Source organism: Homalodisca vitripennis, chromosome 3 (genome assembly GCF_021130785.1).
Source record: "Homalodisca vitripennis isolate AUS2020 chromosome 3, UT_GWSS_2.1, whole genome shotgun sequence".
In the NCBI taxonomy this organism is placed as follows: Eukaryota; Metazoa; Arthropoda; class Insecta; order Hemiptera; family Cicadellidae; genus Homalodisca; species Homalodisca vitripennis.
In genome coordinates, this window is record NC_060209.1 from 176,165,186 (window position 1) to 177,318,618 (window position 1,153,433).

Here is a 1,153,433-nt window from a genome sequence, read left to right on the forward strand (position 1 = left end):
TGTACCCTTCCGTTTCCAAGTAATATTGTTCGATCTCACCTTAATCCTCATTACCTCACTAATGACCACGTGATGAGGAAACTGGCTCCAGTGATGTAAGGGGGTGTAATTGGCTTGGAATGAATGGGGTGTGAATAATAAAGTGTTGTAAGTTTGAATATGTACTTGATGTGGGATGAATAAAAATTTTAGATTTAATAATTGTCGTTTGCTATGCAATGTGTATTGTTGACTGCAATTCAACGATTTGGTTTTATTTGGCTTTACGGGAAGTTGCGTTCAGAAAATTGCAACTAAGCACTTGGTTTTCTGACATCTTTAGTTTTACTTGAGTTACAACAATCACTTTCAATTTGAAAACTTTTGCCCTGTGTTGTAAAATACAAAGTGTGTTTATATGTTTATGTGTATAAACACGGAGTAAATTTATATACAGCTTTAACAAAACACCAAATAATGACAATTGTATTTATATGTTCGATAGAAATTGAGGTAAAATAATTATAATTTCATCGCCAAGAGTATATTGCTTCTTTCCTTTTATAAATGAAACATTTTAATTCAGGTCCTGCAATTAGCTATGCAATGATATGTTATGATATGTTCGGTTATTCATTCTGAATACTGTCTGACATGATGTTAACACCTAAATATAAATGTATTTTACTAAATATAATAAAAAAATTTACTGTGTTGTTTTAAAGTTAAGAAAATGCATAGAATGTATTTGTATAAAAATCCCATTATTTATTATCGTAAGAGATGTGCTTTTGTTTTCCCCGGAAAATTCTGTTCAAAGTTTTATCGTCGTTTAAATATCGGAATAACGACCGTCGAATTATTGAAAAATGGGTTTTTCATGTTTGTAATTATTAAATTACAATTATGGTGTTTTGTAATGCTATTGCACATAAATATAACTATAATTTATTATATTCCTTAACTCTATGCCAATAGATGCTTGTGTCACTACTTTTCTTGCCAACTACTGAATGGCAACTTGATTTCGCCTTCACTTTTTCGAGTTCTTGTTTTTTCAATTCATTTAATTAATAATTTTAAGAGACAAATTTCTTTTTGAGAATGTTTTTTTTTGTCTTTTCGTAATTTAATGTGGAAATAATGGCTGTTCAGTTAGAGAAGAATGGCTCCAGCCGCGAGAAATTTTGATGAGGTCAAAATGGAGTGATATTAAAAACGTTAAAAAATTTCAAGCGTTATTTTTTTTCTCAGCTTGTATTTTTTCTAGCCTTATATACCTAAACCTAACCATACATACATTGTTATATCTCGGTCAGACAACTAGGTAAATAGGCTAAAAGTAGCCAATATAAGGATCAGTCTATGGTTAACCGACGCTGATATAAAAGTGTTTACACGTCTGACGATTGGTCTGAAATATTTCAGGATTAAAAAGTTTGATGTGGAGAAAAATTGCAATTTCATATTTTTACTCTTTTGTTATCCTCAGATTTCGGTCTCCACCAAAACTAGCGTGGCTGGCAGTTTATTCCTTTCTTAATGGAAATGTCTATACTGTATTTAGTGAAATAAAGTGTTGTTCTTATATAATGCAAATATATGAGTGGCTCTTGGATTCTGAACTATTGTGTTTTGGCAGAAACCGATATTAAACAATGCATGAATGCGAATGTTGGAAACCTGCATAGCAACAGAGTAGTGTTTCTGGTTTCCACCTGATATTTCCACTGTGGTATTTAGACGTGCTATTGAATTTCAGTCAGCAGGTTCAATGCGATGCGATTGAACCTGCATCGTGGTGGAATGATTGAACACACCAACTCCCTGTTATATTACCAAACCTTGAATGTTTTATGAATGACTGAGTCTATACATTAATCGATTGGTGAACCATAACTTAATTATAAGATTGCAATAATTATCTGTAAGTAAAGATCTCTGTATCAATGGAATAAATGAATTAATGCAATATACAGTAAGTTTTTTTAACAACATAAATTACGGTGGTTGATTCGTTGATTTCACATACCTGTGATTCTTGGAATTGCAAAACAGCGTTGTCTTGGAATGTCCCGGTCACTACTAAACCCGGTCTAACCCCCGGAAGGGAATTGTGTTAAGTTTCTCTACAGGCTCATTATCACCTGGAGGTCCTATTCCTGATCATCTTTAGCGATTACCTGAATTACTTCCAGAAGTAGTGTGACTGCGCCGATGGCTCCGGAACGATCTAGGATTCTTGTGGACAGGGCTGTGTTTTAATACGGCCAATAGAGTTCAACGGTTTCTACAGGAGCATTCTGTAGAGCTGTGGAAAAAATTCCTGCATAACCCCGACGGTGTGGACAATTCTTATTCCCTCTGTAGTTTGGAGCATACCCTGCGGTCACTGCCCATTTGTTGCAAGAGAAGATCTGGCCCCGGAAAAAAAAACTGCAGCCTTTTCGAACAAAATTAAATAAATTTTCGACGTATCCTTGCGTTGAAGACCCTGACCAAACTGACGGCGTTCACTTGTGTCTTGACGATTTCGAAGGAGAGGCTGTTGATGTATTAGACGTAGGCGAACTTCCACATGTCTCTTATGCAGAAGATGTCCTCTTTCTCTCCAGACCGCGCCCTCAGAAAGCTCCAAACATTGCCGTTGCATTGGTCCCATGCGATCATGAACTTCTGACTCGCTTTTGAACACTTTCCAACACCTTGGAAGCTGGCTAAGCTCGCATTTATCCCCAAATCTGGCAAGGACTTGGTCCAACATAAGAACTAGAGGCCGATTTCCTTGCTCCCGCCATATCTTAGGTTCTGGAGCGGTTTATGCTTTTAGAATCCCTCAGGACTTTCACCAAAAGGAACGCAATGACCAGTATGGCTATCGTCGGGCGGACTCTAACATCCTTCAGCTGGCTAGAATGGTCACTACTTTTGTTGATAACTTTAGCAACCGCCTATTTACCACAACAGTTATCGTGGAGAGTATTATGGCCTTTGAAAGGATATGGTAGGAAGGTCTCCCATAGAAGTTAGGCCACAGTCCCCTGCCGCATCAGATATTCCGGCTGCTTTGCTTCTTCCTAACTGGGCGATATTTCTCGGTCTGAATTGAGACATCCACTTCCTCCGAGCGACCAGTTACTGCAGGTTTTGCAGGGGTCGATGCTTGGATCGATTCTCTTTCTGTGGTATACCAATGACATGCCTTTTTCGCCAAAGGTCGCTGCTGCCCTCTACACAGGCAATGCCCTCTTAACATATTACAGCACCTATTTCAATCAGCTGATTCCTCGAAGTCGGATAAAAACCTATGAATATCCTGTTCCACTTTACAACCTGAGACTCTCCAGTGCATTGTTGAACGACCTTTCGTAGGCTCTTTAACACCTAGACCATCCTCAATCTCCGCCGACTAGTACATCTTCTCTATTTTCACATACTTGTTATCGACTTGAAACTAATGCGTAATTTTTGGATCATTAGTATACACCAATGACGATGTGTTCTATTACTCTCTTCTGATTTCTTTGATACTCTTTTAGGCTGTTTGAAATAAAATAAAAACAGATATGGACTCTGATAAAAATTAAAACATTTAAAAAGAGACAAATGATTCAGGATACAGGTCACCCATGATGCTGATTCACCGACATGGGTTTTTTTTCTTCTCACACACGCGTCACGGCCAGACTGATACATCGCATTCTTCGTCGGCACTACCACGAGATACCCATCAGCTTGGACGAGAGAAACAGAGACCAACGCCCTAGATCATATCATGGACGCCTTCACCCATAAACTGTCCGAAGAGAATCCAGCAGACGCTATGGCGATTGGAGAATAATCATCTGGTTTAACATCTAGGTCCACAGTACAACTCAACACAGACTATTTCTTTTTGGACTGGGATTACAAATTCAAATAAAATTAATCTTAGTGTAATAGAAATGATGGTAATAATTATTATTTAATAATAACGATTGGTCACATTTACAGAATAGACGACAACACAATATGACATGGATGACTACGAGCAGACCCTGTCAGAGTTAAACTATTCCCAGTTCAACTCGACCGCCTCGTGGAACCACACCGTACTGCTCCAGTGGCTTAGGAGACACCGTCACTACTACGAGCATGAGCTGGTCCCTGATGAGTGTTTCCCTCTGTTGGACATCCTGGATCTCTTCCACCTCTACTACATCCCCGCTATCATCCTGGTGGGACTGGTGGGGAACCTTCTGTCATGTATCGTGTTCCTCAACACCCATCTCAAGATGCGGAGTTCCAGCTACTACTTAGCGGCCCTCGCCACGGCCGACTTTGGCTTCCTCGCCACACTCATGATGGTCTGGCTCAACAACAACCTGGGAGTACAGGTGTGTCTTATTATTTGTTCTAAAACATCTATAGATTTTAGATGTATTCACAAAAGGGCGCTTAGAACAAAGGAACAACGAAGATTGGCGGAAATGGGTTTCCAAGACAACGGGATGTTCCTTGAAGGCTGTTAGCCGTTAAACCTGTAACATTGAATCCGATTTCAGCTTCTTCTCACCACAGCTTTTCAATCTATTATCAAATATTACATTTGCAATGTAATAAAATGTTCAATATTTAAGTTCCTTTATTAATTATGCAAAGAAATTAATAAAATGCTTTTGTAATTAATCTTAGTGTTATTGCACTGTGTGCGGCAAGTTGTTTAAAATCTATATCTGTAAAGTAAAATTTATTTATAAACTATTACACCATTAAGGTTTTGGAGCTGTGGTGTAGACAAGCACTTACTATTAAGAATAAATAAATTACTGTAATTGCTCTGCATTAATGAGTATTGTGATTAAGTTATGTTGTAAACTGAAATTGTTCATCGCTTACTCTGGTTACATGTGAGTTAAATATTTTACTCAGGTTTATCCAGAGTGATCATGACTGAGCAATCACTATTGTATATTACCTAGATTAGGAACATATCTGATTTAGATTAATAATATTCGCCTTCTAAAGATTATTAAGATTCTAATACAATACAGGATCTATATAATTATTTCAAGATATAATAAAACAAATACTTGTAATTCAATAGCCATCGTGAGAGTTGATTTGATCTATTATATCATAGCTTTGAATACATAAATTACTGTTAATAGCTTCAATGTATTAAGTATACATAGGCTTGTAAGATTGTCTTTTTGTTATTCAATTTTAATGCATCAAAAATCCATAAACATTAATTATTGAACAATCAGTTAGATTTGATACTCCTTCAAGTATTATTACCTAGCTACCCGCGCTAATGTACAAAACTGCTTAATACGCAGAAACCTAGGTTACTATTACCATATTGTATGATGAGGTACGTCACCAATGTTTGATTCAAAAATAATGTTTTAACCCGTTAGTTCAAATGTTCAAGACAGATTGACTGAAATATTCGAGGTGATACTGTTACCAGGATAGAACTATGACACATTCACAGTTGTACACCGTAGGACAGGTGTAATCACTTTTCTCTTTATCTCTACTGTGTACATGCCGGAGCGTGTAGCGGTTGGTAAGTTAAAAATTGTATTTGTACTATTCAGCTCATTATGTAGTCAGCTTTAATTTTTAAAATGGTATTTATTTTATTAATTGTGATTTTAATAATTATATACTCTTAACAAAGGTTATTTATTATCAGTGATTGTAATTGGTATAATTTTATACTTTTTTTAATTATGGTTATGATCATTATTTCAGTTTTTTTTTTTTTTTTTCAAATGAGTAAGCCATTTACATCCCTGTCTGTTTTTTCAAGGTAAAATTAATCATGTATTAAATAATTCATTACACAACAAAAATTGTGATGTGTTGACAATTATAGCATGCTCTATAGTGTTTACAAATTTGATACAGTTATGTTTTGTTTTAAAGAAAAATTCTTTAGTATCCCCCTTCGATCCCCCCCCTTACGAATAGTTTTTTTAAATTTTGTTTTAACCGCCCTGGGATCACCAGCCCTCGGCTTGACAGTCGCTGTTCCAGGAAGTGAACCAATTATATTTTTAGCCGCACTCAGAGCAAAAACAATGAACAAGTTACTCTCAGTCTTTCCCGTTTTAGTTATTGTTGTACAATATATTGTGCAGTACAGTTGAGCACAGTAGTATTTTATAGTTTTTTGTGTATCTTTTTTGTGTATTTTTTTTACAATTATTCCACATAATAGTTGGAGTAATACTGTATAACCTAGGATTGTGTAATGGCGATTCTTTTCGTTTTAACCAACTGTTTTCCTTAACCGATCAAGCTTCGGTGGTCGATTAAGGTTTCTAGTGCTTTTTTTATACAAGAAAGACCCAACTTGATATAGAACTGTGGTTGTTTACAATATATACAGAGTGTTACATAAATTTGGGGAAATATATTGGTATATGTTTCAATAATTCAAAATAAAAAAACCTTCCTCTAATATTATGGTCTACTCCGCTTCATTTAGCATATTCATGTATGTGCTTTATTTATTTAAAAATAATAACTCAGAAACGGTTAAAGTTACTGCGATCCAATTTTGAAGAATTGCAAGTCTAATTAAGATGTTAATTTTTACTGAAATAAAAAAATCTATCCTTAATAGTTTCAAAATGGCGGTATTTGAAGATTTTAACGCAAACTTTAATGAAAATATTTTGACGTAGAAAAATTTTAAACACATTAAATACGGTTTGTAGATTGAAAAAATCAATACCTTATTTGTTATGAATGGATAAGGGATTATAATAAGGGAATAAATTTGCTATTCTCTTGCCATGTGTACATGTGTATATACTGGGTAAAGTGGACTGCACGAAAGTAGTATACCTGCATCTGTTTCATCATTTACCTTTGTTATAAGAAATAAATTATCGGACCTTTTTGTTTTTAAAGCTTTATTTCATCTCTCATAAATTTCTCTTTATCATTGATTTCCATGAAGTTTTGTAAATGCTCTCAATTTGAATCATTACTATTATTTTTTTAGCTGGAAGTAAGATCGTAACTAACCAAAGAAATGTGAAAAATTAAACTCCATAAATTAGCTGGTTTTTGAGTTATCATTTGTTTTATTAAGAAGACAGACAGGCACTAAATGAAGCAAAATAGGCCATAGTATTACAGATTTTTTTGTTCATTTTCACTTACTAAAGAATGTCTCTAAATATTTCCTCACATTTTGTAAACTCTTTTATTAAAATGAACAAAGAATCCAGGCAAAATGATAACCTCTGTGTTTAAAGTGGTTAGAAACCGTGTTATAAACTATATTTTTTATGAATTTTAGTTTGGCATTATTAGGTGGCTTATCAAAGTACAAGTCGATATACATGACACAAGTGACAGTGTATACCAACTGTGTTATAATACCCACCTTGTTGGTATTCCCCTCCCACCCGATAAACGCACTATTTTTACACTAACCAACAAGACGCTTGTCATATGCAGGCAAGAAACTTTTAGCAGTGCAGATGTTAAACCCACACTTTACCGCAGAGCCATTGTGTCGAGAGAGTGGTTCTATTGTTTTTTAAGAACGAGTTAACTTTGAGCTGTTTTCAAGAAAATGATTAAAGCGTCGATTAGTACAGTAGTGTGGGACTTTGTAGTCAATGTGCACTAAATAACATAGTTTTTCATGAAATCGATAGATAAATTTTTCCTAAGAATACAATCGTCGTTCGCGCAAATTTCATTCAGTTTAAATTAAGGAGTAGCAAAAAGGTTAAAATACGAATTTAACTTTTTTATGTATTATATTTTCAAGATTATTACAGTACGCCCAAAATAAACCGTCAAAAAAGGGTCATACTTAATAGATGAATAGAAGCATATAGAAGATTTTATAAGCATGAGCCAACCGGGTAACTCAAATTGACCACTTTCAGTCTCTTTATATCGTCAACATAAAAAGGACCTCCACCCACTAATCTTTTACTGTTTCGCTGTATTATAGTTGATAAATAAGCCTATCTTCGATTTCTCATATATACACGAAAAGGAAATAAATCATTATCAATTGTCAAGATGTAAGTGAAATTTATTGGAAAATGTAGAACATCTAAAGATGATAATGCAAAAACGAATATTTGCATGTAATTTCACGATAAAAGTTAAATTATTTAGAGGAAAATACTCCAGCTTCACTGAAGTTATTCATATTCCTTTGAAGACATTTTCATGTCATTTACGAAGTGATCATATCCGAAAACTTGAAAAGCAATTTCGCGGGTATGAAAAAACAGTATAACACAAATAGTAAATCTCGTTGAAAGAATACGTAATGTATGGTTTAGGACAGTTCCAAAAGAATGTAAGAAGAATGAGAATACTAGAGATGGGGTGTAAGCTACTTTAGAATTACCTTGTTAAGGCGAAGCTGGTATTTTGGTATTCAGACGAGTAAAACGCAATAAAATAAAACATGTGAAGGGAATGACTAAGGGCGTATTCATATAAACTTGTTGCTCTCTCTCTGTCTCTGTCTCTGACAATTCATCCCGCATGTCGGTCGGGGTATATTACCATCTTCTTGTCCTTTCCCTCTCCACCTCTCCACGTTCTCACACTCACGTCTGTTGTGCAACTGCACTGGTTAGTGCTTGTTTACCTTGTTAGAGTTCTTCCATAGTGTTGGGGATTATTATGTGATTATAATTTTATTTTGCACTTTGTGAGCTAGTAAAGTACTCAATTACTTCCTAGATATTGTATTAGGAATGTTTCTCAAATTTTTATTACTCTTATGTCTTTTGCAAGACTCGTAATACTTATGATTCCTATACAAACTGCAATGTTTATGAAAATTGAATGCCATAGAACAATATAGTCAGCTAACTAGTTTAGCATAGTGTAATATATAAAATAAATACACGCCAGGAGTTCTGAGGTACTCTCATGGTCCAGCAAAAACAGATTAATAGTTCATCTGGGAAGTTTTTGTATCATATAAGTGAAATTGAGCAGTAAGTGGCAGGCAGGCCTAGAACATCTTGCAGGACTAAATGGATCAAATGAAATGTAGATCAAGTGGAGACATGAAAACCTTCACAGTGAAGCCGTTAGACATTGACGATGGCCGGAATTCACAGCAACGGTAGCACTCACAATGTGCACAATGTACTTTATTTTACATGTTCTACTTCTCAAATAAAATAAATTGTACTAAAATATGCACAAAATTAGATAAAAAATGGTATTATAATACTGGGCGTTTAAAAAAATACCCGATATTAACTAATAATGTAATTTAAACATGTAGTAGGTGTGATCTAGAGTTCCAAAATATCGACACTAGATCACCTTGAGTTTACCGGCAGTCTTTCACAGTATGGCATCCACAAAGGATAACGGGCTTCTAAGTCACGTGATATTTCCCATGTGACTTTTTCCTGTGGGAATATATCGGAAAACGTTATTATGTGCTTCTATTATCTCACAGTTTCGGATTATATCAGCTATTGACTACTTGTCATCCGTGAAAATGCTGGAGAACATACAAATAATTTGATTGAATCTCTTTAACTTAATTTCTATTGCTAAATACAATATATTTGTGTTAAAAAAATGTAGCAGTTTGAAATCAGATCATTCATTGTTTAAAATATTTTAGCCATATATTATAGGAGAATCCGTTTATTTGTTTTTTCGTTTAATGCAAGTCATCCATTTAATGCAAATAGACGATTGAAATATAGCTTACAATGTTGCAATACACAGGATATTTGGACGTAAGTAATGCTAGCTATAGACAAGGGCTTATAACTAGTTATAGTAATATAAATAGTTAACTACAAATACACTGATCAAAGGAGCCGACTTTACGTAACTTACAAGGTACCATAAGACAATCAAAGGTAACAAACAGATAGACAATAGAACAACGCCGTGCAGGTCTTCTATTCCAATTTTTTTAACTCCCTTTATAATTTTATTATTTTTTTTATTTTGAAAAACCTATTTTTGCCAACGTGCGAAGTATGATGAAATCTATGAAATGGTGTATAACCAATGATTGTTTAACATTTCTTAAAAGTAACTAACAACTCAATGGACGGCTTGTACCATGGTCTGGTCTACCTCAACTCTGTGTGCAGTTTCTTGAGCGTCTGGCTGATTGTTATCGTTATGCAATATCTGGTACATATCTCCTGATTGCGTGTCGACAGGAATTCAATAAGGACGGCTGGTGCCAAGGTCTGGTCTACCTCAGCTCTGCGTGCAGTTTCTTGAGCGTCTGGCTGATTGTTATCGTTATGCAATATCTGGTACATATCTCCTGATTGCGTGTCGACAGGTATTCAATAAGGACGGTTGGTGCCAAGGTCTGGCCTACCTCAGCTCTGTGTGCCCTTTCTTGAGCGTCTGGGTGATTGTTATCGTTATGCAATATCTGGTACATATCTCCTGATTGCGTGTCGACAGGTATTTAATAAGGACGGCTGGTGCCAAGGTCTGGTCTACCTCAGCTCTGTGTGCAGATTCTTGAGCATCTGGCTGATTGTTATCGTTATGCAATATCTGGTACATATCTCCTGATTACGTGTCGACAGGTATTCAATAAGGACGGCTCGTGCCAAGGTCTGGTCTACCTCAGCTCTGTGTGCAGTTTCTTGAGCGTCTGGCTGATTGTAATCGTTATGCAATATCTGGTACATATCTCCTGATTGCGTGTCGACAGGTATTCAACAAGGATGGCTGGTGCCAAGGTCTGGTCTATCTCAGCACTGTGTGCAGTTTCTTGAGCGTTTGGCTGCTGATTGTTATCGTTATGCAATATCTGGTACATATCTCCTGATTGCGTGTCGACAGGTATTCAACAAGGATGGCTGGTGCCAAGGTCTGATCTATCTCAGCACTGTGTGCAGTTTCTTGAGCGTTTGGCTGCTGATTGTTATCGTTATGCAATATCTGGTACATATCTCCTGATTGCGTGTCGACAGGTATTCAATAAGGACGGCTGGTGCCAAGGTCTGGTGTACCTCAGCTCTGTGTGCAGTTTCTTGAGCGTCTGGCTGATTGTTATCGTTATGCAATATCTGGTACATATCTCTTGATTGCGTGTCGACAGGTATTCAACAAGGATGGCTGGTGCCAAGGTCTGATCTATCTCAGCACTGTGTGCAGTTTCTTGAGCGTTTGGCTGCTGATTGTTATCGTTATGCAATATCTGGTACATATCTCCTGATTGCGTGTCGACAGGTATTCAATAAGGACGGCTGGTGCCAAGGTCTGGTCTACCTCAGCTCTGTGTGCAGTTTCTTGAGCGTCTGGCTGACTGTTATCGTTATGCAATATCTGGTACATATCTCCTGATTGCGTGTCGACAGGTATTCAATAAGGACGGCTGGTGCCAAGGTCTGATCTATCTCAGCACTGTGTGCAGTTTCTTGAGCGTTTGGCTGCTGATTGTTATCGTTATGCAATATCTGGTACATATCTCCTGATTGCGTGTCGACAGGTATTCAATAAGGACTGTTCGTGCCAAAGTCTGGTCTACCTCAGCTCTGTGTGCAGTTTCTTGAGCGTTTGGCTGCTGATTGTTATCGTTATGCAATATCTGGTACATATCTCCTGATTGCGTGTCGACAGGTATTCAATAAGGACGGCTGGTGCCAAGGTCTGGTCTACCTCAGCTCTGTGTGCAGTTTCTTGAGCGTTTGGCTGCTGATTGTTATCGTTATGCAATATCTGGTACATATCTCCTGATTACGTGTCGACAGGTATTCAATAAGGACGGCTGGTGCCAAGGTCTGGTCTACCTCAGCTCTGTGTGCAGTTTCTTGAGCGTCTGGCTGATTGTTATCGTTATGCAATATCTGGTAAGTATCTCCTGATTGCGTGTCGACAGATATTCAACAAGGATGGCTGGTGCCAAGGTATGGTCTACCTCAGCTCTGTGTGCAGTTTTTTGAGCGTCTGGCTGATTGTTTTCGTTAAGCAATATCTGGTACATATCTCCTGATTGCGTGTCGACAGGTATTTAATAAGGACGGCTGGTGCCAAGGTCTGGTCTACCTCAGCTCTGTGTGCAGTTTCTTGAGCGTCTGGCTGATTGTTATCGTTATGCAATATCTGGTACATATCTCCTGATTGCGTGTCGACAGGTATTCAACAAGGATGGCTGGTGCCAAGGTCTGGTCTACCTCAGCTCTGTGTGCAGTTTCTTGAGCGTCTGGCTGATTGTTTTCGTTATGCAATATCTGGTACATATTTCCTGATTGCGTGTCGACAGGTAATCAACAAGGATGGCTGGTGCCAAGGTCTGGTCTACCTCAGCTCTGTGTGCTGTTTCTTGAGCGTCTGGCTGATTGTTATCGTTATGCAATATCTGGTACATATCTCTTGATTGCGTGTCGACAGATATTCAACAAGGACGGCTGGTGCCAAGGTCTGGTCTACCTCAGCTCTGTGTGCTGTTTCTTGAGCGTCTGGCTGATTGTTATCGTTATGCAATATCTGGTAAGTATCTCCTGATTGCGTGTCGACAGGTATTCAATAAGGACGGCTGGTGCCAAGGTCTGGTCTATCTCAGCACTGTGTGCAGTTTCTTGAGCGTTTGGCTGCTGATTGTTATCGTTATGCAATATCTGGTACATATCTCCTGATTGCGTGTCGACAGGTATTCAATAAGGACTGTTCGTGCCAAGGTCTGGTCTACCTCAGCTCTGTGTGCAGTTTCTTGAGCGTTTGGCTGCTGATTGTTATCGTTATGCAATATCTGGTACATATCTCCTGATTGCGTGTCGACAGGTATTCAATAAGGACGGCTGGTGCCAAGGTCTGGTCTGCCTCAGCTCTGTGTGCAGTTTCTTGAGCGTTTGGCTGCTGATTGTTATCGTTATGCAATATCTGGTACATATCTCTTGATTGCGTGTCGACAGGTATTCAACAAGGATGGCTGGTGCCAAGGTCTGGTCTACCTCAGCTCTGTGTGCAGTTTCTTGAGCGTCTGGCTGATTGTTATCGTTATGCAATATCTGGTACATATTTCCTGATTGCGTGTCGACAGGTATTCAACAAGGATGGCTGGTGCCAAGGTCTGGTCTACCTCAGCTCTGTGTGCTGTTTTTTGAGCGTCTGGCTGATTGTTATCGTTATGCAATATCTGGTAAGTATCTCCTGATTGCGTGTCGACAGGTATTCAATAAGGACGGCTGGTGCCAAGGTCTGGTCTATCTCAGTTCTGTGTGCACTTTCTTGAGCTTTTGGCTGCTGATTGTTATCGTTATGCAATATCTGGTACATATCTCCTGATTGCGTGTCGACAGGTATTTAATAAGGACGGCTGGTGCCAAGGTCTGGTCTACCTCAGCTCTGTGTGCAGTTTCTTGAGCGTCTGGCTGATTGTGGCATTCACCGTGGAGAGGTTTATCGCAGTGCAGTATCCGCTACATCGACCACACATGTGTACAGTGGCACGAGCAAAGACTATAGTGATGTCTCTCACACTGGTAATTATTATAGTAAAATGTTTAATCTCATTATTAAGAGACTGGGGTACGAATGTAATTTAGTATTTATATTTAACTTCCATTCTATCTCGTACAGTTGTTTATTTCTTTAACCTACCGGAACAGTTTATTTCACGTTATACACACATAATAATAAGAATACCGTCTTTTTTCTCAAAGATGTCAGTTTTCACCATTATTAAGCTTATTATAAGAAATAGGAAAGTGTTCTACATTGTATTTTTGTTTCGTTGATCGACCTTCTGTCTTCTTATTCTCATTACCTTTAAAAACGAGATAAACACCTCAAAACAATATTAAAGGATCATTTTTTTAACAGAATGTACTCGGTAAACGGTTCGAAATTTTATAATTATTTTTTTTTTATTTCAAAGTCGGTGTTTAAAGTAAAATACATCGTATATGTTTTTTATGTGGTATTTTATTTTAGGCTAGAACAGTAAACAAAGTTTAAAACCGCAAATTAAAACGAAAACAACTCTCTTATCAAAGTACAAATGTAATAAGGATCTGGTCTTTTGAATCTCACTTTCAATACTATGTATTGCCACCTCTATGTGATATAACCGCACGAACACGCTGTGGCATGGTTCTGATGAGTCGTCTGAGGCTATCCTGAGGTAACCGCTCCCATTCTTCTCGTAACGCCATTTCCAGCTCATCCAAAGTCCTGGGTTGGTTTGGGCGGCCCCGGATACTTCGTCCTAGTTGGTCCCAGACGTGCTCAATCGGGTTTAGGTCCGGACTGCAGGCTGGCCACTCCAGCAGTGGTATGTTGTGTTCGCCCAGGTACTCACGGACCAATCTTGCTGCATGTGGTCGAGCTCCGTCTTGCATAAATAAAAAATGTTGACCTGCTTACTCTGCTCTCGGACGAATATGAACGTCTAACACCTCGTCCACATAACGCTAGGCTGTCAAAGTACCGTTTCGGATTATGACAAGGTCTCTACGACCGTCAATTGTTATGCCACCCCACATTAATACTGAGCCCTCGCCAAACGGAACTCTGGGAGCTAGGCAACAGTTAATAAACCATTCATTTCTTCTTCTCTACACTCGAGCGCGGCCGTCATTACCAAAAATTGTAAATTTTGACTCGTCTGAGAACATTACCTTACGTCACTGTCTCAGGTGCCAACGCCTATGTTCTCTTGCAAACTTCAATCTGGCTCTCTTATGACGCGCAGTCAATCTCGGCACTCGGACAGGTCTCCTACACACGATTTCCAGTCGCCTGGCTTAGGTAGTTTTGAAGTTCTCTAGCAGTTAAAAATTACGAAGTGCATTAACTCGTAAAAATCAATATTCTATGTGCGTGGTGGATCTCGAGCGGCCTTGTCCTGGGCGTCTTCGAAGATTTCCTAGCTCCTGATGTCGGTTCCATAATCTTGAAATTACTGACTGACTCACACCTAAGCGCCTACCCACGTCTCGTTGGAAAACTCCCACTTCTATCAAAGTAACAGCTCTACTGACATCACTCTCAGACAAAACCGTCTAACACCCGCCATAACAATAAAAACACACAGGGCTAACTGTAGAAGCCTAATCCAAACTGAACGAGATCAACTTGTGACAAAACTGAGCCGGAACCTTTCCTTATCTCATTATTGTTTGGACATGATATCGAAATATCGCTCTTATCTTTTACTGAATTAGTCAGAAATAAACAAGAATTATTTATTTTGCTACCGAGAGGTTCCTTTATCAGTGTGCAAAGTTCAAACATTCTTCTGTTATTAATACTTGTTTTACAAGACGCAATAAAAGTGATACTTTAATTGTTTTGAGGTGTGTATAAACGTCTTATACGCATTGATGAAAGTATAACTAAAGGGTAAATTTTAATATTTACTCTACAACAGAGTTTGATATAGACAAAAACCAGTTCTTGTCATTACTAATGAAGCCAAAACGAAAATGACACCTTAGGATTAAAAGGGTAAACAGAAATGAATGACCAAATGCAAGGCTGTATTGATTATACTATAAATAGTACCTTGTACATATATACGCAAAATTGTAACACAATTTTCAAACTATGTATTTTTAATTTTAAGTACATGATTAGTAACTTTTGAAGCTTCATCTATAATACAGTTACCTATAAATGAAGTCAATTGAGGGCCAAAAGGAAGACCACCTATAAGCGTTAAGAAATGCATTAAAAACGTATTATAGTGCAAATTAATATAAAATCCTGGTAAAAATAGTACTTTGTTTAGTATTAAAAAATAATGTATTTCTTTACAATGAACGATGATATATGGAGATTCAAACCCTCTAAAACCATATAAATATTACTGAAACTAAGTAAAAGTACAGTAAATAAGTTTTATTGAGACATGCAATCATACAAGTCTAATAAAACAGCAACTTTAAAAGTACTATGAAGTTGATGATCATGAAGTTCTGTCAATTTTTACGATGCTGCAGAAGAAAGATTTACCTGAGAGTGATAAGTACATGTGTGATATGTTCCTCGCCAGTAGTGAACAAGGACTGTGCTGTAGGTGGCGCTGGTAAGTCACGCTTACAGCTTCGTCACGGCCGGCATAAACGTACAGGGTGTCTGCGACCTGCGGGAAGGCTACCACGAGACGATGAGAGTCATCAACATCATCGACTCTTTCCTGACCTTGATCGTGCCTCTGGCCCTGATCATCGTCATGAACACCATGATCACTCGCAACCTGATCCGCTTCAGTCGACGCTTCAAGCAACAAGGATCGGAGTGCAACGACCGGTCAGACTTTGTTCTGCATCCCTTACACGTGAGTGCATTCTATTACAATTACCTATTTAAACAGTTCAAAAAATGTAAGGTTAAGATGAAACTCCTACTGTTTCTTTTTTTAGTTTTCTTTTATTTTCTTCTGTATCTTGTTTTACTAAGGGAGGTGACGCTTTGCGAGAGTTAGCTTCTACTATTTGGTCTTTTGAGGTATTGTGCAAAACCCTTAATATTTTAAATAAATTTAATTAAGGATAATTAATTAAATAAATAAATTTAATTAAATATAATTAATGAAATAAATAAATTTAATTAAATATAATTAATTAATTAAATAAATTTAATTAAATATAATTAATTAAATAAATAAATTCAATTAAATATAATGAAATAAATAAATAAATTTAATTAAATATAATTAAATAAATAAATAAATTTAATTAAATATAATTAATTAAATAAATAAATTTAATTAAATATAATTAATTAAATAAATAAATTTAATTAAATATAATTAATTAAATAAATAAATTTAATTAAATATAATTAATTAAATAAATAAATTTAATTAAATATAATTAATTAAATAAATAAATGTTAAATAAATTTTAATAAATAATTGTTCTTTGATTTTGAGCTTCTTATCAAATTATAACGGCTTTAGTCTAGTAATTCTACTTATTATATTTCGGTTACACACTTTTCTGTTGAATTTTATTTCATACATTTGCCTGAATAATCTAAAGTTATAGTTTCTAGCTTCAGTTGCTTCTTCCGACATAAACAAAAATGCAAAAATAATATAACAGCGGACCCGTCCATTCAAATCCACATACAACTTTGCTGTTTTATATGAAAATTCCTAAACAAGGTACAATTGACTTCGTGTCCACTGGAAATTGTTTATAAAATTGCATTGATTATTTTTATTTGTCTCAAATCAGTACTTGTAACTGGTGAGCTTGTTTTAGGATTTTCGAAAAAAATTCTTTAATTTATTTCCGCAATTTGTGTTACTGAAGCCTTTTTTGGTATATCAACCAGTAGGGCTAATTCAGACTTAATTGCATCGTTGACATTTTTTCTCGTTTCAGAAACTACTTCTTTCCATCTCCACTTTTTGGTCGCCCTATTTTAATTGGTAGTTTGTATGATATATGAAGAAGACACTCAAAACATCTAATTCTAGTATTCAGAATTGTTTTTAAGTATTTTAAGTGTTTCTAATACTTAAATTGTTTTCCGGACAATGAGTAATATCGGCCTCTCTGTTTTAAATGAACTGCAATTTGCTGTCAAAATTGTTCTCAGAACATTCATTTATCTTTTCATATACTCTTAAAATCAACTTGGGAAATTGCTTCTCCATTTTTTCTTCCCGGAAACAAATAAAATCCTAAGTAGGGAATAAATAACAGTCCTTTTTGGAAGAAGAAACACTTGTAAATATTATCACGTCTAAATATTATTTATATGTTTGCTTTTGCTAAAAACTAACCTTTAAAACTACAGGTAAATTGATTTTGCCTGCACGAAAATTAGTAGATTTATCCTAGATTTCCCATATATAGAAATGAAGCTTTAACCAGGTCTATAAGTCAGTCCGTTTTCAAGGTACCTTGCGGACACCCAATTCTACAGACAGACAGACAGAGTAATAGGCTTTGATAACACTTAGCCAACAAGAAATATACAGTATCTAACCGAGTCACATATTTGCTTCTGAAAGTTACAAGCAGGAATTGAGTGTTGATTTTATATACTTAGTGTGATATAACAAATATAGTGCGTATTATTACTTATCTTTTCTATATTTAATAGAATCAGAGGAGCTTCAAATATTTAGTACTTCAATTAAAGCGCATATGGCTTTTCTTCAATAAACATAGTTCTAAATGGTATCTTGGTTCTAGAACACATATTTGCATATGAGCTCTGATTAAATAATGGTTCTTAGTCATATCATGACTTTTTTGTATTCTTAGATGTAGTCTTTCACAAAATATATGACTAATTTTAGTTTTAATATTCACATTTATGCCTAGTTATATTTTTATTTGTATTAGTGCAGGGCCTGTTATATATTAATTAATTAATTAGTGTATGGACATTAACTAATTCACACTGTTTGTAAATATTAGTAAAATCTTTATTTTCTTGCATGTATTTACTTTTTTTATGTTGGTTAGTGTTTAATGTTAATACCTGCATAAATGCTTAGTTTTATTTATATTTTTAGTACATGACCTGATGGACATTTGTTGGTTCACGGACTCTAACTATTTCACGGACTCAAATTATTGCACGCAGCTAAGTTTTGTAGTTGAATGTTGTTTTCACTAGACGTAGCCTATTACAATTTGTAGATCGGCTGAATAAATCATTTGAATCATTTTATTTTTTTATCTTCTGGTAAGTAAATGTTGTACATTTCTTACAAAATGGTACACGTCGAAAAAATAAAACTCCATCACATTAAAGTGTAGTAAAAATGTACGGAATAAACCATTGTTTTATCCATCTGAATTTTTATGTCGATCATTTAGCATTTTTGTATGTTGTTTAAGAATATTTGGTTACTTCCACCCTATTATATTTATATTTATCAATAGAGATACTTACATATCGGCGATGTAAGATTTAAGAATGAATATGTGTAAACATTATATTAGAGTTTCTGGGTGTAATCACTCAACGTGTGAATGAACAGTTTATTATGTTTAATGTAATACATTTACATGACATTAAGCGTGTAATGGTGAAAGATAGAAAAAAACATAATACGGCATCGTTTTTACAATTTACATGACGTTGGTTGTTTTTTAAATGAGTATTGGTTAAATTTAACTAAACAATAATAGTAAGTCGGTTATTATAGATGTTAACCTAGGTGTTGCAATAAATTTTAATATATACTGGGAACGTGTGTTGTAATTGTGAGTTATACATAATGAAATATAACGTAACGCAATCGTTCACATCCAATTGCACAATACTCCCTTATAATTAATATTCTTCTAAGTTAAATAAATTACTTTATGTTTAAAAAGTGCAGTTAAGTATCTAATATAAAATTCAGCGTACTTTCCTCTAGATTAAACGACGAAGAAGCCAGGTTGGAATCCAAGATTTAAATGAATTGTTCGATTGCCTTTACTCTAATATTACATTATTGAGTGGTGTGTTGTATGGCAGTACGTACCATGTCTGGTACGATACGTATCTATGGATGGCGATACAGTGCAATCTATCATCCATAAATGTCCAATATCAGAGATGTAGAGGGAAACTGAATACATGAACAAATCATATGACATTTACACTGAGATATACACACATGAAACGGGTAGGCTTTGATTTGTTACACGTTCTGATATATAGTTCTGGTTTACAATCTACAAGCAGAAAAACCAGGGCAAATACTTATCAAATGGATATTTATATTAATATATGCAAACATATCAGTAATGTTATTAACTCCTCATTACAGGGGTTTTTTATATTAGTATAATGAATAGTCAACTAAAACCTTTTTTTTAATTATTTTATTGCCTTACACGATGGTTGATGGTATTCAACCATTATTAGTGTACATTAACTTCTCAAGATTGAATACAGAAACACGTGTATGGTAATAAAACAATTTAAAAAAGGGCTTTAGTTAACTATTCATTATGTAAACATATAAATATATAATTATTACATTGTCAATAAGAACTTGCATACGGTTTGGTTGTACCAAATTTACACTACATTATACATGTTAATATTGTGCAACAGTTTTGTTATAATTTAAATTATAACTAATCGAATAGAATGAGTCAATTATTTTTAAAAGAGTAATTTATATATTAATGTTTATGTACAATTAAGAACGCTTATGGAGTTTTATAAGTAAGGAATTACGGGGTAGGATGATATTTTTCTCTTTTTTCTCTTGTTAGCTGACCAAGAAGATACACATTTCCCTCTTTTTATCAATGTATAAATTAGGATAAAGTTGTTTAAAACCAGTGTGATAAACAATCAATATTAGTATTTAGTAGAGAATATTTTAATTGTATTTGGTGAGTAATATTTAGAGTACATTACCTCGTAGCTAATCAGTTTTGCCACTTTGTGTCCACGGAAAATGGCTATGACCACAACTAGGGACGATCTTACCACGATGTCCTGGGAGTCAAGATATAAAGTTAGGCGTAGTTGTCAAGCACAATTAGGAGAGAGAGTTTTAAATAAGTGGGAAACAAGATTTGAAATCACGTTAGTTTACATATTGTTTGGGATGGACTACATCATTCTTTTAAGAAATTGTTAACACATTTTCATGTTGGGCTGGTTCCATCTCGATGTCATTGAAATAACCGGTTATAGTTATCAATCTAATGTAAATACTGAATGAAGCCACCTTCAATTCAAAATTATTATTCTCGTACCTGTTTCGAACTAAAAGTTATTAACTATTAAATCGTGTGGCAAAGTAAAACAATTATAGAGCGATAATTACATCATAATGATGCGTTTAAGGAAGATAAGCGTCCACAAGGGTACATGGTAAACCCACAATTTACAGTTAATTAAAATACATTAATTAAATCCTCTCCAGAGTTTGGATCTCACTTTTAGCTCCACATGGCTGATTGGTTCCAGGTATTCAGGAAATTTAATTGTGGATACCAAGGCCTGCCATTCCTTTTGTCTTAGTTCTATTTCTCTCGCCGTTGATTGACGTTTATTATTAATTCAGTTTCATGATGACAGTATGAAAATTAGTTTTAATCTCGTTTACTGTAATAACTTTGGCAGAGGAGTTAAAAGGCTTTGTATGTTTGGGATGCACATAGTATTGTCTATAAAATTCCATTTAACATATACGTATAAAGCATAAAACACAAGTATTTATTTTTATAATATATTTAAATAATTAAATGTAATAATGAGAAATCGTACAATTTCAATGCAACATACATTAAAACATCGAGAGAGACTTAAACACAGTAGCTTTATTTTCTGACATTTCTTTTATGGCACTAATACATTAATTTAGGTACACAAAGCCATTCCTGCAATATCTGAAAACTAGGAAACTATACTACTAGCGTCAGATAGGAGAGTGTTTCATTGCTGGAGTTAATTTAATAGAAATAATTACTAAAACATCATAACCGAAAGCTGTAGAATTGTGTATAGACTTTCATGTAATACCATAGCTTTTAACTAAAAGACTGTTTTGTTCTCTGTGACCTATAAAAGAAATTTATATGATGCAGGGTGAGGTTAGAAATATAAACCAAATAACACTATTAATATTAATTATTTTAAAAGGCATGTCAAGGGTTTAATACGATGTCTACTACCAGTGAAGTGATTAAGTGATGGCCATTCATACAGATTTATGTAAAAACATACACAAACAAACTAGAATAATTTATGTTTATAATCGTTGGTGATACGAGTTTCTAGTAAACATAATTTAGCGTAACGAAACTTGCAAAGAGTAAAATACTATGAACTCTAGTGAATAATGGATTGCTAAGGTTCATTAACTGAAACATGTTAAGCTCGTCGCCCGTCCCCTTATAATCATTGAAATTTGACTTACTGATAGTATAATATGCTGTATGCCTCACAGTAGCCGATGCTGGTTGAACTGTGGTACACTAATATATAACTATGGTGTACGCATAAAGGTGGTCTATCCTGTCCGATGCTTGTTGAACAGTACTACACTGATAGATTAAAATGTCGTATGCTTCAATGTGGCCCAGCCTAACCTATGCTGGTTGAACTGTGACATACAGGCAGATTAATAAGATGTACACCCTGTACGGTGGCTATGTATTTTCTATGCTGCTTATAATGAGGCACTCTTATATAAGTTAATATGCTTTACAGTGACTTTGACTCATCTACTGTTTTAATAATGGGTCACTAATCGATGAGTATGTTACATGGCTCACGAAGGCTCTGGCTGTCCGATGCTGGTGTAAAAATGTCACTCTGATGGTCAAAATGCTGCTTGCTTTTACAGTCGCACCAACTGTCCGATTCTTTACGAACTGTGGAAGACTGACCGGTAGACATGCTGTATGTACTTCCTTTACTAAGCGCCTAGAATTTTGGACCTATTACGTAAATTGAAAGCATGAAACGTACTATACGTACTGCAGACTTTTAACAGCAAAACTGTCCTGATGGATAGTAAGCCTATACTCAATCAGTACAGGCAGTAAGAAATAGGTTTGCGTGTTTCCTTCTTGTTTTGTCTACTGAATATATTATTCCTAGAGATATATCCACCCAGTAGAGATATTTCCTTACCTACGCATGCTCTTTGTTTAGGCCCACCATCAGAGAAGAGAAGAGCTGCTTACTTAAATCGTAAGAAAATAACCGTTATATGATGTGTAAGTGTAGGTTAACTGTAAATCACGAAACCTGCCTGTACCCAATAAATAAAGCAACAACTATATTTCAAAATATATTGTTAATTAAAGGATAGCATAATAGCTTTATGGTGTACGCGTTATCTAAATAGATTACTTGTAGTTTCGTACAAGAATTTCAACAGACAATCTATAGATACACAATAGAGTGCAATTACAGTTCCATTTAGAGACAGACAGAGAGCTTTGAAGAAAATCTCCTGCGGGAACATACAAAATATACCTTTAAAAATCCCCTCGAGTTTCTGTGAGTAAACTCATTCGAGTTTATCTCCATGACAGGAGAGTAAGCATTTTAGTTCTCTGTGAGTATTATTATGTATTTACATACGTATTTGTGTCCACAATCGTTTAAACCAGCTGCAAAGCGAGAGTTATTTTGCGCAAGTAACCATTCATTATGTACACATTTATCTTAGGCCGGTTCATCCACCAATCTTCTCCATATTGTTTGTTTTCAACTAACATATCTGTGCTCCGACATAAAAGTAAACTCAACTCACTCTATTGATATATTACATGAATAAACCATTTTAGTTTATGCAAACTTTGATAAAATGGCACAACCAACATTTATGATCATTACATCAAATTAAAAAAATTAACTTGTCGCGGTAATGCACTTACATGATAACGTTTTCCATTTTTATTAGTTTTATCTATTCAATTGTATAAAATATGCAATGCCGATTTTATTCTTTCAGCATAACGTCTTTTAGTATTATATGTTCATACATATTAGTTTGCCTTACATGATACTGGTTAGGTAAAGTCAGATTTAATCATGAAATCAATCGAAGTTGCTCACATCTCATTGGCCCTTCCAAACCACGTGACTTTTATACCCATAGCTTACTCCCGTAATGGCTAGATCTATCTAACTCTTTTCGCTAAGATCTAGCCGAACGCATGGGAAAATCTTAAAATGTCCCCTATTTATAAACTGTTGTGAATACTAGATATGGGGCCATTGTAAATAAATGTCAAATAAACGACTGCGTCGCATTCATTCTAAAATATTAGTCGATTCCTTTCTATACTGATAAAAATTTTAGCCTAACTACCATTTTTGGTTTATATATGATTTTAATTTTTAGATACAGTGATTTACATAATGGTACAGGACGTTTTATGTCGATGTACAAGACTATTCAAAACGTTTATGTAGTACAAAATTAGAAATTGAAAGCAGACTATGTTTAAGATAGTCTACATTTACCTCATACAAAAATAATATTTAGAAACGTTAAATTGGGGTATGTTCGGGTTATTTCAGGTGCACGTTAAATGATGTGAGGAGGGGAGTGGAACAGAAGCATAGAGAGAATCGGGAAAGCCAATCATATGTACCTGTAATAGTAAGAAATAGCGTACAATAGTATAAAATAGGTATACAAATAAATAATATGAAATAGATATAAAATGAAATAGTATAAAATAGATAAAATTTATTTGTATAATCACAAAAGAGAAATGATATTTACATATTAAAGATTACGAATATTTAAGTTGATTATAACACACACAAAACATTATTTGTGTGTAAAAGATGTGTAAATTGATTCGCTAAGTATTAATAAATATTTAATAGATCTGATTGTACATAGTATGTAAAAGATCTAAATATTTATGTTTAAACTATTCATTAAAATGTAATATCAGCCCATTTACATAGTGTGTAAACGATGTAGATATTTATGTGTAAGCTATTGTTAAACAATCTTATAAACACTGCATTTACATAGTGTATAAATATGTAGATATTTATGTGTAAACTATTGTTAAACAATCTTATAAACACTGCATTTACATAGTGTATAAATATGTAGATATTTATGTGTAAACTATTGTTAAACAATCTTATAAACACTGCATTTACATAGTGTATAAATATGTAGATATTTATGTGTAAACTATTGTTAAACAATCTTATAAACACTGCATTTACATAGTGTATAAATATGTAGATATTTATGTGTAAACTATTGTTAAACAATCTTATAAACACTGCATTTACATAGTGTATAAATATGTAGATATTTATGTGTAAACTATTGTTAAACAATCTTATAAACACTGCATTTACATAGTGTATAAATATGTAGATATTTATGTGTAAACTATTGTTAAACAATCTTATAAACACTGCATTTACATAGTGTATAAATATGTAGATATTTATGTGTAAACTATTGTTAAACAATCTTATAAACACTGCATTTACATAGTGTATAAATATGTAGATATTTATGTGTAAACTATTGTTAAACAATCTTATAAACACTGCATTTACATAGTGTATAAATATGTAGATATTTATGTGTAAACTATTGTTAAACAATCTTATAAACACTGCATTTACATAGTGTATAAATATGTAGATATTTATGTGTAAACTATTGTTAAACAATCTTATAAACACTGCATTTACATAGTGTATAAATATGTAGATATTTATGTGTAAACTATTGTTAAACAATCTTATAAACACTGCATTTACATAGTGTATAAATATGTAGATATTTATGTGTAAGCTATTGTTAAACAATCTTATAAACACTGCATTTACATAGTGTATAAATATGTAGATATTTATGTGTAATTTATTGATAAAAATGTGATAGCTCTACATTTGCAAAGTTTGATCCTCGTATTGTACTGTGGAAAAACTTAAAGTCGACTCTCGCTCCTTAAGGTAATCACCATACTTTACAATTGAAGTATTTCAGGATTGATTGTTTTTATTTTATTTTTTAACGCAATCAAAGTATTTCCTCTTTGTTTCGAGACACAAGCGCATTAAAAAAAAACTATAACGGTAAGTTAATACTAAAACACACTTAGAGTAAATATTATTGTATTTAAGTTAATTTTATTCTAATATCTTACGATTATAAGAAAGGGAAAATATTAAAAACCATTGAAAATTTTGTTCTTACTAAAATATGTATTTAAATATATTTACCACCATATAGATAATCAGGGACCTGGGGCGCTGCCAGGGGCTGTTATTTCAGCATCTTCCTGTTTGTAACGCACACGGACCCGAAGTATCAGTCCTGAGTATTGTGGTGGTAAATGAGGCTTGTACGTTCAAGTGCTATATTAGCATATGTAATGGATATAGTTATAAATAGACAAGACTCTACTGTCTTCCACTACAGGAAAAACAGCCCGCAATTTACGGGCCATTTAAATGGTAACTCTGCTGTCGGTTCTTGGTTTACGAAACCCATTATTTTGTCTCTTTTTAAATAGTCTATCCCTTTAATTGGAAAAAACCTTAATTTCTTGGAATATTTGAACAAATGTGAAGGGACAACTAGAAAAGAAATAATTTCGACATTGTTTGTTTTGAAGATACAATTCATTTTAAATTGAAAATATCTGGTTTTTGCTTATTCAGTATACAAAACTATACACACAAAAGCAATACATTACATGCATCACGTTTTAACGTTTTAATTGATTGATTTTTTCACAACAGGTTATAAGCGTAGTAATAATTTATAAAGAGTTATGCACAGGATCAAACAGTTTAATTAAGTACTTTATTGTAGTACTGAATAATCCCTTTTCCTTGTTTGATATAGTTCTTCTTTCTTTGTCACTTTATTTCCTTTCTTGCCACTAATTGTTGGGTGTGCACCGAGCTGGAACTTTGTGAAACACTAGAACTACTATTTGTGACACAATGCATAACTGGGAGAACGTAATGTACTTTATATATAGGTTAATTCCACTTATGTTTGATCAAAGACTTTTTTCAGTAAGGGATTTGCAACTAATTTAGAGTATCTCGTAGATTTTAATTTTCATACAACATTACTCATTTAAGCTTGCTCTGTTAATAAGGATTGATAGATTTTAATACGCGGCCTACACTCATCATTCGCTTGTTTTATTAAAAGTTTATCCTTAAGGTCACGCTAAAGTAATTCATTTAAAAGAAAACTTTACACTTTACAATTGAAAAGTATGCTGGTTATTGTTATTATAAGTAAGACAGAATTAAATCATGAATCTTGCAGGAGACGAATAAATTAAAACATTTTTACTTACTAAAGTAAAAGTTTTGCATAAGGGAATGGTTTAGAACACGTCACTTTACATTAAGATCCAGCATAAGTCATAGTTGTTAGAGATTTACATATTAACTCATAATTCTGTTGTGTGAAGAAATATTTGTTACGGAATACCTGTCTATTTCAGAAACAGGATTGTGATTTTAGAAATCTTGTTTTACCAGATACTCGTATGTCACTTTGAAATGTGGGACACCGTGTCAGCGGAGAATGTAGTGCAAATAATGAGTAGAATAAATGAGATGCCCCTGTGTCGTTATGTTACTATCTATGGTTCACTCGTTTTGAGAATTGGTCATAAACGACGATAAAAACCGAGTCGTATATCACGAATCGCAGCCAATGGATGCACACGAGTATCTCTTCATCAGATATCTTTATTTAATCTTATATTTAATAGGAACGCTAAAAAAAGTATTCCATTGTGCAATATTGTTTAAATAAATCTCTGATGCACTGATATTGAAAAAGTCTTAAAGTGTATTGATTATTTCTTAAATAGACGTCAAACTCCAGTTTTGTATTTTTTATTATATATATATATATATATATATATATATATATATATATATATATATAATGTCTAAACATTTTTATTCAAAACCTTATAACCTTCGAATGCTTAGAGGTATACCAACGCCATTTAGAACAATGTTTTGGTCACCTTGTCATACGTATAGAAATATACCAGTAATTATTATTTTAATTGTTGATTGGTGGCAATATAATTATTTTTAAACTAGCTATGTTGAAAAAAAGTTTCAAAGATAAAAACCTAAGGTTTTTATGATTTGTATTATTTTTAAAATTTTTGAAACTACTAGCGCAAATATAACGTTACTCGTGAAGAGGCTGTGTTTACAATGAAAACAGGCAGTTAGTAGTTTGGTAAGCTTGTAACCAGCACAGGTTTCTCTGTCGCGACTATATTGACAAGGAAATGCCTGGCACAATCTGATTATTGTTTGTAGTAACACCTTGTCAAATTGATTATTGTTTATCTTAACCCCTAGCATAAGCTGATTATTTATCTTAACACCTTGCTCAATCTGATTATTGTTTATCAATAACATTGGACTAGCTGATTGTTATAATCTAGCAGCTAGATCATCGAACATTTGCTTCAGTATTTTTACAGCTTCGTGAAAGAGGTAGCTCACAGTAATAGTATCGAGGTGAAGAGCCATCCAAGCTAGAAGTAATTTTCCAATCTATATTCCAAGATACAGGTCTATCACACAGCAGTGTAGCATCTCTTGATGAGGGTCATATGAATACGCGGTCTTATACAGGCACGTGTAAAGTATTCAGGCCTTGAATCTTGCGGAAATATAACATAGACGAAAACAATCCATTTTGCAACTCATTTCATTGTAGTGTCTGCAAGTTTTAGTGAGAACATCGGCTTATGACAATACGAAAATTAACAAAAGTTATAACGTTTAATCGGGTCAGGGATAGTTTATAAAAATATATAACCCTAAGACACCGGGTAGAACAGTCGAGAGGGGTAAAATCCAGGGTTCGAAAGGGAGAGGTAGTTTCCAAGTTCAGCTCAGAACCGAATTAATGTAAAACCAAAAGCCGAAGCAAATACAGCACCGATGATCAACGGATGCTTTCATCATCGCAGACTCGGAAACGAAAGGGAATAAAGGTAAGGCGTCAGTATTTGCTTTGGGATGACTGTTCCACTACCTAAACGTTCCCTAATACGACAGCTTCTAGTTCAACTGAAGCTCGAAAACGTCAAGCGACCCAGCGGCCTCGAAAAGAAACGATAATCTAACTAAAAATCAAATGCAAACACTAGTTCACTCAAAATCTCGCCTAGCTCGATTCGAGCTCAAAAGTAAGGAACGCTGGTGCCAACGTACGTCAAGCAACCCAGCGGCCACGAAAAGAAACGATAAACTGATTAAAAACTAAAAGTGAAAGCTAGTTCGCTCGAAATTGCGCCTAGCTCACCTAGAGCTCGAAACTAAGGAACGCTGGTGCCAACGTACGTCAAGCGACCCAGCGGCCTCGAAAAGAAACGATAAACTAAAAAAAAAAACTAAATGTAAACACTAGCTCGCTCGAAATCGCGCCTAGCTAACCTAGAGCTCGAAACTAAGGAACGCTGGTGCCAACGTACGTCAAGCGACCCAGCGGCCTCGAAAAGAAACGATAAACTAAATAAAAACTAAATGTAAACACTGGCTCGATCGAAATCGCGCCTAGCTCACCTAGAGCCGGAAACTAAGGAACGCTGGTGCCAACGTACGTCAAGCGACCTAGCGGCCTCGAAAAGAAATGATAAACTAAATAAAAGCTTAACTAAATTACGTCTTGCCCGATGCTAAGGAACGCCGGTGCCAACGTACGTCAAGCAACCCAGCGGCCTCGAAAAGAAACGATAAACTAAGTAAAGCTAAATTAAATTACGCCTAGCCCGAAGCTCAGGAACGCTGGTGCCAACGTACGTCAAGCGACCCAGCGGCCTCGAAAAGAAATGATAAACTAATTAAAATTAAATTAAATTACGCCTAGCCCGAAGCTCAGGAACGCTGGTGCCAACGTACGTCAAGCGACCCAGCGGCCTCGAAAAGAAATGATAAACTAAGTAAAACTAAATTAAATTACGCCTAGCTCGAAGCTCAGGAACGCTGGTGCCAACGTACGTCAAGCGACCCAGCGGCCTCGAAAAGAAATGATAAACTAAGTAAAATTAAATTAAATTACGCCTAGCTCGAAGCTCAGGAACGCTAGTGCAAACGTACGTCAAGCGACCCAGCGGCCTCGAAAAGAAATGATAAACTAAGTGAAACTAAATTAAATTACGCCTTGTCCGAAGCTCAGGAACGCTGGTGCCAACGTACGTCAAGCGACCCAGCGACCTCGAAAAGAAATGATAAACTAAGTAAAATTAAATTAAATTACGCCTAGCCCGAAGCTCAGGAACGCTGGTGCCAACGTACGTCAAGCGACCCAGTGGCCTCGAAAAGAAATGATAAATTAAGTAAAACTAAATTAAATTACGCCTAGCCCGAAGCTCAGGAACGCTGGTGCCAACGTACGTCAAGTGACCCAGCGGCCTCGAAAAGAAATGATAAATTAAGTACAACTAAATTAAATTACGCCTTGTCCGAAGCTCAGGAACGCTGGTGCCAACGTACTTCAAGCGACCCAGCGGCCTCGAAAAGAAATGATAAACTAAGTAAAATTAAATCAAATTACGCCTAGCCCGAAGCTCAGGAACGCTGGTGCCAACGTACGTCAAGCGACCCAGCGGCCTCGAAAAGAAATGATAAACTAAGTAAAACAAAATTAAATTACGCCAAGCTCGAAGCTCAGGAACGCTGGTGCTAACGTACGTCAAGCGACCCAGCGGCCTCGAAAAGAAACGATAAACTAAGTAAAATTAAATTAAATTACGCCTAGCCCGAAGCTCAGGAACGCTGGTGCCAACGTACGTAAAGCGACCCAGCGGCCTCGAAAAGAAACGATAAATTAAGTAAAACTAAATAAATTACGCCTAGCCCGAAGCTCAGGAACGCTGGTGCCAACGTACGTCAAGCGACCCAGCGGCCTCGAAAAGAAATGATAAACTAAGTAAAACAAAATTAAATTACGCCAAGCTCGAAGCTCAGGAACGCTGGTGCCAACATACGTAAAGCGACCCAGCGGCCTCGAAAAGAAACGATAAACTAAGTAAAATTAAATTAAATTACGCCTAGCCCGAAGCTCAGGAACGCTGGTGCCAACGTACGTAAAGCGACCCAGCGGCCTCGAAAAGAAACGATAAATTAAGTAAAACTAAATTAAATTACGCCTAGCCCGAAGCTCAGGAACGCTGGTGCCAACGTACGTCAAGCGACCCAGCGGCCTCGAAAAGAAACGATAAATTAAGTAAAACTAAATAAATTACGCCTAGCCCGAAGCTCAGGAACGCTGGTGCTAACGTACGTCAAGCGACCCAGCGGCCTCGAAAAGAAACGATAAACTAAGTAAAATTAAATTAAATTACGCCTAGCCCGAAGCTCAGGAACGCTGGTGCCAACGTACGTAAAGCGACCCAGCGGCCTCGAAAAGAAACGATAAATTAAGTAAAACTAAATTAAATTACGCCTAGCCCGAAGCTCAGGAACGCTGGTGCCAACGTACGTCAAGCGACCCAGCGGCCTCGAAAAGAAACGATAAATTAAGTAAAGCTAATTTAAACTCCTCGTTACTAGTAATAGAATCTAATCCTATTCGTACTGATTTATTTTCTTGCTATAATTTATATCTAAAATGATATTCTATTAGCAGCTTAAGTACGTAATGTCATGTACTTATATTATCGTTAGTGACTAGGCAAGTGCAGGTAAAAGCGTGTTTTGGCAGGTAAATAAGTACCTACTTTCTTGCACCTTATCGTGGCGTGTGTGGGGGCGGGGACTCCGACTCCGACTGCTAGGCACCGACCGAGAGACAGCGACCCAGAGAGCGAGGCAGCCAGGCACAGCGTACTTACGTACCGTAGTACATGAGGTGTCCGCTGTAAGGCGCTTTAGCCCTTGAAGCGAACTCCGGCGGATGTATCCTGAAACTCCGGAAATCCCGCCAGCTGACGTTTCCCACGATGATGTTGAGCTACTGGAGTATAATTGTAGGTGGAAGAAATAAAAATCATAACATGTCCTTAAACTAAAATATATTCTCCTTTAAAAAAATGAAAAATTACTTATTTAAACCCCCTGTAAAAATGACATGTTACAAAGTAGCATTGTTATTTTAATAATTCATTTATTCAATGCTATTTTTAAATAATTTCAATAAGTAACACAAACAACAACACAGATGGTACTTGGTAACGTTGGGAAACATGGAAAGGAGCGAGAGCAGAGAATTTATGGTATTTAGTATTCACCTTGATCATTTCTGATCAAAGGAACATGGAGCGAATGGTCTAAAGCTCTGACGCTTATTCCATCAAATTCCGAGCGGGGATATATGGCATGCAGTGGGGTAGCTGCAGGGTATAATCATTTAAAGCTTTGCTATAGAATAACACTATTTATTCTTTACTTTTCTCAGTTAATAAATCTGTACATACTTAAACGTTATTTATACAAGCTTCGTAACAATTTGCTAATAAGAATAACATTTATGCACGTGTTTGCGTATTCAACAAATGAATTACACCAAAAGGTTTCCAGAACTATAATTTAAAATTTTTAATTCAAACTAAATACTATTATTTATATTATGATCTTGCAATAGTTTTCTGTCCTTTGCTTATCTAACTTTACTATCAACTAAGTGAGTGTCTGAAACCCGTCTTGACAGTTTGAACAACAACAAAAAGTGTTAATTGTGAATTATTTTACAGCAGAAAATTACTGCAACACTTATATTACGCTAAAATAATGCAATGTTATTGGCAAATAAATTCAATTATTCCATTATGTAATGTGTTAAACTAATATAAGATTACCTTTTAAAGTTGAAAATATTATTATTCTATAAACATGTTACCGTTTAAAAGTCCAATTAGTAATAAACATAATTATAAAACTATAACTGGTGAACAATAATCAATCAAGAGTATATAGTTTATTTTAAAATTTATAAATGATTATTTCTCATAATAGATTTTTCTCAGTGGTGGTCCGACTCTTATGTCTAATTATATCTAATTAGGAATCAGTTTCTTTACTAATGTAGACTAACTATATCTTTGTTTACACTTTTGAAACTAATTGTACGTGCTTATTGTGTAGTTATGGGTCTCTTAATTGTGTAAACTTTATTATCTAGACGAGAGTACCGTACAGAAATATATCTCAAGTAAAGGTTATATTTTTCAACGCATGTCCATTTATTTCCTCTTACCCAGCAACTAAAATATAATGTTTTAAATGAAAGGCATCACTTTCTAATGCTAAAAAAATGTTTACATTAAACATATTTGGGACACTGAAAAGTGTGTTAAACGACCTTAAAACGACCTTCATATGGCAAATTTACACTAAACCAAAAATGTTTCAAAATGGAGAGGCACAGCTAAATGAAAAGTATCAATTTGTAAGATCTATATAATTTTGATCTTGCAAGTATTTCTTAATTTCAAACATCAAATTAGGTAAATTGACCGCTTTTCAGTTTAAATGCTTTTATAAATAGATTGCATGTATCCATCTGAATGTGAGAAAATGATTAAAATGTTTCAAATGACTAATGAACTCAAAAATAAATATGTTGATGCTATACTGAGAGCCCAATCAAAGCCCATTTCTCTGAATTTCTATTAATATGAACATTCTAGGAAGGCGGTGCGGGGGAAGGAGGACACTGGGTACATAGAGTCCCATTGTATGGCGTCATGTCTGTCTAAATACGCGTATCAACTGAACTGAATATTAACCTACCAAATGTTTGAGATTCAAATCGAAAATGCTGTTTGTAATTAATTGCGTTGTATATAATTCCTAATTGACGGAATTTCTGCCTAAATATCAACCATACTATTAACCTACAGGTTGCTTGAGAGTCAACTCGAAAATGCTGTTTGTAATTAATTGCGTGGTATATCATTTCTAATTGACGTCATTTCTGCCTAAATATTAACCATACTATTAACGTACAAGATGCTTGAGAGTCAACTCGAAAATGCTGTTTATAATTAATTTCGTAGTATATCATTCCTAATTACGTCATTTCTGCCAAAATATCAGCCATACTATTAACCTACAGGTTGCTTGAGAGTCGACTCGAAAATGCTGTTTGTAATTAATTGCGTAGTATATCATTCCTAATTGACGTCATTTCTGCCTAAATATCAACCATACTATTAACGTACAGGTTGCTTGAGCGTCAAGTCGAAAATGCTCTTTCTAATTAATTGCATAATAAATAAATCCTAATTTTATATTAGGTTTTCTTAGTTAGTTAGGGTTGACAGGAATTCAATGTAACAATGTTTGAATTATTTTAGGCCAATTTGGTGCGAACTTTGTGTACACAAAATTGTAAAAGTCTTTCGTTTGGCCCTTATTAACAGTTCCTAAATTTAAGAAAGCGTTCTTCATATATGGTTATTATATAAATTTTGGAATATGTTTTTATAATAAGAGGTCATTGTTTATCTAGTTACGCTGAGGAGGGAGAAAATTTAATAAAATTCTTCCGGTGGGTTTTGCATTGTTCAATCAATATTGTATTCCGATTATTTATGACTGATGATGTGTATGATCAGAAATGGCCAAAGCAAATATTATAATACCACAATTTATCTTCTCCCACCCCATTTAAGTTATTCTAACTCGTCTATTACTTTTATTTTGCTGTATGAGCTACTTAATGAAATGTGTAAAAAACGTTAAAATAAATATTGATTAGAATAATAATGTAACTCGTTGGCTATTGTATTATTCAGTCCTCGTTCTTACAAAATTTACATATATTGCAACGACATTTGTTACACAATTGTATTTCACTGGGTTGGGTAAATGAAGTCCTCTATAGTGCACTTTCTGATTAATTGCGTAGATATTATTTCTCTTCCTTTACCTCGATCAACATTGTTATGGGAGCTACTTCTTTTTACGAATCCGTTACAATAGTGAAGCAAATGTCCGATATGTGGCTAGTGGTGATTGATTAGTAAATGATTCACAATAAAGAGATGTAGGTTTATGTTCATCAACATTCCCCTTCCCATAAATATGTATCATGTTGCCTTGTTCACGAAACCTTTATTATTTGAATAAAATCTAACATGGAAGCAAGGTTAACTATTTGAGTTTGAAACTCAATATATATTCGGTTAACTATTGTTTTTTACTAAGAATAATTGTACCTTCTAGATAGAACACCAGATATTAAAATAAAAGTTTAGGTACTACTATATTTTATGTTCTACAAATTTAAATTATTTTGTCGATTTTCATACTATACTCGTATAAGACAGAGAAGCGTTCAAGATGCCAGTTTCTTGGTCCTAAGTTACTTAATGTTCTAGTAATCTTTTTCTCTCTCGGCAGTTTTACTTCCTAATATTGTTGCTTGGCAGTAATAGTCAGAGATAAGTGTATTAAAAATGTGGGGAGGAGGGGGATAGAATCGATTTTCGAATAAGAAATTTGATACAATAATTTAACTAGCAAGTCAAGACCAAAGGACTTAACCAAGTCAACCATTACTTGAGAAGAAGAATTCTCATAGTTCAAAACAATTTCCCATTAACTATTAAACACAGTCTTTGTACTCAGGTTAGTTATTTACGAGAACAGAGTTATTTTAACACTTGAGGATACACAATATTACGTAAAAATAATTTTTTTATGTCTTGAAAGTACAAGTAATTACAAAATTAAACTTTTTTTTTATTTCTTATAATAATTTCTTTCTCATTACAACGAACGGTAGACTAATTATACATCAGGCAAGGTGTAAAACGTATATCACGTGTTAATTAATGTCGTCTAGAATAGCTAGCAATATGTTGTAGTCTCAGTGTCATGTCTGGAAGGCATAGACTGTATTCCTGTAATAAGTAATAGGACCGTAGCACTGGAGATATTGCTGGAAAATTCAGTTAATTAGCATATAGAGCTTCCTTACTAAAAATAAAAGGAAATCTTTTATTAAAACTTGCTCTGTAATTCAGTAGGGAAAGGTCATACATAAAATGTATACAGGATACTTCTTCGTGTTTAGAAAATAGTAAGGGTTAGTAAATGTTTCATTTATGTGGTTTAAAAAGGTGTGGTTAAAAAATAGAAAAGAGTTCTCGGATGCCACAATTTGTCAAGCAGTGTCACAAGCACGGTCAAATGCTTGAGATAAGTGGAGGAGCTCACTCACAAGAGAGAGTCAGTGGTTTTTGTTTTAATGTTTAAATCGATTGAAGCAAACGTAAATATTAGTAATTGTTATATAAAGTAGAGCTATCAGACAAGACTGTCCTTATAAAAACAGAAATATTAACAGGGCTTGCCAAGAGCAGTGAATATTGATTATTACTTAAGCGTAACAGCTGAGTTACCGCAGTTATAATACCACTTTCCTGTTTAAGTGCCCTCAATAAAAGCTAGCGTTTCCCTAAACTTGTATTTTGTATATTTTATGTAGTTATATTTTCTGACTATTCTAATATGTGTAGACACTTGAACATTAATTTCCTTTTAATGTTTCTTCAAAAGAATGTACTCAAAACGCAAAATTAGCTTAGTAAAAACTGTATAGGATAACGAGTTTATTTTTCATTGGTTTCTATAAAAAATGTTTTTTTAGGAACAATAATTTCTCCTAACTTTATATATTTTGATATACTCATAAATAATATTTCAAGATACCATACTTGGTAGACTCCAGAAATAAATATTATTGTAAATTTTAATTACATTTATAATAATAAAAACATTATACAGGTAACCCCTACTCATTATATAACAACTTTTTTATAACCTATAGGCTAACTCGTATGTTATAGTTGGAGAACGTATACCAAATCTTCAATGTACATCCACAACAAAACAATTTCATACATGCACAGTATAAACTTTTTGGTACAATGATAAATGTGTCCCATAGTGAGATTCCTAAATATATCTATATAACTTTTTACATTATGAGAGTGACAGATGAAGTTGTTTCTCGCAAGGCTAGCCGTGACAATATTAATGTTCAATACTTACTGAGGATTACAAAAAGCAAGTTCTCATGGTTTTCTCTTAAGGAATATTTTGGAATCTTTTTCCACTGAAATATATGCTTTTTAAATTAGACCATATACTGAAACTCTACTCACACTGTGCTCAAGTTTTGACATCCAGTATCCAATATTTGGTATCGTTATGTATTTGAATCTGTCAGGCAGACCATTTAAGTCTATACAGTAACGTTTTTGTGTGTAACTCAAATAAACAAGGTAGAGAATAAAATGTTTGGGGAAAACCTTTATTACACAAACATCCCTTTGAACTTGTTTTGATAGCCAGCATTTCACTGATATTTCATTGGCACTAATATTTTCTAGCAATATAAATCCGGCAACTGATGTTTATTTTTGATAAAATTCTGGATTTATATTTTTTCACATTACACAGCATTAAACATAAAAACCGTGATGGAGTATCGTTGCCATTTGGGTGATTTTCACCGAGGTGATATTTTATACATGAATAGAACGATGTCACCAGTGTTGTATTTTTATATGTTATACAGTTAATATTATACTGTTTCTGTAATTGTATTTATAAATATAAACGTATCATTTGTAATTTTAATAAAGTAAGATATTTTTGTATGCATATTTTATATGCAGCGAAATATATGTCAGGTTTGCCACCGATTAGTAAAAAATAATTATCTCTAATCAACAATACAAAAGACGCGTTTTTACGAATTATAAGGCTAAATCCACAAGGAAAGTACAAAATACGTAGTATTTTTTAAATAATTATAAAAATGGTTAGTTTTATGTTTTTCTTGAATCGAACCTTAGACCTCCTGCTGGTCTATCCAGGAAACATTGCCATTGTCATATTTAAAACTACAACACTTTCATGCAGATTCCATGTAAAAACGTTCCATTATAGGTACTTCTATTGTTTTTATGACAGTTTAAAGATTTTGGCTGCAAACAGTTTATTAACGCCTTGAGTGAACGACGATGCAACTAATAATTAAAGTAACGACATAGAGTTGTTGGTTCTGTTATTGCGCACAACTTTGTCCTTATTAGTTGCATTATTTATCTTTACTGCATTTCTTACAGTTTCATTGATCCTAACTGTATCCAGACAATATCAATCAATTTCCTCAATCACTAAATATATTCAGCTATGAAGCTATCAAGTTTTACTGATTCTTGTTCCTACGTAAATTAACCTGCATATGCATTATCCTTACAAAGCATTACAACATTATTGGATTTATTCCACCTTCTATGGCCACTTTCACACATATCTTTCTACTGAGCAATTATATCGATGAGTTATATGAATCACCAACGAGAGTACGTTAGTTATGGCAGATTTTGGAGAATCTTCAATTTGCTAGTCGTGTTGTAACGTGACGTCTAACGTCCAAAGTGGTGCAGTGCGATGTGGATGTCAAAGCTAATATATTAAAAAGCGATCCGGGAGTGGAAAATTATAGACACTGATCATCTCCAAATTGTGTGAGATCGTGCAGCACTATTGTAATAATTGTAGTGTTAGTGAATAACGTTACTATTTCTTGTTTAAATGTTTGTTACACATCACAATGTTAATTTTTGTTACTATTGCTATTGAACACAATTTATAATTTCATTCTGATACAGAAAGTACAGAATCAAATTAGTAGTTAATTTAGATAAAGAATACTTTTACATTACAGTTGTAGTTACAATTTTAAAAAACATGAATTATTAAGTAGACACATCGTGAATTTTCTTATTATATATTTTATTGAACAGCATTTATAAATGTAATTAAAGTAAGTAAAATTATTCATTATTACATCTATTGCTTATATTATACTTTAAGTCTTGAAACATTATTTGAAAGTTTTTGAAAACATCCGAAAACAACAATCTCCTTGATTAGGTATTTACATAAACTAGTGCTCAATAAAATATTGTAAATAAAGTATTCCTAATTAAGTAAAGAAAAAAGAGATAAATTCAATAAACTTAAAGGAAATAACAATTCGATCAATTCACAAAGTTGGAGTTTTAACTTGTAATAGAATGCAAACAGGTAGAATATTTTTTCTTACCTAAAAATTGTTAGTACAAGTGAAAAATTGTAGACACGAAGTATTTTTATGGACATGTTTAAAATGGGTGACCACCCATTTCCAAGTAAAGTAAATGAATAAGGTTACTAACAGAGTTGGAGTTGCAGCTCGGAGACTTGTAATCTTTCATTACCTCAAGCCTTGAAGGAGGATGATTTGGTAGTGGGTATTACAGTGAGTTCCACCTTTTCTTCGTTTTTTTACGTTTATTGTAATTATAATATTAGTATTAAAATTAAATGGGTATACTTGAGGCATGGGAATAGACTTTTTACTTCCAAAACAAACATCATATTAAAATCTTAAATTTCTATATTGTAAAAGATGCATTTATTATTTGTTTGAACGGTTAAGACTGTGGTCTGTATTATAAAAAATGCCTTTACTTAATTAACATAATAATTAATGTACAATAAAAGGTAAAAACAACATGCCCGACTACTGTACAACTAATGTTAATCAGCTCAGGAAAACATTTAATTTTAAGTTAAGGACAAAAGTTTCTATTCTTATCAGTACTACAAAGTACTTTGAGTTGTTTGAATACAAACAAAGCTTTGTTTAACCTACCATCTCAAAGGAAACTCAACACAAATCAACAATCAAGATCTGTCCTACTTATTCAGAACCAGTAACAATAACATATTTATATTGATCGTTAATGATGTACTTCATCTAAATACCTTATTCTTGACAAGAATACAAAACGCAAGATAACATAGGTGTTAATAAAAAAACAGCTCATTATAACGAACTAATATTAGTTTATGTGACGAATAAGGTTAATAATGTCAATAAAATAATCTATCTCGGATTGTGTCATGTCACTTGGAAATCCCACCTTGGCCTGCAAATCCTAATCAAGCAGTGCTGACCTGAGACAATCCACTCCAGCTCACTGCTCACCTTTATGTAAATATCATCTGTTAACTTTTCATTGTCAAGGCCGTTTTCTATTGATCCCTGTCGTTAATAACCTACATCTTGCTGGTGTTAAAGCCTAACTAAAGGAAGGAAATGAATATTGGATTTTTAATTCGTGTGTTAAAACAATGTTAAGAAGTGCGAGAAAAGGAGTACAACTCTATAACAAAATTCTTTGAAAAAAGAATATTGTTTGCTATTAAAAACTATTTGTCGATTTCCTAAGTTTTAACTCTGAGTTACATGTAACAAATTTCCAACTCAGAAAAAGTACAGAGAAGGCTTAAAAATATGTAAAATTATTAATATTTTAAAATACGACTTTGGTCTACTTAGAAAGTGTAAACGTTGTACTCAAATTTTATTGAAAACCCATCTGAAACCCTTATACAAGGTTTCACAGACGTTCAAACGAATATAAAGGAAAATTTGGACAAACAGTATTTTAAAAGGTCAAGAGAAATGTAATTGAAGGAATCTCGTTTCAGCGTAATCTTAATGATCACCTTACTGAATTTTAAGATATTTGAAGCACCTTGTGATCCAAGACAGGTTATCCTTTTTAGGGATGCTTCAGAACTAACAACGAAATTTAAGCAGAAAAGTTACAATATTTAATCTAACTGAAACCGAAAAATATAAGAAAAGCAAATTTGGCGTCATACAGCCAAATTCGAAGTCTAAAAATTAAAAACCAAATAATTGTAAACAACAGAGCCTGAAAACCAATTTATATTGGTTCATTGGTTCAATATTGTTCAAAGTTCAAATACGTTTATATTCTGTGGTGATATCAGAATACTCAAGAGAATAAAATTTAAAAAATTTTGCTCTGTAGCAGGAATAATGCTTACCCAAAATGAATCCAGGGCTAGTTTTATTAATCAGGACATAAACAATTTTGTAACTGAGAGAAGACTGACGGCGATATTTACAAACTAGATAATGTTTAATTATGACAAACTATGCTTCCTGATATCTCTTGTAAACAATATAACAGTATAGTGACATTTAACGTTATAGGCATATTAAACAACGAAACCAATTCTGACTTTATATAACTGTGTCAACAGCAAATATATTTTTCTATACGACTCGTGGACATGTAAATACTCATTTGTCATCCGCTGTCACCTCCAGGAATACCAGAAATCAGAGAGGAACTACAGTTCTGAAAAATCACTACCAACATGTACTTTCTATCTATAAAAACATATATTCTATCAATAAAACTATAAAAGTTCACAATGTTAAGCTCACAGAAACATTGTTAGAAGTTAAGCTCACAGATGTTAAATATAAAATTTATCCTGTTGTTCAATTATAAATTACAAATTTATACTTTCTATTCACACAGGAAAACATGAGGAGAGTTTTACGATATAATAACTGAAGAGATGATTAAAACTTTGAAATCCATATAAAGGACAATAATTGCTTGAGTTGTTAAATAAATTAAGCAATCAAATTGGTTGGAATTCTTTGAAAGGTAATTGTTAAGGGAAATAATGTTATTTCATTTTCTAGGGAAAATCTATATTTGTTCAATTTAGTAAATGAATACAAATCTTGTCAGTGGTATCACACAATTCGAAAAGTAAAAACACTTTCTCTCTTCTATGAAAAGTAATAAAGACGGTTTTATTTGCTTTCATTATTATTCCAGTAATGATACATCTGACTCTAATGCTTTAAGCCGTTGGTGTGACAAACAATACACATCCCCGAAATAGATTTATGTTTAATTATCACACGTTATTAACTTTAAAACCCATTTATAACAAAATAAAAATATTTAACGTATTTCAGGACTATTTACAGCTTTATAATCTAAAAACATAGTGGTTCAGTCACAACAAAACATTCGTGTTACAATATATAAAAATAGTTAAATCATCCGTTTTTTTTGTTCTCGTAGGACACCAAGCTTAGAAAATTGCACCTAGTTCTACAAGGACATTTGCGCTGCCTCCGGAGTGACAGGATATTCTGAATTGGTAAGGTTGGGGGTAGGAGCCGCATTCATGAGAAAAAAGTTTTGGCACTACTCTCGAGTCATGTCATCTCGGAAGAAGGGAAAGCCATCTCTGAAATAGCCTCTCCGATCAAAGCAGGCAGGGGGTGGTACACCATTTGTCTGGGCTGGCAATAACCTTTGACCCCTAGGGAACGAACCTTACAAACTCCGTCAGTCATCTCCCCCAGTAGACTAGACAAGACCTGTCGAATTACCCTTGCGCTCCAGAATCTCGACGTTTGTGGTTAGTGATGTGCCGCTCCTGGACATCCATAAGATTGCCCAGAATTAAGTGACACATCGGTTTTTGCTGTACCCAGCGTGGTTTCAACTGAAAGGTATAAACAAGCTAGAAGTGAACCATCTGGTGATGTTTCATCTTTAAAATTGAAAACAAATAATAAATCATATAATTCATTACAGTATTTATCACGTAACACGATAAAATTCTAGAAGGTCGTTTGCAAATACGTATTCTATTGTAAAGATATGTAGTTCAAGCCCGTCTGACCAGTTCCAAATTTTTTTTATCCTTTTAGCAATGACATGTGATACTTTCATTATTTCCGCCGTAAAACTGATTCCCAGTACTCATTATTGGTGTAGAATAATGTACGAAGCTGTTTTAGCGTTAATTATGTTTACTTAAAAAGTTACAGATACGTAACAGCAAAAGCTGGTCGATATAAAAGGAGTTTGGTCGCACTGCCTCAAGACGTGGCGTGAAATAGTGCCCGCGGTTTTCGTACCATCTGCGGGATTAATGGAGTTGTTTGTAGACGCCCACACACGCTTCCTATCTTTAGGTGTAACTGCTCAAGTCATATCTGAGTCTCGCCTGTGATAAGGTTTTCCATGTTTATAAATGTTAAAATTACGGTTTGTTGATATTACTTTTATTCTTAAGTATCAATTTGACTCGAACAGGAGATAAGTAATAATCACCATTTTATTTTAAAACTTGGCAATTTTATTTGTTATATTTTCATTCTTACAGAACCGTCACATTACGGAAAGAAGTAGAAAGAAAATAAAAATTAGCACTACATACATTACATTGGTACAATACTTTGCCAAAACATTTTATACTTACCATAAAATAAAATTAGGCTTATTGAAAAGGCCCAGTTAATTCACACATTTGGACGAGCAGGTTGCAGCGAATGACGAGCAGGTGTAAACGAGTACTCTGCACTGACAACCTCTCATCCCAGGTACATATCCTTCCCAATTCCGGACTTTTCGCCGTCCAACGGTAAGATGGGTTACTTCTACCCGCTAGCGGATAAAGGCTGTGGCGCATCCGACGGTTTCCACCCCAAGTAAGGATATCTGATCGATCGTGGAAGAACGTACTTTATATATAATCTGTGACGTTCAGGTACTAATATTGGTACTGGGGTTTTGTCCATTCAAATCCTCTGGCCCATCACTTTTTCTACAACTGAATAAGTAAACCATTCTTAATTGTCATCACCACGAATTAGTTAGTTTTGTAACTACTTGTAATGGATCATCTTGGTACCCAAGCGCATTGCATCATCAGTTAAATCAATCAATCTGGGACATATCCATCTTAGTGAAAGCGGCAATCTCTAAACTCTACACTGATGTCCTCAAATATTTTAAATATAACATCAACTATGTTGTCTACTAATTTCCCCTGACAACGAAATACCTCGGAGTATATTTATTTACAGCTTAGAGATCCCAGAAAAGGTACGAGAATTTCTAGGTAACGTGAAATTTAAGAGTACGAAAATATGATGAGGCCGAAAATTTAAACGCGGTTTTATAGCTCTTAAATATATTATTGCTTATGGAAAAGGCTGAAAGTGTAATGCATTAATCGATCGATTGATTATGTATAACAAGAATTTTATATGCTAAAAATTCTTAGAAACGCATAGTATCATCAATTCTTCTTATTTTGTAACATAATATTTGATAACATTGTTTCGTAAATGGCCGCGTAAATGTGTAAGAGCGCAATCAGCTGTTCATTTGATCCATTTGTGTACAGTTTGTTGATTGTGTTTTTAGTTGTTTGAGTAAACACAATTGAGTTAATTATGCCGGCTTCGCAGCATCATTCCATTCTTCAACATCCATACCTTAGCAGTGCTCCGCGGCAAGCCAGTATGTTGTTCGTTTTGTAGATTTATTTACAGTGTGTTTATTGTTATTAGTTCTTTGAGTGAACAAAACTGTGTTAATTATGCAGTCGAGCAGTTCAAACAACCGTAAACCAGCTTCGCAGCAATCATTCCATTCTTCAACATCCATACGTTAGCAGTGCTCCACGGCAAGCCAGTATGTTTTTCGTTTTGTAGATTTATTTACAGTGTGTTTATTGTTATTGTTATTAGTTATTTGAGTTAACAAAACTGTGTTAATTATGCAGTCGAGCAGTTCAAACAACCGTAAACCAGCTTCGCAGCAATCATTCCATTCTTCAGCTTCCAGACATCAGCAGGGTTCCACGGCAAGCCAGGCTAGCCAGCCGCCCAGCCGTCTGGGCACTACAGGTAGTCGACACCAACCCTCCCACCCACCACTCACGCCCACTTCCCACCACATCAACACGGACTTGGCCACCAGCAAATGTATCCGTGAGTATATCTTCCTGTATCACATTGGTCTGACGGATCTAATAGAATTAATAATTCATAATGGTGAGGAGATGGATCAGAGAAGCTTAATTTGTCATTCAATTTGCCTAATTAATAAATTCAAATTGTACATTAAAAAGTAGAATACATTCATAAAGTAAAGAAAAAACAATACATTCTTATATTCCTTATTTCTCAGTTATGAATCAAACTATTTTTATAATTTTTAAAATACCATTTTGATTCTAATCTAAAGGATGACGCAATTTATTTACAGATCCTTACACACCATTACACAATCTAGTTACATAGATTAAGGATCTTCATTTTTTTCATTGCTGTTATTGAGGCACAAATGTAAAAAAAATAAATATTTTGCATTCATATTAAACAAAACTGCCTTCACTGACTAAATAGGGCAATAAATACCCTACTTGGACAACAGCTAAGTCGCTATAAAAACTAAAATGGGTAAAAATCCTCAATCACCTGACATTTGTTATTACTTTTGTTCAGAGTTAGAGCGTCAGGGCCATAGTTCCTTTTTCAATACGTTAAAATCAATGCGAGAAACAAAGTTTGAGAGAAAGTTGAACGAAGATGGTTTATTAAAGGTTAACCAGCAGAGGGAACTGAGAAACAGGACCGCTCTCTGAGACTAAATAAAACTGAAAACTGAAACTCTTTTGTTATCTCCTTTGTTGGTAAAGTTACATAGCATGCCCTTTCACTATTTTTTCTTTGTAAAACGACTCTTAATAAGTAGTACATTTATATTAGTTTAAATGCACAAACTTCATTTTCACGATGCGATGCAGCGGATTTTAACGAAGCTCAATAACGTTTGTTTTAAAAGTCCTTACAATTTAAACTTCAAAAGCATACTTTACATTTATACATCAGTTGTCTATGATTACATGTATTTGTCTAATTACTTTGCCTGAGTAATATTAAACTCAAATAAAAATTATATTTCATGTTCAAGTAGAAATCATGAATTTTATGAAATAGAATTGCACATTAAAAAGTAGAGTATACTCTTAAAGTCAAATATAAATTTGTACATTCTTTTTGTCTTATTACTGGATAATTTTTTTAATCCTCTACTATTTTTTTAACTATTTTTAATCATCAGTTTTCCTATCGAATACAATTTTATTGTACTCAAAAGGTTGATTAAAAATCCTTTCATAATTAGAGATCCTAACATTTATGTTTATGCTGTGTTATTAAATAAGCAACGATGAATATTAATCTGTTTGTACATTTAAATTCATCACAACGCAGAGGTAGGGCTATGGATTTCTAACCGAGCCGTTACTGTTTAAAATTCCGGAGAATTTAATTGAAATATCTAAATGAGTTTGGACATTTTTATCAAAAAATCTGTTGTAAAGTTAATTAAAAGTTTTATTGGTACAGAAAGAAGACCTCTAATAAAATCAATTAGTAAAATAAAGTAAAATCTTATAAAATGAAGTGTATTTACATGAAACTAACATTTATCGTAAATTAAGTAGTTCAGGACTTACAACACAAATAAATTAATTAGTAATCGGTTTGTATTTTAATTAGTATTCCATTTTTAAACTTTCTGGAGTAAATGTAAACTGATAATTTCTAATTAAACATAATATCTTTTCAAAAGGGGCCGCCATACCTTCAAATTAAATTCTTAAATACTTAAAATTTTGGAAATGACTGTTGTCAATTGGCAATCAGTATATTTAGCTGATTGTTAAAACTACCAATTGTTTAGGTTTAATACTATTAACTTTGATTTTCTTAGTTATTTTATTTTAAGGTACGTAATTTAAAATCTCCATCCTGTTGTTTGTGTGTAATAATAGTTTTCAGCAATCTGCTGAATATTATAACATTTCTAGAAGAATGAGTTTTTTTAGAAATGATATTTTCTGAAAACCTAAGATTTTATGCAAGTTTACAATAATAACTAGTTTACCTATATCAAATTTCACAAAAATAATTTGTACAAGACATTTGTTACATTATTATTTTTAATTACGTTGGGTTTTGCGTAATATAATAAAATAAAAATCATGTTCATGGTATATTTTTTTTACATACAGTATATTCTTGTTAACAAGATGGGTTGTTTTTAAATCTGCAATTATATTATTCTACTAGAAAGCCACAGTTTGGTGTTTTCCGAGTAAAGATGTGTTCTGTGAATAGCCTTAAAATTATTACAGTAACGTAAAACAAACAATAAAGAAAAAAGAAAACACAGAGCAAGCCAGATTAATCATTAAAATGCTTTATATGATGAAACGAGGGTAGTCGTTACTATAATTGTTAAACCTATTTTCCGGTAGTGGTGAGTAACCACGTGGTGATCCCGACACCAAACCTAATTATACTCGTATTATCCCCAAAGGCCCGGATCGGTTATTATGTTGGGACACTCCTCTAGCCAGCTTTGATTCCTGATTAATGTTACCCCATAATTAGAACCCCCTAAAAATTAAAAATACACTGACCCTCGATATCTGACACATGATGCCCGTATTTCCCGATCCCCACAACCCCACGATCTCCCGTCTAACCAGCCTAGCCCGCCATAATTTATTGGAACCTAAATTGTAACCAAAATATATATCGAGACTTAATTAAATTTACGTCTAACTCACGGATACCCGGCCAGTCTCCAACGTCCGTCAACGTACCCGTTCGCTCACTCCTCCACCACAAGTGCGTACTCGACCAAACCCGTTCACCGATAAACGGCCTGATTGTGCCCGTTCCGATCCTCGGTCAAAGGTCGCCCGGTTAGCTCCTACACACTGACCGACCCGATCACCGTGGCGGTTACATGCCACAATGATTTTTAAAGTTTGAGACGACTTTCTGGTGTTTAAAATCTCCCTGTATCTATTAATAAATTATAGTTTTTTACATCGAAGCATTAAACAACCTACGGCTGGATACATAATTTTCTTAAGCATAATATAATCTCTGATTTATTACTCTTACAAGTACGCTGAGTTACAGCGTACATAATCTTCGTAAACAATCGCATTGTTTTGTATAAAAACTGTAAAGACTACAAAGGTGGTTATCTTTAATCTTTATCATGTGTTTTGTGCACAGAACTAGAGCCAAGCTTTAATTGACTAAGTGATCGCACTAATGAATTTCGTCTATAAAAATGTAATACATATATATTATACGTTAAATATAGACTTATTTAAATTTTAATTTAAACATTTCATATAACCGTTCTTTGTAGAAAACGATTTTTTATGTTTTTTACGATTATTAATTCTCAAGAATATCGCTAATTACTGTAATACATCAATAAACATATACGTTGGAGCCAGAGGCAATAAATTAAGGAAAAGAAAGAATTTAGATGAGGCATTTAATCAATTTTAGTCTTACGCAATTCCTTACATTCCTTGGAAGTTCCTTCGTCGACCCTGCGTGAGCTACAGCTGGTTCTTTTAAGTGCTAATAATTATTATAATTGTGAAATACCAGTTATTGTATTTAATATACAATTATAAATTAGCTGGCTCATTCTAAAAGTAAACTTCAAGTCAACATTTACAAGAAAATTACTTATTAAACAGGTTTTAAAGAACACGTGGATAGGACCCAACCTGTAACGGCCGAATAAATTTAAATATAATATTTGTTCCGACTGTAACCCCACATTTTATATCCCAAATAACTCAGGAAAATAAGTTTCATATTTGATACATACTCTAAACTGACATTTTTGGGGATTGGATTTGTTTTAGAAACTTAAAACCAAAGGTCATGTTATATAGCATTTTACTATAAGGCTCTAAACTTAATTTTAGCACAACGTTCGTTTTGTAACGGTCAACTTTATCTACAGGGTGGTTTAAATAAGACTGTTTCTAACTTATTTTATTATTACTCATTCTTACGCTTTCCATAAGTAAAACCTTTTATAAAATTCTTGAATACTTTAGTAAATGATTTCAATTCCGCTGCCGGTTCCATTCACTATAAGAGCTGTAAATTAGAATATTAAGTGAGAGACTATTGCCAAATGCTATCTCACCTATTTGGACAAATTAAAAAGCACGAGTTTATAATATACATGCTGACTGCCATTAATAGTATACCATAACTCAACATATGTTAGATGTCACGAACTTTCAGCCTGTTGCATCTAGACGAGGTAGCCTGTTGTACTCGTTATATAACAATGACTGACTAACTGCACGTATATAGCCACAAGCGTTCAGCCTGTTGCATCTAGATGAGGTAGCCTGTTGCGATAGTACTCGTTATATAACAATGACTGACTAACTGCATGTATATAGCCACAGGCTTTCAGCCTGTTGAAACTAGATGAGATTGCATATGGTGGTAGTGTTGGTTCTATAAAAAATGACTGACTGACTACATGTATATAGCCACGAGCTTTCATTATGTTGAAACTAGGTGAGGTTGTATGTGGTGGTAGTGTTTGTTCTATAACAATGATGACCAACTACATGCAAGCATACAAGGAAAGCCAAGAACATTCAGCCCGTTGCAACTAAATGAGATAACATGTGATGTGGTTTATGTTACTGTTTACTGCCTTACTGCAATGAACTATTATTTGATATTGAAAACATAACTAAAAAAACATATTTTTATTTAATACTAGATTATTTTTTAGATTAAACGAATATACTTAACATATATTTTTGTGGGAATGTGAAATATAAGTATATGTATGAGAAAATAATAGTGAATACATTTTAAATAGTATAATGAAGGTCTGTTATGTATTTTAATAATCATAATATCAATCATAATAATATCAATTAAAGTATACCGGTCAAGTAATTTAAATATAATTCACATGAGTAATGATATGTTTTATTAATTTAAATGAAGATTTAATATCTTTTTTCAAGAGCAAATAGAACTCCCGTGAGTTGTTTTCGTCGCAAGTACCTTAAGTACATTATATTTCAGACTAAAAGCACACGCCACTAGAGTACTAGCTACGGGGTCAAAACGTAAACTTGTTTCACATAGTATTTTTTTTACGTGCCGACTATAACTATGTATCGAATACTGTAGATCGAATAGATTAGTCTGATTTACTATTAGCAAGCTTATAGTCTTTAAAAGCTTCTTTCACTCGACATTGTTGTGCAACCTACATGGCGCAGAATTACCAGACTGTTAGGAGAATGTACTCTGAAGCAGGCCACACGAAGCTCGCCCTAGAAGGAACACGGCCTCCTTAAATCCACTCCAGATATTTTAAACTATAAATATTTGAACGTTATGTACTGCCATGGAAAACAGAGTTGAATTGGGATCTGCAACCTTTTCAATTTAAATTTATAACATTAAAAGTACGAAGAATTTCACCTTTTATACACCCAGTGAATTTGGAAACATTTATAATATTTCAATGCAAAGTCTTAACTCGCAGTCTTGTACTATTGCATATTTTAGGAAAGACGAGATTCCGTAGTTACATTGTAAGAGATCCGGGTTTAAAACCCCAGATTGTGAGAAACATGCATTGAATTAATATGTTTCATTTTCAGCTATACGGTCGTCCAGCAGAAATGTCGCATCCACAAGAACGCAACAAAGTATTACCAAGATGTTACTTCTCATATCTTCAGTGTTCGTACTACTCAATCTGCCCAGGTACACCATAACCATTAGTTACATCTTTAATACAAATACTTTCCATCGCATCCACAAGCACGTAACAAAGTGTCACCGAGATGATACTTTTCATATCTTCAGTGTTCGTACTACTCAATCTGCCCAGGTACATCATAACCATTAGTTACACCTTTAATACAAATAGTTTCCATTCCATAAACAAGAACGCAGCAAAGAATTACCAAGATGATACTTCTCATATCTTCAGTGTTCGTACTACTCAATCTGCCCAGGTACATCATAACCATTAGTTACACCTTTAATACAAATAGTTTCCATTCCATAAACAAGAACGCAGCAAAGAATTACCAAGATGATACTTCTCATATCTTCAGTGTTCGTACTACTCAATCTGCCCAGGTACATCATAACCATTAGTTACACCTTTAATACAAATAGTTTCCATTCCATAAACAAGAACGCAGCAAAGAATTACCAAGATGATACTTCTCATATCTTCAGTGTTCGTACTACTCAATCTGCCCAGGTACATCATAACCATTAGTTACACCTTTAATACAAATAGTTTCCAATCCATAAACAAGAACGCAGTAAAGAATTCCAAGATGATACTTCTCATATCTTCAGTGTTCGTACTACTCAATCTGCCCAGGTACATCATAACCATTAGTTACACCTTTAATACAAATAGTTTCCATTCCATAAACAAGAACGCAGCAAAGAATTACCAAGATGATACTTCTCATATCTTCAGTGTTCGTACTACTCAATCTGCCCAGGTAGATCATAACCATTAGTTACACCTTTAATACAAATAGTTTCCATTACATAACCAAGAACGCAACAAAGTGTCACCGAGATGATACTTCTCATATCTTCAGTGTTCGTACTACTCAATCTGCTCAGGTAGATCATAACGATTAGTTACACCTTTAATACAAATAGTTTCCATTGCATAAACAAGAACGCAGCAAAGAATTACCAAGATGATACTTCTCATACCTTCAGTGTTCGTACTACTCAATATGTTCAGGTAAATCATAACCATTAGTTACATCTTTAATACTAATAGTTTCCATCGCATAAGCAAGAACGCAGCAAAGCATTACAAAGATAATACTTCTCATATCTTCAGTGTTCGTACTACTCAATCTGCCCAGTTACATAACAATAATTAATTTAATCTTGAATACAAACAGTTTCCAGATTGGTTTGTAAATAAACATAAATTCAAAATCGATACTTAACGTGCATTTTCGTGAGGCCATAAACAATAAAAGACGTGTTATCATCAGTTTTCAAACTACAGACATGTACTTAAAGGTTTATAAATGTAGAATAGTATTTTAGTGTGACCTTTAAACAATTTTATGACTGATTTATTTATTCTCATAAACACTTGTTACAGAGTGTTTGATGTAACATCTACCTCATTCTATGATGTTATTACATTACATTAATATTTAATAATAATTTCTTAATTAAAAACAACGTATTTTATTAAATTCATTACGTGTTTGAATATTTACAGGCATTATGAATGTTTTATTAGCGAGAAATATCGCTCGAGGTCTTACGTTTTTCACAAAAGATGTAATTGTAGACAGTTTGTTCAAGAATTCCTGAGAGATAAGTCACCGAACTTCCGAGAAAAAGTTTGTTTCAAGGACAAATAACGGAATATATCACTTTGGCACGTTAACCTTTTAATAAAGTTATAAATACAGTAGATGTTCAGCTGCTTCAGTCCTCATAAAAGTGAGATTTAACCTGTCCTTATACAGAATTGTTTCTTTACTGTTTCTAAAACTGTTAAATTGCTTAATAGTATATTTCATAGTTATTCACTTTACTTCGTTTGCATGATATAATTTGAAATGTCCTAACTGTACATTTTATGTGCAGTAGGTATTTATTCACCAGATATTAATGCACCACAAGACGTGTCTTTCATGCACAATTTCCAAAGTCCACAGATAAAATATTTAACGAGATTTCGTGACATATGATACATTTAAATTTTTTTTTCTTTAAGTTAGGTTACAAGTTAGGTTTTCAAACTTACTCCAATCTCGGACCGTTGTTATCGCCGGCGTTGGATAAGTATTAAAACTTGCTTTACACACAAAAAGGTAAATCATTATTTACTTTATTATCCAATATTTTTGAAAGGAAGTCCATTTTTCCAACTAATTTTAAGAGTCTCACATAACTCAACCACATATTTTGTGAAAGCGAAACATTTTCATTTGCTTGCGGAGTAAATAACAAGCACACCACATACGCAATGTGTGCTTCATAATTTCAGAGCACTTCAATTATATTGGTACTTTTCACTTACTTACCTAGCTACAAAATTAGGATCTCGAGGCTTTGTTTATTCAAAAAAACGTGTTATAAAACAACTTTAAGTTTCTTTTAGTTTAACTGAAAACTTGGGAATAAATTAAACAGTTTGTGTCCTCAGTTTCGCCTCAGAACATACAATAATCCAGAATAAAGTATTAAACAACCTCAGATTTTGCAACGAATAACGAGTTAAACATGAACACAGCTAGTCTGAATTGATTCGAGACGCTGGCACAAGTGAACCATAGTATGTATTGATCTAATTTATAACATATTGCTGAAATGATAGTATCGCTCACGATTTCGTACATCCCGTGTGTTCTGTTAAACTGAAACATTTAGAATATATACCTGTAGTAAGATCTGCTAAAATGAATGTAAATAATATCGTATATGATTAATCAGCATATATAGATTGAACCTTGATACTACGAGACACTATTATAAACAACACTTTAATTGCGATCTCATTTATGTAATAATCCTACTTACTATCAATACCGTATTTACAATTAACGTACATTGTATACAAACATTTAACCGCTATTACGACCATATTTCTGTTTCAGCTACGTGATCCGGCTGTACGTGTTTGTTTGCTTCTCCCTGTGGCGACAGACGACCCCGGACACTCTGTGGTGCATGCAACAGTTCTTCATGCTGCTCTACTACACCAACTTCAGCATCAACTTCCTGCTGTACTCCATGTGTGGCATCACGTTCCGTCGATGTCTGTGGCAGCTGATCCGCAACAAGCTCAAGATTGTCACGCGCTACCATTGTGACATTCTCATCCACAGATGAGGCCCGCAGATGTACATGGACTCGCTATAAATATCGTCGATGTCTGTGGCAGCTGATCCGCAACAAGCTCAAGATTGTCACTCGCTACCATTGTGACATTCCCATCCACAGATGAGGCCCGCAGATGTACATGGACTCGCTATAAATATCGCCGGTGTCTGTGGCAGCTGATCCTCAACAAGCTCAAGATTGTCACTCGCTATCATTGTGACATTCCCATCCACAGATGAGGCCCGCAGATGTACATGGACTTGCTATAAATATCGCCGGTGTCTGTGGCAGCTGATCCGCAACAAGCTCAAGATTGTCACTCGCTACCATTGTGACATTCCCATCCACAGATGAGGCCCGCAGATGTACATGGACTCGCTATAAATATCGTCGATGTCTGTGGCAGCTGATCCGCAACAAGCTCAAGATTGTCACTCGCTACCATTGTGACATTCCCATCCACAGATGAGGCCCGCAGATGTACATGGACTCGCTATAAATATCGTCGATGTCTGTGGCAGCTGATCCGCAACAAGCTCAAGATTATCACGCGCTACCATTGTGACATTCTCATCCACAGATGAGGCCCGCAGATGTACATGGACTCGCTATAAATATCGCCGGTGTCTGTGGCAGCTGATCCTCAACAAGCTCAAGATTATCACGCGCTACCATTGTGACATTCCCATCCACAGATGAGGCCCGCAGATGTACATGGACTCGCTATTAATATCGCCGGTGTCTGTGGCAGCTGATCCGCAACAAGCTCAAGATTGTCACTCGCTACCATTGTGACATTCTCATCCACAGAGGAGGCCCGCAGATGTACATTGACCTGCTATAAGTATCGTGGGGGCTTTTTATTCGTCGATTAACTCTAATGTTAAAGAGCTAATCTAATGTTAAAGTCTTTGAGTTACTTAAACATCTGGTGATGTATGTAAACGCTCTACAACAATGATCATGTTTTCATTCGCAATTTATCCGATATTAAATAAAAATTATAACCACAAATTTGCCTGGACTCGTTATAATTATCTTCGGGCCTCTGCTATTCGACGGTTAATCCTAATGACAGCAATTAGTCTTTCGCTACTATTGCTTTGTTCCTAACTTCATATGAGACTCATTGAGCATTCACTATCACCATCGGAGCTCTTTCAATTATATTATTAATCTAATAATACACAATACATAACATAATATATGTAAACTGTTAATATCAAGTGATTCAAAACGTGTGTGTGTCGATTACATTCGGAGTTAAGCCAGAAATATCTCTTTTTGGTATCCTGAAAATAGCTAGTGAAAGGTCCCTAATACTATTTTCACTAAACATAAACATTTTCTTGATTTTTTAACTAATATGCCAAAATATTGATCAGTAAATATCGCTTCTTCATTTCAAGAATGTAATATGTAATATAAGACGATGTTAGTAACCAATTCCTAAAAGCAACCTATAAGATTAAATTATATTACCACTAAAAAAAATAACGAGAATCTAAATTTTGTATCCAAATTACTAGATTATAAGGTAACCAAACAGATACAGATGATTTTAAGATTTTATAATGTTAATACTATATTCTGAAATTAAATTTTGTGGTAATGATTAACTAGAAAAATATTTAGAAATAATTAATCTGAAAAATGGTATATTTATTAACCCCAGTGATATTTCTAAATAAAATGATGATGTACCCTGAGGATTCTTCACGATAGTACCTACCATTTATCTATCAGAATTTAGTTTCATATCACGTATTTGTATAGACAATTGTTTAAGAAATCCAGTGATATAACAGTTTGTAAAATTAATTTCAGTCTGTAGATCATGGCGATAACGAAATTGTTTTAATTCATTTTACATTCCTTGTTTTATTATAATATTTAGAAATGTACAATGTTAGAAGGGAATACAAATATAGAAATATTTGTATAATGGGTTAAGTCAGTTCTTGAACATAAACATGAAACTTTCTTGCGTTCTACCTCAGAGCTTACCCTTTAAGATAATTTATTATTTAAGTTCCGTACGTTATCCTGGTTATGTTTGTCTTGACTTAACAGATGTTGGCCACGTACTTGCCTATCACTTAGTTAAGGAACTTTAAAATTATTGAAAACCTCTTCATATCTTTCTGTTATAGCAAGAATGACTTTGAGCTTATGAATTCTACTTTTGTACACCACATTCACGTTTCATACGTTTACATACGCAGAGTTCAAAATTTTATAAAACAATAAATAATCTCGAATCTTTAATAATTTGTGCAGTTCAAGTGTATACAAATAGCCTATTATTGTAAACGTATACAACACTGAATTGTCAAAAAATAGAAAAAGAAAAACTGAAAACCCATGCAGTTAGTAAGAAAACCAGGGTACATTCAAAGTTTGTTCTCTGGATACTAAAGTATATTTTTGAGTAATATTAAATAAATACTGTCAGCCAGTAATTTTTAAATGATATTACTGAAATATTAATTAAAAACATTAAGAACATTATGTTCATTGTATGTATATTTATGTTAAATAACGCGAAAATCAGCCTACTATTTTATGTCATTATTACAAGATGTTCATGGTATGTAAATTTATCTTAAATAACACAAAAATCAGCGTACTATTTTATGTCATTATTACAACATAAAGCATACGGACTTTTTAGTTGCCTTCCCTGATAAGATTTATAATCATTTAATATAATTAAGACTTTAATTTTGGATTAAAACCTAGATTTCCTATTTAGTTATCACACAGATGGCCAAACTGCCCCTTGAGCTTTTGACCCTAAAAACAATAGGGTTCTTCCTCGAATCTAGAATAAACTACATACCAGTTTTCAAGTGTCTGTGACATTCCTATCCAGTTATCGCACCGACGAATTGCCCGGCGATTGTTTTACCTTTAACTTATCTTCCTTGCACTACGAGAGACGTTTCTATTACGTTTTAGGCCTAAAGGACTTTTCAACACAGACGAACGTGCAAAGACACGATTTCAAAAATGCCGACTCGTGTCATTTGTAACTAGCGAGGTATTTTCAGTTATTAGCCCTTGAATTACATATACATTAATTATTATAATATTTAGTATCTCATCACTCACATAAACCTACACTGAAGCTATGAGGGTTGACCTGCCATAATTGTTATCGGAGCAGAATCAAAATTATAATATTAAATATAACACGCCTTTACAACGAGGCGCTTAAGCTGGAGTTCTAATATCTGTTACAGACTAGATATATCGCAGTTGTAGTTATGCACGTAAAAATTAGTGTAATAAACCAATCATATTCCAACTACTTCAAAACACACACATACAAACAATTGTATGACTAGTTGGTTTAGTTTCTCATTTTGTATGTACATAAACAATAAGAAACCGCTGATATTCTGTTTAAACGCTAACCTCAATACTAAAAACACACACACAACTTCTATCTCTGATTGTGTAACAAGCTATGAGAAGATGTACTATCCAATGTGTAAATTTGTTTTACCCATTTTTCGCGTTGTTTAGCTACAAATGAACGAAATATTAACTATAAACGTATTACAGAAATATACTGAAAATTATATGAGTACGCTATGTTAATAAATAGACGGAACATTTAAATATCCAACAAAGTAAGGTCATTATTTATCCTAAGGATATTGGAATGGATATTGGACAAATGATTTAGCATGTTAGTGCTATCTACAATTCGTCGTACATAACTAAACTTTTCATTTTCTGTCACACAATCGTGTAATAGATATAATAGGCTATTTCAAAGTCAAAGTTACAACGATATTAAGCACTAAATGAATGTAATCGTACTGTTTATAGTACAAGGTAGAAGTACGCCATACCACGAGTGCAACATTATCTAATCTATAACTATTTTTATTCTAGAGATGCTCTGTGGGCAGATAGACAGACAGGTAATCATTCCGAAAGGAATTTACGTAATTAATACGCTTAGCCGAATTCCATGGTTGGAGATGCACTATCATAGAACGCATTCCTGTGCATTTAGGATTGATGTTTCATCTAGAATTTAAAACCTAATTTGCCTGAATCTTTCTCGAAATATACTGACATGTGATACATTCAAATTTTGTTCCTTTATTTAGGTTTCATAATACTCTTTGGATAGTAACAGTAATGGGGGAACTAGACAGATTCTACAATGAAAGTGTGCATACTGAAATCAAATCTTGTCGCCAACTTTTTACATTGACTATCCATTAAAGTTAAAAGCATGGATAGGTCCTGCTCAACCTTCAATGGACAAAGATAGAAAAATGAAACTCAGGAGACCCCTCTAGAAAACAAAAGCGCACTGTTTCCCTAAATGGGCTTTTTGCGGAATAGTTTAAAATTTGTAAATGTTAAGTTACAGTAACACTAGTAATTACAATTAGGTGAGCTATAAAACTGCAAAAACTTACTAACCTAGTTTTTATATCAGACGTTCAATCAAACTGCTGTCCCGGGGACAATTTGGCAATGCCCAAGTCTGTTGTAGAGACTTAAAACGGCACGCTGTATAAATTCACGTGGGATGTTTTTAATTTCCGCTACTATTCTGCCCTTAAGGTCATTAATGCTCTGGGGTTTCGTTTCATAGACGTTTTAATGTGACCCCACACAAAGTAGCCAAGTGGAGATAGATCTAACGATCTTGGTGACCACTCGATACTTCCTCTTCCGCCTATTTAGCTATTTGGAAAAATATTGTTTACATACTCACGGACATGCAGACTAAAGTGTGGAGATGCTGTATCCTACTGGAACCAACATCATTACAGTTGTTGGTTGCTACTTGGATAGCTGAATAAACCTGTTATTGTAACATTTCCTGGTAAAACTCGGCATTAAGGTTTCCATCAATAAAAATGGCCCAACTGATCCCTCACAGTGCTAAGCCAACCATTTAATTTTCAGGGTGCTGGCTACGTTGCTCTCTCATCCAATGAAAGTTAACATCAGGCCAATAACGTGCATTTTGTCTGTTAATGTTACCTTTTGAAAGTTGCTTCATCTGAGAAAGCAATATTGTTTAATCTAATTGTATTATCATCAATTTTTTACATCACTTTTATACAAAATTCTACTCGACTATGAAAATCGTCCTCACTTAGGTCATGGACTAAATGTAGTGATAATGGGGTTTACAATTTTTACAACATTTACAATTTTGAGACCCCACTCCCCAGAATCGAGTTTTGGGAAAATGGGCAAACCTTTAACAGTAACTAGAAAGTTCACTTTTATTTCTTAGAAAGGTGTCCCAAGTTCCATCCTTCCATCTTTATCCAACAAAACCTAAACAGTGTTTCCATTCGTGGGAAAACATTTTAACAGGTGATTGTAGACCTAAAAACCAAAGCCAAAAAATCATATAGACATATGTCGGGAAATTCAATGTTAGAGAGATAAGGCTAGCGAAAGAATTTGTCCAGATTTTCACTCCGGGGATTAAATGAAACCGACTTAAACCATAAGAATGGTAATTAAAAGAAACATTTTATCGTTTCAGATTAACTTTGACCTAAATCATTTAATAAACTAGGTCCCAGCGCTACAAGTCTCTTAGTTTGTATGATAAATTAAGTAAAAACAAAAGTATATTGTCAAGAAACACGTTTTTTACGTTTGAGGTGTTACCATTTCATTAAATGGCTAACAAATGCATAAAATCCAACTGTAGGGAATTTAATTCTGAGAAAATTAATTTAAAAGGCTATTAGCAAACAAATTCTCAATTAATGAATTTCAATTTAATGAAAATTTTATTACCCTCCAAAAAAGTAACAATACTGTATTATAATAATAAAATATAAGCTGATACAAATTAAATTTGCCATCATAATACTTCTCTAAATAAAACAACTACTTTCCTTAAAATAAAAATAAGATTAAAAATTTCTCCATTACAGTCTGTACACTTCTTAACACGCTTCCGAATAATTTGTGTCGTTATTGTAATAACACCGCTGTAATAACAGCGTAAAAAATTCGAGTAATTAGTTCATATGTATGTATTACCTGTCACTTTGTAAACTTTACATCTAACCCCATATTCAATAGTGGCGTAAGGTCTGGAGATCTGGGCGGCCAGTTAATAACTCTTTCAGCATCACTTGTCTGCAAAGAGTTAATTTTAAAATTCTCTAACTCGATGAACATTATACGAAGGAGCGTCATCATGTTGAAAATACATATTCATTCGTGTTAAATGTGATATATTTTCCATATAAGTAAACAATTCACTACTTATAAATTCCATGTATGTTTCTGCTACAAGTCAGTTCTCTAATATGAAAGGGCCAAATAGTTCATTAGCTACAATACCACACCACTCATTGACTGAAAATCTGCGCTGAAACTTATTGTCCGTTGTAGCATGAGGATTCTCATCTGACCAATGATGGAAATTCCTGGTGTTTTAACACCATCACGAGTATATGTAGCTTCGTCAGTAAACAATGTAGTAGAAACAATACGACGTTGCAATTTAATCCATTCACAGAACTGCAGCATTGACTCCTGCCTGAAGTGTTGCACTTTTGGTACATGAAATGGATACAATCCGTGTAAGTATAAAGTTCACAACGTACGATTTATTGCGATATTGAGTTGCACAGATATTCTTCGCTAAGTTGTAGTGGAACTAGTTCAACAGCTAGAAAAATACTCTCAGCAGTATCTTCTTGTTGAAGCCCTCGATCAGATAAATGATTGCTGTAGGAAAGTAACCAGTCTCACGAATATTAACGATATCTGCGTATTCGGTGTAAGAAAATGCTCGAGGCATTATTAAAACAAATGTGATACGAAACCACAAAATTTCTTTAGAAAAATCGAGTTTAAAATTGTTGATAAACACAGTAAATGCTAAATAGAATTTGAAATAAATTTTTCTCACAGAATAATATGCAATAAAATTAATCACAGCTAAAGTAACGAAGCCCCTACGAATTAGTCATACACTGTTTAAGCAGCTAAACATTAACAGTGATCAGTGCTATTAACTTAATAAAATAGTAATAAAGTAATCTATATATAAATGAATGTTTGTATGTTTGTGCTTTATAGAATCGTAAACTATGTGGCCGATCATTATGAAAATTTGTATGTATATGTATTTTTCCCGCTGAGAAGGTTTTATATGTTACGCCCATTGATGTAACTCGCCACCAGATGGCGCTGCAAAAGATAAAAGTTTTCAAATCGCCTGCACATAATAAACTGAAATTGCAAGGCAGTTACGTATATTTAACTGCCAAATACTATTTTAAGGCGCTAAGTAATTATGTGTATTTGTCTTTAAAATAAGTTTTTGGTTGAACTTAAAGGTTGAGTGTTAGACCACTTTATAATAAAGGACATGTACGTGTACATTACACTTTTGATAGATTTTCATGATCGTGACATCAAGAAAACTTTAAATTGGTGATGGAAATATAATTTACTTGAACCAGAAATGCTCTTACACGGGCAAAGCTTACGAAAAGCGTGCGAAGCAGCTAGTAGGTAATAAAATTTAATTTGAACTGATCAACTGGCATGCTACAGTAACAGCTATTTTTATTGCATTTAGTATGTTCAAAGTGCACTTGCTTCAGTGTTTGTTCTCTTTCAATTAAATTTGAATAAGATAATTTATAATGTATTTACTATTGCTTTTATTTATATCTATGTTCTCATAATAAAATTCTCTACAATTTTTGTCCTTGGATGTTATACATTTGTTAACCATTTAATAAAATGTTAGCGCCTCAAACGTAAACAAATATTTTTTTTTTATTTTGTGTAAATGAAAATGAATTACAAAACACAATTGATATACACTTTTTATTGTCTGATGAATGGGCTCTTCGAACAGTGTTATTATATCGGTAATTTTGTCTGTGTCAAAACTTTATTAATAAGAGCTATGTATTAATACACTGTATATAACTCTAAGTATTGCCAGTTGCTAACGTGGAAAATTGGGCATAGGACCACAAATCATGTACACTCTCATCATTTAGCCAATGTATAACACCAATATTTACCAACCAAGTCAGTTCAAGAATCAACTATTGTGAGACGGAATGATTCATTACAATAAAGTATCAAGCGGGATCCAATTAAAATTAAACTATCAGTAGCATGTTTTAAACTTTATAACTACATCGGAAATGTACTTATGAAACTTATAATCTGTTGAAGTTACAATTTTAAATTATTATTTTGTACTATATTGTTTTCCATAATGTCTTAATTATAAATATGTATTTTCCATCAAATTTGGAATGTTTATATACTTGTACGCTCTCAATAGTCTTCACGTGTCTCTCACTAATAAACAATTAAACAATGAAGTAATTACATGTTTATAGCTTTTCTTCATGGCCATCACGTTTTTTGGTATATGGGTCCATGTATGTGTACTATCACATTAATGTTTAATTAATCTTTTCTTATGACCAACTAGAGAATAAAAACGTAGGTGTGCATAACTAAAGGAATTATAATCTCAACAGCATTTGTATTGTAATAATCATTTTTCATAAGATGAGGATCAAGGCGAATCCAAGCGTGCAAAGAACTTTAGAGTACTCAAGATTGAAATAGCATTTTACTGTTAAAACTACATGTTTTGTGTCTAATTAAGCTTAATGGTTTTTATAGTTTAGACACATCGATATGATCCAGACTTTTTAAGATGTTGTAATAATTGTTATCTTTTTACAAATTAATAAATAATATTATTTTTCAACTTGTGTTTTTTTTATTGGACCATTTCACCAGTAGCATAGAGATCAATTACTCTAAGATCAAAGAAATCTCAGGTCTTTTCCGTAAAGTAACCTCAATTACGAAAAATGTTATTCCATATAATCTACATACACTGTAAGATAAAACCATGAAAATGTTAGATGTAACTTTTGTTAAACTTTAGTTTACATTTAATAGCTTCCACAAAGAAACTTTTGGAAATTATATCTTAAAAAATATTCTTAAAACCGGAAAGTTACATTCAACTAATTCTTGTACACCTGTTGTATCTTAACAACTTGCACATGCTTATTATTGTTTACCGTAATACTTTGCTCGAGATTAATATTGTTTTCTACTAACACCTTGCTCAATCTGATTATTGTTTATCAATAACATTGGACTAGCTGATTGTTATAATCTAGCAGCTAGATCATCGAACATTTCCTTAATTATTTTTACAGCTTCGTGAAAGAGGTAGCTCACACAGTAATGGTATGGAGGTGAAGAGTAGAGCCATCCAAGCTAAAAGTAATTTTCCAATCTATATTCCTAGATCCAGGTCTAGCACACAGCAGTTTAGCATCGCTTGATGAGGGTCATATGTCGGTGTGAATACGCAGTCTTGTACGTGTAAAGTGTTCAGGCCTCGAATCCTGCAGATTATTCACCGTAAGTGATGTTTTGTCTTTGTTTTTTACAGTAAAAAACTATTCCTCTCCACACCTTATTTTTTGTCTGAGATTCAATAAATTCTATAATTGGAGGAACTTTGAGGAACTCCTCAATAACGAAACTTAAACATACAGACCTTTACATGTGCTCTTTACAGCAAAAACATCGAATGTGTTTTTTAAACCATCGTTAATGAAAACATAATACACACTAGAAGGTGGAAAAAGAATAAGAACTCATTCCTGTATTTTTAAACAATCCGACATTTAATGCTCAGGTTTTTACCTTCTGTGATGTTACTAAAATTAAATTAATCTACAATTATAATTATTTCAGTCTTTTACTTACAAAACATCTTCATCTGATCTAATTGCGACTTTACCTTTATAACTACGAGGGTCATTCAATAATTAAAGAGACAAACAGATCTGGGGAAAATCTTATGGTGGGGTAATTTTGGTACTTTTATACCTTTAAGTTGGTATCAGTGGGATAAGCCCTGGTCAGCTGATTGATTAACATTGTTGGTTTTATAACCTCAAAAATACATATAATTACATATGGCAAGTCCGCTGAAAATTCCACTTTAGTTGAATGACGTTTTATTATTTTTATTTTACTTGGTGAAGGTGAATATATAATCTAGAATGACTACAGTGTACGGTGAAAATTGTTTGAATCGTGCAAATTTTTACAAGTGGGTAGAACAGATCAAAAGTGCCTGAGACTCAGTGACTGTTTAACATCGTCCTGGCCGACCAGTTTAAGTTTCAACTCCCTCACTGGAAAGTCGAATTGATGACGTAATTCGTGCTGACCGCCGAGTTCTTGTGGAAATGATAGTTGAAAAAGTTCATAAAATTATTAAAAACAAGTTGAATGCAGCAAAACATGTGCAAGATGGGTCCTAAAAGAGCTGACACGGCTACACAAGGAAACAAGATTGAGAGTGTGCACAGAGCTACAGGAACGTTATGAAAGAGAAGGTGAGCTTTTTCTCAACAAAATGTTAACATGTGATGAAACTTGGGTTCAATATCATATGCCAGATCCAACAAGGCAAAGCACGTAATGGAAACACATCAGCTCACCTGGCAGGAAAAACTCAAAACCCAAGCATCAGCAGGAAGTCATGTTGACGGTATTTTGGGATGCTGAAGGTCTGGTTTCTTGTAATTATCTTGAAGAGCAGCGTACATATAACAGCCAATACTACTCGGATATGCTTTTGAACGAAGTGAAGCCAGCCATGAGAGAGAAACGTCGTGGATCTCAGAGAAGAAGTGTGATTCTTCAACAAGACAATGCACGTCCTCATACTGCACAACTAACCCGAGATACCATTAACAAAATGGGCTGGGAAGTACTGCCTCATCCCCCTTACAGTCCCGATTTAGCAGCAAGTGATTTCCACCTGTTTGGTCCGCTGAAGGAAGCATTTCTTGGAAAGACGTTTCAGGATAACGAGGACTTCAAGAAATTTGTGGAAAGTATGCGCAAAGTCCAAGATAAATAATTCTTTGCAGCTGGTATAAACAACTTTTGGTTCGTTTGAACAAGTGCATAAATGTTCAAGGGGATTATGGTGAAAAGTAGTAAATGTGTTGTTTTGTAAAAAAAAATTATTTCCTCTCTAGACCTGTTTGTCTCTTCAATTATTGAATGACCCTAGAAATACTCGTAGGATGAAGAGGTGAGTTTACTTAGATTGAAGATATATCGTGATATGTATTTTGTAGCTAACACCGCTTCACCATATATTTTTCCGAGTTAGTAATTACTATAATTTCATAAATGAAACATAATTTCTATAATGAGCATAATTATTAAACAGGTTTTTCAATATAAGTTTTGTTAATTCTGTTTGGTAAGTCATAAAGAGTGTAACAATAAATTAATTTATTGGATTAATATATATATATATATATATAAATGGTTATAGAGTCTGCAACAGCAAATGAACTCTTTATCTAAATGAACTTCTGATGGAATCCCTAATCAGGATTTGCCTATTTTCCTATTAAAATTATATTTGATTTGTCATAATAGAATTTTATATTATTTTAGGATACATTTGTAATGCTCATGTGATTTTGTCTTGCTACTAATATTTGTGTTTATTTAGGAAATAAATAATTCATTAATTTATTCATATATAGTTGTAATCTTCAGGTAGCCATCATTTAAAAACTAAAAAGAGTAATCAATAGTAGTTTTTTATAAATTATATTTTTTGCAACTTATTTCATTGTAATGTCTGCAAGCTTTTGAGAAAAAAGCTACTCAGGAAAATACCAAAATTGACAGAAGTAGCATTGTTATTGCTACTTCTTGCATTATTGCTATGCATTTAATCAATGCTATTTTTCGTTAATCGCAATAAGTAACACAACCAGCAACACATATGGTACTTGGTAAAGTTGGGAAACGTGGAGAGGTGCGAGAGAAGATAATTTATGGTATTTCAGTATTCACCTTTATCATTCCTGATCAATGGAAACGTAGAGCGAATGTTCTAAAGCTCTGATGCTTATCTGATGCTTATCTCTATATTTTATGTGGGGATGAATGCCATGCAGTGTGGTAGGTACAGTGTTTAATCATTTAAAGCTTTGCTGTAGGATAACACTGTTTACACATAATTTTCTCAGTTAATAAATCTGTACATACTTATACGCAATTTATAAAAGCTTCGTAACTATTTGCCAATAAGAATAAAATTTATGCGTGTGTTTGTGTGTGTGTTCAACAATATCATTACATAAAAAAAGATTTCCAGAACTACTATTTAAAAGTTTCAATATAAATTAAATAATACTATTGATGTTATGATCTTGCAATAGTTTGCTGTCCTTTGCGTATCCAACTTTACTATTAACTAAGTGAATGTCTGAAACTCGTCTTGACAGTTTGAACAACAACAACAAAAATTAATTGTGATTTATTTTACTGCAGAAAATTACTGCAACACATATTACTCTGAAATAATGATAATTGATTGGCGAATGATTTAAACTGTTATATTATGTAATGTATTAAAATAATATACCATTACCTTTAAAGTCGAAAATATTATTAGTCGATGAAACATGTTACCGTTTAAAAGTCCAATTAGTAATTAACGTAATTATAAAACAATAACTGCTGAAATATAATCAATCAAGATTGTATAGTTTATTTTGAAACATATAAATGATAATTTAATATAATAAATGTTTTCCCAGTGGTGTTCCGACTCCTTATATCTAATTAGGAATCAGTTATTTACTAATGTATTCTAATTATATCTTTGTCTATACTTTTGTGACTGTTCGTTAACACGTGACTGAGTGTAATTGTATGTGGTTACGTGCTTATCATGTAGTTATGGGTCTCTTAATAGTTTAGAATTTATTGTCTAGACGAGACAGAGACGTAAAGAAAAAACAAACATATGTTACCAAACCCATGCTCACTACGAGACGCAGGGTTCGTGTTAAGTCATTTTATCAGTTATGAGCTAAATCAAACCCGCATTTTATAGCTAGTTATTATAATATATTTCCAAATTCAAATTATTCCTAAATACAATTTTGCATACAGGAAGTCTCAAGTAAATGTTGTATTTTTTAATTCATGTCAATTAATTTTATCTTTCCCAGCAACTAAAAACGCAACAAAAACAAATAGTAGTGAATATTAGTGTTCTTACTTATTACATTGAGTATTGGTGGACTCAACGTAATGTTGAAAAGAAGTCATCACTGTCTAATGCTAAAAAAAAATGTTTTACATTATAACATTTATTCGACACTAAAATGTGTGTTAAATGACCTTAAAACGACCTTCACATTGCAAATTCATGCTTAAGCCAAAACTGTCTCCAAATGGAGATGCACAGCTAAATGAAAAGTTTAAATTTTTCAGGTTTTTTAAAATTTTGATCTTGTAAGGATTTTTTAATTTCAAACGTCCAAATACGTAAATTGCTAGTTTTTTATTATAAATGCTCTAATGAATAGATTACATGAGTCCATCTGAATGTGACCAAATGATTTAAATTTTCCAAATGACTAACGAAGTCCAAAATAAATAAGATGAGTCTATACTGAGAGCTCCATTAAAGCACATTTCTCGGAATTTCTATTAATATGTACATTCCAGTATAGTGGTGCGCGGGAGCACACTGGTTAGTACAATAGAGTCAATATGAACTGAACTAAATATTAACCTACCAGTTGTTTGAGTATTAACTCGAAAATTCTCTTTCTAATTAATTGCCTATAATAAATCATTTCTAATTTTATTTTACGCTTTCTAGTGAAGGCTGAACGGAATTGTGTGACAACGTATGAATTACTTAAGACCAATTTGGTGCAAATTTTGAATACACAACATTATAAAAAGTCTTTGGTTTGGCACTAATAAGCATTCACTAAATTTTAGTAACCGTTCTTCACTTATGATCATTATAAAACTTTTGGAATGTTTTTGTAATAAGAGGTCATTGCTTATTTAGTATTTGATGAATTTTTTCCGGTGAGTTTCTTATTGAATAATTTTAATTTCACATTAATATTTTATCTGTATCTTTTATAACAATGATGAAATGTATGATGAGAAATAGTCAAAGTAAATATTATAATACTACACGTTATATTCTCTTGTCTTTTTCCAGTATTATAATTTCGTCTAACTCTTTCTTTTTTGTTGCTGCCTGAGGTACTGAAACGTGTGTGTAAAATATCTTTATCAATGTAAATGGAATTACCTTTTCATCTTAAAAGGACTAATATAAAAATAAATTCGTAGTAAGATAAGATAATAATATTTTGTTAATTGAAGCCAATTATAATTATAACCACAATTTGTAGTGATCATGATTGAATTTTATTTACGTTCGTGTTAAGACAAGAAAAGGGAATTTTAGTATGTCTGTTTATGTGTAAAATTAAAGTTCAACAACAATTTAAGTAAGGAATATTCAGCATGAAATGTGCATGTGAGTGAATTATTCAAATATTAGTATCCAAGCCATGTATCTGTAACATTAAATTACCAAACATAGAAACACTAATCTATGTTGAATTACGTGAAGTCATCTAGTGAAACACCGATTTTTTTGTATGACTTAGAATTATGTCATGAGGCAATAAGCTGTATAGCTATGGAATCATTAAGTTAGAAATTCGAAGATATTCTGCATGGTTTGTGTATGAAGTTCTCATACTATTGTGGAGAAGGTAATTTGGGCCGAGAAAGTTTTGTAGATAACACTATCCCATATGGTATTTTCTGTGCAATGACATGGAGATTCTCTTTTGCTCATCAGTGTTGAGTATGAAAATTCTCAATGTGATCCCTTTAAGCCTCATATTCCTCATTTAGCAGCTATGTCAGTACATATGAGGTAAACTGGGGAGCAATCGCGTGCTGCTGTACAAAAAATGACATCACTAGAGTTGGTTAACCTGAGGGATTCAGAGTCTGAATACGTTGAGTATATTACGAGTACAACAAATGTCCATGAAATATTCACCACACCACCATATAACCTATATCAAGGGTTAGTAAACTATTATGTGCTTACTTCAGAATCTCTGTATATCTGCTGTAGAGCAGTGTCTGATTAGTTACATAGATATTATTTCTCTTCCTTTACCTCGATGATCATTGTTATGGGAGCTATCTGTTTTACGAATCCGTTAAAATACTGAAGCAAATGTCTGATATGTGGCTAGTGGTGATTAGTAAATGATTCATTATAAAGACGTTTAGGCTTATATTCATCACTATTCCCCTTCTTATACATATGTATTGTATTGCCTTGTTCTCGAAACTTATATTTCTTGAATACAATCTAATAAGGAAGCGAGGCTTAATAATTCGAAACGAACATTTCTACATTATTTCAGTTTTTAACTATAATATATTCGGTTAAAAATTTTTTATTTTTCTTATTAAGAAAAATATTGTACCTTTTGGATAGAACAGCAGATATTAATATACAAGTTTAGGTACTCAATAATTTATGCTCACTTAGTAATTTGTCCCCACTCGTGACTTTTACTTCGCCGACTATCTATTACTCCTTGGCCGCATTAGTCAGAACTGAATATATTGCCACTCAAAATATGTGGGGAGAAGGGAAATAGTATCGTTTTTCGACTACGTGATTGGGATGTTGTACAATAATTTGACTAGCAAGCCAAGAGCAAAGGACTTCGCCAAGTCAACAGTTTTTTGAGAAGAATTCTCATCATTCAAAACAATCGCTCATAAATTATTTTTTATAAACACAGTTTTTGTAGTCAACACAGTTATTTTATCGCCTGTGGATACTCAATGTTACATAGATATAATTTTTTATACGTCGAATGTACAGTAAATCAACAAAATTAAACTTTCTTTGGAATGTTTTGTAATAATACCATTACAACGAACGGTAGACTAATTATATCAGGCAGGTTAGTGCAAACGTATATCACGTGCTAATTAATGTCGTCTAGAATAGCTAGCAAGGTGTTGTAGTCTCTGTGTCACGTCTGGTAGGAATAGACTGTATTCTTGTAGTAACTAAACAGGACCATATCACTGGAGATATTGCTGAAAATTGAGTTAATTAGTGTATATGGCTTTCTTACTAAAAACAATAAATATATTATTAAAACTTGCTCTGTAGTGTATTCAGTAGGGAAAGGTCAAAAATTAAATGTATCTATAAAACTTCTTTGTTATTAAAAAATAGTAAGGGTGATTAAATGTTTCATTTATGCGGATCAAAATGGTGTAAAACAATAGAGTAGAGTGCTCGATGCCACAATTCGTCAAGCAGTGGCACAAGCACAGTCAAATGCTTGAGATAAGTGGAAGAGCGCACTCACAAGTTACTGTAGAGTCAGTTATGTTGGTTTTATTGTTTAACTCGATTGAAGCAAACGCAAATATGAGTAAAAATTATATAATGTAAAGAAAGCTATGAAACAAAACTTTCCCTAGAAAAACATAATTATTAACAGGGCTTGTCAAGTGGAGTGAATATTGATTATTACTTAAGCGCAACCGCTGAGGCACCGCAGTTATAATAGCACTTTTATATTTAAGTGCCCTCAGTAAAAGCTATTGTTTCCCTAAACTTGTATTTTTATATTTTATACAATTATATTCACTGACTATTCTAATAAGCTTATATACTCGAACATTCATTTCCATTTAACGTGTCTTCTGAATAATTTACTAAAAACGCAAAATTAGTAAAAACTGTAAACGAATACTAGTACGTGTCAATCATTGGTTTCTGTAAAATATTTATTTTAGGAACCATAATTACTCCTAACTTTTTTACTTTTTAATATGCTCGTAAATAATATTTCAAGATACCATATTTGGTAGACTCTAGCATTAAATATTCCTGTAAATTTTAATTACATATAATAAAAAATATGTATGCTTTTATAACTAAAATAATACAAATAAAATTACTGCAAATACTACAGGTTATTTATCGATACGATACGATATCTTCGTAATATATTACGTTTATAATATGTTTTGTTAAAATATGGTAATTCATTTCAAATGTTTCCTAGTGACATTTAAAACTACTTTTTGTATGTAGTTTTCTTTAACCACAAGAGTATTTTAAACGAGGTGTAATATAATATTCGTTGTTAACGAAATCAGAGATGGTATTGTCCTTACGTACGCTATTTAATATCTGCAAATGGATAAATAGACGATAAGTAGATAAAGTTTTATTAGTGTTTATGTACTGTTTTGCTTAAAAATTTATTTAGCGTAAGTTTAAAATAAATATTGGCTTGAACAAAAATTAAATTCAAAATTAAATAATTCCTATTAAATTTTAATGGTGTATTAAAAAATGGGTCGTTGTATTATTTTATTCTGAATTGAACCCTAGGCCTCTTGCTGGTGGATACAGGAAACAATTTTTATAGTAATATTAAAAACTAAAAAAATTGCAGATTCCGTGTAAAAAACGTTCCATTACAGATACTACTATTGTTTTTGTTCAGTTTAAAACTTTTCACTGCAAACAGGTTTTTAACGCCACGAGTGAATGACGCAAACCAATAATTAAAGTAACGACATATATTTGTTGGTTCTGTTATTACGCACAACTTTGTCCTATTACCTTATTATTTAATCTTTGCTGTGTCTCTTACAGTTTCCTGGATCCCAAAAATGTCCATACAGTGTGAAACGCCCGGTAAATCGCACAACCGCAGATAAGAAAGTCCAATGTTGAAGGAATAATGAGCTATTGAAATACGTCACCAAAATACATATACGCATTTTGGATTATTTTGTGTCAGGCTATAAACGCAATGTTGGTAGTTATCAACTATTTTCACAAATGTCTGGTACAATGTAATTTCAATTAAAAAAATATGGAATTTTACATAAACAAATGGAGAAAGGCGTTATGTATTATTTAATTCATACAAGTAACTTGAGGCACTTATTTTCTGAGTTAAAACATGTAAATGTCCTTTCTCGCAGACTACATAAAGAAACGTCTGTTACATCCTTCCGTTCCGAGAACTCTCAGAGCAACTTATTCATCTCGTCATTTCTCTTTCCTCAATCATTAATTATACATAGTTATGAAGCTACCAAGGTTTCCTGATTCTTCTTCTTACGTAAACTAACCTGCATTTCCATGATTCTGTCAAAGCATTACAACATTATTGGAATTTTCTTATTATCGCTTTTATTGAACAGAATTTATAATTTAATTATGCTATAGAAAGTAGAGAAATAAACTCGTAGTTGATTTAGATCAAGATCAAGAATACATTTGTATTACAATTGTAGTTAAAATTTTTGAAAACATGAATAATAGATAAGTAGATAATATTAAAAATTGGTTGACTATTACTTATATAAATTTAAATATCTTATCAAATTAAATCTGAACCATTTTAAATTAACTTTGATTTTTAATAAATTATTTAATTAAACTATTTTATCTTATTGAGTTCAAGGAGTACATGACAATTAGCTCATTTTATAATTTAAATCCCTAACTTCATTATTTAGTCTACCCGAGTTAAGTAGTTCACCTCAAACCATTCCTAAGAAAATTGTTTATGGTGTAAGTAAAGCAATCATTTTACCGGTAGTGTAATTTAGTCTACTAAAACATGGTACTAATTACTAATTGTAGTTAAGTTAATTCGTAACAAAATATAAATTGTACATAATAAAATAATTTTAAATTACGTAATTAACTCTGATTTTAATACTACATGTGTTGGAACTGATCAATGTTAGTATACACTTACACCTTTTGTTGAATTTACTAGTGAATATATTCTTGAATGCATGAAATTTTCTTTTATAAATAAAGACTTGATTGCAATAAAACATACAACTTATAACTTGCAAGGAAATTATTTCTTTGCCCTTCCAAAACTAAGGACATCCTTCTTTAAAAAACATACGTTTAGTTCTTGCTCAAAACAAGTGTTTCAACAACTTGCCCACAAGGTTCAAAGAGGCCACTAACTTAAACTCTTTTAGGAATAAGTTGAAAAGTTTTTAATTCTGAAAGATTACTACAGTATCCATTGTTTTTAACTGATAAAAACTTTTAGTTTTAAAGTATTTTATTTAGTCGTAGTTATTTTATGTACTGATGATTGTTATGCAATTTACTTTACCCTATGTATAAATGTAACTAATTCATACCTGAACTTGTCATACCCGTATCTTAAATGCGCCCTTTCCAAGGAAAAGTGTGTGGGCTTGAGAATACTTGCATAACTAATATATATCTGTAACACATGCTTCAATTTAGATAAGCATGGCAATGGAAGCATGACAGGATTACCCGGAAGGCAACGCTAAGGAGTGTCCTACTTACCTTTGTCATTTGATACAGAATTCAATAACAGGAAAATGTTTATTATTGTTCTTTAATATTTGATTAATATTTAATAATTGTTAACTACTGGTAACGTACAAAACGTGAGTATGGTCGGTATGAGGTATAAGTATCGATTCTAATCAGATGCAGCTGTCACTGCTATCAAGAGGAAGGGTGCAGGTGCAATTAAATATAAGAAATATATTGAAATAATTAATAATAATTGTGGTATCCTTACACACATTACTGCTCATTTCTATAGACGCTTAATTGGTCCTACCCGTGGAGGGAAAACTATGGTTAATAAATTGAGATATGAAAGACTCGGCTTGAAGTAGAATATTCATGGGTATGAAAAATGAGAGTGAGACAGGTTATAATATTTTGTAACTATGGGGGATTTTTTATCAAGTAACATAGACTTCCCGATTTAATGTGCGCTGGTTTTGTTAAAGAGGTAGATTATTAATGGTGACTAGGCGATGAGGTTCAAGATAAAGTTCCTGGGTAGGTGAGCCGTGAGAAAATAGTTGGGGTCCTGGGATGGGATTTGGCTATGTACTTGGTTAGCGAAGTCTTTAGGTTGACACAGTGTATACCGGTTACAGACACAAGGTGAGTTGAGGAAGAGCTAATCCATGGACGTAGAGTGTAGAGAACGAGTAGAAATATGTTTTAAGTTACGGATGTATGAGATTTAGTAATCACGAATCACTGAAATTCCATCTATCAATAAAAAAAGAAGCTTAAAGAGTTAAGTCATATTTTTAATTGTACTTTACTAGTTATACACTAGTGAACACTGTTTGTTCCAAAATTTGACACCCATCGTCCTTAGCGCAGAGGCTGAGGTGATTCACTATAAACAAAGTGGGTGATGTAAAGTTTCATTACAGAGCACTAAGGGCCTGTGATTTGTAACAGGTATCATCTGATTCTCAAACATTTGGAGGTTGAAGACATATTAGATAAGTAAAAATAGTTTATTTGCTTATCGTACAACGCTAACATAAATCAAACAAAGAATAGAATAATTAACATAGCAAATTGTATTAGGTCACTCCAGTTTATTATCCAAAACTATAACGTCGAAGTCATATCCAAATTGTATGCCAGATAAATGAGGTTGTGCTTTATTGTAAAATTGTATGTGTTAATGAACTATTTCTTAGAATTTATTTTATTAAAAAGTATTCTATGCATATTAAAAAAAGTTAATAGTCAAGTTCACTACAAACTACAATCTACCTCTATATTTACCATTTTTCGCTTATAACATTACTTGGGGTATTAGACTCGTTATAATCAATTAAAACTTTCTTGATTTACAGGAATAATTAATACAAAGTAAACTAATCAAGACTTGGAAGAACATAATTGCCTGCCTTTCCCAAACGGATGATGATTATTGATTTCTACTTAATAGTAAGAGTTGAGTCACAAGTAGTTATTTAACCACTTTCTAGATTCAGTGGTCACAGGCGATGCAAAAATTTTGCATGTGCTCGTATTTTCATCATCTTAAAGCATTACAAATTGGGCGCTTGTTTCCTTGCTGTCGTGATAATAATTTTGTAAAACTATTTTGTCTGAAAACGGCGATTAAAGAAATGAAAGTCACCTATGTATTTTATTGACTTTAGATCAAGTAATTATATTAAATATTCATTTTATATTTGTTATATAATTATTAATAATAATTTGATATAAAATCAATAGACATTAAAGATATATACATACATTTTTAATATGGTGACAATACCTTCATAAAAATCCTATTATTAACTCTTACTAAATCTAGAAAGAGGATAAATCTTGAGTCTTACTAAGAAGATGAAGGTTTTATTTTTCACAGAAAACAAGATCAAAACAATATTTACATATATTTAAGATACTAGTATTGCAATACTAGAAGTATGTGATTTCTAAACAAAATGTATCTAAAATTAGCGTACATATGCAAAACAGCTATGTATAGACCATGTGCAAGTAAACCTGTTGTATTTATATACTAGGACTCTTAAACATGTTCTAGTTAAGAAAACTAATAAAATACTTTATTCAAATAAAAAGGCTTTAAAAATAAATATCTGCAAATAATAAATGTAATATAATCACGCGTTTTTTGATAGCATAACGTTTTAATGAGATTGGGGGAATGGAAAATTAGAACAAACATTCTATCATATCACATTCTGCTACAACTAACTTTTCTGCTCCCGACGTAAATGAAAATTATGTATTCTATTTTTAAATATTTGGAATTGAAGTCGAAAGATTTGTTTAATGCTGTTAAAGATCATATATGGAAATAGTATAGTTTTGACAAAGAATTTGAACAATTAGAACCGAAGCTATGATTAGGTTTTTATGCATACATGACCTAAAATTCATTTAATATTATGTAAAAAACACATAATCGACTCAATCCCTTCAGGAAAATTACAAAACTGTTCGAGAATACCTATGAATTACTGTTTTATAGTAATAAATTAGAGGTTTAAATATAGTGTTTCCAATTCAGACGATAATTTAGTCTTGGTTTAGACAACACAATACAAATAATTCAATCTCTAAGAGAGTTGATTCAGAGATAAATTTTTTGTTCGGATATTGTTTTATTGATCCCGCAATGTTTACTTTCCGCAAATACTGTGGCAGCGTTAATCTTCAATGTTTATTTTGGCAAATTCCGCATTTATAGCCAACCTATCGTATAAAACCAAAAACAAAAGACAGAATAATAACAAGGCGTATGAATTAAGTGTCTCATATATGTGGAAATCTTCCAAACACGACTAAAGTATTACACAATATTTATGTTATGTGATAGATACATACATCTAATGCGTGTGGCGTTGCTTTAATAATTTTGCAAGTAAATTTATTTCACTTAATATAAATTTACGAAACCCATATAGTTTATTTCCTGTTTAATAAATGGAAAACTAACCGATACTTTAACTGTGTCTACTTAATGTTTTAGTTCTAATCGAATTATAAGAGTATTTTGATTTATGTTTCAGTAAATATAATGTTACGTTTTTATAATTTTACAATTTTTAGATTCTTCTTATAGTAAAAATTTAATATAATTATAATACCTCAATTAAATTTTTCATGAATAATTCCTAATTTGAATGTAATCTAAACATTGCCTATACTTTTTTCTGGTTAAAATAAATTATACGGTAAAAGTGAAAAAAAATTAATAGAGTAAAAAACTGTAAATAAGACTAAACAGTTCTTGAACTTCTTTTTACCTTGGAACTCATTTTAATACTGCGTGACAATTTAATAATTCTAACATTAAAAAGACCATGTAGGAAATTGAAAATTAATTATTAAAAAATAATTAACCACACACGTAACTTCTTTTGTTTTGATTTAAAATATTTTAAAATCTATTACATAAAACTTTTTATTTGCAATATTATTGTAACGGAATCATTTAATATATAAACTAACCATCTTGACTGTTAATATTTCGCCCTTAGCGAGTTGCATATTTTTAAGTAATTTTTTGTGGAGTGTATGGGAAAAGTTCTTTTCTTACGTTTCCCTCAGTTTATACGATGGTTGAAAATGTATGCTTTATGAAGCTGTTGATGGATGTTCGATCTAACCAACACTCCTTCTTCAATATAAAATGCACAAAAGAAATTTCACTTTCTTTTTCTCGTGTCCTAGACGTGTAAACTTATACACAACAGTTCTCTTATTACACCTAACATAGGTATGATGGGAAAGGTTGATTCAGTGTAAACTTATACACAACAGTTCTCTTATTACACCTAACATAGGTATGATGGGAAAGGTTGATTCAGTGTAAACTTATACACAACAGTTCTCTTATTACACCTAACATAGGTATGATGGGAAAGGTTGATTCAATGTAAATATAACTTATAGTTTAGCTCCAGTTCACCTTTTTCAAGATATCTTCCTGAGATGTATGCTTGGCTGACGCTCAGCTAAACCACATGTATTCATTTAATTAAATAGCATATAATACAAATTTTATCTTTTTATAAGAAAAAAGTATTATTAAAAACGAGATAAGCTTACATATATACGCCCCGACGCTGGCCCGGGACGATCACTCATTAACTGAGACCATTAACGTTACAATAGAAATTAATGATAATTTATTCTCGACACCGATCCTTATTTAAATAAATTACAATGTTATCACTACATCATGTAACGAAAATAAATATCGCTCTTCGAATAGCAATCAAAGGGAATGTTCCTTATAAAGGAAATATTACATATATAATATGACAGATACATACACACGTAACATAGTCTACCATCCCACTATAGCTGTCTTACACATATATACATGCCGCGATGCTGACCGGGACAATTATATGTTCCGTATTAATGTTAAACTATATATTTTTCACAATCCTGCTGTATTTTTATTGTAAAGTTATAGTACAATGAAATGCCTGGTAAATATCTCAACTTAATACATAACTTATCAACTAAAATCTCAGAAATATTCTGCTCAATATTAATTTATATGGTAAAAATATTGAGTTCTCCACGAAACTCTTTTTTAAACCTTAAAACATAAATAGTAAAACCTTGCATGTTATTTCTGTTAATCTCTCACTTAATATTCTTGATTAAACCATATTTATATTTATTACATCAGTTTTCAACTTGTACGTATTAGGGTAAGATTGAACACTACAGCTATACATACAGCTTCAAACATTACGCTATAAAGGAAACTCACTGTTTAAACTGCAGATAGATTTACGGGAATACGATAAAATAGGTCGATTGTCAAGTACATCTCACATATCGTGAGATAATAACTTACTAATTCTCATTGACAATTGATATTTATTCGTATTTATTTGTTCAATTTGTTTCTTTAATTATGTTCAAAAGAAGTTTGACCAGAGAACTCTCTAAAAGCGAACATTTTATTTGATCAGCACTGAAAATAAGATATTTTGGGTAAGTTATGAATTTTAGGTTTTGGAATTATAATAATAATTAATCAGTATGGCATTTCATAAATTGCACAATAAATAACAAAAATATACCATATATTTCGTTATAATTATTCAATAAAAGATGGTAAAAAAACTTCTGCGCAATCGGTTTGAGAAGTAAACTGTATTAAGAAATTATTAAGAACGAACTCAAAACATAAATAAATTAATAGTTATTCTTAATTTTATAATGAAGACCGTTAAATTAAATCAAATTACAAGTAACGTTGTAACAACGCATAGTACGCGTATTTAATGCATTGATTTGAATTATTTAATAAACAACCTTTATGAAACATTTCGCTTTAAGTTTACCAAATTTACTCGGAAGATGTGATATTTAATTCGTATGACTTGGTTTCACTATGTCAGAAAGTGATTTTTATTAATGAGGAATGTAGTACGGACATGGAAAGTAAGATGGAGTGGATTTAATTACGGAATTTGCGTCAAAATAAACATCAACGATCGACGTTGCCAGAGTACTTCTGCGTGAATAAAACAAACTCTTGGAATCGGCACGTGGGCGAGGATGTACAATTCTACAGAGTGAATCAGATCACATATTTACACCCGGTATTTCCTAATTTGAGAAGATGAACAAACACATTAACATTTCTCTGTATAAATAGTGTTAGTAAAGTCGACTTTTAAAAATGCTTACTGCTTTACACTAGTTATTTTTCTACAGTATCTATCATATTTCTGTGCAACCAATATCATCGCTAACATTAATTTAATTTAGTGGAAATAGTATGTTACCATGCAATTAAATACAGAACAGTAAGGTAGTGTTCGTATCATGTTCTTCGTTTGTGTGAGGAATACATTATTATTGGTAGCTTTCACTGTGTACTCTTAAAAGAAACATTAATTTAAGATAACGTAATACCAGGTAATAGATTTAATCAAATAAATATATATGAGAACGTTTCCGATATCGTGAGTATTCTTATTCTGAAACTCTTGTTATAACTTTTTTGGAATTTTACGTCGTTTTATTACAATATTATTCTGATTTTCTTTCTATTTTTTCAACTTTTTTTAAATTTTGTGTAGGCATAGTCTAATTTGTATCCAATCTTACTGTACTGATAATTATCGACATTGTATCTATATAAGTACTACGTAATGTAGTGGAGAAGATGATCAGAGACCTTAATTATACAAAGTTTGGCATGGAACTATGAGGATTGAAGCAGTAGAATATTTTCCTATTCTTTATCTTCCAATGGCCCTCGTGGTGTTTCTTTGGGGTAAATTTAGGAAGTAATCGCTTAATCTACTGAAAAAATGATCACCATTATGAATGAGTAAGTCAATCATCAACGGTTTGTACAAAGACCCATGTGGTAACTGAGACATTCTCTCGACACCAGTCAAAATAATTGACTTGCTGAATATCTATCAATGAAGACCAGACTCATCAAAGTATTAATATAGCCTATAATATTCACATTCATAAAAACGAATATATTAGCGTATGCTGCATATTCAATAGTTGGCGTGTGGCAGTCTAGCGGTACGGTCGTATTTACCAGTTGCTCCGTGTTCCTAACCTATATCCAGCATGAGTGAGTGTTCGATTTGTGCCGATCCGCTACCGTTACCTAATGAATATGCTAAGTGTACCCCCAGTGTGATTCTAATTTATATTTTATTTGTGCTGATATTTTGGAAAGTACCTGGAATCGTCTAGGCGGGATTCGTGGAAGTGCAAGAGTTGTACTGGCAAGGCGAAAGTAACCAAGGATACTGGTAAGGATAATATAAGTAGGGAACAGATTAGTAAACTGCATGAAGAGTTTCTGAATAAAATGGAAAACACTATTAAGCTACAGTTTGCTGAGTATGGGAAAGAGTTTAATAAACAGTTAGAAGTTCAAAAATCCTTAGAATATTTTTCTGGCAAAATAAATGAGTCAACTCAAAAAGCTGTTAACACTCAAATGAAGGACTTACACGAAATTTGCACTGATTTACAGAGGGAAAACCAACAATTAAAAAAGACCCAGTTTCTTATAAAATTCAGATGGAAATTCTAGAATAGTAAAACAGGAATAAAAACGTTCAAATTGAGGGAATACCAGAAGTATCTAACGAGAAACTAAATATTGTAATTAAAAAACTTGCAGAGGTAGCATGTTGAAATATTAAAAGTTTTCCATAACGTGTCTTATCCTCTTACAGTTTGCTCCAAAACACGTCTTATCCATTATGTACCAAACAAAGTCTTATCCTAAGTAGCCATATTGGAAATTAATATTTAATTTTTCAAAATGAGTATTATCCATTTAGATCTTTTACTATTGACCAAAATTTACAAAAAAAATCTGTAATTTAATTTAGTTTCAAGATTATTTTGTGTTGAATGTAACCTAAATTTGCCTATCCTGCATTTTACAGACGTTTCTATCATTTTTGTGTGTAATAGATCCCAACATCTGGAAAATCTCTTGACTCTTAACTGACTGTAGAAGCATTGTTCATGTTACTAGGTTAATTATTGCTACTAGTTTCATTGTTTGTGAGAAATGGAAGACAGTTTAATAAGAAAAGCTTCTCCTGGAGAAGCTAGATTGAAAGGGCGTCATCCTGAAAACTGGAAAAAGACCAAAGAGAAGAAACAAAGGTAAGTAAATATAAGTTTCTTCTCAGGACCGTGCAAATCCTAACCTCATTATCCTAGTTTAAACGTCATCATTCTTAGATCTCACTTTATTATTTAATTGCATTAATTTATAAATTAACGTGACAAAACTGATATTTTGTTTTATTTTCAGAAATCAGCCAAAGATGTTGCCAAGAATGCCTACATGTGGTCACAACAGTAAAGCTTACCAATGTGCAACACTTAGCCAACGAGACGTGAAACATTTTCATCATATTGTTTACGAGGTTCCAGACAAAATCACTCAGCATGGAGTTATTCTCAGATACTGCAACGCCAGTACACCAAAAAGAAGCCGGCAAGTCAAAGAAAACAGCAGCAGAAAAGGTATGACAGTTCAATATTATGTTAAAAAAAGCCACGCTTGCTCCTGGTGCACCTTCCAAAGTACCAGTGTGCCAAAACATTTATAAATATTCTGGGAGGAATTTCTAAAACTAGACTCCAGAATCTATGCAAAACACACTATATTAAGGGGGAAAGACTTCAAGAAAAAAAAGGTGGCGATAGACGCTCACGTAAGTATGAATCCAAGCGATCTGCTATCTTAGCATTCATTGAGAAACTGAAACCACTCGAAAAACATTATTGTAGAGGAAGGTCTTCAAGAGTTTACTTACCTAGTGAACTCTCACTAAATAGATTATGGAGGATGTACAATGAGACATGTGAAGATAATAACCTTAGAGTAAAAAAATACTTCTTCCGCTTATATGTCAGAAAAACATATAATACTGGGTTTGGGCAACCGTCCACAGATGCTTGTTCCTATTGCCTTCAATTAAAGAAAACTCTCTCAAGTACAAAGAGTTTTTCTCTGCTTTTAAAAAGAAAGAAGACAGCTATGGTGTTATCATATGATTGCCAGAAAAATCAGGTGCTTCCCAAAGTGCCTGATGAGTCTGCATATTACTCCAGGCAGTTATACATTTATAACTTCACTGTATGCAGAGATTCTTCTAGGGACCTTTTAGACAAGAATACCGTTTACATTTATAAATGGACAGAGAATGATTTCCCAAAGGGTTGTAATGAGATAGCAAGTTGTGTTTCTGACAACTTACAAGCAGTTCCCATTCTACAGAATGTTAATAATATAAGACTTTTTGCCGGTGACTGTGGGTGGCAAAATAAGAACACCTTTATAGTTGGAATGGGTGCAAAATGGCTTTTAAATCATGCCCCACAACACGTAACTGAAATGGAATTTTATTTTCCAAAAAGAGTATTTGCCCGCATTGAAAAATCAATAATAAAAACTAGTGAAATCTTCCTGATGACTATATCAGAATATTCGAGGAAAATGGAACAGTCATTCAGTTGGGGAGTGAAGGATGTCCCAACTTTGACTGGAAACAATCTGTTACTGAGATTCAGAAAAGCCAACTAATTGGCATTTTCAATTCAATCCAAGTAAAAGGATTAAGCTTAAACTCAACAGAGTTAAAAACATTGTTTACGTTCGTGGAGAGGTGAATTACAGAACAAACCTAAATGTCTTCCGTTCTGTTTTGAAATCTGGCAAGTCCTACGAAGCCCTAGATCCTGCGATCATTCAGCCTGGGAGAGCTATTAACCAAGCTAAATTGACAGACGTAAAAAAGTTGTTGACGGCACATTTTGGAAATTGATGGGAGCGACTAGAGAATTTATCTTTTTATACCAAACTAGCTGAAGTAGGAAGAGATGCTGAAGAAGATGATGAAAATATCTGTGCAGACACTCAACTGGAAGACCCATTGCAACTCACATGTATTTAAAAATATGTGTTCTTAGTTTTATAATCTTTTTACAAAACTAAGTAATTAAGTTAATTTAAATTTCATAAAATGTAGGTTTGATGTATTTTGTTCTGTTTAATAAGTTTTCCAGGTTAAAATTTAACTTATTTCTTTATAAACTAGTATTTAAAAAGTATTATTAGAAAATTTCTTTAAATTAAAAAAACTTTTAATGTATATTTCTCAATTTAAAAATGTCTTTATTTAATAAAGAAATGTAAAGAAATCTTTGTGTTTTTCCAAAACATGTCTTATCCCAAGCGTTATGTTCCAAAACTTACCTTATCCATAGTCAATTCCAAAACGGGTCTTATCCAACTTTTACATAAATAATACAAATGAACTTAATGAATCTAGTTAAAAAGTATTCCTTAATAGTAAATCTATAATTAAAATGGTATAATACAGTGTATAAGTAAACTATTAAAACACAGTGTAACAGTTTTTTGCATTTCCCCAACAATTGTGAAAAGTGGACAAGGAACGTTTTGCAAATACAGGACTCACCAGATACCGGGAAACGACATGATACCAAGGACAGAGAATCAATCAGGTGGTGTCGTTATCTACGTGGACTCTGACCTCCAATACTCGCACTGGCTCATCTCTTGTTCTACTGCAGAAATAGTTCATATTGATTTTAACGTTACCGTCAACAATAATTCTTTAAGTATAACACTTTTTGGGGTTTATCGAAATTGTAAATATACATTTAAGGAATTTAAAAATGATTTTATAAATATATTACAGATAACAAATGACCCTACTATAATTGGGAGATATGAATATATGTTAATTGAAAGAGGGGGGTTCAGCCATAGATTATTTAAACTTAATTTCATCATATGGATTTCAAAGCTTGGTGAATGAACCAACTAGAGTTTTTAATAATACTGAAACATGTATTGACCATTTGCTGTTAAGAAATTCAAAAAATTTAAACTATAAAAGTAACGTTGTCAAATTGGAAATAACCGATCACTTTGCTCTCAGTCTCACTTTGTTTGTGTTTAATAATACATTAAATAAATTAAAGTTCGTTAAGGCTCTGAATCAGAAGCTTTTTTGTAGACAATTAAATTTAGCTGACTGAATCCGTTGTACAATGAAATTAATGTAAATAAGTGTGTACAAAATTTTTATACTATATATAATAATTGTTATAATAATGCTTGTTTTTGAAAAAATTAATAGTAAGAGTAGAAAAAGAAAGGGAGTGGATTTCAGATCGCCTTATTTGTTTAGTAAACAGAAAGAATAAATTGTTTGTTATGTACAATAAAGATAGAAGTAATTGGTTTTGAGGTCAGAGTATAAGAGGTATGCAAAAAATGTAACAAAGCAAATTAAAAAGGAAAAGTTAAATTATTTTTCTTTATTAATAGATCATTGTCAAGGCGATTCAAAAAAGTACTGGAATGTTATTAAAAAAATTATTAAAAGAAAGAAAAATTCCTTAGACAGTATACAACTTAATGATAGTTTGGTAAAGGTGGTAGATAATGAAAAAAATTGTTGCTGACGCATTTAATTCATATTTTACAACTATTATTTCATCTCTGAAGCATGACGCTTTTGGATGTGACATGTTTAAAGAGAACGATGATTATATTTTTGAGGACCTGTTTGTTAATTTCGAATGTACATATGATTAATTATTAAAAGCCATTGAACAAACAAAAAATAAGCCTAGTTGTGGCGTTGATGGAATCGGCATTGGTACAATAAAACAAAATGTAAATCTCTTTGCGCCATTACTCCACAGTATATTTGTCAAGTCTTTGGATCAGGGAATAGTTCCTATAGAGTTTAAAACAGCATCAGCTGTGCCGATTTATAAGACAGGTGATCAATCACTTTTTTCTTCGTACCGCCCTGTATCTGTTATAACCACTGTGGCGAAATTTTTGAGAGTATAATTAAAAAGCAGTTAGGTACTAAATTATTTCCACAATAGATCTTTGTTCTCCAGCAATCAATTTGGGTTTTTGCCGGGTAGAGGTACGGATTTAGCCATAGAAAAGCACGTCAATAGTATAGTGGCATCTACAGACAAAAGTATGTATACATTAGCTGTTTATCTGGACTTCCAGAGAGCATTTGATGTATTAGACATAGACATTTTAATATATAAATTTAGAAAACATGGCATTGGGAGTGCAGCACTGGCATGGTTGGATTCATTTTGCAGGGGTAGAAGGCAGGTTGTGAAAATAAATAAATGTTATAGTGATGTGTTTGAGCTACGGTACGGAACAGCTCAAGGAGGGGTATTAGGACCAATTATTTACATTAATGATCTTTTGAATATTAACCTTCACTCATCTGTGTTTGCCTATGCGGACGACACAGCACTTGTATGCTCTGCCTATAATAGGCAATCACTGTAATATAAAATACACAGTAATGTAGAAAATATCTCAATGGCTAATTAGCAATAAATTATTGATAAATAGCAGTAAATCAAAGTGTATAATGTGCTTTGACTACTGTGAGACTAAGGAAAATCTTACAAATGTTTTCAAACTGTTTTGCCACGTGCATCATTGTATTTACGGTTGTTCTTGTTCCAGTATTGAGGTAGTTGAGTTTGTAAGATATCTGGGGATTTACATCGATAAATTTTTAAAATGGAGACAACAAGTGAATATTTTATCAAAAAGATTGAGAAAAATAACTTATGCACTATATCATTTAAAAGGATACTTAAAAGAAGATCGATTAAAGCAAATTTATATGTCTTGGTTTGAGAGTGTATTGAGTTATGGAATTGTACATTTTGGAGGTACCTACCCAACCATTTTAAAGCCAGTTGTAATGAATCAAAGGCACGCCTTACGAATTATATACAATATCAAACATAATGATAGATTAAGCTATATATTCGCTGAGAAAAATATTATTACATTTGAACAGTTATATAAATATTCAGTGGTTATGTACATTCAGAAATATTTACAAAACTTTGAGTTTAAACAGCAAAATAGATTTACTAGATCAGGTCAGTTTATGTCAATATCAGTTCCGCTTTTAGTCAAAGAAGTTAGCAGGCATCAATTTTATAGCATGGGTCCGGCCAATTATAACAGGTTTATAATATTTAGTGGGAATGATATTGTTTTTGAGAAAAAACATAAAGTAAAAATGAAATTGTTAGAATTTGTTCATATGTAATGTTTATTTATACACACAAATTAACTTATTATTATCATGTTATATTGTTGCTGTTTTGCTGTTATATTGTTGTTAATTTATATTGTTATTGTTCTGAATTTATATTGTTATTGTTATGAATTAATATAGTTATTGTTATGAATTTATATTGTTAATAATTTATATTGTTATGAATTTATATAGTTATTTATATTAAGTTTAATGTTATTGTTGTATTTTTCTTATATTTATTACTTTGTTGTTATTTGCTTTGTTTATGGTTTCAGGTGGTATATTGAAAAAAGAAAACACTTAAATGATAAATTATCTATGTTTATGGTTATAAAAATAAGGTACATGAAATATTGAGTGACTAAAGACTGCTGGCAAAAGGCAATTAGCATAAAATTAAATTTAAATGGCGAACTGTATTCCCGCACGCGCCGTACGTGGTGCATTGGGAATGATTAATGTAAACTGTGTTCTGTATTGTATTACAATGAATAAAGGATTTTTGAACTTGAACTTGAATACCGCCTGAATCTTGAAATTGAACCCTGGCGTGTGAAGTTGTTGCTAGAGGTGCCGTGAGAGAAACAATCGAGGACAGAGGACAATTTCAGTAAAAAAATAGTATTGATTGCTGGTGCTGCCAAGACAGGGTACGGCACCAGCCGTAATGGAAACAGTGAGTCATTTGATTTCAAAACCCAAACTTAACATTTGCAGTAACTGGAGTTAATGAATATTGTACGAGTGACTTACAGATATTTTTTCAGAATTTTATATCAATTGAGAACAGTTGACTCAATTTGTGAAGACTATAAGTGAACGGTTTACCAGATTATATTATTGGTATCCCATGCCAATACGTATGATTCTGGAGATTGAGGATGAAAGAATTACGAGATTTAACAAACTTTGTTTTTCTCTCATATTGTGATTTTTATTTCCTGGAATTCTCCAAACGCTGAAATATAATCAATCTCTTTGTGATATCGTTATATTATTGCTTTCTGTACCAGAGATCTAACTGCCGAACAGATGGAGGTAGCATAAAACAGGAACATTAAACATAGCTATGTTTGAAATATAGAAAATAAAATCTGAATGAAATAACTAATGTGTATAATTGAATATGTAAATATAATTATATATGATTAAAAACATATTAAATAATTATGATTATTCGTTATTACGATTATTGCTTAAATTATACATTAGATTTTGCAACTTTGAACGTTTTAGAAAACAAATATTTCCTTGATTAGATATTTACAAAAATTAGTACTTAATACCATACTGTAAACAGTAGTGTACAAATTATCCCTAATACTAACAACTAATAACGTTAAGAAAACATAGATAAATGCAATAAACTGAAAGGAAATAATATTCCGATCAAGTCACAAAGTTGGAGTTTCCGAGCACTTTTAATAGAATGTAAACAGCTAGTACGAGCTCGTATGTTTTTTACCTAAACAGATAGTCGGAAAATCGAGACACGAAGTGTTTCAAGGATATGTTGAAAATGGGTGGCCACCAATAAAGTAAAGTAAATGCATAAGGTTACTAATAGAGGTGCAGTTCAACTATAATTACAACTATTTTTCTGACCTCAAAACATAGTGGTTCAGTCATAACAAAACAATCATGTTACAAAATATAAAAATAGTTCAATCATATTTGTGTGTGTGTGTTTTTTCTTTATTCGTAGGACAAGAATCTTAGAAAATTTCACCAAGTCCTTTAAGGACCTTTGCACTGCTTCCATAGTGACAGGATATACTGGACGGGTAACGTTGGGGTAGGGGCTGCCTCGTGTCGAGATTCATGAGAAAAAATTTAGGGCACTTCTCTCACATTTTTTCCTCTCGGAAACAGGGAAGGCCGGCTCTGAACCAGCCTCTCCAGGCAAAGCTGGCAGGGGGTGACACCCCAGTTTTCTAGTCTGGCAAGGACCTTTAACTCTCAGGGAACGAACCCTACCAACTCCTTAGGTCGCATGCATAGTTGTCTCAAGGAAACCCGCAACTTACAGTGGAAGGGCGTATGTACAACCTGTAACCCATTGAAATATGTAAATAGGTTATATACATTACGATTTGGTACTAATATTTGATATTAAACGAAATCTTAATTATGACTAATTGGGCGGGGACGTGATCAGAGGGAAAATACTTCCTTCCTTAAACACAAGATAAACCTATAAACCAATAGGTTCCTGACTTTTGTTCAGAGTCAGAACGTCAGGGCCATATTTCGTTTTTCAATAAGCTAAAGTCAATGCGAGAATCAATGTTTTAGAGAAAGTTGAAGGAAGATGGTTTATTAAAGGTTAACCGCGCGGAGAGAAACAGGACCGCTCTCTGACACTTAGGAAAACTGAAAACTGAATCTTTTTTGTAATCTCCTTTTCCAGTAAAATTACATACTTCGTCCTTTGAATACTTTTCCTCTGTAAAAACAATCTTAATAAAAAGAAAAATTTTCGACGAAGCCACTCAACGGATTATAACCAAGACCAATAATGTTTGTTTTTTTAAGATACTTAAAATTTAAACTTCAAAAGCATACCTTAAAGGGATACATCAGTTATCTATGTTTACATAATATTTATTCTGTTACATACTTTGCCTGAGAAATTGTAAAATAAAAAAAATTATGGTTGCCTGTAAAGTCGGTTTTACGGGCGAAGATTTTACGTGACAACGTCTTTTTCTCGGTAGAATATTTATTGATATGAATATTATTAAATTGCACAATAGGAACAAGGAATTGAATGAAAATAAGAATTGCACAAATTTTAACTATAGAAATATATTTTGTTTACTAAAACATTGTACATAATTTGAAATTAATTAAAATTTGTTATTGTAAATGGTAAAGTTGAATAAAACATTTACTAAAATTGGAATTTGAAATTCTTGCTAAACACAGTTAAATTCTAACTCCGCGCGTGGTGATTGGTCGGTTTAGTTCGTTGGTTTGGTTGCACTGTTATGACAGGTTAGAGGTTATAATTTGTTATTTTAAATGTTTGACTAGCAATACGCGCTGTTTCTTCTCAATCGACTGAATTACGATTGATTGCAGAGTTATTTAAACTAATAATTTACTTAACACTATCAACATTTGTCAATAGTATGACATAACCTATAAACTCAGTTTCTCAACTTTTGTGTCAATCTAACAATTAATCAATCAATCATAGTTTACGATAATGAAATATCAGTGTACAATTATTTACCTTTATTGCTGTAGTTGTTGTAAATGACGAATCTAAGCACTCCACATTTTCACGAATAAACATAGTTATCTGCTTTATCCCGTGCGGCGGACCCACTGGACGGGCATCGTAACGTTACCGGGCGTTACACTTTTTCATGAGTGACTCCGAGCCGCAACCTAATTTAAGACGTTGTCACGTCAATAAGAATTGTATTTCGTATTCACCCACAACACGTTCATTTCACCAAATAAAGTCGAATTCAAATTGAAAAATTAGTTTGTTTACATTCGAATTTTATGATAAGAACGAAACTTAATAACGTTACATAATTCAAATTAAACTGGCACTAAACAACTGTTGACAGCTATAATTTGACAAACTTTCTGAAACATCTGTTTACATTTAAATTTTATCAATAATAAGTAAACAGTGCTTGATCGGTAGTGTAATGCAGATAGTAAATAAAACATTAATATATAAATTTTACTCCAGATTGCGCCAGTGACGAATTAAAATCATCTAATGCATTAAATACTGTTATAAAGCTAACCTTATTGAACAAAGTTATGAATGTTTTCACATAAGTTACTTGAATCTGTTGGGCTTCCTTGACATTATGATATTACATTTTATCAATGGCTTACGGAAAAACAGAGAATTGAATACTAACATACCTTAACGATTCATTCTTTCCCTGGTTACAGTCCAAAAAACAAGTGTAACGCAAAACTTTAATCACGATTATTTTGGAATGTTGCATAACCTTAATAAGGATTTCTTATACCGGAAGTACATAAGATATAGGTAGGACTCCCCCCTAGGTCGTAATAGGCTTTGCAGTCCTAGCAAACTGAACTGTGCCAACACGGTTTTGACCAAAATAGATTTTCGATAACTATATAATCAAACGTATATAGTATTTTAATCGAGGCAATATGATAAGCTAACCTGTGACAGTAGGTAAGTGAATTTAAACGGTCTTAAGTAGGCACTTTTTAACCGAAGTAGGCATCTCGGTCCAATGTAATTATATATAATTTTTCTTCGTCAGAACAACAAGGCAAACTCTACTTATGGCACTGAAAATATCTTAGACCTGAAATATATGACAAGGACTGGAAATATACGCTTTTCGACCAAAGTAAATTTCTGAGTCCTGTGTGATCCGAGATTTGTGTTTTCTTGATCGGGATTACAAGGCAGATTCAGCTGTGACGTTATGTATATAATTGATTAGAACCAAAAATGCTACTACACGTGCCAAACATGATATAATAATTAAGTTAAACTCTGATACTATTTACCACGAACTTAATATCTACCTGATGTATGCCTCGTACTTACGTTTTAAAATGTTTGTAGGACTCCCATCATATTACATCATAATTATTGCTTTTATAAGGACTTCAGTTCTAAAAATTGCGTGCGAAGGCGCGGGTAACAGCTAGTACTGTAATAAATTAAAAATCAATTTCATGGTATATTATTTTTACAAAATGAAGAAACTATTATTTTTAAGACTTCAAAGGTCTTTGATCTTTATCATATGTTTTGTGCAAAGAACTGGTATTGGGAGCTAAGCTTTAGTTGGCTAAACGATCGCACTAATGGATTTCGTATATAGAAATTTAGTACAATACGAATATGTTAAACTATATAAAGAAAAAGAAAGAATTTAGATGAGGCATTTAATCAATTTCAGTCTTACGCAATTCCTTGCATTCCTGAAAAGCCCCTTTATGGAGCCTATATGAGCTACAGCTAGTTCGTTAAGTGCTACTATTTATTATAATGGTGCAATACCAGTTATGATATTGTACTATATTATTATAAATTAGCTAGCTCATCCTATACCTCTAAAAGTAAACTTCAAGTCATTATTTAAATCTGTAAGTAGGAAAATTACTCTTTTAAATCAGTTTCATAAGAACGCCTGGATAGTGCCCCACCTGTAACGGCTAAATAAATTGAAATATAATATTTGTTCCGACTGTGTGTAACCCCACACTTTACATACCAAAGAACTCAACAATAAGTTTCATATTTGATACATACTCCAAACTGACACTTCTGGAAATCGAATTAGTTTTAGAAACTTTTTAAAAAACATAACCACAGGTAATCTTATACAGCATTTATGAACCTCTGAACATAATTTTAGAACAGCGCTGGTTTTATACGGTAAATTTTACCTACAGGATGGTTGAAATAAGACTGTTTCTAAACTTATTTTATTATTGCTTTTTCATACGTTTTCTAGAAGTAAAATCTTTTATAAAATTCATGAAGACTTCAGGATTTTAATACTGGTTCCATTCACTATAAAACATATAATTTAGACAATCCAGTGATATTCATGGAATTAACACTATTAACAAATGCTATCTCACCTAGTTGGTAGAATATAGTGACCGTGTTTGTTCTATTAACAATCATTGAATATCTTCATGTATGTAGTCACAAGCTTTCAGCTTACTGCAACAAGGTGAGGTAGCATGAGATGATAGTGTTTGTTTTATAACAATGAGTAAATAACTGCAAGTACATCGTCACAAGCTTTCAGCCCCGTTGTAACTAGGTCAGGTAGCATGTGATGATACTTGTTTGTCCTATAACAATGACTGACTAACTGCACGTATATAGCCACGAGCCTTTAGCCTGTTGTAACTTGGTGTTGTAGCATGCAGTGACAGTACTCTATCCATATCAATGACTGACTAACTTCATGTACGTAGCCACAACCTTTCAGCCTGCTGCAACAAGGTGTGGTAGCATGTAGTGATAGTGTTTGTTCTATAAAAATGACTGACTAACAGTATGTATATAAGCACGTGTCTTCAGCCAGTTTGATCTATGTCAGGTAGCATGTACTGATAGTGTTTGGTCTGTAATAATGACTTACTTACTGCATGTATATAGCCACAAGCCTTTAGTCTATTGTAATTTGGTGAAATATCATGTAGTGACAGTACTCGTTCTATATCAATGACTGACTAACTGCATGTACGTAGCCACGAGCTTTCAAACAGTTTCAACAAGGTGAGGTAGCCTGTGATAATAGTGTCAGTTCTATAAGAATGACTGACTAACTGCACATATAATAGCCACCATCTTTCAGCCTGTTGCATCTAGGGGAGATTTCATGTGGTGGTAGTTTTGGTTATAACAATGACTATCAATTACATGCATGTAGCCAAGAACATTCAGCCCGTTTCAACTAAACGAGATATCATGTGCTGTTGTGGTTGATGTTACTGTTTACTGCCTTACTTAAATGAACTATAATTTAGTAATGAAAAATTTACTTTAAAAAAATTCTTCTATTTAATACTAGTAAAATTTTTGAAGCTTAATAAATATACTTTAGAAACATAACTATACGTATGAGGAAAAAAGAGTGAAATAACAGTTTTTTTTACAGTATAATGAAATGGTATATCGTTTGTCAAGAGCAATTATACTCCCCTGAATTGTTGTCTTTAAACGTGCCTAAGGGCAGTCCGCCTCAAACATATTTTATTTTATTCGATTTTCAGTTTTTGGTTGATTATTATTCTCCGAAATCTCCTCTTTAAAATGATATACAACACTTAGTATATCAAAATTTTTGAAAAAAAAAAAAAAAAATGTAAATACATGTCACTCAGTTTTTAGACGAGATTTTGATCCTTTTGCAGCAATGTGTTCATATATACTGATTATTCATAGAAATGATAGAATTTCGTTCTGTTTTAGGTCTGTGTTGGTAACAAATGACAGACAAAAAACTCTTTATTTATTAAAGAAAATAAAAAAGCTATAATGCTTTCTGAAGGTAAAAAACTGGGCGGATAAAACCGTTTGACCAATACGGCTATTAAAAAGCTCCAAGTGCTCTACGACTTAGCCATACGAAGAAACACGCAAAGTGTTTCAGACATGAAAACTGTTGTGTGGGTTCTGTACTTTCATGTCCAGTCCATCAATGACCATCCAACCCACAACCTGTGCCCCGCGACTTCAGATACTGGGTGTAAGTTCAACCAAGCTCGTATTAAAGAAGAGACATACGAACATAAAAACCACTTACACTTACCAGAAACAGTTATGTTAGAGCTAAAAGACACCTTCAGAAACCTTTCCAAAACATAACTTCTGGAAGTGCCTTTCCGGAAAATCCCAAATCCAAATGAATCCCTCAATAACTTGATTTGGACTCGCGTCTTCAAAAGAACATTTGTATCCCTGGAAACACTAAAATTTGGAACATTTGAAGCTATATTGTTATACATATGGTTACTTTAGCAAGATTACAGTTTTGGACCACTTGGGACTTCAAGCCGGCCGTTATATGGTGGATGCTATTAAAAAACTTGATAGAAGCCGAGTACGTAAGTCAGAGATAGCTGCGATGGACTTGGAAAAAAATATTCGTCAAAAAAGAAGCATATCCAAAAGAAAACTGGAGGACTTGTATAATGCCCAGGAGGACCAAGAAAGCCCATCCTACAGTACAGTACACTATTAGCCACATTATATCATAAGTAATGACAGTTTTTCGGTAAAATTAATTTTGTTTTCGCTATTGCCGAAGTTATTTTTTTAAACTTTGATGTAAGCTGGATCAAAAACTATTAGAGATATCTCCACGAAATTTATTTTGTTTATACTTGGCATAAATATCTAGTTCCTGACACAGGGATATTGCAATATCTGTATGTAGGGCTGAGTTAAAAAATAATTTAGGCAAAAAAAGTTTTTTTACAACTCTTTTTAAATTTAGTTTTAAAAATTACTTTTAGTTGGAAAAACAAACCCTGTGGTTGTACTAGATAAAAAGCACACATTTAAAACAAAACAAAAATTAGGCCTCTATCTCTAATGGTTGCCGAGATATCTTGCATCTAGTTAACATGGAAAACTTATGCGGGTCGGACTGCCCGCATAAGAATTTCGTTCTAAAAGCAAACGCCACTAGAGTTACTAACTGAATACATGTGCGTTGCTATACCATGAAAACTTAAATATTTCCACTTAATTTTTACGTATCAACTATAACTGTGTATTGAATAATGTAATAAAATAGGCAGTTTTTATCATTTGCTAGATTGTAGTCTTTAAAAGCTCGTTGTACTCGAAATGTTTGTGCAACCTTCAGGATGCAGAATCACTAAAGTGTCAGGAGAGCTTACTCGGAAGCTGGCTATAGAAGGAACACGGGATCCTTAAATCCACTTCAGCTATTTAAACTATAATTAGCTGAACGATATGCACTGCCATAGAAAGCAGAGTTGTACTGATAACATTAGCCTTTTAAATTGAAACTGATAATCCGAAGAAATCATGGTTATACGGAAGATGAATACTATTTCACCTATCCCGCAACCTAGAGAATATGAAGCTTTTACAATATTTCAGTGCAATGTCTAAACCTGCAGTCTTTAACCATTGCATGGTTTAGGAAAGATCAGGTTCCGTAGTTACATTATAAGAGATCTAGCTTTTAATCCTAGATTGTGAGCCATAACTAATACTTTTCTAAATATTTTTTGAAGTGAAAACTTCTTTAGGCGCGTTGAGCGTTTTGGTAGAGGGTAAAATCCTCGGTTCGCGTCACCGACATGCTAATGATACTAACCTGCATGAAAAAGTCAGTCTCGCTGTGTTTTTTAACCGTAGACTTGGCCGCGGACTACTAACCTGCATGAAAAAGTCAGTCTCGCTGTGTTAAAACTGTCCCGGCGGAGTATGAAAACAGACTGCGAAAATCAGTGACCTTTACGGCTTCCTCTCGCGATTTAAAAGTGAAGCCAATGTCGTACAATTCTGTAAGATGCGTCAAATTAAAGCTCTTAATATTGGCAATCTATTGGTTACATTTTTAAATATTAAAAAAATTTCGAAATAATTTTTATTATTGTTTACATTTTACATAGCGTTTACAATGACAAGAAAAAAGTAGTAAGCGAGGATTTTTTTTATTTTTTGGTCAGACAAAATTTGTCAGCGAGAAAGTTGTGTGAAAATAGATGAATATTTTTTTTGTAATTTATCATTTTTTTATTGGAAGTTTAGTTTAGCCTGTAGTAGCGTATGAAGTGATGAGTGAACGTTTCTGCCGGAACTGTAGTTGGCGCATTGTCTCACTGATACCGTATTAACTCAATAAATTAGTTTATTGTGCAATAAAAATACCTTTACGAAAGAACCAAGTTAATTTAACTAATTTATTAGTTTTAAAAATATTGTGGGTTTAATTGTTATTGCAATTATATCCTTTATCCGTAGCAATAACTGTATTATTTACAACGGTGTTCAACTCATTGTTGTTCACTCGGTGTTTACTCACTTGTATTCTATGTTTAACTAACTATTAATATTGAGCAATTACAACATATTTTTATACAGATAAATGAATAATGAAAACAACGAATATATTTTTAAACATTTTTAGTATTTGTACGAATATTTGTATTTAAAATTTAGCATTATTCATTTTAATTATGTTTTTAATATTTAACTTCTTCATCATGAAATGAGAATTATTACGGTATAAGATTTATCTTACTAGCGTGGTAAAATAGATTTCTAGTTATTTGATAATATTTTTTCGTGGATTTTAAAATTGGAAAATTAAAAACGCGTCACATTTACAATTACAGATGTACTGCTACTATAACGTATTGTTAATTACTCTCAACTTAATAGTTCCGTTTTCACTTCTATCGGCAGTCCCACGACTGCTACTGTTTTTTTTATAATTCTTAAGCACAATGTAGTAATCTTTATAAACTTTCTGAGTAACGTTTCAGAACAAAAATACATTGAATTAATATGTTTCTTTTTCAGCTATACGGTCGTTTAGCAGAAATGTAGCATCCACGAGAACGCAGCAAAGCATCACCAAGATGTTACTTCTCATATCTTCAGTGTTCGTACTACTCAATCTGCCCAGGTAGATCATAACCATCAGTTACACCTTTAATACAAATAGTTTCCATTGCATAAACAAGAACGCAGCAAAGAATTACCAAGATGTTACTTATCATATCTTCAGTGTTCGTACTACTTAATCTGCCCAGGTAGATCATAACCATCAGTTACACCTTTAATACAAATAGTTTCCATTGCATAAACAAGAACGCAGCAAAGAATTACCAAGATGTTACTTATCATATCTTCAGTGTTCGTACTACTTAATCTGCCCAGGTAGATCATAACCATCAGTTACACCTTTAATACAAATAGTTTCCATTGCATAAACAAGAACGCAGCAAAGAATTACCAAGATGATACTTCTCATATCTTCAGTGTTCGTACTACTCAATCTGCCCAGGTAGATCATAACCATCAGTTACACCTTTAATACAAATAGTTTCCATTGCATAAACAAGAACGCAGCAAAGAATTACCAAGATGATACTTCTCATATCTTCAGTGTTCGTACTACTCAATCTGCCCAGGTAGATCATAACCATCAGTTACACCTTTAATACAAATAGTTTCCATTGCATAAACAAGAACGCAGCAAAGAATTACCAAGATGATACTTCTCATATCTTCAGTGTTCGTACTACTCAATCTGCCCAGGTAGATCATAACCATCAGTTACACCTTTAATACAAATAGTTTCCATTGCATAAACAAGAACGCAGCAAAGAATTACCAAGATGTTACTTATCATATCTTCAGTGTTCGTACTAATTAATCTGCCCAGGTAGATCATAACCATCAGTTACACCTTTAATACAAATAGTTTCCATTGCATAAACAAGAACGTAGCAAAGCATCACCAAGATGTTACTTCTCATATCTTAGCTTAAAAGTGTCCTTATTATAAAACAATTAATTGTTTCTTATCTTTTAAATTACTTAATAATATATTTCCCAGCACAATGATATTTATGAAATTTGTATGATATCATTTGAATTGTCCTAATTGTACATTTTATGTGCGATAGTGACAAGATAGAGTGCGTCACAACACGTGTCGCTTAACAGGCTGAGGACGCATGCAAATTTAAAATCTATAGTTCATTTAGGTCTCGAGATATCCTAGGAACGGATAGATAGACAGACATATTCACACACGACTGAAATTGTTTCATCTCCTAGCAGGAAAAAGGGAATTTGTGTAATTTTACTGGCTTAAATAATGCTCTATGTAATTTAACAGTTGTACATGCAACACCTTAGACGTCATTCTTATTCATGAAAAAACGGATTATGTTGCAAAAGATACAATATTTAACGCGATATCTTGACATATGATGTCATTTTTGTTCATCATTTTAGGTTACAGCGCAAGGATGCAATAAAATAAAATATCATCATCGACTTTTAATATTGACTTTCCACTCTGTTATTTTTTTTCCAATTAAAAAATAAATTCTACAAATGTTAAAATGTTTTAAGATTATACTTAGTCAGTTTAAAAATTTATAAATTATGCTATTTTCTCGTTAATCGTCATGGTTACCCAAAAGGACAGTTTACAAAGATTTGCTAACGCACATGATCCACCATAGAACTGAATATTTCCTTTACGGTGATGAAACTTCTTGCAAAGTTTCAATCCTATCGAGATATTTGGCAGAAAGATAAATAGACAGAATTAAAAATGTCCAGCCTCTTGAGTGACAGTCTTCGCTAACCTCAGACTATAAAGACGTTCCTTATTGCTAGCTGAATGTGGATTGATCGCATCTCAGATACATTTTTATCTCGAGTTAATGATGGTTTCATCTCATGATTTTACCTCGGATAAAATTCATGTTCTTTACTTTTTTGGCTGACACTGATATAACTACATCTGATTGCTAGATTGTGTGTTTGTCAGACTAAAGAAAAATCATCTAAGTTCTTAATAATTGTTCGTTAACACTTTCGCTCATCTTTCTACCACCATAAAAACTACCATAATAACTAGGCATTTCTTTCTTTACGAAATTCACCAATTTTACAAGAAACAGAGTTGTGTCCGTACATATTTTTCAAAATTACTCTTCACTCGGACGTTTGTTGTTGCCGAACCGGAATCCACCTTCTTTATACATAAAAAATATAAATCATCGTGAATTTTTTACACCCACCAATATTTCTGAGAGAAGATCCAGTTTTTCAACTTATGTTAACCGTATTACCTAACTCAACCGGATATTTTCTAAGGGCGAACAATTTTTTTGCTTGACGCAACAACAACCATATTATTTACGCCATTCGTTCTTCCTAATTTCAGAGCACTTCAATTATATTATTATTTTTCACTTACTTACCTAACGCTTTATATTTCAGAATCAGGATTTTAATGCTTTATTTAGTTAAAAAGACCTATTATTAAACAACTTTACGTTCTTTTAGTTTAGATTAAAGACTTAAACTTTTATTGACAGTTTGTGTCCTCAGCTTCGTATTAGAACTTACAATAATAAAAATTAAGTATGAAAAACCTCAGATTTTGCAACGAACTATGACTAAAAGAGGAAGAACACAGCTAATCTGGGTAGATTCGAGACGCGGGCGCGAGTGAACCATAGTATATACTACTCTAATAAATAAAATATTACTGTAGTAATAGTATCGGTCATGATTTCGTGCATCCCGTTTATTCTGTTAAAATGAAACATTTTTTAATATTGACCTGTTAGCTCTGTTAAAATGATTGAAAATAAGGCCGTACATGATTACTCAGCATGTATAGGTTGAACCATGATACTACGATATACTATTATAAACAACACTTTAATTGTGATCTCATTTTTGTAACACGGAGATTAATTTGATTCCTATTGCACAGTAGTAGTAGTAAAAGTAGTAGTAAAAGATAATAATCATAGTTACTATCAATACGGTAATACAATTAACGTACATTGTATACAAATATTTAACCGCTATTACGGCCGTATTTCTGTTTCAGCTACGTGATCCGGCTGTACGTGTTTGTTTGCTTCTCCCTGTGGCGACAGACGACACCGGACACTCTGTGGTGCATGCAACAGTTCTTCATGCTGCTCTACTACACCAACTTCAGCATCAACTTCCTGCTGTACTCCATGTGTGGCATCACGTTCCCTCGGTCTCTGTGGCAGCTGATACACAACAAGCTCAAGATTGTCACGCGCTACCATTGTGACATTCTCATCCACAGATGAGGCCCGCAGATGTACATGGACTCGCTATAAATATCGTCGATATCTGTGGCAGCTGATCCACAACAAGCTCAAGATTGTCACTCGCTACCATTGTGACATTCTCATCCACAGATGAGGCCCGCAGATGTACATGGACTCGCTATAAATATCGTCGAAATCTGTGGCAGCTGATCCACAACAAGCTCAAGATTGTCACGCGCTACCATTGTGACATTCTCATCCACAGATGAGGCCCGCAGATGTACATGGACTCGCTATAAATATCGTCGAAATCTGTGGCAGCTGATCCAAACAAGCTCAAGATTGTCACGCGCTACCATTGTGACATTCTCATCCACAGATGAGGCCCGCAGATGTACATGGACTCGCTATAAATATCGTCGAAATCTGTGGCAGCTGATCCACAACAAGCTCAAGATTGTCACGCGCTACCATTGTGACATTCTCATCCACAGATGAGGCCCGCAGATGTACATGGACTCGCTATAAATATCGTCGAAATCTGTGGCAGCTGATCCACAACAAGCTCAAGATTGTCACGCGCTACCATTGTGACATTCTCATCCACAGATGAGGCCCGCAGATGTACATGGACTCGCTATAAATATCGTCGAAATCTGTGGCAGCTGATCCAAACAAGCTCAAGATTGTCACGCGCTACCATTGTGACATTCTCATCCACAGATGAGGCCCGCAGATGTAATGGACTCGCTATAAATATCGTCGAAATCTGTGGCAGCTGATCCACAACAAGCTCAAGATTGTCACGCGCTACCATTGTGACATTCTCATCCACAGATGAGTCCCGCAGATGTACATGGACTCGCTATAAATATCGTCGATGTCTGTGGCAGCTGATCCACAACAAGCTCAAGATTGTCACTCGCTATCATCGTGACATTCTCGTCCACAGATGAGGCACGCAGATGTAAATGGATTTAATTTAAATATCGCCGGTGTCTGTGGCAGCTGATCTGCAACAAGCTCAAGATTGTCACTCGCTACCGTTGTGATATTCTCATCTACAGTAGGAGCCCCTAATGACTCGCTATAAATATTATAATATTAATATAGGTTGTCCTAATGTAAACGAGTCTTTGAGGTACTTAAACATCTGGTGGTGGAAGAAACGCTCTACAACAATGATCATGTTTTCATTCGCTATTGCTCCGATATTAAATAAAAAATAAAACCACAAATTCGCTTGGACTCATTATAATTATCTTCAGGGCTCTGCTATTTGTCGGTTAACCCTAATGAGAACGGGCAGTCTTTCACTACAAGTGCTTTATTCCTAACTTCAGATGAGACTCACTGAGAATTTAATATCACCATCAGAGCTCTTTCTATTATCCTCTTACTCTAATAATACACAATACATAATGTAATATATGTAAACTGTTAATATCTGATAAAGTGATTCAAAACGTCTCTGTGTCGATTGCATTCAGAGTTTAGCCAGAAATATCTTTTTTTGATATCCTGTAAATAGCTAGTGAAAGGTCCCTAATACTATTTTCACTAGACATATACATTTTTCCAGCATTTTTTGAATTTTTTAATATGCCAAAATATTGATCAGTAAATATCGCTTCTTCGTTTCATGAAAGTAATATGTAATATAAGACGATGTTAGTAACCAATAATTCCTGAAAGCAAGCTATAAGATTAAATTATATTACGACTACAAAAATAACGAGAACCTAAATTTTGTGTCTAAATTACTAGATTATAAAGTAACCAAACAGATACAGAAGAGTTTCAGATTTTATAATGTTAAAACTATATTCTGAAATTAAATTTTGTGGTAATGATTAACTAGAATAATATTTAGAAATAATTAATCTGAAAAATGATTAATTAATTATTATTAACCTCAGTGATATTTCTAAATAAAATAAATAACATGAATTAGAAAAATGATGATGTACCCTGAGGATTCTTCACGATAGTAGGGCCTACCTACCATTTATCTATCAAAATTTAGTTTCATATCACGTATTTGTATAGACAATTGTTTAAGAAATGTAGTGATATAACTGCTTTTGAAATTAATTTCAGTCTGTAGATCATGGCGATAAAGAAATTGCTTTAATTCTTTTTTACATTCCTTGTTTTTAATTATAATATTTAGAAATGAATAATGTTAGAAGGAAATACAAATATTTAAATATTTGACATGAACATGAAACTTGCTTGAGTTCTACCTCAGAGTTTACATTTTAAGAAAAGTTAGTAGTATAAGTTCCGAACGTTATCCCGGTTATGTTTGACTTGACTGAAGTAGATATTAAGTAAGATATAAGCCACGTATTTGCCTATCACTTTGTTAAGGGACTTTAATATTATTGAAAACCTCTTTATATCTTTCTGTTATGTCAAGAATGACTGAGCTTATGAGTTCTACTTTTGTACATCACATTCACGTTTCAATGGTAAAATACGCAGAGTTCAAAATTTTATAAAACAACTAATAAATAATCTTGAATGTTTCATCATTTGTGCAGTTCAAGTGGATACAAATAGCCTATTATTGTAAACGTATACAACGCTGAATTGTCAAAAAAGAAAAAAACACATACATACAAACAATATTTTATGACTAGTTGGTTTATTTTCTAATATTGTGTGTACATAAACAATAGCAAACCGCTGATATTATTCTGTTCAAACAATAAGCTATCCTTAATACTATCTATTCTGATTGTGCAACAAGCTATGAGAAGATGTATCATCTATTGTGTAAATCTGTTCCACCAAGTGTTTTGCGTGTTGTTTAGCTTTGAGGAACGAAATATTAATTATAAATGTATTACAGAAATGTACTGAAAATTATATGAATAAGCTATGTTAATAAATATATGGATCATTTAAATATTAAACAAAGTAAGGTAATTATTTATTCTAAGGATATTGGACAAAAGATTTAGCATATTAGTGCTATCTACAATTAAGCAAACATAACTAGCCTTATCATTTTCTGTCACACAATCGTGTAATCGATATAATAGGCTATTTCAAAGTCAAAGTTACCCACGACATTAAGCACTAAATGAATGTAATCGTACTGTTTATAGTAGAAGTTAAGAGTACGCCATACCACGAGTGCAAAATTATATAATCTATAACTATTTTTATTCTAGAGATGCTCTGTGGGCAGATAGACAGACAGGCAATCATTCCGAATGAAAGTTACATAAATAATACGTTTAGCCAAATTCCATGGTTGGACATGCAACATCATAGAACGCATTCCTGTGTAAGTAGGAATGAGGTTTATCTCAAATTTAAAGCCTACGTTGGAAATCTTTCTCGAAATATACGGACACATGATAAAATCTAATTTTTATCCTTAAGTCAGGTTTCATAGCGATGTTCGAATAATAGCAGTTTGGGTGAACTAGAGAGATTCTACAACGCAAGTGTGCATATTGAAATCAAATGTTATCAACAACTTTTGACATCGACTATCTATTCTAAAGGTAAAAGCATGCATGGATCCTGCTCAACCTTCAATGGACAAAGATAGAGAAATGAAAATCAGGAAAAATCTCGAGAAAACAAAAAAGCGCCATTTTCCCAAAAGATGGTTTTCGGGGAACATTTTAAAATGTGGAAATGTAAAGTTACATTATCACTAGTAATTACAATTAGGTTAGCGATAAAACTGCTGAGACTTACTAACCCGTAATTTATATATATATATCTGACGTTCAAACGCATTTGACAATTTCTAAGCCTGATTTTGAAACTTGAAATAGCACGCTGTATGGATTCACTTGGGATTTTTTTATATTCTGTCCCTATGATCAATAATGCACTAGGGTTTCGTTTTATAGACGTTGTTTTTAATATTTTTTTTTTGTGGCCTCGATACTTCCTCTTCTGCTTATCCAGCGATTTGAAAAATATTGTGTACAGTACATAATCGCGGACATGCAGGCCATAGTGTGGGATGCTAAACCCCACTGGAACCAAACTTTAATACGGTTGTTGGTTGTTACTTGGATAGCAGTATAACCCTGATTTTGTAACATTTCCTGATATACCTCGGCATTAGTGTTTCCATCAAAAAAAGGTCCATATGATCCCTCACAATGCCAGGCGAAACGTTTAATTTTTCAGGGTGCTGGGTATGTTGCTGTCTCATCCAATGAGGGTTAACATCAGCTCATATACGAGCATTTTGTCTGTTAAAGTTACAGTTTGAATGTTGCTTCATCTGAGAAAGCAATGTTGTTTAATCCAATTGTATTATTATCAATATTTTACATAATCTTTTTACAAAATTCTACTCGACGATCAAAATCGTTCTCATTTAGCTCAAGGACCAAACGAATTCTTTATGCTTTATAACCACTGTAAAACTTTACAAACTGACATTTGAGATATACCTACTATTTGAGAAACATTTCTTGTTGAGACACTAGGATCACTCCTGATTTAGATACAGGGTTTCGATTGGGATAAGTGTCATTATATAAATTCCTTACTTCATCGTAATATCTCACCCGGTCTCCGTAGCCTCGCATCATCAGGATCATATTACGCTCTTGTTCACTTAAACACCCCATTTCAACATAAAGTAATGCAAAAACTAGTCATAACTTTGTTAATTCCAACTAGAAACTGAGTTAATTTTTAAATTCTGTAACTCGATGAACAGTTTACGGAGGAGCGTCGGCATGTTAAAATGCATATTCATTCGTGTTAAATGTGATATATTTATCACATAAGTAAACAATTCATTAATTATAAATTCCATGTATGTTTCTGCTACAAATCGGTTCTCTAATATGAATGGACCAATTAATTCATTAGCTGCATCACACCACTCATTGATTGAAAATCTGCGCTGAAACTTATTGTCTGTTGTAGATTGAGAATTTTTATCTGACCAATGATGGAAATTCCTGGTGTTTTAACACCATGACGAGTATATGTAGCTTCGTCAGTAAACAATGTAGTAGAAACAATACGACGATGCATTTTAATCCATTCACAGAATTGCAGACGCGCAGCATTGACTCCTGGCTGAAGTGTTGCACTTTTGGTACATGAAATGGATATAATCCGTGTAGTATAAAGTTCACAACGTACGATTTATTGCGACATTGAGTTGCACAAATATTCTACGCTAAGTTCTAGTGGAACTAAGTTCAACAGCTAGAAAAATACTCTCAGTAGAATCTTCTTGCTGAAGCCCTTGATCAGATAAATTATTGCTGTAGGAAAGTAACCAGTCTCACGAAGATTAATAAATATCCATTAATAAGTTATTATTTATTATTATTATTTAATACGGTGAAAAAACCAACATTGATATTCTGCAACTGGAGCAGTAGCATTGCCATTACAAAAGACATACACATCAACGATATCTGCGTATTCGGTGTAAGAAAATGCTTCAGGCATTATTAAAACAAATGTCATACGAAACCACAAAATTTCTTTAAAAAATTGAGTTTTAAATTGTTGATCGACACAGTAAATAGTAAATAGAATTCGAAATAAATTTTTCTCACAGATTAATATGCAATAAAAATAATCACAACTAAAGTAACGAAGCCCCTACGAATGAGTCATACACTGTTTAAGCAGCTAAATAACATTAACAGTTATCGGTTATATGAAACTTATAAAATATTAATAACATAATACATAATAAAATTTAATTTGAACTGATCAACTGACATGCAACAGTAACAGCTGTTGTTATTGCATTTAGTCTGTTCAAAGTGCACTTGCTTCAGTGTTTGTCTTCTTTCAATCAAATTTGAATAAATTAATTTATAATGTATTTACTACTGCTTTTATTTATATCTATGTTCTCATAATAAAATTCTCTACAAATTTTGTTCTTGTAGAACAAATGTTATACATTTGTTAACCAATTAATGAATTGTTAGCGCCTCAAACGTAAAAAAATATTTTTTTTATTTTGTGTAAATACAAAAGAATTACAATACACAATTGATATACACTTGCTATTGTCTAATGACTGGGCTGTTCGAACAGTGTTAATTTATTCATAATTTCGTCCATGTAAAAACTATTTTAATAAGAGCTATGTTTGAATACACTGTACAACTCTAAGTATTGCGAGTTGCTAACGTGGAAAATTAGGCATAGGACTACAAATCATGTACACTCTCATCATTTAGCCAATGTATAACACCAATATTTACCAACCAAGTCAGTTCAAGAATCAACTATTGTGAGACGGAATGATTCATTACAATAAAGTATCAAGCGGGATCCAATTAAAATTAAACTATCAGTTGCATGTTTTAAACTTTATAACTACATCGGAAATGTACTTATGAAACTTATAATCTGTTGAAGTTACAATTTTAAATTATTATGTTGTACTTTATTGTTTTCCATAATGTCTTAATTATAAATATGTATTTTCCATCAAATTTGGAATGTTTATATACTCGTACGCTCTCAATAGTCTTCACGTGTCGCTCACTAATAAACAATTAAACAATGAAGTAATTACATGTTTATAGCTTTTCTTTCATTGGCATCACGTTTTTTGGTATATGGGTCCATGTATGTGTACTATCACATTAATGTTTAATTAATCTTTTCTTATGACCAACTAGAGAATAAAAACGTAGGTGTACATAACTAAAGGAATTATAATCTCAACAGCATTTGTATTGTAGTAATCATTTTTCATAAGATGAGGATCAAGGCGAATTCAAGCGTGCAAAGAACTTTAGAGTACTCAAGATTGAAATAGCATTTTACTGTTAAAACTACATGTTCTGTGTCTAATTAAGCTTAATGGATTTTTATAGTTTAGACACATCAATATGTTTCAGACTTTTTAAGATGTTGTTATAATTGTTATCTTTTTACAAATTAATAAATAATATTATTTTTACACTTGTTTGTTTTATTGGACCATTTCACCAGTAGCATAGAGACCAAGATCAAAGAAATCTCAGGTCTTTTCGGTAAAGTAACCTCAATTACGAAAAATGTTATTCCATACAATCTACACTGTAAGATGAAACCAGGAAAATGTTAGGTGTAACATTTGTTTAACTTTAGTTTACATTTAATACCCACACAAGAAACTGTTAGAAATCACATCTGTAAAAAAATTCAAGTGCAACTGGAAAGTTACATTCAACTACACAACTTTTCAAAATGTTAACAACATAAAGACAAAACTAAAAAAAATAATTAAACATTTATAAAAACTAGACTAAAACTACTACTATTCACTACATTACAACAAATTTGCATTACAACGAAAATTAGGTACAATTAAAAACATAATTTGCATCATCTCTTGACGCTTTTCACCACCTGGGAGTTTTGTAATGGTATTTTCAAAGTGTTCTATCTCCGCAAATTCTTCATTGGAAAGCTGGATTTTCAAAATTAGCATACTAGTGTTAACTAATGTTATTAAAAACTGCATAACCCAAATTGGGTTTAGGAATTATTTCCAGAGATATCAACACGCAGGCAAACCATTTTGTAGCTTTACAGAAAACTCGTTCCACAGTAACTCTTTCCTAATTACGCAGTAATTAAATTATTTTTATTCTTTCTTGCCACCCCTGTTTAAAGGGAGTAATAAATCATGGTGAAATGCCATACGCTGAGTCTCCAAACAGTGTTTTAAACAGAGTCTGATCTACGCAATGCTCCAAAAGTACAAAGGGAGGCAGTTGTTGTTGGGGCATTAAAGAAGGGCAGTTGTTGTTAACTTTTATACACACGAATTTGGAGTAAATACTACGGCGTCTGGGGAATGTGAAGCAAATACTTTCCTTTTTTTTCATTTCAACCATATATTGTTTATCCTGAAGAGGAATGAGGCACTTACGGGATCTAAGCTTGATCTTGGATATTATCTCCAGGGATATTATTCTCATATCTGATAGCAGTGCGCGAGTGGCGCCCCTGAAACCTGCACTGAGAGGATTTGCAATCGTTACTTTCCCGTGATCAGATCACGCTGAATGAACAGTACCCATCACAAATACTCCTAGCATTCAGTGCGAGGTTTTCATATTCTATCGTACAGCGGCTAGGAACAGGAAAATATCCTTCAAGATAAAAACTAAATTCATGTTAAACAACGTTATAAAAGGTTGAAATCTGAACCTTCGCTCGGCAATGTAAACAATGGCTTTCCTACACTTAATTTTCACGTTTTTTACTCGAACTGCTAATAAAACTAAAACCTATGTAAGACATTTATTTGCAGAATTTGACCAAAAATTGCTTAGCGTTTTTACCCGTTTACATATCAGACTGATAATAATTGCAATAGCACTCATCATGTTGATAACGCAGATCAAAACCGACATCATAAAGAACATATTTATTCATAACACATATTTAAATACTAGAGTGTGTAGAATAATGTTTCATAACTGTGTGTAAATTCTGGATATACCCAAAATCTTGTGTTTAAGGTTCACTCTTTGTATAAACCTGTCAATCAGCACCAGGAATATGAAGTAGAATTTAAGTCAGTATTTCAACTCACGTTTGAGTATTTTAAACCACCAATACTCAGCTTATATATGTATATAATAAATGAAATAAATTTTTTTAATTAAAAAACAACAACAAGAAGAATTACAAGATTTTACCCAGACAATGGAATAAGACGCATAATAATATAACATAATAATACAACGTAGCAATAATAATATAACAGAATCTGCTGTTATTGGATGGTAATTATCAGTAAAAATTCAGTGTACTGCTACGATTGGGTGGAATGCAAAGAAGGTTTTAAATAATTTGTGAAAGAAGCATCGAGAACAGCAGCACTTTTACAGCTGCTTACAGAGGAACTGTACGAAGATTAATGAGTCGGCTCCATCAATGTAAGCTTATGTAAATTAGTTGTAAGCTTATACGTCTTCTAAGTTTTTCTAGATCACGCCGAATTGAAACATTATTAATTTAATTATGTGACAAAGGTTTGGCCACAGACAACCCTGGCCAATATATTAGTATATTAGTAATATATATTAACAAATTGTTGGCGTTTTGAAATAGCGTGATCCGTATTTATAATGTCAAGAGAATGTTTCGTGATGTTTGTTTTCAAAACGTTTTACCGTCTCTAAATTGCGCAACAAAATTGGAGTTTAAATAAAACCCGCTATTTTCAACAAATTTCTAAATAGAGAACCCAAATAATTATTTATCTGCATTAAATTATCTTTAATTTGATGTGTCACATGATCATATTACTAAGACATTTCCATGCTAAAATCATTAATATTTTTAAAATATTAAACTGAGGTTACCTCAAAAAATATAAATAGAAGGGTAAATGATGCTTTACATAATTTGGAACGTCTTTAAAAGAGGATCGTATTTATGTTTGAATAATATATCTATTGGAAACAGTTCTTGAGTTAGAACTTAAAAAATTGTTTTTATATGTTGAAATAAAACGTATTCAGTATTATTGCTGTATATTATGTACATCAAATTTCTAACGTATTTTTGTGCAACATGGTGTATAGGCTGAAAAATCTTGTAAAAAGACACATTATTCATGGAATTTTTGAAACAATATTTATCACTTCAAAAATGGTAGAGCTAAACAAACATAAAACAGTTTTAGTGATTAAAGGATAACCCGTATGGTGTACGTTTTACAGTAATAAAACTTAAAAATACCTTATTTGTAAAGTTTCCTTCCAAATGTCACATGAACGTACTCGTATTTTACAAAATTTCCTTAATTTTGACGATGGCAATGTTAATGAACAGTTAGTTACCTAACTAAAAATGTAATTTGCTATTGTTAATATTGTACAAATGTTGTGAGAAGATTAAAGTCAAATAATTTATTTTTCATGGACAAAACATTGTATAGAAAATAGTTGTACATTAACAAAGATGTGCAAAGATTAATTCATCATAACGTTAGAATTTAAAAGAGACTATTATAGTATGAAAGAGCTAAGGGCCAAAATAAGAAAACTAAGGTAGGACAAAAGTCCTAAATTAAGAGATTGATTAATAGCCTTTACGGCACAAAAACCTTTAAGACTTTTTTAATGAAGTTGCATTTTCGCAATCTCTTATTCTTTCAGGAAGGCTGTTGAACAGTTTGGGTCGTTGGTATTGAATTTATTTTTAAATATGTTAGTCCAGAACACAGGTATGAAAATATTACTTTTGTGCCTAGTTTCAAATATGTGAATATGAATTGGAAAGATTATTTAACAGTCTGAATATATGAAAATAGAAAGTAAAATCAGCAAGGCTCTCTGCAGGGAAAACATCTCGACAGCTGTCACGACATCCCAGCCAGATGATTCGAATTGTAATTTAAGAGGCACTACTGGAGCAGCATACAGTCGACTAAGTATGGATGTCACAATCCACCATTTCCTGGATAGAATCTCGGATTTGCTAATAATATGTTTCAGTTTCACAATTTTAGCATTGGCAGCATCAAGGGTTTGAGTTTGGGTTTTGTCTACCAACCCCCATTTTAGTATATCAATTTATAGATCCTATCGACCAGTGCATCCGTACTGCTGAGAAAAAAATATCATCTGTGAATTTAAATGCATTTCTCAAGTCCCTCTTAACCACGATTTGACACATAAGTGTAGAGTGTGGCAAGTCCTGGAAGGTAGAAGAGGCTGCCCGTGAACCGGATGGTGACGTAGGCAATGAGAAAGTGCGAATGGTAGCCCGGTGGCTTCCCTCGTGGTCGTTGACGTAACTAACATCTTAGTCCGAGAGGCGTTTGTTCTGACAGATGCAGTACATCGTTTTACCAGACATCGTTAAGCCGTGTGATTCCCTATATTTGTAATTTCCTAAAATAAGGCAGGGTTTACTCTTTTTGATCTACCCAATTAACAGGGTTATTATATTAAGATGCTAATTACAATGTATTACATATGAAAATAGTATTTAAGCCCAATACAGTACACAAAACGTGATATAAAAGTGTAATATAAATAATAAAACTAGGTTGTTGTTTACTCAACAACTAATTAAAATCAATTAGTTAACAAATATCCATATTAAAGTAGCAGTTGCTAATTTATCCGACATTTAATTTTAGCAAGATTAGATTTTTCAGAACTTTTTAGTGATTAAAAAGAAAAATACAATATCAAGTGAGACAGATTTGTGATATAATTATTACTGTTAATCCCAGGAATAAATTTTACACTTCTTCATTAAACTCAATACAATATACAAACAGGTTACAAAACAGTGTAATATAAATAATAAAACTGTAGTTGTTGACGAAACTAACCATCTTAGTTCGAGCTGCTTTTGTTCTAATAGATTCAGTACGTTCTTTTGCGAGACATTCCAAAATCACATCTCCATTCTTTAAGCTGTGTTTCCCTATATTTGTATGTCTTTATAATAAGGCAAGGTTTACCCTTTTTGATCTGCTCAATTAACAGAGTCATTATAATAAGATGCTAATTGCAATGAATGTTATATGAAAGTAGTAGTTAAGCTCGACACAGTGTAAAAAAAGTGTAGTATAAATAATTATAAAACTAGGTTTATGTATAATCAACAAATATTTAAAATCAATTAAAATTAATTAAAATAGTAAAGTATGAATGTTTTTGAATAATCCACTCCACACTCTGTAACTATACACGAGCATCCCTATTGTGATTCTAATGAGACTCAATTATTTATTTTGTTTATTGCACAACAATATGAACGAATCAGCTGATTAAACTGCCACTTGATTAAAACATTTGGAACTCTATTTCAAATGGTGGCAATAGTAAGCTTTTATATTCCATGGAACGTCAAAGGGAGATCTTTAAAGTTGTAACATTTTTCTTTTAATATTTTTTCCTTTCGTTTGATATTTAACCTGTATATTATTGATTTTAAGGGTTTGTACATAGGGTAGAAATAAAGTCTCTTCCCTCTTCCTTTTTGAACAGCTGAATATTTTTAAACGCCCATTGTGGGGCTGCTATAGTATGAAATTAAGTTGTTTTGTATTGTTAAAATTAAACTTTTCACCATAAATGTGGTGGGGTGAGAGTCAACTGGGAAGACAAAATGTTCAAATGGGAAGAACATCGGCTTCAAATTCGACGTCTTAATGAGACATCCCCGTCAACACCAAGCAAACGGAAATCTGAGTTGCCTAAACAAAATGGCGGCCATTTTAAAACATATAGCGTTTTGTCTCTTTAACAATATGAGTTAAGTATCAACAAACAATGTGGTGTTGCGAGTGTTAAGTTAAGCTCCAATTTACCTTCCACTTAGTGCAGTGGCTGAAATCTGGCACTGGTACAGATTGACCCCATGGAATCTGGATTCTACGTGTGTCTGAAGGGATCCATAAAATTTCGGCGAAGAAGACGTTCAAAAAAACCTCCTTGCATCATTTCGACATTCAGATACACTTGATATTCATATTTGAACTTTTGAAGTATTGTGCAAACCCTTAATATTTTAAATAAATAAATAATATATAGAGACAGATCATTCATATTTGATCTTTTGAGGTATTGTGCAAAACCCTTAATATTTTAAATAAATAAATAATTGTTCTTTGATCTTGAGATTCTTATTAAATTATCACTGCTTTACACCTCTTGCAATACTTTTAAAAGAGAATGTTTTCTTTTTTTATCTTCTGGTAAATAAATGTTATACATTTCTTACAGAATAACACAAGCCCAAAAAATAAAATTCCATCACACTAAAATATATTAAAAATGCATTGAATAACTTTTTTATTTTTCTGAATTTTATGCCTATCATTTACTCATGTTTTTGAAGAATGATTGGTTACTTCCACCCGATTATATTTATTTATCAATAGAGATACTTGCATATCGGCGATGTCAGATTTAACAATAAATACATGTAAACATCATATTAGAGTTTCTAAGTATAATCACGCAATGGGTGAATGAACAGTTTATTCTGTTTTATGTAATACATTTACATCACATTAAGTGTGTAATGGTGAAAGGTAGAAAAAACACAATACGCCATCCTTTTAAAACTTATATCACGTTGGTTGCTTTTTAAATGATTATTGGTTAAATTTAACTAAAAAATAATGGTAAGTCGGTTATCGATGGAACTATACCTACGTGTTGCAATAAATCTTTATATATTGTGAACGTGTGTTATAATTGTGAGTTATACATAAGGAAATATAATGTAATACAATCGTTCACAGCCAATTGATCAATACTCTATAATTCAAATTCTTGTAAGTTAAATAAATAACTTTATGTTGAAAAAGTGCAGTTAAATATCAAATATAAAATTCAGCGTACTCTCCTCTTTATTAATCTACGAAGCTAGGTTGGAATCCAAAAATTTAAATCAATTGTTCGTTTGCCTTTACTCTAATATTACGTTATTGATTGATGTGTTGTATGGCAGTACGTACCATGTCTGCTAGGATACGTATCTATGGATGGCATTACAGTGCAATCTATCATCCATAAATGTTGAATATCAGAGATGTAGAGGAAAACTGAATACATGAACAAATCATATGACATTTACATTGTGACATATGCACATGAAACATGTAGTCTTTGACTTGTACACGGTCTAATATACAATTCTGGTTTACAATCTACAAGCAGAAAACCTAGGGAAAATACTTAGCAAATGGATTTTTTATATATGTAAACATTTCACTATATACTTATTATTGTTAATTTGAACTTACATACGGTATGGTTGTACCAAATTTACAGTATATTCTACATGTAACAATATTGTGCAACAGTTTTATGTAACAGTTTATTATAATTTAAATGAAATCCAAACGAATAGAGTGAGTCAATTATTTTTTGAAATAGTAATTTACACCTGGGGGTGTATATTCATAAAAAATTTTCTGTTTCTCCGATTTTGTCTGATGTCAGAATAACCGAATGTGAGTTCATGGCGTTTAATGTAAACATTTTAAAAACAAATGCATACAGATTTTACACATTTACAGACCATCAATCACCAATGAAAGGTCGGTTTTGGATGAGCTAGGTATGTTGTTGAGTCAATGTACTATTACATTGCTTCCTATGAAGGAGAGACTTGCATTAGTCGGTGACATTAATCTTAATTTAAATCATGCTGCATCATCTCGTATAGTTCAATATGAATAGATTTTAACCTCGTATGGGCTCGTGAATTGCATCGATATTAACACAAGAGAAGAAATTCGAAATAACGTTTTAGTTACATCGTGCATCGACCATATTTACATTAGATCCGATCCTTGGAGGATATTTCCAGCAGTTATTACCTACAAACCAGCTGACCACTATCTTATAGCATGCGCTATGATTAACGACCACGGTTCTGGAGGTCATGGTGGTTCGAAGCAAACTACTCTAAGTAATATTTCTGTTTATATGCTTTTGACTCAGGTAACCTGGCCAAGTGTACATACAGATAATAACCCAAATTCATATTACGAAAAGGTGTTAAACATTTTATTTAATGTTTATGACAGGAGTAAAAAAATAGTAATAATTAACAAAGTCTTCAGAAACATCTCGCTTCAGAGTTAAAAAAACCTTGGATGACTGACTTCCTTTTTAAGAAAATAAAGGAACGAGATAGGATGTTTAAAAAATGGAAGCATTCTCCAAGCAATTTAAAATATCGTTGTGAATACGTAAAATTTCGAAATAAAATAAATAGATTAATTTTTACAACAAAAAGAGATTGCGTTTTTAGCGAATTTTATAACGTCCGAAATGATATGAAAAAGCAATAGAATTGTATAAATACTATGCTTGGAAATAAAACCCGTGAAAACCTAGACGATAACGTATCACGAGCTTTTTTGAACGTTGGCACTCAGGATACCATACAAAACGGATTTGCAAATTATTTTGAAAAAAGTTTTAAGGATCTCAATCATGTTTGCCCAGCAAAGCAAACACATTCTACTAGCTCTTTTAGACCTACTCAAAACTTTTACATACCTAAGCCAAATAATTTATTTATACGTAAAATTATCCAGTCACTAAGCAATAAAAAATCCCCAGGAATTGATGGAATAAGAGTAAAGGACATTCAAATAGCGCAGGAAAGGATTTGTGATGTAATATGCAGCCTTATAAGATTATCAACTAAATCAGGAATCTTCCCAGACAATCTTAAAGTTGCTATTATAAGACCAATTTTTAAGTCAGGATCCAGAAACTTAACCTCAAATTACCGGCCTGTAGCTATTTTATCGGTCATGGATAAAATATTCGAGAAATATGTTGCACACTATTTAAATAAATATTTGGAAGAAAATAAAATAATGTGTGAAAACTAGCATGGTTTCAGAAAAAATAAAGGAACAGAGACTTTGCTGCTGGATTTAACAAATTTTATAAATTATAATTTAAATTCCAGAAAGCAGGTTTTAGCCATTTTTGTCGATTACTCAAAAGGATTCGATACACTTGACCATGCCATACTTCTGGATGAATTAAAACATATCGGAATTGAATGCTACGTCTTAAAGTGGTTCGCAAGTTACCTGGAAAATAGACCATTTTCTGTTACAATTTCCAATGAACATAGTTCATACAGAGTAGCTAACCAAGGAGTCCCACAAGGTAGTGTTATGGCCCCAATTCTGTTTAATATATATATATATATATATATATATATATATATATATATATATATATATATATGTTAATAGTCTTTCAAAACAAAATTTTCATGGACATTTGTTTATGTACGCTGATGACACAGCACTCGTGGTGGCTCACAAGGACTTCTATCTGGCAGAATCCCTCATTTCTTCTGATTATAATGTAATGCTTAGATGGGCACACGACAGAAAACTAATTATAAATTATAAAAAAAACCCTCGTAATAAACTTTCATTCCTCTCATAATATTCCTGATCGACCTCCAATAGTTAAAAGCCATGACTGTGTTTGTTTATATAACCATAATGAAAACAGTTGTTTGTGTCAAAGTTTAAAAGTGGCTACGGAAACAAATTATTTGGGCATCACTATAGACCACAAATTGAAATGGGAATTAAGTATAAACAAATTGGTAAAAAGATTAAAAGCTGTATCTGCGAAACTCTATTACTTAAGAAATACCCTTCCCGGTTCAGCAATCAAGCCAATTTATAAGTCGATGTTTGAATCCTTGATGCGGTATGGGGTCGAGGTATGGGGTACAGTCTCTAAGTCGATCATAAACCGGGTGGATATCTTGAAAAGAAGAACACTATATCAAATGGTGGGCGTGCCACAATTGCAGCGCAATTTCCAAATTCCTGATAGCCTTTTTTATACAGATACAATACCTTGAATTCCAAACAACTTTTAAAATTAAAAATCATTCAAAAATACTACTTATCTGATTCGTTTAAAACAGAAAACACAAAAACTTGCTATACATTTAGAAAATTAGATAAATATAAACTGCCGAGATTTTGTAATACATACGGGGGAAATTCGCTGAGTTACATTATTCCAAAAATTTTTAATCAAATCCCTATACAACTGCTAAAAGTTAAAAATTTTTACATTGCTAAGCCTAACATACTTGATTGGCTACTTGAAATGGAAAGTGATGAATAGACTAGTGAACGTTTAGGCTTAGGAAAATAGATTATATTGTATAACCTTTCATATAATTGTACCTGTGAATAGCGTTCTATCTTATACATTGAGATTGGATTTATATTCTTACAGAATAAAGTGTGTGTGTGTGTTGCAGGTAAATTTATTGATATATTATATTGAACTATTATTGACATATTAATATACATTTCAATGGAATTAGTTTTAGATGGTCGTGAATATGGAATATGTTGATCACTGATATTATACTGATCGGTGGCTGAAAGCACCGACGCCTAAAGCGCGCTTCAACGTTTTTCTTTTTGTTATTAGAACACGTTTATATTAGGATGTTGTGTATAGTAAAGATGGGAACCCAACGATAAATTATCTGTAATTTGTTGGGACCCAAGATTGTAAATGTTTATTGGAAATAAATTTCTTGATTTCTTCTTCTTGAAATGAAAACTAAACGAATAGAACGAGTCAATTATTTTTTGAAATGGTAATTTACATATAAATGTTTATGTACAATTAGGAACGATTCTAGAGCATTATAAGTAAGGAATCATTGTTACGATGATTTGTCCTCGTTTTTCTCTTATTAGCTGTCCAAGAAGATACACATATTCCTCTTTTTATCGATGTATAAATTAGGATAAAGTTGTTTTAAAACAGTGTAATATACAACCAATATTAGTATTCTGTAGGGAATATTTGAATTGCATTTGGTCAGTAAGACTTAAAGTATATTACCTCGTAGCTAATCAGTTTTGCGACTATTTGTCCACGGAAAACGGGTAGGACCACAACTAGGGGCAATCTTACCACGATGTCCTGGGAGTCAGAAATAAAGTTAGTCATAGCTGTGAAGCACTATTTGTAGAGAATTTCAAATAGGTAGGAAACATGATATGGAATCAATATAATTTACATTTTGTTTAGGATATACTACATCTCTCTTTCAAGAAATTCTTAATACATTTTCATGTTGGTTAGGTTGCATCTCGATGTCATTGAAATATCTGGATATAGTTCTCAATCTACTGTAAATAATGAATGAAACCGTATTAAATTCAAAATTATAATTCTCGAACAAGTTTCGTAATAAAAATTATTAACTAATAAATCGTGTTACACAGTAAAACAATGAAAGTACGATAAATACACCATGATGATGCGTTTAAGGAAGATAAGTGTCCATGAGGGTACATGTTAAACCCACAATTTACTGTTAATTAAGACAAATTAATTAAAACCTCTCCAGAGTTTGAATCTCACTCTTAGCTCCACATGGCTGATTAGTTCCAAGTATGCAGAAATGTTAATTGTGGATACCAAGGCCTGCCATTGCTTTTCTCATAGTTCTATCACTCTCGCCATTTATTAACGTTTATTAATAATTCCGTTTCATTATAACAGTATGAAAATTAATTTTAAAATCTCGTTTGCTGTAATAACTTTGGCAGAGGAGTTAAAAGGTTTGTTTGTTTGTTTGGGATACACACAGTATTGTCTATAACATTCCATTTAACATATTATAGTATAATGCATATAACACATGTATTTATACACACTTTTATAAAATATGTCAATAGTAAATAAACATACATTAAAATATTGAAATAGACAAAAGCAGTAGTTTTATTTTACAACATTTCTTTTGTGACACTAATATACACTAATACATTATTTACTTACACATAGCCATTCCTGCAATTTCTTAAAGCGCACTAAGAAAATAGAGTACTAGAGTCAGATTGGAGGGTTAATTTAATAGAAATAATTACTAAAACGTCATAACACAAAGCTGTAGAATTGTGTATTGACTTTCATGTAACAGCGTAGCTTTTAACTAATATGACGCAGGGTGAGGTTAGAAATATAAACCAAATGACACTATTAATATTAATTACTTTAAAAGGCATGTCAAGGGTTTAATACAATGTCTACCACCAGCTAAGTGAAACAAACTAGAATTGAGGTTTATTATCGTTGGTGATACGAGTTTTAATAAACATAATTTAGCATAAACGAAACTTGCAAAGAGTAAAATACTGTGAACTCTGGTGAATAATAGATTGCTTATGTTCATTAATTGGAACATGTTAAGCTCGTCGCCCGTCCCCTTATAATCCTTGAAATTTGACTCACCGATAGTATAATATGCTGTATGCCTCACAGTAGCCGATGCTGTCCGATGCTGGATGAACCGTGGTACACTAATATATTAATACGTTGTATGCATATAGGTGAACCAGCCTGTCCGATGCTTGTTGAACAGTGGTACACTGTTAGATTACAATGTTGTATGCCTCAATGTGACCTAGCTTACCGTATGATGGTTGAGCTGTGGTATTCTGGCAGATTAATATGTTGTATGCCTCAATGTGGCCCAGTCTACTCTATGCTTGTTGACCTGTTTGAACTGTGAAATACTAGCAGATTGATAAGATGTACGCTCTGTGCGGTGGCTAAGAATTTTGTATGCTGGTTATACTGAGGCACTCTTATATAAGTTAATATGCTTTACAGTAACTTTGACTAATCTACTGTTTTAATTTCGGGTCACTAATCGATAACTATGTTGCATGGCTCACGAAGGCTCTGGCTGTCCGATGCTGGTGTAAAAATGTCACTCTGATGGTCAAAATGCTGCATGCTTTTACAGTGGCACCAACTGTCCGATGCTTTTCGAACTGTGGCAGACTGACCGGTAGACATGCTGCATGTACTTCCTTGATTAATAAATAGGTGATGCAAACACATTTATTTCATATTCGTCTTTCTTAGTTTAACGAGAACTATATCTTACTAAGCGCCTAGGATGTTGGACCTATTGTGTAAATTGGAAGGATTAAAGGTGCTATAAGTACTGCATACTTTTACCAGCAAAACTGTCCTGATGGATAGTAAGCCGATCCCCAATCAGTACAGGCAGTAAAAAATAGGTTTATGTTTTTCCGTCTTGTTCTTTCTACAGATTTTTCTATTATTCCTTGAGATATATCCACTCAGTAGAGATATTTCCTTACCTACGCATTCTCTTTGCTTAGGCCCACTGTCAAAGAAGAGAAGAGCCGCTTACTTAAATCGAAGAAAATAACTATTGTTTTATGTTTAAATTGTGGTTTTACTGTATAGCGTAAATCTGACTGAATCCAAGAAATAAATCAAAAAATGTATTTCAAAGTACATTGTTAATTAAAGGATAGTATAATAGCTTTATGATGTAGGCTTTATCTAAGTACATTTTTATTGTTTCTCACACACAAGTCTTGTCATAATGACACTTTCATTACTTGTAGATTCGTACAAGCGTTTTAACACACAATCTATAGATACACAATAGAGTGCAATTAAAGTTACATTTAGAGACAGACAGAGAGCTTTGAAGAAAATCTCCTGCGGGAAGATACAAAATACACCTTTAAAAATCCCCTCGAGTTTCTGTGAGCAAACACATTCGAGTTTATCTCAATAACAGGAAAGTGAGCATTTCAGTTGTCTGTAAGCATTATTATGTATTTACATATTTATTAGTGTCAACAATCATTTAACCCAGCTGCAAAAGTGAGGGTTATTTGTGCGCAGGTAAAACAACAGGTTATTCATTATGTAAAACTTATCTTAGGCTGATTCATCCACCAATCCTCTCCATATTGTTTGTTTGTGACTAACATGTCATCTTTGCTCACACTTAAAAGTAAACCCAACTCGCTCTATTGATATATAACACAAATAAGCCATTTTATTTTATACAAACTTTGATAAAATGGGACAGTCAATATTTATGATCATTACATCAAATTAAGAAATTTTACTTGTCGTGGCAATGCACTTGCATGATAACGTTTTTCATTTTTATTAGTTTTATCTATTCAATTGTACTCGTATAAAATTTTTCTTTTAGTATTATATGTTCATACATATTAATTTGTCTTATATGATACTGGTTAGGAAAATTCAATCTTTAAGCATGAAATCAATCGAATTTGTTCATCACATCTTATTGACCCTTCATAACCACGTGACTTTTATACCCATAGCTAACACCTGTAATAGCTGGATCTATTAATTCTTGTCTCTAAGGTCTTCCTAAACGCATGTGAAAATCTTAAAATATCCTATTTATAAACTGGCGTGAATACTGCGTGAATACTGCAACATTTAACAGTTAATCTTGTTTTCTCAATTTATCTCATCATTAAGGAACAAACATTTTGTTTTAGTTTTATTTTAACTAAATACCGTACGGTATTTCTTTACAGCTAGTAATGTATTATACTGAATAGAATTGATTTTTTGGTACTTATTTCTGTTTTATTTTAGACTTTGATTATATCAATTTTCTCAGAATTAAATTCTCTACAATTAATGTTTGTTGATTTTATGTATTTATTACCAATTTAACAAAGTTATTGTACATCAAACTTAAAAAAAAACATTGATTCGTGCCCCAATTTTTTGCATTTAACCCTGAATCCCTCAAAAACTACTACAGTTACAGTTCTGAAACCTATTTTATTAGCTTTATGAGGTAAAAATACATAAGAATCCACGATATTTCTTACTTAATTAACCTTTCCAAAAGTTCAGTATGGCTTTATTTTACTCTTTACCCAGGAATTCAGGCGAAATCATTCGCTAGCTGTAACTCGCTAACGAAGCGTTTTCGGACCTATGTTTATATAACATTTTTTCATTATTTTTACTAGTACAATGTGCTGTAGAAGTGGGGGGAGAACTTCATGAATCACCCTGTATATTGCGGGACATCGTGCCAACGGCGAATATGGTGCAAAGAATAATTAGAATGAATGAGATGCCCCTGTGTCGTTATGTTACTATTTATGGTTCACTCGTTTTAAGAATTGGTTATAAACGACGATAAAAATCGAGTCGTATATCACGAATCGCAGCCAACGGATGTACACGAGTATCTCTCCATCTCTAGTCCACATGAATACACGCATTAAAGTCCACGCCAAACGTAGTGTTATCATTGTTGAGCGGTACGATTTGTGTTGTAAGTGCCGCGTGGAGTTTCAAGCGAGCTGTTCTCTGTCGAACTGTGAGAGGGGTGCACTATTTGTGGTAGGTGGGGGGGAACCATGTCATCTTCCCCTAGCCGCGCTATATGCTGCCTGTACCGGTCTTTAGTCCTGTGCCTATTAATACATTTGTGTTTAGCGATTAGAACTCGGGATCTTATTACTTATTAATGGCAATCTAACAAATCTAAACTGTTTCAATAATTACACTGCAATGTACAATTCAGTGACAAATTTCAAGCTTATATCATACAGGTTTATTTTGTTTAACTACGATCCTTATCTAGTAAAACAGTAAAATGAAATGCAATCAAAATAAATTATATTACTGCAGCAGTATACGTCTGAAATACTTTGCTCTGGCGGCGTCAAAATTTAGAAAAAATACAAAGGAATTGTCTTAGTGAATAACAGAATAACAAACAATTGTGAAATATATACTGAAATCTTATGTTGTAAAAACTCATATATTGTTAAAGATTTTGAACCCAAGTATTAGTTTAAAATAGTAAATAATCCAGACAAGCATGTCGTTGCCTTCAACTAAACTAAATATAAGGATTGGCCGTCAAATAGTTCACGATTATGGGTCAAATAACGCATGATAAAGAAAATAAAGTAATGAGATTAGAAATTAAATGTTTTGTTGGTGTGAAAGAGTCGGTACGCTTCTAGAAAGTCTGGATGAATTTAAGTCGGTTTCGAATGTTCCAACGTGTAAATAGCTAAAGACCTTTTTGTGCTCTTGAATATAGTCTCTGTTGTGGTACATTATTCAATAAATAATGACGATCACTAGGAATAAATTAAGCTTTTGAACGTAATAAGTCAAGTATGTCCCAGCCAATTATTGAAACTCACTGGAGGACCAAACTAGGACAGAACTAAGAGGCCAAGAGTTTACGTTTGGATTTTGAAATAACAATCCGCATACTAATAAACCGTCTCGTTTAGTCAGTTTAATATTTTGTAAAACCACTTTGCACTGTGTTTGTAGAGGAGATTTGTATAGAGATGTATGAGTTAAAATATTAAGTTAAGGGATTGCCAATTGATACAAATGCTTTGAATAGATTTCATCCACTTCTTTGCGTGTCAAAGAACACGCGTACGCAAGGATCACGGCTTTCAAAGGAAAATGAAACCCGGATCACCGTGGACGAAAACAGTAAGTTATCGAGTCAATGTTGAAATTCTGGGAGTAAAAAGATAAAACGATAAATCCTGATGTTCGTAAACGCCTATTTCCGCGATTTATAATACAGAATATAAATAATTTTCTGATGAATATACGTTAAGTATGAAAAGACGGTTTACATCATCGTTGCAGATTTTAATTCTTACAAATATTATCATAACTTCAGGTGTGTTCAGCAGGAACTTGGTAACCAGGAAAAGTAACAAATACCAATTTGAAAAACCTGGATAGAAGGCGATGCGATCCGAACACCTTAAAGAACAGCTCAGTATAGTGTTTCACAAATAGAAATATTAAGCTGGATTATATCTCAACTTACAAGCTCACTCAACATGATTAATATTAACGCCATTAAGCAACCCTCTCTTCATATTTTATAGCCTCTTCTCTAATGTTATTATAGTCCATAATCTTTTACAAGTGTTTCCTTATCCGATGGATGATTCTTCTCAAAATAACCCCCGTAACCTTGACAAACGGACTGATATAGACTTTCCTTGGTTACAAGAAATTTGTTTTCATCAAGAAGATTACTCACTTAATTCCAAAGCTCTAAAATGACGATTCTGTGGGTTTGCTCCAAAGCCTCCCTTGAGTTATATTCAGGACACAATGGCGATCTGAGTGAATACTGCCATTGATTGTGTGACAAGCTACCTTGATTACTTTATCTGGAGAAGAAATCTTGCACGAGTCATTTGTATTCACTTCCAGAATTGAGTTCTTGCTGGCGTGTGACCTGGTTTTATACATTGTGGACCATAACATTCTGTTATCTTGCTGGGATATGAATGGATGCCTATAATACTCGAATACTTTGAACCCTGAGGTATAATAAGTATATTCTAAAATAATATGTATTAAAAACATGGAACAAAAGTAATAAAAATATTTGAACTAATTTTCTAATATAATCTTAAAATTCCGGACATTTGCCATCGCTCCGTATAAAAATCAGCAATACTACGTTTCGAGATCTGCAATCTGATCTCTTCCTCAGGTGAATAACTAACCTAAAATGTATAATAACAATTTAGGTTAAAAGATACAAATTATACAGTGTTGTGACATGAATAAGTCAGAAATCATAACCACAATGTTGTGTATGAACTTCACTATCACTAAAACGTGCACTTTATAAAAACAAAAAACAAACGCACACAACATTAATTATTAAACATTAACTAAAGAATACAGGTTACAATAGGTTTGCATTCGCCGACCAAAAATCTAGTATCAAACTAATTGTACCATCAAAAAAGAGTGTCCAACTCGATATTTGATACAGGAAAGAGCACAGTTAAAAATGGATTAAACTAGGAATTTAAGAATGTTGAATCGGATCTTAGACGCAATTAATATCCTCAATCAGTAATACAGAAAAATGGAACAAAAGAAATCATTCCTGAGTCAGTAAATAGTGATTATTTCCATTTATGCCAAATACTCGTGTGTCGGGATTATCGGAGTATATTAGAAGACTAGGTAGAAAGTACATTAGCATTGCGTTTAAAACATACGCATTCTCTTAGAAGGAAGATTTTTCTTTGTCAATCTGAGGCCAGTACTTCTTGAAACGCTTAAATATGGCAACATCAGAGCCCTCACTAACTCCAAAAGCTGTACTAAAAACGGAGGAGAGCACAATTTCAAGTACATGGTGTCTACATAGAATCCGCACAAAACTAGAATTTTAACTGTCGTCGAGAATGGCACATGCGCCACTTCGATCTGGCGTCGAGTCTGTTATGATAAACTGATAAGTATACATCGTACTGTGGACTGGTCAATCGTTAGGTCGCAGACTAGTGCATCTTACGCATATGATCTGTTTGAAAGACAGCTTAACACTTTCATATTATCTGCTTGTACGTTATAATCTGAATGTGAATACAGCTTTAATAAAAGACTTAGACCATGGATCACAACTAGTATATGCATAAGGATTGAGAAAAGAATTTATTTATATAATAAAATAAAATATAGAAGTTTAGAAGATAAACTTAGGAAATATTATTTAAATTATAGAAACAAGCTAAGGAAAATATAAGATTTACAAAGCTGTCATATTAGTTATATTAGTCATATTAGCAAATGAGTTTGAAAAAAATGTAGTAGGTAATGCTAAGTCCATATGGAACACTGTAAACAGGATAACATGTCAGAGTAAATCTAGTAATAAGATAACTTTAAATATTAATTGACAAATTAATTATAATTGTAAGGATATAGCTGAAGAGTTTAATAGGTATTTTCTTGGCGTTGTTCAAGAAGTCGTAGGAAGCTATACGATAAGTGAACATTTTTAAAATATGACCTATTGCAATAGTTTTCCGGCACATTATGAAGTGAACTCGTTTTTTATGGAGCCAGTCTTAAGTTCATATTTAGAGAAGGTTATTAAAACCTTAAAAAACGGTAAATCACCATGGTTAGATGGCGTCCTTTCTAACATGCTAAAAATAATATATCCAACATTTTAACTTTCATTGTGAATTTAAGTTTCGTAACAGAGTATTTCCGCAAAAGTTGAAACACGCAGTAGGCATACCTAGTTACAAAGTAGGTCCGTCTAATGTTTGCTCTAATTTTAGACCCATATCTTTAGTTTCAACCTTTTCTAAGGTTTTCCAAAAGATTGTGAAAGAAAAAAATGTTGCTTTTCTTAAATAAAATATTTTTTAAAGAAAAGTACGGGTTTAGGGTAGGAATAAGTACTCAGTTAGCCTTGTGCAGCTTTATAGAGAAGATTAATGCGGGGATAAACGATGGGAAATTTGTTACTGGGCTATTTATTGGTATTGAGAAGGCATTTGACACCGTAAATCTTGAGATTTTGCTTGAAAAATTGGGTCACTTTGGATTTAGAGGTACAGCTCTAAAGTGGTTCAGTAGTTATTTAAGCAAAAGACAGCAATGTGTCAAAGTGAAGAATAGTTTTAGCCAAAGTGGGGATGTTATTTGTGGAGTGCCGCAAGGTTCTGTACTGGGTGCAATTTTGTTTATAATTTTTATTAATGATTTGTGTAACGGAAAATTCAAGGGGTAATTAACAGCTTTTGCAGATGATACTGCTCTCTGCTATAAGGATAAGACAAGGGAACTTGTAACTTGCAATATGAGAATGGATGTAAATGCTCTTAACTGGTGGTTTAGAAAGAATAAATTGTTCTTGAGTACTGAAAAAACTGCATATATTAATTTTTATTTGAGACAAAATCTTCATGTACAAAATGACTTAGTTTATAAATTTCAAGTCTGTTTATAAAGTGAAATTGTATGTGATAACTGTGCTAAAGTCAAGTACTAGTACAATATATTTGGGGGTTTATTGGGCCAAGATTCAAATAGGAAGTTACATCTTACAAAATTGAAAAATAAAATTCTAACAAGTATACGTCTGCTCTATTTTCTTTGCGACATGTGTCCTCAAAGTATCGTAAGAACTCTTTATTAATAGTAGATTAGAGTATGGTATTACATGTTGGGGAGGAATATACATTAGAAATTTAAAACCACTTGTTACTTTGCAGAAAGTGTTTGTAAGAATAATTCCGAAGATATACTTGAAGAAATACTTGATTCGTCTTTTCCATGTTTCATCCAGCTAAGAATATTACCATTGAGATCTCTTTTCATATTTAAAACCTTGAAATTCGTATTTAATAATAAATTTAACTTTTTATACTAAAACATTTAACTTCTTAGGACCATGGCTATTTAATAAACTGAGTGATGATATTAAATTACAAACAAACTATAGATTATTTGTTAAACTAGTCAGGGTCTGCTTGCTAACTCAGGGGAATCCTGAGACTTTATTGTGTATTGTACGTTGACACTACATAAATACATTGACAAATTAGGTTTTTGTTTTAAGGAGACATTGTTGAAATTGGGTAACAACTGTATGCATCCATATAGGTTTCATGTGTACCTATGTTTGTATGTATGTATAGGTATGTGTGTGTGTGTGTGTGTGTGTGTGTGTGTGTGTGTGTGTGTGTGTGTGTGTGTGTGTGTGTGTGCGCGCGCGCGTGAGTGAGTGCGCGCGTGCGCGTGTGTGTGTTATAAAAATAGTTCTATTTTTAGTAAATGCATAAAGGTCTAGTATTTTGTTTTTGAGCTATTTAATTAGTTCAGTTTGCAGATGGGTACATTGACATGTATAAGGTTTGGGATAAAAGCACATCTTTTGTTGTTTATTTTTTGTTTGTTATATCACAGTACAGTTGTTAATTACAAACTAATGCTCCTGAACTCATTTATGTTTAATAGTTATAATTATTATTATGGAACTCCTAGAGGGGCTAATTAGTAGCCTTAGAGGCCCTATTATTTTCCTTTTGGGGTCAGCCTGTATCTTAGAATAAGTATAATTTTACTATTCTATTGTTTTGAGAATTCAAAATGTTAAATATTTTTTGTAAAGTACGACTTCATGAGGAGTATAAAGATATTTATTTATCTTCAGCCCTGTATTGGCAGCGGTTGTGCCAAATACTAAACGCAGATTTTTTTTCTGTTTCCAATCATCCAGAGCATTTAGGGGAGCAGGTCGATGAAAATTTAAAAAAAAATTAGAAAAATTTTTTATTGCATTTTTTAATAGTTTTAAAGTGTGTATTTTAAAAATATGTTAAGTATTAATGCTCAAATAAATTTATAAATTACAAAAAAAAATTCACAAACAAAAGATGTTCACTAGTTTTTTTGCAGCAGTTCGTAAGGATGTTGGCTGACACAATCATATATATCATGTGTGTTAGTTATAAGTATGTTATGGCTTTGCTCTGTTGGTCAACCTGGTACTGACAACTGGGAATACAGATGACAGAAAGAATATTGCTTTATTTGTTTTGATATGCTTAGGAGGTTATGTTATATGTGTTTGTGTCGGATAATTGTGTTTTACTAAAAAGTGTTGCACTTTATTCATAGTTAGTGGTAGATTAGGAGTGTGTATTGTTTCTTGAAGTGTTTTACAACTTCTTATAACCATGCCAAGAGCAAAGGTTAGTTTACAAAACTAAATCTAAACGTGAGTTTAGAGGAAACAAGTACCGTAAGTTGGACTCTAAATCTAGGCCTACCCAAACAGATTCTGCTAGCCCTAGCCCTAGGCCTACTACTAATGCAAACATTAGCTCTGCTTCTAAAAAACTGTCCTTTGATAAATATGACAATTATGAAGGAACTGGAATGGGTAGTGTTATTTTTGATCTTAGTTTATTTAGTGAGCAATTAAAAAAATTTGTAAAATGTAAATTCTGCGATAGCGAAGACTGCATAGAAACTTTGTACTACGGATAAGAAAAGATTTGGATTGGCTGTGAATATTGAACTGAAAATGTTGTGTTTGTTTGGAATCAACTAATTTTTACAACTCTAAAAAAAAATGAGAATGGAAAATATGAGGTAAACTTGAAATTTATTTACGGCATGAGAACGATCGGAAAAGGTATCAGTGCAGGTAACATTCTGTGTTCATTATTAGACTTACCTTTACCACCTCAAAAAATAGGACCTTGTAGTAACATAATATATATCAGGCTGTTGAAAATTGTGCTAGTGAAAGTATGAAGCAGGCAATTGAGGAAGCTGTGTCTGTAAATGAGTGTGTAAGAAACGTCAAAAAGAGATTTGACGGTTTGTTTAGATGGGTCTTGGCAAAGGAGGGGACACAAGTCACTGAATGGGTTGTCAGCGTAACATCATTAGATACTGGCAAGGTGTTGGATGTTTCCATAATGTCCAAATACTGTCAAATCTGCACTTTACATGAAAATAAAAAAAAAATAGTACCTGATCATATACGTTCCAAAAACTACGAAGGGTCAAGTGGCGGCATGGAAGTTGCGGGTGCCCTAGATGTTTTCCGAAAGTCCAGAGATCGAAATGTACGGTATGTACGATACTTAGGAGATGGTGACAGCAATGGTTTAAAAAGGTGGTTGACGATAAGCCATATGGAGATGAAGTAGAAGTAAGAAAACTGGAATGCGTCAATCATGTCAAGAAGAGAATGGGGAGCAGACTAAGGGAATTGAAGAAACGGTTGGGAAAAACAAAACTAAAAGATAATAGAGCAATAGGGGGCAAGAATAGGCTGACAAATAATGACATAGACAAGCTGCAAGAATATTATGGCCTAGCTATAAAAAGAGGTGGATCAGATCTTCAACAAATGGTTAAAAATGTGTGGGCAACTTATTTTCCACAAAATATCGAATGATGACACTCACTCCGCAACATGGCCTATGTCCCAAAGGGGCCGGAGTCGTGGTGCGGTTATAATAAAGCCGAAGCCCTACATCAGACTTTCAGCCATAAGTCACACAATTTGCCATATGAAGTGATGGTACAGATCAAACAAATTTATAGAGATTTAGCCAATCCGGATCTTCTAAAAAAATGCCTTGACCAAAAGACTCAAAACCAAGAACGAAAGTTTCAACAATGCCGTCTGGTCTAAGGTGCCTAAAAATGTTTTTGTAAGGCTAAACACTCTAAAACTTGGCATATATGATGCAGTTTTAACTTTTAATAATAGATTCACCAGCAAATTGGATGTGTATAACAAGCTAGGAATCAAACTGAGCGAGAAGTCTGTTGCCGCATTGCGAAATTTTGATACAATACGATTGAAAAAGGCAGAAAAAATCTGCTTTAGAACATGACCAAGGAGGCTAGAGTTGCTAGGAGGAAAAGAAAACTTGCATTAGAAGAGGAAAATGAAGACCTAGATGACCCTGAGTACGGAGCTGGGATGTTTTAGCAGCAAAAGGTTAGTTTAGCAGTCATTTTTACCTTTACCGGACATTTCCCGGAAACTTGGTTTTTTTTCATATAAAGGTACATGTATCTCAAAAACTATAAATGCTAGAGAAATTGAAATTTTAGTATGCATATAGAACAGTGCAATTCCAAATGGTGTTGCATCTTTTATCATTCTATCTAAAAAAACAAATGAGAAAAAATTTTTTGGTATAAAAAAATAATTTTTTTTTTTACACACAATATTTAAAAATTCCTAAAAAAAATTTTTTTTAAAGATTTTTTTACTAAAGTTGCAAGAGATGTTTATAAAGGAGTACTCTTTGCCTACAAAAAATTTGAAGGTTGTAACTTACTTAGTTTTGACAATACATGTACCTAAAGTTTGTAAATTTAACATGCGCGGGATAGGAACGACCCGCTCCCCTTTAGACAACCTGTAGTTTGCTCTTGTACAGTCCCACGATTAATCTTTGTAACTCATCAGTTTTCGACCCCGTATCCAGTAACAAGAATCGTCACTCTTTACAACTGAAAGTTGGCACTTTACAACGTAAAGTAGGTGAAATTGGTGCAATTAATTTAACCTATTAAAAGCAAGTTTGTTGAAATAGTTAGCTAAATTGCTTAAAAGTAACCTTTAAACTGATAATTTATAAAAATTTAAATTATAAACCAAAACTTTCATAGCATAGGGAACTCTAAATGTTCTTCGATTAGGCCAAATTATTTTCTGGTGATTCAGTATGCATAGTGGAATAAAGGCAACAATGTGGAGATATATAATTAAAACTTTTTGTTTTTTGTATATAATTGTTGACCACCCTTTTTTTAGAAAAAGGTAGAAACTTTATTTATATGAAAAAGTAACAAAATACATATTGGTAGAGATAAAGGTATTCATAATAATATAACTGAAAAACAAAATACAAACAGAATAAACATGGTATCCATTTAACATCAATTCTTGATTAGTTGTTTTGAAGGAAACATCAGAAACTACACTACTCAAATATATTCATTAATGAGTAAAATTTTTAAGTTTAAAATACTTATAATTATTTTAAGGCATACTTTGTTACATTATATTAAGGTAGACTAACACTATAATACTGCTTGGCAGGGTAATATTGGTTTACTATACTTGGTTCAATTGTACCATAGTTCTAATTCATTTATGCTGAATCGCGGTAGGAAGTAGGCTCTTGTTAACTAGACGCGGTGCGTGGACATTGTTTGTTCAGTTAGACCGGTCAATCAGCTGATCGAGCGACGGTGATACGTTCCGACCCGGCTCGCTGCAGAGAGAGAAGCAGTCAGTCGAGTCTTGGAGTTTCAAGGAGAAGGTGTACCGGTCGAAGCTGAAGTTTTCTTCCTCTAACCCGATAGTTGGGATTTAGAGTAATTATTTATCGCGTGTAAATTCAATTTCAAGTATTTAAATTTTTAGTGCGTTTTATTTTTCCGATCTGCCTCCGTAATCTTCAAAGTAGTAAGTCCCGTACCAGCGTATAGTTAATATCTTTTATTTTTATAATACTGTAATAACAATTTCTAAAGTTTCCCATCTTTCAGAGTCTGAAAATTTAATTCAATTTTTTGAAGTATTGTGAATTAAATTTTGGTCATAAACTAAATATCAAGTTTTGTGTTATATTAATTTTGAGTATTTTGAGAAGAGAACTTTTTATTTTGTTTTGTTAATTTAAACCATTTTTTGGAGAAGTATACATTTTTAGTTTAATTTTAATTTTAATACCTTTTAATCAGACTCTTAATTAGATTTGTTCGATTGAGTGACATTTTGAAGAAAATTGAATCAAAAGTTTGTAAACTTTGTTAACTTTTTGGTGAACTTAAATTTCGGAATAAACCAAGTATTTCCGAAAAGTTGTTTTAATTTATAAAATATTAGCTCCATATAAATTAAATATATGTACTATAAAAACGGTACATAATTTGCGCCACTCTGCTTTTTCTTTTTTGAGCATAAACTTGTACAACAGGTTATTTACAGGAAAGAACTTGTAAACTGGTATAAACTTGTATAATTCATGAAAGTGTGTGTAGCTTGTGTAAGACTTGTATAAACTTGAAAAGTGTGTATAAACCTGCATAATTTTGTGTAGTGAGTAAGACTTAGGACTTAGAATAATATTGTGAGTTTGGAATATTTGATTTATTTTAAGAAAATTATTTTAAAATAAAAATGGAGCTAGCGCATGTGGATCTGTTGCTCAAAAAGGAATTATATTTGAAATAAAATTTTAGGGGCGGAAATGCTTTTGAAAACGACACCGTCAGAAACTTTGAAAAATGTTGAGGTCCCTTCGGAAGTTAAATATAAGGGCCAGTGCTAGTAACCGGAAAGGGGTTATAAAATAATTATGGTTATGAAAGGTTCAAGAACAATGAGGGCAGGAGATAGGAATATTGTTGAGAGCTTCCTGTGTAAATTTTGAAAAGGTCCGGATGTAATCAAGCTGGAATAACTCGGCCCCTTGTAAAAGTATTTGTTTGCAAGAGTCCGTATCGTAAAGTTTTATTACAAGTGAACCCGATAAGTGAAAGCGAAGTGAACCTGATAAGTGAAAACTAAGTGAGCCCGATAAGTGAAAGAGTTTATGACTTGATAGTAAAGATAGGACTGGGCAATATGATTGAATATTTTCATGTTAAATGCTTATCGGAAATAACAAGGAAATATTGATCCTGGTAAAATGTGTTTTTTGTTTTGTTTTAAAAGTAAAGATAGGTTGTTTTTCTTAAAAGGTAGCAGATCGTGGTCTTTAAAGGTGCATATTTCTAAATTAAAATTTAAAATTTGAAATGTGAAATTTGAAAACTCAATAAACATTAGCCCCCCCCCCCCCCCCGGAAAGGTCAGTATGTTTTATTTTCAGGACAATTATATTGTCGAAAAGGAATTGAAGATGAGTTTAAAACAATAAAATTGGCAATATAATTTATTTCTAAATTAACTTCAAGAATTGATTATATATTTATGTATTAATTTGGCCCAAAACACAAAACAAGTTAAGTATGAGAGTCCAGTAGTTTATTATAATAATACAAATAAATATTGGAATATAAAAGGGTGATGTGACGACGTTTTTATTTCAGCAATTGTATGGCTAAGATGAGAAGTCATAATATAAAATGCCAGTGTAAGTGTGTGATAGGAGTGTTGTTGTAAACCATGTAATTTTTAGGGACAATGAATGGCATTAATGGTGTATAAAGTAAATACACAGATGTATTCTGATATATCATGAGATATATTTCTTCCCTGTTCCTTCAAATGTAGAAGGACAGGGTAATTTTGGTAATGTTGTGGTGTTGTTGTTCCCTGTTCCTTCCAATAGAGAAGGACAGGGTAATATTTTTTTTGGTATACAATGAGTTGTATTGATAGTGATATTTCTTCCCTGTTCCTTCAAATGTAGAAGGACAGGGTAATATTGTTTTTTATCACTATATGAGGTTTATTGTGTGTAAACAATTGATTATTGTGCCATTGTAATCCCAGTAAATTGATTGTATGGTAATTAACAACATATGGTAATGGTTTACATTCATGACACTGGCGCAGGCGTACGATTAAGAACACCGTGAAAGACTGACAGCCATACAATTATACGGAGGGAATATTTTGTAAAAAGGAATGTCCTCCAAGAGCTCAATGCCTCGCGGGCTGAAATTGTTATTAGATTGGAGGAGCAGGTAGCAGTGCTATTAGCGAACCAGAGCCAGCCAACCACGAGATCAACGAGGCCGCCGCACTGCACCGGCCGCACGATCATTGGAGAAGCTACCTGCCTCGACTCCTCACCTACCACATCCCTCTGCGATGGCTACCTGGGGAGCCACACTGGACATCGGGCAACCCCTACTACATCACCCCTCGGACTACACATCACAGCCTCCACGTAGTGATAAGTACCAAAATTGTTATTTAAAAGTGTGCATGTGGAGGGATATTATTGTACTTGTATTATTGTACTTCCGGGATGAGTGTTTTAAAGGTTTAGGTTCCTACCGTGATTTCAGCTTCGGGCTAGGGAAAGATATGTACCATAGTTCTAATTCATTTATGCTGAATCGCGGTAGGAAGTAGGCTCTTGTTAACTAGACGCGGTGCGTGGACATTGTTTGTTCAGTTAGACCGGTCAATCAGCTGATCGAGCGACGGTGATACGTTCCGACCCGGCTCGCTGCAGAGAGAGAAGCAGTCAGTCGAGTCTTGGAGTTTCAAGGAGAAGGTGTACCGGTCGAAGCTGAAGTTTTCTTCCTCTAACCCGATAGTTGGGATTTAGAGTAATTATTTATCGCGTGTAAATTCAATTTCAAGTATTTAAATTTTTAGTGCGTTTTATTTTTCCGATCTGCCTCCGTAATCTTCAAAGTAGTAAGTCCCGTACCAGCGTATAGTTAATATCTTTTATTTTTATAATACTGTAATAACAATTTCTAAAGTTTCCCATCTTTCAGAGTCTGAAAATTTAATTCAATTTTTTGAAGTATTGTGAATTAAATTTTGGTCATAAACTAAATATCAAGTTTTGTGTTATATTAATTTTGAGTATTTTGAGAAGAGAACTTTTTATTTTGTTTTGTTAATTTAAACCATTTTTTGGAGAAGTATACATTTTTAGTTTAATTTTAATTTTAATACCTTTTAATCAGACTCTTAATTAGATTTGTTCGATTGAGTGACATTTGAAGAAAATTGAATCAAAAGTTTGTAAACTTTGTTAACTTTTTGGTGAACTTAAATTTCGGAATAAACCAAGTATTTCCGAAAAGTTGTTTTAATTTATAAAATATTAGCTCCATATAAATTCAATATATGTACTATAAAAACGGTACACAATAGTGGACAAATTTAATCTCAAACCGAAAAAGACACCAGCTGAAAAAATAAATTTTATAATTGCACACAGATTACTTTATTACATGTAGTTGATTTAAAAAAAAACTTCTTCTTTAATATGAAGAAAAGCTTATAAGTGAATACACACAAATATCAACCAAGTTTTTAATTTCAACCATGTTTTTGATTACAGATAAAATATAATATGTGGTTATGATCATTTTAAGCCAAATTATTAGTATATTAATCAATGAATTTTAATCCCACACATTTCGAGGTTAGCCATGTAGTTGTCGCAAACACAACTAGCACAAGAATAAGCTACGACCTTCGGTTTACACATTATACAAAAAGGTCATTCACTCTGATCATAAGTACAGGGCTATCAATAATTTCAGAGGTGGAAATAATTGAAAACATGAACAAATTTAAAAAAATTCCAAAAACAGTTTGAAAAATCAAATATTGTTTCAGTAAAGATAAAAAATGACAACATTTAAAAAATAACCTACATAGAGCTTATGAATTTGATATTGACTTAGTTTATTACAAGGATATTTTTTAAATTTCGAGTACTTTACTAACAATCAACTTTTAAAGTATCTTTTTGCTACAAATTGTAAATATTGGTCCTTTTATAGAATATCTGTTATTACTAATATTGCACTTATATCAAAAGAATCGTGGACAGTTTTTGAATAATATATATATATATATATATATATATATATATATATATATATATATATATATATATATATATAATGTATTAGTTTTCATATTCAGCAAATAAGTTTGCAATATATTTATTTATTTAAAAAAACTATAAATTGAACGTTATTGTTTTTTTTCGTTGGAAGCCATTGGAGTGAGATTAAACACGTTGCAAAAACCATACGATTACACACAAAAGATTTATTTGTTAGTTTATTTTTTTACATATATTAACAAAATGCTTATTAATATAACATTTGTGAAATTAGCTATTAATATCTTATTTGTATCACTATTTCCTTTTTGTATTTGTTTCAGAGTTATTGAAAGCATTTTTTCCTTATGTAGAACAAGGAAAACTGGGGTTTGGACTAACAATGTGTTTATCCATTTTTATTAGTTCAAACAAACCCCGTCTAATTAATGATAGCGCTGCATTGTGTATTTAATGAGGAATCAAGTTAAGCACTATTTTCTAGTTTGTTATGTTACATTACTCCATCATTAACACATTGAATTAATACCATGAGAAATCAAAGTAAGCACAATTTCCTTGTTTTATGTTACATTACTGCATTAGTAAAATATTGAAATAATCAACGTTTGTATTAGTTTAATCAGACTCTGGCTAATTCATGAGAACGCTGCATTGTGTGTCTAGTAAATCAAGATATCCACCATTTTATCTAGTTTTTTATGTTACTTTACTGCATTAGTAAAATATTGAATAATTAATACATGTTTTTATTAGTTCAGGCTCCGGTTAGTTAATGAGAGCGCTGCAATGAGTATCTAGTAAGAAATCAAGGTAACCACTATTTCCTAGTTTTTTATGTTACATTACTGCATTAGTAAAAAATTGAATTAATCCTTACCTAGTTGTTACAGTTTACTAACCGTGGAGTTCGTAAACTGAAGTGTTCGTGTTGTAAATTTCAGTGATTGAAGTATGGAAACTAAATATTTAACACAGAAAAGAAAACTCATTCAGGTATACTATATTCATCAGCGTTTAACTTACTTTTAACACTAAACTGCATTTCACTAAAAATGTTTTAAATCGTCTTTTTAGTGAATCATTTAAAAAAACTTTCAAATAACTTTAGACAAAAATTCTTCCAAAATAATGGAATTTAACATCACTAGGGACCTTAATACCTTCTTGGGAAAAGCCCTTAAAAAACTCTTGTAAGACAAAAAAGTAAAGCCAAGTTGTGCACACGTTTCAGTATCCTTACTTTTTTCCACAGACAAAGATATCACATGTCTGTTGTATGTAGCTCACGTAAGTCCATACTTTTTACTACTGTAATTAGTTTAATATTATTGTAACATTTTGTTTAGTATTATCAATTGTATTGCCAATATTTTGAAGTCATCCATTTATTTCATACGTTTAAACTACATGCATTAAACATAATTGATAAACTTTTAATATTTAATAAATACACAATAGCCTTGTATAAATTAGCATAAATTAGGAAATGAACTTATCATATAAGTATATATTTAAATAGGTAGTATGTATGTTGACTGCAAAGATAATTGTCAATAAATTTAGATAATTCCTAAATTACGAGTACTGATTAAATAATGCTCTAGGTTAACTAAAGTGTTAACAACGTAAAAATATTGCTCTTAGATTGACACATGTACACCGTGCGGGTAACGATGTGACATTGTGGTAGGCAGGCTATTTATTGGAATTTGAGGAATTTGCTAAAATCTACCGCGCTTCCTCGTACCTCTCCCTATACCATACGTATGCTCCGTATAAGATTTGCAAAAAATATATTCTTTGTCAATAACCCGAATTAGTAGAATTGAATAAGTTACTTTTAGAGTCTTTTAAATAGTATTTAACGCAACATTTCACAAATTTATATATTGGTAATGTCGTTTAAATTAGTTTTTATACCGCTAAAGAAATCCAATTACTGAAAATAATTGAACACTCCTTAAATAGTTAACGAGACTTTGCTGCAAGAGAGACTAAATGAAGTAATACACGTTTTAGAGGAAAACAGCTTATTTAGAGGGGAAGGTTACTGAAATAACTACAGTGAGAAAATCTTTATTACTCTCACATTACTGTAGCTCCACAAGTAAGACTGTTTTATTTAGTACGTTTTCATTCTAACCAATGTAGTGTAGTTAATGAGTACCATATAGCCTCATAGAATTTGGTATGACATCCGATTTGTGGAGACTTACCGCAAGCTGGCGTATAAAAGGCTGCAGAAATAAATGACGAAACCAGTGAATCAATCAACGAAACAAATTATGCTGCTCGGCCATACAGTGGGCTAAAATATTATGGAGACGTCTGCCTAAGGGAAGATCTTCGTCTATAAGCCCGTAATGTTAAAATTATGCATGTAAATGATCAATTATCACAGGAAGTATCAAAGATACGAAAATGAAATTTTCGCCTGTAATGTTGATGGTACAATAAAGACAACCTAGTAATTTTATTTTATTGCATTTATGTATTTTTTACATTTAGCTTTATATATATATATATATAATAATTTGTCCCTTTATATCACATTGTAATATTTTTATTGTTTTTGTTTTTATGGTAGAAAAATGTACTAAGGAGATGGAAACAATTTAATTTAATTTTACATACTACTTTCTGAGATAACGGGACACTGTGTTCAGTATTAGATTTTCGAAAAATCTCAAAACAAGTTAACTTACATTTTTAAACATTCCTGCTTCATAATCCTGCCCCGTTTCATTCTGTGTCCAAGAGTATCTTCCTAACTCTACTAGTTCTTTTTCTGGCAAGTATTATCTTCTCTTCACATGCTATCTCTGATTTTATCATCCGGTCTCTGTTGGTTTTCCTAAGAGATTTTTCAGTTTTTCCCAACTTTCATTTCATTCATTTCATTTTAATTTGTTTATCTCATTTACATATAATACAAATATAGTGATAATAATATACACGAGAAGGTACCCACATGGGCAAAAGCCTGTGTGTGAGAACCGAGTCCATCTTCACTCGAGTTTGCAATCACAATAATACTAATATACAATGTAAGTTTTAGAACAAAATTAAAATTGTGTGATTTAAAGATAACTAAAAACAACTAATAGTAAATGTACTCTGTTTGGATGCATATTAAGTAAATTCAAGCAGTGTAAAAAGTAATAATTTAATAAGTTATGACAATGGAACGACATGACAAAGATGCAACAAATTTTAGTATATGAAGTTTATGGTTTATGAAGTTTTAGTTGTGTAGTTGGTTATGGTTAGTTAGTTTTATTTTATGAAGTTTAGTGCTTTGATCCCAAGCACTTTCAGAATCTCTAACTTTGTCTTTTTACCCTCATTAAAAGTAATAATAGCATAAAATATGCCAAACTGTATAGTTGGCAGACCTATAAAGTTACTTCTGCGTACTCTTGTCCACATTTTACAATCAAAATAAACAGCAGCACCAACAGCCAACAGGCTGTACACAGACCAAAGAAAGAAAAACAAATGTGACATAAGGAAAACTATACGGAACTTGTATTTGTTTTCTTATCAAGCCGTTTAATCATACCTGAATACCAGGTTCAATCACTCTTTAACATATAATTGGAAAAGATTTTTATTTTTTTTACTGAGTTCTTCTGATAGTTGCTAATCATTTATAAGCTAAGCACCAAAGAAACTTGTTTATAAAATATGAATTTAATGTTACTGGAGATGTATAAATACATTACATTACAGTGAGTAATATTATTGTAGTTACTTGTACATTTATTACGCGCCTGGAAGATATAACCTAATTGACCTAATTGTGAAGATGATTTTACCATTTAATGATTGAAAAAAGAATGTTTAATACTCTCGATTAATTTATGACACAAATCTGTACATAAATATAAAACTATTAAAATCTAAAAAACTTGTCAGTGCTGCAGATACAAAACTTAAAGCTTACAGAATAAACAGATTTCGAATAGATAAGTTTGTGTCCATGGATTATTTAAATATATTCATTTAAGCATTTTATTAATTAAGAGTAAGCGTCATACACTGAATATAGTAGACAATTATCGTCCTAAAATGATTCTTAATACATCGCAACATTATTGTAGCATGCAATAATATGTGTATATTGTCATAAACTAAAATGTTTTCTTATTGCTAACAATAAAAACATTGGTTTCGATTCTGTGGAAACTAAGTGCAAGCTCGAGGACACTACACACATAAACCAAAGCGGAGTGCGGTGAGCGCATCCATATGCATTGTATACAAGTGGCACTCTCACTTGCACTACAGTATGAGTTCTTCGTGAGGGAATTAATATGTTTTTCTTAGTTCTACTCAAATATGAGCATATGTTTATATTCAAAACGGCATGTGAGTTTGAAAATAACAAACATTCATGGTACATTGTTGTAGGTTTAGAACTAATTCAATTGTTTTAAGATTTTAAACTCTTATGTCAATCTGTATTAGTGTAGTGTCATTTTAATTAAAACCCAACGATCACATTTAATTGTATATACAGAGTTTCAGACCACCATGCCTTAATCTCCTGTGGTTAGCGAAAGCGTGATGTATTAAACTGTAACCCTTATAAATCTCATACGCCAAACGTCGAAAAATAGTTTAAAATACGGGGTGTGCCCAAAAATGATGGTCACGGTTTGGCCACGAAACTTTCAAATTGCAAGATAGGACAAAAAAGTATATTATATCGCTTTATTTCAAATGTTTCAACCACAGAAGATTGCGACACCCAGAATATACATACAGTGTATTCAATTACAGAAATTGTTTTAGAATTGCAAATTGGTGTTGACGTGAAGAGAACAATTTGATCTTTTGATATCAAGAGAACTTTGGAGTCAGACACGTGAAGAAGTTATAAGATGTGACAGTACGTTACAACTTCACATACTTCATGTTCGAGAAGTTCCCAATCTTAGAAGCTTTCTTAGAGTTATTGCGACCAATGTTGTAATTTGATTGTCTACGAACGGTATGTCTGAAGACAGGTGTATGGTAGATTATAAATTCAGCCGTTTCGATTAATAGTGTCTGAAATGTTACTGTTATTTTTATTAAGAAGTTCAATCAACTTAAATAAATTGCATCTTATTTGGCAGAACGGAAAGTAACTTATTTTTAATTAATTTTTACTCTGGTCATTCTCTTTTCACCACTGAGCAAAGAGTTATATTTATATTTTTATATACTACGCAATTTTAAAATTTAAATATTTTTATCTTGTCATACTTTAGTAAAGGAATGCAAGTGTTTGTCAAAGTGTTTTTTCTGTTTTGTATGACAACTTGCTGGCCCGGATAACGGCCTAGTGGTCGTTTGGTTTATTTATTTTCTAGGTGGTCTCTACGCAGGCTCTATATACTGTAAACTTTTCATTTAATAAAGTTTAAGTAAGTGATAGGTTAAAAGCATATAATGACTTTGAGTTGACAATAAACTTTGTAAATCAGTAATTAGAAATTTTAGGAGGTATTGTTAATAACTTTCAAATTGTTATAAGAGTAGATCACCCTCTTTCTTTGGTCGTTTTGTAGAAGGGTGAAGCACGACAGAAACTGCTAAAATACGCCATTGCATTAATTAATACGCTTTAATTGAAAGAAAACAAGTAAAGTCTTTAGTTAATGGAGTAAAAAACAACAAAAGACCTTTTATGAGAAAAACATTTCCGCGAAAGGTGATTATGGGCACGGAGGCAACAGTGTTACTTGCACTCTAATTTACATCGCCTTGTCAAAACTAATTATTAATGCGCGCTTACCTCCAATGTTTCGTGTGAGAGATAATTACAAATACTTACAGTTCAATGTTAAACTTAGTTTTAGTCTTTCGTGGTTTTTTATTTCGTTCAAACGTCCTGTGACTTTTTTCAAGCAAATCTGTTAATAAATTTATTTATGGCAACTACAACTCGTGATCCTTTTAGCTATAATTATCAATGAAACAAATCTAGACTTTTTCAATAGCTACACTACAATGTACAATTCAGTGCCAAATTTTCAAGTTTATATTGCTTATATATTGCCGATATACCGGGATTATTGCTAAGGGCACTTCAAAGAGGTTAGTAATAACATAAATCATCCAAATACAAAGTTACAAAATATTTTGTTGGAACATTGTAAAACAGTACTGTTACGATCCTTATCGAGTAAAAGGGTAAACAAGGAAATGCAATTAAAATAAATTATATTACTGCAGCAGTTTATATCTGAAATAAAGACGCTCTAGCGGCGTTACAATATAGATAAAATCCAGAGTAATTCTCATAGTGAGAAGTAGACAATTTGTAAAATATATACAGAAGTCTTATGTTTCAAAACTCATATATTGTTAAAATTTTGAAAGAACAAGTATTAGTTTAAAATGCTAAATAACCCAGACAAGGATGTCGTTGCCTGCAACTAAAGTCCACGATTTTGGGTCAGATAACGCATGATAAGGAAAATAAAGTAATGTGATTAGAAATTAGATTTTTTGTAAGTCGGTGCGCTTCTAGAAAGTATCGATGAATTTAAGTCGGGTCGAATAGCTAGAGACTATTTTGTGCTCTTGAATATAAGACTCTTGAATTGCTTTGTAATCTCTCCTCTTCCGTCAGCATGTCTCCATATCTGAGATGTCTGACTTTTCCACTTAGAATTTCGGACCATTCTTGGACGGTCCGTTTATGTCACCGTCCACGTTTGTAACATAACCACCCCATTATCTTGACATCTTTTGTTAATGGTGTGGCGCTCCTGTTTACTCATTAGGGTTGTCCAGATTGACATGGCACATCGGATTTTGTTATACCTAATAATAAGGTTCTACTGGTGCGTAAAAACTAGCCAGAAGAGCCTCAATACGTTTAAAATAATAACAATATGCTGTATGCACTTTATTTATATATCCAGTTCATATCTGATATGGATCAATGTGCTTCATCATGATGAATCTGAACATCGTCGACGGACTTTTTAACCGCACTAAGGTCATTGAGACTGTTATAACCAACCGGTTGATTACCGTCAGGCGTCCTCACGACGCGCAATCTATCGGTATTCCTAGAATCACGTTTAGGTTCGCGTCGTTTAGGTTCATCGCTACTTGCCCGTCGACGTCAGTTTCCTCTGATGCTGGAATACTCAATGACCGGTCGAAAGAGCCAGGGTTAGACAATCGATCTTGTCGGAATCGACCTTCGAACTGACTGCTTAATCTACGGACATCTGTACTTCATGTTAAGTAGAGTTCGACGCCCAGGATTCAATGTATTCCTTGTCCACCCTTATAAGGTCCACGATGAAGATGCCTACGCAAAGTACATTATGTACGGCGAACTTATGCAGTAAGATTCGAGATTGACTTCGGCAGCAGGTTATTTGTAGGTTGTTTTGTTTTGCAAAGCAAAACTCCCTGTCGTGATTGATTAGGCAGTAGACTAGGGCGCCTGCTATAACAAAACTCCCCGTCGATGTAAATAAGTGTAAATAAGCATTATGTACGGTTCTATCATGTGCTACAATTGTCCTTCTGAAGCTCGTTAGCTTTGGTCACATGTTTACGCCACTGGAGTGAGCTATGTTCCGTTCCTTCATGTGCTACAATTATTGTTCTTCTGAAGCTCGTTAGCTTTGGTCACACGTTTACGCCATTGGAGTGAGTTATGTTCCGTTCCATCATGTGCTACAATTGTCCTTCTGAAGCTCGTTAGCTTGGTCACATGTTTACGCCACTGGAGTGAGCTATCTTCCGTTCCATCATGTGTTACAATTGTCCTTCTGAAGCTCGTTAGCTTTGGTCACATGTTTACGTCACTGGAGTGCGCTATAATCGGTTCGGTGACGCCTGTTTTTCTCTACTTTGAGTGATAATCGATACGTGAAACGACGAAGCTTTGAGAACGTAGTAGGTACGCACATAAATTATGTACTATATGAGTTTGACTGACAATTGTAAGTAAAGATTAATATTTTAAGGCGTATTCCTATTAGTAGATTTCAAAAAGTCTTTGAATTACTGAATTAATAACTTAAAAGTGAAGTAACTAATAGGACATGCTGTCTATTAATAATTAGTTATCAACATTTCTGGGTAACACGAATCTCACTATTCTCAATCTTCATTTAAACACCGAAGTTCTGGCAGATGAGCTAGAAATATTGTGTTTTTTCCGTTCTTGTATGTAAAGAAAGGTATATTTTAGTTTATCGTAAATTATTCTGTTGAAATAAAAGGTAATTTTAAGTTTTACTCAGCACTAAAATGTGTAGTTTAGTTTTCCTTGTGTTAAGACACATTATAAAAGTGATATTTATTTATAATGCCATTATATATTTTGGTTTCCGTTGAATCTTCTGTTGAATAAATTATTGCCACTTCAAGCAATGAAAGTTTACACGAAGTTACATAACGCAGCTTTAGTGTTTGCATAATGTGTTCATGGTTTCGTCATTCTGGCGAATAAGCTTCGTAACTCTACATTACGGTAATTTTAATACTTAAGCAACTGGCCAGATTTTTTTATAAAATTGAAGTAAGTTCGCACTCTTGATCGAGGGGTCGGATTAGAATGATTCTGGATGTCGTTCCTGTATATTATTATACTGAGATTACAAAATCAACATTAAGACACTTGAAGCTAATTGGATAGAATTTTTTTTGAAACTTAGGTACTTCAGGACTTAACTTTTTGAGGAATTTTTACTGTAATCAAATATCGTATCAATGATTAAAAAAAACAATGGAATTGTTCATGGCTTGAACACAAATCTGCATCTAAATAAAAGCTGCTAAGATGACTACAGACAGGTAATTCACCACAATGAGGTGTCCAGTAGGAAATGCTGGTTAAAAAATTCTTATTCGCATTCAAATTATACCGACGCGTCGTACACAATCCTGATACCTATATATTACATATCGTCAAACTGAACCGAGTGCGTATCGTTAGAGAAACTGCGGCGATAACAAGGAAACTCTCCATGACTCCACGTGCACTGTGATGAAGTTGTTTACAGCTCCATTCTTGACGGTGATGAGTGCCAAGTGATTTATCGCTGTTACTCAGAGATCTTTTTACACACGACAATTCTACTCGATGTTGAATCTTCAACTGCCGATCACGATTCATAGCGATCGGTAACAATTAGGGAAGTAGCAATAAAGTTTCGAGCTTTTGAATCATCATCAATACATAGTATAAATTAAAGACACTTTTTGTGTTGGTCTGTTTGTGCATCGATATTTTCTAAACTACTCATCGGATTTTGATACGGTTTTCACGAAAATTGTGTATCAATATTTAATCATAGAAAGTAGAGAAAAGTTTGTAAAATTATGAAATTGACATTTTTTAATAATTATAATATTAGCGAAATTTGATTTAAGAAACAGTTTATGGCACTCTAAGCTAAAGCTTACGAAGGAGGCAGAAACATTTATTTATATTTAAATATAATGTGCTTGATCATTAGTCTAATGCATATTACAAAAACGAAGTTAATATCTACTTTTTACTACATATTGATCCAATAATGAATTTAAACCATCTAATGCATTAGATATACTATTTAAATGCTATTATAAAAACCAAATTAATGAACAAAGCAGTGAATGTTTGCACATACGGTACTTGAAACTGGTTACCTCCCTTGGCATTGTGTATGACATATTTGCTGTTGCTTGAGGAAAACAATGTTATTGAAATCACGATTAACCGTTTAAAAGAATAAAACTGTATATTACCACACAACGTGTGCTTCAAATTGCTTTAATAAACAAAAGTCAAGAAAATCTAGAGTAACATTAATTTTTATGATAAATGGGAAGCAATGCGTACATGTTTATAAATTAAAATTAAATTCAATTCAATTTCAGTTATTAAAATAATAATTTGAATATTTTTATCCACGCAAACCAAAAAAGTCATGGACCTTAACGATCTGAATAATGCATGAAAATATTATACTGTTTTGTTCATATTAGTTGCACTTCTATGGTAATTTAGGACACATTTTATTAACTATGATTATTATTATTGTAACTCGCACGAAAATAATCCCATGACATCCGATGTGGTGTTACTGTATAGCTGCACTTGATACTGAGTGATTTGCATGTTGTCTGCAAAGCAGATACGTGGAATAAAATATACATATATTGTTTACGGTAACACCTGATGCTGCAAGAGATGTTGAGACAGATCAGTAATTTTCCATGTAAAGTTGGCAACAACGTAGGGCGCTAGTGACCAGTCACCATAAGACTGTTTTCTTGCGGGCTACTCTAGTTAAAATATCGAAGTTCCTCACACTAGCATCTAATTTATGGCAGAATTCCTGGATGATTCTCCTCGAACGCAATCGATTAGAGGATTCACATTTACCTACAAACGCGAAATTTAAATAATTTAAGTAATTTTCAAAATTAAATGACGTAGACTACTTAGTGAAAGCAATTATGATGCGAGTCCTACTACATTTCGCCAACATACGTGGAGACATTTAACCCCAGTAAAAGGGGTTTATTTTAAAATTTCTAAAATCATCCTTTTAATTTTTAAATCAATAAAGGTTAGATTTTAAAATAAAATGTGACATCAGATATATTATTGTTTAATTTTTAGAACTAAAGTAGCTCTCGACTTGCTGGAATAAACTCATCTGACACTGTCATAACAATTTGGCGATATCATTAGTTTGCAATAACCCAGATTGTTGACTCAGTAATTCACTCTGTGTTCAAACCCGACTGTTTAACTGTAATTTGATCTAGCCCACCACTTCTAAGTGTTCTCTAAGTAATGGCATTTTTACATGGAGTAACTCGCCCCACAATAGACAATATACTGTAGCTTAAAAGATAGTAAAAATAGCTGAAGTATAAAACCAGAAAAATGTTTTTGTCAAGGAATTACCTCAAAGAATATAGGCAGCAGTTGAGTTTGGAACACAGCACGTTTATGCTATAGTCCCAATTTAAATTTGAATCGATATGACGTCTCAGGAAACTAACGAAATTTGACTTCATCGTGGAAATGAATTCGGGATAGCGACATCATCATATTGGATTCTTCTTCGGTAAGCATTCTGTTACTGGTAACACCTATTGATTCATCTGAAGTAAATGTTGGTAAGAATAATCCTTTAGGGAAGAGTCACTGATGACACAATCACCTGGATCGACTACAGGGATACTATGAGGGGAGCCGGCACTGGAAGGCACTTTAGCTTGATTATAGGAGGCATTACTGGAGCAGTTAAGTCTGGATCTCACAATTCACCATTTTCTGGATGGTCTTTCGGATTTGCTAATAATACCTTTTAACTTCACAATTTCAGCATTGTCAGCATCAAGGCATCAATTTATTGCATCCTCCTATCGACCAGTGCATCCTTAGTGCTGAGAAACATATCATCTGTCATTGCAAAGGCATTTCTCAAGTCACTCTTAACCACGATTTGAGACACCAGCGGAGAGAGTTGCAATCCTGGAAGGTAGAAGAGGCTGTTCCAAGAGCTGGATGGTGACGTAACTAACCATCTTACTCCGAGCAGCTTTGGTTCTGACAGATGCAGTATATTGTTTAGCGATACATCTCCAAGTCACCTCCCCAATCTTTAAGCTTTGTGACTCCCTATATTTGTATTTTAGTATAATAAGGCAAGGTTTACCCTTGTTAGTGTATTCAATTAACAGGGTCGTTATAATAGGATGCTATTTACAACGTATTTTATATGAAAGTAGTAGTTAAGCTCAATACAGTTTACAAAAAGGTGATAAAACAGTGTAATACAAATGATAAAACTAGGTTAATGTATAGTGTACAAATATTTAAAATCAAATACTAAACTAATATTCATATGAATTTCAATATTCCACTCCACACTCTGTAATTATACGCAAGCGTCCCCATTGTGATTCTAATGAGACTCAATTATTGATTTTGTTTACAAGCAAAAATATAAACCAATTAGCCGATTAAACTGCCACCTGATTAAAACATTTGGGCCACTCTTTAAAATGGTGTAATTAGGAAACTTTTATATTCCATGGAACATGAATGGGAAACTTTAAAGTTGTAATAATTATTTTTCTTTTGATATTGATTTTAAGGATACATAGGGTAAAAATAATACCTCTGCCTTGTTCACTTTTGAAGGGCTGACTATTTTCAAACGCCAAACACATTGTGGGGTTGCTATAATGTAAACCTAAGTTGTTTTGTATGGTTAAAATTAAAACTCTTACCATAATTATAGTGAGGCAGAGTCAGTGGGAAGACAAAAGTGTTAAATAGAAAGAACATCGGTTTCAAATTAAACGCCTTATTGAGACATACCCGTCAACACCAAACAAAATGGCGGTCATTTTTAAAAATTTAGTGTTTTGTCTCTTTATCAACATGAGTTAGGTATCAACACACAATATGGTATTGCGAGTATTGAGTTACGCTCTAATATACCTTCCACTTAGTGCAATTTCTGAAATCTGACGCTGGTACAAATTAACCTCTGGAGTCTCGATTCTACGTGTTTCTGAAGAGATCCATAACAAGTCGGCGAAGAAGACGTTCAAAACGACCCCCTCGCATCCTTTTGGCATTAGAGACACATAGGCTACATAGGCACTCAGTCTGCTTGCTCATCAATTAACTATCCAATTTAATTGATATGAAGAGTTATTCTCATTGTCACATCAGGTGCACAGTTGAAAGGACTAAAATGAGTAACAATGTTAGATTTCAAATTATGTATCGCGTTAAGCTAGAGGTGAAAGGAGCTTAACACAATACTTTCATTGAATCCCACTATATGTGTAAAAAAAGGTATTCTTTTTTAATAAGATTTAATGTTACTTATCAGTACCAACTCCTAATTTCTGAGGAGATGTAAATATTTGTATCAGTAACAACATGATGGGATAGCTCGTTTTATAATATTTAAAACATGTGTGGAGAGAATTATAGGTTTTTAGTTTTAACCATCCAAAATAGCACCGACAATTGCAGTTAGAATTTTAGCTACATAGGAAAGGTACATATGACAGAGTGAGCAGAAATCGAGTTTCTTGGCGTTGTTAGGATGTTTTTTCTGACTAGTACCTTCTAATTCAGGTGTCAATTGATGGCTAATATTATTTAAGATATTTTTAGATGTTCCTACCCACACTTTGTGGAGGTGGAGCTTAGTCTATCAAAGCACCCTGAGATTTTGTTTTAAAATATTCCTAAATGAGATTTGAAAATACTCAACCTTACAAAAAAAGTTAAGGTGGGGTGGATGGGAATTTGGGAGGGCTTCGTATAAGCGAAACAGCACGTCTGACCAACTAGTACACATGCTGTACGTGATTAAAATGCTGTAAAATATTCCACAAACAGAATTACTTGAGCAATCTACTTGTCTCTCACAGCGCGTACGGTTGACTCTCACAGCACGTACGATCGACTCTCACAGCACGTACGGCCGAGTGCTCTACTCCTATTTAAACTACATTATTTATTGACTATTGCAAATTCCTAATGGCTCTCCATATATTATGTAGGGTTAGAAACGGAAAAATGCATCACATGATATCATAATAGTGTGGTCTACATTGATCAGTGGATTTTTAATTTTTCAAACGGTGTGGAAATTTCTACGCAGTTTATCCCAAGATCATTTATTGCGATGAAGGGTTGTTCCATATCAATTAAAAAACTACCGAAAGAGCGAAGGTGCTTTTAGGTAGTAAGTTGGTTTATTTTGGTGGGTTGGAATATCCTTGCGTGACATCTAGAGTATGGTTTTGACAAATGAGGATTTCTAAAGCTGTCCAATGAATGATTGTCCCTCAGGAGAGACAACTGGTCCCTTCCTACTAAGATCAGCCATATGAAGAGATTACTGGAAATAAGTTGTTAGGTAGTACCTCAACTATGATTTCGTATTGGATTTTATTTTATACAATATAATTTGAATACAGTGGAACTGTTCTCTACAGGTAAACTTTTTAATTAAAAATAATATTTTGAATGCACAATAATATTGGATGGTTTTCAAAGAGTATTTATGAAATATATTAAAATAATTTGTAATATTACATAAACACTATTTGAGGATCAACATCTATGTCAAATTAATAAAGCAGTCTTGTAATATAGAAAGTAACAGTTGCGTCTCACCGTTAACCCAACTATCCGCCTACGCCATCAATGTATAAGACATCCCTCACTGCCATCCATCTCTTCTCTATCCCTCATTTACATTCCTATTTTCAGTCTGCCCATCATCCATCATCGTTTTACAAAATTGAGTTAAACCCTTGATAAATTATTAAAATAAACATTCCTTAACCATTTCACTGAATAATAATGTTTATTTCTAGATCCCAAATCTTTCTGCATGAGTTGTGTTACAGCTATTTATGGTATGTGAGTTATTTTAATACATTTATAAAACAATTATTAACATGTCCAACATTTAAGATCTAAAATATAAGTTTTTCTTAAACCCACAAGATAAATGTTCCCTCAGATCCCTTACGCATACACATTGTACATAGAAAGCTGGAATAATACTTAAAAGTTATCCTTAGAACATTTCTTCTTCCACAGTAATGTAATGGGGTTGTTAAATTTTACGAGCTATTTATACGAGCACTTGCAGCCTCCTAGACCTTTGTCCTTCTACGAACTTGCTGTTACTTGTAATAAATTCATTGCTGAAAAAAGTATACATTTATACATTAAATAAAGCCATCATTAACTCTTCTCGAATTTAAAAATAAAAAATCATCCAGTTTTAAACTAATTGAATATTTATGAAATATGAAAAATATGTTTATGGCTATTTGTGATAAGTAGGCTTTCGGCTTACAAAAATTTCCATTGTAATACTAGGTAATGTTACGTGGAGTATACTTAAAATACAAATTTACACTACAATATACAGTATTCAGATAATATCAATTTAATGAGTAACTGAAAATTGAGATGGTTCAATTCAATTTTAATACGTTAATTAAGCATGGAAAATAACAATCTAAATATATATATATATATATATATATATATATATATAAAAATACAAATTGTATTTTTATTAAAGGTATCCCTACTCAGCTCACAATATGTGGGGTAGCATTTTTTTAAACTTTAATATGTTTATTTATTGATAACAACCGAAAAAAGTAATCCCACCTGAAAGTTTTTAACTAACCGAAAATTCAAATTTATTTAGAAATGTTAACCAAAAAATGTGTTTTAACTATCGAGTTAAAACACATTTTTTTTTTAAACGAAAATCGTTTTTTAGGGATTTTTCTACACCAGTGATATTTTAATTAAATATAAGAAACTTTTTTAATGAAAAAATAAACAAATTTAAAAGTTTTTACTGAGTTCCCTGAGCTTTGAACTCGTGAACTCTCGATCAGAGAACTCCAAAATTTACTGTACGGTGCAGAGCTAGTTATTTATTTTCTAATAGTAAAATATAAAAAAAACATTAATCCTGTATCCTAGGACACTGTAGTGTACAATAAAGCTCACTTTTACAAGAATAAACATTAATTTGGACTCTTAATCTTTATTTTTAAAGCAGAACGACAGCTTACAGCCTGTCATTGATTAGTAATGGTTCTAATAGATAATATAGTATGTATATACCGGGTGTCCCATGAAGAGGTTTAAACGTTTGATTTTATATTAATTGCCCATTTAAGCACCAAAACTCTACTCAATTAATAAAGTAGGTTTAAAAAACTAGTCTGGGAGAGGTTCAGCTCTCTAGCAATTGGAGAAACAAAATGGTGACATATTGAAAATTTTACCATTTTGCTTTCTATAAAAAGTAATTTCTTAAATTACCTGATATGATTACTGCGTTGCAGTTTTAAAGAACAGCTGTGTAATAATGGTCATTGTTGAAAATATCTATTTGATTGAAGAATATTGCTTGTGCTATCAAAACATAACCTAACCTCCTTCATTACAGTTTTATTGATATTGGAGTTCGAAAAGTGGCTTTTAATGTTGAACAAAAAAGTGTTGTGCTTGGGCTATTAGCAACATTACAGAAGCAATTAGACAATTTCAGGTTGCTTACCTAGGGGTTGAACCACCTAGCAATCCAACAATAACTAAGTGGAAAAATCTTTTGTTAGAAACTGGTCGTAAAAACTTACTCTAGAGGATCAAATGAGGAAAGAGAAGTACTAGCATGCGCATCAATGCTCCGCTCTCCAGGTAAACCGCATAAGCGTTATGTATATAAACTAAGAATACATTTAGTTCTAAAGGAAAAGTCAACAGACAACGCGGTTGATGGTGGTGAATATGCAAACGTTAATTTAGCTAGTGGTTGTCCCTGGAACTCCTTAACTACCCTCCAAGTGAGTCTCTATAAACGAGTATCTTTCCTGGTAACAGTTACAGCGTCAAAACATTATACGGAATTCTGTTAGCATAAGGTAACACACTAAACAGACCATCGTTGCTTGTATAGAAAGGCGTTGTCGGGTTTGAAACCCTGATTGTGTTTAGTTTCATGCATGTTTATATTTTCATCATCTAGCATGTACGCTGTTTTGCCGCAGCAATATAGTAGTATTGTTGTGTGGTGTGGAGCCAGATTGGCCACATTGACTGGATAGTCAAGACCCAGAGATTTATTATTCAAAATTTAGGCACCAAGCGTAGCCTATATTGGTGCACCAGTGGAGAACATTAAGTCGGAGATTTGTCTGCAGCCCATACCCATTCCTAGCTACAAGAGATGCTACAAGTTCAGATCTTTTTCGTCTCATCAACATGCGATTCACATGTTTCCAGGATATATATTTTGGGTATCTTATCCCACGAATTAACTTCTTAACGATTATCAGCATTAATACAGCTTGTAACACATATTACACTCGTGTACATAACCTATTAAGTTATGTACGATACCTATTACTGTACGAGAGACCTGAGTAAATTTGACTATAACATGACAATAACTTAGGAAGCGATGCAGGTGCTAGCTGCAATAATTGAATATAGAGTTGCTTTAGAATACCAACATAATTACAGCTTGTAACACATATTACACTCGTGTACATAACCTATTAAGTTATGTACGATACCTATTACTGTACGAGAGACCTGATTATATTTGACTATATTATTTGATTATATTATACTGTAACGTGACAATAACTTGGGGAGCAATGCAGGTGCGAGCTGCTATAATTAAACTGTAGAGACCTGCCCTATATTACCAGCATAATTACAGCTTGTAACACATATTACACTCGTGTACATAACATATCAAGTTGTGTATGACACCCATTACTGCACAAGTGATATAGCATAGTGATAATTCAAATTTTTAATCTTATAATTTTTTACAAAACTTTCAAGTTGTGATGGATTTCTTATAAAGAGTGGGTGTCGCTAAACTAGTTTTTATTATAAATGAGTGTATTTAAGAACGTATATGCTTTTACAAATAAATATTTCAATTATAGAGCAGTATTTATTAAAAACAAGGTTTGAGTACGCCAGACCACATGTTGCGTAACATTACGCAGCCATGAATTTGTATCAAACATTTTAAGGTTATAGCTGGTGTATTCTCGAAATGTCCTGAAAACAGACGGACAGACTACCATACAGAAAAGAAGTTTTTACAGCCCTGAAGCAGACAGAAGAGAAATTGTGTCAGCCTGCTGAGTGATTCCAAATCTCATAGTTGGGTAAGCACCATAATTTAACCATCATTCTTGTCTATGTAGAAATGAAGAAGTTACGTAAAGAATTGTAAGTATACATATGATAATTTTATTTATTTATCTTGTGCATAAATAGACTTTATGGCGGACTTAACTGTTAATTTATTTTAACGATTATAACCGACACTGTGATATTTTAACTGTTAAAACTGTGATTTAGAATAAGTAAATCTTACAGGAATTGCAATAGATGTGTTTTAACATATCTTACATTTTTAATCTACGATACTAATATTTAAAGCCTATTAGAGTAAGCCTTTAATGACACAATAAATATTCAACACGGCAAATAAAAAAATACTTTTTTTATTTTTAACGCATGAGTACGCGTTCTTTTACTACACCGTAGCGTACATGTTCTTTATGGTAGTTTAATAACTATTTTATTAACTAAATATCCTGGAATTTCGAACCAGAAATGTATGTATACATATTAATTTCTTAGGTTGTTCATAATAATATTAAAGGAGCTTTATGTTTTTTAATATTCAATAATGCCATTTTATTCTTTTGAATTTTGACTAAAAACAGCGTAAAGAATAAATATAAGGTGCGAAGCCAATAATGCATCGTACGGAACAGTGGTTTAATAGAGATCTAGAACTAAAACCTTGGTAATATTAATTCTGAGAATCACTTATTAAGTAACTCGGCATTTGTAAGCGTTTAAGTTTCAGAACAATGAAGGTATCTGTTATTAACCGGTAAGTATCGTTATCGTGATCTATAGAACCTAACTCTGTATTTATTGTTAACTGTTAAAAAAATAACAGTTCTGTTATTTAGGTTCTATCAATATTAGGCTATATGTGTTAACTAGGTTATGTGTAAAAATGTTAAATGATGGTTCTCAGTTTGTTTAAAGATTTGTGTATTCTATGATTTTCTTGTTGCTATTAGATCAATCTAAAAATGTTTCCTAAAGCTGAGCAAAATCTCATAGAGTGACACATACCATCATAGAACTCGATGTTGCGTAAATAACTTGTTGAAAATTTAAATTCAATTTATTATTTAGAAGTCATGTGGAGAAATATACGAAAATAAAATTGTTATCCTTCGAGTGGTAGGCTTCGCTAACGCTTAGCTCATTTAGTCATTTAAATTCCTCATTTGCTATGGGTTTCAATTATGTAAATATTAATGTTAGACTTTTTTTCTATAAATCAAGGTTGTATCCGCAACCAATCAAAAGAATGTTGATCAATTTGATTTCCTTCTTTTGGGCAAGAAGCTGGTTGTGAAAATCAGTGGAATTTTTTATTTTGATATTCATCAACAGGCTTTGTATGAGAATCCTCAATGTTTCTGGAGAAACTAAGGTTACTACTTACGGCAAATAATATCAGATCCCGGGGCTCTTCAACGCCGCAAACTTAAAATTGTCATTTAGTAATCGGAAGTCAGTATCACGATGCCCTGTATTATTATGGGATACGTTGTCTATGCCTCTGAAGTAAACGTGTTTGACCTAAATCAAGGCACATTTATGAGTTCATCATTATACATGATAAGCCTGTTGTGTAACGGACTGATTATGGAAACAAATCATGGAGCAAATGTTACCAGGAGTCTTAATTTAATTTATTCTTTTATCTGTATCTTGAATATTTGATCTTGTTGATCACGATATTCATTTAAACAAGATGGAGTGTTGTGGGATCAGAGGAAACGCATTAAATTGGTTTAGAAGCTTTTTGACGGGAAGAACTCAGAAAGTTACAATTAAAAAATGTTTAAGTCATTTAAAGCCTATATTGCAAGGTGTACCACAGGGTTCCGTTTTGTCAGCAACCCTGTTCATATTTTTCATGAATAATTTATTGAATGTACCCTTCCCCCCCCCAAAAAAAATCATAGCTTTTGCGGACGATATTGCCCTTCGATACGTACAACGATCATGGCAAATAATTTGAGAACATATTAAAGTAGATTTACATACTCTAAGCTCATGGTGTGCTAGTAACCAAATGATAATCAACACAGATAAAACTAATTTTGTAAATTTCGACCTTAAAAAGTTTTAATTTCAAGATACACTGAAATTTCACACTTATTTTAATTGTTCCAGAACTCAAGATTGCCTTTGCCCAGAAATTAAACACATAGCACATGTTAAATATTTAGGTGTAACATTGGATGAAAATGTTTCTTGGAAACAACATTTAATCAGTTACAAGCACAATTACGTAAGAGCATAAGAACATTCTATTTTTTACAAAATCTCTTAAATGACGAACTATTCAAAGTTTTATATTTTTCTTTAATTCATTCAAGATTTATATACGATATTGAGGTCTGGGGAGCAGCTGGCAATGTCTCACTGCAACCAATAGAAGTAATTCAAAAACATGTTTTAAGAATAATCACACGTAAGCCTCATAGAGAATCCTCCATACATTTATGGCGAGTAACTAACATCCTCCCTCTCAAACACCTTGTTATATTTAAAGTTTTAAAAATATTCTACATCCGAAGTGGAAATGATGGAAATAAACAATTTCAACTCTACACTCGTGCTGCTACCAACTCTGTTTACATAAGACCAAAAATCAATAAAACTATGGTCGGAAAAACTTTTATTTTTATAGGCCCAAAGATTTTTAATATGTTACCCCACAGAATAAAAAACTCCAAAAATTTAAAATTAAAAAAAGAAGTTTAAAGATGGCTACTAGAAAAAGGAGACACAAGTGTTTTTTTGAGATTCTGCACTGAAGTTTGAATGTTTTTAAGAAACCTGAATGCAATTATTATTTTGTTTTATATTTTGTACTGCTGTATCTTAAATTTTTACTATACACAAAAATGTATAAATTAAATTGTAGAATTTCTTGGGTTTGTAATAATGTTTTGTTGCTAAGTGTATATTAGTATTAGCATTTATTTGTGTGTTATTTTTATTTCGTTGCGAACACTGCGGTGGACCGCTAGGATTTAAGATTATTTAGACTGTAAGAGACGTTTTTTTATTGTCAAATTCGTTTTGTGCTAGCCATCTCTACTTGATTCGATTGCTAGAAATTCCAAGCCAAATTTGTATTGTGTACATAAAACTATGTAAAATAATGGAAGGATCAAATTCATATTATATTATATTTAAATAGAAAGTTCAAGGATAATAAATGGATTGAAAATATTTTGCAACTGGTTAATTTGTTTAATTATTACTCCAAAAATTCCAACGTGAGTAACTGTGGATATTAAGTAAATTTTCTCGAGACATTCATTGCCTTCCACATTCTAAAATTCCATTAATGTGATCGTCAAATACTTGTGTTCATAAGATTAAAATCCATCAAGTGAGTAAAGACTCAGACTTTGATTTTGAACTGACAGAAGAAAATACAAATGAAATACTGACCAAAGAAAGCTATTTAAACAGTCCTTTCAATCCGAAATTACGCTATCAGACTTTCTATCATTTCATTTTCTAATTCATTTAACCTAATTGTAGTAGTTCAATTGGAACAATAGTAATCAGTGCAAATGTATATACATATTATTGTATTTTGCACTGATTACTTCATTTATATATATATATATATATATATATATATATATATATATATAATGTAATATATATATATATATATATATATATATATATATATATATATATATACTGTAATAGTCATATTCATTAAATAAGTTTAGCAATATATTTTAAAATATTTTAAACCACTATAAATGGAACGTTGTTGTTCGATTTACGTTGGAAGCCATTGGAATGAGATAAACACGTTACAAAAATCATACAATTATAACAAAAGATTCATTTGTTTGTTTATTATTTTTTACGGATATTAACAAAATGCTAGTTAATATTACGTTTTGTTACATTAGCCGTTAAGATCTTCTTTTTATCACTATTTCCTTATTTGTGTTGTTTCCAGAACTGTAGACATGTATTTACCTTACGTAGAACAAGCAAAACTGGAGTTTGGACTAAAAATGTATTTATTCATTTGTATTAGTTCAAACAGACTCCGCCTAGCCTAATTAATGAGAGCGCTGCACTGTGTATCTAGTGAGGAATCAAGATAAGCACTATTTGCTAGTTTTATTTTAATTTACTGCATCAGTTAAACATCGAATTAATTCATGTTTGTATTACTCGTAGTTCAGACTCCGGTTATTTAATGAGAGCGCTGCATTTTGTATCTAGTGAGGAATCAAGATAAGCACTATTTGCTAGTTTTATTTTAATTTACTGCATCAGTTAAACATCGAATTAATTCATGTTTGTATTACTCGTAGTTCAGACTCCGGTTATTTAATGAGAGCGCTGCATTTTGTATCTAGTGAGGAATCAAGATAAGCACTATTTGCTAGTTTTATTTTAATTTACTGCATCAGTTAAACATCGAATTAATTCATGTTTGTATTACTCGTAGTTCAGACTCCGGTTATTTAATGAGAGCGCTGCAGTGTGTATATAGTGAGGAATCAAGATAAGCACTATTTGCTAGTTTTATTTTAATTTACTGCATCAGTTAAACATCAAATTAATTCATGTTTGTATTACTCGTAGTTCAGACTCCGGTTATTTAATGAGAGCGCTGCAGTGTGTATATAGTGAGAAATCAAGATAAGCATTATCTATTTCCTAGTATTTTATGTTATATTACTCAGTAAAACATTGAATTAATCCTTACCTAGTTATTACAGTTTACTAACCGTGGAGTTCGATTCGTAAATTTCAGTGATTGAAGTATGAAAACTAAATATTAAACACAGAAAAGAAAACTCAACCAACCCATCAGTGGTTAACTTATCTTTTACACTAAAAAATGTATTGTAATAGTTTTTTTAAACTAATTATTTATAAAACTTAAGACAAGACAAGACACTCAAGATAAAAAATTCTTACAAAATAATGGTAGATAACATCATAAGGTACCTTAATGCCTTATTGAAAAAATCCCTTAAAAAACTCTTATAAGAGCCAGGTTGTGCACACGCTTCAGTATCCTTACTTTTAACCACAGACAAAAAATATCACATGTCTGCTGTATGTAGCTAACGAGAGACCATACTATTTAATATTGTTATTAATTTAATATGATTGTAACATAATTTTTAGTATTATCAATTGTATTGCTTCTTATGTCCATATCAATTATCGATACATTTAGACGATTCCTAAATTACGAGTACTGATTAAATAATGTGTTAGGTTAACTAAAGTGTTAACAACGAGAAAAATGCTCTTAGTTTGAATAAGGCACACGTACACAATGCGGTCAATGAGGTTACATTGTGGTAAGCAGGTATTTACGGTAGACAGATAGGAACAGTATAACGATATATTTTTTGAATGGCTAGTTCGAGGAATTCGCTGGAATCTACCACGCTTTCTGGTATCTTTTGCTTTACCGCACGCATGCTCCGTATAATATGTGCAAAAAATATATACTTTGTCAATAATTTAATAGAATGGGATAAGTCAGTTTTAGAGTATTTTAAATACTTAACGCAACATTTCACAACTATATATGTTGGTAATATCGTTTAAATTAGCTTTTCTGCCGTTAAAGAAATCCAATTACTGAAATTAATTGAAAACTCCTGAAACAGTTAACAGGACTTTGCTGCAAGATAGACTTAATGAAGTAATGCACGTTTTAGAGGAAAACAGCTTATTTAGAGGTGAAGGTTACGACTCAAATAACTACAGTGAGAAAATCTTAATTAATCTCTTACTTTACTGTAGCGCCACAAGTAAGACGGCTTTATTTATTACGTTTCCATTCTAACCCATATTATTAACCCATTCACTATAGTATAATTTATTGTTGTGCTATAAACTGCTCCGTAATTGTTTGCATAAACTTTGTTTGACGGAACTTTTGAATTGGTAATTTAATACTTTTCAACAATTTTTATTCTAAATTTTACCTTTCAGTGGTGAAATCATATTAAGAGTAAAATGTTCCAAAGACTATTGTATTAACAATATGTCCTAAGACATCTATTTATTAACAAAATAGATGGTCATATACTGACACTTTTCTTTCAGGCGCTCCCCTCCTCACAGATGTTAATGAGTACCATATTGTCTCATAGAGTTTAGTACGATATCCGATTTGTGTAGACTTACCACCAGCTGGCGTATGAAAGTCTGCAAATATAAATCACGAAAGTAGTGAATCAATCAACCAAACAAAGTATGCTGCTCGGCCATACAGTGGGCTAAAATATTATGGAGACGTCTGCCTAAGGGAAGATCTTCGCCTATGAACCCGTAAGTTTGAAATTATGCATTTAATTATGTATTATCTCAGAAATTATCAAAGATACGAAATTGAATTTTCCTCCTGTAATATATATTGTACACTATAGATACCCTAGTAATTTTATTTTATTGCATTTGTGTACTTTTTACATTTGGCTTTACATATATATTTATATATTAATTAAAATTTTTCCCTTTATATCACATTATAATAATTTTATTATTTCTGTTTTTATGCTAGGAAGCCAAATGTAGCCTACTAGGAGATGGAAACAATTTTACAAACAATGGAACAACATTTTTTAATTTTACATACTACTTTCTGAAATAACGGGTCACTATGTTAAAAAAGTAGATTTTTGAAAAATCTCAAAAACAGAAAATCAAGTTAACTTACATTTTTAAACACTCCAGCTTCATAAACGTGCCCCTTTACATTCTCAGTATCCAAGAGTATCCTCCTCACAAGTATAATCTCCTCTTCACATGCTATCTCTGATTTTATCAACCGGTCTCTGTTGGTTTCCTTAAGAGATTTTGCACAGTTTCTCCCAACTTTCACCCCAAGCACGTTCAAAACCTCTAACCTTGTCTTTTTGCTCTCACTAAAAGAAATAATAGCATCAAATGTGCCAAACTTTATAGTTGTCAGACCTACAAAGTTATTTTTCGGTACTCTTGACTACATTTTACAATCACAATGTAAAACACAACTCACTTCGCACAGTACATAACCTTTGTAATGAAATAGCGGACATTTGTAAACAATAACACAAGCAGAATCAACAGGCTGTACGCAGACCAAAGAATGAAAAACAAATGTGATATTAGGTTAACTAACAAACATTGCAACATGAGTGTACAGGAGCATATGTGATAAATTCTTAGTGTCTGCTCGCTAAGAGACCCATAAACATTTTTTTAAACATAATTTCCACATTACACTGAACCTGAGTATGCATGTATTATAAATCATTGCAACCAGAAAGATCCAATTATCCAAAAGTGCAATAACGAAAATTCAACAATATTTTCATTTTTAGAGTACATCTCCCCTTAAGAGATGTTCGTGAGTAGAAAGTCAGGCTGACTGATTAGAATCAGATAAAACTCGATGTAAAAATGTTTATTAAATAAAAATTAATTTAAATATGTTCGCAATAAAAACCAAAAAGAATCCGTATTTGTTTTACTAACGAGTTTTTAACTATACAAAAAAACCAGGTTTCTTCAGTTTTTAATAAATAAGTGAAAAAGATTTTTTAATTGAGTTTTTAATAGTTGAGCTACATAATTGTTCTTTAATTATTTAAAAATTAAAGAAATATATCAAATATTTATATTAATTCATGAATGAGCCTTTTTTCAGTTTTGCACTAAAATGTTAATGTAAAGATTACAAATGTATCTAATATTTTGATGTTTGATTTATTGTAGCGACTTTACTAGAGTTTCGCATGAATTCAACGCTCCTTTCATTGTGCGACTGTGTGAGGCGTGTATACCACTACCATCAATAGGTCTAACCTTAATTGAATGTAACCTACTTGGGAGAAGCGATACCAATGATCCCCGTCTTGGTAACCCACTTGAATCGACAGACGCTTAATCTAATGGACGACCTCCAATAGTGATACATTGAGCTTCTCAGTGCACTGTAAAGTAGTCACATCTGCAAAGTTAAACACTTTCGGCCTAACACAAGCACGTGATCTCTATTTAGGTTCCTTGCTTGTGGATGACAAGTCTCATCTTTAGACTCAATCTTGGACTTTTTGGATCCATCTAGATTGTATAAACTATAAGAATATACAAAAATTGCACCTGTAGTAAATCACTTGTCAATCATAAAAACACATTTGCCTTGTCCAATATTTTTTATGCATAATGAAATCACGAATATAGATCAATATTTTATTAGAAGCTTCATGTTATCCACAGAAAACTAAAAATTACTCTTCTCATTTTTTATGATTGATGATGACATGAATAGAAAGCTTATTCAGGTATATAACAAACAAGGTACATATCTACAAAAACTAACACGGCAAATAACAGCATTGACTTATCAAATGTAAAAAAGTGTCTGTATAAAATAATGTAAAATAATTTTTTAAACTACATTCACTGCAAATTTCTATAATTAAAAAAAGTTTTATTGATATTGCTGTTTTCTAATGACACCAAATAAATTACTTATCGATATCAATTCTAGACACACTGCCTATTTTTTAACAATAATTACGTGCATATTTTGTTGCAATGTTTTCAATTGAGCTCTAAAACATTATCGAAAATATTTTTCTCACATTAAAAACGCCCTGACTTTTGGGCGTTTTACTTTGTTGAACGTACAACTGCTCAACTGTCTTAAAAATTTCGTGTTTTCACCAAACATTACATTCCTTTGTTTATACTGGAAATTTAGGTCAATATAACAAAATATAACGTATGATACTGTTTTTATTGTTTAGTTGAATATATTGTTTCCTTCCTTAACTAAATGTTAAGTCCATTATGAATACCGGCGCTTTTGTTCTTATTTAAAGCGATGGAAATATAAGAGAAATTAACTACTGTATTGCTAACAGGAAAGCGTTTCCAACAATCAAATTAAAGTTAAAACCCTGTAACAAAGGGAATCGCATTAATTCAGAGTGGAAATAGATTTACCTCATCAAAGTCAGCACTTTCTATGTATTTAACCCGTAACATTGTTTTCGTTCCACGTAATTTATTATATAAAATAAAGGGAGATCAAAGGAACTTTTTGATAACATGTAAATTTAGTGTCACTCGAGAGGTATAAATACACTTAAATGACTAAGCTTAATGAATGTTTTTAAACATATTATCCTCCTGCAAACTCTAAACCAATTGACCTAATTATGGAGATGATTGTATCATTTGATGCATACACAAAGGAGTGCTTAGCACACTTAAATAGTTTTTTATACAAATCTGTACATAAATTTAATAAAGCTATTAATACACAAAACGTACCAAGAGCTGCAGATTAAAGCTTACAGAATAAGCAGATTGTGAACAGATTAATTTATGTCCGTAGTTTATTTAATTATAATAATTTAAGCGTTTTATTAATCAAGATTAAGCTTCATACACTGAATATAGTATAAAAAATATCGTCCTGAAATGATCCTTAATACATTGCAATATTGTTGTAACATACAATAATATGTGTATATGATCATCAAATAAATATTTTCTTATTGCTAACAATAAAGACATTGGTTTCTATTCAGTAACAAATAAGTGCAAGCACTAGGACACTACACACATAAACCAGAGAGGAGTGCGGTGAGCGCATCCACATCTATTGTATACAAGTGGCACTCTCACTTGCACTACAATACCTCCAATATTCGTGTAGGAATTGATATCGGTTTTCCTTATTACTATATAAATATGAGTATACGTGTATATCCAAAACGGAATGTGAATAAATTTGTTTCAAAATAATAAACATTCATGGTACAATGTTGTAACTTTACAACTCGTTCAAATTTTTGAAGATTTTAAACTCTTATGTCAATCTGTATTAGTGTAGTATCATTTGAATTGAAACCCAACGAACACATATAATTGTATATACAGTGTTTCAGACCACCATACCGAAATCTCTTGTGGTTAACGACAGCGTGATGTATTAAACTGTAACCCTAATAAATCTCATAAGCCGAACGTCGAAAGATTGTTTAAAATACAGAGTGTGCCCGAAAATGATGGTCACGGGTTTGATCACGGAACTTTCAAAAGGCAAGATAGACCAAAAAGTAAATTACATCGCTCTATTTTAAGTGGTTCAACCACAGAAGATTGCGGCAGGAGTTCTGAAACACTCACACTGTATTCAATTACAGAAATGGTTTTAGAATTGCAAATCGGTTTTGATATCAAGAGAACACTGCTACCGTGTGACATCAAGAGAAATGTGGATTCAGACATGTGAACAAGTTATAAGATGTATAGCAGTTCGGTGGAACTTCATACTTCATGTTGGAGAAGTTCCCAATCTAAGAAGCGTTCTTAAAGTTACTATGAGCACTGTTATACCTTGTTATAGTTCAGTGGAACTTCATACTTCATGTTGGAGAAGTTCCCAATCTAAGAAGCGTTCTTAAAGTTACTATGAGCACTTTTATACTTTGTTATAGTTTACGAACTGTATGTCTGAAGACAGATGGTACATTACAAATTCAGCTGTTTCGTTTAATAGTGACAGAAATGTTACCGTTATTTTTATTAAGGAATTAATTTTATGTGGCAAAACGCAAAGCAAGTTATTTGAAAATATTTTTTACTCTGGTTATTCTCTATTCAGCAATGATCAAAGTTTTATATTCATATGTTTTATACTACGTAATTTTAAGATTCAAAATATTGTTATCTAGTCTTACTTTAGTAAAGGAGCTCAAAGTGCTTGTCAAAGTCTTTTTTCTGTTTTTATGACAATTTGCCGGCCCGGGTAACGACCTAGTGTATTTTTTTTTTTTTTTTCTCTACGCAGGCTCCAGACGCTGTAAAGTTTTCATTGACTAGTGTTCTCTTCTTCTCGTGAAGTAAGTGACAGGTTACAAGTATATAATGAAGTAGAGTTGACACTACACTTTATAAAACAGTGATTAGAAATATTTTAGTAAGTTTTGTTAATAACTTTCCTAATTGTTAAAGGAGCAGATCAGCCTCTTTCTTTGGTCGTTTTCTAGAAGAGTGAAGCATAACAGAATCTGCTAAAATACGCCATTGCATTAATTAAGACGCTCTAATTGTAAGAAAACAAGCAAAGCCTTTAGTTAATGGAGTAAAAGACAACAAACGACCTTTCATGAGAAATACATTTCCGCGAAAGGTAATTATGGGCAGAGAGGCAACAGTGTTACTTGCACTCTAATATTACATCGCCTTGTTAAAACTAATTAATGCGCGCTTGCCTCCAACTTGTCGTGTATTAATACTACAATTAATAATACTTGCAGTTCAGTGATAAACTCAGTTTGATTACGAAGATTATCTCTAATGGAAGATATCACAGTTTTAGGGTCTTTCGTAGTTATTATTTCATTCAGACGTCTGTTGACTATATTTCATGCAAATCTGCTAATACATTTATGTTTAGTGATTAGTACTCTAGATCTTATTAGCTATTAACGTCAATCTAACAAGTCTAAACTGTTTCAATAACTACACTGCAATGTACAATCCAGTGCCAAATTTCAGGCTTATATCATACCATACAGCTTTATTTCGTTTGCCGGTATACGTGGATTGCTAAGGATACTTCAAAGAGGTAAATCAATAACAGTAAATCATCGAAAAAGAAAGTTCTAAAATTTTTTGTTTGAATATTATAAAATGGTACTGATATGATCCTTATCGATTAAAACAGTAAAAAGTAGTATATGTATAAAACAGTATAATAATATAATTAAATAAATTATATTACTGCAGCAGTATACGTCTGAAATAAAGATACTCTGGTGGCGTTAAAAGTCGTAAAAATGCAGTCATTGTCTTAGTGAATAACAGACAAATTGTGAAATATATACTGAAGTATTATGTTGTAAAAACTCATATATCGTTAAACATTTTGAAGGAACAAGTTTAGTTTAAAATATTAAATAATCCAGACAAGCATGTCGTTGCCTTCAACTAAACTTTTAGACATATAAGGATTGGCCGTCAAATAGTTCACGATTATGGGTCAAATAACGCATGATAAAGAAAATAAAATAATGAGATTAGAAATTAAATTTTTTGTTGGTGTGAAAGAGTCGGTACGCTTCTAGAAACTCTGGATGAATTTAAGTCGGTTTCGAATGTTCCAACTTGTAAATAGCTTAAGACTTTTTTGTGCTCTTAAATATAGTCTGTGTTGTGGTACCTTATTCAATAATTACTGGAGATCACTGAGAATAAATTAAGCTTAGAACTTAATAAGTCAAGAATGTTACAGCCAATTATTGAAACTCACTGGAGGACCAAACTAGGACAGAACTAAGAGGCCGAGATATTAGCTTTGGACCTTTAAATAACAATCCGCATATTAATAAGCAGTCTCGTTCAGTCGCCGTAATATTTTATAAAAATACTTCGCAGATATATCAAAAGCTGTATTTGTAGAGGATATTTTCATAGAGACGTAAAGAGTTAAAAGATTGAGTTAAGAGATTGCCTGTTGATATAAATCCTTTGAAAATATTCCGTCCACTTCTTTGCGTGTCAAAGAACACGCGTACGCAACGATGACGGCTTTGAAAGCAAAAATTAAAGCCGAATCACAGTGGACGAAAACAGTAAGTTATCGAGTCAACGTCGAGATTATGGGAGTAAAAATATACAACGATAAATCCTGATATTTGTAAACGCCAATTTGCGCGATGGTGCACTGTAAATGTTTGTGATTTTCAAGTGTAAAAGTTCTAATTTTAGACCGTAAAAGATTTTATAATGAACGTCCAACGCAAAGCAATTTTGTACATAACAACCGGGCGTGAATCTTAACAAATAAATCGGTAAATACTACTTAATTTATGTGCTAAATTAATGAAATACATTACATATATGATTTAAACAATCTGGCAACTACAATAAATAATTTCCACACGTGAAAAGTTTGTATATTAGGATACGCTATCAATCCTAAAAACAAGATTATTATCAGTGAAGTACATCTGAAATCGTTAAGCGTTGATTTATTATTTACATGCAAAAAGTTATATAAATGTAAAGGTGGTTGTGCGAACGTACACTATGTGAACGTACACTGTAAAAACTTGCACTACTTGTGAATTAATCAGACATTAAAGGAGACCCTACATGTGTGGCTTTATCGTATGTATGAAAAGCGTGTGTTTTGTAGTTAAACCACTGTGGTGTTCTATGTTGTGTGGAAACAAACCACAATAATGTTGTTTTGATATCTCAACAGTTGGCTCCCTGACATGTGTTTTACCAAGACTGTGTGCAGTTTTTTTTACACAATTCACCTCATTTTTAGCCTTATATGATTCTTATTTTATTTATTATTAGTGTTTTTTAATTATTATTATTTTTTTTTCGTAATGGAAAGTCTTAGTGAACCGCAGTATAAACAGAGTATAGTAGTTTACAGTTCTACTAATTTGAAAGTTAAAAAGGTTAAAGGTAAATCACTGTTGTAAGTAAAAGTATTAAGGGAATTTTTCTAGACAATACCATCGCAGTCTGTTTGATTCATTTTATGGCAGACAAAACAAGTCCCTCCAAGATTTATAATCAGCTTCGTTTTTAACAAAATCTAAAAATATGAAGATTGGTACTGGCCAAAAAAGCCAATACTGAACACATGGGAATATTTTCTTAAAAATTGTGGCATATCTACTAAGGTTTGCCAAAAAATAAATTCTTAAAGTTTGTTTAAAATATCAGTGAAACGCATACCAGTTATTCAGGGAAGTTGGAAGACGTTGGATTTGAAGAAAGACGGCGATCACATGACAATCGCCCAAACAAAATAAAAAGGTAATGTTCTAGAGTTAATAGGACAACATCCAAGTATGTTCCCAAGTTGTCATATAAATTATTATGGCCATAAATCAAAACTAAGATACTTTGAAAATAAACCTTCAAAACGTAGTTAGAAATTGTTCTATGAATAGTACCGTAAAAGTACAGATGAAGGCCACGTCTTTTTTACGCCAAGTACTTTAAAATTGTTAAGGAGCATTTCCGTTACGGATTTACTAAACAAAAAACTGAATTTGGGACTTTTGCGCTGAATTCGAAGAAAAACTTAAACAATACCCAAACGACCCTTAAAAAGTGTATCTTCAAGTACATGAAAGAAAACTCTAACTGCGTAAACCGGTAAATACGTATATGAGTATATCTCGAAGACAAAGCTAAGCTAGCATGATCACTATATAACTCTGATCATCTTATTTTGTAATTTGACTATGGACAGATGAATCCGATTCTTTGGCTTATGTTAATTCTCAGTTTTTTACAAACAAATTCTCTGGCTGTATGATTGTAACTTCGATGTGTACATTGGTGACATCCTAATTTTACTGGCATATGGAAACCGCAAATTTAGTCTTAATATGTGACGGTCATACTTGTCAATAAACTGACAAGTGGCCTAGTCATGTAATCAGTTGTAATGGTAGTCAGACTGTTCGTAACATTAGCTGAGCTTTCAAACAGCAACCCACCGAGTCAAGTGACGGTGAAATTGTTGCAGAATATTTATTTCGTATAACCTTGTTGTGAAAATTGTACATTATCATAAAAGTATGAATTAGTAAAAGAAAATAATGCTGGTATTAATTAAACATTTGAAGACTTTTCAAAGTACGCGGGTTTGTTTGTTTTATAAACTGCATATTTTATATCGCCTCACTGAACACAAGATACCAATATCTTCACAGTATATAAGGTGTACCAATGACTGACATCATACATTTATGTTCATTTAGTGGAGGATAATTCTGTTCATTGTAATTTTTCAGGACGTAAGCTCCTTGTTTAGTCAGTTGAAGAATCCTGTAGGGATGTTTCGTGTGAACTTATCCTCATTCAACCATCTGGACTTCCTGTGGGGCCGTGACGTTAGGACTTTGGTCTACTCTAAAATACAGTCTCTGATGGGGGAGTACTCACATTCTGTTCCAGCCCCGATAGCCTTGCATAGAGATGCGTCTAAAATTAATCTTCAGTCTACCACACCAACGACATCTCTGTCTAGAAACCTTGTTTTATCAGAAGGACAATCATTTTATGATAACTTAATTAGTAACTATTTAAAATAAATAGCGAATCCGATATTAAGAATTACATTTAATCTTTCGATTTAGATATTTTAGTGTTATTCATTTTTATTAATAGCTTTTTATAATTGAACACTTAATGTTTAAAATACTTAATTAGTAGTTTCTATTATTTTATAAAAATAAATACGATTACAAGTATGATGGTGTTTGACTTCTTATTCATGATTATTTCTGTTACATCCTTATTACCTTAACGTATCTTAATTTTTTATTTAATACTAATTTTATATATATTCACAAGGCAAAATAAGAGCTAACCAATATAGACTATGACTTTGGTAAAATACTTCCTTCAATATCGCCAATAGAAATAAAATTCACACGTTACTGTATAAATGAGGAGTTTCATACATTATAACAATCCATTTCATAATATGACATTGTTATATACCACTCACAAGTTTTACGTGCATCTAGAACTGTACACTTTTCACCTGATATTGAGTTGAATCAGCCGATAGTCAAGTGCTCTTAGTGATCGAGTTAACTCGGCCGGTAGACAAGCGCTCTTCGTTATCGAGTTCACTCGGCCGGTAGACAAGTATTCTTCGTAATCGAGTTAACTTGCCAGGTTGTCCAGTGATATTGTGCAAACTCATTTTAGTAGGTCAAGAGGTGCGAATAGTCGACTAGTACAGATGTTCTGATAAAAATCTTTTACAATAATTTAGGGCCTACTTAATATGTCTAGAACGAATAATGTAATTAGTATAAAAACGTAGGTTTTTAAGACTATAAATGTAATAAACCTGTATTCAAATTAGTGTTATGCCTTGTAAACGTTATAGTGTATGTTTAGTATTGTTTAAATCCTATTAACTACATTCTACACAGCTAACGTCTATGCTTCACACTTAAAAAATGGTTCGGGTACGCTACACCATGTGTCGCGCAATAAATGATATGCATCATTCCAAGTACCTGGCTCATTAAATTCTTGAGATCAGACAGAAAGTAAATCTTTACAGTTACCGGGCACACAAAACTATTTATCAGCCTACTGAGTAAGAGGCTTCACTTAAGCTCAACCAGTTATTTAAAAAAATAACTTATGACCTCTTATTTAACTTTGTTGTACCATTTTCACTTGTACCTTTTATCTGAGATCTTAAAAATACATTGCAGGTTAGAAGTGTGTTACACGTTGTGCTGTAATATCCTTCTTTGAGCTTGCAAGAACATTTTTAAAATCTGGCTCGTTTCCATCTCTAGAAGGAAGTTGATGAAAAAAAATACGCATCATAGAACTCATTTTTATAGAAATTAAGTTTCATTCAAAATTTACGTTATCATATGAAATCTTTCTCGATATATCTTGCCTCCTGATACACTAAGATTTTTTCATTAAATTGGGTTTCATAAGAATGATTGAATAATAAAGGTCTACACACCAAATCACTACAAATGATGCTGGATGTTTTGGAATAGTTAGGCTAAATGTGTTAATATGTAACACGTTTGAATTTCTTATAGGTTTATTGAGTTTGTTTACTAGTTTGTTACTAACTGTCTGCTAGAAATTTATCAGCTACAATCGCGTTTCTATCGAGGTTACCCATTAGATACATGTAAAAATACTCGCTAATGCTTAGCCAAATTACATGGAAGAAAATGCACCAAAATAGAAATAATAGATCTCTGTTTCTCATACAGAAATGAAGATTAATACACGAATTAAAGTCTATTAGTTCGGTTTCAAGATGATTGGACAGAAAGTCAAATTAAATTTCTCCAATTCCACGAGTGAAAAGCTTTGATAAAGCTCAGCCAATAAATACTATTTCAATCGTGATATATTTATACGATTCGGAATTCTTCTGGCTTTATGGGATAGCTGTAGATTTTATGTACTTAAAAAAATCCGTTGGTTTGGAACATTACAATTATTTTAAAATTACTCTGATATTCACTCTGAGAAACTTACAATATTTACACATTACATAATACGTTATATTCAGTGGGGTACTGGTAAGTACAGAAAGTAGAAAAGAAATCGCAATTAATTTAGTAAGTAATGATATTATAGACTTTCAAAATAAATCCCAGACGTCCCGGAGTAAACATCCTACCATGTATAGTTTACTGAATAGAGTGCTAAATAATATTATGAATGCTGACGAATAATGGATCACCACAAATAGCGGTAGTGTCCTCTATTCCCAGTCTACCCTTGAGATGGCTGAACATCACCAATACGTAGTTTCACCACTTTCAATTGATGCATATCCAACAGTTACCCAACTGGCTAGACTCATCCCTAGGGCAAACTCCTACGTAATTGCCTCTCTGTGACCTTTCATTTAAGGTCGGATCATTTCTTAGATAATCGTTGTCTTAATCTCTCTTTACAAATACATAAAGGCACGTTAAAGAATCATTTAAATTAAATTTGCAGTAACTATAATTTCACTAAAATTTGTACGTAATTTTCCTCCTATAGTGCTCTTGGTATAAGGGACTTCGTATGAGCAACTTCGCACAGTAATCAATCGGTTAAATGCTCCGGAAAAAAATACTTCGCTATCCTTTCAGATAATTTTTTTTACCTTTCTTAATAATACAAAATTAATTTTCTTTATAATTTAACTATCAGTTACCACGGCTTCTCATGCAATATAATTTTGAAAAAAAAAAAAAAACAGACACCATGAGCATATTCTTTTTAAATGGCGTTCGGAACAAACCTGAAATAAATGTTCGTCACAGAAAGATATTCCAATCACTTGATTCATTTTAGATTTAAATTTAGAGTTGGGATGAAAAGTCGGGAATTAAACTTTCTTTTATAAATACATATGAATTTTCTCGGATTTCTAATGCATAATGTTATTTTATTGAATACCTCCAACGATGAACTATTTTAGGCCAATGTGTTGAAATTCAAAATTCAAATGGAGACTATAGTCGAAGTCGTTAGCTTTTCAGTTAACACATATCAGATGTAATAAATGACGGAATTGTACTGTAGTTGATTGTAATCTCAATAAATCACACCTGTACAAAGAAAAGTTTCTGTACGTAACATGACATTTGTAAAATGTAACTGACTTTGACAGATGACCTACAACTACAAATATGAAGTTTCTTTAATGATTAAGCTAGTTTTTCTTACCAATGATGTTAAATTTCTAAAACCACCTTAGATAATTCCCTGTAAGGTGAATAACAAGAACCAATTATAAGCTGTACAGGGATGCTATGTTTTTGGATTTCGGCATGGCCATAGCTATGAGGGATTTTGGAGTGGTGAAGAGTTATTTAGATCTTAATTTCTCTGAGAAATGTTCTTTGTGTTTTCTTGAGGTGTTCGCTACTGTACGTTCAAATTAATCAGTTGTGTCTTAGATGTTTAACTGAGATTTCCGCAACACTGGAAAGTGAAATTTGGGAATGAGTTGATTCTTGAGATATCACCCTGAGTCATAGGCTTTGCTAACGCTCTGTCAAACACCGGAGAGACATGCATCATCATCAAACGCCATCTCGTCTATAATCAAATAAATCTATAAAAAGGAGTATTGAAAGAGCTGACAAAATGTAACGAACGTCTTACCGTTCAATCGAACAAAGTAACCTCCTTATTAACTACTACCATCCATCACACGTAAATATATCAAATAAAATATCGAAGGTTTTTTTTCTACAATTGTATAGTTATTTTCATGTCAGCAATAAGCCCATAGGAATGTTTACTAACACTAAGCCACACCCTATTAAATGTCATGTACCACAACGGACTAGATTTTGCAGTTGTAGATCAGTTCTTTTGAAATGTCGTATGGACAAACAGACATAAATTTATAAGTGCCTCAAGTGATAGACTTTGTTAAATTTAAGCTAAAAACAAAGAGAAATCATGACGTAAGCTGAATAATCTGCTGGATTCAAAGCCTAATACGTTACACGTGCAAGGACTGATTCACACGATCGTATGACCTACATCAAGCGATGCTAAACTGCTGTGTGTAGACCTGGATCTTGGTATACAGACTGGAACGTTAATTTGGCTGTAAGGATCTTACCTACCTGTATACTCGTCTCCTCGATAACATTATTTTGTGGAGCTAGCTACCTGTTTCACGAAGCTATTAAAATAATCAAGCAAATGTTCGATGATCTAGCTGCTGGATTCTAGCATCTCGCAATTAAACAGCTGGTTCAATTTCATTGATAAACAATAATTAGCATGTAAGGTGTTAAGATAAACAATAATCAGTTTGAGTAAGATGTTACGATAAACAATAATCATCATATGTAAGCTGCTACGATAAACAATAATAAAATTGAGTAACATGTTACGATAAACAGTAATCGGCTCGGTGTACAGCATTTCATTGTTAATATAGACGCGACGGATAAACCTGAGCAGGCATCTGATTTATTCTACTCAATATTTGCACCACATTCGCCGTTGACACGGTGTCCCGCAATTCACACCGAAAAAAATGTTTGTAATAATAAATGAGTATCTTTACACACAGGTATTTCAGATGCTTAATTCCAAAACCAATGTTCTTCTACATACCAACAGGTATTTCGTTAAATTTATTCCTTAATAACAAAAATAATATATACTAATACCAGCAACAACCATTTCTTGCCTTATATATTAATATTATATATTAAGATTTTTGTAAACTGTTTTATGCAATATGTTTACCTTTGTAAGTAAAACCTATGTTAATGTATTCAAATTATATATATTTATTAAAATTATTAAATAAATAATTGAAAGTAATTTTTACATACGTTACTTGGTACAAAGCATCGTTAATGTTATGTAACCTGGTAAAGTAAACATACACACCGAAAGTTTTATTATTCATACAATAACCAAAACAAAAACTTTATGTAAGTGATTTTAAAAACGTGCCACTCGGTATTTAAATAGCTCTTCCTTTTTCATAAAGTAAAACACATTCATCACTATGCTTCTTATTGAGTCGAAGAGCCACTGATTGATAGTATGTGTATTAAAAGCCCTTAACGAAACAAGTTACTCTTTGATCAAACATAAGTGGAATCAACCTTTGATATCAACTATATTACGTTTTCCCAGTTAGTGTTTGTGTCACATATAGTGGTTCTGGTGTTTCCAATGACAAGAGTTCCAGATTGGAACACGCCTAACTACTAGTGACAAGATTTTTGACTACTAATCAATGGAATGTTATCAAACAGTATTCTCATTTACCCAGTTAGGGTTTGCTTCACAGATAGTAGTTCTGGTGTTTCCATTTACAGAGTTCCAGATTTGTACACGTTGTAATCGTATGTTGAAAACTATGATTGCACAATTTGCGAATTATGATCATCGAACTTGAGATGAGGATTTATCTGAATTTCGCTTTGCAATGAATTCGGCGGTTCATGATACCACCATGTTCCCACCAGCAATGCTTCCTCTTGGACGCGAACTTAAAATGCCAAATGCCATCCATGAAAGCACCTAAAAACATCATCCGTAGGACAGACCACTAGAGGATGTTTATTCGGAATGAGGTCTGATCTAAACAAAAGAGTGAAATAGAATTTGTCGTTAGTATTCAAACAAGAAAAGTATTACAATCTTCCACGCGGGAGATTAAGTTGGAAATAGGTCAAGCGGTGTTGAAACGGCAAAACACTTTATCTTCGGCAGTGGATGCAATAATCAGCAAGTTGTTAGCAAAGTTTGATTGACCGTTTGTCATTTCAAGAAAAATTGGGCCTAGCATATACAAATAAAGGACAGTAGAGGAAAATCATCCGGAACAGTACACGCTAAGAATTTAAAACCATTATATGCCTATTAGTGAAACTAGTATTAATTTACTTACTGTGGCTTTCTTTACACTAATAAGGTTTGTGTTTTACATGATGAAAATTCATGTAGTCTCCTGCTTGCTGCATGGTTGTATGTGCTAGTCTACTAGACTTTTAGATAGGCATTGTTGCTTTGTGCTTGTGCATGAAACTGTGCTTAAATAATGGAAGTAGTAAAATATCCACTTAATGTTCCTGTAAGTGCGTATATCTCAGTGTCTCTGAAGGGTGTTGTGGTGAAGGATTTTCTCGTGTCAGGATTTATAATCTTGATTAAGAAGAGAAGCTTCCTACAACCAAATCTGCCAATTTTTATACGTTTTCTTTTGTAGCGTGGATCCAAGGTAGATACAAAACAGTTAAACCCCCGAGTTAAACGCTGGACGAAGGGAGTTAATACTCTCCAAAGAGACATTGTTTTATTTCCAGTTCACATCCCAGAGAAACATCATTGTGTTGTGGCTGTGGCCAGACCAAAACTTAATGTAGTTTAAGTGTTTGATTCCTTGAATAATCGACTAACATTGGTTTATGTTGTCTTCAGCTACTTCAAGGAGTTTTACACATATAAATTTTCCAAAGAGGAAGAAGTTTGGATGTTTCAGAATAATGTCCCTTGTATACGAGTACAGCAGACTAATGACATTGACTGTGGTGTATATGTTTGCATGTGTGTAGACCGAATTTCAAAGACCAGGCATTGCTAGGGGTACATTTCGACCCTTATCTCTACCGACGATCTGTGGCTTCAACTTTAAGCCAGTTAGGAAAGGCTGATTTTACAGGTAAGAAATCAGACAAGGACTTCTCTGTTCTATTCACAAATTCCCAGAGACTATCGATATTACTCTGTTCAACCTCCCAACGCCTACAACGTCCGAGCTCACAGTATGCCTCTCCGAAGATCGTCAAACTGTAGTGACGGCATGGGACCCGGTGCTTGAAGCACTCAAAGAAGTCATCGATATAAATTATGAGGGAGCCTAATTCTCAGTTATCTTTTCTTATCCACCTCCGGATGATGCTAATGAAAATGAAACCGCAGTATCGGTCTCCAATATAAAGGTGTTTTCTTCATGCCTTAAAATGGAAGAATTAATGGAGAAAAGTGTTCCAACGCCAAATACATCGTCTCAAGATGTCAATATCCAAACAGAAGCTTGCGCCGAAGATGTTGAATGAAACCGATATGACGTTTCGAACGCATCCATCCATTATGGAAGATGTTTAATGGTTAGAGAGAGAACTAGGAAACGATTCCCGAGAAACGCCATGTAAGCCAAATGACAATTCGAGCCTTAATTATACATAAAACCAAAATAGAAGAAGCTCCACAAAAATGCAATCATCACAACCGGAGAAGGCTGATTCCTCAGATAAAATGAACAAGCATGCCCTCGACTACTCGTTGGGTGTCTGAAACGTACAGGCTTCTTCATCTAGAACAAAAATATATCGTCCTAAAAGGGTTCGCGTATTCAATCCAGACGGCACTTTTGGCAGAATAGATGTTCGAAAGCTGCCACATGAATTACACTGAAAAATAAGCACTTTTATAAATTTATTTACCGAGAAGAAAAAATGTTTATTTTGATAAAACAAAAGAAAATATTTTATGATATTTTTTTAAAAGTAATTAAACTTCCTGCAGTGAAGAGTATTTTTTCACTTCGAATAGAAGTTTATTTCTTATAGATTCGGACATAAACTGTTAAGTAACAAAAGGTTTAGTAATTTAAGTTTCATTTTCATTTTTTCATCTCAAGTTTATTACTAAGTCTTTGACTAAATTATATGTAGATTTATCAACAAATTGTGTTATTTGTAAGTGTGTTTTCATGTTTAATACCATGTTTATAATTTAGTACACAATTTTTATATTCAGGAGAGATAAGTTTTTGTTTGTATGTTATGAGTTTTATGTAAATTAGTGCTTTGTCCATTTACTTAGAAAATCATATAAATATTCGTTTTACATTTTGAATAAGAAAATTCTCAGATTTAATTAAGAATTTGTTTATATTTGTTCGTTTTTTTCTTCCCCCAAGAAAGAGAGGAGTGAGACACTGAAAAGGTACAGTACACTGTAATTTTAATTTTTCAAAATATTTAATTGTCAATCCTAACCATACTGAAGGATTAGTTCCTCGTCGACAATAACTAACGTGATCAAGAGATAACAAGATCCCCTCAGCTATCGCGCCAAGATATGTTCGACTCCAACGTGTTATGTCGACACGTTGCGGCATAAACGATCACTCGCGCATGCGCTCCAACACAAAACCGTCGGACGGACCGACCAGCAAAAGAGGAGAGGTCAGTCTACAAGTTACTATCAAAACGCTTAGAAATAGTTTGCGCTGATAGCATAAACTTAATTGTTACTGGCAATTGATTGCGAATTGTTAGGGAGATACGGTACTAACAAATGAAAATAAAAAAATATGTCAATCCCTCCGGTCGTATTTCCCATACTTTCTGTAAACATTTTAAATTCTTATTATCAAACGTTTCCCATTGGGCCTGATTATAAAAATACTCAAAATGAATACATCAAATGTCCATAATTTCTTGTAAAGTGACAAAAACAATTTTGTTACTTTTCTGTTTTCAGGAAGGGTATCTTGAAGGATTATCATTATAAGAAGGCTAATAAATTTTTTTAATGTACTCAACTCAAAATCGATCGCACTACCTTAATAATATTATATATTTATATGTTGCAGATGTTGCTACGTAAATGTATCACACAGATGGAACGTCTTGTCCTCTCACGCGAGTTTGCATGATAAAACTATCTATGCTTACTTATGAGTATATTACAAATTAATTTTTATTAAACAAAATTTATATAAACTGGATTATGCACATATTTTAGTAGATCTCAAAATGCTGGCCATTTTGAAAAAATGATTGATTTTATTTGCTCAAAATAAAATTTTATTTTCTTACCGCATGTAAAGGATGTGCCAAAACGTTTGAAACAGAAGCCCTGCCCCTGCGGACCTCGTATCCTTGCCCGTCCGTTTGTACGTCCGTCTGTGCCTTAGTTTTCTATAGAGAGGTTTTAGAGACTAGAAATTTGGTACATAAAGTCCTCTTGGCCAAGGAAGAACCCTATTGATTTTAGGGTCAATAGGTCATAGGGTAGTCCATCTTTCTGTCTGTGCGATAATTTTTATTATTTAAAAGGTTCTAGAGACTGGAACTTTGGTACATAAAGTCCTCTTCTCCAAGGAAGAACCCTATTGATTTTAGGGTCAATAGGTCATAGGGTAGCCATCTGTAGGTGAATGCGATAATTTTTATTATTTAAAAGGCTCTAGAGACTAGAAATGTGGTACATAAAGTCCTCTTGTCCAAGGAAGAACCCTATTAATTTTAGGGTCAATAGGTCATAGGGTAGTCCATCTCTAGGTGCCAATGCGATAATTTTTAATTATTTAAAAGGCTCTAGAGACTAGAAATGTGGTACATTAAGTCCTCTTGTCCAAGGAAGAATCCTATTGATTTTAGGGTCAATACGTCATAGGGTAGTCCATCTGTCCGTCTGTGCTATAATTGTTATTTAAAAGGTTCTAGAGACTAGAAATTTGGTACATAAAGTCCTCTTGTCCACGGAAGAACCCTATTGATTTTAGGGTCAATAGGTCATACGGTAGTCCATCTCTGGGCCAATGTGATAATTGTTAATATTTAAAAGGCTCTAGAGACTAGAACTTTGGTACATTAAGTCCTCTTGTCCAAGGAAGAACCCTATTGATTTTAGGGTCAATACGTCATAGGGTAGTCCATCTGTCCGTCTGTGCTATAATTGTTATTTAAAAGGTTCTAGAGACTAGAAATTTGGTACATAAAGTCCTCTTGTCCACGGAAGAACCCTATTGATTTTAAGGTCAATACGTCATAGGGTAGTCCATCTGTCCGTCTGTGTGATAAACTGTTATTTAAAAAATTCTAGAGACTAGAAATTTTGTACATAAAGTCCTCTTGTCCTAGGAAGAACCCTATTGATTTTAGGGTGAAAGAGTAGTCCATCTGTCCGTAAGTGTAATAACTCGTTATAGAAAGGCCCTATAGTCTTGAAATTTGTGAAATAGGTTCCGCGTGGTCGAAGGAATATCCTTATCGGTTTTATGGCCCAAAAGTTAAAGGGCAAGTGTGGCTGAATGTCTGTCTGTTTCTTACATCCAATTGTCTTATTGTACCTCGTTAGTTAAGGTTAGGGTCCTCAGATCAGTGTATTAATAGTCAGACATTAATACTACCATAACTAGTTATTATGCCTTGTAAATAACTAATATTAGCAATGTCCATCAATAATTCCTAACAAAATTCGAATAAGTGGAAGTTACCTACCGGAATAAAAGGTTATTAAAGAGGTTGTTTTTTAATATCAAACTTTATCAGTTTAGTACACTTTCTAATTGATATTACAAATAACAACCTAGATCAATCATTAAATTTACTTATTATTATAAAATCAGGTTTTAATTATTAAATAACTGTATCTAATGTTGAATCACATATCATTTACGTACGATTAGATCGTACACATTAGGCTAATATATTATACGATAACAAATCATTACAATTATTTAGATAAACTTATAAGACAAAGGGATTTTGTAAACACATTGATTTTGTAAGTAGGAACGAAGATATGAAAGACTGGCTAAAAAAAACATCACATAACTATGAGTGACAACACGTTTTCCCTGAACCTTTCAAACTTGTCAGAAACGTCAAGGCTACATCATTTAAGACTCGCTTTATATGATATTGTTACCCCAAGGATACAACCTAGCACTTGTTAATAAGCGATCCTTTAATGCCAGTGATCGGTGCACCCACATTATCTAATAAAAACTATCTGTACAGTATTTCAATTATTAAATATATCTACACTCACATTTACAATATGAGCCGAACTCCTCATTAACTTTACTATTAATAGATAAGTTGACTAATTTTTTTAAGACCACAAAATATATTAGAGCCATAATAAAATGTAATATTCTATTTTATCACTAATTTAAACTATTACAAATTTTTAACCAGCTCATCAAAAATATGAAAAAAGGCCTTTCAAGACGTAACCAAAATACTTAAAGTTAAAGAACGATTTAAATCCAACAAACAGTCCACCTAGGAACTAGGAGAGTGTTGTAATTTTCTTATATAACGATTTTATTAAGGCACTTTTTAATTATTTTCTCAGATGAATTGCAAAGCTAATTGATATATTTTTATTTTAGTTTACTTTGAGCTATACGACTTTAGGTCTTATATTTGTGGCTACAGAAAAATGGACTACTCAATTTATAAAAATCACTCTTAGATATATTCAATTAGTAAAAATAAACTAAACATCCCAACGCATGATACCTCCAGAAATAGGATATAACCATCGAGGAGGACAGATTAAACTTTAGTCGATTAAATCATATCCCAACATGAGATTTAAAAGAAATGAAATGTCCGAAAGAGCAGGTCAGTAAATTACCTGTGGCTAACATCATGTTATCAATCATAATGCACCTGATGACTTATAATATAAGTAAAATAGATATAAAGTTTTACAATTGTTTTTCCAATATACCAAACTACTATAAAATAACATTTAAGACAAAAATCAATATTTACAATGAACTAACTAATTTTGTACAACCAACATGTGGGATTGTGTTAATGCTCAGATATTAGTGTATATGTATTGGGATTTCAGTACTCAAACTTTAAACTTGTATCCAGACAATAGTATCACACAAATTCTCATTCATCTGTACCAGTGTAAATGTACCTTAACGTACTACTTCGATCTAATCTGTTCACGATTGTGTTTCCTCTTCTTACTCTCAGCCAATCAGCGTGCACTGGGGTTGGTATTGTTAGAGACAACAATCACAGATTACTTCGTTACTAGACTTGTACTAATTCAATTAGATTAAATCTTCCTGTTTACAACCCGATACCAAGCGTAATTTTGTGCTTTCATCCGGAATCATAAACAACAACACGTTCCCTATCGTTTTACAATTCTAATATGATATTTAGGAAAACTTATTCAAAATTAATTTTATTGACGAAAGAGGGTTTCAAAGAATAATAGTATTTCTGACATTTTCCATAGTTTTTAGTTGCAAAATATATAACAATACACTTCAAGTATTAAATGTACCGTCTTTGAGATGTGTAAGAAATATGCACAAAAAGTACTCTTAAGTCTACAGCGAACAGTAATGGACTGCCACTGAAAAATTAAAAAAACATCACACCTAACAAAATTAGCCTACTTTAGCCTGTGCTTTCTGTTACTTGTATTTGTGCTCTTTACTTCTCGTGCTCGTAATATGCATCCTGTGCAGTGACAATATCTGGGTTTATTTTCTCCCCTCTGGACTTCAAGCTGTTGTCTTGTTTTTTTTATATTTATTTATATTTAATAGCAGTCCATTGTCTCACGTTTTTATTACTCTTTACACATAAATTTCTTACAATTAACGAAGAGAGTAGATTTCAGTCCTCGAACGTATTCTTATACATTTTGTAACATATAACGATGGTAAATGTCCGAATTCGTGTTATTCTTTAAAAATTGATTTGTTTCATATAATATTTTATACATTTTATTGGTATACCTACGTGGTATATATTCCCTACCATAAATCACTTGGTAGCTTAAAAGTTATCAGCTTATTATTTCAAGCTCATATCCAGTTCTATTAAAAAGAACATAACATTTATCGCACATAAATAAACTTAACAATGAGTTAAAACAGCTAAGTTAAAACAAAACCAGTTTAATGTACTAAAAAGATACATATAATAAAAGACATTTTTATGTATTATCTGACCGTACGCGTCATGCTTTTTAGCTCACATTTTAGCTACAGAAAAAAAAGCTGTAATCTACTTGGGAGAAGCGATACGAATGATCCCCGTCTTGGTAACCCACTTGAATCGACAGACGCTTAATCTAATGGACGGACTCCAATAGAGATATATTGAGTTTCTCAGTACACTGTAAATAAGTCACATCAGCAAAGTTAAACACTTTCGGCCTCACACAAGCACGTGACCTTTACTTAGGTTCCTTCCTTGTGGATGACAAGTCTCATCTTTAGACTCAATCTTGGACTTTTTGGATCCATCTAGATTGTATAAACTATAAGAAATTATACAAAAATTGCACCTATAGCAAAACATTTGTCAATCATAAAAATACATTTGCCTTGTCCAATACTTTTTATGCATAATGAAATCATGAATATAGATCAATATTTTATTAGAAGCTTCATGTTATCCACAGAAAACTAAAAATTACTCTTCTCATTTTTTATGATTGATGATGACATGAATGGAAAGCTACTTCAGGTATATAACAAACAAGGTACATATCTACAAAAACCAACACGTTAAATAACAGCATTGATATATCAAATGTAAAAAAGGTGTCTGTATAAAATAATGTGATCTTTTTAACTATATTCACTGGAAATTTCTACAATTAAAAAAAGGTTTAATTGATATTGCTGTTTTCTAATGACACCAAATAAATAAGCTTATCGATATCAATTCTATAAACACTGCCTAATTTTTAACAATAATTACGTGTATATATCTTGTTGCACATGTTTTTAATTAAGCTCTAAAACATTATCGACAATATTTTTCTCACATTAAAAACGGCCTGACTTTTGGGCGTCTCTACTTTGGGGAACGTACAACAGCTCAACTGTCTTAAAAATGTCGTGTTTTCACCAAACATTACATTCCTTTGTTTATACTGGAAACTTAGGTAAATAAACCAAAGTATAACGTTTATTACTGTTTTTATTGTTTAGTTGAATATAGTGTTTACTTACTTAACTAAATGTAAAATCCATTATGAACACCCGCGCTTTTGTTCTTATTTAAAGCGATGGAAATATAAGAGAAATTAACTACTGTATTGCTAACAGGAAAGCGTTTCCAACAATCAAATTAAAGTTAATACCCTGTAACAAAGGGAATCGGCATTAATTCAGAGTGGAAATAGATTTACCTCATCAAAGTCAGCACTTTCTATGTATTGAACCCGTTAAATTGTTTTCGTTCCACGTTATTTACTATATAAAATAAAGGGAGATCAAAGGAACTTTTTGATAAAATGTGAATTTAGTGTCACTGGAGAGGAATAAATACAGCTTATTGAATGTTTTTAAATACCTTATCCGCCTGCAAAATCTAAACCAATTGACTTAATTATGTAGATGATTTGTATCATTTGATGCATACACAAAGGAGTGCTTAGCACACTTTAAATAGTCTTTTATACAAATTTGTACATAAATTTAATAAAACTATTAATATACAAAATGTACCAAGAGCTGCAGATTAAAGCTTAAAGAATAAGCAGATTGTGAAGCTGCATACACTGTATTAAGTAGAAAATCAAATTGTCCTAAAATGATCCTTAATAGATTACAACATGATTGTAACATTCAATAATAAGTGTATATGGTCATAAAATAAATATTTCCTTATTGCTAACAATAAAAACATTAGTTTCTATTCTGTGACAACCAAGTGCAAGCTAGAGGACACTACACACATAAACCAGAGAGGAGTGAGGTGAGCGCATCCACATGTATTGTATACAAGTGGCACTCTCACTTGCACTACAATGCCTGCAACATTCGTGAGGGAATTGATATCCGTTTTCCTTATTACTATATAAATATAAGCATATGTTGGTATTCAAAGCGGCATGTGAATTAATTTGTTTGAAAATAACCTAAGATTTGCATTTAATTATATATATATATATATATATATATATATATATATATATATATATATATATATAAAACCACCCTCCGCGATCACCTGTAGTTAGCGATAGTGTAATGTAATATACTATAAACCCTAATAGTTCTCATATGATGATCGTCACAAAATTGTTTAAAAGGTGTGCCCGAAAATTAGCGTCACAGTTTCTAATAATTTTTAAACGGTAAGATAGACCAAAAGGTCAATTATATCGCTCTATTTCAAATTTTTCAACCACAGAAGATTGCGGCGGGAGTTCTGAAACAGCCAAAATTTACATACGCAGTATTCAATTACAGAAATGGTTTTAGAATTGCAAATCAGTTTTGATATCAAGAGAACACTGTGACCTTGTGATATCAAGATAAATACAAAAAGTGAGGGCTCTGTGGTGTAATGGTAGCACACTCACCCGGCAAGTGAGAGATCCGGGTTCGAGTCCCGGCGGAGCAAGTACATTTTGCGATTCAATGTTTATTGAAATTAAATAAGACTATTGGCATTTATACTATTGAATGTAAATAAAAGTCATTTGACAGGTATTTGGTCTTCCGATCATATGTTAGTTTCATATATCAGAATATTGCAATTATATGTAAAATTTTCATTTACTAAATTTCTCTTCTTCTTGTGAAGTAAGTGAGACGAATATAATGAAGTTGGGTTGACAATACACTTTATAAAACAGTAATTAGAAATATTTTATAACGTATTGTCAATAACTTTACTAAAAGGAGCAGATCACCCTCTTTCTTTGGTCGTTTTCTCGAAGAGTGAAGCACAACAGAATCTGCTAAAATACGCCATTGCATTAATTAAGACGCTTTAATTGGAAGAAAACAAACAAAGCTTTAGTTAATGCAGTAAAAGGCAACAAAAGACCTTTCATGAGAAAAACATTTCCGCGAAAGATGATTATGGGCAGGAAGGCAACAGTGTTACTTGCACTCTAATTTACATCGCCTCGTTAAAACTAATTAATGCGCGATTATCTCCAACGTTTCGTGTGTGAGACAGTTACAAATAATTACAGTTCAATGATAAACTCAGTTCGATACGAAGATTATCTCTAATGTAAGATATCACAGTTTTAGGGGTATTTCGAGGTTTTTATTTCATTCAGACAACCTTTGACTTATTTCATGCAAATCTGTTAATACATTTATTTTTAGCGATTAGAACTCGAGATTTTATTAGCTATTAATGTCAATCTAAAAAATCTAAACTGTTTCAATGGCCACACTGCAATGTACAATTCAGTGCCAAATTAATTTCAGGCTTATATAATACAGGTTTATATCGTTTGCCGATATACGTGGATTACTAAGGATACTTCAAAGAGGTAAATCAATAACAGTAAATCATCTAAATACAAAGTTACAAAATATTTTGTTATAATATTATAAAGCAGTACTGTTACGATCCTTATCGAGTAAAAGAGTAAACAAGGAAATGCAATTAAAATAAATTATATTACTGCAGCAGTGTACATCTGAAATAAAGATGCTCTAGCGGCGTTACAATGTAGATAAAATTCAGGGTAATTTCTCATAGTGAATGGTAGACAATTTGTAAAATATATACTGAAGTCTTATGTTGTAAAACCCCCATATATTGTTAAAAAATTTTAAGGAACAAGTATTAGTTTAAAATGTTAAATAACCCAGACAAGCATGTCGTTGCATACAACTAAACGTTTTGACATATAAGGATTGGACGTCAAATAGGTCATGATTATGGGTCAAATAATGCTCTTGAATATAGTCTGTATTGCGGTACATTATTCAAATCATTAATGGAGATAATTGAGAATTAATTAAGCTTTCGGTCGTAATAAGTCAAGAATGTCACAGTCAATTAATGAAACTCACTGGAGGACGAAACTAGGACGAACTAAGAGACCGAGATGTTAGGGTTGGACTTCGAAATAACAATCCTCATACAATAAGCCTCTCGTATAGTCACTTTATATTTTGTAGAAACACTTCGCACAGATTTCAAAAGCTGTATTTGAATGGGAGATTTTTATAGAGACTTTATGAGTTAAAAGATTGAGTTATGAGTCAAAGACACGCGTACGCAATGATCACGGCTTTCAAAGGAAAATTATTAAAGCCGGACCACCGAGGACGAAAACATAAGTATCGAGTCAATGTCCGGATTCTAAAAATAAACGCATATAACGATAAATCCTGATGTTTAGAAACGCCAAATTGCGCGATTTATAACATTTAATACAAATAATTTCCTGTTGAATATATACGTTAAGTATGAATGGGCGATTTACATCATCGTTGCAGATTTTAATTGTGTTCTAGTGACGGTTGCACTGTAAAAGTTTGTGATTTTCAAGTGTAAAGTTCTAATTTTAGACCGTAAAAGATTTTATAATGAACGTCCAACGCAAAGCAATTTTGTACATAAAATCCGCGCGTAACTCTTAATAAATCAATTGGTAAATACTACTTAATTTATTTGTTAAATTTATGAAATACAGTACATATATGGTTTAAACAATCTATCAACCATAATAAACCATTTCCAAAAGAAAAGTTTGTACATGAGGATACGCTATCGATCCTAAATACAAGATTATTATCAATGAAGTACATATGAAATCGTTAAGCGTTGATTTATAATTTACATGGAAAAGGTGATATAAATGTAAACGTGGTTGTGCGAACGTACACTATGTGAATGTACAATGTGCAAACGTATACTGTAAAAACTTACACTTTTTGTGAATTAATCAGACATGAAACGTGACGCTACATGTGAGGCTTTGTTGTGAGTTTGAAAATCGCGTGTTCTGTAATTAAATCACTGTGTTGTTCTATGTTGTATGGGAACAATCCACAAAAAAAGTTGTTTTGATATCTCAACAGTTGGCTCCCTGACATGTGTTTTACCAAGACTGTGTGCAGCTTTATTGTACACAATCCCCCTCATTCTTAGTTTGACATGATTCTTATGTTATTTGCTTTTTGTGTTTTTTTATTAGTGTGTTTTTCATAGTAGACAGTCTTAGTGAGCCGCAGTATAAACAGAGTAAAGTAATTTACAGTTCTACTAATTTGAAAGTTAAGAAGGTAAAAGGTAAACTCGCGGAGAAACTCATATAACTCTTGTAATGTCAAAGTACCAAGTAAAGTGTTTCATGCAGTTAATCACTGTTGTAAATAAAAGTATTACGGGAATTTTTCTAGACAATACCAACGCAGTCTGTTTGATTTCATTTTATGGCGGACAAAACAAGTCCCTCCAAGATTCGTTTTTAACAAAATCTAAAAATATGAACATTAGTACTGGTCAAAAAAGCCAATACGGAACACATAAGAGTATTTTGTTAAAATGGTGACTTATCTACTAAGGTTTGCAAAAAATAAGTTCTTAAAGCTTGTTTAAAATATCAGTGAAACGCAAACCAGTTATTCAGGGAAGTTGGAAGACGTTGGATTTGAAGAAAGACGGCGATCACATGACAATCGCCCACACAAAATGAAAAGGTAATGTTCTAGAGTTAATGGGACAACATCTAAGTATGTTTCCAAGTTATCATATACATTATAATGGTCATAAATCAAAACTAAGATACTTTGAAAATCCTAACTAACCCCTCAAAACGTTGTTTGAAATCGTTCTAAGAATACTACCGTAAGAGTACATATGAAGGCCTGCGTCTTTTTTACGCGAAGTACTTTGAAATGTTTAAGGAGCATTTCCGTTACGGATTTACTAAACCAAAAAATGAAATTTGTGACTTTTGCACTGAATTTGAAGAAAAACTTAAACGAGACCCAAACGACGCGTCCAAAGTGTATCTTCAAGTACACGAAAGAAAATTCCAACTGCGTAAACAGCTAAAAGTTGAGTATATCGCGAAGACAAATTTAAGCGAGCATGACAACTTTATAACACTGATTGATCATCTTGTTTTGTGACTTAACTATAGACAGAACTATCCGATTCCTCGCCTTATGTAATTCTCAATTTTACAATCGAATGCTCTGGCTGTACGATTTTAACGTCGATGTTTACAATGGTGACTCATCTTAATTTAACTGTCATATGGAAACCCATTCCAGGAAGAATAGAAATTCCGTAGCTTCTTCTTTGCTTAAAAAAAAAAAAATTCCATTATCTGCCTTTTTCCGGCATAGGCCTCAAAGTTAAAAATTAACTATCATACTTATAAAACTATGAAAATGAATTTTTTAAAGAATATTTTTAGTGTCTAAACATGTTGTAATACGTACAAACAATGTGTAACAGTTTTGGTTTATTCTTCAGGTAATCACTCTTTATAACGATGAAGGATGATATCCTATAGAATCAGAGTTAAGTCATTCATTTGATCTATCGAAAGTCATATCAAAGTTAGTGATATGACAATTTTTTTTTTTTTATTTTTTTTTAAGAAATAAAACAATGTTGACAAAGTTTTATTTTACATTTTTATTTCTCAGCTTTAATGAATATTAAAATACGTCCAACTGCGGTATTACGAGAACAGCATATGTACACTGTACAGCTTTGTGTTATTTAATTGTTTTACATTTAAACTCATTATAAATACATACCGAATATATTTTATTGGTCAAGGTCGCAGTTTGTAATTCAGATCAGGGTAGTAGTACACTGTAATATATGTAATTGTGAACTGCAAAAGAAATTTACACATAAGGGAAAAAGTGGATTTTTTTTAAAGTTTGTTTAAGAAAACAAATAATATTGAAAAAGTGTTATTTAACATTTCATTACTCAGTTTTAATGAATATTGAAATACGTATAATTTATTACTTAATTGTTTTACATTTGAACTCATTACAAATAAATACAGAATATATTTTATCTGTCTACAATTGTGAGAAGTGTTGTGGGATCGGATGTCACATCTACAGATAGTAATCATATGATTGGTGAGAAAATGGATGCATCATCATCCCATACAAAGTAGAAATTCTTGTTGCCACTGCTACATGGGGTTGAATTTATGATGTCCACATTCAATTTAGGGTTAGTTGACATAGAAATTCCAAAGTACAGAGCTAAGGTTGTATTGACTCAGGGATACCGTAGTATTGACAGTGCTTTGTAGAGTACAATATTTGTGTGAGGAAAACAGCACTGAATTGAAGGGTTGGGTGGAAGAAAGGGGGTAAGTCACATTTTGCCACTTTTGAGAAAAATGGACCTAAAGTTTTTTAAGTTATAACTTTTGTATTTTTTTATTTAATTCAGCCCTGAAAACGGCATTGGGAGGGAAAGATACATACATTTTTTGTGGCAACACTACTGGTAAAAATTCAAATACTCCTTCCTACTAAATTTTCAACTTTTCTATCACTTACCCCCTTTTTCCACTTAAAAAGGGGGTACTTGGGGAATGAAGAAGGGGTTAAGTACTGTAAAATAATACAAAGATATATTATGTAAAAGACAGAACTTTATTTGAAATGTTACCTTATGGAATACCTTTAGATAAGATTGTTGCACAACAACAAACTCTTAACAGTGTAAAATACTCTATGAAAAGGTAACTTATCAGTCTTTTCGTGTTGGTATAAAAATTGTAACTAAAATCTAGTTTTAAAATACAAAAAGGCTCAATATCTATTTAAAAAGCTTAAATGAACTTAAATGGAGAACACACCTTATCTCAATGATAAACTTGGTAATATGTAAGTCTTTCTTTTGGTAATAAAACGGTAACTAAAATAACTAAAACCTAGTCTCATTCAAAAAGGCACAATACTATTATTGTTTAATGCTTGAAAGAAGTTAAAAAGAGAACAGTGTATTTTAAGTCGTCTTTCCTCAGCGATAAACTTTACACAGTAAAAAATACTGTTGTTAAATACAACATCTAAGTATTTATGCCTTCTCTTGTAAGCTATTTTAAAAAAACAATAACTAAAGTCTACTTATAAAAAATTACAATCTTATTATTATTTTAAAGGCTTGAAATAGGTTAAGAGATATTAGTCTATTTTATTAATTAATCAGTTTTCTCATTGGTTCAATGTAAAACTTCTTTGTCACTTTTCTTTACTCTGTTTCTTTCACTGGTCACTCTTTGTTTATCTGCCCTTCCTCATTTTCTTCTGATTCTTTCTCCCGGTACCTGTTTTCTTGTTCTTCGAATTACTCTCTGATAAAACCACTTATATTCTCCTTTAACCATATTTAAGTTGTGTTTTCAAATTGTTGAGTTTCTCTTTGGTTACAGTCCCATACCGTTTTTTCCTTACTTTCAATGTAAACATTCTTAAAAACATTTTCAGACAATGTTCGATGATCATTCCCCTTCTTATTATATGCTTTTGTGCCTTTTCCTTTCCTGCTTTATCAGGGACACCTTTTTAAATGGTGTGTTTTCATCATAGATCTCTTTGTATAAGTAACAACCGAATTCGTCAACCCTTATCTACTTTATTCCGTCACGGAATCTGACACTCTCTTCCAGAAGATCCTTTTTACTTTGTTTTAGGCCCAGTTTGTCAGCAAATCCTTCAAAAATCTCTAAAATGAGATGACATGTCTACAAACAAAGTTTTTCTTAACTGATTTAGATATGATTTTCTCGGTACTGATTTGGCACATATACATTTTCTTGTTTTCTGAGTTCTTTTTCGATGCGACCCAAAATCACGGTCTGAATCCATATAGCTATGGCCAACTTCCGGAATTATGATCGATTATCTTTGAACATTTTTTTGGCCACCATGTACTGATAAAAAGATCAGTAAGAAGTTTTTATTTTGTCCTGTGCAAGAATCCGACCATATAATTAAGTGGTCACAATATATTAAGGTTGTATCTAGTTCGAATAAGGTGAAGCAAGGAGCTTGCCACTTCATTACTGCCCCGATTCACAACATCTTCTGTCCAAGTGCAAAAGTCAGTTTTTTCGTCTCTTTAGTAATAATATGTACTCCTAGGTTATAAAACCAAAGCTGTCTCAAGTAAAATGCTTTTTGACGTTGTTAATTTTGGTAGTGGCATGGTTTGCTGCAAGTCAACAATCATGTAACACACTTTTTCAGTCACTTTTGCTTTTTCCCTGTCCTTTTTCTGAAGTGCAAATGCCTCTTTATAGTTTTCTTGATGTTCTTCTGTATTTTCTCCTGCATCACGTGTAGAAAACAGGTGTCACTTCGTGTATGACCAAACGACAAATTAAAAATCTCTGTTGAATATTCTTTGGTAGAAACTGACTTTTTACTCTGAAACATTCGGGTTTGTTTTCAAGTTCACATAAATCTATATATAAACTTATGCATTGTTTAGGAATATTAAGCAATGGAGAAAGATACTTTTTGTAGGCGTTAACACTTCGAGAATAGTGCGAGGACTCTGAAGGAAATGATTTTATGTGCTCTTGAATGTATCTTACAACATCAATAGGTACTTTGTGAGGTCGGGACATATGAAAACCTCTTTTGTCTGGGGGAGCTGCACTGATTCCATCTTTCATTTTTTCTTGTAGTAATTCAATTTTCTTTTTTCCTATTTGAAAAAGGGAACATAAGGCTTTCTTGCAAACTCTTTTATCTTCATTGTTCTTACGGACATAAAATTGGTAAGACTGACTTTTCTTTTTAGAAATGTTTTGCTTGGACCTATCTACAGGCACAGGTACGATAGATTTGAACAAACAAATTATTTTTTGAATTAGTATCTAGCTTATAAAAACTAGCGAGGGATCTCTTTTCTGTCTTCAATGGAAAAGTTGTCATTACACTTAAACCTACACTTTTCATTGCATAAGATACCTTCATTAACTATCTTTTCTTTTATAACCAATCCTTTATGGGTTACATAGCTTTTTCCACACTCCCTGGCAAGTTTAGCCTTATTTTCTTTTCCAAGTTTCAGGCATAGGAAGTCTCTTTCTAGATTGTTTTTTTGTGGCAGATTAAATATTTTAATTCTCTTCTTGTGTGGTTCAATGACGTGTTCTTCACATTGATTGTCAATAACCTCGGATTGAGGATCCCGGTTGCTTTTGTCACATTGTTCGGCAATTTCAATGCTAAGATTAAGGCATGTAGATGTATTATTTTTTCTTGCCTTTTTTTGGAAAAGATAACTAGGCCTATCACTATCACTATCTGTACCTGGAATGATATCTTCGTCACTGTTATGTTGAAAAGCACATTTACGTTTTCTCGTTTTTTCTTTATTCTCTATCTTGACTTTCCGTGTGAAACTTTCATCTTCATCACTGGATGGACAGATTGTTTAAGTCAGGTCAGGTTGATACTCTTCCTGTCCATCACTGCTGAATAATGATCTATCACTGCCAGATTCTATGTACTCCTCCTCTGAAATCAAACAAAAACAAATTTGCAAAGAAAAGAATAAGAATAGAAACAAGTTTTTATTCCGAGAATACATATAGCCTAAAGTTTTTATTGACTACAGTTTATAGAGTGTACTAGTAATATTAATTTTCCTGGCCACATACAAACAAATGTTTTAGTCTAGCCTAAGTGATTAACAGATCATCAATATAGATGACAGCTTAGCCTACTTCGAGAATAAAAATTTCAGAGTAATCTGAAAAGTATACAAGAAATTGTTGGCATAGTTCAATTTAGGATCGTAAAGATTATGCCAAACGCTACCTGTAACGAACAATCAATACATTTTACTAAATAGGTTTATCAAACACTATAATGGGATTACTCCATAACTTTACTTTTCAGAATGGCAATGCTATTCTAGATTTAGGAGTGTTACTTAGGCCTAGGTCTAAATTGCTGTTAACCTAAACTGCTTCTGGAAAAGACCTAATAACTTAAATTAAGTATTATGGTAGAAAATTTAAAAAATTATATTGTTTTAGTAACATCGCTTACCTTCTAATGGCTCAAATAATCCATCTACTTTGTTGTTTTCTACACCATCTTCTGCACTTCTTAGGTTTGAATCATCATTATTACTGTGACATACTTCATCCTGGGTTTCAGAATATTTGGGATGCACTAGATTTTAGAGCATTAGTAGCTAATGCAAGTATGATATCCGCCCTGCGTGACATTTCAGCTAAAATACTTCACTGCTTTACAAAAAATTGGTGTTTACATTCACATCTAACCTCAACCACAGATGATGACAAACCAACAATAATCATCTGTTCTTTAGTGGATAAAGGAGGCAAGTACATATAGAGTACTGGATATAAAAAGGGTTAAGTGCACATAGAGTAATGGAAAAAAAAGGGGCAAGTGCGCAAAGAGTAAGTAGATGAAGGGGGTAAGTGCAATTTTAAGTGGAAAAAAGGGGGCAAGTGAAAACCACTTACCTCCTTCATCCACAAACTTTGAGTTCAGTTTCTGCACTTACCCCCTAAATTCAAAATAATATCTCAGCTGTTACTGCAGTTAGGACAATGGGACCCAGTGTACCAAATACAGTATTACTTACTCCCTTCATCCATACATCTAACTCAATTTCGAAAAAAATGTTACTTACCCCTTCTTCCACTCAACCCTTCAATTCACGTTCCGAGTGCAGCATGGAAAGTCCATAAATAACGCATTTCATATAATTAAATATGTGAGTTTTAATATTGATACATCGACTAAATAAGTCAATTCAGTGCCAGATTACATTCAGGTTAACAATTTTAATAGAAAACCCAATAATCATATTAATTAATAATTGTTTCCTTTCAAAAATAGTATCACAAATAATTTTACAATATAATCTAAATTTACTGTACCTGTATTATTAAAATGGTTTGTTATTGTATTTAGGTTACACAAATGTTATATTGTACCCGATTAATACAAATATATAACTAGTATGTACTAAACAATCAATTATTAGCAGTAAGACAATAATTTTGTATACTAATGTACATTCGTGATAGTATAATAAGGCAATCCGGTCAGATAAGATCTGTCGAAAGAATGAGGAGTAATCTCCTCTTTTGCCTGGAACAGCGTGGTGTAAATTATAATTTAAATGAGGTCGAAAGTACTTTGTTTGTGTAATATGTAAAAGAGTTTATGGTAGAATAACGCTGTTTATTGGTAAGTAAGATTTTTGTTGTAAATTAGCTTAAATAATTAGTTTTGGTACTGTATATTCAATGCTCACTTGTTTTGGCAGATTGTCTCTAAAAGTCTGTCGTCCATTTTTGCAACCAGGTCGATGCCGGTGAATGAAATTCAAAGTTTTTGTAAGGTTTTGTTTAGAGTGGATAATTTAGTTACAAAATATATTAGAAAACATATTTAGAATATAGTTGTAAAATTTAAGAAGGTTATATTTTACTCTCTAGAAAGTACGCTTAATGGAATTCATTTTTATCTCATTCCAGGTACGTTTTACCATTATTGAAATAACTACTTATAGTTTAATAATAATTTATTGTTTAAAATAGTAGATTGAAAGTCTGATGAATTTCTATGTATTACTAATGTATTACATCATACTCAGAACTACTAATTATTTGAATTCACATTCGTAAAGTAAAAATCAAGGACGAAAACGTATTCCAATGTAATGTCTCTATAGAAGACATGTTTACAGAAGCGTAATAAGGATACAAGATTATTAATTAAATTGCATAACTCTTAAAATAACGTTTAATATTAGTGTGTACCTTTTAAAAGGAAATGACAATGTTTTCGGAGATAAGTAAATATTTGTAATATCTAGAACTGGGTATTGCGTTCTAGTTATAAACCCTGCAAACACAGTTTTGCTAATATTTAAATTATAAAACTAATTCATTTTACATTTGGAAGTGAAAAATTTAAGTAGTTAAGTTAAGTTTCAAGAGTTTTTTGACAAGCGTTGTATATTTTTATTTGTTGTTCATATTTATTGTGTCAATGTCAAATTTAAAAGTTGCACTTAGAAAAATACATTAAATCTGTTATATCAAACTAAGTTTCACGCTTATTTTAACCAGACATTGAATTTAGGTTTAGGGTTACTGATATTCAGAGAGAGGCGAATATATTAGTTGCCAGTTGAGTATCATCCATCAACAGAGGAGTGCCCTACAGCTTACAATGGCTTTACACGAGAATACTCGTATGTACAGCTTTGTTTTGTGTACCGTTCTGAGGTTCAAAACAAATTTTAGTTTCAAGCGTTGTACCCCGATTACGTCTCTACGAATATGCTCAGTCAGTTGGGACTCGTAAATGTCAGGCGATAATAACGATCTTTCTTGCCAACCCAAATGTAGAATTTTAACAAAAATCAGAAGAGTTGGAAGTTTAAAGAAACAAGGTCAAAAGGTTGGAAATATATTACCGCAGTGGTACAAACCAACGGAACTACAGTTTTCTCTCGATTACCTTCTTTGGATAAAAAGCGAGCTAAAAAAAAAACATTATGGTTGCCTGTAAAGTCGGTTTTACGGGCGAAGATTTTACGTGACAACGTCTTTTTCTCGGTAGAATATTTATTGATATGAATATTATTAAATTGCACAATAGGAACAAGGAATTGAATGAAAATAAGAATTGCACAAATCTTAACTATAGAAATATATTTTGTTTACTAAAACATTGTACATAATTTGAAATTAATTAAAATTTGTTATTGTAAATGGTAAAGTTGAATAAAACATTTACTAAAATTGGAATTTGAAATTCTTGCTAAACACAGTTAAATTCTAACTCCGCGCGTGGTGATTGGTCGGTTTAGTTCGTTTGTTTGGTCGCACTGTTATGACAGGTTAGAGGTTATAATTTGTTATTTTAAATGTTTGACTAGCAATACGCGCTGTTTCTTCTCAATCGACTGAATTACGATTGATTGCAGAGTGATTTAAACTAATAATTTACTTAACACTATCAACATTTGTCAATAGTATGACATAACCTATAAACTCAGTTTCTCAACTTTTGTGTCAATCTAGCAATTAATCAATCAATCATAGTTTACGATAATGAAATATCAGTGTACAATTATTTACCTTTATTGTTGTAGTTGTTGTAAATGACGAATCTAAGCACTCCACATTTTCACGTTTAAACATAGTTATCTGCTTTATCCCGTGCGGCGGACCCACAGTTATCTGCTTTATCCCGTGCGGCGGACCCACTGGACGGGCATCGTAACGTTACCGGGCGTTACACTTTTTCATGAGTGACTCCGAGCCGCAACTTAATTTAAGACGTTGTCACGTCAAAAACACGACGTATACAGTCAGATAATATATAAAAATGCCTATTATTATAAGCGTTTCTTAGTACATTATAACTGATTTTGTTTCCACTTATCTTCTTTAACTGATTGTTAAGGGTATGTTACGATGTGCGATAAATGTTATGTTCTTTTTAATAAAAATGAATTATGCGTTTGAAATATTGAACTGAAAATATTTAAGGTACCAAGAACTTCAGGGGAGGGAGTGTATACCATGTGTGGACCAAGGTATACCGATAAAATGTAAAAAATATTAAATGAAACTAATCAATTTTGAAAGAATAACAGGAATTCGGACATTTGCCATCGTTATATGTTGCAAAATGTATTACACTACGTTCGAGGATTTAAATCTACTCTCTTCGTCAATTGTAAGAAAGTTATGTATAAAAGGTACTTAAACCTTGTGGCAATGGACTGCCATTAAAATATTTTTTTAATCGTATAAGACAACAGCTTGAAGTCCAGAGGGGAGATAATTAACCCAGATATTGTCACTTCCACGGATGCATATCACGGGCACGAGAAGTAAAGAGCTCAAATACACGTCATACCAGCACAAGCTAAAGTGGAATACTGTATGATAATTTTGTTAGGTATGATATTTTTTATTTTTAGCGGCAGTCCATCACCGTTTTATGTAGACTTAAAAGTACTTTTATGCATATCTCTTGCACCTCACGAAGAAGGTACATTCAATACTCGAAGCGTAGTATTATATATTTTGTAACTAAAAACTATTCAGAAAATGTCCAAAATAATATCCTCTGAAACCTCTTTCGTCAGTAAAATTAATTTTTAATACATGTTCTTGAATATTATATTAGAATTTTAAAACGATACGAAACGTGCCGTTGTTTGTAATTTCGGATGTAAGCAAATAATTGCGCTTAGTACTGGGTTGTAACCTGAAAGATTTAATCTAGTTGAATTAGTACAAGTCTAGTAACGAAGTAATCTGGATGCTTGTCTCTAACAATACCAACCCCAGTGCACGCTGATTGGCTAGAGAATAAGAAGTGGAAACACAATCGTGAACAGATTAGATCGAAGTAGTACGTTAAGGTACATTTACACTGGTACACATGAATGAGAATTTGTGTGATACTATTGTCTGGATACAAGTTTAAACATTGGATATTGAAATCACACACATGTACACTAATATCTGAGCATTTACACAATCCCACGTCTTGGTTGTGCAAAATTAAATAGTTATTTTGTAAAACAAAAATTAAAGTTCATTGTAAATATTGATTTTTTTCTTAAATTTAATTTATAGTAGTGTGGTATATTGGAAAAAACAATTTTAAAACTTTATATTTATTTTACTTATATAAGTCATCAAGTACATTATGATTGATAACATGATTTTCGCCACAGGTAATTTACTGACCTGCTCTTTCGGACATTTCATTCCTTTTAAATCTCATGTTGGGATATGATTCAATCGACTACAGTTATACCTGTTCTCCTCGATGGTTCAATCCTATTTGTACTGGTAGCATGTCTTGGGATGTTCGTTGAATATCTTTTCAAAGACTGTTGGACACCGAACAATGTTTTAAGTATGAACAAAACTTTGGAACTTTGGAACAATTGTTTAGTTTATTTTTACTAATTGAATATGTCTTAAAGAGATTTTTATAAATTGACTAGTGACTAGTATATGTTTTTGTAGCCACGAATATAAGACCTAAAGTGATATAATTCAGAGTAAACTAAATTAAAATATATCAATTAGCTTTGCGATTCAACTGGGAAACTAATTAAAAAGTTCCTTAATAACTTATTGTTATATAAGAAAATAGCACCACTCTACTAGTTTCTCAGTGGCTTGTTTGTTGGGTTTAAATTGGTCTCTAAATTTTATAATTGAATACGAGTATTTGGTTACTTTTTGAAATACATTTTTTGCATATTGTTGATGAGCTGGTTAAGAATTTGTGATAGTTTGATTACTAATAAAATAAAAAAAGTTATATTTTAATATGGTTCTAATATATTAACGTATTTACTAGTAGTAAATTAAATGGAGCTTAAAGTGATTCGTTCCTTGTACCATATCCAAGAATATAGGAGTTTATTTGAAATAAAGTAATTTAATTAAAACGTTTCTTCATAACTCGTTTCCCTTGCGCTATGACGGCTGGTGAGGACAGAACGGCCACAACCAAACAAAATTTTATTCCTCTGGCATGTGAACTGAAAATTTTCAATTTCTATTTGGAAAATATTAACTCCCTCGGTCGAAAGTTTAACTCCGGGGGGGGGGGTTATCTACCTTGGATCTAAGCTCCAAAAGAAAACGTATCAAAAGACCAAACCTTGGGCTACAGATTGTGTTGTAGGAACCTTCTTCTCTCTATCCCGACACGATAACATCATTCATAATAGCACCCTTCATAAGCAATGAGGTTATTACAATTTCAGGAACATTAAGTGGGCCTCTTACTATTTCCATGAATTAAGCACAGTTTAATGCACAAACACAAAGAAACAATGTCTAACAAGAAGTTTAGTAGACGAGTAATACAATCAAGCAGCAAGCAGAAGACTACTTAAATCATCATCCTGTAAATCCTTGTCACTAGTAGTAAGCGTGCACTAATCTGGAAATACCAGAACTACTATCTGTAGAGTTAACTCTAACTGGGAAAACGTAATCTAGTTTATATCAAAGGTTGATTGATTCCACTTATGTTTGATCAAAGAGTAACTTGTTTCGTTAAGGGCTTTGAATACACATAGTATGAATCAGTGACTCTTCGACTCTAATATAACGCATATGAATGAATTTATTTTACTTTATGAAAAAGGACGAGCTATTTAAATACCGAGTGGCATGTTTGTAAAATCACTTAAAGCTTTTGTTTTGCTTATTGGATGAATAAAATAAACCATCAATGTATATTTATATTTTACCAGGTTACATAACATTATCGATGATTGGTACCAAGTAAGGTATGTAAAAATTACTTTTAATCATTTACTTAATAATTTCCCTAATTATCTATAATTGAATAAATAAACACAGTTTTTACTTACAAAGGTAAACATATTGCATAAGAATGTTTACAAAAATCTTATTTAGATTGTAATCCAGCAGACATTATGGGTGGAGATCTACATGTTATGTGAATTATGTTAACACAATACAAGGTATAATGGCCAGGAAAGTGTTTTTGCTGGTACTATTATATAGTATTTCTTTCTGTTTGTGGAGAAATAAGTGTAACGAAATTCACACCGACGTATGACCTACATAAAGCGAAGCTAAACTGCTGTGTGTAAACCTGGGTCTTGGTATACAGGCTGGAACATTAATTATGGCTGGGTGTATCTCACCTGTACTCCTCACCTCGATAACATTATGTCTGGAGCTACCTGTTTCACGAATCTATTAAAATACTCTAGCAAATGTTCAATGATCTAGGTGCTAGATTCTAGCATCTCGAAATTAAATCAGCTGGTTCAATGTGAGTGATAAACAACAATTAGCGTATGTAAGGTGTTACGATAAACAATAATCAGCTTGAGTAAGATGTTAAGAAAAACAATAACTGGCTTAAGCAAGGTATTGCGGTAAACAATAACCAGCTTGTGCAAGATGTTACGAAAAACATTAATCGGATTGAGCAAGCCGTTACGATAAACAATAATCAGCTTGAGGAAGCTGTAACGATAAACAATAATCAGCTTGAGTAAGGTGTTACGATAAATAATAATCAGCTTGTGCAAGGTATTGAGATAAACAATAATCAGCTTGAGCAAGCTGTTGCGGTAAACAATAATCAGCTTGAGTAAGGTGTTACGATAAACAGTAATCTGAGAGAGCAAGATGTTTGATAAACAATAATCAGCTTTTGCAAGTTGTTACAATAAATAATAATCAGCTTTAGCAAGCTGTAACGATAAACAATAATCAGCTGGAGTAAGGTGTTACGATAAATAATAATCAGCTTGTGCAAGGTATGAAGACAAACAATAATCAGCTTGAGCAAGCTGTTACGATAAACAATAATCAGCTTGAGCAAGCTGTTACGATAAACAGTAATCTGCGAGAGCAAGGTGTTTGATAAACAATAATCAGCTTGTGCAAGCTGTTACAATAAACATGCAGTTTATAAAACAACCAAACCTTCATACTTTGAAAAGTCTTCAAATTTGTAATTAATACCAGCATTATCGTTTTACTAATTCATACTTTATAATCACTTATACTGCTTACAACAAGGTTATACGAAATAAATATTCTACAACAATTTCACCGCCACTTGGCTCGGTGGGTTACCGTTTGCATGTTGTGCTAATGTTACAAAAAGTTTAACTAGAATTACAACTGACTAGGTCGCTTGGCACTTTATTAACGTGCATGACTCTCACATCTTAAAACTAAATTTGCACTGGAAAAAATTAAGCAAATTATGGGAATCAAAATAAAATTGCTAGTTAAACTAGTGGCAAGAGCTCTCAAGATTGGTGATTGATAACTTGAAAGTGAGAAATTGAGATCAGTGTCGGACAGGAAAACTGTCAAGTTCTAACACCACCTGTGCTCTGACCAGTGTTGTACTATTTGATCGTGAGAAATTGACAGCAGTGACGGAATGGAAAACTATAAAAATATTAATATAAAAGAAGCCGTCCAAAATTAGAACACAAAAGTAAGTACAGTTTAAATTCAAACAAAGTCAATGTTTCAAAATAATTCGAACTAACAAAACACAAATTTTAGTGAAAAACATTTTTATATTTGAGAGATAAAATTGAAAAAGCAGCAGAGAGAATTAGCAACTGAATTGTAGAGGAAGAGTTCAGGGACGTATTTCAGAGAGCATAAGGAAAGTTGCCACTTTTCTAAATATAAACGAAACCGCAGTGAGACTTACAATATACAGCGATTCTAAATAGCCATTTCACTTAAATATACATGTATAGACTCACTCTCCACAGACGTTGCTGTTTACGTGTAGTATTCAAAATACTCGTTCGTTTATTTAAATGTCATCTAAAGATGAAGTTACATTTTCAAGAGGAAACTCTCGGAAAGTGCTTATTTACGGGCAGAACAGTAGTCATTCACCAGTGATTAGTTCTTATGAGTTCATTTAAAATGTATGGAGAACTAATATGTATAATTGGGTCTCCATATTCTTGTTGTAAAGTTCAACTGAAAACAAGTTCTTGGGCTTATTAGAAAAAGCCCCAATAGAATGGTTACATGATGTACCACTTGCAAAAAGACTCGTTACGTTTAGCTTGATGACGCACCAATAATTTCAGTAACTAAAATTACGTTACTAATATTCGTATTTCATATTAAGTCAATGCTGCGTAAACCCTTTGAAATATATTAAGTGTGGGGAGCTGTTAGATGTCAGGCTAGAACCTCCTAGATTCGTGGAACAACCTGAATATTTTGGTGTGTAAAACAGCAGCATTTCCAATTTCAGTGTTTAAGGAAAAATACATTTTCCTACATTTAAACATGTTATTTACGTAATAATTATTCCAAAGTAATTGGTTACAGGAATGCAAGCTTTTAATGTTGTAGTAACCTGTAATTAAACGTAACTTCTCTTACATAAAAAGAACACTTTCCACGTGTAAGAAAACCTAAACAAATAGTAACTAGTGGTGTTCAGCTTATTACATTTTAATAATTCGAGTACTAGTGGATGTAGTAATACCTTTTTTTAAGTATTGTTAAAACACACATCACATTTAACTAATGACGTGAGCTAGACATTTTCAATTTTAATTTAAAACGTATAAGAACTTAATAATAGTCATAAAGAAAATATTCCTAAAATTGGAAATCTTGATTGATGAATAAGATGGAATATAATCCGTGTCCATGTGTTTTAGAGTTGTAGTTGAGAGATTCCATGTTTGATAGGTTTGTGGTGTAGAGGTGATACCTGTGTTCATATTTTACTTTGACATGTATATTTTTTAATACTAATGTACTAATGTCTATAACGTACTGTAACTATTATTTCTCTTATTATGCTGATTAAACTTCCAATACATACCTACAGACTTTGGAATGTTAGCCTGAAAAGGGCTAAGAATAAAATCACCTATTTTAATCATCTTGCTTATATTTAAAAATATAATTACATTTACTCAAAACCTGTTTAGGAAACACTTTATTGAAAATGCATAATACCTAGAAATACCATTTTATCATTGCATCGTTTTGTCAATAATTTGCCTTTTCAATAATTTGCCTTTTCAATTTATTCATTGAAGAACTAAATAAGAAACTATAAAGTAGAAGCGAGAAATGTTCTTGAGTCTGCCCTAAACGTATAACAGTAAACTCTCAACCTATATAATATAGACTCTTATAGTATAAAGTTTTATATTAGTTTACAGAAAATTCTCTTCAACCGTCAAGTTAAGTAGAAACATGTCCATGTTCTGTTCTAATAACAAGAGTTAGAAATTCTGCCTTGAATTGTACTCGTACTCGTGTCCGAATTGTATGAGTACTACGTTTTCAATTAGTTTTATAATTCATTTTATCCTAAGATTATTTATTTAAATATAATTATACATCCCTGAAATTACCCTACCACAGAATCTTTTATGAATGTTAATTAGTAGAAATTAATTAAATATACTTTAAACTGAGATAATTAGTAAAAATGATAAAGTGTTATAGAAATAATCTATATTTTGAATACGAAAAAGAGATAAGCACAATAAAACAATAGTGTTTCTGGTTTATCGATTTCATTTTCACCTATAAACCAGCTGATCCCACTATCGGTGCCCACAACAGTGGTGGTCAATGCTAGTGGTTAATGGCTGGATTAGTGGAAAAGCCGATTTGAAAACTCAGAACAACAAAACATCCGCAGTTTGAAATTAATTTCTATTACTTTACATAATTTTAAATTTTAAAAACACATTACGCATTATGTAAATCTTATTTTATTTATTCTATGGTTATATGCATTCCATGGTGTATGGTTATATGTATTATATGTACTCTACTCGACTGACTATACCTACAACTGAGAATACTTACCATAGGTCTAGCCAACAGGTCGTTATCTCCATAGTGTAGAGATACAGGAACTGAGACCTTGGACAGGTTGTACAGCGGTGGAGTTGTGCTATTGTACAGAATAATATTCCTTTCAGCCCCGTAGTCGTATCGCTGGAACTGATCTAAAAGTAAACAAATATACCGATAACAATGACAATATTAGATCAGCGATAATTCTGCTTGTATATATTCTGATATCGACCGAATAACCGCGCGCCTACTAAAATTTAACAAAAGCGTTTTTGTTATTGCCTTATTTACATTATTAGACTTTCAAACTTCATTCAACGCCTAGGAATTTGTTGATATTATTCTCTACATTTGTTGACTAAGGATTTTAAGTAGAGCTGATTAGATAATGCATCATAATAGTCCATTTTCTACTTGCAAATATTCATTTTGAAGTATAGTTAATGTAAAATTAATATATTAAACATTATTAAGAGTGTTTCTATAAAATATACTAAAGTGTTAAAATTGTTTACCTTATTATCCTCATGTAACATTACCGTACTTTTTGACTGCCAAATTCCATCTGGTGGTAAAATATATACTACAAAAATAAGATTATACAAAGAAATATGAATAAATTTGTTATTTATCTCGGCGAATACTTATTTTTAAATAAAAAAGAAATAAAAAATATAACATAGTTGGGCTTTGATTTTTTTAGCATTTAAAACAAGTTATGCGCGCTTTTCCTACGAATAATCAGTAGTGAACAAAATAGCAAAACTGAAGTGAATATCTAACTATTACTCTAGATTGCGCCCGTGAAGAATTAAAAACATCTAATGCATTGTAAATATTATGTTAATATTGTAATCCAACCTTGATAAACAAAGCGGTAAGTGTTTTCACACAAAGTACTTTTATCTGGTGGTCCTCCTTGATACTGTGATACGGCATTTTAACAGTGGCTTAAGCAAAAACAGAGAAATGGACACTAACATGTCTCAACGATTCACTTTTTTCTCAGATTGAACTCTGAAAAACTACTCTAATGCAAAATTTTACAAACGATTATTTTGTAATATTGCACGGACTTAATGAGGATTTCCCCCTAGACTATAATAAGTGTCTTATTCCTTAATTTATAAATGTATATATATATATATATATATATGTATAAATGTATATAATACATACAAATACATATATATATATTCATATATGTATATATATACATATATTTTCCTCAACGAGACAACATAGCAAACTCACCTATGCCACTGGAAATATCTTAGACAGAGATTAAATTTCAAGAGCAAGATGTAGGTGACTTTTGACCGAAGTAGATTTCAGAGAGCTACGTGCGTATGTAGTTTATTTGATCAAGTTAATAAGGCCAAATAAATTGTGGCACTGTAAGTGAATTTAAACGGCTGGAATTAGACTCCTTTTGACCGAGATAGCCTTCTCAGTCCTACTTCTGTATTTCTTCATTGGGACTACAAGATAAAACTCCCATCCGGAAACACATCCCAAGGGTTACAGTAAACTTTTTAACCGAGTGATTTCTGAAACCTAACTATTTCTATTTTCTTGATCGTGGGAACAAAGTAAACTCGGCTGAATTGTCGGAAATATAATTATTTCGAACCAGAAATGCCTGTCCGGTTAAACTATGATCCTCTTAACCATGAACAATGCAATAACATGTCCATGATGTATGTCTACTTACGTTTGAAAAACTCCAATATCCCCTTTTTATAATACATTATAAGTGATTTAAATAAGTACTATAACTAGTTCGATTTGGAAAACTACGTATGAGGCCGGGTAACTGCTAGGTTTTTAATAAAATAATATTATATTATGTTCAAGTGTGGTAAACAAAACACATAATTTGTTTTAGTAGTGCTAAGACAAAATCTTGCGATTACAAAGTGCACTTTAATTAAAAGCTCTCTGAAGAAAAACAAGTTAATTAACATAAGAGCAAAACCTTTATTTCTTTATTTACCTTAAAACGGTTTAAGTTTGGTGGTTAACTCATTTATTACTTGTACGTGCAATGATTTTTCCTGACTTTAATGCAAATAAAAACTCTAATTTTATTGTGTAAATAGATTATTATATTATGATTCGTAAAATATATTTATCAAGGAAGATTATTAACGAACCAAAAATAGCAATACTACAAAAATTTTAGTACATTACCTCTGTTATTGAAACAGATTACGGCCTATTTAACTCCCAGGCAAACTCATTTGTGGGGCCTGGGAGTGAAGTTCTTAGCGAGCCAAAGGCGATTACATATATACTCGTATAATAAACAGGGTATCTTTGTTTAATCAGCTATAAAAAACTGTTGTAAAACTGTATAAAGCGCTTGAGTCAAACTCAAAAGCTTTATTTTCCTTAGATAAAATATGCGGTTGGTGATTACATAAGCGATAAACTACTTGTTACGTGACTGTGACCTTGACCAAGTTACTCTGTTCCCGTCACCAAATGCAGATTTAAATAGCGCATCATCATCACAGATATAATTATTATCGATTACTGAACAGGTAATCACAACAGTGTCGGGTATCGCTTTGTGTTTGTTATTTATTTTATTAAGTACGTAATCAATTCACAATTGTGACTTATTTGTTTGTTTTTTAGGTTTATTTATTATGGCTGTAATGGAATACGAAGTAAGATAATTTTTATTTTTAGAACTAAACTATTTTATTCTAACAACTATCTCCTAGAGTTATTGACTGATTTTACACCTGAGTTTGGTAACTAAACCTATTCCAGTTCATTTTAAATAACCCAGTAGTTAGCTATTTTCATCCCATAAATATTAAATTAGTTCGTACCAATATTTTTATTTACAAAATCAATGTATTTATAATACAGAAAGCTAACTTTGAATTTTGTCATAAGTAAAAAATATTAAATTCTACAACTAAAGAAAATGTATCATGCGTAGCCTACTTCATATTAATATTCAAATTGTGTGAAACTGACTATGTAATTATTTTTGCATAAGTTTTTAATTTCACTTACTTGATTTTATTTCCTGAGCGTAATGCACCAACGTCTTGGTTGTTGCTCCAGCCGGAACATGCCCCAGAATCATCGGTAAGAGATTCTAAAATGAAAAAGTGTGGATACAATTTTATGTTACAAAAATAATAAACATACCAAAGCGAGTTCTCCATAACAACATAAGCAATCGTTTAATAATGCCTCGACTTTAAAGCGCTTTCTACGAAGACCGACATATTTCATAAAAAACTTCGTTTACTGCAAAAATTTACAGACGTTTTTGTGAATATGAAAAGTTTTTGTTTGTTGAAAATATTTATTGATACCACTTGAGCTCATCTTTTGGCTCGAGTTATCAATTTTCTGATCTTTATTCCACGAGATATGTTAGAGATAATAATAATAAAGAATAAAAGAACAAAATAGTGCGTGAATGTTTTTTGTAACATCAGACGTGAAATATTTATAAATGTAACGACTGAATTTTATGACATTCCGGGATATTGCTTGGCAGTCACTTTGAAATTTTAATTTATAAAATATGTGTTCACATTATAAAGCACCATTTGGCTGAAAACGTTAAAAATCCTTACTAAGAATAAAATTAAAATAGTCTCGTAAAAGCTTATTTAGTAGCGATATGCGAATGGTATTTAAATCTGAAACTAAAAAGCACTTAGAAATTTGATTATGGAAAATTATTGTAACTCGGGAACCTTCGATATGAGATCGTATTTGAGTTTGAAAGCTTTTGAACTTGTTCAGATGTACTTCAAAAACCCAGGACCAGTATTACCACCAAACCCAAACTTTTCCAATGAATGGAGTCCAGTATGTCTGGTTGAGTACCAAATGCCACACTATTATAAAGCGTGGCACACTATTATTTCGTTTTCTATGGTCAGTGTTCTATCGTCAAAGGTACATTTTGTATAGCATGATATGTAAACATACGTATTTGACTAAACATTACATAGTTACATAACGTCTATACTTATTATACTTTGGTTTTACACTCATGTCTTGCCACGTTTTTATATCAGATGGTGACTATGTTTCAGTTGACTATAAGACAAGGATCTGAGAAAATCCCTCATTGTATTTAATCCTTAAAGGAGCTTTGAAAAATTGCTTCCGGGGTGGTAGGATTTTAAGGATGGGTAAGATCCTTACCATCAGGTAAGGGCCGCCGAATCATGTCAAGATCCCATAAGGAGTAATAGTGGCCTCTAGGCTATTATCTCAGTCATGTACCCTTGGATGAAAAGGGAAGATAACTCTGTTCCAACTTTCAGTCAAAGCGGTTAAGGGAGGGTACTCTCTCATGTTTTGGCTAGCAACTGCAATTAATGCTAAGCGCCAACTCCAAAGGTCATCTTCAACAGTAAATTAGGTCTACTGATCATTCTTTTTAAGCCAATGTGTTTACATTTACTGCTAGTATTGTGCCGCTCTTGAAATCCATGGGGTTTCACACATGTAAGTAGCACATTGGATTTTGCAGTATCCAGTGTAGGAACAAGTGGAAGATATATTGTAAGCCAGGTAAAAGTGAACTCTAAAAAATTTCGGTAATTTCGGTCACAAAAAAAAACACATCTAACCATAGCGTGACATAATGTGACTATGTTACTTGGGAAAAGTGGTCCCAACTTAATAATATTAGCACTACGGGTGAAAATATAATTAGAAGATAAACAGCCTATCAAAAATAGAAAATCATAAAATCCAAATCAAATCTTAAAGTGTAAAAATAGATTTAAAATTTATTGTTTCAATACTAAAAATGGATCTCACTCGAGTGTAGAGTACGTGAGGCTGATTATCCTTCCATGTCTAATACTAAATTAGATTGTAAAGTTGAAGACGAGCTGTAAATTGTGAGTTTACAGACCATTACGCTGCATCATCTGTTGTACCTAAAATACCATCACTTCTACAAAATTTCCCCTGTTACAGCTCATTTACGGCATCGTAAAGTTAAGACATGTCTATAGCGTATTTTATAGAACCTTTCTGCCTATATATAAATAATATCAACAACTATAATATATCACATCACAATTAATGGTTAATGAGATTAAATAAAATTAAAGTTCGTGACATCAAATGGATCTAGTACTCCTAATCAAAGTGCGAGAATTATTTCACCCAACATGCAACATGCATGCTTCCTATACTTCTATACAGAAAAATCAAATGCAACTATGCTATGATTTTTATTTAAGAGCTCTGTAAAATGGAATTAAATAAATGGACGAGAAGGGATATGTGACGTACTTCATTCTGTCACCTGTGGTTGTCGTTTTACACCGTGTGACAACGTATTTTACACTGGCCATCAAGATCTATAACAGCTATTTTAACACATTTTAAATGGATCTATTTTACTATAAAACTTGTTAAGGAACTATTTTATAAGTATTTTATGATACTTAATCACATTCATTATTACCTGAATTTAACAAATGAAATAACACAACAAAATTTCTCTACCTATAAGGACTACAGTTTCCTTCTCGACATTTATTCGATCATAGAATTTAATATAATGTAAGCGGCGAGCAGTTACAAAAGCACGAAGCGAACTGAGATATAGTGAAATCTCAGTACTCAATATGATATAATTGAAATAAATTAGATAATATTTTACCTCATCGAATTGCTCGGGATCATGTCCGCAAATAAGAAAAAGGTAGTTTTCACAAATTTTCTCAAGTTTTTTTATGATACTTAATCACGTACATTGTTACCTGAATCTAGCAAATGAAGTAACACAACAAAATCCCTCTACCTATAAGGACTATAGTTTCCTTCTTGACATTTATTTGATTATGGAATTTAATACTTTAAGAAATATAATGCCAGCAGTGAGTAGTTACAAAAGTATGAAACGACCTCTGTTTACTTTTTGCTACAGAATTTGTTTACTACAGACAAATCTCAGTACTCAATAAGACATAATTGAAATCAATTGGATAATATTTTACCTCATCGAATTGCTCGGGATCATGTCCGCAAATAAGGGAAAGGTAGTTTTCACAAATTCTATCTTCAAATCTGAAAGCTTCGCAGGAATATCTGAAGATGTAATTGATAAAGGCGTTTCTTGGCAATAATTCTCCATTACCGAAGAAATCTTCAATCCTCTGGAAATTCCAAAACAAACATTTAATTTATTTCAAAGTATTAAGTTACAAAGGCTTCCATTTTAGAATAAGCATTTAAAACATGACAACCATACCAAACACCCTTGTCAATATCGCTGTTATTAAACTAAAAATGTCTGTCACAATACTAGTCGTATAAAATATTAGGCATTCCGTCTCTCACAGGGGCAAACAAAGACGACACTGTTTTGTATCAATTCGCTGGTTCGTAATGTGATATGATGAAGTTTTTGGACACTTTATACATACCACACTTAATTTTGGTATAATTTCTATTTTTTGGCTACAGCAAAAACTATGAAAAAACCGCTCATTGAACTTGTTCCTATTAGGAACTTTGCGTTGCTTTTGAAGTAATATGATATTCAGGATGGGTAAGGTTAGGGATTAGAAGTCACCACCTGTCGAGATCCACAGGATAACAGGCACTATCTCAAACATATCATCTTGGAAAAAGGGAAGGATAACGCTTTTCCAGCCTCTTCCGGTTAAAGCGCAGCTGGTATCCAACCTCCCGCATATTTAGGGTTTAAAAAGCCTTTAACACCGAGGAAGCCCCAACTTCACCAGTTATCCTCCGCTTATTGACCTATTACATACCCTTTGGTGTCCTGAAGCGGACACAGATATTAGCGGACATACAGAACCTTCTAAGAAACGTCGCAGCTTAGCGATCCAAGAAGAGTCTGGATCAATGTGACATTTGGGCAATTAGGCAGTTTCTGAGATGTATGAATCACTTTAGTGTACAGACTATCCAGCTAGTTCCTACATTGTTATTAGTTTAGGATTTTTTCTATAGCGTATCTGAATAATCAATGAGTGCTCTGAATATGTACTTTATGACAACTAATTAAGCAATACAATTCTAATGACTATGAACCTTATTGCTCAATTAATGTTTTACATATATATTGGATATTAATTTTATATCATACCATATTATTTTTATACCATTATAGTAATACGAAATATTATACAGCATCGAGACCAAACTATCTCAAGATGGTAATTGCAATGCTGTTGTGAAAATGGTTACAAACTGAATGTAATATTTAAAGAGAATTATAATTTAACAACGTTTATACAATTACCTACGACCCGTTCCTTATTGTGCTGTGTATATTGCAGTTAGCTACCAACATCAAACACTACGAAGAACTTTCATTATTCCACAAATATTTTAGCTTTACTCTATTCATTAGTCTTCTTCATTTAATTTTCTCTAAGTAGAGTAAAGCCTCCCAAAAGAATCGTTTTACTGAATATCTATCTCAAATACACACTCAAAAATAGTAAATACTTCGTCATTTAATAAACAAATCATTCAAACAGCCAAAAGGAGAATTTTGGAATTAACTCTATCAAACACTGCAGAGGATTCCTCGTCAAACTTAAGAGGATAAATAATAATAGTTCATGCACCTCACGCGCATACATGATCCAAGCTTTAAACTCACGTTTCACTCATAAGTGTGGTTTCAAAAATCGCTCCTCCGTCATTGGTGTTTTGTGGCAGCTAGCCGATAGATAATAAGTTCATAATTTAACAAATCATGGAATGAAGTAATTAATATATACTGTACACTTTAAAAGGGGGTTTTGCCTATACTTTTCATTCGCGTTTTTTGCGTTTACAACAAACCAAGAAAATATAAGTTTTACCTCAGGAAATTTGTATTTTCTGTTCAGAAATAACCATGATTAAAATAAGTACACTTAAAATACTAATCATATTTTGTCTGGAAAAACAACATTATTTATTATATTGTTATACTCTACGTTATTCAAATGAGAGATAACATCAGATCACTGATTTACTTGATTTTCAAATTCTACCTATCATGATTTGTATGCACTTTGGTAGGATAATAGTTAAGACGAAAACAATCGAAATAAATTGAGCTATCTGGATAATATTATAAATTAAATAGCTTAATCGAGTACTGAGCTTTAATGCCGTAGATAAGGATATTGGTTATAAAAATTATTATAAAATTTATTTCATAAAATGTCTTAGATTATGTCAATTAATCCGATAGTGACACGTTGCTTTACCGTGGTGCAATTCTCGAGCGGATTCGCCATTGTTAATTGAGTAAAGTTGTGGGTATGTTTACAAAGTATGATTCACAACAGCTCATCAGATGTACTCACATGGTTGCCAACTTTATATCCGGTTTCATATTGATCAACAGTCTTTAATTTTTCTACAGAGAATATATAAAAGAGCTTAGTCTCAATAAGTACAGTTTTTTGTATAAAATAATATTAAAAGTGTTAACGAAACCTTGTCATGCTGTTCACTATACTTTTTGACACTCGCCCTCTGGATACGAGGTAACGAAGTGAAGGAGTTTATAAGAATAGTTTGTAAGGAGCTAAAACTTGGTTTTTCACAGGTTATTACAGTATATGCAAAATCATTTAGTGTTTCCGGTGTTATGAGAGATTTACAAACTCAACTAATTACAAGATGACTAAATATTAGTTAAGTTCGGTAGAGTTGAATTTTAAATGATACTAAACAAATGTCCCTTTACATACATTTTGCACTAATGACTTCACGTATACCAGTATTTGTATGTTTGTTTTTTGTTAATTTTGAAAAGAGCATGTACCATATTCAACAAAACAGTTACGAAAAACTAAAAATACAAAACTTTGGTCTGCATTTTTCCGAGATACACAAACATTCACAGATTTCCGAGATACACACGATTGATGCCGATATTTATTTTAGGGAAATTCTCCGTCGCCCTACCTCATCACGTCAACAGGACCAACTCTGGACCTCCTTTTCCACATCCGTAACCATCTCATCATGTCAAAGTTCAAGAAGCGAAGGGGACTGGTGGCGTGGCCCGTAGGCGACAGGGGCGAGGACCGCCATGTAACGCACTTTAGCGTTGTAACATATGACCATTAAAATACGTTATTATAATCCTATTCAAGCATGGATCTACAAAAGATGTCCATCACCTCAAAAGACTGAGCGTACGGAGCCATATTAGCGAAGGGGGCTGGTGGTGTGGCCCATGTAGGCGACAGAGGCTAGGGCCGCCATGTATCGCACTTTAGCGTTGTAACATATGACCATGGAAATACGTTACTATATCCCTACTGAACATGGATCTACAAAATTTGTTGATCACCTCGAAAGACTGAGCGTACGGAGCCAGGTAGCGAAGAGGACTGGTGGTGTGGCCCATGTAGGCCACAGGGGCGAGGGCCGCCATGTAAAGCACTTTAGCGTTGTATTCCGGCCTGGAGCTGCACAGCACGAAGAACATGGTGGTGCCCATGGAGTGGCCGATGTAGAGGATCTGCTGGTGACCAGTCACTTGCAGTATGTAGCCTATCACCGCCGGGAGGTCGTAGCGACCCATCTCGTCCCAGCTGTGGGGTTACAATGACATGAGTTGAAATAGTAACTATTATAAATGATGGGACATGAAAGACGTGTTTGCTACTTATCCTGTCAGTAGCAGAATAAATAGCAATAAGTATTATTTTAACACTAGCTGAACAGGTTTTCAATACAGAGATACGTTTTCAATCACAGTGCTTCAAGATGAACTTGAATAGATTTTTCTGGAACTGATCATTCTCCTTCATCATCCTTACATATTTTATTTTTAGGTCGTCCCAGACGATCCTCGGGGTTCCAACCGAACATTTACTATAGCAATTCATAATTGAAGTTAAAACTGTTTATAATACGGTTGTGGATACGTTGAATGTTTACGCAAAGTAGTTGGTTTGCTAACCTGAATCAATAAAGGTGAATAATATTACATACTTGGAATCGCTTGTTGATAAACATTGACTGATCGTTTTACAAATAGTAATTACATTTAATGTGTATCGGTAAACAAGAAAATACAGTTAATTTGTAAATATATTTTCTGAAACACGTGTCAATTATAAAAGACTAGCTGTTTCCCGCGGCTTCGCACGCTTTACGTAAACCTTGGCCATGTATTTGCATTTCTGGTTCAAGTGCATTATATTTCTAACACCGATGTAGAGTTTACCTTCACAGAGTCACGATCAAGAAAATCTGTATGCTTATTATATAGCCATTATACACGTACATGTATTTTATTATAAAGCGGTCTAACAATCAAGCTTTACGATCAACCATATATTTATCATAAAGACAAACATATATTTAAACTTAGTGCCTTCAAATAGTCTTTGGCAAATTAATATACGTAACTGTCTCGTAATTGCAGTTTATAATGTGCAGGCGCTTTGAAAACTTTTATATTTTGCAGCGCCACCTCGTGGTGAGTTTTATAAATTAGTATAGCATATAAACTTTCTCAGCCGAAAAGTACATATACTTTCGAATTTTCATAATTATCGGTCAAATAGTGTACGATTCCATAAAGGACAAACACACAAACATTCATTTATATATAATCATTGTTGCAAATTATTGTTTCTGGATTAATGTAATTAAAATATTGTGTTACGTTTTAAGTGTTCTCTTAATAATACGAAATCCGTGTTCTCTGAAATCCGTAGGCTTGTGAAACAGAATTGTAAAACAACAACGACCGCGATACTTGTGGTTATAAACAACAGTAAGTGAGATAGGTTCAGTTTTAAGTTATAAATCTTAATTGGATGTAATGGATTTCTTAAAGAAGAAAATAAATCGTGATTCGCGTTTCAATGGCTTTCTTTTAATAACACTTGTGAAATATTGACTTGTGTTCTATTGTGAAAAATCTGGTAATATCTGGAATTGAACTAGCTTCCACTACAAGTAGGTTTTGTGAACACAGCTCACTTTTGTAGAAAAAAAGCAATTAAATTCCATAAAACTAAGGAAATTAAAGGTCTCCATTATAGCATACCTGTCATCAAAAATGCTAGTTAAATACTATATTGAAGTTGTATACGACTATCTTATACTAGTAAATAAAGTGAACAGTGTATTATAACTGATTAAATGTTTGAAAGAAGATAGAGAAAAAGTGAACATTTAAACTCTCCATACTTAATATAAATATCAGGACTGAACATTGTTCATTATTAAAACTTAGTGATTTCATGTGAAAGAAACAAGGAGATGTAACTTTGTATTAGTTTTTTAATATGGTTAACTTGCATTATATCATAAATATAGCAACATTATGGCTTAGCATAAGTACACAATGAACAGACGTTACTTCCAAAGTGGATTGTCCAAATATAACCTATTGTGTTGGGTATTATTCAGTGTTGTATTTATGATAAACGTAGTTTCCACAGCACTAAAACTATTACATTTTATTCCCGTGTAACATTATAACCCTAAATGCTTATGAAACTTGAATTCATTAAACTGTACACAATAACAATATAAATACTAGAATATGAAGATGGATGAATGAATAGCAAAACGAAATAAGAGAGGAAAATTAGTGAAAATACTGTTATCGTGGTGTACGTTCACACCTCTTAATTTGCTAACATTCCCGTGTGAATCTGGTATTTACATTCTTTCTTTTATTTTGTTCATACCTAAATGAAACCGTGGTATTTTTTTGTTACCTTTTAGATGGTTTTAAATTATTTATATATCGCACTGTGCTGCTATATACAAATCTTTATGTCATCACGATTAAACATGGAGTTGTATAGAGTTGTACAAGTGAATAACAAGTTCAAGTTCATTGTTGGAGCCAATAGTATTGAATGGGATGGAGTGGAAGGCCTGAAACCATATTCTAATATTCTAGAATTCTATTCTGTAGTTCTCTTGACCTGACACTTCAATAAACAATACATTATGTTTCAATCAAAGACATGGTTTTTTTCAAATGTTTTTAAAAGCTTAAAAAGTTCTTAATTTTGAATAATAGAATATCTAGAATTCGAACATCCATCATGAATGGATGGATTATAAAAAGAATTGGTACAAATATTCAATAACTTTTAGTTTGTAGTTTACTTAGTGTGCGCCTTAGAACTTAAGGAGTTGGTTTTCTACGCAGCAGTCCTGATGGCCAGGGATTCCATGGACAAGGAACCAAGGACATTCTATGGAATAAATGTTGATCCCCTATAATTGTTGATAGTCCTATCGTTGAAGAGATACGGCCATACACTGTTTCTTCAAAATTCCACTTTATACCTAATGAATGCCTTGACTTAACATAGAATTAGTAATGGAAGTCCTTTGTAACATATGTTAGCAGGTAGTAGTATGAGAGCGCATCTGGTTCTAAGAGGATGGAGCTCCGGGGCTGAAAATGTTTGCCCTCAACAATCCTAGGCGTCTTAGAACTGAAATTTCCCCAAAGTGAACATGGCAACTTTACATAATAAATATAGTATCTCAAGTTGTTGAAAAAGCAAAGGACCGTAAATGGTGGAAATATATTCTAAATCGTTAGGTCGTTGATAATTGAGATAATAGTAGAATTTTGAATCAAACAATTACTAAAAAACAAAAGAGAAAACCTTTTAAAAGAAATTTCATAAAAACTGACAACACTCTTATCAGCAATGTGTGTATGAGTTGATTAAAATGAACACGTCTCTCTCAAATACACCCACTCCCAAATACAAACGCAATCAAACTTGAATAAGCATGAATAGCATTGATATTTAAGTTAATATTCCAGAATTAATTTTGTCATTTGGTTTCCTGGATAAAACAAACGCTTAGTGTTACCTTGTGAACGATTAGTGTCCACTTAAAATTAATTAAAATTAAAATAGAATCAAGAAACTCACGTCCAGTTCCAGAAATTTGGGTCATCCGGATGCAACGTCTCGTGAGCCTTTGAGTAGATATTCCCGCGGGGGTTTCCCATCCATACGTCGTAACCCTGGTCAGCCAGCAGATAACCTGAAAAGAGAGTTTCTTAGTATACCTGTTCATAAGTCTTTACAGTCTACTATAATTTAACCTTAATGATTTTCAGCAACTATAAATTAATAATATCTGTAAAAGTGGGGGTAACCAGTATAATGTAATATTTGGATTTATTTTCTTAACAATTAACTGTAACAATAATTAAAATTCCAGTTATTGGATATAGATTCATGCCACACTATTCGTTTCAATTATCACCTCTTACATATTAAATCATAAATTCTTACAGCAAACCTCGTTGGGAATATTGGAAAATATTTCTTTCAATGTCTCCCGTAATTGATATGTTAAGCTTGGATTTTGCTGTCTGCTTGCTTTGGTAATGGGTCTGCTTCTTCCCAATATTTCGGGAGAAAATTGAGATGTTTTACAAACCGTTTTACAGATTATTCGTCAATAGCTACTAGCGATGTAATTTGTCTTGCCTTCATAATACGGCTTCACTGTGTTGGAACTAAAATTGACGAAAATAAAATGAAATACTTTCAGTAATATGTCTGATTTACAGATAAGATAATTGCCAGTTAAAAGATAACAAGCTCCACTTATGTAGATATAAAATCTGCGCGTCCATGAGAATTTCTTTGTCAGGTAAAGATCATGTGCTATCTAATTTATCTGCCATACATATTCAAATATAATAACTCAAACATATATAGTAACAATATAATAAATATCAAACATAATCCAAGGGTTTAAACTTTTCTGTGGTAAAAAATCGGTAAAGGCACTGGATTTCGTAACTGGAATCGAGTCGGCCGTTTCACAGTTATCTGAGGAAAAGGGAGAGTGAATCGGGTTTTTATGTACCAATGTCATGCACAATTTTCACTGCAACATTACATAACATTAAAATAGGAAGCTCCATTAATTTCAGTAACATTTGAACTGATTTAGACAAAAGTGGAGGAACACTAAATCCATAATGAACATCAATCGATAAATCAATTTTACTACTCTCACATAAAGGGCACACACACATAACAGGCTACGATGTAATATAATGTAATTAATTATATTACATTCGTATATCATATTATACATTATTTCAGCATTTTAATTGTTAAGAGGTTTAAAACGAACAAAAATTCCACTGATGTTTTATGAATAGCGTGTGAAAATGCGTGTGTGGATCTAGTCAGTCATATTTCATATGCAGTAGTAGAGTTTGCCTTGTGGCGATCAAGAAAATATATTCATGCAGAGGTCTGAAAAGTCACCATCGGTCAAAAAGCGTATAATACTTAAACAGTTTACTTGAGGTCTAAGATAATTCCGGAACCTCGATATCATTAGCCTTCCTCCTATCAGCACTGTGGGTCTAAAGAGTAACTAAGTTCTGCTCGTTGGAATATTTACGGTGCTGTAGTAGCGATTGCATTGTTTCTCCGATTATGATTGTGTATAACATATTGTACTTTGGTTAAAAATTGATTAATTCAAGTTATTGTAATTTACTTCTGTAATTTGGATGCATACTATTCATAATTTCAACACTCTACACCACCTATTATTTTAAGATAAACACTAAGGGCATATACTTGTTTTAGGTTTTGCATTCTATAAAAAAGGTAAAACCTAAAACAAAAACCTTAATCTACATAAGCAGCTTTAAAACCAAGATGGCTTCCATTACAAGGTTATTTACACCTATTTTTAAAACATTTTCGATTATTTTAATTTTGCAATAACAATACTTAATATTTAGAATTATAATTTATTGTGTCTAAATTTTGTTTTTATTTCGTTTAATTTGCCTAACCTAATGTTTCTTATAAAATTTTAAACGATATTTTTAGAAAATTGGTTTTACTCTACTGTTGAATCTAATCTAATACTTCAACCAGTATATATTCTATTAAAGTTTTCAACAAATTAATTAGTGTCAGTGTCTCTAGAAACAATATAAGTTCTCCGAATTCATTATAACTTACGTATTCAGTGTCTGTATGTAAATAAAGTTCCCGGCAAGTTGGTTAGTACCGATTTAACAAGAGTACTTTGTAATAGTTACTGCAGAGTACTTTTAATGATTGTAACTGTTACGGAACAGTTTCCTTTTAGCACACAACTGGGTTCCTTGCGACGCGACAAACGTTCGGGTCGATGCTGTTTTACGCTTTGTGACTGCGTTCTCTGTATTGAAAGTTATAATTCACTTCTACATATATACAACTTCTACATTCGAATATGAAAATGTAAGTTAGTTGAAACTCGTGTAATTGACGTTGTAGAAGCAGTAGTGTGAAACCATTGTTAATCCTGTGTCTGTAAACTTTTACCACTGGAGTTGTTCTTAATTTCCTGAGTATGTTCATCTACAAATTCGTTCAGAGTCAGCCATCACAAACAATATATAAAATACAATACATACTGTTTCAATGTTATTAATGTCTAGAGAAATCGGTTAATTTGGAAAATAATTATTCCAAAACAATAATTCTTTTGGTTTTTCTGTACATAGCATTGTCCCAATAATTTTTGCCTCTGGTTTTATAAATTGCAGTTATATCCGAGTATGTTTCAATAATCAAACCACTTAATTATAATAAGATTTCGGAAAGTATATATTACCATTTACATTAATCTTTTCACAGAATAATTGTTGCAGAAGTATACATATTTTCAAACTCATCAGGTATTTATCTCTAATGAGACTTTAATTGGTAGACCTGCCACGATTTTCAAACAGATTATTGATGAACGTATTTATTGTGAAGGATTACATAAATTAGCAATATATATCTGTTCTGAAATAAGTATTACATACTTTATTACGATTATAGATAATACTAGTATTTAACTTTTATATGCATCACATACTAAGCTGTAATGAAATGATAAAAATATATTTAACTATTGACATCTGTTGATTGACTTCTGTTGTAAGTTGACTTCATTTTACTCATTGTAATGAAACTTCAATGTTACTGTAGTAATTATATTTATATGTCCGGGAATTTATATACAATATAAACATTATATCACAAACTAATAGTGTATTATTTATTTACAGTAAATTTTCATTATCATTTTAATAAAATTGTTCAATCGTACAGTAATAAAATCATCAATCAAAACTTTTAAACAACCGTTTCATAATAAAGATTGTTTTACAGATGATCCTACTGGTATTTGTATAGGACACTCTGGTATTGTGTATATGTGGTCTTTAGCTAGCATGATAGCAATACTCTACAGGCAGATGTGAGTTAATTAACTAACAACCATTGTAAAAGCTGTTCACACTAAGGTAGTCTTATGAAGTACCTAAGTACAAACTTTGTTATAATTTAAATTGATATGAATATTTATATGACATGATATAAAAATTTCTGATATATCTATACTAGAAGAAAATTCACAATGAAAGAGTTGAACTTATTGTCATGACGTGAATGAAAAAGATGTATTTTTGGAATCCAAGCTTTTGCTTGGATTTAAGAACCTTCTCCAAACTTTGATTTTGTTTAGAGCTAAATAGTGATTTGTTGTTATAGTTGCTTTGAAATAAAAAATAGATATAAATAGAGACAAGGCAAAAATTCTTTAAAATCGAATCTTATCACCGACTTTACGTATGCTCTTTCCCCTCTAATGTATTATATTTTTCTCTTTACTCAATGAATAACAATGTCACATGTTAAAGTCTCATATGCTTGTACTCAGTTTCTTTACTAACTTATTTATTCTATAATTTTGTCGTTATCATATTTACCATTTACATAAGAATGCTAATTCAAATTCATTCAAATTCAAATTCAAATTAACTTTATTCATATTATTTGTACAATTACATTTGAATTTATACAAATAAGGAATGGCATCATCTTACATGTTTTATTTGATTATATCCTATGTGTCCATATATTCTCCAAATGAATACAAAGCCTTATCTGTCAAAAATCTTTTAAAATGTTTTTTAAACAATAAATCATTTTCTATGTTAAATAAATTCCTAGGGACTTGGCTTATTAAATTTAATACCTGCCGAGCTAGGTTTTTTATAATGAAATTCCAATGCATGTTTATGTACTGCCAATTGATTTCTATTTCTAGTAAAGTAGTTGTGATTTGACCCCAATCGGGGTAATTTGTCAAAATTTGATCTAACCATCATAACAGTTTCCAGTATATACATTCCGTAAATAGTTAAAATTCCTAATTTTGAAAAATACTCTTTCATAGATTCCCCATCCTTTAAGTTCATGATTATCCTAATTGCTTTTTTTTGAAGTTGAAGAATGCTTAACAGATTTGAATTACTAGTGGCCCCGTACAACACAACACCAAAGTTTATATGAGAATGTATGTGGGCATAATAAATGGTTTTCAAAATTCCAGTTGAGCAATATTTTGACATGGTTTTAAGAGCAAACAATCCGGAAGAAATCTTTTTTTGCAAAGCCAAAATATGTTTCGTTCCAAGTTAAGTTCTCATCTAGAAGTAATCCTAAAAATTTAGTGTTAGTTAATTGAGAAATTTGTATATTGTCTATTGTTATGTTTGGCATAAGTTTTTTTCTATTTTGTTTTGTGCAGAAAGAGATCATATTTGTTTTATTAAAGTTTAGTAATAAATTTTTACTGCAAAAATAATTATTAATACACATGAGTTCCGTTTTACCTGCAATTTCTATTTCATTCAAACTTTTACCAGCAACTATTAAATTAGAGTCATCTGCATATAGACACAGCTTGCTCTGATCTTTTGTCAGAACATTTGGCAAACCCAACATATAAAGTAAGAAAAGAATTGGCCCCAGAATGGAACCCTGTGGCACTCCATGCCTTGATATTTTTAAAGAAGATTTTGCATGAGTGATTTGATTTAATTTGGTTACAAACTGCAAGTCAACATACTGTGGTCTATTTGAAATATAAGAAGCAAACCAGTTTAATGTAAAATCTTTAATACCAATATTTTTTAAAATTTCTATTAATATTTCATGTGATACACTATCAAAGGCCTTGGTAAGATCCATAAAAATGCCAACCACATAATTCCCTCTATCAATATTGTCCACTATGGATTCAATAAAATCCGTCCCAGCAGTTATGACAGACTTACCAGCTCTGAAGCCATGCTGTTCTCTGTCAAATATATTATTGGTTTCAAGAAAATCAACTAGTCGTAAATACATCACACGTTCAAAGATTTTTGAAAAAGTAGACAAAATGGATAAAGGTCGATAATTATTAGGGTCAGTTTCACTTCCTTTTTTGAAAACGGTTTATAATTTTAGAGATTTTCAGTTTTTCAGGAAAGATTCCAGACACAAAAGAGGAATTTATAACATGAGTCAGGGGCTTGATCAGGTACATTTTAGCTTGCTTGACAATTGGCATTGGAATTTCATCGTGGCCTGCTGAATATTTGTTAGGAAATGACATTATAATCTGATTTAATTCTTCCTCACTTACTGGTTGGGTGTGGAACTTTTTAGCATTAGAAGTTTTTAAAGGTACCAGTGTTAACAGTGATGTGTGATGACAAGTTTGGTAATATTTCATTATCTACAATGTCAATAAAATGATTGTTAAAAATTTCACAGATTTCCTCTGGTTCAGAATATTCATGGTTTTCATAAATCAATTTAATATGTTTATTAAAATTGTGATAATTTTTTGTTTCATTATTAATTATTTTCCAAGTAGATTTACATACGTTTTCAGAATTTCTAATTTTATTTTCAATATATTCCTTTTTTGAAGAGTTTAATTTTTTGCTGTAATTTTTTTCAACTGTTTTAATAGCTTATTTAGTGTTCTATCTTTGGTTAATCTTGTAGTTTGACTTAAACTTATAATTTCGCTTTTTCTTTTTCCAAATCATAATTTATCCATTTGTCTTTATTAAAATTTACCCTAGACTTGACCAGAGGAAAACTAACATCAAAATAGTACATCAAAATTTCATGAAAAACATTGTATTTAGTGTCTACTGTTGCATTGTAGACTTCCAACCAAGTTTCATTGCTCAACATATTTTTAAAGATCTCAATGTTTTCTCTTGTATATTTTCTACAAAACTGTGTTTCGGTCTTAAAAGATGTCTTTTTATTACAACATACATTAATTTTCAAAAGTTGGGCATCATGATCAGAGAGCTCAGTAATAACACCTTCAACCATAAGTGACTTTTTCGGTAAATGTGTTATAATATTATCAATTTCACTTTCACAATCCAGGGTAACTCTAGTCGGAAAATTCACCAAGTACTGCATGTTATGTTGCCTTAAAATATTACTTAATCTATCATGACTTTTTAGAACAATGCAATACATTTATGTTTATATCCCCAGCTAAAATTACATGCTCATAAGTTTCAGTTAAAATAGTTAAAACAATATCAAGTTTATCCAAAAAGAAGCCATCATAAATTAAACCTGGAGTTCTATACAACCCCACTAATACAAAAGAAAAATCAAAAGCTCGGCAGGAAACAATACAGCATTCAAACTCTTTATCTATACATAAGTTATTAATTCTAGGAATTACAACTCTCTTAACTTGGTAAGAGTTGCTGCCTAAAAATCATAACTCCTCCACCACCACATGTTTGGCGACAATAGTTGGTTATAACAGAATAGTTATTAACTTTAGCAAATTTTATCTCATCAATTTTTAGTTTATGTTCACTCAACACTATTAGATCTGGTTTTCAACTCTTCAAGAACTATTTCCAAAGATAATTTCCGCGATAAAAAGTGTTGGATATTTTGATGTAGATTTTTTATTGTAGGATTTGCATTTCTTGAATCCAAAATTTTTTTATATATTGTGGAGGAGCTATTTACAGTATGTTTTGATCTATTTGAAATATCTACTTTAATGGTGGAAACTGATTTAGGCTTGCTAAAAAAAGGGAGTCATTGTGCTGTTGGTGTGGCGTATATAGTGTTGGTGTGGAGTATGTTGGTTGTGCTAGTGTTGTTTGTGGAGACATATGAACAGTTGTTACAGATGGACTCAGGAAAGAACTTTGAAATTCAGGAGACACCTTCCCACTCTCCCTCACACTCCCTTCACTTATCACAAAATCGCCCATTTCACTTTCACTACTCTCACAGACACTAGCTTCAGTTGTTGCTGGAAGTGAAGTTATTTCTTGGGTTGGAGTATGTGAGGAGAAAACAAGTTCGCTCTTGTAGGCCTGCGGCTGCGGAGTCGACCAACCTCTCCATACTGGGGAAAATGGAACTTGGGAGCTTATTTCCAGTTTATTACTCGCAGTTTCGGTTGAGGGCTGTGATGGGTGAGTACCACGAAGACAATCTATAGAACCCTGAAATCTGCTCGAGAAATTCATCATGTGACAGTCCTCTCCTGAGTTTTCTCTGAGATTTTTGATCATAAGAAACTATGGTTACTGTAGCTCCAGTAGCCAATTGAAATTTTGAGAGATTGGAAATTAAGTGTTCAATAGTGATCTCATCTCGAACAGGCACCTATTGGAGAACAAATCAGGTGCTTGAATCCCCTCCTCTCAAAATCCATAGCCAATTGATGAAAGGCCAAATCATAATCAGTTTTCTTTGGCTTGTTGTAGTACTTGGGTTTAGTAATGAGGCTGTAAATTCCTGCACCATGTCTGTGATTCTGGTACGCAAGATGTGAACTGACACAGTTTAAATCAGAAGGCTTTCCACATTGCTGCTTAAATATCACGGCAACTCCTGCTGTCATGTGGCGATCATGATCGAAGTCTGCTGAAATTGAATGAGCAAAAGCCACAGATGCACTCTCTTGATGCTTGACGATAATATCTTTCATATTTGCAACAATTATTTGAAAAGGTTTTTTCTCTTTTGAGATTTCACAATCATTGGTGGGTTCTACAGTGCACACTTTATTCTGTAACGAATAGTCACAATTATTTTTGAAACCAGTTTGTTTCGGAATGTCATAGGCATTTATTTCCTTGCATATCCTGTTAACTATCAATTGCTTTCCTAAGAAGTTTAAGTGGATGCCATCTCGATTAAAACATTTTTCAGATAAAGCTGTCATGTCCACAAAAGAAACATTCTTCATTATTCTGGTTTGCTCATAGTAATGTAGATTTAAATTCATAATTTCCTCATTTATTCTATGGAATAGGGGTAGATCTTGTCTAAAGGGTATGCCACACAATATAAGTCTACAATGCCTATAAGACAGTAAGACAGACTTTAAATTAGTGTAAATGGTTTGAGTGCTTCCATTGTAAACATCATTTGCACCTCCCATGATAACTAAAAATTCTTCTGGTGCAAAAGTTATATTTCTTGTTTGGTCAATAATATCCATGAATTTAGCACCAGGTGATACCAACTCATTTTACCTTGGAGGTTTTCTCGAGTTTATCATGAATTTTCCCCCCCCCCCCCCCCCCCCCCCTCCCCCCCCCCCCCCCCCCCCCCCCCCCCCCCCCCCCCCCCCCCCCCCCCCCCCCCCCCCCCCCCACCCCCCCCCCCATATTTAAATTTAAATGAAGTACTATTTATTAAAGTCTACCAACTAAAGACAATACATATTTACGTATACATCATTACAATAGTATTTAGTTTTTTTAGATTTTTTTATATGCTTCTATATTGTGAAACCTTAATAGTTAATTATGTTTTAGCACAAAAGTAACATTTCACTTACTTGAGTTGATTTCCCTGAGCGAAGGCACCAGCGTTCTTGGTTGATGCGCCAGCCGGAACTTGGCCCAGAATCAAGGGTAAGAGATTCTAAAAATGATATATGTGGATATAGTTTGATTTAATGTTACAATCTAAAAATAAACATACCCAAAGCGATTTCACCTTAACATATATACATGCACCCACTTCACAAAGGCTTCGTTTACCGCCAAAAATGGACAGACTGTTTTGTAACTAATTTAAAAGTTTTGTGTTTTTATGAAAATATATTGTTGGTACCCAACTTGAACTCATCTTTTGATAGGAGAATTTCCAATTTTCATCTGATTCTGTAGTTTTACGAGATATGTTATTCTAATAAAAGAATAATACAAATAAATAAACAAATTAGTGCGTGAATGTGTTGTTCATAACCATCAGACGTGAACCTTTGCAGATTTGTAACGACTGAATAGTATGATACAGTTTGGTATATTGCTTGGCAGTCATTTGTTTTTTTTGAACTTATAATAGTTTTCACAATCATATAGTATCATTCAGGATGTAAAGCCTTAAAAAATTGCAGACTTAAAAATAATGTTAAAATATTGTTTCAGAAAAGGCTTATTTAGGTGCGATATGCAATGATTTCAAATTTATTATTAAATTTTTGGTGGAAACTATACAAAAGAACGTAAAAATTGGATTTTGAAAATTTTTATAAATCTCGGAACCGTTATATAATGAGATTATATTTGAGATGGAAGGACTGTGAACTTGTTTGAAAAGCTGTCTGAACCCTTCGAGGCGCCTCACCAGTATTACCACCAAACACCGATACTTTCTTCATTGTATGGAGGTCCAACTATATCATGGTTTGAGTACCAAAGTTCCACACCCTTATAAATAGCCTGTATGTCGATTTCTATGGTCATGGGTTCTATGTTTAAGTTTTCATATTGTATAGCATGTTATTAAACATACGTGTTTTGACTAAAGACATTTGTAACCCAAATACCATAGTTACATAAATTCGATACTTTGGTAGTTACAATCATGATTTTGCCTCGTTGTGCTATCGGAAAATGACGTTTTTTTCAATTGGTGTCAGAGGGAAGCATATGGAAACACCCCATTATATTAAATCCTTAAAGGCGCTTTGCAATGAGCTTCCCGAGATGATAGGATAGGTAAAGTTGGGTGTAAAGAGCCCCGAATCATGTCAAAAAAAAAAAATTTTTTTCCCTGAAAAGGGTTATAGTGGTCGCGGACACCCCAATCCATGTACCCCTTGGAAGAAAAGGGTAATCTAAGTTTTAACATACCTTTTCATGTCAAAGCGGGGAACTGTAATTAACGCTGGAGGAGCTCTCACCAACTACAAAAAAAGTAATCCAACGTGAATAAAATCTAGCACTCACAGATGAAAATTTACATAATTTGAAGAATAATAGCCTAATCAAAAATAGGTAAGCATTAAAACCCACAGCGTAAAATGTATATTTTATATTTATATATCAATACTTAAAATGGAATATCAATTCGAGTGGTAGCGTACGCGTGAGGACGATCATACCCTTCCACGGCGTAACATCTAAATTACTCGTACGATTGTAAAGTTTAAGACTCGGAAACTGTAAATTTGGGTAAGTTGTACCAGATCATTATCCTGCAATCAGCCGTTGTAACCTAAAACTACCATCACTTCTACTCTTCCTTTGTTACAGCTCTATTTACGACATCGTTAAAGGTTAAGAACAGGGTCTTATAGCGTATTTTTATAGAACCTTTCATGTCCTACTTCTTATAATACAGATCGACAACTATAATATAATATCACCTCATAATTTAGTTGTTAATACGATTAAAATAAAATAGCATAGTCCGTGATATCAAAATGGTTCTGAGTATTACTTAATCAAACATGTTTGGAAGTGTGAGTATTAAATTTCAACAACATGCAAACATTAAACTACTGCCTATACTTCTATACAGATAAACCTAACGCAATTATTTGGTTATTATGTGGAGTGTAAAAGGATCAGGTTAAAAGGGGAAATTTAAATTAAATGGACGAGAAGGGATCATGATGTACGTACTTCATTCTTCACCTGTGGTTGTCTTTTTACAACCGATGTGACAAGACGATTTTTACTCTGTCCATACAAGATTCTATAAACAGCTAATTTTTAACACATTTTAAAAGATCTATTTTACTATAAAACCTGTTAAGGAACTATTTTATAAAGTATTTATATGATACGTTATCACATTCATTATTACCTGAATTTAAAAAAAAATGAAATAGCACCAACAACCAAAACTTCTCTACCTATAAGGACTACAGTTTCCGTGTCTCGACATTTTATTCGATCATAAACTTTAATATAATGTAAACGGCCGACATTACAAAAGCACGAAGCGAACTGAGATATAGTGAAATCCAGACCAAGATGAGTATAATTGAAATAATATTTTACCTCATCGAATTGGCTCGGCTCTGGTCCCGCAAATAAAGAAAAAGGTATTTTCCACAAATTCTCTCTTCAAAGTCTGGTAAGCTTCACAGGAATATCTGAAGATGTAATTGATATGGCGGTTGTTCGTGCAAGAAGGCTCCCTTACCGAAGAAATGCTGCAATCCCGGAAATGTGCCAAAACAACCATTTAATTTATTTACAAAGTATTAATTTACAAAGGGCTTCATTGTTAAATAAAAACAGTAGTAAAACAGACACCATTCTTAACACTCTTGTCAGTATCACTGTTAAGTAACGTAACATTTATGACACAATACAGTCGTATAAATATTAGATATGCCGTCTCTCTCAGGGGTAAAGCCGACACTGGGAAGTATTAGCGCTGTTCGTAATGTTTGATATGATCCAAGATTTGGACAATTTATACGTACCACAACCACGTAATTTTGGTATAATGTTATAGTTTTGGCAGTGAAAAAACCAATATGAGAAAACCACTGAGAATGAACTTGTTTGATAAAACAAACAAGTGACTGGTTGGAGTCATACTGGCATAAACCTATTTTAATGAAAAACATGTTTAATATATTTTGAGGCAAGATATATAGTAGCAGGATTTCATATGTTGATATAAATCTTTGAATGAAACTTAATTTCTTATAGAAAATGAGTTTCTATGATACGTATTTTTTCGTAATCTTCCATACAAACAACCTCAATGAAGCCAATTACAGCAAAGTCGTGTAGCGTACTTCTACCTTGCAATGTATTTGTTAGGTTCTCCGATAAGTTACAAATGAAACTGGTGTACAACACAGTTAAATAAGAGATCATATGCAATTTTTAATAACAGGCTGAACTTAAGTGAAGCCTATCTCCCAGTAATAATTTTTTTTTTTTGCCTTGGTAGCTGTTAAAGACTTATTTTCTCTCTGATTTCAAGAATGTAATGAGCCATAGACTTGAAATGATACTTTGTAACTTCAGGGAATACTATTGCGCCTACACATGGTGTAGCGTACTCGTACCATGTTTTAAGTATGATACATACATTTTTGGCTTTGTAGGATATAGTTAATAATAGTTTAAACAATACTAAACATGCAATATAAAGTTTACAAGGAATAAAACCAATTTTAACTCAAGTTTATTTTTACATTTATAGTATTAAAAACCTACGTTTTTGACTAATTTACATTTATTCGTTTTCGACATATTAAGTAGGTTATAAATTTAGTGTAAAATATTTTTATCAGAACATCTGTACTACTCAGATACCCGCCACCTCTTCAATCACTAGAACGAGTTTGTACAATATCACTTGACAACATGGCAAGTTAACTTTGATCACTAAAGAATACTTGTCTACCGGCCGAGTTAACTCGATCACAAAGAGCGCTTGTCTACCGGCGGAGTTAACTCGATCACGAAGAGCACTTAACTATCGGCTGATTCGACTCAATATCAGGAGAAACGTTTACAGTTCTAGATGCCGTTATAAGTTTTTAAGTGGTATACAACAATGTCATATTATTAAGTGGATTGTTAAAAATGTATAAAAACTCAGTATAAAACAATTATACAGTAATCTATTTAGATACGTTTAAAGTAATAAGGATATAACATAATTTGAATAAGAAGCCCAAACACAATCATACTTGTAATCGTATTTATTTTTTACAAAATAATAAACTAATAAAATAAATAATATGCACTACTACTTAAGTAATGTAAAAATTTAACCATGAAAAGCTATGCATACAAAATCAATAACACTATAATCTAAATCGTAAGAGTTTATGTAATTCTTAATATCGGATTCTATATTTATTTTAAATAATTACTAATTAAGTTATCAGTAAATGATTGTACTTTTGATAAAACATGGTTTCTCGACAGAGATGTCGTTGGTGTAGTGGACTGAAGATTACTTTTTAGACGCATCTCTATGCAAGGTTATCGGGGCTGGAACAGAATGTGGAGTATTCCCCCATCAGAGACTGTATCTTGGAGTAGACCAAAGTCCTGGCGTCACGGCCCCACAGGAAGTCCAAATGGTTGAATGAGGATAAGTTTACGCGAAACATCCCTACAGGATTCTTCAAACTGACTAAACAAGGAGCTTACGTCCCTAAAACATTACAATGAACAGAATTATCCACTAAATGAACATGAATTGTATGATGTCAGTCATTGTATACCTTATATACTGTATAATATTGATACTTTGTGTCCAGTGAGGCAGTATAAACTATGCAGTTTATAAAACAACCAAACCCCGCATACTTTGAAAACTTTTGTTACTAATTCATACTTTATGATAACGTACAATTTTCACAACAAAGTTTTACGAAAATAATATTCTGCAACAATCTCACCGCCACTTGACTCGGTGGGTTGCTGTTTGAAAGCTCAGCTAATGTTACGAACAGTCCTGACTAGCATTACAACAGATTACATGACTAGGTCGTTAATTGTCAGTTAAAGTATAAAAGTAAAACTTGTTTGCAAGTTTGAACTAGTGGCAAGAGCTCTCAAGACTGGTGTAGGAAAACTTGAAAGTGAGAAGTTGAGAGCAAAGTCGGACAGGAAACTGTCAAGTCTAAACAAACAAAAGAAAGTTATCGAACACAAAAATAAAGTAAAATATAAATTCAAACAAAGTCAATGTTTCAAAAATAATTCAAACTAAACAAATCACAAACTTTAGTGAAAAACATTTTTATGTTTAAATATAAGTATATATTTCATATAAAATTGAAGAAGATGGAGAGAGATGTAGCAGCTGAATTGTTAGAGGAAGAGTTCAGGGACGTTTTTCAGAGAGCATAAGGAAAGTTGCCACTTTTCTAAATATAAACGAAACCGCAGTGAGACTTACAATATACAGCGATTCTAAATATAGCTATTTCACTTAAATATACATGTATAGACTCACTCTCCACAGACGTTGCTGTTTACGTGTAATATTCAAAATACTCTTTCGTTTATTTAAACGTCATTTACAGATGAAGTTACATTTTCAAGAGAGGCAACTCTCGGAAAATGCTTCGTAAAATGCTTATTTACGGACAGAACAATTGTCATTGACCAGTGATTAGTTCATAAGTGATGAGTAATAGTGCATTTAAAATGTATGGAGAACTAATATGTATAATTGAGTCTCCATATTCTTGTAGTACAATTCACCTGAAACATGTTTTTGGGCTTATTATAAAAAAACCCAATAGAATGGTTACACGATGTTCCACTTACAAAAAGACTCGTTACGTTTAGCTTGATGACGCACCAATAATTTCACTAACTAAAATTTACGTTACTAATATTCTTTTTTCATATTACGTCAATGCTGCATACATCCTTTGAAATATATTAAGTGTGGGGAGCTGTTAGATGTCAAGTTAGAAACCCTCCTAGATTTGTGGAGCAACCTGAATATTTTTGGTATATATAAAACAGCAGCGTTTTGCAATTTCAGTTTTTTAAGGAAAAAATACATTTTTCTACATCTAAACGTGTTATTTACGTTTTAATCAACGATATAAAAGTATTTTTTTTACAGGAATGCAAACTTTTAATGGTGTAATAGTAATAAACCTGTAATTAAAACTTAACTTCTCTTGTATCAAAAAGTATACTTTCCAAGTGTGAGAAAACATAAACAATCAGTAACTAATGGCGCGTTTCTGTTTCGCTTAATTACATTGTAATAATTCGAATACTAGTGGATGTAGCAATACATATTTTTTTAAGTATTGTTAAAACACACATTACATTTAACTACTAACGTGAGCTAGGCATTTCAATTTTAATTTAAAATTTATGAGAATTTAATAATAGCCGTAAAGGAAATTTTCCCACAACTGGAAAACTTTAATCAATGGTATGTTATGAATAACATGGAATATAATCCATGTGTTTTAGGGTTGCAGTTCAGAAATTCAATGATTGCAGGTTTTGTGGTGTTGCGGTAATACATTTGTCTATATCTTACTTTGACAGTTATTTTTTTTATAATTCTAATGTCCATCTCGTACTGTAACTATTATTTTTCTTATTCTGCTGATTAAACTTCCAATTTAGTCCTTCAAAATTTGGAGTGTTAGCCAGAAAAGTCCTGACAAAAAAATAACGTATTTTAAAAATCTTGTTTAAATTTATAAAAATAAATTATATGGACTAAAAAACTCTTTTCCGGAAATACTTTATTAAAAATGCATAATACCTAGAAATACCATTTTATTCTTGCATCGTTTTTTCAATAAGTTGCCTTTTCAATTTATTCATTGAAGAACTAAATAAGAAACTATAAAGTAGAAGCGAGAAATGTTCTTGAGTCTGCTCTAAACGTATAACAGTAAACTCTCAACCTATATAATATAAAACTCTTATAGTATAATAAAGTTTTATTAGTATACTGAAAAATTTTCTTCAACCTTCAAGTTAAGTAGAAACGTGTCCACGTTCTGTTAAAACAAGAGATAGAAATTCAGCCTTGAATTGTACTCATACTCGTGTCCGAATTGTATGAGTACAACGTTTTCAATTAGTTTTATAATTCATTTTATCCTAAGATATTTATTTAAATATAATTATACCTCCCTGACATTACCCTACCCCAGACTCTTTTATGAAAGTTAATTAGTAGAAGTTAATTAAATATACTTTAAACTCAGATAATTACTAAAAATGATAACGTGCTAAAAAAAACGAATACGAAAAAAGAGATAAGCACAATAAAACAACAGTATTTCTGGTTTATCGATTCGATTTCATTTTTACCTGAAAGCAAGCAGATCCCAGCTTTGGCGACCACAGCAGTGGTGGTCATTGCTAGTCCTTAATAGCTGCATTAGTGAAAAAGCCCATTTGAAAACTCAAAGTAACGAAACATCCAAAGTTTGAAATTGATTTGTATTACTTTAATATTATTTTAATAAATAATTTAACCTTAAGAAAACATTCTGAATTATTTAAATCTTATTTTATTCTAACGTTATATTTGCTCCATAGTAAGATCCTAGACGCCTCTACCAACAACAACTTAAATAATTACCGCGCGTCTTTATTTCGATCTCCATAGTGCAGCGATACAGGAAAATACGACCTTGGACAGGTAGTGCAGCGACGGAGTTGTGCTACTGTACAGAATATCTCTCTCAGATCCGTAGTCTGAACCTCTACACGACTCAACTGTATCTGCAACTGAGATACTTACCATGGGTCTCTCGCCAACAGGTCGTTTATCTCCATAGTGCAGAGATACAGGAACTGAGACCTTGGACAGGTTTACAGCGGTGGAGTTGTGCTATTGTACAGAATAATATTCCTCTCAGCCCGTAGTATAAACAAACACGCCTCTACCTTCAACTAAGATACTTACCATGGGTCTCGCCAACAGGTCGTTATCTCCATAGTGCAGCGATACAGGAACTGAGACCTTGGACAGGTTGTACAGCGGTGGAGTTGTGCTATTGTACAGAATAATATCTCTCTCAGACCCGTAGTGTGATCCTCTACACGGACTCTACTGTACCTGCGACTGAGATACTTACCATGGGTCTCGCCAACAGGTTCGTTATCTCCATAGTGCAGCGATACAGGAACTGAGACCTTGGACAGGTTGTACAGCGGTGGAGTTGTGCTATTGTACAGAATAATATTCCTCTTCAGCCCCGTAGTATAAACAAACACGCCTCTACCTTCAACTAAGATACTTACCATGGGTCTCGCCAACATTCGTTATCTCCATAGTGCAGCGATACAGGGAACTGAGACCTTGGACATTTTTACAGCGGTGGAGTTGTGCTATTGTACAGAATATAATATTCCTCTCACCCCGTAGTATAAACAAAACACGCCTCTACCTTCAACTAAGATACTTACCATGGGTCTCGCCAACAGGTCGTTATCTCCATAGTGCAGCGATACAGGAACTGAGACCTTGGACAGGTTTGTACAGCGGTGGAGTTGTGCTATTGTACAGAATATATCTCTCTTCAGACCCGTAGTGTGATCCTCTACACGACTCTATGTACCTGCGACTGAGATACTTACCATGGGTCTCGCCAACAGGTCGTTATCTCCATAGTGCAGCAGCGATACAGGAACTGAGACCTTGGACAGGTTGTACAGCGGTGGAGTTGTGCTATTGTACAGAATAATATTCCTCTCAGCCCCGTAGTATAAACTAACACGCCTCTACCTTCAAACTAAGATACTTTACCATGGGTCTCGCCAACAGGTCGTTATCTCCATAGTGCAGCGATACAGGAAACTGAGACCTTGGACAGGTTTACAGCGGTGGAGTTGTGCTATTGTACAGAATAATATTCCTCTCAGCCCCGTAGTATAAACAAACACGCCTCTACCTTCAACTAAGATACTTACCATGGGTCTCGCCAACAGGTCGTTATCTCCATAGTGCAGCGATACAGGAACTGAGACCATTGGACAGGTTTACAGCGGTGGAGTTGTGCTATTGTACAGAATAATATTCCTCTCAGCCCCGTAGTATAAACAAAACCACGCCTCTACCTTCAACTAAGATACTTACCATGGGTCTCGCGCCAACAGGTCGTTATCTCCATAGTGCAGCGATACAGGAACTGAGACCTTGGACAGGTTGTGTACAGCGGTGGAGTTGTGCTATTGTACAGAATAATATCTCTCTCAGACCCGTAGTGTGATCCTCTACACGACTCTACTGTACCTGCGACTGAGATACTTACCATGGGTCTCGCCAACAGGTCGTTATCCATAGTGCAGCGGATACAGGAACTGAGACCTTGGACAGGTTTACAGCGGTGGAGTTTGTGCTATTGTACAGAATAATATTCCTCTCAGCCCCGTAGTATAAACAAACACGCCTCTACCTTCAACTAAGATACTTACCATGGGTCTCGCCAACAGGTCGTTATCTCCATAGTGCAGCGATACAGGAACTGAGACCTTGGACAGTTTGTACAGCGGTGGAGTTGTGCTATTGTACAGAATAATATCTCTCTCAGACCCGTAGTGTGATCCTCTACACGACTCTACTGTACCTGCGACTGAGATACTTACCATGGGTCTCGCCAACAGGTCGTTATCTCCATAGTGCAGAGATACAGGAACTGAGACCTTGGACAAGGTTGTACAGCGGTGGAAGTTGTGCTATTGTACAGAATAATATTCCTCTCAGCCCCGTAGTCGTATTGCTGGAAAATGATCTGAAAGTAAACAAATATACCGATAACAATGACAATGACAATATTAGATCAGCGATAGATGAGCTTGTATTTATTTTGAAATCAACTGAATAACCGGCGCGCTGATTATAGTTTAATTAAACACGCGTTTATGTTATTGTCTTATTTACATTATTAGACTATAAAACTTCATTCACCGCCTTGGAATTTGTTGATATTATTCTCTACATTAGTTGACTAAGGTTTTTTAAGTAGAGCTGATTACATAAGCATTAGATAATTCCTTCATAATAGTCTATTTTCTATTTGCAAATATTCATTTTGAAAAATAGTTAATGTAAAATTAATTTATTATACATTATTAAGAGTGTTGTTTCCACAAAATATACAAAAGTGTTAAAACAGTTTACCTTATTATTCTCATGTAACATTACCATACTTTTTGAACTGCCAAATTCCATCTGGTGGTAAAATATATACTATAAAAATAAGGATTTATACAAATATTTATGAATACATTTGTTATTTATCTCGGCGAATACTTATTTTTAAATAAAAAAGAAATGAAAAATATAACATAGTTCGACTTTGAATTTTTTTAGCATTTTAAAAACAAGTTATGGGCGCTTTTCCTACGAATGGATTAGTAGTGAAAAAAAATAGCAAAACGGAAGTGAATACCTAACTATTACTCTAGATTGCGCCCGTGAAGGATTTAAAACATCTAATGCATTGTAAATATTATGTTAATATTGAAAATAGAAAAATATCTTAGACCGAGATTAAATTTTAAGAGCAAGAAGTAGCTGCTTTTTGACCGAAGTAGATTTCAGAGAGCTACATGCGTATGTAGTTTTAATTTGATCAAGGTAATAATGCCCAATCAATTGTGGCACTGAAAGTGAATTGAAACGGCTGGAATTAGACACCTTTTGGACCGAGATAGGCTTCTCAGTCCTACTTCTGTATATACATTTTCTTCATCGGGACTACAAGATAAACTCCCATCTGGAAACAAATCCCAAGAGTTACAGTAAACTTTTTAACCGAGTAATTTCTAAAACCTAAGTATTTCTATTTTTTTTTGTATCTTGGGAACAAGGTAAACTCGGCTGTAGTGTCGGAAAATATAATTGTTTCGAATCAGAAATGGCTCCTGTCAGGTTAAACTACGAGCATGATCGTATGATCCTCTTAACCATAAATACTGCAATAAACATGTCCATGATGTATGTCTACTTACGTTAGAAAAACACCAATATCCCCTTTATATTACATTATAAGTGCTTTTACTAAGTACTACAACGAGTTCGATTTTGAAAATTGCATATGGAGCCACGGGTTACTTCATTTTCTTAAAATAATATATATATTACAGTAAAGTGTTGGTAAACAAAACACATAATTTGTTTTAGTAGTGCTAAGACAAAATCTTGCGATTACAAAGTGCACTTTAATTAAAAGCTCTCTGAAGGAAAACAAGCTAATATTAACTTGAGAGCAAAACATTTATTTCTTTATTTACCTTAAAACGATTTAAGTCTGGTTGTTAACTCATTTACTACTTGTACGTGCAATGTTTTTTCCTGACTTTAATGCCAAAAAAATCTTATTTTATTGTGTTAATAGTTTATTATATTATGATTCATAACATATATTTATCAAGGAAGATTATTAACGAAACAAAAATAACGTTCCTACAAAAACGTTTGTACATTACCTTTGTTTAACTTATACCTCCGATTGAAACAGATTACGACCTATTTAACTCCCAGACAAACTCATCTGTGGGGCCTGGGAGTGAAGTTCTTAGCGAGCCAAAGGCGATTACATATATACTCGTATAATAAACAGGGTGTCTTTGTTCAATCAACCATAAAAACTGTTGTAAAACTGTATAAAGCGCTTGAGTCGAAGTCAAAAGCTTTATTTCAATCAGCTTCCTTAGATAAAATATGCGGTTGGTGATTACATAAGCGACAAAACTACTTGTTACGTGACTGTGACATTGACCAAGTTACTCTGTTCCCCGTCACCAACTGCAGATTCAAATAGCGCAGCAATCATCACAGATATAATCAGTTATCGATTACTGAACAGGTAATCACAACAGTTTCGGGTGTCGCTTTGTGTTTGCAATTTATTTTATTAAGTATGTAATCAGCGCACAATTGTGACACTTTTTTAGGGCTATTTATTATGGCTCTAATGCGATACGTGGTAAGGAAATCTTTGTTTCTGGAACTAAAACTATTTTACGTCTCCTAGAATTATTATGGTATTGATTGATTTTACCCCTGAGTTTTCATAACTAAGCCTTTTCCATTTCATTTTTAAATAACCCGGTAGTTAGCTATTTTCATCCCATAAATATGAAATATGTACATACCTTAAATCAACAGCCAAACAATAAAAAAAAAACAAATCAATACAATAGCTAAAAAGGGACAGAAATTTCAATATACCATATCAGAACGTACAAAAACAACCTGTCTCCCTGCACTACAACTTTATTTATTTTGGAGTTTTTATTAAAAGTTTTATATTTTAAGTTTTCTTTACAAGCAATTAACTTCCATTGAATACTTCAAAGTGTTGATAAGTTAGCCAAGTAATTATATAAGTTTGCTCTAGGTGTTTCTAATATTTTAAGGGATAAATCAAAACCAGTACTTTTTTATTTACAAAATCGAATATTTATAATGATGAAAACTATTTTCAATTTAGTGAAGTAAAATTTATTAAATTCTACAACTAAAGACAAACTATTACGTATACATCATTACAATAGTATAAGTTTTTTATATGTTTTGTAGATATGCTTCATATTGTGAAACTTAATATTTAATTATTTATGCACAAGTACATTTCACTTACTTGATTTTATTTCCTGAGCGTAATGCACCAGCGTCTTGGTTGATGCTCCAGCCGGAACATGCCCCAGAATCATGGGTAAGAGATTCTAAAATGAAAAAGTGTGGATAAAGTTTGATTTAATGTTACAAAAAAATAAACATACCAAAGCGATTTCTCCTTAACAATATAAGCACACTTCATAAAGCTTCGTTTACGCCAAAAATGGACACAGACTTTTTTGTAACTATTAAAAGTTTGTGTTTATTGAATAATATTGTTGGTACCACTTGAACTCATCTTTTGATAGGAATTTCCAATTTTCTGATCTGTAATTTTACGAGATATGTTATTCTAATAAAGAATAAACAAAGAAAAAAACAAAATAGTGCGTGAATTTTTTTTCATAACATCAGACGTGAAACCTTTATAAATGTAACGACTGAATAATATGACAGTTTTGTATATTGCTTGGCAGTCATTTTGAACTTATAATAGTGTTCACAATATATAGTATCATTCGGATGTAAACGTTAAAAATTCAGACTAAAAATAATTTTAAAATAGTTTCATAAAAGCTTATTTTAGTGCGATATGCAATGATTTCAAATTATATTAAATTTTGAAAACTAAACAAAGAACTTAAAAATTTGATTTTGGAAAATTATTATAACTCGGGAACCTTTGATATGAGATTATATTTGAGATGGAAGACTGTGAACTTGTTGAAAGCTTGTGAACTTCGAGCGCCCACGACCAGTATTACCACCAAACCCGAACTTTTTCATTGAATGGAGTCCAATATAATCTGGTTGAGTACCAAATTCCACACCATTATAAAGTCTGTATGTCGTATTTCTATGGTCAGTGTTCTATGTTTAATTTTACATATTGTATAGCATGTTATGTAAACATACGTTTTGACTAAAGACGATTGTAACCCAAATACATAGTTACATAATGTCTATACTTTGGTATTACAATCATGTTTTTGCCTCGTTTTGCTATCGGATAATGACTTTTTTTCAATTGGGTCAGGAGAAGCTAAGGAAACCCCTCATTATATTTAATCCTTAAAGGCGGCTTTGCATTAGCTTCCGGAGTGATAGGATAGGTAAAGTTGGTGGTAAGAGCCGCCGAATCATGTCAAAATTCCAGAAGGAGTAATAGTGGTCTCTACATCCCAACCATGTACCCTTGGAAGAAAGGGTAGCTAAAGTTGGAACATACCTTTTCAGTCAAAGCGGGTAACTGTAAATTAACGCTGAGGGAGCTCCACCAACTACAAAAAAAGTAGATCCAAACTTAATAAAATTAGCACTCACGGATGAAAATTATAATTTGAAGATAAATAGCCTATCAAAAATAGGTAATCATAAAACCCAAGCGTAAAAGTATATTTTATATTTATATTTCAATACTTAAAATGGATATCATTCGAGTGTACAGTACGTGAGGCGATTACCCTTCCACGCGTAACACTAAATTACTCGTAACATTGTAAAAGTTTAAGACGAGCTGTAAATTGTAAGTTTTACAGATCATTACGCTGCATCATCCGTTGTACCTAAAATACCATCACTTCTACACTTCCTTTGTTACAGCTCATTTACGACATCGTAAAGTTAAGACATGTCTATAGCGTATTTTATAGAACCTTTCTGCCTACATCTAAATAAGATCGACAACTATAATATAATATCACCTCATAATTAGTTGGTTAATACGATTAAATAAAATCATAGTTCGTGATATCAAATGGTTCTAGTATTACTAATCAAACGTTTTTGGAAGTGTGAGTATTATTTCAACCAACATGCAACATAACTACTTCCTATACTTCTATACAGAAAAACCTAACGCAATTATGGTATTATTTGTATTTAAAAGATCTGTAAAAGTGGAATTAAATAAATGGACGAGAAGGGATATGTGACGTACTTCATTCTGTCACCTGTGGTTGTCGTTTTACACCGTGTGACAACGTATTTTACACTGGCCATCAAGATCTATAACAGCTATTTTAAACACATTTTAAATGGATCTATTTTACTATAAAACCTGTTAAGGAACTATTTTAAGTATGTATTTTATGATAACTTAATCACATTCATTATTACCTGAATTTAAAAAATGAAATACACCACAACACAAAACTTCTCTACCTATAAGGACTACAGTTTCCTTCTCGACATTTATTCGATCATAGAATTTAATATAATGTAAACGGCGAGCAGTTACAAAAGCACGAAGCGAACTGAGATATAGTGAAATCTCAGTACTCAATATGATATAATTGAAATAATAATTTTACCTCATCGAATTGCTCGGGATCATGTCCGCAAATAAGAAAAGGTAGTTTTCACAAATTCTCTCTTCAAATCTGAAAGCTTCACAGGAAATATCTGAAGATGTAAATTGATAAAGGCGTTTCTTGGCAAGAATTCTCCCTTACCCGAAGAAATCTGCAATCCTCTGAAAATTCCAAAACAAACATTTAATTTATTACAAAGTATTAAGTTACAAAGGCTTCCATTTTAGAATAAACATATTAAAACATGACAACCATACTAAACACTCTTGTCATTATCACTGTTATTAAATTAACATTTATGACACAATACTAGTCGTATAAAATATTAGATATGCCGTCTCTCTCAGGGGTAAAGCCTACACTTTTAAGTATTAATTCGCTGGGTTCGTATTGTGATATGATCCAAGATTTGGACAATTTATACGTACCACACGTAATTTTGGTATAATTTATATTTTTTTGGCTGAAGAAAACACGATGAGAAAAACCACTGAGAATGAACTTGTTTATAAAAGGACCTTTGCGTTGCTTTTGAAGTAATAGTATATTCAGTATGAGTAAGGTAGGATGTAGAGCCGGCTTCCTGTCGAGAAGCCATGGGAAAAAGGGAAAAATATCGCTGTTCCAGCCTCTTCCGGTTGAAGCGGACACAGACAGCCATACTCTGCCATATTTGGGGTTTTAAAAAGCCTTTAAACACCTAGGAAGCTCCAACAACTCCAACAGTCATCCTCCGCTTATTGAACTATTGACAAATCCTTTGGTGTCCTGAAAAATGCAGACTGTTGACATAAGAGAACACAGATATAAGAGGACATACAGAAACGTCACAGGTTAGCGATCCAAGAAGATTCTAGGATATTTGCGGACACCTCAATAGACAAATGGAAAAGGAATGGCCAGGCTTTTATTAATACTCGCAAAGCATCTCCAAGCTAATCAAATTCTGTATGAAGTAGTACTTGGTAAAAATGGTAAATAAAAAAGTTTACTTGTTTTGGTACAGGGCTAGTGCTGTTTTAATAAGAAACAGTTAGTTACATTTTTTGTAGATATAATCAACGAAATTTGAACAGAAGTTGTGATTAAAATGTCAAATGTAAATTACCAATATGAGGGATATATCGTATTTATCTATATAACCGTCCAATGGGTAATTAGGCAGTTTCTGAAATTTATGAATCAATTAGGTGTACAGACTTTTCCAGCTAATTCCTACATTGTTATTAGTTTAGGATTGTTTCTATAGCGTATCTGAAAAAATCCATGAGTGGTCTAAATATGTACTTTATGACAACTAATTAAGCAATAAAATTCTAATGACTATGAACCTTATTGCTCAATTAATGCTTTACATATAGATTGGATATTAATTTTAATCTATCATACCGTATTATTTTTTTTATACCATTATAGTAATACGAAATATTACACACAGCATCGAGATTAAAATAACTCAAGACGATAATTGCAATGCTGTTGTGAAAATGGTTGCAAACTGAATGTAATATTGAAAGGGAATTATAATTTAACAACGCAACGTTTATACAATTACCATACGACCCGTTCCTTATTGTGCTGTGTATATTGCAGTTAGCTACCAACATCAAACACTACGAAGAACTTTCATTAGTCCCACATACGTTATAGCTTCACTCTATTCATTAGTCTTGTACATTTAATTTTCTCTAAGTAGAGTAAAGTTTCCCAAAAGAATCGTTTTACTGAATATCTATCTCAAATACAATCTCAATAATAGTAAAAGACACACAATACTTCGTCATTTAATTAAACACATCATTGAAACATCCACAAGGACAAACGAGCATCAACCAAGATTATGTCGTTTTTGGAATTAACTGTATCAAATACTGCAGAGGATTTCCCGTCAAACTTTAGAGAATAAATAATAATAGTTGGCATGCAGCTCACGCGTACACATGATCCTAGCTTTAAACCCACGTTTCACTCATAAATGCGGTTTCAAAAATCGCTCCTCCATTTTTCGGTGTTTTGTGGGAGCCAGCCGACAATAAGTTCATAATTAAAAAATCATAGAATGAAGTAATTAATATATACTTTACACTTCAAAAGGAGTGTTTTTTGCCTATACTTTTCATTCGGCGTTTTTGACGTTTACAACAAACCAAGAAAATATAAGTTTTACCTCAGGAAATTTTATTTTCTGTTCAGAAATAACCATGATTAAAATTAGTATACTTAAAATACTAATTATATGTTGTCTGGACAAACAGCATTATTTATTATATTGTTATACTCTACGTTATTCAAATAAGATAACATCAGATCACTGATGTCATTGATTTTTTAAATTCTACCTATCATGATTTTCTATTTGTATGCACTTTGGTAGGAAAATGGTTGAAAGTTATTCAATTGAGAGATAATATCAGATCACTGATGTCCTTGATTTTCAAATTCTACCTATCATGATTTTTCTATTTGTATGCACTTTGGTAGGAAAATTGGTTGAAAGTTTATATCAATTGAGAGATAATTTCAGATCACTGATGGTCCCTTGATTTTCAAAATTCTACCTATCATGATTGTTCTATTTGTATGCCACTTTGGTAGAAAATGGTTGAAAGTTATTCAATTGAGAGATAATATCCATATCACTAATGTCCTTGATTTTCAAATTCTACCTATCATGATTGTTCTGATTTGTATGCACTTTGGTAGGAAAATGGTTGAAAGTTATTCAATTGAGAGATAATATCAGATAAACTCATGTCCTTGATTTTCAAATTCTAACCTATCACGATTGTTCTATTTGAATGCACTTTGGTAGGAAAATGGTTGAAAGTTATTCAATTGAGAGAAATAATATCAGATCACTGATTTTCCTTGATTTTTCAAATTCTACCTATCATGATTATTCTATTTGTATGCACTTTGGTAGGAAAAATGGTGAAAGTTATTCAATTAAGAGATAATATCAGATTACTGATTTCCTTGATTTTCAAATTCTACCTATCAGAATTATTCTATTGTAATGCATTTTGGTAGAAAATTGTTGAAGTTATTCAATTAAGAGATAATATCAGATCACTGATTTCCTTGATTTTCAAATTCTACCTAATCAAGATTTATTCTATTTGAATGCACTTTAATAGGAAAATGGTTGAGACGAAACAATCGAAATAAATGGACCATCCGGATTATAGAGTTGAATAAAATAGATTTATCAAGCACTGAGCCATAATGCCGAAGATAAAGATGGTGTTTATAATTATTACTATAAAAGTTATTAACGAAAAAATGTTCTTAGATTATGTCAATTAATCCGATCGTGGAAAGAGTAAAGTTGTGGTTATTTTACAAAGTATGATTCACTAACAGCTGATCGGATGTTATCACATAGATGCCAACTTTATGCCCAGTTTCATATTGACCAACAGTCTTTAATTTTTTGACGGAGAATATATATAAAAAAAACAAGTGTATTCTGTATAAGGATAAGTACAAGTTTTTTTTGTATAGAATAATATTAAAAGTTTTGCCATGCAGTCACTAGACTTATTGACACTTTTGCCCTCTGGATATGAGGTAACGATGTGAAGGAGTTTATAAATTAATTTGTCAGGAGCTAAAACTTAGTTTCCATATTTATTACAGTATATGCAAAATCATTTCGTGTTTTCGGTGTTATGAAAGATTTATAAACACTAAAATTTTATTAACTTTGTTTGGGAAACAACTAAGTACAAGGTGACTGTACATGAGTTAAGCTCGGTAGAGTTGATTTTTAAATGATACTAAACAAAAGTTCCCTTTAGATACATTTTGCACTAATGACTTCACGTATACCAGTATGTTGTATGTTTGTTTTTTTTTATTTTGAAATAGAGCATGTACCATTTCTAACAAAACATACGAAAAACTAAAAACTTTGGTCTGCATTGTCTCCGAGATACACAAACATTCACAGATTTCCAAGATACACAACTCGATTGATGCCGATATTTTATTTTTAAAAAAATCTCCGTCGCCCCATCTCATCACGTCAAAGGCCAGGAAGCAAAGGGGACTGGTGGTGTGGCCACTGTAGGCGACCGGGGCGAAGGCCGCCATGTTAACGCACTTTAGCGTTGTAACATATGACCATGGAATTACGTTATTATAATCATACTGAAACACGGATACACAAAAGTTGTGTGATCACCTCGAAAAGACTGAGCGTACGGAGCCATGTAAACGAAGGGACTGGTGGTGTGGCCCATGTAGGCGACCGGGGCGAGGGCCCCATGGTAAAGCACTTTAGCGTTGTATAACATATGACCATGGAAATATGTTATACAATCCTTACTAAAAAATGGATATACAAAAGTTATTGATTCACCTCGAAAGACTGAGCGTACGGAGCCAGTAACGAAGGGGACTGTTGTGTGCCCATATAGGCGACCGGGGCGAGGCCCGCAATGTAACGCACTTTTAGCGTTGTAACATATGACCATGGAATTACTTATTAAAGTCATACTGAAACATGGATACACAAAAGTTGTTGATCACCTCGAAAGACTGAGCGGACGAGCCAGGTAACGAAGGGACGGGTGGTGTGGCCCATGTAGGCGGACTTTAGCGTTGTAACATATGACCATGGAATTAACTTATTATAATCATACTGAAACATGGATACACAAAAGTTGTTGATCACCTCGAAAAGACTGAGCGTACGGAGCCAGGTAGCGAAGGGGGCTGGTGGTGTGGCCCATGTAGGCCACAGGGCGAGGGCCGCCATGTAACGCACTTTTAGCGTTGTATTCCGGCCTGGAGCTGCACAGCACGAAGAACATGGTTGCCCATGGAGTGGCCGATGTAGAGATCTGCTGGTGACCAGTCACTTGCAGTATAGTCTATCACCGCCGGGAGGTCGTAGCGGCCCATCTCGTCCCAGCTGTGGTGGGGTTACAGTGAAATGAGGTGAAATAGTAACTATTATAGAAGATGGGACTGTGAAAGACGTGTTTGCTAACTTATCCTGTCAGTACCAGAAATAAATTGCAATAAGTTATATTTTAACACTAGCTGAACAGGTTTTCAATACAGAGACAAGTTTTCAATTCACAGTGCTTCAAGATAACTTGAATAGAATTTTCTAGAACTATCATTCCCCTTCATTATCCTTACATATATTATTTTTTAGGTTGCCCCAGACGATCCTCGTGTTCCAACGGACCATTTACTATAGCAATACATAATTGAAGTTTAAAACTGTTTTTTATTACGGTTGTGGATACGTATGGAATGTTTACGCAAATTATTTGGTTTGCTAACCTTATTACATTGAATGTGTATCAGTTATCAAGAAAAATACAGTTAATTTGTAAATATATTTTTCTGAAAACACAGTGTTAATTATAAAAGATTATCATTGTTGAAAATTATTTGTTTCTGGATAAATGTAATTAAAATATTGGGTTACGTTTTAAGTAGAATTGTGATACATATTGTAAAACAACAACGATCGCGACACTTGTGGATTTAAACAACAGTAAGTGAAATAGGTTCACAGTTATAGGTTTAATTTATAAATCTTAATTGGATGTAATGGACTCTTAAAAGAAGAAAATAAAAGTTGAATTCACGTTTCAACAGTTTCTTTAAATATTCACATTTGACATAATTTACTGGGATTAGTTCAGTTGAAAATTTATTAATCTCAATTGAAATTTGTATGGATTTCTTAAGGAATACGTAAAACGTAATCGCGTTTCAATAGTTTTTCTTTATATAACTTGTGAAATATTGACTTGTGTTTTATTGTGATAGATCTGTAATAGCTGGAATTGAACTAGCTTCCACTACAAGTAATTCTGTGAACACACTCACTTTCGCAAAAAAAAACCATTAAATTCCATAAAATGAAGGAAAGTAAAGGTTATCATTATTGCAGACTTTCAACAAAAATTCTTAGTAAATACTATTTTGAAGTTCCATATGACTCTCTTCATGCTATTAAATAAAGTTAACAATTTATTGTAACAGTTTAAATGTTCTGAAAGAAAATAGAGAAAGACTGAACATTTAAATTCTCCAAACTAGTTTTATACATCAGGATTGAACATTGTTCACCATTAAATCTTGGTGAGCTCATGTGAAAGAAAGAAGACGTAACTTATTTAGTATGTTTGCAATATGTTTAGCTTTCATTATATCATAAATATATCAACATTATGGCTTAGCATAAGTACACAATAAAACAGACGTTAACTATTTCCAAAGTGGATTGTCCAAATATAACCTATTTGGGTATTATTCAGTGTTGTATTTATGATAAAACGTAGTTTCCACACACTAAAACTATTACATTTTATTCCCATGTAAACATTATACCCTAAATGCCTTATGAAACTTGAATTCATGTAACTGTACACAATATCAAAATAAATTACTAGAATATGAAGATGGATGAATGAATAGCAAAACGAAATAAGAGAGGAAAATTAGTGAAAATACTGTTATCGTGGTGTACTTCACACCTCTTAATTTGCTAACATTCCGTGTGAATCTGGTATTTACATTCTTTCTTTTATTTTGTTCATACTCCTTAAATGGTATCATAGGTTTTAATATTTTATATATCGCACTGTGCTGCGGTATATATACAAATCTTTATGTATGTACATCACGATGAAGCTGTAGTTCATAATGTAGCGATATTTGGCATGGAGTTTACAATGAATGACAAGTTTTAAGTTCGATGTTGGAGCCAACAACAGTAAAGGGGATGGATTCAAATACCTAAAACCGTATTCTAATATTCTAGACGTTTCATGGATGGATGGATTATTATAAAAGAATTGGTACAATATTCAATAACGTTTAGTTTACTTAGTGTGCGTTTTACTTAGAAGTTAGATGTTTTATTAACCACAACAGTCCTAGATTCCCTGTTTGAGCCAGGAGGAACTCCATGGACATCCTATTGAATGAATGTTGATCTCCGGTAATTGTTGATCGTCCTATCGTTGAAGGGATACGGCCATAAACGGTTTTCTACGAAATTCCACTTTATACCTAATGAGTGTCTTGACTTAACATAGAATTAGTAAATTAAGTCCTACATAAAACATTTTAGCAGGTAATAGTATGAGAGCGCCTCAGGTTCCAAAGTTAAGCTCCTGGCTGAAACGGTTGCCCTCAACAATCCTAGACTTTTTAGAATTGGACTTTCCTCCAAAGTGAACATGGCAACTTTACAGAATAAATAGTATCTCAAGTTGTTGAAAAAGCAAAGGACCGTCAAAATCGTTCGGTTCGTGTAATTGAGATAATATTCGGAATTTTGTATCAAAACAATTACTAAAAAACAAAAGAGAAAACCTTTTAAAAGAAATTTCATAAAGAACTGACAACACGTCTTATCAGCGATTCCTGTTGATTAAAATGAAACACATCTCTCTCAAATACACCCACACCCAAACACAAAAAGCAATCAAACTTGAATAAGCATGAATTCATTTTTATTTAGGTTAATATTCCAGAATTAATTTTGCCATTTGGTTTCCTGAGATAAAACAAACGCTTAGTGTTACCTTGTGAACGATTAGTGTACCACTTAAAATTAATTAAAATTAAAATAGGTGAATAAACTCACGTCCAGTTTCCAGAAATTTGGGTCATCCGGATGCAACGTCTCCGTGAGCCTTGGAGTAGATATTCCCGCGGGCGTTTCCCATCCATGCATTCGTAACCCTGGTCAGCCAGCAGATACCCTGCAGAGAGAATGTCGTAGTACACCTGTTCATGAGTAGACTGTCTAATATAATTTAATCATAATGATTTTCACCAACTTTATAAATTAATATTATCTGTAAAAGTTTGGGGATAATGTAATATTTGGTTTTATTTTCTTAACAATTAACTGCAACAATAACGAAAATTCCTATTATTGGATCTAGGTTCATGCCAGATTATTAGTTTAAATTATCATCTATTCCTTATTTTAAAGCATAAATTCTTAAAAGAAAGGGAATATTGGAGAATATTTCCTTTCGATGTCTCCCGTACTTGATATTTTAAGCTTGGATTTAGCTGTCTGCTTGGTTTGGTAATGGGACGGTTCTTCCCAATATTGCGGGAGAAAATGTGAGGTGTTTTACGAATCGTTTTACAGATTATTCGTCAATGGATATTAGCGGTGTAATTTGTCTTGCCTTCAGAATGCGGCTTCATTGTGTTGGAACCAAAAATTGACAAAAATAAAATGAAATACTTTCAGTAATATGCCTGATTTACAGATAAATAATTTCCATTTAAAAGATAACAATCTCCACTTATGTAGATATAAAATCTACCCGTCCATGAGAATTTTCTTTGTCAGGTAAAGATCATGTGCTATCTCATTTCAAATTAATTTATCTACCATACATAATCAAATATAATACCTGCCTTCTCTAGCCCAAAACTTGTACCTTTATCCCAGACCACGCAAAACACAGGTTTTGGTGATTTTAAAAATTGATTGATTCGTGTTAATCGTGTAAAATTAGGTTAATCCTACAGACACTAAATTAGGTGGACGTAGCTGTGAGCTGTGTCCGTGGTTATTTAATTTTAAGTGGTGGAATATCTACCATGGGGACTATAAATCATAAATTAAATGTTTTCATAAATTAGTCTTTTTCTCTTATTCTTATTTTTTTATAAAAGAGTAGGAGTTGTTAGCGGTTTTGCACGCGATTTCTCATCAAATAAACATGCAGGGATGTCCTTTTTAAATGGCTTAATAAATATTCGTGAATATGGTGATAGTCAATGGAAGATATATATCCAGCCTCCTTATCCACTTTAGAATAAATGGACTTTAAGTTTAAGAGCAATGATTTGGGGCCCAGAAGTCGGAGAGTGAATCAGGTTTTTATATGCACAATTTTCACTGCAACATTACATAACATTAAAATAGAAAGCTCCATTAATAACACTTGAACTGTTTTAGACAAAAGTAGAGGAACACTAAATCCATAATGAACATCAACCAATAAATCAATTTTACTACTCTCACACAAAGGGGTACACACACATAAAGGGCTACGATGTAATATAATGTAATTAATTATATTACGTTCGTATATCATATTATACATTATTTCAGCATTTTAAGTGTTAAGAGGTTTAAAACGAACAAAAATTCCACTGATCTTTTAGGAATAGCGTGTGAAAAAGCGTGTGTAGATCTCGTCAATCATATTTCATTTGCAATCAATGTTTGTCTTGTAGCGATCAAGAAAATGTATTCATACAGAGGTTTGAAAAGTCACCATCGGTCAAAAAGCGTATAATACTTAAAATAGTTTACTTGAGGTCTAAGGTAATTCCGAAAACCTTAATATCATTAGCCTTCCTCTTACTGACAGTTGGTCTAAATGTAACTAATTTCTGCTAGTTGGAATCTATTTACGGTGCTGTAGTAGAGATTGCATTGTTGTGTCCCGATTATGATTGTGTATAACATATTTGACTGTAAATTTTTACTATAAGTAAAAAGCAATTAATTCAAGGTATTGTAATTTACTTTTTTGGATGCACAATATTCATAATTTCAACATTCTCCACCACCTATTATTTTAAGATAAACGCTAAGGGCATATAATTGTTATAACCTTAAACAATAACCTTAAACTGCATAAGCAGATTTAAAACGCCATTAAAAGGTTATTTACACCTTTTTTTGTAATATTTTCGAAGTATTAATTTTTTAATTTTACATTAACAAAATTAATTTAGTTTTTTATTTTGTGCAATTTTCAATATGCACCAAATTACAAATTAATTAGTGTCAGTGTCTCTATTAACAATATACATTCTCCCGAATTCATTATAACTTACGTATCCAGTATCTGTATGTAAATACAGTTGCCGGCAAGTTGGGGTAGTACCGATATAACAAGAGTACTTTGTAACAGTTGTTTTGCAGAGTATTTTAATGATTGTAACTGTTTACGGGAACAGTTTCCTTTTAAGCACACAACTGGGTTCCTCGCGACGCGACAAACGTTCGGGTCGGTGCGGTTTTACGCTTTGTGACTGCGTTCTCTGTATTGTAAGTTATAGTTCACTTCTAACTCCTACATTGGAATATGAACATGTAAGTTAGTTGAAACTCGTGTAATTGATGTTGTAGAAGCAGTAGTGTGAAAACATTGTTAATCCTGTGTCTATAAACTGTTAAACGCTGGAGTTGTTACTAATTTCATGAGTATGTTCATGTACTAATTCGTTCAGAGTTTAATATACTGTTCCAATGTTATTTATGTCTAGAGAAATCGGTTAATATTTGAAACAATTCGTAGTTCTTTTGGTTTTTCTGTTCATAGCACTATCACAATGATCTTTGCCTCTAATTTTATAAATTGTAGCCATATCTGAGTATTGTTTCAATAACCAATGATAATAATATTTGTGAGGAATTTAAATATTAATATTTACTTTAATATTAGACAGAAAAATTGTTGATCCATGCGGTATTTTCAAACGCATCAGATGTTTGTCTAATGAGTCTTAAATTGTTGCCCTGCCACCATTTAAAATGGATTATAGAAGAACGTATTTTGGGTGAGGGACCACATAAATTAACAACCTATATTTGTTATAAAAATAATTATAACATGCTTCTCTCGGGTTGCTTCCATAATTTTCAAATTTATAGCTATTTAATTCTCGAAATGTCTTACTAATAGAGAGACGCGCAGACAAGAAACCTTTACATCCTCCGGCAAGTAAAAGAGAAGCTAGCCTACTGAGTGGTAGGCTTCAACTACGTTTCAGCCAAATTCCATAGTTGGACGTGCACCATTACGAAACTCATTCTTGTCGATTTAGTTTTATGCAAGGTTTTTAAGTCTACAATAACTGTCTCTAAAAATATTGCCACACGATCCATTTACATCTTTAATCATTAACATAAGTTTCATAGTAGTGTTGAAATAATAAAAGTTGAGTGAGAGACATACAACGCAAGAATGTTCAGAAATTGCATCCTGTCATGGACTTTCCCCTCTAATGCACTATTTTCCCCTTTACTCCATGAATCAAAATGTCACATATTAAAAATATCATATGCTTGCACTCAAAGCTATTTACAATGTTATTCTGCTATTTTCTCATTACTATTACTACAACGTTCAGCCATATCTTTTTTCGATATGAATACGCATCATCTGTTTAATATGTCACATGTTTAAATTAATGTAAACAAATTTTTCTAACGCTCAGCAGCCAAATCCCATGGAGTGACATACTCAATAATGGAACTTGGTGTTGCTGATATGGAAATGACGGTTCATGCAGTTTGAAGTTTATAGGTCAGTTCCTTTACGAGAAACCTTGAGGACAGGCAAACAAAGATGAGAAGTTTCTAACCCCACGGGCAGTAGGCTTCACTAACGTCCAGCCAATAAATATACTTTATAAATACGAATTGTACATAATTTTATTACATAACTTAAAACAGTTTCAAAAAGATGCTATCTACATGGCAGAATATTTTAAATCAGAAAAGCGATGACTGTGACGTTTTCGTACAAGTAAAGTAATTTAAGTAAATTCATATAGTAAGGATTTGTTTGGTAGTCCAATTATAATAGTTCTACGAGTATAGAATTTGCTAGCACCCGAAAATATGGAATGTGAAGAGACTTAAAAGGTTTTCTACATATAAAAACCGTATGAATTGTCCTTTAAATGTATTATTTAAATCATGAGTACCTACAGTTAAAGTCACGTAAAAGAACGTTTGTGTGAGGAAACTTTCGCCGAGCACACAACAGCTGAAGTATCGATTTCACCTCAGTGAAAGCAAAAAAGTTTAAAACAAGAAGTTATACCCGAGAGAGGAAGAATAAATTCTGCAACATTAGGCAGTTACGCTGTATCGGGTCTACATTACAATATCCTAATACGAAAAAATCTATTTCTTTAAAGGAAAACGATTAATAAAAGACAATGGTAAATCCGATGCCTAGATTTCCTTTGCTAACCTTGCTGAAACTGATTCGATACATCCAAGACTAAGCTTTTCTCTAATGGGGTAGTGTTTTCGTTACTGTCGGCAACCCACATTATACATTTCATATTTACCCGTATGCCAAGTCCGTTGGATTTGCACGAAATGCCACACTTCTCTTCACTGTGATCGTCTTCAACCGAGAGATCACACAAATCCAATACAGGAGTGAGGCGCTTCGGTTCATAATCGAGTAGTGCATCAGGAACGCTAAAGCCTGATTCTGAATTGCGATCTTGTTTGTTGTATCTCGAAGACAATGAAATCGGGGACAAGGATGCGGAGGAGTAGCAGAGAACTTGTTACAAGAATCACGTAATTAGAGCCCAAAAACATTGGATGCAAATGGTATGTCCAGGATGTTACCTCGACCTGATTGAGTGTGACTAACTTAGACTGGCCTAGGACTTTGTCGGGTCCACTGAAAAGCCAGGCTGCTGAGCACTCGAACAGCCCGTGCTGAAGCAGCACCGTTGTAGGTGAATTACACAGTGCGATCAGGGAGCCCACAGGATATTCCCTTCAACTTGATTGAGTGTGACTTACTTGGACTGACCTAGGGCTTTGTCGGGTCCACTGATGACCCATGCTGCCGAGCTGTCGAGCAGTCCGTGCTGAAGCAGCACCGGTGTCAGCGACGTGTTTGAGTACCGTGGATTTACCGCCTGGTAGCCGATGGATCTGAAGGATAAATTTGTCTTCTGTTGTTACTCGGTGGGTCTCGCAGAGATACCCATGGTGACGGGCGATCTCCGGCTACACAGTACAAAGAAATACGTACAAAATTACTTAGAGTATATAAATACAGAAAAACCACATTCCTAGTATTTATTTAAATAACTTTAACCATAAAATACAGTTGGCTGTGTTGATCCAAATAGATCACCATTTTTGTAAAAAGTAATTTTTCGTATTTATTGCCCAAGACTGACAAAATTAAGATAGGCCTGTAGTTGTTTGTGGAACTAGGATCGCCCTCTTTGACAATTAGAGTAACTTTCGCGGTTTTAAGGAATGAGGGAAAACTTCTTGTTGAAATGACAAATTATAAGTTGGTTCTGATGGCGGCGTACTATGACTTGATTTACCCCCACCTTACCTACGGAATGGTATTGTGGAGTGCATGTGCAAACAACCACTTGACGAGAGTGTTGAAATTGCAGAAACAAACATTTCGAATAATTACTCATTTTAATTTCAGAGATTCTTGTACAGAAACATTCAAACAACTTCGGCTGTTGATTCTCTGCATTTTGGAACCAGCTCTGTACTGTGTCTAAATGTGCATTACAACTGGCCAAGAACTTGGTATGAGACCAGAGGCATTGTAAACTACTGAACTGGTAAACAAAGAACAGTATTTTATGAAAATCTCCCCTCACAGACAGGTATTATTCACTTCAACAAGCTATCCAATGGGATGAAGAATGCCACAGCACGCAATGTGCTAAAAACTCGTTTAAACTCGCTTTTAGCGTCACAAGCATTCTACAACGTTACCGAGTTTCTTGCATTTGACTGGCTGAAAGATCAGGAGATTAACTTCGGCGCTGTAGGTGCAAATTGCCAAATGGATGAAGGATGCATGTATGTTGAATTGTATGTTTGAGTGTGATCCTGATGTGATGGGAATGTACAAGATTTTAGCTCTGAACTCTAATTATTAACTTTTGGTATACATGTAAATTATGTCTTCGCAATAAATATTGATTGATTCGTTGAATTCCAGACCTTACAATTTGAAAAATGTTACACGAATTCTCGATTTATACGCATTATAATTTTTTTGAGCATTAATTATAATTCAAATTCAAATGAGTTTATTTGTATCATATATACAAAAGGACAAATTTAGGGCCATAAGCTCCTGTCTTACAATTAACCCTAAGGAATAATGTCGGGAACGCATAGTTAAGTTTTGTTTGGTTTATATCAATTTATGATTGAAAAAAAATTAATTCCTTTAATAATAAGAAATTTTTTTAACTCTGAGTTTCCAACACCCAATTCGTATAGTTACGAATAATCCCGTTAATTAGTGCTTCTTTGACTTTGTAATCAAAGTTAGTTATAAGACCCTAGTGTTGTGTGTTCTTTCCAGAAAAAGTAGGTATCACTGTCTTTAAATGTCTGTAAGACAACATTTAATTTAAATTAAACGGTGTTTAAACAATGAAAATTGTCACCATTTTTAATTGTGTTTAGACACCGGAAATTAAATTGGGCACGTTATATCTTGCAAGACAATTATCAAACAAAGGACTCGACGAATTTAGGATTAAGGCGATATTCGGAAAGATCTGTCAGATAAAGAGGGATAACACAAGGACATTTACACGCTTTGAGAAGATAGAGAGGTTATGGAATTTTAAGAGAACCTAACCTGCGGCGCGTAATGTTTTTGCCCTTTTTAACCTCAATTCCTGTTTGAGTCAGAGTTTCAAAGAGAACATTGCCCTTTGAAACTTTCTAGAATAAGCAAATTACAAAAATTCTGAATGATTGTTATTTTAAATTGGGGCAAGTTAAATAATCATATAATATCACTACCGATAATAATGACGCTATCAATAGTTTAATATCAATTTTAAATCTATTATTCACAGATTCGTACGAAGCAGAATCTTGAAGGAAGCAACAGATTCTTGTGCTACTACAACGTAGTATAGTAACTACAAAGTGTTGATCCACAGTCGCACAAGCTCAGGGGGCGCAAGCCCTCCGACATTTTGATGGACAACCATTAAACTTTTACCGTATGATTCATGCTAGAACACAATTAAAAGTCTTAATGCTTATTTTCTACTTCCTATACCACCCAGTGGGTCAGCTGCACGATATAATTTTCTATATAAGCAACTACACAGATGTGGGCACGAGTCAATATCATTAGCAAGACTGCGATTCAGGTTAAGTAACTCGATGAATGTACCGGTAGCGCCGGTATTGTAAAGCACACGTCTATACAGACAACCAAGTTCCACTGAGAGTATCGATGTGTGGTAGGCGATCATTCTTATCGTTGAATGTTAGTCAATATTTATGGCTTATCAATCTCAAATAATCGAATCAGAAGTCTGATAGACATTTCAATTTTTCCATGTGGAAGATATGCTTTCAACATTATTTAAATTAACGCAATCAGTACAGTTATAGAAACAGTATAAATAAAATTACAACTCTTTAGTAATATAAATTGTTTCAGGTGAGGCAACAATAGATAATATAAAAATATATAAAAATACATAATTAAAACGCGACTTCCTTTTAATTAAAACGGAAACTTTGGGTTTCAAAACTAAATGAAGATTGTGTTTTGGCGATTAACATATACGAATTTTATTCTGCAATGCGTATATGGATAGGAACACTTTTAAAAAAACTTCCCTTTAACGTTTTAAAATCACCTAATATTTTGTTGTATAAGTATTAAATTCACTATAATTCTGTGATTTAAAAGTAACTAAAGGAAAGTTACCATTCAAACACTTTACAAAAAGTCGGACTTTATTAAACTCGATTACTTGTGTAATTAATAGATAATTCTCTCTTTCCAATCCCCCTATTAATTAAAAATTATGCTTAAAAACGTTACTGGAAATTAGGAAATATAAGTATTTGTATATAGTATGCTTATACAATTGATTCGATTATTTCTCCGATATTCGTGTTGTATAGGTTATAAATAAATTTACAGGAAAGTGTTCACACAAAAAATGTTATTAAATATTACCAAAAATTTCGATATTCTGCGGCTAAATATATCATTTTATCATATGTAAAAATGTCTACAAATTTAAACAGCTTAATATTTTAAAACCATAGCAATTAACATTAACAAGCTTTGCAGAATATACATTATACGTCTATCTTAACTACTTTTTTATGCAATCACAATCACAAGCCTACATTAAGGGGACGGCCTGTGGAAATTTTAAATGTAATATGCATAAAGATATTTCTTATTAGACGTTTTTCACTACTCGTTTTTCTAGTGTACTTAAAAAATTAATACTTTTTAATATTTTATTTACTATTGTTTTTATATTATGAATCCTTGGTAACTCAAATACACTATGAAATATTCATGTACCACTTACACCCCATATTTATTCAATATTAAGAGGGGTTACGTTACAATTGTGTTGTTTCAATAGTTTAATTGCAACCGTAAAATATTTCATAACAGTTGAATATTCTATATATTCCGTAAATAGATGAAAAATTCGTATTGTCAATCCCTTATTGCACTGCCGTGTACAGTACATAGACGTTTAAATCTATTTTTGCGTAATGTTTTTCACCACAGAGCCACTGCCCGAACAATTTTAGTATATAACGAACTTCTTATGTTACCAGCTGATCAGAGTGTATTGCATTATTCAATATAAATAGTAATGTAAACTTAAATTAAATTCAACGTATAATCTATGACAACTGAGTCGAGTCTTAGGTCTTTTGACAACTGCAGAAGTTGCAGTGGTGAATTTTTGAATCGTAATATTTATGGGCATGATCATGGAAAAATCAAATAAACTAATAAAATATTAAATCTGCCTTATAATTTACTTTAACACATTTTAGTTAGTTATTTTGAGTTGTTTTTGTTTGCAGACACATCCTTGGAATGTTTTTACTCAGCATATTTTATAAAAATATAATATCTAAACCATTCAGTTGAATTTAATCAAATGAACAAGAATATAAATAAACTGTTATTAATAAAATATGTTGATATTAATGCAGACCAGAATTCTAACTTTTAACAACGATCACAAATATTTTAGAATTTATCACGTATTGATGAACGTTGACCGGAAAAGAGATAAAGACCACAGAGATAACACGAAGCAAGGAGATAAGCCGCGACCTTAACACCAGTTCAGATAGTGACGCACAGAATACAGAGTATCGTCTATAATCCAAGAAAGGACCAAGTTCTTTATAGTTTCTATTTAAAGATATTTTTCGCAGATATAAGCTGTGTGGTATTGCTGGAATTTTCAGTAGCCTATAACTCATCTTGCGTAATCTATTTAAGACAGAATTTGTACATGTGGTATAAATGAATCAATTAGTTTATTTATTTACAAGCGTGGAAAATGTCGGGAAACACCTTAATATTTCTGATCTCAAAAAGATTCTGCACAACAATATAACAGTTAATTATAACAGGGTAATTTTTAAATTTTTCCCCGTCTTATTTACTTTGTAAATAGCTGGAGTTTTTAAAGTGAAAGTAGTAGATCCGGTTTCCCAGTAAGTAGAGAATTTTGTATTATTTTTTATATTATCTATGAAGAGCGAGCACAACGACGATAGAAAAAATTTCCTAACAACAGATTAAATATTTGTATTAGTAAAACCACAAATAAAATACATGTGAGAAAATAATTTTAGTGTGGACTAACAAATTGTAAATTGTTTACCACTATTTGTAATGGTCGTTAAAATATTAAACCGACTTAAATGACACGCTGTATATGGATATTTATGGCTCCTAAATCTACTATTACGTTTGACGACAAATCTGATAGTGAACTGGGTTACTTCACAAAATTAGAAAGATAAAAACACGTGCTCAATTCAATGAGTCTTCCTCCTGGGATATGGTCCTTAGGCGTATGTCAAACGGCTTATCAACATTGACATTTAAAATTTGTTTATTTTAAAACGAAGGCCAGTTTTTATATGAAGTTGAAACATTGTAATTGAAAATCAAATGTTACCCTAGTGTCGCAGCCAATATATCAGATGGAATCATCAAGATCGTGTCTCCCCTCTGGAGGCAGCTTTTAGATCGTACTAGAAATTTATCAAAAGATCTTTTTATTAACATTCTATGGCAGTTTAAACTTTCCTTCGTTAGATTAACCCAATGTAGCCTGTTTCCTTATCTTCCTTTTCCTTCAAACTATTAAAGCGCAAATAATTTTTTTTAATCTTTCCAATATTACGCTGGTAAATCAATAACGTCAACAACACAGGCCTGTTTAAATCGCCAAACACCTTATTCGTTCCAAAAGCACGGAATGGACCCGACCAACGTCATATGTTGTCCGTGACTTAAACCTGCCAAATCATCAGAAGTTGATGAAACCAAACTTAAATCTCGGATAAGGTGGACAGCCATTAAAAACTATTATTGGCAGCTCTAGCCTAACTGTTACAAAAAGAAGGTTGAAACTTGCACAATCGTGTGCACTTGTTGAATCTTCTACTGCATTATTTATTGAGATCGGAGAGTTAATAAAGGAGGATTTAGCTGAACAAAAATCTCTTCATCGTATAATCTTAGCAGAATAACTCTTGTTCCGATTTAAAGGAATTCTCTTTTGAGAATTAAGTGAAATTATCATTTCATTGTTTATAAAAACACTGATAAAGCTTTACCGGTGTGTACTCATGTTTAAACTTAAATTTGTTGCAAAAATATTTGATTTTATTTTGTTAGTTTTATAATTAAAGCATAAGGTATTTCACACCAAAACCTATTTTTGGTATTGTATATCTTCGAAGGCGAAAGAAAAAAATGCTTAACATGTATTTTATTGGGGCTGATTATAGTGACGCATTGGGACATACATGGATGCCTTAGAGGGAATTGATGTTCAATGCAAGCGGATGTTCAATGCCTTTACACGACATTGAATATTCGCGCACAACTGCTCCTCCTGTAACTAGGAGGAAATGGGTGGGGAAATGAGATCCTTTACAATTAACAAGTAGTTTGAGTTGGCGCCGTCATGGACGATTACACATTTCATTATAAAAAGGCCCTAAAGATGGGTAACGTGGTGTCTTTATGGGCTCTCTTTAGATAGTAGGTTATATCATGTGCTTAAATATATGGTTTCATAAATAAATACTGTATTTAAATTCATAATAAATTATACTTAAAATAATAATTCCAGTACCTTAACACCTAATACTGGCTATGCTTTTTTAATAATCCAATGCTATTTACAAACTCAAAATGGTTAGACATTTTAAAATGATCGTAATAAATGTCACGGAAACCTCTCTGGAGGTCTCAATATTCTAAAAGTGGAAACTGTTTGGTGGGTGTCAGACGAACCTGAGAATAAACATTTTCTCTGGTAAAGTAATGGGCATCAATAAACACTGTCTATTTTTATCTCAGCGTATTCTTGTATTTTTCTTGATCGTATCTCTTATCCAGACGATAAAAGGTTTTAGGGGTGAAAACTTTTATTTGTTTACGTTTAAGAGAGAACTGCAAATAATCAGTTGTTCAACACCTTTTTTTTATTTTAATACTTGTTTGTAAATGGAGTTTACTTAAAATAGAACTGAAATAATCGTACATTAACTGTATGAAATATTTAATATTTCATGAAATATACATTACTTTACTTGTAGTATCTATATGTATTAGTATAATAGAGTAGTTCAAGATATTAGTGTAGTATAATTCACTATCAATTAAAGCTAGGACTCTAAATAGACAATCGGTTTTTCGAGATAACGTTTTTTTGTATACTTGTTTATAAAATGAGTTTACTTACAGTGGAGCAGAAGATGGTTGTTAGTTGTTTTCATTTTATTTTCTAATGCAATGATATCATGGCGGATTTGCCTGGATATCAGTCTTAATCTTATAAGAAACGCATAAAAATCTAATTCTTTGAAATTGATCTACAGTTTCGTAGTGTGGCTTACCGTAAAACTGTCTGAAGGTAAGAAGAAGTAACAAAGAATGATGGAAGACTATGTAACACGAAACCAACCAGGAAAATTTCGATATTATGGCGGATTTGCTTGGATATCAGTCTCAATCTTATAAGAAACGAATAACAATCTAATTTCTTGAAATTTATCTACAGGTCCCTAGTGTGGCTTATCGTAAAGATGTCTAAAGCTACGAATAAGCTCCATAACTGACTCTTTAACTGATCTACGCTACTACAAATTCACTTAAGATTGACCTGATTAGCTCTTTTTTAATCAATGTAATGGTAAGAGAACTGTTTGATACGCTAAAACTTGGTAACAACTTGTTCAATGCGTGACTTAACAGGTGTTTGGGATCAAAACCGAGGCCCTTTAAACTTGGTGTATCGGCCTAACAAGCTGACTACTTGTGTATAAACAATGCTTACGTACTTTGTTTCGCAACCGATGTTAACCTTTTATCGTGTTGGCAGCATTACCACCAGTATAATATCAAAGAGTTTTTCTAACAAGAGTTGGCAGCAATTGTTGACGAGACTCTGGCGATAGTCGACCATGTTTATAACACTTCTCATCCGATTTTGTCGCTTAGATGGTCGGTGTCAGTGTTTAGTATTGGGTTCATGGTTTTTAGGAGCGAGGGAAAACTCTTTGTTCAAAGACAAATTAATTATATTAATGGTCTTCACAAAATGCGTTAAGCAATTTTTAATGGACCACAGAGACACATCAAAGTAATGCCAAAATCGATATTAAGAAGGAGGTGCTGAATATAACCATATAGTAATTGTGTAAACAGTTGTGTATAAGGAGTTGGGTATCAGAACAAAATGTCCTTAAATAATATGTATACTTGTAGTTGTAAAACCTATTCGATAATTTCCTAATAAAACAATAATAAAAAATACTTAAGACTAGATTAAATGCAAAAATATAGTGCATGAATAAGATGTAATAATTTAAATAAAAATCACTTATTAAAACTGCTATAATTTTTAAGAATATATAAAAATATTCAATATATATATTTTTTATATATTATATTTATAATATTGAAGAATATTTTTGTAGGTAAAATATTCATAAACATTCCACAGTTATATATCAAATGAAAAAAGTGAGCAAATAATAATAAGTAAAATTTTTTTCGATTCGGCTTACACAGTTCTCGCTCGTGAAAACTGAGCTTAATAGTTTTGTAAATACACTTCGTTCAAAACTTGTACTTTGGCTGGCTAAATGTACAAAAAATTACCAACAGTTTATGACAAATTTTGTTGTATTTTTTTGTACAGCTCCAAAGGTATTTCTTTCTTATGTCAGAAAATTAAACTTTCTGATAATTAATATCCTATCATTTGAGTTTAAATGGCTGTTGCTGTTGTAATAGTGTCATACAAGCATTTCTTACAAAAAAATATTTCAACAATATCATTTTAGTACTTTTCACTGTTAGCGTTAAAACTATCCGTTTTGGCAGCAAATTTCATTTCTCCCCCTCTGTAGAAGGAAAATTGATTATCCCTGTAATTTTTTTTAATCTGTGTCTAATATATTTTTAATATCGGAAGAATGTAAAAAAGGACGACGACATAATTAAACTGTTTTTAAAGTTTTCTGTAGCGTTAAAAACTACACTTTTAGGCAAAAGAAACATTAATTTATTTTATTTATAAATTAATAATTGTTTAATTACGTTCACAATTACTTTCATATTAATTATTAAAGTTGCTGCATTACGCCAAGTTACTATTAACTGCAAATGAGAGCTTGAAAGTGTGAGCCCAAATTTGCCACGTTTGCTACACACTCTGTGATGGGCTTAAGAAGCGAGTTGAGTTTCAAGGCAACGTGACGAATCTCAATGGAGTTTGACATTGTGTAATTTGACAAAGGGAAAGGTCGTGGTTTAATGGAGTTTGCCAAACATAAAGTAGGAATATCCGTTTTCACTGATGTTTTGACTAAATTATATAAATGGTTTTTCAGGATTAGTTGGCACTACGAAACTTTGTAATAAATTTGAAATGAACTTTGTATTTTACCCATTTTAGAATTTGTAAACATCTGAAACTTTAAGCCTTTTATGTAACATACCACCGATCATACATATGCGCCCAATATAAGGGATATAAGTGTTTAAGGTTTAAAAAACCTTCTAAAAAAAAAGTAAAAGTCCAACTTGTTTCACAAAAAACCGTAACTCATGATTTACTGCGCTAAAATAAATATGGCTGCCAATACATGCTGCTCAAGATTTAGAACCAGCAGGTCAATTGTTTTTTTTATTCGTTTTTGATTATGCTAATGATCTTTTTTTCTGAGTTACAATCTTCAGACAACTCCTAATCTGATGGGGGGACGCAGTGGTGTTTACAGCAGGGTGTTACTTTAATTCTTTAATGTTAATGTTGTGCATCGGTCTATGCCTGGGATATTTTTCACAGAACCTTCTAATCATAAACCTGTTAAAAAATGTCCTGAAAGGCAGGAAATATATAATTTAACTTTTGTTATTATTCCACGAGGAGTTGTTTGTTTAAAAACACACACACACACCACACACACACACCCACACACACAACACACACACACACACACACACACACACACAACACACTCACAATACACTCTCCACATATATATCATATATATATATATGAAAACCATTACAATAAACAGCCCCCACAGAAAACATTTTTAAGATAAGTATACGAGTAAAAACTATTCAACGATTGTACTGAAATAATACATGGCCATTTCTAAGGTTCCTAGGGATGATAACATAGGCACTATTCTTACTTCGTAAAGCATTGCTTGTTATTTTTTTTTTTTATCGTCTCCAAGTTGTGTCACACGTGAATTCAAATGGCAGTTAAATCGATTCAATGTTAGGTGTAAATCCTGTATTATTACAGCGCTACTATATGTTTAATTATTTTAATCTGTATTTTCAATATTTTACATCTCTATAGAGGGAAAGCAGAACAAATGTAGCATCACTTCTTATCTCAACATTGTGGCATCAAGGCAAACCAATTTATTTATTCTGGGTTACAAAGCATTACACGAGACGCAAAATAAAATTTTTTTATGATAAAATATCGTCGAGGTGACATCGCATCCGTTTTTCACTGATGAGGTAGACGATATTAATTAGGTATATAAATTACTACACCATTCTACTAGGGCCATCTTGCCGTCGACGTTCCTTTGCTGAACCAGGCTACAGGCAAGGGTGTTTTAGACCATGTAATACGGACTTAAGGGTCGGATAATGTACCTCAAATGAAGAATCTGAACATCGTCGACGGACCTTTTAAAGGTACTAAGGTTGATCGTGACGGCAGTAACGAACCGATTGATTACCGTCAGATGCCCTCATGACGGCAAACCCTATAGGTATTCCTAGAATCACGTTTAGGTTCGCGATCATTGAGGGTTCGTCGCTACTTGTCCGTCGACGTCGGGGTTTCTCTGATACAAGTACACTCAAATGAAGGGGGGGGGGGGCGGTCACAAAAGCCAGGGTCAGGCAATAAATCTCGCCGACCGCTCGGTACCGACTGCTTTACCCATAGACATCTATACATCCTGTTAAGCAGAGTTCGACGCCCAGAAGACATTCGTATTCTTTGTACACCCTGATAGACTCCACGATGAAGTTGCCTACGCTAAGAAACATTATGTACGGAGAACATATTCAGTTATCCTGATTGACCTCTGGCATAAGGTTAGTGGCCTGCCAAACAAAACTCCTTGTTGTGATTAACTAGGCAAGTAGGCTAGGGCGCCTGCTAGAACAGAACTCCTCGTCGTGATGATTAGGCAGTAGGCTAGGGGCCTGCTAGAAGAAAACCCCCCGTCGTGATTGACTAGGCAGTACGTTAAGGCGCCTCTGCTAGAACGAAAAAACGCCCCGTCTTGATTGATTAGGCAGTAAGCTAAGGGGCCTGCTAGAACAAAACTCCTCGTCGTGATTGATTACGAAGTATGGCTAGGGCGCTTGCTAGAACAAAACTATCCGTCGTGATTAACAATTGGCAGTAGGCTAGAGCGCCTGCTAGAACATACTCTCCGTCGGGGAGATTGACTAGGCAGTAGGCTAGTAGGGCGCCTGCTAGAAAACAAAAGTCTCCGTCGTGATTAACTAGGCGCGAGGCTAGGGCGCCTGCTAAAACAAACTCCCCGTCGTAATTTAACTAGGCAGTAGGCTAGGGGCGCCTGCTAGAACAAAACTCCTCGTCGTGATTGACTACGCAGTAGGCTAGGGCGCCTGCTAGAAACAAAAACTCCCGTCGTGATTTAATTAGGCAGTAGGCTAGGTAGGGGCCTACTAGAAACAAACTCCCCGTCGTGATTGACTAGGCAGTAAGCTAGGGGCCTGCTAGAACAAAACTCTCCCCGTGATTAACTAGGCAGTAGGCTAAGGGCGCCTGCTAGAACAAACTCCCCGTCGTGATTGACTAGGCTAGAGCTATAGGGCGCCAGCTAAAACAAAACTACCGACGTGATTGACTAGGCAGTAGGCTAGGGGCCTTGCTATAAAAACCATATCCGTCGTCATGATTGACTAGGCATAGGCTAGGGCGCTGCTAGAACAAAGTCCCCGTCGTGATTTGAGGCAAGTAGGCTAGTTGCTCTAAAACTTAAACTCCGACGTGATTGATAGGCTGCTAGGCAGATTGGGTAGGGGACCTTCCCAAAAACATACTCCCCGTCGATGTATATAGGCTGTAGTGCGCCTGCTATTTCTGTAAATAGTAGAGTGTAAATACAAAACGATCCCCGACATGTTGGAATAATTGGTATACGCCATGCTCGTCTGCGTGTAAATCATTGACCAAACTAGGGCGCGATAGTTAAATATATATTTAATCTCCAGTAGTCATTAGTACCAACTGTTAAACAGTACGCATCAATAAATATATCAAATTTTATACGAGAATGTTCCGCTAAGTGGTCTCCGAAAGAAATATTAACCATATGTAGTCTTTTTGTTGCCGACCTCGTCGGTAGTGGAAGGCCGCGGGCCACAAATATATTCATATTAACGTCAACATACGGATAAACACACAAGTTTCATCATCAATATTTGTGTAGCAATTAACTTGTTTATCTTACAACACACCGTCTTTGACAGCTACAAGTCTATATATGATCATGGATCTCCCAGACTAGATAAACCGTCAGTAATATCGAGCTATCTCTGTTCTGATTATCTGAGATAAGTCAATATATTATGTTATCTTTGCTTGCCTACCCGTGGCATTGGACTAATAGGACATATGATGTGGAATAGTAGGTTATCCAACTGGCGCAAATGTAATAGATTTTATCATCAATGTTCGTCACAAAACTAAATAATACACTATTATAAGTAATATTTTTTTCACACTAAAAGTATTAAATAACGGATGAAACACTTTTTTATTCGTTACTTATTAGCAATAACCGCACGTAAAACTACCCACGTGTTTTTTTTACAACAACTTATTATGTTATGTATCTGTAGGAAAGTGTCTCAATAAATTTTACATATCTCTGCTCAGATACTCCTCGTTCTGGAAAATGAAGCAGTCGGTCAAAGATAATGTCATCACTGATATCAACACTAACAATAAGAAACAATTTTCAATCACATAATGTGAACAAGCTTCCATTTTGTTTATTGATATCTGTTATAAACTGATTGTAACAACATTACGGTCTATTTAACCCCTTAACGAACTAGTCCTCGATTTCAACTAATGACGAATTCAGATTTAAAATTCCCGAATTAAGCCAAAACTCGACAAGTGGTCTTACATAGCCTGTGGCTAATCGACTAGTTTATACAAACATTAGACTACTCTGTGTTTAAAAAGTTGATTAGTCTTATCATCCCATCACTAATACAATAGACACATAGGCTAGACACACATAAGACTATATTTTGCCTATAAAAGTTACATTAATAAATATTTGTAACAATGCTGTAAAACAGAAGTAGTAGTATCTATGATGGGTACTATAAACCAAACGGACGTTTGCCACCTCAAGACAATGTATACTAGGTGTAAGCCAAATTCAAGCTGTTTATAAAGGTTGAATAGTTAAGTGATGCCTTGGTTTTTAAAACATGTTTTGTAAATTTTACGAAATGTTGCGTTGTTCTACTTCTTCCTTTCTTTGTTACTGACATAATTTGCAAACGACTCATTTAATATTATAATGATAAAGAAAAATTTATTTTTTTATTTTTATTGCTACTATAAATTCTTGTTTATAACGAGCATTATACGGACAACGTCTAAAACCTAAAATTGGCAAATTTACAATTATTTTACACAAACCTAAAACTATTGATGAAGTAATAATTTATTTTGTGCACTGGCTGTTTACATTTAATTTTCATTAACACTGTTGTTCCTTTGTGCTGTTTTAGTAGAAATTGTATTTCAGTTGTTAATGGAAATCATTTGTAAACGACACATTAAGATATTATAATGATACAGGAATAATAATAATGTCATATACAGTATTGCAACTATACATTCTTTTCTCTAATACAGCTTATGTGGCAATGTGATTTATATTATAAATGTATCACAAAGACTGCCACGCCACAAGGCGTCTTGCCACATTCAACGTGTTTTAAGTTCTCAAATTAAATGTACAAACGGAATTTTGTCATTTTATTTTCTCTTCGTATCACATTGTAACGCGAGTATGTTAGGTTCGCCTAGAGCTGGTTTAATTTGTTTCGTTACAAAAACACATTACTCCTTACTACTACCTCCTTTTATTGTTTCAGTCATGTTTTTAACTCTTCTTTCTTACCAAACAAGTGGGTTTCAAGCTATGGTAAATAACGATTTACTGCATTGACAATAATATCTGGTGAAACAATATAACATTGTCTTACACAACTAACTTCTTGAGGTATTATGGCTCTCTACAGTGAAGCCGAAGTATTGCAAGAAGAAAACTGGTGAAAGTAATGTTTTCAACGCGATTTGAACGGATGGGTTTGATGTTACAAAACACCGGCGCGTCAGTCTAAGAACTAAGATATAAATCAATTTCAAGTTTTAAAATATAATAGAAATAAGTTCAGGTTGGCACAAGTGGCTTTTAAAATCGAGATTAAGTTTAAGAAGCTGCTGTATTAAGTAGATCTTGAACTCGTATTACTACAAATAAGAAAAATTATTCTTTCTGTTTGTGAATTTTTTGTGTCTCAATACTAGGGAACTGTTAAAAATATTGGTTTATTATTTAGTACTAATTTTTATAGTTTATATTCATTATCGATTTTCCAATAAGAAAACGTTTTTTAATATTAAAAAAAACCTACATAAATTACTCCAAAGGAATAGCGAAGTATTTTTTCTCGGAGGATTTAACCAATTGGATTACTGTGGCGAAGTTGCTCATACGAAGTCCCTTATACCAAGAGCACTATAGGAGGAAAATTACGTACTAATTTTTAGTGAATATTATAATTATGCAAATTCTATTTAAATGATTCTTTAATGTGCTATATTTGTTCGTAAAAGGGGGAGTGAGACAAATAATTTCTAAGAAATGATCCGAGCTTAGGTGAAAGGTCATACAGAGAGGCAATGAAGTAGGAGTTTGCCCTAGGGATGAGCAGCCAGTTGGTAACTGTTGATTTGCATCATTTAGAGTGGTGTATACTACGTAAATTGGTGATGTTCAGCCATCCTCAAGGGTAGATCGAATAGAGGACACTGTTGATGTTTGAGATGATCCATTATTCATCAGCATTCATAAACATGATTTAGTACTCTATTCAGTAAACTTTACATGGCAGAGATGTTTACTCCGGGACGGCTGGGATTTAAGTTTTCGATAATATCATTACTAACTAGATCTATTGCGATTTCTTTGTCTACCTTCCTACCTTACTAGTACCAGGCCACATGAAGATAACCATGTTATCTATGTATAAATATTGTTAAACTTTCATGGTGATAATCCGAGCAATTTTAATCTTTAATAATAATAATAAAATTTAAAACTATCCCATAGGGCCATAAAAATTGTGAATCTTATATAAATATAACGCGATTGAAATCATACTTATTGGCTGAGCTTTATCAAAGCTTATCATTCGTAGGGCTGGAAAAAATGTGAAATTTGAACTTTCTGTCAGTACATGTTGAAAACGATCTATAAAGCAATAGACATTAAAAGTGTATGAAGCTTCATTTCTAATGAGATATAGTAAATAATTCAATCATGGCATGCATGTTACTGCCATGTAATTTGGCTAAGCGTTAGCGAATATTTTTACATGTATCTAAAGGGTAACCTAGACAGCAAAGTAGATTGTAGCAGATACATTTCTAGAATACAAATAAAATTAACTGGAAATTAGTAATAAAACTAGTAAAAAAAACTTGATAACCTGTAAGAGATTCACATATGTGAACATATTAACACGTGTAGCATATATATTCCAAATATACACCATCATTACTGAGTGATTATATGGTGTAGACTTTTGTTATTACAAAACATTACATATGAACCTAATTTAAATGAAAAACATATTTTGAGGCAAGATATAAGTAGCAGGATTCATATGTTGATATAAGCTTTGAATGAAACTTAAATTTCTATAAAAATGAGGTTCTATGATACGTATTTTTCGTATCTTCATACAACTCAATGAAGCCAATTACAGCAAGTCGTGTAGCGTACTTCTACCTTGCAATGTATTGTTAGGTTCTCCCGATAAGTTACAAATGAAATGATTGGTACAACACAGTTAGAATAAGGAGATCATATGCAATTTTTAATAACTGGCTGAACTTATGTGAAGCCTATCGTCCTGGGTAATAATTTTTTTTTCCTCAATTTAGAGTAGCTGTAAAGACTTATTTTCTCTCTGATTTCAAGAAATCTCAGGGTAATGAGCCATAGACTTGAACTGATACATGTAACTTCAGGGAACTATTGCGCTAACATGGTGTTAGCGTACTCGTACCATGTTTTAAGTATGATACATACATTTTCGCTTTTGTAGGATATAGTTAATCGGGGATATGGCACATGAAATTACAATACTTTAATAATAAGGTTATCACTAGGCCTTTGAAACTTTGCAGTTGTGATCTTTCTTGGACCCTTATAAGAAATATACAAATACGAAATAAAAATGTTTTTTTATACATATAATTAAATATAATTTTTTTTGTAAAATATTTTTTCGGTAACTACCAAAATTTGATATTAACTCCAGTTATACTGGATTAGATTTTGAAACTATCATTATTTTTGTGGCCATACAACTGCCTTGAAATATTCAAAGTAAATTAGTACTTTATCTCAATAAACGAAAATTTGTGGTGTCATTTATCAAAAATATTTTAGGCTCTAAAAAATTTGATTTAACATTTATAAAAAATCTATTTTTTTCCTTGTATGAAACCCATACATGTTGAAAAACGATTCTACCTAAATATGGTAGATTACAATACCCTAAAATCCCTTGGTAAAAATTTTTAATCATGTGGATACAAATAGTGAGTATATCAATTTAAAAATTAATTAACAGCCAAAAATTCGATTTTTCGGGAATCGAGCGGTAGCGAAAAATTTTCGGTTTTAATGTATTACTGGTACTAGAGTGTTATAGTGGTATAAACATAATGTCACTTTTATATGGACTTTTTTTAATGTTTGCAACTTTTCATGGGGAATAATAAAAGTATTAGCAACACTTTCAGGTGGTTATAAAATTTTTATTTGTTCAAACAAAGGAAAGATGTAATTGTGACACAACGAAAATTATTTGTAAATTAGCCTAACGTACATTCCAAACATGCATACTGCACTTACATTGCTAATTGCATTTGATTTATTTAAAAACTCCCCAGCTCCATAGTAGGTCCCTCAATTTCTTTTCTTCTCTCTTCTCCTCGGCATTTGGGCTTGTCTAACTTTTCTTTTATACTCTGAATAATTTCATGTTTATTTGTTCATCAGCTGACCAAATATAATGCACACTAGGATTTAACCATTGTCCTAGTTTTTAATTATAATAATATATATGTAATAAAAATAGCCTTCATGAATCTAGTGTTTATATTTACATGCATATAAAAAAATATTTGAGTGACAAATACTTTCTATCTTACAGTTTGAGGCTACTTGAACGCGATTCAAGCGAATTCGATTTATTAAAAAATCGGTGGCTATACAAAACTGATATAACTCATCAAACTGTATCTTGAGCTATATTGCATGGTTTGAAATATTTGGCGTTAGAATTGAAGTCCTGTTGGGGGGGTTTTGTTACATATTTTAGGTTTTGAATATTAGTCATATATGATCTTTATAAACCAGGACTTACGTCTAAAAATTATAAATAAAACTTATGTTATCAATTTTTACAAGAATTTTTTTCGAAATTAGCTTGAAATGATATGTATGTATTTTATTGGACTATACTTATCAAGTTACCTAAAAATATTTTAGAAGTTCAGGGACATTATATCCTACAATTTACGTTGTAATTATTAAAATCTAACAAATACAACTTAAGTTATATCATACTTTTGTTGTAAAGTCGTCATGACAGGCTTTTTCAAGAGTCTGTTCCACAATTCACAAAAAAACGCCTAAAAAAACGAAAAAATATTTTTTGTTTATTTTTGATGTGAGCAAACTTGTTTACGACATTGGTTTTATTAACCATATACAAACATATTACAAACGTTAATATTGTCAGTTAAAGTATAAAAAAAATTCACGTTTTTTTGGCAAGAATGTTCCATGATATCAGTGATATCCCTTAATAAATAGTGTAAACAAGTACTAAACATACAATATAAAAAGTTTACAATGGGAATAAAACCAATTTTCAAACCTCAAGGTTTCAACATTGTCATAGTATTAAAAACCTTGTTTTTGACTAATTACATTATATCACGTTTTCGACATATTAAGTTAGGTATGATCACAATTAGTGTAAAATATTTTTATCAGAACATCTGTACTAAGTCAGATACCGCGCAGCCTCTTCAATCACTAGAACGAGTTTTCAGGGCACAATAGTCTGAGACATATGGCAAGTTAACTTGATCACGCAAAGAATACTTGTCTAACCGGCGGGAGTTAACTCGATTCATCGAAGAGCACACTTAACTATCGGAGATCGACTCAATATCAGAGAAACGGTGCTGTTTACGTTCTAGATGCTCGTTATAAGTTTTAAGTGGTATACAACAATGTCATATTATATTAAGTGGATTGTAAAAAATGTATAAAATCAGTATCTACGGACAAACAATTTATACAGTAATCTATTTAGGATACGTTAAAGTAATAAGGATATAACATAATTTGAATAAGAAGCAAACACCATCATCATAATTTGTAATCGTATTTATTTTTTACAAAATAATAAACTAATAAATAAATAATATAACATCTACTACTTAAGTAATGTAAAAATTTAACCATGAAAAGCAATATACATACAAAATGCAATAACACTATAATCTAAATCGTAAGAGTTTATGTAATTCTTAATATCGGATTAATTACATTTTATTTTAAAAATAATTACTAATTAAGTTATCAGGGTAAATGATTGTACTTTTGATAAAACATAGGTTTTCTTCTCGACAGAGTTTTTTGTGTTGGTGTAGTGGACGAAGATTACTTTTAGACGCATCTGCTATGCAAGGTTATCGGGGCTGGACACACAGAATGTGAGTATTTTTTTTTTTTGCCCCATCAGAGACTGTATCTTGGAGTAGACCAAGGTCCTGGCGTCACGGCCCCAAGGAATTCCAAATGGTGTTGAATGAGGATAAGTTTACGCAAACATCCCTACAGGATTCTTCAAACTGGACTAAACAAGGAGCTTACGTCCTAAAACATTACAATGAACAGAATTATCCACTAAATGAACATGATTGTATGATGTCAGTTCATTGTTATACCTTATATACTGTATAATATTTGATATCTATGTGTTCAGTGAGCCAATTTACAAAATATGCAGTTTATAATAGCCGTAACAACCAAACCGCGCATACTTTGAAAACTTTTGTGTTACTAATTCATACTCTTTATGATAACGTACAATTTTCACAAACAAGGTTTTACGAAATAAATATTCTGACAATCTCACCCCGCCACTTGGATCGGTGGGTTGCTGTTTGAAAGCTCAGCTAATGTTACGAACAGTCTGACTAGCATTTACAACAGATTATCTTACATGACTAGGTCGTTAAATTGTCAGTTATAAAGTATAAAAGTAAAACTTGTTTGCAAGTTTGAACTAGTGGCAAGAGCTCTCAAGATTGGTGTAGGAAAACTTGAAAGTGAGAAGTTGAGAGCAAAGTCGGACAGGAAACTGTCAAGTCTAAACAAACAAAAGATAGTTATCGAACACAAAATAAAGTAAAATATAATTCAAACCAAAAGTCAATGTTTCAAAATAATTCAAACTAATCAAATCACAAAATACCTTTATTAAAAATTGAAACACCATTTTATTTTGCATCGTTTTAAATCATAAGTATCATATTTCAGATAAAATTGAAGAAGATGGACGGGGAGAGTTGTAGCGCAGAGCTGAAATTCGTACTCCTGCGCTCGAGGAAGAGTTCAGGGACGTTTTTTCAGAGAGTTTGCACAGAAAGTTGCCACTTTTCCCTAAATATAAACGATCTTCTCAGACCGCAGTGAGACTTACAAACTCTCAATAATGACGAGGGTCCCCGATTCTAATAATAGCCAGGATTCTTCACTATTAAAGGTTGTATACATGTTGGCAGTATGAACTCACGTCAACCAATGCCACAGACGTTTTGCATGTCGTTTGAACAGAACGTGTAATACTCGTACCCAAAATACTCGTTCATCGTGTTATTTAAACGCTACACTTCCAATTACAGATGAAGTTACATTTTTCATACTCGCCGGCAACTCCTGGAAAATTGCTTCGTTTCGAAACATGCATATTAAAACGTTCTACGGACAGAACAATATCTGGCAAGTCATTGACCAGTGATTAGTTTGATAAGTGATGAGTACATAGTGCATTTAACAAAATGTATGGTAACGAACTAATATGTATAATTGAGTCTCACATAGTCTTGTAGTAGCACAATTCATCTGAAACATGTTCATCTGTTATTATTATAAATTTTGTCAAACCCAATAGAATGGTTACACGATGTTCCACTTACAAAAATGACTCGTTACGATTTGCCAAAGCGCTGATCGGATTGAGACGAGGACCAATAATTTCACTAATCGCATAAAATTACGTCTACTAATATTCTTTTTTCATATTACGTCAATGCTGCATACATCTTTGAAATCCAGTTATAATGGCGTCAATGGATAGTGGCGAAGGGAGCTGTTTATAGATGTCAAGTTACAAACACACTCCTAGATTTGTGGAGCCAACAACCTGAACTATATTTTTTGGTATATAAAACAGCAGCGTTTTGCAATTTCAGTTTTAAGCGAAAAAATAACATTTTCTACATCTAATAGTGAACGTCTGAGTATTACTGTCATCTTTTAATCAAACGAAGCAGCTATCCGGAACAAAAGATAAAGTATCAGAGATGTAGCTAGCCCCTTTTCAGGAATGCACAAACTAACCTATTTAAATGCACACCCCCCCCCCCCCCTCCGCATGTCGTCATTAATAAAACCTGTAAATTAAACAGATTTGTCTGCGATGTGACCGCCCTCCTATCTGGTATCAAAAAAGTTATCACCGTTTTGAAAGTGTGAGAAAACCTAAACATTTGTGGTTAATCAGTAACTAATGGCGTTTCTGTTTCGCTGGGGAAAATTATCATTGTAATAATTCGAATACTAGTGGATGTAGCAATACATTTTTTTAAGTATTGTTAAAACACACATCACATTTAACTACTAACGTGAGCTATGGCATTTCAATTTTTAATTTAAAATTTATGAGAATTTAATATTAGCCGTAAAGGAAAAATTTATTCCCACAACTGGAAAACTTTTAATCAATGGTATGTTATGAATAACATGGAAATATAGAATCCATGTGTGTTTTAGAAGGTTGCAGTTCAGAATTCAGTATGATTGCAGGTTATTAGTGGTGTTGCGGTAAATACATTTGTCTATATCTTACTTTGACAGTTATTTTTTATAAATTCTAATGTCCATCTCGTACTGTAACGTATTATTTTTCTCTTATTCTGCTGATTTAAACTTCCAATTTAGTCCTTCAAACATGATAACGTTAGTGTTAGCCAGAGAAAGTCCTGACAAAAAACATAACGTATTCTTTTAAAATCTTGTTTTAAATTTATAAAAATAATTTATATGGACTAAAAACTCTTTTCCGGAAAAACATTATTAAAAATGCATAACAACCATTTTATATTCTTGCATCGATTTTGTCAATAAGTTGCCTTTTCAATTTATTCATTGAAGAACTAAATAAGAAACCTATAAAGTAGCGAGAAGCGAGAAATGTTCTTGAGTCTGCTCTAAACGTTATAACAGTAAACTCTCAACCTACATACGAGGGTCCGTAAATATTAAAACCGGACGTTTTATTTACTATACCCAACGTCCAGGTTGTTAGCAGGTAGCCATGTTGCAGTACAAGTGGTATGGGAAAGCCTTGCAGGGGGTTGTGCGGGAAAGACTGCAACAATGCGTGTCTCAGTGCTGTTGTTGTTTGTCAATTGTAGCCATGTCTGAACATAAGGTGTTAACCATGGCAGTTGACGCAATCGAATTATTATCTCCATGTTCTTGAAACAAACGAAGGTTGTTATTAAACCAAGTGAAATTGTGAATTGTTTAGACTGACATATATCAGTTTGGGGATAAGACTCTTTTACTACGTTTCTCAAGTGATACGATTGGGTTGAAAAAGTTCAAAAGCGGGACGTGAAAAAGTTTGAAAAATATGCAAGTCACAATAGGCGGTGTCAAGGACCAGTTTGGACTATGAGAATAATTTGTGCTGTTCGTGCACATAGCAATCCCAAAATGCTCTCGACGCTTAAGATAGATGACTTATTGCCAGTGCAGTGGAAATTAGATCATTTGAAAAGTGTGCATTTCCATCGTCCACAGAGGTCCAATCTGGGGTTGTTCGGAAAATTTGTTGCAAGATGGGTCTCTCGGCTTCTGACTCTACGATCCAAAAACCAAACCGGAGAGAAACATTTGCCAAAGGTTTTGAATGGGTCTGATTTGAGAGAGGAATGGTTATCTCCTTATAAATCGGCATAAACGTTTCATCACAGGGTTAATTACCTGTGATGAAACGCCTGTCCATTCACTACCAACTCCTGGAATCCAAATCGGCGTCAATGGGAGTGGCGAAGGAAAGACGAAACTGGACCCTGGTACCTTGAAAGCCAAAACAGATTGTCTTACATGGGAATAGTCTCTGCCACCATCTTTTTAGTGACTGCAAAAATGCCGTTTTGCCTATGACTATTTTACACGAACGTCGTACTGTGAACGCTGCGTATTACTGTCAAACTTCTTGAGCAAGCAAAAGCAGCCTATGGAACAAAAGGCGTAGTTAATCAGCTAATCAAAGATGTCATTTTGCTTCATGGATACAATGCTAGGCCTCACACAGCTGCCTTGACCCAAGAGAAAATCTCGCCAAATTCATGGGAAACGTTATGGAACATCCTTCTCTACTACCGCAGATTGATCTACATGTGAACTTGAGACCTTGGTACGGTCTTCAAAGCAGCACTTGTACAGCGGTGGAAAACCGAAAAGCGAACGTGCTTGCTATTGTAAGCAATAGAGTATTATCTCTTCAATTGGTAGTCAAGACAACACAACCACAAAAATCTACACGATCTACTGAATGAGAATTGGGATCCAATAAGCTACCTCAACGTCTGGGAAACAGGTGTTATCTGTGCAGAGATACAGGAAAACTGAGACCTTGGATGTAAGCGGTGGAGTTGTTGCTATTGTAAACATGTAATTTCATATTGTTTTAGCCCCGTTTTTAGTCGTAATAAATGTATGAAAGTTGAAAAGTCTTATTACCCGATATTGACAATGACCCTCGTAATATTAGATCAGCGTCTTATAGTATGGAAGCTGTGTATAGTATACTGAAAATTTGTCTTCAAATCAACTTGAAGTTAACCGGCGCGCTGATTATAGTTCTGTTAAACACAAGAGTATTAGAAATGTCTTAAGGTTTAATTATTAGACTCATCAAACTCATTCACCCGAATTAGTTGATGATTTTGACTACGTTTTCAATTAGTGTTTATTAAGGTTTTTTATCCTAAGATATTTATTTAAGCATTTATGATAAATCCTGACCATTTCCCTAATAGACTCTTTCTATTTGCAAATTATTCATTTTGAAGAAATTGTTAATTTAAATATAATTCTATTAATTACTAAACATTATTAAGATGTGCTAAAAAAACGAATACAAAAAAGAGATAAGTTTTAAAACAGTTTTTCTGGTTTATCGATTATTCATTTTTGTAAAGCAAGCCATCCCACTATTTGACTGCCAAAGTGGTGGTCATTGCTAGTTTCTTTTTCTTATAATAATACGCTGCATTAGTGAAAATAAGATTTTGACAAATATTTATGAATACATTTGTTGATTGTATCTTTACTTTATTTATAAAATAAATAATTTAACCTTACGAAGAAACATATAACATAGGAATTATTCGGACTTTGATCTTTTTTTCGCATTTAATCAACGTTATATGCGCGCTTTTTCCATGAGTAATGATTAGTAGTGAAAACAAAAACTTAGCATAATTACCGCGAAAAGTGAATACCTTTTATTTCGATCTCTCATTAGTGCAGCGATGACAGGAAAATACGATCTAACAGGGTTGTGCAGCGACGGAGTTTGTGCTACATGTACAGAATATCTCTCTCAGATCCGTAGTCTGAACCTCTACAACGACTTCAACTGTACCTGACCGACTGAGCTAGATACTTAACCATGGGTCTCTCTGCCCAACAAGGTCGTTATTTGATCCATAGTGCAGAGATACAAGGAACGGAGACCTTTGACACTGTAACAGCGGAGGAGATGTTGTGCTTATTTGTACAAGAATAATATCTCTCTCAGGCCCGTAGTGTGATCCTCTACACGACTCTACTGTACCTGCGACTATAGATACTTACCATTGGGTTATCTCGCCAACAGGTCGTTATCTCCATAGTAGCAGAGATACAGGAACTGAGAACCTTAGAGAAGTTGTACAGCAAGGATGTTGTTACAGTAAAATATCTTTTAACCGTAGTATCTAAACACGCCTGTCTACCATTTCAACTAAGTATTTACCAATGGGTATCTTGGGCCAACAGGTCGTTATCTCCATGTGCAGCGAAATAATAATTGGAACTGAGACCTGTGGACAGGTTGTACGAGCATGAGTTGTATGATCCCTCTTGTAACAATAAATATCTCACTCATACCCCGTCCATGATGTGATCCTTCTAACACGACTCATACTGTACCTGGACTGAAAACTTACCCATATCGCCAACAGGTCGTTATATCTCCATAGATGCAAGTGCGATACAGGAACTGAGACCTGGGGACAGGTTTGTACAGCGTGGAGTTGAGTGCAAATTGTACTAAGAATTTAAAATTCCTCCTCAGCCCCGTTATTATTAAAACAAACACGATTACCATCAACCTAAGATTACATTACCATGGGTCTCTGCCAATACATGGTCCGTTATTCCTAGTGCAGCGATACAGGAACTGAGACCTTGGACAGGTTTAACAGCGGTGGAGTTGTTGCTATTGTACAGAATATTAAATTCCTCTCAGCCCCGTAGTATAAGTCAAACAGCCTCTCACCTTTAAACTAAAGAATCGATTTAATGGGTCTCGGCCAACAGGTCGGTTTACTCTCCATGTGCAGCGTTACAGGAAAACCTTGGACCAGAGTTTTTGTACAGCGAGGTGGAGTTGTGGTATTGTTAAAAATAATATCTCGCTCTCAGACCCGTAGTGTGATTCCACTACACGACTCTTAACTGTACCCATGTGCGACTGAGATACCTTACCATGGGTACTCGCCAACCAGGTCGTTATCTCCATATGCAATTGCGATTACAGGAACTGAGGACCATGACAAAAATTTTGTTTGTTACAGCGGTGGTAGTTTGCTACTTGTTACATGAATAATTTATCTCTGCCCCGTAGTATAACAAACACGCCTTTACTTCAAACTAAGTTTTACTTACCATGGGTCTTCCGCCAACAGTCGTTATCTCCATAGTTGCAGCGTTACAGGATTACTGAGACCTTGGACTCCAGGTTAAACAGCGTGGTGTTGTGCTATTGTACAGAATAATATCTCTCTCAGAAAACTGCCGTAAAAAAGTGTGATCCTTGACACAAGACTCAAAAGTTACTACGTACCTGCGACTGAGATACATTAACATGGGTTTCGCCAACAAGGTGTATCTCATAGTGACAGAGATAACAGGAACTGAGACCATTGGACAGGTGGTGTACAGCGGTGGAGTTGTGCAAGTACAGAATCAGATATTTCCCTCAGCCCCGTAGTCGTATATTGCTGGACAAATGATGTCTGAAAGTAAACAAATTATAGCGATAACAATGAACAATGACAACTATTAGATCAGCGTGAATGTGAGCTTGTATTTATTTTGAAATCAGATGAATAACCGGCTGCGCCTGATATCAAGTTTATTAAAACACGCGTTATTGTTATTGTCCTTATTTACATTTATTAGACCTCTATCATACTTCAGTTCAACCCGGGGAATTTGTTGATTATTATTCTCTACATTAGTTGACTAATTTATTTTATAGTAGAGCTGATTTACATAAGCATTAGGTTAATCCTTCATAAGTTTATAGGTCCTAATTTCTAAATTTTCCTATTCATTTTGAAAAATAGGTTTAATGTAAAATTAATTTATTTTCATTAATTAAAGAGTGTTTCCACAAAAAATATACAAGTGTTAGAAACAGTTTTACCTTATTATACCTGTAACATTACCCATCCTTTTTGACTGCCCAAATTCCAATCTGGTGGTAAAAATATAGTATAAAAATCAGATTATACAAATAGCTAAATTTATGAATAGTTATTTATCTCGGCGAATACTTTATTGTAAATAAAAAAGAAATGCAAAAAAAACATAGTTCGACTTTGATTTTTTTGGCATTTAAAATACAAGTTATAGCTTTTTTCCCCTAATGATTTAGTAGTGAAAAAAATAGCAAAAACCGAAATGAATACCAAACTATTGATACTTAGCTAGTAATTGCGCCCGTTGAAAGTTTTAAAACATAAAACAATTAATGCATTGTTAATAAGTATGTTAATATTGAAACAAGAAAATTTTTTCTAGACCGAGATTAAATTTTGAAAGAGCAAGAATAGCTGCTTTTTGAACCGAAGTAGATTTTCAGATAAGCTACATGCGTATGTAGTTTAAGTTTGATCTAGGAGTAATTAATGCAAATAATGTGGCACTGAAAGAGTGAATTTACAGAGGACAACCCTTTTGGACGAGGATATAGGCTTCTCAGTATACATTCTGTATATACTTACCAAATTTTCTTCATTGGTGGGACTACAAGAAAAACATCCCATCTGGAAACCAAAATCCCAAGGGTTACAGTAAACTTTTTAACCGAGTCTAAAACCTAAGGTATTTCTATATATTTTTTTTTTTTTTTTGCACTGGGAACAAGGTAAACTCGGCTGTAGTGTCCGTCGGAAATATAATTGTTTCGAATCAGAAATGCTCCCTTTCAGGTTTAAACTACGGAGCATGATCGTATTCATCCTCTTAACCATAAATACTGCATAACATAAACATGATTCATGATCGTCTGTGTGTCTCGTTGAAAAACACCAATATCCCCCTTAATATTACATTATAGTGCTTATTTCTTCGGATTTTGAAAAAGATATGGAGCCCACGGGACTTCATTTTCTTAAAATAAGTTACGGTAAAGTGTGGGTAACAAATACAAAACACATAATTTGTGTTTAGTAGTGCTAAGACAAAAATCTTGCGATTGCGATTACAAAGTGCACTTATAATTAAAAGCTCTCCTGAAGGAAAACAAAGCTAATTTAACTTTGAGAGTTCAAAACATTTATTTCCGGATATTTACCTTATAAAACGATTATAAGTCTGGTTGTAACTCATAAACACTACTTTGTTACGTGCAATGATGATTTTTTCCTGACTTTAAGCCAAAAAAATCTTATTTTTATCAGAATTTAATCATAGGAAGTAACGAAACCCAAAAATAACGATCCTAACATAAAACGTATTGTACATATACCCTTTGTTTAACTTTTACCTCTGATTGAAACAGATCTAACGGACAAACTCAATCTGTGGGGGCCTGGGCAGTGAAGTTCTGCGAAGCCAAAGGCGATTACATATACTACTCGTATATATATCTACTAGGGTGTCTTTGTTAAAAAACAGGTGTCTTTGTTCAATCACCCATAAAAAAGATCAGTTGTAAAAACTGTATAAGTAAAAGCGCTTGAGTCGGAAGTCACAAGCTTTATCAATAGAGATTACGGTTGGGTGATTACATAAAATGACTGTGATTGACCAAGTTACTCTGTTCCCGTCACCAAACTGCAGATTCAATAGCGCGAGCATCATCACTAGCAGTTATCCGATTACTGAACAGGTATCACAACAGTTCGGGGTGTTGTTTTTTCGGGTGTCGCGTTGTGTTTTGCAATTTATTTATATTAAGTATTGTAGATCAGCGCACAAATTGTGACACTTTTTTTAGGGCTTATTTATTACCTAATGCAAGCGTAGATCTTTGTTTCTGGACACTAAACTATTTTACGTCTCCTAAATTATCTATGGTATTGATTGATTTTACCCCTAGAGTTTCATAACTAAGCCTTTTCCATTTCATTTTTAAAATAACCCGGTAGTTAGCTATTTTTTTCTACTCCATAAAATATGGAAAATATGTATGTCATACCTTAAATCAACACCACCAAACAATAAAAAAAAAACAAATCAATCAATATAAGGGAACAAAATGTTCAATATACTATACATATAGAACGACAAAAACAACACCTGTTCCCTGTCCCTCACTACAACTTTATTTATTTTGGAGTTTTTTATTAAAAGTTTTATATTTAAGTTTTTCTTTTACAAGCAAATTTAACTTCCATTGAATACTTCAAAGTGTTGATAAGTTAGCCCAAGTAATTATATAAGTTTGACTCTAGGGTTTCTAATATTTTAAGGGGATAAATCAAAACCATTACTTTTTTATTTACAAAAATCGAATATTTTATTTCAAAATCGAATATGTATTAACTATTTTTCACATTATGATTGAAGTAAAATCTAAAACAACTAAAGACAAACAATTACGTATAAATCATAAAGACAAACTACAATAGTGATAGAGGAATAGTATAAGTTTTTTATATGCTTTTGTCAATTTTAATGATCTGAAACTTAATTTTTAATTATTTATGTTACCATTTACTTCACTTGAACTTGATTTCTACTGATTTTCCGGAGCGTAATGCACCACGCACGTCTGGTTGATGCTCCCAGCCGGAACATGCCCCAAAGATATGAAAAAAGAGTGAAAAAGTGTGGATAAGTTTGATTTAATGTTACAAAAAAAATAAAGTATACCAAGCGAATTTATCCTTAACAATATAAGCACACATCATAGAGCTAACGTTTTCTCCTTACGCCAACATGGACAATAATTTTTTGTAACACTACTTCATAAAGCTTCGTTACGCCAAAAATGGACAGACTTTTTTGTAACTAATAAAAGTTTGTGTTTATTGAAAATATGTTGTTTGGTACCTACTTGAACTCATCTTTTGATAGGAACAATTTTTGATCTGTTTTTGTAATTTTTACGAGATATGTTAACAAAATAAACAAAGAAAAAACAAAATAGTGCGTGAATTTTTTTCATAACATCAGACGTGAAACCTTTATAAATGTAACGACTGAATAATATGACAGTTTTGTATATTGCTTGGCAGTCATTTTGAACTTATAATAGTGTTCACAATATATAGTATCATTCGGATGTAAACGTTAAAAATTCAGACTAAAAATAATTTTAAAATAGTTTCATAAAAGCTTATTTAGGTGCGATATGCAATGATTTCAAATTATATTAAATTTTGAAACTAAACAAAGAACTTAAAAATTTGATTTTGGAAAATTATTATAACTCGGGAACCTTTGATATGAGATTATATTTGAGATGGAAGACTGTGAACTTGTTGAAAGCTTGTGAACTTCGAGCGCCCACGACCAGTATTACCACCAAACCCGAACTTTTTCATTGAATGGAGTCCAATATATCTGGTTGAGTACCAAATTCCACACCATTATAAAGTCTTTATGTCGTTTTCTATGGTCAGTGTTCTATGTTTAATTTTACATATTGTATAGCATGTTATGTAAACATACGTTTTGACTAAAGACGATTGTAACCCAAATACATAGTTACATAATGTCTATACTTTGGTATTACAATCATGTTTTGCCTCGTTTTGCTATCGGATAATGACTTTTTTTTCAATTGGGTCAGGAGAAGCTAAGGAAACCCCTCATTATATTTAATCCTTAAAGGCGCTTTGCATTAGCTTCCGGAGTGATAGGATAGGTAAAGTTGGTGGTAAGGGCCGCCGAATCATGTCAAAATTCCAGAAGGAGTAATAGTGGTCTCTACATCCCAACCATTGTACCCTTGGAAGAAAGGGTAGCTAAGTTGGAACATACCTTTTCAGTCAAAGCGGGTAACTGTAATTAACGCTGAGGGAGCTCCACCAACTACAAAAAAAGTAGATCCAACTTAATAATATTAGCACTCACGGATGAAAATTATAATTTGAAGATAAATAGCCTATCAAAAATAGGTAATCATAAAACCCAAGCGTAAAAGTATATTTTATATTTATATTTCAATACTTAAAATGGATATCATTCGAGTGTACAGTACGTGAGGCGATTACCCTTCCACGCGTAACACTAAATTACTCGTACATTGTAAAGTTTAAGACGAGCTGTAAATTGTAAGTTTTACAGACCATTACGCTGCATCATCCGTTGTACCTAAAATACCATCACTTCTACATTTCCTTTGTTACAGCTCCATTTACGACATCGTAAAGTTAAGACATGTCTATAGCGTATTTTATAGAACCTTTCTGCCTACATCTAAATAAGATCGACAACTATAATATAATATCACCTCATAATTATAGATAAGATTAATAAGATTGGTTAATAAGATTAAATAAAATCATAGTTCGTGATATCAAATGGTTCTAGTATTACTAATCAAACGTTTTTGGAAGTGTGAGAATTATTTCAACCAACATGCAACATAACTACTTCCTATACTTCTAGACAGAAAAACCTAACGCAATTATGGTATTATTTGTATTTAAAAGATCTGTAAAAGTGGAATTAAATAAATGGACGAGAAGGGATATGTGACGTACTTCATTCTGTCACCTGTGGTTGTCGTTTTACACCGTGTGACAACGTATTTTACACTGGCCATCAAGATCTATAACAGCTATTTTAACACATTTTAAATGGATCTATTTTACTATAAAACTTGTTAAGGAACTATTTTATAAGTATTTTATGATACTTAATCACATTCATTATTACCTGAATTTAACAAATGAAATAACACAACAAAATTTCTCTACCTATAAGGACTACAGTTTCCTTCTCGACATTTATTCGATCATAGAATTTAATATAATGTAAACGGCGAGCAGTTACAAAAGCACGAAGCGAACTGAGATATAGTGAAATCTCAGTACTCAATATGATATAATTGAAATAAATTAGATAATATTTTACCTCATCGAATTGCTCGGGATCATGTCCGCAAATAAGAAAAAGGTAGTTTTCACAAATTCTCTCTTCAAATCTGAAAGCTTCACAGGAATATCTGAAGATGTAATTGATAAAGGCGTTTCTTGGCAAGAATTCTCCATTACCGAAGAAATCTGCAATCCTCTGAAAATTCCAAAACAAACATTTAATTTATTACAAAGTATTAAGTTACAAAGGCTTCCATTTTAGAATAAACATATTAAAACATGACAACCATACTAAACACTCTTGTCATTATCACTGTTATTAAACTTAACATTTATGACACAATACTAGTCGTATAAAATATTAGATATTCCGTCTCTCTCAGGGGTAAAGCCTACACTTTTAAGTATTAATTCGCTGGTTCGTATTGTGATATGATCCAAGATTTGGACAATTTATACGTACCACACGTAATTTTGGTATAATTTATATTTTTTGGCTGAAGAAAACACGATGAGAAAACCACTGAGAATGAACTTGTTTATAAAAGGACCTTTGCGTTGCTTTTGAAGTAATAGTATATTCAGTATGAGTAAGGTAGGGTGTAGAGGCCGCTTCCTGTCGAGAAGCCATGGGAAAAAGGGAAAAATATCGCTGTTCCAGCCTCTTCCGGTTGAAGCGGACACAGACAGCCATACTCTGCCATATTTGGGGTTTAAAAAGCCTTTAACACCTAGGAAGCTCCAACAACTCCAACAGTCATCCTCCGCTTATTGAACTATTGACAAATCCTTTGGTGTCCTGAAAAATGCAGACTGTTGACATAAGAGAACACAGATATAAGAGGACATACAGAAACGTCACAGGTTAGCGATCCAAGAAGATTCTAGGATATTTGCGGACACCTCAATAGACAAATGGAAAAGGAATGGCCAGGCCTTTTATTAATACTCGCAAAGCATCTCCAAGCTAATCAAATTCTGTATGAAGAGTACTTGGTAAAAATGGTAAATAAAAAAGTTACTTGTTTTGGTACAGGGCTAGTGCTGTTTTAATAAGAAACAGTTAGTTACATTTTTGTAGATATAATCAACGAAATTGAACAGAAGTTGTGATTAAAATGTCAAATGTAAATTACCAATATGAGGGATATATCGTATTTATCTATATAACCGTCCAATGGGCAATTAGGCAGTTTCTGAAATTTATGAATCAATTAGGTGTACAGACTTTCCAGCTAATTCCTACATTGTTATTAGTTTAGGATTGTTTCTATAGCGTATCTGAAAAATCCATGAGTGGTCTAAATATGTACTTTATGACAACTAATTAAGCAATAAAATTCTAATGACTATGAACCTTATTGCTCAATTAATGCTTTACATATAGATTGGATATTAATTTTTATATCATACCGTATTATTTTTTATACCATTATAGTAATACGAAATATTACACAGCATCGAGATTAAAATATCTCAAGACGATAATTGCAATGCTGTTGTGAAAATGGTTGCAAACTGAATGTAATATTGAAAGGGAATTATAATTTAACAACGCAACGTTTATACAATTACCTACGACCCGTTCCTTATTGTGCTGTGTATATTGCAGTTAGCTACCAACATCAAACACTACGAAGAACTTTCATTAGTCCACATACGTTATAGCTTCACTCTATTCATTAGTCTTGTACATTTAATTTTCTCTAAGTAGAGTAAAGTTTCCCAAAAGAATCGTTTTACTGAATATCTATCTCAAATACAATCTCAATAATAGTAAAAGACACACAATACTTCGTCATTTAATAAACACATCATTGAAACATCCACAAGGACAAACGAGCATCAACCAAGATTATGTCGTTTTTGGAATTAACTGTATCAAATACTGCAGAGGATTTCCCGTCAAACTTTAGAGAATAAATAATAATAGTTGGCATGCAGCTCACGCGTACACATGATCCTAGCTTTAAACCCACGTTTCACTCATAAATGCGGTTTCAAAAATCGCTCCTCCATTTTCGGTGTTTTATGGGAGCCAGCCGACAATAAGTTCATAATTAAAAAATCATAGAATGAAGTAATTAATATATACTTTACACTTCAAAAGGAGTGTTTTGCCTATACTTTTCATTCGCGTTTTTGACGTTTACAACAAACCAAGAAAATATAAGTTTTACCTCAGGAAATTTTTATTTTCTGTTCAGAAATAACCATGATTAAAATAAGTATACTTAAAATACTAATTATATGTTGTCTGGACAAACAGCATTATTTATTATATTGTTATACTCTACGTTATTCAAATGAGAGATAACATCAGATCACTGATGTCATTGATTTTTAAATTCTACCTATCATGATTTTCTATTTGTATGCACTTTGGTAGGAAAATGGTTGAAAGTTATTCAATTGAGAGATAATATCAGATCACTGATGTCCTTGATTTTCAAATTCTACCTATCATGATTTTCTATTTGTATGCACTTTGGTAGGAAAATGGTTGAAAGTTATTCAATTGAGAGATAATTTCAGATCACTGATGTCCTTGATTTTCAAATTCTACCTATCATGATTGTTCTATTTGTATGCACTTTGGTAGGAAAATGGTTGAAAGTTATTCAATTGAGAGATAATATCAGATCACTAATGTCCTTGATTTTCAAATTCTACCTATCATGATTGTTCTATTTGTATGCACTTTGGTAGGAAAATGGTTGAAAGTTATTCAATTGAGAGATAATATCAGATCACTCATGTCCTTGATTTTCAAATTCTACCTATCACGATTGTTCTATTTGAACGCACTTTGGTAGGAAAATGGTTGAAAATTATTCAATTGAGAGATAATATCAGATCACTGATTTCCTTGATTTTCAAATTCTACCTATCATGATTATTCTATTTGTATGCACTTTGGTAGGAAAATGGTTGAAAGTTATTCAATTAAGAGATAATATCAGATTACTGATTTCCTTGATTTTCAAATTCTACCTATCATGATTATTCTATTTGTATGCATTTTGGTAGGAAAATGGTTGAAAGTTATTCAATTAAGAGATAATATCAGATCACTGATTTCCTTGATTTTCAAATTCTACCTATCAAGATTATTCTATTTGAATGCACTTTGGTAGGAAAATGGTTGAGACGAAAACAATCGAAATAAATGGAGCCATCCGGATTATATTATGAATAAAATAGATTTATCAAGCACTGAGCCATAATGCCGAAGATAAAGATGGTGTTTATAATTATTACTATAAAAGTTATTACGAAAAATGTCTTAGATTATGTCAAATAATCCGATCGTGGAAAGAGTAAAGTTGTGGCTATTTTTACAAAGTATGATTCACAACAGCTGATCGGATGTTATCACATAGATGCCAACTTTATGCCCAGTTTCATATTGACCAACAGTCTTTAATTTTTTACGGAGAATATATATAAAAAAACAAGTGTATTCTGTATAAGGATAAGTACAGTTTTTTTGTATAGAATAATATTAAAAGTTTTGCCATGCGAGTCACTAGACTTATTGACACTTTTGCCCTCTGGATATGAGGTAACGATGTGAAGGAGTTTATAAGATTAATTTGTCAGGAGCTAAAACTTGGTTTTCCATATTTATTACAGTATATGCAAAATCATTTCGTGTTTTCGGTGTTATGAAAGATTTATAAACACTAAAATTTTATTAACTTTGTTGAGAAACAACTAAGTACAAGGTGACTGTACATGAGTTAAGCTCGGTAGAGTTGAATTTTAAATGATACTAAACAAAAGTCCCTTTAGATACATTTTGCACTAATGACTTCACGTATACCAGTATTTGTATGTTTGTTTTTTTTATTTTGAAAAGAGCATGTACCATTTCTAACAAAACATACGAAAAACTAAAAATACAAAACTTTGGTCTGCATTTCTCCGAGATACACAAACATTCACAGATTTCCAAGATACACACGATTGATGCCGATATTTATTTTTAGGAAAAATCTCCGTCGCCCCATCTCATCACGTCAAAGGCCAGGAAGCAAAGGGGACTGGTGGTGTGGCCCATGTAGGCGACCGGGGCGAGGGCCGCCATGTAACGCACTTTAGCGTTGTAACATATGACCATGGAATTACGTTATTATAATCATACTGAAACACGGATACACAAAAGTTGTTGATCACCTCGAAAGACTGAGCGTACGGAGCCAGATAGCGAAGGAGACTGGTAGTGTGGCCCATGTAGGCGACCGGGGCGAGGGCCGCCATGTAAAGCACTTTAGCGTTGTAACATATGACCATGGAATTACGTTATTATAATCATACTGAAACATGGATACACAAAAGTTGTTGATCACCTCGAAAGACTGAGCGTACGGAGCCATGTAACGAAGGGGACTGGTGGTGTGGCCCATGTAGGCGACCGGGGCGAGGGCCGCCATGTAAAGCACTTTAGCGTTGTAACATATGACCATGGAAATATGTTAGTACAATCTTACTAAAAATGGATATACAAAAGTTATTGATCACCTCGAAAGACTGAGCGTACGGAGCCATGTAACGAAGGGGACTGGTGGTGTGGCCCATGTAGGCGACCGGGGCGAGGGCCGCCATGTAAAGCACTTTAGCGTTGTAACATATGACCATGGAAATATGTTAGTACAATCTTACTAAAAATGGATATACAAAAGTTATTGATCACCTCGAAAGACTGAGCGTACGGAGCCAGGTAACGAAGGGGACTGGTGGTGTGGCCCATGTAGGCGACCGGGGCGAGGGCCGCCATGTAAAGCACTTTAGCGTTGTAACATATGACCATGGAAATATGTTAGTACAATCTTACTAAAAATGGATATACAAAAGTTATTGATCACCTCGAAAGACTGAGCGTACGGAGCCAGGTAACGAAGGGGACTGATGGTGTGGCCCATGTAGGCGACCGGGGCGAGGGCCGCCATGTAACGCACTTTAGCGTTGTAACATATGACCATGGAATTACGTTATTATAATCATACTGAAACATGGATACACAAAAGTTGTTGATCACCTCGAAAGACTGAGCGTACGGAGCCAGGTAGCGAAGGGGACTGGTGGTGTGGCCCATGTAGGCGACCGGGGCGAGGGCCGCCATGTAAAGCACTTTAGCGTTGTAACATATGACCATGGAAATATGTTAGTACAATCTTACTAAAAATGGATATACAAAAGTTATTGATCACCTCGAAAGACTGAGCGTACGGAGCCAGGTAACGAAGGGGACTGGTGGTGTGGCCCATGTAGGCGACCGGGGCGAGGGCCGCCATGTAACGCACTTTAGCGTTGTAACATATGACCATGGAATTACGTTATTATAATCATACTGAAACATGGATACACAAAAGTTGTTGATCACCTCGAAAGACTGAGCGTACGGAGCCAGGTAGCGAAGGGGGCTGGTGGTGTGGCCCATGTAGGCCACAGGGGCGAGGGCCGCCATGTAACGCACTTTAGTGTTGTATTCCGGCCTGGAGCTGCACAGCACGAAGAACATGGTGGTGCCCATGGAGTGGCCGATGTAGAGGATCTGCTGGTGACCAGTCACTTGCAGTATGTAGTCTATCACCGCCGGGAGGTCGTAGCGGCCCATCTCGTCCCAGCTGTGGGGTTTCAGTGAAATGAGGTGAAATAGTAACTATTATAGAAGATGGGGCATGAAAGTCCTGTTTGCTACTTATCCTGTCAGTGGCAGAATAAATTTCAATAAGTATTCTTTCAATACTTTTCAATACAGAGGCAAAGTTTTCAATCACATTGCTTCAAGATGAACTTGAATAGATTTTTCTAGAACTGATCATTCCCCTTCATCATCCTTACATATATTATTTTTAGGTTGCCCCAGACGATCCTCGGTGTTCCAACGGACCATTTACTATAGCAATACATAATTGAAGTTAAAACTGTTTTTATTACGGTTGTGGATACGTATGGAATGTTTACGCAAAGTATTTGGTTTGCTAACCTTATTACATTGAATGTGTATCAGTTATCAAGAAAATACAGTTAATTTGTAAATATATTTTCTGAAAACACGTGTTAATTATAAAAGATTATCATTGTTGAAAATTATTGTTTCTGGATAAATGTAATTAAAATATTGTGTTACGTTTTAAGTAGAATTGTGATACAGTATTGTAAAACAACAACGATCGCGACACTTGTGGATATAAACAACAGTAAGTGAAATAGGTTCAGTTATAGGTTTAAGTTATAAATCTTAATTGGATGTAATGGATCTCTTAAAAGAAGAAAATAAAAGTTGATTCACGTTTCAACAGTTTTCTTTAAATATCACATTTGACATATTTACTGGGATAGTTCAGTTGAAAGTTATTAATCTCAATTGAAATTGATGGATTTCTTAAGGAAGAACGTAAAACGTGACTCACGTTTCAATAGTTTTCTTTTAATATAACTTGTGAAATATTGACTTGTGTTTTATTGTGATAGATTTGGTAATATCTGGAATTGAACTAGCTTCCACTGCAAGTAGATTCTGTGAACACACTCACTTTCGCAGAAAAAAAAACCATTAAATTCCATAAAATGAAGGAAATTAAAGGTTATCATTATTGCAGACTTGTCAACAAAAATGCTATTTAAATACTATTTTGAAGTTCTATATGACTCTCTTATGCTATTAAATAAAGTTAACAATTTATTGTAACAGTTTAAATGTTCTGAAAGAAAATAGAGAAAGACTGAACATTTAAATTCTCCACACTTAGTTTATACATCAGGATTGAACATTGTTCACCATTAAAGCTTGGTGAGCTCATGTGAAAGAAAGAAGACGTAACTTTTTATTAGTTTTGCAATATGTTTAGCTTTCATTATATCATAAATATATCAACATTATGGCTTAGCATAAGTACACAATAAACAGACGTTACTTCCAAAGTGGATTGTCCAAATATAACCTATTGTGTTGGGTATTATTCAGTGTTGTATTTATGATAAACGTAGTTTCCACAGCACTAAAACTATTACATTTTATTCCCATGTAACATTATACCCTAAATGCTTATGAAACTTGAATTCATTAAACTGTACACAATAACAATATAAATACTAGAATATGAAGATGGATGAATGAATAGCAAAACGAAATAAGAGAGGAAAATTAGTGAAAATACTGTTATCGTGTTGTACGTTTACACCTCTTAATTTGCTAACATTCCCGTGTGAATCTGGTATTTACATTCTTTCTTTTATTTTGTTCATACCTTAAATGGTATGATAGGTTTAAATTATTTATATATCGCACTGTGCTGCGGTATATATACAAATCTTTATGTATGTATCATCACGATGAAGCCTGTAGTTCATAATGTAGCGATATTTGGCATGGAGTTTACAAATGAATGACAAGTTTAAGTTCGATGTTGGAGCCAACAACAGTAAAGGGGATGGATTCAAATACCTAAAACCGTATTCTAATATTCTAGACGTTTCATGGATGGATGGATTATAAAAAGAATTGGTACAATATTCAATAACTTTTAGTTTACTTAGTGTGCGTCTTAGAACTTAAGGAGTTAGTATTTTACACAACAGTCCTAGAGGTCCTGTTGAGCCAGGAACTCCATGGACATCCTATTGAATGAATGTTGATCTCCGGTAATTGTTGATCGTCCTATCGTTGAAGGGATACGGCCATAAATGGTTTCTACGAAATTCCGCTTTATACCTAATGAGTGTCTTGACTTAACATAGAATTAGTAATTTAAGTCCTACAGGTAATACATGTTAGCAGGTAGTAGTATGAGAGCGCCTCAGGTTCCAAAGGGATGAAGCTCCAGGGCTGAAACTGTTTGCTCTCAACAATCCTAGACTTCTTAAACTTGGACTTTCCCCAAAGTGAACATGGCAACTTTACAGAATAAATAGTATCTCAAGTTGTTGAAAAAGCAAAGGACCGTCAAAATCGTTCGGTCGTTGGTAATTGAGATAATATTGGAATTTTGTATCAAAACAATTACTAAAAAACAAAAGAGAAAATCTTTTAAAAGAAATTTCATAAAAACTGACAACACGTCTTATCAGCGATTCCTGTATGAGTTGATTAAAATGAACACATCTCTCTCAAATACACCCACACCCAAATACAAAAGCAATCAAACTTGAATAAGCATGAATAGCATTTTTATTTAGGTTAATATTCCAGAATTAATTTTGCCATTTGGTTTCCTGGATAAAACAAACGCTTAGTGTTACCTTGTGAACGATTAGTGTACACTTAAAATTAATTAAAATTAAAATAGGATTAATAAACTCACGTCCAGTTCCAGAAATTTGGGTCATCCGGATGCAACGTCTCGTGAGCCTTGGAGTAGATATTCCCGCGGGCGTTTCCCATCCATACGTCGTAACCCTGGTCAGCCAGCAGATACCCTGCAGAGAGAATGTCGTAGTACACCTGTTCATGAGTATTTACTGTCTAATATAATTTAATCATAATGATTTTCACCAACTTTAAAAATTAATATTATCTGTAAAAGTTTGGGTATAATGTAATATTTGGATTTATTTTCTTAACAATTAACTGCAACAATAACGAAAATTCCTATTATTGGATCTAGGTTCATGCCAGATTATTAGTTTAAATTATCATCTCTTCCTTATTTTAAAGCATAAATTCTTAAAAGAAAGGGAATATTGGAGAATATTGCTTTCGATGTCTCCCGTACTTGATATTTTAAGCTTGGATTTAGCTGTCTGCTTGGTTTGGTAATGGGACTGGTTCTTCCCAATATTGCGGGAGAAAATGTGAGGTGTTTTACGAATCGTTTTACAGATTATTCGTCAATGGATATTAGCGGTGTAATTTGTCTTGCCTTCAGAATGCGGCTTCATTGTGTTGGAACCAAAATTGACAAAAATAAAATGAAATACTTTCAGTAATATGCCTGATTTACAGATAAAATAATTTCCATTTAAAAGATAACAATCTCCACTTATGTAGATATAAAATCTGCCCGTCCATGAGAATTTCTTTGTCGGGTAAAGATCATGTGCTATCTCATTTCAAATTAATTTATCTACCATACATAATCAAATATAATACCTGCCTTCTCTAGCCCAAAACTTGTACCTTTATCCCAGACCACGCAAAACACAGGTTTTGGTGATTTTAAAATTGATTGATTCATGTTAATCGTGTAAAATTAGGTTAATCCTACAGACACTAAATTAGGTGGACGTAGCTGTGAGCTGTGTCCGTGGTTATTTAATTTTACGTGGTGGAATATCTATCATGGGGGACTATAAATCATAAATTAAATGTTTTCATAAATTAGTCTTTTTCTCTTATTCTTATTTTTTTATAAAAGAGTAGGAGTTGTTAGCGGCTTTGCACGCGATTTCTCATCAAATAACATGCAAGAATGTCCTTTTTAAATGGCTTAATAAATATTCGTGAATATGGTGATAGTCAATGGAAGATATTCCAGCCTCCTTATCCACTTTAGAATAAATGGACTTTAAGTTTAAGAGCAATGATTTGGGGCCCAGAAGTCGGAGAGTGAATCAGGTTTTATATGCACCAATGTCATGCACAATTTTCACTGCAACATTACATAACATTAAAATAGAAAGCTCCATTAATTTCAGTAACACTTGAACTGTTTTAGACAAAAGTAGAGGAACACTAAATCCATAATGAACATCAATCAATAAATCAATTTTACTACTCTCACACAAAGGGTACACACACATAAAGGGCTACGATGTAATATAATGTAATTAATTATATTACATTTGTATATCATATTATACATTATTTCAGCATTTTAAGTGTTAAGAGGTTTAAAACGAACAAAAATTCCACTGATTTTTTAGGAATAGCGTGTGAAAAAGCGTGTGTAGATCTCGTCAATCATATTTCATTTGCAATCAATGTTTGTCTTGTAGCGATCAAGAAAATGTATTCATACAGAGGTTTGAAAAGTCACCATCGGTCAAAAAGCGTATAATACTTAAATAGTTTACTTGAGGTCTAAGGTAATTCCGAAACCTTAATATCATTAGCCTTCCTCTTACTGACAGTTGGTCTAAATGTAACTAATTTCTGCTCGTTGGAATCTATTTACGGTGCTGTAGTAGAGATTGCATTGTTGTCCCGATTATGATTGTGTATAACATATTTGTCTGTACATTTTACTATAAGTAAAAAGCAATTAATTCAAGGTATTGTAATTTACTTTTTTGGATGCACAATATTCATAATTTCAACATTCTCCACCACCTATTATTTTAAGATAAACGCTAAGGGCATATAATTGTTATAACCTTAAACAATAACCTTAAACTGCATAAGCAGATTTAAAACGCCATTAAAAGGTTATTTACACCTTTTTTGTAATATTTTCGAAGTATTAATTTTTTAATTTTACATTAACAAAATTAATTTAGTTTTTATTTTGTGCAATTTTCAATATGCACCAAATTACAAATTAATTAGTGTCAGTGTCTCTATTAACAATATACATTCTCCGAATTCATTATAACTTACGTATCCAGTATCTGTATGTAAATACAGTTGCCGGCAAGTTGGGTAGTACCGATATAACAAGAGTACTTTGTAACAGTTGTTGCAGAGTATTTTAATGATTGTAACTGTTACGGAACAGTTTCCTTTTAGCACACAACTGGGTTCCTCGCGACGCGACAAACGTTCGGGTCGGTGCGGTTTTACGCTTTGTGACTGCGTTCTCTGTATTGTAAGTTATAATTCACTTCTAACTCCTACATTGGAATATGAACATGTAAGTTAGTTGAAACTCGTGTAATTGATGTTGTAGAAGCAGTAGTGTGAAACCATTGTTAATCCTGTGTCTATAAACTGTTAACGCTGGAGTTGTTACTAATTTCATGAGTATGTTCATGTACTAATTCGTTCAGAGTTTATATACTGTTCCAATGTTATTAATGTCTAGAGAAATCGGTTAATTTGAAAAAATTCTAAAAACGTAGTTCTTTTTGTTTTTCTGTTCATAGCACTATCACAATGATCTTTGCCTCTAATTTTATAAATTGTAGCCATATCTGAGTATTGTTTCAATAACCAATGATAATAATATTTGAGGAATTTAAATAATAATATTTACTTTAATATTAGACAGAAAAATTGTTGATCCATGCGGTATTTTCAAACGCATCAGATGTTTGTCTAATGAGTCTTAAATTGGTTGCCCTGCCACCATTTAAAATGGATTATAGAAGAACGTATTTTGGGTGAGGGACCACATAAATTAACAACCTATATTTGTTATAAAATAATTATAACATGCTTCTCTGGGGTTGCTTCCATAATTTCAAATTTATAGCTATTTAATTCTCGAAATGTCTTACTAATAGAGAGACGCGCAGACAAGAAACCTTTACATCCTCCGGCAAATAAAAGAGAAGCTAGCCTACTGAGTGGTAGGCTTCAACTACGTTCAGCCAAATTCCATAGTTGGACGTGCACAATTATGAAACTCATTCTTGTCGATTTAGTTTTATGCAAGGTTTTAAGTCTACAATAACTGTCTCTAAAAATATTGCCACACGATCCATTTACATCTTTAATCATTAACATAAGTTTCATAGTAGTGTTGAAATAATAAAAGTTGCGGTGAGAGACATACAACGCAAGAATGTTCAGAAATTGCATCCTGTCATGGACTTTCCCCTCTAATGCACTATTTTCCCCTTTACTCCATGAATCAAAATGTCACATATTAAAATATCATATGCTTGCACTCAAAGCTATTTACAATGTTATTCTGCTATTTTCTCATTACTATTACTACAACGTTCAGCCATATCTTTTTTCGATATGAATACGCATCATCTGTTAATATGTCACATGTTAAATTAATGTAAACAAATTTTCTAACGCTCAGCCAAATCCCATGGAGTGACATACTCAATAATCGAACTTGGTGTTGCTGATATGGAAATGACGGTTCATGCAGTTTGAAGTTTATAGGTCAGTTCCTTTACGAGAAACCTTGAGGACAGGCAAACAAAGATGAGAAGTTTCTAACCCCACGGGCAGTAGGCTTCACTAACGTCCAGCCAATAAATATACTTATAAATACGAATTGTACATATTTTATTACATAACTTAAAACAGTTCAAAAAGATGCTATCTACATGGCAGAATATTTTAAATCAGAAAAGCGATGACTGTGACGTTTTCGTACAAGTAAAGTAATTTAAGTAAATTCATATAGTAAGGACTAGCGGGCCCGGCGCGCTTTGCTGCGCATTTCAATAATTTTTTGCAAAAGTTGCCCGCGGCTTCGCACGCAATTTCCCGTTGAAAACAGTACACTATATTCACTTATTCTTTTTCTATCACATTCTAAACATTGCTGAGATAATTCATAGTCGTTCCATCGTGAGCCTCTTGGGCGTATTATGAAGGTATGTACCATATTCCTGCCTCTATCTAGCTGTTACCCACGGCTTCGCACGCAAATCTTAAGAACCGAAGTCCTTATATTACTTAGTAAATTTTTTTTTTTTACTATAATAAATTTTAGATTAAATTAGTTATATCTCCGATGCCACGATCGAGCTTGCTTTGTTGTCTCGATCGAGAGAATATGTACACACGGAGTTTTGAGAACCATACTTCTGTCAAAAAAAAAAACAACTAAGGTTGATTTTATAACATTCTTTATATTTGTAGCCAACGTAAGATAGTAATTATGATATCTGCATTACTCTTCTGATCAAGCATGAGCATGGTTTATATTAAATAAATATTGCAGTTAAAGGTGAATTTTTACGTCAAATTTGAATCGTATTATCTGGATAGTAAAGTCTATGTTTAACAGTGATTGCAAAAACAGTTTAAACAAAATTTGTCGTTTCTCTTAAGCTTACTCTATGCTTTAAAACTATAAGTGTAATATATGTTTACAAAGAACAGCTGATTAAAAATTTGAAAAGACGTTAACATATGTTTGCTGCAATGCATTTCTTATGGGTATTTCTGTAACCAGTGGGGCGGAATCCTGAATCGGGAAAGGGATGGGCATAGCTTATAAACCTTCTCCGTGGAAAAATACATATACGTACAAATTTTCATCATGATCGGTCCAATAGTTTACGATTCCATAAAGGACAAACACACAAACATTTTTATATATAGAGATTTGTTTGATAGTCCAATTATAATAGTTCTACGAGTATAGAATTTGCTAGCACCCGAAAATATGGAATGTGAAGAAACTTAAAAGGTTTTCTACATAAAAACCGTATGAATTGTCCTTTAAATGTATTATTTAAGTCATGAGTACCTAAAGTTAAAGTCAGCTGAGCACTCGAACAGCCCGTGCAGAAGCAGCACCGTTGTAGGTGAATTACACAGTGCGATCAGGGAGCCCACAGGATATTCCCTCAACTTGATTGAGTGTGACTTACTTGGACTGACCTAGGGCTTTGTCGGGTCCACTGAAAAGCCAGGCTGCTGAGCACTCGAACAGCCCGTGCTGAAGCAGCACCGTTGTAGGTGAATTACACAGTGCGATCAGGGAGCCCACAGGATATTCCCTCAACTTGATTGAGTGTGACTTACTTAGACTGACCTAGGGCTTTGTCGGGTCCACTGAAAAGCCAGGCTGCTGAGCACTCGAACAGCCCGTGCTGAAGCAGCACCGTTGTAGGTGAATTACACAGTGCGATCAGGGAGCCCACAGGATATTCCCTCAACTTGATTGAGTGTGACTTACTTGGACTGACCTAGGGCTTTGTCGGGTCCACTGATGACCCATGCTGCCGAGCTGTCGAGCAGTCCGTGCTGAAGCAGCACCGGTGTCAGCGACGTGTTGAGTACCGTGGATTTACCGCCTGGTAGCCGATGGATCTGAAGGATAAATTTGTCTTCTGTTGTTACTCGGTGGGTCTCGCAGAGATACCCATGGTGACGGGCGATCTCCGGCTACACAGTACAAAGAAATACGTACAAAATTACTTAGAGTATATAAATACAGAAAAACCACATTCCTAGTATTTATTTAAATAACTTTAACCATAAAATACAGTTGGCTGTGTTGATCCAAATAGATCACCATTTTTGTAAAAAGTAATTTTTCGTATTTATTGCCCAAGACTGACAAAATTAAGATAGGCCTGTAGTTGTTTGTGGAACTAGGATCGCCCTCTTTGACAATTAGAGTAACTTTCGCGGTTTTAAGGAATGAGGGAAAACTTCTTGTTGAAATGACAAATTATAAGTTGGTTCTGATGGCGGCGTACTATGACTTGATTTACCCCCACCTTACCTACGGAATGGTATTGTGGAGTGCATGTGCAAACAACCACTTGACGAGAGTGTTGAAATTGCAGAAACAAACATTTCGAATAATTACTCATTTTAATTTCAGAGATTCTTGTACAGAAACATTCAAACAACTTCGGCTGTTGATTCTCTGCATTTTGGAACCAGCTCTGTACTGTGTCTAAATGTGCATTACAACTGGCCAAGAACTTGGTATGAGACCAGAGGCATTGTAAACTACTGAACTGGTAAACAAAGAACAGTATTTTATGAAAATCTCCCCTCACAGACAGGTATTATTCACTTCAACAAGCTATCCAATGGGATGAAGAATGCCACAGCACGCAATGTGCTAAAAACTCGTTTAAACTCGCTTTTAGCGTCACAAGCATTCTACAACGTTACCGAGTTTCTTGCATTTGACTGGCTGAAAGATCAGGAGATTAACTTCGGCGCTGTAGGTGCAAATTGCCAAATGGATGAAGGATGCATGTATGTTGAATTGTATGTTTGAGTGTGATCCTGATGTGATGGGAATGTACAAGATTTTAGCTCTGAACTCTAATTATTAACTTTTGGTATACATGTAAATTATGTCTTCGCAATAAATATTGATTGATTCGTTGAATTCCAGACCTTACAATTTGAAAAATGTTACACGAATTCTCGATTTATACGCATTATAATTTTTTTGAGCATTAATTATAATTCAAATTCAAATGAGTTTATTTGTATCATATATACAAAAGGGCAAATTTAGGGCCATAAGCTCCTGTCTTACAATTAACCCTAAGGAATAATGTCGGGAACGCATAGTTAAGTTTTGTTTGGTTTATATCAATTTATGATTGAAGGAAAAATTAATTCCTTTAATAATAAGAAATTTTTTTAACTCTGAGTTTCCAACACCCAATTCGTATAGTTACGAATAATCCCGTTAATTAGTGCTTCTTTGACTTTGTAATCAAAGTTAGTTATAAGACCCTAGTGTTGTGTTCCTTTCCAGAAAAAGTAGGTATCACTGTCTTTAAATGTCTGTAAGACAACATTTAATTTAAATTAAACGGTGTTTAACAATGAAAATTGTCACCATTTTTAATTGTGTTTAGAAACCGGAAATTAAATTGGGCACGTTATATCTTGCAAGACAATTATCAAACAAAGGACTCGACGAATTTAGGATTAAGGCCATATTCGAAAAGATCTGTTAGATAAAGAGGGATAACACAAGGACATTTACACGCTTTGAGAAGATAGAGAGGTTATGGAATTTTAAGAGAACCTATCCTGGGGCGCGTAATGTTTTTGCCCTTTATAACCTCAATTCCTGTTTGAGTCAGAGTTTCAAAGAGAACATTGCCCTTTGAAACTTTCTAGAATAAGCAAATTACAAAAATTCTGAATGATTGTTATTTTAAATTGGGGCAAGTTAAATAATCATATAATATCACTACCGATAATAATGACGCTATCAATCGTTTAATATCAATTTTAAATCTATTATTCACAGATTCGTACGAAGCAGAATCTTGAAGGAAGCAACAGATTCTTGTGCTACTACAACGTAGTATAGTAACTACAAAGTGTTGATCCACAGTCGCACAAGCTCAGGGGGCGCAAGCCCTCCGACATTTTGATGGACAACCATTAAACTTTTACTGTATGTTTTATGCTAGAACACATTTAAAAAGTCGTAATGCTTATTTTCTACTTCCTATACCACCCAGTGGGTCAGCTGCACGATATAATTTTCTATATAAGCAACTACACAGTTGTAATAGGCACTAGTCAATATCATTAGCAAGACTGCGATTCAGGTTAAGTAACTCTATGAATGTACCGGTAGCGCCGGTATTGTAAAGCACACGTCTGTACAGACAACCAAGTTCCACTGAGAGTATCGATGTGTGGTAGGCGATCATTCTTATCGCTGAATGTTAGTCAATATTTATGGCTTATCAATCTCAAATAATCGAATCAGAAGTCTGATAGACATTTCAATTTTTCCACGTGGAAGATATGCTTTCAACATTATTTAAATTAACGCAATCAGTACATTTATAGAAACAGTATAAATAAAATTACAACTCTTTAGTAATATAAATTGTTTCAGGTGAGGCAACAGTAGATAATATAAAAATATATAAAAACATAATTAAAACGCGACTTCCATTTAATTAAAACGGAAACTTTGGGTTTCAAAACTAATTGAAGATTGTGTTTTGGCGATTAACAAATACTAATTTTATTCTGCAATGCGTATATGGATAGGAACACTTTTAAAAAAACTTCCCTTTTACGTTTTAAAATCCCCTAATATTTTTTTGTATAAGTAGTAAATTCACAATAATTCTGTGATTTTAATTAACCATGAAAGTTACCATTCAAACACTGCATAAAAAGTAGGATTTTATTAAACTCGGTTAGTTGTATAATTAATGGATCATTCTCTCTTTCAAACACCCCTATTAATTAAAAAGTATGCGTTATTAATTGAACATTATTGAAAATTAGGAAGGATAGGTATTTGTATATAGTGCACTTATATAATTGATTCGCTTATTTCTTATATATGCGGGTTATAGGTTATAACAAAGTTATAGAAAAGCTTTTCCTCCAAAAATCTGTTATTAAATATTCCCACAATTTCGATATTCTGGGGCTAAATAAATCGTTTTATCATATATTCAGGCTGAAAAAAATGTTCAAAAATTGAAACGCCTTAATATTTTTAAACCATAGCAATTAAAATTTACAAGCTTTGCTGAATGTATTAGGTGTACGTCAATGTTGAATAATTTTTAATATGCAATAACCACAAGACTACATTGAGGGGACGGCTTGTGGAAATTTGAAATGTAAGCCTAGGTCAATTTGCATATTATGTTAAAGGTATTTTTTATTACAATTTATATTTTTTTACACAATGCCGTGTTTCAGAGATGATTCGATATTCGACTCGTTGATAATTAGACACGTGTTTCTAGTAAACTTGAAAAAATTAATACTTTTTAATATAATCCTTAGTACCTACAATATACTATTAAATATTCATTTACCACTTACACCACGTACATATTCTGTATTAAGAAGGTTTCCGTTAAAATTGTTTATTCAATATGTTAATTATAACAGTAAAATATTGTTTTAAAGTTGAATATTCCATATATTTCGTAAATTTGTCAATACCGTTAGCACTGTAGCGTATCAGTCCATAGAGGTTTAAAATGATTTTGCGTAAGTTGGAAATTTCATTTTCAAAATAAGAACTTTTTCACTATAGAGCTACTGCCCGATCAATTGTAGTATATAAGGAACTCATATTACCAACTGATTAGAGTGTATTGCGTTGTTTAGTATAAACAATAATGTAAACGATAAATTAAAATTTATACTTATAATCTATAACAATTGAGTCAAGTCTTAGCTCTTTTGACAGCTAAAGATCAAGTTGAAGTGGTGAACTTTTTCGTAATATTTAAGGGCGTAATTGTGGAAAACTAAATAAACTAATTAAAAATTAAAATTACCATAGCAAGTTACTTTAACACATTTTATTTAGTCCAATCACATTAAAGTCCAAACAATGTCCAAACGTTATAATATTTTGAATATTATAATAAAACAATTGAAAAAAACATGCATTAAATAAAAATACATGCTTTATAATTTGTTGTTCATATCATTCTTAGTGAGTGAGTAATTTTCGTAGCGCCCTATAGTTATGGCGACATTTTAAATTAACACCTTTCTTTTAAGAATTTATAATATTTGAATGGATAAGTTCATCGACAAACTCTAATTTTAAACTGTTTTGACATAAACTGTTATTAATAAAATATGTTGGTATAATTAATAGTACACCCATATTCTACCTTTTTAACAAAGATAAAAAATATTTTAGAATGTTACCACGTATTGATGAACGTTGACCGGAAAAGAGATAAAGACAACAGAGATAACACGAAGCAAAGAGATAAGCCGCGACCTTAACACCAGTTCATATAGTGACGCACAGAACACAGAGTATTGTGTATAATCCAAGAAAGGGCCAAGGTCTTTATAGTTTCTATTTAAAGATATTTTTCGCAGATATAAGCTGTGGTATTGCTGGAATTTTTAGTAACCTAAAACTCATCTTGCGTAATCAATTTAAGACAGAATGTGTACATGTGGTAAATGTATCAATTAGTTTATTTATTCACAAGTGTGGGAAATGTCTGGAAACACAATAATATTTCTGATATCAAAAAGGTTGTGCACAACAATATAACAGTTAATTATAACAGGGTAATTTTTAAATGTTTTCCTGTCTTATTTACTCTGTAAATAGCTGGAGTTTTTAAAGTGAAAGTAGTAGATCCGGTTTCACAAAAAGTAGAGAATTTTGTATTATTTTTTATATTATCTATGAAGAGCAAGCACATCGACGATAGAACAAATTTCCTAACAACATATTAAATATTTGTATTAGTAAAACCACAAATAAAACATATGTGAGAAAATAATGTTTAGTGTGGACAAACAAATTGTGAATTGTCTAGCTCTATTTGTAATGGTCAATGTGTTAGAATAGAATAGAAACAATATTAGGCCGACTGAAATGACACGCTGTATATGGATATTTATAGCTCCTAAATCTACTAATACGTTTGACGACAAAGCTGGTAGTGAACTGGGTTCGTACACAAAAGTAGAATGATAATAACAGATGCTCAATTCAATGAGTCTGCCTCCTAGGATATGGTCCTTAGGCGTATGTCAAACATTGACATTTAAAATGGTTTTATTTTAAAACGAAGGCCATTTTTAATTGAAAATCAAATGTTACCCTAGTGTCACAGGCAATATATCAGATGGAAATCCTCAAGTTCATGTCTCCCCTCTGAAGGCAGATTTGAGCTCGAACTAGAAGTTTATCAAAATATCTTTTTATTAACATTCTATAGGAGTTTAAAAAAATGTCCTTCGTTAGATGTACCCAATTTAGTAGTTTCCTTATCTTCCTTTTCCTTCGAACTACTAAAGCACAAATGATTTTCTTGCGTCTTTCCAATAGTACGCTGTTAAAATAATAAACTAACTATAAGGTCAACAACACAGGCTCGTTTTAATTGTCAAATCGCTCATTCGCTCAAAAGCACGGAACGGGCCCGACCAACATCATATGTTGTCCATGACTTCAACCTGGCGAAATTATCAGAAGTTGATGGAATAAAACCTAAATCTCGGATAAGGCGGACTGCTATTAAAAACAATTATTGGCAGTTGTAACCCAACTGTTACAAAAAGAAGGTTGAAACTTACACAATCTTGTGCACTTGTTGAATCTTCTAATGCATTATTTATTGAGATCGGAGAGTTCATAAAGGAGGATTTAGCTTAACAAAAATCGCTTCATCGTATAACCTTAGTAGAATAATTCTTGCTCCGATTAAGTGAGATTATCATTTCTTTGTTTATAAAAAAACTGTTAAATTTTTACCGATGTGTCCTCATGTTTAAACTTAAATTTGTTGTAAAAATATTCGATTTTATTTTGTTAGTTTTATATTTCAAAGCATACGCAAATGTTTCACACCAAAACCTATTTTTGGTATTGAAGATGGAACTGATTATACTGACGCATTAGGACATACACGGATGCCTTTGAAGATATTGATGTTCAATGCAAGCGGATGTTCAATGCCTTTACACGGCATTGGATATTCGCGCACAACTGCTCCTCCTGTAACTAGGAGGAAATGGGTGAGGAAATGACACTTCCTTTACAATCAACATTTAGTTTCAGTTGGCGCTGCCATGGGCGTTACAAATTTCGATATAAAAAGGCCCTAAAGATGGGTAACGTGGTGTCTTTGCGGGTTGCCTTTATATAAAGTAGGTTATATGGACATATATGCTGTGCATAAATATATGGTTTCATAAATAAATATTTAAATTCATAATAAATTACAGATAAAATACCAATTCTATTACAATAATACCTAATACTGGCTATGCTTATTCAATAATGTGTTGCTATTTACAAGCTCAAATGGTTAGACATTTTAAAATGATCGTAATAAATGTCACGAAAACCTCTCTGGACGTCTAAAAGTGGAAACGGTTTGGTGGGTGTCAGACGAACCTGAGAATAAACATCTTCTCTGGTAAAGTAATGGGCATCAATAAACACTGTCTATTTTTATCTCAGCGTATTCTTGTATTTTCCTTGATCGTATCTCTTATCCAGACGATAAAAGGTTTTAGGGGTGAAAACGTTTGTTTGTTGACGTTTAAGAGAGAACTGCAAATAATCAGTTGTTCAACAAATTGTTTTTTTATGTCAATACTTGTTTGTAAATGGAGTTTATTTAAAATAGAATTGAATTAATCTTACTGTAATTATATTAAATAGTTCATATTGCATGAAATACAAATTACTTCACTTGTATTATCTATATGTATTATAGTATAGTATAATAGAGTTGTTCAAGATATTCGTGTAGTATAATTCACTATGAATTAAAGCTAGGACTCTACATAGACAATCAGTTGTTCGAGATAACGTTTTTTTTATTTATACCTGTTTATAAAATGAGTTTACTTACAGTAGAACAGAAGATGGTTGCTAGTTGTTTTCATTTTATTTTCTAATGCAATGATATCGTGGCGGATTTGCTAGGATATCAGTCTTAACACATTAATGGACGTGACTGCCATAGCAGTCATGGGGAATGGGTTTCTATATGGCACTTCAAATATACTGATCAACCCAAAGTGCATTACTGCCAAAATCAAGTGGCAGGATACAGTTTCATATCTCAAAAACTATTTGAGGTACAGCTAAAAGAAAAATACTGTCATAATGTAAAAAAATCAGGAAGATGGATGAAGTCAGAAAAAAGTGTGACTGCTATAACAGTCATGTCCCCACACATCAATATTTTATCACTAGGGTCATGACTGCTATAGCAGTCATTATGTTTTTCAGTACAAAATGTTTTTATTGTTTATGTAGAACAGACAAATGTTGAAATAATACTTGGTAAGTGACTATAATATGACCATGGTCCTAAAAATTATTAAATGTGCCAGTTATTAAAACATTTTCCAGGGCAAAGTGGTGGATTCCCATCACAGCCTTCACAGCGGTAGCAAGTCTGCTTCTTGATTTTGTTCTTATAACACTCCCTACATCTCAAGTAGTATGAAGTAGATCGCTTCCAGTTAGGAGGTAGGGGGATTTTCTCCATGCAGTGAGAAAGTCGTGGTTCAATAGCAGCAGTTCCTGGACGTACAGTCTTCTTAGGCTTGATCAAATCTCGACCATGAGTTATAGTTTGTGGCAATCCGATGAGGTCTTTGATAAGATTTTCTCTAAATTCAATAAAACTTGATGTGGATTGTAGGTGTTCCTTGTAAATGAAGAAACTGTTGAAAGTAGTTATGTCCAACAAATGAAACATCACTTTCTTGTACCATCTTCTTGTTTTTCTGGGACACGAGTAGTAGGACACCATCTGTACACAACGGTTAATTCCTGACATGAAATCATTGTACTTGGTGATTTCAACAGGTTTGTTTTGGTCTGTGCCATGGCGATTTTTACTTATTACCATTTTTGGTTGATGGTCTGTTGTAATTGCCAGAACCTCTCTTTTATCACACCATTTTGAAACATACACCTCTTCGTGTCTCATCCAAATGTGCTCGCCCTTTTTCAGTTTTGTATTTGTCACAGCTTTTGGGTTGTCCTTACGATTCTTTCGTAGTGTTCCAGTACTGTGGGTTTTTCTTGAAAGGAGAATCTTTGAAAGGGCTACACTGTTGTAGTAATTGTCCATGTAAATGTGATGTCCTTTGTCTAAGTACGGCTGCAGGAGTCGCAGAACAAGATTCTCGGTTTTTGAACCAATTTCATTTTCACCAACATGTCCTTGGTAAATTTCAACATTTAAAACGTATCCGTTAGCAGAAAAAAGTTCATAGAACTTAATGCCATATTTTGACTTTTTGTTTTTGATATAAACCCGGAAAAAGAGTCTACCTCGAAACAGTAATAGGCTCTCATCAAGTGATAACTCTTCCTCTGGTATGTAGGAAGTTCTTAAGTAATTTGCTCAATAGTGGCCTTATTCTAGCTAGCCTATCAGGATCTTCTGGCAACTCTTGAGGAGTTGTATAGCAACAGCTAAAACAACGCAAAATTGCTTCAAAACGCCTACCACTCATCGAATGAGAAAATATTGGGTGGAAGTACAGGGGATCAGTTGAAAACATACTTCTTACTCGGGAAAATCCTACTTGGCCCCCTAATAAACAAAGTCCAAGAAATATTTTCAACTCTTCTGCCGACACCTCTTTAAAGTTCTTCAATCTTCGTCCTTTTGCATGTGGACGAGATCGTTTATCCATTAGCCTACCATAATTATTAATTGATGAGCAAATCATGTTCATAATATCCTCATCCCAAAGTTTAGAAAAAACTAAGTATGGTGTCACATGTGTAGGTAAATCTAATTTGATGCCACTATGATCTTTGTCAAATTGAAAGTTAGGTACGGGTTTTGCATCTTTTGACCAAACGATTTTAGGCTCTGTTGAGTTTTCTGAGGTAGATGGTTGGTTAAAATTTACTTCAGCTTCAAGTTCCTCTGCAGAGGACTCATTAAAGCTTGCAGTACTTCCTACATCTGATGGCTCGTAATTTGGATCTTCATCCTTGTCGTCTGCCTCACTTGAACTATCAACATATGAAGTAGCCAAACTTGAAACACCAGACTCATTATTAGTAGGCAAATGTTCATCATCAGATGACTGGTTGTCATTGAAATCATTTGGATTAGAAGAAGTACTTGCAGTAATTGATGCTACCACATTTTTGTTGAGGTTATTATTTGTTATACCTCTTACATCAAAAGACACATCAAACAATTCTGGCTCACTTCTTGGATCTATATCACTTTCACTAGGTAAATCCAACACTTCACTGATCACTTTAACTAAGTCTTCATTAGACCTACTCATGTCTAGGCTGTAAAATGGACACTAGTAGCAAAGCAGAACAACAAGCATTTATTGCAGGACAGCAGCTGATACTTGCTCATAAAGTATCAGCTGATTGGCAATGCTGCCAACTGTAAAAATAGGTTGCCCAAAAATACAAGTTGCTATAATTCCTGTATGTTAATAAGACATAATAAACTGATAAACATTACTTTTTTATTTTATTTCGACACACATTAGATAAAAAATGAATTTTTAATTTGACTGCTATAACAGTCATGTCCCTGTGAATCACATTCTGATATGACTGCCATAGCAGTCATGACTCTTAAGTAAGTGATTGATGTGACTGCTATAGCAGCTATGCCACATAGTGTAAATTAATAAAAAATACAGTGTCCATTAAAGTGTTAATCTTATAAGAAACGCATAAAAATCTAATTCCTTGAAATTGATCTTCAGTTTCGTAGTGTGGCTTACCGTAAAGCTGTCTAAAGGTAAGAAGAAGTAACAAAGAATGATGGAAGACGATGTGGAGGGTTCAGAGCAACATCAGACCAAGTGCATCTTTTGCCGATTTTAAGGTAACCATGACAACACATGTATAAATTCATGTTCTTTCAGAGCCACAACAAACCAAGTCCACAGTATCTCATTTTGCCACTAGAATGCGCACTAATCTGTTCATGCACAGAATAGATTGTGCAACATTGTCAACGCCCTGCGTGAACTGCCCAGATCAGTGTACTCGTCCGATCCTCTCGACCATGAACGTGAAAGTCAAGGAAATCAACGACATTATCTTGAACTCTATTGTCGGTCGCCTTCATGAGTTACGAAGCACAGACGCTGCGGACACGGAGAAGGATGATCATCTTCACGTTGACGTTCCTCTGCTGAACCAGGATACAAGCAAGGGTGTTCTAAGGTCGGATCAATGTGCCTCATCATGAAGAATCTGAATATCTGGACTTTTAACCACACTATTGTCTTTGTGAAGGCAGTAACTAACCGGTTGATTACCGTCAGGCGCCCTTACGACGCGCATCTTGTCGGTATTCCTAGAATCACGTTTAAGTTCGCGATCGTTGAGGTTTCGTCGTTACTTGTCCGTCGACGTCAGTTTCCTGTGATGCTGTCATACTCGAGACCAGTCACAAGAGCCAAGGTCAGACAATAGATCTTGTCGGAGTCGACCATCAGACTGACCGCATCATCCACGGACATCTGTACGTCCTGTTAACCAGAGTTCGAGGCACAGAAGACATCGTATTGCTTGTCAGCTCTTATAGAATCCACGATGAAGTTGCTTACGCTAAGTACATTATGTACGGCGAATTTATTCAGTAATCGCGATTGATTAGGCCGTAGGCTAGGGCGCCTGCTAGAACAAAACTCCTCGTCGTGATTGACTAGGCAGTAGGCTAGGGCGCCTGCTAGAACAAAACTCCTCGTCGTGATTGACTAGGCAGTAGGCTAGGGCGCCTGCCAGAACAAAACTCCTCGTCGTGATTGACTAGGCAGTATGCTAGGACGCCTGCTAGAACAAAACTCCTCGTCGTGATTGACTAGGCAGTAGGCTAGGGCGCCTGCTAGAAGAAAACTCCTCGTCGTGATTGACTAGGGTAATTAGTAGACTAGGGTATCTGGCAAAACAAAACTCTACGTCGATGTAAATAAGTCTTCTATTTATAGTAAATAAATAAATAATTTAAATGTAATATTTATATTTATGGTCTAATATTTATGTAAATACATGGTCTCTACATTTGCTGACCTCCCCGTGGCTAGATTGGATATTTCATGCTTCTGTGTAAAGCATTGACAAACTAAAAGGTAAATAATAGATTATCTTTAATAGTTATTAGTGCCAACTGTTACACAATACACATCAATAAATATATCAAATTACAAATGATAATGTTCCGTTAAATGGTCTCTGAAAAGAATATTAACCATATATAGTCTTATTTTTGCCGACCTCACCGTAGTGAAGGCCGCGGGCCACAAATATATCATATTAACAACGTCAACCAACGGATAAACACACAAGTTTTATCGTCAATATTTGTGTAGCAATTGATAATCTTTGACAGCTACATGTTTATTTATGATCATGACAGACTAGATAAACCGTCAGTAATATCGAGCTATCTCTGTTCTGATTATCTGAGATAAGTTAATATATTATGTTATCTTTGCTTGTCTACCCGTGGCAACACCGGACATATGATGTGGAATAGGTTAACCAACTGGCAAATGTAGTAGTTTTATCATCAATTCGTCAAAGATAACTAAATATGACACTATTATAAGTAATATTTATTCACACTAAAATTTATTAAATAACGGACGAACACTTTTTCAATCGTTACTTATTAGCAATAAACTTATTTACAACTACCCACATGCTTTATTACAACAACTTATTATGTTTGTATCTTTAGGAAAGTCTCAATAAATGTTACATATCGTCGAGCTATCTCTGCTCAAATACACCTCGTTTCAGGAAATGAAGCAGTCATCAAAGAGAATTTCATCACTGATATCAACATAACAATAAGAAAGAAATTTCAATCACATAAGTGAACAAGCTTCCATTGTTTATTGATACTTGTTATTCTGATTGAAACACATTACGGTCTATTAACTCCCTAACGAACAAACCCTCCGGTTTTAACTAATGATGAATTCAGATTTATTCCCAAATTTAGCCAATATTCGACAGGTGGTCTGAGAGCGTAGCCCCCAGCAAGCCTAAGGCGAGTCGACTTGTTTATACGACTAAACTTTAAAATGTTGACTAGTCCTGTAATCCATCACTAAATACATAGACTATATTTTGCTACAACGAATTGTTTTCTAAAAGTTAAAATAAGAAATATTTGTAAAAATGTTGTACAACAGAAGTAGTAGTATCTGCGATGGGTACTATAAACCAAACGGGTCTTTGGACCTCAAAACAATGGATTCTAAGGGTAAGCCAAATTCAAGCTGTTAAAGGTTGAAGAGTGAAGGTGATGCCTTGGTTTTTAAAACATGTTTTGTAAATTTTACGAAATGTTGCGTTTTCTACTTATTCTTTTCTTGTAACTGACATAATTTGCAAACGATACATTAATATTATCATGATAAAGAATAATAATATTTTTTAATTTATATTGCCACTATAAATTCTTTTTTATAAAGCATTATACGGCAATGCCTAAAACCTAAAATGATTTACAATTATTTTACACAAACCTAAAATAGTATGAATTAATAATTAATTTTATGCACTGTCTGTGTTTACATTCAATTTGCATTAACACTGTTGTTCCTTTGTACTGTTATAGAATAAATTATATTTCAGTTGTTACTGACATCATATGTAAACGACACATTAATATGATAATGATAAAGAATAATAATAATATCATATAAGTATTGCAACTATACATTCTTTTGTATAATACATTATGTGGCAATGTGTATATATTATAAATATGTCACAAGACTACCTCGCCGCAAGGCGTCTGCCACATTCAACGTGTTAAGTTCTCAAATTAAAGGTACAAACGGAATTTTGTAATTTTATTTTCTCTTTTTATCACATTGTAACGTGAGTATGTTAGGCTCGCCTAGGGCTGGGTTTAATTGGTTTTGTTACAAAAACACATTACTCCTTTTATTGTTCCGTCATGTTTTAACTCATTCTACCAAACGTTTCAAGCTATGGTAAAGAACGTTTTACTGCATTGACAATAATATCAGTAACAATATCACATTGTCTTACACAACTAACTTCTTGAAGTATTATGGCTCTCCACAGCGAAGCCTAAATATTGCAAGAAGAAAATTGTGAAAGTAATTTTTCAACGCGATGTGAACGGATAGGTTTGATGTTACACCGGCCGCGTCAGTCTAAGAACTAAGATATAAATCAATTTCAAGTTTTATAAATTAATAGAAATAAGTTCATGTTGGCACAAGTGGCTTTTAAAATCGAGCTGCTGTATAAAGTAGATCTTGAACTCGTATTACTAAAATAAGAAAAATTATTCTTTCAGTTTATGAATTTTTGTGTCTCAATACTAGGGAACTGTTAAAAATACGGTTATTTGTTAGTACTAATTTTTATAGTTTATACTCATTATCGATTTTCCATTAAGAAACTACTTTTGATTAAAATTATAAACCAATTATATTAACATGTGATCATTGGACTTTTAACGGTTCATTAGTAATAAATTAGACATTTAAAAATATATATGTTTGTGAAGTGAAACGTGTATGTATTTGAGACGAGTTCCTTTTATGATACAGTTATAAACTAAACTGACAACTACAAGCAAAGCCTGATATATGCAGTCGGCAGCTAAACTCGCTCTTAATTAAAAACTTGATTTTCTAATTAAATTTATTCATCTAGTCTAATTTATACAACTTGATTAGAGGCTCCAGTATTATAATGATATAATAATGTAAGCGCATAATATAAGCATTCTACTCGCACGTGTTTCCCAAAATAAATGAAAAATTCCCGGATATTTCTGTCCTCTTTGTTTACTCCAACTTCCGGTCCCGCCGCTTCCTGCAAACCTGTCTGCTCACATTGATTTATCGCCAAGGTCGATGTGTCAACAATTACAAAACAGGTCATTGAATACAACAGTCCCTACCTACCTACCTGTGTTAGGGTTCCTGAATGCCGTTTTCTGGAATTTAAAGGCTGTCTTAAAATAAAATATTCTTCAAACGCAACGAAACACCAAGCAGTCAGTTTTGGTTTAAACTTTTAAAGAAGGTAGTCTAAGGACGTACCTAAAGGCAAAATATATCACCTCTAATATGGAGGAACATGACTATCCCATTTTAAATTATAAGTCTAAAACCTTGGTAATAAACACTTTTTTACTGTAAAACCAGCAATTAAACGAATCACGTAATTTGTGTAACATGTAAACATTTCGAGACAATGCTGATGAATGATGATATTAACATTTCGACTGTATTTACAACATCGTTGTATATTTTAAGTTTACTATATATTGAAATAGTACTGTACCAATACCAATATTAACGTACTTGTCGATGAACTAATACCAGATAACAATTGTTTTCTACAGTGGTAGGGCAATAATCTCTATAAAAAGTGATGTATTTAACCACGGTACATTTCTTGCTAGATAATGCCTAAAGAACCCTACAACTTTTCTTACCGTTGGGGCGTTGTCATCCGGAGAATCAGCTTCGACGATCTGCAAAGCTCTCGTCCCAGGAAAGAAACAATGGGTTGCTAGACACAAAACAAAACAATGACTCCACATGACTCAGTAGTAGTGCCACAAAAACACAACTCACTGCACAACAACTGAGGAATGCTGATTGTTGGGACAGCTGTTACCCCTCCCCACGGATCGATTCCCTCCCTCCACTCTCTCTATGGCCTGGTAGGGGAAGTGAAGAGCAAGAGCCATGCAACCTACAAAAAACTAGCAGTCTTCAGTAATCAGTAGTTATCTTTAATCCAGCAGTGTACCACTACAGCATGTCCAGTAGTAACAACTCTGGTGAGAGCATGCTACCAGGTTTTTTTATCGGTTTTCATTTCTCCGGTACCTAATAAAATTAAACCTATCGTTAAGTCTTAATTGTTTATATCAACACAGAAGGCGTAAAGAGTTTAAAACAGTAAGGTTGATAAAAATTATGTTTGCGGGGGATGGCAGGAGGCGTGGGGGTATTCCTATTTATGTAGTAAACATGTATTTACCGTCAGAAGGAAATGAGTGAGTACAGTTCACACATTGTTCTATAAGTAAACAGAATTAATCAATTTAAATCATTTTGCTCCAAAACTACATAAACTGTTTTATTAAACTGCATTTTATTACTATATATGTATTTTAATAAACACTGAGATGTCTGAGTCATAAATTTAAGATTCATCTTAAGTGACCGATGGTTGACGCTGACGCATAGTTTGATTGACTATCACAGATAGTGGTAGTTCACGTCGAATAAGTTTGTGCTACAGGATGTCTGTTTATGAACAATCTGGATAATCAGGATTCCTTTTTTTAGTCCGTGTCGTTGCTTGAGTTGTAAACACCTCACGGAGTGAACTTGGAAATAGTTCAGTCCCATTCTTCTTACCATTTGTTTTTGCCATTTACATTTTAAGTGTGAAAAAATATACAATAATATTTTAAACGTACAGCAGTCTTCACTAGTTCTTTAATCCAGCAATGTACCGCTCTAGCAATGTCTAATAATAAAAACTCTGGTGAGAGCATGTCAGTTATTTATTTTCGTGTTATGTTGGTTGAAATTGGTTTTAAATTATATACCAAACATATATGAAACTCGCCATAATATAATAGTGGTGCCAATAACAGCTATATGTGCCCTTAGAATCGAGAAAAATGTGTTAGCTCTAGCAAAGGTCTTTCAGTTATGAAGGAAAAGGAAAAAACGGAAAGTTACGAAGGAAGTCAGTTTTATTTAATCTACACTTACATCGTTCAAAATTTTCCAGCTCCATATGTAACATCTTCCTTTTTTACTCTATGCTGCTTTTCATGCTCAACTTTATTCTAGCTCCTCTTGATTTTAAGGTTTCTAAGGATGCGTTTTTGTGGGTAGCTTACTCTAATTGTATAAACTATTAATCGTATTAAAAAAATTGTTTGGCACTATTTTTAACACTTTTATATGTTTGTAACTAACTGTATTTGCTTCGTTGTAAACTATTCTCTGTTGCTCTGACAGATACTCCAACAGTTTTTCCTTCACAAAAGCCTTTTAAGGGCAAATAAATCCACTAGATTTGTTGTTTATTTGTTTATGGGTGTTTTATCTATATGTCACTAAGATGAACCATAACCAATAAATAATGATACAGGCACGGTACATAGAACAAAACTCTCGGTATCACGCGCATGCTTACTCACCACCCTAAGAGAGATAGGCGTCAACTGGTGCAGTCGAACCTCATACAGGAGAGCTGCAATAACTAATATTTTTCGCTGTTTCTACAACAACTGTGGGTTACGTAGTATAGTATCTTATGCTTCGCATTTCTTTTTGCTAATAATTTGTAGGCTTCCTTCAACCCATTGATATTGCATTAACAGTATGTATGTATTATACTCTAGAAAAAGTAAACTCGAACAGAATTAAAGTACATTATTATTAATGTGCTAGTTGCAGGATTTAAAATATTTAATACACTATTTAAATATTTTATCTTCATTTTTTGTTTTATTTACATCGTTTTCCATCGCACATCTGTTACGTAACAAATTTATTAATATACCGGCACATACAATAAAAATATTTTAAAAGGGTTAATTTTTGGTAATATCCAGCAAAAACTGTTGTTACGGTTTTATTTTAAATAGTGTCTAACAGTTGATAGTTATACGTTTTCTGTTTAATATTAAATTATCAACATAGAAAGGTAAGAAATGACTTACTTTTTTCATACACCACTCTACGTGTTTAAGCTTACATTATTTTATTGAAGTTGGTTCAGTTTCTTGACAGTATTTTCACTGGAATCCACGCCTTTGTTCCCATAACGTTATCATTACAAAGACATTTGATTGCTTAATGATTTCATTCATATGAATGTACGAGTTCTAACAAAGCAATGGCGAACTTGTCTACTTCGGTATGTTGCAATTTTAAATTGTTAAATCGATTATTCATATCTCTCTATCCCTCTATGTTTTTGCTGCCTAAACCATGGTACTTTTGGAATTTTATTCTAATTTTCACGTTTTATAGGTTGGATTCATTAATTTTCCTTAAGAAATACTCTTTAGCCATTCAGGTTTCCTAATGGGATAAACTCCTGCTTTGAACTCTGATGGCATATATCCAGCAATCAGTTAAACAAATATTCACTTTATGAAGGAATAAGGTTTTGATTCTCCGTATCGAATTTAGTTATAACTGATCGCCTAACGTTTCTTCCCATTCATACTCCTTGATATTTAGGCATTCGTCAATGACATCCTTGCGCTTAAATTCGTGTACACAAGATTTTTCTTATACCTCTTTGTAAAAAGTAAAATATTTCCTTCACTAACTTGCCGTTCATCAACAGAACGACCAAGGCATTATCGACCCGTAAAAACAAACACAACCAAAATCAGTTAGTTATTGTTTACAAGTTTCGTATCAAAGTGACAATGACAACACTACATTCTGGCATGCCATTTTAACCCAACCGCATCGCTGACGTCGTGTGGCTTGGCTTGCTACTGCGCCATTACCAGCTGATACAAACAGTTATTTGTTCTATTTACATAGAACGTGCATAAAGAAAACAGACTCAACAAAGTTTTAATTTGTAAACGTTGCTTTTCGTGTGTCACTTTATGGCGTTTTGACTTTAAATTAATTATTTTTATTATAACAACACTTAAAAAGCATCAGTAACTTTTAAGATCTGATGATGAAGGAAGACCTCCTTTGAAACATATGTCATCAAAAAAACATAAAAACAATATTCTGGATTGTCGACGGATGAGAAAGTACACTACTGTAAATAGTTTGTACGTATATTATTGTGAATAACAACATTTATTTGTTTTATTTACATAGGCAAGTGTTGATTTAATTACTGTCAGGTCGTCAAAACGTTTCAAGCATTGTTTTTTTGTGTGTGTGTCTTTCCCTCCTTGGTAAATAAGTGCTACAATTTTAGTATGCTTAAAAAATAAAAAATGTATCTAGTTGTGTACCATATCCAATTAGTTGCACTACCGTTCTGGAAGCGGGCCGCACTGTAACACTGATAGGATGAAGTTCAAGGTTATGTAACAGGCTGATCTAATTAACGCCAAGCTGCGGCCGGGGCCGGCCGGTCGCAATGTGTTGCAGATGTTCTTCTGAAGCTCGATAGCTTTGGTCACATGTTTACGCCACTGGAGTGAGCTATTTCCGGTTTCATCATGTGCTACAGTTGTTCTTCTGAAGCTCGTTAGCTTTTGTCATATGTTTGTGTCACTGGAGTGAGCTATGTTCCGTTCCATCATGTGCTACAGTTGTTCTTCTGAAGCTCGTTAGCTTTTGTCATATGTTTGTGTCACTGGAGTAAGCTATGTTCCGTTCCATATGTGCTACAGTTGTTCTTCTGAAGCTCGTTAGCTTTTGTCATATGTCTGTATCACTGGAGTGAGCTATGTTCCGTTCCATCATGTGCTACAGTTGTTCTTCTGAAGCTCGTTAGCTTTTGTCATATGTTTGTGTCACTGGAGTGAGCTATGTTCCATTCCATCATGTGCTACAGTTGTTCTTCTAAAGCTCGTTAGCTTTTGTCATATGTTTGTGTCACTGGAGTGAGCTATGTTCCGTTCCATCATTTGCTACAGTTGTTCTTCTAAAGCTCATTAACTTTGGTCACATGTTTACGCCACTTTTGTTTTCGTTCTTGTATGTAAAGAAAGGTAGGTTTTAGTGTATCATAACTTATTCGGTTGTAATAAAAGATTACTGTACATTTTACTCAACACTATAATGTGTAGGAGTTTAGTTTTTTGTGTTTAAGACACATTATGAAAGTAATATTTCTTCACAATGCGATTATACATTTTGGTTTTCATCGAATGCTCTGTTGAATAAATCTTCCCACCTCAAGCAATGAAAGTTTACAGAAAGTTACATAACGCGGCTCTAGCGTTGCATAATGTTTTCATGGTTTCGTCATCCTGGCGGATAACCCTCGGTAACTCTATATCACGTTAATTTTAAGATTTTAGCAGGCTGTGTATATTTTGTTATAAAATTAAAGTAAATTCCCCCTCTTGAGCGGTCGGATCAGTATGATGCTGGATGTCGTTCCTGTATATTATTATACTGAGATTACATAATCAACACTAAGGCACTTGAAACTACATTGAATAGAATTTTAATTTGAGCCTTACTTACTTCAGGATTTAAATTTGTGAGGAATTTTTACTTTAACCTGATTTCGTATCAATGATTAAAGATAAAATGGTAATAGACATGGCTTGAACACAAATCTGCATGTAAAGAAATGCTGCTAAGATGAGTAAAAAAACAGGTAATTCACCATACTGAGGTGTCCAGTAGTATAATGTTGGTTAAAGAATTCTTGTTCGCACTCAAATGATATACACAATCCTGATACCTATGTATAATGTATCGACAAACTGCATCGATAGATACCGTATCGTTAGAGAAACTGCGACGATAACAAGGGGCTCTCCATGACTCCACGTGCACTGTGATGAAGTTGTTTACAGCTCCATTCTTGACGGTGACGGGTGCCAAGTGATTTATCGCTGTTACTCGGAGCTCTTTTTACACACGTCAATTCTACTCGAATCTTCAACTTCCGATCGAAATTTTAACAATCGGGTCCTAACGATCGGTAACAAAATTAGAGAAGTAGCAGTAAAGTTTCGAGCTTTTGAATCATCATCAATACATAGTATAAATTAAAATCACATTTTGTGTTGGTCTGTTTGTGCATTGTTATTTTCTAAACTACTCAACGGATTTTGATGCGGTTTTCACAGTCGGCTTCGTTATGAACTAGACCGGGTTCCTAGTATGGTACATCACTATTTGATCATAGAAAGCAGTGAAAAGTTTGTAAAATTCCAAAATTGATGTATTTTAGTAATTATAATATTTTCGAAATTTAATTTAACTGTCGCAAAAAATGCTAACGTTTAGCAAAGAGGCACAAAACATTTGTTTGTATTTAAATATATAGTTTTTATGACGAAGTTACTATATCTACTTTTTAGTTCATATTGAACAAGTGAAAATTTAAACCTTCTAATGGATTGGAAATAATATATAAATGCTGTTATGAAACCCACATTAATGATCAAAGCAGTGAATGTTTGCACATGCAGAACTTTAAACTGATTACCTGCCTTGACATTGTGTATGACATTTGTACGGTAGTTTAAGGAAAACAAAGGGATGGCACACTACCGAAAGGAGAACAAAGGCCACGGAAATATATGCTTTTGACGGAAGTAGTCTTTTTAAGCTCATGTATGCATATAATTTCTTTACCGGGCATATATGTCTTTACGTTTATTTGCAAAATATCATAGGACTAGCATCATATTACATCATAATTGCTTTCATTAAGTAGTCTATGTCCTTTAATTTTTAAAATTACGTGTGAAGCCAAGTAATTATTCAAATTATGGGTCTGTAGGTAAATGTGAAGCCTCTGACCGATTACGTTCGATGAAACTCCTGCACGAATTCTGCCATAGTTTAGAGCCCTTTTATGCATGCGTTTTCGTACGGACGATAAAAAAACGCACGTTTTTAAATACATTGGACCATATGAGCGACTTTATGCACTGTCGTCCGTTTTTACAGCTCTTGCGTTCGACGTGCGTTTCTAAAACATGTCGCAGTGTTTTAGAAACGGACGTCAAACGCAGGGACGGACGTTTGCTCAAAGTACACGGTAGTATATGGCCGCATTTATGCAGACGCACGTCAAACGCGCGTTCCCCACTCCAAGCCGCAGTGCAGCCAACCGCCTGCACTCGTGTTTTCTGCACTGTGGTAGTTCTGCCAGGCTGTCACTTTGTCTTGTCTGACCACGTTTTCTTATGTTGCGCGTAGTTTAGTGTACAATGGAGGGAATTAATACAGAGTTATTAATGGATGAAGTTAAGAAGAGAGAAGCGATTTGGAATTCTTCTTCGGAGACTTACAAGGACCGAGTACTGAAGAAAAACCAGTGGTCACAACTATGTTCTTCTGCTCTAATTTCGAAGACCAGACTCCTAAAGAAAAGGCTGCAACATGTAAGTTGCTCCACAAGCATCACACAACTCAAAATCTTCCCACAGTGGAAATACTTTCAGTGAAATGAATAATGGACCCCAGTCTACTCTGTTGTCGTCTTCGCAGACTGCACCCATTGCACAGGTTCTGGAGAATTGCACCCGGAACATTGAAAGTCCTATTAGTTGTTCTAATATGTCAGTTGTAGACTCCAATTTTAGTGAAAATGGCTTTAATTAAAATACTTGGAAGACATTTAACTGTAACTGACTTAATAGTAATATTGAATTAAATAAGAGAATAAAAATAGTAATTTTATTAATTATTGCCACCTTAAATATCTATAAAATAATAATATTATTGTGGTAGCACTGCTACCCCCACCATCAATCTTTTGCATACGCACGACAGAACATTCAAGACGCACGATTAAAACTGAAACGCACGTTACAAAATTTACGGTCCGTTTTTTTAACGTCCGTACGAAAACGCATGCATAAAAGGGCTCTTAGATTCTGGCTGTGAGAAACGTCGATATTTAAACTAGAGTAGCCCGCAAGAAAACAGTCCTATAGTGACTGGTCACTCGCGCTCTACACTGTTGCCAACTTTACGTGGAAAATTACTGATTCGTGTCAAAATCTCTTGCATCATCAGATGTTACAGTAAACAATACACTTATATTTTATGAGACAGATTGCAGACAACATGCAAATCAATCACTCAATATCAAATACAGCGATGTAGTAACACCACATCAAATATCATGGGACTAGTTACAATAATAGTAATCATAGTTAATAAAATGACTCCTAAATTAACATATTATAGAAGTGTTACTAACCTTAAATAAAAAATGTATTTTCATGCATTATTCAAATCGGTCAAGTTCCGTTATTTCACCCCATGTTTTTAAATCGCTACTATAGCCACGGAATTGATTGTTTGAGGTGAACTAATGCCTAACCTAACCTAACCTTTATTGTGGAGGCCAGTAGGCGGCGATGTCACGGAGGATCGCTTGGAACGGGTTGTCCATACGTTGTAATGATTTCCTCCACATGAACTCACATAAGTAACTGTCCAACAACTTTGATTGGGTTCCGTGTTTTCGTCTGAAGATTTAGCTGTCCCCTACAAACGCTCAATGGTGTTTGTTTGAGCTTGCGTTATTGGGTCGACGAAATTTCTGCTGTGATTCACCGTTAAATGTTGGTAATTTTGGTTTGCATTTCGAATACCGTTGTAGGAATCCCATTGATCAGCCATGATTGCAGTTCCAGGAGCAATATGTTGGACAATTATTGGCAACAGTGTAGCTGCAGACCTATCTTCAACGGCGAACAGGAAGCAATCGCGTGTTTCTCGACAAATGCCACCAAACACCCATTGTTGCGGGATAACACGGCCTACATTGCACTTCCTTTTAGCAAACAGTGACTCGTCTATTTCTACTGTTAAGCCGGGACCACCAATAACTTTAGGATTAGCAAGCAGTTTCGACGCACATACCTCCCGCAAATAGTTGTTCCAGTCAACTGTTGTGTTGTGGTTAATTTCCAACTCGCGTTCACAAAATTCAACACTTGTCTGTTCAAAGCTCCAAGAATACAAAAACAGAAGGATTTTGTCGAAAGGAAGTTTCGAGCTCTGTAACCATGTATTACTACGCAGTGGAATGTCATTGTTGTCTCGGCAGCCGGCTTTCCTGCAACGCCAACGATCGCTACGGTCGGAAACACTCAAAACCATTACGTGTCCCCCCGCTGGACATAGTTTTTCAGTGGGCAATATAAGTGCTCTTTGCAAAAACGAAATGCAATCATTTTTCGACTTCGCAAGATCTTAAACTTGGAAAATGTTGCTAGGTACGTCCATATTGCAGTGACAAGTACTCGTATGCAGAACTGATAGCTTGAGCGACAGCGGAAACCGATGAGCAAGCGATAACAGCGCTAGTCTGGGCATGCCTGATGCTGATAAGATAACACGTCGTCAAGGAAAACAAACAGTGTCTATCTAGTTTAGTACCTCCGTACTCATCTATTATCATAAATAGTTAAAACAATCAATTCCGTGGCTATAGTAGCGATTTAAAAACATGGGGTGAAATAACGGAACCTGACCTTCAAATCTTTAATTCCCATAACGTTGTTATTTAAGTGGATAAAAATATTCAAAACTATTATTTTACTAACTCAAATTTAATTTTGGATTTATTTTACAGATACGTTATTGCTTCCCTTTTTTCATAAAAATTAGTGTTGCTCTAGATTTTCTTTTTTATCCCTGACTTTTCTTTATTAAAGCAATTTGAAGCACATGTTGTGTGGTAATATACACTTTTATTCTTTATAACGATTAATCGCGATTTCAATAACATTAGTTTAGTATGTAATTTACTGTGTTTAATTCGAGCATATTATTGCAGCCTGAATGGTCATGAGTTAAGTAAGTGTACACGTTACAATGATACGTAGTAAAATGCTGTAGTTCAAAGAATAAAATAACATGTTGGCGATTCGCTACCGCATAATCATTCTAAATTTATGTAATTGCGCATGAAACTATTTATAAAACGTAAAATCAACCTATAAAAGGAAGCAACTTTATTACTTTGTTTGTAAAGTTTCCTTGAATTAATAATTGAATGTGTACAGTCAATAAACCCGCATTCAATATAAATTACGTTAACTATTTTGCTCCGTTACACAAGAGCAATAAAATGTGTTTTAAACTATTTTCCTTCGTAGCTTTACACTTAAGTTACTAAACATGTTCCCATTTCAGAAACTATTTCCTGGGTTTTTAATGTCGATCCTATTAATTGTTAAATAAATTTGCACGTGGGTTCGGACCGCTGAAATGGATTTTAAATCTAAAAATTACCTATATGTTCAACAATTTACGAAAGCACACGCACGCAAAAACATTTGAGTAAATTAATTGTAATTGGATTCACCAAATGCTATCATGAAATGTTTACCTTATACACATATTTACACGGTGTGTTTAGAGAAATGATATAATATAACCTCCATTACAATCTTTACCTCCAAACCGAGTTTTCGTTAAGGAAAAGCGCGCCTCGCTAATGGATAAGTTGCTGTAGGGGTTATCAGCTTTCACAACCAATGAATTAATTTAAAAATTCAAAATAATATAACGCACATTTAAAAATTATATTCCTATAAAACGATTAAATAGAAACCATGTAAGATGGCAATGTAATCAATTCAATGGCGTACTTACGACCACGTTTTACAAGTGTTTACCGGAGTACGATCTGCAATAATTCTTAACGTTAACAAAGAGTAAGAGTATAACATTATTTGATATAATATGAATTGGTGAAATATATTATTGGCTTGTAAAAACTCTGCTTCATATGGTTCTGATTTTTAAGTTTGTCATCAGTAAATTGCTGAATGACGTCACAGTCACGTGGTGAGTAACACGAAATGGGGTTACAGAATGATTCATATGAATTTGTCTAACAAAAGTACTCTGTATTGTGCTTCGTAGTAACAGAGTAAATATTACTTTGCTTAAATTAAGTAATTAGTTTTGGATCAGGTGATATATCAATAAAGTCTAGATTTTAAAATAAAATGTGACATCAGATATATTATTGTTTACTTTTCAGAACAAGTGTAGCTCTCGACTTGCTGGAATAAACTCATCTGACACTGTCATAACAATTTGGCGATATCGTTAGTTGGTAATGACCCAGACTGTTGACTCAGTAATTCACTCTGTGTTCAAACCCGTCTGTTTAACTGTAATTTGATCTATCCCACCACCTATATATAATTGTTATCTAAGCAACGGCATTCTTACCAGAAGTAACTCGCCCCACAATAGATAGACCTACGCCGTAATGTAGGGGTAGGGCCGCGGCTCTCTAACTGAGAGGTCACGGGTTCGATTCCCGAAGAGGTTAATCCAAATTTTCAAATGTGATTTACCGTTTCACCTTAAGTAGGTTTAGAGCAACTAACTATAATGTGATGATTTAAAATTAAGACAGAATCAGAGAGAGACAGACAAATATAAATTGAATTCTGGCAATTCACATTCATGCGAACAGAGTAACTATTTAAAGAAAACAGCTGGATTAGTGGTCAAAGGGAAGGTTAGGCCAAAAAGAAGAGCGATAAAACGTCGAAAAACTTATACAATAAAAGCTGCATTAAATTTAGGCTTACACAAACTCTTGAATTTTTATACCTCTAAAACTTGCGTGTTATTTTATTCAGGTCGCTTTTATTGTAAACGTGAGAGGAATTTCCATCAAGATATAAATCGATCGGTAGTTACACTAATTTTGGTGAGGATAAAAGAGATGTATATGATGTTTCGAGGGAGTTTATGACAGTTAAAAAAAATGTTGTGGATAAAAATCAAACAAAAACGTTATCATACACATACTTCTATGTCCTATTATATTTTAGGTAGTGACTATCTATACGTATGTATTTTGCATTACATCTCAAAAATGGTTAATGCAAATCACTTGAAAGTTGACATTTATGTTAAGCTAATCAAAGGAACATTAACAAAATAATTTTATAATTTAGGAGTATGCTACTCCACGTGTCGTGTATCAGGCTTCACTATGGTTGCATGCAATATTAAACCTTATAGCTCATTTCATTCTTGAGGTATCCTACGGTCAGGTAGGCAGACATACATCATACAGAAAGTAAATTTTTAAATGCTCTCGGTAGAAAAAAAAGAAATTTTATCAACCTACTAAGTGATAGGCTTCAACAACGTACTGCCAAATTCACCGTCATATAAATAATTCTTGTCTACGTAGAAATGAAGTTTCGTGCAAAATTTAAAGATTTCACATGATCTTTAAAAAGATATCCTACATATTACATTCACATTTTTGTTCAAGTTAGGTTTCATTGCAGTGTTTGGACATAGAGGTTCCGGTGAGGTGGGGGAACCCACCACCGGAATCATGCACTGACACCAGATCTTGTCATCAACTTTTAAAATTGACTTTTGCTTTATTATTTTTCCATTTTATACGAATAATCTACCCGTATTAATATGACACATGTTAAAATCTTGTATGATCGTACTCAGCCTATTTACATACTTATTTATTCTGCTATTTTCTCGTTCCCATCATGGTTACTAATAAGACCAAATATTTGCTAACGCTCAACCAAATCCCATGGAGTGACGTGCACTATCATCGAATTCAGTGTTGCTTGTAATCAATAAATGAAGTTTCAAAGCTTCATACAAAATTTCATGTCTAAAGGTCAGTTCGTTTTCGAGATATCGGTGCATATAGACTGACAGAAAAGAAACTGTTCCAGCCCCACGAGTGATAAGCTTGGCTAAGCTAAATCTCAGCCAATAACATCACTTTCCGTTTCAAGTTAGTGCCATTTCAAAGTTTTCAAAAACAAATGTATCGAAACCGTAATTCCTATATCAAGAGCTTAAAGCAGCTTACGTAGAGATGGGCTAAATCAGTACATACATGTAACCGTTACTTCTGATACCGTTACTCGGCGATACTGAGTACAAATACTGGATACTTGAAATCAGTATTTCCGTACTGGTAACGGTTTAAATACTGAGTATTTTCCCTAACAAATTCACAGTTTTGTAAATGCTTTGATGTAATTAATAATGTTCAAAAGTACAACGCAGTAATGTAAAAAGTCTATAAACATATTTTTTTATTATTATATAGTTCCTACATTATGAGATGTAATTAATGATTGTACGATAAATTAAACCTCTGATTCTTTGAATAGAGTCCAATGGGCTGCTACATTTGGTATTCTTTAGGGTCATGACAATAAAATTGTTTTAAGTAATTTTAATTTTCTATGGTGCATTTTCGGTACATTAAAACATTTTTGTTTTATGAAAAAATTAAATAAACTCTCGTTTGAAGTAAAAACATAAAATACCTAATCATAGTTTACATAATTAAACACTTTTAACTCAATGTGTTATATAAACTGTTTAGTCTTCTTTATAACAATACATTTATTACTCAATAACTAATTCAAGCATATCACGCTGACACCGGGGTTGGTGAGTGATATACATTGTGAACTAGCAAATATTTTCCAGTTGGGCCTTTACGATCGCATTACTTATATTGTATTTATCAGCCTCAAGTCAGTATTTTAGTATTCAGTATCAGTAAGGATAGAGTACTTCAGTACTAATAAAGTAATAAGCACATATGTATCTTGTAACCACATAGAGTACTTGATACAAAGTATCTGTTGTCAGTATTTTTGGTTCTCAGTAACAGTTTTAGATACTGGAGAAAAGTAACCGTTACAAAGTACTGATTACTGAAATACCGTCTCACCTCTAACCTTACGGCCTTTTGGAGCTCATATGGAGCCTATGGCATGTCTCGGCATCTCGCCGCTCCCGGCTTTAACATTTTTCAGGTAGAGTTATCTAACCTTTATTCAATTAAAAATTCACATCAACTTTAGGTAAATTCCATCTAACGTCTAGCGTAATTGTCTCTTAAATGATTTTGATCCTAGGGTTCAAGAGCGATTGAATTCCTAGGTTGTCTCAAAAGTGCACTGAAAATCCATCCAGAATTCACTTATATCACGTGGAAAGTCTATTCCAATTTTGATTAAAATCCAACCTATCATAAGGTGTCTTTTAGTAGTGGAGAAAATATTTTTAAATATGGGTCTCTATAGTCTTAGTCCGACTTGACCTTAGTAAACTTGTGGAACGCCCATAACCTATTTCGTAAAGATGTGTTGACAATTATTGCGGACGTAAGGATGATAAACAGATGCGTAGATAGAGAATTGTTTGCAGTTACACATTCCAGTAGGTAGAATATAGAAAATATAACCTAAATATTAACTGTCACGTTTTATTTATTTTACAGTTTAACACCATTTTGGTAGCCCATAGATATCAACTTGAGAGGGGAATAAATTTGAAGGTGTAAAATCAAAAGGTTTGCTGTGTTTATATGTCTGTTATATTTTTACCTAATCTTACAAGACATAAAGGAGCTTACGTTACTGTATTATTGCCTTAACTTGTTTCTGTTTATTGGATAACTTCAATTGAACGTAAATATTAAAACTAGAAAGGAATGAATAAATTCATTTTACTATTAAAACTGCACCATTAATCCTCTAACCTAGGCCATCGAAACCAATCTAAACTATATTTGATCTGTTCTCGAGAGAACAATGCTAAAGTACGTCATAACCACCCACGGGTCGGCTACGTTTAGCTGAGGATGGTAAAGTAAACCTACCATGGAAAACGTACCATGGGTACTGATATATTTGGTTGGTTGGTACGTTTGGTTGGTAGAATGGTTGGTTTGGTATTGGCAACACTGTATTCCATGGCTTATACTGGAATTAATACGTTATCGATCTGAGCCATAGTCGCATCTAAGGGTTAATGGAGCTTGTAATTCACCCATTGAATGAATAATGAAATATATTTTGACTGGCGTTAAATTATTAAAGATATTATTGACCCATATATACCTGTCAAAAATACATATGTCATATGTACATACATATACATACAAGCCGTGTACACAGGTCATATATGCAGTTAATTAAAATTATATCTATTTTCTGTTGGTCAATTATGTTGATGATTGCCGATAGTAGTAGTAGCAATGAGAAATAGATACAAAGTACATTACTTGTCATTCTTCACAACAAATAAGTTGAGGTTGTACCTAACATATTGTAGAAAAATTAACGAGATACGTAATATATATTACATCAGCATATTTGTCTGATTCAAATGACCTTGGGTTCATTCACGGTTTTTTAAATCAGTTGGAATAGTAATAAATTGTATTACTACAGTTTATAAAGCTTCTTAAAAACATTGTGACACACAACTTTATTAGTAGATATTTTTTAGTTAAGTTGGACTAAAAAAGAAACAATTTAAATCTAGTAGGTAAAAAGTATATGTATTTTATGGGAAACAAACAGCTATTTTTTATTGTACAAGGTGATTATTTTATCGATTGCAGATAAAAAATTTGAACTTGAGAAGTATTTTTGGTCAAATTTGCCACATTTTCGACAGATTAAAAATTAGTAGGTGTTTATGGTTTATCATTGCTTTAGCTCCATTAACCCCCCTTTTTATAAACACTCCTCAGTATCAACAATATTTCTTAAATCAAGACCTTTCACAACTTGAAATTTTAAATTTTGTCAGAGCTGGATAAATATTATGTTACTTGAGAGGAATTTGGAAAATTGTGATTTGATATTTTAAAAGATTCTCATGGAATTTTTATATTATTAAAAAAGTTTTAAGGAGGTACACTGGATCTTAATTTTTGACACATCTCTACTAGCTTCAATTTTAATACCTCTCTAAAATCAAAATCTAAAAATATATTTTCTCAGCAGTGCTTAGATTTTATTTATTATGTTTTGTACATAATTATAATTTTAAAATTAATGTAAAACGTCTCAAAAATAAATTATAAAGATATTTAGTTTGTGTCAAAATTTTGTTTTCATATACTTTTTCCAAAATTGTTCCATAAAAAAGATTTGCGTTTTAAAAATATTGGGTTTGGGATGACCCCCTTTGGCAACACCCAAGAAAGGTTTAATGTGTAAATAAGTAGACAGTTGCGAGGAGGAATTTTTGACCACCTTGTGTAGAAACTTTTACAATATTTCATTAGAACAATGACTTCTAAAATTGTAACAACTGTGGGACAGTAGCGTAGCCAGAAATTTCGTTCGGGGGGGTTCCGAAACCGGGGATCGTTTTGTATGTTGTTTGCCAATGAGTTCACTGGTAAAAGGTAAATACCAAAAATATGGAGCTTCAGTAACTACGCCTTATAGAAAGTGGAAAGATGTAATAGGCAAATTCAACTCTCACAGCAACTCTAGCTAGTACCACAAATTTTCTTGTGTAGCTACAGAAACTTTACGAAGTTCGATTCTGGCCGAGTAGAAGGCACCAATGTGATGTTGCATTCACGGGATAAGAAAGAAGAAGAACAAAACAGAGCTTCACTCAAGTGTGTAATTGACACAACTATATTCTGTGAAGAAAATGAAATATCCCTTCGGGGACATTGGGCCACTGACGGCCGAAAACCCTTTAGAAAAGGAGGGCAATTTTCTAGCGTTGCTCGGGTACAGATCAAACTAACGGTCGGAAAATGCACCGGAAAAACTGATTAGAAGTTCGGCTGCTTTGGATTTCACTGATAGAGGTATTTATGAATGAGTAATAATGACGATTTTTTGTATCATTACGCTGTAGACGAGTACATCATTATCGGAAAAAAATCAAAAAAATCATTTTCGGTCGGAAATAAAATATACAAGAAAAACTCTATTGATTAGAACTTCAACTAATTCGGACTTCAGTTATTGAGGTAACCGTGTTTTTTTTATGATTGAGTTAGGGCGACGATTTTTTTATCATTAAACTGTACTCGACTAACTAGTTAATTATCGAGAAAAAAATCACTTCCGGTCGATAAATACCGAAGAAAAGCTCTCTACAGATTCAAGTTTTGACGATTTTGGATTTCACTGGTTGAGTCGTTGAGATAAAAGTGGTACTTAGAATTATGTTAGAACATTGATTTTAGGTATTAATTCAACGCCGACTAATAAATATATAATTATCAAGATAGAAAAACAAAAATAATCACTTCCGATCGGAATATACTAAGGAAAATGAAATAATACCTCAGTCAGTGAAATCCAAAGTAGTCGGAACTTCTTATCAGTAGAGTTTTTTCCGGTGTATGATCCGACCGGAAGTGATTTTTTTCAAATTTTCTTCGATAATTATATAGTTATTAGTCGGCGTTCAATTGATACCCAAAATCAATGTTCTAACATAATTCTAAGGACCACTTTTATCTCAACAACTCAACCAGTGATATCCAAAATCGTCAAAACTTGAATCTGTAGAGAGCTTTTCCTCGGTATTTTCCGTCTGGAAGTGATTTTATTGTTTTGTTTCTAGATAATTATATATGTATTAGTCGGCGTTGAATTAATACCTAAAATCGACGTCCTAACATAATTCTAAGTACCACTTTTACCTCAACCAGTGAAATCCAAAATCGTCAAAACTTGAATCTGTAGAGAGCTTTTCTTCGGTATTTACCGACCGGAAGTGATTTTTTTCTCGATAATTGATTGATTGATTTATTTCAAAAATTTATTTACAGTAAAATAGAATACATCAAAAATGTCTTGTAGGAAATTATCCCCACATGGGCATCAGCCTGTGTGTGGGGAAACAAGTTCCTCAGTCTGCACTACCAATAACACACAAAAAAAGAGTTATCATTACTCTTGTCTACAAACATTAAATTGATTGATTTAATTGATTAAAGTGACCGTTGTTAAAAATATAATTGTCCTTTCGTTTAAATCATAAAGTATCAAACGGTACTTTTGGGCTCGGCCTTTCGGATAGTGTAGTGTAATCACGGTATTTCTATAGGGCGCGGTCACGTGACGTCGCAAAGTAACCTTAAACACACACACAAAAACACAAAACACAAACACAAAAAACTTAAATTAAAATATGGAAATGAATTGTCATTAATAAAAACATTCTCATTAACAAATGAAATATGAAGATTTAACCTCTAAAATAAACCATACAAGGCCAGAGCATGGAATACATGAGTAACTTTAGTTAATAAATAATCTAAAATTTGAAAGGAATATACTTATTTAGAAAATACAATTTGAAGACTTAAAAATGTAATTTATAAAAACGTAACTTATATAAAAAAGAGCAATCAGAAAGACTTAAAAATTAGCCGATATAAGTAGAGAGAGACTTGGACCACACGTGCACACCCACGCACACACCAAACACACACACACACACACACACACACACACACACACACACACACACACACACACACACACACACACACACACACACACACACACACACACACACACACTAATCACGCACATGCACGCACCATACGTCCTCGTTGGCCTGCAGTCAAAACGATTGTACAAACTCACCAAGCACTCAGACTAACATTGATTGTAATACAAAAATATAGCAGAAATTTAATACATAAAAAAGCATATCTAGGTGTAGATTGAGGAAAAATACTGATGAAATCCATCTCGCCCAGCATCTACTAACCATTTATTGACTAATTTTTTGTACGTACTAATAGTGCAAGGTCTTGGGTTTTTTATAAAGTATGGTAATTTTGAGAAAATTATATGAGCGAAAATGATATAGGTACAGTGTACAGTTTAATGATAACAAAAATCGTCGTCCTAACTCAACCGAAAACACCACGTTTACCTCAATCACTGAAGTCCAAATTAGTTGAAGTTCTAATCAGTAGAGTTTTTCAAATGTATTTTCCGACCAAAAGAGATTTTTTTATTTTGTTCGATAATTATATACACGTCTACAGTTTAATGACACCTAAAATCAACGTCGTAACTTAATTCTAAGCGGTCATTTTACGTCCCCAAGACGAATTTGAACGAAGTGGTCGCTAATTTAAACTGTTCGCCGTGTTACGGTTCAGGTTACTTTGCGACGTCACGTGACCGCGCCCTATAGAAATACCGTGATTACACTACACTATCCGAAAGGCCGAGCCCAAAAGTACCGTTTGATACTTTATGATTTAAACGAAAGGACAATTATATTTTTAACAACGGTCACTTTAATCAATTAAATCAATCAATTTAATGTTTGTAGACAAGAGTAATGATTACTCTTTTTTTCTCCTGCTCCATGCTTCATTTTTTAATGTCTTAAAATTTCGGGGGGGGGTCCGGACCCCCTGGACCCCCCCCCTTCGCTACGTCACTGCTGTGGGATGAAATTGATTTGTATTGCTCAAAATAATACTTCTTCATAATTCAACAGCTATAAAAATATCAACTACCACTCATGTAATAAGATATAAAGTTTGTGACAACTTACTTTTATTATCATTATAATAAATATTATTACTTTATTTGCTTCTATTATAAACATAATATTAAGTCAAATATTCATAAAAACTTATTTGTATTTAAAAGTTAAATACAGTATAATATTATTTGGTAAAAATATCTTGTTTCATATAAGTTTTCCAAAATGGTTTCATAAAATGGGTTTAAGTTTGAAAAATGTTGATTTGAGGATTACTCACTAATACTAATATTATTTAGTAACATTATCTTAAAACTTAAAGAACATTTCATTAGTTAATTTATTTTCAAGATATTATTTTTGCCCCATAACTTAAAAATACTACTGCTATTTATAAAATTTACAGTTTATTTAAGCTTATTAATGTCATCTCTGATTGTCAGAAGCTATAAAATGTATAAAGATATATACGAAAACAGGCTTTTTCTCTATTATATATGTTGCTTAAAGGTTTTTTTTATTATGCGCAATCTGAAAAGCACAAACTCTTTGATACCTTTTTATACAGCTGTTAAGTAAGGATTATCATATCTTTACATTTCATACTGAATATTATATTTAATAGGTTTTATTTAATTTATTTATTAAAATGGATACAAGAACATGTTAATAATCAAAAGTTAATTACCGTACAGTAAGTATCTTTCAGTCAGTAATCCGTTAAAAATACGTAAATTCACATTTTCAACCATTTAAAGTTCATAGTATGCCAAACCATGTGTCACGTAAGGTCACTGGAAATTAACCTTTTATGGAAATTCTACAAAAAAGTCAAACAGTAATGAAAATTAAGCCCACGAATTTAAGTAAGAACACAAAATCCAATTGTGCATATTGAAATTAATGAAAATATCTAATAAAAAATGGATAAGAATAAGATTGCATGTTTACATTTTTTAATTCCTAGTAAGGGTGTATGTGCACAAATAACATGTTGATTCTTTTGTTGAAGAGCTTTGGGAATTCTAATTTGATGCATTTAATTTTTTTGTGTGAAACAACACTTACTGAAATACAGATTACTATTTCTCAAGAAGGACAAAGTGTATGCACTTGAAACCTAGCATGGTGGTTATATTTACGATGTATATGTTTAATAATAATAAAATAAAAAATGTATTTAAGCAGATTAAAAAGGTAAAAAACAGAATCACACTTTTTACTAAATCTAAGAAATAGAGAGATGAGAAAACCAGAAACAGCTCATATAATTCCTGAGAGGTCACTCGAAGCTCATAAGACTTATGAGACTTCTACAAAAAATCATATAACAATGAAAATTCAGCCTACAAAATTTAATTTTGAAATTACTTTGAGAAACAAGATGGTGGACAGCAATGCTATAGGTATAGGGTTGTTAGCCTAGCTAAGCATATCTACTTTCAGGTATTAATGTTATATGCAAGTCAGCAACGTAAGGTAATAAGCATTATATGTGGAAAGAATAATTTGTAGTACGTATACATTTATTACATACCCTTAATTTCAGTTTGAGTTTTGAGTTTACATACCCCTTTGAGTTTTTTATCAAAGTTGCGGAAGTGAGCATTGTGAAAATGACATTACTGCCTCTGTAATGAACATTCTACAACAGATGGTATATCCAAACTAATCGTATCAGTGTCAAAATTATTTTCAGTTAAATTAAGTTATAAGTTAAACAATTTAATTTTTAGATCTAAAGTAACCAGAATACATAACCGATCAAAAAAATTGTCCAATTCTGGTCCAAATGGTGAGAAGTTTCACACTAAAATTAAAAAATAAATTTGAATCACTCTGTATATTGTAATGTAAAAAGAATGATTTTAAAAGATATTGATAACAATAGTTTATTTTGAAAATGTACAAAATATGGAACAGTGTCTCTCTCTGTCTACAGGATATCTTGAGAACAAAATGAGATGTTGGTTGAATTTTATATGAAACTTCATTGTTTGATCAATAAAATCAAGTAGTATGAGTGGATATCTTGCACCTGCCCAGGATGTTATCAATGAAATGTCAATTGCTGTCAAACAGCGGCACTCCAAGTGGAAAGTGGGGACAGTAGTCCTCCTGCCATTATTACTGGCGCATTTTAATAAATATTGGTGCCAGTTACGGCAAGGCACCTTTCGGATAGTAGATAAACCATATCCCACCAGATTGTTTTTGAGATGACACACATAACCTTGACATAAAGCGAAACACAGTCTGAAGTTGTCATAGGTTAAAAATAATTGGAATTGATAATAATTTGTCTAGTTTGTACGGATGATTAATAGTGACAGGATTAAATTTTAAAGATGAAATCAAAATAATGAAAATCATTTTCAGATCCTTATAAAAATAAAACCTTCAGTAATGACAGATGAAATTAATTTGATTTTTTATGTAATGAGTTAAATAAGTTAATAGTGACATCTGTTTGGGTTGCTTTGGTGGTTTAAGTTGTTTGGATACTAAAACTTGATGTTTTTAATGTTTTAAATTTTATAAAAAGATCCATGTACAAACAAATCTTCCGTTTTTCTTTTCATCTTTGTTTTATTTAAACTGGTATTCCACATTTTGTATGTTAAAAAATACATTTATCAATATTTTTAAAAATCATTCTTTTGAAATTACAATATACAGAGTAATACAAACTTGTTTTTTTAATTTGTTGTTAGGAACTTCACAGTACTTGTACCAGAGTTGCACAAGTTTTATATCCTACTTTTCTTTAATCTGTAATTGATTCTGAATATTTTTATTTGAAAATTAAACTGTTAACTTATAAATTAGTGTAATTGAAAACATTGTTGACACTGTTAAGATTAGTTTGGATATATTGCCTGCTGTAGAATGTCCATTATAGAACCAGTAATGTCATTATCACAGTGTTCACTTACAAAAGTATAAGAAAAACTACACATTAAGGGTATATAATTAATAAAATATATTAATAAAATAAAAAGCTGAATATCTGCACTTAGCTAGGGTAAAAATAAAACATGCCTATACTCATAGCATTGCTGTCTACCATCTTGTTTCTCACAATCATTTTAAAATTAAATTTTGTGTGCCGAACTTTCATTATTGTATAACTTTTTTGCAGGAATCTCATAAGTCTTATGAACTTGCGGAGTTTCTACTCAATTTATTTCTTAAATTTAGTGAAAAGCGTGATTTCTGCGTTTTACATTTTCAATCTGGTAAAATTCATTTTTTTAAATTTTATTATTATTAAACATACAGAGCTTAAGCATAACCATTATGCTGTTTCAAGTACATAAGTTTTCCCATTCCTGTGATATGAGTCAGTGAGTGGTATTTGGCACTTTACATTAAATATTATATCAGATTAGAATTTCCAAAGCTCTTTGGTATCTAATTTCATATAATTTGAGACAAAAAAGTTGTTTGTGCTATTAGAATTTTGATATTACAAATAAAACAATGTTCTGCTTCTGTACCCCAAATTTTATGATGATCATAGACAAATCACTTTTCTCAATTAAAATTAAGGAAGAAGAGAAAAATAAATTTGGCCACAGAGTTGCTACCTACCATAACATAATTTCTTAAAATTTTCCAATACTTTTAGGCTTAAGACCACTAACTATAGGACAGCAGTGAAGGTGTTCACTACATGTATTATGCTGAACCCTTATAGTACAGCAGTTTAACGCGTTGACTGGGACATGCACCATAGTGAGTACTTTAGTGTTACACAGTGGCGTAACAAGGAGTTGGGTTAAGGGGGAGGGGGGAGAGAATAATACTTATTGAAGATGACACCACACTGAGGGTTTGGGGTAAATCAAAATTCTAATGAATTAGATACGCCTAATTCAAAGTAAAGGATTCAAATGCTGTATTTGCAAACATTATACAGAGTGAGTTTTATGTCCTGGCACACCTGGATATAATTTAAACGGCCCGAGATATCTATGTGAAACCTTGACCCTACCTATTATAACATGTTTTTTTAATTTTTCAAGTTGTTGAAAATTTTGCCCCCCTTTTCTAAAGGGGGGTAAATGGGGGCAACTAAACATTTTCAAATACAAACCCCTATGAATACCCATTGGTTAGGAAATAAAACAAATCGTTTGTCTTAAGAGCATCTTTATTCAAATGTTAATGATGAATGAACCAGTGTACCTAAAAATGTATTTCAAAATAAAAAAAGAAAACATACTTGCATCCATATTGTTTTCCATAACGTTATGTGTGTAAAACATTTAATTATAATCTAAGAATGAAAATGTTAATGTGAATGGATTAAATTTCATTGTTTAATATAGTCACTAATAGCATTTAAGAATAAAATTAATTATAAATATCAATAATGTAGAATAAACATTGAAAAATGCTAACTCAAACAAACACCTCATTAAAAACTACCGTACATAACTCTTAACTGATATTAATGTGGTTTTAAATTACTGACGTTTACAAAATAAAACAATACGGCTTACTTTCACGGTGTCAAATTGTTTTACACACATCACATTATTCAAGAAAAATAAACAAAATAAAAGACAGCTACATTAGATATGTGATTGTCATTTTATGTACAACATTTTATATACAGATGTAGGAAATATTTTTAAGTGTATTTACATACTAATTGAAACAAACATAAATATCTAACAAACTCGTAACAATAACAGTGATCGAAAACATGAATAAAACTCAACTTTTTTAGACTTTTGGTACTTTAATCACTAAACTGGAATTTTTTACTACTTTAACCGCAAAATGAGACTGTATAATCAGTGTAAACAGAACTATATAGGCCTACAGTCAATCAGTTTCCTTAGAGAAAGAATCAAATTAATGCCATTAAAGTAACATCCATCCATCCATCCATCCATAAAAAGTATAGCATTCTTGCAGTTCTCACACAAATCAGAAGACTGATAATCCCTAAATATTGGTTAAATCATTACATCCATCAATAGTTACAATTCTTTGGAATTTGGGTTTTATCCCAAATAAAACTAATGATCTCTATACATTAGTTAAATCATTACTTTGACCAAACTAGTAATTTGTTGGCATTTCAGAATTTTCCTCAAAGTGAACAAAAAACAAAGTGTTCTATAAAAACACAAACTGAATTTATAACATTTTTGACACTCTATAACAAATGTTGAATATAATTTTTAAAACTGAATATTTACAAATACCAGTATAGTACATTGTTTTTTTTTTTTTACAGGTAGTATATTTCACAATTAGTGACTACATGCCCTTTGTACCTCAGCATGTACTGACAACAATTCTACATACAAGGTTCTCTAAACTGGACTAGGTATGGAGAGCTTAGTTAGCTTCTTCTGATCATATTACCTCATTATCTTAATAAATTTTCTTTATTGTTACTTGTATTTTATCACTTTACAAGAAGAAGATATTATGTAGTGTCTGTATTGTTTACAAAGCAAATATACAAAGGTAATTATTTATCAATTTGTTTGCTAATTAGTTACTTTTGTGTTTTACCTTTACATTCTTATTTTGGTTTAAATCTGACAGAATGATTCTAATTTCTTACATAATTTAAGGTAAACAAATGATATAATTATTTCATGCTACATCATAATTCATGATAAGACAAATCATTATGAAACATTAAAATGCCTCAATTTGTTAATTACAAACAAAACAGTTTATGAATTATAAATTTACCAATAAATAAACAGGTTATGTGACTTATTGTGTTTCAAGGTTAAAAATTTAAAATTACATTAAGTGACTAAGATAATGAGTTGTAGAAGCAGCAAAGAAATATTAAGTTACTCTGAAATACACCCAATATCTCTTTTGTCTTTTTTACTTACGAGATATGAATCTGACAAGAGTAATATGCAGTTTAATTAAGAGCAATTTTGTGTTTTATTCGCATTTTAACACAATTCATTAAATGCAATGAAGAAGTTTGATTTATTAAAATTCCATTTGATAAAAATGAAACACTTCTAAACAGCATTATTTATTTTTTAATATTTATTTTCAATTATTTATTTTAAATTAAATATTTTTACCATATTTAAAATTATTCCATTACTATTTGATTCCATTGGGCACTGACGTTTAACAGGTAAGGAAACCAAGTCATCATTATGCTTGGAATAATTTGTGTGGGATCAATTTCTCTAAACAACTCTTTGTGAGGACTATTTTTATATCCAGACGATGTTAAATACTGAGTGAACTTCCTACTATAACTTATGTTGATAACAATTTAATAAACAGTTTAGTAAAGATCTTGATATTTAATTTTTGTTACAAGTATATTTTGTGTACCAATTACAATTATTGAGTTATCTAAACTACAAGATAAAATTTAGCTTTGTGAATAGAATTTGCAATGATAAAAAATTAGTAATTGTACTAAATTTAGGATGTGTTAATAATTTAACTTATTTACTACTAACATCTCTGATCAGAGACCTTTCACCATTATTGCAATATACGCTTAGTTTGCCTTCAGCATTGGTGCTAGGCCATTGACTTTTCATAGCTGTTGTTAGTAACCTGATATTGTTATATTTGAGTCAGGAGCTCAATAGTTTCATTTTCAGTAATTGTGAAGTGTCTTTGTTTGTGTTACATCATAATACTATCTGTGCTCCATGGATTGTAATGACAGGGTCAAGTACAACTACGGATAACAAATAACAAGACTTCTTCTTTGGCAGTAACTTAGAACAAAATGTGTACTTAACTGATTTGGCAAGTGGGAGGCCCCTAAGAAATTTCAGAGGGTGATGGGAGTTATGTTTTAAATAGTGTAAGTAAAAATGATACAAGGATTTAATTTAGTGAAATGGGACTTTTAAGACAGTAAAAACTTTTTGTTAGTGCTGTCTGTGATTAGAGACAAAACTGATGGGATCACATTTCCGAGAAATTTGGTATCCGAAATTTGTTTTTCCTTTCCTGGAATAACCTCATGATAAGGTATGTTTATAAGTAAAAAAAGTTTTTAGCATGAGTAATGAGTTTAAATATAAATTTTTTAGCTGTGTATCTGTTAAAGTAACATAAATGACCATTTCAGTTCCATATATAAATAACAATATTTAAATACTAACTAACAATTTAAACAGTTGTTTAAAATCTTTATCAATTTCTAACGGGTTTTCTAATTACAAGTATTCAGTACTAACAATTTAACGATAAAAATTGCATCTTTTAAAATCCAATTTGTAATAATCAACAAATATTAATAACTGTATTAAATGTTAATTTTGTAACTAATTTAAAGTAACCTAACTGTCCATTCCAATATCATGGGTAAATAACAATACTTAAAATTTTATATTATTTGTTTACCAATTTCTAATGAAAAGCGCATTTGATTCAAAAACACTTTTATTTCAAAGTTATAATAATACCATATGTCATTTACAAGAAACCTTGTAAAACCTTTTTACAAGAGAGTAAAAGGTTTTGACATCACTATCATAGTAAACTACAATCTGTGAATTAATTATATCACAGTGAATAGCAAAGTGATTGAAGTACCAAAAATTCAACAGTTTATATAGCATGTATATTTAGAAAACGTAACAAAATTTATAATTATAGTTCACACAAAGCAAAACAAAACAACTTAAAAACACACACAAAAAATTAAAAATACACTGAAAAAATTAATAATATTGCTAATTAATACTTCACTATTAATGAATTATTAGTAAATAATACCATACACATTTTGGCATGTGATGATCTGAAAAACCAATGCTATGGGGTACTTTTTGTGTACTGGTCCATTTTGAGGCACATATTTAAATTTATCAACACGAAAAATAAAAATGAAATTGGAATTCAATACGTTGTCAAACAACTTGTCTTACAGTTCTTTGTTTCCCATCCAGATAACAGTAACAACTCCAATCTTAATACAAAAATTATGTTGAATGCATGAAAACTCTTGAACATGCATGAAAATAATATATTTCCTTTTGCTGAAATGTGCCTAAAAAGGTTTTGGATCATTAATTTCAAAGAGAATAAAATTGGGGGAAGTTTATTTATCAAAAGTACAAACATTTTTATTTAGTTGCTCATTTTATCACTTTACATTCATGACAGTGTTAGCTATTTAACAGTTTTCCAAAGCCTCAACATAAAAATTACTGTAGAGTTAGTTATCAGCGTTTATCTCACTTATAAATTGCAAAATATTTTGTGAAAAAACAAGGTTATATGCATTAAACCAGTCCATATGATTTGCTGAAATGATTGTTCGAAAAAGTAGGTAAAACATTTTGACAATTAATTAGGTATTCTTACCTCTGTTAAATCCAAAAACAACCGTGAGGTGTTGTCAAAAGTTACATTTTTCGGAAATATTAAATATTACTCAAAAGAACTCTAAATTGTACAAAAGTATATTAGAATTAATGATTAATTCATAAACTATTGTATTTCATCTCATGATGAAGTATTGGACTCAAATGGTACTAATTGAAGTGTTGCAACTGTTGCTTACAAATTATGTACTACTGTATTGATAACTAGCAAATGACTGTTAAGTCACTAATAAAAAATATATTCTATATTGAACGTAGCAAAGATTCTATAAAAGTATATCTTTGTCAGCGTGGGGGTATAGTCTACGTGGAAAAAAACTTTTCAGATACATCAAATTAGAAATAGACTAAAACATACAGAGAGTTTTTATACCATATATTATATCAATAGTAATGTGGCCAAGCATGTTCTAATATATTTGGTTAAGAACCAGTGATGAATATTGATTCTGAAAGAAAATAGATTTATTTAAATAAGAATACATGCTACTATAAAATATAACTTTTAACTGCTTGACATAATTAATACATGTTTTCTATGAAAAGACAGTTTTAAATACTCTTACCAAAGCAGATGGAATTTCAACACACAGCATCACATGCCAAAATCTTATAACAAAACCATAAAATGTTTATGAATAATACTAAAACAGCTATAAGAAATGAATGAAAATGTATCACTTGTGTGGGTAGGAGAATCGATCAATTCCATAGATGCAGCTTCAGAGACCGTTGAAGGCCTGTTACTAAATCCACCCAACTGAATATAACTCTTATATCACCAACAACACAACAACTAAATATAACTATCTTACATGTATGTCTTTTACAACATAACTACGACATTCAATACTTTAGGTGCCTAAATATGGCTTTAACCTTGAAGAAGAAGATGGTTGGATAACAAGTTCAGTTCAAGATTATTTGTATGCTGTAAAGCTAGGCTAAAGAGGTAAAACTAAAATTTTGCTACAATTTTGTTGTAAGCACCAGTAAACAAACCGCTTGAAAGGAAGCACAACCCTGTATTGGGTTAGGTACGAATAAAATGTACAAACTTGTTTAACTCCACCTTCTTCTCAAGCCTAGAATATAATTTCAAGTTAGAATTTCAATCGTTGATGTTTAGACATAGACCGTACATCATAACCTACTAACAGTTCAAACTTTCAGAGACAAGAATTGATGACCAGTTAATATACATGTGTTTGTGTATTTTATTGAATAGCTAATAAAATAAAACAGAAATAAAAAAATAGTAAAATTAACATAACTGACAGACAAATTCTAAAAGCAAACATTATTTGATAACCCTGAGGAGGTGAGATTTATTTTTACCATATTGGGGAGAATGTTTCTTTCAAAGATCTATTAATAGAACTAGTATATTGTTATCTTATCTTGTGGGGATATATGTATTCCTGCATTATTAATCTTTCTCTTTAGTTAGCAATTATAAAACTGATAATGAATTCATCCAAGACTTGGACAGATATTTTATAATTTTAGGATATACAAAGTCATAACTCTGTTTCAGTTATTGTTAATTATTCACATGGAATATTTATTCCACCAATTCAAATAAGGTAAAAAAATGAAATTGGAATGTCCCACATAAATACGACATAGTATTAAAAATAGACAAGAGTTTGAAATTTCCTTTACTTGAGAAATTTATTACCTCTTGGAGGTTTATAGCAACCTAGAAATAACATACCAAAGAAAAACAAAATTCATTGTAACTAAGATTTCCAAAAAATAAAAGAAACTAAATCATTAAACTTTAACAGGAATATTTTGTTCATTGTTAATTTGTAATAAGTTTATTGTTCATTGTTGTTTATTAACTCATGCCAGAAAGCCTACTACGATTCTAACCACCACAACACCCAATTTGACATTACATCAAACACATACTCTGACATGTACTCATTATTCATTGTTTTCAGTCTTTTAAAATTCAAAACACAGATCTGTATACAGTTTTGGGGAATTTATTTATGGATAAGTTTTTTCAAACCGTATTATTCATTTATTGAATAAAATGATTGTCTAGTAAACACAGTAGATAACTACAGTTGTTTGTAAAACTGAATCTAAACAATAAACAAGTGTATCAAAATAAGTACTGAAGTATAAAATGTAAAAGAAATATATAAATAAATTAGTTCACAAAGAATTATTATTGAATGTTTCAACAAATTAGAATTATAAAAGTAAAAAAAAAAAACAAATAAAGAAGCAAATGCGGACTGGAAAGTTGACTAACAATACAGAAACGACTAAGGCAAATATTTACAGTGGTAACTTTAACAAGTGGAAGAACTCACACTATAAAGCACATTTCACAATTTCATTATCAATCAAATTACACAAATAAGTTATAAGTACAGTATAAGGCTCTAAGTTGGATAAGTCTAAAGGTCGACAATATACTGAATACAAATATCAGGAACAGTCTGCTAGGAGTAATAAATTACTTCTGATGATTTTTGTCACTGCCTGTTCATTAATAATATTAAAGTATTAAATGTGTGTGAGGGGTTTTGGTTCCTATAATATTATACTGTTCCACTATTGTAGACAAGGCTTCTTTTTGGAAAATTGGAAACAGGATAAAAATCACTTATATGTGTATTAAAATTATAGAGTGACAACTCACTATATCATATGACGTAAAATGGTTTCAGATTTAAAATAGATTCTTTATGGGCAAAAATCAAGTTGGTTGCCGGTACAGCCTGTTTTAACATTACCTATCTATACTGAAAAAGTTAGTAGAAACTAGCAGAATCTGTCATTTAAAAGATGATAATGTAAACTCAGATAATGTTACGTATAATAAAATACTGTTCATATGGACCTCAACCTAACTGTTTGTGTAGTTAGAAGTGATTTTGTTTCTCAAAATTAGATAGTCTTCAAATTCAAGAAAACCACCTCAAAGAACTAAACAAATTTTGATAAACACAATTGAAATTTGTAGAAACACTAAGCTCAACAATAATCTGAGATTTCAGTGACAAAATTCATCCACATGACATCTGGTCTTCCAAAGTAAATAGGCGAGAGTTGTTCAACACCAACACAATACAACAATACAATACGAATACAATAACCTTAAAGTACAATACGGTATTGCTAGTTTCACGTATTACTTGCTAGTTATAACTACTCCCATCACTGATCTATTAGTATCCACAGTTTAAAACTATGTACCAAACAATTGAATTATGATTTCCTTTAATGAAAGAAAACGAATTCAATTGAAAAACTTTATACAAAATAAATATAATACAACTGAAGTACATATAACGATGTCACAATAGAAATATATTTCCATCTACACACCACAGTAGTAATAGTTTTCTTTTTTCATTTTATTTTTATCATCTAAGCTAAACGAATATCATGTGAAATGTTTTAGTGTAATTTTGTCATCATCTATACACTCGAATCCAGGTCGATCCACGTTTTAAAATATTTATTATATGCAATAATGAAACAATTGTACTTAAAAAAACAGTGCTCAATTGATAAACGAATTTAACCTGATGGTACCTAATCAGAAATAAGTTTAAACATTGGTTTGTTGGTTATAGTTCTATTTTAATAATAAAATACCAAACTTTTAGGACTTCAGTTGTGTGAGATATGTAAGGAAAGGAGATAATATATTGAAATGTATTGTGTTCTTCTGAGGACGAAAGTCTTAAGACATTTATTTTTCATATGTATTTATTAAATTGTTGTATCAACAAGATAGTGATTACTTCTCTAAGAGATACGCAAAAAAATATTCTTCTTTTGCTGAAAATACTTTTAGTCAAAATGCATTAAAATTACTTTATTCATGTATAGTCTGTGATTGTCCCATTCAAACCTACATATCCTCAATAATAATACTGAAGCATAATGGCTATACTCTTAATTGCAAATATGCTTAGATAAGAAATCTTCAACAGAGAACGCATGACACATGTTACCATGGTATCTTAATAGAATTTAAAATTTGTTGGCATTTTATAATGTTGTGTGGGATATAGGAGAATCATCTGCTTATGGTGTACCTGAAATTGCTTTGTATTTTACAATAAAGTTTCATATTCACCGTTTCAGTAACCTTCTTGTGGGTATTTTTAAATCTTCATATTTAGAAAAGTGTTTAGCCCAGGAGTAAATTTATTGTTAAATAACTTTTCTGATAATCTGTTTATGGTATTACTGTATAACTTCTACAACCAAAATTTTGCTGACACAAGGTCTCTATGCCCATGATTCTTTAAAAAAGGTAAGTTTTTAATGTTGTGAAGACCAAGACGTTCAAGACCAATTCAAATTTTACGAATACATCCTTTCAACTATTTTAAAAGTAAAAATCATTGCTATCAACTGTTGGTCTATTGAACTGTTGTTATGTAGTAACATTGAAAAATTATCATAACATTTATTAATTCAGATATAATTTGCTATTAAATTAAAACTTCAAAAAAGTTTAAATTGGTTTCATTTTAAACATTTTATAAAAATATCTCATATACACTTCTACAGACCAATCAATATAAAGTGTTTAAAAAGGGACATCCAAGTGTTTTCAAAAATTCATTCTTTATTGTTTTAAACAATGAAATGAATATAGTTATGATATTTTTAGAACGTCTGTCAAAACAATTATACAGTGGTCTAATATTGCTATATGTTAATACTTATATCAATACCATTCAAATTTTAGTAGGACATATTATCAGTAAAGGAATCTTTAAAATAGCTGAACATGTTTGTCAGATCAGAAAAAAATGTACCAACAGTTCGAGGATTTCAATTTTGATTAGTTTGAAATACTAGATTAAATGAAATGTACTTGTCTATAAATCTTATATAAACATTCAAAAATTTCTGGAAAAATTCTTGTTATGACAGGGTTATAATGTAATAGTAGGGTTGTCTTTGCATAATTTAATAAAGTTCCTCAGCACTGACGGAGGTGTGATACTCAAAGAAGATGGGGACAAGGGGCTTTTTAAGTTCATAAAAGAGATCACAAGGGGCTTTTTAAGTTCATAAAAGAGATCACCAACCATTTCACTGATACTCAAATAGTAACCGCCTGTAGAGATTTTACTACAAGTTTTACCAAATATCTAGTTCACCCATAAATGTCACTTAGCATGTATTCACACTGGAAACAATCACTTGGGCAAGATCTAAGATTATGAAATCCAGCTATTGAAACCGTAGTAGGTGAAACAATGCTACCAGAGCAACAGGTATTGAAGTAGGTCAAACTGTGGTAGGTGAAACAGTGCAAAAGGTCCTGAAGTAGGTCAAACAGTAGTATATGAAACAGTGCTACCAGTGCAACAGGTCCTGAAGTAGGTCAAACTGTGCTAGGTGAAACATTGCTACCAGAGCAACAGGTATTGAAGTAGGTCAAACTGTGGTAGGTGAAACAGTGCAACAGGTCCTGAAGTAGGTCAAACAGTAGTATATGAAACAGTGCTACCAGTGCAACAGGTCCTGAAGTAGGTCAAACTGTGCTAGGTGAAACATTGCTACCAGAGCAACAGGTATTGAAGTAGGTCAAACTGTGCTAGGTGAAACATTGCTACCAGTGCAACAGGTCCTGAAGTAGGTCAAACAGTAGTATATGAAACAGTGTTACCAGAGCAACAGGTCCGAAGTAGGATAAAATATTGAGTTGAAGGAAACTTCTTTATTGTCTGTTAAATCCAATGGTAGAAAGAGTGTTTCCTAATGCAATTCAATGATTAAAGCTTTAGCTGATATTGAACTATTACTAAATTAACTCCAATATTTATTTTGATAGCTTAGGCTGCCAACATTTTTTTCTGCGTACTTGTTGGATTGGAAGAATGAAATATTAGGAAATCTTAGTTGCAGCCCAATTATGTTTGAATAGTTATATGGAAACAGTGTTTTATCATATGCCAGTTTTACAATGAAATTTAATCAGTTTCACCTTTTATGTTTATTATATTTTACCGCCTTATGATGCATGAGTGGATTTCTGAGCAGAAATCATTGTTTACAGAAGAAAAACGGATCATTACATTGATTTACAGTGTAAACAAAATAAGGTAGTTACTAAATTATTAAAATGTATTCTCTTAACAGAATTGAAGAGGTGTGCAGCTGGACACCACAAAACTGGCAGGAAATGTTACTGTGGGTTTGTGAAAATCCCTAGAATTGGAAAAACAAAAAAGTCTGATATAATACAGGAATATATGACCTGAATATATATAAACTTATTAAAAATGGAGGGTAAGGAAACAATTTTTACAACTTTACTTTCTTTGTAGGATTGCGAAAATGTTTAAGATGTAATTCATTTAGAGTATATATCACAGAGAGATCTCTAAATTTTATTTCTATGATACAATATTAATTGCAGTGTTTAATTTGATATTATTGATTACTGAAAAGAATTTTCCTTATGAACATTTAGAAATAAGTAATTACTACTCCAACTGGTTTAAGTTTATTTATTTAAAATTTTGTTTTTACCAATTATTTTATTATTATTTCAATTAAATCATTGAAATAAATTATTGTAATTATTTTATTTTAACATTAAGTTTAATACTACTTATATAGAACCATACAAAGGTTTTAGGAAGTTACTAACATAGTAAAAGTAACAGTTGCTAAATGACAAATATGGATCAATACACGATGACATAATTACATTAAAACTGGATCACAAGTTCACAACATATACAGAGGTTTCCTTAAATAGAGTTAGATCTATTTACATTAGTTAACCAAATTAGATTGGTATCAATCGCATGTTCATTTATTCAAGAACATGTTTTAAAAGGGACAAATGGTAGAGTTGGAGATTTAATACTTGAACTTAAAGGGAAAGTGTTGATAGTAAGGTGAAATTTTGTAGTGGCTCAATTATATAAATAAGTGATATTACTATTTCAAGTGTTTTCAAATACTCATAATTAATCAGTTCTACAAAGTTAGAGGGTAGATTTGGCTAGATCAATGGCTAGAAAGCCATCTTTCTAGTAATTGATTACAACAATCAAAACCTGGAAAATGTTTTGATGTTGTTAGATTGGATTTGCTGCAAAGTTTCATGGCCTTTCACGAAGAAGTTATGCATTTTAAAATCGATACTTGTAATCTGAAAGCACATCCAATATATGTAATCATAAAGGAATTTTATAAACTATATTAGTTCCATTCCAATCACAACTTACCACCTACCATTTTTACGCCTACCAAAACAGATACCATTACTGTAAATGACACTTTTTAATCTTTTACATCATTGCCCCAATTCACAAAAAATAAATACAACTTTACTCCTAAACCCATCCTTTTTTGGCTTTGTCTTTACAAGTTAAACATATAAAGATCTAGCAATTATTACAGATCCAATGTTACTTGCATACAATGTAGACATGTTTTCTTTTTTTACAAGTTTTATTGGTCATCTGTTTTAAGCATAATTGACATAAATAATAAGTTGTCAGTTCTTGTAACAAAACTTATTAGTTCTGTACATAAAAAAAAACCTTAGGTCTATGAGAATCAAATTAATTTTAATTGTGATTATATTTTTAACATTTTCATAACATTAAATAACTTAAGTAGGTACTGACTTATCTGTATCAAAGTTCTTTACAAAATTATAAAATTATTACTGCAACAAAATAAGAATTTGACAGTTTTTCACTTGATTGAATATGAATTATTTCATATTCAAACTAACTTACATGGTTTACACCATTTAAAATTCAATACTTAGATCAGAAAGTGTGTCAAGGAATATATAACTAAATTTTAACAAAGTTCTGATAACTTATCAAATATTAAAACAAGTTGTGTCAAGATTAGACATATTAAAATTGGGTGTGTCTGTGAAGATGATAACAGAGTAGGAAGATATTAGACAGAATACTGTGATTGTTAAGCAGTGTTGGAAATATTTACACAAAAAAATTCCTGTGAAGCTTAGAATCAGAAAGTTTGCGCTAGAGTAAGTAAATTCGTACTTTGATAAAATTAATAATTTTATTATGTAATCTGGATTGAATAAAATTAATAATTTTGGATTTAGTTTTCATAGTTTGATCTTGCATTATGTATAGTTATTAATAAAAAATATAATATAATGCTATTGTATTTAAAAATATAACCATAGTTATTACATGGGGATTCAGCCTTTAAATTCCATGCTACCCAAGAGTTCAAAATTCGAATATAATTAATGAAGTATAAATCCAAATATTTAGAAAGTGTAAATTGGGAAGTAATAAAAATGTTTCTTGTTATAATACAGAAATTAATATTTATACTTTAGTGTTTTACTTTTTAATAACATCAATATTAAGTACCTACAGTCATGGTATCAAAAATACAACATTAATTACAAGAATAAAGAATATTCAGTTGCTGTAAGAGCAATATTATAGAGGTCAACATGTTATATTAACTTAGGAAGTTTTTAAATATATAATTAATTATATATAAACAAATAGTTTTTTTTAATCTTAACTAAATTGTTTCAAAATTTTATGTCTTGCACTCCATGGACCGTCTAATGATTCAAGATAGTATTTTTATCATAGTTCTGTTGGGTGTGGAGTGTTAAAATCTACCCCAAATCAATGCTTACATAAAAAGGCGGATAAAACTTTGCAACATTTCACCTTGTTCCCTTATGTACATTACTTATAGAGCTGAAAATATAGATATGGACAGACATTGCAAGCTTATTGAATAGATAAGTTACATCAAAATGTTCATTTCATATGTGCAAAAAAGGCCATAAGTTCAAATAGGTAGTAGAAGACTATACATTTTACAATACAAATTCTTTTAATTTTTAGTTGAAATATATATTCTATGTATACAATGAGTAAAAACATCCTAATACTTATTCATTTCATATTTTTAGTTTCTATATATAATATGCAAGTAGTTCGCTGAATATAAAACAAGTTGGTGTCTTCTTAGTTCTTACAATAGTTATAAATATAATTTAAGGAGTGCATTCAGGCTAAACAGGGTATTGGTCTTGGAGTAGAAGCCCCCAAATATATACAAGGTCCCATTGCAAAGCACAAGAAATACAAATACTATACTCATGCTTCTTGAAAATCGTACAGTATTAATGCAAAAACACTGATTAGTTTTTTTATATAATTCAGAAGCATTACTCTACATATTTCACTGAGATTTGTTATTTGTATTGTTATAGTAAAGAGTTTGTTACAGAATTTGTATTAAATTGACTTGATTTAAAGACAAACTGTAAATCATAAATACTAGTTATATTTCGTAAGATAATCTAATATGTTTAACAAAAAACACCATAAAAGTTAATATTTTTAATTAAACACTTTGGCACCGCATATTATTTTTTATCAATAAGTAAAATTATATATCAGGAGTAAAAAAATAAAATAAAGTTACACTATATGCACCATTTGATAATAGATACAACATGCATTTTCCTAACCGTAAATGCAAATAGTGCACAACCTATACAAGTAGTACAAAAAATAAATCATTTCACAAAATAAAATTCCAAATACTCAAGAGAAAAAGGCTCATTTTGATTAATTTTCTGTACAATATGTTAAAATTTACAAGAATGACTTGTTCAGAGGTTCACAGTAGATCAGAATATCTCATAATGCTTGAATGATAGACAATCTTCAGTATTAAAAATAGTGTCCATTATGTTAAAATATGATTGCACTATTAGTTCTACACCTAAGAGACTGACGTATGTTACGATACTGTATTAGAAAACAACACGGTAGTATGAAGTGAAGGCATTGCTAGGTCTGCAGTTGATATGATGAAGCAGGAGGGGGATAATTGACGAGATATCGGGATTCAAGCACACAACGACAAACCCGGCCTCAGACCACCGTCTCCACATCTTCACCGGTCAGCTGGAAACTCTCTTGGCCTGGAAAACAAAATCAGTAAGGCGGGGAAGTATTAGAGTTATACAATGAATTCAGAAAGGCTTGAAGTCCCAATCCTGCCTGTAAAAAGATATGTTACCTGTACTCACTTTTCCTGTCACAGTTCACTAAGGGTATTTCAAATTAACCCTTTGATTAAACTCATTCAAAGCTGTGGCTTCATGTCACAGTCAGATGGTTGAACGTTTGGTGTGGCTTCACTTTCATTTCTATATAGGGGTTATTTTGAAAATAAGGAATTACTTGTAAATTAGATGATTAACCTAAAAGGACCATAAAATAAGAGGACTTTGATCCAATGCAATCTTTTCACCACTAGTAGCTTTCTTCCTCTTATTTACTTCACTCAGGTACAGTTTTAAAGTTTTGTAAAGTGTAACAAAATGTCAAATATAATATACACAGAATCCTTAAATTGCAAAAGGTTTTGTTCACTATATAATTTATGATTGCTTAAGTGATGAATATATTTCAATCACACAGAGGTGACATTTAACTTGTGATAAAAGTTTCACCATTTTAGATTGAAAATAAATTTAGTGAATATATCAGACCACTAAATAATTATACAAATAATCGCTGATTTAATGTTCAATTATTATTATGGGGGCTTCTGCAGCAAAATTTAAATATTATAACTGACAATTTGAAATTTTCTATGCACATTTTTGAGGTATGATTCTCTGTCATGTTATTGAAAAAATATAACACATCAATAAACATAAGCAGTGTACTTATAAAATACATTTTTTTTAAATATTACTGGTGAAATTTCACAGCTTGTTTTAAAAAATGTACGTCAGAGTGCCGATCCACCAGTTTACTAGCACGACAGCCTGTCCATCAATAGTAGAATCAAGAAGATTAATTGGCCACTAAATAAAAGTTTATTACAATTAAATTCATCAAAATAATTTATTTACAATTAAATGAAAAAATATATTAAATTTAAGAAGTCCTATATTACAATTTACTCTATTAAGTTTAAAATGTTTTTGATCTCCACTAATTTCTGAGACAAGCATATTATTTTTCATACACAGAAAATGGTTTTGTTATGAAGTACAGATAATGATGTTACACTAAAATTGAAATCATTAATAAAAACTAAAAATAAAAAGGGGCCCATAGCACAGGGCTTTTGGGAACCCCTGCAGCAGCCCTTTGATACTAGGATGAAATTATTTTATAGTGACTATTTGCCTTTTATCTAGTAGTTAACTCTTGTAATTAATCTTAACTTGCTCTTCCTTATACCACAATAATCAACTTTATCCAAAAGCATCTTGTGGTTTATGACATCGAACACTTTTTTTAGGTAGTAACATCATCAATGATCTCGCACATGGTATATTATTATGACCTTCACTGGAAGGTATATTTTAAGTGAGCAATAGACTCTTTTATATCCAATTTAAATAACCACATTTCTAAATAATCTTTTCTTTAATTATATTTGAAGTTGCATTATACAACATGTAAATTACCCGAAACACAACAGTTTAGGATCTTAAACAATCCTCTAAAGTGTATTTCACCCACTTTTACCCAGACTTGGTACATAAAGTAATGGAATACGTACATTATAACAGATTGACTCAGTATTTGGTTAATTTAAAAAAGCCATAACCTACTTTTTGCTATTATTCTGATGGTTTTCAAGACTACTAAGAAAATTATAAGGAAAAACCTTGTAACATTCCTGTTCAAATAGCTCATAACACACTTTAAAGCTTTCAGCATTTTTTGTAAAATTACAAAACAACATAGATAAGATAATCATGCATTTTGCTTGATTATTTATATTTTCATACCAATTTATCTTCCTAATTGATTTTAACGTTTTAGCTTCTACCATTTATGTTGATAGTTGACCAACTCATGTTTAACTGATATTCATGATAAGTTTTTAATTTTTTTATATTAGGCCTATCTATAAACATTTATATCCTTTAAAAATACTTGTCTCTTGAAAATACAGTTACCTGAATTGATTGTTGCATTACTTGTATGAAGAACAAAATTTCAAGGTAGCAGTTCTATTTGTATGGTAATATTGGGAAATGGGAATAAACAAACTTATGCCAACCAACCCCTAGGAGAGCGTTTGCTTGCACTTAGATTCAATATTACTGTTTACAACAAATATTTTGATTTCCCTTTGTTATCATTCAATTATTTGCACATGTATTTTTACTGGCAACCTCTTGCAAATGTAATATTGACTGTTAATATTAAAATTGAATGTTAATGTTAAAATTAATAATGATTGTTTACCCCAGTCACTAAAGGACAAAATATAGTGTCTGTACCCAACTGTCAGACAAAATTAATACCGATTTAATAATCACATTCCTTTTGGTACATTGTTAGAGTAACAGCTGTAATCAAAATTAATTAATGTATTGTAATCTCTTAAAATGTTAAATGATGGCTTGTAATATGGAACCCTCTAATTTCTGAGCTAGCCAAATTATAATAGTCCAACCTGGTAGGTTGCAACAATGCCGGTATCTCCAAGCAAGTTTAGCACAATACATATTGTGTCAAAGTTAATGTGATATTAACTTGCAGTTTACGCCGTTATATATTTAATTTAAATTTCATGCGATTAAATTAATTTAATTAACTGCTTTATTAACCATACTGTATTTTCACAATTGTTATTTCAATTAACTCTGCATATTTTTAAATGATTGCTCTTTTAGTACACAACAGAAACGGCAACTTACCCTAAGCAATCCTTTGTTAGGATCTTGGTATCTTCAAAAAACATCTCCTTTTTATTCATCGCAAGTCTTTATTTTGACTTTTTTAAGGGCCTTTTCAGTTTCTTATTCACATGGTTTTGAATCATCCCCAGTCTGTTCACAGTATAATCAATCACAGACGCCGTTGATAAGTCTGCACACACAAGAAATACTGGTACTGTACGCAACTCCTGACCAATTTACCAAATTCTTACCTGGTATTTGACATTTTAAAATATTTCAACATCAACCTTCTTGAATTACTGTTTCAGGATATTTACAATCAGGATGATATTAATATCTGAATAAAGGAAGAGTGATGTTGAGCTTTACTCACTCTCCAGGTATGCAGCAAGGTCTTGGTCATCTGCCTGTATTGCCAACTGGCGAGCTGTCTTGCCCTCTCGGTCGGTCATGTTCAATGCTGCACCACCAGCCACCAACATACAGCAGATACTGCGCCGCTTGGTAACCGCTGCCTTGTGTAGTGCTGTTTGCCCCCTGAACCAACAAATGTCATTTTAAAGATAACCGTTTTTTAACTGAATTAACCCATAGATTTTACTGACTGAAAGAGATTAACATCATTATCAGCAATGAGGTGAGTGAATAAATTATAAATGTGCTCAAGCATAGAGGTAAATGCATTTGAAAGGGGGCTGTACTCTCATCACTCTCTGCTAGTCCTAAGAAACCAAGTTGAAAATGAATTTTCTTAAACTCACATTGGCAACTGTCAAAAACTTGACTTTAAGTCAGTACATTGAATGGATGGTTAATTTTTTCTATAGCAACAACTTCAACATTGATGTCAGTATCTATGATTCTTGAACTTGAGGTACTAAGTAAAAGTAAAAAAATTATTATTTACACAAACTTAAGAGAACATAGTAGTATCAATACAATTAAAAAGGAAAACAAAAATTGACATTTTTTAAGTTTTAGTCTTCATGTGTAAGTATATCCCTCCATTGGTAGAATTCGCCCAGTGAGTACAATGGATGGTTTATAAGCCTTTCACTTAGTGCAGTCTTCATACTTTTTCTGCTTTTGCTTCGTATTCTCTCTGAAAGTAGGTTGTGCATCTTCCGACCTATACAGTATGAGGGTTTATTCTCATACAATGAGCTATGGTGGAGAAGCAGCTGGTATCTGGAGGTGTGTCTGGTGTCATAGCTGTGTATGTCCGATCCTCATTGCAGTACTTTTTGGTCTACATGCAGTATCACCTCATGGATGTAAAGCACAACTACTTTCATGATTTTTAGTTTTGAAAATATCTCCCGGTAGCTGTCCATGAAGCCAATGCCTGAATGAATTCAAATGGCTTGCTTTTGTTGCAGTAGAACTCAAAAGATTTCCTGCAGATGTTCTTCCCCAAGTGAGAAAGCCATAACAGAGATTATATTCGAAGAATGCATGATACATCACTTAGTTGTGTCTTCAGGAATCATGTTTAATTTTTTAAGGTATATAAGCTGGTATTTAGTTTGCTGCAAAGAGAATCAATATGTTGGTTCCAAGAATGTATCAATCTACTAAGATTCCTAGAAATTTAGTCTTTCTTTGATCTTCACATTCGGAATGTTTAGGATTTCATTTTTTTCCATATACTAGTTGTTTATTTTTACTAGTGTTCACTGCTGTCATGTTTTGGCAGAGTTGATAGACCATGTTAAGTGAAACAAATGAGTGATTGCTAATGCTTTTTTCAACTTTCCAGCAGCAGCAGGGTTCAATCAATCAATCAATCAATCAGTAGGCTTTATTCGTGAACATCAAGTACAGAATAAGGGTCAACAATCGATAAAACAAATAAAAAAATTAAATCTAAGTAATACATAAGGTCATGTCTCTCCTTGGGATCTACAGCATGTCACAAATTCTTCCAGGCTGTAGATTGATTCTCTCAGCAACCAGGTCTTCAGGCTTCGTTTTAGAATTTCAGGATTGTCTTCTTTCAGCTTAGGTGGGAGTAGATTATAGAGTTTCGCTCCTGCATATGATGGTTTTTTGGAAAATAGAGATGTCCTGTGTATTGCCAGGCTGAAGTCTTGAGCATGTCTTGTTTGCAGGCCATGAAGATCACCATTTCTAGTAAGTCCTTGTTTGGAGGCATGTACAATGACTTCAATTATATAAATAGCCACAACTGTCAATATTCTTAGTGTTTTAAATACCTCTCTACAACTATCTTGATGTTGGAGGGAAGCCATGATTCTTACTGCTCGCTTTTGAATGAGTAGGATCCGCTGAAGGTTCTTTGAGGACGAGCTGCCCCATAGAATCACTCCATATCTAACATGAGACTCAAAGAGCGAGTGATAGACTGTCTTTGTAGTCAATTCTGTACTCACTGCCGTGGTTCTTCTCAGTACATACAAAGCGGTGTTGAGTTTTAAGCAAAGAGAATCAATGTGGCTGTCCCATGAAAGTTTGTCGTCAAGAATCATTCCAAGGTGCTTCGTTTGTTCAACAGTTGCGATCTTGGGTGTTCCAGAGACTTTGTTCTTGTGCTTACCCAAAATCATCTGTGTTGTCTTCTCTTCGTTAAAGACCAAGTCGTTTGCTATACAGTAATCATGAGCCATGCTGACAGATATGTATGAGGCTATTTCTAAAGCCTCAGCTGATTTGTTGTTGGATAGCAGCACAGTGTCATCAGCATACATGATTGTCTGACTGTAAGGTTCCATGAATGTGGAGAGGTCGCAAGTGAACAGAACGAACAAGACTGGTCCCAACACAGACCCTTGGGGGACTCCTCTTTTTACTTCTCGTGAAGCAGATTTTATATTTACTGTTCTTCCATTAATAGTCTGTTTCAGTTCTACTATTTGTCTTCGTTCACTTAGATAGCTATGAAACCATTGAAGTGCAGTGTCTTTGATTCCTAGCCTGTCAAGTTTTGTTAAAATTAAACTGTGGTCAAGGCAATCAAATGCTTTGCTAAGATCCAAAAATGTGCTATTAACCGTGTTTCCAGCTTCGATGCAGTCAATAATTTTTTCTACAAGTTCTGTAAGAGCAGTCAATGTTGATTTTTCTGGTAAAAAGCCATGCTGTCCAGCAGGTAAAAGATTATTCAGTTGTAGGTGATGAAAAAGTCGTATTAATACAGGGAGCGGCAAAATGATCTGACGGTTTTATAATGTAAACAACTCAATCGTTTAAAGTGGTACAAAGCGTTTTGTTGCAGATTTCAGATTGGTATTTATGAAAATTTATAAAAATAACCAAAAAAGGGCGAGTTGATCTGTTTAAGATTTGAATATAACGTCTTTAAAATGATGTCCGTCTTTGGCGATGCATTCTTCCAATCTTGCACTGAAATTGTCAAACACTTTCCCTAACATTTCAGGAGAGAGGTTGGCTATTTCTTGGCGTATGGTTTCCTTCAGTTCATCCAATGTGCGGGGTTTGTTTGTGTATACTCTAGATTTCAGCAGTCCCCACAAGAACAAGTCACAGATGCTGAGATCCAGGGAGCGAGGTGGCCACGCAATGTCTCCGAAACGCGAGATGACTCGGCACAAAACTTGCTTCTTAAGAAGTTTATTACCACATTGGCTGTGTGGGCAGTTTCCCCATCCTGCTGGAACCAAATTCTGTGGCGGTTGAAGCGATTTATGAGTATTTTCCGGGATCAGGAAGTTTTTCAACATAGTCAGGTATCGTTGTGAATTGACGGTTACAGTTAGACCGTTCTCTTCAAAAAAGTATGGGCCTATAACACAATTTTTTGTTACGCCACACCACACAGTGACCTTGGGACTGTGAAGAGGTCGTTCATGCAGTTCTTCTGGATTGTTTTCTGACCAATATCGGAAATTCTGTTTATTAACATAACCATTCAAATGAAAATGAGCTTCGTCGCTCATAATGAGAATTTTTTCATCTGTAAGCAAATCAATCATTTGCTCTGAAAATTTAATACGTTTTGCATAATCACTGGGCTTCAAATGTTGCACGATAGCCATTTTGTAACGGATGAAAGTGCAGGTGGTACCTTAATATTCTTCTTACCGAGCGGTCAGACATCTGCAGAGCTGCAGCTTGTTTACGTAGAGGCCGCCGAGGACTGGCTTCCACAGCTCCTCTCACTTTCTCGACGTTCTCTGGCTTCCGAGCTGACCTTGGACGGCTTGTTGATTTTCGTTTTAAAGCTGAACCGGTAGCTCTAAAGTTACTCACCCAGCAAAATGGTGTTTCGAGTTGGCACTTTCCCTCTTGGAGCCACATTAAAACGTCTGTGGAACTGCCGCTGAAAAGCAACAACACTATCGCCACTTTTAAAAAATGCTTCCACAACGAACGCACGGTGCTCAGCCGTCCACCACTCCATGGCTACTAAAAATGTCCGCACGTAGGCTCAGCCACGCCCCTATCCCCACCACCCCCCACAACTCACTCGCTTGACAGCGCAGCAGCGAAAACCGTCAGATCATTTTGCCGCTCCCTGTATAACTTTCTCAATAACTTTTGAGGCTGTAGGTAATAAGGAAATTGGCCTGAAGTTTTTCATTTCGTGTTTCTTTCCTTGTTTGTGTAGTGGATATGTTTTGGAAATTTTGAGCTCGTTTGGGAAAATTCCTTGAGATAGAGATTTATTTACAACGTCTGTTAGAGGATGAGTTAATTCAGAAGCACCGAATTTGAAAAGTTGTGAAGTGATGTCATCAATTCCAGCTGCAGATGAGGTCTTCATTGAGTTGATTATCTTGAGAATTTCTTCCCCAGTAGTAGGCTGAAACGTTGAAAGAGGGTGGTCAGGTTGAGCTAGATGTAGAGCATAAGAGGAAGACTGATGAAGACAATTCACTTTTAAGGTCTCTCCGGCTATACTTGTATAATATTCATTAAAGAGCTCAGCCACTTTTCTAGGCTCTTCAGTTGTCCCTCCTTCAGTATTTATCTTCCACTTCATTTCACCAATATCTTTTCTTGACATCCTCTCACTGTTCACAACTTTCCATATAGCTTTGGTTTTGTTCGTTGATTGTGCTACAAAATACTCATTAGCTTGCCTTCTTAAGCTGCGAAGTTTCAAGTTATAGGTCTTCTTTCGTTGTATCATCTCAAGCCGATCAGCCTCATTCCCATTTAAAACATACAGTTCTTGAGCTTCAATAAACTGTTTTCTTAATTCTTCAGCTTCAAGATTGTGCCTATCTGGTTTAGGAGTTCTTAAAGGTCTGTTGTGTGATGATACAGGAGGACAGGCTATATTTAAAGCATCTGCTAATATTTCGCTAAAGTATTTATATGCAGTTTGGGCATGAACAGCTTGAAATACAATTTCCCAAGTTTGAGCATCCAGTATTTGTTTGAGGTTTGTCAGATTTCTTGTATTAAAGTGTCTGCGAATTGAAGTTGACGGCTTTTTAATTTTGGAAGGAATTGAAATGGTAGTTAGCTGCCCAGTATGGTCAGATATGCAGGTATTCACCACATCAACTTTGACTCTGTCCATATTAGTATTGATGCAGACTACATCAATGGAAGAAATTGAGGTTGGGGTCACTCTTGTGGGTGGCAGTTCAACCCTATGGATGTCGTATGATGTTAAAAATTCTTGCAACCTTATTGTATCGTTATTTGTTGGGTCCAAGCTGTTAGCATTTAGGTCTCCAACAATAACTACAACACTATTGTCACCACAAAGAATTTTGTCAAGCGCATTCCCGATCAGTGCCAGAGCATCAAGTATAGGAGTGCTGGGCGGACGATAAATTCCAAGAATAAGAAGAGGTAAATCTTTATCGGAAAGAAATTTTATCCCAGCCATCTCACAGATAAGTTCTTCACTGTGTCCTTCTATGTCAAGACTTTCTACATGGTTTCTACATGGTTGTATCATCAGTGAGCATCAGTAGTCTGCAGTGTTCTTCAAGATACTGTGGTATATAATTTGTCAGTAAAATAAAAATAACAGGGCCAAATACAGAGCCTTGAGGTATGCCTCGAGTAGTTGGAAGGGGTTTGGACTTTACCTCTTGTGTTGTCCCAAGGTATGTTTGTCTCAGTTCAACAATTTGTGTTCTTCCCTTAAGGTAGTTCTTGAACCAAGATCCAGCTCGATCTTTTGTACTCATTTTGTCTAGTTTGTGCATTATTAGATCATGGCCCAGGCAATATGAAGTCTCACTGTAGTCCAGTATAATAGTTGTTACAAAGCTTCATTCTTGATTGTAAATGATAAGTTCAAATATTTTACAATCACTGTGATAGTTGATCTTTCTATGTCCATTCCATGTTGATGGGTCATTAAAAGATTAAATATTCCATTAGAGCATGTTTCTGAATCACATCAGAGAACCTGATCTCAAGATAACCAAACCAGCCCTCAATGTCTTTAAAAAATATGTTGTTTGTGTCAATATAGGTTTCATTAACCATTCCACCTAAAAAGCAAGTAAATACCACACTCAATGCCATTCCTATGTTGAGGACAGTTCTCTATGGTGAAAAAAGCCAGCCCAGATGTATAAGTCTTTAACTTTGAAAATATGACTTTGGCATAATGAAGATTGTAATTATTAACAATAAGAACATATGAGTATTAATAACAATGGTACAATTACCCAAGTATACCACTTGAAATACAGAGATTTAAGACCTTACTGACTTAGTGAGATACTGACTTGTCATTATCGGCCATGTTGAGTATGGAGGAGGGGGCACAAGCGATGAGGTACTTTACGATGTCCTTGTGTCCGAATCTTGCACCGTGATGAAGAGCAGTCTGACCACTAGCATCGATGGACAGAAGTGAGAACCCCTGTCCATGCAGCTCCTTCAGCTACAGACAGAACAAGTACAATACATTGCGCTATGACTTGTACTACATGTATGATTTAACCTAAGTAGGCAAGGAGGTGCTAGCCAATTATCATTGCATAAGCAAACAACCTAGCTTTTCTTAAAATTGATAAAGGAATTTCGCCTACAAAATAAATTTGTCATCAGCTGAGTTACTTTTGATGCAGGTAGAAATTGGAGAGTATGTAAAGAATCAAGAATTTTATTGCTATTGATTATTTACAAGAATAGGAATTGTCAATAAATTAAAAACTACAAATATACTAATGTTACTAATAATGTGAGCATTACAGGTTATATTACTTAAAATATTAAGAAAATTAAAACACAAAACAGTTATCAATAATTTGTTTCTTAATTGAACTAAACCAGTTAGAATTCAGAAAACCAATACAGATATTGTATTCTAGATACTCAATTATTGAGTAATGAGTGATTAATTAATCAGTCAAGAGTATTTTGTTTAAAATTATGAAAAGATGGTATGTGAGCAATATTAGGAAGTTTATTATCAAATTTTGAGATATTTATTTTGAAAAAGGTACCTAGTTTTGCTAGGTGGTGTTGTGGAATTTCAAGCTTTGTTTTATATCTGGTGATGTGCGAATGTATATCCTGTCTGGTAAAAAAGGAGTGTAAATTAGTTTTTACAAATAGTAAGATATGAAATATGTATAGATTAATTAGTGCAAGAATCCTGATCTGTATAAAAAGTGGTCTACAGTGGTTTACATTAATCTGGCTGATGTGGCAACTAAATCTCTTTACCTAATTGTTTGATAGACTGTTTTAAGTGTATTAAGCTTAAAATATGATCTGAGAAAATTTTCATTTCAAAATGGCTTATGATCAATGTCTTTTTTAGGTCAAATTCTTCTATAAATTAAAATAAATCATGTTTCATGCTTATACAATGTGGTAGGGTCTCCACTCTTAGTCTATAATAATATAAGCATTATTCCCACTTTTCCAGTTCCGATTAAAGTCCACTAAATTTAAAGATGCACAACTGAACTAAATAACATACAGCAGGTCTAACAGTCTTTTTGTATTAGATAAACAGGCATTTACATTTGTGACAAATGTTTACTTCATATTACTGTAGTGCCCTCATACAACCAGTTTGATCAATGCAGTCTGTAATGTTTGAAATAAATTAAATACTATACTATAAACAACTTTAAAATAATAATAAAGGGTATATTAATCTGGCTATCTGCCTTTTACAAAGTATGCCTTTTTAGTTAGTGTTAAGGAAACATATATTTACCATAATTTTACTTAACTTATGGATTCTTACTATTGCATGCTCCTTGAATGCATGAGATTTTTCAATGGAACTTACAACGTTTATAGGTAATGAAACTTGTGTTTAGACTTAGTTAAAATTCTGGAGAAACCCCAAGTGAGTTTGGTTATTAATATTATATAATCACAACTAAATTGTTTATATCAAATTTTATATTCATAACTTCTACAGATGGCTGACAGACAATCAAACCTATGTCTCAGTAATAGTAGTAAATAGGAACAGAATTTAAATCGTGTTGCAATAGATCCTGTAAATGGTAGTTCCTAGGTCTAGCCAAAGGATTGCAACTGTGTTCAGGGAGTCCTCTATATTTTAATCATTTCTATGATATAGGAGATATGAGATTAAATTTAATCCTAACCCATGAAACCAAATGCCACAAATGTAAAAATTCAGAAAACAAATGGGATGGAAATAATATAAACCTCTCTCTTTCTATTTTTATTAAAAATAAAACCAAATTCAATGAATTAAAAGGTTTAAAAGATTTGTATTAAACTATGTATAGTTCATATTTAAGTACCGTTAGTGACCACTTTCACAATGTGGAATCATAAGAACTAATTATTTTTAAAAGAGATTGTGTTCTCATTTGATAGGTTGGAAGATAGGTGCTGTTGTTTCCAATTTGCCACCTATTTTGAGAGAAAGGGGGAAATAAAAGAATTCTTAAAGACCAATTAAAAGATGAATTAAAAGAGCTAACTTCAATATTGATTCTGTTTTCATCGTTAAAAAATTCAATAGACGGGAATTTAATCTTTGCCCAGAATAAAGAACTGCTACAAGAACTAATAAGCACTGGATTCAGAAAATCAGCACTTACCATTTTCAGATCTCCATTCCTAGCTGCCCGGATGATGCCGTCCGATGTTTTTTCCAAGAGATTGCTGTGAAAAATGTGTTATGTTAATCACACAAACAAAAACACACACATTACTAAACATGCTTTGTAAAATATCTATTTTTGTTTTTAATCTGTACAGTGATGTGTATAGTATTGTTTAACTTTGAACTGAAATGGAGATATTTGATAAGTGGTAAGTAATAAGAAACAAGAGTAGTGATAAATATAAAAACTTGCAATGGATTTTTTGTTAGTTTTTGACGTGAAACAACTGAATATGAGTTTGATTAATTATTTTGCAAAACACTTTGTAAAACTATGTGCAGTAACAGTTAATTCAGAAGTGCAAAAATTATAGTGGAATATGTCTGTTTTATATATAAAGATGTACATTCCCAAATGATGACAAAGATTGGTTAGCTCGATAAGACTGATTGGAAATCCTAGATCCCCAGGTGTTATTCTGTTATGTCCATATATCGCCAATGCCATAATGTAGTGGGTACAACGGTTATTGCAAGATAACCAGATTAAGCAATGTCGAGCGTGGATGTTGCTTGGATTGGTGACCACTGAGCGATCGTGCCCTTGCAAGTAGCCCACCTGCCCGGCCATTGGTGGTGGTTCGGAAGTCACCTTTAAACCGTTGGTCCCCAGGTTAAGTGTTAGAGAGGGCTTCTTAGCCTTAATTTTGCCTGGTAAAAAAAGACGTCTTTACTTTACTTTATATCCAGAAATATTTTATTTTCACAAAGTAATATTGTACAAGTGCTTATTTCCCATACCAGTGTGCAAATGGCTTGGGTCACAGTAAAAGGTAATTTTTAAATGTACCCCTTAAACGAGTTACGACTTTTGTTAGCCAATCTAAGAAGTTTTTCAGAATGGAAGAAACCAAAAACGGATAGTAGAAATTATTATTAATGCTCAAACTATTATTTAAGGGACGTTTTTAATAAAACTTAGCATCGTTTATATATAGAAATCATGCTTGGTACATGTTTTGAGGAAAACAGAAAAGAGCATACCACTAATTCTCTTGCACCCAAACATTGGTCTTTTATATTATATTGTGTTATTTTGATTAACCATACTGGAATTAAAAGAGATTCAAACCTGCCTCTTCTACAATTCTGTTAAGGAACAGATGTTCTTGGTGAGTAACAGTACGAGAAAATTAGTTCAGTTAATATGATCTTAAGCATAGATGATAATGTTATGTCTCCGTGTTAAGGATATTTACTATTATTTGGTTAAATATTTATTGTCTTTAAAGTAAAAACGTAATTCACAACTATTTTATACATTTTTTTCAACAACTTTTAAAGTTTTAGCATGGTAGCTACACAAGTTTTGAGAAGCTATATGCAGCTTTTACGTAGCAGCAACTTGAGGGTACTCAAAACCAGGCATAATTGTATTGATTATATCCTAAACTAGTTTTTAAACCATATAAAATTGATTATAACTTTATTTGGGGACTGTTTGTGTTAATTTGTCAATGATATCATAATATAGAACCATCTGAAAGAAGAATTTGTGAAAGAACCTTATAAAGTATATGTAAAGTGATTTAAAAAATATATAAATAATAACCTTTTTTAGTATGTATTACAAAACCACTTAGGTGGTGAAATGAACTTTGTTACAACTACTGTTTTAGACATTTACCCCTGTTTTTAAATACCTTTGCCTATTTTTTAGGGTTTCCAAATGTTTAAAAGTGGTTTATTAATAGCATAACTTATTAAAAAGTTATTGTAGCGAATCTGTACAAAATAACCTTGAAACTATTGTATCTTCAATTTGACATTTAAAGATTACAGCCACATAAGAAATCTACCTTTCTTCTAACTTTGGCAAAATGGATATTTTTCTTTTAAATGTGGCCCTTTTCAATCTTTATTCTGACTATTCTTATAGACATAAAACAATAAATCAAGTAGAATCTATTCAATTGTACTCAAAAAGTAGATCAAGAGAAGCACATGTTAAGAGACTCATCTTTTATACACAAAAATAAAATTTTATAAATAACAAATTTGTTTTAGACATTTCAAATAATATTTAGAATAATTTGAATACTGAAGCATAAATATAGAATCAATTGATAAAAGATCTTTACATGTATGTGTGAGTATCAATATACCTTTTCTGAAGAATAGAGTTAGAATAGTTTCTAAATTTCATGGTCATTTCCAATTGTGTTACAAAAATATATACTTTGCTTAAATCTGAATTTTTGTGACTAACAGAACTGAAAGTTCTTGTTCAGTGGCGTAACTAAGGGGGTGATGAGGAGGATAGGATGCTCTCTAATGCCCTAAAAATGAAATTAATTTAGATACAATAACAACCTAACTTGTTTGAAACAGTTAATGTTTAAATTAGAACTAAGCTTATTCATTCAAATTTAGATAAAGCCCTCGGTATGGTGTCCATTTCAGATTCCTCTCTCTATAAAAGTCCTATTTATGCCAGTGGCCTGGTTGGTCATGTCATGACAGGGATTGTACCTGTGGCAAACTATCAAACACCTAATCTTCTCACTGAATATGCATAGTTCAGCCACTTGTTTAATAAAGTATTTGAAGTATTTTTCTAAGCAGTTGGACTCTCTTTCTACCTTATTCTGCCTTTTCCATAGACCTCAGGTCTGTACAGGACCTTTTCTAAAAGAATAAGGAAGAAAATCGAGCAGCAGTATTGATGAAAAGTGCTACAAGTCAAAGACAAAATTTAAACCTGCACTATCTCTAACTCAGAATATCCTATTCTTGTATAACATCATTCAAATTTTAAGTAAACATATCTTGAATGTTTCTCTATAAACTAGCTACGCCATGATTCTTAGGAGTGTTGACTAAACTACTAAAAGGCAGCTAGCTACAATTATATACTTAACAAAGTAGCTTGCTACAACTAAGCTAACATGGCAATCATGCCGATTGGTTTTCCTTCTTCAGAGTACATGGGTGCTAGCTGGGTACCAAAAGGAGTACTCGTTCCACACTATTACTAAACTTGGTTCAACCACACATACTAGTCCAGAAACCAAGACCAAATTTGCACTCTATAAACAAACAATCTGGTTTTTCTTGAAATTTATAGACATTTTTCTTAAGAAAGTATTCGACAGCATCAGACATGCTAGTTTTGGTGAATGACAAAATGGGAGGGTATTAAATGTGTTAAAAATATAAAATTACATTTTCTCCCTGATTTATGTTTCCTAACTTGATAAACTTAAAACCAACAGTTAAACACACAAATAGTTATTGTATCATGGTCAGAAAATTTACTTAGCATTTATTTATGCTTCTGTTGACTGATTTTTAAAGTGTGTCAAGCTAAGAAAAAATTATCATTTTTATTTTAAAACTTTTGATACAATTCTGTTTTGACCTCTACCAAAACTAGCAGCTGACGATCAATGTTTTTTTACGCAAAGTTCTCTATTGATTAAAAGTAAAACTAGGTTATGTGCTATACAATGCAAATTTACTCTCAGTTCCTAGACTAAAATGTAAAACAAATTGTTTGGACGCTTTGTGCTAGATCACGCTGATTTCACCAAAAACAATCCAAACATGGATATCTCACTGATTTTAACAATTACATTTAGTTATCAGAATGCTACTCTATCAGTGAAAATACTGTTGGCTGGCTGGTTTTGGACAAGCATTTGTTGTTTGATGATATATATAAAACGTACAGTATCAGCCGAAGCTCACCTACTGGATCACTAGTGAAGAATGTTATTAATTATTCACAATTGCATTACTACCTCTTGGGATCACCAAGAATAGTGCTGTTATTTTATAGTCACTGAGGATTAGATCATTTACGTCATTAAAGTTTTATGATAAAAGGGTAAGTAACCTTAACAATTCTTTTTTTTATTTAAGCGAACCTTTGTCAGTTAAAAAAAAAAATACTAGTCCAGGGGCTGATAAACATGAATTAAAGTTGCATTTACAAATGAAAGATACTGATTTCATACAACATTTATTATTATCTACTTTGTTGTATATTAATGATATGATAAGCGTTGATGAAATTTTTTTAAATTTGAAAACTTTTGTATGGACAGATTTATTTATCCCTGCTGGCTGTCCTATGTATAATGAATTTTGTCATCACAGAAAATTCAAAGGAGGATATTGTAACCAAATATTTGTCAGTTTTACACGTTGAGTAAAACTTAGCAGACCTCCTGATATTGGAATATTTTATTTTTGGTAAGCCATCCTGTCAACTGCTGAATTTGTTGGACTGTGCCAGCAGCTGTTTAAAATCTCATGTAACAATTTTTACCATTGCAACAGCTTTTTGAGTGAAATTATAACCTTGTCAAAAGTCCGTTCTTGGAAAATCATAGCATTGACTTGTGTAGCATTAAGAAGAGTATGTAGCATACACATACTCTACAGACTACAATTCACTATTATCAGTTTAAATTTTACTCAATCTTCTCAAGAACTACTGCAATTTTTTTAAATATATTCCTTCCAAAAAACCTATCTTCCTAGTTAGATTTTATAAACTTTTTAAAGATAACTTTCTGAGAGATTTCCTCTGTTAGGGATTCAATTTTAACCTGAATAAAAATAGATGATTAAATAAAAACTCAGAAATGAAAAAATAAAAAAAATTGCCTCAAGTCAGAACTTAAATTTGGCAGGAATTTAAGTACATAATAGTGTCATGTTGTTTTGTGGCTGCTATAGACATATAATCTCAAAAAATGTGCATAAGAGACTAGGATCAATTCAGCTTAAATCCTCCTGGGTTTCAATAGTCGTAGCTAGTTTTTTTATTAAAGCCAATTATAACTCTACAAATACAGATTTGTTGTCTATTATAATTAGCATATTATAGCGTTTTATATTTGAGTACATTTTACACTAAAAACTTATAAAACCAAAGAGGAGGAAAAGCCTTCAATACGTCAAATTCTATTAAACTAGCTAAATTTAATATTTTATTTGCTATTTATTTTAAGAGGAAACAAAGTATGATGTAAAATATTTGCTGTTTAATACACTGATGAAATAGTAACTAAAGTTTTGGAGCAGGAACCTTCTTGTTGAGGAATCTCACAAATAAAGCAAGTGATTCACACACAAAAAATAATAATAATTGAAAAATGTATAGAATTTTAAACTGACTTGACCTGTTTAACAAAAGATAATGTGATATTCAGCACTCAAAATCATTTAATTGGCAAGGTTAACATACTAAGTTCTATCAAAGTAGTTTTTACGAAATAATCACTCTTTTAGAAGAAAAACTTCCATTCAGCCATCATTTAAAAATTAACCACTTTACCATTCTTAGTTCACTTGATGTTTTGATACAAAATGTTGACAATATCTATTGATGCACAACTGGGACGACTGTAAGTGTTTATTAGTATAGTGCAAACTTATAGTACACAATGTCATCAAATAAACCGACTTACCTGTAGTTAAACAACCCTATTCCAAACAAACGCTCTTGAATCTTGCTAAGCATGCAACATGACAAAGAAAGTCAACATCGAACACAAAGCCAAAGACATTCAAAGTGATCACTGTGAAGAGCAGCAAATTCAACATGCGGTAAAGCAAGCAAGTCAGCTGCAAGCAAGCAAGTCATCTGCAAGCAAGCAAGTCATCTGCAAGCGAAGCACGTACCATAACATTAAGGCGCACATGGGGCAGCACATGCTTCATAAAATAGTAAATACAAGAAAGTTACTCGGGAAACCAACAAAACAACCAACATATAGTATGCACAAAGTTGCAGTACACAAAGCTTAAATTATGTATTCACTAGTTTAAGCTAGAGTATGTAAAACGTAAGTTTATCCAAAGAATACTTCATAATACAGACTAAGCTGTTTTCATCACAACAAATATCAGATACACACAAGGTTTTCAAAAAGTTCCATACTGGCTAATAAGCCAAAATTTTTAAATTTATTTAACATGACCTATAAACTTCCAAATGTCTGCACTGCTGTTTTGGACTTAAAAACAACTTTGTTTTTAATCAGTGACTAAAGTGGTTGGTATCCATTAAGTCTGGAAATCCACTACAACACTTTTCAATATTTAGTTAAATCATCTAAATTCTGTTTTCCTCCATAAAACCATAAAATTTAGACATCTCAAACAATCTGGTAATTCTTAAGCCATTACAGATCAAACGAAAGTTTTCACAATTTCTTCAATTCTAGAGATTATTTTTAGATGATTAGATAAAAATGACATACCACATGAGTAGTATACTTTGGCCGTTCCTGGGACAACGCACCCGAGACCGGATCTGGGACAAACCGTGCGAGACCGAATCTGGGACAGAATTTTTAGAGAGCGACTAAGAGTGTGAGTATGGGTAGTCAGAACCGCATAAACGTCAAATTACGTTTTAGAACGTCAAATTACGTTTATACTTAAACGTCAAATTACGTTTATACTTAAACGTCAAATTACGTTTATGAACGTCAAATTACGTTTATGGACGTCAAATTACGTTTATGAACGTCAAATTACGTTTATGAACGTCAAATTACGTTTAAGTATAAACGTCAAATTACGTTTATACTTAAACGTCAAATTACGTTTATACTTAAACGTCAAATTACGTTTATGAACGTCAAACTACGTTTATGAACGTCAAACTACGTTTATACTTAAACGTCAAATTACGTTTATGAACGTCAAATTACGTTTATGAACGTCAAATTATGTTTATGCGGTTCTGACTACCCGTACTCACACTCTTAGTCGCTCTCTAAAAAATTCTGTCCCAGATTCGGTCTCACACGGTTTGTCCCAGATCCGGTATCGGGTGCGTTGTCCCAGGAACGGCCAAAGTATACTACTAATAACAATTAGACTGAGGATGGAATATAAGTTACCTGACATCCCTAAAATAACACACATATTTTAAGTAGTGTTTTAATATGTTTAACTTAATTTAGGTATGTTCAGCAGTCACTGATCATGCTACAAAGTGTATTTTAAGCCCTTTATGGAATTCTTTTAACACTCTGCATTTTGTTGTTTTGAATAAAAGTCACAAACAGTTCACCTCATAAAAATTTAATATTTTGAAGCGCTCAATAAAGTGTTGATAAAATTCCATATAATTTTACTCTGTCTGACGGGTTGTAGTATATGACCTTCCCCAAATCCTGAATAATGATTTCAGTATTTAAGTTAAAACATACTTCCGGTAACACAATGAGCCCTAGTTATTTTCATGTTGTGTCATTTCAACATTGCGATGAGATAATGAGAACACCTCTCCATCTAGATTTCACTGGATGGTTTTTGGCTATAATACTACAGACTCTGTACTCTAGGGTCTCAGAATTGATACAACACAAAAACAACTGAGAACTCGTGTTGCTGATAGTATATTTTGAATACTGAAAACATGGCAAGTACTAAGTATAGCATTGCCTATAGGTCTTGATGGATCGCTTCATGAGTCACGTCTGTGATTGTATCAGATCTCAGATGCTGCACGAAGCGGAGAGGGCAAAATGCAGCTAATTCAACATTCACATTAAATGAATTCCCACCATAGCTATATTATTAGTGAAACTAATATTTAAAAGCACAAAATAATATTCAAATCATTATTCCATTACAGTAACACCATATTTGCGCCTGGTTTAAATTACTTTACTAAATTTTCTTCGTGTATTCAGCATTATAAAATGTTTCCAATGGAGTAAAAATTCAAAGAACTAAAGCAGCCAACACTAAAACAGTCCAATGACATTTGTCACAGTATTGTGATATAGCTGCTAACCAACAATTGTTCTCCAATGTTGAGACAGTAATTTTTCATACACATGAAACTAGCAACAGTGTTGGGCGCAGGAAATAGAGGGGGATTAGCAATCAAACGTAACAGCCACAATCGGACTACGTTGGTGTAGGCTGCTCTAGTTTCTGTACCAGTTGATGAGTCAGAGCACTCAGATAGAAAGGTAATGGCATCCAACTGTAGTAGCATTCGTAGGCCATGGCCCTCCAGACAGAGTACAAATATATACAAAAAAATAATTTACGATTTAAAATTAAACTATATTAATATAGTGAAATGGTAGTATAAATCATTTGATACATTACTAGTACTAACTAGGTCTCAATACTAATGCATAGATAATGCAAAGCAGTTAACTATCAAAGATAAATTTCCATATCGGAAGTTCTATACATTTGTAAAGAAGCTATATTATGCAACAATCTAACTGTAGTCTTACCAAAATCAAAACAATTGAAAATAAAATTTATTTTTGATTTATTAAATACATGTTATTGGAATAATAGTCATCTTTTTATTATTAATTTTATTCAACATTGTTGTGTTCAAAATTTCACAAAAACCTAATGCCATTTCCAAAACATACATTTTTGCAGTATTCATTTCAACTATTAGTATTATTAATAAAGCTGTAAGAGTAAAAATAATAAAAAAGGAAATAAAACTTGTATATAAGAATCTAATGGAGGTAAACGGAAAAATAAAAACAATAATGTTGTATATAAATATATTATAATTGAATAGAAAATTATTTATTATAGTAATTTACAAGGCAATATATACAAAAAAATAAAGGTTTTGTCTCATTAAAAAATGTCAAGTATGAATATCACAAAAGTACAAGTAAATCTACATTATACATAAAATAACCCTAGCAACAGAAGGAAAATTGTTTTCAACAGTACAAAATGCAATTATTAATAAAATTTTAGTATTAAGCACATTTCACAATTTAAAAAGTTAGGAATCCGTGATTTTCCTTTCTGCAATTATATTTCCAATGCTTTAAATATTCAAAAACTTTTTACATTGTAGAATGATATTAATATAATTGCAACTGATATGATATAATGATCATTTATCCATCCTGAAGGCATATTAAGCAGTTCATTTGTACACGCCACATGATATAATTTCAACTTTTACCTAACCACTTTTTGGAACTGAAATTGCCTTTAACACTTTCACTATTTTAAATGTAAACATATACATGTTATTTTTCTGAAATCAAATACTAGAGTAGTGACCCCAAACCTGACGAATAATAAGCAGCATTGATGAACTTTCAGATAACTAAGAAATAAGCAAGATTTGAAAATAATCTAAACTACACCACAACTGCTTTCAAATAAAAGTTAATTGCTATACAAGAGATATGTGAGTGCATTCTCTGAAATTCTAGTGATGTATTAATTCTAGTAATAGTTATAAATATATAGTAAAACTGCCTGACTGTATGTATGATTATTTAATTCATTCATTACTAAAATCTTCCATGTCTCGTGTACCTTTATGTGTGGCCTGCTTCAAAGAGAGGTACCGGAACACTACTCAAAATACGCACTGCTTAGGACTGTAATGGTGTTCAATGTGACTATCATTGAAGCACCACATAAACATTTATGCATATTGATTATGTCTGCCTCCCAATGAATTTGATAAATATTTCATGGAACTGCCCCATAACACCAGATCTGATGATAGTGGATCAAAGTTGCAGTTATAAACAAAGTCAGTCTATTCAGCTATTAAAATCATCTTGCTAACCAAAAATGTGTCAAGGACACAGAATGATATTTTTAGACCAGATTTTATCTTTATGTTGTCCTACAGTATAGATAGTGCTAACTCTTGATTCCCATATCTTATTTGTCAAATTTTCAGATCCAACTTTATAGACTAAAGCAAATAATTTGAGCCCTAAATATTGTTGTGGGTTATCTCACATTGTACAATTATTCCCACATAATTAAAATATGAGTACTATTTAAATTATTTATCTAAAATAATTTGTACTTTATTTCCCATCCAATGTTAATTTTGTGGTTGTTTTAATTTTAATAATATGATGATATACAAAGTGTTCCATCAAGACTTTAAATGTAAAGATTATTGACAGTTAAGATCATCTCATAATTCAAATCTTTTTACGATTCAAAAATTATTACATTAAAAATTATTACAAATATAACTTGATACACTCCTATATTGTTTCCCTTTTAAATTAGCTTACTGGTTTTTAATTTTCTTAATATTTTCTGTGGAAAAAGGATTAACTATATGTCAGAAAGGATGCAAAAGCTATTTATGATCTATTAATGACTACTTTACTAAAACTAGGAGGAAAGGCCGCCTTAAGGAATACATTTCTAAATCAGGGATGGAGAAAATGCTTAAAACAAATAACAATCTTAAAATGCCACTATTATATAACTAAAGCTAATAGCTAAAAACTAACAAACATTAGTTTGCATTGAAAATAAAATATTGTACAACTAATCTGGTAACATAAAAGTTGAATACAAAGTTGTTTTCTAAAGTAAGTCATATAAAATTGCCATGAAATCAGCAATCTGAATATTTTAATTTTTTACCGTAGTAAAATCTTTAACGTATATTACCTTAGAAGAATAAATACATACATTGTACAATATACAATTCCTCATAAATACATTTATACAGTATTTAAAGTAGCTACATTCATAAAAAAAAATAATTACTCCTATTTCTAAGCGTATTCTTTTAAGTTTTTGAATAAACAGCCAGAAAAAGTTTCAAAAATATTGTTACAAACATTTTACAAAATACAAAAAAAATTTACCAGCTATACTATTATAATTTATTACACAATTTAGAATTTTTTATTTTTAAATAGATGCCTATTGTTGCTGATGGGAATAAAATAAATGTAAGAAGTGTAAGCACATTTTCCAACAAAATACTTTTGACGAAAAAATTTCAATTCCAAAATTAAAAAATTAACTTTAAGCTCTGACACTACTTCTTTGATGTAATTAAAATGGTTGATGTATAGCTTAAACAATTATTTATAGTAAACTAGATGAAACAAATATCCATTTAAATCCATGTCATACCACTGCGTATTAGTAAAAATCTTGAATAATGATAAGTTAATGACGGTTTGTGTTAATAAAGAATTAGTATTGATCACATCAGATTATAATTATCTTTTCCCACCAATAATCAGATGTCTGTGTTACAGAACTGTCTTTTACAACTCAAGTCACTCATTATATGTGGTGAACAAATCACGAAGGTTGATACATTCATTCAGTTGATCACAAAAGCGATATACTAGAGATGATCAACTTGTAAGCACTCTGTAGCACCTTCTCAGGCTTTCGTAAAGGCCACTTCACACTGCACATGGCTTTGTGTCTGAATGTACGCTATGCCTATCACACTAGCCACAGCAAATTCGCACAGCTGCCACTGTTGTCTCTGGACTTTTCTTTAAACTAGTCATGATTTATGGACAGTATATGAAAAGATGTCAGAACCGACGTTCTTGTGGTGTGAATTTAGACTTTTTTTTGTGGCTTACCTCGGTTTGATGATAGCAGCAGCAGTAGTGATGATAACTTGTTTTGTGGTTTTATTTAACATCAAGAAACAAGTGGATGCATTCAATCAATAAGAAAAGAAAGAGTTATAGTGAATACCATCACTTCATGTGTGACCTTGATGCTGATGATAAAAGATTCAGTACTTATTTTAGGTTAAATAAAACACAGTTGAGGTCCTGGCAATGACTGATGGTGACATAATGAAAAATGACTTCATCTACAGAGAAGCAATCTCTAGGCAGTTTATATGCGCAAATTGAAAGTCCTACCAAATTTCAAAAAAGATCACTCGATGAGTGATTGTTAGCCATGGGTGGCTTTGGACTTGTAGTTTGAATGGTCTCATTTGATAAGCAAGGATATCTTTTGGAACATAGGTAGCAAACATCCAGACATGCTAGCCCGTGCATTGTAGAATGGGCTTAACAAGTGATTTAAACACAGATGCCAGATGTGAATATTGTTATATCTTTGGACATCATTGCAGTGTCTTCTGCAATTGGTTGCCATTGGAGAAACTCTAGAAGGGCAACCAAAACCCCCCCACCCCCATGGGGGGATCTCAAACTCCCTAATTCTTTTTTATATCTTTTCAAAATACTTTATTGTCTTCAGAGTGATTTTTTAACTTGCATCTTAATTCATGAAAAAAGTAAAAGAGATAAATACTGAGTTTTTGGCAAACATGTACTACCCATGCCCCCATTCAACACAATATCTAAACTTAAAATACTCAAATAGTAAAGTACCCCATGTGACATATATCAAATCGATGAGGATTAAAAGAGAAACTTTTAGTGAAAGCATACATTTAATCTAATAACTCTTTTATAACACTATAAAATCTCAAGAATGAATTATCTGATTACATTTTTGTTTCAACCGTATTAGCCATAATAAACAGTACGAAACTGAATCAGCTGAAATTGCCTTCTCGATTAGCTGATTCAATTGTCGATTGTTGTCACGGCTTCGTATTCATGACTTCTTTCTTATTGAGGTTAGTTTTTACTAACATAGTTTTACGGAATTGGACATGCGGGTGGGCCAAGCTTCATACACTGCATTACGTTTTCAGGAACATTTCCACAAAAACCCGCCTAGTAATGCTGTGATTCTTAGTGTTGTTCAAAAAATTCGAAGAACAGGTAGTGTTTTGACACAGCAAAAGGGCTTTACAGGTCGCCCAACAACTGTCTCTACAAATGAAAACCACGGAAGAGTGTTGCAGTCACCAAAAACAAGAATAATGCGAACTTCTCTTAAACTGAATATTAGCAATACGTCAATGCGAAGAATATTCAAAAACATGGTGGTTTTCCCTACATGATACAAGGGCAAATCAAATATAAACGGTAATTTTGCTGTTGAATGTACCAAACACGTTCGGACGTGATGCGGCTGTGGGCGATTGTCGTTATGCTTAATAGGAGTGGGGGGAACTGCTTGCTTCACACTAGCGTTGTGTTCTGCCTTCAGTACAGCCATGACCGAGCGAGAGGTACATCCATCTGTTGCGCAACGCATCGTCATAAAATTTTTAACAAATGAAGGTGTTAAGCCTTTGGAAATTTTTACTCGTTTGCAAGCACAGTTTGGGGACACTACTCTGTCTCAAAATCGAGTGTATACGTGGGCCAGAGAATTTAGGAATGGCCGAGAACGTGTTGAAAACGAAAGTCACGGTCGACGCCCAAGGTCAAGTCTTACAGATGACAACATTAGTGCGGTTCGACAGCTTATTGAAGGTGATCGCCGGTTAACTGTTCAAGAAATCTTGTCAGAAATTGGTATCAGCTATGGGAGTGTTCAGTCTGCAATCACAGACCACCTTGCCTTCAGAAAAATTAGTGCTCGCTGGGTTCCGAGGTTGTTGACCGGAAATCAAAAACAGGTCAGGTCGGAGATTGCTGGGAGACTTCTGCAACGATTTCAAGAAGAAGGTGAAGATTTTTTGAGGCGCATCGTCACATGTGATGAGACGTGGGTCCACCATTACACTCCCGAATCGAAAATGGCAATTAAGGAGTGGCGAAGGAAGGATGAAGGCTGCCCAGTGAAAGCCAAAACTCGTCTCTCAGCCGGAAAAGTTCTTGCAACAATTTTTGTTAACTCAAGGGGAGTTCTACTCATTGATTTTCTTCACGATCAATGAACAGTGAATGCGGCTTACTACTGCCAGGTGCTACAGTCAGCAAAAACCAGTTACCGGAACAAAAGAAGAGGTGTGCCCATTAGAGATGTCATCCTTCTCCATGACAACGCAAGGCCTCTCACCGAATTGTTGACAAGGGATAATTTGGAAGAAATGGGCTGGGAGACTCTCGAACACCCTCCTTACAGTCCAGATCTGTCCCCTTGTGACTATTTTTTGTTTGCACCCCTGAAAGAATCACTTGGAGGAAAACGATTTGAAAACAATGAAGACGTCAAAAAGCACGTGCGCGATTGGTTAACAACTCGCACTCAATCTTTTTATGAACAGGGAATATTCAAGCTTCCAAATCGGTGGCAGAAGTGTGTAGATAATGCAGGAGACTACATTGAAAAATGTTGAAGGTATAGTTTCTGTATAATATTATTCAATAAACATAATTTTGAAAATTGCCGTTTATATTTGATTTGCCCTCGTACAAACTGGAGAACCTTTTAACTGTAGAAACAAACTAGCCAGAGTTCAGTATTGTGCTTCAATATTAGCAATATGCTCTGAAGAACCCGAGTTTCTGAGTGATGTATGGTTTACATATGAATGTCATGTGCACCTTAATGGTTTCATAAACAAACAGTCAACACGTTTCCTTGGATTTGAACGCCCTGACATTGTTGTAGAGAGACCACAGCATAGTAAGCGTGTAACCATTTGGTGCACTGTGTCTGGAAGGGGTATAGTGGGACCATACTTTTTTTGAAGGCAACAATGGAGAGACTCTTACTGTAAATCAGTATCGATATAGGGCCATTCTTGATTATTTTGTGAGAGACCTCAGGAGATTTTATCGTGCACGAAACCTGCTGTTAAATTCACAGTTGTTCCAGCAAGATGGCGCAACCAGTCACACTGTCGTTAACAACATTGCTTTCCTCCAACAAACCTTTGGTAACCGTCTCATCTCCCTTAGAACAAACTTTCCTTACCCAGCCCACTCCCCCGATCTTACAACGCTGGAAGCCTACGTCTGGGGAATGTTGAAAAAAAAAAAACATTTTCTGCGAGGACACACCATCTACCATCGTTCAATTCAAAGAAAAAATAACCATGTGTATTAGGAGAATGGAACAACCCCTTTTCATAAAAATGATGTAAAACCTATAAGAATGGTACAAGTGTTGCCTCAAACTGATCGGGGGTCATATTGAACATGCTAATACACGAGTTTAACCGATTTTGACTCCTTTGACTTGTATTTGTTGGTAAAATCTATTATGTAATGTTACTGTGTTTACCATAATAAAATATTGCCATTTCAGTACTGTTTATTTAGGCTAATACTGTATTTAATTTCATATATGTCACTTGGGGTACTTTCCTATTTGATTTATTCAAGTTTGAGATGGGATTATGAAGTGAGGGGGTATTGAATGGATACTTGAATTTTAATGTAAATAATTTCCCCCGATGGAAATTAGGTTTGTCGATTCTAAATATATCTCTTCTAGTTTTATTTTTATAAATAAAGGTGCAAATTAAAAAGAATTGCATATTCATACTATATGATACTGTTCAATAAAAATAAAATTTATCTTTAATTTTGCTTGGAAAATGGGAGACATCATTAATTTAAATGTTGATCAAATCATAATTACGATATTCTAATAATATAAGTTGCAAGTTAACTTTCAATCTATACTAGCTAAGTTAAGAACCTTCAAAAGGTATATTTCATTCACTTGGCATAAAGAGCCATGTTACATATTGCATATTCGTCACCAAAATTAACCGTATTTGAATAAAAACACAACAATACTTTGCATTGTTCACGTTAAGTCATATAGAGTTATGAAGAAATTAACCTAACTTAGTTTAACATTCTCACAAGTAACGTGTTACATTGAGTTGTTCACAAACATGCAAGCTCTTTTATGATATACTCACACAGCAAATTTGTGTTCTTTCAAAATTGGATTCCATAAATGCCAGAAATATAGAAGCAACATTGAAACAACAAAAAATAATAAAAAACATGTAGTAAAAAACTAGTATAGTTTATTTGCACGTTTGAGGAAATAAAAAGATGAAATAAACACAGATTGATTGGTTTTCATGCTACTCCTCAATATAATCCATTATTATTTTTAATATGAGAAGCAAACATTTAAAGATGCAAATAAAATTAATTAACAAGCTAAAAAATCTTTTTCAACAGGTACATTGATCTTCTATAGATTTCACATTTAGTGTGTAATGTACATAATATAAATGGCCATTACAATTAATGTTTTAACGTTATTTCATTCCGAAGCCAACAGACATGACCTTTTGATATGCTCACAAATTTTTACTACAATCACAAATTTAATTATTTTACTAGCAAAAATGTAATAATTTATTTACCTAAAATGAACTAACTAAAAACCCATTCAGTTATTTCCACAATTCTTTTAATACACTGTAGCAGTATGTTCTTATTCAAGATGGCTAACCTTTTCTGTTTAGTACTTGCCAGTCAATTTTCAAACCCATAATGCACAATAACTCGTTCATCCATCATACATGTATTTATACATGAACAGAGTATGTAAAATTAATCCACTGTACTCAGCTTTGGGGGACCCAAGTAAAGATATTCGTCCGGGCCTCTTCTTGTCTCGGCCCCACTACATCACTTCACCCCCCTCAATCTCTATCCTCCCTCCAGTCAACCACCACCACCTCAAATTATCATTTATCCTTTGCATTTGATGAAACTGAGGTCTACATTTTAAACAAATGTTATGTTCATCACATATTGGCTGAGTAAATACACAAAACACAGGAGGAATGAATCAAAGTAAAGTTATTTATTTTATCATAAGAAGTTAGAACCACAAGTCCTAACTTGAGGTCTCTTAATAAGCATGTATTAATACTTCTCCAACTTCTTAGTAAGACGTCTTAGACGTATCTCATAATGAGTAACATGAATGGAGCAGTTCATGGGAGATATTAATACAGAGCCAATGTCAGCAACGTATTGATCTCTTGGCTAGCCATTGGTGTTGCTCACGTACCTCAACTCAAACATTCTCACTGGGCCCTTCTTGCACTGAGAAGTGATAACTACCCAAGCATCTGTGAATTGGTGTAGTGGAAGATGTATGTTTTCTACGTTGCATTCTGTTTGAACAAGGCCTAAAAGATGTCCTCAAGAATTTCACAGATGCATTTAGTTATATACGTTTGGTATGAAGAGACCAAACACACAACTTGAAATAGGAACTTCCTTTAACCTGAGAAGTGGTCAGGAAAACACTTTGCCACAATGTTTGTGGTTTATATTGATACTAACTTGGAAACAAACTATTGAATTAAACAAAATTATACATTAAACAATGTACATAAACTTTGAAAAAAAAGAAGTATAATAGTTTTTTAATGTATAACACTGCCAAAAGTTGAGATATAGAAAATTTGTTACAGATTTAGGTGGAACATGAAGAAATGGAAAATATTTGATAGCAAATTTAAACGTAGATGGCACCAAAATTGAGTATTACTACTATGGCCAAAAATCTTAATGTAAATTTGATTTCTTGCAAGCTTCCTATAATGGATAAACATTCTTCAGAGACTGGCCGTTATGTAAAACACTGAAGGATGCCTAAATTCTATTCCCTGAATGCTGTGAGATGGAAGAAATGGGAATTCACACTTTCTGGAGTTTTGAATAGCACACCCGCTTTAAAACCGGTCGAGATGCAGTTGAAGATGATGAGCGATCAGGATGTCCCAAGACTAATAATATTTCAGTAATTTAGAAAGTTTAGAAGATCTTCAAAAAGTCAATGCAATATATTTGTGAGAAATTGAACATTGTTTGGACAATGCCAGGAAATTTTGACAGAATATCTGGGCATGTAGTGTGCTTTTACTAAATGGATTCCATGTTTTCTCAACAATACTCAAATACAACTTTTACATCACAACAATGCACAAGCCCATGCTGCTGTCTACACATCTAGCTTCTGGTAAAAAGCCACATGACTGTTATGTCTTGTTCACCTGACACTGCTTTATTTCCAAATATTCAAGCACCAGTTGTAATTAAGATGCTTTCTCTCAATCCAGGTCCTCCACAGTATGTATATAGTCCACTGAGTGAAGTGTACAAAACTGAAGTAAGTCTGTTGACTTTCAGGGAGAGTACTTTAAAGATGATCGCAGCAAAAACAAAATTAAGGAATCCCAAATTCAGTTTATAAGCTCAGTCCAGGAACTTTTCTACTTATGTGATTCACTATATGAGGAAGTACATTTTTTTTTAACTTTGAGAGGACAGTATGAAGGAATGGTGAGTAAATCAACCTAAAACTCAAGGTCAAATCAACTTTTCTACCCTTATTGCATAAAATAAACAGTTGCAATATAAAAACCATCATAGATCATAATCATGGATTAGTATTATACTCATCTGAAAGAGAAATATACAAGCAAATGCTAGTGGATTAAAAATTAATTTGAACACACAATTATTACAGATTTAAGACAAAAAAGGTCATAATCACCTAGCACAAGATTTAGCATCTTTTCAGCTTTTATACAAAATATTGTGAATATAACTAAGCAAGGATAGGATCTCCACTTAACAGTTATTACTGTTGCATTATGTTCACAAGAAAATGCTAACAGTATATTCACAGTGTTCATTTTAATGTTTTTCTTCATGTTAATCTATAACAATTCTTCATAAATAACAAAACTTTTCAGTTTTGTTGAAACATTTTAAATTTAGTAAAACATTTGTGAGCATATTTTAGAGGCCAAATGTGTCACGTGGGCCTACACATAGCATACCTAATGTAGTTGGTGGTTCCTGCCGCGATGGGTGAGCCATCTGTGGTATTATTGAACGCTGAGTCATCATCTGGTGTCCTCAGTTCCTGTACTCGGTTGCTGCTGTTCAGAGAGAGCTGGTGAGGTCTCTGAGGCATTTCATCGCTAGGGCTGTGCCAGGTACATCACATACAGGGTACGGTCGAGCAAATATCTAAAATAACTTATCTAAAATAGGCACTTTTAATGACTACTTTACAACTCTTCGAAGCACTGACATTTTACTATCTTTTTCCTCACGGGTGAGTCATACATAAAGAGTATAATTTTAAAAACTACAGTACTTACTTATCCATCCTGTACATTTGAAGTAAATCATCACAATATTTTTGTAACAATTATGGATTTCCGTATAAAATGGTTAAGCTATTTAGTAATTTATATAAATTTTAGAAAGTTAATACACTTTTTTTAAATCCAATGTTAATTTTCTAGCCCAATCATTTAAAAATACTAAATATTTAAATAAATTTATAGAAATATAGTGTTACACTAACTAGCAAAATATGAGAATAACCATTTGTTTGTCAATATAAATTCTCAAAAGAATATAGTTAAATATAAAACAATAACATTATAAACACAATTTTACTATAGTACATAAAGTAATTAGTATAATTTCATCCGACAAAAAATCACAATAATAGTATTTTTATAGAAATAGTTACTTGTAAAATATACCAGGTGTACGTTTTGGATGGTAAAATATTTTGTAGAATAATAATTACAATATCTTAGCTTGTTATAATTTTCTACTAAGGAGCAACAAAAGCTTAATCTAATTGTTTATACCATAGGTAAAAACACCAGATCAATGAAATTATCTGTTTATGATGGCAATAAAGAAGATATAATTTTAATAACAGAATAAAACCAAATTATACCATAATAACTTTTTGAATGCACTGTTATATTAACTGCCAGTACAAACTTTATTCTTTCTGACTCAGGAAGTGCACTTAAATTTGTCTCAAAGTAAGATACAAGAATAATAAGAATAACTTAAGTCTAGTTGAGTGAAATTCAGTAAACGTATAATTCACATTTGTGTGATTAGTTTTCCTGTCATCCTCTGGTACTGAATGGTTTCATTATGAACATTGCAGGGTAAAGAAACTGATAGTATACAGTAGCAATTTTCTAATAAATAGGTGGTAAATTAAAAATAATATATAAAAAAAAACACGCTATCAGCATTTTATTATCGGCTGGGATAGTGCCAAGAAGCCGAGGGAAAACATTTTGACCAATCCTGCAACAACCTAGGTAGGTAATTTTGTGTTGCTATTGTTACTAACCACAAAAATTGTTAATGTAAAATTAAACTAACTAAACCAATTTTCTGAATTTTCTGTTCTACAGTTTAGTTTTAAAATCTTTGAACCGCCACCATAATTTTGTAACGGATAAAGCTTTTGAAGTGCGGATTGCAGCATACTTCTTTTGCTTGACTAACCTTTAAAATGATGATCATATCAACCTATGCTTAAATAAAAAATTTTATACTGACTTCTCATGGACCGTTCCTACAGAAGACTAGCAGGATACTGAATACATCCTAAAATAAGTGAATAAGTGTTTGTGTACAGTAAACATGTGTGAAGTTTTGTAGCTTCATCTGATACGATTGCAATAAAGTTAAGCCATTCTTGAACCTGCAAGATCAGTACTGAAGCTTTCGAGCGCTGCCATTTTGTTAAGGATCAACCTTTTAAGGTCTAACTTGTGGCATGATGTTCTGCTAATTAAGACCTTTAAAATGGTATGCACATCTAACTATGCTAGATTTAAGATTTTACACTGACTCCTTACTATTACTATCCCTCTAAGGTGGTGAAGAGCTACTGATTGAATCAAAAAGTTCAATTTTATGTTCTATGTCACCGAACAAAGTTTTATGTTTGTACATATAAGATTACAGAAGATATTAGACTTAAGACTTTTCAGCACCCCTGTATTATGATGTCTATTACATAATAAATAAAATCATAAAGCAGAAAACCTGACTCACTAGGGACTAAAGTTATTTGAAAGTTGAGTGTTAAACAGAATTTTATACCATTTCCTGTAAAACAGTACTATTCATACTTTCTTTTGATAATAAAATTACAGATTTGTTCAAGTTATTCATTGCAATATTGCTCCAAAGCGGAAAATTATACATTAATAGCTTTTAATATATTTCCAAATGGTCATAATTCTTTATGTCTTACATAAAAAAAATCAACCACTCCAGAACATGGTCACCTGATATATCAAAGATGTAAAACAAGAGAGAAAACTGAAAATAGTTTACTTTAAGTGAGTCATGCATTTTAGTGAACCCATACACTTCTGGTAAAGCATTTGAGGGAAAATTGAGATTTTTTACTTACATGCAGTAATAGTTCTAAGAACATTTATGAAAGGCTTCAAATATACATTAAGTGCTAAAAGGTGCAGTTTGTCAGTAAATCCGTGAGTTTCACGTTGTCAGCATTCTTTATTTTCAACATGGGTAAACGTTGTTAACAGTAATTAGTTTACTGTTGTGACAACAAAACAGTGATATATCCGTATATGTATGCCAACTTTTCCTTATAATATGAACATAATGTTTGTGTAATGTAGCACTTGAATAAAAGTTAGTAGAGTATATATAATTGATACAATCACGTCATAGAAAAATTAAACATACTATAAAACAATGTTACTGAATTTGAAAACATAGTTCAGGAATGTGCCTTCAACACAATCTGCTCGAGCGCTGCACCTTTCATTAAAATCGAATAAAAAAGAAGTCAAAATGTAAACATTTTTAAACAATACACAAATAACATGTCTACAACCAATTCTAAGCGTTATGATATAAAAATACCAAATAACTACAACATGTAACAAAATTAGATGAAAATCTTCATCACAGAATATCAAATAATGTATGATGTTTTACTATAAAATTTGAATACGATAACGACAGAGGACGAGAAGGGATGAGAAGTCCATTCGTCAGCACCACACTGGCCCGAAAACAATTGATCGCACCGAACCATCACCTCCACTGATAGCAGCAAACCATGAGAGATATGTTAGTCACTACAACTACTGACTGTTAGTATGCTACTGCATTGCATGTATTTACATAAATGATAAAACAACTACAAATCTGTTATTGCCCAATTGGTCCTCATTGTTTTTTTATAGGATTGTACCAAAATATATATTAGGTTAGATTTTAAATTTTAGTCTACATTTTTAATAAAGAAAAGTGAATATTAATATTTCTTTAGGGACCAAATGAGATTTTTACAATATTTTATAGCACACCATAACCAAATAGTGTTTAGAAAGAACATTTCCTATCTCAAAGGCTTCTCTTACTTTGATATATAAATAATAATCTTTTCCAATAGTTTAATTCCAATAAAATGTAATTTAGCTCGATCAGTTTACAATTCCATTAACGCATTAAATTAATTAATAATATACACACAAGTGAAGGTAATTCCTTTTAATATTGTTTGCTAATGAGAACGAGACACCAATTAGAGGTGTTTCAATAAAATAAGTAATTAATAATTTCTCATAACAATAATAGTTATGATGATGGATGGGTATTTCCAATAGTGAGTTCAACACAATTAAAATCATTCTTAGGTGTCATTATTTGTTAAAATGAGATTTCTTACTATAATCTGAAAACTGAATGCTTCAATGTTTGTGTTTAAAAAAATATAAAAATAATGTAACAAAAAGGTTTGTATAATTTGTTTTAACACTGATTACCTTTTATTATACATTAGCTACTAGTTAATCGATTAAGTGTTTTTGCACCACAAGAGTTTTGTGAATATGAATCATGGGTTCCCGATTGCATTGATATCAGAGATAACTATGTGAGAACAACACGGTAAGTGCACAGCGCAACTTGGGTGCACACCGGGCCAGACTCACCTCAGCTCGGGAGTGGTCTGCTCGCCTGGTAGGCTGCTCGGAGACTGGTGGTTTGACGTTGCAGGAGATGGAAATGCTGTCTCGTCATCTGGTGTTTGAGGCAGGGTGTCCAAAACGTACAGCGCCTCGTTGGAGATGTCAGTTAGATAGTGGAGGTGTTCCTGGGCGCGATCCACTCGGAAGAATCTTTCAGCTGTACATGCTGAAAACAGGAAAAACATGTTCATTTGGATGAGAATTTGCAGTTTATCTTAGACTAGTGAAATAGCTAGGACTTTGAGGGGTGATGAATATGATTGAAGAGCACACACCACTTGGGGGAGGAGATGCTATGAGATATCTAAATTTAAATAAACTAGATAGGCCTTTTTTAAATAAATAAATTTCACTGAATATTTCATACAAGTTGAATTTATATATATATATATATATATATAAATGTTAATTTTAAATTTGTTTAGGATTTGGGGGGGGGGTTTGTCCCCCTAAATCCCCCTTAGTTGCACTGCTGTTTTAAACCATGGTTTTAATTACTAAAGAAAATGAAATAAACAATCACTAACCGGTTTTTTTTTTATATGATAATACGTACATTAAAAAAATAATGTAATAGTTTGTAAGAGATACTTGGTAATATTTAGTATTACATGGAGAGTTTGAAAGTTTCTCAGCAAATATGTGAAATTGATTTTGCTAAAAACATACAATAGGAATTCAAAACTATTTACACATTGTGATGCCTCTTCACAGCTCCATTAACTTTATTACCTGGAGACTTGTGAAATAACCGCAAATAGTTACATTTTGTGAACTAAAACACGTTTATTAACTTTACAGTACTGAAGAACTCTATACCTGAATGGGTTTTCCAAAAACCATTTGTGCATAACCTTTTTAAATTTCTTTTTATTTACGAGATACGAGCCTGAGTAAGGAAATTCATTAAAGTCATTACACTTGTTACTTTAAAATATGGCATGGATTTACTAAGCGCATGGTACAATTTATGTATAAAATAATTTGATCTGGTATAGTGATTATGGTTATGAATAGATAGAGTTCCCTTAAATAGATTTAATACGACACTGAAAAGTTTAAATGTAAAGAGTTATAACAATAAGTATATTTTCTTTCTTGAATAATGGCTTACATTCCATAAATAATTTGAATAAGTAACAATTCTGAAAGCCTTTTTTGCAATAAAAGAATTTTACTTTTACCCAAACCGTTGCTTCAGAAAAAAATACCATATAACTAACAATGTACGTTGAAAGAAAGCTTAACAGTATTGCGTCAGATAAAAACTGGGTATATCATCTTTTAAAAATCTAAGCAAATAGATGATCTTCGACAACTTGTTACAAATATGTTAATTCATTTTGATAGCCTAGAGCAAATGGGTTTCCCACAATAGCCTAGAATTGAAATGTATACCAAGAAGCTTTTACAATGTTTATTTCACCAATGACACGGTTTCACAAGCAATTGTTAAGTGAAAAAGTCATACATTGAGGTTTTACTATGTTAAGTAAAAACTTATTAGCAGCATACCAATTAACTGTTACATGCATAATTAAGTTATCCATGTCATTGCTTTGAATGACATAACATTTGTCTCCTTGAAAGAAAGTAACATTATCTGCAAACATAATAGTTCTAGCTGACATTAATATATTCAGGCATATATATTAATGATAGTTCAGGTAAATTTAACCATAATGACAAAAAAGAATGGGACAAGAACACCATACTCAACTCTAACATTGAGTAATTTTAAGACTTTTAGCTGTCAATTGGTTAAATATGATTCAACACCTGAATATTATGTACCAAATAAAAGTAAAAAGAGCACAATAATAAAAAAGAAAATGTTTGATCAAAAGCAGTTTTAGAAAAACTCTGAAACTATAAACCTGTTGTTGGGTGGCCATTATACCTTAAGTGATCACAGGTATTTTCCTTCTTAAAGCATAGGGTAGATTAGAAAAAAATACATGGTTATTTCTGTATTTATATTAAAAAACTAAGTCTCCATAACTTAAGATACATTTTCATTTGATTTTAAATATTTTTTATTTCAGCTGATTTGTTTTAAAAACTTTGGTAAGGATTGCAATATGAAACAAAACTTTGGCAACTCAAGTTAAAATAAAGTCTTGACAAAAGAATGGATTTTAACACCCACTGAAAGGTGTGCTTCAAGGATCAAACTGAAAACACTCTTTCAACTACTGCGTTATTTTCTGGCAGAACTTGTATGAACACTTTTACCTTGCTATGTTTGAACGTTTCTACTTATCATTTGTTCTTTACAACTAAGATTCAAGATCTTTCTGGCTTGACACATTGCTTTTAAAAATTACAAAATTGATTCGCTAGATGCAGCCTGGTCTGCAGCTACATGTTCCTGATATTTTAAATATTTTTCCGCATTAGATCACCAATTATGTGAAACTTGAACTTCATAAAATAAATACAGAAAATTACTACTTTTTTTCACATTTCAGTTTTGTACAAAATCCTTAGTCTGTAAGTCAGTGTTAAAAGAGCAATTTTTTGGACACATACCATATTGACTATATGAACTTTTTCATAGTCTCAGCTAAAAAAGATGGATGGGAAGGTGAGGATATGTTTTTGTATGTTAGTGGCACATCAACACTACACTAAGGACTAGCACACTATCATTTTCAGCCAAATTAACAGAATGTAAGCATACACAATGTGTCACAAGCCCTTATTTTTAGCACAAAATTTTATTTCGCTTGAATCACTCAATTAACTTACAGTTCAAAACATATAAATAACTCTTTACATTATTGTTATGAACACCCCAATCTTTTAAGGTTATAATTCTCCTAATGAGTTTATCATTAAATAAATATGTACTTTCCATGAATCTTTAGTTTGTGAACTCAATGATATACTTAAAACTTATTAATAAGTTATAAATTTACAATAGTTATTTCCACCCAAGCCTAAGACCAGATGAAACTCTGATACAGTCGATGGACTGACATGTCTAATCATGAAGAATGGAAGCTATATCAGGGTAGTAATGATTAAGACATATATATTAATTTTTTTTGTTTTATTACAAGCGTGTTGAGATATATCATTGAAATATGTGGAAATAAATTCAAGTATTAATTACATTTGAAATTATTCAATACCTGATTTGTTGATATATCAAATTGCATATCATAAGCTTATGAAATTTTATTTAAATTATACTCTTATTGGGAAGTATCCTCAGAGGCGACCATTACTCATTTAAGATTAGGGAAGTATTGTTTGTTAGTTCACACTGTCTATACCAACGATAGCGTCTTGCACTTAACTAATTTAACAAGGACATATAAATTACAGCATAAGCTGGTGTGTTTAGTACAGTTAATGGATAATCAAATCAATTTCTTGAACTTTTTAGATTACCTTAAAAAAAAGATTACATCAAATTACTCCTATCTCCTTGATATATGAGTTAAGAGGATTTGACCTATGAACTGAAATCTTGGATATGCTACTGAGGGTGGGTGAGATAAAATTGTGCGTACACATTAAACAGGTAGCTTGACTCACTACAGTAAATGAGTCAGCGAGGTAGTGGTAATAGTCTGAAAGACATAATCTTGGTCAAAACAACTTTGTAAACCAAAAGATTTAGAGTGGTAAGCAGTATTGTTAATACAGACAGTAAAGGATTCTCTAAAAACAATATAGCTAAAATTTATGAATTTTTCAGCCTGTATGATTAATGACAGAGATTAAATGTTTTACCATACCATATCAGGTAAACTGGAATATCAGTTGTAGCAAGATAATATAATATGAAAGTACTGTATTCCGTATAAAGTGAAATATTTCTCTTCATACTTTTACATGAAGATCGTGTCAGTAATATTGATTAAGTTATTAGGGAATGAATTTGGTTTTATTTGTCAGTTTATACTCTCAAGTACATTTTTTAGTTATTAATCAAATTACTGACTATGCAGATAAATAATAAACCAGAAAGTAATAAAAATATTTAAACACAAACTAATTTTGAAACAAAATTTTACTATCCACGAAGAATTGTTGTAAATAAAATTAATATAGATCTATAGAAAATTAAAAAAGTACCTCTTAAATTACAAAATTAAAATAATAAGTTCTTGTTCTATTTTAAAATGTAAACTATAAAATAATAAAGAACGATTTTTGAAACATACAATAAATCAGGTCAAGATATACAACTACAGATAAAGTTTAATAATTACATTGGTTGTCAAAGTTCTTGTTACTATGAGCAAAATTTTACTAGTCCACATCAGTTATAACATACATAACAACTACAAGTTAATAAAACAGAAGTAAATTTTTTTTAATACTAAAAAAAACTTTATTTAAAATCATAAATTAAACTAAAGTAATGTAATAATTAAACTGTGTTCTCAAATTAATAAATAGTAGAAAAATGTAAAATCTTCTTAAATAGAAAAAATATCAAAATATCAATAAAATCTGAAAATCAACCAAAATTAGAAAATATACATAAAGTTTAGAAACACCAGAATGTATTATGCTTTTCCTGTTCAAACTGAAAAATTATACACTATCACAGAAGTGATTGAGAAATGTCGGTTTGTCTTTGTGATAACTCTCATTTGTTACATTTTGTTGGCTCTTTCAATACTTTTTTATATGGTTTATTCAGACTTAACCCTTCCCACGCGGCAAACGGATATATCCGTTAGGCCTAATTTTGACCGAAACGCGGTAAACGGATATATCCTTCAAAGTTTATTTTGTGTCATTTAATCAATTGCAGTTGCCGTGGAATCCGCTAGAGTTCAAGGGAGTGTTGAATACTTGTTCCGAAAAGCAGATGTTACAGTTTGAACCTCATTGGCGCGTCGCAGTGGAGGGAGGGCGTGGCTTTGTCCCTCGTGGCGTGATTTAGCCTCAGTCTGCGGCGAACCATTACGCGGTAAACGGATATATCCTGGCACGGCATATTTTAGTGTTGACGCTGTTTTGCCATATCTCCTTATTTACTGTTCGTGTTCCTGTTGTACTTAGCATTAATTATCTTTTTATTTTGTTGTTATTACTTTATTTGTTGTGTCGTTATAGGCCTATACTGTTCTATGCAATGGCGAATCCTGGCGATTTTTGTAAAATTTGAAAATTTGTTTAAAAATATAGGGGTCTGATTATTTTGTGATACTGTATTATTTTTTATTCCTAATAGCCACCACTAACTAAAAAAAATTAGAGTTGGTAAAATGTAAAAAAAAATTGTAAAGTTAATTACGCGATATGAGTCAAAATTGAAAGATAAATTCCGTGTGGGAAGGGTTAAAAGTGTATGGAAGATATGTTTGCATAATGACATCTGGTTGCAACAGTTCTTGAATGAAAACAAAATTTAATACAAAGCGTATAAGAAATGTTCTTTTAACGCAATCACACAGAATGACACCTTCCAATACAGATGTCTTTAGTAACAGCAGATGTACAATACACTAACTATTGCAAACCAACTGTAGGTGTATAATCAGCAATACTTTGTAATGCATAAGAATGATTTTTCAGATATTCCTGTACGTAGAAATACTCCATACAAGAATAAAATTGTAGTGGGCTATTATAGTCAATAGTCAAACCACTTTATTTCATAATATGTACAAGGTACAGAGAATAGGGCCAAGGTATTAAGATTAACTAATTTGAAAATCTTAAGTATGTACACAAATAATTCCAAGAACTCAAACTAGTGTAATTTGTGTATACAAAACTGTTTATTATTGCTCATTACTAATGGAATCTAACTAATTAATTAATTATAATTGCTGTATACAAAATACATATAAAACTATAAATAAATATAAATAAGGAATGATTCTGTTTGCCTATGAAATCATTGTATCAGCTATAAATTCCATGATTACACACTTATACAATGACTCTATGGATATTAATGTAAAGTATGTTTACAATTACCATTATTTTAGAGATATAGCAACTCTGAAAATGTTTTATACATTTGGAATTCAAAATATGCTGGAGAAAGGTAGCAAATTTCTGGGAAACATTAATAGGAAACCAATAAAATGCATATATAAATAAGTTTTGTTTACTGAAGAAAAGAGATTAGATAAGCCATGAAAACTATTAATGTTACAAATTGTTACTTCAAAAGATCATAGATAATGGTTGAATGTAAAATTAAATATAGAGATTTATACAGTTATTTTGAATATTTAGTGTTTATAGTTTCCCCACAAATTAAAAAAAAATCCATAAAATATGTTTAAATTTATAATCTAAGAATCTCGTAAAATATTTAAGCATAAATATCTATAAAGTTAAATTAAGTATAATTATGAGAACGTAAAACATAAAAAATTAGCTCCTTGTTGGTGAGTTCAAGATAATGAAGAAATTTAGAATGAACAGCAATATAATAATTATATACAAGTTTTACAATTATTGTAAAATTTGAATTGATGTGATACACATGGAAAAATACCTAAATTATAATAAATCAAAGAAAGCGTAAACAAATTATTCTATGTATACAAATTAAGAACTTTCTTTTTCTTACAAAGTATTATCTCTAGGTTATTGGAATTCATATCATATTAATCCATTCTGATTATCTTTATTCAGGTACTTATTTTATCTCGATAATATACATAAAACTATTTTATTTTGAATGATAACTGATTAAAAAATTATGATATTCTATATATGATAAACATTTTCATGAGTTTTCCTCAACTGTCACTTATTTGTCACTGGATTAAAAACATCATGAACCAAAAAAGTTAGTTGGTTTATCTTTAAAGAAAAATGCCCAAACTGTTTGGTTTGGATTGACCATGCAAAACATGCACAAGCTATATCATGCAGAGGATGTGAAATTTCACTATTCACATGATTGTAAACTAAATTACAGTGAAATGATAATTTGCAACTTGCGTATGTTTGTGAAGTTCTTTCTTAATTAATTCACTACAGTGCACTGGTTAAGATGTAATACAACATTGACAATAAGAGTATAAAAATAATTATTCAACATTATATTCCAATTCCAATAAGATTTAAATGAATATTGGGATATTCAATATTTATAGTACAAAATTAGTGTTATTCAAACAGTACCTAATGTTTTATTAACTTTGGAAGTATTATTTTATAAAAATTATAGTTTTAAGAAACAACTATACAATATAAATAAAATTATGATGAAAACTGGCAATAATAATTGACGTTGAGAACTTACAATCGACAAAACACCAGTCTGGAGACAGTTTTGGGCAACTGTCCGATGATTCCGAAGGGGTTTCTTGCAGTTTGTTTACCATTTGCCGAACTTGTTCTAAATCTGCCACTGCGGCAACTTCGATTTCCCCCATTTTTATTGCTGAAACATTTCATAAGAATTTCCCACACATTCAAAAAAGTACTAAAAATAGGCTATTTAATTAAGTAAAGTTGTAAATGGCTGCTGTATAAAATGAGAAGCTTTAAAATGTCAGTTCATCGTAAATGTAGACTCTTTTGAAATTATAAATCACTCATGCTGCAAAATGCAATGGAATATAAATAAATAAGGATCAGTGAAGTGTGGAATGTGTATAACAGAACAGGGGAAACTATTCAGGTGTGAGAAAAGAGAACTTTCAGAAATATCTGTGACAGTTTTGTATTGAAATTGTAAGACCATGATTCTTGGTGAAATTTTTGTATTTATCACCAACAAAACTTATTAGTTTGCAAATGATTGATCAGAAAAGACACAAACACCCAATCAATTTCATAAGTGCATTTTTAGAGATTAATACATTTCTCAATTGATGATTAAAATAAACATTAATATATTATATGTTTTTACTATACTTTAAGTCATTGGTGACTTCAATAAAAACCATCATAGATATTCCATGAAGTCCTCCTAATAGTAATACAGTATTACAATATTCAATAACAGTTCTAATAGATCGACTGCTGATACTCGAGTCAAGGTTGAGTGCTGATGAGTCCATGCAGAGTTTTTTTATTCAATTTACCTCCAGGGAAAGCCTCGCTCTTCTGTTCAACTGCAGTAAAAACATAACGTTAATTTAAATCTACTAAAAATGTTAATAAAATGTACTTTGCTTATTATTGTTTCATTTACCAGTTTACAGTATAAGTAAGTAAGGGAATATTAATAGTTTTGCTTGATCTAAGTAAAGTTCATAACATTTTTTGATAGTTAATTGTAAAATACTTGTCAATTATAGCTACAATGTGAAAATGGTCTCTTCAAACAATTTACATTTACATTACATTGGATTTATATCTGTTTTGTAGCATCAATAAAGAATTATTGAATTATTACTACCAAGTAAAAATATTTTGGGTGGCTAGAGCTCACCAAGGCAATGAGAGGGTGACTCAGCTTATCTCTAGTTTTGTGGAAAGACATGCTGAGAATACCAAAGGAACTGTACAGAGGTATAGGTGGGGAAGAATTTACAACAAGGATAGTAGAAAGGAGGGGGTAAAATTACAAAAAGAATTATGGGAAAGAATAACAGCCCAAACCCACAACATCTTACAAAAAACATTGTAAAACTTTAGGCATATTTCCCACTTGTCTGGGAGTCAGATAAATAACATCAGCTCTCAGTTATCAGGGTTAATTGATGGAGTGTTACATAATTGTCAGACATTCAGGTAAATAACATCAGCTCCCAGTTATCAGGATTAGTTGATGGAGCGTTCCATAATTGTCAGACAGTCAGGTAAACAAAATCAGCTCCCGGTTATCAGGATTAGTTGATGGAGCGTTTCCATACTTTTCAGACAGTCAGGTAAACAACATCAGCTCCCGGTTATCAGGATTAGTTGATGGAGCGTTACATAATTGTCAGACAGTCAGGTAAATAACATCAGCTCCCGGTTATCAGGATTAGTTGATGGAGTGTTACATAACTTTTCAGACAGTCAGGTAAATAACAAAATCAGCTCCCAGTTATCAGGGTTAGTTGATGGAGTGTTACATAATTGTCAGACAGTCAGGTAAATAACATCAGCTCCCAGTTATCAGGGTTAGTTGATGGAGCGTTCCATAATTGTCAGACAGTCAGGTAAACAAAATCAGCTCCCAGTTATCAGGGTTAGTTGATGGAGTGTTACATAATTGTCAGACAGTCAGGTAAATAATATCAGCTCCCAGTTATCAGGATTAGTTGATGGAGTGTTACATAACTTTTCAGACAGTCAGGTAAATAAAATCAGCTCCCAGTTATCAGGGTTAGTTGATGGAGTGTTACATAATTGTCAGACAGTCAGGTAAATAACATCAGCTCCCAGTTATCAGGATTAGTTGATGGAGCGTTCCATAATTGTCAGACAGTCAGGTAAACAAAATCAGCTCCCGGTTATCAGGGTTAGTTGATGGAGCGTTACATAACTTTTCAGACAGTCAGGTAAATAACATCAGCTCCCAGTTATCAGGGTTATGGAGTGTTACATAATTGTCAGACAGTCAGGTAAATAACATCAGCTCCCAGTTATCAGGATTAGTTGATGGAGCGTTCCATACTTTTCAGACAGTCAGGTAAACAAAATCAGCTCCCGGTTATCAGGATTAGTTGATGGAGCGTTTCATACTTTTCAGAGAGTCAGGTAAATAACATCAGCTCCCGGTTATCAGGATTAGTTGATGGAGCGTTTCATACTTTTCAGACAGTCAGTAAACAAAATCAGCTCCCGGTTATCAGGATTAGTTGATGGGGCGTTTCATACTTTTCAGACAGTCAGGTAAATAACATCAGCTCCCGGTTATCAGGGTTAGTTGATGGAGCGTTTCATACTTTTCAGACAGTCAGGTAAACAACATCAGCTCCCGGTTATCAGGATTAGTTGATGGAGCGTTTCATACTTTTCAGACAGTCAGGTAAATAACATCAGCTCCCGGTTATCAGGATTAGTTGATGGAGCGTTTCATACTTTTCAGAGAGTCAGGTAAATAACATCAGCTCCCGGTTATCAGGATTAGTTGATGGAGCGTTTCATACTTTTCAGACAGTCAGGTAAATAACATCAGCTCCCGGTTATCAGGATTAGTTGATGGAGCGTTTCATACTTTTCAGACAGTCAGGTAAACAACATCAGCTCCCGGTTATCAGGGTTAGTTGATGGAGCGTTTCATACTTTTCAGACAGTCAGGTAAACAACATCAGCTCCCGGTTATCAGGATTAGTTGATGGAGCGTTTCATACTTTTCAGACAGTCAGGTAAATAACATCAGCTCCCGGTTATCAGGATTAGTTGATGGAGCGTTTCATACTTTTCAGACAGTCAGGTAAACAACATCAGCTCCCGGTTATCAGGATTAGTTGATGGGGCGTTTCATACTTTTCAGACAGTCAGGTAAATAACATCAGCTCCCGGTTATCAGGATTAGTTGATGGGGCGTTTCATACTTTTCAGACAGTCAGGTAAATAACATCAGCTCCCGGTTATCAGGATTAGTTGATGGAGCGTTTCATACTTTTCAGACAGTCAGGTAAACAACATCAGCTCCCGGTTATCAGGATTAGTTGATGGAGGGTTTCATACTTGTCAGGCGGTCAGGTAAAGAACATCAGTTCTCAGTTCTGAGTTAAGTGATAGAGCATTTGACTCTTGTCAAACAGTCAGATAAAAAAAGCTTCTGGAACTAAGTGATAGAGAGTTTTACACTTGTCAGGTAAACAACATTAGTTTTCAATTCAGGGTTATGTGATCAGCATTTCACTCTTCTTAGGCAGTCAGGTAAACAACATCAACTTCTGGTTATCAGAGCTAAGTGATGTAGCGTTTTACACTTGAATACAACTTGATACAGTGATATTTAAACAGCATATAACTATGCGTTTTTGGAAAAAGTGCAGCAGTTGGAATTTGACAGGTTTCATTAAAAAGACTTATCAACAATTACATTTCTGACAACTGGACTATTTAATGTGTGTTTTGAAATGTATAACGATTTACCATTTAAAACCCCTTTTTTAATAAAAAGTATTTCTAAAGATATAGTAAAGTCTAAGAGGGTTGTTTATACAACAGCTAAACTATACTTGAGTAACTAAAATATACAATGTTAAGTACACAGCCCTAAGTAACCATCTAGTGAAAGTGGATTCATATATACTGTACAGTCCTATTTATTGTACTGTGTGTTTTAAATTCACATCCAGCTCCACAACGTTATATGACATTAATTGATTACCTGAAACATTGAATACTATCCATATGAACCTCAGGCAACAGGATAGTAGAAATGAACATTTTCTGTCTCTTCAAGAATATCTGATTAGCTCAAATATAGAATGCTAACCATGTGAGTCCTAAATGAAGGCAAGAATAATCTCATGTATTAAGCAAGTTAAATTGCCAGGCGAGGTTCATAAGATTATATGAGAACTCTTCATTAGATAAAACAAATAATATTAACCATATTAGTCCATGATGACAAAATAGTTGAATTGAGAAATCACAGTTACTGTATACTAAAATTATCACTGAAGGTTCATAAGGTTGTGTAAGAATACTTGATTAGCTAAAATATAAAGTGTGAACCAAATGAGAACTAGATGGCGATAAGGTAGAACTGAATGATCACAGTTACTATGCAATAAAATTGTTACTTGAGGTCCATAAGGTTATAAAGGCGACAGTATAGTTGAATTAAATAATCACATTTACTTTACAGTAAACCCATCACCTTGATTAATGTGAGCCATATGACCATAGCTGACTATCTCAAATATAAAGAATGTTATGGATATGAGCTTCATGTAACAATATAGTAGAATTAATAAAAATTTACACTTCAGTAAAATTGTCACCTTGGGTAATAAGGATCTTATGGTACTTGATTAAACGTTAAATCACTAGAATGCCAAACAAATGAGCCCTAGGAGACGATCTTATGGAAGTGAGGAATCACACCTACTGTACAGTAAACTTATTGTCTTTGGTAATAAGCATTATGTGACAGTATTTCATTATCTAAAATTAAAATGTTAACAACACTCATAGAATGGTGTAGAGAACAATCAAATTTACTGATGAGTAAATCATTACATAGATCCAATCAGTTTACCTAATCATATCTCTCACACACATGTGCTATCCTACCCATATTACTAATCTATCCATATCGTAACTTCTCATATCTATATCTTAAGTCTATTCTACCCAGGGCAAATATATTGGTCTTGAGAGTAAAGAACAAAACTTATTTGACTGTCATGTATTCTCTAATCTACCTTCTTGAGGGCAAACTCCATAACCTAAGCTAACCGACCTACCCGAGACCAAATCGCCATACCAGGATGCCCAACGACAACAACTAAGCCGATGGTTTGCACCACTGAAGTAGTTTTCCAATTGCGATAAGATGAAGCGACACAAAATAGAAAAATACGGATATGTGTATTATTGTTAAGTATATGTTTCTTTAATGTTCCTATAATAAATATATATATATATAAATTAGGTGTGGTTATTACAATGCCTACGTGCACTCTGTTGTTAAGGTCTCTGTGTACATATAATGTTTGGAAAATATTCTAGACTTTCCCCAAAAATATATAGTTATTTATTACCTTACTTGATCACAAAAGAGACTGTATCAAGTTGTGTACAACTAGTAAATACTTCTACTTAATACAAGGTATAATATGCTATTTCACCCACTTAATCCCAATACCAATAAAACCAAACTATACAATAACTAGGGTGCAAAATTAGTTTTTAAGACTCATAGAAGGGCATTATGAGTTATTGCAGGTATTGGTGAGAGAAATTCCTGTAGGCCTGTCTTTGTTGATCTAGGTATTCTTACCCTTCCATGTATATTTATTTTGCAAAGCCTAATTTTCCTTAAAGAAAATCTTAATTTGTATAATTTTAGAAGTTATGTCCATAACTATAGTACTAGATATCAGAACTTGATAGACCTCAAATACTTTAGATTAAGTAAAACTCAGAACAGCTACATGTTCATTAGTGTAAAACTTTTTAACCTACTACCACCAGATGCAATTACAACTACTTTAAGGAATTACAGAAATTGTCTTGTGAAATGGCTGAAACAGAAGGCTTTCTATTCAGTAGAAGAAATAATTTTGCATGATTTAAGTGACCTTAAATTTTAATAATACTATGTTTTAATTTTTAACAATTATTATTTATTGTTTTTATTGTTATCTGTTGTTTGTTATTACTATTATTAATTTATTATTATTTATTTTAGCATTAAGTTTTAATTATTACTATATTTTGACAATTTTTTAATTGTATATTTATTTGCATTTCTCTATAGAGATGGTGTTCTTGACTGTTGATCTAATAGTAGATTATTGTAAACCTTATCTGACTTTGTAAATGCTTATAACATATGTGGGACGACAATAAATGATTCTTAATTGATTGCTTGATAACACTATGGTTTAATGCTGGGGGCATGTGTTTGTAGTTCAGGAGGCTAAGACTAAAATAAATGTCATGTTTAAAACTTTTCGAATTGTGATTATTTTAAAACTAGATATTGACAAATATATGGACAACAATGCTGTGTCTTAACAAAATTAATACAAAACATACAGAGTTTATTGACTGACTTATTATAATTAGCAGACAATTGTAACAAATTGTATAATTGTTTAAACATATATTTATATGTAAACACAGCATCACAAAATCTACAGATAAAGTTACTTGTCACATAGTATAAATTTAAATGACATGCAAATTCTTCGTTATGTTTCTTGGTATTACCATACCAATATTTTCAAAATTTAAAAGAAGGGATATTTTCAATAATTTGTATTATGTTGCTATGTTTCAGTACTAGTGTAGATGACATGTGTAGTCTAGTTACATCTAAGGGTGACGACCCTTAACTGAAACTGAAGAAAGCTCGGTTTTCTCAAGAGATAGGTCCGTTTCTATCTACTTGTTAATAGTGTTGATTTTCACACTCGCTCAGAGACTGTTCTCTAGTTTGGTCCATATTAAATGGAAACAGAAAGTAAACATGTGGCCAGTTTAAAAATACTATTACTTTATTTTTCATATAGCTGGATACAGTATACTTAAGACTTCCTACTATGTTGTAAGTCCCAGTTTATCTCAATTTCAATAAACCAGTTATAAGTCCCCATCACAGCAGATATGCTTTAATAATAATCTTGTCTAAATTATTAAGTTGTAAAGATCCATGCCCAGCATGTACCTGCTTGTTTCAGGAGCTGCTTGTCGTAGTGGTGTTGTTCGTAGTCGGCCATGCTTATCCTGTACACCGTCACCCTCAGCTGCTCTAGCGTAGTTTGCCTGAACAATCACAGTTTATTTATTTAAGTTTTTGTGCAGAATTTTCGAAGAAATTTTGTGTTAAATTTGTTTTGTTGACCTTTATGCAAAACCAACATCAACTTTTATATGTAGCACAGCTGGACAATCTGTACCACAGACAGACTGTGATAGTAGGAGACATTATCTACAAGACATTATAATTTGTTATGTACCAGCTCAGTGATATTAAATGTGAAGAAACCTGATTTACTTTGCTCATTTGTAAAGTTCTTAAGCAGAAAATAAAGCATTAAGAAACTAAACATTCAGTTTGAGTATTTACATTATATTGGGAGTTAAACATAATTACAACAGAAAGATTTACCTTAATAGAGGTAGTTATCATAAAGAGTGTGGATTTTCAGAATTACAAACAGTAATTTCAAGTATTTATATCAATTGAAACTTACTATTCTGTTTAGTCATACATTACAAGAGACAAGAGCCAATTTGTATTTTATAAGTAGACAACCTTGTTTTTTATGATATTGATAAGGAAATCTCCCCTAAGAAAGAAATTTATTGTTTGTTCACATTCGTTTTGTATTTCAGTGTTCTATTATTCCGCATGTTTTTATTATTATTTTAGTCCATGTTTTTTGTTGTAGTGTAAATACGTATTAATTTTAATTGTGAAAGTAAACGATCTAAGAAGATAGGTGAGAAGTGAACATGAGCAGTAACGATCACTCATTGTTCAATTCAATCGATTATCTCATCACTGATTATTCTTCAGTTACAGCTGACAACACCTGGCCACAACCTCAGGCTTGCATTGATATGTCTCGTACTATAGCATTTCATAAAATGTATTTCCTGATTCTATCTACGTCTGTTAAAAATATCTTTCTTATAATTAAATATGACACATCAGTTTTGGGCTGTGATGAAAAACACAAACTCATTATAAAAGTGGGCAGGAAAGAAGATGTATAATCACAAAACCCTTTTCTGGTTATTGTGGTGATCTGTGGCTATACTCATCACATATTTTGAAATTGCTGATTCAATGTTTCTACAGGTGGCAACAAATTATTGTAAAGAAAGTCTATTAAATGCTAAGCAGTAAACCTTGATGAATGAGGTGAAGACGATGTTTGTGGAAATATTTTCATCATAAAAGGATTGTAAATGAAGGAGATAAGATTAGGTGAATGATTACTTTATGAAATCATTTCAAACTGTTGCCTTAATTGCTGTTGTACTAAGAAGAATGTACCTAAAAGCACAAAGAGTACTTCTGGTACATAAATGAGATGGCAATAAAAACTACCATATTCCTTAACAGAATACATTTAATTCACATCCAGTATGTATAGCGTTTAAATGGTTGAAAACAAGAAAAACTTTACTTACGGAACATGAGCTTTGCCTCCCCTGCGCTTGGCCAACATTGGAGCCTTATTCAGCAAGTTCATGGAGATGATGGAAGGTGTAAGCTTGCAAGCCTCTCCATCCACCTGCATCGGGATGGTCTTGGTGGTGACTATCTTGGCGGACTGGCATTGGCAGATGGTGGTACCATGGCCACCCGCCTGCAGCAGTGGCTGTAAAAATCAACATCATCTTTAGGACTGTTTCTTTGATTAAAATTTTACACAACTTTACCTTGTAGGTATCCTATAAGCAATAACAAGTACTTTTTTATTTCAAAACTTATTGAAATAAAATTGAATTTTAAGTAAAATTTTACGATGCATTTGCAAAAAAAATCAAAACCAAATGCACCTTGCACATGCTGTCATGTAATGTTTGTTCAAGGTTAGCTACTCTTGGTCACTCTCGTATACACTGCCATTATGTTCACGTTTGTGCATGTTGGTTGTTTGTTTATACTACTTTGTTTGTTGCCATGTTGAACAATAATCCTCCATATTGTGAAGTATGCCTGTTATATATGTTGCAAATGTGCATAAATGCTTTATTTTTAAATGAATAAATGAGAAATGTTCTTGATGAAGAATTATTTGGTTGGCCTACTATCACAAATAAGAACTTAATATAAAACATTGGCAAGGACATTTTTCAGATAAACTTTCTGCTAAGAAGAACAACAATAAACACCGATTATATACTGTGAAACCTTACTCAAGCTTAGTTACATTTGAAACCATCAGTAGGGACTGCTTTATATGGATGATGTTTTGCTACACCTAACAATCGGTCTCAAAGTGCGGCAAGAACAAAAACGTAACATGACAACTTTACTGGACCATTTATCACACAGCCCAACTAAGCTCCATCAATTTTCATTTTTTTTCAAAAAGTTAAGGAATTTCTTGGTGGACAGGCTATTGTAAAATGATGACACATTTAATAAACTATTACGTAATAGTCAGTTCAAAAGCTGGTTCAAAAGCTTAAAAATGTTTAGATATTAATGTTAAACATTTAAAAAGCAATAAAGATGATCAAACGTTATTTTTAATATTATATTCTTTAACAAAGAAAATGTCTCTTACCTGTTATAATGTTTTACTTATTTAAAAAATTACCCTCACAAATGGAACGTAGCAAAAGTTTATGTGCAAAGGTCTGAATGCAATAATGAATACCATTTAGTTAACTCTGTCCGAATTCCCTTTGTCGAGATTATGGCTGCTCTCAGACTTTCAAAAGTTAGTAACTGTTCTGACCTCAACGCCATAATCCTATAGCTGCAGCATTAAATTTGCAGCTTTAAAAAAATTACATATCATACTATGGGCTGGCTGGAATCTGGATCAGTTTTACCAACTGTGAATGTAAAATAAACTCACTAGTTGGTAGGTTGTTAATCCAACTACTTCGATCATGCCATCTTCTGTAGACTGCTCTACTCCCTGGGCACGATTCCATGGGTGAGTGCCTCCACCATAACTAGAACATTGTCAGCCATGAGATGTAGGAAAACTCCTTCAAAAACATTTCATGAAAATGAATGCTATTACTTTATTCTAATCAAAAAAGTAGAAGATAGTACGCCACACCTTGTATCGAGTAACAGGTTTTGTTGAGGCTGCACGTACAAATTCAAGTCTATAGTAACATGTGATACTATTTCACATGTAGAAATGTTATTTGATTATACTCAGTTTATTTTAAAATGTATTTATTCTTTGATTTTGTCATTGCCATCATGTAACTCATAAGACTAATTTAAAGATGTTCACTAACGATTAGTCACATCCTATGGATTGACATTCATCACCATTGAACTCCATGACTATATAGAAATGAAGCTTTATGCAAAATTCCAAGTCTATAGGTCAGTTTGTTTGTCTGAATGTCCAGAGAATTTCCTTAAATTTAAAAGATATATTTTTATATCTCTTGTGATATCCTATCTTTGTACACATTTAAATCTACAAATAATCATCTAATCTAGCTGCATATAAAATCAATTGTGTAAACTAAAATAAATCATTTACCTAGGAATGTTGAGAAAGACAATGGCATGGACCTTATGTTCTTTCAGTTTGGGTGTCATGTCCTTGCCGTCGCACTCCAGTGTTACCAGTTCTGCTAACCCCTTCCACTTGCGCCTAAGCAGATCCTTGCCACCCATCTGGCCGTAGAACATCTTGTTCCGTAGTCGAGAGTTGAACCTCTCCGGGTGTGCCTCTGACAAGAAATTACAGTGAAGTAAATAACTAACTTAATGCAGGTGCTAAAAAATGTGTAAGATAAAAACATACTTGTATCTCTAGTTGTAGCTTATATTTCTTTGGACAAAGCTAAAACTATGTAACTGTTTCTAAATAATTTTTTTTATCTTACCATTTTTACAACTTTTATTTGGCACTTACTTTTTCTTAACTTACTTCTATGATCACTTAAAAAGTCTTGAATGCTAAGTGATGTTAAATGTATCATCAGAATATTTCACATTTACTATCAGGATAGAATATCTAAAAATTGTACTTTGTGAAATTTAAATTCTGATATTGTGATATCTGAAAATTACATGATATTTTATGATATTGTCAGCCGAATAAGCTTAAGTGTGTAGGAGATTGCAACCTTTGGTTTCATAATGAATGATTTGGGTAAAAACGAGGCTGTGAGTATTGATAATTGGTTGTGCAATTTGTGCTGACGTCAAGAATCTGCAATTAATTGATAAGTCGCCTGATACCGGTAAGTCAGAAAACAGCGATAGTGATAATTTTAGTCAGTGTTTTGAACATATAACAATTTTAACTGAACAAGTTTATGAATTAACGATAAACCAGACTGAGATGAGAAAAAACTTACTGAATTACAAAATGAAAATGCCAAATTAAGCTCTGCTTTGACTAGCCACGGTGTGATGACCAGAGACATTTTCACTTGTGACAAACAGTATACTTACCCTGAGAAACTTAAGTTAAATGAAAGTAATAAAGCTAAATGTTCACTTGGAATCAACTTTGAATCTACTAAAAAAGGAACCAATAATTACAAAAGCCTTAAGAGGAACAATAATAGTCACAATTTGACATCGGTAGTGACTAGACCTGAAGTTTCTTCTGCTAGCAGAAACATTAGTCAGCTGCAAGTTACAGATAACGAACAGCAGACTACTCAGGGAGGATCAGCTGTTCTAAGCAAAACATATGACGTAAATAGGCTGCAGCCGGTTCCTAGTGATGTGGATTGTAACAGTGTTGTTGACATTGACGAACAGATGCAGTTGTCTGTTCAAAATAAGTACAAGGATGGATTTTTAACTGTGAAAAATGAAAGAATGCTCAAAACTGAGAAGCTTAACAATTGTCGAAAACCTGGAAAATATGTTCTGGGCAGTGCTATCAAAGATAATATGCTGGGTATTGTGGAAAAATATAGATATCTTTTTGATTTTAGGTTAGCCCCTAGCGTGGACTATAATTAAGTCAAGCAATACTTGGTTGAGGGTGTTAAGGGAGATTATGAGGTCTCGCAGTTGAGGAACATATATCCGGGGTAAGGGTCTTTTAAAATTGGAGTGCCTGTATCACTTTGGCACTAAGTTTTTCTGTCTGACTTTTGGCCTACTAGAGTGTATGTGTCATTTTCGATTCCCCAAAGGACATAAGGAAGAACACCTGCAATCTTTTTTAGAGGAGCAGACAACCACTGAGGCAAACATTTAACAATGCGTCTTTCTGAGGGTGATTGTAAAATCCTTAAATTAAAAGAGAGGGGAAATACAATTTAAGGATGTAAATAGTTCTTCTACAGTGACCTGTGTAAATAGCCTAACTGTGTTTTTGTGGAATATTCAGAGCCTACCTAATAACATTGACTATATTTAAACTTCTTAGCATCGAAGTGTTGATGTTATTTGTATAACGGGCTACTGGTTGTCAAATTAGACATTGTAAATATTGATTTACCAGGATATAAAATTGTAGCTTTTTTGCAAGAACTGTAACTGTGCATGGTGGCAATGTAATTTTGGTCAAAATAATTTAATGTTCAAAAAGTAGCAACATCTTGTCAGTCTATTGTCAACACAAGAAGGTTCCTTGAAAATACTGTTGTCAAACTATACTCGCTGCAAGTCTACAGTAGTGTCAGTAGTATCTACTGTTATTTACAGTTTTATAATAATTATGGAGATATGTTTATATTTAATAAAAGGAAAGTAATATTAAAAATGAATTAATGACAGTAAAATAAAAAAGCAATGGTAAATGGTATAGTTTTCATGTAGAGAAGATAAACAAATTTAATTCACATATATAAGAAATACTTTATATTTTTCACATTATTTAGAAATAAATACATTTTAATCAATTTTATTTTAAAGTTTTTTTTACTGAAAACCAAATCGTACAGAAATGAAGAATTAAAAAATGATCTTATGCATTTTTTGTAGAGGTACATATTGTGAACCTCACCGACACTCTTTCTAAAACTTGGTCTTGGTAAGGCCACAATATTTAAGCTCTAGCAAAAATAAATATAATTTAATAAATAAAAACATTTCTTTTGAAGTTTCTTGTTATACACATTGATTAAAGGTTGTTGGAAATTTCTTGTCATCACTCACCTATTCAGAAATAAGCAGACAAACAGTTTCAAATTTTTATACATGTGAATAATCAATGTACTAACTACCACTGAACATAACAAATTCATACTTTAAACTGTAATATAAATAATTTTGAATGTTCTTCAGTTTTTAAAAAATTGGAACTTTTATACTAATATATTATTTATTTATTTTAACTGAAATATCATAAATACAACAGTATTTTTCTAAAATGTAAATTACAGATTTTTTATCTGTTTCAAATGTAAGACATCATGACCCTGTTGACAAGTAATCCTTTACTTATCAGGTATAATTTTTCTGGAATAATCTCTGGAGATAATGTTTTCACATATATACATAGACAAATGCTAGCAATTAAAAATACCTCTAGCTTCATGAAATTCCAGTGCTATGTGAGCGTCCACACCGAGGGAGAAATAGTTGTTGACTACGTTGAGCGGCAAATTCTCTTTACCCTCTTCATTGGCTTCCGCCTGAGTATTTTTCTCCACCTTGAGTTCCCAGCGGTCCAGGTTGACTACATCACTCTCACCGATGTTCGCCAGGATCTTGGATATAGGCTCATCTGTGTATCCCTGCATCAAACAAGTTTCAATTATTTGCTTAAGAGTTTTTTGAAATTAATTTACTTTTTTGGGGGAAATAATAAAATAGAGGGTCAAACATTATGATGAGTATTTGATGACCATGGGAGGTACATGATCAGATGATTACGTTATTTTGGAGTTCTTGGAAGGGTAACATGAGAAATTAGATAACGCATGTTTTCCTGTAATCTTTGAGAACGGAAGGTTTCGCTCAGGAAAAGATGGTCACATTGAACTAAGGCAATGTCTTATACAAGTTATTCATTTTAATACCTAAATTTATGTAAAATGCACATCATTAAATTATTTTAAATATTAAAGATAAATTTTATAAAGTAACAAACATATTAAATGAGCAAAAAATACTTGTTTACACATAAAAGTGGATTTATTGTAGTTAGGAGCGAAAACACATCTAAAACTTACTCATTTTCTTCCTCATTTCCAGAAACACACGTATGTTTTCATGATTTTTTTATTGGTATCCACATTATTGTTATTATTTAAATTACTGTAATAAACACATTAATTTATACCATTGTTTTCATAGTTATAGAAATGGAACATAGATTGCTGTGATTATTTAAATTATTATAAAGTTTTACTGATTTACTACCATTAATTTCATTGTTATAAATAAATAAAATAAAAATTGCCTATATTTAGACAGTGTATTTCAACTGCACAACTATTTTTCTTGTCCAGTAAATTACAGATAAATAAATTTAAATAAAATCAACATTATATATACGATAAACAAATTGTTATTACAATGAGATAAACCTATTATAAATTATATTATCCGTAAGACGTATATTTATTGTGAATATACGTAAATACGAAGCTCAATTCACATTAAAAGTTCTCAAACAAAACACTGTTGACTTGCAAGGAGAGGTCATTGAACAATTTGGGGCCAAAGTACAAAAAGGCTCGCCTTCTGATCTGAAGCTTCAATTTGGGAAAATGGAGCTTATGGTAATATCTTGTATATGTAAGGAGACCTCCTCCCAGTATGAGTACTATGGCTTTTTGAGAATAAGAGCATTGTGGATTATGTGTCAAGTCAGCATTACGCATACAATTTCCATGGATAGTATTTTGGCAGTCTCTTGAAATAGGGAAACTTAGAGTTGGTATAAATATTATTGCAATTATTTAAATTGTTTAAAAAATTAAACTGATTTAATATTATCGTGTCATGAATTTTGGGGAAAATCGAAATAAAATAAGCATTAATACATTATAATGACCTATAGTACAGAGAAACAACATAGTAAATAGCATGCAATTACAATAAACCAAAATACAGCAGTTTTGTGCTTACAAACACTCCCTTTACATGATTAGTGGCCTAATGTTTGTTCTATAGTTTAACCTTTGTTTATTGAAGTCAAATGTAAATCATGCATGATGAAATTCCACATGTATACTTGTATGTAAAAAATACCAGTGTAATCTTCATAAAGTAAACACAAAAATATTAAAGAAAATGCAAACATTTTCCTCTTAAACCCCATTACATAATACAAGTCATGGCAGACTGAAATGTTCTGTAATTTAGTGTAATTAAAACAGCATTTAGATATTAAAATGTTTTTGTAAACATATAAAAAGCAATTTTCTGGTAAAGTTGCTTCCTTGGAACAAGCTGCAGCTAAATTCAGATTTAAAGAGGTTGTGTGCCTCTTCAAGCGTACTTGTTATTAATTAGCCTCGGTTTGTGCCTGCCTGCTTGCTTGTCTATGTCCTTTGAGCAACTTCATGTGCATTCATACAGAGCTCTCTTGCCTAAATTATTAAATACAGTTTTCCCTAAGCTTTCACAGTCTTTCAATTTGAATTTCACCGCAACAAGTTTCTATTTTTAAAATGTAAACATTTACTTTACTGATTGAAAAGGCGTGTTGTTATTTATTATTTTTGCTACAACATGAGGTCATATAAGATAATCTTTCTTTGTGATTTTGATTATTTAATATAAAGACACAAATTATAAGACAAAAATATAACACAGTACTTATGCATCATACGGACCACACTTTTTGTATGTTTTCGTTTAAAATAACAATATCTACTTAGACATAAGTGTCCTGTGCACACCTACTGTATCGATATTTTGATGTACGCACCACATATCTTAACTTGTTACACATATCCTAAAGCCATCCTACAAAGGGCAAACTGGCACGAACAATGTAGGGTAGGGTGCTTCAACCTACTCTAGCTCAGAGCAAACCACCCTTCTACTGGTAGTCGCCCTACCAATCTAAGACCATTGATTAAGATAAATTATTCTTATTAAATATTTATTTCTGTAAGTAAGTGCGTACAGGATAAGTACCATATTCTATTACATAATAAGAAACCATCACTGTTCATAAAACTTGTATTTCATTACAGATGAGGTTGTTGCCTTCTTTCAAAGTAATTAGATAACATAGCTAATAATGTGAAAACATTTGTTGTGAAAACTTTAATCCACTTTTACATTAATAAATTAAATGATATTAGATTATAAACAAGTCCGTTTAGGAGTAATGTGTTACAAAAATAATGTATGCATTAAAAAGACAATGCGATAACGACTTTAATACCAACTAACTACATTAAAATTAACGAACACTTATTTCCACAGCATAACAACGTTAAGACCCACATCAAATAAACTTTTCTAAAAGGTTTTTTTAACCCAAAAACAGTTTCTAGATTCTTATTGTTATCAATGAGGAACATTGATAACAATAAGAATAAGTTTCACAGCGTTATCAGTGAAACTATACGAGTCAAAAAGTTTTATCGCTAAGAAGATAACGGACTTGCAACTGTTCAGTCGGCCTTGAACGCTCTCGCCGTTCCCTATTCGCCAATGTCCACGTATCTGCTTATTCCTAGTCATAAATTACCGTATTCGTATATTAAGAAAATCACATGAGCACTTCCTAATCATGAACTGTGAGTGCGTGCACTGCCAAAGTTGCAGATGATGACGGGGCACAGAAGTAAGTATAATTTTCCACTGTTTATCACAATTGTTTACATTTTCAAAGTAAAAGATTTTACCCACCCCTCCCCAGCCCAGGGCACGGGCTAGGTCGTTGCCTGTGCCGAGGGGCAGCACCCCCACAGCTGGCGGGGGAGAGAAGGCAAGCTGGTCCAGGATAGACAAGACCCACCCTACGGTGCCGTCGCCCCCGCACGCCAGCACTCTCAGATTAGGCACTTTACGGAATAACTCCAGCCTGCAACAAACAACTCAATCAGCTGTTAACAATGTAAATCGCTGTTTACTTTATCTGCAGAATCCATTTTCTGATGTTAAATCATTACAAGATCTGTTCAAAAATCAGTAAGTTCACGTAGAAGAGAAAAAATCTTATAGATTTGTCAGGATAAATTTCCCACAAAAACTTGAATTTTTAAAATACCAAGCCTACAATCGACGATCATAACAAAAAAAAAAAAAAACAATTGTTTTATATGTAATTAGTAATGCTAAGTTGAGACTTTGATATTTATTGTTACTGAAATGCTTTTCTTTAATCAATAGACACATTACAATGTAAAGCCTGCCAAATAACATAAACAACTAGGTTATTACAAAAGTGGTGCAAAACATGTAGAAAAATCAGGGGGGCTGTAGTAATGGATTCAGGTTTGTGTTGTTTAAAAACTAGATTTTAACCATTCAGAATTAAGCAGTGTGTTCGTTCCTATTGTGTGAACTTTAAATCGTTAAAATTAAGGGTAAAATAAAATTAGGAAAATTGTATATAATTTTGGGGTTTTATAGAATTGGATGTTTTTGAAAATAGGTACTATGGACTGGTAATACAAATGTAGTTACTTCCCATATTGCACTTGTGTTTTGAGGGTTATGAAAGAACTTATCATGATTTACGGGAGAAAAGTTAATATATCAAGGATGTTAAGACTAAACATCACCCAATATCTCGAAACAATAAAAAAAACGATCGCAACAAGGACTAATCATTACACTGAATATTTCATTGGATTTTAAATGTTATCTGGAGAAGAGTGGACTGAACAAGTAGAAATACAATGTGTTCTGCCCACAATTCACAGATCAAAGATGGGGTTGTTAAAGTTTCACTGCGGTACTTCTTTCGAATTTTAACAGAGTCAAACTTAATCAAACAGGCCTCGTTCACAAACTTATTACAATCCCTTAAAAGATTTACTTGTGTCAAAGGTTCAATGAGGCACAAAGAATTCTGAAGTCCAGTCTTGCTTCAAACATTCTTTCATTGAGTAAAAAAGTAATTTCACTTGCTAATCTTGAAGGTTACGCTTGAGTTCTTTCTGACTTTAAAAATGTAAGGATGTTTTATACTATAGTTGGTAGTAAAGTGTGATGATAGAGCTTAATATATAAACAGTAGTAAACATACACTAGTATATGTAGATAGCTATGGAACATAGACAGAGAGAGCAATATCAGTCATATATTACATAAGCTTCACAGACGTACATTCTTCTCTGGTAATTGTTATTGTGATGTGGTTCAATGCTGAAATTCTAAATGGATTAAAAGTATCATGTCGGGTTTTCTCGTGATGTTACAGCTGAACCAGATCATATCTTACCCAACTCAATCCAGGCATACAGTAAGTCTTAGGAGTCTTACACATTTGTTAGTCCTAACAAAATTCTTAGATTCTTTTTTTTTGTAAATTGTTAGTAAGCTGATTCCAGAATAACCTCTAAGATCGTGAAAAGTAAGTTTGACTGATTTTCAACAATAACTTTAGTGACATATTGTATCTCCTCTTAGTGAGTGAAAAAATCATAATAAGCTATCATTGGATTACGATAAGATTTAGAGATAGGTTTGCTAGAGTCTGACTTTATGTTTGTGAATATATTTTTAACTCACATTGACTCGTGATGAATGAAAATCGTCAGAGATTTGAGTGACTCAAAATGGCCATAGTAGGTATCCTAGTGGCTACATTGAGGACTTACCCCATCTTGGGACCACCTTGAGTCAAGTCAAACACTTGTCGAGGGTTCAGAAGCCACTGGAACTTCTGGAGCAGTTTAGTACCTTGGTTGCCCCCGGACTTGGGGTTGATGAACACAATGACCGGCCGAACGTTGGCAGTAGGGATGGGTTTAATTACAAAGGTCTTGGGATCTTTTTCTACCTGGAAACAACATAGAATTGGTTGAATCTATTATATACTAAACATGTGAAAGAGTTGATGAATGTACGAACAAATTTTTATCCTTATAAGTATTACTAAACCAAAAAAACTATTTTAAAATGTACTGAAACGATTAGGTTGTAATTTTGTATGATTTTGGTTTGAACACTGGAATAAATGTTGACTCTACTTTATAAGACCTTAAATACTCTTAACGATGTGCTAAATTCAATATGCATCAAAAATTATTAAATGTTGAAAGAAAAGTATTGTTATTTTTAGACACTAAATGTTTTAATTTTGCAGCCTCTCTTGTTCTTTTTACCCAAGAAAAACAAATAAACTGTCACTTTGGGTTTCAACGAAATAAAGTTTTTAGGTGGCCAACCAAATTATCGAGAAATCAATTAAGAAAGGCAAATTGTATAAACAAAAACCGTCGAAAATAAATTTTTACCCAACTTATTTTATGGCATATTACAAAGGGTGTCTATTTAAAATTCAAAATTAGTACATTCTTGAAAATAGCAATACTTATTACAAAGCATTCTGTAATTATTGCTGTGCAGCATTCATTTAGATAATACAATTTAAGTCTTAATTGGATTATTTTAATTACGTAGGTACTAAAATATAGTTTTGAATCAGTAGTATACTGCAATATCAACGGTAACTGAAAGGCAGAACAGAGAAATCTTACTGGAAAGCCTTTCACAGTGCCTTCAAAAATCCAAACCTAGGAACTACCTTAGTAGAGCATAAGACATTATCAGCGGATATTGTTTAATAGTACTACTTACTAAAATCAATGACACGTATCAGTTTGGATTATGTTTGATATGACAAAACTAATACCTGTAATTTACAACAGATGGCGCCCATGACTAACTCAAACCATTTAATGCATTAGGGATAATGAAATTTACACACAGCAATAAACCCATGTTAATGAACACAACTGAATGTGTGCATGTAAGATATTTCAAATTGTTGTCTTGACATTGTGGCACGACTTGTTTACAGTGGCTGGAAAAACAGAGGAACGGACATTGACGTGGCAGTTTATTGTTTAATTAGCTTTGTGGCATCTTGTTTTTTATTCCGTCTATTAAATTGACATATGTTTCAATATGTGCATATGTTAAATACGCACCGTATACAACAGCTTATGGTGCACGGGGAGCGAAAAGGACGATATAAAGATAAATCAAAAGCTCCCACAACTCAGCACACACTGCATAACTCACTAATAGGTATAAATGATTTATTAACGATTTAATTGTGTGATATGAAGTATAATTACTATTATTTACAATAGAAATAATTCAATAAAAGATAACCCTCAGGCAATATTTTAATTTATGGCGAATGACCAAATTGTAACAAATCATGTTTTATGCTGTGTATAAGATTTTTTATTTGCAATGGTTGATTTGAAAAGATAAAGGATTTCGGAGATTTTCCATCAATACAACAAAGAAAGTTTAAAATCTCTGATCTTAGGACCTCACATGTGAAAAACCTTGTCATAAGATTAAGTGTATAACATCAAAATAAAATTAAAATTGGCTTAAAAATAGAATAAATTGTACGTCAAAAGTCAAAACATATACATGTAATTCCACAATGGAGAGACTGAATCCAAACAATACCACCGAACACCAAACGTAGGCTACTCACAACACTTCCCGTACGCACTAGGAAAGTTGAGAGACTAAGGACTTTTTTAAACACGTGAAGAAAATGATAAATTCAAAGCATTGTAACTTACTGTTCTATATACTGTTTTTTTTTCGTACAGGATGCCTAGTAGTTGCACTTAGTCTTAAAAGGATCTTTGCACTGCTTCTTGAGTAGCAGAATACTCTGGATGGTTAAGGTGACGGGATAGGGACCACTTCCTGTCGGGATCTATGAGGGAGGATTTTGGGTATTAACATCAGTCATATCTCCTTGGAAGAAGGAGAGGTCAGCTATGCACCAGCCTCTCCAGTCAAAACAGGCAAGGGGTGGCATGACCTTATGTTTAGGGCAGCAACTGCCTATAAAACGTAGGAGCCCACCAACTCTAACCTCCTCCAAGGAGGCTAGACCTATCGATCTACCCTTGCACCCCAATATCTCGACTTTGCAATTAGTGATGTGCCGATTCTCGACATCCATAGGGCTGTCCAGATTTAAGTAACATTTCAGTATATGCTGTACCCTGTGTATGTTCAGCTGGTAGAAATAAACCAGACAGAAGTAAATCCTCCTGGGGGAATACCACTGTTTGAATTCATTCTTACCAATCTCAAAAGTTACGTGCTTGGTTTGTAACGTAAAACGTTTTTATTATGTTGTCAAGTTAGGTTCTGGCAAATTAATTACCACACTTTAATTCGTTTATATAGATTTATATATGCTTAACCTTGAGTATTATGATCTTTTGACACCTGAAAAAGAGTACAGATCCCAATCTTCGAAATGTAGTGTTTGTAATATTGAAATAACTACGGAAAATGTTCGAAATCGTGCTATCCTTTCAATATTCAATGGTATTTGTAGAATTAAAATGAAACTTTTATTTGTTCCATATATTTTGTAATGGTTGTATAAATTAGTTGCAACAGATCCATACACAGGACATTATGTAAAAGAGAGTAGTCAGTAACATACTTACTGAACTGAATGTACTTTGTTATACAAGAGTAAATATACTATGTATATTGTATAATGTATAGGAAGTGGGGCACAGCACCGCTGAGTTCAGTTCATGTATCACCCTCATAAAGCTGCAATCTGCACTATTCAGCTCAGCGATGAATAGGGTAGTTTGGGTCATTACACATCTAGTTATCTGCCGGCCATTGTTTTATTACAATATAACTCACTCACTTTAACATCAACATTCAAATTAAACTAAATAGTTAAAGCTTAAAGTGTGAAATAGTTATAATATTTCTTTACAAAAATATTTTGTTATTTTAATCTAACACTTGCGTATTTATCACTGGAAATTGAATAGTTTGGTCTTATTGCAACTGAAGTACAACAATGAGATGGTAAACAATCAGAGACAATCTAAATTGGCATGTCAATTTTTTTACGTAGAGGGAATACACTTACGGACAGAGTGTGGGAGTGGGACTCATCCCGTCCATACAGGTATACCCACTAAACCCTCTGCAGACCGCGGGGATCCAGGACGGAAACCTTTTTTAGGATTACTTTATATCTAGCCGCATGTCTTGCGCCCTAACAGAGCTGTGCTACCTTTCCGGGAGCCTAAGAGTCACTCACGCAACCCACTTCTCGTTGTACGTGAAGGACAATGTAGGCGGAAGTAGAAACAACATTTCACATGTCCTCGCTCCGCAGCATTATTCCCACCGAGGTTTCTGCCGAGACATCACCGATAATGGAGACAAGCGTTCTCTTGTGCTCGGTGAAACGCCCGCACTCGAAGAACGTATGATGAGCGTCTTCATCGTTCTCCGGGCAGTACGCACACCGACGGGACCGATCTTCCCTATCCGGTGAAGGTCCTTCCTAACGTAGCCGTGCCCCGTCAGGAACTGACACAGGTGGAAGTTAATCTCCCTGTGACCGTGGTTCATCCAGGCGTTATGGTCTCTGATGAGACGAAAGGTTCAACGATCGTCGGTACCCTCGTCCCACCTTTGTTGCAAAACCTCGCCGTTCCCGACGCTTCATTTCGTCCCAGCTCGGGTAAGGCGAAAGGTCGTCCGTCTCTCTACGGCGAACTGGTCGTGGGAAATGACTCCTGCCACAACCATGACCACCGCATCCTACACCGTGTGGTTTGCGCAGTCAACCCTAAGCGCTGCTCCCCGCTGGACTCCCAGCATGCGTTTACTATACCTTTTGGTCCTCATGACACCCATCCACACTTCTGCGACGTACAGACATTCCAAAAGTCCGGGCCGAGAATCGACTCATGCGCCACTCCGGCGGTGACCACCTTCGATCTTCTCAGTCGGGCACCCTGAAGTTACCGAGCCTGATTGTAAGCTTCATAGGCACGCTGAATGGCGACGATCACTTCCGTGATGGCAGTCAAGTTAGAGTTCCCCCTGCAAAAGCCGTATTGTCGGTGGGACAAGGCTCTTCGATGGCTCTGTGCAACCTAGGCTTGAGCGTCCTCTCGTACAATTCCCCGCCGAGTCGAGCATACAGAGAGGCCTGTATGCAGACGAGGAATCCTTGCCCTGCTGATAAACCCCAGCCGAACTGTCTTCTAGTGTGATCGAAACACCCCTGCTTATTAAGCACGCATTGAACATACGAAGCGACAGGAGCATCTCTATTATTTTAAACTTAAGTTTAAATAGTTTTTAAACATGACTTGTTTGCCATGTTTGTTTAAAAACATATCTGCATAAAATCAATAATACGTTGGGAATCGTAAACTACAATTGTGTTAATAAAATCGTCGTAAAACTAACTAGCATTGTGATCCTACGTAATGTGATACAAGACTAATTTTAGCGCACTATGATAAAGTGTGGGGAGAGGTTACAATTTTTTCGCCAATTTAAAAGCCAGGAAAGGAGGCTGAAACTTCTGGAGCGTCTGTAACCGAACACATTTTAAGATGAGGAAAACAATTATTTTTATTCTTAGCATTAGTTTTTAAATTGCCTGAAATTTATAAAGAAACTTTTGATATCATACAGCAAACATTTCAATTTATTAATCCAAAGGAAAAGGGGGAATATACGATATTAAATCTTTTTACATAGTCATCTAAAACTACGAAAGCAATTTTCTTAAACAATTCTAGAGTATATTTTCAGATCATGTAAATATTTATTCCAATTTTTATATAGAGAAGAATGAAATTTATCCATATTACATTGCTACAAAGCTAGAGGAAGTGTATCAACATCCTCGTTTTCAGATGTTTCAATTCCTAAACCCTTTGCAGATGAGTAAACTAGGCGAAAAAGAGTTCAAGCTCTTTGTTCTGCTTATAGATTAAGTTCACTTACATTTAGTGTAAATATGAATCATTCATCCCTAAGAGATCAAAATTACTCTCTTTTAAAAATCTTATCACGTATGTTAATTGTAAAACAATTTTATTTGTACTGGATTCAACGAGAGTTGAGACTGATGCCCGGCGGACTTCTGGTGTTATGACCAATACCCAGAATTCTAGTGCGCCAAGCTCGCAACCGTGTCGCCTTCTTCACAAAAAAATATTTATCCCTGACATAGAGAAATGCTGCGTTTCTTTAGGAGCTTATTACAATTTATCCACCGGTAATCAGTGATGAAACGTTTACTAACAATATAAAGGCAGAAACAGTTAAGTTGGCACTGCTGTAGACCGCATGTGAACCGGCCTGCCACCTAGTCTCGGCAGTGGTGGGCGGAGCATCACTCTCAACACTCGGTGAATCCAGTTACAATAGAAAATACAAGTTTCATAAAGAAATTTAAATCGACTTTAGAAGTTTATAGGCAATATTTTAGTTCAAATCTTGTTAATACCTTTTCTTTACTTCGCTTTTTACTCGATGGCTTCTTTTTAGGCGATTTTCGAAGGCTAGATTTGAAACTGCCTCTTCTCGGGAGTTTCACAATCCAAGACGGTGGAACTATGATGTTGACGTGATGACCTGCAACAAAGAAACGTCACAGTAAAACATCGGTCCATCGGGTTTCAGAACATTTCAGTTATAATTTAGTTGCGTGTTATAAAAGCAGTAAGTATGTGATTGGGCGAAAAACAGTTGAAATTACAATTCTGAAACTCAATGAATTTAATTGGTGTGGAATTGAACTTTGATTAAACTGAAACATGGTTTAGAACCTCATCCAATTTATTTCTGATTAAAAACATAAATTGTATACCAGCATCTACGAGTAACTTCACCCCACTTGCTTCACAATTTCCAATTTGATTGTTTCGAGTGATTTATTAAGTTTCCGTGCTCATAAAGTTAAATCTTGGTATAATCGTTTTTGGAGTCAGACTTTTTCTTATTTTGATAGTTTTGGTCCTTGTTTGTTTTTAAAATAACGGTTTAGATTTTCCGAGAAACATCTTTCAAGGATTATGGTCATTAATTACGTGGTCATTAATTAATAAATATATTACACTAATTTTAATGCTTACTGCTTTTGTAATTAGTTAATTTTATGCTAACTGTACAAAAGCAATAAATAAATACATTTTATATAGTCAAACCACAATGATTAAGTTTCTTATCCAAGTTAATTTATATAATCGAAGAGGAAAAGGCTTTTATTGACATTTATGAATTAAGTAAAATTCACCTCTTTATTTAGTAGATCATTTTTTGGTGCTTCCAGAAATTTATAGTTTTCTAGTTTTTGTTTTCTTTCAGTCCAATTAGTTTTAATTATTTGAAATGAAAAAAAAATGTAATGTTTCTATTGATAAGGTATTTGTATTTGGCAGTTTTAAATTAATAAATTATATATAATAAAAGTTTATTTAAAATCGCTGGAGGTTTTTAGGAGACATTTTGGGACAAAAAGTTATTTACTGATGTCACATTTATTTAATGTGATTGAAAATTCTCAAATATAAAAAAATGCTAAACACTACAGGTTATCTGTATTTACGAAATAAATTTAAAATACTTACTCAGTGTATAACACTTTCGCAACATTAGAATATTAAAATAGAGATTTATTTAACATTTATATGAAATGTTATTTCATTAAAATATTGTGATCTTCGAAGTTCCGTTTATTCACGGTTTTTGTATCTGACAGAACCACAGCTTTACGATATTTACGTTTCTATTAAGCGCTCTGAATACACAAAAGTTCTCAGTTATAGCGTACAGTAAACTTCCGTTAATCCGGTACGGTCAGCACTTGGCGAATTATCAAATATGCCTGATTATTGGATAAATATTAGAGAAATAATGTAGACATATTTAGTAACCAAACTATCACAGTAAAACACGTTCTTATTATTCAAATATAACCTTCAGGTAGTCCTCGTTAAACGTGGATCTATATGAACTACTTTTTTAACGGTCTATTTACAGTGCGTAGCCTGCGAATCACAACAATTGGGTAGAACACGGTCAAGTTCAAGGATGCGTTCACCGTTCGTCCTGGTTCATCACAGCCCCGTATCGCAATGCCACTTCCAGCCTCTGTGGACACAGCTTGTTTCAGAAGGCGGTGATGAAACCTCAGCCGATTTAGAGTTGTCCTTCCACCACAAACCTGTGATGAGCACATTAACAGGGAAATTTACCTACTATTACTATAGTCAATTGAATTGGTACGAAGTGCAACTGGTTGCACAGACCGACAGCCGACGGCCATGGTGAGTCAAGTGACGCGAGTCTTATCATATCACCCGAAGTCGGCCGAATATGACGCCTAGCTTCTTCTCCACGTCCGGCTAATCACTGTATCCACTAGGAATGAAAAATATGGTTTCGTATTGATTGGTTGATACATGGTCCATCCGTGTTGCCTGCATGCAACACCGAATCTGATCGTAGATCATAGTATAGATACCCGAGTTTAAAAGTCAACTACAAGCTAATATCTAGAGAAAAAGTAACAGAATTACATTAATACGTAGGTAAATTATTTGATTTGTATGTGTAACTAACGGTTTTATGTCGATAACAATGAAAACAGGTACAAGTTTTTGCCACTTTTCAACCCAAAACATTAAAAACTTCTGATTAAGACGAAATCTTTATACAAGCTAGTTTATTGTGTACTGGCTTTGTGTGTGTTGTTTTAGAAGTATATGCTAAAGTGTTATCTAACTTTTATTCTTGGCCCGGCGAGAGCGGTTGGAACTTAAGCATTGATTATGTTATGGAGTTCTTAAACTCATTATACCAGCCGTGCAATATTGTAAACCACAATTTAATACTTTTAATCATTAACACCGATAATTAGTAGCTATAGTTTCAAGAAACAAAACACCCTCCTCTCTCTCGCCATTTCTCTCTCCCCCCTCTTCACCACACTCTCCATCTTCTCACCTCCAATCTCCATTTTCACCCCTTCCTCTCCCTCTACTTCACCCTCTCCCTGTCACTCTCCCTCCCTCCCTCTCCCTCTCTGATTACAGAAAATAAAGTTATATAGCAAAATCCCCAAATATCAAGATATGTAAATTGTCCTTCTAGCGGTTGTTTATTTTTGTGACGTCACGACAAGAATAGTTTCTAGAAATAAATAAACACGTTTATAAAGGCAACATAACACAATGACAACGATGCGTCGAGGTGGCTACATGCTACATATTTACTGGACGGCCGTGTTGTAAACAACTATGCATCGAGGCTTTGCAACTCAAAATATAATACATTTATAGACTCGTACGGTATAAAATGAACTGTATTCCAAAATATGTACATTCTTTCCAGTTTTACTGTTCCACATCCTATAATCCATTTAAAATGTTTTTAGACTAAATTTCCACTAAGTTTTACTGATTTATTTCCTAATACAAGATAGGAGTAGGCAACGCCAAATGTCACTTTACGGGCTTCGGTACGGTTAGATTCAAAATTTCAAATATATAATTCATTTAAAATTTTGAGATGTCCTATGGACCGACAGACAGTTAGACAGAAAATACATTTTTACAGTGGAAAGAAGATGAAATCGGGTAGCCTACTGAGGGATAGGCTTCAGTGACGATCAGCCAAATTCTACGGATGAACACGCACCTTCATCGAACTACAATATGTTGTAATTTCATGCTAAATTGAAGGATACGGATTAAATCATTCTCCAGATATCCTGCGGAAGGAAGGCTAAGTAAAGGATCATTAAAAGAGAGATCTAGTCACTGTGAAACACGACCATGCCTAAGCAGAGTTGATGTTAAATGTATAGAGTCAATAACTCGATTCGTTTTTGAGATATCCAGAGGAAAACAGACAGTCGGGTAGACAAACAGACAAAATAGGAATTTTGCTAATACCCTTAGTGATTGCTAAGTAAAATATACAAATCTTCAAGTATATAGTACAATTCATTTTCGAGATGTCACATTTAGTTATAAGCTTTGCTAACGCTTAGCTATATCCCATGGAGTGGAATGCATCTTCGAAATCGATGTTCCTCATATTGAAATGACAGATAAAATTGGAATTTTGCCAATACCCTTAGTGATAGCTACGCAAAATATACAAATCTTCAAGTATGTAGTTCAATTCATTTTCGTGATATCACATTTGTTATAAGCTTTGCTAACGCTTAGCTATATCCCATGGAGTGGAATGCATCTTCGAAATCGATGTTCCTCACATTGAAATGACAGATAAAATTGGAATTTCGCCAATACCCTTAGTGATAGCTACGCAAAATATACAAATCTTCAAGTTTGTAGTTCAATTCATTTTCGTGATATCACATTTGTTATAAGCTTTGCTAACGCTTAGCTATATCCCATGGAGTGGAATGCATCTTCGAAATCGATGTTCCTCATATTGAAATGACAGATAAAATTGGAATTTCGCCAATACCCTTAGTGATAGCTACGCAAAATATACAAATCTTCAAGTTTGTAGTTCAATTCATCTTCGTGATATCACATTTGTTATAAGCTTTGCTAACGCTTAGCTATATCCCATGGAGTGGAATGCATCTTCGAAATCGATGTTCCTCATATTGAAATGACAGATAAATTTGGAATTTCGCCAATACCCTTAGTGATAGCTACGCAAAATATACAAATCTTCAAGTTTGTAGTTCAATTCATTTTCGAGATATCACATTTGTTATAAGCTTTGCTAACGCTAAGCTAAATCCCATGGAGTGGCATGCACCATCTTCGAACTTGATGTTCCTCATATCGAAAAGAAACTTCATACAAAATTTCTAGTCTATAGATAATTTTTATCTCAAGTTATCGAGCGCACAGATATATAGGAATGAAAATGTTCCAATCCCTCCAGTGATATAATTTTAAAATTAAAATGAAATAACGTAATATATTTGTTACTTGTTACAGTATTACTTCCCACTCTGGTAAATATAAGGTTGGAGTGAACAACTGAGTAAACTGTATATATTCAGAAGTTCCCGTTATGTCTCAGACACTGGGCGGAGTCTACAAGCAGCAAATACGTATAACAAAGACAAGCAATAGCTGAATGTAGTCAACAAACAGCATTGCTTTATGAGATTACGCTGATACAGTGTGCTTTAAATGTTAGATTGTTTACTGAGCGCAGTTGGAGACAGGGAATTACAATGTTTAATGCAAACAATGATATACAGTAGACTATTGTTTACTTGTCCGCCTCTATCTGTTTAGGCTGTATCTGCACGAATATGAATTGTTTAATTTGATTTCCAACAATTTTCTATTTAATCTCCAGACCCCTTTAGTTCGTTTTGTGTACAGTTTTGTAATTAATTAACATTTTCCAGCTTCGTACATCACTCTTTGTCTGGTCAGCCTTACGATAGAATTGGAAATGCACTGTGATTGGTGGTAACTCACATTACCAGCCTCAATGAGCCATAAGTAATAATTACTCATACGGCAGTAATATTAGTAGATTTGGCGATAGTCTAGACTCCGGTCGTAGATATTTAAAATTAAATTTAATATGTTTCAATTTTGTTTGTTTAGGATATGTAACTTTTGAATCATATCGTCCTTGATATGTGTTTAAAATATTTCCAATGTGTAATTAACGATTATATAAATATGGAATAAAAACTATCAGTCTTTCTAAAAACCTTTAATTAGTAAATTAAAAAAACAATATTAATATCCATTTGTACGTCACAGACAAATTAAAAGTTTTCCTATTGCCTTTAAACTAATATAAACGATGAAAATGTAAAAATATTTACTACTTTAATATTGAGAAGTCGGTGATCATTGTAACTTATGAAATACCAAATAAACAAATATATTTATAAAATTAATAGAAAATATGAAACTGTTTTACGTACAAAAAATGTGGTGTCTCATATTATTGAAAGTAAAAGAAATAATTTAATAATTACGAAACGTACTTTTTCCAGATCTATATTCATGGCCCGCACATAAGAAGTTGTCACTTCTGTCGGTCAGTCCCGCGACTACCTTTCAATGTTTTTAATGAACTATATCTATCTCCCTACCCGATGAAGAGGATGGATTTCAATCGTCGAAAAGTCACGTTATATATTTTTATAACACATAACATAGCAAATATATTAAAAATTCTATTATCCTTCCCTGTCAATATTTTACAAAACGCATCCATGCTTTAATTCGTAATGTATACGATCCCTAACAATATTTACAAAATACAAATTCGCTTAACTTTATAAACTTTTTACATTTTAAGAATCTCTTTTCTTGTAGTTTCAGTGTACTGTATTTGCAAGCAAATGCTGTACCTGTCCACACCGAGCCATGTTTACATGCAGTACATTGTCATTTCCCTGAAACTCAGCATATTCCAGATAAGCTGCACCCTGTCGTCGAGTGTTTACACGGTATGTGCCATCTCTCTCCGGGCATTCACAATGGCTGTAACGGCACGTCATTCCTACGACATGGTCGTTAATATAATAAAAGCTGCAGAACTAATAAAGAGATTATATCTGTCAGCAACTGAAAACATTTTAATAATGCGTTTAGAGATTGATGATTTCTTGAATTTTTCGTACAACCCAAATATTATCATTTCTTGCTTTTATCGAATAATGCATAATTTATGGCTTATTACTTCTTAACCGACTTTTAGGAATTTTAGTACCATTTTATCTTATAACAATGGCCTACATCTTAAATAAATGTAGGCTATTCCAACTTGTTCTTCGAAGATGCTCTTTGATCCCCCAACGGCTTACACACTTATGGAAGATGTTTAGTGTGCTGGCATATTATTCGTTGAAAAATTAACAATTAAAAAACTTGTATTAGTTGTTCTTCTTTCCATACGGTATTTCTAGAACTAAGTGACCTATAGATTTTGCATGAAGCTTATATTAGTAATTATATTATACAGTATTATAAATTATTGTTTCTTGGAAGGTATATTATTTCTGTTGGCCAGACTTTTAAATACGGGGCATATATGAGTTTATTTGGTTTATATAGTGCAGATTCAGAAGTATTCTTTCTGATCTCTTAGCGGTTGATTTCTCGTTTTTAGTTGATCTCATAATATACCCTAGAACGTGCATTCGGCACGACACACGCAGTCGTGATAAGCTATGAGATAAAGAATGTCTGAGAAAGTCAGGAAGTCTGGATTCCAAAATAATGTGTTTTAAATCTCTCTTCAACTTAGATAAATTATTGGCCAGGAATAGAATAAGCCTATTTTAAAACGTTTACGAACACCTGATAAGGAAGGGTTTAATACATACAGGCACTAAAGAGAGAGGTTTCCCAGTAATCATTGAAAACATTTCAATGTTACTGTAGGTCGCAAGTACAAAACTATAATTCCTAAACGTTGGTTTATCTTGAAATTAAATTGAATTTCCCTCAAAATACTAGTAAACGTATGACAAGAAGCAAACTTTTTAACCTTTTATGCAATACGATGTGTTATTATGTGTTATATGATACACTACTTTATTTAAGACCAGGGTTGGGCTTTATGAAAATGCATGAATGGGTCAGAAGTTAATGGATTTAGAAACCGCGAGCCGACTGCTAATGGACCTGGATATCTCTTAATGGGTCGAGTCCACATGGGAATTGTTGATTTTCTTCAGTGTGTTCCGCTCAACCCTATCGAGCAGCTAGTGTTGAAACTCTAAATGTATAAATAAGAACCGTATTTGTTGAAAAAATCAAAGATAGAATGACCGACAACGTAAAATACACATTTTGCTCGCGCACGCGAGGTATATCAAGCATGTAATAAAGTATCGTAGTAAGTGTCTTTGAAACTTGTGATCCTATAGAATTCATTCATAGGTGTATCTTTTATAACGTTTTTGCCCACGGAAGGCTTTTTATCCTTTCTGATAGATAGTTATATATTCGTCATGGCCTAATATTCAAATTACAGGGTTGCCGGAAAAGAATGCTGGGATTTAGAACAGCCGTCACTTTAAGATTTGTTTAGATAAATAAACGATATAAACGCCAAATTGAAGGTGAAATAACTAAGATTTGCTTTCCGTGTAGCATGGGGGGAAACGTCGACCTTGGCATGTGCAGAACAGCTGCGCGGTGGAAGTCCACTATTACGTGATGTAGCTTCGATTGAAACAACACTCTTTTAATAAAATTGGGATGGTCATCAATCTCATTGAGCATAAAACTGGCAAAGTCTTTACACTGGGTAATCGATGGGTTTAATCTGGTGTCTTAACTGAATTCCGTAGGCATAAAGTCTCAATGTTTTATGAGTAATATTTTTATGTACTATGTACAGACACATTGCCGAGTACTAATGTCTGTGCCGATTGTCTGTTGTCTGCATCTAGTAAGTCGGTAATGCATAGTGTCTAAACTATATATTCCTTTTTGTTCTAAAGGGTATCAGTGCATAATTCTTTACCACTGAAAGATGTACCTTGTTCTACATATAGTTTGGTAGTCAGTACGTACCGAAATAGAGGGAGCGTACTACATGAAATGAGCGCTACTAATCTTTTGAAACATCCGCCGGAAGACTCTCTACCATTTTCTTCATAATCATGCAGCGGATAGCTGGATAATAGGGGACGAACCCTGAGCTACTGTAGTATAGAGTTGTAGCCTATGATATTCAGCCAAAGTATTGTATAAATTGTTCATAACGTCTCTTAGAATACGCATTGTTATTAATAGTCAAGAAATTCAAACTACTACTGTGATTGTGTTTGTTTTAAATTAAAATAAAGGTTGTTTTGTGGTTAGTTACAGGATTTGTTTACTTTTCAGAGTCATAGTTTTGATTATACTCGTATCTCTAATATACTGTATTCTTATTTTGATTTCTTCGCTGTTCTGCTTACCTACATTTTAATTGTTATTTGTTTCTCATTTCTTAAATCGATGTGTTTATTCTGTTCGGAATAATACTGAATCAAAGAGATTTCAAGAAGACTCACCAATTATCTGTAAAATGTAGTTATATATTGTTATTGTTCTTTCTAATAGTCGATGTAACATAACATGTGTAAAAATATTTCAGCACTGTTTTAAAAATACAACAAACTCGATAACTCCCTTCCTCGAATGCGACATGAATGTGTAAACATAGTAAACCTATTTTTCTGATATTTGCTGTTGTTTCCACGAAAAATAGAAATAAAACTCAAGGTATTTCACTAAGCAAAGACACTACAACTTGAATGATATTTGATCAAGTTCTTTGTTTGTTACTTCCTGTTTATTTATCCTACTGTACAGAACTTCAATAGAAGATTATTTTTTCGAAACAACAGTATTTGGCAGTCACTTACTGAGCTAATTTTTATGACGTAGTATAATACAGTATATTTTATTCAACCTCAGATTGGTAGTAGCACCTGTTCCGGACGCCCTAGTGGCACCTGTGGTAACTGCCTGGTGATAGCAGTTGTCTCTTAACTTAAATAAAATGCCCCTACTTCGTAATAATTACTGCGACTATTTACTTCTTTTTACTCACTTCGACCAATAAAGTAACCTGGCGCTACTACTACACAGTCTTGATGGATATAAAATATGTATATGTTTTCCGAATGACTGAGAGGACTGAGATTCTTGTTTAAGATAAAAGCTATACGAAAAGGTAAAAATTCTAAATAACGTATTAAATAATATTAACGTAATTTAAATAAGATTATTTTGAATCTATAAACAATCAAACACACGGTAAACACATACAAGAATAAACTCCAGACATCGAGTCAGCAAGATGAGAAGGAAGTTTGCAGGTTAAGCTAAAATTTTCAAGCTTTGCACGAAACAAACAAATCCAACGAAGCAACTTCAACACAATATTTGTTGATAAATGATCGAAAAATCCCTTAATACCAATTTACCTTCACAGTTTACTCTTGTTTGTTTACTAATTTGATATCATCCTTGCCACCGTGGTGAGATATGAGAAGAATTTTTATCACTTTCAATTATTCCGGTAGTGTTCGACACAATAATTTAAGCCTTTAAGTCAACTCGTTTGACAATTATCGTGCATACAGACGTGATTCGAGCTAATTTAACTGTGTGTGTATATATATATATATATATATATATATATATATATATATACATACATACAGTACAGGGGTATATATATATATATATATATATATATATATATATATATATATCCCTTGATGGCTTACTATGTTTACATATTACTGAAAGAATAAGTTCAGTCATTACAAACTGGTAAAGAATGTATCACATACAATAGTGCAGTATATCGGTTTAGTTTCTAGACCTGGGACTAAATTCTTAGAAGTTATGTACATAATAAGTATAGCTATTTACAGTTTTTCAGTTAAGAGGTTCCTAAATATCACAAGAATAACTTTTGTAGTATTTCAAAATAATGTATTACTGAAAGAAAAACTATTTATAAGGTAAAGGCAACCTTGCTTCAAGGTATATTGTAGAAATTCAAAACATCTTATTATTAGTTTCACACATTTTCTATTTTATTTCCAGTATAAAGTTATATTTTTACTATTTAGACATTTAAAACACTCAGAAATGTAAATAACACATAAAAATAACATAGTACAACTAATTAACTAAGTGCTGAGGAATACTGGCTAAAACAATCGTATCTAATAACATATACTACATGTTTTTCCACACTGGAAGTGTGCAGATTTATAATAAATTAGAGCATTTTGACGATGAAAGCTCTTTATTGATCATTTTTACTTATATTTTCAGTCGTAATTAAAGCAATGGAATCACTAAAAAGTCTAAGAAGTCTCACATGTTTTGTTGGGAGATCAGACCTTCTTTTGGTGTCTGGTAGCTAAGTGATAAATGTCTCAGCTTATCAAGGACCCGGATTCGAATTCCACTTTGAGCAGGCCATGTTGCACTCAGGAAAATCCTACCTTAGTCCATCTCAGCTTAGCCTGGAGTAATAAGAGGATTCGACACTCGAGATGGCCACAAAAAAAGTTATCCTTATTAGTAAACTCTATTTAGTTCTGAACAAGAATAATGTGAAAATGTGTTTTCAAACATATTTCGGAATGTTATTGGCCATTTTATAAAGTTCTTCCCGCTTTGATTTTACGATTTTGCCGAATTTTAATTAACCTTTTATGCAATACGATGTGTTATTATGTGTTATATGATACACTACTTTATTTAAGATCAGGGTTGGGGGGGGCTTTATGAAAATGCATGAATGGGTCAGAAGTTAATGGATTTAGAAACCGCGAGCCGACTGCTAATGGACCTGGATATCTCTTAATGGGTCGAGTCCCACATGGGAATTGTTGATTTTCTTCAGTGTTTTCCGCTCAACCCTATCGAGCAGCTAGTGTTGAAACTCTAAATGTATAAATAAGAAACGTAATTTGTTGAAAAAATCAAAGATAGAATGACCGACAACGTATAATTATAAATTTTGCTCGCGCACGCGAGGTATATCAAGCATGTAATAAAGTATCGTATTAAGTGTCTTTGGAAACTTATGATCCTACAGAAATTCATTCATAGGTGTAATTATTTATTACGTTTTTGTCCACGGAAGGCTTTTTATCCTTTCTGATAGATAGTTATATAATCGTCATGGCCTAATAATTCAAATTACAGGGTTTCCGAAAAAATAATGATGGGATTAACAAACTTTTCTAGATAACTAAACGATATAAACGACAAATTGAAGGTTTGAAATAACTAAGAATTGTTTTCCCGTGTAGCATGGGAGGAAACTTCGACCTTGGCATGTGCAGAACAGCTACGTGGTAGCAGTAGACGGTTACGATGATGTAGCTTCGTTTGAAACATCACTCTTTTAATAAAATTGGGATTCTAATCAATCTCGTTGAGCATAAAAACTGGCAAAATGTGCACGCTTAGGGTAACCGATGGGTTTAATCTGGCGTCTTAAACTGAATTCCGTAGGCATAAAGTCTCAATGTTTTATGAGTAATTTTTTTATGTATTATGTACAGACACATTGCCGATTACTAATGTGTCTGTTTGCATCTAGTAAGTCGGTAATGCGTAGTGTCTAAACTATATATTCCTTTTTGTTCTAAAAGGTATCAGTGCATAATTCTTTACCACTGAAAGCTGTACCCTTGTTCTCCATATAGTTTGGTAGTCAGTACGTACCGAAATAGAGGGAGAGTACTACATAAAATGAGCGCTACTAATCTTTTAAAACATCCGCCGGAAGACTCTCTACCATTTTCTTCATAATTATGCAGCGGATAGCTGGATAATAGGGGACGAACCCTCAACTGTAGTATAGAGTTGTAGCCTATGATATTCAGCCAAAGTATTGTATAAATTGTTTATAACGTCTTTTAGAATACGCATTGTTATTAATAGTCAAGAAATTCAAACTAATACTGTGATTATGTTTGTTTTAAATTAAAATAAAGGTTGTTTTGTGGTTAGTTACAAGGATTTGTTTACTTTTCAGAGTCATAGTTTTTGATTATATCTCTAATATACTGTATTCTTATTTTGATTTCTTCGCTGTTCTGCTTACCTACATTTTAATTGTTATTTGTTTCTCATTTCTTAAATCGATGTGTTTTATTCTGTTCGGAATAGTACTTAATCAAAGAGATTTCAAGAAGACTCACCAATAATCTGTAAAATATAGTTATATATTGTTATTGTTCTTTCTAATAGTCGATGTAACATAACATGTGTAAAAATACTTCAGGCACTGTTTTAAAAATACAACAAACTCGATAACTCCCTTCCTCGAATGCGACATGAATGTGTAAACATAGTAAAACCTTACTTTTCTGATATTTGCTGTTGTTTCCACGAAAAATAGAAATAAAACTCAGGTATTTCACTAAGCAAAGACACTACAACTTGAATGATATTTGATCAAGTTCTTTGTTTGTTACTTCCTGTTTATTTATCCTACTGTACAGAACTTCAATAGAAGATTATTTTTTCGAGACAAACAGTATTTGGCAGTCACTTACTGAGCTAATTTTTATGACGCAGTATAATACAGTATATTTTATTCAACCTCAGATTGGGTAGTAGCACCTGTTGCGGACGCCCTAGTGGCACCTGTGGTAACTGCCTGGTGATAGCAGTTGTCTCTTAACTTAAATAAAAATGGCCCCTACTTCGTAATAATTACTGCGACTATTTACTTCTTTTTCTCACTTCGACCAATAAAGTAACATGGCGCTACTACTACACAGTCTTGATGGATATAAAATATTGTATATTGTTTTCCGAATGACTGAGAGGACTGAGATTCTTGTTTTAAGATAAAAGCTATACGAAAAGGTAAAATTTCTAAATAACGTATTAAATAATATTAACGTAATGTAAATGAGATTGTTTTGAATCTATAAACAATCAAATACACGGTTAAACACATACAAGAATAAACTCTAGACATCGAGTCAGCAAGATGAGAAGGAAGTTTGCAGGTTAAGCTAAAATGTTCAAGCTTTGCACGAAACAAACAAATCCAACGAAGCAACTTCAACACAATATTTGTTGATAAATAATCGAAAAATCCCTTAATACGAATTTACCTTCACAGTTTACTCTTGTTTGTTTACTAATTTGATATCAAATCTTGCCACCGTGGTGAAATATGAGAAGAATTTTTATCACTTTCAATTATTCCGGTAGTGTTTGACACAATAATTTAAGCCTTTTAAGTCAACTCGTTTGACAATTATCGTGCATACAGACGTGATTCGACCTAATTTTTAACTGTGTGAATATATATATAATATATATATATATATATATATATTATATATATATATCTCCCTTGATGGCTTACTATGATTTACATATTACTGAAAGAATAAGTTCAGTCATTACAAACTGGTAAAGAATGTATCATATACAATAGTGCAGTATATCGGTTTAGTTTCTAGACCTGGGGACTAAAATTCTTAGAAGTTATGTACATAATAAGTATAGCTATTTAAAGTTTTTCAGTTAAGAGGTTACTAAATAATTACAAGACTAACTTTTGTAGTATTTCAAAATAATGTATTACTGAAAGAAAAACTATTTTATAAGGTAAAGGCAACCTTGCTTCAAGGTATATTGTATAAATTCAAAAAATCTTATTATTAGTTTCACACATTTTCTATTTTATTTCCAGTATAAAGTTATATTTTTATTATTTAGACATTTAAAACACTCAGGAAATGTAAATAACACATAAAAATAACATAGTACAACTAATTAACTAAGTGCTGAGGAATACTGGCTAAAACAATCGTATCTAATAACATATACTACATGTTTTTCCACACTGGAAGTGTGCAGATTTATAATAAATTAGAGCATTTTCACGATGAAAGCTCTTTATTGATCATTTTACTTATAATTTTCAGTCGTAATTAAAGCAATGGAATCACTGAAAAGTCTAAAGAAGTCTCAGATGTTTTGTAGGGAGATCAGGACCTTCTTTTGGTGTCCTGGTAGCTAAGTGATAAATGTCTCAGCTTATCAAGGACCCGGATTCGAATTCCACTTTGAGCAGGCCATGTTGCACTCAGGAAAATCCTACCTTAGTCCATCTCAGCTTAGCCTGGAGTAATAAGAGGATTCGACACTCGAGATGGCCACAAAAAAGTTATCCTTATTAGTAAAACTCTATTTAGTTCTGAACAATAATAATGTGAAAATGTGTTTTCAAACATATTTCGGAATGTTTATTGGCCATTTTATACAAAAGTTCTTCCCGCTTTGATTTCACGATTTTGCCGAATTTTAATTGTGATTTTCCGCTAAACGAATTTATCATGATTTCAGATAGCAAATTGGATATTTCTAAAGATTCTAAAGAAAAAAAATTAGAGCAAAATTTCTTTTATAGGCAGAAAGACACTACTTTCTAAGTATACTTGTATTTTGAACACATATTGGTAATTAACATTAATTTTCATCCTCTCAATGAAGCTATGGTTATGAAAATATACGAATCCCCAAATAATCTCATTACATTTATTTTGATTCCATAAAAACATTAAAATTGCGGATTAGGAGATTTTTAATATCAAATTTTAACAAATAAAATTCTTTAAGTTTGTTTACTTAAAAGGGGAAAAATTTCATAAGTTTAAGCTACAAATTCTTCTTAATTAGCTCCTTAAAGATAAAAAAGAACATAAAAACAATTATATTGTTAAGTCATGGATTTAAAATTACCTACCACTGGTTTTGGATTACAGTTTCAAAACTCAAAAAGTCCTTTATCAGGGATCCGCATTCATTTTTAAACCAGTGCCCCAAAGTGGATGAACTCCAAAGCAAAGATAAAACACTCAGTGGAGATGAAACCAACAGTGGAGATGAGACCCAAAGCGGGACCCAAACCAAGAGAGGAAGAAACCCAAGCGGGGGTGAAGCCCACAGTGTGTATGAAACTCAAAGCTGGGATGATAACCAGAGTGGAGATGAAATCCATAGTGGAGATGAAACCTGAAGTTGAGATAAAATCCAAATTGGGAGAGAAGAATTACAAGAATCCTCAACAGTATAAATTATTATTAATAAATAAACATTGGACAGCCAAAATTCTATAGTGTTGTTCGGAATATTCCATTGAAAATGGAAGATTAAAAAAAGATAAATATGTATTGTTCAAGGCCTTCATTTAATTATATCCTTTCGCCCTCAAACAACTTTAAAATAATTTTTCTGAAAAACAGAAAATAACAATGAGATAAATTAAGAGAGCATCACTTTCAGATTAAAGAAATCTCTTCAAAGATATTTTGGATACATTGCAGGATAGCAGCCTCTGATATTTGTTGGTATCCCACCCTTACAGTTACTCTCCTCCGCCACACACCTCCACTTCCACAAAAAAAATCACTGAAGTTCACTAGGTAATATTTTTGTTCTCTGCAAAGCAGGATGCAAAGCTTATAAATTGAACTTAGTCCCCTAAGAACCTTAGCGCTGCTACGGGGTGACACGATCTTTATGATGGGTAAGGTTAGAGGGTAAGGACCGTCTCCTATCGAGATCCATAGGAAGAATTAGGGCACTATTCTCAAAGTCATGCCTCTCCAGGAGAAGGGGAGGCCAGCTCTGAACCAGCCTCTCCACTCAAAGCAAGGAGGGGGTGGCACACCCTTATGTCTAGGCTAGCAAGAACCTTTGACTCTTACCTAACGAAACGAACCAACTCTAACAGTCATATCCCGCAATAGACTAGACCTATCGAATTACTCTTGCACCCCAGAATCTGGACATTTGCGGTTAGCTATGTGCCGCTCCTGGGCATCCATACGGTTGCACAGATTTAAGTGACATCGGTCCCCTGCTGGGGATCACCAAGTAATATAAGAGCTGTATTCTACTATATAACACTGTGAAGTCAGGCAAAAGGGACAGGCACACCACTCAGAATTAAACATTAACAAGTTGACTGCGGCAGACGCCTTACGCCGCATAGGCAGCGTGAGAGTACTCGAGATCTCCCCGTAACAACCTGCAGTGCGCAATGAATGTGCGCAACCAAGACCGGTATAACTCATGTACGAGTAGATTTGGATTTGCTACATTATAGGTTATTTACATCGTAAATACTGAATAGCCGATCAATCTAACGGACTAGTTGCTATAGATAGTATAGTTAGACACTACTCACGGTCTAAACATAGTGGAGTAATATTGGTACGAAGATCCCTTTATTTATTCATTATAATGCAATTTAAGTAATTAAATTAGGAAAATCACAGATCTAAGGCTTTTTAGACTATTTACATTTAATATGTTTATCTTTTATTCATAAGTATGTCCAAAATCTAAAGAATTGTAATATATATATATATATATATATATATATATATATATATTTAAAATCTCAAATAAGTTTAAAAGACTCAAACATCACATGACTTTCAAGAAGCACAACCAACAATAATAAAATCGACCTTGCATGGTTGAAGAAAGCTGCAATATCGGTTTGATTGTAAAAATATCAGTTTAAGATTGCGGAACACTCAAAAGAACGACGTCATAACTGACCGATGTCACAGACAAGGCAAAAGTGTCAAAGTCACATCTGGGGTCGACCAGACGTCAGCTGCAGGTGATGTCTCTTTGTTGTCTTTTAATGAAACCTTCCGTTATTGCAAGAACTGGTGATGTTGTAAGAGCTTTTAAAACCACCCCACTTGTTGCATTTAACATCTGAGCTATTACATCGGCCAGAACTCTATCTGTTAACAAATAAATGTAATTCTCTACGGTAGAAAGTACACTTTTTATCCTTCTGTAAGTAATAATAAAATTATTATTACTAAAGTAATTTATTTTGTTTAATTTAGCTGTATAATGAAACAAGCATAACAACTACATAAAAGCCTACCTTGGCATTTCTCCGAGCGTTAGTGAAGCTTACCACTCAGAAAACTGGCATAGTTTCTCTTGTGTCTGTCTGCTTGTTTACAGAATACCTCGAAAACGAATTGAGATATAGATTTGAGATTTTCCATGAAGCTCCGTCTATATATAGACTATATCGTATTTGATTATGGCGCATGCTCCGTCATTGGATGTGGCTGAGCGTGAGCGAAGTATATTACTTAGGTGGATATGTCGAGAATGAGTAGAGTTATAGATTAAAAATTGTGGATCAACCTATCTTTCCACATAGGCAAAATCGAGTTTAATGATGGCTAATACAGTGACCTACGAAGGGTATCTGGCACCCAGGTCGGCATCGTTTGTCGCCCCCTTTTCTTTTTCATGGCATAAAATAAATATATAAAACTAACATTGAATATAAAAGTTCAACAATTAAGTAGTTTGTTATAGAATATTCAAACTGAAGAATGAATTATAAATTAATAAATAATGTTTTAAATTATAAATTATTGAAAGATTTGCAATACTTCTTACAAAAAATATTAAAATATGAATTTTTCAGTTGATCTCAGCAAAAAAAACCAATCACTTTGACAAAACAAATACATTTGTTAGCATCTTTTCAAATAGTTATTGTTTTTTGGGACCTAAAATGTTTAGTATAATTTCTTCAATTATTAGTTGTGAGAATATAAAGTTATTTTCAGAAACATTAAAGAAGTGGTTATTGGGATTTTATTAATTAAATTTTCTTCTCTGCATAGATTCCTAGTTAATTAAAGAAGGTAACAGTAAAATTTTAGTTTGAATTTATTTGTGGATTTTCATTTGCTTTGTAACTGCAGCAATTTTTAATTTTTAATCAAATTTTAATTTTTTAACTTTTAATCAATTTTGTTTAGGATCTTATAAAAAAAATCAAATTTTTGTTGAAATTTTCTTTGAGCTGAAAAAGATTTTTGTTATAAAAGGAACCTCTCCACAGGCACTTGCCTCTAGAGGCCCTAGTTATTTTTGAAAATATTTCTTTTAATTTACGAGTGTTTTTGTTTTAATTTTATTTACAAGAATGTTAAATTTTTATTTAAGTTTGCTCATAAGGTTTGTACATTGTGTATACATTTGGTTGTTTAGGTTACTTTATTGATTTATTACATTGTGTATACCATTGTATATAATGTGTTATTGTAATATTTTCAAAAATAAATCATATTCTATTCTATTTACTATTTATCGTTCGATTAATGTTCCAGTGATAGCTATATTTCGATTGATGACACCCCAAACTCTAAGTAGTAAGTTTAAGTGAGTAAAAGTCTCGTGCGTTGACTGTCACAGCAGGCAGTATACAGTGTGTTCCTTCATCGCTCTGTAATATTCTAGAATACGATTTACCACATAAAAATAGTAGACGTTTTGAATTTTGAAGACCGAAATAGCTGAGATTCCCCAATAAACAATTCAATTTAATGTTTGAATTGAACAACTTGCTTACGTTCATGGATTTGTAAGTATACACTACAAGCAAAAAAGGTTGCCATATTGATAAAAGGACGCATAGTAATAATATAAAAAAACAATAATTTTAATTTTTATAAGATTTGTTATTATTATAACTACTCTATAGAAAAACAAAACAATTAATTACTTATCTACAATATATCGTTATCGTGTTGTATTTTATTAACACATAAAATTTAACTTAATTTAACAAACAAATCATTCACAAACATATTATATTTCAAGTTATTTTTTCAAAACAATTTTGAATTTTTTCGAAAACCCCTTAACGGAATTGTAACATAACGCTGATACTATTAAAATAAAGGATCTGCATTGTCCAAGAAAAAGATCAAAACTATTTAAAAAAAAATAAACTTACACAGTATAAAGCCAAAGAAAGATCAATAGTCCCAGTTAAATAAAATTCCATATAAAATACAATCTTTCAATGAATAACATCGTTCAGAGGGCAGAATTAAGTAATTTACTTAGTTCACAAAAAACTGTTACGATTTTATTGGTTTAGACAGAACACAAAGCCATGTAACCATAAACACAACCTAATTGAATTGTCCTAATGAAGGACATGACTGCAACACTCTTCATTCAGAATGTCACTTCTGTCCCTCAAACAGAATTTGCTTTGTTTCTGACAGTTAAATTGTTTAATTAAATAGTGGAAATGCTTTCAACCCAGGAAAAAATAATGTAAAGCGATTTCTTCTACTATGCAAAACCTCAATTATTTTATTAAACTGTGTTTTAACTTATATATATATATTATTTTAATATACTTTAATATATTATTTTACAGATATTCCAAATGAATATGGAAAAAGTCCTCCGTTTTACAAAGTGCGTATTACGAATAATAAATCCTCGGAGTTGCAATACTTTTCGAAAATCAAAATCACAGTACCAAACCTCATACCATTTTGCAATCGAAAACTAGGATATAAAAATCGATACTTTATTAAATTTTTGGGTTAAAAATTAAAACTAATTTGGAGATTTAGTTTATAATCTTGTCTAAAATATATTTTGAATACAGAGCTTTACTTCCCCCCCCCATAGTTTTCAACTGCTCAAAATACTTATACATAGAAGAGTTTTTTTTTATGTGAAAAGCAGAAACGGTTTTGATCTTAAATATCAATAAAACCCATAATATAATTTTTAAATGATTAGTTGATAATTTTTATTTTAATAATCACCAGTTTTTCAAGAAAGCATCATTGCTGCAGCTTTACAACCTATTTTAAAGAAAGAGAAGATTAATATTCATCAACCATAATGATATATACACGAGGATAAGGATAACTTTTCTATTCATAGTGCTAAATCAATTCAATTTTGTTTAAACCGTTATGTCACTTTACTAGAATTAATTTTTTTTTTAATTCCATCGTAAAATTGAAATCCCTTGTAATTATGCAGAAACAAAGGTTTTATTGTTATGTGAATAATACTATTGGAGCAATAAAAAAGTAGATATAAAAAAGGATTTTAATAGCAAATAAAAACAAAACAATATGCAATTTGCTTTTAGATAGATCATCCAGAATTTTGATACATTTGAGTTTAAACTACAAAGGAAATTTTCTGAGAGATTCAGTATATTTTTAAAACCTATATTGCAAACATATATATCCAAAAGATGTTTAAATCTTGATTTCCCAGAACTCTCTCTTATAGAAGTGAGGAAATGAGTTGTATTTTAATTGCACTATTGATTATGCTAGTTGTATTAGTTATCTAAAATCTGTAAAGCCCTGCCTTATTCCTAGAGTTATTATAATGTAACAAAGTTTCAAAATTAGTCTAATTAGTATTAAGAGGCAACTCACCTAGGTTACACTCCTCCCCAATCTTCTGGAGGTTGAAGCAGGCCTCCTTGTTGTGATAGGCGGTCTTGCACCAGGAGCAACTCAGCGCAACAATCTCCTTAGAGCTGAACGACAACTTGGACTGGAACGACTGCAACATACAAATATTCTATCTTATTCTAGTTTTGGTAGGCGGTTTTACACCAGGAGCAACTCAGCGCAACACTCTCCTTAAAGCTGAACGACAACTTAGACTGGAATGACTGCAACATAGAAATATTCTATCTTATTCAAGTTTTGGTAGGCGGTTTTACATTAGGAGCAACTCAGCGCAACAATCTTCTTAGAGCTGAACGACAACTTGGACTGAAACGACTGCAACGTGCAAATATTCCATATCATTCTGAATCTTTTACAAAGTGTAGTAGATATGCACCAAATTAGCTATTTAGCAACTCAAAGTATAATACTCGATTTCAAAATTACAAAGAATTTTTTTACAAAAACTTAAAAAAAAATATATTATTGTATCCGACTGCTAATTTTTTACTGTCATATAGTAATTTTTATTCAAACTCCTTTAATATTTTGAATATAACACTTACATAATTATATTTTTAAGTAACTATGGAATATGTTCATTTCAAGTGTACAAGAGTTGTAATGTTTTTTTGTTATCAATTGTAATAACGTTTGTACGATAAAATATTTAATGTGTAAACAATTTCGTGCAGGAGAAGAAACTAAACATTGTACAGAATTCGATAAAACAGCAGCAATTGTTGTAATTTCATATTATTACCAAGATACAGAAATAGGATCCACCTTCCACACTAACACAGTGAAAAGTTATCAAGTTAATAGTCATATTAATAGACGATTAATCATATTGATAGGCAGTCATATTGATCATTGCATGTATAGTTACATTAGTGTAGTTATATTGATCACCGATTAGTCATTTTGATCTCTGATTAGTCCAATTTAATGCTGAATAGTCAAATTGATCACTGATTAGTCATATTGGTTGAGCCTCTGCTAATTACTCATGGTTCAGCTACCCACTGTACTATTCTTTTTAAATTGATGCACATTATTGGCTGTATCAGTTTTGTTAAATATCAGTTTTCTGGAGATTCATGTCTACAGCAAGACCGAAATATGCAACGATTTTCATTATTTAGCGATGGTTTGAACTGTAAGAGTTAGACCTGCGAGTTAGTCAATACACTGGTTACGTAGCCCTAAGAACTGAGATTATTAGGGCACTGATTACAGACGTTGTTAAGAATCAATCGATTTTACAAGAAAGCGATAAAACACTACTCAGCTCTGAAATTGTATAACAAGCTTTCCCCACATCTCAAAATTCCTACAATAAATTCAAAGTTTCCCTAAAACACAATCTCCTTGACCGTGCCTACTACACAGATGAGGAATTTTTAAACGAGTAAATAGAATGTAATTTAAAGTATTTTTTTCACTCGCAGCCACAAATATTTTAAGTTAGTATAGCTGTAGAATTTGTAAATGATTGACTTGTTACAAATTATGTAATGTTGCTAATTTAACGTTTCATACGTTTACTTGAGCATAGCTCATTTTTGTAGACAAAAATTTAATACAACTTTTTGAATTCGAATTTTAAAATTATAATTTGAAAATATCCTACTTATAAATTTTTACATAATTTTTAAAATTATAATTTGTTCTAGGATATGGGAAACATGCATAATATATGTATTCTTTGTTCATAGAACTATTTTATCACCAGCGGGGACTTTTAAAAGCTTAAGTAAACTCTTTTATGTTATAGCGAGTAACACTTACGTAAAAACTGTTTGTGACCTCAGAAATGAATCTTTAAGCTCTTGGCTGGAGTTTCGCAACATTATCCCTAATTAATATATTGCAACAAATATATAAAAAATAATATAATACAGCTGCAATGCTGTATACGAGTTGTTGCACATATGGTGTGGGAGTGGCTTCAGTTAGTGACAGTTCATCACACACAACATGCCCAGTTCTGTTTGTACTGCAACCACTAGTGTAAACTGGGCAAGTAGTTTCTGGACAAAACAAGACCACAATTTGCTAGTGTATACACAATGTGGTCCACGCAGGAGTTTAGACCAAACCAATTAATTAGCTCTGTTGATAGACATTAGTTCTGTTAAAATACAGAACAAAAGATGGATATCAGTGTCGTACCATAGTTTTTCTAAACGTTTAATATGTATGAAAGTCAAATTTATCTACGAGTTGTAATCATAGAAATAATAATAAAAATTATCATTATATTTAACATATTATAAATGTAACGTTGTTCAAAAGATATTCTGCCATTTTCTCTTTTACTAACCACTGTCTATCTAGCAATAATTAATGTGTTAAATGTGTGAACACATAAAAATAAGGAGTATTTGGATGTAATGCGCATATCATAAGCCTGTCACATTTACAACGTCTGTTGATTTCTAGTTAAAAATAACCATATTGAATGTACAGGGTGAGGCAAAAGTCTGAATAAACCCCTAAAAAAAGTCAGACGAAAAATAGAATCGTGCCCTACAGTGTGTGGTGTCTGCATGTTGAGGCGAAACTTATAGACGACACCAGCGGCCATATTGAAATCGGTCATCTTGGATTTGGATAGAATTTTTTTAAATTTGAAGGGTATTTAGTGGCACGTCATTTTTAACTTACCTGATTCTCAGGAATAAGTATTGTTACATAGCTAGCTAAAATACTATATCCATATTTTTGCATAGCCCTGTAGTTTTAAGAGCTTTTGTAGAAGAAACAACTTTTGTAGTGAAATAATAATTTAAAATAATATTTATTCAGAGTTATTTGAGTGTTGTAATTGTCAGGAGATATTTTTCTGGCTTAGAATAATACGCAACAAATTTTAGAATGGTAATATTTTTAATATAATAAAAATAATAATGTAAATCTGAAAATAATTTTGTTAAAGTAAAAACAAATCTACTAGATACACATAACATTGTAAGATACTTTCAATATTCTCCATCTTCCGTGTTTAAATAAGGTTTTTGTACATTTCACATAGATTAGAAAAAGAAACAATTTCATATCAATATACGTACATTATTTTACAGTAAAATCAGATTTATTACCAATTTTAAAGAGAGAAGTTTTAGTATTGTGGTAAGTCTCAATCATAACTTGGATATTTAAACGTGCGAAACGAGAATGCAATATAGAGCAGCCAGTCAACGCCTGAGGCATGTCAACTGTGTGATCTTGTTACTGGCTCAACACATCTGCCAGGTCACGTACTCAAGGACGTCTTAATATTAAAACATAACATTCTCCAACACTAAGAGACATATTTAATAACTCCAGATGGAAAGAACGAAACGAAAACGGAATATAGAGCAGCCAGTCAATGCTTTAGGCATGTCGACTGTTAGTATTATTGTGTTACTGGCTGAATAAATCTGCCAGATCACGTACTCAAGGACGTCTTAATATTAAAACATAACATTCTCCAACACTAAGAGACCTATTTAATAAGTCTGGATGGAAAGATCGAAATGAGAACGCAATATAGAACAGCCAATGCCTCAGGTATGTTAACTGTGTGATCTTGTTATTACTGGCTCAACACATCTGTCAGGTCACGTAGTCAAGGACATTGAAATTAGAAGGCATTATAGAGCAGCTAGGCAAGGCCTCCGGGATGTTAACTGTGTGATCTTGTTATTACTGGCTCAACAAATCTGCCAGTTCACGTAGTCAAGGACATAGAAATTAGAACGCAATATAGAGAGGCCAGGTAACACCTCAGGTATTACAACGGTTTGATTTTGTTCTTACTAGCACATCAAATCTGTCGGATCACGTAGTGAAGGACATCGAAAGTAGAGCGCAATATAGAGCAGCCAGGCAACGCCTGAAGGATTTCAACAGTATGATCTTGTTCTCACTAGCTAAACAAATTTGCCAGGTCACGTATGTCCTCATATAAAAATCCTCAAGACGTGCCATATTATAATCATCACGTAAACGCCATGACGTTGTCTTGTAAAAGAACTGACATTCTCAGATGTCCTTTTAATTATATATTGGAATACTCAATGTATGAAAATATAATTGTTCCTTTTAATTTTGAACTCTAAATTTTAAATAAAAATGATACTAACCCCAAAGAGCAAACATTTACGAGAAGGAACTTTTTATATACACGAACAGTGCTGCACAGTAAACTCTCTTTGCTCACTTACAGCTTTTCCTGCATGTCACCAGTGGACCTTTGTTAATTCTTTCGTGACTTGCAACTAATTTTGTGTTGACTGAATATCTCCTGCATTGCATAAAACCAGTTTAACTTTTTATAAATACAATGAAACCAAAATGCTGCTTGGCGTTTACAGAGGACTATCACGGTTTTCATGAAAATATGCAAATAATAATTTTATTTTCGGTGATTGTACGAATACAGGTTTTAATTTTCAATTATATCTACTCAAGACCTAAATGTATTCTATTTAGTCTATACCTAAATAATCAGACCATCGATAAAACACTGGTAAACTTTAACTATAAAAGCTTAGAAATTAATATTACGCAATACGAGACAAAACAACCATAGGAAGGAATAAGCAAGTACTGCATTAAGAATTATAATTACATTAAATAAAGCAAGAAGAGACAATATAGTAAACACTATAAATAAAGTATTTATAATAACACAAGCAAATACAAAAATAACATTTTTTACAAAAACCGAATAGTTTTCAATGTTGTTGAGTCATCTACTGTGCTAAGGTTAATGGGACAACCGTTCTTCCAAGTTTGAAGCGAAAGCTGATCTGAGAAGGTTGATAAAAGAACTGGTCTGCAAAGGTTGATGGAAAAGCAACTCTACCAAAGACGATGTGACAGCTGATCTGCTAAGGTTGATGGAACAACTGCTATGCTAAAGTTTATGGGCCAGCTGCTCTGTTAAGGTTGATAGGGCAGCTGCTAAGTTAACGTTGATGGAACAGGAACTCTACCAAGGATGATGTGTCAACTGATCTGCTAAGGTTATTGGAACAGCTGCTCAGTTAACGTTGATGGAATAGGAACTCTACCAAGTATGATGTGTCAACTGATCTGCTAAGGTTATTGGAACAGGTGCTCTGTTAAGGTTGATGGGACAGCTGCTCAGTTAACGTTGATGGAACAGCAGCTCTACCAAGGACGAGGTGACAGATGATCTGCTAAGGTTGATGGAACAACTGCTATGCTAAAGTTGATGGGTCACCTGCTCTGTTAAGGTTGATGGGGTAGCTGCTCTGCCAAGGTTGATTGGACAGCTGCTATTCTAAGGATGATCTGACAGCTGCTCTGTTGAGATTAATAGGACAGCTACTCGACTAACGTTGATGGAACAACTGCTATGCTAAAGTTGATGGGTCGGATGCTCTGTTTCATATTGTATTTATTTCAGTTAATATTTTTCGGAGAATAAAGCATTCAACCACCTTTCCGACACAGTACTTATCATATAACGGATAAAAATTCTAAGGGGTATGATTAAGAATGTCAAAAAATGCCAATAAAAAATAAACTCATTCAACCATAACTTCATAGATCAGTTTCAGTTTTGGCCGCATATAACTTATACATAGAAATTACTTATAACTAAAATATTTTAAATATAAATTGAGCTTACATAAGTATTATATTTCAAATAATTGCTTACTTAATGGTATTCTTCAAGTATCTCGGAGTTCTGACAGCTATTTTAGTACATAATATTTAAGACAACAGTTATGCCAGGTTATGGTACATATTAGGAAATAATGTACACACGGATGTGAGCTCTCAGAAGAAATGCCTAGGCTGAGAACTTTACGTTATAGGATAACGGGTGGAGGAGTAAAGTGGATAAAAACATTAGGAAATTGTTGGCGAAATATGTTCAGTGCTGGGAATATGTGTTTACTGACAATAAAGAAACTTTAAGATTTCCTACTTCGTTTATTTTTCCAACTTTGCCACGGTATTGAATAGCACAATAAAGTTGTGTATAGGGAACGAATGGACCTGTATAGGATCTATAGCAATACGAGTACTATATTAATACATGGGACCAGCGTTCTGTGCACGTTCAGTTTACCATTAGAAACTTTTATTACGGAACGCTGTTACATAACTGGGTCAAGATATTTCAACACACTTATGATTGTTTGTGGAGAACATACAGAATGTTTCAAAGAAACGGGAAGTTATTGATTTTATAAACAGTTATTGTATCATGTAATAGACAAAGTAATGAAATCGAAAAACCGTAAATTATAATTTATGTTTCGTAGTCATAATCTTCAGGTGAGCTAAATTTTGACAGACACATTTCTGCAGTCTTATCGTGACATTGTTCATAATTTGCCATACCATCCTGATTGGAATTATGTCATTTACTTCTCAAATTCAATTTCCAATTCTCAATTCTTCAATTCTTCCATTGTAGTTGGTCGATTAATAAAAACGTTGCTTTTCAAGTAACCTGAGAAAAGGGAAATTCACAAACTCGCTGACGGAACCCGAGAGCGGTTGGAATGTAACCATTTCTTTACTTTACACGTTACCCAAATAATCGTCGTACAGCTGCAATCGATATACATTCCGGGTCTCAGCTTCTCGTAATCTGCAGCAAAGGGCAGAAATGCGAGTTCTGTATTTTGAATAGTTGGACTATTATAGGACTGCAAAGAAGTTGAGCGTCCGATACGGCATTCTTTGACAGCCTCTCGAAAAGCTTGGTTGTTGACTTGAACATGGCCTTCTATATTGAACTCATTGTTCTTGAAAAAGGTTTTGATCGCAAATGCACGTTGCACACTACTCCAAGTATCCATAAGAACTTAATGGCAAGGTGTCGTTGACAGCCTGACGTACGTTTTTCAGTGCTACCAATCGACCACGCTTACCAATAAAAATTTCAAAAGTTCACTTATATTACATCACCTCTATTACAATCGCCATTCACTTGCACTTAATATCAGCCTGCATTGGTAATTAGTTAGATTGCGGAAACTAATGATGTCCATCACGCTAATAACTGCTAATCTATTTTGAATAGCCTATTTTGAGGAACCCACCACTATTGCAATCATACATAAATTATTAACCACATAATTCAGTCCATCACGTGACTAATAACTGTTTCAACAATTCCGTCTGCTGAGCCTCCAAACTCTCTCTAAACATTATTAACACGTGAAGTGTAAATTCGAAATCAAGAAATATGTAACAATAAGCATTACATTAATTTAAGTACTACAAATAGGGTTCGACGCCGAACGGATCGAGCTTTTTGTCCAAATTAACAAATACCAATTAAATTTATAATATATTGCATAATATTTTAATATCTTCATGAAGTACAAGAAAATTATTTAGCGTTGTTCATGTATGGAGAGGTAAATTATAATATAATTTTAATGTTCTTGTTTAATCCGATCTCTACTGTAATGGCCAAGAGTGCTACCATTACACCACAGAACTCCTACTTCTATATCTACCGATTTTATTAAATATTTGTATATTTTGGTTTTTATATGTGTTTAAATAACCAAAATATGACGCAATCGAAATATATTTGATCTTGCTTTCAATCCGAGGTATCTGATGGTCTAAAGTACAAGCAACTTTCATCCTACTAACATTATACACTGTAAGTTATACACTTCACAAGCATTTTTTAAATAAAAGACTGTAGTCTACTTATTCAAAGCTCTTATGATAATGCTCTTATATAATGGTCTCTACGATTTTTTTTTTTCAAATGCACGAAGGCATACAATCGGGTATGGCCTATAGGCCTATATTATTTACACAATATAGTCAGTCTAGGGACTCTAACAATGTACGTCCAAATTTCAGTGCAATCGGTTGGATAATTTATGCGTGAAAGCAAAACAAACAAAGTCAGTTTCGTATTTATTATAATTAGTATGTGAATGTTTGTGAAAATGTTTGATACCCAATCACAACGCAATGAAAGCGTACAACAGCCCACTGCGATCGGCCGGTTCAGCCAACCACGAAACGGTTTTTTCATATGTCAGAATACATTACAATAAATCACCCGATTGAAACTCTCTAGATTTATTTCTCTAAGAGTCATTCAAAACAAAAGGTAAATCTAACCAAAACGCCTCACTGAAGCAGTTTGTCAAAAACCTCCTTGTTTTTGTTTGCAAAGCGTTGTTACTGCTTTTTACTGCAGGTCGGGATACTTTCGAGAAACTTCGTCAGCATTTCGAACTCTAATTGTAAATTTAGTACCTAATTTGAGTATTATTTAATATGATCCGCTATCTATTAACAATTAACTTTACTTTCCATAATTGAAAAGAAACTTAAATTTTAATAGCCATTATTTTTGTTAGGGTGGACCTTTTGAGGTCTGATTCGTTGCGTTGTATTCTAGTTTATTTGCGTTGTATTCTACTTTATTTGCGTTGTATTAAGGCCTTTTATTTGATCTACCACTCGTACTTTCTGTGCTATTATTATTTCAGATTTTTCTTCTTACCGGTACACGGTCCTGATCAGTTTTTCTTTTTCTTTTTATCTATAAAGTAAATGCTCATAAATAGTATTTATTTACAAAGTGTTATTGGTATCTATTCTTCCTTTCAGGGCGCGTGAACGTTTGGGGACTGTTTGGATGATGCCGGTGGGGGGGGGGGTCTCTCTCTGGGCCATAAGCATCATATGCTGATTAAGGCTCTGGTTCTGATATATTACCTTGAGCATTTTAACACGACCAATTACACGTCACAGAAATTAGTAAAAAAGATCATTATAGTTGACTATTTGATTGATCTTTGTTAATAAAATCTAGACAATTTTAATCAAGTGAGTTATTATAATGTATTCTAACATTTTAATAGGGGCGTTCTAGGGTTGGATTGGGAAGGCCAGTGGATCGTAGTGGGCGAGTTTTCGTGTATTTTAGAGAAATAACGAACCGGACTTCGTTATTTCTCTTTTAACGTAACTATGCACCCTCATCGTTCCCCCAAACAAGGGGTAATTTATGTTTACTGCTGTTAACGTAATTAGGCATAGCCTATAAAATTCAAAGTTTACTAACATGTAGTACTATTTTTCTCACGAAATATCGTATATATTGTATCATAATAATGAAACAATACATTTTGTAGTTCTTTTTATAGAATTACGGATTTTCGGAATTTTAACGGTTAACTAAACATTTCTTGATTAGCACAAACATTTTTAATTATTGTTCTTATAAATGAAGGGCCAAGAGAAAAACTAAGCTAAGTAACATGTTCTTAAAATTGGACAAAAGGGCATACTTGGAATGCTAAAATACGTAATTACTTTGGTGGAGCATCTAAAGAAGATAGTTTTGCTATCAAAAGGACCCACAAAATAAAACATTTTAAAATGCTTGCTGTTGTGAATTTTCAATATTTTCATAGTATAAGCTCCATAAATATACAAGTTATCACGTAAACGAATGTTACACCCAATGTCAAAGTATAAATTAATACATTAAACATGAACCCATAAAGATCTTCATACCATTTGTTGGCTTTTCATTTAAGGAAAGGTAGTCTAACTGATCATTTTTGGCATTGTAATTAATACTATGGTTCCTCAAAATAAGCTATTCAAATTAGATTAGTAGGTTATTATCATAAAGGACATCACCAGTTTTCACTATCTAACGAATGTAGGATGGGATTAAGTGCGAATAAATGGAAATCAATAGAGGGTGATTTAAAAAAACAGGAAATTTTGAAATTTGAATTGGTAAGCGTGGTTGATTGGCAGCACTGATAATTGTTCGCTGTCACACTGTGTACAAGACCTTGCCAATTAGCAGTCGTGGATAATTATTGGAGTAGTGCGCAACATTCATTTGCTATCAAAGACTTGAGGACGACGTGGAGAATACCATAAGCTCCAAGTCTTTATTAGGCACTCAGCTTCTTGACAGTAGCATAGTCCAAATATTCGGAGAATATTAATATAGAACTCGCATTTGTACCCTTTGTTGCATATTCATAGCAGGAACTGAATCCCGAAATGTATATCGATTGCAGTTGTACGCGTATTGTGCGGGGTGTGACTTGCAGAAACGGTGAAATTCAATATTCCCTCAGGATATATGTTTTGTGATTTTGTAAATTCCTATTCTCAGGTTACTTTAAGGAAAAGGAAAAGCGTTTCTTATCAACCAGCTACAGTGGAAGAATTGAGTCATAATCAGAGAAGAGTTTGACAAAATTCCAGTTCAGAAAGTACTGTGAATAATAAACAATGTAACGAAAAGACGGTAGAAATTTGTGTGTAAAATGAGCTCATCTCAAGATTACAATTTCAAAGGATAGTTATAGCTACTTTGATTAAAGCTTTAGAAAAAGCAAATAAACGTTTATTGTGAACAGACGAATCAGAATAGTGTTGAGTCCATCTTAGCAATAAACTCCATACATGTACAACCTCTTAAATCGAAAGACCTTCAAGCTATTCTTCCTTATGTACCAGAATGCTACCACTCTTTCTTAGAAGAATTTCCGCATTTATCGGCTTGGCTTACAAAAGAAAAAAAAACTTAAGTCAGTTATCAACCCAACACCAAATAATCTAACGACCAAGATGATCTAGAAAGTGACTGTGAACTATTGTGATGTATTAGTATTACAGATCTCACTCACGTTTAGAGCAAGTATCTTGTAGTACGGTTGTTCAACTTTGAATTTGAATATCTTAAGTGTATTAACAGCCGTGGAATTAAATGCGTACTATTTAACGACCAATCATTCTAATGGAAATTTGGTTGTGAGCAGTCACTTTGAATACCTTTCCTCTCCTTTAATCAAAGAGTTAAAGCAGCCTAGGAAAGTTGAGATCAAGATAAAATGTCTCCTCCTTTGACTTATAAATTTGAAAACTTTACCCCACAAAGCTACAAAATATTTTTTTTTCATCAGTTAATCATATTGATCAACAAAAAATTTACAACAGCTCAACAACCTTGAAAGTAAAATATTTCATAACTTAAAACATGTAAAAATTCTTTCTCAGAACTCCTCAAATATCAAGTATTGCATATAACTGTAAATGATATTGATATTTTTATATAATAACTTATTATTATGCGAAACTTAAGTAAATTCGTGTGGATTGATACAGAATAAATCATGTTTTTATTCTTCCTTAACTGTCTTTACGATCCTTTCTCAGTAAAAACATAAAGGGGAGATATTCAGTTTGCCGGTCTTCCTTGAAATCAATTCACATTTTAATTTCGGAATTGTTCTCATGGCAATAAACTTTGTTCACTGAATTTCCAATTAAACTCGAGTTGACTCAGCCAATAATATTTGCATAAGAAGTGCTTTATTCAAGAATGTTTTGATTATTTGTAAAACCCTACCTTATAAAGGAATATTTCACATTTTACATAAAAATTAAATAAATAGAATGAAATCAATTTGTTTTAACATTACAACTTTTTATATAAACCAATATTATCGTTTATTACGTCTTATTCACAAAAATCTTGTTTCACGGGAATTCCACTGCACTATACTTACTGACTGGAATGGTGTCTATGCACTAAGCCTGTATTGGCAGCTTGTTTATACACGTGTAAGCTATCAAGTACAGTTCAAGCTGGTAACGGTAACCAGTTTGGGTGATTTACATCTCAATGACTTGTCTGATTACGTTTCTGTTTATGTCTCATCAACATTTGCGATATAGAACACGCGCTCTTGTTGTTGTTTAACTGATGATTTGCAGTACTTAATACTTACAGTAATCTTTACAATGCAGAACTGTAAATAAGCTTTGAGTTCAGTATTTGTTTGAATTTTATCGACGATATTCTGGATAAAAGCGTTATGGTTTTGATAAATAATGATTTAGAATACGATTAATTAAAAATGTTCGCACGACCAGGACATTAATGGTATTTAACCCTGCATTTCTAAAAAAATCCCAATAAGTTCCAAATCTGTACCAATACTTACACCACTGTGATATTACTTCCCGACCAGTCCAACCTCCACACTAGTCCAAGCCCCTATGGACCAGTCACAGAAGCCTTGCAGCCGTCTCATATGTCTACACCTATTCCAGAACTCAAGTACTACTGGCACCTCCACACAACTACCAACTCCTCCAAAACAGTGTCACCACTTACGGCATCATGAAATTACTTCCCCGCTAATAAAACTCCCACACTAGTACGAGCCCCTATGGACCCGTCACTGAACCTTTACAGCCGTCTCGTACGTCTACACTAATTCCAGTACTCTACACTACTCCTGACACATCCACACAACTACCACATCCTCCAAATCAGTACCATCACTTACACTGCAACCGTCGAAACCGAACGAAACTTTACTGATAAGCAAATAGTTAGTATAAATATATATACATTTCCCAGTCATATAAGTTCATATAAACACTAAGCAGGATAAGAGATTCAAACAGAAGTGTTTAGTACAAGAACTGTACAACCCTCTTTCGTTTAATAACAGAAAATACTTCAAAAATATAATTTTGCCAGCACAGTTTTATATTACGTAAACATCTAGCATGAAAGACATTCCTGACTCTATACATATGAACGTGATGAAAACTGACATGACGTTACGTGTCATGAGAAAGAATAGGAAGCAGCCGAGTAAAAGTTCAAGAAAACAAACAATAGGTTTGCAATATTAGTCTTCTCCCTTTTCTGTTCCTTGACATAGCCTTTCATATCGTGTTATTAATAATTCTTTTCTTTAATTTCCCTTTTAATAATGTTACACTTAATATAAAATAGGATACATACTTTCATACACACTTACAGAGTCAGGATATAGCTATATTCATACAGTAAGGATAATAGGAGTATGGTAAAGACATACCATTTAATGACGCCAGATGCCGTGTGGTGAGACAATGGGAAGCGGCAGATTTTGTCGCTCAATAAAGTTGAGGTGGAAAAGTTGAAGTTAAGAAACAAAAGGTGTACAATATGCTTGGTCTCCTGTTAGTTCTTTATCTCAGATTTTTATCTCGCAATATTTTATAACACTTTCTGGAATTTATAATTTTGCCTACTTATCAAATATCTCCTTTTATAACTTATATAACTCAGTGCATAAAATAAAGTTGGTATAACAACTTTATTATATGCACCAAAACGACAGTTATAACAGAGCATTATAAATTCAGTGTGCGGGATCAGCAAGAACATGAATAAGTTGAAAAATATATTGTGCAATTAAAGAACTTTACACAAACTGCGAATTTTGTGACAAGTTGTCAAATTGTCTGCGAGATACATTGTTTAGCGGACTTTTTAATGATTCTGTGAAGAAACTTCTGCTGGGAGAAACTGTAGTGAAAATAGCAACCATCGGTAGATGACAGACAGAGAAGAAACAGTGTTAGCATGAACAACAACGGTCGGGATTATGACAGTTACTTGACATTACAATTTTACATGAAGCTAAGCATTAGCAAACAGTTTTAAATTGTCTTATGGACAACCAAGATGACGACGAAAAATCGCAGAATGAATATATCTCTAGGCAAACAATATGATGACTTTTAAACGTGTGACATGATAGTTAGTTTAACACATATATCGGGGATACAAAACAAAATAGATATAAAAAGGATGTAAAAGGTTGAGTCAAGGTAATGAAAAGAGCGAGCAAGTATATTTTATTGTTTGTTCCCACTTTTCCACCTCAACTCTTGTGCTCTTTTTCTCATTCTCTCCCATGACATCTGACACCGTGTTGTCAGGTTTCACCCCGTTCCTTTGTCGTATAAAATCGGCGAATCTTTTAAGCCCAACGCGTAAAATAATATAAAAATACAAATATATCATCTGTCACATATTTTTAAAATTTGTAGAATCATAATAAGACACAGCTCACCTTGTGCAATATAATGCTTGTAAGCGCGAGCAATATCTATGTTTTAATGTTTTAATACATTCAGAATAAACTTAGTACAAATGTAGTATCTATATGTACAACAGGATTTCGGACATTTGCCATTGTTATATGTAACAAAAAGTATAAAGCAACGTTTCGGGAATTGGAATCTATCCTTTTCGTCAGGTTGGAGAGGTATTAGTACATAAAAAATAATTGTTTGTATGTACTAACAAATACACCTGACGATGAGGATAGATTGTAATACTCGAAACGTTGTGTTATAGCTTTTGTACGATGGCAAATGTCCGAAATCCTGTTTTCAAACCTTCCATCGTCAATAAAACCTTTACACAAAGAAACTAAATGTAGTTATAGCTCAACCAATTACGGTATTATGGCTTAAAGATAATGACCGTTCAAAGTCTGAGAAATGTATGTTTATATAGGGTGTTTAAAATGTCTGTAAACACCCTAATGTTTGGTAAATGGTATCAGATATAATTCACATAACTTTGCAGAATTGTTATAGATATAATTGATAAGATTATTGATTAGATTAAGATATATTGTTAGATTATAATGCCGCAAACCACACTTCAGAACGATTATGCACTACAAAATGGGTATTGTTGAAGTAAGATAAAAATAGAACCTTTAAACAACCTCCACTAAGATAAAGATTTAAGGAATCACTCTATCAGAAAATAGAGTACTTTGAATATTGAAAGTGATGAATATCGTAAAAGTATTAAAACTTTAAATATTGCATTTCTGTTATTAAAAGGAATATTTAAGGATAACACTTAATACATTATAAATAACATTACAATTACCATGGATATGGATACATTTTAACGTACTGATAGGACCTTTTCGCTTGCTTACGGTGAGACAAGATATCCAGGATAGGTAAAGTTGCGGAAAGGAGTCGCCTCCTGTGGAGATCCTTTGAGGAATAGCGGGAACTATACACACCTCATGTCACCTTGGAAAAAGGGGAGGCCAGTTTAGCAAAATCCTTTAACTTTGGGTGCTTTACCCACTCCAACAGTCATCTTTCGCAGTATCCTGAATCTACAGATCCACTCTTGCACCCCGATATCTCGAAATTTGCGGATAGTGATAGTTTTCTCTAGGATATCCATAGGATTGCAAAATTAGTTTAACTTGAAGGTAAATCCAGAATTAAACCCTTTTGGTATCCAGCAGAAATATATGAATCTATATCAATAATTAACATTTTTTTCTTATACCAAATCCTCAACCCTCTATCTTTAAAACAATATTGCGTTATTTTACATTCTTATACTTTATACAGTAATAACTTCAACATAGGAGTGTTTGCAACTTTATAGAAATAATTAGATCATACAACCAATTTAGTGGTACTTATAAATGTTTGTTTAAAACGTCACTGGCAGAATTTCACCCTGTTTAGGGCATTAACCTGCTGATGTACCAGCACCCCATAAAGCTGACCTTTTTGAAGTTTCAAGCACATTCAAAGCTTGTTTGTGTGCCGCCATGACGTCAGCGACATGTTGATGAAACTCAAACAAGAGTACCGATTCTGATCAAACACGCCTACTACTGTACGTGGGCTACCTGATTGTCGATCAGTGCAACCCGTATCAGAGGGAGGCTGTAACAATGTCTGTTAGTACACAGCAGATGTAGGCTAATAGTTGGGTGTCGTTTTACATCTCAGTGTTTATTTGTATTTTTTATGGATTTTAGCCTTTCAATAAATTACACTTAACATTAATTCCCGAATTTTTATGTTTATTTTTCTCTCAGCTTGAATGACCTATAATATGGAACGACACTATTTTTATAATTTACTAAAAAATGATTGAATAGACAATTAACCAATTGGAACTTTACCATTTCTTATACTGCCAATTTACGGTACTTAAATTTTACTGGATTATTCTTATCAAACATTCCTTATCAACCTTAAGATGCTTAGTTAAACCTTAAGTTTATTTTTAGTGATTTATATGATTACATAAATTAAATGATGAACCGGGATAAGCTTTCTGCAAAACTTAAATTTTACACACAAAAACAACTTTAATTATACAGGGTGGCGCAGAGAAACGGGAAATTTTGAAGTTGTTGTTGGTACACCTGTAAGTCTCGTAGGATTTGGGGACGGAAGTTATGACGCCAAGTAGTAACGGTCATTTAGTTGAGATGGAACAGTGGAGTGGTGCGGAGCGTGCCGCTGCCGCGAGAGCGTATTACGAAAATGGCGACAGTGTAACAGCTGCACACGACGCCATTGTGATATTCCTCCCCGCGGTCGAGTTCCTTCTTCACATGCCATATCATCATGGGTTCGGAATTTTGAAGAGACTGGTTCGGCCTTAAAGAAAAAAGCCTCCTGGGCGTATAGTTACTGTTCGAACCCCAGAAAATGTTGATGCAGTGCGAGTCGTTCTGTACGAATAATCGCCTCATCATTGCGACTTGAGCGTCGGAGATTGCAATGAATATTGCAAGGCCTGCAGTTTCATCCTTACAATCTTCAGATTGTTCAAGCTCTAAAACCAAATGACGGTGAATTACGCTTACAATAATCTTGTGAACAGCTACTGACTAAAATCTATGAGGACGCAAATTTCCTTGAAAATCTTTGGATGTCTGATGAGGCCCACTTTCATTTAAATGGGCATGTCAATAAGCAGAACATGCGTTACTGGGCTCGCAGAAATCCCGGTGAACTTCATCAACGTCCGTTACACAGCCTTAAAGTTACTGTATGGTGTGCAGTGTCTTGTCGAGGGATAATTACTTCTTTGATGTTGGTAATGGTTCCACTGTAACTGTCACATCTTAAAATTACATTCATATGCTGGAGAAATTTTTTGCTCCATGGCTTCATGCTTTTCCAGATATTGACATTCAGCAAACCTGGTTTCAACAGGATGGAGCCACCTCACACACTGCCAATCTGTCAATGGCAACACGGTGGCGTTTGTTTGGGGAGCGCATAATTTCAACGCTAACGTCACTTGGCCTCCAAGGTCTCCATACCTCTCAGTATGCGACTTCTTTCTATGGGGACATCTAAAGAGCGTTGTGTAACAGACTAGGCCAAGAAATCTTTTTGAGTTCAAGACTCAGATTGAAGAACACGTCGCCAACATCCCAGAGAACACATTGCGTCGCGCACTGATAAGTTTTCGAAATCGATTGAATAAATGTGTTAGGCGCAATGGACAGCACTTAACTGATGTTATTTTTAAAAAGTGGCTTTAACTTTATTACTATTTTCAACATTTCTCAGGTAATTTCAACTTTTGCCTAACACATTTTAAGCATTAAAAAGTTGTTTGTACAATTCATTGGTTTCTTATGATTATTTCAAAATTTCCCGTTTCTCTGCGCCACCCTTTATTTATATGAAATTAATGCAATTGGTATGTCAAACTTATTCATATATTTTACGTGTTAAAAATAAAGAAAGGAAAAAAATTATTCTTATTTTTCATTTAAATATCAATAAAGCTGCTTTGAAAACCCAACGCATTGTATTCGTCTACAGTTTCAGTAGATTTTCCATACCGTACATATTTATATCGTGAAAAGGATAATCCAAACCTCGTCTGACGATTCAAACATTGGTGATTCGTTAAAAATATATTTTCAGTGCTGCAAACATGATGATCACTGATGACGTGAGATTTCACGTGAACACAATAGTTAGTAGAAATCATCATGCAGGTTAGCTGCATTATTGTTCAAAAGAGGACATTTTCTCATGCTAGGGAGCTTATTGCCTTTGATTATGTTTACATAATGAACTCTGCAATTACTCTTCGTCTTACCACAAAGGACTGAGATATCAAAGACATGTCAATTCCAGACATTGACCTACATTGTCTCCGGTACTTTGTAAGGATGTTGTGCACGGAACCTTCTGCTGGTACGGGATTCACTGATCAACAACCGGGTAGCCCACGCACGGTTCAAGTCGCGTTTGATCAGAATCGGTTTTCCTGTTTACGTTTCATCAACATGTCGCTGACGTCATGACGGCACACAAACGAGCTTTGATTGTGTTTGTGAGTTCACAATGGGCCGGTTTATGGGGGCCGGTATATCGAGAGGTTAATGCCTGCAATATCAAAGTAAATACGTCATCGATGTTTCGATCAAATTTGTGTCAATACTACAATAATTCGTTTCTTTTTGGTTTAATAGCTTCGAATGCATACCAAATCTTTATTTTTGGTACGAAAGTGAAAAATACACAATGTTTACTGGATGAACGTTAAGGAAACCTATCACTCGAGTTCTCTCTCTCTCTATCTCTTTCTCCCTCTCACTCCCTCCCCCTCCCTTCCTCTCTCTCACCCCGAAGTGACATCAAGTCAGTCAATGAGTTTTCGTCAAGCGTTAGCGGACTTTTAACATTGGTCTAACCAAAATGTCAAAGAGAACATTGCAGAATAAATAAAATTTGTAAACGAAGAAAGAACATGCACGACAAAGAGCGAGGTAAAATCTGACATGGTGTCAGATTTCATTGAAGGAAGAATGAGAAGCAGCAGATTTATCTGGTTCAAGAAAATTTGAGGTGAAAAGGGTAAGAGTGCAAGCAAAAGGTTACAACATTCTGTTCTCTCGTATTGTTGACTTGACTTGAGGTTTTATATCGCGCTGTTTTATTACACCGTTTACTATTACCCCCTTTTTCTTACATCGCGCTAAGTAATAAACTACATGTAAGTCGTAAAAATCAGTTTTCAAATATCTAACTACAGTGAATATTATCTGCGGTACTGTCATTCTTCCTGTAACACGTTGACCTATTAATTAATTTCGTGAAAGAGCACTCCAAAGGAAATTTTGCATTGTAAGATTTATAATTTTGAGAAACATTATTTCTTCTTTAATGACAAAATAAACTACAATATTTTTAGTTTTCATTACTAAATTGATTGCTAACAGAGTGACATATATTTCTATAATTTTAATGACGCCTTTTGAATCGGTCTGTCAGGCATTTAACTTTCTAAAAGTGTCACAGATAAAACGATAGCTTTTGTAAATAATTTTTATGTTATAAATAATTTCGAAAAACATATTAAATTAAATAAATATTTCATAACATAAAATAATCCATGTAAAGTTTTAAGACTTGGAAGTGCCTAATTTACAATTCAGATCATGTTTGATTAAACTATTTATAGTGGACATTACACTAATTAACAACAGACCGTAAGTCTAATTGAGTCAATTTATAGTTAATAACATTAATGCGATTAGTGTGCTAAATCACTGGCAACTAACATGTTTTTAAAGTTAATGTATTGTGAGATTGAGCTGGTTATGTCAGGGTTAAGCTGTCCATTTAAGACGAATTTTACTGTATAATTGAACAAATGTAATTGCTCTGATAGTGTCAGGATTTACATTAAAGGATTTTAAAATTTGCTTTGTTATCTTATCAAGAAAAGTTTTTTACATTGCACTGGTGATGTCCGGAATGGGTTGAGATTAAATAGGACGATTTGTGATATTTACCACGGTAATCGTCCACGTGGCTCCTCCTCAATGATAAAATTAAAATTGGTTTAAATGTTATAGCTCTAATTATCTCACCTTAGCAAAAATTCATTCTGGTAGCCTAATAACTTGCTTTGTGCCTGTTTAAGTCAGCACCTGGTACTAAAACCATTTAAGTTAGTTTGTTCAAATTCAGGAGTAAAATTTAGAGTTCATGAATTTAAGGTCAGAAGATAAAATGCGACGTACTTTTTCATACAAAACCTGTTATGTGAAGTTTATTCCTAAAAGACCTATACCTAATTGTAGTATAATTATCAAACTACAAGACCTCAGAATCGTTGCATAGGCCTAGTCCGTGGCAGCGCGGATATATCTATCAATAGGTAGTTCTGATAATAGTAGAGTGACCATGCCATTTCAGTCACGTTGTCTTGTGTTTGAACATTTTTAAGTATTTGAATTTGATTTCTGCGTTTCATTTGAGTACTTTCTATCTTCAGTAGTACGTAGCCTTCTATAATAGTATAGTTCTTTAAGTATTGCTTCATTTTAGATCCATTCAATTTTAAGTAAATATACTGCATAAATAATAATTTAATATACAGTGTGAGTTAAAAGTATAGATACACTCGGTTTAGTTTTTGATGGATAAAGATGGAGGAGTAGAACTCGTGACATCTTTCTAGGAAATATAAGTTAAATTTTTAGTAGATATTACAACATTGCCCATTTTCCAAAAATGGGGTTTTGGGGGGGGGGGAGGGAGGCCCAACATTGTTATATATAAAGACCCATTAAGTCCTAGAGTGGTATCCTGAGTTTCATTTTTCTATCTTTATGCATTGAACGTTGAGCAGGATCCTGCCATGCTTTTCAATTAATTAATTTCAATGAGTGCCACTTTGTTCTGGGTTGAGATATAAAGCTCTAGCTTCAACTGTTCTTCTTCTTGTTCTTCTATCAAGACTTTTCAAATGAGAGACTTTACACTTAAAAATGTTGAGCCGCCTTTCCAAAATCCTATTTTGGGGAAATGGGCAAAGTTGTAACAGTAACTAAAAAGTTCACTTCTATTTTCTAGATGGGTATCCTAAATTCCATCCCTCCATCTTTATCCATAAAAAACTAAAAAGAGTGTATCCATTCTTTTAACTCGCACTGTATAAACAATTGGTAATGTATAAAATAAATTAGTGTATTAATTAAAAATATATGATTTATACATACTGTTTTTGTGCCAAATTGACAAATGAATTAAGTCATAGGATATAGCCGTTAATTTTAAATACATATTAGAAATATTGGGGACATAGTAAACCCAACTATTAATTTTGTTAGTTTATAAAATTATACTATTACAAATCATGCGGGTTTGTGGTGAGTTCCAAGTGAGTGGTTAAAGATTACATAAATATTTTTATAAAAAAGAAAGTAAAAAATTAAGTGACTCATTTTCAACTTCATGCTATTGATTATCCAGTTTGATAGTATACACTAATGTACGTATAAACTAAATAGTATAAACTATATTTCTTCGTGATAGTTTATCATCATAAATGAGTATATTACCTGGAATGAATTACAATACTTAAATCGTAAATAAACGTTTTTATAACAAAATTACACTTTTGTTGAATTATTAAATTGATTGAAGGCATATCAAGTTTTGAGATTAATCTATACTAAGTTCCGTCTATCTTTGAATCTAATACCCACAATTGATTTTACTATAGGAAGCCATCTAATGATTTTCATAATTTATTCAGGGGAATCTTAAGTCCAATTCGGCAAATAATCTAAGAAGATCCCACTACCAACAACCACCTCATTCTGTTATAAAAGGAATAAAAAAAAATCAACGTATGTGATTGAAACACCACGGTTTACAACCTGCAGTGTTATTTTTAATACTGAATGTAATGTTAAAAAGGGGGGAAACTACACGGAAGAGTTGTGAAAATAAAACACGAAATAAAAAGGGAGAAGCATATTGTAACCCTATTGTTTGTTCCCTTAAACTTTTCCTCACCGCTTCCGCTCTACCCAATGACATCTGACGCCATGTCGTCAGGTCTCAACACTTCCTCTGTTGTACAAAGTCTGAGAAATCGTGCCCGAGTTATAAAAAATATTCCTTTAAAAAGACAGGTTTCATTTGTCATATTGTAAGAAAATTACCAGGCCCATTCAATTAAACGAAACACAACTAGGGTCAAACTGTCTAAAGGAAATTTAAAACATTTTTTGCGTTACTCTTTCAAATATCAGATTTGAAACCTCAAAAAGCCCCAAATCTCCTTACTATTGAGTACAATAACTAGTTTTATCACTTACAAAAAAGCCGCTGTTATTTATTTAGGCGGTTTAGGGTTATAGGGGCTATTAAGGGTTAAATGTTTACAGTAAACTCTACGCGTTAAATAAAACATTCCTGCACGCATGAATTGGTCAAACCAGTAGTTCTTACCTATTACTTATTTTGGAAAATAACGAATCAATGTGGCGAGAAAAACTGTTACTCAAATCAATTTTAAATACTCGTTGAACAATTCTGGGTGTAAACAATGCATACAGTTAATTAATCTCATTTTGGTACTAGTAAATACAAGAATATATAAATATATATATTTACGAATATCTCAACGTAAAATACAAATACAAACAAAAATATAACAAAAGATAATAGAAATGACAAATAATGTAACTTTCACCTCTAATGAAACCATGATACGTCGTGAAATTTACGTACACATTATATATTAATTAATGGTCTACAATAGAGTTACCTTACTGTAGGTAGTGTAGAAAATTAACTAGAAATAGAAAAACTTATAGAATGACAGTAAGAGGAAATAGTTACACGACTTTTCACAATCATTTGAATAACGTTTTATGTAAAATAAAAACCATGCTCGGGAAAGTTTTCTTATACAGATAGTTGGAAATTGTTACGCGAACCGTATGTGGCAAGGTAGTTGAGTGAGTAAACGTTGCACAGTTCTGATACTGATTATCAGGCAATTTAGAATTATAGTTGAATAGATGTAACTTCCGTATTGGAAGCGTGTGGAGGGGCAGCGAGGAGTGGGGAGACTGATGCCGCGGTGTTGCCGCGTTGGTGCGGGCACTGCCGTGAGCGGTCACTTTCTTACCGAACACTGAGAAGAGAACATCAGACGGTGCGCGCCATCGTACTTACCAACAAACAACGCGTCAGTGTGTGTTGTCTTTTGATTGTTTACACTAGTAATCTGAAACGAAATTTCTCTAACTTAACACAAATATGTGCGATATTAATATGTTACCATTATACTATATAATAATCTACAACTACTAAATAATTCGGATATCGTGAAGGACAAATAATTTGGGTACTCTGAAAACCTAATATTGCATTCACAGCACGAATATATTTATTGCGGGGGCTGTCAAAATACTTCAAACACCGTCAGCATACATTCTGTTGACGTATATTTCCTGTGTTCCTTGGTCAGTTTGCACTCTATATTCGTCAGCAAAATCTTCAAGGTCACTAGTTTCACTGTCACTGTCATCTCCATTCACGTGAATTATCATTTCCTCTACTGCTGTTTCAATGAGACCTTCTTGTGCCCACGCTTCTAAAATACATTTTTTGTGTGCTTTACGATATCCGTCCATTCTACGGTTGTAACTTGTTGAAGTCCTTCTTCGATTAACCTCCTAACTTCAGTCATGTTAAATGTTTTATTGTTCCGAGCAACGTGTCCCTTAACTTGTGCCCAAACCATCTCTATTGCATTGAAATGGTAATGGTAAGGTGGTAGTCTGACAATTTTATGTCCTTGGGCTTTAGCCATCTCATCTATAATATACTTGGGGACCGGTGGTTTATTCATTTCACATATTTCTAACAACTCGGCTTTTGTAAAATCTTCTGCAAATTGTATGTTATGCTCGCGAAGCCACGCCTGAATTTCCGCTTTTTTGTTACGTTGCGTTGGGGCCTTATCTAAAATCTTGGAGTGGTATGGGGCGTTGTCCATAACAATAACCGATGGAGCAGAAAGGTTAGGTAGAATTGATTCTCTGAACCATTTTGAAAATGGTTCATTTCTTCATGGTAGTCTGTGGTTTGCTTTGAAGCAAATAACAAGCAATAATTAGGAACAAACCCTCCAGATGTACCAGCGTGCAGTAAAATAAGCCTACCGCTTTTTCCAATATGCCTTTGCCGATGTGGCAACAGTGCCTGTTGCTATGGCAACCGCGTCAGACGCTCCTCGCTCCTATTGGTCAGGTAGCCAACCAGGCAGTTCTCCCTCTCACTCCAACGTCAGAACGCCCCACCACCCCGATACGGAAGTTATATCTATTCGACTATAAATCAATTTAAATGTTTTTCATCGATCATATCTCCTATTCTATAGTTTGTCAGTAACTTTGATTTTTAAAATCGTACGGGCAAAAGATCAGAGCATTGGATTTTGCAGATACACTATTTCTATGCACATATTTTATTATTCAGTTGATCAGCATAATCTCATTGAGGTGAGTTTGGAAACTTGCAGAACCAGTAATTAAATTGTGAACAGGAACTAATTATTTTAAAACCCCGTATTCTTTTTCAGTCCTTTATCGTTTATGCTATCCCCTATTGAACTATTATATATGAGTACAGAACCTATCGTTTGCTTGTTCATATTTCAAAAGTTAAATTTCTATATCGAGCGCACACTGTACTAATTTAACTGCGTTAAAGATTAGCGCCTACTGGTATTAAATCAGAACAAATTGATATATCAGAAATGACATTATCACCATACAGTTGTATCGGTATCTGAATCATGATAGCAGTAAAAATGAAAACCACACTAACTTTATGAGCCTAAGCAGTAAAGTAAGTTTATATGGCAGGCATAAACATTTTAGTAGGCTTTATAACGGTGTCTGCAAAATACTTTAATGCAGTTGTAATTTACAAGCCACAACTTTTATAGTTTCATATACGCCAACAATAATTTTCAGTACAATGGTCACTTGCTATTATTTTTATGATAGTCAAGATATTTATATTTTAATGCTATTAGCTAAAACTTTATGTACCGGGTGTTCAAAAGTCCCGTTTCCACTTAATTTTCGAACGATTGAGAAATAAAAATGCAATTTGGGAAAATGTAATAAAACATAGCCTGAGGACAATGTTGGTTGATTCAAAAGATTTTTTAGGAAGGGGTAAAACGTTTTTAACACTAATCCCGTTGTATGCCATCTCATTTTGAAGATCTCGTTAGTTATGTCTTCTCGACATGTTGAAATTGTTATAAAACCCATTGGGTTAATCTTTCCAACATTTCTGAGTTGCTTCCAACCCCTCACTTGAAGATGCTGATGGTAACTTAAAATCTATCAAATACTGCTACAGGGTGTGGAATTACACGCCCCGAAATATTTTTTAATTCTCTTTGGTTCAAAAGTTAAATATAGGCTGCTTCCAAACCCCATTTAACTTTTGGGACACCTACCACAGTTCAAAATTTAGGTAACCATAGTCTCTTTACACGATAATAGGTAGTTTGGTTGCTATCTTCTCTATCATTTGATAAAAACGCATTTTTTAATACATCGTCTTATAAAACTGCATTTTACAACCAAACCATTTTCTTAAGTTTGTTCACTGTACATCTAAGACACCAAGCTTTCTCTATTGTTTGTTGTGGAATGCTCCTGTTGAGGCTAAAATCACACAAAATCCCTACAGTCGAGAAAACAGTTGCCGTAGCAAAATAAAGAGCCGAGTCAGCTCACCTCTGTTGGTTAGGGATCGCATGTTTGACATTGCTTAGATTTTGTGTGTTGGTTACTCTAATGGGTTATATTAATAAACATGTCTGATCCGAAACGAACATGATAAAGTCTATTGTAGAACATGCGTTTAACTTTACTTGCCATTAAAATGGCAGTAAAGTTTTTATTAGAAAAGTAAATGATTTAGAAGAGTTATTAATTCATAATTATTCTAAAATCATGCGTTTACTATAGTTTATATTAGATTCTGATTGATTTATTTATATAATATAATAAATACTTTTTACATATTGCTAAAAAAAGAATAGAAAATACTCAATAAAATATGCATAATTATGTATATACGTTTTAATTTACTCGCAGAAAGGTATATAGTTATTCAGTACTGTATTATCACGCAAATTCATAATTTCCTATTTCGATTAGCTGTTAATTTGAATAATCATGTTCATCATTAGAAATAAACTGTATATTTAACGATTCAAAGTGAATTATGAAAAACATATTTATAAACGTTTATAGGCGTTTTATGAGCCTGGCTTAGTAAATTAAAAAGAACAAAAATAAATAATTTAGAATGGTTTATGACTGTTATAAAATATACTGTATGTCTGTATTAAAATATTCAATAAGAATGGAGTTAACCAAATATAAATAAGTAAGAATTTTATTTAAAGTTTAAACAGTATAGTTTAAAAATAAAAATACTTTAAGGAAGTTTCTAAATTAGCTTTAATAATTTTATAAACTTTTATCGCTCAATTTTTCACTTTCACTAAAACCTATAGATTTTCTCTAGTTACACTATTTGGATCTAAAATTCATTGTAGTATAATTTTTATTAAGACAAAAATTATTCACTAATTGAAATACGTAAATTACTCCGAGAATTTCCAAATGAAATAACAATGTCTTTCTGTAGCCAAGTTACTTATATCCTAGAGCAGTTTTCTTTTATAGCTTTCGAAATGTTTGATAGTAGCTTTATGTTGCGACAAAAGTTCAGTGTTTGACTTCATTGTGAATTGTTATATAATACAAGAAACATAATAACACTACAACAAGATTTCAAATATTAGCCTTTAAATGCTACAAAAAGGTAAACACACTGGACTCCAAACTTGGGTACGTTTTTGTTCCATTCTTTTCTTCTTCTTGTTTATCAATTTTTATGTATTAATACCTCCCCCCACCTGACGAAGAGGATAGATTCCAATCCGCGAAACGTTGTGTTATACCTTTTTGGTATAATGGAACCATTGCCATCAACAAGCTGTAAACAAAGAACTCTAAAACGCTATTAAAATTTGACTAATACTGAACTCTAGTATTCAATATTAACAAGAATGCTTAGTTTAAAATATAAACTTTAAAAGAAAAGAAAGAAGACTAACAACATTATATTTGGCATTCAAAGATATTAATAAAATGCATTTCTAAGTAAGTTTCCTATGATCCCAATTGTTTAATGAATTAATAAAATAATTAATAGTATGTTGCTATTACGTATATGTTCTTGAAATTTGACTTTGAATTTTTCACACGTACAAGAAAATTCCCAACAATAAATGTTTTAAGCCTTTAGTTAAATACTAAATTGTGAAAAATGCAACAAAACTAAGGTTTAAAAACCACACGCGTAGTAAAAAATTCAGCCAACCTAATAATTTCAAATTACTCGATGTTGTATGAATGAACAAATCACCAATCTCTGAATGTATGAAAGACATTGAGCATTTCTAGGTGAATTGGATAACGTCAGTAAAAAGCACTACGAAACTATAGTAATTATTCATGAAAATAATCAATCTACGTCAAAATGAAACGGTAAACAACGCAATACGATGGCTTAATTAACAATCAATCATGCCTTTACGTTATTTGACTCTTGAATTCGGTGGCTAACGTGAACACAGAAGTTTGGCAATATTACAGTTGTAATCCTGATTTGATTAAAACACATATTAGTTTGACGGAATTAACTTGCATGGTGACTTTTTCCTTAATTCTATCAAGCCGAATTTCAATCACGCGATTTGTACCTCACATATTATTATTTAGGGAAATAATAGGAACATTTATTTCATAATAAGAACCGTTGATTCAATTGCAAAGAGTTGCGGTACGTAATGTATATAACCTCAAATATTAGATGAGATTACTCAAATTTAGCAATCTGAAAATAAATTATATTCAATAATGTATATATAGAAATATATGGGGAAGTACGAGCTTAGAGAAACTATAGTGTTTAAACTCGTTCTTATAGTAATATTGCAATTAAAACATTCAACAACTTCAAATAGATGGGACGAAAACAATTTTGTTATTCTGGTACAAAACATTTAAATTAATTAAATACAGACACATCACAAAAGTAAATACAAAAAGTAAATTTTATTTTAATAATAGTTAAACATATGTGATTTAATATTAATTTGTCCTGTGTGGCGTATTGTGTAAATACAATTAAATTATTACTGGTATTATACTATATAAATTTATGAATGTTATTTTTGTCATCTTCGTTTTAGTAATATTGAATTTTGTGTTGGTCCATCTTCTTGATTTATTAAATCTTCTGTGTTTGTTTGATTAATGTAATATGACTCCCATGCATTCAAATATCTTGGAGTGTTAACATGTTTTAATAGTTTTAGGTTTTTCTGTGATATAGTGTGTCCAGTATTGATACAGTGGTATGCGACGGCCGAGTTTTTTTTTACTGTTGAATTTAATGTGGGAGCAATGTTCTTTATATCGTGTATGAATTTTTCTCCTTGTTTGTCCATTGTATTTTTTGTTGCAGCCATCACATTTAATTTGGTATATTCCTGATTTATTAATAATTTCTTCGTCATCTTTTGGATTTTTTAATTTATTCTTCAAGTGGCTTGTTGTTTTATATGTGAACTTTTTAATTGTTTGTTTTTTGAATGATTTTTGTACATCTTTTGATATATTTGTCCATGTAGTGCTAATCCAATTCGTGTTTGTGTCGTTAGTAGATAAAAGTGTTGTCTTTGACTTTTTTCATGTTTCTTTTGAGCTTTTTTAAATATATGTTCGACTAAATCTGTTTTATATCCATTAAAAACGGCAACATCTTTTATACACTGAAGTTCTTTTTAAAATTTCATTGTGATAGAGGAGTGTTTAATAATCTATATATCAATGAATGGAAGACTGCTCGTTTTTGTGTTGGTGGATGATTTGAGTCATTTGTTATAAAACGATCAGTGTGTGTTGGTTTACGATATATATATATATATATATATATATATATCGAATTCTAAACGCTTTGAAATTGTGTTTTTTATTACTAAAATATCTAAAAACGGAAGTGAGTTGTTTGATTCAAATAAAAATACATAAATAAAAATAAAAAACATACAAATAAAAAGGTCACATATAAAACAACAAGCCACTTGAAGAATAAATTGAAAAATCCAAAAGATGACGAAGAAATTATTAATAAATCAGGAATATACCAAATTAAATGTGATGACTGCAACAAAAATACATTGGACAAACAAGAAGAAAAATTCATACACGATATAAAGAACATTGCTCCCACATTAAATTCAACAGAAAAGAAAAATCGGCCGTCGCACACCACTGTATCAATCCTGGACACACTATATCACACAAAAACCTAAAACTATTAAAACATGTTAACACTCCAAGATATTTAAATGCATGGGAGTCATATTACATTAATCAAACAAACACAGAAGATTTAATAAATCAAGAAGATGGACCAATACAAAATTCAATATTACTAAAACGAAGATTACAAAAATAACATTCAAAATTTATATAGTATAATACCAGTAATAATTTAATTTTGTTTACACACTACACCACACAGGACGAATTAATATTAAATCACATATGTTTAACTATTATTAAAATAAAATTTACTTTTTGTATTTACTTTTGTGATGTGTCTGAAGAAGATATCCTTGATATCGAAAGGCCTCACAAAATAATAAAAGTATTAAATATTGGTTTTATGTTTTAATGTAAGTAAGTTATCAGTACCAATATAAGCTCAATCTACAACATTTCAACATGACTGTAGTTATGTATTAGGTTAGTTATTCACCTGAGAAAATTAATCAGATTGAAAGATCTCGAGACGTAGCGCTATTAATTACTTGTATCACTGAACGGTGGCTAATATTTAAAACAATCTGTATCCTTCACGATCCTTTAAGCGTCAAATCAAGCTATAAACAAAGTATTAACGCTGCAGCGTAAGACCAAATATGATCACGTAAATAAATATTTTCAAGATAAATATGAGTTTTGTTAACTCGTGTGAATCAAAAAGGACTGATGGTTGTAAGTGGGTTGCCGGGCAGACTGTTCCACTGCAAAGAAACTATGGATGATTTTTATGTTCCTTAACAATTTATGCCTAATTTGTAGCACAAAGTAAAGCGTCATAAATTCTTCTAGAGAACACCCTAGTACACTTTCTACACCGCCTTTTCTCTACAATTACCAACCTTTACTTATTTTTGTGGAATTTGTTGTGAAAAATGTTATTTCTAGCGTTATGATTAACAACAAAACCCACAACACACCACTCATATTAAGAGGACAGGATTGTAAAAGTAAGTTTTCTGGCTTACGACCATCAACATGCATAATACACCGCTCACCATTAGGTTTAGGCCTAATATTGATTCTCAATTTCATGCATTATGTCTGGCAGTTGAGACATTGCGCCAACCGTGATAGACGTCAAAGATGTACGTACAAGTATGGATTTAATTACTTTCTATATGTGCAGAGAAAACAAGTTGAAAGCTATCAGCATAAATAAATACTGTAAATAATTGTAATTCTTACTTCCTGCAGGAATCTTCCCTGTCATAGGAGCTCTGTGGTGATCACGTGGGAAGACTACAAATAAACCCTTCTCTCCCGGAGTTTATTCGCCATTTTGTACATGATATCCAAATAAAGAAATTTGTGCTAGTCATTTTCATTGTTATCACAAGTACGAAGTACAGAGTTCAATAGAAGGAATATATATCTATATTTTCCCTGCTGTAAATATAACTATTATAACACTGTTATGCTGTACAATGACAGATTTCTAATAGCATTGCCTATCAAATTGAAATAATAATTCGGATTAAATTAATCTCTATTCTAAATGACAAATAAAACTAAATTAATTCAATTTTATTATTATTATTATATTAAATTGCATGGCTACTCACAGTACAGTTGGTTTAGCAACAAGGAAGCTCAAAAGGTTATATTTTAAAAATGTACGAAGGACTGATTTTAATTAGTTTAAGGTGACATGATAATTAAAAAGTAACACATTTTCCCATTATAACTTAAAAGATAGATTACTTGGGTATTTAAAGGTAACATAAGACATAACATACCACACTGTGTACGTCTAACAATAAGACGATTAGGGCCATATAAACTGCAGTATAGTACTGCCACAGTCATAGTGGAACGTACATCTGTTGATGTTGCCTATCCTCACTGGGTATTAACATTGAGCTTTATACACTTGTCACTGCCACAAAGCCTTTCGTGAAACTGTCATCGTAGGAATCAATATAGTTTAATATCAACCATGTTGTATCAAACCCCACCTTCCCTCCTCTACATCCAAGATTGTAAATTAAGTCACTTTAGAAATTGAGGCCAATATTCGTGTAACATATTACTTTCTATATGTGCAGAGAAAACAAGTTGAAAGCTATCAGCATAAATAAATAAATAATTGTAATTCTTACTTCCTGCAGGAATCTTCCCTGTCATAGGAGAGTTCTGTGGTGATCACGTGGGAAGACTACAAATAAACCCTTCTCTCCCGGAGTTTATTCGCCATTTTGTACATGATATCCAAATAAAGAAATTTGTGCTAGTCATTTTCATTGTTATCACAAGTACGAAGTACAGAGTTCAATAGAAGGAATGTATATCTATATTTTCCCTGCTGTAAATATAACTATTATAACACTGTTATGCTGTACAATGACAGATTTATAATAGCATTGCCTATCAAATTGAAATATCGGATTAAATTAATCTCTATTCTAAATTAAAAATAAAACTAAATTAATTCAATTTTATTATTATTATTATTATTATATTGCATGGCTACTCACAGTACAGTTGGTTTAGCAACAAGGAAGCTCAAAAGGTTATATTTTAAAAGAAAATGTACGAAGGACTGATTTTAATTAGTTTAAGGTGACATGATTATTAAAAAGTGACACATTTTCCCATTATAACTTAAAAGACAGATTACTTAGGTATTTAAAGGTAACATAAGACATAACATACCACACCGTGTACGTCTAACAATAAGACGATTAGGGCCATATAAACTGCAGTATAGTACTGCCACAGTCATAGTGGAACGTACATCTGTTGATGTTGCCTATCCTCACTGGGTATTAACATTGAGCTTTATACACTTGTCACTGCCACAAAGCCTTTCGTGAAACTGTCATCGTAGGAATCAATATAGTTTAATATAAACCATGTTGTATCAAACCCCACCTTCCCTCATCTACATCGTTCGATCCAAGATTGTAAATTAAGTCACTTTAGAAATTGAGACCAATATTCCTGTAACATATTGTGCTTGATTTTATTTTTTTAATTCTTGAATTGTTTCTATATAATACACCAAAGACTAAAAGCATACTTTTATATTTTCCTTTCCTATGGTAAAATGGAAAAGTTTGCTTTAATTATTTTTGACACTTCCGTTCAAAGTGATTTGTTAAAAACAATGTTGAAATTTAATTTAGGTTTCTTAGTAAATTCGAACTAATGTGATTTTTATATACTTTGTATATCTTAACGTTTTTATAGACACCTCAAGAACGCAATTGTGATTTCTTGTAATTTATGTTTGCAAAAAAGTTTCGATTAAATATAAAGATTAATTTATGGCATTAGGAATGAATTATGTTTGTTGATAAATCAAGATAAATAACATGATAAAATAGATTAAGATTGTATTTTAACCTTAGAAATTAATAAAAGAATTCCTTTACAGCCACAAGCTTCTCCAAATAATTAATAATTGTATTTATTTTTGCAGGTCTAAAACATACTCAGTACATAACAATGTCCTAAGTCTAGTATAAATAAGGGGTTGGTATTTAATTCGTCATATAATATAACAATCAAAATTCATTTTGTGGGGAAATAAACGTAAACCTTATAAATTAAAATAGACGAACCACGAAACATGAGAAGAAACGATTGTATCAACAATTCTTACAAACTCTAAAGAGATTCAATTATATTATTGTTTTGGACAATTCTTTACGTTTATAAAGTTTTCGGACTACCCAAACAAATATTACAAGGGTTAACATTTTTAAACAAATGAAAATAAACATATAAAGTACTAAATTAGTCGTAATAAAACTAAATAAGTCGTAAAGCACACTGGGATTTAATCCATTGCTCGGATTTTAAGTAAAAACACAATTAAAATTATTTTAAACAACCATTAAAAGATAACTATAAGGTAGTGTTAAAGTTTTTGTATGCAACAGAGCCATCGAACTTAATAAACTATAAAAGTATGAGAAGTTTAGAGTTTGTCCCATACCTTAAAAGTTAATCTAAAACTATTTTCATTTGCTGGAAAGAAATAAGATTTTCCTTACAAGTGAGTTAGATCATAACGATTACTTTGCTTCACAAAAAACAGCAATTACATCGGATAACATTTGAATGACAATTAAAATGTTATTGTTACTAATATAATACCTTAGTAAGAGCGCACTCTAAATTTGTGTTTTATGATCTACCGATAGATTGGTTATTTTTTATGACAAATAAGCAGTATGTAAGAACAATTTAGAAAATTATTTTGTTTAATTGACAATGCTCGGTGGCAGTTAGTATTTGTTGCAGGTAATTTAAATCAACAAACAAATTTTTTTATGTATATAGGAGAATGCGGAATACTTTTTTTAACTGAGTACTGCATCGCGCTTCTCATATAGAAGAACGACCTCTAGCATTATCAGAGTGTAAGCTTTTGAATCTGGAACCATATAAGCACAATATTTCACGAAGCATGTAAAACTGCCGCATGTGGGAATTTGCTGAACTGTCGTATACGTAGTGATTTTGTATGTTCGCATCAGTTACAACTGTATATTGCAGAATTTTATACAATTGCAGTGCAAGGCGAGATACTGTAAGAGCATTGTACTAACTTAACCAATTTGTATCGACTAGCTGAACATTATATTTGACTACTTTAAAACATGTTTGTAATATATTAATAAATAATCAATTTCCATGCATCATACAAGAATGTCTGGAAATAATAATGCAATTAATACACTACAAGTGAGGACTGGGAATATTTAGTTTCTATTTCTTTGTTTACGCGACTGTACATGACTTGAAAGGATAATGGGATTCAGACATTTTCCATCCTATATGTTGACAGCATAGACCACAAAGATTCGATGGTGGGAATCTATCCCCTTTTACAGGTGTCTAATGAGTCGTCAGCGTCAGTATCTCACCTTTGGTGCACGGGGAATTTGTTGTATAGTGCACCAAGTTTTTGAGCAATGGCATGGTTTGGAATTACGTATTCTGTCAATAGACTTGGAATATCCTATATTTCGTACAACTTATCCTGTTTTTGTGTTTGACTGTAACGAGGTTTTCCTCATTGTGTTTCCACTTGTGTTACATTTTTCACACATAAAAAGAAGATAAATTCCACTCCATGAAACGCATTGTTCTGTGATTAGAACATATAACGATAGCAATTTTCAAAAGTTCTGTCATTAAGATTTTATAATTTTTTATATTATTTAAATGTATTCCGACTTGAAGAATTAACGAGTAAACTGTTTTATTACACATTGAATTAGGTCACTATCAATACTCAAATCTGTTAGGACTTACTTAACACAAGGTGGGGATGCACTAATATTTAACTATATAGGTTATGCCATCTTAAAAATCCTTCTACTTTTTAAAATACAGCTTTAAAATACGAAATAAATTGTGCAGAAATGAGAGAATATAAATGGATGGGTGACCTTTAAAACTGAAAATCAGCGACGCCGAAAACTCCAACTTAAGATCTAAGATTAATTAATTATATTTGTCTTTTAAATTCTAGCGTTTAATTTGTTTAAATATTTACAGAATTATTATCTACTTATTATTTTACGTAACGATAATCATAATAAATAAATTTTAGAGTTAATTCTAACTCTGAGATGCCTGATCACAAAGGTTTATAAGCTATAATGAACTCAAAAGTGAAAGTGATCAAAAACATAACTACTTTAATTAAATTACGTTGCTAGACAAGTAAAGGGTCATTAATGATTGAGAGTACCAGAAAGGCTACATATTAATTACATGGAGCGGACGAGCTCGTCAAAACTAATTAAAGATGACGAACTTTAGTCAGCTTTGTGTCTGTTCATTGAAATCATCCCGTCCGTCAGAACTGTGCAAGCAATCTAATAACGGTTCAAATAAATCACAGAAAGAGTTTGCTGTAATATAATGAGCTAAATGACCTTTCTTTTATAAATATCACTTGTCAGTACATGTCAAATTACAGAGGTAATGATACTCATTTTGTCGCAAGAAATTTGATCTATCCGAGAAGATATTTATACTACTAATATCAATGGTGCTAACAAGACATTATTGAAATGCTTTTTCCAAGGGCAATGAAACGCATTTGTATAAAAGGTGTTCGATTTAATTGAGAATATTTTTGTGATGATATTATCATTTGTCTTTAAACAATAAATCCGACAATTGCTAATACATATTTCTCGAAGGACATTTGAATTATTTACGGATTTGGTTGTGTACATCAAATGGTTTTTTTAATAATAGTTGTACGTCAACAAATACAAAATTGGAGAGATGATAAACATTTTACCGAAAGATATTTTCATTTGATCTCAATACATGTTTGCGCTTCTCATATAAGGTAGGCAATGAGTTGAAACTATTATATTTAGAAGGTGATGATACTTTTACAGAGAGATATTGAATAGGTGTTCTCTATCGGGTTGTATCTACCTTAACATACTGCTTGCACTTTTCTTTCTGCGAGCGCCGGTGGACCAAGTGAAGGTGGACGCAGGTCTGCTCGCGGTATTGTCTAACTATATGTGGATAAGGTTGTGTTACCTTGCCGAACTGCTTGCACTTTTCTTTCTGCGAGCGCCGGTGGACCCAGTGATGGTGGATGCAGATCTGCTCGCGGTATTGTCTAACTATCTGTGGATAAGGTTTTGTTTTACCTTGCCGCATTGCTTGCACTTCCCCTTCTGCGAGCGCCGGTGGACCCAGTGATGGTGGATGCCGGTCTGCTCGCGGTATTGTCTAACTATCTGTGGATAAGGTTTTGTTTTACCTTGCCGCATTGCTTGCACTTCCCCTTCTGCGAGCGCCGGTGGACCCAGTGATGGTGGATGCAGATCTGCTCGCGGTATTGTCTAACTATCTGTGGATACGGTTTTGTTTTACCTTGCCGCATTGCTTGCACTTCCCCTTCTGCGAGCGCCGGTGGACCCAGTGATGGTGGATGCAGGTCTGCTCGCGGTATTGTCGCACACCCACATCTCTGAAGGTCGGCTTGCACGTGAACTTGACTCGATCCATCAGCACGCCGATACAACCGGAGTGCGCCACTATCTTGCATGCTGAGCACTTCATCCGGCCACCGTGTTTCTGAAAACAACATTCATAAGTTTATAATCATAATATTTCTGTACTGTATGAGACACCGAACGTTGTATACGATGTGCTGGAGTATCAAAGAACGACATAAATTGCGTAGCATTCACTCACCATGTAGATATACAGGGATATACATTCGCTCACTCACACATTCAGTCATAGCTGCTCACCCTGCTCCACATGCTTTCCCGGTTGTAAGACAATAATTCCCCCACCGAGTAAAAAGCTTCTGATGCCAATTGACATTTCAACCGCGCTTTCAATGCCTGAGACTGAGCTCTTTTCATTGGAAAACCTGGTAAAAATATGCGCGTGCTTGAGAGGGCAGACGTTCGTGAATTACAATGCGGTGTCAGCCCGTTGAATAGTTGCCTCTGCGTCTTGTATATTAGGCCTATATGTCCGCTTCTTATACAGCAGTTCACTTATGTAAGCAAAACATAGTAATTTCCTAAATCTATCAGTACGGAAATGTCAACAGTCCCGACCCGATGAAAGCTGTTTTGAACGGATCTATAATGTAGAGTAGCTCTACTCGTATTATTCTAACTGTTTTCTTTTGCATTTTGAGTAGTCACAAAGCAACCTCGCTATAAGGTCATACAGTTATCTCCACAGTTGAAAAATCCCAACATTTTTTGTTTCTTTACAGTATGGTTATACTATCTAACATTTTTATTTATTTAATGATACGATAGATGTAAAGTATACCAGTAAATATTTTACTTTATCTCCTGATTTCAACTGCTATAAGCATTTTTCTATGCGCTGTATTATCTTTTGGTCCTCTGGACAAGAGGTAAGGTATCAAAACTCATAAATAACATTATCTCTAGTATAATATGTGGGAACAGTTTTTATAATGATCTTAAATTTAAAAGAAATATAAGGAACTAAATCACAAATATTTTGCGTTTACAAGATATTGAATATGCCTAAATGATAGTTGAAGATTGCTAGAAGATTGTTAGTTACAATTATTTACCATCCAATCTCATATTAGTATTCAGTGGGATAGGAATGGAAGATATTGGGGTAGAATTCAATATCACGATGTTGGTATTTCTGCCATGCATACTTATTTGTCAGTTCACCTCACATCCATTTCATCCAATACCATAAAATTCATTCTTTTGATTGTTACTTAATCGATATTATTTATTACTAATGTACATAAATGTTATTGGATCGTTTTTATTTATTTTAAACATACAATACATTACAGTGGCTATCAATAATCATAAACTTATACGAATAATATTAATAATAACACTAAAAATAATAAATGAAGACGGATCAGAAGAACAGAAACAGAAGTCCACATGATATACTTTTCAGTTGATGTTTCTAGATATCAAAGTAGTTTCAAATAACAAAGTTCGTTCAATATTGTTTCACTCGTACTGAACAAAAAATGTTTTATTACTTTACTAACTCGATAAACTCCAAGTATCTTATACCTTTTTATTTGTTGTGCTACCTGTAAAGCCCGATAGTCTTTGTCAACTTTTAAAATCAATAAACAAAGTTAAATATAATACTACTTGAAATGGTTTACATGGCGGCATACACGCCATACAAATATGTTTTTAATTCTTTTTTCATACTACAATATAATAATAAAACAAGTGAACTTTTTTGTTAACAAATACACAAAAGAAATTTATAAAAATTAAAACCCCCAATTTTAAAAACACTATCAATAAAATACTAGCATAACCAATCAATTTTGGAAGATGGAAGCTATTTAAAATAAATCAATAAAAACGTACGGCCTCTAGCAAAATATTGCGAAGACGGTAGTACCAAAAAGGATGAGCCGAAAATTTGACTATGTGTTCGAGATCACCTGAAAAAGGAAGCATAAGAATAAAATACAGTATCTTACGGTGATAAGGATGCCATATACGAGTAAAAGAGTTTCGTGACTAAAGAAATCGTTACTACAAGCATTTTATGCAAACAAATGTACACACATGAATATATCGAAAGTGTACAGTTTCGAGTAAAGTTCGGTTTGCTCAGAACTTCCGTTCGCTTAATTAACTGGGTTCATTGAAAAGTTTCAGTCTTAAATGATGACAAACAGCGTTTGACAGTTGAAGCGTATCTCGTAATGGTTCTAATGTATTGAACGAACCCATATGTTTTGGTGAAAATATAATTTAAACAACTAAAACCCTGTACAAAATATATACTTACACATTATCTAGTATTGAAGTTAAAATTTTAGTGAGAAGTTTATTGCACAGCGTATTCTGCAGTAATATAATTACAAAATACATTTCCTAGTAATTGTTGAATAACTTGAATAATATTTACCAATTTACCTCACAGTTATCCAGGAGCAACAATTCTCGAACGCTGCGCTAGTATAAAAAAAGTAAGTCTTGGATAAATTAGGGAAATGAGAAGCAGCTTAAAATGAAACAAACATTTTAACAAAAATTAGTTTGGGTAACTAATTTTGTAAATTATCAAAATGCACCTTTTTTCTAAGCCATTACATTTGACTTTTCTCATACTTTTCTACTTTAACTTAAATGTCACATGTGTCTGCTTCATTTGAGAATTTCCATGATTGCTATTTCTACCAATCAATCCAAAATCTTGAAATTAAAAATGCTTTACAGTGATGCACGGTTAAAAGTTTAGGATAGGATATGAATTACTTTTCCGTCATTCGTATTTGCCTCCTAAATGTTAGTGTTATAACTAAAATGCTAGCTAATATAACCGTAATGTAAAGACCCCTATCTACCTTAGTAATACATATCAAATATTTACAGTTAAAAAAGTATCTCAGCCAAGTACTGACGGAATACATACCCAACGTCGAATGGTTTGTATTCCAGTTAAAATTTTTTAATCCTTAGTATCAAAAGGCTAAAAATTTAATAAAACTGTCATTACTTTTACATTTTTACGCCAGTACTATTCAAAAGCCGTTCGCTTAGCGTCAGTGAACCCTATTACTCAATCGGCTAGCAAGATTTCCCTCTTGTCTATATATCTACCTATCCGCAGTATTTCTCGAGAACGAATTAAGCAGTTGATTTGTAATTTTGTACGGAACTTCGCTTCTAAATATGCAGGATCCAGACTGATACCCTTGCATGCCCGTTCCTTGGACGTTCCTCATTCCATCCTCAGAGAAGCCTCTTACGTACTACGTGGCCCGTCGTTTTAGGCATAATTCCGTTGGTGTAACAGTCAGGTATCACATACTCCTTTGAGTAGCAGTCCACTGCAGCACATTTTAGTTTTTAAGTTTTTTATGGATCGGTGTTTTCGACACCTGAAGAAGAGTGTGTATTTTCTGTACGAAATCTTAATGTCCCTTTTCCAGATAGATAAAATTACACTTCGCGTATGTTTATAAATATAACATGCTCTATGGCTTAACCATTGGAGATACAAAAAAACTCGATTTTTTGCAGAAAATTTAATTCTCGATTTAAACTCGGATTTCATAATCTATTAATAAAAGATTCGTGAAATCATACAAGTTACATGACATCTGGCACAAGATACATGCAGATACCTTACTTTGGATTAAATCTTTATAATAATCAGAAAAAAATATCAGACAAAATTCTTACTCTTATCACTCAGGAGACTGGCAAAATCTATCTTATGGAAGCACGTACACAGTATATCTCAAGGTCGGATGAGCTAAAGACTTAAAATACTGTATGAAACTTCAAAGCCAAGATAGAGCTATATAATTCAGCCTATCTCTATATAGGATGACTCCCATTCATTCTATTCTTAGCTAAGCCTGCTGCGCGACACAGTGTATGGCGAACCTGTAAAAACAAACTGGTAAATAGGATCTTGTTTTTATTTTTTCAGTCAGGTCATTTTACATGTTGAGGTAAAAACTTCAAGATTATTGTATACAAAATAATCCTACAAAATATCGCTCTCACAGGTGTTAGAATAACACACTAAAATAAACAATTAGCGTCAATGTTAAAATTACACGATACTATTGAAATTTATCATAACTACAAATTAAAAGTATTATCGAGGGAAAGGATTTTACTACTTGATTCCAGGCGCCGAAATCCCTTAGGTACAGGGAATCTTTCTCTGGATTTAAATATCCAATTTGCAGAATTAGTTATCATTAGATTATAGAGTTAATAAATAACCACAGCGTCTGGAACTAATGAAATCTAATGATCATATTATTTTCTTGCGTCCATGAATATTTATCAGCTGCCTTATATTAATTTGAAGTCACGAAAATTAATAAAAATATATTTACAGATTAGAATAATAAAGATGTTACAACGAGCCTTGTTTGGTGGAACTAGTTTATAAACTAGTTAATTAATTTAAAGAAGCCAACCTTAGCTATATAACCTAGAATATAACAGGAAAAGACCCACTAAAGTTTTAAGCTTTTTTTGTAGTAATTAAATTTCCAATCATTTTCTATACAGCTCATTGCGCACTTTTTCGCATGACGCATCATCAAATCAGGAAATAAAATAGGCATAGTTTTTGTAAATAAAAACAATGAAGTTTCTTCAAATCTATAAAATTAATTATATTAGTTCAATAAAGAGGTTTTAATTGTACAAAAATAACTGTGTCGTTTTTGTTATAACGACGCCAAGCACTCTTTTAAAAAAACAATACGTTTTTAATAACTGAGCCGGGGCTCAGTTTGGGCAATTTAATTTTTGTCTATTATTTTCCCACCTCGGCCACTCTTGTCAGTCGGTGGGGGAGTCACGTCCGTCAAGTATTGATTTTCTGCCTGGTTGGACTGATTGTTTGAGGTCAGCTGGTTGACCTTGACTAGTTTACCGACCAGCTGTTCACCGGCACCGGCACCGGCTACTGTTCGGAGCGGTCAGACTGTTCGGAGGACACGTTCGGAGAAGCTACTGCGTTTGCTGTCTGTTCGCTGCTCGTCCCGTTCCACATGGCTGGCTAATTCTCCGACTTTCGGCAGGGTCCCCGTGAGTGCCGTCATCGGGACTGATGCGGCGAGTCTGCCCACAGCACTGAAACCAACTGAATGCCCGCGCCCTGCCAGCGCTATTGGACCGGCATCCAACCGGAGTGTAGTGCTCCCATTAATTTCTTCTGGAACAAGGTTGGATCAGAAATGTTTTTTACTTCTTATACCCCTTGAGAGGATAGGCTTGTATGGAGCGCTGCCAGATGTTAGATCTGGAGGAGGGCCAGTATATTAGCCAGTATTATTTAGTTTAGTTACATGAACTGAAGGGGAGGATTTCATCTTTAATTCGGATTCGTGGAGGCAACTAAGCCCCCCGCCTCCTTCGAAAATTGGCTTTAAATATTTTTTTTAATTTTCGGCTACAAACTTGAAACCAAATTACTTTTTAAAATTAGTGGGCCTAGAAATTCTACAACCTTTTCCCTCCCCTCAGTTCATAAAAAATTACCTGTTAAAATTTTTAGATTTACTACTGCCGTACCTGATATTATGTTATTTAGTATATTATATTATTTATTTATTATGTTATTGTTTCTATTTATTATGTTATTGTCTTTATTGGAATTCTATTAATTATATATCATTTACTCGAAATCTTGTCTCTCTTTGTCTCTCTTCCCACTAGTGGCATGTGATTATTTTTTTTTTATGATTTGCTCCGAGTTTGGGAGGGGCACGCTTCCGAGGCCTCCTGTCTTTTTCGCTAACTCGGAACATAACGAATCCTATATTTGTACCTTTGATATGAATCCTGCACGTGGAAATGGAAAAAACTATTGTTTTCTACCATATAATAGTTTTCAATAATTTTATTAACGGCTTTTAAAGCTTTATTGATGTATAAGCATAAATTCTAAAGACATTTTATTAAAATTGCGCTAAAAAGTGTATATCTAAACTTTTAAACGTATTTGTAAATCTAAAAATCAACTTTACTACTTTTAAACTTTAATTAGTAGGTATGTCACTTGTCTGAATACAGGGTACAAACTTACAAATGTGACAGATTCAAATGTGATACACGTAAATAACAATGTTATTAGAATACGCGGTATTAAAAAAAATAAGCTTACATTACTCAAAATATGGTCTAAATTACATAAATTACAATTAACAACGCTTAATTTATAATCAAACACTCCAATAATTATGAAATTTTATTTTTTATGAGGAATTTGGTGTTCAAGGAACACATTATCAAGCCCACATAACTGAAATAACAGTGGTTAAAGTAATTATACAAACAATTTAGAATTATATAAAAAACATGCCATTAAAAAAAAACAAAGAGATAAAGTTTTAAAGACCAGGAAGTTTATCTATCTACTGCTATGTAAAAAATAAAATTTCATAATTATTACAGTGTTTGTTTTATAAAATAAGTATTTGATTCCAATAAGAAGCTGGTAGAATATGTACAAATAACAGTTTTCAATTACAAAGTCTGCAGGAATGGTATGCCATTAAACGTCCAATGTAGGCGGAATGTTTTAATAGAGGAGTACCGTTGCCCTACTTTACATAAAACCGTAAGATGGACACTAAACTCTTGCAAAATGCGATTCGTGTGCCACAATTTCCGAGAGTACGTTTATGGGTACTCTAGCGGGGACAGTAACATCTACCGTTACTGGGCTCGCTCCGTTGTTTAGCTCTACAGCAGTCGCCTCACATAAGCACCAGTGAGCCGTTAGCTTTCAAACCTACGTCATGAGTTACTCGTTAGTCACGTGATTCTCATTCTTTCATGATATCCTTAATATTAATGTCGATCTTTTAATAGTAACAAATATATACAAAGTGGAAATTACATCCTACCTATTTTACTTATCATATTTACTTTATAATAATAATAAAGATATTGAGGTACCAATGTAAATTATTTACCTTAAAGTACACTAAACTCACAAAAGTCAAGGTATAAAAACTGTTAAATATTGGTAATTCTTGTTTTTTTTTTTTTTTTTAATTTATTGATATTTACTTAATGTACTAAAGTAATAATATTTAATTTACTTATCTTATTTTAAGTAATTTTTCTCAATATTTGAATATGGGAGGCAATACGCATTTTCAAATGATAACACACAAAAGGTGGCACTAAAGAACCATAAATAAGTAAATTAAATGCAATAAAAAAGCCTTTTTTCCTAAAAACTAATTGAAGGTAATTTAATATCTTTAATGAACAACACTTTTAAACTCCACAACTTCATCTGGTTTACTACCAAAACGAAAAAGCATTCATTGAATTCTACAGTTTTTAAGGTGTTAGTTCTATAATTACAATTAGGTCACTTTCCCTTATCAAAAGTGTTGTAATATAAATTCTAAAATTAGGGGTATTACTATAAATGAGAAATATTCAACACTGGGTTTACTTGCCATGGCTTATACCTTTTATACCTGCACCCCGATAGTTTTACGAATCCTCATAACCTTGGAGCGAATAATACTTGATCTTATTGTAGATCTTCGACGCGCTGATCATTAATTTTCTTGAATCTAGTCCCATTTATGAATGTTCTCAACAATCGGTCTTTAGATCGACCTTGAATTTTTTCAGTATCCTCATACGCCTCCTTAAAAATCTCATACTTTCGCAAACCTAACACTGACGGTGGCAGACCTAACACTGACGGTGGCAGACCTAACACTGACGGTGGCAGACCTAACACTGACGGTGGCAGACCTAACACTGACGGTGGCAGACCTAACACTGACGGTGGCAGACCTAACACTGACGGTGGCAGACCTAACACTGACGGTGGCAAACCTAACACTGACGGTGGCAAACCTAACACTGACGGTGGCAAACCTAACACTGACGGTGGCAAACCTAACACTGACGGTGGCAGACCTAACACTGACGGTGGCAGACCTAACACTGACGGTGGCAGACCTAACACTGACGGTGGCAGACCTAACACTGACTGTGGCAAACCTAACACTGACGGTGGCAAACCTAACACTGACGGTGGCAAACCTAACACTGACGGTGGCAGACCTAACACTGACGGTGGCAGACCTAACACTGACGGTGGCAGACCTAACACTGACGGTTGCAAACCTAACACTGACGGATGGCAAACCTAACACTGACGGTGGCAAACCTAACACTGACGGTGGCAGACCTAACACTGACGGTGGCAAACCTAACACTGACGGTTGCATACCTAACACTGACGGTGGCAAACCTAACACTGACGGTGGCAAACCTAACACTGACGGTGGCAAACCTAACACTGACGGTGGCAAACCTAACACTGACGGTGGCAGACCTAACACTGACGGTGGCAAACCTAACACTGACGGTGGCAAACCTAACACTGACGGTGCAGACCTAACACTGACGGTGGCAAACCTAACACTGACGGTGGCAGACCTAACACTGACGGTGGCAAACCTAACACTGACGGTGGCAAACCTAACACTGACGGTGGCAAACCTAACACTGACGATGGCAAACCTAACACTGACGGTGGCAAACCTAACACTGACGTGGCAAACCTAACACTGACGGTGGCAAACCTAACACTGGCGGTTGCAAACCTAACACTGACGGTGGCAGACCTAACACTGACGGTGGCAGACCTAACACTGACGGTGGCAGACCTAACACTGACGGTGGCAAACCTAACACTGACGGTGGCAAACCTAACACTGTCGGTGGCAGACCTAACACTGACGGTGGCAGACCTAACACTGACGGTGGCAAACCTAACACTGACGGTGGCAAACCTAACACTGACGGTGGCAAACCTAACACTGACGGTGGCAGACCTAACACTGACGGTGGCAGACCTAACACTGACGGTGGCAGACCTAACACTGACGGTGGCAAACCTAACACTGACGGTGGCAAACCTAACACTGACGGTGGCAAACCTAACACTGACGGTGGCAGACCTAACACTGACGGTGGCAAACCTAACACTGACGGTGGCAGACCTAACACTGACGGTGGCAAACCTAACACTGACGGTGGCAGACCTAACACTGACGGTGGCAAACCTAACACTGACGGTGGCAAACCTAACACTGACGGTGGCAGACCTAACACTGACGGTGGCAAACCTAACACTGACGGTGGCAGACCTAACACTGACGGTGGCAGACAGATTTCTTCGACATGGAGGTTTACTGTACATCGTGCATCCCATTCTTCGTTGTCAATCATAGTATAAGTTCCACCTACCCTATTTTTTAATCAGAAATGCTAGTAAAAAATACGAACACACTATTTGCAGTAGTCAAGGCAGTTTAAACTGTGTTAAATATTCGATGTGATTTTTGTTAAACGGTCAAATGGCACAATGTAACTTGATAATTATATTAATAACTTTCCGAAATTGTGAAGAACGATAAGGTTTCACGGTAAACTCTGTTTACTGGCCACTCAGCGTATTTCTGTTACTCAAATATTACATGTATAAATCCGATAATGTCTTTTGCGTTATCGCTTGACAATGTGAGTTTTTCTGGATTAACTTATGACGCCGATCGGGTTTTGATGTATGAAATCGCTCGATTTACTCAGATTAAGGTAATTTACTTTCTGCTGGAATTCGAAATCCAGTATCCAGGAAATGGTTTGCATTAAAGACATTTAAATATTGACTAAAATAAGTCTAAAGAATGAATGACCTTCGCCGTACGCAGGGGTAAGGCTACCGCTCTTTACCGAGAGTTCAGAAGTTCGATTTCCGTGATGGTCGTAAAGATTTGCAAATACCTTTTAGCATTTCCCCCATAAAAACGTTTGATATAATAATATAGAATAATCGGGGTGTAGAAAGAACTCTCTTAAAAGAAATTGTGGGCATTCCTTCCTTGGCCTTGCGATAACAAAGGCAAGACTTTCCTCTTTCACAGGAAAATCTTTTGACTTAAATAGTTTGATCTGACATTAAAAATATTATTTTCAAAGATTTCCAACATCCAAACCTCTTTCTCTCTCCTATGACACTTAATCGTCCTGTGGTTGTCCTATTTCAATATATGAATGCACGCATTCTTTTCATGGATGGCCACCTTTTTGTATTTCTTCATTAAAACAATGTTTCAGTTTTATTTCAGAATTAAGGCAATTTCTTCCCCCTTCAATCATCCTGCAAATAGTTCTCAATCAGTGCCCTAAATTCACAACATGAAGACTTCACCTACTTCCTTATACTACCACCATAGTAAATAATGCAATCCTTTCCTAACTTTCAGTAACACAAAAGGTTTGAAAGGCATTAACATCGTTATGCTCTGTTTAGTTAGTTAACTATATCATCCTTTATTTGATACTAGTGAAAATACATTTCAAACCCTACCATAAACGGGGTATTGTTCATTTTACAAAGCAACAGAATGTCTTATTAGATTCCTTTCATACATAAAGTATTCGTACATTAAAATAAAATTAAACTTATTGTGTAGTCCAAGTGGGTTTATAATAATTTTACAATTTATTTCAGAGGAAACTAATCAAACTGACTATCATTAAACCCCTCCACAAGGTTTATTACTCATTCTCATTTAGAATTTTCTCTAGAAATTGTAATGCTGTCTTAGGTGGAACAGTTGGCTGGTTATAATGAAACGGTAATTTATCACCAGGGAGAGCAGGATCGCACCTCAGCCGCCGCTGCCGCGACACCGGGGAAATATTGTTCCTGCCCTAACTTACGGGCAATAAAGATGATAAACTCTAAAATATTGCTCACTTACATTTATTACGTTTTTACCGAGTGCACTGGTAATTTCCTATTCTCCACCTTATTTTACCGAAAGCGCGGTAAAGGTCATAAACTTGTACGCGGGCCACATTTCACCGAATTGGAAACATTTCTAGTAAACAACTTGGGACGAATAATATCCCGCAACTTTATAGTAACGTTTATTACAGTAATTACAATATGAAAAAATAACATTTTGATTTAATTACAGTAAATGGCGAGATTGGATTAATCTACAGATAATAGCTCAAATGGAGAGTGCTGTAATAATTACAGCAGGTCGAGCCTAGCGAGTGATTGTTTAGTGTAAAATCAGTTGTTACACACTTTAATGTTTCCCAACCCTGGAGGCTTGTTGCTAATTAACACCCCCCCCCACGCCTATACCTGGAGGTCCCCGACATAACCTGTTCTGCAAATAACTTTATACATATGCATCGTCACACGGGGAATGATTTTTAACGACAAACATTTCAGCGGGATAATTTATTGTCATAAATTACAACGATCAGCTAATAAACTCATTTGCACTGGAAAATTACGCTGGTGCATTGGAAACTGTTCATTTATTAAGAAAGCGTTACGAGTTGATAATTTATTCTGTAACAAATTAATTGGTTAAACATATGCTCCCCGATGTATTATTAGGAGTTGCTGATGGTTATTTTTTCATTTCCGGTATGACTCTTGGGTTAATCCGAGGACCAAGGTGCACGTAACATTCAAGAGTTACTACAAGCACAATAATTATAAAGAGACAAGCATATATTTTTAATGCAGGAAACAATCCTACATATCCTTATTATGATATGCCAATACTGAATTGGAAGAAGTCTTCCCATTTTATCTTATATCCATCTTCGTGGAACCTCTAAAAGAATTGTACTCCATCACAAAACCGATCACGGAAGTAATCTGTAGTACACAAGGAATAAATGTTGACCCTGTGAAAGCGTTATGCAGGGCTTGACCATATTCCCAATTATAATGACATGGAAATACTGGATTGGAAGAAGTCTTCCCATTTTATCCGATATCCGCGCTTCTTCTTAGAACCTCTAAAACGATTATAATATATTTCAAAACCGATCACGAAAATAATCCATACTATACAAGGAATAAATATAACCTTTTAAATAAGTTATACTGGGCTTGATCAAATTCCCAGTTATGATAATTTGGCAATACCGGATTAAAAGGAGGCTTCCCATCTTATCTGATATCCGAGCTTCTTCTTTTATAACCTCTAAAATGATTGTACTGTATCACAAAAACCGATCACGGAAGTTATCTGTTGTATAAAAGGAACACAAGTTGACCCTGTAAGAATGTTATGCAGGGTTTGATCAAATTCCCAATTATGACGGTACGGAAATACTGGATTGGAAGGAGTTTTCCCATTTGATCTGATATTCGCGCTGCCCCTTGGAATCTCTAAAATATCCTTTGAAATTGAGAATACAGCACCAAGAACTAAATTGTAGCAACCCTTACAACACATTCTTGTATTAGCAAAAATTATGTAACCTTAAAATTTTTGAATGTTAAAAGGAGCTGAAGTAAACTTAATTTTTGACAATTTTAACGTAACATAGTTTAATACTTTAAGAACTATTTAAAATTACAATTTGAGAACCTTATAAAAAAACCTTCTCTTACTTAGTTCCTAAACCAAATAAAACTAACTGATCAATTGACTTTAGCTTAAAACTCTATCCATACATCTTGAAATTTATTATTTATATTTGGTAGGTTCTTCAATAATTGTAGTTTTAAAATTATATTAAATCAGTTACAATAATTGTTACAGTGCTAATCTAAAACGTATGATTTGCAACCGTGATACAGATTGCATTGTTGATTCAATCATGCAACTGGTAAGTGAATTATAATAACATAATTATAAATTATAAAGTCCGTCTTCAATATTCAGTTATTACGAATGCGGTGCTCCTTAAAACTTCTTTTATGCTATTACGTGACATTGAAATTGTTTTGAGTGCAAGATATGAAAACTCTGTCGGTATACTAGACGTATAGAATCGTAGCTAATTAATAGACATGTTGACGTTGCAGGACGTATATTAGATAGCGTGATTTCTGAAGGATTAGTCCCGGCAACAGGTGGCTGAAAGCTCCACTAAATCATCAAAGCAATCGCTCTTTCAAAACGTATAGGTTAATGGTTTTCATCCGCCAGTAATGCTTCTCATTATCTTATAACGTTACAGTCTGCGATATTAACTGGCAAACTTCAACTGGAATTTCCACTGAGGTTATTTTATGTACAAAACCCAGGTTTACAAAGCGGTTTCATTTTTTCTTGAAGATTCTACAGGGATGACATCCAGTTTTGAATCCAACGGTTTTGAGTTCGAGTATTACCAGCACTTACGGGGCGTAACTCGCAAATCGTGTAGAGTATTTGGTCTATTATAAAAGCAAAAACGGAGTTATAAATTGGAGACCACTCTTCTCTTAAAACCACAATTTAGATACTTATGTTTGGATCAGATAAAATAACCCGGATGTTATGATGTTATAATGTTCTGGGATACATTTTTAATCTTCATAAACTTAAGTTTATAATCATTATAATATCCAAACAAAATTTCCTGATAAATATTCAAATTCGTGTTACCGAAAGAACATTGTACTTACAGTACTTTAATGATCTGGGACAAATTTTTAATCTTCATAAAATAACGTTTATAATCATCATCAAAATAAACTTTATCAAAACAAAATTTCCTGATAAAGTCAGAGAAAACCATCTGCACAGAGTATACAACTATTTGTGGAGTTCCTAGAACTTTGATAGTAGCGTATGGGCTAATCAACTTATTTGTATTAAAATTTTCCAAAGCGTCACTGCTTTCTCATTACACGTAATTTAGCTAACTCTTTGTCGGATGTAATTGGGACCACTCAAAGGTTACCATAATTCGGAATAAATTGCGGAAGACATCACAGGAATTCTTGGGTACTGGAGAGCACTCGGGTTGATTGAAAGATCTTGGATTCATAGTCCAAATTACTCACAATAGGAATTTGGACAAGAAAATCCTAAACGTATTGAAGCTAAGGCCGAAATGGTGTGCAAATGAGATCAGTAACTTTGTGTAAGTTAAAAACAAAGATCGAAATAGACAGACGACAATGATAAATTATACATACATGTATACATTTATACATTATACATTGAATGTTTGGTTATGCTGAGAGTTTTCAAGTAATACCGCTCTCTCCACCCAGCCCTTCCATTGTAGTTTTATTTTAATTACCTCTCTTTTATGAGCTGTAAATTATCGTTAGGAGTAAAAATTTATGTCAGTGTTCTAGTCATCGCAATGCTAATGGCATCACTTTGATTTAGGTAGATTTTGTAAACAAAATCGGTTTATTTCAACTTTCTTCATGATAGCACTTGCAAAACTTTCCACTTGACTTTATCGAACATGACTTTCACAGTTCAAAAAACGATTCCGCATATGTGGAACACCACTTACATGACTTCGTCAAAAACCTATCATCATTCATAAAAAATGTGTATGATTTCTTAGATAATCTTAATAAATTGACCCAATTTTATGTTACATATTTGTATATAACTAAAAAACCCTATGAACGAGTCGAAACCAGAATATACTATCTTAATCAAAGACAAAGTGATACAAAACCTAGTACCTTTTTTATTAAAAAACAAACCAAATTTGGGTTTGAAATGCATTGCTTCATTTTTCAAGACATTTTAGGCACAGCCATGTTGACAAGTATGTCCATTTTTATATAGGAAAATTATAATCGAATTTTATCGTCATAATACATTACAATCATATATTTTGGAAATATTACATTTATGAAATGTTTTGTATTTGGACATGGGCTGAATAATTTAGCAAAATATTGAGCACATTTAATAAAGTTTGCAAACTAAAATAACATTTGAAACGTCTACTTCAGTGAAATATAGCGTGAATGTTTCATAAAAATCCGAAACAAGTAGAAACTTTTCCACAAAGATTAATCTTATGAATATGGCATGGTACTCCAATTCGTTCCAATATAGTTCGTTAAAACTTAAAAATCACAACTCTGCTATTTACAGACATAGACAAAAAAATCTAAATTCGTCTGGAATGCATGCGACGTTTCCTAAAGGCTAGTTAAAAACAATATTTTTTTAACTCGGGCTATTTCGATATATTCATTACATGTAAATCTCATAACAATTTTTTGATCTTCAAGAGCCGGCAAAAGAAATGCAGTAATAATTTGAAACGTAAGCAAATATTGATGTTATAAGTATCTGATTCATAAATATCCAACTATAAATAATCTTTAATCTTGTATTAAATAAAAGTCATAAATATCAAGTTCAAATGGCAGCTTACTACACAATTCGTACAAACCAATATAACGCCTGTTCAAACTTCAACAACTCAATTATTTATGAACTGAGGGAAATATTTTTATCAAATGTTGTTGGATCTTTTATTTCTAAAATTAATATTACTTCTTCCGACTGAGCCGTCATTGAGATTTTATACGTACTCATGAGAAGCGAATCTTATTCGCTCACAGATAGGAAACGGAACCACCCCTGAGCGGTATTAATAATGAGATAAAGCCTTCAGTGAATTCGTTATTAAGAAACGTGGCTGTGCACCCCCCCCCCTCACAGCCCCTTAGTCCCCCAGCTCATCTCGTAACTGCTGCATTGTACTCTTATTGCGTATATTCAATCATAATTACAATAAACCTGTTCAATGTATCAACCACAAAGAAACTATTTACCATATTATTAATACTATTAAATTGTAAAACCCCAGCTAAAACAAAATCATCGTGTCGTGTTTTATTTTTAAACATTCATACACCTAAGAGTAGATATTAATACACAACTTTAAATTAACCATAGCTTTTTCTTTGCCGCTATTTACGGAATGAGCTCTTTTGACATAAGGTTATGAAAGGGTAGTCTTTTAGCTTCGAAAATCAAGTTGACATTACGAAGAGTTGTTTTCCTATATTACGACAATGTTAAATTAGGTACACTTTTGAAAAGAACCATTAACGATAATAGGCTGGATTTGTACATATATTTAATGATAGAAAAACTTTAGCAAAATTATAGAAATAGAAAGTAACAAAAGACATTTTTTTTTAATTACTGCCGCACTATTTCTCATTTTATAATAATGTCTGGTCTAAATGCTTATCGTTTATTTATAAACAATGTGGAAAATTTTATATCTATAGCTAAAACATTTTGAAACATATCTATGAAAAAAGACTCGTATACCTAAAATATGACAAAAATGAGAAGTTTTGGAGAGTAAAAAATGAAAAACTTTTAATTTGTAACTTGCAAATTAAATATTAAAGTATGCTTATTTAAATGTTTTTTCTAAGACTTTCCTCTTTAAGTTGATAACCTGCTTATAAGTTTTTAGAAATTTTGTTTGGAAGAGTTTTCTCAGCCATAGCCTACCTGAACTACTAGGCGTAGTTGGGTTTAAAGGTAAATTAACTGGAGCTTTTCAAATATAGATATATATACATGAAAAAATCTAAAAGAGCACTATAACACTTTTATGATTACTGGTTGAAATGCTTTTTCACACTATTTGTATATGCATATTTTGTATGAAATATTTCTGTAGTTTTCAATCTAAAAGAAAAATATGAAGAGTTATGTATCAGTTTAAACATAAAAAGTCAATTTATTCAAATATGCAAAAATTCAACTGATTTTTGAGGATGATTCATCTTACGTAATATGTTAATTCAACGGTTATTGATCAAACAATTTCTTACAAATTTTATCACCAACTATAATCGAAAAACAGTACTCCTATATAACATACATAAAAAATTTGTTAACGTAGGTAAATGTAAAAAGAAATCGATATATATTTAAGTTTTTCCTTTTCGTCATTTTAATATTTATTAAATTTACTTCAATTGCTTACTTTCTACATTTATATAATACAAGTCATATGCATGTGAACTAATGTATTCACTCTTTCTTCATAGAAATATCCGAATATTTTACACGTTGATACGCAAGTTTAAAAGATCTTAACCCTTATCGCAATTGATCATTAGTACATTTTATAATGAATATAAAACTTTATAATTTTTTCTGTCATAAAGCAATATTAGTTTTGTCTTAGTTTCTAATATTGTTAAAAGAAGGCTTTTAAAATAAAACAAATGAATCTAAGTTGCAAACTTCACTTGATGGAAACAAAAATTTACATTGGCTTAACTTATGCGTTTTTACATTTTTATTCGATTTAAATTTATTTCATTATACATCACTGTAAGTTCAGATGTATCTTGTTGACCTCAGTTAGAAAATTATAATTGTTATTTATTTATGTAAAATTATAAAGAAGTCCTTTTTACGCTAGAAATTCATTTACTCGTTATATCAGAAAGTAATTTGTTACATTTTATATTTTTATAATTAAAATAACTAAATAAAAATTTTGTTTACAAATCTTTTGGCCTTTCATGCGCAGATGGATTAAAATATATATATGACTTGCAATTATTTAAAAATTATTTAAAAAAATGTGTACTAGTAAAAACATATAGTGATTTTTTCTAATCATTGAATTTATTTGGTTAAAAAGAAAATAATACTTTAAAAAGCATTTTTTATCATGACACGTCGCTTTAAATATTTAATTTGCCATATAAATTAAGTAACTTCTGTTTTGAAAGCGTATAAGGAAAATTGTAATTATCACACGATCCCGGAGATTCAAATGAGAATATAAGTAATGCATAGCCAACTGCGTCACGACTAAAATTAACAATTCATATTCATACCAACCTAATAAATTTTGCATACGAAATGGCGCATTAGAGTGTGATTTCCATCAAATATATTAATTACAATTCTTTAATTATATGTTTGCGCTGTTAATGAAAGAGATTATGCTAATTAATTGCAAACGTAACTAACCAATTTACTGATACAGATAGTTTACTTCCTGTAGTAAAGTGAACAGTGTTAACGATGTCACGACACACACAAAATAGGAAAACCATTTTTTGTAACTATTTTATACCAGAACAATATAACACATCTAGTTCAGTAAGAGTTGTGACGATGTAGTAGTTTAAAGGATGAAAAGAAAATATTTTCAATTTAATTGATAATCCAAATTAAATTTACTGTAAATTGTCAAATAAGATTCAATTCATACAAATAAAACGCAAATTATAGCTTTAAGGAATAATGTGGTAACTACATGCGTTATTTCCTTGATATAACAGACTATAATTGGTGGCAATTAATTGAAGAGGATTTCAACTTTTGTTTGATATATTTTAATCTGCGATGTAGTGATTTTGGTCTTACCACATTTAATCTGAGTCTCATGATAATCTCTTTACAATATCTCTCGAGTATATCACAGTGCAATATCATCACAGTTGATAGTTCTCCCACACCAGCATCGGCTGAAGGTGGCCGAATGTTTTCGCAGAGTGACGGCATGAATATATTACACATGTAATTAGTGGCCCTGGGGGTGGGGCGATGGCGAGGGGTGGGGTTGGGGGCTAGATCAATAGCAGGTGAGTCCAATGTGCCAGCACGGTAATTCTTCAATCGTAGCGGGTCATTCCATCGCTATTGTGATTGTTCCATTGTGGAAGACTCCTTCGTTTGTTACCTCAGTTCGAAATCTCCCCGTGTGCGAAAGAGAGTGCGATATCCACTTGCGGTATTGTGGAAGCAGACATGTAAAGTTCGTCTCGGAATAATGGAAACGTGTCAAATAATGCAGGATTCATTATTAAATGAACGAGATTTGTCGTTTGATACAACGAACCGAAAAAGAACATCATCTTTGTTCTATTTTAATTTAAACATTCTGGTTCAAGGGTGGTGACCTCATTGGTCCTGTAGGAAGTTAAGCTTATGTTTATGCATCCTGTTATGTGTTTGGAACTCTGCAGCAGTTCTGTTATGTCTGGATAGTATCCGAAACATAGCCAAAACGAGTTGCAAAGCCCTTACAAGCGTCATATGACATAGATTAACCAAGGATACTACATTTGACCATTAAATGAATCGAATTCACAATAATAATAACTTTGTGACATCGTCTCGGGGGACATGTCGGGAGGATACAAAACAAAAACATATGACTAACTATTTAATTGTTTGTTTCAACGCCCTACTTAAAATATAAGTAAATTAAAATTCTTCATATTGAAATCAAATTCAATAAAGGGATTTTAGATATAATATAGTGAGGATAATTAATTTAAAATGTCTTTACAGTCTGGTTTATAATGTTCTATTTAATATCCTATTAAAATTCTTTCGGGCGAAATGAATAGAATAATGTCCAAACATATGTATTTTCCAATACGTTTCTTAACCTAGTATACAGAATTTTCTTACCATCAACTAAAATTTTTTAGCTAATATCGGACGTGAACAATATCGCGTACACAACTTAAGCGATTCCGCAAGATAATTATTTTTACTTAATAATATTCTCAATATATTAGATAATAGATATATATAATAGATATAATAATACAGAGAATAATAATTATTCTTAATTCCCTTAATAATATGATTTTTAGAATTATTAATTATAGTGACCAAGATTTATTATTATAGATTGTAAGTAAATTATATTAAATCTGTAACAGTTAAATATTTCCCAAACTTAAAATAACCACATTTTGTTGGACTAATTTTGATTTATAACTAAAATGTGTTAAAAAAATGAAATGTTTCTTTGAGAGACGGTAAGCGTGGACTAACAACCCAGTTGTTTGTGTCAAGAGGCATCAGAATCGGGTTCAGGTCCTACCCAACCTTTTGCGTCACGAGGAATAAGAATGGAGTTCTGGTCTAACCCAGATATCTGCATTACGGCGAATCAGAAACGTATTTTCTTCAAACCCTGATCTTTATGCCACAAGAAACCAGAATCGTGTTCTGGTCCAACCCAGCTGTCTGTGACACAAGGCACGAGACTCGTATTCTGGTCAAACCTAGCTGTCAGCGTCACGATGAATCGGAATCCCATTATGTCCAGCCCATCTTTTTGCGACACCAGGAATCAGAATCGCGTTCTGGTCCAACCCAGCTGTCTGTGTCACAAGGCACGAGACTCGTATTCTGGTCAAACCTAGCTGTCAGCGTCACGAGGAATTGGAATCGTTTTCTGTTCAGCCCATCTGTTTTCGTCACCAGCAATCAGAATCGTGTTCTGGTCCAACCCAGCTGTCTGTGTCACAAGGAACGAGACTCGTATTCTGGTCAAACCTAGCTGTCAGCGTCACGAGGAATCGGAACTGTATTCTGTCCAGGCCACCTGTTTGCGTCAGAAGGCATCGGAATCGTGTTCTGATCCAACCCATATGTTTGCCGCACGAGGAATCGGAATCGGTTTTGGTCTGAAGTAAAACTTCAGAGTAAAAGGTGCATAGCCTGCATGTTGAGAAATAAACTATGTTCTACCCATCAAAAATAGCCATAGTTTTAAAAACAATAATGCTCTTAATTTTATTACGTAACGAAATAGCCTTAGTAAAACCAACTACGTGACAAATAGAATAATGAGAATGATATAAATAGTGGATATAAGGCTTTTTTCTTGTACGTGCATCAAAAGAATTGGTGAACGACGATGGTATTTGTCATAAGGATTAAATGGAAGAGATTTACTTTCGGTTCTTTTCATTTGGAGCTTTAGTGTCTTAAATCAGAATATTTCTGTTCACTAACATTTATTGTTTATCAATAAGGTACTTCACTAAAACTTAAAACATTTAAGTTTATAAATAATCCAAAAAAACATAAATTTATACTCATTTAAAATAAAAATCTATTGAGAAAAATAATTTTTTATTTAAATACAATCTTTCTCCAGTGCTATATTACTAAACATCATGCTTGTTTAGTTTTTAAAAATAATCTCTATATAAAAAAAAGTAAACCTATTTTAGCAATATTTATTGAAAATTAAACTTTATATCAGTATTGAATAAACTAAAAATATTTTACTGGAAGAACGGTGAATGCAAAACCTGAAGAAAAAGAAATTTCAAAAATTGATGTTAAAAGTCTATGAAATATATACAAACGAACGTAAAAAATAAAAGAAAATGTTTTCCTGTGGAATTAGCACGCAACTGTAAATCTTCGAGTATAAAAACTGTAGATCCATAAATCCTGAAGGATATACTGTATGAAGAATATCCACATAACGAAAGGAGGTATGGCAGAACAAATATCCTCTGGTAACCTAGATAGGTCCCTAGGATACTGTTATGGGACAAGGTGTGCGGGTATGGGCTGCCACTGGTGCTTTGTCTTCAGCCCTTTTTATTTATTTAACCAGACTCCGCAGTGTATTCTTTTTAACATGATGCTACAGTTTAACAAATCTCGTATTTCACCTCCAACGGTTAAACATTTCTACGTCTTTCTTGTACATACATTAACGTGTACGAAGAAAAAATCGTTATTATTTTATACGAATTTGCAATAAATTCCAATATAAATTGAAATGTTAACTCTTCACGATTTAATTTGACAAAATTTAAAAAATTGCATTTTTACTAAATTTATGAGTTTAGAACCCAAATTCATGGAAAATTGTCCATATATATCTTAAAATCTCAACGAAACACTGGAACGAAAGTTAATTAGTTTACCATATTACAAGAAAGCGATTTTACTGATTGGCTAATCGTTAGCAAAGCCTACTGGTCGAGGCGATGGAACATTTTTGACAAAGGTAAAATATTTGTATTAAAAGCTTTACGAATATGTGTTTGTTGGCCAGAGCATAAAAACATGCCCCACTTCTCATAGGTTTAGATTTGAAAATTAAAAAATTCGAACCCGACTCCAGTTTTATTCCTTAAGTATGATAAAAATATTTCAAATAGATTCCCTATACTTGATTTCAAGAGATTTCATTTTGTTTCTTTCTTATAGCTCAAATCGTTCCAATTTGTGTTTAGGACACTTTAGGACACCTGACTCACCCTGTATAAGCAACATCGAGTTCGATGATGGTACATGTTCTTCCATAGGACTTGCTAAACGTTAGCACACATTTTAACATCACACACACACACACACACACACGCACACACACACACACACACACACACACGCACGCACACACACACACACACACACACACACACACACACACACACACACATATTGACAAGATAGAGTTCGAAGTTTGGTGCGTGTTCCTCCACCGAATTTGGCTGAGCGTTAAGAGAGTATATAACTCAGGGTGATATCTCGAGACTGAACTGACCTTTAAACTTGAAAATTTGAATATTTCCTGAGCTGAAGCTTCCTGGAAAAATTCCACATGTGTCTGTCTGACTACGAATCCGTTTACCTCATTGCATCTAGAGAATGAATATTATATAGGCTTGACTTTTTGCACTCAACTTCAGTGCTTTTACTTTGCATATTTGGGAAACTAAAGGCGTCGCAAGGACATAAAATAACGTACAAATATAAGAATCAATGTCAAAATGAGATCCTGAGAGTACAACAGTTTATCCGCAATAGTAAATGATAAATATGTAAAGGTGCAATCACAATACGTCAACATTCGCTTGACATTTAATTTACACCCGAACACGTCACCCGGTTGCCGCATCCGGCGAGACCACTTTGTTACAATTACACGGCCGAGCCGACGTGTGCTCGGTCCCCGGGGTGGCCGATGTTTTACACAATATCTGTGACAAGTTGACGTCAAGAGATTAACTCAATGAAAGGTTGCCGAATGTCAGCCGTGATTGTGTACGGCTTACGCCTCAGTAAGGGATCAATTTTTATCGCTATCAGTCATGGAGTTCTGATTTACAGAAGGGCTTGCTAAAATCAATGGCAAATACAAATGAACACCTTTTGTTTAGTTTAATTATTCTTTGAATGTGTAACATTATTTATATTTGTTTCAAAATTGTTTTTCGATTTTCAAATGGAAAATGCATATGAAATTATTAAGAAAACAACAAATTTAAATAAATAAAATTATACACTAAAGAAGAAATTCACGGAAATAGAACTAACAGTTGTCACTAATATTTGATCACGAAAGCCTAAAGAAACAAAGAGGACTGTGAGTGCCTCATAACTAATCGTTAAAATGAAAATACTGTTCACTGTTATACGATATTTCTAACCGTTGGAACTAATAATTGCACGAGCTGGCACTAATATATCCAGCCATCGACGAGCTAAACTCAACCATGATAGCATCTATCAGTAAGATATCAAAATTCTACAACGTTTAATCACGAAATCCTGAGGAAACAAAAGAGGACTGTGAGTGCCTCATAATTCATCGTTAAAATGAAAATATTGATTACTGTTATCGAAAAATTCGAGCAGTTCTTTTAGAAAGTTTTAAGTGAGGTATGTGAATTGAATCCATATTTATCGTGGTTTTAAATTGGCTGTGAGTTTATGAGCATATCACGAAAGTCTGAGAAAACAAAAGAGGACTGTTAATGCCTCATAATTCATCGCTAAAATGAAAATATTGATCACTGTTATCGAAAAATTCGAGCAGTTCTTTTAGAAAGTTTTAAGTGAGGTATGTGAATCGAATCCTATTTATCGTGGTTTTAAATTGGCTGTGAGTTTATGAGCATATACATCATACTCTACTAGTTGAAAAATTAAAATCAAACATGCATGGAATTATATTTAATTCTCTCCACCATCCACATAATTCGAGAAATATTGAACTGTAATATTCATAAATCTAAAAATTTGTCTGTGTTACAAGCCAAACCAAAGTTTTTATAGTTTATTAAATCATAAATTTGCGCGAAAATGGTTCTAACCTACACAAATAAAGCTGCAAAATTGCATTTAGACTTAATTGATAATGATATGGTAATAAGTATTTTCTTGTGAAGAGCATAATAGTCCATATGCAGCAATTACATAATGTCTCTCGTGTCCTACGCCGGGTAAATATCGGTTGTAACGTACGAATGGGACAATTTACCTAATTGTATTCAAGGTACAATTAGTGAATTCCCCATTGTAATTTTAACAAGTTCAATTTCTATTCCATAAACCCTTATTCTGTTAATAGCACGTACTAACTAAATAATCACCTAAACGATTTTAAATATACAGTATATCATATACTGTACTTTATAATCTTAACAAAATGCGGGCGCGGTGTAAGTTGAATAAACCTGAGAATAAACTTATAAAATATAACTTTGGAACCAAATACAATTTAAACCCAAAGGAATCCAAACGAAACTAAAAAAATGTAAAAACCCTTGTGATAGTGTGAAAAAGAGGAAATAAAAAGCCAATTCCGAAAGAGATTTGTGTCACGAAGAGCTTTTTACTCTCTGCAATCGGAGAAAAGTCACTTTTTAAATTTTGTAAAGTATAAAAACTGAATCTGCATTTGTTTCTGAGCACGTTAATATATAATTACTATGGTCTAAACCATTTAATCCATGAGAAAATAAAAGTCGTGAATGCAGACAACAAAATTTTGTAACATGTCTACTGTATGTGGAAATGTTTAGTCATGTTCACATAGTGTTTATTCTGAAATTCGGTTACATTGAAGTGTTTTGACTAACCTACTTTTAGATTTCATAATATATAACTGTCATCTGCTATTGAGGTTGTTTTGTTTTTATTTGGAAACATGCCATTTGATGCTTGTAATTTGTGAGAGTGTAGTTGTGTACAGAGTTTTTGGAGTAGTTGATTGTTATAATGAATTGTTGTGCACTTAATATAACAGTCATTATGCGTAGAATACAGAAATTCGGGGAGGTATCATGGCAAGAAGATACAATGAGACTAGGCCTGTTCTCTTGAGAAAGTGTGTGTATTATGTTCTAGAACTGTTTTAGCACCAAAGTACGTCAACTTGAACAGTAATTACAGACTCTTAATAAGATACACCAAATTTAAACGAGATTTCATGAAACTTCTAAAAATGTATACTTAGTTACAGCTGATCAGTTATTTTTTATCCTAGGTCTGTTTTTACTACTAGTCAATGTAATTATTGCTAAAAAGTAGACCAATTAGAAATTTAATAACCTTTGGAAGTAATTTAAAAGTATATTTTAAAACCAAAAATTATTACAAAATTGTATCTCCTGTCAAAAATTTTTATTTATTATCTCAAATTTAAAATGAGCAATAAAATTGCTCTACCATAATTCCAAAGATACGAGTTTACTATTTTTTAAATTGTCTAGGCCCAGAAACAAAAGAGTAGCATGTTCCTAAGAACTAAAAACTCAGCATGCGCAAGGTAGAGACGTCCCTAATCTCTTTAAAACTTTTAGAACTCTTTTCTATCCGAAATCACAAACAATTGGTATGTGGTTGCGGACGTAAAAGAAATTTTATTTTCTTTAAATATAAAAATTGGAAATCAGAAATTATTGTTCCTACCGAATTGTTTCAGCATACTGCAATTTGACTTGTTGCACTTTCCTCCAAAATTTTTCATATTTTTATTAACAAGTTCATAAAATGTAATACTGATCTGTAAAACAATGATCTTAATGGAAATCAATTTTACACAAGAATAACCAACTCTCAGAATTGGAATTCCTTTGCGACGAGTAGCAATGAAATCAGACGCTCAACTTGAAGACGTATGTCCCAGACCCCTCGTGTCAGTAATTTCTCCTTTTGTCGACAATACATCTCGTCACTGATACTAATGGTTCACAGTTTGTTCGGGAAATGTTCTGTGACATTCCTTGTACAAGACATCTGAAGATCCAGGAGTTTTGTGCGAATTTATTGCCTGTTCAGGCTCAATAGACTAAAATAAAAGCTAATTTCATGTAAACTTGTGTGTTTGTAGTAGGAAATATTTACTACTTCCTCTTATGTACACCAAAATGTAAATCCACAAACGAAATATTACAGAAATTTATGATAAAAAGAAAATTACTGCATACAGAGAAATGTTTTTCACGAAACAACACAACCAAGAGAGTTTGGAACACAAGATTGTAACGTGGTTCATGAGAAACTTGAACTACGTTTTTAAACACTTACCCCCCTGGACTCTAAAACCCTAATCTCTAAATGTACACAATTTTCTATGTTTCGATACACCTAATTTTTGGAGCTTTTAGGTCTAACATATCTTCAATCCTCTGGGAAATATCGGTTCTCGGAGTTTCTGCCCTCTAGAGAGTTAGTTCTATCCAAAGTTTCTACTTTTGGTAATCTTCGGACTCTGGAACGTAATAACCTATAGAAATGCCAGAGCTCTGGGAGCTCACGAACTCTAGAAGCTTGTGTAATTTTCTGGTAAGGCAATTCTCGACTCGGAAACCCTTTTTTGAGAGTTTCAGGTTTATTGGATTTCTTGGTCTTTACTGAGACTTGAGCTATGAAAATATCCGGCATTGAAAATTTTAGAAGCTCTGGCTTTATTGTAGCTTCTGCCAGGAGGAAGTCATATCTTTATTTTCGCACCAATGGCCTGTGCGAAGATCTTATCAAACAGAATAAGGGGGAGAGTCGATACAGTACAAGGTCAATGGTACTGATAAAAAGTGCATTGGTCACAGACAGGATTTGAACATGCGTTATCTCTAACTCAGACCCTAAGTCCAACGATTTAGACCGCTCGGTCATCAGCACTCCCATCTTTGAACGTTACTTGAATCCAGAAGACTACAGCCACTAGAAAATTTTTAGTTTTTAGAGGTTTCAGCTTCCGAAAGTTTTAATTCTTTACCAGATTCAGACCTCTTCAAGTTGACGGTGTCTACAAAGTTTCAGCTTGAGAAACCTACACGAAGCAACTTTCATCTAGTGGATCTCCTTAACTTTTGGAAGCTTCGAAACTTTCACAGCTTGATTACTTTGTAGTTGCTCGAAACTATGTATATGGTATACATACTATGTAATATATGTAAATACAAATTGTATGAGCTTGGAAAATCCTTCTTGCTAATGTAAATTTGAACATTAAATATTTTTTGTCAAAAGAATGTCTGGATGATTTTTATGAATATTTGTTGAACATCCGTGATTCTATAAGAGACTATGATAATAATGTTGTTATATTAAGTGTATGCCTATTATATTTCATCCATCTATATCTTACTGTCAAGAAAAAATGGGTAGAAAAAATCTGGCTTTGTGGCTTTGCCACCTTGGTACGACTGGAAATGGTTGGTCTCAACAACCAAATCAACATAGTTAATAACTACAAGAAATTCGGTGCCACCGTTAAGTTGGGTGAAGACTTTTAAGGATTGCATTATGATGATACAAAGATAGATATTTTTTTACATATTCATAGGTAGATTAGAAAACTAGCTAACAATCTCCATTGTTATTGCAGAAACATAATACTAACAAACTATTAAAACACCTTCTTATGATTATTTTAATATAAACACTAACAGATGAGACCGCGATAACGCGAAGGGGTAAAATAAATAATACATTTTTTTGTAATTTTAATTTTCTGAGGAACTATGTAATGCAAAGAATTCTTTACATTTTACTAAGCTATATCTATGCTCAAGCCATAACAAAAAATTTTAACAAGTTCACCTCATAGAGCCGAGCCCATTTTTTCAAAATGGTCTGAAATTCAAATTTATTTTTCTCAAAAACATTGTTTGCTGAAAAAGCGTCTATGTGGAGTTGTATCGACTTTTTGTCACTTTCAACTGGAAAAGTTCTATGAGTTTGTTATTTTAGTAAATAATCATCTTATTTAGTCTGCTGCCGCCGCTTGACGTGACGTAAACTGTAACGTGTTTGTTTCAAGTTTACGACCGTCTTAGTACCGCCCCAAGCAGTTTCCTCACGTACATGAAGCACAACACACTCAACTAGTCTCGTAAAATTTGCTTACACGATATGCACACTATCATTACACAGATTTCTGATCATTACCACGGGATTCCAAGTCTCATGGTAAATCGATGTCGGAAATTATGTTTTCAACATCATACTCTGAATCTACTAAAACACAGACTATGTCTTAAACTCTTTTAAGCTTGACGAAACTATATTGATTTCTTCGAATTAAATTCTATTATTGGCCAGTAAAAGCGACAGTTTTAAATAGTAGTTGACATTAAAGACGATGTAGTTTGTTTCCAGTTTGAGTTATGTTCGTTTGGATCTTTTTAAGTTTGGTCGTAGCCCTTTACGATACTATCTCTAAAGAAAGGAAAAATATAAACAAAAACAAAATTATGAGAATTAAACAGCAATTTAAAATAAGATTTTAAAAAAACAGTTGAATATAAGAATATGAACTTTTTATTGTAAATACATGAAGTAAGTGTAATATTTTCATTTCTAAAAAAAAAAAAAAACATGTTCTCAAAGAAATATTAAAAAATATAGTTTTTCGAACTATGTTAAATTAAAAAGCATGTTTCCTTTAGTCAAAAATGAATAAAAAAAAGAATACATCATGTTATTTTTCTTGACAATATCTACAAAAATGTATTCATTTAATAATTTTAAGTTTTTTAAATGGTCCTAATTTCCGAAATTCAATTCGAAAATTAAAGCTAAATCTTTACTGTCAGATCTCATTCATACTCGTATTAAGAGTTTACTATTCTTTGGTTAGTACCCGTTAATTAGTTCTTAAAATATGATTTTGTTTTAGCTGAAAACTCATACAGATAGACAGCCTAAAAATAAAAATATATAGACCAAAAGTTGCGCTTAGATTTTGGCTCCTCTTGGTCGATGGAACAATAACCTAAATTTGTGTAGAAATTTTACTGTGTAGAATATAATTCTAATCTGATATTGCAAAATGTAGATGTGAGTTTTCTTATTTTCATCTATTTGTATTTCTCGTCCTTTCTTCAATATATATTATACCAAATATTGAAGTATTATATATACTTCAATATATATTATATATACTGCTGAATTATTAGTATTAGTTTCCTGATTAACATTTATAAACATTAGTATATGTGCACACTAGTGCAGTTTTAAAGAGATAAACACATAATTTTACACAATATAAAGTTTTTATTAGAAAACAACCAGCGTTTCTGCTTAATACTATATATTTCAAAACAACTTCTTTCTTTTCTGTTCTTTATTACTTGTTAATGGACGGACAGAGACGTGTTCATTTATTAAGAAAGATTTATTTATAGCTCTGCTCGGTTCCCTTGGAGTTTAATTTATGGTGATCCACTCCAATTTACATTCTAGAGCGGCTTCGACCTCTAGTGCTCTCTCCCAGATATTCAAGTTACATGAAATGCTTCATTCATTTAAATATGTAACACGCATTTTTATTTTGGCGCTTCGATTAGGCGGCATATTCTTGCACTTTTCACGATACGATCATACATAATAATTTAATTAAATGCTAATTTTAGTTTATATTTCATACAACGTCGATATGAAATAAAACGTGTGTGTGTGTATCTGTTAGAGAGAGAGAGTTTCATTCTCTCAGTTATTTTTATAATAAGTTTCCTCTGCATTTTTCTATATTCTGATTTTTTGTGAAAACTTCTCATATGACTAGTAAAGACAATATCTTTTTCTATAAACACAGTGTGTATTTACATGTCATTACAGTATTGTTAATTTTGATTTAAAATATTAGAACTATTACGCTACATACATACATTAGGCCATAAACTACTGAAATTTAATGGTCAATTTTGATGAAACAAAAAATTTCTTTCGTTATCGCACTTATCTATTTTCGAACAATAACTCTATTACTCATATTTTGAAAGTATCTGTTTACAGGCCAGTAAGGAATCGTACACCTTGGTTGAAATTTCTAAAATACAGTAGGAAACGCCTGTTGAAGCACAGAAACGGAAAGATTATAGGACGTCTTTGTTAAATTCGAAGCAATGTTCAGTTCAATCTTTCGAAGCATTGGGAGATTTATGAGTTTGCGGTACACATTTACACCGCTACCACTTTCAACCTCCCAAAATGTCTCTTTGGTAGAAATTCAGTTATTCGAGTTGTAACGACCCCAACCCTATAGGAACTATAATTCAAGAAATTGTGCTTTATTTGGTTATATAACAATTTCATCTAATTGGTAGAATGTCGTGATATTTAACTGAAGAGATAATAATTATAAAGTGTACAGCAGTGTTGAAAGTAAGTGAGTAGGACAGCAATAAGACTGCTGACAACGCAGACTCAGCACCTGCGTCTAGATCAGGCCTCAGACTCGTTAACATATGATTCTTTGTAGCTCTATTATAAAACTTTCTAAATTCTTTCTATAATGTAATTCAATATCTTATTTCATTCAGAAGTGCTCTCCCCCTTTGAAACCAATCGAAATTATATAATTTTTTTAATTAATCAATAATAAACAGTGTTTTTTAAATTCAAACGTTGTTGCACAAAATTCATTTCTTTTTCCGGAATCATCCGGTGGTGGCAGCGGATACCATAAAGATCCCCAAATCGGTCGCGTTACAGAGTATTTCCCCAGTGGTTTGCCCCAAAAATCCACTAAGGTTCTAGTTGAAGTTCCATCTTATTGAGATGATGATTAATATTTTGGCTCTTGTAAAAGTTAGTGATAAAAATCCTATCTGCGACCGTATCATTTTTATCAGTACCGTTAGTTGACATTGTACTTTATTGACTCGCCCTCTTATTCTGTTTGATAAGATACACAAAAGCCAAGTACTCCTGAGTACTGACAGAATAAGGGTGTGCATGTGAAAGAGAATTACTCGTGACGGTAAATGTAATTCCCAAGAATAATATAAAATCCTAAAATGTTTATTTATCATGAATAACCCACGGGCGGCACCGTGCAAAAGCTATCCATCTCAAGCCTTCTTATCTCAGGGTCATTTGTTCTTCCATTCTCCTGCACAAGCTTCTGCAAAGAAAAAGTGGCGAAAAAGTAACTGAGAACCATACAATATTATTACTTGTTACATGCACAATTATTTTCAACATTTCACAATCGAATGTCCAAGTTAAAATTTAAAAAAACCAATTTATTGAACTAGTTTCGAATTAAAAGTAATACTATGTAGTTAAAAAGAGATGAAAATAAATAATATATCATATAATTATATACCTTTAAGAGAAAAAGTAAGAATGTTCAGAGTGAAATTTTTTTTATTGTATTCGTAATAAAAAACACAACGACGATGCGATTCCACTAGAATACAAGTAAAAGGGAAAGTTACTAATTATTAGATGTATAACGTAATTCCGAATAAAACGTGGGTGAATTTTAATATTAAATCTTTCCTAAATACTCGAAAATATTACGATTTTTTGATGTGCGAGATTTGATAAGTCCTAATTTTCACACAATGTCGTGTTGTTCCAGGATCGAATAAATTAATCATTCTAAATTTCAACTGATGACCGAATGACTATCACGGATCCTCACAGATTATACAATCTTCAAAAGAATAAATGCAGTTAATAAAATATTCATTCACCTCTACTTAATAAAAGGTAGTAATAATTTAAGTTTTAATAACTGGAGTCATTTCTCTTAAGAACTAATCTAGATTTTATTCTACTCGTTAAATATTATATTTCTTAGTATTACTTATGTTACATATGCTTTTTATATTTTGCCAGGATTAGTTGGACCTATATATGCATAATGGAAACCAACCAACAATTTTTGGGAAATTGAGATATCACCGCCATCTTGAAGAGCTTGAAAGAATTTTTATACCCTGATTTTTTTTACTTTAACTGGCTTTGAAACTACAAATGCAAAAAAAAAAATCATGAAAAAAACATCAAATGCTGTATGTCGGATTCAATATTATGAATAAGGGAACCAAGTGGCTTGGTTCTTTGTTTCAAATTCAGAGACTGGTTTTTTGTAATATGCATAACAGAACCAACCAACTTGATTTCTCTTTGTTTGTGTAGTCTTCATCTTGATCAGCTGTTTTGCATACAGGAACCAAAGTTTGAAGTTAGATAAACCTGCTTGCAATACAATAATAATAGAGTAACATAAATGATTGTTTTATGTCTGTATTGTGTCTAAGTGTTACAAAATGGATATAAAGAGAAGAACTTTTGTTAATTATGGAAATGGCAAAAGTTCAAACCCCTGATTCTTCTGAACCAGATCATGAGCCTACGTTATTGGAAACTGATCAGGTAAGCACATAATTTTTAGGTTTAAATAATAGGTTTTTGAGCCTTGACTAATAATTACTTATATTTATAATGAAATATTGTAATAATAATAATATATACATTAAAAATAAGATGAAATTAATATTTTCCAGTAAAATAAATAATTAATTGCCTTTGTTTCAGGAGTCGACAAATATACAACAAGAGCATAGCTATGTTCTGCAATGATAGTCCTATATCACATAAACCTACACAGAATGAAGGAGAAAACGGTGTAGATCTCAATGAAATGTTGGAAAATAACATGCCTGATTTGGTAAGTTTAGATTTGGTATAAACTTATCTGAAGGACAGATAACAAATTTATTTCGAAACATAACCTAGCCTATAACAATAGCTAACAAACTGGCAAAAGTTTAGGGTAGTGGTGTTAATGGCAGAAAGATTTTTTCTACACATTTACTTGCAGTATTACGTACCAAAAACTGGCCTAGCCTTTATTTATGAACTTTTGGTATATATGCAGCAGTTGGTACTTGTGGAAAAATCAATATTTTTTACTACTAATTTCCATGTAAAATTACTTGCTGAACATGAATATGGACGGTCTTTTTTTGTCGGAAAAGTCGTTAAATGTTCCAAGGCAGAGCAGATTACAATCATTGAAATCTGTACTTTAAGTAGCATTTAAGTGAATTTAACAGCGTTTCCGACAAAAAAAGACCATTATAATCGTGTTCAGCAAGTAATTTTACATGGAAAAATGTTTAAAAATATATATTTTTCCACAAGTACCAACTGCTGCATAGTTACCAAACTTTTTGTTTGGTATTGGAATTTTTTAGTTCAATACTAGGCCTAAATTAAATACTAAATAAAAGGTTTCAAAATATCGCCTATTTGCTAATTTTTTCGATTGTCAGCGTGCAAAGCTGTTAGGTTATATTATTATAATTTAGGATTGGTAAGCTACTATTCATGTTCATGACTATCTTATTTAGAAATTATGCCAAAAAAATGACAAAATACTTCTTTTAATCTGAACTACTTCAATTTACAACTTTATGTTCTGTTCTAGGATACAAGCTACCTGGATATTTCAAAAATGAAATTGTGTACGAACTTTCCAAATATTTCATTTGATACCAGCAAATCACAAGAACCTAGTCCTAACAGATTCAATATTAGATGATGGTGATAGTGTTCAATTATCTGGTGCTATTGAAATTACAGATAATATTGGAAGAATGATGGTAGAAAATGGAACTAACCATGCACCAGATGATCTTAACTCTTTTCATATTGTTCCTCATCTGGAAATGGGAAGAGCATGAGGTAAGAAAAAGGAATACAAATTTTAACATACATAAATTCTTTTCAGGTCCGTAAAAAATCTTCCAGTTATCTGGTAGAGATCTCTTAATGTCTTAAAATTATTGATCGTTTGTAACATATCTTTGCTCCGGCTCTTAGGCTATGGTACTGTCAATGTTGTATTTTATGAATAGATCATAACCAGAAAAATCAGTCGGCTGTACTACTAACTCAACTAAAGATTTTTTATTTTAAAGATGTTATGTCTAAAATAAATGGTTGAAAATGAATATTTATTAAAGTATACTTTATACCCAAGTTAATATTTTTACTCAAGTTTTACACTGAAATGTGTTTAAAAGAAAACTCATTCATTCTCCCAGCATGTGATTGAGCATCCAAGTAATTAAATCCATGATCTCTTAAACTTAAGTCCAAGACACTAACCATTAGACTAGCAAACTGCCTATTATGACCCTGAAGCTAATAATCTGTTTTTTTTTTTTTCAGAGTATGCAAGATGATGACCCACTAATTACTGGAAATCAAAATAATTTAATTAATGTTGGTGAACTAAATACTGAAGAACTGAACATTGAGATCAAGTAGTCGAAGTAATTGCTGAACCCCAGATTGATAACAACAGAGCAGAAAGTAGTAGACGAAACGCCTAGCATAAACAGATGATAGCTCTTCTAGTGTTCTGATTTTGAAGAAATTGACAGTTCAGGAAGACCAAAGAAAGGTAGGAAGAGAAAGTATGCACATCAATCTAGAGATATCAGAAAAAAAAAGGAAAAATAGTAATAAAAAAATACATTTCTCAAACAGGAAAAGTTGTGTACCCTAAAAACTTCAGGGATTTTTCATTGTGCTTGCAAGTGTAATGAGAAAGTGTCACTTGAAGTAAGAAAAAGCACTTTTAAGAAATTTTTATGATTTGGGGGACTATAATGCCCAAAACATGTTTATTTGTGCATCAGTACAGGAAGAAAAAAACAAAAAGACCAACAGTACAACTATCTAAAAGACAGTTTACAAGGAAATATACAATTAACAATACTGTTATTTGCAGGAATATGTACGTACAAACCTTAAAGAGTGTCCACAAAAAGAATTAATACAGCTCTTAAAAAGCTTAAAAACGATAATGTGAAAGATGAAAGGGGGAAATGTGGTGGCAGTAGTAACAAGATTGAAGACAAACGGATTGAAGAAGTCCGAAAACCACATTAAAAGAATTCCAGCATACAAGTCCCACTACTGTAGAACGACAACAGAATCATGCTGGTTACCCCCCTGATATGACATTGCCAACGTATGTACAGTTTGTACAAGGCTGAAGTAGAGCATCCTGTGTCCCAATCAAAATATAATCAAATATTTTATGCAGATTTTAACCTAAAACGGAAACCACTTTCAGAAAGACACCTGCAGTACTGTGACACACTACATGCCCTGGAAAATTCAACTACCAGTGATATAGAGAGAGATGAAATTAAAATAAAACATGAGGCTCATCTGAAATTAGTCGAAGAAGTAAGAGCTCAGTTCAAGGACGACTTACTAACGGCAAAAACTGTTGAATCAAAACAAACGCTGTCTTTTGATCTTCAAAAAACCCTACCATTACCTCGTCTGCCGACAAATGTCATTTACTATAAACGACAAATCATGCTTTATAATCTGGGTATTCATTCGGGGAAAACTGGTAAAGGTCATTTTAATGTTTGGCTGGAGAATACTGCTGGCCGAGGTACTCAAGAGGTTGGCTCTTGTTTGAAGAGGCATATTTTTGGAAAATTGTCCTGGGATTAAGGAATTGACCTTGTGGTCCGATTCATGTGGGGGGCAGAACAGGAGCATAAAAATAAGTTCTCCTCTCCTCAAACATGTCCTTAGCTTACACCCGACCTTGGAAAACATTGTCTTAAGGTACATGATTCCAGGGCATTCTTACCTTCCCAATGACGCAGAGTTTGGGGATGTCGAGTGCCCACTTGAAGACACAACAGAGAATGTACACAGATTCAGATTACATCAGTGTGATGGAGAATTGTAGGAGAAAGAACAAGTTTATTGTAACAAGAATGGAAAAAGAGGACTTCTTTAGCACATCAGATTTAGAAAAGAAAATAACAAACAGGAAAGAAGATGTAGATGGAATAAAAGTTGGATGGCTTAAGTTCAGAGAAATTGAAATCTTTAAAGATAAACCTTTCTCAATATTTGTAAGGACAAGTCTAGGTGGACTGCAACAAGAAATTGATATAAAGAAAAAGAAGAAGGTAGAGCTAATACGTGCTACTTGCGATTAGCAAGAAAATTTACCACTCCTATGGCCCAATGGAAAAGGGATTTCATTGCCTAAGTTAAAAGATCTCAAGTCAATCATGAGTTTTTAATCCCATCAGATGCGAAGGAATTTTACAAACAATTTTCCTCTGACACACCAACGTACAAGATGATATTGATGGTTTCAATGCGAATCTGGATTTTGAACTAGAGGCTGAGGAAAATATCAATTAAGTGAATATAGCATTAATGTTCTAGTTTTTTTAATTTGTTCTACTATAAAAATAAATACTAGTGATGACGTATGAGAGATGAAAAGATCCAACTTTCATCAACGATGTAACTGATTGTTATAACGTTTTTCCACACACTAAAAAATAATTACAAAATAGATATTATGTAATTTTATTAGTAATAGATTTTTTAATAAAGTTATTTTTAAAATGAGGTGTATTTTTAAACCTTTAATTATTTAGATTAAACAAGATTGCAGGATAATAACAGACATTTGTATCAATTGGTTCCCTTTGTGTTATAAAGCTCAAATTCATATTATTTGAATTTAAAGCATAAGGGAACCAACCAACAATTTCCTTAATATATCAACCAATATTATATTTCTTGCTGTGTATTTTATTTAACAACCTTAATAAAGCCTTTAATATGTTTATTAAACACATCTGGAATATATTTCTTGTTTCTTTGTTACTGGGAATGGGGACCCACGCTAAACTTTTAACCTCTTTTTCTCAGTTAGACATCATTGTGGGTTGGTTCCATTATGCATACATACGTCCAGTTGTTCTTGTTTAATTGATTATCTTTGATTTTAGGTTATGAAATAGTTCCACATACATGAAATGTTTTCATTTTTTATAAATATGTTTTTAAAGTTAATTATGTATAATATTAAAAATTACATCAGCACTATTGGTTGTTTCTTAAAAACATACAGTAAATTCAAGTAGGCAAGGAAGAGACTTTAATTTATATATTTTAACTTAAAATATTTATGTAGGGTTTAATAACAATGTTTTTACAGGTATAACAAAGTTTAATTGAAAAATGTTTATAAAATACGAAAACGTATAAAGTATAAATACAACATTTTGAAAGTTAGTGATATTTATCAATGTTTTTAGAGTAAATGGACTTCATTTTTTCCTTGATGTTGATCTATATTCATTTACATTTACAGGACCAAATAGGTCGACCTAAGGAAAGTTACTGATGACCAATAGTGCCAAAGGAAGGAACCTTGAGAGGCTAAACACGAGGACAACCCAAAAGCCATAATGAAGGAGCAAGCAGTTACCCGAAGCTCAGTAGATCAGCGGATATTGCCAGAAGCTTCTATCGCCTTTGTGCTTGAAAGGGTACACATCCGGTTTAAAGCCAATCATCTTCTTGCACATTTCATGTTTTATAGAGCCACAACAACAAAACAAATAAATTTCCTAGTTAAATGTTTAACGAGTACACGAGGCACGTAGACCGGATCAGATAAAATGGTAAACTCAGTAAACACGTGAGCGGAAACCACAGCAGTGCGCACGGCTCCGTGAGGCGGTACTCTGCATCGAATATGTTTTCATCCTTGGACATAAAAATGTAGGTCAAAATCCGTTACCTATCACCAAGGTTTTCACCTTTTTATTATACTGCTACCTAATGCTAATAACAATTTCATGCAGTATTGTACATTATTAACGAGAACGAAGAATCAGTTTCACGGAGTTATCAGTGAAACTATCCGAGTCAAAGTCTTATCGCTAAGAAGATAACGGACTTGCAACTAGCCAACCGGACTCGGAATTCCAACTTTTCTATAGAAAAAAATATCTTTGCAAATGATTTAATAATTTTTGACAGTTCCCTCAAGAGTTTTTGATCAGATCTCAAAGGGTTTTATGCGTTTGTCGCCATCAATGTGAACAACTGTACAGCAACTTCGGCCTATACTAATGGCAAAAGCATTATTATCAAACCGTTCAGAGATTTTCATATTGATCAAATAATCGTAAAGACTGTTTTTCTTAAATATAAAAATGGTAAAAATATTTGGAAGCACCTACTGAAAATTTATCTAAATAATAAAATATAATGTGACTTTTATTACTAGATGGAAGGCTAATTCTTTGATGAAAACTCAAACGATAAATACACTACCCATATACTCCAAATATCCTATATTGATTTTATTTTATTTAAGGAGCATAGTGGTATTAAAGTTTATAACATAAAAGTTTTTTTTTTCAATATTACTGAGCATTAGACCTGCAATATTGTTAAAAATAAAACTGGTGAGTAAATCAGAAGCGTTATACTCACAACCATAGTTTATTTACTTAGCAATTCTAAAATAATAGGTTATTTGTCTTTTTTGCAACCAATATAAAATTCACCGTGTTACATAAAATAAAGTGTTACCTAATATATGTGTAATACGTAGTGTTCAGACAAACAAAACAAATTAAGGAAATCAATCGAATCTCTCCGATGCTCATTCGGTTGTAGTAACACATCATCATACACAAAATTCCGAAATTTTCAATTTATATTTTCGATAATGTGGGAAGTAATAGTACTGAACACTTTTGAATAAACGTGAGACGAAACTGCAAACAAATCAGATTGCTTTTCCTAGAAACTTGGATTTACACATCAAACAATTTGGTGGAAGAAAAATGGGAAATAATATCTCCCCTCAGGGAACACGTTTAACTGTGAATAAGCATTTCTTTAATATCAGCATGGACTGTAACGCAATATTTTTTCATAATCGCGCGAGAATAGGCGATTTTTTAAAATTGTTGTGGAAAATACTCGTTTGAGCAAGAAAATATCGTGCCAAATTTTCACGTGCAAAAATATCAATAACAATAAAATTATTTAATTTTTAAATACGGTAGCCTATGGTATTAAAATATGCATTGTAAGCTGATTACTGAGTAAAAACGTTATTTGAAGATTTCCATGACGTTTTCCTGTTAAAGCGGCTTATAAATCTTCCTTTATTGTATAAAATTATTTAACGAAGGAGTTGAAGTGGTTATTCAAGCAGATAACATGTCTGTAGAGCTGTTTTCTTAAAGAAAAAATGTAATTATAACAATAACGTTTTATTTAGATCATTATTTCTCCTTCAATATTTGACAAATTCGATAGAAATGATATTTATATAATTTATAAAATCCATTAGCTAATTTACTAACTACTTGCTAAAACTTGCAAGCAAAGTCTAGTTCTAGACCATTCCTTGTATGGAAATGTTTCCATTTTTATTTGTCCCACTAGTTATGTGAAATAATAAATGTATTATTATTTCATAAAAGAATACATATTATTTATACACAATACATAAAACTAGTTTACTGTAATGTATGATTTGCTTTATGGGAGAGTATTGTAGTGGCGACAACCAAGGTGTGAATATTTTGTATTCCACCGTCATACTCATGCTAAAACACAAATGCAAAGAAACAAACGTCCAAATTTGGGGCCAAACATAAATAACAGATTCAGAATGCGGAATAAAGATGTACTGGAGATGAATAATGCATCGGAGCAGGGGAGAGTTAAGGAGGGATCCCGACTCGAGACATAGGACCGTCCGTCTCCCTTAACTCGGCCAGGGCCTGCATTCTTGTCACGCAGCATTTCAAGTGAATGCCTCGATATTAACAGCATAAATTAAACTCTGTAAATTAATGGTGGGGAGTTAAGTCAATCCTCATTAAGAACTCGGCAGATTCTTCTTAAGATTGTGTTGTGGGCTGACCGTTTGTGCTCCATTTCGCCTGCCTATTAGTGCAGCATCTGAAATCTGACACTGGTTCAATTCGTTTAGACCGTCTTCGTCACTGTAAGACATATGACAGACGTGGACTCCTGATTCCAGGAGTTAATCTGTACCAATTTCAAATTTCAGATATTGCACTAAGCGGAAGGTGAAATTTAGCTAAACTCAATGTTCGCATTGAATCGGCTTTTTTCCACTGTGGCTATGTTGTATGTAGTCCAAGGACGTAATATAATGAACACGTAAATAATGAACTTGTACAGGTAACATTATGAATAATAATTATTAATTATTAGGACTTAGGACTGTACTAATACTGTACTGAATCCTAGAGACCAGTAACTTGGTACATAGGTTTCTCCAGGTCAAAGGAGAACTTTGTATAACACACAACCCCAGGCACTCAGGAGGAGGTTAGATACAGAGGAAAAATCAATATTGATATATTCAATTGTGTGCATAAAACGAAATTTGAAAAACCTTTTTTACTCATTATCGAACTTCCTCCAGTATGTTTGAGCAGTCGCACGGTTTGTGATTCGTAGGACCGTTCTGAAACATCAGGTATATACTTACATCTTTATTTAACGTACAGCTTGTTGTGTTGTTCTTCGCGATATTTATTTGTAGCTTTTAAATTTTTAAAACTGTATAATTTGTTAATGGCGCCTAAAGAAGAGACTAGATTTTAATATTCTAAACTTAGGATTTTACCCTTGTGGCATAATAATGGAAAATATTCTAAATATTGTTATGTAATATATATATATATATATATATATATATATATATATGTGTGTGTGTGTGTTACTGGAGAAATTTACAAATTAGAAACTTAACTAAATGAGATGGAAATCTCTGTTCAGAAAAAAATTCCTTTTACGTCACCAGACTCACAAAAGAGAAATTGAGAAATCATCTTACATTTTTTGTTTTAATTTTCGGTGAACAAGTCTATACAGTTAAGAGAATTATTGGAAATTGATTAATGCAGCATTCGTAAACATACACCTTTACAAAATGATACATTATACTGCAATTTATAGTTACTGATTACTTATTATTTATTAATCTCGGTTTAAATTTGTATTTCCCACGATTTTTAAAAAGAAAACATTAATAAATATAAAGTTTATCCAAATATAGTTGACGAAAGATAGTAACTGGTGTCTTAATTTACTTTATCCTACGGTGTTACAATTTTTCTCTATTTACGAAGTGACTGATTTATTCTACAGAAAGAAAATACAATGTAAACAAGCACGCGCGTGTGGAGACCCCTGTTGCTACATAAAACATGTCTCGGCGGTCGCGGCGCTGATATATTTCCTCTTAAGTCTGGTGTCGCACTCGTGTTCCTTGGCGTATTATACGCTGTATTTCATCTCTATCACTCTCTTCTTGTTCGAACTATTTTTAGCGAACACAATACAATCTAATTTGTGTCTGTATTGTAGAATACATTATATTTACTTAAGCAACTGCTACATTGCCCGAAATGGTTCTTGACTCAACCAAATAGGATTCTTTTACCATTACATATTTTCGTTTAAATTTTAGGTAAATTTTGTAAACAAGCTAGAAGAAAGCTAAAGCCATGAAATTAAAAATTTCCCCTTACTATTATTTATTTCAAAATACACAGATGATGGACGATCTGCATATATTATTGCAATTGCATGATATTAAAGTTTATAAAAAAGAAATTCTGCAAAAGAGGTTGGACCATGTCGAGGTTTTCAGAGTATGTTGATAAAAAATATGAGCAAAGTAGCATACATCGTTTTTAAACTTACAGTAATTGAATAAGAACCTTCTTGGCTTAAAATAACTATGCTAAATAGTTAACATAGTTTTTAAATAAGTTATAATCAAAACACAAAATAATTAAATAAAGGTAGGGTACTCAAAACGGAAGAACTTTGATACAAGTGCTCTGTCATTATACATTTATTTTTTAATCTTCCCAACACCCACAAAACTCACATAGAAATATTAATTCACCTCCACATGTTGAGGTATTAGCCTACATTTTACATTCCTTTAATGAAAAATATTTTTTTGTTTAATATTTCACAGACCTTGTGCACTTTAAATTTACATTGACAACAGTCTTTTTTTAGATGTGTTACCATCTTAGTATATCATAATATATCATTTTTCATACTTCCTAGGCTTAAACTGCGTTCTAAAAACTAACTTTAAAGTTTACCGGCTGAAGTTTCAGTTTAACATTTCTTAATCTGACCCCAGCGAGACCAACATATTTCAAGAATTATATTAAACTTAAACATTAAACATCAATAAATTTTTCGTCTATCAAAATCTTCGTGTAATTATAAGAAAACGTGGTATCAAGTATTTTCTGACTCACTGTGAAGTAATTTCACATTACATACAGGATTCAGGTAGCATAGGGGAGAGCGGGGCAAGTTGATACGTGGGCAAGTTGATACAGATGTGACTGTGAGCTAACGCGCATGCGCAGGGCGGACATGAGTCAGTAGAGGTTGTTGTTTACCGAGACGCAGTGCCCACACGGCGTCCAGCTGTCAACAGAGTACTCTACGTGTTTTTATTGTTGAAATTGTGTTTTCATGAGTAGAAAGTAATTGTTGGCTAGTGTGTTTGAGTTGGCGTACCAGCAAGAGGATAATATTCAGGAAGTTCACTGTTAGCACAGTTAAACACCTGTTTCTTGGTAAGAATTCCATGATAGTTTCATATTTCTGGACTTTATATTTTAGAGACTTAAGTTAGACTTAAGAGACAATTGTTCAATGGGGCAAGTTGATACGCGTAGCTGGGGAAAATTGATACAGTGTATCAACGTACCCCAATATTGTAAAAATTAGAGTTTTGTCTTTTCTTACAGAAACATGGTGCGGAATTAACAAGGAAGACAGATCGAGGGAAAGTCCCGGATGAGAGCTTTGAAAAAGCCTATGAAGCTGTCAAGACCAAAACCATGTCTTTGTGGGAAGCAGCTGTAGCCTTTGAGATCGAAAAAATGACATTGTTTAGATTTATAAGAAAAAAAAGATGAATCGCAAGGTCAAACCGTTACAATGGGGTATGCCAAACCGAGACAAATTTTTCCAGACCAATTAGAATCTCAACTCGAAGAGTATATAATACACTCTTCAAAAATCTACTACGGACTTACACCACAAAACATCAAAGTTTTAGCTTACGAACTTGCTATGGCTAATAGGAATATCATTACATTACCTGATTCATGGATTAACCATAACATGGCTACAAAGGACTGGTTTTAGCTTATTTATGAAAAGACACCCTAGACTATCAATCAGGGAGCCTGAGGCTACGAGCCTTAGTCGCGCTACCAGTTTTAATAAAGTCAATGTTGATCTATTTTTTTGACAATTTGAAGAGTACTTTAGATAAATACAAAAATTGAACCTAAGGATATTTGGAATATTGACGAGACCGGTGTGCAAACAGTTCAGAGGCCAAACAAAATCGTAGCTCAGAAAAGGAGTACGCCAAGTAGGGAAAGCTGCGTCAGCAGAAAGGGGGCAGACTGTCACTATGGTATTGGCTGTCAGTGCCATCGGCAACTCAGTTCCTCCAATGTTCGTATTCCCAAGAGTATTCTTCAAGGATCACTTTATCATTAACGGGCCACCAGGATGTATTGGAACTTCCTACCCATCCGGATGGATCACATCTGAATCGTTTTTGACGTTCATTAAACATTTTCACGGCCACGTAAGATCTAGCAAGGGCAATCCCTGCTTGTTTGGTTTTGGATAACCATGAATCACACTTATCTATTGAAGTGCTCACTTCTGCAAAGAAAATGGTATCGTCATGTTGTCTTTCCCCCCCCCCCCACACTCCCCACCGCCTGAAACCGCTTTGACAGGTCAAATTTAATGGGCCTTTCAAAAGATTTTACTCCGCTTCAGTCGACGACTGGATGGTCAACAATGCAGGGAAAACTGTAACAATCTACGACATTCCTGGCATAGTAAAGATGGCACTCCCTAGAGCAATAAATCCTACAAATATTATATCTGGGATTTTCAAGCAACAGGAATCGCGCCATACAACAGAGAAGTGTTTTACTGAGGATGACTTCTTGTCCAGCGCAGTCACGGATAGAGAGATGACTTCACAAGACAGCACTGTCAAGACTTCTCAAGCTGGGACAAGCAACGCGATGGTCTACACTCCAAAAATGAACCGAACTGAGACTACAACTGCAGTTCCATCTACAAATAAGGATGTTTCTGTAGGCGTATTCACTGTAAGCCCTCAAGAAATCCGCCCCTACCTTAAAGCTGGAGAGCGAAAAAATATCAAAAAAGGGAAGAAATCTTTAAAATCCGCTATCCTTACTAGCACACCAGTTAAGGAGAGGCCTGGAAGTGGAAGCCAAAAAAAAAGGAAGCTAAAATGGTAGCCAAGTCAGAAAACGCCAAAAAAAGACTTTTTAAAATGATAGAGAGTCAGACTAAGGAGAAGAACAAGGTGAAGAAACAGAAATGCGTCCCAAAGAATAAAATGAAGGTTGAATCAGAGTCGGAGGAAGAGAACGACGCCCTGTGTCTCATATGTTTGGAGCCATTCTCTGAATCCAAGCCAGGTCAGGACTGGATACAGTGCATTTCTTGCAAAAATGGGCCCATATAGAATGTGGGAAAGACTGTAAAATGTACACTTGTATTCACTGTACATCTGACTTTGTAATCAGTGATTCTGAGTAGGTTATGAACACAATCTCATAAACTGTGGTGTTTAAAATAGTGTAATAATATGTCTTACGTTACCTTTCTGCTTAATACATTTTTTCGATTGTCCTATTAAGTGATTATTTGCTACCTTAATGTCTATTAGCTTATTATTTATACACTTGTATCAACTTGCCTCTCGCTAGTATCAACTTGCCCCCATGTGGGGAACATTGATACACTTTTACAGCATTAAACAAATATTTTAATTTTGGCGAGATATATATAGTTAATCAAAGCGTCAATACCATAGAAAAGTGCACAACTAATTGAAGTATAATATCAGTATTTTTCCAATTACAAAATAATTCAAACAAAAAATGTAAAAAATAAAATCTGAAGTTTGTCTCAACATGCCCCGCTCTCCCCTACAGAGTTTCTTTACGTTAAACAGTATGCTCTAGCTCCGGTTTATAGTTACACTGCAAGAACACAAGTATACTCGTATAGCACTCACCGTACAGTCGCCTTCGCCCACGTAGCAGAAGTCCCCCGAGGCGTTGGTTGGGGACCAAAGATGGTCGCCGTTCACCGCACCTTCACTCCAGTCTGGGGTCGAGCGAATACTTCGTTGTGCCGCCTCCGCCCCCGCGTCCGCACCGCCCCCGCCTTGCACTGCCTTCCTGTCCAGACATGCCGAAAAATTAGATTTACTTACGAATACTAGAAATAGATATATTCAATTAACTTTAAATTTTTAGTACAATAACTTAAAGTAAAGTAAGTTAAAGATGTGTTATTTTATCAGGAGAATTTACCAGGAGCCCTATATAACACTTAACCTAGGTGACTTCCGAACCATCACCAACAGCCGGGCAGGCGAGCTGCTTGCGAGGACAGGATTTTTTACATTACACCTTTGTACTCTTAGATACAATACTGTATCTGTTTCATCTTGTGTACACTTTTAAATATCCATTTCGAAAGGGCAGAATAACAAATCTAAACATAACAAACTGTAACGCCAAATACAATCCAATGGTATTCTAAATACTGAAAGAATCCATTAGTTTGCAGAACTACTAGGAACTGTTTTAACTTAAATATGAATTGTCTTTCCAACAGAAAATACCAGCATTCAAACATGTACTTACGAATTTACACCGCATTCTTTAATGAATGAAGAATGACTGAAGGATGCATGAACTATTGTGAATAAATGGGCCGGAGCGGTATTACTAACCAACACCATTTTTCTTAGTAAGAATCGGTAATTGACTGAGGATTAACGAATTGTCTGTCCGCGCGATTTTTATAAATTGACCTAGACTTGAAATTGTGAACGAAGCCTAATTTCTATATGAGGAAAACTGAGTTCGATTATGGTGCTTGTCACGCCATAGCATTTGGCTGGATGTTAGTGAATATTTGTAAATTGAAGAAAATAGCAGAATAGTAAGTTTATAAAGGGAGCACAATCATATGAGGTGTCACCATGTGGCAGTTTTATTCATACACTAATAAGAAATATATTAATGTGGAACGAAAATGTTAAAATTTACTTTTATTAGATATGAAATCCTACAAAGTGTAAATGTATCATGTGGCAAAATATTTCGAGGAAGATTCGTACTGTAAACTTTAATTTTTGGAACGTCATTTCTACGTAGACAAGAATTAGTTCAATGGAGTTGTATTTGTTATTATGGAATTTGGCTGAGCGTCGTTAAAGCCTAGCACGCAGTACGATGACAAATTTCTCTTTAATTTGCCAGTGGTTGTAAAGATTTATATGGCACATGATCGTTTGTCGTTATATCTGTTAATAATGAAATGAACAATAGATTTGAAAGTTAGGATTGAACCTCAGCGAAGCCTGTTACAGGACACCCTTGGTGTGGCGCACTGCCTACAGAACTGTTTCATATAATGTAACTTACAGTATCGGAGCCGAGTATGGAATTCGCTGCCCACCTCAACATCCAGCCACCCCCAGGTTTGTGGCATCAAAACGGTATTTCATGGAGTGGATGGTCGCTGCTGACGGCTTTGCTAGGGTGGGTTGGGGAGCAAGCGGTATTATTGTTGAGAGTGAATGGTTTATTCTTGAATAAAGTGTCTGTTTAATTATAATCAGTAATTTATAGAACTATGAAGAAATTTAGATTTATTAGCATAATTACTGTGGTTTAAGAATTTTGCTCAATTTTAGCCTTTTAAAATATATTATTGTCTTTTCTTAATTTAGTTATATTGTATAAAAATGTATTTAATTGATATGTTTAAGTGTAAGAAAGGGCCAAGAAGTCCCTCTTTTTTATATTGAAAAATAGCAAATGAAGAACAATATCTATTTTATTATATTCTAGCTTGTATTTAATTAGTCATAGAAATTACCAATTAATACAATTATATACAATTTTAAATATTTTATTTAAAAATACTTAGTTAATTTCTTTCGATTTAAAAAATGTAAAAATGTAAAAATTTTAATTAATTATGCCACGCCCTCATCAACTAACAAAATACAGTAAAATAAAACAATGCATGGCTAGAGAAAAGAATGATCCGTTTCAAACCAATATTATTAAAACTGCTAAAATATTGATAACTGCGCAATACTTGTTAACATATGTAACCAAATACATAACATGTGTAAAACAGTATTAAAATAAGTAATTTTTCAAAATATTGTTTATAGAGTGCCACAAAGAAAGCACACGACTTGCTTATGTGTTAAGGAATCACCACTACACACGGTCAGATAAGAACCCCAAGTGGCATGTCGCCATTGGCGTTATCTGGAAGATGAATAGTTGTAGGGCTCGGAGGTAACGTTTTCTCGCTTTTCCAAGCTCCATCAGACTGTTTTATCGCTTTCTTAAAATCAAACACTCATCTTTACACGTCATAACTATTCATTAATCAGTGTATGTATGTATTTTAGAGCTAACAGGTCATCTACATGGCTTTCCTTCCCACCTAATAAATAATATTGATACAAAGAAAATCTCTTTGGTAGGTTTTGATGTTGCAATAAAAATCTCTAATTTTCTGACAATATGCAATCGAAAATGTGTGTCGATCCTAGCTCCTTATAAAATGAAATCTATTATTTGTCTAATTTTTTAATCGACGTAGTAAGTAAATCTCATAAATAAATATAGGAGTAAACAACTCTACCTTAGTTAAGCGTTAACAAAGCTTATCACTCAAGGGACGGAAACAATTTCATATACGTATCGGTATGTCTGCACGGTATTTTGAGAACGATATAACTTGCAGAATTTTTGAAACTTTTCATGGAGTTTTATTTCCATATAATCAGCATATAGTTCAATGATTATTCAAAAGCTGCGTATCATTTTATGGAATTTGGTTGAGTGTTAGTGAAAACTTTTATATTGGTATGATTGGTAACCGTAATGTCAATAGGGAAATCGCAGAATAAATAAATTTGTGAATAAAGTCCAGTGAAATTCCATTTACCCACCACCCTATAGTTCGGTACGTTTGGTAATACGGTACGCTTTTTGGGAAAAGTAACATTTTCTTGAATAATGAAAAATTAATCATTTAATACGCACCGTTATTTTTTCTGCTTTTGGAGTTTTTCTGTGTTTAGGAGGGCGTGAAGGAGAGGTTTGGCGTCATATTCGGCCAACTTCGGGTAATATCGTTAAGACTCGAGTCATGTGACTCACCATGGCCGTCGGCTGTCAGTTTGTGCAACCACTTTTGTATCGTTTCATTTGAGCCTAGTAATAGTAGGTCAATTTCACAGTTAATGTGCTCATCAGTACAGGTTGTGATGGAAGGATGATTCTAAACGTCTGACGTCTACGCCATAGCCTTCTGAGATAAGCAAGCAGTTTCTAGAGAGGCTGGCAGTGGCAGTACAGTAAGGGACTGTGGCCTTAACCTTGCCGTATTCCACCCAATTGTTGTGTTGCGTATACTACTCACTGTAAATACACACATATAAAGAGAACTAGCTGAAGGTTATATTTGAATAATAAAAACTTGGTTTGTGTAATATTTGTTTATTTATTACGTCTACATTATTTCTGTAATATTTATTCAATAATCCGGCATATTTGATAATTCAGCCATGTCTCAAGTCCTGACCGTGCCAGATAAACAAAAGTTTACTGTACACAAGTTTGCAAGAAAAAAGTTCTATTTTCGGCCACAGATTTCAAAATTTCTGGTCGGCTATGGCACGTTTACAAGTGGCGAGGAATATTTAAATACATTTTCCTATAAAAAAAAAAAATTTCTTTGAAGCCACGTTAGTATTTTTCATAGGCTTACGTTCTAGATGTCACACCTAAGATTAAAAATTTCCTGTTCAAAACCGCGTCGGAATGTTCCTTACACAATTAACTTCTTGAAATGTTCAGCCTCGCTGTGGAGGAGCCAAGACGAAATATTTCAAGATGACAGTTATGTAAGCAATGTTTCGACGTGGTTTTAAACCGGAATACCTTGTTGACAGTATCATGCTTGTATTTACCCTACACCAATCTACGATGCAGAGCATATTCATTCTCGTGTTAGAAGCATTGCAATTAGCAGTGAATGAAAAGGCGACATTATGCAACTAGTGAATGCTTTATGCAACATCTGCTTCCTTACAACGTGTATATAACATTATCAAACTAATGTGATAATTTAAATAATAAGTAATTAATAATAAGTGCTTTCCATATCGTTTTCCCATGCTGAGTAATGCGTATGAATTGACAACTGAATCAATTCCGGAATCAAATTGGTGTTATTCTGCCTAAAGAAAACTGCCTAACCCCAAAAAGCTTTTCTCCCCATCACGAGAATTAATTACGGTTTGACAGTTAATAAATCAAATATCTGATTTAAAATATACTTCAAGATTGATTCTTGTATTGAACAGCTAGTCTTTCAATTAGATAAAAACCTGGTAAATGAAACTTTTGTAGCATCAGTTAAATATTTAAAGAAATAACGTTAAATTCCATTCTCAATCTTAAAATACGTGTGATCTGACTATACTACATTGCCTAAATTAAAATAAATTAGATTACGGAAAATTTTTGGCGTGTACACGACAAAATAAGCCCTATACAAACATTTGCCCTGTAAAAACTCACATCGTAGTTCTAGTTTTCTTAAATTGAAAAACTTAATAAGTATCGTTGATTTATGTGTTTGGAATATTTTGAAACTGTGGAGTGCAGGTGGATTAAAAGTCTAAACGGACGCCCTTTTGAAATTAAACAATAGTATATTCAATACAAAATAATAAAAAAAACACTGCTATTACAATTGTTTCTGTAAAGATAGGTTTCAATCTAATAAGGAAGCGATTCTAAAAGTAAAAATCTAAGTTGTGTTAATCAAATACAAATTTCAATTTTTAAACAAAATTCCTGTGAATATATACGTTACTACGTATACAAGCATATAGTATACGTAATCTAGCGTTTCAATTTCAATTGTCCCGCAACAATCACTTATAAATAAATGAATATCATATTACGTTGAATGAGTTTTCAAATTAATCGGATAAAATAAACTGTAAAAAGTTTCAAAAATCATATATAATTAATCAAATTAAAGCTGTTTCGTGGATAGTAGCAATATGACCAACATGTGTGTGTGTTTTAGTAATTAGACGTTTAAACTAAACACTCTCGTAATGTTAACATTGGAAAATTTAAAATACGTGGCTCAGAGGCCTAATAGTTATAGTTGCACATCAAGAAATCCATCAACAATTAATTGTCGAACAAATTTTTATTCTCACAAGAGCCAGGAGTTATTTTCAGTAATTAATATTTCAGAATAGCAACATGTTAATGACATAGAACAGAAAATGATTCAATCTTTTTTAAATTACTTTTAATTATTCATTCTACCGATAGTACTGTATATCATGATTATCAAGGTTTTAGTTGAATTTAAAACATTCTTATAAACATTTAATAGTCGTTAAAACTATTTAGTATTTGCGTAAAACTGATGGAACTACCACTTACTGTTAAATTTTCCGGATGCATTTAAAAAAATAATCGAACGAAAACAACTATGCGAACACGGAAAGTATAATTGTTCGATTCTGACTACGTACTCCACAAGGAAAAATGAGAAAACAGATCAGAAACACCCGGATAATCTTAGTTCATTGTGGTATTCCATACGACACCTTCACAATACGAACTGACCTCAAGTGGGGAGAACAGAGACCGCCGCTGACGCCGAAAAGAACGGCTGATGCTGAGGGACCTGCTGAAACTAAACGACTGCCTCATGCTGAGAGATCTCTTTAGACGCCGCATTCCTCGGTGCGATGCACATCAAGACTGTGCCCGCACTGCCTATGCTTAGCTTCCGCCACAATGATAGCTGACCGCATCCGTCCAGATAATGTGGCAAAGCCTAGCAGCACTGTATCACTGTAACTAACACTCTCGACACTGTGCAGAGTGGATACCTCAATAATTTCAGACCTTATTCTTGTTCCTTCACTTCAGATTAGAAGGTGAGGAAACCCCTCATAGCACTTAGTCCTAAAAGAGCCTTCTTTGCGCTGTTTCCGGAGTGGAAGGACATTAAGGATGGGTAAGGTTGATGGTAAGGGCTACCTTCTGTCGAGACCCCATGAAGAGTAATAAGGGCACTATCTCAGTAATGTTACTTTGGAAAAAAGGGGAGGCTAGCTCTGTTCCTGCATCTTCCACGCGGACAGGGAAGCCATACTCCACCATATTTAGGCTTGAAAAGCCATCAAGGGAATACCACCACTCCAAGAGTTACTACCCGCATTCCACATCCATAACATTTACAGGTATGATGAGCCCTTACCCAACCCATGTTCCCTTATCCTCGATTTGCGGTAGTATTTGCGTTTTGAGAAGGGCCACCTCCTGTCGCGATCCCTTGAAGAGTAATAAGGGCACTATCTCAGTCATGTTACCTTGGAAAAAGGGAAGGCTAGCACTGTTCCTGCATCTTCAACGGGGGCAGAGGAAGCCATACTTCCTCATATTTAGGCTTGAAAAACCATCAAGGTAATACCACACTCCAAGAGTTACTATCCGCATTCCACCTCCATAACACGCTACAGCTATTTCGAGCCCTTATACACCCCATGTTCCCTTATCCTCGATTTGCGGTAGTATTTGCTTAATGAGTCGCTTCGGAACATTCACTGGGTTCACCAGATGCAAGTGATAATTTAGGTTTGTACTCCATCTAGTGAAAGTCTACAATGTGATTTTGCTGACAATGTACTGTTAGGAATACATAAACCAGAGGAGAACCTTCTGCAGACTTGGGTGAAATTCATAAAGGTGTGAAAAATACTGAGCCGGTTCAATACCTATATCTCCCCGGCTCATGTGTGTTTTATATAGTGTGTGTGTGGTTTATTGGCTGCAGAGGCGACTGACCTTTTGAAGGCGTTTGGCCTTTCCGGCAGAGTGGCGTAAAGACTCTGAGCTGTAGTGTACTAGTTAGGAGTAGCTCCCTGTTTAATATTTTGGTTTATTTTAGTATTTATTAGATTTGCTGAGCTGATTCCTTCTAACATGTGCGGCTAGGTTTACGGCCCCTCACTGATGAGGTCCAAGGGATGAGCTGTTTTATCTCCTGTCATCTCTCCATCATGCGTGGTCGCAGAGAACCTTCACTTTTGCGCTCTGCTGAGGGACGGCCACCATGATGGACACAACTGCTAGTCAAAATCTGTGATACCCTGCATTCTTTATTTATTTGTTATTGTTATTGTTTGCCATTTATATAGTTTATATTTTTTGTTATTTTATTTTTAAGTTAGTTTTAGATATTATTTAGTTATTTCTTGGATTTCATTAGGAGCCCGCCCTTAGCCGAAGGATACCGGGTGGAATTGGCATTTCTTGTTTCAAATTATGGCGTGTCTAATTTTTTGTATGCCAGGTGCACCTGACAAGAATTGTTCGAGGTATATACTACTGCAGGCACTTTTATTTTTTTATTTATAATATATATTATATATATATAGATATACTATATATACTATACTTAATTCTATTGACTGGATAGGCCTGTGTTTTCGTAGTAAATGAACCTGAGTATACTGACCACGGTGTTTTTTTTTTTTTTTTTTTTTTTTTACCTAGTTTAATATTGATCCGGCATCCCGTTCGCCACCATGGGCGCGCGTTTTCCCTGTTGGTTTGCTGTGGGGTGTGCGAGCGGCGATGTAAGGTTTCAATGTAGCAGAGCGTGGTTACCTGCTCTCTCAGCTGTCTCTCAGTTCTGGTTTTGTTTGTTGGTGTAGGTTAGTGTTAGGTAGGGGGAGGTTAGAGTACACATTTTTTTTTATTAGGAGCTCGCCCTAGCACAGGATACCGGGTGGAATTGGTTTAGTGTCTTGCTTCCTGCAGACTTACCCTTTGCAGGGAGCAGGGGACTCTAAATTGCTTAACCGCTAAATTTACCTAACTGTACTCTACTTCTCCCCTATCAATGTGTTGTTTTGTTATATTTATTGCTTCTGTGTTTGTAGGTTGTGGTTAGTGTATATTTGCAGGGTATCCTTCTATTAGGTAGCAGGTATTAAGTTCTTCACTTGGACCTCGTCAGTGTAAGCCCTTTGTGAGTTGAGTCCACTTAGTTTACTAAGTAATTGTTGCGTACGCTTTGTTGTATTTATTTTGTCTTAATTGTTTGGTATGGCGTTTTCCCCTGGTGCCTGAACATCTGCGCAAGCCCGAGTTGGTTTTTGAGGTCCTGGCGAGAGACAGAAGCCCGAGGGAGATGTGAGGGCATTAAGAGCTCAATTACGGGATTGTATAGCGTTGGACCGCAGCTGGAATGCAGAGTTCCAAATTAATACTGAATTTGAGTTTTGTAAAACCCGAATGGAAGAGTTAGAAGACGATATTAATTTTGAGTCACTTCCCATGTCCGGGGTCAGCGAAGGCTAGATTGGCATCTCAACTTTTACATTGGCGTGACAGAATAGTTTTACTTATGTCAGCTCCTAGTTTAGACTCTGATATTAAAAAGTTGGGCCTTTTCGGCCAGTAACAAATTAAAACAAGCCTTAGATGGTTTGAGTGAGGTGCGCTCGGTGAAAGAGAAGGGGTACTATTTACCGCTGTCACTCCAACGGAGGTTCCCACTACCATTACCTTTGCTAACCGTCCTCCGGCTCTTTCTTTCGAGCCTCCCAGAGTTACTACTATGTCTCCGATGGGTAGTGGCCCCCCTGAAGCGGCTGGTGAGGCATCATCTATAGTTGTGCCTTCCTTTTCTAGCTTTGGCAAATTGCCCCATCCTTTGGGGAGTGTTTTACAACACTTCCCCAGAGTTGATGGGCTTGACACTAATTTACTTATCCATTTCCTTCTGGAAGTTTTTTTAAGCTGAGAGAATTTTCCTGGTATGACAGATGCCATGCTTATGCCAGATTTTAGCGCAGTTTTCCTTAAGGCCGCTTTTTTGATCGCCTTCTAGACTGCCTTAAGAGAGGTGCCACTTTTGACCAGTTCCACGCCGAGATCTTGGAGTTTCTTTGTACCTGCTCGGGTTAGGGAGCGCTTGCGGGTGGAACGCGTTTACCGTCCTCAGGCACCAGACGAGACGTTGAGCCATTTTGTCGGGGAGATACGGGATGTAGCCCGGGTGTTACGCTTGAGCTTGAGCGAAACAGAGTTGGTGAGCCTTATTTTGGAGGGCATTAAACCTGAAGAACGCTCTCGTTTGATTTTTTGTAGCCGTCCCGCATCTTTTGCGGATTTTGGACCGCCTCTCCATCATCTCTAGAGGGGTTCAGGATGCGGATGATCAAAGGGAGGCCATGTCGAGGCATCTTCCTCACTTGCCTCCGGGGCCGGTCCATGCTCCGGTGCGGTCTGAGCCAGCGGCTGCTCCTTCCCGTAGGCAGCCTCCTACCTGTTATGGCTGCAAGCAAGTGGGGACATATTTAGACCGTTTTGTCCACTTAATAAAAAAAAACTAGTAAGCTTGCGGACGAGTAAGCCCGACTCGTGCCGTAAAGGTAATTTGAGGGCAAAAATGTACATAATTTTGATGGTAAAAGGGTAGCTGGTTTTAATACAGAACAGAAAGAAAACAGAAAGAAATAGACTTGGGGACAGTTATCATCGTTGGCCGAGAGGGGAGGTTGCTGCTCTGGCCGCGCAGGGAGTAAGGGCTGCCCGCTCAACCTGCCCACAACTGGATGTGCTTGTGGGGAATGTGGTGCAGAAGGCCCTGGTTGATTCTGGGTCAGGCACGCAGCCTGATTTCTTTGTCGTTTTTTTGAAGATCTAAAATCCTCTGGGCTAATACGGCAGGTTGAGCCTAGTTCACTTATCTGCTGGACTGCTTCACGCACACCTTTACCTATTATCTGTAGTGCCCAGATTCACATCAAAATTAATTATTTCTCTTGGGATTGGAGCTTTTTGTGGCTAAGGACCTGACTTTTCCTTTCATCTTGGGAGCAGATTTTATCGGAAAAACTGGCATGATTTTGGATTTGGCCTCCAGTCATGTTTTCTTTGCTTTCGCCAGGCGGGTGCTCGTTCCCTTTTCTGATGTCGAGTCTCGTGGGACTGCTGCCTTAGAGATGGAAGATAAGAGCTTTGACTCCTCCTGACCAACTAGGACATCTTACGCCGAAAGAGGCTGAGGACATAAGGCAGATTTGTTCCAGTTTTCCTGAAGTCCTCACTGACAAACTGGGCACGACCAATCTCTTGGAGTACGAGATTCGTCTTACAGACACCCGTCCTGTACGTTCCCATCCATATAAGCTTGCTCCGCCCAAGATGGAAATTCTGAGAAATATGATCGATGATTTACTTAAGAGTGGGGTAATCGAGCCGTCTTGCTCAAATTTTTCCAGTCCAGCGTTTCTAGTGCCGAAACCTAATGGGAAGTCCAGATTGGTCCCTGGATTATCGAAAGCTCAATGCTCAGATAGAAATTGACTCCGTGCCTCTCCCCGATTTGCATTCTGCTTTCGACTGGTTTTGGTAAGGCCAAGTATTTCTCCATTTTTGATCTTAATCAGGCATACCATCAGATTCCTCTAAAACACGAGTCTCGACCTCTCACTGCCTTTTGTGTGCCTTGGAATTTGTACCAGTTCACCCGAGTGCCAATGGGCTTGGCTGTGGGAGCCCAAACACTCACCAGACTCCTGGATTCTATCTTTCATGATGTCAAATTTAAGTTCGTGTTCAACTATCTGGATGACCTGCTTGATGTACAGTGAGAGTTATGAGGAGCACTTGACTCATCTGGAGGAAGTTCTAACTAGGCTTCGAGAGTCTGGCCTTACCGTCAATCCTGAAAAGGTGAGTTTTTGCCTCAGCCTGAAATATCGTTTCTGGGTCATCTTGTCTCTTCTCGAGGTGTTTGTATTGATCCAGAGAGAACCCAGGCAATCAGGGAGTTTCCTCCTCCTAAGGATGCCAAGGGGATTGCCCGTTTTGTGGGAATGATAAATTTTTATCGTCGTTTCATCCCCAATGTTGCTGAAGTGGCGGCCCCTCTGAACTCTCTTAGGAAAAAGGGTGCCAAGTTTGAGTGGGGTGAAGCGCAACAGACTGCTTTTGAGCAGCTGAAAGAGGCAGTGATGCAGCCTCCAGTCTTGGCTATGCCTGATTTCAGTCGTAGGTTCGTCTTGCAAACTGATGCTTCCTCCTTAGCCGTTGCTGCTGTTTTTATCCCAAGAAGTAGATGGTATCCGGCAGCCCATAGCTTATGCTTCACGCACGTTAACCTCTTGTGAGAAGAAGAGTTGTTCTGTTTATGAGCTGGAAATGTTTGGCTGTCGTGTTTGGAATTAACAAGTTCAGGCGTTACCTAGAACATAAAGAATTTTTGTTGGAAACCGACTACCAGGCACTTTCTTGGCTCCTTGCCCACCCCCGTCAGCTCGGGAAGATTGGGTCGCTGGGTAGTCCAAATTTCTGCCCTTAAGTTCACAGTGCAGCACGTGCGAGGCACCCAAAATATCCATAGCGGACACTCTGTCACGCATGTATCACTTACCCAACGACCACCAGAATTTATCAGAGCCGCCATGTTGTGGCGTGCTCCTAGACTTTCCTCTGCATTTTCGGACATTGTTCCACACCAACTTAAGGATCCCGAGCTGACTGCTATCATCAATGAGCTTAAAAACGGAGGTGCCCACCCTCCTTATTTTCTGTACCGAGGTGCTCTATGCTGCCGTGACAAGCAGCGGAGAAAACCTAAGTTAGTGCTGCCAAGCTTTCTTGTACCGATGGTCTTTCAGTATTTTCATTCTTCTCCTGTGGGTGGACATCTAGGGAATTCATAAGACCATCGCGAAGATTAGGGATCAGTTCATCTGGAAAGGTATGGACCGGGATATTGCAGCTCGAGTACGTTCTTGTGAGCTGTTGCTCGCTAAGCAAACCCGCTCAAAATACCAAGTTGGGTCTTTTGTCATCTGAGGTGGCGGAAAAAAACCTTTGGAGAAGGTTTTCATTGACTATGTTGGGCCTCTCCCGCGTAGCAAGTCCGGAAATAAGTTTCCTACTTGTTTGTGTGGATGCCTTCTCCAAGTTTGTTTGGTTGTTCCCATTGCGGAGTGCTACCGCGCAGCTCACGGTGCAAGCACTTCGTAACCATTTTTTTCAACACTTTGGAATCCCCGCCACCTTAGGTTTCCGATAATGGTTCACAATTTGTCTCTAATATCTTTTAAAAGAATGTGCTTTGGGCACGGAATCCGCCATGTGACTACTTCCCCTTTCTATCCTCAGCCTTCTCACGCCGAACGGTTTAATCGCAATCTTCGATCTGCTCTCATTGCCTTTCATGCGGAAAATCAGACCACCTGGGATCAACAACTACCTTGGATCCAATTTGCCTTTAATACGGCCCAGCATGAAAGTCACAAGGCGGTACCTTTCGAGTTATTATTTGGCTTTCCGCCAAACAACCCTTTGGCGAACCTTTGGAAAATTAGCGATCTTCTGCCACCTCCTGGTACTCCCGATGTGAAAGCCACTTGGGAGGCAGCCAGGCGGAATCTCATTCGGGCTAGGGAGTTAGTAAGGAGGAAGTACAACCGACGGTCGTATTGCCAATCCCTTCCAGGTGGGGGATCTAGTTTACTGCAAGGCTCACCCAGTCAGTTCGGCTGTGGACAAAAGAGCTGCTAAACTTTGCTACAGGTGGACTGGTCCCCACCGCATCTTGAAGTTTCTGACTCCGGTGACTGCCCGACTGGGAGATCCCTCAGTCCGAGAAGATTTTCAGGAAGGCGCACATATCCCATCTGAAGCCTTGCCGGAGTCATCCGTGATTTCTCTTTAGTCTGTGCGGAAGGGTTTTTAGGTCCAGAGGCCTGATCACCTCTGCTCCTTCTTCCTGATCAAGGTTCCTGTTTTCTTCTTTGTACCCACGCTACTCTTGGAGGGATTTCTTGCCTCCAACTGGATTTTCTTGGTTTTCCCCTCTGCAGACTTCAGGGTTTCCGGTTTATATTTCTTCAACCTTTGGGGGGAGAGGCATTTCGTTCAGTTCTTCTTTTTTGAAGAAATTAACAGAGGGGAGTTCCTCCTTTTGGGGGGGGAGTCTGAGCCGGTTCAATACCTATATCTCCCCGGCTCCATGTGTGTTTTATATAGTGTGGTGTGTGGTTTATTGGCTGCAGAGGCGACTGACCTTTTGAAGGCGTTTGGCCTTTCCGGCAGAGTGGCGTAAAAGACTCTGAGCTGTAGTGTACTAGTTAGGAGTAGCTCCTGTTTAATATTTTGGTTTATTTTAGTATTTTGTTTAGATTTGCTGAGCTGATTCCTTCTAACATGTGCGGCTAGGTTTACGGCCCCTCACTGATGAGGTCCAAGGGATGAGCTGTTTATCTCCTGTCATCTCTCCATCATGCGTGGTCGCAGAGAACCTTCACTTTGCGCTCTGCTGAGGGACGGCCACCATGATGGACACAACTGCTAGTCAAAATCTGTGATACCCTGCATTCTTTATTTATTTGTTATTGTTGCCATTTATATAGTTTTATATTTTGTTATTTTATTTTAAGTTAGTTTTAGATATTATTTAGTTATTTCTTGGATTTCATTAGGAGCCCGCCTTAGCCGAAGGATACCGGGTGGAATTGGCATTTCTTGTTTCAAATTATGGCGTGTCTAATTTTTTGTATGCAGGTGCACCTGACAAGAATTGTTCGAGGGTATATACTACTGCAGGCACTTTTTATTTTTTTTATTTATAATATATATATATACTTAATTATATTGACTGGATAGGCCTGTGTTTTCGTAGTAAATGAACCTGAGTATACTGACCACGGTGTTTTTTTTTTTTTTTTTACCTAGTTTAATATTGATCCGGCATCCCGTTCGCCACCATGGGCGCGCGTTTCCCTGTTGGTTTGCTGTGGGTGTGCGAGCGGCGATGTAAGGTTTCAATACTAAGCCCATAATTAGAGTTTGATTAATGAATGAATGCTACACTATAAATTTCAATTTTGCTGCAAAAAGGAACGGTTCTAAATAATGAGGGATAAGTTTACGCTATATTTTCTTGTATATTTTAACTACCAGATATGTCGAGAGAGTATGAGGTAAAGTATCATTTGTCATGAACTTATATCTTCCGTGTTACAATGCAATTTTATCTCTGTGACAAAAAGTTAAGTAAAATAATAAATAATTATTGGATAAAAACTGACGTAATTATAAAGAACGTAAAATTAACATTTAATAAATAGTTCACGTTTACAGCTGAACCAAAGTGCTCAATGACGCAAAATGCTATTAACATTCTCGATATTATGTAAATATATTAAATTTATGTAGTTGTACTTTCCGCTTATGAGACAAAATTAATATTTATGAATGTGACTAAGTAAAGTTTAAACTTGTATAAATTAACTTTATGTAACGATAAACTTAAAAGAATAGGTTTATAAGATTGTAAAATGTTCTATCTAGGGCGCACATAATACAATTTTATTTCATATCCGATTTATCAGTTAGATTTATTCGATACTTATTAGTTGGTTAAAACATTTAAAAATATACCATCATATTATTTTGATGTAGGTTTATAGGAGCAGTAAGTAAAGAGGGGGCCTTGTTTAAGGAGCATTACGCATCCAAAAAAAAATTGTATACAATTTCTTGCGATACATACCTAAATTTTATAACCCAATCTTGGTTTTTAAAACGAACCAGAACAAATAAACAATTATTATAAACATTTCCCACTTCATACAAATTTCGAATATAATAATTTGAACTAAACAGCTAATTATTTCTCATGCAAATATTTGGTGATAATATCAATACTCATAATAATAAAGAAATACATAAACGAGTGATGACGTGCTTATTTGACTGTAAATGACGCTAAAGGATAATAAAGCTCACCTAAAAGCACTAATATATTCAACATTAATGTGATAACAATATTATAAACTATATAACATTCTTAATACTGCTTACTTACCGATTCTCTTACGAAATATGCATGCTTTAAGAAAATGGTCTTTCACTGGTTTCATAGATTGATATATTTCTTCTTGATTATCTCGATGTTGCTTAACTTGTATATTCATCACCAGGAGCGAACTTGGTTGTTTTCTGTGCGAAATCTTGTTTTATGAGTGAAGCGAAACCGATGTGGGAAACACGATTAAGCACCGAAAGACAGTTTTGCTCCTTGAATTGAAAAATGGTTTTATCATACATAAAACAAATATAAATTAACAGACAATAACAGTTGTTATAAAGTATAATGAAAAAATTACAAAGTTGTTGGTTGGTGCATAAAAAAAACAAAAAACAAAAACAAAACAAAAAAAACAACAACATGTAATGTAAGCTAATGATTTGGACCTTAGTATAAGGTAACGTAAAACTTTTGTTTCGTAAACAAAATTCACGTTTGTAGAAGTTATTTGTGCAACGGCACAATACTACTATTATTGTACATTATTAACCCAAGGAATTTAATCGGATTTAAAATATAATCCAAAATTTAGTGTGTAACAAATGTACATAATAACCGGTTGTGAAACCAGTGAAGGACCGTGTGAGCGTACAGGCACATACCCCTTCTCAGACGTGCGTGCAGAAGTCATGGCCAGTGCTTTGTACCGGGCCTGGGTGTCGGTCGGCAGGACGATGTCTACTGACCGAGAGCGGAGGGCGTTAGGCCCGAGCGGTGGAGGCTCCAGCAACAGCTGAGTCGAAGGAACCTCGGGGATCTCCTCCGTCTTGCCGGCGTGCTTGTTGATGAAGCAAGAGTCCACCGAGGCCGCACGGTCCCGCTTCAGCTCAGGAACCGCCAGGAAGAACTCACTGACTATCAGGGAATTGGGGACGGGTGTGGGAGGAGGTTCATCCGGCGAAGGGGGCTCTAGAAGGTTTTCGTTGAATATAAAGGCTTCTTGACGTTCCAGTTTGGGAGAGGTTATCGATCTTCTCCGGGTCGAAGGGGAAGGCGGATCGTCGAACGCGGAGGGCGTACTGGGGTTGGGCGACAAAGTGACGGTGATACAACACTGAGGGGTCATCGGAGTCAGAGGCGGCTCCAGGTCCAGGTCCAGGAGGGGCTCGGGGTCACTGTCGATGTCGTCTTCGGTGGACGTGTCGCTGTAACTGAAGGATCTCAGGTGTGGGGGATCCTCCCCCGGCGGTGTCCTCATCCTCAGGTACTCCTCCATGTAGATGCAGTGGACACACACCGGTGGGGACTTATCACCGGACGATCTCCTCCGTTGAAACCGTCCGCGGGGAACTTCCAAGAACATGCCCGGGTCCTCTCCCCCACCGCCGCCTCCATCGAAGCTCTTTGATCGCTGCGAGTGGGTGGGGACCGACAGGAAGCTCCCCGACTCGGACGTCTGGTGCTGGAGGGCCCGCTTCGCCTCCAGTTGGATCTCGTCGAAGGAGGCGGACCGCACCTGCTTGGGCACCTCCAAGCTGCTCTGGGTCTTCATCTCGGCGCCGGTAGGGGTTCGGGACCGCTTGAACGTGGTGCGCAGACGCTGCATGACCCGTCAGTCCCCGGCGCCCGGGCTTCCCGCCATTCATGCACGGGCAGCTGCAACCACAGACAACCATAAGACAACGACTGTACAACCTCGACAAGACAACCCTATAAACACTTGTGCAAGCTTCCATTTACAGTGAATATTGACGTAAACTATGACTAACTGACAATATAGGTATGAGCCACATATTCTTACTGGCTAATAATATAACTATTTACGAGTATTTTACAAACACAGCACATATTCAAAGATACTATCATAGCATATTTATATATTACAAAAAAGAATACATTTTAATTACTATTAGAAATATTTAGTGAATTAATTACCCATCACAATAAACCATAGGCACTTCTGCATTACATAGCTATACAGATATATATATATATATATATATATATATATATATATATATATATATATATATATATATATATTTATAGACAGTGGCAATACTGTGCTAAAATTAGTCAGATTTCAACCGCATAACACTCAAGCCACGGATAACAAAACAGATTTTGCTGTAACCACAAAAGCCGAGGTTTCATGTGTTACTGCACTGTCAATGCCAAAACATTGATAGCATTAATAATTCAATTTCAATTTAGTTTTCCACCCACTACTAATCGTCTAACTCCAACACTCGTGAATGTGTAAACAGATATTTATTTGAAAAAGGTTTTGTATCACAAAATTCGATGACTGCGCAATACTTAAGGTATTAGTAAAACATAAATCCCTTTCTAGTGGAACATTTCTTTACAAGGATTCAAGTTTTATCCTGTAAAATTGATAAACGTACTAAACAACGACGTGAAAACATTATTACGAACGCACGCTATTGTTTGTTGTAACGGCTCAGCTCTAAGGAGGGGGATTACTGTTCATCAATACTTAATCACTGTTTCATTCAAGGTTTTAAAATCTTCTAAAGAAATTAGTTGTTCCAATATGTTTTGCTTGCATTGCTACAATTATACAATTTATAATTTGAATGTTGTACAGTGCTTAATTTCAATTACTAATTTAGAAAATGCAAACTCACAATACCACACGCTGGTACCAAAATAGCATGTTACAATTGCAATTAAAATTAACAGTGCTTAATATCTCGTTTCCACTAAAAGAATTCAATACATCCAGAATTGCACTTTAAGTTTCATATTTTAATATATCAATAACAGTTGAATATGGGAAAGAGTATGCAATGTGTCAGGAATCAAACTTTGTTCCTGAGTCAGGTCTAGCGCGGCTTCAAACTTTGTTATCGACGAAAATTTTACTATTCACCTCACACTTAACCGACTCTCTACCTTATTCTTAATGTTCTCTATTTGTCAGTAATGCACACTGAGACCGCTAGATCGCGTGAGCATGATCGTATCCTGTTTTAGCCATTACAGTGATGACGCAGCCTGAACTTGGTACATAGGTTCCTATTAATCCCAAGAAGAACTGGATTGATTTTTAGATAAAAGTAAACGGAAATTTCGACAATATACGCTCCAAAATCCTCTATATAAAATTTCAAGTAGCCTATAGTATTTGGTTTGATACTACAGTATTTCTGCGTTATCAGATTCCTACTTATTGATAATAATAATAGCCTTTAATTATTAATAATTAATTCGGGTTTAATTAGACTATTATGTTTGACTAATAAGGGAATTTTATATTTTCAATATACGAGTTCGTATGAATAAACATAACAATGTGGACATGACAAATAAACCATGTATCATTATGTAACACACTCGTTTCAAAGGGTGATAATTAAATTTCGAATATGTGGATTTGTTATTTTTGCCATTCATGGAGATGTATTTATTATTTGATGTATCACAGTAGAATGACGCTCTGACAACGACGGAGGGGGGAGGGGTTAGGTAACCACAGCCATTATCTGTTTATTTTGTCCGGACAATGTGTTAATGACATGTAGAGGGCGTATGTGGACAGTAACATTTACATGTACGACGGCCTGCTTTATTTAATGTGCTGTGGCTTATTCCCCTTCAACTGAGTACATGTCAAATTCTCATTGACTTTATTACCACTTCGTACATGCCAACTTGCGTTGAATTCAGAAAAAAAAATTCTTGTGTATTATCTTATTTTGATAAAGTATTAAAAAACATTGCAAATGTCCCACAGCCTTGTCACAACAGTCCAAGGCGCGATCTACAAGTCAGAGTGAGACCTTTATTGTCCCCGACATATGTGTCCTTTCTGATCTCGAATATCACATTTGGTAGGAACAAACACATTTTGATATTTTTAGTGTTGTTACCCTCAAAAGCACAACATTCGTGACCTACGTGAAAATGTTTTAACCATATTACATTTTCAAATCCTGTTATGAAACTCAAGGATTTTGTTAAAAATTATACTTAATGTGTAACCTAATGTTACATAATAATATATTATATTATTGTGATTTTTTGAAGAAATCGTAATTCGTAACACTCCAGTATTTGTTACCAATTTACGAAGTATCATTATTCTCCATCTGATGTAATGCATTTACGAGGACAATAACTCACAGCTATGTCGGTAAGCCTAGTAAAGCATTTATATGGGGCTATTAATCTGCATGGTTTCCAGGTAACGTTCAGCTTTCCTTTACTTTTCATAACCTGAATTCAATGTATCCTTGTTGGTGACAGAAAGGAAGTTGGGGTGTCTAATGGAGAGAAGGAGCAATGTAAATTTCTAATATTGCGTTGACGAACGGAAGTGTATTTTTGCCACATGAACGAGTACAACGTTACCTGTAATGCTTCCTCATTAAATGTAATTGTGTTGTACATGTGTATATTTCTGACTATCCTTATGTATCAATTACTTTACAGCGGATGAGGTACCGCACATATTACAAACGTAGCCAATTGATAGTCTAGTGAATATATATTTCTTACATAGAGAAAATTTTCTACATGAAGACGTGGTGTTAGTCACATCGTTGGCTACAGACGATTTATTAGGCGTGGATGGGGTAAAATCATGCCAGTGTGGGTCAGTTAGTTCTACTGGGAACTAGTATAATTATTTGGGACAATGCCGCTAGAGTTCTCCAGCCAATTTACATCAATATTTACTATACATATCCTGTAATAATATACTTATCCATTACGTAATTTTTATTTTATTAATTTGTACATTTGCTATTACTATAATGATTTAACATCAAATAAACCCAACATTATACTAAAAGTTAGAGTCCTTGATTAATAAAAAACAGTTATATAATCAAAGTAATTAAGACATAAATTATTAATTTTAGTTAATTATTGAATTATACAGAATGTTGAGCGAACAAGTACTCCCAAAGGCAGTGTAAAATTAATTAATTTTACTCCATACTGTTTACGAGCAGGTCAGTCAGTATGTATTGCATTTATTACAATACGGATTTGTTACCAGTATTTATAAATTATTCACAGCGGATGAAATGCTCACCGTCACGTTATTGGTAAACTTAATTGTTACGTTCAATGGCGTGAGTTTTATAAATTATGCAAAGCCAACAACAAAACAGAATCTGATTGGACTGCAGGTGGATCTATTGTTTCGATAAAAGGATGTTTTTTGTACAAGTGATTTGTATTTCCATTGCAACAATTTTGTGTTATTACTTTGTAAACCTTGTATAAAACCCACTATTGTTAATGATCTTTATAATGAACATTGAATTGAATATTTCGCGGATACATATGAGAGGACTGAAAGGCGGGAATACAATGGAATAAATTGGGTAGTAGGACTGGGACAGTTTGCTAACAACTGTTGCCCATTAACCATAAATTGGAAAAGTTCATTCAACAAGTTTATAAACATCAGTGCAGATGGCAGGAAATGATTTTACCGTTTGATGTTTGTGTGTTATTGTCACTTTAATCGAACTGTATTGTGTATTGTACTAAACGTGGCAGAATTGCATGGCAGCTATGTAAAGAAGTACAAAAATACAATTGAAATGTTCCTCTTGCAAACGATAGCTATTTATTGCTTACTGTTTGGAAACGTTATCGTTAAAAATAACGATTATATAAAAATAGTTTGGGATTTCTAAAGTTTAATGCTCTGAAATATATTTACATGGTTTATACATACCTGTATTTACCTGGAGGATTATAAAAATCTAAAAATAATAATGGAATTAAAATATCCGTGGTCATGACAATTTTAATAAAGAATTTTACATTAATATATCGGGTCTAAGTTAACACTAGGATTTTAGAAGAAGGTGCGTTAAAAATCACATAAATTACCTAAAAATTTATCAGTCTTACCAGTATAAGTTATAAATCAATATAACAGATTATCAAGGAATTCGATAACAGGTATGAGCAGAACGAATGAGTTATTGCACAGGCAAACAGGTTTGTGGACTTCCATCACCTAAAGTTAATTTAATGTAGGATTTGAATGACCTAAATTAAATTAGCTTTTTTAAATTAGCTAATTTAAATTAGCCATTTGGATATACGAGGAAATGGATTGATCACACGCTACGACAAGTGTTTGAACATCGGTGGAAACTATGTCGAAAAATAGTTTAAGATTGGGCTTCCATGTAGAAATAAAAATGTATTGAAAACAATTGTTTTACTTGTTTTTTAAAACGATACTTACTCTCTGAACAAGCCTCGTAAAATACGAGGATTTGAAAAGTGTTTACTCGTTTTAGGAAGTATTATTAGCATCTAAAAGTAAAAAATGGAATAAAAACCTTTGTGGTATAGCAAGTTTAATATTTAAAATTGAGGTGTTTTTGTATTGAGAGTCTAGTATTATACCTATAAATAGTAGAGTACAACGTTATTTGTCACACCAATAAGATGTCTTTGGTACCTAAATGTCAATGAAGACTTTACAACTTGGGTATTTGTAACGCTCTGATAGTTTGTCAGGCATTTAATTTTGATCTGAAAACTAAAAAAATGGTTTAATTAAAGGTAAATGAATCACAGACTGTTGAAGTTATGCCGTGAATTCTTTACGCCGACAATTTAATATGTTTTTTTTTTTTAATTTACTAACAAAACATTTAAAACGTGCAAACCTAAGTTTTTACTAGTAGTGTGCTAAAGAATTTAGTGGAAATTTATAAAGACTCATTGTTCATGTAAACAGTTAACAGTATATTAGTAATAACTTTTTAGTGAGCCATTTCTTAAGCTTCGGTAAAGTTTATTTTAGAGGGAAAAGTTTTGACGTAAAACTTTAATTTCGTCGCTGTTTAGTATGGAAATTAAGAGATATTATTTATTTGTCAACAAAACACACAAACATTTGTTTTTGTATGTCTTGTCTCAAAAGTAAAATCTCAAAAAGGACACCAGAGAGCTATTTAACAGCCTGTTTCGTTTGGCTAGCATACTAAAGCGAAGCGGGTGATTGGGAGGCGCTGTAGTGTAAGGTACGAACACCTGCCTCAAGGATGCGCCTCGCTCTCCTGGAACAGAAGAATGCAGATGACGTCACACGATCTATAGTACAATTCGAACCGGGTGATTGGGAGGCGCTGTAGTGTAAGGTACGAACGCCTGCCTCAAGAATGCGCCTCGATCTCCTGGATTAGATGCATGTAGATGACGTCACCCGATCTATAGTACAATTCGAACCGGGTGATTGGGAGGCGCTGTAGTGTAAGGTACGAACACCTGCCTCAAGGATACGCCTCGCTCTCCTGGAGTAGATGCATGCAGATGACGTCACACGAACAGCAGGATTGGCAGTAATTTAATTAACCGCGGCTCACCAATGAACAGCGGGTTGCGTGAATCAGATTACCCTGTTTGCGCTACCAGTGGCATCCTCCGTCATGTTTCCGCTAATTGCGAATCGTCTCTACATGTTTGCACCGTACAAACGCGGCAGTTTGTGAACTCTAACTGGATGAATTGGGGTCTATATATGAGAGACGTTGTTAAATATGTTAGCCTGAGCTACGTCTTTCCCAACTTTCGTACCAACTAGGAATTATGATTGGTTCATAAAATCAGGAAAAATTATGTCAATTAAAATTAATCACAAACCATTATGATGTTAAGAATGAAAATAATGTTGTTAACTTACAATTTACGCATTAATGGACAATAAGTCGTTAAGACTATGTGAAATTCTTTGGCGAATGAGTGTTGCAATCTTTTTTAGTCACTGATTTTTACTATAAGAATAATACTTTCTTCATTGTTTTAATACAATAAAGGTATTATTAGCATATAAAAGTAAACAATGGGCTCAAAACATTCGTGGTATAGCAAGTTTAATATTTAAAACTGAGGCGTTTTTGTATTGAGGGTCTAGTATTATTTAAATTTTGCAATAGAGACTATTTGGAACGGTACATTACACTGTATACTTTAGTAGGTGTTGGTTTACAGTTTTTTTAGTATGGATATACAAAAATACTATAGATTTGCATTTGCATAGATGTAATGAACGTTGTACAGAATATACATTATAAGCAATTAATATTAAAGGTAATCTTATTATTACAATTCATTATTTTTAAACCGCTATATTTATATGGTAAAACATTTATAGATTTAAGACAGATACCTTTTTTAAACGCAGTTTTAAACTTTAGCCCGATGTTAAAAGCAGAGCCTCAGATGCACGGCTCGTATCTATACCACAGTGCCCTCTTATTTTACGTTCTAAAATAGAGTCTAAAGTTTTATGCCATACTCATTAAAAACCTACAGTATAGACTATTGGGAGTAACGAAATGGCTCTACGAATATTATACATTACAATATTTACTTTTTGTCAGTCTACCTCTCTGTGCGACAGCTCGTGGTCGAAAGGTTATATGGATTTGTGAATTGGTACTTAGGTTCCTCCAGATTCAAGAAAGAACAATATAATTATCGGGACAAAAGGTCAAAGAGCACTCCGATTAGCTCTCTTTTTGTCAGTCTACCTCTCTGTGCGATAACTCTTGGTCGAAAAGGTTTATTATATTATACTGGTATGACTAATAATTTTGTACGTAAAATTTCACGGGATTTTAACGAAACTTCTTCTAAAATCCTAGCATAAAACCAAACACAATAATAGCTCAGTTCCAAAATATTAAAATTTCCAAGGCCGCGAATATTTTAGTTCCATTATTATTTTTAGATGATTATAAAACAAAACAAGTTAATGTATTTCACATTTAAAATATTTTAATCCATTTATATATCCAAAATTAGATTTAATTATCCTTATTTTTTTATTCAAAATTTACGTAGCTATCATTTATGAGAGGAACCTTTAATTTGCATTTTTCGTACTTCGTTACATAGCTGACATGCGATCCTGTCATGTTAAGCGCAATGCACATAAAAGTTCGATTAAAGTGACAATCAAACACAAACTTCAAACGGTAAAATCATTTCCTGCCATCTGCACTGATGTTTATAAACTTGTTGAATGAACATTTCCAATTTATGGTTAATGGGCAACAGTTGTTTGCAAACATTAAAATCCCAGTCCTAAAACCCAATTTATTTCATTCTGTTCCGCCTTTCAGTCCTCTTATATATATCCGCCACATACTCAATTCAGTGTTCATAATAAAGATCACTAACAATAGTGGGTTTTATAAAAGGTTTGCAAAGTAATAACACAAAATTGTAGACATGGACATTCAAATCACCTCTACAAAAACCATCATTTTGTGGAAACAATAGATCCACCTGCAGTCCAATCAAACTCTGTTTTGTTGTTGGCTTTGCATAATTTATACAACTGACGCCATTTGCAAGTAACAATTAAGTTTACCAATTACGTGACGGTGAGCATTTCATCCACTGTGAATAATTTACAAATAATTTTAACAAATCCGCATTGTTAATAAATGCAATACACACTGACTGACCTGATCGTAAACAATGTGGAGTAAAATTAATTAATTTTACACTGCCTTTGGGAGTACTTGTTCCCTCAATATTCTATATAATTAAGTACTTTATTAATAACTTTAAATTTAATAATTTTTTGTAAAAATACTTGGATTAACTAACCGATATTTATTAGCTGTGTCAGACGAGAATCCTTACTACTATAACAGAGGACAATAGTAAGGACGACAGGCGAGACCTAACGGTCCTCTGTCAGTCTGTCTGTGTCTGCGAAGGACATTGAAGAAGATCTGATTATGATAAAGGCTTTTTTTAGAAATTTTAAACTAGATTTAAAGAATAGTACTGACAATGTTTTTGGAAATATTCAGCACAAGAATCGTTCAAATACATAACTGTTTCAATAAATGTAAGAAAGTAAAATTCATTTACTATGGATTCCGTGTCGGAGATTTTGATTACGGAAACTTCTGCCGCGACTGATAACATTATCACAGACATTCCAACCGCGGCGGTATCCCTCGTCACAGCTGTCTCTGACCATGATGAGTAGCTAGTCACTTGTCAGAATGTTCCCCTTCCACTCGCCCCCTCAGATTGTCATCACTTGATCCACTAGGCCACCCGACGTCACGACCCTTGATGGATGATTAGAACATAATTTAAAAAATTTAATTATGGTTTTACGTTTTTTATAATATTATACAGTTTTAACAATTTTTTTAGAATTTACTATTTTACAGTTTTAATTATATAATGTGGTTGATTATCTAGTAAACACTGTTAAGTTTAATTTGACTTAATTGTCCTCGTTTTTTTATATTTCAAATAAATATATAACGTTAATATAAGTAATTGTTTAAATTCCTCGTAAAGTTTTTTTCATGCTTTGAACAATTGAATCAGAATTATTTGTTTAAAAGCAATAAAGAGATCTATTATTATTATATTATTTCAGGTCTTTATTTTATAATATTTACTAACGTTCATCTACACAGTTTTATTTTTCCACTACAGTATTGGCAAATAGTACAAATTCTTAATTTTACGAAAAATGTAAAACACTAAATCTTAATAGTATCTTAAGATCTACAAAAAAACTAGCGAATTCTAACGGCATGGTCCCAAACCACTGATAATATTTCCAAGCAAACGAACTGGCTGACGCTGGTGCGATGTTACTTCATACACGCATACTAACTCGACTGGAGCCACAATGTAACATTACAGAGAGTCTGTTCTATGTACGAAAATATATTCGGTAGGTAATCACTTTTCTACACTGTAATGTGTGGGGCACCTCCTCTCTTTTGAAGTAAACGTTTTAATAACGTGCGTCAGAATCATACACGTACACAACACAACCACATTTTAGAAAGGACTTGTACATGTGCCTAAAAATAAACTCCCGATTCGCCAATTTAGATATTCTCAGTTAACAAAATATAATAATGAGAGCCAAGGGTTAAAATTTCATTACAACTCTCTTATAATTATATATTCCAATTGATAACTCAGTACAAGAAAATTATTGAAAATATAAAAATTAGCCTGCGAAAACGACACAAAGAAATATCCCCAGATGTATTTTTGTAGTATATTAACATGGCTGTCAATATTTGTTCAAAAACAAATCAAACACCATATATTAAGCAACATTATACATTCTTCTTGTAAAAGGCTGATATGACAGCGATTGAATAATACTTAGTATTATAATGCCTACACATTTTTAACGAAGCATGAGTTTTTACAAACAATGTCACATGTATTTATTTTACCTATATTCAGTTTTACCAAGTTTCAGAATAGTTAAAAAAAGTATTATGCATTTCAACGTAAACCACTACTTTTAGTTTTATCACATTAACAAAAAGAGTAAAAATATCAAAATGTATTGTGATGTCTACAATACATGATGTTCGAGCTCAGAAAGGACACATATGCCGGGGGCATAAAGGTCTTACTCTGACTTTTAGATCGCGTCTTGGACCTTTGTGACGAGGCTGTTAGATATTTGCCATTCTTTTTTATACTTTTTCCAAATTTCATAACTTGCACGACGTTTTTCCTGAGTTCAATGCAAAATGGTATATACGAAGTAGTAATAAAGCCAATACTAATTTGTCATGGTTGGATGGGAACTGAATAAGCCACAGCACATTAAATAAAGCAGGCCGTCGTACATGTAAATGTTACTGTCCACATACGCCCTCTACATGTCATTAACACATTGTCCGGACAAAATAAACAGATAATGGCTGTGGTTACCTAACCCCTCCCCCCTCCGTCGTTGTCAGAGCGTCATTCTACTGTGATACACCAAATAATAAATACATCTCCATGAATGGCAAAAATAACAAATCCACATATTCGAAATTTAATTATCAGCCTTGACACGAGTGAATAGCATGATGATACATGGTATATTTGTCATGTCCACATTGTTATGTTTTATTCATATGAGTTCCCATTCATTTTCAATATACCCCAACATTTCGTAATTAAGTCAAGTAAAGTAACCAAGTGAAAACCAGTTATGCAAATTTTCAATGTAGCTTTAAGCCCGCACAGCGTGAAACACGGAAATGGGCTTTAGTAAAATGAACCGGTAAAATACAATACAATATTTAGATTGCATATCAAATACGAGATGTCAGCAACTCAGTCTGTTCATTTAGTTAAAATCCAATAATTTTAATAAAAAGCAGAAATAGTAATTTGTAATTAAGTTTTCTAAACAAACTTGTGTGAAAGAAAACATAATATAATTATTGCAAATAAGAGTGCCACTCTTATAAAAGAATGGTCTCTCGAATCAATGCTCAGAGCTTATTTGTAGAAGACAAACGAGTACTTTACTTGTCAGAGCAAACTCGGCTCATGGCGCAATCGGAGGAAAGTACTGGTAGCCAATTACTGTCCGGCGTAAGTAATGAGCCATTGAGGACTGAGCTACTTATCATCGAGACAAATCACTGCTTATTGCGGAATCTACAAGACAGCAGTGTCAGTTGTTTCTTTAGTTTTCTATAATTTTATAATGCATCATACACAAGGGATTTCGAAGCTGTTTTTATCTGGCTTTCAAATTTATCATGAATGAGGCAGACAATTCACTTGCTGCATTTCTCTCAACACTAGAAGCAACATATCACCCCAACGACACGGCAGTAGCCGAAAGCCGGCAACGAGCAAAGTGTTACGTTTTGGCGATGTAATAGCGAATAGTTGTCAATAATATTAAACCGCTCTTACAGGGCATGTTACCCAAGTGACAACAATAAGTGAATATAAACTGGAACTTGCATCGTTACGCTGATCTATTGAATAAACTGAAAATCTATTTATGTGCTCCAACACAGCATTGATCAATAAAATAATTTTATATTTGTCTTCAAATAAGTTCGATTATATAGGGTCTAACGGCGTGAGATTATATAATAATCTACTACTTAGTTGTTTGTATACATTAGCTTGCTTGAATAGTATTATTATTATCCAGGATCCACTCTTTACCCAGAAATCAATCATAAAGACATATTTCGGTTGGTGTATCACGCTAACAAAGTGGTTTTGGATATGAGTTTATAAAACACTGTTTCAACGTTTTCAGTAGTAGAATGCACTGTACGAGTCTGTGGCAAGTACTGAACTGTCCATATTCATGAAATATTACGAGATACGGTGTATTCTTGACAAGCACCATATATTCGTAAATTTTTACTTAAAAGCAACCACTAGAATTGTTTAAAGTTATAATTCCTTATGTAGAACTATTTTCAGCGACGCATAGTAAACTCAGATAATAAAATCACGTTTCATTTTTTTTAATCTGTAAGTCACTTGTATGGTGCAGCCAGTTAAATTAAACATACTTGTATTATTCAGAAGTATTCAACCTACTTCAAACAAGCTTACACTATTTTCACCACACTGTTAATAAACATATAATCACACACGCATATTGTCTATTAGTAACCCGTATTGCGAAAATCAGATTGAATGGCACTGATTGTATTTACGTGAAAGTAGACTATAATAGACTATGTCTTTCATCAAAACATGCTACCTAGGGAGGCGTAGAAGATTTTCGAGGGTAGCGTCAGAGTATAAGAATAATGGAATTGTTGGAGAACACGGCTTGCAAGGGATTCTTGTAATGCTTACTTGTCAGTTTGTTTATTGTGTTATTTTTAACGCTTGCACGGTTTGTTAGTAGTATACTGCAGTTTTGGAACCAGTAAACATAAAAAGTGGTACAGACAAGTTATACGTCGCTGTAGTACGCCTGAAAATGGCCGAATCACTGCAAAAAAGACTGTATAGTGATTATTGTATTAAATATGAATTTCCTTTCATTGACAAAAACCTCACTTAGATATTTACCTCAGTGCATTGTTTTTTTTTTAGTAACGATGCCATGTAGCCTATACGTTTGAAACTTACTCAATTGGAAGTTTCCAAATAGAAAACGAGAGAGGTGTTGAAGATAAATCTACCGCTAATTAATCAACAAATCAAATGTATCAAGGTATTTTGTATTATATAAAAATGTAATTGGACAGTATTTTCCAGGTGGTAGGACAGACAGCTGGCGAGTTAAGTAGATAAGAGATCCCTTTAAACCGCTGTGGGTGTACTTCATAAGCACATTACGAAACAGGCGATCGACATAAATAGTTATTCTCAAAGATTGGCGGAATTTCAAAACATGGATGTTAAATGTTTTTGGTTGAGTTATCTGCCTTTTTACCCACAAATTGCTTTTGAAGCTGCAAAGTTGTTAAATGCCATTTTAATTCACATACCTTTGTGAGTTTGGATTTTTAAAATTGCTTTTTCTAATGTCAAAACAACGAGCAAGATTGATCGTTGAAACTGCGATGTGCTTTGTCACAGTTACAACCAGATATTAAAAATATTAGGGAAACAAACAACCTTCTCACTGCGTTACAAAGTAACTGCGTTACCTTTTCTATATTTTGTAAAATAATACATATTTTTAGTTTGGTGTTCAACTGATTTATGAAAAAAAACTTACTAATGGAATTAAGTGTAGGCAAAAACTTTATTTCAAATAGGTAACTGAGGTAGTATTATACATTATGTAAGATATGTATCAAATATTTAATTTTAAAACGTGCAAATCTAACCTACAAATTTTACTACTCGTGTCAAATACCTCATAAGGTGATGATGGAAGATTGGAGGCGTCACCAAATGTGAGTGTACTAAGGGAGGCACAAAGCCTGAAAGGTTGAGCACCCCCGAATGAACAATCCACAAAAGAATGTGGTGTTTTATTGACTGGACGTTGGCAAAGTTCAAGAGGCTGGAAAAATTTCAATTGTGTCTTTCTGACTATCCGCACGATATGAACTATAGTCTTAAAAACTATGCATGAACTTAATGAAAAATAGAAAGAATGATTTAATGGTGGTGCATGTCCAACCATGGGATTTAGCTGAGCACCATTGATACGTTAACAAAATTTCTCTTATGTCAAAAGTGGGGGGAGGGAAGAGAGATAAAAATTAAAATATATCTATCTGTATGCCTGCAGGCTTCTAAATAATGTTATTAACTTTGCATGCACAACCTTAGCGAGGCCTGTTACGCGACACTTTAAGGTGGCGTGGCGTACTCATATCTTACAATCATCTAGCTGTAAGACGTTCCCTAATTGTAAGCATATCAAGGTACACTTAAGAAAGTGTGCTATGTAATCAAAACAATCACTGAAATTTAAATAAGCTTTTACCAATAATAATTTCAATTTAGAAAAGATAGTAGTATGCTGAGGGCGTCTGTCCTCTTCTTAAGACCTGCAGAACAAAAATTACAAACCGTTCGAATAAAATTGAATAAAAAAATCAAATAAAAAGGTCAAAGTCCTTTGCTGAAGTCAATAAATATAAAACAATGCCACTTTGTCAAATTATACGGTTGGTAAAACACCACATTTGATTTATGCCTACAAATAGTGCAATCAGTACAGCCAGGTTGCGTGACAACAGCTTTGTTTCGACCCAATCATTGCGTGTGTATTAAATATTTAAGAGCGGTAAAATGCTAATGGTGGACACTTTAGTTCACTTCTATTTGCCAGAAGTTTCCTGCAGTAACTGCTACTCATAAGCATAATGGTGCTTACAATGCGGTGCTTTCTCGACATTTACACTGGCCCGCACATTGAGTCACTCCATGTTTTATGCAAACATTCGGTCTCATCACAATTTTATTGTGTGCTTACAAAATGTTCTTACTTGGTTACGGAAAATAACTTTTGTTGGTTGCTGCTGTTACGTTTTCCCAAACTAACCGTACTCGTCACTATTGTTACGAGAATATGGGAGAATGTTCCAAATATACAGGTTCCCAACCTCTGATACTAGAGAATGTGACCGAACATTCCAGATCCCTTGCAATAACAAAAGGGATCATAGATAAATAGCGCCGTTGGAGGGGGAGGGTGGGAGGGAGGAGAGAGAGAGAGAGAGAGAGAGAGCGCTCAATGGGTTGGGTCAGTTCTTTTGATAGACCCCTCCTTACATGAGCGATGGGCACTGTGACCCTTCTACACTTGTATAGTAAATTTTGGAATTTGATTGTTTGGAAGCACCAATAACCGCATAAGGAGCTGTAGCGACGCAGCGGGGGAGTATGAACTCTAGAAGTGAACTTGTTAACGCACAGTACTAGTGATAATACTTATGACAGCTGGAATTGTGTTAGTGTTAAATAAACTCGTGTGTAAATTGATAAACAATATAGTTAATAGTGATATTGAGACAGTATACATTTTGACAGTTTTATAAACAAATAGTTTATTTAAAAGCAAGTTTATTTAATATTCTGATTAATAAATATTGTTGTAAATTCACTATTAGCCGAGTGTTCATTTAGGCAAACCCATAAAAATATGGTTAAAGGAACCTATGGATACTTGAATAAAGGGACGAAAAAGCCAAGTAGAAAAGAAGAGTGCTGACTGAGAGTAGACGGTAATTTATTTATCTAGAAGAAGGTAAAGAGGACTTAATACCAAGCAGACCCGATGATACTGGAATCTACAAATGACGTTATGATGATAGTTATAATGATTACGATTATAATGAAACATTTGTACAGCATTGAGTACCTGAATATTAACGAGAGTCATTGACTAAAAAGATGTAAATGGTATTCTAAAATGAAAAGATGTCATAAAACATTAATTTTCACCTTAACACAGATATTTATTTTGTATAATGTCGTATATCGTCCTAGATTCTCGAAATTCGATATGGAAATTTTGTATGACAAATTAGGTACAATAGATGATTATTTATCGAACTCAAATATGCTGTGTTGTAACATCGGCTTATATAATTCACTATTCTATCTGATTTTAAATACCCTACGATAACCGGCTGATACGATTTATAGATGAATCTAAAATAAAATACTTCATAAAACATTTATTTTTATTTCAACATTCAACACACTTATATATAGTCCGAGTTTTTATACACTACGACAAACAAAGAAACGTTTAAAAAAATTTAAAAATTGAAGCGAAATTTATTAGAGTATATACAAAATTTCACTTGAGACAAATTAGAATCGCAAAACAACACTCCACTTTAATTGTTCAATTTTTAATTTTAGAAAAAAGTAAGAAAAAAATGTTTTAGTCACAAACACTCAATAACCCAATTACATATTTAAATGGAATTGGCATATTTTTAACATGCAGCCAAAGAAAGTTAATGAAAAATATCCTTCCATTTTGTTTTTACCGAAAACACAAATTTCTACAACATTTTAAATGCAAATTATTAAATACCAGAAATGTTTCGTGCTTTTAAAAATAAAGCCTGCAATAGATGTGCTTAACTTCGCTAAGTCATAAATATAAATTAATAATTAAATAAAAAATGTGTTGTATATTTTTTAATCTTTAGTACGATTACTAAAAACACGTTTACTTTAACTACACTGTTTTTAATAGTTTCTACGTTAATTTGGGTGAGATTGGACATTGCTTTTCAGTCGTCAATTAATTTCCAAAAACGATATAAAATCTTTCCCACTCTCCTAGCTAAAAATATTCAATTGTGTGCGTATGTTTATTGCAGGTTTTATTACCAGCATACAGACTACCGCAGTCGACAAAGGTGTGGTTCCAGTAACAACTTACTGGTCTCACACGTTCAGATTATAAACCCGGAGTACGCTTTATAGTCCGAGGCGAGACTTTTCATCACAAATCCAAGCGGAAAATCGTCAACAAGAGCGATCGTCAACAAAAGGTGGGAAATACAAGAGCGTCGAATTGCTTTGAAGGGAGACGATGACGGCAGCAGCAGCAGCGGCAGCAATGTGGGGATCCGTGGCGTCTCTTCCACAACAGGTGGTTGCACACTTGTTGCTGCTGAGTCGGTGACGTACTTCATAGTTACAACTAACCGAATCGGTTTAACGAACAACAAGCAATTAGCAATCGTGTAATCGTATTGAGCGTGAAAATGTGAATTCTCAATATACTGTTTTTAATCGTTTTATTTACTGATAAATTTATAAATCACTTATTATATAAGGAACTTTTCTAATTTTAAAGAATAATTGTTGAAAACGTATGTAATCTTCTTTTTTATATTTTCCAAATTGGCAGAATTATGTGTATTTCATCAATTAAAATTAAGGAACTGAGCAACTAATTTACACTGATAGATTTATTTAAGATTTATTTCATATTATTTTCGATTTATATTCAAACAAATGCCAAATATGTATTTTCTTCGTTATTTGTTGAACGATTCTTAACAAAGAGGCACTCACAGTATTGTATTTCTTACATATACTTAATGTATTTTAGAGAAATAGTGCAAATGTACAATATTAATTTTATATCAACAATTAATTAATAACATATACCACTATGAAACCAGAGAAATAATGTCATAAACTTTACACTCTGCGTAAGGCCTAAAGAAAATTAGTCTAACTTATTCCGTTATTATCTCTTTTAGGTATTACCGTATATTATTAGTATATATGATCAAGTGATTGAGTAATTTTACTTATTAACTACGTTACTGGCGATTTTTATTTGCAGTCTAATACAAATGTATGTGAACAGCTGTCAGAGAGTTCAAACATAAAAATGTAAATAATAAATCCTTTTTTTAATAATACTAAAAACCTTGCTCAACACTTACATAAGTCTAGCCCTTTCTTATTAGAGAAGCTTTCTCTAAAAACGTAAACCGTAAACGATGTAAATGTTTTTGTTCAAATGTTTAAACATTTATAAATTAAAGACACAAATCATTTTTTTACTAATTGATAAAAACCAATTAAGGTAAGTAGTTGTTATATACCAGACCTCCAAAAAATTAATTTCAGTACAAAAAAATATTTAAATTGCGGTAATTGATGACAGCCTGGTCCAAACAGAACGAGTTAACGCTGTGCAGGTTCATAAACAGACTAATTGATAATGTTGTTGGTCCGTAATTGATCCTGGACCAATCCAAATATTGAGTGATTCGGAGCCGATTCCCAGAACAATTAGCAGTAAATAGTCGGGTAATGACATGCTTTACACTAATCTAATGACCGAGTACCATTTAAGAGCATAAACATTGAATTTGTGCATAGAGATTCACAATCTACTGACATTCAATGTAGGAAACAAGTCCTAAGGTAACTGTAGCAATACAAATTACCACACAATGATTTTATTCGCATTTAATGAGAACATTCAAGTAGGAAAAACGATATGCAGATGAAGTGTAATTTAACACTCAATTCTAGTGCAACATAAGCACGACCTGGCGTTGATGTGACGTGGTGATAAGTTTTCAGTTAGTAAATGACTTTTTATTTGTTTTCTATGAAACATTCAGCTGTGTATGTGGTCTATTATTTTACTATCAGGGTAAAAAAACCCATTAAATATTGGTTGAGTGACTCACGTACGTATAACAGAATTTGTATCAATATACCATCACGATTATGCCGACGGAAATCGAATCAAAAAGGGTTTCCCCCCATATTTTTCCCTGAACGCCTTATGGATTCGATGAATTTGAATACAAATTTCAATCAACGTTTATATGGTATATGTTTAACCTTAGATACTTCTTGAATAGTATTTGAATTTAATAGGTTTGGAACGAAAAACATATTCCATAACACTAACGACGTAGTTCTGACGGAAACATAAAAATTTAAAATGTATTTTATAAAGAAATACCATTTAAATCATTAATGAATGATATGAAACAAAGATAGAATAAATAAATATGTAAACAAGCTGAGTAGAATAACATTTTTCAACATGTAAAATGCTTAGACATGTACATTGTTCATCCAGTCAAATTAATAAAATAATATAATGGATAGAAAATAAAATAGGAAATATAAAGCCCATGATTCCGTAGACCGGGATGTCCTCCACAGAAGGTAAAAAACCTTCATAGACCGGAAAAGCTTAGGGCTTAAGGTCCACAGATATTTTTGTAGCCCACAGAGATTGGGAGCACTTTTCATAGAGCGGGAATACTCCGTGTGTGGGAACTCCCACCAAATCGAGAGTCTGCTAGAGTCTAAAACTTCCAGAGACCTGGGCCCAAAGAAGATGGATTCCTTCAAAGAGCGGGAATACTCCGTCCATGCAAGTGGTTGGGAACTCCCACCAAATCGAGAGTCTGCTAGAGTATAAAACTTCTATAGACCTGGGGCCCAAAGAAGATTGAATCTTTCATAGAGCGGGAATACTCCGTGTGTGCAAGTAGTTGGGAACTCCCACCAAATCGGGAGTCTGCTAGAGTGTAATACTTCCAGAGACCTGGGACCTAAAGAAGAAAAACTTTCGTAGAGCGGGAATGATCCGTGTGTTCAAAGTGGTTGGGAATTACCACCAAATCGGGAGTCTGTTAGAGTGTAATACTTCCATAGACCTGGGACCTAAAGGAGATGGAATTTTCCTAGAGCGGGAATGATCCGTGTGTTCAAGTGGTTGGGAATACCGACCAAATCGGGAGTCTGTCAGAGTTTAATACTCCCATAGACCTGGGACCTAAAGAAGATGGAATCTTTCGTAGAGCGGGAGAGCCATACTTTTTTAGATTGTAAGCAGCTATAATGGTTTCAATTGTAAAAATTGTAACATTAGAAACAAAGCTAAGAATCTCACAGGAAGCAGCGGATGCATAATACATTTTACTTCTCCTTACCTGTTAAAAGAACTTAGTTGGTTGACACGCGTAGCCTTCTCTCCTATCAGATCTAAAGGTTTTCTTTTGTAATACTGCAACGTTTATTATTAGAAAATATAATAAATGTGGTAAATAAACATTCGAGGTCGGTAAAATATTGACAGTCTGGCATTTCAAATTAATTATAATTTTGTGTACAAGAGCAAATTGGCTGACCGCAATGCGACCAGCAGCAGTCGGCATGCAGGCAACACATTGCGTGACGTCAGAGCTCACGTCATCAAATAATAATGTCACGCCACGCGCACCGCCACGCTCACTCTAGCGATTGTCATCTAAGGCGACTTTTATAAGCGGTAGCCAATTATTTCCCCATACACTAACTGATTTATTAGATTGACAAAATTTTAACTCAAATTCTAGGTTAACGTTATATAATATACCCTTTTGGCACAATAGCATAGTAGGACTACACCTATTCTAACTACTTCGACTGATAAATGTATTTTGCACTATTCGTCACTTTTTGCAAAACTCAGCGATCAATTATTATTTATAATATTTTCACTTAATTATTGTGTTTATGTTATTTTCTTGATACAGAATCAGTACTTAAAAATTGTGTTGATTTCGTCAAAAATGAACATTTAAATTCCACTAATATTTCGATGTCCGATTTGCGGAGAAGTGATCTACTAAAAAATCCCTTCAATTTGGTGTATAACTCAAGCTATGATTCTATTGAGGATTTTGAAGACTTTATCTGAGAAATGACTCCCCTGATATCATAAAAAACAAAAGAATCTCTTAATAATGTGGATTTAGGATATTATGGATACACTCAAGTGGAATTCTCTTGTATGTGGCAGCAAGGAGGCCGATTCCGTACTTCATTATACTCTGAAGTACATGTACGAGACATATCGTTACAAGCCTGGGTTGCAACAAATAAACTGTTTTAATGCCCTTAGGTCTAAGATATATTTTTTAAAATTCACATAAATCAAGAACACTAGTTTTTTGCGATTAAACTAGTATTACAATTAGCAATTGAGATCTCTTCACATTACTAACAAATAATAAAGCCAAAGAGCCAGGCTTGTAAAGATATGTCGTTCTTTAGTATTGCTTAAAATTTCTAAAGTGTAATCACTAACACCATATGCATGTTGCTTTGATAAATTCGAAAATAAGTTGCGTGAGTCTTATGTATGGACGGGAAGTTTCCACGAGTGTGTCACAAATAACATAAAACGGTAGATAAACTTTAGATCAATTTCTTGTTTTTGTTGGATATCGACTTCAGTGTAACACTGGAACACTAAATCATAGTTTGTTGTTAACACCTTCACTGCGACACAAGTCGTGTTCCGACATTAGGAGAACTGGGATATTATTAATGTGAGTACACCACGCCCAAATCGTTAAACAACATTGGTTTTAGATGAAATTCAAACAGATTTATGTTAAACGTTCCTTCGGAATATGATCAGATATTTTGTATTATGTACATTTTTTACAAGAATATAATTTCATTAAGTGGTCATTTTTTTAATGTTACTCACTGAAAACTATCACTCATTGTACATATTGTGCGAAGTTTTTAATTTTTCTTCTCAGCAGTTTAAAAATTTCAAATTAACCATATTATATTAGTAATACCTAAATAAAATTACATTATTAACATGTCATAAGAAATAACATCTACAATTTATTAGTCTGCGTTCACCATGTTTAAAATAAGATAATATAAGATAATAAGATATAAATTCAAACAGCTATTTTTTCTGAATATACTTGTAATGACGATTAAAGGGTAACGGATTTTATATCTGTATAAAAGTGGCAGCACACTCACCCGGCAAGTGAGAGATCCGGGTTCGAGTCCCGGCGGAGAGAGTAATTTTTGTGATTCAATGTTTATTGACAAATTAAATTAGGCTATTGCCATTTATACATATTTAATAATTGTAAATAAAAGTTGTTTGACAGGCATGTGGTCTTCTGATCATATGTTAGTTTAGATATTTAGACGCATATGTTGCAGATACTGCCAATAAGAAAAAAATTGAATCGTAAAAAGTAAGGGCTCTGTGGTGTAGTGGTAGCGCACTCACCTGGCAAGTGAGAGATCAGGGTTTGAGTCCCGGCGGAGCAAGTATATTTTGTGATTTAATGTTAAATTAAATTTTATATATATATATATATATATATATATATATATATATATATATATACACACACACACACACACACACACACACACTTATATACTTAACTCTCAGGTGTGAATGCACTGTACGATTTATTTTATAACTAAATAGTTATTATATATACTACATACCCTGAGAGGCATTGAAGAAACATACATTAGTAATATTCAAATAGTGTTTCTAATTTAACTCACCATAATCTATGGTTCTAAATTAATGTGTAAAGTGTTGTAAATCTATTTTGACCACAAAGGACGCCCGGGTTACACAAACCCCAACGACTTAGGTAACTTTAGCGCGAATGGACTTCCTGCTTCCATAAAAAAGGCAGCAACAAAAAGAAAGCACTTGGCGAGTCCTGACGACTCCATTAGAGGAACATTTACTTGGCTCGTTTAACGATTGAGGTTGTGAACCTCGTTAATGATATGGGTATAAGTTTCTAGGGAGACCGTCTACGAGACGTTTGCATAATCATACAATAATGCACATGTTACGGCGAGTCTAACACATAATGTGTTTCCATAAGTTAGAAATAAAATATAGCTTTCAAAAATACTAACAAATCAGTGACACATTGTAATTGTTGTCAAATATTCGTTTAAATCTTACACATAAAGCTCTAAGTATAAATTGGTCAGACTCTTTCGCAGCTAAGATCAAGGAATATATCGGATATGATTCTTTTAGCATAGTAACTACAGGACATTTCACTTTAACACTATGTCTTAGCGATATGAGCCGTACTATTTGTAAGACTTAATCTATTCATAAAATAATCGTGAATATTTTTTATGTCAATATCAGAGTAGTAAGATAACGTGTCAGAGTTATTTGCGTAAATGTACGTTTTAGGATCCCAAGTCATAGTACCAGGAAAATGTACGTTCTTTGAATAACCTGGTTCTTTTGATATTTAGAAATGATGTGATGAAGCTTTATAGTTCTTTAATTCCATGGCGACAATTGCCAATTTAGTTTATTTTAATTCATTTTAATTCTCAGAGCCTGCATCATGTTTATTCTGAAACTCGCTCGTTCCGAAAGGAATACCTAAGTTTCCGTTTCGTACTTCAGGGATAGGCTTATTATTTACACAAACGTTCCAGCCACATATCATGCAATATTTAAGATGTCTAGGTCTTGGACTCCCTTAATCAATGATTTTCTGGGTCGAATCATTATTCTCAGTTTGAATGAAAAAAATTACTCATCAAAAACCACAAACGCCAGTCTTGTTAATTCTATTTATTTTCTGGCATTTTTAATTTGTTTCGCCCCTTCTCTTTGAGTATCATCTTTATTTGAGGCTAATAATAGAAACAAAGAGAACAAGAATAGCTAACAAGTAATTTCAAACGTCTGTGTTATTTTCTCCAAAACTCAAAATTCCTCAATTTCAAATTACAGCTCACGTTTCGGGCAAATATTTAATTGAATTGTTTATTGTATCTTACTGATGTTGTAAAAATATAAATTATTACCCACTATTTTAACATTACAGTTATATATGAATTACTGTTTTACTTATTCTTAGGATTGCCATAACAAACAAATGGAACATTTTAAAGCTATAACGTTCATAATTATTAAGTTGTTAATATGTACGTAGTAAATATATACAAACATACAAATCCTAAAGAAATAAATGTTTAAATAAACATTATGCTAATTATATTTGTAATATGGATATTAATACAAATATATATCTGTACAATACAATAGTATAACTTTTGAAAAGTAAGCCAAGTTTACTACTATTAATAAAATACTTATTTTTAATAACATAAATGTTCTACAATTTTTTTTAAGGGATGGAGATTTATTGTTTAAAATGGTAGAATAAAGGAAAACTGCAAAAAGGAAGCAGCAGACGTGATCATCGTCCTCAGAGGATCCATTAGCGGAATGTTTCTCAACAAAAAGGACATTTACTTGACTCGTTAAATAAGAGAGTCCATCAAGCTTGTTAATGATGACTGGGATTAAGTTACCAAGGAGCGTTTCTGCTCAGAATATTATTTAGAAATCAAGCATTGTATTCAGTTTTCAGCATTATAATTTTCATTATAACTGTGTTTCTCATCATTAATTCAAACTTAATTGAATCATTCACTTCATTATGCTTAATTAAATATTCTGCGCACGAAAGGTACCTTTTCTCTCTAAACGAGAATTGTTTAATCTGGAAGTTTTAGAAAGTGCAGAACTACTAACCTGATTACCTCTCCTGGGGTTTGGATTTTGAAGGTTCTGTGCCAATATATAAAGTTATCCGTTGTGTGCAAAATTAAGTTGGAAAGCCCACCCGTTGTAAGACTAGGAGTAAAAGCTTGAATGTAAATACCATATGACTACCGGCTTTCAAGAGGAGAGTCACATAATTCAACGAAGGTTGACATGGTTATCTTGTGAAATCGATGGGAAGGTGCTACAGTATATTTGTAACTAGAGGTCATGCAAGTTGAATTACTTATAGACTATTACAAATACTCCTAAAACGGTAAATATGATTACTGGGTTAGATTGCTCTTGGAGGGCTACTGACCTCTGTTAACAGGAAAACTGGTCAGAAAAATATATTGCATCTGCTTCCAACAAAATTCTAGGAAACATGCTGTCCGATACATTTATATTTGTGAAACAATCAACACCAATTTATAACTATTAAAAAACAAACATGTTCTTGTAAGGAATTCTATGAATTTATTTATATAAAAAAAATGTTAAACTGGTTCAAAAATTTTGAAAGAAGGATTATTAAAATTACATTAACAACTTTGAGATAAATATATTCCGGATTTTGTTAGCCTCCAGGACCTCATTGCCTTTGTAGAAATTGTCTCAAATCGACCAGCTTCTAGAAAGTTTCGGAAGGTCGCAGCTTTCGACCATTCGAGTTTCCAGACATCCCCATGTTCCTGGTAATTTTAGGTCTCTTTGCTGGCTATATGAACAGTTTGAAACTATTTTTAGCTTCTGGTATTTACTGACCTATGCGAACTCCCAGCTCCAGGAATTTGGTTCAATGTCAATCTCCAGGCCTGTTGAGGTTCTCAACCTCTGCAAGTTCGTACCATTTAGAAGTTTTTAGTATTTTGAAATTTTGAAAATGTGGTTATTTCCAGCTTTTTGAAACTTTTCATTATTTCAAACACCTGGTCTGTAGAAGCCTTTAGTCTAGGCAACGTTATAGAAAATTTCTGGTCTGTGGGTATGCTTGGTTTATTAGAGATCGCAGCCCTGAGAGTATCTGATCTCAGGACCTCTTGATTCTCAGCTAACAGCTTCTTGACTACAGGGCGATTTTCACATACGAAAACGTTTCTGGGTCTAAAGAATAAACGATTTTATACACGGTGACACAAATTTAAATCAATTTCTATGAAACATAAAACGATGTAATTGTATAGAAAACGAGCTTCGTAAAAACCCACAAAAAGCGAGATCATTGGTGAATACCGTACAACTGATGTCCAACGGAACTGTGCCAAAAGTGCTGTCAATACAGAGAAACTCTGTTACATTAATTAAGGAAATTAATACATGTAACGACAGTAAACTATGTATAAGGAAATTATGTATTTTAAATTATCAATGTAAAACTGTATTTTAAATTCAAATAACTAGCTTTTCAAATCTGTAACTCTTGATTAATTATGCCGTCGTTATTAATTTACTTTACTAACAAAACAGTTAAAATGATCAAAGACAACAAAGAAGAGCCAAGTTTGTGTGTTTTGAAATCGAAGCCTACAAGTGAACACTTCAGTTAATGTATTTCCATGTACATCGTTCACAACAAATGGGTTAAGAACAGAAGCACCAGGTGCTTGTAGGGGAGCTTATTGAATGTATCACAATGACAGAACGTGCCATGTAAGCGGATTGAAAGGGTTGCCAACTCTCCCGTTGTGATTCAATGGTTGGTTCCACGAACCCGTACCCAGACACTGAGAACGGGCTCAATGGTATACTAACTGATGCGTGCTTGCAGAGTAACACTTTGTTACTGCATCTGTTAGTAGCCTATTTGCTATTCTTGTTACTAACTGCTGCGTCTAACGTAACAAAATGATATATACTTTATGTATTATTTTAATCTTATTTTGTTTGATGTGGCAACGAATATACGTATTTACAACTTTACGGTAACTCTTAATTCAATCTTTAATTCTCAACCATAAGACATGAAACATAAGTCAATTTTAACTATTATTTATACAGAGTTTGACTCGTAGTGCATTACTGATATAAAATATCTATTTGTAGGAATTACATAACATTCGAATTTAAGTTCTAAGATTAATTTAACAAAGTCCATAATAGTGATGCATGTAACATAAATTGCAAAAATGTATTAACATCGAGTAGAAAACCATAATTTTATTTTCATAGTTTTCAGCTATCGTTTGGATTTATTTTTATTTTTAAACAAATTTTCGTGAAAGCCCTTTGAGGTATCTTACAATTCAACACAAAGAAAAAATATTTAAGATAAAAATATGCAGTTTTGCAGAATTTTGATACAATATAATTGAATAAAATTATGTGCTTCTCATTTTTAGAAAAAAATAATATCATTGATAAATTACAATTTTACAATTATATTTTATTAAAAATATAATTTCCTTGAGGAAGAAATCATTCAAAACATGTAACATAAAACATTCAATAATTCATGTACATACCGTAAAAAATTTAATCTACAGAAGTTTTATTAGGCTGGTTACAAAATTGCCTGAATTGTATACTTTAATTATCTGTAATTCCTCAAAGAGTGATCAAAATTAATTTCCATTTTCTACCATAAAGGAAAGTTATCTTAAAGTTTTGGCTAGAAAATTTACAATCTCATCCTATCTAAAACATGTACTGCACCGCCTAAGTTTGAGTCCTTGCTTTATCTGCTTAATCTATCTACTTGACATAGAAAATTTGTCGTATGAATCCACAACGCAAATTATAGAAGGTTGAAGGAGTGGAATACGTAAAAATAAAAAAAAGTAAAGTAATGTTTTATTTTACCAGAAAAAGATATGATTAAGAAACCCTCTCTAACATTTACCCTGCAGACCAATGGTTCAAAGGTGACTTTCGAACTTCCACTAATGTCCGGGCATGACGGCTGGGGACAGACAGTCCGGGTGATTGCCCGGACAGGCGATTGGCCGGACGGACGATATTTTGATGGAACAACACACTACATCCGAGCAAACTCTCATCCGGGAGATTTTATTCCATTTGTCGTCATTTTCGGCTTGATCATGGACGAAGATAGACGTAAACTATTAGCAGTGATTTGTTTACTGCGTCACAGACGTAAAAAGAAACGTAATAGAAGTGTATGGATACATCCTGTAGTGCAGAAGAGAAACCTTTAATGCTCTATTTTTAGAATTAATTAAATTTTCACTAACTTTCACAATGTACTTCTGGATCATCCGGAGTCCGGACAAAACTCGGACGGGCAGTCACCCGGACCGTGTGTCCCCAGCCTTAGTGAAGAACACACGAAACCCGGACGAGCTTTTGCCCGTCCGATAGCAAAGACGCCCGGGTGTATTCTCAACTGATCATCCGAGACCCGGCCGAGCGTTCACCCGTCCGACAGGTGGCGGGGCATTGTGTCAAATAGGCGGGAACACACGGTCCGGGCGAACACGTGTAGTCAGTGTTGTGACCGTCGTGGTGTGCGCATCTTGAGTTGGTGGTTTGGTGCTTGGTTGTGATTCAACTTTTACCTTAAGGTCACTGCCAGCATTTCTGCTGGTTTAATGCAGTTCCTCATGTCGTTATCCTGTCTACGAAGCTGTGGTGATATCTTTTGGAGCGCCTCATCGAAAGTGGAGACAGACATGCGAAAATAGTTGAAGAATTTTTTTTAATCTACTCTTAATTCTAAAAATAGAGTATTGAAGTGTCCTAGTATGTTTCTCTTCTGCACTACCGGATGTATCCATACACTTCTAATACGTTTCGTTTTACGTCTGTGACGCAGTAAACAAATCACTGCCAATAGTTTACGTCTATCTTCGTCCATGATCAAGCCGAAAATGACGACAAGTGGAATAAAATCTCCCGGATGAGAGTTTGCTCGGATGTAGTGTGTTGTTCCATCAAAATATCGTCCGTCCGGCCAATCGCCCGTCCGGGCAGTCACCCGGACCGTGTGTCCCCAGCCTAACTTTCACAATGTACTTCTGGATCATCCGGAGTCCGGACAAAACTCGGACGGGCAGTCACCCGGACCGTGTGTCCCCAGCCTAGGACAGGATCGCTCAGCAGCTCGCAATAACCGCCATATCCGCTATACATTGCCATTGGCATACATGCATATGAAAATTATAGCAATTATTTCGAGTACAATGGGTTAGAGTACATATATAAGAAAAAACATTTTCCGTACCTAGTTAGAAACCTCAATGAACTTAAACAGTTTCTACAATGAGATTCTTGAACGAATATGAGATACAATTAATGCAGCAACTACTGTAGATAAATAATATTGTTAGCGTAAATGCTGTCATATTTCATTTAAATTGCTGGTGAATAATAAATTATTCCAGTGACCATACCCGCTCCCTCTCTTTGGATTTATCCCTTACATATTATTAAGAGGTTCATTCTCTCTATATCTAAGGTAATTGTGATTTACGCACATTGGGTCTATGTTCATTTAAACAAAGTTAAGTGTAGACCGAAATTAATATTTCGCCTCTGACTTTTAATTCGTTGGAATTAACAAAGTGAACAATTATACCATTTGCAGGTCAAGTAGTTTAAGTTCCGCCTCTGTGAAGAAACATGCAAGGGAGAGGCGGAAGCTGGAGTTCTCGTCAACTGCTTCCGCCCGTAACCCTGTGCACTTCACGGTAACGTTCTCTAATGCCACATTATTTCCAAATGCCCTTAATATTCAGAGTATCTTGGAAAGACTATCTCCTTTATAGTAAACTGACTCTCAATGAAAAACACATTACTCAATTAAATTGTAATATTATTGTTCTTTTGTCGAATTTTAATAATTTACATTTCTTTAAAGCCAGGCGTCATAAAATGAATCAGTCTTTAAAAATAAGACGATGATTAAAAATGTTGGTGTAAAATCATATTAAATGTTACAGAAAAATCTAATTAGAAATCAATTTTAAGTGTTTAAAAGACAATTTGTATCGCAATTTCTGGAATAGTTATCATTTGAGATTTCATTTATTTATTATTTGTTTATATATTCACATTGTATTGTTTTGTTTATGTCTTATATTTAGCTTATTGTAAAAACAACTACGCCAATTTCCGCGTAAAATACGGAAATTTGAATTTTTAAAACATTTCTCGTAAACGGAAAAGTGCTCTAAACGATTGTTGTACGGGATTTAAAAAAAGACAATCCCTTCGTATGTATAATATCACTTTAATGAAGAACTAAACATATTAAATGAGGCCTAAACATAATCATTTGCTACACTTATGAAAACTTGATTTCATACCATTGGTTAACAGATATTTTGTATGTTAGTGTAATGTTACGATAATTTTCATTTATAAAACAATATATTGTACAAGTCTACCATCATCTATCGTTTTCATTTTAACTCGAAAAATAGTATTTCATATTATATCATGAAATAAACCCTGCGGATAAGATTAGCAAAAATGTGTCTCCTCGGGAATAAAAAGTCCGACCCGCCCGAACCAATCTGGATATTGGTAAACCCGGCTTGGGTATTGGGGATGATGACTTTGAGCACCAATCAAGGACCAGCTAATTAATGCAGGCTTTGTCGTCGTTACATCCTGCTTTGTAGCTCGGTTCCTCCGAAAAGTAGAAAATTTACAGAGTTTAAAGGGAACGGTTCGGAGCTATAATAACATCAATTACAATATCAGTCCATTCTTAAAATACTAAATTTTTGAAGTATCTGAGCATACGGAATAGTTTCTTAGTATCGTAAATAGAGTTGCAGGAAGCAGGATAAAAATTGAGAATTTCAAAAGATTTAGAAAATATAAAATGGCACGCCAGAAATTGACTAGATGATTTAGATGTAACCAGTATATGGCTGTTCCATAAGCATATTGATATTAATATCATGTAATATTATAGGCGGACTACGGAAAATTGCAATTTTAACCCAAATAATACTATACAGGTTGTCTCTGAACTCTTTTCGGATATCTTAGAGGATCGTTTCTATGGTATTTAATAATAATCAAAGAAAAATTTAAGGTATGTGCTCAAGTATTTTTAAAAGTAAATTTATTCTATTCACAGGACGCACCCTACCACTAACCTATAATTTATATAATTATAAACCTTTTAACACTTTTTAATAACTTTTTATTTTCTGGGAATTCGAAATGTACACTGTACGAAAATAAAAAGTTTTTAAAAAGTGTTAAAAGGTTTATAATTATATACATATTATTTATCAAACACTTTTCGAGGCTACATCTCTAATACTAACCTATAGTTGATAGTTCATACATTTTTTGTTACCTTAGTACTTTTAACTGTTGCGCCATAAATTGACTCAAATAACTATGGAGGGCACGTGGTATTACGTGTTCAGTATGTTTACTAAATTTCGGTTTTCTCTTGATTTAATTTTAAAATATCGTTTGGAATAATATACATTAAAAAATCATGTTATAAAATATTTGTAAAATTCTTGTATTTTGAATTAATGTAACTCAGAAATTGTAAATATCCACCATTTAAAATCGATTTATGTACAATTTTCAATTTAAAATATTTTAAAAAGACTTTACTAACGTTATCATTCATAAGCAATTCTGTTAGTGTATGTGTTTTTAATTTTAAATAAAAATATGATTTTATAAAAAAAATATACGCATAAATGCAGAATTAAAAAAAAATTATAGTTAAAAACAGGCTTAATACAACAGTAGCAACAATCCTTTAAATTAATATTGTCCGAAAAGAGTTCTGAGACACCCTTTATAATTAATTGCTTTATAAGCTTGTTCGAGTAGATTTCATGTAGAATTGTAGTTGTGTTATTATACTTGTGTGATAAAATAAGAAAAATATAATAGTATGGAGGATCATTTTTTAATTCAAATGATTTTGCTAGATATCAATATTGACAATTTTAACGTAATGGATTACTTCTTTACAAATCTTTACAGATAAGTCGTAGAGTACGAGAAGAACAGGAGAGTCAGCATGTAACCAAAGCCTAACGAGTCTCGGCACAAGTCACTGAAGAGCTCTCATCATCATCAACCGTGATTACTTAGGACAGTTTACCTTCAACTCGAGCTCACCGAACCCATCGATGTGGAATTCTAGTCGTGTTTGCATACTCTTACCTCCCTGATTGCTACAGTCTGTTGATTTACTTATTACAAAGTTTTCTAAGATAGTCACATCAGAGCTATCTACACTCGAATGGTGATTACCAGGCCTAGTTTACAGTTAACTCGAGTTCATCGATTTCATTCATTCATTCGGGTTCATAAGACTCATCGATGTAGAATTCTAGACGTGTTTGCATACTCTTACATGCCTGATTGCTACGGTATGTTGATTTACTTATTACAGCGTTTTTTAAGATAGTCACATCAGAGCTGTCTATCTACACTCGAATGATGATTACCAGGCCTAGTTTACAGTTAACTCGAGTTCACTAAACCCATCGATGATGTAGAATTCTAGTTGTGTTTGCATACTCTTACCTATCTGATCGCTATGGATTGTTGAGTTATTTATTCAAGTAAGACAGTCAACTCAGAACTATCTATCTACATTCGATTACCAGGCCTATTATAGTTCATTTGGGTTCATAAGACTCATTTGTGCTGAATATATATCAAGCTTACGTACGTATTGCTATTTAACCTGATTACTACGACTGATGTACTGGGCTAGATTACGCTTGACTGGGTAAAAGATTGTCCTTATCTAAAAAAAAAACAGTGTACCCAAACCGTTTATATAAATTCATGTATATAAAAACAAAATAATTAATAAATTACATTGTTTTGAGCTCAGTACATCGTAACTATCTTATCAAAAGGGGTCACTTGATAGGGATTTGCGTTTAAAAATATTGAGCTGCCCACAAAGTTTTTTTTAAATTTTTGTGCTTGTGGGCACAATACATTCTTATGCTTTCTAAATGCATTATTATTTAGTTTTGTTTCCTCTGACACACTACTGTAACGGTAATGAAAAATGTTAGGTAAATAAATTTGAAATAACATCTCATAAAACTATCTATACTAAAACAATTCTCATTATTCTTAAACTTAAGAGAAAATAACTTGTTATTTTTAAATCCATTGCAAGAGTTAATTGGTTGTTTTATTCTTGTAGATCATATTGGTTGCGTACCTCTAAAGAACTGCAACCTGCTTCTAAATAGTGGCAAATATAATTAATTCTTTGATTAATCTTCATAACTGAGGTATTGTTAGATTTGATACATAAAACTAAAAATAATAAGTTTTGTAAAATTTGGATCCAATTTTACTTTTTAAATTACTTCTGAATTTAATGAATATTTTTATTTTGCTAAAAAAAATATTATTATAAAAATATAAATATATATGATATATATATATATATATATATATATATATATATATATATATACTCGTATAATAAACTGTGAACAAAAAAGGTGCTGGAGAAATTACGACCATTCTAAAATGATATTTATATTTCCTTTAGGCTCAGAGACAATACCTAATAATGTTAGTAAAGACTTCTGAAACATCCTGTATATAATAATACTAACCAAAACTTTGACCGGTATGAAACAAGGATGAAGTAAACGTATTGTCTGCTAATATAACAAATTCTTTATTAGGTAAAAATAAAATGCTTGCTTTTACATAAGTGTACGTTATTGTTAAATATTAAATATTATTTTAGAGTTTTTTTACGTTCTTACTGGAATACGGACACTGTAACAATTGTATCTGTTATAAAAGCGTACTGGCTGACTAACAAGATAGGGAAATGATTGCACAGTGCACACATACTCCTTGTATTCAAGAGTATATTGCAAAGCTCCCTGTTTCATATGAAGATATACACGTGGCCTGTTATATTGGATACCTTTGTAGAGAAATACTATGTTATTATGTATGAGAGTTATATAAATATATCTTAGAATTACTACGTGTCGAGACACTGCTTTAATATAAATACAGGAGAGTTCTCTGAGTACACAGAGACAGGAGATTTACCGAGACCAATCTCTTCCACAAATTTTCTGAGAATTTTCATCTGCCGTTATTTTATAAGATGACAGTTCGCTGAAAACTGCGTAACTCAAGTTTTAACAGCGACAGGTTAAAACATGGCTTTCCCAGGCTAGTTATTAATAAAACAAAAAAAGATAGTAAATTTCCCCATCTTTAAATAAAAGACCTATACAGAGTGCCATCATGAGTTGTCCTATTCTCGAAAATATTTAAGTTTATTTTTACTGGCCGATCCCTCTGCTTTGCCAATTTAAAGAAATGTTTCCAGTATTCCTTATACTACAAATATTTGAGAAATATTCGTTATGGTACACAAATTTCAAATTAAATGTAATTACACAATTAATATTAGCACTAAAAATAAAAAGTTGCATGTATTCGAGACGTGTAAAAGACTTCACTATAGATAGAATGAGGGACATTACCTTAGAGGGACGTGGATTATCATCTAACTTAATTTTGCATATTTTGAAATAAAATTTCATGTAAAATTTAAAGTCTTATAGCTTCACTAACGCTTAATGAAACTCTATTGAAGGATACAAATATCGTAAAACTAGATTTTACTTGTGTAAAATAATTAATCATACAAAATTTCTAAGACTGTAACACAAATTGTTCTCGAGATACCCCTCTGATTGATACGCATCCCTAAGTTCAACAATTTTTTTTGCGAAAAACACTTAGGTCATCATCGCCCGCCAAATCTCATGGAGTTTTCAAGTTACGGAGTAATTGATTTATGCACCATCACTTAACTCGATGGTGGCTTTGGACATAAATTTCAAGCAAAATAGTTCAGTTAGTTCTTACGATGTTCTGAGGAAGACAGAGGCAGACGTATAGATAGAAGATGTATTTTGACTGGCAATTGAGTGATAGTAAAATACGGTTATTTTAAGTCTATAGCTCATTTTGTTCACGATATATCCTGCGAAAAAAATACAGAGAAAATTTTGCCAGCCTCATCCGTGACAGGCTTCACTAAAGCTCACCAAATTATTAGTGGCAATCGTTAATCAAGAGTGACGAAGTTAAAATAATTTCGGTTTATTAAATATTTCTAGAAACCAAAATGTTACTCGACGAGCAACATTTTCTTCTGATGAGTACATTCGTAGAATTTACTGACAACAAGTTATGTTTACTATCAAATTATGAAAGTCCTAAAAGACTTATAAATACCCTGCATAAGACGGTTCTTATCATAAATTAGTTACAAATTGTACAATGAATACATCAATATTTTAATCCAGCTTTAAGAGTCCTTAGAATGGGTATAATCTTGTGTAAAGGCTATTACGGCGAGCAGAGATTATGGAACTTAAGTTAACCTCCGCCTAATGGCCCTAAATAGGTTTAGAGGGGACACATATGTCAAACAGGGTCATCTCTCCTGGCTTTATTGCGGCACGTAACTTTGTCTGTGAAACAATCAGATCGCCATATTTAGTAAAAATGGCAAACTCGTACAAATAGCTGTAAATATTTTATTAAATTGAACACGATACTCATTTTGTCATTGTGATATCTTGTGGTATACACATAACCTTTATAAGGAAATAAAGAAACTAGTTTTTTATTAATGTATTTTATGCATGTTTTATACATTTTATGTATGTAAAATGAAAGATTTCATTTTTTGTTTTGTTAATTTCACACTTGAATTTTCTCAAAACATGAGGTTACTGTGTCTTGATTTTTTAATTGATAACAATAATTTTAATTTGTTTCCTTCTCAATTCTGGTTTGGTCAGAAAATCTGTTACAAGCACACTTGTTACCGTAGTGTTGTACTGGACATTATCTTTATAGCCAACCTTATCCAGACAAGGCTAGTGTCACATGGGAAATACTCCAGTTTGGCCGGCAAACTGTCACAAGGCACACTGTCAAAAGCCGTAGTGTTGTACTGGACATCATCTTTATAGCCAACCTTATCCAGACAGAGCTAGTGTCACATGGGAAATACTCCAGTTTGGCCGGCAAACTGTCACACAAACACAGTGTCAAAAGCCGTAGTGTTGTACTGGACATCATCTTTATAGCCAACCTTATCCAGACAAGGCTAGTGTCACATGGGAAATACTCCAGTTTGGCCGTCAATATGTCAAAAGCCTAAGTGTGGCACTAGGTTTTGGCTTTACTGCAAAATATATCGTCAAGGCCAATGTGACTTGGAAATACTCTGAAGAGGCCGGCAATCTTCCTCAAGCCTCAGAATATTATAATGGAAACACATAAATTTTAATCAAACTCGTTTATCTAGCCACGACGCGTAACTCACTTTCCAATAACGATATCTCACCACAAAATTATTAAACCAATGAAAATATATAAATAAATATCTCTAGATCTAATTAGGGTTTTTATTATCAACATATTATCATATATGAATCATGATATTGTCACTTCAACAGTGCGGTAGTTTAAATGGATATTATTATGGACAGTTATTAGCCTCTTTAAAATATATATTTCTATGTTTTAAACAGGCCAATAATTTTCACTATTAAATTTACGGATTATTTTGAATTTTTCATTATTTACATATTAGTGGCATATATCAGTTCATGATAAAATTTGTGTAACTTTAGTCAACACGGGGAACACTAAATTCACAAGCGTATATAAAACAATAATTTTATTTATCGTCCGAGGATTAGAATGTCTTATGCACTACAATATGATGAGAAAATCACAGTCGAAAACAATAGTTCAACTTCTAATGACTGTACAAGTAATTAATGAGAAAAATATACATTTCTATAATAATGCCCCTGCAACACACAGCGGTAATAGTAAATTTATTAAAACAAGATTTGAATTGCCTTGAATTAAAACAAAACGTCGAAAGCAAAAAAAATATAAATAAATAAATAACACGGCGGTTTATTTAGGGCACATTATTTTATAAACATTTGACCGAGGAAACTTTCAATTGAAAAATTGGCTAAAGGTTCAACCAAATTAGAAATTGTTTCTGATGTCTTCTACATGAAGTACCGCTGCAGACACAGGTAGGCAGCCCGCTAAACATACTCGTAGTCAGATTGCGGTCACGTGCCGCTCAGATCTGGTTCAACCTAACGTCTCTCATCACTGACTTTCTCGTAATTACTTGCCTAAAAACTCCACAAATTAATTATTGCAAGCTTTTATTTTATGTACAAACCCGAAGAAAATAATATATAAAAATTAAAAGTTATTCGTAAACCATATACAGAATATTATTAAGGGTCAAATTATAAAAACGAAACTACAGTTTCCTTTAACCTAACATTAACAATTCTGTAATGGATTGCAGAGACGTTGATACAATTCATTGATCAAAGATTACAGTTTTAAACTAGAAACTTAATGACGGTGATTTCAATGATAAAGTAATGTTAATACGAAACGTACCATTATTTACACTCATTACATGCCAAAAGAACAATGTTAATGATCTTGCAAAGGATGGAAGAGATCGGTAGACATTGATCTGTCTCCATGACAACAGTGACGCCCGTCGCTACACGCGGCACGACATGCCGGCAAACCAATGATCTTAAAGCGATATTGATACAAGAATGCCATTACTGATAGTAGCTTCGTGACAAAATAACTTAATGATCCTGTGACACATGGCAGAGATCGGAAGACACTGATCCGTCTCCAAGACGATATGACGGCTGACCAAAGGTCATGAAGGAATATTGATACGATACATGCCATTATTGGTTTCGTGCCAAAATAAGTTAAGGATCCTGTGACACATGGCAGAGATCGGAAGAAATTGATATGTCTCCACGGCAACAGTGACGCCCATCGTTATGAGCGGCACGACATAACGGAAAACCAATAGTCTTAAAGTAATACTGGTACGAGACATGCCATTATTAATATACTTTCGTGCCAAAAGAACAGTGTTAATGGTCCTGTGACACATGGCAGAGATCGGGAAACATTGATCTGTCTCCATGACAACAGTGACGCCCGTCGCTACGCGCGACTTGACATGACGGAAAACCAATGATCTAAAAGCAATGTAGATAAGAGAAATGGCATTAATAATATTATTTTCATGCCAAAAGAAGTTAATGATCGATTGACACATGGCAGAGATCGGAAGACATTGATCTGTATCCATGACAACGCTGACGCCCGTCGTTACGAGCGGTACGACAACGAAAAACCAATGGTCCTTAAGAAATATTGCTACGAAAAATGCGATTATTAATATATTTTTGTACCAAAAGAACACTGTTAATGGTCTTGTGACACATGGCAAAGATCGGGAAACATTGATCTGTCTCCATGACAACAGTGACGCCCGTCGCTACGCGCGGCTCGACATAACGGAAAACCAATGGTCTTAAAGCAATAATGGTATGAGACATGCCATTAATAATATTAGTTTCGTGCCAAAAGAAGTTAATGATCCTGTGACATATGGCAGAGATCAGAAGACATTGATCTGTCTCGCCATGACAACAGTGACGCCCGTCGCTACGCGCAGCACGACATAACGGAAAACCAATGGTCTTAAAGTAATATTGCTACGAAACATTCCATTACTAATATATTTTCGTGCCAAAAGAACACTGTTAATGGTCCTGTGACACATGGTAGAGATCGGGAAACATTGATCTGTCTCCATGACAACAGTGACGCCCGTCGCAACGCACGGCTCGACATAACAGAAAACCAATGGTCTTAAAGTAGTACTGGTACGAGACATGCCATTAATAATATTAGTTTTGTGCCAAATGTACCAGTTATGGTCTTGTGACACATGTCAGAGATCGGAAGACAATGATCTGTCGTGACAATAGTGACGCCCGTCGTTACGGGCGGCACGACATAACGGAAAACCAATGATCTTGCAGCAATATAGATAAGAAACATGCCATTATTAGTATATTTTCGTGCCAAAGAATACTGTTAATAGTACTGTCAAACATGAGAAAGATCGGTTGACAATGATCTGTCTCCACATGACGGCAAACCAGCACTCTTACAGCAATGGACTGTCACACACTGACAAGAGCCGTGACTTCATGACTTATAATAGTAGTTCCCTGACGGATGAAGTACATCGATATAGATTGGTACTTTGTGATACAAACGACCTAAATATCTAAGAAGGAAAAGGAAAACATTGATAGCCTTATGACAATGAATATGTCTAACAGACTCCAATATATCCATAGGCGACGAATGGCTGTCCCCTGAACGATGAGATAGTGGTATGTTTCAATAATGATAGTAATGCCACAGAATAATGGGACTCTTCAATGATATTATAGTAATGGATAGTGCACACATTCATAAGAGGCCTAAATAATATGACCGTTTTATAAAACTATTGTCTCGATCCTTAAAAAACTTGATATTAAAACAAATCCGATGAAACATTTTTGTTCTCTAGTCCTCAGTTTCTATCCCATTGCATTGTTTACTTCGAATAATTATTTTCTCTAATACATAAATATGTTGTAGAAAACTTTGTATAAAAACTAACCTGCGATCATTTATAAAAAATGCAAAAATTTTAAATTAGGTTTAACATATTTGTGATTTTTTTAAGTAAAAATTTATATTAGCGCATTTTTAAGTTCAATGTAAAACTTTTAAAAAATTTACCGTAAAAAGCAAAATATTTAGAATACTGTAGGATTTTAAGCGGGAGTTACGTGAGCGGCGACGACGTTTCAACACTTCTAACTTGTCTGATCTGCTTACGTTAAACTTCCTTGGCGTGTTTTAGCCCAGTTTCAATTTTCACAGAGTTTTAAAGCTGTTCTTTGTTTCTTATCGCAACAGAACTTAAAGACATCACTTCACCGTTGTTCAGCTGAACAATTTAAACTTAGAAACTGAGAAGGAATCTGGTGAGTTGGCTGTGTAAGATTTAAAACTTATTAACTATTATGAACAAGCAGATAGTTTTAAGAAACTGATATTTTATACTTAAATTGCTTTAAATTATTAGAGTTAGGTGACCCGTCTTAACCTTACGAAGCTAATATTCAATGTATCGATTGACTACAATTACAGAGATTTCTATCATCTAAGTCTATTTTACTCTTCGCTACTTTGAAACAAACCCATTCTTAGACATATCTCCATCAATCAAGGGGCTGGAAAATTTTATCTGTCAGTCTATGAGCGCTATATTTCGAAAATGAACTCACCTAAAGCCTTAAAATTTGGAAAGATGCTTCAATATAGCCAACATAGACCTCTATGATGGTGCACGTCTCTCAATAGAATTTAGTTAAGGGTTAGCGAGTATGTTTACACTGCTTTTATAGGTAACCAAGATGTCAACTAGAATATAGCTCAATAAATAAATCAGTAATCAAACTGAATATTAGACATAGACCTTATTAACAAATGTAGCCTAATTACGCAACACATACATCAAGGTACCTTGGTATGTAGCATGGAGTAAAGGAAAAGTATGTTGACTATGAAGACACTGCTGTGAAATAGAACTTAATGAACACAAATGTGAATACATCATGTGGAAAGATATCTTGGAAAGATTTCATTTTTAGACGTTGATTATTACAGGAATCATCAATTTTACATAGATGAGAATGATTTCTATAGTTATACATATCCGACCATGGGTTTTGGCTGTACGGCGTTGGAGACTATCAATCAGTAGAGATATAATTTCTCTTTTGTCTGCCGGGAGTATGTAAACATTTATTTTTTTTATTGCTTTCCTGTCTATTTATCCGGAGGGCATCTTGAGATTAAATGAGGTATATACTTCAAATTTTGCATGCTACCTCAGAGAAGGCTGTTAAGTGTCACGTGATGTAGCGTACTCCTGTACTGTTTACGATGTTATTTCTTAAACATCTTCTTTGGTATAAACTAAAAACATGCATTTTGTTCGTTCATGCAAGTATTATTGCAATTCAATGTTTTAAGTAAATACTTTGAAACCTCCTGGTGCGTATAAAATATTTTAATATTTTTACCGATCATAAACCCCAGATTTGATTAACTACCTTGTAACTAGATCGTACCTTGTAACTTACTTAAAATGTAAGTTACGCTTTGCAGTAATGCACAAATGAAAAGAAAGTAAGAAGCTGCTCAAGGCAAGTCATCTGCGATGATTTACGTGGAAAGCCATTATTTCTGTACCGCTTATATAAAGCACCGCTGCGAGCTATTTAGTAAGCACCCACTTTAAAAACTTCCAGGAATATTGGATCAATCATTTCATACACAATAGCGAGTCTGCAGTTCCCTTACTCGTGCACTAAGGCAGGAGTATGCTATCCCTCCACACACATAAACCCCTGATTTTTTTTATTTGTTGTGAGGTTAAATGTAAGAAAGAGCCATGAGGCCCTAATTTCGCCTCAAGTAAGGAAATACTTAATTTCATTTAATCCAAAAAAATTACTGAAGATTTTCTAATTGAAACTTTATTGTTACTACCTACGTAAAAATATAAAGGAATATGGATAAATAAGTTCGTAGGATAAACAAATTCAAAATCGTGATACGCACCATAATATTATAATAATTATACAAGCATACAACCTAGCTTTTGTAAAGCAGGTAGAAGAATGTTCCCATAGAAATAAATAGAACATCACACACACACTAGTTTAGGTGGAGGTAAAAATGATAATGTAGGTACCGAAAGGGTTAAAATATCAAATGATCATATCTTTAAAACATGAAACACTCATGAAAGAAACTAAAATTCAGAGACAGTAAAAAAAAAATTAAATCAGCTTCAGAAAAACATATGAAAACCAAATATTTGACTGCAAATGACAACTTTCAGTTTTTTTATCTCCTTATCTGACGGTAGCATTATTTATATGCCTGCCGGTTAATTTTAAGTTTGCGAAGTATGATATGAAATAAACTATATTTCATATATTTATCATCTGTTCTTTAGGTCTACTAGACAGCTCATGGCCAGCTCTGTGATTTCAAGTATATATATATTCTAGGTTATAAACTTGTTTATTTTAATTATTATGTTTAAATCAAATTTATTTTTCATATAAGTAAATTACATACCGATAAGACAATTCGAGATTTTACCCTCCTACCAGAATATCTATCCTTGTCTCAATACTACAATGTGAGGCAAGTAATATAGCCTTTACGTCAAAGACCATCTCTTGATACATGGTATCAGTTCTTGGTATCGTGTCTTACATATAATAGTTTTAGTAGAAGAATGTACCAGATTTACAGGACCAGTAAAGGCTCAGGTAGTTCTTCATCCTGTAATACTGATGGATGTCAAATTAAATGAAAAGATTATTTGTTGAGTGCTCGTTCTACATTTTGTTCCTTTTTATAACATTTATCCACGGCGTTTCTGTTTATTTCATTATCAGAGTTATTCTCGATTAATAAATGAATAATTAATAAGTAATTATTAAAAACATAGCAACGCTGCAAGTTTACTTTTACTCTCGCGTTTACTCATAATTGAACCTTTCTTAGTCACGCATACGGAAACGTAAAATTTTCGATAGTTGTGATATGTCAATCGATATGATTCATTATAGATGTTTTCATGGTGACAGCTAGCTGCACGCAACGAACATAGATGAATACAAGATGCCAATAGGCACATAATAGGCATTTCCGTGGTATAAACAGAGTGAATATAAACTCTATTGTATTACATTGTTTTATCTCAATATTTAACAAGCTAGAGCACGCGATGTTGACACGTATGACCAGCACCAATTTTGTGTCTCATTATTTTTACCATACTGACCAGTGTAATCGAAGTTGCCTGACGGAGAAAAATATCATAGTAAGCATTTTAGTAATAAATTTATAACCTTGGTAACAAAGCCTAAATTATAAATTTTGATCTTCACATAATTTAACATCAAAATTCAAAATGAGTTGTTGCCAGAAACCTTCAAAATTAGCTAGGAAGACATGTAGCGATAAATTGCAGTCGAAGAGATGTAGAGAGGAGCGAATACAGAGTGACCGGCGAGCACAAGAACGCAGCAAGAAGTGCGGTGGCAGTAAACCAGTCTTTGAAGACTTAGTAAAGATAGAGAGGAAGATCCCGTGGCCACAATCACTGACTAATCTGGAGGACAAAAGATTGACAGGTTTCTTTAAGAGGGTGCGCGGAGGTACGGCTGGACTTATGACAGCTGTGTTCCTGGGGGGCGAGCTGTATCACTGGAGGCTGAGGGTGAAGGAGCGGGACCGGCAGAGGGAGGGGAGGGAGCTGGTACTGCAGCCATTGGCTTGCACCGTCTCGGACATCCCCTACGAGAGATACGAGGAGGCCATCAATGGGGACATTTGGAGCAAATACGAGGATTAGAACAGTAAACACACAGAGCGTATGCATCACTCACTAAACGTTCATTAATTATATTACTAACTCATCTATCGAAGTTCATGGAAAAAAGTGCATTGAAAATGGTGTAAACAGATTTTGGTTGAGTTGATGTTTTTTTTTTAATTCTGGAAGCGTATCCCTATAAACTAACCTGGTTTGAAAAAAAGAAATATAAAAGATGGTTTCCAAATTATTTACGGATTTCGAACAAATTTGAATCAGACTATAATAAAAAAGTTGGATATAAAATATTGTTTACAGTTATAATGTTAATTATACATAAATATTCTATGGCTCTCATTATGAGATACCCCAAAATACTACATTAATTTCACGTTTCAAGTTTCACGTGAAATTATACAATATTTCCAATTTTTTTTTTTTCAGGAAAGCAGTGTTGCTAAAGTGGTTTTTATATAACAATAATATAACAATATTACTCGGAACAAGCACCAATTGCACGACTTTAAGTACATACTGAATATTAATTATTCAATGAAAACTTAATTACCACAATTCCTCGATAAAATAATCTTAAATTCTGTATAATACTCATAGTTTTATATAGAGTATACTACTTTATCACAATTTCACTATGAGCAAAGATAACTTGAAATTGAGGCGTTGATTATATATTTAAATTGCCCTATACATAGCATAGATAACACATTGAAGCGTCGGTTATATTTTCGTATAACAACTGCTAAAATATATCCTGTCTTCTATTATATAACGGTTCCTGAACTAGTTCTTTGTTGGTCTAAAGAAGGTACATGTATAGTAATCCTATTCAACACAACTTTATAAATATTTGGCACAATACACGAATATAAAATTAAGCCGTTTAAAAATCAATCTGCCTAATTATTTTAATCTGCAGAGTCCCTTGAGTAAATGATTTTCTTTACTTTTAATTCATAAATAAATAAGATAACAAAAGTTCCCTTAGAAAAAAATTGCTTACATTCGGATACATTACTTTAGCGGATCCCATTATAAGTTTGATTTAAAATATTTTAGTTTAATATTTTTACAACCTCCGTACTATGACGGTACAAAGGTGTAGTAAAGACACTTAAGTACTACACGAAAAGTGGAAATTGTTTATATTAGCAAAACGTACTTACACTTATTATTCAGATATCGAAATACATTTAATTAAAATTTTCTAAACCTTAAATAATTATATAAACCTTCATACTATATAAAGGGTAAGTTACAAAATATATGAAACCAATATTAATACCATTAACTTTAATGTGTTCACTATTTATACATAATTTTTATTTTTAATCTTACCATAATTTAAGAAACTAATATGTCTCTAATTAAGATTCTAGAATCAATTGAGACATGATAAACTAAATGTAGTACTATACATTTTCATTGATTACTTTTATTTTCTGGATGTGTGATGCTAAAATTAGTAGGTAAACAAGAGGACTTGATATCTGTAAATAAAAAATAATTAGCTAAAGTCTCGAGATCCTCATATAAATAAGATATGTCAAACCACATATTTAATGACGAAATAAAGTAAGAAACCTTTATTTAAACTAACGGAATAGGACGCTGTAACTTCACGTCGTGGTTTACACTCTTTGTTCTACTTTGAATTCTATAAACAAAGGCTTTTAATTACAAGACTGAAGATACAAAGATAGCTCACCGTTCAATTACCTTACTGGGAATTCCTAACAAAAACCTGCTCCGTTCATGTCCAAGTTTGGCAACTCGATCGCCTTTGTTATGTGTAATAAAGTTTCCCTGTACTTTCTTTGAGCTTTTTCGTTGGAGTATTTTCCTCATGAAAGAGTTCGATGTAGTCATTATTTATTTTAAGACATATTTTGTTCTTAAATGTGTTCCTAGACGGATAAAATGTTTTCTTCATTGGAAAGGAATATAGCTTTAAACCTTTTAATTGCTCTGTGATTTATTCTAGAAAAAGAAATGACTGCGGATATTTACAAGACTTTGCATTTGGTAAACTAATAAACCGTTCTTTTCAATGTAACAATGTTTTCAAATTTTAATAACCGAATTTTGGTTGGGAATATCCAACATAGTGATGTATTTTAAAATAGCACTTGATTATAGGCAGACCTTTGTGGATAAGGAATGTAATAATAAACTGAATAGAAAATCTCTGGAAACCAGGACAAGCACAAGTTGATAGAACGAAGAACTAACCAATTAGCTTTAAAATAGAACTTCACACCCTAGTAGAACGTGCAAAAGTCTACAAGCTGGGCAGGAAACTCAAAACAGGTTAAATGAAACGTAAACTTTAGGATAGTAGAGCATGAAACAAGTGCAACTACATGGAGCTATGTTAACAGTCGAGTTAAGGAGCATATCAGACAACAAGAAAAGGCCAAAAGCAACGATAAGCTTTCTTTCAATGCACTAGATGCTCAAGGAACACATGAGAATGACAAGAGAGATAATGGTACCTTTGGATCTTGCCGAGTTAGGCACGAGACACCTTATCAACTGCAAGAAGAGCCAACACCTTTCTTTTCTTTCCTTTGCCAATATAACTATTGCATGAACGATAGCTTTCTAATCATGGATCTTGTGCAAAATCAATCAAATCTTGTGCATCCAAAAAGGAGAGAGTCAAAGAGGAATGTTCCATATAGATTGCACTATCGAAGTAAATAAAGAGTTTTAACATTTCAATCAGGAGTATTAAGAGCAACCGTTTGATTGTCTAATTCTTCACTCTTGAAATTCACTAATATTTTACCCCAAATTATAAACTATATTAATTTAAGAGAAGAGAGTTTTCAGATACTTAAATTAACGAGGGTTTTAATGTTTCCATGAGTATATAACTAACCATTTTTTATTTATTGTAACTATATTTTTAAATTTTGATTTTCAATGGAACTTCAGAATACGCTCCAAAATTACGGAGGAATTACTCTACTGAATTAACGTGCACATTCTCAACAATACGGTGGGCACATATCCAAAACTATTAACCCAGCTAAACACGCCAAAGATTTTCTAATAATTTTTACATAATCTCCAAAATCACCATCATCAAAAATCTCCCAAAACCTGTTATAAAATTATACCTAAACTCTACAAGATCCGACCAGTCTTCTGCGACATACTTGGTTGAAACTGTTGCACTGAAATTATTACAAGGGATTTCATGAAGTACGAAAACCTCGTCAGGAAATCTCTTTGAGGTAGTCCCTGAAATTACAAGGGGTTCCTTTACCAAAGTTAATTACTTAGCGAAAGTTATGAAAAGAGCAAGGACAGTTAAAGCCTTTGGGAGACGCGTTAGCAACAGGTTGTTTGCTGTATTGATCCTCGCCGGATTATAAAACCAGGAAATCCTCTTCTTCATACACCGGACTAATGAATACTTCAGCCGCACAAGCCGCTAATTCGGGGCGTACTGGGGAGTTATATACTGTCATAACTCCACTTCCGCTTATCTACTGGGCACTATGTGAAGTTTGTTCACCGTAATCATAAAAATTTTCGAGATAGAGTATTGAAAAGGTATATTTTGTATTATAGAATATTTTGGAACTTCATTGATGAAATGATAATTACTTACATCATATATACAGAGTGAGGCACACCACTCGTCCTCGAGGTATATCGACTGATCCGAGGAACCTATCATCTTCGTTTTAGCAAAAACTCATTATTTTGTTCCCAAAGGATTAGGGAAAACCATTTTTAACGATTGCAGGACTGTAGGTCCACGCCTAGTTTTGACGAGGGTGGCTGACGTCACTTTTCTGCAGGGTAGGACAGTTAGTCCACGCCGACAGCCGTGGACTAACTGTTCCTACTTTTCAAAACTGACCTGGCCGTGCGATAATTTTTCTACCTGCGCTCATTCTTCATTATGTGGAAGAATGTGAGTGATACTTGCACTACACACGCCCAGCGTACTGCTTAGGAAGTAAATATAAACAACAGCTTACTTAAACCAAAACTCAAGGTATCACATATGAAGTGGGTTGCTAATTGAGATTAAATTTGAACAAATTCCATACATCACTACATTACTATCTGAGCACTTCGGCAATATCCTAATGAATGATAAACATCTACGTTAAGTTTGTTTTAATTATACCTTATCTTGGTCCATCGTTAGTATCAGGAGGTAAGATATTATTAAAAATTAAACTTTTAAAATAGGTATAACTCAATTAGGGAAATTTGTTGTTTATTTGTACTAACAACGAACTTTGTTTATTAACATAAAGTAACGGATATATTTTGAAGGACAATAATGCATATAACAGTTATTAAAAATACATACAGATAGTTATATAAATTTTCTAAAGATTATTAATACATTGGTTGGTTTAGTAAAAAGTTAAATAATTTATTTAAATAACAACAAATAATTTAAATAAATGAGAATGAGCAAAACATACGATTATTCTCAAACACCATGTACACATAGAAATGATAGGAAATTATTAATACAATGTAAATATAAAAATTAATTTATAAAATAATAATAATAGCAATAAAACTGTAACGTAAAAAAATTCAATGACGATTAGCGCAGAAAAAAAAACTTAACAATACACTTAAGAAAATAAACCCGACTTTCATTTATGCATTTAGCTTTTTGTTTCAATCTTTCTGTAGGTGGTCTTCTTCTGTAGCGAGTCAGAAAGAAATAGTAAAAATACAGTAGTCTACAGAATAATATTTATCAGATATAGAGTATAGATCTCGAAACAACCGTTCAAGGGCAGTAGAGTGAGTACGGCGATCCCCTGTCAAACCCTCGTCAAAAGAAACCCGTGAGTCGGACAGTAGGTCCACGGTCCCGGCCTGGGACCCACTGTCCACCCCTTCAGAAGCAGGTAAGAAATTACCCCGACAGTTTTACAACGTGGACCTACAGTCCGTTTACCATTTTTAACATCTAGAAATAACCCAACATGGCACTATGGGGGGGGAGGGGGTTAATATTTTCAAATTTAATGTTAGGTCGAGTTGTACTCGTTTAAGGGTATTCAATGATTATTTGAAAAAAGTTTTAATTTATTTCGCTTGTATACAGGGTGGTCCAAAATTTTAAATTTGTGCTATGTCTTAGTTTTTTACTGTTACCTCATAGAAAATTTAACAAACTCAAATTTTTATCCAAGGTTATCAAAGAAGTACTCTTTCTAAAAATTATGTTGTAGATTTGACTTTTCAGCACATTTCCAATTTTTGTAATTTTAATTTTAAATATCAATATTTTTCATAAAAACTAAATATTTTTAATTAAAATTTGACTCTATCTTGGATTGTTGAGGATTGCCGTAAAAAAATACTAGACGAGTCGTCTGAACCACCCTGCATATGAGTACAAATAAAATGTCTTACAAGTAAAAAGAAGGAGAACAATATTACGAAAGAATTTACACATTTGTCGACTGCTTTTCTTACTACAAAATTATTGCTTGTCGTTCACACTGATTCTAGATGGTGAGTCACACTCGGTTTTTACCTTTGACTATGTTATTTATACAAGGAACTCATTAAATGCCATTTTTTGAAGCACAGAAAATATGAGGGCTCGGACTGCCATTTGTGGAGTGAGAGGCTCAAGCAGCTCAGGTAGTAAATATTTGAGCGGTAACAATTAAGTTACGTGGGACAGTTTCGCCAGACATCAGAACTGACTGTAATAATCATCCAGACTGCATATCTCAGCACACATCGGCTATGTGAATATCTGTAATTGATCTCATGGGTATGTTATACAATAAACAGTAGTAATAAAACAAATGTAGCAATAATTTTTATGGATATACCTTTCAAAAATGTAGAAGGTTATAACTTTTCAAAATTATAACTGCTATTGTAAACAAATAAACCATTTTCTCCAATCAAGTACCATCCATACTAATTAAAAACAGACACATTTTTAATATTTTAAATAATTACTTCCCTATTATAAAAACGAAACAAAGACACTTCGGCATTGCAAGACTGGAATATTAGATTATTAAAATTAGATTTAATAACAGTCACGGCAAGTGTTTCAGAAGTAAAATAAAAATTCCTGTTTCCTAATGCTTTACGCTGATAATTTGAAACGAAATGCGAGAAACAAGTAGCAATATCTAAATTTATTACTTCTTTCCCGTTATGAAGTGAATGAAATTCTCTGATTGGCTGAACTGAGGAAATGAGCTGAACTTCAGCCGGCCGGAAAATAAATGATGAAGGGAGAACTTAAAAATAACCAACCCTCTCACGAAGATGGCGCGGGTCCCTGGTGAGTTGCCTCCCTTTCGTGTGGCCCATGAATATCCACTCCAGATTTATAAGGGAATGTAAAGAAAGATAATATTTATCGCTTTTACAATGTACATTCCATTGACTGAGAAACACATTCATAAAGCAAGTGTTTTATTTAAGTCTTGTGCATCAAGAAAATGTTTTATTATGTAACATTTGTATATAATAATGTTTGGTACATTTCGTCAGATTTTATTGTATTCTATACATAAATGTACATTAAGGCCCCATATCGAGCAGTTAATTTTGTTTCTTTCAGAAATGAACCTTAGTTTTCTTTGTAGCAGAACTACATAATCCTTTAATTATTTATATGAATAATGGTTTTAATTTTAATAAATAAACAACTGGAACGTTTTTAATTATTTCTAAACCTCTGGATGTAAGGTGAGAATCGCTGACGAAATAGAATCGCATTTTCAGACATATTACGTATTAAAAATCGCCGTACATACTGTAGACCCTATGATCAGTTAAATTATTCTCTCCTAGACCTTAACTGCTGACAATAAAGTGATCTTAATGGCTCCTTTTCACCTCAGGTATTCAATTGAACAAACATTCGTCAAAATAATAAATTAATAAAGTCGGAAAGTGTTGAAATTTACATAAAAAATAAATGGCTCGTATATTTAACTGTAACATCAGTTTCGTCTTATTTGTTTTGACCCTTATTGTCGATTCTAAAAGTTTTATCAGTTCTGAAACTGTGTATTTTTATATTAAAACTAATACCAACACCACTTTGTGAATAATGTATTTAATTTTTACAATACAAATATTTCATTCTAATTTTAATTTTAAAAAGTAGAGAAAACATGGTAAATTTAATTTATGTGGCTAAAAAGTAAACAGATTGAAGCGTGTCTGCAGTATGCAATAATCTAAATTGAAACTTGCAAACGTAGAAGGATGTAGCAACATGAAATAAGCGGTTCGCTCGGTCTAATGTGATCTTGTAGTGAAGTGTAGTTTCTTGTTTAATTATTCCAGTTCACATCCGTGCTTCACTAGCTACAACTAAAGTTAAAATATGAGCCTACTCGTCCTAATTGTTTTAAAAGTCATTTTATACACTGTTTGCATGATAACTGTAAGAACAACAACAATACGACAGCAAAATTTGTAATCCATAAAACCTTGTTTTCCATAACACGTGCAAAATTCTAGCCACAAAAACATTTTGCACTTTTCAGGGCAGATATATGTATTGAAATATTTTCTTAGAATACTACTGAAATAGATCTAATGTCTGCAAAATAAAAAGTATCTTTGAAGGCAATTACATTGAAGGCTTCTTGAGGTGATATGATAACTAACGGAGACAGACAAATTTAAAAAAGTAATTTTAATGTTAAATTACATATTGCAAGGAAAGGAGTACGACATAACGGGTCGCGCAACAGACTTCTCTGATGTCCAATGCAAAGTTTCAATTCTACACCACATTTGATTATTGACGGATAGAGCGACAGAAAACCGTATGGAATCGAAATTTTTCAAATATTCCGGCAAAAAAAAAAAAAAAAAAAATAAAACTGTCAGTAGACCGAGTGGTAGGATTCAACAACGCTCAACCAAATTCCTTAGTATGAAAACTACCATAGAACTAATTCTTGTCTATTTTATAAATGAAAAGTCCACAGATAAAATCTGTCTCAAGATGTCTTTCTACATAATGCACCGACCATTTTCTTATCATAACAGTGTTTAAATAATAAAAGTCTCCACACCTAGGCTCCATAAAGTAATAATGTATGTGTGTGGGGACTACATATGTTAATATGTCACATGCTTTAATCTCATAAGACTGTACTCAGCAATTTACAAATTTATTTATTCTGATATTTTCTCGTTGCAATCATGGTTCTCAAAAAACCAGTGCAATAATATTTGCTAACGCTGAGCCTAATCCTATGAAGTGACATGCACCATCATGGAACTAAATGTTCCTCATATAGAAAAAACTTTATGCAAAATATCAAGGGTACAGATCAATTCATTTTCAAACATAGCATAGAGCCAGACAGATAAAAATAAATGAAATTTTTGAGCCCTTCGAGTGATAGGTTTCTCTAACGCTCAGCCAATTATTTATATGTTTGTTCGATTCATGCAAAATTTTACTTAATCACTTCAACAGTTTCGCATGATGAAAGAACAAAATCAATATACCAAGAAGTTTAAATTTATGATAATCAGGATTGTAACGTTCAGTTACGATGACACAGTCATATTGCGTTTTGTTAGTGTACGTACCATGAGAAATATCTCTATAAATGATGCAAAGTTGTGACGACTTAAAAACATCCTATCAACAAAACAACAGCTAAAAAAATAAACGGAAAAGAAAATAGAGGTCGGAAAGAAACCTGATATTCACGCCACAAAGGCGCAAGAGAGGAAGCCAAGAGATGGCGTTGGATGTCAAAAGAAAACAACAAAGTAATCAACATCTGCCTTTATTGAAAAATGTTAAAACGTACAAGATGTGGGGAAAAGCCAGGTCGAACTATAGTTTAAAATATGTATTGTATTTACTAAAGTAAATAAAATATTTATTTCATATCTAATACAACGTATATTTATAATGACGCAAGAATTAATTTAACGACAGTAAAATATACCAGATAACTTTTCCAGTACGAATTTTTTGTGCTAAAGTTATTAAATAGTACAAAAGGCCCATTTCTCGCGTTTCAAATATAAAAACACGTACAGAAACCAGCCCAGCTGAACAATAAAACAACGTAAGGGCGAGTCGGTCAAGTCGTACAGTGTAACAATGGAAGGGTAGTGACTGTACCTGGCGATCAGCGGTGAAAGGGCGGAGTACAATAAGGGCAGTTAAGGCCCTACGCCTGAGGCTCACTCCCCGAACGTCTATTGTAGAACACGGCTAAACAACCAACCAAACAAGGGACGTACAGGCTTTCACTGTTACAAACATGTTGTCGATAAAGTTAAAACAATCAGGGTTCAGTTGTTGGCCATTGTTATCTGGTTGGCCATTCAATATTGTATGCTCTACGAAATTAACTTTGTTAGGTGAATTTCGTAAAAGGACAACTTTTTTAACTGAGCAAAATTTCCTGCATTAACAATTATTGTATAATATAGAGGTCGTAGTAATGGATAATCGATTTGAAAAGTTTACTTATATCTTTAATGGTGGCAAAAATGTTCTATGGGAATTATGCATACGAACTTAAGGATTATTAAACCTTAAAATTGACCTCTCTTATTTTGATGTCGACTCAGAAGCGCGGACGTCAGCATCTTGGCTCGACATTGCAGCTGTAATCGAAAAAATTAAGTCACAGCTTTATCCAACTCTTAGACTAAGTTGAAATAAGAGATTCGGAGTTGAAATAAGAGAATCCAAGTTGAACTCGCGGAAATGGTGCGCGAGGTGTTTCTCGGCAGCCAGACGGTCAGCTACCAAGCTCTCGCGAGAAAAAATTAATACGCGTGCCAATTAGGCAATGATATTAATCCACCAGTAATATATTAATCCACCATGAATTTAGTTCCAAGAACATCGGACTTATACTAACTAGTAACGAGTAACAGGGTTGCGAAATATGTATTGTATAAAATACAACTAAATAATAGTACAAAGTAGGTACCGAATTATATACATTGTGAATAAAAATGTTGCGCGTGAGAGAATAATTCAAGTGCCCCCATACGTTTTACAACTTTGTACTTAAAATAAGCTTCCTCAATACAAGTTCTACGCGGTAAATACACCGAAAGAGAGTAAACAGAGAAACAGAACAGTTGTGACGAGGTACACGTGTCTTTTGTAAAACGACTTATTTATTTACAACTGTCCTCAACTTTCACTTCTCACCGAGTTCGTCTGCAGGGTCACTGGTCCCTCAGGCGTAGCGTGCGGCATTGCTCGGTCTCGGGTCATTATAAAACACATCTCATTTATTGTAATAAATTACTTTAGTTGATATCAACTTACGAATAATGTTAAGAATGAATCATATACAAAATGTTCAATGTTTATAAAATATATAAAGCGCGAAAATTAAATAAACGAGCGGTAGCAAATACGTGTGTCACTATTTTAACAGCAACGGCGTTTGCAACCAAGGTTTCATATGACAAGAAATCCAGAAATGCACCATTATGTTTTAATTTAAACCTGTAAGACCTTATTAGGAAATAGTAACAAAATAAGATATTGATTATTTGCATCGATTATTAACTTCAGGTATTATACTAAGCAGCTGAAGAGTTCTGTTTTAAGTGTTGAAATGCTTGACAACATGTTTCCATGTCTCAAATGATTATTTAGTGTATTACGCGAGTAAAACCATTATTATAAAAGGGTATAAAAATACTCGTTTATCCACACTTCTTATTATAGTCCACACCATGCAAAATGACAATTATTACCACCCTGCCTCATGATAAATGTCATTATTTTCAAAAGAAGTAGCCAGACTTTGATAGCAAAAGAAATTAAGCCATTCAATTGACGACTAACGAAAAAACCACTATCGTCTATCACCTGCAAGTTCCCACAAGGCTTTGCAGTCTGAAGAGTTTAAATAAATTAAAGCTTTAACACTACAATGCGTAAATCTTTGTTATACGTTGAAAATTTGAAGGTGACATAAACAATTATTTACACTTTTTTCTTCAACATTAATTTATAAATTAAGTAGCAGGAGACATTTTTTAATACACATTTCAAACTATGCAAATAATATTTTATGGCAACGATTTAGATCCATTGTTTTATAAAAAAAACATTACTTAAACAAAATATAAACTTTTGAATATAAAGATCACATTCTACAACAAGGAGTATATTGTTGTTTATAGTTCTTTTCAACTGAATATAAACTTCCTTGAACTGCGCAACTGCAAGAGTTTTACTTCATTTCATTTATTTCGGCCAGTGCTTTACTTGCCGCTAAAGCTGCCTTCCACTAATTGCAGTTGACATTTAAAAGAGCTGTGCTCCAGAGAGCACATATCTTTTGGAGTAAATATTCAGTTTTTCATCTTATAGCGATTCATTAATTGCTTTAATGAGTTATTTTATCCAAGTGCCTTGAACACATTTAATTTCTTCAATTATGATGAGTTAAAAACGTTAAAAATTAATATCATGTTAATATACTCTCACGTGTTACAAAGATTCTCGAAGGTTTTGTTTTCAAACAGGTGATAGGATTATTAAACACCACATATTTAAACAAAGCTTAGAATGAAGATAACGCAACCACCATATATGACTCTGCTCGAATTTAACTGTAATTTTCAGGATAATTATCAATTCGACTTGTTTATGTTCAATATGCGAAAAAACTTTTATAAAATGACAACTCTGACGTGTTGCAATTGTTACGACATATTTTTTTATTAGACTCGAAAGCTGCTTCTTAAATTTTACTCCTACCTCATGTGTTACGCTAGGGATGGTGTTAGATGCTTTGTTATAACAAATCTTTGTCAATTACCTAGATGCAAACATCTATGATTCCTGTTGTTAGACACCACAGTGCTAAAAGAGTACTATCAATTCTAGACAGTCACCTTTGTCAAAGATCTGTAATTAAAATTATCTTGGTTTGGAAAGATAAAATCTCCAACGAACACCGCTTACATGTTCAGGGAAGCTTTCTTCGAAGAAAAAAGGTGCTCTGTGCGCAAACAGGTAAATATAAATCTAGGATTAATATTCAACTGGACTGGCGGTTTCTCCACCAACTTCTCCGGACGTTACACAGTTTTCTCCTTCGACTGCAATATATGTTTCTTCATACAATCATCTCATTTATGCTATATTGAGGCGTGAAGCTATTCAATAGTTCCATTGTTAGTGTAATGAGAATATCTAAATGAGATGTCGCTGCACAACGGATCGCCAAATATCTGAGAATTTATCCTTTAGAAAAATAAGAAATACTATTGTTCAAAAACTTCTGTTTGTGTTAATAAATGACTGTGTTGTTAGTAGCTATATCATTGGTGACATTAACATGAGGGATCAACCAACAGTAGGTAGCAATCTATATTCTTAGTGAACACTATAACCGAACTACCGACCAACCAGGATGTCCCGTTTTCAAAAATAGTAAGAATAGTTTATTGAATTTAACGGTTGTAGGTTCGAAGAGTCGGACTTTAGGTATGGAGTTAGAGATAGTTGAAATTCAAATCCTGTTTTTGTACGTTGTTATAGATGTTAAGGTGTACCGACTCTCTCATTGATAAGATACTCGCACGATACAGAGGTCCATAATGAAGTGCAGAATAACCACTTAAAAATAACTATAAACTATTAACCTCTCCTTTTTTACAAAAAAAAAGAAAAAAGGGAATTAAAATTCCACCAGACGCTGAATTAATTATACATTCTCCAAGCGATTATTCACTTTCAAGAGGAGAGTCCACAAGCTCCTTATAAGCAAACTAGTTACTTCATTGTTATTATCTTCCTCAGCCTAGAAGTGCCCACTGTGTTTTCCAAAGAATTTTAAATGGTTAACTTTTTTATTATACCAATTGTTCAAGATACCAAAGCAGTTAGAAACCCTAATATGTAATAACTGTAATTTTTACCGACATACTATATTTTATTACTCTTTGCACACTTTATCTTTCAACCAGGTATAAGATTTGTATTATCGATTCAACATATGGTCATTCTACAATAAATAATATACATGGTAATGAACTCAACGTTGCCAACATTGTGATATAAGAAAGAATTAATTATATAGCAATGTTTAAATTAGAAATTTCACTTAATTTTGCCGCATCATATCAAGATCTAAACTTAGATCTACATTTGGATTGAAAAATCCTTTCAAATTTTAATTGCTTTTATTTAAAGAAATAAAAAACATAAAATGAACTCAACGATATGGTAAAATGCTATTTAATTTAGAAATTATTTGTTAAAGCATATAGTCTGTTGCAATACCTCTGCATTGTGATATTTCATAACTATTACATCGGCTTCGATTAGGTAGAAATATGAACCATCTGTGGGAGGGAACAAATGTGAAATTGCTAACCATCAAGAACAAGATTGGCCAGCATATTTCAAAGCTACCACGATAGGACACAATTCACTGTCATATCAAGCAGGCCATTTCTCTCTCCCTCCCATCCCTCCGCCACTCTCTCCCTCACTCTTGCTAACCGTTGAAAACATCCAACATTTCATTTATTGTCTAGAAATAAATGTATAATAAATACCGTATAGGTAACGATGTATTAGATACGAAAATATGAGAAGGATAAACGTTAAAACTAAAAATCATAGTCACTCAAATGATCCTGAACATATATGAAGCTAGAAATTACTCAAAGATCATGAACATATTTTCTAGAAATAACTAGTAGATTGTCTTTATTGACATGTCTAGAATTTTTAAATCAACGACCTTAAACGTTTGTTCAATGCGTAGTCTACGTGTGCGGTAAGCGTGAAACCCCTAAAAGAGGGAGGGAGAAATCGCTCATGAAATATTAGACTAGGTTATAGTTTACAAGAACTTCGAACTGCGAAGTATATATTGTATCTGGTAAGTATAACAGATTATGCAGGATAAATTAAAAAAATCCATTGGTGTAAGGAGAGAGCCCAAGGATGAGAATAGAATTAGGCTGAGTCTTATTACAATCACAAGTGCTGTGTTTCTAGATAGGAGGTGCTGGTATATACCAGGTATGAATGAGAATAGAATAGTGTGCTAGGTTATAGCGAGTCAAAGATACTGAGTGATTAAATCTCTCAGGTATTATATTAGTAGAAGAAGCGTTATCTTTTCATGAAATTTGTTCCCTTTCCGCTAGCTTCTGAAGGGAGAGTTGAAATCATCGAATTCTCTTTTCGTCGACGATTCCGAGAAGTTAGTAGTTTAAATGGTTCAGGATGGAAGCTATTAAAAGTATGATGGAACCAACGAAGATACTTGTATTACGAACAGGTCTGTTCTTGCGGTGAGGAATTTCTAAAGATGAAACCCTAATAAGATCAGATAAACCTAGATTCTCATTAGTTATGTAGGATGAAGACATCTATATCCAGGTATTTCCTTCGATTAGCTAGGGTGAGTTGTAGCTACACAATCCTATTCATCACTATGAAAACAAATCGTAAAGACAGAAGACTTTTAGAGGAATAGATAACACCAAAGATCATGTATCCTAAAAAAGGCTAAATAAGTCTGATAAATTCGAAGTTTCAAAAGCATATTATCCTTTATGGATTACAAGAAAAAAATATTTTGTAGGTAGCAACCCTACTGTTCTCATTTAAATTAGAACAAAATGCATGTAAAGAATGAGATAATTTGATTGAAACCAGTTGCTTACATGGAATTAGATGAACAATGTTGGAATATATCCAAAATGTGAATAAATATTGGACTCGTTAACGGGACCGCATATAACTATTAACAAACAATAAATATAAGTTAGTAAATAATCAACAAATATATGTTAGTAATACCGAACAATATAAACAGAAAGGTAATGTCATGGCCGAGCTATTGTTGGTTATAGGGTTGGCTCTCGAGGATATTCCGGGGGATGCCGAAAGAAGAGGGGTCGTCCCTGGGACAAATGTCTCACTGGGCAAGGGGTGGTGGAGGGGAAGGGGGAAGGTCACCAGATCAATCCTATTGAAATATTCACCCCACGAATAACGGAAGTCGCGTTTACTTCTTCCTGAAAACTTTCTTTCCTCTTTTGATATTATTGTGCTCTAAAGATAACTTCCGAATATCCTTATAAACACCGTTGGTGATATTTCGTTGTTTTTACAGGTGGCACATTCCAAATAAGTATCTTATATAAGTATTTTACCTATTTCCGGGAACAATGCCTTTGAATTTTACTACCCATGTGTGCTTCTCAAATGATAACAATCTGTAAAATGTTGACATATATTAAAAACGTTATATTTAATTTTAGGAGTCTTTAATCAAAAGTATCATTGCATGATCACAACAAGCTTCAGTTTACACTTGACATCAGCCATTACTTGGTTAATTCTGTACTTTACACTTCGATCCTACGTTATTATCCATAAGTCAATTATTGTAATAGAAGTTTTTTTAATACCTATTGCAAAGTAATTATTTAAATTAAAAATACAATATAATCAAATTTGCAGATGCTGCAAAAAAATTCAGCACACTATTTGGAATTTGATAAATACCTCAAATGTATTTATTTGTAGAATAGGTAATATAAATTTAACCGTCCGATTATTGTATGTAGAGCGGGAATCTAATCGATTTCTTGGTCAATGAATATTTAGGATACATTTTCCAGTATATGTATTTGTATGTATCTCACCCAGCTAGTGAGAGACCCGGGTTCGAGTCCTGGCGGAGCAAGTACTTTTTGCGCCTTAATATTTATTGAAAATTAAATCAGGAATATTGAATAAACGTTAAAAGTCGTTTGAAAGGTATTTGGCCTTCCGATTGTATGTTAGTTTGTGTATTTAAACACATATATGACAGAAACTGTCAAATATAGACTAATTGAATTGTAAAAGGTTGCACTAGTAAAATGAAAGGTTGTACTCGACGGCAAGTGAAAGACGCGGGTTCGATTCCCAGCGGAGCAAGTACTTTTTGTTATTTCATTTTTATGTAATAGTCCTACTCTGCTGAAAAATCACATTTAACTTTAATTATATTGGTTTTTTATCTTTTTTATTCTTTATCTTTGGTCTTGGATTTATAACAATTACTATAATTTAGATTAAACTAATAAGCAATGAGCCACGTATATTGAGGAACGTGTATACAATGGTTATAAACATCAGATAATTTACTGCTCTTTACAAGCTGGTTACTCCTTGCTGAGATGACCGCAATGTGGGAGCACTGGTCACATATGGCCACACGTGTTTGTGTCTCGAACTACAAGGGCGGTCTGCCACAACACTGTTATCAAAGGCCGTCTTCTCTCAGGCGTAGGTCAATGCTTATGGACGTGCTTCAAGCTCCGTCTACAGTTAGGGTTTAGGTGATGTATTACTCAACAACAATGAAGAGTTTCCTGTTGTAGTCGTGCCCCAATACGTACACATAGGTGTATATTATTTCTCTATAAAAACAATATTGAAACACATGTACAGAGTGAATAAAAAGTCAGAACCCCCTCCCCCATTTTGTTCTTAAGTTTATATAAAGATATGTCCTTTGGGTAGTGTTGCAATACGGAAAACAAGTTTAATTTGGTAATTTAGAAAATTTTTTGTGTCCCCCAAAATTGTGGGATATTGGGGCAACTCAAAAGTTTGAAATGTGAAGCCCTCCCCCCCCCCCAAGTGACCCACCATTTCGAAGAGCATACAAAAACTTCATCAAAATCACGATCTCTTCCCCATACAAACCGGTTTCTACGCAGATAATAAATTTACAACAACAAAAAATGTAAGTGGAATTAAACTTTTGACTTGTCCCAATAATCCCGCATTTTTGGGGGACACAAAATAATGAAAATCACTAAATGTAACTTCCTTTCCGCATTGTACCACTAACCAAAGTATATCTCCTTATATTAACTCTAGAACAAAATAGAAGGGAGAGGGGGGTTATTCACCCTGTAGAAGGCTTGACAAAACTCTCTACAAAACAAATGTAGGATATTGTTTCTTGGGTGAAACTCTACAAAACAATAAAATGAAAGGAATTGTCTATATCATCCCGTTCACTGCCTACTTGTCTGCGTGTTATTTATTTAAAACTATTAATAAACTGTATGTGATAATATTTTTAAAACTAATTAACTAGCTTTACCCAAAATTTAGTAAACTGTATGTGACAATATTTTGGACAACCACAAAATATTTTGGCAAATTTCTAAATGTAAATTCAACTAAAATATCTGTAAGAGTACTTATTTTCTTAATGAAAAAATAACAAAAATGTATAAACAAATCCAATAACACTTTACATGGTTAAATCGGATAACAAATACCTGTATTATTACTAGTTTAGAGCGACGATGCTTGTCAAATTTATATTTTCTCTGGAATAAGGTAACAGTTCAACCATGATTGTATACAAATTAAAATGTTCAAAATTGTTTTTATCTGGTAGAACGCAGAAGTTTACAGCGTGAAGTGAGTAAGATCTGACGCTAAAGGTCCACCCGACAGAACCATAAAGGTGAAGTAGCAATATTAATAAATTCACCCTGGTCGCACATTGGTGTTGCCATAATTAAAAATAGTCTCTTCCTAACAACGTCACAAAACGATCGTAATATGACTGTTTAAGCATAATATATAATTCGGTAAGTCACTCTTACTTTTAAATTATTAATGGAGAAGAGTTCATAGAACTAAACCATTTTAACCTTTAACTGTCGCCACCCTTGACTTTGGAAATTGACAGGAAATCACGCAGAGCGTGAAATAAGCAGTAAACAAAGAGGTTTCCACACAACGAGAATGGAACCACGATGAGACGCCGGGAGTGTAATGTTTGTACAGAAGTAATAAGCTGAGCCATGACGTCATCTGGAAACCCCGCGGCAACTCCCCCACCCCTCCTCGACCCGAGGACTGACACAATCCCTTATTGTATTTCCGGGACATCGAAGTTGACAATTCTATTTATAACGCACACCTACTGGCACTTATAACGCACACCTACTGACACTTATACACGCAGATCGATATGACTCGTTCTTCATATCAACCAATTCACCATAACATTCTGAGTTTGTAATAAACAATTAATTATTGAAAATTATACGGGTTTCTGTCAAAATAACAGTTTTATGGCAAGATATTCAATCAATATTGCTGTATCGACAGAAATTTGAATGTTAAGTTGTGAGCGACAGTAACTAACAACATATTATTTGCTACCACTATACACGACATATATCTTGTCATAACTAATCTAAGGGGCAGTAATATCATCAGAAAATCTCCTTAAATCAGGAACGACATTTACGTAATATAGCGATAATGAATGCCTGCTTACGTTTACTCTTTAAAGGCAACATTTCCATCATGTTATGAGTAATCTAAGAGAGAGTTCAGAAATGGCTCCGCACTTTCTTTGGCTTGGAGTGAAATTTCTGTCAGATTATGAGGAATCTTAACTGTCGGCTTACTCTCACTCGCTAGAGGAAACATTTCCATCACGTTATGGCTTATTTTAGTCACAGTAAACGTCAGCTTACTCTTTCTGAGTAAAAATGAAATTTCTATCGTATTAACAATAACTATAGCGGCAATAATTGTCAGCTTACTCTCACTCACTAGAGGAAACATTTCCATCCCGTTATGGCTTATTTTAGTTACAGTAAATGTCAGCTTACTCTTTCTGAGTAAAAATGAAATTTCTATCGTATTAACAATAACTATAGCGGCAATAATTGTCAGCTTACTCTCACTCACTAGGAGGGAGATTTATATCATATTATGGGTTATTTTAGCAAGAGTAACTGTCAGCTTACATTCATATATTAAGTACAACATTTATATAACTATCGTGCAAATTAATAAGAGTAAATTTGAGGTTTATTTCTACAGTAAACTAACACTCCCATGATATTAGGGCTAAATTTAGCAACAGTAATTGTCAGCTTTCTTACCTCTACTAAGTCCAACTTTTCTATTACATAATAATACATATTAATAAGAGTAAATTTCTACACTACACATATACATTTTTTGCATTATATAATTACTAATAGTATTGATAGCAGCTGACTTTATATGATGTGAAAATTGCCCGCATTCAATTATTATGTTACATATAATAGTTAGTGTATTATTATGATTATGAATATTTAGACACAGTTACATTTTGAAAATAACTATGAATGTCAATACATCGTGTAATGCAAAGTAAATAAATCCATCTCCATCTGTTCTCTCCAAATAACACGTACCTATGTCAGAATAATACCATTCAATATCTTCACAACATATGGAAAAGTAAAGCCAATAGTGTTTGAGACACGGGAAAGCCAGGTGGGCGGCACGACATCGCAAATCCCACCCGTCAATCTGGGCAGATAATATCCCCACAGTTTCCGTGTCTGTAAACCCGCGGTGGATTTTAGACGCCTGAAAACCAGGTGGGCGACACGTCATCGCAAATCCCACCCGTCAATCTGGGCAGATATATCCCCACCGTTTCCGTGTCTGTAAACCAGCGGTGGATTTTAGACGCCTGACAACCAGGTGGGCGGCACGTCATCGCAAATCCCACCCGTCAATCTGGGCAGATATATCCCCACCGTTTCCGTGTCTGTAAACCAGCGGTGGATTTTAGACGCCTGACAACCAGGTGGGCGGCACGACATCGCAAATCCCACCCGTCAATCTGGGCAGATATATCCCCACCGTTTCCGTGTCTGTAAACCCGCGGTGGATTTTAGACGCCTGAAAACCAGGTGGGCGGCACGACATCGCAAATCCCACCCGTCAATCTGGGCAGATAATATCCCCACAGTTTCCGTGTCTGTAAACCCGCGGTGGATTCTAGACGCCTGAAAACCAGGTGGGCGACACGTCATCGCAAATCCCACCCGTCAATCTGGGCAGATATATCCCCACCGTTTCCGTGTCTGTAAACCAGCGGTGGATTTTAGACGCCTGAAAACCAGGTGGGCGGCACGACATCGCAAATCCCACCCGTCAATCTGGGCAGATATATCCCCACCGTTTCCGTGTCTGTAAACCCGCGGTGGATTTTAGACGCCTGAAAACCAGGTGGGCGGCACGACATCGCAAATCCCACCCGTCAATCTGGGCAGATAATATCCCCACCGTTTCCGTGTCTGTAAACGCGCGGTGGATTTTAGACGCCTGAAAACCAGGTGGGCGACACGTCATCGCAAATCCCACCCGTCAATCTGGGCAGATATATCCCCACCGTTTCCGTGTCTGTAAACCCGCGGTGGATTTTAGACGCCTGGAAACCAGGTGGGCGACACGTCATCGCAAATCCCACCCGTCAATCTGGGCAGATATATCCCCACCGTTTCCGTGTCTGTAAACCCGCGGTGGATTTTAGACGCCTGAAAACCAGGTGGGCGACACGTCATCGCAAATCCCACCCGTCAATCTGGGCAGATATATCCCCACCGTTTTCGTGTCTGTAAACGCGCCGGAGATTTAAGATACAGTTACTGCGTCAAACATTTCTGTATATTTTACCTGCTCTAAACTTCACAAATATTGAAGTATATAGACACAATACCTATGAGATGTAAAGCAAAAAATAAATTTAAATATGAACTTTTTGTAAATGGATTGAAAACAACTGATGGCAGCTTGACTCTCTGAATATGAAGATTATAGGACATGAAGATTATCCCAGTACGTGTATGCCACTATTACAGTGTAACAACTAAATATTTCTATATACTAGTAGATTTATATTGCATGGGCAGAATGGAATTGCATTCTATTCTGATTTGAACACCGACAACTTCGAGACTTTCTCAGATGTCTTCTATATTATGAATAAAAAAACTGATATGACGTGTATGTTATTAATGCAAAGTACGCTACACCCCTTGTCTCTGTTGCTACTAGCATTTTTTAAAGTCTACTGTAGCACATTTCATTCTTGAGGAATCCTGCAGATATACAAAAAATAAAGAAAACAAAAACATTATTTTTACACCACCGGTAAACAAAAGAAAGATTGTTTTAGCCTTGTAAGTAATATGGATATGTCCATGCACCATCATTCGTGTCTACGTAGAAACGAAGTTTCAAGAAAAATTTACAGTATACGGGTAATATCTTGCCAAAATAACTTGCGGATGGTTAAACGTGTTACTATGTAAAATGTTATATGACTATAATCAGTTTGTATATTTTTTCTACGATTTTTTTTTAAACCAAGGTTACCCATATGTCGAATGAAGATACTTCGACCACTGGAAAGGTATTACTGGTAAATTATTACACTTTTGCCTATCTAAATGTTATGTCTGCGAGGCCTTTCAGAATCGAAGATTCCATCATCAGAGAAATTCACATATAAAAAAATCTCAAATTTAAAAATTTTAGCTAACGTTCAGCCAAACCCAATGGAGTGACATACACCTCCGTAAAAGTTAGTTTGTTCTCGATATATATATCGTGCGGACAGACATACAGACACACAGCAATGGAATTTTTCCAGCCACTCGAGAAATCTGTTTTGCTAACGCTCAGTTAAACAATTAAACATTCTTATTGGTCAAACTTCGTTTACGTGAGGGAGAAACACCCTAAATAAAGGTAATATTGAATTAAAATAAGGGGAAAAGTATGAAAAATAAAGTTAAATATCACATAATACGAAGACAAGAGTTTCTTCCGAAATCACAAGAGTTCAGTGACGTCAGACAGCGAAGGCCCCGGGCAGTGTCTTTCTTGCCTTCGACTGAACTGAAATATGCTTTAGGTACGGAAAGGTAAATCTTTACTAAGTATATTTTTTAAAGCAGTCAATTTTTTGATAAGGCCGTCATAATTTTATTATTATCTTTAGTTAAATAAAGTATGAAAACTGATGGCTCGATTTGGAGAAGGATTATACTCCATGACAATTACACTTTTTGTTTACACTTAAACGCTGTTTTTTTCACAGGTTTTGTGAAATTTAGCATTAGTGAATTGCGTCGCGGATGCATACGTTTATTTCATAATGTAACATTTTTGTAACATAATATATTAAATTTATGTCTATACTAAGTGCTAAATTAGACAGATGTAAAATTGAATTGGTCATTAGAAAATGTGAGAAAATGCGACCATTCGTTTTTTTAAACCGAAACAGTTATAATATTTAAAGTAAGAGTGTATAAATTTATTGTATGCTTCAGACATAATCGATTACGGTGGTGTTAAACAATTATTATTCATAATCAAGTACAAAGGTTAATACTACAAAAATAAAATAAACTAATCATCAACAAGTCTTAAAAATTTCTCTAAAACATTACAAAAGTACATAGTAAAAAGTTTACAAACCAATAACAATTACAGTAAGTGTACATTGAAAAACTTGTAGTAAAACTTTGGTGAAATAGAACAAATACTAATCTGAGACAATATTTTAGTCAAATCATTCTTAGCACACACAATTCTTACACACAATAATTTGAATAAAATAGAAATAGAAACCATCCGATTCCGATTGTAGCATTAAATCCAAAGAACAAGCAATACCGAAAATGGAAAGCATGAATATGGTCAATAACCATAGAAAGTGTGCTATGTCCACTTACAATCGAAAGCGGTTAGCCCACGCTTCCATCTCCCCCTTCCAACCGCCACAGTTGTATGGCAGCTAATTGCACCAACGGGGATTAAGTGTAAAGTTGCGAGACCGCAGTGGCCCCAGGCTCTATCGCTAATGGAAGCCGCTTACTTATTGGACAACAATCAATTCCCTTCAACTACTTCTCACCACATCGGTTATTTAGGGTTAGTGAGAACACAGTAAAGGTGTGCTATGTCCACTTACAATCGAAAGCGGTTAGATCACGCTTCCATCTCCCCCTTCCAACCGCCACAGTTGTATGGCAGCTAATTGCACCAACGGGGATTAGTGTAAAGTTGCGAGACCGCAGTGGCCCCAGGCTCTATCGCTAATGGAAGCCGCTTACTTATTGGACAACAATCAATTCCCTTCAACTACTTCTCACCACATCGGTTATTTAGATTAGTAAAGGACACAATAAAGGTGTGTTATGTCCACTTACAATCGAAAGCGGTTAGCCCACGCTTCCATCTATCCCTTTCCCAATAACACCGCAGTTGCATGACAGCTAATAGCACAAACGGGGATTAAGTGTAAATTCGCTAGACTGCATCGGCCCTAAGTACTATCGCTAATGGATACAGCTTACTTATCGGATGACAACCAATCATCTTCAACTACTTCTCCCGATATAGATTATTTAAGGTTAGTAAAGAACGTAGTACAGATGTGCTATGTCTACTTATAATCGTAAGCGGTTAGCCCACGCTTGCATCTCCTCCTCTCCCACCAACACGACAGTTCTATGACAGCTAATTTCAGAAATGGGGTTAAGTGTGAAATTGCGAAGCTTAACCGTCTACAGGTCATATCGCTAATGGAAGCCGCTTACTTATCAAACAAAGTTGATTCCTCTTTAACTACTTTGTCACCACATCGATATTTAAGGTTAGTAAAGACAGCAATAAAGATGCACCATGTCCACTTACACTCGTAAGCGGTTAACCCACGATTGCATTTCCCCCTCTCCCAATAATACTACAGTTTTATGACAGCTAATTGCACAAATGGGGATTAAGTGTACAGCCGTTGGAAAGCCCCGGCCCTACTTCCTATTGCTAATGGATGCCGCTTACTTGTTGGATGACAATAAATTCCCTAGAGATAGAAGTACCTATGTTTCTTTCTTTGTTTTTAGGCCGATCTCCTTTTAAATCTTATTTAGTTTCAGCCTTACCTAGCCGACCTCATGTACAACTGGCCTATGCGAGGATCAAATATAATAGAGGGAAGAGTCGATATAGTAGAAGATTATTGGTACTGTTAAAAAGTGCTACAGTTACAGACAGGGATTGAACCTGCGCAATCTATAACACAAATGTAAAGTCTGACGTCTTAGACCGCTCGGGCATAGTCTGTCCTACTAAACTCCAAGAATTCAAAATACCTTAATTTAAATCATAGCGGTGTTATTTCGTATAAAAAAATAAAACATTTTATAATATTTAATTTTTTTATATATGGAGTAGCTAAATATTCATTACTAAAGTAAAGAAGATGCCTTGTTGACGTAAGCCCGATACAGTCTGGGCTAAGTGTAAGTAATGGGCTTTACTTTAACATCCAGTAGACTGGAGTGAAAAGATGTTGTTTTCTTTAGAAATAAAGTGTTACAATTACGTGACTTGCCATAATGAGCGGGAGGCTACAATTTTTGATTACTTTAAAATTTGGCTCGATAAGTTTTACTTAAAGTATTCGGTTTACAAGGGAATTTAAAGTACACAAATAGTACAATATTTTGTACTATTTCGACTGGCAGTATAATTTTCTGTCACACGTACAGACACATTATTAGTAATGTTTTTACGTGAAAAGAATGCCTCCATTTTTGAAGAGTGGATATTTATAGTTGATTACCACTTTTGGATGTGTTGCTATTTTTTGTACCGGGAAGAAAATCAGACGATTGTGTGTGTTGGCACAGTCAACAATGAAAGGCTGAACAAAATGTATTGGCTGATTTACAAAGCACTAAACTGTGACTGACTGAACTTGACATTTCAGTACTCGGCTCTATAAATACAGGCGCCAACACTGCGCTGTTGCCAGTTCTTGCACTAGTAAATTGTATGTAAACAATCTTAGAGATCAACAAACTTGATACTCTCGTTTATTGGGAAATGAAATCACGAAAAGTTTAATCTGAACTTATTTAGATTAAGATTTATCTAGTGATTGTGTAGAATTTAACTTCTTTCTTATATGTGAGTTCTTGAAGTTACAGTAAGAGTTTATTAAAAGTTTTCCAGTTTGGCGACAACAAAAGAGGTCATTTAGCCTTAAAGGGTTTAAGATATTATGATTGAGGGCTTATTTCTACAGGAAAGCGCAAAAATTATCTAGGGATTGACCTCTGACAATGGAACCATGGTTTTAAAAACATGACATATAAATATCAATTGTATATTTTGTTTGTTATATATATATATATATATATATATATATATATATATATATCAATTATTAAACTTCTTGATACAAAGTTCCTTTAATATTTCGGCTTTTTGCCGTTTTCAAAAAGGTATAATACAAAATATATATATATATATATATATATATATATATATATATATATTATTTTCAGTTGTTTAAGTGAGTTTTTTTTTAAACAAACAGCCTTATCCCCCTAGTAAGTGAGGTGAGATTCAATGGCAAGTATACTTACCAATGTATAACCCATCCTATCCACCTGTCCTTGCCCATGAACTGTAAGTGTTTAATAATGCATTTGAAATTACTCTTAAGAACTGAATAACAAAAGTGGCAAGAAGGGAATCCCTACTGGGCTGAGGGGTAAGTCCCTGTTTCAGGAATGAATGATAGTCCTGCAATACAGCTGTCAGTGAACGTTTCAAACTAAACTGAGGGATGGGTTCTTCTCTCTAGAATAAATTATAGTCCTCCAACAGAGCTGTCATTGAAAATCCTAAACTTAATCGAGGGATATGTACTTTGTTTTGAACGACTTAGAATCCAACAGAGGTGTCAGTAGAAATCCTAAACCGGACTAAGGGATGATTCGTATTTTAGGAATGAAAGCTAGTCTTGCAATAGAGTTGTCAGTTCAAATTCCAAACTGATCTGAGGAATGAGTTAATGTTTCGGGAATGAATGATAGTCCTGCAATAGAGCAGTCAGTGGAAATCCTAAACTTAATCGAGGGATATGTACTTTGTTTGGTACGACTTAGAATCCAACAGAGGTGTCAGTGGAAATCCTAAACCGGACTAAGGGATGATTCGTATTTTAGGAATGAAAGATAGTCTTGCAATAGAGTTGTCAGTTGAAATTCCAAACTGATCTGAGGAATGAGTTAATGTTTCGGGAATGAATGATAGTCCTGCAATAGAGCAGTCAGTGGAAATCCTAAACTGGACTGAGAAATGAGTTATTGTTTCTGGAATAATCATAGCCAACAGAGCTGTCAGTGATGGGAAATTATTTGCCTTAAAAGGGACCCCTAAGCAGGATTTACATTGGTCGAGTAGGAGGGCGAGTTTGAATACGACTGTCAACTCGACTAGAGTGGACGATTGGGAGAGTCGAGTAGTGTAGTTCGGCGAGAAGACAGCCACTCAACTAATTTGCTAATAATAACCTACTTAAAAAGTGGACTTTTCAATGATATAGTATATGAATACGATGATAAATCTGATGATATTATACAATCTGGATACAACTTTGATTACAAAAAATTATACTTTAATAAATTCTGTTAACATTTTCAGAGTATATGTATTTTATACCGTTATTTGTCATCTAAATGTGTAAAAGCCGATCGTCCAAATATGGGATGAGGCACGATTATGATGCTTATCTTTGAAATTACAATTTTTATTTCACAGTATGAAAGAAGAAAATAAGTTTTATATCGTCTTGAGGAATGCTTGTAGTTTGTCGCCAAAATTACGGGGCCAATGATCAACACCAAATATCATAAAAAATTAAAAACTTTAAGTTTATTATTAAAAATTAGAAAGGGTCATCTTCGTGTATTTGGGGTCACAAATAATAATAAAAGAAAGCAGTAAAAGATATGTTTTGCAAAAAAACAAAAGAAATAATTTTCTCAATTTTTTACAGAATTCTTTAAAATAATTTAAAAAACTGAGTCGATTTCCTACATAGTTTACACGGCAACACAACGAACTATTGTTTTTTCTAAAACAAGGTGAATAAACTGAGACGAGTAATGTCCTCTAAATCCGAGCCTAACGTACTCGACTAATATAAACCAGACTGAAGCACTGCAGCCAGTCAGTAATGGTCGTTAAGAGAACACACTATCGCTCCACATCAAGGCTGAAGTTCATGGTTCAACAATGGAAGCTTCAGGTGCAAACCTTTTCTAAGAGACAAAAGTTCTAGGTGTAGCTCAGAAGTCTGTGGTAATCAATTGGAAGGTCCTTCAATAGGGTATAATGAGAATTCCTGTCTAGGAGCGAGATATTAACCTGGCTCTCAGGGATCATAATTGGTAATTGGAGAAATCCATCTCCACAGTTCAACCGATCCGGCTGCATCAGAATTATAACCTTCAACTTTAAAAGGAACAAGTTTCTGTTTGTAATCATGAGCAGCAAACACAGATTGAGTGTTATTTATAAAGGGTTTTTCTCATGTATAATGCATGATTACCACTCTACCTTCCATGCGGCATAGTGTCTAGCATTGTCTCGTTAAACATATTCTTTTCGTACTAAGTTCGTGAGACAATGTGTTAAACAACACAAGATGTGAAATTTAAAGCAAATTGACTAACACAGATTTTCTTGGTTAATTAATAATGTTCAAAGTGATCTTAAATAAAGAAGAAATCAGCTGGTTTAAAACCCTTCCTTTTCATAGATGTAAGCAAAATGAGTAAAATGCAAAACAATTTGATACACTGGTCTTTATTTTGTTGTTTATTTACATATTCATCGTTTCATCTTTTGTCAATAATTTACGAATTAATTCCACTTAAAGATAAACTATTACATAATAGCTTTTAATTACATACTTGTATATCCTGTAGTAGTAATTTCATTGAAACCGTCGTTCGGTTACAATTAAGAGATTTTAAGACTTCTTTGAATACATGTAAAACCAAGGGTTTAGAATTTTAATAAATATATCCTTTTAATAACAAAATATATGTTCATTAAGTATATGCCTCAGGTATTTAAAACATTTTTTAAAATTTTATTTGATTCTACATGATAAAACCATGCGTGGTAAATTTTTTAAATATATTTTACACTACAATTTACTCGTAAAATCCAAAGGCACCAACACCTGAAAGTGTGTGGGTACAGTAATTTATTTTGTTCACCCGGAGACAGCGATCAGAGGCTCGCCAAGGTGTTCCCTGAGACGTCACAGCACCAGCTTATTACTTGAAGACAAACACAGCACTCCAGGCGGTCCCGCTCCCAACCTCTCATCTTATACCTGTTCTTTTCACTTTTACTCTAACCCAATTTGTTTGTTTTTTTAAATATTTCAGGACCAATAACTTAGATCCAAATTACTATCAGCTTCAATTATAAATTTTCATAACTTCTACAGCCAATTGAGTATTATTAAATTTGATTTCTTGTACAAAAATGTCCAAGATTTGTTGGGTGAAAATATGATGTAAACCATCAAATTAAATTGCCTTGTTTTATAATTTATTAACTACAATGAAACAGAACCGATGACTATATCTGAGTGTAAATTCGATTACAACTATAGCTTGATCGATTAATCTGATTATCGATCGATTATTAGCTTGATCGAGCTTAATCAGGAAAAATAAGCAAACCAGAACATGTAAATATCACCCTAATATCATATTTGATGAGCTACTGATTTGTTAATCTAAAATTAGGAGATCCGATAGCCTAGCAATATAAGGGGTAAACTCTCCCCTTTATTCTGTTTGTTAAGATAATCACACAAACGCGTCTCCAAGAGAACCGAAAAAATAAGGTTTAAATAGAATCGGCATCCACTAAAATAAGAAACTCAGAATTATATAAAATCGTGTCAGTTTAGACAGTTGAAGCATCCGCGTAGAACACAATGTGTTGTGATAAATAAATTAGGACCATGCGAGTGGTAAGAGGTTAGTGCAAGAGCAAGAGATATACTAAGAGTAATATCTCTGGGCAACGAAGGAAAGCTGCCTATGACACTGTCAGATACAGTCAAGCAGTTTAGACAGTTAAAGCATCCGACACGCTTTGATCTCAATGGAGCCATAATTTTCATCCATAATGCCGCCTGCCTGATCGGTGTGCTTGATCTAATGGCTCTTAAACGAATTACTTCAAAAACAAAAGGAATAGACTCAAATAAAAACAAATACCATAGTATGAGTGTTTGTATCTTTCAATTTCTCCAGACAAACAATCCACTAGTTCTATAAACCTTGCGGTCAAGAAATTCTATAATTTCCTAATTTACTCGACACAATTAAGATGGTCGTTGATAAAATCTCTCAGTGATTCCATTACCAAAAGTATCTACTCAACTTTATACACAAACAATGCTGTCTCTAAGGGATATAAAAATGAAATTAAATTAAAACGCTGTTAGGTCTGCACTATTTCCGTCGAAATATATTTAACAGGCTTCGTTAAATTTTTTGATCACAAGTGTGTATGGCGGGGTGTGGTTTTTTAGTGAGCTACAAGTATCATTATAAAATTTGATGTTGCCTGCACAGATATGAAACTTTCATTTTCCAGTTTATACTGGCTGTATTAGTTCTCGAGATATCATGCGGACATACAGACAGAAAGAAATTATGGCTAGGCGCGTGAGTGACAGTCTTTAATAACGCTTAGTCAATAACCCTAAAACACAAATTTATGACATTTTTAGTTAATTTAGATTTGATAGTTGATTTGTATCAAAATGAATCCCATATTTAATACCTTACTCATACATTCTTTCAGGATTGAAAAACATTTACTATATTCCATTACTGTAAAGTTACATTTAATTTAGAGACGTAAATTCAAAAATACAAATTCCGAAATATAAAAAAATATCGAAATAAGAAAGGAAATTTAATAGTACTATTTTTCACAACACGCAGTACTAACACGACAAAATTAGGAGCTGTGAAAACGGTAAAAATAAGTGAAACCAATTGTCCATCAAGTAGACAAATAAAAAGAAACGAGAAACTAATGTTTTCTCAACCTGTCTGCAACGCTTAACCTGAGAAGCCGAGACAAAGTTTGATGTTCTAAACAAGTTAGTGTAAAATAACAACCGCTGACAGCTTGCTACAAAGTACAAATTGGTAAAGTTTGGTTAACATTTGACCAGTTTGCTTTCAGTTGGAATGCGGTGTCGGCGAGGCTCACGAACTCTAGTTGGATTACCCGCACTCAGATACACATCGAGTGTTATGCGTAGTTTGCAACCACAGTTCCACGCATCTAACACGTAATATTAAACCGTCTTCAAAACTTTTTAATAGGGCTACAGATGGCTCAGCATTATTGACATGCTTTGCAAGTCAATTTTAAACGTAACTGACGCCACTTATCTATATGTAGTTTATTATAATAATTAATGACCAACAGCGATATTGTTGTGTACATTGAATCGTATTCGCTCATACACTATTAAACCCATTTGAGAGCCAACCACGTTCAGTCGAAAAAAACGCCTGGATGGAATATCGTCCAGTCGTGTTTTATTTTTATAAACGAGCACATTTGTATAAACCTTTATTTTTCATTACCTTGAAAACTTTGTTTGAATATTGTTTTCCCTATAACTAAAAGGAAACATACAAGCGAAATCAAATAGATATAATCATCTGATTGCAAGCTTTTATATTTTATTCACTTAGTGGCAGTTTTACCCACAGCTTCACACCCACTAATTTTCAAAATTTATTGAAGGACGTAGTAAAAGCAATTATGATGGTGACCTATGATATTTTTCATAAAATAAGTAGACATATATCTCTGGCTTAGGTAAATATATGCATACATAAGCTTAAAAATACTACTTCGATCAAAAAGTCTATGTTCTCCTTCTCTTATAAGGGTATGAGGGAGTTTTCCTTTTCCCTTTCTTTTCCTTAAGTAACAGCAAAAATTTCATACACAATATCTAGGAAACCAACCACTTTCAAGTACCGTTTGCAGAAATTCACTGTTTTGTTCATTATTATGGGATTTATAACAGAATTTAAATAGTATATCTAATGCACTGGATGGTGTTAATGTATCACTGGTTCAATAAGTAGTAACAAAATAGTGACTTCGTCTTTTTAATATACATTACTCTAATGCTCAAGTGCTTTACATTTAAGATAATCTAGAATTTAAATGTAAATAAATGTTTCCACCTTTTTGATGAACTTTAGCCGAAAGTACCAACAGATGTTTCTGTCGGTTAACTTTTAGTTTCTTAAATATTACAATTAGTTTCTCTAATTTTCAAAAATATCAATTTTTGTATTATAAAAACCTTTTTTCTACTTTCTAATTCTAAATTCAAATATTGATGTATTGACGAAACCGACAGTAAAAATCGTATCCAAATCAGTTGATTAGTTTAGAAGATATTGATGCACAAACAGACCAACACAAAAAGCGACTTTAATTTATACTATGCATTGAAAATGTGTTTAATCTTCTTCCGATTCTAATATAATGTGGGATACTTACTAAAACTTCACCGTAATTTAAAATATACCTTACCACGGTAAACATATTTTTTTTAATTTTCATGGTATAAAGAAGCAGTCTTGAAAACCTAACAGAATTTTTTTTATATTGAATATATAATAAAAAATATAATATTTACGATGCCATTTTCCTCAAATTTCAGAACAAAATTTAGCAACTAAAATAATCAGTGATACTTTATAAGTCCCATTGTAAATTAATTTGTATCTCTTCAAATTCCTCGTTTTGGGCAAGGTATTATTCGCTTATACGCAATATAACGTTGACATAACCTGCACAACGTAAAAAAGCATTCTAGTGACATTTGAGTCCTTAAAGATTTAGAAAACTATATTTTACTTTTAACCACATCACATTTAACACTTAAAGGTAATAAATAGAACCCCTATGGATTCAAAAATTTTTGTGTCAACTGCAAAATAAATATTAGCAAATACTAATATTACAAAGGAAATAACTTTAATAAACACAGGACAACAGGAAAAATTCTGAGAATTCGAAATGTACATTGTACGAAAATAAAACAGTTAAAAAGTGTTAAAAAGGTTTATTATTGTATACATATTTATCAAACACTTTTCGAGGCTACATCTCAACTAATAATAATAATAACAAGAAAGATGACTTTCTCCAAACAAAGTACAAACTCTTAAACTGTACACTTCAAAAGGAAAGAGCTAATGTGCATTGAATGTTTGATATGTTATTGACTGACAACAACTCTGATTATATAGACTTATATTTTAATTAATTGAGTAAGCAATGTTCATAAACACGTTTAGTATGTATTTGTCACTGTTATTCGTCATCTATGTAAACGCGTGAAAAATTATCGTCTGAAGCTTGAGGTGGAAACCTAAGACAAAAGTTCCAAGTGTAGCTCAGAATTCTGTGGTAATCAATTGGAAGGTCTTTCAATAAGGTGTAATGAGAATTCCTGTCTAGGAGCGAGATATTATCCTTGTTTCAGGGACCAGAAATGGTAATTGGAGAAAATCCATCTCCACAGTTCAACCGATCCGGCTGCATCAGAATTATAACCTTCACCTTTAAAAAGGAAAAAGTTTCTGTTTGTAATCATGAGCAGCAAACACAGATTGAGTGTTACTTATAAAGGGTTTCATCTATAATGCATGATTACCACTCTACCTTCCACGCGGCATAGTGTCTAGCATTGTATCGTGAAACATGTTCTCGTCGAACAAACTTTGCGAGAGAATGTTTTAAACAACATTATCATATAAGATGTGAACATTATAGCAAAATTACTAAATACAAGTGACATAAGATTACGCGGGAAATTAGGTATTTTCGATTTATAATTCCCAGTACTTTAAGGTACACGTAAGTAATTAATACTTGACACACAGTTGATCTTACTGAAGGTGTGAAGTAATAACCAGTACTTAATCGGCGTGACAGCACACGGCGAAAGGTGCCAACATTGTTAACCAGGTGTTAAACTTTACACTACTTGAAGATGCAGGTAAGTAATTTATATTTGACACACAGTTGTCCTTACTGAAGGTGTGAAGTAATAACCAGTACTTAATCGGCGTGACAGCACACGGCGAAAGGTGCCAACATTGTTAACCAGGTGTTAAACTTTACACTACTTGAAGATGCAGGTAAGTAATTTATATTTGACACACAGTTGTCCTTACTGAAGGTGTGAAGTAATAACCAGTACTTAATTGGCATGACAGCAAACGGTGAAAGGTGCCAACATTGTTAACCAGGTGTTAAACTTTACACTACTTGAAGATGGAGGTAAGTAATTTATATTTGACACACAGTTGTCCTTACTGAAGGTATGAAGTAATAACCAGTACTTAATTGGCATAACAGCAAACGGTGAAAGGTGCCAGCATTGTTAACCAGGTGTTAAACTTTACACTACTTGAAGATGCAGGTAAGTAATTTGTATTTGACACACAGTTGTCCTTACTGAAGGTGTGAAGTAATAACCAATACCTAATTGGCATGACAGCAAACGGTGAAAGGTGCCAACATTGTTAGCCCAGGTGTTAAACTTTACACTACTTGAAGATGCAGGTAAGTAATTTATATTTGACACACAGTTGTCCTTACTGAAGGTGTGAAGTAATAACCAGTACTTAATTGGCATGACAGCAAACGGTGAAAGGTGCCAACATTGTTAGCCCAGGTGTTGAAACTAGTCCTAATTGCTTTACATCAGGCGTTATTGCTCGTTCCATTACTGTATAGAGCCAAGTCTCTCTCCATTAGATGGCGATCATCATTTACTGTCACGAAAGAGAGTTTATGGTATGATCGTAAAATGCATTGAATTAAATTACCTACACAATAAAAAAGGCAATTAGTATCAAATGAGAGCCTAAGCACACAGAAATGTACTTTGGCGTTGTCAATAATGAATAAACTAACTGTTACACGTGGTTCTCAAGTATTGAAAACTTTAATAAATCATCATCATAATTGTTGTGTTTACATTAGACCAACCCTTTACAGATTAAATAGTGTAATAACTATCGCAAACAAGTTCTCCATTTATAAATTAAACATCAAATTTCGCCGAACCCACATAGCGAGAAGGTTCTGCAAAAGGCTGAATTAAGAAGCCCGTCGTTAGTTGTTTGATTGAAATGTGTTAAAATCAATTTAACCCTATCTTTTAATACACCATTCATAATTTTTATCAGTTTTTGTTGAATATATGTATTATAAAATTCTCAAGTGTGTTTTTAAATAATTTTAAGAATTAACTTAATTAATAGTTTAAATACTGAATTTTATGAAAAGTATAACTTTGATCACATGCGGTCTATTACGTTAACTAACGACAAACATTTGGATGTACGCCATTGAAATGCGAGAACTACCACAGAGGAACGACAAATTAAACATTTAATTATTTTTATTTTTTATGAAAATTCATCCCTTGGCTGATCCAACATAAGGAACAGTACTTGTTAAAGTTTGGATTCATTTTAGACGTACTATTTCGATTAAACGTACATTTAAACATGTTCAGCTCTAACTATTAACTTCCGACTGACAGTTCAATGTGAGCTCATGCTACATATCCAAAAAGTCAGTTCGGCTTACCAGTTTTGTGTGATTGGTTGAAACTGATTGGTCTGAACTGACTGTGTATAAAACAAACAGAATAATACTTTTAGTTATTGTTACAATTATATTTAAACTCTCTAACTTGGTATGAAAAAAGTCATGAATGGCTTTCAAGTTAGTCTAAGGTATATAAAACGATACAGTTATTAAAAATATCTGCAACAATTCAATCTAACAATGAGAATTCCCCAAATTAGTTAATTCTTATCGGTACTCTTTTGCCAGGCTTCCATTGGCGTGTTTACAAAATTCGGATATATATATATATATATATATATATATATATATATATATATATATATATATATAAATTGGTGATTGTTTGAATACGGAGAGAGGTCTTCGAGATAAACAAACCACGACATTGAGTTCAATCACCAAAACATAAGGCCAAAAGTGACTGCCTTTTACCTCTCCCCGTCCGATAATTGCCTAATTGTTCATTTTTTTCTGATGACGCACCGCGATACCACGGGAAATGCCGACAATGATTTCCTCGTAAGTGTTCCATTTCTAGTGCGTGTGTGACTTGTTTGTGATCTTGGTCCAGTCCAGTGACATCGCTTGGTTTCATACTCTCCTGTTTGGACTTCATGCCGTTGGTATACCAGTCAGGTATCAAATAATCCTTTCATTAGCACGATTGCCACACTTTTTAGTTTAAATTTTTTTATGTATTGGGGCTTTTCCACATGAAAAAGAGAGTAGATGTCATGTCCGAAATCATGCTATCTTTTTTCAGATGGCTAAATTACCGTTATCGTTTAAACTTTTTCTAAATTTAACACATGTTTTGATTTTCAGGTTGTTTTGTGGCCTAATCGTTGGTGATTTAATTCTCCATTCTAAAGTCGGATATGAACTATGATGTGTTAGTTCGCAGCTAGGGGGAAAAGTCTGCAATGGTAAAAGTTCTGAAATTTTGAATTTTAGGAATCTTTTGAAGATGAACTTTTCCTGAATATCAGATTTTTCGGCAATTAAATGGCCACAGCTAAAATAACACCAAATTTCAAATATTAATACATTTAATCCTATGCGTTAGGAATAATTATTACTATAAAAAAGTAAACTAGGTCTAATTATATAACTAACAGACCGTAGTATTGTAGCTACAACCAGATGCGATGTTTGCCACTACGTAATGGTATAATTAGGTGTCTATCTGTCTGCCTGTGAGCCAACCATAATGTTTACATGAGCAGAGCTGTTACTGTGTAGACTGCCAGAGGTGAGAGGCTGATTGCCTTGTCTTTACAGCTAGTAAATTTTTAATTAACCAGCGAAAAAACATTGGCTGCATTACAAAGCCTTTAAATTGTGAGTATTATAATTCTGATTTTGGAACAAATAAGTAAGGTTTACTGCCAATTATTGTTATAATGGACTTTAATTTAATTTCACAATCTGACATTATGATACAAATATTATAACTTTCTTATGCCCAAGTCTTCACAAATGAATATTTTGTGTCCATTCAATAGTTGCTTCATATGTGGTAAAAATCACCACAAGATTCTGAAGTTACCTGAAAAACAGCTTCAGATACGTTATCAGAAAACATATCTGACAACATACTAAAGTTACCTGAAAGAGCAGCAATACTGATGGGTTACAATGGTGCCTCAATGACCAGCATTTATATCGGAACTCAGACTTTTCTAAAGGGCATAAAATGAAGACTACGATGTAAGAGCCTTAGCATTGTAGGTTGCAGACCTGCTGTATTTGGATCTTAAAATAATTTTCTCTGATGACAGATAGTCAAAGGTTACCAATTATTATTGATATAAACTTTAATCTTACATGCTTTTCTCTCACGATTCTGTAATTGATTCACGATATTTATAAATATATGAACGTTGAGTTTAGTTCGAGTTCACCTTCCTTTTAGCGCAACGTCTGGAACCTGACGCTGTCTCAGACTGACTGACTCCTCGAATCTGGAGGAATATTTGTCTGAAGAAATCCAAAACAGTTGGCGATGAACAAACTAAAAACGTACTCTTTACATTTATTCAACATCGAAGACACCCAGACTAGAAAATATTAAAAAATATAGTCTAATCTATGTTAAGAGGTATTCTCTTTGTTTCATCAAGTGCAAAATTGAGTGCAAATCAGATTCCAGACGCGTTAAAAAGAAGAAGCACTGGAGCTAACCTCAACGTTCGCATTGAATCAACTTTCTATCATGGCTACGTTATGTATACATATATGACGTTATGCTATAAACGTCTGTGCCTGAAGCTTAGTGATTTGGTAAGCCTATATTTGGTATGTCTGTCTATCTGGTGGCAGAAAACCTCGAGAATAAAAGGAGTTGTAGATTTTACATTTTTGTATTCAACCTCAGCGAAGTTTGTTATGCGACACGTGTTGTGATGTACTCCTGCCTTGTTTTACATAAATAAGACGTTATTTTTTGGGAATAGTTTATAACGTATTCCTCAACTGAATTGGCTCAGTGAGTTAGAAGTTATAGTTATAGCAAAATTGACAAACGTTTACTACAACATACCTGGATCGAGCAGGAATTATGGGTGAAAGTATTGGAATATACTGAGGCTTGCGATACGAACGCTGCGCTGTGGCAGGCAGCAAAGGATATCGAATATCGGATTGTACTCGGCGGCTCTCAATGTGCTGGAGAGCTGTGGAGCCATTTCCCTGAAGGGTTTACCGTGCGTTGAAACAATGTTGCGGTAACGTTGGCATATTTACATTTCTCAGCTATCCATTCATGTAGAACAATTCCATCGCCTAACACTATAATTAAGACACTATTCTACTATGCGGCATGTATTGTACTAAATACATTGCTCGAGGTCAAATGATATTTTCCAGAACTTTGTAACAAAGATTATGAGAAATATATGTCCATTCATGGTATCTTTAGCGAACCAAAACCGAACATTGAATAATTAACATTTAGTCGCCATCTTGGAGACACCCAGCTGGAAATAACATTTCTTTCACATGCAAACCTAATGTTGTCAAACAAGGCCAAGAACGGTTTTCTTTAAATAAATGAAAACTATTGGTTATAACTTAATTCAACATTGCAGTGTTTTATATTATACTATAAAGGTGATTCTTGTTAAAGTTTAGTTCGTAAACAAAACATGCAAATAAAAATTTCCACATTTTTATTTGTAACTATGTAATTTGTGATAATCACAGTTCCAACTTCTTACTTTTAACAGGTAACTAAATAGTATGAGGACATATGGTTTAACTACCACAAAAAAACATTTACGCTCATTGCCTACCTATCATAGTTTATTAATCTATTCCTTTTAAAACGAAAGATCGTTGACACACTAATAAGAAATGTACTAATGGTAATGATAAACGGAAAAGTTACTTATTTGAAAGAGAGATCCATGAAAACAATTCGTGACAACTTGCTCAGTATTGAAAATAGTTCGAAATCATGTGTAGACTTTTACAAAGTTTCACTAAGTTCTACAAAGACGTTGACCTCAACTGGAAAGGTCTATTCTATTCATGTCAACACAACTTTCGATAAAAGTAGATAACCAGATCGTCCCCAAAGACTCAAATAATTTGTACAGGTCTTTAAGGCACGCGAGCCTTTTGCCCAAATATATAAACAAAAGATGAAAACGAACTTCTCTTTAGGTCTGATGTGGGCCTTCTGAACAATGGAGATCATACCATAGCTCCTTTCCAAAGATAAGTTTTAAAATAAACACTGGACTACGTACAAAATTGTACAAAGCCATTGTACACACAACCCTGGAAATTTGTAAATCCTTGGCGATGATTATAATTTATTGTAAAAGCTACCGTGCAATTTATTTAAAATAGAAGACTTGGACACCTGGGCGTTGAATCGTCATCATTGTTAATCTCTGACGTTGTTATCTATTTGTTTGTATAAAAGATCCCACCATTTGTTTTCTTATATACATCAAATGTAAGTTACACTATTTGTTGAAATGAAAGTTACGCCCTTGTGTGGATGGTACGAAGCAATATAATAGTAAAAAAACAATTATGGTTGCCTGTAAAGTCGGTTTTACGGGCGAAGATTTTACGTGATAACGTCTTTTTCTCGGTAGAATATTTATTGATATGAATATTATTAAATTGCACAATAGGAACAAGGAATTGAATGAAAATAAGAATTGCACAAATTTTAACTATAGAAATATATTTTGTTTACTAAAACATTGTACATAATTTGAAATTAATTAAAATTTGTTATTGTAAATGGTAAAGTTGAATAAAACATTTACTAAAATTGGAATTTGAAATTCTTGCTAAACACAGTTAAATTCTAACTACGCGCGTGGTGATTGGTCGGTTTAGTTCGTTTGTTTGGTCGCACTGTTATGACAGGTTAGAGGTTATAATTTGTTATTTTAAATGTTTGACTAGCAATACGCGCTGTTTCTTCTCAATCGACTGAATAACGATTGATTGCAGAGTGATTTACACTAATAATTTACTTAACACTATCAACATTTGTCAATAGTATGACATAACCTATAAACTCAGTTTCTCAACTTTTGTGTCAATCTAACAATTAATCAATCAATCATAGTTTACGATAATGAAATATCAGTGTACAATTATTTACCTTTATTGTTGTAGTTGTTGTAAATGACGAATCTAAGCACTCCACATTTTCACGAATAAACATAGTTATCTGCTTTATCCCGTGCGGCGGACCACAGTTATCTGCTTTATCCCGTGCGGATCCCGTGCGGCGGACCCACTGGACGGGCATCGTAACGTTACCGGGCGTTACACTTTTTCATGAGTGACTCCGAGCCGCATCCTAATTTAAGACGTTGTCACGTCAAAATGTAGCCTGTTTTACATTATTTTATTATTAGTCAGTAACTAATAACTACAAACGCTTCATGCCCCTCATCACAAGGGAGAAGTACACCACAATACGTGAGGAGTAACAGGCTTCTTTAAGGTTGTATTTAAAATTTTAAAGTGATACCTAATTTTATTCTGATAGTTAGACTAAATATATTAAAATGTCATATAATTGTTCTCAGTTTCTTTAAAAAAATATTTGCCCAGTAATATTCTCGTTGCTATCATGGTTGCTCATAAGAATAAATTAAAATGTTCCCTAAAGTTCCACCAAATCTCATACAGAAACGTGTACGGTACTATCTTCTAATTTAATGTTAATTATATATAAAAAAATGTATGCCAAATTTAAAGATTATAGGTCAATAACAAGCCTCGCTGACGTCGCATGCAATACTCCAGGACTGTAAATAATTAAATCCATTAGGCTACATGTATTATTACGTCATATGTTACAGTGTCACATGATTTTACTCAGTTCATTTACAAATTTATTTATTCTGCGATTTTTAAGAAGTCATAATGGTTACCGATAATATCAATGTAAAAATATTGACTAATGCTCAACTAAGTCCCCAATTTTAGCTGTATAGAAACAAAACGTTTCGTTCTTATGCTGAGAGGCACAGATATACAGAAAGACAGATAAATGAATTTTTTCAGCTCCTCAAGTATAGGCTTCGCTAACGCTCAGCCAGTTGCAAAAATATATAACTTATTTCAACCCCAACGGAATATTTTAATTGAACATATGAATCTCATCCTTGTGGGATTTGACCGGAACAAGAGCCTGGCCATCCAGAGAAGAGCCATCAATACCACTACACGTCCCATGCCACTACTACACGATACCCCCTCCCACCATCAGACATCAAGAGCATCTTGAACTGCACATCAACAATAATACCAACGTGCCACTTCATCATACACACCTGACTAGTACTCCAAAATCGCAATAACGCATCTATTGCACTCTTCATATACCTAGCCAACCTCATAGAACGTTGTAACAGATTATAAATCACTCAGTGTCCAATGCTAGTCAATATGAGCAGGATTTCCAATCAAACTAGATTTCAAGCTAAACATCAGTTATTTTTCCCTACTGTAGCTTAGATTTCAAATGGATTTAAAATTTATTGCCAAATGCTGTTAAATATTAAAATAAAAAGCCAAAACAGAATTTAATCACTATTTTTTTAATAATTTCTTTATTGTAAAGCTTTGTATATTTTTCTAGTTAACAGTTATGTTTTATTAGACTTTCCTACACAATTTTAAATACCTTTTTTGATTGAAGCTTAAATATAAATTGTGTAAATACAGTGTTTATAAGCTTTTGCGTAATTATTAAAGTTCTATAATTCCAATAATTCACTGTTGCATCAAAGCAAAACGGCCTAATGTTTAATAGACTTTAATTTAATTTGGGAGAAATCATTTAGAGCACTTCATTTAACTCTTGAGATGTTTTAATTTGATTCTAGACACATTACTGGTTAGTTTTTAGTTTTGAAATAAAATATAGTATAAGTATTGCAAATTAATTATAGACACATTCATGTATGAAATTTGCATTAAAGACAACATATTCAATAAAAATCAAGAACTTGTAACGGAAGTTACTTACATATCTAGTTATCCCTTCAAAGAACGCATGCAACGTTAATTTTCCCAGTGGTTCTCACTTTTTGTTTTATATAACATGCTGATACTTGATATATCCGAGAAAAGGTAAAATCTCGGATATTTCAGGCTTTGTTTATTGTACTTTATTAGACACACAATGGAAAGAAACATTAAACACTGATATTACTGTAAAGTAGTGTTTCGTCCAAAACCAATAACACAGAATGATGGAGGAAAGGCGTTTCTGCCAGTAACTCTGGCCCTAGCATGTAAATGTTTCCATAAATATGGAGATGATCGCTCAACCCAGGCTAGCCTGATCCACCGCTGTTTATCCTCACGACCATCAATGTCCCATTTCCCCGCCTTTAATTCGCACTCCACTGTTAAAATTATGAGTTACGCATCGCAGCCCGATACAGACGCTCTTAAACCTCATCACCAACCAGGACGATATTGTACTTAAAGTGAACTAATTGTTGTTATTTTCATATCCTCTATCTTACATAGCCCTCACGATCATCAATGTCCCACATATCGCCTTTAATTTGCACTCCACCGTTAATTATGAGTTACGCATCGCAGCCCGATACCGACGCTCATAATCCTCATCAACAACCGGGACGATATTGTACAAGGTCTTGAACTAAATGCTGTTATTTTCATATCTTCTATTTTACATAACCCATAGATCACCCAAGATGAAATAGACGGCCGCTCATTTTAGGATGAAACACTTGTAGCTCGGGTGCTAGTCATTCCATATATATATTACTTTATCAATTATTTGAGGAACTGGAACATTTTCATTTCTGTTTGTCTGTTTTTAACTTTTACCTCACCAAAAATGTATTATTTAAACATTGCTATGAAACCTAACTAAATAACAGAAGTGTGAATATGTCGTGTGACAAGATTTTAGAGAACGATTTAATCTCTAGATTTTAAATTTTCTATGAAACTTCATTTCTACATAGATGAGAATGAGTTCTGTGATAATGGATGTCTAACAATAGAATTTGGCTGAGCGTTATTGAAGCTTATCCCAAGTAGAGATAAAGACTTGAAATTTTGCATGCACCCTCAGCTAAGTCTGTTATGCGACACGTGGTTTGGCATGTTAAAACCTTCATTTTAAAGTTTAATTTAAATAATTTACTGAGGGTTACGAAACAATGTTTTTTTAATAAGACAAACTCAGGCACAGTTTAATATTTATATTACCAGCATATCTTAACATCAAAGTGTAGTGAAATTGTAGCAATTACCATGCGTTTGCCGGATAGCGGACGAGTTAATTTAAGTTGGAACCTTTGAACGCTAAGCGGCCGGCAGCACGTACCCGGCGTTATCGTTGTTGTTTTGTTCACTGTACAATACTCTCTGAAACAGTGTTCCAAACAATACTGATCTTGAGAAGGAGACAAGGTAATTAAAGTTGGAACCTTTGAACGCTAAGCAGCCGGCAGCACGTACCCGCGTTATTGGTGTTGTTTTGTTCACTGTACAATACTCTCTGAAACAGTGTTCCAAACAAAACTGATCTTGAGAAGGAGACAAGGTAATTAAAGTTGGAACCTTTGAACGCTAAGCAGCCGGCAGCACGTACCCGCGTTATCGTTGTTGTTTTGTTCACTGTACAATACTCTCTGAAACAGTGTTCCAAACAATACTGATCTTGAGAAGGAGACAAGGTAATTAAAGTTGGAACCTTTGAACGCTAAGCAGCCGGCAGCACGTACCCGCGTTATCGTTGTTGTTTTGTTCACTGTACAATACTCTCTGATGAAACAGTGTTCCAAACAAAACTGATCTTGAGAAGGAGACAAGGTAATTAAAGTTGGAACCTTTGAACGCTAAGCAGCCGGCAGCACGTACCCGCGTTATTGGTGTTGTTTTGTTCTCTGTACAATACTCTCTGATGAAACAGTGTTCCAAACAAAACTGATCTTGAGAAGGGGACAAGGTAATTAAAGTTGGAACCTTTGAACGCTAAGCAGCCGGCACCACGTACCCGCGTTATTGGTGTTGTTTTGTTCTCTGTACAATACTCTCTGATGAAACAGTGTTCCAAACAATACTGATCTTGAGAAGGAGACAAGGTAATTAAAGTTGGAACCTTTGAACGCTAAGCAGCCGGCAGCACGTACCCGCGTTATTGGTGTTGTTTTGTTCTCTGTACAATACTCTCTGATGAAACAGTGTTCCAAACAAAACTGATCTTGAGAAGGGGACAAGGTAATTAAAGTTGGAACCTTTGAACGCTAAGCAGCCGGCAGCACGTACCCGCGTTATTGGTGTTGTTTTGTTCTCTGTACAATACTCTCTGATGAAACAGTGTTCCAAACAAAAACAATGTTTTTTTAATAAGAAAAACTCAGGCACAGTTTAATATTTATATTACCAGCATATCTTAACATCAAAGTGTAGTGAAATTGTAGCAATTACCATGCGTTTGCCGGATAGCGGACGAGTTAATTTAAGTTGGAACCTTTGAACGCTAAGCGGCCGGCAGCACGTACCCGGCGTTATCGTTGTTGTTTTGTTCACTGTACAATACTCTCTGAAACAGTGTTCCAAACAATACTGATCTTGAGAAGGAGACAAGGTAATTAAAGTTGGAACCTTTGAACGCTAAGCAGCCGGCAGCACGTACCCGCGTTATTGGTGTTGTTTTGTTCTCTGTACAATACTCTCTGATGAAACAGTGTTCCAAACAAAACTGATCTTGAGAAGGGGACAAGGTAATTAAAGTTGGAACCTTTGAACGCTAAGCAGCCGGCACCACGTACCCGCGTTATTGGTGTTGTTTTGTTCTCTGTACAATACTCTCTGATGAAACAGTGTTCCAAACAAAACTGATCTTGATAAGGGGACAAGGTAATTAAAGTTGGAACCTTTGAACGCTAAGCAGCCGGCAGCACGTACCCGCGTTATTGGTGTTGTTTTGTTCTCTGTACAATACTCTCTGATGAAACAGTGTTCCAAACAATACTGATCTTGAGAAGGGGACAAGGTAATTAAAGTTGGAACCTTTGAACGCTAAGCAGCCGGCAGCACGTACCCGCGTTATTGGTGTTGTTTTGTTCTCTGTACAATACTCTCTGATGAAACAGTGTTCCAAACAAAACTGATCTTGAGAAGGGGACAAGGTAATTAAAGTTGGAACCTTTGAACGCTAAGCAGCCGGCAGCACGTACCCGCGTTATTGGTGTTGTTTTGTTCTCTGTACAATACTCTCTGATGAAACAGTGTTCCAAACAAAAACAATGTTTTTTTAATAAGACAAACTCAGGCACAGTTTAATATTTATATTACCAGCTTAACATATCTTCACATCAAAGTGTAGTGAAATTGTAGCAATTACCATGCGTTTGCCGGATAGCGGACGAGTTAATTTAAATTGGAACCTTTGAACGCTAAGCGGCCGGCAGCACGTACCCGGCGTTATCGTTGTTGTTTTGTTCACTGTACAATACTCTCTGAAACAGTGTTCCAAACAATACTGATCTTGAGAAGGAGACAAGGTAATTAAAGTTGGAACCTTTGAACGCTAAGCAGCCGGCAGCACGTACCCGCGTTATTGGTGTTGTTTTGTTCTCTGTACAATACTCTCTGATGAAACAGTGTTCCAAACAAAACTGATCTTGAGAAAAGGGGACAAGGTAATTAAAGTTGGAACCTTTGAACGCTAAGCAGCCGGCAGCAGCACGTACCCGCGTTATTGGTGTTGTTTTGTTCTCTGTACAATACTCTCTGATGAAACAGTGTTCCTTACAAACTGATCTTGAGAAGGGGACAAGGTAATTAAAGTTGGAACCTTTGAACGCTAAGCAGCCGGCACCACGTACCCGCGTTATTGGTGTTGTTTTGTTCTCTGTACAATACTCTCTGATGAAACAGTGTTCCAAACAATACTGATCTTGAGAAGGAGACAAGGTAATTAAAGTTGGAACCTTTGAACGCTAAGCAGCAGGCAGCACGTACCCGCGTTATTGGTGTTGTTTTGTTCTCTGTACAATACTCTCTGATGAAACAGTGTTCCAAACAAAACTGATCTTGAGAAGGGGACAAGGTAATTAAAGTTGGAACCTTTGAACGCTAAGCAGCCGGCAGCACGTACCCGCGTTATTGGTGTTGTTTTGTTCTCTGTACAATACTCTCTGATGAAACAGTGTTCCAAACAAAAACAATGTTTTTTTAATAAGACAAACTCAGGCACAGTTTAATATTTATATTACCAGCTTAACATATCTTCACATCAAAGTGTAGTGAAATTGTAGCAATTACCATGCGTTTGCCGGATAGCGGACGAGTTAATTTAAGTTGGAACCTTTGAACGCTAAGCGGCCGGCAGCACGTACCCGGCGTTATCGTTGTTGTTTTGTTCACTGTACAATACTCTCTGAAACAGTGTTCCAAACAATACTGATCTTGAGAAGGAGACAAGGTAATTAAAGTTGGAACCTTTGAACGCTAAGCAGCCGGCAGCACGTACCCGCGTTATTGGTGTTGTTTTGTTCTCTGTACAATACTCTCTGATGAAACAGTGTTCCAAACAAAACTGATCTTGAGAAAAGGGGACAAGGTAATTAAAGTTGGAACCTTTGAACGCTAAGCAGCCGGCAGCACGTACCCGCGTTATTGGTGTTGTTTTGTTCTCTGTACAATACTCTCTGATGAAACAGTGTTCCTTACAAAACTGATCTTGAGAAGGGGACAAGGTAATTAAAGTTGGAACCTTTGAACGCTAAGCAGCAGGCAGCACGTACCCGCGTTATTGGTGTTGTTTTGTTCTCTGTACAATACTCTCTGAAACAGTTGTGAAACACTATTGCAAACAATAGTGATCTCGAGGAGAGTAATTTGGGACTTAACTAATGGGATTTTCGAAAGTAAAATGCCTTTTTGTTTCAATTGTATTTTAATAAAGTATTAGCCTAAATAAACAGTACTGAAATAGTAATATTTTATTTTGGTAAACACAGTAACATTACATATCGATTTTCCCAATAAATACAAGTCAAAGGAAGCAAAATCGGTTAAACTCTGGTATTAACATGTTCAATATGACCCCCGTTTAGTTTTAGGCAACATTCGTACTGTTATTGTAGGTTTAATATAACTTTTATGAATAGGGGTTGTTCCATTCTCCTAATACACATGGTTATTTTTTTCTTTGAGTTAAACGATGGTAGAAGGTGGGTCTTCCCGGAAAATGTTTTCTTTCAACATTCCCCAGACGTAGGCGTCCGGAGTAAGATCGGGGGAGTGGGCTGGGTAAGAAAAGTTTGTTCTAAGGGAGATATGACGGTTGCCAAAGGTCTTTTGCAGGAAAGCAGTGTTGTTAACGGCAGTGTGACTGGTTGCGCCATCTTGCTGGAACACTGTGAATTTAACGGCAGGTTTCGTGCACGACAAAATCTCCTGAGATCTCTCGCAAACCAATCAAGAATGGCCGTATATCGTTTTGGTTAATAATCTTCTTTTTGGTGAATGTAGCACTTACTGTAACACTCTTCCGTGGTTTTCATTTGTACAGACAGTAGTTGGGCGACCTGAAAAGCCCTTTCGCTATGTCAAAACACTACCTCTTCTTTGAATTTTTTCAATAAAACTAAGCACCACAGCATTACCAGGCGGGTTTCAGTGGAAATGTTCCTAAAAACGTAATGCAGTGTATGACAAACTTGGCCCACCCGCACATCCAATTCCGTATGAGCGAAAATAATGCTCTACGATAAAAACTTTCTCTACCGTTGTTAGAACCATGTTAGCAAAAAATAACCTCAAATAAGAAAGAAGTAATGAACACAAAGCCGTGGCAACAATCGACAGTTGAATCAGCTTATCGAGAAGGCAACTACAGCCGATTCAGTTTCAGTACTGTTTATTATGGCTAATATTGTTGTTCTTTGAAAATTCAGTTATGAAAATATGATTGAAACTACAATAATTCACTAAATCATTCAAATCAAGTAAATCACAATCAGAAGAGCTTAGTACAGCCCAAATAGAGGAAGAGAACATATATAATTCATTTCCAAAATAAGATTTTAATTGCTGTCCATATTACAAATTCTGTATCTACCCCAAAATAACCAATTTCCTGAGGAGGAATTGAAATGTTTCATATATAAAAAACTCCTCGACTGGTCATAAAAGCATTCCTAAACGTAAATCGCTTTATCTTCTTTTATAAACAAATTAGGGTTGGAATTTTAAAACAGACCTTGTAGTCATCGTTTGTGCGTACGCGACTACACAGCATGTCTATAAATCGCTCAGTCACCTTTACCAGATGATTGGTTTGGTTAAAAATTATGACAAAAAAATTTTTATCAAACATAATTTTATCTTACTTTATTGAAATTCCCAGATTTTTAGATTAAGCAAGCGTTCGGAATTCAATGTATTTGCGGCACTAAAACGGTGTCCCTTCAATTCAATATATTTATTCTCTAAATGGGCTCCAAACAATCTGTTTAAAATAATTTCGCTTTTGTTTCACTAGAACGTGTTACTAAAGCAGTTGCTTAAACGTATGCCACATTTTCATTGCTTTGTTTACGCGTGTGGTGTAGTAGACAAGTAAGTTAACAGCGAGATAAAACTATGTTTACACAATTGAAGTTTTGGTTCTTCAAAGTGTGAATCAGAGAAATTACATTTTAAATCATATTCACTGTCATCACTTACAATTGTAAAATATTTCTTAAGAAAATATTGTGTTATTTCTCAGTTTCAAAATGGCGGTTACAAATTTCTCCAAATTAATTAATACTGGATTGAAATAGAAGCCAGTGGTCATATATAACACAGAATAGTTATAAGTCATTCTATTTGGTTGAAAGTTAAGACAGGGAGGCAAGCCTACAACTGCTTTAAAACATTTATACTCCTTTGCAAATTGTTATGCATGTTACATACACTGCAAAAATCATATAGCATACAGTTTAAGTTGGATGATAAATGCACAGCGTATTAAAATGACAAAAATAACACTTATTAATTAGGAATGCTACAATTTTTAATGTAATTGATACAACTAATTTAACATTTACGATTGCTCCAAGATCACTATAAATTTTATTTGATTAGTTGTGACATTAATCATGCGATCCGCTTGCTGTTTTCAAGTAGAAATTGTTCCAATCTAATAACTCAAACAAGATAACACTACACATATATAGATTATTTACATGCAGTTGCATCACATTATATATAATTACAAAAATTATTAATGTTTTATTTGAGACCCAATAACATCAAATCTAATTCAATACATTTAATTTTTTGTTTGCTGATCTTTTCTTAAGCTTTTTATCATAATTCTGTAGATTTTTTCAAATGTTATACAATAACATTTTCACATTTCGTGTAATGGAAAGTCAATAATAAGCCGAATTATTATAATCTGTTAAGATGAACTGTTCAGCATTAAAATTTTAATACTAAACTACCAGTATGAGACATATAGTGCAAGAATGGCCGTTTTAATTATAGATCGAAAATAATAATAAAACTAGTATTATCACAAGTGTTTCATATTCTAATAATTTTAAACGCGACATTTAAACAATATATCTCAGGTCTAGGCGCAATAAACTATTTATTTGCCACATCCCAGGCTAGTAGTATGTCAAGTACTATAATCGCTATTTTATGTCGCATCGTAAAGTGTCATATGTTATTTACAGCCAAAATTATAATACAATATTTACGATTGTATGTAACAGGTGTATTGACATGACCTTAGCAAATTATATTCAAGTATCTCTAATTTTCTACGAAAATGTTTACATTTGTTAAGGTTCAAAAAGTTTTCCTACTCTCAATTTGTACGTTATAATACGTAATCCAAAATTAATATATGGTGTCAATTATTTAAAAATAGTACACTGATCTTGTAAGTGAGTATTTAGAGACTGCATGAAAAATAGTTATAACCCACGTTATGTAAAATGGTCTGGTTGCAGTATGTATTATTCAATAGCCGGCGAATGAAAAGTTTCAGCTTGAGAAAATCTTATGTTGGCTCCATATTTCATTCCTAAACAGTTCAACGTATACCATTTGTTATGAAATGTCAGATGTTTTACCATGTTGTATCAGTCTTTCAACTTATAGAATGGGAAAACATTTTCATTTTAACTCACCTAGGCGTGTAGATTATTGCTACCATGATAACTAAAGACAGGAAATGCACGATACATGAGTGCCCTATACAAGTAACAGCAAGAAATGTAGGTTAAATCTCAAAAATTAAAATTTGTTTGAGGAAAATTTCAAGATAACAATGACGGTTTAGACAAGTAATCAACAAGCGTGGATGTAGGTTGGACGAAAATAGGAACAATTTGGAAAGAATTTTATTTAGGTCAACGATTTTAATATACATGTAAAAGCCATATTTATAGTTACTTTTGGTTCTCAGGTTGTGTTAGAGAAGGCTTCTTAGTCCTAACTTCCCCTTGGTAAAATAATAACTTCTTTACTTTTTTTAAAGCACCCGTTTAGACAAGTGCTATTTGGATATCTATGAAAAGTCAAACGAAATGTAAAATGCCTTTATTAAAGAAGCTGAGTTTAAACTGATATCTATTGCTCGTTCTTAGAGGAAATCAAACTAAAAATTTATATTTTATTTCAATAAACATTTGCTTATCTTTATTTCCTTGCATTGCAGAATAATCTTATTGTGGGATTATTTATAAATAAAAATAAAACATAATTTATTTAACTATCAAGAAACAAGAGAGCTAGATTACATTACTCCCTACATTAAATTGGATAAAACATGTAGAATGAACTATTATCACCAATAAGGGGCGGGGCTATTTTAAAACGAGACAATCTTCAGCTCGCCGTTTGGCGACCTGATAAGCGGCAAAGAAAGGGCACTGAATACCTCCTAAGGTACTGATAAACCCGTGGAGGTTCAAAATAACACCGCTCAGTCCAGTAGTATGGTCACAACCGTCGTTCAAAGTGCATCGAGCGAAAATTGTTTGCCAGGAAAATTATTAATGTAAAGATTGAATAGTGCGTTGTGATTAAGTTTCTAATTAAACTTCAAAAATCAGCTCCCGAGTGTTTGAATGTGTCGAATGAAGTATTCGGTGACTCAAATATGTCGCGGGAGCGTTTTTTAATGACACAAACGGTTTCGTGAAGGCCGAGCAAAGGTGGAAAATGACGAGCATCCCAGTCACGCTTTCACTTCAACTATCGAGGAAAACATCTAAAGAAATAACCAAACTGTAAGAAAAATATCGTAGTGTACTCATTTGATCTACTACTCATTAAGTAAACACCTATAAGGAAACTGAAAGAAAAAAATTAACTCGTGGATTCTGCACCAAGACAATGCAACAGTCGCACTGATCAAGTCAACACCAATAAGGAAACTGAAAGGCAAATTTTACTCATGGATTTTGCACCAAGACAATGCAATAGTCGCACTGATCAAGTCCAAATCGATAAGGAAACTGTGGGACAGATTTAACTCGTGGATTTTGCACCAAGACAATGCAATAGTCGCACTGATCAAGTCAACATCGAGAGGAAACTGTGAGACAGATTTAACTCGTGGATTCAGCAACAATATAATGCACCAGTCGCACTGATCAAGTCAACATCAATAAGGAAACTGTGAGACAGATTTAACTCGTGGATTCAGCAACAATATAATGCATCAGTCGCACTGATCAAGTCAACATCAATAAGTAAACTGTGAGACAGATTTAACTCGTGGATTCATCAACAAGATAATGCAACAATCCAACTGATCAAGTCAACATCAATAAGGAAACTGTGAGACAGATTTAAGTCGTGGATTCAGCAACAAGATAATGCAAGAGTCCCACTGATTAAGTCAACATCAATAAGGAAACTGTGAGACAGATTTAACTCGTGGATTCATCAACAAGATAATGCAACAATCCAACTGATCAAGTCAACATCAATAAGGAAACTGTGAGACAGATTTAACTCGTGGATTCAGCAACAAGATAATGCACCTGCCCACAGCGCCTTATCCGTTCAGCAATGTTTAGCTGATAAGATGATCTCAGTGATGCAACATCCGGCATATTTTCTTGATGTAGCACCACATGACTTTTGGGTACTACCCAAGATCAAGATCAAAACTCCACTGAAGGGAATTCATTTTCAAATAGTTAAAGAGGTGAGACAGATTGCGGCACAGGATTTGAAGGCGCTCTCAAAAGATGACTTCCAGCACCGCTTCAACCTGTGGAAAATACGAATGCAACCGTGTATTGAGTAGGGAGGAGAGTACGTTGAAGGGGATAAATAGGAGCCAACTTAAAACTGTACAAAATGAATCGGTTTCAAATAGCCCTGCATCTTTGTGTTTAACAAGAATCCTTTTTTTGACAACAACACAATTTAACATACTTCCACAAAATATTGAGCTTTAAAATTAAATAATTAAAATCTGTTATTTGTAATTGGCTCTAAAATTGTCCATTTCATAATGTCAGTGAGTATATGGAATCGGATATGGCGTACATGATAAATATATATCTGAGGTTTATGCTTCTTATTGTTTGTATTTGATGTACTTTCTGACCACTGGGAAAATTATTATTATGTTAAATAATGGTTTTATTTTCACTTGCCATTTGTTTGTTAATGTTGATTTTGAACGTGTATATTACAGGCTAAAATATTTTATCTTATACTTAGTAGGTTACAATTTAAAGATTAGTTATAAAACATTGTCTTGAATCTGACAAGATGCTATCTGTATAAAGAGCAAATAAAAGTATTATTGTTCACTTAGATTTTATGTCCATGACATTTTAACTTATTGCAGTTTTTGTCACATAATATTATTGAGTTTTAATTATTTTATTTTATTATAAGTACTGTAATTGCAATTTGTGTGTATACGCTGATACACGTATATTGTATATGTATTATGAAATTAATCTCCTTTATCACTTTGTTAATAATTTACTTTAAAGATGTAAATGATATGATAAGCTATTTTATCTCTTTGGAAAACTAAACTATAATTACATGTATTGAGTATATTGGGGATTAAACATCAGATCTACTAGTTTAAATGTAAAGATAGTACTTGTTTACGGAATTCAAATATGACTGCAATATCCATTGCAATATCTCTTTGCTTAGAGGCAGAATAAAATTCTTATTGGCTCTTTCAGCCTATAAAAAGGAAATAACTGGGAGAAGCTAAGTCAGTACTAAGGGAGATTGACTGATCTCTTCAAAGCCAGTTTCTGTCTGATTCGGCCCGCGGCTTGAGATATATGCATCGGTGCGTTATCTTTCAATAAGCTCTACTCACTATTCCATCTAATTAGGGGTTTCGGCTTCGAAAACAATATTTGTTTTATATTTCCACTAAGTGTTTATAAAATTAATTAATTCAAAATATACACAAATATCTAAGTACTAGTACATGAGGTTGTATAAGGGTGAGATCAAAATTGTTGGTGACCGTTAAGAGGCGCCTAAGTTTACAGCCATCTTGATTTTAGCCCCTGAAAAACAATGTTTTAACCTCATGCACTTATATAAACTTACGCACCTTTATTTGTTCTTAGAATTAAAAAAATTGCACTTTATCGTTCAAATGCACAAAAAGTATTCACTTTACAAAAAAGTATATACTTTACACACACAAAAACTAATTGTTAATAATTACATTATATGAGACATCCCCCATAGGGCTACAATTAAAAATGAGACCCAAAACCGAATGAGATTTAACATTGTTCTCCCTGGAAAAATCTCAAGGTCGTTTCATTACATCCAGCTCTTGAGCAAGATGGAAATGCATTGGCGTCCTTACTAACAACCAAATTACTTCGTTTACCCTTAGGGTATGTTGATCTCTTATCTACGCTTCGCAGAGGATTGCCCTAAATTCCTCCAGTGAAGTGAGACAAAACTTAACTATTTAATCTAACAATCACTAAACATGCAGTGACGATATCTTAACGACCGTGCCTTTAATGAATCTTGGAAGCTCTAGGAGACACAGCATTCAATATATCAGGTCCAATTAAACTGGGTCCGGGGCAATGATTAATTGAAGAGCGGGTGATTACACCAGCTGATTGCTGACGTCATCACAGTTGACAGCCGTAGCTATGGAGGGGTGGTGAGGGGGTACATGCCCTACTCCACCCACATGTCGTGTCCCGGTCGTCGGCCATGGCCTTCAACCTTTCTGTCCGCAATGATAAGGCTCTACACATATACCTGTATTTGTTGCTCTAAAAATACAATATTTTAAAAGTGAAATCGATTTCGTCCTATACTTCAATTTCCTACAGGTATAACACACAGTATTTTGTTAAGGTCACGACCTTGTAATAAAATAATGAAACATAAATACGAATGATGTTACTACTGGATATTTCAAAATAAAGAAGCTTCCAAACAGTAAAGACGAAGGAAAAGGGTACATTCTTATAATAAGGGCTTGGGGGATTTACATGGCTTTACTGCTTATTATATTACTTCTGACGCAAATTGGTTGAGGTTATTTCCACAACGGTCGCAGTTCTATGATCAATACGGCTCATACTTTATTCGACACCTCACATTTTCATTACAAAAACATTGCTTCCGCCTATCTGTTTTATATCCTGTAAAATATTACCACGTGAATCTCTTCACAAGCTTGTTATAATGTATTCCTCGCGAGAAAAGTGTTAAAAATCTTTAAAGACTACTTTTAAACCGATTAATACTTACCTTGCTTGTAAGTATGGATTTTAGATTTATGTTCCAGTAGTCAAGGGCCAATTAAAATTGTATTAGCATATGACTTTGTTTTTTAATATATATAAAAATTTCCCCCATTAAAGAATTCGATCGTTAACCGAGCCAGTTTTGGTGGAGGGTAAAAAATGGGTTTAAAATATTAAATTAAGTTCTTTTTTTAATAACACTCTTTTACCTTGATAAACTTCAAACCGTATGTCAGCCACGTAACTAAAAGATTTCATCAGGGTCAGCTAACTATACACATACTACAAATTTGCAACTTTTAGTCTCTTTATTTATTCGTCTGACTATAGTATAACTATTTACGTATCTGAAGGTATATTTAAGCTTATATACCAGAAAAATATTAAGTATTAAATGTATAACAAGAAAAAATATAATCTGGGAAACTATAGCCCTTCTTTTTTTCCACCATAATAGTTTTAACCTTTTCATTACCCTCCCATTTCGACCTCCACCAGCACGGTAAACGATTATTTTTTAGGGTGAAACAAATTCTACCTATTTCAAGTAAATCTGCAAGTTGACCCTCAGATTTTTTAAATATTAGTTGTCAGGTATCTTTACGATTCAGTAACTAGTCTTAGTTTTCAGTAAATAGGCTTGCGTTAGCTCACTTTGCATCCCTCAATATTGCAGCATTTGACAAATTGTGCCCTTAAAGATTAGGCAGAGTTAGGACAAGATTATTAAAAAGTGACCGTGTGCAACTAAACTGCAGATGTGTTTCGACGTTGTGTTTAAAATAAACAAAAAATGTCGCAATTGTGTGATTCATTGTGTAACATAAAACTGCGGTCCATTGTCGATTCACTACTGCTTTATTGTGATATTATTTTGAGACCCGTCCCCGAGATTAGACACTCCGAAGACCCTGTGGATGACTGGTTTTCGGTGACGATGTCCTCTGTGAAGTCTCCAGACAAATTTGAATTACACGGTGCAGGCAGCAACAATGCCGTTTCATGTTCTCTTAAGAAGGAACAAAGTAAATATGAATTTTAACAATTTATTTCCCTTAAATTCTGCCACTCTAGAATTGCGACGACTTCAAGGTTGAATCGACAACCGAAGAAGGTGAATAAGGACATTAACTTCTTCTGCAACCGTTTAACGAAGACTATTTTGGAGTGTTAGCAGCGCTATACGTTTTGTTTAATTCCTCCTTTCTCTATTTAGTCACTTTGTGTTTTAGGAAAAGAACAGTTTGGAAAGTCTAGATTGTTGGAAGATCCATTTGAGATTTTGATTTATAATATTTGGAGCTCCATCAAGATAAGTTTTCAAACGGTTAGCATAGTTACTCTATGCTACCGTGGGCGGCAGCGAAATATACGTCTCATCTCTGGATTTAGCTTGATAGGGTGTAAAGCTGCTATTGGTAAATCATGCTTGGTCAACAAGAAACATTTTAGTTCAGAATGGGTTAGGGGGAATTAGTTAATAAGCAAATCAAACATACTCTGTTTTTGTCAACATCTATTTACAATGTACTAAAGGGACAATTTATCAGATCAATGTTATAAGAGAAATTTTAAAATCGTAGAGAAATTTAGGTATAAGGACTTTGACAAGAGTTTAGGATGAATTTGCTCACGGTTGCAATATGAAGTGTGAGTGATGAGGTAAGGATGGAGAGAAAATTTATAATGTATGCAAGGAGTACGAAGAATTGCAAGAGGAATTAGCTACATTTTTAGAAAGTATTTTTGGTGGGAAAAAATTCTTAGCGACAACTAAGATTGTCTTTTAAGCTACGAGGTCTAAATATTTGTCGAGACTAGTTAGGGAACTGGGAAAGAAGATATGTGAAGAAGAAGACTTAGTATATTGATAATATACAGCAAAACAGTTGAAATGCTAAAGAGTAGGAAGTAGAAGTACAGTTTAGTAGGGAATAACAGAAGGGTTTCTAAGTATTTGGTTAGAGGCGTATGGAAAGGCCTGTGCGAATTCAGGACAAGTTTCAGGAAGAGTGGAGTGCACAAGGGTTTAGAATAATATTATTGTGAATGGGTGGAGGCAATATCTTCATTGTGATTGGTTCATAGAAATGACCAGATGAAACTTTGTAGAGAAGACGGAAGTTAGGAGGAAACTAAAGGCAAGTCATACTCAATAATCCAATGATCTATAATGCACAGACCATCACAGTGTAGAGCAAGATCACATAAGGCGACCATGTTGGGTGCAAGACAATCAACACGAATGGTTTTTTATATTGTCGGGAGATTATAGTGGGGATGGTGGTGGGGCTTCGAAAAGCAACCCCAAAGGCAAATCGCGAGGTGTTGTTGTCTCAGGGCAATGTGGCTTTATACTTAAGTTTGGGATTTACATATCTGGTGCTTCCAAATATCATCACATTGGTTTTCCGGTGGAGCTATCTTTTTTTCCTTAAAAGATCATGATCATTAGAGCAGCAGGATATCTGATGATTAAAAAATTGTTCCTGTCTACCCAACGAGTTAATAAAGGAGGATCTATACATAGTAGTCCTCACGATGGAAACATTTGTTGGACTCTTTATATTCTTTAATGTATAAGGTTTGAAAACTTACTTAAGCCAAAGTATTATATGTTCAAAGTGCAAAATTTTATCTTAAAGTTAAGTACAACGCTTTCAGTTATAATGAAACATGCCATAATTCAATGTAACCAAATGACAATTAAATTAGCTAAGTAATTAGCAGCTCAGTGCCAGTTTTGTTTCTGGTACCGGCGTCGCCTCGCCCCGCCGCGTCGGCGGAAGGCAGGGATGGGCCGGGAGGGAGGGGGTGTCAAGGACTCTTGACTTGGTTTAAAAGGTAAGGGCAAGCAATATTGTCACGGCCGAGTCACTGTGAATACTTGAGGTAACTTCATTTGCATTGTTATTCCATCTTTCTTGTATTTTAAGCTTTATTATGGACTTAATTATACCAATATTTTACCCGTATTTAAAAACGGGCGCAGTCCTCACACAAGCTTTTTTGTTTGATATAAATAAATAAGACAGAAATTCAATTTGTAATGTAATATAATTAAATAGAAAAATGCATGAATCCAACTTAGGGTGGTTATAACGATATTATCTGGGGTCATATTAAAGTAACTTTGCGTCATTAATTGGCCGAGCGTTAGCGAAGCCAATCACTCGAGGGGCTCAAAAGATTTTTTGTCTATCCGTGCGATGTCTCGAAAACGAACGGACCTATTATGCACCTGATGAAATTGTGCATGATGCTTAATTTACGTATAGTGTATGTCGCTCAAAGAGATTTGGCTGAGCGTTAGTGAAAATATGTGAATGAGCCTAACTATCCTGTCACGTAGAATATGATTTTATAATGCCTTGGTGTGTAGACCTTTACTTCTAAATAGACAAGAATGAATTGATTGCGCATGTCCAGCTATGGAATTTTGCTTGGCGTCTTTGAAGCCTATCACTCAACATGCTTACACTATTTCTCTTTTGTTTGCCGGGGGATTAAAATATTTCTTCTGCGTACGAATGATTACCCGTAGTTCGATCTGCCAATAATAAAATGACCTATAGACTTGAACTTCAGCGAAACCAGTTACAAGGTACGTGGTGTGGCATACTCGCTAATAAAGTATATTCAACTTTTTGCATTTTACCTAGAATTTTAATGTCATAAAACTTTAAATTCTCGTACAATCTATATAGGCACTAATTGGCATTATAATGAAGTTAATACCTAGCTATATAAGCCTCAGGTAAGGTAAGACTTGCATAAAACATTTGCGAAGAAGTTGTTAGTGCCAAAAACAAAGATACATTACAAGATTGGCTCTTAGAGGTGGCAAGAGTGTTTCTTAAAAGTTGCTATGAATACGTAAAAACCACAAAGTACTCAAAATATTATTTAGTGTATATTAGGTTAGGAAAGATAGATTGGATTCGGTTTGGTTAAGTTGGATTAGGATAAAACATAAAAATCAAAACTCAAATCTAAAATGGCTATTTAAATCCTACATTTTTGGAGGTTTTCATAGGGGTTTCCAATCCCATGAGTAAGAAAGACGTAAAATTACTGTAGGATATATTTGAGAACTTTTTCCTACATCAGTACTAGTAACACTGGTGTTATGCTTAAAATATTAAAGCTGGCATATAGTTCCTCACAACGTGAAGTAATATTGGCCATTTGAACAAGAGTGAGCGTAAGATCTACTTTACAACGTTATTTTTAATAACATGAATTCAAAGTTATTAGGAGTTCAATTGTAAGTTAGATATTTATTGCATCTTTAAATAAGTTACTTATTTCAGTTAAAAGATTCAATTGTGTGCAGGCCGAAACAAGCATCATACAATATGTAATTTATCATCGTTTAGGAATTTCCTTCATGAAATTTTATTATCGTAGGTTCCTTTGTTAATCACAATACCCATTATAATGTCATCAATCTTAAAAATTACTTATACAATTCTACGAATAGTTCCTACACAATTCATGTCCAAAGACACCGTCACATACACTTAGCAAAATAAGTAGTACAGGAATATAAGCATAGTACAGGAATATACGATTAATCTTTAGCTTTGCCTGGTGGAAAGGAGATTATTAGACTCTAAATTCGATTGACCCTTGTTAACGGTAGAGCCTTGGATACTGAGAGGAGGAAAGTTCACCTTATGCTTCCATGAAAGAGGATACTATAACACATGCACTACAATAGTGTACTACAACACATTCTACGGTGATATTGTAATGTGCCACTCTAACATCTATTAGGATGCTTAGATTTAAAAGATGCTGATAACAAAATCGCTTTTAAATTTTTACATCAAAAGATCTTTCGTAAAAATAGTGGTCCAAGTAATAAGTAAGTTTGTAATAAAGCGATAAATATATATGGTGGCTTGCGTAAGTTGTAGCAGGTAGAACACATCAGACTCTGAGACAAAGTCTGGCTCCGAAAAATTTTTATAAGACATATTCAAAAGGTCTCTCTCATTCCGTCTAATATATTTAACAGTTCCTTAAGAGAGGCGTCGGTAAAATTGCATGCATCATTTTCAAGTAGAAATGCTACTACTCATTGTAGTAGTACAGTAGTTGCATCTTTCCATTCCTGAGATTTCAACTTGAATTTTAAAGTTTGCTAATACCGAGTCAAATCCCATGGAGAGAATAATACTATACTAGAAAGTATATAGGTCAGTTTGTTTCAGAGATATCGAGCGGTAAGAAAGCCAGACAGACAAACAGAAATTAAATAGGTTCAGTCCCTCGATTTAGACGCTTCTCTAACGCTCTGCCAATGACAATGATAAGGAGAAAACGTTCTCCTAAAAGAAATTCAGGATTCTTATCACTTCCAAGGTTTATATACTATCGTCAGCGACTATTGGTCTGCAACTTGGTAAATCGATGCACAATTAGATCTACCCAGTTTTCCCCGTATGGAGAATTTACTGAATTTTTTATGCTTTGAGATCTTCGTGAAATTTAAAGTTCCTCAACGTTGAGGAAATAAAAATGAGAAAGCTCGTTTCCGAATGTCGATTTGTTACTACCTGTAGCAATCAAGCATTTATTTTATATTTCGTTACGGTCAACAGCCAAAGTAACTAGCATGACCAAATGAAGTAATTAGTAAAATATTCAACCATCCTCACATATGTACAAACATTTAAAGATGTTTCATTGACAAAGAATATACACATAGGAACACACAAACATAACAGTTTAACAAAGTCAAATATTTTCACTGCAGCTCCTAATAACACCGTCTTAATGAGAATTAAAAATAAATATATGTAAGAGCGTTTATAGCAATGATTAGAACAACAATTATCTAGAAATCCCTTACTGACGCAAAAGAATAAAATTATGTTCTGAAGAACAAACTGATGTACAGAGTCGGCTTCCACATCATTGTTGAGGCAGAGGGCGAGATACTGGCATTCCCCGTAGACTTTACCCTACTCACTAAAAAAACGTCTGCACATATCGATTTCATCCTTTACCATTGTTCCTTCACTTATAACTCAGCCTTCAGAAGATCTCAAAGGAAATGTGTAGATACCTTGTTCTTTTAATGGTGGAAAATCTATATCACTGAATCTATGAACTTCCCGAAGATATCAGACTCAAACCGTCTCAACGACCTCAAACAATTTAAAACTGGCATAAAACACATCATTGTGTCAAAATCACTTCTCTCCGTTCACAAGTTTGCGATACGGCGCTGGGATGACATTCAGTAACATACTACAAATACAATTTTCTCCAAGTTCTTATCTCCAAAGAATGTCGGAATCAGTCAATGCACCGATGAAAATGTCGTCGTAATTTCGAACTTATTTATATCCTTTAATATTAAATGAAAACTGTAATAAAAAGATTGAAAAATGTTTCCTGAAATTAAGAAAATTATTATATATCTGGAAGGAAATCCCGAATTGATGGTCCAATACACAATAGCTAAGTATATATGAGAATGAAGAAAACGTGTATATATTCATGCGACAACGTCAAATAAACGCCACAAATAAACAAAATTAATCAACCATCTTTTAGAGTAGCACAATTAGACCAAATATTGCACGTCTCTATCACAATACAGTATATGAAAATCGAAGTATGATTGTCACCTGATTTTTAATAACAAAGCGCTGAGCAGTAGCCTACAAACAGGAAATACATAAAATAATAACCAGCAGATGAAAAACTTTAAAAATGGAAAAATAAGAAGTTTAAAATAAAGTATGGAATGTTAAATTTACACTGAGTTATAAACATTTAATTGGTTAGTGTAATTATTAATTTAATTATATCAAGATCTAAGTTCACTTCATTCTTCAAGTTGGAGAACAATGAAGCGGAAAGATTTGAACCTAGATGTACCCATCCAGGCAAGACAAAACCAACTCGAAAGACACAGCAGCATGTGATGACACAATGCGAGACTTGTGTCGGGAGTCTTGCCTTAAGTCTGGCAACGTCAAAATTACCCGCCGACACAATATCCCGTCACACACAATAGACGAGCTCTGATTGGTCGCCATTGTAGTCGACAACAATGAAAGCAATGCAATTAGCCAATGAGAAGTGTTGTTAGTGAGCCACTGTGGTATTCTTGGTGTCCATTGTCATCCCTCTGCCCCCGTGGTAGGGTCACTCCAAATATAAATCAGGAACTGAATTAAAAGAACATATAATACAATGAGATGAGAGAATAAAACTTAAACTAAAACAACGTGAAGTAAAATAAGTAGGGTAGAAGGCGAAATTGCAGGGACCACAGTTGCGATCTGGGACATATCACTTCTTATATTTCACAAATAAATATATAAGACCGGAATGACTTTTGTTTTTTAAACCACAAACAATTTTTTTAGAACGTTCTATACATTAAATTGTGTTTTAATACCTTCACGTTAAAATTACAAATGTAAAATGAATAAATGTAAAATAAAAGTACTTGTCGTTAATCTTTTTGGGGCTCACACTCTAGATTATAGTTCTAAATCTCAATGCCAGGACGCACTAACTAGAAGATAGTAAAGGTAAAACAGAACATTTTTACTGCAAAATATTAGGCTATATAGTTTGTTGTTGTTGAATAAATCAATCGTGAAGGCTATTTCAGTTTTTGAGTTCGGTGACAGAAGTGGCATTATGGACATACATAGAACGATTACTTAATGTGATTGTAGATTGTGTTAATAGGATTGATTGGGTGGTGCCATTTATGAATACAATAATAGAAAAAATAATGTTCTAAGGTCTGATCCTTGAGGTACTCCATTCAGAACCAGGTTAGGATTTATGAAACGGGTTATTTTAAATTGCAACTCAATATGATTGTTAAACGTGAAGTTGGGAAGATTAATACAATCTTAATACTATCCAAACCATGATGTGCTTGGGTCGCGCCATGGAAAAATATTACTAGGGAGATGTTTGCGAAATTAAATGTGTAGTGCGAACAATTGAATATAAGTTTGAGTGACCGCTATGTTTGGCGGTCCACCCAGGAGATCAATAGGGAATGACAAAGCCGTTGGGAGACTGGTGGATATTACTTGAGGAACCGCATTCCTGCGAATTCTTTCATGAATGACGTGTTGAAAATCGAGTTTTAAGATTTAGTGTAGATCAATTTTGCGTAAGTACTACTCAGCGTGTATATTGGGCATTAGTAAATTTGCTACGTTTATACTTGGTAACCTCGTTTCAGTTGGTAGATTAATTAGGTTGCTGTTGAAGTATTACTTATAAAATGGAGTACTTAAACAGATCTTATATATTTATGAAACTGGATCAATTTTTATAGATTGAATGAAATTTAATATTTAAATTTGTAAAATGCATATTCCTGGCGAAATTTTCATTTACCAACTTTAATTCAACAGGAAATAAGTTCAAAATATTATTTAAAATAAAATATTAAGATAACTTATACGGCGTTTTGAACTTTTAAGTTGTTAAGTGCAGTTTTTCACTACAGTGACAAAAGTGGTTCATGGGCATATCGCTTTCTGGTGAAATTTAGGTGGTGCTATTTATGAATATATATATAGACTAGGAAAACCATATAGATGGGTAAGGATGAGAGTTTGTGGCCGTATCCCGTTGATATCCCGCTGGAAGGCCACTATGAGTAAGGATTGGGGGCACTATTTCAATCATGACATCTTGTAAGACCGGGAAGTGTAAGAACTTTTCCTGATGTTTAGGCTAACAAAAATCTTATTAGATTAGTATGAGATTTCAAACCTAACAACTATTTTCCTATGCTACTGCAATATACCTCTCGATCAAGCTACTATATCCTAATATTACACTACCTATACCCCGAATACTCAATACTCGGCAAGTGATACACCGCTCCTAAATACTCTGAGTTGTCCAGAGATGTGACAGTAGGTTTACACTTTACCCAGTATAGGTTTTACTGGCAGGTATTACCCACCAGAATTGAACACTACTGAGAATTTTTCATGCTTATTGCACTTTTAATATCTATCTATTGAATTCCTGTACATGGAATGAACTTTCGATGAGCCTTAAGACAAAATGATAATTCCAATGTGATTTATTACTACTATTTATTATTAACTTAACGAGAACCATAAAAATTACTTATAATACTACACGGGCCAACACAACTCTGATTACTACCCACATACTATGTGTGAGTTAAACCGGAAGATACTTCTTATTTTAATATCCAAAACATAATTTTATGAAATTCTAAACTGAAGTGGTAAAAAAAAATACCAGGAACTAGGCACAAAAGTTAAATATTAAACTTAGTAAAATATTGATTTAAATACTGTGCAACTAATTTGAATATTGCATTTACTAATTTATCAGTACATCGCATTATTTTGGACCAGTTTTGTATATTTTGGTAAATACATAACGCATATAATAAAATCAACTGACATAAATAACAATGGCAAAAAGTGGTTATTAGATTGCAAGGGAAGCGCGACTATTAGGGAGGTAAAGTACGTGAGCGCTTGGATCGTAATATTTAATGGGGCACTGTACTTGGGACAGAGTTGTTTATTTGATATTTTGTGAATAACTTTGTCGTTTCTTTAAAAAATGAACTGAATAAAATTGTTTTACTTGGCGTATTTAACCAAAATAACCTAAATGTAAACTTTTAATTTTAATTTTGTCTTGCTAAAACGGTTTTTTAAATATTATATAGTTATTTGGATGCTGGCAGACTATGGGCAATGATCCCAAATTATTTTTGTCCTGAAAAACTGAGTTATATTTAACGTTTAATCATTTTTTCATTTTGTTTTATAATTATAATGCACATATTAAAATTTCCAATAATTAAAATTACGTAAAACCATAAACCATGATTTCCATTATCAAACTGGAGTATGTCTGTGGATTTTATTGAATACTTATGAAATCTATTCCAATATAAAGTTAGTCTTGCGTATGATCTTAACTAACTGATACGGTAGAGATAACTCATTGTTTAAGCTTCACCAGACTTAGTTCTGTCCCTGTAGGCCCAACTGCGCTGCCACATTAATGTTCCAGGGACCGTTGGGACCTCTGCCGTTAATGCTCTATCAATATTGCAACTGCCGCCGGCTACCTGTTAGCGAGCAAACTTCATTTTGTATTTCATTATTTTAGACTCTTTAATAACCATTGACGTTTTCTCAGTATTCATAGACGTGTTACTGACACGATTTCCGTTAATAATTAACTTTAATCCTTGTTACAATTGGAATAGTTGGAAAAGCAAAATTAATATCTCATATTTTATGCAAGGCAGTGGGAAAATCTAAAAAAATTATCATCTTATCCTGAAATGGATTCATGGAGTGTTCAGAGTGACTGGGTCACTGGTGGAAGAGACTGAAGTTTCTTGATGAGCTTATTACAAACAAGGTCTACTTGTAACGCAATTAAACGTTTACTAACAATATAACGGCAGAAACAGTTAAGTTGGCACTGCTGTAGACCGCATGTGAACCGGCCTGCCACCTCGTCACGGCAGTGGTGGAGTATCACTCTCAACACTCGGTGAATCTAGTATAGAACCTACATATAGAAGCTCTCGATGGAACTTCTAAGAGATTTTATGAAAACAACCTAAACAATTATGATATGAGAAATAAATATCATCATTATTGCACATTAAATAACTACTAATAAACATCCACGTGAGGCAAATTATGGCACGCGTAATTGATATCGGAATTGATATCAATGACATTTATTTCACTTGTTAAGGGCTTGAGGCAACAACATAAGCTTCGTGCAACGTCTAGGCAAAAGTGGATTCTCAGAAAGTTAATAAAGCATAGCAACAACATGACACAGCCCTCCTACACGAATCACGCTGTTTCGAAACCAACTGAGATTCTCAGAATGTTAATAAAGCATGGCAACAAAACACAGCCTTCTTACACGAATCACGGTGAATCTATCCCAACGGAGATTCTCAGAATGTTAACAATGCATAGCAACAACATGACACAGCCTTCCTACACAAATCAGGCAGCTTCGAGACCAACGCGAGATTCCCACAACAGTAACAAAGCATGGCAACAACATGACACAGCCTTCGTACACGAATCACGCTTTGTCGAAACCAAGTGAGATTCTCAGAATGTTGACAAAGCATGGGAACAACATGACATAGCCTTTTTACACGAATCACGCTGCGTCTACCCCAACGAAGATCCTCAGAATGTTAACAAAGAATGGCAACAGCATGACACAGCCTTCCTACACAAATCAGGCAGCTTCGAGACTAACGCGGATACTCAGAATGTTAATTAAGCATGGCAACAATGTGAGGGGGTCTTGTCTCTTTCTTCCATCCCTACCTACATGGAGCACTCTTAATTTTGGGAGGGCTGGGAAGACAAAATTGGCATTGCCATCCCACAAATAACCTTCTTGCACGGAATCAGGCAGCGTCTTCCCCAACGGTGATTCTCAGTATGTTAACAAAGCATGAAAACAACATGACACAGCCTTCGTACACAAATCAGGTATCGCCGAGAACAACGCGGATTCCCAGAATATTGCACATTGCACATTAAATAACTAACATTATTGCACATTAAATAACTACTAATAAACATCCACGTGAGGCCAATTATGGCACGCGTAATTGATATCATTAAATAACTACTAATAAACATCCACGCGCAGCAATTTATGGCACGCGTAATTGATATCGGAATCGATACCAATGACATTTATTTCACTTGATAAGGGCCTGAGGCAACAACATAAGCTTCGTGCAACGTCTAGGCAAAAGTGGATTATCAGAAAGGTTAATAAAGCATAGCAACAACATGACACAGCCCTCCTACACGAATCACGCTGTTACGAAACCAACTGAGATTCTCAGAATGTTAACAAAGCATGTGAACATGACACAGCCTTCCTACACGAATCAGGCAGCGTCGAGACCAACGGGCATTCTCAGAATGTTAACAATACATGGCAACAACATGACACAGCCTTCCAACACAAATCAGGCAGCGTCGAGACTAACGCGGATTCTTAGAATGTTAATTAAGCATGGCAACAATGCGAGGGGGTCTTGTCTCCTTCTTCCATCCCTACATACATGGAGCACTCTTCATTTTGTGAGGGATGGGGAGACAACATTGTCATTGCCTTCGTACACGAAACAGGCAGCGTCTATCTCAACGGGGACTCTCAGAATCTTAAACGCAATAGTAAGTATGGTAACAAAATGACACAGCCTTCCTACACAAATCAGGCAGCGTCGAGACCAACGGGCATTCTCAAAATGTTAAAGCATGGCAACAAAGTGAGGCGTTGTGCCTCCCTTCCCTCGCCTCTACATAGATGGAGCACTCTTCACTTGGTGAGGGCCGGGGGCGACAACATTGTCATAGCCTTCCTACACGAATCAGGCTGCGTCTACCCTAACGGGGATTCTCAGAATATTAACAAAGTATTACAACAACATGTCACAGCCTTCCAACACAAATCAGGCAGCTTCGAGACCAACGCGGATTCCCACAATGTTAATAAAGCATGGCAAAAACATGACACATCCTTCCTACACAAATCAGGCAGCGTCGAGACCAACGGGCATTCTCAGAATGTTAACAAAGCATGGCAACAAAGTGAGGGGTTGTGCCTCCCTCCCTCGCCTCTACATAGATGGAGCACTCTTCACTTGGTGAGGGCCGGGGCGACAACATTGTCATTGCCTTCCTACAAGAATCAGACAGCGTTGAGACCAACGGGTATTCTCAGAATGTTAACAATGTATGGCAGCAACATGACACAAACTTCCTACACAAATCAGGCAGCGTCTACCCTAACGGGGATTCTCGGAATGTTAATAAAGTATTACAACAACATGTCTCAGCCTTCTTACACAAATCAGGCAGCTTCGAGACCAACGCGGATTCCCACAATGTTAACAAAGCATGGCAACAACATGACACATCCTTCCTACACAAATCAGGCAGCGTCGAGACCAACGGGCATTCTCAGAATGTTAACAAAGCATGGCAACAAAGTGAGGGGGTTGTGCCTCCCTCCCTCGTCTCTACATAGATGGAGCACTCTTCACTTGGTGAGGGCCGGGGGCGACAACATTGTCATTGCCTTCCTACACGAATCGGGTTAGACGTAGAGTTTACACAAATTGTTGTTTGTCTTAGTTTCCAAGGCTACGTTTTATTTTACACGGTGAATTATAATAAATTGTTTGAATTAATGTCTGCATTTGTACAAAAAGAGCAGTAGAATGTTCCATTCGAAACTTAACGGTCCGGTGCCTAAATAGCTTTTATTAGACCTTATTACAATACTTTTGTCGAAAAACAAGTTTTTATGTTAGACTGATGGAGTAGGCCTACTCAAGATTTTAATAACAAATCCATAAAAAGTTAAAATATTTATATAGTTTATATTTTCAAGTATTAAATTTCCCCTCCCTACAATAATAGCGTAACAAGTTATTCTAAACTAAAACATAGATAACAATTTTAAAATTAAATTATACACACATTTTTTAAAACACAATACTATATTTAATGAGTTTTAAAGATAACTACTATGTATTAAGTAAATAATTACTGCAGTGAAAATACTTCAAAATAAAATAATCAATAAGAGAGTTTTAAATGTTCAAAACACGTGTGTTATTAATAATTAAGCATCTTTCCAGCGTTTCAATGTTAAAACCAATATGATAAAAAATTTAATAATTGAGTAAAGTCGATTATGAAACCTGGAAGTTTTTATCCTTTGTTTCCATTTACTGAATGCTTAATTTATCAATGTGATTACTTGGTCTTATCTTACTTTAATCTCAACTATCACGAAACCAATTGAAGTTGTACATAAATCAGACACCAAAATCCCTGTTTTACACGTTATACCCTTTGATATATCGCATTGAAGGTCTTTTTTATTAATATCACGAGTTGATATTCCCTAGACATTACATTTTCTAAGAAAAACCCCTCATTTGTATTATTAGATTACATCATTTCCGTTCCAAAGGTCGAGACGTAATAAAAGAGGTCGTCGATTATCATTGCTTTTACTAAATGAACTCATGCGATGCACTTTGATTCCAAAACAGCTGATTATCTATGATTGAAATCTCATTAGAAACCCCTGTCTATATTGAACATAATTAGCTTTTCTCTGTGTTGCGGAATATGTATCAGTTCACTTCAATACATCCACACAAAATACAACAATTACAATATTATATCATCTTTTGAACCATATACGATGCTTATTGCCAACATTAAACCAGTTTTTGTTTAGTTGGCTCTCTTCAGAAATACCCAAGCCACGGTAAATTATTGTGGATTCTAATTATTTTGGTTGCGTGATATATTACATTCCTAATCTACTTATTACAATAAGTAGAATCAACAATAATAAAAATAAATAGCAGTCTATATGTTTAAGTATCATATTCAAACAACAGATTTTCCCAACCTCACATGGGATCAAATTTAAACTAAATTATGTATGGAGCTAAATTAGCGTGGGTCAGGTGTGGATATAAGGTAAACACAAGTGCCTCACCGAGAACTGTTCTTTTTCATTATTTAAGTTACGTTTAACGAGAAAATTTAAAATAAAATATTATTTACGTACTTAAAATAGTTTATAAACAATAAAAAATATTAGAATGTGTATAAGAAAGCAATTTAAACAAAATTAAATTGCGATATGACCTGAAACATCGTTGAAAAAGGAAACATATACTCGATCTAGCTGACAATAATTCTCCTGCCATCACAGCGGCCTAAGGCAGCATCTAAAAAGAGCTAAAAACATTCATAAACATAGTAACGATCAACTAACACTATCTGAAAGACCAAAATTAGTAGGTCCTATCACGAACGCCTTCGAGACCTAAAAAATACTATAAACTCTGCAAATCATTTTCTAGGTAATAAATCGAAAATGTTCGATGCTTTTTTAAATGTTTTATACAAAATAGCTTGTTAGCACCACCTCATATTTCATTGTGGAAATAGCAGTTACTGTAGGAAGAGTGGATGTAGTTAATAACTATCGAATCTAATTTCAAATTTATTCAATAAAAGCAGTTGAAGAAAAATACTTATGCATTGTTGTTAGGAATATTATTGAAATACTAAAATTGATAACTTCCTTCGTTATTTTTTTAAAACTTAATTAAGAGACGTAATTTAGAAACTGTTTGATTACGTATTCGGAAATATTTCAATCGTTAACGTAACCATTAATGGTGTAAATTTGTAGACCATTTGTATTAATATATTTATTCCAATACAATGTCGTCATTACTCTTCTTGTATTTACTAAAGATCCGAGAGGGCCTTCTTAAAATCATGTCTGTTAGAAGGTTTTTGAAACTTCCTTGCTGTTCCTCTGTCCAAGGAAAGTGCTTTTTGATTTCAGGGTAAAAAGTTCAAAAGGCAGTAAACCCGTCTATGCGATAACGTGATGGTAAGGTCTAGACATTTCAAACTTTATACATAGGTTCTTCTTGGACAAAGTTAGAACCAAATTTGAAAGACCAGTCCGTCCGTCGGTTCATATAAGTTGCGTTCTTTTGGGTCCTTCGGTGTCTGCGCTGTATCGACTTATGTTACTACCTTAACTTAATGGTAACTTATCTTTCGAAGACTTCATTATACCCAAGAATCTAAAACTCTAAGATGCAGCGAAAAAGTCATCGAAAATCAGCTTCTACGTGGGTTTTGAACTCTAAAATACCGCAAATCTAAATTAAACTAATGTCATAAATATTTTACACATTACTATGATACAACATAACTGATAAGCTAACACTATTCGTAACTCGTCAATAGATTTTGGACGAACATTTGAGTTCTTACATGTAGGTATAGCGCATTTCCCATCCTACATAGAAATAGCAAATAAACCATGTATTAAAAAAATAATAAAAATTAGTACATTTTTAGTTTATAAATTTCCTAGCATCTGTGTGACACAAAACGGACTATTTTATGTACAACATTCAGTGCAGACTCAGTCAGTAGAGTAGGGCAAGCCAACCCCACATCCACACACAGTGCACGTGACTTAAATATGACGTCAACACCGACCGCTTCCACGTCTGTTCTCAATTATACACTGACTTTTGGGGTGAGTTTAATTGGTCGACCCATTACGCAGTCAGAGGTTCCCAGTTGCAATTCGACTTCCAAATCATCTACGCTTCGTTTGAGTTTTTATTGGTGCGTTCTCAAGGGTAAAATAAGCTGCGATGTCGAGCTCGTAGCAACGACGCCCACGAGACTGTATATGGACCATTTCGAGATTCTGCAACAGGTTTTAAGTGTTTGCTTTTTCCGACATAGTATAAAAATAAATACAATGCTATAAGTTCCGGAGACACCTTGATTATTTTTAATGGTTCGCGTGATTTTGAATAATCACGACACAGAGAATAACGGCGGGTTCCACTGTGTCAAGCTAAAATGTAAACATTTTTTAAATTTCCTTTAAAAACTACACGAACAACAACGCTGTCTTCTATACAATGTAAACTGGCGCTGGGATGCTATACAATATGAAGGAGGTTTTAGTGTTGTCAAACTCATAATAGAAAAAAAATGCTGCATTAATTTTAATCAATGAACAGTATAATACAAATCAATTCGTATTTGCTCAATTTACCAGTACTGTGTTATATTTGGTCAATGATGTAATTAATTCGTATAAGAGTATTAAGTACATTGATCTAAAAATTGTATTTTAATAATTTCTGAAAACTGAGAATATTGTACAGAACCTAAGTATGGCTAAACAAGACCAACATAACCATATTAAGAGTAAAATATTAAACCAATTTTTGCAAGTAACTAATTTTACAGCGTTTTAACGCAAGTTGAAATAAAAGGGAGACAAATCCACAATAATAAAAACTGGTAAAAGCGATGTTGTGTGGAACAGTTATCTCTCTCGTTCTATGTTGTAGCATTGTTTACACGGAGAAGAAGGTGTCATCAGTCTTGTCATTTCTCGTGCCGTCAGCTGTATTGTCTGTCGAATGTGCTCCATTTTACAGCTGACGTGTCTTCCACCATCATTTCAAATGTGTCAAGTTAAACACTTACACGTCTGCCGTATGTTGAAAACGTTATTTCTCTTACTTATCTGTTGCCCACTTCTACATACAACGCATTTGTTCGTTAAATACTTTACAATTTCAATGTACCATACCAAAATAAATCACAATGAAAGTGGAACGGCTTTCATTTTAGATGAGTCATTTAAATGCGTATTGATTCAGCGTTAACGAAACCCTCTACTACTAGAGGGGGTAAACAAATTTAATTTCATTTAATTACAGGGTGTTCAGTAAAAGTGTTCCAATACTTTGGATTTTTTTCTATATATAAAAATGAGCAAAAAAGTTCATATGAAGGTACTGAAAACTTTAGTTTTCGGTCTATCTGAAACACTTAAGCTAAAGTTATGAAACTTGAGGATTGTATTAAACTTTGAAGACCTTTTTTTAAAATAACAAATTTTAAAATGGCGGACGTTAATCGGTTTAGAGTTATTTTGATGGAATCATTTAAACGTCCGCCGTTTTGAAACGGATAAGAGGATTTTGTTAATATTTTATTTTCAAAAAGGTCTACTAAAGGTGAATAAAATTCCTGAGTTTCATTACTTTATCTATACTGGTTCAAAATATATAATTTTTTTTATAACAAACACTTACAGATAGACGGAAAACTAAAGGTTTTCTATGTGCAGAACAAAATTAAAAAGTATTAGAACACTTTTACTGAACACGCTTTAGATAACGGACTGACCTATAATCTTAAAATATTGCTTGAAGTTCCAATATTTGTAAGCAGTATTGAGTAAGATGATGGTGCATGTCATTCTATGAGATTTGGTTGAGCTTTAGAGAACACCTTTACATTGGTCTTACGGGCAACCATGATTGCAACGAGAAAACGCAAAGAAAATAAATTAAAACAAACTTAATTAAATCACATGACATTTAAAATATGACACTATAACACATGTAGTGTAATTAAAAGAGCTATACACTTGAAATAGTGAATGCAACTTCTGCGAAGCCTACTACACGACACGTAGACCGGAATCTACCTAGTATAAAAATAAATGAATCACGACCATTGCCATTAAAAGTACCATTAAGGATTTACAAAGATTTACGTTACATTGAATGTATCAAAATTAATTTTCAACAGTTGGTTGGGGTAAGCAACATACGTGTATGACATTCTAAATACCAAACAAATATTACAAGTTTTTGTTATTATATTAATATTATGAATAGTCAACTAAAATATTTTTTTTTTAATTATTTTATTACAATACACGTGTTTCGTATTTCAACCATAATCAGTTGAATGTAAAATTTAATCTAAAGATTTATAGGTTAATGTACACCGATGATAGTTGAATGGTAAAAAATGTGCATGGCAATAAAATAATTTTGAGTTTTAGTTGACTATCCATTATACTAATTCAAATTTTAATATATTAAATTATTTATAGTAAATATATTGGAAATGAAAATGTTTCAGATAAAGTAGGGCAGACACTACACAGCAATCTATAATAGTATTGGCCGTCTTAGCCCTTAGCCAGGGCGCCCTTGCCCCCTTGCAACGTCTGTCCTACTTACTGAGTTCACTTTAGTTAGACTACAAGTACTTCAATCAGAACTTCATAGTTTCGTTACCTACCATTGGTAAATATGGGGGAAAATAAATAAATGCGTTTCAACTGAAGATTTGTTTTCGGCCTAATATAAGAATCATGGCTTATTCTTGATTTTTTAAATCCAAAAGCTATCAAAGAGAATACATTTTGTTTGTGTGTAACGCCAAAGTGTTTTACAGTTTTATTACAATTCTACTTTTACTCTCTCAGTTAGCAAACACAACCATAAAAATAATAAACGTAAATAGAAAGGATACCGCTTAAAATAGCCAGGAAATACAGATTGTGGACTGTAGACATATGTGTAGGCGATAGTTAGTACAGTAAACATGGCGGATTGTAAACATTTTGTTTGGCCAGCGGACGGACGGGCAGGCTAATTATATCGTGAATGCGTGGTTCCAATGTGAAGTAAGAGTGTATACCATATAACAGTACCAGTTGCACGAGTCAACTTTGTATATTGGTTTTATTTGGGTTTACAATCACATTAATCCAAAATGGCAAAAATTTGGGCTTATTACACAAGCGAGATGTCAAGAAGGCTTAAGCACCATTTACTAAAGCTACCTATTTCTTATTTCATAATATTGAGTGCAATCAAATAGAATTTCAAATTGATTAAATAATACAGTACATCTTATTATAGTTTCAATTTCCACTGTAACTTATTATATTATATGTTGAAAAATGTCAGAAAATTTATAACTAGCTCCTAATGTCACAAATAAATTACTATCGGATCCTTCTACAGTAAAACCACTCATCTCTGCCACGTGGCTGATCTGGTAGGGTCTGTCAATTGCCAGAAAAATTTAATACTAGCTCCTAATGTCACGAATAAATTACTATCGGATCCTCCTACAGTAAAACCACTCATCTCTGCCACGTGGCTGATCTGGTAGGGTCTGTCAATTGCCAGAAAATTTAATACTAGCTCCTAATGTCACGAATAAATTACTATCGGATCCTTCTACAGTCAAACCACCACTCATCTCTGTCACGTGGCTGATATGGTAGGGTCTGTCAATTGCCAGAAAATTTATTACTAGCTCCTAATGTCACGAATAAATTACTATCGGATCCTTCTACAGTCAAACCACTCATCTCTGTCACGTGGCTGATCTGGTAGGGTCTGTCAATTGCCAGAAAATTTATTACTACTACCTCCTAATGTCACGAATAAATTACTATCGGATCCTTCTACAGTCAAACCACTCATCTCTGTCACGTGGCTGATATGTTAGGGTCTGTCAATTGCCAGAAAATTTATTACTAGCTCCTAATGTCACGAATAAATTACTATCGGATCCTTCTACAGTCAAACCACTCATCTCTGTCACGTGGCTGATATGGTAGGGTCTGTCAATTGCCATAAAATTATTACTAGCTCGTAATGTCACGAATAAATTACTATCGGATCCTTCTACAGTCAAACCACTCATCTCTGTCACGTGGCTGATATGTTAGGGTCTGTCAATTGCCAGAAAAATTTATTACTAGACTCCTAATGTCACGAATAAATTTACTATCGGATTCCTTCTACAGTCAACACTCATCTCTGTCACGTGGCTGATATGGTAGGGTCTGTCAATTGCCAGAAAATTATTACTAGCTCCGAATGTCACGAATAAATTACTATCGGATCCTTCTACAGTCAAACCCACTCATCTCTGTCACGTGGCTGATCTGGTAGGGTCTGTCAATTGCCAGAAAATGTAATACTAGCTCCTAATGTCACGAATAAATTACTATCGGATCCTTCTACAGTCAAACCACTCATCTCTGTCCACGTGGCTGATATAGGGTCTGTCATTGCCAGAAAAATTATTACTAGCTCGTAATTCACGAATAAATTACTATCGGATCCTTCTACAGTCAAACCACTCATCTCTGTCACGTGGCTGATATGTTTAGGGTCTGTCAATTGCCAGAAAATTTATTACTAGCTCCTAATGTCACGAATAAATTACTATCGGATCCTTCTACAGTCAAACCACTCATCTCTGTCACGTGGCTGATATTAGGGTCTGTCAATTGCCAGAAAATTTATTACTAGCTCCTAATGTCACGAATAAATTACTATTGATCCTTCTACAGTCAAACCACTCATCTCTGTCACGTGGCTGATCTGGTAGGGTCTGTCAATTGCCAGAAAATGTAATACTAGCTCCTAATGTCACGAATAAATTACTATCGGATCCTTCTACAGTCAAACCACTCATCTCTGTCACGTGGCTGATATGTTAGGGTCTGTCAATTGCCATAAAAATTTATTACTAGCTCCTAATGTCACGAATAAATTACTATCGGATCCTCTACAGTCAAACCACTCATCTCTGTCACGTGGCTGATATGTTAGTGTCTGTCAATTGCCAGGAAAATTTATTACTAGCTCCTAATGTCACGAATAAATTACTATCGGATCCTTCTACAGTCAAACCACTCATCTCTGTCACGTGGCTGATATGGTAGGGTCTGTCAATTGCCAGAAAATTTATTACTAGCTCCTAATGTCACGAATAAAATTACTATCGGATCCTTCTACAGTAAAACCACTCATCTCTGTCACGTTGCTGATATGGTAGGGCCTGTCAATTGCCAGAAAATTTAATACTAGCTCCTAATGTCACGAATAAATTACTATCGGATCCTTCTGCAGTAAAAAACCACTCATCTCTGCCACGTGGCTGATACGGTAGCGTCTGTCAACTGTAAAAACAATTAATACTAGCTCTCAAAGTCACGAATAGATTAATATCGGGTCCTTCTACAGTAAAACCACTCATCAGACCACGTGGCTGATCCGGTAGCGTCAGTCAATTGCCAGAAAATTTAAAATTAGGTCTCTTCTACAGTAACAAGAGTTTTATATCAAATGGCCCAAATATATTTGGACCTTATTTCCAATTCCCGGAAAAAAATGTGGTAAAAAGGTTTGTACAGATCAAGAAAGATTGCTGTCATCTTGGCGAGCATATTTCTCTTTGATTCAACTTTATCTATGTTAATAGATTGTTAATTGGCCAAGTGACCTTTCACTTTTGTTAAATTTCCTTTGATTGATAACCAAGTATAAAGGTGTGTCCTAGTGTTAGTAGGCGGTTCTAATTTAAAGATCCAATTAAGTCTTGTAAATGGTAAATAAATCTAATATTTCTATACAACACTAGAAATGTACAAAGAATAAGGGGAAAATATGAAAGTAGAGTAACTCGTGTTTGAGTAAGGTATAGAATCTCCGACAAGGGCACGGAGAAACAAACGAGCAAACAAAGGGATGCAACTTTGCCTGAAGTTTCCTTGACTTTGCTATCTTAGACGTTGTTGCCTAAGTGAGACAACTTAATTGTTACCTGCCTTAGTAAATTACTTCACGTGCCAATAAACGCTGTGCGTTAAGGTACTACTTGCGTAATGGTTATATTATCTCCTTATTATATAGCCTAAAAGTAATTGCGATAATTAATAGTTAAAGTTATTGAAATCACTTGTAATGATATTGTACTCTATTATCCTACGATGAAGCAATGGAATCAGACTGAAAATGAAATTACATCTTAAATTTCTAATAAATATTCATTACAACAATCTTTATTACAGTATACACTTTTCCATTTTTAAGTCGAAAAGTGTAAAGCGGTATTCTTCCAACAAAGTAGCTTAATTTTAAGTACAATTAGAGAAAATTATTTCTAGTGCCTATCTGTGATCATTCAACTACCTATGATATTTTGAATAGTTTATCTTTTTCTACATCTAACGTAAGTTATGACAAAATATGCTTAATTATGTGATTGCAACTTTATTATACAACTTATTCTCGTAAAATAATGAAAAGCATACAAATTTGGGACTTTATTTTTTTATTTTTAGGACAGCACTAAGAGAATAAAATTTAAATAGGGGTTTTAATAAATAGTAAATAATGAGATCTCCAACGTTTTCCTCGAGAGCGAGGTCAGGATATTTACATTACTGTTTTAATTAATTTGACTTTAAATGACAACTTTTTACAATAAAACGGCTTTATAATGCAACGCATATACACTAGAATTCTTGTGTATTGATTATTATGTATTAATCTTGTGTAGAATTATTGTGTACCGCACATACTGTTTCCTTGTAGAGATGTTACTTCATAAGTTTGAAAATGTTTCAGCGTGTGCGGGGAAGTAAAATCCTAACTCAGCTAACTGACCATGATAAGCTAGTTGAAAAACTATTAAAAATGTCCTTTTTTACTGTAAAAAAAAATTATTACTTCTACAAAATTAACATGCATTATGTGCCGCAAAAGACTATTCGATACTAATGTCGATAAAATTCTCCCTAAAATAAAATAGAATTTATATTAATAAAAATAAATTACAAGAATATGTTTTAGCCCAAACAGACTAATGTATAAAAAAAATCTTTCTACAGATTAGACTTATATACTAATGCCATAAAATTAAGCGTTATTTTAATTTATAAAATAATCGTATATTTAAATTCGATTCAACATGCTTAAATAATTAAGGTTCGCAGAAAACGTGAAATAGACACACTAATAATTAGCAAAAACAGAAATAATTACCGTTATTATCCGTAATTATTTATTATGAACTCTTAAAAAACTGAATTCACACAGTTTTATATAAGTATACACTTGTAAAACAGTTTTAAATGAGCACAGTTACCCACATTACTGCAATGTATAATTAAAGCAATTAAAAAAAGTGGCCTCAATGCAATTTAGCTTCCAGTAAACATGTCACGTACTTGGAAAATGGAATGAAATGTCTGCCACCTTCATCAAAGTCCGCCCAATTACTGGTTACCGAAAGCTGATAAGTATGCAGGGAGTTTACTGACGCGGTTGTCTCAGCTAGATTAGCTCAGCTCTACGAAAAGGCGTACTAGAGATAATTAAATCTGCCTCTTAAAAGTGTACTTACAGAACATAATTATCTAAGTATTTTATATAATGCACCACACCACATTTTTGTACATCGAATGCTTAGTACAAGAAACAACAATTCAATAAATAAATTATTGATTCTAAAGGATACGCTAGAAATTCATATGAATCCGTTCAATTCTGTATCATGTTTTTGGAACTAACAGAGAGTGTTACAAAAAGGGACACTAAGAGCATTTATAAATTTACATGGAAAAAAACAAGAACATTTTATTTAACATTCAGATCAGTGAATGCCGATAAACGTTAATAATGCACAATAATAGGTATTATAATACACACAAATTAAGAAAATATTAAAATTCACTAAATTGTCAATTTAATTAATTACTTACTTAACTTTTAATTAATTACCGTACTTAATTGTTAATATAATTCCAATAATAATTAACCGATATATTTTAGTATCGGAGAACCCGAAAGAATTAATATAATTATCTTTATCTATCAAGTCTTTACTGAACAGACCGTAAGGGAAATTTTGGTATCCATTGCTATTTTGAGCCAAAAACCAATATATCCTTTATTTGGACAAAGTGGAACCTATGTTCCAAATCTCTATAAACTTTCCATGAGGAGTTATTACGGAGGCAGATAGACAGACGTTAAGGGACACTTTGTGTCCCCAAACAGAAAGACTTGTTTTTCATTCGTGCACAAGTCATAGTTTTATTGAGAAAAAATGCGTGAAAATTGCCAATTTACTTCAATTCAATTGTGTAACCACTTTCTGTCAATAGTACACAACAGATGGTCGACTCGAGTAAACTGTACTGCGACACAAGCACCCAGCTAGCCTCACCATGAGTGTACAGCCGTCCCGAGTCAAACACCAAGATGGGAGCCACTCTGTTCTACATATTTATAGGAACATTTACATGCGATGTCTGATGTACCGAGCTCAGCCAGCAGATTTATTTACCTCCCCATGCTAACCCATCACGTTCTTCACTGCCTGTCGTTTTCTTATGTTAGGAGGAGTATCACTCCAGCACGGTATCAACGCCGAAGAGTATCATTTGTTACTTCATGTCATTCAAATGTTTGTTTAGCATTAACATCATTATTGTTATTCCCTAATAAAGTTTTAAATAATCTATGGACGACTACGGAAAGTTCGGCAACGTGATGACGTCATTGTACGGTGCCAGAAATTTAGTATTACAGCACCGAAACCAAACATTTGTTCATGGAACACTACTTTAAATACACCTAATGTGATTTACAGTGGACATAGTGGTCTTCCAACAAGGTAGGAGTACGATACACTATATGTCGTGTAACACGCTTTACCTAAGTACATAGCTCGTTTTATTCTAGAGATGCCCAACGGACAGATAGACAGATATACAATTGTACAGAAAACAGATTTTTACATCCCCGCAGCAAAAAAGCCAAAATCTGCAACCCTACTGAGTCACAGACTTCAAGGACAATAAGTTAAATCCAATGGATAGACAAGCACCTTCATCGAAATAATTCTGATCTATGTGTAAATGGAGTTTCATGCAAATTTGTAATTCAGACTACAAATATTCAAATCCCGTGGAGAAAACTAAATAATTAGAGAACTTTATCTTCAATATAAGGCAAAGAAGTTAAGAGGAGTACGCCCAACCATGTGTCATGCAACAGGTGTCGCTTAGGTTGCATGCAAAACTTCAACTCAGACTACAAATATTCAAATCCCGTGGAGAAAACTGCATAATTAGAGAACTTTATCTGTCAATATAAGGCAAAGAAGTTAAGAGGAGTACGCCAAACCATGTGTCATGCAACAGGTGTCGCTTAGGTTGCATGCAAAATTTCAACTCAGACTACAAATATTCAAATCCCGTGGAGAAAACTGCATAATTAGAGAACTTTATCTGTCAATATAAGGCAAAGAAGTTAAGAGGAGTACGCCAAACCATGTGTCATGCAACAGGTGTCGCTTAGGTTGCATGCAAAATTTCAACTCAGACTACAAATATTCAAATCCCGTGGAGAAAACTGCATAATTAGAGAACTTTATCTGTCAATATAAGGCAAAGAAGTTAAGAGGAGTACGCCAAACCATGTGTCATGCAACAGGTGTCGCTTAGGTTGCATGCAAAGTTTGAAGTCTCCAGCTCAGGTAAAATGCCATACGATTGTACTCAATTTGTTTAAAAATGAGTTTTTTTCTATGATTTTCTCATTACAATCACACCTTTAAGGTGAACTTCAAAACGTTCGCTAACACTTGGCCATGGAAAGACGTGGGTCATCAAAGATGTTTTACATATATAAATAAAGTTTCATGGAAAGCTTTAGTCTGTATGTCGGTTTGTTCTCAAGATATCGTGCCGAAAGACATATGGACATAAATGAAATGTACCAAACCCTCCATTAAAAACGAAGAATCTAAAATTGGATTCATTTATATTTGTTTACTGAAATATTTGCTGATTTCATAGGTTTTTTTCTTGAATAAAAATTCATAACGTATCAGAGTAATTTTCCAATAAAAGCCCTATAAAATAAAAAAGTTGCAAAACTAACGTTTGAAAATTATAATATGACATATTAATTCTTCACTAATGTCCTTTGCCAGTGCAAGGTTTACAGTTAAAACGTAAGTTATGTAATTTAATTTGTCTCTAAATCGTCCAAAGACTGTGCTTTTTATTATTGTTGTTATTAATAAGTACAAAATAATAAAACACTATTTTAAGAGAAAATTGTAATAAAAATTGCTGATAAAACATGCAAATAAAACCTCGTCAGCAATAAAGTATGTCAATAAAATGTTGAAAACAAGCGAGAGCGATAACTCTATAAATATGAGCTGGCAGTCTGCCACAGCGACATCGTTGTCTACCTCTGTTGTATAATTAACTAACGACCGATCTTTGCTTTCAACTCTGTTTACGCAAACGTAACCACAAACCTTGGATCTGTTAATGTGCTGATTCTTTTGACGAGTAAATAAAGCACTCGCATTATCTGAGAAAAATAGGTTACATCAACAAACACCTGCAATCCCGGCCAACCTAAAATACACAGCATTCACTTCATTGAATAATTACAAGAAATATACCAACCATAGTGATAAGTAGCTAAGTTTATTGGTTTTGGATATCGGTTACTGTTGCTGTGAACTACTCGTATATAAACCTACGAAGATTAAAAAGAAGATTAAATTAATCAAAACACAGTAAGAATACTGAACTTTATTTTAAGATTGTACTACAGGTTTTTTAATTTGTTAGTGTGTCTGTGAAGAAAAAGTTTTGCGTCATTAAACAATTTTGTCCAACTTAAGTAAACCCGCTCAAGATAAGGATATGGTTTTATTTATTAAATTTGTTATTGTATTGTATTTAAAGAATAAAGGGGTTTCGGATACTTGCCATGGTTACGTGTTACAAAATGTATAACCACACCGTTTCGAGGATTGAAATCCATCCCCTTCATCAGGCGGGAGGAAAATTAATACAGAACGAAAGAAAGAATAGAACAGATATTATTCTTTTCAGTCATTTTCCACACACGCTGTAAAAAGGTATATCCTTTTCAGATTGTATAAATTACTAACATAAAAACTACCATTCTTCTGCGAATGTTTAATTCAGATATCGGCTTCGGGCTACAGCTGATCATTTAATAGCAAATACTTCATTTCATTCTACTTTTTTACTTCTACTTTCATACTTCAAGTTCATATTCTAGGTCACCGCCATCAACTAAAGAGAAGCTGCTGTTATAATTATTTATTCCTTGGTTTCAAGTATATATTCTTGGTTAGGAAACAAGGAAACCCCTACTATGGAATAAAAAATACTAAGACCGGAGTTAATTACACTGCCCATAAATATACACTCTTGACGTATTTTTTTGATCATACCAAGAAGGCAATCCTAACATTGCCGTTCGAAATAATTCACTCTATCCAGAAGTGCTTATACACGTGTAAACCATACGAAATTGCGTGCGGAGCCGCGGGTAATTGCTGGTACTTTTTAAAATCTATATTTTAATTGTAAAAATAGGCCAGCACAATGTTTTATAAACAATGATGAAAATCTGTAACGATGTCAAAGCAAATTTTAAGCAACAAAATCATATTAAAGCAACATCGAGGTCTCGTCATACAAAGAAATTGTCATTTCAATACTGTTAGGATCGTTAACAGTAATCTCTCGCTTAACTCTCAAATAAAACTTACAAATATTTTAGAACCGGTCTCTTTTAGAATGATTTCTGAATCGGCATATACGGTGAGTATTTTATAAGGAGTAAATGACGAAAACTACATTGAAGGCAGTAATATAATAAGAATATATCAGATCCATCAGTACCAGACGGTGTTAATATCAGCTCAGAAGAAGTTATTAGGGTGTCATTTGACATAACTTTACAGGCTACTGTTGGAGAGGGTAGGGGGCAATAATCCCTTTCCCTTTCTTTTATATTTGTCGATTTACTTATTTATTCTTTATCTATGGGTTTTTACTAATTATTGTGAATTTTATTCAGTTCCTTACTTCATGTGCCAAACATAGACTTTAAATAGATGAAAATCACAAAATAAACCAGAAATGTCAACATTATATACAGTGGACTCTTTTAAAAGGCTATCGTTGTAGTCTTGGAAAATATAAATGTGACATCAAACTTTGAACGGGGAACCTTTATTATTTTATACATTTAAAACTATGAATTTTAACTTGTAATAAATGCCGCCATTTAAAATAGGGCGGTCAACTTTGTTTAGTCCTATGGCACACGCTGTGTATTCTTATTAATTTCGATAGTAAAAGTAATCGTAAGACATTTTTCATTCTTGGAACTTCTTCATATTATCCGTAATAACGAAAATATTATAACTCAAAAAGTTGTTATAATATTTTCAATATTTTTATTTTATTTACAATAAGACAATGATTTCTTTATGTGAGCGGCCGACTGCTCTAAAGAGTAATAATATACTAATAACAGTGAGATATAACTAATGAGTAATAATAACTACTTAAGTAATGTAACTTAAGAGTAAATATAATTTTGACACAATTCGATGTATTTATTACGTTGAATGTACTACAAACAGTTTTAAGTATATTTATTACTTCTTGAGATATTGCTACTTTAAAGTTAAAATATTACTTTCGGTTAGCTGATTTATGCTACGTGACTATTTGAATACAAATAACTTAGCAGCTTGTCTTTACTTAATGGCGGTGGCCGAGAATATGAACTTAATCAGCTGTAGCCCGAAGTCGATATCTGAAGAAATAATAAGCGTAGAACACTTAAAACACAACCTGTATACCGAAATCGATCACAAACGTGCTGTAATAAGGAATACAAATAAACCAGCCACAACAGGAGCTATTTTTTGCAAGGATTTTTATTTGAAAGCCAACTTTTAATTCTGATAAAACATCGTGAATCAAACTAAGACGACAACGAAGCAAATCAAGCTCAGAACAAATGTACTTAAAAGTTTCCATCGAAATAAACGAGAAAGTTGAAGTTAATTAAACGTAATAATAGAGCTCATCGTTAATTCGAGTAATTAAAAACTCCGAGAGGACTTGTTGTAAGAGCTCTGGCTTTGCATACTGAGAATCTTGCCAAGACTCGGGTTTGTATATCGTTCCATCCGTGGAACAAATTACTACATGGAAATGAAGCGATGTAGCGTAACAGGCTGGGGGTCCGGGTATACCTAGACTTAACAGGATGAGGGTCCGGGATATCTAGACGTAACAGGTTGAGGGTCCGGGATATCTAGACGTAACAGGCTGGGGGTCCGGGATACCTAGACGTAACAGGTTGAGGGTCCGGGATATCTAGACCTAACAGGCTGAGGGTCCGGGATATCTAGACCTAACAGACTGAGGGTCCGGGATATCTAGACGTAACAGGCTGAGGATCCAGGATACCTAGACGTAACAGGCAATAAGTTTCTTTTATTTGAACTACTAAATTTAATTATTGCCTCGGAATATTACGACTTTGGTTTCGAAATTCACTAAGGAGCATAGGAAACATCCAAATCCTGTTTTTAAATTTAAAAGCGTTACGAGGGAAACTGAAATAATTATCAAATATTGTGGGAACCTGCACGTTTCATTTTTACATTAATCTAAATTGTGATGAGGTAGAAAGAACATTTTTATTATTATTATTATTATAAATTTATAAGTTAATAATTTTAACATAGATATTAAATATTATTATTTCATACATAGCGCTAATGATAATATTTATGCTTTACATACACGCCACATTTTTTAAGTATCTATGCATATTATCACTTCTTCAGTCGTACAAGAAGGATCCGCCTTTGTAAGACCTCTACCCTCTTTTTAGTATGGTATTGTTTAAACTTTTCTACACACTTGCAATAATTGTCTTAAACCAACAACAAAGTACTATAAAATAAATGTGAAAAAAATAATAAACAACGATTCGTAATAATTATTGAGTACGCGATAGAAATGGGTAACGAGGCTACTCGTTGTTTTATTGGAAAAATCACTGTTGACGAAGACCAATCAACGAGGCGCTATTGTATGGGTAATTGAAGTCTCCCGACTACCAACGATCCTTCATTTTGCAGACTAAGCGAGACAAACAGTGTACCAATGGTGTTCATTCAGCTACAATATACTGTCACATCCTACTTTCTAATGCAAGTACGAGTCCATTCTGCAGACTAAGCGACCCAAACAGTGTACCAATGTTCAATTGGCTTCAATATACTGGTGAATTATACCTTCTAATACGAGTACGAGTCCATTCTACTGACTGAGCAACCCAAAGAGTGTACCAAGTTCATTCAACTTCAATATACGGGCAGATATACTGTTTGCTAATTTTGCAGAATAAACGAGGGGAACTGTGTATCAGTAAGCATTCAGATTTTGTAAATGTTACAAAGCAGTTCCCGAAATAGGATTTCAATAGGCAGCGGATGGACTTTGCATAAACGTTAATAGGTAAACGCTTATGCGTCTCAAAAGCCAACTGGTGTAATTTTCCCCAAAGAAAATTTATGTTCAGAAGGTATATAAAATAGTTTAAATTCTTACCCGAGTTTATGTGTTAAATAATTAAATTTAATATAATATGAATTGAGAACTAACATTGGACGTGGTTTCAAATCAAAACGAAAGAAGTGTTACCTTGATTGCATAAAATGACGTATAATTTTTTGCTGGCCCTCCGAATTTTATATGAAATGTCCATCCTTTTATAAGCATTTCCAAAAAGAACAAATACTCAATACTTTGTGTGGATAAAATATTTAACAAGGACCTTCTCCAGACAGCACGATTAAGTGACAGCACGATACCTTTAACTTTGTGGAAATTATCTGCGCAATCTGACACTGACAGGTACCAAACGTACAGAGTGGTGCTCCTATATCTAATATACGTAAGCGTCTCACGAAAGGGAAGATTATAACACATTCTCGCTATTCCATTAAGTGACAGCACGATACCTTCAACTCTGAGGAAATTATCTGCGCAATCTGACACTGACAGGTACCAAACGTACAGAGTGGTGCTCCTATATCTAATATACGTAAACGTCTCACGAAAGAGAAGATTATAACACGTTCTTGCTATTCCTCGTCTGTTGACTTCCATTAAGTGACAGCACGATACCTTCGAGTTTGTAAAAATTATCTGCGCAATCTGACACTGACAGGTACCAAACGTACAGAGTGGTGCTCCTATATCTAATATACGTAATCGTCTCACGAAAAAGAAGATTATAACACGTTCTTGCTATTCCTCGTCTGTTGACTTCCATTAAGTGACAGCACGATACCTTCGAGTTTGTAAAAATTATCTGCGCAATCTGACACTGACAGGTACCAAACGTACAGAGTGGTGCTCCTATATCTAATATACGTAAAGCGTCTCACGAAAAGAAGATTATAACACGTTCTTGCTATTCCTCGTCTGTTGACTTCCATTAAGTGACAGCACGATACCTTCAACTCTGAGGAAATTATCTGCGCAATCTGACACTGACAGGTACCAAACGTACAGAGTGGTGCTCCTATATCTAATATACGTAAACGTCTCACGAAAGAGAAGATTATAACACGTTCTTGCTATTCCTCGTCTGTTGACTTCCATTAAGTGACAGCACGATACCTTCGAGTTTGTAAAAATTATCTGCGCAATCTGACACTGACAGGTACCAAACGTACAGAGTGGTGCTCCTATATCTAATATACGTAAACGTCTCACGAAAGAGAAGATTATAACACGTTCTTGCTATTCCTCGTCTGTTGACTTCCATTAAGTGACAGCACGATACCTTCAACTCTGAGGAAATTATCTGCGCAATCTGACACTGACAGGTACCAAACGTACAGAGTGGTGCTCCTATATCTAATATACGTAAACGTCTCACGAAAAAGAAGATTATAACACGTTCTTGCTATTCCTCGTCTGTTGACTTCCATTAAGTGACAGCACGATACCTTCGAGTTTGTAAAAATTATCTGCGCAATCTGACACTGGCGGGTACCAAACGTTCTGTGCTGCTACTATATCTAATATCGTTATCTAGCATTCTAACGTTTTTAATTCTCTCCTAATGTTGTAACGATTATTCAAGTTTTACGTTTACTCTTCTAACAAAGCGGAAACATTTGAGAATTATTACGACTGCTATACTATTGTTGAAATGTATAAATATTTATACCAGTTATAATTGGCATACAATATCTTTATACGGGACTAATATTTACAGTTCTTAAGGAATTACAAAAGATAACAATAAGGGTAGGGATAGGGGGATTAGAGAGATATATGGGAATAGGGATTAGGGATTAGAATTGGCCGTTAGGAGGAATGGGATTACTACTCATTTACAGGTATTTTACATACATAATACCAAATAAAAAATATTTTTTAAACAATACTACTAATGCCACTTGTATTTATTTCCACTGCGATAAACTCAAGCCTTAAAATTATTCTATAGATTTGCTTCAATAAATTGCATAATAATTGTACGTACTTATTGTTTTCACAGCATACAGAGCGCCTTTAAATAAATTATTACACTAAAAACTTTGGTAAGCTGTTATTTTGCAAAAAAATTTCTTACTTTGTTTAATGTATGCCTGTCTTTAGGGATTTTCACTTTCCAAATAATTTTTACCTGCTATTCCCTGCAATATAACTGGAGTGAAAAAGGAACCCTGAGATATCACGAATTCCTGAGGTACACATTGATAATTGTACGATATCTTTCTGGATCTACTTTCAAAAAATTCATGGTATCCTAAAGGTCAGTTTACAAAGTGGAACAAAGTATGAACACTTTTTCAATTAGTTATTATGTACATAGTAAAACTTGTAAACTTATAACTACTATTCAAAATGTTTCAAATCTACTCCAATATATTTTTTACAGTTTTGGACATCTTACTATTGCAATGACCGTCATGACGGAATTTACGGGAGATATTTTGCATTTTCCCTGATCATGACCATCAATGGACCAAGAACAGCTAAAAACTACATACAACCAATTGTTTATCTCCTTTCGTTTCCCATCTTAATTCATCATAGAGTAATTCGTCAGTAATTATCTTAAATATGCAGTATTTCTTGTTATTACAAAACTGCAGAATTTGGTTAGATAATTCCTAAGGTTTTCATTATTTTAGGGTAAGAAAGTACCGATTAGTTCTGATTAGTACCAAGACCCTAGACAATCCATTATAGAAAATATTGCATGCAATTCTTAAACACAAACTTTGTGAGTGGTTGGCTCAAGTCTATAAACGGTTCCTGAGCCTATGATCTCGTTTAGCAAAGGTAAAGCAGGGTATTACTGGACTTTCTGGCACGATGTTTGTCTTAATGGGTTCTACGTGATGTTCATACAGCTGAGTTTCACATTTTACACCACTTGGTAAAATAAAGGGGAAGTCGATTTTATCACTAATGTGATATTCGCGATAGTATTTTCAATGAAATAACTGTTCATAGCACAATCCGCCGACTGGACCTATTACTACAACTACGGAACACAGTGCACGACTAGCAAGTTTTATTGACTGGACTTAGCTGTTAAACTCAAGTGAGACAGGTAAATGTACAATGACAAAGGTACATGGATTTTACAAATTTTAATATAAGGCTTCAACGTTAAAGATAGTCATGTATAATGGGAACAAAATTTTGTTTTATTTAAGTAATTTATTAAAAAGTTACCATTTTATGCGCGTAATTTACTATTCGTAAAAAAAAACGGAGCTGGAAAACTGGTTTTAATATATAATAATTTTTGCTGATTAAAAGATTTAAACTATCGAAGTTTTTCCACCCATTCCTGTTGTTAAGAGTGGTTAGGAACTGTCCGGTAATGTTTAGGAATTTGTTCTTCGTGTCAATAAAACAACGTTACATTCAATGAGATGATCTTGTTCTTTCTCAATAAAAATAATCTTAATTAAACAGAGAAAAAATACGAATCATGGAGTTAGTCTAATATTAATAATGAGTCAACTCGCATAAGTTGTAAAAATTGTAAAGAAATCTATTTTATTAGTTTTATTTTTAGTATGTAAATAACTACTCAAAATATTTAATAATGTAATGAAAAATTAATCATTTCTTAATTGTATTTACATGTAATTACATTTAATGAAAGGCCGATTAGAGGCTTAATTGGAATGACATATAATACTAATAAGGAACAGGAAATTATGTATGATTTCAAGCAGTATACATAATAAATAAAAAAAATCAAAATTAATAATCATGACAAGTTGATTTAACTGACTTTCATGTGATAAAATATATTATATACGAGTTCCAAAAAGAAGTTAAAGGAGAAGTAGTTTGCCCCATCCATCAAATGGTTGAATTTTGTTTAGAGTTTGAATGCATGTTGGTGTGGAACTCTGCCTCAACTCATCAGCAACACATTAGAGCTATCCTTTGTCCTTCATTACGGCTGATTAATTCCGTAAATGAATATTTTATTCCTGACAAAACCGTATTATTTATAGCCCCGTTGATAGTTCCTGATGCTACATCAGCATAAGAAGCTTATTTGAATATCATTTTATCACGCGAGAAAAGGATAGGTGTCCAAATGGAACCGGAGTTATGGTGATTGTATTTCAAGCGAAATCTCTCCATGCATTAACTTTACTGACGTCACTGATCAGACTGCATATCCGCGCTGAAACCCAGTTATCCGGCAGGTAATGCGGCAATAAAGGGGAGTCCACCCGAGTGACGCCTTGCGTCATCAAACTCTCTCAACATCGTAAACTTTGACGGGCTAATAGCGAGTCGTTCCTTGCCCGCTTCACTGACTAAACATCTCATGTTTACTCAAACCTTAATAAGTCAATTCTATTCAAAATCTTGAAATAAACAGCAGAAGATCATCGAGAAAAATTTCGTTTGCATCATAGGAATTTCCTCCGTATCTAAGGATTATTCTTATATTTGTTTAGTTTACCAACAGCAGATATACAGTTTAAGGTACTGCAATCGATGTTCGGTTAATACACATGTTATTAAAGACATGAGACACTATTTCTGAAGTAAGGAATATATAAACTGTTTATGATTAGTCTACTAGGGATTGCAGTCATTTGAGGTAAAATATAATGGGTTTTCGTTATTTTCGATTTGGGAAGTTTGAGCGCAGGAATTGTCAAACTGATATGTTTCAAACTGAATCGATCCTACCAGTGTATTGAAAATTGTTTACAAACTACTTCCGAAAGTGAATGAAGTTAAGTAGGAAAAACGTCTACCCCTACGACCTTAGGAAAAGCTTACGAGGAACGTATTAAACAAAGAAGGAATCGGATATCATCATTAGTGGAAATCAAAAAACATTTAAAAGGAACCAATCAAAACTAACTTATTCCCCAACAGTTTACCTTTAAAGCAAGTTTTCCTAAATAAAAAACATCAATAGACTTAGAACAAATGGTTTTATAATTTAAAAAACTTAATTTAAAGGTTGTCGAATATGTGAGATTGTGAAGGAGTTGGTCAGTGCAATACTATAAAATATTTAGGTCTGACGCATGACGCAATCAAACTAGTAGGAAAGATGTGGCGGTGGGGGAGTTTTGTTGGCCAGTTTGTTACAAAATTTCTCAGTCAAGGAGATAAAGTAAGCAAAGCTGAATATATAGTATGCCTGTCCTCTTACTTGTCTTGGTGGGCTCCATCTTACAAATGGTACTTATTGCTACGTACATTCCACCTGGTGAAGCTGCGTCGGTTTACAAGACTCCTTTTTGTGGTGATATAGAGGAAACGGTAGCGATGGTTTGGATTTTCGGTAAAATGTCTTGCTGTGTGGAGATCAGTAACCTCAACCTAATGCTCCTTTGGGAGTCCAGTGATAACCAAATTAAGTTTGTCGCAGGCAAATAGTGTAGTGAATACAATGCAACTGGTTTTGTCACTGGAGAAAGTATACACTATGTTTAGGAATGCGTCTAATGATTACCTTTGGATGTTTAATTTTACTCAATCAAAAAGCTATCCCTAACTGTGACTGACACAATGGACCCTCTTGTAGACCCTTCCCTTGAACACTTAATTGGTCGTATCGAAGTTTCAAAAGGTTGCCAATGCGCCATACATTATGTGACGAAACTTTCAGAAGACGTGATCTTGAAAAAGCACAAGAGCAACATTGTCAGATGCTGCTGCTATACAGTACAGATATGAAAATATCCAAGGGCGTAAATTTGAGTTTTTTGAAGATGCTTTACTTTGGCTCTCTTTGGCTGTAGTAAAACAATGTACTCAAACTGAAAAACAGTTGGCAACACTCATTTCCCAAGATAGGTTTCAAAGAGATTTAAAAAAAACATAGTACAAATCTAAGACAGATAAGGGCATTAAAAAAAATTTATAGTTTATTAATTAAGCGTAATTGCTTAGAAAATAAATTAATTAGCTTATAAGTTGGTCCTCTAAATTCATATAAATAATTAAAATACGACCTGTGAAGCGACAATATCTAAAATCCAAACCAGAATAAAAGAGTTTTTTGTTGCTGCTATTACTCGCACGGCGCGATTGTAACAAACATTATTCTCAAAACACAGTACTAAACAAAAAATAACTGTTGCAACTTGATCAGAATCATAAGAAAATTAAAATTATTATATTAAAACTAAACAAAGGCCATAAGTGATAAAACACTAAATAGGTTAAAGAGTTACAATTCTAGGCCACATAGAGCTTACATAGTTGTGTGAGTTACATATATGGTTTCTAGTACAGATTACGAAGAAAAGTATGAACTATGCTTTCCCTATGGTCGTTAGAGGTAAAACGTTCCTACTTAACTTCGATACAACTTCATTCACTTTCGGAGTAAGTGCAACAATTTTCAATACACTTGCAGGATCGATTCAGTTTAAAAAACACACCAGTTTTTGGACAAGTCTAGTCCTTGCTGCAAGTCAAACTTCCCCAATTAGGAAAATAACGATAAAAACCATTTAGATTTTTTTCTTAGAATTTGTATAATATTTATACATATATTCAATGGATTTTTAATTTGAGGAAGGAGCGAAACTGAGCCTCATTACAACTTGTTTTAAAAAATCAAAGTTTCCGTTTATGGTTTAACATTCGTTAATTTCTCTAAAATTATGATTTTTTTTACGTTTTGGTATTTTATGGTGAAACAATTCAGCTGTGAGGTATTTTTCCACTGTAGTATTATTCAATTTCGTTTTTTTTTTATACATTTCAATTTAGTTTCAATAATTCATTTTTGTAAAGGTAGTTAAAAGACTATATTCAATTTTACGCCTGAAGAAGTACGCAGAGACGTTACAGAAAATTTATATAAGATTTTTGTTCAATATTTTGTTTTTTATTTAGAAGAGAATTCATATTGATACATAAGCCAATGGAATTTTGAAATCTCATGATTGAAGCCTAGTATAACATGTGGAAAAAAGTATGGAAAACGCTTTCCACACTAATTTTGTATGGCGCTATTTTTTTCACTTATACACAAAATTAAATTTTGTACATCACCACTTGTAATTAAGAAACCATATTTTTGAGACCACGTGGGGGACATTTTATACTTTTCATGGGGACGGCCCGTGAGGAGTCGGATGAAAATTCTTTAAATGTACAGCATAGGCCGAAGTTTGGGTTTCAAAATTAAAGAGTCTAGTAAAGAGAAACTCATTACCGCAAACCCGGAACTTAAAAAAGGGTTGACCCTATCCAGAGTACGGATCGTTATGAATTTCATGTACAAAGAAATTTTAGTAATTTTGTCTTGTGAAAAGTAACTAATTTACTTTCAGTAAGTATGTTTATTTATGTCGGTTTAATTGTCTTAAATTTTGAAAAAACAATTTTCCAACAAAAAAATTATTTTTTTTACCGTCTACATTTGTTGGATAACAGTAAATAGGGTTTCCTGTCTTGTCTTCAAGAAACTGAGAGTAGGTTCAATAATCACCACCAACCGTATCTCCTTATCAACTTCGGAGGGTTCAAGGTACAGTCCGCTCAGCTGCCCTGTGTTATCTCAGAGCAAACATAAAAAAAAACTGGTTTTAGGCCAATACAAACAGTACTGTCACAGCAAAACACTCCACAGTTTTAGTATTTTTATATCCAGCCTGGGTTTTTCTAGTCCTACGTTATGAATTTCGTCCAACGTTACGATTAAAGTATAAAGTCTTCAACTAGAAGGTACTGCGATAGGTTTATACATTTTTTTACTTAAGTTGTTACAATTAACCTATCTAATAGTTATTAAAAAGCAATGTCACTTAGTGAGTTTGAGAGAATCACGCTGCTTATGATGCGGTGGGTTATGGATATCTATTTCGTCCCCTATGAAGAAACAGCGCATTTGTTTATTGACCCACTTTCTTGATAGACCCCCCGACTTAGTAAAGTCAACAGTGTTTTAAGACAGTAAAAAAACTTTGAAAGAAACTAGAACAGTCAAAGATCCGCGGTAAAGAGAAGTGGCAGGCCTAAATTCGGCAACAAAATGACACAAAAATCTTTGGATGTTAACTCCAAAACATTTGTTTGTGAAAAATCCCCAGACACCATCGGCCAGAGTGGCTGCAGAAGATATTGATAATGAGCCATACCTCAGTGTTGAATGTTTTTACACGAAAACAAGTATCCACCCTTTTAAATTAAACCCTTAACCCAAGAACTTGCAGAGGATGATTTTGATCGAAGGACTGAATTTTTGCGAAAATAATGATGAGAAAAAGTGTGACGAAATTCAACATTTTTTAAGTTCGATATTGTTTTCAGAATCGAAAACTACATTCGCTTTGTTAATGGACAAGGTTAAATAGGCATAAATTTGCCGTTACTACTGGGCCGACCAATAATCCATCAACTGGATGATAGAAGGCCACAACACAAAAGCCTCAGAAAGTGAATATTGTGGGCTGGAATTAATAAACAATAACATTGTTGAACCGTTTGTTTAGATTGTAGGACCCATTGCTAGATGGAAATCTAACAGGCGAAATATATTTCCAATATGTTGACCAAATAACATTTTGCCAGCAGTGCGTGCTCTTCTTGGGGCAAAATTTTAATGCTGTAATGGTTTCAGCAAGATGGAGCACCGCCCCATTAACTATTTGCGGGGTGCGCAATCTGTTAGATGAGGCGATGAAGTGTTTTCCTAACCGTTGGATTGGTCGCAGGGGTACCGTTGAGTGGACGAGCCTAGGTCACCGGAATCTTAATCCACTAGATTTCTTTTTGATGGGGCTTCTTAAAAGATAATGTGTTATATTAAAACTTTAAACCAGCAGCCAACACTCGTGAGGAAGCTGACAAATCGTTTATTAAGAAGAAGCAAGAAGAATTACACCCGAGATGCTTCAAAATGTGACATGCAGAAGGTTTTTTTATAATTAGACTACCTCATTTCCCAACAAGAGTGTTCGGAGGAGCTGTTTGAGCACCCTCAATTTAAAAGGTTTATGGTTATTTTTTGTTAATACAATAGATAATTTTTAATTTAATTCTTTTGGATAATTGTGTTCACATAAAAGGTGTCATTTTTTTCAGTCAGAACAGTTTTTAACTTGAGACTTGTGAATATTACGCGGAGAAATACATTAATTAATCAAAAAACAGTTACTTATGAAATTCAAACGGCCCGTAGTCTGGAATAGGGTCAACCTTTTTAAGTGTCGGTTTTGCGGTAATGAGTTTCTCCTTTCACTAGACCTTTAATTGAAATACCAAAAAAACTCGGGCCTTTATGCTTAACATTTAAGATTTTTCGTTCCGACTCCTCACCGGGCCCGCCCATGAAAAAGATTAAAAATGTCCCCACATGGTCTCAAAACAAAAACTAGGATCTTAATTACAAGTGATGATGTATACAAAATTTTAATTTGTATAACGTGACAGCCATACAAAATTAGTGAAAAGCGTTTCCATACTTTTTTTCCACCCTGTATATATATATATAACTATTTGTATATATATATATATTTATAATATAGTATATATAGTATAATTATATACATACCAATAAAAACGTATTCCACATTAAAGGAACTTATTGATTGTAATTCAAACAACATAAAATTTATCAGCTAAATTGTAATTTTTTGTAATACACAATATATTGGTCCAAACCCTCTAACCCTCTTCGTATCAGAATGTACAGGTTACCGTTTACAGTATTGTTCATTGGTAGATGACAAGCCCCTCGCGTGTACATTTCCAGGGAACGATAATCAGGACGAAAATGAAAATTGTTATTAATTGAAAGATACCAATGAAAAATATAAATGGATTTAATTTGAGAAGGAGCGAAACTGCTCATCAACTTGTTTAAAAAATCAAAATGTTTCCTTTTAGGTTTTGAACATTTGTTAATTTCTAAAATTGTGGTTTTTTACTTTTTGGTATTTATGGTGAAACATCAGCTGTGAGGTATTTTCCACTGTGTATTATTCAATTTCGGTTTTTTTTTAAATTTCTATTTAGTTTCCAATAATTCATTTGTGTAAAATAGTTAAAACTATATTCAATGTTTACGCCTGAGAAGTATGCGCTGAGACGTAACACGAAAATTTATAAAGACTTTTTCAATATTTTGTTTTTTATTTAGAAGAGAATTCATATTGATACATAATCCATTTGGCATTTAACCTCAAGATTGAAGCCTATATATAGCAGATTGCAGTGTTTCCCAACAGAAAACGAGTTTCTGACAAATAACAAACATCTGACTGAATATGTAAAATTTAGGCGTACGACACATCACGTATCATGTAACAGGCTTTGCTAAGGTGCGGTGCAAAATCCCACGTGTCATAACTCATTTCATTCTTAATATGTTCTGCGAACAGACATGCGGACGAAATATCACACCGAAAACATTTTTACAACCCTGTGGAGGCAAAAGGGAACTTGTAAAAGCCTACTATAAAGTTATAATCTACAATGACGCTCAGAGAAAACCCATGAATGAACATGCTCCATTATAGAACTCATTCTTGTTTTTATCAAAATGAAGTGTCGTGCAAAACATGCAGATGAAATCTCTCTCAAAGTGTATTACGTACAGTCACGCTATACAGTATGTGTTTTATGTCACATTGTAAAATTTCATGACTGAACTCAGTGTGTTGAAAAATTTATGCTATTTTTTGCCATCATAACTCATGTAAATATTCGCTAACGCGCAGCCAAATCCCATGGAGTGAAATGCAACAGCATCCAACGCGATGAGTTGAATAGAACTAATATAAATGAGGTTTCAAAACTTCAAATCAGTAGATTGGATCGTTCTAGAGATATATTGGAAGGAATTGAGATTTGTTAATGAATTTTTGTATTAAAAAAGTCTATGGACTAGAACATGATACTTGAAATTCATCAATTGTACAATATTAATACATCGTTATTCTAAATTCGAGCTCCAAACAAAGGGACATATTTTAAAACATCATAACAAGGTTACTAAAAAGGTTCTAAAGTGCTAATCGGTTTAAAATTTAAATTTTTAACTTAGACAAAATCTAAACAAACAAAATACACAAAAACTTTTCGAAAATTCAAGTATTTCAGACCATTTATTAAAAAGAATGTTTTTCATTATTTGAATGTATTTGCCATACTTTATCACTATATTTTAAAACCACCCTGTACTCTGCTATGTACTGTACTGCGAGAAACATTCGTTACAAAGAGTACTAGTTTACTCATTTTACAAATAAAGCACAAATTACTTTGTGTTCGATTTATTACAAAGTGTAAGCGATGACAACGCTGCGACCACTGTTGAAGTACAGTAAGATACTAAGTTGAGTTTTCTCGTCAAATGTCACAGACAGTGACAGAAAGAGATGTGTGAAGACATCGGGACAGTTGTAACTAAACCCATAAACTTTACGATACTGTAACGTGTTCGGCTCCAGACAGTGCAGACTTTACGGTGATGACTTCCTCGACGTCTAAGTGTTTCTCGAGCGAGACCGATTCTTGTGACACTGTAAGACGGTCGTACTGAGATTTTTAGACGTTTAGGAGAATTTTTAGTATTTTTACGGTTTTTAGGCAAAGTCATTTGTAACAGCAAGGGCGTACACTTTTTTTAATTCCGATCAAGCTTAAATCCTGGACGGATTATTATTTGTTATTGAATGCACTGTTAAAAACATATAACAGCCAGTAGTTACCTTTACACTATAGAACAATATAGCTAATAGGGTGTTGTAAAACTTCTTTATTTCGAGGGTTGGAAAGTATCCTTTTCTTCAGATGTCAAAAAAGCCTAGTGCATTAGATTAAGCTACACAAAACGATAAATGACGACGAACTGACCAAAATCCATATTTTACCACAGATTAATTTCCAAGTAACAAACAACGCAAGCATACACATGCTGTTCATAGAAATCTGAAGCAGCACAAAATAACAGATTGCAAACTGCGAGCACACTACACAAAATGCTAATTTCAGAGATGGTGAAAGACTAAGGAGAAATGGGTACAGAGTGTCCGTAAATCACTTAATCAAAATCTATGATTTGAAATTTCAGGTCAAATTAGTTGGGTTAATATAGTCTGTTTGTGTTATATAAAGGTAAACTTTATATCTTTAAATTACATTAATGTACAAAGCTCAAAATTTTCAGAATGTTTAGTCTTATTAAGGTCTGTTTTGGAAAAATGTTTCAGAACTATATCAGGTTTACATATGGCGGCCATAAAAATGTAATAACTCAAAACGGAAGGTTTTATGAAAATTGTTTGAAAATAAAAATATGGGTTACTTTTATATGAGCATTTTGATACCGTAATTATTTTAAAATATACGACTTATAACATTTCTTACTTCTTATGACTTGCCAAATCGAATGGTAAGGTTTGATCGAATAAGTTATGGAAACTCTATATGTTGACCTCTGAAGAAGAGGGTGGGAGAAGATATCCATTTTTCGAAACGTAATATATAACATCGGAAAATGTCCTAGGTTATAATATCCTTAAAAATATCCATCGTCAATAATAAATTACAAGGAATAAAATGGAGGTAGACGTGAAAATCCTCAATCGTCACCTGCTACAACCACAAATACACGCGAACACACATTTAAAATCATGAGAATAAACGTATTAGTGAAACATACGAATATCCATAAATGTCAACAGATAGATAGCCAAATAGAAATGACAATTTTCCTCGAGCCCCCTCTCCACGAGTGATAGGCTTCGCTAACGCTCAGCCAATCACAACATATTAAGTCAATTACGCATCTTTCATGAAACGCTCCAAAACAAATAAGGTATTAATATATTTTAAATTGGAAGCACTGGTTATATTTTAAATATATTTCGTAACGCATTTAAGATCATACTTGCGTTTTATTTGCTGAATACAAACTAATGTGCAATGAGATAAATCAAATGATAAAATCTATTACATGCCGGTAGACATTGACACGCTTATCTACAGACGCAACAGTGCTCTTTAATTCTCATAAGAGGCTTAAGAATTCATCTCTCAAAAGTATTCAGATGAGATCCTTCAAACTGATTTTGATGAGACGTGAGTAAATTCTGTAGAATGATTTGATATTCTGGTGACGAACAGAGACGTCGTCGAATCAGAAATTTTGTTAAGTCAGAAATAAGGTTTCCTGTGCCCTCTGATTTTTCCATTACTCATATTAAATGCTCAAGCAAGTAAGTCCTCAAATGGATTACACTAGTACTTTTATGTAGCTGTTAACATTATTAACTAAACATTTCAAGATAGTGAACGTATAAATTTTCAATGTAAGAAATTCAGCTAGGACACGAAAACGAACATTGCAATTTTCTCTTTTATGTATATTTAAGAAACTATATGAAATCCGCTACACGCTTAACTATTGAAATCTTTCATAGCCTTTAATAAATCTAATAATTAAATGAATTTCAAGAATTTAATTATAAAGGTGACAGAATAAATATTTCGTACGATTAATGTTCACTTCTTTGTATGTTACGTTTTTGGAATTAACAGTACATTTATTTCTGTTAGTTCTATAGAAGTCAGTCACACAGAATAAAATACATAATCAGAAAACCACTGTTCCACCCACGTGCTAGTCAGCCCAGCAATAACTGGTACAATAGACGGTGTGTCACACCGCAGAGTGGTTGGCTATGTATATCGTCACATAGAACACATTATACTATCAGAGAACCACTGCTCCACTCACGTGCTAGTCAACCCAGCAATAACTGGTACAATAGACAGTGTGTCACACCGCAGACAGGTTGGCTATGTATATCGTCACATAGGCGACAATGCACTATCAGAGAACCACTGCTCCACTCTCGTGCTAGTCAACCCTGCAATAACCGGTACAATTTATAGACGGTGTGTCACACCGCAGACAGGTTGGCTATGTATATCGTCACATAGGAGACAATAAGCCATCAGACAACCACTGCTCCACCCACGTGCTAGTCAACCCTGGAGTAACTGTTACCAGCAGTCGATGTATCACACCGCACAGTCGTGGACTATGCTGAGTATCACATAGGAGACAATACGCCAATCACAAAACCGTTACCAGCAGTCGATGTATCACACCGCACAGTGGTGGGCTATGCTGAGCATCACATTGGAGACAATACGCCCATCACAGAACCGTTACCAGCAGTCGATGTATCATACCGCACAGTGGTGGGCTATGCTGAGCATCACATTGGAGACAATACGCCCATCACAGAACCGTTACCAGCAGTCGATGTATCACACCGCACAGTGATGGGCTATGCTGAGCATCACATAGGAGACAATACGCCAATCATAAAACCGTTACCAGCAGTCGATGTATCACACCGCACAGTGGTGGGCTATGCTTAGCATCACATGGGAGACAATATGTCCATCACAGAACGTTACCAGCAGTCCATGTATCACACCGCACAGTGGTGGGCTATGCTGAGCATCACATTAGAGACAATACGCCCATCACAGAACCGTTACCAGCAGTCGATGTATCACACCGCACAGTGGTGGGCTATGCTGAGCATCACATAGGAGACAATACGCCAATCATAAAACCGTTACCAGCAGTCGATGTATCACACCGCACAGTGGTGGGCTATGCTTAGCATCACATGGGAGACAATATGTCCATCACAGAACGTTACCAGCAGTCCATGTATCACACCGCACAGTGGTGGACTATGCTGAGTATCACATAGGAGACAATACGCCAATCATAAAACCGTTACCAGCAGTCGATGTATCACACCGCACAGTGGTGGGCTATGCTGAGCATCACATTGGAGACAATACGCCCATCACAGAACCGTTACCAGCAGTCGATGTATCACACCGCACAGTGGTGGGCTATGCTGAGCATCACATAGGAGACAATACGCCAATCATAAAACCGTTACCAGCAGTCGATGTATCACACCGCACAGTGGTGGGCTATGCTTAGCATCACATGGGAGACAATATGTCCATCACAGAACGTTACCAGCAGTCCATGTATCACACCGCACAGTGGTGGGCTATGCTTAGCATCACATGGGAGACAATATGTCCATCACAGAACGTTACCAGCAGTCCATGTATCACACCGCACAGTGGTGGACTATGCTGAGTATCACATAGGAGACAATACGCCAATCATAAAACCGTTACCAGCAGTCGATGTATCACACCGCACAGTGGTGGGCTATGCTGAGCATCACATTGGAGACAATACGCCCATCACAGAACCGTTACCAGCAGTCGATGTATCACACCGCACAGTGGTGGGCTATGCTGAGCATCACATTAGAGACAATACGCCCATCACTGAACCGTTACCAGCAGTCGATGTATCACACCGCACAGTGGTGGGCTATGCTGAGCATCACATTAGAGACAATACGCCAATCATAAAACCGTTACCAGCAGTCGATGTATCACACCGCACAGTGGTGGGCTATGCTTAGCATCACATGGGAGACAATATGTCCATCACAGAACGTTACCAGCAGTCCATGTATCACACCGCACAGTGGTGGGCTATGCTGAGCATCACATTAGAGACAATACGCCCATCACAGAACCGTTACCAGCAGTCGATGTATCACACCGCACAGTCGTGGACTATGCTGAGTATCGCATGGGAGACAATACGCCCATCACAGAACGTTACCAGCAGTCCATGTATCACACCGCACAGTGGTGGGCTATGCTGACCATCACATAGGAGACTATACGCCCATTAGAAACCCGTGCTCCACGCAAGTGCTAGTCATCTCTGCAGTAATGTCGAACTACTATAGATCATTAATATTGGCACCTGTCTTACCACCCGAAGCACTTTTTCATTTCCTATATTTTCCAGTGAATATATATAAATAAATTTCTATAATAATTGATAAAACAACTTTTTTTATGCACTTAAAATCTTTGAAGAATCGAAATATTTATAAAGGTAATGTTTTACATAAAAACAGTAGGTAACATGGTCTCTCCTGTCTTTTCCTAATATTCAAGAATTAAATAACATATGAAGGTAATATTCAGTTACCTAAACTTTTACGCGTCTACACTACCACAGAAAATGTTTATACTAAAAAAGTATACTGATTTATTACTAGTGATTTATATATATAATTTATAAATTACAAAATATTACATATTTTTAATATCTTTTTTTTTAAGAAATCAATTTTTATGAAAAAAACCTTGAGTCATCTTTCATGTACAGTACAACACACGGAGGTTTTTCTTTACCCCTGAACAAAATGTGGCTATAAATTCTTCGTTGTGTGCCTACCACTTCTTGTAGAATGATAAACACCCGTTTTCCAAATGTGTTGCCTTTTGAAATGGTATATTGAAAGGATTGTGACTAAAAGTTTATGTAACAAGAAACAATTTTATCACTGAGAACCCATTAAATACAAGAGATAAAAATGTATTTTAACAGAAAAGACATAGTTCTTAGGTTTACAGTATAAGCCATTTTGTATACTTGAAATGGCCAAAACAGCAGTTCGGTGGCACCTGAGACCTGCCTGTATTCAGTGGAAGAGAATCACGCACAACGTTCGTGAACTGGAAACAGTATTTTCTTACGTGAGCTAAATCTTTGACGAAAACAATATGTAAACTTGAGTAAATGAACTTGCTCATCTGAATTTATCACTTTTGTAACACTATTTGTGATTGTTTAAAAAATTATAATATAATAAATAATGTCAAATTTCACTATAAACCAAGAGAGTGTTATAAAATAAAATATAAACAAAAAACAGATGTTAGAGCCGAACAATTATGTGGAACTGCTTTTGTCTGTCGCTGGCCCATTGTATGTATATTTCATGAATGTAAATGATAACGACATCGAGCACAGAATATGAGTTAAACGTGTCACGTCAAACTGTTAAGAGTAATGAACGGCTGTCGGCCCTACCTACTTAACTTTCAAATGAATAGAATAGAAAGTAAAACTTCATTTGAAAATAATGCTTTATTCAAAATCGGTTGGTACGATTGGCGTGAGTAGAGTTAAATGATTTTTTTTATAAAGAAATGTAGGTTTCAGTAATTTAACGTGGTTTTATAAAACATGAATTATTTATTTCGAAACAAATATTGGGATTTAAAAAAATGAAATGTGTTTTCCGTTATGTTGTATTTGTTAAATATTCAAATGTTTTAATGTATGATTGATTGAAAGTTATGTTATGGAAGTTTGAAAGGATTGAGGTTGTACTTGTTTTATTTCTTGTAAATATATCACACTAAAGCTTTTTATATTCTTATCTATTCACATATTAAACTCAATGTGTAATCGGGCCCAACAACTTTGATAATTAAAAGATATTGATACTTTTTTCATAATCAGGGTTTAGACTCGAGTGTCTAAGTGGATTAATTTTAAAAGTCAACTGACATTTCTAAATTTTGTTACTAGTACTGTGGAATTAAAAGTAATATCCGTTTTATGATAAAAAATTACTACGATTTACAAATTCTAAGAAAACAAACCACGACCGAGAAAACAATACATAGTATGTCAAAGAATAAAACTCAGCTTAATATTTTAACTGGCAGAAGAATAGAGAAGCCCATTTAAAGTCGAGAGCCCGGAGAGATCATTAGCGGCTTACAGGGATTCAGCCTTAATCCCTTTTATCTGTAAACCGTTAGTCTGGACAGACTTTTAGGGATCACTATGCTCGATTCCTTAAAACCCAATCTACCGTTGGTTATAATTGCATTACACAATCCACTTGTCTCTAAGAAACATGGTTTCAACGTTGTAATGAAGTATTCAAACGTTAGTTCTGAGCAGAAATGAGAGTGTATAAGAGTTAAGTTTTGAAAAGTTTGAAATTAAAAGCGGGAATTAAAGAGATGTATTTTCGCAAGGGAATGCGGTAAGGATTGCTACAAAGAGAATTGTATAATTGCTCCATTTACGATCCCTGGGACAAAGGTCCCCAATCGAGTTGTGTCAACTTTACAAAAAACCCTCACCTTTGTCGTCCATTTAACTGAAAAGCAAGATCCGCTTAGTGATTAAAGTGGTACTTTGTTTTACCAGGGACTTGCAATTACATCAATGATCCATTAAGTAGACTTATTAATTATGTTTACAATGTATGTCACGTTTCGCACGGCAATCTTCGTAGGTCAGTTCCTTCCAAGTTTACAGCTCATTTTTATTCCAGAGATGTCCTGTGCACAGATGGAAAGATAGACAATCATATGGAAAAGATAATTTTACAAGCAACCCTGGCAGACTAAAGGGACATTGTACCAATCTACTAAGCTATAAGTTTAAATGATGCTGCATCAAATGCAATGGATGGGCATGCACCATCACAAAACTGTTTCTTAAAATTAAATTTCATGTAAAACTACAACCCACAGAAATATCTTTCTGGAGTCGATATTTTCGGTTAATTAAGGGGGCTACATTTAACATGTTAAAATGTCATATGAGTAAACTCAAGATTATTTACAAATTCATTTATTATGCAATTTTCTCGTTGCTACTGTGGTTACCTATAAGACCATTCTGAAACTTTACAATAACACTCAGCCAATTGTCATAGAAAATCATGCGCTATCAACGGATTTATCATTTAAAAAACGACTTTTAAATTTTAAGTTTTAAAACTTAAAATATATCTATAAAGCGTCACTTATTCCTCAAAACTCAGGATTAACCTTAGCAGACAAAAAACAAATTTTGCAAATCTTGGTTTGCAAATTGTGCAAATTGAGTGATAGGTTTGAACGATGCTCCACCAAACTGATGGACATGCACCATGATGGAACTTTCTTGAAATGAAGAATTACAACCCAGAGAAATGATATCTTTCTGGAGTTGATATTTTCGGATATTAGGGGGGGGGGATAACGTGTTCCTATGATATAATGTAACCATGTCCTACTATGGGTAACTATAATATTGTGCAATTTTTCGATAACGCTCGGCCAAATCCCATGGAAAGTCATTCATTGTCATTCAGAAATTACTGTTATCGTTTAAAACTATTTAAAAGACCGACAAATTAGTATAAAAACTCACTTATGATAATAATTAAATTGGAATTAGAACTGTTACAAATATTGCCTGTGATATTTATCCTTGTCAATGCTTATGTTACGAGTATATCACGCTCGGGAGCTACTGAATAATTGATATAAGTGCCGTAGTCGATACTGAGTAAATATTTCAACGTTAATAAACTCAGTTGTGGTGACGTAAACTCGGTGCCGTACAATCGATGACAGTGTGAGACAAGATCGCTTCAATGATTTGTAAATGTATAACAGCGGGCTGTTATACATGTAACTTAGCTCACTCCTACACAGCTCGCTACAAAGGTAGCGTGTAGCAACTTACCTCGAGCGCAACTTCAACACGACTTCAAAGGAACTTCAGTCACACGGGCCCAACTCGCATAGCGGAAATCCGAGGCATTCAATTCGATTCATCCTACACTTGAAAGGTACATGCCAAATATCGGTTTCAATTACAATTGTACGGTTCTATTCAATAAAAGATGTACTATAACAAGTGCTATGTTCAAATATAAGGTCGTTAAAACATACTCGATTGCAAATGAACGTTTTCTGCCGTATCTGAATGGGGGCTGTGTGTATAGGGTTTTGTGCTTTAATAATGTTGTTATTTTAACATGTACTTCATAATTTATTGAAATTTTAACTTAAATGATATCGTAGTATAAAACTATGAAACGTTATTTTTGTCAGAGTTTTAAAGTTTATATCGTGTGAGTAAAGACAGGTTATTATTCTAAGCAAATTAAAAAAATGTATTGTTGGATGGTTTATACCGGAAAAAAATTAATGAAACTTTTACGTCACATTCAAAGTTAAACTATTGGTATACACGTCATATTTTAAATCAGTTTATTTGTAAAACATATTCGATAAATAAGTAGTAAATTGACAACTGTAGCTTCATTTTATATTTTAGTACATATCTGTGATAGTAGTAAAAAGTAGTAACAGTGTATAAACGTATCGTCCTACTGCTTTTTATCAAGAAAACAAACTGTTAGTAGGTCAATAAATTGAAATGTTTATTAAACCTTGAAGAAGTATGTAATGTTAAGTAATAATATAACCTAAGACATATTTACGCAGTAAAGTTTACATTTACTTTATATATTAAAATCTACAGGGTGTTTCTGAACTTTCTACCAATATTTTAAGGCGTTGTTTCTGGGCTAAAAGCGAATATAAATATCATAATAAAATCACCTGATAGTCTCCAGTGGCTCGTACAGGATCGTATTTTGTCTTTTTCACGTACTTTTTGTTCAAAGCCTTAAAACATATATAATTTTGAAAATGTACATGTAACTTTTATAACATTGAAGTAAATCTAAAAGAAAAAAGTTCATTCAAATTTACTTACATTGTAATAAGATTAATTTATCGTTGATTGTAAGTAACACTAAACTTTACATCGATTTCACTACATCAATAGACTCACTACTTGACTCTTTGACCTTTCTATACCCTTATATACTTACACTTAACAGTTTTTAATTAAGTTGCAGAATATAAACAGATTGATTCATTCCATTTTCTACAGTATAGACATCAATACTCAGTATTTAGGGTTTTTTAATTTTTTAAAAAATTAAATGTTTTCTTTTTCTATATAGACACTGATAGTGTGTATTTACAATTTTGACATCTAACCGATAAAAAAAACAAAAATTAAAAAATGAACACAACATACGAAGTTTTTGAAAGATAATTATATTATTAAACTACTAGGAGCAAATATACAGATTATCAATACGTACAATACACGATTATAACTAACTACATGCTCAGGAGGTACGTTAGTTAAACAATGAGGTTATTATTAAGACTAATGCGCAACCGTTGAATATGAGGTCAGCACTAAAGCAGAAACTAACAAAAATGAGGGTACAGAATACACTCGTTAACTAATTACAATCTATAGAGGCTCAGGATGTACGTTGGTTGTACCGCAAGGTTCGTATAAAGATTAATGAACAATCTTTGAATATGAGGTCAGAATTAAAGAGGACACTAACAACAATGAGGGTACAGAATACACTCGCTACGTAACTACAAACTATACAGGCTAAGGAGGTACATTAGATATACAACGAGGTTAGTATAAAGATTAATGAGCAACCATTGAATATGAGGTCGGAACTAAAGCGGAAACTAACAATAATGAGGGTACCGAATACACTCGCTCCGACTTCATTATATTTAGTTCAAAGGAGGAATTTTTACAGAAGATATAAATAATTGGAAGTCGTCTGAAACCTTACAGTGCAAAAACGTCTCGTATGCATTTCACGTACGAATACAAGAAACTTTGTATATAACATATTATGGAGCAGTTTTGAAAAATAATACTACAATTCGATATAACTAAAAAGTGTCTCAAATATGTTTGTTATACCATAAATATAATTATCAGAACTGTATTAATAAACTTAGGATGAAACAATATTACTAGATGGGAAAACCACAAAAATTCTATTATTGATATTTTTGGAATACAGACTTTGTCAAATGTAAATTTAAAATGATTCTTAACATCCAAGATGAGCCATATCCAGTAATCTTAGGAATGAGCATCGTGTACCACACATCAAACGTACTTTTATATTTGAGTAATATACCTCAAAGGATACTCAAGATATCGGTCGCTCTGAAATAAAAAAATAAACGATTTAAAGTTTCTCATTTATTTGCAGAAAAATTGTGCAAGAGTGTGGTAATTCCTTCACTAATGAATATTTTATACTCACGACCAGCAGCAAGAAGTAGGCAGATATTGTGACAACGAAACTATTATTATTTTATCCTCATGGGATTTATAAGTATTCCGTATTTCGAAAACCGTTAGAAATGTAAAAGAAATATTATAACAAAAAGGTTAAAAAGTTATACGCATTTCAAAACATGTTATTTCTCAAGGTTCATAAGTAACAGAGTTTGGGATTTGTTTAAAGTTTGAAACATATTGAAACGAAATGACGTACCAAGCTGACCAACAAACTGACCATTATGTGGGTCCCAGTGGTCGTCCTTTCATTCCTGTCTCATTCATATCGAAACACCACCTCTTTTCCAAATTAATTAAATACCCGAGTGATGAATCTTGAAAGAAAGAAAACTTTTCACATTGGTTCCTCTTAATTCAAGGAAGAAGATTATTGATATTGATGTCAAAAGACAAAGAGTAATGGTTAAAAGAGCATTTATAAATTAAAGTTGGTCTTATAGGTTTTGTGAAATCATGAAGCCAGCAATAAGATCCAGAGAATGTAAAAATGTTAAAACAAATTGAGTACAACCATATGACATTTTCTATTGTAATATAGTAATACATAATGTGCTTAATTTGCTGGATTAGTTGGCGAAGCTTCCGTTACATTCTATCGAGCTCTTTGAATACTGCAATGTATCGGTTCGTGAAATATAATCTTTTTTATTCAATCAAACTATTAAAACTGTACCTTTATTCTAATAAGCTAACACATAGACAGTCTAGCATTTTATGAAATACACTTGTTATTTACCGAAATGAAAAAAGTTATGAGAAATGGTTTAGCCCACGTCCACAGATCGTTCTATGTTCCGACCTGTCCTTCTGCCATAAAAAATGAATTTCGATGACTGAAGAGTATATTCTCGAATTGCCTCGTACAACTCTCTACTTCAGGAGACCAGTTAATAACATCCCGGTACAAAGGTCGTTCACGGTTGACCTCTATTAATCGATCTCAGTTCGGTGGATATTCCGTTCATATTAGTTCGGTGGTTGGTGCAACGTATCCTCTCCTAAATTTTTAATTAACATCCTTTTTATAATAGTATATAAAAAACTGTTCCCACAAATAACAAACGATTGACACTGTCGGTTTTTTTAGGTGAAATATGTTTGTTTTAAAAGAGAGAAAAAGTATATACATATACTAGTAATCGTAGACATTTAAAAGGAAAATTTATGCAGTTTTGTAAACAGGCCCTAATAAAAATACAAATTTTATTTATAGTATATTATAGCTTCCTAGAGTGGCATTTGTTGTAATAACTTACTGCTAATATGTCTTTTAGTTAAGTGTTCGTAAATATGAATTATTAATAATAAAACATGTACTTCCCTCCAGTAGTTTCATATACATACTGTAATAAGTGGCACATCCTTTTCTTGGACCTTTTCTCTGTGGTCATAATTAAAAAATATCTCTTAATTTTGCTCGACGTACCTAAACCTCGTCCTTGATCATTTATGTATGGTGGAATACGTGTTTTATTTAGTAAAACTCGTTCTTTGATGGGTTTGCATCCACTATCTTTAGTGTAGTCATTGGTTTAGTTTCTAATATGCTTCCTAAGAGTAAAACTGTATTGACAAATAGAGCTAAGGACACTTTTTGCTGAGAAAAACTTATAATTATCCTCTTTGATTCCTCATAATGATTCGAATACTTATTATAGTAGTCGACTATCAGGAACTTGAAAAAACCAGGGATATCAGTTTTCAATACGTATAATTAATGACAAGTTGTGGTATTTGTACTGCTAGTCCACTAGTTGAAGAGAAGCTATACACGCAGTAATCGAAGTGTGTTGTGGTGTAGTCCTGTGCAGTAGTAGATCGTCCTAGAACTTTGTGGGTAAAAAGGTTGACAAATATATTTTAATCACTACTATGTCGCCATTGTAAGTTGACTCAGTGAGATAAAACGCCCAGTTTTCGTAAGAAGTGTGTTCCTCTTTATCAATAACCTACGTTTCGTGGCGACAGCTCCTTCTATTCTTTATAGCATGTAAAAAATACTGTTCGGCTCTACAGCCACAAGATTCAGGTAGGTTTCCGTTGCAGATCAAAGACTCGTATACTGAAACTTGTGGGCATTGATCCACCTAGTTCCTGGAAGAATTCAGAATGTAAATAACCATAATGTAAATAATAGAATGTAAACTAACTCTGAACAACCCTAAGCTCTCAATCTCTTGAGGGATCTGAACCTCTAGGATCTCTCGACTTTTGACAGTTCTTGGCCCCTCAGATCATCCGGACTCTGACAGGCGAAGCTCTAAGACTCTAGGACCTCTAATCCTGTGGAAGCTTTCTGATTCTGTCATTTCTGGGCCTCTGGGAATTCCTAGGTACAAGCAGCTCTCTGCATCCAGTAACTCGCTGCATGTGGGTGTCCAGTTTTTGGTAACTCACCAACGTAATTCAGAAGCCGTATTCGTCGAGAAATCCTTACTTCATATGGCCAATTTTGCATATGCTTCAGATCGGAATTGGATAGAGAAAACTCCATCTTGATCCGCATTTTAAATCTTCTTGCTATATCATACTCGGAATTTTACGTTTTTTAATTTCTACGTTTTTCAGCACATCCTATTGTTGGTGGGATATGTGTAAGTATATATGAGATCATTAACAGTGTTGCAATGATTTAAGGATCAATTACAGTTTTAACGGGCGCCTTATTGAAATGGCAAGATATTAAGAAGTCTCAATTTTTGCGGCTTTGGACAGTTATAACTTTCTCAAGCCGTGTTCAACGCGCGCGCGCCCACACACGCTTTTGAACGGGAGTGGTTTTGGGCTCTCGAGGCCATGTTTGGTGAAGTTATGAAGACATTTTCGGTAAATGCTACCATGTGGTCAATTGAAATAGGCTGATTTTGTATACAAAATATACCTTATATAAAAATAAAACAAGCTAGCGTTAGTAAATATTTAATTTGCTAAATTCAGTCTTTAAATTGTGGAGTTTGTGAATTTTATACGTTTATTCAATTCTGTTAGTGTGTTTTAATCCAAACACCGCACGGTATGATAATGAATCAACATGTAAACATCCCAGTAGGTAGAAAGAGAATTGGCAGAGGAGGGGGGAATGGTTAGTCTGATATTAAACCAGCTACGAGAGATCAAAGGGACAGCATGGAAATGCTGGGACAACAAAAACAGCGCTCGCAACATTGCATGTGATTTAGTGCCGTCTACCGGGTAGATTGCGCATCTTTAACGTGTTGTCTCTTGAAACACGCACTTTCCTGCTATACCGATCGTATGTGATTCTGACATTTAGTAAATCTGTTCCCAAATGCTCTTGACAGCTCAAATAGTGGTGAAAATACTCTAACAATATGTGTTCAAGATGGCTGCACATAAAGAGATGACGAAACAGTTCTCAGCGATGCCATGAATACATATCCACGTACATAAAATAGTGTCCAATGCCAAGTATGATACAGCTTCCAAACTTTATGGTTTGATAAAGAGAGATGTATTATTTATTGAAAAAAAAAAAAAAACTGGTAATGATCTCATATATACTTACAAATATCCCACCAACCATAGGATGTTCTAAAAACCCCTAGAAGATAAAAAAAAAACGTAAATAAAATCAAAGAAGATAATTACAAGTTTTTCTACACAAAAAGTTCCCTAGCTTGAGTTGTCAATAGAGTTTTACTCTTAGGAAGCATATTAGAAATTAAACGACTGACTGCACTAAAGGTAGTGGATGCAAAACCATCAAAGAATGAGTTGTACAAAATAAAACACGTATTCCACCGTACACACATATCGTAACAAATCTGAGGATTTGAATGACGATTAAAACTGTATTTGACTTTACATCACAGGGGATGTAATAATTAAAGTAGCCTACATAAACTGAAGATGGAGAAACATTAACATTAGGGTACCTCAATTTAATTCTTCTATTATGATTAACATAATTGATTAACATAATGATTCTAATAATAGCAATAAAAGATTAACAGTCTTTAAAAATTAAATTCTAATTTGCTTATGTATGTTTGTAAACTAAATTATTATGTGGAAACAATCCAACTGTAAATGTAATCATTATGATGTAAGTAATATGTCAATGGAATTACTGACAGAAAATAAGAAAAATAACATAACTATAAATTAATACTTTGAATATAAAAATACAATAACTAATATTTTAAAAATTAACAATATAATTGAATGTATAAACATACTGAATATTAAACAAAACATTACATGTAAAAGCTAGCAGACCCTTACAAATTAATAAATCACATATAATAAGGATTAAAAGAGCCAATCGTATTGGCTACCAAATTTGCAATTACAAGCACATAAGTTAGAACTTATCCACTTCAAACTTGTGGACTAGCTGTAAAAATACCACAACTTGTCATTTTACCTCTTGAAAACTAATATCCCTGGTTGTTTCAAGTTCTTGGTATTTGAATACTATTGGTTTAGTAATAAAACTTTTTATTAACGATGTTGAGTATTAGTATATATTACAGGTTTTCCTCAAAAATATCGTTGACAACTTAGGAAGTAAGGCCAACTAATCCAGCAAAGTAAGTACATTACGTGTTACTATATCACAATAGAAAATGTCATGTGGATGTACTCAAATTGTTTTTAACATTCTCTGGATCTTTTGCTGGCTACATGATTCCACAAATCCTATAAGAACAACGTAAATTTATAAAATGCTATTTTAAACATTAAACTTTATCTTTTGATACCAATATCAATAATATTTTTCCTTGAAACAATAGGAAACAGTGTGAGTTTTCTTTCTTTGAACATTTTAGTTAATACATTTGGAAAAGAGGTTGTGTTTGGATATGAATGAGACAGGAATGAAAGGGCAGCCACTGATACCCACATATTGGTCATTGTTTACTATACCCGAGTTCCAAACTAGAAGAAGTATACCTGACCTCCTCTCACAGTCCCTGCAGCTCTTTTAAAACTCTTTTGACATTAAAATCGTGCCGCTGTGTGTTTTTTCTGTCTGTGCAAAAACTCCCGATAAAATCGTAATGCGCCAATGGCGCAGTGCAGCGGGTACGGCGGTTATCGCAAGATAACCAAATCAAGCAACTCTGAGCGTGTTGCTGCTTAAATGAGTGACCGCTGTGCGATCCTGTCCTTGAAATCAGCCTCCTTCCAGCCATTGGTGGCGGTTCGGAAGTCACCTCTAAGCTGTTGGTCGCCAATTTATTGTTAGCCTCTCTAGAGATATAGCAATAGCTCTAAATTAGTTTAATAAAAATTAAGAAATTCTTTGTTTTTCACTATGGACTTGAAACTTGATACAAATAGAAATCTTATTCCAAGAAAGAAATACCAATATTCCAATATTCTTTTGGGATCAAAACTTTTATTTATCTAGGACTATGCGCCTAGTTGATGAAATGCAAACAGTGGACAAGTTGCACTGGATATAAGGAGCCCGCAGTAGACGGGAAAGAGTTACTATCAGTCCGGTTACCTTTGTTTACTCTTCGGTTTATCGATGTATCAGTTATTTCACTTCCTAAAGGTTATACGAACGTCATCGAGAACGATAGTCGTGATTCCTTTTCAACAAAACAATTGTTGCAGCAATAGAACGAGTACAGTTGAATGTAGTATTATTTTGTATTATCTCAGAGACAGACAGCTCCAGTGTCTGCCACCTCGACCACTTTCATAGCGTGCAAACCACTTGACACATGAACCCCAATAACCCCCTCAATATCAAAGAGTCTCAAAAGATGGATTATCGACAATCTTTTGAAGAGCAAAATAGAGCAAGAGTCCGAAAGATATGTTACATTCTAAACTCTTATAATATTAGGTGTTGATATGAAATGATGTTTTCCACGGCAAAATAATTCGACCTTATAAACTTTTGAGGTCACAAGTTCCAGTGACAAAGTATTGGGGTTTATTACTGACAGCGCCGCTCCTTCACCCCCCCCCCCCCACCAACCAACTAAGCTGCCATTGTGACTCATGCATTCCTCGTCGACGTGCATAGAATGTATAGGTCAGTGAGTAAGACCGTACTGTAACCGTACGTCATCATACTACAGCGAAATAAGTTCCTTCAGGAATGTACTATATTGACAGTACAAAATTAATCTCATAACCTATAATTATGTCTAATGAAAAATTCGAAAATATACTTGTAATTGTATCCGAGGTAACTAAAGTGGTCCCACACTTTTTATTTTATCTCTTATTACCTATTATAACCGAGTAGACTACGAGTATTTCATGGTGATGTACCTAAAAGACCTGTAATTGAAATATACCAATAGTATATTAATAGAATTTACAATCTTACTACCTTCCTATTACGTTAATTTATGTTTCATGTAAAAGGTTGAGTATGTATTAGTTATGCCTACATACTCTTCACAAGAAACAGACATCTGACACATGTTGATAGGTCTTCTTAATAGTAAGATAATTTCTAGTAATAATAAAATTTAATGAAAACTTAACTGACTGATAATTTACGAAAGTTTGCGTTCCAATAACATGAAAAAGGGTGGTCCAACAATCTCAAAAGAAAAAGTGTCTTTCCTTGGAAACGAGAACCGTTACTACCCAAAGAACTTTGTTTTTAACGCAATAAATTTGAATATTTGATTTTGTTACACTACACACTGATGTTTTATTATCTAATCAATCTACAGTATTTACAGGCATTAAATTGTGTGTTCACCAAAGATGCTACACGATCAAACCAAAATTTTATATAATCTCAGTTTTATAGTTTGTGCTATAATCTATAATTAGATATGAAATTATAAACGGAGACCCTCTACTGGTATTCAAAACAAAGTGAAAGACGCCTGTATTAGGTGAAGATTTACCACACTCAAGTATTTTACTACTCTAAGTAATACAGTATATTTATTTTTATGAAATGAGTAATGCCAACGTTACTTTGTTGCTTCTCCTATTTGTAAGGATTATAATATAACAATCGTGGCGTCCGTACCATGCTTTGTGGGATTGAATCGTTAGTGATGTATGGATTCAAAGAAGGTCTTATAGAATAGGTGTCAGAACGACGTCACGATGGATATCAATTAATTATTCACCGTCATCACATCAATAGAGGTTTGTGTGTGCAATACGGTCTAAACAAGTTCCACAATAGGTGTGAAATATGGAACCAATCCGGGGATGTGACTTTGTGTTTTACTTGTAACCCCGCTCTATTAAGATATTGTATTACCTACTCCATTTGTTTTAAGTGAAAAATAATGGTTTGAAAGAGAAATATAATTCTACTTCAATCATCATACATCGCAATGACAAACACTACCAGGTTTATTCTAGTTGCTTTCTGTACGTTAATGTACTACCAGTTAAAAGTCTGGCAAAATATAGTATTTCTGTACATAAATAAATATGTCTTTATACGATTATAATATGATAATTTACATGATTATAAAGAAGAATTTTAATGTAAGAAAAATTTACACGTGATAATTACCTATAATTTTATAAAATATAATGTAAGACGATTATAACTGTTGAGTTATTAATTCCAATAACTCAACTATCTTTGTTTATTGTTATCCCGAAGGAAGACAAATCATCCAGCAGAACACTGTACTGTCCATGGTAGAATAGCATTTCTGCCATAACATCTATATATTTACACCTGTAGATGAACCGTATTTCAAATTTATATACAAACGTCTAAAAAAACAAAATGTGTTATATGGTAACTTGAAAGCTGATCGAAAACCATTCTAACACAGAAGTTATACAATGACGTCTTTTCCAAGTGCCAGGTATACTTATCTGCAAAATAATGAATTACAGTTCTTCATTACCACGTTTTATAAAAATCTGCTACAAAACATCACTAGTTCTCCAAATGTTTATACCGGGAAAACAAATTTTAAAATATCTTGTCTATGCTCTTTTTACGGTAAAGTATCTTGGTTTTATCTCATTATCAATTGGAAAAGAAACTTTAAACAACAATATTAATTGTCTTTAAAGGTTCGCAGACACCACTATATACAGTATTTTGTAGTTACAAATTGAAAAACTTTTATTAAACAGCTACTTGTCTCTAATGTCTGAATCGCTTAAACGTTTTGTGGGTAGTAGAACAATTAGAGAGCTGCCACGAAATCTGTAAGAACAAAAATTGCAATAAATTATAACACTTGGTTACCAGAAACAAGTATTTAATAATAAGAAAAGTTTTTTTGTTATCTTTAGCTTCGCACACTAGAATCCAGCAGTATTTTTAGTAAAATTTCATATAATAAGATGTACCTCTATGGTATTTTTCAAAGTAACCACCCACATCAGGTACATTTTCAATGTACGTAATTCAGAGAATCAGGGATAAATCTAAATTACGACTGACTTATATAAAACTCACTTTGTAGGAAAGAGCATTTCTGGTTCAAATGAATTATTTATGTATTATGTACAACAGCTGAGATTGACATATTTCCCGGCAAGCGCTTGTGTGTAGATATTAGTAAAAGTGTTTATTATGTATTTATATTACGATACAGAAATGTCTATGGCTAAAAATTATATAATCTGGGCGTTCAAATTCAAGTCGTGTGAAATGTAAATACCGTTTCACAGTTGAGTTTAATTTGTTACCTCACGTTAGAAAATATCAACATATGTAGGTCTCGGAACAAACTTTTAATTTTTACACCTTTAATTGAAATGAGTGTGTGTATTTTAATCATTATCCATACATAACAGAAAGTTCAAAACGCACACTGTACATAGTTTCTGATACAGGATTAAGGTAAAAACGTACAGTGACCGGAAGAACGCTTCAATCACCGGCACTCGTACTGCAATAACCTGTACTGCAGAGCTTGTGTATCATATCCATCACTTCGTTTGTGACGTTTCCTTCAATCAACCTTACGTCACATTGGTGATATCGATATCGCATTTATTGATAGAAATTTTACAATATAATGTTCCACGTCAGTTATGTTCCTTAAACCAAAATCAATTTTAAAATACAATTGCTGTTTAATCCTACAATTGTTGTAAAATAAGTTGTTGTAGAGTAATACTTATTCATTTTACAAAGATTAAACCATAATAATCAATCAATTTTCTTTGTAAGAAATATCTTTGTATTTCTGAAAGTAACAATTTAATGCCCCTATTCATTTCTGAGTTTGGATATTTTACATCATTATTTGCACGGAAATACATATTTACAACGATGAAACATATTTATAATAGGTCTCGTAAAAGTGACATCTCCCACCAGGTTTAACGCAAACCAAGAGATGCTCACATGAGGACAATGAACTGCAGGCCGGGAGCGGAAATCGAACTCGCGCCAAGTTACTGGTACTCCTCGCCCGGAGATTAGCTAGCTACTTAGATCACTCGATATCCTGTCATGGTATCTTCGTTACGCAGAACCTAGCTTAGCGAACGGGTCCATCGCTTGCTACAGATGCTTAGCTGTTTATCAATACAATTATTGGCAGCTGAGCCTGTCACTTGAAGGAGCTGTGAAAACTTCAACCCTGAATATTTGCCTTTCTGTCTACCTGTCCACAAGATTATCTTGAGAAAAAACTGATCTAAAACTTGAAATTCTGCATACGCAACATCGAGGTCGATGGTGGTGCATATCACCGAATGGTGAGTTGGCAGATGGTTAAAATGTCCATGTATTTTAGTTAAGCGTTAAAGAAAATTTATTTTAAAATTTTTCATATGAATAAACATGAGAAATAGCAATAAATTTGTAACAAACACAAGTACGAGCGTATGAGATTTGACGTGTTACACAATAACATATGTAGCCTAACTAACCTAACACATAGACCATCACTCGATGGTTTGATGTGTAAACTTTGATTAACTTTTATACGATTCTTCATTATAAGTTCCAAGAATAATGATGGAGGGTGGAATTTGGTTGAGCATTAGAGAATATTAAATGTTTGCAATAGTATTAAAGGCAACAATGATGGCAACAAGGAAGTTGGAGGATAAATAAATTTGTAAACTGATTATAATATGTGACATTTTAACATATATCATTGTAATACGTGTAGCATAAAAAGATGAGCAATGTATTTGGAATTTCGCTTGCTACCACAGCGAAGCATGTTATTAGACACGTGGTGTGGCGTGACATATTTAGTTTATATTTCAGATACCTTGTTTATATTTAATTAGGGTACTTCTGAAATAAAATATTTAATTGCGAGTAAATATTTATAATATCAGATAAACCGATACACAGAGTACTAAAGAATATGAGAGTGAAAAACGAAAACTTCATAAATGTATATACTCAGCTTTTGTTTACAAATTTGGCTTATTCTGCAATTTCATTGTTGCCGTCGTGATTAGACATAAGGCCAACTTTTAAGTGTTACTTTATATTTAGTCTAACTTTATCGTTTGACCCCAAATTCATATAGATCTTCCTTAGACCTTAGAGAACCTAGGACCTTTTAATCAAGAGTTAACGCACGGATGGATAACACGACTTTAAGAAGAACCCGACAGATAGTGTTTGTGTAATCATAAAGTAATATTAAGAATTTCAACTATATTTCATCCTATTAGAAAATGAAAAATGTACATGCAAATCCTGTTAGTAGCCAAGCAATTATCATAATGTGCAGCACGTGGACATTGTTAGAAAGATATAACTGTGCACGAATAGCGAGGAGTGAACAACACACTGGCAATGGATTAGCTTCCACCTCACGTTCTTGGACTAGCCCATGGGGAAATGACGAGTATCCGTATGGTTGTGTGGCCGCAACCCTACAGCAATGTCGATAAAGAAGCTTATAACATTTGGAATCGAGTTCACTTGATATGATCGTCATATGGGTCAGCTTTCCCCCTCACATTTTCGGACTAGCCCATGGAGAAATGACGAGTAACCGTATGGTTGTGTGGCCACAACTATAAAGCAAGGTCGATAGAGAAGCTTATAATATTTGGAATCGAATGCACTTTATATGATCGTCAAATGAATTAGCCTTCTACCCCACGTTTTCGGACTAACCAATGGGGAAATGACGAGTATCCGTATGTGTGTTTGGTCGCAACTCTACAGCAAGGTCGATAGAGAAGCTTATAACATTTGGAATCGAATGCACTTTATATGATCGTCAAATGAATTAGCCTTCTACCCCACGTTTTCGGACTAACCAATGGGGAAATGACGAGTATCCGTATGTGTGTTTGGTCGCAACTCTAAAGCAAGATCGATAGAGAAGCTTATAACATTTGGAATCGAATGCACTTTATATGATCGTCAAATGAATTAGCCTTCTACCCCACGTTTTCGGACTAACCAATGGGGAAATGACGAGTATCCGTATGTGTGTTTGGTCGCAACTCTAAAGCTATGTCGATAAAGAAAATTATAACATTTATAATCGAATGCAATTGATATGGTATCCACACGATATTATTTTTTCCCAAAACTTTGGGTACGGATTTCTTTCAAGGAAACATTCTGTTACGAAGTATTCTGTCAGGAGTAAAACTCTCTATCTCTACATTTAAAACACCAAACTGGTTTTATCGCCCGTATTATTACTTTTACTTTGATTTAAAACAATTTCCTAATAGCCGTTGCGTCAATGATTGTATTTTCTAATTGCAAGAAAAGTGCCTCTGTTATACATGGATTGACCATTTAAATGTTACCTTCAAGGTAAATAGTCTGTTTAATATTTCAATGCATATATAATATATCATCATTCCAGATTGGTTTGGATTTTAAATCGTTACTGTCCATCTTATCTTTCTAAACCACAGACCTGAATCAAAATCTAACCCAAGTTTAACCATATTCTTTTTCACAGGTTACCGACATATCTTTATCATTGTCACAGTAAAGACCTACGTCTTAATTATATTTGGTGGTTTTATTAATATTAATAACAGATTGGAAACATGTATTCATTTATTGGTAATATCTCTATATTATAAAAAGAAGAAAAATATATATTTAAAATATCAAACTGATATACTCACTGATATACAGTTTCTATAGTTTTCGTTGGTGGTGAAACTAGAAAAACTAAATAATTGACCACTTAATAGTACACTAGGCACTTCAAAGCATTTTTACTTACCACGCTTTTTAGTAAAAAATATTGAACATAAATATTGAACAGGTTTATGACTTTTAACTAAAGTACACACACTAATTCTAAACACCTTTAATTTGTATTGCTGGTTCTGTAAATTGCATATCTAAACTTCAGTAGATCTATCATAACCAGGAGTGACAAAACTCAAATTTAGTGTATTAGTACTAAAGGATTGTTACCTAGAACTATAACAACTTTTATCAGTGATTGATCCTGTTGTTTCGGTACAACAGACTGTTTTGTTCATTATAGTACAAGGGATCAGAGTGGTACTGAAACAGTTGTTTACCCATTAAAACTAATATTTAAATACTTCTTAAATACCAATTGTAGAGTACTTGCCTGTCAGACAGCAGTCAAGATGTGGGAGGTGGGGTGAGAGCCGGGGGGCCGGACCGGCGACCTGATGGTCCATCATCTTACTTAGTCACTGATACAGCAAGTCACTGCTACTTTAACTGTCACTGTCACTGTTACTTGATCATGACACATCTGCAGTTACTGGTACACTGGAACATCGATATACTGAACCACCCCCTCCCCTCACAACTCCCCTACATGCCACTCACTTAACACGGTTCCAGACGATAACAATTTTATATACCTATAAATAAAACCATTTCTTTGAAATAAATTCACTTTTGCATCGATTTTATACACAAGAAGGACAATATAGTGCAAGAAACGAAAGCCTATTGAAATTGAATTAGCAAACAAGCTCGTTTTTCGCAAAATAAAAAAAGATTAATTTCTTATGTACGAATTGAATAGTGAGCCGTGCACACGTTTTGGTAGGACTCGTAATGGAAGGATAACGAAAGGGTTAAAAATATAATTCTATTGTGTTAAATTATTGTCTGTGTTTGCTCTCTTTACCGAATTCGCTGTATACAAAACAGTAAAGATAAAATTACGTTTTCTAAGGATTCTAAGAAATTTTACAATTTTATATTTCCTTTATGAGTGTTGTTGTATTGAAATTACATGTAAAATTTGTGCTGCACGCTCAACGACAGTAAATAATATTTTAATTTTTAATAGTCTATGCATTTAATGGAGTTACTTGGAGTTATATAGGCCTATATGAGATATTAGCGATATTCGTGAAATTAAGAAAGGTCAAACAGAAACCCTGATATAAATTATGATTGAATAACATTTGTGTTTTCACAAGTAATGGTTCTTTTCTAGAAATATTCTAAATGCACACATTGCAATATATCCGTCTCCCAGTTGTTTACTTTTAGTTTAAAGTACATATTACACAATTAATTTCAACGTATATTTTCGCCAATGTTGCAATGTAGCTCAATATCGAGATTTGCATATCAGATGTAGCTCAATTACGCTCCTCTGAGCAGTTGTTCCAGCTGAGTAATCAGCGTGAAAACGAAACTATACAAAACGATCGAGAGTGGCTGCTGCTTGGATGGACCCATTGAGCGATACTGTCCTTGAAAGAAGATGCCTGCCTGGCCATTGGTGGTGGTTTGGAAGTCACTTTTATTCCGTTGGTTCCCAGGTTAAGTGTTAGAGAGGGCTTATTAGCCCTAACCTGGCCTGTTAAAATAAGACACTACTCCACTTTACTGTGGAAAACGAAATTTGAACCCAGTGTATTACATTTACTGACGTAGTCCACATTCTCTGTAATATATTGTTTGAATTTATACTGGAATCCCGTTGGTCACAGTTTCTTTTAAAACTGGTAATTTTATATCAAGTAATAACTTCTTCCTTATATGTTTGTAACTATCGCCATTAATATAATTCAATCTCCGTTAATAATTAATCTTATTGCTGAATGTTCTAAGCGTTCGTGTATCCAAAGATTGAATGAATAAAAGAATATAGGCTGCTAAGGGGGTGCTTACTGCTTTTTGGAAAGGTTTACAGGAATCGTGTTTGCAAATGAAGCCATTGCGGCGGTTTAAAATGCAAATGCAAAAGCGTACCCACAGACTGCACGAGCAGACGTTATAGGTTACCCACGAGTTCACAGCGTAACTCGACATTAATATGTAAATTGAACGGTTTTACCGACAGTAAAGTTACATGTCCTCTGTGGAGATTTTACATAACACAATTACATCCCACAGATAATCAAATGCGGTTTAGTCACCACGCTTGCATATTTTACATCACGGATCGAACCCGTAATGACAAAAAGATAGTGTTTTTAGATATTTTTTCATATATATTTTATAAATTTTTAAATGTACTTGACAAAATTCCAAGTTTAAGAAGGTATAAAGCATTTTCAGTGAGACAAGAATCGGTTAAGGATGGTCTTTGCTAAAAAAAGACCTTCATAATAAAAAAATGATCAAAATATTGGAAAAATCAGAGATTTGGTGCGAAATGATCGACTACAAGAATGATTTCAATTCAACTTGATTTGACAGTTTTTGACATTTTTTAATTAAACATGAGGAAACTTGATTAAAAAATATCTCACTGTTCAAAAAAAATACAATAGAATGGAATTTTGTAAAGTTCTTTTGGGACGAATTGAAGAGATGCTGATTTTATAAAACGCGTTATCACCGGTGACAGATCGTGAAATGTTTACTACGATCCAGAAACAACACATCCGAGTAAGAAATGGCATACTTGCAATTTATCTCGTTCAAAAAAGGCAAGGATAAGAAAATCAAAAGTTGAAAGCACGCTGATATCTTTCTTTGTTTCCAATGCCAATGTCCAGAAGAGTTTTTGCCTGCAGGACAAACTGTAAATCAATATGTTTATCCTGAAATCCATGAAAGGCTGCGGAAAAGAACCATGCGCGTAATACCAGCCATCACGGACAATTGGATGCAACATTATGGTAATGCACCTTGTCATACTACACTATCAGTTACTGAGTCTTTGACAAAAAAACATTCCTATCGGTCCTAAACCACCAAAGGACATAATTCTGGATATAAAACGACATGTAACCGACCAACTGAGGGATATTCCAGTTTCGGACATCCAGTACTGCTACCAGAAGTGGAAATTCCTAATGAAGAGATGTGAGGTTTCCCAAGGAAACTAATTTGAAGGAGATGGAGTTCATAAATAAATATATTGTAAATAAAACTTATTATTGAACGAGCCTCATTACTTTATATGCAAAGACTTTGATACCATCTGGGTAAGTAGGTACATTATCAACAAAGGGAACCTAAAAGATTTCAATAACTAATCAGATGTGTGTGTGTGTGTGTGTGTGGAGCAAAGAATGTTATGTCATCTGAGTACGTAAGTACACTAACAACAAAGAAACCCGCACAAATTTCGATATAATTAATCAAAACGTCTGTGTGGAGCAGAGACTTTGATGTCATCTTGGTACGTAAGTACACTAACAGCAAAGCAACCCACAAAGATTTCGATACTTAATCAAGATGTCTGTGTGATGCAAAGACTGATGTCATCTATATAAGTAGATACATTAAGGGGGGGGTCGGCCCCAAATTGGGTTAAAAAATTCAAATTTATTTTTAGTTTTGTTTTTTATTCCAAATTTTGTTAGCTTTAAGAACATACTTCACTTTTTAATTTCTGTCAATTATTAAACACGTTATGAATATTTTTCAAAAACGCATGTCATCGCATTTTTTCGTCCCAGGAGAGCATGAGGCGTTCATTTATTTGTTATAGTACTGTTATGCTGATAATCTTACTGGTGACCAGTTTATTTTGTTTTGCTCATTGGCAGCACTGCTCCCAGCTGTCTGGTAATAGTTTCTGCTGATTTTAGTGTGGATTTTGTTATTGTTTGATGTTATTCTAACCTTATGAAAGTGGTGTAGTGTAGTGATAGTGATTTTGTTTTGGTGTGTTTTGTGTCTTAGATAAAATGCCTAGGGCTCCAAAAAGTTTTTAAGAAGAGAAAACGTATCTTCAATGAATCTCTGTCGAAAATTAGAAAAGTGTCTGGTAGTTTTAGTTCCATTGGAAACCAACAATGAACCTATCCCAAGCACAAGTTTGGTATCAATTGACCCTCCCGTAAAATAGCCCTGAAATTGTTGATACTATAGGTAAACCTAGTGCTTCAAAAGATAAACTAGGTAACTTAGACCTATTATATAGTAAATATGAAACTGATAATGATAACTGCAATGACATTATAAATTTACATAAACCTAAATCACTGTTGTCTGACATCGCAGTGTGCGTACAATGAAATGGCTCTCTTTCAATTCACAGTAAAAACAGTTTAGGCTTACTACTAACAGTATGTATAAAGTGTAATAATTGTGGCTATGAAGTTTTCTCAAAGAACTGTCAGCAATTGGCTAAATGGTAGGTATGAACTAAATGTTCGAACGGTCTATGCTTTTAGATCCAAGGGGAAAGGCGAGCAAGCCGCGAGAACTTGGTGTGCTGTCATGAACTTACCTAGGCCCGTAACTTTTAAGAGGTACAACAAACTGATATGTGATGCTACCAAAAAGGTGTCTGAAGACTCAATGAAAGAAGCAGCTAAAGAATGTGTACAGAAAAATGATGGTGATAGGGAAGTAACAGTAATTTTTTGACGGTACTTGGCAGCGCCGCGGACACTCTTCGCTGAATGGTGCGTTGACTGCTATAGCAGAAAAAATACTGGAAAAGTGGTTGATGTTAGAGTTTACAGTAAGTTCTGTAGATGTAAGACAAGGTTGGATGATAACCATGACTTGAATAAATGTGAAACAAATTACCGTGTTGTTAGTGGTGGGATGGAGGGTGGCCGGAGTAGTTGACATGTTTTATTCATCTGACTATACAAGAAAACCTACGGTATAAATATTATTTGGGGGAAGGCGATAGCGCAGCTTTTCCGACTATAATTGAAAGAAAAGCCCTATGGTGATGAATGTATTCCAGAAAAATTAGAATGTGTTGCTCATGTTAGAAAAAGGATGGGGACTAGATTGAGGAAACTCAAAGACAAAATGGGGTAAAAAGAATTATCGGATGGTAAATCTATTGGTGGCCGAGGGCGACTGACGAATATTATTATGGATGAAATACAAACCTACTATGGACTGGCTATAATTAGGAATACTGACAGTCTTAAGAAAATGAAAGATGCTGTGTGGGCAACTTATTTCCATTTGTTGTCTTCTAATGAGTCTCCATCACATGGCCTGTGCCCTAAAGGTAGCGAATCTTGGTGTAAATACCAGAAATCTATTGCTGAAGGGAAACCTTATGACCATAAGGGCCCATACTCACCTATCATGTGTCTGCTATGGGTGAAATAAAACCCATTTTTCAGAGACTTGTCTAATGAAGAACTCCTTAGGAAATGCCTTCATGGTGGGACACAGAATTCTAGCGAATCGCTAAATAGTGTGATTATGGTCAAGAGTACCAAAACAACTTTTGTAATGAAAAGTACCTTGGAAACTAGGTGTGCATGAGGCTGTGGCAACTTTCCAACAGGGGCAAAATAGTGAAGTGCCAAGTGTTGGAAAAAGTTTGGTATTAATCCTGGCTCTATATGTGTGCAAGAGACGAAACAGCAAGATCTACGCCGAATTGCAAAGAAAGGCTAGAGGATAGATATGAAGAGTTACAGGGCCCAGACAACCCCACTTATGGGGCAGGAATGCTGTACAGGTAGGCCTAATTTTAATTATCATATATTTTTTGCTTTTAAAACACGTTTTTCCGAAAAATCTAGTTTTTTAACACAAAGGTAACATTTTATCTAAAAAACTATTGAAGATATCTGAACAATTTTTTTTTAAATTTTGTTTATTAGGTCTTCCTTTACATTTTGTATGAAGCAAGTTCCTTATTTTTAAATCCTATAAATTAAAAGAAATATATTTTATACAAAAAAATTCCTGGAAAAAAATTAGTTTGGAAAAAAAATGTTTAATATCCAAAATATATATATTTTTGAAGTTATCCATACAAACTATGCAAAAATATCCAAAGTTTCTAGTAACACAAAACTTATGTACCTATCTTTTATACTTTTTGAGAAAAATGTACCTTAAGTAGAGAAATTTAACATGGGCTAGATAGGCCTGGCCGACCCCCCCTTAACAACAAAGGGAATCGCAAAGATTTCAGTAACTGAACAGAATGTCTGTGTAGAGCAAAGAATTTGATTTCATCTACGTACGTAAGTGCACCAGCAGTAAAGAAACCAGTACAGATTTAGATGGTTAATCTAGACTCCAGTGTGGAGCAAAGACTTTGATGTCATCTGGTTAAGTAGGTACATTAATAACAAAGGGAACCGCAAATATTTCAATAACTAATCAGAATTTCTGTGTGGAGCAAAGTCTTTGATGTCATCTGCGTACTTGGGTACATTGAGAATAGATAGAGTCGTAGGGAAATCGATAACAGATGGAATAAAAACCTGTTATATATTAATATTTTCGATATCATGTTTCTCTATTTCCACATTGAATGCATTCAATATCGTCGATGTCTGTGCTTCAAGAACCAGAAGTTTTAATAATCTTTTAGTTAACAAACCGAATTATTTAATGTTAGTTACTTTAATTGATTGATGCAGTCACTAGACAGGACACACAAACACATATTATATAGCGTTCTGTATTGAACACTCACATTGTTTAAACATCATTAATGCCATTCTACGAGAGATGTTTGTGGACGTGCGGTTTGGCAATGTACACGCTGTAAGAAGATGTTACTTTAATTGATTAATGCAGTCACTAGACAGGACACACAAACACATATTATATAGCGTTCTGTATTGAACACTCACATTGTTTAAACATCATTAATGCCATTCTACGAGAGATGTTTGTGGACGTGCGGTTTGGCAATGTACACGCTGTAAGAAGATGTTACTTTAATTGATTAATGCAGTCACTAGACAGGACACACAAACACATATTATATAGCGTTCTGTATTGAACACTCACATTGTTTAAACATCATTAATGCCATTCTACGAGAGATGTTTGTGGACGTGCGGTTTGGCAATGTACACGCTGTAAGAAGATGTTACTTTAATTGATTATTGCAGTCACTAGACAGGACACACAAACACATATTATATAGCGTTCTGTATTGAACACTCACATTGTTTAAACATCATTAATGCCATTCTACGAGAGATGTTTGTGGACGTGCGGTTTGGCAATGTACACGCTGTAAGAAGATGTTACTTTAATTGATTGATGCAGTCACTAGACAGGACACACAAACACATATTATATAGCGTTCTGTATTGAACACTCACATTGTTTAAACATCATTAATGCCATTCTACCAGAGATGTTTGTGGACGTGCGGTTTGGCAATGTACACGCTGTAAGAACGTTGCCAGAGAGTTGTTATCGGTTGCGGTGTTCCAGCGGCGACGTAAGGTAGGGTTACCGAGCTGTGTGGGCGCCACTCGTCTATTTCCGGCCTTACAGACTTGAGGATATGGTGGCGGTGGCATTTACATTGCTGGTATAACTTACCAGACATACCTCCGCCTTCGAGTCGCACAAACAAATTTACCAATATTAATTCCTAGTGGAGATTCCACGCCTTATGGCATGCCTAGTAAAAAGTACTGAGCTTTTTATTTATTACAACATATTTCTGGATGGAAGTGTCCGTAAAAGACAGAGAATAATAACCATAATTAATAATAATTAGAATAAAAAAAAGGAATAAGTGAGTCATTAGACAAAATTACCCTTGACCAGCATTTTAGGTTTGTTTGTATTGATAACCAATTTAGATCGTTTGTAAAAAAAGTGTAATACTTTCAAACGATGTAATACTTCAACCGATTAAAGTCTCTGTGAGTGCTCATATTTTATAAAATAAAGGCATCCAGTTTAGCCGGTAAGGCTTTCAATAAGATTAAAGAACTCAGTTGAGCAAAACATTTTACCAGGACAAAGAGGAAACAGCAAGACTTGATAAATCAAGTTTCATGTTAAACTAAGCGAAACCTATAATATTTATTTTTTGATACAACTACACTTGCCTCACTCTAGTGTTGTCAAGAGATGTCTAACAGAGAAAATTTTTAGGATTTAATTTAAGAAACAATAGAAAAATCGCATTACTCATTTTATTTGTATACTCAAAACCCCATTTATTACAACAGAATTCTTTTGACAACAAATATTTTCTTTGGGGGAAAATGGCATTTAAAGTCATTTATTTGATTAAACAGTTCTTTCACAATTAAAATTCTGCGGGTAATCCTTTATATTTAATGCTAACATTCCAATGTTTAATGAAACTATATACAATAAAAAATTATTTTGGTACGAACAACTTTTTAATAATAGCAATAATGATTTTGTAAGAAAGAAATTACAGGATGTATGTTTGCGTGATTCAAACGGGGGGTAAGGACTAATTTGATTATATTATAGACAAGAGAAACATTAAAGCGCAAAAGGGTCAGTTTATCTCCGATCTAAACGTTTCGGTTAATCGATAAACTTAATAACCTTAATACAACCCTACGCAAGTTTCCTCTTAAAATAACTCCTTCCGTAGAGTATTGTAATAACCCACTTAAGTAACAAAGCGGACGTGTATAGAATGAGGGAACCGAAGTGAAAAAAAAAATTATATTTACTGTATTTCTAAATAGTATTGATGTTCAAGTAAACATAGTCATGAGGTATACTAATGGATTTCTTGATTAAAAACATTTAAAATCTGCTTTACTACTTTTTACCCGGAAATAATAGTCAAAACTATTAAAAAAATTAATTTAAAAAAATTAATTTTAAAAATTAAAACTTTTAAATTTAAAAAATTAATTTACTAATTAAATAATTTAAGAATCAAACACTGGAATACAACAAGTTGAATAAAGAAATCTATCATTTAGGCTGACGTCTTACCAAAATATTGTCTCTATGATATATATTTCATGATATTCGAAAGAAGCGTTTGTTGGCTACAATATTCAATTAAATACTATAGTTCAATGAATAAATTACGGTAAAAATAAAAATAAAATATTTTAACATATACATTAACAAAGGAAGTTTAACGAATGATACTGTGAGGTCATTGATTCTTCCAAATGGGAAAGATAGTACGGATAAGAATAACATATCAAATGATCTACTTGATATTTTATTTGAGTTAGAGATAGCGCAAGTTCAATTCGTGACTGTAACCACAACAATTTTTATGTTCCTTCAACCTTGTACTTCTCCTTGTATCGACTCCCTTCTAGTATGTTAGCTAAGACCATTGCACAGGGTAGGGGTTTATGAGGATGGGTAGATAAGGGTAAAAAGGAGCAGTATCTATTTAAATATATATTTCAGTAAATATATAATTAATAATATGTCACGATTTCGAACAGAAATTAAGTTAAGACCTCATCTGAGTCTGAACCTTCAAGTTTTCCACCTAAATTTGAGGTTCTTCAGATTATTTAACACCTCTAACTCAAGACACAAAGAGCAAAAGTATCAAGCATGACTGATCATCAGTCAGATTTTTACTAAAAACGTAAATCTCTTAATTAAATAACATTGGTCTATATAACAGTACAGTTACCTAATAAATATTCGAATAAAACTTTGATCCCTAAAGTACGTTCTGTAATGTGATCAGATAATATCTGTAAAGCTCACATCGCAATGAGGATAGGAAACAACAATAACCAGGAAGCTTGTAAAACTTTAATAAGTTCGAAGTTATACTTCGGAGTTATTCTGCTGAAATGAAGTGCATCAAAGTCACCGTAAAGTTTTTTATTTTCATTCGTCTCGCTCAAACAATAATATGAATCATGGCGAAGGAACTAATTCCAAATGAGATTTTGGATTTACTCTTGAAACAATATTCAAGCTGAAGCTAATATCAAATTTAAGACTTTTTTAATAATGTCACATCCGACGTTGTGAGAGAAACAACAATGAGATTTTAAATCAATAATTGAAAAGTTAAATGACTTTACTATTATTAATTCATCTCTATAGTTTAAATTAAAATGTTCAATTTATACATTTTCTACGAGTTTTAGTCAAATTATTGCCTTTTATAGCGTGCCAAACTTTTGAATAATTGATGCCCTTCATAGCATTTAATATAGTTTAAACCTTTCGTTGTTTATTGTTATGCAATCATAGTCAGCAATCATAAATAAATTCCAATCTTCCTTTAAATTTCATATACCTTAATTCTGGAAATTCTTAGCAAAAACTTGGTACCAATATAAAAACCGGAAGAAATTCGGGTTGTATAAAATTACATTTCCACCAACCGTCTATAAAATTACAGAATTTTTATATGATCTTATTCGGTAATCACGGAACAAACAGAGGAATAAAATCCGGCTATATCGTTGTCGTTTTCCTGAAACTACCATGCAACAAACCAGACGACAAAACCAACAATCTTATGAAGGTGGATTACCTCTAACGATTTGTTTTGCCACAAATCAATCAATACAAAATGATATGAGTTTTACGGACTTTTTGTTATATACGGAAAACCTTTTATTCTATATTCTACTTCATTTGTGACTTTACACGATCTCATGATAGAAATACCTTTATCGAATTTATTAAGACTTTCAAGAAGTTTCAAAATTTCTGATTTTCTGCCTAAATTGTCCTGAAGCAACAAAAATTTGTTATAATTTAGTGACATTTTCTAGTGGTTTCAAATAATTCTAGTCTTTTAATTTTTAACACTATAGATGAAGTTTTGAACTGGGCTGAATTGACAGCACCAATACCAATGATAGTAATTTCTAAAAACACACACAAAATGAATGCCGCACTGTACCGGGTACAACGGTTATCGTAAGATAACCAACCGGATCAAGCAACGTAAAGTGTGGCTGCTGCTTGGATAAGTGACCGCTAAGCGATCCTGTCCTTGCAAGAAGTCCGCCTACACGGTCATTGGTGGTGGTTTGGAAGTCACCTTTAAGACGTTGCTCCCCAGGTTAAACGTTAGAGAGTACAGGATAGATTGGGTTGGGTCGGGAGTTGGGGATAAAATACAAAAGTTTGAGGTATAACATCAACAGTATGTTAAAAACCTTTTGCCTCTATGTAAAAACCACGTTGTCTTAATTGCACTTAAAAAAATGTATTCATTCAATTATAATAGTGGAACCAGGGAATGGCAAGTCCGGGATGATATAGAACGCTTTAGGCACTGCAAAGAGACTAACTTTCCAAATCCAAAGTGCAATAAAATGTATGAGTAAAGAGAGCCGTATACAGCTTATACAAAGTTAGCTTCACACTGGATAAAAAATATACCTTCCAATAACGAAATCTGCATACTGAGGTAACAACACATAAATGGCTTAACTAGACATAATGTAGCGTTGTTGCTGAGCAACAACAGCTGAGGGTCGGATCACAAAACGCCACTTGCTTTACCAAGCGTAAACTTACATATTTTACTAGGTGAATACCACGGGAAAAACCAGTCTTGCAACGAAGGTTTTTATGTAATTTATCTATTTTTTTCTACTGCAATAAGCATGTCTATCCAGCTTGCTATCACCGTAAAGTGATTGACATAGAGGTAGAAAATCACATTAAAGAATTTGGTTCAAAATATCGATTTTAACAGAGGTAACTGTAAAATATAACCGATTTGGAAGTATTAGGGGAACGTAAAATAACGTATTTAAAAAATGATAGTGCACAAATGGTATGATAAAAATATAAATCTCTACCGAAATAAAAATTTAACCACCTTAATATTGTAAGCTCAAAAAACCATAATTTATACTCAAGTCATATGCTAATAATATACTTGCAATGAAATACGATAACAATATAAAAAGGTAATGGACAAAGTATGTTTTAACTGTACAACTAATAATCAATCCGTATCTTATAATAATAATAGTAAATTCACTTTCCAAACAAATGTTTGAACATCAAAATTGTTATTTGTCTAATTATTAAAATAGTTCAATCCCTTTAAAGTTTGTCAAAGCGAATCTCTTTGTAAAGTCTAAAAATATCCTAAAACTTTGGTTAAAAATCCACAAAGTTAACAACAAAGTTGAGAAATGCCGAGATCTCAGAAGGAAAGCAGTAACTGGAAGGGCGTCTACAGTGAAGAAGTAAGGGGGGAGGGGGAGAGTGCGAGATCAATGTTCATGATTTCCGCTTAGTTTAACCTGGAACTTGATCGATTTATCAAGACCCTATTCTTCTACTTCTTCAAACAATGCTCCCGTCAAGTTATTGAACTCTGATGCACTTGTGTCACGTCACATGTCCAGAAATTTGATAGTTATATTTTTACTGTTCAAGGGTTCAATAAAATCGCGTTTCTCGTCCGTCTTACAAGAAGTTAATTTAACGTGGACACTATTAGCGTAAGAGTGATGATAAAATAATAATAATAATAACTCTACTAATCTATTTCAATTACATTAACATGTTGTGTTAAGTATTAAATAATGTAAGAGTTATAAAATGAAATTTCTTATGCATTTAGGAATGATATAAAAGTAGTTTTGTGTTAGGAGGGTGTTTGTGTCAACAAGGAAATAGGGCTGGGGAAAACTAGAATATTTGTTTGGAGTTTAATTATTCATTCTAACCAGAGATTACATTCTTCCAATATCGCAATGGAAAGAACATACAGGTTGCGAAGAAAGAAAGACTTTCTTTAGCAATACTAATTTGAAAGATATTATAAGTAAGGTTTAGAAACCCATTGTTCTTTTTACCCAAAAAACGACACAAGTAAAAAAAAATAAATGTTTTATGAAACCGTTTATTTTAATTATTGCTTATTTGAAACAGACGTTGGTGAAACCTGTTAGATAACAGAATTTCATTACACTAATTTAGTTAAGACAACCTCATTTAAGAGATAAGAAACCCTGATTTTCAGTTTATAGTAGTTGCTAAAAATGGCAAAACGGACAGTTCAATGTATAATGTATAAAACATTACGCATTGTCAGTGTAATATCCTCATGAAAGCTCTATTAAAATTTTAAACTATTAGTGTTTTTTCACCTAAAATGTTTGGCAAAAACACATGTTATATAACATAACGTTAATGAAATACATTTTTATGTTCACAACTTGGGCTTATAACCTCTTGGTAATGGCCGAGAAAAAGGTGAAATAAACTGAATAGTATCTAAAGAAAAAAAATCAATACGCGTAAAATTTAGGCATTTCTTACTTATTCTTTAAACGCAATAACCTGTGAGTGCCTTTACAAGTTAATGAAGTGGCGAGCTCCCCGACAGTAAGCTCCAACACTGTTCACTTATTCAGTAGTCGATTGAACGTACGAGGTTTGACTGCGAATCAAGACAGTCCTCTCTAATACTGGCAGTGTGTGCCTAATATTTAATCCCATCTCGAACTGTAGGCGCAGTGATGTGAATACAACTAGTGAATTGTGTTACACAACGTGGCCATCAAAGAAATAATCGAAGAAGTAGAATAAGGTATCTCAAACAATGACGTGTTTTATTTTACCTAACCTACGCGCTTTGGATTTGAATACCTGAACATCTTTTATTACTCCATCATTTGATTTGCCATCACGTTGGATATTCTGTTAATTAACATATGACAGTCATGAAATAATGAAACTAGTTGTTCGAACTCTGTCATCCGAGATATAAAGTACCCCAATAAGCACACACACACAATCACACATCAATGTCACACTTTGAGAATAGTTCCGAACCCAAATTTTACTGGTTTCGGGATGTTAGTGCTGCATGAAATGCTGTATAAATCCTTTATAGGCAATGAATTTGGTACAAACATAAAGTAAATATGTAGAAGTAGTGAAGGGATGGAATTTTTTTTAAATGATTTGAAAAGTATAAGTAAAAACGTAACCTACACTTAAATGCTAGAGGCACGGAATCTATCCAGACTGTAGAATTCCCTTCGTTGATAGTGATATTGGTTTATTGATTAACTAGTGGACACCGTTGCGCACTTCGCGGGTGAGTCCTGCTCCGCCACTATTACTTCTCTATTAGTTGCAGGTTCTTAAAATAGATAAAACTTAAAATATTTTCTCACCAACTTCTGGTATAAGGATATGATAGTTGCACGCAATAACTTTATTCCGACATTTTCGAATTACCTACCTAAAGTTTCTATTTTAGATATTGTTCGAATAAAAATAACTAATAAATCCGTTTCTTTAATAAAAACTAGTCAATACATTAATTCGGAGCTTAAAAATGGTTGATTAATGTACAGTACTGTTAGTTACATATTTGACAACATTTGACACATAGACAACGTGACATAAAAATGAATACTAAATTTACCGTACACAACAGTCATAATAATTTAATTTAATATGATAGTTATTATTTTTCATAGACAAAGTTTCCTATCCTCTTCGTTTATAAATTTGGACAATGTTCCAATAGGTGCCGGACATGAAAAATATGATAGGTGCCCCAAGAAGTTTATACATGATGCATAAGGTATATTCATACTTATAGGTACTGTAATAGCACTCTAAAAATGTACTCCATATATTACTTTTGTTCTGTAAGGACAAAATCTTTAAAATTGCACCTAGTCCTATAAAGACCTTTGAGCTGATTTCGGGGTGACAAGATATTGTGGATGGGTAAGGTTGGGGGTAGTGGCCGCTTTCTCCTGACGAGATTCGTGAGGAAAAATTTAGAGCACTAATCTCAAGTCATGTCCCCTCGAAAGAAGGGGAGGCCAGCTCTGATCCAGCCTCTCCAGTCAAAGCAGGCAGGGGGTGGCAGGTGGCACACCCTTATGTTGAGGTTAGCAAGAACCTTTGACTCTTAGAGAACGAACCCTTCCAACTCCAACAGTCATCTCCCGCAGTAGACATACCTATCGAATTACCCTTGCACTCCAGCATCTCGACATTTGCGCTTAATGTTGTGCCGCTCTTGGCCATTCATAAGATTGACCAGATTTAGGTTACACATCGGTTTTTGCTGTGCCCAGTGGTAGGTTCTACAGGAAGGTATAAACTAGTCAGAAATGACCTCTGCTGGGTTAAGATACTTCAAACATACTAGCTAACAAAGATTGCGTGGACCATATGTAACTAACACGACGACCGATTTGCATTGTAAAGGTTACGTTTTATGTTATTGGGCCTTATTTATTCAAATAAGAAAACGAACGAACTTCTGAAAATAAAGATCGGTACGTTGAAATGGTTTCCAACTTGGTAACACAACTGTAACAATTCTGAATAGGAATGAAACGTTACCAGCCAGGCTGAGCTCAAGGTGGTTGAGCCAAAAGTGTTACAAGACTGTTTCGGGGGCATATCATTTCTCGTTTGATGATATTTAATAGTATTCCCGGCCTCGGACCTAACAGGTTGCGGCTATCTCTTGTAGATCTGCACAATAAATAAAGCCATAAAAGTAAACTCGAGTCCTTGCAAATTTTCAAAAAAAAGGACTAGAAATCCGTATGGAGAACACACTGGTGACGTTGTATTCCATTAATGAAAATGGCACACCAATCCAGATAGCTTGATTATTTTATCTCATTTTACGTTTGACGATGTTGAATAATTCTCGGTCTTCGGATCTAACTATTTGTGACGATTGGTTGAAGAAATATACAAGAAATAAAACCGCAATAGTAAATTCGAGTAATTGCAAAATTTCAGAAAAAGGACTAGAAATACGTATGGAGGATGGAGAACACACTGGTGACGTTGTATTCCATTAATGAAAATGGTACACCAATCCAGATAGCTTGATTATTTTATCTCATTTTACGTTTGACGATGTTGAACAATTCTCGGTCTTCGGATCTAACTATTTCTGACGATTGGTTGAAGAAATATACAAGAAATAAAACCGCAATAGTAAACTCGAGTAATTACAAAATTTCAGAAAAAAGGACTAGAAATACGTATGGAGGATGGAGAAAACACTGGTGACGTTGTATTCCATTAATGAAAATGGCACACCAATCCAGATAGCTTGATTATTTTATCTCATTTTACGTTTGACGATGTTGAATAATTCTCGGTCTTCGGATCTAACTATTTGTGACGATTGGTTGAAGAAATATACAAGAAATAAAACCGCAATAGTAAACTCGAGTAATTGCAAAATTTCAGAAAAAGGACTAGAAATACGTATGGAGGATGGAGAAAACACTGGTGACGTTGTATTCCATTAATGAAAATGGCACACCAATCCAGATAGCTTGATTATTTTATCTCATTTTACGTTTGACGATGTTGAATAATTCTCGGTCTTCGGATCTAACTATTTGTGACGATTGGTTGAAGAAATATACAAGAAATAAAACCGCAATAGTAAACTCGAGTAATTGCAAAATTTCAGAAAAAGGACTAGAAATACGTATGGAGGATGGAGAAAACACTGGTGACGTTGTATTCCATTAATGAAAATGGCACACCAATCCAGATAGCTTGATTATTTTATCTCATTTTACGTTTGACGATGTTGAATAATTCTCGGTCTTCGGATCTAACTATTTGTGACGATTGGTTGAAGAAATATACAAGAAATAAAACCGCAATAGTAAACTCGAGTAATTGCAAAATTTCAGAAAAAGGACTAGAAATACGTATGGAGGATGGAGAAAACACTGGTGACGTTGTATTCCATTAATGAAAATGGCACACCAATCCAGATAGCTTGATTATTTTATCTCATTTTACGTTTGACGATGTTGAATAATTCTCGGTCTTCGGATCTAACTATTCGTGACGATTGGTTGAAGAAATATACAAGAAATAAAACCGCAATAGTAAACTCGAGTAATTGCAAAATTTCAGAAAAAGGACTAGAAATACGTATGGAGGATGGAGAAAACACTGGTGACGTTGTATTCCATTAATGAAAATGGCACACCAATCCAGATAGCTTGATTATTTTATCTCATTTTACGTTTGACGATGTTGAATAATTCTCGGTCTTCGGATCTAACTATTTGTGACGATTGGTTGAAGAAATATACAAGAAATAAAACCGCAATAGTAAACTCGAGTAATTGCAAAATTTCAGAAAAAGGACTAGAAATACGTATGGAGGATGGAGAAAACACTGGTGACGTTGTATTCCATTAATGAAAATGGCACACCAATCCAGATAGCTTGATTATTTTATCTCATTTTACGTTTGACGATGTTGAATAATTCTCGGTCTTCGGATCTAACTATTTGTGACGATTGGTTGAAGAAATATACAAGAAATAAAACCGCAATAGTAAACTCGAGTAATTGCAAAATTTCAGAAAAAGGACTAGAAATACGTATGGAGGATGGAGAAAACACTGGTGACGTTGTATTCCATTAATGAAAATGGCACACCAATCCAGATAGCTTGATTATTTTATCTCATTTTACGTTTGACGATGTTGAATAATTCTCGGTCTTCGGATCTAACTATTTGTGACGATTGGTTGAAGAAATATACAAGAAATAAAACCGCAATAGTAAACTCGAGTAATTGCAAAATTTCAGAAAAAGGACTAGAAATACGTATGGAGGATGGAGAAAACACTGGTGACGTTGTATTCCATTAATGAAAATGGCACACCAATCCAGATAGCTTGATTATTTTATCTCATTTTACGTTTGACGATGTTGAATAATTCTCGGTCTTCGGATCTAACTATTTCGTGACGATTGGTTGAAGAAATATACAAGAAATAAAACCGCAATAGTAAACTCGAGTAATTGCAAAATTTCAGAAAAAGGACTAGAAATACGTATGGAGGATGGAGAAAACACTGGTGACGTTGTATTCCATTAATGAAAATGGCACACCAATCCAGATAGCTTGATTATTTTATCTCATTTTACGTTTGACGATGTTGAATAATTCTCGGTCTTCGGATCTAACTATTTCTGACGATTGGTTGAAGAAATATACAAGAAATAAAACCGCAATAGTAAACTCGAGTAATTGCAAAATTTCAGAAAAAGGACTAGAAATACGTATGGAGGATGGAGAAAACACTGGTGACGTTGTATTCCATTAATGAAAATGGCACACCAATCCAGATAGCTTGATTATTTTATCTCATTTTACGTTTGACGATGTTGAATAATTCTCGGTCTTCGGATCTAACTATTTGTGACGATTGGTTGAAGAAATATACAAGAAATAAAACCGCAATAGTAAACTCGAGTAATTGCAAAATTTCAGAAAAAGGACTAGAAATACGTATGGAGGATGGAGAAAACACTGGTGACGTTGTATTCCATTAATGAAAATGGCACACCAATCCAGATAGCTTGATTATTTTATCTCATTTTACGTTTGACGATGTTGAATAATTCTCGGTCTTCGGATCTAACTATTTGTGACGATTGGTTGAAGAAATATACAAGAAATAAAACCGCAATAGTAAACTCGAGTAATTGCAAAATTTCAGAAAAAGGACTAGAAATACGTATGGAGGATGGAGAAAACACTGGTGACGTTGTATTCCATTAATGAAAATGGCACACCAATCCAGATAGCTTGATTATTTTATCTCATTTTACGTTTGACGATGTTGAATAATTCTCGGTCTTCGGATCTAACTATTTGTGACGATTGGTTGAAGAAATATACAAGAAATAAAACCGCAATAGTAAACTCGAGTAATTGCAAAATTTCAGAAAAAGGACTAGAAATACGTATGGAGGATGGAGAAAACACTGGTGACGTTGTATTCCATTAATGAAAATGGCACACCAATCCAGATAGCTTGATTATTTTATCTCATTTTACGTTTGACGATGTTGAATAATTCTCGGTCTTCGGATCTAACTATTTGTGACGATTGGTTGAAGAAATATACAAGAAATAAAACCGCAATAGTAAACTCGAGTAATTGCAAAATTTCAGAAAAAGGACTAGAAATACGTATGGAGGATGGAGAAAACACTGGTGACGTTGTATTCCATTAATGAAAATGGCACACCAATCCAGATAGCTTGATTATTTTATCTCATTTTACGTTTGACGATGTTGAATAATTCTCGGTCTTCGGATCTAACTATTTGTGACGATTGGTTGAAGAAATATACAAGAAATAAAACCGCAATAGTAAACTCGAGTAATTGCAAAATTTCAGAAAAAGGACTAGAAATACGTATGGAGGATGGAGAACACACTGGTGACGTTGTATTCCATTAATGAAAATGGCACACCAATCCAGATAGCTTGATTATTTTATCTCATTTTACGTTTGACGATGTTGAATAATTCTCGGTCTTCGGATCTAACTATTTGTGACGATTGGTTGAAGAAATATACAAGAAATAAAACCGCAATAGTAAACTCGAGTAATTGCAAAATTTCAGAAAAAGGACTAGAAATACGTATGGAGGATGGAGAAAACACTGGTGACGTTGTATTCCATTAATGAAAATGGCACACCAATCCAGATAGCTTGATTATTTTATCTCATTTTACGTTTGACGATGTTGAATAATTCTCGGTCTTCGGATCTAACTATTTGTGACGATTGGTTGAAGAAATATACAAGAAATAAAACCGCAATAGTAAACTCGAGTAATTGCAAAATTTCAGAAAAAGGACTAGAAATACGTATGGAGGATGGAGAACACACTGGTGACGTTGTATTCCATTAATGAAAATGGTACACCAATCCAGATAGCTTGATTATTTTATCTCATTTTACGTTTGACGATGTTGAACAATTCTCGGTCTTCGGATCTAACTATTTGTGACGATTGGTTGAAGAAATATACAAGAAATAAAACCGCAATAGTAAACTCGAGTAATTGCAAAATTTCAGAAAAAGGACTAGAAATACGTATGGAGGATGGAGAAAACACTGGTGACGTTGTATTCCATTAATGAAAATGGCACACCAATCCAGATAGCTTGATTATTTTATCTCATTTTACGTTTGACGATGTTGAATAATTCTCGGTCTTCGGATCTAACTATTTGTGACGATTGGTTGAAGAAATATACAAGAAATAAAACCGCAATAGTAAACTCGAGTAATTGCAAAATTTCAGAAAAAGGACTAGAAATACGTATGGAGGATGGAGAAAACACTGGTGACGTTGTATTCCATTAATGAAAATGGCACACCAATCCAGATAGCTTGATTATTTTATCTCATTTTACGTTTGACGATGTTGAATAATTCTCGGTCTTCGGATCTAACTATTTGTGACGATTGGTTGAAGAAATATACAAGAAATAAAACCGCAATAGTAAACTCGAGTAATTGCAAAATTTCAGAAAAAGGACTGAGGATGGAGGACAGAATACGTATGGAGGATGGAGAAAACACTGGTGACGTTGTATTCCATTAATGAAAATGGCACATCAATCCAGATAGCTTGATTATTTCAAAAAATTGTAAACAGTATTTACTGCAACGTTTGTTCATTTTGAAAACCATCTGCTTCTATTGGACTTTAGTATAATTAGTGTTGAATACGATCTAAATAAACTGCGCAAAACAAGTCTTAAAAGACATTTGCAGAAGTAAATCACCCGTCCGGGTCCTATACAGCTTACACTGGCCAGCATTACCGACACAATCCGTGGCATCAATGATTCATCTAGTTTGAGCTCCCAGTTCCATCCTACACCAATCTGCTTTTGTACTAATAGCTTAACCCATATTGCTCTGCTGAGTGATAAATCTTCGTGTTCCGCATCAGCTCCGACTCTTGAGATTAACTCAGACTGTGCTATGTTCATCGTTAGTTATATTATCTGGCATTAAGTTTCTCAAATGAACTTGATTAGACACCCTATTAAACTTTACACTTAAACTTTATAAAATGTGTCAATCAGATCCACTTTTAGCCTTACTCTACCCCCTGTACTAGGATATTATAAAACAAAATAAGGGTGAGGGTCGATACAGTACAAAGTTAATAGTACTGATAAATATGCTATGATCACTGACAGGCTTTGAACCTGCGCTATCTCTAACTCAGATCTAAAACCGAACGTCTCAGACCGCTTGGCAATCGGCTCACCCAAACACCGAACAAGCAATCTTTAACAGGTCATAACTCCTACAGAAATTTAGATGATTTAAATAGATTTCACATTTTTATTACTGATAATTAGGCAGTTCAAAACTACATTACTCCATTTCTTTTAAGAAATCTACCCAGACCCAAGATGGAGGATATTAAAATGGCTGCCGACGTTGACATTGCTCCCCATCCAACATTTTGCATACCCATCTACAGCCTAGCCATACCAGATCCATTATTAGTCTTTGAAATATTACACATTTATATGGATTTACAGACTCACCCTGTAGATTATTATTAAGAGTAGTGCCACGGACATACAGCGGAATGTTTATATTGTACGGTCTCTGTGTGTCTCGAACAGACACGATTATTTGTGTGCCAGTTCTTCGTTTGCCAACAAAACTTGAATCACACTTCTTGACGTGCTTTTTAGTTCAGTCGGTCCCAATTTAATACACAGCTGCTCTCGAACTATTATTATGCAGGACATGTTTAGGAAAAATTATATAAATTCAGGAGCCACAGGTGGAAAAGGAAAAAATGCGAGTTTCCCCACGCATGGGATTTGTGTCTGCTTCCCAGCAGGAAACTATGTAACAGGTCTTCAAGAAACTTTCCTCTTCACTTACAAACATAAACAGGTCTTGAGTTATCATACCATGATCTCAAAATAGTAACTACGTTGGTGGATTTTTAGTTTATTTGAATTTTGACCCCATTTTAAATACCACATGGTTTGTGAATCTGAAATATTGAAAACAGTTCTTTTCAGAAAATGTATACATTTCAACCTCGAGTCGTAACTTGTCAAGTTTTACTTGTGCAATTTTGAGATGATAATGGCGGTATTTTACATTTGTTGACTCCATACAGGTGCTAAATTATCTTCATAATTACGTATTTCTGAAGGGCTTTGAGCCAACTTGAAGTATAATATACTATCGTTATAAAAATGTATCCAGAACCTTAATTTCGATACTTAACGTGATAAAACTGCTGAACCAACAAAATATTTATAAAGACCATAATCACAATTATGTAAATATATACAAATAATTCTTATTACATTTATTCAAATCGTTAAAAAAATGCTTTTTAAATATGCGCATATAAAACACTTTGTACATTTTGAATAACATTTGAAAAGTTATACGAGATATCTTTAAAGATGTGTACAGTTAACATTCTAGCTCTTTATTCCTAGGTTCTTTATTTTTTTAAGATCAAAATTAAAAACAATATATACCTGAAAGCGTTTAACTCCCAGCACATCGAATTCCAGTCCACCAATTGACCAGTTCAGAATACTGTGAACTAGGACCTTAAATACCGTACCAAGTTTACTTCAAATGTTATTATATTTGCATATGTACAGAAAGGATTGATGCGGTGAAAGTCCAATACGTCAGAAGTCTTAATAGTAAACTTTATCTGTGGGAGTTTTTATAAACTTTTTAAACAATTTAAGAGTCACTGTGTTCAAGATTTTCTCAAACCCCCTCATATCGCATTGTGAAATTCTACTTCGACAAACTGAAGCCAGGTTACTCCGATAGAGGATTTGTTCGAAGAGACATGGTAATGAGCTTGGCGATCCTGGGTGAGTTTTTATGCTAGGTCTACGCCCTCGATTGCCTAATGAATAAGTCAACATTTGCTGTAATCCATTCTGGGAGAGGCGTGCGCTGCGCCTTTACGTCTGCTCGGTGCTGTGTCAATTTCACTAATATTTAAAAGATGTTTGTCAGTAAGCATTTTTGACGTATGTTTAAATTACATTTTTCCTTTCCTTTAACATGAAGAACAAATTCCTAAAATGTTTCTAGAGTGTTCGTATTATACACACCCAGTGTATATAATATATATCCCAATTATTACCTAGTCCTATATTAAAAAATCTATACTTAAGAAACGGGCGTGTTCAGTTCCAAAATTTGCTTAAATATAATCGCCTATGGGAGTAAACAGTACTAGATCTATTCTCTGGTTTCTCCACGCCTATAGAAGAATGACATGTTCCAGAACCATTATGCTCCTTGAATGTTCGTGCTATAGTAGCTCTGTTCTTTGTACGTTCATGACATCTTAACCCCTAGCAGGTTCTGGGCTAAGAGACCTCCACTTGATTGCCTGTATTCGCTTTAGGAGTACCTCACGGGTCTGATGATCTTTCACTTTAACCGTATGATCTTTGATTTTACCAAAGACAACATTTACTCAAACTAGAGAAATCAAGCTTTATACTTTTTTAATATCTTCCAAAGAACAAAAGGCACACTTTTAATTCCGTAGTTAACCATATATTCTGGTGTAATGTGAGCTGAGAATAATGACATTTCATTCACAAATTTAATTATAGTTATATTTATAGTCGTAAAACAAATCCTTTTTTTAAAGTTGGAGGCAGTGAGTCAAAAGGCAGTCAGTTGACACCAATATGCTGATATTGCAATAGATTACCGGACGATCCTAGTCGGACACGAAAGCATGTTGCCTATGAAGCTAATAATAACTTTGTTATGTGGATCATTTAATTTTTCAACGACAAGTTAACACTAGTTAGATTGGCATATGTCATTATACTCCTCCAAACCAGTATATTTTTGTTACAATTTTTTAGTAAAACATATAGCATAGAACCTTACGTAAACATTTTTAGTATATCTTTTTTGCTAACCCATATAATCGTATTCAAATTGGTTAGCAAAATTTGATGTTTCATTAAGTAAAAATCGCAGTTAAATCAAATGGGCAAAATAATAACTTTTTCAAACTACTAAAACGGCATTGGGCGACAGCGCATTTATACTACGATCGTAAAATGGCTATATATCTATTCCGCTTAGTTTCAACATTGATGGGCATAACATGCCCATGCCCGAAGGCATTGGCATAGTGTGGCTGGGCCAGGGATCGCACATTTTATCACCGGCATTGCTGATAGTATAAAACCTGACCACATCATAAAATTCCCCATTTACCCTGGTGTCAACGAACATCACTATACACCTCTGTAATATTTGAAAGTCATATTCTTGATTATTTTATAGTTTTATTGCCATATAAACCAGTTATTACGGCGACGAGACACTATAGTTTAATTGAATATTTATTTATCAATAACGTTATAGAAATGTAATCAATTTCACCTGTAGTATTTTTATTGTTTATAAATTAAACACTTTCTGACAAAGTAAATATCAAACTAATACGCAACTCCGTCATTTTCGTAAATAATTTCATACCTCATTTATTGGTTAACGACATAAATTTTAAATTAATATTTAATTCAATTCTAGAGAAACCATCCTCTCCAGATCACATGTGAAAAAAGTTATCAATCCGACATAAGCAATCTTGACAGCAAACTTTAAATGGAAACATTTCCTTTGTTTTAGAGACACTTAAAAATAAGTACGGTATTTTAATCTCATAAAAACTGACGCTTTGAGTACTCTCGTATCTTCGTTGTTAAAGGAAATTTTAAATAAATGCCAAAAATGGCACTATCCTATCTAAAATAATAATGAAATACACGCCGTTTTTAAAAAGACAAACGATGACCATCAAGTTATGAAATGGCAGCAACTGTATAATATTTTAAATACATATTTTTACATATCAACAACAAGGAAAACAACATGGGGACAAGGAAAAGTGCCCTATTAAAAATTTGGCTATGTATAAATAAAACGATTCTCTATTTCAGACATGTACTGTAACACATTGTATTTATAAACTATATTATCATACCCAAATAGAGTGACAAATACTAAAATAGTTGTGCAATTTTGAACTTGAAGATTAGTAACTTAATTATGGTAATATTTTTGAATTTCCTATACTTACACAGACCTTGACTACAAACATGCTAAATTCCCAGCTGGAAGCCTTTTGAAACAGGCCACTTTATTTGTACTTGACAAAAGGGAAAAGTTCATCAACAGAATAAGTCGACTAAGACTTTGGTTCGTAAAAGTGGTGATTTTTTGGGTGGATCGCGTGGGAGACTTCTCAGGAGCAAACCCAGGACCAAATGGCATATTTACTTTATTTACTGATTTAACAAATCCAAAACATAATTCAATTAATATCATTTCGCTCCTGAGATGTCTCCCATGCGCCACACTCAAGTTTTTTCACAATATGACTGATAATGCACAAAACTAGTAACTATCCAATTCATGTAACATTTGTTACTACTTTGCTAACGTTGCCCCCTACAATATGAGGAGTGACCAGCCCCAGAGTTTACAGCCCGGAATGAACCATGTCAGCCGTTACGCGCGCGCCGCTGCCCTTGTTCAGCCATAACTGGCAGTTTTTATCGCCGGTCGAGCGAGACCAGAGCGTTAAACCTGACCACGTCGTCAAAGTTTAGTTTACACTTACAACGCGTTTCACGCTGTAACTAAGTTGCCGTTCATTTTATTCCTGGTCCTAATAATGATATATATATATATATATATAGGTTCACAGTTACTTGTTACCAATAAATCCTGAAAATCCATAATCTACATGTGTGTCATAAAATAGTTCACCAACCAATTTTGCAGTTAATTAACGCAATAATAAATATGTAAAAGAAGTCTAAAAATTTTTGTTTTGTTTAGAATTATATACTTAGGCTTCAACAAGTACAGTTAGTCCAAAAGATGGTACTACTATTAATTGATATTCATTCCCATCTTGTCATCTCTATAGTTTTTATAAAACGTGATTAAAAAGTACCTTTGACCACTCTAGGGCTACTAATATAAATTCAGGAGATGTATATTGAAATGTATGTTATGAATTTGAAAATTAATTTAGTATTTGCTGTTAATTATTACAAATTAAAGCACACTTTTATCATCGATGTAATACAATAAACATAAAACTCTATCCTTCTTTAATCAACTTAAAAATCATTCTTAACAATTTGTATATTAAAGATGTATTTAATATAAACACTATTCATGTGAAATGTTAATGATATAGGGCGTAGTCACTAATCTAAGAACAAAATTATTATTTTCAACTTTAACCTTCTTGACTGGAATCTGTATTTTGTTGGTTGATAATTCAATTTACTACCCAGTTACTTCAAGGTTAGTAACAATGCAATTCTAATGTAGAAAGGAACGTGGAAAACCGGGTGGGGCCCGTTACCTTGACAAGGATGACTCTTTTTATGAAATATATTTCAATATTTAATGTTCATATAGGATGGGATTAAATCCCCTCTTGGACCACTAACTGAAGTAAGAGAAATGTATCTTACCCAACTGTGACCCCACATTTTTCACCCCAAAGAACTCATATATTCATCTCTGATACATGCTCCAAATATACACTTTTGGAGAGGCAATGACACTTCCAGCCTTAAGGTGAACAATCTTGAAACGTAAAGATTTGTCAATTTTATTGACAACATAATTAAATACGCAATGTATGTAATATATTACTATTTGAAAAGTTTCATTTAGTGTTTTCTATTTTCCTGTATTCCTATTTAATTTTTGAAAATGGAAAGAGAAGTTCGCATACTTTATAACTGTTTAAAAGAGATTATGGAATAGGAGTCCTGGGAAAAGTGTTATAATAAAATATTAGTTACAAGAATTTAAGTAAAATAATATATATTATAATTTTTTAACATTTTGGCGTACCCGAAGATATGGTTAACCTTAAAACCTTAACTATAAACTTTTGGTGATAAATTAACATAGTTCGAAGACCTTCAAAATTATGTTTAACACGACACATCTGGTGTTTACATCTTAAAAGTTTCCTAAACGAACACTCATACTCCAAACCGGTCATTTTGGGGCATTTAACAAGAGTTGAAAACGGTTTCTCTGAGTTCTTCAGAGTAGAAAATGTGGGGTTGGAGTTGGAACAAAGATTCCATTTCAATTAGCTGACCGATTCATGTGGTGGCCCAGGTGGTGTGACACACCCTGTATAACTAATTTAAACACCGTTTGTTACAATTGTGTCGTATTACTTAATTACGCCCTTTCCACTAGTGTATAAAGTTCTCCCGTGAAACACAGCGAAACTGTGAGTCTTACATTAAACATTCATGTTATAAGCCAACAGCGAGTACGAGTATCATAGGCTTTACACACTACAAATTGTGCTTGGCAATCAATTTTTCTTAGAATCAGAAGGCTGTACGATCAGTCTGTATATTACAAGAACGCAGTACAAGGAGTAACAATCTGTTTTAAACTCAATGCAGTAGAAATATCGTTGTGAAAAAGTAAAATCACAAATAACACCTATTAGTATTTTAAGTTAATTTAAGCTTAAAATTCAGCTTAAAATGCAACTGTGGTTTTTACAGAGAACCACAAACAGAATGATATACAGTGTATTTACGGTAATAGTAAGAGTAAAATTTGTATTCAGAAAGAGAATTTTACAATGGGAATATTTTCCCTTGCAGTAAATCGTAATACACATTGTGGTTGGCCTAAGGGACGATAATCGGAGTCGAGTGTGCCGATCTAATCCTGTACCGGAGGTTGTCATATCCGCTGATATCCTCTTACCGGCCCGTCTTTATTAAATATTTACAAATATGCTGGCGGATTATTGAACCCCTCAACTTGCATTCGCTTACGTGAACAGAGGAAAGTTTTTGATTTTGTGTGAATTAATTATACCGTAACTACCAGTATGGCTTTTCAGCCAAAATGTATACTAAGTGAACCTATACCACCAGCCTTTAATATAAATAACACGACCTTCGTGTGAGTATTAATATTTAATATTGTGCTTTGTTCACTCATTTATTTATTCTGTGTTTTTATCGTTACCAACATGGTTACCCATTTAAGACAAATGCTACCAATGTGTTCTATTTTCAATAGCGATGTAGATGTAGATGAGGTAAGGTTTCATACCAAATTATAATAATCTGGGTAGAATTGTTCGCCCTTCAGAAAATGACTCGAGGATTGTACACTAATTCGATTTTGAAATATATTCCTGTGATTCCGTTTGTTGTACGGAAAAATTACGAATGGAGAAAAAATTTCGTGAAGAATTTTTCGTAACTAAGAAATTAAATTAGCTTACACGATGAAGTACAAATTTTTGTTATAATATATGTTTAATACTAGTTATAGTTATTAAAAAAAAAACATGCTTTAAACGTCACTACGTATTTTTTTAATATTAAAATCTTGGAAGTTCTGTACGCAACTTTTAAGTATAAAGTGAAATAAAGCTTGTTTTATTACATACTTTTTATTTAAATTTACCGTTTAAATATCTACATTTAATTCTCAAGTTAATTAAGAGTGACAGTTCTAACTACAATACGAAATGTGTTTAACACAAAATATAATTACAGGATTAAAATTTATTTTTAATCGTATGTTTAAATCTCAAATTTACACATTTTAAATTCCTTACTATTGCATTACTACATTATTATTAATGCAACTATATAATATTAAATATACCATTTTACTATTAATAGCTGTATAGGTCATTCTGTAAAATGACGAGATATTTAAACCTGTTTAACTTACAACGCCATAAATAAAGTATGACATCACTGTAGGCATATTTTTTTTAAACGTAAAACAATATGTATCTCAAAATTCTATAAAAGCGTTCGTTATGATATATTATTATTAAAAGAAATATTTTCACGTGATGCAGGGTTCTCTCTACTCTAAACGGGGTAAAAACGCATGATCACTGCAGCGTCGGGATAAGTGATAAGGTTTGTGGGAAACCGAGGGAACTGAGAACACGTTCTGAGAAAAGCTCAAAGGCGCTGCCTATCTATATGTAAAAGGAGGTGTTTGTAAATAGACTGGGAAAATCAACGTTTCACCTTTCAGTGGCGAAACATTCATTACAGAAGTAAGGTGCTCTACCTGCAGGCAGCGAAGCAGGGTTTATTATAAGGGCAGTGAAAGGAGGAAAATTTAAAGGAAGAAACTGTACTTTATACTTTTTATTCCTATATTTAGCAATATTTCAATAATTGCAAAGTCTGCATTTCAAAGTGTTTAAACAAATTATGCTATTTTGATAAATTGCTTTAATATAAAAACAGCCGTTTTACAAGCATATAAAGAGGCATGTCGGTTTCATTTGTAGGGGAAATTCGTGTTGACATTTTTTGGCTCGGCATATCATTAACTTGTAAAATCTGGGTTCCGCTGTGAACAGCCCAATATGTCTGAAAGTGTCATAAGTATTTAGTAATGGCTATGCTATTATTTTAATAAAATTCAAACACAGTACTCAATATATTTATTGATGTTTAATATTCAAACGTAATGTATTATTATTATATTTCAGATAGATAAATAAGACAAACAAGAAAAAACGGAACACAAATTCGGTACTATGTAATAAAAAAGAGCTAAAGAAATTCTCCTAACTTTATACAAGATAGTATGCATAGCATAATAACTATAAAGATGTTGTCGCTTTAATTGGTAAAAAGGCAAAAAATAATACATAATGTTGATATACTACGGAACATTTGATCATTTTTTAGTGAAAAGAACAATGTGTAAGAACTCAAAACATCTTGATTATTTATATTACTGATTTTTCTACCTATAACTTTCCTACAAATACCAATATTTTACAAGGGAATAAAGTATAGAGTGCCTAATATTTCAGTATATAATATTTTGTAAAGATTAAAAAAATTGTTTTAATTTATATGTGCAAATATTATTTTATCGAAGATCAGATAATTCGATATATAGGTTAAGATAGTCAAACAATATACGTTAAAACTGAAACAGACAAGAAATAAAGTACTTTATCTAATAATGAAAATCCATTTCAAATAACACAGGTTTTAAAATGATAGTATGATATAGATAGGCATAAATAAGGATTATAATAGTATTAGTGAACAAAATAATGTTCTACGGTCTCTTTAGTCGTTGCGACGAAATATTACAAATTTACCAAACACCTCGCTTAAAAAAAAAAACAATCAAATCCTTGCCTAGGTAAATGTTATATAGAATATAAATAAACCTTATATTACTTTAGATAAATAAGGAAAACCCTTATATAAGCTTATTATAATCTGCAAATTCTTAATTTCCGGACTTACATACGCATATTAAAATAAAAAGTAAACATGTTTGCGACTGGCTGGCAACTTTATCTGGCTGTATTGAAGTGAAATGATATGGAAGGGTCCTGACTTTGTGTCAGGCACGATAAACAAACGTCTCATATTATGGCGGCTCGACGTGGGTGGATGAAGAGGCGCGATCCTTTCCTCTTTAACACAATTTTAATTAAAACGTACTTATCTGCACTGTTTGTGAATTTTACTTTGAACAATAATTATATTGCACAAGTACTATTAAGTTAAAAATTGTGTGGAAATCAATATATTCTCTGGGTCTCATAAAGGGGTAACTCATATTCTACTAACAAAGAAATCGTAGAAGATTACAATCGAATTTGCATGGTACATATTTAATTAACTTTCACTTAATTTGGGACAATGGAAAGAATGATTTTTAGTGTTACAAGCAAAATTCATATATCGCTATTATTGCTATAAATATTTATGAAAGCAGCTTCTGGTGCAATTTTATTACAGAAAATTAACTAATATCGAATAGACTCCGGGTGTAAAAATTCGCATTAGTTGAAATAAATATGTTAACCACATACTTCGTTACATTGATGATATGAATAGTGGCAAAAGTAAATATTTTTAAAATACTGAATGATGGTGTAAAGTGATTTAATAACATTGTAACTTTAACGCAACTGTCTTTATCTACAAAACCGTCATTTTCAAACAAACAAGTACACTTCTGCTTGTAAATTAACTTGGAAATATTGATAAAATCGTTATCTCTGACGATTTCCTGGAACCATGCTGAGTGGCGGGTTTTATCTAAGATCGTTATCAGACAATGGAATACCTCAGTAGACTGTGGTTCTATCCACAACAGGAGTAATAGACACATGAGAACATTACAAGCGACACGAGTAGGGGAGTGGTGAGGGGTTTTAACATTGATATCGTTGCCGTCTTGAGCGTAGTGACCACACGTGCAACGCGTCGCGGTACCGCGTAGTGACTGAGGGACCGGCCAGTGGTGCCACCCCACCCACCGACTACTACCAACACAGCACACACGAATATCCCGACTCATCCATCACAATCCGTCGCGTGACTGACGTGGGTAAATCCTAGGGAAAATGAAATCTTTCATCACACAGAGCTTTTGGAACGGAACTGATATAAATCAGAGACAGGAGGAGTGGCGTGTACAGCGTCGATTGGTCCACAATAATCAGCAATTGCTCATTGTGCACATCCCACTTTCATGTGACAACTGAGGTAAATCATATTCAGACTGGAGAAATAAAAACTTTACACATGTTACAATCAGCTAATCACGGCAAATTTTAACTTTCCAACGAATTTAGTAAAGCTCCTTGTTTCAGACGTCTAGGTTCATAAGTAATGGCAAGGGAAAGCTGAAAATTAATATTTGAAATACGTTTCTCTTAACTGAAAATCCATTTGAAAATGTACCATAATGAATTATATCACCATTCTATTTATAATACTTTAAATGAAGTAAGTCAGAACATTAATAGAGTCTAAAAATAGATCAAATTAGATTCGTACCCGGACATATTTCAATGAACAAAACCTTAAAATAGCTAAAACTTTTACTATGACAATCCAAATTATATTTTTTTCGAATGAATTATTTTAATCTAATTAAGAACCTTAAATTGGTACAAAACACAACCTAGGATTACATATACGTGCTTTTTATAGGTCCCTTGCAACATAATTCGAGTTGCAAGAATGTGAACTTGCAACTCGAAATATTCTCATCTTAAATAGCAGTTGCAAAAACCATACATGCTTGCGTATACATGTGTATTATTTAATTCAAAAGATGAACTGATATTGAATTTACCACCACATTGTCGGCAGCTACAATTAATCATTATAACCTCTACTAAATTTAAACGTAAATGAGTTTACACGAGACTATCTAAATATAGAAGAAGAGGCGTTTCTATTTGAAAAAGCACGAATGTCTTGGTAGAAGTAATAAAGCAAAATATAATGGTATTTGTTTCTGTTGCCACGAGCTTTCTATAATTCATTTCGAATATTTTAAGACCGTGGTGGACCTTAGAATTCAAAGCAGAACACTTTTTGGTGAACGAAATACGAGACGTAACTAGAACATTCACATAGTTACCTCTCACAGACCTCAGTGATAGAATAAGCGAAATGTCATGGCCTGTGGTTGAGAAACAAATAATTCTCAACACCTGGACAATTGAATTGATACGTGGCACGTTTTAAAATGTGGGGTCAATAATTTAATATCAGTGAATTAATTTAATGGTTTAATTCTTGTACACTAATTTTAAATTTCGAGTATTTCTTTCTTTTAATGATAAATAACAATGGTATACTAAACCTCGCAACTGTTATTGTAATTGACTTTAATCACATTAATATTTATACAATTCGTAAAAGTAAACAAATAGTTTGGTTTAAAGTATAAAAAATCTGGTTTCATTAACTTCCATTAAACTTTAATAGGGCGGATGTCTGATGTCAGAAATACCCAACATTTTATAATACTATAAACAAAAAAGTGAAAGAATATTCACTTTTAATAACTTTACTTTTAGTTTAAACTATACAACGAGTTAGGTACTTAATAACGTTTTTTAACAATTTTAGAAACTCTTATTTATTAATTTAGAATTACCGATATAGTTATTATAGGAGCTCTCTATCTACATCGGTATAAACGTAGATATAAAGCAGAATATTTAGTATTTTTCTATTTAATATAAATATGAATTCGTATATATAGTCTCAAAAATGATTTAAAATATAGTGTATACAAAGAGAGAATAACAATAAACATATGATAAATTGTTTGTATCAACTGAAATGTTCTACTCTAAATTTTTATTAGTAGAGTAATTTTATAAACTCCTTGTAATAATATGAGAAATGTTGTGAAGCGGCCTTATATTGAAATTAAGGTAAATAATTACAACAATAGTGTTAAAATAACTTATAACATAAACAATTTTGCAGTTTCCGTATTGTACATTCTGAACGAATTTTACAGCAGGCGCTCTTAGATTTACAAGAAACTTAAGGCTTAAATTTCACGTTTCCCAACAACAATCTACGTTTAACAAGAATATAATTCCAAATTCTGTAACAAAATTTCAATCAAAATTATAATGGACTCCAAAAACGTGCCACATGACTATCTCGTCGAACAATTTGTAAACGTATAGCGAATTTGGCTCAACCAGCATTTACCGACAACTTACATAAAAAATAAAATCTTACGTTACATTAACAAAGGGTTAATTAAGCCTTGAAACAAAACAAGCGTATAGTAATTTTTCATACCGATACAGGAAATTCCATTACCATTTTAAATATTAATGACTAAGTATTCGAAATTGAAAAACAACAAGATTCTAAATTTTATAAACCAATTAATCAAGATCCAACTGTTAAATTCAACTATGACATGAGAGAATATTGTTGTTACAAGTTCCAAAAGACATCATATAGTAACCCTAAATTTATTAGTTCCAAAAACACACCACGAATACCGGTTTTCTACATATTATCAAAATGTACAAGCCTTTAAGACCACCTCGAGGAAGACGTGAAGTTGAACTTTTACAGCCCTTTACTTAACATGATGCTAAAAATGAATAATTTTCAATTTATAGACCACAATTACCTACAAGTCAATAGTACAGCAATGGGAACTAGGGTGGCATCTGCATATCCAACCTTATGGGTCAGCTGAAAAGTGGATCTAAATTCTCAGCTACAAAAACCTCTTAATGATATTTTCGTGATCTGGGAACACCGTTAAATTTTATTAGTTATTAAAAACTTTTCTAAAACAACTCAATACATCTCATTTTTTTATTACTGGGAGTTTTCTAAAACTGTAATCTATTTAGACATGGAGATTTTCATACAGCACGGCTATCAAAAACGAAAAATGCATGTAAAGGAAACTAATACTATGCATCACATACACTATAACAGTTACCATCCTGTTCACATTAAAAAGTCCATTCCAAAAAGCCTATCACTCCCATCAAAACATTTATGTTTAAACAACTCGGAAAATCATAATTATATTGAAATATCATCTAGTGCATTTACTTCTAGGAACTACATTACCAAGATTAATAGAAATAAAATTCACAAGTAAAAGTAATAACAAGAGCATCAACAAGAAAGGATTATACAGATGGTCCTAAATTATGTATGCAATATTTCGCAAGGCTACATAAAAATAACACTATATTTAAAAGGACCTACTACATTTTAGAATTATCTCCCTTGACACACAATTTGTTTTCAAAATCTCCGATAATTATTGTTAGTAAAGCCACTAATCAGAAGGACCTTCTGGTAAGACCTACATATATGCCTAAACAAATTCCAAATTCAGATGCTAATAAAAAAAGTCTTTAGGTTTTGTATTCTTGCCAAGACAAGCGTTGTCCTACATGCAAAATCCTAAACCCTTTTAAATCTTTTACAAGTAGCACAGCGAATAAAACATACCCAATTTCAAATAATATTAACTGTAAATCAATGAATGCAATTTATCAGTTGTCATGGAAATTTTTACTCAAGGACTATATCGGTTTAACTTAATATCTCTTACATATTAGGATGAATAACCATCGATCTTCTTCCAATAGAAAACACAACATTGGTTTCACAACACGCATTGGCTCATAACGAAATATTTTATAACTGTTACTCAATAAAAGGAATTTTTAAAATATCAGATCTTCCAAAATCCAATTGGAAAATTTAGATTAAGCATATCAATTACTAAGTCACTAAGTCAAAATACCTTTTGGTTTAAATAATAAATTATCTGTTTAAAATAGTCTGAATAATGTAAAACAAAATGTACTCGTATATTCTATTTTCTCTTTCTAAATGTGCATTCAAAAACAACAAAATTCTGTATATTTAATTTTAAGTTGTTAGAACGCATTAGTTACAATTGTTATTCTTAATTTTGTTTTATTCTTATTGAAATCAGAAATTACACTATTAACATAAATTAAAATTTAGATTATAACATTTTAGCTGAAACTAAAAATTCATTTACTATTTACATTTATTATTCTTTGTTTGTATACACTATATTTTACATCCTTTGAGAATGAAAATTAAGATCTTATGTCTAATTAAGATTTTACAAAATATATTCTTTTTACTCTTATAAGGAGCCTCTGTGTATTTATTTCTCATACAATATACACACGCACGTACGCACATATATACACAATTATTAATTACAATTCATGTTAAATAAGATTTACTTTAATAAACTAATAGCTAAAAACTGAAGGAGGTTTTTATACTATTTTATACTATAACTGCATTTCCGTTTGCACTTTTCCATAACAGTTTTATTATACTTATTTATTCAATTATTGTGAATTCCAGCATGAGTAATTTGCCATTTTCTGCAGAAATATGGTAGAAATGACGTACGGCTGGGGAAATGTAACATTGTCATATTGCTAAGCAGCGAGTAATTTTACGGCACCTGCACCACCCCATCTATCACCGTGTTATGTTTTCTTTCGTACTTTCGAATATGGAAATAGAATGAAAACAACACCGGTGTCATTTTAACGTGCGACATTTATGGCAAAAAGTTTTCTATGTGGGCAACAAGAACTGGACGATTAAAAACTAATACTCAATTCTACCAAATGTTTGCTTACAAAGTTGTAAATAAACATACTCTGTTGATAGAACTGGGAATATTTCTACGACTAATGGAGTATACACTACGGTTTACAGCAAATTCACAACACTGGTATATACGAGTAATTCATAACGGGTGGGTTTGATTTATTATTAATCTATTACAGCCACTTTCCTTTTTAAATTTTTTGTAATTTTTTACTAAAATATATTTTTAACATTATTACCATTACAGTATCATAATAGTGCATGCACGAGCACTATCTTTTTTTACATTATCATTGTTTGGGAATCAATTGAGGATCAAGATGTATAGGTGACTTCGTTGTCCTAAACGAGGAGTTGGCCATGAGACAAATCCTTCTTTTGATATTGCCTTCTTTTCTAGGAAAGACTTGGGTTATCATAACAGTAATCGTTGTGCACTGTTTCTGATCATTTATCGGGCTTAATACTTTAAAGGCACTTTAAATGTTTCGTGAAGAACTAGATCATTAGACATATTTTTTTTTTTTTCGAAAAACGATAGCAAAATAAAAACTAAATAAACTTCGCATTGCACTACACAAATTAACTCTATAGTGCATTACCATCTATATTATAGCTTCCAACATGTTTCTTGAATCTACTATGAGTTTATACGGAAAACATTTTTTAATTTTTTGCGTACATTGTTCTCACAATAAGAAGACAATTTAGTCAAATTCTGCTGCATCCGCAGCACCCTAAAGTTTACTCTATTATATTTTAACTTCTGAAATAGTAAAGCAACCCACGAAAACAAGTTTTTTTATTAGTATTTAACAAGAATAAAGAGGATATCTGTGCCTACAACGTAAAACAATAATATACTGTAGAGTCTGAACACAAATGCTTAAAAGAGCTAACGAATACTGTAAAACAATTTCCACGAATATATTACTAAACCAGGTATGAGTGCACCACCCCACGTGTCTAATAACATTAGCTTCGATGAGAATACATGCAAATGTCAGGTCTATAGCTCATTTATTAGGCTAGATTTGTTACTATACCATGTGTTAAAATGCAACATGAATGTAATGAATATGTTTCTAAAATATTCACTAACGCTCAGCTAAATCCCAAGGATTGGCATACGCCGTTGTTGAGCTCGCCATTACATAAAGAAGCTTCATGCAAAAGTCTCTAGGTTACTTTGTTCCTTCTCGAGATAACGTAAGGACATTACGACAGACAGAAATGACAAGCTTTGCTACAGCTCAGCCAATATAAATGATAAAGCGGACTTACAGCAGAATGTGATTGAAAAAGTTTAACGACGAATCCCATCAATTTAAAATTAAGAATTTTTAAGTTTTTCCTACTCCTTGGAATTGATAAAAGACCACCATCTTGACATTGCGGTCAAGTTCCGTTATTTCACCCCATGTTTTTAAATCGCTACTATAGCCACGGAATTGACTGTTTGATGTGAACTAATCATTTCAATTTATATTTCTGATCAGCCCCTCTAGAATTTTATATTTTACTGATAGGTACTATCTCGAGGGATGTTTTTCTTTTATTCTCTGATGGCCGGAGGCACTCGTCTCATTTCGATAACAAGAACAGTCTGGGCATGCCTGATGCTGATTAGATAAGAGGTCGTCAAGGAAAACAAAAAGTGTCTATCTAGTCTAGTACCTCCGTACCCATCTATTATCATAAATAGTTAAAACAATCAATTCCGTGGCTATAGTAGCGATTTAAAAACATGGGGTGAAATAACGGAACCTGACCGAAATTGCCACATATAGCTTTTGATAACTGTAATGCCACGGCAAGCCGGTGTCAATGATTTCGGTGGTAGACATCTATTGAAAAAAATATAAAATAAAGATAGACGCGAAATGTATTTTTTTATACGTAAAGCGAAACACCCCCAACCATCAAATAATGCTAGTAGCAGTTTACAGAAAACGTGGGTATATGATGTACATATCAGTCTGCTCCATTCTGATATTGTATGCTGATTCTAAGTAGTTATCAGGTATGCAGATATCAAACCGAACTCTACTACAATCGGCATGTAAGTTATATCGGTCGGGTGGTTGGTAGGGTAGGTTTTCAAGGGGTGGGGAGGGGGAGTTACCATGGAGACGGGTACGTCACGTACGTCGGCCTGAAGACCTGTTGCTGCTTGTTCGCTCCTATACTATACAGTCAGCTGTAAAAACCGTTATTTATTCCATTAGTTTGTCCTGCCCCATGCATTTTACAACTTAAGCAGATTAGCTCCGGCCCACCCCACTCGTACAAAGTGTACTCAGTTATTTATGGCAAACGACGGTTTTAACATCATCACATAATTGCCTGTTTTCATGTTACGAGCTTTCAACATTTATTTTTCAAAAAGAGCGTGCAGTCCATGCCTGATTTTCTAATTAAAACATCTAAAGTGATAACCTATTTAGTTAAATTTATATTTCACACTCTATATATATAGGACTATTCTGATAAACGTGCGTTTATAAAGGTTATATATATGAAAATATTTTGTCAGTAAGAATAATGACACCAATGTATTCAGTTCTTTAGAAAATTCCGTTTTGTAAATTTTGCTATAAGCAAGTAGACTGATACTGTTCTAGTCTACGTAGAAATACGTTATTGACAACACAAAGCTACATAATACATTTTAGTGTATGCTTATTATAAAACCCAGCACAATGATAAAGAATGGAGATTAGATATAACGATGTGAAGTAATGTTGTTAATTTTTTCCCATTAGTAACAATGCAATTGCGGACTCTTTGTGACATTGATTGCCAAACACCAACATTTGCGGTTTCCCCCACTTCTGCTACTGAAATGACGATGTGCGCTACGAATAGTTCCATCGTATATGACAAACAAATACAAAAAGCACACTCTCTCATTCACAACAGCAGGAGTCTATTTGACTTAATTCTTTTGCATAATTCTCAGAAACAAAGTGAAGTAGGTAAGATCAGATCTCGAAAAGCCAGTGGCCATGGAATTCTTCTCCAACCCTTTTATCTTGGATACTGCTGATCGAAAAAAATCCAGTAAAACACGCCTATTCGATGAAGCATCAGTCTTATAGTACGAAAATAGAAATTGAAAACATGTAACAAGAAGGCCACAAATATAGAAATAACAATACATAAAATACCATGATGGAAATTGACTGGAATCATTTGGACCTCAAGTTAAGTGTTAGAGAAGACTTTTTAGTCCTAATATCGTCTGGTAAAAGAAGACAGTATTTAATTTAATTCAAAATAATATTATGCGTAGATATAAGATGTTTTCCTGTTAGCGTATGGATTGCCTCTCAATTTCTCGATAAAATTTCACTAACAACAATAAGTGAACTAACAAACATTTTTCTTTTCTACAACCTCTATATATCCTAAAACTATGAAAAAATTTATCAGAACACCCACTATACAGATATATATGTATATATATATATATATATATATATATATATATATATATATACATTAAATTGTATAAATGGCAATAGCCTTATTTAATTTCAATAAACATTGAATCACAAAAAGTACTTGCTCCGCCGGGAGTCGAACCCGGATCTCTCACTTGCCGGGTGAATGTGCTACCATTACACCACAGAGCGCTTACTTTTTTCCGATTCAATTATTTTGTATTTGGCCGTATCTGTCACATATGCGTTTAAATAAGCAAACTAACATATGATCGGAAGACCAAATACCTGTCAAACGACTTTTATTTACATTAAATTGTATAAATGGCAATAGCCTTATTTAATTTCAATAAACATTGAATCACAAAAAGTACTTGCTCCGCCGGGAGTCGAACCCGGATCTCTCACTTGCCGGGTGAATGTGCTACCATTACACCACCGAGCGCTTACTTTTTCCGATTCAATTATTTTGTATCGGAACATTATTTTGTATTGGATATATATATATAATGTCCAATTTTTAAGCAGCTAATCTTTACAAATGAGTAACATAAGCTATATTATAAAGTACAGTATTGTTAAAAAATATTATATAACTACAGTTACAATAGTAATACGAAGTACATATAAAACTAACCAACGACTATGTACGATAGCTGCACAAACGAAAACATTTTCCGGTCACATTTATTATAAGAAATATACTTTCTTGGGTCTAAAAATAATAACATGTAACCACATAATACATAGTCTGTTGGTTGATGAACATGTAACCTTAAAATACCTCAAACATGTGAAACTTATTACTTGATGGAAACTCAGCATATACAAAGTGTATAACTAAGATTTCATATTGTTTTTGTTACACAGTTCTAAAATTAATTCTCAATAAAAGTTAAACTAATTATCATTAAAACACTTACATTCTTAACAATATAACGTTTTACAAATGACGCTTTAAACATCGATTTAATACTTAAAAGTAGAATTAAAAATATGAACAACAAGAAAGTATATAAATTAAATTAAATGAAAAATGCCTTTATTAAAGAAGCTGAGTTAAGGCTGTCAAGCCCTTTCTACCACTTAACGTCATCAACTACTTAATAAGCTACTTCAAATCAATATACAAAAAAACCATTGGTGTTACATATAATTATTTTTAACAATATGGGTAAAAAATGCAATTCAAGTTTGTTGATAGTTATAAACAAAACAATTAATACAAAACTTGAATATAGAACAAAAACTATGTTACGTATTTATATAAGTTCCAAACGCCCCAGCACTGTCTTTCCATAGTGTCCTTTACAAATTTTAAAATTGATAAACAAAAACGATTTAAAAACGTTTGGGGCGTTTGAGATTATCAATATCTACATTATTGTATTAACACAAAAGTATAAAAAAGATACATGTAAGCTAAACATGGAAGCTTGCACAAGAAATCTTTAAGATGGAACAACGCCGAAAAGGAGGCTGTAACTGGAAGAAATCACCCAAATAAGAAGATGAAAGTCAGACGTCAACTCGCAGAGAAAGTATCCAACAACGATGGTAGAGAGAACCTGTGTCGAGACGAAAATGTAATATTGTACTTACCAGATCTGCAGCGAGCTTTGTGGCCAACAAATAACATCACTTACCTGTAAAAAAACAAAACAAAAGATATTAGACGACAAAATATACTAAAAATTATTAACTTAATTTGGGGTGGATAGAAACCAGCCTACTAGTATCCAGGATGAGGCAGAACAACCGTCTGTGGTGCATAGTATTTTAGCGCCTTTTCTTAAATATTCAAGATAAAGCCAAACTTTGAAAACAAAAATGTTAGTTTTAAGATAGCTATTGATTGTAAATGAAAGTCATACTTTGCTATTGAGTTTTTAAGTTTTTACAAGATTAAAAGATTCTAGTTTTGAAAGATTTTTGAAAATTGGAAATATACTGAAAAGTGTCAAATGTAACACATTTTTAGAAGCATGACTTCTTTGGTAACCTTGGATAAAAGTTTCAATTTTGCTAAAATGTTTAATGAGGTAACATTACAAAAAACGTTGTAATTTATATCATCCTGTACCAGAAGCAAAATTGTTACCTCTTTTTAACAAAACACTCTTTTTATCAGCGAATAAAGACCTTTAAAATGAGGTACGGATTGACCTACCTTTTCATTTTAAAATTTATAAAATTATCCCTACCTCCTGGTTTTTTTGGAGAGGGGGGGAGCTCTTACACAAGAGTTAGGTTTCTCGGATCAGCAGCTATATACAGCACACGATTGGTCTGCCTCACCATATATATAGTATATTATATTCGAGTTCAAATTCTGGTGGAATAATTACTTTTGGTTAATAAAACTTTATTGAAATTAAATTTGGATTTTGCCTTTTATATGGTAGTAATTTCTGAATAGCAATGCCTTTCAGTTTCATAGATACCTTAACTTTTGTAAGAAAACTAAAAAATATCTTTAATTTAAGGTATAGCGTGGCGTACATTTATGCATTTAATATCTTTAATCTAAGAGAAGTTAATCTAAAGTTTGATTTCTCAATAGTTAAAGTGGGGGTTGTATTGATTGTAATAATCCTGTCTTGTGAGGTTTCGTTTAACAGTTACTTTTATGTGGGGTAATAAATTAAACCCAACCGAATGATAACTGCAACCATAATTTAGAGGTGGAGTAAATACAAAACATCCTAATTTTGAAAATGTTTCACCACCATTTTGAAACAGTTAAATATACAAACGTAAAAACAAATTTTAAACCTTTTGTTTAAAACAGACTTAAACATGGTGTATCACGTGATCGATGATTACGTTTATAAACCTTTCCGGGATTCGAACCTATCACTCTCTACCAGGTGTCATATTAAAATATTTATAACTAATTTTAACAGAGTAATGAACTGCCATAATAGTTTACATAAGCGTTATCTGTTTAAGTTGATCTAAATTTTGATTTAAAAAAATGTTAAGTAGGGATTGTATTTTATTAATTTATTTATTATTATTTATTTTATTTTAAATTGTAATAATCCTGTCTTGTGAAGTATCGCGTGAAAAGTAATTTTATGTGGGTTAATAAATTAAACTGAACCGAACGTCCTAATTTTTGAAATGTTTTCTTGCCATTTTGAAACATACAAAAACAAATGTTTTATTTTTGCTTAAAACAAGCTTAAACAATGAGGAATCACTAGACCTATGTTTATATTTAAACTTATCGAGATTTAAATCCATCATCCTTTACTTCAGGAATACCTTGTGTAAATTAAAAGTAATTTTCAAAGGTAGCTTATTTATAAGGTTTAAAATTAATTTGGTGGTTCTAGCTCGTATCGTTCTCCTCATATGAACAGTGAACACGCGGTGTAGGTACTCTGTACATATATAGATATAAAACACTAGCTTATGAACTGCCGAAATTGTTCACGATTTGTTATCAACACTGAATATTCTAAAAAGGTTACATACGAGTGATATAAATATAACAAAAATATTTATTTAAAAAATAAAGTTTTGAATGCTAATATTATATATATAGGACGGATATAGTCCGATAATAAAATAGTTTACCCTCAATCCCATCATGAGACGGCCTGGTCATGTATGGTTGCAGACGAAGCCAATGGATAGCACATATTAGGCCAGTGAGATGGGATTGGCGGAAGCCGATTGTATTTCAAATATACCATCCTGAGCTCGGTGCGACAGAGCTGCCGGCTAAGCCGGTTAGTTATTCAATTAACTGCCAACAGGTAGGGTAGAGAGCCATTTCTAAAAAGCAAATTTATTCCTAATGACAGTTTCAGACTGCCTGGAGAAAAGGGTCACTGAAAAAACCTGATCTAGAAATAGTAGTGGGTACTGGCAAAAACCTGGGAATATTCTGTGATATTGCTTAATGGGTGGCAAAGTATCTCCAGTCATATGTACAATTAAGTCGCTGAGCTTCAACGAAACCGAACTCGAGAACAAACTGACCTGTAGACTAAAATTTACATTAAGTTTCATTTCTATATTCGCAATAACTAGTTCAAAGATAGTGCATGTCCATTTCATGGTATTTGGCTGAGTAATTAAAGTCTATTACTCAGTAGACTAGACCAGTTTCTGTATTGTCTGCCAGGGAGATACCACAATTTCTTTTCTGTGTCTGTCCATAGGATTATATCAGTTATGACCTGTTACCTTTTCTAATCTCGTTTAGCAAGATAATTAGGATTAAAAAATTTGTCATTCAATGTTTTAATGATTTTGTTCGGATTAGTGTAACTGTAGTCTGTCATTTTAATTTTTTTGAACACTCCTATGAAAAAAAACTTGTAATTACTAAATTACTGACTAACTTAGATATAAAAATTTTCCTTAATTATGTCTCTTTTGTATTTCATTACAATTTAAAAAAGCGGCAATCTTAGTATACAATTCCGCAAACTATTAGCTTCGAAAGGATTTGTAAGTGACAATAGATTTACCTGTTCGTAAAAATGATATTATAATTTTATTTAACTTAAAGATTGTGTGGTAAAGTATATAGAGTGAGTTGAAAATATGGATACACTCTGTTTAGTTTTTGATGGATAAAGATGGAGGTATGGAACTCAGGGCACCTTTCTAGGAAATAGAAGTAAACTTTTTAGTTACTGTTACAACTTTTCCCATTTTCCCAAAATGGGATTTTTGTGGGTAGGGCTCATAACCTTTAAATGTAAAGACGATCTCACATGTTCCAAGTATCAGTAATTTTTTATAGTTTATTACTATTCACGAATATTTATTTGTAACTTACTATATTTCAGATTAAATCATCAATTTCAGAGCTAACATAATAAATCTCTATTCTAATTTATTTAGAACCAGAAGTATAAAAGGTTAAGATGATTTCGTAAGTTTATAGGTCTGAAAATAGAAGCTCCAAAGCTCATTGTAAAATATGCTTACGTTTATTAAACACATGTTTTAGATGATTTAGGTGATCGACCACTAAATGAAATGGTTGTTTCTTAGTGACTGCTGTATACTTAAGATAATCATCCTTTGATAAGCGATTCAAATAGTTTAGTTTTAGTGATTAGTGTTGTGTTTAGTTTTTTATTAAGTTCATGATTTAGAGTTAGTGAAGTTGACACACAACATGGTGGTCGTGATTCCTGAGTTAGGCGTGTCACAACGCTCTGGTATTATTTGTTTATTTTAACCTAATTTGTAATTATGAGTTACGTTAGTTATTTACCTGAAGAAGAGATCAGATTGCAGATCTAGAAACTTAGTGTTACTGATTTTGTGTTACTGATTTTTTGTATCGCTGAACAATTGCAAATATCCGGAAAAATAATTTTTTCGTTCATTATTCAAATATGCGTTTAAAATTTAAGCTCTCCAAACTGCCATAAAGAGGAGCACATCAGTATTGGAACCTTCCATTCTACATCAGCAGCACATCAGAAACGAACACTCAGTTTCCAGCCCCTTATCAAATCTTCCTCGGTACCAATTTCCTGCGCGTCCCCGTACGATGTGTGCGAGGGTGGCAACACTGATAAAGCTATTGTTTCACTTCCTTATGTGACGCTACTGTTAGAATCAGTCCATTGTTCCATTCTACTCCCTCATTCCTTGATTAGCGTGCCATGGATGCACCGCTTAATTCAATTACGTTCGATTTACTCTACAACTTATCAGGGACACTCTCAAAGTTTGGCTGAGCAAAGTTTAAAACTACACACTCGGCTACCAAAGAGTTGTACATTACATCGATTTAATAACAAATAATGGAATAATACAAGCATTATGTGTCGGGATATACGGACGATTCTTGATACAGGTGCAATACACAGTGACTCAGAAATAAATTGCATACAATCGACGTGTTCCTTTACTAGTGAAGCCAATACCGTTATACTCCTGGAGTACATCTGTTTCTGCAAAATTGGAAAACGTACCAACAATAAATCGCGGGGTCTCGTATAGACTTTTGACAGATGTCCGACAAATCCAGTTTTCAACCCTTTCCAAAATTGTCATTTTTGTATTTCAAACTCAAAACGGCGGTCATTTAAATATATAAAATTCCTTGAAAAATATTACCTTCGAAAATATTTGTAAGTGATATTAGTTTGTAATCATATTTTGTTAGCACTTTAAACGTGCAATTTATGTCAACACTATACGTGAATTTCCTAAAAAAACTGTAACGTGTATATCGTTTATCACATACGTTTAGTACTGAATATTATGACATAATTAATCGAAACCTTTATTAACTATGTTACAAAATTGAGCGTAATTCCAGTAATATATATTTAATGGGAATTTCGGTTGAGAAAGTGACCCAACAAGCTATGGAAGATCCAAATACAAAAAGGTGACAGGAATTTATAGTGAAATAAACCTTCTTGTGCGCAGCCGTGTAAAGGATCAAATTTAACACTTTGGCTGCCAAGCGGGGCAACATATAGACTTCCCAGACGGGTAGGCACGTGTAAGCTCTGGGCACTTAGCTTAACTAAAGATTCATAAAAAGGAATATCAAACATTTTTCTAATTCTAGAACTTCAGGAATCTCTCACAGAAAACACATTTTTAACACGCAACATATAAAAACAATTCGTAGTAGAAATATTACATTGAACAAATTAATGACGCCAATGCACATAAACAAGAATGTTTTTGATTATGTGTCATCAGATTTAAAACCTTGTCTACATGTATAAGATAAAATAGTAATTGTTTTTTTATTGAAATGTCAATAAACATGAGCAAACGATACTACTCAAGTCGTATTCAACATTGAACTTTGAACCAGATCAACAAGATAAGCTGATAACAGCCTAATGGCAGACACCTGACAGTCTGATGAGCGGTTGATTCATATCTTGTTAAGTCGGGTCTAAAGGTTAATATTGAATAATTATTGTTGTTCAGTAAAAACGGGGTTTCACGATTAATGTTTCTATGCCTACACAAACTGAAGAAAGTAGCGATTAGCAAAATTTCGTAAAGCACGGCGCCCACTGCAACAAACCCGGCCCGGACACTCCGGCCTTTCTCCACCCACTGCAACTGGCAATCCGGGCCGGACTGGGCCAGTCCGGTCGCAGTGGACGCTAAGCTTAAGGACTCAAGACACATACAACGGCAAAATCGGAACTATTCCTATGACATGCAGTAGTTGCAGTCGATGGTGAAATAACAAAGTGCAAATTTTGACCTGCGGTACTTTGCCAAGCTAATTTATTTCAGAAGATACCGAGGACAAAATAGGGCCTACTGCGTCCACCGCCAATGTGTGTAAGGTCTTTATGAATTAAGATATGATACAGTAAATGTTTTAATTTACTTTCGCATGAGTGCTGAAACTGTTTTGATCAAACATGTGACAAACAGAAAATTACGGACAAGAGCATGTATTCCAACAAAGCGAATAGGCTCGGCATCCGATGTGGAGAACAAGCCGGACTGCACTTCCGATCTCCGGAAGCCGGGCCAATAAGTATGCGGAACCAGGGGTATTGTGAATGACGACTGAGTTGCTCCCGGTACCAAATTCTTTGTTGTCGGTGTGTGTGAAAGATCCGTAACCAAGTTCAGTCTGTTTATGCTATAATAATATCTTAGTGAATAAAGGCGTCGCCGGAATTGAGGGAAAGATTTATTTAGTTAAATTTTGAACTGTATTGCCGAATATCGGCCATCTGAATAAGGTTGAGAAGTTTTGGTATTTCTCTTAGTTACTATTTTTTTTAATAACCAAAAAGATGCCATATACATAATATAAGTCCTATTGTGTGTGATTCATAATTAACTTATCCTAAAGCATTATCAATTCAAGTACAATACCGATATTACAGTTTGTCAGAAATAGCTTTATGAACGCTAGACGTAAGAGCTAAAATTCAATTTTAGCTAATTACCGGTATACCAAAATAAACTGCCGCGTATGGGAAAGGGATTCGATCACGTTTTCGCGGCGCCTACGCTCTGAAAGCCGATTCTCTTAGAAGTGTATTTTAACGACAAGTGGGTTTGCGGGACACAAAAGTCTCCGGATAAAAAAAGGAATTGAATCCAGTTGAATGGCTGTTGTAGGGATCGATGTGTCGCGGGGCGCGTGCGCTAGGACAAGAATAGTCCAGAGAGTGACGGAAATAGCCCGTGACGTCACGAACCATTCACCGGCCGCTCCTTGACGTCTTGACGTCCTTCCAGCTCCAGTGAAGGCCGTAGCCACTAATGAGGCGTGCGTCTTCTCAAATGAACTTCACAGTTCACGAGGTGTATTATAACTTCTGCAATATACCGACTTCACCTGGCAGTAATCAAATACAATCTCATCTTTCGCAATTCACGGTATACGGATACAAAATTAATATAAAAAGATCTCATGTTTATTTATATTTGAATTTAAAATACTATTGTGATTCCATTTTTACACTATTTATAGAACCAAATTTTGAAGGTATTATCTTAGAACAGTAAGGTATTATCTTTATACCACACCTAACTTTCTAATGTTCAAAAATAATTTGCATTTCTTCGTCGCCAGTGACCACTAAATCCAAAAATCAAACCCTTGTTTGAAAACTTCTATCCAATTACGAGTTATGTCCTTGTTCGGTGTATCTGTTGTAGAATTAAGTGTGTAGTCATAGTTTTAACTATGCACAAATTTCCTGTACTCTTAAAATGAGTACAGCATTCAATTTAAATCCAGGTTACAGTCGAATATCATATCTATATTTACAACTGAGATATTTGTATCTCTTCACATTCTATAAAATGTTTACGTAATCAACGCACATTCAGTATTAAGATAAATAAAAAAAAACGTCAAAATTATATTCCTCTTTCAGTATGAGGGGTTTCACAAAGCAACAAATCCGTCATGAAGTGTGTACAGCTTATGTTTTTCACGAACAACCTCCATGATGTGTCTACAGATCAACTCACATGAAGAGCCTATACCTCAAATCAAACGAAGTGTAATTTTATCAACTCACATGCATTGTCTACAAATCAACCCTCAAGACGTGTATACAACTCATCCCTCATGAAACTGCGTTGAGTTAGAAAAATTCAAATATTTTATAGGTAAGACTTACTTTAGGTTCCAAACTGAAATAATCTTAGATTTCATCTTTTTTATTGAACTTATGCTATGCATTTAATTAAAAAAAATGAATATTCATTCAACAAAATGGTGTATTGAACGTTCAAAAAATCTTTGTATTTTATTTACTTCTATTCTTAATGTCAAAAATAATATATAGTATTCAGACATTTTGGTTTTAAACTAGTTGTAGCTAACTGAAATTTGCTTTTATAACCTTCAATATAAACAAGTATACACAACTTAATATTTATAATAGGCCTTTAAATTACCATTCTGAATGAAAAAATAAAATTTTAAAATTGTAAATGTACGAATTAAATTATTTAGATTACTCGTGTATAAAGTTACGTGCAATAGAACTACAGTAAAAAGTTTAAAATGTTCGTTAAAGTTAGGTTTGTATTTGACTTTCCATCCGACTGTTGCTCACAGTTAAACGAAGCAATTTATTTACAGCACACCTGAGTGACTTAAAGAAAACACGCTTCCAACACATGCAGAATTGCGCTTTGTGACTATCGATCTTTCTTTTATAACACTCTGCTTAGTATACAGTGTCGCAATGTTCGATTTAATAAGAAAAAGAATATATAAAGTATAACAAACTTTTATACTGTTAAAATCTGTTTTAAAATAATATAATTCACATTAAGATATATTAATGTTAAAAAGCAACTTTATTTTTACAAAGTTATATTTATAAAGTTATAATTTATTTGCTACGTGAAGGCAACTATGAATTTTCAAAAATGAAAAGAAAGTTAAATAGTTTTATAATTCATTGATGGAAAATATCTAATACCACCTTTTTAATTGGACAACTTATGGCTTCGAAAAGGAGAACAATACTATCTTACGCTCCATATTAGGTATCCCACAATTAAACATTATGGCTATGACAAGACCAAGTGGTTCTGAATAGACTGTACGAGAAAATATGGATATTGTACAAAATCACTAGGTTTTTAAATATGACTTCAGAAGAAGATCGTTCTGGGACGGGCTTAAAGATAACTGTAAAATTATGGAGCAATACACAACTTACTAATATAAAGCATATTGGATCCTTTCTCAAGTATCCCATAATTAGATCTATCACAAGACCAAGTGGCTGACGTGAAAATAATATACGTCAACACACGAATATTCCACAAAGTTCGGATCTTTTTCAAAGGTATCTTAGAGACGACAGGAGGGGTACGTACGCAGATAACTTTAAAATAACTGAGCATTGCAGAGATTAAAAATAATAGTAAGGGTTTACGCAGAGTTTGATACATGACATTGACTATTACACTTATACTTAAAATAATTAAAATACATAAAATTTCAATACTTTGCTCTATATCCTTAACCACAAATTTTTAATCGTAGGAGTATGTTTAGTTTTTTAATATTCTTTTTCTTTGTTACGATATATTTTCTCACTATAACTTTCTTAATTTCATACAATGCTTTAACTTCTCATTAAAAAAAATTATACTGTCCATTTCATTTCTATTAAATTTATCTTTCTGTGTGTATGGAAGTTATTAAATTTATTTTTAACGATAATAAAATAATTGTTTTACGCTCAATATTTTCAAAATACTCCTTGGATCTGGCAGTAATTTTCCCATCAGTTGGCAGATCATTATGTTTTGGTTTAATCTGTACTTAAAAGATAGGAAATAAATTAATATTAAATACCTATATGTTATTGTTTTCAAGAGAATATGGAGATAATCATGGAATGAAAAAGTTATGCATAAATAATCAAACAACAATTTCTTAGCCATAATTATTGCATTTCTTCATTGTTTAACGTTTTGAAAAGTAGTGGAACTACATCTTGTAAAGTGTGATATAAAAATATTAAAATTTAATAAAGCCAATTTACTTTTTGTCTAGTAGAACATGTATTACGGTTTCCAGGTTTTATTTAAGATAAATTAAATATATTCTAGAAAACACTAATAACACACGAAAGACTAAATTTGTTACTAAGGTTACGATTATTTTCAAAAATATACAAAAGATTTGATTATTACAGTATATATTTTCAAAATTAAGAGAATTATGTACTAAAAAATAATAAATAAATAATCATTACCTAACATCGTCAAAATTTAGGTGTAAAGTGTTGAGAGCAGCAAGTTTCGAAAAATCAAAAGTTACGTAAATTTGGATATGGAAATAATTTACTTAATAAATAATATTAATTATCCTAACGAATAAATTCAAAATTTTGCAGCTTTTGCCGGAATATTGACTTATTTTGGAGTTTCAGAAATCATATAGGGAAACATAGATGTTACTTTCAAGAGCTAGGTTTCCTGAGTCTGACATTTCAACAAGTTATCTAATGTCAGATAACCTATCGGACCAGTTTTGAGATATTATTGAAATGAGTGCCTAAAACAAAGCTTTAATAAGCTACAATCCAACACAATAAACCATACCCATGATATATCACTAACTTTAAATGGCTAGATGGAGACGATCTATCAGACAATTCGTATGGTGTCACTGTTGCCATAACAGAAAAAATATTTCACCATTGAAATGAGCAATTGTTTCTGTTTGAAATGGTATATAAATAACGGTGGTAGTACTTTTATGTGCTATATATATATATATACTGTTATAACACATACATGTCAGATCGAAAATATATTTTCTATTTTCAATTCAAGGACAACACATCCTCTTTAATTAACATTCGACCCTTGAACACAAGAACTTGGAAAAAGTATTGAAAATCAGATACGGCTATAACAAGACCACGTAAATTATGTGTAGAAACTATACGAGAATATACGGATATCCCACAATAAACGTAGAATCCTTTTTAAAATGACAGTAGAAGGTAACCTGTTACGAGCAAGCTTTCATATAACTGTGAAATTACTGAGCAATACAGAGGTTACGTATAAGCATACTGTACTGGCGCGGTGAAAAATATACCCCAAGCCAAGTTTTCCACTGTTAATGAAGGAATAAATCTAGTTAATAATGTTGAGTAATTTGAAAGACGAGATAAGGAGGTGCGACACTAAGTTCCTGAGACTTTTGAACAAATTAATTGTTACAATTATACCTACGAAGAATCAATCCAAAGAACAGAGGCGGTCTGGAATAAAAGTGGATGAATACAATATTCATGAAGACGTGGTCTATGGTGAGAAATAGCATTTACTAAAACTGCGTCAGTAATTTAAATAAATCCATAATTAATACACAGTGTCTTACTTGTCATTCTCACGAGCTAATAAGAAGTGTCCTTTTTACACTTTTAAATATAGTGCTTTCTTACTTAAATCTAATTATTATTATGTTGCTTGGTTATGATGAAACACGACTTTGACATAAAAAATTAGATATTTTATCGTTCAAGAATATATTAGCATATCTTGGAATTTGGACCCTATTCATAACATTTTGAGGATGGGAGAGGTGAGCCGATATATCGGACAGTGAAATTGTATCTTAATATGTAGACGACTTCACTATACAGAAGAAATGTACCTGCAAATTTATGGGTAGAGGTTGGGCCTAGAGTTTACTGAGTTTGTACTTATACACATAGATCTCTTATAGAGTTTATTTATGGTGTCCAATTATCTTAGTAAAGTCTCAATCTTTACAGATATCTTATTGATTATATCACAAGAAATAATGATTATGCAACAAATACCATTCAATAAAACTGTTTGTGCTTCCACGTAAATTAATTAATATGGAAGCTTTTAGAATTACTTTTAATGATTTTAAGACATTAAAATCCAAGTACAAATAATCTAGATAAAATAAATAAGATTAAAATAAATAAATTGCAATTGGTGAACAAAATACTTCATCTGCAGTATATTTGCACGATATGTAGCCATATTAACCAGTATATATGTACAAAGATAAGGTCACCAAGGAAAGAATCTTATGAACCGAGATTAAAACGCAAAATTTCCACCGCGAACAACGCTATCAAAAAGCAAAACCATTACAAGAAACGTTAAAAAGTTTTGAAATTGTTATTCTTTGCCAAGTTGTACGTTAAGGAGGAACTTCTATATTACTTCCCGGATCCATTTCTTTGAGCTGAGACATGTCGAGTGAATGTCTCATATCAGAGAAGTCGGCTTTGGTAAGAACACGTTGTGGGTTACAGTACTCTTCACTGCGAAGACTGTTTATTATAAATATAGCAATTTTTTACATCAAAACGAGTAGCAAATTAGTAACGTATCTATCAAACTCTTGGAAATCGTAGAGTAACACGTAACTTTGTCGATAAAATTAATTAACTACTGTAATAAACTAGAAGTCTTGTGAACAATACGAGGTTGAATACTCGTCAACAATAATAAGAATATAGCGGTTTTTAAAGATGTTTGCAATGGAATTTTGAAGTTTTCAAACGAGTTGATGATGATTTCCCTTCATTTCTGCATAACCTAGGTTTAACTTCTGCACACACTCTACAATAAGATTTATTAATTTCATGATTTCTGCCAGGATGTATGGTGAATTCTCACTCCTGACTCAGTGATACCGTGCATTTCAGTTTCGCCTAGATGACATAGTGCATTACGGAAACTCCTAAGATGGTCAAGTTTTCATTAATATAATTACAAATTCCCGCATATGTTAATTTGTCAACAGCAATGTTTTCTCGTCAGACCTATAAATGAAGTCATAGCTGTAACATGAAAGTTCAAGTCGCCACTTCATGATAACAGGTTGTCAGTTTTTACAAACAGATACCATTTTATACATTTATTTTTAAAAGAAAACTACGTTAGATAACATTTGTACAAAATAAGATTAAAGTAATATCTTGTTAGTGTTATAATAAGGAAAGAACTATAATTTATAGAAGACATTCACAAGGGAAATAACAACTATGAAAAGGTTGGTAGAAACAAAACCACGAGTTCCTCGTCTTTATGAACTATTATCAAGAACAACTAAAGAAAAGGAAGGAGCTCGTACTATTCCCCAGGTATTACTATCACTAACTTTTATTGTAGAAAATAGTCTTCCATTTTGTAAAGCACAAAACACTGATAACTTTATGGAATTAAAAAATAATGATTAAAAAATGTTATAGACCCCTACTAGTGTCCGTATTTTTACCTCATAAATAGTTTTAAGATTAAAATACAGGTATGAGGAAGTAAATGCTAGTCATAAAAAGACTAGCGTTAGTGAGTACGTTTTAGAGTTAGTGAAGTTGACACGCAACATGGTGGTTGTGATTCCTGACTTAGGCGTGTCACAACGCTCTAGTACGATTTGTTTATTTTATCCTACTTTGCAATTACAGGTAAGTTATTTACCTGAAGAAGAGATCAGATTGCAGATCTTGAAACGTGGTGTTACTTGTTTTTTTGTTTCACTGAACGATGGCAAATGTCCGGAAAAATCCTGTTTCCTTTTCATAAAAGGAGTTAGGTTATATTTGGCGGAGCGTGATCGAAGCCTATGACAAGAGAGCTGAAAAATCATTTCTCTCTCACTCTCAGATCAATATCTGCAAAATAAACTGACAAAAGCTTGAAATTTTACATCATTTCTGCACCACGAGTTCGAAGATGGTGCATTTCACTCCATGTGATTTAGTTAAGGCGAACATCTTTACATTGGTCTTCTGCTAAGCATGATAGTAACCAGAAAACAACAGAATAAATACGTTTTCAAACAAACTGAGTTAAAACAAAACATATTTAAGTACGCGATTTTAACATGTAGCATATTAACACATGTAGCCTAATTACCCTAACACATAAAACATCATCTTTTGGAGACATGATGTGAAGACATATTATTTTAACACTGCTATGAAACCCAACATAAAAAACCAAAATATGAATGCACTATGTAGCAAAATATTTTGAGACAGGTTTCATCTCAGACGTTAAATTTTGCACGTAACTTCATTTCTACGTAGGCAAGAGTGAGTTCCATGATGGTATATGTGCAACCATGGAATTTGGTTGACAGTAATTGTTAGCTGACACGATTTCTCTTGTCTGCTGGGGAAGTAAAAATTTCTTTTCCGTATGAATTTTCCGATGTCTGTCTGTCCGCAGAACATTTAGAGAATGAGACGAGGTAGACTTGAAATTGTAACGCAACCTCAGAGAAGCCGGTAACCCGACAATGATGTGCCGTTCTCTTACCTTATTTATTAGAGATTTATGAATTAAAATATGGTACTATATTGTTCTATTATTCGCGACAAATAAAAACAATTAGGTCTGAAAAATAACCACTGTAAATATCGAAACATATAGTGATTTCCACTGTAAAAGAGACTACAATTGGCACCTCTTACACTTAACTCACTTTCCTTGTGCTACAAGGGTAGGCCTTTAACCTTTGGTGATTAGCGAATGCCTGAACCACATCAGAACGCCGTAATACAACTTGATATATGCCGGTAATGGACATGCTGTGTTCACTACGTCATCTGTTGTCTCATCTATCAAGCTTTTGCTTTCCCTAATTCCAGGGTTTGCGTTTAATTTGTGATTACAAAGCGATTACGCCATAAGCCTAATGGCAGATATAAGTTTTACCTCCAGTTCACTGTATCGTATTTAACTATTGTATTCTCTAATTGGTTTTATATTGCATAAAATCTGCTATTTTTCACCGAGTTCACAATATATAGATTGTAAATTATTATTATGCCATTAAAATATATGTACAAATATGCTAATGAGGGAGAAACAGATTTTGAAAAGGTTTAATATACGGCGTACAATGAAATCCACGGTTACAAACACGAGGAATTAAAACGGTAAGCATATTTTTATTATAAACCATAGTAAACTATATAAATATTACATAGGGAAACAATAAAATTTTCGTAATTGTATTATTCGTATCTTCTAGTTAGATATGATTTGAAATAGTTTCGACCAAATAACATGGTCAAAAACATTCGAAAAATATTGTTTGTTAATTATTGTCTCAGAGATGACATAACACTTTAAACTCTGCTTTATAAGTGTATAAATATAAAACAGTATCAGTGTGAAAAACTTAGTTTTAAAAACTAAAACACTTTACTGATTTACGCATTTGTAGACTCGAATTTGTGAATACATTTCCGATACTTTTACAAAAGTAAAACAGTGTCATCGTTTCAAAATATTTCAATAGACAAGTACATCAAAAACTTAGGGTATCACAAGATATACATTTTTGAGACATTTGATAATTGACTATAGTTAGTCAAGTAGGCTTGGCTACAGTGATTCTTATAGGGTGGAATACAGGGTGTCCATAAACTCGACGGAAATTCACGATTTGATTTTTCAGGCCAAAATATGTAAGTAATGTCATACAAAGTGTAATCCTGTCTTGATTAGTTTACCGTCAGACGGTAGATAACCAGTTGCTTACGTGATATTGCTTAGTGCAATCACACGATTATTCGATTATTTCTTAGCAGTTAGACAGCATTAATTAGACGATGGATATATTTTAGGTGAAGGATGGCTCGTAGGGAACTATACTGTTAGTATAAATATTCATAAAAACTTGTTTTTGAGATATTAAAGTTTTGAAAATTTTTATAACCGTAATTTTTTCAACGTAGGACGATATTCCTCTAAAACTTTTTTAAAGACAGGTCATAATTAGAATTAAAATCTAGCAAATTTTTAACTTTATACCTTTATTTGATTTTAAAATAAACTTTTTTTTTAAGACACAGCTATATTAAAGTACGTAGGGTAAAACTATAAAACATCCTTACTAATTTCGACCTGGCAAATCAAATGATGAAGTCTGATAGAGATTGATGGACACCTAACCTAATCTTCGACACGTATTAGCAAATGATGTTAGAATTACTTAGACTACACTCGCAAGACGAAACTTCGCAAAGAAAAGCGATCATGCGATTAGGCATTTGTTTAAAAATTTTGGTCATGTAAGAGCACGTCGGATTCAACTACTTATACTTTCAATAACATAAAGAATTTGATTCTCGCCCCAAAATGGATACGTTCGTATGTCTGAGAAGTCAACTTCGGTGTAAAAGCGTCTATTTCCAGGCATTATTACCGGCTGCCCCGATAAAGAATATATTTATAAACTACTATAAATATGTTAACGTAGGTCTGAGAAGGCTACTTCAGTCAAAAAGTTTCATCTGGATAATCGAGATTAATCTCTACTTCCGATAGTACAACCCTAAATATTGGACTTAAAATAGAATCTTTCCTACTATTTCAATTGTATTATTTTATACAGGTGTAGGTAAATAGGGACAAATTATTACAAAAAAAATTTGATTTAAGATACTTCAATTGTATGTACGACTGCGATGGATTGCAAATAAAGAGAAAATGCATGTACTAATAAAAAAAATAAGACAACATTTCGAGGATTGAAATTTATACTCTTAATGAGGTAAAAACATGGTTAATTGCAAAAGAAAGAATAAAAAGATAAATAAAAGAGAAAGAATACTGATCAATCATAACCATATGTAATGGACTAAGTACTTTTTCACCTGATAAAATAGGATAGATTGAGGATACAATCCTAGAAATGTTGAGTTATACACTTTATAACATAAAACTATAGCAAACTTTCGAAATCCTATCATCCTTATGTACCTTCTATCGTCAATAACAAACGGGGAGACCAAGAAGTATTTAAATTTCATCTATTAGGTCTATACTATTCATAATTTTCTTACATATACAGGGTTAAGCAGCACCTCTCTTACATTAATTACGGGCAGCAAAGAAACCAAAGAACATTGGAAATATCAGCTCGACAAGCAAACTTATTCCAAATTTGCAGCTCACCCTGACCATTGCTGGATACAAGTAAATTAAGATCGAAGTCAATTAGCAATTATAGGTCTTGGACAAGCTACTTTAATGATTGGAGCCTAACATGATTAACTAAATACAGTTATGCTGGTGACACTCTCCGAACGGCAATTTACCCACGCCCACTTCAGATCTCCTTTAATTAATTGGAGAGACCCCCTCCCCCTCCTCGACACCACAAGTTACACCCCCACACTGTGCTACAACCCACTAGCATGCGACGTCACTGGATACCTCTTCTTATCACAGTTGGAGATAAGAAATCGTAAAATCGACTTATCACCAACTAGAATATCCAATCGAATAGAATGTCGGTATTAATAGCGAACATGTTTGTTGACAGTAAGCAATGACCATCTAATTGTAGAATAGCTTCAAGCTGCATCAAAATAGGCTTGGTACAAAAACAAACTCTCAGAGAGAAGCAATTTCAAACAATAATTATAAGTAATGAATGGAGAGGAAAGAAAAATGAGGATCGTTGTCAGAGAAAACATTGCAAAGTTTATAAATTATAATACTTTGGCAACTCTTCTTGTTGGACTTTGTAGTTCTACTTACTTTTAAACACTTTTGTCTTTCGTGAAACTGGAAAAATCTTCGTTCCCTGTTTAAGCTCTCTACTTGACGATCGAAAATAATGAACATGCAAAATGTTATGCCTACTAAATTTTCCCCTGAATAAAATATATTATTTATTCATTTATATAATAATATTTATCTACAAGGTATACTTAAATAAATCAAGTTGGTATAATTCCCACAATTATTATATCTCCTCAATTAGGTTGCAACAAATTTTAAAAAATAAGCCTGACTGAAACGAAACATTGTTATCACGTTTGAACTCATAGTTAAAATACACTATAGAGTTTATTTTAGTAAAATAAAGTGACTCAGATGAGATATGGGTAAATGTCACCCCACATCATGTAACAACAAAACAACGTGTCAGTGACATTCTGCTGCATAGGCCTCATGAGACCTTGATACAATTCCCTGGATTTGCAAAGAAAACATGTTCATCCCCTTAAGAGAAATGTTGCCAGCCTACTGGGTAATATGCTTTAATAAAGTTCAGCCAAATCCCGCTGAGGGACATGCACCATCATTCTACCCAATTCTTGTCTATGTAGAAAAGTTTTATACAACATTTAAAAGGCTACACATGAAATATTTGTCGAGATAACCTGGATAAAGATAAGTTCTACTAATGATCAGCCAAATCCCATAGAGAGATCATCGAACTTGATATTGCCAATATATAAATTGAGTATCGGTTATCTCAAGTCTATCGGTTATCGAGATATCGTACAGATCGAATAACGGAAGAAAAATATTTCAGCATCCTTAGGCGATGGGCTTTGCTAACACTTAAAACTCCTTAAACTCTTACTAAAACCAGAAATCATAATAAACAACGACAATAACCATTACACACACCTAGATCGAACTATATTCGTGATGGATTGTTAGAATTTATTTGTACAAATGTAGTACATTTTATATTACAACAATAAAATACAGGGTGAGGTCATTACCTACAATTTGTTTATGCTGTCATATGATAAATATTGTAAAAATGAATCATCTACTGTGTTTATAAGTGAACGTAATTTAACTGTGCTATTTTAGTAAACAATGTGTTTGGAGCCTTGAACACCGTGCTTTTGCTGTAGAAACGTTTTTTAAGAACAGTCATTCCTATGTAAAGACTCGAAGATTGTTTAGAACTCACTTCGACATTGGTCAATATAGCGCTGTTCCAGATCGACAAACAATAAAAAAAATGAGTAAATTTATTTAGACATACGGGCTCTACCCAAAAGAAAATTAGAGGGGGTCTAAAAACTGTTTGCACACAAAAAATGTAAAAAGAGTGAGAGATGCAGTTACAAAGTGGTTGGCCAGGAATCGAATATGTATAACTTTGAGAGGGTGTGGTTTTGGCCTCTATGAGTCATGTTCGGTAAAGTAGTGAAGAACTTTTCGGTGGTACTACTAAAAACACAATTGAAATAGGCTGATTTTGTATTAAAAATCTTCCTATAATACTTTCACGAAAATCGACAAATGAGCCTTCGTGCGAACTGTCTTCAAAGAAACTGTATAACTAGTATTACCACATAAATGAACAGGAAACGCAGAATTGCAACGAAACTGTAACAAACGTCTAATTCGGTATAACCATGCATGACACAGGGGTAAATACGTAGTCGTAACCAGCTCTAAATAATCACATGTTGTTCCTAGGAGGCACGCACCGCTCATACGTGATTATTTGTAAACTGCTGATTCGGGACTATAATATACCGAAGGTGGGAAGTTTACCTATTTTAGTGACATTTCGTTGATATATCCAGATAATATAAATCATTTAAAACTGCAACCAAACTGTGTTCATTCACTAAGAAAATATCATAAGAGAACAGAAAAACGACACCTTCCATGAATAGAAAAGGAACATAAAATAATATTACCTTTAAAATCATTCATATGCAGAGAATTAATTTCAAATTTGTTTAGGAAAGTTGTATTATAATTGGTTTGTTAGTTCATCAGTTAAAACATACTTTTCATCGAAGCATGGTGTTTCTAGTCTCGCAACGAGGACGCCAGCTAACCTATAGACCGTCCTTTCGTCGAAAGGAATGAAATCTACACGCCCTCAACGGAAACGTCTTCAGCCTCTGAGTGGTAAATCACTGTGGATTGCCTTGTTGTATGGGTAGGACCCAAATCGTCGTCAATCCCTCACCACATTTTCCACAAATATATCTTTTCAGCAGGCATAATCTACCGTAGGGCAGAATGTGCATCTTGATAACGACAGCTTCTTAGCCTATGGGTTATCTGCCATCATTGTTTGTGTAACCAATGTCTCCTTAGGAGTTGAGCAAGTATCACTAAATAGCATAATGATCTCACACGGTGAAAAAAAAAACACAAACCACGTTTGAACTTAACCTGGCGGTTAATAATGGAGTTTAAGTTATACATACAAAGCATTTTAACACATTTAACGTCTTACGTTTCAGATTTTTTAAATTGTGTGTATTTAAATTCACCTTTCTGTTTATATAGCAGATTGGATACGAAACAAATGTTGAACATTTGAAACCTCCTAAAATTACGCCTAAAAGTCGGTTTTGGGTAATCCTGTATAATAAGGAGTGAATGCATGCATGACAAATTTGGTGTTATTGTATCACGAATGTAAAATATAAGACAATACGAAATTCTACCCATATGTTTCTTTTGGGGAATTCTGAATAATGAACCCCCAAAACGTCCCCCACTACAAGTGACCACCCTATCTGCATGAAACTAATACTTTTAGAGTTTACATTAGTTCATACTATTATAGGGATATCATGCTCCCGCAAACACCTTCAATAGTAGACTATTGTTCAATTTCGATATTTGATGATTAATCTTTTTCGCCTTTATGCATGGTTAGGTGGGCGTGTGGAATTACGTAATACAGCTCTTCTAAATACATTTAACTTAATATTTTGTTCACATAATATTCCCATAAAAAAGCATTGAGAGCGATTACTTCATCTAAAAAATAGCCTAAATGTTTAAATTTAAAAATTTCTTTTCGCTGAATTTTTGAACTCGGAGTGAATGCCAAGATTTAAAATTTTCCAGACATTGTAACTGGATAAACTGTTCCTACTGGATAGAAGATAGTTATATATTCATCCATTATATCGACTAAAAACCTATTCTTAGGTTTTACAACATATATAAATACTTATAGATTTCTAACTTCACATATATATTAGAACATATCGCAATTTATTAATTTATTGTTTTTTTGTTTCAGTGTTTGCACCCTAACCGTTTTTACGGAAGTAGAACATATTCAGGAACGAATTAACAAGGTTTCATATTTTGGTCAATGTGAGGTTTTACTTAGGCTTTACACGATACGTAAAAATAGTGATGTATTTCACAAGACAGCTGATACCGTGTGCGAATGACATATTTCTTTAAGAGGAGGGCAGCCAATATACTGCATGAGCTTCATTAGTTTATTGTTACATAGCCAGATGTCACTGTTATAAAAAATTATTCTTGTTAATTCTATTGTTGTTACATTTATACATAGTCTACTTACGTTTTCCCTTAAGAATATTATATATTTAATTGATCATTGTTGTTCTTGTTGTTTACTGTTAATTTGTTATTGTTTTAGCTGTTTTGTTGATCTGATTAATTTATAGTTATGATGTGGATGTAATTTTGTAAAACCAAATATTGTAAAAAGGTGTATTGCCGTTCATTGTAATAAATAAATAAATAAATAAATATAGAGTTTCAAAGCCACTGACGTCATCCATCCCTTCAAAGATCCCGTGTAGTATGCAGATCGCATTAAGTCTACATGACCAGACAGAATTTGGGAGCCTCAAACCTTTTGACGCTAATGGCTTCTGAAAACTTTCTTTACGAGAGATCTGAATCTCCGTGACCTCCAAATAATTGAGAATTCTCACCAATGATACGAGTATCTTAGATATTTTGGTATCATCCGACATTTAGAACTGCCTATCTTCTAGGAACCCCCAATTATGGAGGTACCTGGTCTTCGAAAGGATTTCTGGAAGCTTTAACTCAAAGTTCTGATCCACGAAACCTCTGAGAGTCTTCGCTATTGCGTCATTGGAAGCTGTCAATCACTCATAGTTATATATTTAATAGGAAATTATTTCAACGGAACCATTCAATGATAAGTTTGGCGATGCGGTGATACTTCGATTTTGAGTGTACTGATTCGTCAAACAATTTTGGTACTAGAAATGTGCGATTTGTTGGAACTCCTGGCCAATCGATGTTCTGGGCCAGTGATAATATCTAACCTCGGCAATATCTTATACTACCAGGTTATACAGGATTTCTGCGACCGCTTACACTCTAAATAGTTCCTGTTTTGAGCCTAAATCTAACCTCTGTATGTGTCGTCTTTAATATAATTCATTATCACGTTGCTTAAATAGATGGTCGGTCACTTATACTGAATGTCCTCACACGGCTACCGAGTCTATTAAACTAAAGACATTTATTTCTTTCCAAACTTCAATCGCCAACTATCTTCAAACGTGATAAGATGTAAAGTTTTCTTTTGATCTTTTTTTATTTTTTAAAGGAGACACCAATCCTATTTTGAGCCTTATTCTGGCCGTCCTCATCGGCTACTGGCGTGTGCGAGGATCTTATCAAACAGAATAAGGAGGAGAGTCGATACAGTAGAAGGTCGATGGTACTGATAAAAAGTGCAACGGTCACAGACAGAATTTGAACCCGCGCTATCTCTAACTCGGACCCAAAGTCCAACGTCTTAGACCACTCGGCCATCGGCACTCCATTGCGTCTGTAAAAAAAATAATTGTGATAAACTAGAATTTTTTTAGTTTTGCTGGGCAATTTCAAAAATTTAATCTAAAAACATATTCACAGACAAACTGTAAACTAAGCTTTTCTGACCTTTTCTTAAATAAAACAATTGTTATGCCTTTACCCGAAGAATAAATTCTTAAAATACCTTTGCAGACTTCGTAAACGTTTTGCATAAATACGGTCTATTATGATCACAGTGAGACTCACTGCCAGGATTTTTTAAAGTCTATAATACAGAAAAGCAAAGAAACGAGTGGTGCTCTTTTATAAGCACAGTAATTCCGATAAAGATAATTGCATACTTAAAACGAATGAACCCATATACTGATTCACTGCACATGGCGACATAAACTTGTTCTGAGACAAACGTGATGCAAACAGGTTTATCTGATTAATTACGCCGTACGTTTCAGACTCAAAGAGCAGAGCAAATAGTTATATTTGTTTCGTGCGTCGTTCTCTCTCAGTCGCAGTGCAGTTTGGTAGATACGGTTCACTTTGATGTCTGCAACAAACGAAATCAATCGTTGCCATGCTTCTGTTAACTGTATCAATTTGTGTCTGTGAGCCCAATAATACGCGTTGTACATTTCATCATGTATCATGGGCTATAATTATGAAAAATGTATTGACAATTAAAACTTCTTGAGGATTTTCATCAATAGGCAACATTATATAAAACATAATTCTATCTCATATTTGAATTTGAACTCGTATTATCTGTACTGGTGTGCAGATAATTTTGTAAACGTATAAAACTACACACTGTACACTTTTTATACATTTAATTTGAAACTTCTTGCACCAATACAATTTTTGTTCGAACTCCTTTATATGCCACCAGATTTTATACATTTTTTACAGAAAAATACAATATAAAACAATACCATAAATTATTCTACGCTGGTAACGATTAATAAGATCAGTTTTACAGTGTTATCAGTGAAACTATGTAACATCATATCGCTATAAAGATAACAAGATTTCATCTGGCCACCCGGCTTGAAACACCAACTTACTTTTATACGACCAATTTTATCAAATTTGTTATCAGAGACACTTCCTAACGTCTTATCGCTATAAGGATAACAGGATTGCAACTGGTCACCCGACTTGGAACACCAACTTACTTTTGTACGACCAATTTTATCAAATTTGTTATCAGAGACACTCCCTAACGTCTTATCGCTATAAGGATAACAGGATTGCAACTGGTCACCCGACTTGGAACACCAACTTACTTTTCTACGAACAATTTTAAGGCGTTATCAGAGAAATGTCCTAAGTGGAATTTCCTAAAAATGGAAATCTTAACAAGAAAAAGTGGGTTATTTCTTCTATTTTCAACGGAAGATACAAAAAGTTTAGGATAAAAGTGTAGACTTCTCAATAAACAGATGGGAATATGATAAAGGGATTTATCTTTTCTGTTTGAAACGCAAGACACGAATAATTTAGCAACAAGTGGAAATTTCTCAATTAAAAAGATCGGAAACCTGAAAAAGTGGGTTATTTCTTCAGTTTGCAATGTAGGACAGGAACAGTTTAGGATAAACATAGGAATTCCTCAATTTAAAAGATCGGAACATGAAAAACTGGGTTATTTCTTCTGTTTGCAACGTAAGACAGGAAAAATTTAGGATAAACATGAGCATTTCTCAATTTAAAAGATCAGAACATGTAAAAGTTCGTTATTTCTTCTGTTTGCAACGGAAGACACGAAGTTTGTGCATTTCAATGAACTCGGTGTGAAAGGAAGTGGTGAAGTCTGGCGAGAAATTAAGTTAGTGGCGGTGGGTGGGGACGTGATAGAGCTATTGTTTACAGCTGCGGGGAAATGCAATCAGGAACTTCGGAGCCTGGGCTGGATTGGCCCAATCCTGATCGTGAACTACACTAGCAGTACAAATATTCTGCTAAATCCTGCCATCTCTCCAGATTCCTAACAAAAACGTTCCTTCTTAATAGAACAAACATTTAGATTAAATAACAACATGTATGTTTTTTACTTATGGCCACAGGGAAACGGTAAGTACAGTGAAATATTGATGAAGCCCTGTAGAAAGAACTCAATTTTTAAGGAATCATTTTATATTAATTACTAAAGTAACACCTGCGCTGCTGGTTTCAACTGAGCTCTCTGGACTATCGAGTGACCTGTCACAGTCCACGTGTCAAAACGAACATCTCGTCGTAGAATACTGAAAACGGAAGTTTAAGTATTTTTCTTAAACACTACATGATTTTAGAATTACAATGATAAAAGATGTTTAAACTAGCAAAATCTTAAATGAGGTACATTTTTAATACATTCATACCCACACATTGTAAGCTTAACGTTTTGAATATTTACCCCTTACCGACCATTTTAATTACCCCTTTCGCCACGGTCTACAAACTAAGGTAGATATCGATTTGGTGTCGAATTTGTACTTACTTTGTCTTATAAATGATTAGCTAACAAGGACTAACGTATATACTATCTGTATTATAAGTTCAGTTTGCAACACGTCACAAATATTAAGCCTCAACAGTCTTCAACAGTGCCTGCTATAAAAAAGTCTAAACGAAAGTGCTTTTCACCTTTAACTTTTCTATAAGAGCCATCCAAGAATGGTACTCCATAGAGTGTATAATTAATTAAAAAATTTTTTAAACTTATGTGGAATGCATTTGCGCACGGAGTGAGGGACTCCCTTGCGGACTACCCACTAAACCCCCAACGGGAACCCTTTCGGCGGATGACATCTTGCCTGGTCCGTGTGTCTTATGTCCCATCCAGGACAAAACTACTTGTTTCGGAAGCTAGGAGTCAGCCAGGCATCCATCTTCACGCTTCTGATGAAGGAATGCATGTACATGAGTGGTGACTGCATTCCATGCGTCCTCACTCTGCAGCATCAGCTCCACAATAGTGTCTGCCGAAACATCGCCAACTGTGGTGGCGAGCGTTCGCCTGGCCTCGGTGAAGCGCCCGCAGGCGAAGAAGGTGTGATGAACATCATCATTTTCCTCCGGGCAGTAAGCACACAGAGGCGACCTGACTTTTCCCATCCTGTAGAGGTACTTCCTAAAGTAACCGTGCCCCGTCAGGAACTGACAAAGGTAGAAATCTATCACCCCGTGGCCAAGATCTATCCAGGGTTGAAACTCTCGAATGAGACGGAAGGTCCAGCGACCGTCCGATCCTTCCGTCCACCTCCACTGCCAAACCTGCAGAGTCTCCACCCTGGCAGCAGCCAAGGCATCCTCTCTGCCCCGCTCGGCAGCCTCCGGAAAGATGGTCTGGCTCTCGAAAGCCAGCAGATCAATAGGAATCACCCTAGCCACGACCACCACGGCCGAACCGGAAATGGTGCGATAGGCGCAGGCGACCCTAAGTGCTGCTCTTCTCTGTACCGATAACAGCCTTTGACGCCTTATCCTCATGACACCCGCCCAAACCTCTGCGCCATACAGAAGGGTTGAGTTTACAGTAGACATGAGGAGGCGTCTTACTTGACCTAGGGCTTCCTACGTTAGCCATCAGTCTGCCGAGAGATATAACCACCTTAGAGGCGTTCTCACATACAGCCTGAATGTGCTCCCAATCCCGAAGACGGCAGTCGAGTAACACACCCAGGTACTTCGCCGCAGTCCTTATCCGAACCTCGACACCCCCCACATTAATAAAGATCAGAGTGGGGATTCTCCGTCGAGTGAGCATAACGATTTCGGTCTTGGCGACCGCCAGCTCAAGTCCGTGACTTGTCATCTAGGCATTGACCCGAATCATAAACTCATTAAGGCGTAACTGTGCCAAGTCCGGAGTCCTCGCCGTGATGACTGCAGCTACATCAACGGCATAACCCACGAGGAAGACGTCGTGGGAAATCTCGAGGCGAAGCAAAACATCGTATGAAACATTCCATAGGTCTGGACCGAGAATAGACCCTTGAGCCGCACCGGCAGTGACCTCTTTCTTTCTCCTTCCGTCTATGGTTTCATACAACGGCCGACGGTTCTTCAGGTAGTCCTGCTGCAACGCCTCTAGCTTGTCCTCCCACCGAGCAGAGTTAAACGCGTTCTTTGCCTCAAGGGTGACCAACAGCACTATCGGCCGAGCCTGGTGACAAGCTGTTTCGGCTTGCTGGACGGCACTAACCACCTCTGTAATGGCGTTCAGCGTTGAGTGTCGCTTTTGAAAGTCGTGCTGCCGGGGAGAGAGATCTCCGGCGGCTTCGATGGACGACTGCAATCTGGATTTCAGCAACCTTTCATAGAGCTTCCCCGCGGTATCGAGCATACAAAGTGGCCTGTACCCCGACGGGGAGTTCGGGTTACCTTTGCCTTTGCTGATCAGCGCCAACCTAGCAACCTTCCAGCGCGACGGGAACATGCCGTCTACTACCAAACATGCATTAAACATTTTCAGCACGAGCGGATAACTCGCCGCCACAACTTTCAAAACCTCAGCTGGAATGCTATCAGGTCCTGGAGCCTTCTTGTTGCGCATGGTAGACACCGCTGCTACAAGCTCCTGCTCCGTAAAAATGGGAACGTCTGGAATCGGCCTCGCTACTCTCTCCTCCCGCCTAACAGGGTGACTTGGGAAGAGAGCTTCCACGATCGCCGAAATCATTCCAGCAGGCATTTCCGTGCTGTTAGCCCCCATTCCTCCGAGCTTTTTTCTCACAAGTCTGTATCCTCTTCCCCAAGGGTCCAAGTCCACCTCCTGGCAGAGCTCACGCCAGCATCGCGCCTTGCTTAGACGAATTACTGCACTCAGAGCTTTCTTAGCAGCCTTATGCTCTGCCGACCTAGTTATAGCTTCAGGACGGTTTCGAGCCCTCTGCGCTCTACGTCTGCACATTAGTGCAGTTCTCCTGAGCTCGCCGATTTCGTCCGTCCACCAATAGGCTTGGCGACGGCCTCGGTAGGGTCGTTTCCGAGGCATTTACGAATCGCAAGCATGTTCTATCAGCTTCATGGAAGAGTCGATATAAGCCTCAACCTCAGCTGTTGCCGTGGACTCGGGAAATTCCGGAACACCAGCCTCGATACTACGATCTAGCTGCTCGACGAGTCGTCCCCTGTCCAGCTTAGCCAGATTCCAGCCAAGAGTGTTTCGGGTATTCGCTCGCCGCGGCAGTCGATTATCGATAAGATAGAAAGCGATGAACTCGTGGTCACTAGCAGTGTAGGCGTACAACACTCGCCATTCCGCTACTAAAGGGAAAAATTCGGCCGATACGGGCGTAATATCTGGTATTGACTCACCGAGAGTACTTCGGAAGTTCGACAACTTACCTGAAAAACAAAAGGCAGTATATAAGTATAGGTACCGCTAGGAGATAACACAATAAATATGTAATTACCAATGAACGGTTAATGCTGTAAAAGAACGGATTGGTGTTAAGGAGTACACATTATTAACTTGTAAATTGTAATTCATGAACAACGGTATTCTAGTAACGTAAAACTTTTATATTACTTTCTTGGCTTTACTTCGCTACACAGTATTTTAACTGAAATGAAAATATATTACGAATAGTTTAAAAACAAGAAAATCTTACAGAAAAAAACAAGAACTTATAAGTATAACTTCAGTCTTAAACAACAACAGAGCGAGACAAGGATCGCTTCATAATATCTAAGCTTATAACGTAAAATACATGGGGTGTTACAAAAATGGTGTCATAAATTTCTGTGGCTGATAGTACTCATTATTTTAAACAAAAAATGTCATATAAACGTAGGTCGAAAATGCCTTGTTTAGCCGCTAGCCGCCATTTTGTATAAAACAATTATTATTTCTAAAATGTGTTTAGATAAAGGAAACAAATTTGGTAAATAGATTGAAATGGGCAAGAGGAAAATAAAAGAAATTATTGTGTTATTTTTTATAATAACAAAATGGAGTCTCTTTAAAGCCAAACAACATAAAATTAGTATAATTATAACAAAATTCACTATACACTAAATATTTATTCATTTTTATCTAGATTCCAACAGTACCTTTTGTAACGAAATCCGTCAAGGCATACGCGAGAACGATCATTCTATAGGTATGCTTGCACAAGCCAGGACCAACTAAGATTTTGTCTTTAGACCTGTTTTAAATAGGTTACACACATTTTAAAAGATAATAAATATTTTGAAATGTTTATAACATTTCCAACGGCACCTTTCCAACGAAATCCGTCAACGCATAAGCGAGCCACGACCACTTTAAAAGTACGCTTGCACAAGACAGGAGCAACAAACAACTGATACCTCTCAACTATGTCATGTTTGACATAAATTTGGTTTCACCTGCATAATTAGTTTTGGATATACAAAACACAACATGTTTATACAAAATGGCAGCTACCGACTAAACAAGACATTTCTCGGCCTATGTTATGACATCTTTTGTTTGAAATGATAAATGATATCAGCCACAAAAAGGCTTGAGATACCTTTTAATGAATACACTGTACAATTTATTTTAATCTGGTATATTTGTATACTTAAATGAAACATCCAAGTTTAAATTTATTGTGCTATAAAGTAAAAGTATTGAACACCATTATGTAAAGTGTTATTTCAAAACATAAAGTGTATTTCGCAATTTATATTTAAGACCAACAAGTTTCAGAATGTAAAAGTTTCAAAAGTTCCAACATAGGTATTCACTCTAAATCGGTCCGTGAAAATAATTGGTAACCAACGATTTAGTTAAACTAAAATGTATACAAAACGCACTATTTTACGTCAAGTACAGTCTGAAGAAAACTTTGTGTATCTTGTCTTTTAGTCCAAATAATAGTTAAAAATCCCTAGAATAATTTCAGCAGTTGACTGTATATATTTATATGAATAGTAGATGTCTTGGTTTATTTATACGAAATCAATTTATCATACATTTCTGTTATCTTGTAATCAAATTTTATCTTGTTATCAAATTTTAATAAGTTGAAAACTGCTTTCTAATTAAAGTAAGACGGATAGTTGTATATTAATTATACTACAGTTAAACTATTGCGTTAGCCTGCATCCACAAAAACAATCCATAGAACTTTCCGTTAACAACGATATATAATACTAGGATATAAAGTGAAGGTACAATACGTATATTTTCCAAAGGATTAGAGGAACCTTGACCCAAAATCAATATAGGCCTTACATTTCGTAAACAAAAATTAAATATATAAACAAAAATCGAGTTTCAGTTTCTCATCCACAACGCAAGATGCGATAAATCTTTGCTTTAAACCTTAACCCCAAGTTTGAAACACCAACATTACTTACAAAGATTAAGTACATGACCTTGGTGAATTTTTTTAACTATTAACTTAGGAATGCAAGGAGCGAAAACGCGAAATGACCACACATTAGAAGTTTCTCCGATACACCTTTGTTGGGAACTGTAAACCCAAGGTTGAAACTCCAATATTACTTACAAAGATTTAAGTATATAACCGTGGGGAGTTTTTAACTCTTAACTTAAGAATGCAAACAGTGAAATCGCGAAACGACCGCACATTAAACGGTGATCGGCAGATTGAAGGCGAAGCTGCGGCTTTTGCAGACGTTAGTCCTGTCAGTCTTGTACTGTTGTCTACCTGCTTATGGGAACAGCATTTCGAGTAAGAACTTTGGCAGAATCCAAAAGCTGCACAACTAAGCCATAGGTTTTATTTTCAACCTGAGACGGGTTGATAATATCATAAGATAATATGTTCAACCCGTCTCCATAGTGAATTTTTAACTCGACATATTGCACACTGCCTCCACGGTAAGTAATATGTGACCATATCTCAACTTTCCGGGATCAAGTTACTTACCGTGGAGGCAGTCCCGGAAAGTTGATATATGGTCACATATTACTTACCGTGGAGGCAATGTGCAATGTGTGAAGAGTTAAAAATTCACTATGGTCGTATATTTTCATTTTTCACAATTTATTTTTGTAAATGTTTTTAAAGCTGTTAAATTTATTATAGAAATAAACTAACGAATACTTTTATTCCATATGTTTTATACACTGCATTCTGCTACAAGTACAATATGTCATGTAATTTAGTTTGATTGGGTTACACTATAATATTGATAAAATATATATAAATATATACCACAATAATATATGAACGTAAATATAGTGACAGTAAACCGTAAGTTGTCAATTTATTACTCAATTGCTCTCTACGCTCGATTTGTTTCCTCTGGAGATAAACCGTATTCAATTTGTCTCATACTCTGAAGCCGAGAAAATATTGGTTTCTCCTTTCTAATAAACCGAGAATCAACTTTAATCTGCAGGAAACCCTACTGTATTAGAAAATATTGTTTATTTAAGCGTAACCCGTATGGTAGCGCGTTTCACTTCCTTGCATTCCTAAGTTAAGAGTTGAGACATTCACCACGGTCATATAGTTAATCTTCATAAGTATTGTTGGAGTTTCAAACTTGGGTTTACAGTTCCAAGCAAAGGTTATTGGAGAAACTTCTAATGTGCAGTGCTTTCGCGATTTCGCTCCTTGCATTACATAGTTAAGAGTTAAAAAATTATCCATGGGTCATATACTTAATCTTCGTAAGTATTGTTGGAGTTTCAAACTTGGGTTTACAGTTCCAAGCAAAAGTTTATCGCAGAAACTTCTAATGTGCGGTCGTTTCGCAATTTCGCTTCATGCATTCCTAAATTAAGAGTTAAAAAATTCTCTACGGGTCATATACTTCTATACTATACTAGAAGTTTCTCCAATAAACCTTTGCTTGGACCTGGAAAACCAAGTTTGAAACTCTAATATTACTTACAAAGATTAAGTATATGACCGTGGAGAATTTTTTAACTCTTAACTTAGGAATGCAAAGAGCGAAATTGCGAAACGTCCGCACATTGGAAGTTTCTCCGATAAACCTCTGCTTGGAACTGTAAACCCAAGTTTGGACTCCAACAATACTTATGAAGATTAAGTATATGACCGTGGTGAATGTTTCAACTCTTTGCAAGGAAGTGAAACGCGCTACCATACGGGTTATGCTTATATAAACAATATTTCTTAATACATTAGGGATTCCTGCAGATTAAAGTTGATTCTCAGTTTATTAGAAAGGAGAAACCAATATTTTCTCGGCTTTTCAGACTATGAGACAAATTGAATACAGTTTATCTCCAGAGGAAACAAATCGAGCGTAGAGAACAATTGAGTAATAAATTGACAACTTTCTTTTACTTACGGTATACTGTCACTATATTTACGTTCATATATTATTGTGGTATATATTTATATATATATATTTTATCAATATTATAGTGTAACCTCAATCAAACTAAATTACATGACATATTGTACTTGTAACAGAATGCAGTGTATGAAACATATGGAATAAAAGTATTCGTTAGTTTATTTCTATAATAAATTAACAGCTATAAAACATTTACAAAAATAAATTGTGGAAAATAAAATATACGACCATAGTGAATTTTTAACTCTTTACACATTGCACATTGCCTCCACGGTAAGTAATATGTGACCATATCTTAACTTTCCGTGATGCTGTCGAGTTACTTACCGTGGAGGGAGTGTGCAATATGTCGAGTTAAAAATTCACTATAGAGTCGGGTTGAACATATTTATCTTATGATATTATCAACCCGTCTCAGTTTGAAAATGAACCTATGGCTTAGTTATGCAGCTTTTGGATTCTGCCAACATTCTTACTCGAAATGCTGTTCCCATAAGCAGGTAGGCAATATTACAAGAATGGCAGGACTAACGAATACATAAGCTGTAGTTGTGGCTTCAATATTTCGATCACCCGCTGGGTGATGTGAGAAATGTAATCGGAAAAAGACAGTGCCACGATTCAACATGATGCCAAGAGCTCTACCACGATCCAACACGATGCCAAGAGCTCTATTGCACACGGTTAAAGGGTCACTCTTAAAGGGTTCTGTAAATATTTTTCTGCATTTGCATTTATCTCTCGCAACATTTAAATCACTAAACAATCTTGTGAGGGCAGTACATGTGCTGTGATTTCTTCTAAATCCAGACTGTAATTGTGGTAATATGTCTTGATATTTGACATAAGACATAACCTGTTCCATTACTACTTTTCCACAATTTTTGACATAGCCGGCAATATGGAGATGGGTCTTAGTTCCTGCTTGACTTTGGATTGTAACTTTAGACAATGGCCGAACAATACTTTTATTCCACTCTTTATGGAAGACGCCAGGTTCTAAACATTTATTAACTGAATTAGTAATACCCCCTAATGCGTATGAACTCACTGCCATGCATCATCGATCCCCACAGCTATACTTTTTACGTCATTCACAGCAGACTTAACCTCATCTTCATTCATAGCTCCGAATTTAAAATCTTCCATTTCATATTTCTTATTTGATTAGAAGAAGCCATCAGTATCTGGATCAGTATCATTATTAGAACAAATTTAACAAAGTACTTATTTACATCATCTATGTTAAACTTCTCTGACATAATTCTTAGCAAGGAGCCACAAAACACGGGTGACCAGACACTAGTTAGTTCTGCAAGAAACCTTTGGACCATATCTCCAAGATTTAACTTCCAATATACTTCAAGAGATACATTTTCGACCAAGTGTATAAAACTTGGTAGTATATTTAACTGTTTGAAGTGCTGCGAAAATTTATAAAATTTTGGCACAACATTTTTGTGGAAATAATAGTTTTTACGAATAGGATATATTTAGATTTTAAAATTAACGTCAACAAGACTGAAATCACCGTCTTATACTGCTGGCTAAGGCTGACTCTTTGGTTCAGGACTTCAGGATCAAGAGTGCTACTATTATGCTTACAGGAGGCTTAACAATGCTTTGGAGATCTGGAGAGTTGTAAGCAACTTCTCTGTGTGGCTGTGACGATTAAACAGCGATGAAATACAAGAAAATAACGACAAAATTGGACGGCCGCTGGACCATCCCCTTCATCCTAAGTTGGTACAGGTGCGGTAACCTTCAGATGAGCGGGAAATAGATATTCAGAAAATATTAAGATTTATCACATTACTTCACAAGTAGTCACTTTTCTAAATATAATGTAAGAAAAGAATTTATAAAAAGAGTAAAGCTCACAGTCGTTTCTCATTGAGCTTTCAACTTCAAGCTTAATATTCTCATCACAGTAATGGTTTATCATGGTACAGAAACGAGCAAAACTGTCATTTTAATTTTTGTACCCCTGTTACTAATGTTTTGATTAAACGTTATATTTTCATTTTTATAAATGCTTTTCCTTATTAACCGCTCAGATTTAATATAGTTCCAAAAATCACTGCTTAACTCCATTAATTAACTGTTCTTACTCGAATCGCGCAGTACAAAGCGTTCTGTACTTTTAACTGTTAGTACTCTACTATAACTATTATTCGTACCCTTATGTTAAAAAATTAATTTATTACAATAAATTAAACTCAGGAATTGTTTATTTGTGTAAACAGGGGGGGGGAGAAAAAAAGAACAAACCCACTATTTTATGTAAGAATAAAATAAACTCAAGAGTTGTTTATGTATGTGATCACGGAGCACGAACATGAACAAATGTTGACACATTATCTAAAACACCACCAATAAGCACCATTGTAGTAAGACCTCACAATAAAGAACCATCACATGTGTGAATCTAATAACAATGATAACACAGGATATTTAAGTGTTTTTAACTAGCAATTGTTTATTTATGTAATCAGGGGGCAAGAACATAGACAAATGTAGACAACTGTTCATGGACCACCACCAAGAAGCACCATTGTTGTAAGACCCGACGGTGAAGAACCAGGACATATTATGTGGGCCAATTAACTGAATAAAATAAAATCTGGCATTGTTTATTTATGTAATCAAGGTGTAGGGACTTGTACAATTGTTGAGCACTGTTCAAGAACCACCACCAGGAAGCACCTTGATAAATTATTTGAGAGTTTTTTCTGAATAAAAGATGTTTCGAAACTTCAAAAAATACCAATTATAGCATATTCTGGAGATAAAATAAGATATTCCCTCCTGTACAAAACGAACATGTACAAATGTTGACAGCTGTTCATGAACCACCACCAAGAAGAATCAACACTGAAAGGCCGTACGTTGAAGAACTCGCTGCAGCTCAACTCTAGGATCAGTAATGCTACTAACAGGCTAACAAGATGTTTATACACTGCTTAGGTTATTTTGTGTATTGTAAGTCACTCTTATCTTGAGGTTGAGACCATTCATATAGAGATGAAATAGAGCAAAATAACGGAGATATTCGCCTTTTTATATAACAGATGTATTCACTTTCGCCAAATACTAATGTGTAGTTTCAGCTCTCGTATTTTAGAATCATTATCCTTCATTATCCTTATAACTTAAGAGATTTAACTCATTTATGGATATAGGAGAAAAAAAGCTTAAAAGTGTTCTAGAATTCTTATAACATGCCCCAAATGTATTTTCAATGTATATACTGCATATAAAATGAAATATTAATACTTTTCTTTTTACAAAATCTACATATTTCTTTCGACTGGCTTGAAGGATTATTTGTATCCTTTCATCAAGGGCGTTGTGAGTTTTCACAGTTTAAATATTATTTTAAGGTATTTTACTGCATGAAATGGATTCAGTATTGGTTGATTTAGAAAAAACTGTAGGCTATATTTACTATTGCATTTATAGTAAACTGACACTTGCTTTCCAACTACAAAAACAAAACAAATATTTTTACGTGAGTAAAAATCAATCAAATACTGGGTTATATTTAAATAAGACGGATTTTCACAATAAATTTATTTGGGAAAAAGAATTTCAGCATATGAATAATATGAACTACCACTGATTTGTACGGCACAACAGGTATGTTTTCTCACGTTTCCGCTGTATAAGAAGACCGAATGTCAATATTTAACAAAGATAAGGAAAGCGAGCACAGAACAATTAGTAATAAATTAAAACTCTGTCTTACACATTACATTTACTGTTATTATGTATATTCGATATTATACTTTAATATATTTTGATATATAAATATTTCTATTATATATAATAATCACATATGATTGTGTAACTTCATAAGAAATTGCAATGCATAACACATTGCACGTGTAAGTGAGTACAGTTATATCGTATATACTGGATAAACTGTTTCAGCTACAGAAATTTTTCATGAATAAAATTTAGTAAATAATGTGTTTAACGGCATGTGGAGATGGATGCGAGTATACCTATATAATAAGTTTACTTATCAAACAGGCATAAGGTAAGGGTGTCTGGTCTTGAGCCACTAATTCCTAACTTAAGAATTAAGGGAGAGGAAACGCGAGACGACCGGACGTTACCAGTTCCTGCGATAAATCTTTGCTTAGAACCGTATCCCCAAGTTTGAAACTCCAGTATTACTTACGAAGGTAAGGTTGACGACCGTGGGGAAACTTTTACTTTTTACTTAATAATTTAGGCAACGAACACGTGATAGGACTGTGCATTAACACTTAATTTAAAAAGTGCGTCCATTGTTCATAGGTAACGAATTACAGATTTATAATACTTACAGGTGTAACGCACCTTTACTGCAATCCAGTAATTATTACACAAACAGCTGGTAACGTAACAGTGGTTTTGGTTCTTCAATAAACCATTGTCTAATCACGAAAAATTCATTTAATATTTTCCAGAGGTATATCTTAAAAATATTAAAACAAAATGTACTCAGGAACCTTTATAAACACATATTCCAAACCACGCATGCGATGACTGTTAAGTAAAGAAAGTGCTAACGTAAAACTTTTCTTGGAACCGTATCCACAATTTTCAAACTCCCGTATTACTTTAAGAGACAAAGTTGGCGACTGAGAGGAATTCTCAACTCTTTACTTAAACATCCAGAGAAAGCAGAAATGAATTATAACCCGGCATTAGCACAATCTGTGATAAATCTTTACTTGGAATAACTCCCGGAATTTGAAACGACTGTGTTACTTTAAGTCTTTTGAAGTAATTGGAAGTAAAGTTGGCGACATTGGGGAATATTCAACTCTTCACTAAGGAATTCGAAAGCGTACACGAGTCACTATTAGGGTCCTACAAAAAACTTTACTTGAATTCGTGTTTCAAACGTGCTACACATTATTTACAAGAAAGAAGAAAAAAGTTCTTAAGTTCTTGCGATAAATCTTTTCTTAAATTCGTATTCCCAAGTAAAACAACTCCACTGACACAACGAAAAACCAAAGTTAACAACTGTGTGAAACTTACCTCTTTCTTTACTTAAGAACTCACCGAACAGGTGTTTGTACGTCCTGTGCTAAATCTTTGCTTGAAACCGTATCCCAAGTTTGAAACTCCATTGCTACTTCTAGACAAAGTTGACTAATGTAGAGAATCTTCTTTTCTCCCTATACTTAAGAATTCAGGAAGAGGAAACCTGTGACAAACGAGAGTTTGTATGTCCTGCGAAAAATCTTTGTTTGGAACCGTATTCTAAGTTTGAAACTCCATTGCTACTTTTAAATACAAAGTTGACAACTGTGGGAAACTTCCCTCTCTCTCTCTCTTTACTTAAGAACACGCACGAACAGGAGTTTATATTTCCTACGATGAATCTTTGCTTGGAATTGTGTCCCAAGTTTGAAACTCCCTTTGCTATTTCAAAATACAAAGTGGATAATTGTGGGGAATTTCCCTCTCTCTCTTTACTTAAGAACACACACGCACAGGAGTTTGTACGTCCAAGTTTTAGATTCCAATATTACTACCAAAGTCAAAGTTGAGAGTCTCAAACTGTGGAAAATTTTCCTTTTTCTCTTTACTTTAGAACTCAGGGAGCGGAAAGCTAAGACGAACGGAGTTGTTATGCCCTACAATAAATCTTTGCTTGGAACCATATTCCAAGTTTGTAACTCCAATATTACTTCAAAAGATAATCTTTAATGTTTCATTCCGTATCAATCTGAGTGTTCAGCTCTGGAAGCACAAGGTCGATTATTAGTAAAACAATTTGACTTAGTAAAGATGGTTTTTTATGAAATCTACCTGTAATTCGTTTCTTTTCTGAGCCATTGGTTTTTAAACTCCTCTACTTAAACATTTATAAGATAAAATTAAATAGAAAAAAGCGTAGCATATTACGCTGAAATTAATTTTACAGGTAATCTAATATAACAATTATATTTCATTATTTTATGATCTGGAATATTTCACTTTGATATATGAAGAAAGAAATTAAATTTCGAACATCGGTTCATGTATCTTTTCAAAACTTCTCAGAAGTTTACCGGATGATAAATTGGGTTTAAAATTGTCTTCTAACTAGTTTTAAATAAATCAGTGTTAAAATTAAAAGGGGCAGATTATACATATTACTTGTACTTATAAAAGGTATCGAAACATACGTATGTAATATTTACTATTATGAACTAAGATTTTTTAAAGGGAAATGTTAATAAGGAAGACGTTGCAAAGCTTTTTCCCTGAAGGATCTTAAGAAAAATTTCTTATACAAAAACCAAATAGCAGATTATGACCAAACTAAAAAAAAATCTCAGTTAATAACATAATTTTTAATTCAGCTCCATAAAAATAACTAAAAAATACGGTATACGAGATCTGAAAAACATTTAAATGCATGGCTTAACGGGAAACATTACCAAATTATTAAGACATATATTTACCTTCTACATGAGATCCACCAGTAGACACTGCACAGACAAGTCTGTGTGCACATCTGTATAGCTTGGACCAGAAGAGAGAACATTTGTCTTTACATATGGACAACTTCGATTTTCCCACACAAGTAGTCATTCACTATTATTTCCTCTATGTATGTTTACAGTTGTTTATTATTCTTTAATATTTTTTTCGACGTCTCACCATATTTTAAAATTTAATCACTGTTAAATATCACATGATTTTAAGTCACGTACCATATTAGTGACATAAACACATTACGTTCAGTCAACCTACCAAAAATTCCAAATTTATAATGATTTTATAATTTTCACTTTCATACAAAACACATGGCTAAATTATATGTATGTAATAATACGGCTTATTATATTAGCGAAGCCTATCACTCTTAGGGCTGAAAAAATTCACTTCTGCCTGTCTGTCTGTCGGATATCTCAAAAACAAATTGACCAATGGCTTGAAATTTTGCATGAAGGTCCATTTATATATGAATAACACTGAGATAGATTATGGGGACATCACTTCATGGGATTTGGCTAAGCATTGGCCAACATTTTTACATGGGTCTTATGGGTAACCATGTGGCAACGAGAAAATAGCAGAATGAATTATTTTAAACAAGCTCAGGATACACGTATCAGTGACACGTTCCAACATACTTTCTGGTGACTTGGTGTTTACACTAGTATGAAACCGAATTTAATGAAAGAATGTGAATGTATTATGTAGCAAATTATCTAGAAAACGATTTTATCCGTATACCTGAAACTTCAATTCTTACATAGTCAAGAATAAGCGTCGTAGAAGCCTAAAATCCAGCGTGCTGACACAATTTCACTTTCGTTTCCCGTAGGATGTAAAGTTTCTTTGCCGTACTATTGTCTGACGACCTATCTGTCAAAAATAAATTGACCTGAAGACAATAATGTTGCGATAAACCTCAGCGAATTCCGTTACACGACACGTGCCGTACTCCTATCTTGTCCATAAGTGGATTAAGTCGTCCATTAAAAAATCAATATCGGATCTACAAAAATAAATACATTTATCTATTACTAACTTGGTTTTTTAAAGCACCAAAATCATGGGATTGGATGTTTATACGGATTGGAATATAATGATTTAAATACGCACCCTTACACATACTAAATTATTTTTAGAAACTAAACAATTTATAATCCATAACAGTAGGCGTTCCGATTGTGATGATTATAAGTAATCGGTGCTGTTACTAGTCAGCTGTACACATAAGCAGCCTTGCCCTGTTATCAATCGCATGACGTTAATCAGTACTGATAACAGTTACGAGAGTCAATCAGCTCCAGACAAAATTACTCATTATTTAGACGGCTTAACCACCACAGCCACTTACATTTTGATTGTTAAAAATATAACACCACGTAACAAAGACAGTACATTTATTAACAGACAGTGCTAAATTTTAAGACATTTCTTGTTCAGTATCTAAGCTAAGGACATAATTATTTAAAACAAAATAAAGAGAGAAAAAAACAAGAAATTGTTATTCACATAAATAATAGGTATCTAATTTTGTACTATATAATGTGATATCACGCTTGTATTTGTATTAACTTTAATAGATTAAAGTTAATTCGTCAGACTGCTGCAAATTCAACTTCTTTTGGGAAGCGATCATGTTATTTTCTTACATTACAACACTTGTTCAAAATAATACGTTTTATTCAACCAGTAAGTGGTGGTGTAACTCAGCTATCATCACAAATAGATAACATTACAGTATATATATATATATATATATATATATATATATATATATATCAAATAGTAAAGTTAGTAAACATTAACGCATGCCTCTATCACAAACAAAAGAAGTGGAACACTAAACTAAAAAGTAACAAGCAATGGAAATCCGCTTCCGGAAGAAGTTGAAGAGACTATCAGTCGCAGACCGAACGTCATAATTATCAATAACTGCGAGTCACCGAATCACCAATAACTGAAAATTGCACTGCACACCCGAGTATTACGAGTCAAACAGCTCACTATTTGTATGTATACTGTGAGGTACTACGAGCTCTCCGGTCGGAGGCGGGCCGATAACTGGCCGCTAAACTGATAACGCCCTACTGATAAGCTCTACTGATAGTAGTGATTCATCCGTAGCAGTGGCTCTGCTACATTCACACTCACACGTTAAACAAATACCAGGAAGCGGTGAGAGTTGTGCAAGCTCAACAAGCACAGGAAGCACGGTCGACTAGGATTAACATTAGGCCTTGTCAAGCATAGAATAATATCCGTTCAGGAAAAGGATCTTTTATGTTGTTACGTAACTTTCTTTGAAGCAAAATTATATTAGGTAATACACAGGCTTTCTCACACAGTAAATATACTACATATATACACACAGTATATACTCATATACTACCAACATCAAAGGGGTGGTTCACTTCTGGCCGGTTTATATCCTCCAAAGACACCTAAACAGGGTAAGGCTTAACTTTAAACTGGGCAACCTAATACTTGTAAAGGAGCACTTCACTAATAAATTGTCAAGATTTTGGAGGGAAAGGATTGATAGATAAATTGACTAAAGAGGATTACGTCTTTTTATGTCGGCCAGATGCAGTACCTAAGATTTAGAAGCGATGGATATCGCATAGATGTTTCCAACCTTAAGTTCTTAAAAAGTAAAAAAAGACTATGTATAACAATTTGATTTATGTTAAATAAAAAAAAATAATTGGAATTAGAAACATTCCCGCATATAAAGTGTTAGTGATACGATATAAGGTTTACGATAACACAGTCATCTTTCAATATCGTAATCATAATTATTCAGAAAAACATTATTGTAACCTTAATATTTTTCACAATTATCATATGATATTAAAAATAAAAAATTAAAAGTATAAACGAATTTTTTTTCTATGCCTCTCTGTGGCCTCTCTGGGTTTTAAAAAGTACTGAAATTTCTAAAATAGTTATTTAACTATTCATTTTATAAGGATGTTATTATATTTTATTTCAAATTTATAAGAGCGCGAAAAAAAAGGACATTTGATCAAAAAAACTTGTTTAATTTTATACCTACAAACAGTAGTATTACCATTTGGCGTATGTAAACTTAAAATTATCTTTAAAAAGCCACACGTTTAATACAGCGTTAAAAGTAGCTAGCGTTAATTATGAATATAATTTCAAAACTCAATATACTATACATAAGTAATTTTTACCGAAACAGTTTTCTATGGTTATAATTGAAAACCACAAAACATCTTCTCCGTACAAATGTACGTCATTATGCCTTAGAGGGAGCATCAAGAATAAACAGGGGAAGTCCAATTATTTTCTTTCGTCCGAATAGTCCAAACTATGGTGGACGGACGGCTCGCTGCTCCGTTTTAATTAAAGCTCATATCGTTATAAACAATATTTACACCAATAACAATAGAAATTGTATTATAGAATAGTGAAAATAAACGTTGAATACACGTTTCAATAGTGACAATAAAAACTAATGTGATGAGGGTAACAAGACAATTTTTTTTGTAATTGCATAACTAAATAGTATAAACCACTAGGCTATAAATCAATTTTTAACAAAACATATGTCTAGAGATACTATTATTGTACAAAATAAATGTAGGAATATATGAATGAAAATGTCAGTAGATTATTATTAAATTGGTTTGAGGTCAAAGTGAAGTATAGCTATTAAGAAATTTTATATATTCTGAAAGTTTTTACAAAACAACACCGCAATCTTTCAATAAAACTATTTTCTGTGAGTTTATATCGGCACAAAACGCGTTGAGTGAAGGAACTGAGACAATAAATTCAGTAGAAGAAGTACAGAAAACGATACAATGCATAATTTGCCTCAGAAATTAATATAATTCAGAAATCTAATAGATTACAGCCAATATTATTGAAACATTACTGAACAACTATTACAGTTTTGAGAACGTACCTGTGTAAAAGGATAACAACCAATTTTGGTCACAAGTGATATCTATTGAAACAACACTATTTATTGCCTTCATCATTGCTCTTATTTTACCTACAATATTTAACATTAAGTAAATAATGATGAGTGCATAATTCATTTCCTAGCTATAATAAATTATCTAGGGCCAGAGCAGATCGCTCTCTTAGCTTACTCACTATTAACATAACTGATAATGAAAAAAAAATGAAAGAATGCAAAAACTGTGTGTAAGAATGAATATTGTATAAATGGCAAAATTTTATTTCCATTTGCTATAAATATATGTTTAACATATTTTGGCAATAAACAATTTGGCTTTGACTGACCCACGATACACAAAATATCGCTATGCAGGAATTTTATTCTGGAACATTAATAATTTCTATAAGGGATTTTTTCGCAAGAGGCACGGGAAGTCTTGACAAAAATATTTTAATACGATAGAGAGTTAAGATCCGTCTCATTTTGGGCAAGATTTTTAACTAATGAAGATATTCTGCATTATTTTACTATAAATTCTTAATCAAAGAATATATAATAAGGATCAAAGAAATATAACAAATTAGTTAGGGAAATATAAAAGAGGAAGAGAACCAGGGTAAAGAAGATTGTGTGTCAATGGAAAAGATAATAATTTTACATTGTGTTACACAATTAAATAACAAAATGTGTTACTTTAAAAACATTAAGACTGATTTCATATGTTTCATTTGTCTAGTTTTATTAATATTAAGCTTAACACTCTCCACTGCACATTCCAATGGTATAATTTATAGATTTAGAACACGCATTTATCACGTATTGTCAAAATCTATCATCATTAAGAAATAGTTCTTACTTCCATAGAATACATATTGGATCCGAGGTTTCTACCCGAATAACTGATATTGAAGAACCATCACATATGTGAGAGTTCTAACTGAACAAAAGATATTAAAATAAAATCAGAAATAATGTATTCATGTGATCAGGAAGCGGGAACAAGGGCATACGATAAAAACTTAGATGAAACACCACCAATAAGCACCACTGTGGAAAGACCTGACAATGAAGAACCATGACATATTATATGAGTCATCGAACTTAATAAAACATAATAAAATTAACACAAACTGTTTATTTATGAGTCAGTGAGCGGGAACTTGGACAATTTCTGACAACTGTGCATAGACCACCACAAGAAGGCATTGCTGAAAGGCCTGACAATGAACAAACATGATATATTATGTGAGTCTCCTTTCTAAATAAAGTATATTTCTAAACCTAAAGTAAAATCCCAACTATACCATATTCTGGAGATAAACATAAGACTTTTCCTCCTGTGCGAAACGAACATGGATAAATGTTGACTATTGTTTGTGAACCACCGCCAAGAAGCTCCAATGCTGAAATACCGTACGCTGTAGAACTCGCTGTGGCTCAGACTCTAGGATCAGCAATGCCAGATGGGTAGACTGACTAGATACTTGTAAACTGCCTATATATCTTATAAGATACATAATATAATATCTTGTGTATTCTAAGTCACTTTGTTCTTGAGGCTGAGACCATTCATATAGAGATGAAATAGAGTAAAATAACATACATTCGCCGGTCAATAAATTTGCTACAGATTTATTAACTTTCACAAAATATGAATGTAAGTGTTTTCAGTTCCAAAAATCATTATTCTTACAACTTAAAAAACTAAACTACATCATTTAAATACCTAGAGGGGAAAAGTTAAAGTTTTCTAGAATGCTTATAACATGTCGCAAACGTTTATAATACATTATTGTTGTATCATAAATGTTTTAGTGATATAGACTAAATATAAATCACATAACAAAATAAAATATCAATATTTCTGCCGTTACAAAATGTACATATTTCTTTCGACTGAGCTGGAAGTATTAGTAAAATTCTTCCATCAAGTGCGTTGTAAGAGTTAACAGTGTAAACATTATTTCAAGTTATTTTACGTTTATTCTTAGTACAACGTTGCAATTATCTTCAACTGAGTCTTAAAGAATATAGATGTGTCTAATCTAGTATTTGCGTAATTTTTATAGACCGATAATTTCGCTTTAAAAAACCTAAAGGCTATTTTAAGAATTATGGAATTTATATTCCTACAGAAAAAATTAGTTTTGTAAATAACAATCCAATCAACTGCTGAGTTGTATTTAGCGAAAACTCTTTGATCAGGTTTTGTTCAATCTACTACCAGAACCATATACGAGTAAGTCTTTTTATTTTAGTAATCGTCGCCATACGTGAAATGTAACTTGTACAGCAGTAACGTTTTGGCGCAAACCAACTGAGACTGACTTTCCTTCAAAACACACGAGAGAAGAAAGTGCCAACATCACTGTCACGTTTAAATGGGTTTTATATTGACTTCCGCAACAACAGATATCAACAGTTGCGCAGCATTTCTTGCAACTTTTCTTAATGTAGCTTAACAAGTGTGCGTAAAATATACAACTGTTATGAAATGTATTATTGCTTTTTAGTAGCTCTTGTCAGATAACTTTATACATTGTTTTCTGGGTTATTTATGATCCGGGATTACAAAACAGTTGCGGTACTTAATAATTTAGACTTTTGGTACAATTCTATGTTTCTTTGTAGAGAAAATGTATTTGGAGAAAATGAACATTGGTATAAGAATACCACATAAATAACATATAGATAACGAAGATAACTCCCTGAATAATAAGGATATCTCATATTGTTTAGAAACTATTTACTGTGAAGAAACAATGCTTTAGAACATTTCGAATTCAGAGAGCGGTCTCCATTAAAAAATAATTCATCAATATTAAGATGGTGAAGTATAAACCGTTCATTCTTTTACGAAAACATGACGAAAAACTAAAACGTTTGTATTGTATACATGCGTTATAAAAAAATGAAATCGTGTAAACTTATGAAACTATAGTTAAAAACAACAACGTTAAGTAGAAGAAAACTAGAAAGCAAAATAAAATCATTACGACTTAGTAACAGATACCAAAATTGAAAATTAATATATTATGAACACAGTGTAAAACATGAGAAGTGGATATTCAATGAAAACAAAACAATATTTTTAACTTCAGGACTCGGACTTAGTACTCGGACTTAAGGAATGCGAATCATCTGAGCTGGCTGCTGCGAAGGAGCACGATAAGAGTCTTATCAATATCATCTTGGAACGTTGTGTGGTCTGGGGAGCGGTCCATGGGCCGGGCTAGATTTTTCAGACTTGGGAAAGCAACCAAAGATAAACCCCGAGCTATAAAGCTCTGCCTCTCGTCTGAGAATGAGGCCGTTACACTCTTCAAAACCTTTGGCACCAAGAGAGACTCTGGAGATGAGTTGGATGGCGTTTCACCCTGGCTCGTGATCGCACCTTGAAGGAAAGACAGCACCTCTCGGATCTGCGGGATACTCTGAAAGTCCCGTATTGATTCCGGCGAGCCAGATTTAACCATCAAATATCTAAACGGCATCCCCAAGATTGTAAAAAAAACTAAGTACTTCCAACGGCAAAACTAGTTTGAAACTTATACTTCCAAAATGTCAATGGAATTAGAACTAAGCTTCATACTTTGAAAAATGCTTTGGCGTGTAGTGTTTATGACGTTCTGTTGCTGTGTGAAACTAACCTCTCCCCTGATGTGTCTACTTCTGAACTGCAATCGACCGACAGCTATACAATCTATCGGAAGGACAGAAACGCCCATTCAAGCAGCAAAACTTCTGGTGGTGGAGTAATGGTGGGCAGTCAATAAAAGCATACATTCCCAAGAGATTATTTATGAATCCGCCAATCGAGAGTCTTTTTATCTCTCTACCTGCTCATAAATTGATATTGCACTCCTTGGATCAGGTTAATCACATGCGGAACTTCAGACAAGTCACTTTGGATCTAATATTTTAGCAGCATAAAATTTGTCTCCGTGGTTGCTGCTGATGATTAGTCTGGTTCAGGCTGATCCCCACCATCCCCCTTTGGCCTTTTCCGTTCCAATTGGACGAAGGACTCTTCCTGCTAGATATTTCACCTGCCCCAACCCTGCGCAAGTGTGACTTGAATGCTGCTTCTGAGATGCTTTCAGCGGAGGATCTCTCCTTCGTCTATGCTACAACCAACGTCCAAGACTAGCTTCGGAGGATTGGTATTTCATTGCTTGGTGATATTTGTGTTAAATGCAGCCCTCTTAAACGACTGGGAACCTCACCCTTCCCAAAATGGTTTTTCCAGGGAGCTCATTAACCTGGTGATACAAAAGAAGATTGCGCACAAACGTTATAAACTTACCTATCTACCTACGGACTACACTCGCTTCTGTATACTGCGTGAGGCTTGCAAGAACCTTAGTCGTAGATGCCGCATGGATTATCTGAGCCATATTGAAGATTCCATCCCGCACAATCCCAACAGCTTTTGGAGTTTTGTCCGCACTTCTACTGAATCTCTCGGAGTCCCTTCTACTGTCACACATAGTGGACGCACTTCATTGGACCTGCAGGATAAAGCAAATATGTTTTCAGAATTCTTTTCTTCTGTCTTCTCCCAGCCAGTAACTTCAGCTCCACACTTTCGATTTCAACACACACTCTTCTTTGGCGGCTATATCTTTCTCTGCTTCGGAGGTCTTAGAGGTCTTGAGGAATCTTTGATGTTATGAAGGGTGCTGGCCCTGACAACGTACCTCCATCATTTTTGTATCACTGCAAAGACATCTTAGTTCAACCCCTGACCACTCTATTTAACCTATCTATAACCTATCCTATACTTACGTATCTCGGGTTTGTGTGTGGGTGTCTGTTTGTCTGTGTCAGCCTGTTTTGTGTGTGTGTGCCTGTTTGCGTGCATGTGATTGCGCTTGTGTCTGTGTATGTGTGTCCTGTCTGTGTGTATGCGTGCGTGCGTGTGCGTGGTGTGTGTGTGTGTGTGTGTGTGTGTGCGCGCGTGTGTGTGTATGCGTGCGCGTGCGCGTGCGTGCGTGTGTGTGTGTGTGTGTGTGTGTGTGCGTGCTGTGTGTGTGAGTTGGCATGTGTGTGACCTCTAGAAAGGAATGGGTGTATTCGCAAATTAGGTGGTACTAGGTAACCTTGTGTTTTGTTTCTGTTTATGAAATCAATCGTGCGTGGAATGTTTGCTATTTGGAAATGAGTTACGCAGGTCAAACGATTTATGCCCCATATGGTTTTACAGTCCTTAATACATATTTTGTGCCATGCTATAGTTAGAGCCACAGTCTGTGCGGCCACATATATTGCTTCTGTTATTTCCACTTTAATCAGAGAATGTGTAAAATTGCTGCTAATTGTTGATATATCACTTAAGTTACTGAATGTGGACTGATTGGACTCGATTCTCGCGCACAGGTTACGACCCATGCGAGGATCTCATTTCTATACTAGTTACTATGGATGTTCAATGTATTGCTTATGGCTGGAAATAAATGTATTTCTTTTCTTTCTTTCTTTTTTTTATCTCTACTGCATGGAATTATTTCCTGAAATTCTTAAAGTGGGACACGTGGTTCCTATACTTAAGAGTGGTAGTTCCTCAGAAGTTGAAAACTATCGTCCCATTACCATCTCTCTGCTGTTGGGAAGGTGTTTGAAGGGCTCGTACTGTCTCGTTTGAGACCATACTTGAAACCTCTAGTTTGTTCCTAGTCAACACGGTTTTACCGCCTGCAAATCCACAGTAACCAATTTACTTCTGTTTGAAGAAAAAATACTATCCACCATGGGGTCTGGTAAACAGCTGGACGTGGCTTTTATTGACTTTGCCAAAGCCTTTGACAAGGTTGACCACTACATGTCTTGGACAAAAACTCAAAGCTTATGGCATTCACGGCCCACTCCTCTCCTGGCTGAGCGACTATCTGCTGCAACGGCGCTTGCTGGTAAGGCTTTCCTGGTGCACTTTCTCAGGAATTCCATCAATCCTCGGGCGTTCCCTCAGGGCTCCCTTATTAGGCCCATATCTTTTCACTGTATTCATCAATGATATTACTTCGATACTGAAAGTGGATGCCCCTGCTTTTTTGCTGACGACGTCAAAATCTACACGGTGGTCTCCAGCCGGGACGACTCTGCACTGCTTCAGTCGAGTCTTGATGGTGTTCTGGATTGGTGTAGAACTAAACATAGAACATGAAGCTAAACTCGTCCCAAATGCTCTGTAATGACCTTCAGTCGATTGCATCAACCTAGTATTTTTCAGTATTCACTGATGGTCAACCTCTGGATAGAGTATTCAAAATTAAGGACTTGGGTGTGTTACCTTCTCTGCTGATCTTTCCTTCAATGACCATGTCGATGAGCTGTGCAGAAGAGCGTATAGGATGTTGGGATTCATCAACAGGTCTACTCGTGGAATGACAAGCTCTGCAGTCCTTAAGGACTCTCTACTCATCCTTCGTTCGCCAGTTTATTGGAATATGCGAGTCCTGTTTGGTCTCCCTACCAGCTGGGTCTTGTTTGACAAACTGGAAGCGGTCCAAAGGAGATTCCTGAGACTGGTGGGACTGCGGCGAGGACTGCTGTTTAGAGACATTCCTGTTGCTGAGCTGCAGGCCGAGCTTCTTCTCCCAGATCTTCGGACCAGGCGCTGTGTGTGGCGGATGTCTTGTTGCTGATTCGGCTGATAAGGGGGGAGCTGGACTTGCCCGTCGCTGCTTTCGCGAGTGGATTTTCGTATACCATCGGGGACTCGTTCGAGGGAGTTGTTTGGGAGGCGCCAATATTCAAGAAACTTATGACTTCCATGGTCCACTTGCAAGGATGATGAGGATTGGCAACCGTCACTGCGGCGGCGTTGGATCTCTTCCACGACGGGGTTTCGACCATAAGGAGAGGAGTATTGACAGCCGCACAGCAGGACTCTACATGAAACGTCCTACCGTATCTATTCTTCATTTGTTATTATTTTTTGCATACGTACATATAGTATTTATTGATTGTTATTGTTTTTGTTACTATATATGCATTTTTATCGATTGTTATTATTCTTATATATTTTTCAAGTTGTTACATACTTTGCTCGTATTTATATCTGCATGTATTCGGTTGCTGGTATACTTATTGTTTGCTTTGTATATAGGTTTGATTTGTAAACATTGGTTTGTCTTTTATTTCTTGCATACGTACAGATAGTATTTATTAATTGTTTTTTGTTTTGTTACTATATATACATATTTATCGCTGTTATTATACTTAGTATACTTTTCAAGGTTGTTGCATACTGCTTGTATTTATACTGCTTGCATGCTAGTATTCTGTTACTAGTATATTTAAGTATCTGCATGTTATAGATTTGATTTGTAAACATTGGTTTTGCCGTTGGAATGAAATAAATAAATAAATAAACTTCAGCATTGCATCGATCATACTTTTTTCTGTTTTTTAGGTTAAAAGTGACAAATATTTACCTGATCATGACTATCTTACGCGTAATTTAAACTACCCTACCTATATTTTAATTTGGCACTACGGGTGTATTATCGATATTTTTTCTTACATTATCTTGATTTTTCATACCCATGTTCTAAAAACTTTACACCCAAGATCCATATACAAGATCCATCCCGAGATCAATTCTACTATATCCGAGATCCAATCTTCACAATCCGGGATCCAAACTACCCGATCACGAGATGCAACCTACCCCATCCAAGATCCAATCTAGCCTACCCAAGATCCATTCGCCCTACCGCCAACGTACTATATTCGACTTCCTATAACCGATTCGAGATCCAACCTTCCCTACCCGAGATCCACCGCCCTATCCAACCCGAGACCCAAAGTACCCTATCCGAGATGCAACCTAACCTAATCAAGATCCAACCTACCTTACTCGAAATCAAACCTACTCTATCAGAAATCCAAGTATCATACAACGATATTCAACAAAAACTACCTTAGAATCAACGAGCCTACCTAAGAGCAAAACCGTCTGCCAATCTAACGGATCGCTTAACTAATCTTTGACTGTTGATCAAAGACCACAAAAAAATAACAGAAATACATTCTTGTTCAAAATATATTTCTTTAATACTATGGTTAACTTTTTTATTTTATAATCGAACTCATAAAAAATTAAATGAAGTCTTTATAGTAAATTAGCAACCAATATTCATTAATCATAAATATTCAAAAGTGAATGAATACTTTAAAATTAATGTTAAAAAATATGCCCTTCAGTTCCTGATTCTGCGGTTTGGAATTTGAAATTCATAATAATGATATCTCGAAGCGGTTAAATAAGTGGTCAGTAATCGGGTGGGAAAACAGTACTTGATTAGAGTGAGTGGGATATCTATTGTCCAGGCCAGCCTGCTACACTTGGCTGTCCCTATGTTACTCTTAACTTTGTAATATTTTCTTCAGGGAACATTACAACACAAAAAATTGTAAGTGTGCCTCATGTAATAACATTAAAAATTAATAGATACATTACATTTCTTGAGATGTGTCTGTGAACAAAAATAAACGCTTCGAAACTGTGATAAACATAAATGATGAAAGACACGTGTTTTATTTTGAAACCTTAAACAGCAACTTCAGCGTGACAAAAGATATATCTTACAATACTACAGATACAGAAAAAAATATCTGAGAGCAAGAGAGAATTCTTTAAATTTTATCTATTTGGAGCCAGCACCTGCGTTTGATGCTGATGTATTGAAATCAATCTCTTTAGTCTTCTGCAATTTATGTAGTCGATCAAGACTGGAAAGTGAAATATCTTTCACATCTTGTCACCAATTATTTTATATCCTTTGTGTCATCAAGCTCAAAATAATTACGAGAGTACGATATAAAATACATGACATTTAAAAATATAAATAAATAACAATATTACATACAGTAACGTGCGAAAACCTAACGTACAATCTCTCCGGTAGGATAACCTCCACACAGTTTGAAAACTGCAACTGGTAATACTGGACCTTGTAACAAATATTCCTTCAAGTCTGCCAGGAAGTCTCTTAGAAAAATTCTCTAACTAAATCTGCATCTTCAACAAACCATTTTACAGCTTATTTTGAGTGGGAAAAGGCTGTGATGTCCATTTAGATTTTTTTTCGATAATTCATCCTCGCTGTGTTTACTTACTAAATATTTAGTGTAACTCACTAAATATATACCGCCAAGTAAAGAATTTATAACTCATATTCAATATACATTTTTGTCGGATTCAATCTCACTGTGTCTACTCTGATTAGTGTGACTCACTAAATATATACCGCCAAGTAAAGAATTTATAACTCATATTCAATATACATTTTTGTCGGATTCAATCTCACTGTGTCTACTCTGATTAGTGTGACTCACTAAATATATATCGCCAAGTAAAAAATTTATAATAATGATTTATAATTCATATTTTCGTCGGATCTTTTGATACACACTTATAAAGGTTGATTAAGGGATGTAATGAATATTGCAATTGTTTAATTTTCTAATCGATTGAGGAGTAAGGACAACATTTATTCGTCTAGGCTATAAAAAAATCATTTAATTTCTTCCAATTCATAAATCGCCGACTTAAAAAGAGCTAATGCGTTGAGTCTACAAAAACAATCATGAAACGGACATAAGTTTCATTTATTTATCACCTCTTTTTACCATAAATGAATGGTGTTTTTCTATCTTAATATTAATTAGATTAAAATTTTCTTCCAGTTTCTTATAAAATTAACCTAATAGGAACAAACTTAAATGACTCCTGCTAATGATACAAATTAGAAAAACTAAATTCACAGTTTAATTTTCCTTTGATATCTCCGATGAGAAATCTACTTACAATATAAATTAAAAACATATTTTTAAAATGCAGAAGTAATTACATCAGACAAATACAAGACCAAGCACTTCTGGATGCTGACAGCTAAAGTAATTAAGCTAAATAGATTAACAATGATCCCTGTCGTGAAGAAAGTATCACTTTATCAACGTCAGCGAAGAATGGGACCTTGGATAAGTAGACAATGGAATGGCTCTGGGGGACGGCAGGAAACTGGCCGCGACGCGTACTGTGAACTCACAGGCTGTCTAATGGTCGATGTGGCCAACACCCCTTGTATTTGCCTTATTTACACTTATGAATAGCTTTACACGTAATATGGAAATAACGGCTGTTGTACTACCACGCACGCACTCATCTGTACGGTGGGATCACGATAGTAGTTAAATGTTTTACACAAGAATTTTAACACAAAATTTTACAACATCCGACTGATAAACCTTGCCCAAAAATGGCAAAGTCCGCTTAATTGGACGTTCTGCATTTATTTTCCCAATACTATATATTATTTAATACAGCTGGAACCCGGCGAAATTCCTCTAATATATGGATGTTCATGAATAAGAACTCAACTCTGCCAAAATCTTATTCCCTTTAATATGTCAAAAATACCCGTTAGTATCAAAATATTAGAATGTTTTTAATACTGTAAATAATATCTTATGCATTTTTAGTTTTTTTTTTGAAATCGGATAATTTGTGACGTGTAATAATAGTTTTATACTACGAATTTATATTTATGGATAATGAATAAAATTTTAACAGTTTACTCGTTAAGTGTACCTACGTTTAAAAAAAGAATGTTTCACACATCAAATACTTTTCTTACTTCATATGCATATTATTTAAAATTTAAAAAAAACATAAAAAGTGCATAAAACATTTTTTATAGTTATAAACAGTTTTAAAGAATGTAAATAGAGAAGAAGAACAAACCCAAACTTTACAAATTTTAGCGAATAAAAAAGTTGTGGGCAATTTAGTACAACACTGCAATAAACAGAAAATGGTGGCGATTCTGGGCAGTGAAATGCAAAAATTACGTGACACTAAACGGATTATATGTCTTATTCAGGATTAACACAACCCTTAAGATAGTTCCCAGTAATAAATCAGTATACCACTTTGGACACTTAATTCAGTGCCGCTCTGTAACCAAAGTGCTCACTTTGCATTAAACATAATAATCCAGCTTACTTCACTAGTGCTTCAATTGGCATGCAGAAACGGACAGTTGCGCATCCATCAAAGTTAGAGCTGAATCAATTAGGAACTTTGATGAGAGTTAAACTTTGCCTCCTCATCGTAGATGCACTGAGATTACAAGTAACAAGGTTAAAGTAGCTTTGATGCAACCCACTTCTGATTTCCTTCACAAGAATACCTTGTAAACCTCGAGATACTTGCCATTCATTGTCCACTCAACACAATTTAGTCGAATATTAAAGTTCCATTTCCTGTAATCAAACCTTACCGTACTTTAGTAAACTACGTTCTCACGTTTCTGTGACTAACGGAAGTAGAAGTTAACATACAAAGTAAGGTCAAAATGACTCTTAAATGATAAACATTAGTATTGACAAACTGTTACGCACAACGAATATTCCCATTACGTTAAAGGAGGCGAAAGTATCCTTTTATTATAAAGTATATTCCTAAATCAAGTTTTAAATGTTCTGTACATCAAGTAAACTAGTGTTAATACTTTAACACATTTATGACAAAAAATATAATTAACAGTACTCATTCTTTCTGCATCTCTTTCTGCACTAACACAATTTAGATTATAGATTTGTGTACTTCTAACAGTCACACTGCATTATCCTCTGAACAGCGTCCTGATTAGTAATTTGTTTAATATTAGTTAACTATCCGCAGATTATCTCGACAAGGAATAAGCAAGTAACAAAACATTTTACATATTTTAATAGCACTTAAGCGTAAGGAAAATCCAATATCTGTCAAATGTTCTGTATTTTTGTCTTCCGTAGCATAGCTCACGGATATCTCTCGAGCAGAGATAACATGAACTTCGACATTCACAGGCTAAATAAATATACCGAAATGGGGCAATACAGCGCCGCGATACCACAGGAAATGCCAACATTGAGTATCGACAGTGTTCCCCATTCTTCGAGCGCTCCTGTGCAGTGACATCGGTCGGTTCAATCTTTCAGTCTGGCATTCATGCCGTTCGTGTATCAGTCAGGAATACCTTAGAGGGGGTGTCCATTGCTGTACTTTGCCGTTTATAAGATTTTTATGTATGAAAGCTTTTGATGCCTGAAGAAGAGGGTAGATTTCAATCCTCGATACTTAGTATTAAACAATTTGTAACATATAACGACAAATGACAGAATGTCGGAAATCCTACCACCCTTTCAAATTACCCATCGTCAATAACAAACTTTGATAAACAAATACAGTAACAAAAGTATCGTTTGCTTTCCTTCTGTTTAATAGTTACTCGCGTAAAATTTACATAACATAATTCTAAATTTCCATTATCGCTGGTGCACGGGTACAAACAAACACACAAATATTCCTTGCGCTGTCAAAAACACAGTTTTGTAAAGATTTAGATTTCTTGAAATTTATCAATGTTCCGTTTTGAATAGACGTCGATTCCTTGAGTTCGGAATGTCTTTACTCCTAAAAGTGGACAGCTATTTACATGTAAAGTACTTATCAGAGAAGTGTTTTCTCTTCACAGTTCCATGGTCGGTTTTGAATTCTGGGAGGAACCTTGGTCTCTTCAAGTGTGGACTATAGTTTAATTACAATTTAGAATTTTATTCGATATATTCACCTTCGACTAAATTATCCCCTAAAGCTTGCAAACAGGCCAACAAAAAATATCTTTGACAACTTGTTTGACTTTAATAGCTGATTTGTATAGCTTTGCATGTGCTGAATCCAAATATAGTCTTGGTGTTTTTGTATCAATCATAGTTTTTGAGCAATCTGCTTTGTGCTATATAGTTTAAAATCTCTATAGGGTAGATGGTAAAATTAATGAAACTCAATGTTAAATCACAATCATGGTTTTTAGTACGTTACTTGAAATAATGATACAGTGTAGTAATGTATGTTTCAGTAGTCAGATGGAATTGGTTTATACTTCCTTTCTCTTTTTTCTTTGAAACTACTTGTGAAGCTTTTTCTGCGATGAGTCGCATGTTGAGCTTCTCGGTGAAGTGACCAACAGTAGTCCCCTAACATGTTGATGTTCCAGCGGCCCTGGTAGCGTTTTCCATCAATTTAACATCTTGGTGAAAACGCTCACCCTGCTCCTCACTAACATCTCCCAAATTTTCCGGGAAATAATCAGGATGACTGTTCAAAAAGTGAACTTTCAGGCTCATCAAACATCCTAATTTTGTTAACTTCTTTAACATTGTAGCTACAACAGTACCATATTCTGGGTCATTTGCATTTCCTAAGAATTTGGTAACAACTTGCTTGAATGATACCCATGCTTCTTTCTCATTCATCGTCATTGTGGTTTCAAAGGTAACATCGAACATCATTTTTCAAATGTCAGGTCCTACAAAGACGCTTCCTCAAAGTTTAGCTTCTGGAAGGTTTGGAAAATTTTGGCGGAGATACTTGAAACAAGGTCCATCTTTAGGAAATGCTTTTACAAACTGTTTCATTAGGCCTAACTTTATATGTACAGGTTGGTAAGTGAATGTTTTAGGATCTACAAGATATTTGCAGAGAATGTTCTTCTCGCCATGTTTTAAAGACTTCCTCTCAGGCCAGTTCTTTTTGCACCTATGTTGATCCCTAGCTCTACTGTCCCATTCACACAAGAAACATGGGAATTTAGTAAAACCACCTTGGTGACCAAGGAGCATGCATGTTACTTTTAAATAGCCACATATCATCCAACCATGAGCAGAATAGCCAATTTTATTCAACACTATTTCTAGGTTTCCATAGCTCTCTTTCATTTGTACAGTATTGCCAACGGGTATAGATGCATAAGTGTTACCATTGTGTAGCAAAACAGCTTTTAAACTAGTTTTGAATGGATCAATAAACAGCCTCCAGTATTCTATTCTGTATTCAACACCGAACTCGTTCATCAGACCTGTAATGTCTGAGCAATACACTAAATCACCTTCTTCTTCAAAAAATGTTGAAAACTGCTTCTCTCTCTTCCTACACACATATATGCTGGTTCCAACTGCCAACAAATTCTTTTCTTTTAGTCTTGAACCAAGCAATTAAGCTTTCTCTTTTGTTAACCCAAGATCCCTAACCAAGTCGTTAAGCTCGATCTAAGTAAACAGTGTAGGCTCTATATTTCCTGTAGTACAATATCATCTTCCTCATCTAGCTCTGACTGTACATCACAAAACATTTCAGTTTGAACAGAATTCATATCATCTGGAAGTTCTGGGACCGGCAAATCTACACTGTGCCCTACTGGTCGGATGGCGGACAATAGGTTAGGGTAGCTTCAATTGTTTTTTTAGGTGTGGCCAGTAATATCAATACTGCAAAAGTAGCAATCATCAGTGTGATTTCTAAGTTCTCTCCACCATGGGAACAGCAAACTTAAATGCCTTTTCTCCTTTTTATGACCATTTTCTAAGATCTTCAACACAAATATAACATACCTTCGGGGCCCAAGATTTATCATGATCACCAAGTTTAATTCCAAATATGAGAAATAAACCTTTTTCAAAAAGTTTGTAGTCTAATGTTTCTTTGGTGTAGTACTTATTGTTATTAATTTTTATTAATAAATTAATAACAAACTCACCACAAGTATAACGAAAACTATCAGCAGAGTTCTTACAATCGCGATTAGACATTTTACTGAGCACACCAGAATTTGAGGTTAGGTTGGCAGTAAAAAAAACATCAGCTGTGAACAGAAAATATAATCCCCCTTTTTCTGGGCAGTAAATGTGTTTCAGCAGTGCTGCCAACTCTTCTAAAGCCAGTAAAAATATTTTACAGTTACATTTCAACTATATAAAAACTGATACATTCTTTAAAAAATAGCAAAATTTAATAAATTTATGTGCAAATGTGAAAAAATGGTAGGAGATAGAGCTTAATAAGTGTCATATTTGGGTTTAGCACCCTAAAAAACATAAGAATAAGATGTTTTAATAAAAAAAGCATTTTGATCGTTGACTTGCAATAAGCACAATAAAATACGTATGTCTTATTATTCAGGATCAGAAATATGTTTCTTAAAATCAAGTCGATCTCTGCTCATTTTGATAGAAGGGTTTAATTAGCCCAAGGACGAAATCTATTGGTTGTGACTCAAAATTTCAAGGTTGAGCAAAGCTATGAATTAATAGGCAAAAAAAAGTAAATTTTTAAGCTTTCAACAGTCAGTTCAGTGAGACTTTCGTCACATTCTCACAGTCCCATACTCAGTTGTAGCGGTTCATTATGCACGACTATCTTGTACAGAATTTATAAAACATGTTTGAAAACCTGTATAGATGAAAAACGAAGTTACTGAACAAAATATTTAATGTCTGCAGATGTAAAAGACTGAAATGGAAAACTCCAGTAACTGTCCCTCTGTCACTGACAGAATCGCTAAACATCCGCAGCAGAGAGACGTCTCTTGACTACATCGCTTGTTGAGTGTCAAGAGGAAAACACTGATCTCTAAGTGCCACTTTCAAAAATACAGTTTCTGCAGTAAAACCCACATAAAAGTGTAAAATAGTAAAATAGTCAGTGCGTGTATGATCGACATTAGTAATCGTGAGTATTGTTTAAATTTTGCAGTATAAAAACGAGATGAGAATTTCAACGATACAGAGTATAACAAAACTCTCTACAAAAACTTTAGGAAATTGTTACTAAAACTTTAGGAAGCTAAAAACTAAAATGTAATCAAAGCTATTTTTCATGGTAAATCTCATTTTATTTAGTGTCTGTCAGTTTTTTTTAGTTTTTATTGGTTATTTGAGAAACCAGTAAATATATAAAATTTAACTTTCGTACAAATTTTTGCAGTCTCAAAAAAAGAGAAAAATTAATTTATGAATCATATCAAGTTTCAAAATGGCGGACTGTTCTTGTTTTTAAACCTTAATACCGTAAAATCTGATAAAATTGTGACGTTTTTTCAACGGTAATAAAAGTTGCTAAATCAAAGTACAGCCATTTTGATACCTAGATCATAATAAGCTGTTAGTAAAGAATATAGATATAAACTTTTAATAGTTGTAATGCACGATTAATGGTGTCGTAAAGATGTAAACGCTACAGTTTTTTTAGTTAAACATTTTTACATATGTCAAACATTGTGAAAGTTTTTAAAATGAATAACTAACTGAACGGGATTTAAGAAGAAAAATTATCCAAGCCTTTAGACAAGTTTATAAAATTTAATTTATATAACTTTTTATTATAAAACTAATAACGATTTACTAAACCAACCTCTAATGCAAATCCTATTGTTGAGAAAGTACTATCTATTGTTCAGCTCTGGTTATATTATATGCAATAACTATAAAAAACAAGTGGAGTAAATAATGCCTTATGTTGCCAGACTAAGTTAGGGTTAGGAAACCCTCCCCAACACTTAACTTGGGGACCAACGTCCGGGCAGGCAGGCTGCTTGCAAGGACAGGATCGCTCAGTGGTCACCTACCCAAGTAGCAGCCACGCTCGTCGTTGCTCGGTTCGGTTTTCCGTGATAACTGCCCTACCCACTACACTATTATCTACTATTATCTCAGTTCTACATGTTGTTCCTCAAGTGATGTATTTGTAAACTTTTCATATAAATACAATTGCATCTCTTGTACACAAGCACAGTTGATCGTACAATTCAAAATAAAGGAGAAACTGCTATTTGGGGAAAAAAGTTAGGAACAGTAAACAGTGTCGGTATCTGTGTAATTTGTTCAAAACATAAGTACAAACAGTATTATTGCAGGAATTTGAAATTTTATATAAATCAGTCTGTTGATAACAACTGAAGTAATACAGTATAATAACATTGCTACCAGGTTGTACTAATCCATGTTAAAATATAATGAAACTAATTCCTCCGACCACTAAATCAGTTATGATTGGTTCAAATGACTATAACTCCTTCTTTATTCATAATTGATTCATTGTAATACATTCATAGTTCAACTGTTTGAGACATTAATCCTAAACGCAAGCTGTGCTAAGTTAATGTACAAAGTCGACCAGTTCCCAGCCAAGAGGCTAGGTCAAGGATGTACTCACTCTGCCATGGTGAGAAGTACCGAGGTCACGTCAAGACGGCTGCCTCAGAGACTATGGCTATGACGAAGCCCCCCAACACCAGTTCCAGTTATCGGATCAGTTGGATCTTGTTAGTCGTTAGCAGCCGATCAATCGGGCCTCTGGGTCGTAACTGACTGTACGTAGCAGGCCACCTCTACTACGTGTCGCGTATCACAGACTTCACTGACGTTGCATGCAAAATTTTGCAAAAGTCATGAGTTCGTTGAGAACCCCTGCGGATAGATAGAGGGGCAGACAATCACACAGAGAAGAAACATTTAAATCCCTCCGCCAGACAAAAGAACAATTGTGCTGACCAACTGAGTGTTAGACTTCAATGACGCTCAGCCATATTCCATGATGCCATCATAGAATTCATTCTTGTACATGTAGAAATATAATCAGTAGATAAAATATTTCCTAAAGTATCTTACGAGATAATGAGGCTACATGTGATACGATGTCACATGCTAAGATGTCATATGATTGTTCTCGGTTTGTTCGCAAATGTATTTATCCTGAGACTTTTATTTGCCATTATAGTTAATCACAAGACCAGTGCAAAAATGTTCATTAACGCTTACCCAAATCCCGTGGAGTGACGAGCGCTTTCAACGAATTCGATGTTGCCTATATATAAATGAATATTCAATATATATTTCAAGTCTCTATGTCAGTTAGATGTTCGAATATCATGCGGAAAGACAGAACATTTTCTAGAGGATATTTCGAGTGATAGGCTTGGCTATAACTCTCAGCTAATGAAATAATGCGAACAAACCCTAGAATATTTCTTAATTAATGCATTGAGTTTTTGTCTGTATGTGTTGCGGATGTATGCGCGAGAGCGCTAAGGCGTGCGTGCGTATGTATGTGCGTGCGCGCGCGTGTGTGTGGTGTGGGTGAGTGTGTGTGATTGTATTGTTTAGCTTTGCATGCATGCGTGTGTGTTTTTTTTGTTTTTTTTTCTTGTGAAGGAATGCATTAATTTCGATATAGTGTAGGTTCCAGAAATCGACAACAATAAAATGATTAGTTTCTGTTTATCTTTTTATTTTTCTATTCTTTTCCTTTTTTATAGCTCTTAAAATAATGTTTCTTGCGCACTCTGTAAGCTCATCCCGTATGTTGTCTTACATCTTATAGCCATAAAACTTCATATACTAAAATTTGTTGCATCTTTGTCACGTCGTTCCATTACAATAACTTATTAAATTATTACTTTTTACACTGCTTGGATTTAGTTAATATGCATCCAAACAGAGTATGTTTACTATTAGTTATTTTTAGTTATCTTTAAATCATACAATTTTAATTTTGTTCTAAAACTTACATTGTATATTAGTATTATTGTGATTGCAAACTCGAGTGAAGATGGACTCGGTTCTCACACACAGGCTTTTGCCCATGTGGGTACCTTCTCGTGTATATTATTATCACTATATTTGTATTATATGTAAATGAGATAAATAAATGAAAATGAAATGAAATGAATGAATGAATAAAAAAGAATTGGATTATTTAGGCAATAAAATTATGCTGTTTCTGGTATTGTCGTTTATTGACACATTTGACTTCCGTATGTTGTATTAGTAGTATTACACAACTAAACCGGGCCTGTGGATAGAGGGTAATTTCACAATGACCTTTGTTACCTTTTGAGATATTAGCTGAGATATACTTCAGTTCTTAAAGTGTTTCCGGACTTGTTTTAGTTTGACAAAAAAACCGATTATATCTGGTAGGAAGTAATCGTTTCACTTTACATGGCAATCACTTATTTCTTAAATAACTAAGCATCTAACGCCATTATTTCTTCACTTAGCTTTCAGTAAATGTACTTAGTAAAAGGTTCTACACATTTTTAGATTTCCAACAGATAGTAAAATATACGAGTAGATATTCAGATAAAAATAGTGCATTTATATTCAAACCTCCATTAGTTTTATTAAAATGCTGCCTTAATATATTTTCCAAAGCATTGTTCTTATGTGTTATTGTGTTATATTAAAAATACTGTAAGTATCTTTAAAACCAGTAGTGTTAAGAACTAGAGCAAACTAGATCTCTGTGGGGTTCGCCTGGACATTAAATGTTAGTGTTATCTTGAGTTCAGACAGTACGAGTATCGTCGTTTGTTCAGGTCATAATAATGAAATATGAATGACGTAATTCTTGAAGGCCAACTTTACACTAGTTATTTACACTTTACAGCCTCCAGGCAGTAACAAACTAAAAAATAATAGTTTTATTAAAATAAAGTAATGTATTTTTTGTGATGTCGCTTTAGAAATGTGTTGCATTTACTGTACAAACTTCACACCTTTCTGGTGACATCACTTAATTGCCAATCACAACAAATGCCAATCACTGCTGTACGTTAGACTCGGTTAGTTTCTAATTTTTAAACGTGTACAATTTGGCCAAAAACTATAGTACAGGCCAAATTCATAATAACCTGCAACATTACAGTATTCGTTAAAATCTATTTTAATAGTTCGTTTAAAGACATTTCAGGTTAGTTTAGATTTTTAGACCGGTCAAATTTGGCTATAACCTATTCTGAAGACACCAACCGGCAAAATAAGAGTATTTATTAAACTTTAATGTTTTCGTTGATTTAGAATAATTTATACCCCAGTGATCCACCCTAATTTTAACCCATAACTATATTTTAGTTTGGTACTGATGCACTCATGTGAATAAAGTATATAAAATAAATAAAAGTATTTTACATCATACAGGGTGGTTATAAATTATTGTACACATTTTAAGATTGAATAAATAAATAACCAATCAACTTAAAAAACATGGGAATTGTCTTATTAAATTGTAAATTTAAAACAGTTTTATATACTGACTGAAAATTAATAATTGTACACATTACAATAATTATAAAAAGTAGTTATAAAAAGAAAGTAAAAATGTCACTTAAAATGTGGGTGTAAGGTATGATTCTTCTTAATGACTTGTTTTGTGACATAGTCAGCTGGTCAAGAATGGATCTTTCCACACCAGCTGTTGACAGTTGACTAAACAAACACTAAACTAACCTCAGTATCAAAATGGCTAGTGTGCAAGAAAAAGCAAGGTGTGTTCTTTGGTTTCATGAAAGCAGATCTGTAATAACTGTTCAAAGAAGGTTTCGTTTAGAGTATGGCCGCAATCCTCCGAGTAACAATTCTATAAAACGCTGGTATAGGCAGTTTGAACAGACGGGAAGTGTCCAACATAGAAAAGGTGCTGGTAGACCTCCAGTTTCTGAAGCTATTGTTGATCAAGTAAGAGAATTGTTTACGAGGAGCCCTGGTAAGTCTACTCGGCGTGCAAGTTTGGAATTAGGATTACCTCGATCAACAGTCTTAAAAATTTTGCATAAACACCTTAAGCTCCATCCATACAAAATTCAGTTATTACATGAACTAAAACCTAACGATAAACCTCGACGCTACGATTTTGCTGTTAGATTACTTGACCTCGAAGAACAAACAATAAACATTGGAGAAAGCAATTTCTTGAAAAAGTTAATTTTTTCTGATGAAGCAACCTTTCATGTTTCTGGTAAGGTGAATAGACACAATTGTAGGATTTGGGGTACTGAAAATCCTCATAATGTTCGAGAACAAGAAAGAGACAGCCCTAAAATAAACGTTTGGTGTGCATTGACTATAGATGAAGTGATAGGACCCTTTTTCTTTGCAGAACCGACAGTCACTAAAGAGGTATACCTCGACATGCTTGAACTTTTTGCAATACCGCAAATTGAGCATAGACAACCAAATGTTTACTGGCAGCAAGATGGTGCCCCTCCACACTGGGGTAAGATAGTACGTGACTACTTAAATGACACGTTTCCTGGTTGTTGGATTGGACGGGATGGTCCAATTTCCTTGGCCTCCACGTTCCCCAGACATTACACCCCTTTTTTTGTGGGGCTATGTCAAGGACAGAGTCTTCGCCAAAAAAGTTCAAGATATTGAGGAACTCAAGAATAGAGTTCCAGAGGTTATTGGAAGCATAACTCCTGCAATGCTCAGAAACACATGGTGTGAGGTTGAATTTAGACTACAAACTTTGCGTGCAAACCTCGGAGAGCACGTGGAATTAGTTTAGTTTCCTTGTAAAAGTATGAGTAACAGTAATCTTTTTGTCCTTCATTGGTAATAAAACTGTTTTAAATTTGCTATTTAATAAAACAATTTCCATGTTTTAAGTTGATTGGTTATTTATTTATTCAATCTTAAAATGTGTACAATAATTTATAACCACCCTGTATTATATGTCATAGTTCGCAAAAAGAAATGAGGATTATGTTTGTGGAAAAATTAAAAATGTGCTTATTTAGGCATATATATTTCACATAAAACATTTCACTAAATTATTTCAATACAATAATCTAATAGTTATATGGTTGACTTGAAGGTTACACTGTATACACTTTCGAATGTTTTAAGACAGGGTTTAAGATGGATTTAGGATGGGTGTGTGTTCGGTTTAATTATCCTAATCATATGTTTGTTGAGGTACATAGTAGTAGTACATAACAAGTAGATGCTGAATTGTTATCAGCAAAACTAACATTGGCTGAGCATTATTGCAGCTTATCACTCAGGGGGTGGCAAATCTCTCCTCCGTCTTTCCGCAAAATGTCTCGAAAAATTTTAAATATAAACGTAACATTTTCACACAGTTTCGATAAAGGCAAAATCGAGTTTTAAGACGGCATTTGTCCCTTTCGGATATGGTTGAACCAAAGCGATGTGTAACGTTCAGAGAACGAATTGAGTTATTGACTTCAAAGCCTATATATTTTTCTATCACCAAGTAGATTGGCACCATTCCTTTTTTGTTAGTTTATCAATACCCTGATTTAACTAAGCTATGCATTTTAACTTGTACAAGTACCTTTATTTCTATATAGTTAACACCGAGTCTCACACTTCGAACATGACTGTTCGAAATGGTCTATGTGAAGAACATCAACGAACAGTTAAATTATGCTGAATTCAATTTGTCTCAAGAATATAGATTTCATAGAACTTGATTCGAAGGAAACCAGGTTAAAATAATTATTTGACCAGTTTTTATATTTTATGAAGAACAATATTTCATATCATTGATAATATTTTACCAAACATATACTATTAGATAAAGTATACTGCCTATTTCACAGTACTATTTTACATTTCACAGTCTAATGATGGTGGGATTTAATCCTTATATGAGATTTAGCTAAGCGATTACGTAGTCAAACTGTCCGCAGAATATAAAGAGAACAATTTAACCATTACACTATCTTCGTAAAACAGAAAACGTAGGTCCTCCTTATAGTGTTTCAAAGCTGAGAATTTTGGAAAATGTTTGCTCACAAAAGTGCTTTATAGTAAAGTAAAAGTTAAATCACACAAAGAAGTGAATACATTTATGTGTTTTAACTGTGGGCGTAATGGTAATTCTTAGACATTTCGTTTAAGGTACAATGGTAATTACTTGATACGTATAAGTTACCAAATGACGTGCATCTCAGATTACTTCTACATTCCAGAACCAGCATCTCTTGAACTTCAATAGTTTAATGCAGTACAAAAGCTTGACTCTTGAGGTTTCACTTTGTGAATTATCATCAGAAGCATTTATTATAAATTAGCATCATCGTTTCGCAGACTGAATTTGAGGAAACCAAAACTGCAGTATTACCAGCGAAGAATGGTTACAAAAAATATATTACAGTTAAAATTATAGCAAAGAATAATGACATATTTCAGAATAATAACACTTTATTATAAACCGGACCTTTTACAAGTTGGAATTTTATATATTAATTGGTAGGAAATATTTAAAATTTGGTTTACATTAGGTTGGTAGTAAAATACGTGATTTCCAATCTTTTACTTTCAGTGGTTTGAAGTAATAGTACTCGTTCGTTTATATGGAGAACAAATTGTAGATGTAATAAAAGATTTATATTTAAAATATTATATTATTACAGTTATAATAGCATTACAGACTGGACACATCTTTTACAGTCAATAATATATTAATTATTTAATTAAGTTGCACTACTAACCAGATACTTTAATTTAAAGATCATTCTTAGTATAAGGATATTTTATTATGTGATTTTATATTAGTTTTTGATCAGTACACAGTGATTTTATTATATTGTTAGTGTATTAAGTAATGTTATGTAACAGTAATTTATATATACTCATTTCTTGTAGTTTGAATATATTCAGTTTGTTTTTAACTATCATGGTCACCACTTACGTGCAGACGTTATACAAGAACATTCCTCATTAGTCAATACAACGAAAAACCAATACAACGTTTTTTAACCACTAGACCTAAACCAGCAAGTCCAAGCACAAAATTTATAATGACTACACTTACTTTAATTTTGACTATAAAGCATTTCATTCAAGATAAAAATAATCTACAAATTAATGCTGCTATACACAACAAGACAACCTGCGTATGCCAATCTTTTTATGGGAAAATTAGAAGATTTTTTAATACTCAATCGTATGCATGGCTATGCAAGAGACAATGGCGTATTGACTACGACAAACGGCCAGAATAGCTGTAAAAGTCGCCGAAATTGAAAAAAAAAAATCGTACCAATTCCTTGTACGGTTTAGATTCATTGATGATATTTTTATGAAATATGAATTATATTTTTTGGAGTCTTTTTGAAAATATTCTCAATTTTGAGATTTACTTGGAAATTGTCTAAGGTAACAATAACACCCTTAAATATAGATATTTTTATTAAGTCTGAATATTTGAAGACGGAAATTCATATTAAAGAGAATATGGATTAAGGATAAGCTATTTGCCAAATAAAGTATCATCCAAAGTCGATAAACAAGCAAATTAAACATTCTAATCTTTCATAAAACCGCTGGCTTGTATAAAACAAATAATACTGTACGAACGGTTATAAACAAAACAATGAAACTTTTCCAATTAAAGAAGAAATTAGTTGTAAAACTGGGTCTGACTAGAAGACTGGTTGAATGCTGATAACTGGATCATATTGAAATATTACAAATACAGAAGTCGAATAAGATATTTCACAGAACTCTCAAGTACCTAAAAGGACTTTAAATTTATTTTTACATTCTTCAATTGACGTGGAAGACTAATGAAAAAGTGTCCCAAATAGTCAAACTAAAGGATATTAAATTTTTGATAATCTAAATTGTTTTAAACTTCTACCAGGTTAAAATGCTTGAGCAAGTTTTGATGCAAATATGTTAATGTGCTTATTCCAAGTCAATTCTCGATCACTATGTGTTCCTAGCAGTTTTGAAGAGGTGACTTCTTCCAGTGTAGAGTCAACTAACAAGATGGCAGTCCCACACTGGTTGCCCGCAGTTTACAACACAAAATTCAAAACGTTGTTTTTTGAAGAGTTTGTTGTGAGATTAAGGCTGAGAAAATATTGGACACAGTTTTTTATTTTAATAAAATTCCGTTGTTTTTTTTTTTTTTTTTTTTTTTTTTTTTTTTTTTTTTTTTTTTTTTTTTATAAGGGGCAAAAAACGCTGAGGTTATTATTTGCCCTCAAGAAAGAATTGACACCTACTCGTATCTGGTAGTGTCAATTAGGTACATAAAGATTACATTGTAGATAACAAAAACTCGAATTACGACAAGTAGGTGAGTAAATAATTTAAACTTAAAACTAGATAACAATAAATATAACAAGGGAAAGACTGTAGAGAGGTCATAACCCATATAAAGGCTAAAAATATAAATAGAACATAAATAAGGACAAGGTACATAACATTAATTAAATAAACTATAAAAACTTAACACATTTTACTGCCACCAAGGTAGCTGTAAAGGGCTAATTTGGCAGCTGTAATAATAGATAAAAATAAACAATAAAATTTATAAATATTAACAACAATGGATAATCAGAATAAATAAACTTAACACAATACTATATTTTATTAATCAGCGACGTTGTATTTAGAAAAACATAGTAGTCTTTGAGTTGCCGTCTCGTCATCACAGAGAATATCGTTCAACGAAGCCGGCAGATTCGAGTTGCGCCTATGTACCGAGTAGCGAGGGCAGTCAACAAGCACATGTTTGACAGTAATGACAGTGTCACATGTGTCGCAGACCGGAGGATCATCTCTACTCATGAGGAAGCCATGTGTGAGAAGCGTGTGGCCTAGCCGCAGGCGACACAACACAACACTCCTCACGACGACTCGGGCGGTTCGCTGTTTCCCAGAGTCCAACGCAGTCTTTTAATAAGCCGTAACTTGTTGTTGACGACTGCCCGCCATTCGCTATTCCATTTGGCTTTCAGTTTGCCCTTCACTACCGGATAATGTCGGAAGAAATCATCCGTGCGGTGTAAGGCTGGAGTTGTAATGCTTCCTTAGCTCCTCTATCTGCCAGCTCGTTTCCGGATACTCCAATATGTCCAGGTACCCAGACAAGAAAGACAGCAACACCTTCGGACTGAAGGGAAGACAAGGAGTGGCCATATTTCGCGGATGATAATGTGTTTGGAATACATATCGCTGATGGCTTGTATATACCACTAAGGGAGTCGCTGCAGATAACCAATTTTTTTTTGTCATAGGAAAAGTTATATTTAGGGCCTTTTGGATGGCTGTTAATTCAGCCGTGAAAATGGAAGGAGTCGTTGGGAAGACGAAATCCGTATCGTCTTACCCCGGTGACAAAAGCACATCCAGTTCTACAACGTTCCTTTGACCCGTCAGTATAGACAACATCGCAAAGGTGCGAGGCTGCTAGTATTTGACGGAATTCTTGTTGGTAGACTGTTTCTGGAGTGGAGACTTTTTTTAAACCTAGAGAGATTTAAAATAATTTTTTGGCATTGATACGCTCCAGGGTGGGATAAATCACATTGATGAACGACTTTTAACTGGTAATGTGTTTAGCCCTAAATTTCATAAGCGTAGGATTTGGCCCTAACGCATAAGGGTGAAGGAAGATTTGGTCTCGCTAGGAAAGAATTATAGAGTGGATTTCGCAGGACCGGTTCAAAATGCAGGTTTGTCTGGCTTCCCTGATAGAGCGTGAACATAGTTCAGGGACAGTTGTTGCCGTCTATGCGAAAGAGGAGGTTCTCCTGTTTCTGCAAGAAAGACTGTTAATAGGAGAAGATCGAAAAAGCTCCAGTGGCCAGTCTTAAGGCAGAATTATGGACAGGGTCAAGCATTTTTAGAGCACTGGGTCTTGCGGACCCATATGCTTGACATCCATAGTCTAAACAGGAACGGATGGTGGCTTTGTAAAATCTGAGAATGCACCGTCCTGTCAGCTCCCCATTTTGTTCCGCTAAGGGCTCTAAGTATATTCAAAGCGTTTCATGCATCGATCTTTTTAGGTCTCTCAGGTGAGGCACCCAAGTTAGCCGGGTATCAAACGTGAGACCCAGGAATTTTATTTCCTCGAACGTTTGGTATTCTCTGTCCCATCAAAGTTAGTGTTGGCTTCTCATGGTTTGGAGCCTAGAAAAGACCATGCACTTAGTTTTCGATGGGGAAAAAAAGAAAAACCCGTTACTCTAGACCACTGTTCAAGCCGGTTTATAGTCAACTGCAAAGTTTTCTTTCAGATGTAGACAGTTTCTTTGCCGAGATAAAAATAGCAAAATCGTCTACAAACAAAGAACAGCGTACAGGAGGTATAACGTACGATGCAATTTCATTTATTGCAATGGTAAACAGAGTGCAGCTTAACACACTTCCTTGCGGGATTCCATTTTCTTGAACAAGAGGATCAGAAAGAGTTTTACCGAGTCTTACTTGAATGGTTCTGTCAGACAAAAAGCCATTTATGAATGCCACCATGTGACTACCAACACCCCCAAGATATTAGTTTATTTACAATACCCCTTCTCCATGCAGTGTCATAGGCTTTCGACAGGTCAAAGAAAACAGCAGCTAAGTGTTTTCCTTGAATAAAAGAGTTAAGGATGAAAGTCTCCAAACAAACAACAGATGGTCAGCAGTAGACCTACCCTGCCGAAATCCACACTGAGCAGTCGCCAGAAGATTGTTTTTTTTCAAATACCACACAAGCCTTCTATTGACCATTCTTTCAAGGACTTTGCAGAGGCAACTAGTAAAGGGATATAGGCGATAGCTACTTGGAGACGCTCTATCCTGGCCCGGTTTATGTAGAGCGATAATATGTGAACGGACGCCAAGATGTAGGAAATATATTTTCTAAATAAATTCTGTTATATAACGTTAAAAGGTCTTTCTTAATTTCCTCCGTCAGGTTCCGCAACATGGCATAATGTATATTGTCAGGACATGGTGCGGAGTTTGATGTGGCCTTAAGGGACAAAATCGAGTTCATTCTTATAGTAAAGGGAAGGTTTAAAGGGGAGTCGTTATTTCGATTTAAATTAATAGGCAACCTTTTCCTGAGCAGCTTTAAAATGTTGAAAGTCGAGGCAATATGACGACGTCTTAGAAACTTGCTCAAAGTGAGCCGAAAACAAGTTGGCAACTGTTTTTGAGGATCTGTCACTATATCGCCACGACGTTCTTAGACCCAATTATGGAAGGTGGAGAGGGCCTGCTGCAAAAACTGAACGTAGTTTTTTCACAAAGATCAGACGTAGGAGTAGTTCTCTTTATTTTATCAATATAGTCTAACCAGGACTGTCGCCGACTCAACCTGAAAATTTGCCTTGCCTTTGCTCTCGATCTTCTGTAATTTTCAAGATTTTGTGCCGTAGGACGTCTGTTAAATACCTTAAGACATTTTCTACGGTCTTTTAGAGCCTTCGAACATTCCTCTGACCACCACGGAACTGCGTGGTGACTTTGTTTCCCTGAGGACTTGGGAATGCTCAATTCGGCCGCTGACAGAAGAGCTGATGTAAAACGATGCAGTTATTATTTCAATGTCAGTAATTTTGTGTATTAATGGTTTAGAGGATTTAAGCTACTTCTAAATTCATTCCAATCCGCTTTCTGAATTTTCCACCTTGGAGGCCTGTCGATTGCAGAAGGAAGCGATTGAAAGGCTACGGTAATGGGCGCATGGTCACTCCCCGACAGGTCGGGAAGAACGGACCAGTGGACCCTGGTTCCCAAACACGGACTGCATATCGACAAATCAATTGCCGACCACACGCGGTCCTAGGACACATGTAGGTGGCCGACCCGTCATTGAGTACGACCGTTTGCACCTCATCCCACAACCCCGAAAGCATGTTACCCCTTTGACTACAATGACTGGAACCCCAGGAACGATGATGTGCGTTGAAATCGCAAACAATCAAGAACGGAGAAGGGAAGCTGAGTGATTAGATCACGCAGATCGTCAAGGACCAGGTCGTAAGCGTAGAGGGTGGGATGTATATAGAGCAGATTGTTATTTTAATAGGAATGTTTATTGCTATTTATAATTGCTTGTAGATTTGTGACGATGTTCAAACTCTGGCGTTCAAACAAGAATCTGAAAGGATCGCAAACACCGCCACAGGCTATTTCTTGCTGGTGATCTAATCGAAACGTGTCATAATGTCATAACCATTGATTTTAAGTGGTATGTGAGGAGCTAATTTAGTTTCTTGAATACAGATTATTTTGGGCCTTTTTGTATTCTTATAAGTAGTTTTAAATCCTCTAAATGACTTCTTAAACCATTAATATTCCATTGAATAAGCATGATTTTATTTTTATTATTATAATGCATGCAATATTTTACTTCTTTACTACATAGTGATTTTTTTTCTTTGTTTTGTTACAGGTCGAAAAGTTCCACCTAACGTTTGGAACTCCGTCCGGAGCTCCAAAGGATCCTCAGCTGTGCCATCATCATTGATGGACAGTTGAGATGACTTAGATGATGACGTGTTAAGATTCTTAACAGGCGCTTTTGACCTGTTATCGACTTTACTTTGAATATTCTTCTTAAGCTTTTCTGACAATTTCTTCTCTCTTCTAAACTTAAGGCAGGTTTCAAATTTTGCTGAAGCTTTATCTCTGTATGTAAGACCTCCTGATAAGGTTTAACATAAGACTGTACATTAGGTTTAGATGAGGTCTGAAAGTCTCGGGGAGATTTACTGGGCAGGACCACAGACTGTTCCCCAGCACCTGCGGGCGAGGTGCTGAACCAGAGCAGCCACCTGCTCAGTCAATGCACGCACCATACCCTCCAAGACTGTACATGAGGAACACTGTGCGGCCTGAACAGGGGACAGATACAGCTTCAGAGTAGGAAACTCCTTTTTTTGGAGTTGGGGCGACCCTCCTCCTGTACTCTTTACGCGCCTCGTTAAACGAAAGCTTTTCTATAGTCATGATTTTTAATATTTCTCTTTCTTCTTTAAAAATATTACACTCTCTTGAATATGCCGGATGTTTTCCCTTGCAATTTATGCATCGCGTCTCATTTTTTGCACCCCTCCTCTTGGTGTCCTTCATCACCACAGCGGGAACACGTCTCCGGGTTCGAACACACTTTACTTGAGTGCCCGAACCTCTGGCAGCGGAAACAACCGCTGGGGATTTTTAAAATACGGCCGCAACGGACAAAGACAAATATCCGGCTTTGATGGTTTCTGGTGGATGGGGTTTTGCAAAGGTTATAATGAGACCCGGGGTAGGGAAACCTTTACCCCGTTTTCGGTCCGAACAATCCTGACCACATCTGTCACCATCTCGCACTGCAGCTCATCCTTTATTTCCTCTTCACTGCAGTCCATAAGGTCTCGACAGAAAACGATTCCCTTGGAAGAGTTCAGAGAGGCATGTGGCTGGACAGTAACCGCTACCTGGTCGAAAAAGCTCGTCATTTTAAGGAACTTCTTGGATTGGATGCAATTTGCAGCCTCCACCAGGATAGTTCCATTCCTCAGCTTCCTTGTAGATTTAGGTTGCCCTCCACAGGCTACTAAAGATTTGTGGATTAAGGAACGGGCTCACCTTAGTCAAAGTTTTTCCATCTTCCTTTATGACTTAGCACAAGAAATAAGGGAGTAGGCATATTTATCTCATCGTCGGTTTGTTTATTTTCCGTTTTTCTTTGCTTGTTTTGATCAAGCTCACAGTCTGAGTCAGAACAACTGTCGTTTCTTCTCTAGATCACTTTGATCTCTTGCTACTACACTTTACCCTAGTTTTGGGGTGGTTTCGGTTTCCATAGGTATTTTTAACCAGCGCATCGTGTGTAAGGGTGCAGGCCGAGATACACCGGGAACGGGCACGCCCTCGATAAAACTGGGTCCCGTGGGAGCCCAGGTTAATCTACCCCAGATCCCCGGGGCCCGGTGTTGACACTCGTTTAACCAGGCTGGGTATGCTCGCACGGCCTGGGCTCGCACGTTGCAGCAGGAGCTCCGACACTCCTGCTCAATACACACTTCCTGACCAAGGACATCGAAGTGGCTGGCTTCTGAACCAGTACATGACTTACGCCTCGGGCAGAGACAAGCTCACATCAGCTCTCACCGACACCAGATAGGGCACATAGTGCCGGCTTAAGCACTCCCAGCGAGCCATGTACTGGAACGGTCGAACAGAGCGGGTACTAATAAGACCCTGGAAGGGGGATTGGGTAGGAATGAAGGAAATGGTTAGGTGGGGTGTGGGCAGTTTAACGTCATACCCAGGACGGTCCGTTGTTTTAAATCTTCGCTTGACACTTTATTGAAAAAAGAGTCGTATCATCACAAAACTGCACCAATTGAACATGCGTAAGCGATGATTATATAGCGTTAACGTAAAGTAAAGTAGAAGAGCAACGGACTAGAGGATCCTCTATTAGTTTAGATGAATTATTTTATATTAGATATTGAGTCTTTTAAGAGTTAATACTTAAATTTATGAAAAACCTTTACAGAACTCGTTTTTGTAGATCAATTAATATTCTAAAAGGCACTGAGAATATTTTAAGCTATAATCAATAGTTCAGTCGCTATCGTGCTCGAATCAATTCAACTATGTAAGCGTCTTGAATGCTAACCACAAAAGATAGAACAAAAAAATACTGAACCTTTGTTAGTTCACATCATTCACTACTAACGATTTTCCGTCAGATTCTAGTTAGCTCTAATGGTTCGGCTACTATAGAGCTTCAAAGTTAGAAAAGGAAAACAAACAAGCAAACAGAACATCGGGTTTTTAGAACTGTGTTTTTCACAGCCTAAGTTACTTTTTTACGTACCGTACAGAATTAATCGAGTTCTGGATTTAACTTAAGTTTTGAGCATGTTTTCTCGCTTTACCGTTGAAGATCTTTATGGAAAGTATAATTTGCTGTGGCTGCTCTGCCATCAGATTCAAGCTAAAACTTCTGGTTCAGCGCACTACTAGTGACAATCAAGTTACGCTCACAGAGCTCTCGATTTAAGATCAGTTTTGACTTTGAGGCTGTTTTGTCATACTTAAGTTACCAGCGGCTTCGCACGCAATTCCGTAGGTTTTGTACCTGTATGCGCACTTCGGATTCGAGTGACTTATATTCCGGCACCAATGTTGAGTTCAGCCTTCTTTCCATGATCAAGAAAATACGTTAGAAAATGTACGTGTCATTGTAACTTACTCCAATCTGAGCATTTTGTTCCTTAGCTGATGTTGCCTCTTTCCCTGTCAAGAAAATATATAAAGTATACATAACAGCTCTGAGAAACCTACTTTTGTCAGACAACTATTTTAGGTTTCATAACAGTCTTTAAATTTTAAGTAAACGTTATACTATATTGTCTCTTATACCTGCATTACCAGTTATCCGCAGCTTTGCACTCAAATTAGTAGGCGTTGCACGTGTATGACCACTGCTGTTTGCACGGATCCTCAGAGAAGCCTGTCACACAACACGTGGTGTGGAGTCCACCTACCTTCCAACTTTTATGACGTGTTACATTTTTCACATTCAGTTTAAACAGTGAAATACTATATAGATTAATATGTATATTTATACTTGAAAAAATATTGTAATGCCATCATATTAATGCATCAAAATTAGCCAATAAGAAAATGCATACTAAAGGTTCACTTCTAAAGGTTTTAATAACAATTAATTCATTAAATTAAATAATTAACAATTTAAATTGTATAACGTACGAAGAATTCAAATTCATGTATAGTAGAATTCTATTTTTAAATTCGGCCAATTAGTACTAATATACACTGTTACAGTATATTGTAATTGTGTATTTGATTGTGAAAGTATACACATCTAACAGAGATCCAGAGAGAATATCTTGCAAGAAACAATACTTATCTATTAAAACTATGGAATCGGTGTTCTTTTTAAGAATACGGTAGGCCTACCTAAGACGAACGTCCCTATGCAAAGATTTGCCTGCGAAACCACGGGTTTCAACAAGTTTGCTTATTCGTCATTAACAATATTATGAACATAATTACGGTGATACTTAATGTGAACATTTGTTAGAAAGCTTCCAAGAAATAGGGAATTTCTCGTGAAATACAGTCTTTTGACGCCAAAATGGTGTCACGTCGACCCCTCATTTCCTCAGCAACGGCCTGGAAAAACAAATTTCCTGCCTCCCGGCCAATATCGTTGTTGGGCAAATATCCGTACAATTAGCCAAGTACCGAGTATTCTACCAGGAAGCGAGTTAAAAGCAAAGTTGGCATGTGTTGAATGACTCCATCTCGAAAATGTAAACAACTTCGAATTGTTGTTTGTCATTAGGCGTCAAAATGAAGGAAATCGACGAGTTTAATTTAACATCTTTTCCAAAAATTGCGAACTGAAACGTATTTACGTGTATGACCAGCAATCTTTTACATTGAATAAAGTAGCGAATGCAATTTATGTGATTACAGTATCTTCGTAAATAAGGAAATGAAGTGCAAGGATAGATTGAGATGTATAGTATAAAACGAATTTAATGCGACGAAACATTTGTAAGAAGCGATCGAACAATCCAACTTAAAGTTCATTTATATTTACATTAAATGATTAAAATTCTCGCAAAGTAATATATACATTGAGAAGTTTAAATTTTTTATTATTAATCTTTATTCAACTGCGCAAATCGTCTTTAAACTATAGTTCTAATTGAAACTTGTTCAATACGTAGTAGTATCTCAGCGGTCAAATAACTATACTAGAAATAATTACACTTAGATCCAGTGTTTTGTAGTTGAAGGAATCCAATTAAAATATTCACTATAAGCATAAAAAAGCTGAGTGAAAAGGTTTAGTAATCTAAATACAAAACAGGAAAGTACATATACAAAAAGATAATTGAAACATTATTATTCTGTGATACTTGAAAATGACGTATTCATTGGAAATCTAAGTTATTCCACCAAAACACCAGTTCTTTTTCTGACAGCGTTTGAAGCAAATAGGATTACTCATGATAAAATAAAATATTTAAATAATAATTGATTGAATGAAAATTCAATTAAAAATAAAAATTTCAAGATTTACAAGTAAATGGTAATTATAATTCTAGAATAAACATATTTACGGGAAGTTGTTGTGTTACTTTCTACAGTACATTTAATGTCATTTATTTTTTATCCTTAGTATCTATAGTGATTATAAAACACAACTTGCTTAAAAAGAATAAATATAAATAGAAACACTAGGGCTGAGTATTTTTATTTTTATACAAATTATTTGCATACATTAACTATCTTTAAATTGTATTATTATGTCACACGTAAAACTCAAACTCCAAAAGTACTTAAGTTGAATTTAATTTTTAATACCTAAAGAGTAAAGGATTTCTAATACTAAAAGGTAGTTTGTCTTTATAAGATGTACATAAATTAAATGTGAGGTGATATAGGCCTAAACAAAAGTTAATGTTTCATCATTAATCAAAACAGATTTAATAATTAAAATAAAAAATTCATAAAATAAGGTTCTTTTACTAGCTCGATCCCTGCATAGTGAATGGGTCTACACGAGCGCTATCAACCAAAGAGCACAGCGCTGACATCTACCGGGTTAACCTCAAACCTCCAACTCGACATGCTTTTGACGCTATTTACAGTACGATTCCACCTTCATACAAACAATGCAACTTACAACAGTGGAAGTAATTACTTACTGGCTGTGCGTTAGCGAAGACTTTACTCGTGGGGCTACACAACTTTCATCTCTGTCTGCCTCTCATTATATCTCAGGACGTTACTGACATATGGACTTGAAAAATTTAATGAAGCTTTATTTATATATTAGCAGCACAGACTTTGATGATGGTGCATATCACTCTATGAGATTTGGCTGAGCGGGTCTTACATTGGTCTTATGGGTAATTATGATGGGACTAGAAAATAGAGGAATAAATAATCTTTTTTTATTAACAAACAGTACAATCAAAACATATTTTAAAATATAACATATTACGAGTAACTGACACATGTATCCTATCCTTCCCAACACATATGACATCATTTTATGGTAACTTTTTGTGTAAAATTGTATTATTTAAACACTGGTATGTAATCTAATTTGATGGGAAAATGTGAATGTATCATGTACCAAATTATTTCGAGGAAGATTTCATCTGTACAATTCTATTACAGTTTATTTTTACATAGAATAATGAATTCTATGATGGTCCATCTTCAACCAAGGAAGGCTGACACAATTTCTCTTTTGTTGTGTTGTAGAGATGTAAACGTTTCTTTTCTGTACGATTGTGTGTCGTTCTATTTGTATAATGAAATGAAGTTGAAATTGTGCAATAACCCTCAGCAAAACCGTTACGCGACACGTTGTTCCACCTTGTAAATACACCTATTATAAAAGTATACATTAGTGGCATTTTCAATATAATTTATTAAAGATTGCCACCCGGTGTCTACTGCGATCTGGTGGTAAAATCAGATTACAAGTGAATGCGAGCACAAACATGGAACTTAAGTATGTTGCCGATAGATGGAACCATTTTAAAGACTAATCTACCTAAAGGCAATCAGTAATAATAATAACATGCAATAATACCAATGATGCAAAATAACCGAGGAGAGCAACGCCGAGTAAAGTCACCTTTACGTCGGTAATAGTTAGGTTGTGTTAATGAGATCTTCTTATCCAAAATTTATGCTGGTAAAAAGAGTCATCCCTAACTTGTTATAACATACCATATACCATAATTTACCGACATAAATAATACTAATGCTGATCTGAAAGGAAATTAAGTCTGTTAAGCATATTTTGAGTACTTTTCCGCCATTTTATTTACTCTACGCTTCATTTTCACACTAAACCTTTTTACAAAATCATTCAAAAACCATATTTTATTCATATAGAGAATTATTTGTTTTTCTCCACTTCTCACATAAAAAAACAATCAGGAGGAAGTGTAACATTTAACACTGTTGTGAGTTGTATTAGAGATATATAAATAGAGCTGTGATATTGCGTCATACATAACAATCCGAAGTGACTGCAATCGCAAGGCTATCCACGTCCTGAAAAACAAGAGCGTGTCACACAGTATGGTGATATAGCGCACAAATAGAGCTGTGAAATTGCGTCACACACAACAATCCGAAGTGACTGCAATCGCAAGGCTATCCACGTCCTGAAAAACAAGAGCGTGTCACACAGTATGGTGATATAGCGCACAACACTATAACTTCGTGCACAATAGACGCTGGTGTAGCTCTGTAATATATTTCTGAGAGTAATAAAAAATATATATATAAACCAACCCACTGCGGTGGAAACAGGCTTCGCTTGAAATCCACAGATTTCTTATGAAACCCATGTTTAGTTTTGAATCGTTATTTTATAGAAATGTCACAATATTATCGTAGGGTTACACCTTCTGGAAGATTTACAACGTGTATGGATGAGGACGCAATTCCTGTTCCATCATTCTTCAAACCCTTGAATTATGTACTTGCAAAAAATGAGTGACTGACGTAGACGTGATATGATGGCAGATGAAATCTGTCTTAATTTAATATATCTATGACCTTTTAATCTTATTTTTCTACTGAATTATTCAACCAATATCCATAGTTACTGCTGAATTAAACCTACACAATTCGGAGTATTTAGCAAGTATATAATATCCAAGAGGTAGTCTATCAAATCGAGGGAAACTTATAAACTTCTATAAATTGTACTATTACCTTCATAAAATGTATACGAACAGTATTGACGTTCCGAAGTACAATATATCTCCGCTAGATAGAAGCACAGGACGCTGTTAACTTGCAGCGCTGACGGATTTACGGGAAACCAGCAGACGACAGTAACAAACACAGTACAGTTATGTATATAATTATATCTCCGAACACGATTAATGTTTATGCCTCCAGTATCGGCAAAACAACTAAATGGATCAAACAAGGAATAACAATACCTATCTGTAAAACAATTTACTATTACAAACTATAAAAAATATCCCTTTAATCTATATTTTTAGAACCCCATTTCTCTCTTATTCGTTAGACAATAATTTTTTACCTATACAAATTAATCGCTGCTTTCATTATACAATGATGTGTCATTTTTAGAACCAATAAAAATGGTGATGTACAAACTCAAAAATCCTTCGTATTATAAATAATCCATCCTTGAAAATATCAAGCAATCAAACCACGGAGTGCAACTGCAGAATTTAAATCTGAAAAACTCTTTCTTGTCCGTATATTTTTAAATTAAATTGGAAGAATTTAATGACTATATTTACAATTGAACTCAACGACCGAAGTTACTATGAGAAAAATAGTTCAGTGTTAGAGAAGCCTATCACTCAAACGGCTGAATTTTTTTATTTCTGTCTATCTGTCTTCACGATAACTCGAGAACGAACTCACCTACGGAATTCAATTTTTGCATGTATCTTCACTCTATAAAATAAATATTAATTTTGATGATGTTAAATCTCATTCAATGAAAATTGTTTGCGCGATACGCGATTAAGTGTCTAATTTGTAAGCATGATGGCAACAATAACTTTTCAGAATAAAAACAAAGTGAGAATAATCTTATGACATTTTACCATGAGACAAAATAACCACAAGTAGAATAGGAAAAATAGACGTGAAAGGTTTCATGCAACCTCAGCTAAACCTGTTATGGGACACATGGTGTGGCGTACTCCTGCCTTGTGTTATATAGTTCGTACACTAATTTATCGCATACAATCGACTGATAGAAGCAGACTGTAATAATACGTTAGTGACAGAAGGGATTATCAGGCTTTTGACAATGTCGGCGTAGATAACGTATATTATGGCCTTTCATGTGGTATATACGAATAATACCTTTAGTAGCAGTAAACTATTATTACATATATCAATTAACAATAAAACGAACTTATAAGTTTTCATGGAGGAAAACGTATACAAATATTACCTTTTATTGACAGTTCCATTAAAACTCAAACATATACTTTTCTATGCTGTCAAGTAACAAGGTTTGCTGAGGATTAATGCATACTTTCAAATTTACACATTATTCGCTATACAAATATAACGAAAAACGATCGTACATAAAAGAAAGGTGTAAATGTCCACAATACAAAAAAAGAGAAATTGTGCCAACTGAGTAACAGGCTTCAATGATGCTCAGCCAAATTCCATAGTCTTAACATAATACAATCCATTATTATCTATGTAGAAATGAAGTTTCTTAAAAATTCTAAGTATAGAGATGATATATGTTTCGAGATCTCTTGGCACATGATATAAAAACGATCGTACATAAAAGAAAGGTTTAAATATCCACAATACAGTAAAAGGGGAAATTTTGCCAACTGAGTAACAGGCTTCAATGACGCTCAGCCAAATTCCATAGTCTACCATAATAAAATCCATTATTATCTACGTAGAAATGGAATCTACGTGGAATCTTAAGAAAACCCAAGTCTACAGATGATATCTTTTACGATATCTCTTGCCACATGATATATTCATATTATTGGTCATCGATTTAGGTTTCATATCAGTGTTTAAATTTAAAAGTCTATATTAATAAAAGTATGATGCTGTAAGAATAAGACAGGTGAACGCAAACTGTTTCGTGTAACGCCTTCCCTAAAACTTAGAGTGTAATGGCGTTATCTAAAAAATATCCCATTGGATCATCTTTCGTCATGTTTCTCGGAAAGATATATTAAACTGTCTAAAAAAAACTAAGATAACCTTTTCTTAATGAAAGAACTACTGTCCCCACTAGGATCCTTGCTGATTAAAGAAGGCCTAATTGGCAGATGACAGACACACTAAAAACGTGCCACCATCATGGAACTCCATCTTGCCTAGGTTAAAATAAAGATTCACCCAAATTTCAACTCTATGCCTTAATCTGCTCTAGTTATATTTCCCTCCTTCATAGACTTCGATAACGCTCACCCAAATCTAATAAAGGAACACAAATAATCATCCATTCAATTTTGGCTAAGTTTTATCCTAAATTCAAGATTGCCACTTAATTAGATCAAGCGATATTCCTCTGACTGATAGGCTCCGCTAAAGCTCAGCCCTATCTCGTGAACGTGCACACACTATTATGGTACTCAATGACGCCTATGCTTTGGACATTTTAGTAATATCAAGAGTAATATCGACAAAAATACGATAAATGTTATAATGGAAAAATACTATATCATTGCCAAATATCAATTTACTAAAATATGTAGGGGAAATTCCAATCATATACAAGTGTTTATAATTTATTACAATACATGCACATTGTTTCGATGAAGGTCATTGCTTAAAATATTGAAATCACCTTTTCCAAAAAATATTACGTTTAGTAATATAACAATTTTTCCAACATGGCGGATCTATACCATATATTTACTTAAATTATTATATCAACTATATTGATTAAATTATTTACGTATACAGGGTGTTTACGAACTCCCTAGAAATCTTTCGAAATTCGTTCTTCAAGTGAAGACAATGTAATACTAGTATACACATAAGTCAGATATGCTTAGTTATCATATGTCTGCGTGGTTGTATTTTTTGGTTTTTATTTTATAAACCAGTAGTAATAAAACATGTTGACACTAAAAGACATAAAAGTCGTCACTAAATAACGTGATATAGGCTTCTAACTGTTGAAATTTATGGTCAAAATTGTCATTGTTTGTGGCATCAATAACCATCCATTACAACGTTTGAAAGCTTATTTACTGATCGAGTTTTATGTTTTTGGTGTTTAAACGTTTGTAATTATAAGTTTTTAAGTATTCTTTAACTATTCTATAACTTTTAGTATTCTTTCATAAATGTCATAATCTTATTGTGTTGGGCATTAAGGTTTAAATATGTTATATGAATTAATACTAATTGACTGAACACATACCTTTCTTCACTGCTGTAAAGTTTCATTAAACAAAGTATAATACTATGTTGTTATACGGATAAATAATGTTCCATGCACTTATCCATATGAAACAGTTATGAACAGGAATAGGGCACACGCATTTCAAAGGTACTAAGAATCACAAAAGTGATATGTTCATTAAAAAGAGAAGAACATCTCATTTGCCAAAAGTTCTGTTCTGTGGCCGTTCTCATCATCTAATGGGCTCATTGTCCACTTCACAATTACATCCCTTCTGTTGTGCTAAGATGATCTGTAATCTCTACCGCACTATCGGAAGAAAAGACTGGAGTATTCGCTAGGATTACTATATCATCAAGTTTAAAATCTGTTCTACTTGTTTATGAATTCTAATAGTTTTCACTGAATCAATAAAAAATAAGACATTTATTGATTTGAAATCTTCTAGATTTACTAGGCATTCTAGTACATCGGAAACGTCTGTAAGTGAATGAAAATAACTATTCATAAATCCAAAACTAAACAACTTCTCGTTAAGCATGCCATTAACACAATATTTAAGACTGAAATAAAACTTAACAGCTAGTAAAATATATTGTGGGAAGGAATTATGTATAATTAAACGTAATTCTTTTAAATTCACATTAGCAACCACATTAAACAACTAAAGGAGACCACAACAATTTTGGTTATACATTAAATGTCCTACCTAGGTTAAGAAAGTTTAAGAATTAAGAGTTTAAGAATTATAAAAATTTAATAATTTAATTAGAGTTTCTTTTATTAGGGAAACACAAATCTAACACAGTTCACAATGATAATATACATGGTGTCACTTAAGTACCGGGAAGGCTTAATATTATTTAAACCGTTATAAATAAAGCTATAGAACTTTACATGTTGCCGGTGAACATGAAATGCTATTTAAACACGTATTATTCAGTGGACAACTACTCTCTCAGGAGGAAGGTCCACAAGGAGTTGGAGAAGTTTTAACAGGAGCATGTTCCGATTAGCATATACAAACCCTAAAGATCCATATTAATAAAATACAATTCCCTTATCTCCACAAAAGCTTAATCCTAACAAAAAAAGGTGGTTCATTGAAACAATGCTAGTATCAACGTTTCTTTTATTTTCGTATAATCTTTGAAGAGCAAGCAGAGGGATAACAGAAAAAATTATAAAACACCAAATTAAAGGTTTTTTTTAGTAAAGCACAATAATTTATTCTTTAGTCGCAGGAAATCAGTTCATGTATGGATAAGGGAATAATTAATTAAATAATTAACATCTGATTAAAAAAAGATTTTGAACAACAAAATAACAATTGATTATAACAACGCAAATTTCAACTTTCGATTTTTTATGTTATCATGTTTTATTTAAATTTTGAACCATACGTTTATTAAAAATGTTTCCACCAGCTGGGAAACGACTGGTCCACTACTTTTACTATTTAAACTCCTTGTTTACTTACAAACAGTCTTTTCCTGCCCTGTTTAACATCGTTCATTTTGTAGTTTTCTTAAAGGAAATTTACAATGACCATTCTTCACTTCTACCTTTCTCCTGGGAGCGTAGCAGTTCACTGAATAGAGTTAAAATAGTTTTTCATGTACACAAATAACACGTAAAGTTGTATAGTCCTAAAACGATATAAAACTGTCCAGAGAACTAAATAACCCTGTATGCTGTGTTCACATAATGGTGTCACACATCTCTGTGGCTGATATTATTCATTACTTCAAACAAAATCTACAAAACATAGGTCGAGATATGATTTGATTTTTGATTTGTACACGGAGAGATATACACAAAGTCATGTCATACTTATAAATAACTTTATTTACAAAAGTAATAGGATAAACAAGATAAAGTTCAATGGTGAGTATCCGTCCATGGGACTTGAACGTTAGTTAAGTCTATTACTAAGAAGAATATATCTGAAATATTTAATTGAGCTACGAGCTTGAACTTTATTTTCTACATAGGTAATATCCAGTTCGATAAAATTGTATGCACGTGCAAGATTTCTTGGGGATATTCCTAGATCGAATTAACCTGTAGGCTTGAAATTTGGATGAAAATTTATTACTAAATAGGCTAGATTGAAATGGATGATGATGTATGTTCCTTTATTGGATTTGAGTGAGCGTATTTTTAAAGTATAGGCTTGAATTTTGGACGAAAATTCTTTTCAATGTGGGAAAGATGGAGTTTGAGGATGATACATACATGTCTTTTTAGTTGATGTCTTTCATCCGTCATCTGCCCAGAATGCCGTCAAAAGTTGATAGACGGGGAGGAGGGGGGCAGTCGTTCTGGATATCATTAAAGATAACCTTAAGTACACTTTAGAAGTCGTTAAACGCATAGTTTAGAAAGATTTGAAGACTGATATTCCAGGATTTTTAGATGGTGTTCATAGCCTCAATTCCTCTAGCAACTCAGGGCCTGGCGTACTCCCACCTGGTATCCACACAAACAATCATGCAACCTCAGAAAAGCTTCTTACTCGACACGTGATGTAAGAAAAGACATCACCAACCTTGTACCTTGTTTTTTAGCAAGAAAAATATGTACTTATTGTTTTTGAAATCATATACCCAAAAATTATGCAAGAAAGTGCGCCGGACTGATTTACTTCATTAATCACTTTCTCTTTACAACCACAGTTGAGTATATCATTTCGAGTGACGGGAAAATTTGCTTACACCAAAAGTTTGAAAAAGGAAATAAAGGGTTAGATCTTACTTATTTGTACAAAAGAAAGAGAAGTTTACTGTACTGTACTTTAGTTGAAAAAAAAATGTATTTGACATTATAGCCTATTCTAAATTGGCCGCACAATTCTGACTCTAAAATGTATTAATCAATCCCAAAAAATTGGTACGATCACAAACATATAACGTAGTAAAGGATGTATCTATTATATACCCGAACTGCTACAATCTCTTAACACCAAAACAGTAGCGAAAACAGAAACATCGATGTAGCCTACCACTTGGGTCTGCTCATATTGTTAAGAGCTGGAGTAGTAAATCACGAAGAGTTTTTGGGGAAGAGCCAACTCTCTCTCCAGCTTTCTACTTCAACTGCTTCACTCAACCTCGCTTTTAGATAAAGTGTTAAATATATTTTGTTGTAGTGGTACTTCTGGTAGATTAAAATATTATTTAAAAACGTAATATAAATGACACTTAATTTTATATTTCAAAGGTAAAATCATTATTTTTTTAATTGCTAATGTTAAATTTACGTTTAAATTATTTTTGTTTATGCATATTTAAATTGACACAAACAGAAAAAGTATGAACATTCTCTTGATAAAATAACCCTATTTATTTAAATACCTACTAGCGCATATTCCTGTTTAAAATGGAGGAGCGCGCCTCACCATATTTTTTAACAGGCTTCGCTAAAGTTGAATATAACATTTCAAGATTACAGCTACATCATAGAGATTACGTGTTTCACGAGGCTACTTTTGTTATTGTGTCATATATACCACAGTTATAAGATTTTGCCTTGATGACAATGAGAGAGAATATCAGAGAATATACATAACTTTAAACAGATTGAGCTCATTCATACGACATTTCATCATGTAATATTTGGGGGATTGGTTCGTAAGCCTTCCATTACACTCTATTGATTCCTTCGATACCCGTTGTTATCGGTTTATACGTATACAGTGTGTGCACAAACTGCAGGATACTGTTACATAGACCAAGAGAATTTAAACACTAAATGCAACCAATGATGTATCTATTTTCGTTTACCGCGCGCCTGTCTATATGTGGTTTTTACTTTTTTATTTTATATTTTGGAAACCACTAGAGATAAAAACTCGAATTTTATAAAACTATTTTTATTGGTCTGAAATCAAGAAATAATTTACATTACATTATGATAATACAAGATAGCGGCCGATTAAAGTGTTTAAAGCAACGTAAAAACTACCAGAATTATGAAACTTTGTAAGGAAAAATCAAAAGTGCCACATCGAAATACAAAAATTTGAAACCTATATCATAAAAATCAATCACTAAATAATGTAGTTATAACATTTTAATGGTTGTAACGAAAAGCACAATTTTCATTTTTTTGTATCTTTACAGCTCCCCAAACCGTACATTACAGCAGCTAAAAGATTATATCTACACTATTTACTGAACGAGTTTTATGATTTAGATAGCCAAAGTTTTAGAATTAGATTTAGCAAATTGTATTATTCTTTAAATATTCCCACAATCTTGTTAAACTTTACTGTATTATATTAATCTTTAAAAACTTCAAACGTCCGCCATATTAAAACTTGATGCTATAATGTAATATTAATTTTTCTATTAAATTGAAACTGTAATAAAAATAACTGCACCAAAACCGAGTTTTTTTTATCACTATTAATTTCTGAAATTAAAAATACAGGAAAAAAATACATTTAACAGAGAGCCAATAAACGAAAAAAATTAGGCCATTACTTTTATTTAGTGTTTAGTTCATCTTGATTCATGGAACAATATCCCAAAGTTTGTGTAGAGGGTTTTGTAACACCCTGTATACACAAGATAGAATTCGATGATGATGCATGTACCTTCATGTGACTTGAATGAGCGTTAATTAAGGCTATGATTCAGTAGACTGGCAGAGTTTCTCTTCTGTCTGCCTTGGGGCTGTAACAATTTCTTTCCTGTCTGATTGCTTGTCTCTCCGCCTGTCTCCAGGACATCAGAGAACGAAATGAGCTACAGTCTTGATGGAAACATTTTACCAGTTACGTGTAGTGAGGTACCCTTACAATGTGAAAGTCTAGTAGCCAAGAGCCAATATGCATGGTAACCTACTTTTCATGACATCGATAGAGGAATTTCTCCAATAAAAGAACATGACAGTCGCATCAGCCGCGTTAATTGTGCTTGACAGACTTAAACATCTGCCATACTCGAATAATAGTCATATCAACGTTAGACTTCAAATGAAGTGATCACTTTCAGTCAAAAGGTAGGCTAACGCTGGTTTAACTTCGATTGTCGCGTCAATTAGAAATCTTTTACCATTACAATATCATTTCGAACCCTTCCACACTTATTGAGGCTGACAATCGATTTTTATTTTTAAGGAAAATTTCTCTATACATTTTACAAATAAATAGCTTTGTTCTCATTTAATAAGAATTGCCTCTCGGTTTCTGCATTCTAAGTAAGTATGCATAAAACGTTTTAACAATTGCTGGTAATCCAATCTCACATTAACATTGTTTGCAAAGTAATATTGAAATAATTTGGGACAGTGTTTCACTTGGTGTTGCTATTGAGAAAGAGAATGGTATCGATTGACCAGCTCAACGTATAAAACAGGTTAACAATAAAACCACTTGCGAGAAACGAAACCCGTACTTTGGGAAAGACGTAAATCAAGACGGGTTCTGGTCACTGTCCAAGCTTGCTTGTACTTGTTCCTGTTTGTTACCCCCTATCCCTATTCTTTCCCCCGTTAGTTCCCGCTTATATTGCGAGTATCGTGGGATAGATTACGAGGCAGATTCTCGTAAATTCACTTAAATACTGTTATTATAATAACGTTTAAGAATAATAATTGAATGTACTTGTCTAATTTATGAAATAGTGAACACGAATATAATGTAAGTTATAGGTGTGGTTATTGACTACACTTAAAGAAATCTATCGATATAATATATGCACACAAAGTCACATTAAGGTGTTTGAAGAGCTTTAAATATATTTTTAAACATACATTTTTAACTGTAATATCGTATTAATTATCATTTTTATTTCATTACTTAAAAGAAGGTATATTTGTCTATATAGACAACAGGTTAACAACTAATTGGTGTAAAATTTGGTGTATGTATTCTTAGAAATTAAATTATATTTCACAGTTAAATTTTCATCTCAATTTGACCTCAACATCTGTAGTCCATAAGCCGAGATGTACTTTGCATTATATACCAAACAAAATTTAGTTTTCCGAGAAATATAAATTTGAATATCAGAGGACCTCAGTAGGAGATGGAACAGGTTACATATAATAAACTATATTTTTATAGGCCGTATTTCTAAATTTTACAAAACTTGTCACGAAACTTTAGATAATTACGTACTGGTTATAAAATCATCACTTGTGGATCTAACTGTGTGTTAACATGTTGAAATGAAATAAAAGAATTCTCTTCTACCCCATCAAAATTATAGAGAGAGTCAACTCTTTTATAAAGAAAATACCCGTATGGAATTCACGTTCCATCCTTATAAAATATCGTTTGGCCACCTGCTCTAGTACTATTGCTTCCTATTTCCTTTTGGAAAATGCGTTACAATATCAATTGTAACATTAGAAAACTATCGAAATGATATCATATACTCACGATAAACTAAGACTGTTATAAGTAATCTGCAGGAGAATGTTCTCTGCACGACGCAGTCCAGAATGACCACATTATACCGATACTCTGGGCCCTGTTGGCAATGGCCAGTGTAGCAGTAACGGAGTCAGACGGGAATAAAAGCTCGTCAAATGTTTGCTGTGTTGGCAAGGATCCAAAATTACAGCGACGGAATTCCATTAGATTTGCCCAGTCCGTTTCAGGACTATACAAACACACTGTACAGAATATCAAGTACAAATGTACACTTTAAATTGATTTTAGCTCACAACAATGAAAAACTCTAATATTCAATAATTTTTAACTGTCTCAAAATCCATTGCCGCAATTCCTAAAGTTGCGTATTCATTTACATAAAGAGTACTAGAACGGTTTACTATCTGTTATATACTTACTTTAACCTGTAGATACACAACTTTGTACATCGACAGGAGACATTAGTACACCCTAACAGAAATAGCAGCGTTTTAAAACCACTAAATTGCTAGAATTGTAATGTTATGTTAGCTTTCAAGTTAAATATAATATGTCAGAAATGACGCAGCAGGAAGCATTGTTACCAATTGGTGTGAAGTCGGGTGTTTTTATTTGTGAAACTAAAAGGTCTAGATAACATACAGGATGTCCCGCTTCTGGAATCATGTGAGTTTTTAAGATCTTTGTCCTTTAAAACTAGATGTCTTTTATGATATTATATTCACGAAACTGTCTTGATATATAAGCCTTCGTCACCTATGGCCTAAAGCGGTCTGTAAGATATAATTCCCCTTCCGTGGTAAAATAAAACTTCCTAAATACTTCGGACCAGTCTGGGTTTCTTTTCTTCCTGTATTCAGCATACCCTAGCTCATCGGGAGAGTGAGCGTCAGTTTAATAAAATCAAAACTGTCATAGTGAATTAGTTTTACTATTAACACTGTATACGAGTATTAACTAATAATATTCATTTAACTACACTCAGAATGGCGAAAATCAGAGACACAAGCAGTTTTTGGCCGAGCGGTCTAAGACGACGAAATTTGGATTTAAGTTAGAGATAAGGCAAGTTAAATTGTTCCTGTGACCGTAGAATCTTTTTATCAGTACCATCGACCTTGTTCTGTAACGGCTCCCCCTATTATGCCTGAATACTCACACATTTCAATGGCCCAATAGAATAAGGCTTCAAAAGAGATCGTATTGCAAAACAAGCGTCGCTCAACAGGATGAAAAATAGTAAATTATTTAATTTCAGATCGACGTTAAAAGTGTTTAGTTTTAAACGTTATGATAAGATTTTTAAAGTTTGCCAAAAATACCAAATAATTTACATTAAGTAACCTCCTTAGAACACATATACGTTACAGTTTAACTAGTACTACATTGATCCTTGTAGACAATAATATAATTCCGTTATCACGTATAAGTTCTAACTTTCATCATTGCATAACCTACAGACATTGCTATTTTTCATCTATTTAATTGATAGCAATACACTTAATTTTAAGATAACTGAACATGTTTTACCTTATTAAGTTTACAATGCTTCTTGCAAATCTTTTATAAAAGTTAACCATCCCTTCCGACATACCAATAATTCCGTGTAGACTGGGAATACAATTTGTTGATACCGTATGGGCCAACTCCATAACTGTAACTTCCATACTCGTAGCTGTGAGTGACAACTATCTAAAAGTACCAGAGCAGTAAGATGCAGATTTACAGTATTAAGAAAGGTTCTGAGTTGTGAAATTCCAAATGTTACTGTGTCAACAGCAGAAGAAAATTGCCTTTTAATCCCCATTCACGATTAGGTTTAGTCCTTCCACATTCAAAAACACTGCCTCTCTTCAAAAATAAGAATGCAAAGCTAACATCTATATTTCCAGGATCATCCAGGTCGTGTAACTAATAAAAAACCGTACAGGACGAGTAATGGTTGGATTTAACACCATAATGCGACATATTTACAGTTTATTAAAATAGTGAAGGTTCTTTTTTGAGTGGTTTGTATAACATGGAACTAGCCTAGTATTGTGAAAATAAGTCTCTGAGGGTGCGTCATACTCCGAATACATTTGTAACAGAATAACTTAGTTTTTTTACTGTACATGGTCATATGATTACGATTTGGTCATCCCAAAGCTCATTTTTGTGAATAAAATTTGGTCTAACATTCCGGATGCTTAGGAGAATCACCACTATGGTACACTGAGATAGCTAGAAATACACATTTCATCACGTGATCGCCAAAGTTCTGAGTGCATAGTTATACCCTCGGTCGGATTTAACGTCCAGAATTCTCTCATGTAAAGTAGAATAAGTTAGTATCATAATTAATCTGGTGCAATGATATCAAGATATATTAAAAGTTGATACCTGAAACAAAAAACAGTAAAGATATCGATGTACCAGAGTTCGTTTAAACGCACGCGACTAAGACCCTAGGGGCCAGTGGTCCTTGTGACAAAAGGACTAAATAAGGCTACAGATTGTAGGACACAAGATGGTACAGAACAAGACTTAGGGTACAAGACAGTAATGTTAGGCTGCAGTGTACAAAACCGTAATGAAAAAGAGTGTAATGTACATCGCTGTAATTTACAAGACTGGGTTACGACATGATGTCTTATACGTTAATTACAAAAAAGTCGTTGGAAAATGAGACTTGCAATGAAATCTTGTTTGTCTCACATTTAAGCCCGTGGCGACGACTCCCTTCGCATTCGTTCAATTATATCTTACACATAATAAATTCTAAATCCAAAATAAACCCAACGTGTCAGCGAATTAAAACATATAATTTTTATATTAAAGTAATTTATTTCGAGAGCACAAACTTTTGAAATCATTTTGGATGAAAATTATCTAATGAATGACAACAAAATGGTTCAACAATGACATTTATCAACAAAGTAATTTAATTTATAAAATAAAAGTTCTAATCTATTATTAAAAATTCTCTAAAGTCATTAAATGTGTTTAAAAGACAAATATTATTTATTACACATAATAGGATAACATTAATTTAACTTCCTATTAGAAAAGTGAAGACACTGAATAACTAAAACACTGGTTAATGTTAATTTAGGTTAATAGAGATGAGATGATTACCACAAGTATAATAATGTATATTGGTCCCACGTCTAAAGAGGTTTATGTCACATACAATAGCCCTACACCAGGGCGAGGAGCAAGACAATGGACACAATGCACAGATAATCACCGGGGTTTCAGCATTATCATAAACCCTTCTGTGTGGTTCACTTGATCAGCTGGTTACCTCAAGTATATTACATTGATGTATTGCTTGAATGTCTAAAGCGGTTGATGTCACATACAATGGCCATATATTAGGATGAGGATCAAGTCAATGGACACAATGGAGATAATGAACAGATAATCTCTGGATTTTTAGCATTATCATAAGCCCCTCTGTGTAGTTTACTTGATCAGCTGGTTACCTCAGTTATATTGATGTATTGCTTCCATGCCTAAAGCAGTTTTGTCACAACATATAGCCATATATTAGGATGAGGATCAAATCAAAGGACACAATGGAGGTAATGTTCAGATAATCACTTTTAGCATTATCCTAACCTCCTCTACGTACTTCACATGGTCAGTTTTAACTAACTATACGCTTTTAAGAGTTCAAAAAAATAACGGAGGGTAAGAGGAATTTTAAAACTCTTCTGAATATCATGATATTTTTGCATGAACAAAATATAACAAACGTTGAATTTAGTTATGAGTAATAAACATATAATATTTTTTTTAAAGAACTGATACAGATCTATCTGAACCTTCAAAGCCTGAACATACATATAAGCGACTACAGTTGTTCCATTTTATAGCCAAGCCTCATACCTAAATAACGTAACCGTACTGTGATCCATCAGCCAGTTGGCTTGTCTTGGGTCATGACTGCCTTATTGTCGCTTTGACGAATTCAGGCAAAGAAAATGTCTTCAAAAGGTCCTTGAACTTGATGTTTGGAAAATTATTAATGGTAACAAATTTATTTATTCTCAGCTTAGCACAATCAAGTTTCGTTGCCTTTAAAAAACAAAATAACCAGATCTATGATGGAAATATAGGGACATATTTCATAAAAGTTTTACGGAAGAAGGTTAAATTAATATGCTTTTTTCATTCAAAGAGTTGGAGCATATTACACCATATGTTTACTACAATTTTAAAGCAATCATCCCTTTCCTTTTTAAAATTTGGAACTTTTTGATTGCATGAAAAACCATATTAACATGTATTTTATTAACAAAAAACTATAAAATAAAAATTACTTCAGTAGAAAAAGAACAACGCCCATCATAAAATTTAATGTCACTATAATACACAGATATAATAAATTACGCGATTAAAGCAGTTAATCATAATATAGGATATAACACGATTTCCTGTTTGCTAGAAACAAGATTTAAAGCCACTGAAAGATGGCAAAAAAGTGCAACCCCAACATTGTTCATGTCAAACCAAAACTGGTTACAATATATCATTAAGATAAATTACTTTACTCTGGAACCTGTGCTTTCCCAACTCTCTAACTAAATCTGTAAAGTTAGAACTTCTATTAACTACTATTATTACCTATTATTAATAAAATTATGCCTGATTCATAAACGTCTCTATTTAGAAGGTAACTAGAGCTAAAATATTCTGCCATTGTTCCTGCACCCATCTGAAAAAACTATCATACAATTTTGCCTATTGATTTATTCCCTTACTATTCGTTCCCTCCTGAAATTTACTTACAAAAACTACATGAAAGTGAGTTTCCCTTAGCTTTTTCAAAGAAAATAAACTACCAAGTTTATTCTTATATTCAAAATCCTAATCAGCGAAAATTGAGGTTCTGTACTTTTTATTTCAATTGAGGAAATGCACGATATGTTTTGAAAAATCCAAAAAATTTAGTTTTTTAAAGGTTGTAGCAATTTAAACAGGCTTTCTAAAGAGACTATTTTAAATTAACACCAGTTGTAACACCAGTTATCTATTAAAAACGTTAATACACTGATCCTGACACATTTATAAAATCTTTTGTACGTTACGAGTTTGTAAATTTGGCATAACACAATCGTACACATTTAGCGGCTCTGAGGTTTTAATTTGAGAATATTTTCACGAGATCTATAATATAATATTGCACTATAAATATTGCGTGAGTGATTTATAATATTTCAACTATGCAGTCAATATTTCAGTATTATATACTGGTAACAATAACTGTCCCATTTTACTGCATACAGCCTGGCGGAACGGGTGTTGTATGCTTATTGTTCTATTCTAACTGAGCGACCAATATTTTTTAGAACAAAACCGATATGTTTATTGTCTACTGATGTTCTTAATACATTTATAATAGTTACGTTTAAATAGGACGCTTATAGTATAAAAATACAATACAACATATTATACAGCATTCTGAAAAAATACTTCACAATTAGTTTTAATTATTGGCTGGGCGTTAGCGAAGCCTACAACTCGTGTGACTGAAAACATTTAATTTCTGTCTGTATGTTTGTCTCGATATATTGATATGAAGTGTTGCATGAACTATCATTTCTGTAAAGGACCCACTGAGTCCGGTGATGGTGCACGTAACTCCACGTAGTTAGGCTGAGCGTTAGCCTAACTATTATTAATTATTATGATATTTTTATATTGATCTTAGGGGTACACATGACGGCAACGAGAAAATAGCAGAATAAATCAAATTGTAAACAAGCTGACAACAATCATACGAAATTTGAACATTTCGCGTATTAACACATATACCTTATTCATACAGTAAAAAGAAAAATGTTATAGAGTTAGAAAACAACGCAAAATCATGTAACAAAATTTGATTTCAGCGCACTCCTTGCATTTTAGTTCTCCCTTAGCTCACCGGAACGTGTACTGTAACACTTCTATGAAACAAAAGTAAATGAAACACATACATAAGATATTTCGAGAAAAAATGTCTAATATGAAATATGACTTATAAAATGAAATGTAGAATTTTGCTTTAAGTCTCAACCAAACTTAACGTGATACATGGTGTATCATAATCTTAGCTTTTCTAGATTATGAAATAAAACCAGCAGTTGTGTCATAGTTATATCATTACTTTAACATCGTTCACTTACTGGAATGCAACTATAATGTAACATTAAAACGTTAATGATTTATTATGGAAAGGCAACCGGAATTAAAAACGGACAGATATTAATCGATGAGATTAAAGAAGGGGTTTCATTAATAAATAAGTACGACATTCTACGTCTATAAATAATTGAAACAGTGTTTTCAGTGTATTTCTTATATTATATTCAAACTATATTCAACCGAATTTTAAACTTAAGAACTGAAAGATATGTGCAAGATATAACATTTACATTCACGTACAGAACTCCTCAGATGAGTGACACAGATATCCATGACGCTGATATTCATACACACATGTTGCATGCATCTGACTGTTCACTTAGTAATATCAAACTCGTGAAAACAATGATGAAGTTTCGTGAGTTTCAAACTAAGTGGAACTTTGGTTGATTTACTTACTAGTATGACGGGTTGTTTATTGATAATTATAAATTGAGTATGTATCTGCAATTACTATTAACTTGTACAACACAAATATAATATATATATATATATATATATATATATATATATATATATATACTCCAGGTATATTAGAGTGAAATACACTTACAAAATTCACAGTACGCTGTACTGTGTATTAACAGTACAAAACACATTATTATATATCATAAATACTATAATCAGTAGAAAAATTGCTCGTTTTATTATTATTCAATATGCATAATCTATATTTGTAATTAATACATAAAATGTTTTCAAAGAGTAAATGGATATAAACTGGAATAAGAGCATTGAACATTTGTAGATCTGAGACGAATTAGTACATTTAATGACGTCACAGATATAAATGTTTTTTGAGAAATAATGAGGGTTAATGTACGAGCACCTTGTCTCTTCACTGCTAGCTACATCTCTAAGCGTAAAGCCGTACGAAATATTAACAGGCCCTTGGTAAAGGGCTGGCAATCCGATTACGTAAGCCTGCTTCGTCCTTTCATACAATCTAGGCCCCTGGAAAATTGTACGTCCATCAGGACTGTATTTATTGTAAGGTCAGTCTTTTATTCAAGTCCGTACATAAGCCTAAAGTGCTCTAAAACTGAATAATAAACAACTCAAACATTTGCCATTGCAGTATTACAATGTGTATATTACATTACATTTAATACTTAATATCAATGCGATTAGGATTATATACGAGTCAGCTAGAAAAAACTCTGGTACTTATATACACTTAAAAAATAAACTTTTGTAGGCAGACTGTGGACCAAGAATGTATCATATTTTATCCAAGATTTATTACTTCACAAACTGTGAGAGTACTGTAGCAATCAGGAAGTATTGAAAATGTAAATAAATACTTACATACCTATTTTATCTTGAAAGACTACATAGTAGGTACCTGAAACAAAACACTATATGTTAAACTGAAATCTAACATTTAGAACTTGAATTTAGATTTAAACTTCATCTAGAAGATAAAAAACAAATTTTTAAGGACACCTAAAAAGTCAAACTTTATGCCAATCTTATAAACTTAAGTTAGAATTCCAAGCACAGCAATATTTTGTTTGTTGCAAGCAGCATTTTGTTCTCCATGAAATAAACAGACGTATCTCATTCTAAAGCAAAATTAATTGTTCAGGAAATCCACAGAGCAAGCAAACACCTCTCTATTAATGATCTAAAAAGGAGGCGTTACCTTGGATTTCGATGAAAGTTTTGTCATTTGAACCATACTGAACAATTAAAAACAGCGTTAATCATCCACATTGAAATCTCTTTAAAACATTCACCTTGATTTCGTATAAAAATACAATGAAAATAAATATTACCAATCACAACTCTACATAATTCTCCAATAGGCAAGGAAAGTGTGAAATTAAAATTTAGATGCATGTAAAATGAGAGAATTGTTGACATAATTTTCGAGAATTGGTGTACATTATGACATAATTATATTTTCAGTAAATCGGGATTATAAGAAATTAGCTGGCTATATATAGCCTCAACCTGTATAAATTGATTTACTTGTACTTAAAGTTACAGGTACTTAGAGGTATAATCAGTGATACAATCGTATCCACTGTATCACCGAAGATCTGGGAAAAATTGGCCTCTTCAATTTTATAACATTATAATATTCAAGAAATATTACGGTTTTCATCGATCTTAAAGTAATTAATCGATTAATGGTCTTAAAATAGACAACGACAAATATTTTGGCAAGATATAAATGTTATAGGGAAGTTTTAGCCTCTTTGCTTGGCAACATATTGGTACTACGGGAAAATAAAAATATATAAAGCGATTATAAAACCTCATAAAAGACCTCGACTAACTTTTTAGTAGTTTGGATTAACAGCTTGTGTTACTAATAATTTCGTTATCAATGTTGACGTGTCTTCTAAATCAATCTGTTGAATGTATTTTCAAAATAATTAAATTAATTATTTTAAACTTTTCTAATAATTCCTTAGTGTAATTTTCATTAAATTTTCAATAAAAAATAAACTCAAACAATTAAAATAGATTTATAGCTTCACAAACTACCTCAGAGCTAGGGTATTTATGGAACTAAGTAATATACAAGAATATGAAAAATAAAGACACAATCAATAACGGCAAACAAATTAGTTTCAGACAGCAGAATGAAACAGGATTAGGCATTGTAACAATTTTAATTTAACTAAACAAAGCTTGTTTCCCGGCTTTTGCTCTAAAGAGAGGATAAAAGTAGTCAATCCTCAAACGGAATAAACAAGTTATTAATTGGTTGAATTGGACGAATCAGGAATTGTTAACAATTTGAGTTATTTATTCATTCAAACAAGTGGTATTAGAATTAAATATAAACCGTTTTATACCATCGTGTGAGCTTGTAAAATGATGATTCATTACAATTTTATAATTGGATTAAGAAATGCACTTTAATCCGTGCTTGTAACTTCTGCAATATTAAATTAACTAGGTATCATAGAAATAAATAATGTACCAATCAAATAGTCATATTTTCGGTAATAAATGTACCTTTAATGTTTATAATTCCCATGCATAAGGTGAACTGTAATACATATTATACAGTTCTATACAATAAAAATCACGCATTCTCCTGGAAAGTAGTTAATTAAACGTGAGTTCACTTGTTTTATGATCTTGTGAGTGTCTTTTCTGGACTGTGAGAGTTTGCTCAGTAGTTGACTCAAAAACGTCAGTATCACTCTGGAGTGTGAAAGTCTGTTAGTAGGTGACTGAAAACCGCCAGTACCACTGTAGAGTGAAACGGCTCAGTAGGTGACTCACAATCATCAGTACCCACTCTGGAATGTGAGAGTTTGATCAGGAGGTGATACAACGCCGCCAATACCCACTCTGGAATGTAAGAGTCTGTTTAGTAGGTAATTGATAACCACCAGTACCACTCTAGAGTGAAATTGCTCAGTAGGTGACTCACAATCGTCAGTACCACTCTCGAGTGTGAAAATCAGTTAGTAGGTGACTTAAAACCGCCAGTACCACTCTAGAGTGAAATTGCTCAGTAGGTGACTCCCAATCATCAGTACCCACTCTAGAGTGAAAGTTTGATCAGGAGGTGAATCACCACCGCCAATACCCACTCTGGACTGTGAGAGTCTGTTTAGTAGGTAATTGATAACCACCAGTACTACTCTAGAGTGAAACAGCGAAGTAGGTGATTCATAATCATCAGTACCCACTCTAGAGTGTGAGAGTTTGATCAGGAGGTGAATCAACGCCGCCAATACCCACTCTGGAATGTGAGATTCTGTTTAGTAGGTAATTGATAACCACCAGTACCACTCTAGAGTGAAACTGCTCAGTAGGTGACTCACAATCATCAGTACCCACTCTAGAGTGAGAGTTGATCAGGAGGTGAATCACCACCGCCAATACCCACTCTGGACTGTGAGAGTCTGTTTAGTAGGTAATTGATAACCACGAGAAAACTCTGGAGTGTGAGAGGTGTGTTCAGCAGGTCTGGTTATTAACATACATATTATATATATATATATATATATATATATATATATATATATATATATATATATATATATATATATATATATATATATATATATATATATATATATATGGTAGCACAGACCATTTGTGGGTTTGAGAATCGTTGATAATTATTTTGATACTAACGGTACTATTTATTTTTTTTCGTATTTTATCTTTTAAAATAAACATCAATATAAAGGAATAAGTGCAATAAAACTGCTTGACAAAGCAACTAGATAAAAAAATATTCCATTAATTCCTGGCCTGCTGGCTGAAATATACTTATACTTCAGGGAGTATCATATACTTTTCTTATTTGAATTTATGTTTATGAATACTAGGGCATTGCAAATATTACAATTAGATTTTTCAACTCTTTTTCCAAGTATCAAGTCTCGCCAGTCTTAAGCAGTTTTTATCATAGTAATGTATGATATAGTGAGCAATCTATGTGACCTGTAAAGTGTCTGAAGCTTATGGTCCCAATCAGAAATAGATTTATTGCTAAAACTAACAACTCCGACTGTTTAAACATCCGAGTTGTATATAACGTTGATAGAACCTATCAGAATAAAACTCATCATTGAATTATATTACTAACTTAATAAATAAATGCCTCTACACTTCTTTCGGCATAATATTTTTCAAAACTATTACTATACACACTGTTTCAAAACTCTCACTTCAAACTTTATAATGATATTTGAGGGATAAAATGGAGCCACAAACTAAATTCAACTAATGGTCTACTTCGTCCTGTTTCCTGCCTGTCCTTTAAGAGTCCTTGTTTGCCATAATTATAAAAGCAACCAACCTACTGTAAACAAATTAGGTCAACTCTTTATGTTAATAGGATTTATAATTTTAAATGTTTGGTTGAATTTTGCAATTAGATTTCAAAATGGCGAGTATTCAAAATACAAGAAATTTGAAAAGTTTTAACTTACGGCAATAACCTTTTATAACCAATTGTATTTTTTAAGTTATTTTTATTTATGGAATCGAATAGAAATTAACTTATTCAATCCACCCATGCATGTTCCAGGTTTTTCAATATTAAGATTACAGTTTACAGATAACAGTTTAACTATGGAACAATTAACAGATACATTTAACATATTAACAAATCATTATGTTAGTTTATATACATACGGGCTTTGTTGAAATATTACTTATTGTGAGGAAATTTAATATTGTACAACGTACATGCATGATCGGACAGTATTATCCGTTATTTTTTATCTAACTTAAACCTTTTTAAGTTTCATTTGATTAATTTAATACGAATTAAACAGGAAGTTAATTTTTTTACTTTTGGCGAAATTAGTACTATGTAATTAGACTGTAATATAACGTAGTATTTTTTTTTTATAAATATTTCAACTAGCCGCTGTTTTGAAATTTAAATAATGACTTCAACGATACCCTTTTTTATTGGGGAAAACTGTCCACATAAAGTTTAATAAAATATGCTTCAGTTAGTCGATAAAAAAAAGGAGTTTTTACACAAAAAGCACAGACAGACAGATAGTAAAACTAAAATATATAGATCCATGGAACATATACTACAATTTGAAATAAGAATCTTGAAACACCCTCTATAGGCAATGAATGAATGAATGAGTAATAAGAATAAGAATACTTTTGTATCGTACTAAATTACCATTAAAAAATTATCACAGACACTTAAAGCTTGAAACAGTTATTAATGAAACTAATTAGTTTAAATTGTATTATACATTATGTCTAAAATCAAACTATACTCCCACTCATTCTAAATGTTTAAAGAGGTCGATATACAAATTTAGGGCCACAGTAAGCGAAAATCTCTTATTGATGTTGAACCTTACACTAAATAAGTGAACACAATCAGGTCTACTACACCGTAGTATGCATATGCTCGTTGTAGAATAATAAACTTCTTACAATCAACTAAAAACCATTATTATCAGGCTTAATATTTTTCATTTTAGACCTAACAAGGTCATTATATTATTAGAAAATGTAGATTTATAAGACAGAGTCAACTGGAAAGCATTCAAATAGAGATGAACTGCACGACATTGCACATACATGGAAATTCAAAAGTAAACAAATTGAAGAGCAATGGCCCAAGGCATCTCCCTTGAGGCACACCTCTCCGTTTGCCATTTGATAAGATCAAATGTCTCACTACCCAATATTGTAATATGATATGACTCCTATACCCAAGGCATTATTTTATCTATGTAAATTTATGTCTATTTCTTAATACAAAAGGGGACGAATGCCAGAAGAAATTTTTTCAAAACATTATAGGAAAATTACAATACCATGATGTTATGAATACCAACACTTTACGACAGTAATTAATGTAATATTTATTTACATAAAGGAACAGGTTTTACGATTATATACACGCCTAACTAAATAATTCAATTATAGTTAAGAGGTGTGCAAAGGTGTACAAGACGTAAATAATCAATAAATCTCTAATTATAAATATAACACTGTAAATTTAAAATACTTTACTTTGTATCCACCTAACGAAACTTAAAAATTTACAATTTTTCTTATGTTTCTTAATAGAAGAACAATGCTATAAAATCATATGTTTTATAGTCTGAGCAAGATATGTTTTATCAAAAAACAATTATCACTTTACCTACGGAAATAAAAAAATAAAAAACTTTATTGGAAGAAGTAAAAAATAAGTATTGAAGTTTGCGACGCAGAAAACAGCAAATTGGACTGAAGGCTTCCAATACGACAGACTTTACAGGCTCATTTATTTTACAACATGGTAAAACAAAACGACCAGTTGTCTTGACATAAAAGAAGATTATGTGCACGGGATGAAGCGTTTGAAATGGTAATCCATCTGACCTCCAACCTCTTAACCTGACCCATCTATAATTCAACAGCCAGAAGCTCTCTTTTGTACTTTCCCTGAGTGCTTCTTAAAAAAATATTAAACTGGATTTATTCTATAATACAAGGTAGAAGTAAGCCAGACGACGAGAAAATAGAAATTGTGTCTGCCTAGTGAGTAATATGCTTAAATGACGATCAGTCGAATTATATGGTTGAACAAACGTCGTCGTAAATCATTATAATTTATATTGATCTTGATAATTCTATTTATATTCTACGATATTTCCCAAGCAAGATTAAGAGCTCCGCGCCGCTCTATGGAATGAGGTTCAGTAGCATGAATGGGCGGATCAATATGCAACAGACGTCCCTCGTGACGAAGCGTTTGAAATGGTAATTCATCCGACCTGACCGACGATTCTGTGGTCACGTGATCAATATTCCAATACGACCGACCACTCCTCGTTAGCAATTCGAAACCTACCATAGGTGATTGCGAATTTATAAATCGGACAACTCTGATATTGTTTCTATATAAATATCCTCTTGTAGTAGTAAAATTCCTCGTTTATTTTCCTAATACCTGTAGTGAGACAATAAATCAATTACATTACGTTTTCGTGACCTGCAAAAAATCCAGATGTCCGGAAAATTCCTTTCATCGTTAAAAACAAAATCCAAACAATAGAGTGGATTGGGCCATAGGATAAATACATGCTCCTGTAATATGATAAGGAAGATTTATTTTGTAATCACGGACGATAATAAGAGCAACGTCCGTTCATAGTTTATTGACTCTCTGAACTCACCGATTCATATCATATTACTTTCTATATGTTTAAAGTCGTATCGACTCTTATTGTTCCACAGTTAGGTTTTCATTTCCGTGGCTGTACAAAGAATGTTAGAGATATGCTTATGAGGCAATACAAGGTCTCCTAATCCTCCTGAATCAAACATCTAAGTTTAATTGCGAATCATTTGATTTCCAGATGAGATTTGTTACATTGATTGTATTGGGATTCTCACATTAATATAAGTTTTTACCTGTGCACTATGCTCGTGATAAAAGCACCGCCATCCAGGTCGTGCAGTTGACACATGATGTAAATTAATAACGACTGTTCCAAAGTTATTACCATCACTGAGGCCAGCGATACTTGTAGACTGCTTGTAGTAAAATACAAGGCTTGTGGATAACATTTCGAGAGCATTGAGTTCTACGCTGCTGCAGCAGGACATACCACAATTCGAAAATGATCATTTTTTGTTATAATAACATAACGGATTGTGAGGTCAAATTACCACCCAGGTACTGGTTTAACAGGGTTTTCATTGGACCCTTCAAACATCAGTGCCTCTTAAAGCAAATGGGAGGATCTCTTTTGTGATGAGAATAAAAGTCACGATGAACATCGCACCTCAGTATTACTTAACTGACATTCTAGAGTCAACTTAAAAGATTGGATACAGGCCTTCTCATTTCATTAATAAGTTCTAATGTATGTGGAATGTTTAGCAAGACTTTTTAAAAGGAAAGATTTAATGAATGGCTATAAATAAAAGTTTTTTAGAATCCGATAATACACATTTTACAACATGAGTACTTACAGTTTTAATCAAATTTTTTTAAGTAGATGTCACTTGAAAAAGAGGTTCTTTCTCGAGGGGTGCTCTTAATATTAAATTTATAATCAAACATACAGCATACAAAAATTGTTATTTTTCTCAATGACAATCACTAACCTCAGAGATTTTTGGGGATTTTCTTTCAATAAACAGGAAGTTAGCCCAGTGATATATTATTGCTTCTAGATAGGGCCTCCTATTAGTGGATAGCAGAATTGGGGGTTCTGTAATTTTTCCTCTCATCCCCATTAGTCCTCATCACAACCAACACTTTGTTGATGCTGTGTTGAAACAAAGGTTTGTCTTTATGAGGAGCGCAGGTAATAGGAAGCTATGAATGTGTAAGGGTATGTGTGGTTGTATTGATATTTACAATCCTTTAAATTTCGGACACAAATACTTGGTAGTAAAAGATGAAAATCTCTGAACATTTCTCATTTTGGAGAAAGAATGAGAAAGAGAAACGCAAATAGCCGCCTAAGTGATATTACATCATCCTGCCTCCACAGTTGTCAACTCGACACCCACTTGGGCGTACAATTGACGTTGTTGCAATCCACAATATAACCTTCACGAGCAGCCAAGGCTAGATGCTATGTTTTGTTTGGAAAAAAGGACATGATTAAGGTTACATGTTTCCAAATTTATATACCCTTTGTGTGAGTAATTATAAATTCCAAACAATTTTTCTATTATAACTAGTGCCTTCTGTTATGCAGTTCCGTCCAGTGGATATACGTAGAAAAGGCTCTTTTAGGTAGTTCAAGTACACGTATTAAGAACAATAAAACCAAATTAAATTTATGACCTACAGTAAAACTCCATTTACGTAAGCAGTATAACCCATCTCACATAGGATCAATAATTAAAGATCATCCTTGTAAAAGTCTGCTTAGCTAGGTCTGGTGGATCCTTCTTCGGTTATTTTACAACTCATCTGAAACCAGATTCCAAATTATGGATGACAAAGAATTCTTCATAAGGACAGTCTCTTATTGTAGTTACTTTAAAATATCAATAACTAGCTGTTACCCGCGGCTTCGCTCGCAATTTTTAGAACCGAAGTCCTTATATTACTTAGTAAAATCAATTATTATGTAATATTATGGGAGTCCTATCAAAATTTTAAAACGTAAGTAGGCATACATCAGGTAGATATTATTTAAGTTCCTGTTAAATAGTATCAGAGTTTAACTTAATTATCATATCATGTTTGGCACGTGTAGGAGCATTTCTAGTTCTAATTAATTATATCCATAACGTCACAGCCGAATCTGCCTTGTCATCCCGATCAAGAAAACACACATCTGGGATCACACAGGTCCCAGAAACTTACTTCGGTCAAAAAGCGTATATTTCCAGTCCTTGTCATATATTTCAGGTCTAAGATATTTCCAGTACCATAGTAGAGTTTGTCTTGTTGTTCTGACGAAGAAAAAAAAATATACTTACGTAGGACCGAGATGCCTACTTCGGTTAAAAAGTGCCTATTCAAGACCGTTTAAATTCACTTACCTACTATGTCAGAGTTTAGCTTGCCATATTTCTTCGATCAAAATACTATATACGTTCGATTATATCTAGTTCTTGGAAATCTATTTTGGTCAAAATCGTCTACTATCGGCTTCTGTAATCTACTTTCAGTCTAACATATTTCCAGGGACATAGTTGAGTTTGCCTTGTTGTCCTGATGAAGAAAACATACACACATAAGTGGGACCAAGAAGCCTATTACGGCATAGGGGGAAGTCCTATCTACTTCCTATGTACTTTCGGCATAAGGGGAAAATCCTTATTAAGGTTCCCAAACAACATTCCAAAAAACTCATTATTAAAGTTTTGCGTTATACCAGTCTTGGTTTTTGGACTGTAGTCAGGGAAACAATGAATCGTTGAGGCATGTTAGTGTTCATTGCTCTGTTTTTCCATAAGCCACTGTTAAAATGCCCTAGGTATCACAATGTCAAGGAAGCCCACTTGTTTAAAGAAACGTATGTGAAAATATTCATAACTTTGTTCATTAAGGTTTGTTTTATAACAATGTTTAAATAATATTTAAAATGCATTAGGTGATTTAAATTAGTCACTGACGCAATCTGGAGTATAATCTTTTAATTGCTATCTGCATTACACTACTGATCAGGCACTGTTTACTTAATATTAGATGAAACTTTAATGTAAACAGATGTTTCAGCCAATTTTTCGACGTAAAACTGATGGTGTGAACAGCTGTTTAGTGCCAGTTTAATTTGGATTATGAAATGTAAAAACTTCAATTTTTCTAAATACAAAAATATTTTAGGTAAATTTTCTTATATTTTGCTTCATAAAAACCTTCCATGGATTTCAATGAACATTTTACAAAAAGAATCAACCGGATTGGTCCAGCCGTTCTCGAGATTTACGCTTACCAACACATTCTACGATTCATTTTTATTTATAAGATTAAAGATCATCCTTGTAAAAGTCTGCTTAGCTAGGTCTGGTGGATCCTTCTTCGGTTATTTTACAACTTATCTGAAACCAGATTCCAAATTATGGATGACAAAGAATTCTTCATAAGGACAGTCTCTTATTGTAGTTATTTTAAAATATCAATAATTAAAGATCATCCTTGTAAAAGTCTGCTTAGCTAGGTCTGGTGGATCCTTCTTCGGTTATTTTACAACTCATCTGAAACCAGATTCCAAATTATGGATGACAAAGAATTCTTCATAAGGACAGTCTCTTATTGTAGTTACTTTAAAATATCAATAATTAAAGATCATCCTTGTAAAAGTCTGCTTAGCTAGGTCTGGTGGATCCTTCTTCGGTTATTTTACAACTCATCTGAAACCAGATTCCAAATTATGGATGACAAAGAATTCTTCCTAAGGACAGTCTCTTATTGTAGTTACTTTAAAATAATTATATATATTAAACCATTACAACAAGAATGTTAGATAACGATTATATAATAACTATTAGACACATTATTGAAATAACATCATGTAGCGTTGTGTATTGATCCCAAGAAATCAGGATATTCAGTGAAAGGTTAGGATTTATATTATGTATACCAAGCATAATTTAATACTAAATGTATTGCATATGTACTGCATAAAAATCACCATTATAAATAAAATTATGTATCAACCAAATTACACATGACATTAATTTTCAACCCCACTTTTTTATAAATTGATAAAAGAATATAATATACCATCTACCATCTGTGCCTCTAAATTAAACATTGCATTTATCTATCTATGACTGCTAGCTTATATTAACATATAGAAGTAAACTAAGCTACTCAAATGAGCCAAATTTACTTTTAGATAATGTTTTTAGCTTTAAATTCTTTTTAGATGCAAGATACACCAAATGTCAACGTAAAAAATAAATGTGTGAACACTTTTTTGCGTTAATAATTTTTATCGAACATGACACGAATAATAACGATATGAAAAGAATTGGGCAAGATACATGTAAACACAACATCAACATTATTAAATGTGTTCACATACATACCAAGAAAAATAGAAGCAACAACCTTGAGGTACGTAAATGAAAATTACAGGGCTCGCGTTATGTCGCCCTGAAATAAAAATTAGAGACGGCAACAAATTTTCAGACATCTTCAAAATATGATATATTACACAAGGTACTTGAATGGACGATCAAAGATAGCACAAATTACCTCAGGTGTACAGTTTAAAATATCAGGATGGCCCGTAATTAATGACCACAATTAAATTCCAACAGTATTACCTAGAAAAATGTTTTTGTTTGTACTAGTTAGACCATTTAACTAACATATAATTGCAGTCTGATATCTCAAACCACCGATCAGTGATATATGTTACTTTTAAATCAAAAACGAACAGACAGACAGAAAACTAAGTAAGAGAAGACAATGCATTATATAACAAAAGCTATTTATCTTGACTTACAGAATGAGTTGTAAAATTTTGGGCAGTAAGGGCGGAACACCCTGTATATGAGTTTAATTCTGAAACGGCTTAAGTTTAAGAAACGGAGTCAAGCTGCGTAATCGATTCTTGTACAAAATCTTGCACGAAGACATTGATATTTAGTCATATGCACTCTTACGATGTTCATCTTCCACCAGGGATTTTTAAATCGTCAGATGTCATACTCAAAGATTCATGTGTTTGCAAGTATATTTTGCAAAACTGCGAACATTCTATTTAATCAAGACAAAATTATATACCGAAATACACAGACAGAAGCAATAAATTTAATCTATTATTTAGAATTGGTAGAATAGCTAATAATAATAAAACAAAACTGAAAACCATCTGTAGGGATGAAGTTATCGAGGGAAGTTAACGTCAATCTTAAGAGAGCTCGTGCAGCAAGTTTAATTGAATTTGCCCGCAGTCTTTTGCTGGTTTAGAAAATAAAACAAGAAAACTCGTCTGTACTTCGTAATATTCAGTCAGTATTAACCTTAGTAAATCTGTGTCTTATATTTATATAATATTATATATCAATTTAACTATTAATGTACAAAGACTATAAATTACCTTTGCTACTAAAATTTTCATAGTGAATTTCCGCAAAACGAAATATATGCTAAACTAAATGATCTTCAAAATAATGAAATTACATTTGGACTTGATATATTTCGACTACTTTTATTACCACATATTCTAACCAATGTCATTAGGTCTAAACTTAAACAGGTGTTGTCTGGAGTGCTGTACTGGAGTACTGTAACACAATATTCTAGTACGGTGTAGTGACCTGTTTAGTAAATACCAAGCTCAGATCACGTAAGTGCTACCTTACAACAATGCAGCCACTTAACAATGATCACAAGAAATAGTATACTGTCATTTCTCTCGGCAAAACACCATGCATTTATATAACTAACAAGTACCGTTTTCAATAAAAATAATAGAATATTTCTATTCACTAAAAACCTACTCTCACATACACCCAATATCTAAAATATCAGTAAATTTTAGTTTTCAACATATTTCAACAAACAGGATACCGTTGGATTAGTCATTTCATTAGATCATTATCTTTAAAAATGTATTGCAGAAATAACAGTTTTAAAAATATTTAACTTCTAAATGATGCTATTAAGAAAACAAATAGTACTGTTATTTATTTAGTATTCTACAAATTTCCTTTTGATTATTTTAAAATACCTGATAAGTTTATAATTATTCAAATAAACCATTTTAGTGATGTGTGAAAAACAAACGGGCAAATAACAGACAACGAAACGTTTTAAGACATATAATCATAAGAATATTTGTTGCGTAAGCAATCAAATCCAGTGCCCCAAAAGAAGTTTTTGAATCACCCTGTATACAAGTATATCAAACATTTATCGCTGATAAGATTTAAACAATTCCACACAGTCAATTTCTCAATTTGTATAAGTTAATTGAATAAGTAATATTGAAAATATTAGTTATAAACATTGCACTTATGGATTATTTAAGATGATTCCACGATGATGTTAATTCACGTATTATATTAATAGCAATTAAAATAGAATCATATTCAATAAACATTTTTGGAAGGTCTGAAGAAGTATTTGCTATAAGAAAAGAGCATCGATAGATTTTTTATAGCAATATACCTTTCGGCTCAACCGAAAGAAAGTTAGATCTCACAAGTGGTCGTCAAACCTAATTTAAAACTTTATGTGTTACACTTTTATCTGATTCCCTTACACTGATGTCAATAAGGATACAAATCAAACGTAAGAAATGTTTACACAATACAGATTCAAATAACGTAGAAGTTATACTTTCTGGCTCAAAGTTTTCACATAAACCTTTCACAGCAAATCCACAATGGCGGCCGCAGATCGGCAGGTAACTTTAATTATATTTTGAGTAAACTTTGGCAAGACTTTAAAACTTATTAAACCAACAACACTATACCTTACTTCTCCATTCAGGGTTTCCTGAAATGTTAATTCGTAAATACGATGTTATCAGCGATTAGGAGAACTATACAATTAAGGTGCACTAATACTTAACTCTATAACACGCTATGTTTGTTTATGTATCGTTGAAAACAGTCCGGCTTTTGTACAAGAGTTAAAACAATTCTTATAGAATCTAGTACATATTCAAAACAAATAAAAACAATTAGGTGTATAAAATACTATTGTCGTAATTGCTTGTGCTTCTGAACTCTAAAATTTGCGATAAGAACGGTAAACGTTAATTACGATATACGAATATTAGTATTATATAATTATATACATTACTCTACATGAAACTCCACAAAAATCAATTAATGGATTCCACTATTAATAATAGTTTCGCTATATTTTATGACTAAACCAATCCAAAACCAGATTTCCTTAATTCAGAATAGAAACTTTTCAAAAGTAAACCAGTGTCATATATTCTACCGTATAATAGGTGTTGTAAAAATAAGATTTCTTAAAACTTAATTTTTAATTTTAACTTATAATTGTATTTAACCCAGCATTGTTTTCAAATTTAGCATTTTAACGCCTTTTACAATAAAATAATAATATTATTAAATTTTATATCACTGTAATGAATTTAGTTTGTAATGACAAGTAGCTTTCTAGAAGTACATCCAAAACTCATTTTACAAACTATGAACATTACAGATGCTGGTTTCACCATACTGTACTCAGTTCTGCTTACATATCCCTTGTGTTTCTATTAATACTGTTTACTATTTAAGTGTTATTAGCAGTCAATACCATTATTTAATTTATTTGTTAAGTATTGTAATGATCATGACTAACTCCTAGAAAGCATATCAAATGCTTATGGTTTTGTTGTTAGTTTTCAGACTATTCCGCTGAACGACGTATATATACATTTTCAATAAATTTAAGTAATAAATAAAGTATTTTAACAATCTTCCACGAAGAGACACAATTAGGTGGGCTCAAGATTATTTAAGTTTAATAAATATTAATTCAATGTTCTTGGGGTCCCAGAACAATGGTAATGTGTGTTTTCTTAAAATCTTAGCATTAAAATACCAATTATGGCGAGAAATACGAATTTTCACTTTTGGGGAGGATGGGCGTTAGTTCTCAAATTTATATTTGTACAATAATATAATTATATAATAGGCAAAAAATAAGTACGTACAGAATTTCACAAATCTGTGTGAACAAATTTGGCATTGTTATCATTTTATTTTGCGAAATTTCGGTTGCAGCAAATGCCCTTTATAAAAAAATAATACTTTTAATTTATTTGTTGATTTGTGTGTGTGTGTGTGTGTGTGTGTGTGTGTGTGTGTGTGTGTGTATAGACACATAGGTGTGTAATTTCATAATTTTCTTCATAGTGTGAAAATTATTTCTTTATATAATACAAGTTGCTCAATGCTTTGGAGGGACTTATAAATAGCAATTTAGTGCAATTTTTCTCATAAAGGTTACGTAACATTCGATTTACAATATAGTTTCACGTCAGTTTTAGTTTTATTTTAACATCGGATTTAAATTATCCAAGTACTTAAATTTCACAAAGCTCAAAATAAAAAATGTCTTTATAAATATAGAAGTTATGCAGAAAAATATAAGCAGATCTTCAGGTTCGACGTAATCCAAGCATAAAAAGTTATATTAATTTTCTTGGGTCAGAAAATTAGTTGGTGCATATTTACATTATTATATAAGGTCATGTGTCTCATGCTTGAGATTGATATCAAACGGCCATAAGCATTGTGATGGTAGGCTGTTGAAATTTGATTATGAGCATGACACATTCGTTAAAGAAATTTATTGATAACATTATTATTATTTTATTTATAGCATGTAAAATTAATAAGTCAAACACACATCAATAGTATGTTGTACACGAGGGCGTTTGCACTGTACAATACGACTGCATACTTTACTCTTACAGAAAACTTTACAATTTGCAATTAGGTAATAACAGGAAGAGGTGGGAATGATATTGCAAGCGCTTTTAGGAAATACTGTGCGCTGTGCTTGAAGATAACGAAATTACCGAACTAACAGCCCTGCATTCCGTGTTCCTTAACGCAGGAACTCGCTAATACAGTTTTAAATTTTTGTAGAAAACTTTTTATATTACTTCAGTAACAAAGCAGAATTCGCAACACACATTCCTGGTCGTTCTTGCCCATTTCAAATCTAAAATCTTTACGTTTAGATAAAGAAAGCAATGGTTAAGGAGACTTTGAATTTCTCGTGGTACTCATTTGACTTTTACGAGTTCATAGCGATTCACTCGAATGCAATTAAGAACTTTTAAATATTTTGGAAGAACCTCCAAAATTCTAAATTTAAAAACCGGCTTTTATGCAAGCGTTTAATATTACTTTAGCCTTGTTATATCAAGGCCAGATCTAACGTGATACATAAAATGAATGCGGGAAACTAATACGTTGAATCTGACATTAAAACAAACACAATTTTCAATAGGTTATGTGTTTTCTACATGAAACCAAAGTGTTAAATTGTCTTCAGATGCATAAAAATACATTAAGAGACCATTAACTGTATTTGTAATCATAAAATGTATTTGTAATATATCAAAAAACTTTGTGTAAGTTGTTCAAATTTGCACTGTACTTCATTTTATCCTGAACTAACATTACCTTCTTACAAATTATTAATTTTAAAATCGTACACGTGTAGTTTGAACCTCAACATTCTAAAAATGACATTTCTATAACTCTCCAACCTAAAAAGCGTATTCTCATGGTTAAATGAAAATTGATAACAGTTTTTAGATGTAGGGAAATGCAGGAAAATATGTACTGATGCAGTAATAAATATTAACTCCTAATATGATAAAAGTTTGTAAATGATTTTAGCGCACACACACAGACACAAACAGTTAAATAGGTATTTATTGTTATTTATATCACCATAAAAAATATAAAATAATATGTTAATTAATAATATTGTAGAACTTTATTCAATAGAAAACTATTAAAACTTTGTAATTTAAACTGCGGTCACATTCACTTGATAACGTCACAAAGAAGGAAAATTGTTCGAACCATGTTCGAAGAAACGAGGGCATTACTAATTCATTAGAGCCTAGCAAAGGTAATCTTTGTTTAAACAATGGAATCGATTCTTCGTGGGTGCACGACCTCATGTAGTAGAACACTCGGCAATAATTTGTGGGGGGGGGGAGGTTTATAGAATAACAAGGTTAGGCGACGCACGTTAAGTTCACTGCGGTTCTAAGTTTTGCGATCGTGCGATATTTTACCTGGTGGTCGAATAAAATGTGCTCGAGGACTTGAATTTACCATGACCTGTAATCTGTTAATCCGTTAAAACAATCTAAAACCCAATGTCTTGTCTACATGTTCTGACATTATCTCATGTACATGTTGCGAGTCTCATCCCAATGCTATCAGTGATACGTTAAAATCAATCTCAAAATGTATGAATTAAATAAAGTTTAGATTATAACATCTCTCCAATGAGTTGAGAAGGCTTCATCATTAATTACGGCACGGGAGCCTCCAACACAAAGCTAAACTATAATGTTTCTTATAATGTAATATTACTTTCTACGAAATTGGAACTAAGAGTAACTGCAAAAAAATTGCAATTGAGGTAAAATATACAAAGAGTACATACTTTACATTTGAAAATAGTATGATTGGTGTTCAATATAGCTATTCAGAATCGACTGAGACATAATGACACTTCTCCAGAGTTATATCTATTGTTTTTATAAAATGTAATAGTTATCAACATGAAGTCTGACAATAACTTAAGTGTTATAACTGTACTGCAAGGCTTTTCGCGTGTACAGACGAACTGTTTACAATAAAGAGACGTACAATCTGCTTGATACCTGCATCAAATGGCAGACAAGGCAAAGCAATTTCAAGCCGTTCCCCGGGGTGGCAAGGCCATTCCACCGACATCTCCAGCCTCTGTTTAATGTTACCTTTGTAATGACTTCTGTGACTCCTGCTCCTCCTTTTAGATTCAACAACAGGTAATAACTTTTTATTGTGGTGATGACCAAAACTCATTCATAAAATGTTAAACAATGTTTCTATTGTGTCACATACATTAAAGTAAAAAGTTAACTTACTGGTATCGATAAAGTTGTGTCTTTAAGGCGGAGTTTAATTTTGTTAAGAACCTTAATGCTACACAAGTGAAATAAATATAATAAACCGTTATTGTAATGGTTTATTATTATATGGAAACTTTTTCTGCCAAAGTTCACATAACTTGTTAAACATTACAATAAATATTTGTTTGTGCTCTTCGACTTCGTATTACCTAATAATTAAGTAAGAGTAAATTATTAATTATTGAATATGAATGCTTAGAATTCTTGTTATGATTTCTATAGTGCAGTAAATCTAAAGATTCTTTTCTCAAAAGTCCGCAGTCAAATGCCATAGTGCCCTTAACGATTTTAATGAGATCTTAAAGATAAATCTGTAAAAAAAACTATGTCTAAATAAACTGGGATTTTGGAAGAAATATATTTATAAACTAATTTAGTAATAATATAATAATTGATAAGACATTTACCATAAAAAAAGTTCACCTATTTTTGTTTAGGATACTTGACATCGTTCAGTGATACAAAAAATCCGTAACACTAAATTTCAAGCTCTGCAATCTGATCTCTTCTTCAGGTAATTCTAACCAAACACACAATAAAATAAATAATAACCAATTAATTCAAATTACAATAAAGAAGAATTCAAATTGCAGATTTTGGAACGTAGCATTAGTGATATTTTGCATAACAGAACGATGACGAATTTCCAGAAAATTCTCGTTTCTTTCACAATCCTTCCATCATCATAAACAAACTTCAAACAAAGATATATTTTAGTTAATTACAATTGTTACACATTTTTAATAATCATGTATCTGTGATTATTTGCCGTTCATGATGTGCTTAAATAAGAGTTTTAGAGTATTAACTTTTCAATACATAGTAGATATTACGTTTGGGACACTATAGTTGTTTGGATTAGAAACAATATAAGATAGTAAAAACCGATTAATGATATCTGTGCATTTCTAATGGTACGATACAAACCATTAATAACATATATGGACAGAAGAATATGTACCCGCATTCCAAATATTTAGTTATACTTTCATAAACAAATGTTTCAAAATGTGGAGATACAGCAGTATGTAAATGCAGGGAATCGATCCAACGTTTTTATGATCATTTAGGATATACAATATCAAAATCTACCAGAACCTACAATAGTAGTAACTATACCACGATTGAACCTATTTTAAAAGTTCACACGTGATATTTTGAAATTTCAAGCTAACTCAATCCAAAGTAATGTTCTTACAGATTTAAGTTTATTGTTGTTATTGGGAATTATAACAGTTAGTCACTTTAAAATGTTTTTGTTGCAAAATACGTTTTTGAAGGCTTTGATGCAATCCCATTTATCTATATTTTTAAAGCCGCTGTCACTGTACGAGATATTGATAAATCCCTAAGAAAAAGTACATTAAACAAATTTATTATTTAAATGTCAAGAACAAATTTTTTAAAGATAAATAAATATTCTAGCCAAGATCTTTTGAACTCAAATATTTAATGCACAAAAAACGTTGCAGAAATAATATCATTTAGGGGAAATAATGCATAACGAAGTGTACAACTTATAGCTTTTAATGTTGCAGGCATATTGATGAAAATTTATATATCAGATAGGAATCTTCAATATTAATAGACCAACGTTAATGCATACTGAAAATATCATCAAGTATTAACTACTCTTGTATTTTCTAATCGAGCTGGCGATTCCTGTAAACAAATATATTATGGGAGAGGTTTTTGAAGAATAAATTGAAAAAGAGTATTAGTTAACAAAAATAACTCATATTTTTGTAAGCCCATCAGATAGAAATAAGTTGACAGTGCGGAGGGGATGATAGGAAGTGCGTGGGGTGAGGAGGGTATTTTGTAGTAAAATGGTTGATAAACGACTGGATTTACTAAATCATGAGTTCTGTGACCCTCATATTGTTTAATGTTACAACAGCCTTTGATACAAAGTTGTGCACGATACATAGAAATGTAAGTTGTTATAAATATGTACTCGCCTTCGGCTCGCTGGGGCCCCTAATTAGGGAGTTGGCTAAATGCGGGGATAAGCGGAATTCGGAGACAGGTTAAGTATCCGAGGGTATGTATGTTACCGATAATACATAAAGATATAGAGAAAAGTCATTGGAACTTTTTTGTAGTTCATTTCACTCCTGACTAACGATTTTTCCTCCGATTCGAGCTAGCTCTAACGGTTCGCCCGCTATCGGGCTTTAAAGGAAAGCCTGCAAGGGTGAAAAGTGTAACATTTCAACAATTTTTTGAGTGTTTAAAATAAAAAAATCCTGTTTTGACGATAAGCAAAAAGTAACTAAGTCTTTTTGAAGATCACGTGATTTTCTAATTCCAGTACTACATCTATTTTGGGCTACGATCAACGGTTTGGCCGCTATGGTGCCCGGATTTCACGTAAAAATTACGCCCCCAAAGTGAGTGCTTAAAAATTCAGGGATTTAATAGATTTGGTGATTGGTTAAATTCGGACATGAAGTATAAAGGTTTATATTATTTCACCTGTTTTGATTCTTTTATTTCTTAGTTGTTATTCTATGCTACGTTGATAACTATCGCGGTTGCTCTTTTATTATACCTTGAACGGTTTAGTCGCAATAGGTCGGTGTCAGCAACTCTAGGTTGGCAGATATGGACATAGTGAACATCGCCTTGGTTTGAATTTTCTCACATTCTTACTGGTTTCAGATTGAATCTCTTTTTAGTTGACAGTTAACCTACTGGTCTACCTAGATTTAAGCTCCGATCAACGTTTCAGCCGTTATCGACACCAGAAACTAAATTTTCACCAAAAAATTACAAAAGTATTGCATTTAAACGTGTTTTGTGGACAAACCATTGAGGAGAGGGCAAAACGTTACTAGATCTTTTTTGTAGATCATGTCATTTCGTAAATCTTCTTGACTACTTGTTTTGAGCTACGACCAATGGTTTCGCCGTTATCGAGCCCGGAATCTAAATTTTACGTGAAAATTGCACAAATGTTGCACTTAATCACGTTTTGTGACCAAACAAAGTAGTTTGACCGATTTCGACTCCAGAAACCAAAATGTCACGTCAAGATTACAAAATATTACCATTTATCATCCAAACGAAAGGAGATAGAGCAAAAAGTCACTGAACATTTTTGTTGAACTCATTATTTTGTATTAAAATCAAATATTTATATTGGGCTACAGTTAAATTTTTGGTTGCAATGGAGCCCAAAAAACAAAATTCTCATTTTAACTTAAAATATTTATACTTATCAACGGGTTTTTCGGTCAAACCATTGAGGATAGAGCAAAATATCACTAGACATGTTTTGTAGATCAACTAATTTCCTGTATTGTAATACAAGTAAAACGAGTAATGCGTTCAACAAAAATGTTCAGTGACTTTTTGCTCTATCTCCTTTCGTTTGGATGATAAATGGTAATATTTTGTAATCTTGACGTGACATTTTGGTTTCTGGAGTCGATAGCGGTCGAACTACTGATACTAGCTTAAATATAAAAACATTTCTAAATATACACTGATAAGATCTAGAAAAAAGGTCAAGTATCTTTAGTGCCTGTCTCCATCGGTTTGGTCACAAAACGTGATTAAGTGCAAAATTTGTGCAATTTTCACGTAAAATTTAGATTCCAGGCTCGATAACGGCGAAACCATTGGTCGTAGCTCAAAACAAGTTGTCAACAATGTATTTATACAATAACAAAACAAAAATGTCATGGGAGAGTCTTGTGAAGAATAAATTGAAAAAGAGAATTAGTTGACAAAAATAACTCACATGTAAGCCCACCAGATAGAGATAGGTTGACAGTGCTGAGGGATGATATGGAGTGGGTGGGGTGAGAAGGGGTTTAGGCAGTCAATGTTTGATAAACGACCGGAATCAGTAAATCATGAGTCCTGTGACCCTCATACTGTTTAATGTACAACAGCCTTTGATACAAAGTGGTGGATTGTAAACAGAAAATATATTATGTTATACATCAATTGTTATAAATATGAATTTATACAATAACTTATATGAAAGCCCGCCAGATAGAGGTGGGTTGACAGTGCCCAGGGTATGATACGAAGTGGGAGAAGTGAGGAGGGGTTTAGGCAGTTAATGTTTGATAAACGACCGGAATCACTAAATCATGTGTCCTGTGACCCGCATATTGTTTAATGGTACAACAGCCTTTGATGCAAAGTGGTGCATGGTAAAGAGAAAATATATTACGTTATACATCAGTTGATGTAAATATCAACACATACGAAAAAACTCAATGGTGGCTTAATTATTATTAAGCCACCATTATCCGTTACTAAATGTTTGTGTGTTCATAAAATAAAAGTTACTTTTACTGTACACATGTTTGAGTTTTGGCCTCAATATTTGATTTGCCATCTTGGATTTAAGTTTAATATTTCAAATACGAAAAGTTCGTGTGACAGTACGTTCTTATTCTGAGAGCAGTGAAAGACACATTGGTCGATATCTAAGTAGGTTGAAACTAAGTAATGAAAATGCAATTTTCGAATCTGTAAAATCTTCGTTATACAGATTGTATTTAAAATATCAAGTTGATTCTGAAACATGAAACTTATCCTACGAAATATAGTATAGTATAGAACCAAAGTGGTATGAATCGTGTTAGTGAAAGTTTATGTTTATTAGAGATAGCCACTACTATAAATTAGTTGTTTACTTAACACTTTTCTATATCACAAATTACATTTTTATCTTGCAAAAAATCAATCAATAAAGCCCCTTATTCTTTTAAAGGTTGCTTTTTCTTAGTTGAATCACGATCACCTCCTGTTTTATGCACAGACAAAAATTAAACCAATAAATTTTTAATTTAAAATTATTCTTTTCCAATCCAAAATGTTTATACCGAACAAGCACGTTTTACGTTTACAAAACGCTTACTTCACAATTTTTAATTTACTCAACATCCAGATAAAATAACATATTTCTCTTTATTGTTTCAGTATAAATTGATTAGGGTAAATTATAAAACTCAGTTTTCTACACTTAGTATCTGTACACTTTCACAGTTCCCTTATTGCTCACAGTTACTTTTCATGGTATTATAATAAAAATTAACAGGCAGTTGTAAGATATCATTAGGATTGTTTATAAATTTCATACTGTAAAAATTATACTTTTGTTAAATTGTCAAAGATGTTTTTTTAGTGCTTTCGTTTTATTATTACACATACTGCTTGAATATGATCGGAAAGATACAATATATGTGTTGAATGGTCTGAAATGTTTTAAATAATAAATGCAATACAACAAGGAGAAATAATAAATGTTGCCGAACTGAGAAATTTCCCTCTGCATCTGTGAAATATGGTGCGATCATTTGGAGGGATCCGGCGTAATCTGTGCACTTTTTCCTGTCCCAGTGCTCCAGGAGATACAGGTACACACGACACTCTACAACAGTGGCGTCGTCTATATTCATACTACACATTGTCCTCACACGTGTGCTGTGTACAGTACGGTGTTAGTAAATTGCATTGTTCTGTTTACACATTATGTTCACTTTCAATCGTAAATATCCCGTAAGCACTATAACTATAGCAACTGTAATGTGTCCAAGATGTCTGAGAGCAAAATCAGAACGGTTATTTAGTTAATTTATGCACTTTCGGTCAACACTAAAAATTTACTGCCGATTACGGATACCCTAAAACTCACTTTGTTGGCTGAGCGCTAGCGAAGCCTATTTCCCGAGAAGTTGGAAAAATTTAATTTCGGTCAGTCCATCTGTCCGCACGATATCTCGAGTTCGATGATATAACCCATGGGCTTTTAACTGAGCGTTACAACATATTTTACATCCGTCTTAATGGGTAACCATGATGGCAAAGAGATAATCGAAGAATCGACAAATGTGTAATGAAAATAAGTACAGTCATGTGTAATTTTAACATGTCGTATATTAACACGTGTAATCTAAATTATTTATAGACTGAACTAAGTGAAGCTTGTTACGCTTCAAGCGGTTTGGTTTATCCATACCTTGTTTATCATGAAGATATCAACCATACTATCCATCATGAATAATCACAGTAAAGTAAGTAACTGCATCAAACAACGCATGTAACCGTTCCAATGGTATTAAATAAGTTATGGTACCTTCGTATCGGAAAATCAAATGCAAAGATGGTATAAATATACAGGGTATTAATAAAGTCCCGCACGGGCTTGATAATTCCCCAACTATTACAGGGAAAGGAATTTGCAATCCCTTTAAAATTATAAACATCTTGAGCTATTCTTGCGTTACATTTTCTGCCGAACTACTTGTAGACAATCCGCCATTAGATGTGAAGAGTCACTAAATACATTATAACTATTTCTTAAGTTCAGTATTAATTTACTAGGTTTAACTGTCACAACTTGAGCCAAGAGAAGAATATTGCACAATCTAGAACAGGACTTACATTGTAAATGTTTCAAACTTTAAAAAGCGTCAATTTTTTAAACATTTTGAGATCGGATATACGGCATTGTACTCTACTACTACCTTTAATTTTATGTACTACTTGACTTGTGCTATCATTTAAGATTTCCTTCTGACTTATTGCGAGCCATCAACCTGACATACCAAATAATTTTTCGTTATTACAAAAATTAGATTTATAGGTGCTGTAATGATGTACAAAATGCATTGCTTTCCCTGTAATATTTCTGGAACTATCAAGCTCGTACGGGAATTGAAATGTAACACTAGTTGAGGGCAGTCGTTTAATAACCAAGCTGGATTGGAAAACGTTCAAATTATATAAGTCACACAAATTCATGAGCTTAACACATAATTCCTAATACCTAATATCGTATTCGTTATTGATTACGGAATCAATAAATCGGGAAGATCCGAAAATTCATATTATGCGCGCACACTTGTCTGTATGGTGCTAAGTTAATCACCGTAAATCCCTCTTAATTACTTTTTGCGTGTGTACAACTGCACCCGAACTTTTACGGCTCGGCAGATACGATATGACAATAATATTATAACAATAAGTTGAATATTTAACAAAAATAATCGTGAAAAATTTTATAATAAGATGAATTCTTGCTGTGCAAATAAATAGCAATTGCCAATTACAATGCAAGTTTGAGTTAATCAAAGGATTTCCTTTCATGGGACAATAAAAGTGGCTTTATTAACGATCTCTTTAACATTTCATTTGAAACTCTTTGAATTAGGCTGGCATAAAAGAACGAAGTAATGTTTAAGGGCCTTTCCGAGTCTCGAGATGAAGACAAAGAAAGAAGTCTTCTCGTAAGTAAAACAGATTCAGGATTACGAGATTTGTCTGTAAAATATCGCCTCCCTCTTTAAATTACGCTTTATACCACTGCATCTCATCCATCATATTGTAATGTTCCATCGTTGCTTTACTTTTGTGAAACTTGACAACACAATACTAAGAGGTTCCAATATTTAAAAAAAACAAAGCACACAACCTAAAACATCGGAAGTATTATTTTGTTACGCTTATACATTTATTGAAATAAAGTAGATTCGATTAATCTCTACCCGTATATATTTTACAGTACTACCAGATATAGCTAAAAATGTACGCTTCATTTAACGCTTATACGCTCGAATTAAAATGTCTCGTTATAAAATTCATAAGCATCCAAACGCTGTTTATTTTGTTTGGAATTTTCTGGATAAATAACCAGTAAAAATATAGAAAAAATTAAAATAACGTATCAAAGCGCAATTTTTATTGTATAACTTGGAAAAAGTTTAACGTTGAAACAGGAAAAAGTTAAAAATTTTCTAAGTCTAACTGGTATTACATAAAAATCTTATGATGTCTCTCAATTTGTGTGTGTTACACAATCACGTAAAAACTTCTGGACCAATTGCACTGAAATTTGACATAGACATCTTAGGGGGCCATTGTTAATAAATAGCCCATTCCTATTACAACACAACAATCCCTCTGGGCTACGCTCCAACGGTTTTGAAAACTCACCTAAAAGCCCTTATTATCTATTATATCTATGGACTTGAATAAAACCCAGATAAGAGTAATAGTCCAAATAGTAGTCAGCAGATATTAAATGTGATTTAATCATCTGCCAAAGTTAAGAATAATAAGTATAATAATTTATACACATTTCAAGAAGTGATATTAAATCTGTGTTCTTATCTCTGTCAAAGTCACACTGTATATGGAGAAGCTTTTCTTTGTCTGGGGTTTTTATTGGGCTTTCAACTAATTACAGTTAAATGATATAATTAATTACATCAAAAGTATGTTAACTAAAAAGCTAATGACGTCGACTTTAGTGTTCCTCTAGACAGTATTTCTCCACACTGGCCTAAAATAGAGTAATTGTTACGGAAATCATTGAAGCTATGCAATAAATTATCATGAAACATTGGAGAAAAATTCAAGAAATGTCAGATTAACTTATAAGAAACAGTTCCACTCTTCGACTTCAGAGGCCCGTCTTTAAAACTTAAATGGATCAATATAGGTATGTCTTTCTTTGCCTATAAGGTATCTCAAGAATCTCAGGCTCAGGAATACATTTTCTATGTATTCAAAGTGTCCCTTTCTTTCAAAAATAAACTCCGTGGAAATCCGCGGGTAAATGTTATAGACCAATAAGATTATCGAAACAACTAAAGTGTTTGATGTGTATAATTAATAACTAATAAACGACACATTTCTCCTAATTCTGCGATACAATAAGAACGTTAAGCATTGTAATTAATTATAAGGCTAAAATCCAGATGGGCCACTATACAACCGGTTCTGAATGTGATTAACAAATGAATGTTTTACTGTGAGTGATAAAGTACAGGAAAGTTTCGGTTTGTGTTTTATTAACTATAATTGTATATTAATTTGTTCTAGTACCTTTTTCTCGCGCAACAGTTAAGTAATATTTCTCAACATTTTATGAAATTATGAAAAATGTTCAAAGACTATCGTTCTAAATATTTTCTGCATATAATTCTGAATTATTAGCGAAGTAATTCGTCACTAATTTTATGGATTTATCAATTGATTAATGACACAATTTTAGTAATCACTTCATTTCTTTTATGTTGTAATAGAAGAATGATCACTACTAGCAGCAATCGTAAAGTTGAGTGATAGGAAACCAGCAGGAATGAAGGATATATGTTCCAAATTGACACCTGCAATGCAGGGAAAATATCACATCAGCAATTCAGATTTCCCACTTTGGCGGGAGAGCACAAGCTGCTTGGTTCACGGCCAAAATATGATGATTCCATTCCCTCCAGGGAGTATGTGAGTTCGGGGAAGCGGAAATTCTCCCGCGCTTTGACGTAAAGCTCGGAGCAAACAAGCTTTTTGGAAATGCTCGCTCGCCTCTTGTATCTCGATATGACTTTCTATACTTCAATTTATATACATAAAAGAACCTACAAATTTTGAAAATAATATTTTTTTAATAATAACATCCACAGTAACTATACGTCTAAAAAGTCTTAACTATGCGTCACTAAAAATGTTTTTATAACTAAAACTTACTGTATCACTTAGTAAATACATCAGTAACTGTAATTAAATTAAATTGTATTACAAAATTAACCAATTAAAACCTATTTCAATGTGTGTGATAACAGCGAATATAGCAGTAACCTTAAAATTAATTTTTGCATATAATTTCGTCTGTTTTTATCGTAGTTATAATATCCCAGTTAACACGAGCAAAAGTTTCAACATTTGATAGATATTAGTTTCAGATTGCACATTTTAAATGATTAGACGTTTATAACGGGTTTATATTAAACAAAATGATTTAACCGAAGACATGACATTAAACGTTGTCAGTGTCAGGGGGCAGCTGGCAGATCATTTGTCAGTTGTCGTCTCGGCGCTGCTTTCCCATCTTTCTTGATTAGACTCCAACAAGATTGGTCCATTTAAATACCTACTAATTGCTTTTAATCCAATTTTCGCATCACATTAAAATGCATTTTTTTGTTTTTAATACAGTTGTTATTATGATCGGTCCAAAACAAGATATAGATTCTTATTCTAGAATTTATAATTCTGTTAAATAATACAATTTAAATAAACTGTTTGTGTTATTAGGTTCTGAGTTTTAGATCAAGATCTAAATTTTGTTTCCATTTGCCTGTCCATAAATGAACTACATGAGCTGAGATCCTATCTAAAAAAGGGACAAATGAAGAGGTTCTTTAAACAAAACTCAATATAATCAGATTTTTGGGTATGCCAAACTTGAGAATAGGTCTTGACACACTACAGTTTTGTCTTTACCTATACAATGTCATTACCTATACAAATGAGAAATTCAAAGAAATTATCTGACCGGAAAAAACGAAACGAAACTTTCATGCAAAGTTCATAAACTTGGAAATTATAAGGGATACAGTAAAGATTAAATGGACAACGTTGCAAGTAATAAAAAAAACCAAAGTGGTTTGTTAATAATTATCGGTACCGTTCAATCGCTGCACTCAAAAAACAGGGTTTAAACATTTAAAAATATCACAGCGCTTCTATTAGATATCTGCATAAATATTTTTTAGTTTTTAAATATTATAGTGAAAAAATTTTCAAGACCAGCGTATGCAATTTTTATCAAAGCTATCTTGCCACTTTATGTACTCACATTTTATTAACTAAGTTAGGTAAATAATAAATGTTCCAGTGAACTAGGGAGGGCACTAAAACGCATGAGTGCGCTGAAATTTGTCACTGTCACTCAATATTAAAATTCACTTTCCACTAAATTAGTTTTCTTTTCACTCTAAAACTGTAATTGTGATATGATTGTACTACTTGTTTGTTACAAATCAATTTATTCTACTATTGTCTCGTTGCATTATCAACGGACCAATGTAAAAATATTTGCTAACGCTCAACCAAATCCCATGCACTGATATTCGTAATTATCGAACTTGGGGTTTCTCATAAATTAAATTTTATGCAAAATTGAAAGTATATAGGTCAGGTAGTTTTCGATATGTCGTAGGGTAGACAGACAGAAATAAAACTCCCATCGAGTGAAGGCTTTGCTAACGCTCAGCCAGTAAAAATCAGATATAGTAAATTATCAATTTCCAGTGATGAAAGTATTGCAATAGAGATTATTGATAGACCTTGCTAAGTATTAACGCATGGACAGCGTAGAAATCCAGCTGCGTTAGTTACATATTAGTTGAAAAATACAACTAACTAAAAAACCACAAACGCATCGTAGGCATTTCGCTATAGGAGATATTACGTATTGAAATTGTTTCAATTAAAATATCAATTTGCATAATTAATAATTCCACACTGTTTGTCTTGGATAATTACTGTGAAGTTAATTGCAATCTGATACCGCGGAAATATTACAACCACCCGCGACGGCGTACCTCGTTACAGGCAAAGTGAACATAGCGATATTATGCATTACCGCATGTTAGAAATAACGTAGATGGAAAACTTTAAAAAGAAATCCTCTTTTGGAAATAAAATAACGAATTCTGTTTAAACTTCAACAGGTAAGAGTGTTAGTAATTAAAGTTATGCAGCACATGTCCGAGTCCAGATGTTCTTATTTTGACACATTAAAGATTGATTATATTTTATAATCACTACTTTTTAGTTTTATTCATTACACATACCATCTAGTAACAAATTTAAAATAAAATATATTATTTGAAAAATAACAAAACCTAAATTTTACAGTTAACCAGTTATATTTATAAATTTCATGACATTTGTAGTAAAGGACAATATTCCAAATGGATTTAACATCAGGTAACTTAGCCAAATACGTCTACATTTGAAATAAACAATTGGAAGAAGAATTTAGTTCATGCCATCTGTTTTCATTACTATTTATTCACTGTTTATTTAATTTTGTTTGTATTACGTTCCTTTATGTTTTATACTATTTATACGCCTGAAGGCGGTTTTTACCGAAATATAGTGTCATTTGAAAAAAAAATATTTTATTTGTACAGTCATTTATTAAAAGTACACACACACACACACACACACACACACACACACACACACACACACACACACACACACACACACACACACACACACACACACACACACACACACACACAATTATATTATATTACAATTATTTAAAATCTGAAGGGAAAAGCGTACAAGCTTACATTTACCACCTACAAAGAAATCTTACAGTGAACGCTACGTTCAGCTCCATTTCACCTTCCCCTTAGTGTAGCATCTGAAATCTGACGCTGCTTCAGACTTGACTTCTAGAAGCTTTAAACGAAATTCTTGCATTGTTTCGACATCAGAGACACACAGATTACAAAATCAAGTGCAATCTAAATGAATATCAAAATAGCCGACGACTACTTCATATCACAATAATGACACCGCACATACGACGCAAATTACAATAATTATTAGTCAATCATGAAAAGTAGATGGGTGGCAACAAAATTTATACGGTTAAGAATGTCAGTATATAAATTTTGACACTATTCCCATTGTCCCATTATATCTACAATTGAATGCACTAAGATGTTTTAGGCACGATCCCAAAGCACGGCGGAATAACCAAGCTTAATATACATAACGTAGCTGTGGGGGGAGGGGGTTGGTTCAATATAATGTTCACATCAGTTCTGAATTCACCTATATTGCAGTTGATTTTGAGCTATATCGTCGCCGAATTTTAAGATCCCTGTAGAGGCACTTTCACACTAAATTCTAGGAGTCGTCTCTGATAGTGTAAGGTCTCAGACGGTGTTCTAAGCGGAGTTTCGGATGATTTAACACCACAATTATGTTAAAATATTCAATTTTTATGCAAATGCGTGCAACAACATCTGGTTACAAATGTACACATTACGTTTTGGTGTACGAGTCATAATTTATTCGATGTTGTTTTTAAACTGTGGTAAAGTATAGGAAAAAGAAGCGAGGGCTGGCGAGCGGTATGGGGATGGAGTAAAAGGGGGAGGCGAGCGTTGAAGTGGCCGTTGAAACTTACACGTCATTCATTTAACTTGGTAAGCTCTTTGGTGAGAACCTTGCCAACTTGCACTACTTAGTCTTTATAACACCTCATTTTAGTTTCATGTGACCCGTACTAAAAAGGCTTTGATGTCGTTGCTTCTTTCATTAAAAGCTTATAAATCGTCTTGTAATTACTAAGCGCAGAAACGTTGCGAGCATTAAAAGTTCATTCTATCTAGTTTATAACGTAAGTAGTTATAAAGATTTATAATATGTAAGAGGTCCACGGCTGCTATAGCTTAACACCCCACAGAAGATATCTAAATATAAATCAAAATCAATTAATGATTCTGCTTAAGCAAAAACTTTGGATTACAAAGTATAATAAATTTAACCTTGTTATATATCTATAATATGTTGGTATTATCTGAAATTTGAAAGTCAAATCCTGAATTAGCACAGGGATTCAATTCAGCAATGGATCAACTGATTCTACAGTTATTGATAACACAAAACACACTTGGCAGAGCCGCTTGTAGATGTTCGTCTAAAGTCAGAGCTTGGGTTTAGTTGTAGAGCTAGCGCAGGTTAATAAACTGTCCGTAAAATTAGCACTTACAGGATTGTGTTTGTGCAAAAGCACCTCTAGGATACATCTAGGTTACATATACAGCTATATTGGATCTTAACCTGTCAAATCACCACGTTACCACAAATAACCCAAAATTGGTTTTGTTAGTAATTTGTTTACTTACAAACGTTTATATTGGGAAGCGTGTTATAGTTAGAGAGCAAAACGTATTGATTTATAATACAAGGATTTTTATTCTTCCATTAATAACGGTTACTTCATAACTTCATAAGTACAAATTGATACTGGATTAACCCCACGGTCCATATGGCTAAGGATTAGCAAATTACAATAATTATTAGTCTATCATGAAAAGTCGATGGGTGGTAACAAAGGTTATATGGTCAAGAAAATCAGTAAATAAATTCTGGTTACGGACATGATATTTAAATTCAATTATTCATTTGAAATAAGTCCCAAAATTTACGACAAAGATATAATAAATGACAAAATTCTGCTCAAGTCCGAGATACTGCAGATACTAATTCAATTGAAATTCTGAAGTCTAACGTCGAAAATATTATCGTGACAAAAAAAGCTTATATAATATAAATTTATCAAGTAAATATATCAAGTTAGAACATGTTTTCAAACAAGTCACTAGTGTATACACAAAAGACATTTGATTAATGACAAAGATAATATAAGATTTTTTGGAAGTAATAAAATAATCACAAAAATCACAGACAGAGAATTGTGGGTTACAAAGAGAATCAACTAAATAAATATTTAACAAACTTCGTTTAATTTTAATTTAATTTTAAAGTTCATTTCATTTCATTTTGAATTTAACAAAAATCAAAACTAAACCAGTTTTAGGATAAAACGTAAATGTATCAGAAAGGAAACCATTAAAAAACCACTATACAGGTAAATTAGATTTAAATTACTTAACAAGATATTAATATCCACGGTTTTGACAAGCCATATCTGTTTTAAGTAATGATAACCCAAAGCCAAGCAATTTGTAAAACAATTTAATAATTTTAATAACTATTAACGAAAAATCTTCCATTTTTAAATACACTTTATAAGACATTTTATTGAATCGTGTGAATATCGAATTATTATATAAAAAAACTTTTTCATAACTAAACATTCAAATAGTTCTAATTGAAAATATAAATTTTCGCTAAAGTACTTTTAGTTAAACAATTAGATTATTGGTTTTTAATTAAAGAGTTGTAATATTTATTACGAACATACCTTACTGGCATATGATATCGATATTATTGAGACACGCTGTAATTTAACAAAATATCTTTAATATAAAACAATTCACTAATTTATTTTGATCGAGAATATTGTTTTCTATTTCAGTATGACGCGTACAAAATATTTTGCAACCTCTACAGTGGTTTTAACTACAATTAATAAATCTATATGGTTATTGTACAGCAGTTTAACTACATGCAACATGGTAGACAGTTACTAAAAGTAAATGGTTAGATAACTAGTGTATAGCAGTTAACTACAAATAATTGGCTAGAGAGTGAATATATAGCATTTTAACTAGACGTAAATGGGTACACAGTTATTTTATAGCAAATAAGTTACGTTTAATTAAGCAAAATAGTTAATGTGCAGCAATTTAACTATATGTAACATAGCTAGACAGTTATTGTTCAGCAGTTTAGTGATAAACCAATGAAATCTTTATTACTCAACATAACGTAAACCAACCAATTACGTTATTACAAAGTCAAAGACAAAAGTCGAAAGGCAAAAGTCAAAGACGGTAAGGCATGCGGTATTAGTTTAGGTAAAGGTATTTTCTTACCATCCACATCCTGTCCTAAGGATCCTGTCCAGGCGACAAGGCTTTATCACAAAGAGATCGGTTACCCTTTTGGGATCCGAAAGCTCGTAGAGCACGGTCACCCTTTTGGGATCCGTTACTCCGTGACGGCCAAAACACTTTTGGATTTTGTGTCAATGCAAACGTATTCTTTGAGCTAATGCTCTTGATATATTTGCGGATTTTCTGTTTCGACTTCGATTCGTCTCTTCAGCTAAGGAGTTCGTGCGTAGAAGCAGCAGATTTTCGCTGCAACACACACACCTTACGACAGGATGTGGATGGTAAGAAAATACCTTTACCTAAACTAATACCGCATGCCTTACCGTCTTTGACTTTTGTCTTTCGACTTTTGTCTTTGACTTTGTAAAAACACTTTGCAGCACCAGCTGTACAAGGCTTTCCAAGTTCCATGGCTACTTCGTTATGCTGATGAGTTCCGAAAATAGAACGAAAACAGGATCAAACGCAAACTGGGTCATATATATCTTTTCCCATTTTGCAAGACACTTTGTCCAGACGACAAGGCTTTATCACAAAGAGATCGGTTACCCTTTTGGGATCCGAAAGCTCGTAGAGCACGGTCACCCTTTTGGGATCCGTTACTCCGTGACGGCCAAAACGCTTTTGCATTTTGTGTCAATGCAAACGTATTCTTTGAGCTAATGCTCTTGACATATTTGCGGATTTTCTGTTTCGACTTCGATTCGTCTCTTCAGCTAAGGAGTTCGTGCGTAGAAGCAGCAGATTTTCGCTGCAACACACACACCTTAGGACAGGATGTGGATGGTAAGAAAATACCTTTACCTAATAACGTTATGTCTCAGTAAATACAGGATAAGAAAAAAACCATAATGTCATATACAGGCATCTTCGGTATTCAAAACTTATTACCATACTGCCATGATTGATGTAGTCTCTAATCTGAGAAATAACTGGAATTATGAGTAGTCACGCACCCAGGCAGACATTAAAGAAACTACAACAAGATCTCGCCTGACACGCAACGAAGGGATCTCAGTTCGTTACAACCTGGGGATCAGCGTTTGTCAACTCAGCGGTGTTGCTCAATTCAGTTCCTTCACGAATATTACGGAGACACATCTACTGATAAATCATTTGAGATGTTAAAATGTGAGAGAGCAAGCCGTGTTAAAATGACATTATACCCTCTTCATAAATGTGCAGTGCTGCAGAATGTCGCTGCCCTGAGCACTGTAGACTCCTCGTTAGTCTTCTGTAACTCACGAAGACACATCTACTGATAAATCATTTGTCATGTTAAATGTGAGAGAGCAGGCCGTGTTAAAATGACATTATACCCTCTTCATAAATGTGCAGTGCTGCAGAATGTCGCTGCCCTGAGCACTGTAGACTCCTCGTTAGTCTTCTGTAACTCACGGAGACACATCTACTGATAAATAATTTGTCATGTTAAATGTGAGAGAGCAGGCCGTGTTAAAATGACATTATACCCTCTTCATAAATGTGCAGTGCTGCAGAATGTCGCTGCCCTGAGCACTGTAGACTCCTCGTTAGTCTTCTGTAACTCACAACTTTGACGGTAAAGCTACACCACTTGGTGTAAACTATCTTGCTCACTCCATAATAGTTTCTTACTTAGAAACGATGGCATTTATTCTTGATTAAAATTACAGTTGTACGTTATTACATTTTAAGAAGCGTCTACGTAAGAAACAATTAAGTATCTAAAATAATTAAGGTAGTGGAATAATCGCTTTTGGATAGGAGGTTTTTTATAATTAAAAATTAAAATATCTCTTTTTATTTTAATGTCTTGTTTTTAATTGTTAATTATTGAAAGAAATTATAACTCACGTTATAAGAATTCCAAAATTCAGCGTCAGATACATTAGGAACCACTAACCTAAACTAACCAGTCTAACAGTTCTCTCAGTCAGCCTCGTAAAATGATAGAACACATTATTGTCTACCTTCAAAAAAGGTATCCTACCGGCTGCAATTAAAAGATTTCAATTTTTTTTAACTAGCCCACTCTAAAAACAATTTCAGAAATGTATCCTTGCGATAACGTATTCTAACATTACGATTCACTATTAAGTTAAACAATAGTTATTTAAAATATTACATATTATGGAAAAACCACCCATAAAACCATATAACAGCCTAAAAAATATTTATTTTCAATAAAAACGTGGATGTGTAAAAATAATAATTAATTAATAATTATTTTAAATAATTATTTTTGTGTATGATAAATCTCTATTAAAACAAAATATCATATCCTAATGGGCTGTAACAAAAATTCAGTTACGATTTTTTTAATGCACTCAACATATAAACCTGATTTCAGCACTTTAATCTTTTAAAAACATATTCCAACATAACTATGCATTATTCAGTTATAAAACTTATTAAATAACACGAATATACACATAAAATTGACAGTGTGCACCTAGAAGTAAAATAATTAAATCCCTAAACTTACTATCGGAACTCAATATAAAATAAGCCTACGTTACAGATCGTGTGATCATCATGTATCTAACTTGAAACTTTGGTTTTAAAACATTGTTATTGGAAGCAAAATACACATTTAAGAGTATCTTATGACCAAAATTCCTAACGTATTAACATTATAATATAACTGAGTTATAGAAAGGAGTTAATGTTAATAGAATACCATATATTGACGAATACTATATGGCCGTGCTATAAAAAGAGTAATCCACCTGCTTGCTGATTCTGCAGGGATGACGGCCTGATCTCACCATAATACCAGCAACACTACGGCGCGGCGGTGCTGATGATTAAAACCGCCCTGGGTCAGTGCCCTTTCTGTTGATTATTCCCTCATGTTTAAAAATAAAATAACTTTTCTCTAGGAGTCAGTGTAGTTCAAGAACGTTCTTTGAAATTAAAATTTATTAATCTGAGTTAACTTCTAAAAAGTCTCGATTATATTGAAAAACTTACAGAATTTTATTAAACATTTTCATTTCAAATATTCTTGCTGCACAGAGACTTCCAAGACAGCAGTCACATCAAAGTGAATAGGTATTACTAGTTTTGATTGCTAATTTTGTACAGCGCTAATAGTATGACAACATTTGAATTGTTGACATGTTTATTTACCGAAAGCTAAAATATCACCACCTCACTATATCTAAACAGGTATTGAGCATATAAGTAGTTAATAAAGATAGACTGTTCAAACACTTTATTTTTACATACAACTTTTAACCTATATAATAAAAAATACATCATTTAAATGAATGTTAACTGTAACAGGACATTACATGATGTTTCATTAATTTGACAGCATTTAAGCATATTAAATATAAACATACCATTTTCTAAAGCAATAGGTGAGAAATAATGTTTGTACAATGTACAATACTTTGTTTTCGTTGCATGCGGGATAATATTTAGAAAGCAGCGAGTAACGGACAATTATAAAATAAATCAAAGAAATCTATATTAAAAGTCTTATGTAAAGTTTTTAAAATTAATTAACTAGTAAGTTGGAAAATATAGCACAGCATAATACGTATTTCAAATAGACTAAAAGCGTTACTATTCTGAAATAATTTATTTTAAAACAGGACACTGTCAAAAATAGCAAAGTAACGTTAATTCTAGACCATTGAAGAGAATAATAAATAATATTTTAAACAAACGTATTATAACAAACATCTTTTATAAATAAATAATTAAATTTAAACTACCATTTAAGCTACATTAACCGGATTATGCAAAGTATCACATAAAAAGCAAGTCTCAACAATAGCTCAAGAGTTATACCATCTTCGTGAACAGTTTACTATGTATAGAGAGGACGATGTGAGTGACGCAGAGATCCTCTCTGTTATCTGTCTCTGCACTGACACTCTCTGCCGAGCTCGCTCCGGGTGAGCAGATTATTTAACTGTACTCGTAAACCGTGTATGAAAAGAAATCTGTTCTCTAGAGATATCACCACGGACGGATTTTTGTAAATAGTCCTAAACCATTTTATTCATATTATTCAAAAAAAATTCTTTTTCCGTTTTTCTTGACCACGAGGGGGCCTCAACTTATAGCCAAGACCTTTACAGATCTTAGATTCGCTGTTGATAGAAGGTCGTCGTTCAAAGGTGGCAGTCGTAAAGAGTGCGTACCCACTGCGTCCAATTGCTGAAGTCGGAAAGAGCTCATCTCATTAGTGAAGAGACGTGTGATTAGAGATTTGACCAGGAGACATTAATTCCACCTGGCGTATGAGGAAATGAGGTGTCACCAAAAGGATATGGCCTGATGTTGTTAAGCACTGATAATATCTAGATAAATAAAGTACTTTGACAGAATACACTGAAGAATTCACCATTTTTATTTGTATTGGTTGTTTGTTGTGCCAGTGTTCGAGCCCTTTTTTCTCCTTGTCGCTTCAATTAGTCACATTGCCTTTCTGTTCTGAAACCAGTTTCTAGTGTATTTTAGATCTCTCCGTTGGCTTCCATTATTCATCTATAACTTCGTCGTGCGTTCTCTACGTCCTCAATTTTGGAACAGAGTTTTTTTATTGCTGTGTATAATAATTTTTTTGGCTTGCTGGTCCATTCCCTCAGCGTCCCAGTGCATTTGAGTAATTTTAACCACCCAAAGCCTATGTATATGTCCACGTACATCTGTGATGTAATTATTGGCTCAGTACACCTTATAAGTGCAATACGCCTTAGTATATATTGGTTCAACTTGACCAGCGAAAGTTTCAAAATTTAAGTGTGCAGGGGGAACAATTCTGAGAGAGTTTGACATTAATAAGTCAAAAGAAATCAACTACTGGTACGGAAAAAAGAAAAGCTGAGTGACCAAGAGTAGACCTACTCACATCTAGAGCTACTCACCAGTGGCATGAATGCCATGTTTATCATAACTTGAAGAGTGTTTAGAAGTTACATGAGGATTGTTAGCAAAGTTAAGGAAGAGATTGCGTTTTACTAGCAATAAGTTAATACTCATAAATTCTAGAATGTTCAAAAAGGTCATACTGGGAAACATATTAGAGCCTGAACGACTTCAACTCAAACACAACTCAAAGAAGACGAGTAGGAGAGATAAATTCCATGGTGATCAACAAACAGTGCCAGGGTGAAGGAGTAAAAATACCAAGCTGGTGGCATGGTTTTCACTAGGTGGAGTAGGCCACTTTCAAGAACCAATTATTATGATACATTATTGATGCAAAAATCCCATACCTGCTTACAACATTATATAAACATAAAAAAAGAAATATGATGACGCTCAAACACCACATATAATATTCTAGTATCTCAAGGCATAATACAATGTTTAAATAACTGTTTATACGGTTAAAATATAATATACAATATATCAGAAAGTAAATTTAACAGCAGCTAACGAAATATTAAACCTCCTCCAGCACGGTTTACAACACACGTCACTGCCCGGGTGACGAGGGAGATCACACTGACACTTCTCTGCCAAGCCAGCTCGACTGGACGGATTATCCATCTCAGCAAGATACTCGGTCAACCTGAGTCTCGTAGCCAAACAAATTCATTCTACAATGCTCCAGAAAAAGCAGGAAGTAATCTCAACATCGGATGAGGAATTATTAAACCTCCTCCAGCACGGTTTAAGGCACACGTGACTGCCCGTGTGACGAGGGAGATCACACTGACACTTCTCTGCCAATCCAGCTCGACTGGACGGATTATCCATCTCAGCAAGTTACTCCGTCAACCTGAGTCTCGTAGCCAAACAAATTTATTCTACAATGCTCCAGAAAAAGCAGGAAGTAATCTCAACATCGGATGAAGAATTAATAAACCTCCTCCAGCACAGGTTAAGGCACACGTGACTGCTCGGGTGAGAAGAGAGATCACACTGACACTTCTCTGCCAAGCCAGCTCGACTGGACGGATTATCCATCTCAGCAAGATACTCGGTCACCCTGAGTCTAGTAGCCAAACAAATGCATTCTACAATGTGTCAGTAAAGACAGGAAGTAATCTCAACATCGGATGAGGAATTATTAAACCTCTTCCAGCACGGTTTTAAGACACACGTGACTGCCCGGGTGACGAGGGAGATCACACTGACACTTCTCTGCCAAGCCAGCTCGACTGGACGGATTATCCATCTCAGCAAGATACTCGGTCAACCTGAGTCTCGTAGCCAAACAAATGCATTCTACAATGTGTCAGTAAAGACAGGAAGTAATCTCAACATCGGATGAGGAATTATTAAACCTCCTCCAGCACGGTTTACGGCACACGTGACTGCTCGGGTGAGAAGAGAGATCACACTGACACTTCTCTGCCAAGCCAGCTCGACTGGACGGATTATCCATCTCAGCAAGATACTCGGTCACCCTGAGTCTAGTAGCCAAACAAATGCATTCTACAATGTGTCAGTAAAGACAGGAAGTAATCTCAACATCGGATGAGGAATTATTAAACCTCTTCCAGCACGGTTTAAGACACACGTGACTGCCCGGGTGACGAAGGAGATCACACTGACACTTCTCTGCCAAGCCAGCTCGACTGGACGGATTATCCATCTCAGCAAGATACTCGGTCAACCTGAGGCTCGTAGCCAAACAAATGCATTCTACAATGTGTCAGTAAAGACAGGAAGTAATCTCAACATCGGATGAGGAATTATTAAACCTCCTCCAGCACGGTTTAAGACACACGTGACTGCCCGGGTGACGAGGGAGATCACACTGACACTTCTCTGCCAAGCCAGCTCGACTGGACGGATTATCCATCTCAGCAAGATACTCGGTCAACCTGAGTCTCGTAGCCAAACAAATACAATCTACAATGAATTGGTGAAGACTGAAGGTAATATCAACGGTAATAAAGAAAACAGTATATTAAAATGCCCTACCCAACTGATAACAACGATTTACAATAAATAACAAAATTGTCTATCTTACATAAAATAACACAAGCAAAAATTGTTGTATTAAAATTTAATTTCTTCTAATTAAGACAAACTAGTGAAATTAAGACGAATAAAATAATTTTTTTAATCGTAATAATTTTTAAGAAATGTTCTTTTAATACTAATTAACACATTTACATACAGGGTGTAATAAAACTCTAAAAAAACTTTTTTCCAAATTAATCCATGTACCAAGAGGAGCTAAACACTAAATGCAACAAATGGTTTGTATATGCGTTTGCTGTCTATCTGCCTGTAGTCTTTTTTAGCATTATTTGTTATTTCAGACACTAGTACAGATATTTAAAATGAAATGTGGTATAATTACTTTTATTGTAGTCTCCAAACGAGAGAAAAAAATAACAAGTTGGTACATCCAATTAGAAACATTATGACACCTAAAACATAAAAATCGGTCAAGAAATAAAGTAGAAATCAGTTTTTAACTGCTTTGATGAAAATAATAATAAAATTGTTTAGTTGTAGAAGGCATAGGCTACTAACGGATATGTATGCTCTATGTATAAAAATGTAGGAAATCAAAAATACTCTTCTACTTCTATCAGATTTGGCTAGTCGTGTATCTTGAAATTAGTAGCGGTGCCACTAGTGTTTTAAAGAAATATTATCATTACACACAACAACAAAAATGACTAATATAAAACAACTAACAATACGAGATATACGATTACGCAGTTTTTCATATTTTAAACACAAAATGAACAACCTAATAAAATAAGAAGGGGGTTAGTATCATTATAGTAATATATAAATACAATGAAGGAAAATGTGTAGTCTTTTTTATCTGATAACTGTTTTATATCTTTTATAGAGGAATTACGGAATAACAGAGGATGAATAACATTTTTATGAACAACTGGAAAATTTATTTGTATACTGATTTAGTTTGGGAACCTAGAGCACACTATATTATATAATACCGCACATATTCATTTACAAAAATGAATAAGCTCATTCTTAAAACATGTAGAGTACTAGTTTTAACGTGTGTGCAGGGCTATTTCTTAGATATTGAGCTGTGTAATTAAATAGTACAATTCTTTTAATTAGTGTTGTACAATTCAAGTAGTGTTGTTGCAGCGACTAGAAATAATATAATTACTTGAAACGCCGAAAATATATAAGAACTATAAACTATATTAAAATAACCAAAGCTTAAAACATCAGTGTAAAAAGACATTAAATACAAAACGCCCATCAAAACGGGGGTTTCTACTAGAAAAATTAGTAAAAATAAACCGGTGATCGCTTTATGTATGAGATTTGCTTTGAATACATAACTATGAAGAAAAGTATCGATATGGAAATAATACCACTTGTACAATAAATTCTCGGAATCAGTGAAACGTTTGTGCAATACTTCGCACAGCAATTACGCGTTCTATTGTGTATGCTACTTGTCCTCTGATCTGGAAGCAGCGAAGTGTGTATCATGTGCAGTATTAGTATTCCCCACGAATGACGCCACCTCTGCACTTAGGATGAATTATGGATCGCTGTTTTGTGACCTGGTTACGGTTCCATTGTGCTATCGCCGACGTGCCGCTTACTTCTGCTAACTTTACACTAAAACCTGGAGTAATATAACCCTCACAGTCCGACATTCCTATCAATATAAAAATGATCAACTACAGCTACGAGAATAACTAACGAATCTCAATTGTTTTCTAGAATTCGATTGGTAAACTGGGATTATTTTCAAGTGTACTTATTCATTCATCCTTGGTTACACCGTAATTCCCCTATAAAATATATAAAACAGCAATAAAACAAAGCAAAGATTACACAATTTTCTTCATTGTATGTATAATTTATATAGTTAAGTATCATTATCAACTTTTATTTTTCTTCGTTTACTTTAAAATGATAAGATTAGAGTTACATTACAAAATAAATACAATTAAGAGACCCACTCACCCCCCACCGCTGGTTAAAACGGATTTACCAATGTTCAAAAATAATTTTCTCTTTTATCATGCTTGTAAAAAAGCGATTTTAATCAGTTTTTGTATGTAAATATAAACAAACGAAAGAAGGTTTACTATAAACTCAATTATCTGCAACTTTTGCATAAAAACTACTGGATCATATCATGGCCATAAGTATATGTTCGTATACTTATGGTCATTATGTGATCTCAGACGTTCCTATTTTAATTTCCTTATGAGAAAATGTTAGCGAAAGAAATTTGGGCCAGAGTGGATATAACGTTTTATTTTAAGAGTTGCATATTCTTAAATATCTCCAAAAACAAAGAAAGGTTCACCATTCAAAACTTGCTATCAGATTTATACTATCTACGATCACAATACAGGCCCATTTAAAAAGATACTACGTTGATTATAAACCGAGATATTGGTAACACGAACCGTAATTTAATGCATCGGGGATATTAATCGACCATTGCTGTAATATCCACATTGCTAAATGTTTAGTAAGGTACTAAAACTTCACTAAAATTGTGCTACGGCATGTCTAAAGTGCATGGTTGAAAAAACAAAGGGGTGTAGCGAAAAGGATATTCACTAACAGCATTGTACCAGACATAACAAGCTATTGTTTCCGAGACTGTAGAGTTTGAGGAAACGAGCAAACAGCGACTTTGAATCCTTTGCTATGAGTATACAAAATAATTTACAGACACATGGGAAATATTACAGTTAATTATAGGATATAAGAAACCCATAAAGTCCAGTGAGCTAATGTTGAAGTAATAAATGGGCATTGTACTGATTAAATATAAATTAATATAACTACACGACAAAAACCCAAAATAGTAATACTAAATACTTAGATAAAGTAAGATATTTACAATAATACTAAATTAATCCTTTTATCTCAGGATACGTTACATCATGTGGTAAGAGTTGAATGAGAATCATTATGCATCTAGAGTGCATTTCATGACGCAAGTAGTATGGGAGTTGAAAAAGCAACGAGAGGTTCCGTCCTATTGAAACAGGCTTATAAACTTTGAGTTAAATAGTATTAAAACCCAATTAATTCTGAAAGTTTTCTACCAATAATGTATAGCTTCGCTAAACAAGTTCAAAACAAATAGAAGAGAGGAATGATCTACATCTAAATCATCCCATATCAGGGTCAACACATTTTCAGTTTCAAAGTATCCTGAACAAATAACAAGGGCGTCACCGACAAAGTGTTGAGTAGCCTGAGAACAATTATTGGCAAAAACGTAGATACAGTACTCAGTATTTGAAATATAAGAATGAGATGGCAATATGTTTTATTTTTTAATTGTTTTTCATCATTTACAACTGTGTTACATTTTCCTGACTATAGTTGACTATGAAATAGTCCAAATAGATTTCATATCACAGCTTTTAATAGAACTTTAATCTACGACTATCCGACATAAAAGATAGTAAAATATTTTTAGTTTTGTGGTTCTATCCTTTTTAATTATTTCACATACACAGGAATTCATGTTTAAGTATTCAACTGAGACTTCTTGCCTAGTCGTTTGCTACTAACATTCGATTGTTCATAAAATATAGATTTTTTACAAACCACACAATATTACCTGTTCTCGCGATGTCTCCGTCTGTTAAAACCTATTACAACAAAACCGCACTCTTTATTTTAACATAAAAAATCAACGAAATCGTACATTACGGTAAGTTTAGCGCGGAAATAACTTATATTTGATGTAAAAATTCCTATGAAATAAAGAACGATTACAAGGAAGTTTTTGTAAGGGTTGTGAGAAGCCAGGGTAGTTTACTCGTAGTTAACACCCGAAATTGATCGTGTTATCTCGTCTAACAACAAATAAAATGAGTGAGGGTTGGAACCAAAGAAAAGACAAACACAAAATAAATAGAATGTCATGGAAACATAGTGTTGCTTACTTGCAGCCTACGCATGAAAATATTATTGTTATCTCGTGTAACATCAAATAAAATGAGCGACGTTCGAAACCGATGGAATGGCGGATCAAATTGAATGTCGTCGGAACAAAGCGTTGATTACTTGAAGCCTCAACCTGAAAATAACATTGTTATCTTTTGTAAAATCAAGTAAAATGAGCAAGGTTCGTAACCAATGGAATGGCGGATCGAATTAAATTTTTTGGGAACAAAGCGTTGTTTACTTGAAACCTAAACCTGAAAATAACATTGCTATCTTGTGTAAAATCAAGTACAATGAGCAAGGTTCGTAACCAATGGAATGGCGGATCAAATTGAATGTCGTGGGAACATAGGGCGTTGTTTCCTTGAAACCTAAACCTGAAAATAACATTGCTATCTTGTGTAATCAAGTACAATGAGCAAGGTTCGTAACCAATGGAATGGCGGATCGAATTAAATGTTGTGGGAACAAATCGCTGTTGACTTGAAACATAAACCTGAAAATAACATTGCTATCTTGTGTAAAATCAAGTACAATGAGCAAGGTTCGTAACCAATGGAATGGCGGATCATTATAATATATGTATGTGTGTGTGTGTGTATATATATATCCGTGTGTGTTATAAACATATTATCATTATGCATTTTAAACAGCCATGTTTATAAATACATACATACATACATACATATATATATATATATATATATATATATATATATATATATATATATATATATAGGTGTGTGTGTCACGAGTGTATCCTTTAAAGCTCTTTATAACAATGCAGCTAACAACTAAAACCAACCTACGCTAAAATGCAGAAACGGGTCGTTAAAGGCATTTTCTTAAATGTTAATATTTCCTCTTTTTGTCTACAAAGCTTCTTTATATAACGATTGAAACAACCCTTTCTTTGTCGACAAAATAATAGGGTTCTTGAGCATAAATTATCTTCCTGCTTGAAGGATTTTTACTTGTACGTTAATTTTTGAATTACGACCGATTCTTTAAAATCATATCTCTTATCGCTAATCTACCTGCAATAGGAACACTACAATTAGAACATGTTTAAAATTATTATTACTATCAGGACCTTTTAAATTATTCATAACTTTTTACAAAAAAGAGGCTTATTGTACAGTGGAGCAAAGGTAACATTTGCATTGTATAATAAACACAACTAGATTTTTTCTGATATCGATATAGATTGTTTTTTTTAGGAAAGAAATGGATCGTCAGTCACTGTTGTTTTTGTGGAGGTCAAAAAAAAATGGAAAAGTATCTAAAGCTTATAATATGAAACGACAATTTTTCTCAGATTATTATTTTTTGGCTACCTTCAAACACTGTAAACCAATAGTCAGGCACGTAAATTACAGTTATATAACCGATAGACAACTAGATAAATAGATAGTAAATGGCCTATTCAGGGGTTTCTATAAGACAACTTACGTTTATTTAACACTTATTTATGTGTGTGACAATTGATTTTTAAGTCTGTGATGTCTATATAATATAATATAATATATAATATAATGTCTAAGAAATTTAGTGCTTAAATTTTTTTCGTTTTTCAAACCTCCCATTTCGTCCCTAGCGTGGTTGGAATTCCATTACTTGCTTATGGGACATTCTGTATCGATTTCAAGCAAAACAAGGTTTCGAGCTAATACAACGCAAAATGGATTTATTCTTCTTCCAAGCTACTTATGGAAAATTCTGTCGAAATACATTTAGAAATTATTATGTTCTCTAATGTTTCTCAGTGTTTACTGTGAGGAAACAACGCTGTGTTCAAATAACATCCATTACGCCCTTCCTTCTACTTGCTCCAAACGTCACATTTTTTATTTTTTGCTACACAGATAACAATATTATTTTCAGGTGTAGGCTTCAAGTAAACAACGCTTTGTTCCCACGACATTCAATTTGATCCGCCATTCCATTGGTTACGAACCTTGCTCATTGTACTTGATTACACAAGATAGCAATGTTATTTTCAGGTTTAGGTTTCAAGTAAACAACGCTTTGTTCCCACAACATTTAATTCGATCCGTTAATCCATTGGTTACGAACCTTACTTATTGTATTTGTTGGTACACGAGATAAGAATATTATTTTCAGGTATAGGCTGCAAGTAAATAACGCTTTGTTCCCACGACATTCAATTTGATCCGCCATTCCATTGGTTACGAACCTTGCTCATTTTACTTGATTTTACACAAGATAGCAATGTTATTTTCAGGTTTAGGTTTCAAGTAAACAACGCTTTGTTCCCACAACATTTAATTCGATCCGCCATTCCATTGGTTACGAACCTTGCTCATTTTACTTGATTTTACACAAGATAGCAATGTTATTTTCAGGTTTAGGTTTCAAGTAAACAACGCTTTGTTCCCACAACATTTAATTCGATCCGTCAATCCATTGGTTACGAACCTTGCTCATTTTACTTGATTTTACACAAGATAACAATGTTATTTTCAGGTTGAGGCTTCAAGTAATCAACGCTTTGTTCCCACGACATTCAATTTGATCCGCCATTCCATTGGTTACGAACCTTGCTCATTTTACTTGATTTTACACAAGATAACAATGTTATTTTCAGGTTTAGGCTTCAAGTAAACAACGCTTTGTTCCCACGACATTTAATTTGATCCGTCATTCCATTGGTTACGAACCTTACTCATTTTACTTGATTTTACCAGCCAGCCAAGTAATAAAACCTGGCAAGATGATTTATCTGAATATGTATTAATTAATATAATTTGTGTAATATTGAACGACTATTAAGTCGAGTATGTACTTTCAACAAATGACATTGGATTACTAGACATATTTATAATTGACTGATTTACAAACAAATCACAAACACACGTAATTAATATAATGATTTACAGGGAATATCAAATATACGTTTTTACATATTTGCTTAGTAAATTACATTTTCTTAGCAAGAACTATTACAAAAATATTTTAGGGTATGAAACGGAAAATGTTAGAAATGTTTTCTTTGTGTGAACTCTGCATTAATTAATTTTTTGTTTGCTTTCAGAATAAACATTTGGTATGGAAATGGAGCACAATGAACGAAGACAAACAAAGCTGGTTAAGCAGCTATGCAACCTCATTAACATCAAGTAGGGTTTTAATCCAGCTTTGTATTAGGTATATCATTAAATGGCTTTGTGCCTTTAGGGAACACGTGTATTAATTTATCACTAATTTCCTAAACTGAATCTTCAGGGACTGCTAGTTTATGATGTTATACTTTGTACTTGTCTCTACACCGCCAGAAAGTTCAGAGAAGGTATGACGTGGTTTGGTTTTAGTTGATTCCAAAGTCATCTGTTTTTTCCATCATCTTGATATTTGCTAAAGAGACATTGTATAAGACTTGTTGGTATGGAAGACCTCAGAAATGATATTGCTCTGATTCAGCAATATCATTAGAAATGTATATTAGAAAAAACTTTCATAGAACATGGTATTCTCTAATCTATCCACAACCAAAACGAATTAGATGCATCCGCTTTTGAAAATGAGGTAGTTGAAGGAAAATACAACAGAAATAAATTGATTTTTTTCATAGAGCGTGAGAAAAAATGGAGTCAATGCCTGGAATAACCAACATTCAAGAAGGCAACGCCTGTATTTTTCAAAGAAACAACAATATATCGTATACAGAGGAAAATCCAAATAAAGTTTCATTTTCGAATATATAAGGCACATATTGAAAAGATATATGACTGTACTCAGTTTTTTTGTGTCTCTTTGTTATTATGAGTATCCATAAGAGAAATACAAAAATGACCGCTAAATGTTCCGCAAAATACAATATAATGACTTGCACCATCATCGAACTCAACGTCAGTTCGTATAATATCGTATGGAAAACAGATGAATGAATGAATGAATAAATGAAAGAATTTATTTATTTCCCAAATATATGTACAATATTACAATACAATCTGTACAATTAACTTCTAAATTTTTACAAGATACACAGACAAATAGACATATAAAAAATATTTCTGCAGCCCCTCGAGTGATAGCCTTGCTAACGCTCAGCCATCCATTAATCTAGGCTGGACTTACCTTTTATTCTTGTATATTTAAAATTTCGTTATAAAAGTCACTAAAGAATCAAAAGAATCTAACACTGCCAGGTAACAGTTGCTTAAGTGACATGTAAAACTACATTGTATTCCTTTACAATATTTTTCAATAAAATGTCAACTCTTGAATTAAATCCTTAAATACAAAATTAGAGATAATAGATAACATGTTTCAGTCTGTTTAAACCTCTAGATACCCTAAAAGGAAATAAATACTCATTTTACCCTTTAATTAACATAAAATATTTTCAGATTGAGTTGAATGTTACATTGAAAAATATTCATCTGGTAATGGTAAGCCCTGAGCATAAATATTGTACACCTCCGGTCCTTCACAATGGAGTTGGCGAAAATATGACGACAGCCACATTTCCGTGCTGAATATTAACAGTTTGACATCTCGCCGACAGCGCACTGTCAGACTCCAGCACTCTTTTCTCAACCCAAATCAACCCACAAAAATTTCAGTATATACGTCACTATAAATATGACGACATCCATTCCGTAATGAGGATTTACAGTTTGACACTGTCAACCTTCGGCACTCTTGACTTAACTTATGAGCAACCCACTACAATATCAGTAAATATATCATTATAAATATGACGACAGCCACATTTCGGTGCTGACTATTAACAGCTTGACATGTTGCTGACAACGCACTGGCTGCGGCAGTCTTTACTCAGCCCAGAACAACCCACTAAAATATCAATAAAACCGTCACCATAAATATTACAACAGCCACAATTCCGCGCTGACTATTTACAATTTAACGTCTAGCTGGCAACACACTGACAGACCCCGGCACTCTTGAATTAACCCAGAACAACCCATTACAATATCAGTAAATATATCATTATAAATATGACGACAGCCACATTTCGATGCTGAGTATTAACAGTTTGACATGTCGCTGACAGGGCACTGGCAGACTCCGGCACTCTAGACTTAACCCAGAACAACCCACTACAATACCAGAAAACAAATCACTATAAATATGACGAGAGCCTCATTTCGGTGCTTAGTATTACAAGTTTGACATGTCGCTGACAGGGCACTGGCAGACCCCGGCAGACTTTACTCAGCCCAGAACCACCCACTACAATATCAGTAAATATGTCTCTATCAATATGACGACAGCCACAAAAAGTTCAATAAATACGTCCCCACAAATATTACAAAACCCATATTTCCGTGCTGAATATTTAAAATTTGACGTCTAGCTAACAATACACTATGAGACTCCAGCACTCTTTCCTCAGCCTAGAGTAACCCACTATTATTTTTAAATTTCAGTAAATACGTCGAAATAAATGTATAATACTAGTATTAAGATAACTAAGAGTGTGATTTTGACTAACTTAACAGATAGTCAGTGAAGTTATTGTCAAATCATGTGTAGGTTTATTATTTTGATCTGAACTTTAGTAATGAAATATTATATATAAATATCTTACTCGTATATAGTTCAGAAAACTGATAAAACCGAAATATTATAGTAAACTATCAATAAAAATTAAAAATAACTATATGGCTTGAGGATTCGAGTAGAATTAAAACTAATTGAACTTACCTGTATCGACTGCAAAGGTAAGCAAATTTTTAATTTGTAAAATTATTATAATCCCAGAATTATTACTATCATTTCAATAAATCTTTATAATTTGTTTAACACTTTTGTATTGACGATGGAAGGTATTGGACGTTTTCCATTGTTATATACCTGAAGAAGAGATTTCAATCCTAGAAACGCTTTGTTATACTTTTCGTAACATATAGCGATGGCAACTGTCCTAAATCCTATTAAATTTTCAAATTTTAACTATCTGATGTGTTAAAAGTTCTAAGTCAACTCACTTATGATACATAGCATTAGGCTACTTCTTTTGGTCACACATTAATTATAAATCAATATGTGTTACAAGGTGAAATATGGTATCAACCCATGCAATGGTACTATAAAGTACTGATTCATATAGTACATTACTGTGCATAATGCAACTTAAACAGTTCATTTAAAACTTATTAGTTTTACCATAACGTAACATACAGCCAATTTACTTAAGACAGGAAGACATTAACACTGAAAACTTTGAGAGTAGTATTGTTGGAAATAATTGTTATAGGAATATTAAATCGTTAAATTACCTTTATAGATGCTCATTGATCACCAGACAAAGTAACTCAAATACTAACCTGAAACAAGAAATTTTATCAGTTAAATTGATCATACGATTGATCATTCTTAAGCAAGAAAAGGTCTCGTTTTATGTGAGCTTGAAGCTACCAACAGAGAATTGTATTAAATTATAATTACTTATATTTAATACAGAATCCTTAAATAAGATTAATATCAATATATTGACTTTTATAAGAATAAAATAAACTACAGCCACAAATAAATAAATTAATTATATAATATAACCACATAAAATTACAATCTCTTTTAACTAGAGCTGGGATGTAATAAAATGATAATTATTTGGATTAGTATGCAGATAAAACCAATATTTTTTAGGAGCTGCATATTCGAAATGCATATTCTTAAATATCTGAAAAACAAAGAAAGGTTCACCATTCAAAACTTGGTATCAGATTTATAGTATCTACGATCACAATAGAGGCCCATTTAAAAAGATACTACTATAGTGCTTGATGATAAATAGCTATTAAAGAAGAAGTATTATCTTGCGTTGATTATAAACCGAGATATTGGTAACACGAACCGTAATTTAATGCATCGGGGATATTAATCGACCATTGCTGTAATATCCACATTGCTAAATATTTAGTAAGGTACTAAAACTTCACTAAAATTGTGCTACGGCATGTCTAAAGTGCATGGTTGAAAAAACAAAGGGGTGTAGCGAAAAGGATATTCACTAACAGCATTGTACCAGACATAACAAGCTATTGTTTCCGAGACTGTAGAGTTTGAGGAAACAAGCAAACAGCGACTTTGAATCCTTTGCTATGAGTTAAAAAAAATAATTTACAGACACATGGGAAATATTACAGTTAATTATAGGATATAAGAAACCCATAAAGTCCAGTGAGCTAATGTTGAAATAATAAATGGGCATTGTACTGATTAAATATAAATTAATATAATTACACGACTAATACCCAAAATATTAATACTAAATACTTAGATAAAGAAGTGTGGATTTTTTTAAATTAATCATCTTTTATTGTCGATAATCACTGCATACAGGTCCTCTTGAGTCCAAATCTCAAAATAATATTATCCAATATACTTCAAACCCTATTTAAACTAGACGAAAGAAACATTTGGGTGAAGTTTGATGTAAACAAATACTTTACAGTTTCAAAATGGAGGGCCAAAACATAAAATAACGCGGAGTTTAACATAAAACCAGGTAGAAAGCTTAAAAATTAAACAATAAAACTAGCTAATTCTTGACCTGCAATAAATATTAAAATGTATGTCACATTAATAATTTACCTAAATAACTCTACAACAAACATAAATATTATGAAAATGTTAAAATGGACAAAATGCTGTCCAAAAAAGGGCAAATCGAACTGTATATCATGTCGTTCCTCATGTTAAACGCGTCTGAAAAATAAATGCTTTTAAATTTAACCAAGTATCCATACGAGTTTGTGAGTGAGAACTAAAAAACTTATAATTGCTGCACGTTCAAAAGTAAGTTTGTGCCACATGTTACATGGAATTACATTGTTATAAAAAAGAACATTTCGGGGAAATTCTTAAATAAATATTTTTATCTGTCAAAAAAGGCGACAAAAAATATACCAAGGTTTAAGGTTTAAAATACCTTATTCACTATGTTTTCACATTACAATTACTAAAATCATTACAAACCATACAAATATTTAATTTGCACTACATTTCCTTTAAAACGACGCCACAACATTTATTTAACCTAAAAATAAAACGTTGTAAAAGTTCACATGACTTGAAGGAAAATTAAACTAATATTTTACCAAATACCTTACGGCATTGATACAGATAGAGACAATGAAGTGAAAACGTTTTTAGAGCTCTTTGCAGTGACGTTTTTAACAACTATTACAATTTTGCCACTATGTAACTTAAAACCACGTACTAATCTAAATAGTTTCGTAAATACTAAACAGACTTATTTACGTGGTTTTTATTTATTCACATCCAGCCCTCAACTTGTAACAAGCTAGGGATAAAGTTAAATTAGTATCGTGTACATTATAAAAGATTTTAAACAATGTTCCCTCCCCAGGCCACCTCGATGACCTCTTTTCTTGAACTCCTTCCCTTCGCTCCTGCAAAATCACCACGTCCACAGTGAAACCACAAGTTCAATAATGGAAAAGAAATACATTATAATTTTGGATATGATATCGGAAAATACAAAGCAATACAGAAGTTAAAGTTTTCCTTGTCAGTGACCTCAGCCAACTGTTCAACATATTAATAGATTAAATATGTTTGATTAGAAAGATGAAAATTATACTATGCAGGTAACTAAATTTTAAGTGCAGTAAAAAAAAAAACAACAACAAAACAGTAATCATCATAAAACAATCCTTGAGTAAAAACTGACCACGTACAATCAAGTAGTTGGTAATCACCTGACTGTCTATTCGCCTCAGAAGACACTGTTGACTTTAGTCCTGTATATAAAAAAAGTTTGTTACATACTCAAGGGCTTGTAACCCTCTCTCAATGGAGGTTCCTGGTCTAACTAAATCACATTTAATTTAATTTATATTTTAATCCTTTGAAGGCAGATCTAATAAAGATAATGCAACGGTTGAGAGAATTGAAGTTGAGACAAAACAATGGTTACAAGGAGACAAAGTGATTAAGAAAAGAGCCACACGTTGCTAGGGGCGGTGTGTGGTTACGGTAACAGGATCTATTTCGGTAGTTAGGCCCCGATTGGATTCTCGCTCATATGAGATTAAACTTTAAACACGTGTATAACTTATGTAACAGTTTTACAATCCATGAAACAACAAAATATTACAGTGACGAAATTGAAAGCTGGTATATATTTAAACCGTATATAAAAGCAATTAATAAAAAGTACGAATTAATTTCGACGCAGTAATACGATGGGCGACTTGTAATATTTTCTACGTAGTATTCTTCATGGAAGCGATAGATTTATAGACTTAATGATATTCCATTTTAATATGGAATATATAAGGCTTTAATAGTATTTACTTGAAAACATTAAAAATATCCAGAAATTAAATGAGAAGATACGGAATGATTTTAACTTACCTATTAACATAAAAGGTTATTTAATTTAATTAAAATCTAAAACAAACAGCAAGCAACTAAGGGTGTAGGCTAATTTATAAAATTTGACTGTGGGTAAAAAACGTCTTATAATGAACAAGGTAAGGAGCTGTAATATTAAGAATAAACAAAAATTATATAAAACATTGACAAATTAAAATTATTCAATATACTATAACAAATAAGTATCATATGAAATTTCTAATTATAAAATATAGTTTTTAAAGAATCGTCATAAACAAAGAGAATCCAAATAGAAAGTGCATTTATATGTGTTTCAAAATCCGAATGGATTAACAACCGTCTATAAATTTCAGTGATATTCTCCTACCTTTGGTAAACGAAGTAAAGCAATAAAACATTATGAATACTAAACCGTATTTCCGCATAAAATAACATTTTTACTTTGCACAAAGTCTTTTATATTTTAAACACGTATTTCTCAGCTTGTTTTCGTAACGAACGATGCCTTACGTGCCTGCGAAAGCGCTTTTACATTAAAACTCGTGAGCAAGTATAAAAAACTATTATTCAATTTTACATATAGGCCTACAACTAGCTGGCCGGTACAGACGATACTGTGTCAAAAGCTATTGGGTTGCTACAACTGGTTGTATGTAAACTCAAAATTAAATACATTTTCCCAATCCTGAAACAAATACATACAATGGTTCTGGTGGTGAAATCAATAGCATTAATTTCACTTTGTCATGTCTGCAACGCAATTCAGCGGATTCTATAGCTCATCAACGTGGTCAAACTGAATTCAAAGATCCAATGGCAACGTACTGGTAGGCGCTTTAGTCAATGAATTGGACATCGTGACTGAAACCCGTTAGATTCAAACTTGCAAGAATATTAGCTGTTGCTGCACGGGTTTTTGAAACCCGAAACCTTTATATTTAATTCAGATCTTTCCGTTACTGTGCAGTTCAATTAAACAGAGAGTTAGCTTGATTTGCCTTCTCCGCCCCACATTAGTCTTGAGCGGAGAGTATATGGAAAGATACACAAAATTAACAAACCTTCTACAATAAGACACAACCTTATTTTAAAATTGTATATAAAATATTAACTTAGACAGGCAAACTTCTTCGTACACATAGCCTAATCAATTAGCGGTGCTCAATTAAGATTTTTAAAACACAATCAGGTTTGAAAGCTGAGAAAAGTTCTTTGGAAATGTTTTAATACCGCGTAATTGGCTTCAATAATTTTGTTAAATATTTGTTGGTGAAAGTTCTTATGCTATTCAACTACGACGTTCGGTTTATAACGCAATTAAATATATTATTTACTATTATTAATCGATACCATTTAGTTATAGTTTTACGTTAATAATATTTATCGCTTATCAACTTTATTTTGCTCTCCTATCATTGTAAATTAGATCGTGGGCCACATAACTTAATCTCAAATTAACGGTAATGTTTATCTGGTGAGTGAGTTGACAGGTAAGTTTGGATGGTAAAAGATAAATGTAAATTTGGGGCATTTTTTTTCTCCTCATAAGGATCTTTCTCAGACTTTTAGAAATATTTTTTCAACATACAACGATTAACTTTACCGCCTACTTTCTATTCAATAACAGTTACACCATGGCCATATCATTTTTAGATGCATACCAAACGCATCTAAGAAAGTATGGTCACTACAAAATATTCCAATCCCTTCATCCATTTCAGATTAAATGGACTTTTAAGTGTTTTGGACCCATGAACTCGGAGAGTGAAACAACTTTTAGTTTGTCATGTTAAATATAAATACATAAAAACTACGATGACTACATCAAAACCGTATATTTATGGTCACTGTAACTTAATACCAATCTAAGATCTTTCTGGAGTTATCAATATACAAACGTATGCTTCAGAATACTACAATTGTCAAAAATCATCTAGACGTGTTTATAATCAACTTCGGGTGTAAGGGGAGGAGTAGAAATACTTACTAAGTTCATGCAGCAATAAAAACAAGATCGTTTAAAATATAATTATATAGGTATTGCTGTTTTTCGACTATAATCTGAAAAGGAATGGACATGTTAATGTCCATTCGGTTTTGTATAAAGCTACTGTAAAAATATCACACTATAACGTAATACAACCACTTTCGAGTACCTTATGTTCAAACACGCCATCATATTATGAAGATTATTAGTTTATATAACTTTATCCCCATATTTCAGTACTTGTCATCTGTCTACTTGCATTAAAAATGTTAGTAGATTACCTCTCATTACCTGTAAGGTACACAGCTAAGAAAATTGTTTCGTAAAGTGATAAGCAAATATATGGAAAATCTAATTGAGAAATATTGATAACATGTAGTCAATTGTCTACATCGAAAACATTCCCAAATCAACTAGGGAAGAAAAATATAACAGAAAACTTTCACTAAAGCAGTATCTATTTACGAAATTAAAATTCTTTTTCTAATTTTCTTGGACTTTTACGAAAAACGTTGAAGAAGACACGAACCAAAACTATTTTTTAATTTCAAAATTTAAAAATCTAAACAATCGCTTCAATGTATACTATTTAAAGCTACTTCACGTGCAAATAAATTAGTCTTTTACTCCAAAACACGTACGATCTTTAGAAGGTTTTGACGCAGTGATGAACTAAAGGAGGTTTAATGCATAACGAGCGTCGGATAATCTCGCACTCAGCTAGCTGCTACAACAGTGAGCGTTTTTTACTGGGGTGGTTAATTTAGTTTCGGTATTTTTAAGAACGGGGTTAGAGTTTTGTAAATGATAATTTAAAAGACTATATTCGACAAGTTTTACAATTCCACTTATTCAATCTACAAACGTCGTCCTACCTGCAGCAATCTAGTGAATATTCAGTGACATTTACATTTCCCTCCAGTAAGCCCAGCACTTCCGATGTAAGCTCTTTATCGTACCTGTTAAAAATCTTTTCACTTCCACAAAAATCCATTTCTCTATCATAAATATCTAAATCGTACAGGATATAAAACTTAACACTGTAATGTTGTAATGAGCATTCTTTTAACGCATACAAAGATTAATTACACAATACAATATTTACAGTGTTAAATAATAACAAGTTTGTCTAAAAGTATTCCGTTAGTTTAGTCAACTAAAGGTACATACAACTTTTTTAAACCATGACTTTTTTCTATTCCTCAAAAAAAAGTAATGGTTAAAAAAGCTTTATGTACCTTTAGTTTACTAAACTAACGGAATACTGCATAGACAAATCCGTACAATCACGTAATCTTGATCTTACTTAAATCATCGACGAACATATTGATCAGTCCAGATACCTTAACCTCAGTACTGAATGTTGTTCTTTGTATGAGCAGATTGTATTAAATTGTCCTGTCAAATAAAATGGCCATTTTCATTTAAAAAACACTATGATTTCTTTAACCAATAAAGAGATATATTTATAAATACTGTTAAAAACCTTCGTATTTAAGATTTGTGTAACTTAACAAAAGAATTTCGTTTTGTGATCGGAATAGTTTATAAAGTAGAATAAATAAATGAACAGCAACACATCGTCCCATACGAGGAGGGCGGAAATTGGTTGTGAAATCTACGGAAGCGATAAGGGGAGAGATATTGGAACAGCCAGGCCGTCAATCTAATAGACAGCGTTCGTCAGGAAGAAATAAAGTGTTTAATTTTCGACGGCAATACTCTTTTATAGTGCCTTACCCCAAAATTGCACAGAATCAACTATATTAACATATTAAGTGAAAGAAACTAAAACCAAAAATAGCAAGTGCTTGGAGAACAAGGAGTCAGGATTATAATGTAATAAACCTTAATTATAATGCTGCGCCCAAAATTTTAAAGCGACTGATTTCCAAATTAGGCAACATAAAAACCACTAAAAATGTAAAAGGAATCCCCATATTACTACTACTAATAACATATTAGAGAGATATTATTTACCTAGCAGAAAAAAGGTTACACAAGTTCAATAATGGAAAAGAAATACATTATAATTTTGGATATGATATCGGAAAATACAAAGCAATACAGAAGTTAAAGTTTTCCTTGTCAGTGACCTCAGCCAACTGTTCAACATATTAATAGATTAAATATGTTTGATTAGAAAGATGAAAATTATACTATGCAGGTAACTAAATTTTAAGTGCAGTAAAAAAAAAAAACAACAACAAAACAGTAATCATCATAAAACAATCCTTGAGTAAAAACTGACCATCAAGTAGTTGGTAATCACCTGACTGTCTATTCGCGTCAGAAGACACTGTTGACTTTAGTCCTGTATATAAAAAAAGTTTGTTACATACTCAAGCGCTTAATCCTTTGAAGGCAGATCTAATAAAGATAATGCAACGGTTGAGAGAATTGAAGTTGAGACAAAACAATGGTTACAAGGAGACAAAGTGATTAAGAAAAGAGCCACACGTTGCTAGGGGCGGTGTGTGGTTACGGTAACAGGATCTATTTCGGTAGTTAGGCCCCGATTGGATTCTCGCTCATATGAGATTAAACTTTAAACACGTGTATAACTTATGTAACAGTTTTACAATCCATGAAACAACAAAATATTACAGTGACGAAATTGAAAGCTGGTATATATTTAAACCGTATATAAAAGCAATTAATAAAAAGTACGAATTAATTTCGACGCAGTAATACGATGGGCGACTTGTAATATTTTCTACGTAGTATTCTTCATGGAAGCGATAGATTTATAGACTTAATGATATTCCATTTTAATATGGAATATATAAGGCTTTAATAGTATTTACTTGAAAACATTAAAAATATCCAGAAATTAAATGAGAAGATACGGAATGATTTTAACTTACCTATTAACATAAAAGGTTATTTAATTTAATTAAAATCTAAAACAAACAACAAGCAACTAAGGGTGTAGGCTAATTTATAAAATTTGACTGTGGGTAAAAAACGTCTTATAATGAACAAGGTAAGGAGCTGTAATATTAAGAATAAACAAAAATTATATAAAACATTGACAAATTAAAATTATTCAATATACTATAACAAATAAGTATCATATGAAATTTCTAATTATAAAATATAGTTTTTAAAGAATCGTCATAAACAAAGAGAATCCAAATAGAAAGTGCATTTATATGTGTTTCAAAATCCGAATGGATTAACAACCGTCTATAAATTTCAGTGATATTCTCCTACCTTTGGTAAACGAAGTAAAGCAATAAAACATTATGAATACTAAACCGTATTTCCGCATAAAATAACATTTTTACTTTGCACAAAGTCTTTTATATTTTAAACACGTATTTCTCAGCTTGTTTTCGTAACGAACGATGCCTTACGTGCCTGCGAAAGCGCTTTTACATTAAAACTCGTGAGCAAGTATAAAAAACTATTATTCAATTTTACATATAGGCCTACTACTAGCTGGCCGGTACAGACGATACTGTGTCAAAAGCTATTGGGTTGCTACAACTGGTTGTATGTAAACTCAAAATTAAATACATTTTCCCAATCCTGAAACAAATACATACAATGGTTCTGGTGGTGAAATCAATAGCATTAATTTCACTTTGTCATGTCTGCAACGCAATTCAGCGGATTCTATAGCTCATCAACGTGGTCAAACTGAATTCAAAGATCCAATGGCAACGTACTGGTAGGCGCTTTAGTCAATGAATTGGACATCGTGACTGAAACCCGTTAGATTCAAACTTGCAAGAATATTAGCTGTTGCTGCACGGGTTTTTGAAACCCGAAACCTTTATATTTAATTCAGATCTTTCCGTTACTGTGCAGTTCAATTAAACAGAGAGTTAGCTTGATTTGCCTTCTCCGCCCCACATTAGTCTTGAGCGGAGAGTATATGGAAAGATACACAAAATTAACAAACCTTCTACAATAAGACACAACCTTATTTTAAAATTGTATATAAAATATTAACTTAGACAGGCAAACTTCTTCGTACACATAGCCTAATCAATTAGCGGTGCTCAATTAAGATTTTTAAACACAATCAGGTTTGAAAGCTGAGAAAAGTTCTTTGGAAATGTTTTAATACCGCGTAATTGGCTTCAATAATTTTGTTAAATATTTGTTGGTGAAAGTTCTTATGCTATTCAACTACGACGTTCGGTTTATAACGCAATTAAATATATTATTAACTATTATTAATCGATACCATTTAGTTATAGTTTTACGTAAATAATATTTATCGCTTATCAAATATATATATATATATATATATATATATATATTATTAACGCAATATATTATTAACTATTATTAATCAAAATCATTTAGTTATAGTTTTACGCTAGTAATATTTATCGCTTACAAAACTTTATTTTGCTCTCCTATCATTGTAAATTAGATCGTGGGCCACATAACTTAATCTCAAATTAACGGTAATGTTTATCTGGTGAGTGAGTTGACAGGTAAGTTTGGATGGTAAAAGATAAATGTAAATTTGGGGCATTTTTTCTCCTCATAAGGATCTTTCTCAGACTTTTAGAAATATTTTTTCAACATACAACGATTAACTTTACCGCCTACTTTCTGTTCAATAACAGTTACACCATGGCCATATCATTTTTAGATGCATACCAAACGCATCTAAGAAAGTATGGTCACTACAAAATATTCCAATCCCTTCATCCATTTCAGATTAAATGGACTTTTAAGTGTTTTGGACCCATGAACTCGGAGAGTGAAACAACTTTTAGTTTGTCATGTTAAATATAAATACATAAAAACTACGATGACTACATCAAAACCGTATATTTATGGTCACTGTAAACTTAATACCAATCTAAGATCTTTCTGGAGTTATCAATATACAAACGTATGCTTCAGAATACTACAATTGTCAAAAATCATCTAGTTAACGTGTTTATAATCAACTTCGGGTGTAAGGGGAGGAGTAGAAATACTTACTAAGTTCATGCAGCAATAAAAACAAGATCGTTTAAAATATAATTATATAGGTATTGCTGTTTTTCGACTATAATCTGAAAAGGAATGGACATGTTAATGTCCATTCGGTTTTGTATAAAGCTACTGTAAAAATCCAATATCACACTATAACGTAATACAACCACTTTCGAGTACCTTATGTTCAAACACGCCATCATATTATGAAGATTATTAGTTTATATAACTTTATCCCCATATTTCAGTACTTGTCATCTGTCTACTTGCATTAAAAATGTTAGTAGATTACCTCTCATTACCTGTAAGGTACACAGCTAAGAAAATTGTTTCGTAAAGTGATAAGCAAATATGGAAAATCTAATTGAGAAATATTGATAACATGTAGTCAATTGTCTACATCGAAAACATTCCCAAATCAACTAGGGAAGAAAAATATAACAGAAAACTTTCACTAAAGCAGTATCTATTTACGAAATTAAAATTCTTTTTCTAATTTTCTTGGACTTTTACGAAAAACGTTGAAGAAGACAAATGTTTTACTACGAACCAAAACTATTTTTTAATTTCAAAATTTAAAAATCTAAACAATCGCTTCAATGTATACTATTTAAAGCTACTTCACGTGCAAATAAATTAGTCTTTTACTCCAAAACACGTACGATCTTTAGAAGGTTTTGACGCAGTGATGAACTAAAGGAGGTTTAATGCATAACGAGCGTCGGATAATCTCGCACTCAGCTAGCTGCTACAACAGTGAGCGTTATTTACTGGGGTGGTTAATTTAGTTTCGGTATTTTTAAGAACGGGGTTAGAGTTTTGTAAATGATAATTTTAAAAAGACTATATTCGACAAGTTTTACAATTCCACTTATTCAATCTACAAACGTCGTCCTACCTGCAGCAATCTAGTGAATATTCAGTGACATTTACATTTCCCTCCAGTAAGCCCAGCACTTCCGATGTAAGCTCTTTATCGTACCTGTTAAAAATCTTTTCACTTCCACAAAAATCCATTTCTCTATCATAAATATCTAAATCGTACAGGATATAAAACTTAACACTGTAATGTTGTAATGAGCATTCTTTTAACGCATACAAAGATTAATTACACAATACAATATTTACAGTGTTAATAATAACAAGTTTGTCTAAAAGTATTCCGTTAGTTTAGTCAACTAAAGGTACATACAACTTTTTTAACCATGACTTTTTTCTATTACTAAAAAAAAGTAATGGTTAAAAAAGCTTTATGTACCTTTAGTTTACTAAACTAACGGAATACTGCATAGACAAATCCGTACAATCACGTAATCTTGATCTTACTTAAATCATCGACGAACATATTGATCAGTCCAGATACCTTAACCTCAGTACTGAATGTTGTTCTTTGTATGAGCAGATTGTATTAAATTGTCCTGTCAAATAAAATGGCCATTTTCATTTAAAAAACACTATGATTTCTTTAACCAATAAAGAGATATATTTATAAATACTGTTCACTCATCCTCCTGGCCTATTCGTATGTAAGACCTCAGCATATCACAAAGAATATTTTTCAAAAACCTTCGTATTTAAGATTTGTGTAAGTTAACAAAAGAATTTCGTTTTGTGATCGGAATAGTTCTATAAAGTAGAATAAATAAATGAACAGCAACACATCGTCCCATACGAGGAGGGCGGAAATTGGTTGTGAAATCTACGGAAGCGATAAGGGGAGAGATATTGGAACAGCCAGGCCGTCAATCTAATAGACAGCGTTCGTCAGGAAGAAATAGTGTGTTTAATTTTCGACGGCAATACTCTTTTATAGTGCCTTACCCCAAAATTGCACAGAATCAACTATATTAACATATTAAGTGAAAGAAACTAAAACCATTAAACTAACAATAAAACCGGTGAAATGCTGAAAATAGCAAGTGCGTGGAGAACAAGGAGTCAGGATTATAATGTAATAAACCTTAATTATAATGCTGCGCCCAAAATTTTAAAGCGACTGATTTCCAAATTAGGCAACATAAAAACCACTAAAAATGTAAAAGGAATCCCCATATTACTACTACTAATAACATATTAGAGAGATATTATTTACCTAGCAGAAAAAAGGTTAGGGCACTATTCGACTGCATTGGTAAAACATAGAATTGAGCGTGATTTGACACTGACTAATACTCTATTTAAATTGCAGTCACGTACAATTTAGAAAATTAATAATATTACCATAGTAAAATGAAAGTATGGATTTAAATAACACCTAAACCTATATATTGTTCATTTTAACTGCCAAAAGTTCTAAACATGACTTATACCAAACCTCTATAATATTAGATTTTTAAAACCGCTCATATAATACCTTTCTGGGAGTGCCGATGGCGAGCGCTCTATGACGTCAGACTTGGAATCTGTGTTAGAGCTCTTGTTAAAATCCTGTTTATGGCGGTTCAATCTTTATCAGTACCGTCGATCTTGTACTGTCTCGACTTTCCCCATTATCTGTTTGATAATATCCTCGCACAGTCCAGTAGCCCACAAGGTCGGGCAGAATAAGGCTTAAAATAGAATCGGTATTTGTTAAAAAAAGAGAAACATTCAAAGTAACATATTAGAGAGATATTATTTACCTAGCAGAAAAAAAGGTTAGGGCACTATTCGACTGCATTGGTAAAACATAGAATTGAGCGTGATTTGACACTGACTAATACTCTATTTAAATTGCAGTCACGTACAATTTAGAAAATTAATAATATTACCATAGTAAAATGAAAGTATGGATTTAAATAACACCTAAACCTATATATTGTTCATTTTAACTGCCAAAAGTTCTAAAAATGACTTATACCAAACCTCTATAATATTAGATTTTTAAAACCGCTCATATAATACCTTTCGACTGTAACCAAAAAGAACTATTAATATATTCGTTATATGAAATAATACATCGTTTGAACTGGAATGGAAACTGTAAAATAAATTTATAATATCCTATTTATAGTCATATAAAACGTAACTACAATGCAGGACATATTTTGTTCATGCTAACCAATTTACACTACGTAAATGTACAATAAGTTCGAGGTCAAGTATAATTAAAATTACATATTTTACTCACCTTTTCAACCTTGGTTACATTTTATTCCCATGTTAAAGTGAAAACACAACATAATATTTCATTATTATGACTTCTTCTTAACAGAAATTATGAGGTACTAAATATTCTTTGGTGACAGTTATTTAAAATGTCTTAACTCACAAACGGTTGTATTTGTTTTTCTATACATATAGCTAAACTGTTCGATTAATATCGAAAATATGGATTGATTAAACATTCAGATTTATTTATTATAATTTTTCGTTCTCTCACACTCATGATAGAAAAAAATGCCGTTGAGTAACATCCATCATCATGAACGAACTAGGTGTTAGAAAAAAAAATTGATGATCACTTCTAAAGTTCAAATAAATAAGTCAGTTCATCCGATATATCGAGCATAAAAAACAGATAGACAGACATAATTAAACATGTTTCAGCATTTCGAGTGATATATAAGGTAAAGGTATAAAACATAAATATTAATAAGAGATGGTGTTTATTTTTTATCTTTTTATTTTATTAGCCAGAAAAAACATTAATATAAACCTATTCAACCAAATTACAGTAAATTTTTAAAACTGTCTCCACCGACTTCATGCATTTTCTGCTCCATTTAAGATTGGCTCTGGTTGCTTTCCGTACAATTTAACAGGGCTTTCCTTTAACTGCCTAAAAGCTTCATCAATACGTCTAAGCAGTACCCAACATGGGAATTATCTTTGACCTCATAAACTGCTGCTTCATCCTTCCCCATAAATATGCAAAAATCCAACTGCGAATGATCTAGTGACCTGGCTGGCCAGTATACAGAACCTCCACCACCGATCCATTTATTTGGATGTTGATTCAAGTAGGTGGAAAGAATTTTTGAAAATGTGGCAATGTTCCGTTGACAGAGGAACATCTTCAAGCAATGTCAGTAATTCTTCTTGAAGTTTGTAAGTATGTATGACCTGTTAATTAAGCGCTCTTGAAAAATAAACGGTCCAATCAGCTGATCATGAATAATACCACACCATACGTTAATGCTAAAACACAGTTGAAAGTTAGTTCAATTCTGCATGAGAGTTCACTTCTGCCCATGAATGTTGGTTTCCTAAATATTTTATACCATTACGAGTGAACTGTGACGCTTCAGTCAATAAAATATACTTAAAAAAAATACCAATACGAACATACGGATTGAAACTCAGTTGTTAGCTGTCCACATTATTTGAACTCTACAATTCAAATCATATCAATTTGAACAATTGCTTATTTTATAGTCAACTTATAAAATAACGTTTCACGCTAAACATCATTTCGTGTTTTTAAATCAAATTAAATAAACGTTTACAGTAAGTAACCAGCACATGAATGCACTGCTGTCATGTAAGAATTTAAATTTAAAATTTCTTAGTAGCAATTAAACTTAAACACAAATTAATTTAATCAAATATATGTTCGCTTTCATTGTAATTTATTTACAACCTTTTGTTCAGAAAAGAATTTACCTGAGTTTTTATTAAAAATTGTTATTTTTTGGTGAAAGAACAGAGTTACTGTTGGCCAAAGATGAAAAAATGTGTTTTTCATTCCATTTTTTTCTTTTCACACTGGTTTTCTCAAAAAATATTTAACTTATAGCTCGGTATTCAATTCATCAGATATAAACCATAAGAAATTATTGAATTGTCGCTTTAATTTACCCAACCAGAATTACATAAATACCTCGTTTTACACTCTAAGCTGAAATCCGAGCGAAATCTTTCTCTAGGCGTAACTCGCAAACGAAACATTTCCTGACCCATGTTTGTATAAATTATATTTACATGTAGAATTAACTTGGTAATTCATCATGTATAAATAAGAAACCAATATAATAGTCAAACACCTAATCAATACAAAATGTTTAGTCAAATCTCATATAAACCATAAGAAATTATTGAATTGTCGCTTTAATTTACCCAACCAGAATTACATAAATACCTCGTTTTACACTCTAAGCTGAAATCCGAGCGAAATCTTTCTCTAGGCGTAACTCGCAAACGAAACATTTCCTGACCCATGTTTGTATAAATCATATTTACATGTAGAATTAACTTGGTAATTCAACATGTATAAATAAGAAACCAATATAATAGTCAAACACCTAATCAATACAAAATGTTTTGTCAAATCTCATAGTTTGCTTTAATGTTACTTACTTATAATGGACGACGACTACATTCATATATAACATTATATTCATAGGTTTTAAGGTGTGTAACTTATAACTCAGACATGGGGATAGTCTGGGCTTTGAATATTCAGATTTGCTACAACGAACGACGCAGCTCACCAGCACAGTCCAACAACGGAACTGTAACAACCATTAGGAACATTTACAATAAATTAGTAACCACCGGCAAACTCGATTTTCTCCACCACGAGCACACCGCAGATTACCTTCATTAGTGTGACCTTGCTGCTGCCCTCTGGAGTGACCGGAAGAGCTATTCAAATGCCAGATTAAACAGTTTAACCGTTACATTATTATGTAGATAACTGCATTTTGTCATTTTTATATGTATATGAAACAATGAACATGTAAACATTTACACTATCTTCATACATATTAAAATTAAGATTAAAATATAGAAGTGAAAAATAGTTCTTTTGTTTTCTTCTATTCAACACAGTGATTAGTATATATATATATATATATTTTACCCTGTTTTCATTTATAACATTCTGATCCACATAGTATAAATAAAAATGTTAAATATACGACTTGTGTTTTACGTAAAAGAAAAAAAGAAAATAATGTATACATTTTTAAGCAATAAATCTTTTAGTAGATTTTAAATTTTTGTAATGCTTGAGTTGTCTTTATTATGAATCTATAATTTCCAACATCTTTTATTTTATTTGATTGAATTATATTTTTCTATTCGATATAATTTAAAAAGATGTATGACAACAATTATAAAAAATTAAATGATAAGCATTTTTCTGTTTTTCGTTAAAATAATTCATAATTCTAAATAAAATCTATTATAATCTCTAATTAACTTATTTGTATCATTTTCTAAAGAAATTAAGTCTCAAATGTTACTGAATAAATATTTGAAAACTAATAATCTAGATATAACAGTTATAATATAAAATTTGAGTGAAGAAAATAAAACTATGGCATATTTTTAAGAGCAAAAAATCTCTAAGGTTCTCAATGCTGTATCGAAACCAGACGCTTTTCCTGCATTTCTAAAGTAATAGCAATAGATAATAACATAAATATCCGGGCGGGCGCGTGGTCTAACTGATAAGGCAATCTAACAAGTTTGTACTATATAACAGTCTGGACAGTGTACTTCATTGAAAACCTTCACATTACCAATTTCACATTCAGTTAAACATATTAACAGCTAGTAATAATTTAAATTTGTTTTATTTTATATTTTGGAAATATATATATAATGAATGTTTGTCCTTTATAGACTCAGAAACCATTTGACCGATCATTATGAAAATTTGTATGTATATGTATTTTTCCACGTAGAAGGTTTCTATGCTATGCCCATTGATGTAACTCACCACCAGGAGGCGCTGCAAAATATATAAGTTATCAAAGCGCCTGCACATTGTAAACTACAATTACGAGATAATTGTGTATAATAACCACACACTATGTGAAGGCGCTGTTTTTATGGATATTTGTCTTCCAAATGAATTTCTATTTGGCCCTATAACTTGAATGTTAGACCACTTTATTATTAAGTACATGTACGTGTACAATGGCTATAAACATGGCAGATTTTTTTGATAGTGTCAACAAGGTAAACTCTACATCGGCGTTGACAATATAATTCACTTGAACCAGAAGTGCTCATACACGAGCAAAGCTTACAAAAAGCTTGCGAAGCCGCGGGGAACAGCTAGTGTATATATAAAACTATGTGTATATATATATATATAAAACTATGTGTATATCTTATATATATAAAAAATCTTGAGTCACGATGTATGTTGCCAATAAACTCCAAAACGACTGAACCAATTTCAATCAAATTTCACATGTATCCGTAATTTAGTCTAACTTAGAAGATAGGATAGTTATTATCTGAATTATTCGCTTATGTCGTGAATATAAACGAATAAAATGAAGAAAAGTTTTCAAAGCGCCTGCACATTATAACCTGCAATTACGAGATAGATACGTATATTAAACAGTGAAACACTATTTGAAGGCGCTAAGTTATGATGTATAATTGTCTAAACTAAATATTTGGTTGAACTTAAAGGTTGAGTGGTAGACCACTTTGTAATAAAATACATTATGCATGTACAATACATTTTTGACATATTTTCTTGATCGTGACATCAAGGTAAAATCTACATCGGGGTTGGAAATATAATTTACTTCAACCAGAAATGCTCATACGCGGGCAAAACTTACGAAAAGCGTGCGAAGCCGCGGGAAACAGCTAGTATATATATATAGTATATATATATATATATATATATATATATATAAAACTATGTATATAATATACTAGACTACGTATTTAACTCTAGATGGACTTATTTTATAAATAAATGAATTTATTTTCAGTAGTTACTGAATACCATTTTTCATTAATAATTCAGATTCAAAAAATTATAAGCAGGCATTTCATTGAACAAAACAACTATTCTGTATTTACGTACTAAATTGACAAGGTTTTGTTCAGTACATTGCATATTTAACCACACCAAAATCTTATCGAATTTTGGAAAAAAAATAATAACGTAAAACTCTGGGTGCCTTCGGGGTTTAACTCTTAAGACAACAGGATAAGAGAATATAAGTAATAAATCCGGTTCTCCCTCTTCTTCTACCCGGGACAAATCTATAAATAAGTAGAGTAGAACTTTTTATTTCCCTTATCAAAGATACAACAGACCGGTTAGCGTGATTCCCTTTGTTTCCTGCTGTACAACTGCAACAGTTACATCAACAATTTTTTTTTAATGATTTTTATGAGTAATATTGATTTACCAAGTCTAATTGCTTTATAAGAATTTTTTTAATTATTAAACCGTTCCAGTACTTTCAACACACACACACGAACGCGCGCGCGCGCGAGCGCTCTCACTCATATAAAGTCGAAAAATATACCTACTATAATCATATATAGTTACTATCATAAAGTAAATTAATATTATCGTTTTTTTGTTTTATTCAGCTATATTAGAACACATACGTATATTAGAGTCGATGTATGTTCCAAAAACTCATCTAGGAACCATTCTGTTTAAGGCGTCTATTGTTGGCTAATAAATTCGGTCTGAAGGCACGCTAAACGAGTATTCTGCTTATTTCCGAATACAAAAACAAATAATCTCTATTCTAAATAATCGATATTCTCAAACTAAATTTCCTCAAAACTTTTGGTTTTACTTGAGTTACCTTGGGTTCCAAGAAATCCGCAAATCCTTGTGAATTTCAAGTAGGGTACATACAAAAAAGTATCGGCGTCAATAACTGTACTATACCTTGCAGCCCTTCAACTTTAATTTTGAGTCTTCTAGATATTGTATTCCACTTTGACCGCCATTAGGCCAAGAAGATTTATTCTTTTAGTTACAAACATTCAACATGGGACTCACAAGTTGCAAACTTAACTTTTCATATTAGTTAATTCCGGTTCTTAAATCATTCGCAACGCAACCAAAAGTCTTATTTATCCCAAATAAATCTATTTAAGTGTTTTCGCAAAATAGGAGTCTTTAGTAACTAGAACTGTATAAATCATCAGTTTGTATATCTGTATAGGCAATAAGTAAAAAATTCTACACATCAATGATCAGTACGGCTTTGCAGAGCTGATTTTGTATATCCTATAGCAGAAGGACTAATGGTATTATGTGGACAGTTTTTAATACTACATATAGAATTTTACTCCCACCACTAAGGTAATTAAATTAGTATACTTCAAGAGCTAATTTTAAACTGGTTTTTTGAAATTGGAATGGGTAAAAGCGTAGCTCACTAAAACATCCTGTTACAGACAGGTGTCCGGACTAGGTACCCAGATCCATATACTCAGTTTTGAGCTCTCCTTCCGACCACTTACTCTGTCAAAAGGACTGTAAAACTTAGTATGCAAGCCTATAGATATGATATTTTAATGATTCACCCTTAAATGTACCCTTCTCCAGGACCGGTACATAAGTATATAATGTTAAACATTAACTAACTTCTAGAGAAGGCTCAAAAAGACATATGGAAAAAGTAACAAGATATAGATGGATACCATTGCTCAGAGGATTTGTCTACGCACTCTTACTACGCTATAGCGTAAAAAAATTGGCTAAGGTTCCCATTGCTGTATAAACGCCCACGAGTGCTGGATAACGTGCACCAGTGTCACGTTAATAGTGGAGAACAGCTATTGTCAAAGTGTCTTCGAAAGAAGTAGAGAACTGAGGCTCCCAATGGAAGGATTGGAACTCAAGAGACACCACAAATGTAATCTCAAGTAGATCCTGCTTCCTTTAGAAATTAAGATCAGGACTATGCTCAGGTTCGAAGCATCCGCATCACATCAAAAATACGCAAGAAAGCCAAGTTTAGATGTTTGTAATATCTTAATAAGTTACGTAATACGTGTTAAAGTGTAAATTAACTGGTTCATTATTCTGAGTACCTGCATTTGCCCTATGATTTATGTCCTTTCCAATTTATACTAATTCTTCCATGCGTCCTTTCTAAATTTTACATGCAATAATAAAAAAAACAGAAGATACCATGAGTTGTGGTTTTCAATTATCTTAACCTGTTCCATTATCCTACCTCCCTGTCTGTTTTACGATAAACCTCAAATGATGTAGACAGTATTTACGTAACACAGTAAGACATAACTACCTTGTGCTACTAACATAACAAAGTTACTCATATTACTCCCTGGATAGGGAATACCTTTCAACTTATTTACTGGATGATAAAAGTAAATCATATATTAATACTAACTAATTTACAAATGTACTAAAATCAATTATATAATATTTAATGCTAGCTAAAACTAATATCACATTGTATTAAGTGCAAAATAAAATTAAAAACTATCACTAAACTTTGCTACTGTTAAGAGCAATAACTGTTTGTGGATATGAATTTATTAGTGTAAGTAAAATAGGCTCAAAAAACCTTCATATGCGCATGCATGTTGCTCTGGTTGTCAGTTAACAAGACATTAATTTGGCCCGTATCATAACGGCACACAGTCCCGCAGCTGAAGGCAATACGTCACGAAAGGATTGTAGATCGCCACTAATCGATACGTATATAACTACGAAGGTACGGTCGATACGGGAGGGTAGTAGTAATTTGCACTGTACAATAACACAACCTAGATTTGTGGTAAATCGACGAGGAATTTATTCTGAAAATGTAATATTCGTCTCCCGAGTTAGTTTTAGTAGGGGTTCAATTAAGACGATAGCGAGAGGGTAGAGAACCAAGTGATACAAGTTTTGTATTGAAATCTTTGTTTTCTGATTAGAATTTTTTTATGTGGATTATTAATTTTAAAATGTCATTCAGTAACGTTTGAGACATCTGAAAATAAATTCCTTTATTTAAAATGATTCAAATAAATTAATCTAGATTTTATCTACAATAAGTCAAATCTATTGAAAGAAACCTTAATTTGCGTATGTTGTTCTGGTTGTCAGTTAACAAGACATTAATTTGACCCGTATCGTGACGTCACACAGTCCCACAGCTGAAGGCAATACGTCACGAAAGGATTGTAGATCGCCACTAATCGATACGTATATAACTACGAAGGTACGGTCGATACGGGAGGGTAGTAGTAATTTGCACTGTACAATAACACAACCTAGATTTGTGGTAAATCGACGAGGAATTTATTCTGAAAATGTAATATTCGTCTCCCGAGTTAGTTTTAGTAGGGGTTCAATTAAGACGATAACGAGAGGGTAGAGAACCAAGTGATACAAGTTTTGTATTGAAATATTTGTTTTCTGATTAGAATTTTTTTATGTGGATTATTAATTTTAAAATGTCATTCAGTAACGTTTGAGACATCTGAAAATAAATTCCTTTATTTAAAATGATTCAAATAAATTAATCTAGATTTTATCTACAATAAGTAAAATCTATTGAAAGAAACCTTAATTTGCGTATGTTGCTCTGGTTGTCAGTTAACAAGACATTAATTTGGCCCGTATCATAACGGCACACAGTCCCGCAGCTGAAGGCAATACGTCACGAAAGGATTGTAGATCGCCACTAATCGATACGTATATAACTACGAAGGTACGGTCGATACGGGAGGGTAGTAGTAATTTGCACTGTACAATAACACAACCTAGATTTGTGGTAAATCGACGAGGAATTTATTCTGAAAATGTAATATTCGTCTCCCGAGTTAGTTTTAGTAGAGGTTCAATTAAGACGATAGCGAGAGGGTAGAGAACCAAGTGATACAAGTTTTGTATTAAAACCTTTGTTTTATGATTAGAATTTTTTTATGTGGATTATTAATTTTAAAATGTCATTCAGTAACGTTTGAGACATCTGAAAATAAATTCCTTTATTTAAAATGATTCAAATAAATTAATCTAGATTTTATCTACAATAAGTCAAATCTATTGAAATAAACCTTAAATTTGCGTATGTTGCTCTGGTTGTCAGTTAACAAGACATTAATTTGGCCCGTATCATAACGGCACACAGTCCCGCAGCTGAAGGCAATACGTCACGAAAGGATTGTAGATCGCCACTAATCGATAAGTATATAACTACGGAGGTAGAGTCGATACGGGAGTATAGAGCGTAACAGATATTGTTACCTGTTAGACAAGTAATGAAGAATAGGTAATTTAATTTGACAAACACAATTTCACAATCATTGCGTTTAGGCAAAATTAGCGTCGCAAAGGAAGACAAAATTAATTAAATCCTGAAATAAATTTAAACATTGAAAAAGTTATTTTTTGCTTTAGTTTAAGAACCATCTCTAGAGTAAAATAAAAGCGATATCTGAATTGATAAAGTGACCAATGCACGTAAAAATGTAAGTAAATACCTGACTACCGACCGCTCTGCTACACCTCAGATTAAACGGTCCAGTAATAGAATCGCTTACGGATTTCTACTCTCCAATTATGTAATTGTATTAATCAGGTAATTAGAGAATTTTTCAAGAAACTTTAGGAAGCTGTAGAAAATATACTTTGCATTTTAGTAAGCAACCTCGAAATAATTGTTGATTTTATTTTCAGTTAGCCGCCTCATTCCGCGGGTATTTTCAGTTACCAGTGTGTTCAAAATGTTCTACTCTACTTAAAAATGTTAAATCCCATTAAGGTAACTTTTATTAAAACATTAAAATTTGAAAAGAACTTCTTAATCATTCTAGGAGCAACGGTAGGCTATACATTTTGAAACAGAGTTTAAGGACACCAGATAATTAAACCCAAGGAAAAACTGTTGAAGATAAAGATATAAACTTTAACCGAGAAAGGGTACCTACGAGAAAGGTGTGACGAGTGAATACCTTATGCACACACAACTCAAATGGGTATGTCCACTTGTGTACACATGATACATGTGGGAATGTTACAATCATTATCAATACATTCGTTGTTGAGTAAGGTTTGTGCCTAAAACATATTTAAATATATATTATTTAAATAAAACGAAACTAGAAACGACGAAGTTTAATTGGCTGAGCGTTTAGCAGACTCTATCCCACCCGTTGATGACAAAAATCAAATTTATGCGTTTTTTGTGTCACGTGGTAACTCTCGAACGATTTAACTTGAGTCTTGACGTTTATTGTGAAACTTTTCCTCTACTACCTCCATTACAAAAATAAAAGGCATAATCACTGGTTAATTTTGAATTACTCTCCGGGCCAGGATATGTTGACCGCTGTGACACAAAAGTCCCACTCTAACTCAAATTTGCCTTTCATGTCATTCTATAATATTCGTAATTTAGATCTAGAATAATTTAAAATTAGCGATTACGAAATGGAATGCAAATTGGGCAACGTACAACTGACCTCATGATAAATTTTTAACGCTACCAACTGTAAACTGCAAAAAAAGCAAATGTCACTCGTTGAAGCGTGGTGGGCAGTAAAAAAAGTTCATGTTTGTCCCAGGCAGTTAGCTGTTATCAGAACCGGAGCGACACTCACCGGCCCTTTTATCGCAATTGATAACGTTATCTCCATTCATTGACAGCGACACGTCCATTGGTAACTACTATCTCTTATCAAGGCACATTCTCTATTATTATCTTTAAATAATTCAACTTACAGGAAATTCCACTTTAATGAATACACTTTCGCCTTATTTCGAAACATATTTTACATATACATAACATTTGCATTACTCATGCTTTTCGATCAGGAAAAAATTTGAAATTCAACAGTTTTGATTTACTTCAGTAAATTGTGTTATAAATAATTACGTAAATATGCCTTTATTTTGCAACTTCTCTGTTTTTAAAAGCAAATGTGTTTATGAAATGAAGTTTAAAAATGAAAATGAATATGTTCTCGACTGGATCAAAATATATTGATGCAATGCATCGGTGCCTGGACGAACTTACCACATTGTTCAACTGCTAACTCAATAAATATTTAATCACGTTATTAGCACATTACAAGCGACGATTATCGATGGCTGTTAAACCCAATTAGTAAGAAAATTGTAGAATAACATCCTGTGATATTGGGTTATTTTATAATTATGTGCATAGGATCACAGGCATGTACTGGTGTAACCGTATTAGCGAACTCCCGCTTGAGTTTGATTGCATTACCGAAAACTGCGATATACGGAGAGAGTTCAGCTTTATTGGACGATATTTTTAATTTAAAACACGAGAGAATGAAAAAGTATATGACCAAAATTGAATGCAACATACAATTTAATTTAAAAAAAAAAACTCCAATAAAAACTTAACATAAAAAGAAAAAAGTTATAATAATTACCTTAAAAATACAAATGTTGTTATTAATCGTATTGACTGTACATTATGACCTTAACATTGAAACAATGTTTCATGATAGTTAACAAAGACTGTTTTATGAATATCCAAAAATGGAATGCCTTAGCATGCACTAAATACGTTGATAAAAACTAGTTGCACATAAAAACCTAAAATTGACTAGGCAAACTATAATTTGAAAATTTGCATCTATTACATAAACTGAACAAAAAAGTGTAATATATATTAAAACTCTTGTTTTTATGATACAGCACAATACATAGTACAGCACTGTAGTAATCCCGTTAACAAATTCAACACACCGTAGACGGTGCCGATATTACTGGTAAATTGTGTTAACCCTACAGCGCCTGGGAGTACGACGAATGAACACGAACAGAATTATGATGAATTGTGTGGGGGTGGTTACGGTTGACGCTTTTAAACGAAGTATGTCGATGGATTTATATAAAATCAAACTACATTTATATCCTTAACTTAAGTAGGAAAAATATAGAACAGAACACTTCCACTAGAGCAGTAACTAATTACAAAAACTAAAACTACTTCTGAAATTATACAGAAGTTTTAAGAATAACCATAATTTATTTGACGAGGAACCAAAACTACTCATACATTTCACATTTGAAAAATTAAAATGCTTCTTTCAAAATTCCACTTCAATGTATACTATTTAAAACTACTTTATCTACAAAGAAATTAGTCTTTTACTCCTAACAACGGGTGCTCTCTAGAAGGTTTTAACCCAGTGATGAACTAAAGGAGGTTTAATGCATAACGAGCGTCGGATAATCTCGCACTCAGCTAGCTGCTACAACAGTGAGCGTTATTTACTGGGGTGGTTAATTTAGTTTCAGTATTTTCAAGAAGCAGGTTAGAGTTTTGTAAATGATATTGTACAGACTATATTTGACAAGTTTCACGACGGCACTTATTCAATCTACAAACGTCGTTCTACCTGGAGCAATCTAGTGAATATTCAGTGACATTTACATTTCCCTCCAGTAAGCCCAGCACTTCCGATGTAAGCTCTTTATCGTATCTGTTAAAATTCTGTTCACTTCCACAAAAATCTATTTCTTTTTCATAAATATCTCAATCCTACAGGATATAAAACTTAACACTGCAATTTGGTAATGAGCATGATTTTATTATATAAAAAGATTAATTACACAATACAATATTTACGGTGTTAAGAAAGTGTCAAGCTTATGAATTGTTGTTAGTTTCTACTGTACAGTCATCTCAAGGTAAATCAAAATTATTTAATCGTATTTTTTTCACTTCTTTAATTATTAACATCTGCTACCAAACAAAATCCCTCCTAATTACTTACCATCAGCACAAATTGTACTGGATTCATATTAAAGTAAAATTGAAACTGACAACAATTACAATAGAAATTGAAATAAGGTTGATATCCTTCACACTATATTCTTAAAAGGTTTAAAAATTATCCTAAAACAATATTACCCGCCACTTTATAATATTAACTCAAAAGAAAATTATAACTGTTAAATAAAATATTTCATACATAATAAGAACCGTTCTGTAGAGAATAGTACGTTTGTAAAATGCATAATACAATACTGGTATGTTATCGGAATACACACTCAATATTTAGTTCATTTTTATACTAAACACGCACATACGTCATCTTAGTCCAACTCAAATACCTTAAATGTAAGACTAAAACATCGTTAAGCGAGTGCAGGCTTCAGAAGGAAACATTAACAACTAAGTAAAAACCTTATGTCATGAATTTCATCCTAACTGTGAAATTCTCGTACAACGCTTATCAACGTTAATAGAATAAAAAATACTTAAATTTAATTGAGTATTCATAATGAAATGTAAGAGTCCGAAACGTGTCACGTACATGGCTTTCCTAAAGTCGATAGCAAAATTTCATACTTAGCCTATAGTTGGGCCAAATGTACGTATGTCTTATGTTACAATGTGATGTGTCCTTTAATAATTTATTTATTCGTCGATTTTCTCGTAGACGTATCGTTACCCATACGACCAGTGTACAAAATGGATTACCACGGGAGTTACACACAAATGTACGTATGTCTTATGTTACAATGTGATGTGTCCTTTAATAATTTATCTATTCGTCGATTTTCTTGTAGACATCGTTACCCATACGACCAGTGTACAAAATGGATTACCACGGGAGTTACACACAAATGTACGTATGTCTTATGTTACAATGTGATGTGTCCTTTAATAATTTATCTATTCGTCGATTTTCTTGTAGACATCGTTACCCATACGACCAGTGTACAAAATGGATTACCACGGGAGTTACACACAAATGTACGTATGTCTTATGTTACAATGTGATGTGTCCTTTAATAATTTATTTATTCGTCGATTTTCTTGTAGACATCGTTACCCATACGACCAGTGTACAAAATGGATTACCACGGGAGTTACACACAAATGTACGTATGTCTTATGTTACAATGTGATGTGTCCTTTAATAATTTATTTATTCGTCGATTTTCTTGTAGACATCGTTACCCATACGACCAGTGTACAAAATGGATTACCACGGGAGTTACACACAAATGTACGTATGTCTTATGTTACAATGTGATGTGTCCTTTAATAATTTATCTATTCGTCGATTTTCTTGTAGACATCGTTACCCATACGACCAGTGTACAAAATGGATTACCACGGGAGTTACACACAAATGTACGTATGTCTTATGTTACAATGTGATGTGTCCTTTAATAATTTATTTATTCGTCGATTTTCTTGTAGTTCGTATCGTTACCCATACGACCAGTGTACAAAATGGATTACCACGGGAGTTAAACACAAATGTACGTATGTCTTATGTTACAATGTGATGTGTCCTTTAATAATTTATTTATTCGTAGATTTTCTTGTAGTTCGTATCGTTACCCATACGACCAGTGTACAAAATGGATTACCACGGGAGTTACACACAAATGTACGTATGTCTTATGTTACAATGTGATGTGTCCTTTAATAATTTATCTATTCGTCGATTTTCTTGTAGTTCGTATCGTTACCCATACGACCAGTGTACAAAATGGATTACCACGGGAGTTACACACAAATGCAACTCAGTGACATGCACCATCATGGAACTTGATTTGTATTTAAAACTAGTAAATTACTTATTACGTATGATCTAATTTTATAAATCCATAAAAATCAGGTCAATTTCTAAAATGAAACCCTTTTTCCAAAAACACAAGACCGAAATATTGCATGATGCTTGCAATTAGTAACGTATTAGCACCCACGTCATTGTATTAAGTACTAATCCCTATTGGTACTAAGTGCTGCTTTGACAATTCCGTACAATCAGGTCATCTTGATCTATATATAGTTCGTAATAGTTGATTGTTCGCCAAATCGCTTTATTGTATAACATGCCATTTAAATGTCTTTTGATAATATAATAGTAAAACAAAATTTGTAATCACAATTTGATATTGCATGCAACAATGAGCAATACCTAAGAATGTAACATATCAACCTTTTATTGATAGTTTTCCTGGTTTTTTCTTATATATTAAATCTCATCAGGAAAACAAAGGAGTTTATGGAAATGTAACTCTTTTGTTAAATTATGAGAAACATGTATCGTCAATACATTTTCGTTATATTAAATTGCCTTCTCAAACATTATTATTTGCAGTAAAATTATTATTACTTCAACTAATAATAAGCTATATTTACAAATACTGTTCACTCCTTTAACATATTTATTTAACATTATTATTTGCAGTAAAATTATTATTACTTCAACTAATAATAAGCTATATTTACAAATACTGTTCACTCCTTCTCATGGCTTAATTGTATGTAAGACCACAACAAGTCGTAAATAGCATTTACAAAACCTTTGTATTTAAGACTGATACAAATTTACCAAATGAAATTTATTTTGGGTTCAAGATACTCTATAAAGCAAAATAAATAAACGGAAAGTAACACATCGTCCCATACGAGTCGGGCGGAAATTGGTTGTGAAATCTACGGAAGCGATAAGGGGAGAGATATTGGAACAGCCAGACCGTCAATCTAATAGACAGCGTTCGTCAGGAAGAAATAGTGTGTTTAATTTTCTACGGCAATACTGTTTTTTATAGTGGCTACCTCACAATTACACAGAATCAACTATATTACCACAGTAAATAAAACAAACTTAAAAAATAAAACCGACAAAAAATACGTGGAAAGGAAAAACTTTTATGATCTACGCTTATAAAGAAATAAATACATTAATTATTAACTTTTCACCCAAAAAAAAAAAAAATTTATTTCTAAAATAGACAAAATATTTTTTTTTTACTGAAAAAAATAATTCGAAAATTACTACTATTAAGGAAAGAGGTTAGGCCACTATTGGTAAACCTCAGATTTGGCATTGATTAAGGTTCAATTCAAATTGTAGATAATTACAATAATTTAGAAAATTGATATACTATTCACCGTAAAAAGCGACCACTTAATACCTTAAAACAGTAGCCAAAAATATATTAATATATTCGTACTCGTTATACGAAATAGAAAATCCAAGTAGATTCATTAACAAAGACAATACAATCAATTTAAAAATATCCTAATTATAATGATATTACATGTTGCTACACTGCAAAAAACCTTTTGTTTATTCCAACCGATTTACACTATCTAAATGTACGAAACGTTCGATATAAAATATAACTTGTATTCCTTTTTTCAATTAAATTTTTAATGTTGGTTAGATTTTATTCCCACGTTGAAAATAACACACATCGCAATATTCCAATTTTACGCCTTCTTACTAACTGAATGTATGACGTTCTACAATATTCTACATTCGTTACTGACAGTTATTTGCAATGTCTAAATCACAAGCATTAGTGTCTTAGTTTTTATATAATTACAGCTAGATAAACTATCTGATTGAGTCAATCAAGTAATATACCATTCAAAAAAATGAGCTCGATATAATTGTAAATATTACTTTCGCAATATTACTATTTAAAATATTATCACGCTTTATTTCTATCAATTTCTTAATATACGTTGTACATTTTATATAAAACGTTGAGAAAAATGTGAAAAATCAAACTTCAACGTTTATAGGAGAAGAAGTGTAATAATTATCCTGTAGGTAGAAGATAAACACACAATAATAATACAAGTATTTTATTATGTAATACTACTGATCGCGAGAGAAAAGAAGAGACCTGGATTCTGGCCTATCTGAAATTTGCAGGCGCTACTACTAGTATGTTGCCGCGCCTTGTTTCGTAATTCCATTATTGTTTCATTGTTCCATTGCTATGATAATCAATTCGCAGGGTTGGCTGTGGGGCGAAGCGCCTGAAATTACCGCGCGGCAACACACTAGTACACAGCTGTGCGCCGGCACGGGCCAGGTCTCTTCTTTTCTCTCGCCATCAGTAAAAATATACATTAGTTGTCATGACTGTACATTTATAAAGTACAGTATTTGCCTTATAATAATTACAGTACACAATAGCGCGTGTCACATAACAGGAATAGCTAAGGCTCCATGTAAAATGTCAAGTCTATAAATCATTTTATTACGCTATATGTCTTAATATGTCCCAAGTTATATGATGACATATGACTGTACTCCATTTGCATACAAATTCATTTACTATACTATTTCGTTGCGTTACACTGAAGCAAATTACATGAAGTGACACGAATCATCATCGAACTACGTGTCGGCTATATAAACACGATGCTTCGTTCTAAATTTCAAGTCAATTAGTCAGTTCGTTCTAGATATCGTGTTGAAAAACAGACGGATATACACAATTAAACATTTTTCAGCCTTTCCAATGAAACATTTCGTTAATTCACAGCTAATTATTACTTGTAATTCAAACAATAGATTGCATTCTTATAAACTCTTAATCTGAAAAAGTATAAAACACTACTACCTTTACTTTTTGGAACTTGAAGGTATTGTGAAATATATTCAAACGCAAAGTAAAGTATGTTTATTTTAAGAGTTTTCTTCCAAAATATATCCTTAATATATAAAAATGTTGTATGCTGTATTTTAGAAAACACATTTATGCGATTTCAGTAGGTGTTTTTAAAATAGTCCAGGGTACTCTTTTTCAGTTTTAATTTAATTTACTGCGTTAGGTTGTCTGAAAATGTTTTCTAACAAATTAAAAAATTCATATAAAACAAAATTATAACAATTGTGAAAGTATCCTGACTGGCTGGAATAGAGCTCTATTAGAAAAGGTAACCTACAACGAATACTATTATTTTTATATTGAACTGTTTAGTACGTTTTTCTTTAATTGGGCTTATAATAATAGTATATTATATAATTGTAAAAGGTACAATCAAAGTCAACGGTATGAAGCGAAATTACATATGTCAACTTTTCATACATTTGCGTATTGCGGATGAAGGCTAATCTGTTATAACGTTTAAGCACTGGTACCCTATAAGAAACATGACTAAAGAGAATGGAAATATAAATGAACGTCATAATAGGTGGGATATCTGACCCTGTCTAGTGCTTTTGACCTGAGACTTTTCTGTTAGATTGTGTTTCTTAAATTTTTCGCCCTTCTTTAGAGTCGTTCTAGTGTTTTCTATTCATCCGAATTTAACATTTTTATACATTTTTTTGTTAATTTCTGTTACAGATTGTTGGATTTCAGTAATTAGTACATGTCACACACTTTAGACGTGAAATGTTAATAATATTTATCCTTTTAAAAATTATCCACTTACGGGTTTAAGGATTTTAGGTTATTTATATGAAGTTGTTATTGCAAAATTCCGAATCTATGTTACTACGTTACACTTGTTACTTATACTAAATATATTTAAGTTGCCAGGACCATTGTAATGGTTTTTATGATATTTTTTTTATTTGTATTTGCTATAAGGCCAGAACCGATTCGTATATTATATGGAATATGTTTTTGTAAATCGTTGGACACCAGTGGAAAACATAAATAGCAAAATAATATATTGCAAACACCTTATTGTTACAAAATTTTCAATCAAATCTTTTATTCTTTTAATATGACTTACTTATAATGGACAACGTCATATTATAATTCATAAATAACATTATATTCATATATTTTTAAAGTGTGACTTTAACTTATAGCTCAGACACAGGGATAGTTTGGACTTTAAATATTCACAATTGTTACAGTGAACGACGCAGCTCGCCAGCACTGTTCAACAACGGAACTGTAACAACCATTAGGAACATTTACAATTAGTAACCACGGGCAAACTCGATTTTCTCCACCACGAGCACACCGCAGATTACCTTTATTAGTGTTACATTGCTGCTGTCCTCTTGAAATGGCCGGAAGAGCCATTCAAATGCCTGATTAACCAGTTTGACCGTTTAAGTAAAATGTGTGTGTGTCTTCAAGTTGAAAAATTCTCTTTTTAAAAGACACAATAACATCTTTTACAGTTATAATCCTCCCAATGCACTTATCAGAGCGTACGGCAGGGCAGTTGGTGATTTATAAAAATGATGCTAGATATGTTTTTGTCCTTAACCACAGACTTCTCAATTTAAAAATTAACACTATCAAGCCCGCAAGCCATGAGGAGGTCTACAAAAAACTCATTCAACAGATAACTAATTGTTAACTCTAAAGTATATATTATCAAAACAATAATCTATAAAAAGGTTTGTTCGGTAGTTATATAAATGAAATCTATTCAAGAAGTCGGGTTTTACAGGATTTTAAATTTATTTACACTTAAAGAGTACTAAATAATTTACAAATTCAATAAAAATAAAAACAAATGTCAGTAAGCTCTCTCAATAAGATAACAGATAATAAAGTATATAAACAGAACTTTTAACACACAAGATCTAAACGTTACCGTAATAACAACTATTTATATGTTCGGATGTTTATGTAACAGCTAATGAACTTTTTAAATCATAAAAGAAACAATAAACTATAGAACATAATACATAACACATCTGATATAAAAAATAACATTAATAAAGAAATAATAAACTAAAGATATAATAATATATTAATTCTTAATAATATTAAAATTAATAAAAACACCTTACTTTTAATAAATGCTAGTACTTAGCAAATAACTATCTTGCAGGGTTTTTAAATGTTCAATAACCTTCATCTTTACTCTAGGTTTTTGATAAAAATAACACTTTGGTCACTATATGATAAAAACTTGTAATACATTTTTGGTGCCAGATAACAAAACTGATGCCGAATGATCTCTTTTGAGAAAAACATCTAGCGCTAAATTCTGATTTGACCTGGTTACTGTATTACTTTGTTTAATTTTGAATTGGCTAAAATTATTTTGGATAAATAAAATTATTGAATACTGGTAAAGCTGACTAAAAATTAGGATATTATATGAGTAAAAAAGAAGCTCATTACCTCCATTTTTGTGTGTTAAACATTGTTCTAAGAGCTTGCCTTTACTCATAATCAGGGATTTGAGCAAAATTGTGAAAGTTCCACCATAGTAAATAATAGCACAGCTGATCAAGCTATCAAACAAGCTAATATATAAAATTTTTTAATTGCTCACATCTTATAAATCTCTTAATGTGGTAAAGAACATAATTAGTTGTCCTGAACTTATGCGTCAAAAAATATATGGCAGTTCAATTTCAGGCAGTTCAAGTTTGTCTATGTATAAGCCTTATATTTAAAAATCCACAACTATAATAATCAAATGTAAACTCATACAAACATTAATATTTATGACAGTACAAGTTCAGTTGTTCTTGCACATTAATAGGAATATCATAGTAAAAAAACTTAGATTTAGATGGGTTAGTGACGGCTCATTTGGGTTGTAAATCTTATTTTTAGTTAACCACTGTGAAATGTTTAAAAAATCTTTTCTAATGCTTAATATATGATCAAAAACTCCAATAAATGACAAATTTTTATTATTGTGAGGGCTTTCGTGCTCAATGAACACATCGTCAGAGCACGAAAGGCCTCACAATAATAAAAATTTGTCATTTATTGGAGTGTTTGATCATATATTAAGCATTTAGTTTCCAATAAGAAGAAGCTGGTAAAATGTAATCTTTTCTAAGTTGTAACTGTAATATTTGCTTGGTATATGCAGAGCACACCAGTGCAGTGTCATCAGCATAGGCAAACAAAGAGGAATTAATACCTCAATTGAACATGTCATTTATGTAGATAAGAAACATTACAGGGCTAAAATCCCTACTTCGGGAGTTCCAAAAAGCAATTCCAAAGGATCAATCAAAGTATATTTTTTTACCTTTACCACCTGTTGTCGCCCCATACAAAAATAATTCAAACCTTAAAAATGTGCCTCATCCAAAACCAAGCTTTGGATTTTTTTTAACAATACATTAAAAATATCCAACACGTCAATTCTTCCATTTACTATTAGTAATTATGATAGTAAATGGACGTAGTTTTAGTACGTATACTCTTTATCGACTCAAGATATATACAATATACATATTCACATTTAATAGCAGATATTTTTAGACAGTTATGATAAAGTAGTTGAACAAAGGGGAATCACGCTAACCGGTCTGTTTTAGCTTTGATAAGGAGAATAAAAACTCGGACACTATTAATTTATAGATCTGTCCCGGGTAGAAGGTGAGAGAGGACCGGATATATTACTATAGTCTCTTGTCCGGTTGCCTTATCGGTTAAACCACTCATACGACCGGTCGTTTTTGTTTTATCTACTTCTGTTCCTTCCGAAATTCATTAAAAGCGTTCATTCAGTTTTGTTCAAACAGTACAATGCACTAGGCAAACATTTGTCAAAAGTTTGTATGTGTTCATTGAGCACGAAAGCCCTCACAATAATAAAAATTTGTCATTTATTGGAGTGTTTGATCATATATTAAGCATTAGAAAAGATTTGCTAAACATATCACAGTGGTTAACTAAAAATAAGATTTACAACCCAAATGAGCCGTCACTAACCCATCTAAATCTAAGTTTTTTTTACTATGATATTCCTATTAATGTGCAAGAACAACTGAACTTGTACTGTCATAAAGCAGAATATTAATTTCGAATTTCATTGCCATTTATGATTTGAATGAAAACCGTAGCGCTTTTCGGCCTTGAAAAATGTGCCATCGTTTTATTTGTTTTCTGATTATAATTTTTTTATGTGGATTATTAATTTTAAAATATCATTCAGTAACGTTTGAGACATCTGAAAATAAATTCCTTTATTTATAAAATGATTCAAATAAATTAATCTAGATTTTATCTACAATAAGTAAAATCTATTGAAAGAAACCTTAATTTGCGTATGTTGTTCTGGTTGTTTGTTAACAAGAGATTAATTTGACCCGTATCGTGACGTCACACAGTCCAGCAGCTGAAGGCAATACGTCACGAAAGGATTGTAGATCGCCACTAATCGATACGTATATAACTACGAAGGTACGGTCGATACGGGAGGGTAGTAGTAATTTGCACTGTACAATAACACAACCTAGATTTGTGGTAAATCGTCGAGGAATATTATTCTGAAAATGGAATATTCGTCTCCCGAGCTAGTTTTAGTAGAGGGTGAAATAAGACGATGGCGAGAGGGCTATAGAACCAAGTGGTAAAAGTTTTGTATTGAAATCTTAACATAAACCATTAAACATCTAAGTAATACTTATATTAGCATCATTCTTATATTAGAGTCTACCAAAGTGAAAAAGTGAGTTACAAAACATTGTTTATGGATTTCCTTTAATTCCATAATCCCCAATTATGTAATTGTCTTCACCAAGTAATTCTACGAGAGGGAAACATTTTCCTATATTACTTATATTCAAGAAGTTATATAAAATGTACTTAACATTTTAGTAAGCACACACCTATGAAATAATTATCGATTTTATTTTTAGTTCCCTGCCTAACTCCGAAGGTATTTTTACTTATCAGTGTGCTTAAAATGTTATACTCTACTGGAAAATTACCAATCCCAATAGGATACATAGATTTTATTAAAACATTATAATTTGAAAAAAAACTCAGGATCATTCCACGGGCAGCGGTAGTCTATGCATTTAGAAATATAATTTAAGGACAGAAAATGATAATTAAGTCAAAAAACCGTTGAAGATAAAGACATGAACTTTAACTATTTGTACACGAAAGAAAAGAGAATAGCATGTTTTATGACATGGAAGTATTATTTTAATATAAATATTAGTAGGATAATGCTTTTTTAACACCACTAAAAAATTGCATTTTCTATTTCTGTACACAAGATGCATGTGGAAATGTTACTACCATTTTCAATTTTTGAAGTATGGTTTATGCAAAAAAATTTAAATATACAAAACTATAAACAGCGAAGTTTCATTTCCTGGGCGTTTACTTCTCCTACCAGTTGATGACGAAATCAAGTTTCTGTATTTTGTGTGTTTCTGTCTGTAAAGACTAAAACTCTCCACCGATTTAACCTTAAGGCTTGACGTATGGTGTGAAACATTTTCCCTGCTACCAGTATGAAAATGAAAGTTATAACCATTGGTTGACTTTTGAGTTACTCTCAGGGCCAGGATATGTCCGCTACAGTAGAAACAAGAAGTCCTACTCTAACTCAAATCTGCCTTGCATTTCATCCTATACCATTCTTTATTTAAATCATGAATAATTTAAATTAGCTATGACGAAATGCGACGTATAGTTGGCAGCATTTAACTGACCTTCTGATAACTTGTTAATGCTACGAACTATAAACTACAAGAACAAAAGCAAATGTCACTCGCTGAAGCGTGGTGGGCAGTAAAAAGAGATCATGTTTGTCCCAGGCAGTTAGCCGTTATCAGAACCGGAGCGATACTCGCCGGCCCTTTTATCGCAATTGATAACGTTATCTCCATTCATGACAGCGACACGTTCATTGATAACTACTATCTCGTATCAAGGCAAATTCTCTATGCTTATCGTAAATTATTGAACTTACAGGTTATTCCACTTTAATGAAGACACGTTCAATTTATTTTGATACCAATTTTGCATATCTATATCATTTGCATTACTTATGTTATTCTATAAGGATACAAATAAAACACGGTTACAATAAATACAAATTAAACATTTTTGCTTTAAAATAATTAAATAAAAATGATTTTATTTTGCAACGTCTCTCATTTACTGTTTTTCAAAGTAAATGTGTCAATAAAATGTATATTTAAGTAGAAGAGACAGTGCACTATTATAAAAGTTCAGATTTAATACGATTTTATATCTGTTTCCGACTGGACTTAAATATATTAGTGCAATGCATCGGTGCCTGGAAGAACTTAACGAATTGTTTAACGGCTACCTTAATGAACATCTAATCACGTCATTAGTTAATTACAAGCGATGATTACTGATGGTTGTTGAACTTAATTAGTAAGAAAATTGGAAACACTGACATCCGGTGAAATTGGGTTATTTTATAATTATGTGTATGGGATCACAGGCATGTACTGGTGTAAACCGTATTAGCGAACTTCCGCTTGAGTTTGATTGGATTACCGAAAACTGCGATATACAGAGAGAATTCCGCTTTACTGGACGATATTTTTTATATAAAACACGACAGAATGAAAAGTCTATAACCAAAATTGAGTGCAACGTATAATTTAATTAAAAAATCACCCCGATAAGCCTTTAACCACAAAAAAGAAAATAAAGTGATAAGGACCTTAAAAATACAAATGTTATTAATCGTGTTGTCTCTAAATAATGTCTTTCACATATGAAAATATGTTTGATTATAATTTAAATAGACAGATTTATGAATATCTAAGGACTGCAACTAAATGAAGAACATCTTACATGTAAGACTAAACATGCACTTGATACGAGTAAGAGGTACAAAAAAACTAAAATTGATCTTAACTTTGAAAATCTGTTACACACACACACACACACACACACACACACACACACACACACACACACACACACACACACACACACACACACACACACACACACACACACACACACACATATATATATATATAAAACGTTTTATTTTTATGTTCCAGCACAAATCTTTAGTAATTCTGTTAACAAATTCAATATAGCGTTGACGGTGCCGATATTACTGGGAAACTGCGTTAACCCTGCAGCGCCTGCGAGTGAGACGTATGAACTAATCGGTGTTTAAGGTAGACGTTTTTAAACAAAGTTTGTCGATAGATTTATATGAAATCAAATTAAATTTATATCATTAATTTACAAACATAGCACACCTTATGTACACGAAATTAGAGTCCCACGTGGACCACAGAGACTGGACGTGGTAGCGAGTCTAGTGCACAGCGGTATTATAATTATTATCGAATTGATTATAATAAACACATTTTTATTAAAACAGTTGCCGTATCTCAAAACTAAAATTAAAATAATTTGTTGGACACGGACCTCATAAATTATGCCACTAATATTTAATAATCAAATATAATTTATTTCAAATTCTATCAAACAAAATAAAATAACATTGTTTTGTTAATTATTATTAATTAAAGTATTGAATTTAAAATGAAAATTACTAAAGTTAATTAAAGCTATATTTTGGTTATTTCAGAGATGTTAAGAACCATCGGAGAAAGGAGGCGATACGGCGCAAGGCGGCCATAGCAAAACAGTGGAGTAGTTTGTTAAGTATAGTATCGTAGTTAGAACAGTAATTACATAAGATCACCAATAATAGACAACTGCGACAAAAAATGTATATTTCTGATATATTATGTTATATTTCTTTTGGTGCTTTCGTATTCTAAAAAACTACATTAGTAGAAATAATAAACTTCATTTGACTTACTGTGACGATTGCATGTAACTATGACTATCGGTTCTTGTTTTCTGTCTCACAAAATGGAAACGAAAAATAGACCATAGACCACTATATCCCTATCTACTTCTTGTTATTATGCTATGCAACAGGTTTAGATTACGTTATCATAAATATGTTACGGGTAGAAGCAAAGTTAAACATAACCTTTACGAGCGCTCACGTGATCTGAGTTTGAATGTGAGAAATATCTCCGCGGAAGATTTTATTTTTTCGTTAAAATCAGTTGAACAAAACCAATTAAAAATATCAGGTTAAACGTAGTGACATGTGATCTGAGGTCGGAAAAGTACTGATCGAACCGATCGGAAATCTATTTCTTGTTTTACGCGATATAATCAGGTTTACATTAGGTTATCATAAATATGTTACTAGTAGTAACAAAGTGAAGTACACACTTTACGAGCGCTAATTTTCCAAATTTGTCCGTTGAAAGAAAGAAAATCAGGTCACGGTCACCAATGTGACACGTGATCTGAGGATGGAAAAGTACTGATAGGAAATTTCCCTGGCCACCAGTGTGGCCGGTACCGGTGGCGGTATCATCCCGCATTTTGTAGCGAAAAAATAAAACTTTCCTCAAAATAGTACCTAAATTCAAGCTCATATCACGTGAGCGCTTGTAAATTTGGCTTTAGCGTTTATATATATATATATATATATATATATATATATATATATATATATATATATATATAGTACGATATATATATTTAGTATGAGGATATATATTACAAATTTATAGCTTCATAACAAATATTAGATAGGGACATACAGGCCTCCTTTTTGCCGACTTCCTCGTTATGACACGTCAATTCCACATTAAGTCAAATATTGTGTTCTTTCTAATAATTTAGTTTTTATAGGTCATAGGTGAGAAAAACTGTTAATAATAGTGGCCTCCAGATAAAACCACTTTTCTGTAGTGTACCCGAGAAACTGGAACAAAAAGTTTTGACACTCAATCGATAAAAAATAACATTATTAATTAAATTGAATTTTATGCAAATCTAGATTTCCCCAATTATAAAATAGCATAATAGTTATTTATGAAAAAATATACAAATCTATGCGAACTTGTAGTAAATTAAAAAAAAAAAAAAAAAAAAAAAAAAAAAAAAAAAAAAAAAAAAAAAAAAAAAAAAAACTACTACAAGTATGATACCAGTTATGATACAATATTGTAGGGATGTAATACATTTTTTTCTTAAATATAACTATGTCTTAAAATCACTTCAACAACTTTAAATTATATTACAATTAATTGCTAATAAATATTTGAAACTTTTTACTATAAAATTAAGAGATGAGGTGGACCATTTATAACCCATTCAAAACCAAAGAGAGATCCAACCAGTGGTCATAATAAAAAAATATGAAAAAATACGAAATAAACATGCAATTACATTTTTCTTGTTTCACACTAATTAATTCAAAATCAATTCTTGAATTAAGTTCTTTAAATAAGTAAATATGCCATTTAAAAATACTATAAAATAATATTAAATATTTGAAAGAATTCACACTACCTAGGCAACACCACTTAAAAATCAGGTTTAAATTATAATAACTAAGGGGATAAAAAAAACTGTATTAAAAGAAAAGTGTCCATACTGGAAATTTAATAACTGCTTATTCCATAAAACATAGTAATTGAAAACATTAAAAAAGACATTTTTGAGATTAAAATTTACATCTCAGATTTACAGACGTAAACTGTAAAGAAATGAAAGTACATTAATAGTTAAGTATTTATGAAATGTCATCCAGTTAATTATTTACAGCTGTTATGTTTTTGTTTATGGACAGACACGCCCTCAAACATCTGGCCACGGTTATATTGGACAACCTACAATAAAGGTCAAGGTCACGTCACGTACCATGTAACACTGACGTTATTATGCCACGAACTCACTACGGAGAACATAGAAAACCTTGTTTTGTAATTTAAAACCGGAATAAAAAAAAACAGTAAATATTTCGTTCATTAGATATTTATCAAGTATAACAGATGAAATAGATGAATTTTATTGGTTTCTGAGGAGGACTGAATACAACAGAATCTACGTTCAATTAATTCTTTAAAATAGACTTCTTTCACTTATCTGATGCTCATGTGAACAAAATGGGGGGGGGGGTAAAAAATAGTTAAAAGTAAAGTATAGTTATGTTATAAACTTAAAAAAAATTGATTAGATATAAGACAATATGAAATGTTCTGTTAATTTTGAAAATTTCAGTTTAAATCAAACAGCTATCCAACAAGCAGTTGTAGTACAAGCATTCGGTAGCATCGTTTAGAGACAATTTCTTCTTCAATTTTAACTGCAATTTTGTATCCACAAATATCAGTGAACTGAAAATTTCTCAAAACATCCCTGGTAATCCAAAAGCATTCAGTGTCTCAAAGTGGACAAGCAATATGATACTATATGGTTATTAAAGTCACTACACAGTAGTATACTATGCAGGATTATTTTATAAAAAATGAGAGGCCGATCTCCTTTTTCCCTTTATTCAGCGCGTCTTCATGTGCCGCCAATCTGTACAAGGATCTTATAACACAGAACAAGGGGTCTGACCGGTACAGGACTAATCGACAGTACTAATAAAATGTGCGAAGGTCACAGACAGAATTGAACATGTCTTTTTTCTGACCCAAAGTTTAACATCCTAAACGGCAAACGGCTCCCCTTAAAAAAGCGAGAATTTGGTTTATTTTTATAAAATTATGTAACAAAACTATAAAATTAACAACCTCCATCACCACTCAAGGGCAACGTATTCTACTTACGGTTTCACTTCTCAAACACGACTGTAAGAAGTGTTAACTTTTCAGTACCTCGATAAGTATGCTGAAAATGAAACCGGACTGCACCGAAAATCTACTTTTAAAGCACCTACGTATATTTTCACCGGATGGATCAATCAAAACTTGTTGGATTTCTTATGTCATCGAAAAAATCACAGGCTAAATATGATCATAACCATACTTCAGACAATACATACAACTGAATAACAGAGATAAATAAGAAAAGGCCTTATGACAAGCCATATGTAAAGGTCACAAGCCTACGAGAGTTTAGTAGACGGGTTTTATAAAAAAAACATAGATTGACGATTAACAAATATGACGTGCTCACTATCGACAAAATGTAAACACCACTGCTATTCTAAATACAAGCTGATAAAGAACACAACTATAGCAAATTAATAAGGCACAGAAATATAAATCAGAATGTTTACTTCCAGTTTGGCTTGGAATCTAATATACAGGGTGTACATAAAGTCCTGCACAGGTATAATATTTTCTGAACGATAACAGATAAATCAACAAGATTTGGTACATCAACACTAAACCTAAAAATCCACTTTTTGAAGTAACTATCAGTTTTCTGTATCATCATGGGGACGTCCCGCAAGGAGTCAGAAGGAAATCTTAAATAGGAGCATAGGTCAATATGCACATCATTTTAAAGGGCTTATCTAGCAGAGTTTAATGCCGCAAACCGCACTCAAAAAGATTGATCCAGTACAAAATGGCGGCTGTTCAAAGGTTTTACTTGGTTACATTTTATTAGTAGCCATAAACCCAGTAAAGCAAAACTGCAACCAAAAAATACTGCAGCTAAATAGTACATTATGCTTGTCAGTTGTACAGAAGTGAATTATGATGTTAGTTATCCTCAAGGGTTACAAATTTGGTCCTAATATATTGATAACGGTGAAAACCTAATTAGCAGTATTTTTGGTTGCAGTTTTGCTTTACTGGGGTTATGGCTACTAATAAAATGTAACCAAGTAAAACCTTTGAACAACCGCCATTTTGTACTGGATCAATCTTTTTGAGTGCGGTTTGCGGCATTAAACTATGCTAGATAAGCCCTTTAAAATGATGTGCATATTGACCTATGCTCCTATTTAAGATTTCCTTCTGACTCCTTGCGGGACGTCCCCATGATGATACAGAAAACTGATAGTTCCTTCAAAAAGTGGATTTTTAGGTTTAGTGTTGATGTACCAAATCTTGTTGATTTATCTGTTATCGTTCAGAAAATATTATACCTGTGCAGGACTTTATGTACACCCTGTATAAGGAATATAAGGAAGTCGTTAAATAAAATACCTTATAGTAACTGAACACTTATGAACATAAAATGTAATATTAACATGAATTTGACGTCACTGTAAATGTGTACGTGGATTATAAGCCCTAAACCAGCAGGCCACCACGGTGGATTGTTCCAAATGATCAAAGTGTACATCAGAGAAATCTTCCAGGATTAATGTTTTTATAATTAGTTACGACCAAAAGCTGATGTGTTTATAGAACAATAGAAAACGATGTGACCTTCATCTAACCGCAAGCAACAGAGCAGTAACCTCAGCAGGGTAATATAAGGGCGTGTCGACAGTGTCCCACCACATGTCTGTTAACCGGCACTTCACTACAGCACGATATTGTCGACACAGACTATCCCAGTCCGTCAATACTTTCAGCTGACCGCAAGGAACAGAGCAGTAACCGCAGCAGGGTAATGTAAGGGCGTGTCGACAGTGTCCCACGACATGTCTGTTAACCGGCACTTCACTACAGCACGGTATTGTCGACACAGACTATCCCAGTCCGTCAATACTTTTAGCTGACCGCAAACAACAGAGCAGTAACCGCAGCAGGGTAATGTAAGGGCGTGTCGACAGTGTCCCACGACATGTCTGTTAACCGGCACTTCACTACAGCACGGTATTGTCGACACAGACTATCCCAGTCCGTCAATACTTTTAGCTGACCGCAAGCAACAGAGCAGTAACCGCAGCAGGGTAATGTAAGGGCGTGTCGACAGTGTCCCACGACATGTCTGTTAACCGGCACTTCACTACAGCACGGTATTGTCGACACAGACTATCCCAGTCCTTTAATACTTTCAGGTAACCGCAAGCAACAGAGCAGTAACCGCAGCAGGGTAATGTAAGGGCGTGTCGACAGTGTCCCACGACATGTCTGTTAACCGGCACTTCACTACAGCACGGTATTGTCGACACAGACTATCCCAGTCAATCAATATTTCTCAAAAAAAAAAAAAAAAAAAAAAAAAAAAAAAAAAAAAAAAAAAAAAAAAAAAAAAAAAAAAAAAAAAAAAAAAAAAAAAAAAAAAAAAAAAAAAAATTGTTATTGGAACAGTCAACGTAGTAACGCAATGATCAAGTGCAAAGCTTGTACAAATAAACCGTAAACCGTAGAACATTTTAAGATTATAAAAAGCATTCTCATATTTACGTACTCTACACAAATTCCAAACCTCGCCCGAATGCTTTGGAAGCTTGTTATTTGATCATCTGCAACTTATTCTGAGTAACCTAACGGAATATCTAGAAAATTTAGAACTGTTCATGTTTAAATATCGCTAAAATCTTAAATGCAGCAAGAATTTTTCTACCCGGACAGAATGTTTGTGGCCAATATAAAACGGTAAATAGTTTACAGCGAAAAAAGACGCGTTAAAAATTTAAATATATCCCTTTCTAATTATTACTGTATTAACTATAGTCCTTCAAATTCCCTTAAATTGAGTACTAAATTAGAAAACGGATCGCGATTGACGGGCATCAGTTTATTTATTACGGTTAAAAACTGTCTCATATTATTGGGCTATTTTTCTTATTATTATTATGGATGGATCTATGGGAGTCTGCATGCCACTCTTTGTGATTTGCTGGGCGTTAGCGAATATTTTGACCTTGATCTTATAGGTAACCGCGATGACAACGAGAAAATATTATAATAAGTAAATGTATAAGCAAACTGAGTAAAGTCGTTTGAGATTTTAAAATTAGCATATTAAAATCCTGTTATCTAACTTGATACATGATATAACATCACCTATTCGTAATAATTTATTGCGTAGACATTTATTGTTCAAAGACTGCTATGAATCATAACGTAATAAACATAAATATTAATGTATCATGTTAATGTGTGGCAAGTTATTTTAAGAAAGACCGAATTTTCAAAATTTAATTTTTAAATGAAACAGACAAGAATGAGTTCTATGGTGATGCATCTCCAACAATGGTATTTGGTTGAGCGTTATTGACGCAAATAAGTTGTGCTCAATAAGTTGACACAATTTTTCTTTCGTCTGCCGGGAAATGTAACAATTTATTTTCTGTTTGACTATTCATTTATCTGTGTGCAGGACATCTCGAGAATTACATGAGCTATAGAATTGGAACACTGGATGCTACCTCAGCGAAGTTATTTTCTGTTTGACTATTCATTTATCTGTGTGCAGGACATCTCGAGAATTACATGAGCTATAGAATTGGAACACTGGATGCTACCTCAGCGAAGTTATTTTCTGTTTGACTATTCATTTATCTGTGTGCAGGATATCTCGAGAATTACATGAGCTATAGAATTGGAACACTGGATGCTACCACAGCGAAGTTATTTTCTGTTTGACTATTCATTTATTTGTGTGCAGGACATCTCGAGAATTACATGAGCTATAGAATTGGAACTTTGGATGCTACCTCAGCGAAGCCTGTTATACGACACATGTTGTGACGTACTGCTACTTGTATAAAGAGGTACAATAAAAAGGATCTAATTAAAATAGAAGGAATAAACGGGTTTAGATTGGAAACGAGAAGTAATCGTTGAACGTTCATCCAACTGTAACAATGTAGACGGCCTTTTGTTCTGGAGAAACAAAACAAACATACCGGACCTTGTGTTCGCTGCGAAAACAAACTGTGTATTGTGTCAACCTTATCTTCCGTCTCGGCGGGCAGATACTGGTCGAAAGAAAACAACGCTGGAATTGGTTCACACTCATAAACGTGTTTATACGCTCTGTGTTTATAGTGCTTTTCAGACGGATTTTAGCTCCAACATAAACAAGATGTCTAATTCTCTAAGAATTTGGATAGATTAAATAATTTCATCGCGTACCCTCTTTAGATGCATGAACTTATTTATTTTTTTATTATTCTTTCAATAAGAGAAAAACATTTTTATGCAATTTGTTTCGACTTACAAATACTCAATGCGTTTCATAAGCACAATAATTTATCACAGCAATAAGAGAACATGTGCTAACCAGCTGTTTTAAGTTCTACATCTGTTCTGCAGAAGCATAATATTGCATAACACACTTTATCTATCACAATTGAGTTGTTTCATTCCATTGCATAATTTGTCCTCTTTCAGATTATTGCATGATACAATTGTTCATAACGCAATTAACTTCATGGGTAGATAAAAAAAACAAGATTATCCATCTAATAAAACAGGGGCAAAATAGTCAGGTTATATTTTTGTTTTCTGTTTAACAGTTTTTGTTTCTACTTTTTGTGACACACAAAACTATTTTCAGGCTAAACCCAGTGTAAAAAAATGCTGCAATGCTTTAAAAATATAAAAAAGGATGCCATTTTAAAAGTAATCGAGACAAACAGATAAAAGCAATGGTAGAGTTGAAGTGGAAGAGGAGGGATGAGGAAAAATATGAGTTTCGTAAGTTAGACCACTACCACTGGCGGAAATGGTTTCTAACATCAAGTTAATTAACACGTTGCCGCATGTCGAGATCACGGTGACCTTGGATATTTTATTTAAACGGCGCCATTCCCACTGCTCCTTAATAGTAAGTAACATAAATAGGTTTTCAAGGAATCGAAACATTGCACAGAAGGTTTTGTGTTATAAAAACATTAATGCAGTATTCTTATAATACAGAATTAATGCTCTACTATGAAAATCTAAATAGACATGAATGATGCATCGTGGCGCAATAGCGTCAGGAGTCATCATACATTGTATTAATATTACATCATCGTATTAGTCATCACTTCGTCGTCAATATTCTACACACGAGCATGACATACTTGAGGTGTAAGTATGATGACAGTTTATGTTCCAAAAAGATTTCTCGTAGTAGATGATGGTCCATAAGCTATTTAGAACTATGAATTTTCTTATATATTTTAAATGATAATAAATCAGAGAGTTGATTTCATCACATCGCGGCACGAGTCCCCCGTGTCTCGTGGAATGTACGCACTTTTGCACACACTCTGCAGTACCATTGTAGTGCAATGCCTCTATAGCTCATAAAGAGTAATATTTATTAAGTTCTGTTAATTAGTCTATATTGTTTTTTTCTTCAGTGACCCACGATTTTGACACCTGATAATGATAACGTGCAACGTATGTAGATATCACACAATTGTGTAACTGTTTACATAACGCATAAACATAACTCATTACTAGGATTCTAAACAGGATGTCTAAAATAATTACAGTTGTGGATTTTCCTTTAGCTATTACAGCTAAGCAACGCAATGCTAGTAACGATGCACGGTATTCTCTGTGAAGGAACTACGATTTCAGAAATGTGACCTTTCATCCGTTAGACAACTAACTCAATGCCCTTTAGAATGATTAAAATTCCGCAGATATAACGTGAGAAAATGGGTGCTATTATTATTTTAGATATTATTTAATTTAAATGGCTGAACAGACTAACATTTAAAACAAGCCAAACTTCGTGCTTGACATTTATTTCAGGTTCACATGTTTAGCGCGTGATACAAAATAAATTTCAGTTCTTAATCATGCCTGGATAAAAAGAATGTTTGAGAAAGTAATGTATTAAATTACAAAAATTGTCCTTTTTCATTTTTATCAAACATAAGCCTATGTTTTCAGCCTACATTGACATCATTTGATAGGTAATGTAACTAGAGCTTAATGGAGCATTTATTACATAAATCTCTTTGAGTACTGTGTGTAGGATTCAATATATCGCATAAAACTAAATACTCATCCATTAAGTAACGTTGCAATGGTATAGTGCATCAGTTTTCTGTAAAGTTTATTAATTAATATAATAAAGAACGTACATTACTATGTCATTGCAATCTATTTCATTGATGAACTCTCCGTAAAGTCTATGATCACGTATTGATTAAATAACGATAAGTAGAACGATTGTTTTCTAGCATTACTGAGAAAAACTACCAATAGTTTAAAGGAAAGAAATCTTGTCTGTTTTTCAAGATGCACTGGGTAGTGACATAAAACGAATTACTGATTACATACGGGTCCAATCTTCAAAAAACTGGGTGATGAGGGACGGAGAAGACACAACTTGGAGATGGGATTTAATAATCCCTGGACAAACACACAAAAATAAAGTAAGAAGCAGAAAAATAATGTAAACATCTCATTTGCTTGAAATCTCTTAAAATTAATCATTATAGTTAGATATTCCCTATGCCACACTACCGTTTTCAAAGAATGTGAACAACAAAACGACCAATTGTATGGAGAAAACACACATTTCATAAAGAAAGGTTCCTTTCCTAAGATAACTTTGACCAAACTCATGCGAAGTATTTCCTTAAGTGACTGAGCAAAACTAGGAATATATATTTTCCTGTTAAGTTGTTGGATTTTTCATAGATGTACTATAGGGCACTCTGTAAATAATATATAAATTTACAAAATACAGCGAAGTAGCATTCGGCTATTGAAATTTGTAGTAATCATCAAATTATTATTAAACCAAAAGTTAGATACGTATTCCCAAATTTCACACTTTATTAAAATTCTTATCGAAACGAATGGCAAGTCATTTTGTTAAACGAAATTAACAATAATCAATACTAAAATGACAATATCCCGGACATTTTATTTTGTAATTGAATGCAATGAGATTTGCGATAAAACGTACAGATTTGTAAATAAATTATGCATTTTCTACTACGATGCTTGTAATCAATTTAAATACAATTAATTAAACACATTTAAATTTCTGTTTCAGAACGTCACAAAAGTCAGAATCATTAAATACCAAGATCACGCCTGTTATATGTTGTGTAATTTATAATATCATCTCCCTCTGAATCGTTTGATGTTTTTCGTGACATACGCGAAAGCCAGTCACATGCGGTTTTGGAACTTTCATTAGCACAGTGATGTTCTAGAAGGTTTTGTAAAGAGAAGAATTTACAAACATCTTCGTCTCTGAAACCATACTTGCTTTAACTGTTCGAGAGGTGGATCTAATCGATCCTTAACTGGTAGATTCCATTGAGCATCCTTGCACGATGGCAATGTTTGTCTATAAGCTGAATTAATCCGGAATGATTCCTGGAAGGAGACTCTATCTCCGTACACCAATCCATGCAGATGTGTTTGGTATGTTGGATGACTCGACCCGTAAAATGGAGTTGAACGGTCACAAAAGTCACGTAGCACCAAAATGCACCAAAGTGACTATATAAACCTGCCCTATATTAAGGGTGTCCTATGAAAACAAAATTTAATGTTTATAATAAACATTTGATGGAGCAATGAATTATAACAGCCTTTAAATAAAATAACCTAATTTAATTTAACTGTCCATTCCAGATGTTTAGTTTTTCTCTCTAACTACCCGTTGTTTAAACGGTAATAATCATTTATTTTATTACGTTTCATATCAATAATTATCTTTTATATACTGCACATAATGTAATACTTAACGTGCATATAAAACTAATGTATTAAGTGTATCCAATCATTTGTCTAAAATGCAGTCATTAAATTTATTTTAAGCTTTTTCCAGTTGTATAAAGTGATGATCAACAGCACCTCAAATAATTATCTGAATCAGTAAAATAAATTGACTATTTAACCATATGTCATGTCAACTGTTATCCTTATCAGATGGATAAATGACGCAGTAATGTTTTCTGTTTTAACTAATTTGCTTATACGGAGTTTTTCACGTTGTTAACATAATTACAAAAAAGTAAATGTTCTAATTCGCTGTTGTTCTTCTAACTCACTGATAACCACACTTACTCAATTTGAAATAAACACGTGATTTACATAAACCAGATTACAAAATTTATTATTATAAATTAATTATAATTTCCAGGGTTGCCAACTGGCTGGGAAACGCCCCTTATTATTAGAGATTCCGCAATAGATCCTTCATGAATCGTGTAATAGGCTGTGTATATGATTAGTATTGCAAAAAAGGTCCTATAGACAGTACATAGGTTACTCATGGTCAACTTTCATAAATCATCTCGAGGAATATAACTCTTTGCTAGATTTCGTATATTTGTGCCATTTCAAACTGAATGTCTACAATAATGACAGTTACGGATTTTCCCTTTAGCTGGTACAGCTGATCTATGCAATGCTAGTAACGATCAACGGTATTCAAGTTCAACTCTGAAAAGTCTTTATTCAATAATTGTATTACATGCACTTATACATTTCATGTGCATGTGTGAAATGAGAAATTAATTAATTTAAAAAATAATAATAAAAAATATTAATTAAAAAAATACTGCAATTAATTTTTTTTATTAATTTAAATTATAAAAAATAGTAAAAAAATTAATTTAATAAAAATATAAAAAATAATTTACAAAAATAGAAAAATTTAAAAACTAACTTAAGAAAAAATATAAAAAGGGAAACAATAAAAAAATAATTAATTAAAAAACAATTTTTGTATTCTCTGTGAAGGCAATACTTGATTCTGGGGTCAAAAGATCAAATGGTAGTCCGTTCGTCTGTGCGAATTCTTTTGTTACAATCTGTCGGATCTTCTGTACTCAGCAGTGTCTGTTTATTTTACAAGATCATCTCAATTATTTCCGGTAAATATTTTTATTAATTTTGCAGAATTTTCTTCGGATTATGAAACTTACAACTAAGCTTACCTGACGGGAGGGCCGGACTTGCGGCGCACGGCGTAGTGCCGACGGTACGGGAAGGGTGTACAAGTATAGGAAGGGCGCCGATGCCGCTCGACCAGAGGGCAAGAACTGCCCTGTGATGGCGGCAGGCCCTCATCTGACTCCTCGAGGGCCGGCAGGATGTGAGCTTGACTAGTGGAAGCCACCATTCTCCATACTCCAACACTCACAGTGCCGTCTGTCACACTACACACTCAACTGTCTGTCTTTTATACTATATCGTTGTAAATCCTTGAACACCTACACATTGAAATAAGTAGTAGGACCAACTTGTTAATGTGTATTAACAAAGAGCATTGGAAAAAAAAATTTTATCAGTGCCATAGAAATATAGGTATATCTCAGAGTAATCTACACATAGTGGGATATTTTACTTAATTAAGAGATGGTTACATAGAGCTGACTATTTTCATTTTCAATTGCTCTTCAATCCATATATCGAGTATATGTTTGTTTGAATATGTTGCTATGAACAGCCTTTGCCAATGGAGTTTTGTTGTAGTCGATACAATATTGTCGATCCAGTCTTCCTACATGTGTGTTTGTCTCACTACGGTTAATCATAATTGTTACTGTTGTTATAACCTTGAACCACGCGTCATATTTATGTCTCGTAATTTGCCGCTGATAAAAAACGTTTGGTTATATACCAATATATCAAATAATTACCTGATATAATTACTTAAAAAAGTAAATAACTTTTGTTTATAATATTTTCATTTGGTACTTACACAAGTCTACCTAACTCTTCAACCATTCTTTAAGCCTTCAAAGTGATAGGGATCAATCTTAAAAATTATAATTAATTTAAATCGATAGTGCGTGATCGTCAAACAAATTGACATTGGCCCTAATCTAAATATTTACTGTTGGATCGCAAAGTATGGGGTTCGATACAACTCATGATACGAAATTACAGTTCAACCACCTCCTATAACGCATTTTCATTCATCAACCTTGTACTGCATCGACTCTTCCTTTTATTCTGTTTGATAAAATCCTCGTATAGGCTAGTAGCTCATTAGGTCTTGGAGAAAAGGGCTAAAATGGGGATCAATAAGGCTTTAAAGGAGATCGGCCTCTTTTTTTAAAAAAAAAAAAGCGAGAATATTTCCCATTTATCATTTTGTTAAAATATATCACTCTATTTATACGTATTTTCGAAGCCTCTTTAATAAAGTATGTAAATACCAGTGTTAAACTCAAAAGCCCCTCTACTTCTGCAAGCAGGAATATTGTCCCATGCAAAGACGCTTTCAGTTAGTAGAACGAAGTAGATTTGTTATTTTAAAAGTATGATTAATTTTAAATAGCATTAAATGGTAATAAAACAAAACTTTCTAATTTTGTTGTAAAAGTTGACAAAGGTATGAACTGACGTTCTTATTTAAAATACTTGTTTTTGTTCATATTTTAGTGAACACATAAGCGAGTTTTTGTTTATGCAATACTTTTGATGAAACCAAAGGAATTTAAAAATCTATTTTACAATATTCACGCCTACGACTCAAAAAGAAAGCGAACCAATCAGCTGGAAGAGTTTCCTACATTGATCAAAGACAGCAAAGTCGACCGCCAGTTGGGTTTTCATTGTTATTTTAAAATTATATGCTTGGAGCAGTTCTTTATCCAATAGAGGTGTGATTTAAAAATACGATTTGGACCCACTGTACTTTAGAGGAGAAAGAATATAAGCAATAAATTACAGAGCCTTAAATATGGCAATTAATTACAGATCTTTAGACATTGCTAATCCCGACTTTTTGTAAAAATTTATATTTTAGATTTTTTTCTTTCAATCTGTTAGGACTTTTTTCTCTTGGGAACGAATCTATTCTCCGTCCATTAGTTTCTGCGATAACTCTTCATAGAATGATTGTAGAGACCTGTAACTTGGTATATAATGTTATGATCCAAGGAAGAACTCTACAGCTTTGGAGTCTAAAGCACAAAGAATAGTCTACTTGTGATCATTCTTTTTGTTACATACTGTCCTGTCTTATCACCTTTTAATGTACAAAGGGTTTTTACCCGTATACCTATTCGCAAAAATGAATAATAGAAAATATAATCTGTGTTAAACGTGAAAAACGTTCACAATGTTAATAGGTATCTTTCTTTTATACGACAGTAGTGAGTTTTTACATGGAGATTTCATTTTGAAATATTGAATCGTAAATACAAATTTATTTCTAAGTAAACTTTTAACTTTAATCTATAGGTTAGTTTTAAATAAGAATTGTTAACAAATTATTCGATTGTTTTTAGTACTTAAACGATTGTTATCAATCTCATAGGTAGCCGTGTAACGTCATTCCGTCTACATTCCTATAAGTTAATTCTCATTGCCCATTGAGTTGTAAAATTGTTTTAGCTGATATTTTATAAAATTCAAATATTCCCATATTACAAGGTTTTTTAAAGTTTGATAGTTATGGTGTTATTGTAAAACCAATGTTGAGGTATTAATTTAAGTCGATGGGAAAGGCCACGCGAAAGGGTTATAATAGAACGTAAGACCTCTAATGTGGTTAATCAGTGGCGAGGCCTACTGGCAGTAATTGGAATTACCTTTGTTCCACGGGGAGGGGGAAGTGCTTCAAGGGAAGTAACTTGAAATTCTCCTTCTAGTTAGTTCATTAGAGGCTCCTTCTTTTTCACTTTAATTATTTCTTTCCAGATAAACGTGGTTTTAAAACTTAGTTTCATTAATGTTACTTCTTGCTTTGTTTTTCACTTCAGCGGTATTTTATTAAGTCTGGTAATAAAGTTCAGTACTATATCACGCTTCATTTAATTGTGTCCATGTTGTACAATAATATTTCAAATTATCCACCAATATAATATAAAAAGTATTTACTATACATCCATTCGGTACTAAGATATGTAAATACTTATCTTCAATCGCCAACTAACAAATAATTAATCGATTACGTGCCGATACGTACGTAATATAACGATAAATTTACTATCGTATACTAAGTCCTTACTATCGAGATTCATCAAAGCCAGATACCATAGACTGACTGAAACACTCACTCACTGGGCGTTATTCTCAATATTATCAAAATCTAAAATTTCTATAGATTGTTCGTTCTAATTCGGTTATCTGCCAGCCAAACTTAACCTTTTTCTATGATACTACTGAAATTAAAATGCAAAACAAGGCTACAGTCTTTATAATTAATTGTTTGAACAAGGTTAGAAGGTAATTCTAATTTATAAACGGTCTGCCATTTAAGTGATATGCCAATCCGTGGGCAACGCGGTAGGACCTTCGATACATCGAGAACATCCAGAAAGAACTAGCAAATATTGAACCTCATTTACATGATTATATCAGAAAAAAATCTTTTTGACCCGAATTTTACTGTCGCATGTTTTCTTTCTCTCTTTGTCATAAAAAAAAACAATGAGCTTTAAGAAGGTCGTGTCGGTTCTTTAAAATAATTATATATAAATGTGAGTGTGTGTATTTAAAACTGCACGGTTTCATGGTTTAGACAGTTAATTAATTCAGGTACTAACCACTGAAGATTACCGTTTTATATTCGATAAGGCAGACGATCGCATGTCCAAGCTATTTCCCTAAGGTAAACTACCTCAACTCACTAAGTAGTCTGTGACCTTGAACTCTTTGTGCTCTTGACCCTGTCATGTAACGGCGTACCTTGTTTGTAATATTAAATTGATACAAAATAACTTGTACTAAATGCATATACTAAAAATAATTTCCTTTGTTTATTATTTATTGTGTATTCCTTTATTTATCTACGTACTTGATAAAAAACAAAGTGTTGTAACTCAAATAAAATATAGCTTCGTTTGAATCGTTTTTAGTTTTGAATACTTCACTAACATTTAATACAATTACGTAACAATTACTATAAAATTATTAATAATTTACCTTCACATTGTTTAAAAGGATATTGCCCAAACAATTTAAAAGTTTATAATATGGGACATTTCTGTCATGGACAACCATTTTAGAGAAGCAAAAAAGATAAAGTTGAAAAGGGTTTCATCTTAAAAGGAATAAACTATCAACATGCACTAACGTACACTACAATATACAAAAAAATTAAAAAGCACAAACTAGTCATATACATTTTTGTACAGTGCTACATTTGGAAAAGTTCCAGCACTGTTATTTTAATTCCAGTATCCTGTAGTTCTAAAATCTTAAGTTGCTCAAAGGGTTTGATTTTTTATATTTTACGATAGGTGAACTGTTTTAAATGTGATGTACAGCACTTAAATATTTATTTCTTTCTATAAACTAATTTAAAATTTCTCTAAGATTAACGCAATTAATCCCTTAAAATGTTGATTTTAAACAGAATTCACATTTTGACTCATATTTTATTAGTTTGTATACGAGCGAAGACTATCTTAACGAGACGAGATGGCCGCGAGAAGTAGGAAGGGTCTCTTTGAGAAATTATCCTAGATTTGAATAAACGTTGGGATAATTGTGATTCTATCATGAAAAACGGGTGTTTGAAAAGCCACAATTTTGCATAATAAACTTTAAACTCTGAATTAATACTGACTTAGAACATGCATTTTTAATGTATATCATTATTCCAAAGTGAATCGAGGAATGTAGTTGGTGTGCCATTTGAACAGGGATGACTTTGTCGTCCATACAGAGATTTGAGTGCGAAATGACGAGTATAGAGAACACGTAATCTAAGCTCCTAGACAAATACTGGAAGGCAAGGAGCGTCGGCTGCAGGACGCTGGAGGGTCAAGGACGTTGCGGAGATTACGTCACTCGCGCCTGTGAGCCAATTATGGCCAAGTGTGCCGGACCGACATCTCTGGCTTGCCACACTTTCACTGACGTACTTTACGACAAACAAACCGAACGCCAGGCACTCGCGACACACCTCAGCGCACCTGCACTACGCTGCAAGAGTACTGCGAATCTAAGTCACGAAAATCATGTACCCTGCACAAAAGCAATTTGAATTGTATCAATTGTTATTGTTCAATTTTACTTTTCACAAGCGTTGCTCACGAAAATGTCTTTAAATACAAAGTGTACACAAGGAGAATGTTCGCATTTGTTGACAGCACTTATATTTCCATTATTCACTGTTCACACAACTTCCACAGGAATAATGGATAACTTTATGCTTCAAAGGTTATTAGAAAACGTATATTAACAGTAGCCAGGAATGAGAGATAACCATTATTTATCAAAGTACAAGGAAATTTTAATATAAGGAAAAATGCAATGTGGCTTAAACCCGAAAGCAAAATCTTAGTCGAGATACTATCTAGTGCGAAGAAAGAATCCAATATTAACTTTCATATTCACCTTTTTTTTTAAAGCACGACGCTAGAATACCCAGGACACAGGAATTCAAATAAACTGCATTTTTCTGTCGTTTATTGGTTTCCAATAAAGCATTCCGCACTTTTGCTTGGAGCGATTACTCGTTCTATCTGCCTGCTCAATCACAACTGCTCCCCTTCATCTTTTCCCTCTTTTTAGATGGCGACACTGTATAAAATGTGTTACTAAAATGATTTAATAATACTGAAACCTACTTTACAAAAAATTTCGTTTTCTATCTTTGTCACAATTATTTTATCACTTAATTGAAATACTGTAATCTCTTGCATTTACTAAAAATAGTTACACAAATAATTAAATATATAAAGGTGAACATAAATGTATTCATCATAAGGATACATTTTTCTTATGCTAACTAAGTACTTTGTCCTAAAAGTCACTAAATTGATAAAAACTCATATCGACGGAATAAAACTCGTTTCAATTCACGTTTAAATTTGTTTTTAATCGATATCTAAATAAATGAATATTAGAACCATACTTAACTCAGAACTAAAAGAATCTGAAATATTCCTACAATATTCCAGTATAAGGAAAGAAAACATTGGTTTTTCGGTTTATGCTAGCAGTGATGACTGATAATGATCTGTTTTCAAAGGCTGGAAGCTCCTTAAAATATTCCAGTACAAGGAAAAGAAAACATTGGTTGTTCGGTTTATGCAAGTAGTGATGACTGATACTGATCTGTTTTCAAAGGCTGGAAGCTCCTTAAAATATTCCAGTACAAGGAAAGAAAACATTGGTTGTTCGGTTTATGCTAGTAGTGATGACTGATAATGATCTGTTTTCAAAGGCTGGAAGCTCCTTAAAATATTCCAGTACAAGGAAAGAAAACATTGGTTGTTCGGTTTATGCAAGTAGTGATGACTGATAATGATCTGTTTTCAAAGGCTGGAAGCTCCTTAAAATATTCCAGTACAAGGAAAGAAAACATTGGTTGTTCGGTTTATTCTAGTAGTGATGACTGATAATGATCTGTTTTCAAAGGCTGGAAGCTCCTTAAAATATTCCAGTACAAGGAAAGAAAACATTGGTTGTTCGGTTATTGCTAGTAGTGATGACTGATAATGATCTGTTTTCAAAGGCTGGAAGCTCCTTAAAATATTCCAGTACAAGGTAAGAAAACTTTGGTTGTACAGTCAGTTTTCCTATTGTTGATGAATGATGATGATCTGGAGCTGGATGACGTAAAATACTTCCAGTACAACGGTATAAAACAGCATCGGTTTAACCGTAATTATGACTGATAATTGAAGTTCTCAAAGGAAGCTCCTTAAAATAAACCGATCTGACAGCCAGTTTCGGTAATGCAAACAAAAGCCTAAACAAACATACAAATAGACTATTGTAGGATTGATGGTTTTAAACGAATCTTGTATCTGCCAGACGAATGCCTCGAAATTCAAAGGCTGGAAGCTCCTTAAAATATTCCAGTATGAGGAAAGAAAACATGTAGTGATGACTGATCACTGATACAATTTTTGTGCCTCATTTAAGGCTGGAAGCTGTCCTTAATGTAATGTGTTCCAGTACAAGGAAATAAAATAAATTTAAATTACTATTATTATGCATAGTAGTGATGTACTGAATCATCTGTTTTCAAAGGCTGGAAGCTCCTTAAAATATTCTCGTACAAGGAAGGAAAATTGGTTGTTCAAAAAGAATTTGAAAAAAACTAAGAAGTATGAAAAAGAAAAATATATTTCAATATTTTTAAACACTGATCCAGGATATGTTTTCAAAGGATAATATTTGGAGCGACATTAGAGACAAATCACATCATTTGAGAAGAGTATCATTTGGAATGAGAGAATCAGCCAGCTGATAATGAAGGTTTTGGGCAAAGAAAAAGAGCTGTTCTTAAAAGAACACAGTGAAACCACCGAAAACCACAAACGTCATAAAAAACCAGTGATGACTGATAACAGTGATCTGTTTTCAAAGGCTGGAAGCTCCTTAAGAAATGAGTCCAGTACAGTTTTTAGGTCCAATAAACGTTTGTTAAAGACTCCGGAACTATAAAGCGGACCATTTGGCTCGTTTACAGCACCAAATCCAAGCTCCTTAAAATATTCCAGTACAAGGAAAGAAAAACATTGTATTGTTCGAACCACAGCCAAGTCGTTGTCTAGCCTACGATGGCTTGATCTGTTTTCAAAAGGCTGGAAGCTCCTTAAAATATTCCAGTACAAGGAAAGAAAACATTGGTTAAATATTCCTAACAACAAAGAACCGCTGTTGACCAAAATAGATAAATAAGACTAAACATTATTACAATGGAAGTACTTATTAACAATAGTAGTTTAATGATAAACTGATAATGATCTGTTTTCAATGAGCTCCTTAAAAATATTCCAGTACAAGGAAAGAAAACATTGGTTGTTCGGTTTATTTATAGTGATGGAACATGGAAAAAGTCACATTTTTGGATCATTCAAAGGCTGGAAGCTCCTTAAAATATTCCAGTACAAGGAAAGAAAACATTGGTTGTTCGGTTTACATCTAGCGGTGATGGATAATGAATCTGTTTTCAAATGGAAGCTCCTTAAAATATTCCAGTACAAGGAAATAAAGAAAACATTGGTTGTTCAATAATGATTCAACTGCCCTAGTAAACAACATGACTATTTAGCTTGAAGCTCCTTAAAATATTCCAGTACAAGGAAATAATACATTGTTGTTCGGTTTATGCTAGTATTGAATGACTGATTAATGATATGTTTTCAAAGGCGGAAGCTCCCTTAAAATATTCCATACAAGGAAAAAAACATTGGTTTTGTTCGGTTTATGCAGTAGTGATTACTGATAATGATCTGTTTTAAAAGCTGGAAGCTCCTTAAAATATTCCAGTACAAGGAAAGAAAACATTGGTTCTTCGGTTTATGCAAGTAGTGATGACTGATAATGATCTTTTTTAAAAGCTGGAAGCTCCTTAAAATATTCAGTACAAGGAAAGAAAACATTGGTTCTTCGTTTTACGCTAGCGGTGATTTACTGATAATGAAACTGTTTCGAAAGTGCTGGAAGCTCCTTAAAATATTCCAGTAACAAGAAAGAAAACATTGGTGTTACTACTTCGGTTTACCTAGCGGTGATTACAGATATATGAACTGTTTTTACCAAAGGCTGGAAGCTCCTTATAAAAATATTCCAGTACAAGGGAAAGAAAACATTAGTTGTTCGTTTTATTCAAGTAGTGAAGACTGATAATGATCCTGTGTTTCAAAGCTGGAAGCTCCCTATAAAAAATATTCCAGTACAAGAAAGAAACATTGTTCTTCGGTTAACGCTAGCGGTGATACTGGTATAATGGTGATCTGTTTTCAAGGCTGAAGCCTCCTTAAAATATTCCAGTACAAAGGAAAAGAAAACATTAGTTTTGTTACGGTTTATGCAATATAAGTGATGATCTGATAATGTTTGTTATCAAAGGCTGAAAGCTCCTTAAAATATTCCAGTACAAGGAAAGAAACATATGTTGTTCGTTTTAATCAATATAAGTGATGACTGATAATGAACTGTTTTTCAAAGGCTGAAGCTCCTTAAATTTTCCAGTACCAAGGAAAGAAAACATTAGTTTGTTCGGTTTATGCAAGTAGTGATGACTGATAATGATTCTGTATTCAAAGGCTGGAAGCTACTTAACATATTCCAGTACAACTTAAGAAAGCTTTTATGGACAGTCCGTTTTCCTTTGATATGAATGATGATGATCTGGAGTGGATGACCTTAAAATGACTTTAAACGGTATGAACACAGCTTCTTAACACAGTAATTAAACTTAATTGAAGTTCTATACGAACCAAAATAAACCGATCTGACAGTGCCCTTATAACTTTTTGCAGTTTAATAAACAAACAAACAAAAAGACTATTGTAGGATGATGGTAAAACGAATCTTGTATCGTGCCAGACGAATGCCTCGAAATTATGACTTACGAAGAGTAAACTATATCCTATGAGGCATAGTAGGGAACTGCTTAATCACGCTACAATTTTTGTAACTCATTTAATATACTACTGTTTACCTTAATGAAATGCGTGTTAGCGGCAAAATAATAAATAAAATAAATTAAAATTTAGCATCACATATGCTATAGTAGTGTTGTACTGACTCATTACATGCCCCAACCAAATTTAAAATTCTCGTTAAAATTGTTCAAAAAGAATTTTAAAAACTTAAGAGTATTATAAAGAAAAATATATCTTCAATATTTTTTAAACACTTCAGGATATAACATAGTGAAAATATTTGAGCGACACATTAGAGACAAATCACATCATTTGAGAAGAGTACTCATTTTGGAATGAGAGAAACATCCAACTGGCAACAAAATCCGAAGGTTGTGGGCAAGAAAGATCTGTTCTTAGAAACACAGTGAAACCACCGTGAAAACCACAAACGTCATAAAAGACCAGTTAACAAACAGTGTTCTCAATGAGCAGGGAGCGTAAAGAAATGAGTCCATAAAGTTTTTAGGGGTCCCATAAACGTTTGTTAAAGACTCGGAACTAAAAAGCGGACCATTTGCTCGTTTACAGCACCAAATCCCCAACTATCTTGTTCAGGTCCGTTTGGAAAGAAAGGAAACATTGAATATGCGAACCACAGCCAAGTCGTTTGTCTAGCCTACCGATGGCTTTAGTTTCTCCTTACTTCAATCGCCGAACAAGTATATCAACTTGAACAAATACCGCTGTTGACCCAAAAAATATAAATAAGACTAAACACTTATTACAATATATTTATTAACAATAAAGCAATAATAAACTTCAATTGTTAAAATAAATAAACGGTAAAATTTTAAAAAGATGCGCTTTTTATAGACGGAACATTGGAAAAGTCACATTTTTGGATCATTGAATATAGTGACTAGGCATAAAAATAGAATTTTAGTGCGGTAAAATACTGTGATTCCAAATATTCATCAATTTACCATGTAATTTTTGTGTTTAACTATACACTTAAATGTTTCAATAATGATTCAACTGCCGCTATAAACTACATGAAACTATTAGTTTATTAAGTTATATAAATTTCACACTATTAAATATAACATTTTTCCTTTTTTATTACCATGAATTATTTAAAAAATTCTTAGAGAGCAACCCCTTTGAATGTTTACAAGTAAGCAACTTAAATAGTTGCAATAGTTTCAGTTAGCTAACATAGTTTTCACGTTTCAAACCGCGGTCGAAACTTTGCTTACAGAATTATATTATTGAAATAATTCCGCGAAATGTATTTTACCCGCCAGATCCTAGGCCGAAATATTTCAAGGAATGTTCAAGCAAAATATTTAGACCGCAGATGTGAACAAGAAAACCTGGATGTTAATTTACGAGCAACTCAGTTTTTACTAAACAAAGGGAAAATTCTTGGAACCAATTTTAATCCTTTTGAAACATTTGCAACAACATTTAGCTATTAATCATGCAAAACTTGTACAAGAAATGCATTGGCGTAAAATAATTTCAATTTTTCCTTACAACAAAAGAACAAAACAACAATAAAAAAATATTTGACATTACTTCGGTCCCGTTTCTTTCCTTTGCATTCAAAGGAGCACCATATGAAAATGTGGCGATAATGTTAAAATACATAAAGTAAATAAAAAAAACTAACGAAGCTCTACCACATCACAAACCCAGTGTAGATAAACGTGTACAGCAACTATCACCTATGAAGCATGCCTAACAATAAGTGGAAGCTATACTAGCGTTATTAACAATGTAACGAGCTTCTTACTTCTACCACATCACAAACCCAGAGTAGTAAACCGTGTATAGCAACAATCACTATGATGCATGCCTAATAACAATAAGTGGAAGCTATAACATTATCGTTATTAACAATGTAACGAGCTTCTACCACATCACAAAACCCAGTGTAGTAAACGTGTATAGCAACTATCACTATGATGCATGCCTAACAATAAGTGGAAGCTATACTTAGCGTTATTAACAATGTAACGAGCTTCTACCACATCACAAACCCAGTGTAGTAAACGTGTATAGCAACTATCACTATGATGCATGCCTAACAATAAGTGGAAGCTATACTTAGCGTTATTAACAATGTAACGAGCTTCTACCACATCACAAACCCAGTGTAGTAAACGTGTATAGCAACTATCACTATGATGCATGCCTAACAATAAGTGGAAGCTATACTTAGCGTTATTAACAATGTAACGAGCTTCTACCACATCACAAACCCAGTGTAGTAAACGTGTATAGCAACTATCACTATGATGCATGCCTAACAATAAGTGGAAGCTATACTTAGCGTTATTAACAATGTAACGAGCTTCTACCACATCACAAACCCAGTGTAGTAAACGTGTATAGCAACTATCACTATGATGCATGCCTAACAATAAGTGGAAGCTATACTTAGCGTTATTAACAATGTAACGAGCTTCTACCACATCACAAACCCAGTGTAGTAAACGTGTATAGCAACTATCACTATGATGCATGCCTAACAATAAGTGGAAGCTATACTTAGCGTTATTAACAATGTAACGAGCTTCTACCACATCACAAACCCAGTGTAGTAAACGTGTATAGCAACTATCACTATGATGCATGCCTAACAATAAGTGGAAGCTATACTTAGCGTTATTAACAATGTAACGAGCTTCTACCACATCACAAACCCAGTGTAGTAAACGTGTATAGCAACTATCACTATGATGCATGCCTAACAATAAGTGGAAGCTATACTTAGCGTTATTAACAATGTAACGAGCTTCTACCACATCACAAACCCAGTGTAGTAAACGTGTATAGCAACTATCACTATGATGCATGCCTAACAATAAGTGGAAGCTATACTTAGCGTTATTAACAATGTAACGAGCTTCTACCACATCACAAACCCAGTGTAGTAAACGTGTATAGCAACTATCACTATGATGCATGCCTAACAATAAGTGGAAGCTATACTTAGCGTTATTAACAATGTAACGAGCTTCTACCACATCACAAACCCAGTGTAGTAAACGTGTATAGCAACTATCACTATGATGCATGCCTAACAATAAGTGGAAGCTATACTTAGCGTTATTAGCAATGTAACGAGCTTCTACCACATCACAAACCCAGTGTAGTAAACGTGTTATAGCAACTATCACTATGATGACTGCCTAACAATAAGTGGAAGCTATACTTAGCGTTATTAACAATGTAACGAGCTTCTACCACATCACAAACCCAGTGTAGTAAACGTGTATAGCAACTATCACTATGATGCATGCCTAACAATAAGTGGAAGCTATACTTAGCGTTATTAGCAATGTAAATGAAACCTTTTGAGATAAGGAATGAGTAACATTAAGGTTGAATTGCCTTGTTTCAGTTGTTCGTTCCACAACTTAAATTCTCATTATTTTGCAGGTAAACCCCTTATTTTTGTCGTCTCAAAAAAGCAAATATTACAAACCCCTAATACCGATAAGGAAACAGTATTAACAGTCCGTTATTAATGGACGAAAATATACGTCGAAATGCAGTCCACTGCTCTCTTTAACCTCTTATTTAACCAACCCATCTGATCTGATTCTTTACTACCACCACCACTTACACTTTGCATTACGTAAAGAACTAAAACCTTTTTAAAAACACTCAGATTTAAGACTACGTAATAATATTTATTACTAGCACCTTAAAAAACTCAGACACGATCCAAAAATCCTACTTGAAAACACATTTGTGTATGGATAATTTAACATTAAACAACATAAACGAAAATTATTCCAGCTTATCTTAATTAAATTTAGAAAAGTATAGTTACCTATTAAAAAAAAAAATTATTATTGCATTTCTCTAAAATAAAGTTTCGTGTTAACTTTGTAAACATTTTGTACACTATCCAAAACTAATCGTATATATATATATATATATATATATATATATATATATATATATATATATACAGGGTGTTTGAAAAGTATGGGTACGGCTTAATATTTTAAAAACCATAGGAGATAACATCTATAAACTTTGCACAGTGTCGTATGGCTATGTAAACTATTTTCCCTTGCTATTAACATGACATGCCAACCATGGGGGGACGGCCCACAGAGGAAAACATGGAAATCTTAAATTGAAGCATGGGTCGAGTGATACCTCATTTGAAAGAGCTCACTTAGTAGAGTTGAATTCCGCAAACCGCATCTCAAAAGGTTTATCCAATCAGAAATGGCGGGTTGTTTTAGGTACACATTGTGAAGTACATTATGCGCTGCCATTTCTGACTGGATCGTCGCATTCTGATGCGGTAGGCGGCGTTTCACTCTACTAACCAATGTGTTTTCACTGACTTTTTTTAATTAGCAAATTATGTCATAAATTTATAATAAAATAAATAAAACTAAAAAAACATCGGTATTTATTGTATATATATATATATATATATATATATATATATATATATATATATATATAAGTATAAGTTTTATTAGAATTGGTGTTTATGAATGTTATATATTTTTTAAATTTTCTCAACTATAAATAGATTGTTACTTTTTATAAAACTAAAATATACAGTAGAGCGTCAATTATCCGAAAGTTGGTCATCCGAAACGCCGGTTAACCGAAAGCCAAATCCCGCCGAAATTTTACGATTGGTTAGCCCTATCCATCTGAAGTCGTGTATTATGATTACGAAGGCTATTACTGTCGTCGAATCCTAGATGGCGCTGTGTATTGTGCGTGCCTACCACTTGTTCCTTCGCACCGTTGGCATGTGTTATATTGTTGAAAACTCATTGAAAAGTTCATATTCATTGATAAAGATATTGTAAAGATAAAAATCGCATGATTATCAGCAGATCGGCAGTATGATTTATAAGATATATATATATCATCTACATTACCATGCGACTGAACACGCAGCGCCTCTCACGGATTAGTTCTTCTGGTGATATTAAAACCAGCAAAGGCATAGGTACAAGACCCTAAAGATGACATTGATGAAGAAGATGATGACAATGTCTTGGTTGAAAAAGGTTCAACCAATGAAGCCTTCCAGTACTTTGAGACTGGCATTTAATGGTTGGAACAGCAAGATGAATATGATGCTGTGCAGCTGCTGTATTTAAAACACCTACGAGGCTTAGCGGCAAAACAAACTGGTGTCAAAGCTTAAGCAAACAAACATGTCAACTTTTTCTTTTAGGTTAATTTTGTACTGTTTTATCATAAGTATCTATTTAACCAGGGTATGGTTCGTTTAACCAAACGAAATTCATTTGGTTTCAAATAATAACTGACAGGCCAACTCAATTATATATTGTACTTTTAATCAAGATAATTACGTACTTTTAATAAGAACTAAAGCAATAGTTTAAAGCTGGAATGACTTTTTGATCTTATTCGCTCATTACAAAATAAATATTTCCTCTACATACGTCTTACAGCAGTAGGTAGGTGAGTAGCGTATCAAGTACATGATTAACGACCATAACTAATTTCGGGGACGTAGTTGCTTGAGATGCCGCCAGGGAGGTTGTCTCAGTTGCCACAAGACATTGTAGGCGCATCCGTATTCCTCCTTGTATAGTTCGAATAATTGTTCGCATTGTGCATTATTGCTACTAACACAAAGTTATAAACTACATGTCAAAGTTACATTATATTTATTGGAGCGAATGCTCCCACTTGCAAATTAAGTATTTACGAACATTATTCAATCTATTAAAACGTGTAAGTAAAATAATAATTTCCATTGGATGTTCACAAATAAATAAAATTATAACTCACAATAGTGCTAAAGAAATAAAAAGTAACGAAACAAATCTTAGTGTATCTAGTGTCAGGTTTGGATGAAAAAACACAAAACACTGCATCGGTTGTGGGTTTAAAGCAACTTTACCTGTGTGATTATGGCAGATTATCTGCCAATGGATTGCCAGTTTACCAATATTACAGCCGTGTATAGCGGTGAAAATTAATACTAGGAAAATTAGAACTCCTTGCCTCAGATGTAACGTTAGGATCATTCACTCCGCTATCCACTTGCCATTCATACCATTTACACAACAAAGCACTTCCCTCAGAGCGTTGCGTCAGGTAGGTCTACATGTTTGATTTGTCAGCGAGCAGGTTACTGAGAACATGACATCGGGCTTTAAGATGGAATTACAGTCGACCTGACATGACAGTAACTAATGGTGGCGGCGGACAGGGAGGACCAGATTGTAATAGATAACTGAATCCCAGAGACTTGTGGGGGAGGAACCACAGTCAGTCGTAGGGAAGGGTGAGAAGGGGAGGGGTTATCGACTTGCACATAAACAAAAGGCGCTTTGTGTCGTCGACTCTTGTGTTTCTTTTGGGACTGTAATAGGCGCGATGTGGCCAACGGGAACAGCGTGAATATTACAAGAGTCGGCGATAAACCACGAAGAGGAATTTACAAACATAAACTTAACCCTAGAACATTGTTATTCTGGCGCCACTCATTCTCACAAACAAACTAAACAGCTGTAACTGTTTAGTGGTCAGTGGCGAGTAGGAAGTGGCCACTAGCAAATAGAAACGTTCGGCGCTGCAGTATACGAAAGACAGAACCAATCGGAGCGTGAAGTGCTGATAACGTTTATCAAAGAGATAAGCCGTTCACAGAACACAACTCACCTACCGACACTATTCTTGTCGGATATTCTACTTGAGTGAAACATTAAGAATTTTTTCAAAACCATCAAATAGATTACTATAACAAGTATACAGGCAGTCCATGAAGTACAGACGCTGCGCTGGTAGTGCATTGTAGTATTAATATAAATTCATGATGAGAACGAAGTAGTTATTGATTAGAGAGTATAATACACAAAAAACTTAAATATTGATTATACTACATACAAGAATTATTAATCGGCACTTATTCTTAAGAAAAACCTGTTTATAAAAAGTACTTGGAAAGCTACAAAACAATCTGAACATCAATGAAATTTAATGTAAAAAAGTAGAAACCTTGCACTACACTATCGTTTGGCCTTTGATAAATAGAAAAGCATGTATAGTGAACTAACAGGAGGTAAAAAAAGAATTCAAAAGAAGAATACAAATAATTACATTTTTATCCGTTTGGATGGATTAACCAAAGAATGCTTCTGAAGGATAAAATATGGCTACGGACCCACACAAGACGATAAGTTATGTATTGATGTCCAATTATTTATCTACAGTCACATTCATTCGACTAAATATTGTCTTCTAAAAATCCACGCGGAACACAAATTTTAATCAGGATGTTTCAAGGTTAAAGAGTGACACGTTCACAAGCATATTCGATTATCAATGAAGTGCAGAATGTAGGCTAAAAGATATTGGCTTTAAAGTAGGCTTTCAAACGTGGTTTTTAAAGATACTGTTTAGAGTAGTCTGAAACTAGAATTTCTACAATTTCGATTAAAATAGAGACCAATTTGGAGAGCTAACAGACGGATCCAATAAACGTAGTTCGTACGATAAATATTTATATTTTTCCTAAGGTGATTTAAAAATGTTGAGGCGGTTAGATTCCTTTATCTGTTCCCGAAACGTAAGCTTTTCAAAGGAAGTAGTGATTAAGTGAATTCATAATATGCTGAGGCATTAGTGATCTTATCCTCTAGAAGTTTGATAGATTAGGCTACGTGATAAGCATTATTGGGAGGGATATTTTAGTTTGTCATCATTAGTAGGCAGCAAGAGCCCCGTAAAAACTAATATGTAGAGATATTTAATATGTACAAAGGTGCATGTTACAAACTTGTGCTCTCAAAGCAGGTAAAATATTCTAAAGTAGTGGAGCATTGGAACATTTCCCACTTATACCAAACTCTAAGCATGTTTTAAAAGAAAAACATAAAGAATTATTAAAGCAATGTTTCTTGGTGGTCGTGCAGACGTGAGGACCCGTCTGTACGAAAGAAAAACGAAATATGTGCTGCACCATTCCTAGAATAAAACTTTATCGTTTAAGAATCCAGTAAGCATAAGAATTTTCATGTTAACTCTTCATAAATAACAAACTAGTTTCTGCCACGTAATGGCACGTGCGAAGCACTAATTATTGTACTGACACTTCTAACGTTAGTGCCACGTTACATATCTAGTCTGCGAATAGAACTACCACCTCCAGTATAAAATGTGAAACTTTCACGTCCAAGCATTGGAAGTTTCATTTATATTCACGACTGAAGGTCCGCTGTTCATTAATAACAAACTAGTTTCTGCCACGTAATGGCACGTGCCGAGCACTAATTATTGTACTGACACTGCTAACGTTAGTGCCCCGTTACATATCTAGTCTGCGAATAGAACTACCACCTAGAATATAAAATGTAAAACTTTCACGTCCAAGCATCAAGAGTTTCATCTATATTCACGGCTGAAGGTCCGCTGTTCATTAATAACAAACTAGTTCCTGCCACGTAATGGCACGTGCCGAGCACTAATTATTGTACTGACACTGATAACGTTAGTGCCACGCTACATATCTAGTCTGCGAATAGAACTACCACCTCCAATATAAAATGTGATTAACTTTTGAGTCTATATGAAGAATATACAATGTTTATGTAATATGCTATGTAAAATTGTGACTAATAAAGATATTTATTTTAATACAGCTTTATCGGAATATGACAAAATGAGAATTTTTTACGAAGATTCAGTTCAGAGATATTATGTAAGATTATTGGAGAGAAATTTAGAACGCTGATAAAAATGTCATTATTGAAATATTCTCATATGTCATTTTTACATATAAAATATAATTATTATAAATAAGTTGTAAAATACTTCAAATGAATATGCTATCCAATATATCGTAATACCGAAAATATCAATCTTAGTTTATTTTTCTTTCAGGAAATTTTACTCTGGTTAAAATCAAACACACCTTTTTTACACGTAATACACTTTGGAAATTTAACAAGTGGGGTAACTTAAATTTTCTTACTGGCTCAATATGTTGAACTATCTCCTGAGAAAACAACTATCCTAAAAACGAATCCAATTAAATACATAGGAATGTAGAAATAATGTGCTCATTAAATTCCAAGTCCACTTTTAGAAGTAAAAGAAAGGTAAAATAAAAACAGTACTATTACACTGATTTCCGAGAATTGACTAGCAATCAAACTAATAGGATAAAACAACAATGAGGACTGAAAGGTGAAGTGGGATTCGGACACAAATTGAGGACCAATTGTAGTTCGACCGGTCAAAGGTCAAGGTCAATCTAGGATTATCGATATAGTTAACAATGTTAACAGGTTCAAAGGGCAAGAGCATCGCAGAACGACCCCTTTTAGTGGCCCTTTCAAAGAACAGTAGAATATATAGCTTTGTGGTACAGCAAGTGAATTAAAACTAATACACGCTATCGCTCCTAATATTAATCGAGCGGAGCAAACAATTAAATATTTATAGTCATGAACATTAAAGAGGTGTACGGCATTTGCGTTGAATTTTAATGTAGAAATATTTCGAATAACAAATATTGTTCTTGAGGAAAACTAATGAAATTGTAAATATTACAGTTTAAATATAATATTTTCACTCAAAACAGTTGGTATATGTAATCTTAAAAAACATTATTGTATACGTACAGAAAATATATATTCAGAACATGAGAACTTGCAGGTGAGCTTCATTTTCAAGCAAACGTTCATGCAGTCCATGATTGGTTGTAAGTAACATCTTAACTGGAATGTTGGAAATTCTTTCTCGAATTTTGACTCTCAATTCTCCCATTAAAGGTTAACTCCTTACAATGTGACCGGACAATCAGAGGATCTAGGAGCCATTCAATGTCAACCGAAATTACACGTCCTGTATCTATTAGCGTACGGCATTATTCATTTAGGGTTCTAGTTTCTGAACGATTTACAACTTGAATGGATGACAATGTAAGTCTTGCACTAATATTCTTTGAACGTTTAGATTATGCAACACTACAAAAAATGAGCGGCAGACATGGAATCCGTACGATAGTATCTCAAAAGCTTGGACATTGGTTCTAACCCGTCCTGGAGGTTTCTTTTTCTCTATTGAATCCAACTCAGTTTTTCAAAATAACCAATCCAATTTTTTTTAATTTTGTTCGTACTGGACCGCCTTTATACTGCTATTTTTCTTATACAAGGAGTTGGTTTCAAAAACAGGTTACGCACTACCCTAGTCATTCATGATAACTAAATAGCAAGGTGTCGTTGACATTACTCGGACTCGGATACATTACTCAGTATTACTAATCGCCCATGGCTAACAAACACAAATATAAAAAATTTCCCGTTTCTTTTAAATTTTGAAGTCCTTCTCTGGCCAAAATTAATTTTAAAAATCTTTCAGAAACATTTCTTACATTGCATAGATGCTTGCTGTAGAGAACGTGAAAATACTGTTTAGAACACTCTAAAGCTGATTACAAACTACATGAATTATACAAAAGTATTAAGCTCATTATGGGCCAACATCCCGAGCTAGTAACGCCACATCCTATTTCATAGGATTCATCATATTATAGTAGTAAGACTGCATTCCTTGCCTCAATCATTATTCATCAGATCATATTATATGCTACACTAAATATTTGTTCTTACAAGATCACATAAAAATACGTTATAAAGCTTATATTTTGTAGTATTTTGCATATTACATTTTACTGTATTTTGTATCACACTTCGGAGATCTATAAAGATGCTTTATAAAAAGTGTACTTTTTAATAGATAATCATTTTATTTGAGTGAGATATACATTGAAAATGGTACATTAGTAGTGATCAGACTATAAGTGTCACATGTTCTTACTGTTCCAAGGGTGATAATGATAAAAGACCACTATATCAAGTCATCAACGTAAAATTAATATGATAGTAGGCTAAATGCAAATGACCAATAAAATTTACTCTGTAATGAAGGATTCCACATACAAATTTTGATCCAAAGAATCAGGACTTAATTAGGTTTCAAACTTGTATCGGTAGGAAACTAAATGATTTAATGGACCTACACAATCAGGCAACTATAACTGAAGTATAGAATAGAGGGTTTGGCTTAAGAAAATGTCAAAACGCCACATCGACAAGTGGGTGGAGGTACGTGTATCCACTGAGATTCCTCTTAAATCAATAAACCTATAAATTCTTTTTGAAAATAATATTACGTCATATCCTAATAGCTTAAATATGGGCTAAATGTTACCAAATTGGTAACGATACTATCTGCAAATACTGTATGGAATTCCTTGTTGATTACTTATCAAAATTTAAAGTTCTAACGGACATAGCGCTTACAAATATTCATTTCTGCCCATGTAGTAAGCTACATTATATTATGTTCTCCTATTAAATTTGAAACGTTGGTAATCGAAATATTTTCAATTAATATCCCATCTTGTGACTTATTAACGTTATCACAAAGACAGCGACAAACACTATTTTTAAGACTCTCTAAAATGAAACAGTATATATCGTTTTATACTGATTTATAAATTAATTTCTGCACGAATACTATCGTTTGAGCATGATTATAAATTACGGATCTTTAAATTTAAACAAATTGGTAAGGGAAAGTTACCACTCTTTTTGCGTAAATTTCAATATGTGAGAACTATTTTAGGGAAGATAGTTTTCCTGGGCGTATTATAAACTGCGTATGTATAAATGCGATGTATTTACGCATATTAATGAGAAAAGCTATAATACCTAACATTATTTGTTAGTTTAATTCAAATATATGTGACAACTTCACCAATTCAAAATATATAGGTACTTTGTATTAAGATCAAACAGTAATTTTTAAATTTACTAAATGAGTAAATTTATAAAAAATATGCTTTGCTTTAAATTATTAGAGGAGGAAATTGACACTGACTTTTTAACTCGAATTTCAAAAGAGGAAATTATAATTATGTTTTATTTATGTAAATAGTTCTAACATTGTAAGTTACGTTATGACCCGTTATGCACAGAGATTAGTAATGCCTATGACATACTCTAATTTTAAATATACTGACGCAATTATAAACCTATACTATCAATGGCACTGATAAGATATTAATTAATGTATTTTACGTTAGAGTTGGCCAATAGAAGTGTACACAGACTTGACGCGTATCCAGGCAGAATCACACAGACACAACGCAGCGTCAGAGCACGAACGCGGTCGGCGACCAACTGACTCAACTGAACCCGAACTGTCAGAGTCAGCTGTCTGTTAACCCCCCCCCCCCCCACCCAACACACACGAGGACAGGCACCGGTATATGATGACGTCATACAAACAGCTGACTATTACATCGTGGTGACAACTGTAGTCCACCTGCAGCAACTGGTAACCGTTACGTTAATAACAGTCATTATATTTGGACATAAAGGTTACCATTTTAATGAAATTTAAAGATACAAACAGAATTTACAAACATATTTTTTAAAGTAGAAACCATAGTAATTATAACTCTCTGAGTTAAAAAATACAATGTATTCAAACATGCTAAGTGAAATTATGTTATCGATTTTGCACTACTTAGTATATATAATTGAAATCTGTAAATAATTAAAGTTTAGGCCTCTAGTGTGCTAAATTTTGATTTAACTAACGTAATACACCAAAGAGAAATATACGTTGATCGCTTTATTTATTTATGTACAATAAAATCCACATATAGGTGAATCAAATAAATATCTTAAATAAATTTTGTTTTAATCTTATTCTGCCGGATCTTCCCTAATGTAAAACACAAAACAAAATTTAATCACGATTTTACAGCGGACTAGGTTTGTACTAAAATTAGTTTTTACCCGATAATGTAATTGTTACAGTGTGTTGTTCTAGATAAAATTGTATACTTATCATGTTTTCATCACATTTAAAATGTTTTTCAAAAACCAATATTTTGAAATATATATTTTTATATCTTGAATTAAAATACAGGCAAGAGACACTTTATGTATAACAAGTAAAATATCATTAAGGCAGCAAAATCTCTAACTAAAGCGTGGGAATAATCCAAATAACCACTTCTATTGCTGTTGATTCTAGCACAAGTATCAGACTGTAAAAACCGAAACTAGAGCAGATTACTTAAAGTTAGACTTCTAATAGAAACTTTATCTGATATGTAAAACATCGTTAAGTTTGCTGTAATTACCGCATTATGTGCCGCTTATAAAAAGGTCCATTAATGAGTGTCTTCTATTATCAAGTTTAAGTTGGTTTTGATAACATCACAGTACTTAACAGTAGGTTCATGTTTTAACCACGTAATGCGTATCTTTTATTTGTTCTCAATAGACAAGATAAAATAGGAGCAATTGGACCACAACATTACCAGGTTATGCAATGTAGTCATACCCGCGTTTTAACTTAAAAACAAATTTAGCTTCACGAACTTTTTTTATTAAATAAAATTTTTATTACTTCCATAAGTTAGACTTATGAGAAATAAATAATAGGTTTTACCTTAAAAATTGAAGGAAGAAACGGTTTATAATAGTCATAACAATTATCAATAGGAGAAATCATAGATTTACTAGTTATTAAAATGCTTACGTATTGCTGCGAGATATTTGATAGGAATATTCCATCTATGTTCTACCCAGTTTTGCCTTGTAAATGGAAGGAATCAAACCTTTATATTTAATACAAATGCAATAGCTACTTTATATTTAATTTTGTCTTTTTTGATAAATCATCCTAAACAGTGTACATGTCAAGTTGGTTATGGTAGTTGAGTGGAAATCGTTTACGCCTATGCATCCGAAACTATAGACATTCTCAGGACACCTGGGCTTCACCCCTTGCCTCATAAAGAGCTAATGACATCAGTTAACAATACACCCATTGAGCGTTTATACTAATTTTGGTCAATCTAATGAATGCATTAGTTATATAGGTTGGTTGTGCGAATGCAGTTTTAGCCTCTGAAAATCTGTTTTTCTGAAAATCTGCACCATCGGTAAATTCATAACGTAATTCTCTTACCCAAAGTTCATACAAATTTTTGGTTAAAATCCATGCAAAGGTAAGGCATCTAGAGTAATTATTGAACTTACGTATTCAACTCCATGACAAAAAAGGCATTGAAAGAGAAACTACAACCATAGAATTTTCATAAGAAGTTTAGTTAAAATGCATCCAATATTAGGTTGTCTCTGCTATTATATAGAAAACGGTTTGGACTTAGTGGCTCCAAATCCACTTATCAGCCATCCTCGGTTACCATTTGTACCATTGAACGTTGTGTCAGTTATACATGTTTTTGTGAAAAGCAAGCCATAAGGTATCCATAACAGTATGTGGGACAAGGCTTCGCTCCCTTTCGATTCGTCTGACCCCAACAATGAACTTCATTTTTTCACTTATTTGTACAAGGTATATAGGCACGTTAAGAATTTCGGCCGTAATTTTAATGCTTCATATATAGAATATTGTATACTCTAACACTGTGCCATAGATAATTAGTTTCAAAATGAAAATATAAGTTTTAAAACAGACCTGTGATATTTTGAAAAGACACTTCGGCATTTAGCATTATTATTATCTAATAAAAGAAAATTTAAATGTGTTACTTATTTTTTTATAATATCAGCAAACATATTGTTTTACAACCAGTTTATAAACGTATGGTAAGAATAGTTAGGGCAAGGACTAGTTTTTGGGACCCCTGACGTCATCGATCTTGAGAATCATTTTAGCAAGCTGAGTGGCGAGCACAAGTTGATGTTTCTTGGCCTGCAGACCCTCGACCACTCCCTGCTTGTGCATGTCGCAATCTCCAGTAAGTGCGCAATCCACGCCACGAGATGGCTTGTGGCCAGCCTTCAGTTCCGTCAGCACCATGAGTGGATACAGACCTGCGTTCTCGGCCAGCGCGGTGGGTATCGCGTCCAGTCCCTCGGCGAAAGCTCGATACACTAACTGGTCCAAATCAGAGAAGGTCAAACTCTCTTCCATAAGAGCCAGGGAACATGATATCTCAGAAGCGCCCCCACCGTACACAACAGAACTGTTCTTTATCAGGTTTCTAATTACAAAAAGTGCATCCTGTAGACTTCTCTTCACCTCTTCGACTACAACTTCATTACCACCGCGTACGAAGATAGTAACAATTTTGGCTTTATCCGACTGCTCTAAGGCGATGAACTTCCCCGACACAGTGCCTAAGTTAATGATTCTAACTTGATCAGCTCGGCCTAACTTATCAACAGTCAGTTCTTCCACTCTGGGAGTGATGCGGGCACCAACAGCTGCCGCGACTATTTCGACGTCCGGCACCTCCTCAACCGCGCTTACCCCGTGTCGGAGTAGTAGATGAATTACGCTTTCATCGATCTTCCCTGAAAACACCACGAGTTCTACACCATTATCGGTGATTATCTTCAAAACGCTGTTACTCCATTCGTTTATACAGGATCGGATATCACCGTAGCATGTTGAGTCATTAACGTTCAACTGGTGCTTTGTAACTACTTTGGGTAATTGCAGAGCAGATCCAGAGAAAACTGCTATTTTCACTTTTGTTAAGTAATTTTTCATTTGAGGATGAGCAAAGTCCTTGCCGATGATGATACCTCGGACTAACTCAGTGTCTTCTATCTGCCCACCACTCTTGCCTTTTAGCACAATAGAGTTAACGTACAAATCTTTGTCTCGAGTCATGTCACAGGTAGTCTTCACTGCGGTAACGGCCAGTTCCGCCAGGTGTCTCTGGCACCTACTGGCAATCTTGGAGCTCAGTGCGGTCATCGCCGCGAGCAGTAACCACGTCGTGTTTTCCTGGTCCACTGTCACACTCCAGGAGATGCTGTCCAGGTGTCTAGCCGCACTTCTAGCTGCGCGCTCGTAGCCTTCCGCTATGAGAGTGGGATGTACACCCTTGTCCAGTAGTTCCAGCGCCCGCTCCAGCAGCGCTCCAGCCAGCACAACTACTCCAGTCGTGCCATCGCCCACCTCGCGATCCTGGGCACGGGCCAGACTCACCAGCAGCTTGGCGACCTCATGTTCAACGTCCATCAACTCTAGAATGGTGGCGCCGTCGTTGGTAACGACAACTTCACCATCAGGGGACACCTGGCACAATAGCAGTAGAAGAGCATAAACAATTTTTAAAATTACATTCGTAAATGTCCGTAGACATTGTATAATAAAAGAGGGACTACATATGACACGCAGTAATTTCGAAGGAACAAAAAACTTTAAATAACTTTAATACATCTATCGTCTTTCCAACAATCATCAAAACTATTCACGAATGCTCTCAATGGAGGGGGAACACTTTTAAATGGTAAATTTATTCTGGGATCCGAAAGAAAAGGTCTTTAAGATTTACTACTGATATCAAATCTTTACCGACTATTTAAACCTGAAACAGGACATTTGTCAGCACCATATGTCACGTTGACCTATAGATACAATATCAGTCATCATACACAGAAACCTTCAGTGTAAAACGTGACACTGATAAATGTCAAGAAAAAGGTGGATCCTTAATGCCGTTTTTTGAATATACAAAGATGACATATGTCCGAATTCCTTATTATCATTGTAAACCTTCCATCGTCATAACAAACTTTAACAAAAGGGAAAAACGGATACTATTTAAAACTAATCTACGGATTGATGGTATGGTATTTTTACATGGATGCTGAAATATTGTAAGATTTTATTGTGTATTAATCGCGATTCGAACAAGAAACCCGTAATGACAACCTTGATGCAAGCCGAATAAGCTTAGAATTACGGTTACTAATACCTTTATTGATTAAGACTTTTTGTGTGAAGAATAGTTCGTTTGTGTGTACAAGTTTTACACTGAAACCCATTGACTAAGGAGCGATACAAAGTATAATGCTATTTTCCAACTGTATGAGTTGTATTTAAAAAACAACGCCTTTCTAACAGCTAAAACCGGAAATTGTTAGCTAACTCCGACAGTAGGCAAATTATTGCAGCCCACCGTGTAGTACATCTAAGTTTTGGACTGCATAATAACAGCACTATTTTAAGAATAATTTTCAATTGTTTTGTCTTTATTAGCATGAATCCGTGTATGCGTTTGGCAACACTACGGTGTACATTATTTTGTGAACCGATTCTCTGTTTTTCTCAAAGTCTCCGTTTTAGTTTACCTCCATTAAATTCTTTTACTGCTACCATATCATTGAAGGAAGGAAAAATGTATCCATATTTGGTAGAACTGTTCGGATACTTGCGTTTGAAGAAGCTGTCTTACAAGACATAGATAATAATCCGTCGACAAGTACAAGGGCTATCTATAGTATAAATATTAAAATTGCTATGAATGCAAGTAAATCTACCATTTGAAGAACATTGCAGGAATAATTATTGTATCCTTTCAAAAATCATAAGGTACAGGAATTACAACCCAGAAATTATGCAAAAAGATTAGAATTTTCTCGTTGGGTATTACATAAAGAAGTAGAATCACCAAATTTCTTCAAGAATTTCCTCTTTACAGATGAACCAAGTTTTACTCGTGAGGGAATATTAAATTTAAAAAATAACCATGTTTAGGCCAAAGAGAACCCACATGAAAGAGTTAAACGCCATTATCAAGTTAGATTTTCAGTTAACGTTTTGGCTGGCATAATAATTGACACCCTAATCGGCACATACATTATGATAAATAATAGGTTGAGCGGACAAACATATTTAGCTTTCCTTCAAGATGTTTTGCCAGAATTACTCGAAAATGTACCTATTGGCATTAGGCAAGATTGGATGTGAATCCAAAAAGATGGAACTACAGCTCACTTTAGTAATCAAGTCCGGCAACACACAAAAACAGTTTATGAAAAGAAATGGATCGGACGCGGTGGCCCTGTTTCTTGATTCACGAGATCCCCTGATCGAACACCAGTTGACATGTTGGGACACATAAAACAATTAGGTTATTCAACTCCAGTTCGTGACGCCCTGCACTTGGTTGCTCGAATTGTTGAAGCTGGTGAAAGAATCCAGGAACCAAATGCTTTTGAAAATTTCCGACATTCAGCTTTACAACGATTTGGACTTTTGCATCCAGCAGAGGGGAGGCCATATAGAGCATTTACTACTAAATAATAATTATAAGAAGTTGTTTAGCAATAATCATCAATTTTCAATTTTTTAAAGATTTTATTCCAAACTTTTTCTGTAACCACTTATTGTACGAATCTGAATAAAGTACTAAAATGTTTGTACTCGAAAGAACTATCTTTTATATACCTTACCATTTTTCACTAAAACTAACCATTCACAAAGTTACTAAAATTTGAAATTTTAAGTAGCTGCTATTTTGTTTCAGTAAATGGCAATGATTTGAGGCGTTTATTTAACGTTTATGAAGAATGATATAATAAACAAACATAAAAATTTTAAATTTAATATCTCAAACCATCACAGAGATAAATATATTTTTACAAAAAACAACAAAGACAGAAACGGACAACTAAGCAAGACTATACTTTATATCACAAAAATTATTGGTTTTGGCTTATTGAATACCATAATAAACTTTTGTGTAGTTAATACGGGATAACTTGTATAACGAAGGTAAAATACAATGTGTAGCTTTAGTAACCACTTTAAGATTGTTATAACCTCATAAAGTTCAATGTTCTAAAGATGAAACAGCGGTCCTAATCGGGGAAATTTACTAGTTTCTTGTTGTATTGAATTTTTATAATTTGATATAAGAAAACATTTAAAAAATATAATTATCACTAAAAATCATTTTAATAGAGTTTGAAAAAAAGTTCATTTAAGAACATGGTGACATAATGTAAAACACCCTACAGCTGAAAATTCTCTTGAAGATTATGGATAAAATCGCTTTTTTTTAATAATATTTTTACCTCAGTAGGAATTTTAGAAGTTTTTAAAGACAATAGAAATACTAGCACTGGAACTTTCAAGGTCAACAGAGTGTGTATAGTTCCATTGATTGATATAAAATTAATGAAGCATAAACCAAGAGGATCTTATGAACAGTTGAGAGAAGAGGAAAGTTATTTAAGCCTTTAAGACATAACAGTCACACCGTAGCACGGGCTTTATGTGATTTTGAACGATTATGAAAAAGTCCGAGGATATAGTGTTGCAGATTAACAGCATATCATGCATGAATGGTGCCACAGCCTGCATGCGTTGTAGCATACAACCAGCACATGGAGGGCTTCGATCACATGGACGAGACGATTTCAAAATATAAAATTGGAATACGAGGTAAAAGTTGTACTTGCAGATGCTTGGTTTCCCTATCAATGTGTCAGTGAAACATTCTTGGCTCTTGAACCAACTTATACCTTTAGGGAAAGGAAACCTTTATATTTACTTTCCTTCACTGTGGAACAAACTCTTTCCTACCTGAAGAAAAACTCCATTTTTCACAACAAAGTTGGAGCTGTAGACATTCAAGTAACCACTGACGTAAGATATGACAACGAAGGTCACATTATCGGCAAAAGTTAGAAGCAAACAAGATGTAGACTTTGTCAAAAAACTCTACAATAAAATGGAACAAGTGTGGTATTGCTCTTCACACAAAGTGTTTTGTACCATTTCATTCAAGGTAGGTCGAAAGCTCCTAACCTATGAAGGATGTGTACAGAATACTATTTTTCTAAGTCCTTTTAGTCATAATTGTATTTATTGTAAATAATATCTTTCGTTTTTATTTAACTTCAATTAATTTAATAAATTTTAACCTCAATTAATGTAGTTACTTAATAATGCACAAAAATAATGCCATACGGCCTAAATTTATCTTGTGCAGTGGTATCCATAGTATAAGTCTACTAAAAATGTAAAGACCCTTTAAGGATCGCTGTTTCATTATTAGAACATGCTCTTTTTGCTACGAAAAAATTGTAAAAAACTAAAAATGGTGTTTTTTTCAAATACACTACTTTAGTAAAACATAGTGTTTCTAAACACTTAAAAAATAAAATCATTTGGTCAAAAATAGATTAAACTTTAGCTGAAAAAGTGTTAACAGCTATGTATTACCAGTTAAATTTGGATTTATAAAACATAAAACCTAAAATTTTGTCTGAATTCACAAAATAGGTAACTTTTTATAACCGTGCTCATAATATACTACCAAATATTTTACTAAGAATTAGTCGAATTGATCTAGCCGTTCTCAAGAATAGCGCTTAACAACTTATTTTGTGATTCATTTTTATTTGTAACATTCCGGTAAAAAAAAAATATTATTGTTTCTTTTTTTTGTATTTCATAAAATAATGGTACACTTTTTGTCTTATTTCCGGATTTAACTATTATGGAAGAAAATTCACTCAAGGATAAACTATTAACATTACCCTAAATCATAGAAATAAAATGTAAAAAAAAATTAAACCATAAGTATTGTGATATTGGAAAACTATTAAGGAACAATTTTCATTTTTGCGTTTAAAATACGCCATATAAACACGAATTGTACATTATTTCGATTAAATCGACGAGAATAAGTAATTTATGCCGTTCTTTAAGTACTTTTTAAGAATTCTTTGCGTTAGGGTAATAAATGAGAAAATAATGTGTACCGTTCCAACTTTTTTAACAAACTTATACATAATATACATTTAAATATATCTAAATCATATAAATAGTTAATCTTACTGCTTAAAAATTTTCATTAGATATTAAATTAAGCTCGTTTAAATAGCTTTGCAAAAGTAAAATGTTTTAAATAAAATTAAATTCTAAAAAATAATGGCAAATGCTTGAACCAATTTGTGTTTATGACCTTATTCTACATTGGATTCCTACTTCAAAACACTCTTGTAATCGTTAATTGGTTTCTTGAGCCACAAATTAAAAAAAGTTACTAATTTACCTATGAAGATTAACTTTCTAAATCGGGACTCAATAAAGGCTCAGTATAAAACAGGCTAGCAATCTGCGTACACAATCAACGCCAAGAATAGCTCCGGATTAGACGGGAGTGTGGGAGACGAGAATGTAGCAGCACTTCCAAAGTTTACTTCCCTCGCCACACAGTAGAGCAACAGCCAAATAGTTTCTTCTCCGGTGATCTTGCGTTCCCGGAGTTCAGTAGTTTATCTCAATATAAAACTCACACTTTGATATATTTCTAAAACGAGTGTAGGGATCGATGAAGATATTTTCTTATATTATGTAGGTTAACGAATTGAGAATAACAGCATGAGCGGTGCATGTGTATTTTACTAATCAGCAAATTAAAGTAAAGAAAAATAATCTAAGATTAACCATGGAATTTTTATACTAGAGGGACAGGCCTGTATAGGCGGGTGTATTTTAAATTCGCAAGGCACATTGAGAGTAAAATAGTTTCAATCAATATAAAATGTGACTATAAAATAAGTTTTACTCGTATATAACTAAAATCTCCGTTCAAATATCAAATACAGTTTTATCGTAAAATGGACGAATATAAATTATTTTTTTAAATCAGTTAGTGAATTATATAACCAATCAGCCGATATTATATTACGCTAGTGGATTGAGAATAACTAAGTGAGCTCCATGTGTGTTATACAAATATTTAAAAAAAGGCACATCTGAAGAATAAAGTGATAACAATTATTTATAAAATAATGGTAAATCCATTATATCGCCGTAGAAAAATCAAGAAATTATTTTATAGTATAGTAATACCTTGCACAGAGACTTCAACTTCAATGGGGTTTTTCTTGTTTAAAGTTGGTTATTGACGATGGACGGTTTGAAAGGGTAACATGATTTCGGACATGTTATATATTACCATCGTTATATATTACAAGATATATAACACAACATTTTGAGGATTGAAGTATATATTATTATGCTAGTGAATCATGTGGGGAGGACAGATTTTCATCCTGCACCTGACTAAAAGAAATTGTAACATATAACGATAGCAGCTGTCTTGACTATCTGATTAATCTTCAATGGTTTGATTAAGTTAGTCAGAAGATGCTCTGACACTAAACATGTGTACCAAATACGAGTACCATTGATTACGTTCTAAAGAAAGAGAGTTATAAACCAGGAACAGAGCAGGAACGATGTGGTTAATTTGCAGCAATTTCCGGAATAAGTCTGCCCTTATAAATGAACTTGTTTGAACGAGTTTGGTATTGCTGTAAGCGAAAAGTCGACGAAACTAACTTTTCGTGTACGCCCTATTTAATTCCTTAAAGGATATTACGGAAAATACGTTAACAGACCAAACTTACAGAACCAATGTTTTTATTGAACATAAATTTTAGTTATGCAACTTAACGTTACTCAGTTTTATTATTAAAGTCTTATGTAAAGTAAGATTAAATTCCTTATATGGTTCAAAATAGTCTTAGCCTGTTGTACGCTAACATTGCACCGACACCTTATAACATTATTTTACATCCATAGATGAGGATAGCATTAAATAGTCAAAAACCCATATGAATAACGTGGCTTACTTTTATTATAAAAAGTGGATAACAGTATTGAAATTTAGGTCTTTGTTATATTATGATTTATTATATAAATATTAAAATAAAATATAAGTATAAAACTTAATTATTTTATGGTTAAAGTCTTTGAAATAAAAACAGATTTATTTATATTATTAATAAAACAAATATTAAATTTCCAGCTGTAATTCTTAGAACGTCCAAAAATTATATGTGTACTATTTATTAGAGCTTATTAAAGGTTGTTTTAAATTGATGTAATATTTATTACTATATAATTATATATCTCGTATAGTATTTTAGACAAATGGTACAAACAATTTGCAATAGAAGCACCATGCCCAACCACCTCACAACATGGCAGCAGCAATAACAACGTGGCTGGAGCCTTCTTTACTTTTTATATTATAGCACTCAACTTATCCATATGATAATTCATCGATGCCTGTCAGTTGCTATTGCAGCTATTAATAATATGACTACGTGGAATTGGAACAAACATCAATGTGCACATAGAGTTTCCTGCTACTGTCCTGTTCAAGACCCTAAGCTCGTAGTCTTAGGGCTAAAGTCACAGGAACGATTGTAGTAATTCTAGCGTGCAGTTCCTCATGACGGATTTTTTTAAGCACAATAACGAGCCGATCATATAAGATACAACTGCGACGGGGAAATTTCTCTACGTCACTACTAACTTCATTGATGCATATACTAACGTAGCTCTAAGATAAAGATTCCAGTTGACAGTTTTTCTAGTATTAAGCTACCGCTAAAGCAACCATAGTGGACAGCGTCTTGGAGATGACTTATCACTAACAATTATCACTGGCTTTATTGATGTGCATATACTTTATTAGCTCTAAGATAAAGATTCCAGTTTAACAGGTTCTATAGTATTTAAGCTATCGCTAACGCAACCATACTGAACAGCATCATGGAGATGAGTTATTACTAACGACCATCACTGATTTCATCGATGCATATAATTACTTAGCTCTAAGGTAAGGATTCCAGATGGCGGTTTCTACAGTATTTAAGCTACAGCTAACGCAACCATACTGGACAGCATCATGGCTATGTTTACATTAACGATCATCACTTATTTTAACGGGTCGTAGAATTGAGAGCACATGAGTAATTGCAGCAAAATGAGGTTTATACACATTTTTTAAATAGTTCTTAACCAAATTAATTGAACAAATGGTATGTAGATAAAAGACTTGAACCATACACGTAGGAAAATTTACAAAAATTGTTTTTTTTTTTTAAGTATGGAAATAGTTTAATCTACATCAATAAACGCAAAATTTTGTGAATTTTGCAAAATTTATAGACGGGTTTCCTAGAAACAAATTTTTACTCTAAGAGATTATTTGTGAACCAACAGTATACTTACATTTGAGTTGAAAACTAAATTGATAAAAAAAACAAATTCTTGACCTACCATTTGTTGTGTGACTTTCTGTATTAATCAATGCCCAAATAACAGCTAGGAAGTCATACTAAAATTAATTACTAGTTTCGACCCCCCAAGAGACTGACCAACAACTTATCCATGCCCTTGGGCCCGAGAGAAGACCGTAATGTGTCCGCCACTCTCCGAGCGGCCTGGATGTTGGATCTGATAGCTTCTAGTCCAGTCAGACGCGCCTGCCGCTCCTGCTCCTGCAGGACGATGAAGGGTCTCCCATACTCGTCAAAACACATCGTACCTGCTACATCGAGTTACAAGAGTTAGACACAAACTTTACCAAAGCATTATTACTTTCTGATCTAATACTTCTCACCGAAGTCTCTTATACCGCCTTGGATTACTAAGGGTACAAATACACAGAGTGCGACGCGACTTGACGCGTTCACTGTGTACTATATTTCGCATCGAATCACTGCCTGTTCACTCTTACTCTTAGCTGCAGATCTAGGAAATTGGAGCAGAGATAAATGTAGCTGCAATCATTTAGCTTTGCTACATAGCCAAATGTGAGCAGTCTGATTTTCTACAGCTTTATAGCCGAGTCAAACATACTCTCTGATCTCTACCGACCACAAATGAAAACCAAATCTCGGCTGTGCACCTCCTAAACCGAGCCATGTAACCAAATAATGTACAATAATTTTAACAACCAAGTAGCTGTCATTAAAATTGTGCAATTTTAATCTCGTAGTCTATCGATATAGCGATATATTACTACATTTCCGGTAATTTGATATTATCTGGAGGCCACTTTGTCCCTATCCACTACTTGTTATTACACTACACAAATAAGTTTAATTACTATTAGAAACAAAGTAAAGTCAACATTTATTTAACGCTCACGTGATCTGAGCTTGAATATAAGTATTATCTCGAGGGATGTTTTTATTTTTTGGCCAGAAGTGCGGAGTTGCTCGTGGCATTTCAGGTCAGTACTTTTCTTACCGCAGATCGTGCCAACGTTGGGCGATCTGGCACATCATCTGAGGTTCTCTGGCCGTCAGTGCGGGCTTCGATGGCGTAGATTACTTGTAATACCAAAATTAAGTCAACATTTATTAGCACTCACGTCATCTGGGGTAAGGAAAGTACCGACCTGAAATGAAACGAGCAACGCCGCACTTCTGGCCAAAAAAGAAAAACATCCCTCGAGATATTACCTAAATACAAGCTCAGATCACGTGAGCGCTTGTGAATTTTAACTCAACCATTTGCTTTAACTGATATATCCAGTCACTTATTTTCACTGCGATTTTTGTCATTATATGGATAGTGTGAAATAATACAATTTGACTGGAAGCCATCTCTGTGTTTTAAGTATATTCTTTAACCTGTTATACGCTATAACTTATTTACATGGAAGAGTCTACTTTTACATTCGCTATGAATGTGAAAGGATGTCATAAAGGTATTTGTTATCCATTTTAAAATGCCTGTTTTAAATCCTCGTAGTAATTAATATCTAAACAGTAAAATAATAATGCCAACGTATAATATAAAACTATACTTAAAATACCTGAAGTCATCGTCACTTGAATAGAAAATCAGATCAAATATATTATTAATAACGCCAACCTATGACAATTGCGCATACAATTTGATTAATAGCCCAAGTAAATACTGTCCAAATGTTTTGTTGAATCAGCTGTTAAAAAGTATAGAATAAAATAAACAAAAAAGGAAAACGTTACGAGACCAGTCACGAGCATTCTCTATCTTATATTCTGTATAGTTACAAAATCATTATTGTGACCGACACTGGAGGTTTAAATGTAAATTTAAAACTGTCATTAGCATGGATTTATCACTGTAAAAAGCTGCCAGTATTTTAAGAGTACACCAAACAAATCTATAATCTTAAAATCACCTAAACTTAGTGGAATTTTGCTATTTCAGTATAATAGTAACATGAGAAAATATCCGCTGGTTTACCCACACGTAAATGACACGTCGGTTAGTGCTGACCGACAGTAGGTTCTACTGGCAGGTATAAACAGGCCAGAAGTGAACCCTCCTGAGGTATAGTGGTTATAAATGCGGGTTTACATGCTGCGAGAGTATATATGGAGTCGGGTAATGATCCTACCTTATCTTATATGTCCGGTCATCAATGCGAAATTTTTCTACCCGACACTGTGGCCACAAAAGAAAAACATACCTGATAATAGCGTCTATTACGTAACAGAAAATATAACTAGGGATCACGTCAAAACACCTGATTGAGCATTCAATATATTGGAGTGTACATTGGAAAAAGGTATTTAAAATACCTTTTTTAATGCCCACACACCAAAAAGTAAACACAAATAATTGAAAAATACTAATACAAGTTATTTTAATTTTCTATATAATAGACACCAATTTGATTAGGAACCAATAGTATACCTGTGCTCTGAAGTGAGTGACAAACACGGTTGAAGATTCGTGAAAAATACGTAATTTAAACAATTTTAAACAGCATAGTTAAATAAAGTACGACCATGCGTTGCGTAACATGCTTCGCACAAGTTGCATGCAAGTCGTGTGTTCTGGAGATACATGTGATATTATGTTACATGTGAACATATCATATTGTATTATACCATATCAGGTAGTACCCAGAGATTGTATTCAACTTTAATTATTCTGAGATTTTCTCAAAGTCATCATTGCTTGTCAACCATAAGATCAATGTAAATGTTTTCACTAATAATCCTCAGCAAAATTCTAGTGACATGCACTATCATTCAACTTGATGTCCATTTTATATATATATATATATATATATATATATATCGTGTAAACATATATAATATATAACATATATAAACCTCGTATACGAAGATGTCGTGTGGAAATCAGGGAGAGAAACACAAAACTAGTAATGTAACTATCCAACCCCCCGAATGATAGGGATTTGCTAACGATCAACCGTTAATAATAATATATATTTTTAATATTAAAAAAGATGTATAGCAATAACAGGTTTATAGATGTAGTGCGAGATTTAATTTACCGTACATACTGATTTTGTTTAAGAGTCGATACAAAGCAGCAAACTAAAGACGAAAAGGAAGAACTATGCACTGTGAGTTAGAGTTGTTACTAAGATTCACATAGATTTAATTAAAAATATAAATAATAAATAAGTCTATAAGCCAGTTTATTCTAGAAATATCGTGCCGCCAGACAGGCAGAAATAAAATTTTCTAACCCCTCCAATGAAAGGCTTCGCTAATGCTCATCTAATTATATACCATAGGAAATTAACCAAGGCACTTTTACGGTTAAACTAAAATAATTGAGTCAACGCAAACCAGTTGACCATAAAATTTGCATACATTCATTTTTATTTAGTCAGACGATTTAATCTAGACTTAATTGGAGCTTTGGTTTTAATTACCAAGAGCAAATGACTCAGCAGTTGTCAGCGTGGCGTGGAAGACTGGAGCTAATGTTTCAAAGACTTCTTACTTCATTATATTTGACCTGCTGTACGTATTTAATCAGACTTATGTCATCTAGTTCAAAAACAAATAATCAATAAGGTATTATTTATAATTATTGAATGAAAAATATATATTTTTGAATGATTAAATCAAGAAGTAAGCTTTTATCTTTCAAAATACCTCTATGTCAACACCAAAAATTGTAATTCAGCTTCTATTAATATTTCTCCTTTGAGATTTATTATTAATCATTTAAAACGCTGCAATTCTACTTTGTAGATTGATGTCGACAGTAAAAAATGCATCTTGACATGGAACCTTTACTTAATAAATAGTGTAAATTTTTAATATGTAAATTTCTTTCTTACATTTACGATTTACAAACGCACAATAAGAACTTAAGATTGTAGCCCTGGGAGTAACTTGGGCAGGGTGGAAAAGAGGAAGGGATGAAAAATGTGGTCGTAACATGTCAGGGCCCAAGTGGCGGCCTAATTTGTTACGGAGGCGGAGACCAAGTGACTTACATGATATATCAGCCTCTTTTATCTTCTTGTAATATGTCAATAACAATTCAATCAACCAGATTAACACAGCTAATTATTTAGGTCAGATAATTTCTGATATTTACTTAAGTATTACCTGCTTTTATAAATCTAAACTTTAAGAAACAAGCGTGGACAAATATTTACAAGCCTAAAATTATACAGAAAAATATTTATTAAATAACCAGCAAATAGTTAAAATTAATATTATATTTTTTTTATTTCTAAAAATTTTAGTCAGTGCTTAAAATATAAATTCTGTAATTTATTATTTCTTCAAGATGTAAGATTTTTATAATGAATCTCTAATAACTTTATTAAATAATTATATACATTATTAAAAAAATAAATTAAAAATAAAAATATTGTAATGCCAATATCGTCAAATATTACGAAAACTGAATTTTTTAATAAATAGTATAGATTTCAAATATAAATTTTTAGACGGGAATATGATAATGCAATGCAGGTACATAAAGTACAAACTGTTCACATTTACGATAAACAGACGGGGATTTCACTGGTACTCGTAACAATTTTCCACATTTGTTTCTGGGAATAAAAAGAAGCGAGGATGATATACAAAAAAAAAAAAAACAATTGGGAGAGTAAAAGTATTACAAAATGGGGTTGGTGTCGCAACATTTCGTTCTTATATTCCCACGATCTTCAAAAGTGAAAAATGAGGGCAAAGAATTCGGGACCTTTTTCTCAAAAATTACCTGTAAAACAAACATGAAGGGCATTCTATTTTACAAAGTACAATTCATACTTGGCAGAGCGTCTGGAAGCATTTGCCTTCTGTACGTTTTGAGCCTTTGGTAGGATTCATGCTAACAATTTCCCGGCCTCTGAGACTCTAATTTCGGACTTTCTTGCACCTCGTGGCGCCTCTGGAAGCATCCAGTCTTGAATAATTCTCGACCGGCTCATTCACTCTCCATAAGCTAACAGTATATAAGCTTATACTGGGGGTATCCCGGAGGGATTTTTGAAATAGGAGTCTTAGCCAAGCACTCTACGAAAGTTCACTGCAGAAACAAGCTCTAAGGTCTTTTTAAGACTAAGATCTAGGAGAGGTTACCTCTAGGCCTACTTCTTGTCCTAAGTGAAACAATCCGCTATTGATGACCTAAATTTACGCATATGCGTAATATACGAGTATAAAGTGAAATTTTCTGATGGACAAATATCTATGTTGGATGATCAAACTACATATGTCCATTGGATACAAAAAAAGTATAGAAGAAAGCTAAAAGCATTTTCAGTGACAAGCGTAATTTTGAGTGTTGGGAAATTCTTTATTTACAGGATCAAAATAATGGTATAAGTTAAAATAATCAGAAATTATTTACTACAAAGGAGTTGGTTCCTTACGAATCCAGACTTATCAGAAACTATTCGAAAACATGTCTTCCTAGCTATAATAAACAATTTCAAAAGTTGTATAACTATTTATTTATAAGAATCTATATTAACATTAAGAAAGCTGAATTACTGTTGATTGTCCATTGATATCAATGTTGTCACATTATAAATACAAAATTTAATAAATTATAAATCACACATTGAGTGTTATTTAATCAGTACTATCAATATCACTAAGATAAGTAACATATAAAAGTCAATGGAGAGTAGAACTAATAATTGTGTTAAATACAGCTTTTCGCCAACGTTGTCTGACAAATTAATAGCCCCAGTCTGTCTGGTACATTGCTGTCGCCACGTCCTGCCAGTATTGGCAGTGGGTGATGGATCGTTCCACTATGCCATTCATTTGTTAAATAGGCTATGTGACACAAACACTATGATACATCTTAAGGTTTGGATCCTGTAACTCACCATTAGCACTAATATTTATCTGTTCACCAATATAATGCACATCTAAAAACTACACAACCATGAATATCATTTACAATTTTAGGTAAAAAAAAGAAACGTAAATCTTACTCACACAACGAAATTGACATAAAGGAACGACACATAAAGCCTGAGGCGAATGCTCTTTACCCCTCCCAGAGATGAACACCGCTTTTTTGTTCACTTTGTTTCTGGTAATTCTCCGCGATATCACAGGAAATGCCGACATTGCTTTCCTCGTCAGTGTTACACCTTCGTTAGTCAATGTAGAATGTGCTGTTTGTATTCTTGGCACCTGTGCAGTAACATTTAATAGGGATTCATTTTTTCTTGACTAGACTTCATGATGTTGTTTTTGTACCGTTCAGGCATCACATAAACCTTTGAGTAACAGTCCATTTCCGCGTTTTTTAGTTTTCAATGTATTAGGGTTTATAAAACATGAAGACTAGGGTAGATGTAAATCCCCGAAACTTAGTGTTATACTTTTTGCAACTAATTTTCCAAAACCCTACTATCATTTATAACAATCTATCTTTAAAAACATAATTTAAACAAAGAATTAAAATAGTTGGGTTTGTTAGACAAAGAAGGTCGAGTTTACCACACCACGTGTTGCGTAACAGACTTCGCTAATGTGCAATTCAAAATGTGAAATCTATAGTTCACTTTATTCTAGATATGTTCTGTGGACAAATAGACAAACAATCATAGCGAAAGGCAGGCAATGTTTACATCCCAACGGCAGACAACCGAGAAGTTGTGTCAGTCGACTGAGTGATACGCTTCAAGGACAATCAGCCAAATTTCATGGTTGGACAAACGTCATCGTAGAACTTAATCTTTAAATATTTATTAGTTTCTATATAGAAATGAAGTTTTATTGAAAATTTCAAGTCTAAATACGAATTCTATCGATATATCTTGCCACATGATACATTTACATGTTTGTTTATTACATTTTATTTTATACACATCAATGTTAAACGTGTACACAACAAACTAACATACAATAAAGTTGGATGTATTGGGATAGTTAAGTTACATCTGTTTATACTCGTATGTTGTATTTTAAAATCTCTATTGAGTGTACTTTATTTGTTTAAAAGTTTATTTGTTTTGTTTTTCTCGTGGCCATCACGGTTACCCTTAAAACCAATGTACTCGTAAAAAGATTCATTAACGCTTAATCCAATTCCATGCAGTGACTGCTCCGTAATCAGCATTCCTCAGATAGAAATGAATCTCATGCATTGTGCAAGTCTATCGGTCAGATTTTTTTCCAGACAGACAGAAATGAAACTTTTCTAAGCCCTCGTTAATAGGTTTCGCTAACGCTCAACCAGACAATACCGTATTGTTTGTCTTTGCTTTCAATAACAATATAATTTTGTTAAAATTTCAGTAAACGTGCCTTTTTTCAGTTACACATACGTTAAGTTTTGTCAGTCAACTAAGGCCCTTCTCTAACAAAATACCAATTGAAAGATAATTTATTTCAATTAAAGCTTTTAAAGTTGTTTCCACATCTCATACTTTGCTTTGATAACTAAAAATCTCCTAAAATTTAGATGTACATTTATAAAACTTAAGTATATAAACATGTATACCTTAAGCAACTTGAAAGTACGATCAGAGGAAACTAATTGTAACTGAAAACTGTTCATTCCGATCAAAATTTATCTCGGTTTAAGACTAAAATAATTTATATAAATTAATATTAAACAAACTAACTTTATTTCTCTCGTGCAACAAATTTTGTAAGGAAACCATTAAAACAATTCTTATTTAGCAAGGAGATTCAATAACAAAAAAAATTAAACCGCTGCTTTATTGCAGATACCATGTAGGTTAACCCAATATTTGTTTAAACACTTTGTATATGTTTAGGACGCCTTAGCTGACTTACCCTGTGTAGATTAAAGTAGTATAATTCGGTATATTCAATGGAGTCGTGTACCAAGTTCCACTTGGGTTTGGTATATGAAGAAATGGGGCAGGATAGCCGAGATTAATGAAATTATGGAAGTATTTCATAGGCTAAAGGAAGTACTTAAAAGTATTGCTGATATACTTTACTTACAAGACTTTCGTTACATTTGGATTTTGCACTGGTGTAAGCATTATTAATCCCCTAGTTCCATCCAAATCTTACGTTAAGTCTATATACAAATATGAGTTTTTTAAAACGTCTTGAAACCTTTTTAGGATTCTAAAAATGATTGTACTATGCTTGGTGTAATGCAGATATATAAACATATATACAGGGTGAATATAAAGTCAGGACCCCCCCCTTCTATTTTTTTCTATAGGTAGTATAAGGAGATATCCTTTTAGTAGTGGTGCAATATGGAAAGGAACTTTCATTTTATGATATTGAAAAATTTGTTGTCCCCCAAAAAATGCGAAATTTTGGGGGCAACCCAAAACTTTCAAATGTAAACCCCCTATCAAGTGACCCCCTCATTTTAAAGAAAATGAAAAAACTTAAATAGTGGTGAAAAACCAGAAATCGCTAACTCTTTTCCAACAACATAGCCAATAAAAATTGTAATTGTCTTTACACCTAAATTTATTTTGTTTGGGTACAAGTTTCCGTGTGCGTGGAAATAGGTTTATTGGTTGTTTGTGTTCTCAATGAGTGAGGCATGCAATGGACGATGAATCCAATATTAGAAAGTAAACTGATAAGGAGTTTATTGTCAATGAGTGACTGGGCCTTTCCCGGTTCGAAGTACAGTTAGTACAAACTATTCCATTCCTTGTTTCAATCTTGTGAGAACAGGTAAGCAGTATGAGTCAGCTGATGCATTATTATTTAAAAATAGACAGTAGAGCTGACACCAACAGATGATCATGCAGTAGGAACTTTGCTACTTTCGTATCTTTATTATTATTAAACATACGACAATGAGAGTTAGTGCATTAAATAGAGGGCGTTTTAATTAGAATAATTGCAAAAATGAACTCAATTTTCATAAAAATGTCAGTTGGAACCTTGTCAAGCCAAGGTAGTGAGTAGTTATTATCTTAGTAGATCATTATTATCCAGTGGTATTGTGTGTGTGGTTACTGTTCCCGTGAAGTATTTTGAGAAGTTTTTTTATGTGTTTTTAGTGTTATTACAATAATTTATTTAGATACACTTTCGCATTGTAAGTTTTAAATAATATTATCTAATTAATACTGATTACCAGTAAAAGTGGCACGAAGATAAAGTAGAAATGATATTTAATATGGGCTTCGAATGAAAATTATCATGAGGCAGAAAGGCGGTTTTAATTTTTTTTTAAGAACTTTAGTAAATAAGTTCCGAGAATTTGGTTCCATCAAAGATGCCACACGCTCAGGTCGGCCTCCTTTAGGCGGTGACAAAACAGTTTGAAATTGTTGCACAATTTGTTGAAGATCCGCAGCAGTCCACCAGATTAGTAGCAAATCTTTGTGATGTTTCCAAAATGTCTGTGGTAAAGTTACTGAAAAAAAAAATTCACGCCTATAAATTAAGCTTATCCATGAGTTAAACGAAGACGATCCAGACCGTCGTATACAATTTTGTGAAGAAATGGAAGAACTAATTTCTGCTCATCCATTGTTTGTTCGAAAAGTTGTGTTTAGTGATGAATGCAGTTTTTTTTTCGTCAATGGAGATGTGAACAAACACAACTGCAGGTACTGGGACACAGAAAATCCCCATGTTTTCCGTGAATCTCGCACCCAGTACCCAAAAAAAGTTAATGTTTGGGCCGGGATTTTTTGGGAATCACATTATAGGACCATTATTTATTAATGGAAATCTCAATGGTCAACTGTATTTGGGAATGTTACAAGAATCAATTTTTCCTGCAATAAATACTGATATTAGGGAGATTCAAAATGAATTTGAGGAAAAGAAATCGTTCATTTCCAGCAAGATGGTACCCCCATCACATTATCATCGTGCTGTACATTTCCTGGGAACTCAGCTACGTGGTCAGTGGATTGGTAGGCGTGGTGTAATAGAATGGCCTGCACGGTCTCCGGACCTTACACCCATGGACTTTTTTCTATGGGGTCACATAAAATCCGCAATTTACAAAACACACCGGTAAGCAAACCTTGAAGATTTAAGAAACAGGATTATTAATTCTTGCAACCAAATACCACCTCAAACTTTCCAAAACGTCAGAGAAGCGTTTCACCCTACGCTTGTCTCACTGCCAAATAGTAGGAGGGCTTCAGTTTGAACATTTGATTTGACTTCGTGACGTGGTGATTTATTAAAATTGTTTTGGTAATACTGGCTATTATTTATGACTATGAAAGAGATAGCGATCTCTAGTTTTCACTACTATTTAAGTTTTTTTTTCATGCTCTTTGATAGGGTTTACATTTGAAATTTTTGGGTTGCCTCCAAAATTTTGCAATTTTTGGGGGACAAAAAAATTTTCAATGTCATAAAATGAAACTTCCTTTCCATATTGCACCACTACCCAAAGGATATCTCCTTATAATGACCTATAGAAAAAATAGAGGGGGGGGCCCTGACTTTATAATTCACCCTGTATATATATATATACATATGTATGTATTTATACAGCGTGATTACAATAGTGTAAACAATAATTATACTAAAAACAAAAACGTTAATGTACAAACTATTTTTTATCTGTGTGATTACTTTTATGCGTTGATTTTTAACTGTGGGTAATTAAAGCGAGATGTTTACATACGCTAATAGACAATTGGTGGCGGACAATGCTCACAATTAAGCCTAATGAATACACGATAAATGATGAGATATACAAGTAGCTTGTTCGAACATATACACAATTTGTGGCGGATAATGTTCACAATGAAACCTATTGAATACACGATAATTGCTCAGATTTCCTGGTGGCTTGTTCGAACATAAACACAATTGGTGACGGACAATGTTCACAATGAAACCTAATGAATACACGATAATTGCTCAGATTTCCTGGTGGCTTGTTCGAACATAAACACAATTGGTGACGGACAATCTTCACAATGAAACCTATTGAATACACGATAATTGCTCAGATTTCCTGGTGGCTTGTTCGAACATAAACACAATTGGTGACGGACAATCTTCACAATGAAACCTAATGAATACACGATAATTGCTCAGATTTCCTGGTGGCTTGTTCGAACATAAACACAATTGGTGACGGACAATGTTCACAATGAAACCTATTGAATACACGATAATTGCTCAGATTTCCTGGTGGCTTGTTCGAACATAAACACAATTGGTGACGGACAATCTTCACAATGAAACCTAATGAATACACGATAATTGCTCAGATTTCCTGGTGGCTTGTTCGAACATAAACACAATTGGTGACGGACAATCTTCACAATGAAACCTAATGAATACACGATAATTGCTCAGATTTCCTGGTGGCTTGTTCGAACATAAACACAATTGGTGACGGACGATCTTCACAATGAAACCTAATGAATACACGATAATTGCTCAGATTTCCTGGTGGCTTGTTGGAACATAAACACAATTGGTGACGGACAATGTTCACAATGAAACCTAATGAATACACGATAATTGCTCAGATTTCCTGGTGGCTTGTTGGAACATAAACACAATTGGTGACAAGCATGAATGTGCTCAGATTTACCAGTAGCTTGTTGGAACATAAACACAATTGGTGGCGGACAATGCTCACAATTAAGCCTAATGAATACACGATAAATGATGAGATATACAAGTAGCTTGTTCGAACATATACACAATTTGTGGCGGATAATGTTCACAATGAAACCTAATGAATAGATGATAATTGCTCAATTTCTCGGTGGCTTGTTCGAACATATACACAAGTAGTGACGGACCATGTTCACAATGAAACCTATTGAATACACGATAATTGATCAGATTTCCTGGTGGCTTGTTCGAACATAAACACAATTGGTGACGGACAATGTTCACAATGAAACCTATTGAATACACGATAATTGATCAGATTTCCTGGTGGCTTGTTCGAACATAAACACAATTGGTGACGGACAATCTTCACAATGAAACCTATTGAATACACGATAATTGCTCAGATTTCCTGGTGGCTTGTTCGAACATAAACACAATTGGAGACGGACAATGTTCACAATGAAACCTATTGAATACACGATAATTGCTCAGATTTCCTGGTGGCTTGTTCGAACATAAACACAATTGGTGACGGACAATGTTCACAATGAAACCTAATGAATACACGATAATTGCTCAGATTTCCTGGTGGCTTGTTCGAACATAAACACAATTGGTGACGGACAATGTTCACAATGAAACCTAATGAATACACGATAATTGCTCAGATTTCCTGGTGGCTTGTTCGAACATAAACACAATTGGTGACGGACAATCTTCACAATGAAACCTATTGAATACACGATAATTGCTCAGATTTCCTGGTGGCTTGTTCGAACATAAACACAATTGGTGACGGACAATCTTCACAATGAAACCTAATGAATACACGATAATTGCTCAGATTTCCTGGTGGCTTGTTCGAACATAAACACAATTGGTGACGGACAATGTTCACAATGAAACCTAATGAATACACGATAATTGCTCAGATTTCCTGGTGGCTTGTTCGAACATAAACACAATTGGTGACGGACAATGTTCACAATGAAACCTATTGAATACACGATAATTGCTCAGATTTCCTGGTGGCTTGTTGGAACATAAACACAATTGGTGACGGACAATGTTCACAATGAAACCTAATGAATACACGATAATTGCTCAGATTTACCAGTGGCTTGTTGGAACATAAACACAATTGGTGACGGACAATGTTCACAATGAAACCTAATGAATACACGATAATTGCTCAGATTTACCAGTGGCTTGTTGGAACATATACACGTTACATGTAACATAATCGAACACGATGTTGAATACTTAGAAATAAGGCTGCTGCAGACATTTAAAATGTCTAGGTGTCGGTTCGTTCTAGAGAGATCTTGCAGGAAGGCAGACACAAGAATAATTTTACCAGACCCTCTGAGTGATGGGATTAGCTAACGCTCAGCCATTAATATTTAATAATAATATAGCTCGTACTTCAATTTAACATTTCACGGTTCATAGTTTGCATTTCTATGCAAACTACAACGAGATAATCTTCCATAAATGTCCATTTTAACAAGGTAATTTTTAGAGTAATACCTAACTTCATATCTGAGGTCACTCACTATCTTATTACTAGAAGATGTTAACACTCAAATAGTTAAATTCATAGCTAAACAGAACATGCTGTTATTAAATGGTTCCCATCGTCACCAAAAACTTAAAAAACAAGTATAAAAACGTTTCCAAAATTGTAAAATCCGATAATCGGTCACAACACAAAGTTCCTTTTCGCATATAAGATAATAAAAAATATTCATGATTACAAAAACAAGGTAGACTTGCCTGTAAGAATCTTGGCGAGAATATCTTCCAGGGATGCTGAGCGTATCCATAGCACACAACGACATGGCGGCCTCCTCACCCGGGCTCTCTGCCGGACTGTCCGAGGTGACCACGAGTATCTCCGGCACCACCGACATCTGGGGCACATCCATCCTGCAGCAAAGTCACTTACATAGCACACAAAGACATGGTGGACTCCTCACCTGGGCTCTCTGCCGGACTGTCCGAGGTGACCACGAGTATCTCCGGCACCACCGACATCTGGGGCACATCCATCCTGCAGCAAAGTCACTTACATAGCACACAAAGACATGGTGGCCTCCTCACCCGGGCTCTTTGCCGGACTGGCCGAGGTGACCAAGAGTATCTCCGGCACCACCGACATCTGGGGCACATCCATCCTGCAGCAAAGTCACTTACATAGCACACAAAGACATGGTGGCCTCCTCACCTGGGCTCTCTGCCGGACTGTCCGAGGTGACCACGAGTATCTCCGGCACCACCGACATCTGGGGCACATCCATCCTGCAGCAAAGTCACTTACATAGCACACAAAGACATGGTGGCCTCCTCACCCGGGCTCTTTGCCGGACTGGCCGAGGTGACCAAGAGTATCTCCGGCACCACCGACATCTGGGGCACATCCATCCTGCAGCAAAGTCACTTATATAGCACACAACACCATGGCGGCTTCCTCACCTGGGCTCTCTGCCGGACTGTCCGAGGTGACCACGAGTATCTCCGGCACCACCGACATCTGGGGCACATCCATCCTGCAGCAAAGTCACTTACATAGCACACAAAGACCATGGCGGCTTCCTCACCCGGGCTCTTTGCCGGACTGGTCCGAGGTGACCACGAGTATCTCCGGAACCACCGACATCTGGGGCACATCCATCCTGCAGCAAAGTCACTTATAAAGCACACAACACCATGGCGGCTTCCTCACCTGGGCTCTCTGCCGGACTGTCCGAGGTGACCACGAGTATCTCCGGCAACACCGACATCTGGGGCACATCCATCCTGCAGCAAATTCACTTATATAGCACACAACACCATGGCGGCTTCCTCACCTGGGCTCTCTGCCGGACTGTCCGAGGTGACCAAGAGTATCTCCGGCACCACCGACATCTGGGGCACATCCATCCTCCCACCGACATCTGGGGCAAATCCATCCTGCAGCCAAGTCACTTATATAGCACACAACACCAAGGCGGCTTCCTCACCTGGGCTCTCTGCCGGACTGTCCGAGGTGACCAAGAGTATCTCCGGCACCACCGACATCTGGGGCACATCCATCCTCCCACCGACATCTGGGGCACATCCATCCTGCAGCAAAGTCACTTATATAGCACACAACACCATGGCGGCTTCCTCACCTGGGCTCTCTGCCGGACTGTCCGAGGTGACCACGAGTATCTCCGGCACCACCGAAATCTGGGGCACATCCATCCTGCAGCAAAGTCACTTATATAGCACAGAACACCATGGCCGCTTCCTCACCTGGGCTCTCTGCCGGACTGTCCGAGGTGACCACGAGTATCTCCGGCATCACCGACATGTGGGGCACATCCATCCTCCCACCGACATCTGGGGCACATCCATCCTCCCACCGACATCTGGGGCACATCCATCCTGCAGCAAAGGCACTTATATAGCACACAACGACATGGCAGCCTCCTCACCCGGGCTCACTTCCGGACTGTCCCGAGGTGACCACGAGTATCTCCGGCACCATCGACATCTGGGGCAAATCCTGCAGCAAAGCCATTTACAATCAACATTATTTTGAAACATAAATGTAAAAACATGTTCGATCAACAATTAAAACAGGATATATTCAAATCATAATATAAAGCCAATTTAATTTTCTCTGAAGCAATATAAATATATTCGAACTAAATTAACCTTAACTAATCATCCATATTTTTAGAGCAACAATACATTTAACAAAATCTGAAAATAGCTTTCTTTGTTTTAGAGAGTCAGTAGAGACATGAATGCTCGTTTCCAAAAACCTAAAATTATATTCACATCGCCCCACAGACAACATAGAACACGAAATTAAAGAGAGCAACAATTGCAATTCAAGAAATGTTAATATCAAAATGAACTAAAAACATTACCAAGAGATTTTAATAGCAAACCGATAACCCTATTAAAATGAGATGACTAACCATAGTTTACAATTTCCCATCAAAACTCAAAAAGAATTATGTCTGCAAATGTATAGTACACCAAGAAAGTATGTTAAAATTGTTTAAGCTAAAATTAATTTATTTTCTCAAACCATTTCGGACTGAATACATAAGAAATATATAAATATTTTAGTTGATTTTATAATTCAGTCAGCATGATGGACTTAAAACAAGACAAATGTTATAGATCTTATATTTCAGTTGTTTCTGATTTATTTAGGTATAAAATAGGTGTATGTAACGTTTAATTAAATATCCAAAAAATAAACATTTCCCCTCGATTTTCAGATTTTTATTGGTTGTTGTTAGCTACATTTTTCTCTTTACAATTATTTATAACACTAGGGACGAAGAAAATGTTTTCGGTGGTAAAAATAACTATTAAACACAAATGTTATATAAGTTTTCGAACTGGAATGTATTTTTGATCAAACAACGTCAATACGAATTGCATTGCTTGTTATATGACATAGCACTTGTTACTTGCCCTCGAATATTTATTTTACCAGTTGGCTAACTTATTTCAGCTGTTTTGCTGTCACAGTATGAGATCATTTTTATTTAGTTTATTTTGAAACAAAAATAACCTTTCTGTTAAGTTCGTTTGCATGAATAATTGTGCAAATGAATGTGTAACAAGTTATTGCAGTAGTGTTGTTTGTGTTTCTTATGAAATAGGAAATTGAAAGATAGTTGGTAGTAAGAGTAGTTATTAAAAGAAGAGGAAGAATGTAAGCCAGGCTAAAGAAATTGAGTTTTCAGAAGAAACACCAGGTTCAACTGCAAGAATTTACCTGTCCCACATACCATGTACTCAAATCATGAAAACTACTTAGGTAAAGTATGTGAATATGTTGGTGAAACTTTGTTTCGTGACGATGAGGAGGCTCTCGTGATAAATGGTAATGAATATAAACGAGAAGACGTGTTTACCACTCAATTGTGCATGGAAAAAGCGAGGACATTCATCTTTGAATGGGGTGATAACGCTAACATCAGTTGTCGGGTTACGTTTAAGGCTATCATGCTATATCAAAACATTGCACATGCCCGGGTAAAATAAGAAAAAGACCAATTGGAAATTTGGGTACTTTTGGATTATACCGACCACACCCAGACATGAATCGTTATTTGACATTTTGCTTCTACTGATTACTAGATTAGCTTAGAACAATATTTCGTCAATATAAAACAGGAATTGTCTTATCGCAAACCCCTCCGCATCCTCAGACAGAGGTCAAAGTCGAGCGGTCTAGTAGATAACGTGATTGCAGAGTCTCTCGCCGCCCGTTCAGCTGGTGCGTCGCTTTGTTGTACTTCCGTGTTTTACCTCTACATTTCTCCAAACACAAAAATTCAACAAAAACAAACATTACCAAACTAAAACTAAACTCTTTATTCAAAAAACACTCAAAACTTGTTTTTATTCTTGATCACATTCCGCGACCCAAAATGCGAGTGCCTCCGGCCATCAGCGCGGGCTTCGGCAGCACCTTCGGTGCTGCCCCGCACTGACGTCGAGGAAAGAAAAACATCCCTCTAGATAGTACCTATCAGTAAAATATCAAATTCTAGAGGGGCTGATCAGAAATATAAATTGAATTGTAATGGAAAGGCAATTATGTACCGTGCAAATCATGTGATGCCGCGCGGCCTGCCGTAGTCGGGATTCTCGAGAAAGATAAGATAACAGCGACAACAATACCGATCACAATACCTGGAAATGCTTGTAAGTTTGTAATTTTGTAATTAAAGAGTTGTTTTTTCGTTCTATCATGTTTATTTCTATAAATTTATATTTTTGTGTTCTTCATACTGGTGTGGTCGGTATAATCCCAAAGTACCGAAATTTGTAAAGCAAATTATATAGGATCAAGCGGAGGAATGGAAGTCGGAAGTGCTCTCATTCTCATTCGACGTTCCGTTGAGAAGTTAGATGTAAGGTATACGGAATACTTGGCCAATGGAGACTCTTTCGCGTACAAAAACGTGAGAGAGTAGAAGCCTTATGGAGAAAATATAACGTGACTTGAAAAGCAAAACCAAAGTAAAATTGTCTGATGGAAGCCCGCTTTCCAACAAAACCGAGTTTTGTCATGCAAAAAATTCAAACTTTTTATGGTCTGGAAATTCGCTGGAATACGGCATAAGCTGGTGAAATGCAAAAAACAGTTCGGACATGCTATTTTTTTTACCATATCAACGAATGAAAATCCACTGCATCAGAGGCTTTGCTCAAAAGGCGAGCAATCATGGTGTAAATACAATAAAGACTTTTTAATATCATATTATCATAAAGAAATATATTTTCATAACAATCGCTTCCATTTGCCAGAGGACATCATATTGTTTTTGAAACCCAATTTTAAGCAGCAGTCCAATCCTGAACTGCTAAAAAGTCCCAAAATCCTACCGAACCTCTAAATAAATGTATTTGGTCAAGACTTGCGAAAAGAACATTGCCAATCTACCAACACTGCAGTTTGGTTTATAAGAAGCAATATTATCTTCTAGTAATGGCTACATAGCAAAGATAAACATAATGGAACACACGGGTTTTGAATCTTGAAAAAACATGGTCAAAGCTATGGAGCTACTTGATCAGAAACAAGATATTGACATCAAATGTTGGCTAGTGGAATGTCCAAATAAAGAAATCTGTGTTGAATACACCCGTATTTATCCAAACATCCTAAAATCCTTATTATTTATAATTAAATATAACCCAAAATAAATAAATAAACGATTAAAATGTTTCAGATGGTTCATTTTAAATCCGATGAAAACTCAGCGTAAAGTCTAATGCACACTCATACGGACGAACGCGTTTCCTTCAGAGTCAATAAAGAGTTTTGAAAGACGTCCGCGCCGTTACGAGTTCCCTCCTCTGCATCGCAAGCAGTCAATAAAACTTTGCTCATTCAACCGTCCAGACTTGACTGGCTCGGCAACTTGTTACTCCATTAAAGTTATAAATAGCTTCAGGCAATATCACATCAACACTTTTATACTTCAACTAGTTGATATTGTATGGTAAATTAGCCTAACCAGGTTTAGAATCTGAAAATAGTTTTAGATATTTATTCCTTAACGGACATACCTGTAGTTAGGGTTGTAATATTTCTCACACGTTTTGACCATCAAACTAAAAAAACTTGCATTGCACGATAATAGGGAAAGGAAAGATGACATCTTTTACGTATTTATTATAACCAAACCCCAGTGAACTATAATTGTACAGCATGACTAAGATTTGTTCATATTTCTATTTCCCTTATAAATGCTAATGGTACGGACAAACTTGTGGTTATTCCAATTTAAATATGGAGAAAGAAAGTGTTATAATTGGATTACAGTTTCTTCGTACGATCGCTACATTTACCGCACGGTTGGTAATACATGCTGCATAACTTGACAGAGTGAAACTTGTATTATTCTATTGCCGGTGTTGTATTAAAAAAAAAAAAAAAAAGTAAAGAATGTCTTATTTTACCAGGCGAAGTTAGGGCTAAGAAGCCCTCTCTAACACTTAACCTGGGGACCAACGGCTTAAAGGTGACTTCCGAACCACCACCAATGGCCGGGCAAGCGGGCCGCTTGCAAGGACAGGATCGCTCAGCGGTCACCTGTCCAAGCAGCAGCCACGCTCGGCGTTGCTTGATCTGGTTATCTTGCGACACAACCAATACAAGACCCAATACAACCAATATTGTATTGGTTGTATTACAATATTAAATAAACATGTAACGTATTACATATATTTGTGCTTAAAAAAGTAGTTTTATTTTAAGTTACACATATTTATCGAGTCGCTTTCCCCAAAAATCTTGACTAACAAGTTTAATCTCATTCAAATATAATAGTGTTGGGGTTAAATTGAGGTATATAGAGAAAGAAAAAGTATTATAGTTATTTGGTATAAGCACTATACATACCTAACAAGTGGAAATGTATGTTGCATAAGGGATAAAGTGAACACTATATGTTTCTATTGATAATGTTCTACTTATAAAGACTACTAATTTAAGGATAAAGATTACTTCATTTATAATTGTATTATAAATAATTTTAAGAATGTCATAAAGAAATTAAAACTGAAAACCGACATAACTGTCCGGAAAATGTTTATTTTTTTTATTCCAGGGATTGTTTGAGGTTGATGGTAAATTATATGTTTGGACTACTATGCTATAAGTTTCATATTATTACTTCTACTGTCGATTGTAATAGGTTTATATAATATTATAATAGTTTTGAAAATATTCAACTAACAGCCAAGTTAATAAAACGTTATTCTTAAAAAAAAAACTAAGGAACTGCTAAAAACTGATCTTTTTCAGATTGACCTTCACCACCAAATCAACCTACAGAATTTTTTCATCTTGTGACTGTTGGTTTCTAGTTGCGGGCAACAACACGACCATCGTTGAAACAGTGCCATTATTACGCGAGGAAATAATAAAGAACTTTAGTATAAATTCATGTCCAAATATTGTAGGGTATAGTTTTGAATTATTCATATTGTGATTTAGATGCGATATTTATTGCATTAATATAATTATATTATTTTCTTCTTTTCCATATTTGGTTCTTCGTAACTTAAGTATTTTGTACATTTCATTATAAAAAACGTATTTATAATTTTTCTTCGTTAAAGAAAAAATGTAAATGTGAAAATTTGTGTTTTTACGTTTGGTTGTAAATCTATCGCAAAAATATAAGATTTCATTGCGAGATTATAAAGTATGACTTCGCGCATAAGAATCATGGGTAAAGAGAGCAGTTGTACATTTTAAAACTAAAATGTTAGAAAACTAATTGTGGAAAAGTTATTTATAGGAGACCGAATATGTTTTAAATATTTCTTACATAAATTCTTAAAACCTGGATAGGGGGGAATAGCGGGGTCCCTCATCTTCCACAGATAGCCTACTCAAGCTAAAATATCCATAGGCTTCTGATTATAAAGTTAAGATAATTAGCTTTTATTTTCCACAAGAATATTTAGTATTAAAGAGACCTGTGAAAGAATAATCCAGAATGCATTATCAAATATCTCACCCCACCCCTCAATTGGGCAATTATACGTCATTTATGCTGCACTGTCCGATAGAGTAACTAAACTTAAAATATATAATTAAGAAGTTACTTCTCGTTAATTAAGTTACACTATCGATTCAACTGAATAATTCATTCAATTAGAGCCATTTTAATAGGAAGCTCAATCAACATTAAATCTTCTAATTAACATTTAATTAAATGGAAGTAAGCTTTATTGTACTACCTAAACTATTAATTATTTTGCTTCAAATCTTTTAATGTTTCTGACTTACTCTTAATTGTTGTACTCTGTTACGAGTACATAAAAAGAAGAATAAAAAGTGTTTACTAAAGAGGTGATTTTAGCCCTTGAACGAATACGCCTTCAGTCATCTGTAACTCATTGGTAGATGTACGGCGTCCCTTGACCTTACTAGGTACAATTATTTCTATGTTTGCATAACAAAGGATACACATAAATAATCTATACAATATTTTTATTTTTAAGAATGTTATAAGTAAAGTTTTTTACTATTTGTGAGCAAGTGATTCATTAAATCATAAAGGTAGACCTATTCATTCGTCACTTTTGTTTGAATTTAGAATTAAATGGGTAAACAGTCCTCCTTTACAGCCTAAGCGTCTCTGATTTCGAAAGGACGCAATGAGTTCGCATTGAACTACTTCGTCGCCAACTTTTTTGTATCCGTAAAGAGTCAAGTCTGTGATACTGTCAGATTCAGACGCTGCAATAGGCGGAAAATAAATTGAAGCTGAACTCTACATTCGCATTAAATCAACTCATCGCAGAATTGCTACTTTGTGGGTAAAAAGGAGTTTTCGACAAGCGATATATTTGCAAGAGATTTATTTTACACTTACTTAGAACGATATAAAATATATTTAAATTATTTTAACTATCCGAGTGCTCAATTACAAATAAAGTATTGTTCTTTTAACAACCATATTTAATTTAATAACTATAAATAACAAATATGTAATTTATTACGTACGTCATTACTATTCTCTTACACTAAACTCTTTAAGTTTTCTAACATGAAATAAAGTGTTCGTAAAAGACAGTTAAAGCACTATCGAGGTTTAGTTATTTTAGTAACACGACAAAACAAAAAACAACGATTTTTAAAATACAAACACTATACTTCTTTGATTAATACATGGTAAATGTGACACAAACAATTCCTTGCGCGTTTTCGTTCCAAATCTCCGTTAAGTCCTCCATGAAAGTCTAAAAGAACATTTCGTCAGCGTTATTTACACAAAACCCCACAATTTTAAATAACTAAAAAAGCGAAGTATGTAATATGCAAACATTTTAGACCGTAGTTGTAAGTAAAGAATTAGGTTAATAATGTAAGATGATAGTCCGGTCAAAACTGCCAACAAAAAATGTTACCTTTCGTTAATCCGCTGAAGTTTAAAAAATTATGAGTAGTATTTAAAGAGGGTTAATTGTTATATTAAACCATTGTACCTCTAAACTAATAGTCTATAAGCATACGTATTTGAAGCTTTAAAAAAACTAGTTTCACGTTTTTCATGTGTTATAGTTTTACGATACATAGTCTGAATTATCAAGTTTCTACAAAACTCTTGACTAACAAGTCTAATCCATAACTGTTCATCGAGTAAATTTAGTTCAATTTACCAGTTTAAAAAATTAAATAACAAACGTTCAAACATGGCTTGAATTTGGAATTTCGTATTAGGCCACTGTACAAGGGCATGGTAGATTGATTAATTTACTTACAGGCAAAACTAAAGCAATTGGTGATTATTATAATATTGCAATAGTATAATCTAGGGATAAAATGACAAAGATTCAAGCAACTTCACTTTATTATTTACAGTGCTTCATTGTAAATTGAAGCCATCTGTGAACGGTTGCCATTTCCGGCTCGGTTGTCCGTTTCACGTCGGGTTTGCGGCATTGTACTCTAATAATTTGAGTGTAAGACTTGCATTTGAGTGCACACCAACCTATGTTTACATATAAGATTTTCTGCAGACTCCATGGGGGCCGCCCCCCTGAGAAAGTACCGAGTCACTGATTATGGGTTAAATTATTGTTTTTATATCCAGTAGCTTTGTACCAACTTTTTCATCTCATTCTTTAATCTATTCAACAATATTTAATCCTTCCAGTTTTTTTGAACCCCTTGTGCATATCTACACATAAATCTCAGATGAAAATTTAAATGCAGACTACATTAAGATTAACGTTGGTTCAAGCAGTCAGTACGATAAATGGCAAAATAGCATAACGTTCACGTGACTAAAGATCAATGCAATGGAGGACAATTGTGTGCTGTTATTGGAAAGCTGTCGCCAGAGACACGCGGGTAGTCGAGACGCGTCCGGATGTCTGAGTCTGGATATCCTCTCGCTGATTCTGTGTACAATATCTGATATTTCAACGTGCTATGACACTAGAATAAATAAATAAGATATTATTTATCACATAACAAACACCTAACTGGATACAAATTCGTGTTAAGTTTAAATGTTAATTATAAAATGTATTAGCAATTTACGCTATATTTCAAAATAATTGTATGTGTACACATTCACATAATATTAATGTATGTAAATATTCATGTATTGTATTAGTGATTCGTGTGACTTTCTGTGTAAATTCACAGTTTTTATTATAGTTTCTGAATTGCTGTATTAATATGCTTACTTTTTCTTCCACAGAATTTATAGTTAAAGGAAATGTGAGGAATTTACTATAGACATGTAGGAACATCATCTTTGACTGCTTGGATTTGTGTAGTAACTATCACCAGTGTTCTTTTATCTGTGACTACATATCTATTAGGTTTATTGCATTGTTTTGGAATTCTGGGGTTATTTTCAAGACTGTCTCAATCATAGTTATATTTCGTTAAGTCAGATATAGATAACAGATTTTAAAATCGTTTATTATAGCAAAGGTTTATATCAATTCAAAAATAATGATAAAATAAAGATAAAGAAAATACGAGTACTCAGTATTACCAATGCTGGAGTTGTTAAGTTATATAGGAATTACTAATAAAGAAACCAATTACACTAAATTAATAGAAATGATATGGATTAAACCCAGAACTATATTATTTTATTAAGTTAATGATTATAATACGTATAATAAGATTATAATACTTATATAAGTTAATGATGAGTTCAGTATTACCAAATTTGTATATCAATCACTAAACTCATTGGTCTGATAGGAAAAAAAACTATTTAAATAATAGTTCTAATTCAAAACCCCACATGTCCTCATGATCAGCGAGACGTAGACGTGTCATTCATGTAATTGTATCTTGCTTTGTTTACAACGTAGTTGAAACTATTAAGGTATAGGTTGCCTAAGTTTTGAGGTTGAATTATGTGAATGAAGTTATAAAAATCAATAATTGAATGAGTTAAATTTTCAATCACAATGTACAAATAATACGTAAAGTGAAAGATGGTTAAACAAGGAAAGAGAAGAAAGCTTCCAAACGGTACGTTACAAAGCAAAAGAAGTATTCTATTCCTCCTGGCTCTAGAATCTTCATACCCTCACCACAAAATGGTAAAACATTACAATGCTTTCAAGTATGACTGGAATTGATTTAAAAAAATCAATTGGTGGTTGATTAATTGGTTGGTGTGCCAATTTAACGTATGAAGCCTATATTAATTGTTGAAGTACAAGTGTGGGCAGGAGCATCTTTCGTTTCATTTTTCAAATTAAAAAAAATGCTAAATCTCAAAAAATCTAAAAGCCTAAAACTCTAAATCCTTAAATGGCAATGTACAATAAATGTTACTAAAAATACACATTTACAACGGGGTTTTTTATTTCGGGTGGTATTGTTATCGTTAAACATAAAATTATAATACCCTAATATTGAAGAATAATATATTCGTTTTACATGTTTACATGTATAGTATATTTACGATTATACATCTTTCAAATCAAAGTAAAGGTTTTAAAATACGTCTTAATTTTAAATTAGCTTTAATTTTGAAGTTAAAGTAAAAGACTGTTCAGTGAGATTTATTGATTAGAGATTAGTAGAGTCTTATATATATATATATATATATATGACTCTACTATATATATATATATATATATATATATATATATATATATATATTCACGTAGAGGCTCAACCGTATCAAAGTAAGGTTTGAAAAGTGGTCTTAACCTTAGATTAACTTTGACCTTGAAGGTAAATCTGAAGGCTGTTTAGTGATATTCATTTATTAGTGTCTGGTATGGTCTTATCAAGATTATAATTTCTTAACACTGATTATTTATTTAATTAGCTATATAAATATAGCAAAAACTTATTCCTACACTTGAGATGTTTTTACAAAATATTTTTTGTAGAAAAAAGGATATTAGCAGTGACATATTGCGTACCGTAAAATTAAATAACTACTTGAGTTTTACAGGAATTTTCCATATTATTAAAAATTTCAAATCAAGACATTGTGTTGATAAACTTCAGCGATGCTGAGTTTTCGAATAGAAAAACGATACTTAATGATGAATATATATTAGAAAACTATCTCATCACTAAAATCAAATCTTCATATTAATGATATTATACATTCTTACTCAACAGATATATATTAAGAAATATTTCGCCGTCAAATATAAATTGTATACTACACATTATTAACTTATTTGTATTATAGCTTGTTTCATCCTAAAATTAAGAGAAATATTCCTTGCAGCAAGATTATTCTATCCAAATATACAAGATTATCCACCTATACAGGATATTTTTATCGACCAGAGAGACGAACATACCCACTAACAAAAGATACTTTGTTGGCGGCATGTTGAAAATATACCCACTGGTGCCTTTTTAATTTATATTGTTTTGTGAGTATGTAACTAACTAAGAGATCTAGCGCTGTCCTCAGGGTATTGCTCGCATGTGTGATGAGAATGATTAAAACAATGATAAGAATAATACAATACTAATAATAATACAATACAATCCACGGTGAAATAATGAGGGATCGGTGATGGCTTCAATGATACCAAATTTACATCTTTGTCTATGTATAAATCTAGTTTAGAGCGCAATTTAAAGTGTACAGTTGTAATATTCACAAGATGCCCACATGATACATTCACTTTTTTATTAATTGAGTTAGGTTTTATAGCAAAGTTCAACAATTAAAGCCTACAAACCAAGTCATCAGAAGATGTATGTAATGAGGTAGTTGAATATGTTAACATTTATTTATTCTCGGTTGCCACCGCGGTTACCCATAAGATGAATGAAAAATATTCGTTATCGCTCATAAAAATTCCACGGAGTGACATACACCATCATCAAACACAGTTTTGCCGATATAGAAATAAAGCTTAATGCAATATTTTCGTTTTCTAGATAATAGTACGGGTAGATAGACAACCGGACAGAAACAATACTTTTCAATCTACACTAGTGATTGGCTTCAGTAAAACTCAATCAGATAATACTATCTTTTATTTACCAACAACCAAGTTTCAAGAATGTTCAATAAAAAAAAATTATCTGTACGGAACTTACAAATCATTAAAAAATTTTAAATTAATATGCAGTCACAAGTTATTTACATCGCTATAAACATCTCATCTCTAAAAACAATGAAATGTCAATTTTAATAGCCGAGAATAAGACGTTTTAATAATACGTTAGGTGCTGGTATCTGTCGGAACAGTGAAGAACTATCTGCACACCCAGCTAAACAAAGGGAGACCCATTACTAGAGTAAATACATAAACGAGTGTTGCTTAAATTTATTATTACTAAGCTTTAATGTCTATAAAAATATTATAAAAACAATCCCATGATTAGAATTACTCAACATTATTTTTTCGAATTAAAATACTCATTTATGCAACATAATTCATACAAGTAAAAATAGACGATTTATCCAGTTGATTAAACTCACATAAATGATCTATTTTCTTTTTTTTATCAACTTAAAAGTTAAATAAGTGAATTAGTTAATATTTCAGAACACTTTGGTTTTTCTACAGGTTCGTTGCTCTGTCAAACCTGTGCAAAGACTTGCTTTCTTGGAAAGCCGTTTATAATTTCTAGATGATTCCTTTCTATAAATTGTTGTCTTAAGAGAGTTCCTACCTCTTAATAAACACACCTCCGAAAATAGGAATTTGTAGCGAACATCCATTAATTTTTCATAATGAAGTGGGATTTGTGGATTAGGCCTAACTGGTTAACCAGAAACATTTAAACTAATTAATATAGTTTGATAAACGAGTGAACAATTTATTATGTTTGTTTTAGCATTACAGGTTACGTCACTATAGTTAGTTTAACTTTCTATACTACCCATAATATACAAATACCTGGGAAATCAGACGATATAACTGTAGAGCACATGGGAAACATACAGGATCTAATTCGTGATGTGAGAGGTTAATGGTGACGTATTTGTTGGATTTAATAATATTTTTGTCCAGAACATAGAACTGGATAAAAGTAAAAACAAAGAAAATAAGACTACCACTTAAATGTAGTACAGAACATACTGGGACTGAGACAACTATTAAATCATAACCGTTAAATAAATATGAGGAATTGAATATAAAGAAGTATGACGTCTTTGCGATTTGTAACATTATCTTTTTGCAAAGGTGAAAAATCACACTATTGCTGTTTTATTGAAAGGAACAATGTTTAGAAAGTGAACAAAAATATCCTCAAACATTTATACATTTTCTGATTATTTTTATTTCCTTCTTGTGGCAACGTCGGGGATGAAACCCATTAACATGGAAAATGAGGTTAAACGTTTACCCATTCATAACGGTATGAAATTAATAAAATTAGTTGAAGAAATCGAATATGATGCAGGGCATGGGAAGAAGTAACCACAGTTGTCCAGGAGCGGCAAATTGCGCCAGGAGTGGCAGTTGACACTAACCGCAAATGTCGATATATTGGGGTAGATGGGTATATCGATACGTCTATTCTACTGCGGATGATGACTGACTATGTGGACGTCTCTTAGTGTTAAAGACTAGCATGTAAATGAAATAGTACTGCCTCGTGCCCACTTTACTGCAGAAACTGCTACAACAAAGCTAGTCTCCCTTTCTTCCAACGTGGTATTATTGACAAAGTACGCTTTCCCTTCTCATGAAATTTCGAAAGGAGGCAACTTCTCATTCCGGAAACAAGCGCAATGTCCTATTACGAACAAGTGTAATGAGAGGTTCTCAGCTTGTTGTCCTAACTGAAAAAAACCGAAAAGACATTATAGTAACTTATTATTCCAGAACATCATTACAAGGAATTTTATCTTTGATAAAAAATTCCATATTCATAATTATCTAGAATTCGTAGAAAAGCATTATACGTACTTCTTAAAGTTCATACAAATTATAAAAACTTAATAGTTCTGGCTTTATTATATTTACTGCTTAAAATTGTATACCTAATATTAATAGTCAAATAAGCAAATCCATTGTTTAAAATATACGAATTTGAATGTATATAGTTTTAATGTTTTTATAACAGGATATAAACTGGTACACTTCTATAATTTTACTTATTTCTACAAAGATGAATTGAAAAAAGTAAGCCTTACTGACTAAACCAATGCTTCAAGTAGAAATATAAAAACCAACCCAAATTGTTAATTTAATTTTAAAACACTGTATTCGGATTCGTTCCCATCTTGAAAAACTTATCTGTTATAGTGCATGCATCATGATTGTTGCTTTTCTGGATGTTTAATCATAATATTCGAAGATAGGCCATACTTCATAACGTCATGTCCCACTTACATAACGGGGTAAGGAGGTATTTACACATTAATTACCAATTACAAAAAAATTATTTAAAAAAAAACTACTGATCCATGAATATATTTTATTTCGCCCTATTAACTCAACAAAATAGGTAAATAAATTAATACACTTTTGAAAATCGTGAAAAAAACTTAATTACTTTTGTTACTAAACATGTACTTTTAATTTGGAAATTAAATAAGTAAATAGAAAAAAGAACCAATGGGATAAAAACTATACGAATGTTTAAGGATCTTATGATATTTGGATTGTTTTATTAATAAAACTAAACTCGCATCTTTAATACAATAGTCGACCACTCTACATCAATTCTAACATTTGTATAGTTTATACATGCAATTCTACCCATGTGTTGATTGCTCACTTTAAGTAAAGCCCGTACTTAAATATGGATCACTAATTTTAGCTCTGTCTTCAATTAGCAACGAGTGCAGCTAGTACACACCCGGGCCGATAGATGCCACCACTGTCCACCATTGTACGGAAACTGCTTATTGGACTTGTGTTCTAAATTATCACTAATATTTTAGAAACGTCAGAAACTTAAAAAAGGGTGTTCTATTCAAGTCAGCGCAAAGATCCCACAAGCTATAAGCAAAAAACTAAATGGTTGTCTTAAATCAAAAATTATTATCTCCCCTTGTATTTATTCTAAAATATCTTTAGAATGTAAAAAATGTCATTAATTATTATTTTTAATAAAAGTTGCAGTTTGACTCCTAGATTTTGTTCGCGGAATTTGAACTCTTATACGGGTGATTCAACTAAGTGGTATGAAACGTATATTAGAAAAAAAAAAGTCAAAATGCAACACCCTTAAATCATATACAAGGAACCCACTGTGATCCATAATGTAACACCCATTTGAACATTTCAAAATATTTATTTTCAAGTAAATATGTTCACAGTTCTTGTGCCTTATAATTTGAATGGAAATATGCTACATATTAAGGATTTAATGGTTTTAATTTTGAATTTGAAGAAAATCCAGGGTATTATGTAAACTCCTAATTTTGTTACGTGTTGCTCTGTAATTTTAAAACGGTAAAATTTGTTTTTAAATCTTCACGAATGTTTCTGATATGAGCTTCATAATAACTGTTATATATTTTAGATTTTCATTACAATACTTCATCAAGATTCGAACAGTGAACTCCAATTTTGTTCCCCTTTTTCAATAAACGTAAATATATTTTAAATATATTCCCCATATGTTAGTAAGAGGATTGCATCCAGTTTCTTTATTGTACCTCTAAAAGTTATCGTAATACACTTTTGAGAAATGTTAGCTGACTCACTCTATAAGTGCAATGCGAGATATTTTCATTGTCAAGAATATTCAGCTTTTGTTCAGTTTCTGTTTCAGTGAAAATAATTCATACTAACCCGAATCTGAACATGAGTACAAGGTGAAATCAAGGGCTTTACGTAATGACCGACAGGTCGCGGCATGTACAGTTAACTAACTCTGTCCAGGGTGACTGGCCATCTCTAAAGTCACGTTCCCCACACTCAATGTTCTCTGATTGTGGCTAATGATCACGCTTCTTCTATGTCTCCTACAGAACTGCAGTAACGACATCCTTAATCAGACGATACATTTACTTCGGTTTATTAGGAAAAGTGTGGGTGATAAATGAAAAGACTTAAGGTATGTATGTAGTTGTTTTTTAGTCGAAAATCAGGAATAACAAATAAATAACCCAACATCGAATATCGGTGATTTATTAAGACAAATACACGTAGAAAGTAAATAATTTTACTTGTTATATTCACTATTGAAAAATATATTTGATTAATCATATGCATCATATTTACATTTATATTCTTCATTTGCAGATGGAGAAGAATTATGTACTGTATATATTAGTTGGATATAGTGACAATTTGTACCGCTCATGGACTTATTAAGTGTTCAGTATTCATGCAAGATTTAAAATAATTTTTTTTTTTAATTTTTCAAAAAAAGTACTTTTACAAATTGTTCCATAAAATACAACGACAAAGCGCAAGACAGGGAGATTAATATTTACACAAAATAAGTAATAGTTTAGACGAAACAATAAAAGACGTACTTAAACTTTCTTGAATGTTGATTTGAAGATTTAATGTTGATTGAGCTTTCTGTTAAAACAGCTCTAATTGAATGAATTATTCAGTTGAATCGGCAGTGTAACTTAATTAACGGGAACTAACTTCTTAATTATTTGAATCCTAATTACTGTCGCGCACAACACAGTATTCCGTTCGCTTTCTGTAAATTGTGTTTAATGTCTTGTATCGGGTTTCGCAAACAACTTCAATATGTTCGATGAACTAAAATTCTTATCATTCTATAAACATAAATATTTATACTTTTAGCTATTATCATACCTTAGCTGGTACACACCTTTTCCTAGTCTTAAAAATAAGGAAATTGTTATTAGCTGAGCGGTAGCGAAGCCTATTATTGGAGAGTCTGAAAAAATTTCATTCTTTCTGCCTTTCCACACGATTTCTTGATAAACTGACCTATAGACTAGGAATTTTAAAAGCTTCATTTCTACGTAAGCGAGTTTGATAGTGGTGTATGGTTGAGCGTTAGTAAAAATGTTGAAATAGGCCTTATGAATAACCAAGAAGGCAAAGTAAACATCGCAGAAAAATTAACTTTGTAAACAAAAGAAAGCAATCATGTGATATTTGAACATGGGAAACAGCAGCTTATGCAGCCTAATCACTCAGACCTACAACACCGACAACGTATGGTAACTTGATGTGTATATTCTCACTTTAAGCTCCTCCTAATTGGGTGTTGACCAAATTCGGCGATAAATCAGATTTCATAATTAGTTGAAATCGAAGGGTTGGTTCGCCAGGGAGGCCACACAATGGAACGTCGGCCGATTCACCTGTCTGGGTAGGTCACATCAAGAAGTCACGCACCAGCCTTGCCTATTGAGCTGGACAACCACCGCTCTGAACGTATGTTGCCGTATTGCCAAAGGCACAACGTATAAAAGATTTTGAAACTCATTTTCCAGACAATGCAACTTCACCATTTAAGTATCTTCTAACTCGTATAGGCCCGATGATTTGGCCGTCTAAAGTGCCAGTCCACAAATTAACTTGATGCTGAGCCTGATCTTATCTCATCAATCGAAGATTTTGAGCCGCCCAAAAGTGCACATTGTGCATATTTACAAAACCATCTCTTTTAAGTATGTTTTCATTTGGCCATACGATTTTATTAAAAAACAGTGGATATTGTCTTACGTTTTTCTAACATTCTTCTACAGATATACTCCCTTGCGGTATAATAAAAAGATAGTATAGTCTGCACTAGTTGCACATTATATGGATAGTACGGTTGGCTTTGCAAATTCCGGGGGTGTAAATTTATATATTCCCGTAAGGCAGCGATGGTCCTTACTGATACATTAGGATTATCATCGACTTCTTCTAGAACATGTTCATCGAATTCCATTCGAGGTCTTCCTTCTTCATGTCGTTCACAAGGCATTCTAGCATCAATAAGATTTATTCACATTTAAGAAAATGCAATAACCAGGGAATCGCACTGCATTTTTATAACTTTTCGGATATTCACGGACAGAATACCGACCAGAAATTGTTAATAACTGTAAAAACCTAATAAATTTTGAGCTGGAAGAACAAGTTTAGACACACAGATCAATACTGACAGTTTCGTCACAGAATGAAGTGGTCAGAGTAGTGAATACCTACATATACGTACAGATAACGGAGATTCCGACCGGAGTCTCACGATCAAAGAGCCACGGCAAGATGGCGTGAAAGTCGATGTTAGAACTGATTGCTTCACCCACAGCCACTTATATTTTCTCCAAATTAGAGTTCAACACTCGGAAGACATCGTAGTTCTTGTCCGCCTTTATAGGGTATCTGATGATGTCGCCTACGCGAACATAGTATTTCTTCAGTAATCCTGATTTTACAATGGCAGTAGGGTAGGGGATCTACCCAAACAAAACTCTCCGTAGTGTCTAAGCAATAGGCTGTGTGGTCTGCCAGAACACCACTTTTCGTTGATGAAAACAGGTGTTCTGTAAGTATGTAAATATATTGTCTCTATGTTTGCAGACTTCCCCGTAGCGAGACTGGATACACCATTCTAAACTTGAAGGATTGATTAACCAATGGACAGACACAAGTATTATCTCCAATTGCTATTAGGACCAACTGTTACACAAGTACGCATCAATAAAATACATCAATATCAAATACAAACAAGAATGATCCAATAGTGGTATTCTAAATGAATATTAACTTTCGATTAATAAATATCAATTTAGATATGGTATTTACTTTGCCGGCTTCCCCGTAGTGATGTCCGCGGGCCGCAAATGCACCATGTTAACATAACACACATCGGTCAACCAACCGTCAAACAAAAAAATTGTATCATCAATAGTTGTTAAGAAATTACCTTTTTTTAAATCTACAAACACATTTTTACAATTACACATCTATTTATGTTTATGATAGTCTCGATAAACTATATGTAATGTCGAGCTATCTCTGACCCGATTTACCTCAAATAAGTTAATATGTGTGTGTGTGTGTGTGTTATATTTGCCCGCATACCCGTGACGTCACCGGATACATGATGCGATAGGTTAATTAACTGCCAATACAATAGTTATTTTTAATATCCGATCATAGTGATATCATCCAAGATTTTTTAGCAATACACTTCTTTTACAACCACCCGCATGTTTTTTGAACAATTACATGTTATCTTCTTATCTGTAAGAAAGTGTTAATAAATTGTTTAGAATGTAGCACTTTTCCGCTCCGGTCACCAATACCAATGTTAAGTATATACCACTTTTACTTATGATTCCAATATGTGAATTTTGATACATATACAGTATACTTGATCGAGGAACCGGGCAAAATTAACAATGGAACAAAAATTGGAAAAACCAGGGTAAATTAAAATGGCCATAAATATACAGTTGACAAATTTTCTTGGACGCGGCAACGTGATAAACATTGGCAACAGAAATACATTTAACTCGAAACAGACGTACAATACATAAATACATACATACACATGCAATTCCTAAGGAATTGGAGGCGAAAGGGCGTGTAAATGCTTATATCGGTTTTTATATCTGATTGATACAATTTTGTTATATATATGTAAGCAATACAGAATTTTTATATTACTTATAATTTATTGAAATTGAATTTAGTGCAATTTATTAGAATGCATAATGTTTAAATAATATTAATCATACAGTACCAACCCACACCGAAGCGTATATCGAAGGGTCTGCTAGTATATGTATCATAAATTATTTTGTGATATGCATAATGTATTGCTTAATTTAACATGAAGATAATCATAGTGTTCACGTAATTAGTGATCAAACGTTTCCACAGTCCTCTCTATCTTTAAAATTTACACAGAAATATTCCGCATAATTTAACACTGCCCGATGCTGCTGGTGTTTACGTTTTATGCAATTACGCAAAACAATACGGGCCACGCGGTGAGCAGTCAGTTCCCTTTAACATCCTTTCAATCCAGTTTTCTTACTACTACGTAACAACGAAAGTAATAAAAATATCGTTCAAGTACACAATGTTTTGATTGCAAATAGACCAGAGAAATCGATTGGTAATGAATAATGAACCACAATAAATGGTACGTAGTTCTAAAATAACGGTTAGAAATCAAAAAGACTGTGAACGTTGAATTTTTGAACACATTCTTGTGATGCAAACACACGCAATAACCTTTAAGTGAAACAAAATGTAATTAAATAAAAATTATTGTTAGTACCAAGCAAAAGTTGACCTTAAAGATGGAAGATAACAAGACTGGCTAGTAGGTGTCGTGTTATTGCACCGTTACTTCCAGCCCGTTTGCGACAAAGTAAGCGGTAGGGAGACGCGAAACTCGCAGTTGTCACATGAAATAAAAGAAGAGGGGGGGAGGGGGCGGCACATTTCAGGCTTGCTGTAATTGTTCATGAGGGCGCCTTTATATTGGTCTTGTATAAATATAATCTGACCACTCATCACAATTAATACTGTTATATTTCCATCGCTGTGTGTTATAAGTACACTCTTGTTTTATACGTGTACACTCCAAGTCGTGCTTCCCTGCTGCCTGGTGTGCATCCATTGTTGCACCAGAACGCCTGTATTGTGCAGTGGTACTTTTAGTTTAGTTTTTGTGTTTGGTCTCAGATACACATGTATTTAATTCTTAACATATAGTTCTTGTAAATGTTGCACATGTCTGTTGTTAAGGATGTATCTATCACCTTAATAGTTAATTTCTGGACTTAAGTAATTGACACATTAAGAAGAGGACGTATACTACGTTTCAAAACGTAGCATTTCATTTTTGTGACATTTTAACGATGACGTAGATTTTAATATATATTATTCTTTTAAATCATCTATCTGATTTTCTTAAAACAAAGATAAACGTAAAACGTAAACACTTAAACAATAATATAACACACAGATTTCTTTCCGGTTTAATTATTCTTCCTCTTAACCCTTTCAGAACCACTGTCCATCATAATCAAATGACACTTGGCTTTAGCCCTCTCTTTCACTTAAACTCAATCAACTGGACTCATCCTTTACGAAACAACATCATGTGAAAGATGTTTTGTTGTCTTTGGAAATTAGAACTGACATATTTAAATCGCGATGGACAGCATAAATATCCACTTCGTTACAAGGGTAGTAAAATATGTTTAAAATAAAACAGTACCTTATTGAGATATTTTTTGTAAAAAGGAGTTCACATTATTGTATTTAATTGGTATCCCAAGTAGCAGTCTAATAAAATAAAAAACAGGGAATTATTATAAAATGCACATGTCAATTATAGTAGGTACTGGGCATTGCTCCAAGCGTTTAATGCTGACAGAAAACAGCAGAATGCTGAGTAATTTTTAGGTTTCTTTGTTGGTGTGAGATTACAGTGTAGTTTTCTTTGCACTTTCGGTTAGAAATGAAACCAGAATAGAACCATGAGTGAAAAACATAATTTATTACAACATGGCATTTTATACATTATCGAGTCTGGAAGTATATAAAGTACACTTATTAATAGTTAATGGCATGAATTATATTTTTATTTAATTTGTAAACATATCAGTACAGTTAAATCCTGTATGCGTAAATTGTGTTATGTCATCTTAAAACAGAATCTTATATGCTCCTACACATATTGGCACTTTAAATTTGTCTGCATTGTGTGTGAAATAAATTCTCGTTGTTACTTTCTTAATAATTTCCCCAATAAAACATTGGAGTAAACGTAAACTTTTATGAATAAGAGAGTGGATAAAGGGTTTATTCAGTCAGCTCATAACTGGTTACAAGTGACGATTATCTCCCTCCTTTAAAACAGGTGATATACTGATACGACAAGTTACTTTGAGCGGGATATGTATCATGATGACCTCTAGGCATCCTCCCCTTCTCTCGATTTGAGAACGTACTTTGGAATAAACAAGGATTTGCTTAGACAAGGTGTAAGTAATAAAAGAATAAGAGGTTCCAAATCCATTTTAAACACCAATTAATTCAAACCATATATTCGCAGATGAATCGGCACAAAATATGTATCTGTTTATATCTGTCTTCGTATAATACGTGACGAAATCCGGAATATATTAGGGGAAATAATAACTGAAGCGTAATGTGACAAACATTGGTGCTGTGACAGGTGTGAGATTTTTCACCCGCAGCCGTCGTCTAGCTCGCTACTCGACAGCTACAGGTCTTTACCGACTTGCACACGAGGTTGTTAGAATCCAGGAGATGGGACAGGAAAATAATAACTGAGAGGGAAAGTGACGAGCATTGGTGCTGTGACAGGTGTGAGATTGTTCACCCGCAGCCGTCGTCTAGCTCGCTAATCGATTGCTACCGGCCTTTGCCAACTTGCGAATAGGTTGCTAGAATCCGGGACATATGACAGGAAAATAATAACTGAGAGGGCATGTGACGAGCATTGGTGCTGTGAAAGGTGTGAGATTGTTCACCTGCAGCAGTCGGACAGCTCGCTACTCGATTGCTACCGGTCTTTGCCGACTTGCGAATAGGTTGCTAGAATCCGGGAGATATGATAGGAAAATAATAACTGAGAGGGCATGTGACGAGCATTGGTGCTGTGACAGGTGTGAGATTGTTCACCTGCAGCAGTCGCCTAGCTCGCTGCTCGACCGCTTTGCCGACTAGCGAATAGTTATTGTGAACACAATTTAGCTAAGCCCTAATGTAAAACTTTGTTATAAAATATTCATATATCCATAACTGTACATTTAGGGAATAAACATATGGTATGTTACATTCTCCCCAGTCATTTTTCAGTTTACGTTATAATCCGTGATATAAGCAAAGAAATTTGACTCTAGGAGCTGTTTCGCTCAAAAGAAAGAGAGACTGAAGGAGGTTTGGTGCTGACGTTGGCTACGCAGGTCTACGACTTCTGGTGGTGGGCCTGGTTGATATCTAGTAAGGTCATCTCTCGCAGAAACGTCTTATTCACCATGCCCTGGAGTAGGCATGAATTTGAGCCCTTTGATAAATACAATAGTAGGAGTTAAGTGTCTTACTGATATTGTAGCTTATCGACCGTCAGGAAGACGGACGTAAGAATAATCAGCATATTCATCTATTAACGTTACGTCTTTCACTAAGGGGTCATAATTAGAGTAACGAATACGAGGCTTAATCAAAACTAGGCCGGATTTTAAAAGCCAAGTTGGTGTTGACACTCCGTTACCAGATCGCCTAGAATGTCCAAACATTCTCTAATGTGGGGATGCAATTTTTGGAAGTACATAATAGACATATCACTGCGTACAGGCCTTCACCAAAATCTAATTCAAATTCAGAAATATTTAAATTCTCATTTTTGAGAGCCATCTGTACAGTTTTCCACACAATTCCATTATAGCGCTCTACCTAACCATTGCCATGAGGGTTGTAAGGAGTAGTGTGACTGGTGGTAATGAACGGGAATACCGAAATAAGTACTTCTTTATTTCTTGTAACATAAATGATATTCCTTGATCAGAATTAATGAATGCAGTTGTGCCGAATACCGTAAATAGTTGCTAGAATTTTGATATTAAAGTTTCTGATCAAAAGTTTGGGCAAGAAAACGTACATGGGAATCTTGAATACTCGTCAACAATAATAAGAATGAGGCGGTTTTTAAAAAGATGTTTGCAAGGTTTACTTCTGCAAAAACTCTACAAGATGTTAATTTCATGATTTCTTCTAGGGTGTATGGTAAATTCTTACTCCTGACCCAGCGATACCGTATATTCGAGATTCGCCTGGATGAAACAGTACTTTATAGAAACTAGAAGAAATTGAAGTTTTTATTAACATAATTACACATTCCGGCACGTGTTAATTGTCAATAGAAATATTTTCTTGGCCAGACCTATAAATGATAACATAGCTGTAACATGAAAGTTCAAGTGGCCACTTCATGATATTCTCATTCTTTACTTTACCAGACACCTTTAAATGGAACATAAAAGAAACGTATTCCTAATCTGTAACAACTTAAAGTACATACTGAGTAAAAAGTGTCGCCACTTTTGGACAGCCCCTATGATAGCATAGGCTTCCTTTTCCACAAAACTATGCTTTAATTCACTTCAATTGAGACCTCTTGAAAATGACGCAACTGGACGTTCATCTTGAGTGAAGGTTGCAGCTGGTGTAGTATCAGATGCATCTGTCTTTACAGTAAACTGCTGATCAGGGCAAATACGGAACATTTTCAATCTCTTTCTCAAGCTCGTTGAAAACAGGCACAAGTAGCATTTGGAGTCAGGGTAAACCCATTCTTTGTAAGTGGCTGAATCTATTCTGAAAAGTTGGTATGAATCTCAAGAAAATAGAAAACATGCCAATTGTTTTCCTGTGACAAGCAGTATCTGTCGGAAGAGGAAGATTGGTTTTATCACCCCACTTCTACTTGAGTAAACCAAAATATTAATTGTTGTCATTGAAAACGAACTTTTAGTTTTGATAACAGTTACATCATATTTGGTCACAGCTTGCATGAATCTGTCCAGATAATATTGTGAATTCCTGAGTCTTGCCACATACGCAACTTCATCGTCATCTAGATAAGCAATGGTGTTGTTAAAATTCTAAAGTTGAATTATGTCATCTATGACACGGTGGAAAGCAGCAACGCTGGTAATGACACAAGATGGGATTCTTTGGAATTTTTAAACTCGTCCACATGCTTTAAAAGCCATATAATGTTTATCATCATTCTATGATTGGTGTCTAATGATATATATTTCTAGCCAATTGTACTAAATATGCAATAATTAGCTACTTTGTTGGCTGTTTTCAATCTTTTGGGAGTGGATACGTAACAAGGAGAGTGTACTTATTTATAGCACGAGAATAATCAATAACCATTCGACGTTTATGATTACTAGACAATGTGAGGAGAGCATGTGCTCGCCATTCTGATATAGTAGGTTCAATTACACCTTCCTTTAATACATTACATACTTCCGCTGATAATCATTTAGAGTATAATTCAAAGTAAGAATGGGATTTAATGGACATCGACCTACAGTCAGAGGTAATATGTGCAAACGGTGAAGCAGGTTTAACTTTGGCTGCACACAGACAACTAACAGCAAAAGGACTTTAGACCTACATACGGACGTATATTCTAGCGAGTGCAGCGCAAGTAAGTTATGCCTAATTATTACATCTGTACATAAACTTGGAAGAATGAAGAGTTATACATCATTATAACTAGACGCAGCAAAGACTTACGGAGTCAATTGACATACCTTGATAAAATCAACTTACTTACCACAACCCTTACAATGGAATTTCTGGTTGAACAAACTTTCCTCTGGTGTCTATCATAGTCGCAAAACATACACTAGACAGCTGCGGCAGCAGCAATATGCGTGCCACTTCAGAGGGGTTCACCAGTTTCTACACTTTCCTTTCCTATCAGTTTCCATTAGATATCTTGTTTAAACTGGATGCGTCATCGTGCTGTGATATTTTCAAGCAACGCGCTTGCCCTTAAGCGCCCTTTAAAGGTAGATTTAAATTTTCGAGAAGTCTTTATTTTATTTGAGGGGATTTGAGTCCATTTCCAAACGCGTCTCGGATACAGTTGTCTCTATTGATTCAACCAACACTGGGTTAAAATTGCACTCTTTATTCAGTATTCTCAGTTCTTATAAATACTGATTAACATTTTCTCCGAGGTGCTATTTTAGAGTTGGGAGTGCGTATTGCCGAGTGGTCTAAGACGACTTTGAGTCTGAGTTAGAGATAGCGCAGTTTCAAATCCTATCTGTGACCGTTACACTTTTTATCAGTACCATCAGCCTTGTACTGTATCGACTCTCCCCCTTATTCTGTTTGATAAGATCCACACACAGGACAGTAGCCCATGAGAACGGGCAGAATAAGGCATAAAAGGAGATCGGCTTCTCCTTTTTATAAAAAAAAGAATTAACATTCATAACGAGTAAGCACTCATTTGGTTTAGAGTAGAGTTTTGTAGACAAGTCACAGGGTCACTGAGAGATAAACATTCACTTATGTGATAATAGACTGAAGGTGTAACAAGAATTGTTAATAATTTTAGTTCATTACTTCTATAAACTTTTGAAACTTACAAAAACTTCATTAGAGTCTTATATCAATGATCAGTATCATAAAAAGCAGTGGAACAATTGTAATCTACATTTAGTTTTTCAAACATTACATAATTTTTCCATTTTATAGTGTTAAATTATTTAACTCACGAATAGGATATTGGAATCCGGTACATGCGACAGGAAATAATATCTGGGGCGGAATGTCACGAGCATTGGCGCTATGACAGGTGTGAGATTGCTCAACCGCAGCCGTCACCTAGGTCTCTGCTCGACAGCTAACGGTCTGTGTCGACACGCGAATAAGATATTGGAATCCGGTACATGCGACAGGAAATAATATCTGGGGCGGAATGTCACGAGCATTGGCGCTATGACAGGTGTGAGATTGCTCATCCGCAGCCGTCACCTAGGTCTCTGCTCGACAGCTAACGGTCTGTGTAGACACCCGAGTAAGATTTTGGAATCTGGTACATGCGACAGGAAATAATATCTGAGGCGGAATGTCACGGGCCTCGGTGCTATGACAGGTGTGAGTTTGCTCATCCGCAGCCGTCACCTAGGTCTCTGCTCGACAGCTAACGGTCTGTGTAGACACCCGAGTAAGATTTTGGAATCTGGTACATACGACAGGAAATAATATCTGAGGCGGAATGTCACGGGCCTCGGTGCTATGACAGGTGTGAGATTGCTCATCCGCAGCCGTCACCTAGGTCTCTGCTCGACAGCTAACAGTCTGTGTCGACACGCGAGTAAGATATTGGAATCTGGTACATAAGACAGGAAATAATATCTGAGGCGGAATGTCACGAGCATCGGTGCTATGACAGGTGTGAGATTGCTCATCCGCAGCCGTCACCTAGGTCTCTGCTCAACAGCTAACGGTCTGTGTCGACACGCGAGTAAGATTTTGGAATCCGGTACATGCGACAGGAAATAATATCTGGGGCGGAATGTCACGAGCATTGGCGCTATGACAGGTGTGAGATTGCTCATCCGCAGCCGTCACCTAGGTCTCTGCTCGACAGCTAACGGTCTGTGTAGACACCCGAGTAAGATTTTGGAATCTGGTACATGCGACAGGAAATAATATCTGAGGCGGAATGTCACGGGCCTCGGTGCTATGACAGGTGTGAGTTTGCTCATCCGCAGCCGTCACCTAGGTCTCTGCTCGACAGCTAACGGTCTGTGTAGACACCCGAGTAAGATTTTGGAATCTGGTACATACGACAGGAAATAATATCTGAGGCGGAATGTCACGGGCCTCGGTGCTATGACAGGTGTGAGATTGCTCATCCGCAGCCGTCACCTAGGTCTCTGCTCGACAGCTAACAGTCTGTGTCGACACGCGAGTAAGATATTGGAATCTGGTACATAAGACAGGAAATAATATCTGAGGCGGAATGTCACGAGCATCGGTGCTATGACAGGTGTGAGATTGCTCATCCGCAGCCGTCACCTAGGTCTCTGCTCAACAGCTAACGGTCTGTGTCGACACGCGAGTAAGATTTTGGAATCTGGTACATACGACAGGAAATAATATCTGAGGCGGAATGTCACGAGCATCGGTGCTATGACATGTGTGAGATTGCTCATCCGCAGCCGTCACCTAGGTCTCTGCTCGACAGCTAACGGTCTGTGTCGACACGCGAATAAGATATTGGAATCTGGTACATACGACAGGAAATAATATCTGAGGCGGAATGTCACGGGCCTCGGTGCTATGACAGGTGTGAGTTTGCTCATCCGCAGCCGTCACCTAGGTCTCTGCTCGACAGCTAACGGTCTGTGTAGACACCCGAGTAAGATTTTGGAATCTGGTACATACGACAGGAAATAATATCTGAGGCGGAATGTCACGAGCATCGGTGCTATGACAGGTGTGAGATTGCTCATCCGCAGCCGTCACCTAGGTCTCTGCTCGACAGCTAACGGTCTGTGTCGACACGCGAATAAGATATTGGAATCTGGTACATACGACAGGAAATAATATCTGGGGCGGAATGTCACGAGCATTGGCGCTATGACAGGTGTGAGATTGCTCATCCGCAGCCGTCACCTAGGTCTCTGCTCGACAGCTAACGGTCTGTGTCGACACGCGAGTAAGATATTGGAATCTGGTACATAAGACAAGAAATAATATCTGAGGCGGAATGTCACGAGCATCGGTGCTATGACAGGTGTGAGATTGCTCATCCGCAGCCGTCACCTAGGTCTCTGCTCGACAGCTAACGGTCTGTGTAGACACCCGAGTAAGATTTTGGAATCTGGTACATACGACAGGAAATAATATCTGAGGCGGAATGTCACGAGCATCGGTGCTATGACAGGTGTGAGATTGCTCATCCGCAGCCGTCACCTAGGTCTCTGCTCGACAGCTAACGGTCTGTGTAGACACCCGAGTAAGATTTTGGAATCTGGTACATACGACAGGAAATAATATCTGAGGCGGAATGTCACGAGCATCGGTGCTATGACAGGTGTGAGATTGCTCATCCGCAGCCGTCACCTAGGTCTCTGCTCGACAGCTAACGGTCTGTGTCGACACGCGAATAAGATATTGGAATCTGGTACATACGACAGGAAATAATATCTGAGGCGGAATATCACGAGCATTGGCGCTATGACAGGTGTGAGATTGCTCATCCGCAGCCGTCACCTAGGTCTCTGCTCGACAGCTAACGGTCTGTGTCGACACGCGAGTAAGATATTGGAATCTGGTACATACGACAGGAAATAATATCTGAGGCGGAATGTCACGAGCATCGGTGCTATGACAGGTGTGAGATTGCTCATCCGCAGCCGTCACCTAGGTCTCTGCTCGACAGCTAACGGTCTGTGTCGACACGCGAATAAGATATTGGAATCTGGTACATACGACAGGAAATAATATCTGAGGCGGAATGTCACGAGCATCGGTGCTATGACAGGTGTGAGATTGCTCATCCGCAGCCGTCACCTAGGTCTATGCTCGACAGCTAACGGTCTGTGTAGACACCCGAGTAAGATTTTGGAATCTGGTACATACGACAGGAAATAATATCTGAGGCGGAATGTCACGAGCATCGGTGCTATGACATGTGTGAGATTGCTCATCCGCAGCCGTCACCTAAGTCTTTGCTCGACAGCTAACGGTCTGTTTCGACACGCGAGTAAGATATTGGAATCTGGTACATACGAGAGGAAATAATATCTGAGGCGGAATGTCACGAGCACTGGTGGTATGACAGGTGTGAGATTGTTAACCCGCAGCCGTCACCTAGCTCTCTGCTCGACAGCTAACGATCTGTGTCGACACGCGAATAAGATATTGGAATCTGGTACATAAGAGAGGAAATAATATCTGAGGCGGAATGTCACGAGCATCGGTGCTATGACATGTGTGAGATTGCTCATCCGCAGCCGTCACCTAGGTCTCTGCTCGACAGCTAACGGTCTGTGTCGACACGCGAATAAGATATTGGAATCTGGTACATACGACAGGAAATAATATCTGAGGCGGAATGTCACGGGCCTCGGTGCTATGACAGGTGTGAGTTTGCTCATCCGCAGCCGTCACCTAGCTCTCTGCTCGACAGTTAACGTTCTGTGTCGACTCGCGAATATACTGTGTTGAAATATAATACATGCAATAAATTAATGATGTTAAAAATATAAAGGCACAATCAGCTTTGAATAACTATTTCGCATACACCTTAGTTTTTTTATTTATTACAATCCTTGCCTTCGAGTCTAGTAACCAACTCCTCTGAAAATGTAACCAATGTTCTATAACAGTAATAGTCGGAATAAATGTAAATTCAATTTTTGTACACCCAATTATATACGGAACTTTGAATGCGTCAATTAATACATTTAACATAATATAATGGAACAAATATGTATATTATTCTTAATAACTAAATTGACATATCATTTTCGTTTGTAATATAAAATAATAAATGAAAATAATAATCATAATCCGTCACTCGAGTAGGCACACTTACTTAAAAATAAGCTATTACTTCAAATTTTAATGTAATAATCGTTGACATCTCATGGATATACATTGCTTTGCATATGTAATACAGGCCCCTCTCAAACACACTGGTGGAGTGCTTGGAAACCGGCAACATGTTTCGCTCTCTTGAAGTGTGTTAATGAAATAATCCATATGTACAACATTCGGCAACATAAAGTTTGACATATATACAGGTTTCACAAGGCCTGCTAGAGTGAATATACCAAGCCCCCCAAATAGCGGTCTACATGAAAGCCCGCTTAAGCCCCGACAAGAGAACAAACGAATCATTTCTGTAGAATAAAAACTGATTCAAAGCATCAACATCCATGAACAATATATCATACCTCAAGATCAGAATCATACCTCAGAATCTACGTGAGCACGGTTGATATCTAGACTACAAACTCAAAGGAGACGACTGAGAGCGAAGCACATCGACCGAAGCCTCTTGCAGATATGGCCAAAATGAATATGCCACGTAAGCCTATCTGAGTGAAGGCTAAGGGATTAGTATGAAGGAAACTGCTCACGTATATGAACGTTAAACTCAATTTAGCCATAAAGTTGAATTTTGTGTGGTTATTTTATATTTTTAATCCTTGTCTTTGAAATCGCAGTGATCATTTTTTTTACAATTGCAACTTATTGTAAACATACATGGAGGGAAATATCTATGACTTAAAAAACTAAACACGACAAAATACATTCCCAATGGGATTAAGAAAAGCAGTTATACTGTTATAAAGTGACCGAATCAGAATATGAAATTTGAATTAAAATCGGCAATACATATTTTGTTCTAACCTAAGGAATTATCTTAGACTGTTATATTGAAACTACACTTTGGATAACTAAACCAATCAACTCGACTTCTACACCGACCAAAATGCCAAGCTTCACTTTAGACGCGGAAAACTACAAAATACCGTAATACTTTTAATGCACATTTTTTCACATTTAATTTTGTGAAAACATTAAAATTGTCATTACTTCTCCACACGACTCATGAAAATACGATAAAGAAGTTATTTTTGTACATTTTCTTAACTAATTGTGATATCGCTGTTGTTAAGTACCCAACACTATACGTACATATTGAAAACCAAGGCTCTGAAAGATGGACTGAAAATTGACAGCGTTCGCTCCCAATGATAAATGTAATCGTGCTCTATAATATTGTTGATAAAACGAAATTACTGGCATGACGCTGTTGGGAGAATAAGGGTGCGAAAACATTAATAACTGTTATAATGAGTATAAATAACAGATTTTACTATGTTTGTAAAACCAAAGTAACGTTCCTGACTTTTGAGACCACAACGGACGACGCAGCAACTAACCTCTAGTGTGTGTATAATCTCTAATCTGTACTAATATTGTTTTTTATACGTTCGTATAACATTACTATCTGTAATTAGGAAACAGTTTCAACACAGCTCGTTCAAAAATTGTTAAATTATGAGAATCGTTACCAAAACTTTTTTGAGATATTTAAGATAGACTTTCAGATAAGTTAATACAAAGTACAACATAATATTCGAATAAATTCCCTCTTCATAAGAAACTCTTCAGCTTCTATGAGAACAACACGTGTAGGGCTTTTTTTCAAAATGTTTAATAATGCTTCTGTAATAGGATGAATACGTTAAACATGAGAGTACTCTTAAGTAACTTAAAAGAGCATCTTCCAGCTTTCTTTCTTTTTCACCACATAAAAATTACCCCTCGATGCATCCTAACACAATCTTGTTTTTGTGAGTATGGGTGGATATGTTTGATAACCAAGATAATTCTGGGCGTAAATTTTTCGATACACAACTGATAGGGAAAACGACTCGCACAAAAGAAGTAACTGAATTACGTTTTAAGGTAAGCGAAGAGAAAATCCCTAAAAGGATCATGTTGCTTCGCGGAGATGATTTTGTTCAGTCAAAATCTAATAGATAAGTTATGATTCATTATATCGACGTTGAGTAATCTACTAAACATGATTAAACTAATTCAATACTTGTACTTTGTTATGGTATACTCTCTACTATTTGCACACAGTAATTGAAACCATATAACTCATAAAACTTCCAGTGGTTAGGTCCACCGGTAAACCATGCGTAATGCTTATGCTTTGAAATCGAAGTAAATATGAAAACGTTTTACATTTTAGATTCGAACAATAAAAAATATTTTTTTTAAGATTTAAAAGTTTTTTTTTTTAATTTCTCTTTTTCTTTAATAATTTAAAATCCATTAGCGGCAATTTTAGTAAAAACAAAATAAAGTAAAAATTACATCACATTAATTCTCATACTTAAATAATATTAAATTTTCACATAAAGTACGAATATATATATATATATATATATATATATATATATATATATATAAAGCACCTGTAATATTTAATATATCAAGCACCTGTAATATATTAAATATTACAATCATTCTATCGGTAATTATCTTTGAGAGGAGACTTATGAAATGTAGTAAAATGCACCCCACGCTTTTTACTCTGAATTAATTTATTCTGTTAATAACTTAAATTTTATTATAATTTTATTTTGAGGTGATTGACTATGAATGATTGTTTTGCTTTCTACTACCATAATATTAACTCTTTGCAATTAAAAATTATTTTCTATTTTTTAGTTTGGTTAGCTATAAAAGCGTGTTTTTAGTTTTTTAAACTATTATTTATTTTTCATTTTTTAGTTCGATTAATCAATTAGTTTCTTGTGGAAATGTGGTATTTCTTACTAATTATTCCGCAATCTCATCATTTCATTTAAAGCTTCACTATTGCATGGGGTATTTCCTGTTAACTTAGAGCAATCAAGTTAATCAATCCGAATACCGTCTAAAGATCTTACTCGACTAAGTGCTACATAGGCTTGTCCAGCAGCAAATTATCGCGAGCGTAGATCAAGGATGTCGGGTCGGACAGGTTTTTGCCCGCTTGGTGCGTTTCTGTCATCGGTGCCTCATTAAAGGTTCTGTCCTATTAATAGCTACCAACGGGGAAATAGCAACCTGCATCGCCTCAATATGACTCCTCGAGCTTGCAATTAAGATGTCGGCTCTGATCCCTGGAGACTCGGAGCTTCGCAGTTCTCTTTAGATTAATTATTGTCGTAAAAATCGAAGGCTGGCATCTAAGCTACCAAGGAACTGTGGCTGTTTGAAACACCTTTGCCGGACTTGAGGGTTAGGTATGTGAAGTATTTAATAAACGTAATGTTGGCTAGTATATATCATTTATCATTCTTACTGAGCTGTATTATAACTATTACTTATTTGAGATATACTATTATAAAATGTTAAACCCTTAACTAAGTTGAATTTTTCGTATCGTAAATCATTTTATATATTTATCATATAATTGCTATATTCTGATATATATATATATATATATATATATATATATATATATATATATATATAATTTAAATAAACATTGAATCGCAAAAAGTACTTGCTCCGCCGGGACTCGAACCCGGATCTCTCACTTGCCGGATGAATGTGCTACCATTAAACCACAGAGCTCTCACTTTTTCTTTGATATCTAAAAGTGAGGGCTCTGTGGTGTAATGGTAGCACATTCACCCGGCAAGTGAGAGATCCGGGTTCGAGTCCCGGCGGAGCAAGTACTTTTTGCGATTCAAACATACACATACATAATAAAACTAATTGGTATTGTAGTTCAGAATTGAATATACCCACCCATATTTTGGTACATTTATTATTTAATTTATTAGCTATACATCTTCGGTAATGTGTAAAATAACTAAACTGTATTTGTTCAACTTTATTTATAGTAAATAAAATTGAAAATGCAAGAAAAATTTGGAATATTGTTGAAATGGAATTAGTTAAAAAACACTAAAGGCTTTGTCTGATAAAAATACTATGTATGTTTCTGTAAAGCAACAACTCAAATTAGTATTATGTAATGTATACTAAACAAAGAACATGCTTGGATCGTGTAATTAGAGATATGGCTGTCAAGGAAACCACTGGAAATGGCAGAGACTGGATGACTACTATAATATTACTATATTAAGAGAGTCAAGCACTTCCGAGAATACCGAGACGAATGGAGACTTAAACGCTGGGTTAGCGCAGATTGAATGGAGAGTTGAACGCTGGGTTAGCGCAGATCGCGCGCTAGCTCTATCGCAGAGGATCTATAAAAGAATTATTAATCCTGGCGGTCCTTATAAGATAATGGAAAACTATGATCAAATTATTGCATTGTCATCGGTCCTTGATACGTATGCAAAGTTTCAAATTAATCAGACTTCTGGAAATTGGTGAAAATTATGCTCAAAGATTCCGTTACATAGATACAACCGAAGCTAATAAAAGCGTGTTAATTTCTCTTTTTTTAACTGTTAATTTAAGACAGATTTATAAAATAAAAACACTTGATAAAGATATATAGGATTTTTAATAGGTTATTACAAATTAACCAAGGGTAAATAATTTTCAGAAGAAAAACTATCACTACCTGTGAGCGAATTATTACTAAGCAGTTCATCTAACGTAAATGTGAAAACCGTAGTTCAAAATTATTTTTAAAATGCATTTTTTTAACTAAACAAAGTTACGTATTTTTTCTTGAAGATTGGTCTTGTATTGGATAATTGGTAAATGTCACTTTAAGTACCAATGTCACTTAAAAATAAACCGATTATTACACCTTTTATTTTGTTACAGCTTCCTGCATCAGACTCTTTACAAAATCAAACTCACAAATATTTTTTTCATACATACATACATATATATATATATATATATATATATACATTTATTTATTTATCGTTTAAAGGTATTAGATTTGGCTGGACGTGCATCCTCGAGATATGATGCGGACAGAAAGACAGACAGGCATCATATTAAAAACAATTTTTTACATTCTCCACCAGAAAAAATATAAATTGTGTCAGACTAGAACTTAGCTTCAATAACGCTCACCCTCCCTGGTTATAAAAATAGTTTTATAACTTTTATTTAATGACAAATTCTAAATGCACGCAAGAAATATTACTCGGAATATATCTAGCCACATGATACATTTTAATTCTGTCAGGGGGTTAGGTTACATAGCAGTGTTTAAATAGTAAAGTACCCAGTGAGATACGGAGAGTACTATAATGCGATGGTGCGCTGAAAACAAATATCTCCAACAAATTGTAAAAAAAAAACAAACTGGATTAAAAAACTGAATTCTTCCCCGTAATGGAAAGGTAATTTTGCAATATACATTTTAGGTATTGCGTGAGGTTGAAGTTTATTTTATTTTTTTTTTCCTTTTTATCGTCTTACCCATTACATCGATCCCTTGCCCAGGGATAGTTGAACGACACATTTATAACATCATAGGTGAGTAATTTGTGCTTCTGTAACAACCAAATATTAATTAATAGGAGTTCTTAAAGCACAGATCTTTACTTTCTCTAGGATCTTTACTTTTAAAAGGATTTTGATGCATAATGTTGGTTAAAAATGATTGCACCATTAACCGTTAAACTTTTTGCTAACATATATAACAGTAAACATTAAAAGCGTAACATTTAATTTAACGGCATGGAACCAACGCAGTACATGTCCTATATATGATATATTTTCGTATTTCATGTAAAAATGCAATAATATTTAAATATGAGAATTAATATTATGTAATTTTTATTTTATTTTGGGTTTACTAAAATGGCCGCGAAGAAATTTTAAATTATTAAGAAAAAGAGAAATCTGAAAGAAAAAACTTTTAAATCTCTAAAAAAAATCCTTTTTTCTTGTTCAAACCCAAAAAGTGATGTAAAACCTATACATATATATTACACACACACACACACACACACACGCACGCACACACACGCACGCACGCACGCACGCACGCACGCACGCACACACACACACACACACACACACACACACATATAATCTGAATCTGGGAAACGGATCAAACAGTTTTCATGAAATTTATTATGAAGGAGGTTTCGGAGTGATAAATCGATCTAGCTAGGTTTCATTTTTGGAAACGTTGTTTTACCCGTGTTTTTAAGCAATGGCTTAAAATAAAAAAAACTTCTACAAAGTCAATATATTTTTTTATTATTTTGTTATATTTTATAGTTAATGACACCTTGTAAATGGCATCTGACATATCATAAAAAGAGTAATAAGCCAATGGCTATTTGGTTTAAGGTTAAACACTCAATAAAATATGTGTCTTTTTAACTCACATGTTCGCTTAAAAATGAACATTTGTTTTGTTTGCATGGACAAATTTTAATAGAGCAACCAAAACTTTCAAATAAATTAATACGTTTTTTTTAAACCGTCACCCATATTCGGAAGAGTTTCATAAAAAATAAGAAACTTAAAAGTATCTTTTGCTCTAGTATCCTTTAATGCAGAAGATGACAGAACAATAAATAGCCATGGCATTTATAGTTTTATCGTTTGGGGACACAAATGTTTTATCGTATATCACAAAATGTATCCCAAAAACACGATTTATGAGAAAAAATCGTGATTTAAGTTAAAAGCGTCCTCAGTAAAAAAAAGGCTTCAGACAAAATATCAAGTCTAAAGTTTACTTCTTTTTCGAGTTATTGTACGGATACAGACAAAAAATTAAATGATTTCAGCTTATCGTATGAAAGGGGTATTATACTGTAATTGACAAATAATGTTTTACTAATTTAAATCCCCGTTAACAACTAATATAATTTATTGTTTTTATCAAATTTTATTTACTCCAGATGATTTGGAAGTATAACATGGCATTTACCATCATACCGATATATGTCACAATACATAACGCATGTTTCGAGGATTGAGTTCCATCCTCTTCTTGAAACATGAAAAAAGGCGGAAGTGTAAACATATAGATAAACTAAAACTACATGTATTTAGGCAGTATTTAATAATTGTTATACACTAATTCTTGTCAAATATATTTAGGTATAAGTAAAGGTTAATATAAATGATAATTTACAAGTTTTAGCTTTTTAGTTTTTAGTTTTAGTTTTTAAAAAAAAGTTTTAATTAGAGTAAACCTTAAATGATTTTACAACGTAACCATTTACTCATAGCCTCCTATTCAATAATATACAGAAAGCAAACATAATAGGTGGTAAAGCAGTGGTTGAAAATTACACATATAACTGATATATAATTCAACAGTAACATAGGTTTATAACATTTTACAACCCTTATAATATATATATATATATATATATATATATATATATATATATATATATATACCAATCAGTAATATTTTTATAAAATATATTTAATTAAATACAAATAATAACATTTTCTTTTCAGAAATCTAGATACATTTTGACGATTAAATGTATAATTACAAAATTATCTGGAAACGACAGACGAAACGAAGGCTGTAACGAGGTTTTTATTGGACAAAGAAAGCCAGTGATTCACAGTCCGGGGACAATTTGTAAGCCGATTGACAGAGAATGCCGTGTCGAGCCATTGTTTGTTATTGCTTTGTTGTCTAACCGCCAGACTTACTAGTATAATACCATTTAGTTGGTAAATTACTAATTACGTTTACTTAAAAAAAAAAAAATAGTTTCCCATCTTAATGAATGAATGGAATAGTTTAGGTCATACAACAAAACACTTGCCAAACTTTTAACTTGTAGCCGCATGGATGTAACATATAATATAATATAAAGGGCAATAACGATATTATTGATAAGGCGATTAAATTAATCGAAATAATCATACTCTAGAAAGTTGTTTAAAAATGCGAACGTGTTTTATTTTCTATTTAACCACATGTTTTAAGGTTTATATGTCACCTAAAAGAAGAGGACAGATCCCAATGCTGGAAACGTCGAAAATAATTTTATAACATATAACTAGTGCAAATGTCCGAAACCTACTGTCCTTCCCAAGCTACCATGGTTAATACACGGTCGTATAAATACGGAGTTTTGCTCACTATACTGTATATTAACATATTATCATGTGAATTAATCATTTCACTTTTTTTCCTGCTTTACTAGAATGAAGATCGTGAAATATGTTATATTGAGAATGTACAAAGGTCTTTTTTTCAACAAAATTTCAATGCAATTTCCCAGTAACGTGTGTAATAAATTAGAATATGTTGCTTCAATTTATAATGACAAAGTTATGTTTTACTATAAAAGATGCACATTTTAATCGCATCTCTTTTAATAGTAGGGAAAATATTTATATTAAATAACATACAATACAAAACCGTTTCCTTATACATGATGGTAAAAGACACAATACTAATTTTAAGAAGTGTTCTATTATCTATAAAGTACATTACACAATACCCCGTTTAAACTTTTCAAGAAACTTTCACATTTACTGTTTAAGAATAAAGAATACACCACTCCAGCATACTTTAAATTCATATCTAACAGGATGTTCATTGTCAAATTTTAAATATGAAGATATTTTTCCTACTGTAAAGTTTACCTGTTTACAAACTTTAAAGTGATTCTTAAGTACTAACAAAATGCATCAAGTACACTTTCTTAACTGAGCACATATATATTATTGTTGCTGGAAGATTTTACATTTCTCAGAGAGTGAAGATCGTATTTTCTAATTATGTTTTATTGAGAATGGACAATAGACTTTTTTCAACAAATATATCAATGCAATTTCTCAATAACGTCTATAATTAGTATATGTTGCTTAAATATACAATGACAAAGTCACGTCTTACTATAAAAGATGCACATTTTAATCGCATCTCTTTTAACAGTAGGGAAAATATTTATATTAAATAACATACAATAGATAACAGTTTCCTTATACAGAAAGGTACAAGTCACAATACCAATTTTAACAAGTTTTTTTTAATCTATAAAGTACATTACACAATACCCTGTAGAAATCTTTCAAGAAATTTTCATCTTTACTGTTTAAGAATATAAAGAATATACCACTCCAGCATACTTTAAATTCATATCTAACAGGATGTTCATTGTGTTTAAAAATATGAAGATGTTTTTCCTCATATCGAATTTACCTGTTTACAAAGTTTAAAGTGATTCTTAAGTACTAACAAGATGCATAAAGTACACTTTCTGAAATGAACACGTATATTATTGATGCTGTAACATTTTACATTTCTCAGGGAAACTAATATTATCCCTCTTGTGAGTGCCTTTTTTAACCTCGACAAACTCGCCTAAATACGTCAACACTGTGTTCGTATTATAACTTAACAAGAATAATGTAACTGTTGTAACTGTTGTCGGGTTAGGGCATTGCTTCACGTGAAATAACAGCAATTCGAATGAATTTATAATTTAGCAATTCAAGAACCAAGCAAAGTGTACAAACTTTACTTATTAGCAAAAGGAAAGATAAAAAATCACCTCCAGACTTAAATTTTTGTGTTTATTCACTGAAACAATTCATACAGCAAAATGTTATCATTTAAATACGGCCTTATTATAAACTCACAACTGAACACTTGTGCCCATAACAAAGTGGGCAGTAACGTGCCCAAACGATAAGCAGTCACACTGTATTTGCATTGACCTCATCAAACATGCAAAACTACAACCTTGGACTAACGTCACTCTCTATAATGTTACAGTGCGTTAAAAATACACAAGTCCACTTTTTGTTCAGCTACATAACACATTATACACCATTACAAAATTTAGAAAGATTATTGTAGTTATTGATTTTAGGGAAATCAATGCAGTCACCGGGCCTTAACATAAACAGTAATCGGTATATTTTAAATGAGCACACTTTACTGTACCATTAACAGAACAATAAAAACATGACAATTATTACAACATACACGATAACAATACGTATCACGTTCAATGAATACAAAAACGCGTTAATAAATATTACATAAGACACGGGTTAGCTAACATAGAGCTATATAAAATGACATTCTGAATCACAACAGTATAAAACTATAAAAAAATTACAAGGAAAGCTTAATAATACTGTAAATAAATCATTTTTTAACTATAACAAAGAAATCTACGACTATTTACTCCTCAGTTATTACTTTACGGCCATAAGTAATTACAGCTCGGTAAGTAGCTAATTCTAAATAAAAGAGCTAATCTTGAACCGAAAAGTCACAGGAAGTCTTTCTGGAATGCACTTCACTTTAATCATTTTAACGCCATAAACAACTGCGATATAATTTCACTTTCTGAAGCGCTAGCCTAATTTTAACAAGATGGTTTTGTGAACTGAAGCTAGATCGAATTTATTATCTGACACATATAAAAAAAATATCACAAGCTTTACTATGTGTTATTATTAGTTTCGTTTACGATCGTACCGTATTTCTTCACATTACTATGTTAAAAACTTTAGTGCAAGATCTATCAAATAGAAATTTTAAAAAAATTAAAGAAATTAAAATTTCCCCCACCAAAAAAAAAAACTGTTCCCGTCTGTTACTAGAACAAAGGTTTTTATCGTATTCAATCATATCTTCTCAAAAAAGAACATTTTCTTCCATCGAAATACCACCTTTATATATATATATATATATATATATATATATATATATATATATATATATATATATATATATATATATATATATATATATATATGACTTATAGTCCTGTTATAGTCCTAGACACAACAGAACATTTATCCCTATTTCCTGTATTTTTATTCTGCCCTTATATACTACAGGAATGGAAGTTCAAAGGCATTTACATTGTGTATTCTTAAAACAACACATCCAGATTTTCCGTGAACGGTACAATACAAGTTACTACATAATATTGTTTTAGAAGGCTAAAGCAACATTAAACCTCAGTTTAGTCGGACCAGAAGATATTGTTCTTTTTGTGATTGTAATGTAAGAGTATTACAATCGCATAATGTGCTTGTGAACATTTTATTTCTCGTGACCACAAAAACCTTACATCGGTTGTAATTAGATAGAAAGACCAATGAATATTCAATACACATTTGTTCAAAAACGTATTTGTCATAAAAATGTACCTGATATAAAATATAACAGTTTATTTCAATAATAAGTGAAGTTAGCTTTTTATATTGTTTCAGTTAGTTACGTCTTACATACAAGTCAGTACAATTATGAATAAAAGTATCATTAATCAGAAAAAATATGATTATATCAGAAATAATCACAAACTTTATACAAAACAATGCCAATGTTACCAATACCGCAGTCTAATTGACTCAGCGGTTATACATTTAGCACATTCGTTTAGTGTCAACAAAGGTTTAGTCAGACAAGACAAAGAAACGTCGAGCGTGACTGTTCCTTACATGGATGACGCTGAACAATCCCGTCCTTTCAAGCAACATGGCTATTCAGCAACCAGAGGCAGCTCGGAAGTCAACCTTAAGCCGTTAGGACAACACAATTCACATACAAAAATTTCAATAAAAATAATTCAACTTTATTCCTTTCTGAGCATAAAATTGCTAAATACACATTACTTAAAAGTTTCTTTAAGCGACATCCTGCAACAGGATACTTCCGTGATAAAATCATTAGAGTCATACCACCAAATCATCTTTACTTTCTCAAAGATCGGTATGTGGGGATTCAATGAAATATCTTAGATCGTGCATTGGTTAATCTGCTTATAGAAGACAATTATAACAAATATAAACAACCTAAAATAAAATAAAACAGTTTCTTTAAAAAAACTCATTCCACATGATTGTAGACATAAGTAGAGGATTTAAAGGTAAAATGATTATACGATTTGAGGGCGGGAATTCTTAACGTAAAACATATTTTAAAAATATACTCCGTTTGTGACTTACTACCCTTTTTATTTTATTACATTTAAACCTTTGCTATTAGACCGAATTACGAAATTATATTGATTATTTGGTTTGCATTTATTCTGAGTTGTCCAATATGCCCTATTATTATATTGGAGATATACTCGAGGGTCGACACACTATAAAATAGACCAGAGTTTATGATACAAAAATAGTTTCATGTGCGAGGATAATTATAAACCATAGGAATTAGCCTTCCTTAAATAAAGGATTTGCTCAAATTGTATCCAAATCGGGAGATTTAAATGCCTATTTCATATTAAACAAAGTGTACGTTCTGTGAGTGACATAGTAGGCTGAACGAAGAATTCCACTTCAGCACTTTTGATCGCTGTAAAGTAGTTTAAAAATAATACTTTTTAATAACCAACGGAATTTATTGTCAGGGCAAGAATCAATGTCAGAAATACATATTGTAGACAGACCAGTGAGAAATAAAATGTATTAATTCGAGCTAAGAACATAAAACAAAGAATTAAATTAGGTAGGAAGATACTAATAGGACTTATATGCCCTAAACGCAGGCTTCGTTGCATGCAAAATGTCAAGTCTATTTTCTACGTGTTAAAACGCCACATGATTAAGCTCCAGATTAATTTATTCTGCGATTTTCGCGTTGCCATCATAGTTACCCATAACACCAATATAAAGTGTTCATTAAACGATCAGTCAAATCCTATTAAGATCCACCATTATCGAACTCAATGTTTTTATATAGATATGATGATTCTTCCAAAATTTCAAGTATATAGGTGATTTTGTTCTCCGAATATCATGCGGACAAAACTACAGAGAAAACTACATTTCCCAGCCCTTTGAACGATATGGTTCGCTAACGCTCAGCCAGTAGTAAATGGAGTGGCAAATAATTTATATTATGTCACTGCCAATGTTTGTTTGTATAAAATCTTAACAGTGGGAAAACTTAGAGCTAACAATTATTACGCAGTTATTACCAAGAAATACTTGAGATGAGGAAAGTTATAAGTGATCACTATATGGCGCGCAACTCCTGGGACAATTACGTGAGCTAACTGTGTTATAACACTTTGGTATGAAAGTGCTCTTTGTTAGGTAATTACATTTCACATCACTTTGTGTCTATAAATAAAAGGAACTTTTAGTTGGTATTGACGTTCTCCGTGTTTTGTCCCTGTTCTCACAAAGGTCGAGGAAACTCCAAGAACGTGTTTAATGCCAGTCTGTTCTGTTAACCGTCGCCCACTCTTTTAACAAAATATTTGCTCTACTGATTATATACTTTGATTAATTCCGTATTACTTTGAACGCTTTTGCTAAAGAACGTACAGTTTTAGTGGAATGAAACCGAGTAAAAACTAAATATTAATACATCTAAAACTCACTTGTCATGAGGAAATTTCTCCTTCAATGATCTTTAAACTTTTAGACTCGCATTTACCATTTTTGGGTTTCTTCCATCCAAAAACTGGAATTGAAACATCTAAAAACGGAGAATAATAGATAGTTATCAATTAAAATTCCACATTAGATAAAATTTAGAAAATTTTATAATTTGACATACAGTCTTATGCAAAAGATTAAGCAGATTTGAAATTTTAAAAGATTTCATTATGCACTTATCCAGTATTTTCAAATTTAGAGGAACCATGATGGCTTTTCTTATATTGCTACTATATTGATACATAGCGGTATACACTTATAATATGACCAATGGTAATGACAAATGTTAATTCAACCCACAGCTATAAACAGTCTACTCTATTACCTTTTAACCTTATTATCTTTTATTTTATTTTTATCGTGTTTTAAAGAAAACGTTGTGATTAACAGTGGCCTAAATAACAAAATGTCACGAAAATTGTCCGATTTAAATATTTCTTTGTAATCTACCAACATTTTTATGCAATTTAAATGAGCTGTGAAACAGTTAACAGAAAAAACAAGTGTGTGTTTTTCAAAATCCACTCCACTTTCCAATCACTAGTTCTGTTGAACTATATACTGTAGGTATGCATATAAACATAAAAAGACAGTGAAACCTGTAGTGGCACATGGTTTAAAACATAATTTAAATTTTGAAGAAACATATTCAGTGAAACCAATTAGAAAAATATCAGAAAATTTAAGTACAAACAGTCTCAGAACCATGGAACAAGCCCATCAGCTCATAACTAAATCAAAATGTCCAAATGGATAAAATTTAAGGTGACTTAGTCAACAAAGTGAAATTTAAAACATCAAATTATTTGTTTACCATTCTACATTTCATTCTTAATTTTCATCTTCTGTGTTGATGTTTTATGTTTATTTTATTTGTTCTTATAGCCCTATTTATAATTTCTTATTTCCTGAAGAGGGCTTAAGCCGAAATATGGAAAATGTTTAATTTGAACAATTGAAGATTTCTTATTGGAGATTCATATATATATATATATATATATATATATATATATATATGGTGTGTATATATATATGGTGTGTATATATATATATATATATATATATATATATATATATATATATACCGTTCACATTTTGAAACACCAGAACTAGGTATTCTCACCATAACTAAGTATCAGGAACAGCAAGTTAAACTCACCAACACCTGAAATGTAAGGGCGAGCGTTAGTATATCTGAATTACTTATTGGCAACTGGTAAACTAAGATCGATCAGTTCAGCTTGTAAAGTAAATTTTACAGTGCTATTTACTGTCCATCGTATCTTCTCCGGCGGCCACGAGACGAAATACTACAACCTTAACAAATATAGTTTTTGAATACTGCAACCAAGAGAATATTGGGAGCAAAATTCCCAAAAATCTAGTTCTCAATTTTCAAAAACCCCACATTATGGAACATGTGCCTCGAAGAACTTCCAAGAAGCGAGGCAGAGTAAACAACTATTGTTCTTTAATCTGCCGTTCACACGATATATACTACAAGCTCAGTCTATTTTACAAAAAAAGAGAACCGATTTTCACAACACGGTAAGCTCTCTTGTCTCTGCCAAAATTCTGGAACAAAAAGACTAATCACATCTATTAATGATTTTATGGTTCTGTTAATTAGTGCAATCTAAAGCCGATAACAACTTTGACAAAATAACACTTCTGAATGAGACATTCACATGAACGCTGCTGTTATTAAACCTGGGACCCATGCCACATTCACTTCTACGAAAGAGGCTGGGTCAAAAAATGTATGCAGATACATTCAATACTACTGAAGATATGATGATATAAAATAATAAGATATCTCAGTAATAAAAATGAAAATGCATCAATGTTCCATAGCTTTTACGAGTTAAAAGCAATTTAAAACACATAACAAATTACCATTTAAACCAGATACGCACAAACTCACCACACAACAAATGTACACGTACAGAAAACTCTTTCACTGAAGAGAGGACTAAAAACGTTTCAGTTATTATCAATCTACCTTAGGCGTAACAAACCAATGCCAACATAAAAAGTAGGCCAATGATAGATTTATAGAAAACGCAGGCTTTCTAAACATTGATAAAACGTTGAGAAAATATTTTAGATTAAGCTTCTTTTTTCTAGTTATACTGCTTAACATAGTTAGTGCCAAAAGTGCCTAGATGGTATAACAGTATTATAAATAAAATGTAGCAAAACTCGAGCGGTCATTTTATAGGATTACTAAGACAATATGATTTTTCGCAGTTGTATTAGTTTATTTCAAGTAATATAAATAATGACTACGTATTTTATATAATTCCTGGCTTCAGACATTGTCAGTAACATATTCACTAGAATGTTTGAAAAATATATTGTAATTTTGTTCGTACATTATTCATGAATAACTAGCTCGCCTCCATGCACAAACATTGAGGCGGGTTTGGCCACTGTCATGCCACGAACACCTCTTTTAATACGACGATATCAATGGAAAAGTTTAAATTAAAGGGAAAACAGTAAACTTTAATTCTTGCCATACTATGTTAACCTTAAATTAATTAATTTTAACAGGTATATCATAGACGTAGGGATATCGTGCACTCTGCGTTACACTGTAAGCGTAAGACTGCTTTCGTAGAAATAATACAATCAACTCCCATAACTGGTACTTGGTATATAAAAATAGTGCCCAAAGCAAATTTTGGTTTGATTAAATATAACGTATTCTCTCTGGAAATCAGACCACGGTAAAACGTCTATAGTTTTCTAAATCAGTCGAAAACGTACATCTGTGACGAGGACTAAAGACAAAACACAATTTAAACAGTGAATGATATATTTACGTTATACTTTAGCTATCGTAAATTAAATAAGATTTTACAATTAAATAGTTTAGTCCCAAATTGTGCATCATTCAATTAAGATTACTAAACATAATATATAGAAACCCTCGCGGCACAAAACCGGCCGGTTATATAAAACCGACACCGATCTAGAATACCATTAAATAGGTTACTTTTTATCACAGTATTGGGTAGGTGGTTTCAAAACTATGTAGCGGACCTATGCACAACGTTACCCAGAGCGAGAGCACTATATTCAAATGGTGTTCCAGCGATTGGCCAATCGCGTTCGCTCAACTGGTCGTTTCCAGCCAGAACAGAACAAAGATAAGCTGTTATGATCTGTTAGGAATAAAAACACACCAAATATTTTGGCATGTTTTAAGATGAATCCTCACGAGTCAGTTAGAAGGATAGCTACTTATTCAGCAGTGTCTCGCACAACGGTTTGGAGTACCCTAAAAGATAACAAATTCACACCTTATCTTTTGCACCTTTCTTTACACCAGGAGCTGCAAGGAGATGACTACCTTCGTAGAATAAATTACAGTATTTTGGTAAGAGAACAATTCAAGAAAAATCCATTATGTCTTGAGAGAAATCCTACGGTGTGATGAAGCAACGTTCTGTAGCAACGGAGAAGTAAATTGGCACTACATGAGGTATTGTCCGTTGAAATTCCCCATTGTACCAGGGAAGTTGACAAGTGACTAGAGTATTGGGCACGAAAAACATGGTGTAGAATAATTAACGGCACGATTATTGATCCACATGTTTTGGAAGGTAATGAATGTTGAAATGTATAATTACTTTCTGCAAATATTCTCCTTGATTCTTGATAGGCACACTCGTCACAAAATGTAGGCTTCTTAGCCACGTTTCCACCTCACTATACAATCAATGTCCGTCAAACTCTTGATCAACAATGTCCTGCCAAGTGAATTGGGAGAGGAGAACCAATGCAATTCCTAGCAAGATACTGGACCTAACTCGTTTGGACTGTTATTTGTGGGCTAATTTAAAATATATTATTTACAGTACTCGGTATATTGATGGAGAAAGAAAAAACAGCGACGCCACCAGGGTTGCTGATGAGTTCAAACATTTTTTTCCACGGTTGGCACTGACCAAGAGCTTAGTCCTAATCAGCGTCAGCCACTCCCCTTATCAATACGGAGCCTAGCTGTCTCCATGGTTATCGCTCCAGTCACCGAGAAGTGGATTTCCAGAGTGATAAATGATTTTCCAAAAAAGAGATCTAATGACTCTAATCATGTGTCAACGTAGCTTCTGAAACAGTGTTCAAAACAACTCCTTTCGTTCTGTAAAATTTCCCTCCTCTCTCAAAACGGCCAAAGGTACCCCAGTTTTTAAGAAAGGCGATTCGAAATCCGTTCAAAATGACCAACCGATCTCAATTCTACCAATTGCAATCAAAGTTTTGAAAAAGCTTACCTCACTCGGTTCGTACATTTTATAGAAAATCAATCTACTGTTGATAGCCAGTTCGGATTCTGAAATGGAAAGTCGACAATTCATGCAGTCGTGCGTCTATTTGACACGATAGTGGAAGTAATTGAAAGTCAAAGAGATACTATTTTTCTTGACTTATCAAAAACATTCGACTATGTTGAACGTAGCACCTTAAAGCCACATACTGGAATATCACGGGATACGAGGAATACTACTTGAGTGGCTCAAGTTATATATTAGTGATAGAAAACAATGTCTAAATTTCAGATGTGCAGTCGTGGTGGGGGGGGGGGACAAAATTTCAGATGTGCAGTCGTGGTGGGGGGGGCTAAATTTCAGATGTGCAGTCGTGGTGGGGGGGGGACTAAATTTCAGATGTGCAGTCGTGGTGGTGGGGGGTCTAAATTTAAGATGTGCAGTCGTGGTGGGGGGACTAAATTTCAGATGTGCAGTCGTGGTGGTGGGGACTAAATTTCAGATGTGCAGTCGTGGTGGGGGGGACTAAATTTCAGATGTGCAGTCGTGGTGGGGGGGGGGGGTTGGGACTTGGAGTTCTTAAGGAATTCATCCTAAGGCCACTACTCTTTTTATTGTATGTCAACAACACTGGCTCATCGCTGCAGCACGGCCAAATTGCCTAGTATGCAGATGATACATCTCTCTTTTTCAACGCAAAATCAAACACAGAACTTAACGAGACCGAGATTAAAGAATTCTACTCACTTCCTTGGAATACACCTCGATCGAGGATTGACATGGTATTGCCAAGTAAACAGCGTTTTTGCACAGTTGTCCTCAACTATATATTATGTACTGAAACAATTTTCTAATTACTGCCTATTTAAAGTGCCGATGACAGCGTATTATAAACTAATCTACTCACATCTCTCCTAAGGTGTAACATTGAGGGAAGGATGTGCAAACATACATTTTCCTCGAATGTTTATTCTTCAAAGAGTCGTCAGAATAATTATACTTACTTACTTACTTACTCCTGTGGCCACTCGAAACCCAGATGGTTTTTGACCTCGCCAACAATGTCACTCCAACTTCCTGAACTTATAACTTCTGAACTAAACTTCTGAATAATTATAAAACTGAAAATTAGAGAGTCAAGCAGACCAGCATTCAGAAATCTGAAACTGTTGACATTGTCATCCCTCTATATTTTAGAGACGTATAGATGTTTTAAAACAGATTGCAGCCCTATAAGAGGTAGCGACATACAATCTTATGAAACTAAAAGCACGAATAACTACCGAACTAGGAGGCACAAAACGGTAGATTATAAACTTTTGCCTTCTCAGGCAAGAGTTCAATTTGTAAAACAACTGCAAACTTCAATTAAAAATATTGCAATGCCAAAGGCATGTAAAACTCGTATAAAGACCGTTTTGATATTATAAGAGTTCTACGGTATGACGATTTTATAACTCACGTTTGGGAGACCACATGATTGACTGACCGACATTGGGGCAAGAGTGGGAAAAAATTCGGAATGAATGAGTATCTTGGGTGATTGTAAAATTTGTATGCATGAATGAGATTTAAATGTAGTAGTGAATGAATGCAAAATTTTAGATTGTAATTTATTTAGACGATTACGATAACATGTTTGTGTTTATACGCAATTACATTATTACAAATTATTATTATTATTATTATTACAAGATAGGATATGAGGTTGCGAATTATCAACGCATTTGTGATGAAGAAATGTTAAATGCATTAGACACTTTTTAAACAGAATTGAGAAGTGTAAAAAACTAGTTTTACTTTTTATGGTATGTTATTTGGTGTAACAAAATTCTCAATAACTAACGCATTAAAGTAAGCTTTTATTAAATGTAGCAACATAGAACAAAATTTCAAACACAAAAACTGTTATCTTTAATATGATTTTAAAATGGTGTACTTCGCAACATAGGTCACTAGTAACATATTTGACTTTTCACGTTTTTAATCTATTAATTTTTCACGCCCTTTTATAATAGAAAAGGGTGTAAAAGGTTACGCCACTCAATAGTTTACAATTGGGTATGTAATAAACATTATTAAAAAATATTGGTGCGCATAGGTCTTAAGGGAGCAGACAGGACAGCAGAATTCACTGTTAAAACATAACTAAAGACAATTTATGACACCCTGCAAATACGAACAAACATAAAATTGAGGTTTGGCGCCAAAATTGTCGGTATACATAAACCTTTAAAATGAAGTATCATATAGCCTTTCTTCCATTTAAAAATTTTTCAAACACGTCCCCTACCCTCAAAAGTGCTCTTTTTGGGCTATATTTCTGGGTTAAAAATAATTTTACTATATTCTTCGGGTCCAAAATAGAGGTGTCTTCTGAAACGAATTATACAGCAGGGGTTTTTTGGCTTCTACAGATACTGCACGGGTGGTCTAAAACACTGATATTATGACCCCGAATTCAGCAAATAAGTTTATACATAGAAAGAATGCTAAACGATGGACTTTCCAAAATGTTGAAAGTCCCACATTAACAAATTAATCTTATTACTTATTAAAATAAGTATTCTACGATACAAACAACACGATTTATGTCGATATATATTTTACAACACGTAATATATAAATCGATGTACCTGCATGGTTATTTTTAGATATTGCGTATGTAACATAAAAGTGACACAAACTTATATTTTTTATCAAACAATAGACTCAAACTCTAGCAATTTGTTGAGTGCGATGAGGACTACCATAAAAGTTTTACGACTCGAGTTCTCAGACAGTTAACACCTTTTATCGTTTCAATCTCTATAACTTTACTGCATAATATACCTAAACGGGTTTTAGACGCGCATAAAACGAAGATGTGTGGCTTGCCCTTGATATGGCTCAATTGTACGAGTAGTTGGCTCGAGCAGTATGTTAAAAAATGCATACTACATGTAAAAACAATATAAAATACAACTTTTTGTCTTAAGGTATTTTATTTACATTAAAAAGGTTGATTGTTTAAAAATATGTCTAAATTAGTCCATCTATCTACTAGACTACAAACATAAAATTTACTATGTTAAACAAAATAAGCGTTGTTACATATATACTTTATTTGAAAGAATACCTATTGGGTTTTTTGGCTTTCAAAGAAAACTTCTTTAAAAACTATTTTTATACAATATATAAAGTTCTGAAGCACTACACTAGTGTTGAAATCATAAAACCTTTCGAATGTTTTGATATAGTAAATTGATATCTTAAGAGGTTATACGAACCTTCATTTCTACGTAAGTAAAATTAAGCTCGATGACTTGGATGCTACTCATTACAGAAATCAACTACTTACGAAGATTTTATTTAAATATTAGATCAAAATTCACCAAATGCTAAAATAGATATAAAACATGAACCTTGTTCATAAATTAAATACCGCTCTTTTTGTTGCCTTCCTGTTACGAGTTTATCATATTTATTTTTTATTGTATTACTAGCAGTTACCCGTGCCTTCGCACGCAATTTCGTAAGTTTTGCACGTGTATAAGGATTACTGGTTCGAGTTAAATATTTTCGACGCCAATGTTGTTTGCCCTCCTACCACGAATAGATAATATCTGAAAAAGTGTATATTTATGGTAATTGAAAATTACTCCGGCCTTAGTATTTTGTGTTCCATAGTTAATTTTGCCTTATTCCGATCAAGGAAGTATATAAATACACAGATCTGAGTCGCGTCCTTTTGTCAAAAGAAAACTCAAATGGATTTTAAAACAGTCTTTAAATTTATAGTAGAAATTAGACTGTAACTTTGTCTTTTACACTTAATATATGCTATAAATATATAATTAAACTAATATTTTTACTTAATATTTTTATTATTTTATTATCTTGACATTTACTTGCTCTGTGTTCAACAGCTGTTGCAGAAAAAATTGAAATAAATAATAGCTGTGTTGGTACTATCAAGATTACTGTATTCTTTCCAACTATAAATGGAAACTAATTGAAAATAGTGGTAAAATTAATTAAACATATGGTAGTTCTGTAATAAAAACATTTTTGCACAGGCCAGTTGATTAAATTTGACAGGCTCTACAGAAAATGGCCCTTTTCAGGTCCGATAAGGGTTTTGATTGATCATGTATAGTGTTTTGATTGTCAAGCTGTCCTTTTATAATTTTGATGACACTGTTGTAGAGTTTTTTATTTGTACCTATGTAAGAAAAATTGATTGGTAAACTCAAATTGAAAATGTTCCAAAACGTTACTAGTCCGTCAGGGTGAGCCTCAGGGCTCCATTTTGCGTCCCACGTTTTATAGTGTACATTAAGGATTTGTCTTATAATTTAAATTCATGCAGTATAAGATTATTTGTTTTACAGACGATGTTAGGTCTGTATCAAAAATGAGTGTCTTGATGTTGTCAGGGACGATGTTAAAAATAAGTCTGCTTAATAATTAACTAATGTAATACCAATAAGTTAAGCTTCAATAGGGATAAGACGTAGGAACATTCACTTAGTCTATCCTTTACTAAAGAAGACTCACTAAAATTCTTAAGAATCTTTCCTCGGTCAAATTTGAAATGTTAAACTCGTGTGGTTGCTAGAAAATCCAAGTTACTATCCTTGAGGTAACGTGTTTCACTTGATATTCATATTTAAATTTATTAATTCTCTATGTACTCAAAGTGTTAATGTATCACCCTGTGGGGGTAACTGATAGATCGCTTGATATGCGGGTCACAAGCATTGATTGCTTAATAAGCACGAGCATATTGTAAGCTATGCCCAATATATTAGCTTAGGCATAGCTGCACTTACTGTTTATGCCTAAATTTATAAATTTTACAGATATTCATTCATATGAAACTAGGAATAACTTAAAAAATAATCACTAAAAGGTGTGCTTATACTAGTACGCAAAATAGTTTTATAAACTAAAGCACAAAGCTGTTTAATGCCTCATAGCAATAGTATCTCACCAAACCAAAAGTTAAAGTCAGTAATTAATTTTGCAATGCTTACTTAGTTAATTTTGAGGTTTTAGTCACCATATTTTAACAACTATGTTATATGGTTTTGACATTATCGTACAAATGTATTTGTAAATTCTCATTGTTATTGCCCTATTAATACAGCTTAAATGTGTTAGAATTTGTAAAAAATTTAAACTATTATTTGTAAAGTCATTTAAGGTTTGGTATTATTGTTGCAATACTGTTATCATTATTGTTATTACGTGGATTATTTAGTCAGTATCTTTGTCTTGATAATAAATATTGTTTAGTTTATTATATTCCGCAAATGAAAAGTTCTTGTTAATTTGATTAAAAGGTTAAAATATGAATAAATAAATACATTTTAAGTAAACCTAGCGATCGATATGTTTTTGTTGAAATTTTACACGTAGATCTTGTTGTAGATCTAAACTGTTTTTAGTTAGCAATAGATAGTCATTGTTGTACTAAAAACCATTGAAATAGAAAACACTTAGATAAGTTAGTTCCAATTTAATTCAATTTATTAGGCAACGTTTGTCGAATGCAGGCAACATTTTTTTTGTAACTTGTTGATACGATTACAAAGTGCAACTGAGCAAATAATTAGCTTTCAGGTAACTCGACTATAAATAATTGTTACTCGCCAGCAGCCAAGCACGAATACAAAAGCTCCCCAATACAGTTTCCATTTTAAAACTTTAATATTGTTACAAATTTCAAAATCAAATTACTGGGTTTATGGTTCTTTTTAGTAGATTTTATTTTTACAATATTATCGAAAGTATCAATAACATTCTTAAGCTACAACAAGTAGTTATCTGCTTTTAAAAAGATATACAGACTCCTTTCGTTCTAAAAATGAAGACATCCAGATAATTTGTTACTACCGGGAATTAAAAGACATTTCATCTAAAAAAGGTAAAGTATATTTTTATTGCAATTGGTACACTTAAAATAAATCTAACCTCATTCCGTTTGATTCAAATTTATTAGTGGTGAAATTTATTAACAATATTGTACTTATTGTTGTATTTGTATTGTTGTGTACTGTTGTTGTATTTACTAACATCGTATTGAATTAAACAAGGAAAAACAAACATAAACCGTTCACAAACACGCAAGAAGTGCTATACATTTAATGGGCATCTTCATTAAGTTCCAGTAATTCTTTGAAAATACCAAAAACTCTTTTTTCGTTAATAAAATCACACAATTTAAATATAAATTACAGAAATAACAGTTTAATTCAACCGCTTATAATTTAATTCAGATAGTATCAAAAAGTGTTTTATGTTGTACGCTCTGATGTTTTGGATTTTTATTCACGATTCATTGTGTTCATAATGTTCATTTTACATTTACTTAAACAAGTGTTTTACTTTCGCCATATCTTAGTTCTTAAGATTCATAACTATCATCTAAGTTTTCTGGTTTTCACGACCCGCCAAGCATGCCATACACGTATAAATCCTTGAAACTGTTCGGCCTTCCTATAAAGAAGACCCTTCTTTAAACAATAATAAGCCTTCAACTTAACAAAAAAGTTGAAAAGGGCGGTACATTATTGAGATTAACTAAACAAATTAACGTCTAACTCTTGACAATATATATTTTTTTAATCTGACTCAGAATTTATTTTAAATTTAGTGGTGTAAGGAAGTGTCGACAAGGACAAATTTATATGATTGTTATCTGAATATTCTTTTATAATTGGCATAAATGCACACAAAATATACACCATTACCATTTTTTCTCCCGAAATAGGTAAGCAATTTAGGATTTTTGTCTATTTCAGTAAATAAGCCGCAAGGAACAAGTTAAGGGGGTTTTTAAATGTTACTAACTGTTATATTTTAAACATACAATGATAGAATGTAATTCACATTTATATATGTATCCGTTTATTTATATGTTTTATATACCCCGACTAAGGGCCGGTACACTGCTAGGCTCTATCGTGTCGTAAGTTTAATGATACGAATTATTTAACACAAAAAAAAAGTTTAACACATTTTATGTAAATACATTAATACAAATAAATATAACAAATGTAATGTGATGGTGATAATAATCAAACTATTTAAACTCAAAGAATTAATAATAGTTTTACGTAATGATTTCCATCTATATCTCCTATTTAATACGGACAGAACAAGGATACGGTAAAAGGTTTGATCAGACACAAAAGAGAAATAAGCGAAGACAGACAAAGTAAAGTAAGCGCTTATCACCAAGTCATACCGCAAGAAAAATGAACGTAACCACGAACAGATCGCTTAGAATAAATAATGAATTTACTGGACTTAGGCGTACTAAAGTACCCTATACAATTATTACAGTATCAAGTGGGCAAATACAGTCACCTATTTGTTGCAGCTTTAAATTTACACGTAATTATATTTCTATAGACATAACCAATACAATTTTGAACATTAAAGTTAGATTTAAAGTATTACGTTATTTAATATGTAATCTAAATAAGAGTTTGCCGATACAAAAATAAAACATCAAACAATGAGTTGATTACGCCAATGCATAGTAGACTTCTTTATGTATTAATTGTTTCAACCAAACAAGAGTTTTATATTAGTTTATACACCTGCAATAACAAATCTTAAAAGGTAATTAAAGAATTAAAATTATTATAATAACCACTTAGAAAATGTTAGTAAAAACGCGTTCAGAAGAGGTAAAGTAAGGTGTTGCGCCAACAAGCCCTTTTGTCTACTTTAATAAGCTCTTTCACGTAATGGGGATGAGATAAGAGCACCATCGAGTTTACTTCCTCCCAACAGAACGCGCTCTTCAAAGATTGATTTGAAGTCAGTTATCGAGAAAACCGTTTCTTGTGATTTTTTTTCAAAAAATGTATATTATTAAGTTTTAATATAACCCTAACAGGTGGACAAAACAAAGGGTGGACAAAGGTGGACAGAAGCTGCTCGCCGCGCCGTGCCGCTGGCGTAGGGACATGAATTGTTTAGTTGCTAAACGTCGACAGTAACGTCACAGATACACTCTCGCTGCACACACAAACAGAATTAATGTGTGCGACATCGGGCACGAACTTGCCAATATTGTCGTACATTATTTATTTATTCTGGCCAAGTATAAAAAACATAAATACTACACATTTGGACTACTACATCTGTTATCAACATAAAAATAATAAAGTACAGTAATCACCATCTATTCAGGAATCACATTCAACATTAAATTGTAAGGAACTTTGATGTAAGAACTGAGTATTGCATGTTTATAAATTCAAATGTAAACATTTTAGGATTGAAATTGAATTTCCAGTGTTGAAAACTGAGAATTTACCGAATTAAAAATTCCAATCTACACTTTTAGTGTTGTGGTCGATCCTGCCACTCACAATGTACGAACCGTAGCTATTATTTACACGATTTAAAAAAGATTTCGCCACAAGAGTTGAATCAATTTAAACTATTTAAACTTTGATAGTAATGTGCTTTCAAAATAAAGACGCACAACCAAGAACCCGCAAAAGAACTACAACTGGAACTTAATTTTACAGTTTTTCCATATACTTTTTTACTATACATTTTTATTATAAACTAGCAGTTACCAGTTGGTTCGCATGCTATTTCGTAGGCTTTTCAGGATAAGAACACTTCTGGTTCAAATGAATTATATTCCCGACACCTAAATTGGGTTTCCATTGTTGCCGGGATCGAGACAGCCTGTCACAAAGTGTATATTTATGACCATTGTAAATTTCTAATTTACTACGGTCGTTTTAGTACTTTAGAGTCCAAAGTTTATTTTCCTTGCTGACCGATCAAAAAAAAAAAATAAATAAATGCAAAATTCTGATAAGCCTACTTCTGTTAAAAGATAAATACAACGGCTTTTATAAATATCTTTAAATATGTATTAAAATATGAATAATACCTCTTGTCAATTATATCTGCATTACATTATTGGTTCTAAAAATTTTAATTTTCTGATGCGATAATTTTCTTACACGGTAATCAATAGTTTAAATAGTAAGTGTCATTAAGTATCAAGCTTACTCTATGCATTCAAGACATAAAGCATGTAAAAAATAGTGCTTACATTAATTAAACATACGGTTGTCCTGTCATAAAACTATTTACAGCTATACAAAAATGTTGATTACATTTAATAGGATCTTTCAATTAATATTTGGCAACTTTTGAGACCGATAACAGATTTTTAGTACTTTAGAGACCAATGGGGTGTAGCCTATATTTTAGTAGAACAATTATTTTCATACCATGGAACCTAAGAATTTCCATGTAATATTTCAATAAAATCAGTTTAAGCGCAAAAACAAAAGAAACAAAGGCACTTTTGCATTTATCATATTATAAGGATACGCAGCCATTAACAACAGTAGAGGATATTATCATTGCCAACAATAACCTGTCATGGTTGTACTTAAACGACCTATGATACTCAAGAAACATATATTATATCTATACAAAAATATAAGAGTGGTTCAGCTGGCTTATATAAAGCATACAAATACAGACTGCATGCAATCTGACAGGTTTTACTGAGTTATTTTTACAGCTGTTTTAGATACTCTCTGTTTCGTTTGACATTATAAAGTTAGCCAACTTCCAAGCCAATCAATTATATGTTACAGGTAAGCTAATCCACAGACAGAAATTTTACCCATAATACAATACGTTAGGACTAGTATATTGAGATTTTACAATATATTTTCAATTTTAAATAAGGAATTTAGCTGTGTATCATGGGAGATACAATAGATAACAGGAACATGTGTTTGATCGCTTCACGTATGGATTGATACACAGACAGAATATACTCATAATTAATTCACCCTTATTACTCGATATTGGGAAATGAAGGTTCTATAATCAGTATGAAAGCTGGAATCCAAATATATTTGATAAGTACTGTATAGTCAAAGAACCGAATGGACTTATACTAGGTTGACTAATTATTATTGTTATTTCAGAAATGGATTCTTAAGTTCCAAGACAATATCCGTAAGTTGTACTTTGGCCTAAACTGAGCGATGAGAAAATCATGATGGATGAAGAATCCCACTATTAAATCATCCGAAAACTACTAAGAGAAGTAAGTAGTTTTTACCTATAAACTTCGGCCTATTTTTCATCCATCTTCCTATTCGCAAATAGCTCACTGTACACGTAAAGATTACGGGTCATGCAACGCTATTGCATTTACTGGGTCCGCTATGTTTAGAAAACTGTACGTTGTTTTTTACCACTCTAACGCACACTATTATACAAGATAAGAGTACGCCGTACCATGTGTTGCAAAACAGGGTTTGCTTAGGTTGCATAGAAAATTTCTATCTATATCGCGTTTAATACTCCTGCAGGAAGATGGTCACAAATCTAAGCCCAGTCTATTCAAATATTGGCACATACACTATCGTAGAACACACTTTCCCGGTAGCTATGGAAGGTACCACAACGCAAGAATACACTAAAATTTTTGTTATCGACATATAAAAATTTTCACTCTATTACTTGTTCTTTTTACTCTATAATTTAATATGACAAATAATCAAATGACAAGATTGTACACCCTTTGCTCACAAATTTATTTATTCCGTATTTTCTTGTTATCATGTTTTCCCATAAGACCTATGTCATGATATTCGCTAAGGCTCAGCCAAAATCCTTGAATAGACAAGCACCATCATCAAACTCAGTGTTGCTCATACGGAAATAAGATTAATGCAAAATTTCAAATCTGTATGTTATTTCGCTTTCAAATATCGTGCGGAAACAGAGACAGATAGGCGGACGAAAATGAAATTCTCCCAGCCGTTAGAGTGGCATTCTTCGCTAAAGCTCAGCCAATGGCAAAATAATTTAGCAACAGTGTTAAATATACAAGTTTAGCTTTATAATCTTTAGGTTATTCCAAAAAACGAAGGGTATGTAATTGTTGGTAAAACTCATGAAGCTTGAAGATCCTCTAGGAGTATCATCGGAGGTGGTCGTATTGAGAACAACATCTCTGACAAAACAAACTTACTGAGGCTTTAAAATAGGGAGAGGGGTGGTTCACCGAAGGATTCGGATAAACAAACAACATAATGTATTTATCAATTAGTGTACTATGAAGTTAACGGTCCTACTTCACATACATTTTCTGCGAATCGGTTTTGTACGGAATAGTTAAACAAAGTAATATATATTCTGTCGCGATACCTCTGATGGGTATCCATTGTTGATGAACCTTAACTTGTTCAAGACATGGTCATTGGTGGATGAAATAAATGAAGACTATGATTAATTGGAGTTCATAAATTACTGCACTGTCAAACTCCAAACTGTGTGAGCAATTCCATCCTCAGGTAAATCCTTTCTTGAAACAATATAAGTGCGGATAGAAAATGTTTGGTCTTGCCCACAATTTTGTTTATACACGGAAGTATCCGTGTTTTTGATTGTTAGCCAGATATATGTGCACATAGTAATGCTGTGCTGCTCTTAACAAAAATAATTGTCAGAAATGAAAAACATCTGATTTACTTTGACACTAGGTTTGTGTCACTTACAGTTTTTTGCTGTTCTTGATGAACTAGGGATGTAAAATAGCTACAACTAATTGAAACAGGTCGTGTCCTACAAACTGAATATTAAAACAGATAAAATAAAGAGAAACAGGCTGTTAAAAAGGATACAGATAAAAATAAATAGAAAAATGTAGTATAAACCAATAAAGAGGTTGGATAATAGAAGTGTATGACTAGTAACAATATCTGACAGTGCACAACCGCTGAGAAAACAAAACCTACGATAAGTGGTGTTTTGTTTTTAATTTTAATAATTTATATCTATTTATTGTTGTTGAGTTTTTGTTTTCATTTATATATTAATTTGTATTTATATCGGAAATGTGTTTATTCATGCATCATTACGTAAATGTTTTGGCTCAGGCTAGTAAATTTGTATCATCTTTGAAAAAAATAAGTAATTCGTAGAAAAAGATGAAGTTACAGTACCTATACCTTATCGTTGTACATCCTTGATATTTTCAGTGAAAATCATGTAAGATTTCAAAATTATTTGCCAGTAAACGCCCATGTAAGCCTGTTTTATAGTGGAACAATGTGTGTGTGTGTGTGTTAGTGTGATACAATTAAAAAGAAAATATTTTATTTTGTAAATTGTTAATGATACTTTATGAATGAAGAGATTATAACACCGTGGAATCTCTTCGTTTAAAACAAAGGAAGTCATAATTTAAATCTGCTCTTCCTATCTCCTCACGTACAGCGTAAATGGTACAGATAACTTCACAGGTGATCGTTTAGTCCTATACAGTTGGCTTTTACACTACAATTTTTGTACTATCATCCGCCGGATGTGGTAGTTTCCCGTATTATTTAGTACAGTTCTTAAATACAATGTCTACCCAATTATATGTGGGTTCAGAGTTATTAAAAAACTAAATACCACTCTGATAGAGTGCTGTGGAACAATCTAAGATATTGCAAAAGGCACCAAAGTTTAAGAATAGGACGTAATAATTATTTCATTTGTACGAGTCTTTACAGATAAATATAACAACAAGGGAGTGTATGACATAATTTACTTAACGCAACTCTCTTTGTATTTTAACTATTAATTTGCCAATCTAATTAGTTCCGTTTGTTTGAAAACTGAATACATACATACATACATATATATATATAATATATATACATTTTTTTTATATATCACCTATATATATATATATATATATATCTGTACAAATATGTGATATATATATATATATATATATATCATTTCAATAAACATTGAACCGCAAAAAGTACTTGGTCCGCCGGGACTCGAACCCGGATCTCTCCCTTGCCGGCGGAGCAAGTACTTTTTGCGGTTCAATGTTTATTGAAATTAAATTAGGCTATTGCCTCGTATACAAATTTAATGAATGTAAATAGAAGTCATTTGACAGGTATTTGGTCTTCCGATCATATGTTAGTTTGGATATTTAAACACATATGTGAAAGGAACGGCCAAATAGAAAATAACTGAATAGTAAAAAGTGAGGGCTCTGTGGTGTAATGATAGCACATTCACCCGGCAAGTGAGAGATCCGGGTTCGAGTCCCGGCGAAGCAAGTACTTTTTGCGGTTCAATGTTTATTGAAATTAAATTAGGCTATTGCCTCTTATACAAATTTAATGAATGTATTTATATAGGTTTCGTCAAAAAGGCGACTGAACTATCCAAAAAATAGAGGTTTCCATAAAGTTACTTGAGACGTTCATGTGGATTAGGTTAGAAAACGAATGTGTTAGAGGTTTATCTAATTTCACAATGGCATGGACTGGCATCACAAAATATGATTACACATCATACCTTTCATTATCACTGATAGATTCACTAACCTTTACTGGACTCAAGTTACCTTATAGACATTTCCATCCAGGTAAGATGTTCCATGCTTTAATCACTAAATATTGTGTATAATATAAAAAAAATTGTATCAGTTATAATAAAATAAAACTATGCGTCTGTTCTAAACAAACGTACTGACCAGACAGACCATAACGATACTCGGTTAGTATAAAATTATAAAGGATAGTAGTAAAAATTAAACCTAATTGCACGACACGACACTTGGGGTAAATAACTGGCTGAGAAGCAAATCAGCTAAACTCTGTGATTTGTTCAGTGGTGAAAAGGTGATGAATATTGAACGGCTATGTAAATGTTGTGACCGTAATAGATTCTGGGTAACCACGTACCTAGCGACCGTCCGGGTTACCAAGTAGCCACAGGGCAAGTAAGACTTACTTAACAGGTAATCGACAGTCTCAGCACCCACTATAGTAATAGTTTGATCAATCGGTTGAAAGCCTAAGGAACAAAATGATTTCTTAATTATTATGGTACCGGTAAACATTACCACAACTAACTAAGCACTACATCTTGTATATCAAGCGGTTAAGCCAAAGTTCTCTTAATAAAAGGTCAAACTATAACTAAGGTCATAACCCGTTGAAACGTAGACTTTTAAAGATCTCGAACGCCTATTAAAAGCCTAATTTAAAATGGCTAAAAATCACAAAAACTACGACGATATTCATGGTAATAAAATCCAAAGCTAAATTTACTTGTAACCTGGTAAAAAAATATACTGTACAGTATGTTCAGATTTTTTTACTGATTCTATTGTGTTCATATTATTCAAACCTGGATGTACACTTATAAAGTACGAAAAAAGCAGAAACTATAATTCAAGTTTATTACAATTAAACCTCAATTATTGAGGTTTATACATACAACAGAGGTTATTTCTGTGTTGGACTTAATTTGCAATAACAAAGTAAATTGCCATAAAGAAATAGTTTCCTCGTGCAACAACATCAATAAATTCCTGTTATTAGCTTGTATTTATATTATAGAATGGTCTCAATATAAAACCTCTTCCAACCTGTATAAATTAAAATAAACTTTATAATGACATTAAGATTAAACTTGCAAATGTTGCACCAGATTACTTCACGAGGTAACAAAAATAGCGGGACATTAGTATAAAACAACAATACTACAAAAATAACGATTAGTAAAGTGGATAAAATGGAGAGAGCCGGAGTTTTAAATTATATACGCCGCCGTACACTAACTACTAATCGGATTACAGAGGCTCTTACCGCCAAACATTCAATCCTTTCTAAACGGGATGTATACCTAAGGGGTAGATTTTAGGGGCTCGTATCGAAAATTAATCGATTTTACCTACAAAAGATACAAATAAGAATATTCTATATATCTTAGTGATTCATTCAAAGACCGTATTATTTCTAAATATGTTTGATAACAACGGATTGGATTTTAAAACCTCTTATTGCTTAACAATCCAAACTTTCTAAATGTTTTGAATACCGAGGGGTTGGAATAAGAACCTTTTATCGGCAAACAATCGTTCATTCTAATTGTGTTGTTTACCAAGGGACTCTACTTAAGAATCAATTACAGCTAAACAATCATTGCTGTCTAAATGCAATGTATTGTTCTTGGTAAAATGGAACTATTATCAGTAAACGATACAGCCAAGTCCAAATAATCGAGTATGTTACCTTAATAATTTAAGGTAAATTAGTGTGTAATGGCATTCGTTTTGACTCAGAAATGTTTAAAACTGACACGTGGCAATCAATTATTGTGGTCGTCCAAAGTTCAAGTGACGAAGTAGCAACAGCTTATTTATTTTGAATTGAGTAGCTGAATTTCTTCAGCTACTCAATTCAAAAAATTATTCTTTGAAATTTGAAATATAGTTTATTCATACATATTATAAATTATATATATATACATAATGATATGTCATAATTTAAACATATCATCTATATGTATATATATATATATATATATATATATATATATATAATTTATAAGCTACTGGAAATATGTAATAAAAACTGCGTTTAATTTATATACTCGTATATAACTATGGTTACAACTACAAAATAATCAGCCAATATAATATTTATTAGAATTATTAGTCAATTTATTCACCCCACTACTTGGTACTGTGTGTCAGATATTTCACTGCTACGTATATTTGTTAGATTCAACTTAAGCATTGAATTTTTGCTTCATGTATTATGTATGGCGAGAATGAAACAAATTCAACAGTAAAATGTTTAAGCTTGAGCTTGTGAACTACAAGTAAGACGACACCTAATGACAAAGATGTTTAAGTAAAACATCAAAGTAAGCCGAACCCCCGAACTTTGCTACAACCCAGATCAGTCGTGCCTGTAAGAGGATCAAAACTGTTTTAATTAACTTGTCAGTGAGTAAGGGGACTCTTCGTATAGTTATCAGGGAGACGAATTAATTATTTACACTATAAAGATAATTAAATAAACTATAACAATGAATTCGTGATGGCTTACTGAATTTGGAATATGAGCCTCCACCCCAGCTTCTCTATAAAAGAATGAAGTATCCAAACCTCCTCATTCACCACGCGATTTCAAGAATTCTTTGCAGATGTTTATATATGCCAAATATTAATATCTCCACTTAATTTTAAAATTTTCTGTAGAGGAACGTGTTTGAGCATGTTAGCCATCAGATACCAAAAGAGGTAGAAGCAACGGTTGTTATTCTTTACACAACTATTTAAAATTGCGTATGCATATGCTGTTTCAGACTCTAAAACTAGATATTTAGGGAGTTAGAAAAAATGTAATCATTTTTTGTAATTACACATTTCTTTTGTAATCTTTTCGTGTTCACTTACACAAGATGATAATATTTCCATGGTACCTGTTACTGAGTGACCTCATAGAGCTGTTACATAAGTGTATAAAATACAAAACTTTGGAATCAAATCCTCACTTTAAAATAATATGTGTTATAATTAAACCTTCGAGTACCAGCGTCGCTACTTTTGGCATTTCGTTTTTTTATAATACTGGGTGCTTCAAAAACATGTATACACACTCTGAACTTCCATAGATAATTTATTTACCGTTATACAAAGTAAAATTTCAGGAAATTAGAAAGCTTAATGTCCAATATAAATTAAACGTAAATAACAAATGTTAATACTGTTCAAATTGGTGACCTGCAGCATCAACACAATTCCGAGTACGAGTCACCACTGATTCTGTACATCGTATCAAAACGTCCAATGAGATTTCTCTACACACAGCTTGAATCTCATTCCAAAGAATGTCTATGTTACGTGGTTTACGTTTGTACATCTCATCTTTTACTGTGCCCCATAAGAAGAAATCCAGTGGTGTAAGGTCTGGAGAGCGTGCTGGAAACTCGATTGGCCCCCTGCGTCCTATCCACTGGCCCGGCAAATTTTGATCCAGGTAAGCTCGTACGTCCCTGTGATAGTGCGGCGGGGCACCATCTTGTTGAAAATAAAAATTATCATTACCGTATAATGCACGAATGGCAGGAAATATGGAATCAGCAAGCATTGTTAGGTAATTAATACCAGTTACAGTACCTTCAAATCGAAAAGGTCCAATGAGTCCCCTTGAAGACAAACCGCACCACACATTTACACCAGGCAAATTTACAGGTTTTTCAATTGTAATGTGAGGATTGTCTTCAGCCCAGTAAACACAATTGTGCCTATTGACAGTTCCATTAAGTTTGAATTGGGCTTCATCCGACCAAATGATGCTACCCATAAATTCCGGTTCACGTATCACCATCTCCTGAACCCATTCACAAAATTGCAACCTTCGATCTGGATCGTCGTCACTTAGCTGTTGCACCAGCCTTGGAATGTAAACACGATACTTGCCTCTCTTCAGAATGCGTAGCACGCTGCTAGCACTTACATCACTTTCACGTGCCCCTTGCCTTGAAGATTTGTTAGGAGAGCGTTGAAACAGTTCCAAGACTGCCGTTGAAGACTCATCACTTGTAGCTGTTCGAGGTCGACCTGAATGACCTTTATGCACATCACACACTGTTCCATGAACTTCGAATTTGTCTCGTATGCGTGTAATTGTTAATCTTGAAGGTGGTTCTGTATCATAATCCCTTCTCCACTGTCTTTGAACTTCATTTACATTCTCAAACTTCCAGTACCACTTAATAACCTGCTTACGTTCTTCAAAACTCAAACGTACGTCCGCCATGTTGATATTACAAATTCCAACTAACAATATAACATAAAGGGACGATTATGCTGCCACCTGGCGAAGAAATATAACATTAGCCTTGTAGAGCGGGAAAACTACGATAGTTTAAAGTGCGTATACATTTTTTTGAAGCATCCGGTATTTTAATAAGTACAAGATTATTTTTGCCAAATAACCATATAGGTTCCAAATTATCGAAACACACGTTTTACATCGTTTCCCCACTCTTTGATCTGTGAAATACATGTTGTTTGACTAATTATCAGGAAGCCACTATTTTTGAACGTTTTTTCCTTTTCGGGGATAAAATAAATTACAGGATTAAAAAAAAAAACCGAATTTTTTAAACCTATTTTGAAATTTACTAGTTATTACGGCAATCAATGAAAACAAAAACTAAAAGAACAACATTTTATTATTTCAAAGTGACACGTGATTCGTACGTCTAGGCCTAATAGAAGAGTCGCTCGTCTAGGCCTACTCGCTGGAGATATGAAGTATGATTTCATCGAGTATTTTTCGATTCATTATGGAATAGGGAAAGTATTAGGAAAGTATAATGAAGTTTATTTTGGTCCCGATAAGGAAAACTCGTCCATAAATGTGAGCTTCGATAACACCGAAGTACCTACGCAATGATTTTGTCTACCAGTCACGACGTACAGAGTTGGGTAACGACCATTCTTGTTGTTTATGTGCCAATAACCAAGAATTTGAGTAAATACAAACTAAAATAGAAACTTATACAGTGTTTTACCGTATTTATTTATATAAGTAATGTAGTGATTTGAGTTGTGTGCAAGAGGAAAACGTGAGTTTTCAGTGTAAATAGAATGGGGTTATTTTTGGTTTTTACAAAGTTGCTTATTTGATGAATTGTGAAAACTACATTAACACTATGTAATTTCTAAACTCTGACAAAATGTCGGTATCAAGCAACATTTTGTTTATACATATGAGGCGTTCAGATGCCAAACTGATTAACTTCATTTTTTGTATAATTTGAGTTAACACTGAACTTGGGTTTGGAATAGCAATATTTTTCAGTGGTGAAGATGACTAACTCCATAGTTCAGTAGTTGGCCACCAGAATGCTCTACTTTGTTTGTACATGGAATGAATCAGCTGGTTGCTCAGTGTCCAATGTGATTAACTCCAGTGAACCTCAAAACATTGTTTTGTTTATGTTGTTTGATAATTTTACACACGTGGGTATATATACAGATATTAACTTAGTTGGTGGTGAATCTGCAGATAAATATGTATTCTGAAACAAGTAGTAACAGTGACTTTTTAGAAGTAAGTGATGTTTTTGATGACACGGACTCTGATCCTGACTATACGCCTAACCTCAACCAACAAACAGGTAGGCCTACACTTAATATCCCATTGACACGTAGAGGACCTAATTTCATTGGGAATGCAGGAAATGTAGTGAATCTACTTTTAACTGATTCCAGGCCTAGCACCAGCAGTAACTCAGCTGTTACAAACAGTAAAACTGCAAACCTAATTGATGTTCAAAATAATATTTAAACAGATAAAACAGACTCTGAAATAAGAGGTATGCCCAAGAAACCTTTCTACAGCCTGGGAGATCACACTAGGCAAAACCAATTATACGTGGTTGTATCAAAACAGCTGCAATAAACAGACACCGTCCTGTCAATATGTAAAAATCACCCAGAGACCGTAGTTTTTCTTTTTTCATACGTTTGAAAAATAATGACATCCGTGTGTGTAAGAAATATTTTAGAGAGACTTACCAGATTTCAGATGGCAGGATCAATTGCTTGAAGGACGAGGTAAGTCTGGTATTGCACTCAAGAGGTCATCAAACACCAGGCAACAAAGTTGATGTAACTGATATTTAAATTCTAACCGAACCATAAAGAAAATGATTGATATGTACAAATCATGGTGCAGTGACAATGGAAAAGTACCTGTAAAAGACAAGCAGTATTACCATGTTTTTTCAAGCCAGTTCAATCTGCACTTTAAGACTCCTGGAAAAGACACTTGTCAATATTGTGATAGTTTTGAAAATAGGCTATTAAAAGCAAATAAAGAGAAAAAACGGGCTATTGAATGTGAAAGAGAACTTCATCTAAGGAAATCAGAAAAAGCTCGACAAAGTCTATCAGATGACAAGAACAGATGCTCCAAAGACTACTATGTCTTCACATTCGACCTCCAAAAGGCTCTTGCATTCCCCAAATTAAGCACCTCTGTAGCTTATTACAAACGTAATTTATATGTGTACAATTTTGGTTGTCATGTACTCAACAATGAGAAGGCTTTTATGTATGTGTGGCCAGAAACAGAGGGTTCAAGGGGATCCCAAGAAATAGCAGCTTGTTTGAAAAGGGACATTACTGAGAATGCAACAAATTTGAAGCATATTGCCACATTTTCTGACAGCTGCACAGGCCAAAACCGTAATATCAAAGTTGTTTTAAGCCTAATGAAACTTTTGCAAAGTGGAGAGATCTGTGCCGAGGTTATTAAGCTCAAGTATTTGGTGTCTGGTCATAGTTACTTACAAAATGATTTAGACTTTGCCTTAATAGAAAAGAAGGCAAAGAAAACCACAAACATATTTTCTCCACGTGATTGGTATAATATTATTTTGGAAATTAAAAATAAGAATAAGTTTTTTCTTGTAGAAATGAATCATGATGAATTTCTTTTTTATACTGAATCATTAGAGCAATCTATCACCAGGAGAAGAAAAATGAAGACAAAGATAGTGTCAACTAGTTACAGATGAGGTGGATAAGACTGGAAAAAGCAGAGCCAATAAAAGTAAAGTACAAAACCACTTTTTCAGCTAACATTCCCTTCAGTGTGGTAAATTTTGAGAAGAAACGAAATGTTGGGCGTCTAGTATTGAATCTGTCAAACATCGTTCAAGAAAAGTTATATCCCTTGGGAAAACCCATAACAATGGCAAAAAAAGAGATATGATGGATTTGTTACAGTACATTCACCCAGTTCATCATACTTACTACAAGAACCTAAATGCTGGAGAGAGAGGGATGAGGTTTCTTGTATTCTGACTAAAGGTAATGAATACACAGTTTTGTATTCATTGCTAAAATAATGCTAAAAAAATATTGCAACAAAAATTTAACACAGTTTGTGTGAATATCACTATATTTTTCTGTTCAAATGACCATAAATAAGTGTAACACTACTTTGCTAAGTGTATTATGATTTGAAGGAGTTTATTACTTGATTTTGCTATTATTACTTAGTTTTTCATTCAATAAAATAGGTTTTATCAAAAATGTCTCCAATCTTTTTTATTCCTGTTTAGTTGTCAATGTGACTAACTCCAAAAAAAGTTATATATATTTTTTTACCTGTTATTTTTCATTACGTATGTATTAAACCATAACCCATAAAAGGTGCAATATTAAACAACTTATATACCAGATGTAAACTAAACATACATGTACAGTAATTTTTTACAACACAAACTTTAGAGCTTGATTTCTCAAAACTGTTCTGATTGGAGTTAATCAGTTCGGCATCTGAACGCCTCTTATAATGACATGTTTGTTTTTATTGTAGAATCACATATTATACATGGGTTTTTTATAGAATTTTATGCCCTTTATTATGCCACACAGGAAAAGTCTTAAAAAAATTTTATATAAAAGTTTAAAAAAACTATTTGTAAAAACTAAAATTTGTATAAAGCAAGTTTGATTTGTAACGATAAGTCTCATATTCTTCATTTCATTAGAAAAAACAGCAACAGAATTATGAAAATCTGTTGGATAGTTATTTTACGACAGCTTATTTCCCAAAAGCTTACAAATATGCCAAAAAACAGCCCGGTACTTTATGCATATGACTTGGGAAAATGCCAGCGGCACTCAAAGAGTTAAAAGGTAAAACGTTAACAGAAACATAATAGTGATTGATTGCAAGATAGTACAGCAATCAATGTCACATAAAGTTTTAATATTATGTGATGCTGTCCTTCTACTAAACACAATCATTGTGCCAGATATCCCAATAGTCTCTCCCCTCAGACACTTTTGAATAAGGCGATGTCTTAAGTGGGGGTTGGGGTATTAAGTTAATATGTCTAAAGTAAACCCTTGTAAAATATTAATTATATCCCAAATTATAGGTCATAATCCAGTCCACAGTGACGACCTCTCATAATTTTAATTTTTAAAATTCTTCAAAAATCAAAAGTTTGGTTTGGAATTCACAAAACTTTAGTGTAAAATTTTAATTTCATTGAGTTAATTTATTCTAATATTACTAAATAATCAACTCATCGTTTTTAACTCGTTGAGGTTTACATTTAAAGATTTTGACGTAACCCGCAATTCCCCTTTTAGGGTTGAAGGTTAAGTTTTGATACATCCCAAAAAGCATGATTTTTAAACTTATAATGGAAACCCTCCCTATGAATATGTATTAATTTATTACTGTTAAAAAATTAATAGGAGGACGACTTAAGACATAAAGTACCAGCTGAGGTAAACGTCTGTATGTAAAAATCTGCGTGGCGTGGATCATGTTGATTTCATTGATATCGACAAGAAGGTCCATGATGTCACAAACATATTGCGCGCGCTGTGTGTACAGTACAGATTCTGATTGACTCCATGGATGTTGTTCTCTAATTAATTAACGTCATGTTTATTATAATAGGACACGTGTAATCTGACGGTAGGCTGTGTCCAACCTATACGAGGGAATACAACCCGCCTGTCTCCATGTGAATGAATGCCATGTACTCTTAATGAATAGATTACGTATGCTTAAACGTATTAAAATTGTTTAAATTTATATATTTAAGTTGGGAGTTAAATTCATTAAACCGATATAAACTGTAGCCCTGGAGAGTAGATCAGCTCGTCCTGCACCGGTAAATAAAGTACGTCTTGACTACGTTTCTCAAAATTACATTTTTATTAGTTTATCCTCATCCGTCCTTTCCTCACTCTACTTCACTGACCCTGCCTTTTCTTAGCGGACGAATATACTTTTCTATTCTGCCCTAAAACAATATTACATGTTTATATGTATGTAGTATGTATGTATTGCGTGTTGGATTGATTCCAAAATTCGATCCAAAATGTTCATTGTACAAATAAAAAATACAAAAGTGTTTAAAGGTGAATTCTAGTTAGTAGTAATATATGGTTATCGTCTATCAGTATTACGCGTAGAAATAGTTTCATTAAGTTGTTGTAGTGTCCCTTCAATAAATTGTGTTTGTGGTTAAATATTGAAGTATAATATCAAAACTTTATGTGACATTTATTGCTGTATTATCTTGCAATCAATCACTATTATGTTTCTGTTAATGTTTTATCTTTTACTCTTTGAGTGCCGCTGGCATTTTCCCAAGTCATATGCATAAAGTACCGGGCGGTTTTTTTTTTGTATATTTGTAAGCTTTTAGGAAATAAACTGTCGTAAAATAACTATCCAACAGATTTTCATAATTTTGTTGCTGTTTTTTTTTTTTTTTTTTTTAATGAAATGAAGAATATGAGACTTATCGTTACAAATCAAACTAGCTTTATACAAATTTTAGTTTTACAAAAAGGTTTTTTTAACTTTTATATAAAATGTTTTTAAGATTTTTCCTTTGTACCATTATAAAGGGCATAAAATTCTAAAAAAACCATGTATAACACGTGATTCTACAATAAAAACAAACACGTCAGTATATGAGGCGTTCAGATGACAAACTGATTAACTCCAATCAGAACAGTTTTGAGAAATCAAGCTCTAAATTTTGTGTTGTAAAAAATTACTGTACATGTGTGTTTAGTTTAGTTCTGGTATATAAGTTTTTTAATATTGCACCTTTTAAGGGTTATGGTTTTAATACATACGTAATGAAAAATAACAGGTAAACAAAAATATATATATATAACTTTTTTGGAGTTAGTCACATTGGCAACTGAACAGGAATAAAAAAGATTCGAGACATTTTTGATAAAACCTATTTTATTGAATGAAAAACTAAGTAATAATATCAAAATCGAGCAATAAACTGCTTCAGATCATAATACACTTAGTACACAAAGTTGTTAACGTTTTGTGAATTCCAAACCAAACTTTTGATTTTTGAAGAATTTTAAAAATTAAAATTATGACAGGTCGTCACTGTAGACTGGATTATGACCTCTTATTTGGGATATAATTAGACCTAATATTTTACAAGGGTTTACTTTAGAAATATTAACTTAATACCCAAACCCCCATTTAATACTTCGCCTTATTCAAGTGTCAGAGGAGAGAGGCTATTGGGATATCTGGCACAATGAATGTGTTTAGTAAAAGGACAGCATCCATTCAGTTAGGGTATAACGTTACAAGGTATGTGAAATATGATTGTTCTGCAGTGACGTACCTCCTTATAAATATATTGTAAATATGTGAACACGAACCATGCTATGGACTTCTACAATAGTTCTGTTTAAATATATTAAAGAAATTAAAATGTAATTAAATAAATTTAAACTGGTTTCATTATTTCAAACAAGATGTACAGTATCTCTCATCTCTTTAATTTTAATACTTTAAGCTTTCGAAGAAATAATATACAGCATCGATTAATTGCGTTCTTTCAACAAATCAGAGCATATAACAGTAAATGTTTGCCTGCAAAGATAAGATCGAGGTTGTAAAATATATCAATACAGTTGTAAAAGAGCATTGGCACAAAAACCACGGAAAGAAGCTTAGATGTACACAAAGTAATCGCGGCACAAATTACTCCGTCCAATCCAGTGACTTCTGCTGCTAACGACTCTCGACGTCAATGTCTTTTGACTGCTTCAGACTATTCGTAATTGAAAAGGTCATCTTCTCTCTGGCTGCTGTTATTAAGTGCTGTACGAATTGAAAAATATCCACGAAAACATTGTCGAAGAAATTCACAATGGTTAAACATAATTTTTTATATTTAATACTCAAACGGAAGACAGAAATTACAACCATTCAAAACAAATTAATGCTAGGAAATAACAGAATTCCTATCTATAAAAATTAATTAATTCACAAAATAAGTAAAATAAAAAACGTATGTACAATTTCATACTAACTGTTAAAGAGTACTTTCTAACTGTTAAAAATATATGTTTTTTATAATCGCAAAAGCCTATATTACAATTATAATTCTATGTTTTATTTTAACATCATAAGGCTAAAATAAACAAATATAATAAGTTTTTAAATTTTAACACACTAGTGCAGTTTTTTCCAAAACTATTTAAAGTGTATGTTTGAAACAATAAACAAGAGAAAATTCTAATAATTATAAATTCATACAAAATAATCTCAATCATAAAAAGTTTTACCTCCTAGTGAGCATTCTTCAACATGTTTTCCTGTTTATGAAATCATCTTGAGACATTACATAACAGCTCATTTAATACCATTAAACATATTTATTTTGCATCATGATGAAACAAAGACCTTAGTTGTCTAATTATAATAAATTAAATATATTTAAGAAATTGTGTTTCAAAGGAGAGGAAAAATTATACCAAAACGAAAAGAAATACTATTAACATAACAAGCTATTTACTAGAACACATACATTCTGACAAATTTATAATATTCAGCGATTTATTTATTTAGTATTAATTCAGGTCCTAGCCCCAAATATGAATTATTGTTATTGTCCTGTGTATTTAAAAAACACAAGAAAAAAATCTGGATGGGAATTTCTACATTTTTAGCATTTCAAAAAATTATTTCTTTGGTTTTCTACTAGATTTAAAATTGTCTACATTTTCAATAACTTTTAAAACTGTTAATGATTCTAAACGGATATTTACAGTATTTTTTATATACTACACAAAAAAGACACTATTAAAACCATACTACAGGTTCACGCTTAATACACGGGTTAAAACCAAAACACCAACTAAGTTTTTGAACTGAATACACAAAGTCATTAAAAGAGGAAAATAGACTTGTAAAGAATAAACTTGTTGAGAGTATAGTTTCCTTATGTTTATACCACTTTTAAAATAATCCCAGATCGTTTTCACATTAAAAACACAAAGAAAAAGTTAAAAATAAAGAAAAAAGAGTTATATTTAAAATATAGCAATTTTCTTTTTATCTTACTAAGGGGTTAAGTGGTCCTACTGAGTTTATGTGGTAGGAGTTCATATTTTTATTGAACAAATATTCACGATAAATACAATTTAGTTATTGAAGTATCACTAGATAAAGAAATACAACATTTTTTAATATATAGTTTTTTATTTTGTGCAAGGCCTTTCTGAATCAAAGATTCCACATCATCAGGCACTTCATGGAATCTTTGATTCAGAAAGGCCTTGCACAAAATAAAAAATTATATATTGGAAAATGTTGTATTTCTTTATCTAGTGATACTACAATAAATCGTTTTTCCAATGCTCCAAGATTATACAACTTAGTTAGAATAATTTAAGTATATTAAATGTACAAAAAATCGGTAGCGTGATCTTTTCGAATGAAACCTATACAGGGTGATTCAAAACTAAACGGCAATCTCTCGAGAGCTTATTCTATAGCTAAAAACAAGTAAAAAAGTTCATATAACCATATGCCCGGAAACGCTTCGTTAGCGAGTTACGCCTAGCGAAAGATTTCGCCCGGATTTCAGAACCCTTGGTGAAGTCAGGCCGTATAAAAATGGTAAAGGTAGTTACAAAGATACAAATACGATTGTTTTTTATGTTTTTATATCTGAAAAATTTATTAAAATTCGTCCCAGAGCTGTAAATGCAATACTTTCAGAGATATCTTACGTAAAACACAAGAATTGGTGCAAAGAAATAACACATTTTTGTGTTTAACGTAAGATTACTTCCATAAATGTTAAATAAAGGTCATTTTTTTCTTAAACAGATTTGTAGAACATTTAATTCTGAAAAGATTCATGTGAATTACTTAGGAAAAAAATTAATAATAGGTATTGAAATTTAGCTTTATTTAAAAATAAAACAGACGCACAAAAATGCATATTCTTATCTGCATAAAATATTAACTAATGTTTAGGTTGTGAGTAACAGCTGATAATTTATTCTAGACTGAACATTAACATAAAATGTATTTACCTTTATAAAACTGTAATAATCACCTATAATAGTTGCTCAAAGTGTCCTCCGTTGTTAGCAATGCACGTTTTCGCACGACGAATCCACTCTTTTCTAGCGCGTTTCATAACGTTTGGAGCATTCTTGATAGTTTCTGCCGCCTCTGTAATGCGATTACGTAACTCCTCTATGGTGTTAATCCGTTTTGAATAAACAATTGACTTCATCCAACCCCATAAGAAAAAGTCTGCTGGCGTGAGGTCAGGAGAACGTGGTGGCCATTTTACTGGTCCATTTCGACCAATCCATTGTCTACCGTATGTATCATTTAAATAGTTTTTCACATCATTAGAAAAATGTGGATGTGCTCCGTCGTGCATAAACCATGCATTTATTCTGTTTTGAACAGGAATATCTTCCAAGAGGGTAGGCAGGTTTGTTCTTAAAAAATTTAAGTACGCTACTCCATTAAGTCGATTAGGGAGGAAAAATGGACCAATCAAATTATCACCCAGAACACCAAGCCATACATTGACTGAAAATGTATGTTAAAAATGCCTCGTCGCAGTTTCATGTGGGTTGTCGTACGCCCAAGTATGGGTATTACGAAAATTTACAATTCCATTTCTAGTAAAACAGGATTCATCAGTAACGAGAATACGCCGAAGAAAATACTGATGTCGTAAACAATTTCTTCTTAACCAGCGGCAGAACATCTTCCGTTTATTAAGATCTTGCGGTAATAAGTCTTGAACACGTGTTATATTGAATGGGTACAACTGTGCTTCATGAAGTGTCCGCCATACGCTTGACTGGCAAATATTTAACTGACGTGATAATCGTCTGGTGCTTGTGGTTGGTGATAATTCTACAGCATTTATTATTGCTTGTTCATTATTATAGTTCCTTGCGCTACGTTGACGACCAGTATCTATTCACTTCGGTTTAAAGCTACCAGTTTCTCTAAGTCGTCTCTCCACAGCTTCAAATGTTTTGCGATCAGGTGTTCTTCGATGTGGAAAAGTATCACGATATTCCTGAACTGCAGCTAAACCATTCTTGTTAACTTTGCCGTAAATCAGTATCATGTCCGTATACTCTTCAAACGAATACATACCATTTACATTATCTGCCATTATTTACTAAGATAATTACATACACTTTTATAAAAATATTTAATAAAATATTTCCAAATAATCACAGGATCTCACAAAATACAATCTTCACACACCACAATACAAAAACCTCCATAAAGGTTATTCAAATATTTCTTCATGAACTTAATTGTTGATCAGCTGATATTGCCAACCTTTGCAAAGAAAATATGACGATAAAAAGTGTTGAATAAATGATCAGCTGTTACTCACAACCTAAACATTAGTTAATATTTTATGCAGATAAGAATATGCATTTTTGTGCGTCTGTTTTATTTTTAAATAAAGCTAAATTTCAATAACTATTATTAATTTTTTTCCTAAGTAATTCACATGAATCTTTTCAGAATTAAATGTTCTACAAATCTGTTTAAGAAAAAAATGACCTTTATTTAACATTTATGGAAGTAATCTTACGTTAAACACAAAAATGTGTTATTTCTTTGCACCAATTCTTGTGTTTTACGTAAGATATCTCTGAAAGTATTGCATTTACAGCTCTGGGACGAATTTTAATAAATTTTTCAGATATAAAAACATCAAAAAACAATCGTATTTGTATCTTTGTAACTACCTTTACCATTTTTATACGGCCTGACTTCACCAAGGTTCTGAAACCCGGGCGAAATCTTTCGCTAGGCGTAACTCGCTAACGAAGCGTTTCCGGGCATATGGTTATATGAAATTTTTTACTTGTTTTTAGCTATAGAATAAGCTCTCGAGAGATTGCCGTTTAGTTTTGAATCACCCTGTATAATAACGTTATGACTTGCATTATACAAACAACTTCATCATCATCTATAACATTAAGCAGCAAATACATACATGCTATATATGTCGAAAGTAATCTCAAACATACATACATTTGCGGGTGATAGAAACAGAAAGATGTATCGCGGTAAAGAGTGTCAGGTCGCATACAGAGGGCGATACTTTTGGACACTATTCTTATGATATTCAATACAGAATTAGCTTTGTTTTCGGCCTCTATTTCTGGTTGATTTTAAGTTAAAAGTCGTAACCCAAGAGTTCCTTAAGCTAAAGAGTTGTAATTTGAATGACAAGCTGTTTATTTTAGACGTAAATCTTAATTATATAACACAAACGGTCATACAGAACGACAACGAAGCATGTTAGGATTTTTCTGATAATACGAAATTTAATCTTATAAATAATCAGTCCAGAAACAAATTACCTATCTAAAATTACTAATTGAACATAAAGTTGTTCTCAAACTTAACCAACAGTTTTGCTTTTACATTCTATTTAACAATGCCTTTTTGTATAATTCTTCTTGTTATTCTTATCGAAATGAATAACAAAAAAACCTGTGAACCAATAATGTACTATATTCATTTACATGGAAATAACACTTCCAATTTAATTTAGAGGCAACGTTATTATATCGGTTACCTCACTGACAATCCCGTAACATTGAACGGAATCGGCTCCGTGTATGCTCGTTAATTAATTTTCGGCCTTGACCAGAAACATAATGAAACCCGGCTCATATTGACTACATTTCTGTTCCAACACAAATAATAGTTTTTCCTCAGCTAGCCTAACAGATTTATAAAAGAATTCTGAAAAGGGGAGTTGTGTTAAGTACAATAAGGCATTGCTTCAAAACAAAATGACTCGATAGTTTGTGTTCAATAAAATTGAACGCATAATGGTGAGAGACGAAACATTTCTACACCCAAGCAGGCCCTTCTGGTGTCGGAATTAAAAACTGTTCAGTATCTTCAATATTAAATATCTTTCAGTGCATGCTTCCAGCACCAATTCATGAATACGTCATAAAATCTTGTGTACTATGTCCTTAATGGTGTTTACAAAACTAATCTAATATTTCACAATTTACAAACAGGTTAAGACTTATTAGTATAAAATAGTTTGAAGTAAATTACTGTACAATGGTGGTGTATTTCCGTCAAAGAGAACGTAGCATTTTAGATGATCTCATAATACTGCGTAATTTATCTAACCTCCACAACACTTCAAATATTTGTATAGTACATAAAACTTTAATTTGTTTAAAATCCTCATTGGGACAAATTTTATCCCGAGTTCGGCCAAAACTCTTACTCTCTACAGCAGCTATTTGCTAAACTAAATCACAACTGTACGAGTATATCCAAAGTAGTTCGTTTTTCTCATATTAAACCCCATATAAACAAATGTCAAAGTCAGTGACACTTATAAAGTTATGAGGTTACGTGAAAAACCTTTTTCTTCGTGTGAGTTTGTTTTTATAGAGATTTTAATAAACTGCAGTAAAATGTTATAATGTATTCCATCATAAGTATGATAATTGAAAAGCTTACGACTTCGACTTTAGTCTCTCATAGGCTTAAGATCTCTTCACACTGGCCTATAATAGTTCAATTGAGTTATTCAGTAATATATAATACATTGGAGCGAATTTCTAGAAATGTCATAGATACTTATTAAAACAGTTTCGCTATCCGACTTCAGGGCTTCATCTTTAAGCTTAAATCTGAAATGAATTAAAGCTTGGAATATTTTTCAGAGACTATCCCTTATCTTAAGATTGTTGGAATGCCATTTAAAGAATATCCTCATGGTGGCCCTGTTTTCCAAAATGAAATTGATTACGAAGCTGCGGCTATCTGTTAGTTTATTTATGAATAGACGATAATGATTTCTAAGGTGGCGCTTATCCAACTATGAAATTTGGCTGAACGTTATTGAATCCTTTTTCTTGCCACTTTAGCAAAGCCTGTTTCTCAACATGTAGTTTACCGTTCTCCTACCCTTTTACTGAATGGAATAATCAATGACTGCACGACGTCTACTTGGTGTCAAGAGGTTTTCCCCTCGAGTATAATAATAATATAATTGTGTTGCTACTCCATGTTACACAGGGCGGGGATGCCGTCACGCTATCCATGATGTCCGTTATACACAACACTCGTTCCATTTCAGTTGATGAATTACTTTGTGTTATCTATATATTCGTTTAATGTATTGCGTGTTTTTATCTACCTCTAACGGCACTAAACTATACTATGGTGTGATTTTGAGAACAAAAAAATATAAAGGGCATAAATATGTGATATTAATGCTTACGTTCATCTTTTGAAGCAGTACTAAATGTATTTATAAAAAATATTATATAAAAAATAGTATTTTCTCTTTGAAAATATTGTGATTTCTGTCCATTCAGTCCTCTTTTGTAAAATAATAATATACTCATTCAAAATAAGTCATTCGTTGTTTGTATAAGTTTCGTTAAAACTATCTATTTCACGTAGGATGTACGTATAGTCCATCGTTAATTAATAAGCAATTCTATTTTTTAAATTAATTAGTATAAAGAGTATCATACACTTTATATCCAGCATTCATACACCTATCTCTTTAATATTTTACTGCTTTAATATTATATTTTAACGGGAATATTTTCCACTCTTCAGTTTTTTACGGGTTAAGATACTTGTAATAATAGTAACATTTGTATGAGTATTTTTAGGTTTTATTAAGATTACGATTAGATAAGAAATTATTGTTAGACATGCAGTTTGCAGCTGAGCACATAATTCCTACACAGGCTACTGGACTCAAATATTATTGTCAACGAGAGAGCAAAGATTCAAACATTTATATATGGATATTGTCGGCTTTGATTCAGATTGCGATTACATATGAAATTATTGCTAGGCTTGCAGTGTGCAGCTGAGCATATAATTAGTACCTAGGTCACTGGACTGTAATGTTATTGTTACCAAGCGAGCAGAGCTTCAAAAATTTGATGTACAATAGCCTCTATTATATTTAATAACCTCAAGTATAAAATGATGGGGAAATTGGTTTTAAAATAGACCCACATTTAACCCATGTAATAAAAATGTGTTCACGCCTTATTGTTGTTGACGTCATATATTTTGGTTAAATTTTTAGTATTCATTTTTAACAAACATCCCAATGTTTTAAAAAGGTGAGGAGACATAAAATAATTTGGGCTTTTTGTAGTTTTTCGAATTCATTTACTAGTATAAAAGTTAATACATTTGTATCATAGTCCAATATAAAATTAAATGTAATAATTATCAACATGAACATCTGTATTATTAAAAGATGTCTTGACGTTGTACAACGATTTTACATATCTAAAACTAGTATTTTATATACGTATTTGATATCAATTGATAGCTTTATACTCTAGATTTGCTTGTAACACAGTTGAAATACGACTGTCTACAGGAATATTTTCTACAGGCTTTCAAAGATCCTATGATCACGAACGAGATTTTTTCAGTTTTAAAAAGCTGATTACTAAAACACACGTATTGGTTAGACAGGTATTCTAAATCTAATAACAAACTTAATATAAGCTGTCGGCTGCTTCGTTATAACATTCACTAACTAATTTATGGTTGTATGATGCCCCACACTCATATAAGCTTAATTATATTTTAATTAGACCGTACAATGCTCTCTGATAAAACAAGACTGTACATTACAATTTTTCGCGCTCCAATTTGTGTAACACAGTTTGCCCAACCGCTATTGTTAAGCAAACGGACACCAAGTACACTGACAGGCCTTGCCGTATATATTGGAGATGGGAGGCTGTATCCTAATACAACACGGCTGCTCTCTGATTGGTTTCAACTGTAGTCTGATATGATTAACTATTTGACCTCACAGCAATCGCAAACTAATGTAGAACATGACACGATTATCGTGTGACAGTTTCGATTATATTCTCGCGTTTCGCACTAATTTTAGCTTTATCACAAATACAAGCACCGGAATTACATTAATTTTACAACTTTGTCTGTTTATCGTTGGTTGTAAAATAATCGTTTTTTTGTTTATCAAAAGGGTTAAAATATGATATAATATTTTTACAACTCATACTGTATTTTCCTTAGTTTTACACACTTAAAACCAACCGTCAGACAAATAAATAAATTATATTAAAATCAGCTGACTATATTAAGCCTTCAAACAAGAGACTTTTAGTCTCTAGTTGACTGACTGTGATATAACTATTATTTATGTGTCACGTGTGATTTTAAGCAGCCTTTAAATATTAACGCTGAGAAGAGTTTTTAGTTATATTTTAAACCCTCCTTTGTTCCTTCCCTCCACTATTTCCACCAACAATAAAACTACTATGGCTGACGGTTGATTTTTTTCTTATTGAAAATTCCACTTTTGATTTAGAGAAAAAGCAGATTTGTGTTTTACAAGGCCAATTGGCTCATGGCTCATACACCTTAAACATAGTCCTGAACATTATTCATTTTTTTTTTTTTCACATCTCAATCCAGTAACATTTATCAGATTTACGTGCTAGGTTTTAATTTACATAACACAAGAATCCCTTTTTTGAGATGATAACTGTTCCAAAATAAATTACAGCTTCAGTTTGTTGTATTTTATTTATGTAGTATCATAACTAGTTCTACAAAGGGTTTTCTTCTGAAATGAAGAATCTAATACAATACATGTAAACAAGACAATGTAATTTCATATTTTGGAATTAGTATATTATTACTGTACACAAGAGAACTGAATGGACAGAAATTACTATATTTTCAAAGAGGAAATACAATTTTTTATAAATACATTTAGTGCTGCTTCAAAAGATGAACGTAATCATTAATATCACATATTTATGCCCTTTATATTTTTTATGTTCTCAAAATCACACCATAGTATAGTTTAGTGCCATTAGAGGTAGATAAAAACACGCAATACATTAAACGAATATATAGATAACACAAAGTAATTCATCAACTGAAATGGAACGAGTGTTGTGTATAACGGACATCATGGATAGCGTGACGGCATCCCCGCCCTCTGTAACACGGAGTAGCAACACAATTATATTATTATTATACTCGAGGGGAAAAACCTCTTGACACCAAGTAGACGTCGTGCAGTCATTGATTATTTCATTCAATGTAATGCAATTGGAGATGAACTTGTATGTGAGGCTGGGGAGGTGGCGAACGAGTTTAACAGATTTTTCGCGTCTGTGGCTTGCGAGCTAAACCCCCGGCCATTGCAGCCTCAAGTGAATTTTAAGCGAATACATAGTCCAGTAACGTCACTGGCACTGGTACCGGTTTTAGAAGAAGAGCTTGATCGAATCTTTAGACAGCTCCCGTCCAAAAACTCGAACGATATTGAATTGACGTCTATGTGGCTCATAAAGAAATGTTACAAACATATTCTGAGCCCACTAACACATTTAATTAATTTGTCTTTTGAACAAGGAGTATTTCCCTCACTCCTACAATCCGCGAAAGTAAGTCCAATTTATAAAAAGGGCGATCCCTGTTCCACAAATAATTATCGGCCTGTCTCCATTTTGCCAGTTTTGAGCAAAATTTTTGAAAAATCTTTTTTGATCAGAATGCTGAAGTTTTTAAATCAAAACAACCAATTCTCTGAATACCAATTCGGATTCAGAAAAGGAAAATCAACTACCGACGCTGTGGCGAATCTAGTTGAAATGGTTGTGGAGGGTATAGAAAATCGAAATGCCACCTTAGGTATCTTTCTCGACCTATCTAAGGCATTCGATTGTGTTGACCACGAACATCTGCTCGACATTTTGGAAACACACGGCATCCGAGGCGTGCCACACTTGTGGCTTAGATCATTTCTAAGCGACAGAACTCAAGTTGTCCAAATCTCAAATCAACTTTCAAACAAAATCCGACTGGACTATGGGGTTCCTCAGGGATCTATTCTTAGCCCAATTCTGTTTCTGCTATATGTCAATGACATTGAGTCATCACTAATGCACGGAAAGGCCGTGCAGTATGCTGATGACACGACTCTCTTGTTCAGTGAAAAATCAACATCTCTCTTGGAAGAACGCTCTTTTGTTGATGTCAACAATTGCGTTCAACACTTCAACAGCCTCAATCTCCAAACAAACACAACGAAGACCAATGTCATCAACTTTGCTCTTCGGCCTGTGGATTCTCGGTGTGGTCCTGCCACTATGTTGGCAGACTCCATACTAGAAGAGGTCTATAGTTCGAGATTCCTTGGAATACACCTTGATCGAGGGTTGACATGGAATAATCAAATTGATCACGTTTGCGCCAAAATATCCTCAGGAAATTTTGTTTTGAGGAATCTAGCCAAATATTGCCCCACTCAGGTACTGATGACGGCGTATTATGGCTTGATTTACCCCCACCTTACCTACGGAGTGGCATTGTGGGGTGCTTGTGCAAACAATCAGTTGATGAGGGTCTTCAGATTGCAAAAGCAAGCGATTCGAATAATCGCACATTTGAAATTCAGAGAGTCATGCAGAGAATCTTTCAAAAGTTTGCAGCTGTTGACCCTGCCGAGTCTCTACATTTTCGAAACAACACAGTATTTATGTCAAAATGCGTCAAGACAAGTGGCCAAGACATACATTCATATGAGACCAGAGCCAGGGGAAACTACCGAATTGGCCAACACAGAACGGTGATTTATGAACGCCTGCCATCACAAGCAGGAGTTCATTTCATCAACAAGCTGCCACACCGAATAAAAAATGCCCCAATGCCCAAGGCGTTCAAAATTCGTCTAAAACGCTTTTTAGCGACACAGGCATTTTATAATGTCGACGAGTATTTGGCAAAAAACTGGGAAACCAGCCAATAGGTATGTCGCCCCGTCGCTGGTGGTGGGATGATTGGCGAATAAAAGGAAATGAATGAAGGTGAAATTGTATGTTTGATTGTATGTTTGATTGAGGATTTTGATGTAGAACGGATGGAAAAATTTTAGTTACAATAACGTCATTTGACGCATGCTAAACATGTTAACCATGTCTTGGCAATAAAGAAATTTGATTTGATTTGATTCAGTAAAAGGGTAGGAGTACGCTAAACTACGTGTTGAGAAACAGGCTTTGCTAAAGTTGCAAAAAAAGCTCAGCTCAGCAAAATTTCATAGTTGGATAAGCGTTACCTTAGAACTCGTTATCGTCTATTTACATGTCAAACTAACAGTTACCCGCGGCTTCGTACACGATTTCATTTTGTAAAACAGGGACACCATGAGTATAATATTTTTAAATGGCATTCCAACAATCTTAAGATAAGGGATAGTCTCTAAAAAATATTCCAAGCTCTTATCCATTTCAGATTTAATCTTAAATATGAAGCTCTAAAGTCGGAGAGCGAAACTATTTTAATAACTATCTCTGAAATTTCTTTAAAATATCTTCTATATTTCTTATTTTACTGAATAACTCCAACAATTTAATTAAAAATTAAACTATTTTAGCCCAACGTAACAAGAAATCATAAGTCTATTAGAGAAAAAAGTCAAAGTCAAAGGCGTTTCAATTAAAACACTTATGATGGAATAAATTAAAGCATTTTACTGTAGTTGATGAAAATATCTATAAAAAGAAACTCAGAATAAGAAAACGCAACGCATTTGCACGTAATATGGCATTAAGTTTATAAGTTTAACTGACTTTGACAGTTGTTTATATGCGGTTTAATACGAGAAATAATGAACTACTTTTGATATAATCGTACAGTAGTGATTTAGTTTAGCAAATAACTGCTATAGAGAGTAAGAATTTTGGCCGAACTCGGGATAAAATCTGACCTAATGAGGATTTTAAACAAATTAAAGTTTTATGTACTATAGAAATATTTGAAGTGTTATGGAGGTTAGATAAAAGCACGCACTTATTATGAGAACATCTAAAATACTACGTTCACTTTGACGGAAAAACACTATTAATGTACAGTAATTAATTCACAATACATATTTACTATTACATGTTTAAATGTGTATAAATTATATTTCTTATATGCCTATATTATGTTAACCAAGCACTCCACGCATGTCTAAGTAAAATGTAAAATCCATTTTTTCCATAACGTCCATTACTTTTTACGTGATTGAGTAACACACATAAAAAGTCATCATTAGATATTTACGTGATAGTATAAACACAAAATGTAAAGCCCACGGGTGATTTGTCTAGATATTTTTTCAGACAGTGAAGTTATACGTGTTACCACCATAGTTACCTATATAGACTTACGTCAGTCATTAGATATTTACGTGATAGTATAAACACAAAATGTAAAGCCCACGGGTGATTTGTCTAGATATTTTTTCAGACAGTGAAGTTATACGTGTTACCACCATAGTTACCTATATAGACTTACGTCAGTCATTAGATATTTACGTGATAGTATAAACACAAAATGTAAAGCCCACGGGTGATTTGTCTACATATTTTTTCAGACAGTAAAGTTATACGTGTTACCACCATAGTTACCTATATAGACTTACGTCAGTCATTAGATATTTACGTGATAGTATAAACACAAAATGTAAAGCCCACGGGTGATTTGTCTAGATATTTTTCAGACAGTGAAGTTATACGTGTTACCACCATAGTTACCTATATAGACTTACGTCAGTCATTAGATATTTACGTGATAGTATAAACACAAAATGTAAAGCCCACGGGTGATTTGTCTAGATATTTTTTCAGACAGTGAAGTTATACGTGTTACCACCATAGTTACCTATATAGACTTACGTCAGTCATTAGATATTTACGTGATAGTATAAACACAAAATGTAAAGCCCACGGGTGATTTGTCTACATATTTTTACAGACAGTAAAGTTATACGTGTTACCACCATAGTTACCTATATAGACTTACGTCAGTCATTAGATATTTACGTGATAGTATAAACACAAAATGTAAAGCCCACGGGTGATTTGTCTAGATATTTTTTCAGACAGTGAAGTTATACGTGTTACCACCATAGTTACCTATATGGACTTACGTCAGTCATCATTAGATATTTACGTGATAGTATAGACACAAAATGTAAAGCCCACGGGTGATATCTTTGTCTAGATATTTTTACAGACAGTGAAGTTATACGTGTTACCACAATAGTTACCTATAAAGACTTACGTCACAATATTCACTAATACTTAGTCATATTCCAAAGAGGGACATACACCATCATTGAACTAGATATAAATTATGTATAAAAACGATTCACGCAAATTAGGCCAGTTCATTCTCAAGAAATGAGGACAGACAGTAGACAGAAATTACTTTTTTTCAACCACTCCAAAGCGAGTTAAAGTCTTCGCTATCGATCAACTATAAACATAACAGATAATGTTGGCTAGTAAAAGATAGTGTAATATGTAAAATAATTTAAAATCTATACACACAAAACTTGATTTTCAGAAATAACGTACTATTTTACTACAGCAGAGGTTTAATGTAAGATGAGATGAAGACGAGTGGACAACGCACGAGGACGTGAGTCAGTATGAGGTAATGTGAGTACGGTACTGAAGTCACTGTGGCCAGTCACCGCTCACTAAAGCGGAATGAGCTTCGAAACATGAGCTGCCCACTCGCGGCCCTTTGCTAGTCTAGTCGCCGCATGTCAATTATCAACTTACAGAGCCGAATCTCTAATTTGGAAGAGTAGAGATTTTCATGCCAGGTAAGGTATGCACGAAATACTCATTTACTAAGGCATGAATAATCTAGTAGAATATTCTAATGGTAATCTGACCTGATTCCGCTGTTTTTTTGGCTACGAGGTCTATATCAAAGACAATCCAAATCCACATAAAAAATAGGTTACTTCATTACTAATTTCATTTTTACAATTTCTCTACAAATTACAGTTAAGGACACCATGAGGAATACGTAATTGTTACTAATAATAGTTCAACAATGATTGCTCAACCGATTACAACATTTGTGAAAGAACATTTTCAATAATTTCTAAGCCAACAAGTTCAAATGCTATGTGGAAGAATTACGGAAAATTTGTTTATAACAATGCTAGTTTGTGACAAAAATATCAAGTCGAGTTTTTTCTGATCTTCTTTGAAACGAGGTATTTAATTTACAAGTATTGATAATTTAGTCAACCGAGTCGTTATATCTGTAATCTTGACTTATACAAAATACCTTTTGCATTATTTTTACTCACTATAGAAAAAATTGGAAGCAATATGTCTTATTACATATACTTGGGCTAGCGTACACCGAGGATTGGACACAGAAGAATGTGGTAGGTTAAGTTTGAGGACGGCGATCCAGAGATTTAGAGGACCTCAGTGACGAGTTCTCAGTGATGTTGAACTTACTTTTAAAAGACTTATAGCTGAGGGCACATGTGATTAGTAGTCAAATGTCTCAGTATACGCGAAGGAGATGTGCTAGGAGGTCACAACAACTTTGGCCAATATATCTTGATGGGACGAGATAACGCTAAACGAAATAATAATAACACCAAAATAATATTTTCCGAATATTTGAAACTGTGTAGCAAGGAGACACCTGTCGGCCAGCGATAACAAGGATCGAGTCAGATCGGTATTGACTAGTTTCACCGTTACAGATCCTGGCCAAAAAAAAATAAATAAAAACCATCAAAGATGATTGTGAAGTTAAACTGGTTCTTTAGCTGAGGAAGAATAGAACTAGGGTTGAGAAGGAATTGCATCGTAGGAATGGAAGCACAAGCGTCAAGGATTTTTCCGTATATCCGGCTAGTTAGGCGAAATATGCTTTAACGAGACTTCCCATCTGTCGCTTAGATGATTACCATATTGAGCCTACTACTGAAGTAAAACAAATCCATACTTTTCTGTGGGATACTCCTGGTCGAAGTGTGTTTATTAACGCACCCTCAAGTAAACGAAATTTTCTTTGATGATCCGACTCGATTTACGGAATATTAAGATGTATATTTAAATAATGAGACCTGAGTCTGTCCCTAGTCCAGATTGTTAAAATCGGAACTACTTAAGTGGTAATCCAAATCTTCTGAACGGACTCCTTACTTTGGTTACAGCAACAGACTACCAAGATCGTTTCACTGAGTTCTTAAACCCGATCTCACTTGTCTTCAAATCCAATTCTCCCAGGAAAAACAGATCAGTTGCTTCGAGAGCAGAGTATGTGACTCTGTGGTTGACTTAAGGGTTCAATAAATAAAAGTCAGTAAATTATACAAGTGGTTTTGGCAGTGTATTTCTTCGTCAGTTTTTATATCTCTGTAACATTGGGGTAAAGATTGGGATAAAAAGGATCACTATAGAAGCTTCTTTCACGGTTCTTCGAGAGTTCAGAAACACAAGATTGTTTCTGTCTACTACCGAAACTGTGCCAAGGTGTAACGCAACACCAACAAGGTGTCTCACCAACAACAGATTGCACCTGGTGAAAAGATCGAGTAATTCAAGATGTTATCACTATATCCCATGAAAGTTATTTTCACTTGCTTCTCTTAGTGATGTTTTTCTGTTCATATTTCACTCGGATACCGCCGCATTGTTGTAAAATACAAACGGATTTCTTCAACAGTGGTTGACAACATCAAGATCTGTGTTGACTGTGGTGAAAGAGTATTCAGAAGTACTGTGGAGGACCTCCTAGCTTCGCTAGAATAAGAGTTGCTGACACTGTTGGACCTATTCAATCAACTATCAGTGTTGCACAGACATTCTAGTTACGTCTATAATGTTTATAATCCCTGTTTTACCCTCTAACTTCAGGATTCCAAGATACTACTCTTTAAAGTCCAATTATTGTCATTCTGAAATGTATCATGTAATAAATAAATAAATCAGTGACTGATTTCAGAAGGTTTTGTTACACAATATAAAAAGATATACCTGTTTTTTCAGAAACAAGTGCTTGGCACATCTCTTGATTGGTCTTTCTTCTGAAAGATGCCACTCATAGCTCTCCGATTAAAAAAGTCAGTCATTAATGCGAGGAGGTCGAAATTTAAGATGAGTCACAAGATCCCGTGGAAGTCAATCACACCAGATTTTCTTGATGATGTGTTTAAATTAATGATTTATGCCATGTTTGGTGTGCTATCTTAACTGTTAATTTACAATTAATTTAAGTTACTATTAAAAAAAAATATATAAATCAGCGTCGCAGACCACGAAGCTTTGTAGTTTTTGTACGCTCGTTGAATAAATAAGGTTACGGTGCCCAATCGTTACACCTAGTTTCATCTCAAATTTAACTACTCGAGTTTCAAAATTCCAGAACCCATAATCAGATGCGATGTCCTCTTTAAATATAAAACTTCTGTGTTCACAAACTTCATTGTAACTTGAGAATGAAAATATTTAAAACATAAACAGGAAAAAATACAAATACGAATATTTAACAAACAAATTAAACTTACATATAAACACGAAATGAGGGACCGCCGTTTTATGGTGGGCATATATCAGACTGCCCCTGCCGCGGGCAACGGTTAAACTAGTCAATACCGATCTGACTCGATCCTTGTTATCGCTGGCCGACAGGTGTCTCCTTGCTGCACAGTTTCAAATATTCGGAAAATATTATTTTGGTGTTTCCATTCATCATTTAATACAAAACTGACGTATTTATTGTGAATTGTTTTATCTCGTATTTTTCAAACGTGTTTAATTTGAAGATTTGTTACGCCTATATAAGATACCTCCGTTTTATTTTATGGACTGACAGATGGATTTGCAATTTATGCGATGCCTCAAAAGCTGAGACTATACTTTGTTTTTTATAAGTTTAGTGTCGTATGTCACCATATTTAGTTGCTGTGTAATTTCCATTCTGATTTATTATGTTTGTATTTAATTTTAGTGTTTAGTGTTGTATTAATATTTTCAATTATAAGCTTTAGTGAAGGGTGTAAACACATAGATTTTTATCGTTATTCAAGACATTGAAGTATGGTATGGTACATCTTCGTAACTGACGGTATCTAAACCTGAAAAGTAAGTAATCAAGAAAGGACACACGAAAGGAATTCTGACAATCATGCATTGTAAACGTAATTAAAAACAAGTAAACAAACAGCCGCCATTAGCCCATATTCTGTAGCTAGTTTCACGTGAATAGTGGTTATTTCGTTTCAATTCTATTTATGACAGTATATACCCCTTGTGTTGTTGATGTATTGTTTACACTATAATGTGAGTTTGAAGTGTTCAAAACTAATTTAGTTTTTTCTTTGTATTCTAAAACTTTAGTGCCTGTTTGAGTGACGTTTTAGTAATTTAGTAGCCACATCATCCCAAAAAGAGTCTGCAGATTTAATGACAACCTTCAGAGTAGTTTTTCTATTGTGCGTTATCTGAAACAGGAATCTGGTGTGCAAGTCAAGCTATTAGACTTTAAGTCTGTACCAGGCGAAACCGCTGAAATATTGTTTAATCACCGATGAAAGTTGTTAAAGAAAACAAATTAGAAGATAAAGTTGTAGGATTTTGTGGTGATAACTGCAATACAAACTTTGGTGGGGTAAATAGAAGAGGGAAAAACAATGTATTTGCTCTTATAAAGAACGAACTTGGAAGATCAATAAATGGTATTGGTTGTGGTGCTCATATCGTCCACAACGCTGTCCAGACTGCTGTACATGTGCTTCCCATTGAAATCGATGCCCTTGTTGTGAAAATCTACAAGTATTTTCACATTTACACTGTAAGGGTTATAAGGGTTACTCAACTCAAGGAATTCTGCGAATTTGCAGATATTGAATACCGCAAATTAATACGGAAATACTAGATTTCTCTCTCTTATGCCAGCAATTGAAAGGATGATTCAAATGTCTCCTGCTTTGAAAGAGTACTTCTTGTTTCAGGAAATGTGTCCATCTCTGATAAAGAACTTCTTTGATGATGAGCGAGGTGAAGTGTTCCTATGGTTTGTACATGGTCAGTTACCATTGTTTAATAAAACTATTTTAGCCATGGAGAAAAACAAATCTAGTACTATTGATGAGTTTGTACAAGGCAATTGTGTAAGGCAATACATGCCTTACAAAAGTTTTAGGAAAATTTGCAAGAAAGAAAGGAGTCTAACTTCATCCCATATGGAGCAAAAACGGTCCTTAAAATACTTAAGTAATGTTGACTGTAACCAAATGACCAGTGATTTTAACGAATTTTACAGTAGATCTATTTCTTATATTACACTTTGGGAAGATAGTTTTGGAGAAGCTCAAGATCTCGTCTGGGTCAATGAAAACAGCATTTCATGGGAAAACATTGAAAGAACTGCAGAAGTAATTAATAAAGTACTGCAAAACCCAAGATAAACATCGGCGAAATTTTTGACGAGGTTGTCCTTGCCAAGAGATTTTGGGCCTCAAAAGTAGAAGTATGGGAAAAAGAAGACGAGAAGAAACCAAGTGAAGAAAAATGGATGGAGCTGTTCCATTCTTTTAAACAGCAGAATATTTCAGTGCCAAATCTTGGACTTATAATTAAATATGTTTACTGTCTTCCTGGAACATCTGCTCCAGTTGAGAGAGTTTTCTCCATGAACATTGCCTGGAGTGATGATAGAGGATTAATGCACGAATCCACAGTTCGAAATTTAATGTTATGCAAAGTTAACTTTGCAGTTAGCTGCACTGAATTATATGAAAAAATAAAAAAGACTCATTGAGAAAGATTTGCTCTAGTGAAAAATACGAATGGTATAAAAAATAAGCCTTGCTTTTACATTTTATAGCTGTCAATGTTTTTAAGGTATAGTCTGAAGTAAGTTTGTATTGTTCAATGGTTTCAATTTATTTAATGAAAGCCGTGTAAAATATATATATATATATATATATATATATATATATATATATATATATATATATATGTATTTTTATTGTTATAAGATATAATCACTTTTATACTATTTAGAAATTAAATTAAATTCATACAATTATACACAAAGTGTTTTGGTTTTTTTTTTAATTTGACTTCATACATGTATTTATCCCCCCCCCCACGCATTTCGAACAGAGGCGTCCCGGTTGGCCGGTGAAAAATTATGGCAAGCCTAGTTAAAAGGCAATTTATAACAAAAAAGGGGTAATCTAAACGTACAAAGTAGTATTAATTTACTAGTGTCATAATAATCTATTTTGATTATCAAAAACTAATTTTCTATTAATTTCATGGCTATAAATCGTTATCTAACTATCAAAACAACCCTGGTATTTTAAATTATTCTTATCTATTAGATAATAATAAGACAAAATGGATTATTCCTGTTTTCTTCTTCATGTTATTTTTTATCTTCTGGTCAAGCAAATACCTGCTTAGATAAAACATTGTGGTCAGTCAGTTCTTCTTTGTCAGTGATGCTAGAACCATGTCTTTCTCAAATCGCGAATACGCTGAGATGCACTTCATCTACGGGCTGTGCGACGGTAATGCGCGAGCAGCACAGAGGGAGTACAGGGCTCGCTATCCTGACCGTGTTACTCCTAGTTCACAGGTGTTCTCCAGACTCCACCAGCGCTTAACAGAAACAGGATCTTTCCATAAGTTGAAAAGAGAGGTAGGTCCTAATATTGATGTGTATGCAGATGAAGATATTTTAGCGAGGGTTGGGGATGATCCCGAACTAAGTACTAGACAGCTAGGTACAGCTACTGGCCTTTCTCGTTGGAAAGTTTCTAATGTTTTGTAGTCTAATACGTTTCACCCGTACCGTTTCATATTTTCTTGAGACCCTATGTCATTGATGGAAGCTTAACAAAAGTATCTTGCCTTTTTACCACATAACTTGCCTCAACTTCTAGATCAACTCACTCGACAACAAAGAGAAGAGTTAATTTTTCAACACGACGGCGCACCTCCTCACTTTTCCAACAATGTAAGGCAGTGGTTGAATGAAAACTATCCAACTTCGATGGGCGAGGAGGGACTGTTGCTTGGCCACCCAGATCTCCGGATCTCAACCCCATGGACCTTTATGTTTGGGGGCACATGAAGAGCCTGGTGTACAAGACAGTCGTTCCCAACGAAGTGGATCTGCAAGACCGTATATTTGACGCTGCAAACAAAGTGAGGGATGAGTTGTCTCACAAAGTTACTGTGCGTGACATTCGGTAAAGAGCAAGAGCCTGTGTTCGGGAAAATGGAGGGCAATTTGAACATAAAATAAAGTACAGAGTGTTCTTAAATCGATATGATTGTAATCATACTGTACTTTCACTGCTTGCTTGTCTTTTATAATGAATAAATACAATGTGTGTATACTTAATTTTTAACCAGTTATTATTTTTTTTTTTAATATAAACCCACTTAGTAAATGTTTATACTAAAAGTGTATCCGATTTTGTCTATTCTTCGTACGTTATTTATTTAATTAAAAATTGATTTTCTTAAAGTTTACGTATAATAATAATAATAAAAATTTATTTTACATCATTATCTTAAGAAATTAATTCTTTACAAGTTTTGTTAAAGAATTTTACGTGTTTGTTACACATTTAACGAAGTTAATCTACTTGGACACCGAATTTTGGGTATTTCTTCAGATATCTTAAAAATTACTTCAGCTAGAGGTCTGGTACCAATTGTATTCAATTTTTCAGTTCAATTTGCATAATATACATTAAATTTTACGTCCTGGGTAACGCCCAAAATAATTTAATAGGGTTCCCTTTTAATGGTGGCACTGAAATCTAGCGAAATCTTTCACCCTATATAGCTCGCTAACTAAGCGTTTCTAGACCTAAGTGTATGTGAAATTTTTTCGTTATTTTCACCGTAAGAACAAGTCCTGACAGTTTCTCAGTTTCTTCATGGGACACCCTGTATATAGACCAATGTTTTTTTATTTTTAACAGATACTTACATTTTAAACTTTGGAACTATTAACAATGGAGTTTTTATTATCGATCCTTTAAAATTTTCACTTATTCGTATTAAAAATTTAATGTAGAATACGAAAATTACGTCATTTACTAAAATCCGTTTACAGGTAGTTGAGAATTTGCTGTAATATGTTTAAAAACATGGTTATTTTAGAAAAAATTAAAATAATTCTTTTTGAAGCCAATTTTCTTGATTTGGAACCTCTTACATGCATCATTACACTTCATTTACTTTGTTATTTCACCCAAAAAGTTTTGTAACACTGATGACCAGCCACCCTGTATATTTAAGTTTTTCGTTTCCAGACTGACACTTCTTCACACAACCTGGTTTGAGAACAAATTGGATTAAAACAGACAATGGAATTACCGTACTTTCATATTGCAATATTCTTTTCACAATCAATGACTTTTAGCTGTAACTCAATGGTAGTAAACGCTGCATCAGTCATGAACAATTTATGACATTAATAAATAGAGAAAAGGTTATTGGCTAATTTAGCGTTGTCAACGAAGTCAAAGACGGAACCGTCTTTGTGAGTGTACGCTATAAATATGAAAAAGAGCACAAAGGGGTTTATTTTTTATATTTTTTAAAATACGTGGAAAGAAGAAAATAAAATTTTTAAAACGTATTTCTGCCTGTGAATTGCTACTTCCCTTTAACAAAGACACACAAAAATGAAAAATAGGATCGAATCTGTCCAAGTGTTGGCTGTTACGTTGATATAGTAAACCTACAGTAAGAATACATTTTGGACATTGGAAATGTGTTCTCATATTTATGTTGCAATATTCTATTCTGTTATATATACATGGGTGATGTAAAATATTATGATTGACAATTAATGATAAATAAAAAAGGCCAAACAGGGAGCGGCTTCTTATCCATGTCTTAGGTGTGCTTTTATTTAGTTTATTTCGATTATAATTTTGTGTATTCACTCATATTTCACACAAACTATATTAAAATTCAATTGTTGCAGGGTTGATGAAGGCAGTGTTTGTTTATACTTATGCCAACATGGTACTATTGTTTACAATTGATTACTTATTTTTGTATAAGAAAACACAAGTGTTAACGACTGCTTCTAGTGCTCAGAAAGAACTAATGAAAAATTAAAAACTATGTTAGTTATTTTTTATTTTCCTATAGTATTTTAGAATATAATTATTTCTAGCATAGTTTTGATTAAAACATAAAATATTTAATTACATACTTTGTAGACCACCAAAACTCAATGTGCATCGATGGCAAAGGAACATTTTTATCAAGCATTGTCAGAAAGGGACACTCTGTATACGCAAACAACTTCAAGTATTCAATAACGAGTGATTCAGAACAGAAGCAGGGTTACTTGTATTTTATCACTCATTACACATTGCGGCGAGAACAGTTTTTAAAGACTACGTATGTCATTCTTTCTGTCACTCACGAGGGTTGACATATCCCCAGGACTTATGGTTGGTTTATACCTTCCCGTTGAACCTACACTGAGGACAGCAAAAACTGATGTCACTGAAATCTGGGCAACCACATGGATGGCACATCACTAACCGCAAATGTCGAGATTTTATGGTGCTAAAGTAATTCGATAGGTCTACTGCGGGATATGACTTAGTGGTGGTACGTTTCATTCCGTAAGAGTTCAAAGGTTCTTGCTAACCCTCCCCCTGCTTTGAGTGGAGAGGCTTCTTCTTCGTCCGACATGACTAGTATATTCCTCCTCATGGATTTCGACAGGAGGTGGCCCCTACTCACAATCTTACTCAGCCAGAAAATCCTGTCATTACGGAAGCAAAGCACAATTCCTTATAGGACTAGTTGCAATCATCTAAGCTCCTTGTCCTAAGAGAACAAACAAATTATATTTACTGTACCCATAAAAAACTCGATGGGACATGTAATATGTAATTGCATTTGACTTCATTGATACAGAAAAAACATTAATTACAAACTTTGTAGAATTTAACAAAGAAATAGTAATTTTTTAATACGCAGGAATGATTTATCAATCATCAAATCAGGTATATTAATTACTTATCATAACGACTCCAAAATGTAGGGTAACGGGACACGAAGCTCGTGTATGGTGTACACAGTTATCAGTGTGAAACGTGTGGGCGGCAGAGTTACGAGTGACGGCACCAGTTGAATACGTGTGATAGCAGAAAGCGTGTCACTGTGTTTCACTGACTGGGTATATCAGTAACTTCCAGTACCGCGTACAACGTACTGCAGCTATAATTGTAACCGCGTACGAACGTCACATAGCAGATAAATCGAGACGCCTTGTGTGAAGGCACATCAGCATTACGACATGTGTCATCGTTAAATGTCACTAAAACTGTTCTTTTATCCAGGGATGAAATATTACACCATTAGTAACATAGTGCGAACAAGTAAATAATCAGTAACAACACTGAACACATGTTAGCCAAGGCAATTTTTGCACTAAAATGCAATAATACGCAAAGATGATTTTTCACATCGGTTATATTTTAATTTTATAGAAATATTCTTTTTAATAACAACTACCATATCCAACACTAGTCAAACCTTAATATACCATTTATCAACTTAGATATACCATCCTGACTTTTCTTAATCTCATTAGTGTGACATGCTCACTATACGTATAAAGACAAGAAAAGTAAACAATTGAAAAAAAGAAGTGCATTGGATACGACCTATAATGGCTCGAGGTATATGACCGTTACGGATCACTATTATGGCTCGAAGTATTTGGTACCTTGGTCGCCACAGGTCCTTATAGTGGCTCAAAGCGTATGGTGCATTGACCGCCACGGTGACTATAGTGATTTTAGCCGTCTTTTGCTTTGTTGACCGCCACGACTGACTCGAAGTGTATGATACCTTGACCGCAAATTGTCATTATAGTGACTCGTGTGTGTGGTACCTTGAGCGCCATGAGTTACTATTATGGCTCTGCGATATTTGTGTTATCATACATTTATTTTTACCGTACTAACTATACATAAAAAATTATTGTCGTATACATATAATAATTATAATACGCACTGTAACACTTTAATATGCCATGGAAATGTAGTGACTCTATGTCTGTGAAATCAGCTGTTCTAAATGTCTTTGTTGTACTAACGTTTTAAGTATCGCTTCTATACTGTACGTTATTGATAAAGATTTACTGTTTACTCTATTTCTTTAGCGAATAATACAGTTTGTGATTACGATAGTATTTCACTGTCTAAGTAATAATGAAATTCCTACATACTGTTTGTACGAAGAGCTAACGTGATTTTATAGAGAGCCACTTCCAAATTGTATTCACAACTTCACATATTCAGAGCTTGCTGTAACGATCTCTGTCCTCAAATAAACTCTCCACACATGTATTATTTCAGTTTATTCTTAACAGTGAAAATCTTTACCTCATTTGTAACAAGTGACAAATCCTTTTTGTGCTCAGCAAATACTTTTTTTGGAGACACGATTTTTCCTCATAGTCAAGTCGGGTAAAAGAATGGACAAACATTACAATCAGTGAAATTACCTTTATTGCAATAATAACAAACATGGGTCTAATTTGCAAACCAACCATCGAGAGGTACTGGTCAACATCATCATCACAGGCAACAAATGTTTCTGAAAATATGACAAACAGGTTAGCGATTCTTCTACAATCTTTTAATGTTCATCATATAAAAAAGTGCACGTTTTCAACCACTCATAGACCATGCACACTGACTTTTCCGCCACTATTACCTTCCAGGACAAAAACTATCCATAAATAATTCTCGTAGATACCAAGAAGAGAATCAACCTTACCCAATTCACCTCAAAAAGCACCACGGGCCATTTACGATGCAACTACTCATTATCGTTTTGAATTTTACTGCTACAAAGGAGCTTAGTACAGAGAGGATGCTGCAGAATTAACATAGCATAGATTAGCATACACAGTAGTTGATAGGCTGTTGAAAAAGAGAAACTACCTCAATAAAGGCTTTTGTTTATATTTAGACAATATTTTCACTAAAGAAATCTTGCCAGGTAACTTTATTCCGAACAAACACTATTCACAGGCACAATAAGGAGCGAAAGACTAAAAATCCCAAAACAACGAAAAGGAATATTCCCTGGTGGGGAAAAAAATTAAGAGACCCATTTTATTTATGGTATATAGGAAAAAACTTACGACTCAAAATAAATTTCTACTGATATTATTTGTGACAATAAAACTTACAATAGTCAGTACACAAGAAGGAGAGGTCGGAATGTTTTGGTGAAAACCTAACCTACGATAGTGCACCATTAAAACATGAACATGTTTGGGATTGATACCACGGATCAAATGTTGAAAACGTACATCGATGAGCGTAAACTATGAAACACTGGAAAAAAATAGTTTTTAATGTTTTTGGACGCTTGCTATTAAATTCTAAGCATAAACTTTGTAGATATGACTTCATTTCTTTTATTGTAGAAGCTCTACCACAAGACTGGTTGTCAGAGAAAATGTCCTCCACATTTGAGAGGAGGTCCAAAAGAGTGGGGTTTTGAATAGAAAACGTTTGTGGTGCAAAAATAAAAAAATTGTATTTAGTAGTGAGAAAAACAATTCTGGTGTGGAAAGACCATGCGCATGGGACGTAAGATAGGAGTTCGTGCAGAAGATTTAACAACGTGTGCGTTAAAAGCCGTGTCTATAAAATGAATAAAAAGAAAAGAATATAGTAGTTTGTTTTATTTTGACAGTGGTTGTGTGTGTTTTTTTTTTACTATTAAATTGTAAAATAATAATAGAACTGGTCCAGATGCTTCCAATAACCAAACAAATATTCTCAGTCGACTTGAATGATCTCACAATATATCTAGTCTTTTCCTAAAATCAAAAACAAAATATAAATACCAAAGAGAGAAAAACTATTAATTATATTAGCCTTAGCATAATCCAACAATAAGATATTATATATTGACTTTTTTCCATAATAATAATAATATATATATATATATTTCCTCTTAAAGTGGCGTTTTTATATTTTTTTTAGAGTTAACCATATTCAGTAGATGAACAACTAATCTAATTTTTTCAATTTTTTACAGTAATATCATATTGCACTAGAAATAAATATTCACTCATAGTGGGCCATCTAGGCATCTTCGACAATGCGATTGTCGCCAACCTACTCGCGAATAAAAATAAGACCAGTCTAGCTTTTTGCAGCTCACCACTGAAGATTTAGGTTTTTCCCTTAAGTGCAGCCGTGACTTAGGAATGACTTGAATGCTGAACAGTGGTTGTTGCAGCAGAAAAGGAATGGACTGATTCCATTATCCCTAGTGTATTTAAATTATCTCCTACGAATAAAATAACTTCTGAAGTTGTAAGCGTTGACAGACAGGTCTCTTTTCACCAAACAGTTATGACCTGGAAAGTTAAGAAGATGCAGTTGTATTGCCAACACGAAACAGCTGATGTAACAGAAGGTAGTGCATACTGTATTCACAGCTTGGACATACTTATTAGTTTTTCCAACACTGACAATTCATTCTGTATTCAACAATACTTTTCTAATCAATTTTAAAATGTGTATATATACACTAAATTTTGTGTTTTATGTTCTATTTAACGTGTTTTTTGCAAGTAAATTCGTATTCTGAGCGAGTTTTTGGGGCCAAAGATGGGTTTTTTGTGTATTTTGGAAGTATAATATAAATTTTTCATCTTAAAAGTGTATAATTTACCCAATTTTATTCTTGTATTATTAATTTTTTCGTATTAAATGGGACTGTTACAAGAGTTGAATAAAGTTGGCTATTTAAAATTCAAGGAATATAAGAAATTAATTGCTTTAAAAGACAAAAAGAAGTATAAAATCATGAATTTTCAGAAAATTAAAGATAAATTCGAGCTTACATAGCAGAATAAATATCAATCAAAGGAGAAGAGATAAAATCATAGCAGAATTGGAAGATTTTAAAGTATATTTACGTAAGAGATTTGTAAGCCTTTTAAAATAAAAAAGATTAAGAATTGAATAAAAATGATTATTGAAATTACACTTGATTGTTACTGAAAGAAAATTATTAAAGATAACAAATGTGTTACAATTTACTTTTTAGAATAAAGATTTTTTTAAAGATTTAGAAGATTTTTCATTAAAACAGGTTAAGAAATTAGAAGCCAACAACGAACAGTAAACAGCTATAGATTCGGTTATTTTTCGTTCGTGATTTACTGCTTGATTTCTCAGATTTATTATTGGTATATTGAACCGAATTTTACGTAGAATTACAATCATTAATATAGAATTAACATGAAATCAGATCCTAGATAACGATCTATAAGGAAAATAATTTTGTTTCTGAACTGATCTGATAAAAAATGTTTATAAATGATTGATCTTACCGTTAATCGTTTAATAACAGCTGAATAAGGCAGCTTCATCAGTGCAATTTACGATCATAATGATCTAATGATATTTTACGTTCGAGTGGGTTTGTGATGCTTGTGGAGGGTTGAGCAGATATGAGCAAAAATGCTGTAACAATATAAATGTATAAATTTGTACATACAATAATACATTTGAGTTGTGTTCAGTTGACGAATATGGAAACAAAATAATATTTTGGAACAATTCTAGAAGTGTGTCTACAAAGTGTGGCCTGTCGACCAGTTCGTTTACAATATGTCAATGAAAGTGCAACGGAAATTTACAATGAAATATTATTAGTTAAAGAACAAATAAACGTGCTCCATCCATACAAGTTGAAGTATTTGATAAAACTATTGACTTGGTTGCACATATCCTGCTTACCATGATATGTGGAGAAGTATTTAATGCTCAGGCCTCAAATATAAACACTAAAAGATGCTACATTTTGAGGAAACTCATACAGTAAAGAATAAACTCGAAACTCAAGACATATTCATCAAGGAGACGTCAGGCGACATTTCTCCACTACATGCATACATTAGGGGAGAGTAGCCGAAATTGTACCGGCGCCAATATTGTACCACCGCTGTTTTTATGCTTTACAAGGAAGCCAGAGCGCTCTTACGCCGTTTAGTGGAACTAGTCACTACCTAGAGTGGAGAACTGAAGTTGTAAAATGTTAACGTTTGTAGCTTTTGTTTCGTCGAATTTTTTGTATTTAATTGTGTTTTAGTGTAGTTTTTCAGTTCCATACGTAAGGCTACAGCATTTGTAAAGGTATGTGCAAACCATTTTCAGACATAAACCTAAGAACAGCATATATTTAGGTGGATAAAACTAAGTTGTTTTCCTTCACCGGGTCATTTTTAGGTTAGGAATCGTGGTTTATTTACTTACAGTGTAAGTTGCCCTTATTGTACCACACCGAGTTGCCTATATTGTACCGGTACAATTTTGGATGCCACTGGGTTTATTAGCCGCTACGCACTATGCTTAATGTCCAAATAAAATAAATAAATAACTAACACACCGTTATTGTGTGTTCAGATGCCCAAAGGGAAATATGGGACTTGGAGTGTAGATGACATGAGCCGGGCTCTTCAAGCCTTCCGTAACGGGGACATGGGATTTAAATGAATGCTGCAGGCAATATGGAGTCAAGAAGAATCAAATATCACACAACTTTAACAAAGAAACCCAAATGGCAGGAAAGAAGTGGTTTTATGCTTTTAAAGCTCGCCATAAACACATAATCTCACTGAGAGAACCTCAAGCAACATCGATGATGCGCGTCAAAGGATTTAACAAAAAGAATGTTTACGGATTTTTTTATCTTTTGGAAAAAGTTGTTGATGAGAATAAGATTGAAGCAATTCGCATATTCAACGTTGACGAAACAGGTGTAAGTACTGTGCAGAACAAATGCCAAAAGGTTCTCGCACAAAAAAGTAAAAGGCAAGTTGGGTCAGTGTCCAGTGGAGAACGTGGAGCCAACACGACAGTTGTTTGCTGCGTGAGTGCTTCAGGAATGTTCCACCCATGCTTATATTCAATCGCATGCGAATGAACAATGATTTGAGGGTTGGTGCTCCACCTGGAAGTCCGGTCAAGATATCAGAATCTGGCTACATGACAAGTGATCTCTTAGTAAAATGGCTCAAGCATTTTATTGATTCTGTAAACCCAACAGTATAAAAAATGTTCTTCTGGTACTGGATGGTCATACAACGCACTCCAAGAAGCTTGACCCACTTTTACTTGCCAGAGAGCACGGTGTAATAATGATACAATTGCCTGGGCATACAACACATCGCATGCAGCCTTTAGATAGATCATTTTTTAAGCCCTTCAAAGGTTACTACACTCAATCAGTTGAAAAGTGGCTTCGTTCTAACCCTGGATTATGTGTTACTCAGCTACAAGTAGATGGTTTGATTGCTGAAGCTTACGGGAGATCAGCAAGTATTGAAAATGCAGTTAATGGTTACCGAACCAGTGGAGTGTGGCCTGTTGATCGCCTGGTCTTCAAAGATCATGACTTTTATGTAGCTGATAATTTAAATGAGCATAAAGCCAGTGAAACTCATGAAGATTTTGAAAACGAAGAGCCAAAGGAGACAAATGAGGAATCAATTATAACAGAAGCTAATGTAGATAACGAAATACTCTGGTCTGAACTACCCAGTCCTCAGGAGAGTCTAGCTACGACTAACACACCCACTACTAGAAAACCCACTGAAGCAAGTCCAAGACTTAAAATATCGATTGATTCAATCTCCCCGATACCGAAACCTCATCCAGAATCCAAGAAGGGAACAGCACAAAAGGCAGTGGTTTTGACGGATAGTCCCTACAAAAAAGAGCTAGAATTAGCTAAACAGCTACAGTTAGCACAAGAACACGTAAAAGAATTGAAAATAAAATTGGGGAAAGTTAAACCGAAATCGTCCAAGAAACGTGTAAATGCCCCAAACATAAAATTAGAAGGTAAACCTATCTACAAAAAGAACAAAGAAGCTGTCAAGAGAAACTTTGCAAAAAAGAAATGTGAAAATCCTACCAAGCCTGTTCTTCTAAATGCGGCGTCAAGCTCAAAACAAGCCGACATTGTTGTAGAGATGTGTGTTGATGAATGGTTCTGCTCGATTTGTGAGGAAAACAAAATTGAAGACATGATTCAATGCACAAAATGCCTTTCATGGAGCCACGAACTTAGTGCAGGAGTCCAACCTGGAACCCGAGCTTTTACTTGCATTGAATGCAAATAAAAATATTATGTGTGTTCAAACTGAATGTAATTGTTGTAAGCTATCGGAAAATAAATTGTATTGTATCAAACATAATTAATGGCTTTCATAGTCACATTTATTTTACCATACACTGATCCCTCTATATAATATACTATAGGTACAATTAAGGAAACACATAGTTCAATATAGGCAACTAGTTTCTAAATCGTACCACTTGTAACCTTCCAGAAAAACACATTTTTCAAGCACTAACAGCAATGATATCAAATTAAAAAAAATATCACGTGTGTGTTAATGTATGTCATTCATCCTAATACATCTTTTACTCAATTATGATGTATATTATTCAGAATAAAAATCAAAATATGTTAAGTGGTACAATATTGGCAACTCTCCTCTATATATCATTAAATTAAAACCACTTACACAAGAAAAGATTAACAGCGTAACAAAAAAAAGGCAGTTAATGAGAAAGCTGATACCGACAGAAAGTGACAAAGTGCTAATTGAAATGTGTTGGTGTATATTAAAAGTGGCAGCATTTGGATTTATAAATAATAATGTTTAATATTAAAAAGTATAATTTTAAAACAACTAAGATATATTTCGGACCACATAGCTGGTACCTCATGCCATTAAGAGTCCATAAAGTAATACTTCACACAATTGAAAATATCCTTTAGATTTTTGTTCCTCCTAGATCAGTTTTCATTGTGTATAACAATGGAATTCCTTACACGAAAATGGAAACATGGCATAATTAATCAGTTAAAGAGGAAATTGGAAAGCAAATACTAATGATTAAAATTCCGCAAGGATGTTTCTTTTTAATTCTGACAGGACTTATTTTATAACGGAAGTTAACAAAGAACTAATTGAGAGATATTGGTGTATATAAAAAGTTGAACAGTTTATAATGTTGATCTTATTAAGTATACTTTTAAATCAACCTAGATATATTTAGGATTGTATAGCCTCATACCAGTACCAGACAAAACGTATTACTTCACGCACTTGATATAGCCTTCAGATTTTGATTCCTGTAAGTCAGGATATCTGAACACGTAATTGAACATAATTAGTTTTAGAGAACCAGATAAGAACACTCGAGGACATGCTATTGGGTCAATATTAGCCAAGATGCTATACAACACCTTGTATCATCGGATTCTCTTATAACAAGTGTAAGATCTCTACCTCTGCGACTAAGAAGTATGATTCAATTAGTGAGGTGGATGATACCGATAGCATTGTAGAATTTGTGTTTAAAATGAGTTATAAATTAATCTCTATAACCCCGACTCGGTAAGTTAAATGAAACTTTAGGACAATACTTACACGGACCTCCTTGAATCCTCGTATACAACTCTAAGACATCTCAGCCCAAGGACTTCAGAAAACTTCCCAAGATTGTGTTCAAGGGCTGAATTCTAAGACTAAGAACTATGATTCTAATAGTGTTATGATAGCGATAACATTGTCGAGTTTGGGTTTAACATCAGTTAATTTTCTCTATCATCGTGATTAAGTGTGGTAATTTTACATGTATGTACGATTATGTATATCGGTTAAAATTCTGATGTTTTATTAAAATAGCTATCTGTATGTTAACATTAGTTAATTATAATTCATTTATTCATTAACATTAGCTCGTTTATCTGACAGTTAATATTATACCATCAAAACTATTGATTTGCATTTATTTACCAATGTTTTTTAACTTAATTACAAATAATAAGGCATAAAACTAACATTATAAATAACTTGTTCAGTTTACTATAGAGAATATTTTATTCCTTATGCCTTATTTTAGTAAATCAAAAAGTAATAATGAATTTTCCTTAATTTCAATTAGTTATAGTTTTTGTTATATATGAGTGTTATTTCACGGAATTGATGTAATGTTTTTATAAAGTAGTGTTAAATCGTATTGAATTTGTAAATGGCTATAAACTGTCTCAGTACACTGAGTTCAGGTGTAGTTATAATAAATACAACAAAACATAGACAAATCTATGTACAAGTGTAGCACTGTTGACGCAGAAATTGTAACTTTAGAGTCAATATTAACCCAGATATCATGCACCACCTGCTTTGATCTCCGGATCTTCTTTAAACAAGCCAAGACCTCTGCCCAAAGACTTCAGAAAATTTTCAAGGATCGTGTTCAAGGATTGAATTATGATACTAAGAATTATGATTCAATTAATGAGGCAGATGATTACGATAACATTGTAGATTATAGGTTTAACAAAAAGGTAATTTTACCAACAAACGTTACTCAGTACTTTAAATGTATATTTAGAGTTAATGTTACCCCAGACATCATGCACCACCAACTTGGACCTTCAGATCGTCTTTCAACAAGTGAAGACCTCTGCCCAACGACTTCAGAAAACTTCCCAGGATTGTGTTCAATAACCGAATTCTAAGACTATGAATTATGATTCAGGTAATGAAGCAGATGATAGCGATAACATTGTAGAGTTTTGTATTACCAACTGTTAATTTTGCCTATCATCGTGATTGAGTGTGGTAATTGTACATTTATGAACAATTATGAATATCGGTTAAAATTCTGAAGAACTGTTTTATTTGAATAGCTATCTTTATGTTAACATTAATTAATTATTAAAATTCATTTCGTCATTAGCATTAGCTCGTTTTTCATACAGTTAATATTATATCATCAAATTTATTGATTTTTATTAGTTTAACTTAATTACAAATAATAATCCTTATAACTAACATTATAAATCATAAAACAGATATCATGCAACACCTCCTTGGATCTCGGGATCCTCTTTCAACAAGCTAAGACCTCTGCCCAAGGACTTCAGAAAACTTCCCAGGATTGTGTTAAAGGGCTGAATTCTGGTACGAAGAATAATGATTCAAATAATGAGGCACATGATTGCGATAACGTTGTAGAGTATGGGTTTAACAAAAGGTAATTTTCCCCATAAACTTTAATCAGTAGGTACTTTAAATGTAAATTTAGAGTTAATATTAACCCAGACATCATCCACCACCTACTTGGACCTTCAGATCCTCTTTCAACAAGCGAATACCTCTGCCCAAGGACTTTATAAACCTTCTTAGGTTTGTGTTCAAGAACTCAATTCTTATTCAATTAATGAGACAGATCATAGTGATAACATGAGTTTGGGTTTATATACAGTTTATTTTCCCTATCATTGTGAATTAGTGTGGTAATTGTAAATTTATGTACGAGTATATATTTAGGCATATAAGTATATTAACGTAATTTTGTTAAGAATGGACCATACTTGAAATCTATTTTCAACGTTGAATAAAGCAAAACTTTACTGTTTATAGAATACACTAAATTGTCAAACTACAAGGTAGCAGTGAACCACGCGTGAATTTCGTTGGTATAGTTGAATTGAAGAAGGATCAGTAACTTGTGATTATGGTTTCTAAATAAAATTTTCCGCTGCCTCAAAGCGTACATTAAGTAAGTTTTATTGAATGAATTCTAGGAAAAGAAACAGTCTTTCTTCTGGGCGAGCAGCTAGACTGACATTCCTTTCCTACAACTGGAAGCTCATGAATGCTCCACCTCCAAAAGAGGAGAGGAAAGAAATACGCAAGCAAACAGAAGGCAACATAGGAGAAACAAGAAAGCGGGAATAGAGCAATTGGATTTCTTTCTTTAGATTAAAAAAGATGGTGAGAGCGAATCAAGTAACGATGAAGATGATATTTTCTGATTTGAAAGTACAAAAGAAGAGAAGAAAGATCAAGAGGATTTAATGGACATTAAGTGTGGCAGTGGAATAAAAGACTTTTAAAAATAGATTGTATATGCTGTATAACACATTAAATCTTTTGGCTCTTAGAAGTTGTAATTGAATTTTTATATTCTATTTTTTATGTTTTATTATTAATTCAATAATAATATTTTTAACATATAAGAATGTGTTTTAATTTATCGTACAATTATCACATTGACGTATTTATTTGACCACCCTCCCTTTTTAAATTTAAAATTGCCTGGAATTTTATTTAATCATAATTTTGTTTTAAATTATATATCGAATTTTGAATTTGACTTAATCATATAATTACTAGTTTGTTTGACGTATTAATTTACAATTCTTTGAGCTATCTTAGTAATTAATCATAAATTCCCGGGAGTTATCTGGGCTTTCCAACCAACCAACTTTACCACACCTTAATTAAGGACATACACCTTGTGTAAAACATTTTAAATATTTAATCAAGTATCTCTTTATTCCGAAAAGTATAAAATATCATATACCTACAATTGAAAAGTAATATATTTGGCTTTACAAGTAAATGGACTCAGTAGGTAAGTTGGTTGGCCATCAATTTTGTTTACATGTCACTACGTGTCCTTGAGTTTCAGCAGCGGTATTCAGGTTACAGTAGTCAATAATTGAACTAGCTACGAGTGAAAGGAATGAAATTACTTTTTGTTTATTCCGTACATTGATTAAATTACTGGTACACAGTAGTGTTCAAGTACAAAATAAACATAAACATTAAATAAATAAAATATTGGAAAACTGCCGATTTTCCACAAATAAAATATGCACTTTAAGCTTGGTTCAAACAAGTATGTATTCCAAATACAACATATTAGGTATGTATGTAAACCCCGCAAGAAAATTTGTGTGCGTTGTCTATTACCGTTGCTCCTTTAAAGCTCATTCAACGAATATGATCAGTGGAACTTTAACACTTATCTAAATAATAATTCGTTAACTGTCAGCATATTTCCTTTATCGGGCATTTTCAACTTTGTAAATGAAAGAAACTAATATTTTACCAACTACCAAGTACAACGGCTTTATAAAATTATCTACAATGGGCTACTTTAATGTTTGACAATGTATCAAAGGAAGCTTATACGTCTAAAACTGAATCAAAGAAAAACATATTTACCTGCTACTGAGTGGAGCAAAAGTAAATCAATATGTTAAATACGGTAATCCATTTGGTTGTACATTATGGGGGAGATGGGTGGTCTGGGACTACCTTCCTAGAGCCTAAGTAATCATACAGCGCTCAGATTAATTAAAGCGATGAATACTAGGGGTCCGGCACATCATTGTTACGTAAAATACGAGGTGTACTCGCTGGTTCTTCGTTGAAACCCCGCATGAACTACCCTGAGAGCATAAGTCCCAACGCTACATATGCCTACGTTTATTTTGATCATTTTTTTCCCAGAATCCTAGTGAGCTGTGCACTTGCAGACAATAAAATCGACACAAACAAAAAAATGATGATAAGAATAAAATATACACTGAAGTTAAACATTATAATTCAAAACAATTCCCGAGATAACGATCGGATAGATAAACAGATATTGATATAAAGAAAAGTTTAATTTTCGGAGACCGTGTCTGTACATATTCATATTTATTTTGTGTTTCTTTTCATATTTTCTTCTCTGATACTCATTAAACATTTGAATGGACATGCACGACACCGATTTGAGCGACTAACTGCAAAGTAACAAACCATGTAGCAGCAAACCACTGTAACAGTACGTCATGTTCATCCAACCATATCAAAATGGATGTTACTCACTACAAATCCTCAGTGCTACATTTCATAATAATTTTTATATTATACTCGTACTAAATATACTACAAAATAAATATGTGTGTGTGTGTGTTTATGTGTGTGCGTCCGTGTGTGTAAAAGAAAACAAGACACGTTTCTTAACTTTTACTGCTTAATATTTTTTCACTTATCAGTGATATTATCAAAAGCCTGTATAAATAAAAAATATATGCAAATATAAGAATGAAGGTTATAAAAACATTGCAAACAACAACATATTGTATCAAAACAAGTAAAATAAAACATGTAACTTTTCCTAAACAAGGAGATATATAAAAATGTTTGAATAATTAATTTAAATTAACTATGTCCCAGATTCAATCTAATTGATGATTTTGATTGAAGAGCCTATATGTTTGCTTGTTCATATCTTCTTAACAATAATTTGTGTATTATTTATTTTCATAATTTTGAAACACCTTGATGCCAATTATAGACAGAAAAAATTTTCAAATGTTCGATTATGTTGCACAGTATGTGCAGACACGGGTCTTAGGTAAATTTTGATGTCCAACATCGGCACGATGATTGTTCATCCTCAGTCTAAGTGATGTAGCTGTTTCTCCTATGTAGTTTTAGGGCAATGTTGACAAGAGGATTTATAGGCTACATTTTAGCTGTTTCACATGATGTCTTCTTCAATAGAATACTTTTTCTGGATGATGCAGCTTTTGTAACAGTTTGTGGATCGCTTCATGTTGCATATTCCACAGTGTGGTCTATTGCGTGGATGACATTAGTGTTTCGAATTTTGATTGTTGTCGTTATTTTTAATAGATTTTGGATGAACTAATAACGAAGACTGCCTGAAAAAACAATCGCTAGATACAACGGATCTTTTTAATAAACCTCCTAAAGTTATTATTAAAAGGACACCAAATTAAAAAAAATAGTAAATAAAATATGATTATTACAAGTATATTACCATTCTTGAAGATTCCTTAACTAAAAATCTGTTAAGCTGTTTCGTACTGAAGGTCATATGGCAGCCTCTGGGAATCCCAGTGATAATTTCCCTGAGTAACCAAGACGTTATCTAAGACAATCATCTCCCATGATATAACGACAATACTCTCCTCAACGCTGTAATTCAATGACATAATCAACCTCCAGGGAGTGCAATCGGATTTTGGTTTGGAGCATTTTCTCTATAGGCCCTTCACATAACAACAGGGAAAAATACGGAATGTTTTTATTACTTGACTAGAAATTACAAGTATTTAAAATATAAAATTTATTAAATTGATAATCAGGCTCAAAAAACGTCTCAAGATTAAAATCGAAATTTCATGCAGATTACACTCAAGTTATAGCTTCAGGACTATTCTTGTTTGTGAATTATAAAATTACAAATCTAATAAAATATAATTTAAGAAAATTACTTGTTATATAATATATAACATAATACAACATTCATACAGAAATAAAGTTTACTATAAAATGGTAATATAATTTACTTTCATGGTATTTACATGAAATCTGCTCGAGATACAAAAAGGTATTTATAAGATCAATTTTCCTAACAAGTTAGTATTCCTATCAGTCCTTCTTCTTGGTGATAGAAATTCTTGTAGGATTTACGTGCACTTTATATATTTGCAAATTTTTATTAAAATCTTTTGTGCAAATGTTATAAACATTCGATTTTGTTTTTCTCACAAATAAGTGAATTTTAATTTTGAATAATTGTTATGGCGAAACGGAATAGCTATGAAGCTGCCCAATAATCTTAGCCGGGATATTAACAAGATGAACTTTGGTAAAAATTTACAACTTATTCGGAACTTTTTGCAATGAGGAAAATTGCAATTAGCTATCATGGTAATCACTTCAAACATTTTGCATATACATACTGTAATATACTCATCTCGTTACCTTCCACGGTTTTCAAAGGGTCTGATTATAACATGTTTCTATAGTAAAACAAAACACATTAGTAACACAACATGTTTCCGGTTCGATAGTAAAAAAACTCTACGTGGAACTATCAAAAAACATTTTGCTATATTTTCATGTCTTCAGAAAAGACATTTCGAGTGTCGTGACAAAAATTTTGCTTTGAAGTAAAAATGTATTCCACTTTTTTAATCGGCAAAGTCTTCAACAAGCACTCCCAACAAAGTACTTCATCAGAGTCGAACAACCGCACTTGGAATACAGTTCAAGCAGCTCCAGACGAATCCACTTGGTCTGTCACATACTTCAGGACGTTCACCACAAATTCAGTTCTGATGCAAATCACGCGCGCGGTGGTCACGCTGCAACCCGCTGGGAGTGGACTTTCCTCTCTGTCCTCGTTGGGAGGAAGTTTATTCAACGTGAATGGATTGTGTATATTCCCGAAATGGCATTCCAATACAAGAGACCCCACTCATAAATTTGGGCCTGTGAATTTCGGATAATTCCTTGATTTAAGAAGGAAGTATTTGGTATGCTCTATCCACACTGTCGCCTTACCGAACTGCTTGAGCAACATTTCCTGCGATTTCCTTCACTGTTTCTGCAGAATTCTCATTGGATAAAGCATCTAATATGTCAAAGAAGCAAGGTCTCTTCAAGAAAAACCCGGAAGGACTGTTGGAGCACAATGTCGTATCACTAATTGTTTAAAACATGTGTACAAAATAATTACACAATATTCATAAATACAATGAATATTAATAGCTATTAATTATAAAAGGTAACGTCGATGTACCAGGAACAGGAAATTTTTTAGAGTAAATTGTACCGTCCTCTGGCAGTTCAATTCGGTTAGATATCCGTGTGTGATAGGTCTATCACATATCGTTGTCTCAGGGTTGTGTTTGAAGATTTTAAATTAGGTCAACTCTAGGGGGAAATGAGATTTAAAGTAGGTAGATTACTTCTTGAAGTAGAAACTACAGTAGAGTTTATGACTACTGTTTAACTTGGGTGTCTGTTAATAAGGAAAACAGAAATAAAAATTGTTGTTGTGTTAAATTTATGTTACGTGACAATGTTCAGCACCTGGTTTTACGTCCACTTTATTTTCGAGATAAAAGTATAAAGCTGCCGAGCGATGTACTAATCAAATTGTAAAGCCAAGTATAGCGTTGAGCGCTCCACGCGGCTGGGCGCAGAACCAACCGGAGAGAAGTAACGACTCTCCGTCTCATAACAATATTAGCCCGGTCGGCCGTGTTTGATTTAACGTTATTATTGCTGTCGTTCTCTTTCATCATCTTTCGACATTTCATCACTTTCAGAAGAAGCTCTACGTTTATAATTTAAAAACCAGTCACAAAAAGAGTTTATGGAAAGTATTTTGTTCGTAATTAATTTTTGAGTCTTGGTCGATTGGTAAGTACGGGGTTAGTCAGCCAGGATGTCCCAAACATATTTATAAAGCCTTTTTTGTACTATAAAAAGTATAATATGGGAATTATTATTTAAACCCTGAAATTATTTATGTTTTAGTATCCCACTTTGAAACGCTTAAATATTACTTGAAGAATCTCCTCAAAAGATTTGTAATATTGTTTTTAAGCCCATGTACCATACAATTACTTTAAAATGTAATACTAATAATCTACACAATATTTAAAAAATACGTTTTAATTTTAAAAATTAATCACATTTTTCACGTCCCTATGAAAAATCTTCTAGAGATAGAAACGTGGTTTAAATGTGAAATCTATATTTAGAATTTTCTAAAAAGGTACATTGTGATTTTATGATCAAATAAAGTTTCTATTTATGTTTATTGTAACTGTTTTAAATATTAATTTTTGGGAGGTAGGAAACTATTAGTTATTATGTTCTCTTGACATTATTTGGTTGACATTTATTGTAAATTTAAAATTTGTTGGTTTCACAATTGTATTTTAAAATTAGAGTAATTAACGAATCTTATGTAAACTTTTGATTTTTTTTTATAATTTAATCATCACTGTGAATCTGTAAAATATAAATAACAAACTTCATTACATCGATTTTCTCAAATCTCCCATATGTCTTACGTTAAAACGGAATTTTGAGATTCGAACCCAAGACCTTCAGGTTTAATACATCTTTTCCCCATAGAATAAATGAAATTCTTTTAAATACAGGGTGGCGCATACGTCAGTTTCCCCATAAATGTGGATATTTAGTTTCGATACGTTGGTAACAATGTTAAGTTGGGAGCAACATGGAGTAAGTTCATTGTTGTCTGTTCCAGTGGCTAGTCTAAAATGATGCTCTTTGCATCTGTTATTGTTTGTGTGTGTTTTTATAAATGTTTAAAACCCAACAACGAGTTTACATACTTCAGTTGTGGTGGAAATATAATCAAAATACTGCTATAATAATTGAAGAATTTAGTAGTAAATATCCAGGTGTAGCGATACCCACTCGACAGTATATGCGGAGGGAAAACACAGGACCGTTTTCAATGCCCCGAGGTGTGGTCGTCCACGATCAATTTGCAACGAAGAAAACGTGGCTCAAACTTATGTAGCCAGTCCCGGTAAATCGACTCGTGAGGCATCATCTGCTGAAACAGAAATACTAAGAAGAAGCGTGCAAGAATGTTAAAGCAATTAAAATTTAAGCCATACCGTCCATATTTAGTCCAAGCGCTTTACGAGGATGATTCCGATAGGCGATTGGAATTCTGTGAGACAACAATTATCGGCTCAGAAGCTGATCCAAATGTCTTGTGATCAATTTCTTACGTGGTGTGATGAGGAATGATTCAAACTAAAAGGATGCGTTAATCGGCATAATTGCGTGTACTGGTCGGATGTAAATCCTCATAACGTGAAGCAGAACTCAATGTGCCTGATGTTATAGTACGTAGAGGAATTTCAAGTACTGCACTGATTGGAAGTGTTAACTCCGTAAGTTACTTACGGTTGCTACAAGAAGTAGTAGTTCCTGAGCTCAGAAACAATCCTGTTTTCAAAATTCATTCGCTCATCTGGCAATAAAATGGTGCCCCAGCACATTTCGGCATCAAAGTTCGAAATTTTTAAATAACACATTTAATGAATTGATTGGTCGCTGTGGTACAACCGATTGGCCTGCGCGCTCGCCAGACCTGGCCCCATGTGTTTTTTCACTGTGGGGTATTATAATAAAGGAGACTGGGTATGCTCCAAAACCACAAAATCTCGACGAACTCAGAAAGCTAATTAGAAATGCAATAAACTTGTTAATAACAATAGACGTTTAATGCCAAAAATAAGTGATTTTGTTCTCAGTCGGTGTATGAGGTGTATACAAAATCAAGGTGGATATTTCGAACAACTGCTATAACACTGTATATGTAACGTGTTAAATTTCTCTTCTGGGGAAATATGCGTAGATTCCCTGAATGTGGAGTATTGCATTTTATTTCTTTGTTATACCTCTAACCGTACCCTTAATATAAGTTTGCGCCACCTTAGCTGGCTCAGCCTATACATCTGCCATTTATGTTTCTTAGTTTGTACGTATAAATCATGTAATCGCTTAGGAATCAAACAACCTTGATCAAGATCACACAGTAATTTAATTACATCCCGTATTAAGACTTTTACCATGCTAATACAAACATATACTGTATGAGTTTAATTTAACAATTTAACTTCAATTATACTGAAATTTCAAATACAATACTAGTAACATGACAGGTATACAAAAAGAGAATACCTTATGAAAATATTATATGGAAATACATTATTTAAATACCTAGGATAAATTTTAAAAGGTCTTTTGAAGATATTGAACATATTGAAATAAATGAAAAATGGATTATGATACGTATTAAGGACAATGGCTTTATGTGATAGGCATAAAGGTTTGGGTATTATAAATAACGGAACAAAATTATCCTAAAATGAAAATATTATACAAATATGATCAATATACCGTGGTGTAAAGTCATACAATCTGTACCTTACTAAATCATAAAAATACGTTTTGTAATAATTCATGTAAGCTGGCACATACTGAGTAGTGACAACAGAATTTGCCAATACAAATACAGAGATATGAAAGGCCAGCAAACTTTTCCGGACTAAATGGGAATACGATTCAGAGTGAAGCTGGTGAACAGGGAAAACGCGAGCCGATACGTGAGCAGAATATTAAAATTATTAAACTGTCGCATGTCATGCTGGATGTGAGGCCCGGCGGGATGATCTGTCACTGCGATTAATTAAAAACTACGAGTACATCAATGTTCTCGTCTCTCTTATTTACTTTCTGGAAACAAATGACTTTCGAACCTATGAACTAAAACCAAATAAATTATTACAATACGAGACGCATCACTGCAAGCCTGGCCGTATAGGTAATTGTCTTACCAGCTGATTCTCAGTATAAGGGGGGGGACTTTGAGGACATCTCGCTTCGTTACGGTTGTTTACACCGATTTATTCTTCGGTGTTTGATTATTCGGTACTTTATGATTAAACGGAGGCCGCCGATAATAAACGGGATTTTAGCAACTTTGGGTGGGCAGTTACACAATAAATACTGTCGAACATATTTGTGTATCACGTGTACACAATTATCACGTTATAGGAATTGTTATCTGCTCGGACAGTCAAATCAGTGAAAGTTGTCAAGTAGAAGGTCATTAACTGGTGTAACTGCAGTGCTCTTATCAGATTCGTGTCTCGGTTTATCACACATAACCTAACTCAGTAGCTCATTGTTGTGTTTGTTTTCGTACTGTACACTTGTTCTAGTGATTTGGAGATAATAGAATGAGCGATGTTATTTTGATTTGGGATTTACCAAAGAGCTAGGAAGAAGCTGTATCGTTTTTACAGAGTAAAGCATATATTCCGTCGCTGAAACAAGGTGTGAATGGTCATACCATTAAATTGTATTTTACTGATACTAATCCATTTTGGCAATGTAACACTAGACCGTGCCAAAATGTCCTATTTCTATATTTTTGGTGTGAACAATTAACATCCATATTTTGGTGCGAGCAACAAAGCTGTCGTCACACTTTTCACCGACCTCATCGAGTTTTTTTAATAATCAAATATAAATGTGTTTATAATTTTTGTAAAATACTTAGTAAAGATATAAGTTTTTGTGTTCATAATATAATTTTACTTATATACCTACTTTTTAATTGTTAAACGGGTGGCCACCGTTTAATCAGAAAGTACCGATTAATTCTGTATGTTTTAATTTATTAGTTTTCCTTAACATTGTGTGTCGTGGTATAATCTTGTGCTAATTTAAATCATGAAGATTCAGGATTCAGGAAGATATATGAGAAGTAAAGATGAGCAGCAAAAATCGCTCGATTGTTGAATTCAATCGATTTTGCCATCACTAGTCATTTCTCCGTTATTGTGCCAACACCGCGCCACAACCCAGGCTTGCATTGATACGCCTTAAACTATAGTATACTTCGGGAAATAAGGGACATTAATGTTTTTAATTGTTTGAAACAGAATGGCACAAATCGTAAGTAGCTAATAGTTATTGCTGCTCTTTGTTGTTGCAATAGCAAGAATTATTAACGTACCGTGTATCAATAACAGAGAGATATTATAACATATCACATTGCTTATTACAGGTAAGGAATTGTTGATAAATAATGCCACACCCAGAGACGTGTTGAGATGTAATATTGAATGATATAAGTATATAAATTATAAAAAGAAACAAGGTAAAATTACACCAGATTGTATCACGTAACCGAGTTTCGAGGCTATTGGCGTAATCTCAACGACATCCTGGTGGTTCACCCTATTGTCCGAAAAGCTGTCCAGACGAAGGCCAATAAATAAAAAAAGTTATCCATAATCAGGTCAGGAAGACTGCTGTCCTTCCCGGATCCCACCGCTGTTCCGGGAGGATCCGGAAAAAAAACACAGTGTAAATTTCTTTCTCAGGATATCTTGCAAAAAAACAGGCAGACAGATAGTCAGAAAGACGGAAAATAATATTTCACCACAAGGGTGATCAATAAGTCTAGTCTACAGCGCGAAATGGCTGTTGAAGTTGAAGGTCTCTCCAAGTGTTTCTAGCCTAGATATATGAGCATGCCGCCCCCCTCCCCGCCTACTTTAACTGGAGAGGCAGGTCGAAGCTGGCTTCCTTTTCTTCCTTGGTGACATGAATGGGATTAATCTCCAACATCCTTCCTTCTGGATTTCAACAGGAGGCGGCCCTTGCCTTACCCAACCAGTATATCCTGTCATTCCGGAAGCGGCGCTAAAGTTCTTTTAGGGCTAAGCACAATTTCGAAGCTTCTTGTACTAAGAGAACAAAAAAGTGTTATCAAAATGTGCCAAGTAAATTTCTTCACTCATTCCTTTAAATATCCTGCAGGAAGTTAGGTTTCCCTGACGCTAAGCCAAATACTATGGAGGGAAATGCACTATTTTTAAACTCGATTTTTCCTAAACGGACAATGAGCCAAGCGCAAAATTAGAAATCTATACATAACTTATGTTAAAAATATAATGCAGTCAGACGGAAAGAAGTGAACATTATCCCGTCTCCTAGAGATAGACTTCGCCAACGCTCAATCAACCACAACTGGATACATAATGTTTTAACAAAGGCGTAGTAACAAAATATAAATGTTTCCAATTCTTTCACGAAGACTTTGAACAGTCTTGTGAGTCTGCCACATTGCACTGTATACTTTACAATATTAATCTACTATACGATAATCGTATTATTTTTGGCTATAGCAATGTAGTTTGATGTAGAAATATAATTTTGTATTTTTCAGTTTTTTTTACGGCTGTATACCTTATAAGTTACATTTAATTGAGATTTTGTGAAAAAATCCTTTAAAAACTAGTTTTTGATTCGAACGAATTACAATATTCAAACTTACGTTTTTGTAAAAATATTAAGTTAATTGTTAGGAGTTTTTGGAGTAAAAATATACTTTCTTCCCATAACTGATTTTAGTGGGAATAATTTAAAAACGTCAAAAGGAACTATTAATGGAACAGTAAATGTAATATGATAAGAAAATAATTTATGTCTTACTCTTTATCTACCTTGTGTTTATATTATGATTCTAAACAAATATGGTGACATTTGTACATGTGTTCTCTTATAATGGTAAACCTCTTCAATATGCATATAATAACATCAGATATCTTTAACCTCACTCCCAGAGTAATTTTTAGGAACAAACTTCAAGACGAGGCGCAGGATATTTTGAAGAACACCTCCGGGAAAATTACATTGAGGGTTGCACATCAGAATGTTCAATCCGTCTTAGTTAAGCTCATATTCTTGAAGTATTTATTGAGTTCGTTTCACCTGATATTCTCGGTTTGTCCGAGCACTTCCTTAATCAAGCCGAATTAAAAGTGTTTAGTTCCCCTGGGTTCACAAAAACTTATAGGTTTTGTCGCCATTCTATCTCAAAAGAAGGTATGTGTATTTTTATTGAAGATGGCTTAGCGTTCCAGAATATTTGTCTAGGAGAATTTTGTTCTAAGGACGTATGTGAAATTTCAGCTATTAGTTATAGTTTGGAAGGCATTGCATATGTTCTATTTACCGTTTACAGACCTCCACGCAACTCTGTTGATAGTGTGGGTAAATTTATTGAATATTTTACTGAATTTGTGTCATTTACAAAACCAAGTGAAGAGACTGACTCTCGTTAAGGACTTCAATATAAGGACGGTAATATTGATATGCCTGTTTGTGATACTTATTCTAAGAAACGTTCTAATTTTATGTCGTCATTCAGGTTACACCGCACTGTTTTCTCTTATGCCAGAGAATTGAATGCCTAGTGTAACATCAGTCAATCAATTTAAACAACTAAAATTGTTGTTGCCAGCATATCCGATCATCTTGATCATGTTTCAAACACTGAAGGGGCCTTCGTTAATAAAGCTCCCCGAGTGCAGAATTCAAGGGTATTTTTGCAGGGGAGGATATTTATGTATTTAAAAACTGTCGAAGAAATGAACAATGGATGGGCGTCTTCTTCTTTGCTGTTGTCGAAGTATTGAAAACTATAAGTTACCTTAAGGTTAGTAGCTCTGCTGGCCGTGATGGTATTTCCTCCAAATTGCAAAAGGATATTGGTAAGTATCTCTCTTATCACATCTTTTAAGTAAAGTGAGTTTTCCCAAATCTCTTAAATCGGCCTATGTAAAAAAGGCAGAACTCTCGATAAAAATAATTACCGTCCTCTTTCCATACCGTCAACACTTTCAAAAAAGTATTACTTGAATGCCATTATCCATTTTAATGTTAAATGATTCTCTATTTTATGAAACACTTTGGTTTCCATCAAGGCAAGTCAACCAAGAGCTAAAAAAAGCCGTGGCTTTATTTTATTTTTTTTGTATATTTTTAGATTTAAGTACGGCCTTGCTACGGTCAGTCAAAGACTGCCCTTACTGAAACAAACTTGACCATTTAGAAATTACAGGCAAACCTTGCATTGGATTTTTACTTTTCCTATAGAACACAAAAAGTTTTTTGTGTCGATGACCTATAGATAGATAGATTTCCCTGCATTTCTAGTAAGGAATCGCAGGAAATTGCTCTAAGCTCTAAAGTTCCTCGAGCACCGATTTTCTTCTTCCTGCATTTTAATGGTGTTTTTATAAGTATGGCTTGGGCCTATTTATGAATTAGACTGATTTATTGGGAAAATCTAATTCCTGCGGAGGGGGTTTTTCAACTTATCTGTTGTACTCTTTAGTATCTACATTCTTAACACCCTACATGTTCAAATCCCTCTTTACATGAAAAATAAGAACATATTTCTACCTACCAACACTAACAAATACAACTTTCGAAACTTCACAGATGTTTAGTTATATCAAAGCACAACACTACATTATTTGAAAAACATAGCCTACATATTACTCTGAAATTAAATTGTTTAATGCCCTTTCTCCACAGCTTAAGTTGGAGTCGGATATGGTTTTGTTTCGGAGAAGGCTTAGAGCATCTTTAATCTGTTCGGAATACTACCATGTCCGAGAGTATTATGCCCAACTGTAAATAGTGATACTCTAATATCATACCTAATACATAATTATCGTATCGGATATTTAATATTGTTTACACTGTAAGAAGGTGCTTTTTAGAACCCAATCCTTATATCAACTATTTACAGATAAAAAATATTGATTTCTCAATGATATGTACCTATATAGTCTAATGACAATAAAATATTTTCACTTTGACTTGACTTTGTAATTCAAAACGTCTATATTGAATTACTTTAACAATTATTAGTTAAAACGAGAGATCATAAAAATGGTTCCCTTCTCAGTACGATTTTGAAATAGATTTTTCTTAAAAATATTGAAAAATGTTATACACCTTATTCTCCCATCTAAATTATGTTATTGGACAACTTACGATAATCATTCAAGCATTAAAATACCAGGGAAGGTCATTACGACATCTTTTAAATAAAACACAAATATTGCAAAATGAAAATAGTTTATAAATCGCGTTGAACAACGATATTTACCACGAAAGTTTATTAATAAAAGAATTAGTTTATGTCAAAATATTAACTTTTACGAGGAAATTTAAGAAATGTATCTGTAGTATATGGTAGTAATCGGTACAAATACCGGCCATTATTATATCGATTCCTATAATATTCATATTATGCAGGGTTGTCAGAAAGAGGGGGAGCGGGTAATCCTTTGTTATCGGTACGGCGCGGTTGGTGCAGTAAACAGTTTGTTGTAAACAATGTGCCGTTGTATGCCGGAGCTCGACTTGCTTGGCCGAAACCACACAACTATAATGTCTTGCTGCCCATTGTCTACCGAGTACTGAGGGTTGCAGTAAACAGTGTGTTGTAAACAATGTGCCGTTGCATGCCGAAGCTCGACTAGCTTGGCCGAAACCACACACACAACTATAATGTCCTGCTGCCCATTGTCTACTGAGTGCTGAGGGTTGCAGTAAACAGTGTGTTGTAAACAATGTGCCGTTGCATGCCGAAGCTCGACTAGCTTGGCCGAAACCACACAACTATAATGTCCTGCTGCCCATTGTCTACCGAGTGCTGAGGGTTGCAGTAAACAGTGTGTTGTAAACAATGTGCCGTTGCATGCCGAAGCTCGACTAGCTTTGCCGAAACCACACAACTATAATGTCCTGCTGCCCATTGTCTACTGAGTGCTGAGGGTTGCAGTAAACAGTGTGTTATAAACAATGTGCCGTTGCATGCCGAAGCTCGACTAGCTTGGCCGAAACCACACAACTATAATGTCCTGCTGCCCATTGTCTACCGAGTGCTGAGGGTTGCAGTAAACAGTGTGTTGTAAACAATGTGCCGTTGCATGCCGAAGCTCGACTAGCTTTGCCGAAACCACACAACTATAATGTCCTGCTGCCCATTGTCTACTGAGTGCTGAGGGTTGCAGTAAACAGTGTGTTATAAACAATGTGCCGTTGCATGCCGGAGCTCGACTAGCTTGGCCGAAACCACACAACTATAATGTCCTGCTGCCCATTGTCTACTGAGTGCTGAGGGTTGCAGTAAACAGTGTGTTGTAAACAATGTGCCGTTGCATGCCGAAGCTCGACTAGCTTGGCCGAAACCACACACACAACTATAATGTCCTGCTGCCCATTGTCTACTGAGTGCTGAGGGTTGCAGTAAACAGTGTGTTGTAAACAATGTGCCGTTGTATGCCGGAGCTCGACTTGCTTGGCCGAAACCACACAACTATAATGTCCTGCTGCCCATTGTCTACTGAGTGCTGAGGGTTGCAGTAAACAGTGTGTTATAAACAATGTGCCGTTTTATGCCGGAGCTCGACTTGCTTGGCCGCAACAACACAACTATAATGTCCTGCTGCCCATTGTCTACTGAGTACTGAGGGTTGCAGTAAACAGTGTGTGCCGTTGTATGCCGGAGCTCGACTTGCTTGGCCGAAACCACACAACTATAATGTCCTGCTGCCCATTGTCTACCGAGTGCTGAGGGTTGCAGTAAACAGTGTGTTATAAACAATGTGCCGTTGTATGCCGGAGCTGGACTAGCTTAGCCGCAACCACACAACTATAATGTCCTGCTGCCCATTGTCTACTGAGTACTGAGGGTTGCAGTAAACAGTGTGTTATAAACAATGTGCCGTTGTATGCCGGATTGGACTAGCTTGGGCGCAACAACACAACTATAATGTCCTGCTGCCCATTGTCTACTGAGTACTGAGGGTTGCAGTAAACAGTGTGTTATAAACAATGTGCCGTTGTATGCCGGAGCTGGACTAGCTTAGCCGCAACCACACAACTATAATGTCCTGCTGCCCATTGTCTACTGAGTGCTGAGGGTTGCAGTAAACAGTGTGTTATAAACAATGTGCCGTTGTATGCCGGATTGGACTAGCTTGGGCCGCAACAACACAACTATAATGTCCTGCTGCCCATTGTCTACCGAGTGCTGAGGGTTGCAGTAAACAGTGTGTTATAAACAATGTGCCGTTGTATGCCGGAGCTCGACTTGCTTGGCCGAAACCACACAACTATAATGTCCTGCTGCCCATTGTCTACTGAGTGCTGAGGGTTGCAGTAAACAGTGTGTTATAAACAATGTGCCGTTGTATGCCGGAGCTCGACTTGCTTGGCCGAAACCACACAACTATAATGTCCTGCTGCCCATTGTCTACTGAGTGCTGAGGGTTGCAGTAAACAGTGTGTTATAAACAATGTGCCGTTGTATGCCGAAGCTCGACTTGCTTGGCCGAAACCACACAACTATAATGTCCTGCTGCCCATTGTCTACCGAGTGCTGAGGGTTGCAGTAAACAGTGTGTTATAAACAATGTGCCGTTGTATGCCGGAGCCGGAGCTGGACTAGCTTGGCCGCAACCACACAACTATAATGTCCTGCTGCCCATTGTCTACCTGAGTGCTGAGGGTTGCAGTAAACAGTGTGTTATAAACAATGTGCCGTTGTATGCCGGAGCTGGACTATCTTGGCCGCAACCACACAACTATAATGTCCTGCTGCCCATTGTCTACTGAGTGCTGAGGGTTGCAGTAAACAGTGTGTTATAAACAATGTGCCGTTGTATGCCGGATTGGACTAGCTTGGCCGCAACAACACAACTATAATGTCCTGCTGCCCATTGTCTACTGAGTACTGAGGGTTGCAGTAAACAGTGTGTTGTAAACAATGTGCCGTTGTATGCCGGAGCTCGACTTGCTTGGCCGAAACCACACAACTATAATGTCCTGCTGCCCATTGTCTACTGAGTACTGAGGGTTGCAGTAAACAGTGTGTTGTAAACAATGTGCCGTTGTATGCCGGATTGGACTAGCTTGGGCGCAACAACACAACTATAATGTCCTGCTGCCCATTGTCTACTGAGTACTGAGGGTTGCAGTAAACAGTGTGTTGTAAACAATGTGCCGTTGTACGCTCGTATGCCGGAGCTGGACTAGCTTAGCCGCAACCACACAACTATAATGTCCTGCTGCCCATTGTCTACCGAGTGCTGAGGGTTGCAGTAAACAGTGTGTTATAAACAATGTGCCGTTGTATGCCGTAGCTGAACCAGCTTGGCCGCAACAACACAACTATAATGTCCTGCTGCCCATTGTCTACCGAGTGCTGAGGGTTGCAGTAAACAGTGTGTTGTAAACAATGTGCCGTTGTATGCCGGAGCTCGACTTGCTTGGCCGAAACCACACAACTATAATGTCCTGCTGCCCATTGTCTACTGAGTGCTGAGGGTTACAGTAAACATTGTGCCGTTGTATGCCGGACCTCGACTTGCTTGACCGAAACCACACAACCAAAATGTCCTGCTGCCCATTGTCTACCGAGTGCTGAGGGTTGCAGTAAACAATGTGCCGTTCTATGACGGAGCTGGACTAGCTTGGCCGCAACCACACAACCAAAATATCCCGCAGCCCTATTGTCTCCTGAGTCCTGTGGATTGCAGTAAACAGTGTGTTATAAACAATGTGCCGTTGTATGCCGGAGCTCGACTAGCTTGGCCGCAACAACACAGCTATAATGTCCTGCTGCCCATTGTCTACTGAATACTGAGGGTTGCAGTAAACATTGTGCCGTTGTATGCCGTAGCTGGACTAGCTTGGCCGCAACAGCACAACTATAATGTCCTGCTGCCCATTGTCTCCTGAGTCCTGTGGATTGCAGTAAACAGTTTGTTGTAAACAATGTGCCGTTGTATGCCGGAGCTGGACTAGCTTGGCCGACACCACAAAACCATAATTTTCTGCTCCCTATTGTTTCCCGGTTTAGTACGTACCTTGTTACTACTCGCTCTAATTTAATTAACAAAGTATCCGCTATAACGTACAACGATGAAATTGGGCAAAATGTGTTATGTGCCGCAACTCATCATCCTTTTCCAATACAGTTATGTAGTACAAAAGAATTGAATATATCGTTCTACATAACTGCAGATTATAAGTATTACGTCGTTAACTATGGAACGTCTTATAGCTATAAAAATAAGGAACTTGGAACTAGTCAGCATCGAATTCCAGTTTCTTTATATAGAATACATCTTCATAAACAAAATTAAAATTTGACATTTCTGATCATATCCTCCCGAATGTTACTATGTTATGACGAACAAACGACATCCTTCGAGATCGAACCTATCACATAAAAGAGTAACATTCTAGAGGGTTGATCAAAAATGCCTGAACAACATCGTGTTATAAGTGTTTATGATCTATAAGTATGTGTTGCTGACCTATAACAGAAATTGAACTGAAATTTTCCTCACGCACTTAAAGGTAACAAATTGTATAGTAATTATCCGGATCAATATAACCCTCAAATTTTATTAACCAATTTAAACTAACATCTTTGCTTACATTACAGCAAACATGCTTGAGTCTGCGTTACTTTGTTGACGTCAATAAGAGACGAGTTTCGCAAGTGCAGAACTTGGAGAGGGCTTTTTACCCTTGGGTTTGGGAATAAATCTCCCAGTAAAGCTTGTCATATAACAACTCTTCTCTGCTGTATAATATTCGTCATAATTTTTTTTTATTGTATGCGGTCTTACTTAAGTTTTTGCGAGGCTACGCAATACTTGAAACAATGCGCGTGCACAAACAACTTTATTACCAAGATGTTTAAATTTCTTTTCAATTACTATTTCCTGCAGCCTCTTGTCAGTTTCCTGCTTATACTGCTTGTAGTTCCATTTATTTTCCTTTGCTTTTTGTATTTTTATTTGTAAACAAGTCCGTTGATGTATGTAGAATTTTAGATGGTTTAGAGCATGACGTTACGTCAGAAGAATCAGTAAGATAAGAACTTACAATATCTAATTATTTTAAAGCCCCGTTGTAAGTGCAATTAATTTATCATCCAGTGATATTTGGTAGTACATAACAATGTGTTTAATTGTTACTCTCGCGGAAATAATCAAATCACTAATGAACATGTGCGGTCCCCGTTATTTGTGGGCCTACTGTCTACTTTATTTATACAGTGTTTGCAAAACAGATGAATAAATTGAAACGTACGTATATTTGTTTAAAGTAACAGCTGATGATACTGCAGTATCAACAGATGAGTTAAAACGGATAAGTAATTTTCCATACACATAAAATTGGCAACAGTGTAGGAGGCGAGTGTGGAAGAGGGGGGGGATTCAGACGCAACAGCCATCAATGGACTGTTTTCGCGTGGTCTGCTCTAGTCTGTGTAAAAATTTTTCCACTTGCATTTTAACTTTTCCAATAATAAACCTTTATTATATTTTAAGTGCAATTCTAATACAAATTATTAAGTGACATAAATGTTAATGACTGATATACAAAATACGATAACATTTTTTTAATTAATGGTGGTATTTTCCGAATATTTACCACAGTTCAGTGAAGTTTTTTTACAACTGAACGAAAGCAATTAACTGGGAAACCCCTTTATCCTTCATAATAACAGTTCTCTGTAGGGAATTAATTTTAACCAGTATTTGTTAAAAGTATTGTATTTTACGTTACCTTTTCGTACTATAAGTAATAAAAGGAAATAATTAATTCAGTATAGATAATACTTGAGAAACTTCTATAGTTTTATAATGACTAGAATCAATAAAACCAAGTGGCTATAACAGTTGAGTAAAGTGAAGTGCCCGGTAAATAAAGATGTAGGCGGGAAGAGTAATTGCCTTGTAACAATATTAGTCTTCTGGGTCGTATTTGGCTTAGATTATGCCCTTTTATTTTTAATTTATGTCTAGGATATTTATATTAATGGTGGAATTGATTTCAAAGTAACTCCTGAACACAGTTTGTGAACAAAAACACTTCCTAAGAAAAATGTTTATATAGGTAACTATACAATTTGTATGTTGAAATTACAACATTCCAAAATTACCTATATTGGAGTACAATGCTCGGCCTGGCGAGACGGCCTACAAGGTCAGGCCAGTTTGTCAATAATTGTTATGAGCAGAGCAGACTCTCTCTCTTCAGAATCAAACAGCCTCAAGGTCATCGCCTACAAGTGAGTTGTCGGAACTAAGAAATCTACGTTACGCACCCCTGTCGACGCAGCATTAGTATTTATGAGGTCAGTGTTACTCTTCACAGACTGTATTGACCGATTACATTTGTTACAAACAGTGCAAAGCAAAAGATTAAGTTAATATTGTAAATATTGAAAGGAATCATAAACAATAAATTATGTATTTAAGTATTTACAAACACCTGTCAATGATTGAATTAATGTGATAAAAGTACATAAGTGAATGATAAGATCACGATTTTTTTTTAGTCCTTACCATTTTTTTATTTTTTTTAATACGAGCCATTCCTAGAAATGACGCTTTGTATACCAGACTCCAACATTACTGAAATAATATATATTTCATTGCAGTACAGTACACTGTATTACACTACCGGTACGTAAATTGAAACATTCGATAAAATCTGATTTGCAAGCAAGTTAGATCGTTATCAAATTTAATTATGTTAACTATAACAAACGTTACTCGTAAAAGCACCTTCAATTTGATTACTTCATACAATGGCAAAATAAAAGGTAGGCAATTAATTAATTACAAAAATGCCACTTACACCCTTAAAAACCCATTCAATTTTAAGTAAAATGGTTAAATATCTGATAAAAAAGGTAACTTACCTTAAAATTTTTTATTTTCCTGTTAATTTATCTCAAACACCGACCAATTTCGATGTCGAACCATCAGTCAGGTTTCAGATATATAAAAATGGTGTTAAAATGTTTTAATGTTAGTCTTATTTCAACTCTATTCCAATGTCATTGAGGACCCTGCAGAGGAGAAGAATCAAATGATGGGAGGGGAACATTTTGAACACTTAATTTGATCACAGGTACTTAAAAATTGGTGTTTACTTGTAATACTTAATAATTTACATTGTTCAATTGTTTTAAAATTCAAATAGCTATAACTACTGAATGAATCCACCCTTTGAAGTCCGGTTTGCGGCATTGAACTCTGCTAAGTATGAGCTTTAACTTGATACCAAACTTGACATATGCTGCTATTTAAGAATTTTGTCTGACTCCTTGTGGACCGGCCTCCAAAGGGATTATCCGGTCGGTAATTGGGCAGATGTGTGCGTTACTATCACCAGTAAGCACGTGTGAACTTTGGTATTTCTTTCTATTGTGGTTCAAAAATTAAAAAAGAGGTTCCAGACTTAATTGTCACCCTGTATACAGATGAAAAAAATAACTAAAAGCATTTACCAACAGCTGTGTTGTAAAAATCAAACGTGTCTGGATTGGTTTATGACACTAGTTAGTACACAGATCTCCAGATCTTAAGCAATAATAAACTATTATTGTTTTCGATAGGGTTTGACCTATTTGCAGACAGCATAGTGGTGATTATACCATGTACTATATCTATTGATACGGGAAAGCAGTGAGTCAGGGCAGTGATTGGTTAATGTGCGTGTATTCGCGTGTGTGAGTGTGAGTGAGAGAGAGGGGGGAGAGACGGACAGACAGAGAGAGTGAGAGGGAGGAGTCGGGCTCTACTCTACGGCCGGGTACTCATGCTCAACGGACATTGACACGTGCTAGGCTGAACCGTTATTTTATATCCTCCCATCGCCATGGGCCCGGAACAGCTACAGCACTCATCGCTGAGAGGCAATAACAATGAGCCATTTAAATATGTCCCTCAGTCATCACACATCTCTACCAGTCGGCGCCACTTTGCACAGACTCACGATGTCACTATAATGCCTACTGGGTCTTCGGAGAACCACTGCGCTTATTTGCTAATCCTATGAGGATGAAACACAATGAAGCCGCAACAAACTCCTTCGGCCTTACTGGATTATCACGATATCAATAAAAACATACAGACAATGGTCCAAGCCTGCCGATCAGACAATATATTCCGGAAGAACAATTTCTTTCTTCTCCCAAATCTTGCAGAAGAAGAAGGAGCAGTAGACAACAAAGTAAAATTCGGGTATATGAGCTTTTCCATGTAAAACAATAAGTTTTAAGATAGTGAAAACATAAAAAACCAAAATTAGGTCGAAAGAAATTAGGTCGTGCCCAATTTACCTCCGCAGTTTTCCTCATCTTAAAAAAACATCGATATTCACCGACATCGTATTTTCGGATGAGTGTCCAATTTCGTGAATAAAGCTCGCTCTTAATTGCTAGCAGATTGACGCAAATAGCTCGAGTAATCACAATACAAGAGCACATGGTGCGTGACAGGCACGAGCGGCCGCGGCTTATTAGCAAAAGAACCTCCAGCGTTTTTAATCATCTTCTCTGCTGCGAGATACTTCACGGTAAACTGTGACTCAATATGGTCTATTCAATAAGACTGTAATGTGTAGGCTCAATAGGAATTTCGGTCTTGTTCATTTACGTTCGTCCTACAACTTAGTGAAAAAAATTGCCAAAAAGCTTTGGGATCATCTCAGTGGAAGCCAAAAATGTTGTGTCGACGCGTCACAACACGTGTCGCGTAACAGGCTTCAGGTCTACAGCTCATTTTTTTTTCAAGATGTCTTGTAGAAAGATAGACAGACAAACAATCGTACAGAAAATAATTTTGAACATTCCTATTGGCAGAAATGTTGTCAGCCGACTCAGTGATAGCTTTCAATGACGCTTATCCAAATTCCATGGTTGAACGTACACCATTATAGTTCATGTTTAGATAATCTAACTACAGTACTACAACGCAAGAGTGCGATGAAATCACATATTGTCACCGACAATTAACACTGATTTTCATTCTATTACTTGTTCTTTTAACTCCTTGGATAAAAATTACACATTCGAAAATTCATATGATTGGATTAATTTTGTTTACAAATTTACGTATTCTGCTATTTTCTCGTTGCCATCATAGCTACCTACAATTTAAATAAAAATACGCAAGCGCTCAGCCAAATACCATAGAGTAACATGCACCTTCAATGAACTCAATGTTGCCTAAATAGAATCAAACCTGTAGTTCAGGTCGTTTTCGAGATATCGTGCAAGCAATAAACATTTTCCATCCCTCAAGTAATAGCTTCGCTAACGCTCGGTTAATAATTGCATGCGAATAATTACTTACAATTACATTTTCTCCGTTATGAAGAAATTTAAAACCAACTCATTTTAAATATTTAAGTACTGCAGGAATACCCTTAAGAAAACAAATCAAAATATCAAAAAGAAATTATCAAAAGAAATCAATCTCAGGTCAGTGTCTAAACCATCAATGGAATCCTTTGATGAATGCTCGTATTTACTTACAAATTATCAACAACAAAATGTTACTTTGTTTACACTAAAAGGTGATGAATGAAACAAGTAGATTAGAACCAATAAGCTGAATGCAGTGTGAATCATCAGCAAAGTGAAACAATAGGCGTATAAATAGACCGCTGTACGACAGAGTCAATGCACTGAATGAGTTACTACTCTTGCTGGTTGAACAACACAATTCTAAATATTTACATTGTATAGATAACGGGGTGAATGCGATAGTAGACGTGGTTGACTTAGTTTTATTGACCAACAACTAACTGCCTCGCTACAGATAACGTGTTTATAAACATGGCGTTCGTTTACTGCACACCTGTTGAACGTCCGCTTATAAGCTTAGGACAAATATTCCAGTCACCTGATACAAATCATAAATGTTTCAAAGAAAACTACAATCTTTAGTGGATATAATGTACATTCAATGTATAAATAGACCGATGTACGACAGAGCCAATGCACTGAATGAGTTACTACTCTTGCTGGTTGAACAACACAATTCTAAATATTTACATTGTATAGATAACGGGGTGAATGCGATAGTAGACGTGGTTGACTTAGTTTTATTGACCAACAACTGCCTCGCTGCAGATAACGTGTTTATAAACATGGCGTTCGTTTACCGCACACTTGTTGAACGTCCGCTTATAAGCTTAGGACAAATATTCCAGTCACCTGATACAAATCATAAATGTTTCAAAGAAAACTACAATCTTTAGTGGATATAATGTACATTCAATGTATAAATAGACCGATGTACGACAGAGCCAATGTACTCAGTGAGTTACTACTCTTGCTGGTTGAACAACACAATTCTAAATATTTACATTGTATAGATAACGGGGTGAATGCGATAGTAGACGTGGTTGACTTAGTTTTATTGACCAACAACTAACTGCCTCGCTACAGATAACGTGTTTATAAACATGGCGTTCGTTTACCGCACACCTGTTGAACGTCCGCTTATAAGCTTAGGACAAATATTCCAGTCACCTGATACAAATCATAAATGTTTCAAAGAAAACTACAATCTTTAGTGGATATAATGTACATTCAATGTATAAATAGACCGATGTACGACAGAGCCAATGTACTCAGTGAGTTACTACTCTTGCTGGTTGAACAACACAACTCGAAATGTTTACATTGAGTAGATAACGGGGTAAATGTGATAGTAGACGTGGTTGACTTAGTTTTATTGACCAACAACTAACTGCCTCGCTACAGATAACGTGTTTATAAACATGGCGTTCGTTTACCGCACACCTGTTGAACGTCCGCTTATAAGCTTAGGACAAATATTCCAGTCACCTGATACAAATCATAAATGTTTCAAAGAAAACTACAATCTTTAGTGGATATAATGTACATTCAATGTATAAATAGACCGATGTACGACAGAGCCAATGTACTCAGTGAGTTCTCTTGCTGGTTGAACAACACAACTCGAAATGTTTACATTGCGTAGATAACGGGGTAAATGTGATAGTAGAATGGTTGACTTGGTTATATTGACCAACTGCCTCTCTACAGATAACGTGTTTATAAACGTGACGTACTTTTATTGCACACCTGTTGAATGGCTGGTTATAAGTTTAGGGTAAACATTCCAGTCATCTGATACAAATGATGAATGGACTTTAGTGGACATAACGTACCTTAAACGGTCATGCATTAATGAGCATGCTTTTACAGGTCGATACATCAGTAATGAAACGTAAAGTGATAGCTAATACATCAAAAGCTTCCCATTGGACTGATAGCTATTAAATATGCACTACGCACGAGTGCCAAAATTATGGAAACATGAAACGAAAAATATATAGCTTTAAAACGTTTCATACAGAATTACAATTAAATTCCACTGACATTTTTAATGAAAATCATTAAGGCTAGGTAAGAATACAATAAAAATGCGTTCTATACAAATACAGGCGGCCCTCTATTATTGTAACATGCTACTCGTTTACTTAAAGGTCACACACGTAAGTCATGCCTATTTTGAAAATACAAGGAATATTAGTTGAATTTGTTTATTAAACGTAAAAGTTAATAAATATATAGTACAAAATGGCAACACTGTCACAACCATGACTAATATAAAGAAAAACATAAACAAATGGTTTCAAGGCAAGTTTTATCACCCTAATATATTCCAAATAACTACGACACGCTATATTATATAAGTGAACTATTTATATATTATATTTAAAAAGGATACTTCAAAAACTACTTAAGAGCCGAATAATGTTCACTATTAAACCGAACGCTACAACATATATAACATTAGTTTTAACATAATTCCGTTGCAACATATGAATGAATAAAAAGTTGGTATAAATGATGTAATATAACTTCTAATCATGATTTTAAATGAGTAATAAAATATTTAAAATATGCACAACGTAGTTAGAGAGTTTTATGAATCATGACTAAAATATATGCACTTTTAGGATTTTTCATATATATAGGTATTTTTCAGTGTAAGAATTAAACAAAACAATGAATTAGTTACCCATAGCGGTACTGAAATGTAACGTCTGACTTGCTGTGGGCGTTTAAATGTTAATACTGTAATTGGAGTACAATTTTTTTAATAGCTGATCAATACACTAAGAACAAAGACGTAGAATTACTAATTATTTTATTTTGTACAGCATAAGAGAACAATAAAGGGTTTTGTCACTCTTTAAATATTTTAATTGGTATTACGTCAATACGTTACCGAAGTTGATGAACATAACACGGTTATAATTGAATAACCTGATTAGACAATATTGTTGGTTTTTCTCAGAAAACAAAATTTTTCTAAAGTTGTCAGAAGAGATAAAAGGGCGGCAGAGGCCGCAGAGGGAGAGCACCGTGCGACAGCGAGCCAGTATTTACAATAAGCCCGACTGAAATAGCTCGGGGTCACACTCGAAAATAGTTTTTATGCACAACTTTTGGGACAAGATGTGTGGAGATTGGACAGGCGCGAATGCGAGTTCCCTAGCTCGTCCTCATTCTCATCTCTCGGTCGTTTTGCCGTAACAAAAGCAGCGCCGTAAACGTACTGCAGTGCTCTAACTCTTCTGCTCCTTGTCATAATTCACGTGTACAGTTAATACCCAATTCAATCAAGGTAAATAAAAGCTTAAAAGCTAAATAAATTAAGCCAAAATTGTTTTTGAAAATTTCATTGAATTTTAACTGGAGAATACTTACAAACCGACAACACCCCATGTAAAACTCACAGTTTTCAGCCAAATGCATGGTTTTCATATGGTTTCCTAAAACTGATAAAAATTCAGTTTACATGATTAAAGGTTGGTTTAAAGTGTGTAACGCTAAAAAAGTATGATCTGAGAAAAATAATTGTAGATTTTATTAAAAACTCTTAAGATAAACTGGTATGTTATCTGCTAACCAGTGCGTATGGCGATTAATTTCCGCCTTATTCTTCCATTAATTTCACGACAATCTACCATGTGTGATTATGAGTACTAAGTAAATTGCCGCTCACATTCTAGACTGTAACATTATAATCTTGAACTGGTTTTCCAAAAAGTTTCAAGTGGTGTATGAATAAAACTGTTTTTATTTATCTTAATTCATATAATTGTATTTAATTTCTTTCAGTATTCTAGAATTATGAAAACGTGATTAATTGGGGTAAAAAATATTCGAGTTGGCATACTTTAATTACATACTTAAACTGTTGGGAATCCTTGATGAGTTTACTCGAACAGTAAGAGCCAAGGTGAACAGGACTTCTTAAACCAATCTTTGTGGCGTCATTGAAACTTACCATAACAGTCGATAAACACTATGGTTCTAAACAAGAAAAAAAGGTTATCACGGTAATAGCGAAACGATGTATCTTTTACAGTAATTACTAATTATTACCTTAGTTTCTTCAAGAAACGAGTAACTTAACATCACAAGAATTTAAGGAAAAAGGGCGCATCGGTCAAATTACCAGATTGGGCATTAACAGTTCATAAACACAATTTAGACAAATTATATTTTTCGTACACATAGAAAGGTTCACATAAGGAATGAAGAACACATGAATATTAAAAAAGGGAACTACTGTTATCTTCGTCTGTTTGCGTACAAGGCAGGAGATGAGACAAGGTAGCCTGTGACTAAATACGCGACGATAAGAGGCACTGTTGTTTCGACTGATTATCACTCGACTGATAAGCCCCTGACATGATAACAAACACGCTAACACCCACGTATCGTCACACAGTCCAAACACACTTGCAGAACAAAACCGGACCGTGCTCACTACAAAACAAAGTTCGAGTGATGACATTTACTGCAGAAAAACTTAACAATTTCATTTTATTATTAATCATACAAATTTATATAACAAAGTTTCAATACGCACTAATAGACGATATGATTTAAATGAAAAAAATTAACTTAATCTTTTGAAACGCCAGAACAATTAATTCCTTACAACCAATGCATGTTCGGAAACCGCTTAAAGGAATAGCTTGTTTGTTATGTAAATAAATTATGTTAAAACATTGAAAAATTTAATTAATAACAACCCGGAACTAGTTATTACACACAACATTTGAAACCTTGCTAAAGCTGAATTACTTTAACAACAAACATATATTATAATGGGTAATTTTATAACTGCTGTGATGCTAAAGTGACCTAAATACCATTTCATTAACTACAGTGTGTCACTGAAATACATAAGGTCAATCTTCAGGCAGAAAGTGTGACAGAGCCGGTATGGAGGACAATGTATTTCAGGTTATTTTGGATAAGAGCCAAAGTTACCGAACCTACATACATAATGTCTACAGAATCTCAACAAGTAGGCTATAAACAAAACATTTCTTTTGTTTTCAAAGCAATTATGGAACAAAAAAGGCGGGAAACTTAGCTTATAAGAAATTTGATATCGAATTGCTTAACCATCATCACATAGCGTGCACGATTTGTATAATGCAACGATTCAGGCCCTTTTAATTATAGGTATAGAATAATCAATCAAATAATTCTTAACCTGATAAAATTAAACTCATTTTATCGTGAATAAAATTCTATAGTATTTCCTAAACAATTAATTCACAATAAACAAATTGATCATTCCAATAAATTTAAATATAGTCAAAATATTATTTGATACAAGAATAATTTTACAGCATACCAAGTATTACCTAATAAAAACGAGTTATTAATAACGTTTAATATAATATCCTCAATTAATTTATTTAGTAATAGTTAAACACAACGACTGTAGGACGAGTACTTAAAAAAACAAAGTAACAAATAACAATATGAGATAAATATTACGAAGTATAAAAAAGTATAAATCGAATTAGGAATCGTAAATATCTGTAACAACGTCCCGACATAACAATCATTTTAATTAAATGATGTATTATCAATACGTGGATTGTATTGAGGTACGGTTTCACATTGTACACTCTAACTGACCAACGTCACACAGTGAACAACATGAGGGAAGCTATCAATTATCCAATGTCCGCCTACGTCATTCATGCAGTACACAGTAGACTGGTCCTCATGTTGTTGACAGAGCGCTTAATTATGAATGTGCGGTGATTGGGGGCGTTCAATACAGTTATAGGATCTGCTAGCAATTCTTGTACAAAAACAACCCTCTACTAGTCACGATATAACTGACCTACGTTACACTGTGAACAACATGAGGGAAGCTATCAATTATCCAATGTCCGCCTACGTCATTCATGCAGTACACAGTAGACTGGTCCTCATGTTGTTGACAGAGCGCTTAATTATGGATGTGCGGTGATTGGGGGCGTTCAATACAGTTATAGGATCTGCTAGCAATTCTTGTACAAAAACAACCCTCTACTAGTCACGATATAACTGACCTACGTTACACTGTGAACAACATGAGGGAAGCTATCAATTATCCAATGTCCGCCTACGTCATTCATGCAGTACACAGTAGACTGGTCCTCATGTTGTTGACAGAGCGCTTAATTATGAATGTGCGGTGATTGGGGGCGTTCAATACAGTTATAGGATCTGCTAGCAATTCTTGTACAAAAACAACCCTCTACTAGTCACGATATAACTGACCTACGTTACACTGTGAACAACGTGAGGGAAGCTATCAATTATCCAATGTCCGCCTACGTCATTCATGCAGTACACAGTAGACTGGTCCTCATGTTGTTGACAGAGCGCTTAATTATGAATGTGCGGTGATTGGGGGAATTCAATACAGTTATAGGATCTGCTAGCAATTCTTGTACAAGAACAACCCTCTACTAGTCACGATATAACTGACCTACGTTACACTGTGAACAACGTGAGGGAAGCTATCAATTATCCAATGTCCGCCTACGTCATTCATGCAGTACACAGTAGACTGGTCCTCATGTTGTTGACATAGCGCTTAATTATGGATGTGCGGTGATTGGGGGCGTTCAATACAGTTATAGGATCTGCTAGCAATTCTTGTACAAGAACAACCCTCTACTAGTCACGATATAACTGACCTACGTTACACTGTGAACAACGTGAGGAAAGCTATCAATTAATCCAATGTCCGTCTACGTCATTCATGCAGTACACAGTAGGCTGGTCCTCATGTTGTTGACAGAGCGCTTAATTATGAATGTGCGGTGATTGGGGGCGTTCAATACAGTTATAGGATCTGCTAGCAATTCTTGTACAAGAACAACCCTCTACTAGTCACGATATAACTGACCTACGTTACACTGTGAACAACGTGAGGGAAGCTATCAATTATCCAATGTCCGTCTACGTCATTCATGCAGTACACAGTAGACTGGTCCTCATGTTGTTGACAGAGCGCTTAATTATGGATGTGCGGTGATTGGGGGCGTTCAATACAGTTATAGGATCTGCTAGCAATTCTTGTACAAGAACAACCCTCTACTAGTCACGATATAACTGACCTACGTTACACTGTGAACAACGTGAGGGAAGCTATCAATTATCCAATGTCCGTCTACGTCATTCATGCAGTACACAGTAGACTGGTCCTCATGTTGTTGACAGAGCGCTTAATTATGAATGTGCGGTGATTGGGGGCGTTCAATACAGTTATAGGATCTGCTAGCAATTCTTGTACAAGAACAACCCTCTACTAGTCACGATATAACTGACCTACGTTACACTGTGAACAACGTGAGGAAAGCTATCAATTATCCAATGTCCGTCTACGTCATTCATGCAGTACACAGTAGACTGGTCCTCATGTTGTTAACAGAATGCTAATTATTGATGGGCTGTTATTGCAGGCGTTCAAAACAGAGGCTGATTCCAGTTAATAAGTTTATCATTCCAGAACACTAGTTTAAACTACTTGTTATTAATAACTAACAAATCAGAATTTTTCTTTTAGATGTAGCGTCTCATAATTAAAACTGTATTTATCTTAAAATAAAGAAGGGCCCATTTCTGATTCTCATATGCCCAACTTACCTCTTCACCCCACAAATCCTTTACTGATCATTTATCATTTTGCCGTATAGTACAGCCATCATTTTGCCGTATAGTACAGCCTTTCTTGTAATTCGATATCTCTGTTATGTCGTAGAATGACAATGATGCTCATGTAAAAAAATCCCTTGACGACATTCATATATTACTAAATGACCACCGTTCCGTTTGACAAATTAATGCCAAACAATAAAAGAACATTATTACATGGTACATCGTCGCAGAACACTAGTATTTCATCAATAAGTAAATATTTTTATAAATAAAAAAAGTCACTAAAACATAAAATTAACTTGAAATAGCGATGCATAAAATTACTGATCAAAGACACTATTTGTTGATTGTACATTAAGAAATAAGTCCAACTATACAAATGAGTGTCATGTCATAAAATTATTCGTTATGAGCCTGGACGTCTCAGGTATTGAAACTATCAGAAGTCCAAAATCAGAGGAAACAACAAATTTCTCACTTTTCGTTTCACAATGTGACACTATTTCAATAGTTTGAGTTGCGAAACCTAAAATGTAAAATAGAAATTAACTTATAATAATTAATTCTCTTAACTTAAATTTTAGATCAAACCCATTCCTTAAATAAGGCACAGAAAATGGCTCAAATTAAAATAGGCTTTAGGAACAGAAAAGGAGTTTCCAGATTAAGAAAACAACTAGCAGACTATTTTGAAGTATATCAGAATTTTTCCTTGCATTTCACAAATAGATCTCTAAAATCCAAAACAAGAGTATTCTCCCGAAATTCGTACAGATAAGATGAAAATTCTTATTAAAGCCGTATCTAAAATATGTTTAGCATTAAGGCAATAACGTAATGAATATTTTAGAATTAACGTGAAAATAAAACATTAAAAACCATATATTATATTCAAATCTAAGTACGTAATATCCACAACTGATACAGACTTTACTTATTTACTAAGTACAAGATTAATAGTGTAGTACTTAACGTCCAGTACGAAGTCCTGTGCAACGCTTATGGAGGATAAATTGATCAAGAACAAAACATCGTATGTTTTATGCATTATAAAAGGCACAGCTACCGGCTTTACGTTGCAGAGAGCCCATTCTGGTACAAATAGTGTCATATTTCATGATAATGTAGTTACCATAACAATGTAGGTACTACTGCAACGTTACAAGGGGAACGGCCTGACCGAACAATACTTCATTGTAAATTAGATGACAGAATGGTTGATTGTCTTATCAATATCTACAAAATTACCACTAATTTTATTAGTGTATGATAAAAGTACAGTAAAAGGATATTTTCGTTACAATGGTGCTTATGTAAAGTAAACACATTATTAATGGAAATTAATATCTTTCCTTTTGTCACAGCAATGCATAATACGAAACGATAATTATGTAACAGATATCTAATTTAGTTTATTGATATAACTATATATTCCTAAAATCAATTCTTGGACATATTTCTCTACCATCTTGCAGAATATATGCACTTGAAACGATATCTTGTGTGAAAAAATTGTGTAAGTAACGTCAAAACTGTAAATTTTTTTATGCCCTCTACAAAGACATTTTTAAATGAACGACTACTTTAAAGAATGTTCATTAACTATACAACAGCTCAATACTTTTTGAGAATAACTCACTAACATATGGAGGCTATTGGATAAAACAGTACATCTGCTCCGTCGGCGAGGTAGATTTTGTGACCACTAAAAGTTAAGTGTTTATTTTAAAAATATTGGAACGATAGGATTTTCTAGATCCATACATGTAGCAGTTGTGAGTATTCAAGTTTTAACAGTCGCCATATTGTAACAAAAGTTTCGCGTGTGTAATTGACAAGTTAACTTATTCTAGTTATGGTGTACAAAACTTGTAAATAAAATAAAATTTGTTAATGTTTAAATTTATCCATCATTAAATAGATATCTCTATCTACTTTAAACCTCTCCATTGTGGTGACACGTAGAAAACCTTTGAAACTGATCGAAACACATCAACCTAATTTTAGTGACAATTGAATGATACTTGGAAGATTTTAATTAGTTCAAAAGGAAATGGATACAACATAAGAAAGCTAGAAAATGCACTAATTTTTTTTAACTATGAAAATATCAATATTAAGGATATCGAAGGTTTCATGAATGCTTCAGCCAGTCACTGGATACGGAATCTCAGCTGTTCACTTACTGATAGTAGCGAAGTAACACGTTTATTGACAGTATCGTCTTCAGTATGCATATATACAAATGAGTTACATATTTAAATTTACAATCGTGTGATAAAGAACGGAAATCCAGATTGCAGTTGTGTACTAGAATATACCACGTACGAGTACAATGCTCGGCCTGGCGAGACGGCCTACAAGGTCAGGCCAGTTTGTCAATAATTGTTATGAGCAGAGCAGACTCTCTCTCTTCTCTCTTCAGAATCAAACAGCCTCAAGGTCATCGCCTACAAGTGAGTTGTCGGAATTAAGAAATCTACGATACGCACCCCAGTCGACGCGGCACTAGTATTTATGAGTTCAGTGTTACTCTTCACAGACTGTATTGACCGATCACATTTGTTACAAACAATGCAAAGCAAAAGAATAAGTTAATCTTGTAAATATTGAAAGGAATCATAAACAATAAATTATGTATTTAAGTATTTACAAACACCTGTCAATGATTGAATTAATGTGATAAAAGTACATAAGTGAATGATAAGATCACGATTTTTTTTTCAAACCTGAAATAATATATATTTCATTGCAGTACAGTACACTGTATTACACTACCGGTACGTAAATTGGAGAATACGATAAAATCTGATTTGCAAGCAAGTTAGAACTTTATAAAATTTAATTATGTTAACTATAACAAACGTTACTCGTAAAAGCACCTTCAATTTGATTACTTCATACAATGGCAAAATAAAAGGTAGGCAATTAATTAATTACAAAAATGCCACTTACACCCTTAAAAACCCATTCAATTTTAAGTAAAATGGTTAAATATCTGATAAAAAAGGTAACTTACCTTAAAATTCTTTTATTTTCCTGTAAATTTATCTCCAACACCGACCAATTTCGATGTCGAACCATCAGTCAGGCTTCAGATATATAAAAATGATGTTAAAATTGAGTTAAGATGTTTTAATGTTAGTCTTATTTCAACTCTATTCCAATGTCATTGAGGACCCTGCGGAGGAGAAGAATCAGGTACGTATTTCTAAATCCTAAGTTTTAAGCTAACTGAGATTCTGCTTTACGATAATAATGCCTACTTTAAAACGCCCCAAAAGATTTCGGCGAGTGCTGACACCTCCTTAGCTCCTGACCCACATGCAAAAATCAACCTTCAAGGAGCAAAGCTATACAGCCTGCATTTCCAGCCACTTAATCTTCAAGCACCACAAAGATGCCACAATTAACAGCAGTAAGCCCAAGAGATATCGTAGGGGTGTCTGTTATCTATACACCTTCATCTAAGCGACGAGGCAGTGCTTCCAAGCTCACCTTACATGATTAAACTACAACAATCTTAAGAGAAATCCAATAGTAATGTTAGATCTAATTCCGAAGACATTGCCAGGAAAGGTAAAAAAAAACCCGTTAAAAAGAAGGTACGTTCTGATTAAACGGAGGTCTCCAATAACAAACGGGATTTAGAAAATTTGGGTGGGCAGTTACACAATAAATACTGTGGAACATATTTATTTATCATCTGCACACAATTATCACGTTGTAGGCATTGTAATCTGCTAGGACAGTCAAATCAGCGAAAGTTTGTCAAGTCGGAAGGTCATTAACCGGTGTAACTGCAGTGCTCTTATCAGATTCGTGTCTCGGTTTATCACACATAACCTAACTCAGTACCTCATTGTTGTGTTTGTTTTCGTACCGTACACTTGTTCTAGTGATTTGTAGATAGTAGAATGAGTGATGTTATTTTGATTTGGGATTTGCCAAAGAGCGAGGAAGAAGCTGTATCGATTTAACAGAGTAAAGCATATTTTCCGACGCTAAAACAATGTGTGAGTGGTCATAACATTAAGTTGTATTTTATTGCGAATAATCAATTTTGGCAATGTAACACTGTCGATAACACTCGGACTTCGTGTGGATACATAGTTTTCTCACATTAGGCTGCCATTTGTCACAATGGTCCGATTTCTATATTGTTAGTGCGAACAATTAACATCCATTTCTTGGTGCAAGAAACAATTGGAAATGTCACCAAACACTACCGTTGATTGGAACAATTATATTACCGAAATTTGAGTTTTCTCTGTCGAACGGAAAAATCAAAGTAAGATTGTTGGGGATGGTAAAATCGTTGAGATAGACGAAAGTTTCTTTACTAAACATAAAAACAATACTGGCCAGGTTCTACCCCAACAATGGATTTTTGGTAGTTTATGCTGGGAAACTAGAGAACGTTTTTTGGTTAAAGTCCCCAATCGAAATGCTAAAATATTGTTTCAGCAGATACAACTACATATCGAACCGGGCTCAATAATTATATCCGATTGTTGGAGAGGTTATGACAAAGAAAATCTAGAAAACGCAGGCTATGAACATTTAAAAGTTAACCATAAGTACAAGTTTGTGGGCCCAGATACAGCTGTAAACACAAAGCACGTAGAGGGAATGTGGGATCAGCAAAGTGGCGAAATAAGCAACATCGGGGCACGGCTCGCCATCATTTGATTCCTTCCTACATTGCTGAATACATGTGGCGCTCGGCGGCTGGCACAACGCTTTCGTCATAGTACTTATCACCGACCTTGAGTTTTGGATTACACAAATATAATTGTGTGTTTATAATATGGTAAAATACCTAATAAAGGTATAGTTTTTGTGTTCATAATAGAATTTTACTTATATACCTACTTTTTTAATCATTAAACGGGTGGCCTCCGTTTAAACAGACAGTAACAAAAAGAAAACAAAACTGGAAATATCCAGTAACTCTCATGACGACTGTGGTGTCCCAAACCAAGTTTCAAGTGGTAGCGAGGATAATGAAGATAATGCGGAGTGCTCCATTTGTCTAAAACGTTGTTCTCAACACAATCATGGGGGAAATAAATGTGTTGCATTCAATGTTCCGTGTGGTTACACGAAGCAAAGGGCAAAAACATGTATTGAAGATTCTTGTTTTTTAAATAGTAAAACATATTCTTACAGAAGCTAACCAATATTTTTTGTAAAAAAAAATTAACGGTTGTAATCACTGTCTAGTATAAGTGTACTGTAATGTTTTAAATTTATTGCCTTGTTTCAAAAATTTTCATACCTGTATTACAAGAAGTGTTAAGGGGACGAAAATGAATCATTTTTCAATTTTTGTAAAACTAGATTGTTTTAGAACTGTTTTCTTGAAAAATAACAAATAGTTTCTGATATATTTAGAGCTAAATATCATGTAAAAGTTTCGATGGTGGTGTTAATTTTTTTAAGGGAATAATGGACTTAAAGATAAGGTGTTGAGGGGCCAAAAACAAAGTGGAGGTTGAAATTTGGCACCTTTATCTTATTGTTTCTATTTGATTTTTAGAAAAGATGTTCTAAAGTTAAACATTCTTGAGGCACTTCAAACTTGACATCATTTAGAGCAATCCAACATCTACTCAGTTCTTTAGTTGTTATATGAAAAACATTAATTTTATATATATTACTTTATCACACATCACATGACATTTTATACGTTTTACAATCTATTTATTCCTTGAATTAGTTACTTAATTGGTATTAGTCGTAACGCAATATATTCTACGTAATGATTAAATAAAAAACAACCACAGTCCTTATTAAATGTTTAATCATATCGTGTTCGACGTTTAGTTAACAAATTTAAAATAGTATAGGAATATTTGGATTTTAGAATTTACTGAAATGTAACATTGAAAAAATTCACCAAACTTGTGTAAATTAAACAATTTGAAAATTTGAATTCGATTGCCGATTAACTAAAACAGATATATTGTAACGTGCAAATGTATTACGTTACGCAATTTAAATATTTATATCAGTTTTTAAAACAAAAAAGAAAATGAATTTTCTCCACAGATTCGCCAAGTTGGACTCGACAATACAGAACATAATCCAGGAATTTAGGTGACCAACTCTATTTGATTCTAGAAGAAATCTGCTAAGCACATCAAATATCGAAGAAGCACCTAAAAATAAAACTACCCCAGGAATATCCTGAAAAGCAAATAATAAATTCATGGTACGAATCTTTCTGGAAACTAATGATAAAGACTATTTTGTAGGCATGTATGGTTTAAATTGTTTAGTTATTTTAAAATATTAAATAAAACTAAAAGAATTATTTGATCCCGGTTCCAACACAGTATGAAAAAGTGAAGTAAGTATTCAAAGAAATAAATTACAATTACAAAGTTAAAAAACATTTTGAAAGCAATACCCTTATAGACTAAACGAAGTCAATCCCAAAAAGCAAACACCTTGATTAAGTGGAATAATAAAAAGGAATCACCAAGGAATAGTTTTCATCACGACAAAACTGGATTGCAAGACAGTCCAGTGAACACTAAAAATTTGGCATCCAGCTACGATTCATTATATCTCAAAATCTTAATCAACGTATAATTTTGTAAAACGGAATATGTTGCATTTGTATTAAATAAACAACATTTTGTATTATGAATTTCTTTGGACCACTTGTGGTTTACGCATATATATATATATTAAAGTCAGGATGGATGGGTATTCATGGGATCATTTACAGACTGGTTCGAAATACACCCCCTTTCTAAAACGAAGAACGAGTTTGGCGAAGACATTTTAATAAACGAGAATTTGTCGTCTCGTGTGCGCTTGAAAGCAATGAAGTTAAGTGAAGTTATGCATAGACAAAGGCATACTGTAGAGTTTATATTGTACCTGTATTTAACTCAACATACTTGTCACAATAAATTCTGTAACAGTAATTTTTCCATAAAATATTTAGAGAATTATAATTACGTGTATAATGAAACAACAATTCATAAAGCGATATTGAAGTAATAACATTTTAATTTAAAAAGCCAATGGGGCGTTGAGTAAATATTTAATTATCTCTAAAGATTCCGTAATTTCCTTCATCTCAAACCTTTCTTCCGATTTAAACGCAATCATGTAAAATAGTGGAGTCAGATGTCGCAATCGCAAAGTAATATTTTCCCTTAATTTATTTCAATATACATTCTTTAAGGTTTTACTTCGGACAAGTATTAATTCTATCCCTTTAATAGTCAAACAAGTTATTAATTGAAACGTAATGCGTGGGAAATTTTCGTGTCTTTGATACATTAAAATTTATTTAGTCTGAGTTGTGTTGGTAGAGTAGTAATGGAACAGTTGTAAAACTATATTCAAGGATTTTGCAAACTCTGACCCGTTTCGCTAAAGCTTACTGGTGTAACTAAAAATGAAGCAGAGTCTTTAAATAACGTAAAATAGTGACGTCTGCAAAACATTCCTCTTGCGCTAAACAGTACATTCGAATATGGTATTTATTAAACGATAACTTCATAGCTGCAGCAATGGCATGAAGTATGAAACTGAATAAAATTTAAATATTAACTAGGAAGTACTTTATTGAAATAATCAGCCATCCTTTGATTAAATTGACACGAAAAAGTGAAGAAAGTGATAAAGAATGTAGAAAATATATTAGCGGAAAGTAGGGATCGTTATAAAAGGCAGGAAGTCTCAAACAATCCATCATACGTTTTATAAACATACTAAGGTAAGTTATTACTTTCATAATTGGCACATTTGTACAAAACAACCTTTTTCCGAAACTTGTCTTTCTACTCCCAAAGTAAATTTGCTCAAGAACCATTCAGTTTCCATATAGATTTGTTTATTTCAGATGGTTAGATTAAATACTCGAGTACAGGGCATCCTAAAATAAAAAAGAATAAAAGTTACAGCAAATTTTGCATTAAATATTTTACCTAGTAAATTAACTTTTTTATTTGTCACAAGACAAACCTTTTATATAAAACATAAAGCAAAATGTGTAGCCTACTTTATGGTTTTATAAAGGTACCAAACTTCTCATATCTTTAAGTTCAAATTAAACAACGTGAGCCTATTTAATGCTTGTACATCAATCACATTGTATACGAATTTTATAAATGTATTTATTTTTATTCAGAAAATGCCAAACATCTATGACGGAGAAAATGTATATTATGTTACTTGCATTGAATAAAATACTACTGTGTATGATGTTTAAACCAACACACAATTTTATTTTGTATCTAGATAGTTCTATAATAAGGAATATTTATTTTTTCAGTATTAATCAACAGTTATAACAGTAGTAATCAATAAAACACACGGCCCTATTAATTTGACAATAAAAATCTATTTACAGTCAGAGAGGTAGTTTCACAATCGTTAAAAGAATTATTACTATGCTGTAAACACTGAGCGACGTGTAAAGGTTGGGACACACATAACCGCACCGCGCCCGACACGTCAGTCGGCCGTATGCTGGGCCGTCATACGGTGAAAGAATTGCAGCGCAGTTTTTCAACCTGCAAGTCCATACTTGTCCGCACCGACACCAGGACCGTCGTGGCCGCACCGTGCCCGCACCGTCACCGATATGTGGAGTTTGAATTTTGACGGGCACGGTGCGGTCTACGAGCGGCATCATATGTTTTGTTTACTGTTGCGTTCTTCTTTTTAAAACTATTTATGTAGTCTACACGTTCTATTTTATTGAATTATTTAGTATAGCCTACTAACTCTACATCCTGTGTTCGCGTACAAAATCATATTTATTGATAAAAGTAGGCTATTACATTTTCTTACATTAGAGTAAACTAGTCATATTTTCTTATTGTGCATATTTTCTTATTACAACAAATTTGAAAACCATGTTGTACATTAAGTGATTTTAAACAACTAAATTCAAACTATTAAAAAAGTCTATAAACATTTTTTCATTAATTAAAAAATAACAAGCATGTAATTACTTGAGCAAAAATCTATTTTTCTTTGATGTTTTGAAGTTACTTGATAAATTTATTCCGGTATTTTGTAAGAGTCATATTTAGAATGTCTCTATGACATTTTTACTTTTATTATTTTACTTTATTATTCTTTTCACTTCAATAAAGTAAAAATAAAAATATTTTTTTTACAATAAGATTTTCAAACAAGAAAAAACCCATGTTAAAATAAATAATAATAATACTAAATCATTTATTTCCCCATAATAACAAACTGAATATTACAAATAAATATTATTGCCAGTGCTTAGTAATAAATAATGCTATGACATAACGTATTTTACAATAGCAGTAAATAACAAATAAAAAAAATGTTTTCTACTTACTTAATTTCTAATTTATGTACTTAGAGTAATAAATATAAAAAGTAGGTTACATCCTTTTAGATTTTCTTTCTTTTCTTAAACCTAATAATTAGGCCAATAGATTTACAAAATAAGGGAAATTTAGGTACCCATAAGAGGCTGTTCCTGTGTTGGAGATATTATATACAAAAAGGGTAAAAAATAAAAAATAGCGGAATCGAGCAAGAATGAAATGATAAAAATTAGTTATTGTAACTTATGTAGTAAATAATGTACTATTTACGTTTCAAGGTTTAAATTTAGTATAACTATTGTGCTGTATTAAACAAAAAGGATTTATGCATGATTTACAATTCAAATATTAGGCTTTACACATGTAGCATTAAATATTATATTATAAATAATTATTTTATAATGTTCTAACTTTAAATATTATATTATAACTTAGCAGACAAGACTAATCATACACTAATTTATTATCTTAAACATATACTCAATATCATTTTGACCAATCAACCATACTCTAATTTTTTTAGAAAATATATTTATGGTTTCTACTATTATTTTGACTAATTCTGGCAATAAATTATTTGTCCGGAGCTATAAAAGAAATAATTTTGTAAAATTTGTTTTTTGTATGTTCTCCAGTATATATTTTACAAATTATTATAAACGGGCTTGCAACATGGCAAACTCTCTGGCATCACACTATAGCTCTTGGGTTTAATACAAAAGACACCAAATACACTGTTTATAGTGTATTTGACCGAAATTCACTGCAATGAAACACAATGAAACAAGAATTATACATTATACATTAAACATATAACCAAGATAATGATATTATTTACAAACTTTACACACTAGCTGATTGTACAAAGCTTTACTGTAGCATTGCAATGTATCATTCACCACAGCTATTAATAAACATAACAACAATGAAATTAACAATTTTTCTCAAGCAATACTTAATCTTCCAAATATTTTTTTAAGTATCTGTCACTTTGAATTCAAAAGAAACATGCTCTAGTACAAACAGTGAGATTGTTGCGCTCGGACTGCATACGGACATGTGTGGCCTCACGGTAACCGAGCCGAGCCCGCACCGACAATCGGCCGACTCACGTGTCGGGCACGGTGCGGTTATGTGTGTCCCAACCTTAAGTTGTGGGTACAGTTGGCTGTTGCCAGGTGACAGGAGGACTTTTAGGTTAGGATTGAATAACCTAAAGAAGGCAAAGGATTGTGTGGAGAAAACAATGGGAATGGTAAAGATTAATAACTTACTATTAACGCCTTCCTTCATGTAATCCAAAACAGGTCACAGCACTAGACACTCACAACCACACACGAGGGGGCCACGACCACAAAAACACAAACACATGTTCTTCAGAAGCACGCACGGCGTCAACTAACTGTGGCCCAACAAACAAACAGCTGAGCCAGATATCAGTACACTGCTGTGTTGCGACGATGGCGACACCTGCCGACATTTATTCAAACTACGTGACAACCGACCGAGACCGCGGCTAATAATAGTAAGGCCGTGCAACTCACACTTCTGGCATCAAAACTAGTTATTTTCAGTTGCTATTATGAAACGGCTTGAGGACAATTTATTGTCTCTTTTTGCATACATCATGGATAATACCAAGTACTATGATTCGTCTCAAAACAAACGTAACTTAAAAGTTTAAATCAAAAGAATATTTCTTTACCATAATATAAAATAGAGAGGAACTATAAAATAAAAATTTGTATAATATATCATATCTTCAACAATTATGACAAATTTTATTAATTATATTATAAATTGGTAATTATCTCCTTGGTAGGTTGTTCAATGGATTGATTGCTGATAGAATCGACTTCGTATTATAGTAGCCACGTAGTAAATGTGTTAGAATGAAAATTATTTGTTTAATCTATTAGGAATAGATTTCATACACGTAGCCACTCCAGTGATGTTTCTTTGTAATCATCATTACGTGACGGTTGTTTCATTTTATGCCAATAAGCGGACACGTGTTGGGCCACATGAGGTTGTTGTGCCTTTTATGATATATATGTGTGTGTGTGTGTGTATATATATATATATATATGGTCAGAATAAAAATGTATTCGCCAATTAATTTGATTTTTTACAAGTTTGTCAAGTTAATTAACTTTTTGGTAATTTGTAAATGTAAACGTCTTTTCAGTAATTATTACAAATGTTTATTTTGGGAATATATATAATAAACAAATTAGCTCTATACTGGATCATTTATGATCCAACCATTTCTTTATTATCTTCTTTGTCATAAAATTGTTTGTCAGTCTTTAATGCATAGCAAACCAAATCTGGTACAACCAACAGCTGGTATAACCTCCAAAAATGCCCACTAGACTGCAGCACAGTATTTCTTCATCCCAAATTACAGATAGCATAGCCTACAACTGTTTCACAGTTTTCCTTGTTTTGAAGTTTGATAATACAGTGATTATCGACTCCTGATGGAAACCAATGTTTGATTCATGTTCCCTAAGGTATGTAGTTACATTTTACTATGTTTTAACCTACAATTTGTTAGTTATCTAGGAGATAATTACCAATTTTTAAATGGTCCACATATGGAACACCATGCAGTTAGTAAGAAACATAATTTTTTTGATTGGGCCATATATGTACCACTGCGCGTTCAAGTCTTTCATTTTCTTTTTTTATTTGAGCCGTTCCACTGTGAATTTAAGGCTACCGTTACTTATTTTTAAACATATCTTATCATAAATAGTAATAGACCTACTAAAGATGTTTTACTACAAATCACCTAATTTATATGTTTCTTTCCTGATTATGGAAGAAATGTTGACCGTCTTTCAGATAGAGCCATTGATTCCCCTCTCCGATTGCAGTATAGACCTGGATGATGTGGACGCTGACCCAGATTTCATTCTTAGCAGTGACGAGGATGGTGAATGTCGTAAAAAGGGACCTCAACTTCCTGTTTTTCAAGACCCGACCTATCGGCTTTAGAATCATCAAGTGATAAAGAACCTGAAGAAATATCACCGTCTAGTAACACATTGCCAACTAAACACTTACAGCTACCTGAAAGTCCTCAGCCACCTGAAAGAAGCACTCAGCCTAGTAATGCTGGTGTTTAAAACAAATCTAATTGCGAAACCGGAAGAAAAAAATATAAAACAGTTGAAAAAATAAAAAAAAGTAAAAGCGAAAAAACAGAAAATGCCAAGAGCAAGAAAATAGGAAAACAAAAGACTAAGAAGGAAAAGGACAAGCCTAAGATACCTTGGGTGCATGTTAGCATCTTAAGTTAAGTTAAGAAAATTCCTGTTGAAAAGGAAAATGAAAAGTTGTCGGTAGATATCATGGCACTAGATACCCCTTACGCTTTTTTTCAAATACTTCTTCAATGATACTCTTATGAAAAATATTTTGCCAGAATCAAACTTATATTTAGTAAAACAAGATCCAATCACTAGTAAAAGTGTGACTTTGCTAGAACTTCAAAAGTTTTTAGGAATATTAATAATGATGTCAATTGTTAGATTACCGAATATTCGTAGCTACTGCAAAGATAGTATTGGAAACCGAACTATAATAGAAACAATGGGAGTCAACAACTTCGAATTAAGGAGTATACTTCACTTCAATGATAATCAGAAAGCAATTCCAAGAGGTCAGCCAGGACACGATCGTCTTTATAAATTGAGACCTGATGTGAAGGAATTGAGATTGAAATCCAAATCGGTTGCACTGGAACAAAAGCTATGTGTTGATGAGCAAATATGTGCAACCAAGGTAAAGAACTATCTTAGGCAGTACCTACCGAAAAGCCCCACAAATGGGGTACAAGATTTACGTTTTGAGTAGAGTCAGTGGCTTTGCATATGATTTTTAAATAAATACTGGCCAAGAAAACGACGAAACCCTTATACTCCCAGGTGAGCCTGATCTTGGGACATCTGCCCATGTGGTAGTACGCCTGACTCGATGCGTTTCACCACAAAATCATCAAATATATTTTGACAATTTATATACATCTCTGCCACTTATTGTGCATCTAGCGAAGACGAACATACACGCATTGGGAACAGTCAGAAGGGACAGAATACCAGGAAACAAACTCCCATCGGAAACAGAACTAAAAGGAAAAGAACGAGGTTTCTCAGCTGAACATTGTGTTTAAGTAGATGAGGTTGAATTGTCTTGTGTTGTCTGGAAAGACAATACGTCTGTAACTTTACTGTCCTCCTTTGTAGGTATTGGTAAACAAGAGCAAGTTGACAGGTATTTTCAAAAATAAAAAAATCATTCAGAAGGTAAAATGCCCTCAAGTTGTAAAAACCTACAACCAACACATGGGAGGAGTGGACAAAATTAACTCTATTATTGGAAGATACAAAATTAGAATGAAAACTAGAAAATGGTACCTTAGATTGTTCTACCATTTGTTGGACTAACAATGTGCAAAACTGGTTGTTATGTCAAAGAGTCTGTAGGGACAAGGGTGATATCAATATAATGGCTCTTGCAGAATTTAGAGAATCTGCCGCCATTACAATGTGCAGGTTAGGGTCAAATATTACTCCAAAGCGAGGAAGACCAAGCACAGAGCTAGTTATCGCTCTCCTAACCAAATATAAGAAGCCTCAATGCAGCAACTTGTAAAAAATCAAATTAATTCGCCAATACATTTTTATTATAACAAATCATTTCCTCTAGGTGAATTCTAATTGATTACCAAATTCTATGCTGGTCTTAACAAAATAGACCAAATCATCCAAAATGTTTTTCATATTCCAAAATCATCATAAGAAACTTAAGACCTATTTTCAAAACCACCATGGGTCGTTTTTAGAAGACCAAAAACTCTTTAAAATGCCTAAGACCAAACAAATTTTCAAAATAAAAATGGTGGAGAGCACTTTAACAATTGTAAATCAGTTGTGTCAAAAACCACTCTGTGGTACGTGTAAAATCACGTCAAAAAGTTTTGCAGTAACATATATAATAAAAAGCATCAAATTAAAGGAACTATTGATTGTAATACAAGCAACGTAATATATCAGCTATATTTTGGTAATAAACAATAAATAGGTAAAACCTCTAACCCTCTCCTTATTAGAATGACAGGTCATCATTATAGTATTGTTCATGAAGATGACTAGCCTCTTGATGTACATTTCAGGAAACACTATCAGAACGAAATTGAAAATTGTTACAAATTAAAAGACATTAATAATTAAGCATTACACGCTAACGGTAATATCAATAGATTTAATTTTAGAAATAGCGAAACTACACTTCAACTTTAATAAAATCAAAATTTCCTTTCCATTTGAACCTTCGTTAATTTATAAAAACAATATTTTTACTTTATGCCATTTCTGATTAAACAACAGCTGTGAAGTATTTGTTCACTGTTTGTTATTCAGTTTTTTTCTTGTTTATATTTTCCAGTTAGGTACTTATTTTGTAAATATTCATACAATATTTTGTCTGAAAAAGTACGCTGACGTAGGAAAATTTATAATTTATCAACATTTGGTTTTTTTATTTTTGTTGGTTTATTTCTAATACTATTTATTCTATATCTAATAAAAACTAACATCACTTGAATGCATTTAAGTGTTATTTGAACCAATGTTTATTGTAATTACAATTTATTATATAAATAGAAGCAGAAAGAGACTGATTATTACTGTGTTTAACAGCAAGTTGTGTTACTACATTTCGCACATTTCTTATGTAAAGGTATGAATTATCTAAATTAATTAACTTACTAAATTTAGGTTGAAATTTCGAATAAAATTAATTTTATGTTACGAAACAATTGGGAGTCATTATACACAAACTAAATTAACAACCTAGAGTTATTGTTTCTTTTCGGTTTTTTGTTTGTTTACATTAAATTTATTTATAAATAAGGAATGTAACTGCTACAGATAGATTGTCTTAACGCTTATCAGTCCTTGTCAGTTTTCGGAACGGAGGTCCTGATGTGTCAGCAATACACTCGATGTTGACTTAATAACGGTCACCAGGTAATAAGTAATCCCATCTGGTTCTAACTACTAACAAAAAGCGATTTGTTTCCTTTTCCGGCATTGGACTTACATCTTCTATAACATCGTATTATGGAACTAATTAAATATATTCATCTTCAAACTGTATTTTTTTTTCACACAAATTCGTACATTTTCAAGACTAATTCCTAAAGCCTTACCACCAACCACCTCTTTAGACTTAAAAAGTCCTTGCTTCTCACTACACCTACAGAAGATATTAGTTTAAGCCTATTTTACAAGATATGATACCTTTATTTCTCATATGAGTCCAGAACTTGCTGACGTTAATTACATTGAAGTAACTTAAACCCTCTACAGTATTTTTGTATTTAAAAAACGAAATTTAAAACATCACCTTTGTATATTTTACTTACGCTTATTTCTTTTTATGTTCGAATAAATTTTAGTTAAAATAAGTAGATCACTGGGATCCAATACTGATACGAAGATATGGTATTGCCCTTGGCGCTTCACGTACCTTTACTTCTAAGATAGTTCTTGCCTCTTTTATTAAAAAAAAACTCATTCTATCACAAACTGTCTTTAATTTGTTGAATTGAAAAGTGTTGTGGTTAAAATAATTACAATTTATCTTATGCACAATTTTTATCTGGATACAGTTTTGCCCCTGTAGCTTCGTCCTTTTTTTGCAAAGGGGGTTGTAATTGTTCTGTGCCGACATTTAATGTGGGTGTAAATTTGTATCTAGGATGACTTGTATTTCCAAGACTGCTATGTATCAAATGCTTTGCCTATGAAACTCTAATGAAGCGTACAAGCTATCTATCTACGGCTATCTTGTGTTCTAAAACACACAATGCAACTTAAAAACAGTATGAAAACTATGTTGGAGCTAAATTCCTTTGGGTCCAGTTGGGACTTTCCCAATTATGAATACGACCTAACCAATTAATTTCAAACGCATTGGAGTAATTTATAAACTGTAAATCTCTCCCAAATGATCACTTAACACGTCTGGCAATGAAAATGAAAGCTAGATGTAGTTAAATCTCACGTGTTGTGAATTCTTGTAAACACATATAATTGTCTTTAATGCGTTTAGATCTTTAGAGACTATCATGTGCGGGATTTTCGAGGCACTTCTTGAAGGTTTGTGAGGCCATATATTACCTATATCAGTACTCCAGTAAAAAATCTAGCAGGGAGGGTCGCAAGGAGATTGTTCAATGGGTATGCAGGTTGACAAATACGTAATTGAGAGTGTAAAAGACAAATGGTTAATGAATATATTTTTATTAATCATTTAAGTGCACAACGAAAATAAGGTTAGTAAATTTATCAAAACAACTTACTTGCAAACCAGTAACTTTCGATAACAATAAATAAATAATAAATTTACAAACATAGAAGCAAATAAAGTTACATACTTTGTCTTTATATTCATTTTAAGATGGATGAAACTAAAAGTCTGCCAACAGTATTTCTTTATTTTCAGTAGCGCCTGCAACGCACGTCACCGAGAAGCAACGACAAGCAAGTTTAGAGTCGGTAGGCCGTAAAAATTGAAGGCGCTTATGAAACATTCAAAGAGAGAACAGCGACATAATAAAAATATTCCTTCTGGTTAATCGGAGGAAAGGTAGACCACATGTGGGAGTCATCTCAATTGAAGATGAATTCGATGGCATGCTAATACAATCAAGACACTTTCAAATATTTAGAAACTCCACCATCCTAAAACCTTGTTATAGTAAAATTCAGCACGAATAAACATATAAACTTGTTTGTAAAAACAACTTGGTTATTTACGAATTTATGTGTGTGAAAGAATTAATTTGCCAAGATTCCATTGTAAATGTATACATTATGTGCAATGGCTCTATCTTGAAATAGTCGAGAAAACTAATAATAATAAATGTTGCTGGAAATTACTTTGATTATTTAATTAATAAAAATCAAATGTTGGTGTATGGGAAGCTTTTCAGGCAAACAATAGAGAATTAATGGTTTAAAATAACCCTAACGTATCAATGTTACATTAACTATTTCAACCGATTATGTTGTATGAACAATTTGTTGTAAAACAAACTCGTATATGCCAAATAATTATAAATAATATATCATTGATAATAGTCCATAAGTTGCAAACCGTCTACCACTGGACAAATGTGATTCACTATGCGTAAACACATTTATTGAATAATTTTTATAAATAGATTATATTTATGTTTAACTAGTCTTATGTAACGAATTCAAGTTTTAAATCATTGTGTATTATATATAATATCGCACTATTCATTACTACAATTTATTGAAACACAATATTTGATTTGGCAAGGATTACAAAGGTAGAAATCAGATATTTTAAATTTACTAAAACTAAAGTAACTTGGATATCCTATAAAACTATTCGTAATAATGACATAATTCTAACTGGTATACTGTTAGACATAATGTACAAGTACAGAGAATGAGCCAACCATGTAATAACAGTAGAACTCATGGTTGTTTTACTTAAATACACACACCAGGTAAATCTACAGAATAAAGATCAGACATTCATTCAGGAGCTTTCTCATTGATGCAACGCAGAGAAAATACGAAGTGTAATACAATTCCAGACCCGACGTTCTACAGTATCAGTATCAGCAAAACTAAGTATAAGTATATAGGAGTATTCGATAGAAAGGAAACGTGATAATATATTGGAGCATCTTTTATGAGTAATATCAATACAATTAAGGACAAAATCAGCAACATTATTGACTGGAGAGCAGTGGCGTAGCAAAGGGGGGCGGCGGGGGCGGGCCGCACCGGGTGTCACCCACCTGGTCTCTTAACTTTAAGAACAATGTACAAATAAAAAATAAATAAATCACTAGCACAAAAACTTATTTTTCGGGGATTCCTCCACTAGCACTAGTTCAGTTCTATGTATAATTCGGGGATTCCCACAGAAGAGACTGACGCCTCCCATAGTCGCACTTTTTACTTTCGATGAGGTGACACCACCTTCCACACCGAGTGTCACCCAAGGTAGCTACGCCACTGCTGGGGAGAGCTACAGGATGGCCTGGAGTAAGTTGGCAACTAAATATGTTTGATTAACACTTTTATCGAAACCCCGGTCTCAAAGACCCAGCGGTAAAATTCTTTTGTATGTTTTGGCAACACTGGTTGACGAGCCGGGTCGAGCAGCCCAATACCTACCTCCCCCCCCCTACAAGCAGCAAGGAAACGCTTTTGTTGGTTAGAATGAGTGTGGCAGTTGACCTTGACGGACGTTTAGTTAAATATCAGCCAGTCTGAGAGACCGAGAGTTGTGATTAGCGTTATTTTTTATGCGGTCTCACATACCGAGGGTTTCTTATAGTGTGATTTTAATTTTTAGTGCAATCAAAATAGGCACGAGGGATCCTATGACCAGTGAAGGAATTCGTGAACTACTCTTTAGTGAAAATGCAGATGATTCTAGCAGCAACAGCAGGGTAGTCGATGATTCAGACGCCGAGCCGGATTTTGTTTTGTCAGATGAAGAAGGCAGAAATGTTCAAGAATCTAGTTCGGACGATGAAGATAATTTGTTGGAGTTGAGGAGAACTGAAAATGAAACAGCAATTGAACAATTACATGACGAAGAAATTTATTTTGTCGAAAGAACCAAAAATGTGCACCTAATGCTTGGAGTAGTAAGACGCCTCTAAGGAATGTGAGAATATTATTAGAACACTGCCTGGAGTGAAAGGCCCAGCTAGAGCCCTAGGTGACCAACCCAGCAAGAAACAAGTTTGGGATTTGTTATTTGACGAAACATTATTGAATGCTATCGTGATCAACACAAATGTAAAGCTCGAGAAAACAAGAGCAGGCCTGTCTGTAAATACGAAGAAAAATAACTACAGAAACACAGACATCTTAGAGTTAAATGCATTAATAGGTCTGTTGATAATGTCATCGATCTTAAGCTCCAATGATGAAAAAATTAAATCATTATTTACTAAAGATGCCTTTAGTCATCCGATTTACTCGGCGACAATGTCTGAGAAGAGGTATGAGATGCTTTTGCTATGCCTCAGATTTGATGATGCAAACACAAGACGCATAAGAAAAGCTAGTGACCCAGCAGCTCCAGTTTCTGAAATATTTCAAAAATTTGTTATTAACAGCCAAAATGTATATTCTGTTTCATCTGAAGTGACATCGATGAAATGCTTGTTTCGTTTCGTGGAGGGTGTGGTTTTAAAGTTTTTATGCCTAAAAAACCAAAAAATTACGGCATAAAAATCATGTGTCTGTGTGATGCAAAAACGTGATATTTAACAAATGCCTACATTTACACAGGAAAAGGCAGTGATTCTAGGACTCTCAATGAGTACGAAAAGACATTTAGCATTCCTACCCAGTCAGTCATTAGACTATGTTCACCAATAGTGGGCAGCAATAGAAATGTTACTGCCGATAATTGGTTTACTTCCATTGAGGTTATTGATGAGCTACAAAGAAGGCAGCTTACATATGTTGGCACTATAAAGAAGGATAAAAAAAGCTATTCCAGAAGAGTTCCTTCCTAGCCCAGGTCGGGGAGTCATGTCATCTATTCATGGATTTAGGAACAAAATGACCATGGTTAGCTTTGTACCGAAAAAGAACAAAGCAGTTGTACTTGTTTCTTCAATGCATCAAACAGCCGAAGTGAACCAAGATAAACAGAAACCACAATTTTTATAATAAAAAAAAATGTGGGGTAGATGTTATGGACATGAAATGCGCAGTTTACACCTCAGGTCGGCGTACAAGGCGCTGGCCTCTTGCTATTTTTTACCGAATGCTCAACACGCATTTGTCTTGTTCACGTCTTTTAGAAATACGCCCATAATGACTCGATTTGACTTTATCAAGGCATTAGCCTACGACCTCATAGTCCCTCACCTCCAGAATAGATTGGATACACCAAGTCTTCAGAGGGATCTTCGGGAAACATCAGGAAGATCTTGGGAGAGAACCACGCCCCAGCTCAACGAGAAGCGATTGAAGACGGAGAAGCAGGACCCAGTGACCGACTGGACAAGCGGAAAACCTGTTCATCTTGTCCATCTGTCAAAAGAAGGAAGACTGCCTACATGTGTGTAAAATGTGAGAAGCCAATTTGTATGGACTTTCAGTGCAGTAGGAAAATTTGCAGTTGCTGATCCAAGGAAATTGTGTAAAAGCGTGTGAGTACATGAATTTTGTGTAAAAGTTATTTATTTTTTATATTAGAGACTTATGATATTAGGTCTCATGTGAAGTAAGTAGATCAATACTAGTTTTAATTTCGCCGCTCTAGGCTAGTTAGATGACGAGGAAGTGTCTTCGCATTTCTATTTCTATTTTAAAATTTTATATAACTCTTTATATTTTTTACATTTTAAATAGTGTATAATATAAGTTGTCTTTAATTTCAATGAACATACATGCTTTGTTTTCATTTACTAAATGTAAAGTTTCATTCTAACGGCAAGAAGCTAAAAACATTATAAAGAATATTTTTTCTAGCACTGTTAACCGTCAAAATTTTGTCGGTCAAACATTCCCTCGTATAATTACTTTTTACAATATACTCCGGTAACGTATAGATATAATTCATGCACCATTGGATTCGGGAAGAAAAATGCTAGGGAACAGATGAGTTTTATTCCTCTTTGTATTATGGTTATGACGTAACAAGCTTGTCATTTTGAACGTAAAAGAAAACGACGCAGTTTGTTGTGACCGCCATATTGCCGCTGCCGTTCTGGATTGTTTCGTGCCAAGCTGTGGATATTTGTAAGTTTTAATAGTTTTACGCGTGTTTTAGTGTCGTATTTAATGTGTAGTGTGTTGTTTGATGTCGTAGTAGTGTAAACATATATATTTTAGAATAAATCAATTTCTATTTACTGAAATATGTTTGAGAAATTACCGGCTTTGTGTAGACTATGGCAAAATGACTTGGCTAAAATTCATTTCACATAGTTTGTTATTGTTTTCACTTACTAAACGTTATTTATAGCACTCTTTTAGCTCTGAAGTAACTATTTATTTTTGGTAAATAGATAGTTTTCACAATAAAATATATATTTCCTGTAATTTCTTTGGTTATATATAATAACTGTTTGGGTTATTCTAGGGTCATTGTTAGTTGCATATATACAGTTATATGAGTAACCCGTGTGGTTGTGGAATATAAATTTAGTCTTGGCCAGATTAAATTTATAATATTTCTAAAACTACATAATATTTCCTATTACTTATAAACCATAAAGTTTGAGTTAGTACAAGCTTTAGAAACCATTTTATATTTTGCTGAATGAAGATTTTTCGCAAAAGTTTTTAATAATGGCAAAATGTAACTTATTTTTACTTTTCAAAAAATAATTTATGGAAATTATTTCAATAGTACTGTACAGGTTATTTCATTCTGAGTAAGAAAATATGCAATATAACATGTATTCATGGACAATTTTATTAGCAAAACTTGTTTTACCAAAGTCTTACATATACAACAGATTTTCAGAATTTATGCGCATCGCTGCTTTTTGTTCTATAGCTTTATGATGCTTTCATAAAAGTGTATAATGTTTATGTTTTTCTGAAACTAGATAAAATTTGACACAGAATGGCAATCTCACTTATAAGTATTTCTCACTATAACTTCATTTGCTAGGTATGGTCCCCCCCAAATTTAAGAAATATTTTTCGTAAATTTTATATTTAATTAAAAAAAGTGTTTATTAGAATATTTTTTATGGTTAATTTTACAATATAGTGCAATTCTACGTTAAATTCTGAAAAAAAAAATATTATTTATATTGCTTTTATTTTATATTTTTAATAATTTTTTTAAAAAAACCTTGCGCGAACCTCCAAAACATCCCGAAACTACAGGATGAAATGACCGCCAGTTCTAGGGTTAAAGATTTTTTTATAAATAGGTATTTTATAATTTTCCTCTTAATTAATAAAAACGTACAACAAATATTGTCTATTTTTAATTAAATATTCCCTAATCATGATTATTTGTTGAGTTATCATTAAATATTAGTGAAAATCACGAAAAGGTGTGTAAAGGAGTCTCACAGGCCCAGGGTTTCGGTTAGTGTAAACAGCATAAGGGTTTCGATTAAAGTGTTAAAAGTTCTGCATTATGAAATATTAAATTATTTGTTATGCACGTATTCATTACAACTATTTTTTTCATTTTTGTAAGAAATACAATGTCAGCTATTCTTCATTGTCTGTAGCTAACGGACGAAACAGCTGATTGAGTTTGTTGTGTTTTCAATAAAATTATTAGGCAGTGTTTCACTTTGTTGTTGTATTTCAGAGGTTAAGCATGTTTACTTTTGTAGAATCTTGGAGCATTGGAAAAACAAGTAATTGTAGTATCACTAGATAAAGCAATACAACATTTTCCAATATATAATTTTTTATTTTTTTATGTTTACTTTTGGTTATTGGTCTGTAAAAATGTTTACAAGTGGAATGTTAGTAGTGTAAATATTTTTTTAATTTCTTTAGTGACAACAAAGTTCTATCTGTGGGTTTATAATCCTAGTTTGTCCTGTATATTTATTATGAGCAATCCCAAGAAGCGATCTTATTCTCCAGTCAGTGAAGGAACATTAATCACAGAAGTAAGAAGTGCCAATTTACTTATTTATGATAATGATGACTCTTGTAATGATATCATTGATATCAAATTGACGACACTGATGGCGACCCAGATTATAATCCTGAACCAAACCCCAGACCATTGTTAGATGTACTTTCTAGGGATAGTACCTTAAACAACCTGGACCTACAGGATTGCCAAATCCTCACATAAACACCAATCTTTTTACACATGATGATAGATCAAGCTCTCTCTTTTCAATAGAAATTTTGAAATAAAATTATTTTTTAGTAATAAATTTATTATTTTATATTTATTATCATAAAACAAGTATAATCGATTAGGTCGTTTTTAATCCCTAAAATGATATAATAAGGTTGCTAATACTATTTCTATTAAAGTGGTAATACATTTTTTGCTAAACCCTTACAAAATTCGGATTTTGTGCCCGGGTGTCTGAGTACTCAAATGCATTGTAAGGCTGGGATTTCTCAAATGTAACCTGTCATGTCGGTCTGGGATTTCTCATAGTTAAATATTTATAAATAACTGGGATTAAAAGGGTCGAATTTCGTAAAACTAAGTAACCACGGAATACTATATAGCTACTTGAAATATCATTCTAACCGCCATGTTTTTGGATAAAGTAAAACACTGATAATGAGTCTACAATATAATATAAGTTGAATATTTTATTTGTTTACTAGAAATACTAGGTAAAGGTAATGCACTAGAAAATTGTATTATTTTAAACAGCCTGATCAATCTAATCATAACAAAATACAAGGGCCGATGAATTTCAGGAGACCAAAATAGAGTTTAGTCATCCGATGTATCAGGATCTGCGGCATACATGGAGGGTTTGGTAAGTACAATAACCTGTTATTACGTACAGAGCAACAGAGTTTAGTCATCCGATGTATCAGGATCTGCTGCATACATGGAGGGTATGGTAAGTACAATAACCTGTAATTACGTAAAGAGCAACAGAGTTTAGTCATCCGATGTATCAGAATCAGCGGCATACATGGAGGGTTTGGTAAGTACACTAACCTGTAATTACGTAAAGAGCAACAGAGTTTAGTCATCCGATGTATCAGAATCAGCGGCATACATGGAGGGTTTGGTAAGTACACTAACCTGTAATTACGTAAAGAGCAATAGAGTTTAGTCATCCGATGTATCAGAATCAGCGGCATACATGGAGGGTTTGGTAAGTACACTAACCTGTAATTACGTAAAGAGCAATAGAGTTTAGTCATCCGATGTATCAGAATCAGCGGCATACATGGAGGGTTTGGTAAGTACAATAACCTGTAATTACGTAAAGAGCAACAGAGTTTACAGAACACGAGGGGATTTGCAATTTAAGATATATAAATGCTCTTGTTTTATTCCTCCAACAAGGACTCACATTTAAATTACAAGAAATTTCAATGAATTTACTGAATGTTAAACGATTTTTTTATATATAATACAATAAAAGTACGAGTAACACGTTACAGTAGGTAAAATGATCTTTATTGAGTTGGAATCAGTTATTAATTGTTTTTATTTATAGGCATGTGACAACTTAGTACTCGTAACATACATATGTATATGTTGTGTATAAATTAAGAATTGCAATATAATCCAATACGTAATCATTCTTTAAATCAATAAATTGTAGCAGGAAATTACTAAGGTCTTAAATACGTGATACGTAAGTACGAGGAAGAAGAATTATTCATTTGATATCTCATTTTTAAATTGTACCCAACTAAGAGATGTTGTCAAGTTAAAAAATAAATTAAGAATAAGAACCATATCAAGGGACCTGACAAGAATCTCGACTGCAATCTTCTCCCAAGAAAAAAGGACCGTACTGGCTTTGAGGAAGACAAAAGAACTCATTTGTCTCTAAGAAGTGTGATATGTTTTTCCGCTTTATATGCAAGCAGAATCGAAAAAGAGAAAAAGTTTGTTTGAAAAGTGGCAAATAGTAAGGAGCACTTCAACAATTAAATATAAAAACTTAAAGTTGAGTTTATTTAATTGGTTAAGACCTATTGTTATGATTATAGCCTATAACGTTTAAAGGTACTTCACTTTTTAATAAAGTTGAAATAGTTTAATAATAGGGTATAACGAACAATGCTACTAATGAACAAACAATAAGTTATACAATTACCAACTCGGAAGAGAAAAAAAATCTTTATTTAAAAATTAACTCCTTTGACTTATTGAGTTATTATGTATAACCTTTATGTACATTTTAACCTACGTTCTGTTAAGTTCAAATGAAACGTTTTTGTTCAAGGAAAACATTTCAATACATACAAAGCAATACATGCTATGCAAATTTAAAATTAAATAATGCATCAAGTTTAACATTGCACTCCCAATGCACCTGTTGAGGTGAATACGGGAGTCACTTGGCATTACACAACGGAATGACCTATTATTTATGGCAATCTTATGTCAAGGGTCATACTGAAACTTAACTCACTATCTCCTCTTTCCACTTTCCTCTCTCCACTCTTCCTGTAAAAGTGGCCAAGCTTCCAGTGCGTCTAGTGTTGATTTGTATTGACCCAGCCCTTTTTAGTTTTAATAGAATCGGAGGAGAGTCACATCCATGAAATGCAGTAGAGATAAAATATATACCAAACACACATGCCTTCGTTGTGAGGTATGAAGCATAGATGAGCTGGTACGAGTTATCTATTGCGTTTCTATTATCTTTAATAAATTAAAAATCGTTGATGAAGTATCATGGAAGATAAAAAAGAAGGAAGAAGAAAGGGTGAATATGAGATACTGAGTTAAGCTTCAGTATGGTCCCTAGTTAGTGACTAATCTCTGGGCAATATGTGCAAGAGATTCATTATGTAGAATGTACAAAAGTTATGAATAGACCATTACCACATTATAGGATGCATAAAACTTAGTCAGATAACCGTTGATTACCAAAAACAAGTTATCTTAACTAGGCGGATAACCGTTGATTGCCACAACCAGGTTTTTGTAATTCGTTGATTGCCAAAAAATGGCCAAATCGCCTTTGTTATAGAAACGATAAAAACAGCAAACAAAAGGATATTTTTCACAAATTCCTGTCTAAGTGCACACATTGATAGGAATTTGGATGAAATTGATATCTCATCAAGATATTGTATGGCCAGGCCATCCTATAAAGTGAAATATCCCTTCTAGATAAGCAAACAGAGCAAAGTAGAAACTGGTTGGGAAATGTAGATTGATTAGCTACATGTGGCAAATTAGCTCTACTCTATTTCCCTATCATACCAAACATTCCACTTATTTATTCATTCTGCCTGATTGAATATATTTCTTGCTGGAGTAAACTGAAATTCAACTGGCAAGTCAAGGTCAAGCTTTGAAACAATTCAGCACATCATTCTTCATAATATTACTCATCTGTTCATTTTCAAAACTATAGTAAACACTACTACTGAGTTTTACAGTTGTAGAGTTGCCTGTGTAATATTCTTATGCCTGACAACTTCGGAATGTTATTGCTTTTTTTTAACAAATACCACTTTATACTACTACTGTTAGTATTTTAATTTGAGTAACTGAGTTGTGCTCAATGTTGGTAGAGGTGACAAAAACGTCTCCTCTACCTGCTACTGTTTTAGTAACTTTGTGTTAAAGGAGGCATACTTATAGTCTCTCTGTTCAAAACAAATGGTTTTAACTATAGACCCTAACTAAATTTTGTTAGCAGACTACTGTTTTTTTATACTTGTATACTTAATTATCACTTTTATTTAGCAAGAGATGAAACAGATCAACAGCAGCAGAGGAGAAGAAACAATCGCAGAGCAGAGGCTCCTGTCCTCATGGAGAGAGGGGAAGAGACTGAAAATAACCAGTAAGTTTTTTTCTTTAAACATTTTTCATCAGCTGGTTATCTCTAGTATTCAAAACTTTTTTGATACACATCATGTATCTTATTCAAGTTGGAAATAAAGAAAATATCCAACACTTTTTGCAAGTTATAGGTACTATGTTTAATTTTGTATTGATCTGATGTCTATCACTCCTGTCATCTGGTTTTGGGTTGTGAGTTAATCATGTACAGATTATAGACAGGATTGAAGTAAATTCTTCAACGTATGATAATATTAAGTTTTTCACAAATGATATTTTATACAGCATTTTTGAAATGATCTTTCTATGACTACAGTAGACTTCCTGTTGTTCAGACGCCTTGGGAAGTCTGTCTGAAATAAACAAAAGTCTGAATTATCAGCAGTAGATGGAAAAATGTGTAGTATATTGAATAACTGCAGTTTTCATGAAAAAAGAAAAACAATGTCTAAGCAGCATGTTTACAGTACAACAATAAAATTAGCCTATAAATATTTACATTTGGTACTTGTAATTCCTATACCTTCTCAATAATACCATTAGAGGGAATAAAATCACAGAACTTATAACTGACTGGTAAAAATGGAAATTGACAACCCAAAAATTGTCAGCTTTGCCATTATCCACCACCTTTTGACGTAATAAAATATTTATGTAGTGGTGAAATACACCAACCTCTAGCTGCTAAAGCTTTTATTATATTGATAAACACTTGTTGGTCCATAAAAGAGTTCTGTTATTTTCTAAAGCAGGCTGGATAAACCCTATCAACTAAACTATCAAAATAGATAAACCCATATGTAATATTATGTAACACAAGTGAGGTATTATAAAATGCAAAATGGACCAACCTGTAATTTTTTTGTTTTTGGTAGTTGTTTTTTTATTATTTGGAGAGCGTTGCTAAAATATTTTAAAACATATATAAAAAACGGGCCCACTTGATCACCAAAATAGACAAACCCACATTTTAAAATATGTGAAATGGAATATTTTAAATTAAGATGTAATTTTTGCAGTAATAATTTCGACAACAATTAATATTAACCTCATAAACATGTATACAACATTGAAAAATGTAACAGTGAAAAATTGATTCACATACAAGGGTCCTAACAAGAGTAGGGGAGATCGAGGCAATACCGTACGTTGAGGTAATACCGTGTGACGTCTAAAAGGCGACTACAGCGCTGGACTAGTGCTGCTACCTCGCGGCAACAATACGAAACACATCTGGAGGGAAACCGCCGGCAAGCTGCACCGTGTTGCTTAACAAAACAAAGTTTTTATAGTTTCTTCAGTTTTCTTCTTATTTTGAATTCTTGCTTCATCAGAGGTAAGTAAAACTCTGCTCCAGTTATAATCTTTACAATATTGGTATTTTAATCTTTACATATAAGATCATAAATTAGTATAACTACGACCTTCCTAGTCGGTGTATTTTTTAGGTTATGAATTTTAATATTACGCAAGACAGATCGGGGCAATGCCTTACAAAGTTTACGGTATTGCCCCAACAAGTGTACGGGATTACCCAAAATGCAATGTTATGATAACAATTGTTCTTAAAACATTTATCTTAATATCTAATTTCAAATTCTTTAATATTTAAATGTCTATAAAAAATACTTTTTCAACAGATGGTGAGAAACCGTCCACGGTTGACGCAGAAAGCAAGCTAGACTAATGAGATGATGAAAGCTGCAATCAAGGCTGTGAAAGACGATGGCAAGAAACTTCGAGAGACTGCTCGATTTTACAACATTCCCGTGATGACACTCCGTGATCGACTACGAACAAATAATTCGAGTAAGGCACAGTTAGGACGAAAACCCAAGTTCACCAAAGAACAAGAAAACGATATAGCACAGCAGGTATTAACTTTAGTTAAAGTATTCTATGTGCTGACTCCAACTGAGCTTCGTAGAGTAGTGTTTGAATATGCAGAAGTGAACAAAATAAAACACAACTTTAATTTATCATGTATTAAAGTTAAAGCCAGCTGGGTGGGACTGGTTGCAAGGGTTTCTCAAAAGAAATCCAACTGTTAGCGTTAGAAAATCTGAGGCTACCAGCTTGGACAGAATATCAGCTTTTAATGTTGAAGAGGTAAAGTTGTTTTATTCAAACTTAAAGTCGTTATGGATAAACATGCCTTTTCTTCTGCAAACATCTATAACTTTGACGAAACGGGCATATCAACTGTTCAGAAACCTGGAAATATTCTGGGTCCCAAAGGGGTAAAACAGGTTGGTGCTGCTACTAGTTGGGAACGGGGGAAAATATAACCATTTGTTGTACTTTTAGTGCTGCGGGTACTTACATCCCTCCAATGTTCATTTTCCCTAGGTTTAGAATGAGCCCAATTTTGAAAAAAAATGGCCCTATAAATGTAATTTACGAATGCAGCAAAAATGGCTGGATTAATGAAGATTTTTTTGGTATGGTTGGACCATTTTATTGCCTACGCAAAACCAACAAAGGAGAGTCCTGTTTTGCTAATCATGGACAACCACACCACCTTAGCTGCCTACAACAAGTGCAAGGATAACAATATCGTAGTAGTTACAATATCTCCACATACATCACACCGACTGCAGCCTCTGGATGTAACCTTTTACAGTTCCTTGAAGGCAGACTTTGCTCGAGAGTGTGATTCATTTATGAAAGTAAATGCATTTACCAAGATAACTTGCGATATTGCATCCCTGTTCAACAAGGCATATATCAGTTTCAAACATTGAAAAGGGAGTTTCGGGATTTGACAAGACTGGAATATTTCCTTTAGATACAGAAATTTTTTCAGAAGAGGATTTTACAGTATTGAATCCTAATGAATATGCACTCGTATCAGTTTTCGATGAAGAGCCACAAAAGAACATCCACGAAATTGCTGTACCAACAGTCGGGCAGGTTCAACACGAAGCTTTAAATCATGGTCCTAAACCATCAACGTCAAGACAGGTCATGGATGTTGATGAAACCAACCCAAATGAAGATCTTCATCCTCCGAAGTCAGACAATGCATCACTTGTACCTTTTTCTATTATTTCTCCTCTTCCATGTCCCAAAAAGACTTCTAAAAAAACCGAACTCAAGAAAGCAGCATTCATCAATTCTCACTCTCACCCCTAATAAAATAAAACTTGAGTTAGCAGCTCTCGAAAAAGAAGAAAGGAATAAGCGTAAGGAAAACAACCTTAAAAAAGCCTCTAAAAAGGTTCTGAAACCAAAAGGTAAGACCAAGTACAGAAAGTCTGACTCCAAATTGTTCAAACCAAAACATGAGGTGACAAAGGCAAAGAAAAAGTTATGTCGCAGAAACATTTCGTTCAGCTCATCAGAGGACGAAGATAAATGCAAGGAAATAATTCTGTGCGATCACAATGAAATGGATGACGTAGACCTTCTCAGCTTTGGAGATTCTGGAGCCATATCAGGAAAGGAATTGCCTACTGAAGCTGGTTGCTGTCTTCTTTGTGGGGAGATTGGGAGGGACAATGAACGTTGGTTCAGGTGTGGTTTTTGTGCAGGTTGGGTACATGCAGAATGCAGTGCTGCCGATTCGGTCGAGCACTTTGTATGTGACTATTGTAAAAATGTATCATAGCTTTTTGTAATATTTTCTTAAAACTTAGATTTATTGTTTTCTTATATTTTGCGGCGAGTGCCGCTACAGATTTGAATTTGGCACGCGTAATCCTTCTGTAGCCGCGAACGCGATAGCCAGCTGCGCCGACCTCTAGCCCTTAGCTCAAACAATAGGAGCCTCCTACCATCCGGAATTCTTCTGGACAGGTTCTGGTAGGATGGTTCCTGCTAGGTGATCAGGTTGAGACCGGAGGTTGTGCACGGAGTCGTTGTGCAGCTATCGAGCAGAGTGGACCAGGAGAAGTTAGCGTATGTGGTCTAGAATTTAGTATTATATTGTTAGGGAACCTTTCGGAAACCATATCCAAATTATTAGTATTTTAAGAAGCGGAAGAGAAACGCTTGAAAAAAAAAAAGATAATAAGAAAAATCCAGTAAAAAAAGCTGTTCCCTTCTGACTCCGCTACCAAATCAAAAGTAAATAGGCCTACTGGATCATCACAGAATAAGGACCAAGCAGGCTCATCAAAAGAGAAAATTATTTGTCCAGCCTGTGAGGAAGAATATACTGACCGAAGAAGAAGACTGGCTCCAGTGTTCTTTGTGTAAAGAATGGTGGCATGAAGATTGCTCAAACTATGAAGGTGTATGAGGTTTTGTGTGCGATTATTGTTGACTTCCATTGTGACACTTTACCATTCTAAGTATCATTTTGTCAAATGTTTTGTTTGTAGATTGATAAAAAATAAAAATTTTCAACCAAAAAAGTGCAAACTTCTACCCCACTACCTGCGAACTTTTTTTGTAATTTTTGCAATTTTCTGCAAAATTTCTGCGTTTTTGCAATTTTTTGAAATTTGATGGTTATTGCAAAAAATATATTTTAAAAGTAAATTTTATTAATGTTGATCGAAAACTACGTAAAAGTAGCTAATATTTTCTTTTTTTTTTTAAGAATGTCTTTTATAGCTAAGCTTTGCTTGAAGCTTAGGTGCGCACTCTTGTCTCACGCTACTCTACAATTTGCATGGGAATGACCACGTTGTCTCTTTCGTCAAAACGGCCAATGATGGATTTGACGTATTGAACTCTAGGCAGCCGTACGACCCCACGAATAAATTAAAATGCGGTTATAGCATAAACCTAACAGAAGAAGATTTTTTATATATATATATATATATATATATATATATATATATATATATATATATAAAGGGCATAAAACACGGAGGTTATCAATGCCCGTAGGGTTAACGGACACCTACACTTTAAAATATGGTGTCACGTTATCTGTGCAAGGATTTGACAGCGGATCGTTGTGTCAAAGAAAATTATCACATTAACCCTGGATTGGTAAGGCGTCGTCTTGATGACGACGCAAAACAGCAGTTTGTGTGTACTGCGGAAAACGGTTTGTTTGTTTTACGTGTCCGTTAGTGCCAACTCAGTTGACCTTGATCCGGGTGCGTGAGTGGAGGGGATAGGCGCTAGCCCTGTTGTATCTGTGCGTAAAAGTGGTCTAGTAGTCACTCCGACGAACCCTTACCGTGTAAGTAAGTTTTAAGTTTATATTGCGTAGTTCTGTGGACGAATCCTTACTTGTTTCATAGAACGTTTGTTTGACGAAGCAATACTTCTTGTGTGTTAGTTACGTCGTCACAGTGACGAAACGGTACATTGTTCTGTTTAAAAATTATATGTTTACTGACCTGTGTAGTGTTCTTTGTGCGGTTGGGTTTTTTTATTATTTCCTATCCAAAGTAAATATAATTTTTTGACAGGTTTCAAAATGAATTCTGATGAACTAAAAAAGGCTACAGTGTATTGAACGTTACCTAAATGAGAAACACTGACTCAGAAAGTGATGTTTCTGCCGATTGTGATGATAGACCATATTTTTCGGGTTTTAGACAATTGTAGTGATGATACAGATGCCGACCCTGATTACGAACCAGATAGCGGGCTTAGTGATGATGAAGACTTAGTATGTATAGTAGAGGACTCAAAAAAAGAATGAAGATGATGCTGTTAAAACAACGATTGAATTTGTAATCAGAAAATATTGTTATGCATCATCAGATCTTAAAGCTGAAATTGTACTGCTGGAACTAGACCTCTAGCTGTAAAACCAAGCTCCATTACCATCTCCTCCTTCTGTTCAGACTATTGAGGCTCCACTCCCTGGTGCTGAAACAGGTGAAGACATGGAGTTGGATGAAGAAAACTCGGTTTCCGCAACTATTGAATGTGTAATTGAAACTTACTCTCGGGAATCACCACTTCCTACTGAAGCACCACTGGCCCCTACTAAAGCAACACTACCCCCTACTGAAGCACCACTGGCCCCCTACTAAAGCAACACCACCCCCTACTGAAGCACCATCGCCCCCAACAGAAGCACCAATCGCCCTCTACTGAAGCAGCACCGCCTGCTGCTGAAGCACCACCACCTCCGGCCCTTTCTGCTAACCAGTCGCCTACGAGTAAACTTTCCAGAATCGTCTCTCATCCAAAACACGTTGTCTGCCCTATTCGTGTCATGAGAGGAAAAAATGGTAAATTTTGGAAAACTATTCCTTCCCACAACAACACCCGAGCCGCTGCCCGAAATGTTGTGCACATTCGTCAAGGTCCTACTGGTGACGCAAGAAAATAAAAATAACTCCTTTACAATGTTTTTCTTTGTTTCTGACTGAACAAATTAAACAAATTATCACTCAACATACAAACGCTAACATACTAAGGCAGCAACAGAATTATGCTTCAATCACATCCACATGTTCTGAGACTCCAAACGAGGAATTTGATGCTTTTTTAGGCATTCTTGTATTAAGTGCTGCTCAAAAAGGACAATCATCTTCATATTGAAGAACTATTTAATAGCGAGTTTTTGTGGGGAGAGATACAAAGCAGCAATGAGTGCTAAACGATTTTCGTTTTTGTTGAATTGTCTTAGGTTTGATGCCAAAGAGACGAGAGAGGAGAGACAAGCAGAAGACCGCTTTGCTCCAGTACGAGAAATATGGGAACTTTTCATTGCTTCTTGTAAAGAAAAACTACAGACCTGGATCATACACTACGATTGATGAGCAACTCCTTGCTTTCAGAGGCGGTTGTAAATTCCGCATGTACATGCCAAACAAGCCTGCAAAAATATGGCATAAAATTAGTTATGATGTGTGACTCGGGAACCAAGTATATGTGTAATGCAATGCCTTATTTAGGCAAGAACACCACCCCACGAGATGTTCCTCAAGCTCTATATTTCGCCAAAGAATTGATGAGGCCAATTTATGGTTACAAACCGAAATGTGACATTAGATAACTGGTTCACGTCCATCCCTTTAGCTGAGCAAATGTTAGCACCTCCTATATCTTTGACTTTGGTCGGGACATTGCGCCGTGACAAACCCGAAGTACCTCCAGAAATGAAAGATCCGGGAACTAGAGAAATTGGTTCTTCAATGTTTTGTTTTGACGGTCAGAAAACCATGGTGTCTTACAAAACTAAGAACAAAAAAGTTGTTTTACTTTTATCTACGATGCCACGATCAAACCCAGTATCAATAATAAAAGCAACAAGCCAGAAATAATTGAGAGTTACAACTCCACCAAAGGAGGGGTTGACTCCCTTAGACCAAATGTGTTGTCAAATGTCGACCAGCCGAAAAACAAGGCGCTGGCCTCTTTGTGTATTTTATGGTGTATTAAATATAGTTTTGGTTAATTCCTACGTTATATATGTTCATAACAAAGTGTCCAAAGGAGAAAAACCTATTCCTAAGAAGGCAATTTGCAAAGGAACTCAGCTGTGAGCTTCTCCGTCCTTGGATGGAACTATCGTTTGCAAATGACTAACTTAAGCAAACCTCTTCTTCAATCCATTGCGAGAATTCTTCATGTAGAAGAACCAGCAGCTCGTCCAGTTCCTGTCCAACAGCAAGGGACGGAAAATATGCAGTTTTCTGCCCTTCAAAAAAAAACGCCGGATGACAACTCACTTCTGCGAGCGTTGTTACCGAGCGATGTGTGGAGAGCATCAAGGACAATGGTGCAAGGAATGCACAATCTAAACGTAAGTTACTGAAACTATTTTACCTTGTGTAATATTTAAAACTTCTGTAAACAAAAAATTCATTTTTGTAAAATAAAATAGTAAAAAAATAATTGTTTTTCTTAAAGTAGTCTCCCTGACGAAGCCTTACCAGTATAGTAAGTTTTAGGAGCGTTACCAATCTAGGGTTAAGACAATAACAAAAAACAACAGCAGTAAACAGAGGACTAAAACTAAATAACAAAAGTAGCCGAGAGGCTGTAAAGGGGCCCAATAGTTAAAATATGTCAGATACAAAATAACGATAATAAATATAACAAATATCTAATGCTAAAACCAGGTAAGTTAATGAAGGTAGGTTGTAAAGGGACCCACCCTCACCAATAACAAGTAAATAGAAATTTTTAACTGTAAAGGGACTTACCCTTGATTAAAACACAGAAATTTTTCTAACAATATTAAAAAGATACACTTAGGCGGTGCTAGTTAAGAGCCTTAAAACTAAATAACAACTCAGGGATGAACTGTAAAAGGGCTCACCCTTGCCTAAAACTAGCGGTTAAAATACGTTTACTAAAACTAATCAGGTACTATAGGACTCATTTTCTGGACATTAATTTGGTGCTCTCCAGAAAACCAAAGAGCTTTGTTAAAACATCTTCTTTGTCACCAAGCAACTCATCTAACCGGCCTAGCAAGCGATGTGCTCTCCTCTGCCCAGCGTAGAGGCCTCGGAAAATTCTATGATCACCCATTTCCAACAGGAGTTAGTAATAGAATAAAATCATTACTTTTAAGCCGTTGTCCTGTTCCATTGACAAAGCACGGGAACTGTTTGGATTGACAACCTACAGGGTGAAAACACAGATGTCTCATCTGAAGAGAACATATCACAAGATCAAATTGAAGGTGATAAAGTACAAGAGGATGAGTTTATAGAAACGCTAAATTCCAAACTTACTTTAGAGACAGATGTATTGAGCAGCGATGCATGTCAAGAAAATCCTGATTTACTGAAAATGCTTGCAGAGTACATAGCGTTTAGGGTGAAAAAGAATACATTGATCACATCGTATATTTATGGTCATCCTACAAGTCAAAACAATACAGACAAACAAGATTGGCTTTCTACAATATCCAGGGGGCCACTAATGGAACCATCAGATAATTAGCTTAAAATAGTTTGTATCATGGAAAAAGACTTTAATACTTATGGCGGGCGAAAGAAGAGTAAAAAACTGGCTAAACTTCAGTAAATATCAGATAATTGTTACACGTTATTTATTTTTCAATAGTAAGTTGTAAAACATAAATACGTAAATACTAGTAGGATATTAATATTGCTTTTTTAAATGTTACACTATTATGTTTTTAATAATTTGAAGTATTTCAATTAGTGTTTCAATCAGAGTACGTAATATTTACTATTTCAGTTGATAAATGTATGATAATATAATTTAACAAATAGGTTACTTTATAAAGTTTTTGTTTTCAGCCAGTACAACGCATTCATAGTGCTACAAAGCGTACATTAAATTTAACAAGAATAAGACTTATAGAATGTAGAAGAAAATAAACAACACAAAGGATGTATTAAAATTAAATAAAACGATTACTGCAAACGTGTTTACTAGTAAGTGTCACCTCCATGTTTTAAGTCTTGATTTTAATTTAATTATACTGTATATAAATAAAGTGTCTTTATTCATAATATATATGTTTGTAACTTCATTATGGTAAAATAATAATAAATGCTTTATCATTTTTAAGTAAGGCAGTCGGCAGTAAGACTCAGGAATGTGTGTTGTGTTGTGGTGCCCAGTGGCGGGCCGGGGCGTGGGCACCAGACGACGCGGCACAGTCGCCGCGGGAAGGGGAAGATGCGCTTGAACCCTACCTTGTATTCTAGCTTCCTTGATGCTGACCCTCCACCGGAAGTGAAAGAGAAGAAATAGTTAGGGATTAGGAAGGTTGGAATTCGGTTTATGAGAAAAGTAGAGCATTCTTGGTTTTGTTTGTTCTCTTAACTTTGGTAGTTCACACTTTGTTGATGTTCAAAAGTGGGGAGCCTTCGTTCTTTATAGGCATTTGTTTTAGTTGCACAGTATTAAAACTAGGAATATGTGGATCGTGATTATTTTGTTGATCATGGGTGTTGTTTAGATTTTGAGTTTAATTTTAGATGATCTCTGCAAAAGATTATTAAATTTCTTATCAAACTTTATTAAATTATTCTTATATACGCTCTGTTCAATAGGGCTGCTGCGGGCCATATGCAAGACCAGACCGGAACCCAGGGAGAACATCATTCAGAGCCGTAGATGGAGCTCCACCTCTCCAAATACTAAAGATTCCAACAACAAATTTCATGTACAAAATTTCTTAGAATAAAAATTAATAGTTATACTTGATGCTGATTATTCCACCCACAATCTTAAGAGATAAACATATTGGTTTAGTGGATAAAAAACAGTTTGTGAGGTTTGTTAACCCAGTCACCTACCAAAATTGTCCTGTTTTCTCTGGTCTCATAAACCCTTTTCTTACAATAATTTCAGAGATTTTTCTTATAACATATTTTTAATTACAAACACCAAGTTTTCTACACATAACTTAGCTATGGAAGGAAGGGTTGATTCAACTGAGTTTAACTCCAGTTCATAAAAGGAACCGGAGCTAAACTCCTAGCTACCCTAGAAACGGTTGCTTCACAATGCTTAGAGATCGTGTTTATCCCATCGTAGTGCACTCAATTCAATGATTACATAGCATAAAACCTAGATAGGCCATGGGAGGCGCTCGGTGAAGCAGCCTCGACAGCCCGAACTTAGACCAAGATGGCAGCGCGGAGCATGACTCACCGGGGACGCTGCTTTAGCACCCCCTGGAATAAGCACCCCCTCGGGCTCTGACGTCACGGCAGGGGGGTGCTAATTCAGCGCACGGACACGGACCAGGCACTGAATTAGCACCCCCCGACTACAAGGGGGTGCTAAATCAGCGCATGAACATGGTCGATGCCCTGAATTAACACCCCCTGTTCCAAGGGGGTGCTTATTCAGCGCATGGACATGGCTCAGTCACTGAATTAGCACCCCCTAGCATTCAACCAGCAAAAAGGATATTTATATTTTACATATTCAATTTAATCATAAATATAACAGTTGTTATCTGGATTTTTGTGACGCTGCCACTTATAAGCTACTATCTACGATTGTTTTGCAATTTCTGATACACGATTAAATACTATAATAATCAAATATGGCTACTTTCTCTTCAAAATTACCATAGACTTAATATTACATAATAATGCTCCGACTAACAAGGCTAATAGACCTTAGCACTCCTCCCTCTCACACGCATTGTCATATTTGTGTAATAATTTTCACACATGACTTTGCTTTCTTAATTTTTTCTAAATATCACCTATTAAAATAATTAATTAAATCATATCCTTCATTTATTCTATTTCAGTTTATTCTTTCAGTTAATACGTTTGTAAATTTAATTAACGCACTGCTATATATATATATAAAAAAAAAACATAAAATTCTCTACGCACAGATCATTAAAGCCCATGTAGGCTCTTTTCCCTTTACGTTTTTTAATTACGAGTATACAGTAATTAGAGACAAACTAAAACTAATGATAAATGCTGCTCTTGTTTTAATTTTAATTAGCTGTCTTAATTTAGATGTATTGATTAATTCTTTTGAGATATAAGATTTGTATTATTGTATATTAAGTTCTTTCATATCAACTATAAGAATACTATAAAAATACCATCATTTGTTTTCCTCTCGAATATAAGATATTTACTGCTGTGTCTACAGTTATACATTTTTGTGAAAGTAAAAGCTATTTTTGAGTAGATTTTTGGAATATTACGAAAGGTAAAATGTAATTATGGTTTTTATACACAATTAGTCTAGTATCTATGCTGTGTCATTTTTATTGTACAGGTATTGAGTACTGGGCGTCCATACCAATGGAAGATCTACTCATAGTCTAGATAAGGGTATTCACTGAGCATTAACAGTTAATCCAATCCTTAATCCAATCGTGAAAACTCAATGAAACATGTTTCTAGATATAATTAAAACTATGTTATTTGTATACGAATCCATAATTAAACTATTTATTTCATTTAATAGGTTCACCGAAATGGAGTGTTCTTTTTTTAGTTTAATTAACTCAAATAAAAAAAACTAATATAATTTTGTAAACAATTTAGGCTCGTATTTTAGGCAAAATAGTTGACTGCTACACAGTATAGAATTTTTCTTTGAGGCATTTTGTTCCTATTTAATTTTAATTATATTTCAACATTAGGTTTTATGGAATGAAACAGATGAAGCATGAAAAGCATGGAAGCATGAAAATTCATGGACAAAAATCATGGAATGTTGCATTTAAATTAAAATTGGAATATTTTCCAATGACCATAATTTATTTCATCAGTAGTATGCCATTTTTTTTTAAGACATACAGGAGATGTCTATGACGTACCAGTTATTCTACAAAAGTTCCGTACGAAGGGGCGGGTATCAGCTAGTAAACATATTATACAAACTTGAAACTCCTTATTTTTGCCTTCACATCGTTGCTCGTTATATATCGGCCGTCTACCAAATATGAAATATACAGAGTGAAATCAACCAGCAAATATCGATTGTAGGACTGTAGGTGCACACATAATTTTGACGAAGCTAACGAAACCCGTCCGTGCACTACCGACCCTACTGTCCAAAACTGATCTGGCCGGATCAAGTGGTCGAGTAATAATATCGATGTTATTCTCAGTTGTTATTCCTATATTAATACAGAACTTATTATGTATAGTGAATTTGTTTGATGAAATTTCGTAAAAAATATAAGAAGAAATCAAACAATGTTCGAGTGTACAGGCCCAAGGTGTGCATATTATACTCTCTAGGTAACAGATACTTTTACACGAGTAAAGAGAAAAGATAAACTAGAACACAGTAATTATGTATGGACAAAAACTGAAAATCATCGCCTGTTTGTATGCAGTTAAAGAATCTTTAACTATTGTGTGTTACATTAGTCACACGTGCACTTCTAACCCCATGTATCTGGAAGTGTCAAACCTAAGGATGAACATTCTTGCAATATTGTATAAAGAAGAGTGAAATCTCAGTGAAGTCTTTAATAAAGCGTCTATAAAAAGGTAAAATTTAAAATTATACTTCAGCTTAGCTGTACTTTTATTTTAAGGCTATTTATATCGGAAAGTGTAATGAACGTTGTTACACTCTAATTTTCAATTCGTTGCAATATTTATAGCTGATTTGTAAACTAGGTAGTCAACAGATGTATAGAAGCATAAATATTACTTCAGTAGTAATAAAAAAATACTATACAAATATACATAATATTTCATTTTGTATACAGTAAACTTTTATGTTTTTTAATGTTTTATTTTCCGGGTAGAACAAAATCTTCAAACCTCGGTTAGAACAAACTTAACAACTGCAACAAATAGCAATCTTTACTGGTACATTTAAGCATCTACGTTTACCACCGTAATCAATAGCATATCTACAAACTCCGTATAAATTTACAAGCCAGAAGTCTGAGGTCTTCCATTTAAAAAACAAAATATTAAATAGAAATATAATAACTATAACATAGACATTTTTAATTTTAGGTCTAGGTAATCAACATGTATTAGATTGTTTTTCTGACGTCTTAATCAAAATAAACTTATATTCACAATTATTAAGGACATTATAACCACAGTTCAGCAATGTAATGTTAAAATCACCTGATTAGAGCAGCTAAAATCAAAACAGCTGATTGTTGCAGCCCACATTCAGTGCTGTCATATAATAAAGGCGGATATTGTTTGGTAATTGGTTTTAAAAAACAGTAATTGGTTTTATAAAACAAACTATCTCCCTTATTTCACAACCAATTTTTAAAACTTGGTATCGTTGGATTTTTAATTAAATTGTGTAATAATTGAGATCTTGTTTACCATATATCGTTTTTAAGATATTTACACTTAAAGACTTTTTAGAAATCACTATTTTAAAAATAAAGCTTGTAACAAATTTAAATTTTTGATTTAATTATTTTTTAAGGTTATAAAGGTATATACAAAATTTTAACCTAAAAAAATCCATCAAATATAAATAGTAAAGTAAAAAAGACAAAAACAAAGCAAAATTGTGGCTATTTGAGTAATTATTGAGTTTTAGAGAGGTGAATATGAATGTTTTTGCCTTTGGTCCATGAATAATGTCTGAAAATATTGGTAGAGGTTGTGGAACACTCTGTATATTAATTTTATATTCAGAGTGTCCTGTAATTCTTAGGACTATATACCGCAACTGCTCAGGTCATGGAAAACGCATTTCAATATATGGAAATAGATCTTTGGTGCTTTGTTTCCTATCCGTCAGTCTCTATGTGTTTTTTATAGACAAATTCGCTTTAATATCTTAAAACGAATAAAACAAATCCTACCTAATTTGGATCAAATATTTGTGGTAATAAGGCCAGTTATAAAAAATATTCATTAATACTTTCGAAATGGCGGCCATTAAATCTGATTAACTTTGAATGCCTTAAAATCCAGCAGGTATACAAGAATAAATCTGATCGTTGATTTTATCACAAATCTAATTACTTAAATACTATTTCAAACTAATAATAAATAACTCATTAAGAGCATATTTACTGTAAAAAAACATGGTTCGTGAAAATAAATTAACATCAGCTTTAGAGTATCTTGTCCCTATTTTTTTATTTTTGTCATTTATTATGCAAAACATTTGAAATACATGTTTCAGGCCTATCTAAGGATAGAATAGAATCATATATTTGATGTTTAATGAATTTATTTAAATATCTGTTGTTTTAGGACATATTTATTTACGAAAATTTAGTCAAGCGACAATCAGATGTATTTCTAATAAAACCGCTTATCTTTGATTTTGTCATCTATAACAGCATTACTGTCTGAATATTACTGGACGATTTTTCTTGTTTATTATTCTTAATATATAACAAATAACCTAGTCACTTTATTTAGTTTTTTTAACATATATTATGAATAAATTTAAGCTTTATGATAAATACAACAGTTTATTATTGTTAATTAAGACGTTTGTTTTTGTCCTTCATTGTTCATAAAGGCGTTTCATTGTTGATAAATTTGCAATATCTCTAGTAGTTTTTAATTTATTAGAAAAAAAGTTGCTTGGCAACAGATATTAATGTATTTCCTGTACTTTAAATGAAGGGACTAAGATGTGAGCACAATTGGCATAAGATATTCTGGAGCTGCCGTTTACTCGATTTTTGTATCGTGACCTACTCGCTGAGAACCTCAATGTCGACAGTGGTTTGTTACAGTAAATCTGTGCATATGATATTTTATATTATTTGGTCATTAGATTTGTGATAGAACTCTCTCAAATTCATTTTCTTGCAATATTTAGAATAATTGCAGATTTTAAGAAGTTAAAAGGTAAAATATTTTAATAGCAACTATTGTGAAAGTATTAAAGATAACATCATTATATATTTTTAGCCGCCATAAAATTTTGACCAAGACTTGGTAGGATTAAATTTATTAGGTTTTCTTTTTAGATTTTAAAAGATATTCCATTTTTAACAACAACAAAAAAACGCACACTAACCGACAGAGGGGAAATTAAGCAATGTAGATCCATAATACTCAGTATATAAATGTATGTTTTGACCCAAGCAATAACGCTTTTGAAAATATGGTAGTATATTTATTGTTACATGTTTTAACATTGTTTCAACGTTTTTTTTAATTATAGTTGAACTCACTAATATGGATATAACTGAATGATATTGATTCTTGTAGATATAAAATAATATTTAAATTGCTTGTCAAGTGTGTTTGAATTATACTATTCAGTTTAAATAGTATAATTCAGTTTATGATGGGTCCTTAAAAATAATTGGCTCTTAGCCGTCGCAAAATTACAATTTCACGGTTCTAAATTTTCCCGCTTTTGATTGGTATTCGAAAAATTGAAATAAATAAATAATTGTTTTTAAAGTGGTTAATAGGTTGATATAATCTCTGACTATGTATATTTATTACGCATGCCGGATTTACGCAATATCAGTTCCTCTGCGTTGTTCGTACCATGATTTCAAATTAATTTTACTTTAAAATTAACCTGTATTTGAATGCCTAGAATCTAGTTTTTTACTTAAGTATACTTGATGCATAGTATTTTTACAATTGGTAATGAACGGTTTGTTTTTGAAATATTAAGTAAACCACAGCAATGCAGTAAATATACTCATTGAAATATATTTAAATTATTATATATATACAATTATATATAATATATATGACTATATATAATATATATATATATATTATTTTATTGAAAAATAAATCGCAATATGGTTAAACGTTTATTATTCTATTCCATTGGGGTAATTATTCATCTCATCAATACGGCGCTGATTTAGCAGCCCCCAGATTCAAAGGGGGTGCTAAATCAGCACATGGGCACGGTCAAGGCGCTGAATTAGGACCCCCCTATTCGAAGGGGGTGCTAAATCAGCACATGAACACGGTCAAGGCGCTGAATTAGGACCCCCGTATTCGAAGGGGGTGCTTATTCAGGGCCTGGACACGGCCACTGTGCTGATTTAGCACCCCCTTTCGTGACGTCAAAATGACGTCAGTAGCGAGGGGGTGCTATGTCCAGGGGGTGCTAATTCAGGCGCACCCCCAGCAACCCAGTAACCCCTCAGGCCTCGGACTCAGTGGGAGTACTGTCACTGCACCTGCACTGTTACACTTTGTTTTACAAATACCAACTAACTGTGTTGCTTACGGCTCCTTCAACAAAGGAAAAATTGGTGGCATCACTTATCACAGGTGAGAATAAACGTAGCTATTCATTTTAAGGTAAACTTTAAACGGTTTGCTAAAATTCTATTAAACAAAATATGAATAACGTACAAGTGGCAAATGAAAACCTAACTACCTAATTACGATTTATTAAATTAACTTCTTATCTACTTACTACGACTGTGGATGCATAAAGTTGTTGATTACAGGATTAATTATCTTGTTACTTTACATTAAATAATATATCTGATTGTATTATTACAATATATTTGTGCTTAAAATAGTTAGTTAAATATATTTGCTTTCCAGATCAAAAAGTTGTTCCTTATAATACTATAATGGTTGGTTGTTCTCGTCCCATTAAATGGGGTTTTGAACCACTGAGTAAAATTCAAAATATTCATTTAAATATTCCATTAACTGGAGGAGTGAGTGAAGAGCAAGAGATAGGAAAAAGTGTTCCCCTATTAATAAGAGTAAATAAATAACGGATTTATGATGTATGACAATCCTACTACAATTTCCTTTAGCGATTTTATTATTTTATACGGGAAATCGAATATTGAATTATTTGAAATTTTAACTTACAGTTTATTTAATGTGGTCTTATTTTCAGGTTTCCGAAGAATCCAGCGATTCGCCAGAAGTGTACTAATGCCGTGAAGAGAAGGATTGGCAGCCGACAAAGAGTAGTCTGCTATGTTCATCGCATTTCAGGGAAGTTGACATCGACAGAACTTCTCTGTCGTGTGTGCGAATTAGAGAAGGAGCTGTGCCATGTATTTTTCCATCATTTTCCGAGGTGAGAGATCGTCCTTCAGTAAAAAGGCATGTCTTAGAGAGTAAAACCGTAGAAAGTGTTGAATCTCCGAGTAGGAAAATAAAAATTGCAACTACACAAGCACACAGCAGTTTGATTACATGTAAAAAAAAATTAAAGTTCTGCATCAATCTAAGAGGAGGTTAATAAAGAAAGTGGCAAAATTGGAAGACATCGTACAAACACTTAAAGATAAGCTACATTTTCAAAACGAACAATGCTCTTTTTTAACTCCTATTTCCAAAAACTCAGACTGCCTAGTAAAAAGGGCAAAAGAAAAAACATTAAATCCTGGTCTGAAGAAGGTGTATGATGAAAGACTAAAAGCTTTTGCTATCACTCTTCACTTGTTATCCCCAAAAGCCTATACTTTTATTAGGAAGAGTTTTAATTCTGCTTTGCCTCACCCGAGGACCCATAGGCGATGGTACTCTATCATAAATGCAGAACCTGGTTTTTCTGATGAAGTCTTCAGGGCTTTGAAATAACACTCCGGCAATGTTGTAAACAGACCTATTTGTTGTTGGATGTTGGATTGTATGTCTGTACGAAAAAGGTTAGAGTGGGATGGTAAACGTTTCCATGGAACCGTGAATGCAGGCACTACCCTTAATGATAATGATTCGGCTCCAGAAGGAAATGAAGCATTTGTTTTTCATTTAGTAGCCATCAATGCGAGTTGGAAAATTCCAGTAGGACATTTCTTTGTAAATTCAGTTAATGGGGAACAACTTAGTGGCTTAGTGAAGCAGTCTTTGAGCCTACTTCATGATTCTAACATTACAATAGCTTCTTTAACTTGTGACGGAACTGCGTGCAATGTAGCAATGGCCGAAAATTAAGGTTGTTCCATTAAGTGTGAACAACTCAAACCTTGGTTTATACACCCTGACTCAGGAGAACAAGTGAATTTTTTTATGGACCCTTGTCACATGTTAAAGTTGGTACGGAACACTTTAGGTGATTACAAGACATTACGTGATGCAGACAATAGACTGATAGAATGGAAGTATATAGACAAGCTACACAACATTCAAAAACAGAAGGACTTCATTTAGGAAATAGGTTGACAAATAGTCATGTGGACTTCAAAAAACAAATAATGAGAGTAAAACTTGCTGCACAAGTCCTAAGTTCATCGGTTGCTGATTCCTTGGAGTACCTACTTAAAAATAACCAAACAGACTTTAAAGAATGTTCTGCAACAATAGAATTTATAAGAATCTTTGACATGCTCTTCGATATCTTGAACTCTAGAAGTATACTGGGAAAGTATGGCAAACAATCATTGTGTCCATACAACTTTGAGCACAGAAAATCCGTTTTGATGAAAGCTACGGACTACATTCCAAAACTTAAGGACAACACTGGCCAGCTGATAGGGGAAAGACTGGGTTTCTTGGCTTCCTAGTATGTATCAAAAGTGCTTTGGCTACATATAAGCAGTTTGTAGGTAAAGGCCCGCTTAAATATTTACCGCTGTATAAAACTAGCTAAGATCACCTGGAACGTTTGTTCGGATATATACGTTCTCGCGGAGGCTATAATAATAACCCCTCATGCAGAGAGTTTACTGCCTCTTTGAGAAGAATTTTGCTACACAAAGAACTAGAGGAATCTGACTCAGGAAATGCTCTAATTCTAAACAGGAGCTTGATTTTCTCAATAAAAAAAAAAAAAAAACGAAACTGGTGAGATTAACTTCTCCACACCTAGTTCGAAGTCATTAGAGGACGACGATCGAGCTACCTCCAACAACAACGACCTGCTAGATGATGAAAGTATTGTAAATATTTTAGGGGCTACGACAGAAATAGGACGTGATATAGTCGAGTATGTGGCAGGATATGTGGCTAGGTCATTGAGGTCTAAAATAGTATGTGTGAGTTGTTGCGGTTTGTTAGTAAGTAGTATTACCAAGACAAACAGTTTAATTCACTCTAAGAACAGGGGTGGACTGGTTCAACCCTCTGAAAGTGTGGTTAAACTTTGTTTGCTTTGTGAATCAGTATTCAAAAGCTATGTAAATACTGATAAATTAATGACAACAAAAAACTTGCTTCTAGTAATGATTGTGCAAGTTATGAGAAAGTGTACTGACATTAACTTATTTGTCGGAAACCACAGTGTTGACCAACAACCTGAACAAAACCATATTATTTTGTTAATGAAAGCGTTGTGTAAGAAGTATTTCACAGTTCGCTTACACAAGCATGCAAAAAATGTTAATGAGTTATTACATAAAAATAAAGTTAGAAGCCATTTAACTAAAGTAATAACGTTTTTAGGACAGTAAATTAAAACTCAACAACAGTAAGTTCCTGAGTTAGTTTTAAATCTTTTGTCATTTATCTAAAAATGTTCTTTTTCCATTAAATGTACAGTATTTGAAACTGAAATGATTTGCTTTTATTATTTGTACCTGACCAAGTTTCCTGAGTCGTATTGAGACTCATTTGAGATAAATGTTGTCAATGTGTCAAATATAAAACACATTATACAAAATAAAATATA

At 33.5% G+C, this 1,153,433-nt stretch overlaps 6 protein-coding genes across 15 annotated transcripts; 1 reads left to right on the plus strand and 5 right to left on the minus strand.

Annotated features, from left to right (window-relative positions):
* Nucleotides 1–3,984: 3,984 nt before the first annotated feature.
* On the plus strand, nt 3,985–55,242 carry LOC124358486 (thyrotropin-releasing hormone receptor-like). Its single transcript, XM_046810779.1, has 6 exons — nt 3,985–4,355; nt 13,266–13,448; nt 15,986–16,246; nt 43,837–44,044; nt 49,597–49,702; nt 52,603–55,242. The coding sequence occupies exons 1-6, from the start codon at nt 3,996–3,998 to the stop codon at nt 52,835–52,837; spliced, it is 1,353 nt and encodes a 450-aa protein (XP_046666735.1). The 5' UTR covers nt 3,985–3,995; the 3' UTR covers nt 52,838–55,242.
* Nucleotides 55,243–188,999: 133,757 nt separating this feature from the next.
* Nucleotides 189,000–220,806, minus strand: LOC124358487 (lipase 1-like). The gene is made up of 6 exons (XM_046810780.1): nt 220,476–220,806; nt 212,889–213,003; nt 209,309–209,552; nt 203,002–203,086; nt 199,953–200,120; nt 189,000–189,082 (listed from the first exon to the last, which is right to left on the minus strand). Exons 1-6 carry the CDS (start codon nt 220,804–220,806, stop codon nt 189,000–189,002), a joined length of 1,026 nt encoding a protein of 341 aa, XP_046666736.1.
* A 4,971-nt stretch (nt 220,807–225,777) lies between these two features.
* On the minus strand, nt 225,778–308,732 carry LOC124358488 (lipase 3-like). The gene is made up of 11 exons (XM_046810782.1): nt 308,558–308,732; nt 293,828–294,026; nt 288,370–288,484; nt 285,447–285,690; nt 280,098–280,256; nt 234,190–234,274; nt 231,304–231,333; nt 230,925–231,168; nt 230,180–230,270; nt 229,678–229,735; nt 225,778–226,244 (listed from the first exon to the last, which is right to left on the minus strand). Exons 1-11 carry the CDS (start codon nt 308,663–308,665, stop codon nt 226,069–226,071), a joined length of 1,509 nt encoding a protein of 502 aa, XP_046666738.1. The 5' UTR covers nt 308,666–308,732; the 3' UTR covers nt 225,778–226,068.
* LOC124357809 lies at nt 226,118–229,849 on the minus strand. The gene is made up of 2 exons (XM_046809865.1): nt 229,506–229,849; nt 226,118–226,252 (listed from the first exon to the last, which is right to left on the minus strand). The coding sequence occupies exons 1-2, from the start codon at nt 229,844–229,846 to the stop codon at nt 226,246–226,248; spliced, it is 348 nt and encodes a 115-aa protein (XP_046665821.1). The 5' UTR covers nt 229,847–229,849; the 3' UTR covers nt 226,118–226,245.
* Nucleotides 308,733–331,188: 22,456 nt separating the features above from the next.
* LOC124357810 (eye-specific diacylglycerol kinase) lies at nt 331,189–944,942 on the minus strand. 9 transcript variants are annotated; one of them, XR_006921984.1, is made up of 22 exons: nt 944,869–944,942; nt 923,364–923,639; nt 511,916–512,081; nt 467,208–467,411; nt 431,434–431,563; nt 411,145–411,272; nt 405,464–405,645; nt 403,545–403,719; nt 400,255–400,465; nt 397,297–397,489; nt 396,646–396,745; nt 395,243–395,433; nt 393,768–393,865; nt 386,775–386,915; nt 379,502–379,703; nt 375,530–375,679; nt 362,586–362,630; nt 357,101–357,164; nt 354,785–354,942; nt 348,478–348,641; nt 348,123–348,294; nt 331,189–345,371 (listed from the first exon to the last, which is right to left on the minus strand). XR_006921984.1 is itself a non-coding variant. In XM_046809866.1 (20 exons), the coding sequence occupies exons 1-20, from the start codon at nt 528,428–528,430 to the stop codon at nt 345,322–345,324; spliced, it is 3,696 nt and encodes a 1,231-aa protein (XP_046665822.1). In that variant the 5' UTR covers nt 528,431–528,499; the 3' UTR covers nt 331,189–345,321. The 9 variants fall into 9 exon arrangements, 2 of the variants coding, with proteins under 2 accessions (XP_046665822.1, XP_046665823.1); XR_006921983.1 differs by having other exon boundaries at nt 944,837–944,940; XR_006921985.1 differs by lacking the exons at nt 923,364–923,639; nt 944,869–944,942 and adding an exon at nt 787,798–788,030.
* A 2,382-nt stretch (nt 944,943–947,324) lies between these two features.
* Nucleotides 947,325–958,326, minus strand: LOC124357811 (T-complex protein 1 subunit epsilon). 2 transcript variants are annotated; one of them, XM_046809869.1, is made up of 3 exons: nt 958,180–958,326; nt 956,732–956,904; nt 947,325–948,833 (listed from the first exon to the last, which is right to left on the minus strand). In XM_046809869.1, the coding sequence occupies exons 1-3, from the start codon at nt 958,187–958,189 to the stop codon at nt 947,412–947,414; spliced, it is 1,605 nt and encodes a 534-aa protein (XP_046665825.1). In that variant the 5' UTR covers nt 958,190–958,326; the 3' UTR covers nt 947,325–947,411. The 2 variants fall into 2 exon arrangements, with proteins under 2 accessions (XP_046665825.1, XP_046665826.1); XM_046809870.1 differs by having other exon boundaries at nt 956,732–956,901; nt 958,180–958,295.
* Between the last annotated feature and the right edge of the window lie 195,107 nt (nt 958,327–1,153,433).

Excerpts from the sequence above, each read along its gene's own strand:
- LOC124358486 (XM_046810779.1), top strand. The coding sequence starts at position 3,996 with ATGGATGACTACGAGCAGACCCTGTCAGAGTTAAACTATTCCCAGTTC. Across the intron at positions 4,356-13,265 it reads ACAACAACCTGGGAGTACAG|GTATTTAATAAGGACGGCTG; the intron begins GTGTGTCTTATT and ends GCGTGTCGACAG. Across the intron at positions 16,247-43,836 it reads TTGTTCTGCATCCCTTACAC|TCGAGCAGTTCAAACAACCG; the intron begins GTGAGTGCATTC and ends TTAATTATGCAG.
- LOC124358487 (XM_046810780.1), bottom strand. The coding sequence starts at position 220,806 with ATGAAAGATATTATCGTCAAGCATCAAGAGAGTGCATCTGTGGCTTTT. Across the intron at positions 200,121-203,001 it reads CGCTCAGGAAATAAAATCAA|ATCAGTTCCAGCGATACGAC; the intron begins GTAAGTGAAATT and ends GTTTACTTTTAG. Across the intron at positions 189,083-199,952 it reads TATTCTCAGTTGTAGGTATA|AGGAGGAGTACATAGAATCT; the intron begins GTCAGTCGAGTA and ends GTTTGATTTCAG.
- LOC124357809 (XM_046809865.1), bottom strand. The coding sequence starts at position 229,846 with ATGGTAAGTATCTTAGTTGAAGGTAGAGGCGTGTTTGTTTATACTACG.
- LOC124358488 (XM_046810782.1), bottom strand. The coding sequence starts at position 308,665 with ATGTGGAGTCATTGTTTTGTTTTGTGTCTAGCAACCCATTGTTTCTTT. Across the intron at positions 231,334-234,189 it reads CGCTCAGGAAATAAAATCAA|ATCATTTTCCAGCAATACGA; the intron begins GTAAGTGAAATG and ends GTTTACTTTCAG. Across the intron at positions 230,271-230,924 it reads ATAGCACAAACTCCACCGCT|CACAACTCCACCGCTGTACA; the intron begins GTAAACCTGTCC and ends TCTGTACAATAG.
- LOC124357810 (XM_046809866.1), bottom strand. The coding sequence starts at position 528,430 with ATGCAGCGTCTGCGCACCACGTTCAAGCGGTCCCGAACCCCTACCGGC. Across the intron at positions 393,866-395,242 it reads GGAGGCAAAGCTCATGTTCC|GCAAACTACGCTAGAGCAGC; the intron begins GTAAGTAAAGTT and ends GTGATTGTTCAG. Across the intron at positions 375,680-379,501 it reads CAGACCACTCCCGAGCTGAG|CCCTAGCGATGAAATGCCTC; the intron begins GTGAGTCTGGCC and ends TACCTGGCACAG.
- LOC124357811 (XM_046809869.1), bottom strand. Across the intron at positions 948,834-956,731 it reads AGGGCATGGATAAGTTGTTG|GTGTCCCCTGATGGTGAAGT; the intron begins GTCAGTCTCTTG and ends CTATTGTGCCAG.